Source organism: Serinus canaria, chromosome 4 (genome assembly GCF_022539315.1).
Source record: "Serinus canaria isolate serCan28SL12 chromosome 4, serCan2020, whole genome shotgun sequence".
In the NCBI taxonomy this organism is placed as follows: domain Eukaryota; kingdom Metazoa; phylum Chordata; class Aves; order Passeriformes; family Fringillidae; genus Serinus; species Serinus canaria.
Genome location: NC_066317.1, coordinates 31,826,479 through 32,923,168, shown reverse-complemented (window position 1 = coordinate 32,923,168; position 1,096,690 = coordinate 31,826,479). Strand labels below are relative to the sequence as shown.

Below are 1,096,690 nucleotides of genomic sequence, written 5' to 3'. Positions count from 1 at the left end.
ATAAAATTACCCCATCAATTTAAATGAGAGAACAGTTGATCTCAGTGTTGACAAACCAGGCAAGGAGATAGAGATAACTGTAAGTGTTAGAAGATTTTACAAAACTTACCAGAGTGCTGATTATATTCCCATATACTACACCTGACAGCTGTGGTCACTTGAAGCTGTGTCTTCAAGACAGAAGCATCTATTTCCAGCCTTTAATATGTCTTGCATAACTCAGTGGCTCTATTTCTTGGATAAACTTGCAAAACAGGGTTGAGATATAGGAAGCTGAGGCTCTTCCAGTACCTTGAAAAGGTGATTAATGTAAGGCAGGGCAAAAGAAACACCATTACCAACAAAAAATTTAGTAATAAAAATACAGACAAGTCACTTATGCAGGAGGTCACAGAAAAGGAGAGGGAAAAAAAACCCACCCACCTTCCAAATTTTTTACTGCAAGACCAAATCTTTTATTGCCTCCAGCTGTTAGATTACTCACACATGTTACTGAAACCCAACCCTATCAGGTATTTAGAGCTGTTCTCTTGCTGAGTGGTGACCATCCTATACATGTAACAATTCTGCATTGATACTCTATAGACTGCAACTTCAATTTCATTAGGAATGTATTTGATATTTACACCTACACAAATAGTAGTGTCTTATTGCTGCCTCTTGTTCAAGTTTGCAGGAGTAAGAACTGTTCCTGGGATGATGCTAGGTCCTGGATATTGGACTGGAATGCTGTTTCTGAGAGATGTTACAGCCTGGCTATGGTGCCAAGTACTCACACAGAGAAACTGCCATGCAGGATCAGGGTGAGGGCTTGAACTGGCTGATAGGACTTTTTAAAAGTGGTGAATCATGATCTTAGAGGAACATTCTTCTGGTCTTCCCCAGGGACTGGTATTTCTAGTCCAAGGGTTAATTTATTCAGTGATTACATAAATGTGAATCATAACTGATTAAAATGTGTGGATGACAAAGTATGGTGAATAATAAAAATATAGCAGCTCTGGAATGTGATTTACTTGGTAAGTCAGGCACATTTAAATATTTCAGAGCAGCAAATTGTGAATTACACTTAGGAGCTAGAAATGTAAAACACAGATGACAGTCTGGCAAGCAGCATTGCCAGAAGCATCAAGAGATCACTAAAGCTGGGTAATGACTGTATTTTCCAGTGCAAATCTTAGACAGAAAGATAATGATTAAGTGGGAGTATGTGATTGTATCACAAGGTGGTCTTAAAGAGAGAACAATGTGGACCCACAGCTCTGATATCTACAGCTGAAACAAGGCTGAAAATTCAGAGACAAGCCAAAGAAGTGATTTGAGAAACAGAGGGAATGCCTTACCCTGGAGGATGATACCATCTGGTGAGCTGGTGAAAAATAAATTGAAAAGTGATTTGCCTACTGTGTTTACTACCTTCACAGACAGAAAATTATAGCAAGAACTAATGACACAAAGTTGCCTTGTCCCTGGACCTGCTAGTTAGGGGTTTCAATGAACAAGATGTGCTAGAGGGGTGCAGCTGCCAGAGCAAGAGAGGCAGCCATAATAGGGGCAGAAATTTGGAGGCAATTAACCAGACACTGTGGATAACAATAACTATCAGTAGCCAAAATGAAAGTTTCAATAAGGTAATTTTTCAACAAAAATGAATATTAAAAATCTAGAAACATATCAGTTTAAAAATTATCACAAAACATGCAACATAACTCTGAGGAAAATAAATGAAGTAATATAATCTTATAATCACAATATCAGTATTAATATTTTCTAGCACACTGTGCTGTAGTGTAAAATAAACCACCTTATTTTGTGTTTCACATCAGCTGCCAAAAGCAGTTGATTATTTTGCAATCCTAATTGTTATAATAAAGTTATAATACTTTTCCAGTTTCCATGGGGTTTTTTGACATTAACTCCAAGAAATTAATTCATGGTTTACATAGGACTTAATTATTGTCATATCCTAAAGGCACAGCACTCATCTGTTATTTCCCACAGATGAGCTTTAATTAAACTAAACCAGACTTTCAGGGAAAGATAATGTAGTGGAAAGTGTTTCTCCCCCACTGATTCCCCTGTCCTACCATATTTAGGAGTCAAATCTGTCTCCTTGTTAAAGAAGATAAAGGACAACTGATTGTGTAAGGTTTTGTTATTCATTATGAAGACCCAAAACTGTTAACTCATATGTGTATCTTTTTCTACTATTGCACAAAAACCTCTTTATTTTCAGATCTGCACATACTCTATAGACTCACAAAATATGGAGGGGGGGGGGCGGGAGTCAGTAAAGTCTCATTTAATAAGGGCCTAAAATCTAAAAACTGTAATTTCCTCACACAATTCTTCATTTGCATAAAAGACACAAAGTAATGGGGTAGGTCAATTATGCGCCAGCATCACATTCAGCAATAAATACAGGGTCCTACATTTGAAAAAGCAGTGGAGTGGTGGTAAAATGCAGGTCCATCTGAGTCCTGAAGAAAACAAGCCTGTGGTTTTCAAATGCAAGCTTCTGTGTTGAGAGGTCCAGCAGGCACATTGTTGTTCCACAAAAAATAAATTTATAAAGCACAGCTTGCATAATTCTCTAGGGTTTTGTTAAAGAAAGATCAAAAGCAATGATGTGATCACACCGTACACTAAGGATGCACATAAAATAACCGAAAAAACTAAAATAGCAATGGGTGTCAGAAAAACATCGATTCAACTAATTTTAAAAGGTCCAAAAAAACCCCATGCATGCTTCCCTAGATGCATGTTTAAACTGCATTCTTTATTTTTAAACCTCTTGAAGAATGGAATATACATTATAACTTTGTAAGTCAATCTCATCATGTTTTTAGCACTTTGCTTCAGCTTTCCATCAGCTGAGGAGACACCAAGCTTTTACAAATACCTTTACTGGAATATTTAAGCAAGTGGCTCCCAGTTGTGCATAATTTGGGGCAGTGTGAGCAGAGGCATAAGCCAGCAGGCTGAGAACAAATGAGTAGATTGATGTTCACAGGGAAAAGCTGAAGCCCTGAAAGCTCCTTCTGTTTTTAGGCTAATGCTTCAGTCAAATAAAGCAAAGTATAGCTGCAGCTGCAGGATGGGAGTGGAAGTTGACAAAGCAGAGGATAATGGCCATCTTTGAAATCTGATTAAAGAGGCTGCTTCCACCACAGAGAATGCAGGCAGGCAGTGCAGATGGATTCAGCAAGGGTTAAGTACCAGTCCCTGCTAAAAACTGAACAAGACAGGGATTTCAGTTCTGTTCACCTGCCATAGTCAAATATATTTTTTTTACTTCTTTTTAGAGGGAAGAGGAAGAATACCGAATTTCAACAGAGATACAGATAAAGAAGTAAAAGCTCCTAACAAAACACATATAGAAGAGGAATCTGAACTACTTTCACATCTCAAGTAATATCTGAGTCATTCTGCATGTCATTAACACCCTGCTTTATGTTAGAAGCCTGATCTCTCTGCACTTTTACTGGATTGTCTGTTTTGACAGTTATACCAGATTGCATGTGAAGCAGCACTAAAATTCAGGTGTGTTCTTGAGTAAGCAAAACACCGAAAAGTTGTGTAAGGGACTTGTCAAGTAGATGAAGTGGTATATGAAGTCTGAAGAGCAGCTGACATGACAGTATGAAGTGGAAGATCTTTTAGGGGTTTAAGCCCTTCTGAAATGCTTCACTGTTATTTCTTGTGCAACAGATAAACACTTATAGTAGATTCCAACATATTAGACTACAGCTTCTGTGACTAGTGCAACTCAAGCAGCAGATTTTGAGTCTAGCTTGTGATCAAGCTGCAGCCTGAAAACGCACTCATCCCAAAAGACACTGCTACATTGAGCAGATATGTATCCAAGTCCTTCAAAACAAAAACCAGCAGCATTTATGTGTTCTCTGTTTCCATTTCTCACTGTTGCCTCTGTAAGTAGTTTAACAGATGGCACTGCTGCAAACCATCCTAACAAATAATGCTTCTTCATTAATGAGATGGAGAGTAAGACCCTGTATCCTTCATGGTTTTGTCTCAGCTTTGTGTTTAAAAGCATATGAAAAGTATAATACACACATCAAACCAAACCACGTTTATTTCATCAGTCACAAGTGCAAATATAGCAACAAGTCAGATCAGCAAATTACAACACAGAGAAGAATGTAATGTAAATGCTAAGTACACCGACAGACCATCTTCAAGAGAGCAGCAAAAAACAGTGTCTTCAAATAAAAATTTCTATTCATTTTACCTGTAATCTAAATAACATAATAAATCTAGATCAGGAATGTCTCTGATAACTCATGTTTAGCCAGATATTCTGTTATTAGCAGTTCACATTATCCAGTGTGCAAAAGACCTGTCCAAGCTTCCTAGTAACAGACGTTTTGGTTTTAAGCAAATTTTACCCAAAATTTAAATATACAGTGCTGATGCTAGTTAATAACTTCTGCTATTTGATATTATAAATTCAAGAATATATCTTTAAAAAAACTAAGACCAACTTCAGTGTACATACATAATTCTACCCAGATCCAAAAATGGGCAACATTATAGATAAAACTGATTTTTTTCTCGTCAAAAAAAAAAAAAGATAAGACACAAATCGTCTCTAGTTTTTTTCCATCATCTTTAAATCTGTAGTTAAAATATATGCAGTACTTATGTATAAAATAGAAAACATTCCCATTAGAAAGATACTGCAGTTCAGTTAGCTGTTTTTCCCTACCTCTTAGTAGCCAGGGAACAAGATTTATGCTAAACACCCAATCGCTATTTTGCTTTACAGAAAAGCAAAAGTTGACTTTTACACTGGAAATTTAGTTAGCCTTCTTCTTCGTTACGCATTGCTTCTTCTTCTCTTTTTCTTGGTAGGCAATGAATTGAGAGTCTGTACCAAAGAGTCTGTCCCACCACGTGAAGGTCGAGGCGTAGTTGCCAATGAAGTTCATGTGGTGGAAATCATGGAAACGGGCCCCAGCGTAGAAAGGCACCAAATGGAGAGGGTTCAGCGGGACATCGTAGCCACTACAGGGCAGCAAAAAATAGAAAAGCAACTAGGGTAAGGATTTTTCCGAGACATAAACTACAAAATATAGACATTAACTTCTCGTTTTTATGAAAGAAATATATTTTACAGTATTCTTAGGTCCTAAGGTAATCACTATGATACTGGCTTAACATGAAAACAAGTTCCCTCCACTCCCAGCCAAATGTCTCTGTAAATTATCCCACAATGGCTACAAAACTTGCTTTTCAGCTCAGTTTACTAGGCAGTAAAAAAAAAAAATTAAGCAGGTAACTTAAAAAAAATCACAGTGGCTGCCCTCCTGCTGGCTTAGCAGTTTTAACTTAGAGTGAGGAAGGAGGAACAAGATGTAACATTAAGTGCAAGCTACGGCCATCAGCACAGCAGCTCATCAGAGAGCATCTCAAATCAACAATCATTGTATGCCTACTCTTATTTTCAGCTTACTGCAAGTTCTTAAAATGTTAAAATCCAAATATATGATTAAAGTAAGATTAAAAGCAGAACAGTGTGCTCTAGAGGGATTCCAACTGCTTTGCTTGGTAGTACTGGAAAGCCTCTTACCACCACCTAGTGGGGAGAGTGCAAGGCAATTCATTACAAACCCCTCATGTGGAGAACAGGCTAAAATGATAATTATAATAGAAAATTTGTATTTTTTCTCAGTGAGTTTATGGTTTATCACCACATATACTTTGGGAACTCTACAAGCAAAACATGACTAAACCTGGAATGTTTTATACCATGAATTTACTGGTAGCTTATGCTCCATTGAAATACCCGATACTCAGCTTGCAATACGACACTATGTGCTTCATAATATATTTACAAATACAAGGTCATGTGTTAATACTATCATTTCAAAAATAAACTATTAGTGTCCCCTGCCTCTTGAACACAGGAAATAAAATCTCATTCATGTGTAGATGAACTAAACTGAGCCTACTGGGATTTGCCCTAAGATTTTGGAGTCAAATTTGTCAGTTCTACTACAGCAACAAGAAGTCTTGTCCTTCTTATTCACAATAAATAAACAAACAAATAAACAAAAGAAATGCAGGGACGTAGGGACAAGAGAAAAAACAATTACTAAGAAGCAAAGAACACCTTACCTGTGTACATCAATGGTTTCCATCAAGCGACAGATCACCCATGCCCACAGAAGAACCACATGGTTACAGAAAACAACAATTCCAATAAAAAAGCCAGCTCCAAGGATCAGTGTTTCCAGAGGATGAGCATATTCTGCTTGCATTCCAAATGGAGACTAGAAAGAGATAACAGACAGGGAACAGTCACCATTTTCAGTTTCATGTACTCCCAAATCAGAAGCACCATTTTGCAATGCTCTCCCTTTTCCAGTACCCCAAGAGAAAACAGCAGGACAAATGGAAAAATCCTGTGGGCCAAGGGAATGGTATGACTGAGCAAGGGCCATAACACACATATTTAGCTACTCTTTGGAAAAACAGTATTCCAAGGTCATAAGGATTATCACTCTATTAGTGATTCCTAACACTTCACTACTAGTTGAAAAACTGAAAACTTTTGTTTAGGCTTACCATCACCCCAGGACAAAGCGTTATTTCAGGAATATTAAAAGTGTTTGGCAAACTCCTATCAGCTTTCCTATACATCCAGTCTTGGAAGCAGAAGAAAGAAGGAAGCCAAAATATTCTTAGAAGCAGGACTCACTTAGAAATTTATTATCAAAATAAAAATGAAATATCCCTCATCTTTGACCACTTTTTAAAATAAATTTGTACCCCTCAAATGTGATTTTGAGATTGATATAAAACATATACATAGACACACACCAGTCATTCTTACATTTGGTTTAGCAAAAAAAGACATTCTCAAGAGTTTTCAATCACAGAACACCATACACAAAGAACAGTTTAAAAATTTTTAACCTAAGGCAGAAGGTTATAAATAAGATCATCAGAAAAAAAAAAAAGTCCACTCTATTCTAAGGGATACTTTAAAAACTCTTTAAAATCTCTTTTTACTGTCAGGGAAAGTTTTTAGTGAAGCAGCCATTAGGCTACAGATCACTTCTGTGAGAACTGCTAACCATTCTCAAGAACAATGGCCAAAAGCTGCTCCAGCTAGAGACCTGAGCGGCTGCCAAGTGCAAGAGGAAGAGAGCAGCTGCTGCTGCAGATGTCTATACATATGCATGCATCAATCCATACCAAGCTCCTCTATTGCCGGCAGCATGCATAAAGCATCCGTGACCCAGCAGCTTGCAGTTTCCTTTTGGCACAGCCTAGGTTATACACAGCAGCACAGAAACACACAGCACTGACTCCTGGGCTCCCCATGACATCACTATCATCTACAAAGTGCAAGCACTGCTGGATCCGACCAGGCTCCAGCCAAGTGCGGTTCATTGCCGGGCACTCAGTGCCAGCTCCAACACCACTAAATACAGAACCACTCAAAATGCATGCTCCTGATATATTTGTGTACTTGAATTGCACAATGGGCTATACTAGTTCCAGAGGCCCTCATCCAGAGCTGTAATCCCTTCCTTGAACCTAGTACATGATGCACACACTGAGGTTGTGCAAGAGCTGCCCGTCTGATCACGTTCTGGGGATTCATATGCTCTGGGTAACAGCCCATGTGGTGTAGAACTGATGAACAACCAAATCCAAGCATCTACTGTTTCCCTTCCCCTAGCAATGAGACCTGTATGTGCATTTTTAAAAGTCCACTTCAACTTCAAACTTCAGCAAGAGTGTGATCTTTCATTTCACTGAAATGAAATCAAATTACAGGAGGTTTTTTCAGAAACAAAATGGATGACTGCTGTTGACAAAGTGCCCAAGAAAAGGCATCTAACCACTCTGTTAAAGGAATGCCAAATTCTTAGGTCTTTCAAATAAGATGCTTAAGTAAGTTCTATGAGACATACACTAAAAGCTATTATTAAAGAAAAAAAATCAAGTAATACATACAACAAACTCATGGTGAACCTTATGGATATACTTGTATATTCTCTTGTGATGCAGTAATCTATGCAGAAAATAGTGCCAGGCATCCTCAATCACTGCACATCCAAAACACTGGCCAACCAGAACATACCTTTAAAAAGCAGAAGATCTATTAGTTATAGAAAATACTAGCAAACATCTGTTCCTGAAAGAGAATATAGTTGATATGCTAATAATGGTCAGGAATGTTTATACCTATTACTGACTGAAGAGCAGTGCACCACTACTTTTTTAACATAAAAAAATACTAATTACTGGGTAAAAAGGCTGTGGTGCTTATCAGCTCATCAGTCGATATGTTATGATATAAAACAAGGTGGATGGTAGAGATACTTCAGAGGAATAAAAAAATTTAGATAAATAAAACCCCCAGTCTAACATTTAACCCACCCTGCCAGGAATCTTGCTTTGCTTCCATAAATTTACTCCTAATCCTCCTTTTCTCCCAAAGATTAAAACAGCTTGGGGCCATTTAAAAAAACTTAGAAAATTCTAATTAGCTCTTACAGCAGCTAAGCAGCAAATGAAGGATGATGAACAAACACAGTTTACACTGCCAAAAAATTATTTCCTATTAGAGTTGACAACACTAATTGTTAAATATTCTGCCTCCAGCTGTATGTAACTCAGCATCATCATATCAGAAAAATCTACATACCATCTTGGCATATCTTCCCACCCATATGGGATGTTAAAATACTCTGTGAAGTAATAGGTACCACAAATCAGGGGGAGCTGAATGAAGAAGTGATTGAAGAGGAGGGTTTTGAAACACTTCCACTGTTTTTCCCATGTTTCTGGTTTATCCTAAAATGAAGCAAAAAGAATTGATTGTGTTACATGTTCCTGTTGTACACAAGTGAAGGGCTCCAAAAATTCATTTGGAGTCAGTATAATTTCACCTTGGAAGACAGATGCCTTCCAGTAACACAGATTAACTCAGGCAACACAAATAACAGGGGACTGGATTCAGTTTTATCAAAACCTCATTTTTCTAGGCTAGTGTTTTAAGATAAGCTGTCTTGTCAGACACCTCCAAACTATTTTTGTTTTTTCAGTGTTTATAGTTAGCAGGAACATTTCATACTCAACAGTTTGACACAATCCAAGTTTTCTTTCCTTCCTCACCACAGAATGCATTTCCATTGCTAAAATTATACAAAAAGAGGCTGAAGAGACAAGCTTTTGAAGAAATAATTGTCTTGAAAACATTCAGTTTTTGTAGGGAGACATTCTATCAATTACTGCAATAACTTCAGAAGCTGGTGTTATTAATTTCTAATTCAAATTATAATGAACATGGGGAAACCAATTATCTTTAGATACTGGATATGCTTTTGCCTCCAATTAGGAATGTGTAATTCATCCCAGACTTTCTTCATTTTAAAAATATTTCAAAATCCTTTCAAGAGCATGTGCATAGAGGTACTTCAAAGAAGAGCACTGCTATTAAAAAAAGCACACCATGTAATTATTTCATACTTTAAGACACACCTCTAACACCAGATGCCAGAATTCTATTCACCTTCCCTTTCTGATATAAGAACTATGTATATAAACTTCACTAACAGTAAGACTGTCATACCCTTTCCTCTCTATAACACCATGGGGGGAAAACACAACCCTTCCTCAGGAGAAAAAAACAAACTCCTTTTCTTCCCTAAAATCCACTCCTCTTTCTCTCCTCACACACAGAGTAAATTTATTGTTCCCAGGATGTCCAAGTGACAGATGAAATGGAACCATATACATTGAGGATACTGTGATGATACACAGGATACTGTGACTGCATGCTCTGCCTGATAGGCTCAAAGACAAGTCAGTGTACACTTTATAACTTTCTCTTACCTGTTGAATTTTATACTTTTGCATGTATGGTATAAACTGAAAGATAAATCCTGGTACACACAGCAAAAAGTAAGAAACTTCATGAACTATAAGTGATCCCCAAGTTGCAATCTGGAACTTTGTGTAGTTATCCAGCATGTAATTCCAGGCATTTTTAAATGGTTGCTGCAGGGGATTGTCAGGTAAGAAGGAGTCTATATATTCCACTGCCAGATAAGCAGAGTTCAAGATATTAACGCTGTCATTCATGGCCATGGTTCAATCTTAAAACATCACAATTACAGTTCCTCTGTAGTTGTCTGTAAGTAACCTGCAAATTTTGAGAAAAATTCAATAAACAGAAGTTAATCTTCAGAGAAAAAAAAAATTACATGATAGAGTAGTTACCTAGTCCAGAAGTAAAAGCTGAGAAAGGACAGGAAAGACAGATTCTCTTCATACAGAACAGCCTAAAAGAACAAAGCTTTAGATTGGTTTGAGAGGCAAAGCAATTTGTAAGGCAATCAGCTCTTGGGTTTTGAGATTATGTCAAGGGAGCAAAAGGATAAAGAAATATTAATTACTAGCCAAATTTTTATTTCAAGGCTTTTGCAGGATAATTATATTCTGTACTAAAAGAGCAACGGGAAGGTTCAAAAAATATTTAGTTTTAATTTTTAATTAAGTGTGAGCTCTTGATTATCTAGTCCCATATTTCTCATGGCTGTGAACCAAAATCCTTGCAAATTACATCAACACCCCAGTTAGCTTGAGACAATCCACCTTTCCCTCAGTAATGGCCTTTTCCTCACAGCTCCAAAACCACAGAGGCTGCATTTCTGCAGGTGCCCTGAACTCATGCCATTGCCACAGACTAGGCTCCTTGCTGGTTAGGCTTGGAAGGGACCTTTAAACATCATTTACAATACAACCCTCTTGGGATGGGCAGGGACATTTTTCATGACATCAAGTGACTCAAAGCACCATCCCAGCTGGCCTTCAACCACTTCCAGGGATAGGGCATACAGGACTTTTCCATTCAACCTGTTCCAGTGTCTCAGCATTCTCATTGTAAAAAGTATCATTCTTATGCCAAATCCAAACCTATCCATTTTTAGTTTAACAACACTGCCCTGTGCTTTGTCACTACAAGCCCTAGCAAAAAGCTCCCTTTATGTACCACAGTATGGTGTCCCTTGAACCTTCTCTTCTCCAGGCTGCACAACCCCTCCAACTCTTCCAGCCTCTCCCCACTGATGATGTGTCCTCTGACCACTTCCAGTGCCCTCCTCTGGACCCCTTTAACAGGTCCATCTTCCACTCTCACACAGGTTTGGAACTCACAGGCCAGAGGACACTGATCTGTCCCCAGCTGGTACACTTAGGCTAAATCCACAGAATCACAAGGTTGGAAGAGACCTTCGATATCAAGTCCAACCTGTTCCCTAACACCTCAACTAAACCACGGCACCAAGTGCCACATCCAGTCTTTTTTTAAACACATCCAGGGATGGTGACTCCACTACCCCCCCAGGCAGACCATTCCAGTACTTTATCACCCTTTCCGTGAAAAACTTTTTCCTAATATCCAACCTATATTCCAACCTATGACGCAGCTTGAGACTGTGACCTCTCGTTCTGTCAGTTGCTGCCTGGAGAAAGAGACCGATCCCCACCAGGAAGTTGTAGAGAGTGATAAGGTCGCCTCTGAGTCTCCTTTTCTCCAGGCTAAACACCCCCAGCTCCCTCAGCCGTTCCTCAACACATTCCTCAACCCGACACAAATCAGGTAACTGCAGGCTGGACAAGAGCTCTGGGATCCCATGACCATGACCCACCTGTAACCCCTGACCCACCACCACCCTACCAACCAGACCACGGCACCAAGTGCCACATCCAGTCATTCCTTTAGCACCTCCGGGGAGGGTGACTCCATCACCTCCCTGGGCAGCCCATTCCACTGTGTCATTAACTGGCACATATTAAGCAGCACACCAAGCCACTACCCAACAACATTAGTTATCGTTTTCCTTCCTCAGCAACAGCATCGCGACGCTGCCACTTCTTGACAGCAAAAGCATCGAAGCAGATGCCGAGGCAGCGCACAGCCCGAGCTCCCGGGCGGACGGACGCGCAGGGCAATTTAATCACGGCCGCCACCCCCGAACACGCCGCCGGAAAGCCGAGGAGCCAGCAGCCGGGCTGCCCCGGGGCTCCTCCGTCCCGCCCGGCTCCGCCAAGCGGCGGACACGTACCGGCACACTCCACCCACGCGCGGAGAATGCCGAGAAGAGATGGGGACCCTCGGGGAGCCCGCAGCCCCGCATCGGCACCCTCAGCCCCTCAGCCCGGGCCGCGCCCTCGCCCCTCGCCCCTCACCTGGCGGTGGCGGCGGCTCCGTGTGCGCAACAACAACCGCCGGGCCGCCCGCGTCACCGCGCGCCGCTTATTGGCCGCCGCCGCGGCCCCGCCCCCCACTACCCCATTGGCCGGCGGGGGGCAGAGGCGCAGGGTCAGGCGGGCGGGGGGCGGGGCCGCAGCGGCAGCTCCCGAGCGGCCATTGGCTGGAGGGGTGGAGTGAGGATAGTGAGACCCCGGCGCCTGGCCAATGGGGAGGGCGGGCAGCAGGTGACGCGCACGACGCCATGGGGCGGGGCCCGCCCGGGCGCGGCAGCGGCTCCGGCAGCGGCGCCGGGAGCGGATCCGTGCAGCGGCCGTGGCCGAACCGGGATCGGAGCCCGCCGCTCGCCGCCTCCCGCCGCGCTCGCCTGCAGGAGCACCGCGGCTACGGACGGACGCGGTGTCACCCCTGCGGGTGCCTGCGCCCGCTCCCTGCTCCCGCGTTAATGAAAAGATGGAAGTGCATAGGCGTCGTCATGGCAGCAGCGGCCCCCGCCGCATTCGCGGGATGGTGTCAGGCGGGTGAAAGTGTGCAATTCCGATACAAGGTTCCCGTTCGCAGCCGCCGCCTCGCCCCACCGTGCGTCACACCGCACATGGAATTCGGGCACCTACGTGACTCCCAGCCCTGTCACAGCTGCAGTGTCACAGATCGGACGCTTTCGCGGGAAGCCAATGGTGGCCATTCGTGCACTCGTGGACAGCCACAGCTTTCAGAAACATAACTGCGGCAAACAGTGATGTTCACATGACTGGCTCCTGAACCTTAATAATTCTCAATTCCTTGGCATTCCGACCTTTAGAGCTCCAGCTTCTCCCCCCTCCTTCCCCCCCGCCGCCCCGTTTATTTCACTGATTATTTGGATTGAGACTTGTATTGAGAAACACAAGTTTTAAGCGACTTGTTGGCATTAGGAAACAATGTACAAACTTTTATTTGAAGAAAATGTCTCAAATATGACAGTAGCTTTGGTCATGTTAAAAGGAGGCCATCCAAGAACAAATAAAAATGTGCTGCTGTATAAGCATGGCCATATACAGTGTATTCAGATATTGGCTAATATAAGCTGAGATTACAGGCATAAATAGGCCTTTGTACCATGCAAGTTCAATGCAATTGCATACATTCACTATAAATTTTCAGTTATTTTCATGCCAAATCACCTTTTGGATACAAAGGTAAAAAAGAAGTAACATCTAAACGTGACCAAAATTGAACAGGAAAAAAAAAAAACCCTGTAAGTACAGACAACATTTTTATTAAAAAGATACTGAAATTACACCTGCTCAAGAAGTGTCAAACCATCTCTGATCTCCTTCAGCGGGAATTAGTGTTAAGCATTGTTACATATCAAAAAATACATCTCTGTTTTACAACGTAGTACTGACATATTCAAAGTACTGTGCCAAATTATAAATAGTAAAATCAGGTTTTGAAGAGTTTCAGTAGAGAGCAACTTATGCTCACACAAACATATGCACATAGTAGTATAGTTACGTAACAAAAGTTTTATAAAAGGAAACAAATGTACCCCATGCCAGTTTGAATTGCTGAGGTGGGATTCAGTACCTACAATGAAGACTGACAGTTCATTTCCTTAAATATATTTATTAGTCTCTGGAAAAAATAAGACAAAAATTTACTTTCACCAGAATACACACCATTCTTCACTCACAATCCATTTCTCAGTCATGACTGACAGAAGCTGGTCCTTATGAAAGCGTTGGGTTTTTTCTGAAGACCTTGCAATAAAAAAAATGGTCCACCAGACTTCAAAAGTTCAATCAGCTTCTGCTCAACTGCAGAATAATCCTACAAATTGCTTCTACCTAGAGTAATCTTCATCATCTGCCATCTGTAATTGTAGACAGTCACATCTTCCACTGTGACTCAAGGTGCAGCTACAAGTAGAGAAGTGCTTAGATACTCAGTCACTTCAAATACACTTGTTGAAGACTGCTTCTAGTGCATAATCAAGTTGAAAATCCTTTTACTGATCATAATGGTTTGTCAATAACTGTAACACCTAGAGAGAGGGGGAGAAAAAGGGATAAATTTTTAGGCACTATTGTTTTTAAAATCAAGAAAAAGATTAATATGATACATTGCAAATAGCATTTAACTGTGCAGCAGCAACAATGTACATATTTTTCCCTACTTTCTCTTTGACACAAAGCTGTCAGAATCAGTGTCAAGTTACAAAAGTTTCTGTGACTAATCAAATTTAAGTTTGCTATCAGTGAAATACATCCTTAACATTCACTTAAATAACTCATTTGAAAAACTGCAGCTATTGAAATTAAAGATTCCTGAAACAGCTCATTTTCTAAATATCAAATCCCAAAGAACTTTGGAATAGGAGCCCTTAGATTGAGACACATATTTCTTGTTAAAAAAACTGGTCATACCAGAATCATCTTTCTGACTCACCATTTATGTGCTTCTTGATTACACTTTAATCCCTTTTTTTTTCCTTGTAGTGAGTAATTATTTGAAGTCATCATTCAAAATGTACCATCAGATTCTTCCTACCCATTTTATTATCTTAGATTTTACCTTAGACAAGGACTCTGTTTGGATGCTTTGTCAAATGTTATACTTTAAAAAGTGCATTAACAATATCTATATGCCTTACCTGCATAGCTCCTTCCTGTACTCATACAAGATGACACAACTGTCCATTTATCAGTTGTTGGATTATAATACTCCACTGTTGATAAATTACAGGAACCGTCATCTCCTCCAACTACATACAAGAGACCATTTACAGCACAAACACCTGAAAAAGGGCAGGAAACCAAAATGAAAAGTAGTAATTGACTCCCACACCCCCCCTAAAAGCATGTTTTCTTTATGAAAGCAGCAGAAATCCAGATACACGCCATTCACAATCGACACTGGCACAATTTTAGTCATCGTTGCACATACCTGCATTCCTTCTGCACATGTTCATGTCTGCAACCTGCTTCCAGGTACTGGCAATGGGGTCAAACACTTCCACACTTTTTCTTACCAAAGGACCATCATGACCACCTACTGCATACAATAAATTGTTTAACACACCAACACCTGCAAACATATGAAAATACGCAGAATTAAACAGAGAATTATTTGAACGATACAAAGGAGAAACAACAAATATGTCAGCTAACATAAATCCTTCGTTAAGTCAATGTTGGAAACTATTTCAGAAAACATTTGGGTCAGGATGCATTAAAGCAGAGAGACAATAACTACAGCAAGACACTGATAAAATGCCTTGCGTGCCCATCTACCATATTGCAGCATACAAAGACCAGAGCTGTTCTGCAACAGAAGATTTAGAAAATTTTGGACGAAAAATGACGTGCAGGAAAATGAGGCTTGTTGAAATTTAGGACTAATTAGAAGTGACAGTAAATGAGACAATGTGCTCAGCCAGCAAAACAGAAATCTGACAGGATGATAAAGTGTAAGTGAACTTTTAGAAAGTAAAAGCTGCGCAGTACAGAGGGTAAAAGCTGAATGGATAGACATTATACAATAGGGATGTTTCCACTGAAGTGTTGGAATACCTTGTAAACAGATGGAACAGAATTAAACAGTTAGCAGTGAGTACCTTCTCTGGGATTTGAAGAACACCAAGCGTCTTTGAACCAAGCTTCAGTTATCAAAATATCCAAAAGGATATTAAAGGGTGTCCTTTAATCCTAAGGTCTCCTTTACTTTACAACAAAAGTTTATCAATCTGTGAGCTTGGAATGAAGGCGTGAGTAAAGCTAGATCTATCTACTTGCTATTTGGCTGCACATATTGAAAAGATGGAAATGGGGGAAGCAGAAAGAAAGACCTGTTTATTTATTACTCCCTTTATAATGCATTATTAGAACCAAAACATAATAAATTTCAGAAATGTGGGGTTTTTTTTGCATTAAAACTTCTGAGTGATGGACTATAAAGACAACTAAAAAAGCACTTCTATGAAAGTATACTGGGAAATCTAATAAATGCCACATTTAAGACTATGAAACTCAAAGCAGAGATACAGATTTGCAAAGATAGCTCATAAAGTATTCCATGGAACCACTTAAAATCTTTTTAAAGGGAAACAACAAATATGAATGCAAAAAATCAGGAAAGTCCCTCAAAGAAAAAAAAATATTAGAAGTAGGAAAAAAAAGGAGAAAAAAAAGGAAAAAAAGAAGAGAACCCCAAGACCTTAATAACAAGCTGAAATATCTTTAAAAACATATCACTAATTTTGTATTTAAGAGCCGTTTCTATATGAAGAGAAATGACTCCTGCTGAAATGACTAAATTTTCTTATTAAAGAGACTGATTTTAATAATTAAAAGAAGAGAGGAAGGAAACATGGAAGCTAATTGGTACTATAAATCTGAAAAATAGCTTCTTGATAGGACACTTATAAATCATGCTATTTAGGGCTTTACCAATGATATTCACTGCTAGCATTTCCCCATATCCTTCCCAGTTAATTTAATTCCTATTTTATTGCTATTATTTCTAGCTATCATGCCACAGTATAGTATGACAACTTTTCTTTTCCCCACTCTGATCACAATTTATTAGAAAGGAAAGTACAACATTCATCCTTTGTAGAATTAAACATTACAGAAGGAGGGCTAATATTTTCAGTTTAAATATGGGATGTGACAGAAATCCCCCCACCCATGCCTTCAGTAGAGTCACTGGCCTTCCTATTCAGTGTGTAGAGCTTACCCTCTGCCACATTGCCACTTTTTTCTTTCATAGCTCCTTATTTTTAATAATGTCCTCCCTTCCTCCATGGTGCTTCATTTTCCCTTAATCCCACACCCAGTTTCCAGGTCCTACCTTATTTCTTGCTCCTTCCGTCTGTATCCTCTTGTTGCCGTCTTCTGAGTTCTCCTTTCTTTGTTATTTTTCTTTCCTGCCCATTTTTCAGGACCCTGTCTTATATCTCTCAGCCCTCCCAAATGGCCTATATCTGGATCTGACGTTCCTCCTCCCAATATGTTGCTGGAAACAGATCTGTCCCCGTATTGATCAACTGAGAAGCAGTGGGTACTAAAGAAGAGTAACTGAGGGTTAACCTCTGAAAAGTTGCTTTTGAGTGAAGCTGAAGCAGTAGGAACAGAAGAGATGAGCTTAAGTTCTTTGAGATGACCAGACATCCAAAAGTTGAATACAGAAACAAAATTTTCTTTAGTTAGCCCCCATAACACCACCAGGACTGATTGCCAGTTGAAACAGTTCTGGTGGGTTTGGCTATTTGGCCTCTACAGCCCAGCTCAACCAACAGTCACGATTTTCACATGACTACCCACTCCTCTGCCATACAAAAAATATAATTTTTCATGTATTTAACAGAGTGGCGCAGAAGAATGTTGATTTTTTTACTCAGTTATATGAATCTGGAATAACTGTCTACATTTAGTTTTCCTCTCCATTTTTTTTTTTTATCACTGGACCAGGTAAAAGGCAGAAGAGAGTTGAATAAGCAAACGCAGGGACAAGGGAAGAGAGGAGAGGGGCAGGAAGATCCCAGTAATTAGTTAGTATATTTAAGGAGTGGTAGAAGAAATTCAACATCAAAAAAAAATCTGAAAACATCTACTATATAAATAGGCTACATGCACAACAACAGTTTGCAAAAACAGAGTATCAAAAAATAAACACCAAATGCTGAAACAAAATGTGTGTGCAGGCAGACTGCAAAATGAAACTTTGTCACAAGCCACCAACACTATTTGTCTTTAAAATTATTCTTGTACCTTGCCCATTTTATATAAATATATTCCTCAAAACTTGCCAATATTAAACAGGAATATTTTCCAGTACCCTTACTGCAACTCTGTCCAGTTTTTAATCCAGAATTTACTTCCAAGAAGCACAGACTGAGTTACTAGAAGTTTCACAAGGCAACTATGTTTTCTTGAGGTATAGTGTATCATGTTTCCTTCATTATCATCAAAGTTTTAGTTTATAAATACAATTGAAATATGACTTCTAGTAATAGGAGTTATCAGCTTGCTGATCTTGTACGGATATGGTGGAAGTATCACAGACTACCTTAATTTTAGTAACAAATTTAGTACTTTGATAGATTTCTTTTGAAATAATTTGAACATAATTTAAACATTATCACATAGGTAAAAACTGTTCAGAGTTAACAAAGAATAATGGAAGGTAAGATGAGAAGTTGGGGTAATTATTAATCATATACTGAGCATTCTAGAAGTCCATTCAGATTTATTTGTAGCAATATCTCTTCCCGTTATGAAGCACATTATTGCAATCACCAGTAGATACTTGAAGGGTGTTGCTAAAAACCACCACACTAAGTACTTGGCAAAAAAGTGACTTAATTACTAAAAAATAAAAGTAGAAAATAATATCATGGAATTTGACTTGAAAAAGTCCATGGGAACGCATCTAGAGAAATAAAACAACTTCTGCGAGTTGAAAAAACCTGAAATACCAAAAGACAAATAGAGGACAGTGAACAGTAAATGAGATTCAAGTCCATAATATTAATAGATAATGAAAATGCTAAAGTCAGTTTGGAGCTGTGGAAGCACCATTTCATTAAACAAAAGTGGAATACCATAGGCACTTTTAAAGATGTCTTTAAAGAGAAATATACACACTCAGAATTGCAAGAAGGAAAAAAGAAATCCACCCAAAAAAAAAAAGAGAGAGAAGGGATTTTTAAGATTATAGAGAAATAAATGGATATACCTTGGCTAAATGATAAGGAAGGATAACATGCAGTAGGCTGTACATGTACAGAGGATGCAAACACCAGGTAATGAGAAGAATTACTGAAGGTGAAATAAAGGGTACATAAGTGGAAGTAATAGGATGAAACCAGTAATACAAACTTAGGAATGAACAAGGACAAAATTTCCTGCAGTGAATCAGAATGCAGAACAAGTCTTCCAAAGAGGTGGAAACCTAGTCACAGTTCACACGTAAAGTCAACCTGTTATAATAATCAGCGCTAACTGGCAAAGAGATCCTGGTCGAAAAGACATTTTTTCATCCTTGCTGTATAGATTTTGATACTTAAGAATCGAGGTGACAGTGATTAATACAATCCATGAATATTAGTCTGTATGTTAAAAACCACCAGAAGTTGTGGGAAGAGGAGGAATATGAAAGTATGAAAAAACAAAGAGGGATATTTACTCATAACAGACTGAATCTTACTCAGTGGAACAGTTGTGCTGTGTATCAGCCATCTAGGACTAGCACATTCCATTAGATTCAGACTTTAGCTTACCTTTCATGTTTTTAGATACATTTTAAACCCATGAATTTTCATCTTTGCAAGGACAGCTGATCCTTGTCCACTTACCTGCTCCGCTCCGCCTCGTGCTCATCTCTGCGACATAGCTCCACTCGTTGGAATTGGCATCGTAGCATTCCACTGAACTAAGGCACTGCCGTGACGCTCCATCATAGCCACCAACAGCATACAGCTTCCCTGGGGGAACCAAAGGAGCCTGCCAGCTGCTAATGTACATGCAGAGACTGCCACACTGACAAAGAGGAAGGCATTGCTCTCCAATTAGCTACTAATTAGCACCTGTCAATCATTTACTGAGAGTCTATACTGTAAACACCTTACGTTAGCATGCCACAGATCTTGTCATTTTTAGGATGTAAAAGGCACCCAGTATCTAACAAGAACAATGCAAGTCAAAAGATTTTAAATTGCCTAGCTGAAATACAAAGGGAAGGTTTTTAATTAGACATTGCTCAAAGGCAATCTAGTTCAAGTATGTTTGATACTGGAAGCTCACAAATAGGCTTCCTAGGAATATTAGAAATGTAGCTGAAAATCACTCGCACAGTCTGCATTTTCAGATTAGAAACAGCAGTTGTTCCTATGCAGTTAAAGCACACACTCACCCCTAAAACTGTTTTAAGATCCAAGAGCCAAGCCAGGCCTCCATTGTGCAAGAGACATCCAGGCTATTCACCACCAAGCTGACTGAAAAGTCAGCAGTTTTCCTGGCGCTGCCCTTGGGATTGTCCCCAGCATGCAGCCAGCAAGGTCAGCCACAGATAACACAGCTGACAATACAGCAGTGCTGCATCACTAAAGACCAACTGATAAGGTCACCATGTCAGCTCTCTGACTTTGCTGACATACATAACCTAGAGCTTAGCAAGGTTTTCCTCAGTTTGTCTCAGGCACAGCTGAAGCTCTGAAAAAATATTTAAAACTACTGTGCTAAAAACTAGTCAAACCCAAGAAGAATGATTACATATTGTTCACACCATTTCAATTACAAGGTTGAGTAAAAACATAATCTGAAGTATGTTTTCAGAATTAAGAAAAACTAGCAGGGGAAATGATTGCATTCTCCTCTGTTCTTTTTTATATCATTTGTCAACTTACCTCCAACAACACCAACACCAACACTACTTCTTCTTGTGTTCATTGGAGCTACATGAAACCACTCGTTAGTCTTTAAGTTGTAAACTTCAACTGATGACAAACCTATGAAGACAATGTAACATTTATTCGATAAATCTAGGTGCAACATAGTGTCTAGATTTCAGAAAACTCTTCCTATCTGAAAATTCAAATTATCTCATTTTAAGTATTGCTAAATACTGAACATAAATAAAACTTTTTAGACAGGCAATTACAGTCAACCCAACTTTATGTCTGAAAATAGGCAAATTACTGAAGACTTCTGTGGAGCTGTGAAAACTTCTTCCCTGGATTATTTCCTTTCTTTTTACTTAAGACACATGCTTTCTCCTACATATGCTTCTATAATAGCTATTAAGCAAAAAGATCACTTCTGCACTAATTGTTTAATTCATCTAAGTAGAGAATGAACAGTGAATGTCTAAAGCCTTCTCACAGGTCAGAAAAAGCTGTTTATAATCTTATTTACACTACATGAAAATGCAGAGATCAATTTCCTATGCAAACAGGACTAAACAGACCAGATAATTTTTCTCTCATATCTTCCACAAGTTAAGGATTCTGACCATAGAAGGAATACTGGAAGCAAACTTGCCAAAATTTCACTAGTCTTTAAACCTGAACTCTTAGGAGCAAATAGTCCTCTGTTCAGGTAGGGGGATGTGACCACTTAAGGGCATTCCACACCACAAGATGCTACGCTACCCTCATGCTTGGTTTCATCACAAGTACCAGCAAAAAGAGGCATTAAAATTTGAAACAATTATGTTAAGAGTAGTCAAAGCTGTTCAGAAGTGTCTCAGGCAAACATACCTGTACTGCCATCAAATCCTCCCACAGCATAAAGAAGGCCATTTAACACAGCTGCTCCCAGTGTGCTTCTCCTGTCTTGCATGTTAGCAACACTTGTCCACTGGTCCTTCACTGGATCATAGGAATCTACCGTACGAACTCTCAAAGAGCCATTGAAACCACCAACAGCATAAACCATGCCTCCCATGTACACCATTCCTAGAGCAGGGACATGGGAGGAAAGATGATTGTTTCAGTCTCTCTGCCAATTAACTATATTCTGTAACTCTGTTCTGTACTGTCCTAAGTATGCAGATACTTGACACAAGTGTTGTGCTTTTGACAGTCCCCTAGAACCACACTTCATTCAGATTAAGCCCTAGAATTTCTAACATTTTTTGCTAACAATGCATGTTCCCGAATACCATCTTGCTGAATTTCTTCTTGCTTAAATTGCTCAGCTGCTTTAAGATCAGATGTTCATGTTTTCAATCATGGATTATCATTGCTTCACATTCTTTATGTAATTTAATAAGATTAGGGTATTTTAATAGCAAAATTAGTCATTATTACAATGCATTAATATTTTAATTTATTTATCCCTTGTTTCTGTGGGAGGTAATAAAGCAGTTTATCCTACAGATTGCAAACTGAACCTCAAATTAAACACAATTGATCAAAGTTGTATCATTCCAGATTAGCAAGTAATTCAAATGATCAGCGAAGTCAAGGTTTAGCCCTTCTTGGATAAATATCTCAAGTACTGTTCCAGAGAACATACAATGCCTCAATTCTGAAGCATTACCAACCACAACAAAAAATTAGGCTTCCTTACCTGCTCTACATCTTCTGGAAGGCAATTCAGCTACCTGATGCCAGCGTTCTTCTTTAAAATCATAGCATTCAACACTGCGAATTGCCTTTGGAGCCTGTCCCCCAACTACCATCATCAACTAACAGGGAGATAATAATAATAATAATAATAATACCTGTTAGTTATCTGCATATATGAGAGCACCTGAAAGATCAAAAGAATGTTTAAAAATAAAGCAAGCTTCTGTACGAGAAATAATTAAAGGATGGCTTTCCTATAGAAATTTGAGTCTTGTGAACCAGGTCAAATTAATTGCTAGGTGTTTTTTTTAAACAAATGTAATTTGTAGCTATTTTGTCCAGAGGAAATACCAAGGGTAGAACAGAAGCAAGCAATCAGAATCTTGGTAAAGCTCCGACAAAAGAGGGAGAGACCCTGCTGTATCTTCACATCCTACTCTGATCTCAGGTATGAGAATTCACAATCTATGATGTGTATTGAAGCTGTGACCATCCATCACATAACAGCCTGACCTCATTCTTCTAAGAAAAATGTGCTAAATCTGCTGAATTGAATCTCCTATTCCATTATCACCATTTTCACAACAGTACTACGAGAAAACTTTACTTCATTGTAAAGAAGAAAGTATCTAATGCTTGTTTTTTTGCTAAAATAAACTAAAGATAAAATAAAAAAATCTCAACACAGAAACTTCAGTCATTCTTTGGTTTTGTTTGGTGTTTTTTGATTTTTTTTGTTTGTTTTGTTTATTTTTTTTTAACAGGCTTACCTCTCCATAATTGTATATTTCTCAAAATAGCTGAAGCACTTACTAAAAAAATGTTTTCTGGGAGGGCAGGTAGTGGTGATTCTCTGTGTAGGTGGGAGGCTAAAACATCTATATCATAAGTAGCATGGAGGGTAAAGGTAATCACTTGTTACATTTTTATGATAAATAATTCTGGTACGATTTTTTTACAGGAATACCCCAAGACACAGTCCTGCTCTCATGAAAGTTTTTAAAATGCAGTTTGAAATAGTATATACATTGGAAAAACACAGGCCTTACTTTTGGAAGGCTGGCGGGTGTTCTCAGTTTTGTCCGTGTGCTTTTCATCAATGCCCGTTGCTCAGTTGGTAGCAAGTGATACTTCATAGCTTCAATGAGGTAATCTTTACAAGCACTGCTGTTCTTAACCAGTATTTCCTCTTCAACCCTCTGTTTATTAATAGAAGTTTAACAAGGTCTGAGCATGTTAAGGAAGTAAAGCAGAAATCACAGTTCAAAGTGTATTAAAGCCTATGGTCTACCACACACTTAATCTACTTGTTAAGATTGGAATTTAACCAGTAGTACACAAATTTGTGGTGGAAATGTGCAGCCACTAAAAAAAAAAATCAAAATATGCTGATTGTTAATTAGCAAGTGGGAGAATCAGTCATAGGCAAGGTAAATCACTTTTCTTAAAATTGGGCCCATTTCTTGATTTTTTAAATACAGACATTACAGAATATTTTAAGGCAGGAGTAGCAGAGAATAATTTAACAAACTAGTAAGCCAGCCCACAACAATAAAACCACAACAGAACACAACAACAAAAAAACCCCAAATCCCACCCAAAACAGCCCACACAAATTGGAGATTTGTATCACAAAACCAGAACTTTTAAAATAAACACCTACCAACCCACTTATACCTACTAACCAATGTTAATACTGAACTCATATTGTCAATCTTGAATATTTGACCTGACACCAAAATATCCAAATGAGCTTATAAAATTTGAAAAAATTTATTTATTCTGAACCAGGAAAAAAGAATGCTTCCTTTGTCATTAATTCTTAATCAGCTTAAACAACAGATATAATTCTGAAGTGGAAAATTCACTTATGAGAACAAATCCTTTATCAAAAGATGGCATTACAAATGAAACCTAACCTGATCTCAGCAAATTACATTGTTCACATTCCTGATGTGGTATGACATGCAGTCAACCAAACAGATCCTTACATAAGTCATCCTCTATCTCTCACCTGGCTGTGTGGATGTGCACATCAGTATTTGGTAGTGACTGTTTGTTTACTTTTTCTATCACTAACATACTAATGGCACTGTTGTTGAAATTTAAAGTTTTCTACCTGGCATTAAAACAATGAACAGAAATATTCACAGGCAGAATAATTAGTATTCCTTTGTGCTTACCTGAACTAAATACTCCCGGGAAAGCAAAGGCAGCCGAACATGCTCCATCAGACGTGCCATTAACTCCTGCCTTACATCTTTGTCATGGTTTACCCAGGCTATCACTGCTTCAAATACCTTCCAGAAAACAAACAAATCTAGTTCTTTAACTTACAGGTTCATAAGCATGAAAACATTGGTGTGCCTCCAAAAATAGTTTTGCTTATACTAAAACTCCTAGCATAACAACAGATGACAGTGGTTACAGCTCCCATTATTTCCATATTTATCAACTATAAAATTCTGAAGGTGCATTATCTGGTCTCTTTTTATATCTACTCCTCTACTGGTGTTTCAAGGATAGCTGTGCTACATTGACAAAATGCACACGATGACTTCACTGAAACTGAAAACTAGGCAAACAAACAACACAGCAGCAGGAATATTACAGTCCTCACACTTTTCTTCCTTTCTTGGAGAACTGACTTGCCACATCACAGTCCAAATGACTTATCATTACTGAGTCTTAGCAGGACAAGTGATCCCAAGCCTGGTTTTGCCAGCATTGCACAGTAGCTCATCATTCACCAGATGATGAGCTACTGTAATTATACTCCACAAAAGCAGCATCACATGTATTTAAGTGATAGATCCAGACCTTCAGGGTATTACAGGAACAACAACATAGCTTTGCTAGTAGCTGTTTAATCAGCTAGTTCTTAGATTCAAAGTTTCAAACGTGAAACACTCCTAACTGTACAAATGAGTATTCAAACATGCTTTTGAACACAATTTAGCCTCATTTGAGTACAACTATAAATTTCTCAGAAAAAAGAAAACCAACATATTTCAAATAGATCATAACTGAATTTAAAAGTCTCAAAATTAATACATCCACTACCTGAAAATCATTAGAGGTTTACAGGGACACCCTGGGCTCATTGAAGAGCACAGTGTTTCAAAAATGACTTTAAAAGATTGAGATCTAGGCTAAAAGTGAGCCAACACACATTAAACTCTGGTTTGGTAATACCAAGCTGCCATGTCATCTCCTGTGCAGCCCACATGTGTTCAATTAGGTTAAACAGCTCACCTATACCCACAGAGCTTTAATACCTTTGTGGGACTGCTGATGTTAAAGTTACTAAATGGCATAAAAAGAGCTCTCCAAACTTGGAATTTATTAATCCCTTAGTAAACCAAACTCCTGTGGATGTGACTCAGCATGTGTTCTGGTTGCTCTGCTTGAGGATGAGAAGGAATTTCCATTTAATGTAGTTTTGGTTTTGGGTTTTTTTTCCCAAAGAAGGTAATGTGATTTAATATAGTTGTAGGATTTTTAAGAGTTGAGACTAGTTGTCAACATCAGACTGACAACACTTTTGGGAAACATCCTTTAACCTTGAGCACATTACCTGCCTAATTTGCTAAGGAAACACAGAACACATCTGAAAAAGGGCACAAGATCAGTAGGAGCAAGCTCACTCTTACACATGAAAGGATAAAAAGAATACTGGGATACAGATTGTCTTACCTTCTCCTCTGAGGCAATTGTGAGTTTGTCACTGGATATCAGACTGCACACCTGCTCTACACCAAGGTTGAGGTATTCTTCACTAAGTACAACATCGGAAAAATGCTGTTCTGTTTGGAGGAACAGAAATATGCTAACATAGAACAACAGGTCTCCACATATACAACAAGCATAAACACAGCAGGTGAAAACAGAGGAAAATTATTCAATTTGCAAGCTATTTTACTATATCTAGAAGCAATATATGACTTAAAACCTCTTCTATAAATTAAAGCTTGGTCAGACAAATAGCTTTTACATTTAAACATTCTTTAACTGAAATATTAAAGCACATTATACTAAAAGTATTGTACCAATTTTCAGATGCTTGCTTCATCTCAGTACTTGTCCTTGAGCATTAACTAAGTCTCATTTTACTAAATTTGTACACAAAAATACAGAAAAAAGACTCCAGAGTCTTTATACTCTGTATGTTGTTGACAAACATGTTTTAAATTTGAAATTTGACATAAACAATGGTTGATCTTTTAGAACCAACCAGCAATGTCATGCAACAAGTCCTGTTGCATCTCTCAAAGCTTCTCCAAGGTCATAAAATACTGCACACTGCAATCTCTACAATGTGCAGAAGGTATGTAGATTTTCCTAATTTTTTTAAACCTCACCTTGAATAAAACTGAAAAAATTTAAAGTTTCCAAGTTGTCATTCAGCTGTCCCCTCCCTTCCTTAAAATTGCTTTTTATGGTATTCTTTTGTTTAAAAAGTAGTTCCATTCAGTAAAACTATTTCTCCCCTTTTATAGCCTTTTCAATTCCTGTATTAGTACTACTGTAACTAAGACTCCATACTTGAGAAAGTTGCCTAAGATGTTAAAGAAAAAGGAAAGAATGCTGAATGCTTAAGCTCCAGAAGTCTAATTTTTCAGTTCAACTTTGCAGGGTACAAGAAAACAGCTGTTTTAAATGCAATGATCATCAGTACAAGACCCTCTAATTCTGCAGCATTCTCTCATGATGGACAGGTAGTATTTTCTGCAGTACTTCAGGCAATGGGAAAGAAAGGATGAAAAGAAATACTATTGATTTTTATAACATCCCTATTACTTTTCCACTCTACAAATCTTCTTGTATCTGTTTGCTTTTCAGAAAAGTATGCAGCTTCTCAAGCTAAGTATCTGATGAGTTTTATTGTTTGCAAAAAGAAATTGAGAAAGATAATTTGTATAGATTATTTTTACAATAAACTCCAAATTTTAGGTGACAATGTCACAAACCAGTATGCCTGACAGTACTGAAAAGCTGAGTTTGGAAGCAAGCAGAAAGGGGAAGCAACATGCATCCAAATCTCAAACAAATCTGAGGTTCTGAAGCACTGTTCATCTTTTCTTGCGAAATACAATGCAAGAGTGGAACACATCCAACAGGATATATTTCATAAATCAGAAATACCTGCTTGATTTTATAGGCTCACATACAAAAGCCTTGCTTTTTAAAAGTTTATTTAGATTTATGTCATGCATTAAGTAGGAAGAGATCCACCCTCTAAACCAGGAGAGGTGAAAGTTGAGATTTTTCAAAGTATTACAACGAATGTGAGGCTGTCTCCAGTTTTCATGCTAGACATAAGAACTACAGAAGAGAATAAAAAAAAAAACCCAGTGCTTGAACAAAAACTGTTTTACTGGATGTCAGCCTCCTAAGGCATAAAACATGGCACATGGTCAAGGGAAGGAGTGAGAAAAGGAGAAACACTAAACCAAACTACTCAATCAACAGCTAAAGATCCTCAGGTAAATGAATTACGGACAAAAGAGAAATAGAGGGGATTTCTACATTCATTTTAGTCAACAAAAAAAGAGGTAAGGTGAAATAACTTGTCTTGTAAGAATCAGATCCCTTATTGTCCAGCAGACCATCGTAACTGATTGAGAGATAACATTTGGCAGAAGCCAGTTGCAAGTACAGCCACATGGATTATTTAATATAATTAAAAGCTGAAAAATAATAAGGAAATGTAAAAATCAATTAAATCCACCAATGACAATGTATGTAATGCTGGTTCAAGTGTTGAAGACAGAAGGCTTCATTATATATAAAAATCACGCTTATGAAATTCAAACTTTTTGCATCCTTTTAGCAAGAAGGATATCAGCATCTTTGAAGTAACATGACTCAGTACTAAAATTTCAAGAAATCACACTTGGATCTTCTTTTCCCAATAGTGATGAAAAATAGTACTGGAGGTGTGTGGATTTTTTTGCCTTCTGGGTTAAAATTTTTATTATCTCATATTGCTGCTCCCATCCTGAAATCTTTGATAATCTGAAGACATTAACATCAAACATGATGAAAGTTATGCTTAAATGATTAAACATTTAATGTAACTGTTGCCTGTAAAATCTCAAATATTTTGGTTTTTATTTATTGCATTACAGAACATACTTCTTTCTTTATGAACATCTCTTAGAGAAGCAAAGAGAGAACTATCCAGATGGGCATTTCCATGAGAGAACAAAATAATTTTTTTTCCCCAAATCAGAATTTTCCACACAGTATGCAACTTTGACATATTTGTACTGGAATCCTGCCCCATTTCTTGCCTCTTTACCCAGAAATTGAAGCCAGCTGGCTCTAGAGTCTGGCAGCCTGAAAACAAGCTGGCTTAGGACCTGCAGAGGCTTGGCTTCCGAATTCCCACTTCCTAAGCAAGTAGAATCCTACTTCTTTATTATCAAGACTAAACTCTGGCTTAAAAAAAAAAACATCAATTTTAGGATGTTTCTAAAATATCTCTTCCAATTGCATATGAAAAACAGATTTTCACATTTTTGCAACTGAGTCAGTTTCTATCTGAATAGCTAAAGATCTGTCCTTGTCTACCCTGTGCCAGTAGGGTGGGACAAATGAAAAGAAGTCTTTAACAACAGGAAAAGGGCTAGTAACAAAAATGTCTGGAAGTACAATAAACAATGCCAGCGTGGTTAGTACAGAAATAAAATAGGAGCTGTAAATTTCCCACTTTTTGGTATTTGTTGTTCTGAGTCTGGAGCTATACATGCACATTCAGCAAAAAGCACTTGACACCTCTTCTATCCAAAAGGCACACAAATCTGGCTATACAGATTGAGACATTAACTTTGTATTTTTCAATTACATAGGAAGGAAAGCTACATCTGAAACCTGCACAGGACATTTTATGCTTTAAACATTTATGGATTAATTCACAATGTCACATTGAGATTTTTTGGCTTGGGACAAAAGGCCTTTGCTATTGGTCTATTTTAAGGCACTGGTCAAACAGAAACCCCAGCTTTGCTGCAGAAGGATAGACACAAGCTCTGCCAATTGGAGAACCAGCAGAAGCTAAAACTGCAGAATCACATTTTTTCCAAAAAAACTGATTTATCTGCGAATTTTATACTTAAATAACTGTTTTTTAGAACACCATGAAATTAACAACAGCCAAGGCAACAGCAGCATAGCAACAGACATTGCTACTCAGAATAGAATCATAGGAATGATTCTGACAACTCCATCCTTTCCATGCCAGGCATAAGGATGTACACAAGAACAGTCTACAGAAGACATGCACGCTTCCAAGTCTTGCCAGGGCTCAAGTTTTAGCACCAGAATCAAGAATTCTGTTATCCCAAATACAATGCAGCAATCCCTGCATCACAAAACACGCTAGGATTCCCTAACAAAAGAATCTTCAACATCTCAGCACAGGGCTAAAAGCCAAAAAGGTTCACTGTGCCACACCTCAAAGGACACCACTGCCACAGTGGTCTCCTAATGCCTGCAGTGCCCTATGCAGTGGGTGAAATACATTACTATTCTTTGGTTAAAACTAAGAAATGTGTCAGGACATAAGCACTGAGCTAGGGTCTCTCTAGTCCAAGATGGCACACCCCTTCTCATTAAAAGGTTTTACCAATTTACCTTCAGGTTGTACATAACATTACAACATCTATATAATGCACCTCCTTCTCAGGAAAAATTGTTATTTTGTGAAGATCCTTTATCACAACATAATACATATTCCAGACCAAAACTGAGAACAGACTAGCAGTGCTGATGCCACATACTCTTCCTAGGAATCCTCACAAAAGAAGGAGAGGCCTCAGCTGTACACAGTCTCTGACTGTGCAAGTGTAACAAGACCCAGAGCAGGACTGCTTCCTGCAACATCATGAGGACATGTGGCGTCTCCAAGTAAAATTGCAACAGAAGCTCATTCCAAGTCACCTGTATCAATTGTCCACTATTTTCAGATCACAGGTGCACATAAATGACTCTCCTAGAAATCTTGCTCTCTGCTGCAAAGGACCAACCCACCACAGGAATATGAAGCTCCAAATTTAATGGAAGTTGTATTTTCATTCCTACTGGAAGGAAGTTCTAGAATTTCACTTTTCTAATAATTTCTGATCCACTGGCATCCATGTTTGTATATTATCATTGTCTATTAGCAGAACTATCTCACCGCCTCTTTTTTCTAAATCTAAAATGGGAAGTGTAACAAAATAAAGACTGGGAGAAGTTACAAAACAAAATACTTTTCATTTTCACAAGCAGGGAAATATTTTCATTACTTTTTTCAATCTAATAATCCTTTTCTGCACTCATTCTAATTTCTGGAGCCTTAATCCCAAAATGTGTGCTCTGGGAGTTAAGCTGCCTGTGATACAAAGCTTAACTCTGAAATGGCACAGCCATTCATTTTTAGCTCAGACTTTTGAGAATTTTTTTTTCAGATGTAAGAAAGCTGTGACAAAGTACAAAGAGCCATTTGAGATAAGAACGGGGGGAAAAAAGAAGCTATGATGGCTGAGATAAAGGCAGTAAGTAGCCTGAAAATTCAAGAGCAAAAACATTGACCTGAAAAGGTCTAGAACTGTATGAAATGAAATCAGGGAGTCAGCAGACAGAAATTCAGCAAGACTGATGAGGAGGCAATTTCAAGGAGAAATGAAGGCCAATGCTCCCTCCTTGGATCCTTTTATCAGGAGTACTGAGCATTCTGGTGCTCGGCTTAGTATCTTGTATGTCCCAACTAGGACCAACAAATAGCTTCCCTCCTCTTTTCACTTGTCTGTGTTCTGCTTGCAGACACTCAGTGCACAGCGAAGGATGCCCGAACAAAGTGACCCAGGGAAGGAGAGTTAACAGGCGGACACAATTCCTGTGCTCTCAAAACACATTTAACCAATACTGCACTCAAGGTCTTGCCAGGGTCTTAGAATCTTTATTTCTAGAAAGTAATCTATACAAATATTAACTTCAACTACTAAACAGAACAAAGATTGTTTAGAAGTAACTGAAGTAGTTTAGAGGTTTAGTTTAGAAGTAACTAAGGCCCAGTCAGAACAGAAACTGGAAAAAATAATTTAAAACTCAAACTTAAGCAACAGCTGTATCAAAATGTGTTCCCTAAAACAATAAATATCTGAACAATAACTCTATTTAATAAATGTATGTCTTGCTTCCTATTTAAAAAAATGTAATACCTTTTTGGATTTAATAGTGTATTACTCAAATACAAAAGGATTTAATTAAAACCTTTTGCATAGATGTCTAAATAGAAATATCACAAAGTCATTCAGTCATGTGCACATCACAACTTTGTGAGTAAGGTAGGCATTACAAATGCTAGTACTTTCAAAAACAATCTGAAAAGCTTTTGAACTTTTTTAATTGATATATCAATCATTCTTGATAGAAATACTATAATCTCCTGTGAGTTAAAAAAAAAATCTATACCACAAATCAGCATTTCTAGGAATGAAGACAACTGAAAGCATCCAACAAAGTCCTTGCCTTTCTGAAATCTAAATTTATTCAAAACAATAAAAAACCTATTATTTGGACCTGATTTGAAGGACTTGGTGCTCTATTTCAGGAAAATAATCAATTTTAACTGTGTACTAATTATTAATTATGCTAATTGGTAACTGTACATTTAAAGAAAGTTATGAAAAGCAATGCAGTCATATGTATTTTTTTCTACAGCCTTACCAGGACATCTAATTTTTAATTCTGTTTTTATTGCTCTTGATCTAAGCCTGACTAAGTGCCTGATCTAAGTGCTAGGAGGAGGAAGGCAGAGCAAAGAGTGGACCTGACTATGCATTCTGACCATACACAGCATATTTTTCTCAAGAGCAAGAACAGACTGTGCATTGCTTTAAAATCCACCCCACAGACACAGCAAATACACAGCAGGAGTTGAGCTGGCAGCCTGTCATACAGGCCAGCGGTAGTCCAAGAATATGATGACAATAAGGGAAGCTTTTGGGGGGAATTTGACAGAAATGGAAGGTGGTTTGGTTACAGAGGAAAGATAAGGTTAGTACCAAGCATAAAAATAGGAGAGCTGGAGAGACAGATGAAATACAAGATTCAAGTGGATGAGATTATAGGTACCATTTATAGTAAGAAATTTCAGGGTTTTGGCTAGATGAGCAGGATTTTCAGAAGATAAGTTGATTACATAATACCCAACATTACATTTCTTGCTTCTTCACTAGTGCAGTGCAGAGGTTACCGCTCTTCCCAATGCCTTTTTCTAATTCTTCCCCCATGTAATTCCTACATACTTGGACTTATGGTAGTGGTCAGAATTTTAATTCTTCTTTCCCAATTTCCTCTTCTAAGTGATGGTGCAACATTTTAAACAGGCAGCTAGCTTCTTCCTGGATTAGAAATGGCATGGACTCTGCAGGGTCAGAAGAGTCTGTGAAGATGCTGCCCCATTCAGCTTAAATATACTGTGGGCCAGCCAGCACATTTTATTTCTCTCGAAGGCATTCAGATCAAATGCTGTTTTCATCAGGAGATACATGTCTGCAATAGCCTGGATAAAACTCAGGTTCCTCTGGAACCCACCCACACTGACACATATCAATGTGTGCTCCACTAATGATAACTTGCCTGCATATGTGTTGGCCTTGCTCAGGAGATCTGTGCATGCATGCATGTCAGCAAAAGCACGAATCCCCAGGCAGTTGATAGGATGAAGCTGAGATTCCAAAAATTCACAGCAAGTCCTCTTCACATCCTGCAGTTGCAAGAGACCAGCTGCTGGGAGCAGTACCTGAAAAAAGAAGCAAGAGCTGGGTAATGTCCCCATTCAATTCTGATGCTATACAAGAGTATTGTCAATATTAAGAAAACAAAATAAACCATTAAAAAACCAAGACCAAAACAAAGAGGAAGATTTCAGCATTCTGCAACTGAAGAAGTGAAAACCCAGCACGAGCATGATTTTACCTCCCTAGAGATACCATTTAGAATAACAAGCAACATCTCTACCATTGTATTCACTGGGGAACTTATTCCACAAGCTGTAACTCACACTTTATTTAAACTCTTCCCAATATTCATTCACAAGTTCCCTTCTTGCATTTCCCAGCATTTTATAATTCCATCTCATTTTCACGCCTTTTTTTGTTGGATATTTTTAAAAGAAAGTTTTCTAGACCTTGATAGAATACGTAAATCTTATTTGCATGCAAGCAGTGGACACTGTACAATTTTTTTGTTACCATCAAATATAAGCATCTTTATGCAAGAGATTCCAGTAAGGACAGAATTCAGCTTCCCTAGAATCTGTGACCATCTTGGAACAATAATAATTCAAGATTGTCTGGCAATCAATACAGACAGGAAAAATGAAGGATCATACATTTAACAAGAGTTTGGTTTGAATATCAACTGTTAATGAAAGAGAAATGAAGAAAAGACACAAATATGATGGCACTCAGATACACAGACTATTGCTAAGAAAAATACTCTAAAATTAGTTTAAATTTTGGATAATTCTTGAAAATATTTAGTAAGTCTAACAAAGTAAGTGGAAAATATGTAATAAGCATAAAAGTCAGTGACACACAATTCCAAATAACTTTAGTAAGATTAAAGGTTATTAATTACAACATTGAAAGAGTACAGTGAAATAGTTTTATTTTAGCATATGTTTATGTAAATGTTAAGATAATATCACTGATACAATTTATATTTCAAGAACACAGAATAATTAGTTATAACAGTAAGTAGATAAATTCATGTGATGGTTAGTTCTGTGATAAGATAAAATCATTTACTTACATAGCAAAAATCAATGCCAGAAATCTACTACAAGTATTTATTTACACAGCTTGCCCCAATAAAGCAAACATTTCATACCTGATCACAAATTCGCTAACTAATTCAAGGACGGTCTTAGATAACTTTAGGCACATTATCAGTATAGTTGAGCAAATAATTCTGAGAACATTCCTTGACTGCATAAATGGATCCAGTAGAAAAATTTGTAAAATCATCATCAAATCAGAATACAAAATGGAAAGGTGAAATTTGAGAATGGCGTGGAGGAAATAATTTAGCATTTGTATTCACAGTTACCCTGGCATACCTATCTGAACAGTAAAGGAATGTTACAAGAACCAGATTACTCTTCATTATGGGAAATTTACATCAGTTCTGAGATCACTGTAACAGAGCTTATAAAGTTAGAGATTTCAATACATTTTAGTTATCAGTAAACAAAACATTCAAGTCTATTTATTTTACATTCTACTGCTAAAAAGGAAAAGAGAACCAAAGTGCATCAAATTTATCTCGTTGAATTACACATTGGGCTTTGGTTACTAGGCAACAAGAGCTGTGATAACATCTAGCTATTTTCATTTGTACCTATAGAAGTGTTGGTCTGAAAGCCATAAGAACCTGCATTCAAAAATACAGTTCCATCACAGTCAGATTTACTCTGCTGAAGCCAGGGACAGAACTAAAGAGAGAAAAATACCAAAGCAATCCAAACTCCTCACAAATCCATCAGAAAAAAAGAAAAGAGAAAAAAATACTACATTAAAACTGCGGCACAGATTAAGTTTAATTGCTGCTGACTCTAAACTGGTCAGTTACAGCTCAGATCTGTTCCAAAAATAGCCAGCAGAGGGTATCATAACTTTCCTTTAAAGATCAAAAATACTGTAATGCGCATACTGCTTTGTACTGCAAGAATGCAGAGGGGAAAAAAACCTCTGATTTCTTGAAAATGTGTTCTATGAAAATATATTCTCAATGTGGCTATTTTTTTTTTTATAATCAAAGAAAACTGAACAGATTATTACTATTAATGGCAAATAAGAAATTAGGCATTCTCTTTCTTTGTGTCAAAATTGTGGTGATGAATCTCAGAATGACTGCTATATTTCCTAGAGCAAAATGATTTAACCCTTACGAGCCTATGAAGACTCCTCCCTGGGTATTTTCTTTTGGTTCTCCTTCCTGCAGTGACATGACTATTCCCAAAGCTCTGTGCACCCATCATGCCAAATACATATTTACAATCCCACTGAGAAAAAAAGGACTGTGACCAGGTGCAAGTATTTGTTTTACAATCCACCTGCAATGTCACCTGCATAGTCAGGAGGGATCTACTTAAGGCCTGGAACTCGGGTCCATGCTTTCACTGGAGTAAATTCAAGCCCTTCACAACAACTCAACTAAACCATCAACCTGTAACTGAGGGTGCTGCCCTCTCTTGTGGCCCTTCAGGTACCTGCTAGGAGTATGTCAGGGGCTGAGGGTACTAATGATGCCTGCAGCTTTTCTCCCTCCGGTTTTTTCCTGACAGCATTACGACTCTGTTCATCTTTGTGCAGCTGGACACATTCAGCCCACGTTACTGAAAAACCTGTGTTGAGCTTGGAGGTAAGGAGCAAATGGAACATGCAGGCACCTCTCCAGGTGCTCACAGGCCCACCAGCTTACCAGGAACACATTTACAACAGTCCCAAAGAAATACAGCTTGCCTGAGTGATGAACAAACCTCAACAAGGAAAGAAGGCTCAGAGGAGATGGGCTCAGGTGATGAACTCGAGGAAGAAATACAAGAATGAGCATCTAGTGGCATAAAATCAAATTTATCTGCATATAAAAGGAACTGGAGGGTGACTTTTCCTTTAAGTATATGGCTGTACCAGGAAGTCATCAGGTTATGCAAACAGCCTTTTCTAAAATAATTACTAGCATGTAAGGTGTCCCCCAGCAAAGCCAGGCCAGCAGAGGGAGAAGTAGGTATGTGACACGGCTCAGTCCCACAAAAAGTGTAAAACTGAAACAGCAGCACAAGGAGCTCTCAAGAGAGCCATAGGCTTGAGAGGGCTTTAGCCCACATATTCCTTCCTGGTGAACTGGAGATGCCCTCCATCCTCACAGTGCGCATATGTAGATCAGTAATGGGAATCACTTTGGCATAGTGATCCAAATGTTTATTTCAAGTGCTGTGTCACTCTTGTGTTGTGATTTCAGCATATTGCAGTGTGTCTCTACTAAATCAAAACATAACACTATGTAGTACCAAGTATCTTCAAAACAGCAAATTTCATGGCAACCGTTAAAGGCCCCTCAAGGACTATCCAGAAGAAGCTGGTCAGAGCAGCTGCCCTGGAGTGCCTCCATACCAGACAAGGGTGTTCATCCCACCTGAGGGCTGCTAGATGACCTGACAGGCACAGCCCTTGACTGGTACCACTTCTTGAACACACAAGGATTCAGTGGCTGCCCTGCTAGTTGAGAATGGGAGAACAAGTCCAGTGGAAGGAGTCACCAGGATGATCAGAGGGCTGGAGCATGAGATATTACAAGGAAAAGCTAAGAAAACTGAGTTTGTGCAGCCATAAAAGAAAAAAAGGGAGACCTTATTACAGTCCACAGCTACTGTGAGGGTAGAGAAGAGTGAGCTAAACTGTTCTTGAAGATGCATAGCCATAGGGCAAGGAAAAGTATGAACATAGGAAAATCTGACTGGAAAAAAAATAAGTTAGGTTGCTTTTTCTGCTTTGTGTTGTGTTTTGTTGGGTATTTTTTAAGTGAGGCTGATTAAGCAACAGAACAGGTTGTCCCAACCAGCTGCAGAATCTCCATTCCTGGGAGATACTAAAAATTCAGGGAACAGGCCTCTCAAAAGGCTTTCAAAAAGCTCAATTAAAAGTAAAATTTAAATTGATTAAAGCTTTCTGCCTGCTAATTTACATCAATTTGATCCAGTAATTTTATATCCATCCAAGCTGTCCTCTTTGCATTCCTTTTGCACCATGGGGTTCCCCTAGACAGACCATATTGTGATACCTGACATATGAAGATGCTTAAGACAATATTTTCTTCTCTACTGCTTTCAAATTTCTTGTGATCATCTTCAAATTTCTGCCAGGAATATTTGCTCAAATTCAAAACCAGATTAAGATCAGTATAATGTCAATAGGAAAATAGTGACAGATCACATTGCAGGTTTTGAAAACAAGATCCCACAACATAAACCCAAAATTTCTCAGAACACTGAAGCATATTTCAAGCAAATAAGCCAATAAAAATCAGAGCAGTGTATGCCAAGAGAATTGAATAATGTGCTGTCTAAAATAGAAAAATTCCATACTTTATTCCATGGAGAGGAAAGAAAAGAGATCTGAGACATTAGGAAAGATACTAACAGAGGAAATCAGATACATAAGAATCCAAACATACTACAATACAACATAGAAGCTCACAGAAGAGCAAGTTACCTCCTCACTAATCACAGATATTGCCTATTTTCAGTTACAATATTAAAATGAAATAAATTTGAGACAACAGCAGTTATGTTAATGCCTGTAATAAAGAAAATCTTGAGGAAATAGATTAAGGTTTAACATTTAAGTTTTAAATAACCATTTCAGCAAACTAAGCTCCTTCATTTGCTGTTTACATTATCATAGCATATGGGAAGAAGGAAATTAACATAGTGGTTAAATATAACCCAAATGATCTTATTTTTTTATTCTCATCTACATGCATCTGTGCTGTAATTAAAACTGTGGTTTGTAACCGAAGTGTAATCTAAATTCTAGTGAAATCATTCAGCACAGCATTGAAATTATGCTATTTGGGAGTATGCATACAAAACCACTAAAATAGACGCAAATATTTTAAGGCATCTGTGGGATAAAATGTGGAAGTTTCAATTTTGGAAAATTCAGCCCTGCTTGAATTTCTGTATGAACAACATGTGCATGTTAAGCACGGTGTTCCAGTGTTAAAATACAAAAATAAGAGGCTGCACTGGAATTAAAGACGTGCATGAGCTGCAAGTTTAGAACATGATGTCATGAAGCCTATGAAGAATACCTCCTGGATATCCTAACATCCTCAAGGCTATTGCACAATGAAGACATGGATGTATTAATTTTTCCTTGAGCTTAATGAGCCCTATGCAAATAAAAATCAGGTGCAGGTGGCAGTTTCATAGCATCACAGGAGGGAATCAGATCACGAAACAGTCCCATTCCCTCACATTCCCCTTGTACTAGATACAAATCGGTAGAGCATCACTTCAGTAGAAAATGACTGAATAATCATAAAAATGTAGTATTTTAAATTATTGACACGATCTAAAAATTACTGAGCAGCTCCCAGCTTGGAAATCAGTGTGACAGATTAAAATGAAGGATAAGGAAGAAGTAAGTGTTTTACATATCTGCTTTTTAACTTGCATCCTAATCTGTACTTAAGAGTCCACTTCAGTTAATGACATGCAATTGATAGGAAGTCATTTGCACAAAAAGCAGCTTTTGAAGAGACAGCACCTTAAAAGATTAGTCTGAATGAACTACTAATTATTAATAAAAATATTAGGTACAGAGGTGGGTTTTCTGTTGTTTCCTTGGGGTTTTTTGAAAGGGGTAGTTGTGGAAGTTTTGGGAGGGATTTGGGATCCAGTTGGTGGTTGCTGAAGTGCAGAAACAAGATTCATGAAGCAAAAGAAATTACAGAAGAGTCACATATTTAAGTAATACACTATAATGAATGATATCCATCTAGGCTACAAGGGAGAACCATGCAGTCTTGCTTGGCTTCAGGGTTCTCCTACATCTTCTCCTATAGAACAGTGCCTTAACCACCACATGAAAGTACATTTTGGCTTTCACACAAGAGAGACAGATTGATTTCCTGGTCTGATGGTTATTTTTGTTAATAGGCAGAAGCTTCACCTTTCATATCCTTTTCTTCTCTTAACACATACTGGCAACAGAAACGAAAATTTCTCTCACTTGGAGTAAAACATAATGAACCTAAAAAAATTTTAGGTAAAGTTTCAGATTTTTCTTTCAGTGAAAAAAATTGCAGATATTTTTATTTTTTAGGAACAAAGTTCTTGATTTGAAGTTTGGCCACTGAATTTAAGTGTATAGTGTATAGTAAGTAATCTAAAATGAAAGCTCAGAATCCTTCATCATACTTTAATTAATTCAGTGTTTAGAAGATTACACAGCTGCATAAAAACACCATCATATTTTCTTAGGGACAGCATAATTTAAACAAGACTAACTCGAGTCTGAACAAAGCTACTTCTGATATTGTGTCATTCAGGAACTGGACAATTTGTTCTTTAATTACAGCACCAGAAGTGCTATGCAGTCAGATCATATACACAGCTACCCTGCAGAAGGATTAGAAGAAGCTGAAAAGATTAAGTAGGCAGGATAACATAACTCGCACTGCATGGTTTGCTTTCTTCCTGTAAAGGCTGACCCACATAAAGAATCGCTGCATCAGCTGGTGCTCTGAGCTTTCAGAGAGCCTCTGCCATGGCACTGAACTGCAGCAACTCAGCCTCCAGCACCAGAGCAGCCTCAGCCCACACCCCACGGACACAAACAATCACTTCGGCTACACCAAAGATTGCTACGATAGAATCGTTTTCAAAGGATTGCCTAAAACTGAAGATGCAAAGGGTTGACAAAAAACTAAAAATGTTCATTTGCTGTTTCCTGAAGTGTATGAAAAACCTCTGATGAGGTGGGGAGAGGGGAAGGAATTGTTGGTTTGCTGGCATTTTTTGTATGTTACAGACTGACTTGTGACAAACAAGGTTTGTTCTCCTAGTATAACTGAGCATTTTCTGGCAATTTAAAAGAGAGGGCTTGAAAGGCCATTTGCAAAATCCTACACCTGGGCAGGAAAAGAAACAGCAGCATAACTGGGATAGTAGACCGTGAACATTTGCTTGCTCTGTTATTTCATTCTCTGGTACAGAAGACATATACTACCAAGTCTTAAAGAAATACAAAGCCAAGAACTAAGGATAACAAAAATAGCATGAAGTAGAAATTATTTCTGTGCATGGTGCTTATCTTCAATGCAAAAATTATGTCAAGATTAACATCTAATATGCAGTAAATGGTCCTTCAGTGGACTCAAAACACATTTGATTACTTCAAGCTTTTACCATAATTATGTTTTTGTAGTTTATTAAGATAATCTTTTACTTATCATTCAGTTTCCTACAACAGACCATAATTATATTCTAGAAATGTCACAGAGGATTTCCTCGGAAAAAAAAGCATTAGGCTTAGGGACAAATTTCATAAATGCTTTAATCTAGATGTTGTGCTTTAAAAATTCAGGTATGTAGAGCCAAAATTCCCAAAGTAAATAGCATCGACAGTATCCCATTTGATTTTTCTTTGCAGATGCATGTTTAGTACATACATTTCACAATTTAAAGCACAATCAATATCAAGAAAACAGAAACATTTTCAAGAAAGCCTTTATGCAGCTTTCATCTTGCATGTCCTGAACCTACCTGCAGGTAATAGAGGTCAACGTGGAGTCTCTTTAAGTGACTTTAATTTACTCATAATAAGCACCTTGAATTTTACAGGGAGGTGGACAGGCACACATGCATTCATTTGAGCAAATGACCTCTGCCTTTAAGTTGTTAAGGGCTACTTTTCAGGTTTTGCCACAGGTAGCTTTATGGTCATACAAAGAAATAGAGACATGGATGCCTACAGTAAAAGCTGTACCTGAGACTAAAGTAGCTCCTTTCATCCAACTTGACTAGAAGCATCTCGAGCTCTCCCTAGCAGTAGGATGATTTTAAAGACTCAGAGGAGTAGTACAAACTGTTGGTCTGAGAAGGCAGTTTACACACCTCCATTATTAATGTTTAGCTAAAGGGCAACCACATCCTAGCAAGGCAAGATAAAGGCATCAGGTTTTGGGATCACACAACTTGTGATGTCAGTACTAATTACTTCTGATCTACCCAATGGTCATCATATCTGATACTCTTTCTTTTTTCCTTTTTTTTCTTTTTTAAAAAATTATATAATGGTCTGGGTTGAAAGGGTTTAAGATCACCTAGTTCCAAACTCCCTGCTAATGGCAGGGACACCTTCTATTAGACCCAATTGCACAGAGCCCCATCCAACCCAGCCTTAAACACTTTCAGGGATGAGGCAGCCACAAATTCTCCTGACAAATAGTCTACTCAAGTCTGTAAACTCTTTTAGGTCACACCATACTTAGGGTTTGTTGCTGTAATTCTGCTCAATGGAATCCCAATCCCAGGTGGACCATAAAACAAAATGTTAAAAATATCTTCCAGTCTAGTCTAGAATTTCACAGTTTTCCAGAAGAATGTTTATATAATAGGTAAAATCCAGGCCTTCTAAAAAGAAAAACCAACACTTCTCCCTAGTCAACTGCACGAGAAAAAAAGAGAAATCTCAGTTTCCTTCTACAGAAGGAAATGGCAACATTTTTGCCTTTGTTAGAACAGTTTTGTCTAGCTCTGTTACAACCAGCTAAGGATCTCCTCCACTCTGGGTCACACTGGAAGCAATTTTGGCATCTGGTTTGAGACAGAATCTGTTATGTTCTCCATCTTTCCCCAGTATGTGGTTAAACCCTGAAATGAAGCTTCACAGCACTGCTCTGCTTCCACCAGCACTATCTCTTCCCCTGTCTTCCCCTCTTCTGAGGAAAAGGGGAAAAGGAAACCTAGGATAGAGAACATTAGAACAGGTCAACTCATCCCAGATCTGGACCTCATAACTAGAGAGGTAAGCCTTAAGAGGTAAAAATACCAGCTATCTAATCTTTGCTTATGCTTTGAAACACTGCCTATCTAATGGTAACACAGGTATCATTTCCAGGGTTCACAGGAAATTATTTTCAAACCAACCAGCATAGCTAGAAAGCAGCACTGCTCACCTTGGGTACCCTAGGCAGCTGCACTCATGCATTTTGCAGCAATGTTCTATTAATTTAGGCACTCACCTTAAGCATACTACGGATGTACATCCATGTTTTGTGCACTTCTCTTTAGGTATTCTAAAGAAAAGCTTGTCATCTTTCAGCATACATTAGTAACTCACGCTTTTACCCTTTACAAGTGTATGTAGAGTCTTTGAAACAAATAGACACCGGAAGAAAAATAAGAGTCCTATTTTAGTCAACTCACAGTCAACCTAGAAAAGGCCTGAGTTCCCTTCCTCTCTCAAATGATAGCTTTTCCATGCCTTTAATGGCTTTAAGGCTTTCCCCAAAGCATGCTATTCCTGTCATATTTTAGACTATCCAGCAGTGTTCCAGGTGATAATGCAGATTTCTACAGTGGCATACAGATACTGCTGTGCCATTTTTTATGCTTCGTTTTAAAGACACTACTTTACAATAGCAGAAGTTTTTCTAAGGTGACTTCAGTATGTTATTCTATACTAGGAAAAGCTGTTAATGTAAAACATAGCAATATGTAGGAGTAATTCCATTTTTTTTCTCTCCGTGCATTACTTTACACTTTCCAACATTAATTTTGGTCTGTGATCATGATAGCCTGACATCTAGCTTAGCTAGAAAGCAGTGAGATTTTCTATTTTTGTCTGATCTTGGAAAAAATACTTAAACCAGTTCATCACCTACATATTTTGCTACCTGCTTTCCAAAACAAAAGGAAATAGGTCCTTTGGAAGCCTGTGACACATTACAATCACCTTGATACAGCAAAACCCAACTATTTATTCCTATTTGTTCCTTTCCTCCCTAGGGATTTTTGATCTATTTATTGCTCATCATGTGACAATTTAGGAGGGACTATAACTAACTTGACTTTCAAAAGCCTTTGATATGGTTATTTCTGGACCACTCTAAGAATTACAGGAGGTTTTTAGTAGCTATGCACAGGAATAAATTCTGAAACATATCAGAAGTTAGAACTTTCCTTATCTCACCTGCCACTAACAAAAACCAAATCCTTGATAATCTCTATAATGCTCAGGATCACTAATGACATTGTGATTTACTAAAACATGAGCTGAAATTCCAAGGAATGGCCAGCATCAGAACATAACATTTTCATACAGTCTCAGCCACCTCACTTCAAAAGTTTCTTTTCTGTGGGTATGCAAGGACTATTTTTACAAATATGTCTATAAAATCCTATTTGCTCTAGTGATTGGATGTTTTTATTCATTTGCTTTTGCACTTCATCTTTTGACCCTCTCTCTAAGCCTATCCTTGATATGTAAGAGGATGCACCTTGTACAGTCTGTTGGCGTAACTGGGACTTTCTACCTCAATTGGTTTTTGGCACCTTTCTCGTGCATGGCTCTGACAGCCCACACGCTCTCCTAAATCACTCATTTAAGAAACAATATGCAGGAAATGAATAGATGTTATATTTAGAGCTGAAGTGCTGAGTAAAAGTGTTTTATTCTTTTTATCATTTAAATTAAACATGCCTGTTTAAATCCCTTGGTGACTTCCCATTCACCTCCCACAGTAATCAGAATCACATGCTTCTGAAGTGCAGGATTACAGATCAGGATCTCTTCTGTAACACACTCCTGCCTCAACCCCACTTCTCTCTCACCCCATCACCTCCTCCAAGAGTTTCTGATTCATTCCTTGGCTCTTGCTTAGACCATGCTGACATAGCCAAGCTACAAGCCTCTTCACCGCCTTTGCCCACAAGTCTCTTCCAAATAAGCAGAAACAAATGGTTTCATAAACCTCAACCCACATTCTCCCTCCCACCAGGGAAAAAAAAAAACAACAAAAAAAAACCAAATCAAAACCAAAACACAAAAAACCAGAACACCCAAACATCTTCTGAAGGTACAGAGATTTTAAGACAGAGGAAATCTGTGATTCAGTCCACAAGACAACAGTCTCTCTCTGGAAAAAGTATGACTCTCTGCCTCCTACACACACTGGCACTTGATAGTCCAAGAGAGTCTTTTACAGTCTTGGGACCATCTTAATTCACTCCTCATACCTTTTGATCCACATTTTAGATTAATTTTCTCTCTGGTGCTCATTCTCAGTTCTGTTTCTCCCTTACGTATTTCTCTTTGGCACATACAAGCCAGTGTATAACAGCTCAAATGTCCATTCAGGTTCATCTTTTCATACTTACAAGGCTCATACCTTTCTGCCTACTCAATTTTCTTTTTGAAAAAAGTTCATTCAGATGGCCAAAAAAATTAAAAAACATCATTTGGAGGACAGAGAGAAATAGCAGTAAGATATCTGCAGAAGGGAAAGAAAAAAAAAAAAAAAGCAGGAACATAAAAATGTGAATACCTCAGGAGAGAGTATTTGCCATATCTGTGCCACATCTGCTTCTCCTGGTTCTAGTGGTCCTGCCACCATTTTTCCCTCTGCCTTAACCACAGCTACAGCTGTACAGACACAGCAATTGCTTTCTCTGAAGACTCCTTTTGCTACTTACCTTATGGACTTCACTATCCTCTATAATCCAGGGGAGGACACGGGAAAGAATTTATCCCTAAATGAAGTAGTATGGATTGTATTTATTCAATAAGTTTGTCTTAACAATACAAAAGATATTGAATAGACATGTCCAAGAGACTCTTTAGGAAGACAGCCCAGCTCAAGAGAGGATGGAGACACCAGGTGAGTGTTTCTGCCTGCACTGATCAGTGGGGCTGGCAGTGTGCACTGTACACATGTGATTGTGCATGCCCCTACTGCAAAGGCATGCTCAGCCTCACTGCCAGGCTGGAGCTTGGAGATGCAGAGCTGCAGCCACCTAGTTGTTATCAGGCTACCAGTTTCAGCAACCTTAATGCTTTCCTCACACTGAGCACACAGTGTGATTTCCTCCTGTCACATAGCACCAAGCAAGCCAGATCAGAAACGGAAATCCTTTAAGAGAGCATCAAACATCTATCAAAAAAAGCGTGAGGTTTTGGAACACATCTTCAGCCACATCAAAAACCCAGATCCTCAGATAAAAACAAACACAGGGGAGTGACAATACAGCAACTGTAGCGATTCTGCAGTGCGCTGAATAATAATGTGCCCCCAAAAACCAGGCAGTTCTACTTTGCACTAATATTTAAGAACTAAAATCACAAAAGGTATGTTATGAAAAAAAAAATAGAGAAAAATACAGTTTAAATGCATTTAAAAATTGCCAGAGAAGAAAATATTAAATTTTCCAGCAAAGCTGTTTGCTTAGTATTTTGGTCAGCAGCTCTTAGGTGAAGCTTATTCATTTCAAGTGCAAATTAACGAAGCTTATATTTGTAATAAAATACGCCTGTAAAGAGATCACGCTCCTCTTTTGCCTTCCCTCCTACACTCATTCTCCTGACAAGCAGGCACATATAAGCAAATAAAGAATGCCTACTAGGATTATTTCAGTGGAAAAAATGAGATCATTTACTGTTGCCTGACATGTCTTACAATGCATATAAATTCAAGGAGTGTGCCACTGTCTCTCCTCCAGCTCCTTATATTATTAAAATCCTCAAAGCTGTTGTCATAAATATAAAAATAGGTCAAAAGGAGGTAACCAGATGGTTGCTTGAAGCCTTAAGTATAAAATACACACAATAGCAAAACACAGTGGTTGTCTTTCAGCACACAACCAAAGAGCACATTATAAGGCTGTTTAGTCCAGCATCAAGTTCTTGCCCAGTAAGACCTAAACATGTTTCTATGAATAGGGTTTGCAATGAAACTCATGTCAGCTTGGATTTAAGTATCTCTCTGCAGTGTCAGCAAGCCCCTAATATTATTAGAACTGTACTGTCATAAAAGAATAAAAGTGAAAGTTTGGATTACCATGTAGTTTCAACACACATCAGAATTTAAAAACATCAGTTAATCCTATTTCAATCATAAACTCATTAGGATGAGCCAGTTTCATAAAGCATTTTAACCTGAATGACTCTGAATACAACTCCAAACTTTGCCAAAGCTTTCATAATTTAGTATCTATGCCACAGCAGCCAAAATGGAGATGAGCAGAAAGGCCAAAGGCTTGTTTATTTTTAAGGCTCTATAAGATGATCCAATAAAGAACTCCATCTCCTCCTAAAGCTTTAATAATATCTGTGTCAGGAAAATAAGACCACCAACCATCAAATAGTTTTTGACACTCTAATAGGTTGATTACATAAAACATTTTTTGAAAAAGAAAATATTTTCAAGAACTTGTGCAGTTGCCTGAAACATATTAAGAAAGAAAGAAGTGACTTTATGGACAGAACATTTTAGGTTTTCATGAAGGCAATGCAAAAAGTGATGGAAATGAAATATGATGGTGGAAATATGGTGGTTTAAAGATTGATCTGAGTCTGGAAAAAGCCAGGATATGGAAGATAAGGGAACCAAAGCCCATGACAAATACTTTAATTATCTCAGAAACAAGCAGGATTGTAACCTGTCACCTCAGGGCTCAATAGTTAGCACCTTACTCATGATATATTGAAGGCAGGAAGCCAAATCTGTCCAAAATTTTATAAGAGATTATTTGGGAATCAGAATTCAGTATCAGCTCAGAAAAATAAAACTATATGAACAGCTTAAAAGACAGCTGTACAGTTTTAATGAAGATTTGGCCTACCAGTCTGTCTAAAAGAACATGTGCTGTACTGGGATATTTTGCTGAGGATTGCTGGAAAATTAAATTTAAGTCACAGGAAACAAATTCACAGATTTCACCTCAAAAGATGCTATCAACAAACTTTAATGTAAAGTCAAAGCTATTTTCATTTTTTGAAAGAATCTACCGTGGCTATTGACAGGGAAATCAGTGCAATATTGTTTCACTTTTTTAGGAACAGTAAAAGAAACAACTTACACTCATTTACTTCAAAAAAATTATCTCTAGAAAGGGAAAAAAAAAAACCCACAACAAAATAAGTATTGCTGCTATCTTCAATTGGATTGGTATTATCTGACCTGACTGCATTCTTCTTTAGAAGCATGCAGACTTTAGCAATAAATCAGCTCAGAGGAATCCTCACATGGTCCAAAACCCTGTCTCCAGCCCCTAACATGTAACAGCCAGGTACTGCAGGAAAGACTTTGGAAGCTAAGCCAAGATGGAGTGACTGTCTAGGCACTGTGGAGATGCAAGAGGAACTCTGCACAAAGAATCAGTAGGGACAGGACAGGGACAGCCACAATGACAGCCTTCTACTCAATTAATTCTACTCAATTAATAAATACTATAGGGATGATTTTTAAATGCTTTATCAGGAAACTCTGGTTAGTAAATAGAGGCAAATGCAAGCAACTAAAAGGCCTTTATGAAACCAGTCAGCAAACTTCAGGGATGCTAACCTGATTAGCCTGTGGTACAGCAGCAACAGTTTTATTAAGTTACTTTTATCTGCTAGAATGCTGTGACTGCTTCTAGCTACAAAAACTGCTATCATGACCCCTGCTGTCATCACCAAACTGCACTGTCTAGAACATCATCATCTGTTTGAAACTGCTGCTAATTTAGAATAAACTCTTCTTTAGGAGCCCTGCATTTCAGTAGAGTGCACAACTGGGGACATACTGGACCTGTATTAAGTGGTCTCTTGGTGGCATGCAAGGCATTAATCATGACCAGTAGGGATGTAATTGCCTAGACCCAGCCTGCCAGCACCCACTCTTCTCAAGATATACTTCTATTTAAGCTTTCCCTGATTACCAAAAGCTTTTTAAGGAAGAGATGGCTAGAGGCACATCTGTCAATGCATCAAGATCAGACATTCCCTTCCTGCCCCTTTTAGGTTTCTAAGTGTGGCATTTTTTTCCACACATCTCTTAGGTTCTCTGAAGGAAAACAGCCAATTCCTATAGAAGCAATTTCAGCATTACCTTCTCTCAAACCAGTTTCTTATATAAAATATGTATTTTATATTTGAAACAGAACCTACTGCATTATAAGATTCAGTAAAAGCTTCACAGGATTCAGTTCAGTTGAATAAATATTTCTTTTATCTCTTCCACCCACTTACACAGCAGCAGGCACACTTCCAGGCCACAGAATGCATGTCTCTGTTCAAGCACTGAATTCAACTCCCTCCTCTTACAATGCCTAATCACACATTTGTAAAGAACCTTTGCAAAGTTAGCCTTGGATTCTAAAAAGGAAAAAATCTACCCCAATTAACAAAGAAAATGTACCCCTTTGAAAGGGGGGGACATCTTTGTGATCCAATAAGGGAAAAGAGAAGTTCTGTGGTGTTTGAAGGTATACTTTATTGGCAGGCTCACAGACTCCTGAAAAACATTCCAAGTTAGATATCTAAAGCAAAACTAGTTCCAAAACACATGCTTTATGCTCTTCACACATCATAGTATATGAGTTAACTCATGTAAAGACACTTTAGTCACATGCTCATAGACACAAAACACTTGTTTTCAAGGATAAAGCTTAAAAAGTACCACAATATTACTAGGAGTATTTTGACTCTCAGCTGAGACACAAAGTTGGTATGGCTCTGAAGATTACCAGAATATAAACTCTATCAATTTGATCATGTATATACTCAAAGACTGTGGCAAATATTAAGTAAAGAGATCAGTCTTACAAACTGGTTTATTTTAAGTCATTCTGTATTTTCTTCAAGCTAAAAGCACACACAACTAGCTACTACTGTTCAGTTGATGTGCAACAGTAAGGTGTTAAAATGAATCATGATCCTGAACTCTCTTTTAAATTAAAACTCCTATGAACTGGTGTACCTGACCCTTAGTAGAAAGAGCACTGTAGGAAAGAATCTGAGACTATCATGAGACACACATGTGGGGAAAAAAACAACTCCATTACTAAATCTGACATTCTGGTAATACAAGTTTCAGAACAAACTTGTAGCCCCTAAACAAATTATTTCACATCCTACCCACATAAAACTGCATGGGTTTCATCATAAGCACACCAATTCTAAGTACAATACAACAGTTTATTCTGAATACTTTTTTCTGATTTTATTCTAGTGCTTAGCAGAAGAGCAAATAAGGAATGTTTCATGCTGCACAAAATTTCATTTTTACCTTTAAATTAGTATCCAGTGAAGATCAGGCACAGTAAATGCAAGTAAATGCAGACCTTATTGGACTTCATCTTATTGATCATATATAGTTCTACTACATTTTATTGAAATTAATATCTACTCCTTGCTGATTTGTTAGGGGTTTTTGTCCTCCTCAACAAACACAAGTCTATACTGTTCATTATTTTGCATTCTATTTTGTGCAATGCTCTCTTCTACATTTTTCTTTGAGTTTTAAAATTACTTGTACATATCTTGCTTCTCTCCTACCCTTCTACCTCTAAACCAGATATAATTTTACAAGATTTTCAGTGTTATTTTTTTCTGTTATTGGTCAATTTTAAAATATAATTAAACATTTATCAAAATGAAAATACTTAATTTCTTTTAACATTTTTTTATTAAAAGCAACATTAACATGTGGTTGTATTCTGGAAACAGCATCTCTTCGTAACAGACAATTCCTGGTGTGAACCTGAAGTCTTGCCCACTAAACTTACTGAAAAACTTGCTACTGCTCTTAAATCAGATAATGACTTCCACTGGTTGTAGTTTTGGTTCATTAGAAGTATTATGCTAATAAACACGAATTCTTAAAACAACAAATTCCTCAAAATGGCTTTTACCCAAATGAAAAGGTGCTACAATTTCTTTCTCCCACTGTACGACTACTTTCATGTTCTCATTCTTACTCTCTCTACCAGCACAAACATATACTGACTATTAGAAAATCAATGACATAAAGAATCAAACATTGTATTTTTTATTCACAAGATAATAGCTTCACTCTTGTCTGTAGTAACAAGGCCTTAATGGATGAGTTTGGCCAATGCATGTTAAATATGTAGATATAGGTAAAATGCAAAGAGTCTAGAAGAGCAGAACAGAAGAATGGTAAAAGATTTAGAAACTACTGTCTCCAAATAACAGTCTAATTTTTTTTTTTTAGGTTAAAAATCATAAAGTATATGAATAGGAACAGTCATTCAGTACATGAGATTATTGCAGCAAAACAGCAACAAGTTGCTTTACAAGACGGCAGAAGGAAGTACTATTAATTAGCCTAATATAGACCAGAAACATTTAAGTCAGGTACTACCTACCTTTTGAACTAGAAAAACTATTAAAGCAACTGGAATAAACCACCTAAGGATGACTATCCAGTTTACATTGTTAGATTAAATATGTTCTGCCAAGACTAGATACATTCAGTCACTGTTTCACTTCACTGAGCTCAGCAGCAATTACCTTTTATGCTATTCCCTGTAACATCACATTCCCTCTTCTTCGTGCTCCTTTAACATACCCTCAGTCCAATTTATGGCACGACCCAATCCTTGTGGGTCACACCACAAATATAACTCAGAAGCTGACCATCTTAAAAAGAATACATCTGTTTTCCTAAACTGTGGGACTTCTCTGGGTTTTGGTGTGAGGCACAGGCTCATTTTCAAGCTTGAGGTTTTTCAGGATTTCAACAATCCTGCAACACTGATCAGCTAGAGGTGATGATGTGCAGCAGGAATAGTCAAAGCCCATACTACCAAACATGGTACTGTAGAATATCTACCTTAGTAAATAGCTGGGACAACATTAGGATCTTCTTTTTTGAGGATTTCTTGGGGAAATCAGCTGCTTTTTTGGACCTTGTTTTGACAGCACCTTAAATCAAATGTGCTGTCAGCTCTTATGCCCACACCCAATGACACCATACAAATAGAAGCATCTCCGTTGTACTTTTTATGGCAATCTGCATGAACAGTAAGAGTTACAAAAAAAAAAACCATACATATTACTGTTCATAATATGCTTATTACTATGCAAACATTGTTCCTGAATAATTTCAGAAAATCAGCAGAAAAAATGATACTTCTTGTATGATCCTATTAAAGATTCTGGACTTCATGTTTGTTGTACCTAACAAAATTCTTAAAAGGAAAAAATATGCTAGGACTGAGTTATACAATTGTAAAAATACAATTTTTTTGTGATTTTCTCTACTACTATCTCTCATGCACTCACCTTGTCCAAAAGCAAGAAAGCAGTAGCAGCAAAGTGAAGCTACCTGTAATGCTCGCCCCAAGCTGCAGAGAAACATTTACTCCCAACACTGGTGTATGTTCCTACACTTCAATACACTAAGCCCAAGTTTTGGGTGAAAACAACTGACAGGGCTGTGATCCAAGTTAAGAACAACTCAAAAGTCCCCCAAAGACCCATGTAGGGAGGAAGTGGAGATACAGAGTGTTATGCTGTCAGATGTTTTTTTGAGTTCAGTGATCTGCTTTATAAAACAGTCCAGCAAATAGTTCTATAAACACAATTAAAGGAACAGACACCTGTGGCAAGCAATCAGAAAGGAACCCAGTCATGTACTTGTGTTTATACAAATCACATTCTACTCAGCCTGTATCAAGCTGGTCTCTAAAGTCCATGACAAATCCACAGCCCACCAACAACTGCAGGAATTTCTCCTCCAATGTATTAGTGCTCAGGAGAGGCCCAAGGTGTACAGCTGACTAAAAAGGGGCTGCAGTGCATTCACATAGCGTGGGAGAGTTACTCACGCATGAGCTTCTTATAGTAACCAACTCTCCCACATTGTGCACTGCATGTAGTTAATACCTATATGGATATCAAAAAAATTTGATAAGGAAAAAGTTGATTTGCCTTCTGAAAACATTAACTCGGATATTCCCTTCTTAAAATATGAAGAATGAGATATTGCACCAAGTCTGACATTAAATTTCATTCCTTTAAAAAGAAAAAGGGAAAAGCAAAGAGTTAAGAATGCAGAAAAATATGACTTAATATGTAAATACAGCAGAAACACTGGTATGGCGTTATGCAAAGTTAGTGCCACTAGGGATGAATTATAAAATCACTTGTTCTAAATGAAGGACAAACACTAAAAGAACGTACACATTCACATACCAGCTGTCTTATTGTTGCAGGCTGGGGGGAACCTACTGAACCAAGAACTGAAGAAAAGAACAAATGTTCTTTTGTATTTAACTAATGTAGCAATAACATCCAGTGATGAGGGCCTCCCGTGTTGATAGTTTATGGGCTAAATGAATGTGGTTTTCTCCTCAATCACAGACTTACACCTAATTTTTCTACTTCCACACCTGCTCAAAAATATACATAAGTTAGAACAGGAGAGCGGCGAGAAAAAAATGGACAGCTCTCACTGACAAGCTGCAAAGGCACAGTCAGGAAGCACTCTTCTGTCCACATCTAGATCAAGTAAGATTCTAAGAAAAGAAGAAGCTCAGAGTTAACCTGCCCCTTGAGAAAGACCAATGAGCTGGGCTATGATTATGTATTCTTTTATAATTAGTTTTCATAGATATACAATGCAGCTATTTTAATACCAAGAACTACTTAGCAATTCTACATTACTTAAACATGAAGCTTGCACACCCTCTTCAAACATTGTATCACATATTAGAAATTAATTCAATACCCATTCTTACTATGTATAACCTGAAGAGATTGAATGATACACTTGAAATACCACCAAGCATTTCATTAAGAATCCCAAGCAGCTAACTAGAAGCTGACTCTCCAGTTCAACACATTAATCCAGACATAAAATGGCATCTTAGGTTTTCACACTTCTGTATTCCTACAAGATAAATTTCTAACAACTACCAAAATTTCACAATATCTTCTAGGTCATATAGACAAGAAATTGAGAGCTAGAATTAATCTCAATTGCATGCAACACGCTAATGGAGAGAACACATTTTTAACTAAGGCCTGACAATCTGCACTAGGTTTCTAGTTTCCAGAAAGTCACAGTAACAATTTTCCCATCTTGGTTTTCAAGCATAAGGAAAAGAATTTGCATCAGCATATTTATTTTTATCTGCAGTGTTTATTTCTGCTGTAATGCAAATAAACTCTACTTATCTCGTAATAACAACGTAAAAAGGATGAAAGTGACAAAGTAAATTTACATACAATACAGTCATATCACAAGTATATTCACCATCAACATTAAAGTGCAATTATATTGGAAAAAAACCAAAACCCAACTTAGAAGCCTGACTTTCTTCTCAATACTCAAGTAACAACGAACTTGTAATATCACTCACCAAGCCATATTATTTATACTAAAGTATAAATCCCCAGCATCATCAGATATCTATCTTTAGACAGATAACCTGAAGCCATGAAAATTAAAGTCCTATCAGACTCATGAGCATTTAAACCCGTGGTTTTCTGGCCTTCAAAGACTCCTGTATGAGGAAGAAATGTAATGCTTTTCCTCTCTATTAACATGGAAGAGTCAGCATTGCCAAGGACAGGTGATAATGCCTCCTCCTAGGCAGGACCCACAGCCAAAATACAGTAGGACTGCCTGTTAAGTCCCCTCCAATACTACAGATTGAATGTACAAGATTAGGGCCATCAAGTTCTGTCAGCAAGACAGAACCCTCTACTTTAAGGATGAAAAGCCAGAATTATCAAGCAGCAAGAGGTTTGTTAGGGAATCTCTGACAGCTCTGGATTTGCTGAAGATCTTCCACAGCAATACAGAGATTTGGGCAACCACCAGATTGGTAAAATACAACAGAATTTCAGTCTTTTTTTTTCACTATGCACATTCGTCATTAGACCAGAACAATTCCTTAAAAAGGAAGATTCTTAAGAAATAAGTCATTAATAAAGACAAGAAATTAGTCTTGCAGAATTAAATGACTTATGACCTAAGATATGGAAGTCTTAGTAGCAGGATATTTTGCTGGTAGCATTTCTCATTTAAGGAAGTATTCAGTCAAGCATGGCTAAAATAAGCAGTGTCCCCATTGGATTCAGCAGCCAATAAAATGCTATTAATTTCAGCCTGATGACCAGTAAAAGCAATTAATTTCAGAATACATAATTGCAACAGAAGTTTTCAATGACAAATACAGCAACATGGTTTTGCACCCTGCTAAAGCAGCAAAATAACTGCTAATAACCAGTTATTTGTCATTGGCCAAGAATAGAAAGAAGAGCACAGCAGTACAAAGAAAACATAAGATTCAAATGTATCACCCCTTATGCAACTAGTTTGAAACTTATCAAACCTCTAGAACAAATCTCAAAAGATACTGGAAAGAATATCTACTTTGTCCATCTTAAGTCCACCTCCATTTAGAAAATATTAAATGCAGGAAGCTATGTTTTCTAAGCTAGTATTTGTTTTATTCTAATTGAAGCTTCATCTTAAGGTACAGCCAATGGGAAAAACTTATTAACTCTGTGTGGGATGGACAAAACCTTCATGATAGATATTAGTTGATTTAATAATAAAAAAAAAAAGTGGTAGCTAAACATTTCTGCACAGCTGATCACTGGCAAGTTAGAGAGATTGAGCAGGAAAAAGTACTTTATCGTGCAGGCTAACAGGGAAAAAGATAAATAGGACAGCTTAATGGGACAACATTGCTTCACATTAAGGAATAAATCTACTTTATTTATGTAAATTTCACTTAAATATTAGAGGTGGTACTGAGGTGGCTGACAGCATTAACTTTAGGCAAAGTAGACCATCTATTTTATTGCATTACATAAGATTTGGTTGCAAAGACCACTAAAGTCAACTAACTCTTCATTTATTTGAATTGTCTTTGAATTCAACCCAGAATTTAAGCAGCATGACAACTTGCTATGCAAGCACAAGGTCTGAAAGCATTCCAGTTTACAGATGAGATTTCCCATGTTGGAGTTGAACCACAATGACAAAATAAATGACTCTGCACATTGCATCTCATTTATTGCAGAAAATATTCTTAGCCTTACCTGCACATTTTCTTCTGTAACTTGAATTTCAGCAGTGTAAATATAATCAATAAGCATCCTTAGAGTCCAGCCATCAACTTCCTTTATTCGAACTTTTTTTGCTCTGCTTTCACTCATCTCACCTAGAAACACAGTTTATTAGCCAAGTAAATAAGACAGAAATACAGCATGAATGTAGAAGTTTAACAGCAGCAGAAATTTTGTGTAAGAACAGTTGTGATAGTAGAAAAACTTCAACACTAATAATTTAATTTCTTCCTTTCCTTCCTTCCTCCAGGGTGGAAGGAAGATTTTGTTATCATGCAAATGCTACCTGGGTTAATACTTTTAGTGCAGTGACCTATTTTTTCCAGTGTACAGTATCTGGAAAATATTGGTTTCAGACCTAAATATGACACTTCAAATGCATACAAAAACACTTTGCTGGGAAAGTTAGATATTAAAATACTCTAGCTTTATTAACTTCTTAATTGAAGGAGCATATCAAGCACAGTCTGGAGTAAATTTATTTAAATAAGAAAAGTTATATCCCCACAGAAGAATTAACATATATATTTCTTTGTTTGCCTACTTATTATTCCCTAAGCAATTTCACCTTTTTTTTCAGCTCCAGTTTAACAGCTCAAGCTAAGATAAAACGGTAAGCAAGGGAAAACTTGTTGGATCTCATTTTGTGGAGGCTGACATGTTGGCCATATGCCACAACCCATCTTCATAGAAAGGTCTGCAAAATATCTTCCACCTTCCAAAATATGCTGTTTCTCAAAGTGCAATATTTTCTCTATGGCTGAAATAATTATCCAACTATATTTTGAAGTAATGACTATAACCTTCCTCATGACTTCCAGATAGGGTCATCTCAGACCTTTAAACCCTCTTGCACTGACTTTTACTGAGAAACAAAACATGAACTACAAAAGTGATGCTGGAAGAGATATAAAATTTCACTTTGGAAGAGTATATCAGAATCTCAGAATACATGAGTTTCTTCTTCTATGTCAGATATAATTTCATTCTCTTAGGCATAGACATCTAGAGATAAGGGTATTGGTGATATAATAAATTTAATGTATACAACAAGAAAAGCAGACAAGATGGAGAAGTGAACAAGAGCATGCTAACCATTGCTGATATTTTCTTATGAAGTCATACACATTTTCCTTGCTTGTACCTTCTGGTCTCTAGGGTTAGTGTCAAACAATGCATTTTACCCAGTGCTTTCAGTAAAGAGACCATCACTGACAAATCTGTCACCACTATTCATGGTACCATACCATTTTTTGAGCTGAAGGGTAGAGAATGGCATTGCAAATCAACCCTTTAAGTGGCAGGAAGTTCAAAAGACATAAAAACCAGCAAAATCCAGCTCCCACAGAACTTTTTCCTTTCACCTGCACTTCTGAAACATTCCCCTACACCTTTGAAGGATGACTGCAGCACGTTCCCTGCAGGGCCCTGTATTCCAAGTTCCTACTTCTAGTTTGACACAGATTAAACCTATTGATCTTCAGAGCATGTAAGCTGCAACTTATTTATTATGCAAGCTGCTGTGGAGGTGGTCCTCTGGGAAAATTGTGTGTGTGGGAGAGCAGATTTTGATATTCTGCAAGCACATTAGATTTGTTTTCAGATTTTTGTGTCAAGGCTTTTAGAGTCATGGATAGGCACCTTCTCTGTTTAAAAACCAAGCCCAGAATATAAAAATAATAAACTCTGAACAAGAAAAAAAACCAAACAAAAAACCACAAAACACCCCACACCCAAACAGCAACAAAACACCCAACCAAAATAACCCCAAAAATACTTGCTTCCAACTTTCACGTGAACCAGACATGCAATCTTACTACCATTCTAGATCAACCCATACCTGTTTGATAGATCATAGAGAGGAAACCATAGAGAGATGCACACAGCAGGCAGTCTCAGTCTAGAACTCAACCTGAGGAAGAACTCAGTTTCTTTACTGGTGGGAAGCAGCACCACCATGACTCCACAGAGTTCTTAGTGACAGGAAAGCATGTCATGAACAGAAAGAAAGCACTGAGCTGATCCAGTCTCCCAAGTAGCAGTAACAAAGCACCAGCAGAGTTGAAGATACTAAGGGGCTACAAAGACACAAAGGGGCTCTATAAAAAGTTTACATGTCTCCTCATAAAGTAATGCAAAGAAGGCCTTTTTCTTCTTTTTACCCAAGAATTTTAGAAATGAAGAATGGAAGTGAAGAGAGCAGGTAAATTCCTAAGGATAACTGCCATTGTAGAAAAGAAAATTAAACCCAGGTCACCCTTGTCTGAAGTCAGGCCTTACAGTCACTGAAGAGTCCCTTCTCTCATGTTTTATAATCAATTTCTCTAAACATTTAAGTAGATTAAAATTATATTTCTAAATAATTCCACTGTATAAGACAAAATAACTATTCCTATTAATATAGATTAAATAGCAGGGACTCTCTTCCCCCATCTCCTCATTAGATAATTGTTACTAACTTACTATATTTTGTAACTTGAAAAGACAGTAAAGTTTTCTTTCCTGATAATTATTAAGGCTATCATTACATGTACAAATGAGGAAAAAGAAAAAAAAAAACCCAAAAATCAAAAACCAGGCAGAGAGTTTGAACCCAGTTAATGACACATCCCAGCCTGCACTGCAGTAATATTTAATGACTCAGAGAATGATGGAATCAACCTGCAAACTCATGTTTAAATATAAGCTTCTAATTTCTAATCAAGAAGTAACCCTAAAGCATAAGAGTGCAATTAATTTTTTTCCACTGTCTTTTCAGTCTGTGTTTTATTCTGGATAGAAGATACTTCTCCCTTTGCTTGTGGCTGGTTAAGGGATCAAATTTGCTTATTTGAACTTGCAGATTACTGGATGAGAATAAAAATCCACCTAAGAAGTGTGGATTCCAGCTTCATGGAGAGAACCATCACAATGAAATTCAGGAATTTTTGTGTGGGGAATGGCTGAAATGCACCAATACCACAGCTGGGCCGTGCTGTAAGCAACCTATAAGCCTAGTAAAAAATCTGCTGAGAACTCTTAAAGCCACAGCTGAATTCTATTTAAGCTCCCACCTATTTGGCTCACCAACTACACAAACCTTACCACAGATATATTAGTTAAACACTTCACACCCATTACTCAAGTGTGTGTTCCCACCTCCTGCACCACTGGGGGTAAAGAACGCCTACATTTAAAAACATAAAACAAGCAAAAAAAGTTTAAAGGGAAGAGAAGCTTTCAGTAATTCCATCTGGAGAGCAGCTACAGACACTGCTGCACTGGCACTCTGAATGGGTAATAAACTTCTTCACAGAAAGGGCAGTCAGGGCAAGCAGAAATATCTTAATCGCAGAAGACATAATAAAAAACTATATGCTGAGCAAAGAGTATTTGCAATGTGACAGTCAACAACAGTTAGTCTTTAATACAGAACTAACATAAGAAGCTTGCATTTCTCTGCTACTAAGGTGATAAAAATGAAGTGTAGAAGCAGCTTTTTTAATTCTAATTTTATAGACAGCAGTAAAAATGAAGAAAGAATTTATCAGTCACCCACAATGTTTGCCTCAACCACAAATGCAAGCTTAAAGAACTGCTTGAGGAAGAGATATTTAATTTTACAAGCAACTTTAAAGCATACTTGTAGAAGTTACTTCACTTCTGGCCTTGAATACAGCAAAATATTTCCCTATAAAATCAAGAATGATCAGCTGCTCCCCCAGAACACAACAGTATTTCAAATTTCATCCATTTTGTTGCATACAATTAAAATTATTAAAACACCAATCTGTTTGCATATGGGCAGGCCAAGAGTATATTTCTACCTCCATCTGAGCTGGTGGTCAGAAGCAATGCATTACAGAGAAGTCTTTTAATTTCAGACAGTTGACATTAACTACAAAGCTGGCACAAGATTTGAGGAGGAACAGACAAAACCTCAGAAGCTAATTTTAACATGCATTTAGTAGCATTCTTACTCTGGCACTGAATTTCACATTATTTCAAATTGATTTATAACCAGGATGGAATTAAACCCACAGCACAGGAATTTCAGCTGGAGGCTCCTATGAACCTGAACCTTTCTTAGCCTTACAAGCTAAGCCCTCAGCATTCCTGCTCTAGCAGTAAAGCAGAGCACTCACTTGGCCAGCATGGAGTGAGCAGAAGTAGAATTAAGCCTGTACAGAAAAGTAGTGGCAATGATGCAGAGTACATATGTCATGGAGAATTACCCTAAAAATACTGAAACATGCACTCCAGCTATAGGCTGCCAAAGCCACAGAAAGCTTTCATATCTACTAACAGCCTAGAGCATTCATGGGCTGAAGAAGCACAAGTTGTTAGAGGACATAATTTACTCCAAAATTCACGTGAAAGTTATTTTAACCTTCTTTTGGACAAGTGAGATTACTAGAGACTTAAAGGTTATAATAACTTGACTATCACTGGCTTACTTAACATCTAATTTGTTTTTTAATTAAGGAGACTTTTTTTCATCATGCTAACAAAGGCTACGGTATGTCCTTAGTCTGCAAAAAAAAAAAAAAATCATTAAGAATCCCAAATGTTCTTATTGGCTTATCTAAAAATCAAATTAGATCCTAAAAAGCAAAAGTCATAAAATTTTATTCTTTATACAGTTAGACTGGATTACAACATAGTAAGTATTGAAACATTTGGTACCTGTAAACATGGCATGGAAGTAGGGGCTGCAGGCGGCTAACACAACTCTATGCGCTGCAATTTCCATGTCTTCAGCTACTATCGTCACATCACACAGCAAGTTTTGACTATTTAGAAATATCAGAGAAGGCAATTTCACATAAGTGAACTACAACAGAAAAGTATATATGATATCACACACAATTTCTTTTCCCATGCCATCAAAGGAGGCAGACAATGTTGATGAAGCATTGTTTTTAAATGTGTTACACAACCACATGGCTGTTACTCAATCAGATTACGGATGGGGCTTGGGTACACAAAACTGTTTAAAAATCAAACAACTGAATTGTTATTCATTGCACTGAAGTTTTCTGCATTGAATAACCATACTTTGTATCAGCCGAATTTATAAACATTCTCTCTGGAAGTCTGGACCCCTTTGAACAACTATGACAGAAAAACCAGAATTTAATATATACAAGCACTAAAAAAAAAATTACATAAGAAACAAGGCTTTACAGACAACAAAGAATCCAAATTTCAGCTGAGGTGCCTGTATCACATTAAACTGGAAACTTATGCCTACTTAATTGTACAAACCCCCCACTCAATCTTCTCTATATTCACTTTTTTCCAAGCATTTTTCATATTCAGCCCATGCACACAATAGCGATTATTTTTTCCAGTCCGAGCAGTTTAGAATTTATTATGGTTAACTTTGTATCTTGACTGACTTTGTATCTTCATTACATGCAATTGCATTCTTGTCCTTTGTGACTGGAACATATTTCCTCCCTGTCCAGTTACAATACAGTAACATCTCATTTACTATTCCTAACACAGGTGTTTCTAACACAGCTATTGGCTGCACCTCCTCCACTTAAATCCATAACACGTGTACTCCTTATAATCCAATTTTCTAGACTGAAAAAGGAGAGGGAAAAAAAAAAGAAAGAAAGAAAACACACCACAACATGAAAAGGCTGCAACTTCACAGCATCTAACTAAGGGTTACAGTCACCTCTTCTTTCCTGTTCATGCTAGCACTGTCCCTGTGGAGGTAGTAGGGAATCCACAAAACTCAGACCCAGAGTAACAGAGGGAAAAGGGAAAAGTATGACTTAACAGAACATATTCCTTAGGGATGGAGCTAGAGCTGTACACCAATCTAGTGATTTCTAGTCTCAGTACCTTCAAAAAGATAATTTTTTTACCATTCCTGAATACATAATAAAGATTTCTAGATAGTTTGCAACTACCACGCTGAGTTGTAGAAAAGACAGGTGAGCAGAGGCATTTTGCTTGGACAGAACTAGAGCTCTCAGCCAAACTGCTCAGATACTCACCTCAGTCCAAAAGAAAACTCTGTGATCTCTCAGTTCTGCAATTATCCAAATTTATGAACCCAGACTCAAGTAAGGTGGTTTGCAGAGGTCACACACCAAAAATTTTGGTGTCCACAACTAACCTTTGGGGCCATATTGCAATCCTGACAATTATCTTTCTGCTTTCAATGCTTAACAGCTGCAGCAACTATGTAAATCTCATTAATTTAGCTGGCAATATCATTATTATCAAATAATATGTACAACATAATGACTGTACCAGACTAAACACACAATTCAGAGGATCTTGAAACAACCTTTACGTTTATTATAAAAAATGGAAACAGAAAGTTACACATAAAAGGGCACCAGATACCCAGCTTTATCAGACACCTGCACTTATCCTGACAAGAGAAACAAAAAGTTTTATATTTAGTTGCACAGAAATACTAAAGATAACAACGAAGCCAGAAGCAACAGATTACATCAATGCACAACTAGGGTTACTAATTACATTGCACGTGCATAGACATAGTAACACCTCTAGTCTGGAACTGCAACAGGTGAATGAATATGCTCTGAGTTACTACAGAGCTGACAAGCTAGAGAAACTACTGAAGAAATGAGCTTAGAAACTTCATCATGTACTCTGCTGCAAGCATCTTGTGGCTTCCACAGCAATTCAGCACCTTCATTTCATGAGGGCACATCAATTTATTCTAGAAAAGGTTATGTTCTCAAGTGGTATTGTACCAATTTGCTTATATAGAGTGACTGAATGAACAGAATTGTGGGGGATATACCATCATGGTATGGAAAATGATAACAAGGGGGTTAAGCAAGTATGTATTTAATAACTGAGCAACTGTTTACCAGCTTGCAGGCTATTCTTCATTGGTTCATACAAAGAAAGTTTTCATTACCCCCTTCTTCAAAAGGTTATGGTAAAGTCTTGTTTGTAAGAACGAGTATTTTGATAAATATAGGTGACATCAAATTCCTTTGTGATAAAAGCAAATTATAATAAAGTGAAAAGATAGGCATCAGAGTGTAATTTTGTCACATGTCAAGAACTAATTAGTTTTCCTAATGAGCTTTCTACTCAGTGTTGAGGTGATGCTGAGCAATGAAATGACAAAAAATACAAAGGACAAAATTGCCAAAATTTGTCAAAATTTGAAGGCACATAAAAACTCATTAACAAGCTACTAGAGCCAGACAACCTGACAGCAGCCAGAAGTTTACATAAACACAGAGACTTAAGCATTCAAAACCAAATATATTTAGATGCTTAAATAAATTACTTTTTCACTAGCTATTCACTTCCTGGCAAATACCTGTTTGTGCTACATTAATGAAAAGCACTGAGATTCACTACATTTTTAAAGTTGTTTCTAAATAAAAAAAATAAACTACTGGATTAATATTACATTTTCTTTAGAGCAATGAAGTCTGAAACATTTTTAAGATTTTCTGTTTACTATTTCAAACAAATGAATGCAACTAGAAACGTTTATAATTTTATTTAATTACCACTTACCACCTTAAAAGCTGTACTCAGCTTAAATTGTAAATATTGTTGCTTTACCTTATTAAATGGCAAATAGTTAAGGTTATATGGCACAGCTCCTGTTCAAACTTTAAGTATTTATACATGCAAGGCAAAATTGCTCAAATTGCTTCTACAGCAATTTGAATTTAGGTAACCATGGAAACTAAAGTATATTCTGAAAATAATCCATGGGCTTTAAAAATGCACTCTGCTGGAAGACTGTGAATCTTTTACTTGAAACCCAGCAAAATGCAGGTAAGATTTCTAGATTCCAAAACTATTGTTAAGATTAACTCTGGGAAACTTCCTCCATGCAAACTCTTGCTCATCCTTAGGAAGTCATTGCTACTGGCTCTAGCCAAGCTCTGTTACACTCCTTGAGACACTGCATCTGGTTACTGGGACACTTGAAAAAGCCAAGGACATAAATTAGGTGAAGCAGCAAGTGTCAGTCTATCCAGCACTCAGTTTTAAAGATTTACCTATATGGAATAGCAAAGGCCAAAGGCAGAGGCATACTTAAAATGGGTATCAGTGGTTGTGTTTCTTTCCAGTGAAGCCTCTCCAATTTTTTATTTTATATGGGAAATAACAAAGAACTACAGGATTTTCACAGCCTCCAGAAGTGTCTCTTCTAGAGAAGTACTTTTATTTATTTAATTTCTCCATTGTTGCTGTACGTTATAGCACTAAAATACTATCAGTGATAGCTGTGAGTCCTGATTTCCAGAGCTCAGTTGTGAGCTCTAATTACCAGCTGTCACAGTTTTCAACATCACTTCACCTACTCACATGTAAAACATAAATCAATATGGATGCTAAGAACACCATCAGCACCAGCCTCCCAGTTTCACTGAAACTGATGGTATTACCCTCAAAGTCTTACAAAACTTTATTGAGGAAAGTTACTTTCAACATTCAATTTGGGAGTTCATCAATTTCTCCCAGGGCACAAGCAAATGATAACTAAGAAAATGTGCAATCAGTTGGTTTATACTGTGACCTATGTCTCCAGTCTAGAAAATTTTAACATTTTTCTGGTTCACAGCCTACCACAAAAATCAACAACAGGCACATAAAGAGCCTAAGGCTCAACCAGAGTCACTTTTCGTCACAGATCAAATTCATCCAAGAGAGGATCAGTAGCTGTAACTCCTTAAGTACAACCTGTAAGTATTTTTCAAGTCTCACAAAACTAGTTTTGACTAACTTATGAGGTGCAAAAACATACTGCATACATTAGTTATCATCACATGGCTATCATTCAGTTATCACTTCATTGTATATTTAATCCTTCTCCTCAGCTGTACTTCTGAAATAGCATGTTCTTAACAAACAAACTATTAATATTAACTTACAAATGCAAATGAAAGTAAAAATGAACTTTGGACTCCATGTCATACCTTCTTAATTCATTCATAACTTTAAAAGCTTTCTTCATGTGCCATGGATTTACTGTAATAGGACAGTGAATTTCGGTGTTATCATCTTTCAGATCCAAGGGCTTCTGATGGCAAAGTTTGGTACATCTGGAAAGAAAGAGGAAAAAAATAAAGTTAATACTTCTGTCTAATCTCCAGTGCTGTCACTTCTTACTTTGTTCACCTTTGTCTTGGGGAGAAGAAGATGATTTGTACTTGAAACTTCTTCTTTACTCCAAGCAATTTTAGTTTCCCTATTACCAAAGGTGGAATAGGTAGAATTCCCATGGAAGCAGTAAGTTGGTGACTAAGTAGTGACATTGTCAGAGCCTAACAATAATCTATACTAAAGAAAACCTGAAAGTGTTTTCTGTTTTTGTGAATATTATTTTATTTAGTGGAGAAATAGTCTAGAAAATATCCAATAAGCTCTGAAGTGAGGGCAGAATTAGAATTTTGGGAATTTTTCACCTAGGGCCCATACAGATCAATGGCAGAATGCAACAACCATCACCCCAGTCTCTTAATGCCTTCACTCCCTGTCAGGTAAGAGCTCCTCTCTGCCCTTCTGCCAGGACCTCAGTTACTGTTTCACACAGCTCCTAGTTCTCCTCTGTCAGGAAGACCACACAATGACTACTGCAATTATCCAGGCTTTCCCTAGCCACAGCATAAGTGAGTGACAGAAAACTTGTGTACCTCTGTAGGTTCACTCAATGTTTTGAGAACCATAATGTACGTAAGTGACCAGCCTTTTAATTTTTGTTACTCTCAAAACCCCACTCCAAATAGCCAGAGAAGAACTGGGCAGTGTGAAAAATCATTACCTCTAGCTACAATCAATTCTTTCTGTAAGACATACCCAAGTTCTACAGACACTAACTTCTGTAGAAAAACCATTATATACACTCCTCAGTCACTTGGACTGTCCAAACAGCAAGTGGACTTTTCATGCCAAACCAAATCAATGAGTTTCCTGTTTACAGTCACAACGTTGGTCTTACAAAGCAAACTGTGTTTCTGTAGCACTTAGGAAATGCTCAGCATCAGTGATGCTTTATTCTACAGTATTGTAACTGTATTCCTGAACCTCTAAGCTGGAAATAAGCAAAGGCACTGAGAAGTCATTTGGTGAGGCCACAAACCCTGGTACATCAACGATCTGACTGCAAATGAAAATTCAACCTTACTAGCATTAGGTAAGCACAGTCAAATGGAACATATTCAGTGACTCACATAATTGCAACCTCTCTTCTACTATACCTGAAACTTTTTAATTGGGCATATCTAATGAACTTAAAAAAAAAATCCAACAATTTAAGATTTTAACCTAGAACTCTTAAGTTCTGTGCACTACAATAGTGCAAAGGCAAGTAACTGGCTCTATTTTTCATCATCCCAACACTAGCTACAAAATTGCATCAAGCAACAAAGAAATGTAAAACGTTTCCATAAAACTAACCAAGTAACATCCAACCACAGAACTCCAACTACAACCAACTTACTACAGTGTACCACGAAACTGATATGAATTAAATTTCATGTTAAATTTTGAAAATTATACAATTCATTACTGAAAAAGGACAAATAACAGACAGAAATTCTGCATCAATCAAAAAAAGCCCCAAACAAGTTACATGCTATTCAGTACATAAATATGGTACCTCATAGAGGTAAAAAAAAAAAAAAAGACATTCTATCCATTCTATCTAGCAAACTCCTTTAGACTGAAGATTACTTTTCTACATTATGTGACATACGTTGTGATCAGAATTCCAAAAAATTATACACAGAAATCAATGACTGCAGAAAACATTCAAAACACCAAAGACCTATAACCAAGAGACCCAGCTTTTAATTAAACCACTGACCTATCAAGTCCAAGATAGAACACCACTTTCATTGCAATTTTTTACATCCCAAGGCAATGCACCACATACTGATGTCTATTTATCTGCATACATATACAGGCCGTGTACACATCAAATACAGCTATGCAAGGAAAACAAAAGTGATCAAGTTGTCTGTAAAGAGCTGCCAAGCAACCTGTATTAGATGGAGGAGTTCACATGAAGCGTAAATTAATTTGCTGAAGTTTCATTTGTTTGTCACAAAGGGTGACTTTGTTTTAAGGTAATGAACCTTACAAAACCATCAGTCATATGCCTTCTGTTTTGGGAAGTGCCCGTCTGCCTGAAGTACTGGGGTCTCTCTTACCATTTCACCAGCTGGGTCAGAGTTGTCTGCAACTGGTTTCTTTCAGTTTGTTCTCAAGAACCTCACGCACAGCACGCCTGAAATCTACCTACCGAAGGCACAGGATGAAGTAGCACTGAATCGGAGCCTGTGAAAGGACTGAGGAAGCCAGCTGAGGTGCAGCTGGAGATGGTTGCCTGGAGTGCATCGCCTGGGCACTGCCACTAAAAAAGATGCTTAACTAAATAACCAGAAAACCGGGAGTGAGATAAGCACGACTGCTGAGTCAAACAAGGAGTAATTTGGGACCACATATGGACGAAGCAGAAGGAGTGAGGGGGAGGAGGGAGAAAAAGCCCGCCTGTCCCCACAAGCTGGAAGGCACACGGGAAGGCGGCGGGGCGGGGGTGCCGGCAGCGCTGCCCGCCCTCGGGAGCCCCGCGCCCGCTCCCCCCGCCCCGCGGTGCCCGCGGCCGGCGCCCGCAGCAGCACAACCGGGCATCTCGAAGCGCCGGGCGGCCGCGCTGGCCGGGGAAGAACCGGCAGCCGGGCACCCGTTCCGCCACCAGGTCGCCGACACGACCCTCCCGCCGGCGCTGCCCCGCGGCCGGTTCCGAGCGTGCCCCGTCCGCAGGCACCGCTCCCCCGGTGCCGAGGGGCCCGGCGGGACCGGCCGGGCTGCGGAGCGCCGCGGCACCTCCGCTCGCTGCAGCGCGGCCGGGCCCGCCCCGCCGCCCCAGCCCACGGACCGCTCAGCGCTCCCCTCCGCACCGCGTCCCGGCGGGCTCCTGAAGCCCGGCTGCCTCCCCGCCCGCCCCGCCGCCGCCGCCGCACTCACACGGGCGGCAGCAGCATCTCCATCGCGGCTCCGCTCAGGCTTCCTCCGTGCAACGCGGGCGCGGCGAGCAGCCGCCAGCACCATGCCAGCTGCGCTGCCCCGCCGCTGGTGCGGGGTGCGGGGAGCGGCTGTGCCCGCCCGGCCGAGCCCCGCCGCCGCCGGGAGCCGCCGGCGCTGCGGCTTCCGGGTGCCCGCCCGCGGGAGGGCGCGGCGGGGACGGGCCGCTCTGCGCAGGCGCGGCGGCGGCGGGACCCGGCCCGGCCCGGCCTGTGTGGTCTCTTCTGCGGTGGTGGCCGGAGCTCCCCTACCCGCGATGGGCAAGGGGCGCCTCGCCGGAGTCTTCAGCCTTGGAGGTGGCACAGTGTCGGCCCAGGGGCTCTAGGAAGAGGAGGCTGAGGCGCCTCTGTCCTTGCTGAAAGAAGCGTGGCCTCCGAGTGGATTGAGCCAGGGTCTAGCGCCCAAGTGCTCGTCTCCCGCTTCCCTGGAAAGCGGTGGCTCAGGGGAGGCCGGAGAGCGACACCTGGAGCTGCCCTGCGCGGCGACACGTCCCGCGGAGCGCCCGTGTCAGCGTGTCCTCAGCGCCAGCGAGGATGGCTTGGGGCGCTCGCGTGGGGACACACAGGTGCTCTGTCCCACGGGGGAAAAAAAAATTAAAAAATGAAAGCGGTCCCAGGTCTCCTCAGTGAGAAAATCCACCAGCAGGTGCACACCATGAGGGACATGGGCAACTTCTTGGCAGGCCAGCCAAGGAGCTGGGCCGACACCAGCTCATGCAGGTGGTTTCTGTGCTCGAGCAGAGGCCGAAGGGAAGAGCCGAAGTGCGTCGAGACGGAGGAGTCGAACAGAGTCTAGTTCTCTGTGACCTGCTGGATGTCGTCGTCTTTTATTTGATAAGTCCAGCAGGAGCGCAGGAACACTGCCGCTCAAAACAGCTGGCCTCCTGTGTTTTGCAAACATTGCTGACGTTGATCATTAAGTATTTCAGTTGTGTTTCAGTGGTTGCTGAAGTAGCCTCTGTGATGCAAAACGGCAAAAAGAAAAATGAACAGGCATCTATTTTAAATGTGTCTTTGTAAACAACACTAATTCAAGCAATGATCAAGAATACTACATTTAGCAACTTCGGACTTGGGGCACTAGAGAATAATTTACTGGATTTAAACCTCTGTAAATTATTTCCAAATCTTTGAAGATTGTGTAGTGGAAAATGGATTTAGCAGGCTGAACACAATTCAGATATTTAAATCTGATTGTTTCTGTAAAATTAAAATGCTTTTTCACTGGAGTAAAGATTTTAAATTGGAATAGTATCTCTAAACTAATAAATCTACTAATAACTGACCAACACTATTTTTCTAAGAGTGAGAAGAGTTTCAGGGCAGCATATTTCAAATAAGACACAAAACAAAATGGCAGGAGTGTTTTGGGTGAAGACTTGTTATAGACGGATACTGAAAGCCTTCACCAGTGTTTCTAATAAAATCACTGGCTATTAAAACTAAATGTATTTTAATCTGTTATTTTAATTTTTGCTAATCTCCAATAATACTCCTCACTAGGAAAATGCTATTTTAGTTTTCTCAGTTTACCAATCTTCTTTCACTACAGTGATGTTTGATTTGGGAACACTTCAAAATTTTTTCAATGGGTTACCACTGGAGGTTTTTCTAAATTAAATAATCACAATCGGCAGTGCCTGTTTTTATGAAGTCTGTGCTTTGTAACTACTGAATTTGTCTCTTCTCAAGAGACAACTAGATTTGCCACTGGGTTGTATTGAAGAAGACAAGGTATTTGCTAAAGATTTAAATACACACCAAAACCTGCTTGCAGGGAAGTCTGCTCCAAAGGAGCCAGCCAGAAATAATGCTCTCTGAAATGGAGGTTTAAAATTCAGCTGGCTCCACACAGCATAGCATGTCTGAGGTCTGAGTTCATAAGCAGCTGTGGCCTGGGTAGATCTGAGAGTGGATGCTGTCTGTCACATCACACTTCCAAGATTCTATAATTTAGAGTAAACTCCTGGACACATCACTTAGTAAGATGAGGTTCCCAACTTCTACTGACCCATAAAGCCTAAGTGAATTCTACTGTGTTGTGTTTAAGGGTCCACACGAGACCGCTGTGAATTTGTGAGCTGGTCTGGAAGCTGAGGGGCTTTGTTTGCCTATAGATCCTGCCAGTTGGTAAGCAGCTGCAGATTCTGCAGATTCTGCTCCATGCTAACACAGCAGAACTGTTTAGTGACATTGTTGCTGTGGTTTAGCCCTAGCCAGCAGCCACGCCACAGGCAGCTACTCACTCACTCCTCCAGCAGTAGGACTGGGGACAAAATCAGAAGGCTAAAAGGTAGAGAATTTGTGGATTGAGATTAAGACAGTTTAACAAGGAAAGCAGAAGCTGCACACTCAAGCAAAGCAAATAAAGGAATTAATTTACTGCTTCCCAGGGCAGGCAGGTGTTTGGCCATCCAGGAGAGCAGGGCCCCATCACATATAAGGGTTATTTGGGCAGACAAACACCATCACACCAAATATCCTCCTCCTTCTTCTCCCCACTTTAATAAGCTGAGCATGATGTCACAGGGTGTGGGAATGTCCCTTTGGTCAGTTGGGGTCACCTGGCTCTGTCTCCCCCCAGCCTCCCATGCACCCTCAAATTCCCCACCAGCCTGGCCATAGAAAGCAGGAATGGCCTTGGTTCTGTGTAAGCCCTACTCAGCAATAACAAGAACATCCCTCCGTTATCAACTCTGTTCAGCACAAATCCAAAACACAGCCCCACGCCAGTCACTGTGAAGAAAATAAACTCTACCCCAGCCAAAACTAGTACAAACATTTATTCTTAACTTCAAACATTTCCAACCTGTGATTTCTCTCATTTTCTTGCAGTGTTGTTTTGGCTTCAGAGCCAAATGTTCAACATTAGTTCAGTTAATTTCTGTGATGCAGAGCATTAGAAAGAAACAAATAGGGAAGGTACAATTTTTTTCCCTGAAAATTATGTCTTTGTAGTTCAATAATTTCAAGACTAATAGAAGCAAAAACTACTTCATCCAAAATACATTATGTGGTTATGGCAAAACAACTTGTATCTCTAGCCATGAGAAAACACATCCTTTAAATACAATGCCTAGATTTTTATAGGATTCTGCTTGATCCAATACCTCTTCTTAGAAAAGAACTTTCAGAGAAAAAACTTATTTATACATGTCTGTGGGTGTATGTATATAGTTTTGAAAGGAAATGGGCTATGTATCTTATCTATGATGAAACAGCTGTCATTTTTGTTTATGCTGCAGCAATTCAAATTACTGCATTTACTGAGAAAATTTCCTGTCATGTTTCAGGATGTCCCTGTAATAATTCTTAGCACTTTCCCACTTGTTTTAGTGAGTAACAGAGGAATGTGGCCAATGCTTACTGAGGATCACACGGTTCTTCAGATCTATTGACACTAGAAATACTTTACTCATACAGAAACCCCAGTACTATCCATCAATGAATTGCATCCAGTGAAAGTGAAGTTATGCTAGCAGAGCTCTGCTTGGTAACAAGACAGTCCCACAAGTTACAAGGCCCTACAAATAGAATAACTAATCCTGGTAAAAGTCAATGTGACTGCATACATACATGGTGGTTTATTAGCATGTTTAAGGGATCATGCTCTATGCTGACGTGGTCACCTTAGAAGAAATCTGGTTTAGGTTTAGTCACAGAGGACACTGATTTAAGTTTTTACTTATTTTAATTGACAAATATAGGTTAGGAAGACATCTCCAAAAAAGGACAAAATATAAGGTGGTAAGAGCATTTGCTCTTGTTTAAGATGTTAGAAGTCATAACTTCTGAAGGATTTGTGTAGAATGCTTATGAGGACATGCTGCTGAGGCTGGGATTCTTTTCATGAACAGGGGAGAGGAAAGGAAGGGCTCTGGAATTGAATATTTAAGTACCTCTCAGTACTCCTATTGCTTCAAACAGAAAAACAATGTGCTTCTTCACTTTGTTAGCTTTTAGATTATCCATTATATTTGTATCCTACTGAATGGAGAGTAAATTATATACAAAAAATCTATGTAAAGATAAGTATGCATTTATCTAAAATACCTGAGGGCACACATGCATTTTTTTTTCCCATGCATTTCACCCTCAATAACATAACCATCCAGAAGCAGACCTTTATGCAACCCCGGCCCCTGTATCTAAACAAATCCACAAGGACCTTTGTGGAATTCATGGCAGGACTTGTGTTCAACACAGACACTAGCTACTACTACATTCTTTTGTCTAAGACAACAGCGCTAATATCAGTATTAATCCAGTATTGCCTAATCTTAAAAGGCCTCTCTCTAGTGGAAGAGACTCCTTTTTCTTGCTTCAGAAGCATGGAATATTTTCAGTTTCAGAAAACCATTGAGCTAAGGACATCAATGCAGTTGAGAAGAATTACACTGAAAAGTAATGTGAAAAGGAAATGCAAGAAAGTGCATGCAGCAGACTGAAAAAGGGACCAGATTGCAGAGGAATATGTACTGGAGAGTAGGCAGAGAGAGAAAAAATAAAACATGTAAATTGGGATTGTGAAATAAGGAATAGCAAAGCAGCTGCTATCAAAGAGAAATTGTACTGTGACCAAAATCAGTGAAATACAATTAAGCATGGATTAAAATATTTAGTCTTTTCTAGCATTTATTTTCCTGTGAGAACAATTGCTGAAGCACTAAGAATGACACATACTTAATGAAAATAGGAGAAGGGATAAGATTTATTCTGAAAAATTCATGGTTCTTATAATGATGATGATGAAAATTAGTAACTATGAACTGTTTTTAGAGTGTTCAAAACCAGATATAGTGTAATTTCTAAAAGGACTTGATATGACACACAGTCTAGTAAAGAGACTTTAAGTATTCTAATCCTATTTCTGGAAAATAAGGCCACATAAAAAGCAAATGGTATGACACTTTTGAATTCTACTTGATGGAGAAGGCAGGTCCCTGTAGTCAGTGCTGTGTTCCTTCTAGATTACAGCTTCCAAAAGGAAGTCCTAGCTGAAATAAGAGTTACGAATGGAAGCAAATGTAGGTCATAGCCATGATTCATATTTGTACTGCAAACTACAAAGATGCCAAGATATCTCGTTGAGTAGATCTAAAGCCCAATGCTGCAAAGGTTTGCATTTCACATATAGTCTATTCCTGATATGACTGTGAAAGAGATAGAATGACTCCTGCTTTTGTACCTGCAGACTTGTGTTGCTTCCTGTACACTGGATAAGGCAGTGAGGTCTCTATACTGAGTGGGTTCCATTCACCAAACCAGAAGAAAGCCCATCAAAAATTACCAGATTTTACCTTGTAGCCATGTTACCATTTAAACATCATGCAAAGGTAGCAGCAGAAACCTGCAGCAAGGATGTTTTGGGAAAACTCGGACCATCCCAATCAGCAATGTGCAAAGCTGATGAGGAGTTTCACCCTTAACCAGAATTATATGTTACTGAAATAAGTTATGCACCATTTTTGTGTACAGCCTACTCCAGAAAAAAAAAATTATTTGCAACACTTAGTTTCTAGCAAACGATGCATCATAAGCAGTCACTGGAGTTTTATCCTGATTATTTTACTTTATAAGAGTGCAGAAAAGACTTTTGTTTATTGTTGTGTTCTGTCATACTTGTTTAACTCGTCGAAACATTGTTTACTTGAAAATGAAGCAAAAGTCATTTTCTTCATAGATAATAACTGTAAGGTACCTATTACATCCGAGCCCATCAAAGTCTGTGTACTTCTCCTCCATCATATTCCCACTCTAAGAGCAATGTTGAGAGATAGTGCTAACCAGGTCAATCAACCAACATACCCCTTTCTCAGAAGAAAACTGCTTCAGCTCATTAATTAAAATCGCACTTTAACAACTGATGTACTGCCATCTAGTGCTTCCTGAATGCACGACGAGACAGAGAGATGGACTCGTTTATGTAGTCCTGGGTATCCAGGATTGGCCTACTGCAAACCAATAGTTAAAATCATCAATTTCCTCTAATCGTGCTCATTGTGAGCTTACCTAAGAACAGTAATTGGGAGCAATTTCCACTGTGAAAAGCAGCATAATATGCTAAAGTAATCAGTCTGAATATTTACTGTTTCATATGCATATAAACAAGACAGGAGGAGCAGTATTTGCAGAGTCTGCATCACTTTTCATTCAGTGAAAATGAAAAATCCTGTAGACTGGGAAAAAGCAAGTGGAATATACCTCACACATTGTACAGATTCTTTTGTTGTACAAAGAGGCAACGAAAACAAAGGCATTTAAATGTTACATTCAGGGAGGTATAGCAATTACAATCACATAGGTCTAGTTACATTATATATATATATATAAAATAGCACATAATTTTGCAGAGAGGTTTTTCATTGAAAGTGAAAAGCATATAATGCTGATGTTCCAGAAATTGAGTTTATCTTCATTTGGAATAACCTTTTCTGTGTAAGAAAGACTAGAAGTATTTATACTTCTAGTATTTATAAGCATATATTCATTGTTTAATAAAATTACTCAGGATCAGTACTGGTAGCTATACAGAATGTCTATTAAAATTGGACTCCTAGTAAACTGAAAAAAAAATGAAGGGGAAATTTAAGTCAAAGATAAAGATATGAAAATTTTAGTCCAATAATTCTGGTATAAGCAGGTACTCGCGGAATAAGTAGTTTATTATGGTGTTTCTGGAGTGGAATTTTCACTGGTATGAAGGACAGTCTCTTGCCAGTATTTCTATGCAAAAGAACATTGGGATCTGGATTAATATACTGAGGTAAAAAAATAGGTAACTTCAAAACTTAAAATATTCAAAAGAATATTTGTTAGAATGTTAATATTTAACCATGCAGCCTAAAAAGTTAGTTTACACAAACTAGTTCTTGACAAGTTAATTTTAAGATTTTTCAGACAAACTCTACAGAAAACTGAGAAAAAAAACACTGGGGGGGAAAAAAAAAATCAACTAATTTTTCCTTGAAATTTCATCTTCTGTCTTTATTTCAATTTTATCAGTGGTTTTCCCAAGGTAATTATGTCAAATGTACCTCTTTGTTCAGAAAATCACCCTAGGAAGTATATAATCTAAACTGAAATATTTTTAGAAAAAGCTCTCTTTCCCTTTATATAGTTCAAATAAATGCTTGTCATATTTTGATAGCTTTATAACAGAATGTAAACAGAAATGTGATTTTGAAAAATCAGAAGAAAGTGAAAAAATTACTCTGCAGAGGGAGTATTTTTCACCCTGCAAATTAGGCATTTGCTTAAGTGCTAAACCATTTAAAACTCAAACTCATCTTTAGCACAAAGTAAGATACATTGTGATAGTTAATTCTGAACTTTTATACTTCTAGTGTGTATTTCTATAAGTAGATATGAAATTGAAAAGTTGTATCCTTTCTTTAACCCAAATTTATTTGCTTTTTAATATATCTAGGAAATCAGTAAATTTTTTTAAAGTAATCAAGAGCGCCCTTTCTGTTTTTCACACTTTTTCTCTTTGCTATTATTTCATTCTTTGTCTCATCGGCATAAAGCAGTCCAAATTCTCTCTCTACAGCCATATTATCTACCCTTTTTCATCAGTCCTAACTCTGGACTTCATTATGGACATGTAAGACATTTTGCAAAATCATTTGTACTAATAGATTACCTGAAGTTATCTAAGCCACACTAAGCCTCCAGCATTCAAATTTGGATATTAATCGGTGAAAGACTGAAGGAGTTTTTATCAGTACCAGTGTAATGCTCTTCTCTTTTCAATAGCTTGCATTTAAAGGCCACAGAACTTTTAATGGGCAATACTTAGGAAACAAAGTCTGCATAGCAAGTGGCAGTTTTTGATTACATGATTACCATGCATAAATAGCCCTGTGCTGCTCAACACAAAAAGTTGACACTTACATGATGTGAAAATCTGAAACTATACACGGAGTGAAAGGTTCCTTTGTACTAAACATATTCAGCAGTGAACTGTTTTTTTAAGCTCCACAGGATTCAAAAAATTTATAGGAGCTTGAAATAAAATGAATACTTCTGAAGTGTCTGTAATGTGAGGCTAGAACATAGACTGCACTTACTACAGTATGGCTTTCAGGATTATTACAGCCAATTCATGCATAAAATTTTCTACTATTATTTTTACTTTTTCACCTCCCATTTGTATTTTAAGTAATGTTGGGATCTGTCACAACCCTGTATTCTTAGAGCAGAGACTGTATTCTTTACATAGAACTTAATACAGTTTAAGTACTAATTGTGCTTGTAGTATGAAAAAAGAAACAGTAATGATAATTATATCTTATAGCTGAATGTGAAAAAGTTGGTGAGCTCAATCCTGTTTCCATTCATGCCAGATTGTACATGAAACTGAGAGGAAGAAAAGTAGATATTATGTCTCTTTGTGAGGATACAACTGTGACAGCTAGTCCCCAAATATAGTAATTATTACTGATATGGCAAAGGCAATGCCTAAGTAGAGCGTTTACTCCTGTGCATCTAATGCCTAAGTAGAGCTTTCCCTATGGGCCGCATAGCATTGTTGGGCCATACCACATCTTTTTATCTTCCTCTTAGCAGATACTTTCATCATTACTGATGGAGTTGCAGTGGAAATAATTTAGGACCAGGCCATATCTTTCTCTGTTTTCGACTGCCCAGCATTAGATCATGCTTCAGGAGCCAGACTTGCAAGTTTGTGTACACTAAAATTACAATGTCTGCAAAATTTGATGGAAGATGGAACAGGAATGGAGCAGAAGAGAATGTTACTTTATTAGAAACTATCTACATCACTAAAACCTCTCACTATTAAAAATTCTGTGAATCTAGTAATTAAAATTATATATCAAAACCAAAACAAAGACTGAGTGATCTAGTAAGAACAAGAGCGGACTACTACTATAGAGATTACATACATGTTTTATGTAAACCAGTTGAAACTGACAATCACATACTTCTGAATATGTTAACTGGTGTGAAGTAAGTATTTATGCACTTCAAATATTTAAACTTGTAATTTTTTCCCTAACTGCGCTCTTCAATAGTCCATTGAGAACTCTTCATTTTCCATTCAGTAAAAACAAGGTTTAAAATTATATATATACAGTTATAGCTATTTAAATGAGTGCTAATACTGGGACTTGAGGATTTTAAAATTACAGCTAGAAGAATAGTTAGAAGAATTAGTTCTTTTGATTTTATCTTAAACACTTGTCTAATGGCATGTCTTACACACACGACATATATGTATGCAAATTGTGGCCTTCCTTCAATGTCACTGAAAACTGTTGACATCTGCTTGCTGATTAGTAGCATCATGTTCTTGTCAGGAATGAAAAAAAAAAGAGGAAGCACAATAACGAGGAGGAAAAAGGAACATTTAGGCTGAGAAACTGGAACAGAGCATGCTCTTATCACAGGAGCTGGACTTTATCTAAGTCAAACCAGCAAGTTTAAAGCTTCTTTTTAATTTAAGATAGCTGTTCAGTTCACTAAATATGCTTATCTGTATTAAACAAGAACAAATGAATGCAAGTGATGAATGTAAATGACCTGCATGGGTTGTTTCAGTTGAGAGTTTTTTTCTAGTAAAAGATAGTCAGGAAAAGTCACAGAAACTGAGATAAAAACTTGGAACTTCTCTGAAGAAGCTCATACTTCAAGAGCAGTTTTCACCCCTTGGCACTTCAACATGCTTTCAAGAGAGATAGAGCCACTGCAGCTGTTCAGGGTGGCAGTCCTGGCTTCTCTTGAATAGTACACATAGAACAATTATAACCTGGAGAGGATACAATCTTACTTGTCTTTCAGACCCCTGTTACAGCTTTGATCCTGTTCAGAGTCCTCACTAGCATTAGCGGAAGGTTAAGGGATGTTCATAAAGAACAAACAGAAGTTAAGAAATATTAGCAGAGGAACAGAGCACATAACAGATAATAAATATAATGTTTTGGGAATTCATACTTTGAACATGCTTGAACAGTGTGTCATTCTGATCCTTCTCATTTCAGAGAGGTTAGAGCTGAAAAATGTCAGAGAGGCTAACAAAAATTACCAAATAATAACTAGGCACAACTAAGTGGTTGAGGAGTATGCAGAATACACAAGGCTGTCAACGTCAGTAAGACAGAGATCCATAAGGGAGTAAGTCTCTTCACTGTCAGTGGCCAGTCTGTTTCAGTGTGATCACAAAGGGTTAGAAAATGAAATTGCCAAGCACACGTTTTAAAGAAAACATGTTACTTCCTAAAATATACAGCAGGGCCAGAAATATCTTAGAAAATGGATAAAGTGCCTCATGAATAAAACTTTTCGTGATCTGAAGGGGAGACCAGATCCACTGGAAACAGTAACTAGCTGCAAAAGCTCCATGCTTTCAGCAAGACCAATCGAAGGTGAGAGAACGCTCTGCACTGCAAGCTGGCACCAACACTACGCTGCCTTTACCCCACACTTTGGCCAAACATCTGCTCCTGGGGCACTTTCCCCTCCCAGCGCTGCCTTCCGAGCCACGGCCCCGCAAGGACACCAGCCCGGAGCCTGCTGTAAACGGTCTCCGTTTGGAATTCAGGCGCGGGCTGCCGAGAGAACTGCAATGGGCACGGGGCAGCGCGGCACTACAGAGCGGGCTGGGGGCACGGACCTGTGCCGGGGCGGCGGGACGGGAGTTCAGCCTGAGACCCGGCCCCGGCCCCGGCACCGGTCCCCCCGCCGGCAGGGCCGCGCCCCGGGGCGGTGCTGGCGCCGCGCGGACCCAATGGCGACCGGGGACGCTACTGGCGGGGCGGGGCGGGACGGCGGCGCTGCCCGTGGCCAGCCCGTGGCGGCAGGGCCGCACCGGGGGCGCCCATTAAACGCCGCCGGGGCGGCTGTGGTGGGAGGCGGCGATGGCGCTGACGGCGGGGAGGAGGCGGCAGGACCTGGACAACGTGAGCGCGGCGGGCGGGAGCGGGGCCGCGGCCACGGGGACCCCGCCCGGGTGAGCGGCCGAGCTGCCGCTGAGGGTGGGCGCCGCCGGGCCAGCGCCTCGTGTTCCGTGCCGTCTCTTTCTTCCGCCTCTTCCTGGCTGTTTTCCGTCCGGGTGCCCGAGGCTTTATCTGTTTCTTGCGGGGACGCCCGCCGGCCCAGGCGCGTCCCCAGTGGCCCTCTCCGAAGGGAGGAGGCCGCCGCGGCCCCTCGCTCCCCGCGCTGCCCCTCCCCAGCCGGGCTTGAAATACCCCGAGGCATTTGGGCCTGGACTTGTTTTTAATCGAGGTTACTCGGGGCCTCTTATGACTCCTTCAGGTTTTCTGGGTTATTTTTCCACAGGCGGATCCTGTCTATGCCATCTCTGGATTATGCGCTGTTGGCTGGCATGACCACGGCGTTTCTGTGTTTGTTTGAATGTTTCTGCCCGCCCCAGCTGGAAGCCTGCGTGGGCAAGGCTTGCCGGCTGTGGCTTGTTCCTGCCTGCCCTCCTCCTGCTGGCGCTGGGCTGCTGTGGAAGGGGTCACATGCTGGAAGTGGATCAGGGAGCCAAGGAGGCTAAAGCTTTAACCTGTGCTCAGCAGCAGTGCCAGACAAGTCTGGTTTTAAGGCATTTTGGCTTTTGACAGCTGTGGCTTTGGCTCATCTTAATGAAATGAAACCAGTGTTTGCTCCAGTTAGGAAGGACACTTACTGGGTTTTCTTTATGTCAGATTGACTGCATGGGATCATCCTGTCCCATGCTTTAATTCTCCTCCTCTCCGTGTTGTCTGTAATAAAATCTCTGAAGAGATTACATAATCTAGTGCTTCCTAATACTAGCTGTATTTTAGGATACAAAGATGGACTGCAGCCAGTCTTGTAAGAAAGTAGCATGGTCAAAGCTCTGATAAAGCTTTGTCTGTGATGGAGTGCACTGATCCCTCATGGAAATGAGGGAATGGTGAAATGCAGAAATGGTGAATCATTTGTTCCCATGAGACAAAGGATATTGTCCTAAGAATTTCTGGGTTTGTGGGAGATGTGAGCTGTTAACCCCACTATTGATTCTGTGATCATAGAATGGTTTGGGTTGAAGGTTCTTTAAAAATCTATTTCTAACCCCCCCTTTGCCATGGCCAGGAACACTTTCTACTAGACCAGCTTGCCCAAAACCTCAGCCAGCCTGGCCTTGAACACTTCAAGGAATGGAGCATCTGTAGCTTCACCAGGCAGCTGTTCCAGTGTCTCTCCACCCTCATAGCAATGAATTTTTTACTCATGTGAAATCTAAAGAATTAGTTGAGATGCCTTGGCTGCTGGAGTGTTGGTCCTTGCTCTCAGAGCTTAAAATTACACCTGGCCTGTGAAAATGGGCGAAGGAGGGTTAGAAGGCATCTTTGCTCTTATGCTTCTAGATTTTATATCAGTGCCATAAGAGGAGTGCCATTTGCAAAAATTTAGGTGTGCAGTAAAAGGTCATTTTACCAGGCAGGTGTTTCGGTAAGGTCATTTTCAGTCAAAGACTAGGCTAGTTAAAAGGTGTCAAATAGTTCACACTCCTCTGTGGCAGGGCAAGTGGAGTGTTCGCAGTTCTAAAATAAAATTGGTTGTTGACTGAAATAACTTTTGATGACTCTTTCTTTCGCTGTAGGCAGTTGTGTGCAGGTGAAATAACTCTGGGGAGACAATCACATTGTCCTCATTGACATGAAGTATAAACCTAGGTGAAATCCCTCTCTTCCCGTGCTAGTGTCTAGAAGGATGGCATGTTTCATTTGTCTTGAGGTTTATGCTGCTTTTTCTTATGGCAAAGGGTCCTCAGTTTATAAAAAAAGTCCTGAGTTTATAAATCAGTAAATAGTCTGGTGAAACCTGGCACATCAGAAGTCTGGAGTGGGATAGGGTCTGCCCTTGTCGTCTTGTTCTGGGCTGTGGTTGGTATCATGAAGAACAGCAGTGAAATCTTGAGCTGTTTTATCTTCTGAGGCAAGGGATGTAACAGGATGCTAAGGGAGAAACTCAAGCACTTTTGGCCATTGTAGTGCCTTGTGTATGTTCCACTTAATGTGTATTGAATGACCTTGTCCTGGCCTGAAAGGAGCAGGGATGCATAGCTGTGGGGCAAGTTCCTTTTCCAAAGTTTTCCCCTCCACCCATACTTAATTTTATCTTCTACTTAGTAAAAGACACTACATTTGAGCTGAATGTGAAGTCAAAGAACTAATGCTTGGCTCCAACATGGCACAGGCAGGCTGCATTCTCTCTGGTGCAGGCAGAGAATGTCTTGCTCAGCACTTGGTAGCACCTTCTTCCCTCTGTGAGCTGCTGCTTCTTTCCTGCCTGACTTCAGCTCTAGTTACTGCTGCAGGTGTTTTGACACGTCAGTAGTATCAGAGGCTGAATACTCAAAACTGTTGCTGTTACACTGCAACTTGTTGTTGTCTCCAACTGTAGTCAAACAAAAGTAAGAACAACAAAGAGTTTTGCAGTGCGTGTATAAAGCATGTGAGAGGGACACTTTGTCACTTTTCCCCATAAATATACTGCTGCTTCTGATATCTTAGGGTTGAAGTTCTGATACTTGTAATACATTTTACAAGTACACTGAATTTTACATTTTACACTGAAGGCTCAGTGTGATACTAGGAAGTAGATTAGTGTTGGATTCCTCAGGGACTGAGTTCTCACATAAAGATATGTTGAGCGTTTACCTGGAGTTTAAGAGCTTTTTCAAGATATTAACCTAGTGGGGTTTTCCCCTCAAGGCTTGATTTGCTAAGAGGAGATTCCAAACCCTTTGTACTTTACTTTTAGAGCTTACCTGTTGCTATTGTTTGCCTTTCCCTTCTGTTCCAGGGTTCTTTGGAAATAACACAGAGTTTGGAAGATGATCCTCTACTGGATGCACCACTCATTTCGTCTCATGCATTGCATTCCCAGCTGAGGCCAAGATTTCATGCTATCCCAGCAGTTCTCCTTGCCAATTTCCTGTTGCTAATACATGTAAGTTTAAGAAGCATGATTTCCCTAAGAAATTTGCTATCTCTCTTCTGAATCCTTCAGAATCCACTGTTCATGTGACAGAATTCTGATTATATGACAGTGAATTGCATATACTGGCAGTTCTTCCAAACCAGTGAGGTCCACTTTGCCAATAGTTTTTGATAATGTATATGCTATCAAATACTTTCTGCCTTCTTGTTCTGGTTGTTGGTGCTGTGATACATCTTGTTAGGAGGAAGAGCATTTTAAATAGTAGTTCTTCTATGCTGTTGGAAATGTAGTTTAAAAATAATATTATTGCCATAGATGTGATATGCTAGTTATAGAGGGCTGAGATAATTTTCATGCTGTGCCTTCTGAGAGCAAACCTAATTTCGAAGAGAAGATAACTCAACAATTAAAGCTGGACTTGCTTGGGGAGTGTTGCATGGTAGTGGATGGAGAGAGAAAATAATCCAAGTGCTACTTTCTGCTCTCACTTCTGGAGGTTAAGAGCAAAAAGCGCAAACACTGAACAGTATCTAGGCATTTATGGAGGCTGGTAGACAGAAGCAGAGTGAGTCCTGCCTAGTAATGGGTTTTTCTTTGGTAAGCTGAAGAGGCTTGTTGTTTCTTGTGTGTGTGTGTGGCAACCAGATATGAAGAAAGAAAGCTGAAGAGCTCAGAGCCTAAGATCTGGCTGAAATGTCACTTTCATGTCTTTTAGGGACATGGGTTAGTGATGGATGTGGTAGTTTTAAGTAAAGGGTGGACTTAAGGGTCTTTTCTACCCTAGTAATGATGATAGTACCAGTGACACGTGCTGTTTTAGAGCTTCCTTAATCTCAAACACAAAATGCAGTGCCCAGTGCTCTTGAGAACAAGTTCTCTGCCAGGACTTTAAAAGCACATACCAACCTCTAAGGTCTCTCTTTGGGCAGTTGTTCAATGTGCTTTAGCCTTCTAATTTTAGGAGTAGCTGTTTTGTGGGCCTTGTAGTAGTATCAAGAAATGCTCCTCTGGCTGTCAAGTAGATTTAAAGACCTCTGCTGTTCTGCTGACTACCAAAATTCCCAATGGAAGCCATGTATCCAGCCTTACTCCCTTCCCCTACCAGAAGAACTCTGTGCCATTCCCTTATAGAAGGCACTCAAATGTGCTATTGGTAATAGAGCAGTGACTATTTTCTGCCAAGCCTTGGGGCTTTGCTATCTGCTACCATAATTAATGCAGCCAAAAGTCAGTCACCCAGATCCTAGGAAACTGCTGCCTATTTTCCTCCCACTTTTTCCTCTTTCCTGCATATTGCGAGAAGTATGGTTAGGTGAAATGGGAAAACTGTGGCATATGTCAACACATATTTTCACAGGTTAAGTCTCGTTGCTGTTGCTGAACCTGCTTCAGTGACCAGTTGGTCCTTGGAGCAAAATGGAGAAGTATCCTTTTCTGTTGGCAAAACAGCATTATAATTGCTACCTTGAGTGGCACTGTGTCTCTCACCGAAAGGATGGGTGGGCAAAACAAGCTTATTGGATATCCTTCCCCTGTGCTTCTGCAAATGTGCATGAACCTTGTGGAGTGTGGAGAGAGGCCAGGGTAGCTTCTGATGCACAGCCTGCCACAGGGGTAAATGTCCTGGAGCAGCTAAGCAGTCATAGTATTATGTGGGAGAACTGTAATGCATCTCTAAAGCAATTTGTATGTAACTTGGAGTATTTCTTCTCCGCTTTCCTGTGCCAGGAAATGGAGTTAGGTAGCAAAATAGCTGTTGTGATTCAGCTGCCTAGTTACATACAATTCTGGGAGGTGGATAGGATGTGCTGGACTGTGGTAGGACTGTGTTTTTGAGGGCCTTTAATTTGCCAAGCCTTGCTTTTCTGAAGGCTTCCCATCAGGAGGCTGGAGAGCAATGTGAAGTGTACAGGCTAGAAATAATTTCATTATGTTAATCCTTTCTTTCCTTTATCCTCTCTGTGAGAACATGCACAAAATTGAACTTAAATGCTACTCTTTATAAGAATAACTTTTTGTATGTGAAAATATGTGGGGTGAAACCCCTGTTATTAAACGGCCCAACAATGCAAGCAAAACATATTTATAAATACCACTATAAATGCCAGCTTCCTGTTTTCTCTTGTATACACTGCTGTAGTAGTTTAGTAGAGATGTAATGCTAGGTCATTTCTGCTTGCATCAGTTAAATACAGCCATTTTCTCTACTGAAATGTATTCCTAACACCTGGAAGGAGTAGAACTCATTGTATCACTTGTAAAATGGCAAGCCAAACAATAAACAGATGAAGTAAAATGGCTGAATTATTCTTAGCTTTGTGAGAAAAGAAGGTGGTAAAAGAATAGATTAAACAAATTATAAAGCTCCCTTTTATTTAACTTCTTAATCTAGCAACTTAACCTATCTCAAGATAATATGGTATTTAATTTATATTTGAAGTAATGGTTTTATGGATAATGTGGGGTACACTCCTATTTTGGTTTGGGTTTCTTTCCTTCTACCTTCTATCTGTCCTCTCTAAAGTCTTTTATAGGTATTGGCAATTGTGTGACAATTATTCCCCTTTCTTGCTCCTTTCCCAGTTATCTAACTCTGGTCACAACCTGAGCAAGCTAAGGGTTTGTCTCAAGAGTAATTTAGTGGTTCTGAAAAGCTAATTTCTGTGAAGAGTGTTGCTTGAAGAAAGTACAAAAATAGGAAATAAAGTGCAAGAGGGTGGAAAGGGGGCAGTGGGATCTTAAATACTCATAGAACAAAGTATGGAGACAAAGGCAGCAAATGAAAGTTGGGTGCTTTCCCTGTCTTCAATTCTGATGTGCTGCTTCTGTCAGTTATGACATGCAGAACACCTGACACCTGACCTGTTTTAAGCTAAGTGTATTAGAAATCATCTGTAGACTTGAGGCACATCCATTTTTTTTTTGTGTTTTGTATATTAGTAGCTCCCCATTTATTTGTGTATTGGTGGGAGTTTTTTGTTTTAAAAATAGTCCTGTTCTGTAGAATGAGAAAATATAGTGTTGTTCTTGTTCACTGAATGAACACAGTAGAGAAAATATTTTCTGTGATAAAACTCTATAAATATTAAGAAAGCCCTGTGCGTGTTCATATACTAGAGGTAATATGCATCCACAGCTTTGCTTTCTAATAAAAATATTAGAAATGCCAAAATATTGCTAATGTTCACTGCTGATGCTGAAAATTTGGAGAGGAGCCTAGAAGACAGGAAAAGTTAAGCATAATGACAGTAGTCTGAAAGGATAAGTATATATACAGTCTGGCTATATATGTACTCTGACTGACAATCTGTCTGGTTTTCCTGACATAAGTGAAAAGATGAAATGGAAAAATATGATGGTAAATATACTAAGGAATGATTACCAAGTGGCAAAGATGCCTACCCAGTGCTAATAACTGACTTTCAGTTACTCTGATGATTCACTTTCCTAAAGTCAATGTGGAGATGATCTTCAGTGGCTGTAGGAAAGTGTTGATTTTCACTTAGGAAATGTCAATTTTGGGAAATGTCAGTTTCAGGAAATATAGAGTGTACCAATAAGATAAAAGCCTGTCCCACAGAGCAGTATTAAGTGTAATTGAATGAATCTAAAAAGATGTGATTTCTCTTTTCTAGGAGCATAAATCAAGTTTTCTTTCAAGTAAAAAGGCATAGTAAGGAGGGTCCAGAAATGAAATAAATTCACTATGAGGACTCAAGGAACAGTGACATTGATTTAGTAGAAATTCTTGGAAGGGTGACAACTACCAGCTCTGTTCTGCTGGAGATTGTTTGCCTTCCTGAAAGTCAGTCTTACTACTTAGCAATTTCAGTCATTTGTGTACTCCCAGGGTGACATGTAGTGGCTGTAACAAGTGTCTAATGTTTCATATGTTACCTCAACTCTAATAAAATCAATTCAGAAAGTAATGCATAATGAATTAACTGCATAATCCTGGTTTTGTGTTTCAGGTTTTTTTTATATATATAGCTAAATAGTGACTTTAAAGATTTTTCTCTCTTCCTTTCTCTTCCAGGTTGCTTTTGTTGTTCTAGCATTTTTAGCAGCTATGTTTTGTTCTTACCCCAATCCAAACCAAGATAAGTGCCCTGGAAACTACACTCACCCACTTAAAGTGCAGACTGTTATAATAATTGCAAAAGTAGTTCTGTGGGTTCTCCATGCCTGTTTTGAACGATACGTGCAGCACCACCACAGCAGAGTCAGAAGAAGAGGTTACTTCTCCATATATCGATCAACAAGGCATCTAAAAAGGCTTCCACTGCTGATACATGCCACAGGTGAAGTGAACTTGAGTTTTTTTCCATCTAAAGCTTTAAACTGTTGGCACAATAAAAGTCTGAGCAGGTTATATTATATAATTGTGTATTCTATATTATGAACTTTTACAAACGTGCCTATGAGCACTTACAAATTATCCTTTAGTCAGATGAACCTCTGTACTGATCTTTCTGGTCTGCCAGATGCATATTGTAAGGAACTGTTTGTAGTGCAAAAATGCTAGCACTGTGAGGTTGAGTAAAACATTTAGTCATTAGCATGTAGTCTTCAGCCATGGAGTATTCAGTCAGCAAAGTATGTGTTTGACTGCTAGTGATCTTGATTTGCATATTCATTTGTCTGGTTGGATATGTGGTAAGCCTGCTAGTCCTTTCAGGAAGTGTGCTGCTCTTCTCTTTTCAAGCTCAGCAATCCACCTAGATTAATTGCTTGTTGCCCAAGAGCTCTCTGAAGTCAGTGAAATCACCAATTTTCTGACCTTCACTGAGGATGTGTAACATTCAGCTCTGTATCTGACTGCCTTTCTCTACTTTCTATTGACAAAAGGTGGTATATAGAAGTGATTTAACAATATTTTTAAGTTACATCTCTGGAAAATTCAGCTTTAAAGTGTTGGTGCACTTAACTGATGAAGCTTTTCTACAAATCACTTTCAAATCTGAAATCCATCTAACTTAAGGGGATTTTTTCCCACAAATAGCAGTGGAAAAGAGCAGAGTAATGGCTTCTACAGTATTTTTGGCTCTAATGATCCCACCTCCCTCCTGAAGTAGATCTTTTTTTCACCAGAAATAATAAGTGAAATGGTCTATATAGGAAGCTAGCTTTCTTTCCTCAGTCTCTTTTTAAAAGAGCTAGTCAGCTTGATAAATGTGCAACACTTCGGGCTCTGGCCACTAGATAGAGCTCTGAAGATGTAGAAGTGTTTGGAGTGCAGTGAGAAAAGCAGACTACAGGAGGATTAATGATGTAAAAGGATTATTTCTGCCTGTTGCAGTGTAATTGGCAATGCTTTGCCCTGCTTTCAGTCTTAGATGGAGCCCACTTCTCCCTACTAGACAAACTGGGCATTTGTGAATGTTCGGATGCAATCAGGTGTGTGCTGTAGAATTTTGATCATCTGTTGTTCAGAAGGTAGTTCTTCCATTACTGCAAGCATCCTGCCATGGTAATGACTGCTGATACCACTTCCTTCACTTGACTGACACAGCAGGAAAGAGAACTGCCCAGTTCCCCAGCTACATTAATGGTCTTTATAAATTTAGCTCTTTATCCAGACACTGGTCTTACACATTTTTACAGGAAGGAAAAAAACGCTTCACACTCTGTATCAGAAAAGATTTTTAGATTTGTAACTTAGTATTTTTTCTCCTTGACTAATTGTACTAATTTCAATTAAACTTTCAGTTATGTTCAGATATTAAGATAAGAGGAAGTGGAAGTCTGTGTGAGTAGGCTTTGAAAGGAAGGTGTTAAGGGTTTTTTTTTTTTTTTTTTTGCTCTGTTAGCCTAATTTAAATATATTTTAAGTCCACTACTTGATGGAAAATACTCCCTCATTTTCATGACTTACATGATCTCTTAGGATCATGTAAGTCATGAAAATGAGGGAGGAACTGAAAGAATGAGTAAGATGAATAGCATCAACAAAGCCAGAAACAGTTTTTAACCCATGTACCTATTTAGGTGTTTCTAGTGTGCTTCTTCCACCCTTGTTTTTTAAGTCAGAAGAATCTATAAGAAAACTCCTAGCTGTCTACCATTACATGTGCTGAAATGAAACCTCATTTTGCTACCAGCAGGTATAAGCTTGCATGTTAAGGAAATCAGTTGAAGGGGCAAGCATGGTATGAAATGGAAAAGCATTACTGAAGTGTTGTGGCTTTTTGCAGATACTGGGCATGAGAAAGCATTAATTAATTTTAAATAGCTAATAAAATTAGTGTATATTTAAAATATAACATTTGTTTTCTAGGTAATACAGCCCTACTCTTGATTCTGTCGGTGCAGCATTCCTTTCCTGATCACAGCAAAGTGTACCTGTATCTTATCCTGGGAGTCCTGAGCCTGGAGATGATTAGTTCCCTGACATGCTTAGTGATTTACACAGGTGAGAGAGGCAAGCTTAGCCTTTTTGTGTGACATTCATTATAGCTGGTACTCAACTGTTTGTTTGCCCTCACAGTAGTTCACTTGTGGTACCCCAAGGCGTTTAACTACCATTATAAATACAAAACGATTCTGTGCTTGTAGAAGGAGAACTAAGGCAAATCCAAAACAAATTGAGAAAGGTTGTCAGGCTTGATTTGGTTCCAAGGGCTGCTAAATGAAAGCTCCATGTTATCTCAAAGCTGTTAATCCAGTGAAGTGGCAATAAATGCCTAATTAATTCAAAAAGTGTCCTGTGAACAGGTTTCTCTGTTTATCAGTGTTTCTCAAATGCATGCACCACAAGCTGTGAAGCAGTAAGAGCTAGCTGGCTTAGTCAGACCTGTGTCTGAGGGGTTTGCGTACCTGATTGTGTGATTGTGCCTTTTCCAGCCTCTTCCTCTTTCCCTGGTCCCACCCCAAAGGCTTCAGTTTCTCTTTGACATTAAAATGGAAGGTTCCTTCTAGTGAATATTTAAAAGATGCTTGGGTTTTGGAAGCTGTGATCATATCAAAACACTGTAGTGCTTTATAAATCTGTGAGGCTTTGCTTTGTGCTGTCACTGTTGGTTTGTAAGATTCTCTGCTTTAGATTTGGTATAACTTATGAAGACTTGATAAAACACTTGCCTTTAAACTTTGCAAAACTATCTAAAATGCTGATAAATAAATGATTAAAAGAAAACTTTGGTGTGCTCATAGTAGTGCAATGGCACACAGAGAAATACTGCCAAGTAGCTTGTTCGTCTAGGAAATAAAACCTCTTCTGTCTCTCCTGCAACAGCATCAAAAATGCACCAAAAAATCAGGTCCCAGCCCTAAACTATGTCTTTGTCTTACAAGTGTGCCAGGAGCCTGAATGCTGCAGGCTTGCCAGGCTTTCCCCTCAATGGCCCAGCTTGGCTCAAGTAGACTGTCCTCTGGAAGAATAAAGGCCAGTGATGAGGGAATTCTATCATGGCAGTGCTAGAAAACTATTCCAGGAATGCTACAGATCATCCCTTCTTTGCATATGCATACTTACTTTCCTGGGAAACTCGGGAAATAAGAGATAAATTGTAAAACTTTAATAGAATGTCAGGAATTCCAGAGAAGTGCTATTTCTAGCCCTGAGGCCTCCTGGAGCTCCAAGAACTGTATTGTGTGACTCTTACCTTGACCAAAAAGGTTAAGTGCAAGAAAGATGACCTGCATAGTAGTAAGGTCTGAGCTTGTACTTCTGTAAGAACTCTCAAACTATTTTTCTGCTTATTTGTCACCAAAAGGGTATTGTTTCCTGACTTGTACTTATGCCAGTTCCTGTGACTTCAAATTCATTAACCATGTTTGTGCTCTCACTGTAAGGTTGTCTGCTTTAGGTTTGGTGTAACTTACAAAGATTTGATAAAACACTTGCCTTTAAACTTTGCAAAAGTATCTAACATGTTGATAAATAAATGCATATACACAGAAGTTGTGGGGTGCACTGTTGTGCTTTGCAGCTCAAAGAGGCTTGAAGAGGGGTTCAGTGAATCCTGTAATGAAGGGGAAGAGTTGCATTGCTAGGAAGGAATAAGGCAGTGTGTTCTACCAACAGCTACCTTATCTCTTGAGCAGCTCCAAATCTACGTAAAATTTCATTCTCTAAAACTTGGTGTACAAAGCTAGGGCTAATTTTTATGTGATGTTACACCTGCTGCAAGGTGGAGAAGACTTCCAGTCACCCTCAGTTGCTTTTTCCAGTGTGTAGTGTAATTTGTTTTCTTGTTCTCCATCCCAATGCTTGTTGAGGTAAGTTGAGAGACTGCTTGCATGTCTGTCTTATCTGTAGTGGTGGATTTTAAGGTTTTTCAACATTCTAATATCAAATTAAGGCTGTACTGAGGCAAAACAAATGTGTTTGGGCAATTTTGAAAATACCCTGAGAATCTGTAGCAATAATGACATTCGGACGTCTTAGAGCAGAGTATGTGACTGGGTGGAAGCATGAAGCTTCTTTAATGGGATAGTTTTAAGGGCAGCCTTCAGCTGAGGTTTAGAATTCCCTTCTTCAAGGCAAGCACTTAGCAGATACAGCTAAGATAGTATCAGCTGAGCAACAATGGGGACACTAAGGTAAATTTACACAAAAAACTACTGGCCCACCCTTTTTTGTATTAGTTTTGTATCATTTTGGAGAGAAGGCAGCACGAGTTCACATATTGTTTCTTCACAGTGAGGTAATTATTTAACTATGAGAATGAGACATAAAATGCTTATCTGTAGAAGGTTCATGTACCTGACTTATTTCTTAGTTCAGTAATTCTGTCTCACAAATCAGGGGTATCTGACTGTAATTCTAGGTACTTCTTTTGCTTGTTGGACCTGTTTATGAATTGTATGATAGACAATGTCCTGTGAAGGACTACTGCCTTCCCTAAAATTATCTCCATGCAGCAGTGTGTATATATAGCTGTAGGATGCAGAGGGAGAGATTCAGAAATCTACAAGGAATTGCTGTGATTGACCTATAATAGATTTGACATATATAAATCGTTCAAGTGAGGTAAAAGTGCATGGAATGAAGTACGATACAGACAGCTCTAAATGTCAGCTTACTATTCTAAGTTTTTTACTGCTAGGATAGGGAGTAAAGCTTTAAAAGACTTACTAAATATACGTATTTAATTACTTTCTCACATACTTCTAATATCACTTGAATAAAAGACCAACATTCCCACAAACAACACATGTTGAGAATTCCACATCCATTCCTTTGTGGTTTTATTTGTAGAGAAATACCGTCATAGAAATAACTAACCTTTGAGCCTAACTTGTAGTTAACCTCTGGAGGGCCTTAGCATTGTTTTAGCAGGGTGGCCTGTAATAAACCCCATCATAGTACTGACTTGTAAGGACACTCCTCTGTTACAGTAGTGTGGATTTCTCACAGAGCTGCACTGTAATGTTTTTTGTGGCATTAGATGCATTGTTTCACAAGCAGCCCTAACTGCAGAGTCCCAAATGCATACTCTGGATATTTTGATATTTTCTCTGAATCAGGATCTGACATTGAATGGCTTTAAATATTTTCAGCTTCCTTTTCGAAATAATGCAGAGGGTGCCTACAACTTTTCCCACCCGTCCCACCCATACATCTGTTAAATTTAGCCTTAAACTTTATTCACAGGTGCCCAGAATGACTTCTGGGTTTGATAGCCAAGGCTGCTTGGTTCGCAATGGCTTTCTGTAGCAAGCCTGCCCTTGTCTGAGCTGGCAAACAAGCTGCTGCTTCACTGCAGCTACTCTAGTTTAAGTAGTATTTATTGAAGAGTTTAAGCTAGAAGTTCTGAACCAGCTACCAGTACAAAACTTCTTAAAACTGTTTTATGCCATTTTACTTAGTTTTGCCTGAACTTGGAGACTGAATCATGGTACCCTGTAAAAGGCAACTAAGATTTTACCCTCTCTTAGGTTGCAGAATAAACTTTGCATATGTTCAAGCTTCCTCAGTCAGGTGTGCTTTCCTTTTCCATTTCTCAGATTATTCCTTTATTGTCTTTCCATCTCCTATCCTAACGTAATCTTAGGATCATCTGTTACAGATTTTTACAACTTGGGCTCTGGTATTAAAGCTGCCTCCCCCTCCCCACTTTCCAACTAATTTATAAAGCTTTCTTGCAGTGAAAATAAGCAACTTCAATCGTGCCAAGCCAAGACCTGACATAATTGAAGAAGAAAAGATGTATGCCTACCCTAGTCACATTACCTCAGAAGTTGGATTCAGGTAAGAATTCTGTATTCATTTTGTGCCATTTTCAGCCATGGCATATCGGCAACATGAATGGAATTGCATGATTTCCTGTAGACTTCCATGCAATCTTAGACCTGTCAGCTAAACCAGAGGTGGGGATAATAGTTCTGAAGGAACTATGTATAAGCCTGCTGTTTTAGATGCACAGATGAGATGCAGCAGTCTTGTACTTTCTCCATAGTAAATGACAGTTTACTATGGTACAGAAATCCTCAAACATAAGAATGGAGGTGATTTGACAATTTAGGGCTGGTTACATGAATCTTTAGTATAAATAGCTGTGTTAATTCAGGTTTAGTTAATTTTATATAGGATTTAAGGAAAGATAGACACTGTTACTTAAAGCAGGCCTACAGAAGCCTAGCTGCTTCAGCTAGTTTTTTTCAGGGAAGGAGATGTATTGTGGGCAGTTAACAGACAAAGAAGAAAACTGAGCAGCTCTGTTCTGTGCCAGCAGTTGGACATGAGATTTTAGCAGTGGATTTGGAATGCATTTTAAGTTTGGGAAGGAACTTTTAAGGTGTGGAGGGCATTTAAGAAGTAAGGAGGGTCTCAGTGGGAGTAGAAGCTGTCCAACAGTAACTGAGACTGTCCCAGGCACTGAGACTTATTTTTCATTTGTTCTTTGTGTACCTGTCAACTGCTCATTCATTTTCCAGTTGCTGAAATCAGTCTTGTATGACTTAATAAAAACTAGTAATTGAAAATATAATGTATTTCTTACAAGAATTGGAGATTTTCTAATATACTATGACTTGCTTCTATATGTGCTGTCTTTATGAAAGGTTGACTAATGAGAAATGACTAATACTTTGGGACTTTCCCTGGTATCACAAATGCAGCATGCACATGCTTTTATGGAAGTTGGAAGTAGGTGTCCAGGATACAGGAAGGATTTAGAATTGTCTTGAATTTTGATACCATGTCTGACTTCCATTTTGATATAAAAACCATGGTGATTGCATGGTGGACCTCATTTCTTTCTCATTCATCTTCTCCCCTGAGAAATTCTCAAGTGCCCAGGGAATGTGTCTGCAACAATGACCAGCTGAGGAAAAGATTGTGCTCCTTTTTGATTAAAGAGTGCAAACTTCCTGTGAGAACTGATTGCAAAACCGTTATTTTAATTTAGCTCTATACAACTCTGACTCTCTTTCCCTTGGGAGTTAACATCTATTGAAAAGTGAATCCTGTCAGCCCTTCAGTTGACCTTGTTATAAGAATGTTTTTTGAATATCATGACCTCTGCAACCTAAGCTACTGATCAGAAGCCTTAAGTTGGCAGTGCATGTTACTGGTTAAGGTTGCAAGTTTTCTGTTTAGAAAACTTGTGTTCTTTACTTTTCCCAGTTTATCTACAGTAGGTTTTTAATTGGACCTAAGCTTTGTTTTTCCACTCAATATCCTTCTCAACACTTTCTAAGAATTATGAAATGGGCAGTGTTCCTCTACAAAATGCTGTAAGGCTGAGGAACAACTTTCTCAGCACTAAGATGCTCACAAGTGTGCTAGGAGGGCAGATTCCAAAGTCAGAAGGTCAGCTGAGAAGAAATAATATGTAAGGAAAGAACAGACTATACTCAGGCATTGGTACTTCATCTTGTTGTATCTTAAAAGTTCCTAATTAGATTTGACAAAATTCTCTACTTTTCCCCCCCTCAATTAAGTGAGATTTAATAAATGTTTCAGTGTTTCTATTGGAGTTAAATGGAGAGATATCTGAAAACTGGATATATTTTTAAGGGGGGAGGATAGTTGTACATGAGGTTGTAGATTTGAAGTAGCACAATTTTTTGGTACTGTTGCTGTCACGGTATGTGACAGATATTGCTGTATATAGTAGCATAAAATGTATGCTACTCCAGGTTAATCAATTTCTATCTTAAACAGCTTATGATCTCCCACAACTGAACAACAATATTATGCCTGCTCAAAACAAGCTTCCTAATATGTGTGGGAAAGGTTCCATGCTTTTACTACAATTCTAGCGTATTGTCTATATTGGTTTCTTAAACAGTAAGATCCTCACTCTGTAACTGTCTAGCAGGAACTGTGTTCCTCAGTTGTATGTACATGGCATGAAGTTCAGCCAGACTTTCTCTTCCTGCCTTCTCATGCAAAACAGAGTTGGACATATAGCTGTCGTAGATTGCCTCTTCCCTCAAAAATTAGTTGATTCCAGCAAAAGTGAAACTAAAGAAACAACTGTTTAAGTATGTGTTAATTAACTCTGATATTTCACATATTAGAAGGCTGCTGTCATTTACTGAAACCCATATTTACTTTTGTTTCTTCAAGGGAAAATTCCAGTTTAGAAGAGTTAGTTGAGAAGCAAGGAGATATTATAGAGTATCTTCAGCGACACAATGCACTGCTCAGCAAGAGACTGTTGGCGTTAACATCTCAGCAAATCAAAACTTAACAGCATTTGGGAAACTCCTGCTGGAGCTCTGGGGAGGAATGTGAAGTAATGTAATATCCAGACTGGTTTGTACAGATGTGACTCTTCAATCATCCTTCACTTTTTGAAGTACAAGTTAAGCTGGAGGGATAAGCTCTGCATACATTATAAACCTATTACAACTGGACACTCCGGCTCTCTTCAAATCATCAGTTCTGGAAAAAAGTTCTGCAGCTTCAAGGATTTTTAATTCATCATAAGTTAAAGTTGGACCTGAGTTAATGGTTTCACTTTGCCCAGTTGTTGCTGTTATTTTGTACTGCTATGTAACCATTAAGCTTCAGGCTACCAAAGTCTTTTATATTTCTGGAATTCAAATTTGTTCTCTAGAAAAATCTGACTTTCCAAGGGATGTATGTGCAGTTTCTATTGCTGAAGCTGAGACTACATGTGTTCTGTCACTGATTCTCTATTTCCAGGGATGGAGGTTGATTACTTCAGTAATCCAATACAGGTACTTGTTTTCTAGATGTCTCATTTTCTCCGTTGTCGGGTAAGTGAAAAAATTTGGCATCTAACTTGGGATTATAAAAAAGTGGTGGGTGCCCTAAAACTGTAACTCTCACAAGGTTATGGTACAAAAACCATGCCGTGATAAGCAATTGTTCAGAATTCTGGCTTTAAAGCTCTTAAGAGGGATCCTCAGGGCTGATGACTATCCCATTACTAGAAGTTTGTGTTAGTAACAAGACTCCTACTCTGCCAACTGAACTAACAAAGCAAAAATACTTGAGCATGAGCTTTTCTGTTGATATGGTAACTAACTTGTGTTGAATGCTTTTAAAGATGCTGTCAAAAGTGCTTGTTATATACTTGCTCTTCACTTTGGCCCTTCAAGAAGGTCAGCATCTTGATTCAAAAGTTGAAGTGGTGTATGTGGGGAAGTGGAAAGCAGCAGAAGACAGAAAGGTCTTTTAGAAGTTGATGAAACAAGAATTCTTGGTTTTAATTTATGGTGAAGTAAGGCTGGTGAAAGAAACATTTTTTTCTGGGTACTATTTTGTCTACTAATGTAGACAAAGAATTATTTTAGAAGCCAATACCTCTCTGGGGATAGGATAATCACAAATCAAAACTGGGAAGAAGACTCTTAAGAGGAGTGGTCTTGTAGTTGAATATAAGAAAGGAAAATTAATTCATCCTACTTTGGTGTTAGGGCACAACTGTAGAAGTACCTAGATAGTTTAGTGTGCAACAAATATGGGGGTTGTCTCATTCAAAGGAAAACAAATATTGGAGGCTTTCCTGCTATCCAACACTAGACTGTTTCCTTAGCTGTTGTTTCTTGAAAATGCAGCCAGAATTTTATAGTATACATGTATGGAATAAAGTTATTTGTTTTTAGGACTCAGGTTTTGATGTGACTCTGTATGTCAATTTATATCATTTCTATGAAAAGCAGTAAAATGTGACTGTGAAATTCATGCACAATAAATGCAACCAAGGAAGAGTGTGAATTCTGTTATTTCCAAGCTCTTGTACATCTGGTTCCAACAGGCAATCTGTGCACATTTTTCTGTTATGCTGAAGTTCTCATAGCAGTGTTGGAACTTAAAACTAGCCATACAAGGATAGCTGTACACTTGTTTTGAAGCTTTAAGTTTAGTTTTATTCCCCTTTCTGAGTCATGTTTCTTTCCATCATGCTTCAGCCTTCCTCTGCCACTTGTGTTTCTTTCCAACATTGAGAAGGATGCTGCATAGTGAGGTAGAAGAGTTTTCCTTTGTTTTGAGGTCATCACTCAAACCTTCCTCTTCTCTCTGACTGCTCAAGGTAAACCTTGGATTAACCAGTAGTGTTGCTTTCTGTGGAACATGGTAGCTGGAAAAAAAAGCAGGTGTGCCTTGCTGTGCACACACACGTACATCTGCCCTTTCAATGTTACCTTTCCTAAGTACACAAGTGATAACAAACGATAACAACCACCCACCCCTTGCCCCAGTTTTATATCTTTATCATACTCTCAATTCTATCTTGTTTTCTTAGTATCTTTAAACTTTTTCTTTGGGCAGGGTGGAGGCTTTACCCATTTGTATGGGCTCCAACCAGAAGCTGGTAAGCTTTACTACTCGCCCTGAACACTTCAACTTATGGTCATGGTAGAGCTGCAGTGAATTGTCAAGTAGGAGCTGCTGCTGTGTGTGACAGCCCCAATCCCCTTGTCTGCAGCAGATGGGCCAAGGCCAGGCTGGTTTGGAGGCAGAAGTACTCCCCAGCCCCCAGGTTCCCCTGTGCCAGCTGTCCCAGTGTATGGCATGGTGTTGCTGGGTTCTGTGGGCCTGAGCACCAGAACCTGTGTTCTGGTTCTGTGGGCACCTGCCTCCTCCTGACCACCACCCTGCCTGTGGCCAAGCTCACTGGTCTGCAGAAGGTGCTCAGGGGGCCTGTGTGCCATCAGCTGCTTGAAAGGCCACGTGGAAGGGGTGAATGGCTGCTGCTGTGCCAGGGAGATGAAGCTCAGCTGCGACCTTGCTGTGTCTGACACGCCACAGTGCTAAACTGGACAATGACTCCTATTTGTTTTGTTCCTGCTGTATCCTGTTTAGCAGACGCCTCTCTGCTGCTGCAAGGCTGTGTACTGGGGTGGCCAGTGCTGTCCATGCCCAGTGTGGCAGCCTGGGTGCCTGTCCCTGCAGTGCCAGCACCTGCTCCTGGCATGGATTGTACTGCCTGAAGTGAAATCTAAGGTATGCTGTGCATGCAGTGAGCACTGGAGCATTGGGTCCAAGCTTCAGGGGGGCAAAAAAGTGAGCAGAGGGGTTTGCACGTGCTCTGCTGCAAAGTAGTGCTTTCCTAACCACCAACACAGCCCTGCTCTGGTGAGGTGTGGCAAAGCCACAAAGCTGCTCCTCTGAACAGCTGAAGTGATACTCTTCATGTAACTACAGCTGCTGAAATCAATCAGTATTTGCAGATGTTGGTAAGAGCCACCTGATTGCAACTGGGGCAGTAGGAAGATAACAAAAGTAAAGGAATGTTTCCTAATATATGCTAAAACTATACTTTTAAATAAAAGTTAAAATAATGTATAATTATTTTATCCTCTTTTGTATTATTCAGTGCTACCCCCGTAGCTTTTTATTTCTAGAAAACCAATATATATGCTTTTTAGGTCTGAGAAAAGAAGTATTTTGTGCTACCTAAGGAATATATTGGGTTGCCTGAAAAATGTTCACATTGTGGGGTTTTAATAATTTTTAGATGAAATGCTGAACTGTGCTAAATATTCTGTTCACAGGAAAGAAAAGATGTGATGATCTCTTGTGAATGCAGGTCTTGCATGAGGGAAAACTCTCAGCTGGTATTTCTGCTTTGTCTTTCTGAATTACTCCTAGTGGATATTCTATACAAACACTTCAGTATTTCACTCCTTGAGGGAAATCACTGATTGTAAAAGATTTTAACAGGGTTTTCCTGCTATAAGATTCTACACTAACATGTAAGTAACTAACATGGAGTTAAGCAGGATTGTTCTACAGGAAGTCCTTCTCAATCTAAAAAACAAGGTTGCAGCAAGGACCGGAGACTTGGGCAGACAACAGTCAGGACAGGTAACTCAAGACATGGAAAAGCAGTTCCAGCCTTGGAATGAGTTAAGCTTTCTTTCTAACGGCCATGTTACCCTGTTTGTGCTCTTGGAGTGTTTCCTGCTTTGCACAAATATTTTGCAGCTGATCACTAGCAGGAAAGAGAAAGACCAGTAGAGGAGCAAGTAATGAGAGATCGGTGGGCTAATTGTACTCTGATAGTCAACATTTGAAACTTGTTTGCCATACTGTTTCTCCTGATAGATGTCAATTTAAATATTTTGTGACCCTTAGCAAAATTTGGCTTTGTGTAGACACTGAGATATTTATAGCATGTGTATGTGGCGTAAGGGAAATATTTCCAGTCTTTATTCTCCTATAATTTCCTTTTTTCCATACTGGAAAGGGAAGAGGTGAATTGTTTATTATCCTTTGGGAACATGCTAAACTGTTGTTTCTCACCAAAGCCTTGCATTTACCTCCGTTTCCTGCTGACCTGTTGTTACAGGACTTAATGAAATGTACTTTCAAATTAAGTTTTCATTTTTCCCATATTACAGCTAACTACAAGACAAGGAGTTAGTTCAATGTTTTAGAAACTCACATTTGCCTTCCAGAATTTGAGGTCCTGATCTATCTTGGGATCAAGTATTGCTAGATTACATCCATGCAAACATCAATTCTGACTTTGAGTAGAGAGCAATTTGTACTTGTGCAAGCTGCCTTCAAACATACACTGGTACATGCACAGGGAGAGCTCAGTCAGTTTGGCTGTTGCAGCACTGTGTCCAAATTATTCAAATTCATAGATATGATCACACTGTTATCATGCAAAGCTGTTCTTACCACAAGCCTTATGTTTTGCACATCAAATGGAAACAGATAGTCTCAACAAAGTCAAATGCAAATCTGACTTGAATCAGAATTTTGAATTTTTAGAAAGACAGAAGATGTCAGGAAATTTTTTTCCATTATTAGCTCTCATTTATTTGTGTCAGAAATTGAGTAAAGATTTTTCAAACATTGATTCCTATACGAATCCACAGGGAAAATAGGCAAGTTCTCAATTTTCTTTAGATGCACTGCCTTTGACAGCTGAAGAATGCAGACTTTGAGGAGTGTAAAAAATTTATTTGAAATAAGATATTTGAAATGCATACTATCTTTTTACAAAATATACAATCAACCAGCTAGTTGATTAAACATATCTATTGAAGCTCACAATTAATGCCTTTTTCAAAGCAGATTTGATGGTATCAGAATGCCTTTAAAGAACAGATACTTAGAATAATTTTATTGACTGACAGCAGGCTTCCTAGGGTGCTTTTTTATTTTTACTTCTGTGAAGGACCATGCATTTATAGCTTTTTTATAAGATACATTATGTATTTTTTACCATTTTATCAAAGTTAATTGAATAATTGTGGTTATATAAAAGATCCAGTGCCACAATAGACCCATATACTCATTCATAAGACATAACTGTAAAATAGCTACTCTTCACCTTTCTTGCTTTCCCACACTCCTTACCTGTAGTTCTAAACAGAGTTAGCCAAGGATACATATCAAAGGCAAGTTAAATAAATAATTTTAAAAAAATATAGAAGTGGTGGAATGCCTTTTTGGGATACTGCTTTTTTTTTTTTTTCAGGACTCCAAAGGTTTACCTGCAGGACTGATGGTTGTTTTAGATAAGTTTGACCACCTTTTTATGACGATTTTACACAACTCCATAACTGGGTCTGAAGTTACATTTTAATTTTTTTTCATGGAGAGAAATTTGAAACTCCTATTAAACTGCCAGTATTAATTCAAGTAAAGTTTCAGGTTCATAGAGATAAGGGGTTACATATGCACACTGAAAGTTTCAGCTATCAGCTTTTTTGACTGCTGTTCTTTCAATTATTAGAAACTATGTGTTGTAAGAAAAAAATTAGTAATACGAGATTTAAGTCATGACACTTCTGATCTTTGATCGTCTTTATATATTTTGTAAAAAATGTTGGCATTTCAAGTCTAGTGCAAGGACTTAAAAAGCTGAGTATGTTTTATTTTCAGGTTGTTTTAGTTATGCTAATGAAAGGGCTACCACATTTTCATTTATATGTAGGTAAATAGGTAGGTAGTAGGTAGGTAATTTCTGCTGATATAGAAGGCAGATGTGAAGCATGTATTTTTAAGACCAAAACTCAGACGAAAAGCTCAGTGTGTTCTTGACCTCCAGTGCTGAAAAGAACAGCCTGTCTTCTGTTTGAAGTCTTCATTCATTGTAGTGCTGTGTTCAAATATCCCATTCATTTAAATTACAGGAATAGAGTGCTACGCAACACTAGGGCTGACCAAACAAAGGATTCTTTTCAATGGTCTATTTTTATGCTCTATTTATAATACTGTAGCTGGTATTTTAGGAAAACTACTATTAAGCAAATAGCTCTGGAGTACTGAATTTTCAAGCATGTTTTAACTGTCTGGTTTGGCAGCCCACTTTAAGAAAACAAATGATAGGCTTTGCAGTAACAGCTCATTAGACAGGAGGATGGGCTTGACCTTAAGGCCTGGCTTAAGAGATCTGAGTTATCAGTTCTGCATGACCCTTGGCTAATCTGTGTGCTTCAATTCTCTATCTATAGAATGAGGGATAACACTCTCTTTGCTTTCTTATATTGTAAACTCTTACTATGCTTTCTATACATGAAGCCAGTGGGACCACTAGTGTGGTGCTGGCTTTGGTGCTTTTACAGTAATGCATTCTATGTTTCTATAAAGGTAATTCCATAAAAATGTAATGTTAGATGTTAAAACATATATGTATATATTATTAATATATAAAAGTATAAACAAAAAATGGACTTTCAGAATTCCATACTGGAGTCTGATATTATTTCATCCCAAACACAGCCTGAACTGAGTAGTCAACAGCACTTTCAATTTCAGTCTGAATATTATGTATCATCAAGAGTGCCTTTGGACTGATCCTTCCTTCTTACTGCCACTGGAAATCTAGCTTAGATCAAAATCAACCTGATGTTTGATTTGATCTTTAACTTTCACTAGTCATTGTGAGAGCCAAATAATTTTCAGGGAATGATTCCACCAGGTGAGTTCATGTACATCCCCCACCACCACACTTCCCTCCCCCACCACTTCTTGGGGTGTGAGACAGGGGCCTTTAGTCCAGGTCCAGCAGAATGTGACAGACAGGACTGCTGAAGATGGCACTGTGGTGGCTGTCAGGTCAGCTGTTGTTGATCTGCACCTTTGACAAACTTCTCTTATCAGTTTAAGTGTTGCTCCTTTAAAACACTGAAAAGTCCAGTATGAAGTTGCTGGGGGAAAAAAGAAGAAAAGGAGATAAATATTTATGAGAGATTTAGTAGTCTAAGTAAGACTCCTACAAAACAGAATACATTATTTATGAAACACATGGATGAAATTTGGAATTATATTTCTTAATTTGGAAATTTCAGCCACAAAGTTGAAGAAAAAAAAAGACAAAAGCAAGAAGGCTGCCAATATAAAATTTTCTTTCCTTTTTTTGTCCCATGTTTTGTGTATGGAACTGATGAAAAATCAAATTCAATCTTCTCATTTCAAATGCTGCAAGAGGCTGCTATGCTCATTTTAGTTTCCAACCACCAGCTGAAATTCAGGCTTAAGGGTGCATCCTGTTTGCATCTGCAAATGGCTCTATCCATATGTACAACTCCACTGAGATCAATAAGATTACTCATGTGAGCCAAGCAACCCAGGCATGTAAATATTTGCTGAATTTGGACTAAAACTGGAAGGGAATGTAAACGTAGGTGGTAAATTCTACTTAAGATAAAGGATAGCACCCACAATGACTGAAGTTAGAGTTAGTTCAGGTGCCTGTCTCCCCTCATGCCCTGGTAGAGGTTTACTGTGTTCTAAACAGCTTTATAAAGCAGAAGGATCTTCAGCTACATGCCAACAAAATTTATTGAGAATTGGTAAGTACACGGTTTTGTTTGGTCATTGACTTTTGTTACAAAAAATCAGCTCCCCAAAGAAAAGGAGATAACATTGAAAATACCTTTTATCTTCATATTCTGTGAGAAAAGGAATTCCCCGCAGAATATGGGGGGTATATGCAGCTACTGCAGTCTCAAGCAAAATGCATTCATTATGTGAAGCTTCAGAGCACATTACAGAAAGTGTAGGTTCTTCCTACACAATTTCCAGACATGGATGCTCAATGGAGGAAAGAGGATTAAATGTACTCTTAGGAACTGAAGCAAATCATTCCGAATTGATTCACGGAGCCACTGGGCCTAAATTCCTCTGTCCCTCTGTCCATTCAGTCTCTGCCTGCTGAGTGAATCGATCCAATTGCTTATCTTTTTAGGTTTAAGCTTAAACTGATGATGGAGTATCATTTAATCTGTCTCTTATTTAAATGCAGCAGTGAGGAGACATGGCATTCTGGTAGTAAAGCATCCTTCTGGCATGCCCTTTCTACTTGCATCTCAATTCTGCCACTCAGTATGCAGCCCATCTGAGATTCACTTTAAGATATGGCAATCTCTTTTTTCAACCTCACAAACTTGCAAGTTTGCTATCCCATATGCACATTCCCCGTGTTTATAGGCCAGCACTACAGAGTGGAATGGTACCATTTTGCATGGCTGTTTTGGGAGTGGTGTAGGTTCTTTTCACCAAGGCAGTTTATGCATTGACAAGATGCTTTGTATAGGGTTGTTAAAAGTTTTACTTTAGTCTCCTTTTCACTATTAACCACTTAGTAAATCGAAATGTCTTGGCTCCAGAGTGCAGATTCTGCCACCATTTATTTAGGGTGCTGACATGCCTGGGGCTACAACATTATTTTAATATATAATGAGTTTCAAAGATGCAAAACTACTGACTGCATGTTTTATTCATTCTTAAATTGCAAAGAGAGCCTGGTTTCCTTTTGATGCCTACCCTATTAGCATATGCTACCTGTGTGCTTCTGCAGTCACTTAGTATTTGAATGTATGTGCCCTCATCAGCTATAAAGCATTAATGTTTTGCACTTGTATAGCCTTTCATCCAAGGAGCTGAAAGTCTTTTGCTGACAATGATTAAGAATTACAGTCCCCTTTGAAGTGGGTTGAGCGCTGCTACCTTCATGTTACTGACGGGCAGAGTGAGTGGCTTCGCCCTGCATCCAACACGGGGGAAGTGTCAGCGCTTGCAGCCCCGAGCATCCTCCGCTAGTGCCGCTTTACCCAGCCTTTGCACTAGTGAAACTCTTTGCCCCACAGCTTTGCCAACAGCCTCGGAGGGCAGCGTTCGGCCCATCAGCGGGATCAGTTGTTTTTCACTGCCTCCAGAAGGCATTTGGCAGGGGGGGTGGCCTGGAAGGGGGACAAGGCAGCAGCGGCCGGTGGGACAGCGACCAGCCCCGGGACAGCGACTGCAACTTTGGCAACTCCAAAGCCCCATTTCCAAACCAAACGAGGGGAGCCCGGGTGCAGCCATGCCTCGCGCACGGCTCCAAAGGCAGGAGTGAATTCCCAGAGGGGCTCCCTGCGGCCCCACACGCGCGGATTTACCTGGCTGCGCTCCGCCGGGGCTCAGGGGAAGGGCACCCTGGAGTGGAGCGGAATGCAGCGCCGGTGGGAGCAGCCGTGCCGGTGGAGCTTCCTGCGCAGCGCCAGGTTGGCTGCGGACAGAGAGAGGGAGGGAGGGAAGCGAGGCGTGAGAAGGGCCGGCGGTAGTGCTCTCCCCGGGACGGGCCGGCCCAGGCGCTCCCCGGTGCCCCTGGCCGTGCCCTCCCGTGCCGCCGGTGTTTCCCGGTAGCAAGTCTGCAACAGTTGTCACCTTGGGTCCCTATTTATCCCTGTTCCTTTCCCCCACCTCCCCGCCTCTCCTAATGTTGCCAGAATCCTGGGATAGGCGAAGCATCCTCTCTCGCTGCCGTTAGATGAAGCGCACAGATGGATGCGCCAGTTCCAAACTCGTCCCGGAGTTCACAAACCGCGTGTGGGACGCGGTCAGACGAACACGCCGGAGGCGCCCATGGCAGGCACGAATCCCCGGCTCCCGCCCCGGCACAAACATCACGCCGAGGCATCGCCTACCTGGCCGCTGTCCGTGGGCTAGGAGGAGGCTCGCCAGGAGCACCGCCACGATCCAAAGCAGCAGCCGGAGCCTCATGTCTGCAGTCAAGGCGGAGGCGCGCTTTGTGTGTGTGTGTGTGCGTGTGTGTGTGTGTGTGAGTGTGTGTATACGAGTGCTGGCGAGGAAATGCCCGCAGAGCCGCCCGCGGGGCCGTGAGGGGCCGGCAGCGCCCGCAGCCGCAGCGCTCACATGCCCGTGGCAAGGCGGGGAGCCGGGGCCAGCCGCCTCGGCCGGCGGGGTTCGTGATCCGGCAGCGCCCAGGCTCCTGGGCTGCGCTGCGCTCCGGGCCTCCCGCTCTTCCCTTCTCCCTTTCTCTCTTTTTCTGTCACTCCCCCTTATTTTCCATAAGCAAACAGCGCAGGAATGAAAAGCCCGTGTAAACAGCAGCTCCTGTCAATGCGTAGGGGCCGGGAGCCTCTCGAACAATGCGGCCACTCCACTCTAAATTCAGCCCGGCCAGGAAAAAAACATATGTAAAACAAGCCCCGATGTTCCCTCCCCCATTTGCAACTGTTTAAACTTTGCATTGCCCATATTGGTCCCACATGCAGACACCAATGGCAGGGGCAGGAAGTGCCCCCCCGACCTTTGTTCCCCCTCCCCGAAAGCGGGGGCAGGGAAGCCCCCCAAGCACGGTCCTTGTCCCGGCTCAAATGCTTTCTCTCTTCTCCAAACTACCTGCGAAGCTGTGGCCATTCAAAGTGAAACTGGCAGTACTTAAGGCTAATGGGTGTCTTTTGTACCGTCAACTATTTTTAAAGGATCAGAATATTCAGGAATTAATTTGTGATGGTTTTGGTTTTCTTTTTTTACCGTGTAGGGTAAAATAGATATATCTGTTCCAGCGCTGGCAGTTTGGGGCCAGCGGTTTTGGATGGGACATCCACTTTCATAGCCCACCTGTACATTGCATTATATTTACACTTAATTATGATGAGAGCTCACTTTAACAAACCAATGAAACCAACTGGTGCAGATACCCAAGCCTGAAGAGAAAAGAGTCAAAACCTGTGGAATTTGGGAGCAGCACTGATGGCTTTGAAATCCAGTGAATTACTGGCATAAGTGGAAATTCTACCGGTCCTTTTCTTTTTTTCCAACCTGCTGATTTCTTGTGATGAAATAACACCTAGTTATTTAAAAAAAAAAAAAAATTTTCCTTTTTGGGGAAAATTTCTGTTCTAAAACATGCAGGAAAGAGTATATTTCTATATAAGTGAAGCACTACTATTATTACTAGGTAACTGTTATTGAAAGCTGGATAAAGTTGTTATTTGTCTATTTCCTAAAAGAGTGGAATATATTGGTTTGTTGGGGAGGGGTTTTTTTTGAAGGTTTGTTGTTGTTGTTGTTGTTGTTGCTGTTGTTTTGGTTTGGTTTTTTGATTTGTTTTGTTTTAATTCAGTCGCCCCTGTATTGCTTTCCCTTATCAAGGGCTTTCCCATTTTGTTCAAAAACCTATTTGACTCAATAGTGCACTCTACTCCCTCCTGGTAGAGTTATACATCATTACTTGGTTACTTAATTTGTCTAGGTAAAGTATGCCCATATCAATTAAAAGACAAATTGCAGCTTGAATACATGGAGGGAATAGTTACTAAATATTGTTTTTAAATTATATCAAGACTGCTGAGAAAGGTGTCTCAGAGAAAACAGGAAAACAAAAGGAAAATCCTCTGCTGGTTGATCAGATTTGTCTGTTATAATCAGGAGACACATTCCAGTGTTCTTCTTTACAGCTTGGTGGTAACTAAGTTTTCTCTTTGTGATTTCTGGCCTTTAAAGTGAACTTTTTTTTTAATATTATTGCTACTAGCTCAGCTGAAATCAGGGTCCTGTGGTGGCAGTGACAGAAGTTATAAATTAACTTAAAGGAGTTATAAATTCAAGTACAAATGTGGTGGAGTAAGAGAGGAGTGCTGTGCCCAGATCACTCAACGAGTTTGTAACAGAGACAAAGTTACATCCTCAACATCCTCAGTGTCATTCTGTCTCCATTAGGACAGGTTTAGGGGTGTGTTCTCTTGCTCACCATGAATGAGAGCACACTGGCCACCTCATTCATACAGCCCTGCAAATGTCCATCACTTTCATTCAGCAGGTGAGGTTCAGGCTCATAACCTGAGGATTATGGAAAGTAGTATAGACTTCAAAGTGATAGGGACTCTGTAGAAAGCTAAAAGGCAGAAAGAATGCATAGACTATTGCCAGTCCCTCCGGCTATCCAGGCCTCTTCTGCACCTGAATGTAGTGAAGTTTACAGAAATTCTGAGGTGACATTAAATTTAGGAGACTTGAGGAAGATGCAATCATTAAGTACAATATTTATTGGTTTTTTTTCCCAGCTTTGTATACTATAATCTGTTAATTCCACTGGTAACTCTGTCACAGTTTACAAATGTTTATTTGACTAATAAAATCCAAGTCACTACAACATGAGCATGACAGAGTTATTTTAATTTTCATGTAAGATACAGAAATAATTCTATGCTTCCCCACTGAAAAAATTTCTCAAAAGTAATACAGCCCCACTCTAGAGTTTGTAGTTCTTTTGCAAGCAGCTTTCCTTCAGGTTCTTACTTTCATGTGGCATGGTGCTACTTGAAATTGGGCAGATAACAACTCGGTAGAATGTAGTGATGTAATAGTTCTGCCTTTTTCACAGTGTTTGCTGGTGGGGTTTGTGCTGGCTTAAGAGGAGAGGGAATGTAAAGTGTGTAGGAAAGCTGCAAGTCTGTAGATAACACATTATGAGCTAGAAGAATTGTTATTTGAATCAAAAGCTTTCCTTCTCTTATAATCTGGAAGGGACATAATAAAGGAATGATGGTTTCAACATTTATTACCTATATCAGTGCTACTTTTCCAACAGACATTTTCTTCCCTATTTCCTCCTTGATAGGATCAAATAGTCGGATTATCTGTTTGCATCCAGAAAGTGAAAAAAATAGTTAGCATATTACAGAAACAGTTTTGAAAGTGTTGAATAGGAACTGCCTTTCCTGAATATCAAACATTAGCTATAAGAAAAACACAACATTATCCTTTGCTTAACACATTTCAGTAAGTACTGTATCACTTCACTGGTTTTTAATTGTTCTGGGTGGCACTTTCAGTAGAGTCGCTGTTACAGTCTTATTTGGGGGAAAAAATTTGAAAACATGGTGCCATTTCTAATAATAATATTGGAAGAAATAAAGGAAAAGTGTCTGAGGGAATATCAAATCATTTTGTCACATATAGAAGAATAAAAATTATCTTGATAAATGAAAGAGCAAGCCACTGGATGAACAAAAGATGAAATAATGTAAGGAAGCAGTAAAATGCACAATATTAAGAAATAGAATAAGCCTGGATGATTACAACGGGAGAGAAAGATAATTGGGCACCTCCTAGTATGGAGTAAGAGATTAATTAAGATAGGGAATTAAGCATTCCCTATTGCTATGCTGGTCAGAAATTGGATACTACTTTTGGTTTGAAAGCCAGCACACAATTATAAACTCTAGCATTAATCGTTAATATTTAAAAACACCTTTCAAATGCTATCTGTATAAAATGTTAAGTGATGCTTCTAAAGTACAGGAATTAATTGTTATATATGTCAATACTGGTTTCAATCCTGGTATCTCAGATATCCCTTGAATAATAACTCTTCCCCTCTCAGAAGCCTGTAAAAATACATAGATTGTTATGGGTCTCCACTGTTTCATAAGAAACCATGCTGAATGCTCAGCAGTGATAGTAACTGACAATAAGTGAAAATTCTTGTTTATTTTGACTTGAAGCTGTCAGATAAGATATAATACCAGAGTTTCTAGTCAGATTTTCTAACTTGGTTTTCCCCAAATTAATCCATCCTGCTGATCCAGAGGAATTATTTCACTAACCAGACGAGATCTGGGATAAACGTGTTTATGGGTCAAAAGAATTTTGTGAAGCATATCTTCGAGTCAAACTGCAAGTGTCATGAGGGAAAGTTCTCAGCTTTTCCTTGCTCCTTTCTATTACATTGCAAGATGGTAAGTGGGCTGTGCAACAAACAAAATTTTAAAAATGCAAAAATATCATGTGAGTAACCACTTGAAAAGAAGAAGTTGGCCCAGAAATGCTCACAGGGATAAATTTTGAAATGTCGTTTAGGTGTCTGTGAGTTTTTTTTTAACCACAAATTTCACTGGGATTATTATCTCATGGTTTTATAGGGTCTATGTGCCTACCATGAATATAAAGGATGTTTTTTCTTTAGCCTAGGGTACAGCATCAGATGCCAAATACAATGTTTGCCTTCTTTGTTGACTGTAATCATGAAGACTGCTTTTTCTAGGCAAAACTCATTAGCTCAAAAATTATGATTTCAGGAGAACATAATGCACTCTGTCCTGAATTTTATCTGTTCTTGGAAATGAAAACCAACCCAGAAACAAAACTCCATTCCTCCTGTTTGCCATTTTATGTTTTTTTCTGGAGAAAAAAAAAAAAATCCACTTCCTTGCCTGTTAGTGCTCACTGCCTTTCCTGCCTGGGGGGAGACAGTGCTCCGGAAGAAAATGGTAGTCAGCAAGCAGAAGGAATGTGTTCTAGTAACCTGACACTGGAGACAGATGTGCTCAAGGAAAGGAAATGGGGATGGCTCAGACTAGGCTGAATCTTGTATAACTTTTTTTTAGTGTTGTCTATGTGTGTTGCAGAGATGCACTGCCTAGAAAGTACATTTTCTTAATTTTAATCTGGGAAGAAAGTATTCTGTGTTCCTGCCATCATTTCCAGGTTCTTACTGCAATACAGGTCATAATTACTATTATTGGAATAATGATAGAGGTAAAACATACTCTGGTAGCCTTAGTCTGTCTTACTTCTGTGACCCTACAATCTGTATGGTTGATTTTTTTTTAAATGCAATGAAATACTAGCCCTGCTCCTGAATAATCATAAATTATGAAGTCCCTCCTAGACAAAAGACAATTTCATCAGTTACCCACTGAACTGTATTGATGAATTTTCTTTTTCACTTAAGGAAAATACATTTACATGGGCTACAAGGCGCACTTATTTTTCTGTTTCCTTCCATCCCCTAGAAGTAAATTTGATTCTAGGATTCATTTAGGAAATACATACGCATATTTCTTCCTAATAGGAAAACAAAGAGGTCAGCTCTGGAGCAGCAGTGATCCCCACCAGTGCAACCGCATGTTCCATTTCAGGCAACCCATTTGGGGTCAGATTCTTCTCTGGCACTGGTCATAATTTCAGAGCTTTTTAATTTAAAGAGTCATTTATATTGTCTAGAATAAATGATGTTCAAGAAAAAAACCCACAATTCTTGCAAAGCACAAGGTTCTATAAAAATTTTTTATTTGCTGGTTGACTTTCAAATATGTAACCCCCTTGCATATCCAGACCCTTCATGCCCTAGGTTTCAGCAGAGAAAGTATTTTTAAAAGTATGTTTTTCATGTTATTAAGAAAAGTCAGAGAAGTTATCACGTAAATAAGGCAAACATATTTGTACCTTTCTGCTGCAGCTAGAACACACACATGTAGGAAAGAGAGGTGCTTACTGTAGTAGTTAACATTGAAGTTACTGTTTATATTTACTAGGGAAATTACAGAAAAGAAACACAGGCATATTTTTGTCCTAAACTCCAGGTTTTAGAGCTTCACATGCAGTTAGGAAATTATTAGTCTTACCTAAAGCTATCCATTTAGTTGTACAAATTTCTGTAAGCTTTTCAGACAGAAAGAGTTAACTTCCTGGAGATAATTTGCTACATAACTGATCTTCTGTTTTGGATTTGGGCAGCCACTAGCCACAGTAAAATTTTAATGCAGGAGGTGTTAGGACAGGCTTGGCAAATTTCTGTAAAGATTGGTTGAATGATTACTTGGAAGGGAATTTCAAATTAACCTCCAGCTTTTTGCATATTTATACTTTTGACTTCAGGTAGTAATTTTGGGTTGCAGCTTTGGCAGGTCCTTTTTCTATGCTGCTTGCATGTTAGCTTTAGGGATATGGTGTCTCATGAAGCAGCTCTGTAGCAAGAGTGAGCACAAGTTCCCATCAGGGAGTCTAGTGTGATGTAATGTTTTAATATTCCAAATAGTTGTCACCATCAATGTTAACCCCCTGCAAGCCTGGTCTCCACCTTGAAACCAGGTGAAATGTGTGCTTTATGTAAGGGTTTTCTGTCTGACAAGGGTTTGGACCTGTTTAGTACAGTCCTCTGAACTTTGCCTCCTAACAAAGAGTGCAGAGCTGCCTTGCTCTTTATCAACGTCTGGGCTGTGACACTGCCTTTTCAATGTTTCCTATCTGAATTATTTCTTTATCTGCTGTGATCAGGAAGGTCAGCTTTGCTGTGGCAACACAGCTGGTGAGAGGTGCAAAAGAAGAGAAGGTATCTATGATTTCTCTGCTTTTCTGACCATCAATCTGAAAAGAAGGAATTGCAAGCTTATGTTCAAATAAAGTATATGAACACAAGAAAAATAATGGAGGCAAGAAAGTTAAGCTTATATTTAGGGAAATGGTGGACTTCTCATTGAAATCCTATGTTGTTTGTGTGGGAAAGGCTAATGTTTTCTGGTTGCATTATATGTAGTTTTGCTTATTTGAAAAGTTTTGTTGTGTTTACTCTTAGTTAGGATAATAGCACCTACATAACAACTAGGTTTTTGTTTGCTAACTGTTCTAGATGTTGCATGCTTCTAACTAATAACAGATTTTTCAAAGTATAAGCTTTACAATGTAGACTTGTGAGATCTTTCTATGCCAGCACCTTTTTTTTTTGGATTACATAGGCTGGATGACTGTGTAATGTGCTGTGGTAACCAGTCTGCCAAACTGAAGAGATTGCCTTGGAGAAGATCTCAGTGCTTTAACTGCTGCACTTGCTGGGTGTCTGCTATGATCAATGCTCATGGATCTCACACACAAATGATCTTACCATTTCTCCCCCTGTTGAAGCTGCACTGATGGGAAAGGTGGGAAATTTTGAGGAAAAAAGTTTACCACAAGACAGAGGGCTGTAATGTGTCACCCCCTGTACTAATCCAGTAATGTGATTACTGGCTCTACAGCACTTACAGCTATACCTAAAAAGGTCCTGGCTGTTTTGGTTTGTTTGTGGTTTTTTTTTGGTTTTTTTTTTTTTTTTTTTTTTTTTTGGTAGAATAGTTCTTTATCAATGGAAAGACCAAAGACTAAATTAGCAGGGATGAGTGATGTAATGGAAATACGTGCAAAGCAGCAAAGCACTGGTCTTGCTTCTGCAATATATATATTAAATAATAATAATGTCTAAGATGAATAAAAGGCACAAAGCTCAAAAGTTAATTTTGTTGATGTCAATGTTTACCACAAGAATTATTGTGTTAAACCCTCAAAGAAGATCTTGAGACTCCAGACTCATCAAAGTTTTGTAATAGATACTGTGCTTCTTCAAAAATAGCTGGATACAGGATACAAAACAGCAGCCCAAACCATCAACCCTCAGACAAAATAGATGCTTCATGGAAGAGAGGTTATGTTAGGTTATGTGCATAACTTAGCTGTTGTCAGGAAGTGCAGTTCATGAGATGTGTTGCATCATTGAGTTAGAAACCTTCAGCTAAAATTGGCAATGTTTTTATTTGCTTTCAAGGCTAGTAAATATTTTCAGCTTGCAAACTTCTACAAAATAGTAAAAAATGTCTGTTACCAGAGACCCTGATGAACATTTCTTTTGAAATGTGCTATTTAACAAAATATGTTATTCTGTCTCTACTCAACTTTTTTCTAATTGCAGCATTTGAATCTGTTAAAAGCACAAAGATAATGTTATTCTAGATGCAGAGGTGAATCTGCTATGTATCAGATCTGCAAAATTTTGTTCATTTTGAACAGTCCTTCCATTATGTAATAATTGCTAATGCCCCCCGCCTTTTTTTTTTTAGTATGGTTTGATGGAGGTTTTGTTTGTTTGTTTGGGGGGTTTTGTTGTTGGTTTATGTCATTGTTGTTTTGTTTGTTTGATTGTCTTTGTGGTGAAATTTTTTTGGGGTCTTTTTTTTTGGTTGGTTGCGTTTTTTTTCTTTTTACTTTTTGTTTTTAATGAACTCCCAAGATGAGTAGTAGATTACTAGCACTGGATATACTTGGAGCCAAAGTGTTTTGTGCATTTGTAGTTGAATAAGTTGTCTTAATGATTTCTCTGGCATGATACATGCAGGATGGAAAAATCACAGCGTGATTGTCATGGTTCAAGCATATATTTTGATGCTGATAGGTAGTAAATGACAGTTTTTAATTTTCACAAAATATAATAGAAATCTTCCTTTGGCCAGTCCATAGTCCCTCCCAGCACAGCAGCATGTAGTAGCTGTGCAGTGTAGGTGTGCCACCGCTGTCCAGGCATCTCATGCAGCCTTTTCCTAATTGTCTTCACTCTTGGGAAGGATCAGGAAGGAGAAAACCAGCTGAATGGATCGGGTTTGTGTCAGCAATGTCATGCTTCTGCTGTCTTTCTTGAGAGGCCCTTTGGTTTTCCATCTGTTGTGTGGTGGTTGTACAGCTTTCTCAGGGTGTGGAAAGGGTATTGTGGCCTGAAGACTGGGAGAAGCTGAGAACAGGCTGCAAACTCCACAGCTTGTTCTGGCAGACAGAAAATGGCATGTGGGCTGTTGGATAACTTGCAGATGGCATTTCAACTGGAAATCCCAGTGAAGAATGGTTTTATAGAAGGAGCTTCTTCACAAGGCTCTTAGCACTGCAGGGGTGTACCCACAGCAGGTCTCAATGTGCTAGTCCAGGTAACCATAGCAGTGGAACAGTGAAATAACCATGCTCATGAGTGTTTGCTCACGTCCTCTGATGAGTTTACAACTGTTCCTGTGGCCATGCTGCCATGGTGACAGGGGTAGCCTTCCTGAGCTAACTGATTTAAAGCCATCATTCAACTGCTACTGATTTCAGCCTGAAACCCCAAAATTAAATGCTATGTACTTAGAGAAATATAAAATAAATAGTGTGAGGAGTATCTCTATTAAGGTATAAGTGCATTCACTTGAAGGTCAGCAGCTTACATCTGCTGTCCATCACTGGCATGTAGCAAAATAAATAGACCATGATCTACCCTTGATACTTCACATTTCTCTATAGCAACAGCAGGGTTTTGTGGTTCTAAATACTTACAGTGCAGTGCTAGGCATATGAAAACTGTTTCAGAATTCAAACAGAAATTGACTGCAGTCACCTTTGTAAGGCACCAACAAATTTGTTGTCCTGTTTTTCAAAGGATTAATATGTATTTACTTGGACCTTTATCATGGTATAATCCCATTTGGCCACTAAGCCCCACAGCACAGCTCCCTCACACTCCCACAGTTGGATGGGGGAGAGGATCTAAAGAGTAAAAGTGAGAGAATTCATAGGTTGAGATAAAGGCAGTTTAACAGGTAAAGCAAAAGCTGGGCATGCCAGCAAAGCAAAGCAAGGAATGAATTCACCGCTTCCCATGGACAGGCAGGTATTTAGTCATTCCCAGGAAAGCTGAGCTCCATCACATACAGTGGTTTCTTGGGAATACAAATACCATCACTCCAAGCGTCCCCTATGTCCTTCTTCTTCCCTGAGCTCTATAAGCTGAGCATGATGCCAGATGATCTGGAATATCCCTTTGGTCACTGGGGGTCAGCTGTCCCAGCTGTGTCCCCTCCCAGCTCCTTGAGCACCCTCAGCCTCCTTGCTGGAGGGGTGGGATGGGGGCAGAAATGGCCTTGGATCTGTGCAAGCCCTGCTCAGAAGTAACAAAAACATCCCTGAATTATTAACACTCTGTTCGGCACAAATCCAAAACACAGCCCCATACCAGCAAGTCTGAAGAAAATTAACTCTACCCCAGCCTAAACCAATCTTTTATTTGACTCTCAACAGCAACAAATTTGGTTCACAGTTTTGTAGATAAAGAAAATACTGTATCATTTTCTCAGTGTGTGGTACTAATCTCAGGTAATGGTAAGGTAAGGTAACCTCTATACTGCATATATATTTTTTCCTGTTTGGTTTGTATAAGATGACTGAGAAATAAAAATTGAAGGTTTTGAAATTGAAATAAACATTCAAGGTTTATTAAACTCTAAATTACATTTAAATGAGTTATAGTGTCATATTTATAGAACTGTGACCACACTTTTTATATAGAATTTTTGTAGAGATTTTAAATAGATCTCAGAAATTTACAGCTGTCTTCTTGAAATACCTTATTTTCAAGGTTTGTTGCAGTTGTTACACATTAACTTACAGTGTGCTAACAGCTAAGTAAATGTTTGGCAACTGATCAGAAGCCCTAAATGAGGTCATAACATATGGAGAGGTGCTGAGAGGTTACAATTCCTGTGTGTCTCAATTAATACTGTAGCTAGCAAGCATTCTTTGCAGCTCATAGGCTCTGATCCAGCAGTGTGCTGGTGTGGAAGTGCATATTTAAGCCAACAACCCAATAAGTAGATCTGTCAGCTTCACTGAGGGTGCTCATATGCTTGGAAATATGCTCAGGAATGAATTCTTTGCAGGGTCAAGGCATCTTGGAATAAATATTTGTTGGGAAAGTTTCAGTACAACAAGGTGGAAAACTTAAAAACCATCCTTTTCCTGAATGCTATGTTGAATCCCATCGGTGCATGTGAGCAGCAATAGATTTCCTTTATGAAAAGTGTTATTTTCTATCTGATTTCAGCTCATTTAAGCATAAACACATTAAATGTACTCTTGCTTTATCCTTACCTAGGAGCTATCATTGTAGCTGACATGATGAAAGCAGAACTGTAGAAGTTTAGGCTAATAGGCATATTATGATGTCAGGCTTTATTGAAAGGCAGCTATTCAGCCCAGTATTTCAGAGGGATTAGTTTATGCTCCTTTCACATCATCTCTCATTGTTTTGGTATTGTTTGGGTTGATGGATTGACTGTATTGCAGTTTCCACTAACTGACCTAAGTACAAATGCATAAAAAAGGAAGCCTCTTCATTTATTTTCCCTTTAAAATAGGAATACTATTTTACAGTATAGAATAGGAATACTATATTATAATATAGAATATATCTACTCTAGAATACTTAGGTATTCTGTAGGAAAATACTGTCTGAAGTATCCATTGTAAGCAGAGAATATCTCAGTCTTCACACTTTGCAGTGGAAAGCTGGTGACTAATTCTTAAGATTGAGCAAACCTAAGAGAAATAAAAATAAGAGTTATTTGGACATTTGTATGAGATGCCTCTCTGACTCTGTTGTAGAGGGAACAAAAACTACTGCTCAAAAACACAGAAAAGGAGAAGTATTTTCTTGAATTTTTGCTGTCATGCTATCAGTTAATTCAGAGTTTCATTATCTCTTCTGTTATCAAACAGGAAATCCTTTCTTTGCTTTTACTGCCCCTGAAAGGTAGCCTTATCAACCAACCATTCTTCACATGTGGCTCCCCAAACTTTTTTCCACTTCTAGTATCTCACAGAGCGATTAGCTCTGACAGAAGCATGCAGAGCCAGCCTGTGTTTAGCACTTGTACACACCACTGGGTATTTTATTTGTGTGAAGATAGAAAAGATTAGTCTTGACTCACTGAGGCTGGTTAAAGTAGTGGCCTGATTTTCAGTTTTTTCAGGATTCCACTTACTGAAAATATAATCATTACTCAGAAGGGACTTTGTCTTCAGAGAGGTCAGAGCCATGTTTAATACTATCATATTTTTGTAGTGATCTACCTATGGTATTATTAGTTATACAAAACCTACTTACCTGAAGATACACATCTTGAACAGTAATGATTTTGAGAATGTGGTTCAGTTTTTGTTGGGTTTTGCTTGGTTTGGGTTTTTTCCCAGTGGTGGTGGTGGTTTTCCTGAGGTTGCGTCTTTTTGGTGACAGGAAAAAAAATTGTCTTAAATGTAGGGTACTCTTTGGGTCCCTTTTTTCATAGATCTTATTCCAACTGAGATTTTGTCTTGCCATGAAGATCCAGAATATGTTTTGAGGGTTTTTTTAAAATATTGTTGTTTTTTTAAAACAAACTTAAGAAATTTTCCATTGACTTAAAAGTGATGTTTTTCCCAACAACATAATTTCAATGAAAATCCCAGCAACTTTTATTAATAACTAATTTCTCCCTGAATCAATACATAGATATAATCCTATACTAAACAGCAACTATGAGCAGTGGAGACTTGAAGGATGAAGACGAAGCTAAACCCTCATAATAATTCCTCAGGGGTTTTAATAGGTAATGCTCATATTTTTTACTTGGTTTTAGCTCCCTCCTTCACATAGAAAGGGCAGCAGAAATAGAAAATCAATCAAATGTGAGATAGACCTTATACTCATTGACTGCATTAAGACCATCCCTTTACCTGAAGGAATATGTGGTATTGTGGTTTTACCAATAAATACATATTCTACTTTACACTTGAAAATTGCAAAGTATCTAATTTCTGTAAGATGCCATAGCTGTGCACCCATTCTCTTGGCATTTAGGAACCAGCTTGTTACAGATTTCAAACAAGCAGCAAAGCTCCAATTCTTTTCTTGATTTCCCCCCACTCTCCTTGGTGTTCTCCTTGTCCATCCATAAGCCCAGTGGGTATATCCAGATAGCATAACAAGTTTGCTTCTGTTTTCAGTTTATCCTGTAGATGTTTCCAGGTGATGAAAGGAGACCTTTTGAAAATTGCATGTTCCTTTCTTTTTTCTGTAGTGATGAAAAGCACACCACGATGCTGACAGAGACTGCTTTTGTCTCCTTGACATGTAGGCATAATTTATACAGCCTTATAAATCTTGGCTTTAGGGGACCATGTGTCTTATAAATGAGATGCAGGGTGTCCCTTTCACAATGGGTTTGTCAAAGCTGAGGGAGAGCTGAGGTGTGCTCTCCCTCTAACCTCTTGGCCACCCCCTGGTAAAATAGCATAGCTTTAGACTTAGTGGACTAATTGCATGTATAGCAAACATCTTCATTTTCAAAGTCAGTGCAAGCTGACAGCTGCATTGTCCTGTATTTAAAAAAAAATAACCAAAAAGGTGGAATTTCAGAGAAAAGAAATGGAGAGGAAAAGGTGGGTAGGGTAACTTATACAGGAAATCATAATATGTTCACCAGAGCAAACTTTGAAAAGCCTTGTCTGTGTTCATATCTGCTATCATAGTTATAGAAGATTGTGGGCATAGTAGATATGAAACAATTATATCCCTTCTAAAATATTTAAGAACTTTTTAGAAATGTTTCCATTTCTTGATAATTTTTTTTTAGGTTTTTTTAATGGGTAGCTTTGATCTCTACTATTTTGGAATTATTCTTCCCAAAACTAGCTATAATATTTTAATTTTGATTTTATTCAGATAAATTTAGATCAGTTTAACATCTGTGGAAACAAAATCTGTTCAAGTGACAATGTATTTTTTCCCCTCTATTTTTCTGGAAAACTGAAAGAACTGGGGTATCCATTTGTTTTAGTATTTCACAGTCTTTTTAACTTTTGTCCAGAATTATCTTTGACAAAAGTTGGAGATTCCAGCATGGCATATTGAGGAGAGTGCTCCAGTTAATCAAAGACAACTGTTTTCAACTCAAAATGTATGCATTTATTTTTTGTTAAAAGAGATTTAACATTAATATGTTCAATTTCCCTCTGAACACCTACACACTGAAAAACATAGTAAAAGACCTTTCAACACTCTTTACTAATTCATAAAAAAACTGCTAGAGGTGAGCTACCTACAAAAAAAGTAAACATAAGTGAATATTTGATGTCTTGTGTAAATAGAAAGTTATAAAGAAACAAAACCATTAAGTACAGGTCTTCTATTGAGAAAAAAATGCTTCAAACCTTAAAATTAACTAGTCAAATTCTAATTATGTCTTAAAGGTGAAGATTCATTGGAAAAAAAGACACCTTTGATTCCTTTTTCTCTATCAGTTTTCAAAAATCAGTTTGCTACAGTGCTGCTTCAATTGGTTTGAATTGCTCACACACAGCTAGAGAATATGTTCATCCGTGATCCTTGTTTATATGCAGGAATTGTGCCAATTTAATTCATTTGGATTCTGCTGTCAATTGTCACTGCTTCTTTTTATAACAATAACAGATGATTTAATGTTTTCTCATAACATCTTTATGCCAATTAGCTACTAATTTTTTTAATGCAATTCCACGTGTTTTGCATTAGATTAGGCTTTGATTATTTTCTGTCGTAGTTGCTGGTCCTTGGCTACACAAACTCAAAAGCTCTCATTTTTAGAAGGTGTTAAAAATTCTTTAAGAACTCTATCTCTTGACAGCATTGGTCCATCTTGTCCAATGTTCATCAGAAGTTTATCCTGAATCTGGAAGACAAATAAGTATGAAATAATAAGTGATAGATTAAAAAGTTTTGCATGTATAAAAGGTAGAGAGCCTGAAAATATTCAGTGAGCATCATACTTGCTCTGGTGTAGCAGTTATGCAAGCTGGAGCAAAGTCAGCTGAGGAGGTTTTTATACTGTGATAAAACCTCACTCAGAAGAAGAGCTCCCATCAAGGTCAAAATTTCTGATATTTGCAGCCTAATACCTCTTCAGCTGAATATTTTACTATTGGGTATTGAAACGTGGCTCCTAACCCCTGTAATCAGATGCAGTGCTGATGTATAAGTAAATGAGATTGCAGTGAGGCAGCTGTAGGGACTGGTGCAGCTGCCTGGGTCAGTTCTTCATGCAGCTCATCTGGGGCTGCTTACACCTCCAGCCACGGGGCTGGGAGCGCCCTCAGGGAGAGAGGGAAGGGAGTTCAAACTTCCCTGGCTTCCAGAGGAGTGCATTCTCTCTTGAATAGATAAGGCCTCCGCCTAATCTGTCCTCACTATCTCTAATCCAAGCCTCTCCTGTTACAGATTTTTCACAAAGTACTCTTTGCTGCCTCCTCCCTTGTCCTTTTTTGCTTGCTCTTTCTGAACTGCTCCAGATAGCAGTAAGATACCAGTGAAATGTAGGCATTGGTAAATTTTAGCAGTATCTGCTCAGCAGCCCTCTAAACAGCTCCTGCAAAGTGGTTTCTAAGTACTTGAGATATTAAAAGTTAGAGGGGAAACTACTGTATAAAGCAGCCCTGCCAATATTGCCATCAGCCATGCCAATATGTGAAATGCATTCTCTGAAAATTTTTTTTCAAGTATGGTGGGAATTTGTGGCTGTGTCTTGAACTTTTCTATATGTGTCTGATTGGATGTTTTAAACTTTGGATTTTCAGTCTAAGCATTTTTTTTATGGTGGCTGGCAGATAAAAAGAATTGTGAGAACGAATTGTACTTACAATTTTCTAGACTTTTACTTACCCAGACTAGAATACAATAGTTCTGTATTCTGTCTTTTCTGTATTTTATCTGACTGAAGACAGGCCTGAAATGTTCTGGATGCTTTTATTCCTACTCCACAGCTGGTATGTATTTGAGAACAGAGATTAATATAGAGATACATGAGTCTGTTGGTAAACACAAAATTGGGATGGGAGCTTGTTGTCATGCAAATGGATATAAAAACTAAATTTCAACCACTACGTGGTTTCAAATATATTTAACATATGCTTGAGAAGTCAAAGAAAAAAAAACATTTGTAATGTTATTCTGAAAAACATTATATATGCATATAATGACTGGGTATTTTATAGAGATGAAAAATGTTAAAATGCCCAGCCAGAAGGGCAGAGCAGAAGTAAAACTTATAATAATCTGTGATCATTTGTTCAGGAATAACTGGACATAGCTGGCGTTACAGTCCAGTAACAGTTGTGGTCTTTAACACAGAAAACAGGTCAGCTTGTGGTATGCAAACAAATGAAAAGATGTTGGAAATACTGTTTTGTTGAAAAACAAAGGACAAAACCAGTCGATAAACTGTATTAGGATCCTTTGAGGACTTGCCCCAGATAGTCACTTAGAGATGTCCAGCCATGTAAAAAACCCCAAACAAAAAACTGAGCTAGTGAGAAAATAAAGTCACCCTAAGGTGTGGAAGTCTACAATTCCAAGTCTATGTACACCAGCACACCAGAATAAACTAGAGATTCAAGGGCAGAATTCTACTTTGTTCCATTTTTTGGTTACTGCTTCATCACGAGTTGTTAAATTCTCATCACTGAGGTGACAGAAGGTATTGAAGGAAAACACTACGACCTAATTTTTCTTTTTCCTGTTTCTGGAGCACTGTGATTGTCTTAGATTCCTCTTTAAAATATTGTTAATAATTGCCATAAGCAATGCATATGAATGCTTTGTGAATATGCATGGAGACAATGTCTTTATCCTGAAATTCTTGGTCTGTTACAACTAGAAGTTGCAGTTCAACATGTTTAAAAATTCGATGTCTTTAAGGCAACCCTTAAAAACTCATTAGGTTCATAAATCAATGACTCTTTTAACTGAATGTTTGCAAATAGAAGAGGTTTAAAATAACCTGTTTGTAGCAAAGAGAAGTAGAACTTGGCTAAAAGTAAAATGCATATACTTTCAGAAGTACCTCAGTAAGTGTTTAATCACTCAGACACTGAACTATATTTTGTCCCTGCAGGCAGTCCATTTAACATCACTTTTTGGTAACAGTCACTGCTTTAAATTTTTTAAAATGTAATTGCATATTCTCTATTTCACAACCTACCAAAGTTTTTGTCATTGATTGTGTTTGTTGTTAGTTTTTAGTTTTTTTCTTTATGTTCAGCATAGACAACCTGTTCAGAAAAAAGAACAATAGTAGATGAAAGTCAATGACACTTCAAAAAGAGTCTAAAGGTAGGAAAACAATTTCAACAAGAAAGTTAACCACTGAAAATCTAAGACTTCTGGAAATCACCACAATTTCCATTATGGAGGTGTGATATTGTCATTGTCTTAAGAAATGTCCAGCTATGGTTGCTATCAGCTTCCTTTCAGAGAGCTGTCCTTGATCAGTCAGGCATCTATGCCATATATTCAAGGGCTGGTTGCTGAAGAGAGATCAGCTTAAGCACTTTTTTAACACCTGTTTTGTATGAGGGCTTTCAGCCTGGCTCTGCAGTTATTGACCTGGCTTCTTTTGCAGGGTTTTGGCCAGTCCTAATTCCCTCAAAGTTAAGGAGGCATTGTATGAACTTGTCCAAATCCAATGGGTGATGCAGGTTCTTGTGGAAGACCTCTTAAGGTCTGTGCCCCTTTCAGGTGGTCACTCTCCTGGCTAGTAATGCTTTCAGGTAAGGGAATAGGGTTCTGTGAAAATAAATTGTGACAGAGGAGCTTAAATTGGGAAGGTTGTATCACAGACTGCATGAGCCTTAGCTCCTTTCTGAGCAAAGAGGGCACTGTTCAGTGTATTTGTTATCTACAGACAGTGAAGCTAAGCAAATAAATAATAATAATGCTTTAGTGGGACCACCTGCCACCAAAACACCAAAAGCTACCTCCCTGAAATAGTACTGCTTTTTAGATAGCCACCTGAACAAAACCTGTACTTTAAAGGCAAACCACACACCAATATGAATTGCCCACAGCAGGAGGCATGGACAGCTACTTTCCATACAATGGGGTCATTGATGAAGGCACATAGTGTAAGAAAACTGGTTGAGAATTGCCATTCATATTCCCCCTGCACTTTTTATGTCTTTTTCTACTTACAAAATCAGTAAAAGATACCTGGGAAGAGGAAGAGAGTGTAAGAAGAGATGTTTTGAATGCAAAAAATTGATGAAATGAGGTAACTAAACCACTCATAGGCTTTTTTTTTTTTTTGCCAAAATAAGGGGGAAATAAGTAAATAATTTAAAAAAATTTAGAGAATTTGGTGACTGCTAAAGAATGAAGGAATGTTTTACTTTCTTCAAGCACTGAACTTCCTGTGCTATGAATGAGCAGCAGTGGATGCTGATGTCTACAACAGGTTCTCCTTAGCATGCAGAATGTGTCCATAAATTGCTTTTTGGGAGGGGGGAGGGATATCATATCTTTTTCTGCTTCAATTTATCTTTCTTTTTATAGTGATTTTTTTCCTCTGCTAGAATTTCTTCCTCCATGTTTTCTAATATTGCTGAGTGTGTATTCTTGGACTTGTTAGGTTTTGTTCATGTGACAAAAAAAGAAGCTATTGTACTTGCTAGTTGTGCCTTCTGGCAGTGTTGGCCAGGAAATGTTATGCCTGACTGCAATTCACTTGTGAAAAGCACACCAAAGTGGCACGAAATTTTTCCTCTATATGTATTTAAGGGCAACTGTTTAGCCAAGGACGGTAGTACAAAATATTTCACTTAGGCCTTTAAGTAAAAAGGAATCCTAAGAACTTAGTGATACAGACTATGAGCTAAGTTGGAAAGAAAAAGTCTTAATCATCCAAGAGTCATTTAAGTGATGCAATTTGAAAGAAAGGTAGTTCTTTTACTAAACAATTAAAAGAGCTTTAATATAATGGCTCCTTTATTAGTACAAGATCAGGAGTAACTGATTAAAGGGGTACAATTGAGTAAAACCTGCTCAAAATCTATTTCTTTCTTGTTTTTCTGCTTTTTTCTTCATTGGGTATTTTTCTTCCTTTCTTAATCTCTCTATCCATAATTCTTCCTATATTTTTCTTTTACCCTTCCTCTGTTTTCCTTGTTTTGTGTCCCTAACTCTCACCCTCCTTCCAGACCCATTCCTGTAGTCAGGCCCTTGTTTTCTTACCATTTTCTGTACCTGGTTCCAGTGTACCAAGGCCACAGAGACCACAGTGATAGCAGTTTATCTCATCTCCAGTAATTCAGCTTCAGGTCTTAACAGGAGAAGTAAACCCAAAGCTGTAACTTTTGGGCATGTGGCTGGACAGAGGTTGGTTCTTCATTTGGTGTTCATTTTTTAAGTTCAAGTGTTATCATTCAAAGATAAGCAGTGTTGGATCTATCAAGGAGGAGGGGAACATAAAGAATGTTCAGGAGAGCCAGCTTTGGAGTTTTTGTTTTGAACTCAAGTAATGTTTGACATTTTGCTTTCAAATTTACAACCAAAAAGTGCTCAAACACAAAAATTAGTTTAAATCAAATAAATGCTGACTGAAAGCTAGATACTTAAATTTCTACTAATTTTCTTCTAAACCATAAATTAATCAGATGTAATTTATTACAATTTGAAACACCTTAATAAATACAGTAGTTGTAACAACTCTTAAACTTATGATTTTTTTTCTTATACAAAAAATACATGAATTAATTTGCTTTCACTACCATTTTGGCTCTTAAAAGGATAAGGCTGTGTTACCCTTCACTATCATTTAAGCTATTCAACTAGTGTTCACTCAGGGATCTGAATGCTTGTCTGAGGCAGGGGTAGAAAAAAAAGATGTTGTTAAATGAGGGAAGTATTTTCCTGCAGAAAGTTAGAGATTCATAGGTGTTCACAGAGCCTGTGAGTGGGATTGAGATGGGTAGCTTTGACATCTACAGCTACAAATGCATCTGACTGAAGACTTCAGGTCTGAAAAGGAATTTCTGCATGTGCATGCATAAGTGGTTCAGCACATTACAATGTCAATAGAGGTGCTCTTAAACAGGTGGTAATGGGCAATTTTAAAAGGAGCTGGATGTTCTGGGATGCTAAATGTGTAGTGCAGAAAAAACATGAGTATTTGCTGTAAAGAAAGCTTTCTTTCAAATACCGTGTTTAGGCAGAAAATCTAGTACTCAAAATTACAAATCTTGCGTACAATAAATCTGTGAATAGTGGATAGTGAAAATTTTAGTAAATGATAAATAAGATATATCCTTGCTGATTGGAAGAGGAGGAGGAACAAAGAGTAGAAAGGAAGAGGAGACGAATTACGGGGTGCCCAAAAGCACCGACCCATGTCAGGACCCTTAATTAGTACCTTTGTAAATATGTTTTGGTTACCTTCGTGTTCCTTGCAAGCAGCCCCCAGCACGCTGTGCTGTGCCATTAGCGCTGCACTTTCATCTCTGTGGGCCAGGAGCGACAGCATCACAGAATTTACACCTGCATCCTTGTCCCTCAGGTCTGCTAGCCTTCCTCGGCAGGGCTGTAAATAGCACCGCTCAGATTCCCTTTCAAATAAAAAACTCAGTGAAAAAGAGAGAGGGGAGATGTGCAAATAACTCCTCCCAAGGCCATGACCTCCTCCATCTGTCACAAGCAGAGCAGGTAGATAAGGGCTTTGCTAGGAAAGCATCGGTGCTGATATGAAGGGCTGGCAGAGGCCACGCCAGAACTCTGTGCTACTTATCCATTATTTTCCTGCTTCCCGAGGGTATTTGGAGAAAGCAGAAAAGATTAAAATCTTCCATCTCTGTAAGGAGTTATTCATTCCTCTCTCACTAAAGTCTGTGCATCTCTTCTGAAGCATCATGTTGTTCTGAAGCAATATTTCACTCCAAATCTTTTGCTTGAGAAAAGAAAGAGCCAGGAACATGCAGCTAACATTTGAAGAGCTATGTTTTTATCAATTATAATTCCAGTTATTACTTTGGGCTTGCATCCAGGTGTAAATTGCTAACATTTTATGCAGTTTCCACAGAACAGATAGTTAAATGTTACATCTAATATATCAAAGATAAAATTATTAAATTCATAAGAGTGTTTCTTTGATGTACAGTACAAAATTTTCTACACTTTTTTTATGCTATATTGAACCAATATGACCTTTACTACAGTCATCATCCCATTACTGATATGAGCAAACATGGGTAGTAATAAAGGAAATTTCTTATCAACAAATCCTGCCACCCAGAAAAAATGTCACATTTTACATCTCTTTCACTCAGTTGAAGAGATCATACCTTGGAATCTGATATATTACGTCTTTGTAGAAAACTTTTATGGAGAAGGTTATGGGTAGATTAAAAAAAATAGAAAATATACATCAAAGAGTAATCTTAAAGTCTAAACCCACAGTAGTAGCCCAAATGGAATATGCAAATAAGGTTTTAAGCTTCCAGCATGACTGCTTCCAGGACTAATTTGAATTTAACCCTTTTGAGTCAGACCATGTGAAGCAGAGTAAAATGTCAAATTTTAGGGCTGAGTACTTTGCCTGAATTCTAACAAAGCAAGTAAGAATATTAAACTTCAAGTTTTTGTGCCACAACACTAGTATGTGCATTCATAAAATCATACCCTGTCCAGGCACTTGCTCAATTTGGGATTTATATCAGGAGTGCACTTTTAAAGTGGATATCCCAGTTATTCTGAATTAATGTACTTAGTGTCATGGAGAGGTATCAGAAATTGCTAACTGGATTCTTTTTGACCTAATTGTGAATTGAAGATGAGTACAATAGATGCAGTCCAACTATTAAGGGGTGTTCAATCCACAGAAGCTGGTTATCAACTAGTCTGAGTAAACACACCTAAAATACATGGATTTGGGTGCTGCATTCTTGGTACCAACAGGCTTGCCCTACAAGCCTTCTCCTGTGGGGCTGCACTACTTGCTTCTGTAGAAATCACTTCAACCTTCTGAGTGAGAACTTAGCCTTTTTGCAGTCAGCCTGGCTGTTGGGATTTAAAGATAAGGTGGACATAGTCCCTTACAGTTCATGACAGCTCATGAGTGAGCCTCAAAGAAAATTAGAGAATAAGAAGGAGCCCAAATACATTATAGAATGAGATAAGAAAATCCGAGACAGGCTATATATATATTTATTTCTTTTTTAAAATACAATACTCATTTTGTGATTGGTCTGTCTTGAACAACCTCAAAAAATTGTACAGGTTGTAAAGTCTGAGTTAAAGTTTAAGTTTAGCCCATATGTGCACACGTGCATGTGTGCAGATATATTTGCATGGCTTCAATGTCACTGTACTTTGAGTGTTACTAGGAAAGCAATGAGAATACATCTTGAATTCCTTAATTTAAAAAAAATAAGTGAATGCTATTTTTAGCACTTTTATATGACCTTTTTTTAGAATATATAACCATATAGTCCCATGAATTTACATTTGTCAATTATCTTTTAATAAATACAAGATTTACATCTAACATATAAAAGGGAGAAAAAGACTACAGTGTGTAGCTAAATCTTCCAAATCTTCTCACTCAGACCAACATACAAAGTTTGGTTCTTAGCTGAATTAGATATAATATTTATGTGTATCTGCTTTCTTCTTTTGTGGCTTTTCCTTCTGTGTTCAATTACAACGTCATCTTTGAAGACATTATTGCTGGAATTAATTACTTTGCCATATACCAGAGCAGTGGCATCCTGAATTTGTTACATCAAAGGATATTGGCTGAGAAAACAAATAATTAAATGACCCGTAACACAGGTAAATGATACTCCTGGGATCAAAGGGATCCCCTAGGAATACTCTGTGCTGCTTGGCTCAGCCAGTCATGGAAAATGTCCTTGCAAGGGCTGTAGAGAGGTAGCTTTTGTTCAAAGTAAGGGGTTTCCAAACAGGATCTTCCTGTTTGTTTTCCTTGTTTGCCAGTGGTTCAGAAAATAGGAAGATGAATGTAAGACTTGGTCAAATAGCAATTCATATGACACAGGTACTTTAGTACTTGGAGGCCTGGCTTCCGAGCCACTTCCAGTGAAATGGAAGACACTCATCAGGAGTCTGTCATGGAAATGAGTGGAGATGGCTGACTAAGAATTTTCTGGTGCAAAAGGTATTACCTTTAGATCTTAAATTAAACCAAGACCGTTGGTTTTAGTCCTATAAGTTCTATACTGCTGCAGTGATAATCTGGTATGATCAATTCTTTACTCAATTTCATGTAAAATAATTGTTCACACAACTTTTTTCTTGTTCTTAGTGGTTTTTATTACCCCATTACCTTGTTTTTATTACTTTTAAGCTTATGGCCTAGATCTGCACTTTTGTTGAGGTACTTTCCATTGCTTTCTAAAATTAACTTTCTAAACTAATGGTACTCTTTCTTTTCTGCTTCTTACTGTTAAAAGCCTGCTAAAACTCAATAAGGAGGACAGCAGTCAGAAGGAACTGGACTTCTTTGTCAGTGCAGAAATAGTACACTAAGGAGCAGTGACCACTAAATTTCAGAACAAGAAAATAATTACTTCACCTCTATGGTGTCTCTTGGAAAGGATTGCCTGCCCGATGGGGAAGTCACTCTTATGGGAATTTTTGATTAAATAATAATTTACTTCAGCCCTGAGATGTAGCCATTAAGCTGAACAAGTCACTTCCAAAATTACAGGTCCTCTTCTCTTAAGTAGTGCCATGAGCAGGAATGGGCTAGGAAGTCCAAATTGTTCCCTAACTGGATTTGGCTGTAAAAATTTTCTGACTTCAACAAAATTAGATTCACATTATATGAAAGATTTACCTTAAGCCAGAATCTTTACTTGGGTCCACCACAGCTGGAAAACTTTGCCATGTGTCACAGAAAAATGGTTTTAACATGGCAGGAGAAGGAGGATGCTTGGGAAGAGCAGAAATTGCCTGCAGGGAAGTTTACAGCTTCAGTGTGGTGGATGACATATTTTGTCCTCTTACAGAACAAAATGCCTCTTACAGAACAAAATGCATGTTTAGAAGAGTATCTTCAAACTGTGCACAGTAACAGAAGAGAGCAGAGAATTTTTATCTGGCAAAGTGCAACTGCATGTTCCTAGTAAAACATCTGCCTCTTTAATGTGCGTGCATAACTGCTTCCTGTTTTTAATGTTAGACAAGTAATTAGGTGAAGCTTCTATGGTACATTCAATGTTCCAATGTTTATACCTACAAATCATTAAAATTAGGTTTGTTGTGACTGGACAATAATGTAAGAAGTGATTTTATCTCCATATTTGGGATTTGCCAATGCGTCTGTGAAAGACTCATCTTTGCCTGCATAAGAAGGCTGACTTGGTTTACTATGAAAAGTTTTTAAAGTGATACAATTCCTGTGTGGATGTTCTTATTTCAAAGTACTTCCTGTACAGTTCATCTTGAATGGGCTTGCAATCAGACTCTTAACTAAGTGTATGATGATCTGTTCAGAGGATCTCCTCATGTGGAGAGAAGCTTCTTTGCAGTATTCAATCCCAATTTTTGTCCTAAGAGAGTCTCCAAGATGAAGCTGAAAATCATCTCCACCTAATGTCAGCTTCTGTTTGCAATAGCAGTTTAGTAATAAGAAGGGCACAGTATACTGTCCCCTTTCAAAGTGGAATTTTACATGTTCTTAAAGCCATAACTCTTTACTTAGCATGTAAAATAGGAACATAGGCCACTGAAAACATGGATTGAGATTTAAAAAAAATAATTTAATACTATAATTTAATTAGTACACATAACATTTTCTAATACATTTACTGTCCTGTGTGGTTGGTCTTGTACAGCTTTTATTAGTAAAAAGAAAGTTCTCTTCAGTTTTTCCCAGAATGTATGCAAAAGCTTGGACTGTAATTCCCAAGGACTGGACATTCATGCTTCCAAGCCAGGATTCTGAGTAAAGTGCCCTCTTATCTTTGTGTCAACAGTGAAGTTTTCTTTCCTGATGTATCTCCCTAAAAACATGAGTTGTTTTGAATGAGGACATTGGATGAGAAACAGTGTTTTCTTTTTAATCAAAATAACTAATTTGTAGATTAAGTGTCATCCAAACAATAATTAAAAAAAATAATTAAACCCCAAGTAAACTAGGTTTAAATACACTTTACTGTAGTTCTTAAATAAAAAGAATTAGAATATGTATGTGTTAGGTTGATTTGTCCTAGAATGACTTGAAATCAAATCATGACAAATGCCTATTAGAGCACTTTCTCTTAGAAAGTTTTGTTTACATAGAGATCTCCCATTAAGTATGTTTATATGACATCTTAATGAAGAGAAAAACAATTATTTCTTTTGTTATGTTTTATGTCCAGACTTACTGAAGTAGTTTTGGGTTGGAGGAAAATATTACAAGAGTGGGCCTTTAAGACATAGTTTGCCTGGTCTGTGGGTGGTTTATTCACTATGTTGTTTATGTTCTCTGGTTACATATTTGCAAAAATAATTTGTTGTTTACACAAGGCAGATGGTATTTGCAGCAAACACTATTTCAATAATTTAAAAATGTTGCTACTTGTTAAACTTCATATTTTATTTTTTCACTACTTCAACCATGTTTTCAATACCAGTAACATTTAATGAGCTCTAGGAAAGTTAAATCAAAAACCAAGCAGATGAAATAAGGAAGACAAACCTGATCTTGTTGTAACAATATTGTGCATGCTAGTAGAGACAGTTTCAGGGATTTTTGTTACCAAGACGTTATTTAACACAGTGTGAAGCACTTTTTTTTTTTTTTAATTGAGAAAACTTGGTTATAATAAAGCAGTTTATTATTTCAACTGCTATTTAGGCTATGGAAAAAGTATTATAATACAATAATTCTATGAGCTACTTCCCTGGAAAGGCAATGACTCCCAGTGAGGTTCTGCAAATACGACAGACATATCCATGTGCAAGTGCAAAGTGCAGCTTTACTTCTCAATGGTGGTTTTCTTCAAGATCAGATTTAAAGAGGCATCAGCTACTGAGATGTCTTTCCTTGATATAAAAACAGGGGAATAATATATTTTACCTGGGAGCCTTTGACAAAGGCTGTGCTGGACAAGGATTACTGGGATTGTCTGCTATTACCAAAAAGCAATTGTAACATAGATATCAATTTTGATAGCAAATTGATTTATTTTGGGAAAACAATTTTTGTGCTAGCACTGTATACACATTATACCTTGTCTAACCAAAAATATATGTATTCTTCCAGCAAGTGGCTCTAGCATTTACTTGGTCATGGATTATTGTGCAGATTGATTATTTTTTGAGTTAGTGGTTAATATCAGAAGAAGGTATTCTCTTTACTTTCCTGAAGAACATGGCAATGTGAAAGGAGTGCATCATAATTAGGCTGCTCAGCTATTGCCATCTGAAGCTTTGTGATACAACAGGGTCAATTTTGTGATATTTTTATTCATGTCACTCTGGTGAGGAAAATAATTACTTCTTTCCTCTGCATATTACACCTGTAGCCCGTCTCAGAGCTCTTCCAGTCATCTCTCAGTATGCAAAAGGGAGTTTTATAACAATTAGCTCACGAGCTACTTTGTCCTTCCCTTTGCTTCTTTTTGCGTGTGGATAGAAGAAAGTGTGAGTGTAGCTCTGGTTGAGACCTAAGGGAATGAACAGGATCCAGAACCTGCAGAAGTGCTTTGTCCATAAGACAAGAAGGATCAGTTCCAACCTCAGCCTTAGAAGTTCAGCAGATCTTCTGGGCTTCAGGCAGGAAGAGGTATTGCTTCATTAGTTATATCTGCTCTGTAAAGAAACTGAAGACGGCAGTGCCAAGGCTGACTGAGGCACTTTGCAAAAACAGCAAATCAACCTGATTTTTGTAAAGCACAGAAATGAAAAACCCAACATTTGCCTGGTACAGTCAGCCTCAGAAGCTTATTAATGCTAAGGCAAACTAAATAACAGCTGTAATAATTTTTTTTTATTGTCAAAAAATTATCTTCCAATTCCGATATTCTGTTGACTGAACAGGTAGAAAAGAAAATACACTGCTGTTAAATATTCTTTATAAATGACTGAAAAGTGGTGAAGAAACAAAAAATAACTTCCGAATGCAAGTTTCTCCTTTGGGAATTTAGAGCAGATGTGCTCTGTGAAATAAGCCCTGGTACTTTTATGAAGGCCATGAAGTGGGGCTGTAAAAAGGTGCTGAAGCAGCTTCATGGGTCGTGGTTCATTAACTCTAATTGTCACGTCTGGATTCCATCTGATGGATGACCAGGTCCTTCCTTTCTCACATCCGTTTTCTCACTGTCTTCAGGTGACCAGCATCCACATACACCTCTTTCAGAAGTGTTTCCACAGTGGACTTGGGTAGTATTCTAAACCACTTCAGTCATATTTGAATGCTTCTTTTTCTTGTTGAATTTTCTCCTTTTCTTGTATTCTTCCTGTGTGAGGCTTTCCTCTGGAGAGAATAAAGCCATCATTAAGGAAAAGCATTTTAGATGTTGAGGGATTATGTTACAGAAAGGTTTTCCTAATGGACAAGACTTATTTTTGAAGGTCACAAGTTTTTACACACATTGAAAATGGAAAATGTAAAAAGTTTTATCAAGGCACCATGTGCCTTCTGATTTCAGGCTTGCTATAAGGGAGTGAAGGAGCAATGTTTTACATACCGCCCACGTAAGACAACCACATAATTTATAGTGTGGGGCCATCTGTGTGTTTCCCAAGTTCTTGGGTTTTTTATTAGAATTAGCTCTGAGCCAAAAGCAGAACATTAACTCTAAGGGAGAGGAAAAGATGTGGAATAAGTAAAGAATGTTCCTCCCTTTATTTCAGGCTATTTGCGACTGAAAGTTGTGTCATGATTTGTTTGCAAGAGGAAGGAAAATCAGTTAACTGAGTTAGTGAAATTACCTAAAGTAATTAATGCTTTCAGACCAATGTCAAATAGCACTTCTTTAGCAGTGAATATATTTCATTTGTACATAGAACTGTCTGTTTTCCCCACTAAATATAGCCAAAAAATTTCAGAACTTGGAAATTTTCTGGCAAGTCTAATTCCAAAGCATAACTGAAACCTCATGTCATGGTAACAGAAGGAATAATTTTTCTTCATTATGGGAGATTACAATTTGGTTTTCAGTGTGGTTTAAGAATTTTTCTTTAAAATAAGTAAATAAATAATTGTGTGGTTTTAAGGAATAATTTTATTAGCATGATTGGTAGAAGGAAATTTTCTGGAACCACGAAAAAAGATCTGTAACTTTGAACGCATTTTCTTACAAAATCAAAGTCTAACATTTCATAAGGTTGTACTTGGCTGTTAATATTGTTATAGGTATTCAAACTGTCTTTAATTTTATATCCCTGATAAACTGTGCCAAAAAAAAATTCAGTAAACTTTAAGCATGTGAAACAGTTGAAACACTTCATATATAACTCTTAAATGCATCAATATTGTTTATAAATGTAGCTAAAGTTTTGAAAAGAATTTTTACAAATCCACAATTAATAGCACACCAATAACTTTCTAGAACTCCCCAATATTAAATATCTGCAAGTGTATGTATTTTTTCAATTTTTTTTTTAGTATATTCAATTTTTGTTAATGATATTTTTCCCTCAGAATCCCACCATATCCAAATTGTCTGATACTGATTTTTCAAAATCCCTTTAGCATTTAAATGTCTTTTAAAGTTTTTTCTACATTTTAAAATAGGAAGAAATATCACAGATAAATTGAGTATCCAACTTCCCACTTCTGTTAATTTGTTAAAAGTTTGCTTTAGTTATTGATAAATGCACTTGCTGTCTATGTAATTTATCAGTGTTACCACAGTATTATTCACTTGTTTGGGGTGTATTACCTGAGCAGATTTGTAATGCTTTTAGTTACAATCCTAAAATAATATAATATGCCTAACAAAATAAAACCAGCCTCTCTTACCTCTGTTTCAGTGTGTATTGTGACTTTTATTAAAAGAACCTTCCTATTTGCTAAAACAGTCTGGTTCCATTCTATAGTATGAGTCACTACTTCGTTCTGAGCGTTGTATACTTATTTAATTATCTTACAGCCTCCACTTTTTCATTATTTATTACAAGTTGGGATCAGACTAATCCTGGTTCAGCCATGGCATGCTAAGCTCATTAATTTTTAAATCTGCAGTTTTCTCCATAGTGTCCATGTGTCAGAGGGCATCAAACAGAGATGAAAGCTGGTGGCTTATTCAACAGCATCTCTGGTCTTCAGTCTCACCATACTTTTGTATTTTTACTGCCTGAAACTTGACTTTTTTTCTCCTGGATTTTATCTATAGGTAAGGAGCTTGCTGACTGTTTTCACACTGCAACATTTAAACTTCAGCCTGTTGTGGGCTTTTTGAATTTTCTTTAATAACAGAAGGAAATGAGAAGTGCTTAAATGTACACATAAACCATTTTTATGCAGAGCTCTCACTTCTTCAATCTCCAGTGTTAACTTATTTCTTTGATTTCCACTTTTCCTATGGGAAGCTCTACTATGCTTCACTTTACTGTTTCATGTACATCTCAGTCATGTTTTCAGATGTTTGACCTTTACTAGCTGAATAAAAAAGAATACAGTTTCTGCTTTGATAGCATTCAAATCCTGAAATTTTTCATTAGGGAGTTACTCCATTTCCAGCTCTTTTCTTTTGGACCACCACTAGTGGTTTTAAAATTGCAGTCATTGCATAGGCTTAACCTATTTTGATATCTGATCTATACAATCTGCCATCAAAGAAAACAAGACAAACATATATATTTGACCCATTGCATAAATTTGCAGCAAGGAAAAATATTATATTTCCTGAGAAGACTGCTGGTGCCTTTAGATACTGTGATGTCTAGTTTTAATTTCTTTCCTTTCTTTTTTTTTTTTTGCTATTCTCTCCTCTCTATCTACTCCTCCGTACTTTGTCCATGACTGATTGGTCCTGCAGTCCTTAGGCATCTGTGTTCTCACCTTTAAAATACTCACTTTTGTTTTTGCAGCCTTCCAAAGAACAGTGATTCAATACTCCAAGTATTTGTCTAACCTGCTCTTTAATTATGTCCTCCTATATTTGGACTGTTACTAGATGAAGGCCTTTGCTCTGGCCTTGGAAGCACACCTTTTTAGAATTGTTCCCTCTGGATGGGCTCGCGAGCCTCATTTGTCTGGTTTAGGCTGTGTCCTGAATCAAACACGGCCGATTTAGGTGAGCAAAACCAGCTCCAGATGAGCCGTGCTACCTGCTCGTGCAGAAAGGGAGTGCTTGGGGCTACCTAACCACTGCTCATTTCCAATGCCTTGGCTGTTAATTGTCTCACAATGTTTCCATTTTTTATAAACGTTTTTGACATGAAGAGGTCACTGAAAACCCGCTATGCTTTTACCTTCCATTTGCCTGGTAAAAAGGCACACCTTTTTACTTTTCCTTCTGCCTCACTGAGGGCTAGTATTTTCTCTTTTTTCTTCACCTCCTGATCCTTAGGTTATCTTCCATTAAAACCACAATAACAATCTCTCAGTGTTGTCGTTGGTTTGGGTTGTTTAAGAACTCTGTCAGCTTCCCTCAGGTTGAAAAGTTTTCTTGAGGTTCTGTAAGTCAGGAGTATCCTTTTACATGGAGCAGAGAGTACAGAAATCTTTAACTTAGAGGTTAGTAGATTCCTCCCTGTATTTCAGTGAAAGTTGCATGAAATTCAACTATAATGAGGAAATATATTGCTTTTTATTTTAAAATATTTTTGTATTTTAAAAACATGTTTTATAAGTAATTTTTTCTACTTAACCTTAGGTATCAGTCTTCATAGCAAAATTATCTAGAAGGAGGGAGGTTTTATTTTTAAGCAATGCAATAGAGCTTATCTTTGTTATAAACCAGTTTGAGGACAGATCCATCACTTTTTTGTAAAAATCTGCCCCCACCTTTTCTTCACACTCCATCACCCACAAACAAAATGTCTCTCAAATTGAAGGCTGTAGAGTGAAGAATACAGGAGAGTAAAGAAAACAAATTTTATTTTGAGATGTGTTAGCAAGATTCCAGCTGGGTCTGGCAAAAGCCTGCCTAAGGTCACTTATCTGTGTTTCTACAGTTGCCTCTCCTTCACAGGTGCAGTTGAGCACTGGCCTGAGAGAGCTGTGTGGGGTCAGTGGAGACAGGGGCAGAGCTCAGAAAAATAGAGAATGGAACATGAGAGCCAAGAAGAAGCATCAACTAATTCCAAATTTCACTCACATTTCAAACATTTCTGGCTCCAAGATGAGTCTGAGTGCATGCTCACACGTGTGGCTTTGCCATGTTTGAAGAACATTCTAGGACACAAAGCCAGTAGAGCTCCCTGAGATTGGTGAGCCCATCCTTTCTGTATTCTTTTGGATATGAATTCTCCCACAGGCAGAGAACTACTTGTAAAACATAGTCCTCAAAAAGTCTTTTCTAGACACCACTCACATAGATAGGGTGCAAGAGTATAATATTTTTAAGGGGAAAATAGAATTAGTAGACAGAGAACAGGAGCTGGTGGAGTAATCTTATTTATTGCTTTCTTTGAACCCAAGCTGTTATTTTTTTAATCTGGGAATGACTACTTAACCTCTCTGGCACTTACTTTTTTATGTATATAAAATATGTATATCAGCAACGTTTACCTCCCAGGGAAAGAAAAACTGTTGTATACTTCTGAGTTTAGTAAGAATGTCATCCAGTCCATGAGTGTTACCCAACATTTCAAAAGCAGCCCTATGACAGCAATATGGACTGAATTTAGTCCTAAAATAATATATGCCAGTTCCTTAGGGATTCCTGGGAAAGTCTTAGTGTTCACTCTAACTCCCACATTATTAGTTTGAAAACACAGAGCTGTTTTTTTCTTTCTTTTTTATCCTCCCCTGCAGGGCTTTTCAAAGGTGACTTATTTTCCCTGAGTTTTGCCACTGAAGGGAGTTATTGAACTTTAAACTTTATATGCTGGGAGGCAAAGGGGTGACAGGAAAGCACCGTGGTAATATTTTTGTATGTGGGAAGACTTGCTATAGACCTATTAGGTTTCTCAAAAAGTTTTCTCAAAGAAAAAAAAAACAACAAAAAACCCAAACTAACAAAAACCAAGACAATAAAACTACCTTGCTCATAAAGACCTAGACCCTTTGGATTTGGTGCTTGATGTTGATACTACTGTCTTTAAATACCTCAGTTTTGTTCTGATCAGCACATGGCATCTCATGGTCCACTCATCATGGCTTTTCTGAGTTGAAGTCATGAATTCAATCTGCACTTGGTGGAGCAGTGGCAGATGATGTTTAGGAATGAAAGCATCTCCCTGGTCCTCACACTGAGTGAATGGGAGGCAGGGAGGAAAAATATTTGCTGCTGCAAATTATAGAATTTTCACTTTCATCCACCTCTTCCTCTTCTGGCCTGTAGACCATTAAGTACTTTCCTAGCAACTAAAACTGTTTATAAAATACCCTCAGACAAAGGAGTCGCTATAAATATTTCAGTTTAAATATATTTTTTATTTAATTATTCAGCAATTACCTGCAAGTTTTCACCCTTTGGACCATGCTTGTGTTGCCATACAGATGGCTGTGCTTCAGCATTTCCTGCAGTTCCATCCAGCCAAGGTGCTACTGCCATTAAATCTGTACACCATGGGTGGCCCTATGCAGATTTTTTCATCAGAGTAAAAGACCCTACATTTTAATTACATGGTGATAGTCTGGTTTTAGTAGTACATCTGATAATTCTGTTGTAAGCTATATTCTTTTCCACAAACCTCCAAGATTCATAAGAGAAATTTATATATGATACAGAGAAGAATGAAATATAAAAATCTTCCTACAGGATTTAATTCTCAACAGTTTCAAAATACTTCACTTGAAATAATCAAATTTGGAACAGAATTATATCATCTCCCACTTTCAGTGTCTTCAAAGAGCTGAATATTTGGGTCACTTATATTTTTAGAATGTCCTCCTCTTGCATTGATCTTCTATTAGGTGTAACACTGGTCTTAAGTACATGTTTGCTATTTTGGCTTTAGGGCTAAAAGTTGGTTTTCTGAGCATAAATCGCATATAGGTTTATTACTGATTTGTGAAAGGGATATTCAGACCAACGGAAGCTGTCTCTCAACTTAAGGAATTGTAAAATGCATCCCTGGCTTTTTAAAAACTACTTCAAATGGAAATTCATAAGGAGTCTTCAAATTATAAAGACAGCTGGAATGTACCTCCATCCTCTCATATGTCCAAGGATGTCATTGCCACTTCCTTGGTGCTCTGATAATATTTTTAGGTGACACATGTTGTGATTTTAGTCAGACATAAACATGGTTCTGAAGGGATTCTGATTCTGAAGCCCAAGTGAGTCTTTCCCACTGGAAACCTCATTTCTAAGTACTGCAAGCAGTAAAAGGAACATATGGCACATACTGAGGGGTCTTAAGTGTTGTGGTGATTTAATTCAATTTAAAAACCTTGATTAAAAGATCTGCTGTGACACCCAAGTAGTACTTCTATAATGCAGTGTAAAAAGCAACAGAGTTTAAAGCAGTTACTGAAAAATACCTTTCTTTTTTTGCTACAGTATCAAACACAATGGTAAGGAGCTCAAATTTATAGTTGATTTTAAATTTGGAATATAAACTCCAAATTCTCTTTCATCAAAAGAACTGAAATTTTACTGTGATCTCACTTAAGTAGGTAGAATACTTCTGAAAAATTTATAATACAAGTAAAATTTTGACCTCTTATTAGAGCAATACTCAAAATATTTTGAAGAGTTTTCACACAGGGCAAGATGGAACACTAATGACAGAAGGAACATAGGTGTTAAAGGAAAGTCCTGATTGTAGCAAAGCCTGAAAAATACTAATTACATTATTCTAAGCAGTGACACAATCTTTAACAAGATGTGAAAGTAACCTGACTACAGTTAGGCAGCAGAGAAAAAAAAATCATTATGTGACTGTGTAATCTCACAGTCTTTATTGTAATTAATTATGCCAATGGGGTGAACAAAAAGCCTCAAGCTAAAGAGCCTAAACCTGACTATTTTGCTGGTTTAGAATTTGAAAATACTGACCTCTAGAGCAGAATGCATCAAGCACGTGAATTGTGCTATCTCCCCTTTTCGTGGAACGAAACTGGTGCTAAATTATCAAATCAATGCAGGCCACTAAGGACTGTCCCAAAGATGGTGAAAAGTGCCCCTTTGTGACTAAGGGGAAGTAAAACATTACTTCTCCAGGTTTCCTCCTTCAGATCTAACACTGTTGTTATGTGCTTTAATTTTCCCTAATAAGAACAGGTGCATGGCCAAGGCTCTTTATTCCTGAAATTGTGTTTTGTAGGTAACGTACAGGTGAAGATTGATCCAGCTGGGATGAAAATGTGTAAAAAACTTTTTCATGTCATGCAAAGTTATTTATTCAAAATTATTCAGGAATTCTTAGTAATCAGTTACCAGAAAATGTGTTACATGATTCGATATTTCCTTTTGTATGGTGTTTCCTTTTGTGTGATATTTTGATCTCCAGTGTAATCAGATTTATTGACTAGTAGGAAACAATGTAACTCTCTTTCTTTCTTTCTTGCAGTTCTCAGAACTTGGCCCATACCCATTTCATCCTGTGAAATAGTGGTTGATGTACAACATTTATTGTTCCCTTTGGCGTGATTTTGAAGGTTTTAGCTGATGTCATTTTCCTAGACATAACCTGTTCTTTGTAAATGTGTGATCACTAAGTTTGCTTAGTGAGCCTTTATTTTTATATGAAATATAGAGCCTTTTTTTAATAAGAAAAAAATATTAGAAAGGGCTTTGTCTGCAAATTTGTGTTCTTGCAGCATTCTGTATGAATCCATGACCTCACAAGGCTCACCAGCAATAGAAACAATAGAAATTATCTATAGAGAAATCTTGGAAATATTAAACTTTCCTAATATACAACACACCAAAAATATTAGAAGTATCTTAAACATCGGAGGATGCATTTCTTGAGTGCATTTACTGTTTGTAAAACTTACCACTGCTTAATATGTCAGTACTCAAATCACTACAAGTAAAGTCTTCAAAGTCAGCTCAGACCCCTCAGTTTTTAGGGTCATTATTCTTAAACATGGAAAAATTTAAGTAATTTAAATGTAAGTAAATTTTCAAAGTACTGGTTTAGTGTAGGCAATCTTTCCTTTATTTCCACTATACGTATCGTAGGTTTTGTGTTGTTTTTTTTTTTTCCCTGTAAAAAAGAATATAGATAAGAAGAAATAAATTTTCTAGGTATCTTCCTTGCTTGTCTTACCATTTGGATTATGCTGTGTAAGTGGAGCAAAACAGTAAAATTCTTCCACTGAAATTCAATTAGTGCATATGAAATCAAATTTCCCTGAGGCAAAAATCTGCTAAGTAAATAGGAGAACTCCCTTGCTGCACCTGTGTTTGGAATAGCTTGTCATGCAATGGAGATATGAATGGCAAGAGAGGCATTTTAATCTTCAGACTTGAGATTTCAATTCTAGCAGACACTGCTGAAAGCAAAGCTTCCAGGGATTCATGTGCTGTTTCTGGTCTTTGCAAGATAATTCTCCTCCAAGTAGCAGAGCTAGTGGCTCACAGTGACTAGACATCTCCCTCCAGTGGGAGATTTATTGCATAGGCTCTGCTTGGAGCTCTTCTTCTCATGGCTGTCTGTTCTTGGCAGCAAATGCATCACAAGTTCTTAAAATCTCCCTCTCTTTTACCTTTTTACAATAAATCTGTCATCTTTTATATTCCTTAGAACAAAACTCTGTGAAGCACATTGCACTTTGCCTCAAGGAGCTGTTGTTTGGTTCCTGACCGGAATACTGGTCAAATAGGAAAAAGAATTAAAGTCAAGGCTTACCTCCTACACAGAAGAAAGGATCCTAGAAAATCAGAGGACTGCTTTCTCACAGTTATTCCTTATATAAAAGAGCTACAGTGGCACTGGGCCATGAAAATTATGTTCCATGGAAGTTGGGACAATGGGTTTAGCCTCTTCTAAAAGGGCAGGAGGAAACACGTGCTGCAGCCTCCATCAGAACATCACACCACTACAGATTTCCAAATTTTGCTCTAATCCATGTCCTGCAGATTGTGCCAGATGCCAGCCTGTTGGCATCCAACTTCAAAGAACAACGTGTAATGCCAGCCAAAAAGGCTTTAGAACACAGGCAATGAGTATATTCTTGATTTTACATTTAGGCTTTCTGCAAGCTTCTGTACTACTTCCAGTAGCTACTATTATGCATAATGATGCATGCCTTATTTTAAATTTAGTTTTCTGAGTTAAGTTTCCTTATGGCAAATCTAGTGAAATATTCCTGCATTTTTCAGCAGTGTTCTTCTACTTGTTTGATGCACCAAGCTTCTTGGTTGTTGTGTTATCAGGAGTTTCTCTTACTTCCACCTCAGTTATTGAATAAACGCTCTCAGATTTCTTATTTTTCTTCCCTGAACAAAGAACAGCATTCCAAATATTCTGCTTCTCTTCTTCAGGTAGATACAGACCTTTGAAGGATGGCATTCTTTACATTTGCATGAATTGCTGCATTTGCTCAAAGGTAGAATAATCTTACAGAAAATACTCTCGTTTTTCAGAGGGAGGAAAATACTTACCTTTTAATAGAAGGTAAGCATACTTCTCACTTCCTAATTGCTCTATTTGATATGTCTAGTTTGCCACACTTAGCCATGCACACTCCACTCTCCCAGCCCCTTTTCTCCATAGAACTGACAAATCTGGGCACAGGTTTTCGAGCTAGAATGGGAACAGCTGATTTGCACTGTATCCTCTGCTATAGAGTACCATGATAAAATACTGTAATATGTGGTGAGATTGGTTTTTTAGAACAATTTCCCTCAAAGCTTGTCTTAGAAGATTGAGAAATACAGGATAATATTTCAATTTCTCATTTCCTTCACCTAAATAAATATCTGAAAAATACACACTGTGTTCTGTGTTGTGGGAAAAGCAAACTATGTGCAAACTTCCTGGCCACAGGAGAAAATAAAACAAGCACAGTCATATTCCCACAAAAAAAGTACGTCTCCTCTTAAATAACTGAACTGAAATAGCTGGAATATAAATTAGAATCCTCCTGTAGCCCTCCTTTTCTGTTCAGATAACATGCAAGAGGGAAATGAAAGGATACTTCTTCCAGCTGTGAGTAGAATGCCCTGGCCCAGTGCTGTATGAGTGTGCTAAAAGGCTGATGAAGGACAGCACCTCCTTGAAACACATTTCACTTAGCTCTTCTAACCAGAGCTCTGCCAACATTAGTGCAAAGAGGGTGTAGGGTCTTCATTCTCCTGTTGCCACTGTAACTTAGGCAGAAGGCTTTTTAGAGATTCCCTGCTTGCTGGTCTTTCCTCTAAATGCAGATTTTAAAGAAATTGTAGGAGAAAGGCATAAACATGGTTACCAAGCTCTGCTATTGCAGAAGGACCTTGCCTGAATTTGGGGGTTATTTAACTAGACTAGTAAGCATGATTTGTTCTCACAACAGTTCTGTCCAAAATCATTGTGTAAAAAGTTCTTTGAATATAGTTCCATTTAGGAAAGTGAGAACTAGGCCTGCTGAGGGCACACCAAGGTTTTTGAGATATTTGGCATCTAGGAGCTCTTAAATCAAGAGTCTGCTCCCATACAGTGCTCAGCAGAAGGTTCAGTTTTCTCTTTGAAAGTGTGGCTGTGGTGATACAAACAGGTCAAGTGAGATGTTTGCATGCAGCTTTGACACTAAGGAGATGCTGTCAGAAGCAGTCACTCTACAGCTCTGTTGTGAGTTATCGTGGAAGCTGAGGGCAAGGAAGGGGACCTGACCTTGTCTTTGCACAATGGCAGGCATAAGCTTAAAATCAATATGCTTCTGTTAACTTTCTTTTTTGATCTCAGTTATAGACTGGTGACACGGGGTCTCATTTCCAAGCTCCTGCCTATGCAGAATTGGTTGGTTGCCAGGAGGACTGCATGCCTTGCAGCACTGCTGCCCCCATCCTCCTCAGAGCGAGAGCAGTGGCTGCTCTGGCCATGGCAGTGCAACAGACTTCTGCCAGGAAAAGCCGCCTGTGCCCACGCTGTCTGAGTGAGGTCAGTTCTCGTGGCAACCACACTTTAGCCACAGAAATGTGCATTGTTTCCAGGCACTTTCCCCTTCTGTGCAGAAATGATGTAAGATCTGAGGGAGCAGAAGAGCAAGAAAGAAACCTAATTGACATGCAAGCGGCAAGCGCCGTGACACATCCTTACCTTTCATGCTGTCAGATATTGTTTCACAGACTACTAGGCAGGCCAGAGTTTTACCACATGAGACATACATTAAGAGCACTCCACTAGGATTGCTCAAAAAATGTCCATAAAATAAAGATCTTATTTTCAACAGAAATCAAGGTAACACAGGATTAGCTTCTGTCAGATATTGCAGAAACAACAGCTGTATTGCTGTGTGCCTCAGGAGTTTATTGGAGTCTCTTTCTCCCTACCTCCTTTCCCTCCCCCTCTTCCAGCCTGGGAAGCCTAGCAGGGGTAGGGTGATCCAATGGGAGGCTGGGAAGAAGAGAGGAACTCCTTTACCAGTAGGGATGGCCAGAGCTCCCTGCTCCTGCTCCACTCCAGCAGCCCCGATGATACTCCTGCCAGCAAGAGATTAGATGGCACGAAGGTGGCAGTGACAGCACTCCTGTGGCACGGGAATTCTCTGCCGATGGTGTAAGGTTATGTTTAATCTCCTTTGTAGAACTAGCAGGGGATGTGGTTGGGGTTTTATTCAGATTTCAAAAATCTTTTGAATGGGAGAGAGACCCCCCCACCCGTGCTTTTAATGGCATTTTCACTCTCTTAAAAGGCAGCAAATTCTTGGCTTCAGCCGCATGAAAACAAAAATCTACCTTGATTACAGGAACATCCTTAGTTTTGCCAGCCTCAGCACTTTATAACTCCTCAGACCATGACGCAGAACTGCTGCCAGGAGAAAATCCTGCCCTGCTGAGAGCAGAGGTTGCTCACAGCGCCGATCTCGGCTGCGTGGCACAGCTCCGGCCAAGTGGGCAGAGCCGGCTCTGAAGGGTCTCCTTCTCAGACCTTACGCTATTTCTGTGCTAGTGACTTTTACTGAGGCCTTAAACAATTACTCTGTGCCCCTTCGAATGGTATTCCTAAAGCTGGTGTCAGGTACCCTAAGTCCATCGGCAAGATAAACCACAAAACACATTGTTAGAGTATTAGTTAGTAAAACCTGCAAAGTACTACATTTATTTTAGATCATTACCTTCTTTGTTGTCATGGGAGTCACTGTAGATAGAAGCCAGGGTAAACAAGGTGAAAATGACAAAAGCCAGCAAGATGAAAGCTACTTCAAGGTTTGTGAAGGGCAGCTCCATGAACTGCTACTGCTTCGCCTGGGAAAAAAGTGTAAGCGTTTACTGGTGTGACAGGCTGTGGAAAGGGACTGCTCTCAAAGGAGCAGCTCAGTCTTTACTCGGGAGGATACTACATCCTGGTCAAACTGGTTCAGTCACTTCGGTGGCTAAGAGGGAAACAATGCTGCTGGCTCATACAAGAATGTAAGCTCAAACCCTTTTTTGCCGAGGATTCAGAATGTGCTGTTGCTCTAGGGGAACAGCTGCACTTAACTGTATGTGCAAATACATCTATATGCTATATTTATTTTTTATATGTTTTTGTGTGCAAGGCATTTAATAACAGAAACATTCCTGGACTCTGAAAGGGTAATAAAGCCCAATTTATAAAAAAAAATAAATCTAGAATGATTTGTAGGAAAGCATGATTTTTCCTTAATAGAAAAACTGCTAGAATATAACCACCCCTGCCTTCTGTGTCGTGAAAAGTTTGACATGTATGAGAGAAAGCCCGAACATTACCACCAAATTGCTAATCAAACTCCAGTCAATAGGCCAGGAATTCTGAAGTCAGTGGAAGTTTGAAGAGTTCAGTTGCCCATATGATTTAGCTCTAAAAAACACTCTCTCAGAAATCTTAAAACCAAGGAGTCTGATACAGTCTATGGAGTTGGGGTGGGGGTGGGGGGGGGAAATTAAAAGGAAAAAAAAAAGAAAAGGAAAAGATAATGACTTTAGTAAAGAGAAGCTGGCACTTACTGATTGCCAGCGATTTGTGTACATATTCCATTGGGTTTTCTTCAAAAGCATGCCAGTTCTATGAAACGGACCGAGTTAATCCCCCGAAGCTGCGAGGACCTGGTGTACGAGATTCCCTGATGCTTTCCAGCCGCTGCCTTGCTCTCCGCAGGTACAGCCCACATCGGACCAGAGGGCGGTGGGACGGCAGGAGAGGCACAGCTCGGCATCACACGTGTTTCACCTCTACCTACCTCCAGGATGCTGGCATGTGGAAGCAAACAGAAGGCACAGAAATTGTAGCAATGCCTTTGGGGCAGTCAAGACTGAAGTTTGCACCTTGTAAATCGTGTTGGATTTTAAGCCCTAGTGAAATATTAACATGACTGTAAGCAAGGCTAACAAGTATAAGAAAGAAACCCAGCTCAGAAAATGTATCAGCAAGAACTTTGAAATTCGGGTCTATGTTGATTATAGGTCTAATTATTAGAATGGTATCACTGTGTCAGCAAAAAACAAACCTGCATAAGTTCAACTTACATGAAACAGCTCCCTTTGAAGGACCTTTCTGATAAATTTGTGAGGTTTTTTTGTGTTGAGCCTTGGTTTGAAAAACACAAACACCATTTATACAAACTGAAGCATCAGCCACCTTGGATTGCATTAGCTACGTGTTAATTAAAAGGGATCTCTAAACTATGTTTTTAAATATTTTGATTATTCTATTACTTAAAAATAAAAATAGCCTGACATTGCTATTTCTGACCTTTTGTAAAGTGATCTAAGCAGGAATATTTCCACAGCAGGCAAAGGAATGAAGCTCATGAAACCCATGTCAATACATAAGAATAGAACACATGAAATAGAACTACTCTTACATTAGGAGAATGTGGACATGATTCGAACATTGTCACATCCAATGTATCTTTTGTTGGATCACTTTTGCAACAAATATTTCATTAGCAACTATTATAAATCTCCCTTTATTATTTTTAGTAGTGAAGTAGCAGTTACACATACTCAGCTTCATTGTCTACATGATGGATTGGTTGTCCCATTTTATTAAATAAACTAAGGATTAGCTATTTCAGCCAGAGGAAAATTTACACCTGTGTATACATTGAAAAATCTTTGATTAGCTGTATTTATGCTTTCTCGCTCTTTGCAACAGATATATCAATATCTGCCTGAAGTTAGATGTGAATTCAAAACTTACAGCTTTTCCTGGAAAGAGAGTTAAATTCTTCCACTTCCCTTATCTCAATAAAGCTGCTGAATCTTTCCCGCTCTGCTTAACTGATAGAAATAAATTTATGTGCAGTTAAAGACGGGGCCTGTTTCATGAAATCATGCTACAGTTGATGAGTCTTTTTTATATAATAGCCTGCGATTTCTTTAAGCAAAACTGATGTATTTTGTATTGCTGGGGGATGTGTAATACATTCACTTGGATAAATGAATATTTTGTACATCATTAAATAGTTAAATATTTGTCTGTTGTGGGTTAACCCCAGCCAGCAGCCAAGCCCCAAGCAGTTGATTCCTCACTTTACTACCAGTGGGATTGGGAAAACAGACAGAAGGGTAAAAGGTAGAAAACTCACTGAGATTAAGACAGTTTAAGAGGAAAAGCAAAAGTTGCACACAAGCAAAGAAAACAAGGAATGAATTCACTGCTTCCCATGGCAGGCAGGTGTTCAGCCATCTCCAGGAGAGCAGGGCCCCACCACAGGTAACAGTGACTTGGGGAGACAGGCGCCACCACTCCAAATACCCTTTCCTTCCCCCTTCTTCCCCCCATTTTATATACTGAGCATGATGCCACATGGTGTGGGAATGTGCCTTTGGTCAGCTGGGGTCATCCATCCTGGCAGTTGCAAATTAGCATCCTTTGCTAACCTAAAGCTGCTAGAGGACCTGAGGAGCCACTTCCTCAGGGAATTATAAACTGATCAGTCATGTGCTGTGGAAATAAAGGAGATATTTTATTTAAAACTTCTTAGCTATTTGTGCAGCATAGGTATGTGCCTGCTCATTACCTCCAAGTGAACTGAAACAGAAAAGAAATAAATTAGATAGATAGTGTGAGAAAGGTAAGAAAAGGGCTGTGGAAGAAACAGCCAGAGAAGCACCAGCAAATAAAGGTTGCCAAATGAACAAATGACAACATGCATGGGGTGTACATATCAAAGAGAACACAGCCTTTGGACTTATGTATCTGTAGCTTCCTAGTTATCTAAGTATAGCCTAAGTTCATAATGGGTATGTTCTAGATTCTCATTTGTTGACTCTGCTCATTTTGCTTCCTTGTGTTTTAATCTTATCAAGGCACAACATAAGTCAGTTATGTTAGCTGTGAGGAATGCAATGAAATATAACTTTAATGTGGTATACTGAAACATAACCAGTCCCATGCAAAGTAAGACATTTATTCACTTCATGGGATCTATCTTTATTAACAATTATGTATAAATGGTATTATAGAGATAAATTTGGCTTTCTCCCTAGGCCTTGCTGCTCCTATGGTTAATGACTGGGGAAAGCTCCACTGAGAACATACATCCTTCTTTGTTATCTCAGTAAAGAAGTGAGCTAACAATCTGAGTGAGTCAGCAAGGAACATAAAAAAGCTCTTGGCAAATATTAATAATAAAAAAGGCAGTTGTATAGTCATAATGCTATTACAAAAATAATGTTGATGTTTCTCTAAGTCTGCCTTTTTCTTACCTATGTTTGCAGCTAGACTGTGTTCAGTTCAGGGGCATTTTCTATTTGCAGAAATTGCCAGTGAAAGGTAGTTTTTCTAGCTACCCTTTTGTGGTTTTTTGTTGGGTTGGTTTGTTGGTTTTCTTTTGGTTTGGTGTTTTGTTGTTGTTGTTGTTTAGGTTGTTTGGTTGGTTTGGGTTTTTGTTCTCTGGATGTTGAGGCCAATGTCTTTAATATTAAATGAACCTGTGTGACTTTAACTTTGCTGTCCACATGTTCCATGTTTTCTCCTGCCTAAGGAACTAGCACAGTTTAAAAGGTGAAAGATCCTGCTGTATTTTCTATTTATTTCTGTGATATTGATGACTTCATAACAGCAGTGGAATGAAATTTTGCTTGTAAAACTGAACTGATTAACAGGAACAATTCTAAAGATGAGTGATTATTTTTATTATTTTTTGTTAATACCAGCTTGAAACCCTCAAAGGTCAGAATGCAGATGAGTTCAATGTGAAATTTGATTACTTTTGTTCTGTCTCATATGACAGCTGTACATGTAGTGCTAAGCACATCTTTATAATTTCTTTCATAATGCTCGAAGACATTTTCTGTGCAAGAATATAACAATGAATAATTGATACTTATTCTATTACAAAGGAAAGACACATTCAGTGTGAAATGTGAACATGTGGCAAAACTTCTGGAGCAGGAGCAGGGCTTTCCTTTAACAAACATAGGCTTGAAATTGTTGGGGTTTAAGCCATTTGAAAGAAAAGATTTGTCAAAATGGAATTTTCTATATCCCAGTTGTCACTGGGATATAGAAAATTATCCCATAAAGATTTGGGAGGGGCTTGTACACACAGAGGATGGATCAGCTCAGGGCACCTCAGCTCCAGAGGCCAGGAGGGTGCAGCCCATCCCTGTGCATTTCTTTCCAGAGCACCTTGTGCTAAACCAGTGCCAAGTTGAGACTGCCATCACAGCCTGGGATGTTCAGCTGGTTTTACTCCAGGAAGAGTCGGCCTGCCAAGCTCTGCAACAAATATGTGTGCAGGGGGAAGAGAAGGGTTTCTTTGTCCTCTGTAACAAATAAAATTGTAATATTGTAATAGTATATGTTTTAAGCAAAATGAACAGTGGGACTGTTACTTTGTGTGCTGTTATATTGAATTTGTAGGGAGTGGTGTTCCCAAAAGTATGTGTACCAAATATTCTTTCCTTTAAAATACTATGAGCAAAAGCAGACAGAAGACATCTCTTTCAGGGAAATGTTTTCTTTCAAACTAGGATTAATTGGTCAGAGTTTTCCCTTTTTTTTTTTTTTTAATTGGCACTAGCAATAAGGACATATAAATATGTTATTATTTGGCAAAATAATAACTTTAGATTAAGTGAACTATTAGGAAAGAAAGGATTCAAAATGTTAACCAAAAAGCTAATTAAAATACAATATTTTGCCTTCACTCAGAATCTCAACTTAAAAAGAAAAAAGTGGCTAAAAATGTTTTTAAAATCTCTTGGTTTTATGTTGTTTCTTTTTCCCATTTAGCAATGATTAGAATAACTCTCTGCCTGTGTATCCAAGCATCTGGATGGCTCTACTTCAGTGGAGGTTCTTAGTGACTCAGAAAGACTTTCTAAGAGAAGATTGAAGATTTTTAATAAGCTAAATTGTGGGATGCAGGATATACCAACAACTGAAACCCAGCAATTTGCCAATGGTGATATTTACAATGGTGTTTTGGCTGAAGATCCTTTCTCCAGTGTCCATTTCCTTGGTCCAGCTTTTTTTAGGGTGTATGTATCATCCTTATCCCACTACATTAGTCATGTGCTTTCCACTGAACATCAGGACTGCAGCTCACCCTCTGCCCCTCCCTTGATTAGAGGTGAATTGCATGTGCAGCAGAGCCTGGGTAGGGCTTGGGTTTGTTCCTTTTCTCCGTAGACACATTGTTGCACATTTCTCTTTAGAAAATTTGTATTAAACAGGTAATTCTAGGTTGTTCCTTGGGCAAAAATTAATATGCATTGGTGTAGTACACACCATCTCTTGGACTTCAGTAGAGAGACTGAACTGAAAATTTTGCAACTGCATAAGGACAGCTTTCTGAATTCCCTTCAAGATCCTTTTTGTTGGGTTTTTAGGTTTTTATTTTATTTTTAATAGAGAGAGAAAACTGAGACTATATCAGAAAGTATGCACATCCTATCTTGTGAGATATTAGAAGCCAAAAAGGGGAACTACAAAATTTTCCATTCCAAGTCACCGCTAATTACTCAATCCTTTCAATACAAAAGTTAAAGAAGATAGAATTATTACCTCATTTCTCAGTATAGGATGCTTCCAGCTTAAGTTGTATGAAACGAGGTTGTGGTGAGGTGGGCAATTGGCTTTGTCTCCTGGGCAGCTAGCAATAGCCTCAAGTTGCATCAGGGGAAGTTCAAGTTAGTTATTAGGAAGAATGTTTTCACTAGAAGAGTGATTAAACATTGAAAAAAGCTCTCCAGGGAAGTGGTGGAGTGACCATCTCTGGAAGTGCCCAAAACTGTGAGTAGATGTAGCACTCGATTACACGGTTTAGTGGCCATGGTGCTGTTTGGTAAAGGGTAGACCCAATGACCTTGGAGGTCTTTTTCAACCACAGTGGTTCTGTGAGTCTATAATAAGAGCTGGTGTTCATCATTTTATGGGAAGCATGACTCACTTTCCAGTAAACATTTTTTTCAACACAGCTCATCTGGATATGAAGTTTTATGGCCTGTACTATCAAGAGATAATCTTTACTTTGCCAAACCAGGTCATTGCCTCTCTACTGACATGACTAGAAAGATTATGTTTAATTTTCCATGGCCAGATTATTTATTTGTGCAGCACATCTTGTCTGTTCAGTCGTTTCCTGTTAAAAGCCACAGCTAAAATGAAGTTAGGACTTGGTAACAGCAGGTTGCACTTGGGTTCCTTTTTTCCCTTCTCTGTTTTCTCACAGTTGTCTAAAATTTGATTTTGTCTCACTAAGATTTGGAACTGAGAACACTTCACAGCAAGGAGAGCTCTGCAAGTATTTAACCACTTGGAATACACATTTACAGATCCATTTTCATATTCACAAGCATATCCATATGCAAAGCAAGTGATGGGTGTGTAGTACATAAAAACAATAAATGAGTTCTTAAGAAGATGTGTGTCAGCTTTCAAGCTCATTGTATCACTAAAATGATGATGTAGAAAAAAAAAAAAGCCTTAAAGGTGAATTTTCTTTAGAATTAGAGGCAAATAGCTGAGGTTCAGTTTGACTCATCTGCTTATCTCAAGGGTGTGGAGAAGATGTGAAGTAGCTGGATATGGCCAGTAGTGAACCCTTCTATGCTGTCAAAAGGCAGTGGAAATAACATATATGCTTCCATTATTTGAATAACCAATAATGGGATATTCATGCTGATTTGATCTTACAGTCCCAATGTATTTATTCAGTTTGAATCCCTCCTTTTATAAAACATTGTTATACCTGTCAACACTTTGATATCTTTTAACTAGCTCCAGTTCTGTTAAAGTTAAAAGGAGAAATTTTGGAAACTTGTTTCATGTCTTGTACCATTTGGATTCTGTAGATTTCACCTTTCTGACTATTTTAATGGTGGTGTTGTGCTGGTAAATGAATATGAAAGGGACATTGCAATTAATCTGCTTCTCTGGGTCCTTAAAATATACAAGGATGTGAATTAACATGCCAGATTATCTACTCTCCTTCATTTATTGTCATTATCCTAGGAACAATAGGTAAAGTAATAGCTGACATAAACATGTACCTTATAGTTTTCTCAGAATGTTAAAGAAGTCTGTAACTCCTGGTATAACTCAGTCTTGTGTTTTTGTATATATTTTGGTATCTCAGAAGGAAGTCAGTCTGCCATTTCCCCCAGCTGAGTGTTCTAAAAGTTCCCTCCTATATCAGTCTATGGCACTTTAATACAAATACATGGTATTTATTTTAAGGAGTTTGGGACAGCCTATCACTTTGGGCTCCTTGCTAAGCTAGGCATCCTAAGGTTAAAATGCACCTTGAAATCAGTGAAGTAAAAAGAGAAGCAGCACTAATTATTTTCATATTCCAGTTTCCCTTTTGTATCTCTTTATATGTTGCATATAGCCTGTTGTGACCAAAATGCTTGTCCAAGGTCTTTCTGGACTGAAACTTTGCAGCCATAAGAAACTTGATTGAGCTTCACTTTGGCTCCTGTTTTAGCTCTGCTGCTGAATCTCAGATGGCAAATTTGTTTGGAGGTGGTTGTCCTCTTTTGCATCTGACTGAGCAGATCCTACATATCTTGGACAAAAATACATAGTTGATGATGTTTTATGGAAAAATTACTACAGCCAAGTAGTACACTTCCAAGGGATTTTTTTAGAAAAATCTGTTTCCATTTGACCCAGTTTATGGATAATTCTGTGTGCAGTCCTAATTTTTCAGCTTTTACTATAGAAAGTGATACCAAATAAGCTACAAGAAGGAGTGGTAGTAGGATATATATGTTGGGGGAATAAACAACTTCATATTTCTGTTGTGAGAAACAACTATCTGGGTCTGATGAAAGCTGCTCTTTTCCTTGAAGACAGCATAGTCCCAGTGTTAGCTCATTTGAGGGAGGCAAATCAGTAATGACACAATGTAAGCACACCTACATTTCATGCAGCCAGCTATTAGATTTAGATATAATTTTAAAAACGCACAATGGTATGCAAAGCTTTTTGACACTGACTAATTCATCCAAGTTACTCTGAGCTGCCTGAATGCAGCTTTTCAGTTTGGCTTTTATGCTAATACCTTCGAGTTTATTTCGTATGCAGTACCTATAATTGCAAACGACCAAACCAAAATGGAAAGGGATAATAAACTTTGTATTGCTACAGTACTGACAGGCCCTAATCAGCTGAAAGGGCAGCGTGTATTCGAGTAACCTTCTGCCTGCAGTATGTCATTTCCATTTTCAATCAGTTTACATTTCAGCCACTGGGTGAAATTTGGTTTTGCAGATGTCTACTAGAGATCTAGTTTTGTTCCTTGGTTTTGACCTCCGAGGGGAGAAAGTATGTAATACTAGAAGAAATGTTAATTTAGGAGTCTCAAGTTTCCTAATGCCCACAGACATTGCTGACTTTGTTTTCCATGATATTTACTTAGGGAATTAAATTAACTTAAACCAATATAGCAATATTTTTCTATTTACTGAAATCAGAAAATGGTATTTTAATTATTTTTAAAGAGGAAAGAGACAATTTGGTATTAATTAAAGGATGCATTTATTGAAAACTTCATAGAAATAATTTTGGTAAGTGCACAAAAAGATAATTGAATTTAAATAGAAGCAGTTGTTTAAGACCTCTGTCCACACATAGGCACTTTGGAAAAGTTCCAAACAAAGATATTGTCATTAATAAGCCTTCATAACTACAATTTTACATATTTATTAAAACATTCATGGTATTGATGGCAGGCTGTTTTACTTTACAACCTTCTGACTTTAATGATGGGATTTTTATTTATATTGAATAATTATTTAATAAAGGTAGAGAAGTTGCATAAATTCTTGCAAAAATCCATATTTATGTGAACAGTCATGTCACTGCACGTGTTTTTCCTCCTAGCTTCCAGGTTCTCTGCATCTTTTGAATAGTTAGGACGATTGTACACATCTCCAACTTCCAGGACACAATCCACCTGACATTCCCTAACTGCTTAGTGAAACATTTGCAGTAATAAAGTAATGGTCCAGTCTAATGCCTCAGAATGAATCCAAATTCAGTACAATATCACAAGAGGGAGCCCTTGTTAGCTCCAAAAATTCTCTACCTGATTTTGCAGAGCTTTCCAAGAGAAATGTGGGTTCTGTGCACTTGTAATGAAACTCTCACTAGAAGAACCTTCTAAGACAGGTTATATACAAACTGATTTTTTACATAGGGAAAAAAGCCAGGAAATGATGGTTGAGCATATGAGTAGTTTGAATTGTGATTTTTAAATTGCATTTAAATTTTTAAACTGCATTTTCTAGTTTTGGATAGCAAGGGATATGAAGCTAGAGCATTATCGCAGATTTAAAGACTGTTACTTTTATTCTTGTGAAAATTCAATATTCTTCTCTTGTCAGTTGCAAACTATCAATGGAAATCTAATCTGTCAGTTTAAGGGATTAATACATTCTGAATTATGTTTCTTAAAAAAAAACTTTAATTTTTTTTCCTATTTCAGGCACTGTTTTGCAGGGGAAAGTATTCAGTCTGCTTTAGGTTTAATTGTTTTGCTTTGATTGAAAAAATTATAGGTTTTACAGTGCTATCATGGTGAAATTCTATATGATGTTGACTGGAGAATAACCTGAAAATAGAAAAAGATAGTTTTAATATTCAGGTTTCTTAAACATGTGTATATAACCACTTTAATAAAAGAGGTCTTATATTAAAGACTTCAGGTAGAACCCAAGTATTTTACTGAAAGTCAGAGCATTTCCAGGCTAAATTAGTAAAAATTCTGTGTATCCTCTCTGTCTATCAGTAATGTTTCTTCACCACTGAGGGCTATTTTTCCATAGGAAGTTAAGGTGAGATTTCTAAAGGAAACAGTGCTTTATCTTTTTGAATATTTTAATGCACTGTCTGTGTAAAAATGAACAGAATGAAAGGAAAAAAAAAAAGGAAATATTCTCCATAAGTCCAGAGTTTTTGTTGTTGTTGTTGTTTGTCTGTTTGTTTTTAATAATGTTTCATTTAAAGTATCTGATGGAATGATTTTCTCACCTAGACATGCTTCAAAATCACTGTAATGGTGAATGGGCCAAAATGTTGGGGCAAAAGTCATTGGTAATGGATCATAGTGGCACAGTCTGAAACTGATGCATTGCAGCAGCTCCTGGGAAGACATTATGCTGCTTTTTCCTCTGTTTGAGGAAATGACGATGTTAATATGGTTACAACCTACAATATAAATTTAAATAAATTGAAGTGTTACTCTATATATACAGTAGAAAATTTAGTTTTAAAACACTGATGACATAGCAACTTCATTTTTCTTTTCACAGTTTCACACAATACAAGCAAGTTTAGAGTGTTGACTTTAGTATTAAATATTCATTCTGAGGCAATGAGATTTAGTGATAGAATTTCTTTTGCTATTTATGGGAGATTATGTGGTTAACCCCTGTCCAGGTGCCATGATTCATTCACTTTTGTCTTTCTGAAAGGATAATTTTTATTCTAGGCGAGTTAAAGATTACAATTCATTGAATTGAAAAGAAAAGGAATTACAGGTGACTTCACTTAGGGATAAAAAAAACACTTTGAGAAAAAAATTGTTTTGACATTCTCAAAGAAATGCTGAAGCCAAGTAAATATGAAACAATAGACCATTTTAGCTAAGCTTCTTGTGTGCAATTTTCTCCTTCTTTTCCAGAAAATATGTGCATTTCCCCACCAGTTTTTTAAGGTAGGACTATTTGGATGTAGAATCTGATTCTTTTAGGTGATCTTTTGAGGTTGAATAGCAACAAATTTCTTTCACCTAATTTTTTAAATTCTCCTCAATGGCAAATTTATTACAAAGATATTGTCCTGGTTTAGGGCAAAATTGGGAGAGAATCCCCAAAGCACAGAAATATGCAGATTACAGAGATATAAAGCACAGATATGGAATAGGAATATGCTACTGATAAATTTTTGCTTCCTCCCCCCCTTTCCCAGGCATGGGTTTTATAATGTGCATGGCTTTTACACTGAAGATTTGCATGCTTGGAACCCAAACATTACCTAAGTGTCTACTGCCCTGGTTTCAGATAGGATCAAGCTGATTTTCTTTCTAGTAGCTGGCACAGTTCTGTGTTTTGGATATAGGATGAGAATAATGTTGATAACACACTGCTGTTCTAGTTGGCACTGAGCAGTGCTTACTCTAAGTCCAGGATTTTTGAGCTTTTCACAGTGCCCTGCCAGCAGAGAGGGTGGGGGACACAAGAAGCCAGGAGGGGGCACAGCCAAGACCCCCACTGACCAAAGGGATATTCTACATCATATGTCATTGTTCTGAAGGATAAAACTGGGGGGAATTGGCCAGGGGTTGGGGGCTGCCTGCACAGGCCACACTGGTCAGCAGGTGGTGAGGAATTGTGTTGTGCATCACTAATTTTGTATATTCTTTCAACACTTGTATTATTTTCATATCCTTTTCTGTCCCGCTATGTTGCCTTTCTCTCAATGCACAAGTTTTACCTTTTTTTCCCCCAATTCTTTCCTGCCTTGCACTGTGGGGAGTGAGTGAGCAGCTGTGTGGTGATTGACTCCCTGCTGGATTAAACTGCACCAGCAGATTCATTAGAGAACAGGAGTGGTGGTGTTCACAGGGGTCCCAGGATGAGGGAAGAGATGATGATCTGACCCCATGTTTCAGAAGGCTTGATTTATTATTTTATGAGATATATATTATATTAGAACTGTACTAAAAGAATAGAAGAAAGGATTTCATCAGAAGGCTTGCAAAGAACGAAGAGATTGGAATGATAACAAAAGCTTGTGACTCTCAGACAGTCCGAGCCAGCTGACTGTGATTGGCCATTAATTAGAAACAACCAGATGAGACCAATCACAGATCCACATGGTGCATTCCGCAGCAGCAGATAATTATTGTTTATATTTTGTTCCTGAGGCCTCTCAGCTTCTCAGGAGAAAAAATTCCTAAGGAAAGGATTTTTCATAAAACATGTCTGTGACACACAGGCTGGCTTTTAGCTGTATTTCATGTCTTCTTACCCAGAAGGACAGAGACTGCCCTAACTCCATTGGAGGGCCATGTCCATCAGACATGGTTGGTTCATAGCAAAGGCTGCATGGAACAGGGACAAGTCCTTTCCACAGCACCAGGCCACTGGGAGCAGCTCTGTCACCAAGCAAAGTAGGGACTGGGGGGGCTCCCTGAGGAAGCGGGTCTCAGCCATCCTCAGTTTGGCTCCCTGTCCTGCTTAGAAACAAGACTGGCCCGCTGGCCTTCTTGTCTGGAGGCTTATGACTGAAGAATATATGAGGGAACCTGGCTGTGTGTGCTCAAATCGAGCTCATGGTTGGTGTCAGAAGCTGGGCTAGGCACTGTGGCAGAGGAGAGCTGTTTGCCTTGGCTCCCAGGACTTGGTGGGAACCATGCAGAAGGGCAGGAGCACTCACACAGTCTGTGCCACTGACTCAGCTCCACTTGAGCAGTGGGAATCACGGGCTTGGGTTGATAAGCTGCCTAAGCTCTCTGCTTATCTCTTTACTCCCACATGACATGATAGTATTTAAAGGAACAGAGGTCTACACTGTGCTATTAAAAGTTACCAATATTTTTCATGAAGGGTACACATTTTTCATTTGCTGCAATTGCTGGAGTAATGAAACCATACTACGCTATCTTATGTGCAAAAGAAAAAAGAGAAGGAAAAGTGGTGAGGTTCCTAACAGACATATTTTATATTTCTTCTTTATATCTGTGCCTCTGTGAAGGAATTTTGCATGTGTGGGAGATGACAGAAGTATAATATAGATGTTCAGCTGAAGGGCCATGACCAAACAAAAGGAACATCGCAGAAATAAAATACAAAGATTAATAGTAGCAGAAGGATGGAAAGGTCTAACTATTGTTATTATAGTTAAACATGAAACATTTTTCTCTCAGGTTTCTCTTTTCTGAAGACAGGGATGGTAACTCATTCCCTAGCCACTATCACACTGGATAAAATGTTCTTTTTATCAACTTCGGATCCAGCCAGTATATCTCTTGTAAACTTGCTTCTTGTTTGTGCTCTGCACAAAATTATTTTCCAAAAGAATGACTTCTGGGAAGATCAAGTGAGAGTTGCTTTTTTGCAAGCCAGGATCAATTCAGCTATCTTTTTGTATGCTAGTTCAAAGTAATACTGTGAAAAACATCCCTTTAGAAAACTTCATTTTTATTTGGATAAAGACTTAGTTAAAATTTTAAATGAGATGGCTTGATCAGGCTTACAAAGTACTTGTCAGAAAAAGGCAGAATTAGCAACATTGTGAGCCATCTCTTCCATTTGATTTTGTTGGTGAATTCCATGCTGTGTGTTTACCTAAAATGGAGTAAATTGGATTTGTCCCAAAAGCTGTTGATTAAAACTCTTCCAAAATACATATAAGCCACAGGTTTCAGTTTAGTTTTGGAAAATTGTTTCCAGTTTTATAAGCACATCAACTCCAACAGAAGAGCCTGAATTAGTGTCTCAGTATTCCTATGTAAATCAGAAGGCCATGCCACTAAATTCTATCATTTGGTTGCCTATGGTAGCCTGTAAAACCGCTCAGACTGAATTAAGTTTTTACTTTTCTTAAAATTGTTCTTGGTTTTACTAATACAGATTTTTCAACCTACCTAATTTTTACTATTACACCAAGACATGAAACTTCTCTAACACTGATGAATTTAATTGAAGGATTACAAGAACCTTAGGCATCAGAGAGAGATTTCAATCTCTCAAACTCTTTGGATGCTTAGTTCTATTTGGTTCTATGGCCTCTACCACTGCAATACTATTCACATCCCATATTACTGTAGCTCTGATTATCTAATTAATTACAAGAGGGGGATTCTAGTAGTTGAAGATGCATCTCTGAACTTTGGAAATAGAAAAGTAAATTTAAAATTTTTCATGCCACCACGTTCAGCTGTATTTTCACTGTAGATCCCAACTATAGCAAAGCAGACAATTTTCACCACAATGAAGATAATGGCTGCCATTTCAGGTCAACGTGAGGCAAGCCTATGGAAAAGTCCTTTTGTTTCTTGAAAAATGGGAAGTCAAAATGGTGCTTACTGTATAATTTTAAACCTTTAAAAAATTATATTTGGAGAATATTACAAAAATGAATCTTAAGAAGTGGTACCTAAGCTTTTACACTAATCTCCAATGATAAATGTATGCTACCATGTTGGGTCTAAATGGCAGGGTGCACATTGCCAGGTGATTCTTATACCCCAGGGTAAATAGAACTTTAAGAGATGATCTCAAAACTCTCCTCAGGCACTAAAATATGAGTTTCTAAATTATATTTGAGTCTCTAAATCTTCCTCAAAACTGCATGAACATCTGACTGTACCCACCATGTACTAGTGGAACAGAAATACATTGTATAGCTAGGCTTAGTTCTCAAAAGGAATGCACACAATAGAACAGAATACAATTTCTTTCATTTGATTCTCACCAAATCGTGACTGGGAGCAGTTCAGAGCTTTTCATTCCAGTGAGCATGCTCAAATGTTTCCAGTTTCCAAAGCATTGCTTTAAAAATAAATAGTAAGGGGGAAAAAAGGAATAAAGATCTGTTGATCTTTAATCAAAAAATGATTGAGGACAAATTTCCCTGCCTACTGAGTCCTTGCAAGTTGTTACTTGTCCTCACTCCAGCAGCTTTTCAGTGGCTTCATGAGCTGCACAACCCTCACACAATGATCTATAGGTGTTACAAAGAGCTTCTTTACACTTATTCTGGTTTGTGAGTCTTTCCCATGTCAGAATTTAACCTATTTCCTGTCAGGAGGATCCCAGGCCCAAATCTTGTTGCAGGTACCCATTCTTCTCTGCTCCACATGCCAGAAGTGTTTCCAAGCTGTGTGTACTTTTTGTTTGGTTGTCTTGTTGAGTATAATACATTAATACATTGGGTACTTGTCATGGTTTAAGCCTGGCACAATACCAGTGCCCCCACGAGAACACCTACTTCCCTGGCACCTACTGTGAGATATGATCAGAGACAGAGCAAAGCAGGCTCCAACTTAAGGTTAAAAAGAAAAAAAAGCATTTATTAACCTACAACTACAAAGGAAGACACACAAAACACAATAGAACATAAGATGAAAACCTTCCAAAATTCTTCCTCCTCCCCCCACCAAATTTCCAATTTCATTACCACCCTTCAGACAGTCGATTCTCAGTCTCTTGAGGAGAGAGAAGTCCCTCTTGCGCCACACGCCTTCCATGTCCAGTGCTCTCACCACTGCACATGGATCAGAGCTGCTTCTAGGGTTTTTCATTTTAAGGATACTTTGACCAGTTCCAAAGGGAGCACAGTCCTTCTCCTTTTGGGACACCTGTCCCCCCCAAATTTCACCCCCTGGGGCCGAGGGGTCTCTTGAACAGAGATCGTCTTCTTCTCTTCTTCGAGACGGAGGGCACCACCACCACCCTCCTCACCCGTCGTCTCTGTTCACTCCTCCACATCACTGCACTCTCTTGGCTTTGAGCCATCGCCTCCCCCTAGAATGCAGTCTCTGTGGCACAGAAACACCCGTGGTTCTGCTGTGGCTACACAAGAAAAGTCCAGCCCAAAGCCACTCCATCATCTCCTCCCACCTAGAATTTTCTTAACATCTTCTCAATTTCAACAGCTTCTCAATCTCATCAACTTCAGGAGGACTCAGCTTTTGCAAGGTTCTCATCTTCCTCAGAGGGGTTAAAAGTCCCGAGCTCTCTGCCGGTTTACTTCGTCAACTCCCACGCCTGGCTGCCCTGCTGGGCACCCCCCCCTCTCCTTCACGCCGGGCCACTATCACCGGCACCGGCTCTGTCTCTCTCTCTCCCTCTCCGGGGGGGGGGGGAATGGAGGATGGCTGCCCGAAGCCCTTGCAATGTTCTCCTCCACCCTTGGGCCCAGGCCTGTCCTACCTCTCTCTCTGCCCACATGGCTCCCCTCCCCCCCTGCCCAGCCAGATCTGGGCAGGGGGGGGTCTGCTCACTCTCCAGCGGGACTCCAAGAGGAAGTTCCCCTGGGAGATCACAGCTTTTAACCCCTGTGTTCTCAGAGGCGTATCCTGCCCTCAGTGGACAAACCAGGTGCCAATATTAAATCTGAACACTGATTGGATTGCCCACACCATCACAAAAAACTTCATTTCCTTTCAAACCACGACAGTACTACACAGGAGTCAACTGAATTATTGCACAACAAGAGGGATTCTGTAGATACTGATGTGAGATTTGAAAAAGACATTTAGAAAACTGTAAATTCAATTATTCCATACGCTGTGCTTACCTAGAAAGGAAGGTACAGATTAGGTAGGTTATGGCCAAATGAATGGTGAAAGTATTTAATCCCTTAACTGAGATAGTATCTTAGCCACTGTTTTAAATGTACATGGAAGGACAAATGTAGCACTTTTGGGAATTGAAGAGTTATCTCTTCCTTAACAGCCAAATCATAGCAGAAAATAATGCTTTTCAATAGATGACAAAGGGCTTCTGAGAGACAAATACAGAACATAGTCCAGATTCCTTCCAACCATTTAAAAAAGGAAAAAAAAGAATATCTCTGTAAGAGAGAAACTTTCAGCATTATATTCTCTTTCTACCTATCACAAAGGGTAGGGGGTATGCATGACTTTCCCCTTTCAGCATTTTCTTTGCTGTTTGTGTCAAATCATTCAAAGAAACAGAAAAAATCCCATGAAACATCTTTCAGAAGAAAAGTTACTTTAAATCTTGTATTATGCTGATTGTTTTCCTCGATTTACTTTTCCCATCTGCCTCTAAAGGTTTGAGACAATCCTAGTAATCCATGTAAGATGTCAACTTTGGAAAGGTTTCTAACTCTAATGCACATGGATGCTCGTTGTTACCATGGGAGCACAAAAACCATTGACTGAGAATATCAGCAGTTACCAGTGCAACTACCAGCCCAACAAGATAGATAAAGCAGCCAGTAAAAGAAACAGCAATGCTGCTGCAATAACTGGTATCTGATTTTCCCCCTTTGTCTCTGCTGCTGTAACAGGTCTCAGGGAGTTTTCTCAAACTGAAAAATTATCTCTTGCAAAGTCAGTTGTTGTAAGCAGTGGCCCTTTGCTCCTGAGGACAAATGCTTCTGTCTTCCATAAAAACTCCTAATTCCTGATGGTGGCCTGGATTATGTAATCTGAGGGCAGATTAAAGGAGCAGTGAAGATATTGCTACTGTACCAGATAGGCACCACCAGAATCCTTCTTGGGTTCTTGTCAATATTGAAGTGCTAAACAAAACAGATGTGTGGGGTGTTGGGGCTGAGACATCTGAGGATAGGTAAATACATATAGTGTAACAAAATAGCTTTAGATACTATTGTGCACATGTACAGGCAAACATGACCCAAGCCACATGGACAATATGATTAATATAAGCACCTGGTCTTGAGAGGTGAAAATATTTTATTAAGATTAGTGATGGTTTTCAGGGTTTTTCAGGGCAGGAATCCAAGGTAGGCACAGCTGGATTTCTTCATTAAACCCTGAGTGAGGTTAGTGATGGGAGGTCATTATGGTGTGCCATAAATTATGTTTTAGTATGACTTTGCTGTCTTGAATGGTTAATTCAAAATTTATCAGTAAAAAATCTCTGAGGAAAGTAATAATGGAAAGAGGAAATTGAACTAAGTAGAAGAAAAGAAGTTTGAATTTTAAATAAAGACAGACTCTCATACTGCTGTCTTAGCTTCTCATTTCTTGTTTGTAAGATAATGAAGATGTCAAAACTTTCCCTTAAAGACAAAATGTTTTTTCTTTCCCATAGAAGATATAAAAATGTCAAGAAAAATCAGAAACTGCTTAGAGCCCATAAAATAGGACTGTTATAAACTCCTTGACACATTTATGAAGAGAATTATTTATTTAAAATATTTATTTTGGCTCTAACAGCCCAGGTTTTTTTTATGTGATCTTTTAGCTATTTTTTGACAATTTCTCCCCTAGCCTCAAGAAGTAAGGTTCAGAAAAGCTGCTACCTTTTACCAATGGGCAGCTTTTGGAAATGGGAATTCGGTGACCTGGGCAGGTCAGGATTTCATATCACAACATGCCGCTAACATGGTGATGGTACAGTGTAAAATGAGATTTTCCCCAGCTGCAGATTCAAGTTCTAAATTATTCTCCAGCTGAGTTGACTCTTGTGCTGGGCTGGAACACAGCTGGATGCCAGGATGCCCACCAAGTCTGTTCTGTTGCTCCCCTTCCTGGCTGGAAAAGGGAATAAAAATACAAAGAAAGGCTCATGAGTTGAGATATAAGGGCACTCACCAGTGATTGGGATGAGCAAAGCAGACTTGACTTGAGGAAATAAGTTTAATTAATTACCAACCAAATCAGAGTAGGGTAATGAGAAACAAAACCAAATCTGGCAAACGCCTTCCCCCAGCCTTGTCTTCTTCCAAGACCTGACTTCACTCACAATTTCTCCAACTCCTCCTCATCAGTGGTGCAGGGGGAAAGGGAATGGGGGCTGCAGCCAGCTCATCACACATTGTCTCCCCTGCTCCTTCCTCCTCAAGGAAAGGACTCCTCACACTCCTCCCCTGCTCCAGTATGGGTCCCTCCCACAGGAGATAGTCCCTTCCAAACCCCTCAAACACAAGTCCTTCCCAGAGGATTCTCTACAGATTGCTCCAGCACTGGTCTCTTCCACAAGGTCTCTTCCACAGGAGCAGGCTGCTCCAGCATGTAACCCCCACCAGCTGCAAGGGCACAGCTGCCTCACCAGGGGCTGCAGAGGAACCTCTGCTCTGGCACCTGGAACTCCTCCTGCCTCTCCTTATTGCTGACCTCAGTGTCTGCAGGGCCGTTTCTCTCACACATTCTCTCTCGCTCCTCTCTTCAGTGGCTCAAAGTGCCATTTGTGCAGCTTGCCTCCCCCTCCTTAGATCTGTTATCCCATTGCGGATGGGCTCAGCCTTGGCCAGCAGTGGGTCCATCTTAGCTGCCATTCCAAGGGGAAGCTTTCAGCAGCTTCTCACCCTTGTAGCCCCCCTGCTACCAAACTCCTGCCACATGAACCCCATACAACTCTTTGGGTTTTAAACTAGCCAGTGATACCTCTTCAGCTGTTAGGTTTCTCATTAAGCTGGATTTTATTAAAGGATTTTATTGATGGTGTCTCAACACCTGTGGGAGATTCTGTTCCCAGATCACTTTTAATTGTTTGTGACGTGCAAGTGGAACATCAGTGACATCCTGTGGCAGCACACAGACAGGCTGTGTTCTGGACACCTTGAGGGATGAGTTTCATGAATTTGTCTCTGGTTTCTTATGATTTGGCTCAAGGTCTGCTTCTGGCACATTTTGGCAGAACCATGTTTTCTGGCTTAAATTGTAGGCGAGCAAGCTGTTACTGCACCATCCTTTAACAAACAGTAAAGGATGAACAAGATCAATCTCAATTATCAGATGCCAACTCAAAGAATAAGTCATCTCATATACAGTGCTGTGTTATCCTGGGGGATTTTTTAAAAATACTTTAGCAGAATGTACCAGAATTGTCAAACAATAAAGAAATGAGTTTCACAGGAGTGTGTAGAAGAAATGATGAGCTAAGTTATGATGAGCTAAGTGATGAGCTAAAACATTATTTAGCAATACCATTTTCTCAATATTTTTTGTTTATTTTTTTAAGGTGACAGAATTAAGAGACTTGAATGCAGAGTATAGTAGTGTGCTGTTTGAAAAAGTGGTATTATTTTAATAAATAAATTTGTATGTCCTTCACCAGACCGTGGAGGCCATGGTTAGCATTGCAAATCAGTCATTTAAATTCTCTTCTAAAATAACAAAGGCACAAAAAATGTGACACTAAGCATTCAGGTGTGTACCCTGTTGTGTCTGCTTTTGGAGAAGAACTGATTATCTATCATGTAACTAAAATGCAGTTACAAATTCTGCCCTGTTTTCATAAGGAGATGTATTACCATGGACAGTAATGTCCATAGTGCAGGTAGCAAGTCAGGACTACCAAATTTTCTTTCTCAATAATTTAATCTGAATATTGGGATCTGAATATAGGACTTGACTTCTCTACTTTCATTATGAATTATTTTAAAACATTTTTAATTCCGTAAGAGTAAGTGAAAACAAAGTGGAATATGCCTGGTAATCCGTGGTTATTTTGCTCCTAAATTTTTCTATATTTTCTGCAAATAGGGAAATATAACACATTTGTTCTACTATGCCCAAATACTTTATTTTCTGTTTTTATAACTACATATTTGTCACAGCAAATTCAGACATATTAAGATTAATAAATATTTTTTAGTTTATTTCAGGAAATAACACCTACTAGTCTCTGGAGTCAATGAAAGGTTTTTGATAGGAATGTTAAACAGGGAGAAATCCTCTGACATCAGCACTAGCTTAATGAAAATGAGACTGTTAGAAGAAAACAGAGAACACTATTTAACTAGCATAACTTTTTCTTCAGGAACAGTGTTCCAGCTCAGCAACAGTTTGTCCAACAGAAAAGATCAGGAGATACTCCTGGTACCTAGAGGCTGTTTCTCCTCTCAGTGATGGAAAATGGCCTCCCCCATCATGCACTGAATATTCTCTTTCCAAGGGTATCTCAATAATTCGAAGTTTTTGCTGTTCCAGTTGGGAGGAAAAAATAAAAAATATAGTTTTACAATGATCAAAAAATGGGTAAACTAGATTATTTTTATGTTGCCAGAACCTCTCACAGATTCTAAAATAATGTGTAAGATACTTCATAAGTTAATAAAATGTTTAGAATAAATTGTGCTGTGTTGGCCAAAAAACCTGTTTGGCTCACAGTTTTCTTACTGTGCTTGCACATGGCAATGATGCAAGCAGTGATGTATGAGTGGGAAAAAAATCAAATTGGTGAATTGAATATGAATTAGTATCTTTTTAGATATCAGAGTATCAGAACAGAGATAAAGAAGAAACGTGCCTAGAAAGGAAAGTCAGAGCGAGAATGAAACAGCACATGTTTTGTCTTATATTGCAAAAATAAATAAAAGGCAGATCTAAGGAACCAGCTCCATTTTGCTAGAGAGGTTCAAGCTGATACAAAAGATGGCTGCAGTGTGGAAGATAAAGTAACAGAATGTGACCACAAAAATGGACAGAATAATTCTACAATATTTTAATTTTTTTTTTATCTGAGTGACACCATGAAGGAAATAAGCCCAAGGAAGTTACTTTCTGATTTCTCAAGAGAATTCATGGTCAGATTTGTTCCATGTGCAAGGAAGATAAACTCTTTTTCTGTGACAAATTACTGTTTCTGTTTATAAGAAAGGAAGATGCAGTCAGAAGAAAAATTCTGTGTTACAGCTGCATTTGACAGGCTCCTTGTTTTACTCAGATTTATTTGGAAGAGTGAGGAAATAATGCCTGATAAATCCATACAAACATGATATTATGATATTAGGATCCAGAAGGGAAAAATAGAAACAAAATCCAAACAAAGCCTCCAAGAAACAACCAAGTATGTTGCAGAGAGTGGTAGAAGTTTTTTTTCAGGGAGTGGGAAGTTCGTAAAAATAGTTACTAAAATCATTATGCATCTGTATCTATTTCACTAAACCAAGGAAATACCTTTTTATTTTCTTGCATGTAAGGGGAAAATCTTTGAAACACACCTGTCACATCTGCTTTCCCAACTGATTTATAGCTTTTACTACAAATGGTTAGCATCTGATATTGTAAGTTTTAGACTGTCACTGTAATTTCCCTGCTTTTTTCCCGTTCCCTCTGCTGAATCAACATATATATACATATATACATAAGTTAATTTTGAAGGGTTCATTATCAGTACAACTTTGTTGTTCATTATAGAAGAATTCAATTTCTACAATTTGTATCTCCTATTTTGCCAGAGAGGTTGCCTAGAGACGTTGTGGGCTCCCCATCCCAGGAGATGTTCAAGGCCAAGCTGGATGAGTCTCTGAGCAACTCAGTCTAGTAAAGGGTGTCCCTGCCCATGGCAGGGTTGGAACTAGAGGATCTTTAAGTCACCTTAAAACCAAACCATTATGTGATGCTATAACTTTTTTTTCAGATTCCCACACTCTTTCAGGTTCAGAGCATGACTTGCAAAATCCATTTCTGAGCATTTTGAAATTCTTTGTTTCTGCAGCCATGAGCTCCTTTGGACCTTGTGACAAAAGGCTGATATTGGTCATTTCTTCATAGAAAGCATTCAACTTCCTTACTGACACAGCAGAACTGAATTCCCCACATTTTCCTAGGTGAATTCCAAGGTATATCTTTACAGCTCTTACCCATGAGGGCACCTGACTACATAGGTACAAGTGAAAACCACATTCTGACTCCTTTACCTTCTTTTAGGTATATTTATATTTTTCTGATGAGCGCTGTCAATCAATTTCTGATATGTAGATTGTCACAGCCAGAGGTGGTCCTGCCCTCTGTTTCAGCAATATGAAAGCTGTGATATCAGAGCCATTTTTATTCAAAGTTTGATACAATGAGGCTTAATCTAGGTGAATTATTGGTGTTACCACAGAGTTCTGGAAAACCTGACAGCGGGAGATGTTTTCAGCCTGAAACTCTTTCTGTTAATTGTGGTGGTTCTGCAATCATGCTCATCTCTCTAGAGGTGCAATTTCTTGGAGACTATGAAATTTGGCCTTATTAAATACACCTGCCTTGAAATTAGCTCGAGGTGTGAAAAATCCAGCAAAATCCCATTTGAATCTTCCTATGCCATGTCTTAAGTGATCAGAGACAAATCATCACACCTGGGATGTAAGAAGAACATTTTGCTTTCTGTAGGTGCTCTTCAGGTAGGGAAAAAACCTTCTCTGGATGCTTAATAGCACAGTGTCGTGTGTTTTTTGCATTATCCAGGTTTTATCCTCATGTTTAGACATGGGCTGTCAAAGTTATTTTATAAGCCTGAAGTATAGTACAGGCAAATATGTGCACTTTGTTAAAATAACTACAGGCTCTCTTTGTCCTGAAAATTGGCAAATATTCCTTAAATATATAAATTCCAGTTTCTGAGATGTTGTGAGCTATTTCTGCTAATCTTGAGTGATAGTGTCCCTACAGGGATAGTCCCCCTGTAGGCAAAAGAAAAGACTTCTGCTAGTAAATAGTCAACTGGATAGCTGAAAAATACTGGTCAGAGTGAACTGGAAATCAATTATAAACCCTTTGGGAAGTCTCTTAATTTATACTTGATTATGACTCTTTTCTTTCAAAGATTTAAGTAGAGAATGGATTGGAGAACTTGTATTCATTTTAATCCACCTAGCTTCCATCTGTCTGTGTATATTTTTGGTGAAAGATCATTTCTTTGCACGAATCTGAAAAACTACTGCTCTGCTGTATTTCACAAGCCTGGCATGTAAAAGATTATTCTGCAACTTACTTTCTTCCTTGTAATGTTAAGTCTTTCAAAAATAACCTTTCAGTCTAAAAATAACCTTTTTGAAACATATTCATTAAAGATGTGTTGAATGTTAGATGAATGATTGCCAGTAGTGAACAAGCTCTTGTAGGTGCTGAGCAAGATTTCTATCAAAGTTGTTTCTTCTGAGAGCTTTAGCAAATTGTGTTATTGAAAACAGGGAGGTGTGTTCCCTGCTTTTACTCATCTCCTTAAGTTTCACTAGAGAAAAGGCCCTCTTATCATGCTGCCAAAAGGAAGAAAGAGAGGTTTATATTGACAAAAACACCCACGGTATGTTAATGGTTTAGTGCAAAACAGGCAGGAGGAGAAGAGCATGAGACGCTTAGGTTTAGAAGCAGGAATAGGAAAGGCTATTTGTCCAGATTCAGAGATGGAAAGGAGAAGTGCTGAGACTGGAGTAAGGAATCAGCAGAGGAAAAAATGTTCAGAAAGGCCAGAGTCTGGGCTAAAACCAGCAGAAAGGCTCATTACTGCATTCAGCATTCACACCCAAAACCTGTATATACCCTGAATTTTCACTTGTCATTTATTTGCTCCAGGAGAGTATTTTATTATATAGAGTAGTAGTTCCCCATCTCCTTTTTATGACTGGTTTATAGTAAATAGTCTACTACTGTAAAACCAATAAAATTTACTACTGTTATGAGTTGTTTTGTCTGACCAAGGAGGAAAGATCTGTGCAGTGTTTTAAAAGTTACAAAATAATAGTAATGAAACAAATAGGTGTCAATATGGTACATGAAAGAATCTGAACTTTCAGTATAGTGCTTTGTAACATACATGACTGAAGACAAACTGCATTTAAAGAACACATCAAGAATGCAAAGTCAAACATTGGAAAGCTATGAAATGCTGAACCCAGCATGAATCTTTATTTTCCTCTCCCACTTCAATTATAATTACATAGTTCCTCTTCAGGCCTCCTTCCCTCCTTTACTGGTAGGAAGATTGGGTCTGATTATAATTCATAACTGCCTTTGTGAAAAGAAAATGTGCCCTGAATCACACATTTATTGCAGAAAAGGTAGGCAAGAGCTCCCTCCCTTAATACTTACCAACTTTACTAATAATGAGGAGACAGAAAATATGTGTGGGGGGAAAAAACAGTTCTTCTGATTTAGCAAACTGTGTTCCTCCTCATTCAGGACAGCCAGTGCCACGTTTAAGTGACTAATATATTCCAGCAGTGTCTTAAGTAGTTCATCCTTTGGCACTTGGATTGGATGGAAGGCACAGACTGCAATGTTTTGAGAAGGCCATGTCAATGAGCACAAGTTACATGTCTAAAGAGATGTCTCTGGATAGTTTTCCTGATTTCAACCAATATGATTATTCAGAGACCTAGCCTACATTCAAAGCCTTCATGTTCTGAGGCTGACACAGAAACTTCACCTTCCTGACCCACTGTTATCCAGATGAATGAGTTCCTTATTTACCTCACCCTCTGCAAGAAAGGATTCCTACAGGCACTCCTGTCTGACTCCACTGTTTCAGAATGTGACATACACAGGCTGTCTTGTAGTTAAAATTTGCCATGAAATATCACAGTGTAAATCTGAAATAACCTTAAAACATTTAAAATAACTTTCCTCTGTTTGGCATGAGCCCCATTCTATCCCATCAAAGCATGGCAAAATCTCAATGACCTCAGCAGCCTCAAGAATAAGATCTGCATGTGGCTTTTAAAACCATATTAGTACTATCTTGAACTTACATGGCATAAAGAGTCCCCAGATCCCACAGAGCTTTTCTGAAAAAAAACTGTTTTTAAATACAAGTGTGAACAGGACCATGCGATACATAACCTGCAGAGCTGAACAGAGCAGAACTTTATGTGGTCACACCAGTATAATGGTGCTCACAGCTTGCAGTTTGTGCCAGATACTGCTGCTCCAATAAAGGAACAGTGCTCTTCTCTTCAGAGAGCACAGCACCAGCACAGAACAGGAGGCTGCCACACAGCCCTCCTGCAAGATGCAGGGATGCTGCCATGAACAAAGCCAGGAGCCCCAGGTACCTTGGTGATCATGCTGTGAGCAGGGGCATTGCCTCTCAGCCAGGATCATCCATCTCCACCTGCCACCATCTCCTCAGGAGCCACAGCACATTGGAGGGAGCATGGGTTTGTGGCACAATATATTTGGAGGAGATGAAAATTCCTTATGCTCTGCATAACTTTGAGGAATATGGATGTGATGACTTTCACTGGGAGAGGTTTAGTATCTCAGCTAAAATAAAATGGTGAAAAGTAATGGAAAAATCTCATAGAAGGAGTCTCTGAAGTTTAATAGTTTTTCACCATAAATAGAATTTGGGGGGTATTGCAGAAGGGAAGTGTGAATTTCTTAAACTTTCTAGTATATTAACACTCAAACTGTTTTCTATATATCTTTTTTCTCCACCACATGAAGAGGTGAAATACAGTTATGCTAACCCAGCCACTTCATAAGTGTGTGTATACATATAAAAATAATAATTAAAAAAATATCTATTTCAGTCAGTTTTATAATTTGCTTACACAAGGTGAATTAATGATTACGTGATGACTAATAATGAAGCCAGTCCCATCAATATCTCATCAGAATATTTCACAGGCCAAGTATTAAGTTAAAGTTTGATATAGTGTGAAATCATAAATAAGAGACAAAATGGAGGGTAACTGGTCAAAATGTTCTTTTATTGACTTTGGTTGTTTACATTATCCATGAAAACACATTCAGGGCTGAGATTTCTGTAGTCAGATTAGAGCTCCTCTGTCCTCATTTTGTTTTGTTCTATAGCAGATTTTCCAAATCCAGAGCATGTACACAGAAATTGATGATTGTCTATACTGATGACTTGGACCTATCAAGGCACAGACAGAGGGATTTTCCATGGGATGAACCTGACAGATAAAACCTGTTTCAGTTTCCACTGCAGGCTCTCTTTCAGGGAGTTGTAATGACTTTGAAGTAGCAGGGACTTTGGATAGAGTTTTCAAAACCAAGGATTATTTATTGATCTTTAGGAACATAATAAGCCTGGAAGATGGTTAAGTAACAAAAGCTGATGCATGAGTTGTCTGAATTAAATCACAGCAGAATGGCTGATATTAAATATATTTGAGCAACCAGCAGTGGGACTTGGAGACATATTTTTCTCTGCTGCACATTCTTTTCAAGACTGATTTCCTGTTTGGAACTTTGCATAAATCCATATATTTTGAACATGTTTTATCTATCTCAAAGTCTTTTCCAGAAGGTTTTTTAAGATCCTGATGAGGAACTTTAAAGCTGATCAGACTGTTTTACACAATTGATCCAGACAGGGTATAAAAATCTCATGGTAAGTCTTCTTTTTGACAATTTGGATAGCACACACTTTAAGTAGTCACTGCTAGTTTTCTGCATAATATAATCTTCAGATAAATTCTGGAATTCAACATTTGGATTCACAGAGCTAGCTGAACAGAGACATTCATCACACCAGTTTGAATTCAAACCATCTTATAGAAAAAATAATAACAATCATTCCCTCAGAGTCCTAATCCTGTTCCTCACTGGTCTGAGACATAGCCCTGAGAAAAAGTCTTCATAGAAGGCATGTGGAGAAGACATGTTTGTGTTACTGCTTTGGTGGATCCCTCTGAATCATTTGTCTCCATAGGACCAGACTGTCTAACTAATGGCATTGCAGCCTGGCTTTGCATCCTGCCTCCTTTCCTTAGGAAGCTGGGAACAACATTTCACTGTAGCAGCACATTTCTGAGCCTGAGGAGGAGGCAGACACATCAGCTTTAAAGGAAGAAATTACTTTGGACAAAATAAGTCTCATATCTTAATGGGTTTTACTATCAAAGTCTTATTAATGACTGAATAGGAAGACATTTAGTTCACAGGTTGACTTGAAATCACCTAGGCAAGGCAAACAATTTTTACATGCTTTTTTTTTGGAGAGAGAATCCCTATCATGCAAAAGCCACAACTAACAACAGAGCAGTAAAGCATCAGTTAAAATTTTCCTTAGAAAAAGCCTGAGAGAAACTTACTGAAAAAGCAAATATTGCTGTTGGCTCAAACCTGTCCCAAAGGGCTCTGGCTAAAATAACAGAGCTGTTTAATTATTCTGAAATTGATTTATACACAGATTTATGCAGCTGGGAATTTTGCAGGGCTCTGCACCATGACAAGCAGTTGAATTCTGAGTAATTATTTCTCTATAACTAGCTTTCTGAAAGAATTGGGTTAATTTCTCCTCAGTCTTAAATGAATGCTTATACAAGTATATCTAATATTTGAGATGAAATTCCCATATTTAAAATGGAATACCAGAAATATTTGGAAAATGCTTTCAGTCACATGATGTGACTCTTGGAGTGTCCTATGTAGGGCCAAGAGTTGGACTGGATGTGGGTCCCTTCCAACTCAGCATATTCTGACCAAAACCAAAGCAAATTTGAAGAGTGGATGTCCTTTACTTTTTACTGTATTACTGTAATGAGCTATATTTTCATCCCTAAAGTTCAAACAGAAATATGTTTTTACCATATTAAGTATAAACTAGGATAGAATAATCTTGTTACGTGTGATATGAGCCTCCTTTTATATTCACCATATCCAGTAATAAATTGCCATCAAAAGCCATAAAAATTAGTTTGTAATGAAGAGCAGCCTTGATGAGTAGGTTAATTCTAAGTGTAGACATACACTGATCAATAGTCAGCAGAGCTCTTTCTCTGCAAGCCCATCACTTAAGTGTGCTGAGTTCAACACTCACTTCAGCAGCATTTGGCTTAAAAATACACAGGTGGAAGACAGACCAACAAAGGTCAAACAAACTGAAGTACTTTAACTGAGGAGTTAAGGACAAGAAAATAAATGTTGCTCTTCCATATGGCTGCAAAGCAAAGCAATGTAGGGAAGCCAATATTTTCCAAAAGGCCACCTGCAGTGGATTGCTCTTATGTCAGTGTGTAGCTCATTTTCACATTATACTTAGTTGACAAATAACAAAAGACCCACAAACCATTACAGTGTATTTAATGGATTATATAATGCTGAAAACACCACAGTCTTGCATACAAAAATGTTAGCTATAATGCCAGAGCAATGAAGAATTACATAACTTGACCAGGCATGTCTTAGAATACAAATGAAAAGAGATGACTTATTACAAATCCTATCAATAATACAACACTATTTAAGTCAATTTCAGGGACAACACTTTAATTATTTTAATTAAAATAAAAAGAACACTTGGCTGTCTTGAGAAATGAATAAACTTATGGTTGGACCTGTATAATCATAACTAATTGTTTTGACAACCCATAATGTCACCATAAGAACACAGTATGTTTATGCTCAAGACATTTAATTGATGAAGGTGTATGTGGTCATTCCTTTGGAGTTGTATTATGCCTTCATTTTGATTATAATTTTCCCAAGTAGCATTCAAATTTCACACACACAGACTTTGAATGTGCAGATCTGTGGTAGTGAATTTAATTTATGTAAAAAAAGTCACAGAAGGTGAGTTTGGTTTAAATACTGAACACATTACCTGAACAACCCCAGGAGATATTAACAGAGTATTTAACAGAAGCATGGTTTGGTAAGCAGAGGAGAATCTGCCTTGTCTATTTCCTCTTCTTTTGAATGTAGAGAACAGTCTGTTCTTACAAAACTTGAAACATCTAAATCTTGGCACACTGATAGAGAAAAAGGAATCATTCACTGTGCATTTGATAGAAGTAGCCCTCCTGTTATCTCTTGTGTGAAATCCCTTATATCCACTCAGATATAAACACATTGGTTTAGTCTGCATCTATTCCACTAGACAGGAAAAAGGTGACAACAAAAAGAAAAAAAAAGAAGGCAACAGAGAAGGTACAGAAGTCTACAGCAAGACCTGAAATTGAGCTGAGGACCCTCCTGCTCTATCTGTTACCACTAGCAGTTTTAGTAGTCCCCAACACACTCTTCCTCTCTCTCTTTTTTTCCTTGTCTGCTCCTTTAGGTATCTATTACCCTTCCATAGTCTCTGCATCTCTATCCTGTGTCCTGTACCCACCTTGGTTCTTGCTCTTCTCTCATTCATACTTATAGCCCATTGCCCTGTCCACTCCCTTCATTCCTTCCCGTTTCTTTTTCACACCAATCTTTCCCTGCCTTCCTGGTATCACCAACCCATGCTGCCCATTCTATTTCCAACTGCTCTTCTCTGTTGCCTCTCAAGTTTTCTCATTTCCTTTTCTTCCCGGACTTTTGGCTTTCTTCCTCACTCTGATTTTTCTTTCTCTTTTTTTTTTTTTATTGTGTCTTTAGTGCTTGTCTAACTTCTTCATCAAGTTTCTGCCTGCTTTCTTCCTTTTACCTCCTCTATCAACCCTTTTTTATTCCCTATTGCCCTACTATTCCCTACCAATAACCATGCTGCTTGTTTTCCTCTTTTCCATTATCTTCATTCTTGAGTAGAAAGCACCATTGAAATATAGGGCAGATTTTATCAGCACAGTTATGTTGCAGACCTGGTCCCCTCTGTTATATAGTAATTTCCATTTCAGTGTATGTAGCCTTTTACTACTAATTCCTTTGAAGTGTGAAATCTATTGTTCTGCTAAAATATTGGAGTAGTGCATTGTGGGGGAAAAAACCTATCTGTAATGAAATTTTAACTCTCTAAATCAACATCACAATGTCAGACAGGTACATAAATAATGAATTATTTGTACTACCTGTCACTCTACCTTATCTAGAAAATAATTCAGTAGTTCTTATACACAATTGTGCCTGGTATGTGTTTTGATGTGTGATAACTGTAAAACATTATCAGTGTCAGGAACTGTGCATACTCACATCGTTTTTCACTTTAATGGAGCTGAAAGTGCTGAGAACAAAGCCTCACAACTGATGCAGATCTTGTGATTAACACAAAATTTGAAGGATGCTGTGCATGGGAGAGTCTGCCCAGCCTTGTTTCAGAGCCTTGTTTCTGTAAGCATCTGAAAATGAGAAGGAAAAATGTCTTCAGTGTTTTGGAATTGATTAGGCCTGTATCCAGCTGGTTGCAGGTGTTCTTTGTGGGCATTAAAACTGAGCATTCGGAGAATGATAAGTATGTTGCAGCAGTTTGCTAAATATTTGTTGTAACTACATTTTCTTTCCTTCTATTTAAAAAACCCACCCTAACCTAGACATTCTGACTCATTTTATATGTTTGCAGAGACTAGGAGGTTCCTGCATTCTGGGAACATATGCTCAAACTGTTTTATCATCTACTCCTGGTTTTCTTCTTTCCCATGTCCGTTTCGTTACAAAAGTTGTCTACACTAGGAAGCACTGGGAAACCTCTGTTAAACAGGCCATGGAAAATGACAATATCAACCTTCAAACTGTGACTACATATGCAGGAGGAGATCTTTATGTCAGCCTGTGCAAAGACTACAGGCTATCTTGGCTCATTTTGCCTTTCCACATGAGATGAGGTAATCAGGAGAGCGGCTTGTGCTGTGGAGGGATGGGCCTGGATGGATTCCACATCCACTTGCTGGCACGAGCTGCAAAGCCCGCTCCACATTTCCTCTGCTCCACACTTGCTGGATGCAGTTACTTTTCTCCAGCATGCACCCATAAGTACAAGACTGATCAGGATGTGAAGAGGTAATGCAACATCAGGGCTGCAGATTTCTGCTAAAATTTAACAGAAGGCTAAAAATGATGAGTGTAACAGCAGGCAGGAATTCCAAAAGTTGTCATCTGGTGCTGGTCATCTCTTCTTGCACTGCCCATTTTAGCTGTCCATTTAGAAATGTCCAAATGCCATACAGCTGACACAGAATGTTAGGAATGTTGTATATCTCAGGGAATATATGGCATAAATGCAGAATCTTGGAAATGCCATGTATCCCAGGGAACCAGGATGGAGCTAGTCCAAAATGCTCTAAATCCTGTGAGGTGTTTTAGGTACATTCTAACACTGATTAATAGAGGTAAGAACTTTACACAAAGTACTTATACAGTATTTTAAGCATCCTGATTGGATTTCTTCCCTCCCTCCAACTACAGTGCTATAAGTATAATCAAGCCAAAGAATTTAACCTGGAAAAAGATAATAGATAGACAAGATATTGAAATGATAATTCTCCTGAGCAGCAACAGAAATTGTTGGCTTCAGTAAGACAATTTAATCCACACTCCTTATTTTGAAATACACTTCTAAGCTTGTTTGTAGCTTTCACTTAGAAAATTTGAAATATTTACTATGCAAAAATTATTCAACAAAAAATTTTCTCTTACACTTCTACTTTCTATTATAATGGGAATGGAACTTGTGCCAGCCCTCTACAGAGGTGTATTAAAATGAAGTTTTCTGATATGTGAAGCATTTTTGAGATTTTGAAAACTCGTTGATTTGCCTTCATGCTCTTTCTCAAGAGAGATAAGAATGTCATTTTAGATGAAAGAAATTAGTGGTATGGCAAGTTCCCACTATCTCAGCTACCTATGGAAGAATCAGTTAGAGCAGAGAAAAGATTTACGGAATGTACTAAAACACATTTGGTTCTTTAGTGTGAGGGTAGCTTGTGAACAAACAAGAGAAGTACAACTGCAGTACTACTACAGTTCCATTTTGATGGAACTGTACCAAAAAAATTATTTTTTGTAATTAGTATTTTGTTTCCCAAGGTCTAGTCTTGATTCTAGCCTGCCTTCTCTTGAGTAGATGTGTAATCCTTTTCCTGTAGGTATGCAGTCCTGCATGGCCCAAGACAGTGAGGAACTTGCAGAGTGCACAGGGTCATTCTTCTTTCCCTTTAAGTATCTTCTGTCTTTTTTTGCCTCCAGTCCAACAAAACTCCACGAGAATACTTCTGTAGATAACTACTGTAAGTTTGTGTGTCATTGTTTTAATTTTTACAAGATGGGCTTCTTCAAAAAAATATGTGAGTCAGTTCTTTCTCACACCATTTTCACACTCATGCAGCAAAATTAAACTGTCACAAAATGTTTCTCTGCTTTCCCTGCTCTGAAATGGAGAACTACATCTATTTCTCCTTTCATCTGTTGTAAAGATGCAAAACGCCCTGAGGTTCAATACAGAGATTTAAAACCATAAGGAGTTTCCTGTGAGCTCAGGAATGGTTCTTATGTGTGTGAATAAATGCATGCATGTGTGTAGGTGCCTCCTGTGAGAAATGAACCTGGAGGAAAAAACCTAGCATGGGATTTTCTGGGTTAGCATCTGTTTTGCACAAAGTGGCTGCTTAGGCACCATATTTCTTGCTTTACCCAGATGCCTGTAAGAGTTCCCATGCTCCCTGTGGAACAAGGTTGTGATGTCAGTCAGTAAAAACTCATCACCTCACATTTTCACCTTCTTTTGCAATGCTGCCCTGGTGTTTTTCAAGTGCCTTCTGCTATGCACTAGATAACACACAGCATTAAAGGCAATCATCTTGAACTCAATGGCTTCTTCCTACCATTCTGTTCTGCTTGAGATACGAGACAGAACTGTTTTCATATTTTCCTGACTTATTGTCAGCTGAAGTTGAAGTTATTATTGGCACCTCAGTGAACGTACAAATGTCACTGCTGCATTCTCTTTGAACACACAAAGAACCAAAACCTAGATCTCCTCGGAGCACTACTTTTGTTTGTCCATATTTAGAGTGATTAAGAATTAGGATGGTTGGCTTAAGTAACACTAATTAGGAAATATGTGGGTAAAAAGTCACCTACAGTTTTTTTCATATATGCAGGATGAACTCTGCTTTCCATGATGAATCATTATGTTGCTTTGCCATTTTTTTCCCCATATCTCACAAGATCCCACGCATGCTTTAAAAAACTCACCAAGAAGAAGAAAAAGGCCAATTTAAATAACATACCCAAGGCTTACTTTCCTCTTCCATTTGCTATGAAATCCCAGCAAAAACATTATGTATGAGCAGTTTTCTATAGATCTTCTGCTAACTAGCTGTTAAACAAGAGGACGAAATTCCCAAGGATGAGAACATGCAAATACCCTAAAGAAACTACTTTTTTCTGAGGGATCTTATGAAGTTCAAGGAAACTTTCTGAAGTTCCAAAGTACTTTGAGACAGAATATCTTCTTGAAGTATCCATGCTGCTGCTAGGCAGCAATCATAAATTGCAGAAGGCATAGATTTTCAGTTCTCACACCATTTTTATGTCTGACAGAATAACTTTATCTGTTTTATCTTGTTGCTACCCAAGAAGATTTACTGAGGTGAAAAGCATTGTATCCTTACTGAAAGAATACAGAATACACTTACTATATATATGTCCTATCTAAAGCAGTTTATATTTTTGCAGGAGGCTTATATAGTGTATTTTGTCCTGACTGGGGTGATAAATTTTTGAAAGTTCTCAGGAATAATGACCTGGGAAATGTATTTTCCCCGCAAGGCTCTAATATTTTTTTAGCAGGTGGTTTCAGGATTCTATAAATAATACACATTTTTAGCAGGTATAAAGCAGTTTTGGAGACTGACTGCTAATGGCAAGCTAATCCATGCACCAAAAGAAGAGGTAAAAAAATCCTACATATTTTTTCCTAAACTTACAGTGTTGTGATATTTTGCCAGAGGGTCTGGAAACATTCAGGAGCACAATGCCTTGGAATATTACCAGGGAGATGTGCCTTGGATAATCATAATTTTGATGACAATAATCTGCACCAAGATAAGTTTCTAGGAAAGAACTGGTTAATCCCCTTGTGCATTACAATATGCTGTGAATAAAATTATTGTTCACAGCTGTACCTCCCCCTGCCCTTTTCCTGTCCCAATAAAGGTGACTAGAACAATACATTTTGTGAGGTAAAAAAATAACTAGGACTAACTTATGATTAAAATGTACTGTTTATAGCTTGTGTTGACATTGAGGTGGTTAACACAGTTAAATGAGAAATAAGAACTGTGACTTTTTTGATTAAACTGTTTTATTTGAAAAAGTGAGGAAATATTTCCCCACATTTTGCAAGTTTTCCTACTGTCTTTTCCAAGCAAATATACATGTCTTGTCTAGGAACAAATCCTCTTGTGTTGCAGCTATTTATCATAAACTAAAAAAAAAGTTAGACAGAAGTAATTGACCAAGAAAATAACGATTTCTTTAGCTTTACTATAGTTGTCTTAACTACTAATGTAGATCTGTCAGCATCTCTGGAAGTATTTAAAAGTTGTGGAGAGCTGGTGCTTAGGGACAATATAGAGGTGGTGTTGGCAGTGTTGGTTATGGTTGTACTTGATTTCCAAGGTCTTTTCAAAAATAATGATCCTACGGTTGTATAGAACTTCTTTCAAAAATTATTTTGGTTGTTTTTCCTCTGCACACACCCCAAAAAATCACTCAGTTGTTGGGCAGCATTTTAATTTTTATGCCTTCTTCAACACCTGCTTGCTCTCATTGCTAAAATACACATTTTGTTATATGAAGCACAATTTCATAGGAAATACTTAAAAAAGCTAAATGCCAAAATGATCTTGAAGGGATGACAGTTTTTCATCTAGACAAATGTGCTTTCTGTATTTTTCCATCTACCTCTCTTCTAGCAAATGACAATGTTAAACAGCAGTAAGAAAAAGTCCATATGGAATAGCTGCCTGGAGAATTATTCTTGAATAGTTTTGCCCCGATGAGGTCCTTCTTCAATACATCAACAAAATGCCTTTTCCCTGAGGCAGCTGCCTTTTACCAAATGCTGCATTTCAGGAAGTAATCTCTGCTTGGTTGCAGCTTTATGATTTGGGGAGTAGGGTGCTAGTAGGCAGGCTACAGAATTCTCCAGAATTCATTTTTATAAATATGGTTGATAAGAGTGTAGCTTTTTAAATTTCAGACACAGTTCAAGAAAAAGCAAATAAAAAATTAGATGATTAAATAATTTCTTCATATTTACTAAACTGCACTCTACATACATTACTCCAGCATAACTTATAGTGAGATGAAGTCAAAGACAGATTTTACAAGCAAGTTATTGCTTGAAGAATCATGTGAAATAGCCCCTGAAAAAAATTCCTACCTGGCCTTTTAAAGATCTTATAATCAAAACATAAATAGATTTTAGTACTTCTAGTAAAACTGAGGCTGGATTATTTTTTTTTACTGTGTCCCAAAAGAGGCTCTGGCTGACAGAGGTAATTAATAGAGGTTTGCTCAAAGCAGCCTGAGGTACTACTGTTGTTTTAATTTATTAACGTCTTAATTTTATAGTACAAACCAAGTGCAATGGTGGCTTTACTTACAACCAATTACTTGCAAGTAATCTCTTTTTGATCTCTCGTGCTTTCCCTCTTCCAAATGCACTTTTTTCCCCTTACTTGCCTTTTCCACCAAATTAATGCCAATTCTATCCCAGGCATGACCTCTGTTTCTATTTTTCTAGCAATTGCACCCTCCTGTATGCAGCTAGAAATTCCCACTCCATATCACAACAAATACCTAAGAACAGTCAGGATGGTTATGAACTTTCTTGCTTTAGAGGATTGATTTATCAAACAAAGATGCTTGGTTAGTCTGTCATCATATAGTAATGAAAAAGTGCTATAAAATTTAAAACTTTTTTCCTATATACTTTTATATCTAAAATTAATGTTACTGCACACAATATATCTTATCTGAGAGTTGCCTATGACCAAGGTCACATTACAAGACATGCAGCTGTCTGGATCACATTTCCTTTTTCCAGCTGTAATTTCTATATTTGTTCATTGGTTCTATACCTAGTTCCTAATTTGGTAGATTTATTATTAGCCTTAATAGGGGATTTAAAATTATATTGGATTCATTTGTTGTCTTGAGATGGGGAGTCTATGGTATAGCCGGGAGACATAAAATCCTCCTCAGTTTGATTTTCCTGTATGATAATTTTGTTTTCAGTGTTATTAAACTATTTACACTTACACCTTTGACACCTCATTGGACACTAAAATCCTTATGAAAAACTGATGCAAAGTTTTCATTTCAATCCAAATTATAAACCCTCAATTAACTTCAGGTTCTAGGCTGTCCTTACTGAAAAAATGCCCCAGTTCTTTTTTTCTTATTATTTTCTTTAGTAAATTGACCACCACTTTCTTTTAGTTTCTCTCACAGAGTCCAACTGAGCTTTTTCTATAGTTACTTTCACTTTTTATGTTCAGCCTTCATGGCACACCCCTTTTTATTTTATTTAGTATTCTTTTTTCCTTTACAATATATTTCACTGTCTGTTTGTCGAGATTTTCAGTCTTCATTTAAACAATTTTTGGTTTTTAAAATTTCTACTTTACAAATGTAAAAGTTTAATTGGTAAAATTTTTTCCCTCTTTATTGGTGTGGATGACCACATACATCTTTTCAATATATTGCAAAGTTCTCTTTGACTACCTACTTTCTTGAAATAATGTGTTTGCTCTCTCTTCCTCCATGGCTTAATGGCAAAACAGGATGTCAATACAAGAGTCAAGGAGCAATATATGTGTTTGTGTATTTGCAGGTGTGGTAGGAATAGAAAAAAAATAACTGAAGAATATGTATTTTCCAGATGCATAGTAGATGGTAAAAAAAGATTGAAATGATCAAAAAAATCACTTTTTCTTCATTACTTCAGTAACTGTTTGGTTTTTTTCCCCCATGAATAATATATTGATGATACTTGACACCAACATGGGAGAGAAAATTCAAATGCTTTAGATCTATAAAATTCGTTCTGTTCTACAAGTATCCTGAAAATATTGACTCTGTGTACTATTATTACTCTGAATGTTGACAGTGGGAATCTTTTACCTCCCCTAGGTCCAAATAACTCACAAATAATGTAATGAAATTACTAAATCACTTGCCACTGAAATAAAGATAATGGAGGCACCCGGGGAATTTTTAGTATTAATGTCTGGGCTTGGATCAGAAGTGTGCTTTTGAAACACATCCCTTGCTCATTCTCCCCTGTTAAGCCTTGGCTCACATCTCACAGCAATCTTGGACCACATGCAGTGAACCTCTTTGGGACAAAATTAGACCGGGAGTTGTGATCTGTGAGCCCATACAGTGCACTCCAGCTACAACTGGGCATGCAGCTCATTGCATGATGTCCAAGACAAAGCAGCTCTGGCGTGCAGAGCACAGACCTCAGCTCTCCAGCTCCATTGCTCTCTTCCTACTGGTCTGTATTACCAACTAAGGCAGGCAGAGCTGCTGATCCTTTGGAAATCAGAAGTACAAGGCTTATTTCAAAAAAATCATGAAGATGTTTCACAGGAGACTAAAATACTCAGTGTTAACCTCATGACCATATTTCTGTTCTTCCAGAACACTAAGGTGTTTTCTAAGGAGTGCTATAGGGCTTTCAGAATCATTACTTTAATTCTGGTCTTGTTTGAAGAAAATAGAACTTTCTCTATTCAGTCGAATAAAAACAATGCCAAATGAAATACTTAGCTGATATCTGTAGTATTTTCAATGTTAGATTTAATGGACACCAGTATTTAATTTTATGTTCTTAAAGTAAAAATGCTCTTTCAAACTCTTCAGGTCAGAGAAAGTGTAGGAGTGAGTAGAAGAAGGTAAGAGCAGGAAGGGAAACAAAATCTGTAAGTGATATGTTATGTTTAAAACAATCCCTGCATTCAAAAATCTCTGTAGCAACGTATTACTTTGAAAATGGAATCCAGGAAACTTTTTAATAACCAAATTAAGTTATTTAATTAAATTAAATTGCTGTCTAGACCAGCTATAAATGGATGCAGACCAACACCATCCCCTCTGAAAGACATTTGAAGCCTGAATACAAATGTTTGCAGTTCTGTATTAACTGAAGTGTGAGATAAGTACAAAAAACCAGTAAAAGCACGGTCAGGAACAGAAAGATTTATTTTTTTATAGAAGATCTTTTCTAGATTACCAGATCTAGATTTATTCTTTTCTGAATGAAGGACTGGCAGCTGGAGAATATTGCCTGAACTTGAAAGAGTACACAGATTCTTTCATAACCTAGGTAGTATCTTGATTATATTGTTATCTTGTCCACATTATTCACCTATGTCTGTATCAGTGGCATGCATGCTGTGAGAAAAAAAAAAATCTCCACAGACTAGAGCTGTGACCTGTTGCAGGGAATAGATTGCTTTCTGAATTTTTGAGATGTAGTATTTTGGGGAAATTCTCTGACCTTATTGACTGGCCTTCTGTAGGACTACTGAGAAATATACTGCAAGATCAAAGTAACTTAACTGTTATATTCTGATTGAGCCTTTTAATTCTTCAGAATAATTTGCCCTTTGATTGAGAGTTGTGCTTTTCTTTCTGTCAGAGATTTCTTCGGTTTACCAGTAGTAGTTGAAAAAAGTGTACACGGAAACCTTGTGAAGTTGCAGCAATGATTTACAATGTAAAATCTTCTGTGGTTATTTACAAAGTGTTCAATTGTGCAAATGTTCACATAGTGTATTAATTATTATACAGACCTGGGGCTGCAGGGTGGGCTCGGGGACAGCCAAGGGCCAGGGTGCAGGAAAGGCAGGTCCAGATGGGAGCCCTGCACCAACACAAGGAGCCCTCGCTCCTGGTTGTGGGGCTGGGACTTGGACCTGCATGGTCCTCTGCAGCCCTGACCATGCCATCCTCATCCACATCCCTTTTCTGGCCAGGGGCTCAGACCCAGGACTGTGAACAGAGCTGCAAAGGTTTGCAGGGCCCTCAGACTGGTTATTCTCCTCTGTGTCCATGTGGGCACCAGGGATAGTGCCTGGGGAGAGCTCAGGCTTACCACGAGTGACTGTACGGGTCTGGGGAGTGCAGAGAGGTTGGGTGGAATCTGTTTTGTCCAGCCTGGAGAAGAGGAGGCTTTGGGGAGAGGATAACAGCTAATAACAATTGCCTGGTACCCACAAGGAGGCCATCAAGGTGGAGCCAGGTCTCTCACAGATGGGCAAGGTGGGAGGATGTGAGATAGGACTGTAAGTTGAACTTGGGTGGAATAGATAGAAAACCTATCCCCTCATGGTGAAAAGTCAAGGACTGGAATCAGCTGCCCACAGAGGCTGTGCAGTCTCTGCTCTGAGAAGTTTTCAAGACCTGAATGCGTAAAGAAAGCCCTGAGCAAAATTGTCTGACCATGTAGTTCACCCTTTCTGAGCAGAAGGTTGGACTAGAGAGGTCCTGAGGTTCCTTCCAACCTTTCAAGCTTAGGATTGAATCATGGTCCTGTGCACTGTGTAGGAGTAAAAGCTAAAATAAAATCTCTGAAATGCAACAGGAGAGAGATGATCTGGCATGCCAAGTGCTGTTAGCTTAATCTGTCGTGTGTTGTCATATCACAATGAGCCATAACATAAAATGACTAAAGCAATCCAAAGGTACCCACAATTCACCCCCCAAGGTGACAGATTTGAAGAGAAAGTTTGAAACCTGACTGGTTTTCTGCAAATTGAAAAGCATCTTTAAAAAGCATCATCTATTCTAAACACTTTAGAAATAGATTTACTGTAATAAAGAGTTAAGGCTGTAAGCCTTTGTATTTTCTGCAGGATTTAAGTTGCAGCCCTCTCCAATGTAACAGGGCTGGTTTAGCTACTATGGACCTTCTGTCACCAAAATTTCTGCTCAGCTATTAAGGATATTTTCAGCTGAATGTTTTGTTCTGACAGGAAAAAAGAGACACTTCTCACAAAGTAAAAGGTTTCTCCCAACTCTGTGAACAAAGCATTTCATAGATTAATATTTGGGCTCCTGCTGGGAAAAAAGCCCCACCCAATTTCACTGGTTTCACACAAATAATTTGCTTTTAGTGTTCTTGTTGAATCATCATTGCTCTGTCACCAGAGTTGCAAAGAGCAGACACAGTACACAACCTGAAATTTATTATAAATATGAAGTATTGAAAAATTATGTTTTTCTTGCACTAAGTAAAAAACAAGAAGATTAATTCAGGTTCCACATTAATGTTTAGTTTTGCTTTGTTTGGGGAACTGAAATCCTGAGCAACCTCGTAGAGTCTGTGTGTCACTGTTTGGATGTGTGAGGACCAGTTTAGGACCAAGGCATGGAATTTTGACATATGGATGATTTAGCTCTAGATAGACCAGAGTGCACATATCTGCCTAAATGATGAATTCAACAGCTACACACCAACTGGCCATTACACTGTATGCTCACAGCATGCCCACCCTCTCCTTTTCATTAAATGAATGGGAGAGACTTTGTCATTTAAAAGATGCAAAGATCTTCTGTGCCTGTCCCTTACAGGCAATGGAAATTGAATTTTTGTGCATTCTTGAATGAGTAAAGGGCTAATCAAAATATTCCATGGTCTTGCATATTTCTAGATGGTAAAACAAGCTAACTGAAGCTGCCATGAGTTATGATAACAGGGAACTCATCCCAGTCAGTTTCACTTTTTGTGATGGTAGATGGATGTCTGCATCACCTGCATATAATAACTCAGATATAATAGAGAAATTACCCACACAGGATTATGCATATGGTAGTCAGATTTATCTGTTTCTTCAGGAAATAGTTTTGATGATTCAGAGGATCCAAGGGCCCCATCCAGGCATGCTGTAACCCATGCACTCAGAGGATTAGTCCACAGTGTTTGCTAAAACAATTAGTGTATTGTCACCGACATGTTCTATGAAAAATCCTTTCTTTAGGATTTTTCCCCTCCTGAGAAGCTGAGAGGCCTCAGGAACAAACTGTACACAATTCTTATCTGCTGCTGTGGAATGCAACAGGGGGAATCTGTGATTGGTCTCATCTGGCTGTTTCCAATTAATGGCCAATCACAGATCACCTGTCCAGACTGTCTCGGTCAGAGACAAGACTTTGTTATTCATTCCTTTTCTATTCTTAGCTAGCCTTCTGATGAAATCCTTTCCTCTATTCTTTTAGTATAGATTTAATATATTATCTATCATTAAAATAATAAATCAAGCCTTCTGATACATGGAGTCAACTTTCTCGTCTCTTCCCTCATCCTGGGACCCTTGTGGACAATACCACAGTGTATACATTCATTTTCTTGTACACATGGGCAGAAGACAGTATGAGTCCTGGGAGTTTTCAAAGCTACTTGTGCTCAGAATTTTATTCATTCTTTACTGATTCCACTATACATATTTTAAACACCCAAAACAGGAACTTGTAGTAATTTAACCTCCTTTGATTTCTGAGTTTCCTGGGAGCGCCTTACTCAGAAATTCAGACTGGATTTAGCAAGAACACGCCATGCATTATGTAGGCATGATGGGTGTGTGGGATATGTATGTTTTTCTTATTTATTAGAATTCCAGCAGTATCACATAATTCTTTGACAATCTCAGACCACCCACTCCCCTTTCACAAAACCACATAAATAAAAAATATTATTAGTCAGTAGTTGTTTAGTGTAATCACCAGAAATGCCAATGCTTTCCTCTTTCCTAGATACCTGTAACATGCCAGGAAGACCAGCTATTTTTGTGACTTGAATGACTAAGCTGGCTGGATCATTATCAAAATGTAAGGTGACCATAGACTTCACTTTTATGTTTCTCCTTCAGTTAAACGTGCATTCATTTTTCAAAGAGTGGTTAAGAAACCATAAGTGCTTATTGATTTACAAGACTTTATTTAACATTTATACACATATGCAGAGAAGCTCACATAATATTATTAATAGAAACAGATGACTTGGCATTTGTTTTGCATTTTACTCAATCAAAAAAGTTACTTATGGAATTGCTTAAATTTTTTTTTGGTAGCCTCCACAGGACTTGAAGTGCTGGGTTAAAAATATTTTCCTAATGCTGGGCATGTGACAGACAATTTTAGAGAGAGCAAGGCTGGTGACATATGCATACACACATTACTATGGCAGATACAGTTACTAAGGCATAGGTGTGATTGCTTTTGCCAGTACTTCACACAGCAGTCAGAAGATGTACTGCCAAAGGATTTGGTATCCAGCACGTAAATGCCAGTGCTCCATGGATTACTGTCTAGCACTTGGGGTTTATGGCATTTTTACTGTGTGTTATGGGATGGCAACAGAGTAGTCAAGGAAATAGGATGACCCAGGAATTAGTCACCCACCACAATATTTTTTTAACTCCATCTCATTTATTTATTTGTTTATTGTTAAATTCTCTCAAAAAGTAATCCCAAGAAAACACTTAATACCTTGCCAGCAACTGGTTATATTTTGGTTAAATTGAAACAAAAATGCAGGACGCTGTTTAGCCATCCAAGTGTTTTATTTAGTGAGTGGCTCTACCTGTGGTAAAATGGTGTTTCCAATGGACAGTCCTATGCTCCTGAACATTTGGAAAATCAGAATGTGATGCAGCTTGTGGCTAAAAGAGTATGCCACATTATGGGAATTTCTACTGGAGTCCCTTGTTCATTTAGAGCAACAGCTCTGTCCCGTGACAGCTGGTGAGAGGGTCATGGCTGTGCTCTGAATCCTCAAAAGCACATTGGGCCTTTGTCAGTGCCCAGCCTGTCGGGGCAGTACAAGGCAAAAATGGTTGTCCTGCAGTTGTGCCCTCCACTGGGATGCTCAGCAATGGGAATCTGAAAAATGTGCAAGGCTTCAGGGATATAAAGCAGCAAATCTCCCCTAGGGTGCATAATCAATTTTCCCTCTCATCCCTGTTCTCTCTTTTAGTACTGACAAGAACAGAATGCTTTTAAATCACTCTGTCAATCCTGGCAAATACTGGAGTTGGTCTGTCGATGCTAACATTGACTGGGAAAGGGTTTGATGCTTGCAGTGTCATGAACACTAGATTTTTTGAGAATATATAATCAGGAAAGATTTTTCAAAGCAATGTATTCACATATAAGTGTTCTTATTAAAGCCAGTTTAGAACAACACTGAAGACATACTTTCAAAGAACCCTGAAAACTTTGGACATGCTGTTGTTATGACACTGGAAGGGGAAATTTAGGTCTCTCGAATCCCTACGTTTTTGCTCCTAAAACTTCCTGAATACTTGCAAATTTTGATACAGAGCTATGTGATTATTAACAACTTGAAGAAAACTGAAGGCTATTGTTAAAGTTTGTATTTGGAAAGCATTAGGGGAGGAGAATTTTGCATATTCTTGAGGCAGTATATGAGGTTTGCTCAGTAAATGTTGTAATTATTATGAAAGAGAGTGTGAGATTTTAATCACTAAAAATCCTGAACAATATAGCTGAAAACTGTGAAGAGGAGGGTCATTCAGGAGGACAAGAATACTGTGGGACATTTGTAGAAGGTCATTGTTTGAAATATTTTCTACAACACTAAACATATGGTATTTCTCAACTCTTCCACCTCCTAATGCCTTTAGTCCATGAAAGCACTATATTAACTTTGAATTAATTAAATATTTTAATTTCTTGTTTATTTGTGATCCCTTTTAAGTCCTCATAAGTTGTAACTAGAAAGTTACATTGCTTCTTGATGACTCTGTGTGATAGAAAGAAACAAGGCTGAAGTCTCAATTTAACTGCAAAAATCCAGAAGTCTTTGCAAAAGAACCTGTCAAAAAGACATCTTCGCTTTTTTTTTTCCCTGTTATGAAATACAAACATCTGAAAATATCTGTGGGTGTTTAAATGGAGGATTTCTCAAGATTTACTTTTTAGTTAAAAGCAGAACAAGGACCTCAAAGGGAAAAAATAACTGCTAGGATGCCTACACAGGGATTACCAGAGTTTAGGTACTCTGAATAAACATTTTAAGAATAATTTTCCCATTTTTCAGGTAAGTGTGGTCATCGTATTGTCCACTTGGCTTTTTTCCTAATGAAGGAGTTTTGGAAGCGGTATTATTTCTTATTTTGGTGTGGAACAAACTGTAAATCAACTCAGCTGAACTTAAGAAACAGCTCTGTACTTTGCCTGTAGCTCCTCACTGAAAAATCCCCAGTGCCTGAGCTGCCCCAGAGCATCCTGGCTGCCTTTCAGTGCACCTTGACTCAGATGTTTTCAGCACCCTTCAGCCCACACCTGAGATGCTGGGAGACCCCTGCCTCCATGTTCCCTGTGTTGTCACTGGGGAGAATTGGGCTGATGAAAGCTCTTCCCTGGCTAGTGGCAATCAGGCCAGCCAGTGGCTGCAATCTCAAGGCTCAGGCAGTGCCTCCCCAGAAGGCTGTGCCATGCCCTGGTGGAAAGTCCCCAAATTTCGATCTTTTGTAGTTGAAGCACTGACAGTACTCAATTCAGCAAATGAACTTTATGAAATTTGTGGAAACCAGACTTGGTGGGACCTCTGGACCTGATGAAATTTGAATGTGACTGGTCAGTGGATTTAACAGCTTTGTGGATTTTTAATAAAAACATTTCTGAGATGTTTCTAAGCAAAATGTTTGGGATCAAGTAAGATATCTTTGCCAATGAAGATGATTAGGGGATTGGAGCATCTCTCTCACAAGGACAGGCTGAGAAAGCTGGGCCTGTTCAGCCTCAAAAAGAGATAGCTGAGAGGGGACCTCATCAATGTCTGTCAGGGTCTGAAGGGAGGTGCCAAGAGGATGTTTCCAGGCTCTGCTTGGTGGGGCCAAGCAACAAGACAAGAAGCAATTGGTAGAAACTGATGCATAGAAAGCTCCACCTGAACACAAGAACTTCATTATGTGGGTGACTGAGCACTGGAGCAGATTGCCCAGAGAGGGTGTGGAGCCTCCCTCACTGGAGATACTCAAGAACTGTCTGGATGCAATCCTGTGCCTTGTGCTCTGGGATAACCCAGCCTGAGCAGGAAGGTTGGACCAGACTGTGGTCCACTGCCAACCTGAGCCATTCTGTGATTCCATGATCCTGCCTCCTGTTTATGCTAACAATAAATGTGAAATGGTCCCAGCTGAAGAACTGATGAAAGAGCAGGCACGGCTCTTCACACACGTGTGCACTAACATTCAGCTTATGGGGGAAGATTGCTGTATTGGCAGGAGGAAAGAGGAAATAGTGTTTTCCAATGTGTGGGCTTGTGGCATCTGAAAAGCAACAGTTTATTGCAAAGGGCGATTCAATGGACCTTCTCTGGAGCAGTAGCCATGGCAACCCCTCTGCACTGGACCAGTAGCTCTAAAAATGTGAGAGCTGAATGAATTTATACAGGACATTTGTATGCATTTGCTAAATACATGAAGATTTCATTTCATGTTTCAAAATTAAGTTTTTAGTATTAGTATTTAAACACAGTCAATCATATAAATACAGGGACATTATGTATTTTTAATCTTATAAATCTAGCTCTAACACTCTTTTCCCATCAATGTATATTCTGGTATTTGTTAAGTCAGACTCTGTTATTAACTGAATCTGCATTCAATCTATCGAGCAATTGAAAAAGGAATCTGACTCGTAATTTTCTCAACCCACTTCTCTGTGTATGACTCCTTGTGAAGCTGTCTCAGAGTGTCACTTAGTAGCAGTCACCATTCACTATTGTCCACGATTTTGGTAATCTGAAACCCTCACATTATGATCCTCTGCCATATGAAAAAAAAATTACATTACTTTTGTTGCATGCAACTAACCTGCATAAAATCTGCCTTATTCCTGATTACTAAAGCTGTCATTAAAAAAGGAGCCCTGAAGTGAATGAACAGAAAGTAGTTTTATTTTTCCTGCTGTTGTAAATGTAGTGTGAACAAGGGACCAGAAATTTTCTGGATGTATTTGTTCTGATAATCCATTTATTTTACATTCTATTTCTAGGGTTTTCTGCTTTGTGCAGGAGGTAATCAGCAAAAACACTTCTGTATTTTATTTAATACTGACAATTACCATGGAAGAAAAAAAAACTGGACTCTATAGAAACATCCCCATTTCACTCCAAAGACAATCCTTGAGATAGGATTATTATTTTTATGAGACTTTTTTTAATCTTTTGTTCTCGTAGGGTTAAAGAATCTTTTACACATAGCAATCTTTATTATCCAAAAGTAATTTATATTTAGCAGGAATATTTAATTACTTTATTGCTTAAAAAAATAAAACCCCAAATCAGATACAGTGATTTATGCCTAATCTACCTGAAAATTTTGCTTGTTCCCTGTGATGAACAAGCTAGATAACAACCACTGTTTGAAATTCTTAGTTTCTGTTTCATTTTGTATTTTCCTAATACTCTTCAATGGTTTCTACTGTAATCAAGAATTGGAAAACAATTGAAAATATTTAGTGGTGGAAACCTATTGTATTTGCAGGGCACCCCTGAGGAAGGCAGGAATGATGCATCTGACACCATGTTCTCAGAGGGCTAATTTACTACTTTATGATACCATATTGTATTAAAGAATACTATATTATACTAACTAAAGAATACTGAGAAGATACTTACAGAATGCTAAAAAGATAATAATGAAAACTTGTGACTCTTTCCAGGGTCTCGACCCAGCTTGGCACTGATTGGCCAATGAGTCAAAACAACTTACACCAGAATCCAATGAAAAAATCACCTGTGGGTAAGCAATCTCCCAACCCATTCCAGACCAGCCCAACACAGAAGAAGCAAATGAGATAAGAACTGTTTTCCTTTTCTCTGAGGCCTCTCAGCTTCCCAGGAGAAATTCCTGGGAATTTCTGGGTGAAGGAATTTCTTCAGAGAATGTGAATGCCACATCAGCCCCTGTAGTTACAGGTAAAAATAGCTGAACTTTCAGAATTTTCCATCTAGCATCTGAAGTAAATATACAGCAAAGTTTTAGCTTCAGATAATTTTTCTATACTTATGCAATATCTCATTTATGTTTTTATTTTACTTCCATGGAAATGTAGATGTTTTGCCTTCAGAAAGGTGCATTCCCTACTCATGCATTCAAGTGATAGTTGCATGGAGTGCTGATTTGGAAATGTAAGATCTCAGTGGTTAGCAGAAATAAAAGGTCACCTTTTGTTTTGTGAAGCAGGATTTTGATGGCTAAAGATGTCTGGGGTGGATATCAGGCTGTGTTTCCTTGTTTTTTAGAGCTTATGTAATGTGAATTCACTTGCTTTGGCTGCTCCTTACATGCTCTGTGTGACAGTGATGTTGATTGTAAAACCTTCCAGGATATATAGGAGAGGAAAATGGGCTGGGAGGCATGCAGAAACTTCTGCTGATTGTGCTCCTTCACCAGCCAGCATCTGTGAAAAATAAATCAGCCCCCCCAAAAAAGCAAACTTGAAATGGGATTCTAAGCCATAAACAAACTAATCTGTTTGTGTGTACTCATGTGCATACCAAGCAGGGATTCCAAGTTCTCCCTGAATCTGAAAAACACCATGAATTGGCACGCACAGCAAGTTGACAACTAATTATTGTAGCTGATATTTGTCTTACAGTAGCATAGAAGACTCCCCCATGGGAGTTACTGACAGATAATACAATGGAATTCCTATACAAGTATTTTATGGACTTAGTGCCAGCTTGTGGGATAGCTCCATACCTCCTGAATTAGAAATTCTGCATAGAAAGCTTTGTGCTATTAAAAAAGCACATGCATGCAGGGTCTGTGGCCTTGCATGTGATAGAAGTCAAATCCACCCTCCACATGTCCCACCTGGATATCAGGGCCTGATTGTCCTACAGGACTGCCAACATGGCACGTTTTGAAAATTTGCTTCAAATTTGGGACTGTAACAGCTCCTGTGACCACAGTAGCTATAATTATACTGCTTTTATTTTTGAGTTTTTGTTGCAGGAAGCTGCAATACACTTGAGTGTGTATTGTGGTAATGCAAGTCACATTTTCTTAGCATCAAAATTATTTACGGATTCCTTTTTGACCTAACCTGGCTTTGGTTTTTATTGCATGAGAATGAGACATTTTGATTTGAGAGAAAGCATGGTAATACATTGGAGAGGCTATGCTGAATAAACTATTTCACACAGAGTTAAACCCCAGCAGGTTTAAGGCTTTTGTCACTTTGGTTTTGATAAAAAAAAAATTATGTATGTCTTCCTTGATTTTTCTGCCACAATGAAGAACTTGGATCTTGAATTTGCTAGCTGGACCCTTTAGTCAGACTGTGTCAAGGATTTTATTTACCACTGTGATTGAAAACTCTCTTTCTTTTCTCCTTAGGGCTTCCATGCATAATTTTGACAACTTGCTCTTTATCAGACAAATTGTGTCAATCTTTAAAACTGCTGTTTTCCTTATTTACTTGCAAGGTTTGAATATCCAGCTCCAAGAGGAAAGGAAAAACCACATGAAAGGAAAATGTCAAGGTAATTTAAAACCAAAGAAGGAGGTTTATCTTTTCCAGGTCTTTACAAGCTTTGCTCTGCACTCCTGTTTTGCTTTTCAGTTTCAGCCCCTTGTGTTTCCTTTGGGCTGTGCTGGTGCAATGTTCTCAGAGCTCTACCTCGTGTTCCACTTGTTTCCACCAAAGCAAGAGGAAATCATTGTTGTGTTTCATATGCATATAATTTCAAATCCATCAGATAAGCTCCTAATTTAGTGGGCTTTCTCACTGGTCTCCTTGCTCAGGACTCCTTGTCTGCCTCCTTACAAAGTTTCCAGCGAAGCTAAGAGTAATATTTTTGATCCTAAAAAATCTTGGTCTGGAACCCCATGCACAGTGGTACTGCCAGTTGTATAATTAATTAATAACTGGTTGGATATTCTGTGGTGATAACTGAGGAAAAAAGTGTATAATGGTCCTTAAATTGAGATCTTTGAGAAATCATTGATTTATGCACTGACCTTCTGTGGATTTTATTGGAGAATTTCCTTTTGAAGAAAGGATATGTTCCTGAATCAGGGACACAATTTCCTGTTCTGAAATTGTTCATGATCTGGCAACCTGCAGCATTGATGTTATGTTGAGTTGTCTGTAAAAAGAAGATAGCTTGGCTACCATAAGTATACTCAGTCACAAATTAGCCATGGCTTGTGTGAGACAGTTCACTGAATATTTGGGATCACAAGCATTGCTTAGTAAATTAGCTTGTATGGAGCCCTAATCTGCCACAGACTAATGCCCAAACTTGTGGTTTAGGTATGCTCCTTTTAAGTCCTTGACCTTTGAGCTTTACTTCAAAAGCAGCTTAATGGGGAGGCATCTGTGGGAGGCCAAAATGTTCTTTGAGGAAGCAGTTGGGTGTTTTTATTATTGCATCTTTTTGGTAGTGCTCCTGTCTTATGAAAGATGTGAAACAACATTGCATGGTGATTGGATTTGGTTTTGTACCTAAGAATTGATTTTAACAGATCACTCTTGGAATTTTAAACATGAATTTTAAAACATAAATAAAATTGAAATCACTATAAGGGAGAACTGACAGTTAAATGGTAATAACAACTTTTCTTTGTTTATTGGAATAACCCTAGAAGTATATAATGAATTTTATATACATCCAGAACTAGTAACATCAAAGATCATTCCGTATAGGAATGGTGATACAGAATGTATCACCTTGTCTTAAAAATGCACTAACAAAAGGAAGTAAGTGCAGAAGGCAGCTGTATAAGCAGTGCAACTCTTTTTCCTTTTGCCAGATAACAATGCATGGAAACTTGAGAGACTGACTCAAAGGCAAATAGTTGAAGACAGTGCTACTGATAATGAAAGGTTTTGAAGCCTATGTTTAAAATTGCCACTTTGCCTTAGGCATGTACTCGTCAAATTCTAAACCTATTGAGGAGTATATTATAAACCAATAAAAACCTGTAATTCTCTTTCATTTTGCAGTTTCCCTCTAAAACTAGTTTTTTATAACAACTACATATATAATATATATAATTCATAAAGATTAAAACTATTATTAAGCTATATATATTATAACTAATAAAACCCAAATATTTTTCTATTGAAGGAGAAGGGATAGGAAAGAAAAAGAAGGCATCAGACTAGATACAGTCTTAGAAAAGCTTGTTTTAAGCTTTACTGCCTTTAAAGTACTATCAAATTAGAACCCATACCTTGATGCTGACACCATGAACCAAAATATCCTATCCTTGCATCATCAGAGTGATATCAAAAAGCTCCAGAATTATGTGTAACCTGAGTCTGCTCATGCAGTTCTATTCAGATGTTTCCTTATTTCTCTGCATGTCTGAGTGTGTGTGTGTGAATGCTCAGGAATGTTTCTCAGTTTTTCATACTGGTGTCAGCTCTAAGAAAATTTTAAGAGCTAATACCTGCTCTTCTGGAAAAGAAAGCTTTTCTTTTTTTTTTCCCCTTAGTTCAACTGAAAATTTCACATTAATATTGGATGAAATTCTGAATATGTTGTTTTATTTTAATTTGCTCTTTTCATAGTCACTATTTGGTACCCCTCTGCATTACCTAACTGCATGCACTGAATCTTGTTCTCATTGTTATTTATCACTGTTGATTTATTAGAAGGAAGTCAAGGTTAGTCATTAGCAAACACCAGCCATACTTTCTTGCTGATACAGAATGTAGTTTTCAGCAGTGGGAGGAAAATTCCCTGACAGAATAGTCTGCTCTTTGAATGCTGCCCATAGAGAGGCAAGAGGGAGAGAGAGATTCTCTGAACAAAAGAAGCAAATCTGCTTTGACAGCTGCCAGTGCAGCAGTGTAGACCACACCACTTCAAAGCCGGGATGCTCTCTCCCATCAGCGTCACTATCAGCGCTGCTGGGCTTTCTCTGGTCACTCTGCAGGGACAGGATAAGTACCTGAATTCTCAAGTATTTTCTATTATTCTCATTCCTCCTGGCTCAGGTGAGGATGTGGTGCAGAACTGTTATCTGCAGTTCTCCCTCACTGACAGAGGCAGGTAAATTTGTAAGCCTGGTCTGTCATCAAGTGATAAAGACTGTCTCTGGGCAGACAAATAAATGACAGGTCCGGGACACGAACAATAATAATGAAACATTTTTAACCAATATAGCTGATGTCAATAATAACCTATATTCAGCTATCTAATATAAACCATTATTTTTACTGTGAAATAGTTGTAATTTCTATTCTTCCCTTTTCCATCTTGTGTGAGGAGAAGAAATGTTTACTGGCAATTAATTCTTTGAGTGACTCTCCCGGTCTTCATAGCTGTGTAAGGTAAGAAACTACAACACAAGCTGCCAAAATTGTGCAGTGAGCCATGTCTGCTGGCTCTTTAAGTCCTTGAAGTGAAGTTATCAAGGCAGAAATGAAAAACAACCTCATGTCTTCTGAGGTGCAAACACTGCAATGGGTTCACACTACGTCACTGTCATGCTTATGAAATATAAGAGAGACACAGAGCGTTTGTCTCTTTCATCAACTAACTCAGCTCTCTCATTGCTGGTGGCATGAAAGCAGGTTGGAAAAGAAAAAAAAAAAGAGCTGTGATTGAATTTTAACTATCTGTGTGGCTGAGCCTGTTCCTGATCTTTGCCAGGCCTGGGTATTTTCCAGTATGCTTTTTCAGTATTTCAAACACTGTTGTGAATGGGCTGGCTATCCCAGAAAACAGAGAGCAATACAGAGGGGCAAAAATAAGGGAGGGCAAGGCTCTGATTCAGAGTTTGTCATTACTAAGTATACATATGTGAAAGTGGGTAAGTTTAACTGGCATATTACTCAGACTGCAGAGGGCAAAAATGACACTCATTCTTCTAGTGGCAATAGCTAGGGAAATCCAAGGTGATCTGAATTACCTTCTGTGAGATATGCTAGTAAGAAGAATAAATATTCAAAAATCCACACATCATTGCATGCAGTATAAACAGAATCTTAGAACATTTTGGGTTGGAAGGGACCTTTAAAGGCCATCTCTGGTCCAATGATCCTACAATGAGCAGGAACATCTTCAACTGGAACAGGTTGCTCAGATCTCCATCCAGCCTGACCTTGAAGTAAACATGAATAATGTGAACAGCTTGAAATTGTCAGTACCTAGTGTCTTTCACTGTAGTGAAAGGCAGCATAGCATGTCTCTTCTGCTTGGTACTTGAGACTCTCAGTTTGTAAATCTCAGTTTGTAAATCTCAGTTTGTAAATCTCCATGTATCAGCTTGCACTGGATCCACCCCTGGGTGGAGCAGTATATCCTTGTTTTGCATGTGGGCTTTGGTATTCCTGCACCATGTTCCTCCCACCCTTTCAGTTCTAGTGTTAGTGGCAACACCTTCTGTCTGTGTACACACTAAATCAATATATGTCTCTACAACCAAGAGGCTGACAGGAAAATGTAACTACACTTGACAGAGCCTTCCTGTGTTCCACTGCTCAGAGGTGTTACTTGGAATATGGATCATAGTTCCTTTTCTGCTTGATGTTAATAATGACTTGGAAATAGATTGTCACATGCAATTTATTATAAATAAAAATGTAGTTTTCAGTGTCAGGTGTTATCCATGTTTTCTAGATCATGGATATAGGAAAAAATATTTGATAAGGAAAAAGAGAGTGGTTTCCTGTAGAAAAAAGGAATATCTAAGGCAAAGCTTTTTCTTAGCTTGATCTCAGGGGTACAGTGTTTCTGTATAAAATGGTTATGTTTGTGCTGTGGTTTAAATGTGTTTTGAATTGGGTTTAATAAATCTCACTCAGTTCAGAGTTGTGCTGTGTGTCATAGCAAAGTGACCTGCCTGTGCAGGAATACTGCCTGCTTATTGTAACACACCTGGGACTCTCTTGGGGCTTACAAAATATTTTGTGTTTCTGGATTTGTTCTTTCAAGAAAGCTAGCATTTTTCTGCACTTTGCATGCTTAGAATGTGTAGAAAGTATATTTAACATTTGATGTGTAACATAAATAACATGCATTGTTAGTAGATGTAAGGCTAGTGTGTTACAGATTCCAATGGAAACTGAAAAGCTATAGCTTGGTGCTCCTTTTTTTGCCTTGGGATTCAGGAGATGTAGGTAAGCTTGGGGGGTTTTTTGTCTGGGTTTTTGTTTCTCTGTTTGTTTTCTATTTCCTATATTATCTGTGTGCCTGAGTGCTGCTTTTGAATCCAGGACTTGTTTTAATACCACCAAGATAAATGCAAGTGTTCGTGTTACCCTGGCAGGGCTTTGTGCTTAAGCTTTTTATCTGTGAAACAAAGATGTTGAATAATGGCTCACCTTGTAGGCTTTATAAGGACAAACTGTCCAGACTTTGTGAGGTAGAGGTACAGGGATAACTTCAGGTTTTGGCTTGTAAGCATTTTTTAATATTACATATGATGAAAAGTTGTTTGTCTTAAACTGTGTTCTTTGGGGAAAAAAATTAGTGGTTAAGAGCACAGAGAACACCTTCATTTACATCACCCTGGTATTCAAATCCAAAGGAATCTGCAGCTACAAAGTGTACCATGGTTATTCACCATGCTGTGATCAAAGCACAGACTTGGGACAAGGCACACAAGGTGTGCTGGCAAGGTGTGTGATTAAACACAGGAACAGAGATGGGGGAGGTCTGAATTGCCTCTGGTCAGCTGTAATCAGGAGCAACCCACAGTCCTTCCCCAAACATAGTTATCTGTGCTACCTCTTTCTTGGGACCAAAGGGGTACAGTGGATTGTTTTAGCTTCAGCAAATATGCCGTGCAAAGCTCCCCACTGAGACTGCTCTAAGTGTATTTAGAGTCCATTTCCAGCTGTGTGTTTTGATTACTATTGACTGAATCACAAACCTCACGTGGTTAGTGGCTGAGGCAGGTTTATCATGGAAAGTTATCAACTCTGGATTGTGCCCCAGAGTACAGACACAAGTAAATCCTCCCTTCACCCCATCACATGTGCAATTTCCATGAATATATATTTTTATCTTTCTAGACTTTTTACATCTTGACATATGAAGAGAGAACACCAATCTCATCTCTGAAAATTGAATGCCAAGAGAAACAGCAATACACTCTACCTCCTGCTCCTAGCCCTAGTTTGCCATGATTATTTCAAAAGATTAAATTCATCCAGAAACCAAAATAGAGATCTATCTTGTGAGAAAAAGAAAACATCATCTAGTTTTCTTTCAAAGCAAAGGGCAGTATGAGACTCAAGTCACGACTGCATTTTCTTACTTGTTTAGAGCTTTCATTTTCACTATTCAGGTTCCTTTCTGTGGTAGCAGAATGTTACTGTTCATTAATCCAAATTCTAGTTGTGGCTGTGGTACAATTAATCAGTAGCTGGAGATAAAAGTAATTGCATATTTCTGATTTTCCTAATTTGTTAGAGCACTTTTGGCAGTTACTGTTAGCTGAGCAAGAGCTGTGTTCTCAGAAATTATTCACTGGGGTATATTCCAGTCACAAAGATGCAGTTCTGGGTCATCTAAAGGGTGTGCAGAAATGAAGTGAGGGAACCAGTTAAAAGTCGCTGCTGAAAAATCAACTTACTGAACCAAAATTAATGTGGTGTTCAGAAGGAGGATGTTTTTTTTTTAATATCTAACTTCAAACATTATTTCCCATGGGTCAATGAATGTTTTCATGATATCTCATGAAATAACATCAGGTATTTTTTGTTTATTATTTCATAAAAATAATTGTTTCATAGAAATACTGAAATTAATTTTATGAGCCACCCTAGTTTTTGAATTTGTAAATTTACTGAACAATATTGATATTAAAATTATATAAACCAAATTTTCTTAATCTACTGAACTGTGGAGATCAGCTCTCTTATTTGTGTAAAAAATTCTGTTAATCACTAGTAGAATTTTGCTGTGAATTTGATGACATATATTAGGTGTATGTATCAAATATGGAAAGGACCCTCCAGAGAAAGTATCTATGAATTTTCCTCTCCACAGATTTCATAATTCTGACAAAAGAGGTTTTTGGTTCTTTGGGTTTTTTTTGTTTTTTTTTTTTTTAATTTTCTCCCTGGATCCTCATTTGAAATAGATGATATCAGAGTTAGGATTAATTGATAACTTTTAGAGCCAGATTTTAAGGAGTAAAAGATTCTAGAAATCTTTCCTTTTAAGAATGTGATGGCAGAAGGACTTAAAAATTCCTGCAAAAGAAATTCTATACTTGTGTAAATAATTCTGATTGCTTGTTTACTAAAGGAGAACCACTATAAACTTGCATTTCTTTCACTTTGCTGTCTATTTTTATAGCTTTAACTTGTTGCTGTAACTCCTTTTGTGAGGCAACATCTTCCTTTTGTGGTGCAGGAAGAAAATAATTTTTCTACTATTGAAAAGCACCTTAAAACACTGTACAAACTTGCAGCTTCAGATGGAACTCTGTGCATTAAACAGTTACCTAGATTTTAATCTTTGTCCCTTGCCCATGAATTCTGAGAAAATGGTAATAATTCATGCCCTGTGTGCCATGCCATTCAGTGGAGTGCAGAACATCTGATAATTCTTTTTCTGTGTCCTGCATGGATATATTCTGAACAGATTTTGCAGTAAGATTAGTGGCCTCATTATTGCAATCCACACATGGTGATTGCTGTGCTTCCATCTTCCATAGAGCTGTCCGCAATTTTCACAAGTTCTTTGGAAGTGCCTGAGTACAGTGTAATATTCATGAGGTAAGGCAATTTTAGTTACTACATCTGTAGTATGAAAGGAAGTTCTTTATTTGGAGAGCTGAAAAACTGCTGTTTGTGTTGGGCAAGAAGATGTTTTCTCCAAAGAAGTTTGGTTCCAATCTCGATATCCTGAAACAACTCTCCGGGATTTTGAGGTGATTCACAAAGTCTCACTCAACCTCTTGTTGAGGAAATAAATATCAATTCCAAAACAGTGCATAAAAACTTGTAAGGAAAATGTGAGTGGGGTATGGCACAGATTGGAAAGCACTGAATGCAAGCACAGAATCTGGAGGACTCTAAATTTGGGTGATCATGTGAATCCTTTTATTCAAAAATGTGCAGCTCCTGCTGCACTTTGTGGATCAGCCTAGCTTGCTGATCTGTATTATTTTGCCCTAAACCACACCAAAAGAAACAGATTCTAAAACTAGAATGTTTTGAAGTAATGCTCTAATGTGTAGACAAATATCAGTTTTGCAGGCTGAAGCTCCTAGGTCTTACTTGTGATATGAATACTTGAAAAAAGTAAGATCCTCATTATAGTATCCTCTCTTGTTTCAGATCCTAATGATTTCTAGACAAATGATATTGCACATGTGAAAGCATAAAATTTTGATAGATGTAAGTCCTTTATGCATTTGTTGCATTAAAAAAGGCATGGACAATACAAAGATATTTGAAGATACTTTATGTTAGGTAGATTTCACAGGTTCTACTGCAATTGCTGAAGGTTTGTCTTTGACAGAACTTTTGCTAATTCTTTGTTCTGTTTCTTTTTTGCCCCATGTGCCTATCACACTCAGATTTATTCAAAGCAGTTTTTTCTCCCCTTTATTTACACTGAGTGAGTTCACAGGTTTTGTAACTTGACTTTTATTAAGACATTAACAACTGGACCTATTTATTACCACTGTTGGCACAGTGTAGGAATTTTGGAAGCAAAACTTCATGTATGCATTTCTGTCTAACTTATATTTTTACATAGATTCCCTCTTCAGTTTGGAGGGAAGAATATTCTTGTAAAGTCTTAGGCTCTGCTATAATCTTTGCCTTTAAAGTCTTTAAAGAAGTATTGCTGAACAAACTTCAATTAGTCTATATGGATGAAAGACAAGTGACAGCTTCCAACAAAGATCTAGGATATATGATAATGCAGTATATTTTATTTTTATATTTTATGTATTAAATTATACAAATTAAATGTACAAATAATTATTTGTACAGGTTATACAGCCTCATTATCAGTACAATTAATAAATTAATTGTGCAAATAATAAGGCTGTATATCTCAGTAAGTATAGTAACAGGAATAATAAGATCAAGCCATTTCTTTATGGCCCAAAGCAGGGCAAAAATCAAACAAATATTTACATTCTCATGTTCTTCTTTTTCTACAAGAAAAATATTATTATTTTTCATAAATAAGAACAAAAATTTCTTTTTTGGCGACTATCTGGTGTCCTATATGTACTTTTGGAAACAGCTGCCAGATTACCATATAACATAAAAAGTCAAGTTTATTTAAACTAGCAAAGCAAGTCATCACAGTAAGAAAGAATGCTTGTAGGGAATATTAAAAACAAGACAATTTTCAAAACAACCTTTATGAAAAGTTCATACTAAAAGCATACTAAACCACACTTGGATTCCCTGGATCCTGTAGGACTGATTGAGACAGCTCAGAGGGACCCTAAAAAGGAATGAGATTTGTTTTTTCTCTCTCTGATGTAATGGATGAGATAGAAACAAAGGAGGGAGAAGAAGCTTACAAGCCAGGAAGCATTCCATCTTGACAGGAGTCAGGCTGTCTGGGGGCCAGCATTCAGGCTTCTATCTTCAATGCCCTGGTGTCTTGGGAATGCAAGAGGTGGCAAAACCTGGCATTTCCTGTGTTTTTCTGTTCTCACAGATAAGACACTGTTCTGTGAGGAATTCCATCTCCTGTATGTTTCCTGCTTGGGAGATGTGATCTGATGTCTGTACAAAAAATAAGTACTGTAGATATCCACATGCACTGAATGCACAAGATGAACTGGAATAATTTTTTAAACTAATCTAAGATAATGTCATGACACTTTTTTGTATCTGGTCTGCTAACAAGGGCTTTAGAGTCTAATGCCATGGGTTTGATTCTGTGCACATTTGCTGTTTGTCACACTGGGTTTATGACCCCCCTGGCATACACATGGCAATCAGTTAACTAAATTTTTTTCTTGTACAGATGTAACATAGTTCAATCTTCATTTTCATGGTCTCATTTTTAAGGGATTATCTATCCCTGTACTGATTCAGTTATCTGAAGACACCTGTGTGACCTCCTGAGGGATAACAAGTTTGCTTTCATTCATTGAATCAAGTCCTTCTCAACCCATATTTAGTAGGAAAATCAAAGGCAGAGATCAGAGCAACAAACTATAGCAAGTGTCATTTAGTAACAAAGCCCAAAAGATATTTCAGCAATTAAAGCTAGAGGCATACAACACTAAAACCCTCTAGAAATTCACAGTGAAACCTCACTTGTTTCTTCAGCCTGCTGAAAAGCAGGGTTGTATTTCACCTGTCTTTGAGAAGAAATTAAAATATTTATCTATATTTACTTGGATATTAATGGACATGGGGCACTGACAAGAAAAAAAATCTTTCTCTTAGAATTTTAAAATTCATACAGATTACAGATCACAAAGTGCATTCCCTTGGTGTGTAGATTTATGGCAAGAAAAACAGAAATATTACATTACATGGCTAGTGGGTTTTTTCTTTTCTTTCTTTATTTTTTTTTTTCTGAAAGCACCTACTATGTTTAATGTCTTCTATTTTTCATGGCTCTTTTAGGTTAATGTGTTTTAGAACAACCACAGTTGGACTGTTGGCATCTACACTCCAAGTTCCATGTAGCATGGGTGAACAATTTTCAGCTTGTGCTTAGGTAATTTTTTTTTTAACTTGCCAAATGATCCTACTTTCATTTTAGTTAGCTATTTGGCAGACAGACTTGATCAGCTATGAACCTGCCATCATTACTTGTGTCAGTAATGAAAGGTTTGCCAGGGCTTTAATACCACTGATTCCTGTATTTTAGAATTTACTGGATGGCAGCTGTCCTAAAGGATGTTCCAGAATCTTGCAAGGGAATTATTTTGATTTACCATCTTGGCTTAGTGCAGATGATGCTTACTATGTGGGAACTGGCAGATGTATGTGAGAAGGCATAACTGGGCTTGCCAAACAGTTTAGAGCTCTTTACTGGGTAGAGATACTGAATGTCTGTGTGTGCCACCCAGCCTAGAAACCAGATAGTGCCCTTAGGAACAGTCTATGTATGATACAATTGGGTTTCATCCAGATAAACCTGTTGTTCACTTCAAAAACCATTGATCAGTTTTCATTCCTGGCTTAAAATGGTATTACCAGAGACTTTGGAGTAGGATGGATTTATTAGAAATGCTTTTGTTGTTAATTTTGTTGTTAATGGGGAGATAAACATCTCTCAGATATTGATCTGGAGATGGACAAGATTTCCAGAATCTGAATCAAGCTAATTTCCAGATCCTTGGGTAGTCTTGGTCTATGAGTTTTCTCATATTATGAGCAATTTAACCTAGAAGTCCCTTCTGGCAAAGTACTTACAAGTAGTTAATATTTAAATACACATCTTCCAGCATATATAAATACCAACTTTGGAAGCTAACAGGCCAGAGAGTTCCATCCAGGGGTCCCTTCTTTGTGTGCAAATGGCTGGTAGGATCTGCATCACTATGAAACAATTTTGGCTGTAATGAGCCAATTTGTAACCACCTCATTACACAGCATTTTTGTCTCAACTTCCATGAAGTTATTCCTACATATTGGATTGGGGGGGCTAAGATATTAGTCTACATGGCTTGGGCAGAAGTGAGGGAAGGGTGTTCTTAGCAGTGCTTGCTATCAACTACCACATCCTAGGGCTTAGATCTGCACTGCTGTTTTGGCCACATCTGTCTGGAAGCATGTTAAACTTTGGCAGATGGAAGCTGATATATTCTCAACTCTGCTGCACATACTCATTGTAGGAATTTCATCCTTGACCAAATATTTGTCAAAAACAGTCTGGCAAAAAATGAGAAATTCTAAGCAAAAAACAGGTCAAAAAGTTCCTACCATTTTGGGAATGGGGAAGCTGTTTTTTGCTTTTTACTAGAAGATGTAAAATTTATAACCAAATGCACATTTGGTTTTGCATTGTAGCAGCCATGCATGGTAGCACTCCAATTTAATATTGCAGACACCGAAGATTAAGTTTGAAGTTGATAACCAGAAATAAACACTCTTGTGTTAGATGCAGACTCCTATAAAACAAACCATTCAAATATACATTTGAAACTATGCAAATATACATTTTATTAGTTCTTTAGGAGTGACCATAGGAAACAAGGAGTACCTTCCAACATTCCCTATTTCTTGAATTTTTCATACAGCTCTTCCCTACTTATCAAAAGAATACAGAATTCAAATTTCTGAAATGTTTCAAGAGAAGTGAACTACAGAAAAAATAGTTATTTTGTATAAATTTATGTTATTGCATTAAAATTATGTGATATTCATGCTAGAGTGACTTTTATTTTGAGGTCGGGCAGAACATCTGCTGCAAGAAAGTTTCATTTGGTTTCACATTAGCATTTGGTTTTACATGTAGCATTTTTAAAACCTTCTGCACTAATAGTATGGAGTTATAAAAGTGCTTGAAAACCAAAGTTATCACTCAGCTTATAAAGCTCTACTGTCAAAGTGTTTTGAAGATATCTTACTTGATTTAACAATCAAGCTCAAGATTGAACTTAGGTTCCAGCCCATCATGGGTTCATGAGACATAAAATAAAGTACAAGGTACAAAAGTTTGCTTTTAGAGGATTTACATATAGGTCAAGAGCTGAAGGTCTGAAGTTGTTTGAGGACAGAAATAATCTGTGTCTGGGGTTTGAAAGTCATAATAGTACTCTTCTTTGCTTGGGTGTATATTAATAATTTGGCACTCAGTACCACTACCGTCAGTGTTCTGGCCTGCAAATTTTCTGTCAATTTTCATGAAGAGAACCCATGGAAAAGTTCCTAAACAGCTTCTCTTGCACCAGCTGCAATGTGCATCGGGTTAAAGAATTTTTCTTCTCATAAAGATTCATGGGGGTGGCTATAAAATCCTGGCAACTTTATGCCAGTTTGACGATTGCATTTAACAGATGCTGCCTTCCCTTGCCTTGGAGAAAAGCTTTCAACCACTGAGTTTTCTAGTTATGTATGCCATGTATTGTTTTTGTAGGAGGGGTACTTAAAGATAGTTTGTATTTCCCAAGATGGTCTGTACCATCAGAAAAGCAACTGTCAGCATTGATCATAATTCTGGTGGGGTTTGTTATGTTGGTGGCCCTTTTAAACTCTGTTTTAAACTCTGATAAAATGTTAATAGTGATGCATATCCTGAGTAAGCTGGCTATATGAATATATGCACCTATGCATCTATTTCTCCCAAAAATATCTTGCAAGAAAAAGATTTTATGTCATCTGTGGTTGCTCAGCAAAATTGTCAGCGGGTTGTACGATGTTGGTTACAAATTGCTCAAAAGTAAATGATATAAAGGTTGAAGAATCCAATCAGTAAATGTCAAAACCTAAGGACCAGTTTGAAATGAGATAAATAAAGTTAATTATCAACCTCATTAATTCAGGTGATTTTAGGAGGATTGTCTCCATGGCAATGCAGTTTGTGAATAATTATTATGATTAATAGATTTGATGAAAACATAAATAATTTTATTGGCTACTGCAGTAGTGGTTGGTGTCACTCTGTGGTTTTAAATTGATGTGTGGATTAACCATCAAGCAATTAATAATTCTCTAAGGTATCTATCACTTTTATTAGATCCAAGACTATTAAATGAAAACAAAAGATCATCAGTTTCAAGGGAAAAGAAGGTAGTACAAAACTTTTGCCATGGTGTCCACTGAGTTTTCAAAGCTCGGGTAACATTACGACAGGGAGAACAGAGAAGCACATTGAGGAGTGGTGGGGTTGTGGTCAACGTGAAATAGAGCCAAATGACTGTCCCATGGCTGACAATCTGATGGGCTGGTTTAGGATTTTTCTAGTTACCTTGATATCATCTTTATTCCTTTCATTACTGCTTGAAATCCCAATTCTGGCTGTATCAAAAGCACTGGATGCTAACCTTGTATGCCTGTGCTTTGGGGATAAAGCTGGCTGTACTTCAGCAACAAATCCAGTGTTTCCATTTCCCTGTGGAGGCTGGAGGAGTGTCCGTCTGTCATTCTGTGACCTTCTGCCTTCTCTCTGAATGACAGCCCTGTGTTCATCCTCTCTGCTAGAGTCATTCCCAAGGGAAAACCCTTGCACACTCACACCCACGCTATAGTGAGCATAAAAAGGGAAGAACAGGGACAGAGCAGTAGCCTCAAGAGTCTTGTGCCATCACTTGATTATGTGATTATGCTAGGGGGGAAAAAAAAGGATTAAATGTGATTCTGTAGCCAAAACGATCCTTCTCCTCCTCCATACCATCTGCATCATCTGAGAGCCAGGCTGTTTTGAGTTACAGAAATTTGAATTATCTATCTCAGATAGTACTTGTTTTGAGCCTTCTAAATTGTGACAAAATTTCTCACTTTAGCAGGCAAAAATGATAAAAAGAAGCACAAATATCTGGCTTCCAAAATGTCAAAGAGAGGGAGCAAATACCCTGCTAAGATTTCAGTTGGTTGAAATGGAAATAGTAAATTCATTGGAGTAGTCAATATTTTTGGTAGGAATTTTTTTCTCACAGCCCATGTATTTGTCTCCCTCAGCTCTTTCTAGTAAAAGTAAACAAGATGACATGAAGTCATTTGCCCAGATGGGGATAATATTTACTTAATGTAGAGTAATCTTTTGGGTGAACTACCAGCAGTAGGTACCTGTATGCATGTGTGTTCATCCTTTAAAATAAGAAAAGATGGCTACACATTTTAACACATTTATTGTGGGTTTGGGGTTTTGGTGGTTTTTTTTTTGGTTTGTTTGTTTTTGTATCGCTGGATGTTTATAGTGGCTGGCTTGACTGGGGCTTCTTTTTGGGCATTGGGGCTGTTGTGGTTATTTACAGCCTTGGGGAATGCTCTCCCTCCTTCCCTCCACACAGCATTGCCCATCCCCCTCCCCCCCACAGGCTCAATGCCATTCATTGCATTTTTATGTATGTTTTACACATATATATAATATATATATATATACACACACATACAAAAAAAATGAAGCCATGGGTCTGTGAAATGGTACTGTGAAATTTCTTCCTGCTTTTTTTTTCCCCTGAAAAATGCCATTAAAATAAGTACTTTTAAGAGGTTTTATCTTGTCCAGTTCCAATCTCAGCAATTATCTTGTGGTGGAAAATATTTGGGGGTATTATCACAGGATGAGCTTTCAGACAAGAACTTTTTGCAGGTGTCCTCCCATACTTGTGAAATTTCATAAAGTCATGATTAGTCCAATAAGAGAACACACATTTAGTTTGGTGTCATATGTTGCAGAGATTTGAATATAACAAGGAGTTGTGTTTTAAACAAAAAATGAGTGCCCCTGACAGTGGCCAGCAGAATCCAAGTAGAGCATTAATGAATAGAAGTGATGTTTATAATGGCAGTGGTACTGATCACTGAAAAGAACTTGAAAGTAATGGCTGCTTTTCACATTACTGAATGCAAAAGGTGCTCTTAAAGCTCTGCATATGCAATGGCAGTCCTTAAAATATCTCTGTTTCAGATGTATCTGGAAGCAGAGATATTTCTGTCCATGTGGCAGTAACTATCAGTCCTAGACTGTATAGTCCAAGAAGGAAAAAAAAGCCTATCAAATGTTCCCTAAGAAACTCTGAGTTAGATAATCTGTTATCTAAAGAGAATGACTAAAGAAAAGAGACTAGTTTGACATAGGGCCCTCTATATTCCTCTATACAGTGATCTCCTACATATCATGGTCTGTAGTAAGTAAGGGAAATGGAGTATATAGAATATTTTTCCTAAAGTAACACCTTGAAACGTTCCCTCTGCAATACATGGTGTACTTTTATGAAAAGGTATCTAGCAGATAGGTAGGTAGATGCAAACTCTGGATGTCATAGGCTGTAATATACACCAGAAGGGTGCTAAGGACTAATCAGAAGTCTGATGTATTCTAAATTTTTTTATAATGTGATAAATCATCCCCAGTTTCCCTGCAAGATGCTACTATCCTAATTAGGCTATTTAATACAGGAGACTAAATTTATTCACATCTGGTTCAGCTGCTAAAAATGTAACTGGTAAATGCTGCAGATTCTTTTGATGACTGGGAGAATGTTCTGGCTGTTTGCAGGAGGGTCTGATTCACTTCAGTCTCTCCAAAACATAAATACTTTTTGAATATGGGAAACATCGCAACCTCATTCTGTGTCTAGAAAACTTCATGAAATGTCTAAAAATTAGGTCAAGAAGTATAACTAAAAATGTACTAATTACCAAATGGATGCCATGTAAGAATATGAAGTGACTTTTTCTGAGGGAGAAGGTGAACTCTAGCTTTGGTTGAACACCTACAGGGTACTCAATGAAGGATACAGCTGGAGAGCATGATAACATTTCTGCTGGTCTTTAATCCTTTTCTCTTGCCACTGCCTGTGTTATGTGTGATACAGATTAGCTACAAATCAGTGTTGAGCCTGAAAATTCATGTTAGTGTGTGCACACATGGTTTAGTTACCAAGGGGACTGTGCTGTTTTATGATGGCAGTCATCGCACCCTGGAACTGAAGCACAGTGTGGAAGACAGAGGCAAAAATGCTCTAACTCTTGACATATTTTCATCTGGGTAGAAGCAGCCAAGGGAAAAAAACTCAAAAGACTATTTTAACATTCATATCTCCCATCCCACACTCCTTCAAAATGTTGGGTAGAGAGCCACAGTGTTGGAAGAGTAATCTCTGCAATAGCTGAGGTATAAAGTTTTGCATATAGCAAAACCTTGCAGTCCAACTTTCTGATCTGTAGTGAAATAAAATATTATTTTCATTGGTACAAATATTTGTCAGTGTTAAAGATGTCTGTAACACTAAAAGAAAGATAAAAATCCAGCAAATTGAGTTCAAGATGGTATGATATCAGCATTTGATGTAGTGAGCAAAAATAAAGTGCCTGTAGCATTAGCAATCCAGATACTGTGTAATAGAAATCCCAGAAATATAACAGTGTTTGTAATTTATTTTATTATATTAATTAGACAAAATCTATTAATATATCTATATGCTGATATTTATACATATTTAACAATAATGTATTTATATTCATAATTAGTTTTTATATTGAGATGAGAATAATTAAAATCTGTAATAAAGGAAACATCTGAAAATGAAACATGAAAAAAAAAGCTTTTGTTGAATCTAGAAACAGTAAAGAAAAGTGGAATTTAATAATCTGATAATCATGCTATTTTCCACCTATTATGCTCTCCATAATGACTGTGATGAGCACTTATAATATTCCAGGGTCCAGAAGCCAGTCTGAGCAGACTGGATTTATCCATCATCATTTTGTGGTTCGTTAGAGTTTTATATACTGTAGTAGCCAATAAGGAAGCATTGGGAACTCTTCCAGGATGTATATCAGTACTTTGTTAGACTAAAGGCCACCTTTCAGCCTCCTGCTTACTTGTTAAAAAAAACCAAAAAAAAAACCACCCTTATTCTCTGTTGAGTAGTGAAAGAAAAATCCTCGTATCTTTACTAGGTTGTAATTTTTTTTTTTCCAATAGTATATTATCTTCTGACTGAAATGTACAGAAAATTGTGGCTGGCTGGAATTCTACATGTCCACATTATGGCCTTAAATCTAATGGGCATTCACATAACTGAGGCATTGATTTGAAAGTATTAAAGACAAACTCACATCCAGAAGTGTGAGTGGCATTATAAAAGTCACTATTGTTGATGCAATGGTAGTTAATTGTTGATGCAATAGTTAATGGTATTACAGCTTCCTGAGAAAACATTCACAAGTGAGATGCTCACTGTCTGTGAGCACTGCACACAGCTTCAGTGGAAAGGAAATGGATGCCTCCCCTTCAGCACACTACCACGGGGTGCATGGTCCTCCCTGCTTCCCTTTTCTCTGCCTCTGGCCTGCTCTGCACTTCCTCTCCAGTCTCAGTAACCTGTTATCAGGCCTTGGGCAAGAGCTTGGTGGTGTTGATCATACTGGGAGCTCCTGCAAGGCTGAGGTGCCAGCAGCACTGGCAGTACCAGGACAGCAGTACGTGCTGCTTGGACAAGATGGGACAGGAGAGCATGAATGGCAAGAGAGGAATTCCTTTTCTGAATGGGAAGGGACCACAGTGGGTCATCTAGTCCAGCAGGGTCATCCCAGAGCACAAGGCACAGCACTACATCCAGACACTTCTTGAGTATCTCCAGTGAGGGAGATAACCCTCCACAACCTTTCTGGGCAACCTGCTCCAGTGCTCACTCACCCCCATAGTAAAAAAGCTCTTCCTTGTGTTCAGGTGGAACTTCCTGTGCATCAGTTCCTGCCCATTGCCTCCTGTCCTATTGCTCAGCACCACTGAGCAGAGCCTGGCTCCAATGTCTTGCCAGCCTCTCTCCAGACCCTGATAGGCATCAGTGAGGTCTCCCCTCAGCTGTCTCTTCTTGAGGCTGAATGGGCCCAGTTCTCTCAGGCTTACCTCAGAAGAGAGATGCTCCAGTTCTGTAATCACCTCTGTTGCCCTCCCTGGACCTGCTCCAGAAGCTCCATGCCTGTCTGTTTCTGAGGAGCCCAGAAGTGCACACAGCACTCCAGATGTGGTGTCGTTAGGGCTGAGTAGAGTGGGATCCCCCTTGACAGCTCAGTCACCTGAGAGGAGCTGTACAGGTCTTAGGAAGAACTAGCGAGAGTCTTTCGGACTCTGAATAGGCACTGTCTCCCCCCAACTCCTAAGTATGTGACAAAGTCCACTACCATTTGTTAAAAGTAATTTTGAACAGGAACATTCTGAGGTCCCCTTTCCCTAATTTTTTTTCCAATGCTTTGGAACAAGAAAACCTGGACTAACAATTCCCTTCATTCTACGGAAAATTGTGAAAGAAAACCAGGCAAAAATTTTAAAGGCTTTAAATATTGAGTTCTGCTCTGAAATCCAAATATCAGAGTAAAAACACTGAAGAACAGCAGTTTTCACCCAGTACATCCCCAGCATTTTTTTGCCCTTAAAATTCACCTTAATTTTGCAAGCATAATTAAATGGTATTGTCTCTCTGAAAAAAAAATCTTTAAATTTTTGCTTAGGTTTACTTAAATTGTCAGTGGCATAGTGCTGAAATATTTAAATAAGGGAGTAAGGGTTTTGCACACATGCCTCATGGTATATTCTATCGAATAGGAGAAAAATAATCATGATGATTAGTCATGTCTGGGTACAGCATTTTTTTGACAGCTAATCATGTCAGAAATATTTCACCATGACTTGAGTATAACTGTCAACTATAATTTCCATTTTGTTTGATGTACTTTGCTCTGAAACAGTGATGTGACCATTTCAGAAAGATGCTCTCTTTATTTGGCCAACTATGAAGAACCCCTCACGGATACCAAGAGGTATCACAAAGTGCTGTAAATTCATCTTTGCACCCACAGAGTGAAGATCATTATGGTGCCAGATCAAAATAACACTGCTCTGATATTTTCTCACAATGGATGAAAAGTTGCTCTCTTTACTTTGCTGCAGTTCACCTCTTTGAGTTTCACTGGAAAAATTATGAACAACACAGAAACCCCCAAGTTTTCATAGAACTAGTTAGCATACAGTGTAACAGCCTTCTGCTTCTTTTGATATGGGTTTTTTCTCTCACTGCTAACATACAGGCTTCTAAACCTTATTCATTCATATGTGTTTTGCCTATTCTGTCAGGGAAATTTTTTATGATGATGCTCATTTTAACCTCCTGAGCTTACCTTTCTAGCCAGTAAAGGCATAACATTTTGTTCCAGATGAGTTTTCACCACATCTTTTGATTTTGCTGAAAGCACCTGTAAGATTACAGCCAAAGGTAAACAAACACACATGCACACCCCAGGTTTTTGTTTTATGGGTGAAGATTTCACTTCCCATTGGCAGGAGGTTTTCTTACTTATTTTGCTTTGTTTTCTATTCAGAAGCTAACAATACTGATAGTTTAGATCTGTAATTCTGGATAATATCTGTTTTCTTCATGAGATGGGTCACATTTGGCAGGCCTGTGCTTGGGTTGCTGTTGACTGTAGAATACAGTTGCTTGCTTACCTACCTATGCCTGTCGAACAATTAATGAACATGTAATAGTGTTTTAACAGACTACTGCAGGTGTGAAATGTTCTGTGAAACAATGCATTTTCCATTCTATATTATGGGAGTAATTCCAGCTGCATGCTGTTTAAGTATCCCCATCTGCATCATGCAAAGTAAATATATACCACACTGGAAACTGGGGTCAGAATTAGTTGTGCTATACTGCTTAACTTCCCAAACCTCAAGATGCTGCCCTTATTCCTAAGCTTCCTACAGTGAGATTGATGCTCTGGAGCCTTTTAACAGCCAGGCACCTGCACTTGTGTTCCTGATGCCAGGCCAACTCAGAGCACAGGCAGAATTCATGACTAAGTATCAACCTCTTCAATTTTCTGTGTGCAATGGCTTCAGACCACGCTGAAGATTTTCTTTGCCTTCTCCCAGCCCCCTTTTTACCACAGATTTTAGCTGTCTTTTTGGCCTCAGCTCCTGCTTCTCCTGTGTTTATTATTAGTAGTGTTACCTACAAAAAGGTAGTAGTATCTTACAAAAAAATTGAAACATAATCAAAATATTATATATATGTAAGGTATGTGGGGTAAATGGCACTTCAGACTATTTCCTGTGCCAAGAAAATGCTACTTTTCAGGAATTCACCCTACTTTTTGAGGCTATGCTGCAATACTCCTGATTGTCTTCTCATTCTCTGAGATGTGTGTTGCCAATTTTCCTAGATACCTTATTTTCTTCCTGTAAGTATAAAATCCTCTTTGGCAAATGACATTTATAGTATTATATGCCTACCATTATACAGCCTTATAAACAAAAATTGGCAAATTTGTAACAATTAAAGGCATTTACATTTAACACCATTGAAAACTGGGTTCCTACGAAGCTCACATACCAGCTCACTTATAGACACAGCATCTAAATAGAGTAAATCATAAAAATTGTCCCACTTCTAATCTTCAGGAAACAATTTAATGTAAAATGTAGCTCAAAAAGAATGTGAGGTGCCTCTGGTTTTCTCTCTAAATGTTTAACTGTCTTATTTGCAAAGATCATGAGTATGCTTTTTATTTCAAAGTAAAACTTAGGAATGTAAATTTGACTATGTGCTGCATATCAAACAGCAATGTAACACTTGCTAATTTCTCACATGTTGGGAGATACAGTTTTCCACTGCTATTAAGTTGCATGTATTTGCATTACAAATAATGCACTGAAAGCACCCTAAGCAAGAGTCTCTCAAAACAGAGGCCCTGCAAAATGCAGTTGCACAAAGGGAATTATTTGACTTTTGTCACTACAATATGTGTTCTACAATGAGAAGACAGTGGATTGTAAGGGGCAAGGAAGTTTTTCTTCACAGGCAAAGCATTATGCTCCTCTGACCATAGATGATGCTTTCCTTATTGATAAGATTTAATTCAGATCTTCAGGAGGAGGCAGTTTTGCTTTAATTTAACATGAGGCATTTGAAATCACTTCCTAGAAAACAACCATGGTATGGCAATTACATAGATGAGTGAAAAGACAGTTGCTGCCTCTGTAATTGAACCAATATAGTAGTTACCAGTTTTCATGCTTTTAACTGTTGTCTTTTTAGATCTGCAAAAAGGAAGCTCATGTTTTTTAAAATGTGGCCTTGAGTTATGCACATTTTGATTCAGAAATATACTAACTTGGATTGTTCCCTGTGGTGTAATCTCTTTGTGCAATACACTGAAAGCAACAAATAGTTGTTTTCTATAGATTTTATTGTTTGTATTTACAAGAAATAATGCTACAAAAAAGTTTCAAACAAACAAAAGTGCAAATATTTTTAACAAAGAATGTTATTCACATACAATTACATGCCAGTTCCTTTTGAAAAGATGTATTTTATGAGGCAGTGTTACTTTTCAGCATCAATAATTTCTTAGCTCATTTAATAGATTATATGTTCCACTCAAAAAATAGAGAAAAGTGTCCTGTTAGAGTAGCATATGATCAGATTTGTTTCCGTAGGCTTCTTCACTAGAAGAGAAGTAGCATAATATCCATATTTAATAAATGATTGACCTAAATGTTTACAAGATAGAAATTTCATGCTGAGCATTCTCTTATTTGTATAACCCCCTGGCTTTTTTAATCAATACGTGCCATGGCCATTTGGAATCCAAGGAGATTTCTTGATTTAGATTTGCAGTCCAGCTTTTTGTATCTACCACTTGTGATAATTCTGGTTTAGTCAGGCACATTTATTTAGCATTTGGCAAAGTGAGAAACGTGTGGAGCACATCAGGTGTCTCTCAGGCAGAGTAAGTACAGCTTTTTTCTGGACCTCCTGTGGTAAATTTTCAGACTTGCTGCAGAGTGCCTTGAGCTGGTGGTGAATTGATCAGGCTGGTTCAGAAAACCATGAGCTGGACCCCTCAGTTATCTTGCACCTGGCTCAAGAAAGGCTGGACAGTGGAATGATGTCTAGAGGGAAGTGGAGGTCTCACAGCCCAGTGCTGGTTCAGAGGAGCATCCATGGCTCTGTACCAGCCACTGGCCTTGCCCTTCCTTCAGCCTGAAAAGCAAGACTCGTTCCAAATCTGGTCCTTTAAGAAGACAGGGATGTGCACAAAGAATCTGGTGAGGCAGTCTTTACTGCTGTCTCAGTGGGTGGAGGAGGACCAAAGTGTTTATTTTTACCTCTTATATCAGCTATAAATTCAGACTGAAAATAACCAAGACCATCATTAAGACCTATTTGCATATTGAATTTCACACCCTCCCCAATGCAAACAAGGAATAAAATGAGACATGTAAAACATGTTTGGCCAAAGTCACCAAACCCTACCTATAATATATTGTTGTTCCATCCAGTTGGGAAGGGCCAAAAAAATCTGTAGTAGAAAAAGAAGGGAAGTTGCAGGGCAGAAAGCGAGATGAGGAAACATGTCTGTTTTCTCAGGATCAGCAGGTGGATTGTGTCTGTCCTTCTCCACTGTGGGAACACCTTCAGCTGAGCTTTGCATATCCAATGGCATTGGAGTAGGCCTGGGAATATTAATTTATACATATATAGCACAATAGATGTCTGTTACTATACCTCCCACTGCAGTAGGTATTAACACTCTCTAATTAGCACATTTATCACTAGCAATCCTGAATCTGCTTTCCTGTTTCCTCAATAAACCATCCTTTTTATGAATCTAGAGGGTGTAAGTTCTTACTGAACCTAGCCAGACCAGTGCCAGATTGCTAAGATGCAAGTGCAGGTTTTGGCTGGGGTAGGGTTAATTTTCTTCCCAGTAGGTGCTTAGGGGCTTTGTTTTGGGATTGTGCTAGAAACTCTGTTGATAGTATACAGACATTTTTGGTTTTGCTGAGCAGGGCTAGCACAGATCCAAGGCCCTTTCTGCTTCTTGTACTGTCCCCCAGCAGGGACTTGGTGTGCACAAGTTGATGGGAGAGGACACATTTGGAACAGCTGACCCCATCTGACCAAAGGGACACTCCATGCCATTTGGCATCATGCTCAGGATATAAACACAGGAAAAGAAAGAAGAAGATGGAGATGTTCAAAATGATGGTGTTTGTCCTCTCCAGTAATCATTACACAATGGGAAAATGAATTGCTTGTTTTGCTTACATGCCCAGCTTTTGCTTTGCTTCTTAAATTGCCTTTACCTCAACCCACAGGTTTTCCTACTTTCCAGGTCTCTCTCCCATCCCACTGGTGAAGGAGCAAGGGGCTTGTTTGCCCGCTGGGGTTGAGCCACAACACCACACTGTTTGTCAATCAGCACTTGTGCAACTTCTTACTGAACTCCACCAGGCTGATAAAGTAGAATTGACCGTAAATAGAAATGAAGCCAAGCCACAGGCAGCCCTTCTCATGTCTGAGTACAGCTGCAATGCTCAGGGGTTTATTTTCTGGCAGAATTCAGTAGCCTGAATGCAACAGCTCCCCTGGGTGCACTACAGAGGGTCTGTTGTAACAGAGGGACTACTGAGCTACATTAACTGCTGTGGCCCACCCTGCACAGTGGGAATGCTGATGTTTTCCATCAGCTAAATGTCTTTTCCCCAGGGCTTATGGCTTCAGTTATTCAGAAAATTTGATATGAAATGTGAAATGCAAAGCATTAGGAAAAATTATGCCTAATCTAAGGACTATTTCATCAGTCAAATTAGTCAAAAAACCAGTCTTTGTTTAAAAAAAACGGAAAAAAGAGAAAAAAAAATAACAATCCAGTATGTGGAGAGGACAGGATCCAAAAGGATCCTTTCTTGTAAATTAAGGAATCTGATTGACAAATGTGGGTAGTGTAACCAGAAATTAAATTTGTTTAAGATTCAGAAAACACATTCAATCATCTCAGACAGTCCACTGCCTGAAAATACCCTTGATATTTTGCAATGAAGGGTTTGTTAAACATCTGGTGTTTCTTTTTAATATTAGTGCTCATGTTGTTATATTATGGTATCTTAGTGCTGTTCTTGACAAAACGTAGCTGGTGCAAATGGATAATAACATTGCAGTTTAATAACAATTTAGTTGGAAGGTAAAGAAATAAATTGGCTAAGAAAAGAAGACAGCTAACATTAACTTTTCAAAATAAAAAACCATTCAGCTTGGGTTTGAGTCAGGTTTGAACCTGTTCTTATGTTTTTTGAAAAAACACAACTGTTTTCTATTAATCAGTTTTACACAAAAGAGAAAAAGATTTTCTGTGATGAAATATAGAAAATCTTCCATATTATTAATTGAATTTATAGTACATTAAAAGGAAGATGTTCTAATGAAAATCATTTATTTGCTTTGAAGCTAGTGTTCAAGCTGATACTGGAAATAGATGGCAATAAACAGGGAAAACTTATCACTTTATCACTTTATTCATGAAAGAACTAATTTATCTTAGCAATTAGTAATTTCAGGGGGTGGCTGTAAGTCATATATCTTAAAATAGTTTTATTTAAATATTAATTGGTTGGAGGGAGATAAGAGTATTTTTCTCCACACTATTATATCCCTTATTCATAGTCAATATACAAAGCAAACATAGGAATTTGTTTTTTACTTACTTTCTTTTTGAGCAGACTTTGGAATTGACCCAGGGTTTTGACATAAAAATGGCCAATTTCAGCTGCAGAGAACTGTTGTGAGTTGATCCCAGCCAGCAGCTGGGCACCCACACAGCTGTTCACTCCTCCAGCCCCAGCAGTGGGTGGGGAGGAAGAAGGAAGAGGAAACTCAATAAAACTCCTGGGTTAAAATACAATCAGTTTAATAAGAGCTTTACCAAGAGTTTTAAGTTATTCCTAACAAGAATGTGGTGCTGGTCCTTAGTTGAGTATTAAAGGACTGTGCTTTCAAGTCTTGTGGTAGCAGTACTACCATTCCTGAATTTTTAAAACTTAAAAAGTATTTTAAGTAAAAAAAACAGCTCTTGATTTTAGATGCAGATTAAATGACAAGCCATTTATTCTAATATTGTTTTCCATAAGGGGGCAAGAGAGAGTTTCTGTTAGGCTTGTAAGACAGCATATCAAGTGGGGGCTGGAAATGAAAGGCTGTATAGTGCTGGCATGCCAAGAGGTCAGCAATACATTTTCCAAATGTGAAGTTAACTGGCACTTCTGACATTAATTTTTTCCTTATCATGTACCTCATAGAATAGAGGAGCATGAACATGCTTGAAGCAAAGTTCAGCATAAAGAACAAAGACAAACATACAGAATAAAGTCTAGAACTGTAAATCAAAACTCTTCTCTCCTTCTCATGCCCCTTAACTTCTGATTCTTTGAATGCTTGCCTTTTTTCCCTACTTTTAAGATCACAGGCTAAAAGGAATACCACCCCACTGAAAACAGTTTGCCTTACCTCCAGCAAAGATCACGACAGTAAGGGACCCTCTTACTTGAGTGTTGATACAGGTCACCTTTCCAACACAAATGCTATGAGTGGGGAATTATTTTAAGTGGAAAGGAGGGCCTGGGGTTCAAGGCTTTCCCCCAGATACAGCAACTCAAACTTGCTTTTCAATGCAGTCAGAGGCAACTTTGGGCTGAGACACTTCTTAGCACTGGATTTGAAGTACAGCAATTCTCTAGTCTCTTGTTGGGGGACAATGAAATCCCAGACTGTGACTTCTGCCTCTAGAGCTGTTCTGTGTATCAGACACATGAATAAAATGTGTGCTTGAGCCTGGTACAGGATTGTGTGGTTTATAGCAGTTTGGTGATCAGGTGACTCATGTCAGCATTTGTTTAATTTCTAAATCTCTGTTGTTTCAATTTAATTGTAGATCTGTTGAGTTTCGGTTTTAAGTTTTTCATCCAAGTCTCAGTTTTGTAACAGGCCAGTTTAACATCAACAATAAAACTCCCTCTGCTGACAGGAGATGCAGGAATTTTGTTTGAAGAAGCCATGTACTGGCCAGGCTGCACAACAACCATCCTACTCCTGTTTGGATTTAAACCGTAGCTCTCATGCTGGAGTTCCTCATCAAGTGGTTTCGAAAGACAGAATGAACTCTGTCCTCAGGAACTTATTTGGAGCATGCAAAAAAGGCATGTGTTTCATCTTTGCCTGTGAAAATGAAGTTCTCCCTCTGCTCATTATCTGAACAAGAAGCTCTCATCTTCTTGGGCTATTACATACTACATGGGTTAAGCATGGAAATGCATTCCTACCAGCCTTTACTGGACACAGGGAGAGCAGTTTTACTTTTGCATCTTACAGAAAGCAAATGAATTGACTAAAAGTACAGTACTGCATGCATAATTCTTACTTTCTTTTTTATCTGTGTGCATTGTTTTGATTTTGTAGAGTGTTTTCTGCAAAAGGACTGTGGTATTAAATGTTACCCAAGGTAAATACAGATTTGAGAAAATGCTTTAACATTGGAATATAGTTTATCTGAAAAGTTCCAACATAGTTTAACACTGTTTGGTTTTTTTCAATGACTGTAGAAGCTTCCCACTCCCTATAAAATGCTTGTTACATTAATTATGGGGTCTGTTAGACAACTGATTTCCCCAAATCGAAACAAAAGAAATACTCCTGGGAACATGAGACAGTTTCTGAAAATCAGTATCTGTGCATATCAGTTGCCATGCAAACTAGTACTATTGTACTCTGACAAAATCAACAAACAATTAACTAATTAGTGTTTGTTTCTCAGTATCTATGAAGCACAAGGATAGGAAGAAAATTGGCTACAAAACATTCAAAACAGCATGTGCTATGTAATAGAAAACAAGCTTTGAAAGGTCTACTAGTCCAGAGAAAGAAAAATGCTTTAATTCACACCATGACTAACTCTTTCAGGGTTGTTTCTACACAGCCCTTTTCAGAGAAAAACTGACTTTATAAATCCTCCTGTCATTTGCTCTTTATACCTTTTGTCATAATGTTATTGGCATATCAGTTGTTTCCTCCAAATATTTTTAGTAATTCTCCAAGATGGAGCTTCACTTTGTTGTATATGCCTCAGGCAATAATAAAATTAAATATACTGGAGTTAGATTAAATATATTAATTAAACATCATATTAAATATTATTAAATTGGATTTCTCAACTTAGATCTTTTTAGTGAGTATGGTATTCATTAGCTACATGGAGGTCACTTACTGTCAGAGTGCAGCTATATTTCTATTCATCAGTAATATATTTGCAGGGAAGAAGATGCAAAATTTCCCCTACACAGATAGGTGATGTCTTGGCATGTCTTCTAAATTAGAGTTCTGTTGGGTATGGGCATAGTTTTGCATGCCAAAGAGTAATTATATGTAAGCATGCCACCACAGTGAGATTGTGAACAGAAATGCAAAGAGCATTTCTGTTCACAAGTAAACACTCTATGCAGTTTTTAAAAGTTTTAAATTTGTAGTGAGGAACGCAGAACCATGATGGATGAACTGGATCCAATTGGCTGTCATATTAAGCCAAAAAAAAAATCCAACCAAACCAACCCCAAAAAAACAAAAGAAAAAATACTTATGGAAAAGTTTGTATGCAGCAATACAGATTTTATTTTATACACATGAATAACAGTTCCCTTTGAATCAACTGAAGAAAAAGAAAAGTTCTGGTTCCAAGAAGCATAAATTATGTATCTGCATCTTTTGAGTTGACTTTGCTGTTTCTTTATGCAATGTATCTTCTGATGACTTTTTGCATTATAATTAGTGCATTAAGAAAACCTGTAAAACTTTAAACTGAGTCTAACTTTGGATCCCATTAAAAACCACATCTTTCTGCCTGAGCCCTATTTCCTAGAAAATGTAAGAGTTACTGCTCTTTCCCACAATTCTGCAGGATGGGTAACAGCTCTGCTCTTACATCACCTTTTTTGTAACCTGCTGTGCACAATGCCTGTTGCATCATTAATCTCAACAACTTTTTGGGACCTGGATTCTGGAGCAGGTTCCCTTCTAAGGAGCCTTCCTGTGGTGAGTAAGTAAGTTAAAAGATCTCAGTGTACTCCAACAGGTTTTTGACTTGGGGAGGAAAGGAAAGGTTGAAGAAAATGTTTCCTCAAAAGCAGTAACTCACATGCTTTAGTAACTTCCAATGATTGGAATGAAGAGGAAAATGGACTTGTATATAGTGAGGATATTTTTTGTGTTCTCTGCATGAATTATTTTGTGTTCTCTGCATGAATTATTAACTATAATGATATTTCTAAGAATACCTACAACGTTGCCACAATAACAATAAAAATGCTTTATCAAAGAAGCTAAAAAATTGGACAGTGAAATATTTATCTGAGGATTGTTGCTGTAGCTTTCAAAGGCTTGAATGTAAACCAATTCAAGTATGTGAAAAATTCAACATCCTCCCGGTGGTCTTCAATAAAATTCAGGTGTGGTAGACCAACAAATTGAAGCATGAGGATGCTGCTCACATAATCTTTATTCCATTCTGTTTGAGTGTTCTATGCCCAGAACTATTGCATTCTCCCAGTCTTTGATCTACAGGGTCAAAGAACACCTTTGAAAGAGTAAAATACAATAGCCATTCCCCAAATGGCTCTGTTCACCTTTTTCTACCAAAAACTTTTGCTTGCCCCTGAAACCCTAAGGACTTTCACCAGTGCTGGAGCACCATGTGGCACTGAATAACCTTTCTCTCAGCTACTGGAGTTATCTGTTTCCATGTGGGCATGGAAATGGAGTGAGGATTGGTGTGTTCTACTTGAGAAGATGGTTTTGGTTGGTTTGTTTATTTTTAATGACTTGTTAAGTCAGCAAAGCTGGACACAAAGCTGGCAGTAATTTTCCTCTTTAACTGTCAGTGTGTATTGAAATAATATGTATTTGAAGTGGCTAACAGTGGGACTGTGAGAAAGAACACTCACACGGCTTCTTTTCTAAAACCTGCATGTGATATTTGTATTACCCAAAAGATGCTGGGTGTCTGCACAAAATTAGACCTAAAACCAGGAGGAGATTTTTTTTTTTTTGTCAGCCATGTACCTAAATCTTAATAAGGCACTAAATCTCTTGGGGACTTAGTGAACAAAGGTTTCTCCTGGGTACAAACACCCTCCAAGCTTTAGCTTTGTTTTCAGAACTTTGGAGAGAAGGAAGAATGCAAAAGATTGGGGATCTATGTTATCTATTTTACATGAAAAAAAACTAATTATTAACTTATTCCTGAAAACTCTAAGGTAATGATAATAGCAATTATGGAGTCATTAAGAGCATCGGAAGTGATAGCTACAGCAAAATTGTTTAGAGAGCTAACCTGTTTTGAACTAGGTAATGTAGGCTACTATATGCTCATCCCTATAAGCAAAGCCTGATGTATGAATGTTGGTTTGTGGGTATCCAAAGCCACAGATGCTGTATTTAGAACTTTGTGAAATACCTCCTCTGTCAGTGCATTCTGTGTAAAATAAAGCTGCATTTCATCAGTCTTAATAACCAACACAACTCACTTATGGCTTTTGTTTTGATTTATAGGGTGATCCTACAGCATTTGTTCTTTAGCATGAGCATATGTAGTTTCATAGAGTTACTTGTGTGAGTGATATTGCAGCAATCAAAGCAATGAATGTGTGGCAGGTTCACTCTTCAGATAAATTGTTATTATAGATTTTTTTATAGGTTTCATTGTGGTTTGAAAATTATTGTCTTCCACTGCCTAAACAGTGGATGAGTCTTGTCAAGTGTGGGAAGAAAACTGATCTTTACACATTAATGCTCACTACAGGCAGACCTCAATGAAGATACACATCTGAGCATATTTAAATGAGTTATTGACTGACCTCTCCTTTTCTGTATCAAAACAGCTAACTTTGGCAGGGAGTTCTTCTTCATGTAGTATTGTGTTATCAGGCTCAGTTACATTTTCACCAGCATGTAAAGATGGATGCCATGCTTTTAAAATTAAGACTTGAACATCAATTATATTTAAACAATTCGGAGTAAATTGATGAATTGATTTTCCAAGACCCCCATCCATAGAATATGCTGAATTGGAAGAGATCCCAAAGATCATCGAGTCCAGCTCCTGGCCCAGGGCATACAATATCGTAATAATTATATCTAAAATAGTCATAGTAACATGAAACAAAAAGTGATTCCTGCTATATCTTTCAATTCTGGAGTTGTGAGCAAGTCAGACCTATGAATTCTGGGTGATTAGGGTACTAGGCTTCAATAAGTTATATAAGTTATTAGGTTTCAATTATTACCTTTCTTAAAATGAAACAAAAACAAGGCATAAAGGAAAATATTATTTACATTATCTCATATACAAGAAAGACTGAAGGGGTTTCTGTTGCTAAAAAGATCCTTTTAATTAAGGAAATCAAATCTAATAAGAATACAGCAATTTCAAGTATTGAATCATAATGAAATGCAGTAAAAGAGACAATTTGGCTCCTGTAGATTTAATAGTATTCAAGTTAAGAGAAAGGAAAACATCACAATCTGTGAATGCAGAGCAGCATTCAGCAGTTTAAATAAGAATGGCCCACTGCCAGGGTAGTTAAACTATCTACTTTGTGGGATATTTATGCATCTTCAGCTCAAGTAAAAATGTGGAAACTAGAAACCAACCAAGTGAGCACCAACATCCAGAGGTGTGTAGCCCATCTGTTCACAGGACAGTGATTCCAAATTAAATAAAGTTCAGTGGCCAGAGTTATACCGTAGAATTGGTCTTCCACATCTGAATGAATGGGAAACTGGAGTAGCCAAATAGAGACTTAATCCTGATAATGAACGTGCCTGAGAGAACAAGGTAGATGTGACATATGCAGATGAAATTCGGGCATGCAAGCATTTAGCAGCTCCAGCATAATGACAGCCTATAATGAGTTATGAAGGTCCTGTAGAGCATTAATTTATTGCTTCAACAAAAGAACTGCTGTTGATGTGTTGCAGTGTGTTTTTATTTTGAAGGTTATTGTTTGATTTATACTTTGGCAGTTCTTGGGGCTTTTTTTCTCCGTGGTTTTACAGACCTGCCTTTGTTATTCAATTGAGCCAGGTATCTTATCTTTTTGCTACTTAGCTACTTTTCTGCCAAGTTTCAAACCCCTTCCTCCCACATCCACTTGTTAACCCCTCCTGTCCCAAGCAGTTTTCCTCCCTTGTATTCCCTGCCTTGTGTTCCACCCACAGTTCTTACGTTGTATCCTCCCTTGAGACCTGCCCCCCTTTATAAGCTGCTATTTGCCCCCAGCTCCTGGCCTGGGACCCCGAGACTTGGGGAGTAAATAAAGTAACCCAGTGCCACCCCAGGCCCATGCTGCTGCTGTCCTTTTGTTCCACGCTGTGCCTCCACTGGAAGCTGGGACTCTGCGGAGCCCCGGAAAAGGGGGATGTTGCCCCCCACTGTCACCATCTAGCCGGGGACTGCTGAATTCTTGAATAAGATGTGGTTGTAAAATGCACTTTTTACAGGGACTGGGAATGCTTGCTCTGATTTAATTTGAAGAACGAAACCAATAGAGCTGCTGTGGTAGCAGCAGTTAAGCATTAGAGAATACACAAGCTGCCACATCCTTGATAGTTCAGGTGTGGGGCAGTGCCTCCTTGGAGGATACAAACTCCTTCCCCAGGCATGGATGGCAACATGGTGGCTAAGGGCTGTCTGGAATGAGGACCTGGATGTCTTGTTGGTATGCATATATGATTGTAAATCATTCTCTTTTACTCCATGAATAGTGGAGCCCAGGGCCTTCTGAGCTGTTCTATTGCAGAAAAGGAACTTCCCTAGAGCACGAATGACTCCCAAGGTGCTCCTTGTGGCTGAGGGATTCCTTGTTGCAACAGTCTTGGTAAGTGATTAATAACATGCTAAACTTAGAAATCGTAGCTAAGTGATAAAGGGATCAATTGTGCATATGTAATCCTTTAGTCATAAACCACTGACCAAGGCTGGGATTAGCAGTGGATCCATCTGCGCCTAGACTCCTCCCTAAGAAGGAGTTTGGAACTCAAGGGGGTCCTTTCTGAACCTCATGACCCAATGGGAGGGTCTCAGTTTTGTCCAACCCTGTCCTCTATGCAGTAAATAATCCAATTTACTGTTTAATCTTGTTAAACCACTGACACATTTACTACTGAACTTCGTTAACCCTTTGTTTTACATCACTGCATTCAGAAATCTTGATAATTCAAACTCTCTACTTCTACAAAAAATAAAATGACTGACTAGACAATACCCTTCAATCTGTTGCATTAATTGAGGCCACTCTTCTGAATCATAGTTCAATTCTTCCCCTTAAGCTGCTAAATACGATATAGAGGAAAAACAACCCCATGGGCAAAAATCAGTACAGCATATTTGATATCTACCTTACCAAGAAACCAAGGCATGAAAACACTTACTAGTAGCTTTGGTAATACCTAACTTACCCTTTCTATTAGATCATAAGTGTTGCTCAGGAGCAGAACATTCATCCTGGATTGTCTTGATAACTATTTTTTTTTCAGGTTTTCTAAAATTTGTTCTTTTATTTGCTGTTTGTTACCTTTGTGACAAAAAGACACATTAGGAAGTGTATCATGGAGTGAAAGTTCACAAGATGGAAAACAGCACACCAAAGTGTGCTTACCTCATAGCATTGTTTTGTTCAGTCTCTTTTTTAAAAATAAATTTTATTGCTTGTTTTTGGTGGTAGGCAACTTTTTTATACCTTTTTGCTGAAATGTCCAGTGTTTTCATAGAATTGGTCATCTTGAGCGAGCTGCCAAAACGCCATTATATTTGCAATCTGGGAGTAAAAGCTCAGAGAAGAAAACACTTGGTGTAATATTTGTAATGAGAATTCTGGTAGGAGAGCAGAGAACAAACTGGCAGCAGGAACAGCCCAAGGGGTAAGAAGTCTCATGCCTTCTTAAATGTGAGCAACAGATATTCCACATGCTGGTTAGTGGGGAGCCAGTGCAAATCTTCACATCACGTGTAGAACATGAAGATATGTAGGTCTGAGTTAAAATTGTATGAGAGGCAATTTGAAGTGCAGTGCTTGTAGGCACGGTATTTCAAGGATAAAAGAGGAGGGCAGCTAGCAGGAGACGTGATATTTCACACTCATGATTCTACATTACCAAGACAGTTTTCCTGTTACAAAATCCTTACACATGTGGATTTATGTGTGCTGTGTTCCAGTAGTAAGTTAATATTCATACTGTATCTTCTTACTGAAATGCTTTTCAAATTGCTAATAAAGACACTTCAGCAGGTAACACCTTCACCTATAGAACTACATAAGGTACAGGTTTTATATTAGCACAACAAAGATGACTCAGTCCTCTTCAAAGCAGACCTTGAATTACTACACGTCAAGTATTTCCTTACAGCCACATATCCTCTAGTCCTCAGTTTGAAGTGATTTATTTCACAACAAAGCAATGTTTTTTGCATTTTGGCCCTTAGGCTCTCAGCAGACATTTGTAGAATGAGGGAAAACAAATGTCTGGGTTATACAAAGTTAATAAAACCAGATGCTATTAAGAGCTCACTGTATCACTATTCCGTGTACCAACATGAGCACTGGTTTATATTGTTTCAAGAAGAAGGAGAAGAAAGGAGCTAGTGTTAGGATGAAATAGAAAAAAATGCAAACCTGGGGATAACATTTAAAAAGTTTATTTATGAAAAAGATGATTAATTAATTCTTTGTATTAAAAATATGTTGTGTAGATATGTCTTTATCCCAAGAAGTATTGTGCAGAAACCCATCAATCCCTCACAGGCATAGGGCTGTGATGGTGATCACACACATGAGGACAGCACTTGCATAATCTGTCAAGGTAAAACTGGCTCATTAATGATCAGTAATCAGGGTCAGAGTGAGAAGCAAGAGTTATGCCTTAATATTATCATCCAGGTAATTGGACATTCCCTGTTAACATGGTGAGCTCAGGCAATGGGCAATATGCTTATCTGTTGGTGGATGTGTAGCAGGAAACATGACATGTTGACTGGATGTGCAATAGCTCTTCCTTTCTGCCCTCTCTCTTACCTCCTTCTTCTGAATACATGAATACTCATGCTTTAAAGACCTCACAGCACTGCAAACAGCAGGCTCTGGGAGCAATCCAGTAAAGCTGGAATAAGTGGGTGGCTTCTAGGTTGAGGGGTTTTGGTTTAACAAACACCTTTTTCCTGGTCTTAGAGATATGTATTTCTAGCACTGTTTCACTGTGCTCAGCTTTTATCCAAAGTCCAGTAAGACCTTCAACAAATGACAAATTTTTTATTTAATCTTGAAGAAAATCTTCAATGCCAAAGTAATGTCAATGGAAACGAGACTTTATTTTTTTTAAAAGCAAATTTCTAAATTTTTCTAAAAATTAAAAGGTAATGAAAACAATGATGTTGCCAAGTTGTTGTATATTCACTAAACATCAGGATGACTTTTTCTCTCTTTTTATGTGTTATCTCTGTGACCAACATGCTTGTCCAATCTAAACGTTAAACTTCAATTCCTTTTTCTGCCTGAAGGGATTAAAAGCTGTGTTTCTCATTTTAGCCTAACTATACCAGGGTGTGGTCAGCTCTCAGAAACTATTAGTTTACTCCTTCCAGTTTTGAGACATTCTCCTGCAAAGTAGACCTGGTTACCAAGACAGCTCTTTTCAACTTAGTGAAACAAGAATAAATGGAAATCAAGAGGACTCTAAATCTTTGCCTGTGGGGTAACTGCTTCACGACCTGTGTTTTGCAGCTGGCTTGAGTTAGTGTTGCCATATCTCTGCTGGAGGGTATCCCCTTCATTTTCTCTCCTCCAGACTGAGCTGAGCCCCTGCTACTCTTGTGAGGACACCCGTGATTGGTGACAGCTGGAGAAGGGGATATACATATAAATTTATAGAACATCCAGATTTGTTGGCACTCAGATAAGTAAGCTGATCCTGCTCACCACGTCAGTCGTACATTTATTAATGCTGGGAGACTTGGGAATACCTGAAAGAAGAGTCCCTTTTGGTGAGCACATCTTACTGAGCTGTGACCTGGCAGGAACCACATTCTGTGAGTACGGCAACAGCTCTCACCGTGATGTTTGTTATTTTCACACCATGGAGTTTGTTATTTTTTAATCGAAGAATGGTTTTGTTGCTGTCTTTCATTTCATGAATCAAGCCTGCAAGATCTGACTCAAATTTATTACTATCTTTGGGAAAGCTGATGTTACATTGTTATGTAAATTTGAATTTTATTGCAAAAAATGTAATTAACTGCTGATTGTAACTTTTCCTACTTCAATTCCATAACTGCATATTTTGCCTTAAATAATGTGCACATCATGATTTATTCTTCCTTCTCTTTTTCTTACCATGTCCTCATAGAAACATAGAAAATGTTTGTAAATAGAATATTAATTTTTTACATTTGAAAGGGTTAAATCAGAAGAGTTTACTCTTGTAATTAAACTCTATGGTTCTGAACTCATAGAACTGCTTTCAGGACCTTCTTCAACACAAACTCTTCCTCAACTTTAATATATCTTTAAAACTTTTAAAATATACTGGCTTGAACTAGACAGCATATTGATGTCTGAGGAAAAAACTCCAGGTATTGCAGGCAAAGAACTCAGACATGTTTGGTCATAATAAATCACTCTGGTGTGTGGTTCTTGGTTGTTTTAGCTATATGGAATCACAGCAGCTGTAGTTACGGAGTTGCTAATGTGCTTAAGATGTGAAGGAAGCTCAAAATTTTGCTAGAGAAAGCTGCTTGCCCTGTAAACAAGTATTTCCAAACAAGTGATAAAGGAGCAGCAATTGCAACTCGCCTTTCCAACTGACAGACTGATGCTCTGCTCTCCTGAGGCATTCACTGTGAAGAAATTGCTCTGCAATGGCAAACTGAGCTCATCTTTTTATATTAACTTCTCTGAATTAATTGCCTACTATGCATCTTCTCTTTGGTGCACATCTTCTTTCCAGTTAAAGAGTACTGCTCAAATGTCAGCCTGCCCCTTGGTTTTTGTTGGTAGCAGCCTCATTATTCATTCAGTATCAATTATCTATGTAAGTTTGAGGTGTATTTTGTCTTTTGAATTTTGTGTTCCACTGGACTCATGAGATCAGTAGCCTTTACTAGACCCTGGTGACAAATCTACTTAGGCAGAGCAATAAGCAAAGGTTTCAAACTACTGCCCCTGCCTGGGACTTCAGGGTCCTAGGTGGGTGGAAGCCTTTTGTGGAAGGAGAGTCTTCATTCCTGTATGTGTGTTCTTACTGATACAGTTTTATGAAAAATCATTCTGCAGATGACAAGAAACAACACCCAAATACTTTCTTTGGAAGGGAGGAAGGGATGTAATTTTGATGCAGTGAGCAGTCATGAAAGTGTGTTAAGATGGTGAGGCAAAACAGCAGTAATTGAGGCTGCTGTACCTCCATTTTCAATTTTATTTTCAGGATAAAGAAATTGCTGTTAGAAGCCTGAATAGGTGAAATCTCAATAAGAAAAAAAAAAAAAAGATGAATAAGACAAGATAAAAATTGCAACGAGCGAATGTACCTGTGTGTAGCTGAGAATTAAGAGAATTTTTAAACTAGTGCCAGAAGGTGAGAGAATTTTGAAAAGCTTTTTTTCCTTTTAATTATTTATCAGGAAAGAAGAAATACATAACAAGCAGATATAACTTTAGAAAACCTCTCACGTTTTGATCTGCAGGTCATACATCATGACCTAGAAAAAAAGTAGTTTAATCTTCTTGAGTGAGCTCCATGACACAGAGGTATCTGCTTAATGTTTTGATCATGATGAAGGTGATGCTTGTTTAGACACTTTGTAGAGTGCGATCTTGCAAGCCCAATGAGTTGCAGCCGGGTCAGTTGCTGAAGATTGGAGGTGGGCCTGATCTTAACAGGCCACACCTGCAATCAATAAGCACTAGTGCTATATAAGAGTAAGGAAAGAGAAGCGTGGAGAGTCAGATTACTGAGAGGACCTGGAGAAGGCAGTGTGTAGAGGAGCTGCCTGTATCAAGAAGGTATGAAGTTCAGATAATATGAAATCCTAGTACCATGATGATGACAGAACTCCAGCTATCTAAGACAACACTTGCCCTTACGGAAAGACTTGATGGTTTTCAATCTTCACAGTGGACCTGTCTGGAGAAGCCTGAGGCTTGTACTACCACTCCCTCCACACTGCAACTCAGGATGAGGTTTTCTTTCATTTCAAGATGTGTCAATTGAGCACAACTAGTAAAAAAAAAAATAATCCCAAGTCTTTGTGTCCTCTTTCTGCTCTTTCTGTCTCCTAAGACAATGAGGTGATGAAGCCTGCATCAAGATAGGTAAATAGCCAGAGGTATTGCAGAAATCTATGCCGATTGTTCAATTTTTTTCTATTTTGACAACCACATTCTGGACCGCTGTCTCAGCACCTTAGTCTGTTAAGCTAAGACTTTCAAACTCGGACTTATTTTCAAACGTGAAATGACAATCAGGGCACAATGAAGACTCTAAGCAATAGAAATGCATGTTGTCCTGCGTCCCCTCCCGTCCCCCGCCCCATTCTCCGCGCTGAACTCAAGGCTGAGGGATGCCATTTCTGCACAGCTTTTCGAAGGGAAGGGGAGAATCCGAAGACCGCTCCGCTTTTTAATGCGGAGAGAAATAAACACGCAAATAAGTCCCTTGCCTCCCCTCGCCCGGGGATTCCACGCACCGTTTCTCTACCCGCAACAAACTGATTTTTAAGGAAAAGCAGAAAGCGGGGGAGGGGGCGGATGCCCCGGCATGGCACGCTCTGACGCCGCGGTTCCGCCGCGGTTCCGCCGCGGTTCCGCCGCGGTTCCGCCGCGGTTCCGCCGCGGTTCCGCCGCGGTTCCGCCGCGGTTCCGCCGCGGTTCCGCCGCGGTTCCGCCGCGGTTCCGCCGCGGTTCCGCCGCGGTTCCGCCGCGGTTCCGCCGCGGTTCCGCCGCGGTTCCGCCGCCTGCGCGCCCCACGCTGCCCGCGCGCGGGGGGTGTGGCCGCTGGGTGACGTCATGGGGCGTGTCGGAGGCGTGGCGCGGCGGCGGTGCCGCGCCGGGCGGGCGCGGGATGGGGCGGGGGGCGCGGCCGGACCCGCCGGCCCGGCAGCCGGCTCCCTGTGGCACCCGGGCTCACCTGGACACCGGTGAGAGCGCGGGGGCGGCTGCTCTCGGCGCGGGGCGGCTCGGCACCTGCAGGGTCCCGGCGGGGACGGGTGCTGCCCCCCCTTTTTTTTTTTAAATTTTATTTTATTGATAATTTCTTTTTTTTTTTTTTCGGTGGGGAGGTGTGCGGATTTGGTTTGGTTGTTCGCTTGGTCGGTTTGTTGATATTTTTTTTGGTGTTCCCGTTGTTTTGGGGTTTTTCGCGGGAGAAGCGCATCGGGGCAGCCGCGCGGGCTGGCGCTGCTGCCGCCGTCCCCTCGGCCGGTGCCGGCTGCGGGCTCCGGGTGAAGGCTCCCGGCAGCTCCGTGGGGCTGGCGCTTGGGCAGCAGCGGCCGCGGCTACCACGGTCTCTCAGGGGCGATTTCACACCCTCCTTCGCTTGGCACCACCCTAAATGCCGCTTTAACCATCAGGGGTTTCCGAGTAAGTGTGGCATGTCGCGACAAGAGGGAACCCAGGTTAGAAAACCCTGGCGTGGGAGCGCAGGCGAACTTGGTCTTTGTTTGTAATCGTGTTTTAAGTAATTTCTTGTTTAGTTGATGCTCTGTGTGTGGGAAGGTGGATAGAAGTACCGGTCCTTGCAAAACGAGACAGTAAAAGCTATGGCAATGTGTCCGAAGTCCTTCAGGTTCCCACCGCTGCCGGCATATCTTGCTGAGACTGTCTGGACAAGGTTCCTCCTAATCTGCCAGTTCACACTTTTCCTCTTCCCCCATGCATTTTGTCCGGACTTCTTGAGAGCACAAGCGTCAAATGCCTTCTCTCACTTCTTCCCTGTCTTATTCTTTCTTGTATTTGCAAGCTGTGGCCAGGAACGAATTGAGAAGGACACACAATCTTGTGCTTTAATGCAATTTAAATTGTCTTCATTGCCTGGCAGAAAGGTAATGAACTGCCTCGTGTTTTTCCTTCTCAGTTCTAAAACCTGCAAAGTTTATTTATCCTAGTGTGTATAGAGATGTGTAAATCTGATAGTTATTGTTGTGTTTTCCTTAATCCCTCTGACAGTGCATGGACTGAAGTAAGTAGACAAACTGGTGTACTACTAGAGAGAATGAGCTTATCTTGCAAAGCATTTCCTTTTTAATACTGATCAGCTAATATATACTCTGCCACAGCACTTCATTAAAAAGTTGGGAGCTAATTAGCTGTTTCTTACAGCTAGAGTTCCCGATTTTAATTAGAGTTCCTGTGTTTAAGTTTAAACTGATTAAAGCAAAGCCAAAGCCATTCTGGTTATTTTCAATGTTTGTTTAACAAAAAGGGTAAAATGAGTAATTTTAAGCTCTTTGTACTTCATGCTGAAAAACAAACACTTCTGTTTGGGGTTCTGTTCCTGATTCTGTAAGGGTGTGTGGGATGTTTTATCTTGTATTAGAGTGAAGAAATAAACTAATGGCAATGAAACTCCCATGTTTGTTGTTCAAGGTTCATTGGTTTCAATGCGAAAATCACAATTTGAGAAGGAAAACACGATTGTGTTAACTAACAAAGATGTGGATAGCCTGTGAGCACTCAGGTGGATTTCTCAGTGCTCCAGCCATGTACAGGGCTCTGTTTGGTGATTCCTATAATGGTGTCAGCTCTGCTGCTGTTGAATATTATTGACCAAAAGTCTCATTCAAACTTACATAAAGCTGTCATGGTGGTTAAATATCATCCTCCATTATGTCCTCTATTAATCTCATGTGTATACTTCAGACTTCATTCTGCTGAAGAACAGTTACTAGCCTTCAACTTAAAAAAAAAGAAAAGGGTCAATCTATGGCTCATACATGGGTACCCTGCTATATTTTAGATAACAATTTAAAACCTTGTTAGGGGTGTGAGAGATTTGCAAATTAGTAATTCCTGAGGGAGTTGTTATGCTGATAAGACTTCCAGTGTCTTTATTCTGAATATTTCACAGCACTCTTGACACTCTTTAGGGGAAGAGTTTAATGTTTGTTGTACACTGCTAAGCACTTGTGACAAGATTTAGTAATGGGTACTTTCGAAGTACAAAAAATGAAGTTCTGGAGAATGCAAAGCTAAATGAATGACACCCTTTTAAGGTGCCCGGATGGGGCAAATTGGCAGTGCTTGAAACTCTCCTGTAGACTGACAGCTGACCTGGCTTTAACCCTATGAACTTGTTTGCTTTCAGTATTTGGCCGAGTCAGCACTGTGATAATATTCATGTCATGGCAGAAAGTTCTCTTGTGTTTTCTGACATTTAAAGGATATTGATATTATTATTGTTATTATTTCATAGGGACCGAATTCTGTGAAAAAAAAACTTCTTTGCAAAACCTTTGGTGTTAATTGACCATCACTAGATCTTTGCATTCAAGGTGCTTGACTGCCCTGGTGTCAGGTATGCTGCCATATAGTCAAATCTCTAAGTAATTGTGACCAAATTTTCCATATTGGGATTTTCTATATATTTGTTAATGACAGAGCACATGGATATGATACCAACATGAATAATGAGGTGAACCATCATCTGTGGTTTTATATTTGATGTGGGATGTTGATATGTGGCTGCAGTGATTTTTAATATTCTCAGAATAACTGTCTGACTTGGACAGTTGGTTTTTCTCTTGTTGGTGAAGCAAGTTTCCATACTAGGAATACCTATGTGCAAAAATTAAAGCATTTAATAGGTATTTAGAAGACTTTACTGGCTAGACAGTTGTCCATACAACCTCAGAGCAAAATGCCCCAAATGTGTTGTTACATGGAAATATAGAATCATGGAGTGATTTGGGTTGGAAGGGATCTTATGGATCAGCTAGGTTAAAACCCTCTGCCATGGTGAGGGACATCATGGGAATTGGACATGTCTCTTTAGTCTGTGGAGTCTTACAGCTAGGAGTAGCTTCATCTGCTGGTAGTCTTTTCCGAAGCCATATGCATCTCCTTGTAATTTTGGTCCTCTTCTCCCTTTTCAGTTCTCTCTGGTTTCTGCTGCCACAGCCGTGCTGCTGCCAGATGCCTGTTGGCTGTTTTTGCTGCCTGTTTGCATTGCTGCCTTACCCTTTCTAGTTCTTCAGTTTTGATTCTGTTTGGAGTTTTTTTGTATGTATGTAATACATTTTGTACTCCAGTAGATGTGCTAGTTGTGTCCCTGCCCATGGCATGGGGTTGGAACTAGAGGATCCATGTCCCTTCCAACCTAACTCATTCTGTGATTCTTGTACCATGCAAGACAATGAAATGATATGCTTTGACTTGAAAAAAGGTTTGGCTCTTTAAAGAGAAACATCTTGTTACATGAAATTAAATGCAGAATAGTCTCATCATCTTAATGGCAGTGCAAATTCAAATAATGACTTAATAGAGGAACTTAAACCTTTAATGTGATGAGAATAACCTTGTTAATTATCAGGGTTAATGAGGTGCATTTCTTTGAAGTGAATGGAGTGATCACAGGCCAGAAAAAAGATCTCTCTTCTGCTGGGTAGTATTTTTCCAATTCATTGGTAATTGAAAAGGGGATTTTGTTCCAGGCAAGTGTGTGATATTACAGCACTTTATATCAGATTCTTCAGGAAAGAGGGGTAAGCACCTATTTAAAAAGTAGACTTAATGATACAGTTAAAGCAATAATGAGTAGTAAGCTAACTTTAAGTTGTTTTCTGTGCCATTTTGATGGTTCAATGCCTTTTTTTTCTCCCCCAGAGTCATTGGCGACCAGGCATACACTGAAACTTAAATCTCGCAGATTAGAGTTTCATAATTTAGAAATAGTGGGGAGTTTGATAATATTGCAATATTCAGTGTAATTTCACTGCTCCTTTGCTTATTTCCATACAGCTCATAACTTTTCTTCTATGGAATGATTTTTGGGATGCAGAGGCACTGAAGGTGCTTTGGGTGATTGTACTGCCACAGTGCTGTCCTCTTGGTTTTGGGACAGGTGTACAAGATAGGTCTTGTACTGTATTGGGAGAGGCTTTCACAGTGCTGAGCTGTGGATGGCTGTAAAGTTAATTTCAGACTACGTGACTGTTAGAAAACAAAGTTTCTAATTTTGCAGTGAAGATGATAATACATTTATGGCTCTTTTATAATCTTATAAAATAAATGTTTTTCCATGAGGAGTGTGGCTTTCAAGGCGTTGAAAGCTTTTCTAGTACCTTGTTTAGGAAGAGTTGTAATGTTCCTGCCTGGATTTTGTCCCATTGAGTTTGCTTGTCCATTACCAAATTTCTTCACAAGAATGACTTCCAGAACTGACCCATCTATACCTGTCCCTCTGGCATGTGAGCATGCCTGCTCTGGGGCAGTGGTGGGAGGTAGAGCACAGTGGGAATCCCCACTGTGTTAGCTGCTACCCTCTACTGGCTTGGCTGAACCCTTCATGCTTTGGGCTGAGGCAGAACTTCATCTTAGTTGCAACTGAGTGCATTTTTGCAAAGGCAAACTGCATGAAATCAAGCTGACTTTGTTTCATTGGTAGCAGCATGGTTGTGCTTTGTTGACAAAGAATGGTAGTCCAAACCCTCAGATTTCAGTAGAATAAAATACATAACTTAAGTCTGGAAGGTCAAGAAGAGGCTTGTTTCATTTACATTTTGGAACAACATTTGTCCTTGCCTGTTCATCTTCATTGCTAAATGAAGTTCTTTAAACAAAGTAGTGGTCACTGACTGATTTCCTGTAAGGCTTTCAGGTTTTCTTATAGGAACAGTTTCTCTATTTTTTCCCCATCTTTAGAACTATTACAATTAACTGCTCCCTTGTATTACATTATTTTGTTTTACTTCACGCTGTGTTACACAGCTCTAGGGGGGACTCATTGCAGAAGGGAAATGACACCAAGTTCTGCAGGAACTTGTAAAATGTAATCCTTGTGGCATTCCATGGTTAGGTCTGCCCATGAGGAAATGCAGGGGGCAGCTTCTGTGCCCGTCAGAGTTCTTTTGGTTATGCTGGGTCATTGAGTGAAAATGTTTTTGACATCAGTACTTTACTAATCCCAGTTTTCCAGTTCCTGCCTGTTGGTTCTCTAAAGCAGAGAAGACATTCCAAACAAAAGCACCATGAGGGAAGGCCAGGCCATCTTTGCTGTCATGGGAGCAGCTTCCTTGGCCTCTATGGAGTAGTTTATGCCGTGATGGCTTGATGACTTCTCATAGAAGATAGGTTTCTCTCTCCCTTCCCCAGGGTTGTCATCTCTGAAGTCTTTTCCAGGTGGGAAAAAAAAAGTACTAATGATGTTAAGGAACCAAGGGACTTGTTTAGCATGGAGGAAAAATTTGAAGCAGAAGCCAATTATTAATAAATTGATTCAGAAGTTAAACTGATCTAACATGAACCAAGTTAAATACATACCTAACCTAAGGGACAAAATTTTGGCATGAGATAAGGTAGTAAAATAGGGACTATCATAAGACTTCTAGCCAGTGGGGAAGTGAACTTTTGGAGCTTTCTTCTGCCAGGACAGGGCTGTGCATGTGTTACATGCTTTCCAAAACTTCCTCATTATAGGTAGTTGGCAGTTGGTAGTTGGAGTGGTGTCAGGCATTGATCTCTTCTCTTTGGTGACCAGTGTGGTTGGAGGAATGGCTTACAGCTGCATCAGAGGAGGTTTAGGTTGGATATTAGGGGAAGATGTTTTCACCCAGGTGGTGGTTGGACCCTGGAATAGGCTTCCTAGGGAAGCAGTCACAGCACCAAGCCTGCCAGGGCTCTTAGGCATATGGTGTGACTCTTGGGGTGTCCTATGCAGAGACAGAAGTTGGGCTTGATCCTCCTGATGGGCTCCTTCTAACTCAGGATACTCTATGATTCTGTGTGGTCAGAGTTTTGTTCGATGTAAGACATTGTAGGACTTAATAAGTGTGGTGACAGGAGGCTGGGAGAATAACATGGAATGCAGCTTCAATCCTGGTGTATTGCTGGAAACTGTGAGTTTTGGTACCTTTTTCTGTAGCAAAAGGACATGGGCTGAGCTCCAGATCTCTGATTTTTGGGGTTGGCTGAGTACAGAGGCAGCCATTGACTGGGGTAAGGAGGAAAACCCTTGCTCAGAGGCAGGCTGAAGAGTGGAAGTTTTGCATGCTAGCCCAGAGCAGTGTGTAACAGGATGAAATCTAATCATGCTTCCCTGGTCTTGGGTCACCATCAGGAAGGGATGATGATGCTTCCCAAGGGAAGACTTTGTACTTGAACATTTCTAGTACGTGAAACTGGCATCAGTCCTTGCCATGTAAGCTATGAATGCAGGCACATTGCTCTCCTGGCCTCTGATGAAAAATGTGCTGCTTTACCTCATGGCAGCTTTAGGCTCAGAGGGTCTGTGCTGCTTCTTTGGAGAGAAACCTAAAGCACAGCTTCTGAGTGCTGACTTCAAAAGATGTCCACTATCTCCTCACAGTGGTGGGATCTATTTAAGGTCTCTCTGCCAAGTGCAGCCAAGCACAGGTCAGCTGATGCTGCTGAGTAGTTTCTCTGGTGAGTACCAATAATTTCAGTGTCTTGTAGGAAATTTATTTATGTAATGACAGTATCAATTTGTCCTGTCTGTGCTGGCTCTCTGTGTGGGTAAATGGCCATTAAAGAGCCAGCTGATGGGTCTGGGTTTTTGTGGAGACAGATGCTTTTCAATAACATTGATAAACATAACTCTAGAGGATTGAAAATATTTACTTTGAAATTTCCTTGTTTGTGTAGTACCTCCTTAAAAATAAAACAGTAAATCAGTACCTTAGGTTAGTGGAAGTCCTAAAAGATGATATGAGGTGTTGGCTGGAAGATGACATACCTGCAAAAAGGCCAGATTAGTTCCACCTCCACATGCTTCTCAAATGCTGGTCTCTACAGCCGGTGGGATGCAGTATTCTGTGGCTGGACTGTCCACTGGAGGCAAAACACATCAAAAAGATAATAGCTCTTTGATAAAGTCTTGCTAGAGTGAAGAACTCTGATAATTCAACTCTGCAATTTTATAAGGATATGCTGAAGTTGGTAAGGTGGGCAACTTAAGGGAGAGCAAAGCCTGAGAAATTAAATTCTATAATTTTCTGTTCTTCTGGAATCTCACAGAGGGGAGGAGGAAACAGGATCTAGATAAACTGAAAGTTTTCTTGGTAAGTTTCTTATATGAACAGTCCTTTGCACTTTGTGAGTAACTTTTTTTCCTTTTTTTTTGGTGCCTTTTGAGCAGCATTCATAGTAATACTCTGCTTATTCTATTCTGTTCTTCTGTGAAAAAATCCTATTGCAAAACCTGTTCAGTCTGTAAGTGTTTGAAAATAGCTGTGTTTTATTTAACTATGAACAAGAGGACTTCAAATGCATGTGTTCTGCTTTGACAGAGAGTGGAAGGCAATGTTACAAAGGAGAAGTTTTGGCAAGCAGGAGGAATGCTGAAGAGAAGTGACAGAATGTGAAAGGGGCAGGTTTTATCCCTGCTGAAAGGGTGGTTGAGGAATTTAAAGAGGAAGAGTAAAAAAAAATTATGGAGGTAAGGATTTTGGAAATGGAGAAAGATCTAAGCAAGCTAAAGGAAAACCAGCTGCTAAAATCTGTGATGGTATGGGGTAGAAGTGAAAAGGAGGAGAGAAAATATTTATGATAAGAGAAGATGGATATAAGTGGGTGAAATGACCAGAGTGGGAAAATGAGTAGAATCAAGATATGGAATGAAGGATGATGATCACTGTCTGTAGAACAGGAAGAGAAAATTTTGTTTTAAAGATGTGGCATGGAAATTTTCAAAACTCTTGTCTTCCCTTGTGCGAAGGGGAAATGTCAGGCTGGTTCTGCAGGCTGAGAGAGGTGAGACTGCCACAGGCCCATGGCCCAGTTCCAACCAGCAGCCAGGCAGAGCACATCCTCCCAGCACATGGACACAGGGGATGTGCTCTGCAGACAGCTGTTCCCATGGCCCAGCTCAGGCTGGCACTTCCAGTCACTCACCCCGCTCTCTCTGCTGCTTGGCAGGCAGAAGTTGCTGCACTCACAGCCCTGTGCCCATATGCAGAATGAGCAGAGCCACTCGCCCAGAAAAGAGCTGGAAAGGGTTTAATGAGCACATAGGACAGACTAAGCTGATCAGGGCAGCACACAACCAGGCAGTTCAACCAACCACCACCAAAAATATTTGTGTGCAACTGGCCCTTTTTATCCACTTACTCCTCTGTTACTTCATGCTGCTCTTTCCCAAATCCTTTAAATCCATTCCTGGCTTTAGTTTTCCCTGTAAACATCTCATAGCAAGTCCCATGCAATCCCCAAATGCCCCTTTCTTACATCCCATAGTATGTCCCACATCTGTGACCACTTGTGATGGGTTTCAAAGCTGAACAGTGTGACTGAGGTCCTCCTTGGGACTGCCCCAAGAAGAGCCTTGACGGGGCCTCCCATGCTTCCTTCAAGTCCCTTAATTTGTGTCCCTGCCTTTTTCCATACTTTTCTGTCCCCTAGTTTGTGTTGCTCTGCAGCCCTGAAGTCTTCTGGCCTCATTGAGAGAGCCCCTAATGGGCTGATTGCTCGTGGGGGGACTGGAAGAAGATGGGCCAAGTATAATTTGTGCTCCCCCACTTGCCACTGTCTCTCTGTGCTCCGTTGCTGGGGTGCAAATGAACTTTCATCATGTAGTCTTAACTATATGAAACCATCTTCATTTGCTATGGATATTTTAAAGAGTAAAATTGTGATGAAGATTCTTTGTTAAATAATATATAGGAATGAAAAATATGTAATTGTTATAAAGCACATGCTTTCCTCCTTGTTGGCTTTATGCTGTGGAATGCTAAATATAATGTATGACCTGTGAAATCTAGTGAAGTTAAGGTTTTAAAACAAAAGTTTAAAGGGTATATTGTTCAGCTAAAGGACTGCTCAGTAGCGATAAGCTAAAGCACAGGTTACAGCACTACTTAAACATCTGTGAGGAATCCAGGTAATGGTAATTGTTACAAAACAGATCTGAGGGAGTGCTTTTGATTGCCTGTGGTGATGTTGTACCTAATGGAATAGAACTAATTTTTTTCCCCAGAATTGCCACCAGCATTCCTGTGTACGCCTTTCAGAGCTTAGATGACTTCTAAAGTCATACTATAATTACTTATTTTTAAACCATGATTAAACATATGTGTGTTCTGAAGAGCTGCCATTAAGATACACTTGAATTCATGAAAGAATGATTGTGTTCCTCATTGCAACTGGATTTTTTGGTGCCTTAGGACGGAAGGCAGGACCCTGCACAGAGGAACTGTCAAGCTGAGCAAAACTCTGCAAAGAATATTGGGAACGGGGGCACAGAGTTCATCAGAGATGTTTCCAAGAGTGGGAATAGGAAACACCAGAAGTCTAGGTTTGTCTAAAAACTTAATTGAGCGCCATGTTTTACACCAAGTGATTCCTGTTGCCTACAGGAAAAGAAATTGAAGTATGGAAATGGAGATTACCATGGAGCTTGAACATAGATTGGCTGTGAAGTGAGGTGTCTGGCTAATTAGGCATTAACAGGGAAGTGTGCTTTTTTTCTTTAAAGGGGCAAAAACTAATCCAAGGAGCTGCAGGATTATGGTTTTGACGTCAGTGTTAATCAAGTTCTTAAACTGCTTTTGTAGGAAGGGATATTTCTGTGCATAATGGCAAAAGAATTAGAGAGAGGTATTAGGAGTTTACCAAGGAGAGTGGTACTATAAGGAAATGTGACAGATCAAAGGCCCATTTGCCTCAGCTGTGCTTATGTAGCTGTTTTCATCACTAAACTCTAAATAAGATAAATTTTGTTTTTAAGCAACAAAATACTCTGTCAACCTTTTTGACTTGTGTCATGTCATTATTTCGAAGCTTGACTTCTTTGGCAAGATGAATTTTATAGGGTAAGTACTCTGTAAATGTGTGGGGGTAATCACAAGGGAATTATTACCTGGAATAAGACAAAGCAATTATTACCTGGAATAAGACAGAGCAAATAACTATGTGTATAAATTCCAGAAATTGGAATGGGGTTTTTAATCAATAGAATAACCTCCCAATTGAAGGAATTTTGTATCAAGCCATATCTTACTGCATTAAAATAATGTCTAGGAGATTTCTGAAGAAGGTTCCATAAAGATAGTAAGATGCCTGTCAGAGCAAGAAACTAAATTCATGGAGTGTGAGCACTATTTTCTGTCCTATTTTCTTGTAACAATGTTCAAAAAAAGTGAGTGCACCAATATCATAAAAGTATATTTGACAGCAGGTGTGTGTCTCTCTCCGTGGTGGTATGGAGAAAGGTTTTTCAAACAGAAGCAACCAGTTTCAACAACTACAACAAAGTGAAAACAATTTGGACATAGCAGCATTTTCCCTATTCAGGTGATTTCAACATGTGGAAATTTTAAATTGCTGAAAAAGCTAGAGTTTTCTTGGGTAAAAGTTCTGAAATAGATAGTTGAAATGATAGTTGAAGAGTGTGATGTGATGAATTATGAATACCCTTATTTTACTCTAATCATCTATTTGAAGTAAGCTCTTCTTGATATATGACATTGGTCATTGTTACTTGCACCTTTTGCTGGGCTTTAAACTCCCTCTGTGATGTCTGCCAGCCTTTTGAGTAGAAATTTTTGAAGGTTTCAGCGAGGTTAGAGAGCTGAGCTGGCAGGCAGAAGATAACTGTCAAATGTTTTTGCAAACTCACAGACTCTGATGCTTCAGTATAGGGGCCTTGAAATAAAATAGATTGATTCTTGTCCAAGGAATGATTTTCTCCCCTTCCTCAGAAGATTTATTTGCTTGTGGAAAATAGCAGACTTCAAAACCACCTGTTTTTGTGCTAGGAAGACTTAGGCTTTATTGGCTGAAGCTTCTGTAACATTTAATGGCTGGGCCAAAAGAGGGTTACTCTGAAATCACAAGTGTGAGTCATTCAGGCTGGGGGGAGATGAGGCTGTGAGCAGCCAAACTGACACTGCCTGCTGCCCAGGAGCTCTGGGAGAGAAAGCTGCTTGGAAGTATAAGTCCTGAGGAAGCAAAACAAGGAGAAGAAAGTTATATGGAAGGGAACAAACCTGAAGAGATGAATGCTTGAAACCTGAGAAGTCAGATTGTACAATGGGGAGGTGATATTCAGAGTCTAGGCTAGAAAAGTGATGTGCTAAGAAATAAAATAAGAATTAATCTGGTAGGATGTGAGTCAGATGAGGACACTAATGAGGGAGGATGACAAGGAGCTAGTTAAGAAGAACAACACTGCCTCTGTGATTTGAGATGTGAAGGCAGACAGGCAGGTGTGCCCAGCTGAAGCCAGGCTGAGGTGCTAGTGTGACAGCAGGGTAAACCAAATGTCCATTTGATTTGAGTTCTTGATCACAGGGGTAGTAACACCTTGGCCCTGTTCCCTGCTTTGGCTATTACAGCAGACCCCAGTTACCCTGCAGTTTCTTTGTTGTATGCATGTATTACAGCTGCATATAGTACCTTTTCCCATACTTTTCTGGCCTCTTTCCATAGAACCATTGCTCAGAATTCTGATGTGCTGGGGATAAATCAGAGATGTATGACATTTTTATCTGTAGAGCTCCAACCTGCGTGCTGAATGCACAATGGGGGAAAGTGTTTTTTGTAGCTAGGCCAGCTTAATGTTACCCTGGGGATATGGCTTACATGGCTTATGGCTTCTGTACCCACATAGGTCCTCTTTGACGCTGGAGCTCCTTTTTTTTTTAGCTTTATTTATTTTTATTAATACTTCTTATTTTTTAGCATTTATTTATTTATTTATTTGAAGATGTATATTTTTGTTGTGTCATTCTCTCCTTTTCTGCCCAATCTGGAAATCAGGATCCGATCTGCAGAAGAATTGGATGATTGCTTCTGAAGCCAAAGGCCTTTTAGTGCTTGTTTGCTGTGGAGACTGTACCAGCTCTGCCTGCTAGTGTCTGGAGCTATTTCTGAGCCAGGTATCCTCTCTATATTTAGTAAAGTTCAGTATCATTCAGGAAATGATGCCATATTATAATAAGGACCTTTTGGTTTAGCAGGTGCATAAAAGAGAATTCTGCTCTCACCTGTAATAATTTAGCCTCAGACCTATCTTACTACTTAAATATTGCTGGGGAGTAGTGCAAAGCTGACTCCAGTTCCCTTTCTGCTTTACTCTGTGCTGTTGTGGTCTGTGCAGGAGTTCTGCTGTTATTCCCTTGGGACAGTCATTCCAGAGCTGGAGGTTGGTCCATGCTTTACTGCTGTGTTGGCTGTGCAGTTCCATCGTGGTGCTTCATGCTTTAGAGTGGCTGCAGTTCCTTGTGCAAGTGTCACAGCTCTTGCTGCATCACTTCCAACAGAGAGAACGCGGACGCTTTACTGGAAACGGAAAAACAAAAAACAGATTTTTTTTGTTTTCCCTCCCTCCAGATATTACTTTTCCATTTCACTTTTAGTTACATAAGAATTGAAGCCTGTTTTGTATGTCTAAATTATAGCTTTTTGCCTCACCATCTCTACAATAATACTGTTGAAGTGTAGAAAACTTTGTTATTGCAAGGCCAGTGAATTACACTCTTCTGTGCTGACAAACTAGTAAGAATTGTGACAGGCCATGTTGCTTTTTCTGCTAATAATAGGATAGTTTCTCTATTTCATGAAGGAACAAATAAAATAAGAGACATCTGAGAACATGATCATTAAAGTTCTGAGGGAAAGGTTTCCTTTCTCAATGCTAAAAAAAATTAAAATGGGAATAAAAATGCTGTTCAAAGTGTAATTAATATCCTGTGTGTTATTTGCATCTTGGGATGATTTAAATCACTTGCCAAGTGGGTAATGCCAGGAAATTAAACAGATGATGGCTTGCAAAATTGACTGAGAAAGTAGGCAACTTCTGGTAGTGTTTATGTGGCAGTATTCTGGGAGAGCACCAGTGAACCTGATGGGATCCCTCAGCTTCACAGAAATTCAAATGGAGTGACTGTTAACATCTCAACAGCTAAAAGTTGCTCATGGTTAAAACCTTTTTATTGCTTTGAAATGCAAAGATTAATAATTTTTTGTGATAACAAAGTATGTTATAGAAATAAATTAATTTATGGTAAGGTGTTGTGGAAAAGCATATCCTGGACTTTAAGCTACTTATAAAGTAATTTAAGGGAAATTTTTGAAAATAATTGAATAAGATTATAAGAAAGAGAATATAGGGATAATGTGAGCTGCTTTGCCTAGGCTATAAGATGAAACAAGATGTATCTTCCCTAATCAGGCACATTTAATTTAGAATTCATGTTCTTTTTTCCCTTTGATATTGCCAACCCCCCTCCCCAACTGCAATTATTCACATCTCATGCATCTTTTTTCTCCCCTTGGTAGGATGATTTCTGCAGTGTGTGTTGCATAAAATAGTGTTAAGCGATGCTTATTATAAGCCAGGAAGCTTAATGAAATATTTACATGAACACTTAACTAACAGACATAACTTTTAAGATTTAAGGGACCACCTGCTCAGCAACTGAAATAGAGCAATGCTGTTTTCAAAACCAGTTAGTTATTCATGGCCAAGGAAACATCCTGGGTAGAGCTCCTAGAAAGCTGTTTTCTCATCCCATTAATTCTTTTAAGACTTAAAAACCCCTCAACCAAACAACAAACAATCCCCAGAAAAACTTGATGAATCATAAGGCTTGCAGAGAAAAAAAGAATGAAGGTAGGGAGGAGAAGAAAGAGGAAGATAAACTGGTGAAGAAATGCAGTTTAGAGTTTTAACATCCAAGAGTTCATTCTTTTAACAAGGTCAGATGTTTCAGATCTCTGCCTTATTTTAATACCTGGCTAGTTTAACACATTGTCCTCCTTCCCATGTTCAGAGCACATGTCTGTGCTCTGACTTAAGTCCAGAAGCTATATAATGCTCTGTTACTGTAGGCATGACTGAATTGTTGGTTCTTTTTCACAAGCCTGATTAGATGAAGCACAGCTAGTGCTGGTTCTGGAGCAGTTTGTGTGTACTTGTGTATGCAGATGTCTTTTGTGTAATGTGCTAAACTGAAGTAAACCTCAGCCATTGCTGTGATCAGAAATATCACTGGTTCACCTGCTGGAATTTATCTCCCAGCTGTAGAAATCTTGGAGTAGACAGGCATATCAAAATATTTGTGACTATATCTGTTCCAGCAAGGACTTTATCTGAGTGAAAAAGATGCATCTTTCAAGTATAAAATCAGATAGCAATTAAATGCAACATTTTGCCTTGCAGGGGTGAGGGTTCCTTGTCAAACAGTTGCTACACTTCCATTTTTGCATTTTAAATGCTTATCAAGTTTGTTCAGTCTGTGACAGTGGCATAGCCTATCCTCTGTGCTTGTGTCTAGAATGAGATGAGATGAGATACATGGAGTTAGAAGTCAGTGCTGTCTCCACAGCTTTCCCACAACACAAACCTATTTCTTTGTAAGTTCACCTGCTCAGAAAGCCAGTGAGGAGGAGACTGCAGAGGAGCCTCAAAATCTGAATAGTGAAATGAGTTGAATAAATCCAAAGAGTTAAATATCCAGATATACACCCTTCACAAATCTACTCTTAAGTAGTAGGTGTGGCATTACAAACAAACCTACAAATTATCTTTACTTGTACTAGCCATTTTGGTTGTGAACATGAACATTCCCCCCCGCCCCCCACCCCCGTCAAAATGATAGTAGTTGTTCTCAACTAGACCTAGGAGGGTTGGTCTTTCTCATAGGCAAGAAATGTAAAATAATTTCATGGTGGACTCATTTTTTGTTAATGCTGAAGCAAAGAAGAACATGTTTTCCATTTTTTCAGCTAGGTGAAGTTTTCCCTTCTGTCATGCAGCTACTGTGTCAGTATCACATCTAACAGAAATTACAGGATGGTAGGTAACAACTGGCTCCATAGGAGAGTACAAGTTCCAGTCAGTGCTACGAGTGCTTTCTCTTTGTGAACAAATGGAGCATCCTCACCAGACAAACACCTGCCTCAGCTTTGAGTCTGGAATAAACAGGCACAAGCACCTCGCTTCTTACAGGACACAGTTTGAATGTTTCCTGTCTTGAACTTTGCGATGCTAGAAAGGGAATATTCTGCCGCAGCTCTCATTATTACAACATTAAGCAGGATTTGGTTTGGACACTGTTAAAGTTGAACTAGGTGACTGCTTATTTTTGGCATAATATTCAGACTGTTAGAAATCAAGCCATTTTCTCTGGCTTTCAGTCCACATTTTAAGCTTAAGCTTTGTGTTTTGTCCTGTGACAGATGTTATAAGGATTGCAGAACTGCCAGGTACTGCAAATACTTGGGAATGACAGAGGCCATTTCAGATCGCAAAACATCTGACAATTGTGAGCATTTCTGCCTGGAAATGTTGCTCGATTCCCATTAGGGAATGTTCTTTAACAAAAAGAATACCTTGAATAGTTTTATGTTTAGGTTGGAAATTGTTTGATTGACACCATACCTTGTAAAGGAAGTAGATAGAAATGGTTAACTTAAAACTTTTTTGAAAGGCCTAACTAGAAGTCTAATCCACTTTCTGCACATCAGCATTTATTTACTTATGAGTGGATTTTTGAATCAATTTGATGTTCATTGAGACTTACCTACTTGTGCCTTCATTTTCTGTTTCATCTTTCTCCCCTTACTTTGGCTTGGAAAACATCTTTCTTTATAGTAAGCCCTCTTTCCTAATTTTGTTAGTTATGTACTGTATAGCAGAGAATTGTATTTGTTGAGAACTTGAGTTCTCAGTGGAAAGCATTAAGTGTGAAGCCTCTTACCTGTTGGAAGGATGTGCAGTTGATAAACAGTTGTTGCACAGATGCCAAAACCATTTTCTTTACTGAAGAGGATTCTGTACCTGCATATCTATTGTGGAAAGTTCTGAGCACATGGTCTGCTCTCTGGTCCATGGCCAAAATGAAGACAGAGGAGACAAATGCTGTAAAGGCAGGAAGTAAAAGTATTATGAGGAAAAGTTTTCCTTTATGAAGAAAAATGTAAGCTGTTATCCATATACTGTGTGTTGGTATTCTTGGAAACCTTTCCGTATGGTACCTTGTCATTTTGAAAGACTAAAACCTATGATTTACTGGATAACGGGGAATGGTCTTTGCAGATGGACATTTAGAAAACAGAATTTAAACAAAACTGCACAGGACACCCCCAAGAATCACACCGTGTACCTGAGAGTGTTGTCCACATACTTTTGATACTCATCAGCTTTTGGCTTCTTTGCTGTGATTTCCAGGAATGACACTTGCTGCTGTTTGTGGTGACTTGGCTTAACTTTGTTTTCTGGAAAGCTGAAACAGAAATGTTAGGGTTGGTATGAATGAAGTAGAAATGGTGTCTTTAACTGTCAGAAACAGCAGAAGGGTTAAAAGAAAGGCCTGTCATTATGAAGATCAGCTCTTCAAGAATGCAGTTCAGGGGACACCGTTGTCAGGGGTAGGACTGAGGAGTGCTTACATCAAGACCAGGGTGCTGCTTACATCGTGACCTGGATGCCTGCTGTCTGAAAGAGCTGATAATTTGTCAGTGAAAGCTTCCTATGTGTGCTAATACTTCTCCTACCTGCCCAACAAATTAAGGAAAGCAGCTTGGCTTAAGGTGTATGGAGACTGAGATAAGTAAGGTTCTGTTGTGGAGACACCCCGCAATGGCTCCTAAAAGCTGTGTAGGTCTGTAGTTTATTGTTGCCATTTGAGAAGAAACCTAGAAACTCCAACAGGAGAAAGGCAGTCCTCCAATAGTGAGGACTTGGTAGCTGGTGCCTCTTGTCCTTCTTGTCACGTACAGGTGATCCTGGCAAGATCATTGGACAGATGTGTCACTTGTGTGTAGGTGAGTTTGGGATTGGGAGTGAATGAAATCTCTGGAAGGATGAGCATGAGTGGGATATTTTCAAGATCTGATGTAGATTTTTATAAAATCTGATGCATATTTTTGCTGCAGTAACTTCTGCTATTACCAGTTTCATGCTGAGATGAAACCACTGTCCAGTTATAGACTGGAGCAGCCTTCAATTTCATTGTCAACGTGAGAACTCTTGGTAACCTTAGAAGGTGTCAAAGGAAGAAACATCTTGAACTAATTTGCAGTTTAGAAAAATCTTCCGTATCACCAGAGTGCTAAAATGTAAACCATAAATGAAGAGTGGGTCAGAGGGGAAGGAAAAAGAATGGAGAGTGTTTATTACTAAACTTCATATATTACTTAGACAATTTCTTTTTAATACAAATATTTTTATTTTTTCACATACTTATATCTCAACATTATCAATAATAGTAAATTAATAAAAATAATTTTAATACAAGCATTTTTGAATGGGTATACAGGATCTCTAAAAGTACCAGCGTCTTTTGATGTCATTAAGAAATCTTGGAAGTGCAGGAGGCAGTTTGACCTTTTTTATCCTTGGCTATTTCAGCACTGATGTGTGGCATTATCACTGTCGGGTTCCCTTTTTTCTGAAAAGGTGTGTTATCACTGCTGTTACCTTCAGGGGAGATAATAAGTAGAAAATGCAGGGAACAAATGGGAGGCAGCAAGAGGAAACTATTTTTATAGAGTTCAGGCAGTTGCGTCAGGTACAAGCTTGGTAAGCAAGAGGTATTTTGCAAGAGCCAGAAGAATATCTGTGTGCTGTAATTTTGAGAAGTGCCTTTTCAGGCTGGGAGATGTAGGCATCAAGGCAAGCATGTGTAGTTCTGTGCTTGAGCATGTGTTACATTCCGTGTATGTTGGAGTGTACGCAGCACACCAGTGGGAAGCACTCCATAGGGAACAGACAGGCTGAACTGCCTAGCAGGGCTGCTTGGGTTGTTTGTAGGGTGTAGTGCAGTTTGCATGTTCAGTTTGGATCTTCTTTTGGTGTTCAGTGGGCTGTAACATAGTACTTTTTGTGACTGGAACCATATTGTTTCCCAGGGCCTTGTATGTAGTGTAACTTCCTAGAGTGAAGGTGGGGGGAGAAATTCTTGGATGTGTTACTTGATGAGAGATATGCACACCTGTAGGGAGAGTAGAAGGAGAAACAGCAAAGTACCTGATTGCTTCCATCTGTCCCTACTGCTCTGCTAGGAAAGAACAATACTTTTAAAACAAATCTCCAGACTTCCCTTCTCTTGTTCTCTTGGAAGCCTTTGAGGTAATGATGGCATTTTGTTTTGGCTTTTTGGAAAAAAACCATAATTCATTAAACTTCATGGATAATGATACTGGATTTCTCAGTGATTTTTAAGATGTCTTTTCCTACATGTTTATGTAGCAAACCTGTGGCTTGCTTTGTGTGCTCTTTTTGAAGTTGCACAACTGGAGGCCATGCAGTAATTCACTGTAATAATATATTTTTGGATTTAATTGGGTAGAGATGGTTTGGATTTCTTAATTTCTAAGGGTGAGTGCAGCTGAATCAATGAGCTGGGAGTAGCAAGAGAATAATGCCTTATTTCATGCTGGTAGAAGTGTAACTCTTGTCTTTATTTTGCCTATTGAAAGAAGTGATGTGTTAGATGCCTTAACCTTTGACTTGAACCTAGAACTAAAGTCTGTGTAATGACAAAGCTGTCAGAAATGAAGGGTTATACAAAATGTGATGAATTTTTGAACTCCTCAAGAACGTGTACCATAATTCCCTGCTGATCTGCCTAGCCAAAGCAGCATTGCTGTCACTGTTCACTGAACACCATTATACTTTTACTCATCATCTCCATGCAAATATAAAAAAATCTAAGCAGGATATGGAAACAGTCCAGCCTAAACAAACAGTATATTTAATTCCTTAGGAAACATGTCAATTTGGGTCAAAAACGTTATCAGCCTGAATCAATTCAGTAATAGCTGACCTTGGCTGTATGATTTTACTTCCTGTTTCTTAGCAACAGGAAACTTTTCTGCAGGATGGTTGTTTAATATCCTAATCTGTTTTAGAAGCTTTTATACCTAAAGAGGAACAGATGGTCTAAGGAAATGTTATTTGTTGCACTCGAGATAGGGAATATCTATGGATTCTTTTTTTCCCCCCTCATTTTATTGTCCTGCACTTATAATTATATAGTATTTTTTTGATGGTTGCAAAAAAGCTTCTTTTAGGATCAAAGAATAAAGGAGTCTTCAGATCCTACAGGTTTCTCTTTTTTTTTGGGTGCATGATGCAGGAAAGCATCGTGCATAAAAATGTTTGCTCTTACATCTGTGCATTTCTAATACAAAGTGAGAGAATTCCTGTAATTGTGTTCTGTAAGTGTTGAATTGTACTTGAATGAATGAAGAAAGCTCTATCTACAATGAGATTTTGCTCACTGCCACTTGCTTACTCTCCCACTCTTAAAATCTATCATGTGAATTGGCTTCCTTTCTCCCCCTTGATAGATTCCAAAGGTTCTTTATACTTCAGTGTAAAGAGTCTTTTTTGAAAGGTTACTTCTATATGACTTAGTGTTCACATAAATATAATGAATCTGTATCTTTCAGGGACTGTGTTGGGGCTATTAAGGGCCCAATGAAGAAATAATCCGGTTGGTTTTTCTGTGGTGTCAAATTCCTTACTTCCAAAGAAGCAGGTTGAATGCTAGTTGGAGATTGGACAATCTAGATATTTTCTACATTAATTTAAAATTATTATAGAAGCCTTGATTATGAAGCCTTTATTACAGCCACCTGTAAAGGATAGGATAACAAGACCTGTCCTCTTCTAATTCTTTCCCAAAGTGCTGTGTAGTTCCTTTTCTTCCTTGTTCCTGAAGGATCTTATGCAAATAAAAGTACCTTCCCTACATCACTTAGTTGCTGTCTTAAGAATCATCCTGTAATGATGCTCATAAATGCCTTACAATGAAGATGTCTGATTTTCTGTGAGTTTGGTTTCTCATTGAGACATTTTTGACATGCAAATTCCAGTTAGAAGAGAGAGAGTTTTAGCTGCAAAGCGGGATATGAGGTTCTCCCATCATGGAAACTCTTGTCATCTTCTGCCCCTGTTGTGATATTTGTATTTGTTTTTGGCCTAGTTGTCATCCAGATCACTGGGAGGGGACATGGCCAAGACATTGTGTTACTTGATACCATCCTCCGTTGTGGTGAGGGGTGGGAAAAGGGAAGGAAAGGTGCAGTTTCTGGTTGGGAGCAAGTGTGGTGGGAGGAGTGCTGCCATGTCATGTCAGGTCAGGTTTTGGTGAAATGTTTGCATGTGACCAGAGGCTCACCTGACTGGCAGCTGAAACCTTTTTGGCCATCTTGCACCTCGAGTTGGAGTTGAGAATTGAAGACACAAAAAGGTAAAGATTATGGGTTGAAATAAGAAACAATTTACTGAAAACAACGAGATAGGAAAATAAACAGCAGCAGCAACAATTCAATTAGCAAAAGTGTACAGAGAGAGGGAGATATATATGCAAAAATGCTCACCAAAGCCTGACATGATGTGATGTGACCACAGCCAGTGGCACCACACCCCGTGCTTGCTCCCAGCTGGAAACCTTTCTTCCCTTTCCCTTGCCCTGGCCATAACATAAGATGGTATTGAATAGCACAGTGTCTTGGCCATGCCCCCTCCCACTGATTTGGGCTGCCACTAGGACCCTGGTGTACTTTCTTTTATTTTAAGAGTTAGTCCAGAAATACTTCTGCTTGCACCTTTTCCTTGTTGCAAGAGAAGACAACTTCTTTGTTTTCTTAGTTATCTTTGTTTAGTTCCACTTGAGTAAAGTTTTCCTGATGCTCACATTTTCACATGAAGTATTTAGAAATGAAAGTGAAGTGTAGAACTTAACTGCCTCTTTTTCACCTTCAGGGAGTAGCTCTTCCATTTTGTTGTGCCTCTGTTACTGGTGTTTTAATTAATTGGTTGGGCTGAATGAAATCTGGAGGTTTATGTTTTGACACATTCACCCCCATCCACTCCCTTACTCCCAAATTTGACATAAAATCTAATCTGAAGGCTAAAAGAGGCTTGCTCTCTAAAAACATCAAAACTCTGCTTAGGAATGTTTTGTGCATCCCAGTGAATCCTTCCAAGTAGTGAGTCTGTTCTAAGTCATACATCTGGATGGCATGCTCAGTCCAGAGAAGAAAGAGGTATGTTTTCAAAAATCTTTGATGGCTGCCTGGAGTTTCCTAAGAGAAGCACGAAAGAAGCCAAGACAAGGTGAAAGTTGGAAATATTTTGTTTTCATTTTTTCCTTCTTTCTGTCATGTTTCCCATTATCTTTTAAAAGGAATGATAGAAAAAGAGAGGAGAGCATGACTTTTAATATGTACCTAATCTAATGGTAAAAATAAGTTATGGTTCCTAAAATCCTTCATGGAAAATGACCCTGTGTCCTGCCTGAATAAGTGAAATACCTGTTACATTGTCTTGCTTTTCTGTGGTTTTGGCTTTCTGAGAGTTTGCACATTAATGAGAGAAAAGGTAGTGAATCTCTAGACTCTGTTATTATATCTGACTTATGCAGAAATTGCAGCCCTTCATCAACAAATGCTATATTCTGGTCTTTGTACAACTAGGAAGATCAGTCTAGGAAGGAAGAACTCTTCAGTCTTAACGGAGTATTGTAACAAAGCACACATGTGAAATTGAAAGGGCTGAAAAAGTAAAAATTAAATGGTTTTTGTTGGAAAAGAGTGTCCCCTATTTTTTCTTTTTTTTCAGGAAAAAAGCACCCCCTGTGTGTTTTTTTTTTTTTCCTTAGCTAAAGCTGTTTATGAATGTTTTATTGTGTAGTATTTAAGCACATCTGGATAGTGGAAATGGTAGAGAATACCTCATCTACCTGCTCATCTGTGATGTTAATTAATTGACCTCCATATTGTTTAACCAAATCTTAATAGTTGCTGAAGGAGTTAAGGATTTTGAGTGGCTCAAGTCACTCAAATTAATTGTGAATTTAATTTGATCTCTGTGAGCATTGCTAGAACCACCTACTAATGAGATAAAGTCTATAATTGTCTTTTTCAAAAACAATTATTGCTAGGACAGGTGTGGTAGGGCTTGGGTTTGTTTTTTTCTAATTTTTAAGTAAGGCAGCAAATTTGAGCCCTTTTGAAAGACTTGACAAGTACTGAGCTATGAAGGAGAACAAAGTCACATCACTAAAAGTGTCCAGCACAGATTACTACTTACTCTTGCATCCATCTCTGCTTGTGTGTCCTTTGCTGAGGCACAAGTCTTTTATTGGCAGGGGGTTGGCATTTCACTGTGATGAGTGATGTACAGGCTCTCACCTGTTGGGTCACTGAATTTTAGTTCCCCTTTTTCCTTTCCTGTTCCACCTTTTCCTGGTCTTGCTGAGTCAATAAAAAGAACAGCCAAAAAAGCCCAGACAACAAGCAAACAAAAAAACCCTAAAAACCCCACAACCCCCATGCCTCAAACAGAACACAACCAACCAAGTACAACTCCCTCTAGCAAAAGTAATAAAACCTTAATAGCTTATTAGAAGTTTTGCCCTTTGGTATAATGACAAATTCAAAATTAAGAGAGAGCTATTGCATTACATTTATATCAATGCACAAACTCAAAAAAAACCAGATCAAAATGCTAAAGTAAGGGAGAACATGGATTGATACCACAGTCTAGAGCACCCTAGTATCTAGAGCACAGTATTTTTCTTTTCATGCATTATATTTCTCATTAAACATGTTAATTCCTAAGGTGACCCATTCTTACTTAGCTTATTTTAGATTTCATACTCAGGAATGTAACCTACTCCCACTGCCCTCTATAAAAATAGCCTGATGGTGTCACAGTTGACTTCTTAATTTGAAAAGCTGAATACCATATGTAATCCATTGTAATGTAGCTCATTTGTCACATTCACTCTGACTAACATACCTTGGCATCCGCTAACGGGGTCCTGGTAGATATCATCATTAATGGAATTTAGGATTCTTAGTTCATGTTTCATTTTTCTGTATCAAGCAGACAAAGCTTAGGTTGGTTTTGTCCAGAAGAGGAAATCTAATAATAGTAATATCAACAATAATGAAAAAAGGACACACTTTATTGATGCAGGTAAATGTCTTTTTCTGAAGTTTTATTTCTGATTTGTCTTAAAAGCCACATGTGGCTATGTAAGTCTGCAAGCATTTGATTTTCTGCAGATGTCTGTGAGCAAAGCTGTCAGGTATTGATAAGCAGCATTTTCCTGCTATAAAATCAGATCATAATGTTGGTAGCATATGGTGGTCTGTTGGAAAGAAGTTTTATAATCCAAGAGCCCCCAAAAGCCTGTCTGGAGAATGTTTTAAATTTAGTAAATGTACCTGTGTTGTCCATTGCTGCCTATACTTTCAAACCTTCTGCAGCTCACAAATGTGAACGCAGCATGTCTGTCAAACTCTGTAAAATAAACATGCTTGTTAAAGTTTTTTTTAGTTTTCACACATCCTATTCTAGGTCTGAGAAAACAGTCTGAGGCATTTGTAGCAGCTCATTAGGCTTTTCAGAACCAATGAGACACTGTACATCCTTGTTTTCACCCCTGCATGAGATAAAATAGGTTGTTGGCTATGAATAAATTATAGGGGAAGAGAGTCACCACAATTCTCCCAATCTAAAAAAAATAAAAATAAAAATCCCTTAATCTTAGCCATCAAACCTTGTGATTTATCTTAATGGCTTATTCTTCAATTACTTGCCTTGAGGTTTTTTTTCTTCCTTGGGAGCATAGCAAATCTAGTGCATCTGACAACTTTTTTTTATTTCAGTTTTTATTTTACAACAGTTGCTCAGCTATCTTCTATGAACTTCCACAGCAGTAAAAACGCTTTAAATTTTTAAAATATGTCAGAATTCACACATACCCACGTAAAAACTTGGAGTATGGTGTGTCATATAATCATTCTTCCCAGTTATGCTCCATCTTCCTAAAGACTTTTTCTCTCTCTTTTCACTTTTGAGTGAATATTGATGGGAGAGAGAGGAAGATAAATGTATAGATTCTTGACTTGTAGCAGTTGATCAGTGGCTCTCCTAGGATATTGGCCAATACTGAATTTGTCATAGTTTTCACATAAAAAACACAAACCCAAATAAATCTTGAGAAAATTTGGGACAGTCCAAAATTTTAACAACTTCTTTCTCAGAGCATTATGAAGTGCTTTTTCACACCTATAGTATATATGAGAAACATATATGAAGAAATATCACAGAATTATTCAAGCTGAGGGGCATCCAACAGCCAAACTCCACCCCAGCATCTGGCTCACTCCCATCTTCTGTGGGAGGAAATAGAAAGATGGGTTGAGATAACGACAGTTCAACAGGAAAAGCAAAAGCCCGATGCTTAAGCAAAGCAAAATAAAAAATTAAAAAAAATATTTGACTAATTTGTGTAATCAGGCAGGTGTCCAACTGCTTCCTGGGAAGCAGGGTTTCTGCATGCTTTGTGAGTGATCATTCCTCCTCTTTCCTGCCTCCCCTGAGCTTTTATATCTGAGCATGACTTCACAGGGTATGGTCTGCGTGTGGCAGCTGTCCTGCTCGTGTCCTCTCTCAGCCTCTAGCTTACCCCTGGCTGGCTGGCTGACTGTGCTGGCACAGTTCAGCAGTAGGGAGAACACTGCTCTGTTACCAACACCATTTCAGACACAAATAAAAACCACAACACCCTTAAAGCTAATTCCATCTCAGCCAGACCCAATGCCATGCCTTATTCCATAAGGAATTGATCTGTCTTACTGCCTGCTTGGAATACGGTTGGCTTTGAAGGTATATGGGCTACTCTGGGCCTTGTCTGCTTATTCTGGATTTTTTCAGGAGTGAACATTCCTCAGTCTTTCTGGGCAACCTGTTTCAGGTTTTGATCATCTTTACAATGAATGCTTTTTTTTTTTCATTTTATCTAATCTGAATTTCCCTTGTTTTAGTTTACATCCATTGCCTCTTATCTTTTTGCTGTGCATTTTCCAGCAAGTCTGGCTCTGTTTTTAAATAGTTGAGTATAGTGCTATGATCTCCCCTTAGATTTTGCTGTAGAGGTTGTACAGACTCACTTGTCTCAGCTGCTCCTTGTACAGCTCATACTCCAGCCCCAAACCATCTTGTTGGCTTTCCATAAAAGATATGAACCAGTGTGTCATATACCAGGGAGCCTAAAGTGAAATATAGTACTCAAGATGTAGGCTGGCAGGTGTGGATTAGAATAATAATAATTTCCCTTTACTTGCTGGTTCTGCTGTGGTGAGTGCAGCCCAGTGTGCCCTTAGCATTCAGCTTCTGCAAGGGTGCATTTTTGACTTATATTCAAGTTGTCCATCAGAACCCACATGTCCTCTTGTGCAGAGCTGATTTCTGCTGTTAGCTCCCATGCTGGACTGTTGTGTGGGGCTTTTCTATCACAGTTACAGCCTTGTGCATTGTTTTTTTGCTGTTTTTTCTCTAGGTGTGGCAGCCCATTTCTCAGGTGAGTTGTGATCTCCTTGAAGCACATCCTTTTACCCTGGTGTGCAAACTCCTCCCCTCAATCAGCAGTGAACTTGATGAGATCCATCCATCCATCCCATCATCACCCATTATGAAGGTGTTAAATACAGAGTTATGTAATTATGGAATATTTGGAATTGGAAGAGACTCATAAGGACCATCATGTTCAACTCCCAGCTCCTCACAGGACTGTCTGAAACGAAACCATGGGACTATGACATCTTTATCTGCTTCTTGAGCTCTGCCAGGCTTGGTTTCCTGGAGAGCCTGTTTCAATGACTGATCACCCTCTCAGTGAAGAACCTTTTCCTAATGTCCAGTCTGATGTTACCCTGATGCTGCTTCATTCCATTTCTTTGTGTCCTGTCACTGCTCACCCGAGAGGAGATGGTTTAAGGATGGTTTTCATCTTGTGCTCATAGGGTCAGCAAATTGAAGAGACTGTGGGGAAGTTGATGGTTGAGGGCTGCAGGCTGTAGTTGTGCTGCTGCTAAAATGCAGTCTGTTACAAAGCAAATGGTGACTTAAAGTTTCAAATGTCACTTTGGGTTTCATTTGTAATCCTGTGGTTAGAATTTCTGAGTTGTCAGTACTTACTCTTTTGGTCGATACTAAATGATGGGGAAAGGGCTGAATGATGGTAATGAGGAGGAAATATAATAATACTAGTAGGAGGAAAAAGGGGACTGAAAACCTGACAGCAGTGTATCATTTCCCTGGGTCAAGGAAATATTTTAGGTTTTTGGATGTATTTCTCATTTGTTACCCAAGCATTGGCAAATCTCTGTAGCTTTTCTTTTATTCATTTTGTCCAGCTTCCGCAGAGGTAAAAGCATTTCTACAAAATACCTAGGCTTTACCTGAATAGATTCAATGTATACCTGGATAAGATAACAGAGATAGCACTTGTTTTGCTGATTCCAAATAGGATAAAACAGTAGATAAGATGGTTACAGTAAAATACTTGTAAGATTTCATTTCCTACATGTTACCTTAATTTTGAGCAAAATCAACTAAGCTTTGGGTATGCTCTTTTAAGTGCTACTTTTTCTTTTCATGCTGTTTTTTTTTCTTTTTACTTACCTTTATATACCACTACACAGAAAATATTGTTTGAAATTTCTTCAATGATTTTATTAAGCTGTATATAAGTATTTTTCCTTCTGTAAGTTTTGTGTCACTTAAGCAGTAATATTGGATGTATTTAATGACTTAATTGGTCTTTGGAATAACAAGTATAATAAAAAAAATCAATCAGTAGATATGTAGTATTTCTTTTTTCAGAGAATTGGTTATTGTATATTTGAACACTTTGTCATTTATAGTTTGTGTTTATTCACCTCATTCCCTTTTTGTAATTGTGGTTCCTAAAGCAGAGACTGGTTCTTTCTCTTATTAGTTCAAACAGTTTTTCAGTGGATTTTTGCTTCTCTCAGACTCTTGCAGATCGTTACTAAAGCCACCAAGACAGAGATTTTTTCAGACGTATCAAAGCTGAATAAAAGCACAGAGATGTAGGCACAGAGTTTGTAGTAATTGGGAGTGGGGCTGTGTCTGAGCCTCATCCCCAATGAGCTACAGCTGTGAGCAGCAGGTGAGCAGCATTGACAGTAATGAGCCATGGAGTGCCCAGGTGCACTGACCAATCACCACAGGGACACACAGGTGCAGTGCATTAACATGAGGAGTATAAAAGGTTGGGCTGAAGGACAAGAGGGGCAGATGCAGCTTTCTCAAGTGGAATGTTGGTACTCTGTATGGGCAGATTCCTGAAGCCTTCGGATGAGGTATGTTGTTGGTCTGTTTGGGCAAATGTTGAAAGCCTTCTGAAATTGTAAGGTGATAATCTGTGTGTTGCAGCTCTCTCAGCAGTGACACAGAGGCAGTTTACAAGTGATGGGCATTTTCCTAAATCAAGATAATTTTGATGCTCTCTTGACTTCTGTTGCTAATGTGTGGCTGAACATTCTGCAAAGACTTGGTTAGCCTAAGTGCTAATGAGTGGAATTCATGAGCAGAATTAATACTGGCAGATATTTAATAGAGTCTACAAGATTTCTGTAGGAGAAGCTTAACTAAGTGGGAAGTGGTGGAAAGATTTTCAGCCAAAATGTTATCTCTAAATGTCTCAATATTTCATTGCTTGCTGGTATATACCTTCATGGGAATCTGTGGAATACAGTGTTGCTATTTTTAGTTAACTTGAGGATATTTTGCACTCTGAGATAAAATGCTCATTTTAATTTCGTGTCACGTAGCTGTGATATGTAAGGTTTACTGTTCCTGGGGATATTTTGCTTTCTTTAAAAATGGTTTAGAATCTCAGCACTAAGTCATGGTTGGCCTGATGTGTTCTTTCATTGCTTTCATGGAACAAATGGGTGGGAAGAGCACGTGTCAGCTTTTGACGTCACCCCACTTGAGCACAAGCTTGAGGAACATCTGTGGTTGAAGCTATTGATTGCTGTGACACTTCATTGAAAGACTGAGAACTTTTTTTCTCCCCACCTTATTTTTAAACTAGAAGTGTCCTAAAGCTACAAATTATTATGTTGTAGCAATAGCATTAAGTTGCTGTATATGTATGCAATTCATTTTAGATATAACTTGGTTTTTGAATGGTTGGTCAGTGAATACTGTAATCATGCTTCAGATGCTTGGTAAGTGATCAGGAACTTTCATGCCTCCCTTGCATATGCTTCCTAAATTATTGAGTAAATATCTTTCTGGTCCATCTGTTTGCTAAATGACTGCCGAATCTGAGAATTCAGACTTTAGCAGAAATGCGCGTAACAAATAATGATACTGTGTATTTTTGTTTATGTATGTACAAAATTATTGACTCAAACTTCCAACTACCATTTTTTACTCAAAAAACTACCAGCTTTTCCAAAATCTTGTAAATCAGATATAAACTTTGCTTTCTGGAAGCTTGTCACAATCTTTAGGTGTTTCCCTGTATTGCCACTGTTTTTTCTTTAAACAGCTAAACTGGGAGGAGTAGGGAAAAAACCCCACAACTTCATGACAAAGAAAACTTGCAAAGAAGCTTGCCAGGTCTAGTTTGGTTTTTTCTTTGTCTTTGTTCTCTACTTACTTCTTTTCTTCCATGCTCTCAGATGTAAAAGCTATTGCACTTTTTATTTTTCTTTTCCTTCTGTCTTGAGTCTCTACCTTGCAGTCTGTAAAGTGATAAAATCCAAGCTTATTGCCTCACTATGTGATTTCCTTTCCCTAACATTTTATTGGCTTTTCACTGATAGTATTAGGCTTTATTCCATGTCCTTCTGTGTGTGTTCCTCAGAATTGAGTTATTTGCTTTTTTTTGTTATAACTTATTTGGTACCTTTAGTTCTGAAACCATACATCTTCTGTTCAGTAAATGTACCAAATGTTTTTCCTGTGTGGAAATTAATTTTTTTTTTCTTTATGCTTAATGTATTGTAGGATTATCTGCAAAGAAAAATCTTTCTTGTTTGTTCTTTGTCTGTTGGGAAACATTTCAATGACTCCCTTCACACTTCCTAGCTTTCTGAGCACTTGTGCCAAGGCCTGCTGTAATTTTCTGTGAAGAGCACCATTTGAACATAGAGTTGTCAAACATATGACTAATCTTTGGTTGCAACATTTCTGTTGTGTCTTGGCATTCAGACAGACTTCATTTTCGTATGCATCTAACGCTGTATATCCAGCTTTGCAGTATTGTTAATTTGCAGCAACCTTGGTTTTGGAATAGTTTGCATTTCTTGTTTGTAATACTCATAACACAGTTGTCTGACTTGTATTGTTTTGGGTTTTTTTGCCTCTGCCTCCCAGGTAACTTTATCAAGTTTCCCAAAATCTCGATGTTGCACTTTGAATATCTGGACATGTTTTGCTTGTGTTTTTCACAACATTAGGCAATGTGAAGCATAAACTCATGCAAAGCGAGATTAAGTAAGTATACTCCGGTATTTACCAGAATGATTCCACCAGATGTGGGAAAAGGGTAGGGCTTTGAAGTTACCTGTCTTTGGGATTGCAGAAGAAGTTGAAGGCTGATGTTCATGTCAATGGAAGATGCCCATTTGCTTTCCCAACTGCAAGCTCCTGAACTTATTCATATATACTGCTAGAAAATACTGATGCAATAGTGGAGTTTCACATTATTCTGTAAGCTGTTTGCTTTAATAGAAAACTGAAATGTGTTTTTACCACTTAGGAAATCGTAGTCCTTTCCCTCAAAAACATCTCATTAGTTTCTGCAGATATGTAACAGCTCTCCTGCCCCTCTGAAGATCAAGATTCACTGCTGCTTTAGGGGTGACAAGGTATATTTTGGGTGGACTATCTAGAGCCAGGGAACTCTACCAGGAGGGGATGGGATTTCTGTCTCCAAGATATATCTAGGGGAAAGTTACTGTTACTTGAGCAAAATGAAGTATGGATACTTTTCTCTCAAATAAAAATACACTTTGGGGTAATTTGGAATTTGTTTTTAATCACAGATTACCTGTAGAGTCTAGGCTGAAGTAGAAAACTGTAGAGGGATAGAATGTAAGAAAATAAAGATAGTGCTGAAGGTAGTCTCACACCTGAAGAGTTGCAGCTGTACTAATTACCCAAGATTAGGAACAGCCGTGCCCTTAATAGGACACAGCTGTGTCCAATAAGAGTGCTACAAAAGACTGGGTTAGCTGGTTGAGGAGGGAGTTGGGGTTTATTTGTTGTGCTGTGAGGAGAGCTGCAGTCTGTTGGCTGTGCTGTAAACAAGGAGTCAGTGCTGTGAGGAGCTGCCCATGAGAAATCGCTGAGAAGGTATGAGAGCTTTGCAGTAAGATGACAACAGAAAACTTTTGTGAGCCATGTGTCCCTTTATGTTTTGAGCATCCCCAAGAATGGAGACTCCACAACCAGCCTGGATTTTGCTGTATTTCGGTTTCTATCTGCTGAACTTGTGACTGGGCACCACTGATGAGAGCCTGCCTCTGTCTTCTTTGGTTCCCAGCATCATGTTGGTAGATGGATTGAATCCCCTGAGCCTTCTTTTCACCAGGCTGAAAAATAACAGCTCTTTCAGCCTCTCCCAAAATGAGTAGGCTTTAAATCAGTCCTGTCGGGTCTTAAGATAATTTTGAACAAACTCTGCAGTAATTGACTCAGAGAATTACAGAGGAAAGGGGATATGACCCTTAATTTGGGTGATGGGAGGATATGAAGGTGTAATGTGTAAACATAGGTAGGACTTTTTGGAAGATGCTCTGCTGCTGCATGCCCTGACTTTTCTACAGTTCAGCCTGGAGTGTGCTTGAGATCTCTGGTATGTAAATAAATTCAAGTAAGAATTTGAGCAAAAGGATTGTCCTTTTTGATAAGTTACAGTTGAAGCTGTGTGAAATGGAAAAAAGTGTAATCTGGTATTTATGGAACTAGTTTATTTACTTCAGAGGAGGAAAAAGGAAGAATAAAAATCGGTCTATCCAGCTCATTTTTTTTTTTTTTAATTGCCTGCGTTATTATTTAAATTTTTTTTTCTATTGTGTATTTGTTTTTCCTTTGTTTGATGAGTGACTTGTATTTTTAATGTTGTAATGTAGTTTCTGGTTAGATAACAGTCTGCTTTTTGGCTTTGGTTAAAAGTTGCTTAAAATTCTAGTCTGGAATGACCACTTGTTAAGTATGAAACAGGCAAGCTGGGCTGTATCCAATTCCCATCCTTATTCAATGACTTCTTTAGGGTTTCTTTTTGGTCACAGTATTCATGAGGTTTGACTTCTTCATTCAATTCCAAAATACCTTTGGAAAACTGATCTTTTTTTATACTCTAAGGCATTCAAACTTCTTGGCAATGCTAATGCAGTGAGAATCAAATGGAAGTCCTCTGCCTTCCTGCACTTAATGGTGTGTTCTAAGCAGACAAAAAAAACCACCAAGAGCTTCATTCTGGAGAAGAGAAAGTTTATATTTGACACTTTACCATGCTGCATGAAAGTCCCTCTTTTACCCCTATTTCTGTAAAGCTTTCTGGTAAATAGTACATTGATTTTACCTTTTGGGAACAAAGTGCTTCTGCATGAATGGCTGTGGAGTGCTTCAGCCCTGTCCCACATGAACATCTCTTCTGAAACACAATCTGTTGTAAAATAATGCATTTATAATTGATCCTCTATATACTGTCCAAGGAAAAGGTCAAAACCTCTTTAATATTCTTTCTTTTTATGCTGCAGTAAATCAATTTCTTAATTTTGTGAACATTTCAAATTTTTTTTATTTGCCTTTTTCTTTTCTTTTTCCTTCCCTCACATCTTCCCTGTCAATGTTGAAAGGAAGAATATAAAGATGGTAAAATTTGGGTGGGTGGAGTGGAGAGTAAGATCCTGCACGAGGGTGCATCAATGGTAGCAAGCTGTCTGTCCTTGCCCAAAGTTAGCTGGTAACTTGACCTGAGGTGTGTTTATCTATTTCAACTGTCTTGAAAAACACACTTTCACATTCTCAAGACTCCAATAATATCTAGGAATAGTTCTGTGCATTATGTGCATGTGGGTACCTTGCCTGATTCTTGGTTGTGTTTAACCAAAAAACCCCACTAATCTCTTTGACTGCTTTGCTACTGCAAGGAGGCTTAGAGTTGAGGAAGACGGCAGTGCTTTCTGCCAAAGAGTAATTTTTTATATTTTCTGTTACTGACAGTGATTGCCTTACAGTTTAGAGAGACTCTTTAAAACTCTTCTGTGGATAGAGCAAACCAAGGAGATGCAATAATGCACTCTTGCCCTTTAATAGAATCTAACAAGAAGCTCTCTGCAGGCAATATATTTCCTTCATATAATCAGTGCATGGAGCTGTGGGAGAATAAATTGATGTCTGATTACCTAATGCTACAGAAGGAGAACAGAGAGACATGAAGAGCTTATTCTTCTAATTTACCTTGTGTTTTTGGATGGGAAACCTGCTGTACATGTTACCAGTACGTGATAGTTCAGAACAGAGGAAAATTCTCTTGGTATCATGACTTATTGTTATCCACTAGTTAATTCAAAATAGGACATTTTTAGAGGTCAGGGAAATTATGCTTTTTAAGGGTATAATTGTGTTGACTAGTTGTTGTTTGCCACCAAATCTATGTTCAGCATTTTTTTAAATTTTATTCAGTCTTGTTCCAATTTCTTTTGTTTGGCCTCACTGCTTTCCACAAAGAAGTTGTTTCCTTGTTGAAGGAAGAAATAATTTATAGAGAACATCTGAAGCTCCAGAAGCTGCTGAAAAGACTCGCTGTGTGAGTAAAAAAAATTCCCACACCCTATGTAGCCAAGCAGCTTTTTCAGTATCCAATGTTTGATACATCTCAAAGTTTGATAAGCTTTTTTCTTGTAATTGCTGTGGCTTTGTATTTTTGAAGTGCTGTTGTAGGTGAAAGAAATTCTTAGCAATTGATTTCTATAAAATATAAACATCTTATAAACACTAAAATTAGAGGCCTTCTGGTGTATTTATAAATTAGATTTCAAGTTGGTTTCAAGCTGGTGTATAGTTTTCATGAGATAAAGCAGAAATATTTTTCAGAACTTCTAAGTATTAGTGGGTCAGGAGAAATCATATATTTAGCTTTGGTATTTAATTTAGAATTTGTCTTTCTGCAGGCTTTTTATGTTGATGGGCAGCCTCCTTCAAAAATTAGTTAGGCACTTAGGTTTAAACCGAAGCTTTGGGAAGAGCTTGTCTTTCAACTCTTGATAAGTAGACGAGTTATTTCTGACTTTTTACTTCATCACAGGGAGGAAAATCTAGTGTCTGATTCCCACAAGTGGAGCGAGGTGGGGGGAAGAGGCAAAAGCACTACAGAGACTGGAATCAGTGGATTCAGTGGATATTGGTAATTAGGGGGGTGGCAGAAAACACTGTGGATATTGGTAATTAGGGGGGTGGCAGAAACTGCCTGGGGCAGCGCTTGCAGCCGAGAGTGGCAGGTACTTCTGGAGAGCCCAAAGTGCAGCCTCATGTTCAACATGAGAGGGCAGAGAAGGTGCTCTTCCAGGCAAGTTTTGAGCGTCCTTTTTGGATAGAGTTGTGAGGCCTCCCTGAGAAAGTTCTGTGAACTCTCAGCTCTTGGCAAGGAGGAGGTTAACTGCTACTACTCATCAGATTTGCAACAAAAAGAGCAGTGTGGTTTGCTCCCCTGTGTTTAGCCTTGAAGGGCTGCTTAGAAGGAGAAGTTGTGTTTTCATTCTGTTAACTGTTGCATTTCCTAGAACAAGACCAAGTAATTACATGGAAGAGTAACTTTATCATAGAGGTTCCCCTGGACACAATACAGTAGCTGTTCTGCTGCTTTGCTTTTGTTATGTTTGTCTGTGCTTTTTAGTCAGCATTCCTAGCCTAGACTGGTGGTGCTTGTCCTGTTCCAAGTTATTTCCAGTAGTTGGGGGTGACTGGTAAGATTCCAGTCTCTGTACAGTTGCCTTATTCTGCTTTACACAATTCATGTACACTCAGGTATTAAATTCAGTCACAACTAGGTGTGGACTACTCCTGACTTCTTGGCGTGATGAATAACATAAGTTAGAACTTGCTGTCAGGAACCTCTGTTACGTGACCAGTGTGAACTGTTTGTGTAAATAAAGTTATAGAGCACTTCACAGCTGTTGTGTGTACTGGTAGAAGAGTGTTCTTGCTGTATTCTGTAATAAAGCAGCAAAAGTCAGGCACATGTGACTGCACAAATCAACTACAGCACAGTTGTGCACGTAGATAAAACTTAGTGCAACGACGTGTCTGCCCATAATGGAGCACTTCAAGGGCTCAATAAATCTACATGGGTTAGTGACTTTGATAAACCAGCATGATGCTTGTTTCAGTTCAGGTCTTTTAGGCTGAGTTGCCCAGTTTTTATGCCTATTTGAGAGACATTACTGTCTGTCTCCTGTTGAAGAAGCTCTACTGGAAAGGTAGTAAATTCTCTGGAACACAAAATGCTGAGTGTTTCAGGTTGCTGCTTAATGGTAACAGCAGCAAAAATTGTTAGACTTGTTGATCTATATATATCTACACATCTATATATAGATCAGGAATTCTATATATATCTACATATATAGATATCTATATTATCTACATATCAATATCTGTCTACATACTACAGGGTTTTTTGATTTGGGTTTTTTTTCTGGTTTCTTGGAATTTGTTGTTTGTGAGAGTCAGCTCTCAATGGAGCTCTCAATGGAATTCTTGCAGCCTGTTTGTGGAGTGGTTTGTATTAATAAAGTGGTTTATTAGAGCACTGTAATCAGCTGCTCTGCGATCAGCTGGCTGAAGTGTTCACAAGAATTGGCTGGCCTGTTTTACTTACTGGTAGGAACTGTCTGGTTTGACTATTAAACAAATATATGCAGACTTAGAAGTTGCAGCTCTTTAGGTCTCCCTTTATAGGTGAGCACATATTCTCTTAAGAATAAAAGTATTGTGGGGAAGGATTGAGGAGACACTTTCCAATTTTACTTTCTGGATGTCTATGTGTAAGATGTTGGTAAAAAACAAAAAAGCTTTGATCCATTTAAAAATCCATCTTCCTATCTGGGCAGCCATTAACAATGGAAAGGTTTGGCTTTTTTTAATAGAAAAAACAAATGCTAGAGGTCTGTATTTCTTTTCAGTAGTATCAAACATGTCTTAGGTTTCAGTTTCCTTTCTTCTCCACTGATAGAACCAATTCTTTGAATAAAGTTTTTCTGAGCCAACAAAGGTCCTGTGACATAGATGCTTGTAGCCTTGATTACTCCATCAGCCCTGTTATTCATCTCTGAACATGTTGAGATGGATTCTGTAGCTAGCTCCATATTCAGCTGCTGAAACTCTTTCCTGTCCTGTCACCTGCTGTTCTTCATGGGCATTGTTGTTGACTCAAAATGTCACAAATACCCTACTGCAGTCACTAAGGAAAAAAAGAGTATTTATGGAAAATTCCAGTGACTTTTCAGAGGCTTCAGATTTATAGTCAGTTTTAGACAATATTCCTACGGACTTTAAATGGCATCCTCTCTGATTGTTCTTGGCAGGCAGGAGCAGGTAGCACCAGTATTAATCTAGCAGCATTTCAGCTGTATGTACTGCAATTTGTGAGTGCCACAGAGCAGTGTTAGGACATGCATAGACTCATTGAGAAGACTTACAGCTGTAAGCCACAAATTCTTCAGCATAATGACATTTTGTTTAGAATTATTTTGTTACTTGGAAACAGCCCAAAGTAACCATCATGCATTGTTTGTTGTAATAATCCTGTTTGCCATTAAAATTGGAGTGTTCAAAAGGTGCTAAAAGAAAAAAAAAAAATCCAGTATCTAAAAAGAATGAAAACTGGAGGGGCTATTTTTGGACTGAAAATGTTCCAGTAATTTAGTGGTGTTTTATTCCAAATTTATGTGATTTTATTTTTTAATCACATGAGAAGAGCATTCTGAGGAAAATGCCTTTAGAGACCTTGATTTTGACACATCCAAATGAAATCAGTAAGCTGGCTGACACCCTAGTCTTCCCCATGGAGGTAGGAGCATCTAGAAGCCTTTGATGGCTCATTTTAAAGTATACTTTATGGATGTTGTGCAGAGAGAGAAATGTAACAGGATTATGCCACAGAAATGTGTTTGTCATCTCCTTGGACTGAGTGTGGAAAGTGGATGGCAGGCAAGGCAAGCAAATGAAAAACTTGTAGAAAATATAGCTGGGGAAGCAGCTGAAGGGAGGAGTTTTGGATGAAACACAGAAAGTAAACCAGGTGGAAAATGTCTTTTTCAGGATGGGCTGACAGAGGGATGAGTGTTTTAGAAGAAAGAATGACAAAGGAGGATAGACTTAAAAGACAGAGCAGTAGAGTTTAGTGAGAGTGTTTGCAGAGGAAGAAAGAAAGGTGATGAAAGATGAGACAGCCTGAGGAATTGGGTAGTGCTGTCATGGAAATGGTGGAGTTGCCTCCAGAGAATGTGGAGATGGAAATATTTAAGATCTCAAATAAATATTACATGCTTAGGCAGCTGAGAGAAATCCCTGATTTTTATTTTTGGCACTACTGCCTCTGGGGAAAACAGCTAAAAAGTTCATGCTGAGCATTCTCTAGATGAACTGTGGTGCAGAAAGATGCTGGTAAACTTTCAAGCTTCTGACCTATAACTGAGCACGGGTACTCTTCTGAACCTATTTTTCAGAGCATTCAGTCAGTGGAGGAACTGATTCTTCTGCCATTTTAACTGCATGTGCTAAAAATATTAACTCCATAGTTACACGGTTCAGTAGCTGGAATCAAAACAGTAATGACATCAGATCCAATATAAATTTGTTTTTTTTTTATACTACTGGAAGCAGTAGAGTGACTTGAAGTTGCCAGGCTGTCAGGTCATGTTTTGCTTGTCAGTTCCTTACATCCACAGGTATTCCCCCTCCTTGTGTCTGGTTTCACTTGACCATCGTGCCTGACTCTTATAGCTCTAAATTGTTCTGTATAGAATTCACTGGAAGTGTGCAGTAAGAAACCAATATGTGTTTATCACCTGGCACAAAGTCAGTTTTGTTCTCTCTGTTATTGAAACTATACATGAAACCCAGTTAGCACTTGTAAGTTTTATTAGTATATATAACCTAGATACTTTCTCACCGCAAGCTTTAAAATTCCAAGACTAGATTTGGTCATCTCTTTAAAAACAGCTATGGACAACTGAGCAATTTGCGTTCCTGTCTGGATGTTCTTTGGAAGAAAAATGAGAAGCAAATGAAACTACAAAAAAATAAATCAGGAAAATGTTTTGGTTTTTTTTTTGTTATGAAATGAAAAATGATAGTTGTCAGAAAAAAATTATAGCCTTCTAAATTTAAGTATGATAGTTTTTAATCAGAGAGATCAGTTGGATGTGGTGAACTGATGTGTAAAATTTATAATGCACACAATATTTTTTTAGGGCAGTGGCTTGCAATTTGTTTCAGATATTTTGATTTTTGAAAATCTCTACACTCTTATGCAAAAGTTTTTGATAGAAGTCCTTGTGAAAATATGCTTAGTTAATAGCAGCTGAATCTGAGCGTACATACTGCAAGTTAATCAGTTATTTTCATAAATAAAAATAGGGGGAAGAAGTGAGCCTGCATCCCAGTCATGAATTTTGTTATCTTTTGGAGGTCCTACAACTGGCAGCGTCTGCCATTTTCAAATTCTGTAAAGTGTGCTGTTTGAGTTTTTGGTACCTGATAAATTCTGTTTTTATATTTTCTGTATATCCTCATATAATGATGATTGTATTTAAAACATTGCAAAGTTGGAAGCTCTAATAAAGATCAAGGAAGTAGGAATGTGCATAATATTGATTTTTCATTTCCATAACATATGTCATTCAAACTGATGTAAGTTCAGTTGTAATATCAGTCTAATTCAAATAGAGTAGATGAATATTAGTAAATGTTGCATCAAGTAATAATGCCAAGGGAATGACTGAAGTTGGCTGTTAATTACTGATTGTCTAGTTTCTAAGGTGAACATTAAGTATGTATTGAAAAAATGTATTTATAAGTCTATCCCAAGAACAGAAGTCACTTGTAATTGAGGCTGTTTCTTGACAAATTAGGCAACTTACATTCTTAAATTTTCTGATTTGTGAAATATTTATGAATGCCTCTTAAAGACAGGAATCAAAATCTTGCTTTTCTTCTAGCTAGTTAATCTTGATAATGCTGTCAGGCTCATGGTGTGATCCTTGGGGTGCCCTGTGTAGCGCCAGGAGCTGGCCTCGATCATCCTGATAGGTCCCTTCCAACCCAGCATATTCTGTGATTCTAATCTGTAAGGAAAAAACCTGGATATTTACATGCCATTTTAATCTAAAGGATTCAAGGGATAGAGACTTTTTGATTAGAGGAGTGATGGTAAAAGATACTGATGTGAACAGAAGTCTGTAGTTGTTTCAGGAAGCCTGTCTAAAGATCTGTTGTAAGGGCAAAACAAAGCAAAATAAACTGAAAGAATGTTACATCATGTAATTTTGTAATAGTAAAAGTGATGAATTTATGCACTGTAGGAAGTAGTGTATTTGAGGAATGTTTGTTTTTTGTAAATTGCATCCAGAGGGCCATTATACATAAAAAAGAAATTAATTTTTCCTGTGAGAATATGAAATACCTATGAATTCTGCCTAAACTATGTTTACCAAGACTGTCATTCTAAAATAATGGTAATTGCATATGCAAATCCAGATGGCCTTTGGGATAAGGTACAAACAGATGACTTTTTCAAGATGGTTACAATTTGGATTTTGTTTTCATTTACATATCAAGCCCTCACTTTAATGACAAGTGTCATTTGGCAGAGATGCTTCATCAGATCTAGTAGTGAGATGCTTGTTTCAGAAAACAAAGTGGTTTGTCTTTTAAAGACATTCCCCTGTGAGTTGAATGTTGGTTACTATGAGGCACGTTCTGTATGTGTCTATAAATGAGTTTGGAGAAGTATATTCAAAACTCTTCAATTTTCAGGTAGTTGAACTGAGGTGGGAAATTTTTCCAAGCATGCTCTACTAATCACTTGGCTTCCTAGGAAAACCTGGCATTTAATGTAGTTAGTACTGTATGGAAGTAAATTCCTGTTCCATCTTCCTTGTGTGTGTCTGTGTCCATAAAACATAAAGGCTTCTGAATGCTATAAATGGCCATTCTGATAAGGATACTATTTATGCCTTCTTTGAGCATAAATTAGTGTTTCTAAAGTTGATGGGAGAGTGCATACTGGTGTACTTGTAGATTAACTGAAATATTGGCTGGTTTTTCATTATTGAGCTTTGTTGTGTTTCATTTGGAGGGCCAGTCAACTCATTTCAAGATTACAATAATGAAAAAAAATCACAGTAAACCTTGATATATGCAATCTCTTAAATTTGCCCTGAAAACTAGAGCTGAATTATCCAGGTGTTTTGAAGGTAATGAAGTTAGTGTGTGGTCTCATTCATATTAGTATTATAATGAGACACTATATGCACTCACTGAAGGCAAATGGCAGCAGTATAAATGTTTACAGCAATGCTATCACTTTCAATTTTGATTCTCTAGCTCACATGGTTTGGTTTTTTCACTGAAGGAAATGAATGCAGTTACTGGTTCATAATGGTTCTATTTAATTTGTAGGGAAGGTATTGAGAAGACACAAGAAATTGTCTTGGCATATAGGATGGTATTTTAATTTCACTGACTAACAAAACTGATATTTTTTAGCCTCTGGAGGGAAAAACACTATATGAAAGAAAATACTTTAGTCATTGAACAACGTTGCTGTGATTAGTTTTTACTTTTTACAGTCAGAGTAATGTAAAACCTGCTTGTGTGTGTATTGCCATGATAAACATCTTCAAGATAACCTATGTTTTTAAAAGGTGTTTGCTATTCTTTTTCTAAGGGACAATGCTAACCAGTGAAAATAATGGGTTGTTTAAGAGCTTATAAAAAAATGTCTGAAAAATTTTCCTGTTTTTCTAGTATTAAGAGACATCTTGGTCAGTAATGAAAATTTACAAGATAAAATTGTGAGTTGACTGTTGCTGCCATGCCTCTAAACCCAGGAACTTTTATCTATACTGTGTGTTACACACATCCACAGCCCCTCCTCCCCCAGTACAGAAATAGAGTATGTGTTCACTTTTTTATTTTTAAACTCAAAGGACACAGTACAAATCTTTGCTAGTAAGAAACGAGGGCATAGCAGGGTGGAACTTACCTTGGTAGGGCTGGGTTTGGTGGCAGTGTTGCTGGCACAATTCAAACCTCAGTGAATTGTGCCCAATGTTTGTTGGTTGAGTGAACCTCTGATCTGGGCTTAAGGTGGGAATTATTTCTGCCTTATGATCTGTGTTCCTGTAACACAAAAGCTTTGAACAAAAATGATTTTGAAAATTCAGGACACAGAACATCTGTAGTGTGGTTTCAGGATGCTTAGGGTGCTGTGAATGGTTTTGTGAATGAATGGTCAAAATATTTGAGCAATTATTCCTCATGATAATTTCTTCTGGGGAATTGATGATGTACCTTCAAAGTAGGATGGCTACACTGCAGAGTATTGTAGGTATGGCTGAGAGGTGTGCAGGAATACTGCAAGGAAAAGTGTTTCTGCTTCTGGCATATGATGAAAAAGTCATGGCAAACTGGGCTATAGTGGCTCTTTCAAACGTGGGCAAGTATGTATATTTTAAATGGAATACATGTAATGCTGTGACAAGTTCTGTTTTAATATTCATAGTATCACGTAACTAATTGTTTAAATTGCAATTAAGATATGTAAAAATCTGTGACCTGCTATTTGAAGAAAAGGACTTGGAGGAAGAAAATGGGATAAAGTAGGTAGCAAAGGCTAGTTTTTGCATGGTAATATTAAATGTGAGTATTTTATCTAACTGTCAAAACCTTTCATCAGTCTATAATCAATATTAAGTTTTTTCAAGTTGGAAATTGAGAAGGAAACAAAAAGGATTAATCAAAAACTTACTCTGCCCAAGAAATCATCTATTTTATCATCAACAATAATCTACTTAAGATATTGCTTGGCTTCATTCCCCTGAATCACAATGTGCTTCTGAAGTGAGTCTCCATTAATGGTTCATTTGGGTACTTTGTGAAAGCAGATGATTTTCATGGTGGCATTGTAGGTATATTCTCCACATGTGCATAGCTTGCATTGCTCAACCAGCAAGAGTAGACAGATTTTAAGTTCTTAGCAAGGAGATGAAAGTATGAGATATTATGATTACTGGTGTGTGTTACTGATTTAGGTCCTCTGGTTTTGTTATTTTGTTACAAAATCATGTTTTCTTCATCCTTTATTGCAGTTCTGGATTTTGAATTGAAGTTCACTGTATATGAAGCCTGTTTGCTGGCTTCATTTGTATAATAATATAAAAAATCTCGATTATGGAGGCATCATTCAGCTTGTAAAATATGTCTTCCCAAAGGATTAGATGTTAGGTGAGTTAACACATCTGGAATTGCACTTGCCAATCCACCTTTTTTCAGTTCATTTGACATCACAGAGATGTGTAGTAGAGGTTTAGCTTCTTGCAGTAACAGTAGATGTTTCATAGAGTTTCTGTAAGGATTAGTGAGGTACTTTTATTTAAGATGGCTGAAGGCAAAAGTGTTGAGTATAATCACATGAAGGGAATTAAACTTTTCTGCTGTAATTATTATCCCAACCCGTGAAACAGGAATTTCTGCTCTTCCAATGCATAGGTTTAGAGCAGCTGTCTCCAAAGAGTATAAAAGCAGAGCAAACATCCATGCTATCCTCTTGCTGGAGCATGTGCCTTAATGACAGTGCCTCCATTTGTCATTTGGTCCCAGGAGAACTGACATCCATAGCATTCCCAGCAGGGCTGTGAATTAAAGCCTCTGACCACCTGCTCTCTGTAATTTTTATCTCTGTGTGGTTCCCAGGCTGTGTGCAGGATGAAACAGGACCTGAACAAAGAACAAAAGCAGATTTTTGGGCCAGGCAGTCTTAATGTGAGAGGGGACTTTCCTAAAGACCCTCATAGCTGTACCAGTTTATGGAATGCTGTAAAAGCTAGAAAGCTGGATAAAAAATTTAAATATTGACCATTACTCAGGCATTCCAATTTGATTTATGTGTAGATGTGACATTTGGTATCCAACAAGAAATGTATTTAAATACAATGGAGATGAAAACTCCTATTCTGCAATGAATAGCCTACATATAAAACCTTGTTAAAATGGTACATTTTCTTTCCATGTGAAACTGATATTAAAAAATAACTTGAGGTTATTTAAGCTAATTTTTTAGCAAATCTGACTCAGAACGTTTTTCTAATGTTTTGTGTTTTTAAGTGTGTGTGGTGTTAGTTTCTTTGATGTTCCTACTTAGAGTATGTGCAACAATAGGAATCTCCTTAAAAGGTTTTTCAATATTTTATAAACATATGTCTGTCAGTGTCTGAAGGGAGGCTGACAAGAGGATGTTTCCAGGTTCTGTTCAGTGGAGCTGAGCAGTGGGAAAAGAGGCAGTGGGCAGAAACTGATGCTCAGGAAATTCCTCCTGAACATGAGGAAGAGCTTCTGTATGGGTGAGTGAGCACTGGAACAGGGTTTCCAGAGAGGCTGTGGAGTCTCCCTCACTGGAGATATTCAAGATCTCTCTGGATGCAATCCTGTGCTTTGTGCTGTGGGATGACCCAGCCTGAGCAGGGAGGTTGGACCAAGTGATTCCCTGTGCTTGCTTCCAGCATTGCCCATTCTGTGGTCCTGTGACTTGCACAATTTTCTGACGGAATGATGTATTTTGGAAAGAGGAGGAAAGCATCAGGTTTCATCTTCCTCCATAAAAATGTATGCTGGAAAATCAGTAGATTGTACATATTCCACTTCATTTTCTAAAATGTTGAGAAGTCTTGGTGCTTCTAATGTTTCTGATAAGTTCTGTGTAATATAATTATATCAGCCCTCAGTTCTGAGGTGACAATCCATGGCTGGCAGGAATAGGACATTATCATCTCTCTAATAACATTTTCTATTTTTTTTTTTTTGGTGAAGAATGTTTCTTGATTCATATTCACCAAGCTGTTTATTATGTTTCAAACATGAAAATTGCTAGTGGGTGGCATACACTCTCTTATTGTGCATGTGTATCAGAAATCATCTGTCATCTGATTTAAACTTCAATTTAGTCAGCAGAGCATCTCAATTTGGAGAAAATTGGACTCCATTATAAAACACAATTGTGATAGGATTATGTTTTTATGGTAATGCATGTAATTTATTGCTCTTATTATCATGCAACAGATTGTAGAGTAATGTTTTGACTTACTCCTTTAAAAATGCTTCAGAGTATGAACATTATAACATTACTCTTATCTAGTTTATTTTCTTTTTTTTTTTTTTTACTTAAGGGAGGCATACATCAGCCTGACTTTCATGGATAACATTATAAGGAATTTTCAAAAGGTATTTGGTACTATGAGACAAGTAAATAAGGGATACAGCATTTATAGAAAGATGGCAAAGGTGCTTATTCAAGAGTGAAATGAAGATCTTTTAATTAAGTTACGGAGTTCCAGCTGGTTTTATTTACCATAATCTTGTATTTTGCCTCATGCACTTGGGTGATAGCTTGTCTCTGAGCAGATTAAGTGCTAAAGTTGTGAATACACAGTAGTTAAATCAAACAACCTTCCTTTCCTGGGAGGAACTTCGTAACACTTTTGCAAATATTGAGCTATAGCAGCAATTCCAATTTCATAAAAACTTCTAATTGAGCCTACTGGCCAAGTTCATGTAATCCCTGGGAGGCTGCATTCTGTCGTTTTGCATTTTCTCTTCCCTTTTGAAACAAAAGGACTTGTGCTGGTCAGCAAATTCTGCTGTTCCGAAAGTGTAAGGTCTGAATTTCTTGTGGCTCTTGGTCAACTGACATTTCCCCTGCCAAATGGACAGCTTCTTTCCATCCAGAAATGTGCTTGATAAGGGATGGCAGTCCTATGAGACCTCTCTACTATTTGTAAATTATCAATTTTAATTTATATGCCCAATCTATTCTATGATTAGAACACAAGAGATATTGACATACCCAAAATTGTATGTATGTTAGGTTTGTTTTTTTTTATTTTTAAAGAGGATAGGAACAGTATGCATTACTTTCCTGATAGAAGAAAAATATTATTGTGTTTTTGCAAATGCAAAAATGTCCTGAGTGCCATTTTTCAGTAGACAGCTGTGAAGAATTGTGTATGTGTAGGTCAAGCACATACATTCAGAGTCATCCCGTGTTTTTGTTTTATTACAATGGGATACAGCTCAGGCTAGGTATCTTTCAAATCTCAAAACTGAATTTTTAGTGTGATTTGCAAGTGCTTTGTTCTCAATACTGTTACTTGAAGATAATCATGGAATTTCAAGTCATTAGAAAGAAATAAAAATAACTGAGGTTGAAACAGTGATTATTTGAGCCACTGACAAATTTACTTTTTCCTCTATATATGAGGAGCAGGGGGAACTTGACGAGTTCTGTATGGACAAAACTTAAATCTGATTTATGCAAATTCATTCTTAAAATTATATGTTAATTATTTTCCATAGTTGTTGGTCCTCTGGCACCCTCAGAGTTGTTGCTGATATTCATGCAGTTCTGTGCATTGTCCTAAAGTTGATGGGTGAATGACTAAATTATATGAAATGTTGTGTTCTTTAATCTTCATAGAGCAAAATCTGTGATGTTGTTGATGAAGCTATTCATTCATTTGGAGTTGTTTTCATTGTGTGGAGTAGTTCCAGCAGATTTGCATGTGAGCTCTGCTCATCCTGGAGGGCGGTGCTGCTTTGTCACCCTGCTTTGTCATTACCTTGTGAAGGTGGGAGATCAGATAGGACTTAAGAAATGTATATTTTGATGGTAGCGTTGTAGATGGGGGCCTCATCAGTAGGGGAAAACAGTTGTCAAGTTTGGGGGTTTTTCATGTTAGCATTTTATGAATTATTTGACAGAAAAAAAGGGAAGCTACTGCTAAACTGTTCTGCAGAAAACTTTTTGTTTTCTTCTTTCTAAAGACTAAACTTTAAATTCAGGTTTAATCGCTTTCCTGATTGTTTTTAAGTCTTTCTTCTTAATACATGCTTTTCAGAATACAGTCCCAGAGAATACTTTTGGTAGGGATTCATTATTGTTGTTGTCCTTCCCTTTACAGTCCACAAGTATGTTTGCAATTTTCAGCTTACCTCACAATTAACATTTACTGGTCTTTTTCTGCCTATAGAAGGTTTATTCTCTCAAAAATGCTTCATTCTGTTCTTTGCTATAATAAATGTTGCTTCTACCAGATAGCAAAGTAAATGGACACAAGGAGTGAGATTTTTACTGAGATAGCTAAAATTAATTTTAGAGTAGCAGAGGTGAGCCATATAAAGGGGTGCAATGCATGCCCTTTGTACTGCAGTGAAGCATTTGGGCAGTATGGTGTTGGAACCATTTTCTTGTTCAGTAATTTACTTAATTATCAAGTCTCTCCTTTTTTAAAAAAACAAAACTCCGATTTTCTTTGCCAAAAGGAAACTCAGAATTTTTTTTTGCCAATCTTTTTTTATTAGCCTGCAATAATTAAATTTATACAGGTTGTTCTGTTCAGATGCTCTGCCTTTTTTGTAAGTCCAATTATTTATCACTTCATTGCTTTGCAAGTTTTTCCTGCTGTAAGCATTTTTCCCAAACGAGGAGATGTAACTACAGCCTTAATAATGTCTTTCAGTGTAAGGGATTATAAAAGATTCTGAAGAAATTGGTACAAGCAGAGTTATAATTCTTTGTGCTATTTTTCTTTGCTTATCTAATGACAGCTCTTCCTGCAGAATAGACAAGCTTTTATGTCTCTCTACAGCTTTATCATGTGACTGCCTTACTATGAGCATATTTCTTGATAAATTCTCAATATTAGGGAATAGCCTTTGGTCTAGAATAAAGGGCTAAAGACTGAATAAATGGCAAGCCAATTTACTGAGGATTTTTCTTTGTCTACATCCTGCCCTTTTAACCCAAATATAGGGGTTTTTTTGGTCACAGGCATTTCATTTTGGGGTTTTGAATTGAATTTCTTCGGAGGCTTATCTGCCTTTGTGATGCCAAGACCTTAAAAAAAGAAAGTTATAGGAAGCCAACCCAAAGCAGCAGCAGCAACAACAAAAAATAAAGCAGGAACAGAGAAGGTTTTCAGCCTGGAAACTTTGCAAACTAAATGAAAGACAAATTGATAATTACAGACAGGTAAGAATGAGCAAGGACAGGATGAAAATATTGACATAAAATTGAAGAAGGGGTCAAAAAATTAGTTCAGGTATTTGTTGTAACCTTTTACATTCTCATATTCTTAGTGTGGTTTTATTTACTCAGTTAAGCATGTGGTGTTAAATGAAATCTGTTTTGCATTTACAGCAGAGAGATCTGGTGCTTACAGGATAAAATATCTTCCAGGGGAAGGACTGTGTCTTCAGACCTTTTGGTTTTCCTCCTAAGGTCATATCATTCATGGTTAGCTTGTACTCAAATCATTCTAATGCCACCTTCTTCTTAATTTCACTTGTTCTTTGGAGAATATGGGTCGAGGTAAAAGGACATCAGTGTGATCATACAGACTGTGATAAGGAGGAGGAAGAAACCTGAACTGAGTGTGAGGCATCTGTGAAAGTGATTTTCAGCTGAGCATTTACTGAATCATAGGACATCAAAGTCTGCTGGAAAGGATTTCAGGGGTTATCCAGCCTAAACTTTGGGCAGAGCGGGGCTGTCCAGTCCCTGGGTCAGAGCTCTCAGGACTCTGGTCTTGGATGCTTTCAAGGATGTGGAGATTCCATAGCCTCCATGGAGATCAAGAGCCATTACTTTTCTAGGAAATGTTGTCTCCGTAATGTGCAGTCTGAAGCTCTCAAATGTCATTTTGTGGCTGTTTCCCCTTGCTTTAGCTGTCTGTCACTACTGAGAATTTGGCGTCCTTGTCTCTGATTCCCCTTCCCATCAGCTTGCCCCTCTAGCCTGCCCATCACCACACTGAAAAGGCCAGCATCCCCAACCTCTCCTTCTGGGTCGTGGTCCCCTGACTCTTGTGACAGCCTCTGCTGGCCCTCTCCACACTGCTCTTGTGAGGCTGCAAAAGCAGCTCTGGAGGATGCCAGTCTCATCACTGCAGAGTGTAAGATGGCAATAAATTGTTCCTAGGCCCTGTTTAATGATGCTCAGAGTGCAGTTGGCCTCTTTGATGATGGGAGGGTATGGCTGGCTGTCCTTCATCTCAGTGTCCCCTGTAAGAGCTGAGACCTTGACTGCTGGTCCTTGCTGCAGTTACAGTGCTGAGGGTGTAAAACTTGGTACTTGTCTGTGTTAGACTTCATGAGGTGCATGATGCCCAGTCCTCAAGTTTGCTGAGCTTTCTCTCAGCTGGGGTTCTGCTGCTTTTGTCAGCCAGTTCTTCTGCTTCAGTGTCATCTGCAGGTTTGCTAAGGATACAGTCTTACAGATCCCTTACAGATCTGTAGTGTTACACAATGATTGTAAGGGATGTAAGAACCAGCAAGAGCAAAAGGATGGTCATTTCACTGTTAATATCATCAGTGTGACTTTGATGGGACCTACTGAGATCACCTGCTGAGTGTACAGGAGAATAGTTGCTGCAACTTTTTTCCAGACACTGAACTTTTCAAAAATTAGCCTGGGTTTGCTTAAGACAATGTTTATTGTAGGGAAGAGGCTAAAGATCCTGATTGCTGTCCATAGGTTCTGATATGGTTTATCGTGTTTCAGAGAAACACAGACTCAGTTTTGGGAAAGTATTTCTTGGTGAGGTCTGTCCCAAAGAGCTCACTAATCTTCAGAGCCGCCCCTAAGTAGTCCTGTTTTCTGTGATTTATGCTCTGTGCAGTCTCGATAGCCACATCCTTGCTATTCTGCCTCTTTCCCCCTCTTTTTGTTTTTTTTTTCCCTCCTTCTAAACTCTTCCCATTTCCAGAAGCTTGATGAGTAACACATTCTGCTAGGACATGAAGGATGTGATTAACATGGACTTAGCTTTCTCAAGTTCAGGAGGCAGTTTCAGTTAGATGTTCTCTTGCAAGCCAGACAAATTGTGCTGCCAAGCTGTTGTATGAAGTGAGTGTCTTGGGTCTTGTAGTAGTTTTAAAAATGGAAGTGGTTGCCTCTATTCAACAGCATGGATTCATGGGTGCACAAAGACACTCTTGAGGAACATGCTTAAATTTGTTGAAGTTAAGATTTAAAACTGCACATCTGCCCCTCTTTACTTTGTAAATACAGTGAGGTAAGTGAATTAAGAATTGTGTTGAAGTTATTTATAACTTCAGAAGTAGGGAGTCTGTTAAATCATTCCAGACTTGGTCAGCCGCCCTTGAGTTAGCATGATGTTCTCCTGTTCTCTTCCATTAAAATGTGTTAAAACTCACAGCTGACAATGTAATGGTAATTTAGCAGTTACTGTGCAGGTAAGAATCTTTTTTTTCAAGCTTAAATTTTAAACCTGTGATAACTCAAGGAAAGAAGTAGTCATCTATACAACTCTTCAACATTTCAGCCCTCTTTCTGAGTGGAGGCTATTCTGTGATGGTCAGAGTAGGATAACTAAGTAATCACTATTTCCACTGTAATTGTTGAAATGGAAGAACTTTTTCTGTCGGGTTTCACTGAAGCATTTAGCTCTCAGTGGAGGGGAATTAGTAGCTGGTTTTCTAACAGAAGTACAACTTTTGATTGCCAGAGTACTTGCGGAACAAACCTGTGTTTGGCATCTTTTCTGGACAAGGATGATGCTTTGGAGTAGATGCTGATGGGAGTTTTTGTTATCAGAGACTGAAATTCTGGTGTAAGCTACCTAGATGATTACCTTCCTTAGAAACTTTAATTGTTATTTTCTGTTCCTGTGTAGCCTTGAATGTTTGCAAATTAGCCATTTACGCTTTTCTCCTGTCATTTTTTCTCTTTTTCTAATGCAGGGCCAGAAGTTTCTCTGCAGGCTCACTTGCTGTCAGCTGGTTTAACAACAATGGTCTCTTCCAACTTTTTCTCTTTATAAAACATATTACTTGTTTTTCTATGGTAGTGATTCAGTGGCATTATAGTATAAATTGTTGTAGTGCCACAGCAGACAGTGAGCAGATGAAAGTTTTGAGTGTGTGCAGTTAATTAGGTGAAATGTATTTTGACAGACACCTGGTAATTAGACTTTAAAATTGTTTTTCTTTTTTGCATTTAATTATGTTTTATTTCAGCTCTTTGCTGAGAAGCTTTTCATTAGCTGTTAGGAGTTTGTGTTCTGAATTGAACTGACTTTCATGAAGTGATGTAAGTCAAGTCATTATGAGCTTATATGTGCAAAGCTGTCAGTGTGTTTTTCTGAAATTTCTTCCAAGCTTAGGATGCTACATGTCTATGGAGTGACTGGTTTTAAGAGCCGTTTTAAGCACAGGGAATAAATTTGGATTACATGTGTAGCTAACCATGCTGCTCTACTGTGATTTATGCTGCCAGTGCTATTTGGCACATGACTTGGGTTGAAACAAACAAAGAAATATAGTAAGTGTTCTACTACACCCACCTTAAGTTAGAGTAAACTCTTCCACCAAAGTAAAATACTTAAATGTATTTCCCAAGTCTGACAAAGCTGTTTCTTAAAGGAGATCAATAAACTTCTGTTGTTGCTCTTTCTTTTCCTTCCCAAACTCTTCTTTTGTGAATTTGGTACTGAAGGTGTTCAGTTACAGTAATGGCATAATTTTTCCTACTTAATGCACTTTATTTCAAACCAAGAAACCCTACTGTGTGTAGCACTTGTTCTTCTTACCTGCTTTCCCTGAAGTCCTGACCTGAAAATTACCTGTGTGAAGACTATTTTTACTCTATTTTTCCCATTTTCTTCCCTGGAGAGTGTTGTGAGGTCTTTATCTTCATGTCCTCTCTCAAGCTTTAGAATAGCTTTTGGGAATGTGGGTTTTCTTCTGTGAGTACACACTGTGTAATATTTTACTATATTGATGGATAAATGACAGAGACAAAATAAGGGGTATGTAGCAAAGCTTTTAACCTTGAACTCGTTCCTTGAAATTCCAACTTTTCTTGCACGCTTACTCTGTCAGCCTCATTAAGCTCACCTGTATGGTTGTGCCTGGCTTTATGCTTTTGTGAACACTAAACACGAATGGGAATTTGATGACTAATGGATTAAAAGATAGTTAAGGAGTTACATGCTCAACTGCCTCTTCACTGTAACCAGCTCCCTGCCCATCTTCTCTCTGCCCTTCTCTTTGGAGCACTGAAGGACCAGTGCTCATGAGACCCATCTCTCATGCCTCAGGCTCTTGTGTTGGATCAGCTGTTTTTTTGCTGTGATCCAAATCTTTTTGTCATCTCTTTCATGTGTACTGATTTTTTTTTTTAATTTTTTGATCAGAAATTGTAGTAGTTCAAGTAAATAGTGAATTTAAGGTTTGAGATATTGGAAAAACTCTTTTAGTAGTTCTTAGAGCAAAACAAAACAAATTGCCTGTATATGCACAGTATTTCTTTTGAGTGGGAGCTGAGCACAAGGACTGGTAAAGAGCAGTGCTGGCAGAGAAACAGCTCTTCTGGGGAGTGAAAGTAATGCTAGGCTTTACTTAAAAAACTGTCTGAAAAATCTTTCCTGAGATTTTTGTGGTAAGCTCATCCTGAACAAACTGAATCAGTGCAGCTGGAAGCATCCTCACCATGTTTCTGTTTCTTGGGAAGAATGAGCACAGAATATTGTCTGGGCCCTAATGCCTGCATGGAGGTAAAAACCTGTGACATTTTTTTAACTATCCCAATACACAGATTTGAGCAGTTAGTACTGCTCTTTATGTTGGGGAGGTGTTTCTTTGTTTGAGGGTTTTTTTTGTTTAGGTTTTTTGTGTGTTGGTTGATGGGCTTTATTTTTTGTTTTCTTCTGGGATCCCAAGTAATTAATTTGTTTATATGAGTGCTCATTTTCCAAGTTTTGGTTGGTCATTTTTGTTTCTTTCTTCTTGCTGGGTTTTTTTTTTCCCCCCTCTGATAGTTATTTCTTTTTGTTACTCATATCCAGACACAAAACCAGTATAGCAATGAGAGATACTTCTGTGTGTATGTGTGGTAATAGCCTTAAATTTGTTTCTTCATTACTTTGTCACCGTTTTTGGCTCTGTCACTGGGGGAAACCTGAGCCAAATAAAGGAAGTACACTGGCATATCTCAGTTCTGATAGGAGAGAGGTAATTCAGATGTAGCCATTGAAAAATAGAACACAGTTGATGACACCATAGTGTTGTTGTCATAACCAATGCATTTACAGCATTTATTCAGTAAACCCTCAGTTTTGTGTTGGTCAACACCGTTATTTTCATATAAAAACACAAATTAGAAAAATGTAACTATGAAAATAATAAAACTATAGCCAACTACAGGAGACATTGTTATCTGACAGTGTATATCCATGTGACTGTAAGGGTGTGTGTGATTGCTCTTAGATGTCAAATTTTGCCAGTTTTTGCTGCAACAGGAGTAGAAGGCCATGACAAAATTACTAAAAGCTGGCAACCCTGAGGCTGACATAAATGTTCATTTGTCAAGCAGAATAGTCTTTGAAAGAACACACCAATGCAAGCAATTTTGCATTTGTTTTTCCTTGAAACAAACAGAAATTTCATTGAGACAGTTTGTCACTGTTTCTACCTTCTACATAAATGCAGTTTTACAGCTAGCCATATTTCTTAATTAGATTTTAGAACTAAGCTCTTTGCCAGCCATTCTTTTGTTCCCCACATTCTGTGTTTCAGCAAAACAAGGTACTGTCTGAATTTTAGCTGACAAATGTTTTCAAGAGTAAAACCACCAGAAGGTACTGTATGTCTTGATAGGTAACATTTAGGAATGTGATAAAGTAGCAAGCAATATGTTTCTAACAGAAAAAGCTCTGCCTAGCTCTGGATGGGGTTGTGTTTAGTGTGCACCTTTTGATTTCTGAGTTACTACTCAGACTTTTTCTTCACCTGTTTTTATTTTTGTTAATCCACCAAGGTGTATGATTCTTTTTAACTTAATCTGGTATTAACTTTAGCTTTTGAATGAATGAAGTTTTTGTTGTTTTGTTGTTTCTGAAAGCTGCTCTTAGTCTGTTTCTCTATGTCAGTTTTCTTTTTACCTTTTAATAAATTCTTTTTTAAGAAGTGATGTCTGCTGGCACTGTTTTCAGTGTGGTCTCTTTCAGTGAGGGACATAATTGTCTCTGGGATTTAATTTTTTTAGCAGTTCTGTCTTCTTTTTAATAGGCTACCTCATTTCTGTGCCCTTTTCCTTTTGAAAGTCATGTACAGCTGTGGATTTTTTGGCTTTTGTAACTCCTGTAGGGGTATTGAGTCTGAATGCATTATTAGTGTGCCTTTCAATAGAGAAAAAAATTGAACAAGATCCTGCACACACTCTGGGACTGTGTCTCTAATGGTTTTCCCTAACCAGCTCTCCATGAGATGATTATTGTAGTGCTGAAAGTTTCATATCTGCTTTGTGTCCCAGTGTGATTCTTGCCTGATACTCATGGGTATCTGCCATTACAATTGTGTTTCCTTCCCTCATTGCCTCTCTGATTTCTCTTAGTGCATCACTGGTGGCCAGTGCTGTCAGTCCACGAAGGCAGTTGCTAACACAAAGCTGCCTTGAGCTCTTACATTTGGATCCAGGAACACTGAAATGCTCCTTCTTACAAAAATTTGGTCAAAGGCAGACTCCTCCCCTGGACTCTCACTGAGGACAGCTGAGAGCTGAGACTTTCTACTTAGAACCCTTCATTCTACCTAATATCCTTCTGTCCTTCCATTGAGAGAGAAATGTATCAAGCTCCAAGCCTTTTATAACTGGTCCACAAGATGTGGCATTTCACAGGAACAGGACATAATTGCAGAATACTTCAAGTTGTGTCCTTATTCCATCGTTTTCCCTTTTTCTGAATATGAACTCGTGCTTTGGTGGGGAAAAAATGTACACGCTGTGGCCATCTCCAGAGCTCTTCTCCGCTGTAATCATGGGTCTGTTGGTTTTTATCATTATGTTGGAATAGTACAGATAGCCAAAGGGTGTACAAGGTAAGAGTGAATTGCATCACTAATTGAAATTAACAGGAATCCCTGACTCTTTTTATTCAGCCATCTGTTGGCCTCCATGCTCTGGTTAACTCTGCATGTGTTTGTTCAGAGTATTGTCCATTCAGATTGCTGTAGTACAGCGAGTCATAATTGACTGGTATTTTAATGCTAATCTGCACTATTCAGCTCCTGGGTCCAATTGCTTGTTGTTGAGCAGATAGAGACTCAATGGTGATTTTTCTCCACCTCTCCCCTGGATTATATGTACTACATTGTAGCTATTTAAATTAAAAATAAATTGTACAGTTCTATGAATGTGATGCTATTATTGTGCTGTTGGCTACTGACTCTCAATATAGGGGTTTTGTGATGGAATAGAACACTTTTTTTAGAAGCCTGGTACTTTTCATAGCTTTTGTTGTTTAGCCTCAGTTTAAAGTGGTAGTATTTATAGTAACAGCAAAAAAATTCAAATAATATATTTTGCTAAGAAACTTCCATCTTTCATATGTAGGTGGAATTTTCCCTCTAATCAAAATCAGATCTTTGGCATATTTTTTTTCCCTTGGTGGAATTCACAAAGTTTAATCATAAAAATGTTTTTCTCATCTAGATTTGTGGAAGAGTTTTATGAAGTGCTGGTTAGTAAATAAATAATTCAGGAAGAAGTCTGTTGAATTAATTTTACTCAGAATTAGACAGCTAATTCTGCTTATTGCGCTGATAAGTTGTTGCATTGAATGGTAGAATTTTTTTGCTGTCTTCCATGGGGGAAAAGTAACCCTAAAATAAGACAGGGAAACACTGATTTTATGTAGAAGATCTTTGAGTCTTTGTTATAGGATAAAAGAAAACAGTAATACTTGGCTTTTATGTGGTCCTGAACTTTATCAGTGGTTTTGATAACAAGGAGATTTAGCTATTAAGTGATTATAATAACATAATCCAAGTGTAGCCATAATCACAGATGGAAATACCCTTGTTAGCATGAGAAGAACTGGGTGGGACAGAGGGAAGAAGGGTAATTTCAGAATTTTGTCAGCAGCCTACATAATATTAAATACATTTCTGCATTTACATTTTTATTGCATGTACTTGCATGGCTGAATTTTGACTTCATAGCTGTGAAGTATATTATTCCCAGCAGATTAAGAGAATTCTAGGAATAAGGAATGCAGAAAAGCAGCAGTAAGTTCTGTGTGGAACAGTGACATTGCTTGCAAGTCTTGTTTTTACAAAAGCGTTATAAAACACTGAAGTCCTGGCTTTACAAATATTATGGAGTGGGAATTTGTTAAATTTGTTAAATTTTTTAAAGATATAAGGATATATGCTGAAGCTTGTACAGGTTAAACTTGTCATAGAATGATGAACAACTAATTCTTCCTATTACAGTTATGTTTTGCTACTGGTATGGTTATGTACTGCTGCTGTTATGGAATATCTGTTTGATGCACCTGAGACTTGTACATTCAGAAGAAAAATTTCTAGAGCTAAATCTAAAGCTGGAACTTCTTTTTTTTGTATTTAAAATCTTTATAGTTACTTTTATAATAATTGCATAGTTTTATTTTCAAAAGGATATCACATTGTTATTGGACTGTTTCAAATGCTAAAATTCTACCTGAGTAGTATGCATTTGAGTATGATAAGTGTTCCTGCATTTTCCCAGGACATGGGTGTTATTCATGACTTTTTGAATACTGAGGAGTAAAATACAGATTTATTGTTTAATGGAATAAGGAATTATTTTGGTTATTTTCTTTTCAAATATTTCCTTCAGCAAAAAATGATGGAATGAATAATAGATATGAAAGGTGTAAAATAAAATTATTAAGCTGTAATTTGCACTTTCATGAGTATGGCATAAAAAAACCTTGTGTATTTATCTGCTTTGTTAGACTGTAAATTCCTAGCTGTTTCAGCTACATACTTTTTAGCAGGTTTTTTTATAGCCTAATAAATATCAACATACGAAAGCTTTCCTTGGCATCCCATTAATTCTTTGTTCTAACCTCAGACTATTATTTCTAATAATTGCTATGTCCTGAATAACACACCCTGTTTCTTTGTATCTATCATACAGGAATAATAACTTTCTTCTGTAGTCATCTTATTTCTCTTCCTTCTTTAAGGTAGGGTTGTTTCTTTGGGCTACTTCCTGAAATTTTTCAGGTTTTCTGATGACTAAAGAACTAAGTTTTATTGATTAGTGAAACTCTGAGAAGCAAACGATACATACTGTATGGGTCCAGTAGTGAAATACCATTGTTACTGATGGAGACTTTGGGGGCTCATGTTGGACCTCTTGGTTATTTGGTGCTGCATTCACCCTGCTTGCATTTCAAGTTGTGGTTGTGAAATAGAAAACTTTTGGAAGGTATATCCTATTTAAGGAGGATTTTCTCTTTGGGAATATACTACAGTTTAAAAAAAAAAAATTGGAAATTGAGGACTGACAATAGTAATAGTCTGTCCCTGCATCATTGGGCTAATTCCATACTTGCAGTGGTTTTGGATGCTGGTACAATAGCATTTGTGGAAGAGCAGAATTTTTCATTGGCAAAACTTGAAATTTTTCATAATTGTATATCTCTTTTGGGAAATTTTTTCATGACTTAAAAAACAGCTGAGGTCTCCTCTAGCCTGGGTGCTTTGTAGAAGTCTTAATGGTAGGGCTAAAGGAACTCCGGATTGTGAACTATCTATTTATTGCAAGAAAGCAGATTTTTTTGTTCTGAATTAGCCCTTTACCATAAACCTTCAAACTACCCTCAGCACTTTAATAACCTAAGCAACAAGCTCCCTCAGCAGGTTCCTGTCCAACCAATTTGTCATGGTTGTTACAAAATCATAGAATCACATAACTGTATAGCTCTGCTTTCTTTTATTCTGAAATGTGAAGTCAAAAGCTACATCCCCAAACTGAGAATATTTCATAGCATAATTTTTTTCTTTAGTTGATAATTGCAATGGTAAATATGTGAATAAAGTAATAGGCCACCATGCTTTTAGAAAGCAAAGAAAAAAATCTCTGTGTAAGTACAATGTTCACTCTTCTGTTAACATTGTAATACTCTACTAAAACCAAAAAGCATAACTGTTCCCTGAAACAGCACACAAGATTTGCAGTTACTTTGAGAACTACTGATTTCAAAGTTCTCCAAGAGTGCCTGTAATCAGCATGGCTGATGGCTTGTTAATTAGACTAGTCCTGGGAGAATTTGGCTCCCCATACAGTATGTTTATGAATCCAATCAACCAGGCAGTGAAAAAAACAATTATAGATACTATCCTTATTTTTTTTACTCACAAAGGAGCATGAATTGGAATACTGGAGCTCTTGCTTCTGTGATAATTAAAACATGGATCTTAATGAATAGAAATAGAAAAGTGAATAAAATAAAATTCTGCTGTGAAGAAGTCTGTTCATCACAAAGGGAGGTCCTTGGCCACAAATAGAAGCAGTACAAGGACATAAACTCTTGGACTGTGCCATAAAATCCAAGCTACCTGCTGGACTAGTGTGCATCAAATTTAATTTTTTGTTGGAGGGATTTCTCAAGGTACAATAGGTCAAATATCAGAGGTTTTGGTTTTGTCATGGCACGTCAGTTAGTCTGTCTAGATAAAAAGAGGAAAATAAGTATTGTCTATATCAATTCATGTCCTTGGATTTGTCTTGTTTCTTATTGACAGATGTGTTATGGATTTGTCCTTAGTGTTCCTTTGTGCATTAAGTGATTTGTAGTGAAAATACCTAGAAACAGTAGTTAGATTCAACATTACACAGACCTGTTATTTCTTCCATTTGGTTTTTCAATAGGTTAATTGTTCATTCACCATCCATTTGTGACTCCCAAGATTTTGAGCACTGTGCTTGCTATTCCAGCTGTGTTGGCAATTGGATGGCGAGTTGCATTCTGTGAACACCTCACTATAGTAGTTGGGGGTGTTAGTCTGCCTGGTGGCTAGCATCTCTCTGGGGTTCAATTACTGCCTTTTCGTTGCTTAGGGAAGAGTTTGTGCATGGATTTTTTCTTGTCCTTGATAGAAAAGACTTGGATTTTGGTTTTGCACTACAGTTATGTGGAAAGGTTTAAGTTCATTAAATGCTTGTGAGAGAGGCATTCTGATGAGCCTAGGTAGGTCAGGAGCTAAAGGCTTTTGCAGGTAGAAGACTTTGGTTATGCCCAAGTAAATATATCCCATGGGGCAGGCAGTTCACTTATGGAGTGGAATAGTTCTGTTCTTTTATTCCAGCCTCTTTTACAGCCTTGTAGCTCTCTTTAAGCTTGACCAGTCGCTGGTTGCCTAAAGCTGTTGACTGAAACCTGGCACTCAGTAGTATTCTGGCAGGTACAGAGCAGAAGAGAAAAAATGTACATCCTTATGGACATCATTTACCTTAGTGTAAATAGCCCTAATCCACCTATGAATCTTGCCTATGAGTGGTTATAAATATATATATATATATATTATATATATATGTATATATGTATGTATATGTATATTAGACATAAATCAATAGAAAGTAGAGCAGTAGGAATTCATGTCAGAAGGCCTCCTGGGGCTTTCGAATATGAAGGAATTTATTACTTTTTTCCCTGGTTTCCCTTTCCCGATTTAGCAGTGGTTTTGGCAGTAATGGGGCAGGTGCCCACCAGACTTACTGGGTCTTTTGGGATGGGCCCACTAGAACATCAGTTGTGGTTATATTAAACTCTTTGCCAAATTCATAGCAGTCTAATAGTTACATGCTGTCATTCTCTTTCTGGATTGCATGAAAAGAATTTGGGTAAAAAGGATTTTTGTCTGACAGTTGGAGAGAGACTTCAGAGTTTAAAACAGGAAGCTGGTTACTGTGAGCAAAAGTGGTTAGTGTTCACTAAAAGGCACCTGATGGCAGCTCTGAGAATTAGAGATGTTGTAATTTGATTAGATCTACCAGTATGTGATGTTAGGCAAGATGCAGCCACAGGATCATGAAAACTACGTCCATAAGGACATGACTCCTTGCCATGCTTGCTCATGCTTGCTCTTGTTGATTGGACTCTGTCTTGGAGGACTGAAGCACATTTTTGTACACAGACTGCAGAGGCCTTTCTGATTGGCCTTCTGGGTAGCTTTGCATTAGTTCTAGCTGTGTTGGTAGGTTTTATTTTTTTTTTTTTTTGTCTACTGGGTTTGGTTGTTGGTTTTGTTTTCCTTTTCTGAAGGATCCAAGTTGTTTTTTCTCTGAGGTTTTACATCTCAGCAGGGACCTGGAAGATGATGATAGTTTTCTTCTTCAATTTGGTTCCATTTCAAGTGTACTGTAATAGAAGGATGATTTTCAGCCTCTACAGATGACGTGGAAAATGTGCTTGATGATGTATCTTGGGGATATTTACTTATGTGCAGTACAGTGATTGAGTTTTGAGATGATGAGCTTGGAGTTGCAGAACTTGATGTCTGAAGTAATTAATGACAAAAAAATGGGATCCTTAAGTGTATTTTAGCCAGCATGCAGTGCTTCAATGAGGCAGAGTGTATTGGAAAAACAGGCGTAAGCAGCAGAGAACAAATGCTGTTTTGATAGCAAAAAGGAATCTACATAAATACGTTTCTCATATGAACATCACATCATTCCAAATCTGCACATCTGTAGAGATGTTATCTACCTGATCACTTAAGAATCTGCTTAGATGTGTGATGGTTGCGCTGTGCAGTTTGCTTGCAGTTTTTTATCTGCTTCTACTGAAAAGGACATAGCTAGAGCATGGTAGAAGAGGGCTGCCATCCTTCAGATGCTAAGAAATGTTTTATTGGAAGAAATCGTGGCAATGAAGGGGTGACTGCTCCTTGCCAGCAAGCTGCTCCCCATTTTTGCCTGGAGATTGGCTTTGTTAGGCTGGGTGGAGCAGTTAATCAGAGACTCACTCAGCTGCTAGAAAGGCTAAAAAACAGCACTAAGATGGGCTTTGGAGAAGCAGTCTGGCTTCTGTCAGTTCAGTTTTTAAAGATGGTTAGAAAGATTCTGGAAGATGGAAAAAGAGCTGCAAAAAGAGTTTGTTACAAACCAGGCTCTTTCTGGAATTTCAGGCTTGATCTGAGACCAGTACACAGAAACTTGCAGTGCAGGGATAGGGAAGATGACTATGTGCAAAACTTCATTCTGGTTACCCTTTGGAACCAAATTCCTTACTCCAGGATTTCATTTTTCATTCAAACTTATGTGCAAGAAAAAGGTGCTGCATCAATTTATCAGAATTTACTGTAATTGATGACTTCAATTGATGGCTAAAGTAGTTGTGCAGATAAATCCACTGAATGGATTTTGGATTCTGGTTAATTTGAGTGACCATTGCAGTGTGCCACAGCTCACAGTAGAAGCAGAAGCAACTGCCAGCCATTGTTTAAATTACAGAGCTCTACCTTTCTTTTTTTCTTTTTCTTTTTCCTCCCTCTTAAGATCTTAACACCCTTTTTCAATTCTGGTGAAGCTCGCTTGGTCTTCCAAAGTCAGCTACTGGAAAAAATTTAGGAACAAACTGATGATGGCATTTTCATGTTCTCAGTAGCTAAACAGTATCTTGTGTTTATGAAGTGTAGAATACCTCAATGTAGCAGTGGTTGAAATGCTGGTATTCCTTGAATATTTGCTAGGAAAAAAGTCTGAGCTGAGGTACTTTGCTTGTGCATATATAAAATAGGTTTGGTTTTTTTGTTTGTTTAGTTCATTTTTGGTTTGTTTTTTTTTTTTTTTCCCTGAAATAAAAGGTTCAGCTAAAAATGCTTTTGACCCTGTGGCAGTTGTTTTCTTAAGGTTTTTCTTAACACTAGCGATCCACTTTAGGAACTTGGGGTACACATGTTGTCTGGAAAAGTATGTTGAACAATTTTCTAGACCAATTATAGTATCGTGGTTTGGTTTAATTAATGTCAAGGCATAATACTGCACCCTCCCTAGCAGAGAAAAGAAGTTTTGCAATGGAGATTTTGTGGATATAGTATCCAGAATTGTGGACAGAAAATGTTAAGAGAGTGAGGCTGGTACTGGCCAGATAGTGCCCTGAATTTTTCTCCTGTTCCAGAAATTGGATTGCCTGAGGCATGAACTTAAATGTTTTGCTCCAAGTTCAGGACAGCATTTTCATTATATTTCATCTTAGATGTGCAGGAGCTGTGGTTGTACTTGCTTTAGCTTGTTTAGTAAGACTTTGTTAATTTAGCAAAGAGGCACACTAGGAGAGGCAGTCACCTAAATGCTGCTTCAGGGTGGCACCATCAGGGACAGCAAATCTTATTTCCTCTTAGCAGAAATCATAGTAATGAAGCAAAGGGCTGTGGTATGTCACCTCTCATAAGTCATTCCCAATATATTTTATTGTCATGAGGAAGCAAGTACCAGATTCTCTGTGACCTAGTGAAGTTTATGCATCCTGGCACTGTTACGTATCCTTCACCCTGTGTTATACTTGCTTTTGGTTTCTGCAGATCTAGATTCATAAACAGTTGCAACTCTGAATTACCTCAAAAATCCTTCTCTTTTTTTCCTTCTGCTTTTACTTCCTTCCTTGATTTTAGGAAAAGGGTCATCTTAGCAGCCCCCTGTTAACTAAGCTTGTAAGAAGTTTAGGTTTAAATGAACTCAGCATAAAAAAAATAAGCTAGTGTTGATTTTAATTGAGGAAAAAATTCTAGCTGGATGTGTAGGTGGGAAAAATTGTTTCAGGGAAAAGCAGAATGACTCCCTGTTGCTGTGTTGGGAATGAAGGTCTGTAATAGGAGCCAGCATTTGGGGACAGGAATGTATGCGTAGTACTTGTTCCTCATGACAGCTTGCTGGATGTCACTTGACACCTAGGTACTATAAATTCTCAAATTCATGAACTGAGAGAAATGAGTTTTCTTCAATTAAATATTAATTTCAATGATAGATTAATATTCTATTCACAAAGTGTTGAAATAGGACATAAAAGAAGGTTATGGATGAGTTGACATAACATTTAAATTGTAAAACAGTTGTCTGATAAGTAGGAAATGCAAAATGAGAGATACAGCTCGCTTCATAGAGAATTTCAAACTTTGAGAATTTTTTCATATTTTGAGTGATATGAAATGCCTGTTTTGTGTAGTGAATAAGGATGGCAGGGATTTAGATTTATTAATGGCAAAATCTATGAAGGCTTGAAAAACTTTGAAAAATCTGCTCAATCAAATCCAAGTGTTCACATTATGAAAAAATTATAGTGTAAGGCCATTGGAAAAAAATCACTGAACACTCATTCCTGTAAATACTTTTTCCTAGTTTTTTTCACAAATAATTGAGCACTAATGTTGCTGATCATTATGAGAACAATTGCTTTCAAAGCAACAGAAAGACATAATGGGAATGTAGTGGTTCAGTTCATCATGAAGTTGACTCTATGCAAGAACACAGTGTGGATCGTAACAAAACACTGTGTAGACACTCAAATTCTCAGTGTGGGTGAGAAGCCTCACCTGGGTTCTCTATTTTAAAACCAGACATGTTCATTCTTAAGAGAATCACAGAATAGTTGAGGTTGGAAGGGACTGCAGGGCTGAATCAAATCGTATTTTGAGCTTATAGAAGAATGAAGACTCCACAATCCACCTCGAAGACCTTTTCCAGGGTTTGCCCAATCTGACAATAAGAAAGGCTTTCCTGATGTTTAACTGCAATTTCCTGTGTTTCAGTTTGTTTCCTGTTCCCTCTGTCCTGTGACTGGTCACCACTGGCAAATGCCAGAGTCTCTCTCTTTGTTTTATGTGTCCCATCCCTGAGACTTCTCTTCACCATGCTGAGTGCCTTTATCTCTCTCAGCTTCTCATAAAAAACCATGATTTTGTCCCTTAATCATCTTCGTTGCCCTTCACTGAACTTCCTTTGCTGTGCTCTCCTGTATTGGGGAGCTCGAGGCTGGAGTGAGCCCTCCAGATGTTTCTCACTAGTACTGAACAGAGGGAAAGAAGCACCAGTTTTGACCTCCTGAAGAGGCCAAGTTGCTCTGAGCCGTCTTTGTGAGGGCACCCTGCTGGCTCACGGTCAGCTTGCCTACCAGGACTGCCAGGTCCCACTTGGCAAAGGTGCCTCCCTGTGATTTGGCCCCCAGCCAATACTGGTGCCTGGTGTTCTCCAGAGGAACAGAGCTTTGCATTTCCTCTTGGTTGTGTTTCATGTCTTTTGCTCTTTCCTCAGCCTGTCAAGTTTCCTCTTCATAGCAGCACAACCCTCTGATGTATCCCTCTATGTCTGGATTGGCACTGTCTGTGACCTTGCTGAAAGGGAGCTCTGTCTCACCTTGCAAGTTACTGATGGAGATATTGAAGGGTATTGGCTCTCCTATTGACTCCATGGGCATGTCTTGACTGGTCTACAGCTGGACTTGGTGCTTCTGATCCACAGTGCTCTGAGCTCTCTGCTGTGGACAGTTTTCATTCTTGATCACTCTTGATGTCAGATGGAAAATTTGATTAATAGTAGCTGTTGGTGTCAGCAAGGATTTTTAAATACACATAGAAATGCAGTAGTCTGTGCATAGACAGCAAAATATTTTGGAGAAGGTAATAATGTGTTAACATAATTCATCTGAAAAGCCAATCAACAAATACAGAAATCTATTTTCCTTATTTCTGAGGCTGCTTCATCTGACTCTAGATAATCCACTGATCTTCCAGCATCCTCTTGTTTTCATGTCAGGACAGGGTGGAAAGACAACCCTTCTAGTTGCTCTGTCTGCATGGGGAAACTGAGATCATCAGGGTTAGTGTCAGCAGAAGAGGAACTTAAAAAAAGCTGGTGACATTATAAGTGAGAAAGATGCCAAACGTACCAAGTGGGGAAATAAATGCATCTATGGCAAGGTGCTGGGCTGTCACAGATGGCTTTTAGTCATTGTTATTCTAAGGTTAAAACCAATGCAGAATCTTGAAGTATGTTCATAGAAGAGTGGAGTTTTGAGAGATGAGGAGCAGGGTGATGCTGCTTTGCATATGAAAGATTGCAGGATGAATATGAAAATAACCTTCTGTCACATTTGATCCTTAGTGTTAACTGTTGAGCTAGAGATGCTCTGTCACAGAAAATTCTGATTTACAAGTTTTATGTATGCTAATAATTGGATGGGTATGATGTTTTCATAATTCCATTAGGTCCCTTTCCCTGTTAGCATCATATGCACGTAATCCAGATGGGTTCCTTTCATCTCATCATGTTGTCTTTTGATTTGGGATGATGGAAACACACAAGTTGCGTGGCATGTAAGGCATCTGATCTAACAGAATAGAACAAACTGAATTAGATGTAGTTTATTATAATTTATTAAAAGAAAGTATTGGAAGTTATTCAATCTTTACCTTATGTTCATTGTGACAGTCACGTATTTGGAAGGTAGGACGGTTTCCATAATCCTGTGTGTGCTTTTCATCTGCAGGAAAAGGAGGGAGAAGAGTTTTTCTTTGGAAGCTTCTAGCAGGGTTCAAGGTCCAGCACTGCATTTAAATAAATCTAGAATCATTTCTAGAAATTCTGCTTTTTGGAGAGATGTAAAATGTACCTGAATTTTATATATTAGTCAGTAGTAATCTCTATCACATGAAAGATTTCAAACACAGCACAGAATTCCTCTAAGCAGAGATCTTTATAGTCCCTATTCCTTAAGGGCTACGCTGTGGAATCTCATGTAGAAATCCAATCTCTCTGCTTTAGTTGAAAGAGAGACTGTAGGTAAGTGACTTATCTGTTATGGTCATGACAGGGTTTGTTTTTGCCATCTGTTGAGCTCAGGAGAAAGGTTTCTGATTGTGTCTTTTGTGTTCATGGTAGCTGTGATGAAAGCTTCTATGGAAGGTGAATCCATAAAGGGTGTAACTCGGGTCCTGTTTAACTAACCTGTGGTTTGGGAATTTTTAAGGATTTTTCTTTGTCATTTTTGGAATTTGGAAAGAGGGAAGCTGATTCCACTTGGGTCACCTTCCTTATTTAAAACTGTTTGAACCGTAATGAAAATTGCATGTTGAAATTCTTAGAATATATTTAATGACTTTTGCTGTGATTCTGGTTCCTATACCTTCATTCACTTCCTATATTCTCCTTGTGGCTGAAAGTTTGCAAATAAAATATGCAGTCTTCAAAAAGAGACTTCTTTTTGTATGTGCCTTGGCACCTGCCAGTGTTTTAGTGAAAATTGATGGCAAAATTTCTGCAAAAACCTTGAAATATTTTGCGAACTTTGAGTCTTTGGGGATTTATTGAATGTGAGGTGGCCATTCACAGTGTGGTCTTGCAAAATGGTAACTATGGCAACTGCAGAATCTGGAATGGAGAGTAAGCAGGGAGGTTTATGTGAAAGAAATGATATCCTTGGACATAGGAAACATCCTTAGAGCCTCCTCAGATGAAAATGAAGTATGGGCATTTTTATGGTGTGAAGTTCCTTTGTGTTCTAATGCCTAACAAAATAAAACTTCCAATGACAAGTTCTCTTTCAAGTTTATTTTAATTGGTACTTGAGGTTTTAAAGATAGGTTTGGCTTGTATTTCCTCATAACTTAAAAATTTTGGATTATTCTTAGGTCTTGAAAGGCATTAACATCTTAATTAAATCCAGGAAAAAACAAAGCTATGAAAATATGAGCCCTAAAATTTTGGTGTCTTTCTTAGTTCAATGAGAAAAAGAAGGAAAAATGGCTTTTGAATTTTGACAAAAAATTTTATGTAGTAATTGTAGGTGAATGTTAAAGTTACCTAAACAGGCATGTGCAGAGACAAGGCTGTGCAGTATTTCAATTTAAAGCTTGTGGGATCAGAAAATTATTGGTGTTTTTCAAGGCATTCTGAGCTGTGTTAATTGAAAAAGCTCTCATTGGATTCTGCAACACTTGCAAGTGTGCTGGGAGCACCTACACCTCTTTATGGAATCTCCAGTTTGTCTGATTTGTTGTGATTGCAGTTTTGGTTTGGTTGGTTTTTGTTTTGTTTTGGTGGAGTTTTTTTTTTTTTTTTTGGTAGTTCTATTTTTCTGAATACCATTCAGGGCTAGATTTCATTTCCTGTGATTTTTACCATTGGTGCTGCTTCCTGTTACCAGTTCTTGCATCAGGAAGCCTGGGTGGAAAAAGCAAAGAAGCTACATATTTTCTCCAAAGGTTTTAGTTCCTAGAGTGTTCTACCAGTATGTACAGAAGTACTTTGTACTGTAGCTGATTGGATGAAATTGTGCAGGCACTGCTAAGGACAAAGGGTCTCTTGTCCAAATGTTCTGTTAAGGACACCCGGCCTTCCTCAGTATGCTCATAGTGTTTTAAGTAAAGGTGAGCCTCTGTCAGTTCTTCTTTGAAAGCAGAACCAAGAGTGCTTGGAAAGAAGCATTTTATGCATCTTTCTTTGAGAGTTGAACTCCTGGAAACTGTTAGTGTTGCTTTACCCTGTGACTTGTAGAAAGTGCTGTCATTCAGGTGTGGACCAGGGCCAAGCCGATGATCACAGAGTTGTTGGACAAGCTAGGTGTAGGAGCCATGAGGATGTGACTTTGTCCTCTGCTGTAGTGACAGGGAAAGCATGACCTTTAATCCTCTCTTGTGTCACCCTTGTCATTAAATATACATGGGTGAAGTCTTTGTTCCAGAGAAATGGCAGTTGTGCTGTTGACTTCAGTGAAGTCAGGGCTTTACAAGTTGTGTATTATAGGGAAAAAGGAGAAGGTTTTGATTCAGGTAACTCATGAAGTTTATTTTTTTAAAATTCTATTGAATGCAAGGAGTTCATTTTGCAATTTCTGTGGTTTCTTAAAAGTAATCCTGCAGTCTTTCTTTACCCTATACAACCACAGCATTGCCATTCTTTCTTGTTGCTTGTTACAAGAAGGGCTATGGCAGGATATGGAGCTGGAATGCAGAAATAAAATGCCAGTATGGCTAATTTTCTCTTATTAGGGCATATCCTCCCCTTCTCCAGCCCAAATGTGCACACTCTTGCCATGGCAGACAGTTTATGTTTGAATCATGTTTGATTCTAATATAATGCAGAAGCAAATGGAATCTGAACAATCAGCAGACAACAACAACAGTCCACAATCAGAGGATGAACTAACAGTAAAATAGCTGAGGAGGCAATGAAAATTTTCAGGTGAGGAATACAGTATTCAGTACAAGGACTCAAGGAATTTATTTTTAAATTAATGGATAGTGGAATGTGTTCCTACACTTTCAAAATCCAGCTGTGGAGTATATACCAATTGCTTGCAAAGAACGTGCCTCCTCCTGGTTACCAAGAGTACCTTCTTGAAATTAGGATTCAAGCAAACAGTGACAGTGTCATTAGTTCAGTTTATCTGTAACCAGTGTCAGCACTGAGCTGGCATTTGAAGTTGTTTAGTGCTGTTGTGACTAAAAACAACATGCTAGTAGGATGCAGGGTAGAGCTTATCCTAGTCTTCTGAACTGTCTAGTTTCAGGTAGTAGTTTGTAATTCCTGATGGTAACCTAGTTTTAAAATTAATTTTGAATTTATCTTTTGATGTCCTTTTAATATCTTGGTTTCTTTTGCTGTTATGTATAAAACATAGATATGCAGAAATTGCTTTTAAAAGAAATGCTTGTCACCAGCAATCTTTTTCTTAATCACAATTTTTTTTTTTTTTAATCTTTGGCTTTGATTATGGTAGTATTGAATCCCAGATTGAAACCAGCTAATGGATTTTGCAGAGAAAAAGCATAGTTACTATGGCTACACAGCACCCTGAAAGCTTAAAAGGACAAAGCATAAATGAACACAGTCCTGGCTGCTTAGCCATTTGCAGAATAGATTGTAATAACTTAAAGTCTTTATTATAGCCTTTCAGATTTTCAGAAAAAGCAGGATGTTAGTCCTCTAAGAATTTAATTTTATTTTTAGATTAAATAATAACTTTTAAAGTAGCATATTTGAAAAATATTTTTCAAAACATGCTCTGTTGTAGCCAGTTCATCTCACATGAATCAAAAGCTGTAGCCTGTGATGAAATTTACTGTTACAGGTCATTTCATCACTGAAGTTTTTACTATGGTGTTTTAAAATGAATCAAAATCGAATCCTCCTATGGACAGGTAAACACAAAGTATGTGTGGTTTGATGAAAATTTTAAGTACTGTTCTTTTTATACCTTTTATACCTGTAATTTTGGCTGAAATATTTTTACCTTGGATTTTCTTGCAAACCAAGAAACCAACCTACACATTTAAGAAGAAACACTTTGTATACAGTAAAGAGTAATAAAACACATTCATGTTGAGACTTATACAATTAAGGATTGAATTAGCAGTTTTTAGGATGACCCTAGTGACTGATGGAATCAGTGCTACTGATTCCTGCCTTTGCTTGGAAAATAAAATGCATTAGAATCATAAACATGTCACTCAGAAATCCAAAGGCTTATTTCAGTGGCCTATTAAAAATGCAGAATAGAAGTTTTTAGAGTGGAATGATAAAATGCATCTGTTGCTCATGTCTGTACACAGATAATTGTAGGCAATGTACTGGCTGATGGGTAGTAAACCACAGGAAAGCTAGCAGCTGAGCATACAGGTGGTTTTGTGAAGGCACATTTCTCTGCTCTTATTTGCAGGCAGAGGGCTCTTGTATTTGTATTTTGGTTTATCCCTCCAGCAATATTTGCATATATTCATGAAGTGGACTGACTTGCTGCATACACAACAGACCAGCTGAGTTCTGCTCCTCTTGTAGGTCTGCCCTGTGCTCTGTAGAAATGCCACATTTTGCTTCCTTAGTCCATGGTGTCATTTATGTCATGTAAAGAAGCCTTTCTAACTAAAAATAGCAGAATCATTGTACAGAATTTCACCATAGAGACCAGAAAACTAGACTAATCTGCAAAACACGTCTGGGCCAAATTCCAAGGTGGGCAGATGAGTGTGCCTGGGAAAACCCAAGAATAACCCAAGGAAATTATAGGGAAACATAGGGTCATTTCATCCCAGCTGGCAGCTGAGTGTCAGGCAGCAACTCACCCACTCCCTACATCTACCCTCCAGTGGACAGGAGAATCAGAAAAAAAGTAGGATTTATGGATTAAAGGTTTCTGGGTTCAATAATTGAAACAAAATAAAAATTAAATATTTCTAATTTTACTTTTAGTAATGAAAAGGAGTGAGAGGACTGATTCTATGATTAAAGCCCAAGAGAAAGAAGTAATGCACAATACAACTTCTCACCCCCTGCTCGTGGATGCCCAGCCCTTCTGAGAGTAGTGATCAGCCCCTTCCAGCCAGCTTCCCCCAGTTTCTATACTGGGTGTGACATTCTGGGGTATGGAATTTCCCCTTGGCCATTTGGGGTCAGCTGTCCCAGCTGTGCTCCCTCCCAGCTTCATGTGCACCTCCTCACAGGCAGAGCCCGAGGCAGTGAGAAGTCCTTGATGTGGGGTAAGCACTGCTGGGCAGCAGCCAAAAGCAGGAGCGTGCCAGAAACATTGTCTGTATTGAATCCAAAACAGAACTGTGCCAGCTACTAAGGACACTATTAACTTTATCCCAGCCATAACCAGGACAGGAGGGGATGCTGATGGACAATTATTGTGGGAATTCAATCCTGCTCTTTACTGTGGATCTGAGATTGCTCAGTTGTAGTAGGTTTTGAAGTGGCTCTAGGCTACTACAAACTGAAGTGTTGTGGTGTAGGAATGGCCCATAAGGTCTGATTATTTTTCAGATCTCCGCAGGGTTTGCTCCTAGCTGATCTTGGTTTTGGCCAGACAAATCTAAAGTAAAAGATACCAGATTTAGAAATTCAGTAGGCTAGTTTTCCTAAGTCTGAACATTTCTTCTTTAATGTACAGCTTGAACAATGCTTCTGTCGCAGTTTCACACAGAATCAGTGTGCTCAGGACTAGGGTGATATTTACTGAAGAGTTGGGGATTTTTTGATGGTTACTTTAAGAGATTTTTTCAGAAGAACTTCACTTGAAATGTATGTTTCTTCCATGTCTTAATTCAGGGAGAGCAAGCTCTCAAGATAGGATCTCAGGTAAAATAGGAGTTACTTTCATGAAATCTGTGTTATTGGTTTATCTTGAATGAAAATGTGTTGAGATATTTTCCTCTAATTTACTTTCTTTGGTCATTATAAATAGGAGAAGGTAAAAATTAGAGGGGCTGGTTAGTAATAATTTGCAGGTGATGATGTCTATCAGAAGCTGTCCCACAGTAAGCAGCCGTTGTGGTCTTTTAGTTCCAAAAATTACATTTCAACATATTATTTCCTTATTCTTTAACAACTTTGCACAATTTGGTTTGCTACATGCAACATAATGATTTTGAAATTTTAATCAAGTAAAGACTGCCATCATATTGACAGGGTTTTTAAATAAACTCTATCTCCCACCTTTCTTTAGATGATTTAAATGTAATGCTCTTGAAAAATGAAGTTATTGAAACAATAAAATAAAAAATAAATGCCTGAAGAGAGGAGCGTATTCATGGGTATTTATTTCATTCATGTGAGGTTTTTTTTCTTGAAGAAATACTCCATTTATTGTTTTCTTAAATACTGCAGAAAAAGATGCTGTTTGAAAATCAGGAGTGGATCAGTTAGAGGGTCTTTGACAGAAGACTGAGACTATGTGATATTTGGTGTTGCCATGGGAAACTGCTTTGCAAGAGCATTTGCAGAGCAGATGGACCAAGATAAATAAAACAGATACAGGTATTGAATAGAGATTGTTTAATGCTCTGTGAAAAAAATAGGGAAACAGGAACTTAAATCTATGTAACATAGTTCTTTCATTTGCCCTTTTTTTAATGGGTATGCTGTTTGATATGAGTAGTTCCACAGTGAAATTTGCCTATAAATTTTCTTTCCTAGAAATCAAAGAAAATGCCAGCTTTATCTGCCTCATCTGTATAATGCAAAATCTGTAGTGTCCTTACTTTATGCCATAATCTACTGCTGCTTTGGGCTAGTCTCTGAAGTTACATTTAAGTACACAAACACCATGAAATGAAAAATCTTTGTATTTAAGATGCTATAATTTTGTTAGCTTCACATGCTCTTGGCTATTGGCAGCTCTTCTATAACCTTATAAACCAGCTTTTATCCTTGATTTAAGAAATTAAAAGAAGGTAAGACTCATAGTCTGTTTAAGAGCTAGAATGTCTTTGTAATCATGTTTGATTACACACAGGTTTGTTTCCATAGCAACATGAACACAAAAGATGCCTATGTGACTGTCTACATATAGCCTGCCTTTGTATGAGTACCTGTCTGCAGAAATGCACTGTGTTTCTGTTTAACTTGTATTCTTTGTTTTGCCTGGCAACAAATAAAGTAGGCATGTGCTGTTTACTTTCTCTCTAAGGAAATAGGTCGTTAGAAAATTTAAAATATAATTTGTAGTCATATCTTTTCAACAACTCAAATTCAAACTTGCAGAAAGAAAAAGCTTATGGAAAAATCAAAGCTTTATCTGATCCCTTGAAGACATATGATTTCAACTGCTAAAGGGTCTTTTTTTCTCTAAGTAATATGTTGATTAAAAAATATTTCTTCTGCTTTTCTGCAGTCTAATTGTGCTTCTGTTCTTCATGACTTATCAACCTGTGGAATAATTTTTATGTGGAAAAAACATAAAATGAGTGGAACAATTCTTTGGGAGATGCTGTCGTAAACTTGTTAATGCTTACATAAGTGTTGGTGTTTGCATTTAGTATAAAATGCCATGAAATTCTATTCCACTGAACACCATGCAGGTCATTCACATTTTTAGAGTGCATGTTAGCCAACTATTTTGAGTGTTCAGAGCAAAGTTTGTTTGCTTTTCAGTTTATCTTTCCATTAGGAAAGGAAATACATTTGATGCATTTGTTGTTAATCAATTGTAAATATCAGGTGTGAATACCTACCTGAAGTTCTGTGTTTATTATGTTCTGCTTTTCTCATGGGAAACTAGGAGCGTTAGCAGCAGGAATTACTGGGGAAAATGTTTCTCTTTCACAGTGACAGAATCACAGAATTGTTACGGTTGAAAGCAACCTCTGGAGATCATCTGGTCCAGCCCCTGTGCCAAGGCAGAGTCAGCTAGAGCAGCTTACACAGGAACACTTTCAGATGGGCTTTGAATATCTGCAGAGAGAGAGACAATTAATTGGATCAGAGTATCTGAATTTATCCTGTTTTTAATCAATGGTTTTAAAATCCTGCCATCAATATCCAGGAGTCCAAAAGACATGTTGACATTCATTAGCATCAGGGTTCCTGTGCTTTTCTAGCTTTCAGCTATAACCTTTTTAAGCCTTTTACACTAGCTGTATTGTACTAGTATTGTAATACAGCTAGTGTATTTACACTAGCTGATTGTCCAGTTTTTTCCCTCCATGCATTGTGGAGAAGAGATTTCATGGGTGATTAATTTAACCTCGTTTCAATTTATTTTAAGCAGAGACCAGTTAAATAAATCGCTTTCCAGACTCATAGAATTGTTGTGGTTGGAAGAGACCTCTGGAGACTGGCTAGCCCTTGGGTCAGAGCAGGGTCATGGGGTCACCTAGCACACATTGCCCAGGTCTGTGCCCAGTGGGGTTTTGAATATCTGCCAGGATGGAGATGCATCTTGGGCAACCTGTGCCATTGGTTGACCACCCCCATAGAAAAAAAATCATTATATTTGAATGGGATATCCTGTACTTGATTTGTGCCTGTTGCCTCTTGTCCTTTCACTTGGTACCACTGAGGAAAGTTGTGCCTTCCTTATTCTGCCCCGATAGGTGTCTATAAGCATAGGACAGATCCCATTGAGCCTTCTCTTCTGAAGGCCCCCACCTCTCACAGCCTCTCCTCCTACAAATAGTGCTCCAATCCTTTACTTACCTCCCTAAACTTGAGCTGTCCTTGCTGCAGTTACTCTTGTCTTTCCTGGGCCCAGTTCTGGGCCACCCACTGCAGCATTCAGGATGGCTCACAGTGCTGTGCAGAGGGGAGGGATGACCTCCTCAGTGTGCTGCTGATGCTCTTCCTCGCGCAGCGAGGTTGCTGTGGAGTTTCTTTGCTGCAAGGGCACGCTGCTGGCTCATGGCCAGCTTGCTGTCCCTCGGGTCCTTTTCTGCCAACATGCATGGGATTATTCCTGCCAAGTGCAGCACTTCACCTTTCCCCTGTATTGAACTTCATGAGGTTACTGTTGGCCTGTTTCTCAGCCTGTCAAGGTTTTTCTGAATGCCAGGACAACCCTCTGATGTATCAACTACTCTTAGTTTTGTAGGATCCATGCATTCTCTGTCAACTTGTGAGTTATTGATGAGTTGCTGAGTATTGGCTTTTGTATTGACACTTGGTGTGTGCCTTTGATGACTAGCCTCTAGTGAACTTGGTGCTGCTGATCCACAACCTTTTTTTGGCCAGCAGTTTAGTCACTTTTCTGTTTGCCTTAGTCTCCATGCATTTGTTTTGTGTTTCATCAGGTTTTCAGGGGGAAGACAATGCAAGGCTGTGGCAGAAACATTATTAAAGCCAATGTTCAGTGTTCTGTTCTTGTCCACCAGTTCAGCCTGCTCATTGTGAAAGGCTATCAGGTTGGTCAGGCACAATTTCCTCTCCATGTTATTCATGCTTACTATGTCCAAATTCTTTCTTATCCCTCCTGTTTGGCAATGGCTTTCAGGTTTATTTTCCGCATTCCTTTTCTACGAGTTCACGTGAGGCTGGGACTGAATGTCTTGGAAGTGGAGGTGATATTTATTCTCTTTCAGTCCTCAGAGTTTCCTCTCCTCACCTTGATCTCCTTTTTGATCTTTTAATGATTGAGTGCTCTCACAATGCCATCAGCCAACCCTCAATATGTGTGGTGCTTCTCATTATGGCCCATGGATCTGTGTGTGTCCACTTTGTTTAAATGCTTCCTAACCTGTCTCTCCTCCACTGAGAGGAAATCCGCCTTGCTCCTATGGTTTTCAGGGACCAGGGATAGCTGAGGGATGGTTTTATCAGTGAAGAGTGAGTTGAAGAGGGCATTCAGTGTATTGGTGTTCTTCATCTCTTTTGTGACAGGTCTCCATCAGAGATATCTTTTCATTCATATCTTGTGTCAGGGAGAGCATTTTCCATAGCCTTCCTTATGCTGCACAGCACCAGCAGAAACTTTTCATGTTTATATGAGCTATCTGCCCTTGTCTGTGATCCCAGTAAAGTTGAAATTCTCCCAACTGCATGCAGACCTCTTAATTTGTCCTGCTTCCTCTGCTGTGTGCATTAGCAACCAGGCTGTTTGAGGAGGCACAGAAGCATGCTTTTCTCCCAGAAAAGATAGAATAGCTTTACCATAATTCTGTCTGGAAAGTGTTTCCCTATCTACATGTCCATAGTTGGGGTGGGACCCCTACAGCCCTGGTTTTTAACTTAAAAATTTCTTCGTGTTGACATTACCCCATACTCTTTGCTTGCCAGCCTGGTCCTTGACTTCCTCTCTTGATTGCTGGTCATGCTCTCCTACTCATGTTATTTCTAGTTTGAATTCTCATTACTGGATTGGCCAGCCTGTTGGCAAAATGTTTTTCTCCACTTATGTGGACAGGATCTCTGCTAAACTGTTCTCTGTCCTCGTAGAATATCCCGTGATCATTTAAAATCTAAAACCCTGTAGCCCATGCCAACTGCGCAACAAATTCCTATGGTATCTCTTACTTCCTTTTTCACCCTTCCGCCTTTCTGGAAGGATTGAGGTGTTGGGAGAGTTTGAAAAGAAAGTCTCACAGATATGTATGCTTAGCAGAAAGATTTTTGAATGTAGAGTCTGAAGTAATAGAGATGGAAACAAGTTTTGATCTAGAAGAAAAGAATTGCTGAGCCAGTCTTACTGGATAACCAAGGAGGCAAAGGGTGTGTTAGTTAGAAGGGATTTTTATGACTTAGAGCAAAGGTTAAACCCACCTCAAACAAGAAAATGTTTTTACAAAGCCGAAGAATAGCCCAGGGAAACAAGTCAGCAGATGTTGAAAGTACAAAAAAGGTCTCAGAACTTTCCACTGCAAGAAAACTGAAAAACAACTTCTAGCTTAAACTGTAATGTGTTTTAGTGATGGGAGAATAGTAACACGGATATGGTAATTAGAGTAGTTATGATAGGCTATAGATAATAGTTAAAGTATAGTTAGGTTCTACTGTATTAAGATGCTCAGCAAAGTATATAATGGAATGTAACCAAAACCAGAGGGTCTCTAGGCCTGCCTGCAGCTGGAGCTGACAGCTGTAGGCACAGCTCTGTTGCCCACGACCATGGACTGCTGCAGTGTTAGAATACAATGAACTGCATTTTGGAGAGCTGCCTGGAGTCCTGCATCCCTCGTTTTGGCTCTTACATTGAGGAGAAAACTGCCTAGGGTCTCCATGGGCTTGACCCCTGCCCCCACATAATCAGCAGCATAATCAATGCTCTGTGCTTTCTTCATTGCCTCTGGTGACATCTTTGGTGCTCAGCAGAGGGTCATAGTCTGCAGCAGTGCTTTGCAATGTCCTGACCTGAGTCTCCAGCAGGCTGCAAACCTCCCCAAGCAGCAGCTGTGGGATTCACAGCTGCCAGTGCCCACCACAGGTGCCTGTGCACCTTGTTCTTTTGCTGGCTCGAGTCCCTTGCAGAGCTTGTATTTGCTATTCTCGTGACATACCTATTTCAGTGAAGTGTTTTATGTATTTTACTCTTTGTTTTGTGAACTAATATGTATAAAAACATTGCTGGAGAACTAATTACGTATTTTGGTGGGTTTTCTGTGGTTTTGTTTTTTTGGGGTTTTTTTTTTGTTTGTTTGTTTTGTTTTATTAAGCTTTGTTTATTTTTGAATGTTATCCTGCCAGCGCCGTATGGGTTAGCTGGCTATGCAGAGGCTTTTTGTATCAGTGTGATTAATAGAGGGAAGATCATGTATGGTTTCCTTGTGCTCAGGGAGGTCAAGGAGTAATCTCAAATCAGTCTGAAAGTCTACAGAAAGACAATGGATATCAGTATCTGGTACAGGATTTGATGAAAATTATATAAGATTACCTTTCATGTCCAGAATTTTTGCTGTAGGTTATGCCTTTTGGAAGACACCAGCCTAAAAAGTTTTCCCAAGCCTTGCTTCACAACCTGCTTTAAGGCAATGAAAGAGATGCTATTTTAGCATTGCAACTGGTTTCACATGTGTCTTGTTTCTGTTTCTTCTAGGAAATGAACCCAGGAAATAATGTGAGAGGCCATGTGAAGCTCTGTCATAGCAGAAATTTTCTAAAAGATTGCTTTACCTGTAAGTTCTTCTTTTCTGTTGCTAAATGTGATAACATACTGTGGTGGGGAAAAGACTTCATTTTGGCATTTTGACTTGCAGCTTAATGGTGAAGAAAACCTTTCCAAGTGTATCATGTGGTAACATGTGTTATTATTCACTTTCTGTATTTTAGTAAAGCCCAAACAAACATTTTTTCCTGTAAGTAAATAACTAAATCTCACATTTTCCATAAAACCTGTTGAGGTTTAGAATCCAATGAGCAAGATTTTCATGCTGTTTCATTACAGATTATACATCCACTGTGATGCATTCTCAACTGCAACTACTTGTTTTTCAGAAATTATTTTAAAAGCAAAGGATAAAAATTATTCCAACCTGTATGAGAGTGTGAAGCTACCACTAAAAGCTCTTTGCAAAGATTTCATGTAAGGGTGCCTGCTGTGACTGAGGCATCTTTGGGATTCAGAGTTATTAAATTATATGATAGTGCCCTTTACAATTGTGTCACTTGTGGCAAAGAATTTTCTTCAAGCTAGAATGAACTCATTTAATTTTGTATATATCTCACAATAAATTCCACCTAAGAATTTAAACTGTGGCTTTCATCTTGAGTGTAATTGTCTACATCAAAATACTTAAATTGGGAGATACGAACTTGCTCTCTTAGCAAAATGGCAAGAAAAATATTAAAAGATCCATTTTACACAACGAACCAAAACCATTAGGCTTGATTTTGGCAGGTTCACGTGGGTGGTGGCAGAGTATAGAGCAGAATACTCAAGTTCTTAGTCCCTGTCAAAAGATTTAATTTGAAAATATGTAAATATGCCAAAAAAGTATACCCTGAAGGAGATAGGGAGTTTGCAAGCTACAATTTCAGCAATATGTTAATTTTTTCCCTTTTGTATGTAATTATCGTAGTTGAACCATGCATCACCTAGATAGCAAGTTCTTGAAAATTATAAGGGAGAAAGCACTACTGAAAAATGTTTCAAAACTGATAGTAGGTGTTTAATCCTTTAAAAGTAATAATTTCAGAATTTTTTGTTATTTAGCACTCTATTTTAAAGTAGCAGCCACGCCTGTGCATGGGCAGCATATGTAATTTAGTTTCATGTGAAATCTTCAACCAAATAAAAATTTGCAAACAATAGCCCTCCATGTTTCAAGCTCCTCATGAAGTCTCAGAAAACCTGCTGATATTTGTTGTTCTTCAAAATGTGCTTCTTTGTCTCAGTATTTCTTTACTACTCTGTTGTAACTTGAGACAACCATAAAGTAAATACCAATACCAGCAAAACTGTTAGAAATTAAAAACTTAATTCTGCACTTTGAGTTGTGAAGTAAAAATGGAATGTTATTGTCTTTATTATATAAATATTCACAAAGTACTGGTGCAACTTCAGCAATTGTTCTGTGTTATCCTGAGTGCATTAGAATTCCTCCAACACTGGAGCACTTCTTTAGGTTTTGTCCAAGAATCCAGATGGGCTATTTCAGGATAGTTGAAGAAGACTTTTACAATTAGTCAAGGAAGAGAGAAGAAAAAGTGCTCCTCTGATAATGCTGTCTTAATAGCTGAATTAGTCAGATTTTCACTATTATTTGAGAGGTTTAATTACTTTTCAGTAGTTAGGTGGATTTCCAGTATCATAACAGTAGCCTTAAAAGAACACAAATTACAAGAAATAAGATTGAGGAAGAATAGGATAATTTATTTCAATTTTGTCTTCTCTTTCAATTAATTGCCCTTGTGATTTTCTTCGTAGCTCCCTGAGAACTCCTGGTATTTTAGTTGTATGCACATGTATATGTATGCATGTGGGTGGGTGTGTGCCATTAGAGATGTTTATATTCAGTGAAGATAAGACAACAGTTGGGACAAAAGTACTTGGAAGTGACTTGGAAAAGTCATAGGTGAGAACATGGAGAGAAGTCCCTGACAGGATGCGAATGCTGAGTGTTGTGTTGCACACTGAGCAGCAAAGTACATTTACAGCCTCCCAGACAACAAATGCATTGTTTGGAATCTTGCAAACATGCTGATTTTAGTAGTGCAACTGCATTTGAGGACAGAATAGCGTAAAAATATTGGTTTTCCTGACCTAAAATTGTCTACTACTATATATAGACGATTCTGAAGTCTGGTTCAAGAGCTGGCAATGTCCAATAATATTCCTTACTGTAGACTGAAATTGATTTTTGTAGTTCTCATACTCAACCATTGTATTGGTGTAAACAGAAAAAAACAGCATAGGGAGGAAAAGGATGTTGTTGTTGTTATTATAGTTATTTTATGAGTACAGGTCGCTACAAGACTGAGAAATCTAGCATTTTTAGCTATTACATAGTTCTAACTTATTTGTCTTTTTGCTAGAAAGAATTCCATACTACTAATTTTTATATTGATTAGAAGCATTTCTATTATGCATTTAATGAACCTGCCACTCTTCTGAATTAATTAATTAGTATTGTAAGACTGGCTGTCATGATACACAGACAAGCAACAACATAACTCATTGAGATTTGTAGATTGTGACAGCAATTAATTATGAGTTTTGTAGTTGTTATATTTTTCTTCCCACAGGAGTTTCCATGTATTATTTCTTTTAATATTAGCTGGCTGATGAATCACAGCATCATAAAATAGTTTGGGTTGGAAGAGACCATAAAGATTCTCATTCCAGCTTCCCTGCCAGGGACAGCTTCCGCTGGACCAGGTTTCTCAGAGCCCCATCCAACCTGGGCTTGAACACCTCCAGGGATGGGGCATCCCCAGGTTCTCTGTGCAACCTGTTCCAGTGCCTTGTTAGCTCTGAATCAAGAATTTCTTCGCAACATCCAATCTAAATCTCCCCTCTTTTAGTTTAAAACTCTTCCCACTTGTCCTGTAATTGCCCACTTGTGTAATAAGTTACTCTCCCTCCCTTTTATAAGTTCCCCTTAAGTACAGGAAAGCCACAAGTAAGAAAATAAGACTCTTTTTCTACCTTCCCCCCAAGCTGGATTCTTCTATTTTCAGCTAGTCACTGTCAAAATTTCAGTCCTGTGCTTATAAAAATTATACCCATCATGATAGGTTCTATGTAAAATAAGGAGTAGCACAAAGTCTACTGGTATATGTTTATGGAAGAACCAGAAGTTCTAAATATGAACCAGAAGTTCTTAATACGATAGCCATTCACCTTGACAGAATTTTAAGAGCAGAAATGTTCTGTTTGCACAATGAATTATTCCCATTAAGGAAAGGCATGTTTGTTGATGCACAGCAATGAGTATTCCTCATTTTCTTTGAGTAATTCCCTTTCTGGATCTCCAAGAACTTAGCTTTTTCTCCTATTCTTCTCATGACCTCTGGGGAAAAAAAAGATATTTGAAATGCCTTCTCTTGATTCACAGCTACAGGGTTGGGTCAGTTGTGAGAGTCCAGTGGAAGTGCAGCAAAAGGAAAGACTGAAAAAAAACCCCCAAAACACACTACCAAAATCAGTAGTAAGAATTGACAACTTCTATGGAAGCTGGTGAACACTAACACAGATTTCTTTTGCTGTAGAAAGTTCCAATACCGTAAGAGCACATTAATTTTCAAGGAGTGTCATGCACAGCTCTAATTAAAGTTTCACTGATCACCAGGGAGTGAATCTTCCACTGCTCTCCCCATGCCTGCTTCTTGTCTTTCTGAACTGAACTTATTTAATATCAGGTGTTACCTGGCAAATGTTTTCATGTCAGCTTCTGTCACTATATTCAGGGAAATACAAGTTCTAATTGTAGCATTTCTGCATTTTGTAAGCATCTTCCTGATCATAAGTTTGTACAAACCTAAAGTGCAGAGTAAGGAAAATAGAATTATATTGCAAAGGTCTTTCATGTTTTGCTTCATTACTTATTATGTAGATTTTTTTTTTAATAAGGGGTATACTGAGGAATATAAATAGATATATCTGAAATGATGACAAGAAGAAATACAACAGCTGTCCCTGTTGTTGCTTGTTAATTTGCTGTGCTGAGATGTAATTTCATGCTTTGTTAAAATCAGACCCATTAACTATGATTTGCTGAAGGTGAAATAAGAGGACAGGCTCCATGAAATTTCTTTATTTTAAAAAGTGTGTGGTACCGAATATTCACTGAAAGTAGTGGTCATGGAAAAGTGTCCTGGAAGTTAAATATATTGATACAGTAAAGAGCACCAATTAAACTAAACCAAATTTTATTCTTTACAGTCAGTATGCAGTTAATATTTTCTCTAGGCATAAGCTTCCTAAATCTCAGGTCACAATGCATAGATATCAAGATGGTGCTGTAGATATCAACAGGTGCACAGACAGCTTTCATAGTCCACCAGGCATGGCTTCAGTAGCTGCTGAACCTAAGGAAAGCTGGAGAATTCTGTAAGATATCCTAAAAATTATGAGTTTAATGACTCCTCATGACTTAAGTAGTGCTAAAGTTGAAAAAGAGCTGATGGGGAAAAAAAAGACACAAACAAAAGATAAATATTTGAAAAAATTCTCAGGAACAGAAGGTAAGATGCTCTGTTTCAATGAATAAAAAAAAAATTGAGGTCCAGTGCATGAGAAGAAAGAGAATGATACAAGATGTGAGTACCTCTGAGCAATAGTTGCTATTTTTGATTGGTCTAAAGTTTTTCAAATTCACTAGGAGAAACTTCTTAGTTTATTTGCAGTCTTGTGAAAATATTGATTAATTCTGTATATTTTATCATTAATAAGTCTCTGGTTAATTATGTGTAGATTTAGAGAACGTATGGGTAAAGTTATAGATGTTTTGATTCCCTCATTTGGCAGTGTGTGTACAGTGTGGGTAGAGTATATATTTCCAAATAGTGCAACAAGATTTGGCTTCACAGCCTCTCTCAAGACTGAATTTGCATCTGTTCCTCTGGACTGACTTGACCATGCTACAGAAGTAGCTTGGGAGGGAAGGAATGAGCTTTGGTGTGTAGTCTGTCATTTGTACTTCACCTGCTTGTTACACTCATTAGATATTACTCCACAGTTAGTCTAGGAAAGGTTACCTGGGATTAAGAGCCTTAAGAGCAGTGAATTTTTTTTTTTGAGTCTGTTGGCATGTAATTGTTTGTCCTGCAAATAATGATTTACAGCAAGACTCATAATGATACTAGAAAAAGAGCAATGAAAATTCTTTATGGCCTAATTCAAACCATTTAACAAATACACCAATTTCATGTGAGGTGTGATATTGTGTTGTATGTCTGCATCTCATGTTATTTGCCTTGAAGCAGAAACTGTTTTGGCTTCCCAGCAGACAAAAGGTTCAGCTCCAATACAGATAATTTACAGTGTGGAAGGATTGTGTTGTCACAGAGGTGCAAGGGGGGGCATCAGGACCTCCAGAGTGCCCACACAAGCACACTTCTCTGGGGAGCTCTTTGGACCCACTGAAAGCACGGCACCTCTGAGAAACCTCAGACTGGTAGAGAAGCAGCTTCCATTTTTTCCTTCATGTTGCCTGGAAGTTGATGGCAACAACACTGAGTGTTGTGTCTCCCTCCTCTGAAGGCAGGTTTTAGGTGACTGTCTCAGGAAATGTCATCCTGCAGGACTACTCTTGTTGTAGACTACTGATAGAGTTGGAAGGGCTGTCATGATTGTGGCCTTCTTGTGTCTTCCTAAAGCTAAAGAGGATAATTATTGATTAATGTGTTAAACCAAAGACAGCACCATGTTTATGGGCTGATTCATGTGAGAATGGTTTAAGGATTCACCTTTTCCTGGGAAAAAATGTGTAAGCTCTTGCCTCTAAACTTGAATGGGAGAGGCAAATTCATACTTCTGTGATTACTTTGATTGCAGTTTCTTGTAGTCTATTTCAGGTAAACCTACGCTGCATGAATCATAAGAAATTGCTAGCTAGAAAACAGTTAGAATGTCAAGAGGTGCTTTGGCTCTTCAATTAACTAGTTTAGCATTAATGTCAGGTCTGTGTAGCTGCAAGATTGAGGTTGTTTTTATTTCCTTTTTAAAATCATGTGTGCATTGTGAGAGCATTGACTTTCAGCTGTGCAGTAATCTCTGATAGCTTGTTTGTATTTTTTAGATTTTATATGAATTTTATACTCCTCACTCTTCAGGATACCCTCTTTGTACAGCTCTTGGTTTGTGGCTGTGACTATTAGCAGAAGGTTTATTTAACAGAGGACAACCTTAAGAGTGACATTAGAAATTACTGTCAAACAGACAGGAAGGCAGTAGGAATACTGATGTGTTTCTCCTTTTGTGATCAGTCAGTGAAAGAAGTCTATATTCTAAAAGTAAATAAGCAAAACTTGTTTGCTTGTGCTGCTGTCTGCAGCTTTCTGTAGGCTAGGAGCTGGGAGGTGTCAGCAGCTTGTGGGTTTTTTGGGTTGGGTAGCCCAGCAGTGTACATAGCTTGCATCATACAGAGCTGGCTAGAAGATCATGAAAAAACAAAGTTTTGTGCACTGTTGCCACCTCTCATTACTGGCATTGCATAGGTGCTGCTGCAATCCTTGGCCTTTCCATGTTCAATTGTCTTGTTATCAGTGGTAAAATTGGAAGAATAGTCCTGATAGGTGGTGGTTTTTGTGTTTTACAAACACATAGTTGTAACTGTAGTTACAGCTAGAATTTCTTAGCAGGTACACTCTGCAACGTGTCTGGGTCATTTTGTTAGAGGCTGGAGATGTGGCTGTGCTAGAGGTGAGTGTGATTCCTCGTGTGTGTGGGTTTCCTGCTGAGCCATCTGGCACTGCACAGGGCAGGGAGGAATGATGAGGATTAATGTTGTGTTCATTTGGAAGATATCGTTCCTGGAATGTTTTGCAGAAATCATTTAAGAATTCCTGCTAGAGTGAAAACTTCCTTTGATAAACTCGTTTGTGTAAAGTGTCCAGAAAGGTAATTCCTGAGGCTGTTAGCACTGCCAGCACTAATTCTCTTTTGATTTCAGAGCATGAAATTTGTCCAGACATTGGGCTTTGCAGAGGAGAGTTGCTTTGGAAGGTGGACTGTACACACATTTATATAGCTAAGGGTTAGATTGTGCATATACGCTATTTCCCCAGTGCATATCCATCAAAGAAGCAGGATAGCAATAACTCCCAGTTTGAAATAAACTTGGCTTTCACATTGAAATGATCTCTTGAAGAGGTGGGAGCAGTGTGCATGTTAAAGAAGTAGATTAATTATCTATAATGACTCACTTTGGCTCAGTTGACAGCAGGCAGGAAGATCCTGGAGTGACCCTTACAGCCTGGGTTTCCTAGGTGCTCCCATCCAGAGTGTCTCCTGGCTCCACCAGCTCAGTAGCAGGCTGGCTTCCATCTACTCACACATGAGCAGCTGAGCCTTCCCCTGTGGTGGAGAAGGAGCCAGGCTGTGGCACTGGAGGCTGGGGCTGAGGAGGGCTCTGCCTGACAGTGGCAGCACTCATGTGTCAGGCTGGAGCTGTCTTTGAGTGAGGTGATATAATGAAGACATTTCCTGAGAGCTGACAAAATGTAACTGCGTTGCTCACAAAGGGAGATTGAAAGCTGATGCTCAGTTCTTGGGAAAGCAAAATTACACCAATTCTTTTCTGACCATAGACTGAGATTTTTTGTTTTGGAAGAGATTGAGTGTCTTTTAAATTGCATTGACACTTTTTTTTCCCCCTAAGCAAATCACGCTGTATTTTAATGGAGCTGAATATACAAAATAGAGAAGACCTGTGCATAAGCAGCATTAAGAGACAAAAAAATAAAAAAGGAAACTATTATTATTTTTTTCCTGGAAGATTTCTCTAAATTGCAGTGTTTTTAATAGTGCTCATAAATTTTCAAAGGTGTCACCATGAATAACAATTTTGATATATTTGATAAAAGCATTTAATTACATCTATGCTACTACTACTGCTAGTATTGTTTATTAAGTGAACGATGGTCTGTTGAACACTTGAAGCAGACTGTGAACTCATCTGGAGAGATGTATTCTTAACCAGTAACAACTAAAAATTATCTTATTAGCTCTTATAAATCTCATCTGAGACCTAAATTTGGATTTTGCTAATATATACTATAAACAATTCCATCAACTAAGTGTCTAAGCATCTTTTGATTCTTAATGTAATTATGACTTTAACTAAAGCTTGTAAATGAATTATTTAGGTTGATTTTAAGCTATGAGAATGCCACCCTTTTACATTTTATGAAATTTCCCCTTACAATTTCATTTAAAAGGCTCTTGCTTCCTGTTTCTGACCTACTTCTTCTGTGCATCTTCCATTACTTTATTCACTTTTGTTCTTCATCATTCATTTCCTCCAGCTGGATGATCTGTCCTTTTCATCAATATTTCTGCAGGTGAAGTTTTGTAGATTCCATACTGTTGAAGTGAACCTGATGGGGTGGGAGTGTCACAGTCAATGTTCATGACCTTGCAGCAATGTTAGGCTGCACCTATATAAGCATATATATTTCTTCTTACTTGATTTTAGAATAATTCTTAGCAATAGTCTCCTTTGTTTGTTGCAAGAAAAGTACCCCAATACCCATGCTTAGGTGTTTTCAGAATTGTGATTCCTGAATTGAAGAAAAGATAAGAAATTGAAGAATAGGTTGAACACTGTTAGTATTGCAAGGAGTGTGAGGTGGGAAGCCTTGCAATCATTCTTTGAAATGAGAGAGATTTTCTCCTTTCTGTTGTTTTTAACAAACGTAATTTTATGTTAATATAGCCTGAAAATTCTAATTTTATTTATGCTGGGTTTCTAATTTTCTAGACATGGCCTACATATAAAGAATTTTTGTTCCTGTAGGAGTGCCTAACTTCTAAATGTACAAAGAACACGTGGGTTGAAAACAGAGTTTTACAGTAGTAGCTTTTTTCTTTAAACATAGCTGAGTTGTTCTGTCCTTTATCCCCTATTTTCTGGTTGAGAGCAAGTTGCTTGTCAAGAAGCTTACAAGGCAAGTCACTTAAACCAGCCAAACAAAAACAAACAAAAGAGGAATGTTGGTGAAATGGAGAAATTGCACCCATAGCTGAGCAGACAGCACAGAAGGCAGATGATCCTGCCTGCGTCATGCTCATAGTCATCCTCTCTGCCTTGAGTAAACTGGGCTCTGCAATTCAGAGAAGGGCAGCTCTCAGCTTTCTGTTACTCATGTGCTACCAGGGGCTCGTGCTCAGGCAACAGTGGGAAATTTCAACGCTTTTCTAAAGCACACAGTTCCAAAAATTGCAACTGTAGGGCTCTTGATGTAAAAACGGATTTGTACCTGCTATTAATTGGATCCAGGGTGGGCTGCACAGTGTGCAGCAGTAAGGGAAAATTTTTCCTTTGCGTCACAAATGCAGAGAAACTCTTGACCCAGTGCCACTAATAGCTGTGGCTTAGTTGACACAATCTTGTAGCTTTTTTAAGCTAGTGGGACTGCAGCAGCTCAGGGCTGTGGGAAGTATTTCATTCTTAGCTGAGTAATAGGAGAGAACAAAACTGCTTCATTCATTGCTTTGTGTCTTACAGACACCAGCTTTTTAGTCTGTCTGGTAAATGCATGTTACAGTATTGTAATTATAGTTCTTATTCTGTTTTGTGTCACTTCAGTTTTCCTTACTGCCAGCGAGGGAAAATCATCTAGCAAGGGGTCATTTTTAACTGTGTTTTCTATCTGAAATGGGAATTTCACTGAGATAAGAAAGCTCTGGGTTTTCGATTAAGTTGGTTTAAGTTTGCTGCTTAAGCTGGAAAAGTCCAGTGGGATGAGATTTAGGTGATAAAATACCTTGTCAGACAGCTGAAGAATATTAGAGGGAGGGAGCAAGAGCCAAGTAGGAGGAAATTCTACAATCTATTTATGAGAGAGAATATTATTATAAGGTAAATTACTCTTAAAATACTAGTATCTACAAAGTATTTATCAATGATTGATGTTAGAATAAAGTGCCTCAATAGTTTGTGTGAATATTTTAATGTGCAGACTTTGTTCAAGGTGCTTTGAGACTCATCCTTCTGGGAAACATGGAAATGTTATCTTTGCAAGCTTTCCTAAAAGAATTTTAAAAATCTTCCCCCAAAAATGTTGGGTTGATATGAAGATTTTGCTAACTTCAGAAAATACTCAGTTTTTGCTTCAAAAATATTTTCTGTTTCTAGATTTCTCTTGTTTTAATCTGAACCAGTTCATTAATGTCAGGAAGCATGTTTGATATCCAGTGTGTCTTTTTGCTGGTAAGACTCACATTTCACTAAATTCTCTCTGAAGAAAACAAAGAACAAATCAAGAGGACTTTTCAGAGGTATTCAGTGTAGATTAAATTCATCACTAGGGTGAAAAGGATAGTTTTTTAATATGATCATAGTAGATTTTCTGGCTGTGATTTTGCTCCTGTTTTTAATGGTTGCTTTTAAATCCCAGAAGCAGATGGGGGAGTGGTTTCACATCTTGGAGGTGTTACAGTGTAATCCTGACTTGCAGATCTGGGATAGTTTTGCTGCTTAGAGAATAGGAGATGAAGATTTACTTTCATAAAGCTTAGCTTTATGAAGTTGGGGTTTCCTTTGCAGACTATAAATGGGATGGGAACTGTCATTCCTGGAGCGTCTTAAACTCTTGTGCTATAAAAACATAGGTGACAATTGATAATGTGGTGGTAATCAGTAAGGTGCTCAACAATACAGAGTAAACTTCTAATCAGTATGTGATGTGAAGAAACTGCATATGGGGGATGGGTAGTGAATCCTATTCCAGTCCTGAAATTGAATTTGTTAGCTGTTTTTAGTCAGGAGATTGACAAATCTAACCCTTTAATTTAGGCTCTTAATAGCTACTTCTGTCTCTTTTAAAAAATGCAGTTTTTCAGTAAGAAAAACAAGAAAAAACTTACTTGTATCTGAAAATATTCCTGGAAAAGGTGACTTCAGAAAGTGTACTAGAGAGAAATTGTGATTTTTTTTCCCTGATTGTTTTTGATTGCTATGGGCAAATGATGAAAAATCACGCTCACCAAAGGTGGAATAGCAGTGTGGAGGAGGTGGGCACTCTGAAGTGCTTAGTGGAACTTAAAAGAACTGTAACTGGCATCAGATCTTCTTAGGCTGGATTTTCTTCCAGTGGTTAAGTAGGAATGTGATTACAGAACAAGTGCTTTTTATGGTATCCTCACACTGCTTGGGAGTTGACTCCAAAAAGTACTACTTTTATGTGGTATTGGTAAAAATTCAGGTTTTTCTTGAAGCCTGAAAGAAGAAATAAGATTAAATGTAATGTGCTATTTCATTTATCTTCCAAAGCAAAGCATGCAGGCAGAGGTCAGATAAAAGTATGATCAAATTAATTTTGTAGTGTTTAGAAAGCTGGTAATGGGGGTAACACAAAAATGTAATAAAATCTGTGGAAGAGGTGTGTTAATTTGGAAGGAATATTTGAGACCCATAATCTTCAGAAATGCATAGGGAGAGTTTGAGTGATAAGCTTGGGATTTTGAGTTGGAAATAATTTTATTGTCTTTTTTCTCCTGCATGTGCCCTGCTGAATTACCATTTAGGTGCTAAGCTCCATGGAAAAGTAACAGAGAAAATAACCTTCTGCCAGACTCTTGATTGCTTGATCAATAAGCAACATGCAGAAATCTGAATAAGTTTTATTTCAGTATTGCTTTTCAAAAAATGATCACAAGCTTGAAAGTAACCATTGGATCCTTCAGAACAGGAACTCGAGGGATTTGTTTTCTGAACTGCTACAATTTAAAATGGGAAAGCTGTTTTGTGATAATAAACTGTAAGATAGTGTATGGCAGTGTCCATCTAAGTGTAATAACTGATTACAGAAGTAGGCAAGCATCATAATGCCAAACTGTATTTGATCAGAAATGAATATCTTTGAACTAGTTATGGGACTCTGCTTTTGGTATACTTTCACAATTTCAAGATTCAATTACCAAGTTAATCCCCTTTTTTTTTTTTTTTTGTCCTTAATTTAATAAGACTGTGAAGTTCTTATCTGGATAAAACAAAGATGGATGAATGAAAGTCCTGTGCTTGTTTAGAAGAATGCTGTATCACAGATTTCTAAACTTAATTATCTTTATTTAATCTGAAATGCATCCCGTGTTTGTTAAAGAAATCACTTTTTCTGATTTCATTAGCTTCTCAGGCATGCAGAGTTTCAGCCAGGGAATGTGCTTTGTTTTGAACTCAGTCAGTGACCCCTGTAAAAATGTTTAATTAACTTTTGCCAATGTCAATATAGTTCTATTATACTCAGCAGGCTGGATGAGCTCCCTCTGGTGGCTCATTTACATTGAGGCTCTGTTCTTCCTATCTGTTTACTCAGGAAAACAAGGCTGCTGACCCCAGGTATCAGTCAGGCATCAGTTCCTTCTGGGCTTACACTTTAATTGAAAAACATCAATAATTTCCTTACAGAATGAAAAAAAAGCATTTAAATGCACAGGAGGTTCAATTAGTTAGCAAAATAAATAAAGAGCTACTGGGTAACAAAGTAAGCAAATACAACCAAATTGCTTCCTTCCTAAGTCCACACAATAGGTGGATGGCAGTAATTTAGCAGTGTCACCCACTTAAAATAGTGCTTATTCTTAAACTTAGGAAATATTTGCATATTAAAGCCAAATATTTGGACTTTGGCCATGAAATTGTGGAGTTTAATATGAGCAAGGAGGAGCTAGGGTAGAAAGTAAGATCACAAATATGGGCTTCAGGAGAGCACATTTTGGCTTCTTAAAGGATATTCTTGGAAGGACCCCATGGGAACAGGCTCTGCAGGGAAGAGTCCAACAGAGTTGGCTGAATTCAAGGATCACTTCTTCTAGGCTCAAGAATGATGCATCCCAATGAGCAAAATTGGGCATAGGCATCAAGAGATCTGTATGGATGTGTAAGTCCTGTTATTCAACTCCTTGAGCATAGGCTTGAACCTAAGCAGGGAACACACAAGCTGTGGAAGCAGGGTCAGGCTGCTTGAATGAATATAGAGAGGTTGTCAAAGTAGAAATGAGGCGAGGAAGGTCAAGACCCATCTGAAATTAAATCTGGCCAAGAATGTCAGGGAAAGCAAAGAGGGCTTCTTCCACTGCATCAGTAATAAAAGGAAAAATAAGGGTAATGTGGGCCTGTTACTAAATGGATGGGGGGCCCTGGTAACAGAGGACACAGAGAAGACTGAGTTACAGAATGCCACCTTTCCGTGGGCCTTCACTGGCGAGACCAGCCCTCCGGAGCGTCTGACTCAGGAGACCAGGATAAAGGTGTGTCGTAAGAAGGATTTTTCCTTAGTCAAGGAGAATTGGATTAGAGAACACCTAGTGGTAAAGACTTGACATCCACAAGTCCATGGACTCTGATGATACACATCTGTGAATGCTGAGAGAGCTGGACAGTGTAGCTAGACTGCTCTGGATCGTCTTTGAAAGGTCTTGGTGATGAGAAGAGGTGCCTGAGGACCAGAAGAAAACAAATGTCACCCCAGTCTTCCAAGAGAGCAAGAAGGAGGATCCAGGGAACTGCTGGCCAGTCAACCCCACCTCAGACCCTGATAAGGTGATGGAACAACTCGTCCTGGGGGTGGTCTGCACCCCCATGGAGGACAAGGAGGTGGTCAGGAGGAGTCAGCATGGATTCACTAGAGGCAAGTCAACCAAGATGGTGAAGGGACTGAAGCATCTCTCTTATGAGGAAAAGCTGAGGCAGCTGGGCCTGTAAAGCCTCAAAAAGAGACAGCTGAGAGGGGATCTCATCAATGCCTGTCAGTATCTGAAGGGAGGAGGAGAGATTGGAGCCAGGCTCTGCTCAGTGGTGCTGAACCACAGGTCAAGAGGCAATGGGCAGAAACTGAGGCACAGAAAGTTCCATCTGAACATGGGAAAGAACTTCTTTACTTGTGTGAGTGACCAGAAGAGGTTGCCCAGAGAAGGTGTTGAGTCTCCCTCACTGAAGATAGTCCAGAACTGTCTGGACTCGTGTTGATGAGCCTGCTTGAGCAGAGAGGTTGGACCAGATGACCCACTGTGGTCCCTTCCAACCTTCCCGTTCTGTGATACTGTAAAGAAAATGATCCAAGAATGTGAAATCTGTGGTTTTAAAGTGAGTCAATCCTGTAGATAAACTATGAGTTAAAAGGAATCTGGGTTATAAGAATTCATTTAAGCTATTTCATAGCATTAAAGAGAAGCATAATCTCACTTTTTATAGTCTTCTTAAAATTAAGAAGCCAGAGGAATTTCTGGGTCAAAACCACCAGTGAATTTAAAATGAATTTTCCACCTCTGTAATGTTAGTTTCTACAGATACTTTCTAATTTCATGCTGTTGTAATTTAATGGCATCCTTATACTGGCATTGAGACCTCCTCTCTCTGAAGCAGTGAGAGAAGTTTTGAAGCCAGACAAGGTGCAAATTGGACATAAGGTTAAATATTTGTTAATATAAAAATTCTTAAAAATTAAGTTATTATCAATAAGGCAGGTTGCAGAATAAAATACTCAAAAATCAAGAGAAATTGTAGTTTTTGAAATATGAGTATTTAGACAAAGATAAATTTTGTTTGGAGAAAGAGAAAGGGGTCACAGCAGATGAGATTAGGAGAGAAATAGGAGTGTTTGTAAGGAGATCAGGTACTCATGTGAAATAAAGGGAAAAATAGAGTATAATCAACAATAGACACCTGTAGGAAATTGAGAAGATATATCTTTTAAAAAGTGGTTTGAACTAATATTCATTTGCGTGTTTATATTATGTCTTACTTTTTTTTATATTCCTTAAACATTCTAGCAGCTGAGGTTCACAAAACAGATAATCAAGCACAGCTTGTCAAGCATGGCAAATCTCTCAGTTGAAAGTCTGTACACTTCCAATGTTCGCACAAACAGACTTCTTATTTTTTGGTTTCAAATTGTTCATCTGTCTTTTCTTCTTCATCAAATAACAATTGAGAACGTAGTTCATAGCTTAATACTGTGTACCTGAATATCTGCATTAAAAACAAACAGTCCTGATTTTCCAGTATAATTATATGTGACTAGTAACAGAAGCAGCTGGGTTAGCAAATAGTTTTCTTTTATGCAGGTTTTTTAGAACAGTTTTAGAACTGTGTTCAAGTTCAGGATCTCTTTGATGTTGGTAATCAGACTATGAGAAAAAAGAAGTCATCTAGTATTTGAGTTCTGTACTTTGTTCAGGACTAAGAAGAATTGGAAATAATTTAGTTGGTGCACCCTGGGACAATGTTTATGTTTTTGCTGATGATAACTAGCATCTTCCAGTCATCCTTTCATAAAGGAATACTCTGATCCAAACCGATCCTTAAATCAGTCTGTGCTCCTGGCTGCTGCCCAATTTCTTTTTCCTCTTCTACCAGTGCTATAACTGGGTTGCTTGTCCTACTGAACTTCATCCTGTTTCTCATGCTCTCATCTAGAAGGTTGTCCAAGTCTTCCAGGATTGTGCCCCCATCCCCTTGTGCTGACTGACAGCTTTGAAAGCTGGCCAAGACCTTGAGTCTGTTCTTACTAAGCAGTGCTGGAACTCTTTAGGATTAATGGATTCAAGTTTGCAGCATTTAACCCAAAACTGAGCTGGTGGATTCCACTGCTTGCTAAATTTTGATGCTTGTATCATAAAGCTGTTTAAACACCTTTTTTGTGCATGCCCTTTAGAAGTGGGAAATAATACTTTGTGTGGTAGTATTTTTATTTACCTTTTACTCTGAAGAGGCACGTGGACAACACCATTTCAATATTGTGTGCTGGTGGAAATGAGCAGCTAGGCAGCATGGCCTGAAGATTACTTCCACTACTACAAGTGCTGGAACATAATTTTATATATTATAAATACATATATCAATATATTTTGGTATGAAATAATACCTTTACATTGATAAATAATGCCTTTACCTTGCTAAAGGTCAGCAGCATTTTTGAGCAGAGGGGTGCCTCACACCTGTACTGCAGAGGTAATAGGACCTCCTAGTTCATGTGGGCATTTACACAATTTTGGTATTGCAAATTAGAATAAACATAATAGAAGTCCTGTCTGTGTAGCGAGTGTCACTCTAGTATAAATAATTTCTTCAGTGGAAATTTTGACAACATAATTTCTGTTCTTTTTTGTGTAAATTGGTTAAATACATAGTCTGCCCATTCTGCCTAAAAGTTGGTAATTTACTTTTTCTGATTGTTTTTATAAGTTTTAGTTACACTTAAACAAAAATTCTAAATGAGCTCTTCAAGCTACTGGCAGTTTTTAGAACTTTACAAGTCTTCCCTTGTTCCCTGTTTCATGGGGACACTCTAGTGTGATGAGGGAATAGTATGCTTGCTTTAATTTAAATAAAGTAAGCTTAATGCAAACACTACTCTGAAGATATCCGTGAAGGTCTTTGTGTTTGGCAGTGAAAATCAGTTGGCTTTAATTCTCTTTGCTTGGAGATAACAAAGATAATTGGTTTTAATGGCTGGGGCCAGCGTTTTATCTGATTTATCACCATTCTGTCATTTCGTATCTCACTTTCATCAATCTAAGTTTTGTCTGGGTAAACTTTTATTTGAGGCTCCAGTCATATTTTAATTCAGCCTCAGCTATTATTTTTGGATTTTTAACTTGCTTTTTGACTTGTATCATTCCATGACCTTGGATTTTCAGATGTTCTAGAAACGTTCTAAGATGTTCTACGTAGGTAATATATCTGCGCTTAGTGACTACCTGTGCTTAGTGATGCTGTTGATGAAATGATGTGTAATAACGTACAATATCCTGTGAATGACAACGTAGGAAAAATATCCAAAGGCATTAGTTTGAAATTTTCAGCTGATTGCCTCCTTAATACCTTAAATACACCTCTATTGCTCTAATGCACCATATGACATTATGTGGTACTTCTCAGCAGTTCAGTCAATTGCAAAGCTGAAGGAGGCAAGGAAAAAAGCTGCCAAAACCTCCCTAAGGATCTAGTAACATGAAGGCTGCATTCCAGTCTGTACCAACTTTATGGGGCATTTAAAAGGCAACTTCCAATATGGTTCCTCACAGCCATTCATTCTTACTTGTAGAATTAGCATTCTTCACAAGTTCTTAACTTTTAAATTTTGATTCTGCTAAGGACTTACTTGAACATGAATTCTGCTGAAAACTTCATTCCTGATGCTCCTCCATTTGAAGCCAGCCCACAGTGCAGCACAGTATTTAGGATATACTCATTCAGATAGCAGAGGTTTTCCCAGTCCCATCTGCAGTCTGCTGCTTTGGAATATTTGTGTTTTGCTGAAGATGTCTTTCATATTTGCCCTAATTCCGTGGCTAACTTTGTGCTCCTGTAGGCTTAAGGCTTGGGAGAAAACCTTAAGGAATTTTTTATTTTTATCTTTATTTGGTTCTAGTGTCAGCTTCAGGATGCTGTGGGAGCCCAAGGGATTGGTTTACAGCAGTCCTGTTTGGTCTGCATTAGTCTACTGCTCGTTGCACTTTTAATTTAGGTGTTAGAAGCTTCTGCTAGATAAAGTGACTGTACTCATTCCAGTCGATTACCTACTAGTATCCATCTGCTTCCACAGCTGCTGTAGAGTTCAGACTTTTGTCTCTGTACCTAAGTTGTGATTACAAGAGAAGAAATCCCTGTTGGTAAAGGGAGCGTACCATGCACTGTGTTGGTAACTCTTCTGTTTGATTTTTGGGGAAGGTGAAAGTAATTTTTAAATCTCAGGACTATAACTTTTTGTATATTGTGTCTTCTTAGTCAGTGTCTTTTTGACAAATAATGTGGAGTCCAAACAACCAACTTGTAAGTGTTTTATGTCCATGTTGATTATTTTTAAACTTCATATAGCTTTTTGCTGAAAGATCATATAAAAGCTGCAGTACATCTTATCTAAAGATGAATTTGTGTGAGTAAAAAAGAGCTAGAATTACCTGTTTCTGATAGTGTTATTTATGCAGGTAAACTTATGGTTTTTTTTTTCAATTCAAGAGTCTTGTACAAATTTTTCTGGAAGTGATGGCAGGGCTATTATATACAAGCAGAGCTATTATATATAAGCAGCAGTGAACTGCCAGGACACTAGGACATTGTTTCCTTGCAATTGTGTTACAAAAGAATCCTACTGCTGTCTTTCATTCTCTCATTGGCCCTTGCCATCACCATGGCTGAACCATTAACCACAGCTGATCAGATTGTCTTCATAGTTCAAAGCAGTGGTCTTGTGTAAATGGGTATGTTGAGAAGGTGATGTGCTCCTTATTAAATTGAACTAAAAACATATTGTGTGTGTATGTAGGGTTATAATTCTGATCCCTTTTTGCTGTTAGATTCTTATGGAAGTGGCTCGAGGGATGTTTTGTGCAGGGAATGTATGGGGGCTGAGTACTAAGGGGAATGATTTGGGCAACTGAAAATAAAGATTTGGATTCCTTGGCTTATCTGAGTTGGGATTAGTAGGGTTTTGAGCAATAAGCAAGAGCAGGGAGGGGTGGTACTTCTCTTTTCTGTAGTTACTGGCTTCAAGACCTGTGAATTATATTAATGAAAAACAATGACCAATGCACACCCAACACGTACTCCTTTTCTCTGCCAATGTCATTTTCACCTGCTCCAGGTGAGCAGTTCTCTTTTTTATTGTTGCCCTCCTGAGATTGAAACCCTCTCATGCTGCTTTGCACGGCAGCTTCATACTTCACTGAGCAGCTGTCACACTGTCCTTCAGGTGAGACATGGCTCTAAAATTACAACTCTTTGGGTGGTACATTTGCCAAAATCAGCATTCTTTAAATAGGACACCACAGCCTGTTCACTGTGGAGGATGAGTGGGAGTAAATACATTTTCTAAGAAGAAGGGTTATGTGTGTATATTTAAAATTACTTTGCTTATAACTTAGGGGCTCTGGGAGCTAAAAACACATTGTAAATTGAAATCAATAGTTTTGTTTAAGATGTGCTCTGGTGTTCTGATATCATAGGTGTACTAACACCTGTGCAAAAGTTTTGGTTTATAATTCTGTCATAGTAAACTTGAAAAAGCAAAGACGGAAAACTGAACTTAATTCTAATGAAAAATGATCCCAGCCACACCTCTGCCACTGACTTTTACAATATGCATCTGGATATGTCCTGTGTTTTCTAACAGCTTCCTTACCATGGAGCAGTGGTGATCCTGTATTTCTAGGTAGAGCATCATGAGCCTTGGTTGTTTTGCCACTTGTTTTAGGACTCAGGCTGAGAAGAGCCATGTTCAGCATACGTACAGGGAAGGCAGTTGCACATCAAGTCTCCACATGACGAAGAAATGTAATTAGTGAAACAGTTAAGCAGAATGCAAGCATGGGCCTACCTAATGTTAAAATACAGCCCTTGTTTGGAATGAGGAGGTTTTGTTATGTACATCTTGGTGTCATAGGTTGACTGTGGGGGGGAAGAGGGGCCATGCATCATTTTAGAAAGAACTAAGTACATCACGCCCTGTAAGGTCTTTATTCTGGCTAAAACAGACATAGATGGGATTAAAGAGATTACTGGTTAACCCAGAAATATCGGATTTAAATCTCAAGTTGATATGATTTCAAATGCAGAATTATTGGCACAGTATCAAAAGGCAGGTTGACTTTTTTAAGCTTTACTATACATGTAAGCACATTTACTGGAAGGTTCCATTTTAATACCACAAACCCTCTACTTTTCTATCAATATTTTTATCAAAGAGGTGGGTGATTATCTTGACAAAGCTGAGTCAGGTTTAGGAATTCTTAATCTGGTTGTGCCTCAGAGGAAGGAAAAGAGTTTTTCTATAGCTTTTAAACATTCATTGCACTAAAAAGGAATTACCTTTACATTATAATCAAGTTTAAGATTAAAGTTAAACTTTACTAGCCTGGTATATAACATTTCTGTCTTTGAATGTTTCTGGAAAAAATTTTTTTTTACCACTGTCTTGGTGGAGCTGGAACTTGTCTTTTTTTCCTTTATTTATATTCAAAATCTCCCAGTGTACCTTAAAAGTTATTTAAACTTACATTCAAACTGATTTTGGGACATTGGAAATGAAAAATGGAATTAGCATGTAAAACATAACTAAAAATGTGTGAAAGGAACCATGTAAATGACATTAGACTTAATTTTATTCTTTGTAAATCTGTTCCTTGACTATAGATATATAGAATACAAATGTTATAAAGCTGTGCACATCTACTCAAGTCTTGCAGCATCTCTAAACTACTAGCACAGATGTTTATTTCTTAATGCATTGATAAACTCTTCTATTACAGCCAGTCAATATACCTTAGTTTAAATCAGTGATGTAAAACCAGGATGGCAACCTGAACCAGATCTCAATTTATCTCAGGCTAGTCCCTTGTAAGCTCTATTAACTCAGACTGAGAAATAGTAACTAAAGTAGTGGAGTAGTGAATCAACAGTATTTTAAATCCTCCCCACTGGCTTTGTAAGAGAATCCAGGCTGTTTATAATGCTATTATTTCTTGTCAGAATTCTAAGTGCTGTTCTGTACAGCTGGAAATAAAGATGATGTATTTCAGGGCTTGGGTAATATTTTTTTTCTTTAATTGACAGCATATTAAAACATTGTTGGTGCCTGGTGGGGGATTTTTCTTTTTCTTTTTTTCCTGAATTATTTATACAGAATAATTTATACAGCTAAGAACCTGGCTTCTGATCTAATGATTTCTTTACTATTTCTAATCAAAGCCGGTTTTGCTGGCATTCCAAATACTCATGAAGAATAATAATTTTTTTAGAGAAGTAGAAATGATATGAGTTTCCTTTTTTCATATCCATTGTTGTAATGCAACACCTGTGACTTTCTTCTGTTGTTTTGCATTTTAAGGGGAGGGGAAATGCTGAGACATTTTTCCTGAGTGTTTTGCTCCGCGGTGACTGAGAGCACTGAAGCTGCTGGGAGGGAGAAGCTGACATGAGTGACATTCTCGGGGTGTGTGTGACTGCTGTAAAGGCACATGTGTGACTGCCTCTGGCTCATCCTGCTGAGCTGGCTTCTGGGCAAGTCTCTGGAAAAGAGGAAAGGGTTAACTTTTTACTATCAACCTCAGAAAGGCACATTTGCAATCCCTCCCAGTCTTGTCTTCCTTTTTACACCTCGCTTGCTCACCGCTACTCCTCACTTCAAGGCAGATCCTTTGACCTAAGCAGATTATTGTAGACGCATGAAGGACACAGCAAGCTCTCCTGTGCTTTTAAAGGAGGAGATTGTGCCTCCAAAATAGGACACTAAGCTTTTCAGCCTTCTGCTGCTGCACCTAGCGGGCACTGGGCAGTGTCTGGGGATGCTCCCTAGGTTCCTGTGGAATCGGATGGGCGACAAGAGCAGAAGGGGCAGCTGCTGCAAATGTGGGAGCCGGTGCCGTTAGCGGGAAGCGATTGCTAATCAGGGCCCATGAGACCTGGCTTTCCTTGGTTTCCATGACAGTTATTAGGTAACTCAGAAATTGAATTGTCTCCCACAGTGCTCTTGGGGGTTAGCGGTGTGGCAGGGTGCTCCAGGGACGCAGACTTGCAGCAACTCATCACTCCAAGCATGTGAAACTCCCTGGATTGTTGTGCCTTACTTCTTTGTTTGCTGTGTCTCGCCTGTGTTTGCAATTTGCTCTGCTTTGTTGATTTTTTTTTTTTTCTTCTTTTGGTGGAAGACCCTGGCTACACCGTTTCTCAAATAATATTTTCCCCTTTTTATTTAGAGCTGAGCTTGGCAAAGAGAGGATATGAACAATTATACAGGTGGGCTACTCGGGGGGAGTGAAGATATAAGGCATCCAAACAGGTACTGGCAACCTGCAGCTCTGTAAGAATGCCACTCCAGCAGATTTCTGTAGTGCCAGCGCGGGAGACTGCCAGCAATGGGAGAAGTTCAATGGGCACACACAAAGAGAAGAGCAAGGAGGTGGAGGTAAGAGGAAGGTTTGAGTTTGCTGGGACAGGGTGATGTGCCTGGGTTTGGCAGCGGGATGCGGCGTGGCTGGGGCGCTGCAGAGCGCTCAGGGGTGCAGTTGTAGCACACTGCAGGGGATGGATGCTGTGAGAGCAGCACCTCAGCCTCGCAGGGACAGGGAGCCTGCTTCAAAAGTCGATAAATAACTGAAGGAAGTTACAAACTGCGTCAGGGGGTTTTAAGGTGTGCATTTAAATGAGTGCAGCCTGCTCGTACAGGCAGTCATTGTTCCCTGTGAGCTGTCAAGTAGCAGTTCTGTACAATAGGTTGGATGGAAAAGTAGTTTCAGTAAAATTCCTCTCTTTTTTTAAAACCAACAAACATACCATACTAAAACCTGTCTTTCTAATGTGAGTGTCCTGTCCTATAGGCATAAGCTTAGTCTTTTTACCATTTAAAAGGCATCAGTGTTTTTTTGTTTTTTATCTCTTGACTTTCTTTGATTCATAAACATACAAAAATGTTGTTTCATCAGTAAAAACTGTATCCTGCTGTCTCCCAGTTAAGAAGAAATTGTAGGTTCATATTACATTAATGGTTAGTACAAAAAGAAATACAGAAAATCTGTGTGATTTTAATGGTATTTTTACCTGTAGGAATCTCTTTTGCAATGCATAGATTAAATACGTATTGTGCAAGACCAAAAAAAAATACAAATTCCTTACAAACCCAAAACATAAGTAGTCTGTTGATAGATACACCAGTAAATGTATGTAAAATAGACATCTGCTTTTTACAGACATGTTTCTTGTCTCTGTGCTTTTTTTTTTCCTCTTGCTGTATGGAAACCAAGGAATGATTAGGAAAAACAAACATGATGTCTTTTAAGTGTTGTCTGAGAGACTGTGACAAACTGTATCCCTGAAAGAAGTCTTTCTTCTGGTGGGTTGTGTCATAGTTTTCCAGAAATTGTTAAGTTCAACAGATGGCTGATATTCATAAGAGGTCTGTGTGACTATGGAAAAGTATTGTTTGGAGTTTTTTTTAATTTTTAAATTTAAGGTAATGTTTTTGCTTAATATTTGGCTAGGACAAGTTCACTGAAAATTATTATTCTGGTTTTTATTTGAACACCTTGGTATAAATAGCATCCTTCCCTGGAAGTAGTCTCCAGTTGTTAACTGGTAGCACAGTCATAATATTTTGGGATTTCTCTCCTGAAATGGACAAGTTTGGTTTGGTTTTATTCTTCCATTAATTGGTTAAAGGAGAAGCTTCAGGTGAAAACCATTCTTTGTATTAAGGCTCGAGGTGTGAAAAGCAAAAAGATATTGTGTTATTTGGCTTAAATTGTCCTCTGACATTCTTGTTTTAATTTGATCATTAGAGTTAACTGAAGAGTACATGCAGTATTCACACAAGAGTCAGATAAATATGAGGCTTAACTTAGAGGGGAGGGGGAATTGTGAAGTTTCTGAGTTGTGAGAATCATCTCGTGCACTTCTCTGTTTTGGTTTTTTTCTCCCTTTGAGGGCTGGGTTGTGTCATTTCAGTGAGACTCCAGTGTCTCAGAAAACAGTTTCTTCTTGAATGTTGTGGAAGTTATGTATCAGAAAAGAGCCAAATGACACATATAACTCAGTTCATTAAAGTTCTCTTCAAAACTTAATATAAAAAGTATCAAACACCAACCCTACAAAACTCCAAACTTAAAGTACTTGGTGTACTCACTGAAATGTATTTGCCAAACTGCTCTCTGCTGGTCAGAGCCTAATCATTCTGCTCAAACTTCTGCTTATCCTATAAGGCTTAGGGCTGGAATTCATATAGTGTAACAACTCCCTAGTGCTATTAATGGAGATAGTAGCATAAGCCCTGAAGACTTATTTCCCCATAATATCTACTTATGTAAATCATGATGATGTTCAGGTTTGCTTTGTGGATGTAATTTGGGAGTGGTGAACCAGCTTTTTTATTGCCTACACAGAGATTGCTCAGGCTTATGTAGACGGTGGTCTACCCCTGCATGGTATGGTTCTCACAAAGGGAAACTCACCTAGCTGGTCCTCAGTGTTTGTCTTGAAGGTCTTCTGGGTTTGTGGTATTCTGATATTGTTTCTGCAAGTACCTGCTTCCTCTGTATTTCCATTAGTAGGCTTTTTGAGATGGAAGCTAAGTAAAGTAGTTAAATGGGCTTCTAGCTGAGAGCATCAAGCTGGTTCAGGTTCAGAGAGACATGGAAAAAAGAAATGTCCAAAAGGTCTTCCAGTTGTTAGGGTTAACTGCTGTTAGGATTGTATGCCAGATCCTGTTATTGCTGAAGAATTTTATGTTATGTTCATACAACAGCATTAAAATTTATTAAGAAGAATTTATCTTCTGTCTAATTGCAGAGCTGGATACAGTGGCCTGTTTCCAAGTTCACGGTGAATTCATAAATCTGCCTCAGTCATGCACAACTGAGGTTCTTAATGATGTGACTCATTCTGTAATGCTTTTCTGTGATTTTTAGATGCTCATACACATGCTTTATTTGCAGGTTTTAATATGTGTCTGCACACTTAGAAATGATTGCCTAACACTGGTCTATCATTAAGGATGTTGAGTGCAGTATCACTTCAGAGCCCCAAGTGCCCACAGTGGACCTCTGGCCAATACTGGGGGTAGGGGTGTGATAGCAATGGCTACAGGGAGTGTTTATAGGCAGTTCTTCTGTGTAGTGTCCTTTGTGGCAGTAAAAGCTTAGTGCAGGCCATTGCTGCCATCCTTCAGTGGTGCCTCAACAGTTAGCAGAAGTTGTTACTAACAATGGAATTCACATCAAAGTTAGCTGTAGAGCCTCTTTGAATGTAGCCTAAAGATGAAGCAGGTTTTTTTCCACAATGAAGTAGTGAGGATGCTCAGGTGTTGGAAAACCTGTTGCAGCAGCTGTGCACTACACTTGCATACACAGGTATAATCTTGTGCTAGTTTGTTTCTCTGATTTTAGGAAAGCTCACCAGTCATTAATGCCATTAATGGCTTTGCCCTAAACATTTAAGTGTACATGCTGTCTTTCTTATTGCTCTTTTAGTAATGCAGTTGGAAAAGTTTGTTGCAGAAATGAAGACTAAAGTGCATTCACAACATGTTGTGGGATTTTTTTTTTGTTTTTTACGAAATAGTTAATTCAGCTTTCTTTGATATTTGAGAAATATCTTGAGTTTATAGTGAAGTGTGGAACTGAGTTTCTGTGACAGAGAAAAACGCTTGGGTGTCTGTTTTCAGAAGAGTTTACTAATAGAACTGTTGTTCAAAGTGAATTAAATCAGTAACCTAAAGATCAAATTATGCCATCAGGACTACAAACTTAGTTTTTTTAAATACATAGGCTTCAGTGCCTTGGGACTAATGTCATGGTAACATATGACCCCCATTTTATGTGTATATAATATTTCAACAGTTACTTTGAGTTTCTGGTTGATTTTCTCTGCTGTAATAAAAACGGCAAAAGAAATGCATATGATTCCTGAAGAACATGGATGATGAAATGCCTACTCTGGCTCATAATTTTATTATTTAGTCGTGAACATACACTGTGAAGTTCCTAAAGTAGCCTCAGTTTACATTGGCTTTTCTAGAGGCATGAATTATTCTAAAGTAAGTACAGAAACAAAATTTCATCCAGTGAGAAAATTGCAAAGGCCAAGTGAGTGAAATCACTCATACTAACAAAGAGTTTGCAAGGGCCATTGGATAAGCTGCCATGACTATTGTGTAAAGCCAGACTTGAATGCTGTACACTTAGAGTGGTAGAAGCAGGTTTGTAAAAGTAAAAAATTATCATGATATGGTAGAGAAGACACTCCTGGATGCCAAACTAAATGTGTAGATACTGCACCTCTTGAGCCTAAGCAGTTTTCAATACATGGTACTGGAAAATTTAGGTGTTACCTGAAGGTAAAAATTTCAGCGTAGAAAATAACCTTAATGAAGAAAGCAGTGGCAGATATCAGTCAGTCTTGGTTTGTTTACTTTGCAAGACTTTGATTTAAAGAAAAGAACCCCAGCCAAATAGCCTTTGTAATATGGTTTTTGAACACATTCATATGCTAGGATAACTTGCTTGATCGAGCAAGATAGATATAGAGATAAGTTTTACTCTGTTGCCCCAAAACATAGCTCAATATCCTAAAGATGTTACAAAATCTGATATCCTGTAGTTAACAAGTAACAAATTAGCCATGTTGTTGTTGCTTTATTTTTAGTTTTGATTCTTTGCTCATAACTGGTAAATAGTTTTCTTCTTATGCCTACTGTGTTGCTGTGATTGTAATATTCTGGCAGAGGTGATGATGACTATTAGTTTCCTTCACAGAAGTTCACAGAATGCAATAAATTTCAAGGAAGGAGTCCTCACTCCACTGTGTATTGTACTTTGGCATGAAATTTAGCTCTGCACCCTGCACTGCTGTGTGCTGTGAAGGAAGCTTGGATGTCTCTGTTCTTCAGCAGAGTTTTCATGTTCTGCCTTCTCAGAAGCAATAAGACAGAAAGAGACATGTTACTTTGGAGGCTTTAAATGCTGCCTGGGAAATACTTGGCATTTATGAAGGAGTGTAGTAATTGAATTTGAACTTGGTTTTTCTGTACAGTTTATACCTTAAAAGGAAAAAAAAAAAAGGATGTTGCTTGAAATTATGTACTCTCATTCATGGTGTAGAGCGCACATTTTTTGGTAAGGAGATCTTCGAGTCAGAATTGAGACTGAAAATTAAGGGGTCTTGTGAATGGCACTTCTGAGTAACTGCTGATGTTTATTTTAAGCACTAGACTGGAGTAACTGCTAATGTTTGCTTTGAAGCTTGTAAGTAGTTTAGGAGAAATTGACATGTTTTTTAAAGGAGGAAGCAGTAGCTAAATGTTATTGATGGGATTTAATTGTTTTACATTTATCTGTATTATCTCACTTATTACCTACTTAATTTTAAATAGATGTAATGATAGATGAAATATTCTTAAAGTTTAGACTTCCTACATGCTACATAGAAAATGCTTTTACATTTCTGTTAAATGATTTTCATGGCAGCTGTGAAGTACATAGAGAGTTTTGATACTTGAGACATGTCTGTAATTAAGGAGAAAGGGTAAAGGCTTTACACTTTGATGTTGTTTTATTGCCTTACAACCTTAAATCAAACGATGTATTGGATTTTGTTGTGTTTTTTTTTTTTTTTTTGTCTGGTTGTTTTGTTTTTGGGATTGTGCGTGTGTTTTGTATGGGTTTGGTTTTTGCTTTTACATAGGGAGGCATAGTGTTTAGTGTAGCTAAATTTGTTGGTGGCTTTGGTCACTTTATCAGGGTCACTTTATCACTTTAAAGTCTGAGAATAGTGCAACTCCTAATATGTGACAATTTCACTTATACCAGTGCAAATAAAATAGCTTAAGGCATGTAATGCAAGGAATACAAGTCTTAGAATGGGAGGACATTGGTGAATAATTCATAAGCCAGATAGATGGTTTTGGTTTTGTGGCTGATTATCTTACATTATAAAAATTTCTTAGGTATAACTTAACAGATAAATAGAGATGGTCATTCATTACCTAAAATACACCAGGATTTTTTTTTTTCTACAGGAAGGGTAGGGATGTTTTTTTTCAATGACAGCTGCCTGGGAAAAGTCATGTAATTACAGTCTGTTTAGGAGATATGATTTTTTATTCAGGAGGAGATGTGGGGGTGGGAGAATGGGGAGGGGAAGCTCTAGCATATGAATCAGATTACTGATGTGTTCTGACATGTATTGCTTTCCTTTCCTAGTTCTTCTTAATGTAAAGCTCATGTTGAACATGATGTCATACAAAATTTATGACAGAATCTCCAATCCTTTTTATCATCAATATTATATGGTATTTTTTCTTTTCTTGACATGACCATGGTTTGGACTTCAATGCTATGTTTGCATGGAAATCCAGCTGCATCTGCAGTTGAAGATATGTCCTAGTGAAATTTTTCTGTGTTTTTGCAGTGATAGATTGCTCCTGTGATCAATGGTTGAAGTCTCCCAAAGTACACCCATAAATCAGCCTGTGGCATGCTTAGTTATCTTTAGGATGCTTTAGAAAATTAAGTTCTTTATCAGTAAGTCTTCTGGTCCCTGTTTGGGAACTGCTATTTTTTTGGTCTGCCATGTGATGCTTATGACAAGCAGTTTCATGACAGTGAGAGAAATGGGAAATGTTAACATGCTGGGTTTGCTATAATAATTTTGAGACATGGTTTCTTTTTTTATATTTTTGTGGATAAAAACATATCTGTGCTACCAGTAAGAAAATAAGAGATTCCTTGCTGTGCTTTTATTAGCATGCTTTGGGATAATGCAATTCTTTATAGGCTGCTTTTCCTGATAAGATTATGCAAAGGCTACTGGCTACATGGTAATTTTTTTTTTTGATCAGGCTTGTTATGAAAAGTCCATAAAAGCATATTTCTCCAAGTTGCTGTGTATTGACTAAGCATCCAATACTTGTATTGATTTTAAAATTGATCTTTTCACTGATAAAGGATTTGAAGCTCAAGATGCCATATCGGAGTAGCCTTCTGCCTTTTTATGTTTGTAGCCAGTGCCTATAATCTGCTGGCACACGTCTTTTGTTGCTGCTGAAGTCTGACTACAAGTCTTATGAAGAAAGCTTATATAATTCCTTTTACCTCTGGAATTGCCAGTTCAAATGAATTTGGCTTGTGTGTGTAGTTTCCCCACCCTAGTCTAAAATGCCTCTGAGTATAAAATATTAGGCTTCAGATTTCATTTATTTGGATTTCTCTCAAAAGTTACTCTGATGTTTTACAGAGGAAGAGTTTCCATATTAAAATTAATTGTAGAATTTTCCTACTAAATGGTGTTTTTTAAAAATTAATGCAAAACCCCAACAATCCAAAACCATGAACACAAGAGTTTTCCGTCTTTAATTGATGGTTGTTTTGCCTTCAGCTGTAAGCTTCTATACTTTATTTTAATGACTCTATTGGGTCCTGATTTATATTGAAGCAATGTCTGTAATTGAGACAGTTTGCAGAATGTGTTGTAGTATCTAAACCTGGTTGCTGAATAGGGTGCCAGGAACTGGATATAGTTCAGGAAGCTGGAAAACAGATTATTTTCTCTAGATGCCTTTCACACTATGAACAGTGAGCTGTGAGCTGTTTGCCCTGGTGGAGGTGCTTTCCTTCTGGGGGGTTGGCATGTTACAGATGAAGTTCAAGTACAAGTTAGCGAAGGCAGAACTTTGTCATCAGCAGAGTCGGTGTCCCAAGACTCATTTTAGAGAAGTATTTTTGAATCTAGTCAGCATTTTTAAAAATAGCTTCCATGGTCACATATAACCCAGCTTATTTTGTTCTGTTTAAAGATGACTCTCAGGCATTGAAATCTGGTGGTTCGATTAGTTAAGAAACAATATAATAGAGGCTCAAATTGCTTGAATATACTGCAGCATTGCAAAACTGATGCTAGCCTGATAGGTTTCTCCAGTTTAATCTGAACCTAGGTATCTGAACAAGAAATTTTAAAATCCTGTGTATTCAGGCATATAGAATTCTATAGAATTGTTAATATGAATAGTAAAATCGTTATTATTGACAGTAATATTTAGTTCTACTTCATAACCATGAACAAAATAATGCTGAGTTTGGTATGACATTTTATTTCTAAGGCAGAGAACACTTGCCCAACTTGAGGGTCTTTCTCAAAGACACTGAGAATGTTCCTCAGTCTTGCCATCAAAGGGAAAGAATATTTTCTGTCTAGTGGAGATGACACTTTCAGCTCATATCATCAGCTCTGGAAGCTTCCTGGCTTCAGGGAAATGTCATAAGCATATTAGAAATACTGTTCTAGTTTCTGCAGTGTGCACATGTGTAAGCCACTCAAATTGCATGAGGCTTGTTGATTCTTGTCCTTTAAAATGAGGTGGTTATTGCAGATCTGCTGAATTCTCTGTTTAGAGATGAAGGCATTGTTCCACCACAGCAGAGATCACCCAGGGTCTGTCACAGCCCCTGGCCTTCCCTCTGCTGCAAAGGCTTTTCTTGTGTCTAGAAACAATTTTCATAAAATACACACATCTCTTAGCTCCTATTTATATGTAAATTTCTAACTTTATGATTTTGAGGTTTTATTCTTTGTCTTTTTTCTCTGTTTTGGTTTTGTTTTCAATAAAAAGGCAAGATTTTGTATTGGAGAGTGTAATTTGACATCATAACCTTGCTTTTAATGGGAATACAAACATCAGCTGTTTTACATTTCAGGGTGGAAGAATTTGACTTTACTAAGAAGGTGGAGGATGGCTCTCAGCCTACTTTGAAGTATCAGTAGATCTTTCAGCTCTTGTCCTGGGCTTTGAATATGTGAGATTCAGGACTTCATTTCTGTATCAGTGCTGCCTTTTAAAATTGTGGCAGCAGGAACAGTATGTGTAGACAGTGGAAGCATTTCCTTCTTCATAATATTTCTTAGGATTACCTGTGTTGTGGAATGAAATTTTTCAGTAGTTAGCATGCCTATACCTTCATTAATCTCAGTTATTGGCCAGGTGTGTCCAGCTATGCAGTCATAGGAATATGTGAATATAAAATGTTGAATTATTTAAGTGTCAATAATAAGAAAACTGTCAATAATGATAAAATCCTGGAGTGATTAGGTGTATGTCTTAACCTCCTTACATGTGATCCTAAGGAAACCCTTTTAGTTTACTCACTAGATATATTTGACATTACAGCTATATTTTACAGTACCATCGTGCTGACAAAGTTCAAAATAGTTATAGAGATCTTTCTGATTTGAAGGAAATACTTGACTTATTAGAGAGATTTGTTGTCTTGTGGCAGCCCAAACAGAAAACCCCCCACGCTGTAATTTCTCTTAAAATAATCATGCTTGCAGATGCTTAAAGGTAGGCTTTTCCATCCTGTACTCTACCATTACTGCAGTAGCCTGTTGCAATGGCTTTGTTGTTTTGAGAGGGATATAGATGCAGCAAACACTTCACCCTCGTAGTACTCCCTGTGCTTCTGGGCAAGAAATCAGGAACCTTAATTTCAGTATAGGATACAAATGTCAAGTATTCAGTGCAAGAGCAAAATGAAGGGGAGGGTAAGAGTCAGACAGCAATGCCATGTTAGTATTTCTGAGTTTTAGCCATTGCTTCCCTTTACTTCAGACACTCTGAGAGAGGAACAAAATCCTTCTGATCACTAGGCTTTGCCAGGGCTAGGCAAGACATTGCCACAGGGCAAATGGTTAATTGGTCAAGCCTTGTGAAAGCAGTGCACTGTGTTGGGGAAGTCATGTTTGCCCTTTTGGCAGTGAGCCCTGCAGTGCTGGTGAGTAGGCACCAGGATGTCTCAGTATGCTGTATCACATGCTGGTGCAGCCAGAGAGTGCTGTGGTTTGGCAGTGTGCACAGCCCAGAGAGGAGTCACTTTGGTGACTGTGAACTCTGTGTGCAAGGAATGACACTGAATCTGCAATTTTCTAACCACTCCCAGACTTCTGCTCTGAATACAAGAGCTCAGACACAGGTGGGAATGGGAATTGGTTTTCCTGAGCTGTCTGACAGTGCTGCCTCACTGTTACAGATGGGCAGTGACAGGAATGCCTGTTAAGACCCTCTAATGCTGCTGCAGTCTCCTCCAGTGAGGAAAGGAGGTCACAGCATGCACAGGGCAGTGTGCTGTGAGCTCAGCCTATCCACATGCTGTGCCTGAAATCTGTTTCGAGTCTCATTAGTGAGGAATGGCTGCTGTAGCCCCTGTCTGCAGGGAGTGTGCAGGTTTGCCCCTCCTGAGCTGCTGAATGCTGGTTTGCTGATGGTCCTCTTCTCAGGATCCATGGGCAGCCATTTAATGCATGAAAATAGTGTTATTTTTGATGCAAGTTTTTCTGCTGTATTTCTTCCTGCTCCCTTTATCATCTGTGAATGCTGTTCTTTGACAATTTGATGGACTACATTTGATGGACACCTTGCAGTGACTTCGGTTCTAATTCCAGATGTAATTTTCTGTTCTTTCATTTTTCTCTTCTGAAGTAACTATGGCACTGCTCCTTCTGCTTTCACAGAACATTATGAAATCCCCCAGTGAAGTCCATTTTCTCAGGGATGTGGATGTGTTGTGTTGTTTCCTGTGGGTGGATCCTGTAGGTAAAAAGTTTCCATGGAAACAATAAGCCCTTACACTTTTGCTGTTCCCACATAATCATGGAAGTCCTGTGCATACAGTACAGTTTGGATCAACCTATTTCTTATGTGGAGGCTCTGTGTTTTTTGCCGTTTTAAGCTTTGTTTTAAAACACAGATGTTAGTCACTTATCTCTTGTGCATGTGTTGAGTATGGTTGAGAATTTGGACTACTTGTTTCACTGTCCATTTAAAGTTTCTGAATATTAACACCTAAGGAAAAAATAATAAATTATAAAAAAATTGAAGACTAATAGTAGATAAAGATAAGGTTAAAAGGTAATACCAAATGTGCAAGGAGTTAAAAAGAATCACCTTTTAAAAAGGTGGTGGGCTGAAATAAAATGCCAAACCATTCAGAATACATTTTGCATATTTTCACAGATCGTGTTATCAGACTTTTTCTCTGCAATCTTAAATGCAAGGCAGTGGCTTGTAAGAGAGATTTGGCATTCTTGCTTAATAATGCAACCCTAAGAATGTGCATTGCTTTTTTTTCTTCCAAAGGTTTCATGGTTTCAGCATCTACAACCAGCTAACCTGGACAGAAGAATTTGAGTTCAATTACGAACTCAATATAGAACTCTCTACTTTTGAATTGCTACTGTCCAGATGTTTTAGGAGAAATATGACAGAATCAGTTTTCTCTCTGAAGCTAATGTAACTTTTATTGTCAAACAGCTAAGCTTAAACAGATTATGGCATGACTGGGAATAGCTGCTCTGCTGCCACACTGCGCAATGCTGCTGTAGCACAAGTGACCAACCTGCTCTTTAAAACTTTGAGGTGTCACTTCTGTGTCTGGTCTGAAAAAATGGTTAACCTCCAGCATCCTGCTAAACTCAATTTATCCCGAATTAGGGAAAAATTTAAACATCTGATGATTGGGTTGTTGATTCATATAATGTTTTTTTGCTGAAATGATTACTCCAATTAATGCAGATGTCTCTGTGTGGTAACTTAATGAACAGATAGGTTGAGTGGAGGTGAAGTGTGTCTGACTGATGTTAAACTAAGCTCCTCAATGTGACATCTGCTTTGTTGTTTGTTTTTTTTCCTTTGGAAACTCTACATTAAGACTTGATAGTTTCTGGTGTGCAGAAGCATATTCTGTTTGCCATTCACTTTCTGACACAATAGTGTTTGGCAGTGAGTAGAATCAGAAGGGTGGAAGGTTTAAGATACAAATGCTGTACCTCTACTACTAGTGGACTATTACTCTGCTTAGAATAAAAACAACCAAACCCCACTGATGTTCTGGCTCTTCCATCAAGTAATTCATCAAAGTAGACCTAACCTTAAAATCAAATATTTTGACTGCAAAATGGGTTTTATGTCTCCTTACATTACTGATAATGAAAGTTTTACTGAAAATATTAATGTAATATTATGTGTCACATAAGTTTAAGTGGCATTCTAAGACATAATAGCATGTCTGAGTTCTCACATCTGCAGTGCAAATAACTGTTCCTAATTTTATGCTGCTTCAGTTTAATGAGAGAAAAACTAAAAGGTATTTCTTTGGTCTTTACTCTGCCTGAATTGCTGCTGAAATATTTAATGGTGAAGTACCATTCAGATGTAATTTGTAGAAGCAGATTCACTTACTGTCCTTCCCATGATGAAGAAAAAAACAACTTTTATCACTATTCATCTGTATGTTTTCTTTCATTGTTTGCTTTGCATGTTGGTCTATGTGCTGGGGGCTTCTCAGTTGTTAATTGTGCTGTCTGTTATGGTCTAGGTTGGCTGCTGAAGCTATGTTCAGTATATTATCTCAATAATTAGCCATTTTTAAACAAAGATTTTTTGGAGGTCATGTGGTGTTTGGGGGTTTTTATTTGTTGGTTTTGCTTGGCTTGGTTTTAGTTTTTTTTCTTGTTCACATGATGGGCTTTGGCTGTTTTACAGCATTGGTAGCTTTGCTTTATCTAATGGGCTTGTTTATTTCTGCTTATTGAGTGCTGTTGTAGGAGTCATTTTGGTTAAAAAATTGGTTCTATAAGGAATGTTAAATCTGTTCCATGCCAGGGGCTCTACACCAGTGTATGGATTGTTTTTCTGTCTCTTCCAGCAATTTGTAGGGTGTTGTTTTTCATGGCAGTTCCAAAGGGGGTTTTTTATGCCTCATGCAGCCACCTGTGATATAATTTCTCTAAAATTGTAACAAATTGAGGCCATCAGATATGGGCTAAAAGCACTGTTAAGATAATCATGAAAAGTATTTACTTGTGATTGATGGAGAATCAAGTTTTGAAAGACTTGAACCTTGGGCAAAGATTTGCCCAAATTTACTCCTTTTTTGATGAAAAAGGCTGGTTTTGGAAAACGTGGAGGAAGGGTGCAGTTTCAGGGTAAAGAACACATCTGTTTTATACACAAAGCAACAGGGAACCTTTAGCAGGTGTTCTCATAAGGTCAGTTACGTTTGGTATGATGTTAGGGCCACCAAAAACCAAGTTATACAACATTGGCCTTCACTTCTGCACCTGAAAATACAGGTCTGAATAGCAAATATTTGTCATGCATGTAAAATTGTGGCTGTAAAAACAGCAGAGCATGTCACTAGGAAAATCAATTCTAAACACTTTGCACACTGAGTAGATGCTCCATAAAATTTATCTTACACAAAAAGAAATAATTGCATGGGCTGTAAAGAACTGTGCAGCACAAATACCAACTGTAATTTTGTGGATTTTTTTTTCTGTCTAAGAACGAAAGGTTTAAAGGAAAAAAAGCAATCAAAAATTCCCCACTTCACAGAGCTGAGCAGCTGGTAGAAGATGCCTCTTGACAAAGCTAGCCACACTGATCCTGTTATTACTATGAATTTGTACAATTTTCATGACTGCTGGAGAGCAGCAGTCTGCAGCTGGAAGATGCCAGGTGTATGTGCCTGCAAGTCTGTAGTCTGACTTCTGTGTGCAGGAGTCTGGCATGCTGCAGAGGATATAGCAGTTCTCTGACATAATTACTTTTCACCAGTGTAAAGAGCATCTGAAGCTATTTATGTAATTGCATTTGAACTTTTTTGTTTGTTTTAATAGGAAAAATTTATTGAAGAAAGTCTGAAATTATGCATAAAAAAAGAAGCAATAACTCATTAAATAATTCAAGATAGATTGAAAACTCCATTTCAAACAGAAAAAAATATTGAAGCTCGTGATCAAGCATTTATAATATCTGTATTATTTTTACCTAGTGTTTGTAGAATTGATGAGTGGGAAATTGTTTTCAAATATTTCTGTAAATCAATAATTAATCTTTGTGCATTCTCCTTAAGTATTGTTCATGACTGCCTAAAGTCAATTCCTCTTTTCCTATATGACATTTAGAAATGAAGCCTAATGATAAATATTGTTTTCTTAGCTTTCCAATTTTGGAGTAGTTGTTAAATAGAGTTTTCCAGAAATTTTCAGAATTTTCAGTTAATACTAAATACCACCTAATCAGTGTCAGATATGTTTTAATTTGCACAACCTTAAATATAAAACATATTGTTTTAATTTAATAAACTAAAACATTTTATAATATTTGATCATCCAGTAGTTCCCACCTCTCAGTAATATTTTTAAAATGTGGTGATGGCAAAATGTATTTAACCGGAGTGATTTTGGAAGTATGCGTTATTGCGTTTTGAGGTCGCCCAGAGTGCAAACTCAATTGTTATTTCTTAGTGGTATTATTGTGGATTTAATGTGAGAAAGTTCTTCACATAAAATAGAAGCTTTTAGAGGGAAAAAAAGAGTGTTTTCTCAGAGGAATATAGGTTGATACCTGCAAGAACAGGAGTGTAGCATGGCATAGAAGTATTTGATAAAAAATATAGACTAAATTGCAAGCCGGAATGGTAAAGTGGGTTGACAGCAGTTTCTGTTGTAAGATTTGTTTTCTGTTCAATTGGCAGGTGCTGTAAGGACACACACCCTGACCAAGTCTCCTGCCCCTCTGGCCCAGCTGAGTGGCACCAGAGGTTGGGGGCAGAGGGCAGCTGCTCCAAAGGGCCCCTGTGCTCAGTGCTAGCTTGCAGCTGGCTTTTTTGAGTAGCCAGATGTTCCACATCAGACTCAGCCTTCTGCATGGTTTGTGGCACCATTACAGGGCTTCTCATTGTCAGGCACCTTTCTACAAGTTTTTATTAGTTCCTGATGTAGGTGCTCACATTAAGATGCCAATTGCTTCATCGTTGTATGGCCCCAGCTAATCTCTTTGATTTTTTTCCCATGCCTCTGAGGGCAATTCGTGGTTGTTTCCTGGGTTTCTGTGATTCTCTGCCCTCTCACCATGAAGAAATTTAAACAACATCAAGTTGTATGTCTGCCTTATTTTCTTTCTTTGCATAGCTGGGAAACAAGATAGAACCTCTCATTTGGAAGAGATTTGGGTCAGCCTTCCCCATGACATTTACATGTGTTTTCAGGGACAACGGTAATTATTTTTCAAATTGTCATCTAGTTAGTGGGCACAACCTATAGTTCAGACCCTTTTTTATCTGAGTGATGCCTACAAGTAAGCTTTGCCTCATGGCACACTCATCTATGTGTGTATGTACAAGTGTTTTTCCAGGAGGCTTGATAAGATAACAAATTGGCAGTATTGAGTTCATGTTGTTCAACACTTCTCATTGTGAAAGTGGTTTTTTTGTGCCAAAAGTCTTGCTGAACTTTAACTCTTTGGCCCAAATGCTTTGTGCTGTCTCTCAGCTGAAAAGGTTCAGAGAGATGGAGCAGGTATGTCCGTGAATAAAACCTGCAAAATTACTTGCTTTGATCCTGTTAAAGATTTAAAATGAAAGCATAATTCAAGTTCCTAGTCTTTCCTTACCTTTTGTTGATAGTATTTGCTAAGTAAACCTGCTAAAACAACAGGTTTACTTACAAAGAATTTACTTACAAAGAATTGCTGCAATGAGAAAAAAAGTTGCTGGCTTCCCCTCTGAAAGTGTTAATTTAAAAAACCCTACCTTTCAGAATACCTTAAGAATACATTCTAATTATGGCTTAATTCTTAGTTTTTTTTTTGTTTCATCATACAGTGGCAAAAAAATTAATTTTGAAATTAATTATAATGTGATTTTTCTTGTGGTTTGAAGTTTCCTAAATAGGAAATAGGCAAGATGAATTTACAAAATGAGCAGCTCAAGGTGTATTTTCTTAACTTTTTTTTTTCATTATGATTCCTGCAACTTTTGATGTTGTTCATCTCTTTGATTCTTTTGTCAAACATTCAAATTTGATAGTTGTATTTTTGCCATAATTTAACACTGAACTAAGTTGGGTTTGACATGTAGTGACTGACAGCTGTTAGGATAATACTGTTGTTTAAATTGTTGCATGAGCTACAAAGTGTTGAGTAATTTATGTGCTATCCCTTTACTTCCCTTCCATTTACTTGTAGTGAGTCATGTGCCAAAATTTGATCTCTAAAAGTTTGTCTCTCTTCAGTTCCTGGTTTAATTTCAGTGCATTGGCTGTTCTGATAGTGCAGGTAGTGCTGTGAAGTCACAATGGTGATATTTGCTGTGTGAAGTATATATTACTGGTTAATAGAGCAACACCCATCTACCTGTAATTGGTTTATGGAGAGATGTTATTTGTGTAAGTTTCCGGGCATAGGTCTCTCATCTGAAGTGCTCTTATACCCAACTGTAGTTTCACTGCTTTTGTTTCCTCAGTGAGTCCCTTCATTCTCTGTGACACAGTTAAATGCTGATTGCTAACACAGAGTAGTTTTAGAATTTGTCTGACCAAAGAACACAAGAGCATTAGTTTAATTGAATTTTGAGGGTTGGTACTTCAAACTTCCATCATCTGGGAGATGTAAAAGATATTGAGCTAGCATAAATTGTATCTAATTCCCCTATCCTTTCTCTTCTTTCTCCTTTTAGAAGAGGCTGTAACAGAAGGCTAAAAGCCAGCTAACATTTGGTGTTATGCACATTTTATTTCTTTTTTTTTCCTTAGGAAAAGCAGATGAAGATGTAGTAAATCCAGCCCATTAAAATTCCAAGTGTGCAGATCATTGCACAGGTTTTGTTTTTGCTTCAGCAGACACCCTGTTGTTTTACACAAAAGTTTACAGTATTTTGTATTCTTGGATAGTCATTTGGAAATACTATATGAGTTGAAATTTGAGCAGGACTCCTGTCTTGCTCTCTGCAGTTTGTTATTTGAAGACTTTCAACATCATCTGCTTCCAAAATGCAAAATACCATGATGCCATTTAAGAGTGAACAATAAAAGTGTAGTTGGACAGGTGAACCAGCAAAATTTACAGCCCTAATAAACCACGACACATTTGAGAAGCTGATACAGATTTTTATTGTTGTGCACTAGGAATGTAATACTGTAAGGATTACAGCAGTTCCTTACCACGAATCAGAATTGCAATAAATGAAGACAGAATACAGTTTGGGTAGTTTTGAGTGCCTTTGAATATTATTTGAAAAAATACAAAACTGACAGTTCTCTAGAAAGCTTTGTCTTTAAACTAGACAGTAATAAATGTTCTGCTCATCTGCACCAAGACGATAATTTCTGAGATCCCTTGAGTCTTTTTTCCATATATCCAGTAACAAATCTGATGATGTTGATCCTACGAACATTTTCACTGTATTCCTTTTTACATAATCACTTTTCATAACTACAGTGACACAAAAAAATATAAACAGGTCTTGCTCAGAAATGTAGAGAAAATTAATGAAGAACTAGGGAAAAAGAAGTGCAGCAACAATAAAAAAATAATTTAGAGAAAGTAGATCCATTACTGAAGGCCAATTTTATTTATCTTCATTTTAGAAAGATCTGTTATTTCTTCTTACATGTGAATGTGCATTTATATGGAGACAAACCAAAGTCTTTATGCTAAGCAGAGGCTTAGTGAGTTTGTTTCTTGTACCTGTTCTTTATAAGGAGTTTTATTTTCTATTAAAAATTCAAAAGCTCTTATGCATCAAGGTGTAAGTCAAGCCATGTTGCTACTAAAACATTCAGTTACATACTTACTTACTGTATTAATTAAAGGATTAAAACCATACAAGTTCACTCTTTGTTAAAATAATGTTTCAGCTGAGAGAAGCAATGGTTTCAAGTTCAGGAATATTATGTTTCTTCACAAAAGGTTGAAGTCCTGTTACAAAATAATTGTTTAAAAAGGAATATCGTAATCAGCTCTTTAAAAAGTGGCAAATCCTAAAACAATTTGCAAGATTCCTTTCTTTTGCAAGATTGTTTTCTTTCCCCCTACACATAAAGGAGTAAGTTTATTGATCAATGTCCTTGGGAATCGATGGCCGCAAGAATGCTTTCATTCCCCTGTTGATCAGCAGAGGAATTTAGCTGATCTTAGTGAAGCAGATGAATGGAACATTCACTAATTCCTGAAGTATCAGTGTAAGCAATCAGCAGAAATCAGGAAAAAAACATTTCTTAATTTTTGTTGTTGCTGCTGTTTGGGTTTAATTAGTTTTCATTTTGAGTTGGTAGTTTTTATACACGGTAATTTCTTTTCTCGTTAATATCTCATCTTCAGCAAATACTGATTAAAACATAGCAATTGCTATGTTACTGTTACATTTAGTATAGCAAGTATGACAGATTTTTAACAGCTTTGTTATTGTGCCTTGAGCAATCCTGCTTATAAAGTACACTTTTACCCATGTTTCATCCTTCATGGGACCATACTCATTATTCATTGTTGCTTCTAATGTACCCGGGAAAGCAGCCCATTTTTTCTGCTCAAAATGAAGTGTATAGCTGGTTTATGATGGTGTGAACATGGAGTCCACATGGAATGAATTAACAGAGAGGAAAAATTCTTGCCCAACCAGTTCAGAATGAGAATGCAACTTCTGTGGTCTCACCAGGATCACCAAAGTCCAGAGCTGAAAAATCAGAAGTTTGGGCCAGAGTTGTGACAGTTATTTTGCCACTTTATATCCAGGTTGTGATGTGATCCCAAAATCTAGAACCAGGTTAAGGTGATATAATAACACAAAAATAGAAGGAGTAAACAGGGACCTGCAGTTGTGAAGATGAAAGGGTGCAATGTGAATGTGCACTGCTAAGTTAAGTCACTGCACCTAATTTTCAAGAACTGATGAATGTTAAGCTCAAATGAGTCAAATATTTTGGTGCCAAAATTATTTAGGTAGTAAATTATTTAGGTATAAATTATTTAGGTACTAAATCCCTACCAAAATCTGAGATTTTAGCATAGTGATAATTATTTGGAGATTTTTTTATTATTTAATTATTTTAAAATTTTTGAATTATTTTATATTATTATTTTAATAATTATTACGTGAAGACATGAATTGTAGTTTTGTTTTCTTTCCCTTTTTAGATTTCACATACATTCTCCAAGCCTAACAGTGCTCAAGATATACTTCTCTTCATGTTTGCTAGAATTTAACAACCAGAAAGTGTTAACAGAGTGAATAATTAAGGAAAGAGTAATACTTAAAAGGATATTAAGTTCTCCATTTCTACATTACTCTGAAATACATTTGCCTTTTTGTTGAAGAAGTAGTTAAGAATGTTGATTGTATATTGAAGGGATTTTTTTATGAGCAGGAAAACCAGCAAAAATCTACTCTAATTGGTCTGTGGTAGTATATCTCCAAGAAACTAGATTAGATATAATTATCTGGGGAGGTTAGGCAACCCTCTTATCCCCATTAGTGTACTTACATAATATATGTTTTAATACCATCTCACAGTAAGGCTACTGGTAAACCATAGGAGATATGCAGATTTGCTTTTCTTTCTCAAAGGTGCAGAAGAGATTCCTGGAGATATGGGTTTTCTTTCTTGTCCTCTTTTGGATATAGCTCATTTATGGGCATTTTTCATTTTCCAGCAAGCTTGGCCATGAGTGTGTGTTTGTTCTAAAGGAAAGAAAAAGGTGATTGTGAACAGCTGAGTGTTTCTCTCTTCCTTGGAAAGGGGTTGTGCTGCTGATGATACCTGGTGGATTTGATGGTAGAAATCAGCAGTAGGAGAAGAATGCTGATTTTCTATGCTTTTTTCTGCTTGTGAAGGAAGGGGAACTGCTGTGCAAAACCTGATATACTTGGGAGTGGTATTGAATGTGTAAAGTTCCATGCTAATTGCAAAATTTCTGTATGATGTTACCATTGTAGCGGCATAAATGTTATTATTGATGTAAACATATTAGTAAGAGAGCCCTATTAAGTTTTGGGATTCAAGAAACCCCTCCCTAAATCCTGTAAGTGCAGCTCTTAATAGTGATTTTAAAAAGGAAAACATTTTCTCCATGCCCCTGTGCATGGAGAAACCCTGTCAGAAATGTGTGAACTTCTTGAAATATCTTTCAGTGTCTCAGTGGAAGATTTTTCTTCTATTTTTATTTCTCTGTGGTTGAACACTGTCAGTTTTAGTGATCTGACAAACATGAGGGCTTTGCAAGTGCTGTCTCCCTTTGTTTCAACTTTCTTGCTAGGATATAACCTATATAGAAGCTTCTGTTTCAGTTTTTGTTTGCCTTTTTTGTCTTGGGTTTTGGTTTATTTTCACGTTTGAATAATAAATTAAATTTCTTGTATAAAATAAAAGTATAAAAACCAATACCCAACATGGGCATTCAGGTTTAGAATTTCTTTGTTTCTTATATGCACTTGTGATTGAATATTTTCCTGTAAGCTGTACACTTACTGACATGGCCAATGGCCAGAATAGTGGTAAAGAGGCTATTAGGATGAATCATGTTGATCTGATGAGGGCTGGCTAATAAAATCAGTTCTGATTTAAAAAGCAACAACAAGAACAACAAAAATAAACAAGCATTAACAAAAAAAAGCTACATTTTCTGTTGACGAATTTTGCACTGAATTTGCACTACATTTCTGTTGACACATTTTGTACTAATTCCACTCCACCTTTGGGCATCTATTTGAAAAGCAATTATTGGACATGCAGCCTTCTGTGATGGGTACTTCCAGTAGATACTTACTCATCTTAGAGAAGGTTTTCTCCCCTACTGAGCTCTGTGTGAGCTGAAGTTATTTTGAGCAGTCTGGATTGGCACAAGGTAAATCATTAATATTAATGCCTTTACAACTTCATGGATCCTTCTGGGGAGAAGTGCTGAAATCCAAGATCTTGATTTTACCGTGATAATCTTGAGCTTTGCATTCGTTACAGATTGTGTGTGCTTATTTAGGAAGTAGGCAAATTCTTGCAGAGTTGGACTGAACTTTTAAAACCATCTTGCTTTCTGAACTGCTCTGAGAGGTCATAGTATAGACATATCCTAGTGATAGCAACAGCTGTTGGTGGTGCTAGAAATTACAGGAGGATTGTTTCACATCACTAACTTTGCCAAAAAGAGCTGCCCTCTTCAGATGCGCAGAACTGTGCCAGAGTCAACCAAAGATGATGTGAGTCAACAAAAATTATCCTCAAAGGGGATTGCATATTTTCTCAGTTTGTCTAATTTCAGTCTAAGGTCTGTGGGAACTTTTGTTTGACAAACCCCCCTGGATTTTGCATTGAATTCCAAGTTGTGGCTTTATAAAATAACACTTTATTTTTTTTCAATCCAGCTATCCAGGTATTAGTGGATCAAATTTTCTGTGTTTGGAGCTATTGCATTCAATGCTTCAGAATACAATTGTGTTTCTGTGTGTGTAGTTGCAGCTCTCAGAGGACTTTCCAGATAAAACATTTGGTGCTCTGCTGCCAAGATCTTACGTGAACATTGCTTCCTTTGGTTTCAGTATTTGCTTTGTTTTTAAAACATATTTTAAAAAAATCATAAACTGTGTAGGATGTGATCTTAAGGAAATAAATCATTCACCAATGCATCTGTTTTTTGAAGGTTTGGAGTTTTATAAAGGGCAGGATGGAGTTAAAAAATATGTCGGGTGATTTTAGTGCTTTTGGTATTTTTCAATAATGGTAAGATAATAAGAATAAGCATAGAATCACAGAATGGCCTGGGTTGGAAGGGATCATAGAGATCATCTTGTTCCAATCCCCCTGCCATGGGCAGGGAGACCTTCCACTAGACCAGGTTGTTAAGAGCCCCATCCAACCTGGGCTTGAACACCTCCAGGGATGAGGAGTCCACAACTTCCTTGGGTTACCTGTGCCAGTGCTTCACCCTCCTCACAGGAAAGAATTTCTTCCTAATACCAAATCTAAACTTACTCTTTTTCACTGCCCCTTGTCCTGTCACAGTAAATAATCTCTCTCCATCTCTTCTGTAGACCCCCTTCAGGTACTGGAAGGCTGCAGTTAGGTCACCCTGAAACCTTCTTTTTGCCAAGCTGAACAATCCCAGTTGTCTTAGACTTTCACCATACAATTTCTGGTGGATTAGATTTTGAGAAGAGGGGGAAGATATTATGTGAAAGGCCAGTATGATCCGAAGAATTTTTTAATAACTTTATGAAGAATTTATTTGCACCTATAGGTTTTGCTTTTTTTTTGGATGAATAAGCTGTATAGGAGCTGTGATGGTGATAATTTTATCTCTGTTTTTTCGTCATCTTTAATTCCCTTCATTGGTATTCATGGCTGTGTGGAAGCAATGTAGAATTATCCTGTAGTAAACAGAGAGCACACAAAACAACCTACACAAATATATGAACATTTTACTCTAAATAGTTAAAGTACTCTAGTACTTTTACTAAAGTAAAACAGTTTACGGTACTTGCTGTGCCTCTCAGCCAGTTGCTTAGCTTTCCCTATGAGGCCAGCATGGATAGGAGCAGCTTTGCAGGTGCACAAGTCAGCTGCACAGCCTACCTAAGTTGTTCCTACATCTATAGGGATGACTGCACTGGTAGGTTTTCCAGTCTGTACTTGACTTCACCCTTACCTATTACCCCTGTTGCAATCATCTGTCACACAATCATTTATTGTTATTTCACAGATCTCTCATTTCAGCCCCAAGTGTTGTTTAACTGGACTGAGTTTTGCACTTAGACCCACATTACTTAATTTTTATTCATGTCTAATTACTTTGAGTTGCACAGTAAAAAGGAGATGGTGCAAACGAGTAGGCTGGATTCTGGTTTTAGTGTGCAATTAATATTTCTTTATTAAATTCCAGACACTTTTGTCTGTGGGGAAAAGAGTGGAATTGCAAAGATACGAAGAGAGAGCATTCTGTAATGTGCTGTGTATTTTTGGATAAGACATGAAATGACAGGAGTTCCTCTTCAAAGCCTAGGCTGATTTGTCAACATCTGCATTTGGAAAATTTATGTAGTATTCAACACTTCATAGCAAGCACTGCAAAAGAAGTGCTGAACCTGCAGCACCATTTCTATTGCTCTAATCAGAAACAAATTGCAGTATAACTGAACTTTGTGCTGTGTTTATTTAGTGATACATTACTAGCAATTTGCCATCTGAATGCTTTCAGTAGTGAACTATATCAAGGGGAGGATTCAGTAGTGAGTTATTTCAAGTATGAGATTTTTAAAAAGTCAGTTTTGCTATGGGATCGGCTTGCTGCTGTCAGCATGCCAAATTTGAAACCAGATTGAAAGTTACAGGTCCTATTTTCAGCAATCTTCATCTGCTGCTGAGAAAATATGAAATAAATCCTGTATAGAGAGTGATAGAGGAACACCATGGAGGGCATCCACTAAATTGAACACTTAGTGGAAAAGCACACACCTCTACATTTCTGGATGAGTTTTGTTGCTTCCCTCCTCAGTTTAGTATTACTCCATTCCTTACAAAATGTTTGGTAACATTTTATCCATCTGTAAATCCTCAAAGTACTAAAGTGCATTTATAATTCTAGTATTTATAAAAATTTGCCTCACAGAAGGGAGTATCCTGTTGCTAAATGTGCCTGGGAAACAGGGTTCTCTTTAGCCCCAGTTATTTTTTTCTTCAAACTCTTCCCTGTCACTGTGCACCCAGAGAAGTGTCACATTTTTTTCCCTTTGTCATTGTGCTGTGCCCACCCAGAAAACTTGGTTTCTGCCTTCCTAACATATATGTGGACATAGTCATGACTGTAAGGAAGGACATAGCTTATGCAAAAGGGAGAAATGGGTCTGATCATAGATACTGTTCCTGACTGTTCTTCCTTCTTTTACAGCTAGGCCTGTTGGCAAAGTATTTATTTTCCAGGCCAGATTTCAACTTGTTCTTCATTTCTAATCTAAGTTTGTCCTCACCAAAGATGTGCTTTCCTGCAGAATTGTGCCCTCCCTCCACTGGTTTTGAATTTATTTAAAAAATAAACCTTAAGGAGCTGTATTTCATTACTTTAGGGGTTTAAAACAGGAAAGGCTTTCAAGAGAATGATGGGTAGGTATTGAGTATCAGCTCAAAAGCTTCATGTTTCAAAAAAAACCAACACTGCCTTAAAATAGAGAGGCATTTACAATTAAATGCTTTCTGAATGAATCACAGTTTTAGCTAATAATTTTGTTATGATACTGTCTGAATTACTCAACCAGAAGTGTTATATTTTGTGTTTTGTTGGTTTCTGCTCTTTCATGTTTCAGAGGCTTTGTGTCTGCAGTAGTGTGGCCAGCAGGAGCAGGGCAGTGACTGTCCCCCTGCACTCGGCACTGGTGAGGGCACAGCTCAAATCCTGTGACAGTTCTGGGCCCCTCACTGCAGGAAGGACCTGGAGGGGCTGGAGCATGTCCAGAGAAGGACAGTGGAGCTGGTGGAGGTCTGGAGCACAAACCTTGGCAGGAGCACCTCCCTTGAGGGAGCTGGGGGTGTGTAGTCTGGAGAAAAGGAGGCTGGGGGGGAGCCTGGGAAGGAGAATGTGACAGAACCAGTGGAAATTGCCTCAAGCTGCTCCAGGGGAGGTTCACATTGGATTAGGAAAAAACTCCTTTACTAAAAGGGTGTTCAAACACTGGAACAGGCTGCCCAAGATGGGGCTGAGTCACCCTCCCTGGAGGTATTTAAAGGAGGGACATGCAGATGTGGTGCTTGGGGATGTGACTGAGTGGTGGACTTGACAGTGCTGGGTTAGTGGTTGGACTTTATCATCTCAGAGGGTTTTCCAACCTAAACAATTCTGCTTTTCTGTGGCTGTCAAGCAACATGACAACTCATAAGACTGATGATTCTTCAGATATTTAGAATGTTATGCCTTCTGCTGCATGTTTGCTTCCAGTCCTTTTATAAAGAGAGGTTTACCGTGCATCAGGCAAACTGGGCTTGCTGAGTCCTGTGGTTATAGCAGATAGAATAAAAATCAAATTGCTTGCTCAAAAGTGTGATCAGGCAAGAAGTTTAGTGACCCCTTGGGATACAAGTTCCTTCAAATTCTTTAACATACATTATATAAATGCAATTATTCATTTTGTTAAAAATTGTGATTCTTCAAATGTAATGAGATGAGGCAGGGAGCTCTCAGTTGCCATCATGGTATAGAGGCCAAGTGACTTTTAAAAATCAGCATTATCAATTTTTGATGTTTGAAATAAGAAGGTGTGTCAAATGAGAGTCTATCAAGCTGACCCATTCATGGCTAAAACACTAGTAGAAATACCAATTCACACAAAATTATGAATGCAATCATTTCCCCATAAAAACATTTAGTTATTGAAAATAGTTTTTTTAAATGAGCTGAAATTGTGTGTAATGACAGGAGAAGGTGCATTTATATGGGTGTATTAGTCTGCTTATGACAAAGTGATGCTCTCAGAAGATTATAATATATGATGTTATTTGATCACTACAAAAAAATTAAACCATGGATATATTGTCTTGGAAACTGGTGTTTCTTCGAGTCTTCTGTGGGATTTTTTTTTTTAATTTCAGTACAGAACAGTAAACTTTCTTAAAAATTATTGGATATTGCTTGTCTTTAAAATTATTGATGCTAAAGATTATTCAGATTTGTTATTGTCTTCATCTCTCTTGCTGAACTGGGAAAAATCTTGATAAACTTTACTGTGGGGCTTTTTTTCCTTTCTTTCTTTTTTAATTTCTGGAGCAGATGTTTGTCTTCTATGTGAGACATAAATTGTAGGATGTGGTAAAGGTGATGAAGTTTACACTTTTCATTGCCTTCAAAAGTTGCTGTAAAATCACCAGCTGTGTTCCCATGGGTTTATCAGTCAATTGCCCTACTCATGCAATCCTTGAAATTTAGGGAATGACAGATTTCACTGAGTCAGTTCTTGAAACAAATAATTTATTTTTGCTTAATTAGGTGAAATATCATTGTGGAATGTGACATGTCTATTTTTTCCAAACTCTTAGAAATCCTTAAATAATTAAGCCCATATGTTCCTTACTCTGTGCAAAACTGTTAGGATAGAACAAAGCCAGTTAAAAATTCAGGGATCTCGTGCAACTAGATAGCTGAGGAAGATACACAATGTTAAGGGCTGTCACCAAGTTTTCCACCTAGAATTAGGGGTTAACAGGATGTGAAAGCCACAGACCCTTAGATTTTCACTGGTGAATGAAGGATTCCTGACAGCTTGGGTCAGATCTTCTAATGGCACATTGTACATTGGCAAGGGCAAACTCCAGGTCTGTCAGCCCTCTTGAGATCTGTAAATTATGTACAGCACTGCCTTAGCCTCTGGTTTTGGTAGGATTGGAAAGATATGAATGCTATTGTGAGGCAGGTTTTATTCTCCTTCCTTGTAATATAAAAATACCATGTGTTGCAGAGGTGAAAAACAAAGCCACATATCTATGAAAGACCTCACAAATTAAGTTTATGGATGTCACAAGTTTAAAATGAGTGCTTAACATTAATGAAAAAGTCATAAAAGAATAAATGTCAGTATATTTTTTTTCACTCAAAGAGCCAAAGAGAGAGAATACTTCAGGGAGGAAATCTTCCTTCTTAATTCTCATTCCATCCAGTCCCAGTAAAGGTTGCTCATAGCATAAATCCTGAAGAAGTAATTATTAGAAGCATTTTCACTTAAAAGGTGTACAGGTAGGCACCTGTATTTCATAAGACTCAGAACAATAAGAGAAGCTTAATTCTGAGCTGTCACCTGAATGATTTCTGTGAAGTTTTAAAACTAATGTATGCTAACTTGGACAGGAAGCAATCAGTTTTTCATTGGAATAAAAACACAGATACAGGACTGCTTGGGCATCCTTTCACAAAATCTCCTGGTGCCTCAAGTTTCAGATATGTTTTGCTCAGGTGCAGTGTGTCCCCAGCTGTCTTCACATGTTCTTGCTGTGGCTTTGCTAACAACCCTTCCCCGGCTGTGGCTGCTGAGAAGGGCAGTGCTCCTGTGGCTTTTCAGAAACCAGCTCGTGTGTGGTGTTAGTTAATAACCACTTCACACCCAAACTGCTTCCAGGCCTTGAAACTATGTCTGCAGTCCTATCATATGTTTGCAAAGTAGGTGTTTGGAGCCAGGCTGTCTCTGTCTGTGACTGTGTCAGAGGCACAAGTGATTTGTAACATGTATGGCGAGGGACATGTAGGTAAAGGAGATTTTTGAGTGTTTATTAATACTAAAACATGTGAGGAAATCAACATTCATCTTTTGAAGAAGGATCTGGACACACTTTAGTAAACATGGTTTGATGTAATGGAGTTTTCTTCTGCTCCCTGTGATTATTTTCCACCAGGAGTGTGAAGTAATGCAAGGAAAAGCTGCATGTGATCCTATCAAGGAAGATATGGTGCGTGTATAACGACCTGTTTCAATTTTGTTCTTTTTCTCCACTTACTATTTGCTTTGTCAGCTTCAGCAACTTTCCTCAAGCAAGAATTCCAATGCTTAAAACAGCAAAACCCTAATGTAAAACCTTGAACACCTCTTCTCTTCACAAGAGAAATAGCTCATATATTCCTGTTTCAGCCTATTGTGGCTCTACAGACACACGTTTTTGTCTGACACAGAACTTTGTGTAATGCCTGTGATTACTTATTTAAATATCTTTTTCAGGAAGGTATGACCTAAAGTTCTTTGAGAGTCCAGGTAAATAGTAATTTCTATTCCTGGTTCATTATACTGTTGACTTTCCACCAAGAACTGGAAGGGATCAAAGAAAGCAGGATTTACCTCATTAGTATTCTGCCCATACTTTCCTATTACCTTATGGTTATCTGTTTCATTTCAGATTTAGCTCATTCAGAAGGTGCCTGGCTTAATTATTCTGAAGACCATTAATGCTGTTTTTTCTAGGTAGTGACAGCACAAATTGCTTAGGCAACCTTCACTTCTTGTGTGAAGCCAAAGAGTCAAGGCCAGGTTTCGTCTCTGTGTGAGTTCTAAGTGATCAAACCCCTATGATGCAATAGGCTGGAATAAATTAAAATTTTCTTTCAGCTTTTGTTCATGGTGAATATAGTTATGCCTCACTACTAGCAAGCAGTACTGTCAAGCAAAAATATATCAGATGTTCAAAGTGAAGCCAATCTTCAGTTAATCTGAGATTTCCCATTATAAAACAGAGTCAGCAGAGTTTATTGATACCTTAATATCAATAAACCAGTGAAAAACTAGATTTTGCAATATAAATATTTAGATATACTGTATCTTCAGATAGGTCTGAAATACAGCTCTGTGACAGCAATAGGTCAGTGATGTCTCATTATGCAATATTTTTATCATAATTATTTTGTTAGAATTATGTAGTTGAGCAATTCTTGATATGAAGTTCAAGAAGTATTTGGACAATACTTTCAGGCACATGGTGAGAGTTGGGGATGTTCCTGTGCAGGGCTGGAGTTGAACTCCATGATCCTTATGGGTCTCTTCCAACTCAGCAGATTCTGTGACATGATCAGTGCAAAATCTACTGGCTTTTAGTCATAACAAGGTATTGCTGCTGTAAGTTGCTCAGAAATGTCTAAAAGATCCTAATGGATTTCTCTCCAATAACTGTTGTTTTTAGCTAAACAGTCACAAAATAGAAGAACAGAGAAATGGCAAAAAAAGTCAGTGGGGCTGAGAATAAGGGTCTAGTATCTTGCTTGTCACCTAGCAGGCAGTCTTGGTTTGGTTTTACCAATCCCTAAATTTGAAAAGTGTACATTCTGGTAGTCCAGCATGGGAGCACTTGAGTGGCAAATGAAAAGAGAGTGAGTGTATTTTTCACGCTTTTGATACCATGCCTCTTCAGAGCTGTACTGAGCTTACGTGAAGCAAAATGTGTTTTAATTCCCAGTATTGTTTCTGTTCCAGGGCTTCTTTGATACTCTTGTCAATTTAAGGACTGTAGGGTTCTTTCTGTAAAACTGTATGGAAATCCTTCTGTAGTAAAACTTCTGCTCTGCTGCAAAGCAATATTGATCTGGCACCTTTGTTCTATACTGCAGTCATGGGCTTTTACTGGCTGGGAAAAAACTTTTCTGGATGAAATTTTACGTAGATGATAACAGAAAGATGTATTTCTTTCTGTCTAATGATAGAACTTATATTTAAATGTCATTTTTAAAGAGAAGCAAAAAATTGAAACTGTATGTTTTACTCGATATTATGATCTCAGACATCAGCTAGAGGTATATTTTTTGTGAAAATAGATTTTTTGTTATAGTGCAGGAAACATAAGGCATTAAAAATGCATAATGTTTGTACTAACAACAGCTGATAATTCTCTATGCAAGCTGCAGTCCCATGGGTTGCCAGTAAAGACTTAAGTAAATACTTGTGCAGGGAATTAATATATTTTGTGTCTGAGAATAGCCTGCCCCACCCTGACCACACCATATCGTAGTGCTTTGTGCTGGCACAGAGAAAGGGATTGTCATTGAAACATGCCACTGCCTCTCCTCTGATGGTCTGGGGACATCCTGATGCTTCAAAATGTGACAGCTTCAGCATGGACATGAGATGAGCAAGGCTGTCCTTCACCAGTTGCATGTTGGGCTGTAAGATTCCTGAGGTGCTTTACTTTATTGCATACTTGGTGCATGTTTCATTTTTCCAGTTTTCACATCACAGATGTGTCTGACCCCACTGTTTGAGTCTCTTGTTTGCACTTTTCTATTTATCTCTTGCTTCTTCCCACCAACTTCTACCCAATTACCAGGGGCCTGACCTGGATTTGTTATATCCCAGATATTGCCTAAGCTGAGAGGGAGGTTGGGCTCTTGCTTTTGTGCTTGGAGACTCTTAAAGTGAGTGCTTCAGTAGCAACAACAGTAGTCTGTATGTAATAATTTTCACCAGTACATTTCTTTTCCCTGTAAGAACTTCTTGAAATGCTCCCTGGTTTGTGGGTGGCTGGCCTGCAGTAAATACAGTTTTTACTTTAAAAGTTCGTTTTTCTCTGCTTAGCTTTCTAATTAAAGTTGAATGTAGGCCACCTACCTGCATGTGCTTTTGCATTCATCTCTGTTTGCCATTATTTTGTGTTTCTGAAGCATGCTTATTTTCTGTGGAGTTATATGTAGAGAAAGGGTCCTTAATAAAATCTTATCCATTGAGTTATTGCTTGCTAAGTATGTGTTCTCAATCTCAAGAGAATGGAATGGCTTTGGGAACTCCAGCTAGCTTGTTGAGCTTTTTAGCATGGCATCTATTTCAAAATTGTAAACAAGTTCTGTGATAATGTAGGGAAAATTATTTGTTCAAGATGTATGATTTTGTACATGTGCTTTTCTAAATGCTTAAATATTTGTATAAGTGTGTTGGTTCTACTACCTTGCCAGAAATTTATTGGTGAAATTTTTATTTATTAAGTCTTTCAAAAAAATATTTCTAGTTCATTTATTTTTCTGAAGATAGTAAAAAGCCAAGCACTAGAGTGGAAGGGTACTCGCTTGTTTACTTCAAATGAGAAAGATTCATGTAAAAACACTGTTATTAGAGACAGATATGAAAATGAATGGTATAACAGTGAGCTAAGGGTCAAAATAATACAAACCCCAGTAGAACCTTAAAGAAATAAAAATATCTGAATTCAGTGTAAAACATCTACATTTTTAAATGAATAAAATTTGAAATTCAAAGAACTGAGAAGCCAAAGAAAGAAGGTATAGCCTGTGCACCAGCTCAATAAGCTATTTTATATTGGAGAAGTGCTATATATTCAAGTGATTTAAACAAAAAAGTACACTTTGATTAGTGCCAAAGGCAGAAGAAGCCAGAGTTGGTAAATGACAAGAGAGAAATTTTCAGAAAATGGAGAATAATTGTGCACTGGGAGGGGGGAGAAACCTGAAAAAACAGCCAGCCAGGGCAAATAATTATGCACGAGGTAGAGACTGTGTCAGTGAATTACATCCAGGCCATGGAAGGCTTTGGTTCCAGATCTTGTTGATTCAAAAACATGGTTACCCTTGGGGAGGCATTTGGTACAAGTCACAGAATCCCAGAATACTTTGGGTTGGAAGGGACCTTAAAGATCGCCTACTTCCAGTCTCCCTGCCACAGGAAGGAAATGTTCCTCTGGACCAGGTTACTCAGAGCCTCATCCAAGCTGGTCTTCAACACTTAACCTCTCTGGACATCTGGTTCCAGTGCCTCACCATCAATTCACCACAGCAGTGAATTTTTTTCCAATATCTAATCTAAACCTGCCCTCCTTCAGCTTAAGGCCGTTACTGTTTGTTGTATCAGTACACACTCCTTAAAAAAGTTCCTTTCCAGCTCTCTTGTAGGCTCCCATTAGGTTCTGGAAAGTTGCTCCAAGATCTCCTTTGAGGCTTCTCCAGGCTGACCTGCCCCAACTCTGTGAGCCTGTCTTTATGGGAGAGGTGCTCCAGCCCTATGATTACCTGAGCTTGTTCTAGCAGGTGCACATCTTTCCTGCCTTGGAGGCCCCCGAGCTGGATGCAGCCATCCAGCTGGGTCTCACAAGGGCAGAGCAGAGGGGCAGAATCCCCTCCCTTGGCCTGCTGGCCATGCTGATCCACATACAGCCCAGGATGTGGTTGCTTTCTGGGCTACCAGTGCATTTTACCAGGTCGTGTTAAGCTTTTTGTCCACCAGCATCCCCAAGTCCTTTTCTCTGGGGCTTCTCTCAATCCATTTTCTGCTCAGACTGTGGTTTATCCTGGGATTGTCCCAGCACAGGTGGAGGACCTTGCACTTGGCCTTGTTGAACATGAGGTTTACAAGCCTGACAAGGTCCCTCTGGATGGCATCCCTTCTCTGCAATGTGTGGCCAGAACTACACTCCTTGGTGGGGTTGGCAAACATGCTGAGATTGCCTTCAATCCCAGTGTCCATGTCTGGGCTGTGTTGCAATTGCAGGGTCATCAGTGGTGTAGGGTATCTTAGGAAAGCTAAGGCTTGTCTCTGTTCTACCCCAGCTGTAGAAGGGACAAATAGTGGGAAGCTGTCATGAGGGCAAGGTTTGTGTCTTAGCCATGGAGCTGCTCTTTAGTGCAGCAGCTGAACAGGTTTTGGAACGGGGCCTTTGCGTGGGACTGCATGAACAGCTGCTGCACAGCTGTGCCAGGCCACACTGCACATCTGCATGGGCATCTCTGTGCTGTGCTGCATGCTCTTGTCTCAGTGTCAGCACCAGGGTTCAGTGTAGCCTAGCAGAGAGCAGTATGAGTGGTAGCAAAGTCAGGGGTAGAGATCAAACCTTCGGGATGAGACTCGGCTGCCTGAGCCACCCCAGAGTCAGAAATCTTTGTGTTCACCCAGTCCCTAAAGGGAGCCAGGGAGCAATGCTCTGCCATCAAGCCTTGTGTTTGTTTTCTGCTGTACACTCAAGACTTCAGTTTTATAACTTTTCATTTTGTCAGTAATCTTGCCAATGTCGTCTTCCTTCGAGGTTCTTTGGAAAGACTTGGGAGAAGGTGGATATTTACAGCATGCTTAGAGAAGCTGATGCTGTGTCTAGTTTTACACTTTAATTAGCAAGCACAACAAATATCACATGTTGAATATTTTAAAAATTGTTTGTGAGGAATGGCATATTATAACTGTGACCTGCATATGGGCTGTGTGAATTTAGCTCGCTGACAGCTGTGTGAGTTGTGGTTTTAACTGCCTGTACTGCATTGCTTTCATCTCACAAAGAAGCACACCCCAATTTTCTCTATGGAAAATAATTAGTAAACCATTATGGTCTGGCATTGTAATAAATTAGGTTCAGGCTTAATTTGAAAGACACTTTTGAGAATCCCACTAATTCAAGTTTAGAGGGCCGTACTGGTATTCATCCAATCTTCTTGCACCTCTCCAGATTTATTACCGATTCAGCAAAACTTTTCTGTGTATTTCCCAACTACAAACATAAAAACTAGAAGGACTACATAATCCTTTACCTTTTTTTTTTCCTTACCAGGTGATTTTTTGACAGCAACCAGAGCAACGAGAATAATTGCTTACAATAATTATGCCACCATTATTAATAGTCTAATGAGAAACCCATGTTAAAAAAACATTTCATCTGAGTCCTACTTTTGTTCCCATGCATTCACTTCTAAGTCCTGCTTTTGTATTTGTTTTCTGGAAATTTGGGTCAAAAATTATCCAAGTACTATATTATTCAAATGCTTATTCACATAATTGTTAGCTTTTAGGTTAATGTAATCTTTTCTTATGTAAGGGACTAGTTATTTAAGATGTTATCAGTAACTGCAGTATTAGGCCAGTAGGCCAGTAATTATTTATAACTTAAATCCTTTTATCCTGAAGAAACCCTGAATAGGCCATCTGTCATGTCTTTCTACTAGCAGGGGTCAGATCATAAGTCATGATCACAGTATTCACTAGAAGGGAGGAGTATATTTCAGTATGTTTCAGTTATTTTAGGGATGAACATTAAATAATGGGCTTATTTAATCTTTATTAAAAAGGATTCCAAATCTCCTTTAGTAAATCTGTCACAAATTTTCCTAACACATTTGGCTCTTCTGTCAACTCATTAGGTGGTATACCCTTGATGGCAACAAAAGACTTCTTCAAGATATTTAGCAGAATGTTCTTAATTATATAATGCATACAACTTAACTTCAGTAAGTGTTCTAAGTACCTTCCAACAGAATATCAGTTTTTACCTTCTTACTAATTACAATTCAGGTCTTTATTTTTTAGGAGAAAATAGCAGCACTTCAGTTTACAGAGGTGACCCTGAATTTTCTACCAACTAGCTTTCAGATTAGCTATTTCATGGCGCTGATCAGTCTGAGAACACCTTGTATTGGTGGATATGACTGCAATGCTCACTTGTCACAAAATGCTTTGTGTTGGAAGGGCCCTTAAAGATCATGTAGATCCACCTCAACTCCCATGGGCAGAATAGTTAGTTCAGAGCCCAATCCAACCTGGCCTTCAGCACTTCCAGGGATGGGATATCTGCAGCTTATCTGGGAAACTTGTTCCAGTGCCCCACCACCCTCACAAGGAAGAGTTCCTCTTATTATCTTATTTAAACCTACTCTCCTTCAGTTTGAAGCTATTCCCCCTTGTCCTGTAACTACATGTACTTGTAAAAAAGCCCTCTCCATTTTTGTAGTCTCCCTTCAGGTACTGGAAGGCTGTCACCCTTACCAGCAGTAAATTTCTTGCAAACACTGATAATTAACAATGACAACCAGAAACCAATTCAACAGTTAGGTTTTATAAAATTATATAGTAGAATATGAGAGCAAATGACTAATGCTAATGGTGGCTGAAGTTACCCTTAAAGAGATTCTGAAAGCAATCTGAGGTGAGGTAAGAAAAATTGAGGAGACCAGCAAAGATAAAGTATCACTGGCCTGTCCTGCCCTGGAGTTGTTGTTATAGATTGTGTTACAAAGAGCAATGATACCTAAGCAAGAGGATAAGCCCTTCTTTCCAGCAGTGATTACCACTGTCTAGTGTGGGTTCTGTATGACTGACCTCTCAGCAGGAGCAGTATCTGGACTGCTCACAAGCAAGAGCTTTCTGTGTTTAGGGTTGTCACAGAAGATTGTTATAGTTGCCGCGAACTTTGACAGAAAAAAACTCATGTTAAAAATGCTTCTCTGACAAATGGGAGATACTTCTGTTGGACCAAGCATGGTCCAAGCACATTTTGGTGTGTATACTTCTGGTATTGCAATGAAATCTGATTTTTCTCTTTGTTCTTAAAAGCTAACTTAAATTCAGTATTAATGATCTGTCCTTTGATAGAGTGGTGTTTAATGGTTAAGTGATGTCTTTCAGGTATTTACCCTTTGTTGGACTTTAAAAAAAAGTTATTTCTGTCTTCTTATTGTGCTTCATTAGTGAGCTCTGCGTGATGCAAAGTGGATTTGATTTTACAGCATAAATATACCCTTCTTCTTCTGTAAATAAATCATATAAGAATGGGAAGAAACCTTGAGAAAAAAACTTTTAATTTTTCATAAGCAGAACAAAATCTGTTAAAGACTTGCTGTAACTTCTTATGCCCTGTCCATTTGGATAATTGCCTGCATAACTTCATGAGATAGTTAATGCTTTACCTTTATGTGGATTTTTGCATTTTAACATTTTCTGCTATTTCTGTACCTTCCCTAAAGAGTTTTCATCTGCCAAGTGCTGGGTATGGTTTATCAGGTGTATTTACCAGTCATGTCTTTATTGTTGATTGACGCTTTGATTTAAGCTGCTTGGCAGTCATGTATGGCTAAATATATGCAAACTCACAAAGCAAAAACGTGTACTTTGTTCTTGTTCTCAACTCCATGTTCGTATCAAGGCTGTTGTCCTTCCTACTTGGGAGTCTGATGCATCTGAAATTTTCATGGAGAGGTCCTGAGGGAGGGTTAGGCACCCTTTCACTGCTCACCTGTAGCAGTAGCACATGCAGTTGCATTGCTTTTTGAAGGTCTGAGGAAAATTCAGCAGAGATGTTTAACCTTCGATGAGCAAAGCATTCCCTTGAAGAGTAGCTGTGATATTGAAAGCAAGAACCTTTTAGACAGCAAAGTCATACTTGAGGATGGAATAGAGGTTGCTTATGAAAGTAGTTCAAAAACTGCATCAGCAAATACAGATGTTTATGCGGAATCTAAATGTATGAAAGGTGGGGGTTTCTTAAACGTTAAATCAGTTGCCATAGATATACATTTCTCAACATTTTCTTGATGTCTTCACAAATGCAAAATGGCATAATTACAATGCAAAAAAATTTACCATGGGGAAAAAACCCTATTGGTGTTTTTCTAAAGAACCTTGAGTGATTTAAAATTGCTTTCTGCTTTACAAAAGAGAAACTCTTCCTTGTGGGGGAGAAAAACGAGTATGACTATGAAGGCAAACATACCTACAAATTTCAAATTTTTAGTAGCCCAAAAGACTATTTTCTTTGAAAATGTTTAGAGCTTTCTTGTCATGCTTTGGCCATAGTAGTTAGGGAGTGGTTAAACAAAGCAATATTAGGTGCAGTAATTTTTGTACCAGTCATCCTAAATTTATTTATTTTTGGTGATGGAATTGTTTGAATTAATGAGTGAAATTTGCGTCCTTAGTTGTTGCAAAAAAGAATCAAAGTCTTAAAGGGCTAAGGACAACTTACAAAACATATTAGCAGTATAAGAGAAAAGAAGAAATCAACAAAGGTTGGATTTATTTAGAAATAATTATATTGTTAATTATGGTACAGGACCATCAAAGTAATTTCTGAAAATTTATTAGATAATATAAGTATTAATTTAAGAATATGCTGTAGTTGGCAGTTTGCAAACTTAAACTGTAAGTTCTAGAAAACTTGGTTATAATATAATGTCTAATACTCTAGAGAGGGATGCTGATTCTGCAGCGATGTTTTGAAAGAGCTGCATGGCTAGGTTAAATGACAGGTCTGTTTTGTCTTTACAGTTGGGGAAAGGCATTTAGATGTGCATAATTGGGTTTCCTCTTCCAGTAGTGCCCTAGAAGCACTTCTGAAAACAGTCTTAATAAACATGACATGTTTGAATTCAGAATCTTGCACACACTTACTGCAGAGGTGTCTGATTGTATACATCCAATAGCTTTACAAAAAAGCTGGTACCATTATAGTCTTGATTGGTGCCATCATTCTAGGTGTCAGCTTAATGATTTTTGTGCATGTGTGCTTGTTTTCTGTTGGACTCTGCGTTGTTTTTAATGAGGCTAGAACATTAGGTATTTTATTGAGTATTATACAGGCATTTTAGGGTTGCTGCAGATATCAGTCAGGAAGATAAGGCTTCTCTAGCCTGATGGCCTTTCATGCTATTTTAATTCAATGCTGGACTCAAAAAATTAGTCCTCTTTTTGGAGGGGCAGAAGGTCCTCAGCACTTCTGATTATATAAATTTTTTACAGGTAATTATTACATTTGTATGTGGAAAGTTATTTCCCCCCCGAATTAAAAGAGCCCTGGTTGAATCACCACAGCACTGAGATATTACACCAAAGCACTGAAAAAAAATCTATAGTTTTACAGCTGTTGACTTATATTCTAATATGAATTTATTTATTTTTTTAATATAGAAGTAATTTTAAAACCTGAGGTTGAGCTTCTTGTTAGTAGAAAGTTTTAGTGTCATTATGTTGTTATGCTACAGCTACACTGAATTGTTCCTGTGAAACTCAGCAGTCATAGGATAATAACTGTCTGGTTAAGAAAAGCCAGTGGCTTACTTGTGACATAGAAATAGCAGAAGCTGTCAGAGATTTCTATTGCATCCAGCCCTTCAATTAATGGTTTTATTCAAATTAGAATAATTGATGAGAAGTCACAGCTTGGTAAGACTCAGACAAGCGATACATAATGAATAACAGTGACTGTATTTATCTTAGCAGAGCTCAGCAGTGAAAGCTGCTTGTATTTCAGTATTCCTGTAGCTCTGCTCCTGGAATATTTTGATGGTCTGCCAAGTCATGCAGCTGGACAAATACCATCACTTTGATTACTGTTGGGAATCTTTGAACACAGAGAACAAAACTTAGCTTAGATAAAGAACAGTGTGTTTTGTATTCAATTTCCTGCTGTTCTGTGGTAGCGGTTAGATTCTGGTAAGGACTGAAAATCATAACTTTTGTTACCTGAATCTGACTATGCTCCTGAATTAAGCATGTAATTTCTTTTCTCTTAATAGAATTGTGACCTTTTTTAGCAATATTATGCTTTTATTTCAAACAAGTAGCTAATTTTTAAGACATCATCCTTAACCCCCTTTTTTTTAGCACTGATATTGTACAAGATGAACAATAATTCTGTGTGTCTTTGCTTGGCTAACTTAAAAGTAAGAATTCTTTCACCTTAAAAATCTGAATAAAGTAATTCTATAGTTTTCACAAATCTAGAGATGAAGAATTAAGATTGTTTTCAGGAAATTTATTTGTGGTGGTTCTTCAGGTGTTTGAGAGAGCAAAATCCTTCTTTCAGTTATGATCTGGACAGTGGCAGTCATTTTGATTGCTCAGGGCAAAAAAGAAGAATTGCAAATCTTCCAAAGGGTTCTGCATACCAAGGAGACCAGAATAGGAGTATTCCTCTATTCAAATGATTTCTTGTCTTCATGGGTACAGGCAGTATAGAAAGGATTGATTGATCTCTTACTGAACATGATTTTGTATCTCACATTTAGATTCCAAGGGACCAAAAAACTGAAAAAAAATCCTTTAATCTGTTGTCTCACTCACGTAATCATCTCCAGTGCAATAAAGCTAAGGCTAATTTCCACTTACTTCCTTCAGTTCCATGAGGTGGTGTTGGGAATACAGCTTTGTACATTTCATACTTTGAAAACTGTATTAATGGTTAAGTGTGGAAATGGTGGAGCTGTCATTATTCAGGAAGGGGTTGCAGTTTGTCAGACTCAGAATGTGGAAAGATAGAAATCTGCTGTAAATATATGTTATAATTTGTGTCCAATTTTATTCAGTCTAGTGGTACCCTTATTTGAAGTACTAGGCATTCATTCTGGTAGGTTAATCTTCCTGTTTATTATGTTTCATGATTCAGAAATAACAGAATAACACATTTTAAATTATAATATTTTATAAACAACCAGATTAGAAATTGCTTCAGATGTTGAGAATAAAATTGTTCTAAGTTGTTTTTTGTAATTAATTAGCAAAGTTTTGCACTGAATACCTCCATTGCCAACTTCAGTTGGGAAGAAACAGATTGTGAGGTTTTAAACATACTTAGGAAGGTTTCTTACACTTAATAGCATGCTGTACTAGTGCTGCATTTCCAGAACGTGCTAGTATTACTTACAAAGTATTTTGTTGTTGTTTCAAACTAGAAGTAAATTCAGAGGCAGTTTGTAGTTGGCACAGAGCATTTATTTCTGGTGTGTGCCTGCATTAGTTTTTGCGCTTTAAAACACATCCATGCATATCACTTCAGGATGAGCCAGGTATTCTGGAGTGTCTGGGCATGGGTACATAGAGGTTTGTGTGATTTTACACTGTTTGTGTGTATTTAGTATCTGCTACTGCTTTAGGGCTATTTCTCCTTGTTTCAGTGAATGTGGGGGTTTGTATCCAAAAGCTATCTACTTTTTGGGATGGTGCTAGTCTCAGAGGTATTCTGTAATAAAATGTCTTTATAATAACACTTTTTCATTAAAGTTACAACTTGAGGAAGATTTAACATGGAGAGAAGGCACTGTATTTGCTGACACTATAATAGTATTAATGCATGTAAGATGCTCTGAAAATGAATGACTGTTTTCTAACCTTTATGGTTTAGCACTTTGGAATAATTTAGAAAAACGTGTTCTTTTAAAAATATGTTTATTAGCTTGTTCAGATATAACTTAAAAAGCTGTTTTTAAAGGCATGCATCCAGAGACATGCACACAATGAATTCCAAGTGTCAATGTTTCAGGGAATCTAAATTATTTTCAGAATTTCAGAAATTGAGAAGGGATAAGTGGAAGGAGAAAATGTTGGGCTGGTGCCAAGCGATAGCTCGTAACCCTCACAGACTTCCAAACAGCACAAGAACACCCGAGGTCTCAGGTGATGCTTCACATAACTCTGCTTTGGTGAGTGAAAAGTTGCATTTCACAATGGTGGCATGCTCAGAACTTGAGAGTTGTTAAGTTTATTTTTAAATTGTACTGTTTGCCATTGCTTGCATTTCCTCCATGTGTGAAACCCTTTGATATAACATCTGTTTGCTCTTTGAGTTTGCTTTTTTTTTTGTCTCTTATGTTATGCATGGTTTGTTCTGACTTGCATGCTGTGTCTATAAATCGGTATTGATGTTTTGTGAATGGTGAAGTCTTTAAGCAGGAGATGACCGAGTATGGATCACTTCCATTCTTGTGATCCTAATCACTGCAATGGCATTTGGCCTCTGATGAATACAGCTGGACATTATCTAAAGGCACCTCATTTACTCTTTGTGCCTGCCTGTAACAGGAACAAAGTATCATGTGTCTAAATTTGTGTCAGACAGCTGGATTTTAAAATTATCTTGATATATCAAACATGCTGTTGCAAGAGATGGTTGAGTTTCTGCATGCAAAGCTATTGATAGTAGATGTTCAGGCAATGTGAGGTTGACAGTTTACATGGTGGAGTTAAAATGTATCATGTGAAGCTGAATAAAGTTACTCATTAATAAGAATTTTAATCCTGCAGTTTTTGTTCATTGAAATAAAGCCACTTACTTACATCAGTAGACCTGGCCAGGTGAGTAAGAACTGGTACTGGTATGCAGAGGCTTCCAACTGCCCCGTCTGTAAGAGCAAAAATTGTCTACCTGTCTGCTTGTTTTAATTGGACTTTCAGGCTACAGCAAGGCTGAATATTTGAGATACATCCAGTTCAATATGCCTGCTCCAATTTCATTAATGAGTGTTAAATAGGCACTGTATTTCCCTATCCTAAGAAACAGGAGTGATCAGGAAATACTGTCCTGCAGTTCTTGAAACATGGACAGGGTGACATCTAAGCTAAAAGGTGAATAATTGTTCCTAACCACTGAAGAAATGTGGTAGTCCAGGTGAAGAGACAGTGGTCTGCTTGAAAGCTGTTGAAGTTTTGGTGAAATAAAGCCCCTAATTAATGTGGCAAAAATGTCGTGTTCAATTGTAAATTATATGGAATCTAAGCTTCCCTATAGAACACAAAAAGACAGCATAAAAAGCTGAAAATTTTATAGTTTATTATATATATTGTAGAATATTGTAATAGCTCACTCTCCTCTAGATACTTACTTTCAGAGAAATAAAAGGAAATGAAAAATCAATGATTCTGTGAAAAGAGATGCCAAGTATATTATCCCCCATTTAATTACTATTGCTATTTTATTTTTAAATTTTATTTAACTGCTTTTACTATTTAGGTATTAATAGTAATAGGAGGTAGCTATTAAGGAATTGGGATATGTGGAAATTTGCATATTTTGATTTCTGCTTGACTGCTATTCAACATTTAATTTGGTTTGATATTCATGAGGTAAGCATTCCAATCTACCAGATGGGATTTAGAAATTATGAACTGGAAATACAGTTCAGAACTGGTGAGTCCATAGACTTAGCATCTTTTAGCCCTATTGATATTAAAACTTGTTCAAAACTAAGTTTGCATGGAGACTGCTGCTTAGTTGGTGAAATGCGTAAGAAAGCCAGAAAAATAAGCTACTGGGGATGATACTGTGTGTCACTTAATATCGTGATTGGCTGTAGAACAATAATCTTCACAACAGGAAATAAAACAGTAATGTCTCTTGTGGTCTGCCAAGCTTTCCTTTTCATTTTATTTGCTTCCCACTCTCTTAACTGTGACTTTTTCTATCCCTCACATCTGAAGAAAATTGTATTCAGTATAAGTTTTTGCTGGCAATGTCTTTCCAACTTGCAGGATTTTGACTGAAAATAGTTATTTCACTTGTGAGCATTTTTAGTCTGAAATTTTGTTTGAAATTAATTTTGATTTTGTTTAGTAGTCGTTGCCTTTTCAATATTGAAAAATTTTCTGGCTGTTCTTGAGTGAAGATACAGAGTTTAGCACTGGAAACTGAAACAGAAGAAAATAAAGAATATAGCAAACTGTTCTAAGTTTTTAAAGCCATTTCCAATGAGCTATTCAAGCCCCTTCTTTCTAAATCAAACTTCATTTTTCAGTGCACTGCAACTCCTCTGTGGACCTGATTCCCTCAGTATGGGTTTACTTGGTGAGTCTTGTGCCCATGTGAGTCTGTGTCATGAAGACCAAGCTCTTTGCTTCCTTATTCTGTAAGGTGCCACGTCTGGGTTTGGAAGGAAGCCAAGTGGAATGCAGACTGGATCTTTTTTTGACCTCTGCCATATGCTTTTTGTACACTTCTGATTCAGCAGAATGTCATCTTTATTTCAGAGCTTCAGCTAAGGCATTGAAAAATATTTTCCCTTTAAAACTAAACCCCAAAGTGGCCATTCCACAATGCCGCTTTTCCAAAGGAAAATGGTCTGAAAATGGCAAGCAACTCTCATTAATTTTTTCACAGAATCGTAGAATACCAGGATGGAAGGAATCTCAAGGATCATCTGGTTCAACCTTTCTTGTCCTAAGTACCATATAGACAAGATGGCACAGCGCCATGTCCTGCTCATTCCTAAAAATATCCAGTGTTGGGGAATCCAGCACCTTTCCTTTGGGGATTATTATTTTCCTCTTGTGTCTAATCAGAGTGTGCCCAACTTGTACCCATTAGTTGTGTTTTGCTTCTAACTCCTTGTAAAAGGGGGAGTCTTCATCATCTTTGTAGCCACCCTTGAAATCCTGGAATGTGATGATAATGTACATCTCCCCTACGCTTTCCTTTCTCAAGGATGAGCAAACCCAGTTCTCTCAGCCTTTCCTCATGTGGCAGGCTTCCCAGTCCATTTTTATGGAAAGAATTACTTTTCTCTCTGTGAAAAACAGAAGGGAGCTTGCAGAGCAGGAGGCAGGTTATGATCATTAAGAAATTGCTTTTTTCATTAGGCAAGTAAATGGAACACTGAACAGCAGTGGAGAAAAAATGCAGAAGAATTAAGCTCATGAAAACACTGGAATGTATTTAAAGAGTTTAATAAAAGCAGTTGCACCATTTCATTTTATTTGATGTTAAGATGTTCTAGCTTCATCCCAATCAAATAAATTCTGAAATATTTTATCAGAATTCAACTAAGGAGTCTTGAAAACATTTTTCTGTTATTGTTGTCAACTGAATTATAATAATATCCCTAAGCTTTATCACCTTAGTGTACTTCATTTGAAGATTAAAACCTTGTGTTCAGTTTTAGATGGCACTCTAGCTTCTTGGTTCTGAGCACACCTTGAAGATTTTGAGTCATTCTGTCATCAAAGGAGGCATAAGTTCTCGAAAAATACTGTTTAATACTGTAGTTTATTGGATTTGGGGGTTTGTATTGATAGTTTTAGATCCATAGTGAGTAAATATTTTTTTTAAATACTTAAAACAATTTCATATAGTCAGTTAACTTGGTGTAGTAGAACAGAAACCTGGAATTGTCTTTGCTTCTCTGATAGCTGGAGATCATCTCTTTATCAAGCTGAATTTATTATCAGTTTGTTTCTGTAGGCATTGTTTCTAAACTTAGAAGATCCATCCTTTGCAGCGTTCATCATATTTTGAGAGACCTGTAATACAACTTTCCCTTCTGGTCATAGTTTCCATATTCCCATGAGTATCTTAAAAGGTCTTGTCTATTCCTGCTCCAGTTTGAACAGGAATGACCAGTTTTGCACTGTATTCCAGATCAAGCTTTCTGTTCCTAATAATTGAAACATTATTGCCTGTCCAGTAGCACATTTATCATACTTCATAGATTTACCAGTCACTTTATTGAAACTTTTTGTAGCTGCTATTTTATTTTTGAGATCAAACCTCTACACTACGTTGGCTTTTAATACACAAAGACTATATCAGTTCAAATTATTAATGCTCTTCTATCCTTTTCCTATTCACCAGGCAATATGCAAATTCATCTCTTTTTCATTTTTCCCTCTCTCTGATGTGTTCCAGAATTGGGGAAAGAATAGTAATGTTTTTTTCCTTTACTTCTTAAGAATCTAGATCTTGAAAGCTCATAATTTTATGCAAGAGTATTTGCAGGGTTTTTGTATTCTGAAAAGATAATGGATATAATTGAAAATAAGAAATTTAAATTATTTCATCAGTCTGTGCTGACAGAATCTATTTATACTGTGATTCTGTAAGCATATGTATATGTGCTGGGTTCAAATGATTTTGATGGGAATATGTAAATATGTATTAACATTGATTAAGCAATTTGTCTAGAAGCAGTTCTGTGTACCACTGTTTTTGCAGAGTGTCTAGTGTTTCTCTGGGTCCTAGTTCAAAACCTGAGCATTATTATAATCTATGTTCCCAAATTTTATTTGCAGCCTCTTCTGCATATAGCATGGGCTGGTCCTTAATTCAGTCCATCATGTGAAACATATGGAGCTAATGGCACAAGAGCATGTGTTTAGTGCTGAATTGTAGCCATTAGTATGAACCACTTTTCCTTGTTGTATTCCCAACCAGAATTATAGGTGAATATATGTGGAACTTTAGTCAGGTGAGTAACTAGGTAATTTGTGTTTCTATATGCAAATGAAATTTAGAAGTCCTGACAAATGATCAAGCATCTGATTTAACTGTAAGGAAGGATTTCTTTTTATTCAAGCAAATGATGCCATCTGCTTCTCCAAGAGAAAGTAAAATGTGATTATAAATGATCTGTTTGACATAGGTAGATCCCATGTTGCCACATCTGATATTGACTAAGCAAGCTAATAGTAGTCAATAGTCATTCTGAAATCTAATTAAACAAACAAGGAAAAGTGGGGGGTTTTTGGTTTTTTTTTTTTTTTTTTTTTTTTTTTTTGCTGTTCACCCTGACAGACAGCTCAGCCCTCCACAGCAGCTTTCCCACTTGATCAGTGGGATGGAGAAGAGAAGCAGTGGGGAAAGGTGAGAAAGATAAGAGGGCTGAGATAAAGACAGTTCAATAGGCAAGGCAAAAGCCACACATGAAAGCAAGTAAGGAATTTATCTATCCCCTGCTTCCCGTGGGCAGTCAGGTGTTCAGCCATCTCCAGGAAAGCTGGGCTCCATCAGGTGTAACAGTTACTTGGGAAGAAAAGTGCCACTCTGAATGTTTCTGCTTCCTCCTCCTCCTCCTCCTTTCAGATTTTTCAGAACATGATTTATCCCTTTGGTCACTTGGGATCAGCCCACCTGGTGATGTCCCCTCCCAGCTCCTTGTGCAACCCCAGTTTCCTCACTGGTGGGGTGAGTGAGGAGCAGAAATGTTCTCGGATGTAAGCCTTGCTTAACAAAAACTGGAACAACCTGAAACTGAGTTACTAACACTGTTTCCTGCAAAAATTGAAAACATAGCCCCATGCAAGCTATAATGATGAAATTTAACTCTATTCCAGCCAAAACCAGTACAGGTTTTCTCCAGTGATGATAAAGTGAGTATCTAGGATTTAACTGTAAGATTTGCTAATTATGTGAGATTCTAATAGTGTAAGAACGATTTATCACTAGATGATCCTTAAAGGTCCCATCTAACCCTAACCATTCTTTAAATCTGGGATCTTTATCTAAACACCCAAACTTAATTTGAGAATAAGAAAGAGTTCTTCATCTGAGTTTGAAGTGTTTAGCTGCCTGATTTTCATGAAGATAATGTAATTCCTCCGAAATCTTGTGAAATAGGGTACCTCCAAGTTTCCGTTTATACTGCAAGCCTTGAACTGTTAATCTGACAGGGAGTGATGGGATGTTTAAGATCTGTATTTTAATTTTTTATAGGAAAACCACATAATTTAAAACTCAAAAACTAGATGTGATTAAAGAGTAATTATCTAAGAATATGGAGTTGTTTTCTTCTGAATTATCATCTTATTTCTATAACTATTAAGTAGATTTTATGAATAAGGCTTCAAAACCAGCTAGGAAATCCAAAATACCATACCTACAATGATCTCTATAAACTGATTTTTAAAAATAAAGTAGTAACATTAATATAATAGCCAAACAATGTGTACATGTGAGTAAAACTATGGAAGAGAGATTATGCAGAGAAATGTAATTTTAAAAGGTGTAGAATATCACCAGGATAATAAATTATATGATTTCCCAAAGTATCTGTTCATGGTAAAGTTTTGAGAACTACTCCTTGTACTGTAGGTGTTCCACATCCTTCTGCACAGTGCAGCCTGCTGCCCAACAGGGCAATTGTTTTAACAATGTATTGCTTTGCAACTTGCAGGATCAGCCTAAGCTGGCAGTGGCCTCAGGAGCCATGCCACGCCAGGCCAATCTTGTTGATTTTCCTTATATTTAAAGCCAATTAGCAGTTGTAACCTTGGTTACCATCACCTTCTACGTTCTCACCACCAATGTGATACTGAGGATGTAAAGTTGTTAAGAGCTCGTTTGTGCTCCTTTTCTATGCATGCATAAACAATTAGAGCAGGGTAGATGTAGGCAAAAGCTTTTGGGTAAGCCTCCACCAGTGTCACCTAGTTATTTATGAGTGACAAAGATATGGTCAAGTTTTTACATATTTGACCAGTGATTTCAGTTGGACTTCCCCTATGACAGGCTTAAAATGACAATCCTCATTTAAAAAATTTTAATTTTGCTTTTTCTAACAAAAAAAATGGGGGCTACGTAGAAAATTAATAGTATTATGAATTTGTGTGCACAAAAATAACTTTAATATGGGAGGGAAAAAGGAAAGTTTATCGGAATGCTGGATTCAGTAGCACATTAAGATTGTAATATTGTCATTATCATTATTAATATTATTGTTATTATACCGCTATGTTTTATTTAGCTTTATAACTCAAATTATAGTTCAGGATTTTTAGCTGTTAGGTTTCTGCATTTATTATCAGAGAAATTTGCAATAGAATATTTTTATCTAGATAAAATTACTATAAAAATACATTGACATAAAATGTGTTAAATGTCTGTGTAATTGTTTGAATAGGTTGTATTAAACTCTTTATTTTCCCCAGAATATTTAATGCATCTAGTGTCTCACAGCAACATGTGCTCACAAAATTGCTTCAAATCTATTTCATATAAATTATTCATAATTTGTTTCCTTTTTGTATAATTAAAGCTGTCATTAATCTTTCACTTAGGGAAAAGGAGCATCATTTCAACGTAGAGTTTAACACCTTTTAATTTTTAAGCTTTGAGGATGAGGACTGTTGGACTGCATTAGACTGTTTCACATAACTTTTGACTGAAAGTTCAATAAAATATTTTTCTGGAAATTTTTCATATGTTCGTAAAAATCTTATATTTAAAGCACGTAAAACTCCAGGTTTTGTGATGTAGCATTACAGATACTGAAACAAGAGGGAATTGCCACATCACCATTTAGTTTGTATCTGGCAAATGACTTCCTGAAAATGAGAAAATCAGACAGGGCCAAGTAATTAACCTAAGTTTTTTATGAGATGAAATTGAGTTATTCTCTTTCTAGCTCAGTGAAGCCTTCAGTCCCATCATTGAGTGAACATATACACCGTAGTGGGGAAGTCAGGATGATAGGAAGCGTCAGAGTTATTGCCATTATTGCCACAGTAATACTAGCAAGGAAAGCTATGAAAGCATATCATGTTAGGAAAATAAAAAAGAAAAAAGGTGGTGGTGGAAGATGATAATGCACTTTATCTTGTTAAAAATTTCAAGGTAGTACTAAATGTTCAAGTTAAATTGCAAGTTTACTTATATTCCCATCCTCAGGTTCCCTAGTATTTGTATGATATTTTGCTGTCCCATACTACTTGAATTACAAGATTCAGCAACAGCTTAAGGATAAGCTCTCTACTGTGCTGACTACTGCAGTTTGTGTAACTCAGTGCTGTAAACAGAAATATGTCTGCATAATTTGTTTAAATAGTCTGTACTGATACCATTGGCATGCTTGCAAATATGTGAATATGTGCATGTAAGTTTGTGTAGTGTGTGTATATATATTTTTATTTTTTCAACCCTGCTAGTTTAAATTTTACCTAATCATCTAAGTTTCTGCCACAGTAATCATTCTCACTCTGAAGTGGTTTGCAAAGTAATGATTGCTGCAAAATATATTCCCAAATATATTCTTAAGAGGAAAATAGGGTTGTATGTGCACACCTAAGACCCATTTCATGCATTCATCTTAGTACATAAGTTTTGTTACAGACAGGGGTGGAAGAAGAAGAACGTTGCACAGCTACAGGGAGCTATCTCCCTGGATGCATCCCTGATGTATTCTGCTTTGCTCTCCTCAGTAGAAGTGTTCCCAACCTTGGTTTGGTGTTGGTTTTGTGTCCTAGAGGCTGCGCAGTGCAGCGCGTCTTTGCAGCTGCGCTTCCGCTGCATTGCTGTGCCAGAGCATTCTGGATCCATTTCAGCACACATCCAGCTCTGTGTTCCAGCCAGGCTGGGGGCTGGCTTTCCTGCAGGTAATGAGCCTGCACGTAGCAGGGCTGTCCTGTGAGCACCTGGCCTGGGTAGGGACAGCCTGAGTCCTCATGGCAGCTCTCCATCGTTCTTCCATCGCATAGAGGCGTCTGGAGCATAGAGGATTAAGTAGGGCCTCTTGAAATCTGCAACACGTGGGATTTCCCTTTCTTTGTGATTTTAAAGGAGAACTGAGGTGTGGAATAGGGTCTGGAGAGATATACCTTCAAATGAAATATAACCTTTATATGCAGATTCTTCTGAAAATATGGTCTGAGAAGTCTCTGAAATTGAATGTCCCTGTTTTGTATTGTCAGTGTCACGAAAACTTGCTGTTGCAGTTGGAATTGTGGTGTTCCCTTTAAACAAAAAACAGCAACAGAAAGCGCAGGAGAGGAAAGGAATCATAATTATTGTGTAGGTTAAAGCACTGATTTCTGTTGTATGTACCTTCCATTAAAGTTTAGTTTAGTTGTAGTAGGAATTACTTTGTGAAAGTAATTTCTATTATATTATTTCAGCCTCATTAATATGAACTAATGAACACTTGAGATGAAATTTCACTTAAAATAGTAAGGTGCTTCAATCCTCTAGAGACCAAGGTGTGTTAGACTTATCCTGGTTGATAGTGGAAGGATTTAATAACTTTGGATAATTAATACAAGGAAGGAAGAGAAAATATAGCCAAGACCTAGTTTTTTTCTCAAGATGAATCAACAAGCTGCAGTTTAGTGTTTGATCCACAGGAGATGGAGATAACTGGATGAACCAAGCACCCTGCTGCAATTTCAGAGGTGTTCAAATATTTGTCTTAGCAATGCCAGTCCTGTGAATTTCATTAACATGGGTATGTGGTCAGAGATGCCCGTATGTGGATGCTGACCATAATCACTTGTGTTGGCTCTGCTGACTGAGAAAGAAAACTGCTTGTGACCTTGTTAGGCTAATTACCTCTGGGGTTAATCTGTTATTCCCTCCCCCTGGCCCTTGCATAAAGTATGAGATGGGAGTAATAGGATAAGGTTAAGAAGGGGAAATGTAAACTGAAGGGTGAAGAGCGTAATCTTGCCAATAACATGACTTAGGCTGCTGTGTGATTTTATGTTGGGGGTTACATAAATCCCATGTCTGTGATACCTGAAATTTGGAATGGAAATGGAAATATTTGCTATGATATTTTTGTTAGCTTTTTTTCTGTCTCCGATTTTCGCCCATTAAGGGTTTTTTCTCTTTCTAAAGGAAATATTTATTAGGATACTAAACAATAGTCCTGGAAAGACTTGGTTTTGTTTGTTTTAAGATTAGGATTCTAAACTGTGTATGAAGAAAACTACATTAAAATGTCATTTTTGAAAAGGTAATTGGCTATAAAATATCTGAATTGAAAATGAAAGAATATGTTTCTTTTATATGAACTTGTATTTCTTTCACAGAAATTAATTTGGTAGCTTGTAGAAATTTTGCCTCCCTATCTTTCCTGTGTTAAAGAAAGGAAAAAAAAAAAAGTGAAGGAACAAATACTGAGAGAAAAAAATAAAATGAAGGACACAGAAGATTGTATTAATTCCATGCAATCCCATTTTACTCTTCCTGGATATTATTTGGTTCCTCACATTGTCTTCAGTCCCAGAGAAGAATCTGTTGTAGGGCTGCCTCTACTGTCAGTCAGTCCATAATTGGCATTTTCAGTATAGCTATTGCAATAAATATGTAACAGAAATATGTAAATAAGGGGGAAGGGTTTGAGATTGGATGAAAGTGGGATAAAAAGTGGTTGTAGATAAAGCTCATTTGCTGTACAAGCCATTAATTTGAACTTTTGTTCTCCTTAGACAAAGAACCTCCCAAACAAGCAAACAAAAGGAAAACCCTCAAAACTGAGCTATCTGCAGGCTTGTTACCTTTTCCAGTTCATAGAAAAGCTCTTGAGTACAGGCTCTGGCTTGAGTAAATTTGAAGGCAGGCAGAATAAACTGACGTGTAGTGAAATTTATGGTAATGAGGTCATTGAGCAGAGGTGCATTGATGCTGCTCCATCTAATTACAAACTCATAGAAGAAGACAACAGCAGCAATGCAGGTGCTTCTGAGAGCTCCCAGGGTGCTCTGTTAGTAGTGGGGTGCATCAAAACTGTATCTATATTATATCTATAAAATATTTTACCTATTTGATGCTGAAATAATTGAATTAATTTTTTGCATTATGGAAACTTGTGTTTATTGAATTGTGTTTGATGTTCGTTTTCTCTGGGTAATATTATTCCGGAATATGTTAATTGCTTCATGTAATCTTTGTAATCTATAAATATTAATGCTTATGAAATGTTAATAACAGCTGATAAAAACAAAATGTAGAAAAATGAGCTATTCAATTAATCAATTTAAATTATAATTGCATGAATAATTACTAAATTGTCAAAACATCAATAATTATGTGTGTTGAACTACAGGAGTATGGGATAGGTTGAGTATTTTATGTAGACTAAGTATGGTTTCCCTTCAGTTCTGTTGCTGTTGTGGGTTAAGGCCATTTTGTTTAGAACTGAGCTTATAAAATGCTGAAGGTCTCATCTTGTGAATAGCCAACTCAAGATACTCATGTGATTTTTAAAGAAATGCTTATGTCCCAGTACCATAAGTGCCTAATGGTGCTCCCTATCTGAAAATCCTGGTCTGTTACCAAAAGGGGTGCTTTCAAATGGGTGAAGACAAATTTTGGGTTGAAGTCATTGTTTTGGGATTTCAATAAAAATGGTTGTCCTTTCAGGAAACCAACAGAAGTTATATGTTTAGAATATGTGAAGTGATGCATCTCAGAGTTGATGTTACTGACATCAAGGTCTTACAGTGGAATTTTTTTAAATAATGAGAGGGTGATTCAGACAGGATTTTTAAAAAATTATTTTTATTTAATGAGAGAGAAAATGGAATGGGGAAGATAATGAAGGGAAAAAAGGGGAAAAAGTGAATAGTGTATTGTGAATACTGATAGATGTCAACTCCACTTTGATAAGTATCTTGTACAACTCTGACTTCATTTGTTCTCTAAAGAAAGTTTGCTTTCTTCCAAATGCTTTATCTCACCATATTCACAGTTCACCTTGGCTTCTGTAGTAAGCAATATCAATTAGCTGAATATTCACTGTGTTGACACTTCCAGCTAAGTGCACTTTTAATATTCTCTGGGTGCCTACACTTTTGGCATGCAAATATATTTAAAATACAGTGTAAATTTTTTTTTGAGATATTTATCACTAATCTGTTGTTTTTGAAAGTCTGTTCTAAGGAAACAGAATTTTTTATGTGCACCATCATTGACAGGAATCACAAACAGTCATCATGCTGTACTTTAGTCATCAGAACATTAATTTTTCGTGCTTGATCTTATATGTTGATCATGTTTCTTTCTCAAAATAGACTTATAGAACATACAGGATGACATAATTAATGTAAATGTGCTTTTTGGAAACTTTTTTCCCATGGATGCAAAAAGTGATTAAAATACAAAGAATTCTGTCAAGTGGAACATTAAAACTTTCTTTTAATGTTGTAAGTAACCTAAAAGTTTTTTTTTAACATAGACAAAAAGTTGTCAAGTAAGACATCTTCATTTATAGGGTTGAATCAAGAAATTTTACCTACACTATCATTGTGAAAGTATGGTCTCTTTTTCTTAAAAGAAAAAAAAATCATATTTTTATATGAGTTTTCTTAGTGAGGTCAGATATGGAAGATTTTTCAACTCAGTGTTCAGAGTTGGAAGAACCATTTGCAAAGAGATAGGTTTTAACAATCTGTGTTACAGCAACACAAGTTAATGCTTTGGTCAGTCAGTGTCTGACATGGAAGATGCACTGCTCATCAGCTCATCAGATGCATGAGGTAGTCAATTTCTGTAGCAATTTTGCATATTTATTCTCAATTCAATGTGGTTGGTAAAGCAATTGGTTTCTTGCAGGTAAAAATAAATAACTGAAAGCCACTTAGTTTTGTTAAATGAGAAAATTCTCCATGGTTTGGCTATGTGTTTATTTTTGGGAGGCAGTTAACCACATGAAGGTCAGTCAGAATGGGGTCAGTGCATATCTGTGCATTCATGCATTCCAGAGTGACTGGCAAATTGTCTGCATCAAAAGGTGGTTTGGAGTCCAGCATGTGCTTTAATTAAACAACAATCAGAAAAAAATTCACTACAAGGAAAGAGCCTCTTTCATTTTTCTAATATTTTGGTTTTTGTCATCCAGAGATCATATCATTAAGAATTTTGTTTCTAGGGGTCATTGTCTGGAGGTTTTGTGTTCCATTTTTAATTTTTTTGATCACATGGCACAGGTAAACTCTTCCTTTATCAAAATACATAAGGTAGATGAATATCTGAGAATTTTGTTTTCTCTTAGCTCATGGGGAATCAGACCAAGTCCACTAGTGACTTTTTCACATTTGAAACAATGTAGTGGTTGTAGTGAGACCTGTATGCTCTTTGTTCTAAATTGAGAGGTTGAATTTTCCTGATTACAAGTTTTTATTTTGCTTTAATACAGATTGCCTCCTGCAGAGAGTTAAGCTAAAAAGCATTCTGACATGCTTGCAGACTTGCAGCAATAACTCTCTGGTAAATATGATTTTTAACTTAAACTGTTAGAACTTCTCTTAACAACCTAATGTATTTACTTGAATTAAATGAGGTAATGCACCTTTGAATATTTTTATGCATTATTTTATTAGATTCAGTTTAAAGGCAAAGATAAACAGAGTAGACTCCATCGGATAAACTCTATTGTGGCTCTGTGTAAAATAATAAGCAAAATTTATTTATTTTAATTCATTATTGCTAAAAACAAAGCAAGACAGCTCTCCAATGCAGCTTAGTAACTTCTGGTTTTCACTGCAGGTAGTAGAGTGTCTACTTTGATTCACAGTGTTTTATTATTTTTTCCAAATAAACACCTTACCTACAAAATAACATCTGTGTTACCACAGAATTGTCAGTGGTGGTGTAGACATCTCTGTTCAAACAAGCTGAGCACTTCTTTAGGGCTCTCTGCACACTACCACAGTCTCAGGTTTAGTGCTTAGACCCCTTGAAATCTAAAAAATGATAAAAACGAAAACATGACATAGGAAAATCGAGAATCAGTAACTTGTGGCACACGTGAATGAGGTAAAGTTTTGCAGTTTCTGGTTTAGTTATTTCCTAAACCTTCCATTTGCCTTAGACTGATTGCAGACACCAAGAAATGTAACTGCTTCCAAGATTTATTGTCTAAATCTTTACACTGTTCCATTGGCCACCTCAGGCTGCTTCAAGGACCTTACTACTGCTAGTGTTACTGTTGTTATTGCTGTTGTAATCATTTACATGAAACAAGAAATGAGAGCATTTGCATTATTTTTTCAATAATACAAAATTTTTAAATACTTTGGGAAAGGATGAATATTTCCACATCAGACATGAGAATTAAATTCCTGCTAAGTTTTCTCTGCCATGAGAAACAATGAGGAGAGAAAACACATTTTACTGGGTTTTTTTCTAAATGGGGTGTGTGAGGAGAATTACATATGTGATAGTGAGAACCAGGGGGTTTACATGTTCATTCCTTTCCCCTTCAGACCCAATATTAAATGAAGCCCAAGACTCAAGACTAAGAAATGACAGCTTTTTAAATACATTATTTAGAAAGCTGAGAGTGAAAATTTAATCTATTCCCATGCATTTGACCTGTAGGTTATCTTTAAAACAATATTAAAAAATTAGATTCAGCAGGATGTCTGTGAATAACATGTCTGCTCAAGAAAGCTTATTAGTTTTCTCTAATAGCCTTCCTCTAATAGTCTCTGCCTCTGGATTTGGATGTCCTGAGATTGTTATATTAATGGAAACAGAGTAGTTGAAACTGCTTTATAATCCTCACTAAAACCTATGCTATCAAGAGAGACCTGTGATGAAACTTTCCACAGTCATGAAGCTGTTTTTGACATTCATGCAAATGCTTTTTTCTTGAAACATATATTTTTGTATTGTGTTCTGTAAAGCTCACCTTTTGAACAAAATCCTGACTTTTGCTTTGTGTTGAAAGAAGTGAATTTATTTTTAATAGAAATTGATTCATTGTTGAGTTCCTTTGCTTAGATAGGTTTTTTAAAAAAAATAGTTGAACTCCAGGTTTATTTTGAGTTTTCAGAATTGTTCTAAGTTCTTCTTTGAAATAGTAAAAAATAAAGCCTTTCAAACACTTTGAACTTGAAAATCACATTGAGAATATTCTGCATTGCCCTTCCTGATTTCCCATTGTTCCCCATCCCATCATTTCCCACCCAGTCTCAGCTGTGCACATCTGTCTTCCCCAGATCTAAAGATCTTTTCAGTTAGGAGGGAATTATTGAAGGATTTAGTTTTCAAATTTCAAAGCCTCAGTAATGGACAGCACAGGTATCTTTGTGGGGAGAGGGGAAGATTTTGAACACAATTTTTTCACTCTTTCATTTTATCACTGTGTATAATTTTTCAATACATTTAAAGTCAAAGCTTAAACACTAATCAGAATAAATACTTTTGTTCTGATTTGAAAAATCCTGTCTAATTTTCAGATTAGAATACATTTGGGCAAAACCAGTTTCATGCCAGAAAATCCACTGTAGAAGGTTCAGTAATTAAAGATACATGACTGATTTTGATAGAGCACCCAACTCTTTCTACCTGAGTAGTCTTCTTGGTTGCAAGATGGGTATCATATTAATACTTGGTGAGCTGAGATGAGAAATGTAACCAAATGTTTGTTTTATTGCTGTAGAAGGGCACCTTTATCAATGGATAACATATATACATGTTCATAACAATACTCCTTAGCCATGCTTTGTTTAAAGTGTGTCTCTAAAATATCTATGTGCATGTGAACTGAGGGATTAGAAAAGCTAAATATACTTGGACTTGATGGAAGTCCTTTAATCCTATTTTTTTTTAATTCCTATTCCATTTGTCTCACTCCATGCAGTAGCAATGAGCACATTAACAAAGGAAATTAGCCTTTCATGCTGCCATGAGCTGTGATCTTGTCAGATCTTGTGGAATAAGCCAACCAGTATATTAGAAATCTGCAAGGAGCAAAAATGTACGTTTGCAACACAGATTGCTCCTCTGTTGGTAAGATTTCTTTTTTTCCTAGAATTTTTTTTTCTTGTGTAGTTTTTAATTTATCTTTTTCAGGTGCCTTGCTTTGAAAATGCAAATCCTGAGACTTCACCATTCATCACTTGATTCCTGGACAGCAGTGACATTGCTTTACCTCTTGTTATACTGAGTAGTTAATAGAGCTTTCAAATGAACATATCAGAGTGTAAAATATGAAGTAGCATACAAATATGTTTGCAATTCATATTAAGTTTAATTCTTGCTATAGCTACAATTGTAATAATTTCATAGGGGGCTGAGCACAATACAAAATAAGGCATACATTGTATTTTGATTTTAAAAGATGCTTCAGTATTGCAGAGGTTGATATTAATCACTGTGCTCCTAAAAGTGAAATATTGTGCTGCTGTTGGAATTGTTGTGTATTGTTCTCTTTTGTCCAGGTGTTGAACAATGAGGAAACAATAATGAAATTCAAATGTGAGTGCTGTACATCTTGCTCCATCTAAAAAAGATGGACATAAAAATAGTCATGTCTCCCTCAAAAGCAACTGATGTCTTTAGAGGAATACAAATCTCAGCATTTCTGTGACATGCTTCCCAAAACTGAAGAGGGGATAACACAGAGCATTTAACAGCCCATAATAAAAGTATTTATTTTCATTAATTTCATTAGTTACATTCCTTTTAATATCTATAGAACATTAAATTTTAAAATTTACCAATTTCTCTGGCAGAATTCCAGATTTAATTACTGGATGGTGTGAAGAACTACTGCTTGTTATTGTTAATTAAATCCCTGAGCTCCTACTGAGATGCATATTGAAATAAATTGTCAAGTCTTGCATGGATTTAGAAAGGGTGCCCTTTATGCCTCTTTCATAGGCCATATTAAAAAACTGCAAGAGTCCCTGATGCCTAGCATGTCTTTGCTGTTTCTGTTCAATTTTGAGACTGCTGTGTAATTTTTTCAAAGGAAAAACTCATTGTCATTTACTGATACTATCTCCAAAATTAAGCATTCTACCCCTTTGACAGTCAAAATTAAAGAAATTAAACTCAGAATCTTTGATACACCTGTTTTTTTTTGGAAAGAATGTGAAATACCTTCAAAAGAATTTCAAGCAAAGTGCTGCTCTTAATTTTTTAATTTTAGGTTACCCTGCAGTGGCTTCCCAGATAATCAGAGCGAGATGAAATCTGTCAGCAAATTCATGGGTGCTGAAAATGCAGTTGAATGGAAGGGTAGAAGGTGACATTAACTGCTCCATTTCAGCAGATCCCACTGTTCACTGCAGCCTTGGTGCCATGCCTGGACACTTCAGGAATGAGAGGCCAGGACATGATGAATAGTCAGATTGCCCATCTGGGATTCCCACCCAGATGTGTGTGTTTGACCTTCCTAGAGGTTGTGCTTGTGTCTCTTCCACCATTCTTTGGAAGGGGGAAGAGAACAGCAGCTTTTCCTGGGCTGCTGACTTGATGGTTGTGGGATTTGAGGAAGGAGGGGGAAGTTCAGTGTAAATAAAAACTGTTGACTTTTTTTTTTTCCCCTCTTCATTTTTTTTTTTAGTATCAAAATACTGAATGAGTTTTTTGGGGATGATTTTGGATTAAAATTAACCAAGAATTTTGGGTTTTTGAAAATGCATAGGCAGAAAGGTTCTTGGAATTAGAATCTCTGGAGTGGAGCCTTTGTCCTTGATTATCACTTCTTGTAAACCTTTCTCTGAACATGTACAGGAAGAGGTTAAATTAATAATTTTGTTCCCAGGCCAGTTCTTGGTTCTTAGGCAGTAGAGTCTCTCACATCAGGCATAATCAAAGGTGAAACTAAAAAGTTCATGATGCTATTTGAAGGTGCATCTTGTATGATATGTGTATACAAAAAGCATCAATGAAAGACTCATCCTGTTGTCTTGTAGCTGTAAGTTCAGCAGGGCAGAATAGTCATATGTGTTTCAAAAGTAAATTATGTGCCTCACCTAACCTGATTTTGAGATGCCTCAGCATTGTTTATTGCTTACAGAGTAGTAGATTCTTTGGCATTGCCTGGAGCACTTAGCTAGAAGTCAAATTTTTATTTTGGTGTGGGACAGAATACTTTATTCAGACTCTCTGCAATACTTGTGCGCTGTAAGTTGCTGGGAATTTAACTTCCCAAAGTCTGATCTAAATCTTAGGTTGATTTCAAAGTAGGTATTTTTCCACCTTACATATTTATATGGGAAATAGTCTTTCAATTTTCTTCATGATTTAGGCAGACAGGTGATTTACCATGCAGACATGGAAAAGGCTTTATGTACAACTGCTTTTCTGGAGTCACGTGTTGCCATTGAAAGCTCTCTCACTGGAAAACAATAATTAACATTTTTGATGGGATTTTAATGTGATGAAAAGCTGAAAGGGTGTGGATCATGATGTGCAGCTGTGCAGCGAGGAAGGACTGAATGCAGGCTCTATGTGAAAGCAGCAGAGTATTGTCAGACTACTTCTGAATCCAGGGCAGCAGGTGACCTCTTTAATCTATATACTTTTTAACTAAATTATTCCCTACTTAGAGGCACGATTTATTTTTTTCTTGTTTGCTAAACTTGCATAGGCAATTAATATAATATCACAGGGAAGAGTTTTTCCATGATTCCATGTTTTATGTTGGTTTTTTTTCCTGCCTCTCTTACTTGTGGAGTCCATTAATTAGTACTTGCACTTAAAAGCTTATTTTTATTTATGCCTTCCATAAGTTATATTCATATAATTTTGGTGTCTTTTAACAGCAGCCTCAGAGTATTTTAAAGCTAAGGGTTTTAAGTGGGATAATAGCAATGAGATGTTCAGGTTTTGTGTTCAAGCACTTTTGAAACATTCAGCCTGGTTTTGGAATAGCTTGGGACTTGATAGATTAGGAGGAACATGAAATGTGCTTTCTGCTGTTCTCTGTCACACAGCCACTAGGATGTGTAAATGCAAGTACTTAATTTAAAATAGTTGGTTTTCAATAATTTTATACTTCTGTGATAAATTCTTGTTTTGTTGTGTGTTTACTATGCCAAAGTATGCTAGGTTTCATAACTTCCAAGTTAAGATGTCAAGGTTCTTGTTAACCATAATTAACTTCTTTCAGGTATGCACTAAGATATTATATTATAAAAAAACCTATTAATTCCAGTAATTTAGTGAGCTAAAAAAAAAAGACATTAAGATCCTGATAGATTGCTAAATATGAACATATGCTGTGTTGTTTGTGTATGTTAAAATGTCAGCACTGAATTACAAGTACTGCTACATCCAGTCATATGATCAAATACTTGAAGTTAATGTAACGCTTTAATGGTTTAAAAATAACACCCTAAATGAACTGCTTAGGTGTACATTGCTTCTCTTTTCCACTACTCAAGTAGTTGAAAACAAGCTAAGATGCAAATTTTGCATTGCTTGCATGTAGTGGGAAAATTGCAGTTCTCCTATGGCACTAACAAGATTATTTATCCCATATTTATCCATGAACATAAGAAATAATTTTGCCATATTATATCCTGCTTTTTACAGTTCAGTCAGCGCAGGCATTCAAGTACAGAGTGATTTAAGTACATTTTTGAAAAAAGGAAGTTTTGAAAAAGAAAAATTATGGTTTTGCATGAAGGTAAACAAAACCTTATACCAAAAAATAGGTAGAAAAGATAAAGATTCAGTTTACTTGGGAAATAAAAATTAACTTTTAATTGCTTAGAGCTATTAAACTAAAGATTTCTTAGACTGTTAAGGTATGAGTTAGGGTATTTTCAGGGTCACTTTTTTTTTTTTTTCTTAAACAGAAATTGACTTAAAAATATATCTGAAGTTGTGTTCCAGCCTTCTGACAGTGGGCTGGTCCAGGACTGACTATGAGCACTGGTAGCAGCATTCACCAGAACCATGAGTGTATCATCAGGCACACTCTGTTATTTTGTGTCTTTCCAGTATTCCAATGGCTTCATAACCATTTTGTGGCTGTCTAGCCCTGCCCACCTCCCGGGGTTCAGTTTACTAGTGAAATAAAAGAAAAGATAAGCAATTCACATCATTCAAGCTGAAGCTTTACACTCCATGTGTAGATTTGCATGAAAGCCTTTGATGTTGTTACCCAATTGAATGGAAATTTTAGATGTTATTTTCTGTATTGTAAATCAAGCCTGAATGAGTCACCGGTGGCACCATTGCATTTGGTTGATAAGATAAGCAGAATGCTGAGCATAGAGAGGAGATAATGCACTAATGGACCAGTCTTCAACGTGTCCTGCATTGCAATCTGCACCATGGCAAGGCAGTGTGTATCAGCAGTCAGTTCCAGAGCTGCAGATGTGTAACCAAGATTCTCTTAAAAAAGACAAAAATTATCAGCCTTTCTGGATCCCCTTCATTTAGGGAAGAATAAAATAGTTTTTTGTTTGTTTTTTTTTTTTTCCCTTCAATTTCTTACCTCATCACATATTGCAGAGTCATTGCAATCTCACACATCAGCTGCAGGTATTGAAACACATGTCATTAGCTGAACTTGTTTATTTGTCAAAGACTGTGATTTTGGAATTCTGCTGGGTTAAAGGAGTGCTGTGACGCATTGGCCACTGGACGTGGTTTGATTTGGAAAGTGAAATTAAGTTTGATGCCTATAACATTGCACCAGTGTCACAAGTGAGTTTCTCATTTCATTTCTGTTTATGGTTGGGGGCAATCAGAGTTCTAACAGCATGGCAGATTTCAATTTTTTTAATTTAGTGCTCCACATTGAACTCAAATCAAATGAGTTATATCCTCTTATCAGAGCTGAATAGAATAAGCAGAGGGTGAGAGTTTAGATGTTCAACAGTATCCTAAGGTAGAGGGTTTATGGTATAGCTTGCAAGTTAGTATGTTTTATATCAATATACCAGTGAAATACATGATTTTACAAAATCAAAGCCCATGTATTTTGGTGTTTGTATTGTTTATAAAATTTGAATATGAAGTGGTACAGACTTTGGAACAGTTTGTGTTTATAATTTCATGTCAACTGAGCTGACAGTTGAGGAATCATCTGTGAACTACTGAAATGCTGCAGGGGAAGAAGAAACTTTTCCCCTATAAATAAAATACATCTTTTTTTTATTAATGAATGAATGTGCTCTAGTGAAGGCTCCTTTACAGAGTTTTTCTGCCTATTTTCTCCTATAGGTTGAATTGAAAATTGTGCTCCTTCAAAGTATTAAAGTAATAGCAAGATGCCAAATTCACTACAAAAAATTGGGAGCAGTCAGCTCGGCTATATTTAATCAAATGGTGGTATTTTAAAAAGAGCAGGCCAGAATGTAGTTTATTTTTATACCTTTTAATAATAGATTCAGAGAGTAAGATTTAAATAATGGGATTAACTGTCACTTTGAAAAGAAGAGGGAATCAAGGATTCATAGAGGTATAAAATTTTAATGGGAGCGTCTTGCGTGATTGTATCATTGCTGGGGATAATGGTTGGTTGGCATAGAGAATATTTTGAATAAAAGTGTTTATCTGTATAAGAATAGTTTTGGTGGCAATTATTCTAAAGAAAAATTGACAAAGTGTATATTTATTACAAATACTAGTAATTTATTTTAAAATTTAACAGGAAATTGCTGTACAAGGCAATAAATATTTAGCTAGCTAAAGTAGCTAAACTCTCGATGTTCATCTGAGTGGATATTCACAAATACAGTTTTGTTGGAGTGCCTAGTGTGTGAAAGGCAGAATGACAAGTCAGAAATGTGTTTGAGAAAGAAAAGGTAACGATGAATGGAAATAACCTTTGGATGAACAAAGGGAAATGCCAGATTAGAGAAACACAAATCCTTTCTGTGGCTAATAAGGTTCTTGAAAACACTGAGGAGATACAGAGTGAAGGATTATGTGTTTGTTAATTATTTTGAAACTGGCTAACTAAAAAAAGGGGTAAGTTCTTTTGCTCCTAAAGGATTATTCAGCAGACAGGAAATCATAAATTATGAAAGAATTAACTATTAATTTTAGGTTGGATTTAGTACTAGATTTCCATCTTGAATACAGGATGCAATTTTGCATCATGTTCCTGAAGAATGCTCTTAGCAAAATACCTAGGGTTAAAAAATGTGCGTTTCTTGCTGAAAATTGAACTCTTCTGCCCAGTTAAACAAAAAACCAGGTATCTAAGCTTTCAGTTGAAAATTGAGCGTCTGTGTTTGAAACAGGGGAATGTAGAGCCAGGTTTTTGATACTCATGTTAGCTACCACAACTGCCTTACTTGTCCTGTATTTTGCATGTTGCAGCCACAAAATCTTTAATAAGCTGTCCTTTTAAAAGCTGTAGTTGGAGCTCTGAGAGGTCATACTTGGCCAGTTGCTTGAGAGCAGAAGGCAGTAAAGTGTTTGTGCCACTTTGCGCTTCATACAACTTTCAAACCCAAAACCTGGGTGATTTTTGCATTGGAAGCATTGCTCAGGCCATTCATACATATTGGCCAAGTTTGAAAGAAAAATTTCTGTTTTGTTGATGTTAATAACTTGAAGTTTTAAAAAATTGTATTTCTAGTGGAAAGCAGATTGTTAGGAAGAATAATTTCCTACTAAGCAGCAGTTTTGGTGAAAATGAATCACTCTTTCTAATGAAAGCTACAAAAAATTCTTTCCAAAATAAAATGTATGTTTAGAGGTGACTTACTCCATCATGGATTCCAGTCATGTGCTGTTATAATTTTCATGTTACTCTTTGATTTATTGTTAACAGTTATATTTTTGCATCCTTTTACTGGAAAATTGTGCTTCTAGCAATTAAGAATATTCTGTGTCCTACCTAAATTTACTCTGTGGATATTTTAAAACCATTTATTTTGCGCAAACTGTGGCTTATCCTAAATTGTCCTACCCTTAGTTACCTGCTGCACCTGTACCTTTATTCATACCAACTGTCTCATTTTGGACATAATTTTGGTAATCTAAACCAGTCAAATTCTTTAAGCCTTTCTAGGAGTGTTGGCTTTCTCTGGTGATGATACTGCCTTTCTACCCTCAGTCCAGTTTCAATTATTCTTTCTTATGTTTATGTCCTTGCACGTGCTGTTATAGATGTGATCTCATCAATGCCTGGCACAGTGATAACATTTCCCTGATAGTGCTCAGAAAGGATGCTCATTTCTTATAGTGTCAGTTAATAAAAGGCTTATGAAGAAACCTGTTATTGAAGAATTTGGATTAAAAATTGTTATATGTGAAATATTGTTCTAAACCAAATGTGTCATGCAATAAGAATAGCAATTAGCATTTTAATCTTGAAAAGGAATTGTGTTCAGGCAAGTAAAGAACTTAAGTTTTCAGCTAGAAATTAGTTGCTTTTGAAGGTACTGAAGCTGAAATTCAGGAAGGACCTTCCATGAGCTTTATATTATATAAAAGAATTTACATGATACAAAAAATAAATTAAAAAACTGGTACAGAGCTAGTTAGGTTTTTGATTGTTTCTTTATTTTGTTTTACCACTGCAAATATTGAAAGTTAGATTTGGTAATTTAAAATAGGTTTTATAGCATCCAAAATAAACATTTTGAGAAATATGGTTGGTCTGCTGTTATGCATTCCTCAGGAGAATCTTCTGCAGGATTAAACTCCACATTCTTTGAAACTGTAAGTGTGAGAACTGATAAATATGAGAGTAAATCACAGGAATGAGGCCATTTAAGTAAGTATTAAGGCCTGGACAAAAATTCTGGAACATATACATTTGTATATGTTCCAGAATTTTTGTAGACATATGTATACATCAGTATACATTTGTCTAGATTTCAGAAATATCAACTCAAAAATATTTAGATTTTATCTTGAGGCCTGAGCCTAATTGTCAAGGCCTGGGGGGAAAAAAGAAAGAAAAAGAAAAAGTAGCAAAATGGGAAATAGCATTCAGCTGAAGGAAAGGTAAGTTTGGATTGCTGAGCAGCAAGGCAAGACCATGCACATACTGGATGTCATAGCAAACTGGTTTAGGAATATTATAACTTTCTCATAATGAAGATATTTTCTGTTATGATCTGATTACCAATGTCAAGATACTACTCAGCTGGGGTAAGGATGGAAAAACTTAGGAGTTCCAGAAAGGCAAAGTTGATTAATGGGCTATAATTCAGTTCCCAGAAGAACAAGTTGTGAGGTACTGTATAAGAGTGCATGATTTAATTTTATGGTTGGGCTGAATTATCATTTATCAGTACCAAAATGAGAAGGTCTTTCCTTGCTTTATGTGGAGTTAATCTTCTCTTTCTTTCCCACAAACAAAGTTAAACTTGGGGGCAAGAGGCTGAGAAGACAATTAATACTTGTCCACATTGTTGATAGTTCCCTTTCTTTTCCCAAAGCCCCTGAGACTGTATATCCTTCCTTAAATGTTTCCTCTGAAAGCTCTTTTCATCTTAAGGGCTCGTGGGGCTATGAATTAAGTTTCTAGTACCCACAGAGGTCTTTAGGACTAATAAAGATCCGATTTTTCTTTTATTTGTATTTTATCTTGTTCTTACTTCTTGCTTGTTCATTCCAGTTTTCTGTACAATACTGAGTGTAGTGTCTAATGAAATGTTATAGCACTAATCTACTCATCAGGGTTTTCAGTATAATTATTCTCTGGAGTCACAATATGATGCATGCATAGCATAACTCTTCTCCCTTTCCCCTCCCTCCCTCTTTGCTGGTGTATACTGTAAAATTATATTCCCACATTGCTATTTAGCATCTGGCTTCATTTATCAAAGTGTATCTGGAAATCTTTACTAAGCTTACCAAAGTTGTTTTTTTTTTTGGTTTTTTTTAAAGAAGCTGAAGTATTTAAATAAACTTCTCTGAAACTTTTGTTAGGTGAGTTAAGAACATTAAGAAAGGAAGGAGTTAGTAGTATGCTACACAATAGTTTTCTCTATGGCCTATTAAATTAGAATGAGGAGGAGAATGACTATTCTTGATTATCCTGCCCATTAGCAAGGTACTCAATAAGTGGATATAGTTTCTGATGATGATTCTGCTTAATCTCATGCAGAAGTGATATCCAAATTCAGGTTAGTTCAGAACTATAATGGAGTGTTCAGCAAAGTTTTTCAAAGCATACTATGATGAAAAAAACTTGCTCACCTCCAACAAAACAGAAATAAATCTGTTCAGAATGGGATGAAACTAAAATTTTTTAAATTAGCTCAATTGATAAACTATTTCACAGGAAGCTTAGAGCATAATAGAGAAAAAGGCAATGGATGGTTAATGGTAAGCAAAGAAATAGTTTTTCATGGTGGCCAAGGTGAATTTGTCAAGGTAAGACTAAGGGAAAAGCAAAGAAGGTGCTTTTCCTTTGAGAGGAAAGCACCTTTTTTGGTTTTTTTATTTTTGTCCAAGTAAAAAATATGTTATATTGTGGAATTTCTGTACAGCAGATGTTACAGCAGAGCTGACAGATTACAGTACATTTTTAGTGTATATTTAATAAATATACACTAAAATTATAATTTTTATAATTAATTCATTGAATTAACTGAAAAACATTTTAATGGCAGTTCTGTTTTGTGTTATTTTCCTCGCTAAAAACATAATGAGCCATTTCTTGTTATTTGTCATTATTTACTCTTTATGCTTTTTAAAGTACCTGGGAGTGAGAGAGGAGGGTGAATTGACCTTAATTCACCTGAGTTTTTTTAGTTGCCAAATATACAAGCTTGTTGTCATGGAGATCAGTGCCCAGCTCAGATGCCTGACTCAGGGCCAGTAAAGGGAGCACCTAGGTGGATTTATCAGGTAGGTGTTTGACTCCATTAAATAGGAAAATCAGTTGCAGGTATTGGAACACATTCATTTTAGGATGCAGGGGAAGTTATTAATATCCCAGAATCTATTCTCAAATTCCAGTGAGTATTTGTAAAAACACAGCTTAGCATTCACTGCTCCAATTCCATGTCACAGATTCTTAGCACCACAAAAGAACTTGTGCCAACTGTAGCCCTTGGAGAAGTGCACAGTGAAAACTGAGCTGAGAGGCTGATGTAAATATGAGCTCAAAGCTGCATCCAGGAGGGCACTCAAAGAGCAGGAGGGCATTGCAGAAGTGATCTGGAGTGGTATAGAATTATCTGTTCTTTATATGTTTAAAGTGGAACAGTAGATTCTTGGTGCTGGCTGAGCGTCTCAGACGCAGGATGGGGATTTCTTCCTTGGATCTTTCACATCCTGTAGCTGATTCAGGCTCCTGGTGCTAATTTTGGCCATGACACAACTGAGGGACTGACAGCAAGGCCATGTTAAGTGTATTTTTTACTGGAAGTATTCCCTAACATTTCTGCACTTAGGAACCAAACTCACTTGCTCTCTCCTTACACTGTGGAGTTTCTTACTGAGCAGCTCAAACACAGACTTGAGAAGGGAAGAAGATCCAGCTGCGCTATTTCTTCTTTCCAGTTACTTGCAGAGGCAGTTGAACCATGTGAACAAATCATAGTCAGAGAGTGACCCCAGGAGATGGTGTTATCTTGTGTGAGGAGAGCTGGGACATTTACACAACTTCTCTCCCACATGGATCTCCTTACACAAAGAGCTGTTATTCTTTCCCGTTTAGATCCTTTACATCACAGAGGCTTAACATATTTTACCTGTGTAGCACTTAATCTTCTGCTTTTATCTGAGCCTTCTGAGCACATTTTAATCCAATTTCCCTGAAGCATAATGCAGGGAAGGAAGTGATCTCACTTGATGCTTGCTGTGAGTAGTGCAGGCTGAGAGAATTTAATGGCTGAGAGGTTCATGTTCACAGGGACTGTCCTTGTGACTGTCTTCTTGCAAATAAGGGGAAGGGGCTTCCACTGGCCTGGCCAACTAAGTCATGTGTGCATTACTTTTAAAAGAGGAATTATATCAGAGCTGTTATTGAGGGTTATATTTTAATATTTTATCACTAGTGAAGTTTCTCCATGTAATCACAGCATGAGGTTATATTCATCATCCTGCTAATTGGCACCGTTTTCACAAGTTCTGTCAGTTTGTCCTTATCTTTCCTCCTTAGTTTGTCACTAATATGGATGAGTAAGCTGAGTTATGTGCTGTAGTGCTTGCATGTATCACAGTTCAGTGGTTTGAGCACATCTATTTTCTTTGAATGTAAAAGGTTAATTTCATTTCAGTGTAGGTTCAATCTGGATACTGACCTTTACAACTGGAAAAACAGATAGAATCATAGTTTAATTAACCTTCCAACTAGGACACATATTTGAAGCATACTCAAGAAGCTGTATGTTTTAAATACTACTGGGAGTCACATTGGAGTAGTGGATCATTGGTATCCAGAAACATTATCACTGCCCTGAGTTAGACAAAAGGAGGAGTTTATTACTGAAGTGGTGGAGCACACAGCTGAGCTTGGAAAGAACTGAGGTAAACTGAAAACAGAATATTGAAAGTATGTCTTCATACTTTGTCTTTATTGTGAAATAGGAACACCAAAGATGATACTGAAACTGTCTGATTGTCTATTCATATTTTCTGTAACCTGTCCTCTTTTCCAGCTCATTATTGTAGTTTTCCATGGCCCTTCTAAGTTAAAAGACAAGCATGTTTTTTGGAATTAGGTTTTGTTGCTATTTTTAAAGAAACTGAACTCTGGAAGCAAGTAAAGAAAAAAAATATATAGATGTAATCTCTTTACTTTGTTTTCTGGTTGATCATTTCTAATCAGTTAAGTGCTTAATTAAAATATCAGGACCTAAAACTGAATCCTTAATCCTTCCTCTGAGGTTCTTCTCTATAATACTTTCTTCTCTAGAATCTCACATTGTGAAAGCCTTGTTTTGCTTGTTTGTAGTAATAATTGGAAAGATTACTATTTCTGTACTAGGAAGAAAGTTCATTTGGAGCTAAATATGGTTTTTTAGACCTAAAAGAGAATCACCTGAATACCATCTACGTTTTTATTTTTCTATAAGCCGGTGTTTGCCAGTGTTGGGAGGCGAGGTTTCCAAAAACCTGAAAGGTTACATGTTGCTGAGGTTGTTTGAGCATCAGATTGCAAATTGTGGCCCACTACCTGAGATGAATGAGCCAAATCTTCAGTGGAGAAGTCTCCACTTGACCCTGAGTAAGTCAGCAGTTAAATATCTGCTTCAGACACAGGTGGCAGAATGTTGTATCTTTTCTTAAAATGATATAACTGTGCTTGAACACAGACTGCTGGAAATCTGGAAATGTACTGAAGACTGAAAAGTTATTACAGTGAGATGTATTGAAATGTGAGAAAGTATGGTATTTATTATTATTATTAATATTAATATTTAGAAAATGACACCAGAGCTTTGGCTGTAATGGTATTTCATTTAGTAGTGACTAAGCAAGGCAGGATTCTTTGGTGAGAAAGCACAGAAAAGAATAGAATGAAATCACACATGCTTCATTATTGCTTGCAGTAATGGAAAAAATGAAGATCATAAGGTAGCAATTAAAATGTTTCATGAATAAGAAACTGGATAATTATAATTTCAGTGGCGTTTTTAGCAGCTACAGCCCCGAAGACAAACACACGTAAATGCACAGAATACTGTGGGCAAATACTCAAGTCAATTACAGTGTCAGGATGTTACTCCCAACACATTAGTCTAAATTCTGTGTGGTAATTAACAGATATTAATAAAATAAACGTAGTCTATTCCATATTCGGGTAAGTAGTTATTTATAGCCACCCTGGGAAAGTTTGAATTATTCTCTGTCCTAATTGTGCCAGGGACTTTTTTATTAGGCATGAAGGTCTGACTGGGAGGAATTAATAACTGCCTGCAAAGTCTCTGTATTGCAGTTTATCAGATATCTTAGAAGCAGAGCTGCTTCTTAGATTTTGGTCTTATTTTTCTGTTTGTTCATTTGTCGCATCTGGAATCAGAAATTGTGCTCTCAACAGTAAAATCTTTTGCTAATGTAACATTTTGTCTACACCAGGACAGTGTCATTGTTACCTGTTTGCCCCAGCCTTTCTCCTCCTTATCCCCTTGGTGCTCCTCTTTACATCTAAGAGGTTTCTGTTTCTAACCCAAAATGTGCTAAGAAGGAGCAATCAGTAAATGCTGTGCTGTGTGTGCCCATCTCTCAACACATCTTTGGGTGTAAATGTAGGTCATGGCTGTCTGTAGAAACCTTTTCTCATGAATATGTATAACTTGCTTGGCAAGTTTGCTAACAACAGGTGTGTTCTGTGTTTCTCACTTTTTTTTACTTGCATTATTTTCTGTGGAAAATAGAACCAACTTTCAGCCTTTTAATTAAACATTAAGGTAGCTATAAAGGAAAAGAACCAAAAAAAAATCTTTTGTGTAATAGTTTCCTTCCATCCCCTGACTGAATAAATGAATATATAGTATTAGTTAGGGCTTGTGAGTTCTAAGAATAAACACAACTTAATTTTAATTTCCACAGCATCCTTTCATTGATGAATATAATAAATATTTTGGAAAGCAGAGGGGGGAAAAGTGCTGTCCAAAAATATTCTAGAGGTGACTGAAACAAGGATCAAGCATTGGGACAGGCTGTCCAGGGAAGTGTTTGAGTCACCATTCCTGAAGTTATTTAAAAGGCCTGTGGGTGTGGTGCTTGTGGATGTGGTTTAGTGGTAGATTTGGCAGGGCTGGGTTAACTTGGTGAATTTAGAGGTCTTTTTAAACAATTCTATGATTCTGGGTTTTATGAAGGATGGACTGAAGTAAATAGAAGATTTGTGTTAGCTTCAGTGTTCTAAAGCAGAGAAGTAGCTGTAGAGACACATTTTAACTTGAAGCTTTCTTCCAGTTTTCTTCACCTTTTACTGTGAATATATATATATATATATATATATATTACTCCAGGAGCTGTCATGTAGAGCTTTGTTGAAAATAATTGAATAGAAATTTTGTCATTCAGGCCCTACAGTTGATATTTTGCTTTGATGGTTAAAGAAACATGAATTACAATGTTCACATTTGTGTAGAAAATTACAAACTACATAATAACTAATTTGATTATATTAGATGATAAGCCAAAATCTGCTTATTATTTATTAACCTGATCTCACATTAAGATGAATTTAGGGATTTCCAGAAGAAATAGGAAAGTTGCTAATGATTATATCTATGGAATCTATGTGCATCTTGGATTTAACTGGCATAAAATTTCCTCATGTCCTTACATTTTTATTTTCAGCTTATGATTGTAAAGTTTCAGACATGCTAAGCCCATAGCACCAAGATTTACAGGGCCTGCTGGTACAAAATAAATCACTCAGCTGGTGACATTTATGATTTTTTGTCCACATTCAGAAGTGGGAGTCCTGGCCACCAATGTGCAACATAAAGACATAAAACTTTAATTAGATAGCAGATATGAAAGGGGTGATACTGAACATACAGAACATCACCAAGTAATGCTTTATAGCTCTATTGTAATTGAGGCACTTTGTGTATTTAATTAAACTTTTATCCTTTGATAAACACTTGGCTGTTAGAAAACTACTTGACCACCCAGAGGCTTTCATCTCTGCTTCTAATTGATTGGAATCCAGGAGGTCACTGCAAGGTGATCCCTGAATTCCAGCTTATGAAATGTGTTAGTTGGTCTTTTCAGTTTAAAAATCAGCTTATTTTCATGCTTAACAAAGATAAATTGGAATGCATACCATCCTATGAAATAAAATCAAATTACATGGTCTGTGCACCACATCTACTTGATTGTAAAGAACTTAAAAAACTCTCGGCTGAAACTTATACTGACCACCAGGAGTGTTCTTACAGTAGAGAACTGCAGAGACCAGATGTTTGGGAGCATTCAGACTGATAATGGAACAAACATTATCAGTTCAGCATGGCAGTGAAAAGCCTTCTCTTCTTATTCACTAAACTTATGAAGAAGCAAAGTTGCATCTTGTACTGGGAGGTTAGGAAAATAAATTCAGTGCCTAGCGTGTTGAAGGAAACCAGAGGAACAGTTGATTGGCTCAAAAAAAACCAGAGGGAAGTGCCTTATTCCATAAGAATGGTCTAAAGTTTGCAAGAAAAAGTTGTTTTGAACCTTCTGAGAATGCTGCTGTTTCCCCTGCACAATTCACACAGCAAATCCAGCCACTTCCCACTAAATCCGCTGAGCAGATTGGGGATTACAGTGTACTGAAATACTGTCATGTTGTATGAGGCAGAATGAAAAGACAGATCTTTATTGATTAAGGATGGAAGTGCCTAAATGCATCATCTGTAAATGATAGTATTGTGTAAATAATAACCCATTTGATTTAAGAGTGCTACAGCGAAATTTATTGTGTTGCATTTCTGTTCATCCCTGAGAGAGACAGAATGATAGCTTCATGTCAAAGTGAGGAGGATTCTATTTCACTTTCTTGTTCTATATGTCAAACCCATTTAAAAAGGGTAATATGGTGTGAGAATAAGTGATAATTAAGGAAATTAAGGGATAATTAAGGAAATTAGAGTTGCTTTATTTTATGTCTGAAACCAAGATATGTACAGTGGCATATCTTGGTTGACATACAGTAACCCTTCACACCTGTCCAGAAGTGATAAAACTTAAGCTGGACTGCTGGTCTTAAATTAGAAAAACAGATTGAGAAATTAAAGCCTGTAGGCTGTTAATTGCATTGTATTTTTGGGGGGGGGGGAGAGGGCATGGTGTTTTTCTTCATTTTCTGTAGCTGAGAAATGTCAAGAAACAGAAGTATAAAACATTTTCAGTTTTTCAGGGTAAGGTATTTTTATCAACCCCACCCAACCACGAAACCCCCATAGCCTGTTTCTGGTATGAAATAAATGTAAATCAAGTGTTTGTGCAATCATGCAGGTTGTTCCCAGGTAATTTAAAAATGAGCAAACAAATAGCAGAAAAGATGGGGAAATCTATCTCAAATTATGTGGTTTACCTGTTCTAGCAAAAGTGCTCTGATTAACATAGTGAGATGGTGGAAATTAAACAGGGTATAGTTAGACATTGACAAAATAGTAATTAAAAGCTCTGTGTTTTTGCTGAAGAGAAGTAACTTGGCAAACAGCAGGGGAAAAGAAAAACATTAATAAGATGTTTGGAGGCCAAGCTGTGTTTCTAAATGTGACAAGTAAATCTGCAGACACTGTGTGTCAGAGAAGTTGGGGCTTTGTGTTGAGTGTCAGTAAGTGCACAGTTCTCTGGTGAAAAACTTCAGAGTGATGAATTCATGTAATTGCTCACCCTCCCTGTACATCTCTCTTTTGTGTGTAAGAGCAAGCTTTTTAAAATGCCTATGTGCATAGATAAAACATTTATAAGAGAAGTAGAGAAAACTCTTTGTAGGGCTTCATATTTTGACAAAACGGGAAACATTTTTCCATTATTATTTTACATTCCATCTCTTTTCCCTTATATTTGCTTTTCCCTTTTTTATGAATTTATTTATTTTCATATTTTCTTCATTTGTAATTAATATTATCCCTCTGAATTTTTTATTTAGTACCCTTTGTGAATAGCATTCTTTCCATCTTGGTTAATGCCAGGGTGTATCATTAGAGTGCTGACCTGCAGTTTATTGATTAAGTTATAGTCTTCCTTGCTTTTTCTCTGTGATGTTTTAATAAAAAAATAATGGCAAGCTTCACTTTTTAAGTATCTGTCTTTGCAGATTTTAATTTTTAGCTATGTGGTCAGCTTTGGATAAAACAGGCAACAGGCAGCCAAGGTATAATCTAAAGAGCATGAGCAGCTAATTTTACTAGATTTTTTCATGTAGTGCTATGCTTAATGCATGGTGTTCACCACACAGTTCCTGAGTCAACAAGGGCAGGTACTATTTTAGATGTGTCTTTTTGCATTCTAAGTATTTTAGAATGCCTTGTCATAGAGAACAACCTTGGGTTAGATACTTGTGATTTTTCTTAAGGTTAAAGTATTGTCAGTCAGTGATGGATTCAGTGAGAGAAGCTAGCGGTGTATGAAAATTTGACATCTATTTAAGGAATGAAAACAATCATGTGAAACTAGGGGGAATTTAGAGTATGTTAACCTGAAAGTGGTTAGGATATTGTTGACCATAGTCTCTGATAGATGGTGTCATTTGGAAGTGAGCTTGGTGGTATGAGATGGGGTTTTTTTTGAAATGAGGAGTGCCACAAACGTCTCTGTCAGTTGGTTCAGTCTGATGAATTGCCCTGGGCCAAGGAAGCAGAAAGATCCACTGTGCCCAGCTGTTGCCACTCAGCAGTGTACTGCTTATTGTCCAAGTCTGTCCTTAGCAACACAGAGTTCCACCTCCTGGTAGAGCTAAGTGGATTCTAACATTTGTCAGACTGGGCTGCACTGTATTGAGTAATGCAAATACTGGTACTTCTTGTTGGCACTTGTTTCCATGAACAACCAAAATGTACCTGAATTACCAACACTGTTTCCAGCACAGTCCAAAACACAGTCCCGTACCAGCTATTGTGAAGAAAATTATCCCAGCCAAAATGAGCACTAACCTCATTCTCATTTGCAGTAGGAACTGCCAAAAATGATTTTCCAATAAAAGCCTCTGACTAGATTCTTACCTCTTGATCAGTCAAGGGCAGCTACGTGACACACATTGTCTGTTAACTGATTTGTGTTGAACAAATTCCCTGCTTCATGGTTGTTTAATTTCTAATTTTGGCAAGGATTTCTAGGAACTTTTCATTTTTGCTAGATGTGGCAGAACAAATTAAAATCTGGCCCTTTTTGTGATCTGAGAAAGGGATTTCACTTACTTCAGGTGAGTGTTTAGCATAGTGTTTTCTGATGCATTCTGTGCATGCCTGTGCTTTGTTTCAAGGCTGATTCAATGCTGCATTTTTCCTTTTTTATTTGTAATGGTGCATTTGTTCCCATTTGAAAGCAGCTTTGACCTTGGATATCTGTGCAGCATAGAGGAAGTAACTGAATGCTGAAACATGGAAGATATGCATGTAATTGCAGGTAAAAGCATCACTGTGAAAGCCTTAACAGCAAGCATACTACTGACTCATCTTGGCCTGTGATGGAAAGTGCCCTGAGCCTCATTAAAGTGTGATTAGCATTTTCAACTCAAAAGGATGGTGGATCAGATTCTGATGTATTTATCATGCTTATTAGCAGCTTACCCTGAAAAAAACCTGACACATGAGACTGATATGGAGATAGGAATGTAGCACACTAGAGACACCAGGGCAAGAAACAGCTACAAGTAACACAGCAATATGTCTGTGCCATGCAGTTGGTGGCATTGTAAATTTTTGTTTAGAGGATAAAATGCTGAAAAATAGGATAACTTCCTATTTTAATAAGGTTTAACTCCAAATCTTATTATAGTGGAAGTACCAATGTAAAATTTTTATGGTCTTACGTGCAAATCCGGCACCAGGGATTTCTTAGCTGCACAGGGCCTAAGCCAAGTAGAGCACCTGTACATTATTCTTAGGTCAAGTTACCCAATAGGCCATGAAGAGATAGGTTCCTTGATCATTGCTATCTACTCTCCTGCCCATATATAAATGTGGCAAGTATGCAACTTCTAAGGTAACTAAACTAATTTTTTTTATGTCACACTGGAATATGTAGTCTGTTTCCACAGAGGACAGTCAGAATGACATTTTGAAATGCTTCAGCATCCTCAGAACCCTTTTTGTGATAATTAGCTGGTTTTGCACAGTTGTGCTTTACAACAGAGACCTTCAGTCTGTTTAGATTCATCTCCTTCTGCCTTTCCCCTAGTGACTTTGTAGGTGATTTGGCATTAATGTTGAACTTCCTAGTGAAGTTAAAATGTCTTAGAATAAGCTAGTAATTTGTTTACAAAGAAGGGAGATAGATTTTCTTACCTTTTCAAATATAGATTTGACTACCAATAATTTTATACTTGGTGATTTAGTGGTGTTATTCATTTATAAGAGGAATTATATGTCTGGCTGGTGAACATTTGAAAATATGAAAAAATAGATAAAATATGTAGCAGCACAGAGAATAATTGCATGAAAAATTCAAGGTAACTGTCAGCTGATTATAGGCTTTTTTCTCAGTATTATTTTAGAGCTAAAATCTGTTTTGACTTCCTTTCAGAAGATAAATTCTCCACATCAAACCTGTTTAGGAATTGTCAGTTACTCTGAAATTGTTAGGATGTTATCACCAGCAGCTGATTTCCCCTCTCTTCTTTCCCATGGAGAAAGGCTGTCCAAGTCCATGCTGATCAAGAGGCAGGGTATATGTTCTGTCAGTAGTAATATTGCCATTACCTTCTTGGCATAAATAATTTTAAAGGAACAGTAATGTGCTTGTATTTGTTTTAAAAACATAGACCCCAACACGAGAAACTGAAGTAGTTTTTTAGTAATGTAGCAAGAGCCACACCATGGGAGACAGTGTTATCCTGGCTCTGGCTGTTTGCAGTAGCAGAGAACTAGTAGACAGTAAATACATTTACACATCAATTCATACAAATAGACCAAGAGATAGTTATTTTTAGATGTTTTATTTACATATATGTGATACAGTATATATGAGTAATACAAATGGTAATATACTGTGTATTTTTTTGATATTTAATTTTATTATTAGTTGCTGTTGTCTGTACTTTGTTCTTTTAATTAAAGGTTGCATCTGTAGCACAGTCTTTAATATTCACAGTGAGCTTTTTTCCTGTCACTTGGCACTTTGAATCTAGCAGTTGTGTCATTTGAAAAAATTCCAGGGTCCAGTAAAATTATGCATGATGCCCAGTAATTACAGTGTGTTTATGTCTTGGATAATTATGGCCATTGGCATTTTTAACAGTTAAAGCAAACGTTGCCTGGTTTGTGATATTTTTCTTTTCATTTTCATGTTGAGATACTGGAATAAGTGTATCCAGTCCACACACCAATTTTAATAATGTCAGCTCCTGCTTTTTCAGCAACTGATGTTCCTACTTAAGATTATCTACATATGTGATAGCTCAGGCCATAAAGGGAAAGCAATTTCTATTCAGAATTCTAGAAGTGAAAAGGTGCTGAGAGGAGGCTCCTGTGCCGATCCAGCGAGGGGCTACCACGTAGAAAGGCACTTCAGGCAGGCAAAACTGTGTTTGTTTGGCCTGTGTTGTGCTTACCTTAGGAGGCATTTATGTTTGTGACATGTTGTGACGTGACTTGCAGATGGATCTCTGTCATTACAGTCATGTGTGGAACCCCAAGGCTGAGGGCTGCGCGCAGATGTAAAGATTAGAGTCCACAAAAAAGAAAACTAAGAGAAAATATTTTCTAAAAGGGGTTTTTCAGGAGGTGGGCTGGTTGTATGTGTGTGAGAAAAGCTGTTGCTTAAGATCCTCCTGTGAACTGAGCTCTTCTGATTAATTCTTGATGCTTTGGTGCTCACTTCAGGGAGATGAAGTGCAATTCATTAGCAAGGTGCTTGGGTCAGCCCCAGTGGTCCTGTAGCCAGAGCAAAACAAGGGGCAGCTAAGGAAAGAAACCAGACAAATGGATTCGTTTAAAATGTGCTGTGCTGCCCAGCAGGACTTAAAATCGTTAACTGTGCATATGAATATTTATATATGGGCCAGAAAGCAACTAGCTAATTTCCTACTTTCCTCTCTATAATGAGAGCCTGGGCTGTTCACAGCAGTGTTTTAGACATTTGTTATTGCTAGTCTCTTCCTCTGCCCAGCCAGGGTTTTATTCTCTTGCATTGCTTACAAACACGTTTTTGTTTTTAAAGTAAGTCACATTTGCAAATAAAAAAAATTTAAAAAAAAAGGAAGCAGCTGTATCTAAGTATTAGAAAGTTTGATGGGTTTAGGTTTAAGATGGTTCCTGAAAATAATGTCCCTTCAAAAAGCCGGTTTTGGGCTGAAATGAAGTTTTGGGAGGCAGTTTACTACTGTAAAAAATCAGATTTTGCGCTTCTAAAAAATTATTTTAATTACTGTTTACATACAGTTTTTTTTTTGCTTTATATGGTGGGACAGGTACATGGAAAATTCCTCCCAAAGCACTTTCATGAACATGTCATAATCTGAAATTTTGTGATGTTATTTCTTGTTTGTCTTCCTGCCATAATTTATATTGAAGGCTGAATTGCATTTTCAATTATTTCCTTAGATGTGATCTTGGTAAAACCCAATTCTTAGGAAATTTACAAACACAAACTGATTTTTCTTGATATCCAAGTAGAATAGTTCGAGGAACTTATTTTTTAGCCAAAACATTTTAGAAAAGATACCTGCTAAGTGTTTGCAGGCTGTAGCCTAGGATAGAAGAGATGAGATGTTGGTGGTACTGGACATCTGATAATAAGGAGAGGCATTTCAGTGTGGTCTTCTTGTATAAGACAACCCAAAAAGCTCGTGCCTGTCCAGGAGGACTCTTGGCAGGAGCTGTTTTGCTATTTTGTTGACTGAATGAAAACACAGTTTAAGAATTTTATTGAGAGATAGCTCTGAATATCTTGTTTTCACTTTGCTCAAGGGCCAGGGCTGTGTCTGTGTGTGTGTGAATTTAGAAAACTCAGTCACGGAAGTCAAAAATGCTCGTTACAGAAATCACATAATTCCTGCTGAGAAGTGTAATTCTGAAAGGTGAATGCTTTTTTCTTTGAAATAATCTGTTTGACAGATTAAGGAAATTGAATCTGATTTCCTTGATGCACAAAAATGTGTATAAATACTTAATATATATGTCTTTGGTTAAATCCTTTGGTAATGTCTTTCCTCTACTGTGCAGTGCTGTGGCCTCACCTTGAGTCCTGTGTGCTGTTTTGGGGACTACAATATAAAAACTCAGCATATTCTGTGTTTCATTGTTAACTTTTAAAATGTAAATTAGTATTGAATAGGTGCAAAAAAAAAAAAGTCTTACTGTTTAACAAGCTTGTAGGGAAAGCATTCTGCACTTCTTCACTTAGTTATAACAAAAATCAATTATTCTTAACAATGTGAGTTCTTTGTAAACATAAATCATTAAAACAGAAGCACACAGACACTCTTTAATGACACATTTCAAAAGTGATTTTGCCATAACTTTCCTATTCTGTTCTTTTGTTGTATGAATAGTTGCACAAGTTGAATAGGAACTTCAGTGAGGAATTCTGTATTTGATTTATGTTCTGTAATTTAGTGCAACACTTTTTGTTCTATTTATACTGGTTTTCATGATAAATCACCTGAAATGCCTGATGATTAAATTTATTTCTTTGTTTATTCCTAAAAACTGGTAAGACAGCGCTCTTTGTCTCAGTTTAGACGATTCAGTCTATGAGCAGTGCTTTGCAGACTGTGGATGCTGTGAATTTTCAGGTGGAGAGTCAGAATCTTGTTGCAACCCAAGTGAAGGAGATAATGTGCCAGAGAGAAGAATGAATCATGTAAACAGCCTGGAGAGCTGCAGTCAAGAAACAGATTTTGAAAATGAATCCTGAAGGATGGATTGTCAAAAGAAAAGTTAAGAGTTCCAGAGTTCACTACGCTGTCAGAAAATACAATGTGTTTTTTAATCCAAGGGATGGACAATAAAGGCTGCATGCTTTTAGTAGGGAGTTTCTCAGCTGTGATCCCTGTTCATCATTTCTAAGCACAAAATGGGAACTAATTTCATGGCTCCATAATTTCTATTATTTTGAGGTCAAAGCAGATCTACTCTAAATGATGTACCCAGAATATCCAAAGTGTATTTTCTGTTCATATAAATGCAGACATTCAAAACTGTATATATTTAATGTCATTGAGAAAGGATAAGCAATTGTGAATTTATTACCAAAACTACAGTGGATAATGTACCACAGAAGTAATATTTGAATCACAGGATACTTCAGGTCAGAAAGGATCATCTGCTCCACATTCCTGTTCAAAGTGGGCCCAGCCTCAAGGACAAAATGTAAAAAACTAATGCATAACTTGAAGAATTTATTTTTTATAAATTTTTCTTAAAAAAAAAAAGTGACAAATAAACCTGAAGGTTCTTAAGTCCTGAGATTTAGTTTCTATGATAGAATTAAATGTAGAGTGCTTTGTGGTCAGGGAACTCAGTGCTGCTTGGTTTTGATGAGAAGTGTCCATTGTGCTACTTAGTGCTAGTGAAGATAAAGCAGAAAGAGAGATAATTCAGAATATTTATGTTTGCAGTACAAAAAAAAATGATGGCACTGAGGGATGGAATCAAAACATAAGCCATCTACAGTCTGGAGGAAGAAAGATACATAAGTGTATGAAACAAGTAGTTTTAAAACTTCTTTTTCATATGGATGTGCTTACTGGGGTTGAGAGCAAAGTGGCTTTTTTAGTACCAAAGTGACAAGTAAAAGTGGGGGTTTTTGTTCTAAATGCTTGCTGACAAGTTGCCTGATGTTTCTGTTTGGTCATTTTTGCCAATACAAAACTGTTCTGTGCCACAAAGTATTTGGGAAATAATAATTTCTAGACTAGACATGCATTAGTGGAGGAGGAAATTTAGTCTTTGGTAGCTGGCACCTTCTGTATTTTTCTGCAGTTTAATTGAATACAGGTTGAGGAGAGATGGGTCACAGTCAAGGTGAAAGCCTCTAGTGGACATGGGTGCATGTATGTGTTTGCATGATGCATGAATTGCAAATAAAGCTGCAGAAGTGAAAGCTCTGCTTTGGGTTTTGACACCCTCTTCCTCCAAGCAGGTTATCTAATGGGCTTACACACATGATATCTAGTTCAACTCCTTCTAGGTAAAACTCAGGCTTGATGATGTGAATGTTTCACTTGAGTGTTTGAACCTACATCCTCAAGTGCTGAGAAAAATATTTTCATGATTCTCTTAAGATACATGGATTTACTAAGGGGATGAGCCCTGTTTCTGAAATACCTTACCTTTTCAGTGTCAATGAAGCTGAATCAGTTGCCAGAAAAGTGTAAATACTGAAGAAATTTTTGAGCCCCATCTCCTTTCCCTCCTTTGGATTGCTAGAAAAACTAATGCCCTTCAGCCTGCGGCGGTGGTTTGTGTATGTGTGTTGTTTGCAAGAGTGAGAGGGGATGGAGGAGCAGATTTAAACTGAACTGCATCTTTGCATGGTCACAATTTGTTTTCCTCAGAACATATCTGTCCAAGAAATCATCTAATTTACCTACAGGATGAATTCTCCTTTTTTTTTTTCAAGCAGGAGTATTTTCAGTGTAACTGGGAAATTTTTGTCATTGAGCATTTGTTTTCATACATAAGTACCAGTTTTCATGAGAAGCTCTGATGATTCCTTGAGCTTTGACTTGAAATGTTTTTTCTGAAAAACTGCAAAATAAACTAATAGTAATTAAATGCAAGCAATAATTTCTTACAGAACTTTTAAAATACTTTTATTCATGTTATTTGCAAGACTACTGTGATGGTTTATTTCTTGAACTGTCTTCCATTGTACAGTCAGTAGCCAAAGTGACAAAAAATAGAGGAAAAGAACCTCTGTGCAGTCACAATCAGAAAAGATTAGGTAAAATCCAAATTATGGGACTTTTTTTTCATCTTTTGTTTTCCAGAATGACAAATCCCCAGGGCGTTCCACAAGTCGATCAAGTAATATTTCAAAGGTATGTGAAACATATTGCTTTTTCTGGAATTTAAAGAAAACTAGGTAATTAAATATAAAACAGCACTTTAATCCATTATATTCTTTATGTAGTAGTTTACGTATAAGAATCAGATTTTAAAGTTTTGCTGCTGAACATTATGGTTACCCTGTAAACTCCATCATACAATTAGTCATTACTGTAAAATATGTAATAAAAATACTAAGGAAATAACACATGCACTTTTTCCATCTCTTTTCCTCAAGTGTGTAATGCTACTTGAGCACTTCAGCTTGAGATAGAATTACTATTTGATTTTTCTCCTCCAAATAGTAAGTGTAATGTGCAAAGCTTTAAATCTGTGTTCATTTCAGGCTGAATTCTAAATCCCTTTTGCAGGGATATATGGTGTACTGAAGCCAGGACTTCACATTTAGATGCTTTTAAAATTTTTAGGAAAGAGAAGGAAAACTTTAGGAAAGGCAAAATGTGATTTTTTTACTGAAGAACTTTGGTTTTAAGCCCCTTTTTTCTGTATTTTTGGTTGCCATGTGGCTGAAATTGATGCCAAAAAGCCAGGATGTACAGAAGACAAAAGATAAAACTCTTTTTTTTTTTTTTTTTTTTTTTAATCAAGGCCTCAACATCTGCCATGTATTATGTTTGGTTTTAAATATTTTGAATTTAGGGCAAGCACTGAATCCTTAAAGCTCTTCACAAAGTTTTTTTTGTCTTTGGGGCACCCACTGTAAAACTTTTTCTTCTCAGAGCATAGAACAAAAGAATGACAGCAAGCCCCAACTGTGATTTTAACTTAAAATACTCGTTCCATGTTAGATTCTGCTCTCTTATGTTTAGAAAGGTAAAAGAAAGGCAGGGAAAAAGATTAGAATGTATCCAGCCTGCTGTAGGATATGGCTGAAGCTCTTCTAGGCTAACAGCCTGTCCTTAGAAATCATATGTACAAACTTGATCACCAGGAATTGTATTAAGTATTTTAATTAAATATAAATAATTAAATTAACAATTACTAATTAATACTTAATAATAAACAATAATTATTAATATTTTAAATGCAGTTGTCTAGCAATAGTTACTGTAGATCTATTATGAATTGATATTACTTTCTCTGCTTTTTTTAAGGTGCATGGGTTGTACTGTGACAAAGCATAAATATTTTCACTGACTTGAAAAACATGCCAGTGACTAACATTTATTTTGAAGTGATTTCTGCAGAAATCAGTGTAGTTGCTTCTTAGAAAGGGATATTTGCACTGGTTGTAGTTGCAAACTAAACTCTCAATTTTTCAGTCACGCACTTCATCTTTCTCTGATGTATAGCATCATGCATTGTTTTAGATCAGTTTTTTTTTCTGAAGCTACCTGCCAGTGAAGTTTTTCAAATGCTGAAAGACATTGGATTGGAATTCCAGCTTTGTTTGTTGTCTGACTTAAAATGCTTTTTTTCTAAAACAGGTTTTTATATGTCTGTGTATACATAGAAAACAAACACCTGACTTTGCAGGTTAATATTGCATGGCAGAAAGTGATAGTAAAAAATACTCCACCTCAAAATAATATTGAAACTTCTAGGCCAGATAAACTGCCTGCCAAAGGCAAGATCTGTGTTCTGTGCCATGCCAGATCTTGAACACAACAAAAATTTCAATGGACAGAGAAATTAGATAGTCTTTATGTAAAGCTATAAGTTAGTGTCATCAAAACATTGTCTTTCACTGTTTTCATTTGCCTGCATGTGTAATTAAAAAGGGTCAGATGGAATTATATTTTAATAGGTTCCATGTTTTGTATATTCCACCCTTGGCTGGATGTGGAGCTCCTGCTCCAGAGCAGATACCACTGTATTTTGTACCAACCTATTTGTGAAATGAAATACAGCATAGATTCTGTAAATGCAGATTCTTATTTCATAATGCTCTTAAACTGTTTATTTGGAAAGGACACCTGAGGTTTGTAATGTATGCTTGGCTAATTTTGCATGCTAGGTACATGAATTCTAAGTCTGAATTTTCTGGTGTTACAGATTAAAATGAATTGTTGAACGCTGAAGATGTCTTAGCTAGTTATAATGAGAAGGAATGGTTTTGATTTGGTATTTTACAGATGCTGGTTAGTATATATCTATTCAGTCTAGAGATTTTACAGTCAAACATTCCCAAGACAGGTGGATGTGTGTGTGTGTGTGGAAAACAACTCCTCATTTTTACCATTCATTTTGCAGTCTGTTGAGAGTGTAGAAGTTGAGCATGTCGCAAGGACTTTTCTCATTGCATGTAATTTTCTGGCAAGAATTTCAGTGACAGACTATTTAAGGCAAATGAAAGAACAAAACTTATAATATTTGACTGACAGCTGTGGCTTTCTTCAGTGAACAGCAACCTGGGAATTCATTCATTCACCCCAGCCTTTTATTTATTTATATCAAGAAAGCTGCCTTGGACCTCCAAAAGCAACTGCTTCAGTTTGTTCCCCAATCAGAGACAATTAGGAAAATGTAACAGTGCCTGATTTTTGCTGCACTTCTGGTAATAACCTAGATTTTTCCTGTGCAATCAATAAATAAATAATCTTTTTGTGTGTTCTGCCCTGCTAGCACTTAATTAGATATGATTAATAATTTAATAACTAGATTATTAAGGTGTATTTTGGACTGATCAACATATCACATTATCTTGTATTGACAAAGTGTAGCCCTAGTTAGTAGTTACGGCTTTCAAAACCTATCTACATAAAGAAACTTATACACATAATGAAAAATATGAAACACTTGGAAATGTGAGTTATGAAGCAGCCTTGATGATTTAAAATTATTACTATATTTTTAAGCGTTAGAATTTTTTTCCCACCTATTTCCAATGTTGCTGGCTGCAGAAGGAACTTAATTATTCTTTGTAAGAGATAGTATTGTGCAGTGTTCTGGTTTCAGAGTTGATATTATCCTATCTGCATGTGTTAAAAATCTCAGTAAATTAAAAACTTGACCTTGATCATTACCTATTTGCCATTGCTTAGTTTTCTGTGCACTGTAACTTCTTTCATTAAAATTCTCATGTCTTCCTAAATAGATGTTCATTTAAGAGGAAGGGTAGTCAGGGAGGGATCTGGTGGATTCATTGTTTTCTGTTGTGGTTAACCAGTGGAACAAATTTTGTGTCTGAATTACAGTCTGTAGACTTTATGCTCTCTATGTATTTCTGAGGCTGCCTGGTTATGTTCAAATGCTTTCTGGAAGAAATGTTTCTAAAACACTGTAATTATCTTTCTGTATGTTAATTATGATTCAAGAGCTCATTAGGGAAGGATGCTATCTCAGCAGCAAGATCTAAAATTCTCTGATGGGAACCTTGGGCTTATTTTTCAGTGCAGAGAAAATCAGGCTTGGAGTAAATTGCCTGAATTTTGATTTGCCTCAATTACTTTTCAAAAGCCTGGAGCAGGTGTTAGAACACTTTTTATTTACAAGTCTCTGAAGCTTCCATCTAATGAAACTCTGTCGAGTTATATCAGGAAGTAAGGTGCTTGTTTGGAATATTCTGTGTGATAATATTCACATGTCTAATTTGGAATATGAATAGCAATAGGGGAAAGAAAGAAGGAAATAATTGTTTTTACTCTATGTTAGCAATTTCTGGTTTCTTGTGTCAGGTGGGGCTCCTCTCAATAACATACAAATGAAAACCAAAAGCCACCAGAATGTTGATCTAGATTAAAAATTTATTGTTTCCAATATGTTTATTGTTGATTTGAATCACTCAGTTTGTGACTCTGAAATAAATTTCACAAACTGGTCATCACATTCTGTATTAAGTAATACAATATTTATCATAATAATAGTAATAAGTAATACAATATTTATAGTAGTTATGAATTACCATTTAATCTCTTCCATTAAAATTGAACAATCTCTTACATGGGTTTTGTTGTTCTCAAGTATTTCATCCTCTCTGTGTGTGAGGTGATTGTATGAAGAGTCCTGTATTGCAGTTTGGATGGTTTTCCCAGCTTGAAGCAGAGCTCTCTATTACACACTCTGAGTGTTTGTAATGGCCAAGCACCACCATGTCTTAGGCAGGACACCAACAGGGAGCACATAATATCTCCTGGTAGGTTTCATGGTGAAGAAATGTAAAGGAACTGAAGAGTTCTTTCAGAAGAAGTTCTTACCATGGACTTTGTTTGCCAGAACCAGGATTGCAGCATTTCCAAGGTAACCTGTTGCAGGACTGAGTCCTAAAGACCAGTTGTGTGACCCCTTGTGTTTTGCTACAGGCAGCTACAATACTCCAAGTTGTTCCATAGTTCTTACTGATCTTTGCCAGTTTCATGCTAACCACAAGTGGAAATTCTCTTCCAGGCTGGTGGTTGCTTTTTTTCAAGGAACCACGAAGCTCCATCCCTAGCAAGTGTAGGTTCTAGATTACTGTAACTGAGGGAAAACTTAGGACTTTCAAAAAAGAAAACAAATCAAGGAAAAAAAAAGTCCTCACTCTTGCAAAGCATAAAATGTCAGCCTTCATAAGTGCTTTTACAGTAGATAATATGATGTATACAAAACTGGCATTAAAATATGAGTATAAATGTTACATTAGTCATCAAATCATTCTTCTTGCTCATAAACAGAATCATTATTATGAAAGCTGAAGACTAACCTAGCACTTAGCTCTCATTTACTGAAAACAACAGTGAAAAGTAAACAAGTTAGTGAAAAGATTTTTTTCATCAGAACAGAATTCATTTTGAACACACAAAAAAGGACAGAAAACCAGAAACTAGAAGTAGATCCATTGTATAGTAACTATTTCTGCACTTTTTAAAACTCCAAGATATGAATATTTGATTTCTGTGTATAGAGGATGCTTTGTGGTTCATCTATACAATTTATGCTTTGTTTACAATAAGCTTAAAATAAGTCATGGCAGCAGAATTTACCTAAGTCTTCCTGAAAATTGAACTGAATAAAATTGCATGAATATATTATGATATTAAATACATGAGGACAACCATCAGAAAATAATTGAATTTCAGTTTACTCTTGAATACACCTTTTTATTTTGGACTTTTCATAAACTGTTGTTCTAATGAGAGGGAGTACATAAAAATGTGATTGCATGCCTACAAGAATACAGTACAATTTTACTGATTCTGATTTATTCAGTCACAGTTCTTACCAATTATTCTGAGTGTACCTAAATGTCTCACATTGACACATCCAGATAAAAACTGCATCTATGTGTGGAATGTGTTGTGCCACAATATTTATATTTTTATACAAGCTCACTCAGTGTGTAGTGCCCATATATAATTTTAATTTCTGTTATCACAGAATTCAGTCCTATCCTGTGATAGCCAATATCATACAGAAGCAGCTTTGATTTGTTCTCGGGAAGTAAAGCATGCAAGTTACTAGATATGCTTATTATATATAATTATTTAAATGATTTCCATAATTAGAAATAGTAATTAGGCTCTGTAACATACCTGTTACATACATACTCTGGAAACCTTTGCACAGCATTTGGTTTTTCACCATGGCACTCAGCAGCACATTTTGTGTATTTGTCCTAAAAACAAATTCCATTAGGCACACTGTTTCTACAGTGGGAAAAAAATAAGAGGGTCGTGCAGTTTTATGTTTATTGCACTTCATAAAATACAGTATCTCCTGTTTTTCTCAATGATGCATTCTCAGAGTTTCACTTTTTTTGGTTTAGTCATTTCAATATTCTTACTACAACTCTTTTACTTGGGCACATTTAGGCTTCTCTCTTCATTTAGGGCTGGAGTAAATAGACATCAAATACACACCAGAATGGAGGTGTTCAAACACAGGAATGGTATCCTCACAGATGGGATTTTATCCAGGCTGTCTCCTGCACAGTCCCCCAGCCCCAAGGAGGATCATGGTGGGTGTGTGCACTCACCTGCACTTGTGAGAGCATGGCAGGAGTGTCATCTGAGAGACAGCTCTTCAGGATATAGGAATGGTCTGGGGGTTTCAGTCTTGCAGATAGAGGGACGTGTGAAAACACATGCCCTCTTTGGAACAGAAATTCTAAATGGCTCTCTGAGTACTGCCTACCTTTAGAAATAAAGTGCTGCAAAATCCAGTAACAAAGAAAATGCAGGTTTTGTGCTTCACCTTTTCTATAGGCTAAATTTCCATTTGGCTCCCTCCAGACAGTCAAAAGCTGCTATTCTCATGGCTCTGCACCTTTTGTATAAAACCTGGCACATCCTTTCTTCCAATTGCCCATATTTTTTAAAGAAATATGAAACATTTTTATTAAGAAAGTGATAGTGACTAGAAAGATGCATCCTTGGAGAGAATCATGAATGAAAAATACTGTGCTGCCACCATACAAAGACTTTTGCACACTATAGTCCATCTGATAATTCAAAGCTTAGCTAGCAGTGCTTCTATGCCTATAGAAAAAGTGGTTTTTTTAGTCAAACCCGTACCTTGAAAATAAAGATTAACATAGATTAGTAAGGCAGGAGAAAACAACTTAAACAAACTGATTGAATTTACAAGTTAAAACTGTAATTACTCATTTCTTCATTTTGTAATGATAGTATGGATTTGCCATTTGCAATTTTGATTTTAGATTTCTAATCACTTTATAACATGATCATACTGACTTTTAAAGATGCTGAATGGTGTTTTTTGGCAGAATCCTAAGGATTTTTCTGCTCCTTCCTTGTGCCTTTCTTTTCCTTTAATTCCTTCTCTTCAGAGGCCTGTGAAAGGAGGGGAAGGAGGAAAGGAGAGAAAGAAAATGTTTGGAGAAGAATTGTGCAAGGAATAAGTTACAGAAAAAGAAAATCTGTGAAAGATAATTTAACAGAAATTCAGTTACCAATTAATGTAACAGTTGCTGTAAAGACATCAATCAGATTAAAACAGCTTTGAAATCTGAGCACAAAGCAAGAACTCTTATCATAAAGAAAATAATAATGAAAAGAAAAACATAACAGCCAAACAAATCAAAACAAGAAACCCCCACTTCCAATCTCATGCACACAAATTTCAGCTGCCATCAAGACCGAGCTTGTAAAATAACACCCACCTTGGGTCACCTTCACCATGTTTTGAAAGTTTTTAGACCTGAGGAGATGTCCACATAAAGGTTCATGAAGGTGGATGTTTCCTGCAGAATGTTGCATTGTTTACAAAGCAGAAATTTTCAGATTGAAATAGACAGGCTGGGTCTCCTGCTGAGCTTATAGCCAGACAAATGCTCTCATCTTCTAAGGGATCCATTCCTTTGTGTGTTGTTTTTCAAATAGGATAGAGTTTCAACTTTTTAACTCTAATGGCTGGTGGGATCTGGAGTATTCTGTGATGCATCACTGCTACTAGAGCAAACTCAGCAGGGGAATAACAGCATTAGACATGTTCCCTGTCTGCCCTATCACCCATCAATTTTCTGCAGCTTTCTTCTTCAGCAGGGTTCTAAGTTGACCAGCTTTTGGAAATGCCTCTGTTCAGAACAGAGACAGGAGAGGATTCATTAGCCTTTCTGGTGATAGCTGTGAGGCAATTTTATCTAAGCTATCCATTTCATCATCTGGTTTGTCAATTTAAAGCTTCACTCCCCTACTATGTGATTCTTTGCACTTCTGGAATCTGCTTTTACTCAGCTTTTCTGTTAAGCTGAAGCAGATCCCTTCTTTGTACTTAGGAAGAGCACAGCTTGACTCATGATCTTGCACTAGTTTCAACATGCAGGTTAAGCAATAGATGGCCTCTGAGGACTTCTTTTCTCTTTTTTTTTTTTTTTTTTTTTTTTTTTAATTTTAATCTGGAAATTTCTCTCAGATCCTGAACACTTCAGTAAAGGCAGTCTTGATTTGAAATTCTTGCTGTTTTCACCAGTTGTATTTCTGTATCCCATTTCTGTCTTTGCTGGTTCTCTAACACAGAGACATGTGTGTGACACTGAAGTCCCCTTGTGTTGGGTGGTTATCATCTCACTTATCCTGAAAGCTCTGTATTTACCAGTATTCTTCTTGAAAAGCACACTGCCAGACATACCAAAAATAACTATGGATGAGTGCCCTGTCATGTCTGTTAATTGAATTGCATATCCTTGACAAGAGAGTTCATCTAAACTGGCCAAGACAGCAGAAGGTGGTGACTGGGGAATCTCTCTCTCCTAACAATCTTTTTGAAATGCCAGACCTGATCAGCTGGAGTTGGCATTATCCCTTAGACCTCTTCCTTGTGCTGATGGCAGAGAGAAATGAGCTGCCTTGCTTATAAATTATTTGTGAGACAGCTTTATTTTGAATTACCACATTTAATTCTGCTACTGATGTAATTTATTAGGATAAAATTAGTACAGTGCTTGTTTAGTTTTCGCATTCCAGTGAGCTGTACAATAAACCTGTCTGAAGAAGACATTCATTCAAGGAGTACTATTTTTAAAAAATTTTGTTACTCAGCCTCCCAGGTGCAATTGGAGTCCTCAGCATCAGTCTGATCCCTCTATTCACTAAATACAGTATCACAAAATATGCAGTGTGATGTATAGCAAAATAGCAATGGGATGGTGATTACAGCAATAAGATCTGTCTGCTTGAGACTGTTTCCAACATCTGCTGCATATACATTCCCAAAAGAGCTGGACTGATAGGACCTGAGCAGAATAGACTCAAATTATCATGTTCTAGTTTGTCAGATATGCCTTGAAAATACACAATTCTCTCTGTAAACACACCACCCAAGTAAAGGCTCCTTTAGATATCTTTGCTCACAGACTGGATTTAAGAGATATTATTATTTAAACTTTTAAAATTAGTTTGGGATGTATGGCTTGTAAAAGAGATGGCAAAGAGGGAATATTGCCAAAAGAATTGAGGTAAGCCTGGAGGAAGTGCTGGTAGCAGAAAGCAGATACAATTACTGCTGTCACAACAGGGTAGGATGAGAAAGTAAAGGGGTTTGGGGATAGAGGTCTGGGGTAGGCATCCAGCTGAGTTGGAATTTGCAGGTTCTTAAAAACAGCTCATCTAGCTGTGAATTTTTATATTCATATGACATGTGGTAGCAAGGACAGACCTGACATTAGCAGGTCCTTCCACTCCTATTTAATTTACAAAGACTGGACCTATTTACAAAATAAAGGCGCACATTTCCTGTGAGGGACACAAATCAGCATCAGAAAATTAATATCAGGCACATAACCTTTTTGGTTTTAGAAATCACTCCATCAGTTCATTTTTTTTTTTTCCCATGACTACACTTTTAAGATTCAGCTGGATGGGGTGATGGGACATGTCCACACTGTGCTTTTGCCAAGAAAGGTTGGAATAGGTGATTTTTGAGTCCAACCTGGAATTCTGTGAATCTATGATTTTACCATGAAAAGCCAATTTAATGTAGATAAATGCATATAAATTTAGATAATGTGGATTAAAAATTGTGTTACAAAGTTGTAGAAATCAAATTAATTCTGTTTGCTCACAGGTAAGAATCTGAATTGGCTTCTATATAACTTGTGATGCTTTGTTTTTGAAGACTTAAATGGTGCATTGGCTTTTTGCCTGGCAGTTGTCATGTTGGCTCTAATAGGGCTTAGACAAATAAGCAAAAAGCATTCATTTTGTAAAAGATATTGATGTCAGTTGGTTTTGAAGGAAATAAACTTTCCTATGAGTTGTGTACAACTAAACATAGCATCATGCCTGCAGAGGGGAACTAGAAAGTAAATTTGACTGAGCAGGGCTGAAACAGTCCAGACCTCTTGACAGTGGAAAGTGAAATGTAAGATTTAAGTAGTCAAACTGATAATGTAATTTTTATCTTAAAATAATTCAATTTCTGCTGGTCTGCAGTTCCAAATTGTAAGTGTAAAAGCTTTTCAAGGAGCTTGTTTGGTATTGGCTTTATATCAGCTCTCTTAAGAACTGTCTAGCTGGCTTCCTGCTTTAATAGCTGCTGAAAGTTTCCTGAACTTGTGCAGACCAAGTGTATGGTTGCTGGGCCAGCTTAGCCAGTCTCCTCATCCCTCCAAAGGCTACTTCTTGTGGCAAGCTGATGTAAAAATTCCCTTTACTGCATGGAGCTGACCTGACCACCATTGAAGACCAGGCCAAACCCCTGTAGTACAGAGATCCCAAAAGAAGCAATGGTAACAGTCCTGGAGCTGTGAGGGGAAAAAAGAAAGGAGCTCATCATGAGGCAGGAATTCAGGATTCCCCACTCGACTCTGGGGCTGGGTTTCTTCAGCAGTCTTTCCACTGGGGCTTAGTGTGGAGGGATGTTTCTTCATCATGTGCTGCAGCAGCACATAACCCAATAACATTAGTTATTGGTGCTGATGTCTGCATCTTTCCTCATTAAGTAGCTTAAGACATGCCTAATTACTTAATGCTAATCTCAGAGGCTGAGATGGAAGGAGATTATGTACCCAACCATGCATCTAACATATGTTTCCAATATGTATGTAAGAAACACTCATACTCTGTCACGATGCATACCATTGAAATACTGCATTTGTAGAAGAGGAAATATGGAATACAGTTTCTCTCACAGATACTTGTCCTTTTCTTCCAGCATTACACTGCACCTACACACACTAATGTTCCTCCTTGATGGTGAATCCAGACATGGCAAAAATGTACAACACAAGGATTGTGTCAATTTATCAATTTAATTGCTCATTTTGGCTTAGTTGTTGTATCTCTGATTTTCATTCATGGAACTAGAACTAAAGATTAGTAATATTTTTAGTGAGTTTGGTGTACTTTTGCGGTGTTAATCAGCAGGTAAAAATGGTTTCTTGAATTCTAGGAGCTAGAAGAATGTTTTCATGAAGCAAAAGCACTATTCTTAAGTCTCAGGTGGTGCCCATATAAAAGCAAATATCCACATAGTGGTGACTGATGTTTCCAGAAGATGTATGCATTAAATAGGATGGATATTGAGAAGCTTGGCTAAAAGTGAAGTGTTGGCAGGTACTTGCTGTTTATAATTATTTTGCTTGTACTACTAATTTTCCAACACCTTTTTAACACCACAAAAATGTCTGTAAAAGTTGAGCTAGAAATTTCGATTATTCGATTATCTTTGGTTTGCTAGTACAAAAGATTTGGATAACAGGCATTCCATCTTTGTATGATTTGTGCTTTGTACTCTTGCTTAATAGTCATCCTTCCCTTGCATCTGGTGCTCGATCTTGTGGAATTCTGAGGCTTGTAGAATTTTGTCTGCATTTGGAAGTGGTGATCACAATGGGGTGGATGAGATGGCATATCAAAAGTTAACACCCCTGATCAGCTACAGGAAAGTCATTAAGAGTGATTTTATTGAACCCACTTCCCACAATACCGTGTCTTGTGAGGTGTTGTATTGCACTGAGGGATCCTGAAGAATCACCATGCCTTGGATTTACATTTGGATTCCATACAGTTCTGCTGCCAGTAGATAGCAAGGCAGATTGAAATGGTTTACTGTTAACACCATCAAAATATGTTTTCAGTGAAAGTATTGGGTAACTGAATCTGCAATTTGTAGCAACAACCTTGTGAGCAAAATGTCAGATACTAAACATGTTTTATATCTCTTCTGCTGTTTGAGAATGTGATCAGCTCTGTAGAGATGCAGCCTGCACTTTGAATTTTTCTGGCTCATCTCAGTTTAACATTTTCAGCTGTTCTAGAAGATCTGATTGCCTTGAAAACCTTTTAAAACACAGTCTAATCTTCCTGCTGTTTAATCAGTCCACTCAACCTAAGTAAGCTTTGTGTTCTTCATCACTCAATGTATCACAGATGCACTTCACATGATTTGGAAAGGCATCATCACGGTTGGTTGACTGCACAAAAGAAAACCAGACCTTTTCCCTTCAGACATTTACAGTAGAGCCAGATGAAAATTCAAATGCTGAAAGCTGCTTCCTCAAACAGTGACAAAAAGTAGTCATGAGCGAATGAGAGCTCAAACACTTCAGTCGTACTTAGTTCCACAAATTGGTTTCACTTTTGTTCGAGCTTCCTGTATTTTGCCAGCTTCTATGTGTTCAACAGCGCGCTATGAACAGCAGAAACAGTTGTTTTAATTTTGTGATCATGTGGCAAAGCAGTAAAATATCTGCAATGTATTTCATGGACAAAGATTCCAAACTGTCTAACTTATTTCAACAGGCAAGCAGTCCTACAACAGGAACAGCTCCCAGGAGTCAATCTCGGTTGTCTGTCTGCCCCTCCACTCAGGACATTTGTAGGTATGTGCTGAGAAAAATATGCTCTTATCTGGCTGATACTTGTTAGTTGCTTTCATTAAATATTATGTGGCTCTTGCTTCTGCTTAACTTTATTCATAATTGAAATAGGCTTTAGTTTTCTTATGATCTCTGTTTTGATTTTGTTTTTGTGTTTTAGTCTTATGTTTTTCTATTAAAATTCATGTTCTCATTCTCATCCTTTTCTTTTGTTTGTTTTTTTTGTGTGTGTGATTTCTCTTTCCACCCACCCTTACCATTTCCATCCCTTTCCTTTGCTTACTGCTTTGTCTAGATCTACTACCTTGCATGATTTGTCAGAAGATGAGCTTGAACATGCAACCTCTGTCATGGTGCTGGCCCCTGCTAATAGGGAGCCTGGTGGTAAGAAACTCATAAAACGAAGGTTTAGGCGGAAAAGAGAGACTGGAGACAATGGTGAGCACACAGAAAAGCAAGGAAAGGGGAGAAACTGTAAATTGCATCCTGAGCCTCCGAGATCCAGCTGGAACGCATCCGATTCATCATCATCTTCGGATGAGAGTCAGTGGGCTCAGGCTAGGAGGAGAGCAAGAGAAAAGGCCAGAATGGCCAGGAGAGGGAGAAGAAACAATAGATCATGCAGCAACCAGGATGGGTCCTCAAACAATAATGCTGTTGAACTTGTCACCTTGGGGACAATGGGAAAACAGAAACAAGAGGTGTCTGACCCTGAGAATCCTACTTTAAATCACCGCCGAAGGATTCTGAGGCTTAAGGAATCTCAGTCTTCAGCATCATCTCAGGAAGCGAGGATTTCCTCAAGAAAATGTGGGAGAAGCAAAGAGAAAAGCTACCAGCGAGACCGGCAGCCTGCACCTTTCCTTAGACACACGAAGGAGTCCTTTGCAGAGGCAGGCTCTGGCAGCGATGCTCTGGCAGCCCCAGACCATGGAGCACCTGCTGGGGCAGGGCCCACTGTGCCTCATGCTGCTCAGAAGCCTCCAGTGCTCTATGATGACTGGTCTGATGATTTAGAAGTATGCAGGTTAGTCCCTAATAAGAAGGATTTAGCATTCTTAAGAGGAGTTTCTCCCTACCACAGTTTAAGTGCCTTTCCCTTGACTGCTTTCTGTCACTATTTCTCAGTAATAAACTAGGCTAGGCAGGCCACAGGAAATAACAAAGAACCTTTGCTACAGAGAAGTTAGCATATCTCAATGTGAAGAGATACTTCCCTTATTTAAAAAGAGTAGTCTTACAAAGGAATCAAATGTTTGTCTTTGCTCCATGAAGATGGACCCACTCTGTCCTCTGGCAGAGTATTGTTTGTTTTTTTTTAAATCTCCAGCCAGAGGCAGGAGAACAGAGCAGGATGCCAGATAGCTCAAAACAATGGGATATGGAGCTTTTCCTCCTTATGTGATCAGTTCTAATCCAGCTTTGGTCCCCCAATGTAATCTTTCAATGACTTATATGAAATAAATTTATGGTCTTAGAGTTGCCATTATCTCAGGAAGCCAGTGGATGGTGCCTGGAGATCATTGTCTCCAGTGGGGCATAACTTGTCTGTGATTTTGCACTGGCAAACACCTCCACACTGTGAATGTGTGTGGGCTGTTAGTTCAGTCACCCCTCTCCAGGATTGGAATGGTACAAAAGGATAGAAATGGTACATTGGGCAGAATAAGCCATAAAATAAGTTTTGGGAAAGGAAAAGCAGCACCAAGAGTTCTCTTTAGTTCAGAAGTTCAGGCCTCTGACAATCTGATGCCCTGGTGTGAAGCATGCAACCAAGAAGGTGAGCATTTTACCCTGGAAATGAGATGAAGCTAGCCACTTCTGGGCTGACATCCAAATTTGAAGTACACAGCTGGGAACACTTGAGTTACTTAGTTCAGTGGTAAATGAAAATGCACCATCCCGTAAGTCTGACAGAACTGAAACAAGTATTTCCTTTTTTTCTCCCTCCCCAAACCTGTGAGCCAGCATTGGCTCTCATCTACAAAGTGACAGTCAGGCTTAGTTTCTTCATATGGTAACCCAAAACTTCTCACTTTTCTTTGCTGGGAAGAATTTGCGTGAAAATGTAAACAGAGGATGAGGAAGTTCATGATGCCACATCATGCAGCCTCACAGCATGCTCTAACTTAGTGAAACACTGCAAGGATCTTATTGCTAAAAAGAAAAAAGGTAATATGCAGGTATTTTGTGGTTTTTTTGCAGCAGAAGATATAAGCCATTACTAACACAGCTAGGGCTATGCACTTCTTTTTATACTTACCAAGCAAAGCCACACATTTCCACTGTCTGTCCATTGTCTGTCTTAATAATTTAAAGTTCTTCAAAGTCCAGCTGTGTTTGTCCATGAGTTTATGTATTAGTACCAGGCTTGGGTTCTCTCTGTCTTGTGGAAATGCCAAGAAACAGCAACATTGGTAATCCATGTTATTGTTATTGAAATTTATCTACAGGGCATGATGCAGAGGTGCACACAGGTAACTACCACAGCTTCAGTGTTGTCTTCTATTTCTGAACTACTCAGATTGAAGAGCCAGTGTAGTACAGGCAGTGCATACATAATATTTGATCATTTGATAATTGTTGAGAGGATGAGCTACCCAAAACCTGAAAAAAACCGCTTCAGCATGGGTCTTCATATGGGCTTCATTGTACTGTAGTAAAAATCACACAAATAAATAAGTAAATAAAGGTTTTGTGGGGGTGCGCAGATATACACACACATATTACATATATATGTGTGTGTATATATATATATATATATATATATATATAAGTACAGTTCTGTAAATACATTACATAGATTAGTCCTAGTTGTTGCCCAAGTCACCAAACTTAGAAATTTCCTTTCAGATGAAAAGTGAATCGCAATCTTTTATTTTTCTTCTCAGCCCACTGAATTTTATTATAAATTTTCAGGTACTTTTTGCAAGACCTGGAGCTCAGTTCAAGGATGGACCTTTTGGATGTGCATGTAGACTTTTCAGCCAGGCTCGTATTTAGCAGAGGAAAGTTGAAAATTTGTGATAGGTTGTGCCCTTAGGCACATATCAGCATATCAGTGGAGATGTTCTTTGAACAACCAGCATTAAACTTTATATGGTTGATGATGAGACCTGTTCTGCAAAATTTCTCAAGGCAGTCAGAAATGCATTTTTCTATGTCAGAGATAATACTATTTTTTGTTGTTGTTGTCATCATCAGATGTATCATAACGACTGTAAGACATCTAGGAAAAACAAGGCCTGTTAATTTTTTATAGCTGATAATTTGTCTTACTTAATCAGTTTGTAGACAGCTGAAGAAAAAGGAAGATATGCTTTTACTACCAATTCAGAACAGACTGCAGTTTCTATTTCTCAGGACATGTCCATGCACTTCATTGATTCGTGATCAGTGGTATGTTTTCTTTTTAAAATTCACAACCTCCAATCTGAAACCCAGATAAATAATTGGATGTCAGTGTGGATGTGCACATATATTCCCGTTTTTCTGCGTGAGAAATGGAAAAAAGAGGGCGGTTTTGTCAGGTTTATGCTAAGACTGGGTTAGCATAGCTGGCTGTGATGTGGAAAATTTCTTTTCCTGGGGGGTTCCTTCAAGCTTTTCATCCTAGCTATTCATGTCTTTTTGTTGATATGACAGCACTGGCTGAGAGGAATGGCCCTCACCTAAATGGTATTGTGTGGAAACAGCAGAGGAACAGGGATGATAAACATCTCGTGGCAACAGATATTTTGTCTTTAGTTTCTGGGTAGGCAGCTTTTTTCCTTCATGCCCTCATGGGTTGCTGACAATTTCTTCACTCTGCATTTGTCAGCATGAGCTGGAATGTGACAGTGCACACTCAATTCCAGTATAAGCACGTTAGTCAGATAAAGTATAGTACCGTTGTGCAATATGTGCTTCAGCTAGTCTAAGGGGAACCTCTTGGTCACTTCAGCAAGTTATTTGCCCTTCTAGTGTCACTGATTCTTTCCAAACTGCTGAAAAAATGTCATGGCGTCAATCCTGACCTTTACAATCTCTTCCCTGGACATCTACTTTCTCCTGAAGTTCATTAGGAAGCAAGGTTTCTTCTTCTGAGGTATAACATAAGTTCTGGCTGTGCTGAGTTGTTTTGGCACCTAAATTGATTTATTTTTATTTTTTAAAGAGTCACAGGATAGACTTTCTAAATCATACAGTTAGAGACCCCTTTTCCTAAGTTGCCCGGTGCCTGAGATTTTCTTCCTATATATTTTATCCAGGAATTTGCCATGGCTTGAGGCACAGCCTCAGAAATAGCTGTCTTTGGTCTGCATGTGGAAAATCTCCCCAGAGGGAACAGCTGTGTATTGGATATGCCAAAGTGAATGGATTGTGAGCAGTTAGTCCCATGGATTTGCACATGGAAATCACTAAGAAAAGAAAATTGAGTAGTTGATATCACCACTAGTTGATCATAAGTTCTTTGTGTATTGATTATGAGTATATCTTGTGGTATTTTATTATTGATGATATAGCTGAAAGTTATTTTCTGTTTAACTAGTCAGGGTTTTTGGTGTACATTCTTTTTGGACTGCTGATTCAGTCATTTCAGCAAAAACATAAGCACTTAAGCAAAGTGGAGTGTCTCACTTTGAAAAAAAGAGGCTTACTGGAAGTCAAATTTTTTACTGGAAGTCAAATTTTGATTTTGTTGAATGAACTGTGAATGACTTTCTGCAGTCAGGTATAATGGCAGGCCCTCATTTGAGGAGTAGGGCACAACAGTAGGCAAGGGGAGAAGTAAAGGAGATGATGAGGTTGAACTCATGAGATCTGCAGAGTATATTTCAAGCATAATTTTTAAAAATCAGTTTTCAAAATCTAGCGTGTTAATTAAAAGGCCATTAAAAACTTAGGAAAAGACTATTATGGGCATTTTTCTGTGTTAGCACAATTATGGATGGGAAGAAATAGTATATACTGCACCTGACAAGAGGCAATATGATTATGTAGTTTTCTCTTGTCAAATCAAGTGTTTTAGCAGGGTTGTCTTTTCGTAATATTGTTTAGTAGGAGATGCAAAAAATTTATTTTTCATGAAATTTCTTACATTCTGAAATATTCAGGTAGAAGAGTGCTCATCAGATCAGAAGACAGAAAGGTGGTTGGTAGGAAATAAGTCCTTGAGCAAGAAAAACCAGAAAGTTCAACAGTAGATAGATATATAGGTTCAAATTCTACCACTGATTTTTAACACTCATTTTCAATACTTACACTGAAACTTTGATGTTGGACCCAGGGAGGAAACTGTAATGCAGAACATGTAGGCTTGAAATACCATCCAGAGCCTTCTAAAATCACCATAAAATGGGAGATGCTCTACTTGCAGACTGTGATGTTTCTCTGGAGGGTTTTTAACCTGTTTCTCCCTGGGATGTCAGTGTGTACCTTGTGATCTCAGGATGTTAGGAGCTAAGTCTTTGAATCTTGTCCTGCATGTTGATTCCTCACCCCTTTCTCAAAAAGAACTGTGACTGCTGCTTGCTTTCCTGCTCAGAGCTTCATTTTTTGCAAAGTGACTTTTTGATAGGGATCTCCTGCTTTTTGAGGAATCTCCTCCTCTTCTTGATGGTCTGGTGGTTCATCAGTCTTGGAAGCAGTGTGAAATTCTGGTTAATTCTATTATCTGCCTGATGGTTCAAATCCCCATCTGTCACCTGTTCAGCCATCTGGTTATGCAGTCTCTTTTGGAAGCTCTCCATGATTCACAAGGATGCAAGGAGAGCCAAAGTAAGGCAAGTATGTCTTTGTTGTGATTAGGCTCACTTGTCTGGGGGAGAACCGAGTCCTTCTTTCTCTTTGTTCTTTCAGAACTTATTATTATTTTTAATGGAAATAAGTGAAATGGCACAGCCTCCTGTTAGAAAGTTACCCTTAGTTTTAAGGGTCCCATTGTTGAATACTTAAAGCTGGCATATTTTGTGTGTGGAGTTCAGTTCCTTAAAGCTTTGACTTTCACTAGGTGGGTGGGAGGAAATCTATATCCTGTTTTGAGATGCAGTCCCTAGTTCTTTTGGTGCAGTAAATCTTGTCAGACATGTATCTTGCACTAACCATGCATCTGAGGCAGCAATTACTTGTAACTCTTTAGCTATCCTATTTATCACCTATAAAGAAAGATTAATAGAAATACAAGGAATGTCTACAAAATAAAATATTTATGTGCTTTCGCTAATGTTGTTTGCTCTTGGGGCTCTTACAAATTCTCATCACTTTTGCAGAAAGGAAGACAAATCTTTATGAGCTAGGCCCTTATGAAATTCCACTAGTGTGTTGCAACACTTTAAAAATGGTTTTTCCTCTAGTCAGGTAAAGACAGCTGACTGTATGGCATAATGGAAGGGCAGGAGTGACAGGGAAGAGATAAACAAATGGATTACATTTGGTGTGGAGAATTAATGTGCCTCATTCACACCACGTTTAAATGGAGAGGAAGACCAATTTGTCATTTAGATTGCTTTGTGATTTAGAAGTAGAAAGAATGGAAATGAGATTTAAAAAAAGAAAAACCTGTTAAATGAAAGCAAGAGAAACATGGCACTCTGTAGCCTATTGCAAGGTGAACATATTCAGTGAATTTAATCTTTTTTTTTCCAAGTGATGAACCATGCATAAGCAGAGTTCCAGATTTTTGTGGATTCTTTTTATTAATGACAGTTACTTGCTGTGAGTTGTTCATAAAGCTGTTTAATTTTAGATTCTAACTATCTAGAAGTACCGTAAGGAATTTATAAATTGGCAAAAGAGAAAATGACCTTTTTTGGACAGAATAGTTTTCCTAAGAAAAAATCAAACAGTAGTGACAGCAATTTTGTGCATCCCTTTGCAATTCTGGGAAATTGGATCCTTTTAGTCCAATTAAGATAACCTAGGAGCTCATGGCATTTCATGCTGGCAGCTAATAATCCCCACAGCCGAAAATCAAATCCAGGGATTCACTTGCTCCAACATTTTTCAGCTCTGCTGTTTCTTCCTGACTAAGCTCCCTTTAGCAACAGTGATATACAGTGATGAGATGTACCCATCACACAGAGTAAAAAGTTTTCTTTGCATAACCATTATGAGCTCATATGTGCTTTCCAGTGAAGGGCAAGATTTTCAATAATTTCTCACAAAAAATATTTCTGGAATAGTTATTATCTTTCTTGAGCATATTTATATGGAGAAAATATTTATCTCTTTTAGTAAGGAAATCTCTTAAAAGTTCCAAAGTATTTCTCTTGTACCGGTGTTCTTCCATCTTCAGGAAAATGACAGTGTGGTTATTAGGCATCTATGTTAATTTAGTTCTTTTTTGCCTATAAATTGCATCTCAGTTGGTGTAGACGTGCCACAGTCACAAAGCTGTAGCTCCTCCTAATTTGGTGAGTGATGGGCCTCCATTAGTTCAGATAAGGAGCCTGATTTTGAGGCACATCTGATCAACCTTACTTTTGCCATGGTTTAGACCACACTGAGAATTAGTCTCAGAGTGTATTCCTGGTCCAGTCTAAAATCAGTTTCAAATCAAAGAAACACCCACCAGGATGGGTCTGGCATAGACACCCCAGGTTTTAGCACTAGCTGCTAGTTTTTCAAGAGATCTGTTACAATTTCACTGTAATGCTTGTTAGCATGGACATAGCTGTACAGCTCCCAGAAAATTAAGGAACAATACAGGTTTTATGTAATTACATCATCTATAGCCCTTAAGCTTTATTTTACACCATTATAAATGATGTAAAATAATGGCATCAGTATGCCCATGTACATTATCAGTATGCCTCCATGTACATTTCCATTTTTTAAAGCCTCAGAGGACTTCCCCTACATTTTAAATTTGTTAATGAGGGTAAAATTTGACCTGGTGTATTTTCAAGGAAGTCTATAAAATCTTCTGTAGCTAAACCCTTGGTCTGCATGTAATGGCCAAAAAAACTTAACAGTTTTCCCAGGTACTGAGACAGGGAGAGCATTTGCAAATATGGGATCCACAGAGAGTTCTGGTGATGCAGAATTACTGCAAACACTATCCCTCCAGCACTGCTCCTGGTGACAAGGTTCTCAGTGTGGCTTACAGCTGAAGCAGGGACATGCTGAATGATTCTTCTTCTTCATCACTTCCTTTTGGCCATAGTCATCCATGGAATCAGCTGGGTGGATGCTGTCCCAGAGGAGCACTTGCTGGCAAAGTAGGAGTGGAGCACTAAATCCCACAGGACTCCTGCAGAATAAGTGTGATTTCCACTTCACTACAGAGAGACAGGGATCAGCCTATTTTTTTTAATTTCCAAGGAGTCAGGTGGATTAGTGGATGACAGGTTAGGGAAACTGCTGGGTTTCCAGTGAGGATGGAGACTGGCAGCTAATCTCTTTAATAAGAGTAAAACTGTTAACTGCATGTGAAGAAAAAGCTACAAATCTGCTGGAATCTGCCTGTATCTCCTCCAATAAGCAGCTTAGATGTTAACCATCTAGATTGCAGTTTCAATTGCCATGATTTTGCCAGAATAAATAACTGTTGGGAAAACCTGAAAGCTTTCCAAGGGATTTCCTTGCTCCATACTGATTTTAGACCCTTTAAACTGAGATTATGCTTCTCTGTAGGGAAAAATGGAAATATTTGTCTGTATGGATATCAAAAAGTCTTAATTTGATGACAAATGAAGGTCAGGCATCCAAGATAACTCTTGCTGATTTTCTGAAAATCAGCTAAAATCCAATGATCTTAGGAATGCCTGCAAGTTGTAGACTGGTTTTATACTTCCCTTTCTGCATTTTATCTTTTGCAATGAACAGGACCATGGAAAACATGGGAAAGCAATTAATAGTCATGGAATTTAAGACAGTATGACAACACTTAATTCTGAAGATGCCTCACTTCTGAGTGCTTACTTTAGCTATATCTCATCATTTTGATCTGATAAGAAATTCCTTTTGTTTATTTATTTGTGGTGGCAATATGTTTTGTAAGGAACATACAAAAGCTCTGCAACAGTTTTTATATGAATTATGAAAAATCTTTCACAAGTACTGATATTTTCAATTTTAAAATTATGGGGTTTTTTTTCTGAAATATATTTTTCTTCATTTGTTGCATTATATATGTGAACCTGATGTTTAAGAACATCTTCAAAGAATGTTTATGCTTTTTGGTTTTCATCTCATGTATGTGCAGTGTTGGCATTACTTTCTGTGTTTGGTGCATCTGTTTGCTGAAGGTTATAGAAAAAGTTTGTGCTAGAAAAATATGTGCTGGGTAATTAAAATAATGATATATAAACCAAAAACTTGTGCATAAGGATGGCAGCACTGTCAGAGTATTGTTTCATAAGGATTCACAGTGAGTTTTATTGCAAGAATTATAGATAGTCTGTGATCTCAGTGTGTAGGGATATGTTTGTAGGTGTATACAAATACGCACACAAAATTTTGTATGTCTGGATCAGAAGATCATCGAATGGCTTACATATCTCTGGTGTAGACATGATTCATAGAGCAAAAGCTCCTTTGGACACTTGTGCTCATCTTTTCCCTGGAAAAGAAAGGTCCTGTTCCATGGACAGGAATCCTTAAAGCACTAAGCTGTCAAAAAAAAAAAAAAAAAGTCAAAGATATTTCTCTATAATAAAGGCTATTTATCTACTGAAGTACTAAAAAGTTGAAAGAAGTTGAGTATGTAAATTCTGTTGGTGTGTCTGAGCAGCTAAAACTGCAGCTATTAACAATGATCAGTGCTGTACTACAACTTGTGAATAAATCAGTAGATTTAGCAAACTGTATATATTTTTCTTCATCATAGAGAGTGATTTTGGGTTTTTTTTTCCATTCAGTTAATTTCTAAAGTATGCAAACAAATTTTGCTCTGAGGCCAAGTTCAGCCAGCTAAATAATCAATCTGAAAAGTTCAAACAGTTGTGATCATTGACAACAGGAAACTAGAATGAAAGTTCTCCACCTCCAGGTTGGTTCAGACATGGTTCAGGTATGTCTGTGCTTTGTATCCCTGCCTCCATTCTTCTACAGCAAACTTTTCAAAACCATCATTAACAACTAACTTTCTCTGATTTGTGATAATTATGATGTACATTATAGATGAACACATCAAAGAGCAAAGACACACAAAATTGAGGTTTAATTCTAATGGCTGAGGAAGACAGAGCAAGTTATCTGCTCCAAGTCTTTAAAAGGTGCTTGAGCATTTAGCCAACAGTCTGTCACCACAGCTGCTGGGCACTGAAATTCTTTATACTGTCACTGTGAGTTTAAGTACAAATCATCTTTTAAGCTAATTTCTTCTGGTTAAACATAACAAAGAGTTAAATTGAACCAAAGAGACCAAAGAGCCTTGAAGCTAATGAAAGCCATGTCTTTGGTCATTTTCTCTGGACTTGAATTCCTATGGTTATAAAGCTAGAAGAGGCTGTTAGATTATTTAGTTTATTTACTGTAAAGTCTTAGTGTCACCCTGTTGTTTATACAATTGGCTTATGATTTATGTACAAGGGAAGCCCAAATAGAATGTATAATGCATATAGTTTTTCTGTAGAAGCATTTCTACCAAGGATTATTTCTATTCATTTCAAATTTGCAGTGTCACTTTATTTGAAGATCCCAGTGAAAATTTAGGCTTGTATTTTTAGCTCTGAAAATAATTTTAGACAATCTTGGCAGTAGTAGAAAAAAGGCTATTGTGTCCATAGCTTAGTTGTCTAATTTCTAAATAGTTTAAATGCTAAGGCTGTAAAATAAATTATGTGTGGCTTGAATTTAAATGAACAAAGAATGCTGGTCTTCCTTTGGGGAATAGCTTTAATTTAAAAAGAGAATTATGTTTTTTATGTAACTCTCAGTTGGGAATGCATTTGTTAGAAAAATAACTATTCAGTGTTTTGAAAATATAGTTCTGTTTGAGCTAGAGGCTCAGTAAGAAATCACCATATAGGCAATTCCTGTCTAAGAACTAAGATACTAAGATGCACCTAACTCAGCTGGATTAGTAAGGACAAGGCTGTAAATTGAGTTCCTGTAAAATGTGTCTCAGAAAAGGAACATGTGCAAGAAGGAAGTTGTGGGTAATTTGTTCTCCTCTTCACTGGTGTGGGGCATGAAATCCTGTACTGGCACCACTGCAGAAATTGAAACCTGGCGTTTATGGACCAGGCATTCAGAGCTTCATTTATCTGTTGGAATTTTTTGGTCTCTTTATTTCTGTATGTCCAGCAAAGCAGCTTTGTTCTCATTTCCCATTATCATAGATAGATTTTCTCATGGCTCTGGGCTACACTGTGGAAGAATAGTGGAGCTGCCAGTTCTGATCTGTAGCTCTTTCATGTAGAGACATTGGAATTTCCTGCTCCCCTGATTATAGGCTTGGCAGCCTCAGAGCTGTGCAGTAGCCAATCTTTCCTGGGATGTCTTTGTCAGGTTGCCTCCTAACATACATCAGGAGCTCCTGCTCTGGAAAGGTCACCCATCTTCCCAGTAGGAAGACAACCTTATCCTGAAGCTTTCCTACCCCAGAGGTGGTGCAGTCACAGTTTTCTCTGTAAAAACATGAGTTATTCTTCAGATGTGTTCAGACACTTCTGCATCTGGGCCATACTAAGTTTCTAAGGCCCAAATTTTATTTGTGTGACAGCAGGATCTGTGTTGCTATTGCTACTTCTTAATTTTGAAATAGCATTTCTCAGGCTTCAGATTTTTTTTTCTTTCTGTTTTTTTTTTTTTTTTTTTCTGCTTGCATGCCAGCTTGACACTTAAGACACTCATTAGACCTTGGGTACTTTGTTGTGTTTTTCTAGGCTGGGGATTGGAGGGAATTACTCTTCATTGAGCTGAATCTCCTGGTCTTCAGGTGTTTGGTTAAGCCTTCTGCTCTCTGTGAAGCTTTCTCTGCCTTCAAAGAGATGCTTGCCAATAAATCTGACATTGTTTTTGATGGGTGAATATTTTCCTGATATGATCATGAGATTGTTTGGAAGAGGGGAAAATCAAGAGGACATCTGGATGTGTATCACAGAAGAGGCTGTTTAGATGATGGTGTTAGAACACTGATCACTTTATGCAAAACCACAAAATGAAAAGCTCTGTATCCCATCATAAGGTAAAACAGTTCTGGGACCAATCTCTGTCTTAGGGTCTGCTTACAGAGAAGTTTTTGTTTTCCCAGATAACGTAGCTGTCTGCCTAAAAGAGACAGTGAGGAATAAAAAAAATGACTATAGCTTTTCAATACCTGCCTCCTGAAAACTGTGCGTGTATGTACTGTGCCATATGCATGACTCCAGAGTACTCAAAACTGTTTTCTGATTTTTTAACTGTGTAACTCCAAAGAAATATCCTAGGAACTTTTTGTGCTTCACACACTGGATATTTTCAGCTTGGGTTAGATTTCTCTACCTTTGAGGGTTTTATTGGCATTGCTTACAGACCAAGGACTATTCTGCTCTGGTATTTGTCTTAAAGGTTTTGCCATGCATAAAAGGGAAAAACTGTTATTTCTATTGATTCACCTTCAGACCACGTAGCAAGTTCAAAGAGAAATAACTAAGTGAAGGAGCTGCTAAATGGCAGAAAGGAGCAAGGAATATGTTCCTGGGCCTCCATCTGAAAGGTCATACACCTGGCATCCTTTGAATGTCATGCCTGAAGATGAGATAGCAGCGTAAATAACCTGGTGCCTTTGCCCTGCTGGTTGGCAGGTTGGCTCACTCGCTCTTGCTGTCCTTCCTGCCAGGATCTGTCACTGTGAGGGAGATGAGGAGAGCCCCCTGATCACGCCGTGTCGCTGCACGGGCACGCTGCGCTTCGTTCACCAGGCCTGCCTGCACCAGTGGATCAAGAGCTCGGACACGCGCTGCTGCGAGCTCTGCAAGTACGACTTCATCATGGAGACCAAGCTCAAGCCGCTCCGCAAGGTAGGCTGCTCCGGAGTTCAGCTAGCCCCAGGGCTCCAGCAGGGCTGTGCAAATTGCCAGCTCAGCTAAAGAAACACCTGTCCAGAATGGCTTTGTGTTTGCTGCTGGTAATCAGTCACGGTGATTTTATTCTTATATATAACCCGGTTAATTTTCAGCAGCGGAGGATTTGACTAAAGACACGCTTTCTTCACACATGCAAGATAAATGCACAATTAATAGTCTTCTGGTTTAGATTTTCTATCTTCAGCATGTTGTTACGAGTTCATCTATGTATTTTTAAGCCAGAAAGAAATCTTTTCATGTTTTGCTCCTGAGTAACACAGTCCAGCTCACCCAGCAATTTTTACATGAAGCCCATAACTTCTTGTCTCCACTTGTGCCCATGTGGAGACAGCAGTTATGAAGTAACACAGTCAATTTAGCTGCATCTGTTGTAGCTGTGACACTCATGGGCAAATTAATCACTTCTGCTTTAAAATTAGTTAATGGAATTTAAAAGGCAGGGTGACTTTGCATCCTGAATGTCAAATGTGTGTTATCTGCACTCATCTGTTTTCTAAGATAAATCAATAAAATGCTACACAGATTGTCAGTGTAGGGAAGGTGAAGAGTTTATTAAACATATGTGGGTTCTGTTTTCTTTGGAGTGGGTAATTTCTCTTCAAATTTTTATTTTAAAATGCTCTTATCCTTCTGGAGTCTTGTTGAATCTTTGAAGTTCGAGTCTATCTAGAGCTGGGCAAATTTTGATTTAAAACGAATTTCTACATGAAAGACATGTAGCAGCTATTGCTTTGGACTAACGTATGCCTATATAGTAGTGTTCTAAAGGCAAAAGTCATTTTGTTTTTGTTGGCCTTACACAAGTAGCAGTAGTTCAGAGAAAGGAGCATCAATGGAATTTCGTAGCAGTAGTTCAGAGAAAGGAGCATCAATGGAATTTCTTCACACTTCCCGTTCAGAAGAATTTTCTATTAAGTCCATGGTGATAAACCACCTCTGAAGAGAGAATTTGGGCTAATTTGGAAAGCAAACTTGTGGTAGGCAAAGACAAAGTTCTCAAATGCCTGGTAGATCTGACCCTGTACACTAGAAATTGAAACAGAAGAAAAAATGGCTAAAAACTTAAATATATTGACTTCAGTTTTGGTAATTGCAGATAAATTTTAACTTATGTGACAGGATGAGATAATTGTATAAAAAACCCTACCTATTGCATATCTTTGGGGTTTTTTTCAGTTGATATGTTTCTATTTTCAAACCAAATTGCTTTAGCATGTAACATCTAACAAGTACTCTCACAACAGTCACTTTTCTCAAGAGAATATGGAGATATTGGTATTTTTAACAAAAGCCTTTTCCTGGTTTTTTTAAATAATATAGCATCTTTTGTAAAAGGGAAACAAAATTTATAGCAACCAAGGAGAAAAGGAATGAAAGATGTGCATAACTTGATATCAGAAGTAGGCACTTTGTGTGTGGTCAGTGCCACATCCCCTCCCCCTTTTAGAGTGATAATGTAATTCCTACAAGTCTGCAATTTCTTAATTGAATGATTGCCACCTTATTCAGCATATCATTGGTTCTCAGGTATGGTTTAGTTTTCTGACACAGAAAAGATTCACCTCTTCCTTCAGGCAGGACATTTTTGTTTCTGCTCCAAGCACTACTCAGAAGTAGCTTTATCTGCCTGGCAGTCTGTGCTGGCAACATTCCTCCCTTCAAATGCAATGCTAACAAATATTTGTTTGTGTAGAATGGACCCAGCACCTAACTATAAATCCTTTCTTGTAAGTCACACCCATTTCAGAAACCAAAGCTCCCAAAGATTTCAAAGTTGAAATTAGTTGTCCTTTGGCATTTACAGCATTCCAATGTGACACCCTTCACGTGTTACATTTAATTAAATATGTGATCCTTACTAAGTGTGAGCGCTATCATCACCATCATTCATAAATTTGTGAAGCACTAAACAGTTTATGAGAAGCTGTTTTGCAAACCAAGTATTTTGACAGCTGTGGCAAAGCCAAGGTAAGGGAGGAAAAAGTGATCATGAGACCTGCCATATGGGTAGAGCTGACTGGTAAATTTCCACCCAAACATGCTTTATAAAAATCACTGAAACTGTTTTGTTTAGGATTTTTTTTTTTTTTTTTTTTTTGTCAGAACTTAGATATTTTGCAGAAGTGGAAAGTCCCAATGAAACACTGTCAAATTTCTTGGCAGCTTTAATGAAGCCCAAAATCTCAGTTTTGGGGCATTCCTTGGAGTCCATGTTTTCAAAAGACTGGCACAAAGGGTGCTGACCAATGTACTGTGGGACAGGCAGCTCCCAACAGCAAAGCTCTCCACAATCCTGTCTCCTTGATGCAGGATCTGAAAAAACACCACTGGCTCTGGGATTTCCAGACTTTGAAAGTTTGGGGTTTTGCTAAAGCTTTGTTCTGCACTAGACCTCAAGAGCCTTCAGTCCCCTAAGTCTGGGCTGCAGTGAATCAAAATTTTCAAACTTCTGAAATCCTCTTGGCGTGATGGCAGGGACGTTATGTATCTGAAAACAATACAATTCTTGTCAACTTTGTTGGATGCCAACCGGAACAGCAAAATTTACTCGAAAAAAGTTATTAATTTTGCTAACAAGCCTTGAGAAATTCTGAAAACAGATTTCTTTTCCATGCTTCCTAAACAGAAGACCATATATTTTGTTTCAAGAAAGGAGTGCCTATTCAATTCCATAAGAAACTAATTTATTAAAAAAACAAAGGAAATTATTTCCTCTTAGGTGAGTTTCTGTCAAGCTCCAGATGATGCAATTTCTGTGGCCATTAGACCTGGATTTGAAGTGACATTCTACAAGTGAAAGGGTGACATCTCTTTACCAGTTCTGATTTTTTGGTTTTTAATCTCTCTCATCACTTATTATACAACATTCTAAAATTTGTTTCCTGACTGTTCATTGTTTCATTATGATGAATTTTGTCATAATGTCTTTGTAAAATTCCTGCTGCTGGTCTCCTGAAGGGTAAAAAATTACAGACTACCAAACTTAATTACAGCAATCTATAGTTTTGCATTTTGCAGAATAACAAAAGCATGATTTAAATATAAAACAAACTATTTAATTCAAAAATGAATTAACATCTTTATTTATGCCTCAGCCCTTCATGCACCTTCAATGTTTCATAACAGATTTTCTATCGAAGTCTAAGGTTTTATAACACAATCATTTTGGAATATCATGCCATATCTGTTAGCACCCATAAGTGACAATGTAGAACATGCAAAGTTAACATAAATTAAGACAATCACTATTAAATCAGTAGGTTTGTGCCAATGTGTGACAGTTACTTAATTAGAGAATCCCTGAAAGCACCAGACATCAAATAAAACTCAGTTTAATCATTTTAGTGAGTCTTTGCATTGAGGTAATCCTTTTAAGCATTGATCAACAGACCTTGCAAGTGTTTCATATATTTGGACAGGTCTAATTACTTCAGATGAAGATAAACATAGAGATTAAATATTAAGCATTGCTTAGTGTTTCTGGTTTATTTCTCATGGTCTCTGTTACATCTGTCTGTCATTATAAATAATGCAGTTACATTTGCAGCTTTGCCTCTCAGCATCTGCAATCCACGATGCAGAATTCAAAAGGTGACTTTATCACAGAAGGAATTAGAAAGTGGTAAGAAGCTTGTATGAGTTCCTTGTTGAGCTCTATCAGGGAATTGCTTAAACCTGAGAAAAACACTTCTTTAAAAAAGATGCAATCGTGGATATTAACACCTGCATTTCATATCTCTTGAATTTGGTGTTTGAAGACTGGTAGAAATGGGAATTGAATGAAAATACAGTGAAAATGAAATGGATTAAAGGGTCAAATTAAAAGGAGCTTTAAACACAAAAATCTCTTTAAATGGAGATTCTCAACAATGTCTTGCTATACTTCAAAATACTTTTCATATTTAAATTTTGCTATCTATTTAAGACATCCAGTATCTGATGAGGTGTCTTACTTTGCTGCATCATCCCAACAGGTTATTGTGTGATGTCACAGATGTCTATTGTCTCTCCCAATTCTATTTTTGAAATGATTTACAAATAAATCATTATTTATGTGAGGCATGAGCAATATTGCTCATTGTTACCATGTGGTTGCTCTTGGTCATTAAGGAAGCTCAAGTCAATTTTTTTGTTTACAGAAGCATTGTATAGCAGTTGAGGTTAATTTTCTTTCTCATAGAAAGAGTATCTGAATTTATGCTTTTTTAAAAATAGAGGACTGGGAAGGCTCTTTTAGTACAGAATGATATGTTTCTATTAAATTAAACAGAAGCAGAGAAAATGCTGATCATGAAATAAACTTGGTCTTATTTATTTTGAATGTGTATATCTTCTAAGTGTTTATCCCTCTTGTATTCTGTATTTGCTTATATGCTGATATAAAAAAATATAGCGCACCTGAAACATTCACTGATGGCAAAATATGTTAAGGGTGTTTTTTAATTTTGATTCAATGGTAGCTTGGTAATTTATATTTACATTTCTTTTGAAAGAGTATGGTGATCGCTGCCAAACGTCACAGAACCTGCAGTGAAATATCTGTGATATTCTGCTCTGAAATCAAAAGTGCTGGCCATTAGAAACTACTTCTTCCAAAGTAAACTCTCAGATCCAGACGTGACTAGAAGAGTCTCACAAGAAAAAGCCCCAAACTTTTGGGCAGCCATTGCCAAACTGCTTGCTGTTCAATTCTTACAGCCCTGTGCTGAACCCCCCCTGCCTTTGTCTGTGGTTTTCTAATAATGCTTGTGATAAGAAGTGGTATCAAATATTGCACAGGACTTGCTGTGGGACTAGTTCCCTTTTCACCCAATTTGATGAATATTTTGCAGTCCTCAACACAGAAGGAGCTCCTGCATTTTTCCTTTGATTTCTGGTGCAGCTACATAGTGTCGTCAAGGCAACCTGCTCCAGTGTTATCTTTCTTCCAGTGAACTGTCTCAAAACATCAGTAGCCTCAAATAATTGCCTGCAATATGTGGGGTCAGACACTTCACCAGTATGCACAAAGGCACAAAGCTATTACTTTCTTGTTGGCTATCATGTCATTATAGCAAATAACTTTGGGCTCAAGGGACAATGTGTATATTAAAGCTTGTAAAGTAAAAATGATTCTATAGCATTTATATCCCATTGTGATGCCTTGGGGATGCAAGGGACTACTTTGTTCAGACAGTTGTATTCCTAATTTTTGAGGATAATAGAGCATTGCTGCTAATTTATCTGTATATAGACAGCATGCTGCAGTTCACAGAATAATGCTGGCTTGCATTTTCTGCCGCAAGAACAAACTGGAGCTTAGCTTTCTTATGGCGGTAGAATTTGTGCTAGCCTGCCATTTCCATATGTCTTTCTCTTCCATTCAGCTTTATTCACACAGCTGTCCCAGTTCCCTCAGACTTCTGACAAAAGATTCTTGTGCCTCTTACCTTGAGGCCATCATAACATACCCCTAGACTTGCTAAAAGCCAACTTACTGTGCTACTTTGCTGGGACACCCCATGTGCAGCATCCTTCCTGCAGGCAGAGCAAAATGTTTGTACAGTTATTGCTTTGAACTTGCATTCTTTTAAGAAGCAAATGAAAAATATTGTAGTAGAAAATTAAATGAAAACGGTGTCCTCTGCTAAATAAATGGCAGTAACCAAATTAGCTGCTTTGCTGCTCAGCAGCATTTGCAAAAGCAAAGGGAATTTGGGAGATTGTTCAGCTCTGGGTATTAGTAGTGTTATCCACTATTGCACAGACCCATGAACATGAGCTCTGGGAGGTACAAATCTTCTGTGCTTTCTGAGGCTGTAATAAACAGTTTGATCTGAGTTGTTTTACAGGTGCTACTTGCATCAAAAGATTCCATTCCCATTTTAGTTAGAGACCCCTACTCAATCCTGCAGTTCATCAGCCTCTCTCTCTCTTATTTTTTAAGAACTTGGCGCCTCCTTTTCATTTTTGTTAATTTCAGGCCTTTCAGTGTTTTGTTTTACAGCTTGACCTCATCAATAGTTATAACCAAGGAAGGACTGGGAGGCTGAAGCATTGAAAATAATTAAGAGAATCTCTGGCTTTACAAATAAAGAAAGTGGAAATGGAATGCTGACACAAAACGTATAGCAACTAATGTGAAATTAAAAGAGCATAATCAACCCAAGCATTGACCTAAACCAGTCATTGTGATTCATGGAGTTTTTTTAAAAATGCCATTTTTGCTGTTTAATTTTGAAGTTAGGAACTTTACCATCTCCCATGGGACAGGGCTGCTATTCATGATCTGATTAACGCAGGTAATTATCTGTCACATAATTAACACGTACAATTCTATGGTTTTTACCTGCCTCAAATTTATTTTGCCTGGGATCTATTGATGTGAGAATGATCTGTTCACAGGCTGATGCTTGCTTGTTGGTGGAATGCATGCTAAAATGGGTTTTCTTTTGAACAATGATGATGTGATGTTCTTTTGAACACAGAAATTCCAGTAGTGGATCTAAATTATGACCAAATGGGATAATTTCTGCTTTACTCAGGCTTGGTGGGTTTTGTTAACTAAATTTTATTCCTGTTGTATTTTATTAAATTTATTGGGAAAAAAATTAGTTCCCTCTTTTTTTTCCAGAATGGATAGCTCCCCTCAGCTCTTTACTAGAGCACTAGGCAGTAGTTTTATTTTAATTACTATAGCTTTCCTCAGCACAACTTTCCTCTATTTTATTTTTATTTAATTGGATTAAAAGAATCTCTCTTGTGGGAAAATTAAAAGACAGAGAAGGCAGGTGTAGCTATTCATTGGAAAGTCAGTATCCTTCCTAAAGCCATATTTATAATTAAATAATTAAAAGCATCAACTCCTTTTTTAAATCTTTGTTATGTGGAAATTCAGACAGATTTGTAGATAATGTGTAGATAGCTGCTAAAAAAGGATATGTCCAGGTATGTTTAAACAACAATGTATTTAAAAATACCAGGGTTTTGGCCAACACATTTAAACCAAACCAGATCTTTATAACAACTTCAACTGATTCTCAGCAGGCTGGACAATTTGAAGTAGAGGAAATTAAGCACTGTGATGAATACTGGAGAGAAAGTGATTGAAGTAAAGACTAGCAAAACTGTGATCATATTCCACAACTTGTTTTAGGTCCCTAAAGCAGCAGATCTTCTGGGAAATTTCCTGCAACTGGACATTACTGAAGGGGAAGTGGAGAGGGTTACAAAACCATGTAATAGGATGGTGGTCTCCAGCATGTTGCTATCTTAGTTTTTCTAATTTCTCTCTTTTTCTGATTTCTGTCATGCTATGGGAGTCTTCTGTCCACGTCCATCCCACAATAAGCACTCAGATGTGCAAAGGGAAATCCTACTTGATATTCAAAGACAGAGACTCAGGCACAGACCATTGGGAGATGGTTTGTTGTGGCTCCTATAGTGGAGAAAGGACTTGTGGCTGCTTTGACCACAGCAGAATCCATCTCAAATCCACCACTGAGCCTATGCCATGGCTGCTGTTATATTGCCTCTAGAATATACCACAGAATGCAGCAGCCCTACCTGCTTTGGTCAGAGAGGGAAATCTCAGCATAATTATGGTTTGTGCTCTTGTGGTGTGGCCATTCAACTGATTGGGGTTTTTTTTTATGGTTTTCTTTGTGTGTATGTGTCTAAGTTGTTTGAGCACTGGACTGTGATTTAAAGGTATTTGCTGTTTAGTGACTGGAGCAAATGTCAGGCCTTCAATTAGATATGCTGCTCTTTTGGAAATATGGAGTAGACAGAGGCAGGAGACAACAACTGCAAAGAGAACAAAACTGACCAACTAGATCCTTTGATAGAATGATCGTGGAAATACTGTAGGGAGAACAGCCAACAGTAGCATCTGTTTCTCTTCTTGTCTAACTGTGATAAAAGTTAATGGAGACATAGACTCTACCCCTTTTATCCCTGTTTCTATATGGGTTACCAACTGTAGCTTCTTTTTTGTTTTTTGAGTAGTAAAGTCATGTTAAAGCCCAGAGAGCTGAAGTAAATATTTTCTAGAGTTCTAGATGTGTCTCTCTTGTTTGTAGTAGCAGACACTCCCCATAGTTTTACACTAGGGTGGTCGTTCACTCCTGATCAGTGGTTAAATGTTTTACCTGCAGTTTTTCTGCCAGGATTATTTTTTAGATAAGGTAGCTGAAGTGTACTGTGCTTGGAGATAGTGATCTTTTTCTTAAAGGTCTTAAAGCAAGAAAAGAAAAATTGTGAATGAGGAGTTCGTGATTGAACAGAAGATTGGTTAATGTCTTTTCAGCGTTCAAAGAATAAGCTTGGAAAGTAAACACTTGGTCAGGTACTTTTGCATTCTGGATATTGATGTAAAGCAAATTCCAGCAGGTGGGAGCTGGAAAGAGGCTCCCAATATGGAGGGATTATGCAGTAATTACTTCCCACGGGGTTTCTTGCACATCTCTCCAAAGTGTCTGGTGTTGGCCTCTATCCAGAACAGAGCACTGGATGAGAGGGACATGAGGTCCTGTATTTCCAAAGCACAGGTGTTGTGTTTTGTTTTGTAGGTTTTTTTTGGTTTTTTAAGTTTAGGTTTGGTTTGGTTTGGGGTTTTTATTGAGTTTTTTTTTCTTAGTCTGTGATGATTAGGATGCAGGTACTCAAGTTCTTTTAGCTGGTAAGTGACAAGTATTCTCAATACCACTTTCATATTACAAAAAACAGCTACTTCATCTTAGAAATTATGTTCTTGAATTACTTAATTTCTTTACTTCTCTTTAACATTTTTAAGGGTTTGCTAATTGATGTCGTACACAGCAGAACATTGCATAATCTTGTGAAGAGTGCATACTGATGATATCACTAAAGTGTTCTAATTGTCACAAAAAAGAAACAAGGTGCCATCTTGGTTATGATCAAACTGAATTATTAGTTCTTTGCAGATGATAATCTTAAGGTGATAGTGATAGTTTTCATTATGCATTTGTTTTATTATTCTAGGTATGCATATCATAGAAAAGTGAATTAAGTGTGTTTGTCTTTAGAAATGCACCCATTTCTGGTTAAGTTTAAAATTTTAATAGGTGTTTTAAATACACCACAGAAATTCTTTTGAATTCCAGACAGGTTTGTTTAGTGTCTCCTAAGGGACAGAAATCAATTTTGAACAAAATTCAGACCGATTTGCCAGACAGTGATCTGTACTAGAACATCTAATGAGATAACTAGATGGAGATAAGGTTGTGCATAGATAGAGCCATATGATCCACCAGATGACATGGGATTTTAAAAATTCATTTCATTTCCCTGTTCAGCAATTGACATGCCAGGGGTCTAATTATGGTCATCTATTCTTTATCCTTACAAGGGTTTCTTCTCTGGGATACATCTTTTGAAAAAAGGTGATGACAAATATGTTTTCTGTATTTTCCTGCTCAGATCTTCCTACTCTCTGGATGTGTTTGGGGAAAAGAGCACAGTGTAGGTGTTTTCATGGTCCAAACCCTTCTCTTGTCAGCTGTCAGACCTGGCTCATTCTCTTGGACTGTCTGAGGGGCACTTCTCACGTAGGAGCAGGATGTGGGGACACATGCCTTGTCCTTTAAGACATTGTCTCTGTGGTACAGGCTGTATCCACATGTTGTCTAGGTGGCACAGAGAGGCCCAGAAAGCTTTCATTCAAATAACAAGGTTTGAAGTCTCATCTCTTATGAACACTTCCAATTTCTGCGAGGCTATTTTGTACTCCCAACACAAGTGGAGCCCTGTTGTCCTTTATTACTATTATTTCTTCCTCTTCCACCCACTGCACAAATTCCATTCCCAAAACTACCATGGCAGCTGCTTTCCTCCAGCTGGTAGGTTGATAGCAGTGAACAGCTCACTGTGGAGCCTGAGCCAATTAATACTGCAACAAGTGAATGGAAAACCCTCCCTAATATAAATAACTCTGAGCTACATGTTCACACTGTTGACATATCTTCACTGCTCAGCTCACTTCAGCATACACCACACCAGTTGTTTTTCAAAAGTGCTGGCTAAATCCTTTGGGTTGAGTTTCAGATAAGAAAGACCTTTTTCTGTGTGTTTTTTAGTCTGTGTGCAGAGTGCAGTTTCTACTCCAGCCTCTATGAAGTAATTTTAGCCTTTATTTTGCAGGCATAATTACTTTAAGATAAAGGTTGGCTGAAATATTTCTTCAGACTGTAGAAAGAATTCAGAAAATATTGCATCATGACTTTAGCTCTAGGTGAGAGCAGAAATCCTTCTAGCTCTGGTTGTTGTTTACATAATACATAGGCATTTTTTTCTGCTAAATGATGGATAGGGAGAAAAATGTCACAAAAAATATTTAATATTAGCACTATTTCCCCCATGCCAGCTTCCCCTGTCAGACCTCCTTACATGCAATTTTTAAAACAGGGTTTCTGAAAATACCCAGGGGTTAAAAAGTCCTGGCATTCATCATATGTTGCAAAGCAGCCCATTAACTTCACCTTCAATATTTGGCATCCTCAGTGCTGAGCCCCTGCAGCAGAGAGACCTTCAGCTGTAGAGGTGTGAATCTGCAAACCTGCAGTAGCACTGCAGTTGCCTCAGGACATTGGTGTAGACAAAAATCTGTAGCCAGTGTGACAGAATATTACCATGGACAGGGGGCACAGAGTAGTGGATGGGAGCAGGCAGGCAGCAAATCTACAATGCAAAGGTGGGGAAAGGAAACACAGGCAGCAGAGTTTGCTGAGTGCCATTGTGAGGTGTGGAGACAGCTTTTGTGTGAGCAGTGTGGGGCTTTGGGTTCTGCATTGGCCAAAATGAAACCACTTTGCAGAAAGCATAATGTATGGGAGGGAATTAAAATTGCAGATTTGCTTCTGTTAAGCAGAGAGGCTGTGTTGATATGTAGGACATGAAGCAGCATCCCCTCACTCACAGGGAGTGTTTTCAGAAGATACTAAAGAATATATCTGTAATCACTTTTTGCATATTGATTAATCAAGCTTTTCTTAGAAGTGGCATGCAGGGAGGCAGATTTTTGTCCTTTAAAATAAATATGAAAGATTTTCTCAAACTACTTTACAGGAAAGGGAAGTGGTTGGCTACACATTATTTAAAGTTCCCTGTGTGTTTTCGTGTTTGGTAGGGTTTTTAAATTTTTTTTTTAAATTTCCCCAGAAGACTCATGACTACGTTTCGTAATTACAAGAGTGGGATTTGAAATCAGTAACCATTCTCCTGAAGTTTCTGAGTGAAATTTTCTTCAGGAAACAAAAGCAAAACACAAGGTAGAAACCTAGATCAAGGTACTGTTTTACAGCTGCCAGTTTAAAGATATTCCAAACTCCTCTGGCAGTAAAGCATAGGAATTCCAACTGAGATGCACGTTGTGTCCTAGAAGCAGCTGTAAGCAGTAGCTGGGGTGGGACGAGTGTTTCTGATCACATTCACAATCCAGCTGCTTTCCATTCTTGGTGGGAACCTGCGAGTCAGGCAGTCTCCTACCACCCTCCAGTGGTTTTTAGAGCACAGTGCAAGCGACATGTTTGGAAAGCTTATTCGGAAAATAAAAAGGGAGCTGGGGATATCCCAAGCTTTCTGCTGGAAATGCATTTGGGTTTTTTTTTTTACACTTTGGATTTATTTGGTGACTCGTTTAAAAGATCTTTTGACTCCAGTTAGATGTTACAAAGTGTTCTAGCACACCTGTTCTATGAAGCATTATGATATTTGTGTGGTTGCTTTCAGTTGCAGGACATTAAACCATCTGCCTTTATGATTTCCAGTCTGTGTTTGTATTGCTGCCGGGACTACAGAATCTCTGGGTGTAACAATTGGATGTACAACAGTGAAGGGATGTTTTTTAGGGGGCTGGGCAAAAGCTACAGGTTTTTCTATTAATTCAGTGACTCAATAATTTGCAAGTCATTATAAATGTCTCCTCTGGCTGTTACCATTTATTTCAGTCATTACAGTATCTAAAGCACCTTAGGAGCATTAATATCTAAATTTCCAAAGAAAATTGCATCCAGGTACTTAATTTTGCACTGGTTTTCTGTTCTTGGTAGCATCTGGTATTCTATCAATGGCATGTCACAGTGTCATCAACCTTGATGGCTGTATTTTCTTGGAGATCACTGATGAAGATAATAAAACATGACACAATTTATTTTTATCTTTCTCTTATGAATGTGGAAAGCCATGAAAACTGCAGGAGCTTCAAAACACAGCAGGGATGAATTTATCAGAGGTTAAGGAGGCATTAATGCGCTGTGTGACATGGAAGGTAGTGCCTGCCAAAATTCCCCACACGACTTTAGGCTGTATCAGGTCCTGGACTATCAAGCACAAGTAAAAGGGGCAGATGCTTTCATTGTTCATTACATTGTTGTCTCACCCTTTGTTACAGATTTTCAAGAAGTTTTGATTTCACATAACTGTGCTTTTGTCCAAGCAAGTCTGTGCTAAAACTGACAGTTAATTTTTTGATACAAGCCTATTGCAAAAATCCTAAAATAGGGAATTGCCCTTTTCTGCTCCAGGACGACATAAATTGCTGGCTCATCTACTAACATCACTCATCCAGTAGAGCATGACTCATCTAGTCACAAAGTACTCTCTGCTCACCCAACCTAAAATATGTGAGTAGGTTGGGGAAGTTACATCAGCTACCACTGGGATCACCAGAAGTACAGCACAAAATTTAATTGCTTCTTTTCTTCTGAGTTCAGCTCATCATCACCATAGTTGAGAGAATTATGACTGCAGCAAGGGCAGGGCAAAACAAAAGAGCAGCTTTGGAGCGCACTAAGAGCTGTAAATTGCTCCCAGGTATGTGCCCCTGACAGATGGAGTCTCTCCTTGTACCTTATTCCTTTCCTGTATCCCAAACTGGGAGCACGAGATATTCTGCAGTCTCCCAGTCCCATAATCCCCTATGTCCCTGCTCATTGCAGGGGAGTTGGATAGGACAGGATGAGCCTTAAGTTCCCTTCCAACCAAAAATATTCTGTGATTCATAGAATTTTGTCAAGGGCTAGAAAATGTTCTAGAGATTGTGTTTTGAGACAACAGCTCTGAAACATGCAAGATTTAACTGCCAATAAAGACTGAAGTTTGTTTGGCCTGGTATGTCCTGCTCTACAAGCAGGAAGAAGCATTTCTGAGAGTTATTCCCCTTGGTGACACAGCACTGACCCTCCTCAGATTTTACTGCAGTTGTGCTCCTTCAAACCATAACATGACTGTAGAGTAGAATGGCTGTGTTGGTTTCAGGTTAAAGGCTAAACATCTAGCTTGGATGGCATCTCCAGCCCTAGCCTTAAGGAATTTAGAAAACTTTGTTATTGCCGGGAAGAAAAATTTTAACAAATCCCAAACAGTGAAAAGAGCTAATAAAAAAAAAACGATCAAAAAACCTAAACAAGGAAAACCAAGACAAACTCACAGCTTGACAGTAAATGTGCAGCATGGCAGTGCTCTGCAGAGGCTGTGGTTGCTGTCCTAGCCGTAGCAGGTGGCAGCAGTGCTGTGGCACTGAGCTGAGTGCAGCTCAGTCCAGTGTTAACAGAGCCACAGGGAGGTGGCACTCGTGTCTCATGCTTTGTAACGCTTTCCTTCCTGAGCTGCCAGTGCTGGCTCCAAGATTATCCATCAAAATTGAGGTGTTTTGCTTTTAGGTGCTCTATTCTTTCATCTGTTTTTAAAGGCAAATGTTTTAGGAGAGAAGGGTTTTGTTTTGAAGAAGTGCTGCAAAAAAAACTCATGTCACAAGTGAGATTTAAAAAAATTGCCTCAAGAGCTGCATTGATCATTTGGAGAGAATAGCCTATTTCATCTTAAAATAGCTTTAACTTAAGCCAGGATTTAGCACCAAAATTCACAGACACGTGCCTGGAAGATCCTCCTTGCATTACTGAAGTTATTTGGTTGCTATCATATATGACCATTTCCATGTAATCATCTTTTTGAGTTTATTGAATTTAATCCTCAATGCAGTTGCATTTCCTGTGCTTTTATTTTATGGGAAGACTGCATAGCAGTTACATAGCTGCATTCCTATAATTTTAATACATATTACAAACAAATGTTTGGGCTTTTTCTTCTCTCACCACCAGAAATGCAAATTTAAATTAAAATTAATCTTTATCTGTCTATTAACATGTTATGGCTGTACTGTAATGAAATGACTTAAGATATCATTCCCAAGCAGACAGAAACAGAACAGTATTCTTCATTCCCCTGAATCTGTGAAAATGAGATCATTGTGAATTTAACGGGGACAATGCACACACTCCTGTAATGCACATTACCAAAACTAAAGGAATTGTTCATTTTATTACTGCTTGTGTTTTTGGTAGAAAGAGCCACAATGGCCTAATCAGTTTAATGTCAAATTTTACAACCCAGATTTTTTAAATTACTTTTTTTTTATTTTTATTTCAGTGGGAGAAATTACAGATGACAACAAGTGAGAGGAGAAAAATTGTGTGTTCAGTCACATTCCATATAATTGCAATTACCTGTGTTGTTTGGTCATTGTATGTTTTAATTGACAGAACCGCTGAAGAAATTAAACAAGGCAATGATAATGGTAAGTATCTTTTATCTTCTTCAGTGCTGCTGATAATGCAGTACCTGCCTTTGAAAGGCAGCTCTGTAACCAGTCACATTCTGTTCTTAAATAACAGCTCACATGCCTACACCAGAGACTTTAATGCAGAAGTTCTGAATGCATCAGCATAAAAATCTTACCTTATGCCCCAGCAGAGAGAAGTCTACTTTGTGTAATCATTGCAACAGCTTAACTGGCCTGCCAGTTCTTCCTGGGTTAATCTCCCATTATCTAGGTAATTCTAAAGCTCAGGCAAAAAGATGAGTCAAGTTCAAACAGCTCAGTGCAAGTTCAGGTCCTTAAATAGCAATTTATTTATATTAATCCCTTGAACCATGATAGGAAGTAAAGTCTGATAGAGCCTCTTCATTAACAACCTTCCTAATGTGAACTTGCAAGAGACTGTTTTCCAGTTGTGTTAGTCCTTCATGTGGGATTTGAGTAGCATGGAAAGCCATTCCTGTGTCCTTTCAAAGAGAATTTCACTGTCAATGTCCATGTTCCAGCTGTATTATTGGTTATGCACTGGAACAGAGGAATCTCCATCTGCAGAGATACTGAAAATCCAACTGGACATGTGTAACAAAATGCATGCCTAATGTCAGTAGGAGCCATACTTAGCATATGTGGAAAATATATCATAAACTTAACTACTGTTTTCCATTTCAAATCTTAGTTTGCTCTTAAATTCAGTCTTAAAGGTGATCATGATGATAAAAAGCTTTTGAGTTTTGTTCTGAATTGAATTTAAGCACCCTAGAGGAACAAAGGTCTCTAGCTTTGTGTTATATTCCAAAGTTAATATGGAAAACAAAACAGGTGGAGCTTTGTGCCTTGCTAGTTAGATAAATATTTGATGATACTCCTGATGCTTGGCTTTCTTGCCTTAGAGAGGAAAATAAGCAACAAGCCTTAGTAATACACACTACAAAGTCTTGTTTTGCATTCTTTTGAAATAGGTAACCTTGTTTTTTATCTCAAAAAACCTGGCCCAGAGGACAGGACTAGGGATGGCTTTGAATTTCTGAGTACAACTACATCACCCTACTCATTACAAGGGGGAAGCTATTTCTGTAGATTAGCTGAATTTACATAACAAAACAGCTAACAGGGATTTTTGTTGTTACACACAATGCATAAGAATCATGTTGATTATTCCTGGTAGGCTCAAAAAGTATTTATTATTTGTATAGCATTCAGTATTTGCCAAATGTAATGGTTGATTCTTTACACTAAAAAATGGACAAAGAGATGCCCTGGAGCTACTTACAACACACAGAAGTGTGAAGAAGACACTTTTGCTCCAAAATTTGCTTGTTGCAGGGGAGAGTACTTTTACAAAAGCGAACACATATTTGTGGGGAACAAGAAGGACATACATGTAGTAGTTTGCTTTCTTCCCCATTTTCTCTCTTTAAATGGGAATTGCCAAGACAAAGACAAGTAAGCACTGGAGAAAAAACTGGTAATAAACATATTTTGAGAAGGAGAAAAATTGAAACCCTGAATAAAACTAGTATTGTTTGTTAATGTTCTAGCTAAAAAATCCCATTTTAAATGGATATCTCAAATTATTTAAGGGGTTGGGGTTTTTTTCTCTTTAGGGAAGTGTATGATGCAAACCCTTTAATTACTAAACCTGACGCTGGTTTATAAAAAAGCAGATTTAAAATATATTTTAAATATTCTAGAATTTTTATGGCACCAGTGGTAAGGAATCAAGTTTCACATAAATTTATTCTGCTTGAAGAAACAGGTCTAGGTTCAGCTGACCTTTCTCCTAAGAAAGCTCAAGTCTGAAAACATGGCAGTCCTGGAAAAAATGAAAGCTACAAAACTCTCTGTCCCATACAAGTTAATTAAAAAAATGCTTCCTGTATTACCGCAGCAGCAGCAGCCTATCTTTAATGTTAAAAGGTGGAAGAAATCCTGAAAGAAAGATTTTGAGAGTGGCATTGGGTTTTTGATTGGTGGTCAAATCAGTTAAAAGTAGGAAGCAGTTTTCCTATTCCATGGGCAGTTTCTTGGCTGGCCTATGGAATAGGAAACCCCATCTATTTTCTAGATCTACAAGTGCCCCAATAGCATGCACATACCTGGGCATTCTTAGCCAGTGGCTTCTTTTCTTTACTGAAACAGTGCTTGATATTCAATGTATAACATAAGCTTTCTATTTCCAAGGTGTCCTCGAATGGCCGTTTTGGACAAAACTCGTTGTGGTGGCCATTGGATTCACAGGAGGCCTGGTCTTCATGTATGTGCAGTGTAAGGTCTATGTCCAGCTGTGGCGGAGGTTGAAAGCCTACAACAGAGTGATCTTTGTTCAGAACTGCCCAGACACCATCAAAAAACTGGAGGAGAAAAGCTCTCCGTGCACTCAGCCCTCGGAGGTGAAGGACGCAGTGGTGGTGCCAGTAGCACAGACAGGTACAAACTCTCAGCCGGCGGCGGAGGAGGCGATGTCGGAGGTGATGCCAGTTTGACATGGACAGCATTGCTTCTTCTTTGCAGAGTAAAGCCGTAGTGTCTGCTACACTACAAATGCTACAAGAAAGTAGAAATGACTGTGCATATTTTCACTTAAAGAAGACCCCCAACCAAACGACAAAAAAAATACCCCATACAAACACCAAAACCGTACAAGGAAAATGGATCCAGCAAAGCAACTTGTTACTGTATGGAGTGTGACCGTTCGTGATGTAGTTTCGCAACTAGTCAGCAAAGTGTAGTGAAAGTGGAAGTGTAGAAAGTGCAATAGAGAACAGGTTTAACAGACAATGCCAAACCTATGTAACAATGTACTTTTGTTGGTTTTTTTTTTTTTTTTTCCTAACTGGGCTGGCTGGGAAAGTAGAAAACAGAAGTGATACAATGATTTTGTTTACAGAAGACACAAAACCTTTCATCTGTTTACTACTAGAAGTTGTATTTGCTATTTACCTTTTCAAAGATCCACTTCAAAGGGTACCAATCCAAGTAATATGCATTAACAGCATCCAAGTACAGAGGGCTGTATTCCAGCACTCCCTCTCTAAGCCTCGTACGGTAACACCTTCATGTGACTGTAGTGGAGCCTGAATGTTTGGGCAGCTGTGTCAACTATGGATATTTGAACCAGTTGTTTTTAACTATAGCTGGATTTTTTAAAAGTAAGCAGTTCCAACCAGTATAAACTCACGTCTCCATAAGCTGCAGATAGTTTTTTTTTAAATGTCAGGGAAGTAAGGAAGGAGACATTATGTAGATATGCATTTAGAAGAGTAGCTCTGCTGTTTATTTTACTTTATAGGAGTGAATTAGGCATAAATTGGATAACCAAAGTATTGAGGCAGAATTGTAAATGAAAAAAAAAAGCAGTTTACTGCAGAATTACACAGAAGTAAATTGTTATCAAAGGTCTGAAAAAGGATGACATACTGAAGATGGAAGCTACTTTTGTTTTTATTTTTTAAGATTCATGACACAGAAAGGTAGATGTAATAGAACATACCTACCTACATATCTTAAGAAAACAATAGTTTTTATCTCCTTGTTCTAAAAAGCTAGTTTTTATCTTCCTGACTGAAAAAAACAGATCAATGGTTTCCTTCTGTACAGGTAAACTTAAGGTGTTAGAGATTCAACAGTTCAGTTGTTAATTTCATGTTTTGAGCACTGGCATATGAAAATGAAGTGTGAATAGCATTAAAAGGTGCAATAGATAAATGAATGTAGATATAATCCTGTGTCCAACAGGATGAATTATGTATAAGGAACCAATTTTGTGATTCACTTTGCAAAACTGTGGTGTTTACTATAAGGACACAAGAGCAAGTATTGACTCGGAATAGTTATGTACTGGTGTGCACAAGTCTGGGGCCTGAACAAAATGTGTGTTTTAAAAAGAAGTTGAAATTTCTTTTTTTAATCTTGTATTTACTAAAGGAGGAAAAGCAAAAAAGGAAGTAAAGAACCAGAGAAATGAGGACAGGAGAGTAGAGATTCACTTAAAGGAATGGTATCTGCCACAATTATAAATAAACAAGAGTTCTACAGAAGCCTTGAAGTTTCTACTGGTAAATTTTCTCTTTGTACACTGAAATATTTACAGTGAAATAACAGACTCATCCCATTCTTGCAAATACCCAGGCTTTAGGGCCTAAGATGTATTGGAATTTATATACTAGGTATTCCTTTGTCAATGTTTACTGGCTTAAGGCTCAGGGAATACTAGAAGTAGCAGTGTTAGCAAGAAATGTGTCTTTAATCAGATCATTATATTCTTTTGTATTGGAATTGCTCTTGTAAGTTGGCTGTGACTAAGTGATGGTTATCTGGCTAGACAGGACACAAAATCTTGGTGCTTTAATGGGTCCTTAATATATGTCAATATTTGCTGTCAGGTACTCCAGGTGAGCTGGATTAATGTTGACGTTTTTTCATGTAATGGCACACACTTTTTATATAAAATAATTTCCCAGCTATACAACTGCAACTTCCAATTGTAGCAGCTTCTTATTTGAAACAACATACAAGAGAAGCCAAATCACTTTTCCATTTAAAATTGTGGAGGAGATTTCAGAAGGTCTTCAGAGCATGACAACATGACTAAGGAATGTCTAGTAACTGCACATGCTTAAGATAGTCTGCAATGGCATGGTTTTCAAAAAGCTACTTGGTAAAAGGTAATTCTCATGATATCTGACATCAGACACATAAAATTACTAACTGCATATGAATGTTTGGAAGGATGTTTACAATAAACCTCAGCAAAATTTACTGACAAGAACATTATTGTGGAACATAATGAAGAGCTTTCTGTAATAATAGTTTCTTACTAAGTGAAAGTAACCCTGCTTCTTTAGCCAGCTTGTTCTTTGACTGCAGTAGCATCATGACCCATTGAAAGTACTTTATCCCTTATTTTGTCAGCTTACTGGAGAGTAATTCTTATTGGGGTTTTTTATTGAACAAGCCTAAAATTCACCTAGAAGAAGAAAATACCTGAAGATTCTGAAAGCAGAACTGTAGCATCCAACAAGATTTTACATTTTTAAAAAACACACTGAAGAGTCAGCAACAGAAAAGACAATGTGAAAACTTTTATACCAATGCCTTCAACTTCAAACACTGTTCTGGCACTCAACCATATATGCAACTGAGTTTACAGTTAATTAAATAAAAGAAAGCAGAAAGACTTCTGTTGAAATTCCTCCTCTTTCTTGGAAATACTGAATGGACAGCAGGAAAAGGAGTAAATGGGACATTGTCTGCTGAGATGGACAATGAGACAAGTCACCAGCAAGAGAGATTTCAGCTGGCTTAAAGCAGCCTTTAACTTTCAATGCATTACAGTGTTAGCCTGTGCATCCCTTTCTCTTCTTAGATGCACTGGATTTTCTAGAGCTTTCAGGAATTTCATGCAGGATGGGAATTAGTTTCTGAAGCAGGCTGCAACCTCTTCAAGTGGGCAAGGAGCTATTCACACCACCATGCCTTGGATTCTGGTCTTCAGTAATAAGGAAGGTACATGGATAGAGAAACTAGACAGATCCTTATCAACCAAGACTTTTTCGTTCCCAAACAAAGTACAATTTTCTGTATTAATTTATTAACCACAGTATTCTATCCTGGGAAAAAAAACCCACTAAAACCACACAACTAAACAGAACAGTATACTGAATGTTTTAAGATGAAGTCTAAAGACGTTTTAATGAAGATACCATCTCAAATAAAGAACCATGTAAAACTCCTGTGTAGCCACAGTGCAGCTCTGGCAAATATGCTGACAGTGGAATTTGGCCTGGCTAAATCCACAAGGGCAGAACCTGGCTCTGAGCTGCCATTAGGAAGAACAGCTTGTTCAACCTAAGTTTTAATAAAGGTAGGTAGAACTAATTTGGTGTCAGGTCAGATCTGGAAGTTTAATCAAGATATTCCTGTATTCACTCCTGTGAACATGCACGTTTCTTTTCCTGTGTTTAAGTTACAAACATTATAATGGTTTGTTTCAAACTGGCATAAACATACACCACTTTTGACTATCAGTAGCATTACTAAGATTCTTTACTAGTCCAAATGTGCCATTCACACACTGCTCTATCTGAAGGTAGTGTTTATTTTTATTGTGTAGAAAAAATAATTCCCCATCTCCCGAACAAACAGTTTATAATTTCCAAGAATGCAGTGAAACTTACTCTGATGAAAGTATTTTACTGTGTATAATATTCGGAACTACAAGTTTGTGTTATTTGTTTAACTCCCTCTCTTTTGCAAAAGAAAAAGTGTATGTTTTTGTGGGTGAATGTGTACTGGAAGACAGAAGGTAAGGGAAACAAAAGTAATGTATCTGCTTAATGTTGTGAAAAAATGTATTTGTATTAAACAAATTACTCAAAGTACTGCAGTATTCTACATTTGTCACCTTGTTACCTAGAGCATCACATGCTGAACGCGGATTGGCAAGACCACGCTCTTGCAAGAAAGGTGAACAATATAACTTAGTTGCTTACTTAATACTGATAAACCTGCTAAGGTGCAAGAGGCTACTACTGGGTACCCTGCCTTGGCAGAATGCTCAGGAAAATACCTCATTATACCTCTTTCAAAACACTTGAAAGACTTATAGTTGCTTAACTTGCAGGCTTCAACCCTATAAAGAAGCCTAGAAAGCATCTGGTTTTGCATCCATCCACAGAATAATGGACAACTAGTAGTGGGTTTCAGCTCCAGGGAGGTAAGAGGATGAAAGCTGCCCAAGGAAAGCAGTGCCTTGGTACAAACTTACCATGATTTTGGAATGTCCAACACATGAAAGCTTTAAATATGGACTGGAGAGTTAAATACTTTAAAGCTAATCCCAGATTGTCAGCATGGATCCTGTTCCTTTTTGTATTATTTTATAATTTGATTTGGTGAGGTTTTCTCCTTTTTGAAAACCCTAAAGGCATTTTTTTAATGAAAAGGAATATTGCATGCTTGCATTATAAAAAAAAGCCTGTGCATTTTGTGAAGTGTAAAACCAAAGAAAATATCTTACCTTGATTAAAACAGAATGTTCCAGCCAAGGTCCAAATTTAGTTTTCTGCAGATCCACCTACTCTATCATCTCTTTCTCATAGATGGTCAGCTGGGGAGAGTGAGCTAAGTTTCAAAATACCACAATAGCTGGAATCATATGGCTGATGATTGGTAAGCATATATATTCAAAACACAGAAGTAATGTTCTAACACATTTCATTCTGTACATCCAAGGCTAGCCACTTGTTCATTTTCTTAAAGCTGCTCTAACTACCTCACTATGTAAATGCAAATGGATTCACAAATCTCTGTAAGATTCAGAAGAAACAGGAGAAACAAGAAGTTACAGTAATAAAGATATATTAATTTCCATTTATTAGCATATGGAAAAGTAGAGCCAATTTTGGTTTCATAATTAAGAAAGTAGAGCTATGGGTCCCTAACCCTTTTTGCTTTGCACACAAGAGTTCGAATCTCTTGATGAAGAGCACAGTTAGAACACAAAGCATGTTTCTGTTTAGTTTGATGTCTGTACACACACAACCCAGCCAGTAAAATATTAAGGCTGTTCTGCAGGAGCTTTCCTAAAAATGAAAGAAATTGTCAAAGAACTTGCCAAAAACACTGGTGTACCACATTTCCACTACCAATGACACAGAGCTCATAAATAACCTTGACTGATAACAGAATGATTCCAGTCTGCTGGAGAATGTGGACCCTGGGACAAACTTCCACTTTTGCTACTTACAAATACCTTAAATGATATTAACTGGATTACAGGACTATTTTTTTAAACCAAAGAAGATAATATATATGAAAATAATCAGCACTATTTCAAATAAAGAAGGTAGGTCACAGTAATTTTTAAGTGTGTTAAGTAAATCACTAATAATTTGAGGAGATACTTCTATAATGAAACATGGACCATTACATCTGTGTATGCACATGCCTGGGAAAATGATGAACAACATGATCATCAAATTTTAAAAACGGCTCACAAACAGCACAGAAGTGAAAAGCAAAGTAGCAGGATTAAGATGGGGTCATAACTCAGATGAGGACAAACCCAAGTGTTAATGGCTCGCAGAAGAAAGACTGCTACTTACAGGAGCTCAGAAGATACAGTCAAAAAACAAATCAGTCTAGAAGTTCAGGCAAAGGCTTTAATGAATCTTCAAGTGCCACTTACCTCTAGGTTTGCTACCAAATTTTGAGAGCTGGGGAAAAAGAATATTTCATTAAAAAGCGTGGATGAGATTTTTTGAGCACTTTGTATCTTAGCAATGGGCATCATCCCTTTATCAGTTTTCAAATCAGCACAGTACTGTCTTGGTTAATTGTGTTAACTTGAATAAGAGCTGACATAGTAGGATGCTTCAATTTTTATTTAGCAATATTGTTATGGCTAAATTTATTATTTAGCAATTCTGTTTTTAAAGTAATGCTGTCTTTTTAGTCTAATAACTTGATTAGTTTTATTTTTCCTTTTTAACAGGTAACTAGTTACATATTAAACTCTCCATTTTAATAAAAGTGGACAGTCAAAGCTTAGGGAACTTGATTACAGCACCATTATGGTAAGTGTCTCACCATCAGCTTATTTTCAGTTTCATTAGAGAAACTCTGCACAGGACCTTGGCAGGTGATTTTAAGACAGCAGCTTGAACTGCAGAGCATAAATCACAACACCTCATTAGCAAAGTCTCTGACCTTCATGAAACTTACTTCTGTTGGGGAAGTCTGGAAATCAATTATAATAAATTTTTGCTCTTGAAAGAGCTAGAAGATAGATAATTTATGCATTGTATCATGCTGAGACTGACCAAACAAGCCAATTTGATATAAATCTGCACTGCAAGCATTTTATTGCCCTTTATTAGAAAAAGTAACCTGGAAGGTTCCTTAAGAAGAGAACTTTTTCTGCTGAGAAAAAGAAAGGGTTTAATGTACTAACCTTTCATCTCTGCTGGTTATAAAAAAAGTTAAACTCCAATATACACAGTTTTGGTCCCAGACTTTGTCCTTACATGTAGCAGTGCCATCACAAAGATGAGTAAATATGTTATTGCATTGAAATACAAACTAACAAACAAAAAATTGTTATACTCTATAAGTGTATCCCCTTACAAATGCCTTAATTTGTTTCCACTACTAAAGAACTGTAACTTAATTTACATTTACTGTATACAAGCAGCTTTGAGAACATCATTATCTTCTGTTTGGTTTTGTCTTTTCTTATTTTAAAATCACATTTGCTTTGTTTACATGAAAGAAAAAAAATCATTATTTCTACTGGACTTAAAGTCAGCTGGTTCTTTCCAGCTGAGACCATCAGTAGGGTATGTTTCACAACTAAAAAGTCAGCTGCTACTGAAAGTCTGAATGTAATTCAGCCACTTCCTCAGAGAAGCCTTAGCTTTCCAATGGTGGATGAAGTAAAAGCATAAAGTAGTAAGAACATTGCAACAAACTGGAAAGTACAATGAAAAACCCCAAAGTTCTTAAAAGAAAGTGACTTTATGTGTAAAAGTACTACTTTTTTTTTTTAATGTTTTATTTTGAGCCATGATAATTAATGAAATATTAATCTTAACTATTACAGCTCTTAGTTGAAAACTAAAAAACACAGGAACATTGCAAAACAGTACTTGACAAATTAGAATGAAAGAAATCTTCCCTAAAATTAATCCTTTATCAGAAAAGTGCCCTGTAAATTACAGAGAATATGAACAGAGGATTTAGCATTAAAATCTGAAATCCTTGGCTACAGAAGAACAAATTCAAGGTATTCTCCACAGCAAGTTTGTAAGAACAGAGAACATCACTGTTACCAGCATCTACTTTCTATATTTTAAAGAAACAGAATAACAGTTCAGAACTCCTGAGAGCATTAGTCTTTTTTTCACTTGTAGGAAAGAAACTCATTAACATACAACACTCTAATAGCTGGCTTATAAAGCATGACTGGATTATGAAATTAACCATGAATATGAAGAGATGCCAGCAGCTTGTCTCAGTAACACATGTGAGGCAAAAAACTCTCTCTACATCCCCCCCACCCAATCCAGGCCTGTCAGGACAAAAATCTCTCAGCACAGAAATTATAAATAAATAAATTAATACATGGCTTTGGGGTTTTTTGTTGTTTTTCCCACTGCCACATGAATTATTTATCTGATAAATTCATCTGATAAACTGGTCTTGCACATCATCAGTTTAAGCCTAGATTATTTTAAATTCAATTATAAATACCTGACAGCTACATATGATTTTTTTCTGATAATTCAATGTAAAAAGTTCACATGCACACACTGTTCTTTTTTCATTACTTGTGCAGTAGTTTAACAAGACAGTTTTTAAAAGCCAGCTTAACAAGCAATGACTATTTGGACTTCAAGGAAGAAAATTCAAAAAATCAGTAAGATACTAAGATCTGATCTATAATCATGTTGTAGTCTGAATAAAAAACAAGTTTAAAAAATACCTAATTTCACACATAACCAGATTTTTATAATCTTATTACTGAATTGTTTCAAGGAATATAGAACATCTCATTCTTCATAACTGCATGACAATCTTTTTGAAGCACTCAACAGGATGTCAGCCTAATATACTGTAATTGCTATGACACCTTCTAGTTATCAAGTTATCTGCTCATTTTCCTTCCATATTTTACACAGTGTCATGGGAAAGTGACTCAATGTTTCTACTTGCAATTTCAAACCTCAGACCTTGTATACAAGCAGAAATTCAAAATGAATTTCTGAAAGGCAAAATCTGTCCAAGTACTGAAACAACCACATAGACAAGTTTAATTCAATCAATTTACTCTGGCTCAGCTTCTACCACAGTTTACCACCTCAAGTTTTATAAATCAAAATAACATGAATTCCACCACACAGCTCAATTTAACAAAGATTTAAAAATACCAAAAGCCTGCCATGAACTTCAGCAGACTGATCTCTCAAACACAAAGCAGTGATGTGATGGCCTGGAGATGAGGCTGGTGTCAGAGGCCAAGACCTCTAGCCAGGTTTAAGACTTGCAGTCCACGTGAAGATGAATTACATTACCCACCCATGTTCCAAGTCTGTTAAAAGTTATTCAGGTTTCTTTAGAATCATTTAAGGAGGACAGCTGTTAGTTCTATATAACCTAAACAGATTGGTTTCCTATGACATGAAAAGATAGCACAAGCCTATTTGTAAAGAGGGAAGAATTTAATATACACATTAACAGATTTAACACTCATCAGTAACTCTTGCTGCACAGCTATAAAAATACACACCTGGATGTCTGTAAAAGAATTCTAGGAAACACATATAACTATTTACTATGACAAAAACTTGATTATTTAGCACACAGAAGTGTACTAGAGATCACATACTAGAAAGATCATCCTCCAGGAATATTTCCACATAATTAACAAACATTTCAGCTGTGCCTACTACCGTGTGTACAAACAGTTCAGCTGAACTGTGACTTCTGTGCCCAGACAACCTAACATGCACTGAGATGTCCTAACTTAATGCCTGCTGTGAAATTATCCCTAGTTCTGCCCTTGCCCTTTTTTCTTCTTTTATTCATTTTACAGCTTTTGAAGTGATAATCTGCTAAGAACTTTCCTGAAAGACACATTTAAAAGCATTTAAAGAGTTGCTTCATAAAGCAAGCCTACTATTGAAAAGTCCTGAGTAGCTTCAATTCAATTCTCAACAAAAGGGTTAGAGAAAAAATATGGACTAAGATATATTTAAAAACAGGCTGCAGGGACTTGGGCCTTTTATCTGAATTCTGCAATACAGATTGCTGAGGACAGTTAACTCTTTAAAATTCTCTTGACAAAACATAAAATACTCAGTATCTTATTGAAGTATTTCCAGAACTCCATGATCCTGACAGAGATTTTCAAAGAAAACGTACAAAGAGAAGAGTTCCTCATGTTTAACAGATTATTGCAATTACTACAAAAAGGTAAGGGTTTCTGACCACAGAGTATTCCAGTCTGAATCTAGACAGAAAAGGTACTTACCTAGTAGGGGGATTTCAAGACATAAACTTACATGATTAAGGTTTAAAGTATTTATTTATGGTAAAACAACTTTATCCAATAATATACAGCATTACCCAGAAACATTGTTTACTCTTCACTGTAGGTAAACAGATAATAAAAAAGTAACTAACAAAGCCTTTAGAAATATAGTTAAATTTTATTTTTGTTTCCAGTGAAAATTAAAATAAATTTCTTACAATTCCCTTCACTATTTCTGCTCTTGAATCATCTGGTGCTCATCAGGGCCCACCTCTTCTTCTTCTTCATTCAAGTCTTCTTTTGCTTCTGCATCTGTCACCTCAGGGTGACTGCAGACAGCATCCCTAGCAGAGAGCTTTTTCATTTTGATGTTTGGCAGTTTCCTCAGATCACCATCCCATTCTCTTAAAGAGAAAAAATAGGTAATGAAAACCAGTTACCAACAGAAATGAAGCAATGACAGAGTTAATTCATATTTCCTCAGAAGATGCTAACTCAAGTGAGGCTGCTTTTCTAAGTTATCCTCTGTCCCACTGTGAAATGAATAAGCAACAAAGATTTCACCTGATTTTGTACACTATGTAATTTCTCTGTGAAGAAATAAGTACTTCCAGATGTGATGTTCTGAAACAAAAATATGTTATTCACTTTATTCCCACAGACTTATTCTACCCTCAGTTACTTTTGGCCACCTGCTTTAAGGTTTGTCTCATTCAACTTGCAGTCTGGTAAGCAACAGAAAAACAGGTGAGAAGAGTTTCTTCATCACAGGTATATAAGTCCCTAGTGATTTATGATAAATGTTACCTTGTATGACTGCCTTGAAGAGAACACAAAGGGTTAGTAAACATTAATTCACATGGTGAGTGTATTATTTTAAAAGGCTGCATGAAGGAGAACGGGTTGTTTGAAATAGAAGTCAAAACCAGCACTCACTTAATAGAATGCTTTCTTGATTATAGTAAGTGCACTTCATGGATAATTATTCTCAAGGACAAAGACAGTATTTGCCAATTATAAGATATGTTTTTCCTTTACCAAGGCAATACAACAACAGTTCTATATGATGTCCCTGTTTAAGAAGTCAATTGCATATTTATAAATAGAGCAGTCTCTCTTTTGAATTTCTGGCTTTATTCCAACAACCTGTAAGTATGACTTTTGGCTAAATACCATCCCTGCAAGTCAGTGATATAGCATTCCTTGCAACATAAGCATTCCTAAGTTGTTGGGGTTTTTTCTTCCTTTAATGTATTTCACTTGATAGAGTTGTCAGCAAAAATGCTCACTCAATCTACTACCAGGACATACCAACATGCTGGCCCAGATGAGCCAGCAGCAAGTTTCACAGCTCCCAGATCTTTTAACTGGATTCAGGTTGTAAATTCATTTAAGATTTTCAACTAGTATATACACACATACCAACACTACTGAGAACAGCTGAAGTCAGCATTTTAGGTAAAATATTATCAAACAATATTGAGAAAAAAAAACTACTTAAGTTTCAGAAATGGCATTCTAACTGTCAAATCTGAATCTTCCAATGTTCTAATTAATAACTGGCACAGGTGGTCAGCTTGTAACAACTAAGAAATGCCAAAATAGCAGTGCCACACCTACTCTGCTCTTTCAAATGACAAATTCCTTGGCAGTTTTGCGTAAGTTCCTTTTTTTATGAAAAAGACATACAACAGGTGAACTTCAGAAACACTATTTTGCATAAACAGATTATTAGTGATAATAAAAAACCTACCTGAAAAATTTAAGATGCTTTCTGTTCATAATGTCTGGGATTTCTAATAGGAAAGAAATTTAATTCTGTTAGATGTGTTACATTATTCAAGTGAGTCTCATTTCAAAGGAAGAAATGTGAGCTAAATGGCCTCAACCAAAATGGCTACATACCTCCTTTCCATTGCAACCAAACTGTTCTAAAAGAACATATATACATAGATACAAATAATAAAATAAAAATAATAAAAAATAAATAAAAGAATAATACAAATCTGTATTACCTTTTCTAGTAAAAAGGAAGGCAGATGTGTTGTATTGAGACCTGTGGAACAGACCCTTTTGTTTTTTTCCTTCTGGAGTAGTCAAAATCTTCCTACTTGAGTGTAATTTATAAATTTAGGCAGATTTTTACATAGGATGCCAAAGCTGCTTTGCCTCCCTTCTGTGCCATTCTTTTCCTGGTCAGTCCAGTGCAATGTTACAAGCAGCCTGTGTTTAACATCATCACTAATTTATGGAGATTTATACCTTAGGAGCCTTGACATCTTCCGACAGTATAAAACACCTGATTGCTGTCTATGAATTGTACAGATTCCACAGCCAGCAGGCTTCTTAACAAGACAGATGATTTCTACCTTTCTAACATTAAATCCACTTTATTTTAGCTCTTAAAATTGTGACATTTCAGCAACTTTTATATTGTCCTTGAACAAACCATTCTACTTTTGTTCATCTATCAATTTCCTCAAGTTTTACAGTAATAAATAACATCATGCTATCAATGCAGGACTATGGATGATTTTGCTACTACAAAACATAGGATGATGATACCTGTGCCGTTTATCTTTGTGGCCAGTCCTTACTGAACAGTCCTTACTATTCAGAAAACTATTCCTTCCTTTCAAACTTGGTTATGAAGTTACCAACAGAAGATCAATAATATATGTGAAATGTTTTGGTAACAATTACAGTTGATTTCTGCAGACTGCTCCTCAGTAAACAGATGAGGTGATACTGCTCACAGCTGAGCAAGGCAAGGCAAAGAAATATTTACCTAATGCTTTTTTGGTCTGCTGATTAACCTTGGTTCCATGCCACAATCCATGCCAAATATCCATGCCACGTTAAGTCCATCCTTCCCAACAGAGCTTTGAAACAAAGCCACGGTTGCTCTTGCTTTCTTTGGAGTCCCCTGAACTGCACTCATGGCAGCACAGTGCCAAACGCTGGAACATCCCAGCTCCCACAAGGGAAAGAAGTTCTTCCCTTCTCCTAGGGATCTTACAAGGAGCAATCAGTGCTACTCACCCCCAGCAGTGCATGTAGTGATGTAAACAGTGAGTTTGGCAGAAGTGGCACATTGCTGAGATTTGTATTTTTTCCTTTGATAAAAGCACTGATTCAACATACAGTTCAGTGTTCTTGTCAGACAAACCAGGACTTTCATTTGTTTTCCTTTTTTGGAAAATATAAAATGGGTTCAAGTTATGCAGACCTTTTCTAAAGAGAATATTCTAACAGTTTTATCTAGCCTATCATTCAGGGCTCACCAACATCATGAGAAAGCAGGCATTCTGGGAGAAGATTCAGTGTCAAATCAAGATTTGGCACTGAATTCATCTTTACTGTTTTGTTAGTGGCAAAATTTTTAAGCTACGGTTACATGTGTGTTTACAATAAGTTGCACAATAAAAACTACTGAGTTGCAAGATTAAGAATAGAGATGTGTGTAGAAATTAATTAATTATATACTGCACAGTAACTGATTTTCTAAATTATGCTGGATTAGTAACACTTGTCTAACTCAGCTGCATCTCCTTAGCATGCACCTGTGTCATGGTTTTTGGTGCTGCTTGTGAACTCCTTCATTTGCTTTAAAATGAAAAGTCACAGGAGCATGTTTTTCTGAACTAAAGACAGAAAAAATGTAAGCGAGAAATACAGAACAAGAGTTAGTGGGAAAGAAATGAAGACAGTATTTTAGGGAGTAGTTTATTGTCTGGCATTTCTAAGACAAAGTATTCAACAATTGATGCATTTAGCAAAACAGCAGTGAAAGATGTTAAGCAAACATTTTTTTAATGTTTCTGACCCTTTCAGATAGTGTTACTTTTCTTTTGAGGATGAACAAACAGCCTGTTAAAAAGAAGGAAACTGTATATGCTCTTTAGGCAAAAAATTATTCACTTATACAATAATGATCACTACAGCAAACAGCAGCTAACGAATAGTACAGAAGTTACATTAGCAAATAAATGGAAATGATACAGCCTTCATCTGAATTAAATTGATTTCCCTGTAATGTGAAGCCTGCAGAACTAATTAATAAAACTAGTGTATTTAATTTTAAAAGCCACTTTCCCCCAAGATTAGTATTACACATCTGAGAGAACATGCAAGGTAATTAGAAGCAAATTAACAAAAATGGATGGTGTTCGAATGAAATAATTATGATGCTTTTCCACTGAAAGCATACTAACTCTGGGTTACAAATAAATAAATATCTAGCATTGCCTTTCATTAGCTTTGCTATATACATGTAAAACCAGATTAAACAGAAAACCCAAATACACAAAAATGAGAACAAGAGGAAGAAAACTGCAGTAAAACTACTGTAGATATATTTGAGGAATAAGTGACAAGGAGCTGCCAAACCTCAACAACATCACTGATAATGTTCCCTGTATAGCTACTGTTTGTTTAAAAAAAGACTACAATTTACTATATTTTGGGATATCTACCACTTTTGTAAACAAATTCTTACATTTTGTAAAGGGTTAGTTTTTGATTTACATATATCCTTGAGAGGACAAGAGGAAATGCCCTCAAGCTACACCCAGGGAAGGTTCATGTTGGATGCCAGGACAGATGTTTTTTCACTTAAAGGGTGCATAAATATTGGAATGAGCTGCACAAGGAAGTGATGGAAGAATCAGCAGCCCGGGAAATGTTCAAGAAATGACTGAATGTGGCACTTAGTGCTATGGTCTAGTTGACATGGTGGTGTTTGGTCAAAGGTTGGATTTCATGATCTTGGAAGTCTCTTCCAGCTTAATTGATTCTATGATATAAATAGACTGCATCAAAGTTTAGCAGACTTGCCTAAATGAAAAGAATACATACTGTGAAGTCTCTCCATAGCAAACGCACATGCATACAAGAAATAACTGAGTTCAAGAACAGGGGGGGAAAAAACCCAACAAATCTAAGTCAGTAATAAAAGCTCCACTCACTAAAGCTTCTAGGATTAATAATGAGCTAGAGGCATAAAAGCACTGTTTCCAGCTGATTTCCATTTATGCCCAATCTCTAATTACAGTATTTAGTTGCTATAGTACTTAGCAGCAACTATTTTCTCTGAATGAACACTGTCCTAGACAGAGAGCAAAACCTGCAGCAGCTGTGATAACAAATAATGAATGATTTGAAAGTGTATTTAATATGTGAAGTTGCACTGTGCTCTCTGAATGCTTTACTTACTAATTCCATAATAACCTCAAATTTTGCCTGCAATATTTCTAGCTTCTTCATGATTTTTATGTTGTGCTTGTTGTGCTTGTGTATTCGACATCTTTTTCTCTAGCCTAACTGCCTTCTTCTGTCAGCTTTCCACAAAGCAGTAAGGACAAAAAGAACTAAAATTTAAAAGACAAAAACAAAAAGAATACACTCTACAGTTAAGCTGTTTGATGACAATCACAGAATCTAGTTTCCTATGACTTTTTCCCCCTCCTTCTAAGACATCAAAGATGATGCATGAAGTCATACAGATATTCTTAAATTCCTCTGCCGGCTGCACTGGCAAAATTTTAAAGTCATTAATTTTCTTGGTTTGTACAATACATATCAGGGTGTGCTGATTTTGGCCAGGGTAGAGTTAATTTTCTTCACAGTAGTTAGTACAGGGCCGCAATTTGGATTAGCTGGAAATGGTGTTGATGAAAACAGGATGTTTTCATTTTTCCTGAGCTAGGCTTGCACAGATAAGACCTTTTCTGCTCCTCACCCCAGCCCACCAGTGAGGAGGCTGAGGGTGCAGAAGGAGCTGGGAGGGAACACAGCTGGGACAGCTGACCAGGGAATATGATACACAACCCAAACCTTGCTGTGCTTTGAATCTTAACTACAGAATAATGTAGATTTTTCATGTTTTCCACAACATATTTTAATATAAGAAGGATCAATTATATCTGCATAATACTTTAGCATTAAAGCCAAGTTCACCACTCAGTTTCAACCTGTACATTATTGGTTGAAGCAAAATACAAATACTTCACCGCTTATCTTGACTATCTCCAAACAACTCTTTGCTTGAAGAACTTTCATTATCTCTTTGTCTTTCTTATTTCACCAAACTATTGCTGCTTCCCTTCAGCCTAGTTCCAGCCATCAAATGAAGGTCCAACCAGCAGCTGTACAGAATTCAAGGCAGGTGCATTAAAAGCTCACTTTAGTTTGAAAAAAAGGTTATATATGCCTGCACTGAAAAGACAGTACTAGCAAAGATGCAGAAAGAAAGGCAAAAGTATGAGTCAGATCTCCACCATCTTTTTTTTTCTCCTTTTCTTCACCGTGGCCCTCCTCCCAAGTAACTCTGCAAGGCACAAGCACCTAGCACTTAGGTAATTTCCTTAAAGAGAAAAATAAGGACAATGCCTGGAAAGTTTGCTTAGATTCTGGCCTTGTGAGCAGGTGTGAGGACTGAATTCTTTATAATACTTTTACATACCTATTCCATAGCCCTCATAGAGTTGTCTTTCACGTTCTATTGTCTGCTTGATGACAGTTTCCCGTGAACCATGCTGTCTTCCTTGTCTGCCTTTAATACTGTTTTGTAATTCAATCTGCTCCAATTCAGCATCAAATCGACACATATAACTGAAAGAAATAAAATGCATAAAAGCTAGGTGCAGTCATGCAAAAAAACTGCAAAACAGAATTAGTCTGATAAATTATTTTACTAATTATATTTATTTTCTAATTTATTTTACTTATTGGAGACTCAAGGAGTAAGTAGTATGAAATCTGCATATTCAGGTGTCACAGAATAGCCCAACAAGCAAATGCACATGATTACTACTGTCCAAATCATTTAAAGTCCTCCACACACTACAAAACGAGGGATATACTTCAATAATTCAAAGAAAAAAGAAACTACAAAAAGACTTGAATAATTCTAGTTATTCAAGACTTACTTGAATAATTCTATGCCTACAGATATCTCACAATATTTGTCACTGGCAATAAAATCAACTACTTGATATTATAATTAGCAATGTATAAAAATTCTCCTCTGAGTCATCATCACATTATTTTTAAAGACAAGTCAAGCTTTTAAATCTTGTTTTTAACACCAGTCTTACTTTTCAATTAGTTCACCAGCTTCCTTCTTTGTGTACTCGATTTTACTGGGATCAAGGTGACTTTGAAACCATTGCAGTTTTTCTCCTACAAGAATAAACTCAATATTAATGGTTACACCACCACTGTAGCATCAATAAATATTAAAGTTTCTTAAAGTTTTTAAATCTCCCCCGCCACCATTTTTCAAGATTTTGAATGGTATCACAGACTCTCATACTGTGGGTACCAGGTACAAAGGCAGCTGTAATAGAAACATTTCCACATAATTTCAGATTTATTTTATACGTCCCTTACATGAAACAAAACATAAAAGTTAGGCTTTGTTTTACTGGAAAATAACTAAAATATCACTATATCAATTACTTAGGAAGGAAATTTAGGGGCAAAAAACCAACACAGTGGCTGAGTAAGAGTTCTGATCGTCACATCTGTTTTTAAACAGATTAAATTGACAAGTTGCAGGACCAATCACATGGAAGAGAAAAATATTCCAGGTAGTGTCACAAAGTTTTGAATTTACTTGCTAACACAATGTGTCTTTTAAGCTACATATATCATCTTCTTTTACAAGCAGTTATAAAAAGCTTGAAAAGCTTGGAGAGCAAATACAATAAATATGTGTACAGATACAAAACACTCATTTGGTCTATAATGGTCTGCTGTTGTGTACACTGCCTAAAGATTAGCTATGCTCAGCCCCAAATTCAATCCTGTATATATTAAGTGGACATGTCAGGTATTTCAGTATTTCAACCAAGTCTATTTGAAGATTGCAGAATCAGATTATAGAAACAGAAGTTCTAACTGTATGTCTAAAAAGCTGATAAAACTTCGAATCCGTACTAAGAAACTGAATACTGTACTCAGTAATAGAAGTTTCTGCTTACCAATAATACTTAAACGCAAAGCTTTGTCAGTCTTCAACCTAGCAGAGAAAAACCAGATGTGTTAGCCAGGAATGAGTACCATATAAACAATGACCTTAATTTTATTCTCAAAAAGTTGGGGTTATTTTCAGTCACAATGAAAGTCAAGGTATAATTTCAAAAAGAAATATGTGACAAATTCAATATAGAAGTTATTATAAATTCAAATAGAAATATATGACAAATTCCAAATAATGTAAAACATTTTCTGTTTCATCCAAAAGATCTACTTTCTGGTAAAATTACTAGCTGAAATTTGTCCAGTTTACCTATCAAGCTAAAAAGTTTCTTGGAAGAAAAAAAGACACAACATTTTTCTCAGAGTGCAACAAAAGGAATTACACCAAAGAGCTGCATTGTCACAATTTTCTTAAGTATTTCTGATATTCTTCTGGTATGTTTAATGAGTTGGGAGATTTCACTGCACTGCATTCTTGCAAATCAAGCATGCCATGTGAAAAATACCATTCTGATACCTTAAAGCTTGTAATAATAAAAGTTTGTGCTTAGTGAATAGTAAGTTAGTATAAGAAACCAAAATTAACAACTTCATTAAAGAACTCCCCAACTCTTTCTCACAGTACTTTTAAGTCCACTTGAATCTCTGGCAGGATATTCAAAAGCCTTCTGTACTCTACGAGATGTGGGTATACAGTTCTATTTGGGATTAATTTTCATCATAATTAGGAGTTCTCAAAAAAGAGAAGTTCTCTAGCAGGAAATCCCGAGCCTCATACTCTTTTGTCCTGAAGGTGTCAGATTCAGCCTGCATCAAAGGATGTTGCAAAGTTCTGTTGTATCCAGAAAGGAAAACAAGAAATTATTGGGGTAAGTATGAAATTTGTCACTGGAAAAAACATCCTAACCATAAATATTCAGTGTATATATTCAAGGACCTCTGACAAAATTGCCTTTTGATTATTATTATTAAATAGGAAAATTGGTAATGGATTAAGTAAATCATAGAGGTCATAACTGACAAATAATAATTCTAAAATTCATCACAGTTCAAAGCTATTGTGCTCCTTTATTAAATTCCTTTTACTCTGTAAAACTTAATGAGCATTTTAGAGCTAACTGAAATAAGAGCACAGAAGTCTATCACCTACCACAAAAACTGGGATCAAAAGATAAACCCTTACTTTCTAGAGAAAAACACACTTGTGTCACTTGTCCACAAACCTACATTATTAAATAACGATTAGATTTTTCAAGAATACTCTGAAGACTTTCTAAAAGCCATGTAAAAGCAAATGCTCAGCATGTGTGAACTGCTAAGAATTCCACTAATGCACTAAAGAAATTTTTACTTCTATGGATACCCCAGCATGTGTAGAAGAAGCCTTCAAAAAAGCTGGGCAGGCTTTTATCCTCAGAGGGCTTACAGCAAGGAGCTCTAAGCATGGTAACAACATCCAAGAAAAGGACACATACTTCCCTCAGTGGAACTCCACACCAGCAATCCCTGCTGGGAACCCTGCAAGGCAACACTGCCAGATGAGCCTGCCTGCAGAGCTTTGCCGTGGAGAAAATGGCAATGGCATCTAGGAAAGCTGCCTAAACAGGATCATTTCACACATCTGCATTCTAAAACACTACAAACTGCCATTTGCTAAGGGACAATAAATCATTTATTTATCAAAGCAGCAAAGTACAGAACCACCATTTTCTTCTGGACAAAAAACCTTCAGTCTCCTGGTGCACACAACTAATTTCAGTATGAGAAATAATGAATGATAGGCTCAGATTGTACTTTTTATAAAAACCTCACCTCAGTGACTGCTAGAAGACAATAGCATTAGCAGGGAGGCTAATCAAATCAGGTGAGTCAAAGAAACTTCCTCTCCTTCCACACAGTGAGTAATAGCTTTTGCTCAGGGAAGGGGAGGTAAGGCCAGGGACACACTCTTGTGGCAGGCTGCTGTTTCTTGATGATTTTCTTCTTCACCCACCTTCCAGAAATCCTCTGCTTAGGCAATGATTATTGATAAGAATGGTAAGTTGTTTTCTTGATGTTTACTAGGTACTTTAAAAGTAAATTTTACATGTTCCTTTAGCAGCTGTTTATCTCAGATATTGAATTCAACTGTTCTACTCTAAATACTAACAATGAATAAGTATTTTCCAAATCAGATTATGAACTCAGTATTTTTCTCTGGTAATATCCACAAATACAAATGCCTTCTATGGCTCTGAAAATGAAGATAAGCTTTTCAAAAGAAATAATTTTAAAAGCTAACAGTTTTTCAGTTCCTCATGAAGAATCTGCAAGAGTATGTCGCAAAGCATCACTGCCACAAGCAATGCAAGCAGAAGCACAGTGGGTCAAGAGAGATTAGGAGGTTAGACAGGGGAAAACCTCAGAAAAAGCACACACAGAGTTCTACCAGCAAACATTTTAAGATTGCTTACTCTCAAAGGGTCACTACACGCCCATCACTGTAAAAACTCCTTAGATGTCTTATTTCAGAGCATGTCAGTATTAGACTGGCTTATCTCAAAATGCACTGACTACTAAGAAATTTATAGTGCATGCACAATAAAAAGGGTCTATTTTGACTCAGGAGGGAAAACAACAGAAAAAAAATGCTCAGCTAGATTAGCTTTAGCTACCAAAACCAATTTCTATTTCTGCAGCTGCTGGAAAACATGACTGGTGTTAGTATATCACTACTACAGAAGTTTCATTAATTTCCCACTACAGTCAGGTTTCCTAAAGCGTAGAAAAGTCAGTGTCCTACTACTGCCAGTGAAGCAGCTATTGCTGTCTCATAAAAACATCCATGTAATTATTTAACAGAGCAAACAAGCTGCCTAAAGGAATAAGAATTCACATGTAGATTAAGAGAGAATAAACTGATAGTAATACACTGGAAGTTGTTGCTGCTCATTAGACCTTGAAGAGAATTGAGAGGAGATGGATGCAGGCAAGAAAAAGGTGTAATTGAAGTGAACAAGATTATTTGAGATTGTAGCCAATTTTCTAAAAGCAATTGGTCTGTCTCCTCTTATTATGGTTAAGATTGGTCTTCTGTAGTGCAGTCACAGTTTCTGGACAGTAAACTTATAACTGCTGACATATTTCATTACAAATGCTTGCAGTGAAAAGTGGACAATGGAGCTCACAAAAGACTTTTGCAACTTAATGCAGAATTTCTCCTTCCTTTTTCCCAATGCTGCATTTTAAATACTCACATTCCTTGTGGATACTGTCTACACTTTTTATTATCTAGTTTGGGAAAAGATACTGCAATATGCATCTCATAACTTAATGCAATTTTCCTTTCTGTATAACATAAACAGGAACATTCACACTAGTTTTTTCCTTTCCTCCATCCTATAGGAAAGTTAATAAGCAAATAGAAGCCTAAACTGTCTCCAGTCCTGAATTCTGTCACCTGACAAGTACCAAAGGAAAAAAAAAACAACAAAACCAAACCAAAACAAAATAAACAGACCACACAAACCCAAAAGCATTGACTAATACTTCTATAAAAGATATTCTCACCCTCCAGTAGCATACCATTCAAGGGTTTCCTCCACCCTACACCTTGTGCTAAATAGTAATCAACACATAAAATGCACGTATGTTGAAAAAGTATTACTGCACAAATTTAGCCAGCCACAATTAAAGCATCCTCTGGGAAGGAAATCTGCAGCTTAATATAAATAGTACAGATGACCTCTATGGACTTCCTACATTCACTGAATACTGTAATCCAGTTTTTCCATTCTGCAGAAGTGCACTAGCCTGTACAGAAAAATTATCCCCTTTACTCAGACCTAGTGAGATCACATTGAGAATTCCATTTCTAGTTTTGTGTCCTATTCATACATCAGACAACTTCTACACAATAATAGGCATGGTCAAAAAATGCCAGATTTGTAGACGGGACTAAGGAAGAAAATTCTGTAGAGATTACAAGGCAGCTTCTATTTACCACCAAATGATGTACTAACCTTCCACCAGAGAACAGGGCTGTCATTCAATAGAAGCAATTTGGAAAATTGTTTAAAGACATTTAATAGACCTGCAGAAGTAATGCAGAAGAATAAAACTGGTGTGAGCTATTTCTTTTTCCCAAGAGTGTAGGAGTGGAAGCTTTCCTCCATTCACAGCATCAGAAATTTGCCTTGTCTTTTTCAGAGCTATGCAAAATGAATCCAAACCCCACCATTATATAACAGAAACTGAAAGGTAAGCAATTACAATAAAAAGTTCAACATGTATTTAATTCACAATATTAAAAAAACCTGATAATTTACCAAGTGGATAGTTTAGATAAGAGATTCAAAAGAAATTGGAATCCTTAACAAGTCTTTTAAAAACACTAAGGGGAAAAAAATTAACATTATACATGTCTTTCAAATTAAACTGCTCTTCAAGCCAAGACAATACAGAAAATAGAACATAGAGAATTGGAGGATGTTTTTAGTGCAACTTATTTGTAGAACACCACAACAAAAGTGATCTATCTACAAAGTACAGAATGTTAACTGTTCAGGCCCCAGAAGTGTAAAATGTAGAAATCTTATTTATAACATATAAAGATACAAAATATAATACCATTTTGCTATCACAATATGCTGTGGATGGTCAAAACTGACACACTATTCTTAGTGGAATGGTTTCCCTGTGCAAAATAGGGGTTACGTCTTTTACAATCAGCCTAGATTGAAATAGCAAGGATAGGACTTCTTCAAACACATCAGTGACCAAAGGAAAACTAAGGCTAATGTAGGCCTCTTACTGAATTGAGGAGGACTCTGGCAACAAAGGAGAGATGAGGCAGGAATACCAAATGCCTTCTTTGCACGGGCCTTCACTGCCAAGAGCAGCCCTCAGGAATCTCTTACCAGGGTTAAGGAATGGCAGAAGGGAAGACTTTCCCTTGGCCAAGGAGGATTGAGCTAGAAAACACCCAGGCAATCTTGTCACCCACAAAGCCGTGGGCCCTGAGGGACACATCCATGAGTGCCAAGGAAGGTGGGAGACACCATGGCTAAACTGCTCACGATTATCTTTGAAAGGTTGTGGAGATGAGGAGAGGAGCCTGAGGACTGGAAGAAAACAAATGTCACCCTGGTCTTCCAAAATGGCAAGAAGGAGAACCCAGGGAACTACCGGCCAGTCAGCCCCACCTAAATCACTGCAAAGGCAATGGAGCACCTCATTCTGGAGGCCATCTCCATCCACCTGCATAGAGGAATATGTGGAGTAGTCAGCATGGATTTACTAAAGGTAAGTCATGTTTGACCTACCTGATAGCCTTCTATGATGAAACAACTGCCTGGATGGATAAGGGGAAAGCAGTGGATATTGTCTATCTCAATTTCAGCAGGGCCTTTGAACTTTTTGCTGTTGCAAGAGGAAGAAAAAGCAGCACTCCAAGAAGAAACATGAGCACTGTTGTCCATATCAGCGTGACTAACCACACCAGACTGTCACTAAAGCTCTGTGTGCCATGTCATGATGAGTAACCAGTAAGTATTGTTCCCTCACTAAGTTTTCTTGTGCATGTTTTTCTGTATGGTGAAGTCACGAATGCAAGCATTCAGAATGAAGTAAGATGAAGTCATCTTTTGTGATTAAGAGCTGTGAGTGGTTTTTATGACACAAGGTGAGAGAGCTAAGGGACAAAGTGGTCAATTTAGCAGTAGGAAAATACTCTGCAATAAAAATTCACTACCAATAGTCAGAGAGCACAGAAAAAATACGAAACAGCAGGGAAAACTGCTGTTGCCCAACCAACACACGCTGCTTGTGCATTCTTGCAGCAGCCCTTCTGGAGGCTACGTGACCCCACTGTGGCAGCAAAGGCCGCCCCTTCTAGGAAAAGCAACAGTGCAACTGCTGTGCATAAGGTTGTGCATCAATCCCAACAATAAAACTGCACAGTCTGTGGTCCAGGAGTTTCCAATTTAACAGCTTCAGACAAATGAGTATTTGGGCTCAGCTCATATGGTCCATTCAGACACTACAATTTATACAGCATTATATAGTTTAGGTAGTGCTATACTAAGACTGAAATGCTTTAAGTAACTTCCTAAATAAACATATTTATGCATAACAACGAGCAAGCTGAGACAATATAATTTAAAGGCCAGTCTTCACCAGCTGTCTTTTCCCTCTGTAGGAGGGGAAGGTAAAACTTAAAAGCAGAAAAACAAACTTGCCATGGAACAGCACAAAACCCCCAAAGAGGAGTTAACTATACAGTTTTATTCACAAGTCTTCTGCAGGAAGGTTTCTGGGTTTTCTTTTCTATTAACTCAGCATTTTAGCAGAAGCAACTAGACCCTAAGCAGGATTCTTACTGAACTTGAAGTAAAGCCAAACTAGGTGACTCACCTACATGTGAAATCACCAGCATCGTGCTATTCAGATTATCAAAGGCAAGAAATCTAACTTGTAAGGACAACACCCAAAGTAAAGCAGCAGAACTACACACTTTGTATAACCTCATTTAATGCATGTAAACCTGCCACTTCACATGGCCCAGCAGCAGTGTTAAGTTATACAGGCCTTTCTGTTTCCTTGTGGTTATATCAGCATAACAGTCCATGTCCACTACCACAAAAAAATGTATCATTTGTGATGTTATTCTTTGATCTGTACAGAGGTTTGCTGTCAACTTACTTTTCTTTCTTTTCCTGTTTGTGTACTTCCCTTGCAAGCTGTGCAGCTTTTCTGCTGTAGGGATGGATAATTTTTTTCTCTTGCTTCCCTCCTTGAGGTTTCCGTATCTTTGGCTGAAAAGATATGGACTAACAAGGCTGAGTAAAACATCAAAGGGAAGACAGAAGCACACACCAGGGTAAAGACTGAAAAGGTCATGCACTGGTATCTAAGAAAGCCCTTAACTTTCAGTAACATGTTATCAATTTCACCCACTTCAATAACAAAATTACTTGAGGCCAGTACATGCTGTAACAAAACCGCTAGAGCACGGGAAATGCTGTAAGAAATCTTACATAGTGACTAGTCAGAGTACCTACTTTAGAACTGTGCAGCTAGGAAACTAATACTAGCTCTCTGTACCTCTGCAGAAAAATGTGCCCATTCAAGCTCCTATCTGGGTTTCTGACAAGAGCCTCATGTAATTTGTACAATGTAATAAAGCAAATTTCTCGTTCCTTCCAACAGATCATTGGAATGCTTCACTCCTGGGAGCAGCCAGAGGCTTTCCTTCGCTACCCCTTCATACTGCACAGAGAGGGAACACAGCTCACAAATTTCCAGAGTATGATTATACTACTCTAAGTTATGCTACTCTCTGGTAAGAAAACGTTTGAACAGAACTGAATGGCTTTATGAAATAATATGCTATTTAACTGCACCCAAAGAAACACCTTAAAGCAAGGGGGCTTTCTAGCATCACAATAAATGGCCATCAGTAAACGGAGACTATAGTACATCCAATTCTCTAGGATAACATCAGTGCTTAGGGCTGCGAAAAAAAAAAAAAAGATGGTGTCAAAGACACAACTACTCTGAACGCGTCGGGAAATCTCAGGGAGCGGCACCTCCCACCTGGCTCCACAGGCGGACCGAGCCTCCCCCCGCCCCGCCTGGGGCCGCCCTGCCGGGAAGGCCCAGAAGAACGCGAACCCCCCGGGAGGAAATACAGCAGTTTTTATGTGCTAGGTCGGCTCACGGCCGGTATCAGCCCAGAAGGAGCGAACCCCCCCGGGAGGAAATGCAGCAGTTTCTATGTGCAAAGTCAGCTCACGGCCGGTATCGGCCCACAGGGCCAGCCCGCCAGCGGGCTTGCCTCTCCAGGGACGCGGTGGGGCCGCTCTCGGAGGCGATGAAGGGTCCGGGAGCATCGCGTCCCCAGAAGCGCAGGCTGCGGGAGCCGCACCCCTACTGCTATTCCTATTCCCGTCCCCGTCCCTGTTCCAGACCCCATGCCCTGCCCGGCACACGCACCATGGCGAGCGAGTCTTTTTCCGGCGCCGCGGTGCAGCATCCTCAGCGCTCCGGGCGGGCGCACGGCGGGCGTTCCGGGGCCGCTCCGTTCCGCGGCACCCCCAGCGCCGCTGGCCCCGAGCGGGCCGGGCCGGGCCCGGGGCTCCGAGCTCCCGGTGTGACCGTAAAGGGGCGGCCACACAGCACGGCGGAGGCCACGCCGGAATGAGACCTGATCGAGTGCTGGGTAATATCTTGGCAGCAGCTAGAGGTGGTTGTTTGGTAGCTGAAATTAATGGGGCTGCTGCTGCTACCCGTGAGGTTGAGATAAAAGAAAAAGTAGAAGTAGTCCAAGAACCTAGTGATCATTATGATGGAGAAATTCCAGAACTGGAATTCCACAGCTTTGCCTATACAAAGAAGGAGCCTTGCTGAGTTGAAGAAAATAGAACAAAGTCAATAAAAAGCTGACATCCTGTGTGAGGAAACCAGCCTTTCCCTTGGTAAGAGAAAGAAACAGCCTCTGGAATGTCCAAAATCAAAACTTAAAATTACCGGAGAGTCTAACTCTCAGACATCACCAAAAGAGAAAAAAACCCCATCTCTGGCAGCAATGCTCCTGTGACACCTCCAAGCAGATCAGCACCTACGCCACGGGCCTGTGGAAAAGCACTTGTGACTGTTCAGCTCCAGGCATCGCAGGCTCAAAGGAGAAACCATCTTTAGGTCTCAGTACTACTTGCTCTTCAGACACTGATAAATCTTATAATATATAAAGATACATATTAATTTTAAAGATCGTCCCTAAACAGCAAGCCCACAAATATTTTAAATATTTTAGTTATATATATGTATAAGGAAAGTATAGGATTATCTAAAGTAAAGTCTTAATTCAGCTTGTATTGCAGCATTATCTCTTTGTGCACTTGCAGTGAAACTGTTTCATAGATTTACAGAACAGCTACAGATGGCAGTGACAGTAGCAATTTTGGATTTTAATCTAATAATTTAGGATGTAGCAGTCACAGACAGGAAACTGGCCACGGAATTTTAAATAGTCCATTCAGGTAAATAGGTTTAGAGTTATGCTGTCAAACAGCACAGAAATCATAGTAGCAAACTGGGGAGTGGCTCTGTTTTAATACTGTTCAAATCTGCTTGGGACAGCAGCTCACATTTAACCGAGGGATGCTGAAGGAAATCAGGCAATAAGATAAAATGGCAGTGAAAACCATTTGACTGTGGGGCCCACTCATGAATACAAATGAAAGATGAAAAAAGTAATTTGTAGATTCTTTCTTTCGATGAACAGCTTGGAGGCTTTAGAGCATGCATGCCTGGGAATGTCAATAGGTAGATTTTGATGGCCCTCCCATCCAAATCCCACAGAGAAACTGCTGTGGTCTCCGTCTAGCTTTCATTTCACAGAGGAATGCTAGGTGGGAAGCAGATGTACAACTGGCTTCACTTCTGAGCTGCGGGACATGGCTGGGGCAGAAGTTGGAGCTGAAAGGCACCCACCGTAAGTTTTTAATGGGAACTGTAAGAAAGAAACACAGACTCTGTAGACACTTAAATTTAATGGGCAGCTCTGAGGTGCCTTTCAGCTGGTCTTCTGCCACTGACTGTAATGAGACCTCTGGGTGATGATGCATTTAATCTGATCACCTAGTTACAAAACAAAAAGTGTTCCATTAAATGTGCACGTTTTCTAGTCTGGTCTTGTTCTTTAAATAGTTTGTAATCTGGAAAATCTTTTCCTTCCTTTTTAGTGCTTCACTGAATCCATCTACAAAGGATCTTTTGCAAAATGTCTTGACAGCTGTGTGGAGTAATTGCTGTGTAAGTTCTCCTAAGTTATGTATTTATCCTGTGGGGGAGGCAGTAGATACAGATACAAGAATCAAAGTTTGGCATGTTAATAACTGGATCTTAATTTGCATTTTTTGCTTTAATTTTACTGATGTTATTACAAATGCATTAATTAAAATAAAGGGATAGCTGCCTGTGACTCTTTCTTGCAGTGTTCAGTAATAAACAATAAAGTAGCAAAATAAAGTAGGTTTATCAAATACAGTTTAATTCTTTCAACCTTGAACTGATTTGCTATTAAATTCTAGTTACTACTAAATGGTATTATGTTAAATATTATAAAGCAGTGACTACAGTATGGTACTTAGGATACAGTAGACATGCAGTTCTAAGAAGGAGGCTCCATTACAATGACAATAGCATGTATCAGCTTTTCAGAAATTCTGACATTTACATGTCGTGAATTGGACCAATTGGCATAAGACACTGATTTCTGAATATTCTTAAAAATATCATTTACAGTGTTATAACTGCATTAATAAGAATGGAATTTAAAATTGTGTTCAGCTTAGTTGTAATAAAATACAAATTTCCTGAGTTCAAGGGAATCGGGTAAAGATTAAAGCAATTAACAGCTGCATTTAGAAACAAGAAAAAACAAGTAATGAGCAAAGAAGACTGTATCAGTGAGGGGACAGTGGGCAGTCAGTCTCAGGATCTGCCAAAGTCTGAATGTGTTTGTAGTAATGCATTTAGTGGGGAGACACATGTAGAGTTTCTGAGTATATTACATGTTATCAATAAGACCTAGCAGTACAGTAGAAATAGAAAATTGCAGTTATGCTTGTAGCTGTTTAGTGTATTTTTTAAGCTAATATCTCTTAAATAGGTGATTTTTGCGTGTGCTATTATCTTAATGAATAAAGGATATAGCTCCCTGGTTCACTTAATGTATATTTATTGCAAACTTCCTCATTAATTAAATGTTCCTAGGAATTCCAGTCTCTTTCTGCATGTGCAGAGGTCAGATCTTCTCAAGTAGTGGTGGTATGAAAGAAACTGTTGTTTAAATATAAATAAATTGGGTAAGATTTATAAGGTACTGAAAATTATACATGATGTGTGTTATTTTTAAGTCAACCTTTAGGAAAATAATTGAGCTCATTGTTGTCACAGTTAGGTGACTGCCTGAGCTTCAGCAAATCTGAGGATGCATTCATTGGTTTAAAGACAGACCTTAATATTTGCTGTATCCTGAGTTCATAAATGGAATGCCATTTGCTTTTAATTTAGTCAGGCTTATGCTTTGACATTAAATTCCCATCAATTCAGTGCCATTGTTTATGTCCACAGTTTACAGACTGTGAACATGGGTGGCTAAGGTAATATTTCTACAAATTCAACTTAAATTACTCAAGAAAGCTTTAAATAAAACCAAGTTTTAAAACCTGTGTTCCAGACTTTCTAGCATTTGTCTGAAATTTTTTTTACATTTCTTATAGTCAGTAAATTTTACTTATGCCATTGATACTGATGCTTTTTGCACTGATATCTTAATTTTTGTGCTGACAAACTAGGAAAAGGTGTGATAGAAGAACCTATTTACATAACTCACTCTTTCCTACATGGTTTACAATCATTTCTAATCTATATTGCACAAGAAACTACTAAAAACACCTGCTATATGCTCCTCTGAAAATGTTGCAGCTTGCCTATTTCTGCACTTCCTATTTTTTCTAAATGCTTCTACTGTTGTATTCTTTTAATCTCTCAATTCTAATTACACTCAAGCACTTCCTAATGGATTCCTGCTGCTAATCAGAACATCAGAAGACCACTTAGTCCTTTTGACAGAGCCTCCTTTTATCTGTCTCTTTAACCTTTTAAAATGAGAGCTCTGGCTGCTTCATTTGTATAGATTTTGCAGAGACTCTCTTACAATGCTTCACCTCTTGCAAGTCCGTGGTAACACGGGAGCTATGTAGCATACTCTGCAAGTTTTCAGCTTCAAGACATCAACTGAAGAAGTATCTACCTTTAAAAATTTCTGGAGAAAAGAACCAGAAATGGGCCTACAGAGTAACAGTATAACATACTGTCACTGTATAGCATGGCAGCTTCAGCAAAGAAAAGAAAATATTTTGTACTAGATCATTTAGATGCTCTATTTTGCAGACACCTTTCTGGACCAAATTATTCCAGTCAGGGTGCATGCAAGTGTGTCAATATACAAAGATTTTCAACAGATTCTCTGGAACCCACAGTTTCTTGGAGCCCATGATGTGCCCAGTGGCTAAATCTCAGATAAAGTGATCCAAAGTTTAGTGTAGGGGCAGATATATCTGGGCAATATGTCTGAAATGTAGAGAAGAAACTCTTCTGTCTCTGCTTAGACTTCTGTTTAGCCTGTCTGGTCATCCATTTGAAGAATTTCTCTTTATAACCATTCAAATATACCCATTTGTGAAGTTGCAGACAAAATTTTATTCTTGTGAGACTTTGACTTTTTTCTTCGATAGCGAATTTAATCTAATCTCTGGTAAATTCATCAGACCCTTGATATATCAGGATATTTTCACTATACAAATGCTAAAAACGGAGAAATAAGGATGAAATTCTCTGACAATACAAAGATGGTTACTGAGTTAGCCTAAAAAAAAAAAAAATCTTAATACTGTGTGAAACAGAAAAATGTGAAAAGATTGCAATCTCAATGCTTTCATTAAAATTTGAGTGACAGCATGTAATTTTTTAATCTATCTGTCTCATTTGAGTGGTCTCTTTCCTTCTTGTCCTTTTCAATCTTCAGGCTCTGTAGCTGCAGCAGTTGAGGCTATTACATGAACATATTGTATATTATTTTAGATGAGCTGACTCCAGAAATTCAATCTTTTCTGGGATTTCATCAGGTCTCAGGAGGTTTTCCTCAGCTCCTCCAGCAGGCATATTGTGTTGTCAGGTGCCTACAAATAATCAGGCGAGTCTACAAATAATTTCTGATTTTGTTGTTCATACTAATTTTTAATTCCTTTTTTATTTCAAACTCAGAGTAGTCTCTCTCATTACTGCTGGCAAAACATGTCACAGTGTTATGCAAAGTTTAAATGTGCACGTATTCAACTCCCTGATATTTTCAGTTTAAAAACATGCAATCCCCATAAATTCTGTAGCAGCATAGCATGTTTTGCCTCTCCTACAATGTTTTTGGGCTTTTTTCAGTAGATATTCTGCATACTTCTGAGTTTCAAACTGAGTCTGCAAGAGTGATCTGGGCATAGTCTAGATAAACATATTCAGGCTTATTGCTTTATACCTATTCCAAAACTATATTATTTAAAATTTGGTTTGACTTATTTGGCTGATTGTCTAGCTTTCCTCATTAAATAAATATAAATTCTCCTTGTAAACATTCTACAATCCTAGTAATTCCATTTATCTCCTTAGTCCCTTTAATGTTTTCTGTTTTAATTCCTATGATTTCATTAGTGCCTATTTGAAGGAATTAACCTTTAAGAAAAAGAGGAAAATAAGGATGAGCTTGGATTGTTTTCAGGTTTTGGTGTGTGTAATTGGTAGAGTTTGGATCATTTCATCCTCTGCAAACTGTAAAAAATCTCTAAAATCACTTAGACTGAGAAGTATCTCAACCCATATTCAATAGTGTGTTTATTCCTTAAAAAAAATCATACCCTAATAAATAGTAATATTTCTTTTGGCAGAGGAGCCTCAATCATGAAAATGGGGGACTAGTAGGTCCTTATGAATAATATTCAGAAAATTAAAAATTATCATATTATTATTGATTGTATTCTAAGAAACATTGGGAGCACAGACTTAACAATTAGTGTGATCTAAATCATTACTGAATGCTATCAGTATAAAAGCCATCACTGTGTGCCACAGTGACTGCTGTGTAATGAAATTCTGTTGTGTGAAACTGAAACTGTCTCTAGGCAAAGACCTTCCATGACCTCTGTGTAATTTAATGGCATAGAATCATGGTGATGAAGTCCTGTAAAACTCTGCTTCCATGTTCAGAGCTGTTCCTGAGTAGCTCTGAAGTGGTATAACCGTACCATCCACCAAAGGCAATTTTCCCACTGGCTGTGACCTGACACAGCAAATGCGATGACATCTTTTGCAATATCTTTGGATGTTAAGAATTACTTTGGGGAAAAAAAGCCCTCAGTGGACTTAAAATTGTTGTTTAGCTTCTGGTATTTAAAACAGGATAAAAAGAAATTATGTTTGAGTATAAAAACTTTGACAGTATTACAAGGCTAGTGTACTGAATGAAATGCTTAATAGGCTGTGGCTCTCATCTTTGGTGTTGTTATTAATCATTAGTTCCCTTCCCTGTGAAATTATGAATCTCAAACCAAAACAAAAAGTTTCTGGAATAAAAAGTAGGAAAAGAAACTTCTTTAAAAAATAAAGGAACTTATTTATAAAAACAATTTTGAAATTATTTTAACTCATTTTAACTCACAGAAGGTCTTTATATTAAATAACATTGCATTCTAGAAAATCAGACTGTGATGCACAAATCAGACCTCGGAATCGTTTTGCTCACTGCTGCAGAGACTTGGAAGCTATTTTGGAGGGATTCTGGAAAAAACATGTTCCCTGCCCCAGTGTCCCTGTTGTAGTGCTTATGAGCAATTGTGTCTCCAGCATGTATGTCCTGCCATGGTAAGTAAAAGTTTACTTATTTGGAGGTTTGTTGTTTATTTTTTCTGGCTAAATGGCCTTCCAGGCTGCAAGCTCAGATGCATTCACATCAGTATTGAATTCCACGGTATACCAGTGGTAATCTGCATGGCCAGGCCAGGAACCGAGAAGTTCTTGGTTTGTCACTGGTGGGAGAAAGGCAAAACACGGCAACAGAAAGTCTGTTCCAAAAAGCTCTCCAGCCAGACTTTCAGCTTTTATAAGCTGGAGCTTCCATGTGTGGAATAAGATTTAACATTACATTTCCTTAGGTACAGCATTCATTCAAGCCAGTATTTCAAGTTACAGCTCTTGAGGTTTCAGATCTTTATTATTTGTCATGTAATATAGCAGGCATGGGAAATATAATTCTGCTGCTTGGGCTAAAGCGAAATGAAAACCCCCATTATTTTTAAAATTAAGTACCACTGCATAAAACTGTACAGAAATAATTAAATAATTTCTGCATTTGCTAGTAATTCAAAATGTCTTGATTTTTGAACAAACTAAAGGCACCTACTGTTGACAGTATTTCCTGAGGGAATATAATTATGGTTTCAAGATGCTAGTTTCTCTACCTTGCCTTTTGCTTTTGAATGAGGGGAGAGGGAAAAATCATTAAAACTGGGGTTAAGAAGCAGCTAAAACAACATTAACTGAAGTGACCATAACTGAAATAGTATGATAGGCACTTATATGTGTAGAGTACAGAACCATTTTTGCATGTCGTAGTCACTGGCAGAGCACAGGAAACTGAAAAGTCCTTGACTTAAAGTAAGCACTACTTAGCAACAACTAAACACCAGTGTGTCCTCAATATTCTTCTCATATGAAACATAAAACACAGACTGTACCAGCTATTAGGATGCAAACGAACTCTATCCTTGACAAATCCAGGACAGTATCTACTCCTTATTCCAAACCATTTGCATCCTGCCCATATCCCATACTTCCCAATACATCCCAGTTAACCACCATCATCTTTCTGGTCATTTGAGATTATCTATCTATCTATCTATCTATCTATCTATCTATCTATCTATCTATCTATCTATCTATCTATCTATCTATCTATCTATCTATCTGTCTGTCTGTCTGTCTGTCTGTCTGTCTGTCTATCTCTCTATCTCTCTATCTCTCTATCTCTCTATCTCTATCTCTACATATATATAAGTATATACAGATATCATGTCCTTAGTCTATGCACCATCCCTGTAAATGTCCATTGACTTTGTTCAGTCCATGACTTTGAGTTCCATCTTCCATTGCAGTATTTCAGGGCAGAAAAGCTGGTGTGTGGTGTTGGATTGTTGCACGCTGAGGCCAGTTCTGGTTCCAACCCTGCTGTGCTTGTGCAGTTGCACCAAAATTCATTCTTCTTCTGGGCCATTGTGATGTAAATTTGTGAAATTGAATTATGTCTTTTGGAGCTGTGCAAAAATGTTACTGACAATTGCTGCATTGTATCATGGTGTGATACAAGTGGGAGTTACAAGCGATTATGAAGTGCTGATTCTGGAGCCACCTTTAGCAAAACTTTTATTCCTTCCCATACAAAAATCCTGACCCCAACAATATTTAAAATCCATTCATGCATAGGTGTTTCCCAGTGCTTGAACCACAGAGAGTTGGTTTGTATGACTGACGGAGTGCTGTCCAGTAACAACATATATGGAAATAGAGGATTATGGGGAACTGAAAAGGTCAAGTTCATCCCATTCTGAAATCTTAATGCCCCCCATAGCAATCTAATCTAACCTCTAATCTCTTTTAAATATGACCATGTGTCTTCATGAGGTTGAAATATAACTCATAGGAAAGGGTCCATAGGCACCATCCTTTATAAGTCTCCTTACATCAGGCAACTATGGGAGACTTTACTGTATCTGGAGGTGCTGGCAGTTTACCTGAGGTTTTGAGGGTCTGCTGTTGTCAGGTACAAACAATCCACAGAAAGGCCCTACAGTATATTTGCCAGGAGATACACAAATAATCTAGTAACTCCCTGCAAATGATGTTTGAGTCTTGCAATTAAATTCATGCCTAGAAACTTGTAGCTGAAATTTGTTATTTTTTTACAAAAATCACTTATTTGAAACCACATTGTCTATATGATTCCTGGTGTGTCAAGAAAACAGAAGACCACATATCTTCAAACTATATTTGCTTTCTATTTTTCACATATAGGGAAGAAATATAACCTTGACTCCCATAAATCTAGCTGGACTGTTATGCATAACAATTATGTAAGTTAAAGCTGTAGCAAAAGTCTGGCTTGAAACTTTGTCAGCTTTGAAATTCATCCCAAGGTTGTGAACAATATACCCATCTTGGAGTGTCCATCATTCAATGATTGAGGTGTGTAGTCACTTAGCTGTACTCTTGTCCCCAAGAAATCCTGAAATACTTCATCATGCTGGGCATCATCATTTTATTTGCTTTACTGACAAATGGACAGAGGCAGTAGTCTTCAATTAATTATTCACAGCATCAGCTTACACCATTTTCAGAATAAAATTCAGAGCTCCTGAGAAAGAGAAGCATTTTTTGTGAAATCTGCCTTGTGTGTCTGAATGTCTCCCAAACACAAGTCTGTTGTGAAATATATTAATTGTATAATTCTTGGTGATTTTTCATGAAAACAACCAGATCTGGTAGATTGATTCAGTGTTCTGTGTCTGCTTAAGTATATGAAGAGCACAATCTACTCAAGTCACACTAATTATTAAATATTGTTGTTAAATAGTGAATTGTGTGGGCAAGTATAGACATACATAGATGAATTTGAATTTCTTTTTTTTTTTTCATGATTAGTAAGGCCAGTTACCTTGGCTGACCATTCCCTCCTTTTACTATTACTGTTACTATTACATTAGGAGCTATTACTCCTAATGAGCTTCTGGAAATAATTTCATTTGTATAGGCAGAAAAGTAAACCAGATAAATTAGTCAGACTGTACATTTGGTATCACAAAAAATGAGAAGAAAAAGCAGTAAATCTGATTTTTTTTCTTTTTTTTTTTTAAGAGATAATTGGAAGAGTTTCAAAATGACATGTGCCATTCTGTAGTCTCATTTAGTTTATAGTGAAACAATGCCAGGGCAGGAAGATACAGTTTTATTGCATGACATCATGTGGAATCTAGGAGCTAAATTAACTCACTATTCTTGTTTCCAATGATTTATTTAAAAAAAAAAGTGACTTCAAAAGGAGTGTTTCTTTGCTTTCTGATGCTTCAGTGTTAAATCCTATTGCATGCATTTCTCTTCTCTGTGCCTGAGACGGTCATTGAACAGATCCTTCTAGAAGCTCTGTTTATGCCCATGGAAGACAGGGAGGTGATTTGAGGCATCCAGCATGGCTTCACCAAGGGACTAGTTCTCTGTGTCAGGCTTTCAACTTGATTCTGCTTTCACCCTCAGCTGCTCCTAACTTAGCACCTGCCAAAAAGGAATAATCAATACAGAGGACTCATGTTAAAGTGCGTGGACATTACTGTTTGTTGTACACATGTCAGCAGAATGTTATGTAGGCTTTGTGACTTTGTGTGGCTCCTGGCTTTTGGAGAGTCACAGCAGCCAATAGCAAGTGTTCAGAGAGGCTTTTCTCTGCATTTAGCTCCCATGGTCATAGTGATTTTGCATTTATATTACTGAAAAAAGTATTTATGCATACATTTCTCAAGCAGATGGTCAGGAGAAGCATTTTCTTACATCATGAGAACCATTTTTCTTAGAAAACAGGGAGGTCACAGCTCTGCAGGCAGAGCTGTTAGAAGGACATAGACAAAAGCTTTTTTTTATATCAAAGGGATACCTGTAGGGGGATACAATATAAGAAATTAAAGGCAGTATAGAAAGTAATCTTACCCCTAAGGAGTTGCAGCTGAGCCAATTATTAGAGATTAGGAAGAGGCCTGACTTTTAGCCTGTAAGAAAAAAAGTGTTATAGAAGAGTGGATTGGTTGGTTGAGGGCCACTGGAGTCAGTTGGCTCCTAGGAGAAGAAGGAAGAGTCAGTGCCTAGAGGAGCTGCCTATGAGAAACATCAAGGAGGTACAAAACTCTAGCAATAGAGAACCTTTGCAATATAATAACGACAAATACCCTCTAAAAACCAAGGCTGACTAACTCAAAAGAGAAGTTTTGCCCTATCTGGAAGGGGAAGTTGGTCATATTTTGTTGCATCTGTTGAAACAAGTTATCAGCATAATTTCAGGAGTTTCTGCTGATAATAATGAGCATAAAAGTATTGAAGGTGTTTTATTCTAAATAGAGAAAAACAGAACTTTATCATCTTAAAAATGAATTTCCCTAATGTTTCATACAGTGTTATGTAAGTTTAATAATTGCCTAATAGTTTTTTGATTTGTCATATTTTGTCTTCTTTCAAAGATCTATATTGCAAAAATAAGGATATTTGGGAAGGTGTTGGTTTTATCATCTCTCACAGATCACAATGTTTTCATTTTCAGACTTCACAAAGAAAGTCTGTTCCTAAATGTGACAATTTCTATCAAGAAGAACTGGTTTGGTTTGGAAAAGTCTGACATATTGAAAAGCAGTTTTCTACTTTGTGGGCATTTTCTGCTTTCACTATGAAATTTTTCTTTCTGTTCATCTGACACTTCAAATAATAACCCATTTATCCACAGCTATTACCATCAACTATTGCAAAAGAAAAATTTAAGAAGGGTTATGAAAGGATGGAGCAAAAGTAGACACTTTAAAAGAAAAGCTTTAATGCATGCTATGAGCATTATTTTACAGTTGCAATTTTTATGAACTAATAGCAACCAGATTTTGAACAATTAGAATATGGCCAAAATCAGAGGTGGTAAAGGGGAAGTCTGCATGTCCATAATAAAGTGGATTTTTAAAATGAGTACTAGCCTAACTGGGAACATGAGGGCGGTAGCATTGCCATATGTAACCTGAAAGGTCCCAGAGGTGTGAGAAGGAGAGAGTAAGCTGGGCGTTTGCTGCAACACCAGCCTTGCTCATAGTGGTGAGTGCAGGGAGGCAGGAGAGCTTTATGGCTTCCTTGAATCACCAAGGAATACCTGTCACAATAAATTTTTAATGAAAAGTCATTTCCATGCCCACTATGGCATGCCTCAGCTTGTTTCTTGATGCTCTGTTGAGCAATTCAGTTAGACAGATGCATTGTTAACCAGGTAGATGCATTTCACTGAGGGAATGGGAAGACAAGCTGAAGCTCTCTCTGATGTTACTTGATGCTTTTCACTGGGGTACTGTAATTGGAAGAATCAGTTTGAAATGCCTGTCCACTGAAAAGTGAAGGTCTAGGTATAAAGAAAAACATTTCCTGCAAGAGGCTCACTCTTTGAAAAACTGTTTGTGCTATTTTTCTTCTGTAATGAAGCAATTTTGTAGAAACATTGAGCTGTCTTGTCTCATACACACTTGATTGCTTTTGTGTGAACTTTCAACACTATATTTTAGCTGAATCTTTGATAAGGATTTTTTTTTTCCTCACCACTTCCATGTAGCTTTAAGTTCTATAAGATTTTTAATGGTTAGTGACAGATCTGAAACTTCTTCAAAAATACCCAAGGGATCTATTCATGTTATCCCTATTTGAAAGTCTGGGTTACAGTGCTTAATGCTTCCTAAAACAGAAGTACTGGACATCAGGCTTCAAATGTTTTATATTAGAAGGGCAATACCTCAATTTAATCCAGAAATAGATTGATGATAGAAATGAGAATATTTATAAATTCCTTTAGCCAGTTCTTGCATTGGCATCTAGTTATACTGGTTTCTACAAGAAAAAGATGCTCTTAATGATACACTTTTGTGCCCTATTTTTACTCTAGAACAAGAATTATTTTAGTGAGTTAAATTTCAAATCCCTGTGGAGACCTTGTTAGGCAGGTACCATGAGCATCACAGCTGTTTGTTTATGACAGTATCTGCCTAACTGTTATCTTCAGTTAATTGGTTCAGAGGAACTGAACTGGTAAATGCACACAGAAAAAATTCGTTATCACCACTACAGTTTTTGTTTTGATCAGTTGTCCTTAGATTTCTGTAAACATTGTATCAGAAAGTATTAGACATGGTGGGGGATTTTTGTAACATGTGTTGTCTTAAAACTTCAGCTGTTTCAGGTGGAATTTTGTAGCCATTTGTAAATGGATCAGACCAGGGACGGGTGTGGCTTAGAACCTCCAAGTGGCAGTCAGAGAATATTTTATTCATGCGCTGTTTTTTTTTCAACTAATTTACAACTGAGCCTGTGATCTCATGATTAAATACTTTTATCACTTAGCAGGTATAAAAAGGGCTTTGTGTAAAAGTGCTTTTGTTTTGTCATTAAGTGATGCAGTTCAAAGATTTTGACCTTTGCAGTACTTTTGACAATAAATTTACAGATTAATTATGCATTGTATTAATAGTGTCCCTTTACAGTCTGCAGTTTGTTTATGTAAGAGCCCTTTTTTTCTGTAGGTGTCATTCAAAGGCATTACTAGGGGTTTCTACTAACTTTTCATTAATACTGTCTTTTTATGCAGTTCACCAACTTACCTTTTTTTTGCTAGAAATGTATTTATTAATTAGAAATCATCTTCTCTTCTGCTATGTATAAATACAGATGATCAGCATGATCCATGTGACTGTAGATGAAAGCATACCATTAATTTAAAGGACTATATGACACAATATTTGCCACACTTTAATTGATTAAAATAATCATCTCATATAATCCCTTCTAAAATAGCACACCTCATTAGTTTACTGAATGAGACAATTATGAGTTTACTGAATTAGAGAAGGAACTAAGTCATTCCTTTTTCCTTTTTTTTATTTTTTACTTGTTGCCTAGGTGAGCTGGTTCTTCCACTGGCTTACCCAAAATAATTTTACTAGATTAAATAAGCTGGAATGGAAGTAGGCTTCTTGGCTGTACTCAAATGGGACATTAGGTATCTGAGGAATCATATCTTGTGTCTAGTTCTCCTGTTATCCTGTATCACCTTCCATGCCTTGCTCTCACAGACTGGTATGGGGACAGGACAAGAAGGTGAGCTCAGACCTGGGAAGTGCTCCCAGGTATTTCTGCTTGGATTTAGTACAGCAACAGAGAGAAAGAGGGACAAGACTTCTCCAGGGCCTCAAAAACGTGGAAAATTTGAAGTTAACATGTGCTCTCTGCTTTACCTGCTTGTGAAGCATGTGAGTCAAGAGCGTAAGAGCAGCTCCAGAAAAGCAAGTGGCAGCCAGCAGAGCCCTCCTCTTTCTTCTCATCTCCTGAATGGAGGTCAGCAAGAAACATGTTCACTCTTTGAGGTTTTTCTATGGTTTCTTTTGCCCCGATTACAGGGATGTCTGCAGAGCATTTAGCACTTCTGAAAACTTGCCCCTACTTAGGTGTATTTATTTAGGGTCCTCATGGCTCCCATGCTAATTTGGGAATTATTCAGTATTATCAGTGATCTCTCTGTTCCTTTTTTGATACAACAAACCTGGTCAATGGCTTAGAGCAAGTTCTTGAGTTGTCTCACTTAGAGATGTAAGTCCTCGGACTGATCTTTTTAGCTTTGCACAACACATGTCCCAGTTTCCATTTTAGACTACAAATGCTCTGAGGTGGTTTGCTTTGTACAGCATTTCACTGCAATTATTCAGTTCCAGACAAGCAATGAGACCTCTACCTACTGGTGTCATTTGAGCTTACCCTTAATAACACAGAATTTCAGAGACCAAAATATATTTGTTTATTTAAGGAAAAGACTAGGAAAAAAAGAAAAAAATGGCAGTGAAAAATGAAATCAAAAAAGTAATCTTGAAGTTGTTTCATACTAAAGTGTTTTCCTAGCTGTCAGTTTGACTCTTTACAGCACATTTCAGCCATAGTAGCCTAGGAATCAGTTTGGCCAACACTACTCCGCCTCCAAACATTACTTCTCCCAGTTGAGACTTATGTCTTGTTGCTACAGTGGACTCTAGCTTCTAGCTGAAGCTAGAAATAGCAGGGTTAATGTGCTTTGTTGCGCTAAATGAAACAGAGGAGATCTTGTATGAGATCATATGAAATGGGAACCCAAGCTAATATTTATATAAAAGTATGTCCTTTTAATAAGGAGGCTTTACTGTATTTCAGCTCTTTGACATCTACAAGAGATAACAGTGCTAGTGCAAGCTGAACTGGGAGTGTTGGTCTCTGAAATCATGGAAGGCTCTTCCATATAATAACTCACTGCTCATGTTTTCCTTCTTGCTGAGGAAAAAAAACTGTGTGCTAAGAGAATTAGAATTAGAACTTCCCTTTTCGAGCAGAAAAATTTACATTGTGAAACACTTGTTTTTATAACTGATTGAAAATTGCCTATCATTAAAGTTATCCAGTGTGTAACAGTTTCAGTGTATACAGCTTTTCTAACTCGATACACTGACTACACACCACACCTTAACCAGCCATGTGTCAACATTAAGAGCAAAGTACATATATTAAACTCCTTGTTTTCTGAACATTTCTTCCACTAGCAGTTGCTACACAGCCAACCTCTGCCATCTCCATGCAAAATCTTCAGATAAGGCAACACAATTTATGCTAGTGCACAGAAAAACAGGCCCATAAACCTCTCTGGGTTGCTTTCAATCTGGATAAGGCTTGGCTTTCAGCTGAGATGACTTTGATGCAAATGATCAGTGAGTTCTTTTTAGGCTGCCTGGACCATCATTGCTCCCCAGAAGAACACTTGTGAAACTGCTGTATGGAGTCCTCTGCTCCCCAAGACATGGGGGTGTGATCACAGCTCTAATGCTTCACTCCCACAGCAATGGAAAGGTGTTTGTTGCCTCTGTATTCTGAAGCTTGAAGATCTCAAAGCTCCTAAGCTTTGCTTTAAGCATGTATGCATTCTTACTTTGTCAACATTACTTAAACTGCCTTTTCAGCCTACTGAGATGCTATCTAGACAGTAAGCTGGACCCAAGCATGTCTGGTAGTTCCTTGACTTAGTCTGATTAAAACTTAAAATATTTTTAACTTAAAATTCTTCTCAGGCCTTAAAAGTCATGGAATAGAGAGACACAGCATCCTTAAAATTAATACAGTAAATCAGACTAAGAAGATAAGCAGAAGTGCAAGTGAAAGAGAGACAGTGTTTCAACCTAAATTGAGTGCTTGCTACGGGGAAAGGGGAGAGCACAGCAGGAGAATAAGCCAAATTCATGTTAGGAGTATAGGTATTAAGGAAAGTGCAAAATTTAATAACAGCAACTATAGACCTATAGGGAATGGATATTGTGTTTAATATATGCTCCTCCCTTTTCTGAATAATGTGGGCAGGCTACCCCATTCATGTGCTAGGAGTGAAGGGGAAATCCTAGAAAAAGCTTCAGTTTTGGCAGCATGAAAGAAGAACTTATGCACCCAGCATGGGCTGTCTCTGGTTGATTACACAGGAGAAAGGCTCTAGGCAGGAGCGCATTTCTTTCTCCCCACTCCCATCTCAGAGGATCCCAGAGCTCCCTTTAGGTGCCTCAGGGTCTTCAGACTGTGCTGGCTCATTCATTCCCTGTCTGAGAATTGACTCTGTGCACACAACTTTCTCAATACCTATCACTAACAAACAAATCTTTCAAGTTTTATTTAAAACATTCCAGATGGGTGTCAGCCTTAGCCATACAAAATTTCTACTGGTGTGAAAGTATATTGAAGGTAGTATTTCTTTGCAGAAAGAAGGTTTTTGAGAAAAAACCTTGACTTTCTGCTTCACTTTATAAGGTGGTATTTGGAAAATAAAATCTTTGTTTTGTGACTTTTTTAGCCTAAGAAAAGTATTAATAAATAAAAAACCTTGAGAGTACATTATAAGTGTTATCTTCTTTTACAGCTGGAATATCTGTCTCAGAATCTTTGGTCGGCAAGCAGCAGCTGGAGGGAGATAAATTTTGTTCACCAGGAGAGGGCTCTCACTGTCTTCTGTTATTACTGAACCTGGGAGCAGAAAGACCAGAAGGTGAAGCTACAGAAAAAGTCATGCAAGACCGGCTTAAATCAGGTTATATCCACCTGTGTGCTTTAGATACTATTAATGTTAATTTTAAATGAACAAAGCAAATTTTACTTGTGCTTAAAAAAAAAAAAAAAGAAAAAAAAGTATGCTGTTGCAGCTTAGCTCTATTTTTTCCTTAGTATGGCTGTTGTTAAACAACACTAAAATATTATGGAAGTCACCTCTCTGTACAGCACCACCAAAATGCAGATTAACACTGCTTTTGGCTTTGCCAAGGAAATCCCACAGATGTGTGAAGACCATTCCTGTTGGGGTGCTTAGTGTGGTTCAAACACTGTTATGAAAATAGAAGTTAATGTTTCAGAGAGGAAAAAGGATTTTTTTTCATATTTTTTATTTCTTTTTTGCCATCCTTCAAATAACACTATGTATCATGAAGAGTAAATATATAAAGTGATACAAACATAGAATCAGCCTGGCTGTGTCTTCTCTTATTATACCTCTTATTTGTTAAAAATGAATGTGTAAAATCTTTATTTGGATGCTATTGCCTAAACAGGGTAACACAGATGCTGTCTTTATTTCTGCTGTAAACAATCAACAGCAAGGTCATTTGCATTTCTAACAATAGTTAGAATGAGCTCTGCTTTTTAGTTCTTGTTTAACATCATAAATTACGGGTTTACTGTAAGCATTATCTCATGAAATCCATGCATGTAAAGGAGAAGTCAGTTTTCTATAGTGCTTGAAGTAAGTACTATAACCAAAGAAAATAAACCACTATCAATTTATTTTGTGTTCTTTACATGAAAACCTTTTCTGAGTTTGGGGTTTTTCTGGGGGTTTTTTTTGTTTTTTTTTCTTAGTTTTGGGTGGGTTTTTTTGTTTTTTGGTTTTTTTTTTTTTTTTTGGTTGTTGTTGTTTGTTTGTGTGTTTGGGGTTTTTTTCTGAGTTTTTGGGGATTTTTTGTCTTGTTTTTGTTGGTCATTAAATTATTAGTATAGCCTTGTCTTTTGTCAATATTCCTACTTAAGGACACAGGCTGGAAGTTGTATTTCAGCAAAAGCAATCACCAAAGTATGGAAAACAAACCTTTACCTTTCAGATATTTGAACAAGTACCAATAAGTTGCAGTATTCCCATAGCTTTTAGGAATATCTTGATCTAATCAAACTCTCATTTTGAGAGATGTAAATAATTTTTTCTATTTCTGTTCTCTTGAAACATTTTTATGGTAGTAATACAACAGAATCTTTAATCAGGTTTAGACCTGTTGTGCTATGTAATGGGATGTACTGGTTTTTGCTGGGGTAGAGTTAATTTTCTTCCCAGTGGCTGATATGGGGCTGTGTTCTGGATTTCTGCTGGACAGAGTTGATAACATAGAGATGTTCTTGTTATTGCTGAGCAGGGATCGCACAGAGCCAAAGCCTTTTCTGCTTTTCATACTGCCACACTGAGGAGGAGACTGAGTGTGCATGGGAGGCTGAGAGGAGACACAGCCAGGACAGGTGACCCCAGCTGACCAAAGGGGTATTCCAGACCAAATGACATCATGCTCAGTGTATAAAGTGGGGGGAAAGAGGAAGGGGGGAATATTTGGAGTGATGGTGCTTGTCCTTCCAAATCATCAGTACATGTGATGATTGGAGATGGCTGAACACCTGCCTGGCATGGGAAGCAGAGAATTAATTCCTTTATTTGCTTTGCTTGTGTGTGTGGCTTTTGTTTTCCCTGCTAAAAGGTCTTCATCTCTGCCTGTGAGTTTTCTACCTTTTGCCCTTCTGATTTTCTCCCCAGTTCCACTGGTGTGGCAGTAAGCAGCAGCTGTGTGGTACTTGGCTGCTGGCTGGGGTTAAACCTCTGCATGGAACAATAAAAATGGAGTGAATAGCTTAAAAGCAAAGGGTAGTTTGGTGCTGGAGCTGTGTTACAAGGTGAAGTTGTTTCAGTCAGAGCACATATCAGGTATGTATGTATGATGTATAAGACTCCAAGGACTTACAATAAATTGATCTTAAAATAATCAAAACTGCATATCCAAATATCTACTTTTTATTATTATTCTTTTCCCATACAGTTACTAAGACTGTAGGATCCTGGATGTGTTGAAGTAATTATGTAGTCCTGCATACAGATTTCTTCATTGCACTCCATCTCTGAGAAGTGATTCCTTCTTCCCTCTCTAGCAGTCTCACACAGGTGTCTTCCACAACTTTCTGGAAGGTCTCCAATTTTAGACTATTTCAGATCAAGAGGAAAAACAAGTACCACAGAGTTTTCAGTCTCATTCACTGCTTTTTTCATCCATCTCTTCTGTGAAAGGAACAACATTTGAGGGCCCCTGCTGACTGCAGGTGTGATGATGTGTGAGGGGGAGATTGGTGTTACATGCTCCTGGGAAATAACTAATTTTTCTGACATAAAGGGCCTTGCAGCAGCTTTTCTGAGGAACAGAATCCCACAAAACCAGTAAGATACAAGCTGTGCCCTGAATAAGCTTCAGTCCCTGAACGGTCTTAAGGAACAATCTCAAGTAGAGCATATTGCAATTTAGTTCTGCAGAAGGAATGAGGTTCTGAATTTCACCCGTTGTGATGTGCAGTGTGGATCAGATGAGGCAATGTTATCTGAAATGTCTTCTCATACTCCAGGATATTAATTGAGAGAATGTATCATCGAGGCTTCAGACAATTACCTTTATGAGATGTGCTTTGGAACTGATGGAGTCTTAAAAAATACATAATTGTTTTGCCTGGTTTTGGTCCCAGTAGTTACATAAAAATAAGTTTCATTTTCCTGCAGTAAACAACTTGAACTTTTCCCAGTTGTGCTAACATCACAAAAAAGAAAAGGAAAAAAAACCAACAAACAAAGCAACACAAAACCAGCAGAAAGTAAAAGTTTAGCTTATATTCTGACCTCTTCTGAAGCTTCTTAATCCTTTGGCCAAGAAGTCAAAATCCTTATGAATACTAAGTGAACCCAAATTTGGTAGAAAGCCTCATTAGTCCAAGGAAATCAATAGGAGTTAAAACAGAGTATGATTACCACCTTCTTCAACATAAGAAAATCTGTTTGAAAATGAGATGAAAATCTGATAGAAAGAGGCACTAAAATTACTTGTAGTAGGGTTGGTTTTATTTATGTCCTAGTTTATCTATTTTTCTCTCAAAAAAAAAAAAGATTTATAGTTAAATTTATAATTAACAGTCTTGTGGTCTGTCATAAATGCGTTTTGCATCTTTGTGGTTCCAGCTGAGTCTGAAGAGATGAACAACTGCTTGAGTATCACAAAGTTACTTCTCTGGAGAAATTTTACACCAGAAGTGTCTTTAAAATTAATTTTGTTCACAGGGACAGTAATAAATGTTTCCTGCTCAAAAAAAGTCCAATTAATCTCCAAGTGATACAGATATGATCCTTTTCCTGCTAAGACAAAGGAAGTATTTGATGAACTGGATGTAAGAGCAGGGCCAACGTACTTTAGTCTCAAATGTCAAATCACTATTCTAATAACTTCCCAGAGGATTACTTTTAAGCCTTATTGTTAAAAGGATCACCTTAATGTGACAACAAGGGCAAAATGAATCATTCATACTTGTTCAAATGAGCCAAATTTGGATTATAGCAATATTTTGTTTTACAGTATTTCCTAAGATTAGCTTGTAATAAAGTAATTTAATACCTTTAAAAATGTTTACAAAAGTTTCTCTTCAAAAGGAAACATGATTATTAAAAGTCTGACTTGTATAATTCTATTAGTTTCATAACAATGGTGCCAGTTGTGATCTTAATTCGTTGCTCAGCTCTTAAAAACACAATGTGACTACATCTTCATGCCTGCAATAATGGTCTTTCTGAGGAAATCAGGAATCAGGATTTAAGACATTTTACTAAGGACAAGCTGTATCAGGCTTTTTCTTTTCTTTTGACTAAGATGAAGTTTAATAAGAGGGCCAGGAAATCATGGTAACCTGGTAGAGCACATATTTCTAGTATCCCTTGGCTTGAGAGATTTAAAAATAGATGCTGTGGTAAGATTCACTGGCCCAAGTGTATGCTCTAGTATGATGACACAGATTGTCTTAATGGCACAGCATGATGCACTCTGAGTGATCTCAGCAAGGCTATCTTTATCAAATGGTTGAGAAGAGTGCTTTTGTGTTAAAAGAAAATTTTGAGAGGGGTAATTTTGAAGGTAACCCATACTCACTTATTAGCTGTTACTTCCTGAGACTCAAAAATTTACAATGGGCTTCTGGGTCACCTGTGGGATTAGTAATGTTCAGTGGTACTGTCACACACTCACTGTTCATGTCAGGTGCTTGAGAAGGGTCTGGCTTTGATGCATTCCTTTGTCACTGGCAGAATGTGAGTAAGTAGTGTTAGTGTGGATCTGCTTTTAGTTCTCTTTCTCTCTTTTGTTTTTCTTCCTGGAAAAGTTTTTTCAACTGAATATGATTAACAACAGCTCTACCTGCTCTCAGTGTAAGGGCAACTCCCAAGCAATATAACTTTGAGAAAGGTGTATATATTTTTGGATCAAAACAAACCAACTGCAGGAGTCTTCATTACATATTGAATGTAAAAGGCTCTAGGAAAAAAAATAATACAAGAGGTATTTAACTGTATATAAAAAAAACCCCCATGAAATAAAAGAACAAGAAACCTGACCTCAGAGACCACATATGGGCAAAAACAGTTCAAAAATTTACTTAATCATCTTTAAAATCACGAGGCTCATGATTTTATACCATTATTCCAGTCATGTGGGGAAAAAAGGAAGCGGCATGTCTTGGACAAGAGTCCTGCCACTGCCCTAAGACAGTTCCAGACTGCACTAATGTATTTTCTGGCAAGGACTTAAAAATGAAAATAGTGTAGGCATAATTTAGCTTTCAGCAGAATAAAAGTTTAAATTCCTGAACCCAACAGTATTTATGAAAGACATCTTTCTGGAGACGGTGATGTTTAATACTGTTTTTCTTGTATGCTGCAGGGAGATATTGGGACTACTGTGAAAATCTATTGATATATAATTTTTTTTCCAAAAGTGCAATAATAGCTGACAGACCCCTATGGATAACAGAAGGTTTTTTAATTTGTTATTATTTTTGCACAGCAGAACTGGATCCTATCTCAGCATGACTGGAAGTGAGCACTTTTCTTCCTGACTATGCTCCTCTTCTTGGTTCTTACACAGCTGCAGGTCAATGGATTGTTTTTTTCCCCTTTTCTCAGGTGTTCATATTTCAGAGAAGGAAACATTTGGTCATGAGAGCTTCCAGGCTCCAGGAGCAGGCCAACCAGCTGCTGTGGTTTTCCTGTCCCACTGACCTGCTTGGGACAGAGTTCCCCCTAAAAGGATTCTGTGCTGCCTGCTGGGGCTGCAGCTGCTCTGGGCCCATGGCAGCCATGCCCAGCTCTCCCAGACTCTGCTGCCATGGCACTGTGGGGAACCACAGGGGCTCCAACCCCTTTACCACAACCTCACTAACTACACTCCAGTGTCAGCCCATGCAGACCTCCTCTCAGCCATGGTCACTGCCCTGGCTGGCTCAGGAGTGACCTGGACATCTGTTTCTTCTCCACTGAAAGAGAAGGGGCAAAGATGAATTTTAATCTTTGACATTTGCAAAAAGTCAACTTTGCAAATGATATTTTGTAGAACTAGAAAAACCAATTTATGTTATGTGAGTCTTCCTAAGAATTTTAACATTCATCATACACAAAGGCCATCTGTCTGAAAGCCTTTTTTTTTTTAAATTAATAGAGAGGAATTACTCTACCATTGCAATCCATTCTTCCATTCTTCTAACTCCAATAGATACATGGCTGTGCAGCTGCTGTTTCCTGATTGCATTTAGTGGATGCTATCAAAACAAAACTCCTATCTTCCCATTTATTTAGATTTTTAGTTACAGAAGGGGTAGACTTTAGCTAACAAAAGGACTTGGTTATATGTGCTACTCGAAAATCCATTTTAATGTGCTTTGTCTTCTAGGAAGTGTGCATTATCTATATCTGTACCTGTACATATTCCTGTCTACATATAAGAATGATAAAATGCCATTGGATATTGTGGTGGGATAACATTTTCCTAACACATGTTGGAAACAACACTACGCTGCCAGTCACCGCTGGGTATGAAGCTACAGGAGCATTTACTGCAGCTCAGACCAGATGAGGCCTAGTAAAGAAGCAGGGGGGAAATATCCTTGTGTTTAGAATTTTTTTTTAATGGTTAAGACTGGGAAAATATTAAATGGATGGTTCAGTTGTTTCTTATCCCTTTCACAGAAGTCACTCCTGTGGGAATTGCCTAATGCCTGGTTTCACTTGCTACTGCTTCTGTCTGCTTCATAGATATTCCTTGCTGCTACTGGGATCAAGCTGCACTGGCTGTTGAAGTAAAGTGGAAGGTAGAAAAGTTGTTTTATTTTTATTTAACATTTTAGAGGAAAGAAAAGGATATTTTAGAAATTTCCAAATAGAATGCTAATGATTGCTTTATAAATAAAAAGAAAATGCACATTCTCCCACTCTTGCTTTAAAAAACGATGACAGATTTATATGGCACAGGACTAAAGAAGTTCAATAGCTGTCTTGATTTAATTCTCTATTGCCAAATTACAATTTGTTGTGCTTTGATCAATGTAAAGGGTAGGGAGCACAGTTATTGACTTTATCTAGGCAGATAGATATAAATCTAAAATCTCCAGTGTACAGACTAATCTTTGTGCAACTCAGAAACTAGGCCTTGTTACTGTCCTAGCATGATTCTGTTTGCCATACAGAGTGAGTAGAATTTGCTCTGGAAAGAGTAATTCCTAAATAAACATTTAATTTACATATAAATAACAATTGGCAATGTAGGAGTTAAATATAGTTAAAATTCTGAAAGAATGGAAGGAATAGAAAATAAACAGCCAGTAGGAAGGAAGATAACAGTAAATTGAAAAAAATTAAGTTAGAAGGAATATTTCAAGCTGAAACAACGTGACTGCTTTCTTTTCCTTTTATACTATTTAGCTATATCACATGGTATAAATAAGATTACATATTACAATGATGCAAACATTTGTGGACAGAAAGAGGGCAAAAGCTACAGTAACTTCTTTAGGACTACGTAATTGTGTTTTGACTGTAGATTTTGTTAACTTTTTCCTAAGTTTATATACTAAGATTAGTCATAAATAGTTTTAAAGTTATTAAAACATTTAAAAAGATATTTTAATATCTATTGTTCCAGCAGTATCTATTCTGTACCATTTGTACTCTATTAAGTGACATATTATAGGGTTTTAGAAGATAATAGTCTGCAAAATGCAATAGTCAATGCCCAGGAAAAAAACTATTATAGTATATCACTACTGAAAACAAAGAACAGGTTACTGGGAACTAGAGGTTAGAAAAATTCTTTAAGGAGAGAAGCTATTACCCACTGGCATGTAATAAACTCCTTAGCAGATAATGGCTTGGGGAGGAAAAATCTCAGAATTATAACACTGTGATAAAAAATAATTCTTCAAAACAAAAGAACTGCTTTCACTTTAAAGACTGTCTGGAAAGGACATATCTTGAGGGGAAAAAATAATGCACAATGACTGTTTCCAACCACCCATTTATAAAAATAATGACTTTGTTCCTCAGTCTGTAGAAGCTATATACAAATGCCTATTGGATAAAAATTTTAGTGGAGAAAAGGAAATAATCACTAGCTATAATTGGGGAGAGGTGTTACAGCTTAAAACTCAAAGCAAAGGCTTTGTATATTTACTGAATCCTGAGAGCAGAGATGGATTAATAAATTAATCTGGGGCAGGTAAGTATAGATACATATATTTATACAAAAAATATAGTATGACTTAGGGAAGATACCTGTGATTTAAATTTGGAAGAAAAAGTACTGGTCTGGTTAAAAAGGAGAAAAGGAGAGAGGGGAGATGCAGAAAACGTGTGTGTGTGTGTGTGTGTGTGTGTGTGTGTGTGTGTGTGTGTGTATTTGTGTGTTTGCACACGTTTACGCACATAGAATGACAGAATGGGTATGGGTCAGGTTGGAAGGGACCACAGTGTGTCACATCTGATCCAACCTCCCTGCTCAAGCAGGGTCGTCCCAGAGCACAAGGCACAGGATTGAATCCAGACAGTTCTTGAGTATCTCCAGTGAGGGAGGCTCCACACCCTCTCTGGGCAACCTGCTCCAGTAGTGGTCACCCACGCAGCAAAGAAGTTCTTCCTCATGTTCAGGTGGATCTTTCTGTGCGTCAGTTTCTGCCCACTGCCTCTTGTGCTATTGTTCTGCACCACCAATCAGAGCCTGTGGCACCCTCCTTTTAGACATTGACAGACATTGATGAGTTCCTATCTCAGTTGTCTCTTTTTGAGTCGGAACAGGCCCAGCTTTCTCAGCCTGTCCTTGTGAGAGAGATGCTCCAGTCTGGTCATCAATTTTGTTGTGCTCCACTGGATCCATTCCACAAGCTCCATCTCTCTTTTGTTCTGAGGAGCCTAGAATTGGACACAGCACTTCACCAGAGCTGAGCAGAGGGGCAGGATCACCTTCCTAGACCAGCTGGAATGTTCTTCCCCATGCACCCCAGGACACTGTTGGCCTCTTGGCCACAAGGACACTGCTGGCTCATGGACAGCTCCGTGTCCACCAGGATTCCCAGGTACTTCTCTGCTGAGCTGCTTTTCAGCAGGTCACCCCCAGCCTGTCTTGGTGCAGGGACAGATTATTCCTCCCCAGGGGCAGGACCCTGCACTTGCCTTTGTTGAATTTAAAAGTAATCCACTCTGTCCCTCCCCTCCATCTGTCAAGGTACACATGCACATGTTTATTTGAAAGCTGTTATACCTTTCCAAAGCAAGTGGGTCAGTTATAATGAAGTGCAGTAACCTCTTGAGTTTTGGTAAAGGAAGAGAAAAAATCCTGATGTCTTTCCATTTTCTTTTTCTTTTCACTATCATTTGCTTAGATAATGAAGGCTTACTCTGATCAGAAATGTGTTTGTTGTATGTTCAGGGGTGTCATCACTGTGAGAATAAAGACGTAACTATAGATAAATTCAGGCTGGATGAAAATGACGTAAAATGACGAGCCAGACTGAAAACTGTCTGAGGAAATCAGAATAGGTTGTATTGGATAAATACAGTTAGATGGAAACAAACAAGGCAAGAACAATGACCCTCAAACCCGTTCCAGGGAATAAGGCAACCTAGGAATAAGCAGCAAAGCGTCTTGCAAAGATATTGCAAACTATGAGTCAAAGAGCTAAGGAAAAATATTTTCCTAATAACATCCAGAGAGATTTAATTATGTTAGAAAACAGTTGAAGTTGGCACTGAAATAGTCTCAACATAATTATTTAGTAAATGATATGTATTTTATTATAGTTGTATGACAGTTAATACTGATATGTCTAAGTAGTCTGTCTCACGTTTATTACTCATTATATATTCTGTATAATTCCAAATACAGGCTGCCAACAATTTGGGTAATGAAAATGGTATTCTGGTTTTGTACACTGGGCATGATTTCCTACATGTAACTGATAAAAGAATATTATAACATATGCATATATTTCTGTCCAATGCAAGAAATACATGCGGCCATAGAACTATCCATCCACAAAAAAATGCTACTAATCACAACCAACTCACACTAACTAAACTAAACTAATTTAGCTTTTACAGCTACACACACCACTAGGCTTAAAAGCCATACTTGTTTGTTTTACTTTATCTTGGGGCACATAAAATCATGGTATTTGGCAGCACGAAATAAGGGACATTAAATCAGCTTTTATGCTGTTGTTAAGAAACCCATAGAGAATGGGATTCAAGCAGCAGGACATCATACCCAACAAATGGCATATGCAATATACTAATTTGAAGTGTCTGTTGGAAATAAGAGTGGCATTAAAATCTGTGACAATGTGGAAAAGGTGAAGAGGCATCCAGCTGAAGCCAAAAACTAGTATTAGCACTGTCAGTCTGCAAAAAACCCTCCTTGATCTTGTCTTAATTCTGATGATGGACTGGGATACTGTAATCATGTTCTGGATCTCTGTATTTTCTTCTGGTTTCATTTCAAAACAGATAGGAATCCCAGGGATGAATTTATTGGAGGAAAAGAGCTGGCTTTTTTCTGTGTCAGAGGTTTCTGGGAGATCTCTGGAATGAGTATCCTGATGATGCCTTGAAATAGCTGGCATCACACTTGAAGTCTTTCTACTGTATCTTCTGTGGTGCCTTCTGCCAAAGGCACAGCTCCACCTGGAATATCTGGAGGGTTGAACCTGCGTGCCAGCGCTCTTAGAGGGATGAAGAGTTAGGTTTATCATCTCCTTTTCTTCAAACTTGTTTTCCTTGTTTGACAGCCTAGCACCTATGCTCCTGCAGACACTGGTGTGGCTGGCGGTCAGGCACGCCAGTGGCAGGATGTACTGCATGAACAGCAAGGCTATTGTGAAGGCAATCCTGTAGGAATCAGAAGGCCATGACTCGATGCACAGCAGCCTGTTCTCCAGTCCCTCTAAATTCAGAGTTTTGCTGAGGTCCACGGTTTTATGGAAAACTGGCAGAGGGGAGCAAATTGTGAAGCCAAAGGCCCAAATGATCACTATTAAGAAATAGCCTTGTTTTGCTGTGAGATTGCTGGAGAGGGGATACTTTATCATACGGTACCTGACTGCAGCAATAGATATTAACATCAAAGTTGAAACAAGGACTGAGGCACACTGGAGGAAGGGCATTACGTGGCACATGACAGTGCCAAACATCCATTGGTCAAGCAGGACGGATGTCAGCGTGAAAGGTGAACAAAACAGCACAACCAAGATGTCAGAAAAGGCCAAGTTTCCAATGAGAATGTTTATTACTGTCTTCTGCTTGCACTTTAGTAGGGCCATTAGTATAAGCAGATTTCCCACAAAGCCAGCCAGACTTATAAGTGTGTACAGCCCAATAAGAAAGTACTGCATGTCATCAACACTACTCTTATAGTCTTCCCAGGCAGAAAAATTCTTTGTTGCAGCAGAGCTGTTCTTGGTATGTGTGCTGTTGTTACGGTCTTTGAATTCTAAATCCATTTTACAGTCCTGCTTAGAACGAGAAAGGCATTAATTAGCATCTGAAGAAATTATGATATTGCTGCTAATCAGAATGTAAAAATACATTAATTTACCTTTTACCTCAATGCAAATAAATTACTATTGATGTTAGTCTACTGTGAGGCAGATAACTTTAGGTCAATATGAATTAGCTAAGTAGGTTTTATCATTTGGTGTTCAGCACTCTTAGGCCTCCTACCTAGAAGCTCACGTGGGAGAATGGCAATTTACAGGTCTGCATTATGATGCTGCCTTTTAACTGTGTTTTGCTGCAGAACATATTGTCAGGCTTTCCATGAGGGAACAGTTAGCCACAAAAGCAATACACCTCTAGTCGGTGAGATTACTCATGTGAATAACAGCCCATTGATATGAGTAAGGAAATTACAGTCACCATCTGGGCTGATGGCTAATCATTATATCATTGCAAATTATAAAGAAGGCACCTGAAAATGCATATGCTAACAACTGCAGTAGTATTTCTTACCTTGCTAGTAGACAACTAACACAAAATAGGTGAGAGCTTTCAAAAAGGATCAGGAAATCCACTGTCAGTAATCCAAGATGGAACTCTGATGTGGTGTGTGTAGAAAACATCTTCTACTAAGTGCTGCATATAGTTTAACTGTGCTCAAGCAGAAAGGAAAACTAAAAAACACCTAAAGTAATTGCATGTAATATAGAGAGGACAGTGTTATCTGGAAGCAAACTCCACACAGCCATTTGAAAATTCAGTGAACTGCCACATATTCAGCACAGAATCATCTAGTGTTAATAAATAATAAATTTCAATACAGCATAAGGGTATATCTGTAACCTAAAAAAGGCAGGGTTTTTTGACACTGTAGCAATCCTCAGTGAGCTGTACCATGCTGACATTTTCAAAGTGCAATAATATTATTTGGTTCTCACCACACATGCAGATGTGCTCCTTCCTTCACATCATGTGTGTTCCTATTGTTATGGTTTGAGCCAAAGGGAAGCTCAAACAATAAAACAGCCTGAGAATCTTCACTAACTGTATTGTGATGTGAAGGTACTCCAAGTATATATATGCATATATATATATATATATATGTGAAAAGATCTTGCAGGCAATATGTTGGAAAGAGGTGAAAAGAAGTCAGCCTTCCTAATTTGTCTCAATATTAAAGTGCTTTTTAACAGCTAAAAGAGAATTAAGCACTGAATACATGAAATTAGATAACCCAAATATTATAATTGCATGTATATGAGCAGAGAGGCATTAATTAATGCATATTATTTCTGTTCAGTTTCTTCTAGTCTTTAATGGAATGGTAGAAAACCATATGATAGACATGAAGTGCTAACTGAGACTACATTTGCCTCTAGACCGACTTTAAAGGAGCAGACTAGAGATTCTGTAGGTAATCTAATCTCTATTTCTACATTGATACAATCAGAAGTTTTCATTTTGGTGGATTTCTCTTTATACAACTCTAAGCTCATGAAGTAAATTGTTTTTTACCTAATTTTTGTGAGCTAATTTCTGAGTTGCTAGTAACCAACTGAAAATGGTATGTGCACCACAGTGACTTTCCAAATCTGCTGAAATTTCTTTCTGTTTCCTAAATGTAACACTACATGACTTTTTCTGCATAACTTTTGCCCTGGATAAGGTAATATAATGCTAAGAATAAGACCAAGGAACAAAATTTTATGTAGTGTTATGTTGTAATATGGTTAATAAATTAATGTTTACTAAATTCTTCTTGAAGGTTTAAGTGAAAGGTTGTTGCCAGGTTCTGTGGATTTCTACACCTCCACATAAAGCTCTTGCAGTATGGATTTAGCAGAAAGGTTCATTGTGTTTTTAGTACAAATTGTGTCCTTAAAAACAAAAAGTTTTTCAAGTTTTTCTGGTTTTCTGAAGCAGACATATTTTGTTGAGAAGCATCATTACTGAAGTTTTGCAGGAGTGCCTCTGAAGTCCAGCAGGGGCTTACCAGCTCTGTTCCTTCTGTGCTATGGCTGCCTTCTGACTCAGGTGAGAGACAAACTCTTCCCTATCATCTGTGCTCATTTCCATGAGGAAGGAGCACTGGAAGAAGTCATACCGTGATCTCTTCAGACCCTGGCTGGACACCCAGAGCACCAAAAAAGTCTGTGAACCATAGAAACCCTTTCTTCACCATCTTCCTATAGTCCCAGTTTCAGAGTGACAGCAAGACAGAGAGGGAAGGAATAACAGTATAATCTACTGATTTCAACAGACAACTGCTGTGCTGACACAAGTTCCCTTTCAAAATGCCCAAAGAGAATTTTATTTTAATTTTGGACATGTAAAAAGAAAGCAGACTTTCCCCCCTAATTTCAAAACATGCCAAGTAAATCTCTTGCTCTCTGAGCTTTTTCTCCTGCTCAAAAAGAAACCAGTTGCTGTCAGTCTGAGTGCCAGCAGCAGTAAAGATGCAAACAGAGGTTTTCCTCCCATATCATTGATCTCTAGTCCCCAAACGCATCTTGGCATGCCACTGATTTCACTGTGTGCACTTATTGGCATTTTATCTTCCTGCTTTGTTTTAACAGCTGCCTCTGTCCTCAGAGATTTGCTCCCTGTCCCTCATGTTGGTTGGTCAATCCCAGTGCAGCACGTGGCTGTAACTTTCAGGGAAATGGAAATTCCTGGAAATCCCATTGTGGAAAACAAAATAAAGTAATACAGCCCCTTTTCAAAACCTTCACCTCATATTTGAAGTGTTTCTAAACTAAATGCACAATAGTGCCAGGGTGGCTTGCACCTGTTTTCAAAGGTCAGATTTAGTTAATCTGAAGGTACCTGCTGGAGGTTTTTTAGCTGAAAGTGATCCAAATATTGGATCACTTTCACCTCCTGCATCGATCAGTCAAGCAAACGAGGTCCCTGTTCTGTAATGCTGGTCTGCACACTGCACACTCCTGACTGTGCCTAGCTACACCTGTGGGAGCTCATACCCACGAGCTCTGTGAGGGCTTGCCTAGGTCTGCTGTAGTTTCAGTGGAATGCTTGAGGCAGGAGGCTAGACTGCTCAAGGCAGAAGAGATTGCATTTTTTGTGGCAGGATCTGAGGTGGATTTGAATATTTACTGTAAGAGTCAAATGACTGCAGTTAGCCTTTAGCTGAGTTAGAGGCACCAGATAACCTGTGCTAATTTAACATGTTTAGCAGCTTATACTTAACATCATTTTTTCACTTTAAATTGTCACTTATATTGCAAAAGCCCTAAATCATAATTTAGGACAGTTAATAAGTTGGATATTTCTATTTCTCTATATATTTAAAGGGAAATTTTCAAGAACACAGAAGTTAGGCAGGCAACCATCATTCTCTAAAGGTAATTGTTTTTTCTGGAAATGTTTTTCAATTAGATGAGATACTTATATTAAGGTTTATTCATGGATAAGAGCTTATATCCCACAATAATAATACCTATTAAATTATCTCTGACTGGCTGGTCCCTGTACAGTCTAGTCAGTTTAATCCTTGCAACAGGGCAATTAACCTTTATAGCTGTGGACAATTTACAGTCTTGGATGACATTTCTCTATGTTAAAAGAAGAAAAAAAACAGCCAAAATAACCCTGCAAAAATCCCAAAAAACAAAACTCCCCAAAACCCCATGGTGAAAACATACAGGGAGGAAGCACATTGTGGAAATCTGTAAGAAGTACAACCTTTCTGCCCTCATAATACTGGAGAAACATCAAGACTGCACAGAAAAAGAGAAGATTTTTAAGCATCTACACAAATGTAAATAGAGTGGCCAATACTGCATGACCACCAAAGCTTTAGGAAAGCGCTGAGCTGTGATGTTACAACCTAAGAAATAAAACCCTCACATCAATACAGACTGAGATAACATCTGAGACAAAATCTGGAACCACCGAAGTGTTTCATTCACTACTCAAGCTAAGGACAAAAAGCTGCTGATTCTCATGTTCTAGTTCATAATGTGCAACAGCAAAAACTAGCCTGAGAACCTGGAAGAATTCAACAGGTTGAAATTACTTCAGAAGTCCAAAAAACCCCCGATTTTTGTACACATTAATGGTACGCCTATTTCTCTGAATCACTAAAAGAACTGCAACATTATCCCGGAAAACAAGAAGACAACTTCCTAAATTATGTCAAAGCCAAGATTGTATGTCCAGCTCAAAGGAAATGCTATGGAACATAATGGGCTGTTCGCTGGCCAGAACAGAAAACTTGAAACGCCTGGCTACATTTTTTTCAAGGGAGCACAGCAACTCCTGGCTCGCAAAAGCACCAAACCACCCCAAAACTGGAACGACTGATATTTTTGCCCTTCCACGCCTCCCTTAGGACCCACTCTGCACAGCCCCGCGTCCGAAACAGCGCGCCCGTTCTCAGCCCGAGCCCCGGGCGCCCCGCATCCGCCGCGACACCGCCATCCCCGGCAGGGCTGGTGCGCTCCCTGATCCCCGTGACACCGCCACTCCCGGCAGGGCTGGTGCGCTCCCTGATCCCTGCACACTTGGTGGCAGGGCGGGGCCCCGCGCAAACTTGCGCGGCCGCCCCGCGAGGGGAGGGGAGCTGAGCAGAACAGACCTGAGCCGATCCGAGCCGAGCCCGCCGTGGCGCTCCTCGCCCGCCCCGCGTTACCTGCGCGCGTGTTCCGCTGCGGGCGCCCCGCGGCGAGGAGGGGCCGCGGGGGCGGCGCGGCGGCGGCTCCGGTCCGCGCTCACGGCTCCGGCACGGGCGGGCGGAGCGCGGCTCCGAGGAAGCGGAGGGAGGCGCGCAGCCCCCAGGGCTGGCGGCGCATCTTACAGGGGTGCTGCGGTGGCGCCGGGGCTCGCCCGCGGCCGAGGGCCGGGCCCCGGGGCTGGGGGTGCCGCCGCCGGTGCCGCACCCGCCGCCCGCTCGGCTGAACTGGGGCTGGGGCTTGGGCTGCAGCGGGGGTGCATTTCAGGAGGCCCCTCCAGGCAGCCCTGGAGCCCGGTATTTCAGCGCGGCACGGTGTGACAATCAGAGTTTCCATGGAAATACAGCGAGACGGTAAATACACCTTGCGCTCGCCGGTGCTTAGGGGATGCTCTCAGTGCCTCACCCGACGCTCAGGGCACGGCGTTTTGCGAAGGTGAAACGCGCTGCGAGTCTCGGGACACAGCGAGCTGCGAGCACAGACAGGCAATCACAGAACCCTGATCAGACCTCCCCTTGCTTCGGCTGGAGCAGAGCTCCGGAGGTTTTTATTCCTGCTGCTCAAATACCCTTTAATTTTTATTTTATAACAGGTGGAAGGCAATGGTTTTCCCCAAACAGTTTTCCTCTCTGAGCTGAGTTTGGTTCTTACATAGCAAAATATCTGAAGGGTGATTTTAATTTTATCTGAACTATCAGTAAGAAAGCAGGGCATTTTCTTATGTGAGCAATATTTTAAAGCCTAAAAAACTGTTGGGTATGTCATAGTACAAAGCATGAAAAGACAAACTCTGCTACTCTCACCAGCTGTTATCTTCTAGCACAAGAAGAGCCATTGATCATAGTCCTATTACAGAGCTACAGCAGAACTCAGTGACACACGGGTCCCTGGGAGCACAAGTGGCAGAATCTGACACAGAAATGTAATGACTTTCCCATTTGCCAAGGTGCTACTTTGACAGTTGATATTAACACAGCACTGCAGAAAAGCTGTCCCTATAATTAGCCTGTGAAAGACTGTACCACACAAAGACAAAGCAACTGGATCAATCATATTGCAAAATAACCTTTGAAAAGTCCAGGTATGTTCCTTATTTAACTTGGGTATTGTGAAAATACTCATTGAGCCATCCAGGAACAAATAATCTTCATCTTCAGCAGATGAGCTCAGGATGGTAAAGAAGATTTCATCCTATCTTCTTTTGAAGATTTCATCCCATCTTCTTTTGCCTGCTTCTGCATAATTCACCACCCACTGCTGGTGAATCACTGCATGTGCGAGTGGAGCACAGGGAGCTGCCAGGTGGAAGTGACGCGCCAATCCATCTCATCGTATTAACACAACTCTCCTGTTAGTCACAATGGAGAACAGAATTAATCCTTTTTAGCCCTGAGTAGCTGTTCTTAGCATTTTTGACCATCTTCCCACCTAACACTGATGGTTTTGAAGCCTTTCACGCAAAGTTCTGACCTATAGATAGAAACCCACTATGGCTCTAACATGGGATGGGTGGATTAACACTTTCCCTGCTTCCAGGAGAGTTCCAGGAGAGCTTCTCACACTGCTGGCCCCACTGCTTGAAGTGGAAGGTCTCTCCTGGAAAAAGTGAAGTTTTAAAGACATTACATCTTTCTATGGAAACTGCTGGCTACAGCAGACTGATAGTGTGTCTTACAAGTAGTCTAAATTTGCTGGCAGAGCCCAGTGGGAAATTAAAGTTTCTTATATTGCAGAAGAGTGATTTATGTGGGATGCCATTGTACCTTCATAAAGGCACAAACAGCCATGTTAAGCCATTTCTAAGGTCAGCTAGTACAGTTTCCCAAGGAGCCTCCAGAAAATATGTGCTTCTTAGCAGGAGTAGTCAGTAAGACAAGTATTTCTTCCTCAAAGCAATTCTCCCTAAGAAGAAAATATTCTACTTTTTTTTTTATTGTTCTATTTTAAAAGGGTTCATCAGCCAGTAATATATTGGCAGGTGTGAGATTATTTGTTCTATTCCCCACAGACCTGTAAATAACACCACATACTGATACTTGCACACATCAGAGACAATTACTATTCAGATCATTATAATTTTTTCCTTTCCTCTGTTTGTGTACCTCTGTCTTGCCAGTAGTACTACTGAATAATGAAATCAATAATCTAGAGATAGAAAGGGTATGGCCATTAGAGATATTAAATGTCAGGAGTGAGAGCAGATCATAGTACAGGTTCCCTAGAAACCAGCTACCATATGATTGTTGAAACCACAATGGAGTCCTTCAGGAAGTAAGAGATGGTGATGATAAAAGGTACCTCCTCTGGAGGAGCTGGGGAAAAAAATGGTGCATCAGAGAGAGAAAACTGGAATTCCTAAGTCAGAAGAATTCAACAGAAAATACAGGAGAAAACTCTGTGTCTATATGAATTCAAATTAGTTTTGCCCTGTTTCTTACTACAGTCCCAAATGTATCTGTCTTTTGGGAGAATCATTCCAATATCTTAGAAAATTTTGCCTCTAAAGGCAAACTGTGGAAGATATGAAGACTCAAAGCTCTAATGGAAATCCATGAGAACTGAAAAATGCCGCAAAACCAGAGGTCTAAAGCACCTAATATCCAATTCCTCAGCATGCAGTCAATCATCAAAGTTTGCCATGAGACAAAGTCTATTATTATAGTTATTGTAAAATCTGCTATCAATGGAGCACGTATCCATGGGCAGAACAGTGTAAGTGGTAGGACATAGCTGCTACAGAATTTGATAGATACATATAAAGCATTTGTGTTGGTTAAAATTCTTCATCCAAACACTTTATGCCCAGAAAAATTCTAATAAAACACTATTAAAAATACCGTTAATGTCTGGCTTCTGTATGGTCCATCACTTTCACAGATTCTTAGCTTGCATAAAGCAGCAAGCCTTGGACTTCTGAGGAGGTGGCAACGGTTGAGATGTCTGTGCAATGAAAGGCAGGACACCTGAGGGCTAGCTAATAAAATACTTCCAGGAGTGAGCCTGTAATTAGTAGATTTTGTTTCTGAACGTGTCATCACATTTTTTAGCTGGTGTTAAACACATTGACCTATCTGGATGTTCATGTGTAGGACCTATTTCTGCTTCATCTGAAGCCAGATGAGAGCTTTTGTATGAGTGTATTGAAGTTTGAATCCCGAATGGACAGAGTGGGGTGCCCATATAAAAAACATGACTTAGTATTTTAGCCAGGTGGACATAATTTAGGTTATAGCTCAAGCTGCCTTTTAGCAATATTTCATGTGATCAGGATAGATTTTCATTTGTCAGCTTGGCTGTATCGTTGAAAATGGAACTGTAGCAGCAAGACTGTCAGCAGACATGGACCACATAATCACTCATGCAGCTTTTTTGAGTTTGTGACATTGGCATTCAAATGAAGTATTGTTATGTTTGGTGACAGATGCAGTTATGTCAGAATAAACTTGTTCTTAGCCAAAGAGAGAATTTGCTGCAATTGAAATGACACTCAAATGCAAAAGGCCTATTTAGTCTACTGATGACAGACTTTTGCCCCAAGGACCATGAGTTCCCTTATCTCTGAACCGAGTAGTGTGAAATGCAAGTATTTCAATGGCACTGATGTTCATTATTAGACTATAAACCCAATAAAAATAAAGTTAAATAACCCCTTCAGAGAGTGTTTCCATTTATTTCCATAGTTGTGACTTCAGTTTGTTTTATACAGAACAGAAGATACAAATGACCCTCCTGGTGTTCTTTCACTTACTGGGTTTTACATTTTAGGGAGGGATTGCATTGCCTAAGCACAAAAAGATACATTGCAATAAAAGTGACAGCCTCATTTTATGAAATCTTTTCTATTTTTGAGTTTTGCAGTGAAAAAGAATTTTAATGGATTTACATCATCTATTTTTTCTATATGTTTTTTAAAAAACATCTTGTTCCCCTCTCAATGGTTTTGCTTCAAAGCATTTCTGTATTCTTTTACTCAAGCTGTTCTATTTCCTTAATTGAAACACTTGTGCTCTCTTTATTGTACTTACTCTCTTTTTGCAATGTCATGCCTTCACAGAAACCAACACACACACACAAAGTCATCCAATCCAGGGTGCCTTTGATGTACTGAAAAATTTATTCCCTGGAAGAGGATAATCTTTAACACAATGGTTATCTTACTACTCCAGTGTTCTCACGTCCTGACCGTCATCATCCATAAAATAAGAGTTATGAGGAATTATTTGACATCTTTGTGAGCTTGGAGCTCCAGATGGAGACTATCAGCTTGGTGTTGAGACTGGAGATGCACAAAATAGCCAGGACCTGCTAATGTCAGATTTTCCTACAGAGCATATCCAATACACAAAATGTATTTTATACAGCTATAATGGAAAGTTTGAAAAGCATCAGCATCTGTTTATTAATTTAGGGGGATTATTTTTCAGTGTTCACATGTATTAGTGCTCACATGTATGTGAAATGCTTCAGAGAAGACTGATATATCTCCAACTGATCTAGTCTGAGGTGAACACACAAGAGTATGGTGAAGCAGAGAGCTTGTAGCAAGGCTGGGGTTATAGCATGTGTGCACATATATATATATATATATATATATATATATATATATATATATATGTATGTGTGTTTGTATATGTGTGTGTGTGTGTGTGTGTGTATTTATGTACATACATTTAAATGTAGCACATGTTTGAGAGACTCAGGGACCGAGACAGTGCTTTCCACTGCTCTACACACACTGTTCAAAGCCTGGCATCGCTCTGCAGTGTGAATAATCTCATGGATATTTGTTATCACTGTGAGTTCAGATCACTGAGTAACATGTAGGCTCTATTTTTGATCTTTTATAGGTAATTATTATATTTGCATGGTATAACAGAGGCATTGTGAGGTTTGCTTTGCCCATGTTTATGAAATGTTTGAAATTCAAATGTGTATCAACCATTAAAAAGTGAAGTATTATGAATCACTTCATTTGCTGCTGAAATGCAGAACCTCATGATTAATGACAAAATGGAGGAGAAAGAAGATCATATGTATCTGAAAATTCAGACATTTCTGAAAAATTTGTCTTTAGTAAATGAATGGCTCTGTGGTACATTATTTAAATCTAAATCTAGACTAGGATGGTGAGAAACAAAGGCAATATTCACAACTCCCTACATCCCTGTCTTCCCAGGCTCAACATCACTCTTGTCTCCCAACTGCTCTATAATCCCACCCCTCTGAGTGGTGCAGGGGGAGAGGGAATGGGAGTTCTGGTTCACCACCCTTTTCCTCTGCCACTCCTCCCTCCTCATGATGCTCTCCTGCTCCAGCATGGGTCCTTCCCATGGGTTTCAGTCCTTCAGGAAGAGACTGTTCCTGTGTGGACTCCTCTCCGTGGACCACAGCATGAATATCTGCTCCTACCATGGTCTTGCATGAGCTGCCAGGGAGCAACTTTTGTCACCATGGTTCTCACCACAGACAGTGGGGGGGAGGAATCTCTGCTCTGGCCAGCTGTGGGTGCATTTTGGAGTCAGATGAAAATGGTTCTGGTCAACGTGGGTGTACTCATCTCACAAAAGCCATCCCTGCAGCTCCCCAGCTTGCCATGTAAACTCTGGTCTCTTATTCTGAAGCGGTCTTAAAAATGTATCTCTGCCTTGGATACTTGTTGGCAGAGTACAACAATTTTGTATCACAGAATGCTTATTTTAATTTTTCAATAGCCATCTTGACCATATGGGTAAGAACATTACAGGGAAGTAGTGGGAACATTCTGGCATTAAAAAAAAAAACCAACAAAGCTTTTACTCTTCCTAGCAATACATCTATTGCCCTTAAAAATATCTTTATTGGACAGTGTGGATATATCATTCCACATCCAGAGCAATGAGAGGTTCAGTTGTACATGTCCAAGAATGTCACTGCTTCAGGCAGAAATATGCTCTTTATGACACCTTCAGCTTGGAACCTACTTTTGCTCTGCTCAAAGGCACGCATGCTAATGACATACACAGGACTGGAGTTCTTGAGAAGCATTATATACAGCCTGCACCTTCCTTCTGGCTGCTCCTAAAATGTCAGCAGCACCATGGCTACTGGCTTATAGCAGCCTTGCAGTGTGCCTGCAGTTGCCTTTCTTACGTTGGGGACTGCAATTGCAATGCAGTTGAGCCGAGCTCTTGTAAATACAATGCAAACATCAGCCTTATTCTGGGTTCTGAAATCTTCCTGTGTGGCTTCTTCTACAAAAAAAAATGTAAATGAAAAAAGTAGAAATGAAAAAAAATGAAACAATCATTGTTTCTGTGCAGCTAATTTTTTTAGCTATAATTAGCCTGGTTTCTCAATTGAGAGTTATTCATGACACAAGTGTTTCCATATAATTGATGCATGCCTGTGGGTAAGAATGTGAGAGCATGCAACTCCTTACACAGGAAAATTCAATCTGGGGCCTGGGACAAATTAGGGAACTTCTGTTTTCCAATAAATACAAACTCCTATTACAGTCTGCAGGTTTTTTCAAGGCGTTTTCAAAGTGTTTCTTACGTTTATCTGGGTAACTTCTCACAGACTTCCCAATTTACTGTGTCTTTTATGTCCATTGATCAGGGCAGTGTTTTTTGTGAGTGAGACAGCAAGGTGTTTCAGGAACTTGACATTTGTTATTGGTCCATTTATTGCTATTCAGGATAAATGCAGAGCAGAAGCTAGCTGTACTGGTTTAAAAAGCCAACCCCAAACTTTGTAACTTGCTCCTAATGCTGAAAATCGCTTCCTCGTCCCTTTTCTAACAGTTTCTATTTCCATCTTTAGTTTGGCCACAAGATGGCAATAACTTGCAGACAAAATGAAACAGGCAGACCGATTTGAAACTGTCTCCCTTCCCAAGCTTTTCCCAGCTCTCTGCCCCCAGCCCCCCTCTTTTGTTTAAATATTTAATTGCATTTCTTTCGGAATTACTAGGCAACCCACCCCCAGATGTGCAGTTTAAAGGTGATGTGCTTGCAATGTGGTTTTCAGGATCTACTCCGTAGAGCACCATCATGTGATACTGGGGTAAGGTGGAGTTCAGCTTTAAGGGGGAGTCTCCAGCCTTCCTCACCAATCTTTAGGATCTGACTGGAGAAATACCAAAGGATCCTTCTCCTTTGCCTGCTCCTTCTCCCTCCAGCTTCCCCGGCCAGCTCCTGAGCAGACCAAAGACGGGCAGAGCAGTTGCAAGGTAAGTTTCCCCCGTGGTTGCTTTTCCATGACTCTGGGTGGTTGTGTGCCACTTAGGCTGGTGTTTGCTTGCTGTGTTAGGTGCAAGTGACAAAATCCAAGGGGGGATTAGGTTCCGGGTAGGACTTCTGAGCAGCTGGGTGAACCTTCAGCTTGGGCTGACAATATTTTGCTCTCTCTTTTGAACAGCTCTGATAGTTTTACTGTACATTTCCATTCACCTCACAGCACATTATTTCACCCTTTTTGTCTGCTGGTTCTAAACTTTTGACCAAAATCTCTCACGGAGAGTCAGGAGTGTGCTTGTGTGTGACTGTGCAATCACCCAGAGGGGTCTGTGGGGCTATGGGTTTTCCCCACACCAAGCCATCACTCAGAATAGGGAGGGACCTCCTTCCTGACTTAGGAGACAAGAAAGAGTGCAGCTGTGTGGGAGATTGAACTTCATGTCCCTCTGTTGTCTGGTTCATTTTGCAACAGGACAGGAAAGAAGGACTCCTCGTCACTTGGCATCAGTGGGCTGGTTCCTAGATACACTCTTGCCCACATCAGAGAGGTTGCATCTCTGCTAAGGGAAAGATGAGGGGAGAAGGAGCAGTAGCATGTTCTGGTTTTGAGTTTGATATTTCATATATAAGCAAGAGCAGAGCCTGGCTAAGGGAGTAGAAAAACCAAGAGCATTAAACCCTGGACACCTTGCTGCTGGGGGCAGTTTGGTCCTGGCTGGTGAAAGAACCTGCCCAGTTCCCTCCTTGCAGGACATGGCTCCTGCCTGCTCTTGCCATCATTCTATCAAGTCACAGGGCTGAAGTGCCCACCTCATGTCATACAAGTGATGATGGGGCTCATGATTAAATGCAGGTGTTGATTTTCAGACTCTGATAAAGTTACATTGGGAATTGAGGAGCCCTGGCTCTCCACATCAGCCACACAGTTTCCATTTGGGTAAAGCACTTCTGGCTGTGACAGAAGTGATGCTTCAAGGGATCTTGGGGTGGAAATTTTTTTATTAGACCTAAACCAGATTTGGTGGACTAGGAAATCTGATCAATTTAGTTAGCAGAAGGTCTGAGAGGTAATGCTCAAATGCATACCTAGATAGCTTGAAAATCAGAGTAGACAAACAGACAGAGAAGCCTTTCCTCTGAAATCACTGCTGTTAACTCTCACAGTAAAATGTCATTCAGAGGCAAGCTACATTGCCTGTCACAGTTTCATGTAGCCTTGTGCTGACTGAAAGAGCCAGAAGAGCCAGCAGGAGTTAGCTCCTGACAGCTGTGACAGGGCATGGCATTGGCTTGGTCATCCTTTGGCTGACCCTCAGGAGGAGCTGCAGCTGCAAGCCCAGCCCTCACACACTGCCCTAGGGAGGAGGCAGCCCCAGCTCTGGTGCCCAGAGTGTGGCTGGTTAAAAGGGTGTCTGCCACCAGGAAGAGACAAAGACAATTCTTCTCCAGAGACTTACATAGTACAGAGATTTGTATTGAGTTTCATTTAAGAACAAAAGCTCACCTATTCAGGGTAACTTCTATTGAAGTACGTTTTAGTGGGCAATGTTTTTACAGCTTTTCTGATAAATGCCATATGAAGACGCATTTGAAACCCACTTGTGTGAATTTTAAGTGGCATTACTTCCATTACCATAACCTAAGGTTTAGTGAGCAATAAATTTAGCTCACAGGAGTGGGCAGAGAGAAAGTTCCAGACTCAGTGTGGAATGCAGAGCCACTAATGATACCCAGATTCAGTGGCACTAATGATTTATCAATTAATTTGGACCGGCCCCGCTGTGACCGGCCCCGCTGTGACCGGCCCCGCTGTGACCGGCCCCGCTGCTTCCCTTCTCCCCAGGTACTGCGAGGGCGATGCGGCACTGACTGAGGAGCGGGCTCGGCCCGGGCTCCGCTGCGGGGCCGGCGGGCGCGTTCTGAGCTCGGAACGGTCTGGATGAACGCGGCGGCGGCGAAGGTCGTCGGCGAGTTGGGAACAACATGAATACCTCGGTTCACGCCCCACTGGGAAATATTTCCGGTCACCTGAATTTTTCGGAGATGAACTCGCAGATCTTGCAGTTTGAGGACGAAGATTGCCATGTGCCCTTGGCCATGGTCTTCACTTTGGCCTTGGCTTACGGGACTGTGATAATTCTGGGAGTCTCTGGGAATCTGGCCTTGATTGTCATCATTTTAAAACAAAAGGAGATGCGCAATGTTACCAACATCCTCATTGTCAACCTGTCCTTTTCTGATCTCCTAGTGACCATCATGTGTCTTCCCTTTACCTTCGTGTACACTTTAATGGACCACTGGATCTTTGGGGAGGCCATGTGCAAGTTGAACCCTTTTGTGCAATGTGCCTCCATCACCGTCTCGGTCTTTTCTTTAGTCCTCATTGCTGTTGAGCGCCACCAGCTGATCATCAATCCCCGCGGCTGGAGGCCGAACAACAGGCATGCCTACATAGGGATTGCTGCCATATGGATTTTAGCCACAGCTTCCTCCTTGCCTTTCCTGATCTACCACGTATTGACAGATGAGCCCTTCAGAAATGTTACATTTGATGAATATAAGGACAAATATGTGTGCTTGGACCTGTTCCCCTGGGACACTGCCAGGCTTTCTTATACCACAACGCTTTTGGTGATTCAGTACTTTGGACCACTTTGTTTTATATTTATTTGCTACCTGAAGGTAAGATAGAATCCTCTTGCAATATGTACTTTGTTCTACCTGATGTTTATTTTTGCAGAGGTGACAGTGGTAGGTTAATTTATTCCATGTGTTTCTCTTTGTTGCATTTCCTGCAGATATACATACGGTTAAAAAAAAGGAACAACATGATGGACAAGATGAGAGACAGTAAGTGCAGATCCTCTGAAACCAAAAGGATCAACATCATGCTGATATCAATAGTGGTCGCATTTGCAGTTTGCTGGCTGCCTCTCACCATCTTCAACATCGTGTTTGATTGGAATCATGAAATTCTGCCTGTTGCTACCTGCAGCCACAACCTCTTGTTCCTGATTTGCCACCTCACTGCCATGATCTCCACCTGTGTGAATCCTATCTTCTACGGCTTTCTCAATAAGAACTTCCAAAGGGACCTGCAGTTTTTTTTTCATTTTTGTCACTTCCACTCCCGTGAGGAGGATTATGAGACTATAGCCATGTCCACCATGCACACAGATGTTTCAAAAACCTCTTTAAGGCAGGCAAGCCCCATCACATTTAAAAAAATAAATAGCGATGACGATGAAAAAATATAAAAAAGTAATTGAAATTCTACACCAAACTGCAAGAAGTGTGATTGTAGGTGAAGTGTGTCCAAGGACAAGCACAATTGCATAACAAGTACAAAAAGAGTAATGTTTTTCTTCCTTTTCCAAGGAACTTTGATTGTTGTCACTTTGAAATTATGCACTGCACATTTTTGCCCCTTTTACTGCTTTAATGTTCACAGAAGCTATATCTGAATTTTATTTTAAGACAGTCAGACCTGCTACTACCTATGGTTTTCATCAGCTGTTTTTGTTCTGTTTTCTTTGTACAGTTCTGTGCTTCAGCACAAAGGTTTACTTATTGATTTTTTTTTCAAAGAAAGAAGTAGTTTTGAGGAGTGTCCATTTAAGACCATTAGAAACAATATGAACCACAGGGTCACTGTCATTACAAGAAGATATCCACCAAAGAATAAAATTAGGAAATTCTGATTTGAAGGGGACCTTTTTTTTTAATTCATCTTTTGATCAACATTAAAATCCTGTAAAATCAGTGTAGGTTTGCAAAAAAAGACTTATATGAAACCTATAGGATATGTTTAAATGGGGACATACAGTTGTCTCATTTAAAGAGGCAATTTGGGCTGTAATCACTTAGTTTCAAAGACAGGATTAAGAAAGAAATTCTGTTCTCATTCACAAGAATAAAACCCTTCAGTAATTCTACAGAGCACAATGGGATAACTGATGCTTCAGCACAGCAAATGAAAACATAAATGGGGCTTCAGTCCCAAATGATTACAGCTGGTTTTAATAACACAGGCTTTTTAATTTAAAAAATCCAAACCCCATTTTTATCTGGCATCAGCGACAGGAATTACTGTTGCTGGGATGAAATGCACCATCTGTTCCAAGCCTGTGAACCATGTAAATTCTCCTTGAGACCTGTGTCTTGAGGGAGATGGGACTGTTTGCTGTCTGGACAAGGGGCAATTCCATCCTCACAGGTGACAGAGAAATTCAGGTCTGGTATTAAAAAAGTAAGATTGAGCTACCTGAGTCTTTTCATAGTAATTAGTGTTGATCTATATAAATTATGTATAGCCTCATAATGCTTTGTGTTCAGGTGCAATGGCATAAACCTGGACAATCTCCAAGGCAAAGGATGGTTTAATCAAGACCTGCCAAATTTAAAAGAAGGGTATGAATATAGGTTGGGTATAATTGGTATGTTTAGCTTCCAAACTCACGTTTCCCACAGTTGGTTGAGGTGTGAAAACATTTGCCAAATATACACAATAGACCTCTGTTACTGCTTAAAATAGATTTCCTCTAATTAAACAAAATATTTGTAGCTAGATCCCCGTTGAGGGAAACCATAACTTGACCACTATAAATGAAATTACAATAAAACCAGCCAGCTGAGGTTCTGTGTCATACAGTGTACTTTGCCATATCATCAATGTCTTTTTGAATAATCAGCTTTTAAAAATACAATATAGATCCCACTTTCCTTCAGCAAGGTCAATTTTAAATCATTCTGGCCGACAAGAGGGTCTTTAAAATGGATATAAATGTAAATGTAATATAAATGGAAATCTGATGTGATATATTTCTAAGCAAAAGTATCTCAGGATGTTAAGGTAAATTTCATTTGTTCTAAATTTGACATAGATAAATGCCTAAGAAATTAAAATTATTTGGGTTGCCAGTATTTAAAAGTGAAACACCATGCCTTGTGCTGTCTTATAAATAGTGTAGAATATTAAAGAAGCAATGTGTTCTTGTGCATTATAATTCCATGTATTTCTCTACTGGAAGATAATTTAATTTAGAAGGAGTTTTCTGTGCTTGAGAACAGAGGCAGAATGTAGAAAATTAATTATAAGACAGAAGGTTCTTTCAGAGCTTTGGCCTCTTGAATTTTATGAGATTTCCTCTTTCTTTGTGCTTCCCCATCGAATGTGTTGTTAATAACTTGACAGGGGCTCCCCAAAATTATCTCTCTCTCACTTTGCAACAATTTTCACATTTCAAAGGATGTGTATTTTCACAGTGAGGTACAATGTACAAAAACAGCCATGGAGGTTTTTTTTTTTTTAATTAAGATTGTCAGAGTGGGTTTTTCCCATTACAAAAAGTCACTCTGAATTTTATGGCTTTTTTCCTCTTTTTTTTTTTTTTTTAAATGCCCTTTCTTTCAATGTAGTGCAAAAAGAAAATTCACTCAGTTGAGAAACTTCCCAGTTATTTTGCTGGAAATTTTTGACTAAGCTGAATTAGGTGCTTATACAGAGTAGGTGTAGAGGAACTTTAGAGGAGCCTGCTGGTGCTCAGGAACCAGGTGTATCCTAAGATTTGGAGGTCTCCAGTGGGATAGCAACATAATTCTTCCTATGTCAACATTTCTCCTGCTTGAGATGCAGCCTTAAATCACAGAGCCCATCTGACAGTGTCTCATACTCTCCCCTGAGAATGCATGTCAGGTGTTTTTTGCCCCCAGCACCTGATCAACAAGGTGAACTGTAAATGGGTGCTGTAAATTATTCCTGCTCATCCTTGTTAAGCTCAGGAGCTGTTTTCCCTCTGCACTGCTGTCCTGGGATCAGGCTTCTCATGTTTCCTCACTTCCCTGCAAGAAGCCTTTCTGAGCCTCTGCTGAACATGCAGGTTAGTGCTATGTCACACAAATAGCACAGGGCACACTGCCTGTAATGACAGTGGAAATGGACACAGGGTAAGGACTGTTCTGCAGGAAAATGCATTTGGAGAATTTCAGAGGCAAAATCATGGCTCTTGTGAAGAATTTGTTGTGAGGACAGAGATAAAAGTCGTCTCTCTGAGGTGCTGACCTGACATCTGCAGGGTGTAGCTCAGATCTACTGAGAGCAGTATATTTGTCTTTGGTTTCAAGATTTGATGCTGGAGCTCTCCAAATCTTTCCCCTCCCAACAGCCAGCTACAGTACTCTTTTTCATTTTCAGAGCTCCAGCATGGCTTCTCCTCTATATGCTAAATTTCTTTACAGGATAAGCTGACAGGTTTTGTGTTTCACTATAATTTTTCAATCATTCTGGGTTGATATTTATTTCTTCTACGTGCTGTTTTGTCAAACGTCCCACACTTCAGCACACGTTGATTCCTGTCTCAAAAGCCTGAAGATCCCTTTTATTCTTTCAGACTTGTAGAAAAGTTTTACTGACAGAAAAACAGAACAGTGAGTGATCTATAATGTATCTTATTATTTATGTGTCATACATTTCATGTCAAATCTCCAGCCTTAAATGACAAATTTAACTATTTAATAAGCATCAGTATTTGCTTCACTTGTCAGTTATTTTAGCATCTTAAACGTCATTTTGATCAATCACAAACATTTCTGCATAATCTAAATAAACCAGCATATTTGTATACCATGTTAATAAATACGTCTGTGTTCCCATTTTGCTTTTTTTTTCTAAAAATGGTTGTGTCATTGTTAGTATGTACAGTAATTCATGACTTTCATATCAACAGTAAAAAAGGATAATAAGAAAGGAAGTGACTAATTGACAATAAAACCTGCCTTTGGTAGGCTAAGAGAGGACTGGAAATTTAAAAATCTATATCTGTAATGTATATAATCTACCCTGTCATTATGACCACATAAAGAGAAAAGATTTAAAGCAGGAAAAGAAATCAACACGACAGAACCCCCAAGGGACTTTAGCTGATGCTGACTGCATCTCATCACTGATGAAAGTGTGAATGGCTGAGGGCTCATACATTCTGACTCTGTGGTCTTGCACTACAATACCAGCTATTATTAATGGATCCTAAAGGGAAATTTTTATGCTGATTCATATTCAGAGTGTAAATCAGTATATGTTTCAATTCAGGCCTGCATATCAAATTCTCATTTTGACCTCAGAGTAATGGTCTCAGATCAATGAAACTAAGAACTGAAGGTTAACCATCTGCCTGAATGGTTACTACTAAATAATACTGCATGGCTGGCTGGAAGCTCAGACCCTTTCCTAAAAATAAAATTTTGGATATTAGCTTTTTACAGAAATAAGTTAATGACATAAAGTTGTTTGTTTGTTTCTTGTTTGTTTGTTTGTTCTGGATTCTTCTCTGGATTTTTTTTCTGGGCCTAATAATGAGTAGGTTTAAAGCTTTCCTTCCTACTTCTTTGTATCAAAGAATTTACCAATGCAGTGCAGAGAATGAAGACAATAAGGAGATTTTCTATCTTCTCTTCTTATTTTTAAAACATACAAAACAGTAGGAAACATGGGCTTAAATAACATCTCTGTCTGCAACAGATTAAATTAATTCAGTTGAGTGGAAAGGAGAGTGGAATAATAATTATAACCAAATGACAAATTTTGTTGACAGTCATTTCTCAGTTGAAGGATATATACAGCTCCAAGATCTACCATGCCCTCTTCATTCTTGTGTTCTTTAATACGTGGTATCTGCTTCCCTGAGTTATTACTAAATAGCCAAGTCATTACTAAAGTTGATATGAAAGAAAATTCTTCTATAGAGGTTTTGCAGAATTTCAAATGCTTGAGTATAACATACAAGATTAAAACGTGATCAGCTTTGGCTGTTACACTTTAATTAACCTGTGGTCAGAAATCTCTTCTATTCAGTATTTCTGCCCATGCAGAGCAGTGTAATGGTCTGATTGAAGTCAGTATTTCAAATATTCGGGAGTGCATTCACAAGGACTAACTTCAGCTTTCTTTCCTAGTCTCCAAGGCACTCACACCTACACTACTCTGGCATTATGCATTACCAAAATGTCTTTCCCTCAGTTTTCCATACAGCTGCCAAGTGGCAGGACTTCCATCTTCCAGGGCAGCACTGGGCCTGCTGGCTACTGCCTCCCTTCCTCCATCTTCCATGGAGCTTCTGCTCTCACTTGGTATTTCATCCCCTTGTTAGCTGCTTTCTGAGGAAGCTGTAGAAATTTGTACTCTGATTTTGTGAAGTGCCTGAGTATCTGATAAAATTCAGTTCTATTCAGGACAGTGCTTTAAATAGTTTCTTTCATTAAAATTATCTTCCGGCAAGTGTTTCATAGGCAAGTTTCTCAAAATTTGGAAGTATATAATTTACAAAGACTGTGTAGGAAGTATGTCCATGCAGAACATCCAGCTCATTGCAGCAAAACTGCCAGCACACACTGCCTTGTGTTTTCCAAATAGCTGAATTGATGATCTGGTTCTTTATCACAGGTCAGGCTTTGTTGCAAGAATTTGCCCCAGGTGAAAACATGTTTGAAAGTGCTGCACAGGAGATGCTGGGCATGGTTAACAAGCTTGCTAAAAATTATGCAACATTTCAGATATACAGGGAAATAGAGTTTAGAAGAGAGACAAAAAGCAGAACATCTAGATGCAGTTTTGATGCCTTCTGTCAGACACAAAAAGATTCAAAGGGAGAATCAGATGTTTGTTTATTTTGGGGGGCCAACAGACTGACAGGTTAATGGTTTTTTTGAGCAAAGTTGTGGTCAAAGAAGTATAAATGATAAACAGGTTCTCTGCTCCCATTTCCAGAAAAAGAATATGGACCTTTATTTATGACTCTGAATATATAGTTTTTAATACCCTTTACCATGGATTACTCTAAATTGCTTTTTGAAACAAAGGAAATGAAATGTTTTTGGCACAATCAAAAAAAACCACCAGCTTTTCATTGCACCCACCTACTTCAGATGAGTCCATTTGCTTCTTCTTCTGCACAGCATGGAGAAGGTTTGTTTATGACAGGAGGAGTAACCTGATCAACAAAGCCCTCCTTGTCTCTCTTGGCTCATATCCACACTGATGGTGTGCTGCTGTTTTCCCCTTTGCAATCGTCCCCCCCTGCTCCAGCCTCTCCCAAGCTATGAAACTCTCCCAAGTTTTTATTATGCTGTTTATGTTGTTTCTTAATAAAAGCTGTCTGTGTAAACATGTCCTTGAAAGATCCTATTCAATGTGTGCTTGAACTTATGGGTGAGAGGTCATATAGGGCTTGTAGAAATGTGGCTGGCAAAGTGAAGATGTTTCAGGCAATAGAAAAGTTGAAAATGTAGCTATTGCATGCTGCTATTCAGCCCTTTTCATTTAAAGCTGTTTTTATAGTTTTAGTTCATGCAATTTAAATGTCAGCTTAGCTTACACATCTAGAGTAAACTTTCTCTTGGTGATCAGCCACCACAGACATTCAGCAAGAGGAGACACTGGGTAACACACTTTGTATCCTTACTGAGCCTTGCAGCCTCTCACTTGCCTCATTATTTGCTTCTCATTATTTGTACTACACTTGAAGATATGTATGGAAAAGTCTTCACGTCTTTCTCGAAGACCAGTAAAAATTGTATAATGAAGAGATTTAAGAGACAGGACTGGATTACCTTCTCTGATTTTTATTTCCATTATTATTGTGACTGAAAAGTTTGAGGCTCTTCAATTAAGCTTTGACTTATTATCAGTTTGGGCACAGTGGTTGTCACCTGGATGTCAGTCACTGTGCTGATATGCCTGTAGTTAGACAGGTGCTGAAGTAAAAGCCTGAAAGCCTCACCTAAAACACTGGAGGGTTAATGAAAAGCCTCCCATTGACTTAAATCAGCTTTGGGTGAAGTACTTTCAAGTGATACTAAGGTGCAATGCATGTCTGAACATCTGCATTTGTCCAAGGGACAAATTAAAAAGTCATCTTCAGCTGCTTCTTACAGTATGGTTATCCTCTTAAGTTCCTCTGTGAGTTTTACTCTGATGTATTTTCTTGACACAATTACAAGTTAAATGTGTCCACTGGGCTGCCTGGCTTACTGATTTAAACCAATTTGCTTCACAGAAGATTGAAGAGGGTACTAGCAATTTATCACTAGCTAAAGTATGGGCTTTTTTTTGGATGATGATGATGATGATGATGACGGTGATGATGATGATGATGATTACTACTGCTGCTTTTTTTACTTTATAAAAAAAAAATCCAACCCAAAAAAGATCACTAACAGCCTGACAGCATAGGTTAGTTTACATCTGAAATTCACTTCAAACATGAAGGAATCTCAGCCTGCAGCACAGGCTGTGCATTTACCTGATAGAGGTGCACCTTAAGCAGGAATATAAGCAGTCATGAATAAAGCCACTGCAAGACACTGCTTAAAACCAAGTGTCTTCAGAATTAGATAAGGGCACATTTAATTCAACATATGGAAGCTTGAATTCAAATATAAATGATTTTTGTAGTGGAATTTATACATTCAGATAACCAAGGGACTTAATGAAACCATTTCCAGGTTCATGAAGGACAGGAAAGTGATCAGGAGTAGTCAGCATGGGTTCTTCAATGGGAAGTCATACTTAACCAACCTGACACCCTTCTATGAAGATGATTATCTTACCAAGCAAACTACTAGCATGGTAGATGAGGGGGGAGCAGGGGATATTTTCTATCTTGACTTCAGTAAGGGCACATTTAAGTTTGAACAGCAGCCCCATTCTCTGAAAAAGCATTTTTACTTTGCAAATCTTTCAATGCTGACACATTGTCATGTGTTGCTTTCATTAACCCATTAAGAAAGATCCAAGTAACCTTTCATATAGAAGTATTGCCATTTACTTCACTCTGTTGACCAAATTTGGTGTAATAAGCTTTTAGAGAGACCTTTTAAACTATATTTGGGTTATACTAGCACTGTTAGAAAAGCACTGAATATAGTAGTAGCTTGGTGCAGTTGTACTCTTCCAAGTTTGGGGGAAATAGATTGGGAGCTATGCAGGTAAAAGCATTTTTTATCAATACTCAAGGAGGGAAAATAATGGAAGAGTCAAACTTGCCTGCTACATGTGGCATCCAGCCACATTATCAATAGATTGGGCAACAAGTATGTCTGAGCTAGGCAGTGCCACATGGCCCAACATTTATGGAGCACAACCAAGAGTTGTGGCAATGCAGTTTTAGTCTCTGTGGAAATATGAGGGGAGAGTTGAGGCAAATTTGCAGGCCAAGAACAGGCCTTGGAGACATGGAATCTGAATGTTAACAATTTTGGTATTCAGAATAACCTGTAGTAGGAAATGTAGGGCAATTATCAGTTCCTAGGCTAAGCTGTACATATGTTTGTCAAAGTACATGTGTTTGTCAAAGTTTGTGTTTGGGGCATTTTTAATTTTTAAAATAAAACAGAATTATTTGAATAGTAAAATCCAGTTTAGCATGGTTCCTGTGTTAGACAAACAACTTGTTATTGAAAAGTGCTGATAGTACAAATTATTCTTTTGCCACTCTAGAGTTGGATGAATCTGAGAGAGTTTTGATTCCTCTAAAATACTTTGCTTAGTAGGTACGATACATTTTTTTTTTTAAAAGCTACAGATGAAGCAATGATTCTGATGATGATTTATGCCATGTTACTAGTTTTGGTGCTAGCCCTGTCACATGGGGTATTACCACTTGATTTCTTGAATGGTTTTCTTAGAAATGTGGTGCTGTTGGTACAATGACTATGATTACAGTTAGGCAAAAAGAAAAAAGACCCAGACAAAACCTCTCTGCTCAGAACATATATTTTTATATGATTTCTTAAACCATACCCTCTCTTCTTCAAACACCACTCCAACCTGTGTTTTTAGTTTAGGGTAGCACAGAGACAGTTTTGATGCCTTAAAAATCTCACTGAAGGCTTCTGCCATTACTGACCCATGAAAGCTATGCTGATTTTTCAGTGCTCTCTGGAAGCAGATCCCTGCTAAGAGGAGTATTTAATTATACTTCAGAGTATTCTGCTGCTGTACCCTATAGTCAGCCAGAATTCAAGATCATATGAACCTGCTTTGATTAGACAGAAGCTGAGATAAACACGTTCTTTATGCAATGTACCTAAAAACACCTTTTATACAGTGCTGTTTCCAGAACAACAGGAAGACAAGTTCCAAGCGAGCCTGGGTTTAAGAAGCTCAATCTCTGCTTCCTTCAAGTGTTCTGTTTGCAGCTCTTTACACTGACCCTCTGCATTCTCATTGCAAGCAGCCACTGCTGGGATCTCTGGAGTGACAATCACACAGTGCTCCTGTAGGGATGGTACAGCATTAGGCAATCCCTCTCCCCACCTTTCTCTCTTCCCACACCTACGCATCACCAGCACTTGTCAGACTTAAAGGTGAACTAAGCTGTGGCATAGATCCAGCTTAAGAACAATAAACCTAACAATAAAGAAGGGATTTGAATGGGGGAATTGGTCCAATTTGTCAGCTGGTTACACAAACACTTGTTCTGGTGTGAAGGCAGAGGTTGGTGGGAGGAATGAGTGAGTGTCTAGAGATGGGAATGCACAGTGCTTGGGCTGGCATGGCCACGTAAACATATTAGTCAAACTGCATCCTAACTTTTTAATAAGGAAAATACTTCTTAATCCTTCAGTGTTAGCTCTGACCTGCTACGAGGTCAACTGTTTGGGGTGGCCCTCATTGTGTGAGCTGCTGGTTCTGCCAAACAAAAAGGCTTGGTTGGACTTTGTCTAGATCCTGAGTACTTGCTGTTTAAAGGAGCCTTCTCTTGTCTTAGGATTTAAGCTTTGCATTCTGACAACCATTTTTGCTTTTCCATATAGAAACACCTCTCATGCACCCTGTGCTGTGGAAGCTGTTAGCTCTTTTCCAAGAAACATAACAATCATGGAAGTATGCATTTTCTAGTAAACTCTACAACCATGTGCAGTGATCTGTGGCGTGAGTCTCTGGATTTCAAAACCTGGTATTTATGTGGGTTTTTTTTTTCTTTCTTTTCTTCACCTGGAAACTGTGTGGAAGAAACAGATTGTTGCAGGGCTACATCCAATGGGAAAAGAAATGTTTGTGCAATTGAGAGAAAACTGAATTCAAGAAACTGCTGTGGTCAAGATTCCGTTGATTCTATGTTCTATGACTAGGTTAAGCAATGTCACTAGCCCGGATATTTGAGCTTTCTCCAAGCGTATTCTGGCATGCCAGTAGGTTCAAACTGTCTTGCTTAAATCAATCACTTTTACCAGCAATTACTGTGTTGAATCACTGTGAACTTTAATTTTCACCTCACTTTCAAAGTTTAAACTTGGAATTGCCTTGATTCAGCTAAGCTTGACTTAAAAAATCATATATGACTCAGCCTGTATGCTCCCATATAAAGTGCTCAGAGACTGATATGTGATACTCATAAAATCAGAGAGCTTATTTACTGTGTTCACTGAAGCTCATTTGCATCAAATATTTAAAAGTTTGAACAGCAGCACTTTTTGAAAGAAAGAAATAATAACTAAGATCTGAAATGTGAAATTGTTTTAACTAAGGTTTTAACTGAGATATAGATGTGCACTTTATATTAATATCCAGTCTGGAGATCTTTTAACTGAATGTATTAGCAAACATATATCTGGTTTCCACAGTAAAAAATTTGCATATAAATGTATATTAAATGCATATAAACCCATTGTTAGACATACTGGAAAGATTACTTTGAATAAAGTGACTGAATTAAAAATCTAGAGGTTTTTAGAATACAGTAACTTCTTGACTTTTCCAGACTTTCACAGTAAAATATAATTTGACTTTGATATAGTGTATTCTGTCACATTTCTAAAAAGAAATGGCTGTAGCCTAGTATTTTGACTAACTGCTGCAGTGATTGACAAGGGCATTGGCCAACCAAACATCTCCCAAAGCTGCAGCCACCTCACTGGCCAGGACCTGAAGGGCTGTGGGGTTCAAACCAATGAAAGCATCCAGACCAGGTCTTTCAAATGCCCAATATAAGGGAGGGCTTGGAAAGTAAAAGCTCTCCTAGCCACACAAACAGTAGGGTGAGTGTCTCTGTCTCCTGTGCCTCTGCTGACAACCAACAGCCTTTTCCTCAGTAAGTTTGCTTTCATAAGATGGATATAAAATCTAGGAGATCAAAATGGAGTTCTTCTCTGGGTTCACTCTGAAGGTTGCCAGAGGAAAGGGTAGTAGGAGGTGCTGATTTTCCTTTGTGCTCCTGACCTATTGGTATTTTGCTAACACTGGTGTACTCCTGGGTCTTGTCATTTTATTCTGTGGAGTTTTGTTTCATGATTTTCCTTCTGCTCTGTTCCTTTTTAAAAAATATGTTACTCTTTCTGGCCAGCCTTTGAGATGATCTTACCAGCTCTCTCACTTAAATCTCGCAGAGAATTTGATAGCCAGTTTTCTAAAATCTAAGATTTTTGTTACAGTTGTGGAAGGTAACTGTGTCTGACTCACATAGTATATGAAATGAACCCAACACACTTTAACATGACTTTTTAATAGTAGAAGTTGATTGTCATCACCAGCCATTCATATCACAGTCTTAGGTTTTTCCCTGCTGATCACCCTTGGCAGCTTCTTAGAATTGCTTTGTATTTATAATTTGTGATGCTGAAAGTTTTAAATGTAATTCAAGGTTACATTTGATAGAGTCAGTATTAAATATCAGGGCCCTGCTGTGAAGCCTACAGAAATCCATAGGAAAAAACTTGCATTGCAATGTAATCTGTGCATTCTTTACTGCATTGAACATTCATGGAGTTTCTGCATATGAACTATGCATTTTCTTGTGTCCTGATTATTTCAGAAAGCCTGCTCAGAATTTTGCTACCCCTTTTCAATGACAATTAGTGCACAGCCCTGTAGATTCCTGGATTTGGGGTTTTGGAAAAAAATCTTCAGTTGCCTTCCCCTAGACAAAACTGGGAAGCTGGGACAGATGAATCTGCTGAGAAATAGAAGAGATAATTCCAGCTGATTAAAAAAAAGCTGCTTAAGAGACTTTTAGGTCTTTCTAACTTGCAGAATTATTTATATATATATATATATATAAAAATTTATATAAATTATATATATATATATAATAAATATATATACTATATATATGAAATATATATTTATATTTATATAAAATATAAATATATATATAAATATATATATTTATATTTTTATATATTTATATATATATAAATATAAATATGATGTAATGGACAGAATGTATAGATGTAGTGGACTGTTCTCCAAGGGACAGGGTATCTACACAGACAGCCTACCTTTGAAGTAATGGCTTTTTTTGCAAAATCTTTCTTCATGAACCTGAAAGAAATACTTCTATATCCAAGTAAGGTAAGGTCAATCTGCTAGGGCAAGTGCTTGTAATGAAGTCCCATTACAACAATTATGTCCAAAAGAAGGCAAGAGAAAATCAAAAGTCAGTGAAGGTGAAAAACAGTAAGAAGCTGGTAGAGAACTGAGGATAAAAAAAGTAGCTTTGGCAAGCAAGTTACTGATTTAGTGCCAATGTTCTTTTTGACTATGGGTTAGAGAGAGAAACAACATTTGCAGCTATCTCCCTTCCAGGCACCAGATTGCAAAGAGAGGCAACAAAGCTTGCAAATGCTTTGGTAAAGTTCCAGTGTGGTGAATGGATCGGGAAAATGTGTAATAGCTTCACTGAACACTGAAATTGGAGTTGAAATAATAGCTTTTTTTTCTTTTTTTTTTCCCAAGATCAAAAAGAAAAGTTAATTCAAGGAAATACATGGTTTGGGTTGTATGTGAACACCAGTTTTGAACTTTGCAAAAAAAAAAAAGTACACTGTTCAGGTTTATAAAAAGTTTTAATTTTTTTTTTTTCAAAATCTTGATAAAATTGCTATTGTGAGATAAGAAAATTGCATACTGCCATGAAATGTTCAAAATTATTTGATTCAGCTTTTTCTAATGAAACGTAGCATTTTGATAAGCCTATGAAATTAAGCCCTAAGAGGCATCTAAAATCCTCTCCTCCCCTCTGGAAAAAACCCCAATGTTGGCTGAAAAAAGCCAAATTTTATGAATTCCATGGTTCCAAATAAATGACATTTTTGGGGATTCTGGTACTTTATAAAATACCACTGAACTTCTCCAGTTCTTACACCCTCTCATAACATCCTAGATGTTCCATGTGACTTCACAATAAATTACAACCTTTTTGATGTAAATGAATGCCATTTGTCTTCTTCCATAATTTTGTAAGGTCCCTTTACAATAATTCCACAGAGAATGGGACTGCAGAATTAGAAAAGGGTATGGAGTGTCTATAACAACCTTCTACGTTCTCTTCCTAAAGAGGTAGTAACTCAAGTGAAAAACTGCATAACTGGAGGCACTGAGAAGGAAAAATAGTAGGGAAGCTTGGGAACTTTTAATAATTTTTAGACCAGATTCATTTTAGAAACTGTAATAATGTTTGTTGCTTTAAAAAGTAAGTTTGCAAATTCCCTAAGATCATTATGAATTCAGAAAAAAACAGAAAAGAAGTCATATATCTTCACTTTTTAAAAACTAAGGTGAATATTAGAGAAATGCATTAATCCCTTGCAACTGATATTTTTCTTTTCAGTAAGTTAACTCCTGTCTTTGTGCATTTTTCCACATTAGTTCTCACCACACACAGAGGTCACATTCTTTTCTGTGATTTTTCACAAAAATACTGAGGTACAGTATCTACTGTACTTATTCTCTGGTACTATGTGTATTAGAATGTTTATTTGAGGAAGAATAAGCAGAGAGATGTGTGGGTGACAGCTTTGTTATTGTAGAAAGACTAAGCTTGAGAAATAAGCAGTAGTCACCATGGCAATGAACTTAAATCACCATGTACCAATGTAAGGTTTTTAAAATTCAATTTTTCTTTTTTTTCCTTTTGTTATTAGTTGTAACATACAAACAATGAAGGAACAAGTGAGTGTTGAATTACAGTCCAATTGTTCTAACTACATCAAGCTCCATGCACAGATCCTGGGGTGCTGGAAAATAAAGAAAAGGAAAAACTGAAACAGAAGGGGCAAGAGAAAAAAAAAAAAGAGAGTAAAGAATGAGAGAGAATAAATTCATAATACTTTATTTTTTCAGCAGATACTTAACAACTGACTTCACTTTGCAGAAATTAAATGCACTTTTCTACTCATGGCTTAGTTTCAGGCATATGACTGAATGTCATAATTCATCCACTGAAAGCTGGGACAGTCTGTTTGGGCTCTTCATAGGTCTAGTGGTAAGCCTTCAGCTATTTCATAAAGTATTCAGTTGGATGAGAGCAGCTGACAGGATGTATACAGAACATGCAAGTTGTTCTGTCTTTAAAGCTGAGCTATAGTATTAATGAATTTTTAGTGGGACAGCAGTATCAATCAGTAGTCAGTAAAGTAAAGGTGATGATATGATTTTATGTATCTTCATATATGCACATGTACAAGTGTGTGGATTTAGAGAGAGATTAGATAGAGATATAGACAGATATGTGCACAGACACAATGTTATAGGAGAGTTTTTCTTGTTTTCTTTGATGTTAATGACCAGGGGTGCATAACCCTGTAATGCAATGCTCTACACAGATGCTCTCTGATTGATTACCCCACCCCTGTACAAATTTCCCAAGATCGATTTTTGAACCATAACAATTCTTATCACTTACTCTTTTAGGAAACTGAATGCACTTCAGATCCAAGGCTAGCTTACTGCATCTCATTTAAATTTGACCATACCTATTGCTAGCATTTAGATTTGTTAAAAAAATTGTGAAAAAAAAAGAGAAAGTGAAAAAATTGCAGTATAAGATTCCTAAAAATGCAGCTTCCCAAGCTGGTGTGCTTTCCTCTTGGCTCTTTTGGGGACATACAATACTAGAAGAGACCACCTGGGATATCCATTCTAGCCCTCTGCCATAGCAGAGTGTTTCTTTGTTGTACATGTGAGCCTTCCTGTTGATTTTGTAGGAACAAATTTCTGTGTCTGCCACAAATTGAACAGTTTAGTCAAAAGCACTAGAGGTAATCAAAAGTAGCTACGAGATAACAAATTCCTTTTGTATTACTAACAATTTAATTTCTGTGTGTCAGCTGAAAAGAAAAAAAACCCATAGATTAAGCATTATGAACATTGTGGCTCATTCCAACAGGTGACATAAATCCTGTTTTACGATACTAGAAGCTCTTCCTTAATTTTTTTAATGGAGAGAGAACCAGACTATGCTGAATATGTATACGTGTGTGGAATGAAATGTAACAGACTGGAGAAAATATGAACTTTTCAGTCCATTCCTGAAATTTTGATGCTGACAAATGGTGATTTGTCTTTGTTCGAAATGCAACTCTTACAACATTTTGCAAGATCAAGCTCTAATAAAATATAACACAGCAATTAGTAACCACATTGACAGGGAGCTGCTGGAAGGCATTTAGATGCCACTGTAATGCTATAATCAGCACTCAAAAAGAACAGCTATAAAGAATGTATAATTTAGTTAAATTGAGGAAAGTGCATATTTTTATAGTATTACTTTCTGCTTGGACTTAAATGATTATTTATAGAATCAGGACTGTCAGTTACTAAAATAAATAAATGTAACCTGTCCTTCATCTCCTTTGTTTCCCTGGCTACTGTGTGTGCAGTGCGTCAGTGAGGACAGTAATATCTGTATGTCCAGCCTACTGCCTTCTTCCCTCTTATCTCCTTTATTTGTGGACCCACAGGTGATATTTTCCTTTTTTTCCACTGAACCACTGTTTTCATTATACTGACAAGATGCCATTGGGTAACAGGGAAGGTGGTTGCTGAGCTTGGTGAAAACGATTTGTCACAAGTCCATTGGCCCCATTGAGGGAAAATTGATTTCTCTGCTTATCAGTGCAGAATCCAAGTGGACAATATCTAAATTTTTACAATTGAAAATAAATCATTGATCTGATGATGACCACCAGGAACTTTTCTGGATTAAAACCCACCAAATCAGTATTTTGTATCAGTTATGAGAGGATGACACAGTTCTAAAAAATCTAAGCAAAATAGCCATTGCTTTTCTTTTAAGGTTACAATTAGTTTCTTGTTATGTACCATAATGACTTAGATGGTTTCCTCACAAATCTTTTATTACTTAAAGGTACCCACACCCACAAAGCCCTTTGAACTGAAAACAACAAGAGGTTCATTGCAGGCTGAGTAACATGAATCCTTTACTGATGACGGTTTTGGGGCAAATAGTTCATAGACTGATATGGGAAGTCGCAAACTGATGGGTAAAAAAGAGGCTTTAAAGAGAAGTTAAGATTTTGATCTAAAAATTCATACTTTTTCTGTTTTCAGAAAAAATTAACATTTAAATTTAATGTAAATTCCAAATGGTTAGAGTACTCAAATGGTAAATCCAAAATCTTAAGTTTTTAGATTCATAAATGTATTAACTAACATTCAGATAGTAAAGGTTAGGAAATCATGCTCTCAGTAATATAATGTGAAAAAAACCCAAACCATCCCCTACCGCTTCCACAGGGATTTATTTCCTGCTTTATGACTTTTCTGAAAGCTTGGATAACTCATAGGAAAGAGCAAAGCAGAATTTATGGAGATAATGTAACTGTCTTACCTGTCTCTTCATAAATAGATTGCATTCATCTTAGCTTCCCTCTCCTTGATTACATTTCATATTTTAAATTATTATTATTATCCTAAATTATGTCCTGTTTGAAATACAGATTTTTCAATGCAGTCTGGCTTGCATCTCACTGAGGTGCCTAATTGCCTTTATACTGGAAGAAATTACTTGAAAATCTTGTGTTGTCTAAACCCAGACTGATTCATACTTAAGGAAACATCTAGACAAGATTATTTTTCAACATGTAACACAAGGTAGGAAAGTGGTACAAGGTCTGAAGACTATGGAAATTAAATCCCTCAGCACCTAAAAACCTCCTGTTAATCCTGCAGGAAAAGGCCTTCAGCATATCAGGATCTATATCTAAATACTCAATATTTCAGAAGGAAAAGTAAGGATTTTAGGTGCTCAGACTGCATTTTTCCTGATCACCCCAGGTGGGACTGTAACTGATGCAGCTGAAGAGCCCACTGGACAACAATCCAAGGAAGGGGCTTCCCTTCCAATGGAAACAAGACTTTTGGTTCAGGGCTAAAGTATTTTTCAAACATTTAGTTCATTTACCTACTTCTACTCTTCATTCTGTTGCTGAAAACCAATCACTTTCTACTCCAACCAAATGTTACAGTAAATCTCAGTACTACTCACTGTCTTTGCTGTTCAGAGTAATTGGTTATAACAGCATAGCAACATTAAAATATGCAGCACATGCAGCCTTGTCTGTCACACCCCTAGGCTAACATCAGAGTGGGTTAAGGTGCAACATAAATCAGCCCAGAAGTGGAGTTTATGAAATTTATGCCTCCAAGGCAACTTTTTTCTTTTTTCCATGTGTGGAGGGATAAAAAGAGCCGAAGGAGAACGAGTCTGGAACAAGACATGTTTGCCTGGCTAAGTCAGTGTGTCTCAGAAAAGGAGCAGGCAGCCTTGACACAGAGCCATAAGATTCTTGTGTTCACTTGCAAAGTGTCAGTAGCTCCAAACTCAGTCTTGTGTAAGACCAAGAAAAGTTCTCAGTAGTAACTGCCAGGAAAACTCCAGGTTATCTTTAATTCCTAATGGGAGGGGGACCTAAATATTCTATTAAACAGGATGTGTTTGTTAAGTCATATGAAACTCCTGATACCTTGCTTTAAAAAAAAAGAGGCTTTGTTCTCCAAGCATGTTTGACTTCCCATCACTAAACATTTTTGCTCGCTTGGTTTCTTATTGGTGTTTCTACCATCCTAGTGGAAAAAAAGGTCATAAGATTGTTTTCTTATGCTAAGCTAATATACTGGGGGATGTAGACTGGGGGATGTTTTCTCAGCAGGGAAATGATTATTCTGAAAACAATGGATTTTTCTTAATGACATCTAAATCCTCATAAGATACCCAGAGCTTCAAGCCAAACCATCCACAGCATGAGTTCGACTCTCTTCCATCAGTGACTGTGTTGATAACCATGCTAAAATTATCCTTATTCTACTAATAGGTTTATAAAGAATAATTAGACATACCCAAAAGCTAGCATAATTAGTGTGCTGAAATAAGCCCTTCGTGCACAATGCCCGTCTATGTGCTGGTGAACACTGCATTTCTCAGGGAGAAAGGCTGTGTGGTGCTCTGTTACCTGTTCCAGCAGTTGTGAAGCGTGGCGTGGATTAGGGCTGTGCCATCACTTGCACCTTTTTGACTCCATGAGCTGTACACCAGCTGATAAAACAAGTCAGAAATTATTATTTTAGGCAACATGCAACATGTAGCAAAGAGGGACTTTCAATTATTTCGCCTCAGTTTTTGTAAGTGCAAATAAATGATGGAAGTCTGTAACATAGCACTTAGCATTTTCCTGTCTAAGAGCTACTTTTGATTTCAGTCCTGCCTCAGTCATTTAGCTTTAGGATGCTTCAATGCCATTAACTGAAATGAGATAGGTTACATTAGGCAAAAAGATTGCAGCAGTTTTCAGGGAAAAGCATGCTAAAATTCCATTAACTTGCTAGAATTGAACTTCTCTGTTGAACTCTAACTCTTCAAAGCTTCCTCTTGATATGCTTTTATAAATGCAAGACTCTGGCTATGGTGTTTTAAATAATACTCATTTAGAACTTTAGATGTGGTTTATAAGTATTTTATTGGGAATATTTCCATTTATCAGTCATATATGTTATTGCTTAATATGATTATTTAATGGGACATTTAAGAGATGCTACTGACTATAAATTCCATAAATTCCCCAAATCCAGCTGTTTTCATCACTGCAAAACTTCTGTTATTTTTTTACCTCTGAGTTTGACTGCTGTAGCTGCTGGAATTAATGAACAGAAGCAGGAATATTTTAAATCCTAAATTATGACAATCCATTATTTTAAAAGCATTTTTCTGTGTGAGATAAGTATTGCAGCAATATTTGTTTACTCAGATTGTGAAAGGTCAGGGACCAACTTTGGAGACTGTACTTTGCCAGAAGAAATGACTTATTCATAAAAATAATTTTAAGAACAATTCTTCTTTTGTTTCTACTTTCACCTTCTTAAATAATTCTAAGAGATTAGAATAATGTATTTTTTTCTTTGGAAAAAAACCTCCTAAAATAATCTTTAATTATTCTAAAATTTTACTTCAATTTCCTTATTCTACAAACTTCTGCCTTCTTCACTCAACTCCTTTTTCAAAGAAAGCTCAGGGGACTGTAACTCTACTAAAAATATAGCATATGCAAATCTCCTCTTATTTTAGACTGTATTTTGTGCAAGACTTTTCTACAAGTAGGTAATTCTTTCCTTAAAAGGGTCTAAAACCAATATTTTGATATTGATATGTCTTAATTGTACTGATTATTTTATTAAGAAAAAAAAAAAAGAGAGGGAAATAAATTGATTTTCAGGGCCCTAAGTTGCACAAAGAAATCTTATTTCATGTAAAAAATATGTCCCTGAGTACTTCGATTAACAATGCCTAGATAGGAATTGAAGCAGACCATTGATTAAGTTTAGTTTTATATTATTTTAATCATGTCAAAACCATAAAAAATACAAATAAATTCCAGATTATTTCTCATTCTTCTATGGTTGTTAAAGTCCACACTTCTCTGATGCAACCAGCACTCAGACCGAAGAATATAAAAGCATCCAAGGTTTTTTAATCTCTGAGAGCAAGCTGTTGCTTTAAAAAAAGTTTAGCCTCATAGTTTGTGGAAGTCTGGAGTTCATGATTAACATAACTGTGTACCTAGTTAGTTTTGCAAAATTATTTTAACACAGGATGGTGTACACTTCTAAGCAGTAGAAAGCAGAAAAGCTTTTAACATTATGTGTAATATATATCTGTACAAAACTGTTAACTGGACTGTACTGATTGCTGATTTTGTTTCTATGAGGGTATTTAAGTATCTGTCATCCCTAAAAGTTGTTGGTGTTCTGATGTGTGGCTACAGCAAATGAGAATTTTTCAAGACAATGGAATCCTATGCCTTATTCTACAGTAATTTAATCAAAGGGAATTCACCTTTTAGACCTGGTCTGAGAAAAATTTGTCTGAAGTCATCTGGAATAGTCTAGCAAGTATATATGGCCAAAGTACCATAGAAATAGTAATCTCCACACAGAGAACTTTCTGAGCTGCAGTTGTCTCATTTTTTTCTGTTCTTTATTCCTACAACAGAGATTAAGATATCTCCACCTGTATTTCTGCCAAAGTCTAAGTTCCAGATCTGGAACTGATTGTTGCCTGCTGAAACTGATATCTGTCATCACCTGCCCCTAGAAAGTCCCCTCTGTGGTTCTTAGCATTATGATATAAAGTGCAGCAGAAAAACAATGCAAATACAATAGAATAAGAAATCATAGTGCTGTCAATAGAAACTGTGCAATAAGAACTTTCTGAGGGTTGCAAAACACCCTACAGACACAGCTTGTAGCAATCAACATAATTTATCACCCAGAAAAGTTCCTCTTTACCCTTCCTGCCTGTTTTCATGTTGTAGGTTTTTTCCAAGTTTGGGGTCAATGTAACATTTGGAGGCATTATTCATTTTGTATTACTTTAAATGACTGACAGGTATTGATAGATCCTGGCTGGGGAGGGTTTATTTAGGTTGGGAGGAGGTTTGCTTGTTTGTTTGCTTCGCTTGGTTTGGGTTTTTTTAATATTGTTTGTAATTTTACACAAGGATGCCTCTAGAAGAGCTGATCAGGTAACCATGGGATTGTGGCCATATAAATCACAAGTGTCAATCAATGCAAAGCTTTTTCTCTAAACAAAGCAGAAATGTTGCTTGTAGAGTATTTTCTCCAAACACATCTCTGGGGAGACTCTCCCAGGCTTTGAGATCTTACATCTCAGCAATACAGAATCCTGTCAAGGAGATCCACTGTGAATGCTAATGTTCCAAGTCTTGCTTGTCCTTACAATATGCCGTGCTAGTTCTTACAGCATCTGCAGTGCAGCAGTCATCTTCAGCAATTAAAAAATACTTTTGTGTCTGTCTTGTGAGTTCCTCAAGCCTAGAAATTAAGAAGCCTTACTCCTTCCTATTCGAAGATAGTCAACAGGCTTCAAATCCTGCTTAAAGAATAGATATCACTTTTAATGAGGTATATCATCTGAATAAGAAAAAATATTCTGAGAAGTTATGCGGCTTATGTCTGTTTGAGAAGGGAAATGTTTCTCTCCACTAGTCCTTCAAAATGTTTTTCAAGTTTGATGACTGCCGTGCCAAAGGTGCACAAAGATCTCTGCGGGGCGCCGCTGATCACCCGGGACGATGAGACACACAGCTCGCTGCTGTTTGGAAAGCACTGCTGGCTGGTCTGTGCACAGCCTCCCGATAGCCTTATGTGGACACTGCAGGGAAAACTGGAGAGCTGAGATCCAGTCAAGAATCTAAAGACCTAACTTTTGAGGAAAAACAGCTTCTGGCAACCTTTACTTTCAGAAAGGAATGGTGCTGGCCAAACAACATACTGGTATTTCAGCATGCACCTATTGGAAATATATAACGAGTTTCCTTGTTTTGTACTTATTTGCAGGAACAAATGCCATGGTTTGAACTTAGAAACAGAATGACAGGCGTTTAATGATTGCAGTAATATGAACATACCTCACTCTGAAGTCTTATAATGATAAAGGCAGTTTGTGTTAAATGTTATGACACATTGCAACCTTTCCATTGTTGATTATGAAAAATAGCAATTAAATAATGTGTAGAAAAATTTTATTTGTGTAAAAAATTGTCATTTTGTCATTTTAGCATAGCTTTATAGAGATGATAATTTGTATTCAAAGACTAATTGGATCACATTTAGGTGTGGGTTTTTTTTTTTGTCCAAGCACTGTGTAAATAATTTTTTGTCATAAAGACTCTTGCAGCACTGATAGGAAAGTTCACTGATACTGTGAGAAATGGGATAAGACAAAACACTTGTTTTTTTTCATGCAGAAACCTCACAACAAGGAACATATATTTTAAGGTTTGGCTTCTGTCATTATTGAATAACGGGAAACAATGGTTTCTGTCTACATTTTTTAAAAACTCAGTTTAACTCAGTATTTTATTATCTGGAAAAAAGATAGTTCACACAGCTCTGGTATTAATTTTATAACCCTTATGAAGAAATAAAATTTTGGATGAGTATTCTCTCAATGTAGGCCATAATGAAACTCAGCTTTCTGTGGCAGTTCATGTTATTACCATTGGACACAACCTCACGTAGCTTCAAAATCTTTTACCCAACTACATTTATTGCAAGCAATTAAAACTGATTATTTATAAAATATATTTAAAGGACAAAACATATGCTGCCTTCAAGTATTTCCAAGGCTACAGAAACAAAAAAGGACAATGGATGACTGCATATACCAAATAGTTGCTAAAATACAATAAAACATTTCTCTAAAAAGGGTTTTCCTTAGCTGAAGTGTATGCAGTGTTTCTTACATAAAAAAGAGCCCCATCATGCTAAATCCTGACATCCATGGCACTCCACAGTCACTTATCTTTTCCCAGTATCTCTGGGAGCATCCTACTAGCTAACCTGAATTTTGTATTTTAACCAGAAATAGGACCAGCTGAATAATATGAACCCTGCCACTCTAGTGGAGACAATAGCCTCTCTCAAGGAGCATGCAGATGAGGAGGACCAGTCTTCATCTTTTTGCAGGTATTTTCACTTAACTACCATGTTTCTCTTCTTGATGATAGAAAAAGGTAAAGGGAGGTAGTAAGTATGCCATGATTTTGAGGGGAACGCTGGGTGAAGAAACTTCAAGCCTGTCCTTACTCCTTCCTGACTGTTTGAGCTCCACAATGGAGACAAGGCAGACAGAATATCAGAAAAGACAAAAGTCCTCTGTGCTTCTCTCTGACACACTGCTGGAGCAGCCAGCAGAATTTCCCATATGGGTAACCCAGCACATTTTCTTGTCATGAAAGGAGAAGGCAAGTCCACTGCAGTGGCTACCTAGGTATCACCAGCTCAACCCCATTTTGAAAGAAACCTGAAAATCTGAAAAGTTAACCTAATTAAAGCATTATGGGAGTGGCTGACAAGTCAGCATTTCCTGTTATGTTATCATTAGGATCCAATTTAGTTTATAGGTTATGATATGATACTGTATGCTGCATCACAAACTGATACTACAATCAGTCTATATAATATCATATTATTGGATATAATAATTCCCATAAATTTTAGGCTTCACCTAAGTGTTTGAAGAATGACTCCACTTCTATGTGTAATTTAGCAATTTGTAATGCCCAGTGTCTTCTGCTGACATGAAATATCAGTGTCATCAGTTCTTAGAAAAACACATATATTTATGTTTTCAAGGTTTTATTTACTCATTTGTTTCATTAGAAAACCAATATTCTCTTTCATAAGGCCAAAGATCAGTTCTTTTCTGAAGGGCTATCCACAAGTTATTCTACTCAGGAATAATTTCTCCGCTATCTAAAATGTCATTCATTTCTTCTTATCTCTGAACTGACCATGAGTAAATGACTACAGACTGTCTGTGCACTGTGCAGTGTTAAATATGTTATCAAAACATTTTTCACCTTGAACAACGTGATTCTCTCAGGACACAGCTCCATCAGCAAGGTCTGTTTATAACCTTGAGTGCTCGAAATTTCACAATGAGAGGCAAAGGGCAAGGCTCAGGCATATGTTGTGGCAACTGCACGGAAACCATCAGGTTATGCTGTTTCCAGGAGTGAGAGGAAGAACAGGGGATATGTCAAAACTCTACCAGCAGCAATGGATGATTATCTCAGAATTAGCTCAGAATTCACGGGACTCCACTTTCTCTTGCACTAATGGAAAACTGGGATGTGAAAACACAACTGGTGAGGCTTAACTCCTTGAATGCAAGCTGACATACAAGACTGAATTCTAAGTTTCAGTTAATGAGTATTATAGGAACCAAGATATTACTCCCTTTTCATAGTCAAAAGTCTATAGTTCGCTATGAACTATAGACTTTCTTAAATATCTCTAACCTTCCACTTTCCATATTGCTTTAGGCCATTGTATACATCTCTCAGCAAAAGCACAGCTAAACCAGTGAAGAATGGAAACCTTAGGGGGCAAGCATCATCCAGTTTCAGATTAGACTTTACAGGCAAGCTCACTGTACCTGTTTCAAACACCCTTGTGCACCTCCTCTCTTCCTATTAAATAAATTTTAATATCAAAATAAAGAAAAACACACACATTTTTTAAGGACTTGTCCAAAGTCACAAAAGAAACTTTATGAATTCAAAGCCTCTGTTACATAAAGTAAGTTAGGATTTAAGGGATTACAATAACCTTTTCTCAGGTAATGAAAATGAGATGTTTATCCCATTTTCACTGTAGTTATGTAAGAAAAAATGCTACCCACCTGTAAAACTCGAAAAAATAATCTCTCTGAATTTGGTTTAGTTTCAAATAACATAGCAAATAAAATTATTTCAGTTTTGTTATTTCACAGTATCTTCTAGTGAAATTAAACCTTTTGACAGTTTGAGAAATAAACAAGTAGCATGTTTATTCCAGTGAGCTCTAGTCAAGGGAGAATTTGCATTTTTTAAACAGAAGTTACAGCTCACAGCTGGATTTTTCTACAATTGTTGCACATTTATGAATTCATGTAAATTGAAGCTTGCTTAGGTCTACTGCAGTACCTTCAGTTACATGTGGCCCTTCTCAGCCCCCCCCACCTAGGCAGAGGAAAAAGGGCTGAAATTGCCAGTAAGATGTTAACTGTCTCAGCAACTTTCAAAATTCACCCCTATTAACTTTCCATATTGGTCAGGTTGCACCATACACCTCAGCTTTGCCCCTGTGCTGCTTTTAAGTGTCCTCAACAAAAATGTATGATTTTTACCTATTCACACTATGGACTTTCTATACTGCAACTGAAAGATGAGCTATTGAAAAGCTGATAAAAACCACCACCTCTTACAGAAAAAAACTCCCCTGACAGAAAATTCCTGAACAACAACAACAACAACAAAAAAAAAAAAAAAAAAAAAAAAAAAAAAAAAAAAAAAAAAAAAAAAAAATTCAAAGATGTGCTCGAAACAAACTACTAACTGGTGACTTTCAAAAGAATCCCGAGAAGACAAAGAAACCTCAAACCTAGAGCAATCAAAAAAAGATAATAGTGGGGACAAATTAAGTGCAAATGTGAAGTGCAGTTTTGATGGCATGAGTTAAAGGAGAGTTGAAAATTGCTTTGCCCTTTGCTGAGGAATGAATATTGTTCTTGGAAAAGGTAGGCACATAGGCCATTTTCCTGTATTTAACATTAATGGCAATCTCTGGTACATGTACTGAATGGGAACTATCTGTTGGATCTTTTCACTTCCAATACTGAAAGAATGAGACAATATCAACAAGGAATTTCAGTTTCAATTTCCGTCATGCTGAGTGGACTCTGACAAGGACAGACAGCCAGGCTGGCACTACCAGCCTTCCTAACAAGTGAGCAGGAACAAGTTTGAATGCTTCTTGATGCTGGACAGAAGGCAAGGTTGACCTGCAGGCATGTATAAGCTTTGTATTCCAGGCCTGGGAAGCCAAATAAATCTATGCTGCAGTGATTTTATTTAAAAAAGAGTCAAGCAAAAGAAACCACAGGCAGACTATACTCACAAGAACAAACAAGAAAGGAAATTCCAGAAGAGAGAGACCGACCTGGGCAGCAAAGACATTGGTCCGTTGGTCCATTGGTCCTCCCAGATAGGCTGATGGAGGCCAGAGTTCTCAATATACTGTCTCAAAAAGCCACTGCTGGGGTAAGTCCTGAGTATGGGTCTGTAATACTGGGATGGGACCAGCTGGCAGAAAGCTGACAGGTGAACAGTGCCCTCCTCTACAGGAACAAGGGCTTGGGGTGAGCTCAGATTCCCCCTCAAGTGACACGGAGGGACTCTCGCCCTCCTTACAGAGCCATCACTCTCCCCACATTGCTCCCAAAGGAGCAATGGGCAAATGGCCCCCAAACCTCCAACCTCACCTTGTTTACAGCGAGATCCCCCAGGTCTGAGCAAGGAAGAGGACCAACAGGCCCCTTCATGGGGATGCTCATATGGGATTGAAGCCCTGTGCCCAGAGCACCTCTCCTGCCCTTCCCCACTCTTTCTTATCCACCCTTCTTCCCTCACTCTCTTCCCACAGTCTTCCCAGTCATTCTTCCTTCTTTTTGCTTCTCCATAGCCTGTGTTTTTCCTCCCTTGCTTCCTGCACTTCCTTCCTTGGCAGTGGCTCTTGCAGCTGGGGCAAGAGATAGAGCACAGGTTAGCAGTCTTGTAACTTGGCTGAGACTCTAGACATAGGTTTTAGGGCGTGAAAGGGGAAGCCCTGTACACAGGGAGAGGCAGAAGAAGCACCTCTGTGCAGAACTTTGCTCTCCGTAGAAAGAAAAGTGTTTTACTATGTAATTGTTTCCCTCACTCAAGGATTGTATACTGGGGGGTTTTTTTTCATAGTTCCATTAAGATATAGATAATTTATTTATCATATACATTATATCTTTTATTCCAACAACTTTTTAAATGTTTAAAAAATTGTTTAAAATGTAAAAATCCATGTCCCAAGGACTGTGTGACTGTCATTGAATTTTCTTTCTATAACCTGCTCCAAACCTGCATTCATGACTTTCCATTGACTTGTATGGCAGCTTTTCATGTAGAGCAAAAATAATTCCTAAAGTAAAAAGGGTTTTCAAGTATTTCCTGCTAAAACAGTAATTTTTTGCTTCTACTTCGGGATATTGTTGCACAAGATTGTTTCCTCACTTGCTATTGTATGGAAAGACTCACTCCACTCTCTAGATCATTCTTATCTCTGCTTTTCCCACCTAATCTCTAACTCATTCTCAGTTGTACCTTTCTCTGGTCCTCTTGTAGTGAGTCAGTCTGCTTTCTCTATGGAACCCCTGAGGATGAAATGAGTCTTTTTGAAGGCCCTTTCAGGTGTTTTTTTCAGAACACTTAAAATTTCCCAGTAAATTCTCACTCTACTTGCCTCAGTAGCCATTTTGGGAACTCAACTACATTTCAGGTGTTAGTCTACTTTATTTCTTTTTTTTTTTTTAATCAGATTTCTTTCTTGCTGGGTGCTACTGTATGTGTAATCTCAGATAGTTCAATGCTTTTCCACAAAGTCAAAGTTAGCTTCCCCTACTCTTCCCCTCCTCAAGTCTCCTGCTGTTCCTCCTCCCTGTCCTTTCCCACCTAAACCCCACTGTTACTACTTCTAAAGTACTTGTACCCATCTAACTAAAATGGCCATATGAGGGTAAACCTCTTTTTCTTCTGAAATCTTCAAAAGTTCATATCTGGGATACCTTGGCATTTCCAAACAGAACATTCTGCTGTCCCTCAAGTGAACTTTGATCCATCCAATCTGAGACTTCATAACCTCTCCCATGAATTAGCTCATGTTTTTCTAGCCACAACCATTCTTCTTTCTGAGTCATAGTATCACTTCTAACCAAATCCTACACTGTTTCTTCAGGTATTTGTGGATGCTTAGCAGACTCCTGAATTTCACTGTCTTCTTGAGGTATCTCAGCATTTCCTACCCGTGTCCCCTTAAAATATCTGAGTGTCCTCTACCCTCAAGAACCTCCAGTGTTCCCTCTGAAATACCTGTTTTTCTCCTATAAAATGGTCTGTTACCCTGATGTTACCCTGCAGTGTTTCCTGCCAAAAATATCCACCACCCAGCTCATTTTGTGTTGTGTTGGGTTGTGCCGGGTCCCCTCCAAGCACCACTCCTTCTGCAGGAAACTTGCCACAAACCTCACTCAAAGCCTCCATCACCACTGCTTGCCTTTCCCACCTAAATTATTCCCTGGAGTCTCACACCTGTCTCCCATTAAGGGCCTGAGTCTTTCCCACAGAACAGCTCCCACTCTCCCCAGAGACAGTGCAGCCCATCCCACCCACCTGAAGAATCTCAGTGCTCCCAGGGTATCTGAGCGCTCTCCGCCTCTGAGGTGACTCAGCATTTTGTCCTACTATCCAAACACCTTCTTTGTCCCCCTTGGAAAACTCACACAAAAGGGTCTTGTGGACTTACTGAATTTTGAATACTAGAATATTAAGCAATTCTGCCTGTGGCACTGCAAAATAAATTCTTGTTGAGGTACCTCCACACACCCTGCCCTGTTGTACCTCAGAGGCATGTTGGAACATCTGTATAAAATACAGCCAAGAGTCTACAGTGGCCACAAGGATTAACTCTAAAACTTGTCTGCATCCTCTGTAATAAAGCCTCAGGATGGTTGTTCCAAATTGCCAGCTCACCCACTGACTGGTCATGGCTGACCTGAAGTCAATTATGTGTGGAGAACTGTTACAAATTCTGAGAAGTGTTGGAGGAAAATGTTCCACTGAAGAAACTTTATCCAGAAATTACTCTACAGGAAAATAGGCCTGCAGATTTGCAAAAACCCAGAACAAAACCCCCCCCATCTTCTATTATGAAATAGCAAACTGCTTGTTATGATCTGATTATTATGATTGTTAGAGAAATGGTTCCACCAGAATTAAGGTGCAAATTACTCTGTATGCCAAAGTCAACAGTAAACGTGAGGTAGAGAGAGACATAGAAAGAAAAGAGAGAGGGCTAGAGGTAAAGAGAGTGAGAGAGTCATCATCCCTGTGGATCCAGTGGTTGGCCCTCTTTTTCTGGTATTTTTGGTGGGGTGGGGGGTGCCTCAAACCACAGCGTTCAATGGATTAATATAGGCTCAGGTATATGTGGGAACCCTGTGGAGGGAATTTTACACTGTCATTTGTAACAGACTCTGGGTCTGTTGCAACACTTGGGGATCACAGGCAGTCCTCTTCTGGAAGGTCTCAGAAATGAGTCTGAGGGGAACTTAGGGGATATTTGATAGTTTATGACCCTTTGTAAGACATCAAGTCATGCCTCTTATGTGACTGTCCTCTGTAGATGCCACCCTCCAGAGGCAGGGGAGTTTACAACTGAGCCAACTGAGTTTGTTGTGTAAGGGAGGATTCTCCTCAGGGTCTGCTCCTTATCTGGCCTGTGATGGGTGTTCACCCACTCTGTGCTATGCAGACCTGAGGTTTCACTACCACACACCCCAAAACTCTCCTTCTCCTCTTTTGGGGAGAGAGCGTGCACACCTAGCCTCAGCAAATGAGTCTCTGGGCGATGGCCAGCCCCAGCTGGACTCAGCCAGAGATGATTTCCAGCACAGCTGCAAGGTTTAGCTTTCCTTGTGGTGACACCCTTCTCCCCCAGCTTTATTTACTCCTCCTTAGACCTGAGATAATTGGACAATATCTTTATCTTATCTCAAGTTCCCGTATCAGGAAGCATATTCAGGGGGAGGGAGGTGGATTTGCTGGTCACAGAGAGCAGTTCTTTCTTTGCACAGTTTCTTGCAGTGGACAAAGCCCTTTGGTGATTTTATCAATGTTTGAGCCATTAACCATTTCAGTCTCTCCCACGCCTGAAAGATAAAAAGAGAGATACGGGGTTAAGCAAGTGCTTCTGATGCGTATTAACACTTCTGATGGCAAATAGATCAAAAATCTTATTTATGGAAGTCAAGAAGCTGATTGCATTCTTTGAGGGCTCAGAACAAAATATTAGAAGTAGATATTAATGTTCTTGGTCTAACCCTGTAGGGGGATACAATATAAGAAAATAAAGGTAGTATAGAAAGTAATCTTACCCCTAAGGAGTTGCAGCTGAGCCAATTATTATAGATTAGGAAGAGGCCTGACTTTTAGCCTGTAAGAAAAAAAGTGTTATAGAAGAGTGGATTGGTTGGTTGAGGGCCACTGGAGTCAGTTGGCTCCTACAAGAAGAAGGAAGAGCAGTGCCTAGAGGAGCTGCCTGTGAGAAACATCAAGGAGGTACAAAACTCTAGCAATAGAGAACCTTTGCAATATAATAACGACATAACCCATTTTCTGTGACATGGCATTGAGGAATATTGAACTTAGAAATAAAAAAGGTGAGTTTTCTTACTGTGGCACATAGAAAAAACTGGTACAGATGTCAGTGAATATAACATTTTACTAATCTGTTTCTGTGGAAATTCCTAGTATTTATTTCTAGCCTAAATATGAGTTTTCTGTTGAAAACCAGATCAACCATTAGGATCAATGAATCCTCCCATTCCAGTGTAGAATGTTTAGAAGGATTTGGATCTCCTGTTCATATAAGTGGTCAGGAGACAACTGGATCTCTACTCCACAACTGATTGAAAATTCCACGCTGGGCTGCGAGCAGACTAAAGTTGCTTGCGAACTTCCTTATACTTGGCCTTTTATTTTCAGCTGAATGCCAGTGGATATGTGACTGAGGTATGTATTTTGATTTGAAGGACAATGAGAAAATTTCTCAGCAAGGTTTTGTATCTCTCAAACAAGAAACAAAGTATTAGAAAAATCTGAAAAGTGTATTAATATATAAATAAATCTTCAAAAGGTGAATAGCTGGTAAAAATCTATCTAGGATATATATAAACTAAATGGAGATCACAAAATTAAACACCTTATCTGTGAAAATATTTTAATGTGAACAAATAACTGTAATTGGTGGACTTGTCTTCTGAACATGTTCTAGATAGGACTGTACCATCTGGAGTTACCAGCAATTTGATGAAATGCCAAATTTCTAGTTTTGAATTCGCTGATACTACTGTAATCTCTTTGATATATTCTTTATTTTGGATTCATGACTAACATCACAATGTGCTTTTTGCAGAACAAAAACTGCCTAACAAAGCCACCTAGCTATTTCTATTTTTGGTATTCCTGTCTTATAATTATGAAGCATCTAGGAATATCAAGCAGAGAAATCACTGCATTATCTAAACAAACTCATTTGAAACATGGTATTTTATTAATTGTTAATGATCACCATCACAAAGGGTACCAGCTCTGAGAAATATGGTTTACTAAATACATAATTCAAATATACGAAGACAAATCACAGAGTAATTTTACTATGCTATGTAACAACAGATGACAAAAAGAAAGGGAGTGAAGATTACATGAATGTAAAGCAAAGAGAAGGCATGCTTTTGGGTTTAGAAATTGTCCTTCCAAGCACCTTTGTGTTTGATTTTCCTGTTTATGTATAAGCTGCTAAGAGCAAAATAAAAACATATACTATATATGAAATATAGAAATAGATTTTATTTAGATAAAAAAAGAGATAAGCACTCAAATAGTCTACTTGTAGAATTTCTGCTTTTCCTTCTCAGTTCAAATTTACTCAGTCTTGTGAGTAGCTTTGATTTTTAAAAATTGTAACTACTATGCTATGTGGACCATTAACAAATATTCTACTTATTTTCAAATATTCTACTATTCATCATTGCCTCCCTAAATACTCTAATATTTCTCCATTCCACTGTTGTGTTTTTACCCAAATAATTTTTTAGGTATCTTAGTTTGTCCACAAACTGGGGTTTCATGTGTCATTGTGACATACATCATAATGTCATGGTCTAAATTCCTTTCTCTTTCGCAATTACTGCTTCTCTTTCTTCCTTTACCAGTAGCAAGGTTTTCCCCTTGTTACCATGGGCACTGTCTTATTCTGCTGTTTGATGTTCTAGCATCCCAAGTCCAATGGTTTTCTCGATGGAAGCCATTGCCCTTCCACACTTTCCTTTATCACAGTCATTTTAGGTAGAAGATACAAGGAAGCAAGTGAGGAAATGGCTTCATTTATAAACTTCACATTCAGAAGTTTCTCTTCCTTTACAAATGAAATAAATTTGCTTCATCTATTCTGACATGGAGCAAAGAGGATGGTTATCTATGAAGGCTAAAGACACACAGCTGCCTTTCCTTTGTGGATGTCCCTATATTTGGTGTATTCAGCTTTGAGGGAATAAGGAGCTAAATCATTTGCAATAAAGAGACAGACCCAGATGATTGGAAAACAACTGAGCACCTGCAGACTGTATTTCCTTCATTGATATTATATTTATGGCTATATATCATGTGTATAACATGGTATATTTTTAATCTATACATAGGATATATAGGTGATATTAATATCAATGAGCTATCCAGTAGGCAAATTTAGTCTTCTCTTCTACCAGAAACAGCCATGGTTGTTGAAAGTTCTAGAACATCACTTTCTGGCCATAAGCTGAAGAAAACCTTTTTTTCCTGATGCAATTCAACTCTCATTATTTACCAAGGAGTTAATCACAGGGTTTGAAAGCATATGTCCTGTCTCTCTAATGTTTTGCTAATATTTTCTTCCTCTACTCCAACTTATTTTTTTCTTATAACAGTCTGGTTTTGGATCACCTTTTTCCTCACTTCTTTTTCTTCTTGCCCCCAAAGAAAACAAGGCAAAGTGGTCTAGTTTCTAACATCTGTCAAAGGATGATCTTGGATAGGAGCAGTACATGTTCATTTGCAGAGAACACTTTGCTTTTGAGTGGGAGGGACTGAATGTCTAGTGAAGTTTTGCTTCCTTTTCCACACTCTCCCAGAATTATATTTCTAATAGAAGTATGCCAGCTCATGCAGAAAGTTTTATCCACAAAATAAGGTAATGATAGTACTGACATCCATATGGAAGACAAAGTAAAAACCTCTACATTCTCAACAGCGGCTTGATAGAAAACAGAATCTGAAATAAAAATTGATGGCCTAACCTTCTAGCAGTAGACTCATTGCATAGTGAATGAGGATAAATCTTTTCACTTGCAACTTTTGCAGCACATGACCTTTTTTCTTAGCTTAATCAATAAAGCAACCAATACTCCAGTTTTCTCTGAATTTGATTTTTAAAAGGAAAATCAATTTTTCTATGGCATATCTCCAAAATTCAGAAAGCTTACCTCAGATACCGACTGACAAGTGGAATTTTGAGATAATTTTATCTAAGTAATAATAATAATAAACTATTATTAAAGGACACACAATAATTCCTGAAGTAAACTGAAAGTCACTCTTAATGTACAGGATGATCTTATAGCACACTTTTTTTTTTTTTTTGTTGACAATCATCCACTAATTATCATCATAAAAAATGCAACAGGGAACACATTTTTTATGATGATAAAAAGGTTTAAAATGCTAAACCTTTTTTTCAATAAAAAGGTTTAGCATTTTAAGTGCCATACTGTCATTGAAATTAGCCTTTTGACTAGAGAAAGTAAACCATTTCTTGAAAGGATTAATTAATTTTTATTATTGTATAAGATTCCTGTAGGTCTCTCAGGAAAATTCTGCACATAAAAAAGAGTAAATATAGCATGCAGCCACATGAATTACAGCTGTCTCTTGGGCAATGTCAAGAAAATTGTGCACATAGTAATAAGCTGACTGAGAAGTCTCTAAGTGTTCAACACCTCAGAGCAGCCCTTCTGTATGTCACTTAGTGAACCCAGGCAATTCACTAAGAGAGTACCTGGGCACTAGCCATTGCTTCATGAGGCCTGTATGTTAGGGTGTCTCAGGAGAATCAGGAACTACTGTTCTGAGACACCACAAAACCATCTCTGTTTAGACAAAAGATGCATTTAGGTGAATATCCTGTCTGCAGCGAAATATGACCGCGCTCATCTGAAAGAAAAGTGTAATTAACAAAGCTAGCATAGGAGCTCCTAGTCTGCAGCAGTCTGAGGGCCAGGAATTTTCTGCAGGCAGCAGTGTTATTTTTATGATTATTAAAAACCTTGGGTATCCAAAACATTCTGTGGGGAGAAGTTCCATAGCTCACTCTTCTATGTTGTGACCTTCTTTTTTTTTTTTTTTTTTTTTTTTTTTTTTTTATCTGCCACATGAAGGTTTTAATGTTTTATTCCTCTTGTCATTGCCAAGTGTTGTTCTTATTCATATTTCTCCTAAATCTCTGTGACAGTACATTTGGATTGTCTTTTTGCAGACTGAAGAAGGCTCTCTGTTTAGTACAGAATCTTCCCTACATTTCTTCCAGTTCTGCTGTATCCGTTCTGACATAAGGAATTTCATACAGTATTCAAGATACAGAAGCATTGTCAATTTATTCTGCAACACAATATTTTTTATGTTATGTTTTCTGGGATTTTTTTTTTGTCTTTTTATTCTTTCTCTTTTTCCTTTTTTTTTTCTTTTGTTTTTTTTTTGGTTCTTACAGAGCACTCAGCTACTGGTTTCATAAGCCTATTATAATTGAAAGGTGTTTTTCAAGATTTGTAGTAAACACCTAAGGATCTGTTTTAGTATCTGTAAGGCTAGAACTGTTTTGTCTCATGTTTGATTTTATAAATTTTGTTTCTGAAATTTTCCTGCCTTCTGTCAGCCAAGCACTCAGTCTTTCAGTGTTCATCTACAATTATTGAGTCACTCATATGTTTAGTTCTGTTATTTGTGTAAAGGTTAGTACATTTTGCCACCTTATTGCTTTCCAGATCTCTTGTGACAATAGATAAAACAAAGTTTTCATATAGAGTTTGTCCATGTCCATATATGTCCATCCTCATTTGAGCCAAGAAGTATTACAGGCAGATTGAGCATGTCAGCTCTTCTACATATTCAAAATTAATTTAAAAAAATTAATCTGCAAATAGACCAGAGATCTGAATTCAGAAGCTCCCACAGAGTTTCTGGACTCATGGTTCAGGATGAAAATAATAACAATATGGATTACTTTTCACCAGCTAAATAAGTGGGGACTGAATACTGGCATTGCTGATCTCATTTGCACAGTACCTCTCCTGTTGCCTGGTCAAAACAGAAGTAATTTCTGTAACAAATGGCCACTCAGTGGACAGGGAGAAAGGTTTTGATCATTTCATGAGGTCTGTTTTACTTTCTTTCTGAGGCACGGTAGTAGCATTGCTTTTCATCTTATTGTACAGTTCATTAAAAAAAAAGAAATATTTTTCCATTTTGCGATGTGGAGAGTGGACTTTTTTCTAGTCCTTCTGGACCAACCATGATTCACATGATTGTCTGAGACTGCAGGAGCCTGAACATAATAAGCCACATCTCTTCCACAGTTGTGCTCCTTGGCTCTCATAGAGTCTATCAACAACAACAATTTGCTACAAAAAGGAAGGATTAAGTCAAAGAAAGGAAAGGGAAAGGAAACATGGCATGATAAGAGAAGCCCTGGGACAGATTGAGGGGCAGCACGAAACACTACTTCCCTGAATGGGAAACTGGAATGTAGGAGGAAAATCAGAGGCAAAGAATTTAGGAAAGCCCTGTGAAATATATATTCATTTTAGTTTATCTGTCCACTTTAGATTATTTCAGCACTTTGGGTACAACTTATGTAAGAGATGTGAAATGTTCTTGCTTTTTCTGATGACTACTTTCAGAATAATCACTGAGTAAGTGATCTCAACTGTGTTTGTGCCTTATTGGTGATGTTATGAGAAGATTCCATGTACAAGATTTTCTGGCTCCTAGGCACTGTAATATCTCCCAAGAATTAGATGATATTTCATCAGACACGTTTTCAGAATTACTGTTTTCTACCGACACAATTTTTCTTTTTCGGTTTGGAACTGACTTGCAGATCTCAAGAGGGACAGTATGATGCACATATTACCTATCAGTGAGGAATCAATAATGAGAGTGGAGCACCAAGGCAATGTGCTTTCAATAGCCATTTTTCCTAGGCAGGCATGCTTGCATTTCCTGAAATATTTTTATTTTTTGTAAGTTTTAGGAGTTGGAAACTTTTTTGTTAATTTGATTTTTTTAAGAGTACAGAGAATTATACTTAAGCCAAAAGCTTAATTGATTCTCTGTAGTTCAATTTGAAGGCAATGGAAAGATTAAACCAGTGTATTTTGTGGAAGGAACTCCCTGAGTACTAAATGAAATATGAAGGCCAAATGAGTGTGTATAAAATTCTTGAGGACATAATGATTTCCCAAAAGCCATTCAATGAGTCTAGATATGCAACTTTCTCACCTGCTGATCTCCTATATCTTCTTCTTACCCTATGCTAGTGCTTTCTTCAAACTCCAAAGAAGTGCCTGCTTATGGTTCTCCATGCAAACCAGTTTTTGTTTCAAAGGGACTTTTTAGAATTTTTTGTATTTCTTCTGATATCCTGTTTCTTAACATTGATCTTTTGGAAAAAAGAAATCCAACACAAACCAACTAATTCTTCCTCAGGAGTACAAGGAGGTAAAACTTGCAGTTTTATTCATGGGTGCAAGGGCAGAAAGGCTGCACAATAAAACACTCAGAAGATGAGAACTGGAGAAAAGGTAAAACCACCTGTTTTACTGGCAGTGCCAGTTTATGCTGGATTGAAGTTATCCAAATACAATATAAGAAATACAGTCTGAGATGTGAAGTGTGCAGAATCTACAGCAAAACATCCGAATAAAGTAACAATTATGACATAAGTGGATTAAAAATTACAATCTTTAATTTGTTCACTGATTTTGAACTTAATGCCTGTCATGTATTGACACTTTAATGAGTGCCTGTCTACCCAAAACATTATTGCAAGCATGGAAAGAATATTAGGCTGTGCAGACAAGATGAGGTGGATTGGTTGAGAGCATATATCGGGGACAGAAAGAGAGGCCTTCCTGGCTCTAGGCAGTTGGTAAAGTCATCTGAGAGCTACAAAAACTTAACCCAGGGTTGTGCAAACATGCCTGAACCATGATAATCAGATAGCAACTTAGTTCACTTAAACTTCTTTTATTTCTTATATAGAGGTCATTACAGGGAATTTACACTCAAATTTTGACTTATTCTATCCAAATGTGAGTCCCTACAAACTCCAATACACTGACTATGCAGACAGTTGAAATTTCTGAGCTGTTTATACATACCAAAATAAATTACATTTATAGGTGCAGCTTGGATCCAGTTGATTTTGTAACTAGTCAAATTATGGTTCTATTGGTATAATTCAAAATATTGAGGTAAATAAACTAGAAAAAGAATGCAGTAGACTCCAATGATAAATAGATGTCATTGATAAATGAACTGTACAAACTCTTAGACTAACTGGAGGTGAACTTGTCCAATGTTCTGTGAAGGGATTTGGAATGCTACTGTTGAAATTGGTTGTGGGCAGCTCAGTCATGGAAAGATTACTGGCCATATTTGGAAAAATAAACTCTAAGATTATGGTAAACAAAATTGTACATTTTTTCCACATTTAAAAATGTATTTTTGGGAAAAAAATCCTTAGAAAAAGGAAATTGATTTTTTTTCTTTTCATCTAGTTATGAACTGCCCAACTCTTTATATGAAGAAAGAACTAAGAAATTTGTGTCATTTAACGCTGTACAATAATTTTAAGCCTTGAAATGAGTAAAACATTCTGTACTGGAGCTATTTTAATCTCATTTCTGTACTAGATATCTCAGCTGTGCAAGCTACAATATTGATTCATCTGGGTGGAATGAAATATGACTAGCAAGAGGGATACAGAAAATTCTGTTGATCTGATTTCTTTTCCCTGCCACTGTTCCTGACCGTAAATACCTCAGCTGCTAATAGTTCAGCTGAAGAATGAAAAAAAAAAAAAAAAAAGGCTCTGGGATTGGAGCAGTAGTTTCAACACTGTTGCAGATTTAAGCCCATGGTTTCCCTGTTGTTGGGGTACAACTCCCTTTGCTCCTCTATGCCACTCTAGGATCTCGCAGAATCACAAAACAACCTGAGTTGGAAGGAACCCCCAAAGATCATTGATCAGGGCTGACTTCTGGCCCTGCACAGGACACTCCAAGAGTCACATATATGCTGGAGATCATCATCTAAATGCTTCTTAAGCTCTGCCAGGCTGGTGCTGTGGCCACTTCCCTGGGGAGCCTGCTCCAGTGCCCAACTACCCTCAGGGAGAGGAACCTCTTCCTAATATCCAGCCTAAACTTCTCCTGCCACAGCTTCAGGCCATTCCCTTGGCTCCTGTCACTGGTCACCACAGAGAAGAGATCTGTGCCTGCCCCTCTGCCTTCTGCTTATGAAGAAGCTATAGACTATGATGAGGTCTCCCCACAGTCTCCTCCAGGCTGAACAGACCAAGTGGCATCAGCTGCTCCTCTTACAGCTTCACCTCCAGGCTCTCCACCACCTTCACTGCCCTCCTTTATTACTCTCCAGTTGCTTTATAGCCTTCTTATATTGTGGTGCCCAAAACTGCACACAGGATTTGAGGTGAGGCCACCCCAGCTCAGAGCAGAGGGAAATCCCCTCCCCTGCCTGGCTGGTGATGCTGTCACTAATGCCCCCTATGACACAGGTGGTCCTCCTGGCTACCAGGGAACTGCTGACTCATGTTCAAATTGCCACTGATCCAGAGACCACCAGATCCCTTTCCATGGTGCTGCTCTCCAGCCTTTGTGTTGTTTCCCAGTTTCTACATACACACAGGGTTTTTCTATCCCAGAATCCAGAACTTGTGTTTATTAAACTTCATACAGTTGGTGATTGCCCAGTCCTCTAATTTGTCTGTATCTCTGCAGCACCTCTCTGACTTTGAGGGAGTCAATGGTTTCTTCCATGTTAGTATCATGGGCAAACTTAAGAGACCTTAGGGTCCTGTGCCCAAATTGTCTCTGCAGACACTGAAGACCACTGACCCTACAATGGAAGAACCCCTTCAGTGACAGGTCACCAGCCTGATGTCACCCCATTCACTATGAACCTTTGCACCCAACTTGCGAGCCAGTTGCTCACCCTTTGTATGACATGTTTATCCAGGTATGTGCTGGACATTTTGTCCAGAGAGATCCTATGAGAGACAACACTGAAAGCTTTATTGATATTGAAAAATATTGTATCAATTAGCTTACCAGTTGCTTATACTGCCTACAGTACAGTGATATCATGATATCACTGTGTATAGTCATTAGCATATGGAAGCATAAAATATATAAATTTTAAAGATCACAGTGAGTGGTGTTTGCTTTCATATTTTAAATATATAAAGAAACATTGCTTCCTTTCTTATTTGTACCTTTTCCTCCCAAGACTTAATAGGCAGCACACTGAAATCTCCAATCTATTTTCTACATTCAAGTGCAGGAGAGATATAATACTGTTTTCTTTAACAGACTCCTTTATTGCATCCAAAGAAATGCAATAAAACATTGTAATAATAGTTTGAGTGCCATCACTTTAACTTTAAAAGTGCAATGGGAACAATTATGTACACCTGTCTTAGCAGAAAGGATGAAGAAATAAGTGTAGGAAACAGCACATCCAGAGAGCTTCATCAAAGACTGGAGGCGGAAAACAGGGCTTGCAGTACCTTTTATCCCAGCCTTGACAGATGACGTCAGATTCCAGTCCCAGCAGTGACATTTCCTAACTGCTCAGACCTTGAAAACATGCGTTGGAACTGCTGTGATTCAAGTGCTCATCTCTGCAATGTTTCTTTTCCTAGAACATCTTTTTGCTCATGCTGTTACGCTGCAAATTATTTACTGCATGCCTTTGCTGAGTGGATGACGATGTTTACTCTGCATCAAGCCTTTCAATATCCTCATTCGAAGCACAATGCTGCTTTATATGTTAAGGGCTAAGCAGCAGCATTCAGATGAAATAAAGTGTCTTCCTTGTTTGAAAGATGCTGCCAGTTCTGCACAAACACAGAGGAAACTGTCATAACACAATCTATGTGCCAGAGTAAAGCTATAAAACACTTACTAAAATACCTTAAAAAGCAGGAAAGACATAGTTCATAAGACAGTTGAAGAATTTTACTTGCATAAATGCAACATAGAGACCTGAATATCTTTTTACACTTATAAGCGATGTGTGTTTAGCAAATAAAATTAATTTTCATTCAACTAATAACATCCTACATTGTGGCATTAATTATTTTACCTTTTATTAGGAGAGGTTTTGGCTGATGCAAGAACTTTGTCTGCTTTAGGGAAATGATTCCCTTCCCAGTCCCACTGATCAACTTTTTCACATGAACTCACAGATCTTGTATTATAGTCCACTTCAGATACATCTGACAAAACAAATGAATAAATTAAAAAAATCCCAGACTAATAATAAACTGTCCTTGCTTAGTTTTAAAATAAAACCTGGTTTTGCAGAATTAGATTTTAGCAGCATTCTGCATCTATTCATTGTTTAATTGGATACATATTTCATTTCTGTTACTTAGGAATTAAAATATATTTGCCAGTGAGATTCAATAGAAAACAATTTTATAATGGTTCAGTATTTAATCTCCAAGCAATTGACAACTAATTATTGTTGACATTTAATTGCATGATTTTCCAAAGATCTCTTTTGTTAAAGAGCTCACAGTACAGGTCAGTAATATGCCGAACATGCTTCCCACGCACACTCTTCTCAGGATCCCAATGCTGTCCCTGAAGGTGGAAATGATTCCTACCCTAGGTGTTCTGAGTAACTCTGCAGTGAGGGTTTACTGCTTCTCTTTACACATACAGCCCATACAGACTCCTTGTTTATGACAGTGCAAAACTGTCAAATGCCCATAACATACCTGTTCTGCTTGACCTATACATAATTGTAGACAACTGAAAAAAAGTACTGATGAATTAAATTTGTATTATATACGAATTTGGATGACTTTCCTACTAAATGAAATTCTGCTGGTTGCAACTGCTGTGTCATAATGGAGAGTGGAACAACCAGAGAATGAATCTTCTGCCATCAGATGCTCCCTTCAGCCTGCGTGGAGTACTAGTGAAGCACTCTTGTGTCAGTGGATTTAACGTAGCCTTGCCAAGCTGGATGAGAATAAAATGTTTTGGGTGCCATTTGAGCTGTGGGGGACACAGTTTTCTCAGAGCTGGAGGGAAAGCTGGAAAACATATTATTCTCTGCTCTCATCAGATATTCAAGTCCCAGTCCTCTCTGGCACTTCCGGCATTATCACATGCAACTTTTTCAAGTATTTATCTATTTGTATCTCCTTATCCTCCTCAGGCCTATGCTGTACACTGCTGCCAGGTAATGAAGACCATTCGGAATGCTGTCCAAGGGACAGTGTGATGTGGCCAGGGACACACAGTGTTGGCCCAGGAGCACAGTTGTCAAACCACACTTTGGAGGCTGGGTTAAAGGGACTTATCATCCTAACGGGGACCTCCTGATGCTATGTGTCTTTAGAACATCTGGCATTTCCCATGGATAAATCGTGCTAAAGAGAAAACGTGGTGCTTTGTCTGCTGCGTTATCCTCGTGAGGAAAAGCTTTATCTGGGTGACACTAAGGACACAGAGAGTGGTCAGGAGTCTGTCCTCTCCTATGGTCAGGGACACCATGTGTGCCACATACTGAGATGCAAAGAGTCCTTCCCCATCCCCACAGAGTTGTGTGACACAGACACCACAAAAAACCTCAGGATCCAAAACCGTATTTATGGTGAACACAGACATTTACATTTTGAAGAACTTAGCATTATTATACAATCAGTATAATTATGCCGTCACTACGTCAGAATACACAAATTACTATTGTTACAGTAATTTGATGCTATACAGCTCCTATTTTTTTCAATTTATTTTTAGTTTTAATTACATGATTCTGTGTGTTGTCAGCACATTTATAAAATGGAAAAACTGATCCCTCCCAGCAGGTCCTCAGCAACAGCAGCCATAAGCTTTAGCTTTGTGTTTCAAGCAGGCCCCACAGACACCAAACCCGGGTGCGGAATTTACCCCACCCCAAGCTGGGCCGGACACCCGAACCCTGACGCTCCACGGCCGAGCCCCGACGCTCCAGGCCCGGACCCGCCACGCCCGCTCCCGCCCCTCTCCCGGGCCCGCCTCGCTTCGGCGCACGCGCCCGGCGGCGGCTCGCGGCTGCCGGAAGTGGCGCGCGCCGGGGGCGGTGCTGCGGGCCGCGTGGCGCGGGAATGGAGGGACAGCTGGAGAGCCCGGCCGTGGAGCCGGGCAGGCGGCGGGAGGTGGTGGAGCAGTTGGAGAATCTGGGTTTGGGGCCGGGCGGGCAGCGGGAGGTGGTGGAGCAGCTGGAGAACCCGGCTTTGGAGCCGGGCGGGCAGCGGGAAGTGTTGGAGCAGCTGGAGAACCCGGCTTTGGAGCCGGGCGGGCAGCGGGAAGTGGTAGAGGAGTTGGAGAACGCGGCTTTGGGGCCGGGCGGGCAGCGGGAAGTGTTGGAGCAGCTGGAGAACCCGGCTTTGGAGCCGGGCGGGCAGCTGGAAGTGGTAGAGGAGTTGCAGAACCCGGCTTTGGGGCCGGGCGGGCAGCGGGAAGTGGTGGAGCAGCTGGAAGACCCGGCCGTGGGTCGGGGCAGGCAGCGAGAGGTGGTGGAACAGCTGGACAGCCTGACCGTAGAGCCGGGCGGGCAGCGAGAACTAGTGGAGGAGCTGGAGAGTCTGGCTGTGGAGCCTGGCGGGAAGCGGGAGGTGGTGGAGCAGCTGGAGGACCTGGCCGTGGAGCCGGGAGGGCAGCGAGAGGTGATGGGGCAGCTGGAGGACCAGGCCGTGGAGCTGAACGGGCAGCTGGAGAACCTGGCAGTGGAGCCGGGCGGGCAGCGGGAGGTGGTGGAACAGTTGGAGAACCTGGCCGTGGAGCCGGACGGGCAGCGAGAGGTGGAGCAGCTGGAGAGCCTGGCCGTGGAGCCGGGCGGGCAGCTGGAGAACCTGGCTGAGGAGCCGGGCAGGCAGCGGGAAATGGTGGAGGAGATGGAGAACCTGGCTGAGGAGCCGGGCGGGCAGTGGGAACTGGTGGAGGAGGTGGAGTGCCTGGCTTTGGGGCCGGGCGGGCAGCGGGAAGTGGTGGAGCAGCTGGAGAGCCTGGCCGTGGAGCCGGGCGGGCAGCTGGAGAACCTGGCCGAGGAGCCGGGCGGGCAGCGGGAAGTGGTGGAGGAGATGGAGTGCCTGGCTGAGGAGCCGGGCGGCCAGAGGGAAGTGGTGGAACAGCTGGAGAGCCTGTCCGTGGAGCCGGGCGGCCAGCGGGCGGCTGCCCAGGAGATGGTGCAGAGCCCTGCGGAGGGCGGCGGGGAAGCCCAGGCCCCTCTGCCCCCAGCCGCGGCACCGCGCCGCTCGCCGCCGCCCGCCTGGCCCCGCTCTCCCGCTGCCGCCGTGACCTCGTCAGACTCGGACAGGTGGGTTTAGCCCGGCGCTCCCCACCCCCCCTCGCCCCTTGCTTCCCGAGGCCTCGGGCGGCGGCGCGGGCCGCTGGCGCTGTGGCTGAGAGCCCTGCCTGACGCTGCCAACCCCCGGCCCGGTGTTTCACCCTCGGGAGGTTGCTCCTTCCCACCAAAGGTGTAATTTTCAGTTACATTTTGCCAGGAGTCTGTTAAAAGAGGTCTCCAGACCAGTGCTGTAAAGGTGTAGGATTTAACGAAAGCATGAGTGTTGTGGTTGTGGCTTGAAGAGCGTGGGCCACCCCACCGGCTTGAGGTGGTCCTCGCAAAATGCGCCTGCGGCTCTTGGGGCAGGACACCCGCGGTGTTATTGCGGAAAAACCTCAATGTAGGACTCCAGTGGGGAGTCTGCACACCATACCACGTCCTGTGATGTTGGCATCTCAGTGGAGCAGCTCATTCTCTATTTTATTTTCTTTTTTAACGGTTCTGTCTTCTACTTGCTGCATCTGCGCTTGATGTTCACTGTAGTTGGTGAAAGGTAACTGGTTAAATGTGGGCTCTGTTGCAGTGTTAGAAGTCTGCACACTTTCTTTGTTGAAGTAAGTCTTGTGTTTTCTTATTTGGCTGGTGCAGCAGGATGGCCATGTGCTGCTTTTGACTAGAGGAAGCTAAAATGAGATCTGAGAATCTCCTCTTAAAGATACAAAGCTTCATTAACAGTTAATAGATTCAAGTTTGACTTAAGAAGTACTTTTGTTGGTTTAAAGTTTTTCTCGAATATCATGAAGTGATATCATGAAGTGACGGAGAGTGAAATTCCTGACTTCCAGGGGCTTCACCTGTGTCTAGTGTGTTTTACTTCCAAAACCTGTTTTGCTGATGAGACCTAAACATGAAATTTTCATAACTTATTTGGCTTGCATGTATCTCAGTCTTTGTTTTGTTTTTTTCTTTAACTCCCTCCACTGATCAGTCTTCTACTCTTTTTTTTTTTTCTTTTTTTTTTTTCTTGTCTTTCTGCTTATATTGATGTTGTTCCAATAAGTCTATACTGGACTTTTTCAAAAAGGTTTATTTGGAGAGGTGCTCTTATTTCTTGTCATTACTATTAGCATTTGTTGGAATAAAGAAAGGAGCAATAGAAAGCCATCCATTTAGTTGGGAATGAGACTGGTATTATAGGAATCTAGAATGGAGTGAATGGAGTGGGTTTTTTTTTTTCTTCAGGTAAGAAAGGGTTTTTTGCAAAAGTTTGCTCATCTCAAGTGTATTTTTTGTGTAAGGTTTGTATTGTGTTTCTGCTGTTACTAGGATCAATTGCTCCACATTTTTTTCTTCCACCAGCCCTTGAAGAACTTGGACTTTTGCTAAAATGAACATGTTGGCATGAATAAGGATTGTTTTCTTATTCCACTCTTTACTTGAAATATTAAGAGTCTTGGACAATAAGCATCTCTTACCCATGTGACAGTGAGAAATACTGAATTACTCTGTTAATATTTATCAGGGGAATTGGACAGGACACAAATTACAAAACTAATCAGTTTTTTTTTTACAAAAATACGATTTCTTTCCCCCCTTCATTGTGCAAGATGCATTGCTTGGAATAAGTATTGTCTTAACTTAGCGTTATGTTAAGACAATACTTATTATAACTCCCATGTTATTGTAACTCCCATGTTTGTTTTTTTATTCAGTGATTCAGATTCAGATAGTTCATCAACTACACTCTTCTCTTCATCTTCATCTTCAGCAGTATCTGATGAAGATGATCATCCAAATGAGAAGGATAACAGATCTTACTGTCCTAGGACAAAGGATGAGTTGCCTATTGAGGTAAGTACAATGCGTTATTTTTTAAATCCTTTCCTACTAACCCAACTCACAATTTATATTTTAAGTCAGTTCTCCTGTGTCAAGGTGGAGATAAAATCAGAATAGTAAAAGAGAAACTCCAAGGCTGAGCTAGACACAGTTTAGTAGGTAAAGCAAAAGCCACCCACACAAGCAAAGCAAACCCAGAAATTAATTTACCACTTTCCATGGGCAGGCAGGTGTTCTGCCATCCCCAGCAAAGCTGGCCTCCATGTGTGATTGTTGCTTGGACATATAAACAACATCACTGGAAATGTCCCTTGTTCTCCTTTTTCACCCAGCTTTGTAGGCTGGGCATGATGTTATGTGGTATGGAATGTTCCTTTGGTCTGTGCAAGTCACCTGTGCTGGCTGTGCCCCTCCCAACTCTTTTTGCACCTCCTCACTGATGGGGTGGCATGAGAGGCAGAAAAGGCCTTGACTCTGTGTAAGTCCTGCTCAGCAATAATAGAAATATCTGTATATTGTTAGCAAAGTTTGTAACACAGATCCAAAACACAACCCCATTACAGCCACTGTGAAGAAAATTGACTTTTGTGCAGTGAAACCCCCCACAGTTAATAACATAGAAAGTCATGTTTTTTGGGTGTATGTATTAAGGAGTGTTAGTGAAACTGTTTCAGAAATCTCTTGCTTTGAAACAAGGATTGGCAGATACTGTATATAGTGTGGTGGAAGGTACTATTTTGAGATACAGGATCAGAATTTTACCCTCCTGCTTGTCTTTGGCCTTTCAATTCTCTTACAAAAGTGACTCAGTTAAATCTTAGCAGTGAACTTGATTTAATGCTGGAAAAATCACTGGCTGGTAGAAGGGTGTGGTGTTTTTATCTGAATTCATGTTTGCATTTAATGGTCCAGCATTTGGAAAAGTCCTGGCCTATTTGATCTTTGCATTGCTCTCCAAGTCTTTGCTAAACACTTTAGAGTGAAGATTATCAGGTGAGGTCTTGATAAACCAAGATAAGATTCTTCTGTTTGTGTGCGATTTTATTTCTAGTTGTGGTCTTTAAAAGTGCAGTTCAATGCTATGATTTGAACTCATACCATTCACAGGGTGTTGAATTCGAAGATAGGCTTACTCTCATTGCCTTGTATTTCATAAAGTCTTTGCTGAATTCATAGCGTAGTATATACATAGAAATCTTAGTTGATGGGTAAATTGGAGGTAGATGATGAACTTGGTGTTAATCAGTCTTTGATAGTAGATTTTCCTCCTTATATGGGCAAAAGCCTAATTTGAATATTGTGTAGTACTCATTTTTGTATTTGAAGTTTGGCTTTTTGTGTTCTCTCTGATGTCTAGTACCAAAAGCAACTTTCAGCTAAAAGTAATTCTCTTTGTATAGGTTATTGTGATGTTTACATCTTCAATAATGATCCAAGTCATGATGTAAATGGACAGACTCTATTTTGTTAAATCAGATGATACACATTTGGTGTATTTTATGCTATGTTGCCTCTTGCTGTGTACGTTTTCCTTCTAGCATGCATTGAATGTTGTTGCAAGTGGCCTTATTTTTTGATTTCTGATTGTTTAATTATTGTGTTGTACATCGAGCTTGGATGAAATGACTGTCAGTTGTTGGCTTTCTCCATTTAAATAAAACTGGCTTCTGCTGTAGTTGTGGTGGAAATATGTAGAGTAGTGTCTCTGCAGGAGAGATTGCCTCAAAAGTGGGGGTCCCCCAAGATAAGTTTATTTCGGATGATTCTGAAAGAGGCAAATCAAACAAGATTTTTAAAAAATAAATCTTAAAAATGCCAGGGAATTTTTCCAAACTGTCAAATTTCTGCAGTGACAAAGTGGTAAGTGCCTTTGTGTGATATTATATTCTAAACATTGACTTGATGTTTGCAGAAATTGCCTCCTGTTGAAGACTTATCAATAATTCTTCCAGATAATGTTGAACTGAAGCTTTTTGGGACAGTTTCCAGTGTCATTGAGCAGCTAGGTAGGCATGATATGTTTGCTTTATTTTTAATTATTATAATTTCTGTATAACTCTGCATGAATTGGGTTCTTAGCTGTTCCTTCAAAGTGTCAGTCCTGCAGTGTCCTATTTCTGGGGGTAGCAGGTTGCTGAATTAGAATTCTAAGTAACAGATGACGTTTGTGTTGAATTACCTTTTATTTGGCTTATATGCATGTGTTTCTGTGTGACTTCCCTGTTTAATTTTTTTAATTCAAACCCCTTTTTTTCTACTGTGTATTATGGTTTTTATATTGATACTGCCCACAGTTAGTGTATTTAAGGGTTTTAAGAAAATCTTCCTGTTGTAGGTGCTATTTTGAATTAATCCTGAATATATAGGAGCTGTATAACTGAAAGCACAGGTGCAGTACAATGCAGTCTCACGTGCTTGCTTGTTAACAGATGAGGACAGGAAAAAGACTTGTTTCTTCAACAGTGCAATTTGATTTATTTATATCTTTATTCATTCCACTTCTGGTACCTTGAGCAAATTAAAGCTACGCATTTGTCAGCAGTCAGAGGATGGTGTGACTAACATGATTTATGGGTGGTGGGTAAGCTTAGTGGGATTGAGATACAGAATGGATGTAAGCTTAACTGCAGGTGTAGAGATTTAGGGATCTTTTCGGATCTGTGTGGGACCTCAGTGTTTGATAAATTAAATCAAAGTTTTGCTGAAGCTCATATTACTAAAATGTCCACAGTATGTTTGTATGTAAGATATTTCAAGTGTTCGTTCTGCTTGAACTGCATTTCAAGCAGTTTGCTTATGAAAATTAGAAATTAAGTTCAATTTTGAAGTTAAAATATTTAGGCTGAATATAACACAAAAGAAAGTATTTAACTTTTGCTGTTAATTTTTCTTTTAAAAGACTTCAGGTAATAGAGGCAGTTCCTCTACATTATTTTATTGTGAGATTTAATTTCATTCATTTGCAGGAAGCTGGGAGGAGAGTGTTGAAAGTAGTAATCTGGTTCTTTTCCACTTTGCCCTTTCTTGCTTATTGATAATGATGGGGACTTCAAGAAGGCTGCCTTGTAGTTTGAAAACAACTTTTAAAGACGAGTTGAATCATACTTGCTATTATTCTTACTTTTGGTTTAAAATGTGAAGCTATAAACAAAACTGTTTTAAAGACTGCAGTTTTGAAAGCCATCCTTAATTCTAATCCTTACTGGTGAGTATAATGTTTTCAAACACCAGTTTACTGGTAGGTGAATTCTTCAGATTGCATCCTACTTTATGTAATGTACATGTATAAAGTGTTGAATTAGATTTGTTGGTGGAAGTTAGAGAACAAGCTAATAATCATACTGAAATAAACCCATATGAATACATGGTATAAGCCTCCAGGACATCTGTGATTATTTTCGTGGTTTAACTACCTTGCTTTATTAATTTCCTTTCTCCACATTTTAGGTTCTTTTCTGTTCTTCTGAAAACAGGCATCAGTTTCAGTTGATTTGTGGCTATATTAGGGGATGTCAGCTAATTGGGGATTTTTTTTTTCTTTTTTGAACGAAATTGATACCTCTCTATACCAGGTTTGTGCCTAGTCTGAGGGGAGTTGATTTCTCATTTGGAAGCCACCAATATTATTCTGACAGAACAGTCAGTATTCTTTTTCTGTCCCTTTGATGTCCCTCAGAATCTCTGCTGTTCTCTGTAGCAAGCTTCCAAGTTCATCAGTGTGCAGTGAGTGAGTGATACTTCTAAGTGGATGTTTCATCCTGTGAGGTAAATTTGAGGCTAGAACAGTGTAGGTTCATGCTTGCTGTGCAGTAGCTAAAAGCAAAATGACAGTACTTTCTGTGAACTTCTGCTCAGCGTATCAGAATTGAACAAAACTTGTGCTGTGTTTTGCTTCAAGGTACTTAAAGAGAAGAGAAAAAATCACTGTGTGGGTTGGGACCTGGAAAGTAAACAGCTTTGGTGTACTTGAGAAACTTTCCCTGGGGCTGTAGTTTGGGCCCTGCAAGAGCAGAAGCTGATAATTTAGGATGGGTTGGGGTAGGGAAAGCCGTAAGTCAAATAGGCTGGAGGTGGTAATGTTTCTCCTAAATTTCATGGGACTGGTGCATTGTACATTTTCAGAGTATATTTTCCTCAGCCTACTGCAGGCTATGTGTGGTGAATCAAGTTGAGAACATTATCTGAGAGGTTTTGGTGTGTTGTGTTTGTGTAGGGTTTTTTTTTTTTTTTTTTTTTTTTGTGTGGGTGTTTGGGAGGTTTTGTCTGTTTTTTTTTTAATTTTTTTTTTTGCTAAGGTATATTTCTCGTGAGGTTTAAACAACACATTGGGTACTTTCACTGTATATTCTGTCTTAAAGGTAGGCACAAAAGAAATTGATTTCACAAATTCTCTTGAAATTCAGAGAACAATTAAGCCTGTGGAATTGTCATTTCCTTGTTTGGCATGTTAAGTTTTTTGCAGATTGCAGTAGTTGCAGTAACCTTTAGTTTAGTGACATGATCATTGCTGAAAGTCCTTTTACGTTAAGTTTAGGAGTGATGATCTTGAGCTTTTTTTGGAGTCTGAGTGACACTGTCTACTTGAGTGACTTTATTTGCTGATGGACAGGCATTGAGAATGCTTAGTTGTAGCATTCTGTTGTTTTACAGGTAGAGAAGTTCAATCATCACTAGGCACAAATGTTGTATGAGACTCCTATGGCATTAAATTGCAGAATGTCTTAACAGTTGGGAATATGCATTTATAAACACTATCAGTTGCTACTGTGACTGAACTGCCAGAAAACTTTTGTGTTCTGGTGTGATTCTTTGGACTCTCTCTCTTTACCCCAGAGAACAATAATTCTGTAAGCAGTATAAACATTGGAGAAGGGGTGTGTGATTCTAAGTACTTTTGCTCATGTGCAAGAATATTTGGTTGCAGCTCTACAAATTGAAGTAGACAAGTAGTGGTGTGGTTTGTTAAGTTTTACTGCAGATAACTACATGCTGTTGAAACATGAAGTTCTAATTTATTTTTTATTTCTGTTTTAGTAATAATTGAATCATTGAAAGGCCTACCTCCAGTAAATGAGGAAAGCATAATTTTTAAAGAAGATCGGCAAGCAGTAGGAAAGGTGGGTGTAAAATAAAAACTTGTTATTCTAATATAAAATTGGGAGTATTCTTTAGTGCTCCAGAAAGAAGAGTTGAAGTCTACTAAATGAAAGATAATGTTTCCTTGATATGTAGTTTTTCTCTGTGCCTGTGACTCTTGGTATATTCATCTTTTTTTTAATCTCAAGAATTCTTAACCTGGAATTAATTGCATCCTTGCAGAATTACAGTATCTGGTGAGTTTCCAGTGTGTGAGAGGGCTTGTGGAGAGGAAGAGATAGTTTTCAGATGTATGATGTCTTGGAATAACAGGCTGTGTGTTTTTTTACTGCCAGATAGGGGCAGGGGTTAGAGTGAAGTTTTATGAAAAATGGGGAATGTTTTCTTCTATGCTTTGCTGTTCTTATTTAAGGCCAGTGAAGAATGAATGTTTGCTGAGGGGGTTGTTGCACTGAATCTTCCATTTTCTATAGAAGGAAAGCCATCATCCACCGTGGTTACTACTGAAATATCTCTAAATGCTGATGTGAGTTGAACAAACTTAGCCTGAGTTTCAGATGTTCTGTAAAACATGGCAGAATTCTCTGCTCTCCATGGAATTGGGGAGCTAGCAGTAACTGTTGTAAAGGCATTGTGTTAAGATGAACTTGGAGGATAAAATGATCAGGAGATTGTTTCAAGCATTATGAGACTTGAGAGCATAACAGATACAGAAAAGCAGAGATTTGACAAAAGGAAGGATTACTAAGGATGTGAGAACTTACTGTTCCACATCATAAAAACAGAAGTTGGGGAAATTCACTGTCAAACAAAATTCGGTAATAATAAAAGTGTGAAAGGAACTTCTATTTGATGCTGCATTTTGAAAATATATTGGACTTCTTAAATATCAGCCTATAATGAAATTAGCTACTACTAACCTACTTGTAGTTTACTAAAACATTTTAATTTTATTTCTTTCAGATATTTGAGATATTTGGTCCTGTTTCACATCCTTTTTATGTGATAAGATTTAACAGCTCTGAGCATATCAAAGAGAAAGGTATTAATGTGCAAGATAGCATGTATTTTGCTCCATCGGTAGAGGACTTCACCCAGTATATATTTGCAGAAAAACTAAAACAGTGAGTGTGATTTATCTTCTGATTGGGTTATAATGTTTTTATATAGCTAAAAATGTTGGATTAAAGTTGAGTCTTCAGTGAGAAACTCCAGTATTAAGCTTAACACTTTATATTTCCTTGAGATATTCTCAACTATGTTGTAATAACAAGACTGTCCTATTTTGCCTTTGAGAACAATGAAGAGTAGCTGTAAACTGCAAGCCTTTAAAGTGCAGTAATTACTAAAGTTCAGCTTTTTCTACTTAATATACTAAGCTTATTTTTTTTAAGCTGCTGTTAACTAAAATACCACAACCAGAAAAGTTCATTGATACTTCCTTCATACCCTCTGACACACATATTCATGAGTATAAAAAAGAGTTTTTAAAGATGAACTCTCCAGATTTTGTTGTTTTTTTAGATTCCTGTATAGTTTCAGAACTGATAATAAACTTGTTTGCATTCTGAACAAGTTTGAATTAATTTGCTATTTTTATTTTATATTATAAGGCTGGAATTGAAATGTAATTATCAATAAATCTATTTCACAATTGGAGGATAACAATTCTAGATAAAAATTACCCTCTAAATTTGCAAGAGAGGGGGGATTTGAGTGACATTGTAGTATGGTGTTCAGAAACTTCTCAGCAGTGTTTGTGTATCGTAGTCTGACTGAGGAAAGTAGCATGCATAAATAGGACTTGATGCCATTTAGAGGAAACTGTACTCAAAGATACAGACTAAGAAATAAAACATAATAAATGACAGCTAGATATTATTCTAATTATTGATGAGCAATCATCTGAAATAACTATAGGATATGTATCTTTTGTCATACAAGTGACTTAGTTGCTGTTTATTAGGATTAGTTCTCAGGGATTGGTTAATTGTCTGCATTCATTACAGCTGTGCCAGTATTCATACTGAATAGTTCTTTTCTTTAGTCAGACCTGCAGGAGTCTTTAAGCATATTTTCTTCCCTTCAGTGAGGACCGAAATAGATTGCTTTCTTGCTCTGATGCTTGTTTGTTTTTCTGCAGCATTTTGATGCCAGCTGCTCTTTGATTTGTGCTATTAAACTTTGTTGCTTAGCACAGTAAAGTGCACAGACTCTAATCATCTGCTTGCTGCATCAATAACTGTGTGCTGTACTCAGCATCTGAGATGGGAGAGTTGTGTTTTTCTTTGTTTCATGCTTTGGAAATAGTTTGGGAAACCATTTTTCTTTTGGTAGTTCTTCATTGTCATAGGCGGTAAAAACCTGAAACCTGGGTAAGATACTTGAGACTTCCATGGCTTACCAGCACAGCTGAACAGTGCTTCAGACATTGTTTCTTGTCTTGATTAGGATGAGTAGTGTGACTTAAATTACAGTACACTAAAACAGTAATTTATTTCTGGGTTTTGTCAGTCCATTACTTAAGCTTGTGTGAAGCACTTGGTGCTATTGATTGAAGTTGCCTTTTCACTAAATAGTTTTCATTGAAAACGGATGTAGAATTTCTGATTCCTGAATTGTGCTGTAATGCTGTATGATGACATTTCAATGCTGAAAGAATGTGACATGAATAGGAGAAAAGTCAAGCTTTGGTCAGTGATCCACCTTAGTAGATGGCAAATTTGATAATCAATAATTTTTATTTTCTGCTTTTTCTTAGTTTGACTGTGTGCAAAACAGATTGTGGAGGCTTAAAGTTTCAAAACTCTGGTTCCTTGAAAAGGAAAGGAATCAAGATTAAAATCTGAAAGAAACACTGAGTTTGAAGCTTTTTCTGAAATCTGAAATGCAATCTGCTTGCATTGTACAAAGTTGCAGTGCTATGAATAAGCCTTACAGTTTATACAAAAATAAATGAAAGTGTAGTGTAAAACTTTCTGAATGCAAAATAATTTGTTGCTAAAGATAGGCTTGTGTTGTATTGCCTGAAACCCACTTCTAAAAAAGCTCATGTATTTTCATGATTCCTCTGAATTACCTTTTGTTAAACTTCAAGGTCTTACAGTATGTAGCTTCACAAGTCAAAAGAATTACTATATTGTTCTCTGCAGAAGATATTTAATACCTCAGAGCATGTAAAGCAGTTTTTGTTTGCTGTAATGAGGAAGGCTGCTTTGGGACAGTGAGATAAGCTGCCTGACCTTGAATGGTTTAAAGTCTACAGTTAGTGATGTTATATATTGCTGAATGACCGTAGGTCTTGGTAATTCTTGTGAGCTCTGGTATTTCTGGCAGGCATGTGTTGCTCAAAAATAACAAGATGAAAGGAAGAAACAGTTCAGTTTGTGATAATAAAATAAGTTTTCTGCAGCTGAGAAATAACTTGTATAGAGTCCTTATGTTCCCCCTGTAATGTTTTCTTCTCACTGAACTTTAAAATGTCTCCCTTGCCTTCGTTTTTACTCATGAGCTCAAAAGGACATGTAGAGGCTGAGCTTCAGTTTTATACTTAGGGATTGAGGCACAAGGTACCTCCAGATGACTTGCCAGTGCTCTCATGGGTGAATAAGCACCTCTGAAGTACAGTCTGCTGATGGTTATGTAGTTTTTTGTAGTTACTGCTACTTGGTTGTTGCTGACTTGATGAATACATAAAGAACTCTTGGTTATTAGAGCAATGACTGAAGGCATTTTACACTGAACACATAGATGTTTTTAGCTGTGTGGTTCCATTTTGCAAGTGAAAATTTTCAGTCTTGCACTGCTTATACATTTTTTCTACATAGATAAGGATTGTACCTTGGCATTTCAGACCAAAATACAAAAAATGTGAGAGCAGCATGGAAAAAACCTTCAGCAGACTACTGACAATGTAATTTAAATATGTTTCACAAATTCTTTGCTAATCAAAGAAGTCACTTGATCTTTAGTGAAGGACTTCACAGTGGGTTAAATAAATTAGACTAATCCAAATTTATTTTGGTGCTTGTCAGGCAAGACAATTTAATTTTTGTGTTTTTAAATGTCTTGTGGCTTGCAATTTAATGTTATGTTTACAAAACTAGGTTTCACCTTTTATTTTTATCTAACTAACACTGTCTTAAGATTGTAAGCCAAGCACTGGGTCTTTTGGTTCTGAATTTACTTTGCTGTAGGTATACTGAAAGCCTGTGTCCCACTGAGTGAGTTCAAGTGTCCTACTGAGTGAATAGGTTCTTTTTAACTGAAGATACATGTTCTGAAACCAGAAGAATAAGAATGCTTGTGATTGTAGTCGACAGTTAGCATTAGAAAGTTGCAGTGAACTACCTCAGTTCAGGTTAAAAGCAATTAAGGTTCAAAAGGGTTTGTTTAGAGAGTATTGGCTAAAACGTAGTGTTAGGATGTTTGACTGAAATGTTCAGTCGTCACTTGAAGTAGGAAGATTTTTCAAGAGTAGTGCAGTCCCGAGTTGACCTATGTGTTACTGTTTTCTTGCAAACAATATTAAAAACCAAGTAACTCTTTGAAAACAGGAAGCTCCTGTTCTGGGAGACCTGATACCTTATAGAAGGTGCTAGCCTTCCTTTATCTGGATTTTCTAATTTGTGTTTTGTCTTCTTTGATTTTTTTCTTTCAGGGAAAAAGGTTCAGATGCATCTTGGAAGAATGACCAAGAACCACCACCTGAAGTAACTATAGAGGGTTTTGGTTTTTTTTTTTTTTTTTTTTTTTTTTTTGGTTTATTGTTTTTGCAGAAGTCACATGGGGAAAATACTCTGTGCAGAGCAAGTAATTAGCAAGGTTATGTTTTTATGAGGCAAGACTTGAATGTACCTCTTCATTGAAAGAAAGGGTCATAGACATTGGAGAGGTCTCATAGTGAGTGCAGAAAGTACTACTTGTCTCTGCTTGCTTCTTGCAGTTGGCAAAAATGTGTATATTCAGTTCCTCTAGTCCTTCAAGAACATATCTGACAGTCTGAATGTTTAACTTCGGGTAGCATTGCTTTTACCTTCCCTAATAATTTTGCTTCTGCTAGGGAATTTTTGTCCTGGTCATTCTTTCACTGCAGCTTTGTCTTCAGTTGGCCACAAGCTTAGTATTCTGCAAACTATTTGGACTTTTAAGCTGTCTGCTCTTCAAAATTAACTTGACATCTCTGATGCATTCTTTAAATGGCTTCATAGTAAGCTTACTGTACAGTTTGCTGTTATAAAACAAGAGCTCCATGAGTGGACAGGGGTTTCTTCCATAAAAATGGCCATCATACAGGGTCATGTAGAATTAGGAGCTCCTTGTGACCATTGACATTGTTTGCTGTAGGATCTCTAAATAGTTCTTCAATGACTTTCTGTCAGTGGTCCTTAACTCCACTCTAGCTACACATTTTGTGAGTATTCAATAAGAATCACAAGGCTGGTAGTTTTATTGGGTTCTTTTACTTCACAACAGTTGAGTCGCTTTTCCTTTCTTTCTACTTTAAACATATACAAAGTAGCTGAAATTCCTTGAAGCCTTGTGTCTACCATAGTATTATAAAGAGATCTGTCTGCTTGTTTTGAATCTTCCAAATGCTTGCCTTTTTAACATAATTCTATGCTATGTAATATATGCTTCTCACTCTATAATTTGGTAGGAAAGGTGTGTTTTGTGGGATTTGGGATTTTTTTGGTAGAGGGTAGTGGTATTTGTTTGGTTTTGTTTCTCCAGTGTTCTAACTGATTTTTAGGATGGAACAAAATATACTATTTCAGTTAGAAGGAACCTACACCAGTCAAGGCTGACAAGTTCTTTGGACCTTTCTACTCATCTTATTACTGCATACCATGTAGAAGAGATCAGTACCTCTCTCTTCCCTTCCTCAGGAAGCTGTAGAGAGCAATGAGGTTGCCTCTCAGCCTCCTTTCCACCAAATGAGGCAAGTCCAGGGTCCTTAGCTGCTCTTCACAGGACATGCTTTCCAGTGCTGTCCTGTGCTGTCACCAGCTTTGTTTCCTTCCTCTGGATGCAGCCAAGGACTTAGACATTCTTGATGTGTGGGGCCCAGAACTGCAGACACTACTCAGGGTGAGGCCCCCCAAGGCTGAATGCAGTGGGACCTGCAGTCACTGCTGTTGGTTGTCTGCTCATGCTGTGCTTGATGCACCCCAGGATGGGGTTTTGCCCTCTGGGTTCCAGGGCACACCCTGCTTACCCACACTGAGCTTTGGCTGACCAGCACCCCCAGATCCCTCTTGGCAGGGTGGCTCTTCAGCCATTCCTCTCCCAGTTTAGACTTAGCCTCATGTTACTTCATCCTACATGTGCAGTATTTGGACTCATTAGATTTCATCCCATTAATCATTGCCCAGGGCCTCAATCCTTCCTAGATCCTTCTGCAAGGCCTCCTGTCCCTCAAGAGAGTCAATGGCAATTTGGTATCAGCAGACTTACTCATGCAGCTTCTAAGTTCTGCATCCAGATCATAGATAAATACATTAAACAGAACTGGCCCTGGAGCTGAGCCATGAGGAACTCTGGCTCAGCTCTGCCCTTCAGGCAGTTTGTCACCCACTGCACCATGAACCTGCTCATCCACTCCTGGATAATTTGTCCAGAAGGATGCTGTTAGGTACAGTATTACATTTTTCATTCACAGTCCTTATCCCAGGATGGTTGTTCTGGCTTGAAGGAGAGATGTTGTGACATGATCTTTCCTGAGCTCAAAGATAGGTCCTGTAAGGATGTATCAGTCTGTCAACTTGGAATGTTGCTTTTTCTGCAGTAGTGAGTGAGGATGATGCATTTTGAAATACAGTTTTTGTTTCCTGTAAGTGAAGCAGAGCTGTGCGGTGTTAACTTCTCTCAGAGAATGCTTGTCTGTCAGTTCTGACTGTAAATTGCCTTCCTTTCTTGTAGAGACATAATCTCACAGAGAATCATAATCTGAGAATTACAAGTGTTGTATAAGAATTGGACTGTAGGTATGTTATCCATAGAGCTTTGAAAGACTCTACTTCAGAGACTTCTGGTTAGTCTTAACTTGCTTTCATTTAGCAGTTTTCTCATGGTGATTATACCAAATAGGTTTATTGGCTAATTTTGAGCTCTTCTGTTCTTCAGTCATGCTTTAAAAGCTGTTCAGGAGATCAGCTTGTTGATACGTAGTTTGAGTTTGTAGGAACCCATGAAATTTTATTGGCCAAGTACAGTCAGTCAAATCTGCAGATAAAGATTCATTGCCTTTTCCAAAGTTTGGTTTTTTTTCCTTCAAGATTTTCCTTAATTTAAATTTGCTGTACTTTACTATAGGAAGGAACAAAGGAAGCTTGAAAAAAGTCAGTGATAACAAGGGTGGGCACTCTTCTGACTGTATGCTCTGTTTGGGAAAAAACCCATATCTAACATCTTGTAATCCTCAATTAGAATAATCTTCGGTTAATTTTAGCAGTTAGAGTTTATACCATGCTATCCCAAGCTGTGACAGTTGATGAACTGATAGAAAGTAGCTTTTGTTGTGAAGGTAATAGCTGCTGATAGGGGTGCAGATCAAATTTTATGCTACTGATGCTTGAAATTGTCTCTTAGCGGCAGACCCTTTTAGAGACCTCAGATTGCAGCTGATTTCTTGCCAGACCTTGTAGTAAGCTGTGTGCAGTTGTTGGAGTCACTTCTTTTTGTGATAGTGTGAAGCTTCATTTTTGTATGATTGTTAAATTAATCCATGGTAGGCTTTTCTTGGTTGCTACTTTCAGTTATATCCTTTTTGGCAGGCTCTTAACTGGCCCAGCTTATTTGTGGAGTCACTAATACAATCTCTCCTAGCTTTGTCTTCAGGGTCAGAGGATGATAAAATGTGATTTGTATTCTGCAAGGCAAGCAGTAGCAGATAAGCAGTTTTTCTGTGGGGTGACTTCTGTGGAATGTTACATGGAAATTAGGTAGCAGTAAAAGGTGTTCATTATTTGCTCAAATAAATTGAGCATAATTTGTTCAAATTGCTGTTCGTATTTCTGCACTACTGGAGTATGGTGTACTGGAGTTCTTAGAAAAAACAGGAGTTAGTGAAAGATTTTAATTCATGATATACATCATCTTGCTGTAGTTCTTACAGCTTTTTTGAATATGTCGTCTAAGTTATCTAGTAGAAGAAATAGTTGTATTCAGAATTAGCTTTTACAAGGCTTTTAAAGCACTGTTTTGGTGCAGGGTTTTTGAGATCCGTGCTCCATGTTTTATGTGATAGAAGTAAGCGGCATAGCCCCTACTTTCAGAACTGGGAATGGGGATAGGAACAAATCTTACCCCTTTTAAGTTGCAAGAGCTCTTTTTCAAGGAACTAATTAATGCTTATAGATTTCTTTTCAGTCCCTGATAAGTTATCCTCAGTCATGTAAGTTAGGATTCAAAAGGTAGCAAAACCTTCTGTAACAAGAAGAAAATGTTGCAGGGACATTGAATCTGTTGTAAATGACAACATTCCTCAAAGCTGAAAATTTCTTTGGAGTAACATTGCTACTTTAAATTCAAGAGGAAGTGTTATTAAATATCCTGCAGAAAATTCCAGTGTAGTGACAGTTTTAGAGTAGAGATTTTTTAATTTAGTTGTAATGCTGAATTATGTATTAGTTGCCAAGTTAATTTTTATTTATTTTAAACATTAATTTCTTAATTCATTTTATCTGCACTTAATCTTTGAAAGCATTTTCCTGGCAGGTCCTTTTCAGCTAGCTCCTTTTCTTTTCTTACTAACATGTAGGCAATCAAGCATTTGTGTTCAGCACTGGAGTGTTGCTCTTTTCAGGAAAATTAGAAATGATAACTGAGTCATGCATCAATTGTGTTATGATAAATTTTTGGAGTGTTAACTTTTTTCTTGTGCTAAGAAGCTAGCTGTTGGTTTTTTGTTTTTGGTTTTTTTTTTTTTTTTAACCCAGGTTTTGGATTTCAGTGATGATGAAGAAGAAAGAGAGGCAAAACAGAAGAAAAAGAAACCTCAAAGTCAGGGAAGGAAGAAAGTCCGATCAGAAACACTTCCACCAAGTGAGTGAATGCTTTTGTCTGTTAATCTAACTTTGGGATGCCCATTTATAACTTATCTTAGTGATTGAGTTTTTCTACAGTTAACAGTTTCTGCACTTTTTTAACTTACATTTGAGTTTGTGGCTGCAGTCCATGTTTATTTTAGAACTAAAATTAAATTTTTTTCTGTTGAAATGGAAGCCCGGTGGAAGGGAAGTGGTATAGCAGCAGAGCAATTGTCAGGGGAAAGTCGAAGGCTCTTAGAACAGTGTTGGTTGACACACAGTGAGGATTCTGAACAGATGCCACCATTTGGATGGGGTTCAGCTAAAGCCTTTGAGTGCTGGGAGAAGACAGAGGAAGGCTGTGTGCAGTTTTTGGAAATCCAGTTCTTTGCAATCAGAGGAGGAGATACAGGTCTCCTCCTATCTCCTGGAGAATTTACTCCTGTGTCTAAAAGGAAGCTCTTCCTCACCTATGACATACAGATACTCTTCTAAATAACTCTTACTTTTGTAGCCTGCTGAGAACCTTTCTGTTTACCTAATGCAGTCATTAGATGAACAAAGCTGTGTATAGATTTTTATAATATGAATAGCCTTCTTTACTCTCCTTTCTCCTGCTGTTGTATCTGTTCCAGGTGCTTGCTTGCAGCTGTGCTCTGTTTACCATAATCAAATTTTCTCGTCCCTCATGCCTCTCTACTGACAAAACTTTGATTTTTGATTGCCATTTTGGTTGAATAATGCATATTGCGTTCCTCTTTTTCTGTTCTCACTGGTCTGCTTTGGGTGCGTGCTTTTTATACCTCTCCCTTTACATATGAGTCTCATTCCTTACCCTCTTCTGCTGCTTACTTACCAGATTGCTTCAGCTATCCTGCTGCATGGTGCTTCCCCCACTGAATTTCTCAGACAGACTCCTGTGACTTTGCTGCTCTTCCTTTCTAAAGCTAATATGCATTATGCCCTGCTGGAACCCTTTTCTCTTGATCTGGGAGATCAGTAGCTGTCCTTTAATACTTTTTGTGCAGTACAATCCTCCCTTGTATCAATCAAATAAAGCCACAATCTTTCTTGGACTGGCTTTTGCCCTATGGTTTTGACAGGGTTTTTTTTGCTTAAGAGCTGTATCTGAATTGTGCTGCGCTTTTTCTTCATTACTGATGGGGTTTTTTTCTGTTGGGATTTTTTTCTGTTAATCCAGCACATACGTGTTTTCCACCACATCCTGGTCTGCCAGTTTATTGCAGACCTGCCTTTGCCTTGGGTTTGCTGAGGTTGTTATTGAATGTTGCTGTTACTGTGGCCGTTCCATAACTGAGAACACTGCAGGAGAAACTGCTGCACTCTGTCAAGGAAGACAGGTTTTGACTTGCTGTGGGTTTTTTGTAAATAATATGGCACAGATTGAAGTTGTGTGCAATTTGTTTTGGCTCTAGAATTCAACAGCAACGGTATGTCACAAATGGAGGCTACAAAGCTGGTCTCAGATGAAGATTTACATGAGTGTATTAAAATTGTGTCTTGTTACAGTGTTTGATTAAAGAACAAAAATACTTATTCAAGTACTTTACTTCAGTGCTTCCAAGAGGCCTGCTTTTACAAAAGCAATCTTAACTCCTAGTCCCTTGTGAAAATGAGTAGAAGTTCTGGTATCCAATTGCCTTTCCAGAGTTAAAAACATTTTCACCTTTCAAAAGCTGTGTAGTCTAGTGCCAAGGATGAGGTTCACCCAGGTTTTTAAACTTCAGTGATTTTATGCAGTGTTATATCCCTGAATACCTTGTTGCTCCCAGCCTTAAAATCCTTCTGAGGGCTTAGGTTCTGCAGCTTTTTGAGTATCTTAACCGCCCTTTGGAGCATTTTTAGTATTTCAGTGCTTTTCATTTTATAGTCCTAATCCCATTAAAATTTCTATGATATTTATATAAAGGGGCAGTATATTTGTTATGAACATTAAATGTATGCTTAGAGTGAGTTGCATAAGGAAGAATTTGTCTTAGAAAGATGAATGCTGAAAGATAATTGGCTAGAGGTAGAGGCTGTTCTTTTTCTGATAGAGTAAGTTAATTTTATTATTGTGAGCTTGCATAATTTCTTGTGTCTTGTGTCTATGCTGTAATACCAAATTGGGACTGAAAGCTGGATACCCCTTCAGTGTAATGCAGTGTTGATTTATCTTTATTTTTAAAATGTGTTGTTCTAAAATATTGTTTTAAAAGCTTCCAAAATACTCAAAATCTGCATGTTCCTGAGATCCATTTATACAGATGGTAAGTCTGGAGAGAAAGAAGATGAAATTTCTTTTTCAAAGACTGAGTTTGCAACTCTCAGGATCATTCTTTTTATATTACTTCTATCAATCAAGATTAGTTACTAAACAGTAGATTTGCTGCTGTTATTTTATTCTTTATGTATTAGTTGCCAGTATTATTTGTTGATAAGATTGCTTTACAAATTTCATTGACTTCAGCTTGAAAGATTTGTGAAGACTAAACCTGATCTTTGCAAAATAATATTACAGCTGTGTGTGTGGGGGGGTTCTTTTATTTGTTTATTCATTAGGTGGGAATAAAGAACTTCATCACTCAGTGCAACACCCTGCTTCAAGTTACTCAAGGGGATACCGTGGCAGAGGGTTCTCCAGGGATCTCTTTCCTCCTCCATCAGGCCCTCGAGGGTTTTTCAGACCACAAGTAAGACCACCACCACTATACTTCTCAGACTGGAGGATGCACCAGGAACCACCAGTGTTCCCACCACCTCACAGAAGAGAAAATCCAATGATGCAACAGTATGGCTTTCCTCCTCCAGACTTTGGTTATGTCAGTGATTGGCACCAATTCCACCCTCCACCTTCAAATATGAATATGATGTGGCCAGGCCCAAACATGTACAGTTCATCCTACTCATTTCTGCCACCACCACCGCCGCCACCACCGCCACCACCTCCCCCTACAGACAGCCATCCTCCTCAGTATAGGCCTTACTGAGATTCCATACAGGTCCATGTAGAGCACTGCAGTTTACAGGGAATGCAGCCTGCCAGGACTGCATTCCCTTATTCTGGAGATGCTTTCTTTTCCTGCAGTGGTAGAACAAATGCGGAGCTTTGTGCTTTGTGGGACATCTGTAGGAAATTATTTTTTTCTGTGTATGTTTTCTGTTTTCAAAAAGAAATTTATATTATAAAAGTAACTGAATATTAAGTAATAGTTTATTTTTATATCTGCTATTTTAAGATGATAAATAAAAGCCTTTTGGAGATTGGTATGTAGTGGTGGAAATCTCTTTTGTAATAAATGTAAGAGTTTATATAACTACTGTTAAGTACCAATGAGGGTATTTCACATAGGCAGTATTATTATATTTTTAGAATGATGGTGTATTGCTGTGCTAAAACATTTTTCTCAATTTCTGCAAATTTTGAAACCTACATGGGAACTGAAAATCTGACATCTAAATTTTGAGGTAGGTTTTTCACTATATATAAGGCATAAACCACTACCCAGGTTTCAATACTTTACTAATTTCATATTAACTAAAATACTACATCTGGATGGTTCTTTTTTACAAATATCTGGAGTACCTAGATCTGAGTTTGGATCAGTGGCTGACTTGCTGTGTCACATTGTGTTCTGCAGTGAGTAGAAGATCAACTTGTTCATGGGATGTTTTGCATTTAATTTAGAATCTAAAACCAGCATCATTTCTCTAGCTTGGCTCTAGCTTCTCTAGCTCCTAATGCAGAGATGCTCATAAATACCTACTAGAGTGTGCACTCAGCCTATCTAGGAAGAAGTCATCAGGTCTGTTGGAGAGAAAACTATTTCAGAACTTCCTTGTTTAAATTTGTAAGTGCAGATGGCGCTAGATTGCTGTGTGATTATCGTCTCTTCTGAAATTATGAGGTTCATCAATTCTCCCACCTTGTTTCTGGGAGGGAGGTGAAGTTATCAACCAAGGATCACTTGGAAGAACCTCCACCTGTCCAAAGAGCTGGTCCTGCAATTGCACTTCCCTAGTTTCTATGGAAGTGACTCTTACCTGATTAGGAAGGAAGACCTTACAATGCATCAATATTTTTTAAACAAAAGGAAAAAGTACTTGTGGGACAGTCATCTTAAGGATTATTTTTCAACTGAAGTCATTACTAGTTATGATTTTTGAGTGTTTACCAGTACAGTCACCTTGAACTGATAAGTGTGCAGTATGTATTTCTATTCTCAAACTCATTTTGACCTTATTACTTTAAATATGTAAAGTCCAAGTAAGCTGTGCAGGTGTTGTTTAGACTTTAGTTCCCAATAGCTTTAAGAATGAAGCAAAATTTTAATGCAGAGAGGAAGGGACCACCTTGTCCGAGATGGTGCAACTCAGAACTAGAATTTCATTTCAGACTTGAAAGTTTGCTATATTTAAGTAACAATATTCTTTGGTATATCTAGAAATACTGTTTCATGGGTGTGCAGCTGAAAAGGTTATATAGATGTTTCTTTATGGCAAGCTAAGGTTAAGGTACTCTACAGTGGCAGCACATAGTTCAGAAGAGCAGCATTCCAGACATTCATGTTTAACTTGGTTCCTGCAGATTATTTTTTTGTAGTAAAAGAAATGCCCAGTTCTGATTCATTGTAAATGTCTGTTTCAGGGCAAAGGAGAAAGGGCTGCATTTCTGGCTGTTTCAGCAGTTACTCTGATATGACCATTCCCAGTGATAAAGGATGGTACAATGATAGAGATGTTACAAGGGAAGTATCAAACATAAAATTATTTTCAAGTCAATTATGTAGTAAAGAGAAACAAACTGTCAACATCACACTTGGACTTGGGATGCCAATGGCTTGCTGTATGTCCCTGGCACAGACATCATCAGCCTTAAGATCCAAAGGGGCAGTTGAAGAGTTAACACCAAGAACAGGAGTGAGGTACTAGAAAGTGCAGGTACAACAGTCTTAATTATTTCTACAATTGCAGCTGGTGGTTTTTTATGTATAGTGATGTTCACCTTTATCTACAATAATTAGATCTGTACTAATAATTCTTTGATTAGGCTGTTAAGATTTCTCTTGAATGAAGAGGTGTTCTCCTTCCCCATAACAATATTTTTGCATGTAGCAGAGCCTGGTATAAAGCTGGGTTACGGAATGTAGTTTGACAAATATGCTGCAATCTAAGGCGTTTTCCTAATTCTTGGTTGTTAACTGCAATGCTGTTTTTGTGTGCACTTGCCTGATTGCTGGGCTTTGGGCTCTGATTGGTCAAATGTAAGTATTTTCTATTAGAGAAAGTAGAGGAAATTATATTTTCTAGTAGTTGTAAATCTCTCTATTTCTGACTCCTGTTGTCCTCACATTGGGCCTGGAAAGCTACAGTAGAGCTCTGCCACTTTTGTAATATTTTTAGATATTCCCCTTTCTTGGGGCATTTCTTCGTGCACTGCTTTCCAGAGAAAGCTTAAGGCATGGGATGGAGGGGAGAGACTTGAAGAAAAGAGAGGCTTAGGGGGAAGATTTGCCATGATTTTTCAAAGGGTTGAGGTTTACAAATAGAAGTATGGATGCAGTAAGCTATTGGACTGTATAAATTACTGTGCCTGATAACATGGGAAATGGAAAATGTAATCACACATTAGAAAGCATTCCACTTAAGTTTATAAACAAAAGTTGTACTTTGGTTGGTCTTTATTTTAGACAGGAGTCAGCCGCAGGAAGGGGATGGGCTCATCTTGGAGCTGAACAGCAAAAGGACAAACACGTTTCTTAAAGAAAAGCTGACAAGTTTTCTGACAAGAAAAATGTTGTGGGAAGCAGTGAAGCCCATGCTGCCATGGATTGCTTGGAGAGATGGTGGACTCTCCAGTCTTTGAGGGATTCAGAATTTGAATTTGGACAATGGCCTGTGGGGTGTAATGTCCAAATTAATGTTTCTTTGAGTGGAGAGGTGGACCAGGTGGTCTGTGAAATCCATCCAAGCCTAAACTATTAATTACTGTCATTGTTCTGGAGTTCTGTTTCCTCACAGAGATTTTTTGGTTTTTTTTTTCTCTAGATGCTAAGAGACATGAATAACCTAGCCTGAATTACTGGTTTTTGGAAGCCTAGCTTGTCATTTATGCTATTGTATTCTTTCATTGTACCTCAGATTTTTATAAACAAAATAATCATGCTGTTCTAAAAGTTGGACTTGCTGCAGAAAATAATGAGTGCTTCCATTTCACTGGATGTAAGATGAATTGAAGAATTGTTCCTTTATTAGTTGTTTGCAAACTAATGCTAATGAGAGTCTCAGTCGCTGTCATTTTCCCTTAGGGGGGTAAAGTAAAGCGTTTTGTATTGTACAATTTATTTTGAGAATGTTATCAAGGAATACGTACCCTTTTTTTTTTTTTTTTTTTAATGCAACAACAAAAAAACCCTGAGAATTATTTTAAACAAATGTTCTCCAAAGTCAGAATTTTTGTCTTAGATAAGACCTTTTCAGTAATGCAAGGCAGTCATGCCAAGATGCATATTAATGATATGCAGATGAAAATAAGAAATAAGCAGGGTTTTTTGTAGGTTATATTTAGATATTTCAAGGTTCCATTTTCTCTTTCTTTGCAACTCAAAGGTATAGTCAGTTATTCTTGCCTAGTTAATTTAGTGATGAAAATAATCTAATTTAGAGGATTGATGAATCTGCACAAAACAGTTGGCAATAAATTTGTTATGGTGACAGGTGAAAAATGGAAAACACTGACAATGATGACAAGACTTTTACAGAACAGTTTTCCTGTCAAGGCAAATACATAATCTGGAAAGCATGAATAATGATCTTTCTTTATCTCAATCAGTGAATGGCTTATTCAGAGTTATTGAATGTGGGGTAGCCTTCACTTGCCATAAATGAAATCTGTTGGAACTATGGAGGAATAATATTGTTGATTTTCCTGTGAATCAGATGCTCTGCATTTTTTTAGGCAGTGTTTTGTGAAAATGCATTATTGGGATTTGCTGTTTGGCTGCTGAGGTTTGAGATGGATGGAAATGATGAATCACAGAATGGTTTGGATTGGAAGGGGTTACTAAAGACCATCTGGGTCCAACCCTTCTGCAGTGGGCAGGGACACCTTCCTATAGATGAGAGCCCCGTCTAGTCTGGCCTCGCTTGGTGCACAGTGCTTGCTATTTATTAGGAGAAAGCCAGCCAGTTACACAGAGGGGAGGGAGTGAGCAACTGTCCCACACTCCAGCTTTGAACTGGGACACAGAATCTTCTCTCTGACTCTTTTGTGCCCACCTGAGTAGTTGCGAGTACATGGGCAGAAAATAACTTGCCCTGCAAAAGGCTGAAACTACTATGGGATCAATTATAGTTATGAAGTGTTTTAAGTTTGCTTATATTAAGTCTCAAAGACTACTCTTTGCATTCTAAGCAGGGAGATTTCACTCTGAGTTTCCTGCTTTGGGAAGTAGGAATCAAAAATCTAGAAACTTCTTAATCATCAGAATGAAACTGCTGCTTGATACCAGAATTAGTTGTTATAAAAGACAGAAGGTCTGTCTTTTGGAAGAGTATAGCTAATATTTTCTTTAAAGAGAAGAAGAATGCTACCTATATCTGTTTAATACTATCTAGTCAATTTTTAGTATGTACATTAGGTGGTCTCAAATCTGTTTTGTGAGAATTGCATGCATGTGAAACCTGCAATAAACCAAAGCATTTTCTTCAATAGACCCAGGAAAAAAGTATGTTTTGTGACATTCCAGGTGACTCCTTTATGTGAATGTTTAACCTCAGGGAGGCTTTCAATTTGCAATTAAAAATTATACCTAGACTATAAAGAGTTATTAAACCTGTCTACTGAATCTTCACACTCTCAATTGCACCTTTCCTGGGCTGTCCTGTGTAACAGTATGCCCCTTTAAATAGAAGCAAATCTTTATTAAATGATATTTTTGTGAACGCTTTTTGCAGAAATAATGGTCTGTATTTATTTTCTTGATTATACTCTTCACTGTGATGTGTTTGAAGTTTTACATTTATTTATGATACCCTGCAGTCTCCACAGCTTGGCTTTGCCACACAGTGATGCACTTGATCTTTTGTCCTGGTTAATGCTTTCTGTAGTGATGAGAACAGAGGGGTATATTTTTTCCTACTTTTTGACACTCTGCAGCACTCATCTCTGCCACTGTTATATCCAAAAGAGATACAGTACCATGTGCATTGATAACTGTTTTTGGTTACTGCATGTTTGGTGTTCTCCTTGCAACGTATCCCATATATACACATTATACTCTCTTTATGGTGTACCTCATTTTTGCTCTCAGTACCATTCTGACCCTGAAATTACTTGGACATTAACAATTTCCATCCCTCCAGCATAAGATGATGAAGTGATGATATCAGGGTTGGAGATGGAAACAGTAACTGTTCCCTAGAGAAAGATACAGCCTTGGGTAAGTTATGTAGGTCATGATGCTCCTCTGTCTGGGAGCAGAGAACCCTGTTTGCTGTTTCATTTTGCAATTTCAATGTAGTGGAAGAAGAAAGACTTACTGACCTTAGCAGGAAGAGGATTATCATACTCTCCAAAACTGAGGCGTGTATGGATGTGACGGTGTAGAAGATTTAGATTATCTAGTTGCCACCATGAATCTCAAGAAAATCAGTCACTTCTTGGACTGGAGAAGCAGTGGTAAAAAATGTATAGCATTTATAGGTATAGTAAAAAAGGTATAGCATTTATAAAGATAGTATTTTCTCAGCAAATTATTTTTTATTTTGTTTGAAGTAGTTTTGGTCGATAAACCATAGAGGGTTTGTTGTTTTAGCGAAGAGGTGATTCTAGTTAGGTACAAGTTAGGTCAGTGTCTCCTCTGCTCTGTGATTGGGTTGGCATTTTCATTTAAAAAGGGAATTTCAGGCCAAATCAATTTGTCTAGTATGAATGTCTGGAAAACACTGAAATTCGGATCCTGAGAGGAGTTTGGTTTTACATTTCAGAGAGAACTTGGGGTCAGACAGCAGGATTCTCCTACCCCAGGCTCATGAGTGTAAACCAGTTAAGAAACTTTTAAAGTCCCATCTTTACGCTTCTGTGCAATGCAAGGATATCATAGAAATGAGCATAAAATGCTTTTACTTATTTATTTTTTTTCTTGTGGTTTTATTTTTTAATATTTTTTTTCTTTTGAGCCAAAACCCTGCACAAGTGGCTGCCTTCTTACAGGTGGTCAATAGCTAATCCAGTTAGGTTGTGATATTCTTCAGTCTCAGAATGGAGGACAAAAGTAAACAGTAATCATGACTGACTCTGAGCTAGCTTGTATTGTAATATAAAAGGAGACATAGAAAAACTTTGAAATTATATGTCTTCTTTGCATTTTAATTTTAAGAAGTCATCTTTGGAGGCAAATCTTTTAATCAAGGAAAAATTTTTTATAATGTCCTAACTCTCATCTAATGTTTTATTTCCAGGCAACAGTTGTGTCAATATAAAGGGTGCGTGTATATGTAATACAATAATGTATAGTACATGCACTTGATAAATATTAAATCATCATTTATAATTAGATATGTGAGTATATACATATTTGTTATTTACATACTTAAATATATAAAGATTTATTAGTTGTTCAGAACTACTATAGTTTTACCTACTTCATGCTAGCTTGGCAGCAGACAGAAAATTGTTGAGTTAGTGCTGCCTAAGCAGTTACATGAAGGCTGCTGAATCAAAGCAATTGAGCATGTTAATGCTCTTATTCCACTGCTTTGTGTTAAGTAAAATGTTAATTAAAATTATCTCTTGAGACAGAGAAAACACTTATTTTTTTGAGAGGATTTGTTATTTTCCTTGCTCTACCTGTGATGCTAGGATGGCTGTGCCCTGTGTCTTCCATGTGCAAATGACAGATGGAGGGATCCACAGTCCTGTCAAGTCACTTTGAGGTAATTCATTGTCTGCTCCATGTGATATGTTGTCACATAAGGGATTTGCTGTCATACAGGAGCTCTGCCTGACAGCATTTTAATTTTCTTTTTTTTAGTTTTCAGGCTGTGTTTAATGAATGGTTAAGTGGATGTAAAAATGCACTGAAAAGGTGGTTGTCACTTTTCCACTATGCTACTGTATTTCTTCTAAAAAAAAGTGGTCATGTTTCAATGGGATCAGTTTTCTAAGACAGCAGAAAAGCAAACCTGTTTGTAAGACAAAAGGTCTTGAGGGGATCTGGATGATAATGCAGCTTCTATACAATGTTGAAAGGCAAGGACCTGTTGGGAGGGGTCCAGAGGAGAGACATCGAGATGTTTAGAGGGCTGGAGCACCTCTCCTATGAAGACAGGGTGAGACACTTTGAGTAGTTCATCCTGGAGAAAACAAGGTTCCAGGGTGACCTTATTGCAGCCTTTCAGCCCCTAAAGGGGTCTTAAAAGAAAGATGATCAGAGGTTATTTAGTAGGGCCTGTAGCAATAGGACAAGGGCTAAGGGTTTCAAACTAAAAGAATGTAGATTCAGACTAAATATAAAGATGGAATGTTTTATGATGGGGGTGCTGAAACACTGAAATGTGTTGTCCAGAAAAGCTGGGAAGCCCAAAGCTTGGAGACATTCAAGGACAGTTTGGATAGGGCTCTGAGAATCCTGTAGATGTCCTTATCTCAGTCAAGATGTCCCTGCCCATGGCAGGGGAGTTGGACTCAGTGACCTTTAAAGGTCCCTTCCAATCCAAACCATTTTATGACTCTGTGAAAGAGGATGATGTTATTGTTTTGGAAATTTTCAAAAGTTCACACATCTTTATAATGAAACTACAATTTCATTGTACTAGAATATTTTTTTCCCAGATTATTACCACTGTCAAATGTCAGTGATTAGAAAATAATCTGTAGCTTTAACTTTGCTTCTGCACCTTAAAAGTGATTTCTTTAATTTCTCTATCATAGCTTGTTTCCTATATTCAATTCTTTTGGCATGTATTAGTGCATTTAAAATTCCATTAAAATTGTGATTAAAAAGAGTTGTTTTTTTAAAACTCAAGAAGTAATTTAATAACTTCCAGGTATAACTACAGTATCTTTTGATGATCAAGTAATCTTAATTTTTAAAAACACCAGTTGTCAAGTATTTTCTTATCTTCACTTAGAATATCATGCAGAAGCCAAAGATAATAAGTTAAACACATACTTTGACGTGTAAGTAAAACACTTCAAAATTTCAGCAAGGAAAGAGCTACAAAAACCCATTCCTGGTGTTGCTCATTACTTAGCATGAAATTTTGCATCCCTAATGATTATTAGAATTTTCTTTGTACGCAACAGAATCAGAATCAAACTTCTGTGTTTTTATTCTTTCAAGAAGTCTTTCCTTCCTCCTCTGGTATGGAAATAATTTTCTGAAACAATAGTATACGACATAAAAACAAAAGAAAGGGATCTCTATTTAAATCCAGTCCAAAAGAATGAACAGATTTTCTATATGGGTTATCTGAACAAGGCCTAAGGAAGTTGAATATGACTGAGAGATCAGATACTTCTACTATTTTGAATAAAATTAAAAGCAACTGACACGTACCTGTGAGTAACCTTTATTTGCTACTACCTCTTGAATTCTTATTTGTGTAGGCTAATAAATACAAATTACAGAACACACTACAAATGTTCTGTAGGCAAATGTCTTACCTCTTGTACAGAAGACAAAAAAGGGAAAATGGACTTTGAATGGAGTGCATTAAAGAGGCTGTAAGCACAATAACCATCAACCAACACTGAGGTTTTAAATTTCTGTTTGCACTCACAAATTGTCCAAGTACTAACAGCATCTAGCACTTAAGGCCTAATGCTGAGTAGTTTTGATGTGGCTAAAACAGAAAGCAATGAGATTTGTTAGAGCATAATGACAGACTACTATCTTTGATAGCCTTTAAAAACAATGGCTACAGATCACCTTCACCTCTCAAAGGTGAAAATTGGAAGCATCATCATTATATGAGCATTATGAATAAAGGCTTCAGAATACACTTGGGCTGAAAAATGATGCATAGAAAATTGGTCACATGGTTTACAATTCTAAAAAAAAATACTCGTCCATTTTTCATTTATTACTGGGTTTGTATTGCTAGTAAACCCTCTCATGTATGTTTGCCCATCTCTGCTATTTGCCTTTTTGTGGGCTGAATAATTATCTTTGAGGTGCCTTTTGTTTCAGAATCAGAAGAAGTAACCCTTTCAAAAGGGAAAAGCCTGCATAGTCTCACCAGAGTTATGCAATGTGTTGAAAAAATACAGCAATCCATTTTAAATATTGTAGTACTTCAGTGTGAGCCACTGTTTTCCTGTAATAACAAAATTGGGAACTAGAAATAATATCTAAGGTGTGTTTTCAGTGAGCAGACAGATGTTTGTACTAGGGAGGTATTTGGTTTTAGATTGATAAGCTCAGTAGTCCCGTTTGTGATTTAGTACTTCTGTGGACTTGAGAAATCAAGAGAAATCAGGCCATAACCAGAGGGGATGAGCAAGATCACCTGAAGAATGTTTAAGGGCCTGACTTGTGACTAGATTTATGTTGGATAGCACTTACTCATATCCACATACATATGTGTGTATGCACACAAAGAGTTTTGATTTGCAAGGATGGCAAAATTTGGTTTTAGATAAAGGAAAAATTTGTTTTCACAATACCAAAAATACATGTATGTATGTCTTAGATATATTTTTTGAGATATATGTAATAAATATCTACGTACAATAATATATCTCTATGTAGTATAGTTCTAACAAAATGTATAAAGCCTTATATTAAAAATATATATTAAAAAATATATATTTAAAAGTGGAGATTGCTGTTGTGTATCTGAAGATACCAATCTGTCAAAATGAATGCATCTATTGAAAAAGTATCATTTGGAAAAATTCCTGGGACAATATTCTGAAGCTTGGAAGCTCTGAATACCACGTGTACTGCTCAGAATTTGTTTTGAGGCCAAGGATGGGGCAGAGGAGGGGGCAGGCCCTGAGGCAGCTATGTGGCCAAGTTATCTGGCTCCATCAGAGGCCTCCTGGAACTTAATTCAAAGATTTTCAGTGTTGACAGTTGGAAAATGCTGGCTGAGAAAATTTTTAAAAATCTTCTTCAGTGTTCTGCCCATTAGTTTGACAGGCTTTGTGTGACGGTGATCGCAGGGGTCCCAGGATGAGGGAAGAAATGAGAAAGTTGACTCCATGTTCAGAAGGCTTGATTTATTTTATGATATATATTATATTAAAAACTATACTAAAATAATAGAAGAAAGCATTTCATCAGAAGGCTAGCTAAGAATAGAAAAGGAATGAATAACAAAGGTTTGTCTCTGACCGAGACAGTCTGGACAGCTGGACTGGGATTGGCCATTCATTAGAAACAACCACATGAGACCAATCACAGATCCACATGTTGCATTCCACAGCAGCAGATAATCATTGTTTACATTTTGTTCTTGAGGCCTCTCCCCTTCTCAGAAGGAAAAATCCGAAGGAAAGGATTTTTCAGAAAATATCATGGCTACAGCTTTTTGTGTGCTGGATTTGTGTGAGGTTCCCTCTGTGACTGCTCTCCTCTTTCTTGCCTGCACTGGCACTCAGTTGTGTGGAAGGAAGAGCTCTTCCACACTGCAAAAGGCAGCACCAGCACTGAGGCCAGACTAGTTTGGAAGTGTTCTGCACTGTCTGTTTATGCTGTGATTAAGTTCAGCTGGATGTTCATGAGCTTTTCAGTTTTTTGTATAAACCTTATTAAAAAATCCCATTTCATCCTAGGGAGAAGAAGCACTTTTACAAGGGCTTGAGACACCTGAACAACAGATACCCCCAATTCCCTGATTGTTTTGGTTGAAGTTTTTTGGTGCTGCAGAGCAATGTGATGTTGTCTTAGCTCTGTTCTGAAAAGTATTAAAATGTGAATTATTTTAAGACTGAAAGAATGAAAGAGGAAGAACGCTGATAAGAAAAGTTATTAAATACTAAGAGGAAAAGCAGGGAATTAGAACTTGATGACTCAGTATGATTGAGGATTATCCCATTCTGAGGAGATCAGTTGTTTTCCACTGAGTGACGACTGCCATGAGAATGGAGAGCAAATTAACTTCTGGATACTGCTTGTTACACCTTGACATCTCTTGTGTATATTGGTAAGTAAATAATTGCTATGTTCTTTGGGGCTTTGTATATCCTGGTTTGTGGAGTCTCTTGGCATTTGGTAGAAGTTGCTGAGCAAAGTGACCTAGAGAAGGGGGATTAAAGTGTTAACAACTTGAAAAAGAAGATGGTGTAAATATAGGTAAGCTTAAAAATGCCATAGGCAAGACTTTGGTCTAAACAGAAGCAGGACTTAGTTAAAGAAACAAATTATAAAAAAACCCTCAAAGCAGCAGACAGAACCATAAAAACAAAATAAATAAAACAACCTACCAAAAAACTGAACCGACCAACCAGAAACTACCAAAGAAACCTCAAAAAGAAACCCTTCATTCTTCTATGATGAAATCTGGCCTATGGCTTTTCAGGGGCAATTCCAATCCAGTATTTCATGCCATTTTGTGCTGTTAGATATCTTTTTTGGCTTCTTTAGTGCCCCAGTCTAACTCATGCATAAGTGTAATCAATGCTTATGCTGGCCTAGTGTAGAGCAAGGAGGAAAGCAGGAAAGCATTAATGCATGTTGGGTTAGAGCTAGAGAAACCACAGAGAACCAGGAGAGGTGGTAACAAGTAATGAAAACAGACCAGGTTTTTTGTTTTGACATATGGCTCTCTGGAGTGGCAGCTTCAGGGATTTCTATACACAGAACTGCATCTTTGATTGTAGGTATAGGCTTCTGGGAAATAAGATTGAATGCATTGTTATTATTGTTATTATTCCTCATGGAAGAAGAAGTATTATGATCTTATTTTTGTTATTATTTTATTTAGAAATAAAATTATACTGGGCAATACGCCTGACTCAACATGTAATTTTGCTTTCTTCTGAAAAGGAGCTGGGCTTGCATATCAGCTCTGTGTTTGAACTACAGGGAGTAATATAGATGAAAATCTACTAGGTGTAGTAGAAAAAGTATTAACTCTACTGCTTCATACAGAGAAGACTGGGAGCAACATAGCTTCAAGTTCAAGTGTTAGTAAGAGAAGAAATATGATTGATTGAAGAAAAATTTTCCAAAATATATATTGAAATTTATTGTGCCTATTCTATTCAGTAATTATATCCAAAAGAAAATATCTATGAGGCAGAACTAAATCACCATACTGGGAGATAGATACTGGTATCACGTGGAAAACAAAGAAAATAAGCTACTATTTTCAGCTTGCTTAAATACCATTTGAGTTTTCATGCAATATTCAAGACTTGTTACCTTATTATCTTATCATAATCATCTAAGTAGTTGCAATATGTGTTCCAAGCCAGAACCATTTATTCAAAATATGCATTTTTATTTTCTCTGCTATTACTACTCTTTGGTAAAGTCACATGGTCATTAGCTCTGAGTGCAGTCAAAACTCTGCATGATGCAAGAGAGAATAGTTTGGGTTTTGTTGAGAATGGTCAGTGCTCTGATGGTTTTGAAAAGTGTGTTAAGTCAGTTTCTTTAGAGTAAAATCTCCTTGAAAAATGAGCATATTTTATGTTAACTCACCTTTGTAAACAAAGTGAAAGTAAAGGAAGAATATTTTTGCTTAGTCAGTTTGGAAATGATGTCATTTACTGCAGTGAGATGCATGGATTGGTAATCTCAGATAAGATCTTTGTCAGGTCAGTCAGAGTCGAGGAAAAATCCTCCACACACACACACACAAAAATCCTCTTACCCTTGAAAGACACCTGCAGATATAAAACAAACAAAAGATTAAAGGGATGAAGCAGAGCAGAAGGCTGAAGAAAGCTCTTAAAGGGGAAAAAAATAGAATCCTTACCTGAGAAAACAGAGATTTGAAATGCAGGGAGTCATTGTAATATGCTTTAGTTAAATAGACAAAAAGGAAAAGGTAAGAAAAAATAATTTTGTACCTCGGACAGGTGCACAGAGATGTTAGCATAATTTTAAAAAGATAAAGAGAAGCTCTCTGACACTAAGATGCTCCTGGGCATTTGCAGAAGAGGAGCTGTGGACCATTTACGTATCTGATGAAGCTGTACATATAACAGCTGAATATAATCCTGTGCATAATAAACTCAGCTACCTTTCAGAAGACAGTGATACCTTAAAAAGTAATTAAAGAAATAATTTTAAGGACTAGCAATAAATATTGTACCTGTAAAATGGCTTTCATTACAGTGATCCAGTTTTAGGACTTTGCCAGAACGAAGTGGCTTTCTGATGAGATGCTTTAAAAAATAAATTTATGTTAATTTGAAATTTGAGCCATAAAGGACTTGAAAAAAGCTAATAATATGGATATATTGTTCCGAGAGAGATTTTTAATCCTACCAACGTAGCTCCTGCCCCACCCTTTCCAAAGTGTTATGATTTTTTCTTCTCTGAACTTTGTGATTTGTGTCTTCTTTGTTTTGATCATGTTTGCCATGCAAATAACGCCCTGCTATGCAAGTTTATCTATAAGTTTATGAACAGAAACTTTGTGTGTGTAGGTGTTTTACTGTGCTACCTCTAAGGGCCTCAGTAGATGGTCATTGTGTTTGTGTGGACTCCTGTAAACAAATCAGCAGTTATTAGACTGATGCCCTGTTGAAAATAATCTTCCTCTCTATAGTTCATGCCAAGAAAATCACTATTCACCTAGTCTGGGCCAAATTTACTTCTGCTTTTCTGCTTCTTTGGACCATAACTACCATTTAATATGTTGGGCTTGTTTTCCAAAATATGTACTCCAGTTTTCCTTTCTGAGTGAGTTTACGATATAGAAGACATCAGATTTAGGCATGAGAAACTTTCCACAGTGTCTGCTGTGTAGATCATGGGAGAAGGTTGGTCAAAAGTAGGATCCTCTACAAGATCAGTTTCTCACAGATATCTGTGAAAAAAATGTGTGAAGTTCCAGTGTGTCATTTCTGTTCAGGAGCTCACTGTGGCTTCATGAGTATGATAAATGCAGCAGTATCACTCTCCTGTAGGTGTTTGAGCTGAATTCTTCCACAGCCTTGCATGACCTCAAGATGTAGGGTTAGAGGGTTGGTTTGCTTTTAAAATATGTTTTTGCTGTGATTGTGTTTTTTAGGGATTCCTGAAATTGTCTTCTGTTACCTCGTTCACAGGGGTCCCAGGATGAGAGAAGAGACGACAAAGTTGACTCCATGTATCAGAAGGCTTGCTTTATTATTATATGATATATAAGATATAAAAACTATGCTAAAAGAATAGAGAGAAGGATTTCACTACTAAGCTATGCTAAGAATAGAAAAGGAATGTGTAAACTGAGGTCTTCTCAGACTGAGACCAGCCGAACAGGTGTCCTGTGATAGGCTCTTAATTGCAAACAGTCTGACGGGGCCAATCACAGATTTCTTCTCGTCGCATTCCACAGCAGCAGATAAGAATTGTTTACAGTTTGTTCCCGAGGCCTCTCAGCTCTCAGGAGAGGAAAAATCCTAAGTAAAGGATTTTTCATAAAACATGTCGGTGACAGTCTTCACTGAATGGATAAGGTTGGAATGGACTACAGTGCTCAAGCAAGGTCATCTCAGAGCCCATGCCACAGGCTTGCATCCTGACAGCCCAGGAATATCTCCAGTGAGGGGGAGTCCACAGCCTCTCTAGACAATCTGTTCCAGTGTGTGGTCACTTGCATAGCAATGAAGTTCCTCCTCGTGTTCAGCTGGAACTTCCTGTGCATCAGTTCCCGTCTGCTTTTCTAGTCCTCTAGCTCGTTAGCTCTGAGAAGAGCCTGGCTCCATCCTCCCTTCTGAGTCTACTGTTCTTGGTCAGCCTGTGTATTTAGAAAGATTCTATTGCTTGCCTGCTTATATGAATTTGGCTTTGTTCTAAGAGCACCCCGACTGTGTGTTCAGCGCTGGAAGGTAAAAGTGTGAATTTTTTATTACCTTTGCCTGGTTTTTATAGCAAATAACATCACTTGTTTGGAAACTGGGATGATTCCAGTTAGCTTTTGTTTGCAAACCTTAGTGAATTTTTTCTTTAAGTTCCTGCCTTTCTTCTATAATTCAGAATGCTTTGCATCATTTTGCAACGTGCTGCCATCCAGGTGGTTAGATTTATTAGCCCTTTCATGGTTTCTACTTTTTTTAGGCAATTTCTTGTTTATAGCACTTGGAATCCTAAATGGAATGAAGGTGGTGTTTAAAGGACTACAACAGCAATGGAAGTCTCATCTCTCTTAAGACAGAATACAGTACACTTGCTATTGCAGTCAGATGTAATATAGCAGCAGCGTTCGGGTCTGTAGCTGCTGCTGACTTTCATTACGTTACAAGAAGCAACCTATTCTCCTGTTAGAGCACAGCTTCGGTCTGAGAGAGGGTTCATAGCAGGGGGCTGAGAGGTGACTGAATTATTCAGGCTTGCTCAGCAGGTCAGAAGGTATGAGAAGAATCCTGACACTGCTGGGAAGATGAGCCTTTGAAAAATTTACTTCCCTTAGAAGTTACCCTACTCTGTTCTTTGATTTCTGGTGAGCGTTCATTTCAATAGGGCTCAAATATCACCCATCATATTTACAAAAGAGGCATTCTGATGTAGTTCTGAAGTGCCTGTCACTGTGATATTTTGGTTCCCACGTAGTCGATTCAGTGGGATTTGCTCTCTGTTCCGAGTGGCAATGACATTATTCATACTCTGCTTGTTCGTAAGCGCTCAATTCCCAAAGGATGCTTTCTTTAAGTGATAGCAGCAAGCTGCAGTTACGGCTTTCAAAGTATTTGTGAGCTGAATTCTTTCAGCTTGAGCTGGCAGCTTTCTCACGACACCAGAATCTCTAGCTCTGTCAGCCACAGCAGCCCCTTTTCAAGAAAGAGGTCTTCATTTCATCCCTTTTCCTTGAGGGGGCAATCATGGAGAAAAACTAGAAGTTTCTGCTCACAAACTGGAGGAGGTTTTAAGCAATTTGGGGAAGAGTGCAGAGAAATAAGCCATTCTGACCTTTTTCTCCACTACCCCTCAGGGTTCAGCTTTTCTCTCTTCCCATTCTTTCTCATGGATACCAGGTCTGAAAAGGGCTGTCTTTTAAGCAAATGGACAGAAAAAAGTTCCTTCAGACAACTTTTACTCATAGCTCAGCAAAAATGTGCAAGTTTGTATTGTTAGGAATCTGTAGACTCAAAAAGTATTGTTGTTAAAATGAAATGCTATTAGAAGATGTCACGAAAGCAAGTGCAAATGGTAGTCATAAGGTTAAAGTTCAATTTATGGACATTTGAATTTACCACCTCTACATATATAAGTGTAATTGCAATTTGCAATGCTGCAGTAAAATTCATTGCACGGTGTTATTTTTAACATTTTTCTAATACATATGGTCTCTAGAATATTTGCACTTTATTAACCTCTTCCTAGAATACATAAATCATAGAATTCCTGAGTTGGAAGGGACCTTAAGGATTAAGAATCCTTAAGGATTTCAATCCCCTATCATGGGCAGGGACATTCCATTAGTCCAGGTTGGAGCTCAGAGCTCCAACCAACCTGGCCTTGAACACCTCCAGGGATTAGGGCGTCCATAACTTCTCTTGGGCCACCTGTTCCAGTGCCTGACCACCTAAAGAACTTCTTCCCAATATCTAATCTAAACCTGCTCTCTTTCAGTTTGAAGCCATTCCCTTTTATCCTGTCACTACAGGCCCTTGTAAATAGTGTCTCTCCATCTTTCTTGCAGGCACCCTTCATGTTCTGGAAGGCTGTAATTAGGTCACTTTTAAGCCTTTTCTTCCAAGCTGAACAAAACAAATTCTCTCAGCCTTTCCTCAGAGGAGAAAAGCTCCATCCTTCTAGTCAGCTTGGGGCCTTCCTCTGGACTTGCTCCAGCAGGTCAGTGTCCTTCCTGGACTGGGGATCTCAGGACTGGATCCAGCACTCCAGATGTGGGCTCATCAGAGTGGGGCAGAGGGGAGAATCCCCTTCCTTGCCTGGCTGGCCACCCTGCTTTGGATGCAGCCCAGGACCTGATTGGCCTTCTGAGCTGCAAGTGCACATGGCTGGCTCATGCCTTTCAGGAAGTGGAAACAAAGACAGGTGTCCCAGGAGGAATACAGTGAAGTGATATGGGAAGCTAGGGACAAGGTTAGGAAAGCCAAGGCTCAGTTAAAATTGAGTCTGGCTAGAGATTTAATGGTAACTGGAAGGGCTTTTAAAGATATGTTGCAAGCAAAAGAAAGTCTAGGGATAATGTGCTAAGGATAATTTCCTTCCTCTCCAGAAGGAAATAGGAGACCTGGACAAAGAGAAGGCTGAGGTCCTTAATGCCTCTGTGCCTCAGTCTTCAATGGCAAGTGTTCCAGCCACACCAGCCAAGCTCTTCTCAGCAGGGCTGCTCTCAATCTGTTCACCCCAAAGCCTGTGTTGGTATCAGGGGCTGCCCTGACCCTGGTGCAGCACCTTGCATTTGGTCTTGCTAAACCTCATGAGATTGCCATGGGCCCAATTCTCGAGCTTGTCCAGGTCCTCGTGGGTGGTGCCCCATCCTTCAGGAGTGTCATCTGTGCCCCTCAGAACTCAGTGTCATCTGCAGGTTTCCTGACAGTGCTTTTGATCCCTTAATCTGTGTCAGTAAAGAAGATGTTAAATGCCAGTGGTCCCAGTTTGGAGCCCTGAGGAACATCACTTGTCACTGGTGTCCAATGAGACCTGGCAAGAAAGGTTGACACAGTTGACTGTATTTATAAATATTGATGCACTGTATCTAGTAGGTTATAAGCCATCCTATTCATAGATTTTTAAGTGTATAAATTATTTGACTTGGAAATTAACTTTATAAATCAAAACAAAGCTGTTTTCACAAATTCTGATTTTTTTTTTCTTTGGGTTTTTATTAGTGATTTTTTTTTTTTTTTTTGGTTTGGGTTTTCATTTATATAATTCTACTGAAATGGCAATGTTTCAAGGAAATTAAATAAGAATTGAAACCTATCCTGAATTAAGGGTAGAATTCAGCAGTACAGTACTGTAAGAATAATACCTTCCAGGGTCTGCCAAGTAACAAGTACTCAGTGCTAACCTTCAAATCTCATTGATCATCAACAACAACTGAAAAGTAATCTTTTTTCAGCAGTTCTCTATAGTTTTTAATAATTCTGATTTTTTTATTGCATTTTTATATTGAACAGGGACTGTAGGTGCTGTGCTATTATTTTTATCAGCAACCTTAGCTCACTAAGAGTTCTCTCCCTGAGGAATTAAATGGATGAAATTTTAAAGATTACTTTCACCACTGTTACCAAGGTACCTGACTCCTTTACCCTTGCTGACTGGAACTGTAAGTGCCAGTATTTCCTCTCTTGCTTTTGCTGTGCAGGTGTTGATTCAGCCTAGCTAGACATTATTGTTTGAAAGATATAGCCCACTATGTTCAAGGTATGATTGGGATTATTTTTTGAACTTCACTTATGGTTTTACAGGCCCTTTTGCAGGGGCAGAAAATGGAATTTTCCAGCTTTGTGGCTAGATCATTCATTACCCCTTGTTAGCACTGGAAAATAAGGCAGTGTTTAGTTTGAAATGTATATTATTTAACCTTGTCCTTTTTTCACAAAGGCATGTGTGTGATTTCTTAACTAGACATTAGTACTGATCAAAGTGTCTGAGAACAGTTTAACCATTGTGCCCCCACTCTAATCAATCCTGTGACAACTTTTACTACTTGTCTGGTAAATTTTATCATCTTTTTCACAGAAACTGGCATTTATTTGGTATTTATTCAGAATATAGAATAGTGAATCACAATTTACATACTATTGTGAATGGCATTAAATCCAAGTGAGTAGGTACAATTATTCTAATGTAGTATCCATGCTGAGCCAGAAGAAAAAGCAACTGCTTCAGTTAGAGACACTTGGTCTTTTATCTATAGCAAAAGTCAAACCCCAATAGGTTTAGTCACTCAGTTCTTGGAAAAGAATTTACTTCAGGAAGGTGCCAGCTTGACTGTTCTTATTTTTGCAGGTGAACATGTTTGTATAGGTTGTTCTGAATGTTTTCTTAACCCTGTAATCTCACCGGATCAAAAAGTAGGGACCAAACCTTTTTTAGTCTCCTAACAAAAAGTTTCCTTTTTATTCCTGAAAAGAAGAAGACAAGTACTCACAATTTTTTCAAAAACTTCAGTCTTTCAATAAGCATCACCTCAGTATTCTAAACCTTTTGCTCATAAAGCTCCCATCAGCTTATTTCAGGCACTTTGAGATGCCTGAATATCATGAACGTAGATCACGATACAAAATTTTTTGTACACGTTTTACCTCTGATTCAGCTGCAGGGGGCAGTTCAACACTTTTAAAAATAGTCAGCAGTTAAACCATTTATAATTAAGGAGCAAAGAGAAATAATATAGAAAATAAAATGCTTTTCATTAGGAAAAGATGTGAGAAGCTTTGTTTTTGTAGGTGATTCCATAATGTTTCCTAAGGATCCATTTTGTGTTCTGAGGTGGCTACAAACAAGCAGGAAGATTGAAGAAGATCACTGTGAGATTTAAATGCCTCCAAAACTAATTTTGCTTTTTTTTTTTTTTTTTTTTTTTTTTTTAAGGACCAGACCTGAATGCCTTGAAATGGTTCAGGAGCACATCTGAAATGCTGATACCCCAAACCATGCCGCATGAGGTAGAGGATGAACTGGAAGGTTTGGTCAGTTCCCAGAACTGCAGCATCATCAGCACTGATGAGACTTGGTGGAATGCATCCCAGGATGGAGTGCTGGGATGGAGGGCTGCAGGCTGGGCAGGTGAGGTGTGGGAGTAGCACTGTGTGCTGGGGAGAAGTTTGCCTGTACAACCTTTGCAGTTAGTGATGGTGTGGGTTGATGTCCTGCTAACATGCATGCTAAAGGTGTTATGGAACACAGCCCAAGCAAAGTATTTCCTTTTTAGTTCAGAGCCTTGAAACAGGCTCAAGAAGTGACAGGATTGCAGACACACTGGGTGCTTTCCATAGGAGGACAGTATCTTCTGTCATGATCCATGTTTTCAAGCTCCACTGCAGTGTATATCAGCCCCTACACTGGCAGTGTAACCAGGAACAGTGCTGAATTATCATGTGTTTCTGTGCTTGAAAAATGTTTTAGTAGTAAAATAAAGGGTTGCTGAGAGTGAGTCCATCCCAAGCTGTCTTTCCTGTTGTTCCTTTTAAGACTCTGCATGGTGCTCAGCTGACACCACCTTTTTCTTTACAAGCCTTTTTGGAACCAGAGTCTGAACAGAAATCTGTCTTTTGCAAATATAGGGTGCTTTCAGGAAGAAGCATAACTCCACATTAAAAAAATTAAATTATTTGCTAAAGTTAAAAACATAGTGAAATAAATTCAGCAGCTGAGGATTCTATTGTAACACTTGTTTGCTACTTGCAGTTGGCATCAGTAGACATGACCATATCTTTAAACTGTATCTGCATGAGAGCAAAAACATAGTCCTATAAAAAGATTACCTGAAGCTGAATTAGTTCAAAATGTTGCATATGTTATACCCCTGTGGTTCTCATGGAACTAAAATGAGAAGCTTCTTAAAAATGTCACACTCTTTAGAGCTATAGCACATACCTAAATTATGAGTCTGATCTAAAGCTATTTACGATGAATGTAAGTAGCTTTTCTGTCTTTGGAGCCTAAGAATTGCCTTCTTAATCTCCTTAGTGTAATTTGAAATAACTCTTTCTATTGGAAATATCAAAACTGAGTCTGAAGCTTTCAGGCATTGACCATCCCATAGCTGGGGTCATACAAAAATCCATAAAGTGAAGAAACACTGATTCAAATACCAATTTTTCGTGTTATGTGTAGAAGAGCATTAGTATGTCTTCAACATGACATCTGAGATCCGAAGCTAGCTGGTGTAAATGAACTGAAAACATAACAGACACCCTTAGTATTTCTAGTAATCAAAGAGTTTGTTATAGCAAGCTAAGTATGTTGTTGATAAACTTGAATTTAGTATTTGTTTTCATCCTAAGAAGAATGAGTTCATTATTGGTTGAATTGTACCAATGGAAAAAAATCACAGTACTTTTATGAAATGAGAGAGAGTTATGGAAATAATTTATCTATTTATCTATTTAACAAAACAATTACTTGGACTACAGGTCACTTAGTTTGGAATTTTGTCACTTAAAACAAAAAAAAAATATATTTAGAATGATGAAGTCATACTATTTGTGTGAGAAATATAAATCATAGAGTACCTTTCCTAAAAAAGAGCCAGTTAAGAATTTATGTTGCACAATTAAATCAAGGTGCTCTGAAATATGAAATGCCTGTTCTTAGATCCTGCTGTGATTTATAGCATCATACAGAGTAGAACAATTTTTCAAAGAATTTCTATAGCACTTACAGTGCCTATAAGATTTGACACATCTAGTTTTGATGCGAAAATCTCAAGTAATGAAGAATTAGCTACTCCAACACTTGTTTCTGTGTAAAATTACCTTAATTTTAACATATGCTTTGTCCTTGCAGTCAAAGTAATTTTTGGTGGGATATTTTTGTTAGAACATTTTGTCAAAAGTAGGTTTGTGTAAAAAAATCTGATGTAAAAATAATAGTATAGGTTTTTGTGAGACACAAATCCAAGCTTTCATTCCAAAGTATGGTGAGGAAAATGTGAAATGCTCTGATGCACAAAGATTAGCTCTGTGGCAGACGTTCCCCTTGGCTGAAACCTCCACTTTCTCCATCCTCTTTGGATTTCCCTGCCCTGGGGACCTGCTGAAGTATCCCATGACTTCTGATTCAGGATTTCCACATGAGAAATCTATTATGAATGGGAAAATTTGTTATTCCATATGTTGTCCTCCTACACTGTTCAGGCATGGCAACAATGACAAGCAAACCTGAGAACTGAGAAATGTCATCAGGTGCCCTCCTCAGCTGTGGTTGCTATAGAACAGTGTTATGGTCTCATGCTTTTCCTGAATGGAACAGTACTCTTTCCTCGCTCAGTAAAACCTGTCAAGGAAGTTTCATATTCTATATTTGATCTAGCTGCTTAACAGAGCTTGCTCACCACAAAAAATTCATTAAAAAGTTTACATCTTTCATGCTTGCAGAAAATGGTCACTTCAGGCAGGGCTCAGGTGAAGGGATGTGGTCTGAAACAAAGAACAAAAGGAAAGGTGCCTTTTCCTATTAGATGTTTCATCACTAGGAGTAGTATTTAACAGTTCTAGCACTATGAGTTACTGTCAGAAAAGAGACTAAAGCTGGAATCAGGTAAGAAATACAGAGTTCATCCATACTAAATCTTTCCCCTTTTTCTGCCCTTACTGCATCCATGAACAGTTGCTAAGGCTTGGGAAGAACAAAGGTGCTGCTCAAGAACAAAGGCTTCTTTTTATTGACTGTTTCTTGGCATCAAGGAAAGCCATATGTTAAGATCACAAAGAAAAACCTCAGTGATAAAAAGAGATTTGATGTCTTTATATAATATGACTTAGTTTTGCTTCACAATTGATCTGTCATCTTAGAGATCTTTTTTTCCTTTCAAGCTACTGTTAAAATGTCAGTATGGGAACTTTGTAATACTGTAGAATGGCAACATCTGATAGCTCTGGTAGTTAGAGTCTGTTTAAGCCTCTATACTTCTACTTTTAAACTTCTCTACGACCTATTTTATTAGAATTGTCCTCATAGAAAGTCTTGAGAGACTCTGTGGACTGTACATTTCTGGTACCATAAATGTCTGTTTGTTTAAGTCTTGGATGAAGACTGAAATGAGTGTTTAACGTTTCAGTCAACTGTGGATATGCATTTCCATTTTGGAGGATGGATTTAACAGGGGAGGCAAGTATGGATGGATTTAACAGGGGAGGCAAGTATTCAGGTCCAGTGCTCTGTCACAAGGGTGTGGCATGTACTGCATTTTAGTCCTTGAAGTAGTTTTGTTATTGTGCAGATATCTGTGTTTCAAGAACCTTCAGAATAAATCAGGTACTTCAGAGAGTTCAGTAGCTCTAAGAATCTGAAGTACGTCATGCATGCTAAATATTTCTCCTACTGTATTTCTTGGAGTAGTAAATTAGCCAAAACTTTTATAGGCATGCAGATTTTCTGCTCTGCAACACAGATTAAGCAACATAGCAAAGTTTTATGATCATAGTAAAATCAATCCATTGGTCAGCCCATTTAAACCTAAAGGGTTTAAATGGAAGGGATGGATTGTTATTTTGTTCACTTTTTAAAAAAACAATTGGGTTATAGAGAAGAATTTTTAAAAATCCAACATAAAAAAATCCAACAAACCCAAAAAAACACCCCATCCCCCCAAATAATAAAATTGCATTACAACTGAAATAGTCTAACAAATTCAACCATCTTTTAGGAAACTTGCAAGGCTTTCACTTTTTCTTAATAATAAGTCTCTGTTCTGTTTGTCTGAACACTGGTAAATCATAGAATCTAGAATGGCCTGGATTGGAAGGTACCTTAAACATTGTCTTGTTCCAAGCCCCCTGCCATGGGCAAGGACACCTTCCACTAGACCAGGTTGCTCAGAGCCTTATCCAACCTGGCTTTGGACACTTCTGGGGCTTGGGGCATCCATAACTTCTCTGGACCAGCTGTTCCAGTGCCTCACCACCCTCACAGTGTATGTGCAGAGTATTTTTTTCTTGTCTTCTTATGGTAAGTTTTCCCATTGGAGAGTTGATACAGGCTAGGTTTATCAGCATTAATATTCAAGGAGTTTCCTATTTTAGTGATGGTGACTGCAGGTATAATTGAGGTCCAAAGTGACAAATATCACAGTCAAATTACTGCATGGATTATACTTTTTCAGAGATAATGTGATTTTTATTTCCTTGCAGAGTTTTTCTTACTGTCTCTTTTTGAATTCCATAGCTATAGAATAATCTTATCAATAAGTTTGACAATAAGGATAAATAATACATTAACATTTTAATAATATCTATTAAAAAAAACCCCAAACCTCCAAACTGATAGTAAATGCAGTGCTGTCTGGATATTATTTTAGATACTTTTAGAAAAAAAAAAATCTTCCCGTTTTTAGGGATGTAATGACATTAGGCAAAACTTGAGGAGACCAGGCCAAGTAATGTTTATTGTTTTTACACCAGTCATCTCCACAGGTGAGATTGCTAGTTCTGAGGAGTAGCAATATTGAGGACAGCATGTTTGTAGCCTGAGTTTCTCTCTCCATAAGGCAGTGTGGGTAAAGCCTTTGAGCTACCTGTAGCAAGTGGTAAGAAAATCCAGGAGGTGAAAATGAGCTGCTGAATTTCATTAAGTGAATGATATCGATGAGAATTTGTCACATCAGAAAGTGCTGGGAAAAAGAAGGATTTAAAGCTGAATAAATGACTGCTGGTGAGCCACTTCAGTATCCTGGGGGTTGTCTTGGCCTAGGCTCACTTATCAGAGTCAATATGAAAAAATTGTTATTGTTGGATATACTATAAAATAAAACCTGGACCCAAATAATTTGAAGCTGGAGAAACAGTTCTGCTTCCCAGTGATGATATAGAGTTTAAGAAAAGATCTGCCATGCCAGGTTTAGGTAAGGACAGAATTGTTATCAGTACATCCCTAAAATGTCACGTTTTCACAAACAGTATTCATATGATCACTGAGTAATTTTGTTCTAATATCTACCATATTTCAATTTATATAGAAAAATATTGTGTGCCAGGATGGCAAGAGCACAAGAAAGATTTGGGCAAATGGACCAAATGTAAATTGTCAATTTCCATCCATAAATTCTTGTGTAGCATAGATGATTAAACATAGAAAACACATTATCAGAGGAAGAACAGCTCTATGTAAAACCCATGTTCTTTCAGAAGTAGTAAAGTTGAGCCAGGATTCAAATCCTGATTATAAAAGAAGAAAACCTTAAAAAACCTAGACTGAAAACAGAGAATGCAGTATTAAAATTACCCTTAACAAGAATCTGTTATCCAAACAATTTGATTTAGCTAAAAGTCGATAATCTGTTTTTCTGTGGATCACCAGGGATCCTTCCACTAACTCATGTGGCCTGTTGAAGCCTGACCAGGATGTAGCACTGAAGAAACACCATCCCTCTTCCTGTGATTTCTGAGGGATCCTTTAATAAGTGTTGGTAATTTTTACTTGCCCTATTTCTCAACTGATTTTTGTATCTTCTATTTAAGGTACTAATTTTGTCTTGTGAGAGTGCAGAGATGCAGGGTAGAATCATGCTCCATATGAGTGCAATTCTTTTGAGTGGGATATTGATGTTGACTGTTGCAGAAAAATGTATTCTGCCTCATGATGCATAAAATGTACTTGGACTCTTCATTCTTGGACCAGGTACTGTCAGTGCCACCTGCAGGAGGAAAGAAACAACTAAATAATATTAGTAATAATTTTATTATTATTAATTATATATGTATTATATATAAGAAATTATATAAAATAATCTAAAATTTCATTATAATATAGTAATTATATAATTTAGTTGTATTAACAAACAGTGATGCATCTGAACAGTTATCCATTAAGTCCCAATTCATCTGCAGCATTCAAACAAAAAATTCATGTCAGCAGGTAAAAACTTAGGCATGTTGTGTTATATTTCTATATATAATATAAAATTACCATGGCAGAGATGGCATGGAAATGCTGCAGTAAAAAAAAAAAAAAGTATGCAGTGATAGAGGTGCAAACAGTCCAAGTTGATAAATGGTTAGTTTAAGACAAAAAAAAGATCTTAAAATTGCAGAACTGGTACTAACACAGCAAATGGGAGTCCTGTGTGGTTAGGAGGAAAGAGAGATAGGAAATACACAATATAAATTAAAATAATTTAAATTTAAACTTTAGGTACTAAGAGGAAACTGTTTGGGGACTGGAGCGTATGCTTTTTCATGATAATCAGAAAATGTAGTCAGCTAATTAATTTTTGTCCTCATGATATGTTGAAAAATGTAGAAAACTAAATTTTATAAGCTCTAGAGTCTTAAGTAATTAAAAACCATGTTAGACCTCTTCAGTACCCTGTAAAAGTTAAGGCATAATATTGAATTCAAGAACCTCAGTTAAGGCATAATATTGAATTCAGAACTGAATCTATTAGAGAGCAGCAGCAATGTATTTTAGAGGCATTCCTGTCAATAATTCAAGAGAATTACTAGGGGTTTTTGTAATGGCCTCTTTCCTAGTAAACTTACTCTAGATGCTGCTGGGTATCTGCTTAGCTTGTTTCCTATATTTCTAATCAGAAAAATGCATGCTATACCATGCTTTTCCTAATGTTTGATGTATACAACATTGACACATCATCATCCATAGCAATGAACTTTCTAATTTCAGCTCCTGTGCACAGGCCTGTTCTGATGGCAGTCTGTAACCAAATTTTCTCTTTTTATTGTCTCTTTAGATTAATTTTAAAGTTATAAATATTGCTCTGTTAGATGTTTACTAGAGACTGATTTAAATTTTTTACAAATTCAAAAGTCTTTGCTTTGGTGGACTTTTTGTGGTTGCATAAAAGATTTTCAATTTGTTTTGCAAGTTTGTCAGATTACTGCTATGGGGTCTTTTTTTTTTTTTTTTTCAGTTTAGTGCTAAATTACTTCTCCTGCTACTGGTTGATTTTTTGGGTTTTATCCTTGTTAATCAGCTATTTGAACTCAGTTACCAAGGTGTTTTTGAAGAAGGCTTAACGATTATGTCAAGGTTCTACTCACTAGATTCAGGCCCTTCATGTTTATGGATCAGTGAGAAATCTCCTGGTACCTTTGAATAACAGCCTGTAAACCCACACCAGTTTTTGATGGCCACCCTGTGAACTGAAAGCTGTGAGGAAATGCATTTGGGGTCAGGTTGGAGCTCATTTCTACTTGTTATGAGATGCTGAGAAACAAACTTCTCCAAAGACTTGAGAGAATAATGTTACAGCTTTGCTTTCTTTCAGGCTCTTACAAAACAATGCTCATTTCTAAGCTTCCAGAAATTAAAACTAAAGTTCTGGATAACAGTACTCCATGGATTCATTCCAAAATTAAGAAATCTGTAGTGGCATACTCAAATGTATCTTTCTCAGTGGGCAAGAAATGGTGATTTTATTTTTTTTTGTCTATTGTAGTGCTGATACATTGAAAAAGTAACAAACCCATTTAGTTTCACTGAATTTTATGTATGCAAGTCTTCCAGCATAATCTATTCCTGTCAGACTTTTGCTCTGCAGCTTTGATCACAACTTGAGATTAGGGCTGTACTTTCTTTTTGGGAAAAAAAAATCCTTAAAATTGATTATGTTTTGGTTTAAGTCTAGCAAAGTCAGTTTCACATATGCTCTTCAAGTAATTGTTTTTGTTATGTTTTTCTGTGTAGTAGATTCCTGTATCTTTAAAAATCTTTAAGCCACCTTATTGGCATAGTTTTTGTCACAAAGTAGAAGTCAAGACTTTTGTATATTCTCACTTTTCAATATTTCTTTGCAAATAGCATTTTCTTCTGGAACAGGCTCCCCAGGGAAGTGGTCCCAGCACCAAGACTGCCTGAGTTCAAGAAGTATTTGAACAATGGTCTCAGGCATATGGTGTGACTTTTTGGAGTATCCTTTGTAGGATCAGGAGTTGGACTTGATGATCCCTGTGGATTCCCTCCATCTCTGGATACTTTATGATTCTCTGAAATCTTTATTGTCCTTTTCCTCATCTGCAGAATACAATTCATTGCATCTGTGTAGGAGATCCATTACACATCTGTAGATTACTTATTGATACATCCTAGGATATTTTTAGCTTTATACTTCATTTAATTACCCTTTTTTCAATCCTGCTGTCAGCAAAGTGTTAAAATTTTGATGCTAAGTATCTGCGGCACTAGGGGGCCAATCTAACACCACCATCAGTATCCTTTTCCACTTCAAGAAATTGAGAAAATAAGTATGCTTGCAGAGCTGTAAAATACTCAGATCTGCTCAATTTCACTTTGCTTTGACCCTAGAAGGCAGATTTTCTGTCAGAGCTCCCAGACTGCAAAGTTAAGCTCCAATTAGAAGATATGCTTATATAGTAATGCAATTATCTTGAATATTTCCAACAGTAAGTTCTAATTTCTGGTGCACTGGAGGATATTTCTTGCTGTAGGTGTATTGATTTTTCTAAATTTTCAGCTCTATTAATGTTTAACAGGTAATGCTCCTTTGATGCTTCAAAAGGAAGTCTGAACTCTCAGAAATGTCTGCATAGTATGGCTATCACATATAGCTCAGTTCTTTTCTGAAAGACACCAACTCATAAATAAGTTCTGGTTTAGACACACCAAGTCTTTGGTGGTGTGCTGTGGACATCACAGAACAAACCTGATCACAGAAACTGTCACATGCTCTAACAAGGCTGTCTTAGTTGACTCCTAGTAGTGTTGGTGATTTTTTTTCCAGTTGCCACCTCTTTTTAGAGACTCACTTTTAAGAATGTATTCCGTAAGTTGTTTATTGATGCTGTAGTGCAAAACTGGAATGTGGTGCAGCACTATATGTTTACTTGACTGCCATGTAAAAGGATAATTTAAATTATGATCAGTGTAACCAAGGTCACACATTTTATGGCAAGAATGATATCCCAAATAACTGCCCACGTTTTACAACATGGTGAAGAAAGGTATTTATGTGTTATTAAGAAAACTTTAAGATGTTTATGAAGCTGTACTCTGTGTGTCTCATGGATATGAAAGATAATCCTGTTTAATTAAGGTTTTACCTTAATTCCAGTTGTGTTGGACTTTGAAAGTGTAACAAACTTCAAAAATTATCAGACTCTGTGGACACAGTCTTTATGTTCAACTTCAGTGAAGATCTTTGTTTTACCTTAAGGCAGGTGCCAACATGCTGCTTTAGAATAAGACAGGTCAGACAGAATAGTTTTCCTGTCATTCTCCAATACTACCTCTCTATTCTCAACATCCTGAATCCTCTAAGTTCTGCCAACTTGCTTCCAGTCTTGTGCAAGTTAAACAAACAGGAATGTGGTGGCTTACTCAAAGTCCTGGAGGTGGCTGGGAGACTTCCTGGCTGGTGGGAAGGCACAAACAGCCAGGCTGTCCTGGGAGAAGGAGGATTAGTTGCCTAAAAGTAGACCAAAAAGTGTTCTCAGGGGGTCCCATGTTGTTTCAAGAGCTGGAGTTATTAATGAGTTGTGGCACTCAATGCCAAGCAATGTGCAAGGTCTAAGATGTAGATCCTGAGGTCAGGAAGCAGCTAGATCACCTCTTCAGAGATGTGCCCCAAGAAGTTAACAGTGGGAGGAATCTTTTCACCCACCATTCAGGCTTCATTAATAGTATGTATGGAAATGGAACTTGCTGCTTTACATAGTGCAGAACTAAAAATTGTTGGAAATCCTGCTCTAAAAAAAAGGCTAGAATAAGGAGGTCAGGTCTCTACTGATCTGAACAAAACATCATTGAAATTAGATCTTAAATCACTAAAAGGAGGAGGTCAGGTCTCTACTGCTTTTATTTTAAGAACAGTAGGAGAATATTGCTGGCTAAAAAAAAGTTACTAATAGGAGTAGGAAGGGAAGAAGGCACTTAAGTCCATTTCTCATAGGTATTTAAATATCTAGTTCTCACTAGTATTCTGTGAGCATTATACACCAATATAAAATACCAAAGAGGTATTTTTCAAATTAGATATTTTATGTTCCTTCTTCCTGAGACTTTCTGTAGAATGTAATTTCTTTTTAAACTTTAATCCTCCATCTATAGCACTGAGAAGACTAATATTTTCTCATGCTTTTATATCCTTCTGGACAAGCAAGAAAACATCTCAAAATTATGCCCAAACTTATTTTTTCAGCTAGAAAACTGTAACATGTTGCAGATTATTTTTCAACTACAGAACAATATCCACACAAATTCAATCCTTTTATAGGAAGATTATAGCAACTAGTACGGTGAATACCTCTAAATGATTTCATTTTATCTGTTTTTTTACTCCCTTTATAATGTGACTTATTTTAAAAAAATATTTGGTTTTTTGAGAGAGGCAGAAAAAGAATTGTGCTAATGCATTTTCTCAAAGTGCAATGAAAATACATTCACATTTGTCTTCTGGAAATAAGTGATGCTGAAACCCTTTCACAGCAGATTTAAGGTTCGATTTTGTCTTGAACCTCCATTCTTTGTGGAGTATTCTGGAATCAGAAAAATAATAATGTGACAGATTGTGAGAGCCTGTAATCAACAGGTCAGAAAGCCAGCTGTAATAACAAGGTTTAGAGTTGACATAAACATTATTTTGTCAGATAAAGAGAACTCTGAGAGAAGAATCCAGCTTGAGATTTTTTATTATTACTGATCTTTCATTAACCCATAGGAAGAGTTCTTGCAATTTTAAAAGCTGAAAGAAGCAGCAAATAATTCTTTTTGTACTTGAATGGACTGCCTATAATAACCAAATTACCCTTAGCAAATTTCACTAATTTCACCTTACAATTCATTTTAATTGCAAAAGATAGCATGTAGTACAGACTTGGCTAATTGTTGACAGTGCGTTTCTTGATTTTTTCACTGTGTTCTTCAGTTCCTATCTATTTCACACTTGATTGGAGCAAAGGCTCAGATTATGAATCATTAAAAATTGCTGTAGATTATCAACTTCCAGTAGCAACTTGCTGGAGTTGAGCAGGGGAAATTAAAGGATCTATCAGATGGCTTTTATTTATTTGCTTCATAAAACATAATCTGTATTTGGATGAACCAGATAGTTTATAGCGGAATGGACAATGAATGTAAGAGTTCCCAGTACAAATGAAGCAGAAATTATGGGGCCAATGGAGTTTCCATCCATGCAAATAAATGACATTGATACATGTAATATTTAATCACACATAAAGTTAAATTGACAAGATACAGATTTGAAGATATCAAAAAGTCTCTCCTATATTCAGTACTGCTCCCACAAATGAATAATTTGTCTGCACACACAAAATTTTCCATTGCTTTTTCTGGCCAGTAGAAGAGTAGGAAATGGAATGTTAGTGAAACAAACTTCAAGCTGATTACAGCGGATTATAGGGAATTGAGAAGGGCACTGAGGAAGTTCTTTTGCATTCTCAGCAATGTCCTGAATCTGTTAATTCCTCTCTCTCCCCCTCTCACATACATACGTATTCACTATTCACACTCAGAATTCGCTGTCTGATATATGACTAAATTTTTAATTAACCTTTTGCCCTTTTCCCATTGCTGTCTGTCTTCAGGGAAGACTTCTTGAAGTGTCTTCTGGTCAAGATAGAAGACCAGGCATGCACATGTCCAAGTAATAGAGACAAAGCAAAAGCATTTACCAAATATATTGGTTAATTTAGCTTGATTCTGGTTATGCAGGAGAAATGAATGTCTGGCCCTAAATTCTATGAATACATTTCTATGTAAAGTTGAGTTATGGTATATATTTAATGACAAAATAAATGTTGGGTCCGTTTTGTTCTCCACAACAAAACAGTTATGGTAGTTATAATTCTTAAAGTTTGTTGTTCTATGTTTATTTTCTAGCAGAAATTAATGACAATGAAGTCATCAAGCCCACATAAAATCCCTCAGGCACAGTCTTTGTCATTTGTTATTATTTTGCCTAATGCATTGCAATGAGTGATGAAATGGTTTGAAATAACACAAAAGAGGGCTCTGAATTATCTAAAATGGTCTAATATAGTCGTGGCTTGGTATTTAAATTTGCCTCTTGAATCACTGGAGGCATTAAATGAGGTGTAAATGCATTTAATGTGCCTATAATTCTCATCAAGAAAATGTTAGAAGTGAAGCAGAGATGGTTTGGTAACTGCTTGGGATTAAGAAAAAGGTATTTTCTTGCATTATTTATGAAGTGTGAAACTGGGGAGAAATTTTTAGTCTGCAAGAAGGAATTTCATAGAGTATTTTAAAATTGCAGTAAGAAAGTGGTTTTGGAATGAAATGCTGATCTTCCTCAGGAGATTCTCTTTTAATGAAAAAAGTATGTTTTTACAGATCCGTTTTGTTTTTGTTCTTAATTGATTTAATTACATCCAGATTTTATGTTCTGTTCCACAGAGTAAATTTCTCAAGGCCTCTAATCGCTGAGTATGTGGCATGAAGAAATGGGCACGTTAAATTTTCAGACTGTTGATTTGCAAGTAAGATCATGAAAGAAATGCATGTTTTTAGCACCATGCTTCTTAAAATCTGTGTCCCCTCACTGTACTTTTCACATCCATGTTATCAATTCCTTTTTCAGCTGAATATACCCTGCCCTCAAGCCAAAGCAAGTGAACCAGCAAAACTCTCAATTACTCTGCCAGTTGCATCCCAGTTTCTTCTGCAGATTTGCCAAAGTGTCTGCAGCATGGGTCACAGTTGATATAAGACTGTTGTGTCATGCTGATTCTCAGCAGGGAGTCATAATTTGGTTTAAAGCTGCAGAAACCACTCAGGCTGCCACTCTGCTCAATCCTGAAATCAAAGAGGAATGCGGGTGGTGTGTGTGCAGGTGGGATGAGGAAAATAGTGAATAACAGTGAAAAACAAGGCTAAACTTCTCAGGGTGCTTTCTTGTGCACAGCTCTCATTAACTGCTGGTGTTTCTTCAAATATGGTATTCAATTTTAGATAATTAAAATGAAGGTGAATTGATTTGATCTATTTATTTTGTTAACGCTTTCTGAATATTATCACGAATATATAATTCAGACATCAGAGCAAAATGGGCTGCAACAAAAAAAGAGAAATCAAGAATATGCCTGCATTATCTTGTCAAATCTCTCCTTCATCCTCAAGATTAGAAAAAAAAAGGTAAAGGCTTATGATTTTGAAATGGGCTTTCTGTTTCCTGTACCTTCTCACATTTTGTTGTTTCTGGAAGGTAGTATATTATATATGCATGAAGAAATATTTCAGGGTGACTCATATTTTCATGTGTTATTGAATTATTTTTTTGTCCAGTGGTGTCTAGTATTTTTGCTGGGAAATACAAAGTTTTAGTTGGCTTGGTACTACTTTATTACTTTTAATCAGAATTTTTTGACAATTAATGTTGGTCTCCTCGGATTCCCAAGCAGTAATTTCTCTTGATTTGAGAATCTGTTGAAGCCTAGGTTCTAATTTCAGCAACAGTTGTAAAAATGGTGCCATAACATAGAGCTAAAGCAAGGAAGCTGAAGGATGGAATTTTAAGGTTTGATATGATATTATAAAAATTGCCATAGCATCTTTCATACGTGTCACAGCATAGTGTTTCTTTCCCTTTTTCTGTGCTGTCACCTCTAAAGAAGTGACATTTAGTACTGAGCACCACAGCTTAGGAAATAGCATAGGTCACTGGGGGGGGGTTGTATTTTTTTCTTTTCTTTTCTTCTCTTAATTTTTATTGAAGTAATTTACTTTTGCTGGCCTATAACACTTGCACAAATCCAAGTAACAGAGGCAAAAAAAAAGTACTTATTTGTGTTGTGACAAACTTAGAGACCTCCCTCACTCAAAGAAGTGATAAGAGATTGGATCTTTTTGGATGGCAAAGCAATTTGTTGGGAAAATTGTGTGATAATATTTACACTGACAGATTGCTTCCTGAAGAGCCAAGGGACTGCAAAATCCCTCATGTACTCAGGTGTCATGTATTTCCCAGCTTAAAAACATGTTTTCCTGGATTTAAAAATGACTGCTGACAGAGATGTGGAGGAATTTGTTTTGGCAAGGCACAGCAGTTGCCACTTCATTTACTACTGGAGCTAATAAATGTAAATTTATTTTGTGACAAGAAGAGGAACCCTCTAGCTAAAAAAGTATGTGACACTGCTTGTTTTGTAACTGAGTCAAGAAATAGGTTTGCAATGTATATACCACAAATATTTTGAATTCTTCTGAATTATTTTCAAACATTTCAGAAAATATGACCTATTACAGAAGGCTGGGATGTTTCTAAAATGAGATGTTATCTTCCAGGTGGCATGACACAATGGAATTCTGTACAGAGAAGGGAATTTTAAGGAATTGATAAGAAAGTTTATATATATATTTTTTTTTAATTTTATTTTTCTTCCTGCTGCTTCAATTTTTTTTACCATTGCAGTCTGTATCCAAAAGGAGTTTGTATTAAATATGATGTTTAAAAAAATTACTTTGAAGTTGCAGTTTTTATAAGCTATTAATGGACCTGTAAACACAGATGTGTGGATCCATGGAAGTATGGACAAGTACCTGAATACTCACTCGGATGAAATAGCAAAGTCTGATCATATGGATATTGTTTTTGTATTTTTGTCAGATAATATTTCCAGGTCACCATCTATATGAAGTCTGTACAATACTGTCAGCTATGCCTTATTTTCTTAGTGTAAAATAATCTTAATTTTTCATCTAGTAGGGCTGTTCAGGAAAACTTTCCAAGTGACAAATATTTAAATGACTTTATAACTTACTTGTTTTAAATACTGGTGTTATTTACCCCACTTCTCAAGCTATTGGATTCAATATTTGTAAGGTTTAGACAACCCTTGAAGAATTCTAAGGCTGCAAATTCTTCATGAAAATGTATGCTGTTATCTTTATTAGTGCTTAATTAAATGATGATTTGTTAATAGAAGAAAATTATTAATGCTTTCTCAGAGGACAGAAAATATGCTCTCTCCACTTATTCTGCATTTAGTCACTATAGGTGATGTCAGTATGAAAATCAGCACTTCTAAATGGATTTCTATTACTTGGGCAAAATTGAAAAACTGTAATTATACTTTTTTATTAGTAATGAAATATACATATGTTAATTTTATGTTGATAAAAACCTTTGTAAATCTTGGATGTTGTATCTTGCAGTCTTACCAGAACCATTAAAAAAAAAAAAAAAAAAAGGGAAAGGTGTTTTGTTTAATAACATAAAATTGGAAGACCTTTCCCTTTACTCCTACTTACCTTTAAGATCAGGGTGGTGACACCTCAGATCCATCCAGTCCAAATGACATCCTAAGACTGAAATGTTGTGTTTGTTGGTGAAAGGTTGCCTTCCGTCTGGAGGAGAGCTTACCTTGGAACAAAGCACCTTCAGTGGCATTTTGGTTTTGAAAGTTTCCACTGTGGAAAACCTTTTGAGTTTGGGAGCTGGCCACCACGGAATGATCATGTAGGGTTTCATGGTGCCCTCCCCTGTGGTGCTGCCCACTGCCCTAGACACATTTGCTGTCTGTGTGTCCATCCTGCACAGGCTTTGTCTAAGAACAGGCACAAACATTCACCAAGCCTGCTGAGGTCTAGGATGCTGTGGTGGAAGGTCTGGAAGGCAGGCCAGAAGACCCACCAGTCTGTTATTTTAGTATTGCTTATGGGAGGTATTTGAGACAGCATTTCTTAAATTCAGCTTTGCAGGGCCCCTGAGGAGCCTTCCCACTCAGATTCAACCTGACCTATACAACCTGACCTATACAGTACATTAAATATGATCATATGGCAATGTACTGTGATACTGGCTTGCCTTCCATGACTTAAATACTTAGCCTCGTGTTTTAGTATGAGCACAACTTAATTCAGGGTATACCCCAAAAGCCCTTAGCATTGCCAAGGTCTGTTTACCTGACCATGAAGACATCTGAGAGTCAAATGTTATACCTGTCATACTTTTTTCAGTTTCAGATGAAAAAAAGAAAATTCTTGACATTAGCAAGAAGATAATACCTTTCGTTGAGCTTGCTAAAGAATCTCTGTAAAATTCATTAATTGGAAGAAACCTTTGGAGAGGTCTAAGAATTTTTTTTAATCAACTGTGGTCTTATTTTTAGTATGTGAAAATTAACTAGTCAGCCTTTAGATACCAATGATCATTTTGTACCTTGATTTCTCTCTTTTATCTGCTCATATGCAAAACATAGTTTTTCTAATTTTCTTTAGGCTGTAGCTTTGTCTTTCCCAGATACTTTTTGGTGAACCATTTTGTGAGATATGCTGTGTTTTTGAGGTGAAAATAATAGAAGTGTTTTTTTTTTTTTTTTTCATTTTGGTTAAGGGCATGACAGATTTTTACCATAAGATTCATATTTTCCAGTTCAGAACAGAAGGATTATCAAAGTATCCGAGAAAAGGTTCTGCTCAGTTTACCTCAGCTAGAGATGCTGCTAGATACTATCATTACTATGATTTGAAAAGTATTTGACATTTCTTTTACAGCTGTGTCATTGCTTTAGCTGTTACAGATCCAACAGAAAAAGTGTGCAAATTTACACTGAGGCTTAGTTCTGACTATCTCAAAGTCTTAATTTTGAGAGTGATTATGCCATGTTTTTTTAATGTGGGTTAAAACATAAAACTGCACAGAAAATAAATTTCAATATATGTGCAAAAGACCTGATTTAGTAATGTTTATGGTAGTATAAAGGCTATTTTAAAATTAAATTCAATGTCATAAGCAGAGGGAGAAGGGAAAAAAATGTTAATATGAACACCTCATGGCTAAAAGGATAATATTATGAATAAATCTTGTGAAATATTTATGATTCAAAAATCATGGGAACTTCTCATTTGAAAAGAAATCTAATAAAGCTCCCAGCTCTCAATTTATGAAAACTCTGTGGGATTGGAATTTAAAGGTAGTGAAAACATAATAAGGATCAGTATTCCCTTCCTGCAACTTTAAATTATACCCATTTAGGGACTGCCTCCCTCCGTCAGTTTATGTGTGCAACACAATGTTTATTTTTTCCCCTCAGGTCATCACTGAAAGGGGGAAAATCTAATTTCACTGGAAGATGTTCTGAGGCTTCCATGCAATACTATGAAGGGGAGATTTTGTTATCATGGGGCTTCTACCATGTCCCCAGGGTGGATGTCTGACAGGTTTCTATTGCATATTCTACTCTTGCTTCAGGTTTGGAATTCCTAGGAATCTGCACACTTGATCACAGAAGACCCTTTGCCCTAAATGTTGCGTTTCTTAATTTAAGAAGAACTAAAGGTAAAGGAGACTAAAACTGAAAGTTAATTTTATTCAACAGCAGACTCTACAGGTTGTCATATTTCTCTGTCACTGCTGCAATATTTTACTGAAGCTGAACCACGTGCATTTGCAACACATATTTATGTCAATTGAAATGTATTGTAAAACAGGTGTGAGAAACACCAAGGGAAGATTAAATAAATGTGCAAGTAAGTTTCTAGGTGTTTGTGTTGGCTCTCTTTCCGTCTCTCTCTCTCTTTCTCTCTCTCTCTTTCTCTCTCTCTTTCACCCTTTCTCTCTCCCTTTCTTCCTTTCTTTTTTTCTTTCTCTCTTTTTCTTTCTTTTTCTTTCTCACTCTCGCTCTCTTCTCTAGAGGTGTGCTGATTGCTTAATTTCAATATCAAGTGGAAACTCAAGGAACTGGAAATTGGTGGGAAATAATGAATACAATCTTAAATATTTCTATACTTTTATTCTTAGGAAATCAAGTTAGCAATCAAAACTAGCTAAAAGATTTTCAACACAGTGAAAATCTGCAGACCCTCTAAAATGAGTCTGCAGATGTAGAGGGTATTGCAGTGACCAGCCAATTACTTTTGAAACACTATTTCTTTGGGTGAATTGCCCTGAGACTTTTGTTTTCATTGTGATAAAGTCTTTACCTTGAAATTTTTCAGTTGAAATATTAGTGATATGGCAGCATTAATATATAATACAACAATAACTAGGTTCAACTGTATTGGTGGGACAGATATTGAGTGAGTTCAGGAGTAATAGGTGCTGTTGTGTCTTGACAAGCAGTACTTGAATGATTTTTTTATCAAAGATATTTTAAAATTTGCTTTCTGGCTTGTTGTCTTCTATCCTTGTTTAAAGCTTTCATGTTTTGTGTGTTTAACTAAATGTATCTGACTGAAAACAGAAGCCTTGATGTTCCCTTAACAATCACTTATGGCCTTTTATTAGGTTGAACTGCAAGCAGCAAAGTGTAATAAGATCAATAAAAGTGCAAGGTGAATTTATTTCTTAACAACCATGCACCTTTCTGAAAGGAAGAGTTGTGCCAACAGCCATGCTGTTAGTCATGTGCTCAGCTCAACTATGTTCTCTGTTGTGCCTTGAACAGTGCGTGGTGTCTAGCAGCAAATGGGGCAGTTCTTCAGCAAGAGAATGTCTCTAAATCATTCAAAAGACCTATTATTTCTATAACACCATGTGATAAGACCTGCTAAAAATTGTGTTTACCCTGTTGTGTGTGTTTCCCCAATTTTCACAATGTTAGAGAGGAAGGAAACAAAGCCGTGGTTTTCACTTGAAGCTGAAATGTTGAAGGATGCTTGAATTAGAATGCTCTGTTAATTAGGTTTTCTTCCTCAATATGTGATTGAATGAGCAGATACAAATGCAGCGTAGGTAAAACAAAACCACTCTGGTTTAAAAGAGGATCAACTTTAAAATTATATCAACATTTAAATCATATTGTAATTTCAGCAATGGTCTAGGTGATGAGGACTTGAGCTGAGTGTGTTTGTGGCAGTCACTTTGAAGGCTCTGGTACCTCACTCCTTTTAGTATCCAAGCTAGGATGGCTAAAATTAGCTTGGAATTGCATGTAATAAAATTTACAACTTTAGAACATACCCCAGATATTAACTTTGACTTTTGGTATTCATCATCGGAGAAACAGACAGACTAAAGAGAAGTTCTGTTTTTTTCTAAGAGATTGTCAAGAATTCAAAATATTCAAACCAGATGCCTTTTTAAATCTCTGTAAAAGTGTCCTGTTAGGTGATGATCTTTTAAATTTTTTTTTTTTTTTTTCTTAAGGCACTAATATTTTTCAGTGGTGAAACTTATGCTGCTGGATATATATATATATATATATATTTACAGGGCTACAAGTAATGAGAAGATACAGAGATTAAAAAAAAATATTTCTGCATGTCACAGCTAGGAAGCATCTTTGAAAACTTAGCAATAAGTGTGCATTTTTCATACTATGGAGCCTTTTATAGATTCCAGCACAATAAATGAGCAAGGTCATGCAATCACAAACAGAAGTCAAAATAAAATTTTAGATAACAAGCATGAGAGTTTGGATGCAACATTTTGAATACATTTTGAGAGATAAAATTTTGACATATAGCAACAATATTTGATAGTTTCTTGAGTATTATAAAAATTGTTAAGTACAAGGCTAAGTCATTAGTGATAACTTAAAATATCAAAATGTTTATGGCCAGTAAAGAATGTTGCAACTAATACAGCTCTTTCACAACTGACCACTTTAGAAACTTGTCTTTGATTCTGCATAGTAATACAACCTGTATTAGTCTTCTTCCCCATATTTGTCATGCAGGTTCTTAACCAAAACTGCAGTAAATTTCATAGGTTCAGGTTCCTCCCAGTGGTGAAACTTTTGCAGTGCCTGTTCAAACTGAGGCACTTATCTCTGCTTGTAATGTATTGTCAGACTGTAGTTCAGCATCTACCTAAATATCAATACCATTACGTGATTGAAAAGTCAATAATGCAAAGATCCTTTTAAAATTCTTTTGATTAGCTCTAAATTATGCAGATGTAATAAAAGACTTAAGGCAGATTATATCTTTATTTGTTTTGCTAGAACTCACGAATGATAATTGCAGGACTCTGTTGCTATAGTTACAATTAAATGAGGCTGAGAGCAACCTGTCAAATGCCAATTTACTGCAATCCTGGCTGTAGTAATTCTGCACTTAAAAACCAACACTGAATTTTGAAGTTATGGCATCCTAGATAAATACACTGAGTCTTTAGTCCTCTAAGTGTTTAAGAAATTGAACAATTCTAGAGGGACTGGGTGTAAAAATATTCTCATGGTCCAAACAAAAGGAAAAGTAATATTTTGTCCTCTGCCTTCTCAACTGGAGCAAGTGGTTACTGAGGTTCAGACTTCTAATTATGCTTCAAAATTGGAGGTAAATTCAGGATCACTTTGATCCCATTTAAGTCATGTCACTAAGCCTTGGTTTCAGAAGTACTACAGACTGTCTGGGCAGGACTTCCAACTGTGTTTAAAAATGGCATTTTGTATTGCTGGCCAAAAATCTCAGTTTCTGTCTCCTTAAAACTTGATAGTCTTGTGTTTTGATGTGACAAATGTTGTGCTTTTGTCCCTCAGTGATCTGAAGAGCATCTAGATGTGCTATCAGTGGAGTACAATTCAGTTGAGTGCAAAGCTCACAATTATTTGGTTCTGTGCCACATCACAGCCTTCCAGTGTATTTTGTGACCAGGAGATAGTGTTGACAGGGTGAGTAAAATTCTGAAAATTAATAAGCTCCAACTCACAAGCCTCATTATGAGTTTTTGGGTTTGTTATTTATTTTAGGTATGATTGGCAAGAATAAACAGTTTTATTGGGTACCACTTGGTTGTATGTCATCACAAACAGTCACACATCTTTCTTTTCTTTCTTTTTATGTAGCACAATTTAAAGTTTTCTTTCCTCCTTTCAGAGGAGAACATCAGCCTGCTGCTTTCATCCTCCTCACTTTTCAGCCCCCTGACCTACAGCCTTGTGTGATAGTCCCACTTTATTTTCTCCTTCTTTTCCCCCTTTACCCAGTGCCCTCCTGCATTCACCTTGCCAAGAGTGACATTGCCTGTCTTGCTTTGCTTCTCTTTCTTCAGCAGTTGTTACCTGTGGCATTTTTAGAGCAGGCACTCTGGAAGGAGCAGCCTGGGGAAGGATTAAAAGAGTTATCTGGCTCTCAGAAGTGGCCAGATTCTTTCTGTTGAAAGAATCATCAGGAGTTGTTTACACTCAGAATACTGAGAAAAAAATACAGCTTTCATTAAGTTTGACTATGTTCCAGAAAAGTTCAAAACTGGGGTAAAACAGCTGTATCTACAAAATACCAGCAGCCTCTATTAATGACTTAGGATGATTGTTCCAACATTTTGTCTCTGAAGCACAAAAAGAAGCCAGGAACTTTTGATTGCAAAGCTCTGGAATGTTTCAAGTAATGTCTTTTTCAAGCACTAACTTCTTGTTCATATATTTAAATGGAAAAAAGATTTATGCTAAAGTGATGATACTCTTTCAGGAGAAAGAAATCTGACTATAAACCCTGCTGTCAGGCTGCTTGAATACTTACAAAACCTTCTGAAGTAGGGCAATAATAATGAAAAGTAAGCAAGTACAGCTTGTGCAGATCAAGATTATAGAAATTCTTAATTTGTTTAGTTAACTTTTGCACAGAATTGTAGATTCTAGAAAAAGATAGCTACATAAGTAAGAAGAAGAAAACTCAGAACAACATACAAGGGATTTTGAATATTTGCATTTATTCTGAGAACCTTTAATTTGTACTAAACAAAAGAAGGGAAAGAAGTCAGGTAAATGCTAACCTGACTTCTTATTCTGACTTCTAAAAGCTTATTTTTATAGGCTTTTTTATGACCCAGAAGTGCTGAGGAATATTAAATTGGTTGAGACTGATGATTGCTTTTTAAATGACATTTCACAAAATACAAAAAGGATAATCATGTTGGTTTTCACACCTAAAGGAGCTAAGAACAAAATATTAAAAAAAAAAAAACTAAAGTGTGATGGCTGGGTTTAAAAATCAAACTATGTACTAAAAATGTGAAAAAACGGAAAGGAAAGAAAGTTAAATTATTTGCTCTATTAAAAGTTAAAAATGAAGGGAAGAGAATTAAAAAAGTGGAATGATAAAAAATAATAGAAAAAACAAAGCAACTTAAATGCTAGCTTGTTCCTTGATCTGGAAACCTCTCCAGCTTTACAGATTAAATTTGATTTGTGATACTGCAGCAGTGGAGTCTTGTATCACTGTTTCTTCTTCTCCACTGTTATCTGATGATGTCTATTTGTCAGATTGCTGTTGTACATGATTTTTTTTCTTTCGTAATTTTTTTCTGATTTCTGCTTATGGTTTCTTTGTATACAGAAACATGATTATATATATCTATTTCTGTTATATATGTTATATGTATTTCTGTTATATATGTTATATGTATTTCTGTTATATGTGTAATATATATGTATTCTGTTATATGTATATTATGTTATATAAATTTATTTTTTGAATGCACAATATTTCTATACAAACTCCAGAAACAGATCTCATATATTTTTCCATAGACAATTTCTCTGTATTTGTAGATGTAAATGTAATATTATATATGGAAATCAAATGTAATTGTTTATATAGATATGATTCTTCTATGTATGTTACATACACAGATATTTTGGCTGTAATTTGCAGTTGTTTAATAATTTATATTTTATCTTAACCTGGTGCTCTTGTCCTTGACCTGGGACCTTTCTTGGGCCACCATTCCCAATGAGTTACAATAAAACTTGGCTAGATTGTTGTAGAGTTTCCTTAGTCAAATAGACATTGTGATGTTCCTAGATATCAAGTATGTAATGGTTGTTGTTATAGGCAAATTAAAATTCATCATGTGCATTTGCACAACTGTGATTTGCTTCTCTATTATTTGTAACTCCTTGGTCAAGAGATGGAAAATGTGGTTCATACAAAAACTGCAAAATAATTTATTGGTTTAAATCTGGACAGGAGAGTGCCAAATTGACACAGGTATTTTAAAATGTCTGGATTTATATGCATTAATATTTTTTTTGTTACTCTGCAAACCTAGTGATTCCTAGATATCTGAGAACAATGAGGTTTCAAGGCTAGAAGGCAGTGTGAGCTTAGAAGTGACAGATGAATAATTTATTTGTGGACTAATTGGAGGCAGAAGCCAGGGGCCCTGCTGTTGAAGGGCAGTGTGAAGGAAAGCAGGCACTAATGGCCTTTGCCACCTGCCCTGCAGAGCTGTACTGTGCCTGTCAATCAGCTCTCCACGTGGAACTGCCCTAATAAAGTCACCCTACTAAATTTCTTCTGGGGGTTTTAGAAAGCCTGCCGTGAGCTTCTGTTCTTGAATGACAGAAATAAAAACAGGACTCAGGGCAGAAGCAGAAAGCAAACTGTATCTCTTGGCTTTTCTAGCTGCTTCTTCCATTGTCCTTTTGGGGAAACCTTCAGCAAAGTAATGTTTTTAGAAGTCTTAACTCCTATGAAAGGAGAAGACGATAGCAATTGTTTTTGAAATAGAAACAATTAAAGTTATGCACAAAACTTGCTTATGGTTTAGCCAGGTGATTGATTAATAACAAAATCCCCACCTAGAGAAACAAACCCAAATTGTTAATAGAAGTGGTATATTACACCTTTTAAAAAGCTTTCACACATCACACTTTAAAAGGTGATTAGCATTTAAAAATAATAAAAGACTAATCCTTGCTATTGTTCAATTATTATATTTACTTTAAATAAACATGTTAGAAATATAATTTTCACTTACAGGCCTGAACTGAAATTGAGGAGGTTTATTTAAAGGGTTGCCCATTCTGTGAAGTAATTTTGTCCTAGAATGTGACCTGGTTTAATGCCAGTCTTGCCCCAGTGGGTCTCTTTGATCTTTATTCTATTCATGGGAAAACTGTGAACTCAATATATTGATTTTTTTATTTGAAAAATCAAAGCCATTGCTCACATTGGATTTTGAGCTGGCTCTTTTAACCTGTGCTTTAATTACCAACAAAGGGACCTTGACAAAATTTTTGTAATACATATGTACCACAGTGCACACTCTTTATATGAGTGTATTTTGGAGTACAGTCTTACATGTCCCAGTTAGAAGCACTAGGCAGTCTATTTGTTGTAGGGAATGTGATTCCCTTGATTTTGAGAGAAGCTCACTGGAAAAGAAAACATAACAGCTATTTATGGAATGTTCATTACCATACAAACCTTATCTGTGCTGACTCTATTTTTATTACTCCTGAAAGGCTGAACCACACAAATAAACAATGATTTTTAATAATTTCTCTAACATCTAGAAACCAGGTTGGACCCACAGGGAGAGTGTCCATCCATCTTCTATTTCTTATTATCTTATTCTGTTTTACTCATTATCATATTCCATTAAAAATATGGTATATTTTAATTCTCATTTAGTAACGTGCCAGCATCTGGCATGAGGCCTTTATTTTTATTATTATTTTTTCTTTGTCACCAAGGAAAAGTAAAATGAAAAGTTTTGATAGAGCTGTTTTATTTACTGTTTTCCTTTGGCAGATGTGATTTGTGTATCTACAGTCTGCATGGCATGTGAGGTGGCAATTCAAGGGAGCAAGCCTTGCACATGGAATGAGGTCTGTACTGTCTCAGCTGCAATAGGGGAATTCATTCTGTTGTCTTGGCCCTATCCTTTGAGTAGATAAATTGAGAAATTCTATCTTTTCTGCTTGAAAGTACTGTTATGTATGAAGAGTGCAGTTATTAGTCATACACTCATAACATTTTTAGTATATTTGTTTTCCTCTTTCTGCTCAAGATTATGAAAAGTAAGCTTTTGCTGATATTTTCTGGTATATACATAATCCGTATTCTGAAATAATAAACAAAACATGTCAACTGAATTTTTTTGTTTTTTACAGTGAAAATAACTTTTTTACCATAACTTGGAATCCCACTCTGGGTAACAAACACATGTGAAATACTTGTGAGCAAATTCAGCCATATAGATGTTTACATTGTAAATTTACTTTGAGTAAGGCATATATTCACCTTCCAAAGGTCAAAGGGGAGTGTATTTCTTGCTGCTTGAGAAGTCCTTAGGTATTCCACACCACACCTAACAAAAGTTAGGTTTCTGCAGTTGCCTAGGTGCAGTATTTTGTGTATTGCCTCTTGCTCCTTTGGATTTTCCTGGTTTAGGCTTCTCTTTGGGTTGTACAGCCCACATGACCAGGGTGATATAGGCAAGCTGAAATGTCATCTGGTGCTCCAGGTTTCACCTCTAAGATGTTCTGATTTTCTAATGTGGCACAGTATTTCAGGGAAGGTGCTTCCAGAGAGAGGTTATGAACTTTGCATGAAAAGTGCCCACACGATTTGGAACTATAAAAAAACCCAAAAGTAATTTCCAAAATATAGATGGTTTTGAACAATTATTAACTTTAATAGTGTCCTGATAGTTGTTAACTGATTTGTAAATCTGTATTTGTGACTGTACAAGACAACTGAAATAATTATAAAATCACATTTGTTTTGCAGCATGGTCTGGTAGGTCTTTTCAGCTCTTTAAAAATTTGTCATATCATAGATAACTTGCATTTCAAATAGTTCCATTTCAAATAGTAGAAGTTTTATTTGGGGTTATAGTTACTTCCTTTTATTGGAATTTGGAGGTTTTATAATAAAGAGAAAAAGGCGAAACTTAATTTTCACAGCAAATGTATAAATTAATATACTTTAGATAAGCCTGAAAATTCTTCCTACCCCAAAATTTTCCATTTTTCTTTTTCTATATAACTTTATTTTTGGGAGGATTTTTTCCTTCCATTAGCTATATCAATGAAAGTAAAGGTTTAAAGAAGATAAAAAGTACTATTTACCAAACTATGCTATGCATTTAAGCAGCTTTAGGTACCCAGATTGCTTCTACCAGTTTCAGATATTTCAAACTGTGCTTCAAGGTATATTTTCTGCAGTTTTGACCTTAAGCAATAGTAAAAATAAATTCAGTGTAAACAGAAATCTTCCCCAGATGGATTATGCAGAATTGCCAAAGGGATGTGGCTGCAAAACCCAACATTCCTGCAGGTAATTTTTGAGAGATATATAAACCATAAAACATTTGCTACATCCTTTACTTTTAACAACAGAATCTCAAAGAGTGTAGGACTGGATAGGCCTTGTAACTCACAGAACCCTGCCCCTTTTCCTGCTGCAAATCTATTAGAAATGTATTATAAATTCATTGACTGCATTTTTGAGACCAGAGATTTTGAGTCATAGCACCATTTTCCTTTGATGACAGGTAAGCAGCTTGGTGGCATTTCAAAGACAAAATTCTCTAATGAAACACCCTGGAAACTGATGAGGAGACTTATAGAACAACCCCTCCTTCCTCCAAGCACATCAGAAATTGCACCCTACTTTGGAGAGTTAAGTGGGCTTTGATGCATGGGAAACTGCATGAAGTGGACTGAACCCCACCACATTATATATGCAACGTTTCTGTTTGGAAGATAAGATATATGAAAATACTGTGGAAAACCTTTATTTTCTCTGATAACTGAAAAGGAAGTTCTTGAACTTGAAGCTGAACTTTTCTAACCTATGTTGGTGACAGAATGCTGGTGTCTGTGTAGTGAATTAAAATGGATTTTGTTATCCCCAAAACACCCTGCTAGCAGAGGTTAAAGCAGGCAGTAAGTTCAGCAGTTTATGGAACAAAGTTTCTTGGCAGGGCTTTAGAGGCCTGTGCCTGAATAGTGTGAGGAAATAGAACACAAATTTAAGGGACATATCACTGTTTTATTATGTTTATGTTAATGTTTACTTTCACCAAACAATTCTCCAGAACCTGATGTTCACCCCACATTTCCATTACCATTATTAGCTAGCCTGTATCTGGAATAGCTGGGGGTCTTGTTTGGAGCTGCTTTTTAGCCTACTTTATGGAGAAAAGTGTACCTGACATCAAAGCCTTCTGTGGAATGAAGTTTCCTGTCAAGTCCTGCTTTGTAATCAATGATTCACACGTTAATAATTGGTATCAATAACTACTATAATAACCAAAGACAGCCTGCTAATGCTGCTACAGGGATACAGAGCAGAGCCATTTCTTGTGACAAAGAAGAGAACACTATAGGAGTTGAGGAGTGGAAATCTTTTATATATTTTTAAAATTGAAGAATGGAAAGAACTATACCTGTTTAAATGCAAGTTGTTGTACTTTTGGAAAACTTTTGTCATGGATTAAAATTTCCAGAGAAAACTGAATCTTCAAAGCTTGCTGTCCTGCAGATTTATTATGCTTCTCAAGGGGAAGATAAATAATAATTTGTAGAGCAGAAAAAGTTAAGACTGCTTACACATGCACATAGTGGTATTAAGGCTCAAATTGCATTCTGTGCTTTCAAGGTTATTTGGACTGCAGGTTATTATGTTCAGTTTAGCTGTTACTGGTAGAACAATCATATTTTAGGTTTGATGTTTATACTTGCTTTTAAAGGATTAAATTAAAGCTGCAATTGAAGGGATGAAAGTCACCTGGCTTCCCCCGTCATTTAATTAATTAAAATTGAACTTTGAGGTTAAAACTTGTATTAATAAAATGTAAAATTTAAAATTATGCCACCCTGGAAAAAACAAATGTGCTGTGCCAAGAAGTCCATTAGTTGAATTTCTTATTTTCTCCTGAAATCCTTGGTGTTCAAAGGACATTCAGTGAGAAGCAAATCTGGACAGAGGACTTTGACTTACGATACAGTAAGAGCTGTAGTTTCCAGCTGTGATCCTGTAGCCTCCTCCTGTTTTCATATAATTTGATTACACTTCCTTCAGTGTTTTTATGGGATATTAAAGATGAGAGGAAGAAATAAAAAAAGACACAAACCCGAGTCTTTAGAAAACAATAGAGTATGCCAGTTTTCATTTTGATCTATGCCATTCTTCTTTCAAGACAGTCACACATCAAGTGCTCCATGATTCAGTACATCAGAACACACAGCAGCACTCATGTACAATGAATCTAAGTACACAGCACTTAGAGAAAGAGACACAGTTTCCCCAGGCTAAGAATTTAAAATTTGAACTGCACGTTTTCTCAGAGTCATGGATTTTCAAATTGTTTTTCCTTCCTCTACAGCTTCTGAACAATTTTTCCACACAAAAGATATAGGGTGATACTTCCAGTATCCAGGATACTGGAGCAGCCTTGATAACCTTGTTTAAAATATTGCTCTACATCCATATAGCTTTTAATTTTCTCCTTCACAATGTGTGACACTTCATCTACAATCATTGCAAAACCATTTTTGTTTTATATATTATAGGTTTTTCTTTTACAAGTTAAATTAAATTGAATTTATTGTACTTTCAACCATGTTGTTGAATTAAATCTTTCTTGGAATGGTTAAAAATACCAGGTGCTGTTTTTCTACCTAATTGTCTAATAATGTCCATCTTTAAATTTAGTCTCTTGTTTGTTCATATTGTAAAAACTTGAACCAAACTAGCTCAGTCTTTGTCTCTGGTACAAAATGCTGGTTTTTATTTTTACAATGCCATTTATCATTCTTTTTGCCTGGGTGGCGTGTGAGCCATCTGAAATCATACTTCTTATTATATGGCTATTAATACTTCTTAAAACCTTTTTTCCAAGGATCCTCTCAGAAGGAATTTCAAGGTCCCAAGGGATTGTATCTGCTTGTTTCCTTTTGTGCATCTTGTCTTAGGGTTCTGCAAAAAGCATGACTGTGTTTATAGAATGCCTGCTCAATGGAACTGCTTTATGTCTACTGCCTGATATTTTCACATTTTGCTGTGTGACTCTTGTTCACTTTCTTAGTATGAAGCAAGTAACTTTTTCTAAATTTGAAACTCTTTAAATTCCTGTTATGCCATTTTGAAAACACCTAGAGAAAATGCACTGCATGTTTGTCTGGAATTAGGGATGTGACGTCACACTCATTCTGCTTGACTGATTCACTACTGTTATATTTTAACTTTGGAACCGTACTTTTCTACCACAAAATTTTTAAAATTTATTAGAGATTTTTTAAACATTTATTTCTTTGTCTAACAAGCTTTGATCTGTTCTATTTCAATCTTCTATGTGTATTACTTCAAAAGATAATTTCATATCGAATCTACTTATGGACACAACTGTGTGATGCTTAGCTGCCTGGCAAGGTTAAGCCACAATATATGGAAATTTGATTTATTGGTGCTGTAAGGCTTGTTTTACTCTGATGAGCAAAACACTTTCTACATCTGCAGAGTTAGTAGGGCAGGCTTCCTTTATCATCCCAGCAGCAGTCTTAGTCCTGGGGAGGAGGTGTTGGCTTTTCTTGCAGATTAGCAGCTGTGTTTTGACCCAGGTTATTTTTGTTCTATGTTCTCTAGTCAGAAAAAAATGTGTTTGTGTAAAAGATTTAAGCAGTGGACAGTATATATTTAGGGATTGTTTGACACTTGTTGACATTGAATGATTTTCTTTAAAGCTGTTAACCAAGAGCTTTTCGTATTTTGAGTCTGGTTTGACGTTGGTAATAGTCACCGCAGAATCCACTGACCTAACTCAGTGATTTTATGTCCCCTATTAACTCCAAAAAAACTTTGAAAAACTTCTGTGGGTTTTTTTTTGTTGTTGTTGTTGTTGGTTTTTTGTTTTTTCAAGGGTTGCAATCTGTGCTCTCAAAGCTAATAAAAATAACTGAAATAGCTGGTACAGGGATTTTTTCCAGGTCATGGCATCTGAAAACTGCTGAGGGCCTTCTGATTACATGTTTACCAAACCATGCCATTTAAATGCAGAAGGATCCTGAGTGTACTGGGGCTTTTACACAGCTGAAAGCCTAATTCAGAGCTCATTAAGCCAAGAGAATTATATACTGATTTTGGTTACCTTTAGTAAACTTCATTAGCAAGAAACCTGCTCTGCAGCACTTCTGGGAATTAAAGTTTAAACTGTGTATAACACAATTGGAAGAGAGTGCAAGACAATTGAAAAAGTGTTCAAAAGAAAGCAGAAAAGAGAGGATGAAGTTTCAAAATGATGTGTAAATGCACGGCTTGGATGAGAGACAGAAGTACAGCTTCGTGTGCCAGGAGCTGCGGGGGAAGAGCTGTTTGCACCAACAGGGACCAGACTGTGGGCACATACTGCTTCAGGAAAACAGAAACCCAGGAGTCCCTCAGAGACCATTCTTTACAGGAACCAGCCTTCCTGGGCAGCCCAACAGCTCTTGAGCTATCAGACTTTTAATTTAAGACTCATTTATTAGGAACAGTGTTAGTTTCATGTAATCTTGTCAGGCGTTAAGCTGTATCATTATTTCAGAAGCTGTATCATTATTTCAGCGCCTGAAGGGCACATTATTTCTTAAAAACAAAACAACTTCTCATCTGCTCACCTAGCTAAGACCAATCAACTCTTAGTGTGTTTTTGTTTGCTGAGATAATTTGTGAATATTTATTTCTGCTGAGGTTTCAAAGTGAATTTTATTCCAATGTGTTTATAGCTGACACATTTTCTAAGTCACAGGATTGTGTTTTCTCCTTTTTGCAGTTTAATTTTGTTGTTGTTGTTGTTCACAGTTCTTCCACCAGCTCCTTTTATGTACTGCTGAGTAAACTGCAAGCATTTTGGGGGAACTGACTTGCACCAAGATTATGGGCTGTGAGCAAGGGGTGTAAAACTTGAAGCTTAAAACTGGAATAATTCAGGCAATTGCAGCTGCATGCAGATGAGCAGGCGCAGCCTTTGAAAACATAAGAAAAAAAAAGGTTGTGTGGAGACAAGTAAGTAATCAAAAGCCTGCTGGTTCCATTCTGATATGACAAGTACTAAAAGTTCATCACTGGTGCAGAGCTGAGTTTTGTGTGTTGCTTCGGGGCATCACAAAGTTACACAGTTGGGACAACTCGACTTGTGCCTTGCTAATTTAGATGCCAGCAGTTTTAGTTGTTTTGTTTGATTATGGCAGTGTAGAGAGAAAAGTTCATACCATTCTCTAGTCATACTTCAAGTGATAGTTTCTACTGACAGCAGAAGTTTGCTCTTTTGTCAGCTGTTTTAAGATCTGGCAAAGTCTGCACTTTTGCACTGAAACATTCTGTTTTATTCTTTAAAAGAGAAGGTATTAAACAGGGTCATAGGCAGGTTGGTTTTTTCTTTTAGTTTTGCCTTTACATAGTAAAAATGTGCAAAGAATAGATCAATTGAGCATCTTTCAAAGTACAATGGCTCAGTAAATGAAATGCAATGCTGGGTTGTAAAGCATATTTTGATTACCATTGTCTAAACTAGATTGGTGGCAAAGTCAGCTTTTTTCCCTTGTTTCCCAATTCTTCATTTACATGCAAGAACTCCCAAGATAACCTCATTGCTTGTAAACAGTGTGAGGTGCTCTGATGTTATACAACCAAGGATACAATACTGTATATGTCAGCTGCATCTATATATCTCAATTCCTTAGAAATTCTAAGAGACATCCAGGCATGTTTGTTATGCATGTGTAGACAGCAATATAGGCTTTTTTAATAGTAAAAAATACTTGTTCTTCATAGAGTGATTGCTAAGAGTGAGAAATGCTTCAAAGTGATGTTTTATTGTTGGCATCTGCAGTATAAAAGGAGTCTGGAAAGATGATAAAGTATATTGGTTCTGAAAAAACACTCCTATGATGGGGTACAGAAGGGAAATCCAGCTAATTTTGAGTAAAAAGTTGAATGGAAAACATGCTTTAGGACAACTTACAGATCATTAACAATAATAATTGTTAGGAACAGAAATGAACAGAACAACTGGATTGGGTGTGTTTAAGAGTTTTAAATGCCTCTTTGTTCATTATCAGATTCTGCTAAACTGCATCCCATTGAAGCAGCACTTACCAAAAAAGGCAGACCTCTGTCTCTAAATGCTGCAATTAGACATCTGTCTCATGGTTTACCACCAAAGCCTGAGAATGTGCAAAAGCATTTCTTGGAGCTGTTCTAGAGCTGACCAAATCACTTTTTGTTGTCCTGTTTCAAAACTTTGTGCTACATTGCACTGTATGCAAACAGCATCTTCTCTGTGGACACACTGGATGAGATCTAGTTAGCAGTAGATTAAAAACTGATAACCAAAATAATTAAAAATACTGGGTGCATGTTAAATACCAATTTGAATTAAATTTAGGTGAAAAAAATATGCATGCCAGTAATTGAAAATGGTCAGAATTCTTTAAAAATAAAGAACCTAGAAACTAATGATAGAGGAGTAAAAAAAAGTATTAGAAATTATGTTCTCTAATTATTTTTCAGCATATTCTAACCTAAACTATTAGACTGATACAGAAGAACCTGAAATGTATGCTCAACAGAAAAAACAGGACAGATTTATTAAGATTTCTTTCAAAGTACTGATTCCTGGGGAAATATATTTACAGATTTTGACGAAGTCTGGTTATATTTTCCAGATGTTTTATTGAAATACATTTAGATGTAAAATAAATCAGTAGGCTGTGGAATGAAATCAAGGTCTATAAAGCAAAAAAAGAGAAAATCAACCTCTCCAATGGCATAGTTTCTAATGGTCTTTTCTTTTTAAATTATAAATCCAAAAAATTCAAATATTTATGACTTTCAGATCTAAAAATAATTCCCTAGCCTTGCCTGTCATCTTGCTGAACTCTGTGATAAAAGCAGATACTCTTTGGCTTTATGACCCTTTTGATTATTTGTCCTGGTAGATGATAAAATAGCAAGGTCCAGCATGGATGAAAGCCAGCTATATGTTCCATAACATTTATTATATGTTACAGTAGGAAAATGGGGATCCAAAGCCTTATGGCTGCAGTTTGCAATGGTTTAAAAAAGAACAGTTAGACTTTAGAAGACTCCTTTTAGGTAAGAAAAAAATCTAACCACCCCTCTCTGAGGTTTTCTTAGCTACAGTTATCACAATTTATTAGTGTTACAAAAACTAGGTCAAATTATGCTTACCAATTATTGCTGTCTTTGAGGCCATCTAGAAAGTTGGTCGAGAGACCTGAATTTTGCAATTTCCTTATGTTTATTTTAGAACTAAGGTTTCTACTCTATTCTGGTATTTGACTTCTACTTTGCTGCTCTTTTCTCTTTATTTTCCAGGCATTTAGTCCTTTTCCTTGTTGGAAAGGGCCAAACATTTAATGGGTGTGGTCATTCCCAGTACATCCAGCTTGAAAAACAGATTGAGCGTACAGTGAGGTTCTGGGGTAGGACTCAAGATTTGTTCTCTTTCCAGCTCAAGGTTGCAAAGCTTTTACAGAGTTATTTAAAAGTGTGCTGTAATGTGTGGTCCACTCCCTTCTTGATGGAAAATGTCAGATTCAACCTAGGTATTGTTCTTTCTACTCTTTGAGCCTTCCAAAGAGGAAAATGTTAGAAACAGTGGGATCCAGCTGGGTCCCTTCTCTCATTCATGCCAGCAGTGCTGCTGCAGGTCAAGCAATAAGCTGAATAGGTTGTATTCTTTCTGTCTTATTTCAACATCTTCAGAAATTTAATGACTGCAGTGGTAGATTAAGAAGAAAACAATGATGGGACAACTGTCTCAGTGGTTCATGGGGAGATTTTAAGGCATGCTGTTGGTGAATATATGAATAACAGTATATAATATAATAATAATAACAACATATAATAATATATGAATATATTAATATATGCTCAGATATATATGAATATATATGAATAACAGCTCATTTTGGCAGTAAAGAAGCAGAATGCACTAAATACGGCAAGTCAGACTCAAGGCTGTGGAGCTGTGCAATATTAGCAGTCTGGCATTTCTTTCAACCTTAGTTCTTAGTACCACTGCATTGGTTACTTTTGCCTTTGTTTAATCCTATATTTACAGCAGATCCTGTTGGTAAGCCTGAAGCTTTTGTGTTTGCTTTTGCATTTTTACTTAATCGGCGTCTGTCGTCAACATATGTTAGCACGTTTAAAATGCATATCTTTGATTTCAAAAAGTCAAATGAAAGAAAATTCCAATGACTTACCCACTGTAGAGACAATTCTATATATTCCAACTGTTATACCATAGACAATTCCTGTCATATTTGACTTTTTCATATTATTTGAATTCAGAAATCATGTACCAAAAAAGCTGTTTACCTTTCTTATTGGAAAAGCTTTTTAACCTTTTACAAGAAGTACAGCTTTATTGCCAAGCTTAATTTGGGTTTAAATAAGAATATGTCTCTGTAGTTTTGTTTTTTGTCCTGCTGTCAAGTAATTTTCTAAAGGACCCAATAGGTACATGCTGAACATTCAGATCTGAAAATTTGTACAGCTATTTTTAAGAGAACCTTATCTTTATTTTCTTTAGGTTTTATTGGTAAAAGCTTGGATTTTGGCTTATGAAACCTCGGAGATTTGTGTAACAGCATTAAAAAGGCATCCAGCATGACAATACAAGTGCTTAGTCCCTTGAAACATAAAGCAATTTCTTTTTAATTTTCTTTTAAAAACTTTCCTTCTAGACATAAAATAATAAATGGAAAACTATTTCCCTCCTTTACCTATGAAGTTACGTTCATCACAGTAACAGAATTTTTTTTTATTGTAGCATTGAAAATCAGAAGGGACAAACATTTGACAGTAATCAATTATGTCTTCATCTTGGTATTAGTTTATTTTGTTGGTCTCAAATTTTCTCATGCATGGAAAAATAAATATGAACACACTGAGATCAAACAAACATCATGATTTTAATCAATTTCATGAGAACTGTGGAAAGACAATAATCCTAGAGAAAGATATTTTGACCACACTACTGAAAAGTACACTTAATCTGAAATGGATTTAAGTGTCTTGAGGTTCTAATCAGTTACTTTTCCTGTATAGTTGTTTTTAGAAGAGTATGGGTGTGTCCAATACATTGATTTTCTAGTCTTTCCAGGGTTTATAGAACAGATAAATATTCTCCTAGCATGTTATACTCAGTTATTTCATCTGACATCCACAGTGTGGTTAGAAAAGGCTCATTTGCTTTAGAAGGTTCATGGTATTTTGCAATGATTAGTTCTTTTCCAGGTGAATGTGCTGAATGCAAAAACAAGCATTCACATCTGTGATTGTTTATCGGTGTTAAACAGGAGATTTTTATTGTTTAGGGAGTCATAACTTTCTCTTTAATTGACAGGAAGGACAAATTTGATTAAAGTGGCCATCTGTGATTTCCTGTACTTCTATCAGCCCAGAAGGTCTCCTGAGAGGCAGGTATGGCTCCTGCCTGTTTTGTGTTTTCTTGAACCATAATTTATCGCCCAGATGAGAGTACGGTGTAAAAACCAGAAATGTGCAGAAAGCAGCAACACCATGGCAGCCCTGCACACTCACTTCTTACTCATATTCACTGAATAAGAGCAAGATGTGAGGCTGAACCATGTGCAATATGTACATAGAGTCTTCTACAGCCAAAGCCATGTCTGCTCTGCATTTGTGCATGCGCTAAATGAAGGAAAAGCAGTTGCAGCTTTTCTCTTCAAGCTGTGCCGTGACCAAAGTTTATCTCTTGCACTGACAGAAAAAGGTTTTATTTGGTGGAAACACTGGATTCAGACCTAAAGTATATGTGTCTGATTGCAAAGTAGCTTTATTTTTAAGCTGAGCTCTAAGGAATATTTTCCTCATTGAGTTATGCCACAACTGCAATAGTTGAGACTTGACTCAGACTTCTAAAAGAGAAAATGTTAGAATAATAGTGTGCAACTATTCTTAGTTAAAATAGCCAGCACTTACAAATTAATTTTAAACTTCTTGATGTAAAAACCCTTCATCTATTTCTAATACCAAATATACTGAAATTTAATAACCCAACAACACATTCATTGAATCAAAGATTCATAATATTTTAACATGAAAGACTTTGGACTGGAATCAAAGAACATTAGTCACTTGGAAAACTTCATGTCAGCTTATGAACAGGTAATTTAAATTTACATAAATATAAATGATGTATGTGCTTATAGATAGATATATTTATATTAAGCATCATTTATGTTCTGTCACTGATAAGAAACAGATTCTCTAAGAGCTTACTTGCCAGTAGTTCTTTGAGTAAATACATCAACATTTCAAATTACTTATTGAACAAGAAATTGCAGTCTCAGATGCATTCTAGTGCACTTTTTCTCATATACATCTCCAGAACAGATTAAAATTTTCTGAGTCAATTAGTAACACAACATCGTGACAAGAAAGCATTTTTGAGCTGATGTGTGTGGGAAAGCTGGTTTCACCTTCTGATGCTAAAACTTGCCCACCCTGGAATGAGTTAGCAGTGACCTTGGTGTCTGGGGCTGGGAAGTGCCTCTGCCTTCCCTCAGCACTCAGCATTCCCTCTGAGCTCCGAGACACTGCAGCAGTTTTGGCCAGTATTCAGGATGCTGACACAGTGCCAGGGGAAGCTTTAGTACAAGAGTAAGAAAAGATGTGCTGGAGCTGTACAAGGGAAGGTGGTAGCTATTGGTGGATTTCCATGAGAGTTAAGGTTGTCAGGTTAAGCATGTGGTTATGCAGACTTTTCTTCCTCACCGGAGTTTTCTTGGCATGGTCATTTGGATCACAAACTGGAACCCTGGAACTAGCTAAGGAGTGCAGACAGTGATTTAAGGAGCTACCTGGGGCACCCCTGAGAGCCTTGGGAACTGCATTGGGAGGGCTGGTGGCACTGCTGCCCTCAGGGAGGACTTGGCCTCACGTTCTGGGCAGCACAGACAATGTGCTGTCATCACACAAATTGCCTGTGTTAAAAGTCTGCCTAATTGAAAATCTTTCCCACTGACATTTCTTCCTTATGTTTGCTAGTATAAACTGGCCAGAGAGAACCCTCTGCAGGCTCATAATTCTGCACCTATCAGCTTGACATGGGGCTGATGCTGCAGGCACTCTTCCTACAGAGGAAGTCAGCTGCAAAATGCACCATTTATTGCAAAGCAACAATTTTATTGAGAGTCATTCTTCTAAATAGAAAGAAAAGTTTATATTTTTCAGCCAGCCAGGTAAACAACTGACTATAGAAATGAAACATCATAATTCAAAGGTTGCTAATGCTTTCCAAACTGTTATGACATTGCTTGTCAAATTTAAAAGCAAAAAGAACTTTGCAAGAGAAATACCTGCTAATGGATATGGAGTGTAGAAGGATCTTCTATTTCTATATTTAACAATGTTTTAAGTCATTTTAGAGACCATTTGTACAGTTATGAACTTATGGGTAAATCATTTAGAAATCCAGTTAATGGTGCCCGAACCAGAGCAGTTTTTTAGAATCCAACTCATAAGGGTCAGGAGATGATGTGAGATAATAAAGCAGGTCATACAGTGCATGAATGGCAGGAAAAACTCCATGGATTCTTGCCTTATATGTCAAACATTACTGGTGTTTTCTTTATAATTTTAGTTTTCCCATCCTTTCTTCTGATCTTCTACTTAATTTGTTCCTTCATTTTTTAAAGTCCTATGGTGTCTGTTGCTTGAAAGCTTTAGGTGTAAAATTATTAAAATAATAAGTGACTATCACAGAAAATTCACACTAATTTTCTCAGGGAAATTGAAATTGCCTTTGAAATTGAAGTGGCCCTTTTTGTAGGCAAGTTTTTTTCATCTGATACACATTCACACATATGCATATTTGTGTATATGTAAACTAGTCACATTTTTTAGTCTGCATAATCCCACCCCGTACAATCAACTTTATTTTCAGAATATTAATACAAATTGCATAGCAACTTCATTCTCATTACAAAATGCTATTCTGCAGCGTGAGCAGTATACAAATGGTGGTTTGATTCATATTCCCATTTCTTAACCTCTTGGAGAGAAAAACATAAAACTCCCAAATGCTAAAAGGATTTTGTAACTTGCAGCTAAATGGCCACTGGAATTGCTTCTTTTTTTTTTTTTTCCTATTAAATATGTAAGAAGCTCATAGGTCATTGTGTAACTGAAGGTCAGTGGGACTGAATGGTGGCTACAAGCTATTCTGCTATACACTGCCACCATAAAAAGACAAGTACCAATCTGTGTTTGGACTTTTCAAGGTCCATTTGTATTAATAGGTACTTCATACTCAAGCTGGAACTAGAGCAAAGAACAAAGAATAGAGAGATAAGCATGTGTTGAAGAGGATGGTATCCTGCTTTTTAATAAGCAGTTTCTAAAATAATTGCTGAGCTGTTTATGAAATTGAATGTGTTTGGGAGCAGCAGGCATAGGCTGCTTTGCAAGGGGGGAAAAGTTGGGAGTCGAAGGTGACAGTAAAGCAGATTGTCTTTCTTGAAATCTATCTATTTTTAATAGTTCTTCATAACAGCAATGAATAAGACCTAACTGCAGGGGAGTGTGAAGATTGTATGAGACAGATGCACATAAAACATTTGCTTGTGCAGTATTGTTTTCAGTTTTAGCTTTTTGCTTTTGGCGGTGGCAATTCATGCTACTAACACAAACAAGTTCCAGCAAGGCTTGTCACTGCAGAAATCACACACACCTGAAGTTAGATGGCATTTCTGTTTGGGCATGTCATTTTTTACCTAGAGGGACACCCCATCAACCATAAATCATAGATTGGTTTGGGTTGGAAGGGACCTTAAAGATCATCCAGCTCTGTTATCCCTGCCATATGATCCCTTCTGCTAGACCAGATTGCACAGGAGTTAGACATGTTGCTTATTTGTTTGTGGGTTTTGTGTGTGTGGTTTTTTTTTCCTTTGTATTTTTCACATAACTTTTACTGGTATTTGGGAGAACTAGAGAACTTAATTTTAATCGTAAAGATCCTGCTTATTATCTGTTATTGTATTAGTGCAACTTGAATCTTATTTGCTTGAAGGAATAAGGCTATTCTAATACTATCCTTTATTCCAATGGGCTAAAATGTGCTTAATGGACAAAGTCTGGTGGTTGAAAACATTCTTGAAGTACCTATATATGCAAATGAAGTAATTAATATGCAATTTAATAAACATATATCTTTTTGGTCTAGCTCTAGTGGACTAAACAAAGATGAATGACTAAATATCTCATTGGTAAAATGAAACTGCTCCCTTTCAAAGCTTATTTATTTTTACCAATCCCATTTTTTTCCAAAGGTTTCATTGTGTGATTTGTTTGGGGTTTTTTTGGTTGGTATTTTCCCCTCCTGTCTCCATTCTTTCACCCCTTTCCTTGCCCTTCCCAGCCCTCACCTCGGGGGAGTGAGAGAATTGATATGCAACCAGTTTTGTTTACCAAACCAGGTGATTTTTAAGCTAACTTTTTTGAAATATTTAATAAGATAATGTGGACATTTTTCCCTGTGATATTTCTGATACAGATGCTGATTTATTTTAGCTTGCATCTCCTTAAAATATTTTACTAATTTTGAATGAGAACTAGTTTATAGATAACCAAGGGGCAGCTTCCTCAAGGTGGACATATGTCAAATATGAATTGGAGTAGAGTGCAGATTTAGGACAAGTACTGAAAAATCTTGGCTTTGCTACCTGGGATATTCCTGGAGACTGTTAGAAACTGCCTTCTGTCTATCAGTCTGCTCTGTATACATCATATATTGGTATGTCTGCTTCTTTTTAAAAAGTGACCTCTAGTAGTTATAGATGCTTGTTACAGTGTTGTTTGTCAGCAATCTTAAGGCCCTCCAGGGATGGTGATGAAGTGTTTGCTCTGATAAAGCTATTCTTTCAAATTACATAAAACCAAAATAATAACAAAACCACCAAAACCCCAATACAAAAAAGCCCCCAAAACCAAAAAACCAAACAAAAAAAATCCCAAACAAAAAACCCCCAAATCAAAACAGCAGCCCCATGCCCAAGCAGTAAAAATATTGCTCCTTTTAAAACTCTTCAGAGTAACAGATCATACACATAACACTTATCTTTGAAAAGGAACAGCAGAGGAATGATTCCTAAGAGAAATGCCTGAAGGAAAAAAAGCTTTTTTGTTTCAAACTAAAAAATAGTACTTACAAAATTCAGTGTATCTGTCTATTCTCTAGGCAATAGTTGCCAACAGAACCACATACCCTGTAAGTAAATCAGGTCCAAGAATTCTCTCCAGCTAAGCACCGCAAATTCCCCTGTAAATATGGAATTCCTAGCAAATATTTTCTGTTAGTGGTAATATTGTTCTCATATGGGATCTCAGCTTTAGTATTCTCTAGGGTGCAACATTTTCACCAGTATACTGGTGTAGTATAACAATAAGTAATAGTGCTGCACATTAAATTCATAACTTTTCTACACCAGAAATTTTTAGGTTTCTAAAAATACTGTTAAAATAACCATCCTATCTATACCACTAGGGAGATTTCCCATAATAACAATATTTTGCTTTCTGGTAAGATTCCTATGCTGTGTAAACTTGGACGTTTCTCTAAGTGGTTTCTTATTTTTCCCTTCCATTAATTTTTTTTTAAAATTTCTTTTTTCCCCAGTCTCTCGACAGAGTTATAGAATGTCATAGAATCATAGAATGGTTTGAAGGGACCTTTAAAGGAAGGAACCTTTAAAGGTTACCAAGTCCAACCCCCCTGCCACAAGCAGGGATATCATTGTCTATATCCAATTCCTCAGAACCCCATTCAGCCTTGAACATTCCCAGGGATGTAGCATTCACCACCTCACTGTGCAGTTATTGTTAAAATACTTCTTCCTTAGAGCTGATCAAATCTATCTCCTTTATTTTAAACCATTACTCCTCACTCTGCTGCAACAGGCTCTGCCAAATGTTGTCTCCATGTTTCTTTATGCTACCTTTAGGCTGCCATGAACCTTCTTTTCACCAGGCTGCTGAACTGAAGTTCTCTCAGCCCAGGTTCACAGGAGAGGTGTTCCAGCCTTCTGAGCACCTTCCTCTGGACATCCCCCAACAGATCTGAGTCTTTTCTCTACATTCCTACCTATTGGTCGACTGCTATATGGGAAACCATTGTTTGTGGAACAACATTAACTCTATTGACTATCCTAAGACTAACCTTTCTGAGCAGTCAAAGGATCATTTATTGCCATCTTTTGTTAACAAACAGTAGCAAGAAGTTTATTTTTAAATAACCTTTCTTTTTTTTTTTTTTTTTTTTGGAAAGCCTAGGCAGAGAAGCAGAATGAACAATGACTTGCCAAATTTTTCTTCAGTTATTACCAAGTGTGAGCACCTTGAATTCACATCAGAATGTATCGGTACTTCTGCTATAAATATAGTATATATCTACTGCAACATTTATATCGCCCTATTAAACTCCTAGGATAAGCCTTTGTGGTGCTGTGGTGCTGGTATTAATTGAAAAGATAGGGACTAAACTCAGGCTCTGAATCTTGCTTGCATTGCAAATAGATAGCTTTTGCCCTCTTTAGTTTCAGGGTATTTCTGCTAGCTTTCACCAGAGTGGACTCCTGGTAAGACTCTACCACTTTTTTTTTCTGCCTCCTACAGTCCCTCCCTACCCCCCTATATTCATAGTTTATTATATGAAACCTTCTTTACACTTCTTTCAAATCCCTGAGCATGAAGATCATAAATACTGACATCTTCTTGCCGTTGAAAGACCACTCAGAGTTGCAACATGGCGAACTTTTAGAGGTTTGAAAGTGAAACTCTCTTCTTTTTACAAACATGCCTACAGGTGTCTCTCAGATATTCTTTCATGTATTTCTTATTCATTAAAAAAATTTAAAGGGCAGTAAGCATTTTAGCATCAGTGGCTAATGCTTAGTTTTCTCTATTCAAAATATAGTGGAAGAGTGTGACATTCATATAAACCATTTCAAGGCATGGAACTCTCAAAGAACCTTAGTCTGCAACCAGAAGTACATTGAAAGAGATTTACTTTTGGGCTGTAGTGCCCTTTGCCAGAAGAAACTGCAGCAGAGGAGCTGAACACATTTATAACCTACCAGGTAATGAAGACTATTCATCCAGCTAGAGCTTCCAAGCAAAGCAGGTACACAAATAGATTTTGATTGAGGCCACTGGGCACAGTAACTCTACAGTTTTGAAAGAGTAATGACCAGTGATAAAGCAAATTACATTTTGTGGCCCAAATAATTACCCTCAAATATAATTTTAATTGAAGTTTAGATTTCAACTTCATGTTTCCTTGGAGATGTGAATAGGTTTCCTATCTAAGGTCAAAAGACTTGAGTATTAGAAAATAATTTGTCTCATTGCTTCAATAGGATGTAGACATTTTGCTAATTTTGTGTTCCTGGAAAGGATGAAAAGAGAGTAATTAAAGGGAAAAAGAAGCTCTTGATTGCCTCTCAAAGAGGACAAAATGCCTCTCGTAGGCATTTAAAGGCTAACTGTTAGTGTATAAAAGGACCATTCCTTTTTAATTGTTTTTTTTTGGGATTGAATATTTTTTCTTTAATATTAGAAATTGTGTTAGGGTAATGTTTAATTGCAAGCCAGCTCTAGATGGGTGCTTCTGGAGAGGTTCCCTGAAAAGAGAAAACCTTGGGTTTTTATACCCTCTTGGTATGCGCACCCAGTCATCATCTGCTCTGCATGTGCCTCTTGGTGTAATGATCATTTGTGCTCCGGGGTTGTCTAATGCCTCTTTGGATTCTTCCTCCATGTCCACGTGGACAAGTCATTAATTGTTCTTGCTGCCTCATCCTCTGAGATGTGGCTGGAGTACTGAGAGGATGCAGGCAACAAAAATTAAACAAATATTTGCAATATGACCATATAGTCCCGTGTCATTGACCCAGCAACTCCTGACAACAGTGCAACTTAAGTTAAACTTCACTAGAGGCAATGGAATTTGAAGCTGTATTGCTATATGTACATAGCTGAGCTAGACCATTGCTGCATTGGGGTGCTGGGGGAGAGCAGAGGTACCATAAGTGAAGAAGTGTTTCCATTAATACCTTTGTGAAGAATTTAAAGGTGAACTGCCATTTAATCCCTTTAGATGCTTCCAATGAGACACTTCGCTGGTTTTTTTTAAAACTGCAAAAATACCTTTCAACAACCTTTTGTTTTTTACCAGGTAAGGTTAAGCATATTAGCTTGAGATATTTTGGCTAGAAAAAAACAGTGAAAACTTCACTAGAAGAAAAGTGAAAACCTGTAAGTGCTGGTTCACCGAGGCTGAAATAGTTTACAGCAAAATCTTCAATTTGACAAAGGATTTTTGAAATACAATCAGTTCTGAGCACAGCCTTTCTTTCTTTCTTTTGAAGTCTTTTGTTTAGTGGCCCTTCCTTTCTTCTCTCTGCTTTGAGGAGTGCACAAGAACCTCAGAGTGGATAGGTTTACCAGATGGGTTGAGGATCTCCCTTGAAATGCCAGGATGGCTGCTGTAAGTGCCTATTTTTGTTCTGGGAACATGATGTCCCAGGTCTCTCTCTCTTTAATCTCTTGCTGTTTAGACAGATCTGTAAAGTATCTGCCTTAAAACTATCCTGCTTTTAAAAGTGCCAGTTCCTTCTGCCCCTAGGCACCTTTGTCTGAGGGGTTGAGACTGCAATCCCAGGGTAACATAACAACTCTTTTCAGCTTATATGTGAAATATTCACTGCCAGGATGAATGAGGTGATGGCAGGGCCAAGGGGCTGGTTTGTGGGATCTTTTCTGCTCAGTTTTCTCTGTCTCCTTACATTTCTCAAAATCTGTTTACCTTTAGCATCAGAAATTCTCTGCTAAGGGTGTGGTGAGCCACTGGAACAGGTTGCCCAAAGAGGTGGTAGATGCATCATCACTGAAGCTCAGGTTGGATGGGGCACTGAGCGACCTGGTCTAGTGAAAGGTGTCCCTGATAGGGTGGGATTAGAGGAACTTGAAAGGCTCCTGTCAAACCAAAACATTCTGGGATTCTATATTTCTTTTAGAGAGTTTTTTTACATTTCTTTATAGATAGACCATCAATAAATACATATTTTACTTCATGGTAAACTGCTTTGAGGAACATTTTGTGACCTTTCCCAGTCTCTGGAGGTAATCATGCTTATAATGACTTCTGTTAACTTTCCTTCTAGCTCTGATATTTTGATCAAAAAGAACTTACTCTTTTTCTCTATAATATATTTAGTTTACAAAGTTTTTCAGATTTGTCTGGAGTCTCTGGCCATGGTCATCTTCCACAGTCATTACTTTTTAATAACTTAGTATTGTTTGATTAGAGAGGAAAAAAATAAAAGTAACAAAACTGTATTTTTATGTGAAATATTTGAGAGCAAAACAAAAAATATATTTTTGAGAGCAAAACAAAAAATATATTTTTACTTGTATTTGACTACATTTGTGTAGTCAAATACAGGTAAAAATATATTTTTCCTAGAATTGTTGGGCATACATTGACATCTTGTTTGTTTTCCTTTTGCCCTTACCCTCACCTCTGCCCCATGAATGTTCAATGTTCCTTCTATGTTGGAGTAGAAGACTATCAGCATATAAGTTTTCCTTTTATAATTATGGGAAATCACTTTATTTTAGAGATAAATTATTTCCACAAGTCATATAGTTTCCTAGAGTATCCAAGGTGTTTACTTGTTTTGTGACTCTGCCTCCTTTGTCATTCCCAGAAGAAGGTGTATATGCAGATCTCTGTTTAGGTTTTCTTCTTACATTGAAGGAAATACTTAACAAGCCACTTTGGGAATGAGTCTGAGAAAGTTCCAAAAAAGTGTGAGGACGTGCCTACTCATGCATTCAAGCTAGAACAGAAGGCAGAAAGGGGAAAAGAAGTGTCTGCTAAGCAGTAAAAAAATGATGTATCTCTGTGGGGCTGCAATTTTCATAGGCAGCTCTGCAGGTCCCATTGGACCTACCAGTGGCATGTTTCCCATGTTTGTCTCTTGCTGAGATAGAAGATGAGAAATTTTGGAATATTACCTTGGACAAATGCTTTTGTCTTAGAGTGGAGCAATGTTGAGGACGCTGGGAGCTGCAGGACCTCTACTACTGAACAGTCCTGGCAGTTGTGGCTGGTTCACCTCCTTCAGGTTCTCTTAAAAAGTAGTGTGTGGCAAACAACCTGGCCTTTTCCAGCTGTTGGAAATCTCCTGGGATTGTCAGAGGCATGAAGTAGATCTCCAGGATAGGATAAAGAAAAGTCCAAGAAAACTAATCTAAACAAATTTACTTACCCTGAATTTTCAGGTTCTATTCCCTTTTCTGTACAAATTTTAGATCCTTGACCCAAACAAAAAAGGAGAGTTTTTAATATTATGCAATTCAGTATAAATTCACATTCTTCTGCAGCTCTCTCTCTTGGCTGCCAAAAGCTAGTAGCTGAATAAAAAGGCCCAGAAGCATTTTCAGAAACAAATTAACCTCCTCAGCCAAATAGATATCTCACTCACAGATGTGGTTAAATAACAGGAGGAATAAGTCTATCTATATTTTCTCTTGCTCATGGCATATTATCAAAGCAATGATATTCTTGGCTTTTAGGATAAAGTAAAAAAGAATTAGAGAGTAAGATGTCTTAAAGCAGGAAGGGCCTTTCCTTGAATTTTGTTGAGCTCACAGTTTAATCTTCCCCAGCAAGCCTAGGTAACTTTCATTCAAGCTGGGCACTTCTATCTCCTCTCAGGAAACTGAAACAGTTATGAGATGTCTGTCTGCCTCTGGTACATCTTACAAGCAGCTCCTTATACTGCTGCTGAATGCAATTTGACCAGGTTTTGGTTATTCTTTACACTTTCTGGATATTCTGCTTTTATTGCCGACACTTTTATTTTAAAACAGTTTTTGCACTCATTACAGGTAGTTCTGAGCCCTTGAATTCACTTTTTTTTTTCTTCTTTTGTTTTCTTCTACTTGTTCTATTGTTTTAAAGCAGATGTATTCCCCAGGTTTATCATAGCTTCCTTACAAAAAAAACTTTTTTTTTTTTATTACCAGTTTCACTTATGAGCTCTTGGAACTTGTACAGACTGCCAAGGTTTCCCTGGGGTTATGACCCCTCAACGTTTAAATTAAACATTGATTGCTGCCTTGACTTCTTAGACTGTCAAAGGAGCTGTGTTCAAAAGCTACAGAAATCAGGAGCCAGTAATTTAAAAAAATTATTTGCTGAGTGCAATTTGTCATTGCTTTTACATTTGAGTTTATTGAAAGACAACATGCAGTGTAAGTACAGAGTTGTAGCAATGAATTACCTTAATAATGTTGTTGTGGGCTGAGTAACAGTGCAGGGACTTAGGAAGAGAAAGAAAAGCATAGCATGGGTAATGTTACTTGTATCTCTGTGATGATCTCAGCCTTGCTTTTCATTCTTCCACAGAATGCCGGAGAATATCTCAAAGTATAGATGGTAGGAGCTGGTGTCTTTTATTTGTGAGTAACCTCTACTTTCCTATGTCCTGGTGTATCTAAGAGAATAATCTACAGTTATAATCTATGGAACTCTAAAGGCAGGAAGAATTCCAGAGAATGGAAACCAGAATGGTTTCCATCTAATCATCTTAAAAATAAGATGATTAGATGGAAACCATTTACTTCTACATGTTGCAGGAGAATTAGGTTAATTTCTCTGAATACTTCTTTGCTTTTATGCTTGCAGAAAAAGCCTAAAAGGATTAAAACTAAATATTTGTCCCTGTGTGGCTTTATGTACAGCAGATGCACGTGCACAGTGTGCTTGTAGAGATGTTCTGTACTGGGATGGATATCACTGAATGTTTAAGGATTGGTCAAGCACAGGGATCTCAAAGAGAATTGCTGCATAGAAGGAGACACAACAAAGTTGTTGAGTGCAGGCAGGCAAGATGTCCTTAAGTTTGCACGAACTTTTTTTCAGCAAGTTTTTAGAATATATTTCTTAGCAGATGAATTTTAAGGTGAACTGGGAAAACCTGTGAAATAGAACATAAAAATTGTCATTGCCTTTTTATCCCTCAAGTGCTTTGCCACTGATGCATTTTTAATACTACTTTCAGAGTGGGAATGCACATTATATCAATGTGTTGTTAGCCTCAAGAAACTGTAAAATAATGAAACAAACTGTTTATTAATGACAGTCTAATGGCATGACTTATGACATTTTCCATCATTGCATCAGATATAAATTGAGTTGTCAATGACAACAACTAACCTAGAAGAGTTATTATTTTTTTCTTTCTCCTCTGCTGAAAGGTGTTAGCTCATAAATTATGTGGATGTTTTGTGTAAAAGGCTTAAAATTGAAAAATGGAGGCAGAAGTTCTATTTTGCTGTGTCTCTGCTCCTTTATATTTGTCTTTTTTTTTTTCCAAAGGAAGAAACCACATATCTGCCAGGGCTTGCTGAATGAAAAATCAATTAATTGTTGCCACTCTATGAATATGCAAAGTCTGGATGTTTTCATTATTTTCTCCCCATTGCTGGCGTGGTTGCTTGGTGTTTTTTGGTTTTCTTTTTTTGTGGAATCTTTTAAATGGTTTTCAGGGGTTTTTCTTATTTTTGTTTCCCCTTTTATGAGATATACTTCCTTATAAGAGGTTTAACAGGAGTTCAAGTTCATATTTCCTATTTCAATAAATCTATCACTAATAGAAAAAAAACTGCTGAGGCAGAAGTGGCAAAAGTTACTTCATGTGCATTTTAACATCTATGTCTTGTAATTTGTGCAGGAATAGTTAGAAAAGCTTTCAACTATTGATCATAAAGAGGAGCTGCTGGCATAATCACTCCTTAAGGAAAATAAACCTTACGGTAAATCTAATTAGAGGTGAGAGGTTGCATGTAAATAATTGTCCAGATCATCACTGTCCAGGTGTGGTCTGTAGAAGCAGTTGCCTTCAGCACACCTGCTTCACTGAACAGCAAGGTTTGTTTCTTACTGCTGAATTGCCCTTCCAGTCGTTGAGGTCTGGTTTTACAGCAGTTAATTGATGGGAGGGATGGAAATGTTTGAAGGTGGTCACTCTCATGGTTGAGAGTGACCACCTGAATGATGCCTGGTCTTCCCCAGGTATCATTCCAGAGGCAGGGCTACAGCACAAGCACTTTTTGTTGAACTGAGATAATCTTTGCACTAAAAGAATTTATTCTGTCTGAAGAATAGGGGGGCAGTCAAGCCTGAATATTTTTCCAAGAAACATCACTTAGGCCTGGACTTTTCTGGAAGCATTGTTTAACTTCCAAGTGACGTGTGCATGCACCACATCTGGGCACAACACACTATTATTTTCATGATAATGTGCAAATGGCATGATGGATCTAAGCGCACAGATTCATATTGATACGATGTGCAGAATTGCACATAAAAATTGGGAATTACGTGAGGTTTTTCTAAATATATAATATCCTTAGTTTCTCCTCTAGTATGTTTGGGTTTTTTAGCTCTTTTTGGACAAGTAACTATTGCAAAGTGACAGTTGATAGCTAATTTGTAAGGAAGTGTAAGTGCAGCTGTAGGAGTGTATTTCTTTGTGATGATGTGCATACCATTTTTGACAGCCTTTTCAAAAGTGTATTTGCAGGAAGTCCTTGAAAGAGCTGCTTCCCTTCAAGCATCCTTGTCTGAGGCACTTCCAAGCATCTTCAGACTCATTCAAAACACTGTTAACTTTTCTTCAGTCTGGGTTAAAACTTTAAAGGGAAATGTGAGTCAAAAGGCACCCCCACCAGAATCTGTGCTTTGTATTCTGTACTGAATGAAAGGATTTAAAATGATTTTGTTTACTAAATATAGGCTGCAGACTATTTTTCTGACCTAGTTATCTACCAGTCACAATGGAAATATAATTAACACAGGCACAAATTATGATTGCTGATTCTTTTGGCAGTAAAATATTACTCATAATGCACATCCATAGTGATTGCTATTGGTAACCATATTGATTCCCAGCGTGCCTAAGGAGCACAACAACAGGCAATATGGTGTGAGATGCCAGGCAAAAAGTCATTGCAGAGACTCCAAACAGTGCTACAAATATGTTGCCATTAAACAAGCCTGTGGTTATTTATGACAAAAATGACACCGTGGCTCATCTTTCTTGGTGGCAGGACTAGCAATAGTGTTTGTGCAATTTTTCTGGAGAAGCTGTTGTTTTTTGTCATTAATAATTCTCCTGCACCTTTGCTTACGGTGTGGCAACAATGTTGGCAATTTTGGTAATTTTCCCTGATTGGCAGTGTGGGTTACACAAGGTTTACCAGTTTTTTCTTCACCTTTTTTCTTCACCTTTTCCTTCACTTTCATGCGAGAGCTTAAAAGTTGAAAGAATATTTTAAAAACACATATGGAAACATATTTATGGACTGGTTTTAATCAGACTGGCTTGTGAAGATGTAGTTAGGTTAAGCAAATGATTAACCAGATGAAAACATTGCAGAATGTTAGCAGAGGTTACCTGTCTATAGATTTAATTATTTAGGTCATTTAGGTATTTAATTATTTAGGTCATTCTACACTTTGCTCCTCTTCATATCCCATGTACTAAAATATAAACAGTGTAACGATCTCTATTGTCCCTTAACTTGCAAAAGAAATGGCCAAAGTTGCTTATGCAATGTGATTCTCTTTGATTTGTTTTTCAATTTACATTTGTTCCAGAAAGGGGATGATTGTCTGTAACAATGGCTACTGCACTAAGTTTATTCTTAAAGTTCTTTCCCAGATTTTTTTTCTAATTGTACACCACATCTACTAGAGTAAAATTTTTAGTTTAATTTTGCAGTGTTATTTTAAAAGGTCACAAATGCAGACTTAGAAACTCAATGCAGACACTATAGAACAATTTCTGAACTGAGCCAAGTCCTTGTTCAGAGGAGAGCTGGAGAACAGCCCATGCCTGGTGAGCTCTGAGGGCACGCGTGCACTGAATTTTCTGTTCCTTCAGATTTTTTGAAAGGTGTGTTTCCCACATAAAAGGAATTGCTATAGAGCTGCCAGCTCTCCTTTCAGCAGTGGAGAGCAGACCCTCATTGCTGATGTGAAGGACAATGAAGGGCATAAAGATCTTTTGAATATTCCCTTAGTAACTCTTATTAGAGGATCAGGCTCTTCTCAAAGAGGGAACCTCCTCTTTAGCCTGTTTAAATTACTCTGAATGGATTTGCATACATTTACTCCAGTTCAGTTACTGGAGTGTGCATGTACTAACTAATAAGAAATAATTTATTTTATTTTTAATTGATAAATATTACTGAAAATTATTTAATACATTTTACTGAGCATTCGCTTTCACTCGTTGATCTATAGGTATGATGTTAGGCTATGACAACCTGTATTCAAAAGTGATAATGAATGTTTTCATCATCTGTATCTCTAAATCTGACTTATAAATTGTACTAAGCTGAGGGTAAGAATTGATCCTGCTCATGTAAAAATTTGTTGTTAAAATTATGCCTTATATGAGTACTTGCAAGCAGATCAACAATAGAAGTCAGGCTGTTATTAGAAAACAAGCTATAGCTTATTCCTTTTTAAACTTTATTTTTCCTCTGGAAGCTACCTAATCATATATATATGTATACAGTTACAGAGGTGTAACTGAGAAAGAATTAGGGACATGTGTTTCATGATCAAGTTACTTTATTTCCAATCTATTGATTTTCTTTAAATGATAGATTAAAAAAATTAATTGCAGCAATGACTCTCGAACAGCTTCAAATCCATCTGCCCTGTGTTCTTTCTGGAAATTTGCTTTCAATTCCCACTCTGAAAGAAACCCTGGAGTCAGATGCAATGCTTCCAGGACTTGAAATTATGTTAATAGGAAAGAGTTGCTGACATGCCTGAAGTATATTCTGACTTAATAATATGCATTTCTTAGGAAGATAATGATGTTCCAATTTGTCTAGGACATAAAATATCATAGCAGCAGTTGAGATATATGCATCTATAAAGTTCCTCTGAGCCTTTCGTTCATCATTATATGTTGTACTGAGCTATAGTTGAAAATTTGTAATAATAATGTTGTCTAGTACAAATGGAGATTATGTATTAGTATTATAGACCCTTACTGTGAAAAGGCAGCAGAGTCTCACAAATTTATTGTCTAGCCATGCAGTAATGGCAGCAAAATATTCAGAGGCATCTGTTATAAAGACTTAAAGAATTATTCAGAGACATCTGTTATAAATAATTGTTAAAGAAATCTCTAACCCTTGAGATAAAGGTAATTTTTTAGAGTCATTACTGAATCAAAGCAGTAATTGTCATCTGAGACTAGCATATTCAGAGCTTTCCATCTTCTGAGTTATTTTCTTTTCCCTGTCACCTACCCTTTCTTCTACTGAGGATAAGTTGTTATGAAAAAAACTTAATAAATTTTGCAATTCATTTGTCTGTATTTTATACTTGCATGGTCGTTTTGCTGATCATTTTGTATATGAATTATAGCTAGCTTTTCATAGAAAACTTTGAAAGCATTCTTGAGTATCTAGAGACATTTTAGATATTCTTGGATGTTAAGCCAAATCCAAACTCACTGACGGAAGCTCCACTTTTATTTTTAGCGTTGTGTCTTATAAGAATTTGTGATTCTGTTTGATTAAAAATATTGAAGCTCATTTTTATTGCTGGATTATGGAAGAGGCTTGATTGCCAACCATGAAGCACTTTCTAGGATGTGTTCTAGGTCTGAATGCACATTGTTAGCAATTCCAAGTGAGATTGCTGTATTGAGGTCAATATGTCTCTTATGTCTGAGATGTGCAGTTTCTAAGAATTAGATGAGAATGACATCTTAGCAGAAAACTGGATAGTGTCATGGTTTTGTTTTCAACAAGTTACAGATCATCTCATGGAGGTCAAGCCTTTTTCCTTGGTCAAAATGATCTTCTCTTGATAGAAAAGTACAGCTTATGTTGATGGAAGAATTGGTGTCAATCAAAATATTTTGTGAATTCATGTCAACATTGCAATATTGTTTTGGCTGAAGAGAGTTAAAAGCCTCCACACATGCCCAATTTTTATTTTAGAAATCTTTAAGTGAAAATGAAATAGCACTTCAATTTAACTCTTTGCTCTGAAATACAACTTTCAATACAGATTTTCTCCAAATTGAAAACGAACAGATTTTTTTTCTAGGTTCCATCAGTAATTTTATGATGACCTAGGAAGTTTACCAAAATGTAACCTCAATGAATTTCATTTGTTAAAATTATACTTATAAAGGACCCAAACAATAATTTTAGGTGTATTTGTCAATATTTTGACTCTTGTTTCCCACAGGAAACTGTTGAACTTCAGAAACTTGTTATTTCTCTGATTTTGTTTTTTTATTGCTCAGTTTCTTTCCACTAAGTCTGATTTTCTTCAAGTTTATATTTGGTCTCTTTTTTGTCCATTTTATATAATTTTTTTTTTCATCTGGAAATCTACATAGTAGCTCTGAACTAAGCTGTTACTTCTTTCTTTCTTTCTTTTCAATATTTACTTCCAATTATTGTTCCAGACATGCATGAAGATTGCAATATTTTTTTATCTGTTCTATTTTTCACAGAACATCTCTTAAATAAGTATAGGCTCTGGAATATTTTCTGGATGCTGGAAGGAAAACTGCAGCCATTTGGCTGAGATTTCCTGAGGTGTAAAACAACACTTTGGACATCCTGGGCTATATAGCCACACGATATGCACAGATCAGTTTTATACACAAGAAAACAGATTGATGTAGCTATGATTGACTCTGTACATGTTAGCTGGTGTGTGCATGTGTGCTAAGACAGAGACATAAAAAATGTAGATTTTACTGTGTGGGAGCAGTGAGTCATTGAACTAGCTCTTCACAGCCATAAATCAAAAATCAAATAAGCATGCATGTTTTCATCCATGCAGTAAAAAAAACAGAAGAGATAAAAATGTATGAATGTTCAAATTTACTATCTTTTAAATTTCCTTTATAGCATCACTTTATTTTATTTATACATAAAGTACAGAAGTGTGCAAGATGTTACACAGGTTTGTTGAGTTGTGGGCTTTTGTCCCCTCATTAAGAGCAGATAACAGTTCAATTTGAATCGATGCAGAAGCACTGTTAGCAAACCCTGGGCACAAAAGTCACAGGATCAAAATCACCCTGTGATTGTTAAGCAGCTAATGCCATTGGTTATCAACTTGAGATGATATGAAGTGACTTGTTCTTTCTTTGAAAATATCATAAAATTGCTAATTTCTTGTGTTTATTATTGCACATCTCATGTGACTGCACTAGTGCTCCCTTCACAATGTATCAGTATTACCCAAAAAATTGCTTGGACTAAGGAGTCTGATGTAAGTCTGGATTTTCCAATGCCCACTTTCTGACCAATAATAATGGGAACCATTGCAATGACATCTTAAGCTTCCAGCTCTGAGACATCACATACAATGTTTTAGTGAAAACAGGAATAGAGAGAAATGCTAAGGAATAGAAGGACTTGGATCCACATGTACAATGCTCTGCACAGTGGAACTACATTGTCAAAGGGAAAATGGTTTGCCCTGGGGGGAAGAGTATTACCCTAGAAACAAGAGACGTGTGTGGAAGAAGAGCAGAAGAAGAGAGTCAGAAACATTTCTTTATGGGTACAGGCATAGTAACTAGTCTCATGTAAAGTTCAAAGCACAGGCTTAGTCTGGTTTATGAAATAATTGTAGGTCAGGTTTATTTGCTTGAGAATATTCCTTTAGAATATTCAAAAGTCAAGTCTATTAGTGCATATAATGGCTGGGTTTTCATTGTGTGCATGTGGGTGCAATGTTTTGAACTGTGTTTCCACAATGAAAGCTTTGAAACAACTGTGACTGCAGATAGCCAGCTATATTTGTTTAAATGAACTTCTGCTGTTACTACAGTATTTATAGAAACCTGAAGGGCTGTGGATGCAGTTTAGCAGATATTTGTTTACATTTCAAGGAGATAATTATGTGATGTCCACCAAGCTTGTGTGCAATCTATAATGGTAATTATCATGCTTGTACAAAAATACAAATTACATTCCAAAATATGTATCCAGTGGGAAATTATTCCCTTCTACATTTTTAAAATACGTAGAAGAATAACGCTCTCATGCACTGCTTGCTTGCACTGTTTTCAGTCTAGTTTCTCTTACTTTTGCAGGTTTGCTGTTGATGTACTCTCACATGGCCCAGCAGATTAACTTTTTTCATCCAGCTTATGTAAGCAGCCATCTCAAGTAGAACCACTGATGCAAGAGGCAGCCAAGTCACCTTAATCAATGTACCCATTCTCTACTACTAGAAGCCCATGAGACCTATTGATAGAAATGATGTGTAGCTGCAATACAGCTTCTCCAGTTCTATCATTTGCAGCTGTAAGGTGACACTCTATTGAATTTTTGAGCTCTAAGTGCTTTCATCCTGCTTCTTCACACAGGCAAGCTACAAAATGTTCATTGCTTTTCAACTCTTCAGCCTCTGTAAGTGAAAACTCAGATATATAGCAATTATTGAAGACTAGAACCTTTGCTGTGTCAGAATTCAGCTTGACTCACTGAAAGAGAAGTTTCTGGCACCTTTCTATCATTCTGAGCTTGACTGGTAGTGCAGCTAGTTGGGATTAATCTGCTCTACCCTGAGCTACAATAGGGCTGGGACAGCTCCCCCAGAGCTAACCTAGCTGTACTAAATGGCATTAAGTGGATGACAATATTGGTTTGGTTGGTGGCAGAATTCTGACCAGCCAAGAGTCTTTGCTAAGAGAGTAATCTAAGTGCAGATAAACCATATCCTTGTTTCCCTGTGGTTGTGCTAGTCAGGACTGTGTGTCACTCTGGAATATTTAAGAAAAAAAATGTGTTTATACCTTAAGTTTTGTAACTTAAAGCATTTACAGAATCATCTTATCTGATTCTTGCTCACTTTAAAGAAGCCCGGAATGCTGAGCAGTGAACTATGCAAGGAGTTTCCAGAGGTATCTGATTGATCTGAGCAGAATTCACATGAGAAGTGGGCACTGAAAGCTTGGAGCATGCAAATCTTTCACATGGCACAGAATATACACTTCTTTTCAGTGAATCTAACAGCCCACGTTGGGAAAAAGTTTCACTAGGCATTAGAAATTGTTCTTTTGCCATGTGGCATCTCTATGCTTAAGAAATGCTATAACACGTAATAATAGATTGTGTTTATCCATGGGTTTCCTTAGCTATCTTTGGGAAAAAGGTGATTTTTCCTCTTTCTTTTACATTAAAATCATTCCTGGTTCTGGATGGCCTGAATAATGTTGATCCTTGTTCTCAAGTCTGGATTAGATTGGCTTTGCAAGGAAAAAAGTGAGTTGGGGCACAACTGGCTGTGTGCACTAAGTGTATTAATTGGACCTTGGCATTCCTAAATTTTGGGATGTAAATCAGAATTGCAACTGGCTGCCAGGTTCCTAAGGTTCAGTGCAGCAAATAAATGCAGTCTTGAGTCTTTCTCTGCTTCATTGATACAAGGTCAGAACTGGAGGTATTTTTGCCCTTGGCTGCAGGGCTTCTCTTAAGTATATTCTCAGTTATACAAGTTCCCTATAACTCAGGAGCTAATTTTACCTTTCCCAGACTAATAATTTTCTGAGGACAGGAATATACTAAGACAGTAGATGATGATCTTAAGGGGAGGATGATTTGCCTGATGAAATGTAGATGTCTGCTCTTGAGCCAGATGTCTATGCTTCTGTTACGATCAGTGGAGAGAAACAGGGAAGAGTAGGCTGCAACTCCACTTCTCTGACAGGGATAAAACCGTGCAGATAAATTGTTTTCTACAAATGCAGATTTCTCTACCAACCATAAGAGGAGGCTTGTATGAGTAATTCAGAAGCAGGCAAGCAAATCCTCTCCTCGGTGCTTAAAGTAGAATGAACCTTTCAAGTGGGACACAGATGAAGAAACGCAGACAATCAGATTAATAATCTGGAACTCAATTATCTACCACTCCTGATGCACTTTGTTTCACAGGAAAATTTCTGTCTGGCTCTGAACAAAACTGCTAACGTTTCACTATAGGAGGGACCATTCCAAAGGTGAGCTCTCCTGGCAGTCCCATTCAAATTGGAAGATGTTTTCTATTTTCCCAGTAAGGGATTTTGCCTTCTCAAAGCTGAGCTATTTGCCTTTTTAAATAGTGTCAGCTGTGTATAAAGATGCAAGACACAATTAGTGTCTCAGCCTTCAGTGTGCAATGTGATTATTTCTGGTACATTAATATCTCAGCTAATTCATCAAAACATATTATTCACCTGCAATAACCCCAGAGGCTCTATTCCTCCCCAGGATTCTAATTAGTTCTGCATTTGTGAAAGCAGTAAGAGAGGGAGAGGTTTTATATTTGTGATGTTGCAATGGATAAGAGATCAGTGCAAAACTTCTTTCTGAATATTGCTGAAAGACATAGAATTGGTTTCGTGTTCTGCAAATCTTCTGATTCTATCTGGTACCCTCTCAAGCCTTTCAAAAACCTTGTATTTAACTTCTGAATAAATTTAGTATAAGAAAAATGGCAACATATTTAGATAAAAAGTCCCTGTCATGCTTTTCTGAGAAAAATTGAGCATGAGGAAAGGGGTGGGGCTTTTCTCCCCACCCCCAAGTTCAAAATCATCCAGACCTGGGATTTGGGAAAGGGCTCTTAAGTCATACAGTATGGAATAGCCTGACAATCACAGAGCAGTCCAAGCTGGCATCACCCAGCGAACATGTGAGGAACTCTGTATATGAACATAAATCTGTGTCATTGCTTCAGAATTCCATAGCAGGTACTTTGAGGAAGCAACTTCTATATCTACTGCACACTTGGAAATCATCATAACTTGTCCCAAATACTTCCTATTTATCTTGTGTCCTATGAAACCTCTACTTCCTGATTCCCCAAACATAAAAGAATTTTCAAAAAGAAAAAATAAAAATAGGGCATGTGTTTTCCCCTCCTCCAAAGTTCTTTGATATATATTTCTTGCATGTAAATGTGTAGCTTTTGATATACATAATTTTGTAGGGTTTTTCTGGCAGGAGAATATTTTTATGTGGATAAGCACAGCTTCTGCCTGCTTCACACACTGGTTGCCTTAGTAACTGTGGCATAGTGCAGCTGAAGTGTGCTGATACCCTTGAAAGGGAGTTTGAAGGAAGCAGATGGGCTGTGATTATCACTGGTTGGATCAATTAGATGAGTAGATTGTGAGATACTAAAAATAATACCTTCAACTGCTTAAAAAATTAATTTTGCAAGAGGAACAGCATTTTCAATATGACTATTTAAGATACACGTCATTGTGTTTGCAATATTTTTGTTCCGTTTATATGATGAGGAGAAATTAAAGTTTCCTGTCTTTTACCGGAAGATGAACTTGATAGCTTTACTTTATTTTTAGTTATTTCTTCATTTCCAGACAGGGTCTGCTGGTATGAACAAAGTGTGTTAATATGCTAAAAAATTAAAAAATTCATAATAAACAAAAGAATTAGTTTATAAACTGGTTGCCTTTGTTAGGTTGTAAAACAGAGACAAGAAAGGCAATACTAAAATATTTTTACGAAAAAAAAAGAGGAGGAAAGGAAAAATCTGATACTTTGCAACTTTGATACTTTTGCAGAATAGGAGATCTTTCCTAGATGAAAGCTGGGGTACATTGTATCAGGGAAAAAATGCTTGGAAATAATTTTATAAATTATCAGCTTAATGGATTTACAGAGTACAATTTTATAATCCTATCTTGATTTACCATAAATTTATTCCAAAGGAAAGAGAACTGAGCGACAATATTTCTACATTTTCAAATTTTTAGAGAAAAGTTCTCTTTATTTTTAATAGGAAAATTTGCAGGCTTGGTGTTTAATATTCTATGGCATTTGCAGAAAATTGGCCACTAAATTCAATATCACTAACAAGGAAACAAAAGCGGTCTAGGACAAGCGTTCTTCTGATATCCATGAGATAACTTGAGGTAACTCTCCCCAAATGTAAAAATACACATCTAGCTTAACATGAGAGGTGTGAGATATGTGATCCTTTTATTGGATGTGAATCCTTTGTATGAAGAATCTCCATTCTTTGTGTCTTAACAGTATCAGGTATCACAGACGTCTTGCAGTCACACTTGAACTAGTGGGGTACCTGGCTTAGTAGCAGTGATGGGTGACCTCCACACTCTTGGTCTTCAAAGCTACATTTCTCTAAGGAAGTTTGATATCCCAGGTGTTTCTGACATGATCACCACACTGAAAGGGGCACAGGATCACTTTTAGTTTTTCCTCAGATACAATTCTTGCGGAGTTTTGGGTGAGTGTATGCTAGCTCCACTCCTCTGTCATATTCCTGCTGTCAGAAATGCTCTGATCACAGCTTATTTTCACTGCTGGGATGCCTGCCTATTTGTAATACTGCTTTTTATGGTCTCTAAGAAACTCAGAGTGTTGAGGGACTGGAGGAAAAGGATAGGCACGGAGTTAGAAAAAGACAAGATGAGAACAGGCACAGCTCCTGAGGGGCTACTTTTTTTTCCTGGAAGAAATCGCTGTTGGAGGAGAAGAAAACAAAATGCAATTACCAGGAAGAGCATGCTGGTAAATTAAAAGGCATTTAGCTTCATTTAGTCAAACTAAACAGATATTTAAAACTTCTGTTCTCTCTTTCATATATACAGCTCTTGGTGCCTGAAGCTTAAGGGCTTTCTGGTAATTCTCCCACACACTTCAAGGAATGTAACTTTTTGAGAAAAGTTGTGCTTTGCTTTGGTCTAGGCCCACATGGGAGTGGGGACTGGGGAATTTACTGAACTCCAGATACTCTTTGAGATCAGACAAGATTTTTATTAACATTTCAAAACCTTTCCAGCAGTGAATACCAGTACAGACCACTCATGAAGCCCGGAGGCTGAGCTAAGTGCTCACAGAAACATGGAATCCTCAGCAACACACTCCAAGTATGATCTACTGTCAAGACAGACAAATAGAAAGTGACAGAAATTGTGTCAAGTTGTTTCTCTTGTCTGTGGGCTGGGGAAGCTGGAACTGGGTAAGAAATTTTTATGTTTTCCTTTTTTTTCCATTTATGCAATGCAGTCCAGCTGAATATGTTGACGTGACTGACACTAGTGCCAACCTGTCATGCACTGCTTTGCTAAAGCTGAGTCCCAGAGAAATGTTCAAAGATTCCTGGCTGTTACAGGGGTCAGCAGGTCTCATTGCCTCTTTAATGGTGTTGGTTTTGACATGCCTTTGCCGATTAGCTGATTGATCAGCTGATGAAACAGAGTGAAACAGGGCATTGTAGTGTGTGCAGAATTTACATGAGCAAGTTATGAGAGTAAACCATCATAGGAATTTTAATTTTAGACATCTTAGTTTGCTAGATTTCAGTCCTGGATGTGTTCAGGATAGCTAACACCACCACAGCACACATGATGGGTGACATAAGTGAGATGAATCACTTCTTTAGGGTTCACTGCCTCACTGGGTTAGAGAAGTATCCATCACTGTAATACAACAGTGATGAATGCTGTAACAAATCCTAAAAGAGAAAATCAGAAAAATATTGTTAATATATATAGAATAATGGTTTCAAATTATCTATATTCCCATACGTGTAACAGAGCACACAGGGAAAGGTACACAGTACTTAAAGCACACAGCAAATAAATTGGGGAACCCTGGAAATCAACCATATTGTGGCAATTTTAATTGCATGCCTTTTAAGGATTAGATTTTTATTCTGTTCCCTTTGTTGCCCTGGTGTTTAAGAGAAAATTTAATAAAAATGGTCTGGTTGGGCACTGTCAAGTAACTTCTTGCTATTCACAGCAAACATGACGAGCTGCCAGAGAGTTTTTTGATTAAATACTTCAAATATGTATCAAAACAAGAAGAAAATTCTTCAAAGAACTTGTTTGAATTGAAGTGTCACTAAATCAAACTTAACTGAACATTGGCTGTTTTTTTAAAATGCAGAAAGTTGAAAGACTTTGTAAAGCTGCTTGGAGGTTGACTTGCTGTAATTTATTTTCTTAATTATAGAAAAGTTCTCACAGAGATCTTGGTGAAAGTGAACTCCCCTGAAGTGTGCAACCTCATTTTGTATGTGTGCTGAAAGATATAGTTACTCTGAATGTCACCATAATTTTAGAGATGTCTCTGTTTATCTTGCTCTTGTGCACCAGCCATAGATTTTGTTTTCTCAGACCTTTCTTTCTGTTGCTACTGACTCTTAATTTCATTAGTGGCTTACAGTATTACCTTAATTTCAGGAGCACCTGGAAATTCAATCACAAGTGCTTGAGAGGCTGATTGTCATTCACCCACGTCATGTGTTCAAATCACCCCCTGATCCTCTCCGCACTTGGGAGCACTTTGGATCATTGGTCCTGACTCAGCACCCAGTGCCCAGTGGGTGATGATGCAAACCCAGGTGAGATTAAGGGTTAAGATAGTCTCATCTTCCATGCAAAGAAAAATTCCATTTCTTGGCAATTTATTCATGTTTATGTGTTGCTCTTAAGAAGACTCTATTAACAATAGTTAGTTAAGTCAATAGCTTTCAAACCAAAAGCAGAAATGTACATTTATTGGGACTTGCAAAATGAACCAGTTATTCTGGGTTAAAAAGGCTAAAAGGAAAAAAATATCATGGAGAAAATTAATATATTCCACTATTCTACAATAATATCATATATATTTTCATGCAAAGAAAAAAGTTGTCAGTTAAACCAGTACTCACCAAAAACCAGGAAATGAGTATTATAAAGAATGAGTTAGAAGAAAATTACACCCACTGTCAAAATGAAATATCTTCACAAGATACTCTGAATTTTGGTATTTGTTCTGGCCTCTGAGGCATTCTGTAAAACTCCCAAAGGAATATCAGTGTACCTTTAAGGTGAAAAAGATCAAACACAAACAATCATTTTCCCTTCTAGTTCATAGAATTTAGAATAATCTTCAATATTTTCTGTAGGCTCCCTCTCGATGTCCTTCCTTTACAACATTTTCTGAGTTTACTTTTTTCTCTCTTTTGCAGTAAAAGTAATTGAGGATGAAAGCACATCCAGAGATTTTCTGCTACATGTCCTTTGGTGTGTGGATATGCATAAATTCTAAGCTGTGTTACTCAGGTTTTCCTAGCAGAAAATCCAGACATGTCACTGTGCAGAAATTAACACTCTGATGTGATCAATAGCAACCAAGCTCGCTGCTGAGTAGTGGTAACTGATCCCTTCCACATTTGCATGCATCTAAACCACAGAAAAGGCCTTTGAAGAGTCTTTGGAGGGTAAATCTGTTATTTATTTTGTGTTATTGCTGTTAATATTGCAAACAAGATGTACACAGATTAATACATTGATATTGGTTTTGTGCTACACTCTCATGTACAGAGACTCCTAAGCCTGTGCATTCAGTTTTATACAGAACTGGAACTCATTTACAAAGTACTTCTATGCTCTGACCATATAAACCATATGAATATGTATGTCTTCAAATTTCAAAAACAGAGAACCTAATAAGATCCGATTTTCCAGTTAAAATCCAAGGGTCAGGTTTCATTCATCCCCCACAGAGACTGGCAAAACAAGGTCAGAAGAAAACATCTACCTTGAAAAAGGAACAAAACTTTAGAACTGATATTGATGATATCAGCAGTCTGTCTTTGGGAGGGACAAGTGATGAGTTAAAACTGATCTCATATCCCAAATGACTTCTGAACCAACTTTCAAGCTTGAGTTGACAATGGAAATGTGAAACAAACAAATTCAGAAAGAAAACCAAACCCCATGAAATTATCTCACTTTTTATGTCTTCAAGAAGCATGTGCCATTTTCCTTTTTGAAATCTTTTGCTTGATCAGGATATTTTTTCTTATATGTTTCATTTGGAAGCTTTAAGTCATAATCTGATTTTATGAGGCACATGTAAATTATATAATATATCTTTTCAGGAAAAAAAATCATTTTTGGCAGCTTACTTCAGGGAAAAGTCAGTGAAAGGTTGATGCAGATGAAAATCTCATGGACAGCTACATTAAGGCTGCTAAATGCTCTGTAACTCTCAGCAGGGCTGAGTTCACAAGGATGCTGAAGTGCCTTTAGCCAGCTCTAACTGTTTAGTTGTAACAGCTCAGTTCTAGACATTTTTATTTTGGGTATAGGCAGATCTGCATTAGCAGAGCATAATTCTTACAAGCTTCTGAAATAGTAGGATGTCATAAAAACAGGGGAAATGAATGTGTAAAAAAAGAAATCTACAGAGAAGAGAAAATTAAGAAATACTTCTCTCAGTGCTTTGTGTATGGCTAAAGGAGCCAAGACATTGTCAAAATTAATATGATGGAAAGTAAGACTTTTCTGAAAATCTGCTCAATCCTTCTTATAGTCCATAAAGTATCTTAAATAAATATTTTGTCTAGGATTTTGAAGGATTGTTTTCAATAGATCCTGCCTTTGGAAGGGCTAATTGACTTGTTTATCTCTTGTGTTCTTTTCCAGACACTGGACTTTGTGATTCATAAAATACACTAGCAAGCATACTGACATTTGAAACTTCACAGTAATTAGTAAAGAAAAAAGTTAAAGTAGATAAAAAATATCAAGTTGATGCTACAAAAATATTTTATTTAAAATATCAGAAATACTTCAGAAACAGTCTAAGCACTTAAAATGGTTCCTGAGGAGGGGGAGTGGAGGGTGATGCACTGATCTCTTCTCTGTGATGGCCAGTGACAGGACCCAAGGGAGTGGCCTGAAGTTGTGTCAGGGGATGTTTAGGTTGGGTATCAGAAAAAGGTTCTTTGAGAGTGTTGTGCACTGCAGCAGCTCCCCAGGGAAGTGGTCACCAAGGCTGACAGAGCTCAAAAAGCATTTGGACAAGGCTCTCAGGCACATGGTGTGACTCTTAGGGCAGTCCTGTGCAGGGCTAAGAGCTGGACTTGATATTTCCTCTGGTTTCCTTCCAAATCAGGATATTCTGTGATTCCATAAGGTACACTGTGTGCTATCATTGGAAATTACTTGCAGTATTCCTTCTGGACCACCTTTTTTTTTTTTTTTTTTAAATATACTTTGGGAAGATATGGTTTTCAATCAAGAAGTGATGTTGAATGATGTTTGATGATGGTTCATTGGCTCATCCTGCAGATTGCCTGACTCTTGAGTTGTCTAATTAGTTATTACCTTCCTGAATCTGCAGAATGTTTTTTTCGCTTATCCCCACACTGAATATTCTTTTTTTTGGGAACAGAGCAGAACTCTTTCCAACTTCTTTCCCACAGTTCAGTCTGGTAGAAAAAAGGGACTAATGAAATCTTTGAATCTGTAAAAAAATTAAGAAGTCTTAGATGTTCACATATAGCACCGAGATACTGCTCATGAAATCCATAATTTTTATAGAATGCTGAAAAATTGGGGCAGATGAAGAAAAAAAAGCTATTGACACATTCCTAAGATTAGAAAGTACCTTGCTGTGAGGAACTGAGCTCAATCTCTTCACTTTATCTTAGTAAAATTGGGATGTCACTTGATTGCAACATATGAGTATATAGTGGCTAACAAAAAGCGCCTAAATTCAGCAGGGAAAGACATAATTAGAGCCTGCTAGCTGAGCCACAGATACTTGCATCAGAAATTTGGGGCCACTTTTAAACAATGGTGATAATTAAATGATGGAAAAAATTACTATAGGATTGCTTAATTAACCTTCCTTAAAGTCCTCAGCATAGCTGGAAGGAGTAATAATGTAGGATATTCTGCGTGTCTTCCAGCTGAAATCCTGCTGGTTTGGGGAGGGGAAGATGCTGCTGTCTCCCTCATACTTCTTGTAGTAAATGTGCCAAAGCCGAATTGGATTGTTTTCTCAAAATTTCCTCCTAATTAAACACCAATTACTGCAGTTGAACAGAGGGATACATGATTGAGATCTAATGACCTGTGATATGGAGCACGACAAACTAAATCAATGAGCTTTTGTATTTTGATATGCAAATCTGCAGACTTCCTGCAGAGTTTTGCAATCTGGGACAACGTAACTCTCCTGACTGGGGGCTTGTTTTTCCTCTTCATTTTGTGAGAACTGCCTGCCTTAAACAATATGGGAGTTGATGTTCTTCATAACCTGCCTGTTTCCGGGTAATGGTTGAATTTTCCCCCCACACCTTGCATTTGTGAGTGGGAAGGTTGTCATAATTTTTGGTGCATAATAAGATCTTAAGGTTGTTTTCTGTAGTTATAGAATAGTGAAATAGTTTGTGTTGGAAGAGACCTTTTACATGTCATCAAGTTGAACTCCTCTTCAATGAGCAGGGACATCACTAACTAGATTCTTATAGACCCTAACCCTGAATGTTTCCAGGGATGGAGTATCTACCACCTCCTGGGACAACTTGTTCTAGTGTGATTTCAACCTCATTTAAAAAAAATCCAATCAAACTTCTTTCTTATACATAAATTTACCCTCCTTCAGTTTGATACCATTACCCCTTGTCCTATTGCAACTGGCTGTGTAAAATGTTTGTGACCATCTTCCTTGGAGGGCCCCTGTAGGTACTGAAAGGCTGTTTGAAGGTCTCCCAGGAGCCTTTTGTTCACCAGGCTGAACAAGCCTGATTCTCTCTGTCTGTGTTCATTGGAATGGGGTTCATCCTCATGCCCTCTGGACTCACACCAGCTCTTCCTGTGCTGGGCATCCCAGAGCTGGGTGCAGCCCTGCAGGTGGGGCCAGAGCAGAGCAGAGGGGCAGAGTCCCCTCCCTCCCTGCTGCCCACACTGCTTTGGATGCAGCCCAGGACATGTTTGGCTTTCTGGGCTGTGAGTTCACATGGCTGGGTCATGTCCAGCCTCTCAGCCACCAGCACCCCCAAGTCCTCTCCACAGGGATGCTCTCAATCCATTCATCCCCCAGCCTGGGTTGATATTGGGAGTTACCTGGTTGCAGTTCTCTACCATTCCTAGTCATGTTTATATAACTTTTAGAAAATAAATGTTCCTAATATTACAGTACAGGTTTTCATCTGTTTAAAGTGCAAAATTTCCGTGGCAGCCCAAGTACCAGGATTTCAGAAGGCATGAAATCTGCACTTGTTTTGTGTGCTGGCCTTAATGAAATGAGATGGGATAGATAAAGATGGGTAAACATCACACAAAAGCAGTTTTATGTACCTAAGATCTCCCATATCCAAGTGTTCCATGCTGTTGAGTAGCTATGTGATATACCAATCAGTGTGCTCTTCCAAAACAAAATTGATAAAACATGATAATTCCTAGCTTGTAAAGATCAAATTAGTGTGGTATTCCAAACAGAAATGAGTGCTTTTTTTTGATCATAAACACAGAAATTTGAATTATCATAGTTTTGCATTGTAATATCTTGCCACCTGATTTCTTGCTACCTATAGAAAATAAATGCACATTCCCTCGTGTCCAGTAGCATGAATAAAAATATAATTTATGTTAAAAATCAGGATAAATTAAAAAATATATATTTCATAATGACAGAAAAAGGCTCACTTTAGAAATCCTGAATATCATATTTTGAAATTAAGCTTTCAAAATATTTTGTTTCACTGAGGAGCAAATGATTTATGTCAGGTCATGAGACATATTTTTTTTTTAATATAACACATTATATAAGTGTGCTTGAAGTAGGAAGGCAAAATAAACAAAGCCAAATCAATTAAATTAATCTTCTTGACCTCTTAATATAAAATGCTTTGATCTATTGAAATGAAATGGAAGTTTATGTTTATCTATTAGTTTATATGTTTTTCTATTAGTTTACCTTAAATACAAAGAGATAGTAGTAATATAAACTTTTATGAAATCTAGGTGTTATCACATATTTTGCACTAAAATAAAAAGAGAGATCATTAAAATGGAAAAACAGCGTGATAATTTGGTTCTGTCAAGTAAAAGACACCTTGCATAGTTTTGGGGAGCAGATTCTCATTTGTTTCTCACAAACCTTTGGGGCAAAAAATATGAAAATGGTCCATTTTCATGTGTGCTTAATTGCTTTTGCATGTATTTCTCCTGTATGAATTCATGGTGGTTTCTATTAAAGCTTCTATGTCAATAAATCATGCCAAATGAGTCTCTGTTCAGGATAGCAGTTATGCAAATGCTAAATCCTTAGTGAGGTTCTATAGCACACCAAAACTTTAAAAAAAGGAATGCCCAGTGAATGAGAATAAAAATATGGACAGGAACACTTATTCAAGGAGATGTACTTTTGGCATGATTAATCACAAGAAGCTTTTTAAACTTCAGTCAGTGGATTGACAAATAAACAGCAACTGTAATTTATTAAAAGTATCTTTGTAAAAAAAAAAATCTTCTTCAGTTCTCCAAATAATAATCTCATGTTTCATAGTTGATTTGTTTCTCATATCATTCATTGAATTGTATATTTGGGAAACTGTCCCTGGAGCACTTAGTGATACAAATCAGCATAATTGTATAGATCTGGCAAAGAGCAATTTACAGTCTCTCTCCATGATGACGCCCTGGGGTACTGTGCTTTTCTGTTTTGTTTGAGATATAAAACATACCCACTATCAAGAACTTTCTTGTTCAAGATCTGTCATGTAAAATACACTCTATTAGTTGTAAAGCACAGATGCACTAAACAGGTGGGTTTTTTTTTTCTAGATGCTTACTGGACTTGGTATATGTTTTTAACTGAGCGAATTGAAAATAATCATATTCTTTATTACTATGTAATATTTAATGTAATTTAGGTGTCAATCATGAGTAAGAGATAGTTCTGTATCAATTTCCAAATACTCTGGTCCCATTTTTGGAAAGAAATATTAGCAATTGTCTTTTTTTTTTTCCCTGAATTTTCAGTGGTTATTAATGTAGATCTACTTTTTTTCTTTTTTTTCCTTTGCTTCTGCCCAAGGATGAGCCATTAACTGGATCAGAATTGGAAGATATATAGTTCTTTTCCTATAGACACTGAATGTAACCTATCATCAGATATAACTTTTTTACAGTCATCAGGTAAGTTTTCCAGTATCTGTGAAGCATGGTGACATAATCAATAACCTGTTCTGCTTTTAAGGATAATTCCTGAAATGACTTAGTGTTAGATTTTATTGCAAGCCCCATCACAGAAAAAATGATGTGAAGAAAAAAACCAAGAAATGAAGAATGCAGGTTATAGCAACCTGCTGGGAGCATTTTATGAAACAGTGCTTTAGGACATTCGTCAGCATTAAAATGTTATCATCACACATATCTGATTTCTACAGAATCTGGATCCATTATGTAAAATCCTAATTCCTTTGAAGTCAGTTGCAAAATTCTCATGAACCATCATTAAAGTTTTCCCATTAGTAAGGTCAGGAAGTAGGAGCCAAAACTGAAATGAGTTACTGCTGAGCATTGAGATTATTAACAAGTGCAACATTTGAAATTATCCTTCTCTTCTGTGTGAGGATACTTTTCCATTTATATGAGTTTGTTATTTTGCTCTGTGTGTTTAGAATCCAAACTCTTGAGGACGGAAATTAGTTTAGGAATATTTTGTACAGTCTCTTAACAAAAGGGCTTGTGATTTCAATTTGAGCATCTGGGTGCTATCAGAATGCAATGGATTCATAATAACTGCATGCAAAACAGCTAGGAGGAAAATTGCATACAGAAAGGCAATTATCTGGAATATGATAATACAGGCTGCCACCCACGCTGGCTTTTCTTCCTAATGGCTGTTGAAAAAGACTGAGCACCTTTGTTAAGCATTTCAAAGACGGAACAGTGACAGGTGCTATACAGAATTCAAGAGCTATTGTTTAAACTTAAGCAATATTGACTAAAACTCTGATTTCACCCTAGGAAGCGGGTTAATTATAGCTGAGGCTTTATTCAAACGCTGACATGACATAGCTGAGAGAATTACAGAGGAGACTGAGTTAGTCATTGACATCAATGATATAAAGTACCCTCGTGCTTCTTACCTCATATGAGGGAATAGTTACAAATTGCTGGTATGGTTGATGATGCACAGTGGTTAATGTCATATTCAGGGCATTTACTGTTGAAAAAAAAAGGAGATTCAGATCTAATTTATATCTGTTTGACAGTCTCACGGCTTTCACAGATGATGGTGATGTCCTGAATGCAAATAAGAAATTAAATGAAAATTGAATGCTTACACCCATTTCTGTAAGGTGGACCTGAAGTAATAAAGGCAGGGGTGTTTGTTTTTTGCATTTTGATAAATTTTAAAGCTGGTTTTCCTTTTTTTTAATGTGTTAGAAATTAATACTATTTCTACTTTATAAAGAGGTAAAAACTAAAAGCAAAGGGGTTGCTTGAATTTGGAGGAAAAAGAATTCTGGTACACATAGAGTCCCTGTCCCTTCTTAAAGGGACCTCCTGTCCCTTTAAGGCAAGAATTTTTTGATGCTATTGTTTCAGAAAATACAAAATAAGTCTGAAGTCTCATAGCAGGAATTCTTATATGTAAAGGTCTTATAACAGGGAAGCAGGACAGGAAAAGGATAAAGAATGGATAGACGAAGAAACAGGTATTACAAGTGAAAAAAATACTTGGCTACACTCAAAAATGGTAAACTAGCTAAACCTCACAAAATAATTAAGAACAAAAAGTTCCTAATTCTGAATAGAGAATGGATTGCCAAATTCCAAGTAGTCCTGTGACCTGTATTCCCAGAACAGGATTACCAGTTCAGCATCAAAACAACTGGTTGGTTAGAAAAGCAAACCCCCTAAAACTCCCTGTAGTGTTGCCTTATTATTTAACCACTTTTGAGACACACAGGCTTACTTTTCTGGCCTTTGAACCCACTTCTCCTATTTATAGGAATGAACACTATGAGTCAAATGACATTCTGGGGCAAGGCTGGGTATTCCTCTGTTCTTCAGGAGGAAACTGCTTCTTTCTGCACAGATCAAGTAAATTCAAGAATTAGCAAGAAACCCACACCTAGTAATTGGGATATTCACCTGGAGAAGCAGACTAGGATTTTCCTGTTCCTATTCTGGTGAACTTTAAATATGAAATATATTAATTTAGTACTTGATCTACTGGATAATTGGAAGACCGATGTGTTTATATGAGAGTCTCCATAGGGGTGTGTGTCTTCATAGAGAAAGGACTGTTTGTTAATCTCACATATGGGAGGCAGGACCTCCTATTGGACTTTTTAGTGTTTATTTTAGCAAGATATCATCATCTGGATGTGGTATTGGTCAGCTTTTGGAGCTAGAGCTGTAAAGCAGATATTGGCTCAGATAGTTCCATTGTACTGAGCAGTTCTATCCCCTGTCAGTTCCCAGACTTATTATCCCATGGGAGTCAAGCAAGTCCAAGTTGAACCTTTGGTCCTTGGGTTAGAAGAATTGTTGGCAGACCCCCATAACATATGGCCCTGCTCAGAAACTCCTGCTGACAAAAAAGTGGGGAAACAAGCCTGTCAACAATTCTGTTGACAGGCTCCTTTCCTTGGCTTGCCCCAGCACTCTGCAGACTCCCTGTGCTGTTTGCATAACTACAGGTCTGAACAGGTGCCAAAGCTTCTGGTGCATTTTACAAATTGGCAACAGGATGAGCTCTGCTGCCATCCAGACAAATTATGCCCTGGTCCAACATGTACTTCATCAAAGGGCTTGGTACTCACTGCTGGGGCTGTTTTTCATTATCTCATCCTCAGTGGGAGATCAATAGAAACAACAATGTTAGCAAACACTAGAGCCTAAAATATGTCAAAAATCTTAATCATTTTTATTTTTTAATTTTATAGACCCTTAAGTACAGCATAAAATCTTGGCTACAAGATAGGTCTTATGATTCACCGATTAATTTTATTTGGATTATATCCCTGTAGAGAGGTTAGTGTGTGGCCAGACTGTGCTACTAATTACTTACTTTGAACATTACCTCACATTCAACAGGCACATAAAACAGTATTTATGAATGTGGGCAGGAAATGGCTAGTGGAACAGAATCCAAAACTGTCTCAGAGTGTTTTGGAGGCTTTAGATTCTGTTACATTTATTAATATTAAGGAAAATGCTACTATATGGACCAGTGCATCAGAGCTGAGATAATAAAATATATCTGACGTGTCAGAAATATTCAATCTAGTTGATATCAAGGAGGTGTCCAACCAAACTTTAATAAAGTGGGAGAAAGCAACCCGAACTTAAGTAAAATAATATAAATTGAAGGCAAATGTAATAAAAGCCAGATAGTATTTACTTCTGGTCAGATGTAACATCTTATTGCAAATATTCCTGAAATTATAAAATTTAAGAGATGCATTAGAATCAGAAGAAATGTGCTTTTGAAAGCAAAACTGCAGGTAGTAAATTTATTAGTGATATGAAAGTATAACTACCCTGGAAAAGCAGCTGTCATACCCTCCTTCCATAGTCCTTGCATTGTTTGCATGTATATTTTAAATGTAGAATTTGTAAAATGTTACATTTGCTTAATACCATTTATGGTTTTAAGACAACTTTTACTACAGGTACTGTTTGTAGTTTTGTCTCATTTTACTGTTACTTTAGTGTTTCACTATTTGTTTTTGCAGTTTTCAGTCTTTGGTCTCTTACACTTATTTTGTTGTTGGGTCAGGAAAGAATGCTGGGAATCGATGTACAGCAGATGTTTTTAGGAAATAATGAAATTGTTCAGCTATTTCAGCAATACTTTTATTTTTCCCACCAGTATACAGTGGTCTTTCTAGCTGGTGTCATAGCATGAGTACATTAGGCTTAGGTTGGGTGTTTACCATACACCTTTCTGGGTATGTGATGTCTCTGGGCTGGTGTGCAGATTATTCACACAATAAACAGAATTCACTTTGCTAAACTCCAAAAATTGTTATGACAAATACCCTTGATATGATCCCATTTATTTCCTTTTTTAATGGAAAAAAAATCCAACTAGAATTTCCTGAGGTATCAGTCTTCAGAGAAGGAGGCAAATGGCTTTTCCCTAAACTAATCCATTACTTTAAAAGAAAAAGAGATGTCTGTAGTATTGATTGAAATATATTCCTGCTCTATAAATCTGGAAGATACGCTGCAGGATTTTTTTTTTCTATACTTAAAAAAAAACTTTAATAAAGAGAAATGTTTTCATGAATTAATACCCATTAGATGTATTGGCTCTTTCCATGTTTAAGACAGTAATTTCCTTAATGGAAACAGTTACTTGACAGAAAATGGACTAATTTTTGGGGAGTTTAGGTTATAAATTCACATATGCAGGCTTTTTAGGAATTATAACTAGGTTAACCACCCACATAATATCTAGAAGAACAGTTCTTTGTTTAGTTTAATAGCATGAAGATCCTTTTCTTTTTTTTTTTTAAGGATAATCCTTATTTCCTTTCTTTGTTCTGAAATGCAAGAGAAATTGGTTGAGTAAGGTCACTGTGAAGGAACACAGAGTATTTATGTTATCATTTAACTCAAGTTGCTTTCCAGAGGCAGGACAGCCACAAGTCCACTTATTTTGGCTGCACCTGGAGAAGGCACTTTCCCAAACTCTGTGGAAGTGTTGAGGAACTCCTGTAGGGCAGGTGGCTCAGTGTGTAGCTGCAGTACAGCTGCAGCTTGAGCCCTGCCTGTCAGGAGCTCTGTCCCTTGGCACAACAAAGGGCGTGGGGACCTGTGGCCAGTGACCCAGAGACAGCAGGAGCCAGGGACCCCCAGACCCTCCTGTGCTTACACTGAGAGGGTGAAAATCCCTTCGAAGGGGCTCCTTGTTTGGGGGTCTTGAAGGCACCCAGGTTAAGCTGTTACTTTGGTCCTGCACCAAGGTTAAATTGTTTTAGGGGCAGAGACGTTTGAGAGCCTGCTAGGGGAAACCTGGTGTGACTGCATGAGTGTGGGAGTGTAGCTGGGAAGGTGCTCCCATCCCAGCTCAGGTCATGCCAGAGTGGATCCTGGATGGTTGGACAGGGAGTTTTCCTTTCTTAGCAGTGTCTGTGCAGGCTCAGCATGCTGTAAAGACAGGAGTCTCTGGTGGTTTTGGGACAGTGTGCTGCTGATGTGCTCAGTGCTGCTCACAGCTGTGCAGAATGAAGGCTTCAGGCAGCCCTGGTAGAACACACTCAAGGAGTGGATTCTCTGCTTGCCGAGGGTAAGGACTGCACACACAGGTACTAAATCAGGAGCACTCCTTGAAAATGGAACATCTTGTCTGGACCAAAGCAAGAACCACAAAATAAAGAGCTTAAGCTCTTTATTTTATTACCAGCACCATAAAAGATTGATGGAGAGCGGTTGAGCTGAATTTTTTAAAAAATGTTTGGTTTTTTAGTCATTTGTCTTACATGCTCTGTATAGATCAGAAGTGTGAAAGTAAGACCCTATAATTCCATTAAGAAAACTATTTCCAAGATCCTATAATTCCATTAAGAAAACTATTTCCTAGGATGGGCTTAACTTTCTTTATAGATACTTGTAAGGTGCTGTGCTTTACATTAGTGGCAAAAATAGTGTTGACTCAGGAAAAGAATCTAAGAAAATCTTCTAAGGAAATAACACTTAAAACATCCTCCCTTTGATTATGACTGGCAGTCTTGTTCTGTATTAATAAATAGATATATGTTGGTCTATTTTTGGCAAAAGCCTTGTCTTATCACTGAGAATATAATAGATTCTTTTTCAGAAACAAAAGAAAATTGAAAATCTGGTCTCATAAACAGTATGCTTTTCTATATGGCTACTCTCTTCACATCAGGGACCTATCCAGGTGCAAAAAAAGCCACTTTTGGATTTATTGTCAAGAAATGCAAATACATTGCATTAAGACAAATAATTCTCCAGTCACATGGTTTGATCTTTGATGTATCCTTTGTGAGTAGTGAAAAAAGCTTGATATTTTGGGATTCAACAAATAAATATAAGAAAAAAAAAAAGGAAAATTCTTGTATGCAGCACATTCAGTAATTAATAAGTCAATTTGTGCGTCAAAGAAGCAATAATTGGTTCCAAAATTTTCAAGCATCTTATCCATCTGCCAAAGCATTCTAAAAGTATTTTAACAGTTTCTGGAACCTGTCCTTACCAAACATTTGTCTTTCCATCTGCAATTAGATTTTTTAAGAAGTTCTTTTCTTAATTAAGAAAATACTCAGTATATATTTTCACAGATGATAAAATGGAGAAGATAAAAGCTGTTTTAATTGTTTTCTAAAAGTTGAAAGTAATTCACTTGATAGTTTAGAAAGATAAATACAAACTAAAGTGTAAAGACTTTGATCAAAGCTGAAAACATGTAAATTTTCTGAACACAACAGAATGAAATTAACTCTAATAATCTTTTAGCTAATGATAGAAATTGACCAAATATAAGAATAAATGTTATGGAGTAAAACTAGATTACCATTGTAAAGAATGAGTTTTAATCTACTAGTAAAGAATTTTAATTAATATTAATGTGTTTCTCATCTAAAATTTAAATAGAAATATATCACAAACCACACTTGTGCAAAGAATTTTTTACTCTGAAGAACATATATTCTAGGCAAATGCACAATTTAAAGTTCTTCAAACATTTAAGATACTTTGTTCTGCATACATATTGAAGTTTGTTACCTTTTATTTATTGTTCAGACTGATTGGAAAAGTAAGTAAGTAAATTTGCTGGGTTAAATGGAGAAACAGCAATTTATGCATATTCTAGATACACATTTTAACCTGATTTGCTTTACAAATTTGTGTTATTCTTAGTCTTCTGTATCTTGGAAAATGTACACAGGTCAAACTCTTTTTTGTTCTCTATATTTTTAAAATGTATTTTTAAAAGTTGTAAGTTATATATATATATATATATATATATATATATAGCTAATGTAAGGAAAATAGTTCTAAAATAATGCTATACATTTTGCAGGCAAAAAAATCAGTATAACTGAATATAATATACCAGTTACCATACAAAGACAATGGATTTTTGGTGTATGAAAAATAATTACTTTTTGAAAAGTTCATGATATTTAAAAGTGTGGTGGAAGAATATGCTGGCACATTTAAGTTTATTTAGGAGTGATCATCCTGTGGAAAATACTAAATTTTACTGTATTCTCCTTTTCCTGTTTTAAGAGCTTAATGAATAACAACAGATTTGACAATTATTTTTCTTCCTTTTTTTTTCATTTTTTTAGGGAAAGAAAGAACCTGAAATTCAGCTTGAGTACTTAAGAAATTAAATAGCAGTCTGTACAAGTAGTGCAAAGAGGTTCTTTAAAATAATATGTTTCCAGATTATAGCTATTGGGGGTATATCAAAGTGATGCTGCATTTCTCATATCAATTTACAGGATACATTTTACAGGGTTATCCTTTCCCACTGCTAATTCCTCATCTTAATGCTGAGTAGTTCTTCTGTTTGGAGTGCTGTGTAAGTGCACATTTTCCAGACTCACTTCTAATCCCATAAATTCAGTATTACTCATCATTCTGATGCTCATGTGACCAGGATCAGAATCTCACGTGTGTTCTGCACATTTAAAGTATCCATGAGCTGACTTTAAGTGACAGAAATGTATATTAAAAATTTGTGAAACTGAACTACAAATCCAGGAATTACATTTTTCAGTACACTTGTATTCAGTATTTATGGCTGTTCCTGTAACACAATGCCAAACAACTCTGTTTTCCCTGGAATCAGAATGGAACCACTAATTTTGGAGGTGTATGTTTCTTTTCTGTTCAAACAATGAAACAAAAAAGTTGAATAAAAATTCATATTTTTAATAATACAAATATTTTGAATCTCATTATTTGTGTTCTTTACTAAGCACGAATCTGTATTTTTGTTGTCAATTATTAAAAATATGCATTCATGGATGATAAAATGGGACATTATTTTCACTTGACTGTATAATGCAGGTTATGGGACAATGCTGGTTTATAAAGATGGTGGTCAAGGAGAAATACGTGCTAGGAAGAATTCCAGTTCCTGATTTTACAGTTTTGGTATTTTTAAAATCCTTAGCATGAGGTTTATTCCTGTAATCTGTGCCAGGAAACCATAAAGAGTTTTTTCCCAAAATATCTGGAGGGAAATAGCGAGTGGGTTTTGATTGGAATTCCAAGGTCAAGATAAGCATTTCTCTTTATTGCCCTTTTCCCCCTAAGAACAGCTTAGCAGGAGCTGCAAGCCTCTCATTAAAGAGTTTTCATGCAGCTATTTGTTTCAGGTAGTGGATTTGTAATGAATGGTATGCTTTCTGTAAATTAGTCTTTGTAGCAAGTGTTTGGAAAATGTGTCAATAGAAGTCCTGGAATTGGTAATGACAATTATTCATAAATTTACACTTAGAGTTACCTTGTTCTTGTTTAGGACCCTGATGATTGAACTTAAGCATTTTTAAATACTAAGCAAATTTTTTTTCATAGATAGGTTGTCTGAGGTCTTGTCTGAGGTCTTTAAAGGATCTCCTTACAATGAACACAATTTTTAGGAAGGTGATTGATTCCCTCTGTCTGAATCAAAGCTGCAGAAGTAACTTGCCTGGCATTTCATTGTTTTAGGGGGAACCTCTAACATGAGATCAAGGTATGAAGGAATCCACAGAGGGCCTCACTATACTTTAGCAAAGTCTACTTTTGAATTACATGTTGCATTAATAAACATCTCTGTTGAACAGTAAAAACCTTTCTCACTTAAAGAGCAGCCAGGAATTCATTGTAGTGGAGATAACTCCATCTTCAAGTCAAGACAGGCATGGAAATTAATTTTACAGTGAAAATCAGTGATGTTCTCTCCTCTGGTAGAAATTATAGGTCTGGAAGGTGTTGATAAAATTAATTATAGATTTGACTAGAAAATTGGTTGAACACCAGAAATGTGGATGCATGTGTTTCATTGTTTGTTATTCTCACTGTTTTTCTGAGGTGATTGTTAGCTTAAAGCATAGGTATGTTGTCTGAAATATTTTGTAATCCATACAAAAAGGATGGCTTGGTGACTCACATTTGAACTCTAACACTAGACAGAATGAGTTGAGTATGGGCTTTTATTGAGTGAGTTCTCTCCACCAGTCCTTCTGCTCTGAGCTCTTTTTGAAAGTCTTCTGGTCTCCACATTCTGAAACCTTCATAAAAGGGTAACTGGATAAAGTATATTTTTCAACTGTGCTTGTCTCAAAGAAAATAGTTTCCATCAGCTGTTCCAAACAGCATTCTTTAGGCTTTTAATGATGCCAGTCACATATGTATTTTCTGCCAAAGATAAAAAAAGAGGGAAAAGAGACTTGATAATCTGGGCACTGATGTTTTAGTGAGACAATTCTCTGTAATCATGCAAATAACTATTTGGCTGACTGTTTTGGATGAAGTAGCTTATTCTCCACCTGCTAAGAGTTCAGTGAAATGCTGTATCACTGGGGCTGGCATTTTGCTTTACTGATACTCAGTGGTCCTTTTTTCAACTAAGCTTTCGTATCCAACAAAAGTGCCCACCAGAACATTCCCTTTTTTTCAAAGATAAGCTAACACTAACATAACAGTATAAAATTACTGACTCTCTTTGATGTGTCTCATAGTAGCAATAATAAATGTTCTAGTTTAATAATTGAATTATAGAAGAGACTGAATCCCTTAGGACTCCACAATGTTTTCACTCATGAGGAATATCTTAAACCATGTTGTACATTGAATTTGTAGTATAATCTATATCATAAGGCTGGTGAAATTTTCTGGGCTCTATACATGAGCTTTCAAGAAATACCTGCAGGATTTTATTTTAGACTTCCACAACAGGACATACATGGAAAGTCATTCTGCTAGTATGTTTAACTTTTCCTATTTTGGAATGTTTTTGCTAATATAGAAAATAAATATGTGAAACTATATTTGAATAAATATGAAAACATAGAAATTAAATAGATGTTAGTTGTAGAGGTCTTTTGCTAACACTGCTTAGCTGTGATTTATGGCTTGACATCAGCTGTGCTACATTCAGTTTTGTGTTGTTTTCTTAATCAAGACTTGTTTATTAGAAATTACTAAGAACTTTGGAGAGCAATTCTTATCTAATCTAAAACATTTACTTAAATTATTTTACTTCATTAGCACTCCCCTTACTCTCCCAGTTAGAGTACTTTTGAAAGCTATAGGCATATAGCAAATACATATTCACAATGACAGCCCCAAGACACAGTAAGATATCTTTCCTTTTGCACTCTACCATCCAGCTGTCCTTACCTTCAGACTACAAGACCCTGATTAAAAACCTGAAGCTTATTTATATTTCAAGCAGTTTACTCCAAGTTTATCCTAGTGCTTCCACTGCAGTTACAAAGGTGGGAGTGTGTTCCTGGCATGGGGTGCCACCTCCCCCTGGGGGTAGGGGTGCCTGCTGGAGTGCTGCTCTGCTGCCTTCTGTCTGTCCCTGTCCCCTCTCTGGCTTGCTGTGCAGAGCAGCAGTCTGGAGAGCAGGCAACAAGCTGCAGCTGCCATTGGCTCTCCTGGTGCTGCTTCTGCTCTGCCTTATTTTTTTGAGATAATGGAACTGCTGTCCAAGAAAATAGAGGTTTTTAGCCTATTCTCACTTCAGAAAGGTCAGGGCTATTTTGGTAAGGCAGCTAGGAAGCCTCTCAAGCAGCCTAAGTATGCCCTGCAGCTGAAAGAAGTACTTAGTTTAGCCCCACTTCTGTGCCACCACTTTTCTTTTGTTGGCACAAGCTTTTGTGCAGCTGTGTGTGGAAATGAGTTAGAATCCTGATTAAAGTTAACACAATCAAGAAAACAAAATGAAATAGTTACTTTAAAATCCAGCTGATAGGTCAGGCCTGATAATACTTGGAAATGCTGTGATCAGAGCCTTTCCAGAGGAGAATTATTCAGTACCATTCATCACAAGTATTTTCAAGATGAGACCTTGTTAGAATGCCAGGTCTCATATGACCTGCTTAGATCCTAAGTAGTGTTCATGAAATGAATGATAAGCCTGCAGTGGATGTCAAATCTTTTAAATATTAAAGGGTATATTACATTAAAGGGTATATTCAGCACCAGATGTAAAGAGTGGAGTTTAGGAGAACCGTGAACACTGAACAACCTGTTTTTATGTTAATTAATGTACAGTGTTCCTCTCTGAAATCACATTCACAAAAGAAAAACAACCTTTTAGTACTTCAGGGGAAAAAGCATTAAAAGCCTTGGAGCACTTCACAGGCTAATTGTTTGGAGCATTTCACACTGTAGTTCTACCTTTTATTCCTTGTGAATCAAAAAATATGATTTAACAGATGTGTTTCTTTCTTTGCAATATTTTGTAACACTGAAACACAAGCCAGATATTTGGTCATATACAAATATATCTATATTTATTTTAAAAAGTTTTTGTATTAATTTTGGATCTAATTTTACAAGAGAGTACTCCTTGTACTGTCAAGACCTCAGTCCAAAGTCAGTTAATAGTCAACTCTCTAAAAAAGCAGATATCCTATATTTAACTTACATGGAGTGTACCTAGACCAAGGAATAGTTTATACCTCATTCACCAAATAAAAAATTCAGCAGATTTCTTAGAGTATCACCTTTCACTGTGCTGTTTGTGTTGTACATATCACAGTGGGGTGGGTTCTCCATGCTTTGTATAGTAATGAGAAAGATGGAATGAGAAAAAGGCATCCTCTGGTATTTTCCAGACAGAGTTTGGAGTTACCTGGAAAGATTTTAATGCCCCATTTAGATTGGCTGCTCCACACCATCACACAGAAGAGGTAAGATGGCCACTGTGTAAGTGTTTTCATTTACAAAGTCCTATGATAAGATTATAATTATTTACACCTCAGCTCTTATATCCAGCCAGGTGTAAGCTGTAAGGGCCTGTTTCAAAGCAGCAGATTTATGTTTCTTGAATGCAAATATGACAGAAGCCAACTCTGAGCATGTATTTGGTTAAATTATTCCCTTTGTCATCTGCAGGGTTTTTCATTAGTAGTGGTCTTCAAGACAGGACTTACTGTTATTTTCTTCTGACTCACAGAATCACAGAATATTCTGAGCAGGAAGGGACACACAAGGAATATTGAGTCCAACTCTTAAGCTAACAGCCCATACAGGGATCAAAACCACAACCTTGGCATCACTAACACTCTGCTCTTGCCAACTGAGCTCATCTCAGGGTTGAGCAACTCATGAGTGATGAAAGGAATAGGGGCCAAAAAAGTCTTGATTACCAATGTTTTCTGAAGTGAGGAAAATATTCAGACATGAGTTGTGCTATTATGATCTCCTTGCCCATGTTTTTTTAAAAAAATGCTGCTGAATTATTTTAGTTATTTATATATATCCCAAATAAACAAGCATCATATTTTGTTTTTTAAATAGCTGCAAGTTCCTCTGTAAAAAAATAGTATTCCCTAATCAAGAGACTTTTTTCATTCAAAATTCTCCAGCCTGAAATGTCTCTTTGTTTTTCCAAAAAGCTCCAGTTTTTAATAGAACCTATTGGCGTGGTTTTGTGATTTGCTGGACCAACATTACCGAAATTTGCTTTCAGTAAAGATTTTATTTTTGGGGATGGTAATTAATTGACTTGCTGTAATGTCTGTATTTCAGTGAAACAGGATTTCAAATGGCTTTCATTACTTTATTGATCATCTGAGAATGAAGATAGCAGAAAGAGTCACTATTTTTCAAGACAGAAGAAAAGCTACTGATGTTGTTTGGCTGGGGATGTTGAGAAGGATTACATATCATTAAATCGTATTTTTGAAATGAAAGATACTAATGCTATTTTAGATACTGTCCTGGATTTCTGCCTCATTTGAGTTTTCAACATTAATTAGAGCCATCAAAGCACACACTGACAGGTAGTGCTAGGAGTAAGAAGAGTTGTAAATATTTCCCAGGTACTGATCTGATTTGACTAACAGTTTTGTTATCTTTCTTTCAAGTTTATAACTGGTAACAAAGCTCAGAGTGCCAAAATTACAGGGAGTTCTTTGACATTATAATTGCTGATTCCATAGGATTGTGCACTTGTGTGATTTTGAAGAGTTTCACCTTCAATTTAGTGTCACAAAAATATGGTGGCTAATTTAAATAAGTTTACCAAGCTGCACCACGAACAGCTGTTGTTTCCCAGCACCATTCCAAGAGCTGCTGTGAAGAGCTTCTGGGCAGTCATCTGATGCTAAGAGCCATTCCTAGGTGAGTTATTTCAGTGTGATCAGGCATCTCAGATAAAATAGGAAGGTCTCAAGTGGCCTTTCAAGGGCAGCACATCTGCAGAAAAGCCCTATGACTACCTCATTGTTTTTTCAGACCATGTAATTCCTAGAAGAAAGAAGAAAAAGTTCACCATAGAACTTGGGAAGAGCCATAACATGGGAGACAGTAAAAATGTAATTCACTACTGGTTCTCTATATCTTTCCTTTCCAGAAAAAAGTTGTGAAGTGGCTCAGTTAGTCCTGCCTCTCCAGAGTGCTGGTGCTTGATATTTGCAGTTCACTTTTTTCTTTTTCATTAGACCTTGTACATAATACAGAAACATAATACAGGAAAACACCTCTGATGACCAGTCACACATCTGACTTGTTACTGGGCTCAGATTTTCTGATAGAAAATGTTTTGATTCTTCTTATTTTTTTTGTTTTATTGTGGTGTTCTGTCTTAAACAGCAATTGAAATACATCATTTGGATGCAGACTGTGGTAAAGTCCAGACTAACTTTATAAACCTGGGTCTGGATTCAGCAAAACTCCTCTGGGAAGCTGTGAAGTGGGATGCAAAAGGGAGAGAGCTGCAGCTGCCTGGTGTTGTGATCTGCTCCTCTCTGTAAGGTCAGTAAGCTCTACCTTGCTCTGTTACATCCTGCTACTACTTGTTTCCTCCTGAGCTAGAACAAGGCAGAGGGAGAAAGCTGCACACATTGGAGGCAAAGGTGAGCTGAAAACAGCAGAACACCCTCCTGATGCAACCAGCAGCTCCCTCCTGTTTTTTCTGTTTCAGCGTGGCCTAGGAATACATGAGGTGAATTTCTCACTATAACTCCTAAAATGTTGCTGACTTCAAGGTTGGCAGATTAGTGGTCACTATACCATTCCAAGGAAGTACTATATGCACTTTTTTCCCTTCTTGCGTCCCTTAGTTGACTATGCAAACATAGAAATTAAATAAATCTGCTTCTGAGTGCATGCAGAGTCACCTATACCATGTTCTTGCAGAATTTGAGCATTATGGATTGAATTCCATATCACTACTCAGTTGTTTTTTTTAAATACAGAAAATCAGCCAGGATAAAATTGTAAACCTTGATTTAATAATCTTGGTTTTTTTCCTGGGACAGTTTTTTTAGTGCCTGAAGAGCTACTCAGGGAGCAATTTATGTAAAAATTTTTAGCTTTGACATGACATAACTAAGGAATGGACACTGATTTATATATAAATTCCATTTGAAATTCTCAGAAAAACACAATCTAATAGGAAATATATTGCTAGGAGTCTTGTCAAAGAACTTTAGAGCAGCCTGAGTTTGAAGGGACTTTAAAGACCATCTAGTTCCAAGGTACAACTTTTACTAGATCAGGTTGCTCAGAGCTCCATCCAACCAGGTCTTAAATGGTTGCAGGGATGGGGCATCCAGAACTTCTCTGGGCAACCTTTGCCAACCTTACAATAAAAAGTTTCTTCCTCAAATCTTAAACCTACTCTTTTTCTTTGAGTTTGAAGTCATTCCTCCTCTCCTGTCACTACATGCTCTTGTGAAAAGTCCTTCTCCATCTTTCTTTTGGTATGCATCATCATGTAGCATTTAAAATTCACAGCACTGACTACAACTCTCATTATAAGATGTGACATTTCATGTTTGTACACATAATTAATTACTGGTGTATGTTTTAATTGTAAATATGTCTATGATTTTTCATGACTCTCTGGCTGCTCTCTTTCCTGCTGCTTAAGTGTGCACCAGTGTGGGAGAAGTGTAATTAGGAAATTACGAAGTCTTAGTTAGCAAGCTATATTTCCTAATAATCAACACTTTATAGAGCTGAGTAATTTAATATAGAAACACAAAACTCATTGTGAGACCTGTCAGTAGTGGTTTTGTCTCAAACTTCTGACTCTTACTGTGGGCAATGAAATCTAGAGATTAGATACCTGGGTTATCTTTGCTGGTTTTCTTTATAGCTTAAAAATATTCTTGTTTTTGTCTTGCTCTTCTGAATAAATGTAGATGTACATCAACTTTTCTTTCCCACAGTTTAGTGCTACAGACTTTAATTTTAATAGCAGATTCAGTGTGGGCCATTTCTAATGCCGAGTTATCAGCGACATTTTTGCTGGTTTCTGAATCCCTGAGACAGCTGCTTGCACTGCCAGCCTGAGAGCTGTCTTTAAAATCCTGCATCCTTGACATGTATAATTAACTAGCTTGGAGGAGGGTGGTTGATTGAAAGCTGCACTGGCTCAGGGAGAAAGCCCATTACCTGGAACATACTCACATAATCTAATTGACCTAACGAAGCAGGAGAAATGAGCCATGCTTCCGGCTGCTTCTGCTGCCATCTGTGTCTCTCCTTTTATGGGGTTTAATGTTTTCAGTTTTCCCACACAAGTGTCAAATACCTTTCTGCTGAAGGCTTTACTGCCTTTTTTTCTTTTTTCTTTTTTTTTTTTGACAGTATGTAATTGTCCACCGGGAATGAAGGATAAGAGGACCAGCTTTCAGAAGGTGCAAAATAGATTGAGGAGTTTGAGCAGCGGTGTTGGGAACAGATCTGCAGAACAGCATGGAGTGGATGACGTGCTTAGAAGTGGAAAAGGAAGCCCTAAAATATTTAGCAGGACAAATATCACTTCTCACTCTATTAACCATCTGAATTGGGGCTTTAATGACTGAAAAATCACTAATAATATGAAATTTTTAAATAAAAATATTAATAAGCGATTTGAAAACCACAGATATTTTAAAACATTAAATCCAATCCTTGAATTAGTTTTTTTTTTTTTTTTTTAAGTAGGTCATGTAACTCATGATACATCATAAGCTGGAAACATTTACATCCTGGTAGACAGCTTGGAAAATGCTTCAGAGGAACTTCTTGCAACTTGGTATATAACTTGAACACATAAAATATTTCTACCCTAAATTTGTGTTTAGAAATGGCATTCCCCAAATTAGTGCTACCACTAAAAAACCCCCAAAACCCAGGAGTCCCTGCCCTCCCCCAACAGAAAGCACAAAAGGCAGAGGTCATGGGTTCAGGTAAGAACAATTTACTGGAAACAGAAATGAAATAAAACAGTAACAGCAACATTATTAATAGCAGAAGTATATTGACAGAGAGGGTGATTCACATGCAAAAATGCTCATTGCAGACCTCAGGTGACAATGAGCAATGGCAAACAGCCTCCCCCTCCCACCATGGCCTTCTCAGAAGTAAGTGTCCCTTACCCCCAGCCCTGGAATGACCTGAGGTGGTAAAAAAACCAACCTGTCCATGCCCACATGGCTCCAGCTCTACCCTCTCATGGCTCACTCTGTCTTGGCTGGAACCAAGACAACCAAGCAGATTTTTTCTGGTTGAAAACTGGATATATTGTAGTGCAAAAAAGAACTTTACTCTTCATGGAGGCATACATGTAAGATACTTTTCTGAAGTATCTCCACAGATTCACAGAATATTCTGAGTTGCAAGGGACCCCCAAGGGCCATTGAGTCTAACTCTTGAGTAAATGAGAAAACACTGGCATTGCACACATATGTTAGAAAGAATTATTGTACCAAAACATTATGCTCACAAATATATTGTACAAAGAAAACAAAGGTCTAAACTTTGTTTAGCATGATGTTCTCTGCAGAGCAGAAGGTTTAGAGTGGATTTATTCAAAGGAGTAAAATGCACTCTGTTAAACTCCAAGATTAAGGGCACTATAGGCAGGTGATACTGTTCCTACAGATATAAAATTGCTGCTGGTCCTGGCTGGGATATGGTAACATAATTTTCACAGTAGGTTCTACAGTAGACCACTTGACTGGCACTATCTGTGCTAGACAAGGTCTAGAACAGTAGATATCTTACCTGGAACGTTTTTGCAGATTGTGCACATGCTACAGATCTAGAGGGGCACTATATTCTCGTGTGTTCTAATACCACACAAACAGCACTGGCTGTTCCTAATTTCATAACCCTCCTTCATGTGGGAAAAGGAAGTGTGATGGATCTGTTCTACATCTTCACAACTAGCAACACACAGGGAGACTGGAAAAGTGGCTAGAGAAATAAACCTGAATTGATAAAGGCATTTGGTGCACATCTCTGTTGAAGATGTTCTCCTTTGAATCCCAACCTATCAGGGTAGAAATGAGAAAAAAAATGTAACAGGATTCATTAATTTAGTCTTCCAATGCAATTAGGTGAAATAAATGTTCATTGTTGAAAGAAGTTTCTTCTAATTTGTTCTTTGCTTTTTACCTCAGGCCATGTACAAAAACAGTGACTCAGTCTTGCAAAATCTGTTACTATACTTTGAATCTACAAAGAAATATGTGCAATAATTTAATGGGGAAGAAAATGAAGAAAAATTCTAATTCCTTTATTTTTTCTGGAGCACAACATCTCAGCTTCAGACAAAAGTACAGTTGCTTTAAGACTGCTTTCTAGCAGTACCTGCTGTATTAAAATATTTTAAAAATTTGTTTTTTATATTTACTTGTAAATATGAATTGTTGTCTACAAAGCATTTCAGGAAAATGTAAAATATTTTCTTTAGTTGTTTTCCTTAAAATTTATGTTCTCCTTTATAAGGAGTCAGTCTGATGTCTAGCATAGCAAAGAGGGTGTACTGTAATACAAGAGTGTCATCTAGTGAATGGTTTGGGTGAAGGACAAATGCCTCAGCAGTAGTCAGACTGGGAGTCATGCCACAGGTACAGCTGATTAGACTGTAGGAATACTCAGGGCATTTTAAAACTTTCCTTCAGATCAACACTGAACACTGAAAAAGAATTGTTTGAAAACAGTACTGTGAAAAGGAAAAGGATAATTTGTCATTTACTGCTTCAACACAATACATGTCCTTCCTTAAGACCTTCTTATCTCGTGTTCTAAAACAATTCAAACTTCCAGTACTCATGGAATAAATGTGAAGTAAATTACATTAGAAAATCAATCAGGACCTTTCTTTTTCTAAAGCAAGCTTAACCCTTATCTGAGTTGTTGAAAACCTTAGACATTAATTTGCTTTACTTAGGAAAAAATAAACAACTGTTTTCTGCAGAAGGGTGTGGAAAAAAACACAAAACCAGGGAGAGTATTTTTGTTGAGGGACTTTTTTATGCCTTTAAAAAAGTTAGTTAAATTCTGTAGTAGTCTAATGACTATGCCACTATGTTACACCTGCAGTGGAATAAAAGATATAATGGGATTGTGAGTTATGTATCTTCTCACTGGTTGGTGTTCAATATGTCACTGTTTTATCAGGAAATACTTAGGAAATTCTAGCTGTAAATTACTATTCCTGCTAAACAGACAATTTTGTTGATAAAATAAGGTATTCAGCTGCATGTGAAGAATAAAAATCTATACTATGCAGTGATTGTTGATAATTTTTATCCTACATGTAGCTACATATTAGAGATGGGGGGAGGTAGAGGAGTGGGAAAAAAGGATATTTTGAGTATCATGCCTTAATTTTTGATCACACCAAAAGTTTTAATCTTAGGTTCTGATTATACATGTGCATATAAAAAGTACTGATAAAAAGAGCTCTAAAAAAAGGCACTAATTGACATTTATTAGACTTCCAATCTGAAAAACTTAAAAAAAATTAATTGTAATGAAATTAAATTCTCAGCTGAGACACCTAAACTGATAGCAAATCCTATTATTATCCTGACCATGAGAACAGTTTATCTGATTAATTTCAGCAGTTCCCTTATGTTCTTATTTGTAATCATTCCCTGTCCCTGTCTCTAGATTCCTTTCAGTTATAGATTCCTCTTTCAAACTCAGTCATATTTTTTTCCCAATGGTGCTTGCCGTGTCTATTTTTATAGGCTACCCTTTCATTTTCAAAGCCATTGCTTTTCTTATCTTTCTGCCCCTAGGTACCACTTTTTAAAATTAGTGTTGTAGGGGAAAATAGCAGCAAAATACAGCAGCAGTTGTGGAAATAAAAGCTATTAAATAAGAGAAATGGGTCTCAGTAAAGGATTCAGTCCTGGCTGACTTTTTCATGTGGGTTTATTGGTACCGGTTACAGGTTCAACATTGCTCTGATCATCTGAAGTATGGGAATGCTATGCTTTGAAAGTCTGTGGGCTTGAGAATATGCAGAAAACAGAAAACTAACCTTTTCTGATAATTGTAATGATCCTGGTTTTTTAAATCTTTCAGCTTTTCTTTAGGTAATGTGTGCTGATTCTGAATCTTTCAAAGTACTGTGAAATTGTTTCACTAATTATTCAAACTATGGGCAGTATTTTGTTATCATAATAAAAAGTCAGATTCTATTCTCTGTGTAACATATGACTCTTAAAACTTGAGCCCTAACGTGGTGAAGCTGAAAATCCCCTTTCATAATTCAAGATATTGAAATTCTTTAATTCTTTCTTACTTTATTAATGAAGGAACATTTTTTCTAATTGTGATCATTAAGGATCATCCCTCCAGAGGGAGGGTCACTCTTGGGCAATGCTGGCAACAGCTTGTCCTCTGCTATTTTTCAGATCATTTTCACCCCATGTTTCTTATTGTAAGGCCTTATATGTGTAGTCATAATTCCTCCTTTAGGGAATGTAGCTCTCTTCCAGTGTAGCAGACAAACACTGTGCATTCATACAATCAGGTCTGTCTAGAAGTGAAAAGCAAGATTTTAAATTGTACTATTAAACTTGTACAAAAACAGAAATCTAGCTCTAAACCAAGCTACAAGTCAGAGCCACTGTAGCAAGACCTATCATGCTACACTGCCAGCATGGCAGACTTCATTCCTCTTCCTAAACAAAACCCATGTAGCTTCTCTAGTTTGAATGTGCATTCTTTTCCCTTAGTGCATTGTAAGTAAACTTGGAATATTTTAGGTGTATCACCCTAAAAATTGCATCTGCTTCCACCCATTTTTCTTGCCATCTGCCATATATGTTGCCATCTCTTTTAGAACAATAGCAATCTATTTGCTAGTTTCTTTCTTCTGGTGGTAAGTTCCCTACTATATTTTCTTTTATATGCTGGTAGCATGCTCAGAGCTGCATTTCCTGCCTGTTAGTAATCTTTAGAAGGCAAAGATTTCTCTGGCACTACACAGAGACACCCCTAGTTCAGACATGCATGGGAAAAATTCAGGAATTCACAGCTCCAGGTGTGATGTCTTCCTGGAAGTCCTGCAGCATTTGGGACCACAAAGCCACCATGCAGTAGGTAGCCAGAAGAGGTAGACGGTGGGGAGAGAGTGTGACATGAAGGCTTTGCCAAAACAATGAGATTAAAACAAATTAAAGACCCCATTCTGTGTTCTAGTATTAAATCATAATCTGCCTATGTCAGTCTGCTAGATTGTCTCCTAACTTTTTCCATCTGGCCATCGACTGGCCTGTTAGCCCTCCTCTGGGATAAATAACTGCCAGGTTTTCAGAATTAGGAGCCAGATTCTCTTTCAACAGCCATACTGAGCCCTCGACTTACACAGCTGTCTGTACTTATGGCAGCCTCTTCCCAGGTGCTTGTGATGGTAGCTACATATAAATGAGATTTCTTCAGTGCTTCTGGGTTGGTGTTCTGCTCTGGAGGCTGTGGCTTGTTTAATCCTCGTGAAGGGATAGGCAGCCAGGGCTCTTCTGGAAGTGTGTGAAGAGGAGGTTAAAAGCCTCCTAAACCAACTTGAAGCTGCTTGGAGACTGAGGAGAGACCAGCCTGTCCTTTAAGAGGCCAGCTGTACCCAAAGGTTCTGCCTGTAGGATCAAGTCAACATTAACAACAACTTTCCTCTAGGTAAGTGCCACCTCTCCCAGTGAGAGGGGACATGCTTGCTTACAGAGTTTGTTTTTCCCAGAGAAGGAACTTCTGCTCTGTTCTTGAGATTTGCATTGCTTCTAAGTGTGTGTGAATAATCTTGGCTGGTTCATGAAAATAAGAAAAATGTTGTGTTAAATTTCACTTCTTTTCAATTCTTTATAGTCAATTGCTTTTAAGCACTACCCCAGGTGTGGTAGTTCCTCATCTTGAGCTTGCCTTCACATTTATATCTGTTTCCAGGAAACTGAGATGATAGAAATGTTAAAACAGATTGGATTCAGAATAAAATTAAAATATCATCATAAAAACCTACTTTCAGTGTAGATCATATTTCAATTACAGTGTCATTCTACTGCCATTTTGTTTTTTCTCTACTTAAGCAGGCTGAAAATGCCCCCTCTGGTATGTTGATGATGCGAAACACAACACAAGAAAATATGAAGCAATAATAAAAATTTTAATTTAGTTTTTTTTTGAGAAAATATAATTAAAGGCAGATCTATTTATAGTACTTAAATTCTATGATGATATCCGCATCTGAAATGCTACAGATTTGAGAACATTATTAATTTCCTTTAAAGAAATTAATTTGGATTCTTTGACCTGCACTTCTCTTTGAAGGATACTTTGCTCTGTCGCTTTTTACCATAGATGAAGAGAACTGTAAATAATTTTTGCATATTTTGGACTAAGTGTAATGATGAGGGCATCATTGTGCCACTTTTCTCTTTCCTCTGGTGACCATTTTGTTTAAAAAACCTGGGCTCAGATAATTAGTCTCCTTAAGAGAACTCTGCAATATACGCACAGTGGGAAATCCTGTAAAAAGGGGAGCTGCTGACTTGAACAAACACATTATTTAAAATATCTAATTTACTCCTCTGATATGAACTCATCTTTTCAAAATGAAAAATGATCTATTCTATATTTCTATATGGAATTATAGAGATTATTTTTATGCAGTAGAAAATAATGTTGTTAAACTAAATAATACCTTGGAATTGCATTTTAGGAATTGGACTGAAGTACAGTTCACTTGCAGCAATACTGTCAGAATTAAGCTTGATATGGGGGATGGTATAAAATACTTTGAAGTCTGAGGTCCTTTAAGACTCATGCTTTTTCCTTACAGTTGCCTGAGTCATGTATAAATATGTACTGTTCTCACTTTTAGCTGGAATAATTCCCTTTCCTTTGAAGCTTTAGTGAAAAGCACACAGAATTATGTTGTGCCCTGGGTTCCTATTTCTTTTTCTCCCCTGCTCCTTTTTCCTGTGGAGTAGTTTTCCCCATTAAGCCTTGTGAGTGTTGTTGGTACAAGTATTCCTGTCCTTGGTGTCAAGCTGCAGAACAAGCTTTGAGCTGAACACCTGCTCCTCTTAGGATATATTTCTGCAGCTGGGTTTTGAGTAGTGCCAATATCTTTACAGTGAAGGTATGATGTCATGTGCTCTGCTTTCAGTATTTTTTTAAGCATGTGTTGAGCATAAGTTTGGAGTAGATGTCTCCTGAGGTCTTTCCAACCTCCATAATCCTGTGATCTGAGGAGTGTTGCTTCTGCTGAAAAAATTTTCATGCTGCGTGAAATATTTCTATTTTTTTTATAAGGACTTGGAAATCAGTGGAGTGTTTCAAGTTTTTTCTTTATTTCTAACAAACAAAACATCATTTAGTAAAATGTTCCATACATTTCAGTTGATCTAGTCAGAGAAACCATTTTTCAAACTTTATCATTGCTTTTTATTTAACGAATCACGTATAACTAAGTACATTTTGGCTGCGTTTTTTTAACCATAAGGGAAGTTAGATGTGATTGAATAATTGAATACTCACTTTGGTTGGGCTTTTTTGTTTGTTTGGATTTTTTGGCTACATGAATTAGCTTTATCTTGGAGGTTTTGAACTTTGTATTTAGACATTTTACTTGTCTAATATGGGAGGCTTTGCACTCAAAGGGTTCATGTCCATCAAAATGCTTCATGTAGATGTCAGCAGGAAAGCATGTTTTTCTCCAAGAATCTAGAAGTCTGTGAGGAATTTATGTAATTCAGATTGTATTGAAATATGCATTAGTGCATCTGAAATGGGGTCTCAGTATGTATTTCTCACATGAACTTTTTTCTTTCTCTATATTGTGTTATCTCTTTTAGTGCTACAGTGAAATATTACATATTTCATAATGTCTGTTTAAAATCTTTGAGTTATCATTTACTAATGGCCTGAATATTTAACATCCATTGCAAAACTAAATGGCCTCTTGTTTTTCAGCATGAAACATTTCAAATAGATAGCCTTATTGAATCAAAATTGATCTTGTGAGGAATACTTCAATCAATAATCTTCTAAGTGACTGATGCAAGAAATACAAAGAACGTAATTTAAATCATAGAGCAATTTCAGCTCAATGAAATCTCCAGAGGTCTTTTGGTCCAGATCCAAATTTAAATTCAACTTTTTGCTAAAGGAATTTGAGCCTGACATTTATTATTGAATCTAACCAGCAGGTTATTCTGTCAGTTCAAAATAATGACCAAGATGTAGCATAAATGGCTGCTTATCCAGTATGTATTGATTTACACAAGTTAGGAATGATGACGTGTGCACTTGATTTTTTTTTTTTAATCTGTAGAGAGAGTTTGACTTCCAAGGTATTTGTGCAAGAAAACTACTTTTTACAGCTTGTGATAAAGACACACTGACATCTAACTTACAAAGATCATGCCTAAATGTTGGAAATTTACAGAAAGTGCTGAATTTTCGAAGACATAAATGCAGCAAGTCATTGAAAATTGTAGGTCATTGAAAATGACTGTGACGTGCAGGAAAAGGTAGAGGTAGTAAATAACTATTTCTCAGTGTGAAGAGGAAGGAAATGAGAAAAACATGATTTGAATGAGAAAGACATATATGAACCAAGCATAGCCAGAAATTTAAAATTTTATTTGATGAGGCTATATTTGTAGACTAAAAAACAGAAGCCGGCTTTTAAATGCAGCAGCAGTCTTAATTTTGGTGGTTTTGACATGTTGTTTGCAACATTATTGCACTTCATGAAGTTACTTTGTGTTCTCTTTTAATTTAGGTTTATAAAAATGTCATGTCAGAGAGTAATTTTAAATAAAAGATGAGTATTGCCCCTGAAAATCAAAGGAATGCTCATGTTACGTTTGTAAGTCAAAATGATAGCATAACATACCTTTAAAATGGGTTTCTGTAGCTTTGGAGAAATGAATAGATTTAAGGGAAGAAACCTGTTTAAAAGGACAGACTTTCATATAATTTTTTTTCCAGAGTTAATACTTATCACCTCTTCTCCAAAGAAACAAAGAAAGCAACAAACCCAGAAAGTTTTAATAATGAAGAAAAATGATGTTTCAAACTGCTTGCTGCAAATTGAGTGTTCTCATCTCACAGTGAGAGTCTGCTCACCTCTGGGTTCTCACTCAAAGCTTTCAGTAGTTAGCCCAAGCCTCTGTGTTTTGTTGAACTGAGATGTGAGGTTATACAAGGAGTATTATTTGCACAAGAGCTCTCATAGATGGTTTAGGAAACAGTAATTAAATATAGAAGTATTCTATGGATTTTACATTGAGCCGTGGTGCTTTCCATAGCACACATGTAAATGGGTTATACTAAATAAATGGGAAACAGCTATTTAGTGGTTCACAATGGGTTTAAAGTCTGAGAATACAGCTATAGACTCTGAAGATAACAGTCTATGGTATCTGCAAGTACTTGGATGTGATCTGATAAATGCTAGTTTTCTAGTGAGTAAGATCCACAGCAGCCTCAGAAGTGACAGAAAACACCTTGACTTGGAGGCTTAAAGAGTATGGCCCTGAGTTTGTCTTTTGGATTCAGAAATACAATGAAAGTGGCTGCACGGGGGGCCAGCAGAGGGAAAGGACCATATCCTGGAAGAAAATGGCTATTAACGGGGATTTCTGTACAAAGGGCCTTACGTTATACTTGTTCTGAGTTGACTGTCAAGTTGTTTGCAGAGCTGTGTGTGCTGTTGAACACCACTTTAGCTGTACTTTTTGGTGGTAATGATGTGCTGTCCTTAACAAAAAAGTGTTACTCTGGGCTGCTGAACTTGCTGCTTGTTAGTTGCTCCTTTTGTGCTTCTTTTTGCTGACTTAAAACCCATTCCCACCACTGAGGAAGTGCCCAGTCTTGTCAGCTCTTTCCTTAGAATCTGCCTTCCATGAGTACAAACATAGCTCCTGCAATGTAATCTAATTCCTGGCTTCTCAATTTTTTTGAGTGACTGGCTTTGCTCCTCTGGTGGTACATTTTCACCTACCCCCAGCTGCACTACAATTGAGAAATGCTCTTTAGATCTTGGCCACGATGAATTGCACCTGGGCTAAGCTCCTCTGGAGCTTATCAGAACCACTCTCTGTTCCAAGGAACTATTGAGAACCTGGATTTTCACAGACAGCCTTGGAAACTTTTTCTGCTGGCCTGAGAGACACCCCAAGAGGGATAATGTTTTCATTATCAAATTTTCAAAGGAAGTTTCTGACCTGAATTGTGGCCAAGATGGAAGATTACCATGACTAAAGCCACCTCTCTTGTGGTTCTAAAAACAGCAGCCCAAAGTGAGACCCTCTGAGCTCTCCCAGACCACAGCAACAGTGACCAGCAACCTCCCTCTGCCTGGCACATCTCTCAGAGCCAGTGACTCTTGAGTTTGCTCTGCTCAGAGGATCACTCACGGTAATGATGGATCCAGTGCTGACACCACAACTACTTGAGGCTCAGACCTGTGCAAAAGGCCCATCTGAATGTGATATTAGAGTGTGCAGACAGCCCTTCTTAGGTTAGACATAAATCTATCAGACCTGCTTGGTATGGGAAACAAAACTGAAGAAGTGTTTCTAGGGTGACCCCTAGTTCCTTGCTTGCCTTGTATTGAAGTGTCATAGCTTCTAACTCATGTGTCCATATCCTGATTGCAAAAGGAAAAAAATATTAAGAACAGATGAAAATAAAAATGGAATTTAACGTTCACTGAGGTTTTACAGTTCTTCAGATGAAGATGATTATGATGGAGCTTTTCTTAATGTGATGCAGTGGTTCTCAGGGGCCTTATTTATTGAGAAGCAGGAATGATCATCATTAACAATTTGTACAGGGTCTCAATATCTGTATAAGGCAACGAGAAGAGAGATTATTCTTTGGTTGTTTGCTGCTATTCTTTTTCTTGTGTTGAGAATTTTATTTTCTCTTTTAAAATTGGACTAATATTTATATGCAGTAACAAGTGTTACTGAAGCTGGCAGTGTTCTACATAAGTCATGAAAGTGCCACCATTTTCTTATGCAATAAAATAACAAACTTGTATAATACATTTTAGTATTATAATGCTGTAGTTAAGTTAAACTGCTAAATAGGTCTTTTGTTTAAAAAGAATGCTGTTGTGATGAACATTCATGTTATTGCCCTGCAATAGCTTTACTAGTGTTTTTTTAGACTCAGAAGCTTATGAAGCTTTGCTTTTCTTAGGGTGAGTGTTTATATGTTGGTGTATCTGTTGGTAAAACTAAAAGGTTTTTGACCTTTCCAGTTCTTGCTGCTTTAACAGGGACTTCTTAAACTCACAGTATGTTATACTGAGAATTTTTCTAACAGTTTAGGTGAATCTAGAGATGTGTTTCATCACACAGGAATGGCAAAGCTGTCATCTTGAGCTTGGAAGAGTTCTCACTGAGCATTTCTCAGGGAGACTTGCAGAAACTGGGACATATTTAAATTAGACCTCTGTGAGTTTGAATTTATTCAATCTTTTAAAGCTCTAGTTTAAATTATTTTTGAGTTTGTCAAATCCTGGTGTATTACAGCAGTTAAGAAATTATTTTGCTAGCAACTTCTCATTGCTCTAGATTTAAAAAAGTGTTAAAATTTTCTACAAACATTCACCTATACATGCTTATTATTGTGATGTGTATGCTATGCATACCTCATGTGGGCAAAAGTCAAGGCTGTGTTGATATTTTTGAATTTCAGAGTAACACTGGGTTTTTTTTTTTTTCCTGTTTTCTGTAAAGTTCTCAGATAGTTTGCAGGAAAAAAAAAAAAAAGAAATGGATCCCACAGGTGCTCCTGAAAATAGGAAGTGCTGTAGTTAAACACCTGTCAGCAGGACAGTGTTTGGCTCTTGGTGTCTGGGGAGAATGGGGCATGAACGAGACCCCTGGGGAAATGGACAAGAAGTTGTGTTTGGTGCTCAATCTGCCAGTTTTGCAAGGCACCGTCTTTACACCAATCTAACAGAACACAAAGGAATTAATTGTGGTTAATTTTAGTCCTTGACACTACTGTCCACAAAACCTTTTGTATTTTACTCTTTTTATAATTTACTGGTACAAAATGCAGCTTTGTCGAGCAGAGCAAGAGTGGATTTTATAGTGTGAGTGCTGAATAAAGAGCTAAAGATGGTATTTTCACAGAGCAGAAAGACTTTGGAAATGCTTTGCAAATACTGCCACCAAATGACTAAAAAGAACATGTAAGGACTGTTCTATTTCACATTTAAGGCATTAAAAATATTCCAAAATATGAGTTTTTCTTCTAAGTATTCTTGATACAATGATTTATCCAATGTCCCAAAATTTCTATTGATGTGATAAGCAGAGATGGCTACATGGTGAATTTTTGTAAATAAACATCTGGTTGGACAGAATACTCAGAATATTTTGAAATATGGAGAGAAAGTTATAGAAGCATGCTGTTTAGGGAAGCTAAACAGTGTTGTTGAGAGCTATGCGTTTTTCAACAATTTAATTGTGCCTTACTTGGGAAAAGACTGTATGGAAAAGGAATACCTAAAAAATATGGAAAATACTAATTCATAGATTTGCCTGCTTTTGGCAGATAGAGAAGCATAAAAACCCCTGTCTGCATCCTGCTCGAGAATGAGAAATATCATGTAAACACATCCTTTTATTTATCTTTTCCTTGTTGTGGGAATTGAGCTACAGTAAGAGGGATTGCAATAGCTGGTGTGGAAACACTTGTCAGGCTTGAACTTTATAAAATGTGAATAATATATAATAGTTATGTAAGGATCTTTATTTATTAACTACTTTAATATTATGAATATAGTTATCAACTTCAGTCAAGCAGTATGTAATTATTCATTCAGGAAATGCAGTCATTCACCAGTTGTATCCAAGCCCAAGCAAAACAGGAGGCCAAAGAATGGCTTCTTGTTTTTTTTTGAATAAGCAGCTCTGTTTTGATTGCAAAACTGCTTGTCATAGCAAAAGGCATAAGAATAGCTCATCTTAACAGACAATTTAGGCAGTTGTAAGTGCTTTAGGAGTACTGGGCCATATCTGTGAGATGGTGGGAAAGGAAGATCAGTGAAAAGCAGTGGTTTTTTTTTTTGTTTGTTTGTTTTATTTTTATTTTAGAATAATATTTTATTACTATACTTATGATTATAACAATACTAATCAAATATTATTTGTATTTACTTTTATTATAAGGTCCTGAACTTGGAAATTTAGGAGATTCAATTGGGATGTGCTTGCTTTTAATTTCTCCTCCTGCTTCCACATCCCCTGTGTACTTCCCCTCCCCTCTATTGCTCTCCTTTTATGCTTTGATATTCATCAGGCTTTGATCAGTTCACTCCTCTTTTCAAACCCTGTTCAGAGATAAACCTCTTGTGGGAACTTCCATGGAGAATACTGCTATCCATAAGCCTCCCTGTCCCTGACAAAGCCCATGTTCTTTGGTAGGAACAAGTCCAGTGTTTGAGCCCCAGAGATAAAATAATCTGATTGTGGGTTTTTCATGAATTAGTCTTTCAATTTCTATTACTTTTGGGGATGCTGATACAGGTGAGCAATTAGCAAACTGTAGGTGATAAAGGAGTGAAGGATTGGCCTAAACATCCTGGGCAAAAGATGGAAACAAACCACAGTTTCTAGAAGTCTTTTACCTCTGTGATACCTGCAATAAATATTTTAGTTTCCTATATGCAGAAAATAGCATTGGCTATTGTTTCAGAACTAAAGCAACATCTTGAGTGTGTTCAGAAAATTATTATTGCCTTTGAACAAACATTGGTGTCAGGCTGTGATATCCAGCTGTCAATATACATAAGCTTTTAAGGCTCTTTTTCCTCTTAGTTTAGGTGGAAACAATTAGAGAAGATTATCTGCAGAACATATTTTTGAAAATTCCAGTATTTTTAAATTCCTCAGAGAGTGGTATGGAAGTACTTTACATTCAATTAAGTCATGTATATGTTCTCTCACAGTTCAACTCAGCTTGAAGGTATAGCAGTTACTAATGGGTTAATTCTTTTGGAAAACCTCAGGCTGAAATAATAACAGTTGGGAAGAAATTTCACTTTGTCAAGTAAAAAATGTCATCCAATATTGTTTGTTATTAAAATCAGTGCATAATTCAGTCTTTTAGTTCTTTTTATGAAAAGAAGAAGAAAAAAATCTTTTAGGCCTAATTTGTTTCCAGGGTCTGCATCTGTGCACTTGGAGTACATTCTTTGTCATAATAGCAGCTGATGAGACAACTGATGTTTACTCTAAACAGAGCTGGAAATTTAAAAAAATAGAGATGATTTTTCCCCTTACCCTAAATTTCACACACTCAAGAATGCTGCTAAGTACTACTTTGCCTAAAGCAATAGCTACTCGACATTAGGAAAATGTGCAAGTTGTATTTATAATCAAAGGCTAAGAGTGTGGAACATGTGGTTTGGAGATGTGTGAAGAACGGCTCAAGCACTTGAAATTTAATGAAGGGCTTGCTGCAGATTGAAAAGCATATCTTTGCTCACATCTTCAGTCTTTCTGCTACACCTTTGTTTTCCACCCTCTCTTTTGCTTCCATGCTGGTGCAAATATTCATTAATATCTACTTTCAAATATACTTTGCTGACTCATAAGAAAAGCAAGGTCTTTTTGGGTAAGCACCCAGCAGCCAACTCATCCCAAATTTCCACTCTGTGGATTTCCCCCTCTTCTGCCTTTAGTGGAACATAGCTGGGGACAAAATTCTGGAAAAGATATTTTTTTGTAATGATGCCCTGCCCTTCCACATAATAGGTAGCTGGCAGTGATGAACAGTGATGTTTGAAAGCACAGCATCAATTCTGCCTAAGTTTTTGAGTGGTTTGGGGGGAACTGTTCTCCAATATTGACTTACTAACAAGAGCTCTTCACCTATCCATTCTATTTTGTTAATCCTCTCTAAGCATTTGTACCCATTTTGGCTGTACCATAAACAGAGAGGACTGAGGATTGTGGTTTCTTTCCCTTGAATTGTTCTAGTCATGGAAGCAGATCCTTTTTGCTTCCTGATAAATCAGAAAATCAGCAATGTAGTAACTTGCTGTTCTTCCCAGTGAGAAATGAATCTACTGTCTCTTTGATTTTATCCATATCTTAAACAATTTACTCTATACTAAATGAAAGAAAGTTGCTGCAGGGGGAAGAAGGAGCACCTGCACTTCTCCCACCCCAGCTGATTCCAGTGTAAGGCTGGGTAGCTGATACAGCTTTGCCACATCACCCTGCCATACTCGTTGTCAGTAATGAACACAGGGACAGCTAGGGTGGCCTGGAGATGGGCCAAAGAGCCAGGGAATCTCAAGGAAAGAGTGCTGAGAATAGCAGACACACCAGGAGGAAAAACAGGCATTGAAAATCAGCTCAGCAGTTGTGGAAGGGGCTCTGCCAGGTGAGCATCTCCTAACCTGCAGGAACTGAGTGTGGGAAGGGCTCCTTGAGCTTGTGACACAAAAATAACGTGGTGTTCACTGACTATAGGGTGAGGATTGTCAAATGTTTAAGGGGTTTGGAGCTCTGAAACACTGAGTTTTGTGAGAAAAGTCAAAAAAATTCCAGCTAAGCAGGTACATTTTCCAGCACTGATTGCTGAACATCTTGAGAACTATTCATGTTGGTCTGTGTTACGCTGAATATCAGTTTCTTGGAAGACTGAACTTAATCTTCTGTGGTTTGCTTTGGTGCTTTTTATTGTGTGGGCACTTTTTTACACGTAAGCCTTTTTTTGGCTGCCTTCTGATGTAGTCCTGTGTGAATCTTGCCAGTTATAATGACTTAAGCACAGAGGTAAATGCTGCTCCTGTACATGCTCATTGTATTGAGGACCATATCCTCTTCAGATTAAAACCATTTTCCCCCCCGCTTTATCCCTTGTAACTGCAATTCTCAATTTATAAATTAGAAAGGCAAGACAAGCTGGTGATTATTGCTGTTATCATTTGAACTTTTTCTTTTATATATAGATCTAAAACCATCTTTCAATGAGTTATGAAAATAGAGCTTGAACTGATTCGTGGAATATGTAACATATATTATGTAATTTCTAAAATAAAAGTACCCTGGAAAAAATGCATGGCTACATATTGAAATGAAATGTAGCAGCTGTTACAAAGATTTTCACCTTCATTTCCATCCCCATAACTGAGGTTAGAATTTGACTATTCAGTCACTGGGAGAGAAACTGAACAGAAATATAGTGACAGCTTAATTTTAAAAGCTGCCATATTTTTCCAGGTAGCACAATTCAATAATATTTTAGCTAGGGAATTTTAGCAAGCTTAAACCTGACAGATATGCAAATGCAGTAAATCAACAAAAAGCTCTCTCCTCTTGCATCTTACATCTAAGTCTTTGGTTTTAGTTGGAAAATATTGATTTTTTCTTTTTTTTTAATTGCTTTCCTTTGCTATATTATTTAATTGTGCATTGTAGCCTCTATAGCATATCAGCTTCAGTAAAATGAGAGTAAGACAGATTCTGTTTTCAGTAACTTCAGTTGCCATGTTGGTTTTTTGTAACTCACCAGGAGGTTCACGTTTCTTTCACAAAATTATGTGAAAAGGTTAGACAACTCAGCATTGAAATAGTGAATCTTATTCAAAACATCTCAAATTCTTTTCTGAAAAAAAGTACAAAAAGTAGACTGAAAAATCCCAGTTACTTATCAATAGCATAGAACAATTTTCAAAAGTCAATATTGTAAAGAAATTCAACATTGAAATATTTCTTTTTTTTTTTTTTTAGCACTTGCAGTCACCTTTGTAAAACACACCTAATTTTGCTTTAAGAAGAGAGAAAAATTCTGGTGAATGCTCTGGAAGGACAAGTAAAATATTAGTCATTTAAGTCTTATGTAATTAGAAATAATTGACATTTCCTCAGCATCCATGTTGAAGAACAGCTGTCAATTTTTTTTTTTTTTTGTGAAGGAGGTGGCTAAGTAAACACACATTATGTTCACAGAATGTTCATCATTCTTTCAAACAAGGATTAACTGATCTAATTGAAAAAAACTATTAACAACACAGAATATTGTTAATAGTTTACAAATCTGAAAAAGTACATTTCTGACCTCTCTGTTCTTGTATTTCTCATGTTTTCTGTTTGTTTGGTTATGTCAGTTGAAGTGAATCCCATCTTTCCTGTTCTTTATATCCCCAAAGGGAAAGGAGATTCAGGTGTGTTTGGTGTTATGCCTTCATTTAATAAAGATACACTTAATGGAGACTTGAATGCCATGAAAATTTCTTGGCTTATCTTGCTTCCTAACTTGTCCCTTTTTCTGCTTTCCACTATTTTTTGTGACCAAATAAGTTTCAGCTATAGCAGAGAGAGACCCACAGTGGTAACACAGATTATGCTCCTCTCTTGTCATTTCACATTTAATTTTGCCATGATTCTTGCTTTGCTGATGTGGTTATGCTAATCCCTGTGGTTTCTAAAAGGAGTGGGGAAAATGCCATTCCTTTTGCTTGCCCAGGGACATCTGTGTGATAATTTGATTAAAAAATTATATTCTTTGCATCCTAGAAGAAAGAAGTATGGCAAAGCTGTTTGTGCAGACTCAATTGTGATTCCTTGATTAGAAGTACTTATTGAATATCAGACTGACAAAGTCTCCCAAGATATAGCATTTTGGGAAAAAGAAATGTGCTAAGAAACAGGACACAATTATTCTGCATGCCAGATTGCTGGGGGCTATCAATGCCTCATTCTCTGAAGATTTTCTACTTTGAGTGACAGCACAAAATCAATATTTGTTCTAGCAGAAACTTTCTGGCTGTGTATATGTACATACATACATACATATACACACATATTGAGCTGGAACCTCTGAAGGGAGAGATCAGCTTTATTTAGTTACCCCATAACAATATAGTGGAAGTTTTCTGAATGAAGGCTCCCTATTTCTACAGACTAATTAAAACATTCCGTGCTTTATGGACTTTGCCTCCAAACAATGAAGATATTAATCATTATCTTTCATGCTTTCTCTTCCACTGCTGCCTCATCTTGCTACACATTCTGTAAGATATGGTGTTGAGCAGTTACTGGTTTACAGCCTAATGTGCACCCTGAAGGTAAGAACTCTAAAGGCTTTGGAAGTACAAGAAAAAATTCTTTGTTTTTGTCTACCATCAGCTGTGTGTAAAGCATCAATGAAAGTGGTTTGCTGTATTCTTCCCAGTGGGGACAATATAAATGCAGGGTGTTTGCCTTCTAGGGCTCAGAGAGAGGTGCCAAGGCTACTGGCTTTGCCCTGGCACACAAACCGTGTCCTGTGTGGAAGGCATTGGCATGGCACTGTGCTGCTGTTCTGGCAGTCCAGTGTAAAGCCAGCCTCTGTCACTGTGAGTGCTGCTGATGAGGCTAAATGGTTTCTTGGCTCATAGCCCTTCAAGGGCACATCAGCAATAAGCATAAAGGAATGCTCACCAACAGTCCCACTTCTGTAACAAATGCACTAGAGCAAGGGATAGCACTGATGTATTTTCTTATTTACAATTGGTTTTCATTTCTTTATCTGAGAGGGGGATTTTGTGTGTCTGTGTGTGATTTCAAGATATTTCTTAATGAATAAATGATAAATCTGGAACTTGAAATTGTTGAACCTAATTAGTTGTTTACCTGGGTGGAGCAGTATAACTCTTCTTTTAAACTTGACAGTCTTTGAAGTGTGCATAGATAAAGCTTCCCTGATACAACTCTTCTTATTGATCAGCTGTGTATATAAGGAACAAAGACCAATATGCTTAAATTAAAATGAAAGTGACATGGAGAACTTCCAGCAATTCTTCCATTGCTACCTCTTTTCAAATGCTGTATTACTTCTTTTTTTTTTTCTCCCCTCCTTGTCATGATATGCCTTATCATGTTTAGCATTTACATCTTATCCAGAATTTATTGGTCAAGATTTCCAAGAATTGCTTTTATTATCTAGATGTAAAAGGGGAGTTTCATCCAAAAGACCAGCACATGATCAGGCCATGATCTATTTTTCAAATGGAGCACAAGGTTATTTTTTTCCTCGGGTACTGGGGGTGATAATCAGGACCTGTGTAAGGCTATTGTTTGAATGACAGAGCTGAAAACCCTTCCTGGGCTGGTGCACAGCTTTACTAACAGCAGGACTGCTGGGCTAACAGCAGGCTAATTCAGAAATGAAAATTCTATATTTTTAGGGTGTAATTTTATTATTCTCTTTGTAGCATGCTGTTATCCACCAGGTCATTCCATGTATCTCAGTTATATGGGAAGCATAATAATAGTTTTCTATAACATGAAAATCTTTGAAGCAAATGGTCAGCCATGTTGATTGACTGGCAGAAGTTATTTGATCCACACAACTTTTGTTCCTGTTAAAGAATATTAAGTGGCTTAGATTTGTATCTAATGTTGATCAACCTGTTAGCAGACCAGGTGGTTGGCAACATCATCTAATTGCTTTCAACCTGATTCTGTTAGTTGGGAATGGGATGCATGGAAGAGCAGAAAGTAAACTTTTAAAATATATGAACATACAATGAGAATAACAATTTATCTGTTGCAAAATTCTGTAAAATATGCCTACATTGTAGTGCTGGCAAGAAGCTGCAATCAAAATAATCAAAAGTCATATTGTCAAGTAATTTCATGCTAATATAGTGCCCTGTTAACCTTTCTAGGCACAGAGTGGGAAATGGCACATTAAAGCATCCTTATGCAATATATGCCCCTTCAGGATACTTTTCTAAATTGTGTTGAATAATTCATGATTAGTTAATTAGCGTTCCATTCCAGTGGAACTTGTGCTGTCTGAATCTGAGTTTCTATATTTGTGCTCCCACAGTACATCCTGAAAAAAATGGCAATAAAAGTCTTATCTCTTGCACCTAAATTATTTCCCTACTGCATTTTTCCCCATTTCCAAGAAACTTTTCAGTTATCTCCCTATTTTTCTGCTTTGTTTTGTATCTCCTACTGCACCTGTAACAAAAATTCTGCAGGTGAAATGCAGTGTCATGCATCCTAGCACAGCAGGATTCAGAGTGGGGAGAGCAATAAGTACTGCAGGAATAGAGGGATGTAAGCACCATGGATTGAGGCTGTCACTCTGGACTATGGTACTATACAGGCACCTAAATGGGACACTCAGCTAAAGCAGTTTGCAATATCTGCAGTTGTACTCTCTTAAAGTTCCCTAATATTAAGCAGATTTTAGCATTTACAGGTTTTTTTTCAGCACTCTGGCATGCTGTTAAAAGTATTGCCATGTAAGCAGAGCTCAGCTGGACTCCCTGTTTCAAAGGCCAGAGATGAAGCTTAGCAGATACGTGAGGTTTTGAAGGTTCCAAAAAAATCATCATATTTGTGGCTATGCACAAGATGAAAAGGGCACATGCCTTGGTTTTTCCTTCCTGTTTTTCACGCACGTACCAAGCAATTTTGTTCTTGTAGGGGTTTTATTGTTGGCTTCTTCCCTTCCCCAACCCTGGATTTCTCCATTCCTCCTTATGTCTAGAAACTGAAATTTCCCTCCTTCAAAATTTCAAAGTAAAGCAATGTTTTTTTTTTTTTTTTTTGGTAACTTCTACTCCCTTGCTATGATTTTTTTTTCTTTGGGAAATACATTTTTCAAAATTAAAAGCAGAAATGTGAGAACTAAAAATACTGGTTTAGTCCACAAAACAGCCAAGTCTTTGTGCAGGCATCCACTAGATTACATGATTACCCAAGTTTATCAGTCCTTTAGGATAATCTTGAATCTTACCATCACTTAGGTCTTCTCACTGAAGGGAAAGAATCAATAGCAAAAAGCAAAGAAAATAAGCAGATTTGAATTATTTTAAATTAGTACTTAAAGGTATTTTATTTCCACAGATTCAAAACCTTAAAAAGTAACTAACAATTTGAAAATCAGCTATCACTGATTTGGATGTGCACCTAGTAGGATCTATACATGCCCACCATATTGCATTAGTATATAAAGAAGTGGAAGATCATTGCATAATGAGGACAGGGTCATTTTGCATGCTCAGGTTTGAGGTCCATGAAATAAAATTACCTCTTGGAATCCCATCCTTGTCAGGCCCAGTTTTGTGTGGGCAAACATGTTCCAGCTGGAGGTTGGCAAATCTTGGCTGACACAATTCTTTTGGTGGCCTCTGGCTGATTTGTTCCATTACAAAAATGAAGAAGCTGCTAGTTCTTACAGGAAGGCAACCCATAATTTATCACCACCACTTTAGGTCAATAACTAAAGTCAAGGTCCTGCATCCCAAGCCTGGGAAGTGATCATGTAGTCATACACAGGTGGTTTACAAAATCGCTGAGCTGTGGTGCCTGTGAGTGCTTCTCTACCTAGGTAAAGTCAAGTGGTCTGTCTTAAAATAGTGAAGGGTGAAGGTCACCCAAGGTCTGAATGGAATAGATCCTGCTTGCTCATCTGGCCACTCCATTGGGAATACAGTTGAAGCTGAAGTCAGTGACTGACAGTAAGATGAACTGCTTCTGTATTCTCTGTCAGTGATGACTTGCTTTGCTGCTGACTTTAAACACAATTTTCTATGATAAATGATAAAACTCTGTGAGGAAAAAAAAATAAAGTGTTCAGAAAATTGTCTTTTTGCACTTCTGGGTTACTACTCATATTCCCAGCTAGGAGGCAGTGTGTTATAGAGAGTGCTGATCAGTCATGGCCTGCAGGCAACGATAGAAAAAAGGTCCCTCTTTAGAGGGGTAGCAGAGCAAGGGGTCAGACTCTCATTAGTTCAGCAAACCATGCTTAGTCCCAAACAAAGAATGTCTCTAGAAAAGAGCAGAAATGAGAAACGTCACCTGGATTATATGTGAAAGATGTGCAGGGCCTGCATGCTTCTCACCTTATCTTGCCACAACATGGGAAGAAGACAGGGCATGTGGAGAGGAACTTGCTTGCAACAGGTTGTTATTTTGGAAGTTCTTGTAAAGAACTTTTTTTTTTGTTTAGTGGTACTGTCTTTAGCAGGTGTGCATATTAGGAGAATGTGCTGGAGAAGAGCAGCTTTTGTTGATAGTCCTTATGTCTTTTCATGGGGTTGCACCATTGGTCAAAAGATAAGGTCACTATGGGAACATCTGTTTTCTTCACCATGTCTATTTTTAACACTGACTCTTATGAATGGTTCTTCACATGTTGAGAAAGAGATCTTTCTGAATGTCCTTCTTATTGCAAAAAGATATACATAGGATTTGACATAAACCTTCAGTGATTTAGAATAATTTTAGTTAAGGGTACTAATAAACACAAGATATTTATAATGCATGAAATTTTCCCCAACCTTGGTGAAAATTCAATCTTTCTTGAATTTTGCAGAATGAACCAGTGACAGCTAAACTCCTGAAATGATGAAAAGATGGTTGTGGTTTTCAGTGCAAGAAACACTCAGATTTTAGGGGATTTTTGTCCCTGAACACAGGTTATTTCACTCTTATATAGACAATCATAATGTTTACGGGTGTTGGCAACTGAAGTCTGTAAGAACTGCTTGATTTCCATACCTTGGGAATTATAATTGCATACTTAGATTCCTCAATGGTGTTTCAGAAGGTGGATATTGTAAATCAATCTTTAATGCCTTTGCCAACTGCTTTATCTAAAATCTAAACACATCCTATGAGAAAAATTGTCCATCTTTTTATTGGGTTGTATAAATTAATGCTGTTGGTCAAAAGCAAATAAAGAATGAAAATGCCATAGTTGTGAGATTGATTTTAGTGGGAGCACATAAATAGGGATTGATGCCATCAGTAAAAGCAAAGACCAAGTCTTTAAAAAGGCAAACATTTTCTATCTCTGTCACTTAATGAAATGAAGTTTTGCTCCCTCACTTTGCCTCTCCTCCTTGCCTTTCTTCCCTAACCTTTCCAAATTTTCACAACAGTGAACTTCATTTCACTGGTAACCTAATGTGTAATTTTAATCCAGTGGAATTTTGCAAGCTAAACTTGACAGAATGGGGACACATATTCAAAAGGAAATATAAGAAGATGTACACCATTCTTTATTTTTCCCCCTCTAAAAACATTGCTATTTTAAATCAAAGTAGATGATTCTTTGCATATTCATATGCCCCAAATATGAGTTCTTGTCAAGATCATCTTTCTCTAAAGAACATTCATTGCAGATCTCAGACCCTTGTGTCAGTTGCGTACAAAGCAAGAGCTAGTGCAATCTCTGAAACTCTCCTGATTTCTGCTGCATGGTTATTATTTTTTAGAAAAAAACAAGTCTTTTTCTTCTGCAGACTTGCTACTAGTTTACCATGCTCCTCTGTTTTGCAGCTGAAATTACTCCTGTAACTTTTGCAGATTGGGCCTTTCAGGTTCCACAGAAGACTATATCCAATATCCTAACTCAAACACCTTTGGGTGTTACCAAGTTAATATGCCTCATGCATAACACAATATTAATAAATTCTTATCAAATGACAAAACAGTAGACAAGTAAAGAATTGTATTCAAATAATTTCCTTGAAAAAACTCTGGAAATAGAGCTAGGAACACTGTTTGCATATAAGTAAGTGTCTTATCCTTCAGTCAGAGCTCTCAAACCATGGTGAACAATTAGCTCAGTGCCACCCAGCAGCATTCCTGCACAACAGGAACCTTAAGGCCTTGTCATAGTTGCCATCATTTCTCAGTCCACGTTTTCCTCTGCCAGTCAACCCTTTCTCATCACTACAAAAGTTGTGAAGAGTAAATGTCAGACTTCTTTAAGACAAGCTTTTTTTGGAGAAGACAAAATAATCAGTAATATGTTAAAATAATGTGATTTACCAGATTAGGAAAACAACTCTATTTATTGGTTTTGCCTTAATGATGTTCTGAACAGGACATAAATAACAAATCCTTTAATCTCTCTGTAGGGAGAAATATATTATTCAAGTTATCAAAAAAACCTGTGAACAATAGTTTACAAGTGTCCTTGTTTTGGCTGGGATAGAATTGATTTTCTTCACTGTAGCTGGTATGAGCTCTGTCTTGGATTCATGATGAATAGAGGGCTGATAAGAGGTGTCTCAGTTACTGCCTCTTATGCTCCTCATCCCCACCCCAGCAAGCAGGAGGCAGGTGCATAAGGTGTTGGGAGGTGATGGGAGTGATGACCTCAGCTGACCAAAGGGATGTTCCATACCTTAAGGAGTAATTTCTCAGCATTTATCAAGACAGGGAAAAGAGCTAGCTGGGCAACATTTAAATGGTGGTGAACAATTGCTACTTGTTTTTCTTCTTTTTTTTTTTTTTTTTTCTGTAATTATTGAACTACTCAACCATGAGGTTTCTGAGTCTTGTCCTTATTTTTCTCTTTCCCCTTTCCTTGGGTGGGAGCAAGAGGCTGTGTGCCGTGCATAAGTTGCCAGCCAAGGTTAAATCGGACAGCTGAAAAAAATTACCTTTTCTTTTAAAAAAGGGTTATTTAGTGATTACATTTGAATTACAGAGCCTTTATTGGCTTAAGCAATCAATGTTTTACTCACAATAGCAAGTGTTTTTTTCTCAGATTGGAGTTCTAAATATTTTTCCATTTTATTCACTGTCATTTTTATATTTACTAGAGCCCTTCAAATACAAAATATTGAACACAATGCTACCAATGAATAGAAGCATTTTTGCTTTTACAGTGGGTATAAACATATACAAAGAGATCCACAGCTTATCTTAACTACATAAAATGAAGCCTAACTTGCTAATTTATTTGCCTTTTTCCACTACAGTAGTAGGAAATGACATTATTTCAATTAAAGTAGCAGTGCAAAACATGTTAAAAGCTAAATATTCTCTGCCAAAACAGTTGAACTTTTTTGAAATTCACTTTTCTTTGGCTTTCATACTGTCTTAGGGAAACTGATTATATTTAAACTCTTTGAAGAGCACCTTTTGGGGAGATGGAAACTAGTCACTGTGGTAACTCTTTGAGATGGCAGAAATGAAAATATCACCTGGCACTGTCAAGACAAAGGCTCTACAGAGCTGTTCATATCTCTGACAAGGGGCTTCAATACCAAATTATTGGAATTCTTTGAAGGTTTTGTCTCAGTGTTTCCATCTGAAGCTGCTCAATTTGTGTGAACCCACAACGTGATTGTGTCTTCCACACCCGTGTGATCCTGCTGACTATTACTAAAACTGATTTGGGGGGATAATCTATGGCTTAGCCCATTGCTTACTTAACAAATAGCAGTTCTAGTCTCCTGATAATGTTTTAAGAAATACCTTTGAAAGGTTACTACTGGTTATGTGATTATAAGCTTCACCTGTGATGTGATAAAACTCACATTCCTGTGTGGAACCCTAAGACTTGCCTTCCCTCATCTTGATGAGAATGTTTTCTCTGAAGACAAAAACCCCTTTTTCTAAAGGGGAATTAAATGGAATCAATTACATTTTGGGTAATATTTTTGCTAGTCAGTCTGGAAATATTATCAAAAAATATCTGTCAGACCCTGGTCTACACATAGATAAAATTTAGTTTATTTTCCTGTATTGATATTAATATGTATTTTTCTTTTGAATGTAATTGATTTATTTATTTGTAACTTTTCAATATCTTCTCTCTTAACACTGATTTGAAATGAGGAAAAATATGAAATCCTTTATATACTGAGAATGATAAGCAGTTTTACATGGGAATGCCTGAAATTAGTTTTCTTGATGAGTTTATGTATCTAACTACAGCTTTGTGGGTAGGAAAAAAATCTGTATCTAATTATATAGTATGTGTATGTTCCATTTAATTACTAGTGAGAGTAACTTAATTTATAAGCAAATGAGGAACATGGTTTTTTTGTAGGGTGATACCAGTACATCATATTGATATGTTAATGTGGCATATTGTGGGGAATTTTACTGAAGCATTATCATTTTCTCTGTGTAACTATCAGTGCAGAGAAGTGGAAGAGAAATAGTAATTAATGTTCTGTCTTCTAGCAAATTTTTTGCTTTCTCTTTTGTGAAGAGCATAAACAGGGTTATAGCAACTTGACAAGTAGAAGAAACAACAGCATGAAGTCAATGTATATTATTTTGCTGGCTCATTTCTTTTGTTCAAACAGACCATTGCAGACCAGGCTTGCTCCAGAGCTCACTTTCCCTGTGTAGGTTTCCATTAAATTCTCTAGCTGCCAACATTATTTTCTATTAACACACAGTATCTGCTTTGTACTTTCTTGAGAAATGTGGAGTGGTCTTTAAGGAAGACAGAAAGCTATAAAAAAGAGGTAATTCAAGGGATTGGGTCTCTATTTTCCTGCAGGATCTGAGGAAGAGCAAGGAGCACAACATATTGCCAAATTATCCCCTGCTAATTAAGAGAAGGTTAAGAGATCTTGCAGGGAAGGTGACCAGTGATCCCAGCTTTGAAGGAAGCTCAGAAGTCTTGCAGGTATATCAGATGCAAACATCAAAACTCTTAATAACTAACTCCTGTTTCCAGAGGGAGAGCTGGCCCTTAAATGGGGATAAAAGCAAAGTTTTTACCCAAGGAAGTTCAGGGTTCTTCTCAAAGGCTTTTTAGTGGATGGGACAAAGGACGAATTTGTTTTGTTTTCAGTTTTACCTACCAACACATTACTTCAATGTGATGTGTTGGTAGATAATACTGAAACATTTGATTAAGTGTTGATTTATTTTGTTAAAAATGGAAAAAATAATAACTACTAGAATAGGCTGGAATCTAAGACTAAAAAAAGGTTTTAAATGTGTGCCAGAACAAAACATCTGAAGGAAAGTGTCACTCCTGAGCTTGTATTAGGCCTTGATTAATTTTAGAATATATACTTTTTAGAAAATTTAGAAAATAATTGCATGATTTCAAGGGGAAATGTGAGTGCTTAAGAAAATTATGGTGGCATTAAAACATGAGGACCAAGCTGGAATTGTCATCATTCATGTGTGTTTTGCTTTTGAACACAAGTCTTAGAGGGCAGAACATTTTCTGTCTTTAGTAATTGTTCTGACTGGTCAGCAGCAGTAACTGGAGACCAGCACAGTGAGCATGTAGGAACTGCTTCAAAAATATCTGGGTGTTTCCGAGTACTTTGAGAGGATTTCATGGAAAGTGCATGAGAACAAGTGAAAAATGGTGACCTTACTGAAACTGTTTGTTGTAGGTGTTTGGTGCTAATTGGCAGTGTTTTGGAGATGCTCCTAAAATATTTTTTCTGGGGTATTTTGATGAGAACTACCAAGGATTTGTGTTACACAATCTGAAATTTTTTATTGTAATTCTGAGTACCTTGCTAAGATAATGCAATCTTAATGATGTGTAATTATTTTCTCATTTTTAATTTCTCTCAAGCAATTCACCTTATTTCTACCAAAACTTTAGCAAGAGGAAATAGCTGAAAGCTGTGTAATTTATTTTTTGTTTCTGATACCCAACTGCTTACCTTGTTCAGCTTTATCAAGCACATTTTAAATCAACATGCTTACCTATACAAGTGATCATTAACAATCAATCTAAATAGTCTTAATTTCCCAGTTTCTTGAAGGATTTTAATCTCAGCCTTCCATGGAAACAGTTTGCATTAAATTTTTGGTGGGTGGCCTTTTCCCTCATGTGATGATCTAAAGTAGACTGACTGTCTAATTCCCAAGGACATTCAAGCACTTGGCTCCTACATTACTGGGTGCCTGTTTTTTTGCTTTTTTTTCTTGTTCTTCTTTTTCTTCTGTTTCTTTCTTTTTCTTTCTTTTCTTTCTTGTTCTTCTTTTTCTTTCGTTTTTCTTTCTTTCTTTCGTTTTTCTTCTTTTTCTTTCTTTTCTTTCTGGGTCTTTGTTTGGTGCTTTCTTTCTTTCTTTTTCTTTTTTTTCTTTTGTTTCTTTTTTTTCTTTTTTTCTTTTTTTCTTTTTTCTTTGTTTTTTTTTTTTTCTTTTTTTTCTTTTTTTTTCTTTTTTTTCTTTTTTTTTCTTTTTTTTCTTTTTTTTTCTTTTTTTTCTTTTTTTTTTCTTTTTTTTTTTTCTTTTTTTTTTCTTTTTTTTTTTTTTTTTTCTTTTTTTTCTTTTTTTTGGGGGGGATAGGGCATCCCTCTCCAGCCAGCATTGTCTCATTCCAGACAGATATTTGGTGGAGCAGATTCCTGCAGAAATGAGCTACTGTGGATAGTGCTAAGGGCTGTGAAGATCTTTCCTCTGGCTTTGTATTTTCCCCATGTAACATAATGAATCTTAAGGAAGTTTTAAGAAAATAATAAATTTCTGTTCTGGTTGATAAAAATCCTTCTATCAATGCTGCTTTCTGTTTCTTTTCTCATGTTCTTAATGTTTCTGGGAAGATATTTTACTGCATATATGTGAAGGTGGGTGGAAGTATGCCTTCCCCACATAATGACTGGCATGTCTAAATATACACTTTTTGAGCAGTATCTCTAAACTTGGGCCCATCTGTTTTTCTAATCAGTTATGCAACGAGATCAGGAAATACTGAGTAGGCTGAGGTGACAACGACAGAAGAAAATCATTGTAACTTTGCTTTCCCAGACACAAGATTAAGGTATTCTCCAGCTTGAAACAGACAGTGGGAAAACCTTAAACAGAAATATAACCACAACAGTTTGATCACACGGCTTGTGCAGTAAATCAAGTGCATCTACTCTTGCAATAAGCATCTCATTAGTGTTCTTAGATACAATGGTATTTGAAGTCCCAGCTGCAAGTGAGGCTTTAGACCAATTAATGTTATGGTCAGGGGAAGGAAAAAGGTGTGTGGAGAGTGTTTTACATCCAAACTGAGGGAATTTGTGGGCTATATAAAGGAAACAGTTATTTCACTTGTCTGGAGAGTGTATGTCTAGAGTGACTGCATGGCACATTAAAGGCCATTCACTGCTCACTGCATATATTTTCTTCTTAGCTAAATAGCAGTAATAAAGAAGGAAACTATCATGGAAAGATAAGACTTTTCATGATACAAATAACCATATCTGATATACAGAAGGATGTTGAAAAATAATAAAAAGGACAAATATCTTGGTCATGTGATTTGTGCCAGCTCAGATTGCTTAGAGATTTCAGTAGCAATCCAGGCTTTAAAATGCTTTTAGTTTGTCATAGCTGGAAAATCGACATGCTTTTCTTGGTTTGAGGAAACCTGTATAAAAATCAAGTATTCATTTTCAAGTCTAAAATAGAATTGAAGAACATCTTTCAATTTTAAGAATATTATTTCAACTTGTAGGGTAGTTTTGAATTATTTAAAAGGCAGTGACATTTTAATGCATTAAAAATATATATATGCGTATTATGGGTATGTTTTCCCCTATGGCATGTGCTAGGGTGAAAATATATATCAAAATGTGTTGTGGTAATTGCAGCTTGACTTCATCTTCTAATTTTGTTCCTTCTCAAGTGTCTCTTTAGCCTTTTTTTTTGATGGTGTTTTGCAGTGTTGTGTGGTATAATTGAAGCTAGAGCATTTTTTTTTTTTGTCTGAGTGCCAGGTATTTTTGAAGCAAATTATCTTGTCAGTTATTACTAAAATATGCAATGTTGAGATGACTGACAGTGTGTTCTAGTTCAGACTGAATTTCAGAAATATGTGGACCAAGTTGTTAAGTTAAAAGCAAAATAAATACTTGAAACTCTTCATTTTGCAGGTCCACCTCAGGAAGCATTGTCCAGATCTGCCAGTGTCAGATGTCCTCTCTGATGTGTTGCAATAATGCCACACTAGGTCAGTGCTCCCACAGCTCAGTGCTTGGGTACCTGTGTCTGAAAGGTGGGCACAAATCCTCTTTCTGATCCATTTGGAGCAGCAGGATTTCCTTAGTTTTGACTGAGTCAAGACAGGTCTTTATAAACCCTTTGTGGCAATTTTTGTTTCTGCTTTGTTAAATGGAGAACAAACACTACAGGGCTTTGTATGAGATTTGGAAAAGGACAATTTCACTCAATGTTCCTGCATACAGAGGACGGATTTGATTTCCTTTTACAATGTAAACCCTCTTTCTGCTCTGATGGAGTGGAATTATTATGGACTTTTTCCCACTATCTTCTCCATGAAGAATTCAAAGCAGTTTTTCAAGGATTAATTTGCATCTATGACAACTGTACAACTTGTGCTTTTGATTTGGAGGTTTCCTGCTTTTGTAGGGAGGTGTGGTATCAGCAATGTTTTGTATTGACAGTGGGAGAATAGCCAATGTCAGAATTGTCTGTAAAAACAGCAAAAAATAAAACCTCCCCTCCTAATTCTGTTCCTGTGTGACAGAAAAGTCTGTGAAATGTGAGGATTCAGTGTTCTGTACTGTTGAGATGGGCAGTATAATGGAGTTGGGTGTGCAGTACTCTGACATTTATTACATAAGTATCAGGATAGAATTCTCTGCTTGCTGCACTGTATACAGGTTTATTTGTTTGTTTTGCTGAATTTAAAGCTGAGAGGAGGAGACTGTTTGTTTATCCTGTTCTTTTTCCCTTCTATTTTCTAGTATGTCTGTGCAGCATTTACAAATTATAGTACTTATTTGGCAAATGGTTTAAAAACCATTGTATGTTCTATTTCTCCCTTCCAACTCATGTGCCTGCACAAGAGGGTGTATCTTTTGGTAGGGCAGGTGCTCCAGTAATTTCTGCTTGTTGTGATTAAACCTGGGGGGGCAGCTAAACCCCACAGTCACTTGCTGCCTCAGCCTGGTCTGCTCCATATCCCAAGTCCTGCAGTGGGACAGGAGAGAGAATCATGGTGGGGGAAAAAAATAGAAAGGAAAATTCATGGGTTGAGAGCAACTTAGTAAGTCAGAAATGGAAGGGGAAATGATGATGATGAGGAAGATAAAAAAAAGAAAGTGAGTGAAATTGTTTGCCAGAGAGCTCCTGAGCAGCATCTTTTCCCTTACTGTATCTGCTGAGCATGATGCCACATTGTATTAAATATTGCTTTGGTCAGGGAGGGTCAGCTGTCCCAGCTGTTCCCCTCCCAGCTTTTTTTACACCCCCAGCCTCCTCACTGGTATGGTGAGGGGCAGAAAGGCTTTGACTGTGTAAACACTGCTTAGCAACAATTAAAAACTATTGTTAAAATAAAATAATTAGCAAAAATTAAAACTACAACATTATTCTCATCATAAATCAAAAGTATAGTACTGTGCCAACAATGAGGAAGAAAATAGACTCCATCCCAGCTGAAACTAGGTCACTGATTATGGCCCTCTAGGATTTTGCCAGCATTCCTTCTAAGAGAAGCAAAAAGTACATGCAGCCTTTTAAAATGTTTTGAAGGATCACTTTAAAGCATGTGCAAGTTTGGTAATCCTTGCTTTAATCTTTACATTTTGATTGACATGTGTCACCTCCCAAAGGCATTGTTCTCCCCTGTTTTGTGAGCCTCACCATACACTTCTGGAGCAGGATTTATTGGAAGTTCTGGCAGTTTCTCAATCCTGTTCAGATGAGCAGACCTATGCTCCATTCTCATACTGGTTTTTCTGATGTGTGCTCAGGAGAAGAGTTAGCTGGGCAGACCTTGTTGCATATCAGGCCCCTACTGCTTCAGCAAAAAGCCTTCCTCCTGAATCTCACCCTTTATTACTAACACTGGTAGCTAGTTGAGTTTCTGAAGACTTATTCTCTGTGTTCAACCAGGAAAGGAAAAGGCAGCTGATAATACTTTTTACAGCTTGTTCTCTTGGGAATTTCCAAGGGTTCCAGTTTTCCCTGACACCTTAATAATTAAACCAACAAATCACAAAATTGTATTAAACCTAATAGGCTTAAAAGCTTTAGAACTTCAGAGTGTTTTGTCTCTGGATAGCCATGTTTTATTTTAATGTATACCTAGTTTTGTCACAGTTTAGTTAGGGTGCTGTCTTGGGGTGAGACCAGACTATGCATTACCTTCCCACTCCAAAATCTCCATCCTCCTGAGGGCTGGAAGGAAACCTAGATGTAATGGGAGCCAGGGGGATCAGGGGTTACCTTCTTCTGTGTCAATGGAGCCAAAGACTACCCTGGCTGCTTTCTCAGGAATCTTTTTTTTTTTCCCTTCCATTCTTAGCAAACACAACAATACCAAAAAAAACCCCTTTCTCTGACAAAAGTGGAATTTTGTTGATTTGGTTTAGGGGGCTGTTTAAATCATCAGGACAGGCTAACAGAGTTGCATGTCTGTAAAGAGCATTTTTCCACAGAATTACATGTGAAATCGTGTTGCTCTGAGCACGGTATGAGTTGATAAAGATAGAAACTTCAAGCTGTTAGGAGAAAATTTCAGCCAGTGCTCAATGTAAAACAAATTTCTGGGTTTATCTCTGTCAAATTAATAAGGAAGCAGATAGGTTTGAGCCCCTGACTCGTTATGTTGTGTCTGTTTCCATGGTGTTCTTTGCTGCTTTCTATCCTCTTTTGTCTTCAGACACACATACACCTCCTCAAGGTGTGAGAGGGAGGGAAAGAAAAAGAGACAGCATTGGCAGCCCCTCCTTGACCTCTGCAGGTCTTGCACATCCTTTCATTTGGTCTGCTAAGGAGTGCCTGCATTTGCTTGAACCTGGGGAGTCAGGAAGGTAGAAAGAGACCTGATGCTTTGCTGTATCCACTCTGACAGGCTGTGATGGCTGCGTGCTAACTATGAACCATACTGCATGTGGCAAATAGAAAGAAAGACATGTAAAGAACAGACAATTCAGTGTTAGGGTGTAGGGAACGAGAATTTAAATCACCAAGTTGTTTGCACCTCTCTGCACTGATGCTTCACACACATCTCTGGAATATATTTATTCTCATCATCCTGATGAGTCAGGGATATAAAGAGTTAATTAGCCTTCAAAATTCTGGACAGCATTCCTGTAATGGAGCTAGTTTTGAGCAGAAATCTGATATCCTAATGTGAGGCTTTTCAATTTAATATCTGCAAATCCTATCTCAAATTTACAAGGCTCTTTTGAATATTGGAGCGCACATCAGCAGTTAAGGGCACTCCCTGCTCCTACTTGATTCTCATGAATCTACAGATAAAACTTTGTTGCTTCCTTCTGCTAACTGTTTCAAGAGCCTTGAGAAGGATGGTGTATTACCTAATTCTATCCATACATACAACAGAAAAAAATAATTAAACAAAGCAAATGTTGCATTGTGAATTACAGAGAAAATTTGAATTCAACATCTCTTTCAAAATGTTTAGAAAAGAGGGAAATATTCTTATTCATATGAGTGAAGGTAGGCAAAGTTTGGGTTTTTTCTCTGTATTGTGTTTGGGGTTTTTGGGGTTTGTGATTTTTTTGTTGTTGTTTACTGACAAAATGTGACAATATTTTCCTAGAAACTGAGTTACTAGCAGAGGGGAAAAAAGGTTCAAGAAACACCATCTGTATCCCCTTCAGTGATCTTGATGCACAAAATCATCTTTCCTTGGAAAACTGCATTTTCACAGATAGAAGTGCTTCATGGGTTTTGACTGAATTGCTGTCTGGAAGGTTTGTTGGGTTTCAGGTGGTTTTGTTTGAGTTTTTATGATTCAAGGTGAAGTGTGAAGGGAAGCAGTGTGTATTAACCCATGTTACTTGCCAGTGAACGTGCAAGAATTAGGCTGTGTTCCAGCATGGGATAGCAATTTTTTTAATTTATTTTTTTAAATTTCAGTACTATATGAGGACAGAGGCTTGAATAGGGGAATTGTTCTGATGCTTGTGAGCTGTTTTTCTACCTTATTGAGTGTAATACCTGTCAATACTCACACACTGTGTGGCACAATAGGCTGGCATGATATTGAGAAACTTTACAGCAATTTCTTGTCCTTGTTTTTTTTCCTCTGGGAATTAGAGTAAGAGAGACACATTTTTGACAATCTTCTTTTGTTTGATTCAAAGTGGCCTATTGTCGCCCTGATTTTGTAAAACTTTGTAAAGCCTTCTGATGCTTATATTCTTTCAAAAAACTTTCTCACACACAATTCTGTAAATAACCTATGTTTTGCATTCTTTCATGGAGGTGGAGAGAATTGATGGACCCTTGGTCTGTCCAGTGGCATTGGAGAGGTGGCACTGTCACCCTCCAATCCACTGTCACCTTTGGAAAACTATAAATGTTGGAGTCAGAAAATAAAGGTCCCCTTTTTTTGTTCCCCTCGAGAGCAGCAGTGTCTGTGTCATCATTTCGTGCCTTATCTCAACAGCCTATCAATGAGGCAATTTTGTCTTCCTTTCCAGAAGGGCAGAAGATGTTCCTTAAATTTAAAATTGGAGCAAATATTTAAAATTAAAATCTGTTAATCTGACATGTTCTAGCTCCTAAAACCCTAATATACTTGCAGGAGTACAGAGTGCATAGGAATGTGTATTATAGGAATATCTTTCCTCAGTTACATAAAGGATGTAGGCTGCTCAAAGATTGGGAAATGGATTGCCATAACAATTACACATGTGGTTGAAATTTGATCAGTAGCAAGTTCTGAAGTGGCCTGTTATGTAAGTTACACAGAAATTCTGGGCTTCTCTTGGGATGAAATGCTGTGTAGTTTTTTGCAGCTATGGTGATTTAAATGTCACTTTTTAACACTGCGTACTCAGAAAACTTTCTCAGAATGATAATTCATTGATTCATGAGGACTTAGAACACCACAAAAAAAATTAAGAGGTTTTCAGATTTAAAAAAAATTCCTTATTTAAACAAGGTTTCAAACTGCCAGTTTCAGAATATTTTTTTTCTTCCTGGAAGCAGATTGTTTGGGTGTTCAATAGCATTGAAGGCAAAATTTGTATAGAAAAAGTGCAAAAAATTTATATGCAAATCTTTTTTTTTAAGGGAGTAGAATTTAATGCATAAGATTAAATTATGTCTGTAGGAAATGATGATAGCAGCACTAGAATGATCATGACCTAGTAGCAAAAACACCTACCACCCTGCTGCCATGCAAAGACTGTGACATTTTGTTGTTATTGGTTTTTATATTTTGGAGGTGTTTTGTTTTTGTTTTTGTTTTTTTTTTTCTGTTTTTTTTTTTGTGTTTGTTATTGGTTTTTTCCTTTCCTGGAAAACTCTTGATATGAAGGGGAAATGCCTGATGGCAGTGCAGTCCTATTTATTGTTAGGCATAGTTCACAGAAGGGAGTAGAAATTCATGCATTGGTCTCTTCTTTCTTCAAGTTATACAAAGTTTTATTATTAAGTCTTTGAACTGCTTTAATTCCTGCCAGCACAGAGTGTATGAATTTCTTTATTAAAATCATCCATTTTTTCTTTCCCAGCAGGTACACATGCACTCTTAATAGTTGTAGAATAACTTAATTTCACCACCATTGGCAGGGTTTGTAGTGTTTTATCATTATTAGCACCTTTTAACACAGCCTACTGTTAAAAAGGAGAAAAAAAAAAAAAACGTAAAACCCAACCAAACCAAAAACATACCCAGAACCCTGGGAAAAAAAAAAAAGTAATAAACCAATATATGGAGGAAATAGTTAGCTTCTTATTGCTTGAAAAGCATATTGAAAGACTAATACCTTTGGTAGTTGGCTACTTCTGGACTTTTCCCAGGAGAATTTCAGGTTGATGTTGTTGCTCTCCTGAATTCTCAGTTACAGCCAAATTTTACTTCCACAAAATTCAGTGATTTGAACTTCAGAAGAAACAGCTCTTTGTAGTTAACTAGATAAAATTATTCATCCTATTACCTATGTTGCTGAAACAAAAAAGGAATATAAACTGTTTTACTTTCCCAAGAATTAATAAACACTGCATTAGCATATTTTTGAATGGATATTTAGTATGTTATAATGAACTGAAATTATTACTGCAGAAATGAGACTATTATTTTATTATTGTATAATCAGATATAATCAAATCTATTTAAGAGTCTCAGACTCCAAAAACTAAACACAGTTTGCTATGTGTAATTAAGTAAAACATGTTGACCATGTACAATGTAGTCTAAATCTATATTGGCTTTATTTTGTGTGCTTGGATCTTGATGTGCACAAGGGTACTAGCTAATGCTGGAGGGGACTTTGTGCATTCCTGTCTCACACAGATTTCTCAGGTCTGAGCATTCAGTGGGGTTGTGAACTGAGCCACTGCCATCCCCTTTTCTAGTAGGAACTATTGAAGAAATATCTTAGGTTTTCTAGAATTTTGAAGACAAATGGCCAATGTTTTTATTCCTGCAAACCATTGAATATTAAACTCTGAAACAAACCAGCAAAATTGCAGTGTGTTATTAAAAGCTAGCTGGGTTGGTTGAACACACGAAACAAATTTTAATGTTTGCTGGACTTGAGTAGACCATTACACAGGTATTCAAAATTTGTAAACAGCCACTAGAGAGACAAAGTACTCAAACCAACTGCTCCTGGGGTGATACAGGGCTACATTAAATGATTTGCAATCTGATAATTAAAACTAATGGGTTGCAGAATTGCCACCAAACAAAGTCAAGTCCAGTTGCTTGACATTAAAATGACAAAGCAGTGCAGCAATAGGCAGTCATTCTCTGATGTAACAAGCAAACATGAAGGGCTAAGTCCATAAAGTTGCTTAGTTGGGGTGGGTGTTGCTCCTATCAGCAGCTTCTCTAAAAATTGCTTGGCCTCCGGAGATTCTTTAAATCCCACAGGTTTGACTGAAGATGCAGATAACTCTCCAGGCTGTGCTGTGGCAGAGGCTGACTCTGAAATGCTCCCAGCATGAGTAATGCTTCATATTCTACATGTGAAAGCTGCAGATCCTCATAGCCTTCAGGGAAAAGCAATTTCCGTAGGCAGATTTTTAGACACAAACACAAGCTGTGTCTTGCAAGTGTATCAGCACTTACTTCCTGGAAGCTTCCTTTAAACAAATGTTCTTGGCTCGACTAAATCCAGGTTTAGATTCCTCCTTCTGCTCAAATGAGTCTGATATGAGAGTTATTGTGATATGGGTCTGTAGCAGCCTACTGAAAATATTTTTCTTGATGTTTTCTTTACAAGTTGCAAAGATTTAGATTTCTTCATATTAGGAAAATGTGAAGGACTTTCCCTGTATTTGTGATGAATATCCAAAATACTGTAAAGCTTTCTTCTAGTGAAGAAAACTTTTTTTGGTGTTGGTTTTTTTAATGTTTAATTTCATCAAGCTTTTAAAAATTTATCATCCAAAATCTAAAACACAAGCTAGAGCTCTTTCTCTCCTCTTTTATCAGTTAGATCATGATTTGGAAAATAACTCTTTTGCACTGAAACAGAAATATTAATGTGAGGCTGTGATTTTTAGTCCAGGGCCCATAGAGATGTTACATTTGTTTAAATTTTGCATAGCTTGATCGTTCTCCACTGAGAATAAAGTATTATCTGTACTGGAAGATTTGCTTTCTCTTTCTGTGACAGAATTTGTATTTCAGCTTTGACTTGCTGTGTAAATAGTGCAGATTAATTTTATACAGCAATATAAAATTCCACGTCATCTCAGGACTTCTGCTGTGAATAAAGGGCTTGTGGTGAGTGATGGTCAAGTTTGAGGAGACAGAAGTTTGAATGCTGTAATAATCATGTCACAGCACATGAACAGCAGCTGCTGGGAGAAGAAACAGTTGTAATGCTATATAGAAACATGTCACAGGGCCTATACTAATCTTGCTCCAAAAAGACACTTTTTTGACCTGCTTTTCTGAACTCCTCATGTGTGTTTTTATGTGTAGCTGTTGGTCTTTTTCAGTGAGGGGATGCTGTATATATTTGATTGTCACAAATATACCTACCTGCTTCCTCCAGGCTCCCAGATGGGCAGTCTATAGTAACTATTGGTCATTGCTCCAAAACTGAATCACTGCTGCTTAGTAGCTGTTAGTGTCATGGATAATCAGTGCAGCAATAGTTCTGAGAGATTCTGGTCTTGGTCATGGCCCTGTTGTTTAAATGTCTTCTCTCCCCTGAGTAAGTTTGTATTCAGAGAGGGAAGTGAGCCCAAAATGGCTCACAAGAAATGTGAAGATATCTGTTTTTAAGGAAAATTTAAACATCTTGAGAAACACTGTTGATTAGAGATCTATGTTGCTAACAGATCAGTTGCATAAAAACAAGGTTATATTTTAAGATGCTTAGAACTGACATGTTTTGCTGGAAATTGCTGGGTGTCAGCTTCAATTACTGAAAGCATTTGGTTTCCATAATAAACACAGAAACACTGTTTTTAGTAGAGGGTGACACTGCAGAAACTGAAGCATGTCACTGATACTGATTGAAATGCTTATTGGGATGAGGTGAATTTAAATATTTTCATTGCTCAGTCTAGTGCCTGAGGTTTTTTAATAAAATCTTGTATTTATTAAAACATGCTGTCTCTACTGGGTATGCTTTGGCCTAGGACTTGATTGCTGCTGCACTGAGTTGCTCTGGCATCTCAGGGCAAACCAATCCATGGGGACACAGGCAGGCTTTTGGGGGAGGGGGGTTCCAGTCAGCACAAAGAAGGCAAGAGTGAGAATGACAGGGAGGAGAGATGAAGATAAATTAAAACTCTGAGAAATCAGAGGAACTTGGTCATTGAGATGATCCTCCTCTAATCTCACTTCTCATCTTGCTTCAGGGAAGAGCTTTATTTGGGAAGCATGTCACATCTGCCTCTGAGTGGGGCAAGGCTCCTGGCAGCTCACTGGCTGCAGTCTGCCTAGCAGTGCTTCTGAGCCCACAAATGCAGTGACAGTCTTCAGTACCTGGAAAACTTCCTTGCTTGTGGAAAACTGCAGCACTAATATTTGTTCTTTTTTCTGACTCTCTAAAAGGGGTTTGAATTAATTTTACCCAAGATAAACACTGTTGCTGATCTTTTTAAGTTTTGGTGGTAAAAAATGGGTTTTTGGAAGCTTAGATTTAGCAAGAAATTAGGAAAGGAATTTTGTATGAGACCACAAAGAAGGGAAATCTTTTGAAAGTTTGGCAGAAGTACTTAACTCTCTTCCTGATGTCACCCACTTTTACTTTATCTGGATTTTGAAATTTCAGAATAATAGATGTGTGATAGAGACCACTTTACATTCAGTCTTCTACTCTCACTTAAACTGTGTATTTGCAACTCAGTATGCATTTATTTATTCTCCATGTAATTAGTATGGTGTGGCTAAGGCCAGGTAACAGTTTTTTCCTAAATTGGTTCCAGAAAGTATGTAGAATGTTTGATTGATAGATTTTAGTTTAAATAAATTTCATCAAGACAATATATTCTACTATCTTGCTCCACCTAGGTATAAACTGGGCTGAGGATTCTCTACTAAATTTAAAAGAATGTTTTGACAAAACCAAGTAAAGTTCAACCTGCACGACTTATTTGTGTTAGTCTAGATAACAAATAAAAAAAGGAAACAAAAATAGACTTATGGAAGTTGTCAAAAAAATTGTATCTTGTAGCAACACAGACCAGTAGAATACTTCTCTTTGTTCATGTCCAGAACCTAATCAAATAGCATGAAAAAATGAGAAAAAATTTTGCAATAAAACCAGGCGAAGTTCTTATTAATATAAATTCCTGAATTATCTATTGAATATTCTAGAGGAAAAAAAGCTTTTCATTTCTTTATTTAAGCAAAGTGATCATGTTTTGGTAACTTAAAAAATGGAAATGTAAATAGCTACTCAGGAATTTGTTTAGTAAAGGGGGAAATTTGACAATAACCTCACAAAGAAATAGCAAATTCAATATTCTATCTGGTCTGTGATTCTCTTTCTTGAGGTTCAGAAAGCACAATGTCAAATCCATTATTCACAGATCTCAGCCCTGCTGTAGGCTCTAATACAAAAATACACCACATCAGAAATGTGACAAATTGAGACAGAAACATTCAACTGATAAAGCAGATCCACACCACAGGACTGGACCTTGAAAGTTATATCAAATAGTACCAGAATTTATTTGGAGTTCCTTTGTTTATTAACCTTGCTCTAAATCATACACGTACACTCAAAATTGTGTGCCTGCTTTTTAAATTCCAGCTGTGTGTATTAAAGCACCACTCATTATCTGTTTGCTTTTATTTTTTTTCATTGTCTTTATATGCAGAACTTAGAAAATATGTAATTTTCCAGCATGGGTGCACAGCACTATTCTAAGGAAGGGCTGTGAAAAGCTGTGGTGGGAGCCCAGCAGTATTTCTAGAACTGCAGCTCAAATAGAAGGCTGCAAACACTTTTTGAGATATTTTGACAGGCTTTTATTTTTCATTCAACATAAACAGAAATCAAATCCTTTGTGTTATTGTGCAGTTTAAAGGGGAAAATATAAGCATGAAAGCCATCCTGAAAGTGTTTAAAATCTGAATAATGCCATATTGAGAAAACATACGTTTGTTCCTTTCTTTTTCTACAAAAGAAGAATGTCTTTTTGCTGAGGTATAATGTCAGTGTATCTCTTTCCTTGTAAAATATTGGGGTGGGGTTTTTTGTGTGTTTTTCTTTTTTTCTCTCTAGAATTAATTTTTCTGACAAAATTTTAAGTAATCCACTTTTCTAACTAAAAATAACTCTAACAAATCCTCCAACCAGCCACTGCTAAAGAACAGCATTCCACCTGGTTTCAAAAGTCAGTTTGATATTCAGTGCATGGTTTGGCTAGTTTGGTGCACTTTGCTGCAGAGCAATAAATATCAAAGAACCATAAATTAACACTTTTTATAGGTGGTATACTGACACTTTTCTTACCAGTGTGAGGAATATTAAAATTGCTGTAAGCTTGAAAATTATTAGGTTGTGGCATTTGTGCTAATGATGTAAATGGAGCAGAACATGTGGGAGTGTCAGTAATTTTTATCTGAAACAAGAGAGTATGATAGAAATGTCTTAAGGCTATATTGCTGACTTGCAGTGAAGGACTGAACATACAAATTGTTTGATGAAAGACCAGGATGTATCTGTTTGTGTAGGTGCTCTAGATGACTTAGCCCAAGAATCCTGAGTGGATCTGACTTGCAGCTCTAAGGTTTGAGTTAATTTAGTATTCAGAAGCTGTTTATGAAGGAATGAATAAATAGATTTTTGCAGTTTTCCTGGTAAATTTGAAAGTGTTGGTCTTATAATAAAGGTCAGAGTCACAGGAAGCTAAAATTGTTACAGTGAAATCATGGGACTCTATACTGAGAATGGGGAGAAGGAGGACAAAGAAAAACCATGCAAATCCCACTCAATACACAAGTATTTCTATTTCTTCTTGGTTTTTTTTTAATCAATGTGAATGATGTGTGCCTAAGACCTGTGAGGAAACACTGAGACTCCAAATATGGAGTATTATGGTAACATCTGTTACCACTGATCCCTAATCAAATAGTAATTTGTTCATTCTATTACTACAACCAGCTTTTGCATCATTACATTAATGATATAATGAAAGAACAGAGGGAAGGCTTAAAAGTGGCTTTGGCATTCTCTGGCATCCAGCAGTGTCCTGGGAAACAGGTTCTTTCCAGTTGGGCAGATCTGCAATAGGAGGAATATATGTGTCTTTTATAAATGTAAGCCTGGTGGCTCTCCAGGATGTGAAAGGTGGCCTGGTATTTTGAAGAAGTGACAGTAGGTTTTGGATGCATTACTTAAGACAAGCTAAGGGAATAGAAAGTGCAGGGAAAATAGTTCTAAAGGAAAAAAAAAAAATAGAAAAATCTTGCACTCTTTCTAGATTCTACACTTAGTGTGAACTGTATTAGGAGAAGGTTGTAGGGTCCTGGTTGGTGTGGAGTTGATGAGTTGTTTAGGATGCCACTAACTGCAAAAGCCAAAAGAGCTCACACAGTGTATTTTATTACCATTTTGTTTTCACTTCCAGTTTTCTGTAGCATTTACTGGGAAAAAAATCCCCAAAACTACCAAACAAAAAACATAACCAAACAAACCAAAAGTCAGTTTGTTTTAACTAAGAATTTCTTCCATGTTCATATTACATTTAAACTTAAAACATTTTGACTAGTATTTTATTTTTTGACCTGGAAAGAGAAGAAAACAGCAAGTTCCTTGCTGGATTTTTTGAGACTATTTCCACGTTCAAATGGAATGTGGATGCCACTATTTCTTTTACAAGTTCTTGGGAGGTATATTTCTTGGAATATCTTTTAATAGGTCACTGGAAGAAATTAATACATAGAATTTTATTAGAGAGAACTGTGGCAATTTGTTCTCCAGGATAAAATTTCAACAGTAGCTGATAGCACGAAATACAAACAGAACAAACCATCCTGTATAAAAATATACAAATTACATACACTGTGACTTTGTTATTTTTAAAGTGAGACCAAAAGTACAGGAATTTTTGTCTGAAATTGTGTTAACTTGTGTGTGTAGTTTGTGTCCCAAAAGACATTAAATGTCAGTGCTAGGCTGATAAATTTTTTATGTACTGAAGTAGAATGCATGAAGCTCCTATGAGGGAAACAAGAAGTATTTTTATTTGTGAGAATGAGAATATCACACTGTGGGGAAAAAAACCATGAAGCCTGGTATGACAGATGGTGAGGACTACAAAACAGCCATTGGTAGTATTTAAGTTGAATTTAAAATGTCCTAGTGGTTACAGGTTTATCTCTAAATGAATGGATGGCATATATAAATTAAGTTCAGTAGCATTTACCTGATGCAGATGCTCTCATTTGCTTGGAGAGAGCCATTGGAAATGGTCAGATTCTGGTTCTGGGAGGAATGCAGGTACACATTTAAAAGCCTGCCTTCTGTCTCAGAATGGATTTGCTTTTTCAATGCATTTCAGAAATGTTGCTGTTTTATGCTTGTGTTCATAAAACAATGGGTTTGTTAGGCTATGTAAACAATGCTGCATTGGGGCACTTTCTAACATCCATTTTAATTGTGGTGGAGGGATGTATCTGGGAGTAAAAAGGATTTTTATTCTTTAGGTGAAAGGACAAAATAAACACTTGAACCATGTATTTCAAGAAGGTTAACCAGAAATTTAAATGTTGGATATCCGTACTTAAGCTTCTAAAGCAAAGCTTAGATATATGTAGTTGGGTTTTTCTTTCTAAAATATTCAGCAATTATAATTTCTAAAGGGTGCACTAGGTGCTGAGTGCCCTTTAAAATTTTCTTAAATTTAAAAGCGACTAGTGAGATTAAAAGGTTGACTTCTAGCTCTAAAAATTGTACTCTGATTTAATTTTCTAATCCTTGCTGGCTTTAATATAAAAATATCAGATATGCTTTTGCAACTTTGAGTGAGTTTGTGGTGTGTTCTCATTATGGGCTTTACCCATAACAGAATGGCAGTAAGAGAAAGATAAAGCTTCAGCTCTGTTAAAGCAGATCCTTCTCGAAGTGCTTATACACAGCAATCATCTCAGCATCATTTATCTAGGTGTGGCTCACATCAACCCTGAGACGGGTTGATGTGAGCCACACCTAGATAAATGGCAAAAACTAGACATGGCAGGATCCTTCAGAAGATTGGTATAAATTTCATTTAAGCAAGGCTAGGCTGGCTCAAGCTGTAATGACTGAAAATTGTGACCATTTGCTAGCTGCTCAGGAAAAGATGTCAGTGGTGCTACAATTACATTGAACATTTTAGAGTTTTCGCTAAAAGAATTGTTATAAACCTAACCAATTATACTCTTTTAAAAGCTGGTCATATAGTGACTAAGGCAATAGGAATATTTTGCAGAATTTGCATGGTTAAATTTGCATAGTTGTCTTCATCTCTCACATTTTTCAGGCATACGCAAGCAAACATCTGTGTGTCAATTTTTAATTTGTGCTGTCAAACCAGCACTTTCAGTTTTTGTTTTCAATATGTACTTTTGCAAATAATAAGTTGAACATACTGGGAAGATTGTTTTAATTTTAGAGACGTGTTTATTCATGCATTATCATTTTAGTATGTTCCAATCATGAAAAAAAAAAAAAGAAAAATGTAGAAAGCTGTTGATGTGGGACTTCAGGGGAGAATTACAAGAATAACATATATAGATGAGGCCATATGTTCCTAAGATATCACAACACCTTCACATTTGCTGACTTTCTGGAATGTCTTCATCTATTTTTGTAGGAGCCCAAATTGTGGTGATGTTAGAGAGTTTGAGATCTAATACCTCATCTGGACTAAAGTATTTCATGAAAGGGAGCTGAACAGGATGAATGAGACGAAAAACCAGCTTCTCATTTTCAAGAGCTTTCTGAAAGGAATACAGTGTTAAAATATGGCAACTGTGTGTTTGGAGTGAGAGAGAATGGATTATACTTACTTAGGTTTTCTTACCCAGTTTATGCAACCTGCCCAGCATGATTTCCTTAAGGATACATACTTCTGTTTTTAAAAATATACTGGGAAGTTAGACACTTGCTAAGAAATCAGTTTTCTATTCCAGTCAGTGTTTTAGTTGCTGAATTCCACAAAGGAAATGAGATGTATTACCCATTTACCTTCAAAACAAGTCTTTAGTTGTGCCAGATTAAGTTTAAATGAATAATTTGAATGTAACATTCAAATTGACCCCACGCTTATATTTCTTTATAAAAAGCATCAGTGAAGAATAGCAGGATTTTGGCTCGATTTTAATTGGCATGGATAATGGACTTATTTGGAGATTCTGTCCTACAGTGTATCTTATCTCAGACTGTGCCCTGAGGGAGAACAATTTCTGATCCTGGTTTATGCATGCTAGAATTTATAGCAAAAGCTTCCTTGGAAGCCTTAAAAGTCCAAGAAGATACACTTCTTTCTGATATATATCTACAGCTAAATACTTCAGAAAATAATTCAGCATCCTTTAAATAAGCTTAGGAATGTGTCAGTCACCTGGAACTATAGAAAAGACTTGAAAGAATTTGAGATATCTCCAGGTAATGATTTCTTGGTTTGACAACAAGTAAAACTGTTTCCTAACACTCAGCAGAATTGTTCATGGTAACATGTCTGATGTGAACTTTCAGTTGTATGTGAAGTGGTACACAACCCAACATGCTAAATCCAAGGAGGTAGCTCATGATTGATTCTTGCTTTAGGCTAACTGTGAAGTCGAGTTACTGCTCTCTGATCCGAATAAGTTTCAGAGGATAAGAATCGAGCTCTTTCAGAATTGCAGAATTGAGCTCTTGAGAGACAGAGTAGTGCAATATCCATTATTCCTTTAATGAGAGAAGAGTTTGCAGTCCCTTATGGACACCAAGAGAATATTATTTGATTACTTAAATGACAGCAAACTTGCTGAGTTTTTGACCCTCACTGTTTATTTCAACCAATTCCTTCCATTTATATGTTGAAATTTAGAGCAAGAAAAATATTAGGAGAAAACAGCTCTAAATAATTTAGCTAATAGCAGTGAAAACTTCTTCAATAATGTATTAATCAAAAACCTTTCAGCTACCCCTACCATGAATAATAAATATTGAGTAGTCATGAAAAGGTTCCTGACACTCTGCAGACAAAACCTGGTCAAGTTGCTGTAGGAAGACCCAAAGTAAAAGTCTTTATTCTCTTATGGTTTAAGTTCAAAGTTGGCACAAAATTTCAGCAAGACATAACCGAATGGTAAATAAGTTTATGCTGAATCTATGTTCATTTTGTACCCATATTATGTGAATAGAGAAATTTCCATGCTTTCTTCCATAGTTTTTCATGCTTTTGTAAGCACGGAAAAATATGAACTTACGTGGTTATCTTAAACATAATTGGATAAAGCTCGTAACATTTTCTAAATTTCCAAGAAAAATTAAAAACATACAGAAGAATTATATTTTGTCAGTTATTAAAAGTTCTTATAAGACAGTTCAAATACTTGTTATCCTGATAATTTTATTGTGCAGCTTATCAGTGAAGCATTTCAATTGGCATACTGTAGAAACAGGAATGAAAAAGAATAGTGAGAACCTTGCCCCAGTCTGTCTCCAACAGGTCGTGGATGCTTTTTTTTTTTCCCTCACACTGATATTATTGCAGCACTCTTTATCTGGGACCAAGTAGAGATTAAATATTGGACAAAAGTTAGCATAAATACACGTGGTTCAGCATATGCAACTGCAGGAATAGAAGCAGAATGCCATTTTGTGCCTTGGTCTCTGGTCTGATGTGTTTGGCAGACCTGTTTTTATTTGGAAGCTGAGATTTGTTTGCCTGCTTGATCAGGTGCTTCTCTTTCCCACCTGTGCTGTCATCATAATATCTTTGATAGTGATGTTCTGTGCAATCACTTGGAAACCTGAGATGGTGAAGAAGTAACAGCCTACCATCAAAAACTCAGTGCTGGAAGTTTATGAATATCTACTTTTGGTATATCTGCAGCAGTTTGAGAAAAGCTTTATGTATTAATGTGATTTAGGTCCTACCTGTGTAAGAGAGGTTTTTTAAATTAGGTATATGTTCAGTTTCTCAACATCACACTGTATGGCCATACCCATCTATATTAGTAATAAAAAATCGATGCCATATTACATATCTTTGCATCTCAAAGTCTTCATAATTGCCAGCAAATTTGTATTCTCATCTTTAATAAAATACTCCTGAGTGGATAATCACCTCAGAAAAGGATTCACGTTTGTGATGCATGCAGTATTAGAAGCTAGAAATTGATTTACACATCAGTCATAGACCATAAAATAAATAAATCAGTGATCTTAGGCTTCCCAAGTAATTAGCAGATTTTGAGCACTATTAGTATCAAAACCATATAAGGAAGTTTTTCTCTCCCTTACTTAATTTTTTTTTTAATGCAGATGCTGGCACTTTGTCTTGTTTTAGTAAAGGAATTCCTGTTGTTTACTGCTGCTGTCTACCTTCATGAAAATGAGTCAATGTTATGGCAAACACTTATGAGGAAAAATTGTTTTGACTGAAGTCACTGAGAGCAACAGCAAAAGTCCTATGATATTTCATTTGAAAAGAATTAGAAAGTATTCTGCCCTCTCCTGTCAGAGAAATTGTTTAATGTAGACAGAAGACTATGCTTAAAAAGAGTTACCTATGATAACAGACTTGGTAAGAAACTCATTTAATACTGTAGATATTTCTGAAACTTAACACTAGATGTGAGTCTGATGAGGAGTATCTGCCACCTCGTGTCAAAATGTGCAGGGCAATTGACAGGTGAAGAATTGGATTTTTTGTGGAGAGTTGCCCTCATTGTCTGCAAGCAAGTGTTGTTAAGTGTAGAGAAAAAATATCCCAGTTTCTGTCAGGTCTGCAAGGCTCATCTAATGCACCAAAAGGCAGCAATAAAGATGCTCAGTTTGGTCAGCCCTGACCACTAAAAAAGAGTGGTCTTGGCCTACTGAACTGTGATGATGGTATCTTAGCTAGGCTGCCAAACACAGAGAATGGCTAAAACTGAATGTTTGCCAAGAAAAGGAGGAGTGCAGCTGAATGTCTGGTTGAAATCACTCCCAGATTTGACATAGCTTGCTTTCATGCCTGATTAATAAGTAATTTACATCACATTAGACATCCTTGCATTTGCACATGTGTGTAGTTAGGCTGCGAGGGATTCATCAAATTGTCAAGCTTCTGTGTTTATTTCTTCCCTCTGTCCCTCTGCTCTGTGGCCTTTAGTGGTTACTTTTTAAATCTTTCTTTTTATCCTTTACTGCTACCTGGTGGTGTGTGTTGGAAAACACTGGTCCGTGCTTTCTTTTTCTTCTCTTTACTTATAATGAAAAAGTTTAAAGAACACTTTAAAGCAAAGAACAGCAATTTATTTTGTTTTATATAGTCCTCCACTAAGGCTTACTTTATATTTAGACATTTCTTTGCTTTTAAGGTACAAGCAACCTTTGAACTAAGATATATTTAAATTAAAAAACTGCTGACTTTCTTGACATGGGAAATACAGTTCTTCAAACTTCCTACCTGTAGCACAACACATAAAGGAACAAGACCCTTCAGGTGCACTAGTATGGGAGATTATTAATTTTATATCCTGCACAGCACTGCTTATTTATATATTTCATATCATACCAGTCACCTTTAGCAAATCAGGGCCTTCCCATCTGCTATGGGAGACCATGGTGGGGTTGGACTGGTGAGGAAACCTGGTCTGGCTGGGTGTGAGGGGAGTGAAACGTGGCCCTGTGGGCTCTCCTGAGCCACCAGCTTGAAGGGCCTTTGGTGACAATCTCTTGAGTTGAGAGTGTGACTGTCAGAGAGTCTTGTGAAGATTCCTTAACACACCGACGTGTTTAAGATTCCTTTCTTAAATTCTGAGGTGTGCTGTGACATGTCTTCCTAAATGTTAAACATCTATAGGTGAGCTGAAGTCAAGGGGTCTGGAAGAGTAAACTGGAAGGAGGACTAGAACTCCAAACCTAACCCAAGTTCAGGATGGATACAAGAAATGAAATTGCTGGAAGCAGTGGTTTATCAATGGCTTTTAGTTGTATTTAAGATGGTTACAAGACCTGACAGAAAACTTTATCGTTGAAAAGTGACTTCTCTAGAATCCACTTTTTCACACTCTATATGTATTTTCTTTGAAGAAAAACATTTGCAGAGTATAATTCAGCAAGAGACAAAAAATGCAGAGTTCTTTTGTTGTTGCCATTTTTAATGATAAATGCCAAAATGTCCATATTTCTACAATTTCTTCCAATTCAGATGGTTCTGCTATTGGGTTTCCATTCTTTTCTCTTTGGTATTATAGCATGTATTTTGCTCTTCAGCTTTAGTAACCAGCAAAACATTGTAAAGCTTGCCATTGTGCTCTTTAGTTCCCATATTTTTCATATGCAATCCAAGTTTCTCGTTCCTGTTTTCTGAATTTCCTCCTTCTGCTTAGTTTCTGAAACAATGTTTATAGGAGACTGTGAAATGAATTTACCACATCAAAGATGATTGCTTCTATTTATACAAATCTGTACAACATTTATTACATTTTGTTGGTTTCTCTGTAACTACTTTATTCTGGTTTGTAGTAGAGACTTTCCTGTAAATATTAGGAAACCAAATCCAATTGCTTAAACATGTCCCCATGAGCATTTTCTGTCCTGTCCTCCCCTTGTCCTGTCCAGGTAAGATTTATTGACTCTAAAAAAATCCTGAGATGAATAGCAGCTTTCATGGGAAGCCTTGTGTTTTTGGTAGATACTGCAGAAATTAAAATACTGATTATTTCCTTTTAAACACTAGTTGGACTTGTCCACAAAATCACATATTTCCATTATCTCCAGTGATGTTACTGGTTCTGCATTAATTTTGCTTCACATGAGCACTTTCTAGAATCTGTTATTTTAATCAAGGTCACCATGAACTGAGAGCTCACATGGCCTTAGAAATGCAGAATAGAGTGGTGAGCTTTTATTTGAAAAAACATATTAAAATCACTGGCCAAAAATATCTGTTGAGAATAGAGATTTAAAATCCTCAATCACATACAGAGGTGAGCCAAGTGTAAATTTAGTCGAACAATTGTAATAACAAGATTGTTCTTGTGTAAAACTAAGTCATTTAGCAGAAAGGTGAATGTACTCAATATGTGAAAAACCCATGCAGTTCTAATAAGGTACTGAATAAATTATGTGCTGTTTTGTTCAGCAATAACTAATAGTTAAATTTGCAATTTTTTTAAAACCAGTGCATGATTACAATATTCACTGCTATCAGTGTTAGGTCACAAACCTTTAACTCTGTTCTCCTTTCTGTGTGTAAGCTTGGCCTATTAAAATTATTAATTTGCCTCTTAATGTGTGTAGTTCAGATCAAAATATTCAAATACTAGTGATGCTCTTTACTTCTTTCAGTAAATCTGCTGTGTTACACATCAATTCTACTGTCTTTTTCCTAAAAAGCATCTTGGGCTGCCTAAAGTGGTGGAAACATCTATTCACAGCTGTCTGTAGGATGCTTCTGCTAAAGTTTGCTGCCCTTGGCTTGCCAGTTCTAGCAATTTATGCCATAGATATTGCTTTTGCTCAGATTATACTGACTTTGGTCATTTCTTGGCCTGCTTAATGAAGGAAACAAGGTGTCCATGCATTGCCCCCAGCCTAGTGCTGTCAGTGCAATGAGTTAGGTGACCCAGACTGTGGATGACACACTCTGCCTTCCCCTTTTGGCCCCAGGAATTGCCCCACATGCCTCAAGCCTTCCGTGTGAACCCAAGGAAGAATATTAGCACTCTCTCAGTACAATTCTCTCCTGGCTTGATCAAAGCACAGAGAAATTATTGGGAACCCTGCCATGAACCCTCAAGGAATCCTAACAGGTCACTACAGCTTTTGGTCTCACCTCCTCTCATTGCAGTCTGGAGCAAGTTGATCTATATGGGCACCCACTCCTGTCTAAATGGGAATGAAAATACAATTGAAATGTGCAAATGTCCTATAAAAAGTAAATGTCAACAAAAGGAATGATGAGTTATGGAGGCGGGGTGGTAGAGTAGTGGAAGAGCACACTTTAAATCAGTCTTGGGAATGGCTTAGAAAGTAAAAGTCAATGTACACAGAGGAAGGAAGTCATGCAAACAGTAAAACCAAACTGCTGGAAATCAAACGAAAGAATTATGACACCCAATGTGTATATAGCAGTGGTTAAAGAAATGGTACATCTGATGGTTTTTCTTGTGTCCACAGACATTTGTCAAATTTATAGAAGAAGCTGTCCAATGACTGAAAAAATACTGGGAAAGCTATAAAAAAAGGTATAAAACAGCGAGAAGGCAGATGTATATAAATGAAAAGAAGATGCATAAGAGGGTGTACGTAAACCTCTCATATTTCCCAAAATGCCTCACCTTCCCTGATATCAAGACACTCTGTTTCTCTTTTGACTTGAAAAGTGATATTGTATGGAATAGAGAGTGAGAATAAGCAGAGGAAAAAACAAGTTTAATTGCTTCCAAACTAAAAATTGCTTCTGAGAAAAGAATATCAGCATGAAACCTTCTGTATTGCCTCTTTCTGGCAGTGTGTAGAAACTCATTTAAAAAAATGATGTGCCTCATAATTATCCCTGCATGTCCTATTGCTGCTATAACTGAAGTGTTGACAAAATATACTATTTTTTGCAATGATACACGGTGGTGTTGGCCAAATGGCATCAACTATTGGTTCATAACAGCCAATTCCACTGTCTAGTTATAGTCACTGTTTTCTGAATCACAGGTTGCTAGTAATTTGCATTCTATCAGTATTTAAGGCAATCCACAAAGACCTGAATTTGGCAATATATAATTTTCTTATTGGTTTTGAGTTCCTTACATACTTCATTATGTTTTTTGAACAGTATATGATAGTCTTCAGCAGACAGAAACATGAACAAAAACAACAAAACAAACAAAAAACCCCTTCAAAGCCACATAAGGGGTTTTTGCTATTTTTTTGTTTGCCTTTTTATTTTTTGATCTGATTACAAGTAAGCACTCTTACAAGATTACAAGTATGTACTCTTTGTCCTTTTATATATTTTCTGGCTTTTCAAAAACAAAATATGAAAACCTCCTTCAGTGGCAGCTGACATTTTCTGTGGATTATATATTGTAATTTAGAGTCTCCTTTGTGTTTGTGGTGAATTGAGTGATATATCAAAGCTTTGGCACTTGTTGCCTGTAACAGAGTGGAGCCTTCACCTGTCTCTTCCCCCTAACATCACACCTTTCCAAGTAAATGTAGACATAATACTGCTTCTTTCAGCTACTTGCTATGTTCTTTTTCTGTCCAAAAGCTTGATGCATTCTTTGCAATTAACTTTTTGCTGTTCTGATAATGCACTCAGGAGATTTTCTTTGTTCAGAGGCTTTTCTGGTTGGGATATTGCCCATATAAATAGTATGGGCTGCCTGTGTTCCTGGCTTTTAAAACACAGACTGGCCCTATGGCTGTAAACTGCAAACACCTCTGGGCTGGGAAGGGGAAGCTCTGTAATAAAACCTGCAGTCCTACTGGGATAGCTTTTCATTTATAGTAGTTCTATGCATTCCAAGTTAGTAATGATAGAATGTCATGGTTGGTAAAGTAGACAAAATGTTGTGTGCTGAGGTGAGGAGTGGTTTGATCTTTTGGTGAGGGCAGTAGTAACCTCTGTTGCATAGTACTCGTGGGAGACATCAAGTTCACACAGAACCTTTTGTGCACAAAAAACTCCCCCCTCAACCAACCAAACAAATAAAAGGAAACCCATAGGAAAAGGAGAAGGCAGTTTGGGGGGGAAAAAATGGCAATGAGGCAAAGGAAATAATTATTTTATGGAAAAGGGTGTAAAAATTCCTCCAAAGTATTGAGGTAGAGGCTTTTAGTCAAGCGTGAAAACTGAAGCAAGTTTTTAATACACAGGATTCTCCTCTTGGCATCAGTAAAACACAAAATTATTAGGAAGTCTTATGAATTAAATAAAGAAAAGACAATATATTGGACTAAATGGAAAGTACAAGTTTTAGATAACTGTAGCAGATGTTATGGATTTGGGATTTTAAGTTACTTATTCTGAAGGTTTTATGGGTATGATTGGCACAACAGTTTGTTGTCTTACATAGTTATAACTGATTTTCTTGAATTGTCAAAGCAAATGAGTAGTTAATAAGTCCATCTTGTTTATTATAATTGAAAAGGAGTAGTATATCAGAACAGCAAATGCTGATCTCTCCATTTTGTGATCAATAAGTGTTTAGTTACGTCAGTGATTTTACTACTACACAATAACTTTGAGAAATGGCATTAAGTACAGGCACATACTTATTTTCTAGAACATGTTATGACTGCAGACTACTGTATAATAAAAGCCTTTATTCTTTCTACACCAAGAGATTGTAAATAGGGAAACTGAGGAGAAAAAGGTGGATGGGTTGGAAAGGTGTTATACACAACATTGGAACAATTCTGTTGAAATGATTTTGTTTTTTTACCACAGTTGCAAGGATATTTCCCCTTAAAAGTACTCTACACTTGGAACAGTGTTATAGAATACCCTCTCTGAGACTGTAAGTCTCACAGAAGTTGGAAAAAATGACAGTACAGTAATAAGTGTGAGCAGTTATTTCATTGATGTTGAAAAATAGAGGAATTAAAAATATAAGATTATTTTTTATTAATCTACAATAAACATATTAGGTAGCCCTGTGTTCAGCTCCCAAAATTATATGAAAAGGTCTATGAGAAACGGACAGCAAATTCCCAGGAAATGAAAATTATAGTTTTTAATAAAAAATTATAAATGGCAATTAGATTATATGTTAAAATTCTAGCCAATTATTAAACTGAAGGGCTTAAATGAATGAAATACAAGTAGAAAATATCCAAAAGTACTGCTCTTTCATAATAAATGCTTATTTGAAGTGCTGTCTAAACTCTTTCTGCCTGCCACTAGATGGTGACCTTGATCTTTTAACAGTATGGGCTTGGTCAGCTGTGCTGAAAGTGGCTCAGCAGACTGATATTTATAGTCTGGAAGCAATAATATTCACCAGCTCGGTAAAGCTGGGGTGACATGGAACCATTTTCTGTTTCAAAATAATTTTTAGAGCCATTACTTATTAAAGACCTAAAATCTTGTTCTACCTCACCCTCTTTCTGGAGTTTAAGGCTAACTGAAGGCTTTGATCTGCCCATAGATTTAACAGAAAACTTAATAGGCTATCCAATTCCCTCTCTTAGGGACATCTGATTGAATGCATGCCCCCCCCCTTAAGTCCCCTCAGCTCCAAAGGCTCCTTTCTACATTAAGGTTGACTCTATTCCTGTTTGGTCCTATTTGACTATCCAGAAGGATTAATCTGTAGCTCTTTCTTATCAGATGTCTTTGAGTCTTGCAGCACTTGTTTTGCTTAGCCAAAGAAAAAGTTATCAATATTCTCCAATGCAGTAGGCCCTTAAACTTCAAATTTAAGACATAATGAATTCAAATTGAAAGTCTTGTCTAAATAACTGACAGCAAGACATGTCTCAGGTTTGTTCAATTTGCGGATTGGTACGTGTGGAAATTTAAAACTGAGAGTCAGCCAAAAAATAACTATCTCACAAAGATGACTTGATGATAATAGCTTTCAGAATTAGCTATCTACTATCAATGATAACATTTTGTTTGTTTTTGATTACATGTTGAAAGTTTAGTTTCCCTAGGATAATGTTCCCCATTCCTTTATGTCTCTTAAAATCACTAGCATGACTGTTATCCCTTAACAAATCTGCTTGAATTTCAACTCATGAGAAAACTACTATGTCTGGCAGCATTTCAGTATGATGAACACCAGTAGTTTAGGCTGGAAGAGAAGTCCCATGAATAGCCCAATTGTCCTGCTTTCTGTGCTTTGGTTGATGTTGTGGAGAAGTGCCTTAGTACTTGAACTTCATTCCTCTCTCACAAAATTAGATTTTAGATGCTTTCCAGGAGTGTGCCTTCAGTGGGCATTTGGTCCCCTGAGCCAGAGTGGAGCTAGCTGAAACAACTTATAAAATATGTAAATTATGGGAGTAAATTCTCAACCCATTTATTCAGAGTTGCTGGTCTCTTATTTGTCTGTTTGCTTCTGGCTAAAACACACGATCTTATAGTATCAATATTGGAAAATTTTTGCCTGTTCATCAGTTTTTAGGTTTGGTGGGCTTTTGGGATTTTATTTGGGTAGTAGCAGTAACACTGAGTCCCTTAAATTTGCTAGGCAATGAAAGAGGAGCTGTGGGGCACAGTTATAATCTCAAAGGCTAAATAAAAACGGTCCCAATATTTGGGATTGGGTTTATTGCCCAGTAAACCATATATTCAAAGTATAGTTAGGAACTGGAGAGAGTGGGGTGCTATAGTCATAAAGTCACTTCTTTAAATTATGAATGCTATTAAAAGAAGACCAGATGTCCCACTGAGCCAATTTTGCTCCCAGTATTTTTCCTGTAGGTACTATAAGAATTAATTATTCTGGTTTCAAAATAATGAAGTCAGCTTGGAAGGGGCAAGTTTTCAATAAACATGCCAAAAATGACCTCTTTTGTAAGTGCTGTTTCTTGGAGTTTGCTGTGGAAGTATTATACATTGTTTATTTCTTTGTAAGAAAGTCATTTCAGCTAACTAACTAGTTTGTCAAGATTATTGACCCATGAGAAAACAGCACTCATTATAGAAATGGAACTACAGTATGAGCTTTAGATAATTTTATGCGAACACTCTTCATAATTCATGATACTGAAAATTATTTATGCCAATAAATATGTTGATATGTCCCTACTTTATTTATCAAGTCTGGTTCTGCAGTGCTGGTGGAAATTCTCAAGTAAATATTTCACAGTGTGAAACAAGAAATGGGCCAAACTAACAAACACCTTCCCATTTTCAACAAAATATATGCAGTCTTTCAGTTCATTTTACAAAACATCATGAAATTTAATAACTTATTGCTTTTTTAAAAGGCATCTGAATTGAAAAATCTGAATTGCCATGTATAAAGACTTGGTTGGCACCATCTACATGTTTTTTGTATTTCTGCACTGTTCCATTTTGGTCACACTGCATGTGGTTTCATAAATTCTAGTGGTTTTCCAATACAAGATTTTATTTCTGCCCTTCACATTCAGTCAACTGTTGCATTTACTCAGAACTAAGTTTTCTCTGAGTAAGTTAGCATAAGGCTCTGCAAGTTAGCACTCCTTTATTTATTTAACATCTATATCTGCTAAGCAGATTGTTTCCAACAGGGAAACCTTCAGGAATTCCTAGAAACACCAGTAATTTGAATCATCAGATAAAGAAACAAAATATATAATAGATACTTTTTTGCTCTAAAATGTGTATCAGTTTGATCCCAGTGATGCAGAAAGACAATTGTCATTTCTTTTATACAGTGCTGGAAAAGCTGATTATGTGGCCACGGATGGTGCTGTTGATGGATGTTTTGCACTGTATGCACTTCCCTTGCTGTTAGAAAAATGTTTTACTGGAACCATAAAGTCTGAGAACTGAAGTTATTTGTTTTAATAAGAGAAGAATGTATGAAGTTTGTGATCATAGAAACCATTAACAATAAAAGACAGGCCCATTTTACTTAAAAATAACAACAAAACACCCAGCAACCACCCTGAAACTTTTCCTGTTAACTTTATTTATCATACCTTATGGAGTTTATTTCTCCCTAGGCATCCACTATTTATTATTTAAGAGATGTTTTCAAAAGACATTAAAGGAAGAGAGAAATTTAATGCTGGAAAAAGGAATTGACATCCTATTACTCTATGGTAGGAATTACAGAGAGTAATTATTCAGAATGGTGCTGAACAAGTGAGAAATAATGCTATCCATATATATTCCATTTAAAGTATTGCCTGCTCCAGCTGCATAGGAAAAATAAGTAAATCAACATCCTCTAGTTAGCAATTACAATTTTTTAGCCAATGAGACTTATATACTTAAGTTCTCCTCTAACATAATACTTAATTTCTTGAAAATAGAAGATTATAACTTAAATATAACAAAAACGTTTGTACATGACTCAAATGAATTTCAACACAGGGACAAAAAACTGTGAGGAAAGATTGATAAATGTTAACAAGTCCTTTCAGAAATATATTAAATCTCAAAGGTATGGTTGCAGACAACAATTTTGAAGTTCAGTAGGGTGACAGGGAAGAAAAGTAACCTCATGAATACTGGCAGGTTATGTTGACATGTAAGATAGAGCAGTAGTCCAGCCTTGCAACTCACATGTGACAATTCAATTAATGTTGGTCAATTGTCTTGGAATGATTATTCATGGCTTATATTGCCAGTAAGTTGAGTTGTACAGCACTTCATTTCATGTTCTACACTAGGTTGCATAATATATGGTCCATTTATAAAATTACTTTCACCCACATGAAAGTTTTGCAAGCTGATATATAAAACATTTTTAGGGCGTTCTGCCTAGGACATCACATGCATATGTGATAAATGAAGAAATTTCTAATGTGTAAGGAGATATAAAAGAAAGAGGAAACAAAAGTAACATAATGGATTATTGCACAGACTCAGAAAAATAGAGAGAATGATTTCTAGTGAATGCTGCAAATTATGCTGGCATCTTTTGAAAACTGAGCTGTATTTGTAGAATGCATTCAAAGAAGGGAACAATTATCCTGTTGCCTGATGAGTCTTCACCAGACAAGGGGTGACATTTAGAGCAATAAAGCTTATTTTATGTTTTTTTGATCCGGACATACCCAAATTACAGATTGAACAATAACTCTACAAAAAGCCTAGTAGAAAAGAGATATGCTAACTTTGCATCCAGAAGTGTTGCCTTTGACATGCAAGAAAATAAAAGATCTCCCCTTAAATCTTTGTGGAAAACCACAAAAATTGCAGTAGCCAGCAGCAAGTGAATGTGGTTTCTCTACTGTTGGCATCAGAAATAGATGTATGCCTGATCTAGATGTTTTTACCTTCCTGGTGGCTGAACAACTAAAGGACAAGATTAATAAGGGGTGTGCTATTTTAAACAAGTGAGACAAGAATACCTGTGTACAAAGTACTGCCTTTCTCATTGTCAATACCACACATTCAGAAATTTATCTAAGTTTAAGATTTATCAGTTCCCTCATCTAATTCTCTTTGCAATAGCCCAGAAGAGTGAATACCACTGCAAAATGAGTCCATTTTAGTTAAGGCAGTACAGCTGTCCTCCACATTTGCTGATCTTGCTAAGTAGAAGGTAGTGAGGTCACATTTGGTTTTGGGGATGGAATATCCATACTAATGTGTAATGCAGTTGCATTAGGGGTATACTGCAAAGCAATGCTAAGTGGAGACATATCATCTCCTAAATATGATGCTGCCAGACAGGAAGTAGATCTAAGTATGGGTCAGGTTCAAGTCTGTGCAAGTATCACAGGTGACAGTTTCACCTCCAAAAGATACTCAGCATTCCTAAATCTGCATCTCAGTCTACCTATATTCCTATATACTTGTTCCAATTTCTACCTCCTGTACTCTTATTTTTTGTATCAAATTTTTTATCAAGAGGTACTTGTTCATCCATTCAGGTCTTCTGTCACCTTTCCTTGCTTTCCTGCTCATTGGGATGGACTATTCTTGAGCTTGGAGAAGGTGATCCTTGAAAATCAACTAAGTCTCCTGATCCCCTACCTTTAAGACAGTCTCCCATGGGATTCTTTCCAGCAGGTTCATGAATAGGTCAAAATTTGCTTTTCTGAAGTCTGGAGTTATGATCCTGCTGTTTGACTTTTTCCTCCTCTCATAACTCCGGTCTTCATTATCTCGTTATTTCCATGGGCAGGACTACTCCCAAACCTTATATTCCTAACCAGTCCTTTCTTGTTTACCAGCATGCAGTCTAGCAGAACACCTCCCCATATTGACTTCTGTCTTACTGGTGGCAGGAACCTTGTGCCCTTGCTCTGTGTCTGTTGTGCTGTCTCTCTAGACAATAGTGGCGGCTCAAGTCTCACAGGAAGGGAAGCACCTTTGAACATTGGACTTCCAATTGTTCAAGAAGGCCCTATTTAATTTTTTGTCCTGATCAGAGAGGCTGTAGCAGACACCCACCATGACATTGTCCATGTGTTCCTACCAATCCTGAACCATTAGCTCTTAGCCAGCTCGTGGTTTCAGCTTGTTGTCCTTTATGATTGTTTCCTTCATCATTTAAAAATCATATTCTTACTTGCTTGGTCAGATTTTCCTGGGCTGCTTTATGGTAACTGTGATTCCTGAGGAACTAAGAGCAGGTTAAGGGAGAAAGTCATTCAAAGCCATCTCCTAATTGCTATAAGAATGTAACTGCTACAATTAACTTATTTCCACTTCTTCAAGGCAAAAAAAAAAAAAAAAAGCAGCATTCAATTTTCTTTTACTCTTTTGATGTGATACCACCAAGAGTTAAGTAATGTGACACAAAATCTTGTACTTCTCAAACTCCCTTCATTTTGTTTTTTGCGGGAAATAGGTTTCATATCTCTTAAATTTTTGTTATGAGGAGCTTGTTGGAATTTGCAATATATATTAGACAAATCGTGTTTGGGCAGTTGCCATTTACATATTCTATACAAGGAAGCAATCAACATGTCGTGCTAGACACTCTCTTCCTTCTCTGTCTGCAGAACACACTTGAAAAATGTTCTAACATAAAAGTAGCTACTGTGCCTAAAAGCTTTTTAAAAGCCATATAAAACTACTTGAGGCAGAAGTAATGGTCCTTCCTTCATGAAAAGTGAGAACAGAATGTGCAGTCAACAGCAATACAGTAAAAACAGGGTAAAAAAACCCAAGAACTTTACTAGATTAATTTCTCATACTGTCAATCACATTGTATTACCTGAATTTTCAGGAAATGAGTGTCCCTAAAGGATTTTAATTCTTAATCATTAAATTGCTAAGTTTTCCAATATTCTGATTAATAAACAAGTAAGAAAAGTCAGCTATCTTGTGATGTGTAATTTAACTGTAAACATAACTCTAATAAGGAAATGTAGGGATTCTAAATAGGAGCCAGCTGTACAGAATCATTCTGCTTCTATAAGTCTCCTTTTTCAACTGGTAGCTGAGAGAAAGTAAAATGTCAACGTCTTAGGTATTAAGAAAAGGAATCTGCTATTATTTTTCAGTAAAAGAATGAACCTTTCTTTGCTTTTTGTAGCAAGGTCAGGTATTGTTGCTATAATGGGGCGTAGCCTGCTTTTATTTTTCTTCTTTTGTTACAAAAAACCATTTTGCAAAGGTGCTGAGAGATCAGGTGAGGGAAGTGTTTGTGTATAAACAACAGAACTGAGACAGTGCAGCAATACTATATTCTGAGAACATCTGGGTTTTGGATTATTAGACAGCCACTTGGAATCTGTACCTTTGCATCTTTTCTTTTCCAGAGTATGTACAGAGGAATGAACTTTCAGTGACATTCCTGACTCTAATGAGAGTTATTAATATGGCCACACTCCTCAAGTCTGTTACTTGAGCATGAAAGCAGAAGTAACTGGCTTAGCTATGCATCTAAAAACTGTAATGAGCTGTGTTATAGCTCAGGTTAATGTTTGACTTACATAAGCAAGAAGAGAAATTTGCATTGAGGGGAAAAAACTTGGCTTGTGTGTGTTCTTCTCTGAGACAATTTTTAAATGTCTCTTAAAACAGACTGTAACATTGGGCTAATCTGTAAGTCTGTAATTACAGATGGCCAACAAATGCTGAGCTGTTCTAGTGTCATAAATGAATATTTCTGTATATGCTAATATGATAGGACAAATTTATTCATTTGGTCTGTTTAAATTAGAGCATTTATTATGGCAGAAATGATTAAAAATGTTATTTATGACATTGAATATTTAAACAAAGTTTATTCTTATTCTGCTGGGACTTCCACAATTCCGTAGTCTAAGTCAAAAATGAGAATCTGAAGGAACAAAAGGAAGCAAAAAAGTTCTTCTGACAGATGGGGTAGGAAAGGAGCGCAAAACTGTTGGAGAGTGATTAGAATATGACAATGTTTTCTTGTATTTCCTTTTTAATTTTTTTGGGGTGCTTTGAGGGCATAACAATGCCAGCTTCAATAGGCATCCTATCAAATAAGCACCTACATGAATTACACATGTGGTTCTTGCTGGGGCTTGTTTTTATCTCTGTGCCACACACATCTTTAGTTTAAGACACTTGTCATTCCACTGTGCAGCCTTGAGCATTTGTTTTGCCTTTTCTCTCCTGTTGTGCCAAGGAAACAACTTCTTAGCTCCCCTGTCTGCATTCCTGCATCTGCTATGTCTTTGTGTGTGGCACATGCCTGGCTGCCTCACTGGAGTGAAAATGATTCTGGTTAAGCTGAAGAAACATCTTATAATAGGCCTCCCTCCATAGGTTCCAATCCAAGGGTTTCTAACCAGTTTTCTGGAATTTACTTTCATTCCTAGTTCCAGGATAACTCTTCTTCTCCCCATTGTCCCCCACTTTGCATTCCCCCACCTTTTAAATCCCCTTTTTTTTTAACAGTGTTATGGCTAAAATGTTTGTGTAGGATGAGCCACTCTTATTTTATTTCATTATTTCAGTAACTACTTTGAGTCATGCATCTTCCAGAACAAAGTGGATTTAAATGATTTAGGAATGTTTACTTGGTTTACCCCAACTACAGATCTTTCTGAATAACCAGGAAACAGGAGAGATATCCAAATTGACTTGCCATGTTGGTTTTTTTTGTAAAATCAAAAATCATGTACTTTGTATAGCTGTGTAGAAGTACTGACTGTCCTTGTTTTGGGTTTTGGTTTGTTTCCTTGTTTTTAATTCTCATTTCATTAGTATATCTCAAAAAGAGAAAAAACAAAGTGATTCTACTAGTGCCTTACAAACATGTGCAAATACTATTTTCCACTTTTCCGGATGAGAAAAATGAATTAGGGATAAAAGGAAAAGAGTTGCTTTGCCTGTTACTGTAGGCCACTTTGAATTTCATTTTCCTCTGGAAAGATCTATTTTTCCTAGAGGGACTGGGCTCTTTGTCATAACAATAAACACGTGGAAAAAAACCCCAAGAAATCCAATTTCAACTTTGTAGGAAATTATTACTTCATCTGGGTAACTCTTCTTTCTGAAGAGGTCCTGAAAAGTTTTGAGTCTCCTCTTGTGCAAATGTTTTTGTCCACTTGTATTGCTAATGGACACATTCTGCTGATACTTTCCCAAACCATCAGAATGCAGATGTTTGGCTTTGTTTGGGCTCATGGATGATCCAACAACAACATCTTACAGACAGAGTGACAAGTTTTTATTTCTGTACGTTATGAAGCCTCAGCTGAAGTTATATTTTCACAGTTCAGGACATTTTGTGTCTTTAGGACACTGACCTCATCTAGGCTGTGAAAGGGTGCTTCTAAGTACATGCAAATGCTTTTGCCCTGAAACTTGATTAAGCAAGTGTAACCTCTTTTGTGGTTCAATTTACTACTGCTTCTTAGTATCTTGATAAACTTCAATCAAATATTATAGAGGCAAAGATATCTCTAGGTATTTTGGGGGTTTTGTGGATTATTTTTGTGGGGTTTTTATGAGTTTGGGTTTTTTTTTTCCTTTGCTTGTTTTTGAAGGGGGTTAAATTGGTTTGCTTGGGGCTTTTTTCTGCTGCTTGACTGTAAGAAATAGTAATAGGGGCAAAATTGCTCCCTGTTGAATAAATTTTCCTGTTCTGATAGAATGTGAGGTATGCAGTTTCTTTTTTTTATTAAAAAGAAAATAAGGGATGCTGCTACCATACCTGATCAGGGCAAACCAGACACTGAGGTAATGCAGGACAGCAAGGAAGCAATCTTTGAGCTGAGCTGCTCAAAATTAGGTCTGCTAAACCAAGAAGTGTAGCTTCTATTGGGTTTTGAGGGAATCACTGATACTTATTAAAGGAGTTAATTAGTAAGTTGAGTACAGAGAAGACTGATTGTCTTATAGCAGCAATTATTTTCAACAATCTGTTTAAAGAGAAATAGTTTTTCTGGTTGGAAAGATCTGTGCTTATAAATAAGGTAATTAAATGGCAGTATGCAATATACTGTAATTATAGTTTTATATTCCTAAATATACAGAGAATGTTGGGTTAAATCAGTCATAATAATACATCTATTTTTAACCACATACTGCCTTGGAAGATATGTAATAAGAAACTTTCTGTAGTAGAAATTCTTTCCAAGAATGTGATGATAAAGTTAAGTAAGCATATTTAAATGTAAATTACTTCTAAATTAATTCTTATATCAAATTTCCTGTGGCTTTTCCCAAGATGCTATTGTTTAAGGTAGGTGCTAATTTTGGAGTCACCTCTGATGGTGACCATATTTAGTCTGTGGGGTTATTTTCCAAAAAGTAATAGAAAGCCATGTTACCAGTCCCTTAATTTAAATGCTTATTCTATTCCAGGAACAATTAAATATTAATTTTTGTCAGCCACAGACGAGGATTAGAAATATTTATACATAGGGAATTCAGACATGGTGCTTGAAATTATTCCCTGGCTTGCACAGATAGCAGTGTTTAATAATGCTTTTGATAATTGTATCCAGCTGCATGCATGTTGTGACACTAAGCAATTTCTTATAGGTGTCTATTGTCAAATTCTACAGTCTAGTTCTCAGTATGGAAAAATGTAGGATGTGGAATTTTAGTTTTCAGTAAAGCTATTGTCTATGATGTTGGATGTAAATGGACATGAGAGGAATGATATTTTTATTCCAACTTTAGCATTATATATATATAAAATAGAGATTAACCATTTGTGATTTGTTCAGTTGATGTGTTTGTATACCTCAATTTACCATGACAAGGCAGCCAAGAAAAAGGGTCTTTTAAAGAGTAGCATGGGCTGCTTATTTAGACATGATAAAACACTGTGTGGCAAAAGAGTAGTGCTTTACTTTTACCAGCTGACTAGTTTATTTCTTGTATCAGGTGCTCCCACATGAAATACATGGAAGGTCAGTCAAAAAATTGACGATTTTCCTCTGGCTCTGCATATATAGTTAAGCAATGAACAATCTTAAATTTGCTCTGTCTGCTTTTTTTTCTGCTTGGAGCATTTGGTGGCTGATGATGGAAAAATGTATTTGTTTGTGGTTATGAGTACCGGTGGGTGAAAACCAGGCAGTCCTGTTAAGAAATATTAGGACAAGAAATTTGGGTTTTGGGAAAAATATTAGGGCAAGAAATTTGGGTTTTTTTGCTCGTGTCAAGCAATCCTTCTCATCAGAGATCACGGTATCTCAGAATTTATGCTAAATAGCACTTGCAGGGAGAGGCTAAGATCAAGAGAAACCTATGAGCAAATCAATACAAACGCTAGGAAGCAGATGATTTGAGATTAGCAATAAAAGGCCATGATCATCTGAATGTTTCTACAAGTCTAAAAATCAAGTTATGCATAAACACTTTGTTTCTGTTTCATGGAGAAGAAGATATCTCTAGCTGTTGTGTTGGTAAAAGCCAACTCAGATTTTCTTCTGGAGTGAAAAGGTGTACATGACCAATGAAAGGAAAACTTAACTGTGTAAGTAATAAAAATTATTAGGAGGACACTTGCTACTTCTGTATTGTCAGATTTACCACAGGGCTACTTTCATCATCCCAGAGGGAATTATGTGATTAATGATCTGAGTCTTGCCTCATGGCTGGAAACAAATAAATATTAAACATCTTCCTAAAGGCTTGTGACCTCAGTTTTGTGTTTCTAAATATTTGCTTTTATTCCATATCTTGAGTTCCTCTGGAAGGAAATAGTATTTCACTTTTTTCTATCATGTGGGGAAGAAAAAAAAAACCTGAACAAGAACAAAAAAACGTTGTATTAAATCCATCCAGCAGAAGTCATATTTTTTCTATGTGCTGAAATGAACTGCATCATTCCAAATTCTACTATATTTATTATTATATCACCTAAGCAGAAATTAAAATTGCTGATTTAAAGATTAAAATAATTAAACTGATGTCTTTTTATCTTACTCCATACTACATACTCAAATGGATTTACTAGATGATTTTATTTAGTTTCCCAGATTATGATGCAAGTTATATAGATGTTGCCTTGAATTTTAGTCTTTTTTAAATGCAAAGTTGCTCCACACAAAAAGGGATAATGGATTATTCTTGTACAGTAATTTTAATACATGCAGCTTTGTGTATTTTTTTCCTAATACTTTAAAATTGAAAAAAAGAATGGAATTCTGTCATTTGTATGTTGTGCATTGAAGTCAGGGGCATTGCATTTGGGAAAAAAAAAAATGAGGCTCAGTGGTCCTTATGGGTCCTTTCCAGCTCAGACTATTTTATGATTCTATGGCTGTGTTGAGACCCTGAGACACTCTGAGAAAAGCATGAAAAACTTAGTTTTAAAAATTTTAGATTAAGTAGATTCCCTCTCAGTGAGTCATTATGTGAAGGAATAAAAAAAGATGGAGAAAGAATCTACTTATTTTTTGAATAGGATTGCTTCATGTTTTGCAAATTAGCTTTTATTGCTACTGTCACAATATTCTCTACAGAGAAGGCAGGTTGACAGAATGAGTTTAAATCTTTTGCTGACTGAAAATTAAACCCCAAATCACTGAGATACTGACATGGTTGATCAGCAGCTTCTTGGGTGCATACCTTCAGACTCCTAGTGAATACAGTGCCTTTTGCAGAGTGCTGCACCAGCTGAAGAGCATTACAGCTTTAATCTCCAACCTAACTGCTCTGAGTTATTCAAAAGGAGGATGAATACAGCTGAGATTAATATTGTTCTCTTATTTGTGGGTCAAAGTACAAACCTCCTTAATTCTGCAGGAACAGCTCTAGAACAAATGACCTCTAAACTGCAGAAATTAAAGAAGCTCCTTTAACCCTGAGGTCTTTTTTCTTAGCCAGATGGGCTAGTCAGGGTCAGATGCACTGGAACAGCACTGTCTGCTTGGATTTGCTTAGAGAAGGAGAGGTGCAATGCTGACTGCACAGCTGCAGTCAGGGTCTGTAAAGCAGCAGCAATGCAGTAACATCCCAGTGATCTGGCATGGAAAACAGGCAAATCAACAGAAGTAACTTCACTCCTGGTAAAGTGCCAAAAACTTACAAATGGCAAGAAAGATGGTCTATCCCAAGCTCTTCTATGTACTGTGGCTGTGAATGAGGAGAGTCAGCTCCATGGCTTGGCCACATGTCCCAAATTGAATAACTCCTGCTAGTAAAGAACTTCAGGAACAGCAGTAAAAATTAGAAACTGTGAAGTGCTCCAGCTGTAAAAAATTTTGGGTGCCCTTCTGCCCACTGCTGTGAATGGCCCATGATTGACATTTTTTTATGTTGTTATTTGAAATTTTCCTTTATTAATGGTTTAATTCTTTGTGTTTGTTGAAGAAAAAGAAGGGTAAAATGTAATGAAACAAAGGTGAAATGATTTTTTTTATTCTTCAAGAAACTTTCTTAATACTTCAGGTTCTTTAGAGTCTTTTAGTCACAGACTATATATGTATACTATATGTTAAATTTGACTGCAATTTACTTCAAATCCATACTAAAATGGATTTTATAAACTGCATCTTGGAAATTTTTTTATACCCTGGTTTAGAGCAAATTAACACACCAGTCTTGATTTTCAAATGGAAGAAATGACTGGTCAAAATATAAAAATGGCTTAGGAAGCAATCTATGCCTTGAAAAGATGCCTACTAGAGGCTATTGTGTTTCCCAGGAATTGTGTGATGAAGAGATCCTAAAGTTAGTCTTCTGGGGTAGCCAAATCTCTGTCTTACACCTGAGAGCTGAAGCATTTCTTTCCTCTCTATTTCAATCCAATGATCAGCAGGTTAGTTTAAACCATTGTGAGAGCAGAGCAGGAGCTCTCAGATAATTGTCTTGTTTGCTTCTGGATGTTGCTTGCTAATGAGTTCTGTGGCTCCTTACTGCAGTCCAAGATCCTTCCCTATCTGTGGACAAATAACACCGATGTCCTGAGAAGTTCTGATGTGTTATCTGGAAGAAGGTAAAATGATTCATCCATTACAGTTTACCTCAAATTAAACACCAGCAGCAGGTTGGAATAATGAGAAGAAGCAGGTCCCTTTCTCTCAAGCAAACCTAGCTGCATTCCTGTCTCTGCAGTGGGGGTTTCCACTGATGACCTGGTTGTAAGTAGGAGGGATTTTGTTGAGGTCAAATTACCATTGTTGTCTTTCCTTTTTTGTTAGCTCAGATCCCTTTGCTGCATACCTCATTCATCTATTTTCCCCACTAACTATCACCTCACTTTTATTATCTCCTGCCTTTCTCTTCTTGCCAATCCCCAGGGCTGGCACCAATCTTTATTTTATGGCTCTCTCAGCTACAACCTCTTGCCTTCCTGTTGCTGCTTCAAGGCTTTGAAGCTCTAAAAGGAAGGTTGCCATTAGGTGGGGAAAGAGTAGCAAAACAGTAAGGGAAATAATGTCTTACAGAAAGGTCACTTCAAGCTCAGACACTTCTTCCTTACCTCAATCACAGCTTTGTGCAGCCTAATTGATACATCTTCTTTTCTGAAAGTGCTTTGACATCGTGACATCCAACATTTCAGAGCTGCTGTCACATCAAGTTGTCAATATCCAGTATGGGATCTCTTTTCTAAGATTTGGTTGTACTTCAAGTGTTTACCTGCCTCAGTGAAGAGTGGGAAAGACAGACGTTATCAGCATCAAAGAAAGCAGTCCCATTTCTATTGCTGCAGGAAATGAAAACTTGCTTTTCCAGGCCTACCTAAACTTTCACTGGAATATCAAAATTTAAGTTTATTTTTAATCACCAAAAAACTACAGAATAAAACCTGAGCTATCCACAGAAACAAAATTATTGATACAAGAACTGGTAAAGGAGTATTTTAACAAATGATAGGCTGACATTTTTTCTGTAGTATATTTTCTCTCAGATTTTTTTAAGGAAATGGATCTCATTACTTTGTCAAGTGATATGACAGTTAGTCTGTTTTACATAGTATCTGGAGTGATGTATCCAATCCAAGGACCATTGCATGAGATCCCATTTTTCAGATCCCCAGAATTAATTTCAGCCCAGAGACTGAGCAGTCATTAAGACAGGAAATATATTTCTAGGTAAGCACTGGTATGCTTCTTCAGAATAATTCAAAGAACTTCACTTTCATGCATTATCCTGTATTTGCTCTTTTGGAATCTGAGAACTTATCTTCTGTCACCAGTAACATGCAAGCACTCAAGCAACTTCTTGAAACTGGAGTACATAGAAAAGGGAGGAGGATTACTTCCTTTAAATTTCAGCTACATCTGAATAATACAATCTGGAAATAAATTGAGTGTGTTATTCAGTTAACAGTTATCAGCCTGAAACTTTTCTGTAGCAATAAACACATTTTAAGGATGTAAGAGAAAAGCAGTTCCCATTTGGAGGAACAATTTATTGATGAACGATTTCTTGGTTTTATGTGAAAAACATATTTCAAGTGGTTAAATTACATATGTCACACTTTGCCTTTATTGAGATAAAATTATTGCTTTAATTATTTGTTAGGGACAGGAGCTTATCTGCAGTCTTGAAACCACAAATGTAAAAATTTGGACTGAATTACAATTAAAAGTACTTGCTTTTTGTCAGATATTGAAGCTACTCTTTCTTGCTTGAAGCTAGACTATAAGGGGAAGAATATTTCCAGAATAAGCATGTCAGAACAAGGAACAGATGAAATGCTCAGTGACAAAAACATTCAATAGAAAAATATATTTACCCAAATTAAAGATGAGGAACAATGTCTTGCACAGTGACCAGGATGGCAGAATTTTTTCTTAGTGGATGGCACTGAGCAAGAGATAGAAACATTCTAGTCTGTTTTAGAGATAATTTTATTACACTGCTTTAGGTATCTTACATACAGAAAAATTTCCACAAACACAAATTACATAGGATTTAACACTTTGGAGAAAATTTGCAAAATTTTGCTGTAAAATTTTTGTAACGTTTCTTTTTTGTTTTTAACTTCATGAAACCTGAAAGTAAAGAGGTGTTGATCTGCTTTGCTTCTTTGAGGAAATCTTCAGTCATAAAAAAACATGCCAGGAGTTGGGAATGTGGCTTTCCAGGGATAATAACCTATCTACCAACTTTGAAAGAAAAATGCAGATTTATGGACTTCATTGCTCTAAAATGATTGTACACTCAACTTGGCAAAATAACATACAAATGAACTTAAGTCTCATCTGTAAATAAATGGAAACATATTTCACCCAATCTAAGCTGCAATTTTGAATGAAAATCAGTTTATTATTAGAAGTTTTGTGGAATAGAATTATTAACTGCTTAGTTCATTCAACTGAGCGCCAACAATATTTGAAAGTGAACCTGATCAAAAACTGCAAGACTTTATAAAACAGTAACTGCAAAAGAAAAGCTGCTTTACCAGCTCTTCTTTATCACAATGACATGGCTCTTCAAGGTTGCTTGTATTAATAAAGCATATATTTGATAGTCATTTCACAATTATAAAAATCTGATTTTTTCAATATTGAAATGCAGTGTCACAATCAAATAATTAAAATGGGAAGGGACATTTATTTTGGTTACATATGTGTTCCCTCTTGGGAAGTTTCTCTTCTTAGACAATTTCAGCAAAATGCTAAAAGTTGAAAATCAGATACTTGAATTTTCATACACATTTGATTCCATTTGATTAAATCTATGTCTCCACAGCATTTTTGTTTTAATAATGCAAACAGAACAGTCAACACATACATCGTTTCTTGTTGAAATTAATAGAGAGTGACAAAACTGGAAAGAAGATTTGAACCAATTGATCTTAAATTGAGGAACTTATGTTGATAGGAATTTTCATAGGTAGATCAAAAAAAACCTAAACCAACACTCTGTGCATGTTAAAATATGTGCTGATGTTATTCTACAGCTAAGTAATTTGTCGTGGCAATTATGCATAGTAGAAAAAAGATAAGTCATTTAATAACTGTCTTACTTTTTACTATGGTATACAAACCTCATTATTGTAATTTATTAGTTTTTCTGTTTGAAGAAATTACTTAATATATTTTTTTTGCTTACTTGAAGGACAGAAATAAATGGTTCCACAGGAGACAGATGGCAAAATAATTACATGCTGAATGTATTAATATTGAATAGAAAGAGCTACAACATCAACTGTTGTGAGAGATGTTGTCATGGCCAGCCTTACCTTTGTTGTAACTCATGCATGCAGCTTTGAAAATGTATCTCTCAACAGCTATGGTATTTGAAGAGTGAATTCCAACTTCTTTGACTTTCTAAAACAACAACTCAGTCACTGTGTGACATATTAACATAATTAGTTTTCATAAAGATGCAAGCTTAAAGATGTACTTGCTAATGAGCCATCTGAAATCTGATGTGTCTTCCCCTTGCCTTCCTTCCCCAGTTAATGACTTTATTTCTTTTTTTTTTTTGACAAGTGGGGATTACATCATTACTTCACAAAATTATTGACTCTGATCTTTCATCCTAAAGCATCTGACCTGGGTGATCCAGATAAAGTGGAAAATTTCCCAGTACAAGAATGTTGTTCTTCGTGTGTTCTGTGGAAAGTGGAATTTTTGAAGTTTTTAAATTAGCCTTTTCACACTGTTGGAAAGACATGTTAAATCTCAATAATAGGTTAGAAGCTATCCTCTTGCTTTCCCCTTATACATTACAGAAGGCTTTCTCATGATCAGATGAGTATTATATAATTTCTGTCATCTTGTGCTAAAGCCTTTAAAAGAATTCATTTATCCTGTTACCAGTTTTGGATTGTACAAAGGAAACATATACTCAGTTAAGTGCAGAACTCCCAGTGAAATTAATGGGAATCTCATGTTTGAGGTGCCTATGAAAATTCCCTGGTACCTAAGTGAATCTCAATGACATAACCACCTTTAAATCTCTGGCTTTTAAGGATTGCTGTTGTATTTCTGCACAGAGATTGGGAAAGCAGTCAAGTTTTCAGGGATAACTGACTTTAACAAGGATGTTCCTTCAAAGCCAAGTGCTTTGGTTGCTGTTTTTTCTCTTTCAGTCTTTCCTGCTATCACTTCTAAAACTCATTTACATACTGACATATTTTTTAGTATAAACTACCAAACATTGGTACGAAAATTTACATACATGGTGTAACACTTCTTGTGATAGGAATGGCACTGTGGAATTTGAAACAAAGATCTTGATTGCTAGAGCAATCTGGAGTTCCAGATGTTTGTTTTACCTAGCTCTAAATATTGGGGAAGAAACAAACTGTGATCCAGTCATGCATATTTATAATTATCTGTTCCTGATTAGATGAAATAGAGCCAGAAATTATAAAACAGGCTTGTGCTTGAGCAAGGTGTCTCATGAGGGCAATCCCAAACTTTTCCTTATTAACTGCATATTGTTATAGTGCATATGTCTAGAATTTTTGTTCAAGCTATATCCATTGTATTATATTAAATCTATACATTTATTATAAATGTTGAAGTCACCACATTTAACATCACAACTTCATGCAGAACTTGTGTGCTAAATAGTAAATTTGGGATTACCCATTTCTTGCTGGAAGGTTTAAAGGCATGTCTCCCAGGAAAGTATTCTAATAGCCTAATTAAAAGCCTGAGTACACTCTATTGGCCTATGCAGCTGTGTAATTTTCATCAAACAGGAGCAAACAGAAAGGAAAGGAGTTCTAGGATGGTTTTCCTCCTTCTTCTTGGTTCCAGAATTCTGTTTAGGTTTTACAGTTTAGAATCAAAGAGATGAAAATTTTAGAGGTAGAAATTAGAGTTACAAATCCTCACTTGGAAGTGCATAGGCTTTAGGTCTCTTTGCTTTCTGTTATTTTGGTTCCATTAATATCTCTCTCCAAGAGGAAGCTGGGGGCTAGAACTGTGTGATTTGCATGTACCTTGCTGATTAGGGCTCTTCTGCCCTGTTAAGAAATGGGGCTTCTTGAAGGATTCTGTATGCTGAGGAGTTTGATAAATTTTCCTGACCAGAGTACAGATGTTCTAAGGCAGAAAACTTATACAGCCACAACATTTTTGAGTCGAATCAAGAACTGTCCTGCAAGTTAAAACACTCCACAGATTGGGACACAAACGCTGAACAGCAGTTTGTGGATTTGATCTGGGATTTATACAAGAAAATATTGAGGAGCGTAAATTTTAACTTGGATTTAAGTGTTGATGTACACCAACACTGTGGCAATGTAGCTTGCACCAGCATTTTTCACTTGCTTAGAGGAGAAATGGTTGACAGAATGTGCAATTTGTATCTGAGAAATACATTCACTTGAAAAAGGAAAAAAAAACCCAAAACAAAAAACCAAAAAGAATCAACCAAAAAACCCCATAAAAACTCATGAAGCTCCTCAAATCTAAAGAAAGCATCTCCAAACAGTAGAATCCATACAGTAGAACCTAAACAATGTCCTTGATTATTGTTAGTAAGAAATGTCCTTTGTCCTTGACTATTCTTAATAAGAAATGTGGAATGAAGATTTAACACTGAAAAAAAGGTGAAGTTTGATTCATCTTGAATCAAACTTCAGGAGTGGCATACTGACCTAGCAAATGTGAAAATAAGATTTGGATGGTATGTATCATAGGAAATCAAGAAAGCTCTACAAGAAGATTAATAATTACCTGTTTACATCTTTCTGGATTTAATCAAAAAAGCTGAAGTGTGTATGAAACTCTATCACTTAGAACAGCTATGTGTTTCTGCTAAAAGGAGAGAAAATCTAACAAACTAGTTTCTGAGAATCCAAAAAGCTGGCAAAACATCCCCAACCAGCAGCACTCACCAAAAAAATATTGAAATGGGTTTTTTGTTGTCATTAGAAGATTCAGTAGTGATAGAACATGGAATACAGATATGACAGAAAGTTTCAATTACCATATAAAGAGATGTACATGTACCTAGATGTAGAGTACATGTTCCATTTATGATTTCTCAGACACTGAATTAATATTTTTTTTAATTAATTCAGTATTGTAGTGTGTATTGGTGAATCAAATGAATACCCCCTCATGCCCCTAAAATATTACAATACCAGCAGAAAACTGGATGTTTCAAGTTACTGACAAACCTGATCCATCAGCATAGGAGCTATGCTTGAAAGAGAACCCTCTGTCCTATATCATGGCTTGATTCTTTGTGCACTCACTACAGGTTGGTTTTCAGTGTGCTGTCTGCTTTGTTTTGCTATTTCAAAGTAGATTTTGCTTTTCTATCCATTAAGACAACAGCTGGCTCGTAGCTAACTATTTAATTGAAACAGTTATTAGCAATTAATGTGTTCATTTGAATTTTAATATCATCTCATCTCAAATTTATCTGCAAAGTTTTAACTGAATTTGAAATGACAGAACACTGAGTTTGGTAATTTCAAGATGATAATTCATTCCAGCCATTTTTAACACAGTTGTAATATTAGAAATTCTGATCATAAGTCTATTATGATAAGAAAGCAAAGAGATTTCCTTAAAAAACCTAGAGTATTTTTGAAGATAAAAAAAAAATGTGTAATTTTTTTTTCTGGTTTTGGATTTTTTTTTTTTGTTCTTGCATTAATATGCTCAGACACAATTCCATGGTTTATTCTATAATCAGATAAGAGTTTACACTAAAATTAATTTTAGAAAGGAAATTTGTAAAGTTGTTAAGAAAAATAAAGAGGGGATGCCAAAAAAAAACCACACAGAAGGGATGCAGGATTTCTGCTTCCCTGTTTGTTTAATTTTATCCACATAAATAGCTCTGCTTGAGTTAATTTCCCCGAAGTCAAGAATAATCTTTGAATTGCAGTTTTTCAATAGAAATTTTGCTGTGTTTTGGTTTAGGCTCTGAGGCCCCTCATTCACAGAATGAGGTTAAAAGGGGCCCTTCAAGGCCATCTAGTCCAAACCCTCCTGCCATGGGTACAGACACCTCCAACTGGACCAGGGTGCTCAGAGCCCCACCCAGCCTGGCCCTGAACACCACAAGGCATCCACAACTTATCTGGGCACACTCTTCCAGATTTATGAAGGTTTTATTACCTAAAGATGTAGATGAGTCACTAATACAGATGTTTTTGAAAAACCTAATGCACTGATCAGCTTCAAAAATGCGTCTGTATTTACTACGTGAAAAATTAATGCCACCGAAGGTGTTTTGCATGAGTTGCCATGATTGTCGCTGGTGGAAACTAGCAGGCAGAAACTCATCTTAACTATGTAGCCCTCCCAAAGAGGCATAATTAAAAATGCAATTTGTCCCTTTGCATGAAATGAGTTTTACCATGAATGCTTCAGTAAACAAATCTACCTATATAATTAAAGTAACATAGAAAATCTATTTTAAGCTCAGAGAAGGAGAAATATAAGGTCAGCTCAGTGTTTCATCCTACCATCATTTTCACTGCCAATTAGACACAGGTGTGTGCTACATAAGTAAGGAAAACTATGAGTGTGATGGATGTGATTATTATTCATCTCAAACAGCCTTTTTCTTTTTTCCTCCCTGTTCTAATTAGATAGTTTCCAACTGTTCAACATGTGCTGCTGAGATATGCCGTTGGAAAATCACATCAAAACCACAATCATTGGTTGTGCGTTTTAAGAGAATGCATCATTCTCTTAAAATAGTGTTAGAGATGTTATGGTAAACATTTAAACAGACTTAGACAAAAAAAATCAATACTGCAATAAAAGCACTGAAGGGAAAAATGCACTTCAACTTAATAATGAAAAAACAGAATAAAAGTCAGGTGTACAGTGAGGGGAGAATGCAAGGTCTCTTGGAAAAAGTAGGCTTTATGAGAATGAAAATTACTCATGTATAATTCTATGATGGTAAAAGTTGTTAATGGTCATCAGCATGGAAGATCTTTGCTGCATCTTTCCATTCATTAGCTAGATGAACCTAACAATGCCAAAAATGGGCTACACCCTTAAAGAAGTCAAACTGGAAAAATGGTAGTGAAGTGCAGCTTTGCAAATTTAGGCTTGTCTGGTTCACAGTCTGATGCAATTCTGAGTGGTGTGATGCACAAACATTGCTACCAACTCTCTAGGGCAGTCCATGCAACCAGAAACCACAGGCAATCAAAGTGGGCTACAGAAATGCACCTTCCCACAGAGCCATAAATGGACTGTTAGTGTACTTAATTAAGAACAGGGAATTGTTGAACAAGGAGTGTATGATTTGGAGGGTTTCTTCCTCCTCATTCTTGGGTGCAGCTGTGTTTTTATGTTTATGCATCTACTAACACAGTTCATTTACCTGCTTTTTTATTAGTCAGCAAATGTGCCTGAGTCTGATAATCTGTGGGATGTTTCATTTTTGGTGTATAAATACCCTTTTTACCTGTTACCCTGAAAGTGGTTTTTTCTCTGCAACAAAGGTTGAGGGAATAGAAGAGGAGGAGACCCTTAAAGTTTTGTGTTCACAGGACATCTGTGATTATCCCGTGCCTGTACTGCTGGGGTTTCCTGTTAAGATCCCATTTTATTTTCTTCACTGGTCAAGCTGTAATGTCCTGATAATGTAAAAAAATCATTTTATTAGCCCAGCCTGTTTGCAAATATTTCAAATGCATTTCTGTCCTAGAGTCATTGATTGAGTAATTGACTCTAGAAAGAGAGCCTAGATGCCATTAGGAGATATAGATAAATCTTTACATATATATACATATATATATATATATATATATATATATATATACATCTATATATATATACATATATATATATATATATATATATATACACACATGTATATATATATATATATAAAATACTTTCAGGGCTACTTGTTAAAAAAGTTGTTTTGCAATGTGAATAATAAATTGCTTTCACTGTTTCATTTGCCTTAAAAATCTGGGAAAGGGATCCTACATGGTATGCCAATGTGTGGCAATTTTATTCAGCTCTCCTTTAATTTCTGGTTTCATTTCTGCATTTAAACACATGAGGCAGTTTGAAGAATTATTTTTGGAGGCCCATAGGGAGAAAAACGAGTAGGTAACATGATGAGCTTCGTTGTCAGTCTCAGCCTATGTGTCCTGTCAGCTCCCTGTGTGCTGGCACCTGAGGTGTGTGCATGTGGGGCTTTCAGGTAGGACAGCAGGAAAGCCCGCAGCAGCAGCCAAGGGGCTGTGAAAACTCTCAAACTCTCTTCTGGAGGGCATGGATGTGGCTGCAGAGGCTGCCTGGAGCCAGAGAGTTAACACAGAGTAGTTAACTGGTGGAGCAGTCCCTGGTGAACTCAGAACTCCTAATTAGTGTTAGAGGCACCTGCTGCTGCCCCTCCCCATTGCCTTCACCCAATCAAGAAAGCAAGTTTCTTCTCCCAGGGCTCAAAGTGCCCCCCTTTTTATAAATCCCTCATGTTTTTCCAAATCATCAACAGGATTTAAACACCGTGCTCCTTGAGCTTCTTAGAGCTGTACAGCTTGTGAGTACCAAGGCAAATACTGCTGTTTTATTGAGCACCAGTAAATACCTATAGACTTGCAGCTTGGAAAGTCCTCTGTAAGTGCTGAGGTTTCATTTATTAGGGAATAAAATCCTCAGAATTTCAGCTGCACAGTTTGAGAAACTGATATAAGCTTTGCAGTACTTTTTGCTTTCTGTAGTGAGACAAAGACAGTTTAAAGGCTTAAAAATATGTTGCTAAGGAAGATGTGCAGGAAAATGTAAAGTATACAGTTTGAGAATTCAAAGAAAGGTAAAGAAAAACTTCAAAGGTATTGCTGCTGTTGGAAGAAGTTTTCACAATTGTGGAGTAATTTGTGATTAAATATTTTTGGCTTTTTAATACTGTTTTCTTTTTTAATTACTAAAGCTATTTTTGTGACTTGCTAACAAAGTTCTGTTTTCTTTTCCTGCTAACTGTAGATGAGTGTGAAAACTTTTAAGTTCTAGGTTTTAGAATTTTGCTTGCTTTTTATATTGTTTGGGGGGTTTTTTCTGATAATAAGCTGCCTCTTGCTTTAAAGACTTGATTTGTTATAAACTATAACTGTTAATTTTGTATTTTATGTTCTTAAGAGATTATTCACTAGGAGTATAACGTGCCAATTAAAATGCTATTACATTTGAAAAAATTAATTACAGTCCAAACTCAAGGCAGAGAAAAAATGCAAGGGAAGGCTTCATATGACAAACAAAAAAATGCCTTTTATGATTTCCAAGGTTTCTCAGGTTTCTGCTGAGGTCAGGGGGTGGGCCATAACTAAAGTTCTTGGGAGGAATTCTTACTCTTTCTACTATGTATCTGAATTTCCAAATGTTTATCAGATGACAGCAAGAAATGGAGATCATTTAGGGTGAGGTTTTCAGCTATTTCTATGACCCAGCCTAATGCATATATGTTCAAATTGGACAAAAGTGAGTTTGGTATCCTTTCCTATCCTTATGGCTATAGGTTCATGTGTCTTTCAACTTAAGCTTTTCTCAAGGCCTGATCATAATATTTTTTTTAATGTTTTTCATTGTCTATAAGCACATGCTCAACTATCCTCTCAGTTTTTCCTATTTCATATTGTCTTAAGAACTATATTAGATCCTAGAAAAGTTTGAAAATGAAAAAAAAATTCAAATGAATGTTAGCTTAAAAAATATTTATGTCAGACTCAGTGATTGCAGATATGAAGCTGCTCTAACATTTTAGGGAATCTCATACCATAGCCACACATTTGGTGAGTTTTTTCAGAAGCCCACATTCTTGGTGACAGTATTTTAGTTGTGCACAGCTCATTCCCTCTAATCACAGTTTTGGCTTTGAAGCAAAGCAGATTGTGCACAAGCAGTGGCAAAAACTGGGAAGTGTGAGCATTTAGGCAAAATCATGACTGTTGTCTTGGATTTTAATTAATTTTTCATCTAAAGATGGTCTGTGCATCCATACACTGCAATTTTTAAAATTGCTTTCTATATCTTCAGGGATAACAAGAATGAACAGTCAGAAACCAAAAAACCATGGTGATGGGAGGGGCAAACATGATCAGTTGTGGTGTTTCAAAATAGAAAATAAAGGATTTAGTTCTACTGACATCATTAATATGGGATAGGCTTAAGACTTTCATGCCATGCTACCACTCCCTCCAAAACAAGGAATATCAAATGAGATTTTGTAGCAGCTCAGATTTGGGTTAATATCTTGTATAAAAACTGTTGCTTTTGTTTATTTGTATGTACAGAGCCATAAAGAAGTTTGCTAAGAATTTCAGAAATTGTGCAAGCAGAGATGCTCAACTCTGACTTGAATGCAAGAAATAGGCATTTGTAACTGAGGTGATAAAATGCAGCATACTCTGGTATATTTTATGAATATTTTAGGATTAAATTGTTCAGTTCAGAACTTATGGTTCTACTGGTATGTTGGAAGAGAACATTCAGGGCTGGAGGGTATGTTAAATAGGATTCTGATCTGCCCCATGAAAAAGTTGTGGAGGGGAACCCCCTTAATTTTATCGATTCTCACAAATAAAATTTATATTGGTTAAACATAATGCATGCAGATGCTGGAAAAAAAGCATGAAGGTTTCTTGATCCTGCTTCAGTGGACAAAAAAGATTAGCTTGGGTGTGTCAATCTAAAGCAATCTGTAAGATGTGCTAAGGTGCAGCTTCCCACATGCAAAGGTGGGTTAGTGTTCGATGTTGCAGACTGTGTAAACATGTGCCCTCTGTGTGTGTGCCCACTGGCAGCAGGTGCTTGGTCTTGCTGCAGTTTAGAACAGGGACATGGACCTTTGCTGCACCAACAGATGTGGCCATATTCCTCTGAGAAAGAGGTCATTTCTGGGTAGAGATGATAAACTGGATTTTCTTAGACTAATACGTTATTTGGTTAGTCCTTGTCCTGGAAATGAAACACTTCTGCCATGACCACCAGGTTTTGTGTTTAAGGAGGAATCACAGACTATTTTCAAATAACTACATGGGCCTGACCAAAATTTTTACTTGTCTTAGATAGTGGGGCCAGCTTGTGTCTAGGAAACAGCACCGATTCTGAATGTGATGTAGTGCTTCAATAAAATGCTCCCCACACTACTGCATTTAAGGTTAATGGAAAGCCTAGGGAAAGAGAAAGTCTTTGTAAAATTTCACATCAAGACAAAGTAGGCCTCTTGAAAGAATGTAAGTTGGAGAGTAGTTGTTTATTAACATAGGTGGTTTTGGTTTAACCATGGCTCAGCACAAGATGTGTGTCTTGCTAAAAAGTGGATTGTAAAGTACCAGCTCTCTTCTACAGAAGTTAAACTTGTCTCTGTTACGTCTCAGTGATGGTGAGAATCTTGAGGTTTTTTTGGTTTAAGCATCTCTAGGCTTCACATTTAGAGAGAAAGAAAGAATAGTATGGTTATTCGCTATCTCAGCAGGTTGCAATCATTCCACACAACATGTTGGGAAAATATGAGTAAGGTCACCTTTTTGTTCATTGGTTTTCCTTGTGATTTTGTCCATTCCTTATTTTGCCTTGAATTGTACAACTGGGAGACTGGGAGTATGTGGTTTTCAGTTAGTTTTCTTTCAAATGCAATTCTGGCCATATAGGAGAGCTTGTTGAGAGGAAGAACTTGTGCAGGAGTACATTATTCCCACAGGGCTTACTGAGGGGATCAAAAGTGCTATCATTCTGTTCCAAAACTGTTTCTTATCTTCTCAGAGTTTATATTTATTGAGGGCCAAGAAGGAATAAATCCTGCTAATGCTTTAATAGGCCTGTCATGGTTTAAGCCCAGCTGGAGATGAAACACCACACAGCCACTCACTCAGCCTCCATTTCCCCATGCTCCAGCCCAGCAGAATGGGGAGGAGAATCGGAGTAAAACTTGTAGGTTGAGATAAGAACAATTTAATAAGTAGAAATTAAAGTAGAAATACAGTAATAATGGTAAATTATAATAAGAATTACAATAATAAGAGAAAAAACCCAACGAGTGCTGCACAATGCAATCGCTCACCACAGAACCTAAGTCAGCCCCTCCTTCTGGGTAACTCCCTGGGTCTATGTACCAGGCATGATGTGCTGTGGTGTGGACTATCCCTCTGGTCACTTTGGGTTACCTGTCCCAGCTATTCTCCCTCCCAGCTTTTTTTTTTTTTACCTACCCCCTTCAATGACAGAGCATGAGACAAGGAAAAATGAAGTATTTGACTTGAATGGACTTCACAAACCCCCAAAACATCAGTCTATTATCAACATCATTCTCATTCTGAATCCAAAGCACAGCACTGTAACAGCTACTGAGAAAAAAATTAACTCTATCCTGGCTGAAATCAGGGCAAGGCCTATCACACAACCAAACTCTAATCCTATTTGAACTACTACTATGTTTTTCTGACTACTTCCATCACCTTTAGGATGCTAGTCATTGTATGCAATTCAAGTTGTTAGAAAGATAAAAATATATTCACTTTTTTTCACTCTGCTTAGGTAATTTGCAAAGGTGAAGGCCAGAGGTTGTACTGTTGTCTCTTCCCAGTACGTGTTTGGTTTTTTGTTTTTTTTTTCTATCAGTCATGGGATAATTTACTTTTCAATTATTAATATCCATAATTCTAAATGGCTCTCTAGTTCATCTGTACCACCTGCTGTTAGTATCTTTTTACATACTTGCTTTTTCCTGTGTACTCTTCTAAAAGTACTCTTCATTACTTTTCCACATCTGACCCATTTCCCATTGAAAAGTACAAATCTTGTTCATTGCATTGCTTCCATGCATATGTTTTTAAAGTTCATTTTTTTTAAGATCTGGGAACATATTTAGGTGTGTTTTCCTTATGCATCTGAGAATAGTTCAACCTTTAAGGAGTTTCTATGAATTCTTACAAGCTTTTATTCATTATCTAGAAAGAGGCTCATTAGAGTAATGATATGATAAACGTTGTTGAACTTCTCTGCAAAATTCCTGGCAGTTTCATTAAAAATGAATAATTTAGTGGTCTTTTAATTAAACTTTCATGCACTGTTCATGAGCATGATAATCCTAATATGTAACTCTAATTAACACAAAATAGAGTAATATTTGTTGCAATGAAGAAGCTAATTTTTTTAATACAGACTCTCTTCAGTTTAAATGTCAAAATACTGTAGTGTTGAGACTAGCAAGAAGCAAGCTTGTCATCTGTTAAACTACCTTATTCCTTATTATGAATATCTTTCACAAATATCTTACAATTACTTTTTTTCCTCATTATTTTGCTGAACAACCTCTTCTTCACTGTCTTGCAAACAGTTGAATCTAACAAATAATTCCTATCACATTATTATTTTTATGGCATTCTTATAAGGGCTTAGAAAAATGGTGTATGCAGGGTTTTTTTTTTTCTGCTTATGTATAACACAGTATTTGTCATTGCTAACACCTAACTCAAGCTAGCAGTTATGTGTATCTTGAAGACTAAAATTGGCTGATTTCTCTATGGTCTAATTACATGAACATTTTAAGAGGTTATTATTTTTGTGCACCCAATATAACTAAAGGAAGAAGGAGCTGTCATATGTCTAGCTGTGTATTAAATTTTCCAAATGAGTGTTTGAACTTGAAGTTGCTTCCACAAGATTTCTCATTAGCCAAGCTGTCTTATTTATTTAGAATTTTTACAAGGGCATATATGTCACAGGAGTTTGAACTGTATGCTTCTACATGTTTTCCTTCTATCAGCATAGTTGAGGTGAAGGGCTGTGAACAATCTCCATGCCAGAACTTTAAAACAGATTCATAAGGAGATTAAATTGCAGAATTGTGTAAAAAATTTTGCACCCTTTATGCACTCATATTTTATGGAGTCTTGGCTACTGGGTAATGGCACATATTTGTTTTGGTTTTGTGTCCTAGCTAGGAAATGTGATGCTAGATGAGAATGCTTGTTCCAAATGCAAAGCAACAAAATAACATTTTTAAATGCTTCCATGTTTTTAATAATTCACTTTTATTATTTTCCTTTTATTTCCTGTCTTTCAAAGAAAGTTCGTTCATATCAAACACTGAGACCAGCAACCTGTACCTTGCTAAGGCTGCCAATGCAGTTTGACTGGGGAAAAACGAAGTGAAAAGGATCTGCATTTTAATTTTTTTTTTTTTTTCCTCCTGAGCACATTGCATTATTTCAAGTGTCTGAGTCACAGACTGATTTGCTGAGTAGGCTATTGAATCACTCTTCAGTCATAGCCTCATTTGGCCCATAATGTGTTGTAGCCAGAATTGTGGAGGTCTGCTTGGACTCTGTCAGCCTTGCAGTCTATGAAACAAGTCATTGGTCTGAGCACAGTGGATATACTGGCATACAGCATTCAGAGCACTAGCTGCATATGTATTCTTTTTAGAACCTCAGTCAGTGATTTTCATCTTATTTTTAACGTGTCTCTTTAGCTATATTTTCTCCTGATTAATACAGAAATTGCAGAGAGGGTGTAATTGGGTGCTGTCTGAATAAATCATAGAAATGTTTGGTGAAATAAAATAATAAAATCTAAAGATCTGGTGAATAGTTGCATTGTTTTATGCACTTGCTATACAAAACAATATTCGCACACTCATAATAAAGATGAAAAAGAAAATGGTATTTAAATTTCAAATTTTCCTTGGTCTAAGGATTGCCATTGTTGCCTTAGCAATAAAACCTTCATGCCATCACCACAGTATCTGGATGAAGTAAGAACAGAACTTTGTGATTTTGCCTAGAAGGGCATGAAAATTCTGTCCTGTGCTGTTTGCTCATGGACTGTAGTCTACCCTGCAACACTGCTATGGTGCTGTGTGACATTTCAGTGTCCTAAGTATGCATCTGCTGGTATGCTGCTACTGTGGGTTTTACACCTCTTTCCCAACCCCAAGAACAGGACTTATTTAATGTTCACTTGAGCTGGGGAGAGGGGATGTGTAGTAGTCCAAAGCATTAGGTTAATAACTGCTGTGACAATGTAGAGAAAAAAAATGAGTTTCACTTTTATGAAACCTCAGATCATAGAATCACAGAGCAGGTAAGTTTGGAAGAGACCAGTGGGTCATCTGGGCAACCTTGCTCCTTGAGCAGGGCTGTCCTAGAACACATTGAACAAGATTCTGGGTAACATTTTTGGAGACAGGAATGTCACTGCAATGTGAGATTGCAGAGATGAACCCATACTTAATCAGATATTGTTACTAGCTTAGAAAAATAATTTCCTAGTATTTTGACAAGTCATTTTATTTGCAGTACTACAACCTGCAAAATGTATTGATAAATGTAAAGGACTATAGGGTTATAGAGGACAATAGTTTTAAGACATCCTGATGTGTGCTTATGAACTTGTAGTGACCGTATTTAATTTTTCCTCTTTGCTTGGTTTGAATCTCTGCTGAAACTGTTAAAGCAGCATAAAAATAATTTTGACCATGGTTAAGTCACCAACCCTTCTGATTCTACCAAAACTAATATTTGAATAATGCAAGTGATCAATATTAATGATATGTAGTCAGAATGGACTGCAATGTTGGATTTATTAAATATCATATTTGTTTACTGTGATCTTTTTGCTATCTGAAGTGCAGAGGACTGGTCAGATTTCTGCATTCCTTTCAGTGTGTATACCCTCTTGGTGTACCCCTTCCACTCCTCCTCTTTTGAACAAATTCACATAATTGAGAAAAGGATATCAATGGAGATACTCTGCTTCAGCAACAGTATTTTAACCAGAGGCTGGCATAACAGCAATTTAAAAAGGTAATCACCTTACCTGGAGCAAATGTTTTGTTAAAAAAGAAAAAAAAAACAGACAAAAACCCAAACCACCTCTGGCTTGAAACCTTTTTTTTTTTTTAATCTACTTGATAACATTTGTACCATTAGGATATTGTCAGCATATTGTTAATCCTAGATTGCAAAGGAACTGTTGTTTGAAGGTGTGAGTGCATGATGTAAATATTGCTGGGATAAGAAGCTGTGAAGCTGTAATTGCAAAATTGCTGTGCAGCAGCTCTGTTTTCTCTGTTCTGTGTTCATCTCTGAGTTGTTAGGAAGCCATGCAAGCCAGTGCACAGACATCATTTCAGGCTAAAGAATGGGCAAGTCTGGGTGCCTCATTCAGTGTATTCCCAAGCAGGCAGGGGGAGTCTGAGGGAGGGTGGATGGAAGCACAGAAACAGTGGTCCAGGAAACTCTGTCAGAGCAGAGCACTGAGCTCCTTTGGATGTCCATTCCACTGCTCTGAGGGAAGTTTAGCCTTTCAAGGCAATACTGGATGAGCCTCATTCCCAGGAGAAGGGCAGCCCCACGAACACAGCAGTGAATGCAAAGTTTGGATGCAGTCACCAGCTATAATCACATGTATTTGCTTCCCAAGTACTATGAGCTAGAAGTCTGGTCGTAGTTAGTAATTTCTAGTAAAGCTATAAAGTACATAGTGTTCCTATTTTTGAGGGAAACTCTTTATTTCAAAATTCCTATGCTGAAATGTCCTATTTTCTTGTTATCTTTGGAATTATGACTTGCAGCATAATAAGTAGATAAGAGGCTTTTTTTTTCCCTCTCATAGTCTATAGCAGAAATTGAATCAGTCCTTTAGTTTTCATATTTGGTGGAGGGTTTTCAAATCTGTATATATGTGGAACCCATACACATAACTTGATTTTGCAGATAATGGGAATAATCATTGATTTCTGCTGCTTGGCAAGTTTGAAAAGATTGAGATGTATGTTTTAGTATGATTACAAAATTTTTGGGGGTTTGTTTGTCTTGGAAAGTCTAAGATTTTTTTTTTTTTTCCCCCCACAAGGATCATTGGGTGCAAATCTTAAGTGATATGGGAATGGAACCCACAACCATGTTGTTACTAGTGTCATGATCTAACCAACAGAGTTTATCTCAGGGGAAAGTGAAATTTCAACAGCAATTTAAAGGTAAAACTTTTTTTTTTTCACAAGAAAAAAAGTAGGTGTGGTATTGCTAAATAAGTTCAATTTTATTTACTGAAAGATTACAGAATTGTTCTTAGTTTAAAGGATCATGGTAAAACTGAAATGTAAATTGTTCTCAAGGGTAATTCAAAAGGTTCTTGAGCATTTTGAATAGCATTCCTTTTTATTTTCTGCATATTATATTTTAGCGACTGAGTCTCACTTCCTGCAGAAAAATATTTCTTCCTATAGAAGAAAATACGATGAAGACTGATAGCTTTGATACCTTTAAAAGGTAGTAAGGCAATGACAAAATTACATATATAGTAGAGAAATAATAGTGAATTATCCTCCTCCTTCTGACACAATTTTTTTCCCCATGCCTTCTGAGAGTGGTGGTGCTGATGTTCTGCAAAGATCTCGTCTTGTGGTGACAGGGCGATGGCTAAGCAATTTTAATTACTGAACCTCAAAAGGAAGTATTGAGCAAGTATCACCAGAAGAAAAGCAATAGGAGTATGGAAGAAAGGGAGGGAATGCTGTCACTGTTGAACTTTTCCATGAACCCAAAATAACAATCTCAGCAGCAGAGAAAAGAGATATCCAAGATGAAAGTAATGCTCATTTAAAATATTCAAGTACTGCTGACTTCAAGAAGTATTTAATGAGCTTGATACTTGACATAAAAGTTATAGTCTCAGCAAAACAACAAAATAGCCTTTTCCACTTTCTCAAATGTAGTTTTAGGTTTCATTACAGAAAACAGTCTTTGGGAAAGATTTCCTTGAACAACCATTTCATGGAACTTGCATAAAAAATCTGCCTAGATAATATATAACTAGTATACAGACTGATTGGAAAGCAATTTCCTAATGAGGTGTAATGTAAACAGCCTGTAAATTATAGGCTAATATAGATATCATTTACATGCTTGGATTGATGCTTAACTTTTAGTTACTCTGGTCTAAAGCAAGTTTTACATCATCAAGCAAGAGACGCTGCGGAATCTCAATCCCAGGAGACATATTACCAAAAAAAAAAAAAAAAAAAAAAAAAAAAAAGGCAGATTAGTGCATAAGATAGAATCTACCTGACAGAGGTTGGGGTGGGAAACAAAGGTCCCTAACAAGCACTAGCTCCACATCTAAGGATACTGCTTACCTGGTTTATGAAAGTGATTTATAAAACATGCTATAGCACAGTCGATTGCAAATTCTGACTTGCCTCTTTGTCATGTTGTTTTGCATCTAACCTCTTTTTCTCATGGATGCTGTTTAGCTGGCTGCTGGGTCCTTGAGCTCTTTCCAGGCTGTCCCAGTGCCAGGGTGTGTGTTGTCTTTGAGGAGTAGGGATCTTGACAGCAGCAGGGCAAAAGAGAGGGGAGTGTTTCAGACCTATAGCCTTCTATTCAAAAAGACCCCTTCATTTTTTAGCTATTAATACTAGAGTAATCCATCCATTCATGGGAAATATATGAGGTTTTTTCCCCAGTAAGCCTCAGTTGAGTAAACCTGATTTTTCTGAGTTCCTTCATTTCTATTAACTACAATCTAAATTTCTCTGTGTTATACAACTTGGATTTCATTATTTTTTCTAATTCATTTCTATTCCTCATTTTGAAGAATAGAATCACTTAGCCCTTAGCTGAGACAATTTTCACTAGACAGAGAGAAAACAAGTCAAAAATGTATGCATTTATGCAAGAATACGTTTATTCTGTATTTATTCTTATTTATTGCAGTATTTCAGCTAATTCCTGTTGTTACCTTACACCAAGCATTTTAATGGTGCTTGTGCCTTGCTTGGTGGGCCATACATGTCACATTTAATAAGAGGCAATAAATGAAGCCAACAGTTTTAGATATGCAGTTTACAAGGGTTTGGGTGTTACTGATAGAGAAGGCTTCATAAAGCCTTTTACCTATTGGTAACATTTGGGAGTTTGCAGTGGTCACTGATCTTTCAGTGATATGTAAAGCTATCTATTAGTATTTTAAATATTATTTTTATGGTGTGGTTTCAGATAAACAATATCTATTTCAGCTTAATATTATTTTCAATCAATACAGCAGAAGTAATCTGATTAAATTGTGTAGAAAAATAATTCATAAGCAATTAATGAAGCCTTATTTAAAGCCCATATTTTTGCATAGTGTAATTCCAAATACAAATATAGCATTTTGGTGGAGGATGGTTGTTTTCTTTGGGGATTTTGGTGTGTGTATGTGTTTGTATTTTTTTTTCCCCCCGGAGAAAATGTCAACAGTGATATTTGACAGTGCCAGGCCAAATTATTATTATTTACATTACAGTAGACAAGTGGTATCAAGTGTTCAGATGTAAGGTAAACCACAATAAAAACAGTGCTTTCTGTATCTTACTAGTGGATACCTTGCTTTTAAAACTAAAGATTTCTTGCCCTCTTCTAGTTGCTGTTATATCTAATGTGATCTTACTCAAAGTGTATTAAGGCTAAGAAAAATAATTATTTTTATAATTTTTGTACATGGGGCAATATTTTGCTTGCAGCTGTTTGATTTGACTCTATGCAGTTTTGTGTAGTGAAACCTCTTGGGTCTCTCTGTATACCGGCTTCATTAAGAATTACTCTGTACAGAGCAATTTATCATCTTGGAAATGATCAGCACAGAGCTGCAGCTGGATTATTCCTGCTCCCTGGTTTGTCTGTTTGTCTCAGATTGGATCCTAGTGTAGACTCAGCCCAGGTATTAGCAGCTTTCAGTGTACCTGTAAAATCAAACTCACTAACTAGGCCTGTGGAACATACCTGGCTTATTTGTCTGAAACCATCCCTGCCCTGTCTGAGCTTATGCTGAGGTCTTCATTAAATGCTTCTAGCTTGGAGCTTTGCACCTGTCAGAATAGATCCATAAAATTGCATTTGAGTCTTTTTGAACTCTCTGGGATTGAAGTCTTGTTTTAAGCCAAAGAGTGCAAAAAATGCTTTGCTGTATTTGAACTCCTCCCACATTTTACAGGAATAGACTGATATTTCTGTATATGAGAGTAACTGTGCGTAGTCCAAAGTTCAGCAAATGCTGTTCATGCAGTCACCGAATGTCATAAATTTGTAACTAGGATCATGAAAGTTGCTTTTAAGCTTGATCTGACACTATGAGAAAGACACTATCCATTATGTATACTGATTTCTTAGGCTCTTCATACATTTCATACAGAAACAGTAGTGACATAAGCAGGGTACTTTTAGAGCAAGGATTTCCAAGATGTCAAGTAACACCTTAACAAAAAAGTCTAATCAAAATAACACAAGATTTTTATCTCAGAGGTTCTGAGTAGCTGCTGTGACCACAATATCTCCAAATCTCTCCAACTCCCTCCCAGTCACACAGTCAGCATTCAAGAATAAATCAGTAGTCATGGGACATTTCTAAAAGTTCTGCATAGAGGCAAAATTCTTCCCTCAATTTTAACTCATCTATCCTGAAAACTGGGTTGAAACAGGACTTTAGGGAAGAAACAGATTAATGAGCTCAATGTACATTAAAATACTCTATATTCAATCCCCTCTGGAGATGCTGCTAAAGAGCCTTCCAGAAATGTGTAGCATGGTAGCACTTTGCAATTTTCTGATAGAAACCATAAGTTTCTGCATATTGAAGACAAAATGAAATCTTCCAAAATTCTGAGTATGCTCACATTGGGCTGTTAAATTTTACAGGCAAAATCTGTAGCACTGCCTGTTGAGAGTGCTACACATATTTAATTCTGTGCTAATTAGTGCATAGCCAAATTCAGATAAGAAGGAAATCACTAGTGAGAAGAATCAAGCTGAGGTATTTGAGACAGGCATCTGACTTATTTTGTGTAATGTAGATTATGTTAAAAAATATGCCATGTGCAAGATCATAAAAATATGTAGTTATTGAAAGCCATAATCAAAAGCAATAAGAATTTTTCTTAGTGCATATAATACAAAGAGAACATATTTCTAAGAGTTTTGTTTGTTTATACTTAGCTAACAATCCTTAGAGGTACTCATGAATTATTCTCAAGAGATGGGAGTGGGGATGATGTGGGGTGTGGAGGGAAAGTATCTGATATTTTTACTTTTAAGATAAATTCAGCCATAAAGTATATTTCTGATTTTGGATAATTTTATGGATATAGATGGCTGCAAATATGAATCTGCTTTCCAGAAAAAGTAATAATTTGGGGATTTTTATGGGTTTGCACAAAAGGAGAAAATATGGGTTATTTTCTTATCAAATTGTGCTCTAGAGTACTGTGAAACAATAGAAAACCAATGAAAACTGGGTAGGGGCTGTCAAGATTCATCTAGAAGTGAAGTGCTAAAATATGGATATTGAAATATGCAGGGTCCTTTTTGCTTAAATACAATGTAATGACTGCTTCCTAACTCCCATCATTTGGATTACTATCTAAATTAATATTTAAACAGTACTTAAATTTTGTTCTTGGCATCATTTAACTGTTGGCCATGATATTAATATTGTCATGAGTCTTAACAAAGACAAAACAAACGTTATCCTTAGTATCTTGTAACAGACAAAACAGGCAAAGACCTTTTAAGGAAAGTCAGAATTTTTTTTTTTCTGAATTGACATCTTAGCAGATTAATCTAAGAATCGTCTTTAGCAGTTAATATTCAATTGTTACAGGTAGAAAAATAATAAAAATGCAAATACTAATCATACAGTTAAACACTCCTCATACAAGGTAGAAAAATACAGCAAGTTGCCAGCATCCTTTTTCTTCAAGAAGTTTGTTCATGATGTTTTCTTTTTCCTTGGGCTAGAAGATATAAAGATTCAGCTATTCTTATATGTTGCTAGGATATCTTCCACCTAGTTTCTTCACTGTTCTGCAAGTGTGCTCTGTGGTGCAATTTACATGTTAGATGCAAACCCCACGGTTTTGTCTGAAATTGGATTTTTGTTTCTTCACATGACCATTAGTGAGTGGCATGTAAATCCAGGAGTTCCCATTGCCAGCCCAGGCCCCTACTCAACAAGCACACTTCTATCCTGCATCTGGCACTGCCCCTTCTGGATGCCTCTGCTGTCATTCCAGACCTCTATTTCTCTATTTTTATTTTTATTCTACTAAAGCCATAAATCCCCCTCTCTACACAGAATAACTACTTGCTGCTACTACACATATTAAAACTATGTGTGTACCACACCAAGAAAAGGACATGTAAACCAAACATGCCCATCTGGTTGTTAGCAAATCCCTGTTAGAGCTAAACAAAGCCAAAGGAAGGCTGGAGGCAGGTGAAGGCAAGTTCAAAGCAAAGAAAGGAAACTGATGAGCTTTAGTCCTGAGGCCCTGCAAACCCAATAGGAAGTCTGTATTCATAGGACCACACATATATTATGTTCATTTGATTCTGAAGGGGCCAATGAACAATGCTGCCATTGGGCAAGTGTATCTTTTAATAAAGTATTTACTACTTATTTTAATGGCACAAAGAAAGAGGACATTACTTTTAGTCAGTGCAAATATTGACACCATCTGAACTATGCACACTTCTAGTAAGAACAAATTGTTAGACTTTCAGACAGCTATGTCAAGAAGGTCCTGTTTATTGCAAAAATATCCATTCACATCATTTTTCCATTGGCATGCCTAATAGCAATAGCTAAGGGAAAAAAAAATAACGTTTCAGTATTTACAAAACACTTTACGTAAATTAAAATAATTATTTTCTTGGGTTTTTTTTAATGAAGATAAAAAAACCCCATTTGATTGGCAGATTGTCAATTAACTGTTACTTCTCCTAGTATGAAGACATAACACTCTCCTGAGGATCCAGCATGTTGATTCTTATACCTGCCACACATTAGGATTTCTAAGTCTCTGTAAAATTAGCCCACAGACCTATTTTGGTTTATCTGCTTGTTTGGAGTTTAGGGATAAGATTGTCTTACTCATTTTTAATAGTACTTTTCACTTAATTAGTCAACTTTAAATTGTTAATACATTTAAAATGTGATCTTCAAATGTAATCAGAAAGTCATAAGCTCAAAGTATACATATTTTATGCATTTTGTTATTTTTCATGTTTTGATAATTCCGAAGATGAGTGTCCAAAACCTCTGGACAATCTATTCCAATGTTTGTCAGCTCTTACTCTGAGGATAGTTTTCTTTCAAGTAGCTTGGAGTTTCTCCTGCAAATTCTATTTGTTGCCTCTCATTCCACTGAGCACTCCCAGAAGAAGCAAAGTCAATATTTTCTCTAGATCCTTATTAGGCAGTCAGAGGCAGCAATTAAATATTCCCTGAACTTCTGACTTCAGACCCAGCTCTCTCATCTCCGCTTTAAGAGGTCTGACAAGGTACAGCAGTGGTGGCAGTCCCCACCTGTTCCTTTGAGAGACCTGCTTGAATGCAGTCTCTCTAGTTCCTATTCTAATGCTACTTTTCAATGGCAGAAATAGATAAAGACAAAGGAAAATGAAAAAAATATGTGGCTTTAAGTTGGTTATAGAATAGATCATTGCAGAATTTCACTTTCCCATATGTCTAAAATAAGGGAATTTCTCCTTTCTAAACCAGTGTTTTTCTGCACACATTTTTAAGGCTGAAATGCTTGCAAATTTAAGGGTTACATCCCATGAAGCAAAAGTAGCATTAACCCTTCTATTTCATTGTTTTCAAAGGAATGTTACAAGGTTCTTAAAAGATACATTTCTATGTTCTTTATTGAAATTTCCTAAACACTGACAAAGAACATCAGAAAATAGGAGCACAGGAGAAAAATTAGCTAGTTCCTTCACAGACTTACTGAAATACATTGTAATACATGCCTTTCATAGGGCAGCTGAATAACTTCAAAGTAGGGGTCAGGAGGCCTTTGCCTAAATATCCATTCAGTGTTACTCTTGGGATTGTTTCTTTGACCTGAACCTATAGATAAGTATATACTATTTATTGTTTATGGCAGCATTATCTCTGCTTTGACACAGAAATAAAATTTAGTTAGCCTTGTTTATCACATAAGGCTTTTTTATAAACTTGTGTTATTACATTCCCAGTTATCCTGTCTCTTGGCAATGGTAAATAAACCAAGATCCTCTCCTTTAACCACTGAGCCTCACTACTCCAGCCCAGGGTTCATTTATTTGTTTCAGTTGTGCTCTTCAGATGTAGAATTAATCTTCCTTGAAAACAAGTGATTATGCAGCCTTCAGGTGAGCCTGTGTGAGCCTGGGGTTTAGGGTATAGAATGAAACTCATTTTCACACAGGAGCTACAGTTTCTTGCCTTGTTCCAGAAACTTCTGGTACAAGAAAAAGATTCGCTGGTATTTTTTTCAGGCTTCTCTTGTATTTATATTTATGTTCCATATATATAACTCCCCAAGTTCTTCTCACTTGTTCCTTTGCAGTATCCCACAAAATATTCTGCCTGCAGCTTTGTATTTAACACAAAAGCATTTGTTTTTCTACTTGCTCTTAATCTTCTACTGGCATTGGTCTTGAGGTTAGTGCAGAGACAACCTGAGCATTCAAACAAAGCCTTGCAGCTCTTCTTCCTAATTCTGGAAGAATCTGGAAAAGTTGAGGTTAAATGATTCATTTTATTTACAGAAAAGAAAATTTCAATTTTTTTAACATTAAAAATGATGTGATTTGGTAAGAGCAGTACAGGACTAAGTTCTTATTGACCCTTTCCTAATGAGTAACAGCTCAGTTCCAGGCTTGGTTTCAGCAGCTCTACACACCTTTTTGACTGTCAGTCTTTCCTGAATAGTTTGGTCTATAGGACTGTGCCCTTTCTGTCCTAGAAGAAGGGTTCTCTATCACCCCCATTCTTTTAGCTATTTCTTGAACTGTGCAGCAGCTATGTATTCCCAATTCTTTGCTCCTGTTGAGCCCACTTATTCCTCATGGGAGATGCAGCCCTCCCTAGAGTTATTCACTGTCTAAACAAAGTCCTTGAAACTCCCACAATGAGAATAGGAGGAGAAACATACAAAAGAGACACTAAAGCTGTGCTTTAACCCACTCTTTAAACAAAAGTGAACCGAAATGAAGTTGGAAAGTCATGGCGCAGTGAATGCCTAGGCACAACACCAAATGAATGTGGTAGGTGTAGGGCTGGTTTTAATCAGAGTGCCTAATTTTTTGCTAAAATAGATAATCACACAGGTCAAAAAAAGTTTGGACTGCCAAGAAAAAGAAAGGGGCAAGTTGTAACAATTATTTGCAGCGTGTATATTCTAGTTAGTTCTAAGCAATGAATATCTGTGATTAGGGAGAGTCATAAATTATAGGGAAACATTTTTATAAGAGTTGGATTTGATGATATTCGTGTATCTCTTCTGACTCCAATATTCTGTGGATCCTTGTGAGTCCCTTGCAACTCAGAATATTCTCTGATTTTGTGATTTATCTAGTCTTGGAATTGTTTGGATATGAGTTTTTTTGGTTACAAGCCTACAAAGTGGTGAGGATGAACAATGTGTGACAATAAGATTTATTGTTCTTTAAGGCATCTAATACGTTACCTCATGAAACTTTGCAATATCAGTTTCAATTGGCTCAAATATTAATATTGTCATGCTTTTTGCACACATTTTGAAGAAACATTAATTTATAAATTTATTAGACAAATATGAATCTTGGATATATTTTATAAGTATTTGATCACTTGAAGGGAACAAGAAGTCATTAATGGTTTTGTTTTACTTAAAAACCATAAACACTTTGTTTATGATGACCTTTTTATTTGTATTTTACTTCCAGTAATGTAGTTCACAGTCTGTCTTTACTAAACTGTTCCTTTTCTCATATTAAGTATGATTTTAAGTAAAATCTGAACCTTTCCAATGTATTAAAAAAATAAATCATAGGGTAGCTGTTGAATTTTTCAAGTGATGATAAAGGAAATTTAAGAGATCTAAAGTTGGAAACAGCACTTAAGAAATTATGTAGGCACTTGCTGGGCAATCATGTCTGTGTGAGAATGAAAAGATGGGAAATTTATCACTGACTAGGGGTTATGTACTACATGAAAAATAAAAACAATTTGGTCTTGCATCTAAGTTTCTTTCAAGGAAAACTTGTAGATTTTCACATTCTTGAACAGAGGTAAGTCATCCATCACTTTTGAAAACAAAGCAAAATTGATGTGGTTTGCTGTATTTGATTAGAAATCAATGGGCATGTGCACAAATGAGTAGTGATCTGAGGAATATTAGATTCACCAAGTGAAAATCAGTAACTTAAAAAAACAATTACCCTGCAACATAAATCCCTCTGAAGTGCTATTTTAAGCCCCCCAAACATGTTTCAAATGATTTTTTTTTAAACACTAATCTTGCTTTTTAAAAAATTATTTTTATTATGAATAACTATCACTGATTATTTTTCTGATGTAATTTGCTGCCTTTTGAGTATTTTTTTTACTGTAAAATACATTTTTTTATTTTTAATGAAAGAAATAACATGAAATATTTTGAATAAAATGTAATGTCCCATGTCTTTGCAACAGTGAGCCTCCATACTTAGGCAGGAGAATAAACACACATTTATCACTCTGAGGAGTAAGATACATTTGTATGTACATATATACAAATGTACCTATAGACATGTACACATAAAAATCTGGGCACCTGTACACAGAACTAGATAGTGGAAGTATTAATAGCAAACTACACACTTTTCATTATCACTTTTCTATATTTAAATCTATGAACAAATCACTTCCATTTTTCATTGTGAGGTAGAATCATACTTTGAGTTGATAAAGATCAGTTTCTCCTTGCTGAACTGACTCAGGTAGAAGTGGAAATATTTCAGGCAAAGTTAACTGAGAGGACAGTATTTGAATTGATCAGTATAGTATTGACTCATGACACTGTATTTTGTGGCCTTTTATTTAATCATTTTAAAATGGTAAATACTTAAATGATAATTTTAGAACATCTTCTCTCACTGAGTGAGGCATTATTTTTGGTTGTTTGACTTTTTGATTATATATTCTTAGGGTATAGCATGACATGAACACATGTAGGTGTCAGAAGAAGAAGAAAGGCTAGAGACATGAAACTGGAGTGTTATTCTGGATTATAGGAAACTAGGCATTTCTCTAATAAAACTGCCTTATCAATTGTGTTGAAATTCTTGGAAGAAAATTGAGAAATACATTTTGAAAGCAATTATAAAAACATCATGTCACTAAAGCAGGTATTGGTTGGACAATCAGGGGATAAGTCTGCTGTTCTGAAACGGGACACACTTGCACCTCTTTTAGTTTTCATTTTCTTCATCTCTTTTCTCTTCTAGAGCTTCCTTTTCATGGCCCAGTGCTCTGACACTCTCACCCATATGCAAAAAGTGTAGTAGTAAGCAAATGAGGATCAGTGTTGAGCAAAAACCTTCACTTTTTCTTACAAATAAAAGCATGGTTAACCTTTTGGTTTCTTTAGAGGTACCAGTAGAATAAATTAGCAAAGTTTTCCCTTGACTGGCTTTATATATCCTTATTTACACATTGCTTAGCTAAATGTTGTTGTTCAACCTAAAGGAAAACCTCTGGGAAATTTTAATAGGACCAAGAGTAATGTAGTAGGCATTGGTTCAAATTATCTTTAGTCTCTTGATAAAAACTGATGAGCTTGGAAAAATATAATATATTGTCTTGTTAAAAAAAAATCACAAGCCAAGATGTACTAGTAACCAAGAAATTTAGTTTAAGTGCTCTGAGACACTTGAGTTTTGTATTTTGTTAAGGCAGTGCCTATTTACTGTGACAGGTAGCTCTCCTATCAAGTCCATGCTAGTGTCATTTATTATTATTATGTATGGAGTTATGGAGAAAAATACAATGACAAGGAGTTAGATGAACATAAGGCAAAGCAGAGTGCTCAGAAATTTGTTATAAATGGTTGTGGGGTAATGGAATGGCAGCCTGAGCTATGGATCTTGATGAGCACATGAGAAAATCCTAATCAAAGCTGGTCTGAACCATGGAAACTTGTGTTTTTTATTTGTGTTTGTCTGTCTAAAAGACCAAAATTCTTGCAGAACTCCAAAGGTCAAATAGTGATAAAAAAAAATTTAAGTTTTGTAAAATCCATTATAAAACCAATAGATGTGGCAGGGTGGGCTACCCAGGTGGCTTTTGCTCCGTCTGTGTTATTTTGTGGTAGTCCACATTCATTGGAATGTGGTACTCTCTAGCTGTTGTGTTAGAGTAAAACAATACTAAAGGTATTAGTATTAGAATTAGTATGAACAGGAAGGTAGTAGCTGTATGACCACGTGGCTGCTGTCACTATGTGCTCATGTGTGTGCAGGATGGCAAGCTGAGGGCTGTGGATGTTTCCCTGTCACAGAGAAGACTTTCAGCTGTGATGCCAGGGGTGCCTTTAAAGCTGAGATGCACTCATCACATTTACACTGCAGCTTTGGATGTGAAAGCAGCATTGGTATAGACATTGATGGTCTAGATATGTGTGTAAAATTAGCTAACTAATTTCACTAGATTTGACTTAATTTAATCAGTGACTTGGTATTAAAAACAGCTTAAGTAGTCACTATCAATCAAGAAGAGATAAGAACTGGTAATGGCACTAAGTAAGCCTTATTTTAACAGTCTGATATTGTCAGAGTAAGTGCAGTATCTCTGTATTTGTGGAAAAAAAAACCCAAGCAAAGTGGTTATACCTCACTTCCACCCAGTTTAAAATCTTGCATTTTAATCCTCCATCAATTTTATTGTGTCACTTAAGTAAGTAGCTACCAGCTATAACTAGCTGTGCCTCTTTCCCTGTTTTCTTTGTTGAACGAACTCAGTTTATTCTTATATTTAATAAACATTTACAAGTATTTGCCACTGAAGCTGTGCCCTTCTGGCAAATTTAGTGTTTTATCCTTCTACCCTTTCTAATTTTCTCCCAAAGAGAAATTTTAATTTTTTTTTTCTGTCATAACGTTACTTTAAGAGTGTCTGCTTCAACAACAATCCACAGCTCAGGAAAAACCCCAAAGACAAACATTAGGAGAGAAATAAAATCTGAAATAGTGAAAAATTGAAACCAGTTTATCTCTACTGACTTATCTTTGAGTACTGTTATTTTGAGAGGAGGAGACTGCAGGAGAAGGCTACAGATTGGAGTGTTTGGTGGTGAGCAGAGAGAAGCACAGCTGGGTAAAGGGGTGTTTTCTGTTGGGCCTCATGTCCTAAAGCTGCATCTGCCAATCCCATAGAGAATGTCACAGATCATATGGGTGCCCTCAAGTTAAAACCTTGGATAAAATGTGCTGTAATTTGAGTTTATAGCATCTAGGTTTACCATGTTGCAGGGGCAGGGGACTTGGAGCAGTAAATCTCTGGCTTTTTTTCCAGTTTCTAGACCGCAGGTAATGTATAAGACCAAATGAAAGAAGCAGTACTCATTTTCAGGGATCCAAATATCCTGGTTCTCATATTTGCTCAAAGCTGCCTGGAGGCTGAAGCACACTAGCCTAATTACAGTTCTCATAGCAGATCATTTGTGAGCACAAATAATACCACAGGAAGCAAATATAAGAAAAAAAACCATAGGTCCTTGGAGATCTAGAAGTTGTGATGGAAAGAGAAAACATGATGCTCTGAACTGTAAGTTGTGATCTGATGAACAGGAAAGTGTTGAAAAGTATGAGCATTCTGCAGCAGCCCTATTCTTTTCTTGTCAACAGTCTTAAAATAAAGCCAACAAAGTAAAGGGAAATGGAGGAGCAATCTCACTCAGCATATCAAGGCATTTCAAGTGCATGCTTCAGAAGAATAACAGAAGTAAGAGACAGAAAACTGGCTGAACAAGTCCTTTTGGTACAAACACATAGAATCCAAATTTAATGTACTTCTCTAGAGGTGCAATTCTAGAAAATGTGGGGGGAAAACCCCTCGTTTTCCATTTGAATTAGAAGGTCCTTATTTCACAAGAAAGGCAGGGCAAGCCTTGGAATGGGTAAAATCCTACCCTCTTGAATGCATGGTGGTTTATTTTTCCTCTGAATTTGAAAAAATTATGATTTCAAAAAATCTCCCAGATAGGCTGCACAATAATGTTGCCCAGATGAGAGGATTTAATATAAAAATCCTCACTGATGCTACCAGAGCTTTTCCTGTACAGATGGGATCCACTGAATCATCTGGCCATTATATTCTCTTGCAGAGGATTTAATAAGATTGAAGAGAGTTAAAAATATGAGATGAAAATAAGAGACACATAACTATTTTTGCTGAAAAGAGCTTACAGAGAGGGGGAGGCTGACAGAGGCACTCAAAGCAGCTACTGGTAAGCATTCATGTACAGCCAGTGTCAAAGTGCAATTCCAGATTCTCCCAAGCTGAGATATGGAAAAAGTAGTTTAGAACATTGTTGTTGATTTAATGACTTCACTTAGTATGAGGCATCAAATAATCTGAAAAGAATCAGGAAAATGAATGGCATTAGTGAAGCTGGGAGACTGCAAACTTGCTCTTGTATAACACTCTCATCTGATGAAATTTTCCACGTATTAACTCTCAAATTAATTTGCTCTAAAATCTTTTAAACGGTAACAAATTCAGTGCAAATTATGTAATCTTCAGATTGAAAGAGTTCTCATATAAAATTAAAGTGTTCTGTTTCTTTCTCAAATTAGTTCCCCAGGTAGTTGCACAAAAACCCAGAATGATACAAAAAGCATTACTCTTAAATCAATTTGACACCAGAGAAAGTTCATATTTCATAAGGGAGAATTGATAATCAAAGACAGGCTACCTGCTCCTGGAAGCTGGGATTTAGGATATCACAGGCAAGTTGGAGGTTGCAAGGGACTGTGATCTCACCAGAGCAAGGTGGACAAGTTCAACAGATTACATGTTTGGAAGTATTATTACTTATTCTACTTATTGAACTAGTTGCAGTGACCTCCTCAATGCTCTGATTCTTCTGCTCCCTTTCTCAGGCCTTTGTTTTTCTCAGTGTTGCTACAACAGGGACTAATGTAAGAAAGGAAGGAGAACTTTACTTTTAATATGGTCTCCAGGTAATACACTAACACAATAACAAACAGAACTTAGATCATCATAACAATACCTCAGCTGGCTTAACTAGAAAGAAGAAGACTAGAAAATAAAAACAAAAGTGCACAACTCTTAATAGTTAAAACTAGCATTAGTGAAAACACATAATTCTTAGTGTTTTTGTAGCAGTATGCAGTAGCTAATGACACCACAGAATGTATTTTTTTTCTTCTAAAGTATGTTTCAAACAGTAACATTCATATTTATATCTTTTGATAACTGCTAGATGTGCTCCACAGTCTTTGTGTTAAGCCAATGACAGTTCATAAACATCAGCTATTGTTGGAGAATATGAGGGGAGTAGGGTACAGAACCGTTATTACACACATTTCTGTAAAACTCTGTTCAAGACTTTCTCAATTCAGATTTGAACCTCCATACAATTTTCTGTATACCTCTGCATAAGCAATAGAACAACACTCTAAACCAACACTACCAAATTCAGTGATTGTCATCATGGGCATTTTAACCAAAATCAGTGACTGTAGGTTAGTTTGAATGCTGCCTTGCATCTCTCTCCTACAATTTTTGACACTGGCTGTGAAGCAAATCTTTATTCTTGCAATTTTTATAGGTGGGTATACTTTGACTAAATCTCCACACAAAATCAATGAACCAAAACATTATAAAGTATGTAGCACAAACTTTATTTATGGATAATCAGGTTATTTGGGTTTAGTAGTCTGGTAACATCTGAGTTGAATTCTTGCAGGAAAAATAAATACCTATTTGGACATGGTATTTCCATGGTATTCTCTTGAACATAAGAGAAATCCTCTGATTGTTTTCAAGACATCAGGCAGTCTACCCAAAATACTGAACGTTCTGAAGTTCCACCAAAAAATATCCAACATCGTTTGGATTAGGTGCTACAGGAAAGTGAATGTAAATTTATTTCCTAGAAGAAAATGTGGGCAAAACCTCAGTGATATTGATGAAACCTAAAGGAGTAACACCTGGTGTATTTGTATATTAAAAGGGTCAAGAACTTTGAAATTAAGAAGGCAAGAGCCTTCTACATTATACTGTAAGTATAATATTGAGGTGTATATTGGATTTAGAAAAAAAGATTACATGGCTCAAATGAAGCAAAAATGTAAATAAAGTAAGAGACTATGCAATTAAAGATAATAATTATATCAGTGATTTTTCAGTGTTAGGAAAATGTGATGCTTTCCTTTTTTGTGAGTTTATTAAAGCTTTAATAATTTAATTATTATTATCAAAAGTCCATTAAAGTCAATAGTGGATTTTATAGCACATAACAGCTGCAGTCCACAAAATCAGAAGAATTAATAATCCTCTGTAAGGAAAGAATACATGGTCAAATTTACATTTTAGGTTTCTATAAAATTATTAAAAGCAAACAACTTCCTTTTTCATCTTAGTTGGGATAAGTATGACATTTGAAATGCTCATGTCTCAGGAGAGCACTTTTCTAAAAATTCTGATCTGCACTGTGCAGTGTAGTCCACAGAGCTCCATAGGATGCTTTTCTGTATGCTGTTCACTTCTGAGTCATATAAACTTGCGAGGGAAGGAGGAAAGCAATGTAGAGTGAATGTTTGATGTTCTACAGATTGTTCCACTTGTTAATTTTCTCAATAACACAGATTACACTTCTACACTTCTACATTTCCTCTTCAGAACACTGCGTGTGACAGATACGATGCAGCACACCAAGGAGTTTCTCCTGTTTCATGTTTGATGAAAAAGGCACAAAAGATAACGGAAACAAAAAGCACAGCTGTTAATGCCAGCATGAAATTTGGAGCTGTATGCGGGATGACAAAACAGACCATGGGAAGGTGTGCCAAAATCAACCAAACATTCACATTGAGAGTTTCCTAATTATTTTATGTTTATCTAATCAAAACAAACACTGCTGGAAGAGCTCAAGTAGAACAAGGATGATTATTCTTCAAGTCTTGTTGCTCAAAATTCGGTATCTAAATCTTCAGTTAGACTCTAAAGGAATGTATCAAAATAATTATCTCATTGCTTTAGAGTTCGTTGAAGGAAACAACATAAGAATAGTCTTGATCATATATTAAATTTAAAAAAAAAGCCCTATATTTAAAATCGCAAGAGTTGTTCTTTTTAGGAGATTTTGAAAGCCGGATTATTAAAAAAAAAAAAAAAGACTACTCATAGAAAGAGAAATGTTTGCTTGATGGTGTATCTGTAGACTGTACAAAGTTGAGTTATAAAACAGACAATAGTTCTAAAAGCTACAATATGCAATCAGATGGAAAAGTTGACTACAGCTTGGATAAGTCCAAATTTTACTTGATTCCTTCAAAGACAACACATGGAAGGAATCAATATAAACTGAAGCACAACTTTTGATAGTTTTTCTAATACCACACAAAAATTTGTCTTTCTAAAACAGGCTTTATGAACTGACCTGTGTACAGTACATTGCAGACTGGTCATTAGTATGTTAAGACCTGTTGAATTTGTGTACTTACATAGACTAAGGGCCAGTTGCACAGTGACCTTATTTTGGGTTTAATTGCAATCAGTTAGATGTCTCAGATGGGTATGAATGAGTGATTTGAAGAAAGATCTGAAAGCTAGGATAGAATTTAAAGTAGGTTGGCCATACATTGAGGTAAGGTTTACTAAGCAGTCATTGCTTATAGATTTGAAATGACACTTCTGTTTCCTAACATGCAGGATTGGTCTGATTAAACTGTACTTGGTAAATATTCCACAGAATTGGATAGAAATAAAATCCATGCACCAAAATATGTCTAAGTAATCCGTATTATTTTCGTATTTTGTTTACATCCCGGCTATGATTTAATTTTGCAGTCCTCACTCTGTTTCATATGTAGTCACACACTGTCATACACAGTCAAATAGAACTACTGGACCAGCTGCAGTCTTAGTTGAATAGATCCAAAGGCAGAAAATCAAAGCACTTCCTGTAATGGTGCTCTTAATGTTTGAAATTAGATGTGTTGTACCAGTTTCGTTTTTCAGAACTGTTTTTTTTAAGTCCCTTCTTACAGGGTTGCTGGAATGCATTAGCATATTCACAGCATGATGAACTTGGCTTTGTTTCTGCATATTTAGTTTTAGAGTGAGGCTACTCCACCAAATATACATGTACCACCAAATTAGGAAAGAGTGAGAGCATAATCTCCACAATTATTAAACTGTGTTTTGTTTTAAAACTGTATTTCAAAGGATATTTGCACTAAAGCTGCTCTACCAGTAGGTTGTGTAATATCTTAGTCTGCTTTGCTACTGCAGCCCTGTCTTGGCAGGGGGTTGGACTAGATGATCTCCAGAGGTGTCCCTTCCAACCCTAAAAATTTTGTGATTCTGCAACACTTGTACCTGACTTTGTGTTAAACTGCCTACTGAGTTATTTCTGTGTTGCAGGATGGGGTTAGCAGCCACAGCTGAGATAGTTAAAACCTCACTCTTACTACTTCTGTTTTGTATCCACAGACACTTAGACTAAAATATGGTCCTCTGTGAATGGCAGTTTTTAATAAGATAATGTAGTTTTGCTATGCTTTTATGGCTGGTCTAAGCAAATCTCTTAACAGGTCTTTGTACTGCTTAGCACCTTTAGAAGGTTTGAGTGCAACAGGATTTTAGTTTGAAGAGCTCCGGGTAATTGCTATCCAGTCATATTGTTGCTAATTCTACCATAAACTGCATTACTAAAGCTTATACATAGTGCACATGCCTTGTCCTTTTGATTTCTTTTTATCACCTGCATTTTGGGAGTACTATAAAAAAAATAGCAAATATATTCCATGGACATCTCATTAATTTTGCCATTTCTGTATTTGCCAAGTCACTGGCTCTAAAACACATTCATTATTCAAATTTATCTGGGAGTTTATTAGGTGAATCTATTTTCATCTGTAGACAAATTTAAATAGATGATTATCAAGATTACCAATTTATATTTGGTTTATAATTTTCTGTAATAGATATAGACATTTTAACATGACATGCAAATTTTTATTTTCAAGCAGATACTGAACTGAGGTTTCTTAGTTCTGCAATTCAGAGTGAGTTTTTGTTTATAGTTTGCTATTTTTTGGGTGAAACAAGTAATGAGTCATCCCTCTGACTTTCCTTTTTGCTTCTTTCATTTTGAAAAAAATCTTGCTTAGTGTTCTCAATTAAAAAAAAAAAGCAGGTGAGACATGAGGTGATCTAATTATATTTATTTTCCCCTTCTTCAGTATTGTATGTATTTTCTTATCCATTCACTGTCTCTAGCTATTTCAGTTATTCCAGGTATTTAATTCTGTTCACTTTCTCCATCTCACTTGCTTTTTCTTCTATTCTTCAACTCTTTCTTTGGTCTTTCAGTAATTTCTCGTTTTCTCTACTTGTATTCAGCTGTGCAGAGAATCTTTTTGTCTGTGATCTTGTATTGCCAGTCAATCTCTTCAGCTGTTTCAGTGATGTTTCTCTCAGGAAATACCTTTTCCTGAAAATATATCTGTTTGTCCTTCAAATCCTTCTGTCCCTGTTTTAATGTTGCCAATTCCATACTGGTTTTAAGTCACTTTACCTAATCCACACCTCTCTGTCTAGACCTCAGTTCTCTGTCACCCCTCAAAACTGTGAAAGACACCAATAGATGGTAAAACACCTCCCATATGAAACATTACTAGTTGCAGAACACTAAGTCTATGTTGTGCATGATTGCAGGTGGAGTAAGGAGAGGCTTTCTGGGTTTATTCACCTGGTTGCTGCATCCAAACTTGACTTCTGCCTCTTTGGTGCTCAGTAAGCCACTAAGAACAAACACCTCATAGGTGATTAGCAATTATGTGCCTGAAGAAAGTAACTTTTCCAAGTAAACATTGTCTCACTCATATCTATTCACTGAATGAAGAGCTGCTGGAGAAAACCACTGGTGGTGTGTGTGGACAGAAACTGTGCTAGAATAGATGTGCTTCCAGATAAGTACAAAATTTCAAACCTGATGATTTAGTTAGCAACTTTGTACCCTTTTATCAAAGTTTCCTAATGTAAATTTTACATGAATGTCACTTGATGCCTTAAATATCTATACTTGTGAGCAGCCCCTAATATATTTTTATAATGTGTGCTATGAACTGTGTAAATCTCTGAATTCTAAAACTTCAGAAGGATGTTGGCTTCCTGACTGAAAACAAGTGACTAATTTAGCAGAGGAGCAAATGCAGAACTGTGGTATGTATTCTGATCCTGCCTTAGGATGGTGACAGTGTAACTGTACTGTCTGCATCTCTGGAGGTTTTTAGTGAAATAAAAAGGTGTGTGTATATTCTGTAGCACAGGCTAAGCAAAGTGAGCACATTAGGTGTTTTTACAGTGATTATAAGTAGTTTTCCTGAATCAACAGTATTGGATTATGTCAGGCAAGCAGTGCCATTTATGTAAAAGGCAGGCTACTGTGGTTTTTCTGAACTCTCCTTGAAGTTCAGTTGTGTGTCTTTTTTCATTGTACTGAAATATTGGATCACCACTATTGATGACTTGTAATCACTGCTTTTAAATTGACATGGGGATTGATAAGGCAGGATCATCATGTGATTAAGAAAGAATAAGAAATAGGAAACTTCTGTTCCCAGCATTGCCCCAGATTTCTTTTGTAACTGCTTAAACAGCTTAGCCTCTCAGTACTTTTCCCATTTAAGCAAAAAGAGGGCATCTGTGTTTTCTTTTCTTGTGGAAGTGTATGGAAGTAATGTGATCTGTATTTCTGAGCATTAGTAAAGTGATCAGATGTGTTAAGGATAAACACAAAAATTTCTTTTATAATGGATTTCATCAACTTCTTTGCAATTGCTTTTAAAACCAAAATAATATCTTTTTTTCCCTAGCTTTTTCTTCCAAATTTTATTATATTCATGTGTGACTGGGTAATCCTTCTCAAATTTCTATAAATTCACCAAAATGATGAACAAGAACCTATTTGGCCTATTTCTGACTTCAACAGAAATTACATAAAGGGTAGAATAAACTACAAAGAAAGAGGTCTTTTAACTGATTATATAACAAGCTGTAATGCACTCTTTTTTTTTTTTCTTCTTCTTTTTTTAGTAAAGCACTTGGAGAAAATTTGGTATTTTTGGCAAATCAAATCTCAGCTTTTCAAATAATTCTGTACTGGTAAAAATAGATTTTTCTACATATAATTAGATAGTATGTCATATGTAATTAAAGGCCTGTCACTGTAAATTAGGTAAGTTTTGGAGTAGAGATGGCTGATTCCTTAATTGGATTCATCGAGAGGTATAAAAACTGAGAGTCTCAAGTAACCATTTCACATCCCTCATACTATTTTAAAAATATGTGCTTATTAATATTTAACAGTATATCAGTGGCAGAAGTAAGATGGTTTCTTGTGAATGTCAGAGTTTATAGAGTGACCTGTGAAAAAGAAAGGAAAATGAAATCAAAAGAATAAAATGTGTGCAGAATATAAGACTACAGCTTTAATTTCATCCCAGGAAGTACTTTATAAATAGGAAGTATGAAGATATCCTTTTTGTTTTAGGATGTGCCAACATGAAGCTGTCATACTACCTATTTTACATCACATTGTTCCTCTGTGCAGAAGCAGTGGCAAAATGGTTAGAAATTAGTAGCCAGGCCATGAAATTTCCATTTTTCTTGAACTGCTTAGCTGTATTTTTTTGAAATTCTTATTCAGACTGTTAGAATGTTGTCTGGAATGACAAAGAAAGGATTCTGGCTGAAGAGTGCTCTGAACTAGCTAATATGTAGAATAATGGCATTGTCTCCCAGCTGAAAAGTTCACAGCATTCTCTACCATAGGTAGTTGTTGTAATACAGGTATGAACTTTTGATGAGATTTCTCTCTTAAAGAAGTGAGAAATTCTGCTTCATGAAAGTTACATAAGCCAGAATACTCGTTCCATTTAATATTCCTTGTGCTCTTCTGGGGCGAGCTGATTGGTCTCAAGGAGAGACAGGGTAAGATGTGTCTACATATCTTATTATATTCTCCTCTTGTTCTCCAGAACTGTAGGAAAAGTCTCTTACCCTGTACAGATATCAGAGTTCACAGACTTACTTGCTTCAAAGCCAGTAAGTGCATTCTTTGAAGAACTGGTTCCTTTGTATTCTTAGTACCACTGGGGATGGGATCAGAAGCATGATGAGATACATGACTAGGAGGGCATTAGGCTACACAACAGTGTATATTAATTTAGACTTTTGTTCCAGACACACAATCATTATTTTATTGGCCTATTCCCTGGGAAAACCTACTTGAAAACAAGTGATTGTGCTTCATCTCCATCACTGAGATTTAGGACAAATGAAGGAAGAAGTCTGAATGTCTTTTCAAAATTTTTTGTGATGTGTAATTCCTGTAGTAATGCATAAAATGAACATAAGGATGGTACTTATCCCCTGCTCAAGGGGATTTTTATTGGTTTGGAATAGGTTACCTAAACTGCAGTGATAGTGAGTATTAACAACTTGCCAGTGTGCCTCAGCAGCAGGTTAGGTGTGTTATTGTTCTGGGTTTGGTGCTGGTGTTTTTTAACAAGGTTCTCCATAGAGTTTTTAAGTGACTATTGTAAGTCACAGACTACTGGGAAACACAAAAAAAAATGTTTAAGGAGCGGAGAGAGGCCCTTAAAGAAATTTTGCTTAAAAATAAATCCAGCTTTTTGAGGCTGATATGAGGTGCTTGCTACTTCACTGATAAAATTTCAAAAGCTATCTTTTCTGTAAAATAAGTTAAAGAATCTTTTTCTGGCCCAGGCTAGCTAAAGTCCTTGGTACATACCATGTCTCCAGAAATCACCTGTGAGGAACTTTGAGGAAATGAGCTATAAAATAGAGGATATTCTCTATTAGTGGACAGAAATAAATCGAATAGCAAGAGAAAATGATATGGCAAATTTTTACAGAGGTCAGGATTACTACCACAGAACTTCATAGGTGAAAAATCAAAAATCAAAATATCTAAATACTTTGAATAACTGTCTTAAAGAATAAACAAGCTTGATCCGAAGACTTTGAGATTCTTGTCAATACATAATTCCTATGAATTAAAATTCTCATCATGGTTTTAGTAATATTTTTAATGTAAAATATTTTTTATATAAACACGGCATGGTATATTTAACTTAATAAACGTTTAAATGGTCAAAAGCTGCCAGATTCTGAAATGTAGAATATTAGCTCTTTCCCTTCCCTCAGTGAATTCCTTCAGCTATGAAGTTTTCTCATTTGGTTATTTGCTTTAAGTACTACTGTCAATAGAAGGAAGACTGCCCAGAGGAGGAAAAAAAGGCTGAATTAATGTTCTGGTTTGGATCTGTTAGAAAGATTTTTATCCTTTTTACAGGCTTTCTTTGGCATGCAATGCGAAGGTTCCCCAGTAGGTGCCCTAAGAGATCTCTTATAAATGTTATCACTAGGCACTGAAATTGACTATCTGCAGCTTTCTCTTTGTGTGGAGTTTTGGTTTTTTTTTTAAATAGATTCTGTATTATCTGCTATCGAGTGGTAGTATGCTTTCAGATTTCAACGATAATGAATAATGAAATTATTTGATCCCAAATGAAGTTGAAAAAAGCTAGATGATATGAAATTAAATATTTATCCTCATTGCCTAATTCTTTTCCAATAGTAATTTTTAATGTGGATATTAGTTCTGTAGTATATTATCTCCTTCCTATTTAATCAGTTGTTACTTTATTTTCACAAGATGAGAATGGAGACGGTGTCATCTTGTCAGAATCACTATCATTTCAAATCTGCTACACACTGAAATGAATATTAATAGCATTTATTTTATTAAACATAATTAAAAAATCTACAGATCTGACCTCAGAGCCTACACTTCCCCCCACCCGCTCCGAGTCTGTATCTGTTATTTGTGGCATGCATTTGAATTATTCTGATGAATTTCAAAGGTTTCTTGTGTGTGAACAAAATGCATATTTCCTTTATTTGGGTCCCTTTGGGAGAACTGGCTTTGAGGAGATATGGGGAAAACCTTAACGTGCCTTTATGATTCCTGCTGTCATTTGGGAGATCTCCTGTGACAGATGGTTGGCACAACCTTTCTCCAAGCCACGAGTAAGCTAATTTTCCTCTCTGCCACTTGCCAGTGTCTGTCATTCTGGTGCTCACGATGCCCTGCTGTTATCAAAGCGCCGGTCCAGGTCTCAGCGCATTTCTTGTGCTTTTTGTGCAGGACTGAGTTTATAGTGGATGCACTATCACCTTTCATTAAAACATTGAACAGACATTGAGTGAATTAGACCAGTGGAAAATGAGGGAAAGATGCATGTGTCCAAACTTCACGCTGTGTGTGTGCAAGAGAGAGAGAGATTTGGAGGATTATTAATGCTATCTCATATCAGAGCATCCTGAGAGTTCCTTTGCTGTCATTGACTTCAGGCTAATCAATGATCTGTACTAGTAACAGCTGCACTGAAGGGGCAGCTGTTGTCTTCAAAAAAAGGGAGGAATAATTTGTTAAGAGGAAATGGAAATTGAATCCCACAAAGGGCTGTACTTTGGACTGTATATTTTGAAATAAGATTTCATTATTGTTAGAATTTATCATGCCTAAAACTATTTTTCACCTTATGCTACAAATATAATTGTGTTTAAAGTGTTGCGTATTCTTCATTCAAAGACAAAAGCAATTAATTTTTTGGTTTTTAGTCTTATTTACCACATTGTAACTGTTGCACAGTTTGGGACAAAATATTAATCAACATTTAGTAGTATCAGATATTAATATCCTAAATTTTGGTAACTATTAATGGAAATGCTTTTCAATTCATGTGTTTAAAAATAGATCACTGAAAAATAAAATTTTGTTTTTGAACTTGCAGGTGGTGAGGGGTACTGAGCCACAAAGGAGTCACTGGAATAATCTAAAGAGTAAGCAACAAGGCAAGTTTTTGAAATATCCTAATTTTGTCCCTTACTGATAATTAACACAAAATCCCAAGCAGAAATTAAAAAAAAAAAAAAAGAATTAATTGTGTTAGAAGTGCTAAAGGTAGAAAAGCCAAGAGAATAAAAACTAGCCACTTTTGAAATATTATGCTAACTCTCTAATTCTGCATTCATTTTGGGTGCAATGCTGTTTACAATGAATATAACCCCTTTTCCAGAATTTTTTGCAGTAGAAAAGGAGAGACAAATTAGTCAAAGAAAGTGACTATTGTTCTGACTTCAGTGAGTTTTGGAGAGGCTGTGAAGTGTAAGAGCAAATGTTATGGACTGTCCTGGTTTTTGACTGTGAACTGGAGTTAAACCACAGCATGGACAATACTGAATAGCTTGTTAAAACTTTTATCATCTATTATTTGCATTAACTTCCCTTTAATATATTGAGACTTTGATCTTCTCTTTGTCTTGAATAAAACTTCCTGCTGTATCAGATATCACATTAAGCAGCATCTCATAAATACAAAATAGAGAATCTTTATTAGTAATATCTATAGTATAAACAAACATAAACCAGCTTTGAAGTTCTTCTGTGTTCCTTATCTTTAGAGGAAAACGCCAGAACTTACTGCATGTGCTCTCCTCTGCTCAATGGCAAATGCTTCAAATAGAGTAATTGGGGTAGAATATATAAAAACCAGGCATAGCATAACTGATTGTCAAGCCCACGAGGCTCAGGAGGATACCAAACAGAAAACTTTCTGGCATATTATGTGGGATGTGCCAGATATGATCATAAAGTATCCAAATCAAGGTTATGGAAATCAGAACTATACTACTAAGCAGCAACAGTCTCTCTGGACTAGCAATTAATTGTTAGGCACAGAATAAGTTCTTTGTTGCAATAATATATATTGGTCTGCATTACATCCAATAAAGTAATATCCCAGTCACTCTGTCAATGGAAATGTCTGAACTGCAAAGTGATGATGTAATGTATGGGACACAAAACAATAACAATAAAAAGAAAACATTCACATATTTTGGGTGTGAGTGTAAAAACAGATCCAACAATGTATAAAATGGAGCTCACAAATAATATCCATTAAGCAGAAGACAGAAAGATGTCAGGATGTGAATGAACAAATTTATTTTCTAACTATGGTCTATAGCTGATACAGATCTAAATAGGAGGAAAAATTAGAAAATATTTATGTGCTAAAAATACATTAAATAATTTTAATTAAATGTGAGTTTTAAATTGAATACCTCAGTGAGTTTGCAAAGAATAAAGATATGTATGATCAGATAAAGACACTCAGAAATGCAAGAATGCCAAAATACCTTAATGTATGACATGGTTGTATCATTATTTACACTGAAATTGAGGAGTCCTCACACGAGAGAGATTTTCAGAAGTTCTGAGGGTCTTCCATATGCTAGTTTGGGGATTCATTGTCTATTAATTTGCAAAGCTAACCAGTAAGTTATGATACGTCAGACCTTGCATAATTTGACTAGCTTCCCAACTACTTCAATAATTGGGTTATATAAAACATCTACGCAATTGTTGTTGTTTGTTTCATGTACTTTCATAATGGCAAAGGATGAACAAGGTCCCTATTCATCCTCACAATATTTCAATTTCCCTTCAGTTTTGAACAAGCCAGTTTGGGCTTTAACTCTGTCCCACGAGAGCTTCTGGTGCAGCTGTGCTAGTAGACTCAGTGTCAATTTTGTACTGCAGAAATTGTCCTTAAGTAGCGCAATTATATTGTCTGTACTTTGCAAAAAACCTGAGAAGGCTTAAGAGAAAAATGAGAAGTAAAATAATAGGGTTTCATAAATTAAACCCAGATGCCAGACAAGCTGCCTTCATGATAACTGGCAATTAGAAAGGGTTGGGTCAATGAAAGTCTGCTTTATTTGGCTTTATACTCCACACTTTGTGTGTCGAAGTTAATCATGTTCTTTCTTGCAGGGCCGTGACCTAATTATCAGTCCAGTAAGAACTCCCTCAAAAAATAGTAATAAGCCGATGCAATCCAACCTGTCCTGTATTATTACTTCCTATGTTAACTAGTTCTGGTTTTAGATATGGTATTTACCATACTTAAAACCGTTTATTTTTTTTCTTACTGCATGTTCATTCCACATGTAGACACAAGTGTAATTAACCCAGAAAGCTGATGTACGTCAGAGCAGCTGACCTCTGTCTGGCTTTACTCTAGCCACGGGTGATTTAAAAGACAGTTTAATACTTTAATCTGTAACGTATTTTCCCAAAAGGCACAAAACAGGTAACCTATAATGGCATGAGGAGTAGATACTTAATTTTTATAATGATTTCACTTTGAAGATGAAAGAGCTACTCCTTAAAAGTGGTGGAATGGATAGTAAATTAATTTAAAAGTAATAAATCAGATAACTGAAACTGTTATCTCACAATAAAGCAGATTCAAGTGAGGCTTCAAAATACTGTTTTCTGCTTAATTTCACATAAATATATATCTAAGTTTTCAGGTGATTAGTTTCCAGTTGGACTTTTTATTTTTGTTTTGATTGTTCCTGTTCATCCAAAGGTACCTCTTCTCGTGCTTATAAATGGAGCATGTCATTAATGGTCTTATCTCAAGGTGATTTTTTCTTTACCCTTATGTATTGCACAACTAAGATTCCCAATCACATGTCCATGTTTCTGGCAAGGGTTACCACACACCTCTACCTTAGTACTCAAGCACCTCAAACTCGTGTAGACGCCAGGCTTACCGATACAGGTGTGCAAAGCCCCCAGCGTACTTGAGATTTGATGTATTGATATATTAAAGCTTATGAATATTGCATTAGAACCCCCAGCTTGGAAGTCGCCGGCACAAGACCCCTCTGTGCTCCAGGGGGGAGTTCCTCGCTGTTCCACAGCAGTTGCTCTCCCGGCTGCCGGCGCCAGCGCTGCCATCTGCTCGGGAGCTGGGTGCCGCGGGGCGTGCGGGCCAAGGCAGCGGGGCCATGGCCCTGCGGAGGGGAAGCCGAAGGAGGGATTCCGTGACCTCAGCCGGGTAACAGCCCCCTGCGCGGACAGGGCACCCCCTGGGCGAGAACTGCAGGGGCAACACCAGGCACCCCAGCCGGCCGGCCCGTAGAAAGACGGACGCACCCCACCATTCGAGGGGGGCGGTCGGTGGCGGAGCGCAAGTTTGGGAGGGAGGCCGGCGCAAGGGGCGGTGCGGAGGCGGTGCGAGCGGCGCGGCGGGGCGGGCGGCAGCGGGGCCGGGCGGGAGCGCTGCTGTCCGCGCCGCGCCGGGTGCTGAAGGGCGCCCGCCCGCCCGCCCGCCGCCTCCCCGCGGCGCCTCGGCCGCGGAGCCTCCCGCGCCTGCTCCCGCCGGGAAGCGCCCTGCCGGGAGCTGCGCCCTCTTTGCCCCGGAGTAGTCCCTCGCTCACTCACCGGATCGCGGCGGAGCCGCTTGGGGCTTTGTTAAAGGGAGGAGAAGTGCTGCTCTCTTTGCGATTTGCACGAGGACCCGCGGAGCTGAGGGTTTTTGTTTGTTTTTTATTTTTTTTTTTTATTCCCCTTGTGGATTTTAGTGACTCTTGGACAAGGTAAGCAGCAATACCGATATATACATACACACACACGTACGGATTTTTCGCGTACATGGTAGCGGGGTGCTGGGTGGGATGGAGGAGCCGGCAATTAAAGGCAGAGCAAAGTTGGGAGCTTGGCAGCCCTTAGGTCAGTGTAGGGGCAAAGCTTGGAAAAAGGGTGCAGCTTTCAGTGAAAAGGGCTCCATAAACAAAAGATGAATCTGAGTGAAAAGTTCAAGGCTTATTTTTAGTGAAAACTGGCTCTCAGAGTAATTTTTAAATGGTTGAAAATGTTTTATATAAGAAATCTTGAATATTATCGAAAGATCTCAAAAGACATTACAGAGCCTACTTTGTATAAAAACCGATTTGGGAGGGACTAGAGAAGCTCTGGTTGATTCTGTCTGGGGGAGGACAGGATATGCGAGGTCATTCTGGGAAGTAGAGAGTAAAGACGGAATTAAAGAGGATTTGAAAGCAGCCGCATGTTGCTCTGTGTTCTTGTGCGTGCCTGAGTACGTGTGTCACAGAAGGACGGTGATACCCTGTTACTTGACAAATAATTCAGCACTGTAACGCTGTCAACTTGGGAAGCAGCACCTTTGTCAAAGGGATCATCACCACCTCTGCCTCCAAGGTCAATGTGGGATGTGTGTTTGTGAAAGTCTTGAATTTTTGTCCTTTGATGTTGGCTGAACATCAGGCCTGCTCCCAGGCTGCAGCTAGGCATAAATGAGAATCTTGGATTTAATAATACCGTATTATGTTGCACTTGTAGGACTGCTGTTGTCAGTAATTGAATAGAGCTGAGAAGTGTGGGCAGATGTAATGTCTTTTTATTCTCAGCAGTGTTTAACATTTCGTGAGCTTGGTACGGAGCTCTGCTTCACAGAGGAGTTTGCTGCTGCCTCAGTGAGTTGTCAGAGTTGTGCACACCAGAGCTCGGCGCTGCACAGGGATTGCTGCGCACACGGGGCTGGGCGCCGTGCAGAGCCTTCTGCACACACAGAGCTGAGCACCACGCAGGGGTGTCTGTCTGAGATTAAGGCAGATTCCTGAGGGAATAAGCTGCTGCTGCTGCTAGCCAGTGCTACTGAGATAACTGAAGGGAATAAGCAGGCAAATGAAGTACCCACATTGTGTTTTTAGGATTAGGTAGCACTTCATACTCTTTTGGTTGTGATGATTTTCTTAGGAACTGGGACCTAAACCACAAGCGTTTTCTACACAGATGCCCTGCACAGGTGCTAGCAGTTGTAGTAGCCGTACATAAAGTAACTTTTGTTGTTGGGATGAAGCTGATGAAAGGCAACTGTTTCTTAGTGTTGTAGCATTTTTTTACTCCTGCATAATTTCCTTTATGTGAAGGTGGGTCCTGTTTTGCTGAGTGTTTGCATCAGCTGGAGTATAAAGATAACCATCAGGCAGCAGCACAGAGCTACTGATGGGTAAAGTTGAAAGCTAGAAAAATGAGAAAGTAGCTCAGACAGCCAAGACTTTCATTGCATTTGGGTAGAATTAGGAAATATGTTTTTATTGTTCTCTCCCCTGTCATAAAGCAGCTCTTCTCTTCCTCTCCCCAGTAGGGAATGAAAGTTTATTACATAGCACTTGCACTAGTTGCAAGCCTTCATTAGCAGTCTATCCATCAGCTAAGCTTTTATCATCTGTCGTTGATGTGAATATTGATTTGCTTTGAAATATTCTGATATAATTTTAAATGATGTCTTTTAAGGTATGGAGATTCAGGATGCTAACATTTTGAAGTAAGACACTGCAAAATTATTTTGAAAAAGTTATTGTGAACCATGTGGTGCAGATGTTACAATAGTACTGAGGGGGAGAATGACCCACAACATTGCAACCCAAACCCACCAATTCTATATCTAAAATTTTGATGTTTTTACAGGGCCTGAATCTGAAAATCATTGTTCACTTGAGTGGTCTCTGTTCATACACATAGTCTTTTTCCAGTTAACAGGACTATCTCCATCATTACATGATTAAAAGTCATTGACCTTTCTGAGATCAGTCATTTTACCAGCATAAATTAGATGATAAACTTTGATAATAAGACATTAATTCTGTGCTTTTACATTTATATCTGGTTGTTTTTTTCTGTGTAATATTTTGCCTTCATTTGTATTAGGCTGATTTATTTGAAAAATCATGTTTGAAAAATGGATATTTGAAATTATACTCTAAAGGAGATGAAATGGCACTGCGATTTTTCAGCAAAATGGTGTTCTAAATAGATGTAGCATTAAGTGTGGTCCATAGCCATTTTAGTCATTGGTTCTAACTAGAAGAAGTCTGTCTGCAGTGTCTGCAGCATGCTTGTTCGAGCATATTTGTAAACTTGTAAGAATATGATTTTGTATTACAGGTAGTTCCAAGTCTTTTATAAACATCACACAAAAGTTGTCATGACTTGACCAACCACCTTACTGTAGAGCCAATGTGAAATCAGGAAGGAGTTTTGTTACAAAAACAGGATCTAGAGAAAATTCAAGTTTAAAGAGCTACTTCATGGACCCTTCTTAAGCTGACCAACTCACAAAGGTGCGCATATGAGGGCACAAAACTATTGAAAATATCAGCATGTGCACAACCCTGGCAGGGGTCCAAAGCTTACTTTTTCCAGTGGATTGGTTATTTCCTGGTTTAAGGCCTTTGACAGCAAATGGTGATCAGTAAATGTCCAAATATTCTGGTTGTTCCATTCTAGGTATGTTCTAGATCTGCCATGTCTAATCATGTCAGTTTTTCATCCTGTTTTTATTTGTCTGTGAGTTTATCCAATAATTCTCTGTATTTGTTTAAAAGCAATATTCAATCTTAGAATAATAAAAAAGAAGTTACTTAATTACATCTTTAAAAAATACCAAACTTTTCTTTTTCTTAGAAAAATGCATGCTGTCCCAAACTGTGACTTCATGTAATTTTTCGGAAAATATGAATTTTGTGTCACTCTTCTCTTTTAGTAACTATAAAATAATATTAAAAACAAAGCTCTGCTCAGTTTTGTTAGTTTGAAATCTAAAGATGGAGCCCCAATATAAATAGTTCTGCCATTTAACAGATCTGAACTTGGCTTTGATATCTCAAAGGAAAGAGGTCAAATTAAGTTTAGGAAGTAATTTCTGATTATTTTTCTCCAGACTGGCAAATATTATGGGCTAACTGTGGACATTAAATATTGCAGGAGTGAATCACTGGCTCAAGGGGAAGCAGTGACTCAAATGCCACTCTTGACTTTGTTCTACAATTTTTCCAAGCAAAAGCAGGACTGTATTTGTTAACCATTCAGTGTAGCTAGGTCTGTTATGCTATATAACTTTAAAGTAAATAGATTAGCAAGTTTGTTAATCTGTTTAATCCTGTTTTTTATTTCAAGCTTTTTTGTTTGTTTGGGTTTTTTTACCTTCTGAAGCACAGGGAATAGCTATCAACAAATGAAAATACTGGAAACCTGTTTGCATATGATATTATACATATTTAATACAGCATGCTTTTCCCTGACTCTTGATAGACAGAAAAGACAACAATTTTATATTATCAGAAGAGCAGCAAATCAAATATTTTCTCTGTAGCAAAGAGACATGGAGAAAGCTGTGGGCTGACCAAGAGCAGTGGTAGTCTAGCCCCTTTGAAAATAGTGCTGTGTGAAATTCCCTCCAACACCTCCAATATCAAGGGTTTCTACTGCCCAGGGAAAAGATTCAGGAGAAATCAAACACACAGGTTTATTCTCTTCTGTAGTATTTTACAAATTCTTTCTTTAGGTTTTGGGTTGAGTAACCTCTGGTTACAAAGTTCAGGTAGGTTGTGTTCCTTTGTAGAAGTTGCATTTGTTAACAGATGTGTTTTCATTGGGAGGGGCCAGTACAGATCAAGGAAATACTGCACAAGTGTTGTTGCAGAAGAACGTCAAAAAGGCTCCCTAATTGCTGGTATCTTTCTTTTCCTCTATGCCATTGTTAGTTCTGTTTGTATTGGCCAACTATACTGGCCAAGAGAGGTTGCTGTGATTTAGCCAGGCATGATTCCTTACCAAGAGGGAATGAGATTTACTGGAAACCTGTTGCTTGTTATCCATTTTTAGCTGTTTTTGATAGCAACGTTTATGCAGGTATTTACACTTTCTATCCTAGAAATGATCATGGAAAGTCTAGTCAATTAATCACTCTTTATACCATGCATTATGTAAAATTAGTGGTGAATTATTTGGCTGCGTTGCTGAGTCCTGCAAATCTTAGTAAGTTCTAAAGAGTTAAATGAGGGGAGAGTTGGCAATGCTTGCACTGATTGCTTGAAGTAGGTTGAAGTTCACAGTTTATTTGCATTTGAATTAACTGAAGTTGGTGTCCAGCCGTGCTTTTCAGAGCAGACTTCAGAAAGAGTTTTTTTTGTGCAATAAAGTACTTGAAAATGTTAGATGGAAGATGAAGGATATTTAAAATACTTCTTTCTTTTCCTGACAGAGAGAGCTTTCTTCTCATTTTATTCCAAGTGAGGCTTATTGTAATCTGAAATATTTTTACCACTGAATAGGCGGTCTTGTGGTAAAAGCCACTATCATTTTCACATCAGCATATTAAAAACTTTCTGAAAGTATTTTTAGTTCCTTCATAAGGAATTTCCCAATATCTGCAAAAAGAAACAAAGTAATTTGAAAGCAGCTCATAACTTTAATCAGATAAAAACTTATTCATTACTAAAAATACTATTTTATTAAATGATAGGAACTTCTAGATTATTACTGTACATACTTCTGCTTCCATTAAGAAATAAAATATTTTAGAGGCTTTCTGCACTGTAACTCTGAACTGTACATGTTTTTGTTATTGTAATAGGCCTTTGTTTTCCTAAATAATCATTATACACATTTAGACAAATCAACAAGTAACAAAACAAAAACAGGTAGAAAATTGTTACATCATGAGCAGTAGAAATAAACTTTGTTTTCAAAGAGCTTGCAGATTATGGTTTGTTTCAAAGTTCAACATTTCAAGTTCTATTTCCTTTATGTCTTTTCATTTGTAAGCTTTATTTAAAACACTACTATAACTGATAATACATGTTGTTGATGGGTTTTACCAAATTTTGCTTTAAATGATTGCCGGGAAAGGAAAACCAAAGCAATTTCACATCATTTTGGTAGATGAATGGAAATCTTGATTCATATGCAAAAGCAGTCAAAAGAATAAATGCTACCTTTGATTCTGTTACAGCACGAATGTAGTGCACTAATGTTACAATTACTCATGTAGTTGAGGATTGTATTTGGTGGCAATCATGGCCTCCCAGTGATAAAGAGAAACATGCAAGGTTCAAACACATTTAGTGTACACACAGGAAAGACTGTATCTGCTTTCTGAGGACAAACTGTAGTGCAATGGAAAGCTAAATGCAGATGAATGAATTACTAATTCACAAATATCTGTGGTTTAGAGTTTCAGTGGTGCAAATTTTAATTCATAGAGCAGAAAATTACCTATTGTACCTAAGTAAAAGAAGAGATGCGCTTATTGTACCTAAGTAAAAGATGAGAATTTTGAAAATGCTTTTGCATTTATATTTTAAGAGAAAGAGAATTATTTTTTCACATTTTGGAGAGGTTTTTGTTCCTTTTGCATCATCATTTGTAGCAGTGTCTTGTCATCATTTTTAGCACCTCCTAAGGGTGTTTTTTGAGTCTTAAATCAACAAAAAGCAGAAGTTTTTTTGAGGCGTGATGTTTGTACAACATCTTTGTTGACTATTCACCTTTTATGAAAGATTTGAGACCTAAAAGAAATCTGAGATCAGGTACCTTTGTTAAAGGCAGATTTTCTCAGTGTTTTACAGATATTCCTCAAGTCTGAGAGGTGAATGCTCAGAGAATTCTCTGAAAGGCAGTATCATTTCCAAACATTTGCTCAGTTATCTCTGCAGTATTCATAACAGTGAGAAATCTATTATCAAGGAAAGAATGTTTTGGATTGGAAGGACCTTAAAGATCATCTCTTTCCACCCCCTGCCATGGAAAAGGACACTTTCCACTAGGCCAGAGTGCTCAGAGTCCATCTAGTCTGGCCTTGAGCACTTCCAGGGCTTGGAACATCCACAGCTTCTCTGGGCAAGCTGCATGTCAACACCCTCATAGTGAAGAATTTCCTCCTAATGTATGATCTAAAACTGCTCTCAGTTTAAAGTATTCTCCCTTGTCCTATCACTCCATGCCCTTGTAAAACATACCTCTTCATGTCAACCAACACCCCCAAGTCCCTCCCACCAGAGATGCTCTCAATCTATTCTCCACCCAACCTTTATTTGTACTTGGGATTGCCACAACCCAGGTGCAGGACCTTGTGCTTGGCCTTGTTGAACTTGGAAGAGTTTTGCACAGTCCCACCTTGTAAGCCTGTCCAGGTCCCTCCGGATGGCATCCTTTCCTTCTAGTGTGTTGGCTAGACAGTGCAGCTTGGAGTCATTGGCAAACTTGCTGATGATGCATTCAGTCACCCTGTGCATGTCACTGACAGAGATGTTAAGTAGTGCCAGTCCCAATACCAACCCCTGAGGAATGTCACTTGTCACAGGTCTCCACTTGGATATTGAGCCATTGACCACAGGACTGAGGGTCTGACCATCCAGCCAATTCCTCATCCACTGAGTGGTCAGTGCATCAACTCCATGCCTCTATAGTATAGATAAAAGAATTAAAATAGCTATAGTATAGATAAAAGAATTAAATTAAATTTAAATTCAATTTAGTGGTTTTTTTTTTTTTTTTAATGTAGCATCTTATGACAGTGAGCCCTTCTTTTCTCTCTGCTCTGCTTCAAGATGGAAACATAAGTTCATCTCATAATCAGTTTTTGCAGTGGAAAGGCCACGGAGAAAGAAGAGAAGCCCATTATGACAGTACTTTGGGTTTGTCCTTGTCAAGTGGAATTAAGTTGCACAGATCCTCCCTCTCCTTGCAACAGCCAAGGTGAGCCATAACCTCAGCTTCAGTGAGGAATTGATGTTTTTAATCTTGAGGGCTGATTTTTGAGTTGAAATACAGTTCATCACAGAGCTGCTCTTCCATATTATCAAGTACTTTGATAGAGAGAAAAATTTTATTTAAAATAAATTACAAGACACAGCACCAGGTTATGATAATTTGAAGAGTATTATATTTTTCATTTATTTCCTATGCTTTTTAAGGTGAATGAATCTTAGCTAGTATATTGGAGAGTTAAAATACCATTTTTAAAATTGTTGGTCCTCTAATCTATATGTTATGTTTTTATCTTTCATTTAAACTATATTTTTATTCTCATGTAATTCAGAATCCCAGTGATAATTAGTGCTATTTCAACACAAAAAATATATTTCTCTTTTAGATTTTTTGGTATTTGCTCAAGGCTGATTTTGCTGAACAGAAATATTCTCTAAAATTTTTTCTAGACCTAGATGCATGGGCTGATTTAGTTGTTTCCTTGGGACACTGAAAGAGAAAACCATAATTAACATCTCTCCTGAGGTTTAACTTTTGTATAATGGTAATTATTTTTTGAACTGAAGATAGTTTTCTAGTGGATTTAAACTGTGCTGCTTAGCTGTAGTTGCATTTTAGTCTACTGTCTAATAATAGACTGATTCTCTTATTTTATGCTTGGAGAATTTTTCTCACAGAAATATTTGAACAGTCTACATTTTTATATTCTTGGTGCAGTCAGCAGGGTGGGGGGAAGTTTTTTGCACCTTGGAGGTTGCATTTGAAACATTAGTAGATTGCTTCAAGCATCAGAAGCAAAATTGGTGTCCCCAAAAGACTAAAAATCTAATATTTTAATATATTTATGTCTTTTATATATTTTCTGTGTGATAGTCACATTCATCTACTGCTTTAGGCTCTCAGTAATCTCTTCCATGTGTAAGTAAATTCTGAAGGGGCTGCTGTGCTTTTCTTTGTAAAAATATACATGATATACACATAAATCATTAATAAATCTATACTGAAAATTTGATTTATACTTCCAAAGTCTCAGAAACCCATATAAAAAATAGCACCTCCCTGTTCTCATGGTTTCTCACCTAGAACAGCTCTCACATTAATAAAGAGATTTAAATGAAAGTTTGTGATATAATTTGCTGACTCTAATGATTTAGAGTGCTTTTATTAATTTATGTGCTGCATCTGACTCTTCAATGTACAATGTGAAGTATTATGGCTAATAATTTCAGTTTTATCATTCTCTGCTTGCCTTTGGAAAGACAAAGATCCAATCTGAGTGAGTTAGACTTGTATTTTTTATAAGCTGGGCATGTTTCTAGAGTTGTTAGTAAATGGTGGAAGAAAGCCTAAAGAGCTGATCATGAAGCTCTCAATGGTTAAAAAAAATAAGCAAAGAGATTTGTGCCTTTGTTATTTTGTCTAGTGAAGAAAGTGAACAGGTGATTGCATGAATGGATGGAAATTCTGAATTTTGAAATTTTTCTTGTTTAAGTGTTGAGTGCTAAATATTTCCCATTAAGAAAAATGTCTTCACTAGAAGAGTTGTCGGGCATTGGAAGATAATTCATTGATTCTGTTCTGTTGGGGCTCAGAGCAATGAAAAGAGCTTTGATGTTATATATAAGCCTTACAAAAGTCATTAATGATTATTGGGGTTTTTTCAATATTCAAAGTAAAGACTTATTTTAGACTTCCCATCCATCTGAGATCCTTAACATCTCAGATTATAATTTTGATTTTCATCATCAGCTTTCTTATCCCAGCATACAGCAGAAGGTTTCTGTGCCATATTGATTTGCATCCATCAACCATGAGACCCACTTAGTTCTTTTAAAGGAAGGAAAATATTTTGAAATTTGAGGGATTTTAAAGCGTCTGTTTACCATTTCTCTCTAAAACTGGATTTCTGAGGTTACCTTTGGTAAAGTCAACCAATTTACAAGCCACAGCAAATTTGGGGAGGGAGAGGGGTCAAGGAGGAATAATTTTTTGTTTCAAAGAGTTTACTGCTATCACTCTAATCAGTGAATATTTAAAGAAAAGTGTCTGCTCAGCACTCTTTTTATCTGTATTTCGACTAGGTTTGAACAGAAATAATCATTATGAATTTTTGATTGCTTTTGACCACTGTCTGAGAGATCAGTTCTTTTACAATCCTGTAATAACTGCATTGGAATTATTTGTGAGTGGGACAGAAATGATAAGTAATTTTCTTCTATTTCTGGTATTTAGGTCCATCAGTAATTATGCACCTTTTTTTTCCTATGATATCTTTTACTTTGGGTTTACTTGATCTATTTTTGATAGTAATTTATCTCACAAAAGGCCTCTTTGGCTTCAAAAAACCAGGGCTTTTTTGTGTTAAAGATTGTGTATTTAATTATCTATTACAGTTGTAACTGTTCATCATGTAGCCTTTGCATGGAATACAAAATGTCAACTGTAAGAATTTACAAATTAACACACCTCCATAAGTAACTTAAATTGATGCACAGTGAAAGAGAGAAGTGCTCCTGAAAAGAGTCAAACTGCTTTAAAATGAGTATGCAGTGTGAGTGGAGGTTCAACTAATTTGCAAAGATATGAGGCCTAAAAGTGAAACTTCAGAGTTGAAATTTCCTGATTAAAAAGGAATTTTCTGGGCAAAAATATTATTCTGAAGTTTGTTAATAAGTGCAAACGGAGGAATAACAATCCAGAGAAAGACTTTTCCATAGGAAATATTTTTGCAATTTAGTTATAGTTCATAGAAAGCTGTGGGGGGTTGGGAGCAGGGGGGAAAGCTGCTATTATCACAATGTGGAAATTTAATCTTTGTAAAAAATGAATGAAAAATTACTTTTTAAGAAGTGTTGCTCATGAATTTCTAATGTAGGGCATTTCTGAGTTTACCTAGACTCTCAAGAATTGGAGTACAAAATTATGGAGGTTATGCTTTCTAGGAACTGAAAAGTATAAACAGGAGTTGAATCCTGCTGGGCTAATGCACATCTATACCCAGAAAAAGGAACATAACTGCTCACAAGTGAAAGGTCAGAATTTGGCAAATCTGGGCTTAAAAAAACAGAGTGGAAAGGGAGTGATAAGTGAAATAAAACCCCTAGTAATTTTACATACAAATTACCAAAAACTTTAGCATGTGCTGTTAAGTATCCTTACAGGAAAGGACTTTAGGGACTGAGAATTTTTTTTTTTCTATTGTTCCATTGTAAGGGACAGTGTAATTTTTCACTTCAGCAGGAATTAAGTTTTAGTGTAAGATATTTAGGCAGAGGGCAGAATCCTTGGACATATTTCACTAAAGAAACTCTTCCTGTTTGGTGGGAATCATGGCATCTGTTGAGAGTGAAAGCACTGATGAATAATCCCAAACCAGAAGAATGTAATTAATTTCTTTGTGTATTTAAGGATAGTAGCTACTTTTCTTAAGTACACAAAGGATGAGAAGAAGAGTTTGCAATAGCTAAACCTGTAAGTTTGTAGCTATTTTTCTTTCTTTCAGATTCTAGTGGGGGAAAAAAAAAAAGTGCAATTACAAGTGGAAAAAGAGAAGAAAAAAAATAGCTTTTCTGTGCTCCCAGACTGAAAAGTGGTATGGTTACATTTACATTAATATTATCATAGCAAGTTTGCATCAGTGAAAATATGAGGATAAATCAGACACCATATGTCCAGCTCCACACTTAATTACTAGACGAACACTTCTGCAATGAAGATTATGTCATTGTTTTAAAATTTGCATCCTCCTTTTTATCATTGCATGCATGTTATTTCTGGCCATCTGCAGGAAATACTATAAAATTAGAGCCAGTGAGCAAATCTAACAACAGAAAACTATTAATGGCAAAAGTCAGTATTACTAAAGAGAAGTCCTAAGTTTCTGGATGTTCATGAAGGGCTGTTATGACCAGAAAAACACCCTAAAAACTAGAATGCTGTTCTAGGATGGTGTTTACAATAGATAAAATAGTAGATAATTGGGAGTCACAGTAGCACAAAAGTCTTCCATTTTGCTGTGGGATTCTTGGTCACATTTATTGTCACAACCAAGTAAGGGAGATACTGATGGAATATCATGGCCAAAGATCAGTTTAAGCTCTCATGGAGCAAGACAGCTTCCTTCAAAAGTATGTAAAACTGATTTGATTTGAACCAGTATGTTACTGTAAACATAGACTGTAAAAGTATGGGATAAAACTTCCACAAAGCAGAACAGTTTTGTGACTTTAGACACTGAAATGCAAGTAGCTCTCTTCCCCCTGCATCCCAAGACATAGCTTTAAGTTTTTCTCTCAGAGCTTCTAGTGGGATACTTTATCCCTATTGTGTTATCTCACAATGAGTGAGGACAGCCTTATGGGAATGCTGATCTAGAAAGAGATTGATGTAAAGCAAACAGCATTTGTCCTGCCAAGCATGTTTCTGATATGCCATTATGGTAGAAAAATCCCCAACAAAACCAACCAAATAAACAAACCCAAAAAGCTGGAAAGGGCTGCCTTTCCCAGTGTTGTAAGTGGTTCTTCAGGAGTCGTTTTTTAATATTTGCTTTCCAGATTTATATCTCCCTTGGGCTTTAAGAGTAGCCAAAACATTGAGCTGAATCTAGGCAATATTTCATGGGTGATGTTAAAAAATTCTAGTGACTTTGGAAATAAGTTTGGATACTTTTAATGACACCTACTCTCTTTTTTTTCTTCAGCATGTATTGTGTATTATATGGTTCACTCAGAGCTGTAGGAGACTATGATATTATTTAGGAACATTAATAGGGAATACATATCAGGACCTTACAAACTGGATCTTGGGTTGAGCTGGGGGTGGGGCTGGCTTTAAGCATGGGAGGCTGCCCAAAGCAGTCAACTTAGAGAGAGCAGCAATGGCTCTGCTCTGGTTTTATTTCCAAGTGTTCAACTGGGTGCAGTGTCAGCAAATGAGTGTTGACACTTTTATTAAGTGAGGAATTAGGGAATATGAGCAGTATGCATTGCTACATGGAATATCCCCTCTCCCACCTTAACAGCATCTGCTTTCTCCTCATCTGCACCATGCCAAGAAGATGAACAGTGACCCTGATGTATCAGTTTGGTCTTCTGCATTTATTGCCTTTATCCTTTTTTGGCATTCTCTTTTTCTTCCTGCTGGAACTTTCTATTGTTACAGATCATACTCAGTATTTTTGGAGGAGGCAAAGAGAAAAGGTTGGACCTGGGTTTGCTATCAGCTGTGGTATGAGATGATTCGTGTCTTACTCTGGAAGATGGAAGTTATCATCACCTGTCTTTGCTGAATTGCCTCATTTGTGCAACTTTAAGACATTGAAGTTGACAAAGAAAAGTGGATTCTTCCCTCTGTCTGTAGGCAGGGTATTCCTGATTTTTCAAAATTAGAGATTTTCGGAATGCAAGAATGATTCCATAAAAGTGATTAGTATTAAGTTGATTAAAGTCACTTGGCTGTCCTCCACTGGGGCTCTTTCCACTGCTTAATAGTCACATAAGCACTGCAAGAGACTAAACAGTCTTCAGACTCTGATGCATGTTGTTGAATCACATAAAAACCTTCAAAATAAGCTTTCAAAACCCTCTTTCTCTGCTTTGATTAATTTCTGTATTTTGTGGCTTCCAGAAAATCTCATCTGGATAACAAGAAATATTTGAAACTGCTGAGAGGTAGGCATTCCCAGACCTTCAAAATATGGACAGAGGCAAGAGAAGCTTTCAGTTCTAATCACACAGGGATGCTTACCTTAGTCAGCACTGAGGATAATTCATGTGACAGTAACTGATTCATCAATAAAGAGCCACTTGGACATTTGCCACGTGATTGGCATTTGTGACAGAGCAGTTGGAATGTGATGTTCAGCAATATCTCCTGGCTCCTCTTCGTGAGCGTTGCACTTCACAGAGCTGTCCTAGACAGTCCCAGAGTCAAGGTGGTTGAATCAAAAAATGAGAATAATGCCAAGGTGGGATGAAAGAAGGGGCACAGACTTATATTTCAGGGAGGTGGGGTGGTCACTCTTCAGGCTGTAGCTTCAGAGTGACACTTTCACATGAGAACAGATGGGATGCTCTTGCCTATGCACGGAGTTCATACCAGATGTGATATGGAGTGTCTGGTGATGGCATCTGAGCATTAATTTATTGTTTAAATACAGGTTTGTTTTTTTTTGGTTCAGAGGCTGTTTCTAGTGTTTCCTGGCACATTGATTGTCAAAACTTAATTCCAGTCAATTCTACATTAACATTTTCTTGTATTTCTATTGTTTAAATAAAACTGAAGATATTTACCTTTTAGCCTTTCCAAAAATAACAAAACTGTGCAAAAAATTCCCCTCAAAACCGAAAAAAACCAAACCAAGTAAAATATATAAAAAAATTTTGGTTTTTTTTAAGTCAATGAACACCAAAACCAAAAGTTTTCAATCTATTATGCAATGGTGGTCCAGGAGACACAAAATACATTCCTTTCACATACTACCATTTCATCACCACATACTTGCTGCTCCTTGCTTTGTATTCTCTGCATTCCGTTCTTCTTAGGAATGACAATTTTTTAAGCTAAAGAATTTTTGAAAAAAAATCCCTGTTTTTAAAATCCTATTTAGCTACAACCTAATTAGGAATTCGTAGGTTTTTCTGGTTTACTGTCAGCTTTCCAGCATGCATTTGGAAGGCTTCTTCCTTGCAGTTATATTAGAGTGGTATAAAACCATAAGCAATGAAACCCAGTAAAATAGTATAAGACAGTTAAATCATAGCAGGAAATGAAGGTTTAGATCCTATTGGGTGGGGTTATAGGCATACAATATGAGAAATGCAATGTTTGATTGGAAATATCTTTACAAAATTTAAAGAAGAGTGCATGTTTTTTAGGAAAATTACTATGTACTAAAATGATGAACTGCATTTAACATAGATAGTAGAATGCAAATGACCAAGTCAGCCGTCATAGCCAATTTATTTTTTTTAATCAAGTATGATAGGATAAGGTTTTTTTGTTCTATCAGATCTCAGAAAGGGTGTCTGTTTACTTCCTATTTTTTCAGTCTGTTAATTTCTTTTTATATAAGGTTAGAAAATCCTTCTTTTATAGACTTGGACTTAAACATCCAAGCACACGGCGCTAGGAACCTATGCCAGCTTTATGACTGACAAAACAAGTGCTATTTTCTGTATTTCCTTCTGATTGTTCTGAATTGAGGCTCATGAAGAAAGTTGACCTTTGTGACAATAAAGAAGAAAGAGAGTTGAGTCACCACAAAGCAGGAAAGGAGAGAGGCAAAAAACTCCACAGCAGTTAAGTTGAAAAAGAGAAAATAACTAAATAGTTTGGTTATTCAAGTACAGAACACTTGACTCTATTTGTATAGTTCTGTGAACCTGTATGAATACACATATATTTTTTTCTAAAAACAATAACAAGAAACTTTGAATTTTTTTCATTTTAGTTAACAGAGTTATTTTAAAGTTTCATTTCCATTCTTGTGAATGTTCATTGCAATTAAATCCTATAAATAGGGTGAATTCTGTACCAAACATATTAAATGTAGATTTTAGAGTTGTTTTCATGTTGTCAATTGGGTCAGGATTTCATCTATAGTTAAGTTAATTATATTAATGTGGGCACTAGGGGAGAGTACTGGAGGGCAAATGTATTTTTGGTTCAATCCTGATAAGGACAAACTGCCCTCAGCTACAGATAGTCCTCATTTATTTAAATAGCTGCAGCATTCAACGGTCTGTTTGGTTACTGATTGAGCTGTGCTTCAATCCAATTACACCACAATCCACATGCATCTTTATTCTCTGCAGTTTGATAATTTCATGTCTCCTGTCAGTGTTTGCACTGCTGTGTATACTCCTCTCCATCACACCAGAGTTCATCCATGTCTTCTGTCTTTCAGGAGCTCATGATTTCTTGCATGTCGTAGACTTTCCAAAGTCACATCTCTTGGTGATATGCACTCTAGTAATCTTCCCATCCTATGAAGACTGCTGAAATGCTGCTTCCCCTGTCCCTAACTAGCTTCTCTCTTTACATTTTTGGGGTTTAGGACCTGGTTTCCTTCTACAGTCCTTTATTATTCTTTTATTACTTCAAATCTGATTAGAGGCAGAAAACCTCAAACCCGTCTGTTTCGGTCTTGCCGTTTTCATGGTGGTCTTTAGGAACAACCTCCAGGGGGTTGGGTTTAAAGCAGCTGAGATATTGAAGAATCTCCTTCTCTGGGTAAAAAAGATGGGATCCATCTCTGTTGGCTACAGCACTTCAATGCAAAGAGTTTCATAGGTGTAAAGGGATAAAATCAAAAGATTAACCAGAATACTTAATGGAAAGTGATTATCTAAATTATCATGGCTGTTGGAACTAATGATAGACGTATCATGGTTTAGCATTCATCCAAGGAGTTCAATAACACAAAGGTTTCAATGGTTTTGTTGGTAACTATAGTTTTACCAAACTTCAATATTTTCTTAAATATCAAAAGAGAGAAGTGAGGGTGGTAGATGAATATATCACAGCAAATATGGAGAACTTAAATTTTTAATTTAGCAGCTCACCTTTTTAAAACAAAGTTGTATCTTAAGTGGCCATTTTGCTTTTTCTAGGGTAATGTCTTTTCCCAAACGTACTCTCAACAATTTTCTATGGAAGTGCCAAGAGCTGTTGTTTCTTCTTACATTTAGTTAATGTTAGTAGTGTTTGATTTTAGAAGAAAAACATTAAAAATTTGAAAACCAAAAATATTTATCTTTTCTAGCATGTGTGAAGGACACAGCTACACAATGGCATGCTTTGCATCAATTTACAAATTTTGTAAAATATTAACAGATTTTGTATATTTTGTAAAATATTACCAAGATAATCAGCTGAGTTCTAAGCTGGCAGGTTTTCTGTTTCTGGTTTCATAACATAAAGTGGTTGAATTCCCATCAGTTCAGATACTGCCATGATGGTAAACATTAATCCTCTGGGATATTGAGGAGCCAGCTGTGACAAGTTTGCTTAATGAGGGAAGGAAGAGACCACCTTGCTAATGATATAACCTCCACAAACCAGCACTTGCGTATATCAATGATGCTAAAATCACCCTGAGGTTGATACTGAAGTCTTGGGAGAAAAATAGATCAATACACACAACTTGAATCCTTTAAACAAAGCTCCTCTAAGATATGTGAACTATAGTACTCTCATTTTGTTCTTCTTTCTGAAATATTAAAGACATTATGAGATCATGTGAAGAATTTATAAGAAGGTTTTAAAATTGCCACTTCTCCTTTTATTATAGTTCATTGAAACTGGGGTTGCTAACACTAAGACATCTGGGTGTCATCCTATATAAATAAATAAATATACTGAAAGTGGTAAGATAAAATTAGAACATGAATACAGCAGCAAAGTGTCCTTGCTGCATCTGCATTTCAGGAACTTTTCAGAAATGGCCCTGGCACGATCAGGCCACTTGTGTACAAGTTCACATGAGCCACTGTAAATCTTTAGGGCCAATTCCAAAGAAGCCCTTCTAGAAAAGCCCTGGGCAAATGGATCTTACATCCCTCCACAGAGAGGGGGGATGCTGCTCTTACCCACCAGCACCTGGCAGTGCAAATGGTGGAGGGCAGAAAGAGTAACAGTGAAAGGCAGGGAATTCTGGCGCTTGTGCTGGCTGTTCACCGTTGTGGTGCCTGGGCATATCTGCCTTGGAGCAACCTGACATATTTGTGAGGTCTGCACAAAGACCAAGTGCACTAGTACAGGAGTTCAAGGGCCTGCACTCCACCTTCTGCATATGCAGCGTGATGGTTTTGCAGTTTAAATCAGGAAAGGAGCAAGGGAGAGATGGACAGGAGTCAGCAGAAGGCAGGCTACACCTGGCATGACGAGGGCTTTTTGTGAGATTTAAAAACAAAAAATTTCTCATCCTGTGTGTTCCAGCCCATGAGCTGTCAGCAGCATTGCTGGCTGTTCTGAAATGACTTGCCAGCCTGTTTTGGGGGTGAAGGATGAGAAGCATGTGCCTGCACAGTGAGTGGCTGCAGCCACATAAAGCCGCAGCTGAGAGGCAGAACAGATTGGTACGCAGATGTACGAGCTGCTGGCTGCCGTGGCAGCGCTGCACTTCACAGTTGCAAGCCCCACGCCTGCTGTACATAGTTAAGGTCACCTAACCACTCTGGTTCAGAGTGTAGCTGCCACTTCTGGAGGAGAACTGGAAGGTGGCAGCATGAAGTGTGGAGTGCTCAGAAGCTGTCAGGGAGTCGTGGGGTTGAGAGCTGCCCCTATGACTGTGATCTGCTTTCCACGGCGCATTTTGACAGGCAGAAACATTGCTGGATATGTATTTCAGCTGTATTCATAAGAGAATATGATACTGTGACTACTTTGTAAGAGCCCCATTTTTGGTGTAAAGATAACTATTGAAAGGTTTTTGAAGGCAGGCTGTGTGTGAAGATGTGGGCACTAGGGTAGAGTAGAGGCAGGCTAATGGGAAAAGACATGCTTTTAGCTAAAACTTCTGCTATTCATTCAAAGCTAATGCAGTATAATTTTCTCTACGAAAGAAAATACTTTCTTTGCTGCTACCTTTCTGCCATGAAACCATAAGGGTAGATAAAAGCATCTTAAAAATGGTAACAGCTTCTTCTTTCATGCCTGGTTATTTGTGGTCCATCATGATATGCAATGAAATCCTCAAAGTCACAGGCAATGAAGCATGGTTTATATTTATTACTGTGGCTCTATTATAAACTTATTAATAACACTGAATATGGTGACATAACTTATGGTCTTTTTTCTGATCCCCACAAAACAGACAATTAATTTTATTCTTATTTATTTTCAGATTAATAATATCTAAAAGACAGAGACTGACATTTCCTGAGAGCATACTGTGCTACTCCTTGATATGTTGAAATTGACCTTTTAAATAATTCCAGGTTAATATCTGATATATCTTTTCTTTTAAAGGAAGGAGGAATGTAGTGATTGGGCCATTATTTAAGATTTCATTTATTATACTTTGAAGGGATGTTAAGTTGATCATAACAGTTTATTGAGGTGGAATATTTAGATTTTCAAATTAATTATATCTCTTAAAGCCAAATATCTTGGCTAGTCACCATTTATCAACACAGAACAGAGCATAACAGTTGAGAAATTCTGGAAGAAAAAACTTTATAAATGGCAAAGTTCTTAATGTTGAGTATGTATGCATTTTAAAATAGGGCATTCCTGTAACTGGGTGTATGTTTTAACTCTTTATATAAAGTCTGGCTAAGCCAGGTTACATGAATTATATTTTTTTTTAGTACACTGTAAATACACATGGTCACATTTGGAACTGGTTTTGTAAAATATGATATCCTTTCAGTCTTCTCTGTGAAGATTACAGCATGGGGACAGGTAAAGTAGTGCTTATTATGCATTTGCTAAACTTTCATAGCAACAACCTCTTTCCTCGTCCAGCAAGAAAAAAATTAGGTAAAGAACAAAATTTATATTACCAATGAACTGCTGAGAAGATTTAGAAATCATAATAACTTTGAGAGTCACTATGGTATTGTAGAATAGATTAATAATTATTAGATATTCATAATCAAGGTGTCAGAACTGGGATTTAGTTTGTTTTCCACAAAGTATTGGAAAAGTATTGGAAAAGCACTAGCAGGAGAGAAAAGGGAGATACAGGTTTGTAGTACATTTCCTCAAGAATTATAAGAAATTGTCTCTAACTCAGCAGTGACTATCTGATCATCAGGGTGATGATGGAAACTCTGTGAACTTTTCATGTAGTTTTCTTTGAAAAAAAATTCTCTCTGAAAATTATTTAAGGATCCCATTTCCCTTACCTAAAAAAGACAAGTGAGATATCCTGAGGTATTCCTTTGGTCAGTTCAGAAGCTATAGGTCTCCCAGCAGTGCTTCTCATCCAAGAGTTTTAAGGTATAAATTTGACACAGAATAGAAGAATCCCCTTATAGATTATAATTTACAAAAAAAATTTCAGAATTGACTGAAATGGAAAGAAATCAATAGTGGGAAAACTGCAGAGTACATCAGATTCATGAATGCTCTGGGAATGGGCTAAAAAGTGAAATGACAGAGCCTTCTGAAAATCAGAAAGGAAAATCTAAATTTGATACTGATGAAATTACTGTACAGTGAGAAATAAGGAACAACCATTATCTGTTCCACATCCTTTGTTCTATTCCTCCTCAGCTCATGAGGAAAATCTAAGGATGATAAACAACACATAAGACTTCTACAGCACCAATCACTTTGATGCTAAAATAGTGCATTAAGCTCATTGTTAATAAGAAAATTAATGCACATTGAGGAAATAAACTCAGCATCCTACTTCCTTGTGTGCAGTGGGGGGAAAGCCCATACCCTAATTATTTACAGGCAATGAGTAGCTGTAAATTAACTGTTTGCATTAATAAGATGGATGATATGGAGTTACTGCTAGTAGTTGCTTAAGAATTTCAGTTCAGTGTTTTCTGGAAGAAAAAAATCATATATACATATGTTAAAATATGTACTGTTAAAATATGTACTGGAATATTTTATAGTTTTTAAATTTTTCTTTGCATTTTAACCTATAATCTATGTTATAAGTGAGAAATGTGCAGAGAAAGAAACAGGAAAATGCAGAGTATCTGCTTAAAGAGAGAATAAGCCAAGTAAACTCATCAGATTTCCAAACATGCTTATATGAGTATAAAGAAGCAACAGTCTTCAGTGAAAATAAAAGTAGACATATAATAATAAAAGCCTAGAAGCAGTTCTTTCACAAAAATGTAATAATGAAGTTAAAGTACAGAAGAATGTTATGTAAACATTGGAACATCAAGTTCTGCTAGATTATAATAAGGAGTAGAGGGTCTAGATCATTAATGCAAAATTGAGTTCAAAAATATATAATTTTGCTCCAGAATGCATGATATAAGAATTTTTCAAAAAAATTTTCTGAATTCTTTATAATGCAGTATTAAATTAAAATTTAAAACTCTCTTTGCTTATAACTTGGGCTGTACCTTCAAGTAGAAATAAGAAAGAGGCAATTTCAGGTAACATGAATATATAGTCTTGATACCTTATTTCTTTCTCTCCGGCTATATGCAGCAGTTGTAATGAAGCTTTGAAAAGTCATTTTTATTCCTGCTCTTAGTTCAACTCTTTAACAATATAATTCATTAGGACAGATAATATTTTTTCTTAAAATAAAGGCTTCATAATAGTACTGTAATTAGGAGGACTGTAGTTTTGGTAATAATTTTAAAATAAATAATCATTTAAGACATGCAATAAGTTCAATAGAAAATGTATACTACTTAAAAAGGCAGATATTTTAAATTCTAAAAAGGCAAAAAATAACTGCATAGACTCTGCATACTTTTGGGATTTTAGGTGGCATGGGTCCAAAAAGCTTACTTTTTAAATTTGTGTTGTAAGTTGTTCGTTCATCCAAGTATCAGGCAATGAAGTCAGAAACTGAGCATGTAATAATTTTCTCTTCTGTACAAGTACAAAGCATGAGCCTTTCAAGGTCAAACAATTTTCAAAACTATAAGGACTCTATTCTTCTATACCACATGAGACTAAAATCTATTCAGTTGTGGGAGGGTGGTGGAATGTGGCTGCTCTTACAACCTTCTGTGAAATGACTGTTTTCCAACCAAATTTTCATTGTACAGAGAGGCATTGCAGAAGTGCACAAAGGGGACAAAAGTTCAACCATGCTAGTCTTAGCATTCGCAAGTGCTAAACAAATCTGATTCTGACGGTGAAAGTCAACAATTAGGTATTAAAAAAAAATAAATCCAAAAAGCGCAAATAGATGTTTTCTTTGAGATTAAAAATCAAGATTCTGATTTTTCATATTTCTTTTGTTCTGGATTTTTTTTTAAATGGACTTATTTTTGCAGTAATAGTGATACTGAGAACTAACACGTATTCAGTGAAGGAAAATGCCATAGCATAATGTACTTGAATCCTCAGGGTTCTGAAGCAGTCTTATTTTGGTGTTTCTTGTCAGTAAGCTAGATTAGTACTAATAATCCTGTAGCAAAGATCCACCAGAACACCTGATCAGCCCTTCTGTTTTGGTAGAAGATTGAGGGGAACTCAAGAAGAAAATTTCACTGTCATTTCCTATCTCACTATAATATCCCGTCACTGAGCTGGTGTAGAAGAACAAGCCTCAACTTATTTATGTAAAATATCCCTCTGTAATAGAGCTTGTTTTCTGTGTTTCAAATAGTGCTCTGCTTAATGTATTCTGTGCAAGCTCTCCTAAGAGAGATACTTCTGCTATGTATATTAGAAAAGCTGAAGTGACAATGAAAGGTAATTGAAGTGGAAGCTGTTGGAAAAAGTAATGATAAATGAGATGAAACGTTAATTTTGATTAATAAGGGGAGCCAGAATGAGATTGGGTTTGGTGGAACAAAAGGTAAGTGATGAAGAAGTAATATGGTGTATTAATGTTGAGCTTTTGTTTGAATTACAAGTGTGAAGGCAAGGCAGGCTGGTAAAAATCAGCTGGAGTGAGGATGAAACAGACCTGTCAGTGGTTTTACCAAGTTTGGTAGAGTAGTCCCCAGGGAAGGGTAGCAGACTTAAGTAGGATCTTTTACTGAGACTGTGAATAGAGGTAAGAGTAGAGTCCATTTACTACATGTAATATCTCCACAGGAATTAATTCCATTCAGTCTCTCTGCCTTCAGGTGACTGTGAAGACTACTGCTATGTGAGGAATGATAGGAATCAAAACCACAGTTTGTGTAACAGTATTGCCAGGAGCATGACTGTAAATGATACAGGATAATAAGTGATCCCCAATTTGTTCACATTTTATGCTCAGATGATTTTCCATAGAAAAGAAAATGTCAGGCAAGACTTCAAAATTTGCTGCACAGTCTGGGCTGCTAGGGCACTCTTATGATGTTTTGTACTTAGTCCTGTATATCTTGATTCTTATCAGAGGTTTCTACATTGGCAGGCTAAGTGAACTAAAAGCAAAGCAGAAATGGGAAAAAAATCTCCACTCATGCATGAAAGTGGCTCATCTCTGCCCCATAATGCAGGACTAAATAACACAGACTAGCAGACTGACTTGGGAGTATCTTGAAGTAATGAAGATCAGTTTGCTGTGTTGTCTGTTTAACATGATGGTTTCAACATGAATGCTGAATACCGATAATAAATATTGCATATCTCTAAAAGGTTCTGAAACCACTTATGTAATGTATTTATGTACGTCCATTAGGAAGCATACAAGGTAACTCTCATGCCACATGTATCTATAAATCTGTGAGTATGATTATTATAAACTTTTCGGTTGTGACTAGTGCATCACAAGAGACCATGTTTAAAATAAAATGTTGATGAACATGTGATTGTTGATAATTTTTTTTCTTTCATCTGAGGAAACTTATTGCATTTTTCACCACTGCTTTTCTTTTATGTTCTGTCTTTTCTTTGACTTTTCCTGGTTGTTTCCTCATTGATTCCCTCATATGAGAATTAAATAATGTTGAGAAAATTTGTGGTTCAGCACAATGGAATTGATACGGCTGTCCCAAATAGTACCACCATTTTTTCTCTCTGCTGTTGTGCCAGAAGGATTGTCCTACATCTACTACATTTATTCAAGTCCACAATTGTATTTTCAGTATTGTAAACGTTTATTATACAGCTTGTGCTAAAGTAATATTGCATCTCTGAACTTGTACATTTTATTTTCACAGAAACAGACCTGTAAAGATGTTTATGTGGTGGTCCACTGTTTTACTTCTTGGATGCATTTTTCTGGGAGCAGAGGGGTGGCCAGTCAAGGAAGGATACAGCTTTAGGCCCTATCAGCCCCTAGTAAGATTGCGACACAAGGTATGGATTATTCTCTAATAGTTCTTCCTTTTCTTCCATGGTCAAGGGGTAAATTACACTCTAGCCTTGTCTTTTTTGTGTTTATTGGAATAATGTTCAGAAATTAACTTTTTCAAAGGGAATGTGGTAAGATCTGTTTTAGCTTCAAAAACTAGAAATTAGTTATATTTACAGAAACTCAGAGGGGGAGCCAGGAGAGGCTCTCTCTTAAAGCAACTCTCAGCATCTGCTTAAGGCAATGACTTGTCCCAGTCCTCAGTGAATTTCAGTCCAAGCAGCATACAGGGAAACTGCCCATCAGAGAAGGATGGTGTTGAAGTTAACTGATGAATGGAAGTTTGTTTGCAAGAGGTAGATGTTCCCAGGGCTTGCTGAGTTTAGCAGTTTTGGACCACGGCACAGTGCAGATGTTTTTTGAGTTAAATGGTTCCCATATTCAACTACTACATGCCATTCAAATTTTGCCCACCTAATGCTCCTTTGTCATGAGTCCAGGACTCCCAAAACAGTTCTCAGCTGCCCTTCTTCTGGTAGCTAAAAGGGAAACTTCTGTGGTGGTTCTGTAAAACAAGGAAAAGGGCTGTAGTATTTCCATGGGCTGTCTAAAGTTAGCATAGTTCTGATCAGCTTAATTCTTTCTTGGCATGGTAGTCATGGGAGCAACATCTGAGGTGCTTTAAGACCTACAGTCAGGCCAACAGAGATGATAAAAAAATTTCACCTCTCTGAATTTTTGTTCTACAAGTAAGAGGCCTGAATTATAGCCAGAAATTCTAAATGTTAGTTTCTATTAATGTTTCAATAAACTGCTAGTTTTATTTCTCAGTACTATTTTGTAAAGTATGAAAAATATTTCTTTTTGGTCCTCAGTTTAATAAAAAGACCCAATATTGTGTGGTTCTATCTCAGCGTACAAGGAGGAACTGACAACATGGATTCTTAAACAAGTAGAATACTTACCTGTGAGCTAATTAATGTATGCTATGTAGATTAGATACAAAAAGTTTCTTAACAGATAGAAAGTAAAATCTTAAAATCATACAATTATGCACGCTCCAGGGAATGTTCTCTATCACAATAAGACTGAATCAGGCCACAGTCAAGGAAATAAATAACTTTGTCAGCCCACAGGTTTTTATGCTGAGTATTATTCACAACTTTGTCTCGTCACTTTATTTCCATTTGACAGCTGTAAGCAAACAAAATAAAATAGCACAAAAATGTACTTTGAAATCTAGAAGGAAGAGAGAGCCTAGTAATGAAACCACAGAATAAATCATGAGAGAGAGAACTCACATGTGCAAAAAACCCCAATACAAAACCATGAAGACTGAGAGCAATGAAGGATAAAATATGGGGTATGATTAGCATTATATGTGAGGTTAGATGGTCTCTGGTCTTAAAGAACGTATGTGAAGCTATTCATGTGTTGCTATTACTTAATTATACTTTTAATATGCTGATAACTCTCATATAATTCTTGGAATATGCTGTCATAAACTTTTAAAGTTTAATATTGGGGGAATCACACTTAGACATATGCAAATAATTAAAACTTGATATAAAACTTTGTATTGAAAAATATGGTGGGTTTTTCCTTAGGCAATATGTCTAGATAAAAATTGGTTTAGTATAGTTCAGCTTTTGGTATTAGGGCCATATGTTTCTATTAAAAAATCCTAGGAATATTAAACTTTTCGAAAGTCAATTTTTAAAACCAGCTTTGGCACAGATAGGCATACTCAAAATGTAAATAATATGGGAAAAAACTTTCTGCTTCAATCAAACACATAATAAATCAAGTGCTTAGATTAAGTTATGCCGATAGAATTCTTACTGCAAACAGATGATAATGAATATATGCAGTTATATTTGCTTTGATCAGGCAATATGTATGCAAGTTTATGTGTTCAAAGATTAAAAAAAGAAAAAAGAAGATTAATCTCTCTTGCTCTAATAAAGGGGGAATTTATCTGACTTGAACAATAGTCCAACCAGAGCAACTTTAAATGTCAACCTGCAGGGAAAAGCAATCCTGTTGGTACTTAGGTATTATCTTGAAATAATGATTGTGTTTGTGGTGGAAACAGGCATTCATATCATAAAGGTTGTATTGTTTTAAAAGGGATTATGAACAATTTCAGCTTCTCATACTTAGAAATTACAAGTAGGAATTTAGTCTGTTTATATGCTAATCTGAAAGCATAAGAACAGCATTTCTATGGAAAAAAACTTTATAAATAGAAAAAAAAAAGCATGAAAAACATTATTTTACTTTGAGCACTGGAACAGATTGCCTAGAGAGCTTGTTGAGTCTTTGTCTTTGCAGATGCTTAAAAACTATCCAGACATGGTCTGGTACAGCCTGTTGTGGGTGACCATGCTTGAGCAGGGAAATATGACAAGGTGACCTCCAAAGGTCCTAATGTTCTTTGATCATGTGCTTCATTCACCATTAATTTTAGTAATGTTCATTATCGTGGCTGTTATAATGGTAATGAAGATCAAATGTTTGACTGCATTGTTTGTATATGAAATATTCAAACCCAGGAAGAGATGAGTTCTCTTGAACCAGAACTGAGAAGGATTCTTACAAAGCACTCCTCAAAGTTGTTTTCAGTCCCCTTCCCTTGTTTATCTGCCACAACTTACATTTATGTGGTTATGCTAAAAAGTACTAGGCTGTGTCTGAACAGCATGTGAATTTCTTGTTGAGCCAGGTAATCCTTGGTTCTTCATTTGTCAAAACACTGGAAAAGTTTGTAAGGTACTTTCCATTTGGGAGTCTTCTTGCATTGCAGCTGAAGTAATGTGAGCAATTTGTTAATAGCTAGGTTCCCACCTGATATTGTTAGGAAGTATTTTTAGCATCCTAATGAATTTTCTTCTTGTAATTTGCATGCCTCTGACAGAGACCAATGTTTATGCAATGTCTTCAGTGAAAAAGTGTACGCTCTGAGATTTCCAGGTATAAACAGGCAGGTGGCAGCCAACAGAATGGCAACAGTTGGCTGCATATTCTCTGTCAGACGTTGAGAAATATGGAATATAGCCTGTACATCCATATGTATACTCCAGAGCATGCCAGCTCTGCATGTCTAACTAACACGTGCCTGCACAGCCCTCCTTGGCAAGCCAGGTGGTTCACATGGCTTAGGAGGGAATAATGCAGTGACAGTGCCTCCTGTTAATGATCTCCTCAGGGGTGGGGAGCAGTTCAGCTTTGGTCTCAAGGGACAGTTGGTGAAGATGTAACTTAGTCCTTGTCCCCTGGGCTCCTTTTACTTAGTGCTGAACTTTTGAGGTTAGGACAGTCATGTTCCCAGTAGTCAGAGCTAACCCCTCACTGAGAGCAAGCACTGCCCTGACAGCATGGCTGGGAGCAGGGAGAGGGGAGAATCCAGGGAAGTCAGAGTCCAGCCTAAGCCTCAGCCTTAGCCTTGGCCTGTGCAGGATGCTCCATCCAAAAAGAGCTTCTGTTTTCCACCTGAGCAGGAGTGTCTGGAAGATACAGCAAAGGGGGTGTGCCAGCTTTCACTGGTTTCTCCTGACCTGTTGATTCAAACTTCTTTCCAGCCTTGTTTGTTTTCATCTTGTTTTTACCAAAGGGCTAGGGGGAGGTGACTCAGCTGTGCAATCCTCACTCTTGTCTGTGATATTTCTCCAGCCTAAAATACTTCTTTTAACCTCCTATAAATAGCCTGCCTCTCTTCCTTTTCCCTCTCTCCTTCCCTACTTACTGGTATTTGCTGCTAAATTCCTCAGTTTGACCCTGACTCATGTTAAATTAGGGCTCAGGGCTAGGTCGGGTTAAAAGGGTTTAGGTTACATTAGAATTAGATCCAGTTTAGAAGTGTTTAAGCAATAAGGACTTTGAATTAAAAAAAGCAAGAGAAGAACATAAGCTTCTGTCCCATGTTATTAAAAGCAAATTTGAATGCATAAGCACAGAAAAAACCCATGTATGACTTTTAGGTTTTTGCCCAAAGCCTATAAAATGTTCGTCCTCTACTATGAGCACTGAAATGCCTGTGAAATATAGACAGCCTGAGTGTTCAATGATTTTATTGTCATTTAGGGTGTCATGGCCAAGAAAGAAATGTGCAGAAAGTAGTATTCCAGGGTTCAAAAATAGCCTGTGCTTTCCCTGTGTTGTCTGGTCTCCAAACAACCTGAGATTTATAGCTCACAGTGTCTATCTGGAAAATCTGTTTGCTTGCAGGTTCTGAGAAGTCATAAAATTTGATCCTGTAAAATCCTCTGTCCTAGAGAGAGAAGGGAAAAAAAAACTAGTGAAGATGAGCAGTGAATCCTGAGGACTAAGAACAGAGCTTTTCCTGTCATGTCAGTGCTGTTCTCAGCTCTAAAGTAACATGAGAATTTTCTTCCTTCTGAGATTCCATGAGCCCAGTATCTGTCCTATGTCCTGTGCAAATTCCAGGATTAGAATAAGCAAGACACAGTTTTACTTTTTTTCCCCTCTTAATCATTTGTAAGTGTAGTCCAGAAGTCTTTTTTTGTTGTCATTGTTTTGTTTGGGTTTAATTTTTATTTTCTTTTTCTTTTATTAGGGAAGGAATGCTGCAATCTAATCTGATTTTTCCTTGGGCAATAGCATTAAAAAGGCCTGTGTAATTTTTTTTTAACCCCATTACAATCACTGTTCCTTAATAAGCTAATATCAATTAAACATTTTATTTCTGCTGTCTCTCACATGCTCAAAGCTTTTTTTAAGTCTTAGGAAAGTTGCTTCTATAATCCTTTTTCTGACTAGTTAGTCACTGGGGGTGTGGAGTGTCAAACTCTGGAATTAAGGAGAGGCTGATTCCTCCTTTCAAGATGCCTGCTGATACTTATTAGCAATGACTATCTATAAACTGTAGTCGAATCAAGAGGCCCAGTCAGTGAGCAAAGGTGCATCTTAACTACTGGGCTGAAACTTTTGCTGTACCTATCTTTTTTGTTCTTGTTACTGAACATCATCACTGTGGAAAAAATTAATCCCAACCAAATATTTTGAGGGGTGATGATATTGACATATGTTGTCTACCTTTTGATTGACAAAGTTTTTTTTTTTTAATTTCACATGCCAGGTTGGCAACAAAGAATGAAATATAACATGGTGGTATATGGAGGCAGTGTAATTATCTTCTCCAGTAGTCAGCTTGGCCTTTTCACATTGAATCCCAGGAGGAGGATCTCCAGTATAAATAAGAAATGTTTTTTTTTCTTTCTGATATTTGGGATTCAATGCAAACACAATCTGTATCAGCTATCATTTCAGATTCTTGATTAGCATGTTTTTTCATATTCTATTATGATGGCAAATGGTAATCACGAACTGCAATTGCAGTAATAGCAAAACAAAGTAAGGAGATATTTTTTTTAATATATATTACTTGAGCTGATTTGTTCCTTTTTAAATTTGTGCAGTTTGGATTTCTGAGATCATGAAAGATGCCAAATACTTGAAGTGTGTGTATATGAAATCTGGCTCTTTTCCATTGCTTCCTTGTTGCCTCTTTTTCTTCAGGTCCTCAACACTAATCTATAGTTTATTCCATCTCTTTATTTTTTTTAATATTGGACAAATGCTTTATTCTATTAATTTCCATTCCTTCTTTTTGTCAATCATTTTCCCTATGGATTTAATACTTCTATTTATTGCCTAGAAGATGTAGACTTTTATTGTTTATATTAATCTTTATTATCTTGGTTTGTTAAAATGAAAGTGATATCCTGTAGCATAAACAGTGCTTATAATATGAGAAATAATATTCAAAAATCAATGTAAAATTATATTAGGTAATAAATATGGTGTGTAACAGTTTCATGATCAACTTAGTTTGTGGTTTATTTTTCACTTCTTATTGTTATCTATTTAAAATAAAATAATTTTGTAGTTTAAGCATTGACTTTTTTGTTGGGCTAGCATGACCTTCTTTTGTAGCAGGGAGGCTGCAGGAGTGGCTTCTGTGAGAAGCTGCCAAAGGTTTCCTTCATGTCTGACACAGCCAGGGTCAGCTGGTTCCAGGATGGACTCACTGCTGACCAAGGCTGAGACAATCAGAAACGGTGCTAACTAACCCCTTTGATAAGGTATTTAAGAAGGAAGAAAAGTTATTGTGCAGATATAACTGCACTAAGCCAAGAGTGGAATGAAAATAAGTGAGAGGAGCAGCTCCGCAGCCCCCGATGTCTGTGCAGAAGGAGAGGGAGGAGGTGTTCCAAGTGGCCCAGCAGAGATTTTCCTGCAGCCAGTGGTGAAAACCATGGTGGAGCGGCTGTGTCCCCCATGGAGGAGCACAGGGATGCAGAGATGCACCTGCAGCCCATGAAGGAGACCCAGACCAAAGCTGGTGGGTGCCTGAAAGGAGGCTGGCAGGGACCTGCAGACCCATGGAGACAGGAGAGCCCATGCTGGAGCAGGTTGCCTGGTGGGACTTGTGACCCTATGGGAAACCCATGTTGGAGCAGACTATGCCCGAAGGACTGCACCCTGTGGAAGAGTGAGCTGTGTTAAAGCAGCAGCATTATGTGGAGAACTGTTGCAGAAGGGATGGATTCAGGTTGGAGAACTTCTTGGAGGACTGTCTCCCAGGGGAGAGACCCCATGCTGGAGCAGGAAAAGGGCTTCTCTCCCTGAGCAATGGCAGGAACAATGTGTGATGGACTGACCAAATCCCTCACTCCCCATCTCCCTGTGCTGCTGGGGTAGAACAGGTAGAACTCAGGAAGGAGGGAGGAGTGGAGTGAAGGTGTTTTTAAGGTCTTATTTTGCTTCTCATTATCCTGCTCCAATTTTGTTAGCAATAAATTCAGTTAATACCTCTAATTCCAATGTCTAAAACATTTCTCTAATGTTTTGCCTGTGTCAGTATTTGGTGAGTGATCTCTCCCAGTCCTTAACTCCTGAACCTTTCATTTTATTTTCTCCCTGCTGTTCACTTGTGGAGGGGAGTGATGGAGCAGCTTTGGGGGGTGCTGCCATCCAGCCAGGGTCAACCCACTCCCGTTTTAAACATTAGTAAACAGTGATGTATTCCCAGCTGAGGAAGTGTAACACTGGAATACAGCAATAAAAGAAAGAAGGAAACATCTTTCTTACATTGAGCTTTACTATAAAACCTAATCACAATATTTGTGCACTATTAGACTCTTCTTATGTTGGCTAAGTATTAAGTTTTGCATCCATATTTTTTTCAATATCCATATTTTAAAACATCCTTAATACTTTTATTCCTATACATATGGTAGAAAAACAAGTTCAGAATAAATTACCTCCTTTTAGGACTGGGAAAACACATCACTATTTTTAATTATTTCTTCTTCATTGCTTACTTCTTTCTAAGTAGGTTTTCAGTTGTCATTTTGAACGGTGATAATTTTACTAAGTGTGGGATATGCAGGGGAGGCAAAAATTGATATCTTTTAGATAAAACTATATTTTATTAATTAGTACTATATCTTCTTTTTTTTCTTTTACAGTAGCCACTGTTCTGATTTTATGCTACCAAGATGTCAGGTTAAACAACCCATCTGTACTTCCTGTGAACCATGGCTTTTGTAATCTTGCAGTACAAATATTTGCCATCACAATAGCTAAGCAATTTCATAGCATTTATTATCCTGATTGGTTTAAATTTTTTAATTTGAAATCTTTTCAAGGAGGCATAGTAAGAAGCACTGATCTGTGTTTATGTGTATTGGGTTTAGGTATATTTGATTTGGCTCTCTTCAACAGCCTTTCCTTTTGAGAATTTTGTAACTGGAAAAGTCAGTGGCTTAATCTCCATTGTTTATAAAGCAAAATAGGAGTAAGAATCTCTTAGCTTGTGAATTTACTGAAATTGGCTATTTACCTTAAAATGCCTTCAGTTCTGGGTAAGGTGACTGCTAGATCACAGTGGTTGTATGACATGTTATTTTTTCTCTTCTATAATTGCTGGATCATATAAGTAGTCCAGCTCAGGGCATTGTATTTATTCTTGATAACTGATTCCATGGTAAATCATACCAGACAAGAACACTCCATCCATCAGAATATTCAAATCCCTTCAACCATGAGCTAAGGGAATGTGATGTCTTTCAGTTTCAGATTTTTTTTCCCTTATGAAGAGAACCCTAATAGCAGAATTAGTAACAACAACAACAAGCCCCAGTCTCCTTTCAAAAAAATGAGGCTAAAGGATAGGATACCCATTAAAAACAACAAAGATTTTGGTATCTGTGTTTAGGCCTGACACAAAGAAAATGGAGAGCTTGATGACAGCCTAATGAAAAGATGTCTAATTACATTTTTTTTTCTTATTGTTATGCATTGATACAACTACAGTTAAAGAACTATTCTGTTAAGAACATGGAAGCTTAATGCCTAAAATATAACATTCAAAACAAAGCTCTCCCAATATTAATACAAAACTGTTGCTGTTTGACTTCATTAAAACTGCTCACAGAATTGTAGAATGGTTTGGCCTTGAATGTAGCTTAAAGATCAGCTAGTTGCAACCCCCCTGCCTTCTCTTCCGTGGGCTGAAGAACCCCAAGTCTCTCAGCCTGTTTTTGTAGGGGAGGTGCTTCAGTCCCCTGAGCATCCTGCTTAATGTTCATTGTCAGTTCTATCAAATAACTTTATGGAATTGAATTCCCCTGCCCAATGCATTCTAACAAAACAGTATTTGAAGCAAGAAAACTCTAACAAGATTATTCTGGGCCACTTCTTCCAATGAAAACAAACCAAACAAAAATTATTAGTAATTTGTTTCATGTATTGATTATAACTCTGGTTATGTAACCTGGAATAAGCAGCCCATAATTTATGTCTATTTTCTAGGGATAAGTAGGGCCTATCACTCTCATGAGGCATCAGTGAAATTTTGATTTCACTAATGTTTCATGAAAATGCCATTACTATTGCTTTCCACTACTATTACCTGAGGATTATTGTCATACATCAATACAAGTAATAAAGCACAAATATTTCATATTCCTGATAGAGTGTATTCAACTTGTTGGTATGTGTGTCATTATTTGGTGTTACATAATTTGATGCTTCAATTCTGAAATTAATAGTAACTACTGTATTGCTGATAATAAGCTAATAAGCTGATCCCCAAAACAGTAAAAGACTAGTCCCACTGTAACAGATAGTTAGTGGAATTTTTATAAAGGTCTGAGAAACCATTGCATTGAACAGTCTTACTTTCCATATAAAGTTCACCTATTTATTTCATTGTTCCTTCATTTCTACTCTGAGGCACAAGTAAAGCATGCCTTTCAAAGAAATCACTGAATCTTCAAATATTTTCTATACCTTCATATTCTCAAAAGTTTCTTTTGGTGGTTTATAATTAGCAATTAGTAAAGAACAGAGATTGCCATTTGGAGATATCTGTCTTGTTTTGCCCGTGGCTGCTTCCTGGGACCTACTCCATCATTGGGTGGAATAAATTCAGAACATTGGTTTGGTATGAGTAAATGTTTTTTAGGACAATATTTGAAGTTTATTATTCAGAACTAAGTCTATTTTATTTTTGTTTACTTCTATCAGTCTAAGACAGGGAAGAAAAGTAGATGTCCTTTATATCTTATATATGTATATATATATATATATATAATATATAATATATGTATATAAACTGTAATTAAAGATAAAATATTATCAATTAGAACTTTAGCTACTTACTAGATTGTTATTCCAGCTCTCTGCAACCTTTTTTTAAAAGCTAATTGTTTCCAGCATGAATGCCAAGAGAAAATAACTAAAGGCTTTACATTGCTTACTGCACAGTAGAAAAGCTGTAACCAATTGTTAGTATATCTGCAGACTATATAGCTGCACTTCATAATTCATTTTGAAAAATATATTGAAAATCACTAATCAAATACTGAGTTAATCCTGAATTTTCTAAGATTCAGTAGAAAAAATTACGATCCTAATTTTACTTGCTAGTGTCCTAAATGTCACACGGTGGGTAATATGGTATAACCTTTCATCAAAACTCTGGTTTAAATGAATGTATTCCTCAAACATAGAGTTGAACACTTTACAAAAGGGCAGTTGCAATTGATTAATATTCATATCATGAAGTTCTCTTTTTCTTTGCTACACTACCTTATTTTCCCTTATAAGATAAATGGTGGAAACAACCTGTTTGTAACCTAGCAATGTCTCAGCACACTGGTTTTAATCAATACTGGTAGATAGACTACAATTTTACCCATAATTATGTCTTAATGCAGACTAAATATTACTTGAATTCCTGTTTTGTAAGAAGGTAATTGGTGTTTATGCTCTCATGTCTATAATCCCTAGTTGTCATTCTTGCTCTAGATTTTCTTCTATCTGTACAAATTTTGTCAAGAGGAAAAATGAGATCTGAATGAGCCTCAGACAGACTGAATATTAAAAAGCAAAATACATTATGTGGTTTTAGAAAATTACACTTAAAACCACCTCTGAAATTTAGAAAGAAAAAAGAATGGAGATTTTAGGCAAATTGCTTCCATTAATGTCATTGGGAATTCTGTGGCTGGGATCTATCTGAAGTAGCTTGCTTTTTTTTTTCCCTTTAAGTAGCACTATATTGTCAGGAAATATATTACTTTTCAGAAATTCTGAGGGTACCTGGAGCTTTAGGAACTCATGTAAAGGGGAAAGTAAAAGAATACCCATAAAGTACTGTATCCTAGAATTTCCAGGGATAATTCACTATGCTAAAGTGTTGTTTCTTGGAGATCTCTCTCTCCCAATGCCTATTCAAGTCTAGTGTTCTCAGATAATTGCAAAATAAATATATATATACTGAATATGATTCTGAGCTGTATAAGTTATCTATCTGCAGCACTTCACGGACTGTCCTGTGTTATTGCATTTCTTTCTTGGTAGGCTTGAAGGAGTTACATCTTATGCTGTCTGTGGATGGGGAAGTAATACTACACTGAGTGTCTGAGCATATAAAGTTTAATGCAAAATATGCACAAATAGCAGTAATTACTTCTGTAAAATCTTTATTTACTTAGCTCCTCCAACTTAGCTAAGGAGAGCTGTAGCCTGGATTTAGCTACATAAATTGGCTTGAAAAATCTTCAGTGTATAAGTGGTTTTGTTCATAGTAGTACGTTTTAATGCAAAAGTATGCACTTCTTCTGCTGCTTAAACCATGCATTAAGCATCCAAATGCTTAAAGCCTTATAAAAACAGCACTGCTGCACAGCAATGTAAAATTGGTAGAACGTTTTTCTATCATGTGCTGTGAAACTGCTTATCAATTTTGAATGTATTTGGTCTGTCATCAAAGAACAAAGTATGAAGACATCATATTAAAGAAGCTGCAGTTACACTGTATTTCTGTAAGAGTGAGCTGCCGAAGAAATCTATGCAGAGTAACCTTCTGTGCATGTTCTATTGGGATTTTGTTCCTGAGTTCAGCTCAGAACTGTGACCATTTCTAGGACAATTGATGATAATGAGGTGTATGGATAGAAGGGTAACAGCAAATGGAAGAATTAATCCTTAAAATCAGCATGTAGGTTTTATAAGATTTTTTTTTTCATTCTGGAAAAATGACAAAATTTGGAAAACAGGTCTTTCTCTGCTTCAGTAAAATGAAGGAATGTATATTTGGCATTTTACTACAGTTTCATTGGGCCTGTAGGATCATTAGGATTCCTCATGGACAAGGTATTACATTGGAAACAAAAAAGAAAACCAAAAAACCCAAAGATAATTTTATAGTGCTACTAAACCCCAACGATTTAGTGAAATAAGAGTGCTTGAAATTAAAACCCTAAACTACTACTCAGCTGCCTTTCAAGGCAAGAGTAATCAGGGCTTATAGGTCCTATAGGTGCTGATTTGTCATGGGAGCTACCTGCAGCCTGCTATAGGCTGGTCTTTTTACACTATCATTGTTTTGGAAATGTGTCTGTATGGATCATGAATGATCCTATCAGAAGGAATTGTTTCTTTGAAAATGTCCCAATCTGACTGGCTCTGCCTATTTTAAAAAAGAAATGTTATTTCATAGAACACAAAACACGGTGTATACATTTGGTATAAACAGCGTTACTGTGTCATTAGCAGGAAGCTGCTTCAATCCAGTTGGTACTGAGGAAACATTGGGATTTAGACAGTAACTTTAGCCCAGAACTGCTTCACCTTAAGGGCCAAGGCTTTGTCTGCTCTGCTTTACGTGATCCAAAGCTGCTTTTGAGAATAATACGTGCCCTTGCAACCATCTAGGTTATTTGCTTTTATGTCAGACAGTCCTGAATAGAAAAACCTGTGGGTCTTTGTGTAGAACTTCTTCTGTCCACTTTTCGTCCATAGAAATCACACACTTTGTTGAAGCCTGGTCTGAAGGTAATTTTCCTTCAGAGTATGTAATGATGATGATGAACTTTTTCATACCTTTCTTTCTCCTCTGCTTCCTCTTTGCTTTTAAGTGATTCTAATCTGCATGCAGAAAGGAGCAACTACTTCAAACTCACCTTCCTGGGTTTGCCATGATTGTTCTTCATGTTCCTCAGGGACCTAAATCAGCAAACCAAGAACCAAATCAGTGTATTTCACAGTTTACCCTTCCTATCTCTGTGGATGGGCTTTTCTTGGTTTGGTTTTGGTTTTAATGACAATCATTTCACTCTTGTATCGAAGCTCCCCAGGCACTGTTGAGTTGCTTTCATATAGGTTCATGAATTCAAGACTTCATCATGGTTTCTCCACAGGCCTGTAAGTCTTATTCTTTATACTTTAATACTTAGTAATATTTCTGGGAACACCATTAATTCTGAGCACTTCAACAGCTTTATATATTACCTTATTTTTGCCTAGCAACCTTGCTTCACTTCTTGTTTCCTTCACACAATCTTATATTCATGTGATGCCTTAATCAATACAAGAACAACCTGTGGCATATTATTATCTCAGAATTTGCTGCTATATATGGTGGCAATCTCTAAGAAGACTGGGCTGTGTATGCAGAATACCAGTTCAAGAATTCTGCTGCAAACATTAAACTAAAAAGCTTTCTGCAGTAAATAGCATTCTGACAAGAGCAAGAGGAAAATGGTTCACTTTTTGCACATTCTTTCTTGCTTACCATAGTAAGCAAGGCCTTGCTCACTGCTGCTTAACAGAACAGCCTTACAAATGTAAATGTCATTGCTTCTGCTTTGCATGCATTTCTAGTTTAAATTGCAATTGTACTGCTGTTGCTAAGAGTCTGCTGAAGTCTGATTCTATAAAACTTCTTTGAAACACAAATGTTCAGCCTAATGTCATTGATCAAATTGAGTCTGAGAATAGTTTACCAGATTGCTTTGTGCAGTGTGTGTGCTTGTACTTCCTTGCTGTGACCATGCTGCTATTTCACCCATGAATAAAAGGTTTCTGTACATTTGTAATTCAGAATTCTTGTAATTAAAGTTGTTGTATTAATTTAAGTGAATATATTGTTAATTCAGCTACTACAGCTTGTACATGTTTTAACAATAATAGCTATTCTGGTACCTCTCAGTGAAATATTTTTTTTAATAACGATTTTTCCATTATTATTATTACTGTTATAATTATCTATATAGTACCCCTACTGCAGAATTAGTTTCATCAAGCTAATGATGAACACAAAACAGATTTTCTGCATTTTAACTATATTTTATTGTATGTCGAATGTTGACTTTTTTTTATAAAATGTTAGAAAAGCAAGTAACTTTACACTCTTTTTCATCAGCTTCTGTAATTAATGGTGTATGCTTATTAAATTTTTTAAATGTTAGTCACATGTCAAGGACAATCTACCATATGCTTTATACTAATTAGTACTTTGTTTATTTTGGGAATTTGATTAATTCAGCAGCCACTTTTTAAATAGAGCTGGCATAGCAAAGGAGGCCTTGTCTGAGTTTTCCAAAGACAAAATAAGGCTCCTCTTCTTTATCAGTAGCCCACTCTGGCAGACACATGCCCAGATCCTCAGCAGGTGATTCAGGCAGAGCCATAAGTGGGGTTCTGTATGAAATACAGTTATTTAGTTTGCCTTATAAAAAACATAGAATTAAGTGGCAGTCAGAATGCTTCTATGTGCAACATCCAAGGTTTATAAACAGTAATTTTCTTTCAAAAATGGAAAAAAAACTAAACAAAATTCTCATGATATATATTTATATGAGGCTGAGAAATGAGCTTTACTTTTTCTTCAGTGGTTGGTGTATTTTCTTAGTTCCAGAATGTCATCTACCTTTACAGATCAGCTCTGGTCTTTCTTAAAAATAGCTTTGTACCTTGGTATATTTAGAGTCCCTTTTATCATCCTTCTTTACACCCCTTATTGCCAATATGAAGCCCTTCTAAATAGGACTTGGTACTTTGCCAATCTTATTTAACAAACATGATATTTCTGAATAAGGATATCAAAATGTTTTAAGAGGTGTTGATGGTGTTTGTGTCTTAAGATAAAAAGAAAAATAGCATTAGAAAAGGAGCTCTTTTAGAAAAACATTTGTGTATATTTAAATAAGTTTCTTTGCAGAGCCTCATTTGGTTTATATTGGAAATAGTTTATGAGTTACGATTTGTAGCAATAGTAATTTTTATGGTCAACCATCTGTGATAGTTTTCAGTTCACAAACATAACAGAAAATCTGAGGTTGTCTCCATGAAAAGTTTACTTTAAATTCAGACTTTTGGGCACGCAGGAAAGGTTTCTTTACAGTTCTAATTGTTCTGCTTTAAACCATTTCATCAGGCTGATACACTGTAATGCAACACAAAGCCATAAAATGCCATTCAACCTGTCTGAATAATTAGTTTGGAGAGTGTTAGGCTCAAAAGTATTTTGCTATATTGAAGCTGATAAGAATACTCTAGGATGCAAAATGCTTGGTTCTGTTTACAGATGGCTCATATCAATAGGTACCAATATGGTATTGTAGTTCATGTAATCATTCTAGACATATAGATCCAGAATGATTACATGAATGAAGGTCTATAGATATATATATATATATATGTATGTATATGTGTGTGTGTGTATATATATATATATATATAATTTATTTTAAAATTTATTTATATATAGCTTTTGATTGTTAACACATTGGGTAGAAATATTTTGTTTATATATTATAATGCATTACAGGAGAAAAATAACAGAAATATGTGTAATAATAGTTTTATAAAGTCCTCAACACATGTGTTTATACAGAAATATGTTTTACTTAATTCTATGATGCTTGCACATTTACCTATTTTCTAATACATGTGGGTAGAATTTTGTTGTTTTCAGGCCAACAAGCATTAAAATCCTAGCCCACTGCACAAATGCAGGTGGAAATGAATGTCATTATGAACAATTTATTCATTATGAACCATACTGCAAGTTTCAATAGTTCTTTCACCTATCTCACATTCCAGGAACCTGAAAATTTTTTTTATTTGCTTGTTTGTTTACCATGAGGACGAGCAGTTCCTACTTACCTGAGCATCTGAAATTAATTTTTCTAAGTTAAAGGTGCTTTTAACGTCGGGTCACTAGCATAATTCTATGGAGAATATTTCACATCATTTATCTTTCAGTATTGAGGAGGAATCTGTATTTTATTCACCCTCAGTATAAACTTGTCTATGTTTTTTAACTCTGAGTTTTCTGTTGAAAAGTCTTATCTAGCAAGGTTTCTCTAGGCAGAAAACTGTTTTCTGAGTTCAGAGATGTTACACCTAATTTAATCACTGGTTAATTTTGAGATAACTTGTGGCATAGTGACTTTTCTTTCCATGTGGGTGCTCTTTGCTGCTACCAAGCATCTTGGTTGATAAATATCACACTGAGGTTGGTCTGTGATCTGCTATGAAAGTCTTTTCTTTCTAGTTTGAATGGCAGCTTAAAAAAAAATTTGAGTGTTTTGATAAAGCTAAGCCATGAAAAAATGCTCCAAAATCTTCAGCCAAAATTAAAGAAAACAAAGATATAAAAAAAAAAAGGTCTGAAGATATATTTTCGATTAATGCTTCCTTTCCTTGAAATCTTGACACAGTTTATTAAAAAAATCCCGCCATCTGTTTTATTAAATATTAAAATTTCATCTAAATCCTTTTGTTTCTACTCTAAACTTTGCCAAGTTTGTTGCATTCTCTTCTTCCTAAAAGTAATTCTCATCCTAATTAGTGTTTCTCTTCTCCTTTGATACAAATATTTAACTTTGAATGTTGCTTTTCAGCAAGGCTACTCTGATCTAGTAATCAGTGATTGGATTAAGTCTTTAGAATCTGTTGCAGCTTTGTTGGCAAAAAATTCCATTCTTCTGATTTCAAACTAAAAAGAGGAGAAAAGACTAGTGAGTTTTGTAGAACTGAACAGTACCTGTGAAGTCCATAAAATTCCACCATCTAAAATGCTAACACAACTTGGCTACGTCTTGGCTCTGAATCTTGATGGTTGGTTGATATTTTAGTAAGCATGGACTTCTTATCATGAACTTCTTATCATGATTCTCTGAGTTTACACTGGCCTATTAAAGGCTACGTTTCACTGCATGACTTCTAAGGATATATAAAATAAAAATTACAAGCAAGTTTTCTTTTAGAAGACTTGAAGAAAGTACTAGACAGATCCTCTAAACCAAATGCTGACTGTAGTGTAAAATAAAACACGTAAGAACTTCAGTAATTCTAAAAGTATTGCTTTAAAGCTGGTATAGCATGGAAATCAGAATGGCATGAAAATTGATTCTGGTAAATCACATCATATCCAGTATTTCAGGAAATACCATTAATTTGGTTTAGGAAATACTAAAAATGTATCTAGTACATCACATTTTACTGACAATGAATTTTTTCCTTTTTTTTTTTTTTAATATCTTACTAGTGTTTCTAATGTCATGGAGAAATTTGAAAGCATATTTTCCAAATACATACAATTTTTGACAGACTTATGTATTTGAAAAGAAACAAAAAGAATCATTGACTTAAATTTGTAAAATTGGGTTGCAGGGAACAACAAAAATACTGCATCACTAGCCATATTATTTATTATTTCAAAAATTAAAAATGTTGGAACAATATGTATTACTTGAGGATAAGATGGCCTTATGCTTAAGTTAATGTTAACTAAACATTTCCATGTCCCTATGAATTGGAAAATATTAACAAATATGCTTTTAAAGGACCTGTGTATTGGTGTAGAAGTATTAACTTCTTTCTATAAATGTCTATGTACAGTCTGAATGCTTTTAAGGCTAAATGAACCTGTTATGGGAACAGTAATAACAAATCCTTGGCCTTTATAGATGAAATAAAACAGTACAATTAGTACTGAAGGGTAATCAGTACACTCTTTTTGTTATCAAAAGCTAAAATGTTTAAAAATGCCCAATAAAAGAAAAAAGCTATGTAACTTCTTGTTAAAATTGTAAAAGAAAAGCCATCTTTTAATGAAACAAAGTTTAAAAGTTTATTGCATTTGGCCTAGTCCTAATGCTATTTGTGCTGGCATAAATTTATATAGCAGCAAATATTGGAAGAATTGCAATATTCAAAATAAAGAGCATCTTTTTGAGCAAATATTGTGTAAAATCAAAGTTTGAAACTTTGGGGGCAGATTAGTACCTTGTGTAGTTTGTATGCTTCACAATTTCATCATGGGACAAATCCCAGTTTTACAGGGACTTGTGCAGTTGAATTATGAGCATCTCCCAAGACAGAGGTCAAGTGACAGAGACTGCATGGCCCCACTGGGTAATGTGTTCCAGTGCTTAATCCCAGTCATTGTGGAGGGAAAAAAAAAGTGAAAAACATTAGTTTAAAACTGTGTTATACAGGACTCTTTAGGCATCAGGCAAAGTGTAGTTAATTTTACTTTGGAGCAGGATGGAGGAGGAACTACACTGTCTCACTTGGGTCATGTATGTCTATGATTTTATGATTTTTGCCATAACTAATTCTGCAATTAATACATTTTTCTGCTCTTAATTGCAGCAGGAAAAGCATCATGAAAGCTCAAGAATTAAAGGTAAGTGCCAATTGTTTTCAAAATGTGGACATTCTTATAATTATCACAAATATAGCATTCATTTTTGACAAAAAACATCCTGCTGGATTGTTTGCTAAGTATTTTAATATTTGAAATGACAAATATATTTTTAGGAAAGGGATTGAAATTTAGAAAGTAAATATATTAGCTATTATGTTTGGAACCCTGAGATGAACAACCCTGATTGCTGCACTCTGGATGGGATGGGCTGCACAGTTTCTCACCAAGTTCGTGTCCTTGACTATGGCTGGTTATTATCCTTCCATAAAACATCTGTGCCATCAATTTAACTTCTCCCTTTCCATTCAGTAAATCTGAAACTGGTTGTGATTCCAATTTGTGCACAAATTAGTCATGTCCTTAATAGGTTGCCTTGCAAAACAACTGTTGTGGGTGGTTTTTGCATACAATTTGTATTTTCATTGCACCTTTCTCTGTGCCAGTGTCTAAGCACTATCTGAAATAGAATATCCAGGTTAAAGAAACAACCTTTTATCAAGAATATTGAGACTTCCAAAACTTAAATGTATAGATTTCACACCTTTTTTTTTCTAAAAGGAAGTATGTTGAGAGAGAGAACATCCAAACCTCTTCATTAAAAATTGCTAAGCAAACAATGAAAAGCAAAATTGCCAGTGGTGGCAAAGCTTGTTTGCTTGATATTTTAGCTTTATATAGAGATAGGATATGAGATACTTTAAAAGGGAAACAAAGGGAGGATAGGAGAAAGAGCACCAGATAAATGTTGCAAAGAGAGGATGGAATTAAGTGACAAACCAACCTATATCTTTTTTATTACCTTAGGAAGCAATGTGTGATCATATCACCTGAGTTAGCTGTTCTTAATTCAGTTATTTATGTATCACAGTAATCATTCATCTCAATTTTCATCCTTTCTCTCACATGGAGGATAAACACAAGCAAATAAATGCAAGCTAAAGCTGATGGTTGATGGGAGTTGAGTCAGAACAATTACATTGTTTATGATGATATGATAATTTACATCATCTGAATGACCTATGGTTCTTCATTTGAAGAATGTGAATGGGAAAATAATTGAACCAAAAAATTCCCTCTGTTTTCAACCCATTTGTGATTTATAATTTTCTTTTCAGAGGTGATACAATATAAAGGTGAAACTTCTCTAGAGGTAGTGAGCATATCCATGATGTATTGTTCAAAACACTTTCCTGTCTGATGACTTAATAACAATTATAAAAAAGACTGTGACAACTCAAATCAGGTTACAGGAATAAATTATTTGTGAATACTGAAGGATTCTGAAATGGGCTTTGTGGATTTTTATGATTTATGTCAGTTATATATGATGTTTGACAGTCTTTCTCACACACCATGCTGTTGCCAGGAGGTCATCTTGGTATGTATGTGAACAGCAAGTAAAACTAAGAACACAGTAATAAGCTGGATGGGAGTGCCCATCTTATTCTTTAGCTGGTAATTTAGTGAACTAACCAGGGAAACAATTTTCAAAGGATTGCCAAGTGTTATCCACACCTTCAAATGAAGGAACCCATTAAACTCTACTTGAAGGGAGAGATCCAGCTAGGCAAGGATATTGGTGCTGAGCTGCACAAAATTTGTTGTGATTGTATCTGTAACATCACTTGAGGAAATATCTAACCTACTAAACTTCTTGCAAGATATGTTTGTCTCTGCCCAAACTGACAATTCAACTTGGAAGATTTCAGTGGTCTGGAAGACTAATTCTGCACATAGTCTTTGAAATATATATATATATCTACAGATATACTTTATTGCATAATGCTATTTTGAGGTGAGTTTGTTATTGGGTTTTTTTGTGATCTCTTTTCATATTCTTTGAGTTTATTTGTTGTCATGTGTTCTTTATCCATGTAATTGCAAAGTTTTAGAAAGATATTTTTATTTCACCTACAGTATATAAAATCTTAAAATTCTTTCTACTTAAAATACTGGTTAGTTCAGATGAAACAAGACTAAATGAATGTTTCAGCATAAGCATTTTTGTCTTGTCAATGAGTAACTGCAGTTCACATGCAATATCTAAATGTTTTGTGCTCTGTGTATGTTCTTCTGAGATAGGTAAATTTTCCTCAACTTCTTGGGATGGGTTTCTAACAATATTCCTTACACTCTACATATTTCAGCCACTACATATGGTAAAAGGACAAAAAGTTTTCTGTGGTTTCTTAACAGTTCTGATGCTTTCAGAGGCAATATTGTCCTCTTTCAGAGGGCAAGTTCATTGTTACCTAGTGAAATGCTGATGTCTCTGTTCTGCCTTATAAATTCTGTCGAAGTCATTAGTTCAGTACCTAATTTTTATTAATAATTTCATTGGATTGTATTTTTAAGATTGCAGCAGAATTCAAGTCAAATGCTTTTTGACTTCAGCAGGATCAATATATTAGTGTAAAGGAGCATTCTGTATCTTTTATTACATTATAAACACCTATGCATTTTTCATTTAAACTAATTTATAAACAATTGCTGTAAAATACACCTGATTCCTATTTTTATTTTAGTAAGGATGTTTTTATTGTTCTGTAGTGATTTTTTTTCCTGATACCTTTCTGATCTGTTTGTTTTTCCCATCTGTTGCTTCTGTTTTCAGCCTCTAAGCCAATGACACCAGAATAGAGGCCAATACTCAAACACCCCCTTTTTTGACACTAGTCTCATCCCTTTCTGATCTGTGATATTCTTTTTCTTGTTTTACTTAACAGGTAACAGATCTTCCTCTACACTGCTTGAGAAAAGCAACACTGCTTTTATGTAAAACACTATGTTAACATTTTACAGTTTTGATGTATGTTGGCAAACTTCCTTATGCTTCTGAGAATTTTTTGTATGTGAAAATGATTATCACCAGGGCAAAATACAAACGAAATTAGTTTTATAACACTTCTATAATATGAAAGAAATAACAAGGCAATTACCAACCAAACCTTGCTAACTTTTAATTGCTAGCTTCAAGTCCCATTTGACCTTCCTTACCTTTTTTTCCCAGTGTTAACTCCTTCAGACAAAAGAATGTTATGTTTCCAAACCTATTGTGGAAGATAAAATAGATGTTTTTTTGTGATGATTTGGAAACATCAGAAATTTTGTTACATTTAAGAAATGTGAAGAATATTCTTCCCAGCCCATGTTTGACTTTGGAGACGCTAATGTGCTTTTAATAAATACAATTATAAACTTTAAATAGAAATAGTTTCTGAAAATATTATTCTGAAAAAATTTAACTTCTGAAGTACCAGAAGGTTGACCCATTTTAACTATTTGCCAAACCTTAAAGGCATCTCAATTCCTTTCACAGAAAAAACACTGGAACACAGGAAATCATGAGCCACAAAAATATTTCAGCTAACTGGTAGCTCTTCAGATCAATCCCTAAGCTTAGTAATAGTTTGAATTACAGAAAAATAATGTGGGTTTTTTTTGAGAATTAAAAAATTGATTTCAGTATAGAGAAAGTGTAATATCTTTCTAAAAAACCACCAGCAAAATCAGAAAAATGTCTGATTTTAGGCCAAGAATAAGGTGGTGGTTGTGTTGATATTGAGCAATGATACAACAGTGTAACTTTGCCTAATAGTTCTAGCAACTTAGAAAAAGTGTTCCACCTAAGATTTGGAAAAAATCCACTTTTCATAACATTTTCAAAGTGTGCATGCAAGTAATTTTAATGATATTAATTTGCAGAATTTTTGACTTTGTTAAGAGCACCTGTAGAGGTGTAGTATACCAGCTGTATGGGATGTTTTAAAATGTTTGCTAGCTACTATTAATATGAGCTTTGAATATCACTAATGCTCAAGATTCAACCATTTAGAGAATTTTGCCAGACATAATTTTAATTACAACTTGAGTTTCTAATTGTACTCAATACTTCTCACTTTATGCTTACCTTAATAATCTGAATGCAAAACCATTATTGACTCACAGATTAGTTTCAAAACCATAATTATCTATGATTATGAACATATTGCCAGTCTCCTCTGATATCATTAGCAAACATCTGTTCCTTTTTTAATCTTTAGCTACCAAAATTAGAGAGGAAATCATATAGGCATCACCTGCATATCTTACTTGCTTTTTCCTCTTTAAATACTTAGCACACCTTCACAACATTCCTGGTCTTTTCTGAAATCCCAGATTGGTGTAATCTTTTTCTATGCACTCATGAATGTATGACAAGAAGAAATGCTTAAGAAATTTTAAAATTTGGGGTATTTAAGGGACAAAATCAGTAAGGCCTTATTTGAATAATAACTTGTAAAGGTGAAATTGTGTCTGGAGACACTCTCAAATGCCAGTGGGTGAACAAACTGTTAGATCTATTCTGCAATATGTCTGGCTGTTATTACTTTTTGTAATGGACAAAGCTATACATGTTCTGATGAAGAATACATGATACCAGCATCCTTTGCCAAGTTAAAGCCATTAACTGTGGCAAAAAATACAGTTCATTACCTACTGTAATGTATCCAGTGATTCAGTTTGTCTACTCAAGAATTATTTAAATATATTATAATAATTAGAATAATATTATATAAATATTATAAGTAAATTATACTATAATATTGTATGTAATATTTATGAAATAATAATAAGAATATTATAATTATTCTATTAAAATAATTAAAATTATTCTTAATTTGTTTTTCAACGGACCTTTATTAAGTCTGTGTGGTTAGAATCTGAACTGCAATCCTTCTGGACTGAACTGACTAATGTTTTAATTTGTTATGGTCTGGTAGCTTCTATACTAGATCAGTACATTTCAACAAAAAATGTAGTATTTTCGAGAATATGTGTAGCAGAGAAAGGTTGGTAAATGTTTGTCCAATCTGACCTACCTTCAATTTTTGTTCTGTAGTTCTTTTCTTTGTCATTATGTTCCAATTTACCTGAGTGAATAAACTCTGAAGAGTTGGTATGAGGATTTTTAAATGAAGTGTGCCAAATCCTATCCCCTTTATCCTGTTCTGTTCTCCTCTAAGGCCTGGTCAACTGAAACTCAAATCTCTTTGTTACTTAAGAACTGTCATAAGAAATGGAGTTCTGTTTTACACCTGAATAAGTCTCTTTTCCCTTTCTTACAAAAGACCTGCAGACATAGTGTTATTAACTGAATGTTTTGGAGTGTTCTTTCTTTATGATTATATTGGAATGGCTTTACCATGATGAACATTTATAGAAATTACAGTGGTAAGGTCTGAATCAATTCAGAGTCAGATTATGAAATGCATTTAAAAGAAACAAATTTCTGCATGTGTGAAAATAATTTTAGTATAACAGTAAATCTTAGAATTTATTTTTCAGCAGACTTGAAGCTCATTTTGAGAAAGTAAAGTGTGTGAATCAGTGTCAGAAATCAGTTCTAGGTGGTGTGTTTGATAACAGTGTTATTACCTGACACAGAAAGTATACACTAAGAGCCAGGTCTCTACTGTATATACAGATTTATGAATTTTTTTCTTATTTCTTTTAAGCAAAGTATTATTTGACAATGCTGAAATCCAATGTTGCTATCTGTCAATACAGCAGAGTATTTGTTTACTAACCTAGTCAGACCTGCTACAAGTGTAATGCCATGGACATCAACAGTGTAAACTGCACAAATATGGCCTCACCAGTTGTTATCTTGAGGTAAACACACTTTATCTTAGTCAAGAAATAATTTAAAAGGCTAAAGTAATAACAACTGAATACAGCATGGTGGATATATTTTACAGAATTGCAGTATTTACCTTAAGATAAATTCCAGGCCTACATTCCGTACTAGTGAAAGATTGCCTGCAGTTTTATTGTGTTAGTGTCAGGGTAGGAACAGTATCATATGGAATTTCTTGAGTGTTTTGTTACAAATTATGTCTCACTGAGGAGTTATTTGCAACTTTATACTGCTTGGCTGCAAAGTTTCCAAGTCCATTTCTGCTATGAGACTAAAAATTTTTTTTAATTATGAAAAAGATCACAGCTGTCAGTGTATATTTAAAAAGTCAATTGGAATAATCAGATGTATCTTTAATTTTTCTTAAATGCATATCCATTATTTCCACTTTTATCCATTATTTCCACTTTCCATTGCTACTTTTTTAGAACTATGTGGGGGGATGCACATAAATTCTGATAATGATTACAGAGATAACTACTGATACTTATTATGTATCATTTATATATAAATGATCCTCTATATGTTATGTAATAATGTATATATAATGATAGTGAGGAAAATATGAAAGCAAAAATATTTTACACTTGTGTCTATTGCATTCATAAAAGGATGAAATTCTTCGTGCCTGACTTGTTAGCAGCTTTAAGAATTATACATACAAAGAATTTCTTTCTTCTCTGGAATTCCTTTACAGCAGGAAAATGTACATCTGAGTTTGGTTTTCTTCTCATATGTAATATTCATGACATTCAGAAATTTGGAAGGGAAAAATATGGTCTGTGTCAAAATTCCAGGCAAGAACTCTTCTCCAATATGATCTCTCTGTTCAACAAGAGATCCAATGGTTATTTCTGACTGTAGTAGCATAGGAGAGCTAACATAAGAGATTGGTATCCCTGTTTTGTTTTTTTAAAAACATTCATCTGTGTCCTCCTAAAATTTAAGTTGCATTCTGTTAAATTATTAAATCTACTTCAAAGAAGACATTGTGAACTTGACAAAGAGAGAATAAGTTCAGTGGTATTCATGAGGTTTCTCTCTGTAGTGCACAAACACTTAATTGAGCAGATACAGTGGAGAAGAGATTCAGCCCTGGCAGGGGAGGGGAGTGCTGAGTACTGAGTACATATTCATTCCTATTAAGACTTTACTATCTTTAAAGAGGTCACTCAGAGGATGAATGAAGCAATTTTGGTTATTTAAATTTAAATGTATTGGTAGTCTGAATTCTAATGTTGTGTTACCCACAAAAGACTTTGAATAGCAAAACAGTTTAATTTTTTTTTTTTTTAAGCTTGAATGTTATAGTGAAAATGTTTTGGGTAATTTCTTGTGTTGTTTCAGGGGTAGGCTGAGAAGAGCTAATTAATGTGACTTGACTTTAACTTAGACTGTTCTTTTATTATTAATAATTTTAAGGTTTTAACGTTAAAAATTAATGCCAAAAGATTTGTAGTTTTATATATTTGGATTCTTTTTCTTGCTTAAGACAATGTGTATTTTCAATAATGGCTTTCATTTACCTCTTTCATCTTAAAAGAGATACACGAACTACAGATGTCTGTATGAGGTAATTTGAATTACCTCTTGAGCACTGAAGGGTTGCACTAAATTCACAGGAAGAGTATTCTTGGATGCTTTAATACAGATATTTATACATTAGTGCAGTGTCTGTAGGCCATGCATGCAATGTTCCTCACATGTAGTGAATATTCCTTTGATTATGCTAACAGTGGAAATCAAAATGTAAAATGGGTCATTTCCTGTGAAGCTTAGCTGGTTTTAAGTATTATCTATCTTTTCTGTGTACCCTATGCCTTTGCAGAGCCTTCATTCTCAGAATAAAGAGCAAAATATGATTTGTATCAGCACCACAGATAGCTTAGTTAAGTTTGGCATAGAGTAGCCAGGGAGAGCAGGCTATTTCACACTACTTGTGATGTAGCAGGCAATTATTAGGACCAAAAATAAACAAAAGAGAATGAAAGAAAGTGCAGCTCACATTTTGTGTAACAGACTGTTGAAGCAAAACAATCTTCCTATCTGAGCGACTTGAAGTTTTCCTTTCAGAATAGATTTTCAAAAAGCAAAGTGCGTGTCAGAAAATATACTAATGCTATTAAAGGAAAAACTTGTGGTTTATTTGTAAACAGAAAGTATACAATGTAATGGCTAAAAATGTATATTAGAATTTATACTAGAAGAAAGCAAGTTCTGTTACTGCGTTTTATTTGCCTGTAGCATAACATTTGCTTTATCACTAGATCTCAGTATTATCTCTATGTTTATATAAAATAGTCTGCTGTGATACTTTGTTACTTCACAGAAAGGAGGCTATGATATTTAAATCACTGAAAAGATATACATAGAGATAATTTTCAAAATCCGCAAAGATCTTTGCATGCTCTGTAATAATTTTTTGGATATGAACTTAAAATCCAACGTAGGCAGCAGTTGAATTAGGCTATTCATACAGAAGTATTTAAAGTTGAGAAAGGGTTGTCATGAAAGAAAAAAGTGAAGTTGAGGAGAAAGACATAGTAATCAGAAGCAAAAGATCTGAATAAATACTAGTATTTCAGAAATAAATTCTATTTAATTTATATATTTTTTTATAAATACCTGTAAATAGGAATCTTTTTCATTCAGGTATGAGGCCACTGGTTTTTATTGCACAGTTATAACACTGACAGCTATCAACATAACTTAAATATAGGTTTTCTCTGCTGTTTATAGGCCATAAACTTTTAAGAACACTTATATAGAGAAAACCTGACACATTTTTGTTACATAGAAGAAATTTCCATACACACGCCATCTTGAACAGAATTCATTTTGCATTCATAGTGTTCTTCAGAATGCTATTGATTATACATTAAAAACAAATTTTGTCCTCTCAAATTAGTCTTGCAAGCAACTTAACAGACAATCAGAACTTATATAAACTTGAAAAATGAGTCTGTTGAGCACAATTTCCACCTCAAATCTCACTCCCAATTATTGCAGCACTGTGCATCATTCAGATGCTGGTTGAGACAATCACAGTATTCAGTTTTTGCCTTTGTCTTTGAATAGCAAGAGTTGATGTGTTTCATTATCATTAAGGCCGTGTTCTGGTTTACTCCAAGCACGCTCTTTTGTCACTTGCCTTAGACACCAGAGGATGATTGATGGTGTCAGATCCTGTTAAGGTTTACATCATAACTGAGAGTAGGTGTTACAGTGGAGTGCAAATTACAGGCTGCTAAAATGCCTGTCACTACCAATTATGGTGGGGCAGTATAAAATTTCTCGTTTGTTTCCAAAGGTCAGATTAATAAAGCTGTGTGGCACATTATCATAAAGGGTGGACCCAGCTGTCTGTTTAGATTATGCTTAAGAGTCCAGTGTTTCTAAGGAAACTTTACAAGGCATGAATGCATCCATTTTAACTAGCAGTTTAAATGTGGGTAATTATTAGATCTTCTTCTCTTCTCTTAAGAGATCCAAACCAGAGGTTGCAGTCTGTCCTGGGTTGGCTATATGATGTTTGTATGTCCTGTTGTCCTGCCAGCCCAGGACACAGTCACTCAAATGTCTTTCTGCTTCTTAATTCATATATATATATATATATATATATTATCATATATATATAGATATAGATATAAATGTACAAATATATATGTATTTGTGAGACTTTTTTATAAATTTCTCTTTTAATCCTCACATTTAAAGTATCTCCCCAAGACCTGAAAAGCTGTTTCCTCAGATGAATGAGCTGTAAACTCAAATGCATCAAATAATAAATATAGGCCTACTCATGTATATTCCTACATGACACAAATTAGAACAAGGAACTTAGCTATTTAAATAAAATATTTTAATTCTATTAAAACAACTAATAGATATTTTATAGCTTAAAATAAATTAAAGAGAGTAAAATTAAAAATTATGTTTCTATTGTAACTGTTCACATGATTAGTGCAAAAAACATGCAAAATTTTTTGATTATGCAATTGTGTATGTCTTTAGCAAATAAATACAGCTTTCTACCCTTTCTTCCTAATAATAAAATTTGTGGTCATTTTTCTAATCAGCTTTTAAAATATTTGCTGAAATGTAAAAAAATTAATTTCTATTATTAAAAAAAGGTGGTGGTTTGGTGTTGTTTTCTTTTTTTTAAATATGCATAACAGCCTCCTGGGAAGAAAATAGGGAGACTTCTAAGTTGGCAAGAAGTTGGCAGCAGAGTTACTGAGATGTAGATCTGAATATACTACTGAAGGAATTAATGTTTTAGGTTGAATTTAATTTACTGTAAGCAAGTATAGAGAAGAGATGCTCCAATGATCAGGCAGTATTTTTAAGTAAAACTCAAGACCACAGTTTGTTTTTCCTAGCAGAATGGGATACTTTGAAAGAAAGTTGATACAAATGCTTGAAAAAAAGCATGGAACTCCTGAAATGAAAAGTTAGGTAGATGAAAATAAGAGGCAGTACTGCTTGCATGCAGCAAGATATTTCTTCATGTGCCGTTTTCTCTTCTTTGCATGAATTAATATGATGTTAAAAATGGTATGCGTGATCATGTGCAAATAATAAAGTAAAAGTTGAATTAAAGGTCTTTCCCTGGTTCTGTGAAACTAAACAGTAATTTTGGTGCTTTACCTGTACAAAAATTTATTGGAGTTTATGCAAAGTAATGCATAATGAAAGAAAAACCTCAGGATATTGCCTGAAAGAGATGATACAAGGAGTCACTCAGCTTCTCCTTTTAATTGAAGCAGGACTTCTCTTATCTAGAAGACTAATTTAAGGTGTTCTGTTTACAGGGCAAGGTAAAATATTTCATTTTATGGGTTATGATAAAGCTCTCTGTTTCTTTGCCTTTACACACCTGTGTAAATATAACTTTATTTGTGCAGCCATGGCCTGGATCATTTTCTCTAAAGCCTTATTTTTCCATGTTCTTTCCCACCTGTGCTCCTTTTTGCATAAGCTCTGTCTCCCCTTTTCATACCAGCAATTCATATCTTTCAAGATTTGGCATGGCAGAAAGTAATCTGTGTTCTCTGGGGAGAATATGTGTAAGGCTTAAAATGCAACCTCCCTTGAGTATTGAAGGGTAGGATATGCCTTTGAACCTTCAAAGGTTTTTAGAGATTAAGTGTTTGAAGTAACTTCTGACTTTCTTCATAGTCATAGGGCACATAGTTTTCAGTTTCAGATTCTGAAAGGGAGGGAACTTTTTGGATCTGAGTGCAAACGGGTAAGGTGAACATTCAGTTTGGATCATGTCTTTATAAGCTTTTTTTTTGTAAACTGACCTATACTTCCATCACCTTGGAGGGCCTGGTGGATCTTCAAGAAATAATTATATTTTAATAATTAATAGGGATTCAAATATTTTCTGATTTTGAAGATATTATCTGAAATCATAATAGAGTAAATTTTGACTGATTCTTAAAGACTTTTTAAATTTTATATGATGTATAGATAACTGTCAGAAAAAGTTTGTCTTTCAAAATTGGAGTAGTTGACAATAAGGTTTGCCAGATTTTGTTTTGCTCAGCTGTGGAAAGGATATCCATATGCTATCACTGCAGGGACAGCAACAAACTGTAATCCTGTGTGGCCCTGCATAACTACATAAAGCAAAGCCTTTGGCTGTTTAGACAACAATTATTGATCAGAAAGCTGTTTATCTGAGTTTCCAGCCTGGGAAAGAAATACAGTGGGATAGATTTTTCTTCATACACTTACCAGAATTTTCTTGCACGGGGTTTGGTTAAACAGTAAATCCACAGCTGATAAAGTAATGGCTGATAAAGTAATTTTCTTCTCTTTGCGCTCTCACTGGACTTCGTTGCACATCGAATTTATTTGCACATATGATACCCAGGCTATACATTTTTGTTTCTCTAGCATTTGGTGTCCTGTCTAGACCCAAGCATAGGCTTAGACTGCTATGCTGGCAGGATATCAAAACAAAAATTCTCAGTAATAAGATTCAAATTATTCTTCATTTGAATTATGCACAAAACCCACATATACATTTGGGAATGCTGGCCCACTAGCAATAATCAGTCAAATCTTGATGTTTTCATTCTTTTAAAAGACTATAAAAATCTATGGCAGCATTACTTTAATGGAAATTTAAGAAAGCATTTCATTATCTCAGAAATAAATAAATCCAAGAATATTAGAGCAAGCATTTTTCTTAGCCTTTTAAAGTCCTGCATGGAGCTGATTAAATAAAGGCTCTCAGAAGGAAGGAAAGATTAGAGAATTTTAGCAAATAGAAAGGCATAGAAAATTCCCATTTGTATTATAAGTGCCACCAACTTTGTAATAAGCACACATTGATTCTTCCTCATAAAATGTAAAAGCTGTGATTTGTAGCCTTAAGGATAATTGCCCACTAAAATGCATTACAAATGGAGAAAAAAAAAACAATAAAAACATTCTGGTATCAGAATCATAATTTCTGTGCTCAAAGGATCATGTATGTAGGTTGCACTCTGGTTTAATTAGCAGTAATCTGACCTTCTTTCCCCAGAAACATTGAAAAATCTTATTACTCTTTTATAATTGTAACTGACATCTCAAAATAAAAGCAGTACAGAGAGTTAAGAGTATCACAAATGAAATACATTGGCAGAAGTAATACAGAATTATAAAAGCTAAGGATACAAATATAAAGCTATTTATATTCCTTAAACATAGTCTTTCTAAGGTCGTTCAGCATACTCCTGTGTAAATATATATTAATAAACTTTTATAAGTATATCTGTGTGTTCACAGATGTACAGATAAAATGTCAGGACAGACATACAATTAAAAATGTGTAGAAAGAGGATCTCAGAACAAAAATCAGAATCTAGGAAAAAAGGATTTCCTGTGAGTCTTTAATAGACTTTAAATACATAGTTTAAAAAAACATTTTGAGTTATCATGTAATCTATATCAAGTGTAATAAAAGCAGCAGGAAATGCTGGACTTTTTCCCATTCATTTCTTTATTTCCATTTCATACTGAAGTGTTGGATTAGGCAAAACTTGGAAGTGTAATGTAGTTCAAGATTAAAACATACAAATTCAAATGTACAGTATTATAGATATTTCTTCCTTTACAACTGGAATTTTATAGTGTGTTTGGGGAGGTTTTTGGTGAAGTATGTCACGTGACCCTGTGTGACTGTATGCACTCATTCTGAATGAATGCTCTTTAAAGCATTGGCATTTTTCATAGGTCTGTGTTCTAACACACTTGCTGGACATACTGATTGCTGAATTTGCAAGGTTTGACCTGCTGTTTCCTCTCCTTGCTTATTAAGAAGTCTTTTTATTTGCCCACTGATCTTCAAAAGCAGTCAGTTGCAAATGGCATTTCTTCCTTTCCTTGTCTCTCTGGAGAGGTAACATGAGACATGAAACCTGTTTACTTTCTTTCAGGCTCCTCTGTACTGACTGAGATTGCCCTTTTCCACATGTCTACTTTATTCTTGCAGTTGTGGCAAACTCTCAGAGTTTAGGGGAATCATAAATGCAAGCAAGCTAGAGGCTTGGCATGCAGAGCATGAAGGTCACTGCTGTTTCCCACACTGGGATTGCAGTGTCTCAGCAGGCACCTTAGCAATCTGATCTAGTTGCTATCAGAAAAGTCAATATTTGCATTTTGTTGAATATGCATGCCCACCAGTGTTTGGAGAAAGGGTTATTTGGTATCTGTGCTTGTGTGATTATCTTGTTTGCATTCACAAGATACTATCTGCAAATCCTCTAATGATTCAAAGACAACGTTGTATTGAAGTTATTTCATTATTAGGATTAATTCATTGCTATTCTAAATTAAACAGGTTTAGCATTTTTGTTCTTTAATTTCAGATAGGGCACTGGAAGGACAGCTTGAAGAAAAATTTCAAAAAGTGCTTTAAGTCATGGAATGTTAAGTCTACACAGAGAAGCTGTTGTAGTTCATGTTATGTTTGCATACCACTTTTTCAAGAACTTTTGAATCATGCTGGTTGCTGAAAAACATTGGTTTTCCTGCAAACAGTAGTGCAAAATCGATTAATGAATTTTAAATGGCCTAAAAATTAATAGATGGAATTTAAAAAATCCCCCTAATTTGAAGAATTGAATATCCCCTAATGAGGATTTTCTTGTGTGCAATCACCTTTTGCAGGCCATAGAGTCTAAAACATTCTCTACCAGTAGGTTTTTATATACATATATTGAATTTGATTGACTTCAGTGGGATTCTGCAGGTGTGCTTGATTTTGATGGCAGACAGACATGTAAATCAGAGCACGAATTTCTGAAAGAATTAAAATGCAGGAAAAAATTCCTTTTTTAGAGTACCATCAAAGCATCTTTACAATACATTTACAAAATTTCTCCCTTATGGTTTGGGAAATATTGGGCAGAGATCAGTCATTTAGAAATTTGTATCTCTTTTCAGAGTGATTCAGTTCATGAAAATGCTCTTACTTTCTTCACACAGAAAAATTCTAAATTCACTAAGTTGAGGTAGAAGTGGTGGGTTGTGCTTGAGGTAGAAGAGGTGGGTTGTGCTTAGCAAAAACAGAGACTAAAAAGATCCTGCAATCTTCCAACAGCAGATGAAAACAATTTATTGCTTAATATTAAACATTTTAAGGTTTTCTTTTGAAGGGAATACTCCTCTGTTAGACATTAACCAGCCAATTTAATTGTGCCTCTGCTCATCAAAGACAGTAGTTATAGAGAAGATGGAGCTGGACCTCAGAGCAACTATGAAAGTGTTTTAAGGGAGTCAGACCTGGCCACTTCTTCTGGCACCATTCTCAAAATAAGAGAGAAAAGCTGGATAGCAGTGGACAAATTTAGTTAATTGTGTCTTAATTTTTCCTTGGTTTTTGACTCAGGACTCACGAGCTTTAGTGAGCTTTTCATCAAGTGGGTGAATCACATCATTCATACAAGGAAAGCTTGCAGGCACCTAATTATTTATTCTGTCCTGAATGTTTTCTAACTTGAGATGGTGTGGAAGCCCTGAGGAGCTGACTTAAGTTGCAGAGTGGACTGTGGTAATGCTACTTTGTGAAATATAAGATTTTCCACTTAAAAAAATAGAGAAAAAAGCTCTTCTATAACTCAGTAAGCAGGAGAACCTAGGGGCTAAATATGTTGTAATTTTATAAATAAAAATAAACCATAGCAGTTTATCAGCCACAACATCAAACAACTCAAGCTGCAAGAATAGTGTTGAATTTGGACCAGTCTATAGGATGTACATCCTCTAATTTGAAGGAGTACTCATGCCATATGAATATTTGGTTCTATCAGAGGTATGGAGAATATTGAAATACAGCCAGCTACTGAAAATGACCTTTATTTGCAGCATCTGTATGTCATCAGTTATTAGTGTTTCTTTTATTCCTGAGAATTCTCTGGTATAAGCTAGGCCTTTCAGAAGAAGCAGCTGAAGTTCATATTGCATGAAGTGAATTTGTTAGAGGCTGTAGTCTGTTAGTCTTTCCATAAAGTTTCATGACCAAGAGATTGAAATAAACATTGTATTCATTTCAATGCCAGTGCTTATGTATTGATTTTGGAAACTTTTTCATGTCATGTGTAAAACAAAAACTGAAAGCCAATTTCACAATGGAAAATCAGAAATATTTTAAATAAGGAGAAGTTTTTCACTCAGCTTTACAAAGCACACAGAAATTCCTTAATTTTCGTGCATTCCTCTCATAACTATTTTCTCATTAGTAATTATTCCATAGATTCATAATATTTGTTTTCATGTGGGTACTGCTTGATTGATTCTATTTTATTGTCCCAAGTACAGGAGAACAGGATTTGTCTTACTCTTTTTTTGTTCACCTTTTATGCTTTGACATGTTTTCCTGCAGTTAGAAAGAATGTCATCTGAGCAATATCAAACTGATTATTTTGGCTGTTGGGTCGAAAATGTTTGGCTATCCCTATACTAAATAAATAAGCAGCAAATGATAAATAATGGAGCAGTCATTTTCTTCTACTAAATAATGAAATTCATGTAATGAAAAAATAAACCATTCTATTTTATGTTATCTGAAAAATTGATAACTAGTTTGTAGGCTTTACATTATTCAGGTAGCAGAAAATATGGAATACATTTGGATTTGATCAGCTTCTCCCCTTTAGCTATAGAACTACAAGGTTTAGCAGAATATGTTTTATCTGTTCACTTTGAAACCCATAAACATGACCGTTAAAAATTAGAAAAATCAAAGTATATTTTTTGGCTTTCAATGGAGTAATAGTTTTTGACTGACTTTTTGCTTAAAAGGTAGTCTGAATAGTAACTGGTATTTCTTCAAAGATAAAAATGTATTAGCTAAATCCTTGGTACTAAAAATATATTTTCTGCTTGTATTTTAATAAGAGATCTGTAATGAATATGTGGAATGACACTACCTATCATTTTTAGTAATAATTGTTTACAAAATTCGTGTTACCTCGATTCCAGTTTGCACATGCCACCATGTGCTGGTTTTGAAAGAGGGCCATATGTCTGACATGCAGATTGACATACAAATGTCTTAAAGGGATATCTAAATGCTTGATGTTCTCTTTTATAGTAGTTGTCTTTAAAAAAATGTGTTGGGTGTGTTTTAGTTGTGAATTTCAGGATGGAATTTTGACTGAGCTTTTCCAGTGTGGCATTACCACACTGAAGAGATTTGGCATAAATTATGAAGCGCATCAAAAATGCGTTTTGTACTTCTGTTGGTCACATCTCATGTGTTTTTAGAACCTCAGAAATCACTTTATTGCTGAAATGGTTGTAGCCTAATCAAAATGACATAAATTTTTGTATGAACCTATGAGCTAAAATTGGTAGAAATTCTACCTTTTTGGTAGGTTTATATTTTTTTCCTCTATAAGTAATAATTTTATTAATCTAAAATACAAGCAAAAAATGAGTACAAATGAAAATTTGTCCATTGCAGCAAAGACCTTGTAGTATAAGAAATGGAGAACCTCACAATTACATGCCAGGCAAGCAAACCTTGTTTTCCATTCCTTTCTTTATTTCTTTTCTTTAATAATTTATAAAGTTTAGAACAGTACTATGAAAATCCTGTTTAAAATAATTGAATAAAAGTCCTTAAATCCAAAAACCTTTGTGTTTGAAAGTTATAAAGAGAAGCTAGAAAACTTTTGCCTTTTTAAACAACGTTTTTAACAGTTGTGAAAAGTTAAAGTGCTTTAACAACTGACTAACAGACTAACAAAATAAATGCTTGAAAAGATATTCAAGTGAGGGAAATAATGCATTTGAATTTAATTATCATGACTTGGTTTTCTGAGCTTCTTGTTTGGAGATGTAAATTTTATATTGAATAAAATCATTTCAGCATTAAGGGAGTGGGAAATGCTTAAAGAGAAATCGTAACGTGTAGAAGCCACTTTTTGGATGCTGAATGACTGGTGAACTTACACCCCTATTGACACTGCTGAAAAAACAGTTTTGTGCTGTCTAATGCTTTTGACACGGTGTTGCGGTGTTAGACATCAAAAAGATACCAAATGACAAGGAAATACAATGTTTAATAGATGATACCAAGGTTACAGGATTGCATTCCTTAGGAGAGTTAAGGAAAAGTCATCTTCCTGTAAATGTGAAAGATGCTTACAGGGTAATATAATTTATGTTCCTCTGGAAGCTTTCTGAGGAAAACTTGTTTGCATATAGATTTTCAAGCATCTATACCAGGGTTAACCTGATGGTTTTATTTTTTGTATGTAAAGCTATACAGAAAGTATCTTCCTTTGCTTCAGCATTTCAAAAGCAAAAGCTAAGATCTAAATTGCTTCTTGGGGGAAGTTTTCAATGGGGCCCAATGGAATTTTTATCTGTACCACTCAGCTTTTAAAATCTCCATAACAGCACTGAGCAAATAGTGTGGTTTAGATCTGTTTTGTGTAACATAACTTTTCAAAGACTTCCAGAAAGGACCTAATAACAAAAGCTGTATTTTCCATGAGCTGTAATTGTGTCTGTGTGCAAATTACAGTACGTACTAGTAGCAGAGTATAATGAGCATCACAGATTAACGTGTATATCTTAAAAATAGAACTAGACTTATGAAAAGAAATCACTAAAAATTACAGTAGGACATCAAGTAGTCATTAAAATTATTTTTGTGTATGTGGAAAAATACTAGTGTCTTTTTCACTACAAGACTTGCTTGAGTGAAAAATCTTTCCAGTTTGGCTGGGCTTGAAATATTTTCATGTCTTTGATTTATGATGTCAAAATGTAGCAGCCAGTTTAGGAGCAGCAGTGAGAGACCAAAAATATTTGATAGAATAAAACATCAGTGAGATAGATAAGTGTCTGTAAAATTGTAAACCAGCCAAAGATAAGTAAAAATCTGATTAATATTATTGGAAAAGGTTAATTTTATGATTTTAATTAATTTTTTTTTAAATTTGGTTATATAGTCTAGCAATAAAATCATAAACTTGTGCCTATCAAAGGCTACAGCTCGAGGTTTTGAGTAGATTACTCAGCAAGACTTGGCCACCCCTACCCTGACCAACACAGGGCAGGAGTCACTTTCTGAAATTAAGATTATACTCTGATGTTTGTCATGTAAAGGTTAAAATGTCCTTCTAGGATGTGAGAGATCTAAGTTTGAGTCAGGTCCTACTGATTTCACTACTGAAGTTAGATCAGAACACAGCTAAACAAGGTGGGCAAGACTGTGAGACACAATTTGACCCTGTAGTTTAGCAGATACTTTTTTGTTTTAACTCAACCTTACATGTCTTATTTGCCAACAGGGTCTGATCAGAATTTTCTGTAAAGTCTGTGGAGTTGAGTTCGTGTAGCAGCTGCAAATATTTTGTGTTTTAGAAGCTGCCAGCCTGTACCTTTTAAAAAATACCTTGAAAGAGGTAAAACTACCTGCAAAAAACCCAAAAAAATCTTTCAGTCAGCAGAACAACTGAGCTTCCTTCATACATGTGAGCTGCCACAATTGATTTAAGTCCTCTAGTTTAATACACTCTTGGATGCTAACTCGTTTGGCCGATGTGGGAGATAGCAAATTGGAGTGTTCCACATAAATCTGTGTACTGAAGATTCCCTCATGTATGGATGATCTAGACATCTGTATTAGAATCTAGTCAAAGATGCAGAAATTAATATTAGCCCATGCAGTACTCTTCTGCTACTTCATGCTTCAAGGGTTCTACTAAACTTACAGACTTTCTGTGTCTTTATTTTTGGCACTAAATGACCAGACTTTACATTTTACATGAAGCATATCAAATCAGATTTTCATAGGGAACTCTCATATCTCTGAAAAAATGATATTTTGCTGCACAGACCTTGGCAGTACATCTTTAATGTCCTCCAGAGTTTTAATCAGAGTACTTCTGTACTTTTTTCTGTCATCTTTTCTTATTGAAATATATATATTTCTTTATGTATGGAATATAGGAAAGCACCCTGCTGACTTATGCACACAAGGTAGGTCACAAGTCATATTCTTCTGTACCTAACAAATATTTTAGTGTTTTGGTAGCAGAATTTTTGAACTAGAGAGCTAGCCCCACTATGAGATTACATTTGTAATCCTTGTTTGCATTAAAGGAGTCCAGAATTTTGTCTCAGAGGAAACCATTAAAGCATTTGTAAAGCACTAATCCGTTCAGGGATTTTCTATTGTTTATCTAGGGCAAGCCTACTGGGTGGCAATTCTATTTAATATTTCCTTATTTGGAGGAGACAATGTTAAGATACACAGAAAAAAAATGTATACATGATAGAAATTAATCATTAAATAATCAAACTAGCATGTATGAGCCCACATAGGGTCTAAAGCTGGTGTGGTCTCATGTTTATTATTCAGAAAATTTTACAAAATGCCAAAAAAAGCAATTTAGAAAATCTAGGTTTGAGGTTTGATCTTGAGGAAGACATCTCTAGTTACTTAAAATTGTCTTACTTGACTCAGCTGAACGTGGCTGAAATGTCTAATTACAATAGAAAATGCCTGTGCTATTGTTAAATATTTCTATTACAGCTTTAGATGCCTGTGAATGGTGCAAGTTATATTATTTGGCCACATTATTTACAATTTTGCCTGGGGGATCACTAGTTTCTGCTTGAGAGGAAAAAAAAAAGAATATTGGAAATTTAGGAACATGAACAGATATTCAAAAACTTAGGTAATCAAGGCTACATGCTTAAGGTATTAAATTTTCACTGAATCTAGTGCTCAATCTACAGGTGAATGTGCAAAGGAAGGTCTAGATTTATGCCAATAGGCAGGAAGATGATTGCATTCATATTGAGGTTGCCTAACATGACAAACAGCCTTCAACTTGAGGAAATGAATCTCATATTTGTTTATTTTTCATTTCTGTAGCAGGAATCTATTTCAATATTTCTGTTGTTCTTAATGTGGCACTCTCTGATAGAGAAGAGAGGCAATTTTTATGTGTCCCCAAATTATCTAAGCTTAAAATTGGAACTCTAGTGGAAGACAATATAACTCAGACTGATCAAAGTTCAAATTCTGATGTGAATTTCTCTGTTAACAATCAGACAACAAGCCTGTATCAGTCTCTCTCTTTCACAGTTTAGTTTTGTGTAGGAAGTGCATTTATATACACCAAAAAAAACCCCCAAAAACAATACAACTGTCAATTTCCTTAGGGGACACAGGCAAAGGAGGAAAGATTCAGAAAATTAAAGTTATTCTTGTAGATACAGTAATGATATTGACACAAAGCAGTGCCAAGAGTCTAACAACAAGGAACTTGTATTCTGAATATTTGCATTCTGTCTCAGGTGTTGTAAATATGGTTACATTTTAGCAATTTATCATTATATTCTTGACTTTAGGGAGACAGCTGTAAGAAATGAAAAACAATTATTTTCAGAATGTGTAACATATTTTGGTTTAGTGAATGCAGAGCATATGGGCACAATGAGGTGCATGCTCCTGTTGGCTTAACTCTGGCCTCATACCTTAGACAACCAAGTTTCTGAAGCATATCTGTAACATATATATATATAAAATACCTATTGGTATTCAAAGTTTTAGCAGTATGAAAAAAAGCAGGAAAAATTGAAGATATGAGAGCAGTGATTTTCTTTCCAAATCATGTTTTATATAATTTCCTATAGCTAAAATTGGACTGGATATTGTGCAAATAATAACAGTAACTTTCATTTAAATAGTTAATGTGTGTTTATATGGTACTAATCCCCTTTTTTTTTTTCTGGGAGCTGGTCACATTATCCACCAAAATAGGAAATGAGCTTTCTATGCCACATTTTCTAGTAAATAGGAATTTTAAGCTTTATCTGCTATGCTAGAAGTAATTTTCCTTTAATTCTCCATCTCTCTACACTGTCCATAGAAGAAAAAAATTTTTGAGAGGCATATGCCTTGAGTGTTGGTGCTGGGGTTTTTTAAAAAAGTGTTGCCCTTCTGCTTTTTTATTCTTCAGTTAAACATAGTGAAAATGTGAGTAAACTGATCCATGAAAAATGCGTATGCTTAAAACTATTTGAGGTAAAACCAAAAAAGAAGAAAAAAAAAAAACCCCATTTTCAATTATCTCCTTACTACAGAATAATATTGTAGGGTTTTTTTACAGTCCCTGAAACTTGAGAACTGGAGCGTCCTTAATTCATACTGGGATTTCTTTAGGTGAGTTTTCAACACAAGCATGCTCTTAGTATTTGTAGTTGGAGCATTTTAAATAAGAAATTGAAACCTAAGAAGGAAAACATTTTCATTTCCAAAATCCACTGAGCCTTTGTGTAGCAGAGGTCATTCCAAGGTGCCCTGCAGCAAAACTTTATGCTCATAATTAGGAGCAAAGGAGCTTCTACTCCTCAGTAACATGGCTACTGGGATGTTGATGGTGATTTACTTGGAGTGTTCAGTGCACTCATGCATCCCACAACTATGGGCAGCATTCTGAAAAGTCTGTCTGCTGCCAGATTTTCTAGCCTCTGAAAAAACCCAACAAAATTAAGAATGAAAGGAGAGAAAACAGAGCAACTGGCTTTTTTTTTCACATCACTGGAACAATATTTTAGCTGTGGTGTCTCTGTGTTCTGTGATTTACCCTGATAACTCTGGATTTGCTTCTGTGTCTGTACGTAAGTAGGGTGTTAATTCCCCTGGGATTATAGAGCAGAGATCCTCCCCTAAGCCTGGTTATGACAGCACCACAGAGAAAAAGGAACACTTTTAGCCCTGAGGAGAAATTGCAAAGATTGGAAGTGTTTTTTGTTGGTGTGCTGAAGAATCTGAAGATGGGATGAAGGAGATTTCAGGATAGCACATGACTTTTAGTGCAGCTTTCAGCAAATCTAAGCTATCTGCAATTTCAGGCTTCAAAATTTTGATGTCAGTGTTTAGAACATGAACTCTTCATTTTCTTCCACTGTCATATTAATGTATATAAAATGAACATTGACATAGAAGTCATCTGTGATTCAAGCACAATTTACAGACAAAAATCTATTTTAAGAGGATTGCATATTTAAGAGGATTGGATTTTTGTAGCTCTGACCTTCCTCATACTTGCAGTGTGCAAGTGTATAAATGTCTGTAAAATTAAAGAATTTATTTTTAATACGGAATTTTGGACTATTTAAAAGATGTTGCAGGTGATTAACATTGAGAAAAATGACAAGAAAATTTATGCACTACTGAATGCAGCTAACAATCAAATTGGCAAACAAATCCAGTGACAACGCTAGCTTGAACTCATCTTGCATTTTTAAGATGCTGACTGCCTTTGATGACTGCAGTGAAGCTGTTTAATAGCATCAGGAATGTGTTTACTTACAAGATGTTTTATAGACCTAGCACAAGGAGTTTAACTGCTGGATGAATTTTAGGTAGCATTAAAATTATTTTGAGTCGCTCTCACTCTAATAAATCTCTTGATGGTCATTTTACTTTGCTGTTGTTGTTGCAGGTTAAGTTGTTTTCTTATCCTTACTACCAGCTCTGTCCAAGGTAAATTAAATACTTCCTAGTCAATTCATCATTAACTATTTATTAGCTGCCATATTATTCCTTATATTTTTTTTTCTTCTTTGTAGTCTGGGTTATTTAGAAAAGTAAGCTTATAGAGTCTGAGTCATCTTTTCCTTTTTTTCTCCTGTCAGTCGCCTCATAATAATTTTTTAAGCATATTGATCAGGTTGAGTCAACTTGGAAACAGAAACTGTAGTTTTAGAAATATATTCTGCCATGTTTATCCTAGTTAACAACTTTGCAAAATTAACTACTTAATTAGAATCTCAAAGAGAGAAATGATGTTTTCAAGATGTGCTGCAAATAAGTTTTGTCAGGCTAATCTCTGTATAGATGCTGGCATGTCAGTTGGTTTCTCTGTTTGGTCTATTCACCATATACTGGGACTATTAGCTAGTAGCCTTTTATAGGAGACATGGATTTACTGTAAAATATGAGAAAATTTTGGGGCAAGAAACAGAAAAATGCAAAGGCAGTGCTGAGAGACAGAAGACAATGAGAATACAAGTTTCATTAGGCTGATGGCTCAAAGAGCAATCTACTCTTTTAATTCTTACTAGATATAGCTAATGATTGTAATTTCCTCAATAAGAAAGGTATATAAGTTCAAAAAAGACATGGAAGAAAGCAAGGTGGATCATAAAAAATTTCTGCAGAGAGAAGACCGAGTGTCTTCCACAGAGAACACCTCAGATGTGGTGTAGGGTACTCAGGATTTAAACAGAAAAGTGTCTGAGACATTGAATCTTAACCCTTATGCAAGAAGATATGTGGACCTTAACACTCATTTTGTTCATATATCTCAGGACTGAATCTTGTGGCCTTTGAACACCTGATTCAAATTAGTCCTTAACCAAAAGGGGGCAATATGTCTGTCTTTCCCCTTTGGCATGCACCTCTTCCTTGGAGCATGGGTGACCTGCATGGACAGTTTCCTGTTGATGCACAAAGTGGTGGGAATTGCTTTGTTTCCTTGTAGTGACCAGGAGAGTGCTTACTGTTTAGAGAAATAAGTTTGCATTAACGTGGCTTAATTCAGCATTCTAACTGCTTTATATTAAATGGAGCTTGGCTATATTAAATAAACTTTTTAGGAAGTCATGCCATGTAAGTTTGCATACAGTGCTTTTGTAATAGCACTATATTGTTTATGAAGCATCACTGTTATTCTGTGGCATTAATGTTGTTTATAGGAGTACTGCTATGTAGAAACAGCTCCAGTCCCATGGTATTTTGTGGGGAACAAAACTATTACAATTCCTTCTTAGTTTTACTAGAATTATCCTTGGGTGGGTGAGGATCTTTTGCACTTTTTAATAACTTTACCTCAGAAGAAATAGCAGGAGGCATTCAGAAGGTATAATTATATAAAGCTCTATATAAAGTAGAAATGGAAAAAAAAATGAAAGAAGTTCTAGGTTCTGTCTTTCAGGAGTAACAAGACAAAGTTCTGTTCTAAAGTGTTGCAAATGATGGTAGAAAAGAGAGATGTGCATGAGTATTAGTGCAGAATGAGTATCATTCATCATTTGCCTTTTCTGAAATTACACCAGGAAGAATTCTCATTTCACTGCATGAGGATGGAAGAGATGAGGTCTCTGAACAGATTAGAAGACTTCTGTACTCTGTTAGGTGCTGTCAGATTTTTATATAGTTAAATCTTAACTCTAGGTGGGTTAAGAAGCTTTATACTACTGAGTACCATCACTGTGAATAGTATTGATGAAAAGCAAGCTGTGAAGGGACTTTTTTACTTTACATTATGGCATTGCACTATATCAGAGACATATGGTGAAGACTTTCCCAAAATGGGGAAAATCGAAAGTATACTCAAGCTTGGACAAATTTTTGACTTAAGTTGATGGTCCTCTTCTGTTTCAGAAGTTAATCAAAATTTTATAGTGACAGTGAATTGAGACTACTCTGAATTGCAACTTGTTCAGAGCCAAGGGGCTTTTTACCCTCAGTAAATTTTATTGCCTTCAAGTATTTTAAATGTGAGCTGTTTTAGTAACCTGTGTCCTCAGCAAAAATTAGGCTACTGTCTATTACAGTCTCAACCACTTTACCTGGTCAATTTTTTCAGGTGAATATCTTCCCATGGAGAATTTTTTCCAAAAAATTTATATTTTCTAATAAAAATCTATGTTACATTACCTGATTCTTGCTAGAACAGTGATTCCAGTCAGCTTCATTCCATACGATCGTTATTCTCTCAAGAACCTTAGCATCAAAATGCTTACGACTGCATTTTAAACTCATCTGTGACCCTGAAGTGTACTGAATAGTAAAGAAAGCTACTGAGATGACTTTTGCTGTATTTTGTGATTTTATCACATGCAGGAAAACTTGCAGTGTGACTTTAAAATCTGAAGGTAAAGTTCTCTCTAGGAGAAGACTGTATTTTCCTTAACTGACCACCAGAATTGTTTATTCCTTAATAATTTAGTTAATTTCCTTTGATTTTTATAAAATACTTAACAAAAGCATAAAACAGCATAATGATTTTTTAAATGTTCTTTATCAGAATGCCTATGAAAACGAAGAGTTGATTTTTGGACAGAATTTGCTTATTCCTTCATGTTGCTGAGTGCAATATATATATTCATTACAGGTTCAATTTTAATTTTGTGGAATAACTTGTCATATGTTATGTAGACCTAATGCATAAGATTCCTGGCAGACAAAGCATGAGGACAACTGTAGTGCAGCAAAACATTTTTTTTGTGACAGGGTGACTTTCCCGAATGAAATATTTAGCTTTACTATTAAAGATGTGCTTGAGCCCTTTTAAGTAGCACATTTTATTCTTCCCCTCCTTTCTAGTTCCTTCTCTTTTTACATTAGTTACTTATGCTCTTTTTCCATATTGAGATATTGCTGATTTTATTAACAGTTACTCTAAAGTTGACCTCTTATTCATAGAATTGTTCATGGGATTACCATACCATGTATGGGGAACATAAAAGAAAAAAAAAGATTAACAATACCTTGTAGACAACTTACAACTCTTTTACTTTGTTTTTAACCTTTAGTTATTATTTATATTTAATCTTCAGGCATCTTGCTCACAAGGCAGCATAAAAAAAATGTTATGCAGAGTTGGGATTTACCTGATGAATATACCAACTAGTAAAATATGGTGAAATATGATATTTCCTCCCTTCTGATTTAAAGAAGAATCTATGAGTATTTGTCAAGTACTGTCAAAAAGAGGTTGACTTAATAATGAGAAGCAGACCCTAATGGGCACAAGAGTAATTTAGATATTACTGGAGGATTGGGTTTTTTTAAATGCTAAAATATCACTAATTTTTTTTTTTACTTTTGTTGCATTGCAAAGATACAGCAGCATTTGGTATCCAAACAAAAATGCTGGAATTCTGGGCTCAGTAATTGAACATGTGAAAAGATTTTAGATCTTCTCTGTAGCGACAGAAGCACTTTTTTCCGCTATAAGAATGGCTGACAGTCACAGCAATAAGGCAGATTTTTTTGAAGAATGAGAGGGAAATAAAATTTCCATTTTATTTTTTAGAAAGTATAGCAGTATTAGGAATAGTAATCAGAGAGTTCCAGAATAACATCTTACTTTTTCCATTACAGAGAAGAATGCAGATGTCCTTTGCTCTTCATGCTTCCCTGTTTAAGGACAAGCTATGTGTATTATATTAAAACATTCTTGAAAAATATCTGTCAATAACAGCTCTTTTCACCTCATATGCTTTCCTTTGTTTTCTCTTCTTCAGAATTACATGCATTGCTATGGATTTTGTACTCAGAACACAGTTCATGTCAGTATTTCATAAATTTAGTTGTGTAATAGCTTGGAATTAACAGTTAATTAAACAGATATGTATACTAACATAGTGGTATAGAGTTATATTCCTGATGATAGATGTTATCAAACCTATTCATAAAAAGCATTTTTTCAGTTTAGCCTCAGATTTTATTGATGTTTATCCTTAAAAGACTGTGTCAGCACCAGCATTAAAGTAGATCTAGTTTTTAATGCTATTTGAGTTCATTTTATGAGACATTATATAAGATGAATTATGCATTATTTTATGCATACTTGCAATGGTGTATTTTAGAGTTTAGATTTCTTTTTATTTTATTTTATTTCATAGTTTTATTTAACACTTGAATTGTCATGGCCTTGGGATGTTCTACTGTTTTTGACTTCAGCTTAGGGTCTATAGACCTTCTATTTTCTTCCTATTTCTTCACAGGCCTGTAACAGCTTCTCTGCTTTGTTTTTACATCTGTTCTTCAGGGAAGCTACTTTTTCAACAAGATTGTTTCAGAATAGTTCAACAATAGTATCATAAAAATAAACAGTGAGTTGGTTAGATGACTATTGTCTAATATTGCTCTTATGCTAGGGGGAATTATAGTCTTTTTGCATATTCCAGTCCCAATCACTAGTGTTTCTTTTAAGAACTACCATGCTTGAGGGAATTCATCTTGCTTACAAAATTTCATGATCTCAAGAAACAATTGCCAAATCCCTTAAGATTACCTTTTTTTTTTTTTTTTTTTCCCTTAGTGTAGGAATTCAGGCTATTCAAGGCCCAGAATTTACACCTGACTGAATGAGTGCCAAATTGGATTTTCATGGAATATGTTAGGAAAACTATGTAAAATAAGGCTCTAGTGGAGAAGCAGTAATGAAAACACACATCCTTGCTTTACTTTACATTGGTAAATTTATTTATTTATTTTTTTAGGCACTGAAGAGGAAAACCCTGTTGCTCAATACAAGGCCTCTGGGTTTTATTTTGTTTTGAAAACTGCTTACCTTATTTAGCTTTCTCATTTTCTTAGAGAAATCAGAAGTTGAACTATTTTCTGCATGATCGCTGAATGCTTAAATCAAGTCCACACAGAACCCTTGAGTAACACAAACCAAAGTGGGGAGTTCAGTTGAAGTCTAGAACAGATAAATGTTTGAAATAAAAGCAGGTTAAAATATGAATGGTTGATGTTTTGGTCTTCAATTATTTCCCCTTTCTTATGTTTAAGTTATTGGCAAAGAAATCTGTATCTTATGCATAGAGGGATATTCTTACCATTGGAAAACATTTCTAATATCTTGGTATTGAAAACAAGTCATGGAGGACATTCAGATTATTACCACATTTGAAATCATAGCACAGACACATCCTTTTTCCAAATGCTTTGAGTGAGTCAACTAAACAAATGAAACGTGAGGATTTCGGGTTTTTATTTTTCTAGCTATGTTCTGTGTATTTCCTTAGATGCAAAGTTAGGAACCAAAATCACAAGCTTAAGATTTTTTATTAATTTTTTTCCTGTCACTGTGTCGTTCATCAAATGTAAGTTCATGACTGGAGAACTGGCTTCCCATGGCTTGGACAGGTATATTCTTCACTGGGTAATAAACTGTCTGGATGGCCAGGCCTGGAGAGTGATGGTGAATGGAGTTGCATCCAGTTGGTGGGTTGGTCACTGGTGGGATTCCCCAGAGCTCAGTATTTGGCCCAGACCTGTTTAGTATCTTTATTGATGATCTGGATGAGAGCACTGAGTGCACCCTCAGCCAGTTTGTAGGTGACACCAGGGTGGGTGGGAGTGTTGATCTGCTGGAGGTCAAGAAGGCTCTACAGAGGCCAAGACTTAAAAAGGCACAAGGTCCTGTGCTTGTGTCGCAACAGCCCCGTGTAGTGCTACAGCCTTGTGGCAGAATGGCTGTAAAAATGCCCAGCAGAAAAGGACCTGGAGGTGCTGGTTGACCAGCTAAACCTGAGCCAGTGTCTGCCCAGGTGGCCAGAGAAGGCCAGTGGCATCTTGGCTCGTATCAAGAATAGAGTGGCCAGCAGGACCAGAGCAGTGATCATCCCCCCAGACTCAGAACTGGTGAGGGCAAACCTCAAATCTTGTGTTTAGTTTTGAGCCCTTTGCTACAAGAAACACTTTGAGGTTCTGCAGTGTGTCCAGAAAAGGGCAATGAAGCACAAGTCTGATGAGAATTGGCTGAGAGAGATGGGGTTGTTTAGCCTGGAGAAAAGGAAGTTCAGAGGGGACCTTATCGCTCTCTACAACTGCCTGAAAGAATGTTGCAAGTGGGGATTGGTTTCTTCCAAGTAAAAAGCAATAGGAAAAGAGGAAAAGGCTTCAAGTTGCATTGATGTATGTGCATGTTAGTTTGGATATTAGGAAAAATTACTTCACTGAAAGAGCAGTCATTAGAACAAGCTGTCCAGCAAAGTGGTAAGAGTCCCCATACCTGACAGTGCTCAACAAACATAGATGTGGCACTGGAGGATGTGGTTTATTGTTGAAGATGGCACTGCGGGGTTAACAGTTGGCCTCAATGATCCTAAAAGCCTTTTCTAACCTTAATGATTCAATGGTTCTATGGAAAATTGATTTTTAAAAGAATTACACTGCCTGCTTTTTCTAAGCTGGTGATTATCCCTCTAGAAGTCTAAACTGGACTGAAGATTCTTCCTCCTTCTCACATATTGGAATAAAGAAAATAAACTGAAGTTAGCCAGAGTTTTCTTAAATATGAATTCAGATGTGAGAATAGGAGTATGGCTGTTGCTGTTGCTTCTAGTAGATTCTAAAACTGAAAATTGGGAAAAGAAGTAATACTTTATTCATCCGCTGTTTCTTATGGTGTGTATTGTCTTTGGAGATGTCTGTTGGATATTGCTTTGAGATTGCACATTATTTTAAAATAAAAGGCACTAAATAATCCCTGAGAAATTTTCAAGAAAGAGGTATCGTTTTTATTAATGCACAATATTAATAGATAATAATCTTAGAAAAATTATTTAGTAAACACTTTTTGTCTGTAGTTTTGTTGTACATTTATTCAGTATGATGGCATGACTTTTCAGTTTTACAGTACTCAAGCAAATGCCAAAATAAAATGGCAAATAGTCCACTTAGAGGGGGATAAAAAGGAACTGAAACAAACCAAGTAAAACCCAGGCCTTGAAAGTCTAAAGAATTTAGTCATTAGCACTTGGAATGCTTTCTGTGTTAGCTGCAGGAATTTCACGGTACTGGTACTGACACAACTTCAGATGGTGCATTTAACACTTTGCTAAATCATTTGCACATTTTTATCTGTTTCAGCTGGCATCACTGCCTTGGAAATCTTCAGTTTCTCTTTTATCATAGCACACAGGTATCAAGTTAGAGGAAAATGTGCCTGGTTCTGAAAAAACAGTTTGACTTGACTGTAATGCAGAATCCTCGGAACTTTTTTTCTTGCTGAGTTAATTTGTTGTGCTCTTGTGAGCAGAATATTACTGTCGAGACTTCTGCCTATTCAAAAAAGTTCTTCAAGAAGGGAAATGTGGGAAGGAAGGTAATATAATTCTTGTGGGGATGAGAAGAGGAAGATAGAAATTCAGTACCTGCACATTGTCAAGCGTACATGCCCAGACAAAATCACTCCAATAAAGTTGTGTTTGAAAAATAATAGGGCATATATACTGATAAATATTGTTTAAACTGCCTATTAAATTCAGGAGGAAAATTAAAAATAGCCATAAAGGAAATACATAGTATTTTTTCAAGGTACTGGGCTTTCCACCTCCTTTTCAAAAAAGATGCAAGAGCTCCAGAAAGCTCTACAAAAACATTATTAATAATTTTTCTGTTTTCTTGTAATTGTATTGCAAACAGAATTCAGTGAAATTCGTTTAGAAATACATGTGTAGCAATGCTGTTAAAATGTCTTTTAGCTTTAGTTGAACATTAAAAAAGTGGTCCAGGTTAAATTCTGTATGTACTAAAGAATAGGTTTAAAGACTCAACAAGAAGTTTATCTTAGGCAGTATGACTGGAAGTACACTAATGCTTAAATTCTTCAGAAATAGCTGTTAATAGATTAAACTGCTTTAAAAGTCATTCTTATTCCTACTTGTACCTTTTTTCCCCTAGACTGTAATACTGTGCTTGTTCATGTGCATACAAAATGAAATTAAGACAGTAAAATATGTTCTGCCATGATTTAAAATGGATTATATGAATGTTACCTTAGTGTTGAAAAGAAAATCATACAGTTATAATTCAGTCATGCTTGTGCATAAGGATAAATTTATAGTGTCAAGAGGTGAGTGTTTTATGGCAAACAAAGCCAGTTATGCAGGTCATTCCAGCAACTTGCACCTAATGAGTCAATTCACACAGATCTCATATAGGTTTGTTTGACAGTTTCCAAAATACTGTGAAGGCAGCATTTAAGAATAGAGGAAAATCTATTGTGGATTATAATTTCAGTCATTCAACTAAACTGTTTATGAGTAAAACAATTGTAAAAATTTAGTTACAAAGGCATTGCTACTTTCAAAAAATTTGTGATTAAATATTTATTTCTGCTTCAATTAATAATTTAGGGTTGCCAAGCATAAGCAGGCTTTGGTGAACTGAAATGACTTTCAATCCAGTTAAATAAATAAAAAAATATAGTCACTAAAAATAGTTATTCCCATGGCAAAGTTTATTTCTCTAGTTATAAAGAGTAAATTTACATCTGCGTATCTAATGTTGTGAATTTCTTGAAATTACCTGAGAAAGTATGATGTGCAGCAAACTCTTTAGCTTTATTAATGGGTGTGAAAGTTAGTCTTACTTTTAGAAACTCCATATACAACAAGTATTACAACAGGATTTTCTTTTTCATTCATTTGAAATATTTCTGCACTTCAGTAGCCAAACCACTGAAACAACAGACAGGGCTTGGTAGCTTTGGTGGCCAGAGGTTTCAGTTTAACACTGGCATTTTCTGGTAGGAAGAAATGTGACGGGTGAACCAGGTGTGTGGAAGTTATGCATCACTAAAAATATTCTTGTAGACAGCACTCCATTGAAAAGAAGTTTAAAATTATCTTTTATTTTTTTGTACAATTAGTTCTGTAGCTTGTATTTCTTAAATGCTTAATAAGGATTATCTATTACTATAGCCCTAGATTGATTCTTATGTAGAATGCTGGTGGTTTTCATCAAATTCTAATATTATCTTTGAAAAAAGTTGTATTTTTTTCAATATTTAGAAGGACAATTTGTCACTAGACAGAAGTTATATCCACTAATACAAAAAACATGACTGTTGAAATATCTGACTAGAATTTTTCTTTCTGTTGAAAGCTAAATGCTTTCTCATTCGTAAATATATATATATATGGTTTTCTCAAAAGATTGATTTTCCATGAAGTAGGAGATAGGACTGATTTTATTTTGACTTCAGTTTGCTTTTACATATTTATTAGAAGAGAGTAATCGATTTGATAACAAACTATTTCCATAAAGACCACTGGATATAAAATTGAAACTGTGTTACTCAGGTTTAGCAGGAAAACTATACTTTATTCTCTTTTTTTCCCTAGGAATTATATATCACAGAAAATATCTTTAGTCTAAGCACAGAAAAATTTTTCAGTAGTCACATTGCTTGACTGAATGACCTCACTTGGGCATTATTTTCTGTGAAAGTAGTCACTTATATATTTATTTGAGTGGACATTTCTGGTTTTTCAGGTATTTTTAGAAAGACTTACATGGGTGTAGAAATAATTTTAAATGGATTGTTCGGGTAGACTATTCCTGTATGTCAAGATATAGATTTTCGATACTTTACTTTTTTTTTTTTTTTATATTTTTCATAGTGCAATATTCTCTTCTTAAAGAGGTCTGGAAAAGCATTTTGCATTTTTGTGTTAATACCACCTAGATTTCAATGTGACTTTTCATATTTTTAGATATTTTGGGTTAATTCTCTAACATCTTCAGGAAAAAACCCACAACTTTGCTGGATATATGGAGCAGATAGGATCAGTCCTGCTTTAAAAAAAAAAAAAAAACCAAAAAAACCCCTCATGTCTACACAGTGCATCGGACTCTGCATCACATTTAGCTTACTTAAAATGGCAAAATTAAGTCAGGAAAGTTCAAGCATAATTAAGATTATTTTCTTTTAGCAAAGTCAAGAGGGAAATATTATTTATAGAAACATTTTTAAAACTCCCTATTATCTCTAAAATATTTACCTTTTGTAGGTTGGGTATTTTTGGGACTTATAGTTTTTTTTTGGTCTGTTGGTGTTTTGTTTTGTTTTCCTTTTGGAATTCCACTCATGGGTCATGGGTGTCCAAGTTTGTTAGCTAAGTGTCTCTGAGAGCTATACTCATAGATACAATAGTGTAGTGTTTTGCTGTTCTTTCTGAAGGGCTTGTAAAGATTGTATCTCACCTTAATAATCTTTAACTTTCCTGTGTTCATGTTTCATGCATGTAAAGAAGATGGAAGTTATTAGTATCTTACTGCTTTTGTAGAATAAATTGAATGAGAAATTCCATATAACAAAAATATCGTGATATTCTTCTAAATATATTTTTTTCTAAGACGTGCCACTGATTAACAGCTTGGATTACAGTGCACGCACCCACATGCCCTTTGCTGGATTACTAATGCCTGGAAAATCTTTCAAAGCTCCAACAGTGTTCCTGTACTGGGTCTTTCTGTCATGGAAGCAGCCCACATAATACTCTCATTGGTGACCACAACAGTGCTGAGTTTGACACTGGGCATTCTTGAATTAACATAAAGGCCTTTTCTATTCCCACTCTGCCCCTCTGGAAGCAGGAAGCTGGGAGAAGACATGGCTGGTGGAGCTGGCCCAGACTGCCAAAGGGGCATTTCACTCCATAAAACATCTTGCTCGGTGATAACAGCTGGGCAAATGGAGGAGGATGGGCTGGGGGGGAGAAATACTGGTGGTTAAGACATGGCCCTGTCACTTCATCTTTTCCTAAAGATGGCTGGGCATCTGCCTGCCAGTGGAAATTAATGAATTAATTCCTTATTGAATTCCTTCTGTATTCCTGTGAGAGTGAGCAAGCCATCGGGTGGGCAGTACATGCTATACAACAGGGCCAACCCACCACAATTCCTTATTAACAACTGGGAAAAAATGGACCGTGTAAAATTTATTAGGAGCAAATGTTTCATATCAGTAAAACTGAAAATACTTGACATTTCTTTTTTAGCTTTCCTTGAACAGCAATGATGCTGCACTCTAACCATATGGTTTAAATGCTGCTCAACGTGTGTGCTACTTTTTCAAGTACAGGTCCCTGGGGAAAGCAGTAGAAAGACATCACAGATTTATCTGTAAGAAGGGCTTTGAAGTTAAAAACTCCAACAAAACAGTGTTGTTTCAATGTCTAACACAGGAATAGAATAATATCTGGATTATGGTATGCTAGTTTTTAACATGGATAATTGAATTACCTATTTCATGACAACTACTTGATCAGGGATGAGTTAAATTTTCTCTTTGTAATGTTGTTTCATACAGAAACATATTTTATCCCAGGGAAAGCCATATATAGCTATCAAGAAAACAACAGTTTTTTATTATACTATTAGCTCAAAATGGACAAATGTGTTCTTCATGTGAAAAGTTTGCCAAAGAGAAGCAGTTAATATTATTGTGTGATAGGGGAGTTAAACCTTGCTTCTTGAAACCAAATCCTAACAGCCTTCTGAATTTTAACTAAGTAAAAGGAGAATTCTAGTCAATAATTTACTCAAACTTTTGATTGTTTTGATCATTGTTGATAAAACTAATAACTTTGGCCTTAGAATAACAACAACAACAACAAAAAAAGGGTTGTTTTGTCTGACTGAGAACTAAGCTAGCCCTTTGTGATATTCATAAAGCCTTATTTCAAATAAGCATTAAAATGTGTGAAAGGTTGTTCAGACTATGACCTTTTCAAAACTGCTGTGGCTATGATGCACATTTCCTGCTCTTCCTGACACTGGGTGATGTGTTTGGCAGAACAGGGGATTGCCTGCTGTGCTGCAATTGAAAAGCAATCAACCATTTGAATAAGGGTCCATGTATCTGTGATGAGGCAAACGTGTAATTTGTTTCCTGCTTTGTGTTAAAGAAACTCTTTTTGCCACTGGTTTGATGTTAAATGAATTATAAACATTTTTCAAAATAAAGATAATATGTGAGAAAGACCAACACAGCTAATGCTAATCAGAGCTAAGGATTTAATTGAAAGTAATGAATTGCTGGCTGGAAACTGCTCAAAGACATCAGTCTATATTTACACTTGGAGCCAGCAGTGCTCTTAATCCAAATCTATTCAGCTGTCTGTGTCAGACCTGAGTGCATTTTCCATTCCCCTCGTGTAAGGCAAGTAGCATGTCTGGAGCCCACAGACCATTTTATATATTTGATGGTCACTGGTCAAAGGTAAGGAGGGTGATTAATGAAGGAGATTTTTACAAGGTTCAACATTGTGCCCAAGAATCACCTCCTAGCAGTGAGAGAGAATTGGGCAGCTCCTTCTTGGTTCCCCTGAGCATGAGGGCTGTGCTTGCCAGGAGAGTAATGTCACCTGAGGGAGCTGGCAGGTGAGGTGGCACACAGGACCTTGCTGGGTGGGCACAGGGCCAGAGCACTGCTCAGCTCCACTGGGATGGTGAAATTGAATTAGGTACAGGCAGAAATCTGAGCAGGCACCTCACTGGAGGAAAGGCTTTGTGGTGGAGTTGTCACAGGCATTTGCTCTGATATCAAACTGGTGTTTCACAGCCCTGTTAATGAGCAAGAGAGTTTAGAGAGGCAGGAACACATGGAAAGCCTTTGTAATTGCAGAAGGCAAGGGTCAGGCAGCTGCTGAGCCCCCTGATGGGGGCACCTGGAGTGGAGCAAGCCCGTAAAGGGGTTGCTATAAAGATGAGAGAGGAGCAGGTGAAGGCTCTGGAAGGGGGAAAAAGTTTCTGCCTAATAAGCAAAAGAGGTTTTTGTGTAGTTCTGGTTGTACTGTGACTTCTCCTCATTTTCTTATGTGGCATTTTTGTTCTTGGTCTTCAATTTCATTCAAGTAAAGGAGGTAAGATTTGATTTTTCTCTTTTCTGAGGAAACTAAATTCTGCGAATTTTGCTGAAGATGGTGTCTCAGTGCTGGCAAGAAAAACAAATTCATATGATCAAAGATGCTAACCTGACTGTTTCTGGCTGACAGATGCACTTTTATGGGAGGTTTCAATATTTCAGGTTAATAGCTAGGCAATTCAGCATTTACAGATCTCCCTGGTATTACTTGGTATTATTTTGTTCTCCTTTTTCTTACTGTAGTTTTGCAAATTATTTCCTTTAAAAGTGTGGCTCTTTCTCCTAATTTGCTCCAACTTACCTTTTAAGGGCAATAAGAAAGTCACTTTATTTGAATATAGACCTCTTATTCTCCCAGGTGTATTTAGGCTTGATTTTTAAGGTTGAAAAAATCCTGTACAGTCATAATGCCTGTGTCAATTTCTGTTAGTTGGTCCTCAGTGATAAATACTGAGTCCACCAGAAGAACTCAATCATCTTCTATGGCAGTGTAAATCCTCACAATACTTCCAGTGCCCCTACTGGGAAGGAAAGAGGAAAGGCAGATATATGTCTGAGGGCAGAAGGGGAAGGCAGCAAAGAAGGAAGGAAAGGACAGTACAAGACCCAGCCAAAAACTTATTTTCCACACAGGCAGAATAGACTTTTGTATAAAGCACAGGACCTTACTTGCCTGGTGCTGAAAGAAAACCATGCCAGAGCAAGAGGATGGTGAGCCATGGGTATGATTTTCTTTCACTCCTGCAGGTAGGAGCAGGGCTGAGGGCTGTGGGCTGCAGCTCCTCATCCTGCCCCTGCATGGCTATGGGGCTTTTTTTTGTCCTCCCACCTTTGAGCCATTAGTTCTCTTCAGTTTGCTAAGATATGCACCATTATGTGGTGGAAATTCATTACTGTAATGAATAAGAACTCTTGCTAAAATGCTACAGTTCAAAACTAGGAAAAAGTCTCGAGCTTTAATATTTATGAGCAGATCCTGACAGGTCATACTGGGGTCTTGCTCAATGTTAATGCCCTACGGGTCTTAATGGTAGGTGGTGATAAATCTTATTTGCTACCAAAACCTGAGACTACACTGAGCACTTACTAAAATAGGGATTACAGTCTTGGTTGGGCCTTTCATAGGTAGTGTATTAAGCAAAGATACAGCTGTAGAGGTGGAATTGTAATTTACAGAATGGTTTTAAGTGGAAGAGGGGAGAATGGGACTGCAGGTCTTTTGACCCCAGAAATTACCATTAGTTATTTGCACACAAATCACTGCATTGTCTTGAAAAGTAGCTACCTCTTTGTTTTTCATGACACGTGGGTGATGCAGCAAGTTAGGATAGAAGCCATGAATGTAAATTGTGTTGTTAGGGAAGTAAGAAAACAGTCTGAGTTTGTGAGAGAATGCTCAGCACACAGAAAGCCTGTGTGTGTGTGTGTGTTCCAGCCCCAGGCCAGCTGTAGAACATGGTGATTCACACTCCCATGAATTTCCAGTTTCACTGTGCAATGTTGCTCTAAACTGATTAGATTAAAGGATAAAGTATCTGTAGAATTTCTGTAAGTCTTCAGCATGCTAAAACATCAGCTTAATTCCCAGATGTAAATGAATCAAACTGTGACCTACAACTTGCTCAGCTTTGGATGCTGTTGAAGTATCCTTTAAATAGGCAACCTGTATGAGGAATCCCAACTGAAAACTTGAAACTGTATTTATTAATTTTATTTTGTTTTAAGTTAAAACTATTTTACTTTCTCTAGTGTCTAAAAATAAAAGCTTCTGCCCTTCCACTTGGTATCTGTTTAGAGTTTTAAATTTCAAGAGGATCTGAAAAATCTATGTGACTACTTTGACTGTTTTGGGTGTAATACACTTTTAATGATAGTTCTTAAAGTGAGTTTTTTTGTTTTGTTTTGTTTTGTTTTTTAACTTAAGCCTGTGATAATTTGAATGTTTCTTGACTTATTTTCAGATGGAAAAAAGTACATTTTGTTTCCTGTAGTACTTTAGATCCTCTCAAAATGTGTAAATATAATACTTTTTTTAGCTGAAAAGTCTGAGTTCATAACTCCTATGGGTATGTGCCTGTTTTTGTGTTGTGGCATTTGACTAATGTAGACTTGCTTATTATCACATAAGCAATAGCAATTGCTGTAAAAATATTTGCATTCATGGCTAGATTATTTGTCATCCCAAATTAATGGCTTTCAGTCTCTCAATATTGAATATGCTGCTTACCTTCTCAGCTGAATTACTGAATTATATCTAAATATGGCATCCTAAGTTCTTCTCAGATTGATTTGCTTTCTAAAACGTGTGCTTAGACAGAACAACAGCCTTCTGAAACACTGTTTGTGATGATGATGGTTTTCTGAATGGGTGCTGCATCCTAAGCAATTCATGCCAGGAGACTTAGCTACACTAACATTCAAGAAACCCAACCAAACAACCAAAAAAATCCCCTAAGAAACCCCAACAAACTGAAAAAACCTCATCCGTTATCAAGGTATCAAAAATATATCTCCAATAATAAAAATATATCCAGGAATCAATAGTAATAGTGTCAATTTCCTGATGGTGACTGAAAAAGCCAGCCATTCATGAATGGGCTGCATGTCACAGTCCACATTGGTTTAAAATGTGGTTTCTTTTTTGTTAATGGCAAGATTCCTGTAGCTTAGTAGCAGTTCCTATTCCAAGAATAAAATTATGGAAGTACCTTTTTTGGAAACAAAAAATAAAATGAAGGATTTGCCAGATATAGTGATTTTTGCAATTTGGCCTTGATCAGTGAAAAGCAGCAGAAACTGGTTTTACTCAAGCTGGGGTTTGGTTCTTCATTTGTTTTTTTAACTTATATCTAAACTAATTTCATGAGTTTAACTCATATCTAAACTCAGTACCTCTTTAGGTTGTTTGATTTGTTTACATTTTCATAATCGGGTGCATGTTTAGTTCAAATTTATGATTCTGAGCACTTTGTCACCTGTTTTGGAATTGCATGGGTTTAATTTATTTTTTTGCTGTGGGTGATCTGGTAATCTGGTAACCACAGTTTGGTGGAGTGCTTCAGAGTATACTTCTAACTGTTTTTTCTTAAATATGTGCTGTAAACACCACATAGCTGGTCCTTCTCAGTGCAGAACAGTGCCTGTTAAACATGCTAAAACTTATGGCTATAACATAATGCTGACTGAAGGCTTTAGATTGTATCTGGAGAAAGAATCCTGCTTCTCTTGAGGTCAGTGGGAATTTTACCACAGACTTCAGTGGAAGGAGTTGCATATGCAGTGATGTATGCAAATTTATGTATTGTTTTGGAGCAGTTAATGGTGTAAAATGAAGACATATATGAAACATTTCATAATAAATACAGTTTTTCATTAAGGCAGAAAGGTTGCTTGTTTATTGCAGTACGTAATTGGTATATGTTGACAAATACCCATATTATAAATATCAGGATGTGTAATGTAAATTATTCTCCCTTATCTGAAAGAAGGTTTTGCATTCAGGCATCAGATTCAATTATAGTGCTAAGATGAAGTCCCAAGGGAAGTATTAAATGAGTTCTATTTTCATAACATACAGCGCAGTACATTTTTGAGTCACCACACACCTCTCAATAATTCAGAGCAGTTGTCAGATGGAGTTCTAAGATCTTTATCTTCAGTTCAGAAAGCATAAATAATAATGGTTTGTGTACTTTGTCCTCAAACTGTGACAATTCCATCACTTCAAAGAAGTTCTTACATTTTGTAATGTGGATACATGACCTGTGCTGTAAAGCACTCTTGGGTATTCTGAAGTTTTACTTGAGCTTAGCTTTTGTATAAGAAAACAGGGAAATTTGGTTTACATTAATTTCTGTCAGTTGATGTCTGTGGCTCACATATAGTGGTGAATACATTGGCACGAGGAGGAATACTTTCCAAAACTTATGGGAAAAATTTAATGTTGAATTGGATTTTCCTGTTTCAAGTCATTTTGGTGCATGAGCAGGTAAACCCACCATCAGTTGGGTCTTTACATGTGTATAAAAATCACTGTGGCTTAGTTATATAAGCCATACAACACCTGAGGTGAATATGTGGCCCTCTCAACTTTGTGCTGGAATTGTTATCAAGTAATATAGTGAAAGCATGTCATTAGAGCCAAATTTCATGGTTGTGTGCTTTCTGTAGTACATTTGTCTAGAAAATTTGTGCTGTGTGAAAAAGCAAGAAATCAAAGCATGGTTGTCTAATAGACTCAAAGGCTTCAGAAGAAAAAGTGGTGAGATTTTTATATCTGCCACTGAAGTGAAGAACGTAAATTCTCAGTGGCTTGAAGAAATGTGCTTCAAGCTATTGTATTGGCATGTAAGCATTTCGCTATGGAAAATGAATCTAGAACGATCAAATTACTACCAAATTATGCATTGTGATTTGCTTCTTCATGCTGTTTTTATATGGGTTAGCCAAGGATGGATTCAGCTAGGATGTGAGGAAAGTGTTGCAAGGAATTAGAATAACAGGTGTTTGTTTGGGACATTAGGTGTACAAAGTGAGAGAATAAAATTAAGTAGCTGTGCAGGGCAGTGTCTATTCTGGCATTTGGATGCATTTTAGTATTTTTATACATATTTTATGACACAATTGCAATTATCAGAATATATTTATTTATTTATAATTGCAATTACAATTCTGCTTGCATATTCACATCATTTTCACATCATACACTTTCTCTTGCCAAGAAGCCTTAGTTAGTTCTATGGCAGTCAAAATAGAAGCTGGGCATATAATTAGGAAATATTATTGTGCACTGAACTTCCCCTTTCACCAAGAGGTTTGCCACTGACAACAGTGCTTATCTTACATGGTGGCAGCACATTTAGGATAGAAAGCAGACAGATGGCTTTGCTAGCCTAATGTAGACAATCCATTTCTTTATTTTAGGAGCAGAAGGAACTGAAAGTTGTGGCCAGCAGAAACTCCCCTGTTTCTACTGCAGGAGTCTTAAAGCTCTGTTTGCCATCCAAACCACATTTGTCATCATTGAAATACCACTTAGAGGTTCATGTGACTCCTTCTAGCCACCATTCACTTGATATATCAGTCCTGCTCTTCCATGCTCTGTTTCTTGAAATGTCATTGTAATGTCACCACTGAGGTCTTGTCATTTTTTGTTTTTAAATTCTCCATATTGATTCAGAGCCCTGATTCTGCTTTAGTTATTCTCATGGATCAGACTCAGTGTGTAAGTTTCTATTTTATCTGCCTGTCGGAGTTTGTGGAAGATGTTATTAATCACATGGTTTAGATTCAGGTAGTCCTGCAAGGAACACAGAGTTAGATTCAATCCTTGTGGGTCTCTTTTGGTTTGAGACATCCTATGGTCTAAATTCTAGAGAATACGTTATTCTATTGCATGCAACAATATAGCAATCTTAGGGTGACAAACTTCAGTATACATTAAAAAAGTAATGATTTACTGTGATTTTTTTAAATGAAGAATAACTCTTGTTGCTAGATCTTGCTCTAAATTACAGTTAGCCTATGACAATGATTAAAAGTATAAATGTCATGATAAGGAGACTAAATTTTTTAACATCAGGCTAATCTATATTTAATATTAGTCAAGGATGTAACAAAAGGCAAAGTCTCACTTCATTTGCTCAAGTCAGTCCTTTTTGTATCTTGAATGAAATTAAGCAAAATGTAGTTATTAAATAAAAACCTTCTTTTTTTCCTTTTTTAAAGGGTATTTTGGTCAGGATGGCCATTTTGGATCATGTGAGAACAAGTACTGTGGTCTGGGCAGGCACTGCGTTGTGAATGGGAAGACTGGCCAAGCCGAGTGCCTGTGCATGGAGCACTGCAAACCACATTACAAACCTGTGTGTGGGTCTGATGGAGAATTCTATGAAAACCACTGTGAAGTGCACAGAGCTGCCTGTCTGAAAAAGCAAAAGATCACCATTGTACACAATGAAGATTGTTTCTTTAAAGGTAAGCATGGCTGAACAATATCTGGAATATTGCTATCGGGTATGTGTTTTCAAGCTGTTCAATTAAATCTCTATAGCATCTGCACTGAGTGTACAGTGAATAAATGACTTGAAATATTAATACAGTAAGTATTGCACTCCAGAGATACCTTATGGATTTTTTTTTCCTTTTGTTTATACTCAGTGCTCTAGGCATTTAACCTGAATAAACCAGTTGTCTCTTAGAAACTAATCTGTGTCAGCTTGCCTTACAAATGTGGTTGCTGAACTCATTCATGTAAATGTACTTATATCCCAAAGCCTGAAGGATGTTAACCTTTGTTGCAGGAAAAACAGAATTTAGGATTTCAGAGGAGTTTTGGAAGGGTTCAGGAGCTGTGCTCATATTTGGTGTTGAATCTGATAGATCAGCAGCTTGTTCATGCCTAAATGGGTCTTTCTTGCTTTGAATTTGGATGATGAAAAGTTTATTTTTGTACTCATCAAAGCATGTAAGATTAGTTACTTTTAATCTTTTGAATGCTGAGATGCCAGCCTGAATTCTGAGAGCTACACCTTATGCTAAGCATTTTATGCTGACAATGTCAACAATTGCAACAGGTCTTTTTTTGTGTAATTTGAGCACACCTTGCAGGTTTCTGGAACTCTGCCCGTGCAGACTTTCAATATTTGTGACTACTTTGACAGATTTTGAGTTTGTTTTCACTGGTTAAAAAAACGTGGATGGCTTTGGTGGGAGAGGAATTTTTTTTAATAAGACCTTTTTTTATTAGTCTTTTTAGTGTTTCCTGAAAACATGATAAGCTCAGCAAGTTCATCAAAAGATGCTGAGGTGCAGGTATCCATAGGTTAAACTGGGGGTGTGGAAATCTTCTAACAGGAATCCATATATAAGTAATAGCAAAAGTTTAACTTTATTCAAAACTAACTGTGGATACTGTATAAAATTGATATAGCATCACAATATATAAGCCTTAAGTATGTAGCATGTGTTTTGAAGTAGTGGAAAATAAAAGTGGGATTATAGTAGTATCACATATAGTGCTTGTAGGTAATGGTTTGTGCATTAACAACAAAACATGAATGCTTCCATCTTAACAATCACAATCTCTTTAAAAAAAAAACAAAACAGCTTTGATGATGTGGCACTCTGGTAGAAGAAATGACAGTAGAAAACCTCAGAATGTTCAGATTTAGAGGGCTAATTTCAGTTCTTTATATGTCGTGTACAACAGAAATAATTTCAGAGCGTGTGTGGGAAAAAATTATAGCATTGCTACATTTTTTCATCTTAGAAAAAGAGATTTATTTATGGAAATGAGACAGTACTTCAGGTAGAAATATAATCCAAAGTTTGCCTTTAGTTTTGTTAGCTCATCTTTCTGTTTTAAATTCACCATGCTTCTTTCAACACTTGTTGTTGTGGGCAGTGAAGTTTCTGAATGATGTTCAACTTCAGACACCTAATTTAGATGGTGGATTTAAAAAGTTTAAAAGTAGGTTTTTCCTTTAGTCAATTACAGTCTTTAGCAAAGAACTGTGGTATCTGACTGACTTTGTCTGAGATGCCTTCTGAAAACTTATCAAGATACTCAAGTTCTCTGGTTTGGGCTATAACTAGATGCCTAAAAATAATGTAAATTCATTTCATTTTCCTTCTTCTTTCTCATCTTATGTTGACTTCAGTAGTGTTAAACGTATGAGATGGGAAAAGTTATTTTTCTTTAACTTATTTCCTATATTTGGGCCTTATCAATCTCAGTTTCTTTTATGTTAACTTCACCTGCTTCATTGCTGTAGTAGAGCACTGTGCTGTTAAAGCATTGTTGCCTGTTGTGACTACCTTCCAACATCTCCTATCTTTTGTAAATTTCTTCCAACATCCACAATAGCTAGATGGTAATGGAGGCAGAAGATGTCAAGCTATTTTGATATGATTTCTGTCTTTTACAAAACATTTCTAAGCTAACCACGAATAGATTGCCTTCAATAAACCTGAAGGTCCTGCCATTACAGGTCAAGAATATTAAAAAGCTAATAAGAAAAAAACCCCTTAAGAGTGCTCCTCCTGGATAGAGAAGGTGAACCCCATCACTACTGATGGTGTCAGAAGGGCACTGCCACATGTCCTCCTTATTAGTTTAGCTGCTATCCTCCAGCAGAAGTGTTCTCATTTCAAGGAGCTGCTTCTGAGACCATAAAAATTCAAAGAAGATCAGAAAACAAATATTCTGAGTGCTTTGTTTAGGCTTTCACCAAATCCTTTTGAAGAGGCTGGTCTGGACTGGGGCAGGGTTGTGAGGGGAAGGAGTGCCTGTAAGATGCTGTTGGATGATAGGACAGTCACTGTCAACAATGACTAGGTAAAGACAGCAGTTAAGTATTTTTAATTTCTGGTTCATTGCTAATCATTGATTTTCACATCAGACTACTGTGTACTTAGCTGCTGCTTCTTTTCTTTTTTCCTTTTCTTTTTTTTTTTGTATTCTATCTCTAACAAGGCCATGATTTGAGGTATTTGTGCTTCAAATCCTCATACTGGGTTCTCTGTTCTCCCCTCTCCAGGGGGAAATATTTCTTGATGCAGAAGTTTTAAGTTTTAGATTGGGTATGGAGCACAAGATGAGAGGAGCTGAGAAAGACACCTTATTTAAATGAGCAAGCCTACCAGCAAACACTAGTACTCTGTGTCTGGAGAACAAAATTTTAGAAGCTAATGTTCTATATCCCCAATTAACATTATAATAGTAGCTAGGTAGCTATAGTTATTTGAATAATACATCTTGTAACCAAATGATTTATAGTTGGTCTCAAACATCATGAGTTCTACTTAATGGTTTGAAAATTGCCCTTTTAAACACTTACGTGCTAAGTGGAATTTAAAGATTGCCTTGCTAAATGAAAGAGATCTTTGGCTTCTATGTTGAAACTCCATTAAAATCACTGAGAAATGTGTGCCTTAGCTAAGCTGTGCATAGAACACAGACTAAAAGCATGAAGGCCTTCAGAGAGAGCAATTTCTGAAACATTTGATAAATACATTTTGAGGTAGTGAAAGCTGTGTCAAAGCTGTACTCTGCTGACATGCTATTTTTTTAAACTAAAACTTCAAATTCTGGTGCATTACGTGCTTTATATTGTAGCTTATTTATTTCCAGATGCATTGGACTACTTCCTTTTCCCCTTTTTTTTCCTTTTCACTTGCTATCTTTATTTCTTCACATCAAATCAAATCACACCTTTTTCTGAAATATGGGTGGAACACATGCAAAACAGTAATTGGAGTTGAAAGTATTTCCTTGATGATTGAGACTGTTATGCAAATGTTACATTTTTCACACGGATCAAGATAATGGCCATACTAAATTAGAAATTACTTTTCCTCCACTCCTGTAATTATTCCCTCAGTTACTTATTGGCATGTCATGATGCATCAGACACTGAATGATTTTTCCTACTGGCTTGGTTAGATATTTAGATGCCAACTGTGACCCTGAAAGTTAGTCAATAAACTGTCTCAATTTCTTCTCATATAGATGCAAAATGAATTCTAAAGAGAAGCTAATTACCTATAATCCCATTTTCTATGAATTTAAATCAGAAATATTTTGTATACCTGTGGAGTCTCTATTTCCCTCATATAAAGTCCAGTGTCCTGTAACTGGATGTTAGAGAATGAAAATTCTGCAATCACTTTCAGAGGAGCTCTCAAGCCTGAATGATCTAAAAAATGTAAAATATTTAGGATTATTCTAATAGGAGATTTAAAACTTTCAATGACAAATTCATCTTGTATTTCCTATGCACCCTGAGTTTCTTGTATATTTTACATTATATTTATTTCCATACAGTGATACACTTGGTCATTATGGCAAATGGCAGTTTGCTTTGACTCTTCAGGAATGTAGCAAATGCATTGAATTTTGTAGAATATTTGTAGAATAAAGGTTACTTCATATGTAAGCTTTTTACTTATATGTAGCTTCTGTGATATCCTTATGATATTAACATTATTTTAAACTCTTTTTTTTTTTTCTTTTGGTCTCATTTTCACTTAGTGAAAATTTTAATCTAAGTTAAAAAGTTTGGGAGCTTCAGATTTCTTGCTACTATTACTAAAATATCTAGATATCTAAAGATTGCTATGACATTTCCTTTTCCCCTGAGTGTTCCTGAAAGACAAAGTAGAAACATAGATTGGAAAGCTTGCTCTCAGTACTAAGCTGTTCAGGGAAGAGGATAAGAGCTGGCTGTGAAACTGACTTTCAAATTCAAAGTAAGTATGAGGAAACTGGAAAAAGTTCAGAAAACATTAGCAGCAATGACCAAAAGTAGTAAATAGCTTAAAAAAGATGTGAAGGCATCTTACAAAATCATCAGGGCAGCCTAAAAGTGGATGTGAATACACTGCCTTTCATTCCAAGAAAAGAAATAAAACTTATAAAATAAGAAAGCAGGAACAAATTCAGAGCAAGCATTTTTGTGTTTGACACACAGCAGATCCTGTCAGTAAATGCTACATAGGATTTCAGCTGCCAACTGTAAATACTAGGGAAAAGCCTGTAGGCTTTCTTTCTTTTTAAAGAGGGCTGGGGAATTAGTTAAAGTGAGCTAAATACTAACTATTCCACAGAAAAGTTCTAGGATGTCTATCTAGCCTCTACAGTGACTTCCACAAGATTAGTTCAGAGACTGTACTTTTAAATTTTTTGTTTGTGCTTGATTTGTGCCCTAGGTGAACTTAAATTTGTTCTTAAAATATTGGCATATTAATTTAGAAGCACTGACATTTATTTAATCTTACCTGATGTTCATGTGCTTCAAAAGCAAGCATGTAAGTCTGTCATTTTACAATTTTCACTTCCAGGAATATCTCATCTTGTCTTTTATATAAATCTTAAACACATTATTTATGTTTGATCATTAGCCACCTTTCAAAAGAAATTAGGGTATGTTAATCTGAATATCAATCCAGTGTTCTCATTGCAAAAGAACTTTTTTCAAGATGCATTTGCTTTTTTACTTTGGCTATCAGTTGGCTTCTCTGTGGAAGTTCTCAAAAACATCATTATTACACTCTTGCTAAAAGCCTGGATTTCTGCATGTAACATCACCCTTAAGGTTGCTGCCAATAAAGTGTCAAGCTTCAGTTATCACTCCAGAAGTATGTTCAACACAAGCTGTATTGTGAAAAGAAATCTGAAAAAATCTTTCAGAACTTGAAGTTTCTGCTTGATCTCAAAACATTTGATAGTGCATAGGAATTATTATGATCTACATATTTTCCCTTTAGTGCAACATTTAAGAAATGAATATTTAATCCTGAGTTCATGCAGAGACAACATTAGTAATTGCACATTGACAGAGTGGTAAAAATCCCTGTTAATGGCCAGTGTGCTACTTCTTTCAGCACTTTGTTGGAAAGTGATGCTCTAACCAATAGAAAGCTGGATCTTTTTAATACCCTTTGAAACTGTACTAAATTTTAGCACTGTTCCTCTACTCTGCTTTTCCCACACAGTTCATTTTCCTGAGTTGCATTGCTCATGAGATTTGGAAAACTGCTGGTTTTTCCTCCAATATCTATGCAAGAGTTGTCTCAAATATATCTCTTCAATTCCCCAGTGTTACCTTAAATTGCTTAAACTAACTGGCAGGCAAATCCAACATATGTAATATCTTATACTAGATCTGCAGAGTGAAGCTAAATTCAAGGTATTTATGAGAACATGCATATAAGAAGCTTCATTTAAAAACTGAACATTCACCATTCCCTGCTTCAGTGCTGTTGGTGATATCGTATATCTTTGCAGCTAAAGTCTTGAACTCTACTCTCTTTCCTTCTTTGCCTTGAATTCAAACCTCTCAAACCTCTGAAATGTTGCACAGGGCAATGACAATGGGTCAACTCCTGAAACAAGTTATGAATACAGACTTGGCTTTTATTGCCTGGCTAAAGATATACTGTGAAGGCATCCTTTCCTTTCAGTGTCTGGAACACTTTCAGTCCCAATCTTTGTATATCAATGCCTGCAATTCTGGGATAAATCTCTTAATCAGCTCTAACCTATTATGTATTCTACATTCACATAGAGATGAAGAATTAGTGTTCTCTAGCTAATCTCTGTACAAACTTAATGAGGTTTAAAATTTCTTGTGAGGTCATCATTGCCATTTGATACCACGCAAAGAAACGGGTCCATGGACATCACAGATTTTCACTGGTAGAAAATTTAAAAACTTCCAGTTTTTCCAGTAATGATGTTGAATCTGTTCAAAGAAGCTGTATTAACCTGAAAGATGCATTCTCAAGTCTCTGCAAAGTCACTGAATCAGACAACCAAAATTGTAAAGCCTTCTTCCTTGGAGATACTAAAAATCTGACTGGATACGGTTCTGGGCAAACAGCTCTAGGCAGCCCTTCTTGAGCAGGGGAGCAGCACCAGATAATTTCTTATGGTTTCCTTCAACCTCAACCTTTCTGTGGATAAGTGTCTCTGAAATAAACATCCTTACTTATCCACCTTCAGCCTGATTTTGAAGAAACAGAATGTAGCTCATGATGCTAAAATTCAGCCAGCAGTTTCTGGTTTTGAGGAGGAGCTGGAGAGATCAGAGGAGGAGAAACAGAAACAGAGTTCTGGCCAAGTGTAATCAGTGGCCCTCCTTTCAAACCTGGTGACTTGGGCCTGTGGACAGGGCAGTGCCACTCACAGAGAATATTCTCTGCTCTCCTGCTTTTTCGGTACTGTCAGAAAATTGCTGATGTGTTGCTAGCAGTACAAGGATTGTACAGGTATGGTTCAAATCATGTCTCAGTTTCTGTGCTCAAATAGCCTTTATAAAAATTTTGGGAAAAGGCAAAAAAAAAAAAAAAAAAAAAAAAAAAAAAAAAAAAAAAAAAGCCACCACACACCTTTTTTTGGTGACATTCTAAAATCAATACTGGTAGTGCCGAGTATTGGGGATAGCAAATGTTTTTAAAACTGGAAGAAAACAGGTAACAGTAGTGCATAGTGTAGTGACAGAATGGCTGCTTGTACTTCAAAATAATTAATGAATTATTTTTTTCTATCAAATTGGTGGTATGGGATATTGAAACTTATTATACGATAAATCAAACTAAATTTTTTGTCATAAATTTATAGTAAATAAAGAAAGTCTTGTATTCAGGAAGACATTTAAGTGAGAAACATAATTTTTTAAGTTTAGAGTAAGTACAAAGTCTTAAACTACTGAACATTGGTTGGTCTCATGGAAACTTTAGAAAGTTTAAATTAAATAACGTCAGAATTGCCATTAGGACTTGTGGGAAATTTTTCTGATGGAACATATTGTTGGCCTTTAAAAATCATTAGCAATTGGATACATATACAAGGCATTGGCATGATATTCAAGTAATTCAAGTTGGCTAGTATATGGTATACCAGCTTAAAAAAAGCCATAGCTTCTTTTACAAAATTTGAATATTTTGAAGAAAAGTAAGCATGTAAAAAGAATATTTAATTTCAATTTCAGGTTCTAGTTCCTAATAAAGGATGGAGTAAGTAAATTAACAGTGGATAAAACCTGTAAGTTAAAAGCTTTGTCTTGTAGTTTGCCATATAGTCTCTTTTAATATAGAATGGTTGGTGTGGTTTACAGGAAACTAAACTAGAAATGTAGCATTGCCTATTCAGGCTTATTTACTTGTTTGTAGTCTGTAGCACCCTAGCGAAACCTGAGAAATGAAATTGGTTTAAAGAAACTTAATCTGCTCATTTGACAGTAGCTAGTTTAGGCAAATTGTCAATATCTCTAAATATTTTTCAACTGTATATTTTTTTTCAACCTTCTTAGAATCTAATTGTGCAGAATATAAGCAATGAAATGCAGCAGTCAGATGTTTCCAAATTACATTTCTTAGTAGCTTGCTACCTAGGTGACTTTGTTTTTCCCTTTGATTTGTCTCATCTTGTGACAAGAAAAGAAAGAAAGTTTCATGCCACCATGCTTGTGATGACACCTACCATGTTATTATTATGCTTTTAATTTTTAAAGTTATAGTATGAAAATATAGTAGAAGCAACCAGACAATAAGTAGCCATAAGCACTTTCTAAAAAAGAAGACTTGGGCAGTATATTCTTTCAGTTGTGTCACAGACAGGAAAATCAAATGAATAAAGTAGCATGATTTTGGTGAAGACTATATATATTGTATTTACTGCCAGGAATTAGTGGCTTTGATATACCTTAGTTTAAAAAAAAAAAAAAAATTATACCACTGTAACCAGAGTTTATACTGTTACTTCTGTAACAGAGAACATTGCAAGCAAAAGATAATAATTTAAAGTTTGACAGAGACCTATAATTAGTGATTCACTTACAGCACTTTTTGTCATGGAATTGTTGATTATACACTGCTCCTTTTGACATAAACTGCAATTAAATTAGATAATATTATCAGACTTTATCCTGAGATTAAAAAAAGTGTGGCTTATATTTAAATTTATATAGAATGGCCCAAAGAATCCTCCATCTGAAACTGATTTTAAAAGATCAAATTTCAGAAAATCAAAATAGTTAATTTTTGCCTCATTCTAATTTATTTTTCTTCTTTTTTGGCTCTGAACTTTTCCCTTTTGCTGTCATTGAAACCAGATCTTTGTTACTGATAATTTATAATAATTTATATGAAACTTATAAAATTTGTATTATTTGAAGTTTTTACTTTTCATGCAGAACCTAGTCTTTCTCACTGGCCTTAGCAAATGTATTTCTCCTGACATTCATGCAGAGAGTAAATAAAATTTGATGAACTAGGTTGTGAAATCTGATTAGATCCTTTAGCTATCTCTTTATCTAGAATCATAATGTGGATTTAATTTAAAATTGTTGAAAGCAAACAGCAGAAATAAAGGAAAACAGATTATAGCAAAAATAAGGTAAACTATAGCCCTAAGAAATAAGCTAAAATAAAATTATACAAAACTTCCACTCACTAAGAGCGATGTTTTATATTTTTGCATGTATTTGTATTGGCTTTGGGTGCAATTAAATCCTGAACTATATAGTGCCAGGAAAGTTTGTTTCCCTCAGGGCTGGAGCAGATGGTGGGGGTTCTTTTTTTTCCCCGCTTTCTCACCATTTAGAGACCAAGTCTGCTGAATCTCTACAAGAAAAAGTATTTATGCCAAAGAAAACTGCTGATGTTGGCCTTAAAGCAGTAGAATTCTTAGCTGTATTCCCTAGAGGGTTATTGCTAAGAATCCTGGTAAACAGGCAGTGCATTCAAGTTTTGCTATTAGCAGTGTTTTAATACAGATTTGATATCTGTCTAATAATGTTTGTTTTACAGAATACAAAAAGTGCTATTGACTAATAAAACTGCAAGTTTTCACTTAGTATTCAGCCTGTTTGTCAGGGTATTTCACTGTGCTAGAAGGAAGCTATGAATTAGCATTTCCCAGTCATGACTTCGATAATTAGAAGAATAAAAATCTAAATGCATGGAGAATAGCAGAAGTGTTGTTAATCATGAGCACTCCATACTCTTAATCCCACCTGGAAAATGAGAAAAAAGCACTCCTGGGATCTAGTAAAATGGCAAGCCTTGTATATCACTAAAAACAAAATCTGAAAGAGGGAAAAATATCCTTGCAGTGTCAAATACTAATTATGGTCAAGAAGTTTCATTAGTACTTCTAAATTTAAGACAATTGCTGAATGCATCAGTTCTTTGTTATTTTCCCATTTCTTCTCTTTTAAACAAGTCCTTGCCATTCAAACAGTACATAAAGATCTTTATTGGTCCCTTATGATCCAAACTATAGTTGTACAATCATAATTTTAGAATATGAGCTCTGTGTGCTCTTAGATTTGCTGTCACTTTATCACAATTGTAGAAGCATCTTGAAGTGTATTTGCTTAAGCAGGTGGTGAATGGCCACGCTGGGAATATATCTATCTTCTTTACTGTATGATGAAGTTTTAAAGCAGACATTTTTGCTATGGTAGTTGGAAAAACACACTTTTGTGATAAATCTTGCAGGGGAAAAAAACCCAAAACTGTTGAAAGATTAAAAAGCCCCGAATAATACTGAGTACATGAAATTGGTATAAATTAGATAGTTGAGTGAGCACAAATGACACATACAATATATGAGGGTTAATGCTTTCTTTCATTTTTACAGTATTTTATAATTCTTTTTTAAAGGAAATTAAAAATTATGTGCTTCAGATTTTCATTTACCAAAAATCCCCAAGTACAAAGGATTACTGTGGGAAAGGGAAAATCTTCTAGTTTATGTGGGAGTTTCTCTAACACTATCATTTCAGTAATCTCAGGATTTAATTCAATCCTCCCTACTGAGTTTAATGAAGATTAGGTTCATTGAAATCAGTCAATTGGTGAATATTTATTATATTGCAAGCATGAAAGATGTAAAAGGGAGCCCAAGGAAGAGAATACTGGGTTAGAAGTTGGAAATAAATAAAACAAAAAAAAAATCAACAAAAACCAAACAAAGACCACACATACACCCCTCCCCCCACTAAAATGTGAAAAAAACCTATTGAAAACACACTGTTAATACAAATAGTGTGATGTACACTTGAATGTTGTTTTGTTGTTCAGGATTTGCCTGAAACATAAATCCAGTTGATTTGGCAAGCGTCACAACTGGTGGCAGTTCCTCACTTATATTTGATGGGGTTTACCTACTCTGTATGTTATGGAAATTTACCTCACAGTTTATTTTTTTAAGATTTTTCTTTTATGACTCCTTTAAAATATTAAAAATTTTAGAGGTATTCTGAAATTCTTTTAAAAAGAATTTTATATATATTTTTAAAAGTAGAGCTACACATGCTTTGCTCATGTCCAGTACTTGTAGAGAATAAGTAGTTGAAAAAATGAGAGATCAGAAGAGACTCCTATGACATTTCATGTGCTTGTGATGGTTTGGGGTTTTCGTTTGTTTTGTTGCATTTTTGGGGTTTTTCTTGGTGTTAATACTTCTTATTTATTCATGAAGTTTTTTCATGTTTGTAGTTCACAGACAAATGAATGTAAGTCTAGGTGCAAATGTATAGCCTATTAGAGTAGTCTTGATTTTCTCTTTGCATAACCAACCTAAACAATCATATTTTACTTTGACTTCAATTAAAAAAATCTCTCACTTCACTCCAAAAAAGTGTTGAGAAAAAAAATAAATCATTGCTTCCTTTCTTTAGTTGCTTTACTGTAAACAACTACTAGTGGTGTTTTACATAGTTTTACTCTAAACAGCCATACAAACAAGTATTAGAGGTGATGGTGGCAATGAAGGCATTTTCAGCCTCATGGCATGTGGGCATGCATTGTAGTATTTCTTTTTCATATCATGAATGATGTGTGGATGGGGCCAGTCTATAGTGCCTGTTTTGCATGTTTGCTTCTTCTGGAAGATGGAAATCTGGGTATGTTAAAATCTGTTTTCTTATGTAGGCTAAAAAGGGTTCTTTTCCTGAGCAATGCTATTGTTTAGATGATCAAAGGGCTGCAGCACTAGGATGCATTGTAGATCCATTTTCAGTCTGCATGTGCTAAGTATATTTTCCTGAGTTGCATACAAATTTTTACAAAACTTTCTGGACCTTGCTTGAAGTTAAAGAAATTTTTGAAATATGAATGGTGGCGCATGATAATCTGACAACACAAAACGTTCATGCAGAGTTCACCTGATGAAGCTTTGGTAGTTGCTGTATTTAAGTACTCTTTTATAATACATAATTTAAGGACTTGAGTTTTCACTGCAGAATATTGTATAAAGTATTATTTTTTCTAAAAGCCACAGGATAAACCAAACAAGAAAGAATCTTAATTCTCTATCTCTTATAACAGTGAGTGATTGTACATAAGATTACAAGAGAAGGTGAGAGATAACTTCATTTTAGAATGGTAACCCTTTTTATTTGCTTAGACTGGTGAAAAAGAGGAGGTTCAGTTTGCAAGAAATTGAATGCAAATGTAACCGAAATTACTTGTGGAAGTAAAAACTAAAAGGAATATTCTTGGAAAATTCTTCCGTTTTTACTTAAAAAAAATATGGTAAATGCCAATTCTTCTTTTCTAAATGTAAAAGTGGTAGAAGATGGATGGACAAAGCTTTTCTTTGTGTAGATCTGAGTAAATGAAAGAGTACATAGCCAGGATGACTAATCCCCCCAAAATGTAGAATAAGGCCTAGTGGCTTCTCCGAAATGGCATCAGTTTAAACTCATTTACAGTCTTTATTTATGAGGAGGTTAAAAAAGAAAAAAAGAGAAAAGCTTGTTCACAAAAAAAGAAGGGTCTCTATAAAAGCTAAGTATGTAGAGTTGAGAGATCTATCTCTTTCATTAAACCAAAAGAGTTATTATGCAGGCGATATAGTACAGTCACAATTTGACCAATCAAGATGGAGATAAACTTTTTGATAAACTTAATGGAGATAAACTTTTTGATAAACTTATGAAAAACAATCTGTGGTGAAAAGAAAATAGGGTGAATCACTTGGATTTTCTCTTCTAAGTTTCTCTTCTTTGCTTCTTGCTTTGCTGTACACTGCTAGGTTGTTTGGTCACCTGCACTGTTGTAGTGTGTGTGATTTTTAAAAAAAGTATTATAATTTTTTATATTCCAAGTTATTTGCAACAATTTTTACTTCTTTTTAATTACTTGAAATTTCTGAAAGACTGAGAAACTGAGATACTAAAATGGAAATATGAGTAGAGTGAGTTCTTGAAAAAGAATCAAAACTGATCAACAAAACAAAACCACCAACACAAGAACACTCAACAAAGAAAAGAAGCTGTCAGGCTGGAATTCCTGTCAAAATAAATTGTAAAAAACTGATTCTACAGGCATTTCACCATTTTCCTTGGCATACAAATGTTGGCCACTCCAGTCTGTGAATTGGCTGACCATGTCTCCAGTCTCTCTTTGGACATCAGTGGTACTCAGACATGTTATAAAGATCTCTTCTGATCTGAGGTGTCAAAAAAATAGGAAGTTATCAGTGTGCAAGTAAAAGCCTGTACAATTACCTCATTATTTTGATTGCATTTCTCACTTATTGTATTCCAAACTTCAGCAAAGTAGGAAGATTCTCTTAACTTGATGCAATGTACCTCAGCCACTTGGCTTTCATCTATTATTGAAAGCACAACTCATTCTGAATACTCTAAAAATATTTCTCAATGCTGAGATGAAGCTATACACACACAATTTGGTGTGATTATTTCAACAAATCACTATGTTTTGAAGTTCAAATTAGCACATTCCTAACATTAAATTTTTACTGTGTGCACTCTTTAGATACTCCTAAAATGTGGCTCTGAGAATAATGGCTTGGGCCACTGAAATATAGACTCTATTACAATTGCCAGAGAAGTGAATTGTGTTCTTCCCTTTAAATTCTTGTGCTTATTGGTAATGGAGGATTAGTGGTGTTCAGCAGAGTGTGTAGGCTCTGGTAGAGCTAACACTAGTTTGTTGTAGAACACAGGGATAGAGATTTCCTGAGGAATTCCATTTCCTTTTGACTTTATATGTCTCAGTCTACTGGTGTTTTTTGGGTAGGTATATTTTGTGGGTTTTGCTTCCTGTAAGACTGTCCTAACTTGGAGAATTTTTCTGCATGAATGACTCAGAGGGATTTATTTTTTCTCTGAAGAGGATGCACATCTATTAGGTGAGACCTCCATCTTCCTTTGCATTTTCGATAATATAATACAGAAGAGATACTCACTGAGTCTGGCAATTTTGTTGTTCTGCTTTGTTTTGCATTTTGAAAACTGCATCACTGAGTTTTTTTCCTCTTTTACGTGACAGGCGTGACAGTTGAGACAAATTGCAGTCACACCTTTCAGTGTTCTGTTATTAAGTATTCCAAATCTGCTTGGTCTTTCTTCAAGTGTCCTTGGCCAATGGTTTTTTAAGGCTGAACTTTTATTTCTTGTCTCCATTATATCTCAGTGTCTGTAGAAGGAATTGTAAATATCTGTTTGTTAAAAAAGTAACTTTCCAAACGAAGGATTTATTTAAAGAAACCTTGATGGGTTTTCATTGTGCTGCTGAGATTGAGTTATCATCTGTTTTGAATCTCTGCAGGGAGTATTTTCATCAGTATGAACACTAAAAGACCAGTTCAGACTTGCCTATGGGAAAAAGTTCCCTGATTACTTGATAATCCTCTCTGCTGATAATAAAAATTGTTCTGCTCTGGGCAGCATTTTTAAATGTTCTGGTGATCTGAATTTTTTTGACTGCTAATAAGATGCAGGAAGAGACACCAAGTAGCCTTGGGATACATTTCAAAATACAGACATTTAATCGTGTTTTAACTGCATTTGCAGGCAATGGTACCATTTTCTTAATAGCACCATTTTCTTAAAGGTAGAATCTTACCAACTGAACTATTTTCAATTTCCTCCACTGACATCCAGTATCAAATCTCAAATACATCTCATACCATTATGACAGTCATAGCAATTGGGACAGTCTAATAAATATACAATTCTTTTCTTAATTCATAATTTAAAAACAATGCCTTTACACAGTCTTCCACAAAGTTTTTATGGGCTAATTCATAAATTTGTATACATATCTGTAGGCCTTTTGCTGTCCTACTATACTTTGAGAGTGCACAATAATTTGCTTTTGATTGCAAATCCAAAAATGTTTTAATTTTAATTCAGTTGATATTAAAAAAAAGGAAAAATGTTATGTTTCTGGTCAATTATCTGGTACATAAAAATAGTAAGATATCTGTGGCTAAGGAAGAACAAAGTTTCTCTACAGATGCACATACAGTGCTACTTCTGACAGGGACAGGACAGTGTGGAATTTCTGATATAAGGCCTCATATGAGAGCCATGTCAGTCTTTCAGCTGACTTCAGTAGGTACTTGAGCAACTCAACATCGTGTTAACCAAGTAAGAACATGGTGTTAACCAACTAAGAACACTGGCCAGTTTAAATGGCTGAGTTAACTTTACCTCCTATCATCAGTTCCTGAACCTGTCAGATTGAGCTGGACATTGTGTACCAAGGGTCAGGCAAGAGATAAGCTCGGTAGAAAACGGCTGCTGTGTCATGAAAACAAATTCCTTTGCATTTGCCAGTGCAGAATAACTCATGCAATTTTTATGAAGGCACAATATTTCTTTCAACTCGATTTCTTCCGCTGGGAATGGGAACTGCATTCAGTGGTCTGCCTGAAGTAACTTTCTGCCTGAAGTAACATCACTATTATGTTTCTGTTCTACTTTCCTTGCTAATACAGAGAAGAATGGAAATTGTACCTATCTGGTGGAGTTCTTAATAGTCAGTAGAAGAGGCATGTAGCATGGCCAGCAAAAGACAAAGTTGCTGGGGGAGTGTGTGTGTGTGAACTCACTCTCCCTCTTTCTTCCTCTCCCTTTCTCCCCCTTTCATAGAATCACAGAATGGTTTGGGTTGGAAGGGACCTTAAAGCTTGTCTAGTTCCAACCCTCCTGCCCAGGGCAGGGGTGCCACCCACTAGACTGGGTTACTCAGGGCTCCATCCAGCATGACCTTGGGTACTTCTGATGACAGATGGGTGTCGTGTCCTTGCATCTCTGAGCAGGTCTGCTTTTGTTCTTTCCCTCTGTGGAGCACACTTTATATACTACACTCTCCACTGCTAAGGGTATTCTTCCTGTAGTTGCTTAATCAGACAGCAGCCATCTCTACAAAATGAGCATGAGGCCATCAAGTGCCTTTTTTTACCAATGTATACTTTACCAGAGCGGGCTTACAAATGCCATTTAAATACATAAGCCAAATTAAATATCTGAAATTGTCTGAAGAAGTGTGCAGGAAAGGTCAGTTTTGCTGTGCACTATATGGAATTCTAATGGTGAACTAATAAATGATTTCTGGTTTAGAAGTAGTAAGTTTGTACTCATTAAAAAAAAAAGCCTGAATTGTGAGCATTTTTTAATGAGACAGGTAGTCAGCACAGTAGAGTACTCACATGTTCTAATAAGAAAGGATTAATACCTCTCTAGCCACACTGAGAACAATATCCTGCAGGGGGAAAAGAGACTGAAAATGAAGTCTGAGAATGAGTGTCAGTGATGGATGAGAGGCAAAATCCCGTAAGAAATATAATCAGAGTTCTATCAGGAGGAATGGATGAACCTGTGACTTGGGCAATTCTAATGCAAGTAGTTGTAAAATAATATATCTCTGTAAATCAATATGAAGGAAGAAAAAAGCATAATGTTTAAACTCAGAAAAATAGGGAAGTAAGATATTATAAAGCAAATAATTTCAGATATGCTGATTGCAACCTGCAGTACAGTTTGTTCTCTGAACACAGCATCCACACCTTGAGCAGGGAAAGGGATTTTGGAATCGCAGGAAAAACGTTGTCTTACACTATAGCTTGTGATTGGTATAGAGAGTTGCTCTATATTTAAAGCAGATCTTTGAAAGATCTGTTTCTGAACTCCGAATCGTTCACGTGATCTTTCAAAAAGAAGGAACAATGCTATTTCGACTAAATAGCTGAGAGCAGAAAGGATGGAGGTATCCAAGATGTCCCTTGGCAGACCAATGAATATAAGATCCAAGAGGAAAAGCAATTGCAGGAAAATTACATGAGATCTTTAATTGCATAGCCAGTTAGTCTCTGTACACTACCATAATCCTTAAACTGGGATTTGTAATTTATGTGCTAGTGATTCTTTCAAAAAATTAATTAGATTAAACTTCCTTCTGTTGCTACCACATTTAACATAAAGAATTTCTGAAAGTATAGTCTGCTTTTGTGCAGCACTGGTTTGATGCTGGATGGCAAAACAGACTATGAAAGTGAAATGCAATTTTTTAAATGCTTTTCACTGTAGTTTTGACAAGGGCGAAGTAGATGTGGTCGCAACTGCTGAATAATTTTTATATGGAAGCTACTATTGTTCAAGCATAACAAATACTAGGCTGACCTTTTTTGTAAGAATTTTAATTTTATGCATGGAAAAATATTGTTAGACTTGTTTTCAGGAAATAGACAAATTTATGACAAATATTTGACTCATAAGTGCAAGATATGCAAAGAATATTTTGCCAACATCCATTTCATATTTTGTGGTACATTATGCAAGGTGAAACTGTTAACTTTTGTAGTTCAAGTTAATGATTCTCATAATTTCTAAATCATTTATGAGCTGCAAATATCCATGATGAATTGGCTGAAGTTTCATTTTATAAATTTGAAGGTACTATTTGACTTGAACTGGTGATCAGATGCTTGGATTTTGCTTGCTTAGAGGTTTATGACCTGAAGAATATTACTTAGCTGATGTTTCCTTATGGAATATATTTTTTTTCATCACAGCAGACTTACTGATTCTAAAGAAGGTTGAAAAATGAATGTACATGGCTGATGTGATTATGTCACAAAAAAATGATTATAAAATGTGTTTGCAGATAGTCATAGGAATAGCATTGCATAGGAAGTTTAATTCTGTGTTTTCTGCTTAACAATACAGTTTACCTTACTATTTCAGACACATTGATATACCTGTTATCTGTCATTTTTATGCTTTAGGAAGAAAGCTTTGAATTTTGTATACAGTGTCCATTTTTTTTGTCCTTTTCAAAAATTTGCTCAGTTTTGTCTGAACCTATTGGTTAACTTGTGCTGTTGCTTTCTTAGTGGAAATTAAATTTGGCACAAGATAAGCTCCAAAGATTTAATCTGAACAGAATGTGCTGAAAACCAGAGATGAAAAGTTTGCACAGATATCTATTTTTTTACTAAGTTCCTGCTGGAATTTAATTAGAGTAGAGAACAAAGGAGTAGGTACCCGTGCTGCTACTCACAGCAATATAGAATTATGGAAGGTTTTGGGTGGGAAGGGATTTTAAGATTGACTGGTTCCAAGTGCCCTGCCATGGGAAGGATGCCATTCATGAGACCAGGTTGCTCAGGACCCCATCCAACTTGGCCCTAAACACAGGATCGCAGAATGTGCTGAGTTGGAAGGGACTCACAATGTTCATCAAAGTCCAACTCCTGGCCATGCATGGGACAGCTCTAGGAATCACACCATGTGCCTGAGAATGTTGTCCAGACATTTTTTGAATGACATCAATCTTGTCTCTGTGACCAGGCCCTGGGGAGCTTGTTCCAGCGCCTAAGAACCCTTTGGGTGAAAAACTTTTTTGTAATATTGAACCTAAACCTCCTCTGGCAGAACTTCAGGCCGTTCCTTCATGTCCCTGTCACTGGTCACCACAGAGAAGAGATCAGTGCCTGCCTTTCCCCCTCCCTTCACGAGGGAGTTGTAGACTGGGATGAGGTCCCACCTCAGTCTCCTCCCGGCTGAACAGACTGAGTGACCTCAGACACTCCTCACTGGGCTTACCTTCAAGGCCCTGCCCCATTATTGTTGCCCTTCTTTGCACATTCTTTAACAGTCTAATGACCTTTTTATATTGTGGTGCCTAAAACTGCACACGGGATTCAGGATGAGTGCAGAGCAGAGTGGGACAATCCCTCCCCTTGTCTGGCTGGCCATGCTGTGCCTGATGTGTCCCAGGACAGGGCTGGCCCTCCTGGCTGCCAGGGTACAATGACTCAGGTTCAACTTGCTTTTGACCCAGACCACTGGGAGCCTTCCTGGAGTGCTGCCCTTCAGCCTCCCAGACCCCAGCCTGTCTGTGCATCCAGGGATGGGCCCTTCACAACCTTTCGGCACAACCTGTTCAGTGCTTCACCATAGTGGAGAATTCACTGTGGATAATTTCTTCCTAGCATCCAATCTAAACCTGTCATCACAGTTTGAAACCATTCTCCTTTTTCTTGTCACTATCTGGCTGTATACAAAGTCCTTCTCTATCATTTCTATAAATACCATATAATTTGCAAGTATTCCTTTCAATATGATGTGTAAAATAGATACAACATTAATAATTCTGATAAATCCCCATCCTCAGTGACAAATTTCTCATGTCTAGGTTTCTTGGTTTTTTATTTTTCCTTGTATGGGTGGAATCCCATTAAAATATCTAAAATATATATAGGAAATATGTATACATTGGGAAAGTCATCCAGTTGATGTTCCTTTAACAATGACTGTTTAAAATATTGTGGTGTTGGTTTTTTGGTGGGTTGTTTTTTGGCTTGGGTTTTTTTTTTTTGGTTGGTTGGTTGGTTGGTTGATTTTGTTTGTTTTTCCTCCTGTTTTTCTACTAATGTGCTTGGGAAAACTAGCTTGCAATGACAGCTGCTCTGTACACTGTCCTATGAGAGTGTCAAATGTATCTGTCCTTTGAGAGTAGCCATTCAATTTCTCGTAGTATCACCTAGATAAAATGTTAGTCTGCTCCATATTGCGGGTTTAAAGATTGTAATTATTTAATACATTTTTCTAATTATATTTCAAATATTCTATACTTTAAAATTTGCAACTTACAAATATAATCTATGGAAGTTAGGCGTGAGGGAATTAGTTTTTGGATTTTTTTTTAAATTATTTTGTGTTAAGAAGGAAAAACTGGCTGTAAGATAACTTCATGTTCTTTTTTTTAGTCAAAACACACATAATAATTTCAGTAGAATAGAAATAGTTCAGCGTGTAAGTTCCTCATTTAAAGTGTCCTAAATATGATTTTTGGTGTTTTAGACAGTAGGTCTATAGGTTTGCTGTAGTCAGACATGACTACATGCAAACCTATAGACATGACACTGATAAATTTTTTGGGCTACCCAAAATGTATCTGAGTCTCTCCCCTAATGGACCCATCACTGCAGTGGGATTTACCAGGCTGTTGGCTCTGTCTCCTGGCTTGCCGTAGGACTCACAGAAAGCTGACTCAGCTGAAGTCACTGGGTGTTTCCTCATTGGCTTTGTTATGGCCGGTAAATTTCATCACAGAGAGAAGGAAAGAAGTTGTAAGGAGGCCAAAGTAATACCAGGTATCACATCACTTGTTTCAATGTCAATTGGCATCACTTCATAAGGACTTAATGCCTTTTATGGCCTTATCTTACATCATCAGTTTGCAGGAGTTGAAATTACATCTTTATGACTTGAATCTAATCTCCAGTGTTGGAGGAAACTATTTTTGAAATTATTGTGTGGTTTCTGGGCAGAGACTATGGCTTTGGTGGCAAGGGTTTGTGTGAGGGGGTAGAAAAATAATATTTATTAACTTTTTAATTGATATTGGCTCAGAAAACTCTTGCAAGTAAGCAGTATTTTGGTATAATAGCCTTGTAATATTTACAATGATGTTTCCCTCCCATCAATTTTTTTATGGTTTGGATTTTTTTCAGTTCATTTTGAGCAGAGTTTTCGTCAAAAAACATTGACTAGCAGGAACTCTGACAGTGTGTAAACTGCACTACAAGTTATTTATTTCTAGCCACGTGCAGCTATATGTTGCATGTCAAAAATTAGTAAATTCTTAGAAACAAAGAAGTTCTTTAGAATTGGCATGATGGAATGTTGTTTCACTTCTGACTTTAATAAAATGCTTATCGACACTGAAATTAATGGTTGATTTTATTTTAAATGTTGAAACAACTGAAAAACTTCTTGGGAATGATCAAGAATATAATTTGCAACAAACTGATCTATTGTGTCTTATTTAGAGTTATTTTGTGCATACCTGTCATCACATGAAAAGATAAAAAAATCGTGGAATGTTGTTTTGCTTCAACAGTTTCAAGTTCCTAAACTTGCATAGGTAGTAGCTAGCAAATATAGAAACAATCAACACTTACTTTGGCTGAGATGTTTAATATTTTGTCTTGCTTTAATACAGCCACTCTCTCTCAAAGCTACCACATAACCTATGCTTTTGATACTTTCTCAGTATATACCTGTGTAGCTATCCAGCCATAAGGTGTATTAATTTACTTATTGTAATTTTACACAGAAATTTAAGCTTCAGCATATCAAACTCTATGGGAATTGAGTAAGATATGTACATTATTTTCAAAGTAAATATCCTGGTTCTCTTTCCTAATAGAGAAATGTTGTCAAATAGGATTTTGATTCTGGTGTTTATTTTGGTGTTTAGATAGATTTCCATGAATAATTGTGGAAAATTACATTTAAACACCAACAAGAAGTAGTATAAGGTTAAAATCTATGGTGATAGCAGAAGAAGTGTGTTAGAAAGATTTATTCAAACAAATAATGGTAGAAGAAAAGGTATTGATTAGGCATGAAAATCAAAAATTACTCAAGGTATGAGGTGTAGGTAGACCAACAAGAAACTGACAATTGCATAGTAACCCTCACAGTAACCACACATTTCCTCCAATCCCTGCCAATTCCACCCCAATCCCTTAGAGAGTAAGGACTGAGTTCTTTGTTTGTTTTATTTCTCTGACCCTCTAGAATTGTAGCTTAACATTTCAGTGCAAAAAATAAGTATGTGCATTTCCTTAGAGAGGATCTGAGAGCTTTTTGCTGCCAAAGTATGTGACTGTCACAAATATCCTGAGCTAAATTGCTTGGAATCTGTCTGGCACGGAGTCAGAATTTTGATTTTCTGTGTGTTTCACCTGTAGGGATGGTTTCTGCTATATGTATTCAGAGCTCTGTAGAAGCAGCTCTAAGTTTTATTGAAATGGAGATGTTGGTGTCCCCCTTGGATTCATCACGTGGTGGGGAGCAAGAATCAGGTGCCCCTTCTGCTTCATTTGGGGTTTAGACTACCCCAAGAATTATAGCTCACAACATTTTTTAAGTTTGAGGGTTGACCTATTCTGTCACAAAGCCATTGTGACAGTCACTGGGTCAGAAATAGTCTCCAGCTTGCTAGCTGGAGCACTAATGTGGGAAGATCACTTCCTAATCCTTATTCCAGGTACTGTTTTAAGCTACAGAAGTTCAACTGAGGAGAAAGATAGATTTTTCATAATACTCTTAATTCTCATAGCTGAGGAATCTTCCTGGAGATGTGGCATCATAGAGAGAATAGTTTGTCTAAAGAAAGTTTCAAGTTTTCTATTTTTTTCCCTACATCTGTGAATGTCTCAGTTGTAAGAACTATTCCCCACTGTTTTATTTCTGAAAGCTGCACTCCATTTCTGGACGCTTTGTGACTCTAAGGGCTTTTGTAAACAGAATCTACATTAATTTGAAGAATTCAATACTGATTTGAAATGGTGTAAGTAAGGGCAAAATATGGTCCCAAATGTGCTTTGATATGAATGTGTTGGTTATGATAGAGTCTCTCAAAATTCCTTAACTATGGCTATTAAAGTTAAAAACTTTAGGGATACAGTTAGCTGGCTTGCCATAATTAAAGCAATTTCTTACCGTAATCTGCCTTTAGTCAGGCATACCTGAGAGCTGAAATTAACCTTTTAAAAATTCTCATCTTTCATGCCTGAGAGGCCCTTGAAGTGTGAGTGTATCAGAATAACTTTTTTGCTTATTTTATTCTGCAGTAGAGACTTTTTTATTCTTTTCATGGTGAGTTTTTGTTTAAGTCAGTTCTCTCTGAAGTATGTCTCTTGTATTTGTACATTTTGAGTCCAGATAAGCTAATTAGTTACAGAATAAAGTGGACTTAGTTTGTAAGGAAGCTAGATTTTGATTATTTTTTCTAGTTCTGTTCTCATTTACAGTTTAATATAAATATTTCCTATTACTGATTGTAGAATTTCTAGTCAGAATACCCTCAAACATATACCTGCTGTTGAAAAACATAGTTTGTAGAAATAGGTGCTACAGACACAAAACACTAAACAGCAGAAGTCCTGAGATACCATTTCTCAGCACTTCAATTGATGAATTTGTTCAGGAATTTCTAGTGTTCAAGCTCTCAGCTTGTTGCAGTGGTTTCCTTTTCTCAGGCATTAATGTATCACTATTTCCTGCTATTTCCTAATTTTGTCCCTGTCCTGTGTGCCTCTTGGCTTCTTTAAGTGTTTCTAGTCCTGGACTATCCTAGCTTTAAATTTTCCAGAGAAGCTTTTTTCAGTGTCACAGAAAGATAATTGCATCAAGTACTTTTACTCTAGTCAGAATATTTTCCCATTCAATTAAATGTTTCATTTTTGAAAATCTTAATGTTGGGATTTTTTTGGTTTTTTTTTTGTTTCATATGGCGATTAAATCTTCTTTAACAATATAATTTAACCTTACTCTTGTATTTGTATTCTTTGAGTCTTTTTGGTCCTTGCTGAGGACAGTAGTTCATATTTAGTTTGTCTAAATCTTGTAACATAAAGTTCCCTCAGGCATGAAAGTTCTTTACTGTTCTTCAGATCTTTTTTTAATTTCCTGGTGATGTGCCCAGAACTGAATATGCTGTTCCAGAAGCAGCTGTGGAAGTGCAGGATACCAAGTGCTGAAACACTGTTGTATGTATCTTTTGATATGCACCGCCTAGTGCAGCAAAGGCATTTTACAACCAGTTCACATCAGTAAAATGTATTGTTTTTCTTAACTCTCATGATTTTGTGTTTCTCTAAATTTTTTTCCTTTTCTTAAAAAACTTTTCCAAATTATTTTTCCCAGTATAATGCAATTTCATTACCTTCAGGTTGTGTTGTGAAAATCTTTGTCTCATTGATATTGTTTTATCTCTGGTGTGATTTATGTATTCTTCAGCTGATTACTTATTGAATCTTTTAGGTTATTACTGAGGATGATGAGTACTAGGCCTGGTAAAGTTCTGTATATCATCCTAGAAGGGTCCTTTCACTGTTCAATGCACACCATGTCTTAAAACTCTTTTGAGTGCAGACTATTGAGATTTTCTTCTCTTATGAATTCTAATAAGTATGAATTAACGTTGTAATTGTGCTAAATCACTCACTGAAATAGGAAAGGTCTTCATTCATTAGATGGCTTTGTTTACCTTTTCTCTGTGCTCCTCTGAATAACAAGGAAATTCATTCCAAAATCATATATCAAAATTGAATGACTGTTTTCTTCCCTGTGAATTGACACAGAGTGTTTTACCTCTACTTTTTAAAATTAACATTTGTTATTGATTTCTAATACTACTTTCTCATATTATTAATTGCAGTGTACCAAACTAGGCTGGGTTTGATATTGATGACAGAACACATTATTTAGATCTTATTCTGTAAAGCATATGCTTGAACCAGTTCTAGGAAAATAGACCATGAAGACTTCCTCTCTAACCAGTGTTGTATGACCCCTCTCATAATAAGCAGAATATAGTTTCCAAGGTTCTAGTCATTAATTCAGAATATAACTTCATTTTTCATGCATGAATTAACTTCATTTTCACTGAAGATACACACATAAGACTTTCCAAGGTATAAGATGTTTAGTTACAAGTAAGTGGGTAGTCTAGTCTAGAAATCTCTACTTGGACACTTTCCTGTGAGGACAATGAACTCTCTTCTTCCACTCACCACTAATTCTTTGACCTTTAGTGGGGATAGGTGGAGAGAAGGCAATACTGAAAAGCCAGCTCAGGAAAGGAAAGTACCCTATAAAATGCCTTCCTAATACAGTGTTCTGATTTTTATCTGAATGTGTAAAACTCTTTAATGTATTATGCTGAGTCAGAGGTGCTAACATTTGTTTGAGCCTGAGCATTTTTTTCCCTGAGCACTGTCTGTGTAGCAGACTTAATGGCATGGATTAGCACTTGTTCCTTCAATACTGTATTTGGTAATGTCCACTGGAGTCAAATTAAGTTCAAACCAAGTAACATTAGCTTACACTTGAACTTTATGACATCTTTAATAGTTTATCTATGTTTTTAATATTTTAAACATTTTATTTCTTTTGTAAGAAATAAACTAGGACCAGTTAATGTGTGTTACCATGTTGCTTCTCTGCAGCTAGGCTGGATTTCTCAGGTGAATGAAGGACATTTCTCCTGCATGCTCAGAGTTGAAGAAACAGTGCAATATAATCTATCACTTAGGAAGAATAAAGAACATAAGTAAAAGTAAAAATGGCAGCTCAGTATATGATTATTGGGTCTTCAGATTTTATGTCTTTCTGGCCCATCCTCTGTCATAAAACCAGTCCCTTCTCATGCAGTAGTACCTCACCTGGGTGCAACAATTTCAGTCTATTCCTCATATAATTCTTGGCTGATCAAAGCTGCCAGTGTTCTATTATTTCCTTTATGGCTCCTAACCACTTTGTCTCACCAGTAGGAGACTTCCTCCTTTATTATGTCTGGACAAGAAAAATCCTGGAATAACAATGCTGCAATGCAAAGGTCAATTCTTGCTCTCTTCCCATAATGTCCTTCAGGAAAAGCAATTGGGCAAGGGGAGGAATTAATCCCTTTGTGGTCTATAGTCTTCCTGGTTGTGAGGCATGCTTATGGAAATGGCAACATTTAGCTACCAGAGTCAATAAAATCTATACTGAATATGTATTTTTTAATTATTATTTTTACACTGAGTAGTGCTGGAGAAATTATTGCCAGGAAAAGTTATCTATGTAGTTGCAAAAGGAATCCTTCACCCAGTCAAGTTTCAAGCAAGTGTGCTGGAGACATTCTTTGTGTTTATGGTAACAAGAATGCTCCAGAAATAATAGGAAAGATGTAAAAAAAACTTTAAAACCAGTGGATTTTGTATATGTTATTGTACAAAGAATAACATGATCATTGTTAAATTTTTTAAAGGGCAAAATGACAAACAATATTGCAGTCCAAATGCTTAAATTTTGGCATGATTAGAATAATGTAAAGCAGGATGCATCATGGAAAATGCTAAATTAATAATTCTACAGAGAATGACCTTAATAGCAGCTGTCCCTTAGCAATGCATTAATGGCAATAGTATTTATCTCTTGTATAGCAATTTCCATTTTCAAAGTACTGCACTTATTTAATAGATTTGATAGAGAGCAAAACAGCTCTTGTCTAAAGCTCTTGAATTACTTTACATTTTCTTTTAAGACTGAGTAAGGAACTCTTTATAAGGGAGAAGAGCTTAGTACTAGAAAGAGTTTCTTCAGTCCTGTAGAAAGACCTGACTACCTCTTTTAATGTATTCTGAATATAAATAATGTCACTAGAAGTAAAAACCTTTTTAGAAGGGTGGAAACTGGAGAATACCAAATATTCTACCATGGAATCCTTCTAACCAGCAGAACTGATAAGTCATAAAACAGTTTTCATAGAATAAAGCTAAAACCCGGGGTTCTGGAAACTAAAGGCAATTTTCTTTTGTATCTCTTCTCTCAGTGCAATTTGTTTGACAAAATTCTCAGGTTTTTTGACCACTCAAAGTCATGCAACTCTAAAAGATCTTTAAAAAATAAACCAATTTATATAACTGAGGGAAAAAAAAGGGATAGATACCCTCATGAGATCAGCGTTGACCTTTATAGAGTTAGTCCCTACAGAAGAGCAAGAACTAGGCTTTTTGCCATTTTTTTGGTAATTTTGCAGTTCAATAGGAAGTGATTTTTTCAGAAGATTTCTTTATTACTTCTGAAGATTATCTGTAATTAAGTAAAAATGAGATGGATTGAACATACAGCAAAAGATTGTAAACATGTTTACTCATTTTGATAAACATTCCTGCATTTTTTCCTCTTGTAGCATTGATTCATCTGCATCATACTAAATGGAAATGAGCAAGATGTAAAATTAATCCACCCTTGTAACTATCTGAAGAGAGTAATTATCTGATGCTTACAAGCTGTTTCTAGAATAGATCCTTTCCAAGCTACATTAAATTTTATTGTGTCTGTGTTTGCCTTTCAAATTACAGTGGATCATGTTCTTTAACAATGGAAATGCTCTGGGTCCCCTAAAGTCAGTGGAGCTGTACAGATTTTTCTTTTACAGGAACAGTGCCCCAAAGGATCTAGATCTCCATGGCAATTTTGAAATGGCAATAGATTATAGCAATTTAAATGTGCTTATTTTGAGAAATCAGTGTGTATGGACAACTTGCAGTGCCTGGTCAATTGTGTTTGGTTGCCATATCACAAGTGCTCAAACTGTGGAGCCATGGAACCAAGCCCTTGACAAGCATCACACTGTGTGCATAGCAGAAACTCAAGAACAAGAACATTCAGATTTGACTGCTAACTATGCTAAGTGTGCATTAAAAAAAATATCCTCTCTTGGAAAATCAGTTTACGACTTTTGGGGAGTGGAGAATGGAAAATTGCCAGATTAAAGGATAAAAACTGATAAAGAACTTATTAGATTTTTTTTTTGCTGTGTAAGTTTTGGTTTGGTTTTTGTTTGATTTTTTTTTGTTGTTGTTGGTTTGTTTTGGTTTTGGTTTTGGGTTTTATGTTTCAGAGGAAGTGAAATGGATAAGTCCTCAATTGAGGCAGACCAGACCAAGAAAAGCTAAAGATATGTTGATCTAGTCCAAAAAAGCTGTTACCTGATACTAGTACCCTGTTCTAATAGCCTGCAGACTGGGGTCATAAACTTAGAAAGCTCTCTTATGCTAATTACTGAGATAGGTAAGAGATTGTTTTTATGGTAAGAGTTCACATATTCATCAATAATAATCAAGTATAGTTGCAGGAACATGTAGGAAGTTCTTGCCAAGTTAGGTTAACACTGATAGAAATTTTAGATATTAAAATAAAATTTAATTTGAGAGTTAAAAATTCAAACATTTAAAATCTGGTTCTTTTTCATTTGTATCTAAAGTATTAGAAATCTAATGATGACACATTGGAAAGAAACACATTGACTGGGTACAAGAGACAGAGTAATATCACTTTTTGCAGCAGTTTGGACTTGGGTTGACATAAGCAGCTCATTGCACCTTTACCCTTTCTTGTACATCTGTGACATAGTTATTTTAAAAAACTTTAAAAAAACCTTAACAAACTCACCATTTTAAGGAAAATATGCAAAGAGCTTCTGTACAAGATGCTGAGGAAATGATAGAGGACAAACAAGAGCCTAGCTACATAAAGCTGTGTATGAGAAATACTATTCAATTTCTCAACAGTAGAGGAACTGGAGAGTATGTAAGGATCTAATGTGACCAGAAATGTCTTCCTGAAAATTCATAAAGTTTCCTCCAAGGTTTTTTTCTAAAACCTGGTAGAGAGAACTGTCAGATTAAGCCGATAGTAAGCCAGGACTGAAAACTTTCTGAAGGATCTGGACCTTCTGTGAGTGACTTCCTCTTTGTTAAACTTATAGCACATTCCAAACTTGTTTTTCAATAGTGCAGCAATGATTTCCAGACCTTGTGAAAGCGTGAGTGATGTGAGTACATTATCTCTCTCTGAACATAATTACGAATCAGATTGTGTTTCAGAAATGAAGTGCAGCTATTAATACTCTGTAAATCAAAGGGATTATTTGAGTGGAAATGGAGTCCATTTGTGTTAGAGAAATGAGGCATAAAAGAAAGGTTTATGGAAACCTAACCTCTTTTCTTTCATTTTTCTCCCCCTAATGCTGCGTTTATTTTTTTAGTATTCAGCTCCATTAAAAGATGAATATGTTAGCAACACAAAACCTCTACTTTCAGTAAATACTGATGATAAGATTTAAGTTCAATTGAAGTATCAAATAGAAATATAAGTTCTCAGTCAAGGCTTTTCTGGACTTTACCTTGATGGTTTGCCCTGCCTGTGGTCTGATTTTGATCTCAATGATCTGCTCTTCAAGCTTTTTTCCAGCACTTTTTCTCTTAAAAAATCCTGTCCACTCAGGTTTGAGATTATAAAATGGAGCCTGTCAAAATTCTCATTTGTTCTGTCATAGATGATGGTGGCCAAATCAGTGTCTGGACATGAATTAGCCTATCTTTTCAGGCTCCCTAGTGCATAGATCACCATTCTCCCTCTCCTGAAACCTGGTCTTTGTTTCTTGCTTTCGCTTGTGCTTGTGAATAGAGCTGGCAGAAAAGTGGAAATTAATAGATTATGGGAAACCCTAGTCTCAGGAGCTACTGAGAAATATAGGGGCTCTCTCACTGGTCTCCATGGATACTGAGAAAAAGCAAGTTGAGTTCTTGCAAGCCTTTGGGGTTGTGGGAGTTAGTCATCAGCTCCAGAACATTGTTTGAAAATTCTTCGGTGATTCCAGCCTTGACAACCTGGGATTTTCATTTGGTTTTGCTTACTGCAAATTGAAGGAAAATTATATCTTGTTTCCTCTGTAAAGTGTTTTAGAAACCACTGATGAAGAGTGCTATATAAAGGTTTCTCCAAGAGGAAGAAACTTTAAAAGAATGTATCCCAGTGAGGAAGATAATTAAACTCAGTAGTACTCATTTACCTTGTCTAACTGGGTTTTCTGAAAAAAAAAAAATCTGAAGAGACTTGCATTGAATTTGCTAGCTTTTCTTAACCAGTGAAACACTCAAGGGGAAAAAAAAAATCTGTTCTTTCATCTCTAGGACTGTAACACTGTAGGCAGAGGCTTAGTACACTGCTTTCTCTAATTCTTTTATTATTGTGAATTATCTTCTGCTGACAGCCTATAACCTTTTTTTACAATAAGAATAATTCTTGATACTTGATCTATCTGCTGCTGCATCAAACTGAAGATCAAAGTGTTCTTCCCTGATTTTTTTCTTCTAAGAGTGTAGGGTTGCTTTTAAAAAAAAGTCCAGTTATTGCTTTATTATTTGATATTACAATAACTCTTGTCATGTGACGTTCATTTTTGCCATTTTAAAAGCTGCTTTGGAGAAATACTGGCTGCTTTAGAGAAAATGTAAGTCTAAGATTGTGCAAAAAAAAAAAATCTTAAGTTGTTTATAACCATAAGCACAAACACAAGTTGGAAACTGGGCAGATTTCCCTTGGTTGTTTCAAAGCTGATCTTTTTCTTATGAGTGGGGTTATACAGGTCATCATCATCTTCATCTCATTATGTGTATGCTTTATGCAGGCTATTACCCACTCTTACGGCCTTTGCTTTTATATTGAGGCCAGTTCCTCAATTTTTTTAATAAAGAACATTGTCTTTTTGAATTGCTAGTAAAAAAACAAAAAAGCCAAACCCAAACCAACCACACTAAACTCTATATCTTATGATAATTGTCTGGTTCTTGCTGCCTTTAATAAAAGATGTTAGGACTATCCTTTTCAGTGGAAAATTATACATTCCCTAGAAATGTATAAAATACTGCCTTAATGCCACTAATTGTCATTGCTCACAAAGTCCCATAATTTATTTTTCTGGCTTTAATACATGGCTTTTGTAAACTTGGGAGGAAAGCTTGTTTAAAGAGGCACTGTGAGCCATAAGAAATGCTGTTAAATTAGATTTATGTGGTTTACTTCGCTAGGAAATGCTGTGCAAAATAAACCCTGAACATGTGATTTTAATACTGCATGAAGGCTTTTGTCCGTGAAGTAAAACAGTGACAAAAGTTTATAAAACAGTACCAAAAGCTTTTCTTTCCTTGCAAGCTGAATCAAGCTGGCTTTTAGACTCGAGGTGTACATGGTCTCCCATTGTTAGATGCTGTGCCTGACATTATGGGAGTAGGAAGGAGCTGTGGCATTGTTGGGATTGAGCCTATTATCAAGGCAGCTTTGAACACTGGGCACAGTTAAGCAGTAAATGGACAGCTGCTGCACACAGTGGCAGCCTTTTTGCTGCTTCATGGCACTGTGCACTGAAGCTTTTGAGCAGGTTGTGTGTGAGGGTGGTCACTGGTGGTGTCAAACATGAGGTGATGAGGGTAAGAACGATGACACTGCAGCACAGCACTGCAGCATCTCCAGCCCTGCTTGGCCCAGCAACTTTAACTTTTACATATCAGCACTGCAAATGGGTGAGATTACAAGGTTAGCAAAATGTGTGTGTGTTTGTGAGGTGCATAACCAGAAGCCACAAGAGTAGCCATTCATTGTAATTCACAGTCCAGTACTTGTAAGATCTGATAATTTGTTGAGTAGCTGAAAACATCTCTGTCCAGGTTCTGTAATGAGTCAGAGAACTTTCTCTCTTTGTCTCCACTGAAGCTAAACCAGCAGTAGAACTCATTCTCTATTCAAGATGAATTGCTTAATCTGTTTTAAAACATCTATAAATCATGTCAGCATTTATTAGTAACAGTTGTTAGTATTATTCTAATCCATAACAACTGCATCTTTTTCCATCTGAATCCATAAAAGCTGTCCGGTTTAAATCCCTCCCACAACCTCCTGGTCATACCAATGTTTACAATTCATTGGTCAATAGAAACAGTATTATATATTCAGTTTAAGATTTGTAATTGTTTTACATTAAAAACTTCCATTGTATACAATATGTGTATGCAATCAGGAACTGGAATGGCAGAGGTTACTTGTTGAAATATGCAGGTAACATACATTATTCTGTGCCTTTGTTCAAACTGGCTCAGAGTAAAACTGAAAGATATTAAATTAAAGATCAAAGGGATTTTTAATTTTTTTTCATTGAGAAGCTACTTTGGTGGATGGGACTATACAATTATAAAGACATGAATAGAGTGATTCAAGCTTCTTCAGGGGTATTCTTATTCAAGGACTTGGAGTCAAAGAATATTCTTTTATCTAGACAGGAAGGATTGCTTCCTCTTTCCCAAATAATTAACTTTTGGCATGGCTTGCTTTAAGGTTTAAATGTCACATTCAGGAATATCATAATGGATGGAAAACTTGAGTTTTGCTTTACTATATGTGATATAATGGACTTAATCTATAATGGGCTACCTGATAATCTAAGATGAAAAGCAGGACTAGTAGGTCTCCCTCATGCAAAAAAAGTAATTTAAAAAGAATGATGTGGAAGTCTTAGCTATGAAGGAAGCAGTTCTATTTGGAGGCCTGTTCAAGACTATAAATTGAACTCTGTCCAGACCTAAGGAAACATGACTGTGTTCTGCTCCAGTACTTGGCACTTCTCTTGAACACTTGCTTTTATATCTTGCTTTCTCTAGCAAGATATAAATATGTACAGGAGCAGTAATACTTGCTATAAAAGAGAAATGCTAATGAAGTGTGTCATTCCAGTTCATGGCTCTTTTGATGAGGATATGGGCACAAAAAGGTGCATGTCATGTAATTTCCTTTGTTTAGTGCACATCCTGAAATCCAACCCGACAATTTTGGGGTGGCTTAGTATAAATTCTATAAAGAAAAAATTCAGTTAAAAAAGATAAATACAGAAGCAATGTTGTCTTAGAAAATTATCGCTCATCTCCTAGTCAATGGCCAACTCTGTGCTTTGATAGCATAAATAGAACCTGCAAAAGAAACTCTATTAACTGTGTCCAAGTTTTCAAGGTGTGCTTTTTTCCTTCATGTGCTATATGATTATAGTTGAATGGCTAAATTTAGGTCTAGTGTTCTGCCATCTGTCTTTTAAAATTCTGTAGTGTGTTAATGATTTTTCCTCAGTCCCTCCTTGTAAACAAAATCTGTTGTTGGTTCTTGCTTGAGTAATTTTTCCTAAGCTCTTCATACTATGTGTTGGCACTACAGTCAGTTTGAAATATCCTTCCACTGCATGATAAGTTAATGATCACAGCTGATGAAATTCAAAATAATGTTCTTACAGCACACCTGCTCATGCACAGGGATATTGACTGCAGAAAGGCTTTTATAATCCAACTATGTTTAGTGAACTGCTATGCTAGATTAAAGAGAAGGAATTTAAAGTTTAGTTGCAAGTTCTGAGGCCACATTTGTTTCTAAAATGTTCGGAGATTCCATTTATGTTATGCTTTTTATCAATGCTAATCCTATTGGTACTTCTGAAAAAATTGATTAGAAAGCACTCTAAAACCTATATGTGCATGAAATAAAATTTAGCATCTATAATTTTATATCAGCAGCTGTTGTGTATTCCTTCAAAGGCTGACAGGAAATGTTACGTGCCTGTACATGCTGTCTTAAAAAGAGAAAGAATATCAAGATCATAAATAAAGTGATTGTTTGTCTTGGAGACACTTGCATTTTCCCATTACATTTGATAATAAAAAATTGTTTCAAATATTATGGGAATACCTTTTAGAAGTTTAAGCTTCAATTCTTTGTAAATACAGAAAATAATACATTGAATATGTAGCTGCTGTCTGTAAGCCCATCCCATTTTTACTTCAAATCCATCTTCAGACTTGAATGTTTCCCCAATATTACTCTGAGCACTAAAGCCAGATCCTAATCAGTAGTATTTCCATGTGAAAATGCAACAAAACTGCTTAGTAATTTTGATTTCAAATGTCTTATGCCTTTGTATACAGTTATAGATCATTAATATAAATCATAGGATTTTCAGTGATTTTTTTAAATATAAAAAACCACCAACCTATATACACAGACACACATATATATAAATAAATGTAGATAGATGTTTAATAAAAACTTGATAATTAAATGCACACAAAAAGCTATAGGCTTAAACTTCCACATATGAATAATGTTATCTTATATAACCTCTTATAATATGCGTGTTATACAGGCTGTCGTTTTGCTAACAGGTTCAGTGAAATATTTTAAAGGCTTAGATTTTAGCTACTTTTTGGAAATGTTGAGGGGAAAAAGGAAAATTGAAAAGGAAGACCTGCCACTTATTCAAAATGGCTCAGGGCTATTATAAAAGACAGAATCTTAAGTAATTAAGAGCATGCACCTTGTGCCTAAACCATTTAAGGCCAAGAATGGTACCTGTTAAATTTAAATGAAAAAAGGTTTGTTTGCAGTTTTTTTGAACAGTCACATACTTTGCTTTACAGAAGAGTTTTGCCAGTAAATTGTACGCTAGAGTTATATAACACATTAATGTGGACTGAAAACAAAGACCTCTTCCCACCTTCATCCATTTTCTGCAAAATTCAAAGCAAAGGAATTCTTCATTTTCTCAGTTAAAGGCACACCTTCATCATAAATTCAGTCAGAACATGGGTAAAAAATGGTTCTGAAATTTCCCTATACATTTACCTTCATTCTAATTTAAAAGGAAGTTATTCTGAGCAGATAAATTTAAAATTAATTTATAAAATAACATATTTTTATTAACATGGAACAACATTCGTGTGTAACTAGGTGGACAGAAATAAACACTAATGCTATATGCACAATATACATGCAATGTTTGAACTCAGTTATGAAAAATTGGCCAATTATTTCTGATGTTTTCTTGTTTGCACTGTACTCTGGAAGAAAATATTCACCTTGCATGTCACTTTACATCAAAGGCTTCTCACTATGCAGTTCCAGCTGGGCTAATTACCTCTAGCTTTACCATTTCCACTGTTTTGCCAATCTCAATTTTATTGAAAGCTAATCTACTGAAGGCAATGAGAAGAGAGTAATGCATGTATGTCTACGGAATTATTACATGGCCAGCAAGTCCTGCCCACAGTTAGGACTGGAATGCCTCTTAAGTGTTTTTAAATGTGCAAAAAATGAGTCTTTTCTCACTGCTGCAAATATTTGGCTTTGCAAAATGTGGGGGACCCTAAAATTTATATGGTGCATAGCTACTGTGTTTTTGATAGTAATCTTGTTCCAGCAAAACTTAACTCAAAATAGATTGTAGAGGGAAACAGACAATTGATGTATAGCCATTTCACTTCCTTGAGCATGGTGTCAGCATTTATGGAACTAATACAGAACATGTACTTAATCTCCTTTGCATCCTGGTTGTTTTAGACTTTTGGAACTCCTGACACCAGTTAAAAGGAGCAACCACATTTGAATCTCTCTGGAAAGAACACTCTGGGATCCTTCTGCCTGACATAATAAAGTGTTTTGGTATCATATTTCTTAAGATCTGGAAGGTAGAATGGCTGCTCCATCTGTATGACTGCTGTAATTTTCTGATTTAGAGATTATCCGTAATACTTGGAAAGTTTTAAAATTGGATAAAGACTAAAACTAATTTTAAAAACCCCCAAACCAACCTAATTAATTCATGAGTTTAAAAAAAGACATAATTACATTCTAAATATTTTTTAAAGGTTAAATTTTACTAATTAGAGATTAAGCACTAGGAAATGTTCATATATTTGTACACACAACAGTACTTTTCTGTTGCACTTTAACAGCTTCAAGTAATAATAATAGGCTTGTTTGTCCCATTAAGAAGTAGTGTGGGTCCATGGTTTGCTCTAGGAATTCAGCAGTAACACTGGGTCATTACAACCCCACCACTTCCTAGGAACACTGATGCAACATGGATTTGAATCATACTGGTTCACATAAAATGCAGACAACTGCTTACAAAGTGCTAAAATGTCATGGAAGTAAATGAAAACATTCTTTTAAGAAGAAGATTTATGCAACCTCAATGCCCACAGAGTTCTGTCTTAGAAAGAAGCAGATCTCCTGCACAATCAGATATTATTGTGCATTGGCTTGATTTGTCCTTAACTGAAACCTTAGTCCTAAATCTTATAGACTGCTATTCCCCTAGGAGGACATTTCTCTGCCCTCAGCAACAAGGGTATCAAGTCCTTCATATAGAAGCCTTAGCAATTCATGATAACTAGAAATACTTTTTAATCCTCTCGTTTATATTTTTTTAAATAATATTAGCAGGCTTTAAAGTACTGGTAGGTATAGAAGTCAACAGGTGTGACTAGAGGGTTTTGATGCTTACATGATAATAATTAAAGGATTTTTCACTACCTCTACTCTTTAAAAGTTCCAGATGTGTATGCTTTTATTAATTGCTTAACTGAGATTTCCAGCATTATGACATAAATGCCTTTATAAAATTACTGGATATAGAAAAGCAAGTAGGACCTATTCCCATATTTTTATTTCATCTTATGAGGTCAAGTTGCAGATCATGTCCTGGTCTTTTTATAGGTAATAGTGTTGATTGTTTGGATCATCTGTACACCTTTGATATATTGTTTTGCTGCATATAAACACATTTCATATGGATGTTCAAGAGAAGTGGAGAGACAGATCAGGGATTATGGTGTTTTGTTTTTTTTGGTGCTGTCTGATTTGATTACTCATTATATTGCCGTGCATCTGCAGGTGGCAAAATGTGAATACAGGGCACTAACCATTGTGTTCATTTACTTTGCCATTCAGGAAGCACAGATGTTGACTATATCATAACAAGGTGTGTGTTGTTGAAACAGTCCTGCTGTTAGGTCTCCCTGCTCCTACAGTAGTTTGTTGCTTCAATGTGCTGGAGACGTCTTTTGCTGGGAGCTTGTAACTATATTGTCTATTTTTATAATCTGCTTTTAAATTTTTAACTTCTTAAACCAGGAAAAAAAAAAAGGAATTTAAGTTTGCATTGAGTTCTGCATAAGATATTTCTTATTTGAATTTCTAATATTTTACTCTTTGGGATTGTGTTGCCTTGCTGTATGAACAGATGAACCTAATGTACATTTGGAATAACAGGCAAAAAGTACTGTTCTTTCTAGCCCTTGTTTCTTCTTTTATTTGTAGTTTTGTTAATTGCTGCTTGCAACATCCTAGCAAATACTCATGCTAAGTTGCCTAATAAATATTCAACTTGAATGTTCAAATCCTTGATAATGCCAGTTTTTTTACTCATGTGAAGTTATCTACTGAATATAGTTGAATCTCTAAGTCCTTTACAATTTCAGACTCAGCGGTTTAAAGGACTTGGCTTTTGGAGGACAAGCAGAGAATTAAAGCTGAACAATGAAACAAAGGTCAAAGCACTGGCAGAGATTTAAAAAAAAACCCTAAAAAGCATTTAGTAGAACTACCTGTATCTCTAAGGTTTCTATTCATTGAACATTTCCCATCCTTGAGTTTCTAAGAGTTCAGGGCACTTCTGGAGTCCTCAGTGACACTGTTAAACCATGTAGTCATGTTTTCTTAAAGTTAAAAAGGAAAGAAAGAAAAAAACACCTGAAAGATGAGATACTTTGTAACATAAGGCTGAAAAGTAGATTATCAATAGCTCAAGCTCAATTATGGATAATTGTACATGAAATTAAAAGTCTCAACTCTAAGAAATGTTTCAGCCTGTTTAGAACTGAGTAGCCTGGTAAATGGCAATAGTCAGCACTCTTGCTCCTCCTCTATTGGACTGTGCTTGCAATATGAGCTCACAGCTTGAATACAAAGTGGAATTCAAGGTCTACATTTTACCCATCAAAGCCATTCATGGGATTAGTCCAAACTGAGAGAGACTCTCTCTTTTATTCCATGGCTATGCCCTCCCATAAGAACTGCACTTCTTGGGAGCAATGAAACTACCAGGCACTTTAGCACCCCTGAGCACAGCCTGTCAGCCCGAAGCTATACAGTTCACTGCTGTTGTAAGACAAAATGCAAAAGAGAACAAGAATACTGTCAGCACTGTTGGACAGAGAGGCCTCATAATATAATTAACAAGCCATGCAGATACCTGAATAATTTGCATGTGTTAAGCATGCACATGGTTTCTTTCTTCCTAAGACATATTTTTCCTACTTTTACTTAATTTTAAAAGCTGTAAATTTTCCATATGATAAGTAGAAGAAAGTTAAGAACTTTGTGTCCTTTTTCCCATTGCTGATCCTGCAGAGAATTTCAGTTGTTCTGTTTTATGCTAAAGCCTTTAAAGACACTAATCATAGGCATTTTAAGTAGCACAATACAGAATATGAAGTAATTCATAAAAATTGAATTGAATATTGAGAATATTGGACAAATTGAGTTGGTCTTTTCATATGCCAAAGTGATATGCAAAGATCTTGCTGAGTTACCAGTACTGCTATTGGCAGGGTACAATTCATTCCTAAATTTTGCTGAGCATTTACAATGGCACAGTGCATCTGGACCTAATGAAATAAAACAAATCAAAAAATATTTTCTTTGGTTTCAGAGAAAAAAAGTTTTAATCTCTCTGGAAAGCTGCTTCCTATTTGTTTGAAACATGCATCTCTCTCAAACAATTGATAGAATTTTCAGAAAGAAATAGTAGTCCCTAAACACAAAATCACACCTAGGGGTTTTTTTTCCTGTTTCCATATCTGTTGCTTTTAATTTCTCTACAGGTCCATAGTGACATGAATATTAGTCTCTAGCAGTGCAAACATACCTATTGGGGGTTGTTTTGCTTGTTTGTTTGTGGTTTTGTTGGTTTTTTGTTTGTTTTTTATTTCTAATACAATGTCAAGAGGTGACAATCTGTGTTACACCAGATTGTCTATTTTGTAGTTTTACAGTCTTAAGTAATTATGAGATTGATTTCTTGACCATTTCAGCAGGTTACAAAGTATTAAACTGGTATACTTATGGCTGGAAAGAGTCTCTGGGAGCCAGGATTGTCCTGACATTTTGTTGGTAATGGGCGATCAGTCATAATATGTGATCAGACATAAAATCAGTAATATGTGATCAGTCATAAAATCAGTAATATGTGTTCAGTAATATGTGATCAGTCATAAAATCAGTAATATGTAATCAGTAATATGTGATCAGTAATATGTGATCAGTCATAAAATCAAGTTAGCAAAAGTCCGCGAGTTAAGAATTTCTTCCTTCTATGCCACAAAGACGCTCATATTCACCTTTTATTTTTCTTCCCTAGCAATCATCTTGTCCTTGTATTGGTTGAGGAGCTTGCTCAACTACTCCTATGCAGTGCACTTCCCAGTAATGCTGGTGCTTTCAGGAATATACTGATTTTCCCTCTTAAATTTAGTTTACAGGCTGTGGAGTAGCAACTTAATGAGTGGTTGGTGGCTTGTTTGTGTTCTACTTGAGTCTTATCCTTTCCTCTTAGTCAATAAAAGTTTTTTTTCCTTTTTTTCTGTCATCCTGGATTGTGACATTTCCCTGAGTAGCTCACTGTTTGTGTTTTCTGACACTGAAATCTGCTCTGTTGCATTACAACATTCTTCTGGCAGCCTTTTGAATGCTCCATTATGACTTAGCAGTCTCTGAAGATACCTTGTTGGGCAAATTCTAAATGCTTGGTGAATTATTAAACCATGTTCTTCCAAAAATGATGTAATAGTCTTCCAAAATCTATTTTTAGATTTTGGAAGATTATTATAAAATAAAAATCTTCCAAAAATCTTTTTCTATCCAAACAGTCCGTCTTTCTTCCCATAATCCCAAGAGTAGCATAATATTATGAATTGTCCATTACAGTAGGTTTTTGTATTATTAAAAGGATTTTTTTGGGAGAAAGGGGTGGAAATTGTGTTTATTGGGTCATGATTTTGTTGTCAAATCAAAGTCTCTATACTTTTTTGTAATGATTTGGTTTAGCTTTATAAAATCAATAGAAAATTATTAAAGCATTAACTTCTTTAGAGCATGTGATGGTCAAAAGTCAAGCTACAGTTTGATGTCTCTGTCTGACATATATCCCTCCACACATAGAGTTCCAGTAACTGTCTTCTCCACTTCTGCCCAGTTCCAGCGTTGTAACTCTGGAATTATACTTGAGAAATTATTCTGTGAAGCTGGTGTGAAACTGCTTCCATGTAGCCTCTGAAGGACTCATTGCAGAGTAGATTGGACAAGAGGAAAAATGAGCCAGCAGGGATTGACAGAGAGACAGTTTGTCTCAAGACATAATTGTAGACTGGGCACATTGAACTGAACAAATTAACAGAGATTTTTTGCAGTTCTTGTTTTTGTGTAGCTAGTAATCTAGATAGATTAGGCACATAAAGTTTTTTTAGTCATGAGAATTTTATATGAATCGACGTTGGTAACTCCAGTCTTTTGAACTGCAAAATTAAATCCAAAAAAATTTTAAATGGTAAATTATTCAGAGCCTATTTTCCTGAGCTTCAAAGATTGCTGTGATACTCGAAATAAAATAATACCAGTGCTGGGAAAAGCTTAAAAAGGAAAGAGCTCATGTCCTTTAGAAATTAGACTGGGAAGGAAGAGTTTTAGGGATTTTGATTCTGTGTTAACTTTTTGGGTGTGATCTTCGATACAGTTCAGAAGTTAATAGGTATCCAGTAACAAATAGAGGGAAAATTCATTAGAGCACTTAACTTTATTATTTTCTGAGATACCAGGAGAATAGCTGCAACTGTCATTTTAACAATTATATAATCTAGTCAAGGAATTTGATGATAATATTCAGATAATTGGTGTACTGAATATTCCTAATCTTCATGAGGATGAAAACTTTCCTTGAGTATACTTTTCTTAATTAGCATGGGTGAAAACTTTAAGCACTCTATGTATATAGAATGTGCAGCACTTCTGGAGTACAAAACCACTTACCTACTTCATGTGGAGCACCCCTGAAGACTCAGCTTCCAAACACCCACCTAGACCTACAGTTTGCTATTTGAAAGAGAAGTGGCAGTTGTAAAAAACCATGGCAAGCAGTCAGAGTGAGGAATCTTTTTAGCAAAGCTGGTGTCGGTACAAAGACTAAAGACCTGAATTACCAATGTGAGAGAGGCAGACAAAACAGACCAAGGCAGGGTTGTCCCTTCTTCATAACAGCATGTGCATGTAGCTCCTTCAAGCAGCTGAAGTAGAAGAATCTACAGTTTCTTTTCCATCCATGTGAGTTTTTGAACTAATCCACCTACTCTCATCCTGAATTTCAAGTCAAAGAATTGATTTATGATGAGATTGCATATACAAAGTGGTTTTTTAAGACATACTGTGGAAATCATTGTTTTTCTAATGTAAAGATTGAGGTGAGGAGGAATATGTTACTTAGAATTAGAGGAAGAATACAAAATAGAAGAGAGAAGCAAAGAAAATGGGAAAAAAATGAAAATATATTATCAGGAGGTTTGGAAGTCCTAAAGATAGTTCAAAGGACATTGCTGTGCATGTAGAAATATTTCTTGAGTACTTTTAATGAGGACTCAGTGCAAGATAAATTACTTTTTCCTATAAATACTGTCTTTTTTTTCTTGAAAAAGCTACACCCTGTAGTTGTTACTATCAGAGATTCAATGAAAACTGTTCTTTGTATTGATTTTTTTTCAATTTATTAATTCAATTAACTTTAATTGGGAGTTATAAGGAACTTCAGCTGATTGATACCTTTTTTTGCTAGCATGAAATAGTTAGAAAGCATGGTTTCAAAAAACTCATATCACTGGTTTATATTAAAAATGGAAGTGTTTTAATACTTATATATTTGTTGCATGGTACTTATGTCTTTTGGTCTACCTTGAAAAAAGACAAAATAAAGGGGTAATTCATCTTGCATTTGGTACTTTCAGAGCTCTATCTTATGGATGGAAGCTACATTTTACGTTTCATCTTGTTTGGACTAATCACAATACAAATAATTGTCATATTTTATAATAGTGTATCATAGGAGGACTTCTTAAAATGCAAATATTCAAATGAGAAAAGTGATCTATTTTGATTATTACCATGAAAAGTCATTAGAATGCCAACACTCCTTTCAAAGGATGAGTTAGTTGCAGTCAGTATGAATGTTCCCTGAAAATATATTTTTTGTATGGAGCAAAATTCAGGCTGCCATCCCCCACACACTTCTTTAAAAACTCAATTAAAGTTCATTAAGTCCAATTAAGCATTAAATATTTCAGCTGCCTCACTTCCCACTTTCTTAATTTTTAAATCTTTCAAGCCCATAGTAAATACAAAATAAAAGGTATAGACTTGTTTTTAGCTGTACTTGAAAGTCAGCAGAAAAGTCAAAATTTTTGAGTTAAATTATTTAGACTTCAAATATGTGGAAATTCAATTAGACTTGAGATAAGGAATATGTATCTTTGTATCATGTTAGTGAGATTTCGTTTTTGGTGTACTAGCTGCATTTTTCACAAACCAGTTCTACATACATTTTCTAAGAATATAGCTCTCACTGTGGGCTAAGAAAAAGACGTGAAGACAGCTTTGTAATCTACCAGCAGTAAGCATATGTGACAACTTATTGACTTCACTAATTGTGTTTTACCCATGGAACCATTAAGGATTGAAAGTAGTTCCATAAACTGGTTCTTTGTTTGGTTGGCTAAGTCTGTAGGAGTTTGTCTTCTGCCAAAGCAATAATTTCTGTGTGTGTGTGTATGTATGTGTGTTTGTATTATAATATTTTAGTGTAATAAATCAAAAGTAGAGTTATATTTTTTTCTCAATTAATTGCCTTTTCATGAAATTATTGCACTCCTCTTGGATTTGTAGACTCAATATGTAAAGCAAAATTACTACTGTTTTCAACAGAGCAGCAATAACAGTGACTGGACTGGAAGAAACTTGTTTTTGATAAATGTGTGGTGGCTTATTTCCCTCAATTTACCAGGGTGTGTAGCCATTCAAGCTCTTCAAGTACCTTTGTTGCATTACTAAAGACGACTGTTTCTGAGCACACCTTGTGCCTGTAGTCAGGGTTGACTACTTTCTAAATTGCATGCTAATCTTCAGAATGTGCTCATCTACCAGCAAATCATGCAATGCCTTAACTGTCTTTTAAATTTCTGAGTAGGCTTGGGTAGGTTTGATAATATATAATAATATCTGCATAAGTACTTTAAGGAACAAGTAAAATTTGGGAACAGTATTGCAAGTTTTGGAAATTTACCAGAAATTATATTGCGTGATGAGGTAACAATACTTAGAGGTCGCTTAAGGTTGGTTTTGCAATTTCTCTCAAGGCTGATAAAGACTAGCTTCACCTAAAGCCTATAACATGAAAATCCATTAACATTTCAGAATTGCAACTAATATTACTATCTAGATGGAGCTGAAATACCCCAGTAATTACAATTTTAACTGTTTGCATAGAGGGTTTTTCAGTAAGACAGCAGATTTCAAATAGATTACACAAATATCTAGGTTACTGTTCTGGAGGAAAGGAAAAACAAGCACTAAACCAGTGGCCCAAACCATCATCTTAACCTGTTTCCAGTGTGCTTTTAAAAATTAAATGGGTCATAAGAAACATATTAAAATACAAATTACATTAAAATATGCCTGTAGGTTAGACAGTATTCTGTCTTGATAGAAGATATTTTTATTTGTTTTATTTTTTCACCAGAAATATAGATTAACCATCTGATTAGTTTCTGTAATTACAAAATAAAATAGAAGAGTTCCTTTTTTTAACTCAAGAAACATAAACATTTAATGGGGAATTATAAATAAATGATTGTCTTTTTTATGTATAATTTCTGAGGCTTCCAAGCTTGTATCTTAATATTATATTAGGTTATCAAGACCTTTGTGAATGAGTAAAAAAATGTAGTTATTATTAAAATATTTTATAGAATCTACTTAAATTTATTTTGAGTTTATAAATATTCTTTATTTTTGCAGAGATATTATTTTCTTTCCAGATATAATTTTTATCCAAGAAGAAACCAATTTTCTGCATAATAATAAATTATTATGAATACAAAAAAACCAAACTGTGTTCTAAAATTTCAGTCCTAGTGTTTTTAGACCCAGAGCTGTGAGATTTTACATGGGCATGGAAAAGATGCTCTTCAGAGGAGGACCTGGGAATCCTGGTGGACACTGAGCTGTCCATGAGCCAGCAGTGTCCTTGTGGCCAAGAGGCCAACGGTGTCCTGGGGTGCATTAGGAAGAACATTCCAGCTGATCCAGAGAGGTGATCCTGCCCCTCTGCTCAGCCCTGGTGAGGCCACATCTGGAGTGCTGTGTCAAATTCTGGGCTCCTCAGGACAATAGAGACATGGAGCTCCAGGAGCACGTTTGGTGGAGGGCAGCCAGGATGATTGAGAGGTTGGAGCATCTCTTATGAGGACAGGGTGAGGGAGCTGGGCCTGTTCGGTCTCAAGGTGAGACAACAGAGAGGGGACCTCATCAATGTCTGTCAGTATCTGAAGGGAGGGTCTTAGAGGATGTTTCCAGGCTCTGCTCAGTGGTGCAGAGCAATGGAACAAAAGGCAATGGGCAGGAACTGATGCACAGGAAGAACTTTACTGTGCAGTGATTGAGCACTCAAGCAGGTTGCCCAGAGAGGGTGTTGAGTCTCCCTCACTGGAGATATTCAAGAACTGTCTGTGCCTTGTGCTCTGGGATGACTCTGCTTGATCAGGGAGGTTGGCCCAGATGTGACCCCCTGTGGTCCCTTCCAACCTTTCCCATTCTGTGACCCTGTGAAGCAAATGTCTTATTCCTTGACCTAGTGTTCCCAAGCACATGACTTTTGGAATAAGCAATGTTCAGCTGTAAAAAGGAAAGTGTTTATTTTAACAGTGAACAGAATGCTCCTAATTTAATGCAGGAGTAACCTCTTGTCCACAGCAAGAGGCTGAATTTGCTTTTTTTGTAATTTACATGAGTTTTACCTAAGCAAAATCCTTCAGCCATCTGTCACTAGTCAATAAATCCTTTTTTAATTTCCATTAATTCTTGTTAGAAAGATTGAAGAAATCCACCCATCTGTTTGATAGAAACATTATATCCACAGGGAAAGCACATTGAGAATTTTATCACTCTTTGCTTTGGGGTGGGGGAAGATTATCTAGAGCAACTGCAGTAATGTGCAGGAATGTAATATGCAGTTCTTAGATAAACCTTGCATATTAATTCATTGAGTAAATGAGGAATGAAATATTCTGATAGTCAGGAATTCAGTGCCAATACAAGAGTGCAAGGACTCATTTGCTTTTAATGTAGTTAATCCTACTGTAGTGAGTAAACCAACTCATTTAACAAGTCAGAAACAATCAAGGAAAATTGAGTGGTAGAGAAATAGAAATGGGTAATGGAAAGAGGTAAGTGATCATAGTCTGTGAATTTGCCTTTGGAATATAAGTTCTTCTGAACAGATAGCATTTATATTTGCTGAGCATGACATTTTTAGCATTGAACGAATCCCAATCTAAATAAATTGGACCTGATTTTCATGTCAGATGGCAAAAGGACAATAACAGAAACCACATCTGTTTAGAGAGCTGCTCTCTGAACAGCCCATTTTTGTTGCTGACCAAATACTTCCGTTCTGACAAAATATTTTTCTTCGTATCTGACAATGTCTAATGCACACCAATAAATGGTTATATGACCTATGTCTGGTGAAATTCTACTTAGAGGACTACCTTTGACAAAAAAAAGTCCCCATCAGTATTGCATGATGAGAAATAGCTTTGAAGGAAAATATTTACTATAGATTGTGCTCCAGAAGGTCATACCATGGCAGCATGCCTTGATGATGAGATAGAAGAACACTCAAATAACTGGCTAAATATATATCCACTTGTGAATACTAAACTGGGAAAATTTTCTGCTGAGCAGAGTTTCTGTACGTTCTTCAACTCTTTTGCTGAGATATGCAACATAAAATTACTTTATGCTCAGATTTGAGTTCAGATTCCTATATCTGACCCTTTGCAAGGAGATTGGTTGGCAAAGTGACAATGGGAAGTGATAGTGATTTGTGCAGCATGAATTGCAGTGTATACTTATTTTTAATGTATATGTTGAAATGGTGTATTTCAGAAATGTTTGTTACAGGTATGTGCTTTAGCTTCAGCAGTATCTATTTAGGGTGTTCTTTTCTCATGCATGGATAAAGAAGTTGGTGTGTCCACTCCCATCCTTAATTTTGTCTTTCTGTCCTGATTTAAAATATTAATTTACTAAAAAGTTTAGTGGTTGTTGGTGTTTTTTTTTTTTTAATCAGACCTACTTAGTTTTGAAATTATTTGTCCTTATCATGGTGATTTATTTTTTTTTTTTACATGTCTGGTCTCTTTTTCCCCTTGGGGAAAAATGGAATGGTAAATTTGGTAACCTGCTTGTGACCTTCACAGGTCAGGAATTGCTTGGTCTGCTGTTCATAATAAACCTGGCACGTGTGGACTTTCAAATTTATTCTGCTAAGGCTTTTTTTATCCACCTTTTTCTTAGTGCCTTAGAACTGTCTGATGGTAACCTAGAAGATTATACCCAATTAAGGTATAGACTGGTTTCTCAGTTTATAGCCAAAAAGTCTGCTCTCAGCCCCTGAAATGCACCTGAGCTCATGCCTTGTAATTAAGAAGTTTCCTCTGTGAAAGCCAAGGGTGTTGATGTGAGCCAACAAATGGGTAAGCCTGTAGGAGCAGAGGTGTCAGTGTCATGCCAGGACTGTGCCCCACTGCCTGGTAAGGAACCTGACTTGGTGAGGCTGTCTCACTTTTTTGCAGCATGTTTTTAGTCTCAGGCCTTTCACACTGAAATATTTTCCAGTTCCTCTGCTTCAAATTCTTGTTGCCCTCTGGCACCTGTTCAGGATCTGAGACTGAGCCTGTGAAGATGCCTCAGGGATGCCTCTGAAGCCTGGGCACTCATTCAGGCCTAGGAAGGCTGTCCCCACCTTCTTTAAGGTCAGATCAGCTTTGTTTTTAGCAGTGCAGCTGAGAATAGAGTGTAATTCACTTCACTGACACACACTAACTTACTGAATTAGGGTAAAATGCTCTCTTCTTGATGAGATAATTTCTGTTACTTAGGATACTTTGGATTTTGGGTACACACCTCTTGTCTCTCTTAATCCATAGTATATTCAAATAGAAAGCATTCTTCAAGGGGGTTGAAAAAAGTTATCTAGATTATTCTTAGACTTGAAAGGCCCTTCCAGAAGAAGCCTCTGCACATTTACATAGAAAATTAAGCAGTGAATTTGGTGTAGGTGATAGGTTCATATTAAATAATAAATTCCTCCTTCATGTGTGTGTCTTCTCAAATTACTCTTACTTTTTTCAGAAGGACTTGTGATGCTGTGAAGCTGGCCATGTATTGGGTATTTCATCTCAAATGCAGTCCCCAAATTCTTGACCATTTGTCTTGGTGGATTTTTGAAGAACAACAGATGTTTTTAAACCTCTTACAAGTCAGAAAGGATGAAACTGCTTTGAAGTTTTACAACATACTTCAGCTGACCTACAAATATAACTAGATAATCCCTTTCTGGGAGATAGTTATTGTGATTTCTTGCAGTTTCTGTTTACTCTCACACAGTGGTGTATCCCTGCTGAATTAGCTATCATTAACAGCTTTTAATGAAGGTTGTTATTCCCAGGTGGGACTCAAAGTGAGTCAGGGCATTTCTTAAAGTCACTAAAGTTTTGAATTGACAAACAGTTTCAGTTCCTTAGAGTTTGAAAGAATCAGTATTTTAACAAAAAGGAAGCTCTTAAAGAGCTGCATGTCATGTGCCCTTGCTTTCTAGCCTTTTCCTACTTATTCCAGTGTTATGTGTGGTATATGCACAAGTGGCCATGCTGCAATTTACATGCTGATATATTGTCCAATTCCTTACAAGGCTGAAAATATTTCTTAACCCTTAGCCTTTGCAAAGGATAAATGCACATGTTCACATTGCATTTCAGAGAATTTTGGTTACTGGTAATTAAATTTGGTTCATATTTACTGTCTGTTTGGTACTTCAAAAATATATTTTCAGTATCTGTGAGACGATCTTGACTACCTTTCCTTACAACAGAATGGGTGATGTTGGAAGGCAAAATAAGGTTATTCATTTATAAAGATGATAATCTGTATCTAAATGCTGTTCATTTTATTTCCTGCCTATACATAGAGTGTATTAATTATTTCTGAGAAGTATAGAGGTGAGTATGTTTGGATTCATGTTTTCCCTTAAAGCAAAACAGAATCCAGAAACAGCCCCTTGTTAACCCAGATCCAAAGATATCTGTATTTACAATTCTAAAAAAAGGAGGACAGCACTAGTGCCAATTACTTTTAACATCTCAGTATTTATCCAGTTTAAGAGTTATTTTTTAATTTGTAAATGTTTATTCTCACCACTTCCCCTTTATTATATAGGGAATGTAGAAAAAGAAGACAAATAAAGATTGAGTTTCATTCTCACGTTATTTGCAGAGTAAGTCTTTCTGGGAAAGCCTACTTTTTGAGCTACTGGAATGTCTTGTAAACATAATTACTCTTACTATTTAATCCCACTCTTTTCTCAGAACAGGAATAATAATAATAATAGTAGTATTAGCCCTAGTAGTGATAATAATAACAGCAGCAATAACATTCCTTGCCTCTATTACATGAATGTTGTGCTACCCCTTGGTTGTAAAAGATAGAATTCAGACTCCAAGTCAGATGACAGACTAAATTCGGGTTACTTGTTACTGGTAGGAAAATCTAAAAACTACCTAGCTTGAAAATAATCTTAGAATTAGGATAATATGAAGCCCCTTTTAATCTTTTTCTCCCTCTTCTTCCCTTTTCAATTGAGGTCTAGAGGTAAATTTAGGTTAAACCCGCATAAATTTACAAATCCGTAAAATAAGATTTTCATCCATTAACACAGTGTGGTATTATCACAGTACAATCTTCTTTTCAGTGTACTGCTTTTTCTAAAGACTTCAGTCTACAAATCAGTTTTGTATTCCTATGGATACAAGAACTAAAAGACTTCGAGACTAATAGTAATTAATACATGCTTTTTATTTCTAGACAGGGATTTTTGAATGTTTGTGTTGTGTCTTATTAGTTACAATGAGAAAAGTCTGGTACTAGTATGTGGAATTCAGTCAGGCTGAATCACTAGAGATGTTGTCACCACTTTTCTGTGCATATAAATATGTTTTTACACAGTATGCATTCTCCATGAATTTTTTGTACGTTACTTTTCTACTAGAACGAGTCTACAAAACTAGAATATAGTTTGAAAAAATCCATTGAGTAATCTGATAGTAGCAGTATAATTGTATTTGTGCATTTTGTGTCATGTATGGAAAGGGAATGTCTTTTTTCAAAATAATAATTTCTTTACCATGGTGTTGTTCAATATAAGAAAATAAAATTGAGCGAATTTTATCTAAATCAAATCTGTTCCTGCTATTTCAAGCAACCAGCTAAGATGAAATTTATAGATCAAGTTTGTTTCTAGAGTTTCTTAAATGAGTTTGTGGATTTAATATCTATTTAGTACAAAAATAAGAACTGAGGATACTTGTTTATAGCTCCAATTATTTCTATAAAACAGCTAGTACTTTATTACACTGTTCCCACTGTGTTCCTGTTTTTCTGAAACAACAAAAATATAACAGCAGCTAAACTTGTTCTGCAATGGTATCTTAAGCAGTACTATGCAGATATGATTTTCCCATGCTTAACAGGGTAATTTACACCTTTAAAACATTAAATGGTTTAAACAGCTTATCTTTTATCTTATTTGCATTTGTACCTGGATGTTGCTTTGTTATCATTAGTACACATAAGTATACATATTTATGTACACACTCTTTCCCAACGTATTTTCTCTGAAACTGTAATAACAATATCACATCTCAGGTGGTTACTTTTCATTTGCATTTAATATTTAATGTATCTACTCTTATTTGTTAACCTTTTTGACATTGGCACCTGTTGTTTGGCTATCTGAACATTGAAACAAATGTGTTTTCACAGTAGATTTGTGCATGAAGTTTTTGTGTTGTCCACACCTCGTCTTGCATTACTTTCCTCCTGTTGTAGTTCTGTTAACCAGCTCTGCTGCTACCCCCTTGTAACAGGTGTAACTCAAATATCGCATTTGAAACTGGAACTGATTTTATTCTAGAATAATGTAATCATACGTTCAGGTAAGGTATTTTGAAAATTAGTTTTTCCATTCTATTTAGGAAGAATCTGAATGCAATGATTTCTTTAATAGTTTTGAGGAAAACGTGGCCCTTTTCAGTATTTTTTTTTCACAGTTAGGGGTCTTTTCAGCATGCAGGTGTTAGTTTAATTCAGTCACTGAAAGATTCTCTGCTCTTGGCATTTGCTCTCATGGCTCCTTCCCCATAAACCAGCTGAACCTGTATGGCTTCAAGACTGTGCAGAAACTTTATAAAATTTGTGATGGTGAACAGCATTTTAGTATGGTGTGAGGTGAGAATCCCCCTAAAGAGAAATACCCCAAAAACACAGCCTATAATGTTCTTTCTCATTCAGAATTTGTTTTTACAGACTGGAAGCCTATTTACTTCGAAGTCAAAGTTTAAAAAGAGGAAAATACAAACAGCAGATGTGGGTGTAACACTTGGACAAACAGACAAGAATTGCATCCCTTTTGCAGGTCACAAATTTTGAAACCTTACACGACCTCCTTTCATTTATCTGTGAAGAGGAGACATATAGAATGAAAACTGTCAGTTTACATCATCTCTTGTGAGGGGATAGAGGTCCCCAAAATTGCTCTGTGGCACATACTAGTTGACAGGTTGAAAGTCCATATTTTAAAGTGTTTGATGGTATCTTATGATCACTGTCATGTTTCCATACGTAAACCAGACCACCTATTTCAGAGATTTTATATCAAATTTATATAAAAATTATAGCTCTATTAAAACATATATTTACAGGAATTCAGGAGTATTCAATACAAATATTGATCTATTTTCTCTAGGTAACCTTTTCTGTGACTGGGAAAGAAAACTGATCAAAACACTGTTTAAGGATGACTGGTCAAACTTTGTGCATAATCTGACAACTTTGCAGGGTTCACACTGAATCTCTAAATAGAAGTCAGGTTGTGTGGGCCTGGCTTTTCTCTTGCATTTATTTACACCACTCTAACTTCAAGTACAAGTCTGAGTAGAAACTCAGACACAAGTGTGTGTGATGCCAAGTTATTGTTAATTTTTGGTTCCATATATATACACACACACACATAAACTAAGTCTCCTTTTCTTATATCAAAAGACTGAATGTAACAACTTCTGCAATTAGCAGCAACACCCTACTGTGCTAAAGATGAAATAAAGGAAGAAGTGGGCATAGGTGATGGTGAAGAAGAAATAGAAATGGAGCAACAGAACTGTCTTCTTTTTCTTTCACCCCCCAAAATTTTAGTAGTGTTTTAGTAAGGCTTAGCCCACTCTTCATAACTTACCTTCATAAACATATTAATACTCCACATTTCTGGGAAGCTTTTGTGAAAAGAAAGATTATGACTTTATATTTCATTTGTTTCAGTAGCTTTCTGTTTCTTTGTTTGTTTTTAATAAGAGAGAGCCCTCTGATACCTGCTTCTCAAGAAGAAGTAGAATTCTGCATAGATTTTTCTGGTGAGGCTTACATTCCATAAGTGTTTTCTTCCTGGATGTGAAATGCTGCTGCTATTTTTTTTTTTTTTTTTTTTTTTTTATTTTTTAAAGTAAGCCCATAGTGTTTTACAGCTTTCATAGATACTTCAAGTCAAAAATTGTTTAAGCCCTGTGGGAGGAAGACTAACAGCAGCAATGGTTACATTAACTCCACTTGAGGGGAAAATAAAATGCTGCATTAAACTTCTGTCTCAACCTTCATTTTTAATAATGCCTTCCTTTGGGACATACTGATTTTATCTTTTTGTCTCTAAAATTTGTTTTGAAGAGGACAAGGAAGCCCAGATTATCTTGTTAATGTTATACATTAATGTTTACTGATGAAACAGAAGGTTAATTCTTTTAAGAAGCATGAAACAAATAGAAAAACTGATCTAAAAGCTTGAGCTGGATACAAGAAAAAAAAAAAAACAACCTTCATTTGTAAAATGCACTCATTTTCATTTCTTCTTCACCATGGCATGATACCTCAAAACAAGCATGAAAGACATGAGAAGTTCTGAGAAGTGATATCACTGTATGAAATCAGTATGGATTTGAGTTGTTTTACCAAGGGTCAATCCTTTTGAAGAAGAGTCCTGCACTTTCCAGTTTTAGACTAGCACTGCTTACAGTGTTTGTGATGCTAACATGCAGTCCACACAACCCCAGCATTCACTGTTTTCTCAGCTGTGGAAAATGATGTTTTGCTCATTACTGCCAACCTGCTAGAGCTTTCAAATGCCAGCTTGAAGGTGAAAGTTGATATGACCTATTTTCTTCCATCCAGAGATCTGTGATATAACAACTACTCTGCATTAACAGCCAGAAGAACGACACAGATCACTACCCCAAAAGCTGATTTCAGTACTTTTTGTAACTGATTTTCAGTTACTTTCTTGGTTAATCTTAATGCAAATTCATTACAGCTTCTGCTGTCTCTTAGCCTAAATGGCATTTCTCTAAGGAAGATCTGAATAGTATATCTGAACTATTGATTGTTTAGGCACAAAGCTGTTTAGACATGTCCCCTGATATGGGTGGGCACCAGACTTGTGCCAATATGTGGAATTAGGTGAAATTATTACTTTTGTCTTTTAGTTTTGAAATATTGCAGTGGTTCAGAACATTTTAACTGGTGGTATCTGAGGAATGGACATCATTATTCCTTATTTACAAAGTATGACTAAGGCTTTGAAAATCTTGATTAATTTCTGTTTTGTATACCAGCTATGGTAATTAATTAGAAGTTTTTTTCAAGGACAATAGCAGATATAACTTTAAACTTTTGTATTTGTGTGCCTGTCTCTGGATAATTGCAGGGTTTATGTGGGAGCTATTTTTATATGTTTATCCTGTAATAATAGAGAACACTGCTGAACATTCTTAAAAAATATTGTAGCTATTTAAACCTATTTGCCCAACAGAATTGAGTAATTGAAGTCCTTAACACCTAAGTATCTTGACTTTGGCAGTGATGCTGAATTTAGATTTAGATAATTGTATTTGTCATTAGAAAGTTTGGATGGATGCTACACAATAAGACATAAAGCAGCACATCTGTTGTGTGTAAACTACCCAGCTCCCCTGCCCCCAAATATAGCCCCAAAACCCAGAAGCCAAACACAGATGCAAAATGTCTTTTCTTTTTTTTTGTTTGTTTCTTTCTTTTTTTTTCCTATGTCTGAACATGTAAAGCTCAGCAGCTGTTGGTCCAAAATTTTCAGGCCTGAAATTTCATGGTTTTTTTTTTAAATGGTAGAAAATTCTTAAATTCTCACTTTTTTTTTTTTTTTTTTTAATAGCTTCTAGAGGGAAAAGCTTTGATGTTAATCCCTGTTTATTTGCTTTGAGTGTAAAGCTTTCCTCTCCACCTGCCTCAAACTCTGGGCCATATGTCAAAATTTAGTTCTATTGTACAGGTCAGATTGTTTCTTTTCTAGGTCCAGAGCTTCAGTGAGGAGACCAAAGAAGGGTCAAAATTTTTCATCTCCAAATTTGGAAGATATGAGTTTTATATTGAAAAATAATGATATCTGACTTGAAGTTTCTTTCAGATAAACCTAAGCAATTTTGGTTGTCTAAAGTGTCCCTTTATTTGTTAGGGCTCCAAGTCAGATTACAACTTTCATGCTTTAACTATAGACAGATGTTGAGAACTTGCTGAATGGATGAAGACCTTCAAGTTTCCCCTTATGTTGTATTTGAAATTGAATTGATATCAGATATCTGCATGTGTATGTGCACAGGAATGTGTGTGTGTGCATAGTTTCTATACGTGTCTATGTATAGATATATATATAGATATATATTATCTTGGATTAATTTCTCATGTTTGCTCCATGCAATATAATTAGTGATTTTAATTTTGCAGTGAATTATTTTGGTTAATTAGATTATTCTGAATATGTTCAGAATGTAGAAGGTTAGAAGTTGCTGCTTATCAGGTCTATTCTGTTTCCTACAATCTGATTTATGTATATATCTGTTTTGGATTACTTAAAACTGCTCATATGAGATATGCTTCACTGAAAAATAGTTGCCATGTCTGAGAGATCTAAAAATATTTTAATTTTAAAAGAATAATGTGGAAACCATTTGTGCTATATAGGTATAGATAAAAATCCATCAGTAGATAGAGATTAAATAGTGCAAAATCACATATAGCTCAGAATCAAATTGCATCTCAGCAGCTGTCTTTTGTAGGGATAAGCATGCTGTGAATATTAGCTTTCTGACACAGGGGTTGTTCCTGCTAAATGGAGTGGCTCAGGCAAAAAAAGGCTAAAGTATTAACCGTGAATGTGGTGAAAGAACTGAGAAATCAAATGGTTTGCTTTGTTGTGTTTTTTCTAAATATGTGCATTCTTTTCTTCTTTGTGTATATTGGTGTTTTTCTAAAAACTACAGAATACAAGAATCTGATTTCTGACTTTGGATATAAGGAGTGTTCCCTAAATTATTATCTTAGTTGATTCTTTAATATTTTTCTGCAGGTATTAAGAATGTGTATATTCCTTTCCCACATTTGCATAAATAATTAGTTAATTTTGTGATACTTTTTTCTCTCACAAATTAAGCATGACAAATTGTCAAACAGAACTTCTTTTTCTGTTATAGGCAGATACCACTATTCAGTGCTGTTCTAGAAGGACAATAGCACTCAAAATCCAACTTTGAGCTGTTTCCTAGGTAACAGAAATACAGCTACAAAACTGTTGCACTGAATAGGAGGAAACAGCAAATATTTCCATTTTTCTACTATTTTTGAGTTTGAATGAATTATAAGTAGTGATATAAGAATATCACCACTTCAGAAAGTGCAAGATATGGAACTCGAGACCCGCACTTAGATTCCATTGTGTTTGTTCTGTCACTTCTAGGTTTCTGCACATCTTCTGTGATTGTTCTGCACAGACAATGTCAGAAAACTTGTGAAATAAATCATAGTAGGGAGGTTTTTTTTACTTAGGGTTTTTGGTTTTTTGTTTTTTGTTTTTTGGGTTTTTTTTTTTTGGTTTGGTTGGTTGGTTTTTTGGACAAAAACTCTTGTGTAGTAGAACTGGCCCTTTCCCTGAATGAAACCAACAGAAAAGGAATTTTTTTTCTTTTTCTGTTATTTCTTTTTCTATTATTAATTTCTAGGATATTTTTCAGAAAATAGCTATTTATTCTTGTAGGAATTTTAGTTCAAAAATGAAATAAAAAATTACTAGAAAACGGAATAAGGTTGGTAAATTATGTACATATTGGTTACCCTTTCATGTATGTAGCTAATTATATAGAATGCAGTAGGCCTTTTTGGAAGCAATATAATTGTAGTGTATTCCCAGTAGATTGTCTTTCTCAATTTTGTTAAGCATAAATTACTTTTCCTCACTATGAAGGTTGACATACTAATCCCCATTTACCATTCGTGTGTCATTGAGACAACTATTTCACAACTAATGCTTACTAAATTAGAACATAAATAAAGCAGCTGAGTTTTTCTCTGTGCTGCTACTCCAGCCTGGGGGAGGCCTCTTGTAAATAGAGCCTCATTTCTCCAATTTAAACATCAGCTTCACACTTCCTCAAATATTGCAGTAAAAGGCAATCATGACAATGAGATAAGAAGCAATTTGTTAATGAAATTGTGCCCTGTGTTCTTTGGAGTCTCTCATTGTTTCCTTGTGATTCTTTTATCTGTCAGTAACATCCATCTGTCATGTTTGTCCTTAAATTGCAGATGTTGGTGTAAAGACTGCTTTCAATTATGTATAAAATGGAAAGGTTTTAATGTAGAAAACTTTGGAGGCCTGGTTTGCCACAGCTTCAGTTAGCTAAGATCATAAACTGACAGTTCATCTCTCACTGCCTTAAAGTGCATTGCTAAAATTCGTAGTAATATTTAGAAGGTTTGTGTTAGATCAAAATATATATTATATTATATAGGACTTCTAACAGATTACTTTGCTTAATTTGTGATTGAAGTTTTTCTACAGGAAGCACCCAAACTTGTGACACTGGCAGTCTCTCAGATTATTTTGTATTAGACAGCATTTATGTCTTATATTAAAAAATGATAGAAAAACTTTTCTCCTCTGGTAAAATGAATAAATAGTTTATAAAAATGCAATATTTAAGTGCTCTTATATGACTATTATAGTACCTACAGAAGTTTGTGCTGTGCAAGGAGAAGTAGAAATGTCATGGAGAAGATGTTTTCTGAATCCTTCTCTCTGAACAGGTGTTGTGACAGAATACATCAGTTCATTTTTCCTTAAGTTTTAGATGTAGAGTTAATGTCTAAAGTACATTAAAATGTCTTTCCTGGACTATGATCAAACTTCCTTTAGAACTTTTCTCCATAAACTCTATTTGGAGTTAAAAGTAGGAAACACAACTAATTATTACAATGTTTTTCATCATGTGATACATAAATTTATTTGTTTTCGCTCTAAATTTGCATGGCTTTAAAATCACGAATGGAAATATTTGTGCAATTTGCACATAAATTGTCCAGAATTTATAATTAAATAATCTTCAATATTCAAATTAATGTTAGCATCATTATTGCCTTTGTTGAGACGAAAACCTCTTTTCAATTCTTGGTCAATCATTAAAGGGAGAGACATGGTTCTGTGCTTGAAGGAAAAACAAAAATCATCAGTGTGAGTTTCTCTTTTAAACTCAGACCTGGAGAAACTTGTCAAAATTGTGACAAATCCATAATTTAACAGATAATATTAAGAAAACTGACTATTTTTCGATGTTCTGTATCTGTAAAAAATAGCTCTTCACAGTTTTAAACTTGCAGAATGAGACTGATCATTTTAGGGGCTAAAGTCTGAATGTGGTGGCTCTGATAGCCATACACTAACAAATAGGATTTGTCTTGTTTTCCCTGCCATCCCTGCATCCCTGCCATGAAGGCAAAATGGTGTTAGCCATCACCTGCAGCCAGACTGTCTTTTCAAAGGCACCACAGCCAGAAAAGTTTTCTAGGGGAGACAAAGATGATGGTACTTGTTTTCTGGCCCAGTCTCTTGGAGTCCACCCAAATGAATTAGAGTATGTTCAAGTTAAGTGCTCTTTTCCCTCCCCACCACCTGGAGCCTGCATCCCTTCAGATGGCGAGGTTTGCTCACTGCAGCTTCAGAATGCCTGAGGAATAAACATGCTTCCCTGCTGAGTATTTCTGCATTAGACCCCTGAAAAGCAGTCACGCAGAACTCAACTCTTACAAATTGTATGGCCTCAATCTTCATGCCCCTGGCAGATGAGGACAAATATGCAAATACTATGCATAGCTTAGGCTGTCAGTTAAATACAGCTTGGGTCTGTCTATTTCTGTTACTTAAATAGCTGTATAACAGTTGCTGGCATTTAGTAAAACCAAAACAAAAGAGGCTAGAGTGGTTTTGATTCCAAAAAACATTTTTTCTTCCATGATTTAACAGATAAATCCTTATCTTCTAGATCTGAGTCTTTCTAGGATAGTGAGAAGCATTTAGGAACTTTTTCCCTCTCTGCCTTTTGTCATGTCTGTGAACATGTTCACAGTATCACCATAACAATGCACATGCCATTAAATATACCAACATAATTAATCCAGTCCCATACATGTAAATTATATGATTCTTAAAAGATCCACTTACAAACAAAACTGCCTACACAGTTTCCATGAGGTAAATAGTTGTTTCTCATAAATCCTTGGAACTTCAGAATAGTGACTAAAAAGAAGATTGCAAATTACCTTTCTTTGCTAATTAGTATATTGCTCTAGCATTGAAGTCACTGCTTGAAGTTAAGTAGTGGCTAACTGCAAATATATGTCTGCAACAAATACATGGTGTTAGGCTGGTACAAATTTGCATGTCTCATCTTATAAAAAGGCCTTTCAAAATCCCAAAATTATCTTATAAAAAACACCAATCAAACTCTTTGAAACTGTTTCTCTATCCAGTTTAAAATATGCAGCAACTGACATAAGAGAACACCAGGCATAGATTATTTGTGGTTTGGTTTAAAAGAAGTACTGGCTGTAATCATTGTATGCAGGACATTTCTGTAACATTTCCCATTTTAGAGAAGACTTGATAATGAAAGGAATAAATCAGATCTTGTCAGAGATATCATTTCTCTTCTTTTGGCAATCCCACCTTTTCTTGTTCAAATAAGCTTGCTATGTCCAATAAATGAAAAGGTGGAGATAGCTTATGAGCACTCAGGGGTAATTTCTGCTTTCTGAAGTCAAATATTATTATGAAATATATAGCATATATTTTCTATCATATTTGCAGGGGTTTTTTGCATACATTGCATTTCTACATTTATATGAAAAGCTTTTCTAAAGGTAAAGCTTTAATAAATCTTCAGATGCACATTTAACAAAAAATAAATTTTAAAAGTACAGGCTTGGAAACTGATAGATGTTTCCAACAGTTTCTATAAAAAGAAAACCTTGTCTAAGAAAATATCTAAAACTGCAATACTTTGCTTTTGTTTTAATTTGAAGTCCAGACAAAGAGAAGTTATGGTTCAAACTATTACAGAATTCATTTCTCATCTCTTAAAAGGACCCTGTTTGTAGCGCTATGTTCTTTTTCATGGTTTGGTTTTGTTTTGTTTACCTTTACACTTAAAGTTCCAAATAGTCTTCTTTTGTGTATTTTCTTTTCAGGGGATAAATGCAAGCCTACTGAATACAGTGAAGTGAAAAATATGTTACTGGATCTACAAAACCGGAGATACATTGCTCAATCAAAAGATAAGTCTGTTGGTGAGAAAATGGCATTAAAGAAACTTCTTACGGATCAAATGTTCAATTATTTTGATTCGGACAACAATGGACTTGTGGATACTAATGAGTTATCTCAGGTAAGGTTTAATTTTTGTTTCTATTAGCACAGTGACCATTCAGATGTCTTTTTCAGGATACGTACAAAGGGAATATAATGTAGAAAATGTGAGTCTCTGAGATGGAAAACTTCCTTTGAGAATTTTTGCATGGCTAAATTATTCAGAATTTTTGTAGTGATTATTTAGAAATTTGACTATAATGCTTTGAAATATACTGCAGTGTGTTAGTGCACTCCAGGCTGCTGTGACCATGAGTTGTTTTATTATCCATGACACAACTATCATCAAGTCCAAGTGTATAGATGTATTGTAGAAGTTGAAAACAATTAAAATAAAGAGGTAAATCACTTCTGTAATACTAAAAAAGTGTTCCTGCTTTATCTTAGTTAGGGCTAGAGAAGTACAGAAGAAATCTTGCCAAGAGAGTTCATGGTGGTCTCTAAATAGCAAATTTTAACTAATAACAGATCTAAACCAGTAATTGCTACTCTGGTAGGCATAGCAGCACTAGCTTTAATCTCCCTAAAAGGATTGATTCTATTAGAAGAGAGGGCAAATGTACCTTGATTTACTAGAGGTCTGTGTTTGAGAAACCTAATCATGGCTAAACTGTATTAATGAGTCTAATACTAGGCAGCTGATTAAAATTTAAAAAAAAAATAGGATTTTTTTAGATGTGAGTGTTGAACATTATTATCCTGTTCATGAATATGGCAGTGTTGCATGGCAGTGTTATGAAATATGCTGGAGTTATCATTTCCATACTGCTAACTTTGAAAATTTTAGTTGCAGTTCCAAGGACCAGACGGTGATTGCAAATATAGGTATCATGTCAGCTACTAATGCACTCTTGCAAAAGATTGATTTAAAAATATTTTTCTGTACTTTTCCACTATTTATTTTTCCTGCAGCTCTTAGAGTCTTTCAGAATTTCAGCTTTTAAGGGACGTTGATGCCTGTATATATCTTACAAATTATAATTTATCTATGAATATACTGTATGAATAGATAATATAGATAGGAATCACATATATAGATTTGCAAACTATATGTAATTCTTCTCTATTAAGTTGCTACATGTACACTTTTCCTTTTTATGTGCGTCTTAAACATAGTTTTAAAATATTTAAAAAATCTTCCATTATTGTGTTTTCAAAATTTTTATGCATACTTTTCTCAACATGCTTTTTTTCCTATAAAAAGGAATTATAATGGCAAATGTAAAGTAGTTCTTTTTCACAAGTATGGAAACAAGTCATCCTTAAACCCCAAATACGTGGGTTTTGCTTTTGCTAAATTCATTGCAGAAACATCAAATTATTCAACCTACAGATGGATATAAAGTAAATTCATTGTTATTGTTGTTTGTGTTGTTATTGTATGGTTTGACAAGAGACTCAATTCCCCTCCCATGAGGGACCTATGCTGGAGCAGTCAGTTCCTGAAGGACTTTTCTCTTTGGAAGGGACCAGTGCTGGAGCAGCTCATGAGGAACTGCATCCCATGGGAAGGACTCATATTGGAGCTGTTCATGGAGGACTGTCTCCTGTAGGAGGGGAAGACTGAGAGGAGTTCTCCCTCTAAGGAGGAAGGAGTAGAAAAGAGAACATGTGGTGAAGTGGCTGCAGCCCCCATTCCCTGTCCCCCTGCTCTGCTGGGGAGGGAGAATATAGATAATATTTTCAGTGAAGTTAAGCCCCTTGGAGGAAAGGAGTTTTTAATATTTAGTTTTGCTTCTCATTTATCTTACTCTTGTCTGATTAGTATTGAATTCAGTTAATTTGTCCCCAGGCTGAGTCTGTTTTGCCCATGACAGAAACTGGTGAGTGATTGCTCCCTCATTTTATCTTGGCCCATGAAACTTTCATTATCCAGTCAGGGTCAACCGTCCACAGGGAGACATTACTGTACTCCTGAAAATGTTCTCAGGATTAGGAGAATTTTTCTCAGTTGTGGTCACAGTCAAAATTTTGAAATCTGCAGAGTTGTCATAAATAATAGCTCCTGTCTGCATTTTAAATGTAATCATATTAAGGGGATATGAAAGGCAACATACTTGTTGTGGAAAACAAGGACTCCTGGAGTTAATATATGTTCACGTGAATATTGAATTTCAGTTTATAGTGCATCTTAAATTTTACATCTCGTCAATCTTGCAGTGAAATCAAGCCCTTAGATTGCATTTATTATCTCATAGGTGTCCATATAGACATCCTGCCTAATGTAAAATTGAAATGAATCAGTTGGAGATTGGAAATGGTGACAGCAGCATTCCAATTTTATTGATGTGTTTTGGAACAAAAGTCATAAGGTTATTGAATTTGCATCATGATGCAAGAGAAACAAGTATTTTTCTCCCCAAAAAAGCAAAAGTAGTGTTCTTCTGTAAAAAAACCTATTTCAAATAGTGAGAAATGTTTGGGGGTTTTGGAGTTGTTTTTTGTTTGTTCTGTATGGTTTTTGTTAGGGGTTTTTTCTGGTTTTTGTTTTGTTTTCTTTTTAATACTTCAAGAATGATAGCAATGCATTGAAAATTGACAGACTATTTTTTTTCTACTGTTTGAACAATTCTAGCATCTGGGTATAATATTTTTCATGGCTTTGTAGTCCAATACAGAATTGCAGCTAAAAAAGAATTTTAACTCCAATACACTGTGTAAATATAATAGGAAAACAGTGGGGTTACATAGCTCCTTGCAGGCTCAATGGGCTTTTTTTTTTTCCAGTATAAATTCTTCTCTACCTTGACTGCTTTAATCATTGCATCTGACTCATTTAATGTCTTAGTTTGCAAGTTCTGTATTGGCAGGTGAGATGTGGCTTGGTTTTAAAAGGACTTATGAATTCAGCCTTTTAGACCACTCTGTTTTGAGAAGTAGGTACTAACCAGAGAGAGTATCTATCTTTCCAAACTGAGAGCTGTGAAACAGGCAGGATTATCATCATCTTCATCATCTCTGAGCAACATATCTCCAAGGTTTCCAGTAAGGTGAGGTTGTTCCTTGAAAGGTTTGGTTTGTTTTTAAAGCCCTTTGGCACATTTTAAATGAATCCAGAATAATGGAAGATAACTGAATTTTCTGGTTAGCTGTGATTGTTCAGTTGTTAACAGACTCATTTGTTTATCTGTTTTATCTTATGCAAAACTAAACTGAAATTTAATAAAAATTTGTAAATTAAATACCAGTGTTTCTATCATTGGAGACTGCTTGATTACTGTATATTGTTTTTGCTATATAGAAGAGGAAAAAGAGCAGAAGTGCTGGGGGTAGGCATGGGAATAAAATGTGTTTTTCCAGTTATGAATGCAGTTATTCTACTATGGTGGAACTGCCATTTTATAAGCAGTAAGCCTTTTCTAGTTGCCATCAGTGAAAGATGCATAGGCTCTAAAAATGTTTCATTGCTTAACAATGAAATTCAAGGTTCTTTTTGAAGGTAGAAGTATGTGAACTGAAATAATCTATACTTGATTTGACTTAGAGGTTTTTTTTTTTAATTTATTTTCTACACTTGTGACCTAAGAATGCAAAATTTTACAGAAAAGATAAGTGACATAGCCTGAAAGCAAGTTGAATATGTATTACTACTACTACTACTACTACTACTACTAATTATTATTATAATATTATAATAATAATTTCCCCTTCCTTTATCAGGTTTTAGATTCAAAAAATAAATTAGCATCCTTATTTAAGAACTGGTATCTGTAACTTGAAATACCTGAATATATTTATTTTACTTACCAGCTTAAAGTAGGACAAATGAAAATACATTACATTTCTATAAAAACTCATCCTTACTTCTGCAAAAACAAGTTTTTTTGGTTTTCTTTCTGTATTAATGATAATACTTTTGTACTTTAAGCTAGGCGATACTTCATGGGACTTGTTTGCAGAGGTACTTATGTAAATTGCATCTCTCTGTCAGAATTTGTTTCTTAATCTGATCAAAATACTTGGTTGGACCTTGGCTTTTAAATTTTTACCTTCATGACTTCTGATTTTGATCTAATCAGTGCTGTTATTAAGAGTTATTTGGAGAGCTTGGAACTCAGAGAAGGGATAATGAGTCTATCTCCTCTTTGTGTTTTTAATCAATTTTGGTTTTCACTACATAGGCAGAAGAAAACTTTGTATGTTGAGTTATAGTTCTATTTATTTCCTTCAATTAATTAGGGACGTATTTTCTAGCTTGCATTATCTATTTTTGCTATCACTAATCTAGCAAAAAAACTAAACATGTGCTATATTCAATTCTAGGTTCAAAATAAATCTTAGAACCCTACGTGAAACTTTCAAACTGGGGGAATGTAAGACTCTGTTAGGGAGTAGTATTGAGATAAAGCTTACAAACACTGTGAACATCATACAAACTCCAGCATCTTGATCTTACTTAGGTGGCCTTGGTTTTATCAAGTAGCAGCATTTCCCATTATATTCTTGCAGGCTGTGAAGGAAGCAGGAGCAAGCTTCATTTCTTGAAAAGATTCAAGGACTGGTGCTAACTGGAAGTGGGCACAGTGGTGTAGGATTTTGTTTGTACTCATTGTTTTATCTTGGTTAAGTCCAGAGCCACAGTCTCAGAGTGATGGGGGTTCCAGGTTTAGTTCTGAGATGTAAAATTTTATCCAGCCTGTCTGTGTGGCCCTAATACCTATTCTGGTCTTATACTGTGAGCTAGGCATCTGTAGCATTATATTTGCAGACACCTAAGGACACATTTACATCTTCTGAGTCAGATTAGGTCTTTCCTCTGCTAAATGCAGAATGGGAAGGGAGGGAAATGTGCCTCTCATTGGAGTAGTTTGCAGAAAGGCGTCTCATATCTGAGCTATGTAACTTGATCAGTTTGGGATAGACTTTGGGATAGACTTTGGGATAGTCTTTGGGATAGTCTTTGGGATAGTCTTTGGGATAGTCTTTGGGATAGTCTTTGGGATAGTCTTTGGGATAATCTTTGGGATAGTCTTGACCTTTAAATGAAATTGAGCACTTGCCTTTGAAGGGCACTAGCTGTGGGTTTTGCAGTTCTGGTATCTGTTTGCTTGGGGATCTCTGCATCATTCTGTGATTCTTGATGCACAAGTCCTATATCTTTACATATATCAAAGGTATCACACTACTATAAATAGAGGATTGTGTTGCTGCCCTACAGGACTTGGTGGTAAATTAAAGGAAAATTGATTTAACTAGATTAACAAAAGCTAAAGCAAGGAACAATTTACCAACTTTTATTATCAATTTGGTTTCATTACTAATCAATTATTTTAATTTGTAAAAAGTTATACTGCTGTGGAAGATGGTGAAACAAGTAACTGAACCCCCCCTTATGCAGTCAGAATTAATCTGGAGCACAGTTCTCACCATGCCTGGTGTTTGATGTACTAGGTGTTTTATCGAGCACTGAGTGGCACTGTTGTGATGAGGTACTTGTTTTAAGGGAAGATGAATGCATGTTAACTGAGTGACCACATTGATTTAAAGGGAGGTTTTGTTTGTAGTTGTATTTATGTAGCATTTTCCTTGGGGAGGGAGGTACACAAAGACCATTAATCACAGGAAAGCAAAAAACCATCGACCAGTAGCACTTCAGGTAAGGTGGGCTAATGAAGGATGTGTTATGTTATTCATGGTCTAGTTTCAGAAGATCCACATATTTTTCATTTTGACAGTCAGAAATCAGATTAAAAGGAATGAAACAATCTATTCTGATGTGCAGTTTGTAATTTTTAACCAGATTAACTTTCCCAGTTTTCTAAAATTTGGAGTTGTATTGACTAAATTTCTGAGAGGCTCTGAACTGAGGTGACAGTATGGTGTTTCATAGGAAATAGATAATTGTGTGCTATATCTTTTAGACATTTAATCTTTTCCAGAAAATGCAAATCCTTCCTCCATGTTTCAAAGAGTATTAAACTCCAATTGATAAATTTCATTTTTTGGAAAAGACCTATTTAGTTTGAAAATGTAGGTAAGTTTCTAAGTTTTCAGTATTTGTAGGGTTTTACCATGAACAGTTTTGCTTTATGTTCTGCCTTTTACTAGTTTACAATATTAAAAGTAAATTCATTGTCTTTATGCAAATTCAAACTAAAAATTGTGGGCATAAGTATTTGTGAACCTTCTCTGGTATGAATTTTCAACTTAAATGCTGGAAATAAAATAATCCATGTTTGACCTGTATGTCACAATCATAAATTGTGCAGACAATCCTAATCAGGCTTTAGATTTTATACTTTATTTCTCGGTTGTGACTTGCTAAAAATTTTGGTATTTTTTCTTCTGCCTCACTAAGAATTCATCATTTAGTTTAACCAAGGAGTAGACAGCCTGGGTTTAAAGAATTGGCTTATGAAACAGTTTCCTTGTATTTTACTCTTCTCCATGAACAGAAATTAATAGATTAATAGAATTGAAAATTTAAGGCATGATCTGTGAAACACAAGCGTGATTACATGGTGGTGTATCACATACACAAAATTTTATTCTATTTATCCTACACTTTCAAGGAATGTCTTGCAAAAAACTTCTATAAGGAATTATGCAACCTTAATTTGTCAGACAGTCATATTGGGAGTGTCATATGGCTTGTAACTTCATATCTCAGTTGATCTGCACTTCAAGGTACTACAGAAACAGAAAATTTGGTAACTACAGAAAACAAAAATTTGGTAATTTTTCCAAATCCAAACCCCCACACCCTGAGTTGTACCTGGTTCTGAGCCATATCTCATGACAGAATATTCATCTCCTTCCCCTTCAAAAGGAAAAGCCAACCAACAACCCAAAAGTTCTGTGGAGGTTAATTTTTCTTCTGATCACAGAGTTGATCTGATTTACAGATCCCAATGAAAAATTGGGAGATGGCTAGATCCTGCACAAGAGAATTCAGGTTGGAACAGCTCTCATAGAAGGAAATCACAGACACAGATAATTAGGATTAATTATCATATGAAATCCCTTCTGCATCTTCTAAAATCTATCCTCACAGACTCACAGGTTGGATGGTTAATCAACAGTGAGCATATTTTCCAAAGAATTCTAAAGTATATCACCAGGATAAAAATGTCTGTACAAAAACAAGCATTTACTATTATATCTGTAATCAAAATGATAGATTTGCTGTAGACAAAAATTAAGTTATTGCCAAGATAATAACATGTACCTGTCTGTACTATCAGTATTTGAAATAGTAGAATCATTCTATCCAATATTTTTTTTAATTTTTTTTTTTAAATATGTAGCTTTTCATTTATTCATGGTCAATTTGAACAGATAACAGATTTTAGTTTGAAGAATGGAAGCTGAGAACATTAATTTTAAAAATAAAATATGGTACTATAAAGCCAGGTGCTTAGGGGATTTAAAAAAGGTTTTCCTCAACCTTAGGTGTAGTTTCATTTTTATTTGTACCACTGATGATAGTGAAAGCATTTAAAATGATGAAACAATGAGAGTATTCATACTGAATATTTATGGCCTTGAAATTTCAGTGATTGCTAAAGTTTCCAGTATACACCCTTACATACTTAGTTCTTCCTGTATAACTGTAATGGGTTTAGAGTTACTAATTTTCCCAGAATACACTTTTGTCCTTTATGTACCAGCTGCAAGATCTATACAATTTTGTATTTTCTTAATTCACTTTAATGTGAGCTCAATAAAAAGGCTTTTAAAGGATGGGAAGTAGTTAGCACTAATATTCAGGTAGCATAGTATGTATTTTTAATTGATAATAGCAAAAGCTGGTTTTGTAGTGATTTTTCTTGTCTTTGTAAATGGTTTTCATACTCTCTAATGTACTAAAAAGGTGATTATCCTTTATAATGCTTTTATATTATTATGTAGCAGATGACTTCGGGTAGCATAAAATGTTTGCGTCTTTTCCTCTAATGCTCTTGTTATTCCCTATTATTCTTTTAGGTATTTTGTGTTTACATGAATAGTAACTGGACAAATTCCTTTGCAGAACAACTGAAACACAAAATCCCCTGTATTCCTTTTTTTTCAGAAGATATTCTCTGTTGATACAAATAAAAGAGTTGTTTTGTAATTATCATAGAAGACTGAAAAAGGGTTGGAAGAGTGACTATTTTACCTAGAAAGTAACTGCAGTTAAATTTTTTTCAGTGCTTAATATAAAACTGTAAATTGTGGATTATTGCAACGAAAAGTTGCATTAGTTTTGGCTCTTTCAGTTATGAGGTAGCACTTCTAAGACATGCCCCATATAATATGACAATTCTAAGTTCCTCTCAGCATCCTAGAAATTCCTCAGCTGGAATCTAAGTAGATGTCTGTGACATACACAGACCTAAAACAAAATGGTGCATGTATTGAAGAATGTTTCTCTGGGATAAGTTCATCAGAGTTAAAAATCTAACAGCTATTAATTTTGATCTATTTACAAATTGAATGTGTCCCCACTGAGAAACAGGAGCCTTTTCAGGTCAGCTACTTATATAACAGGTTTTGGTAAGGTAATAGGCTTGCCAAAAGCCTGTAAAAACTTGATGCAATTAGTAAGGTAGTAAGAGTTTATGTTAGCTATTTTTGGAAGTGTCTGCATTTGGTTTCTGTAGGTTAGAAATTAGAGGAAAAAGACATTATGTCATTTATACTTGGGAAATTAATATTTTAGGTATATTTGAATGTTTACTAGTCCCCATTCCTGTACATATAAAGTAAAATCAACTTTAAAATTCCCAGTGTCTTTATAGTGCTTCAGTCTGTCTCCATTATATGCTGTGTATATTCTAAAAAACTTTTCTGTAATTTCAGAGAGTCTTTCCTAAAGGTATTAACTTTAAAAAGTGTAATAAATAATTACAAAGTAGCTGAAAAATCCCTGACTTTACACAGCTGCAGTTCATTGCCCCACAGCAACCTTAAAATGATCTATTAAATGATTATTAGAAACAATTAATTATAGCAGAGGACTCAAAGAGCTCAAATGTAATTTCATGGTTATAATTTTCTTGTCAGGTAATAAAACGGGATGAGCTTGGCAAGGAACCGTCTGACTGCTCCGTGTTCGATTTGCTGAAATACGATGATTATAACAGTGACAAGCGCCTGGATCTAGAAGAGTTCTACAGAGCTTTTCGTAAGTGCCAAGACTAGCCTCTTCCTTGAGTCCTGCTTTCTCTTTCTTTCTCTGTTTTTCTGAATGGTGGCTTTTGGTTTTTGAAGCATGAAGTGTTTGGATGCTGTAGTTAAATTAGTGCAATTTAATAGTCATGAAACAGCAGAAAAATTTTTAGCAGAAATCAATGATAGCCAGTAGCTTCCTGATTTATGAAGGAGTTTGGTAATGGAGAATTCATGGATAATCTCTCTTGATGCCAACATGCTTGGATAAGTCTGTGTTGTGTGAAAGTGGCAAGTAGTGTGGTCAAGGCATAATCCATAGAACCAAAATACCTCCCTGCTCTTTTGTTTAAGAGTGCTGATAAGAGCATTTTTGACAAACCCAGCAAAAAATTGTAACACTTCTCTTTGGTGCCTTATGGCTTAACAGGACTCAAAAGGAGATAAAGATTTTTGGTGTAGTTTTGCAAGGTATTTGTTCTCTGGGTGCCAAAGGGGTCTCAGGACTCCAAATAGAAATAAACCTTTTTTTCCCCTCACGATTTCCTTTAAGTACTTAATACTTTCGAGTTTACATTCTACTTTATTATACAGTAATGATTTTTTCTTTTTCTTATTATGTTGCATTGTAATTGTATGCTGTAACTTTAAAATTATCCCATTTTACAATATAGAAAAGATAATTTTTCACCAGCTCGGAGACTTTCAAACATCTTGAGCAAATGTGTGTAGTACAAACAAACAATTTGACTAAATCACTGGGTTAGCAGACAAAAGATGTTAAGAGCTTTTATACAGTATGTTAAAGGTAACATAGATATATTTTGTTATATCCAGATAAGAACTGATGATTTTTTACTCTTGTCTACCTCAAATTCAAGATTCAATCCTGAAATCTCGGTTTAAAAGCTCTTGCTCCAAACTCACTAGCATGGCAGCACAGAACATCAAGTTTGTCCTAAATTTGTTTTATAATTACTTATTATACATTGACTAGTCCATTAATGTATCTTTATTTTGAGTAATTACAGACTGTTGCTTTAGTCTTCTTGTAGTTTATCTTTGGGCAGAGAAGCACTCATCCACTTCAGTTGATGTCAAATGAAAAAGGGATAAAAAACTGCTTAGTTTTAAACTATAAAGTAGTGAGTTGATGTTATTAAAAAAAAAAAAAAATGGAAAGCAAAAAGAATAAACATGAAATGAATAATCAAGACAGACTGCCTGAAAGTATCTTAGTTTTTTACCACTGAATTAGATTTTTATTTCTCTGAAAGTCTTTCAGAAAGTGTGATTTTGTGATGCAGCTTAGCCGAACAAATTACTTACTGCTCCTAAAAATAACTTGATCCTGCTTCCTGAGGTTATCTTACTGGCTTCCTTGCAGTGTCCTAACAGTCACAGTCTCTCCTCTGAGTCACTTACTAAGTCAGCAGAAAAATATTCACCGTCCACATCCTGCCCCAATCCTGTCGTGTGACCTGAATTGATTAAGTGAAGGGTCAGACCATAACTCATGCAAAAGTGTGAGCAGAGCCAAGAAATAAGGTGGAGGAAGAAAATGAGAGCTATTAAGACATTGTGCTGGTGAGGTAAATTAATTCATCTGCAGCAGCAAAACACTAGGAAATACCTTAATTTCATTTTTAAAGGTTGTGATACAAGTTTGGCTCACAAAAATGCACAGAATTATACAGCATCTCTAGAAAAACACACATTAGCTGTGATTATATGGCTAGATGTTGTACTTCTAGATTGTGATTAAGTGCATAGATGTAGAAATTTATATAGAAGCCTTTATCAGCCTATATACAGCAATCCAAGAAGGTTAAAGACATGTTTATAGCATTAGCATGATTTTTGTAAACACTGTATTAATGGAAGCATAACATTGTTCTTTGAAATAAGACTTTGATGTGTCTCTGAGGGACTGTTTTGTACAGTTGTGAAACTCCAGACATAAGAATAGCTTTTTGTTATGTATTTTTAATGGATTTTTGAATAATGAAAATAATTTCCATATGGTATGTTAAGCATTGCCTTAATATGAATGTTAATGAAAACATTAGATTATATAAGATTAGGAACCATTTAGGTTTCTTTATTGCGGTAGAGTAGTGGAGAAGACCCTATTTAAAACTAAAAGACTATCTTGGAAGAGTATTTCTAGAGTAAGAGTCATTCTTTTATGTCATTAACAAAACTTAGATGTATTCATTGCATATTGAAAAATAAAACCAAAACCCAGCTGCTACTTCATTGTATGGTGTGTGCCCAGAAAGCCAAAGAAACGTGACAAAGTATTAGGCTCTGTAATGAAGATAAAATAAATACTCTTGAAATAAATTTGAGGATTCACTGTAGTTCAGTTTCATTTTATCTTAAGAGAGTTTGAATTCATTTAGTTTGACCTACCTTACCAGCATTAACAAAAATTATCTAATGCTATAAAAGGATACTAAGCTAAGCAAAACCAAAACCAATTGAGTGTGGCGCCTGGTCACTCGACTGGAGCTCTTATGGCTAAGCAAAATGACACAAAGCTGGAACCAAGCTCTCCACACAAGCCATGCCAACCCAAGGTAAAGCAAATGTGACAGCCCCTCTTGTGTTCTTTGCATATGGCCAAGCTGGTGAGATTTTACTAGCAATGTCAAGCCTGGATTTACCAGGATAAAGAGAATTAATATAGGCATGGAACCAGGTCCATGTATGAAAATGTGCACAAGAAGCAGCACAACACATCTTCCACACACTATTCCACAAAAAATATTTCTTTGGTTAAGCATCCATCTACAAAATAACTATACATTTTTAAAATGTATAGTTAAATATAGTTAAATATAGTTATTTTGTTTTATTTGTATTAAACAAAATAACTATACATTTTCTTCAATAAAGTGACATAGAAAGGTTGCAAATATTTATTCCAAATAGAAATAAACCTTTTTTTCCCCTCAGGATTTCCTTTAAGTATTTAATACTTTCGAGTTTTCATTCTATTTTATTATACAGTAATGATTTATTCTTTTTCTTATTATATTGCATTGTAGTTATATGTTGTAACTTTAAAATTATCCCATTTTACAATATAGAAAAGATAATTGTTCACCAGCTTGGAGACTTTCAAACATCTTGAGCAAATAAAAAGCAAAACAGGAAATTTTTTTCCCAAATTATTTTCATAACTATCTCATGAATGAAAGATTATAACTGAGTAATGGTATTTCCAGGGGATTGTCTTCTAAAACATGATAGTGTTATTTGGAGACATTTAAAAGACTTAGCCATTAATTAAAATAAAAAAGTTCTAGAATTTTTTGACCTCTTGCACGATCCCATCAATTGAACTTGACTGTGTGTTTTTCATGGTTTTTTTCCGTTCCTTTATATCTACTGTTATAATGTAAGTATGGAACCTAATCTCAGTTAATACTTGCTATTCCCAGTGGAATTGCCTTTATCCCTAATTTTAATGAAGGGGTAGATTTGAGAAATGTCAAGTTCTCATTGAAGTTTGTGGAACTGCTAGAATATGTGTTACTGCCTTTTAGTCACTCAAAATGGCAGTGAAGAAAATTTGGCTTTGCAATGACAGAGAAATTGATCCTATTCAAAGCTTCCACAAAGAATTCAAAGGAGTTGATTGTTTGATTCTTTGTTTGTTTTATTTGTGTACAAGAAATTGGTGTAATGTGAACACAGAAATGCTAAGGCAAGGTGGTAGAGGTTGGGCAGGGCATTTGGGGTCACAGTACCACAGTTTTATGCATGGCAATACCACAAGGGTTCTTTTAAAGCCAGTTTGTACCTAGCACTTGTAAAATATAAAATGTACAATAGTTAATAAATATCCTTTAAGTCTTATTTGAATTTGATCAACATTAAAGAGGTCTCATTTTCTAAAGGTAATTGTCCATCAGCATTTTCTATCGAGCATAGAACTTTTGAGAAAGTTGGAGAAGCTGTGAGAAAAGGCATAAGGGAAATTTGTGTCCTCAGCCTTAGCCTTAAAAGGGGATAGTGACAATCAAGCAAACTACTAGTGTGCACTTTTCCAGCTGTGATTTCAAATAGTATTTAAAAACTTAGGTAAGATTTTGAACACAGATAGGATTAAAAATCATATTCATTGTGGTGTTGAACAAACTGCTCTGTTAAAGTAGTTTCTTTTTAAAGAATTAGGCAATTGCATTTTATTTTAATAGGAATGTCTATCTTTGGAATTAATTATCAGTCTTCTTTCATTAGCATTTGCAGGTAGGACTTTTTTCATTGGCATACTTAATTAGAAATTTTCCTCACAAATACCAGCAATTCTATTTTTAACTCCAACAGTAGAAAAAGAACAACCTTAAGGGCAAAGATGAAGCATAGGCTGTTTTAAAGGTATTAATATGCACATAATTCTATATCTATACATACATATATAGACATGCTTGCTTGTATTCTGTCATTTCCTTTCGACAGTCTCATTTTATCTGACACAATGGATACACATTAGACTGGACAGCCAAATGTAAATAGCTATGTGCAGTGGAATAAAAAAAATCCCTTTCCCCTTTCACAAGGTGAGATGCTGAGGCAGTAACAAGCAGGGAATATATCTCAGCCTTGAACATTTCTGCCAAGCTTCACAGAATGTTGCAGACAGATGAAGATGCTTACTGGCTTCTGTAAAGTTTTTTCTGGCTATAGTCTTTTTATATTGGTGGGGGGGAAGTAAATTGTAGTGCTGTAGCATCTATCTCATAATTATTTGTCTGCTATATTCCATAACAGTTTAATTAAATCAATAGTGTGTGCAGAGAGGAACCTGAAAAATTACTTCCTCTAGCATAGGTAGATAAAGCAGAAAGTTTAGTTCTAGTTGGATTTTTGGAGCTTGGGACTGAAGGAATCAGCTGATTCAGCCCTCCACTGCTTTGGCCACACCATGTAAAATTGTATCCTAAAAGTGATCCAATTCCATCTTAGTGTTTTGTTTTGCTTTTCTGCATTCCTTCCTCATGCAGTCTCAAGCTAAAGGATGTTTTATCAGCAGACATTTTTTAGACCGGGAAGGATATATTTAACTTTTTCTGAAAGGGCAGGCAAAATCCTAAAATGAAGGAGCTGAACAAAAGCTAAAAGGATTGTGGAATACAATTTATGTTTTCAGTAATGTAAATCTCAACCAGTGTGCTCCCTTTATTTTTCAAAGATTTTCTTTCTTTGCTTAATGTCTCCTGTGGTATCATGATAACTTTGTGTTCACTGTAAATGTTGTCTCCTTTTGTTTTTCTTCTAGTGTTCTTTTCTAAAATAAATAATCTTACTTGTTTTCCTCCCATATAAATAAAATTTCAAAGCAGATACTTCAAGTGGCCTTTCATGGTGGGCTGTAAAATCTCAAGGCATAGCACAAGGAAATAAATAGTAATAAATTATTCTGTTTGATCACTAAGCAGATGTAAATGTAGGCATTTGTCTTTGTAATTCCAGTAGAAAGAATTACACTAACTTAGACATTTATAAATAAAACTGATTGAATACAATTAATATAAACCCCAAATTTATTTTACATAATTGAACTAAGAGCTCTATGTATCAATTGACATTCTGCATAAAATGAAGGGGAAAAAAGCAATGTCTCTCAGAATTGATTCCTATTGTAACTATTCCTATTGTTAATGCTCTTGATGTTGTGTAATGCTCAAGAAAAGGGGCCACAGAAGGGATTTGGGCACTGAGGACTGTAAAAAATACCCCATGGCATATGAGAAATTGTGAGAATTATCTAAGCAGAACAAAATATGACTAATGGTCATTCTTCTATGAACCATGCTTTTTAGTTTTGCTGGAATTTGTGCCTTCAGGCATCACACAACACTGGTAACAATATCTAATCTGTTGTGCAGCAGTTACTGGGGATCTTGTATTGCTGCTGTACATACCAATGCTGTATATATTTAAAAGTACTTGCAGTTTTGAAATGACTTTCAGGTCACACATACCAAATTTGGGGTTCAGGCACTCCTTGTGGCTGAAATATTGGTATGAAGTGATTTATATACCTCCATTAAAAACAGATATTATGGAAATTTTTAATCTGGTCCAAAATTACAAGAACTTGCTTTGGGCTCACCTTTTACAAGAAACTTTGAGGTCAGTGACTTTTATGACTGTGCAAATCAGTGCTTTGTTTTGTCTTGAATCATGTGGAAAGGAAGCAGCCAGAAGTTCCTATAAATACAGTGGTCATTATGAACACATATGCTTAATTATTGTATTCTCTCAGTTCTGGAAAAATATTCTAAAACATCACTGCTTTCATTATAATATCTCTACTTCTACTTTAAGTTGTCAGATGCAATAATTACAGTTGCATGTTCAGAAATTGTTTTTTTGAAATGTGAATCATCGTTTCTGGGGCAAAACAAACAAGAATTAAAGAACCAACAATCCTATGACAAAATCTAAATTTTAAAAAGGCCTAGACTGAATTACTCAATGAAGTTAATGAGACTTCCCACTGGATTCCTTAATTTATCTTGAAGTCCACAAAGGCTAATTACAAAAAAACCTTATGTAATTTCTATTTCAAGTTAATTCAATATGAGGTCTCAAATATTGTATTTACTGTGTAATCTGAGTCAGAACTTTATGGCTGTGATGAGTCTTCAGTAGTAAAACATGTTAACAAATAGTAGAGGAAACATTTTCTGAGGGTGGAAGAGGTATTATTCTGTCTCCTGCTACCATTAATTCCTTTTCAGTAACAACTTGAGTGTATTAGATTGTTCCAGGGGGTGCTGTATTTCACCACCAGCCTCTGAAAACACCAGTAAACATCATACTGAGCAGGAGCTGTTGGACTTCATGGTAATTTGTTTTGCTCAATCTGATCTATCTCTCAAATTCTTACCTGTGCTCTAAGTATTTTCAGTCTAGAGAATCTCAGCTGGAAGAAAATACACCCTCTTTTATTAGTGGGCTGAACTTTAAACTGATCATTAGAAACAAGAAAACCTCTAAGGTTTTAAATGTTCTTTCATGGATTGAAGTAGTGTGCCTGAAATTTCTCACATGCCACTAAGTCAACTCATTTTGATGCCAACTGATTTTTCTTGATGTTTTGGGGGAATCAGGTAACATATTTATGGCCACCATAGGTTTGCATGAGTAAATAAACCAAATATTTCACAGGCTCTTTGGGCATCACACTCAAGAAACGAGGAGATGTTGTTTATGAACCTTGAGCTCTGCTGATCTCTAATCCTATCAGTGCATTTACCTGGAAGCTTTTACCTGCTTTGGTGATGTATGTTACTAGAGATAGCAGTATGAAGTACAGGATTGCAGAGGATGAGGACTGGAACAACACACCTTAGTTATAGTAGCTTTGTTTCAGGCAAGGGGATTGGTGGAGACTGACTTGCATGGCATTTGTCACTGGCTCAACATGCCAAGACTGAAGTCTTACAGGAAGTCTTTCAATGAGCTTATTCTGGAGAATAACACAAAATGGTGGGAGAAAAGTAAACATCAAAAAATTACTCATACTTGGCTATGGTTAGCAAAGTACCTCAGTAATTCATCTGTTGCTTATTGCTCAGGAATCAGTTATCTGTGGTGAGGTGTAATATTGTTGCTAATATTTTTGCTAGGTTGTGAATTATGGGAATATTTCCATATCTGCAGAGCAGTGTACCTGTGGGTTTAGGCTATGACTGATGTTCCAACACCCACAAAAGCCTTTATGTGGATGTTCTAAGGAAATTTCAAGGAAAATTTAAAATAATAATTTATAATTAGTTTCCTTTATTGACTATTTTAAAGGAAGCTCTCTTTCTTCTTAACGGGGGTGAGGTGGAGAGAAGAAAGATGCTATCAGAACATAAGAAGAAATGACTGGGCATTAAAGGAGGCAATCACCAGCTAATCCACAAGCAAGAACATTAAGTATCTCTACTTCAAGGCAGAATTACTCATCTGGAACTATCATGAATATTAATAGCTCATAAAGTATTGTTTAGTAAGAAAGCCATTTGATTAATCTATTCATTGTTTTGCTATTTTTGCCTACTGGTGCTTTTTAAATATCAAGCACTTCATTTTAGAACAGTGTGGCCTAGTGGTTTTAATCAGAACTTTTTTGGGTTTGGTTTTTCTTTTCTTTTGGTTTGTTGATTTATTGTTTGGGGTGGTTTTCTTTTAGGTTTTTGTTTGGTTCTGTTGGTGGTGATTTGGGGTTTTTTTAGGGAAGCCTGGCTTGGGTATTTTAGTAACTCTTCTATTCTGCTTGCTTTGCTTGTTCTCACATTTGGGTAAATAAAAATTTCAAAAATCATTAGAAGAATGTAGAAGGTTTTTAGTAATTCTTTAGACATCTGGATTTCTGAAGAATATCTGACATTTCCACTGTAAAAGAAAATCTGCAGGTATAGTTTTGTACCAGATTTTATGAAAGTTCTTTGAAAATTCTGTAAATAGAGTTAATAGAAAAATAATAATTCAAATTTTGCAAAACTTGTGAGCCTTCCTCACTAGACCTTAGAGAAAAGTGCATTACATTGCTCTGTGAAGTTCTTTGTTAAATACCCTCAAATATCCATTGCATATGGTAAGGAGTAACTACCTTCAAAATATTTGCATTGCAAAGAAATATTTTGGAGAAGAAGCCCTTCTAGTTCCCTTCATTTTTCATGGTGGATTAGGTTCCAGTAAAGTTTTCTTATTTCAGGAAATTTCATTCTTAACTTAATTTTTCAAAATAATAGGACGCTTAAAAGCATTATTGCAGAATTTCTCCATAGCTTTTGAGTTTGGTATATTTTTTTTTCTTTGATATAGTGATTCCATAGTGTGAGGGTTTTATTATGTTGTATGCTTTTGCAGTTTATAACTATCCTAGTACATGTCTATTTTTGGCTAACTGGAGTATACAGTGAAGGAAATATTTTATTAAATACGTCAAAGAAAATTTGGATAAAATAATTTTTGATATTGAAATTATAGATATATTACATTTTAAATTTAAAAAAAATTGATCTTGGCATCCCAAAAGCATTTGAAAATACATTAACTTCAAAAAATATATTAAGTTTTGTGGTTTTTTAAGGCAGAGAATTCTTCTTTAACACATGTTTTAATCTTATTGGTCTACTTTGCAAGAGTTGCTAGTACATTTATTAGAAAATGGTAATTGCTTAAGTACGTTTACAAAGAACGTGGATAAAAGGATTCCATCATGAAAAATTGTTATTTTTGATTAGTACTTACCTTCATTTTCTGAAGTTAAATATTGAATGAAAGGAAATATAATATAATTTATATGTTGGTATTTTAACTCAAGAAATTAGGATTAATTCAATCCAATAGTTATAGAACTTCTTGGTATGTTTGGAGATATACATTAAAAGCTCTTTATTTTATTCTGTTGGGTTTTTAAAATTTTATTTCAATAAGTCTTAATTTCTTGTCATCAAGCATTTGCCTGGTTAGTACAGCACAGATCTCCAAGTGTTTGTAAGTAGCTTCCAGTATACTGCCACTCCTAAGAATATTTGTATGTGTCTAGAGTAAAGGAGTGTGATTTTAAGCTGCTAAAACTCAGTATAAATATTGACAACTGTTTGGGTAGGGCTGAAAGAATATCAACTACTCCACTTAAAGCTATTTTAGTGGTCTGTGATATGTGATATTGTAAACTGTGAGACTAATTGCTTCTCATCACTCCTGGCTTTCCAAATCTTCAGAAATAAACATCTCATAATTGCATATAGTATTGTTTATGTCTTCATTAAAGAATTGCATGTGAGCTGAATTCAGTAGGAATATTTATGCATGTATGGGTTGCATATATTTGATAAAATTGTCTATCATGAAATAGATGAAATTATCTGATTCCACTCCCTGTGGTGACTGCAGCCCTTATTTAGCTGGATGAATATTATCTGAGATGTAGAGATGTGACACTTAGTGAAATGGTTTAGTCTGGACTCCTCAGTGCTGGATTAAAATTGGAAATTATGATTTTATATGTCTTTTCTAATCTAAATTATTCTCTCATACCATCTACAGCTTAAAAACATCTTTGCAATTTTCCAAATGTATTATGGATGCTGTTGGATATTAAAAAGGCCCAGTCTTCTCCCCAACCCCCAACAAGAAAACCTGAACATTTTCTACCAAAGGAAATGGGTTAACAAAATATCCCTGTGCCTCTATTATATACAGAATTAAATTGTCAGTAGACTCTCAAGCTGGTTTTCTAAACACATCATGCTCACAGAGTGTCAAATCTTATCTTAAGTAGGTTAGCAAGTGATTTGTATGGAAATGCAATTTTGACTGTAGTAAAAAAGAAGGTGTCCTACAAAGGCTATGAAGCAGAGGTTTACATAGTGCAATGTTGTGTCAAAAGAGATCTTAAAAAAATAGTGAAAACCTAGAGGAGAGTACAACCACATGAGCCTTCTTTATGTAGTTATTTAGTGTAAGAATTAGGAACCTGGTTGTGTAAGATTGGTAGGGATCCAACAAGTAGAGTTTGCCACTGTCACATATAAATATTTCAAGAAAGGGTAATTTTTAAAAAATTTGTTTTGCATTATGCTTATAATTCTTTCCAACTAAGACATGTGGTAGAGATATATTTCTCAGAGGGAATTTTATTAGTGTTTTAAAACTTCCTTAGTAGTCTATTTAAGAAATATTTGATGCTAAACAAAGATTAATGTTGTGTTCCTGCTCATGAATTGTTGAGTTAATGTCTACTTTAAGTAACAACATATACATGTTAACTTTTCTGGTTTAGAACAAATGTGTATCTACTGCAGTATCTTCATTGTAAGAGTGCTTATGGAAGATTGCTAAAGAAGCAAAAGCATTTAAGTTTCTTCTAAAATATTTTTTCTTTTTAGATATTTTTTTTCCTCACAGGTGCCTCTCTTTAATATCTCTTGATAGATGCCTCACTCATAGATTTGTTTGCTTTTTTGGACCCATGTGGAATTAACATCTACAATATTCTGTTTCAGAGATACAATGAAATGTGTCCTAGATACAAGTGTTATCTTTTTTTTCTTCATTCTACACACCTCCTGTTTAGTTTATTAAGTTGTGTATGATAAGAAACCATGAAGAATTGTTCCATATTTTTCTCTGAAGCAGTTTTGTTGTGTTTGTCTGTCTTTATATTTTAAGTTCCTTAAGACATATTTTTGTAGCCATCTCTTTTCCATTCTGAAATTCCCTAGTCATTTAATAGTTGTGTGTATGGAAGACCTCCCACATCTTCAGTCATTCTTGTTGTGTTTCTCTGTTCTTTTCCAAGTTTTTCTGGAATTTTTTTTTTTTTCCAGAGGCAGGGACATAAAGCAAACAGTCAAGTTGCTCAGGCAACAGTGCCATAGGATTTCTTTTCCTGAGTACTTGTCTTTACCTCATAATTCCTTTTATTGTCATATTGCCAGGAATGAGTAGATGTTTTCCTAAAACTGCAAAGTGTGCTCTAAAGCCTGTGTGCTCAATACCTGAGAAATGCTAACTAGTGGAGAGCCTATCATTCTGTAAGCAAGGTTTGACACCTTTTAAATTTCCTTCATGCCATACTTTCCATAATGAATTAGGTATATTGAATTTGGCATGCCAGTATCATAGGTAAGGTCTTAAAGCAAATCAGCTCTTATGTTTGCTACCTAAACTACCCAGTAAGTTTTTGTCAAGACATTCTGTCCCAGAAAAACTTATCACTTTATTTTCTTTCCACTTCTCCTGGATGATGTTGAGCAATGTGAGTTTCAGTGGAGGTCCAGGTGCAACTCCACTGGTGACTTTGCTTCCTAAGCCACCTGCCAACAGATTTCCAAAGCTGGTGTCTGAGAAAGGGTAGAAAATACTGTGAGTAGGACTGTATATAGAACTGAAGAGCTAAGAGTCACAGCTCAGTCCCATCTGTTTTAGGTGGTGCTTTAACCTTTGTGCTGATCTCCTTAGATGCATGGCCCATTGACTGCTTTGGTCTTGGGGCAACATAACAGATATGCAAAGCTGAGAGCAGAATACCCACAGTCCTTGTTCTCAGAATTTGTCACTGAGCTCAACAAGAAGTCTTGGTCCTTTGCACAAACATTTGGTCTTAAGAGGAGTAGAATTCTACTCAGTGAATAACAAAAATTAGAAGGCTCTGTGCAGTCAGGTAACAGAGCCTACCTTGAGTTCTGCTTGCTTTCGTTTTCCCCTCTAAATGGAAATAGGCACTTCAGCCAGCTGATGGAGTTTTCAGAATCTCTTTCATACTAAAACAGCTTTCATTTATTCTTGTTTCTGTCTTAAAGATTTCTGTGAAGAGCTGCTTCATAACTCTAGTCTGATGATTGCAGGGAAGCATTGAATAACAGCTGCATGGACCCCTTCTTTTTATGTGGAAATATAGTAGTTCTGCTATGCTTTAGGCTTTCTAACCACATTCACAGTTCAGCTAATTTAATCCTGAATTACTATTTTAGAATACTGGCTTCTCTTTCTCCTGACAGAACTGGATGAGGAGATGGTTTTTACAAAATTTGGTTATTATAAAACTCAGGAATAGTTCAGAGATCTAAAATGTTTAGAAATTCTATCACTATTCTGGGAAAAAGCCTTGAAATTTGAAAGTGAAATGAAGGTACACAATAAATAAAATTGGCAAATTATTACATTTATAAACTGAGAGCTTCATGCATAAAACTGTGAATTACCAGGGCTGTCAACTCTCCTCTTAAAATTCCCATTTCATTATTGATTAGTTCCAGAAATACTTCATAGATTGAAGCATTTTAAGTGTTTCATTTTAGGCAACAGCAAATGTGCAGTATTGGTGTTCATCATCTGTATTTGCAATAAACAGGAGCATTAAATTTGGATCTATACTAGTAAAATTACTTGAAAATATTTATGCTGACTCCTAGCATTTAGATAAAGTGGTTTTACTTGAACTAGTCATGTGCAAATACAATAAGCATACAGAAATTGATTTTTGCATAAACTCCTGTTTTTGTTTAGACAAATTTAGCAACATATTGTACAATAAATAAGGTCAAAACCAATTATCACCCTTACTTCAATGAATTAACACTTCCGTGTTCTCTGGATAAGAAAGCTGTGTTTAACACTCATCTTTCTTTTCTGTGAAATTTCATTTCAAGAGAAAACCAGAAAACATTTTAAGGAGTAATGGACTTGATGTCTTTTTAATTATGTGTTATTCCTAATGCACATTACTGGCTCTTCTTACCCAAATACCATTTTTCTTAAGTTATTGCCATATATACTTTTGCAATATAAAGTAAAAGTATAGCTTATAACAAAATTTGTTCTCTGCCTAAATATTTGGATATTTTAACTTGTTCTTCATTATGACTTCATTGCAAAAGGATGGTTTAGATTTGCAGATGTTTTGAGATTCATTGCAACTATTCAATTGTTAATCTGAAAAACAAAATAAGGAAGCATTCTCTGATCACATTTACCTTAAGGTACTTTCAAACTTCTACAATGATGGAATTTTTGTATATGAAGTAATTTTTTTTTTGGCTTGCAAAGAGAGGGCATTTGATAATATTTGAGAAATTATATCTTTTGCTTCCCTATGCTTTAATAGATCCCTCAGAACCAAGGAATGGCAAAAACTCATTGCTTTTTGGATAATGTATAGGACAAGCACTGAATATTTATGCTGCAAGTTAATGAAAATAGTTGAGTTATCTTTGAACCAACTACTTTAGATAAAAAAGTTGAGTGCAAAACATAGTATGCATGATCTAATCCACAGAAATTTCCCGAGGAAATGTGACTTATTCTAACTAAACAAGACATTTTAGATATCTTTATACTCCACAGTGGACCCACTTTGAGCATTTGACTTGTAAGTTTTTCTGAGGTCATGTGTTATTCACTGAGACACCATAAATTTCAAATTATTTCTTTGACAGCAGCTAGAAAGTAGGTAAATTGTGATAGCACTGATGGCAAAAGTTGCTGAAGAGACAAATTACACGAGGAGGCAGTTTGAGACAGTGATGGATAGAGTGAAAGAAATTTGCTAAACAGAAAGATGTAGAAAGAGGCTGTAGATGACAGCCACTCCCTCAGAATCTGAGTCTGAAAGGCATGATCCTTGGTCATTTCTCTTGGCCAACACCAAATAACTGGGGAGTCCCTGGCAGAATTAGTTAACAATGCTTGTAAAAGAAAGGCAAGAGGCTGTGGCAGCTCTTAGGCCTCCAGTTACTTAGATCAATCTGGAGATTCATATACTCTGGAGATTTAAATCCATGCAAGCTGGGCTTTCACTAGTGCTAGATGCTGAGATTTTTACTGATATCCTCCTTTTATTATAATTTATTATTCAAGTCTTTAAATTAAGGTATTAAAAGAAGTTTGTCTCTACTTGACTTTTTGTTACTACATTATGAAATTTTAATTATCTTTGCTTGTATGCCTTGGTGTTCTGTCTCATTTGATGAAGAGAACAGAGAATGAATCATAAGTAAAGTGCAAAAATAGCTTTTGTCTGTTAAAACTTCTGTGTCGTTTATTATTAGTGCCGAACAGTGTTTAATGAACAAGACAGATAATTAAAATAAGAAAAAAGAGAAAACTAATGGTAAACAGATGTGTGTTTTTAAGTGGAAAAATTGCCTTTACTTTTGAGTCAAAGCTCCTAACTAGTGCAATGCATCAGACTAATAGTTTATTCAATTTAGATTAATTTTTTAGCTGGACATGATTGCATATTCCTCATGTTCAGGATAAAGGATGCATTTTTAGAGGTTCTGGGTAGTCTTAGATGAAACTGGAGTAAACTGAAGCTGTACTTTGAGCAAATGAAATGGTATCCAGATAGAGAACAGTATCATGCTGGGAAGCTAGACCTGTTGAACACTTGGACAGTTTGACCTCCATTTGGCTCACTTCCCGTGCCTCTACTGTGTGTTGTCACTATTACTGCTCCCTGAACTCACACTGGGATGTGGAGTCATGCTGGCAGAGTTTGTAAAACATGTAGCTGTCCCTTCAAAGCTCTTGATGAAGGCTTGAGGGATGATGTTAAGAGCTTTTCAGAAATCCATCTGGGCTTCACGGACTGGATCACCTTTGCCTTTTGCAACCCCAACCACTAGCATTAATAATTCAGATTTTTCACAGACTACATCAGAATGGGATTATTGAAGTGCAGAACATGTCAGAGGGGAATTTCAGGCATTTGTCCAAACTACTTTATTCACGTTCCATTTGTGGTCTACCTGAATCCTTGTCTGCAAAGCTGATTTCTAGCCAGCTGAATCCCTGTATTTTTCCATGGACTTACTCTGTCCCGAGTGTAAGACTTTTCATTTGTCTTGGTAGAATGTCACAGTTTTTCAGCCCGTTCCTTCTGTTTATAAAGTTCCCTCTGAGGGACAATCTTGTAGAAGTCTGCTTCCTGATCCTCTGAATTTGGTGACAGATGCAAGATTTCTGAGTGTCCATTTTGTCCTGTCAGCCAAATCACTAATGCAAACATTAAACAATATTGAAACCACTTGTAGTAAACTGACCTTTAGTCTGTGAAATGCTGACCTTTCAAGCCTGAAGGCAGCTAAGGTACTTGCAGTTCACTCATGCTATCCACACCTCCCTCAGTGGGGTTCAGCTGTGCTCTGAGTGAGTGAGTGAAAGTCTGGCTAGAGTAAATGATTTTCACTACTCTTTTATTAACCGTATTGCTCATCATTTCATAGTAGAAACCAGTTCAGGCCTAAATTCATGTGTGCAGTCTGCCAAGTGTTCCCCACACAAAGCTGTATAGGTACAGCTTTTTCACATCTCCAGGAAGTCCTCTGGTGTTAGTCCTCTTCCAGTCTGTCTTTACAGGCTGCTAATTCATTAACATTGTGTTTTTAAAAATTTTATAAAATTATAGTTCATTCTTTAGCAGTCTCTGTATCTGAATTTGCCATCACCACAGGGTGCATAATTTAAATGGATTTATTCAGAGTTTAAAAATTACCATGTAGTTTTGTCATATAACACCATTCATGAATACTTATGTGTGCAACTGTTTTAATGAAAAATATTATTTTCAACTCTAGGGCATTCTTTTTTTTTGTCATTGCTAATTTCCAGGACTGGGTGAACCTCGTGCTAGTGATGTGTTAAACATTTGCAATTCATCTTACAATGAATCATAATTGGCTTTATTCCTCATTAGAATTTCTCTGAGAATTTAGAAATTGTAGTGTATAATCCTCCCTTATGTTTATTGGTATTATAAACCTCTGAGCATGCTCCAAACTGCAATGCCTTTGTTTGGAAGTGGTCAGTCATCATGGTTTATTATTTTTATCTTAATGTTTTAAAGACATTTTAAAGAAAAGTACTATCAGTGGTTGTCGATGAATACAGCTGGTCATAAAACGTCAGTGTGAGGTGTCTTTTAGAGCTGAATTTGTCCTGAAGGTGGGAGTGTTTGTTTCATTCTTGGCTTTTTTCAACATCACCTTTTAACACTATTATTGCTTACCTAAAACTATATTTACTACATGAAATTCAATTATATCTCATTCATGTAGAACGTAAGGGCAAAGTTATGAGAGAGATATTTGTGAAGGTTAAGAAAAGACAGTCTTTAGTCAGTGGTTTAGGCTTGCTAATCAGCAGCTTTCACAACAGCTGGAGCTTTCTATGCTCCTGGAAATTAAAAGCTGTTGAAAGTATCCAAAGTAGAAACTGAATATAGTCTACTATTAAAAATTGTCTTCAATATCAGGTCTTTTGTTCATAAATTGTTTTGCTCATCCATCCCAGGTTCAGACCAAAGTGAGATTAAGGATAGATAAGCTGATTTGTAGTGACTGACTTTTTTGGCAGAATTTTAGTTTATATTTCACTGCTGATCCAGCTTGTGGAGAATATCTGGTCTTTTGTCTGCCAGATGAGTAGCAGGGGACCTAGGGAAAATCTCTCTCCCAGAAAGATGGGGGCTGAGAAAACAAATACAAATGGTGATGTCCAGTGAAGTTGGGAAAAAGTGAACGGAGTGCACAAGCTGAGGTGAACTTCTTAGTAGACAACAAACAGTTAGGTGGAAGTTGTGTAATTGAAACAAACTACATATTTTGATGTAAGCAGCCCAAGAAAGTGAGCAGAATCAGCTTGAGAAAACCAAAGAAACTGACACTTGGACTGAGTGTAGAACTTGAAATCCATGTTAAAAAATATGTTACAGTTTGCAGGGATGGGAGTGTCTGTGGAAATCAAGATGACTGAAATGTAGTTTTTATTATAAAGAAGCTTTCCGTTTTTTTGATTTAATACACATTCTGATTCAATTTTCTAAATTTTGTATAGAACTTCCAAGGGGTTTTTAATTTTCCTGGTCCTATTTCACCTTAGAAAATCCTGCCTTTATTTCATATATTTCATATATATTTCGTTTTGTTACGAAGTTGTTCATAAGTAAACTTGCTATATGTATGAGAAGATAGACATATACCAGAACTTCATCCTTTACATTTGTGCTTATATGTTTGGATTAAATGTGTAGCTATCATAATTACTACACATTTAATCCAATAATTGTTTTCCTCTGACAGCAGTGGTTTAATCTCTATCCATAAAAAAGGTGTACATTTTTCAGATTTAAAACATAGTAATCAGTATTATTTTCATATATTTGAACCACTCAAGAGTTTTTAGTTTAGTAGTCATAATGAATTAATATCTGAGATCTACATTTTTTTTAGGTTTTTTTTTTTCCTTTCAAGAAAAAAAGGTAGTCATTTTGGTAATTTGATTTGGGATATATTTTCTTTGGGTTGGTTTGGTTTTCTTCTTTTATATCACCTTAGTATAAAAACATGATGACAGGATTTTATTTTCCTTCTTCTTTATTGGAAAATACTCCATTCCAAATTAAGGTATTTTTTAGCTTAAAGCAGTGGAATTGCTGAGTTCTTCAGCTCACAGCCCAGCTAATGATTGAATATATTACTTTTCTTCCAGGGTAGTTTACTCTCCTGACTCATGATGTTAGTGTTGCCACCATAAACTACCTCTGGCCAGGCAATTTTGTATTGATGAGTGCTAAAACAATATTATCACTCTATGCTTGTCTGGTGTTTTCTTCCTTGGGCTATTGGCCACTATCAGTTACAGGATACTTTTGTTCTGACCACATGGATTTATTTATCTGATTACGGTGGCTTTATTATAAAGCTGTGTTACTGCAATAGATTGTGGACTGTGCTTCAAGAGCTGTGGATTCTTCTTGATGTTCCAAATTCAGACTACATTTGGAACTTATACTGCAAACTTTATGTGTTATGTGTCCCATTGTGCTTGTGTCCCAGCTTTGTGTGTATATCCCATTCCACCACATCCTCTTTCCTTTTGTCATTAGTCTGCAATCATTCTTTGTGAAAAGTGTTATCAAGAAGAAGCATTTTTCCATATCAGGAATTTATAACAGATGTTGAATAGGAATTACTATATTTCAGAAGATGTATCTTCTCATATCTGAAGCCTGATGTGATGGCTCAGCACCATAAGTCCAGATTTTGAGGGATTGTCAAGAAAAGAGTGATCTGGAGTAGGGGGAAGTGAGACTAAGTTTGATTTTCTAAAACTTTGTGAAAACTTTATTTTAAAGTTTAAATCTACATCTGCAATATGCATTGGCATGCTCTGTGAATGACTGAAAAGATAAACTGTGAAACTGTGCATTCTTGGATGGGATGGTGGGAAAGCTCATATTTCAGCTAAGGAAGTGTTCTAGAGATGACAGGACTTGACACTGTAGACAGCTGAATGCTGTTCCAGGTCCTGTCAAAAAGCTGTGCAGGAAAATCTAAAAAGAGTGATCTAATAGGTGGTTTCTAGAATCTTTGTTTTATAAAGGTTTTAAAGTCATGGTGACACATGGTGACCAGGTCCATAGAAGAAGACTTCTACAGGATATAGGTGGAGAGACATAATTGCAAATATTGTCATGTATTTTATACACCCATTGAAAAGTTTGAATAGTTTCTAGTATCAATTTATATTGGCTAACATTTATATTTGTGATTGGTGTTTTGAAAACAAATTTTTTCTTAGCTTGGAACAAACTGAAAATTCAGTAGCAATAGAAGAAAATCTGGCTAATATACTTGTATTTATTTGTATGTGCTCCTCCTATTCTGACAGCAAGTTATACTCTGGTAGTATCTTCTAAAGGGTGTATTACTGCCTAGATTAAGATTTAAATCTGAACAAAATATCTGAGATAAATTGTTGGGTGAAAAATAAAGTGCTCACTGTCCTGTTCTCCCTGTTGTCCAGACTAGCGTGCTTACCAGAACACTGGAGCTCCCACCTTGCCATGCAGGAGGAGATGTGCATTTGGGAACAGGCACATCTTGCCCAGAATTCAGACAGGAAGGGTGCATACCTGCAAACTCTAATGGGTTAGCACACCAAGTGGTGCTGCCAAGCTCTAGGTAGGCAGAGCTGTGAAGCCTCCTCCCCTCCCTTGTCCAGTGATGAAGCCAAGTCAGTTCCAGATGTGACAAAAGCCAGCTGATGCTCGCTGCAGTATCTGGAGCTACTGCATAAATAGTACATCTCAATGTATTTAGGAAGGGACTAGAAGAACTAACAAGATCAGTGGATGTAAATAGTAAGGTAGAAAAACAAAAGGGGAAGTAGGACAGGGGAGAAATAAAAGATGAGAATAAGAAGAGATGAAATGAAGGGGTGGGGGGCGGGAAAGAAAAAAGCACAGACTAATCTAAACACACCTGACATTCTGTATAGCTGGAAAAGCAGCTAGAAGAAAAAGCAAAGATTTATTAACAGTTTTTAAATTAAAGTAAATGAGAGAAGTTGTCAAAATACTGATTTTACATATAGCAATCTTGTGTGGTTGTTTTCATGTACAAATATGTGTGATTATTGATTTGCAGATAAATCCTGAGGTCACTGCCTGTCAACCTCCTGGTTTTCTTTCTATCAAGTATAATTTTCATATGTTCTTTCTTTTTTTACCTGAAGAGAGACCTTTTTTGAAGCTATTAGTGAAAAACAATCTTTTTGTCTTTTGAATGGAACAGATGACATGAAATTATAAGCAGTTTTTAAATATTTCTATGGGGAGAAGTATTCTGGTTTTAAGAGTTTTATGCACCGTGATGAATTCCACTTTAGCTGGACTATTTAGAAGCCTTGCTTAGGCTGCTCACAGCTGCAAGTACATCCCAATTTTGGAAATCTGTATCTTGATCTGGCCTCATTGCATTTCTTTCTCGCTATTCTGTCAAGATTTTGTTACCAGTCATTACATATTCTGGTACACCAGAGTAACATTCAGTGTTCTTTTCAGCAGAATGATCTCTTTGTAGTACTTGTTTCTGTCTACATCATTCCAAAACTGAAACATAAGATACTAAATTTATAAATTATCCAAAACTCAAATTAATAAATGCAAGGGCATGAATAATTTTTTTGAAACAAACCAGACCACACTGGTATTTAACTGAAGGAACATAAAAAAATAAGGAAAATGAAGACCTTTTCCTGAACAATTTCTCCCTTACTAACTAAATATAATCATAATTTCAAGACAGTGATATCTGTGCAATCAGATATATGCCTATGATGCAAGATCAATGGCACACCCAGCTTAGGGTTTAAAGTTAATGAATGTATTTACAGTGACTGTAGAGAGTTGTCATATATTTTTTTCCTTTTTTTCATCTGATTGGTCACTACAGTAGTCAGCAAATCCAGAAGAAAAATTGTTAAAATATGTTTTAAAATATGCATTTTTGGTGAAGATATTTTCTAGTGCACAGAAATATGTCCCAGAGGAGTTGGTGAAATGCACAGAAACTGACAGCATGCACAGAAGTATCAAATTGAAGCTTTTCAGAAACTTGGTCATGTGCATAAGTTGGTGTTGATGTGATGTTATCAGCAAAACTAGAGAGGTGTTTTGGAAATGGTGCATTACATTTGGCAAAAATGAGCAATGCTTCTCCTCAAAAAGAAAAAGGATATGTCATGTTAGTAACGAAATGGAAAAATTTATTCAACCTAATTAACTTTCAAAATTTTTTCAATTAGTATCATTTTATATGCCTTTCTCACTCTCTTCTGCATTTTTTTTCCTCTTTTGAACATCTTAAATACCTTTCTCATCACTGTTGCAAAGACTCAGCACAGTAATTTTGGAAGATTTAAAGTTCAGCTATGTGCACCTAAAAATACTAACTTCAGAAAATTAAGCACTGAGATGCCCCAAAAAGTGCTGAGACTAAATTTAACTTCCCATCCATGTTGCATCAATACCTGATATGCTTTCTGCTGTTATTTTTTTTTAAATGACACAGTCCAATTCTGAAATGGTTGTTATTAAAAATGCACTAGCATAGCAAGAATTATTTTTCAATTTTAAAAAAAATATCTGAAGCTCAAACACAGGCAGTATTTTTTAGTGACAATGCCAGTGTTGTTGTGGAGAGTCATTCTCCATACTCTGAACAAAGACATGAATTCTGTGTTGAATTTACAAGGGATATAAGTGTAAAGTGTTGAACCCTAAATGAGAAAATTTATTGCAAGTCCGTGAGGTTTTTTAAGTTCTAATATATCTTATTTGAAATATACATGCTAATACTGCTCTATGATCCGCTAGATTTTTGTTTTTGCTTTACTTGTGCACAGGGCATTTTTAACATATATTCTCCCCTTATATTAAAATTAAAAAAAAAATGCACTTTTTTAGTGCATTTTAAAAAAGTAGCTATTGCTGCAAGAACAGCTGTGTTTAAGAAAATGTGTTAGAAAATGTTGAAATGCTGTGGATGCACAGTCATTATTCATGTGTGTCTACAGATGTGATCATCACTGTCGATGTGATATCACATATCAGGACAGGTATGATTGGAATTTGTTGTTTGGCATATTTTCTTAAACAGTAATGTATCATTTTACTTGAGAGAATTTATCATATTTTCTGGACTGTTTTGGTTTCTGTTATTTTGTAAATATTTTTATGTACAAGTGTTTTAACTATATCTTACTAATCTTAAGTGTAGACTTTAAAATGGGATCTAAGACTGAAAATGGGAATAGGTTAACCGAAAATTATTACTTCATTTACTCAGAGAATCTTTTTTAAACATAATTTATAATTAACTTTTGCAGCAACTTTATAGACTAGAAATATATTGTTGTCTAAGTTGGAATATTAAATCTATAAAAGTTGCAAGTTTATATACACATAAACCTAGGATGCCACATCTGACTACTTTCAGATCAGCAATTCCAGTAACACACATCAAATCGAATTTTAACCCGTCACAATAGCTTTGAAATTTCCCTTAGGATTCACTGAATGGTGCATGAAATCAGTTACAGAGCATACTGAGAGGATATGTTAAGGTTGGGCAGGCAGTTTCAGTCCACTGAGATGATAGCAGAGACAGGAGGGAGAGAGACTTAATATTTGCCACTTCGATTACTGTCTCTTCAAGAGACTTAAATGCATAAAAGCTGGAATTCCATTCTTCTTCATGGAGAGAAAGAACTAGTCTGTCAGTCAGGGTATGCAAAGTTTGGATTGTTTTGCTTATGCCTAATAAATGGCCTGTGAGAAACAGGCTCTCAGCATTACGGGAGTACATTGCTGATTTCCCTTGCCATGGAAGGCATTGAAGCTGTACAGATCAGGAGTTGACTTTCTTGGCCTGGTTTTTCCCTTAGGCTTCCAAAGTTCTCATAACAATTGAATCCAACTTCACAGGGCTCTCAAAACAACATAGTCTGTAGGGTAGACTCTTTATCCACACTGTTGTAAATATCCTTAACAAATGCAGTGGTGATACTTTTCAAAACATGCTCAGGATTCCTGTAATAAAGATACAAGAATATAGGGCAAGAACTGATACATATGGATTTTGTGCACTTTTGTGCAAAACACAGGGTCCTGAGGAGGAGTTTGAGTCAGTGGGCATAAATTAAATTCCTTAAAGTAAAAATTAAATTTAAAACACATGTCTAATGAGCTCAGAAATTTTGTTTTAGCTTAATCAGTTTATGAATTTGAAATTCACAAAAGGTGATACTTGCTGATTTTAATAATGATTGCCATTAATAATATTTTTTTAAAGTTAAAATGCATAATGTGTGACCAAAGATATTCAGAGGAAATACTATTAAAATCAATTAAAAATATCAGGGGGATAAAATTATTTTCAAGAGAAAATACACACTAATTATTAATTCAACTGCATTGCAGTTGATTTACTTGTTTCATTAAAAATGTTAAATTACCTCAAATTACGTTCACTTAATTTACTAAATGAACTAACAGTTATAGCTTTCTTTCTGCAAAGGAAAGTTTGAAATCCAATTTCCTGGGTGATTTCCATGTAGAATTAAGAAATATGCCTTAACACTATAAAACCAACTGTACAAGTCCCAGGTCCAGCCATTCCAATGCTTTGTTTCAACCATGAACTTGAGTTTATGTTTAGAGAAGTGTAATAATAATATCATTATAATTTCTCCCAAGTGTTTGTGTGATCAGCCGATGTAATCTTCTGGAGTCAAGAGTAACCTCTGGAAAAGATTTTTTTTTCAGATATATCACTTCCAACTACTGTCCTTCATTTTGAACCTGGCCTCTCAGTTATTTAGATGACTTTCCCGTGTTAAAAGAAACAATGAGCCATTGTGCTGTCATGGAAATGCTTTTCCAGCATTTCCATGACATTTATGATTTTGCTGAATTCTATCAAAGCTCTCTTCACCATTAGTATTTTTAAAATAAAAATTCAGGCCTTTCTGATTTTTTAAAATATTTATTTAAACTGCTCCATGCCTTGATCACTCTTATCTTTTCTCTGAGCTTTTACCTACTATGCAGAGTACACAGAGCTGCATATGGTATTCATGCCTACAAATGATGGAGAAAGATTATTTTGGGTTTTGTTTGCTTTTAGTTACTTTACAAAGAATTCCTAATCATTGATTTGAATTTTTCTCTGCTGGAGGGGACAGAGTTGATGAAACTGCTTGTCATCACTTCACTGTTTCTCTCTTGACAAATGAACTTGCAGCCCATTAATCCAAAAGTCTTTCAGCTACTTCTTAGACTCACAGTCTACAGTCATTCCTCTTCTTCAAAGAACCATTAAATAACAGACTTTGCTTCAATGGTAAGCACTAAGTGCACGCATCAATAAACTTCTCATAAATATAATGATCTATAATTTATTTAGCAATTTTATATATTTCAATCTTTTTAAAAGAATTTTATTTCAAGATATTTGCTTCTCTAGTCATTTTTGGTCCTAAAAATTGAAGATGGAAGCTGTTTCAGTAATAAGAGTTTGATGCTAAATTCACTGAAACAAGAGGTCAGCTGATATATTCTGCATTATCCTTTATGCTTTTAAAGCAGGAAGCACTCAATGTTTCTAGATATTTGAATAAAAAATACTGTCTTATTGTGAGAGGAAACAGAAACCTTGTGCTTCACATTTGTCTTTCAGAGAAGCTTTAAATTCTCCCATAAAGTAAATGTTTCCTAGGATGCCATACCAATCCCTGTCTATTAATTTCTTTGGCTAGTACTATAAATAAATGCGGAAATTATTGTGTTTCCTTTCCTGTTTCCTGATATTTTTTTTCATGGAATTGGTTTCTACAGGACTTCCTAAAAGCAGGAGCTATTACAATATTATATTTTCAACAAAAAAATGTTTTTCAAGTCTCTTGTTAGTGACGACAAAAGACAAATAAGTGATAATTATAACATTAAGAGCTTTCAACTTTTTGTAACAACACTACCCTGAATTTCAATCCAAGCTCTGCAGCTAAAACACTGAGTCATGAAAACGTTATTTATGCTTTTCTGTTTGTTTGTTTGTTTTTAGGGGTTTTTGTTGTTGTTGTTTTGTTTTTAGGAGTTTTTTTTGGCATGTTTGTGTGTGTGCTTTTAAATGGATTTTGGGAACAGAAAGACTTACTAGCTGGCATAAGATCTTACGGAACAGGCACTCATGAACCATGTTCTGTTGCTTTTCATACTGAAACATTCTACTAAATATGTGAATAATATGTTTACAACAAGTTCAAAGCAGAATATACAGCAGATAATGACAAAATTAGTCATGCTAATGGTGATGTGTGCTGATTTTAAAATTGCTGTAAAAGAACAGCAAAATGACACTGATGAAAAAGCTTTTGTTACATCATTTTAAGGAAAGTGGGATCAATGCCAGAAGAGTAAAAGGCACATTAACTAGTTGCATTTCACCTAATTCAAGCTACTAAGTAATGTTATACATCAAGTACAGAGCTTACTGTAGTTCATAGACAAAAGGCTTTTTGCTTGCTTTTAAAAGTTGGGGTTTTTTTAAATTAGTTTTGAAATAGGCAAACAAAATAAATACAAGCTTGATGTGGTCTTAATTTTAAATAGTGGGTACCACTTGGTATAATGTTCATTAGTTTAGACTTGGAAGAGTTTTTTTGGCTGCCTTGAATAAATACACAGAACTTATGGAAACAAATGAGAAGGTTCAAATTGCACATTTGTTAATAGTATTAAATTAACCAAGGCAGTCTACAATTGAGTAAGAACTTCCTCCCTTTAACAACATGATAAATTATAAAGTGATTCAGAGACTAGAAATGTACCATCTTCTCATACTTTTTAGCTTTTAAAACCCTTTTTTTTCAGAGTGATATTGTGGTTTTTCTTTACTAATCCTGAGACAATAAGGAGCTATTTAGCCTCAATAAATTTCATATACTTCATTGTTTCTCTTCCTAGTAGCCTGACTTGGTCTTCTAAGACCACAAATGCCTTTTATGATTGCGTACAATCCCCTACAGGCCATTTGGGCCATCAAAGGAGTTGGAGATTGGATTTTTTCATGTATAGTGAAAGAAGTGAAATAGCCCTGCTTTTGCTATTTATTCTTTAACTTCTTCAGAAAACTTAAATCCAAGTATAACAACTCTTTCCCTAAAAGTACTAAATTTAGACCATCAAAATTTCCAATTAAAATAACATGTTCCATGTTATGCACATCTACCCAATGTACTTAGGATTAAAAAAAGAGAATTGTTGGTCAAAGCACTGTACAGCTGTCACTATCTTTTTTTTTTTTCTAACAGAGCCCTACTGCCCCACTCTGTTTAAAAAGTGCAATGATATGATTTTATCTGTTAACTTACAAGAATATTGGTAAAACTTAACTCATACTTAGAATGACAACCCAAGATGTATGACTCTTGAAAACAACAATGCTTAAAATAAGGTTCCATTATTTGTTTATCTGTATTGGTGTTGGAATATTTTTGCAACATGTCAGCTTTGAAAACTGCTTTTTCCCACCTTTCTCAGTTTAATGACTACATTCTGGTCGAACTGAGAAAATTCAAGCCCTGACATTCTAATCCAATTGATCAGCATTTGCAGTATTTCTTGATTGAGTTGAAGTGATGTCATTTTGCATGTGATTTTGAAGATATTTTTGAAAGATATCAGAAATATATTTATAATTAGAAAACACTTAGAAAATTATAATAGACAAACTATTTACAATTTTATCTAATTTTAACCGAAGGACAGACAAGAGTAGGTTTATAGCATAGATTGTAGATAAATAGAAGCAATGGAAAAAAAAAGTGCTTTCATAATTTTCAGTAAAGCACTTGGGACGTTTGCATGTTAGATTCTGTTTAATCAGATAAAATTGTGGGAGTTAGTAGTGGTAAAATGAATGAGTTGGATGAAGGGGGGATGATATGGGTTCAATGAAACAGGAAAATACCAGTTTGAGGAGTTATTATTGAAGCTCTCTAAAGACCATCTAGGAAGCAAACTTTTTTAAAGATTGGCATTGGATAACCTTAAAGCCTGGCACAGTAAAAGTGATATGAAAATTAATGTTACAACGTACAAGCTCTTATACTTGGTTAAGAGTAAGAAATTATACTTGAAGATAATATAGTCTGTACTTTCCAGTAGACTCTGAGGAACCAGATGGGATCTGTGTGAAAATGGCAATTGCATTGTACAGAAGTATTGACTGAAGTCTTTCAGGAAAAGACATGGATTTGTTGATAAATTCCACTTCATTAATCCTAAATATTGTGTAAAGTTTTTTTTCATGTGTTTTAAAGGATAAATTCAAACTGGATCAAATACTGTGATAACTTGAGTAATAAAAACAAGGTGGAGAGAGCCAGAAGAACTTGGCTTAGGGTCATAAAGCAGGATGGAGGGTAGGGGAGTTGGCAGAATGACTTCAGCAGCCAGGGAACTTACCAAACCCTTTCAACTGTCTCTCAACCAGTGCAGGAATGTCTCATATTTAAATTACTAGTTTTGATTTGGTTTACTTGTGTGGGTTGGTTGGTTAGTTGGTTGGTTTTGTATTTCCTTTCTTGTTTCATATCTTTTATATTTTTGAGCCTTTTCAGTAAGTTTTCCTTTTCCCTGGTCAAAGTTCTAAAATGTCTTCCCAATAGTTAATATTTATTCTGCTTTCACTTCTTTTGTCCTATTTTATAATAGCTTTTTTAATTTCCAACCAGATATTTTTAGACAGTTGTCTGTTGTTTTTGTCTCCTAACTATACTTCTAGCTTTTATTTAAATATTTGGGTTGCTTTGGTTTAGGTTTTTTGTTTGCATTTCTCCCCTTTATCTGAAAGAGTGTTTCCAGTAACTTTTATAATTAAGAACCAGGGATGCGTGTCAGATTGATATTGCATCTGGAGGAGTTACAAACAAACTCATTAATATGGTACACCATAGCACAGGATCCATGTTTCTAAAAATAGCAAGCTATAAAACATAGTCTCTGCTGGCTACTTATAATATTACTGCTCTGTAACCAACAATGCCCATATTTACTTTTTTGTGTGCTGATGGTGTCAGTAAACAGAATTAATTTCACTTCCAGTTTTTCTAAAGCTTTACTCTGCTTTTCATTGAATGTTAAATAAGCAAAACGTGTGTGACTAAACTTCAAACAGTTATTGCTGATCTACAAAGGCAACATGGAGGGAAAGCTAGAAGTCATCCTAGTCAGGAATTTCTCTTAATGACACAACTTCAGTACCTGTGCAAAAAATATTTGCTCTCAGAACCACATATATTTCTTTCAAGGGGAAAAGAAGAGATGGTAAATGCATCATTTAATTCCTGGGCCAATGTTTTATATTTCCAAAGGAATGTCACAGTGCCTGAACTGTGAGACAAGTGCTGTCCTGTGCACCTGGCAGGTTTTTGCACACACCACACCCCTTCCACCCCCAGCAGTATTTGCCTCTTTCACTGTGGTTGCAGGAAGTTAATGGGCAGCAATTTTCAGGGACTTACCTGCCAAAGATTTTGCAGCAGGTGCTGCCCCCTAACCTTGGGGCTTTTTGGGTTGGGCAGTAACTTCCCCCCCCCCCCCCAATAAGGAGAAAATATGTGTAATAGTTTTGTCTCAAGAAAATAAGAAAAGCTATAATGTAACTTATATGTGTTTTTCCTATTAAATAATAATATAAATATACATAATTGTATAGTTTTTTGAAGGCTTTTACATAAATGTTCACTATTTTACAGGAAAGAAGTGATTCTCAGGCATTTATTAAAATAGGGTTTTTTCATAACTTTTAAAAAATAGATAACATCAGTGCATTGAATAGTTCAAGGTAGTACAACTGTTTCTTCATTTATTTAAATTCTGCATTTGGCCCTTTTGTTACCATAGTCATGAGATAAAAAATTGCAAATAATAAGACAATATATTATATTGAAGACTGAGAATTTTTGTAGAAATTCTTTGGGAGTTTTCTTTGGCAAAATTAGTGTTGTGGTCCTATATTATAGTTGCTGTTTTTGTTGCTATTATCATATTATCTTAATTATTGTTTATAATAAGGCTATCATTAATGTTAAAACCAAGACAGTTTAAAAAAAAACATTTGAAGTCTTGGTGTCAGTAAAATAATAGCCTCTCAATTTTGATTTCAGAAAATCATCTTTGCCTATGTAGGAAATGTTAAACTTTATATTTGACAGACACTGTCTTTTCAAGTGTCATGCCCTAATTAAAATTATAGACATCTGTAACAATGACTGGCCTCATTTATGTAGGAATCCATGGTAATACTGAAGTTGATTGAAAAAAAAGACTTTAAAATCTTATAGAATGTAAATTGCCTGTGTCAGTTCATCGTGTGAAGGTTAGCAGTTTTCATAGATGGCCCTTTAAAACCAGCTGATTTCATGATTCCTCCTTCATGCCTTTCCTAAATTGAATAGTGAATTTGAAATATAGAGATAATATAAATTTGTAAATGAAATATCAGATTACTTACTTCACTTTTGAGATCTTTGCATAATGAGCTGAGTCAAGAAGCAAAATATGTGTACTATTAGTTGGCTACCAGAAGTTCTGAATCATTCAGTAGCCATGCAGCTATGTCTCACTATCTGATAGTGTCAGTGAAGAGCCATCTCTTGTAACATCAAACATGAAGTATTTCTGAGGATGCAGTGTATTTTAAAAAGTACAGTAAACAGCAGAAGAATCAATTTAATTTAATTGGTATGTTTCATTTTCCTTAGTGTAAGGCATTGTGTCAGGTAATGCATCTAGTTAAAAAAGGTCAGCCTCATTTGGGCATGTCTGGTGGGCACTATCACTCACATTTGAGTCATAGAGCACATTCCTTCTGAAAGAGGAAAGAACCAGGGGGCCTCTCTTTAGAACTATGTATAAAATTATTATAAATGTGATTATTTGATCACATTTATAAAGAATTTAATTTTAAAGAATTTAATATTGAACAGCTATCCTTACTTTCATGTGTTCTAATGCTTGCGCTTGTAGAGGGGGTTTGGAAGGAGGGCAGGGACAAGTGTTAATTACAAAGTATTGGTTGTATGAGGCTGAAATGAACCCATAGAAGATCTTAGCTTCCTTACAAGTTCCTTCTTTCCTATAATGAAGGAGTTAATGTCTCTTGTATGAAAGTATTTTCATCATTAAAAAAAAAAAATAGACCTATGATGCCTTTTGTAGTTTACTTGAAGAATGAAAGATAAAAAACAGATTTTTCATGCTTTAGCAGCTGAGTGGAAAAAAATTTATTTGAATGATCTTCAGTTCCTATGTATTTCTTTTTTCTAATATGACAAAATCCTTATAAATATAGAATTTGAGTAAGTTATGTTTAGTCAAGTTCACCACAGGTGAAAAGCTAACTCTCAGCTGATCCGCCTGTAACTTAAAGCAATTACACAAGAGGGAAGTGTATGCAGTGTTTAATCAGTTTGATGTGTATCACTCCTCTTTTTGCAAGTGTCCAAATGAGTTCTGGAACACAGAAGTGAAATGGCCTTCTGTTAAAATTGGATCTACTTAGTAAATAGATGAACAGGGAAAGTTTCAACGTCTGGACTCCTATCGCTTACGTCTGAATTTTTTAAAGATTTTTTAAAATATTGACTAATGAGGAATAGCTAGTTAGCCTGAAAATACAGAATAAATGTTCTGACTAGTCCACCGTGCCTGCCTTAACTGTCAGATAACTTCCAGTGTCTGACTTGGATATGCAGTCATGTGTAATCCAGTCCTACCTCTGGAATTCACTTTCATGTTCAATGCTGCTTCTTACAGGCTGATACTTGTCAGTCAATTTAATTGAAATGTCACGCTGACCTTTATATGAAATACGCTGAACTTATTGGGGTTTTTGGAAGCTCTTTTTACTTTTGTTCCAGTTAAAGTTCTTAAATTGCCAGTATACAAAAAGTTCATGTTAATTAGGCCCGTGAAACTGCCTGCTCATTGATCTTACAAACAATGCTTTTTTTTTTTGCAGATGTAGTTCAGCTGAATCTGCCTGAAGATCAAAAAATAAGCACCACTGCAGCAACAGTGGGACAGAGTGCTGTCCTAAGTTGTGCCATCCAGGGAACCCTGAGACCTCCCATCATCTGGAAGAGGAACAATGTCATTCTGAACAGCTTAGATTTGGAAGATATCAGTGTAAGTAACAGAAAGTTCTATTTAACAGCTTTTTATCAAAACCTCTCATAAATAATAGAAAAGTGATGCATAACTAGCTACATACTCCTGATGTTACAAAGGAAAGAAATGGAAATGATACGTGACAAACTCTGCCTGTTTTTGTTTGCTGTGTATTTGAAGCCCTGTTAAATATAGAGAAAATATGTTTCACAGAGCAATCATTTAAAAAATAAATATAACAATAAAAGAACATGAGGGCTAAATTGCAGCCCAAAATACAGTCAGCATTATACATTCAGGATTGTACAGTCTTCACATTTTTAGAAGAAAGGAGAAATCTGTGACACAAACATTTCCCTGTACAAACAGATCATAATAATAGTTTTCTTTTATAATAGTTCAATAGAAATCTATTTTTTCCCCAATAAGTATTTCATAATAAAATTAGTTGTTTTGCCCATTCCTCCAAATATTCAGCAGTGTATATGGCACCTCTCAAAGAATGAAAAACAGAATATTTGTATAATTTGTAAAGCTTTTTGTTTCTGGAAAGCAAGTGTTTGCTACCTAACATGGCCATGACCTAAAAATACAGAGGAAAATAGAAAGCTAGTATTAGAATTCTATCCTCATGCATGACTAAAAATGGGCTTTCATCTGTATTTTGTAGGCTTCAGGGTATGCTTTCTTTGTTTTGGCCATTTTGTATTAGCAAAGTTCAAAATGTGGACAAATTGTTACTTTGGGAGTTGTGCTGTCTGTCTAGCCCAAGTGAGTCTGAAATCACCTGAACTGTTATATGTGTGGAATATTGCTACAATGAAATATCTAGTTTGTCTATTTTTATTTCTTTTTTTTTATGAATGTTTTATTTTTAAGGTGAAAATTGTTCCCACACATCATCTCTCTTTTATGTCTGGTTTTGTTAGTTCTGATAGTAAACTGAGCTTCCTCAGTGTGGTGGTTTGTAAAATAATGGACAATTTCAAAGCTCAAAAGCTCATCTTGCTTGAGTGATGGTTTTAAGTCCCTTGAGAGGCTTAGGATAATCCCAACATAATCTGAAAAGTTCTCTGTTAAATAATAATTGCTTTTGTTAGTTTGATAATAATCACATGGCTTACATTGAAATGTGTCTTGCCCACGTCCACAAGATCCCGTCTACAATATTTGTTATGTTCAAAACCATTATTTGGAGTTCTTACTAATCAATTCTAAGTGTAATAGCTGGCATGAGCTGTTGATAGAAAAAGAAAGATGCATCTGTACACACAGAAATAAAAGGGAAATGATGAATGGAAATGATGAAGCTAACAGCTCAGCTGAAGACTGAAAGGTCCTGCTGGCTTTTTTGCAGACATGAAAAGAGTAAGTGATTTCTAAGCTGGATGCATACATTTTTGAGTATGAAAAAAGCCAAACAAAAACCAAAACAAACAAAAAAATAAGCAGAGAAAGTTCTTGTGCTGGGTGCAGGTGCCTAGGAATTGGCAGCAGGGCCCACAAGTGTGGCCTCTCAGGGAAAAGGATGGGATGTCACATGCTGTATGCAGCCATTCCCAAGGGACCATCAGCAGGGCACACCCATGGCACCTCCGAAAGAACATTCAGAAAAGGGCGTAAAAAAAGAGGGAGAGAGATAAGAGAACAAAAAAGAGCAAGAAACAGCAGAGGTAAGTTTAAAGCTGGAGGAGCAGAAGGTACTCCTTGGTGAAGCAGATTTCCAAAACATCTGCATTGGAGCAGGTTTATCTTGAAGGGCTTGACCAATTGCTTGACCAGTCTGGTGACTTTTTATGATCCACTGGTGGCAATGGTTGACAATGCAGGGCCAACAGATGGCACCTATCTAGACTTCTGCAAGGCCTTCAATACAATTCCATGTAACATCCAGCTGGATGGATAGATGGATGGAGCCAGAGGTTGTGGTCAAAAACTCAGTGTTGTCATGTCTAAATGGAGGCCAGTGACAAGAGGTGTCCCTCGGGGATCTGTCTGTGGCCTAGTGCTCTTCAACATCTCTATCAATCTCTGTCAATCTCTATAGAATACCCTGATATCACAGGGCATTTTGATCCCACAGACAGTGGGATTGAGGGCACCCTCAACAAGTTTGCAGATGTCATGAAACTGAGTGGTGCGTTTGACACATCCGAAAGACGGGATGACACCCAGGGGGACCCGGACAAATCTGAGAAGTGGATCCACAGGAACCTCATTGTTCCTAAGCAAAAATTATGTTATAGTTTAGTGTCATAATATTACCAGTTGAGTTACAATTCAAATACAGAAAGAGAAGGTCAGATTCAATATCCATGGAGTAAGGCACTAAAATTAATAGAGCTCAGATATATGTGTATGTGGGATATTAATCCCTCTTTCCAGATAAAGTAAAATAGGGAGGAAGAAAGAATTAATGGTATCTGGATTAAAAGAAGAAACAACAAAAGAAAGACATTGAGTTAGATTCATCCCCAGACCTTCTTTTCTTCAAAATTTATTTTACTTTTCACTGTTTTCACAGTTTTGATCTCTCTATCTCTCTTTATTTCTAGATTCTCTACTCCTTGTGTAATATGTCCCCAGAAGCAGCGTACTCTAAGTTTTACTATAGATATATTATAATCTATAATGATGTTTGCCTAACTCTAGGAATTGTTAATTTACTCAGTATACAGGAACCACATCTGAGCATCTCAAGACTAATAATGTTGTGTAAAGAGCAGTACATTTTCTGAAAATGACAAGGCAAACACTGACCTGGGAAGATAGATAGTTAGTGTTTTGGGTTTTCTTCAGTAAAATGGATCAAAGATCAAAATAACTGGAATTCAACACATATATATGAAACCAGATTAAGCAGTAGTGACAATGTGATTTTGTAAATGATAGAAAGTGCTCATACTTAGAAATTAAGTTTTTGCACTATCCAATTCTCAATATGATTTAGCTATTTGCTTTGAGGAGGGACAAACTCAGAACAATTTAATGTCCTAGTATTTTTTCAAATGGAAAAATGCAACAAGGAGGAAAGGAATCCAGGTCTAAACTGAAGTTGATAGTTCAATTTTTTTTTTAATATTCCACTCCTATACTGAAAGTCTGCAAAATATATCTCTAAAGCTGTCAACTCTGGAGTGGCTAAAAATGAGTCTTGATAATGTCTAATGTCTTGTATATTCTAAGACATTTTAAAGAAATACTTAGAAATACTGATTGACTTTCAAAGGAAGACAATAGAAACTTGTATTTAAATAGTATATTTAAAAATGTTCTATGAAGTGCATGTTAATAACATTACTGATAATATCCAATTGATAATTTTAAAAGTCCTTAGTTCTCCTCAGCTCTTCTTATGACACTTGTAACTACTTTCTGTAGAAGTACTGCATCTTACTACTAATCCTTCTCTTACTGAAACTGATGGGAGGCAGGGATAATTAGCACCCATCTGAGAGAAATTATGAAAAATTATATGCCTCTGCAAATTTTGCTGAAATTGTAATATAATTGTGCTGTGACTCACTACATAACTGATATCACAGGGCATTTTGATGACATTTCAGTACACATATAGAAAGGATTTCTTTTCCCTTGCTATTATCTTGCATCTTAAATTTAATACTCGCCTTTCTACTTTCCTCTTGTTTTTATCTAACCTACTATTCATTAGAGATAATAATGCCCATGTATGAAAAATAGCAGATGTATTCACCAAATACAATACATATTACTTTTTTAGTATTAATTCATTCACTGTTTTAAGATTTTGTAACTTAATTTACTTTATTGTTTTTCTGATACTTTATTTCAGCTTTGCCTTCAGGTTCTTTCCTATACATGTGAGCAATCTTACTTTTCTTATAAGATCTTGGCCCTTTTTGTTACATTTATTGAAGATCTACTGGGCTGGTTTGTCCGCATGCAAAGTTTAACAGTGACCTTTCAAAATAGTGTAGTTCAACTTTTTCCTTTTGGTAAAAGCTCATAATATCTCTCTTTAGGCTGCCTTAATGGAAAGCATCTAATATTTCAATTTTGAGGTTTTTGAAGTTATGTATAGGTTACCTTTTCCTCAAAACTTCTGATTTGTTTATCTTGTTAAAATTAATTTGCACATCAAAGTTGACCCTTTTTTGGTGGCAGTTGGAATCTTTTTCTTGACATCTTTGCCCTTCACCCACCAAGAAAACCCAAAAGACTGTTAAGGAGAATACCAACAAAAACTAAAATTCTCTAAAGAACACAGTAGCTTCCATTCTGTAGAGTTCAAATCAGAAACTGATGACAGAAAGGTTTCCAGATTCTCCAAAACATTAAGCACCTTTCCCAGAGAGGACTTCAAATCTCTGACCTCTTCTTTTTCTTCCAGCTTCTCATTCTGTGTTTCCCCCTTTTATTATTCTTAAGAAAAATCTCACGAGAGCTTCATGAATTATTCCTTTCCACATTGTTTTCTCCCATGGGATAGTATGAACCTACATACAAGCTTCTCTTTATGCTTTGTTGAATTGCTCTTAATACAGCACAGTTATGACTCTAATACAGTGTTAGAAATATGAATGTCTGAGAAAAATATGTGTGTGTGTGCATTTGTACTTCTTACAGAATCCCAGGTGACCCATAAATGTCAGGAAAATATTCTTCAATCTTTTCCTCAAATCACATAAAACAATGCTTAATAGTAATTTTTTTTTTTTTAAGCTAGGATATTAACAAGAGGACTTTAAAGAGAGTGAAAATTAATAGTCTCAACTGAATGGTGTCCTGGTTCTGGCTAGACAGGTTAAATTTTTGCAGTAGCTAGGGGGAAGCATGTCTAGAACCCAGGCTGTAGTCTACCACTCACATCATTTTTTGGGAATGGGGGAAGGGCTCCCTTCCATGTGGAGTAGCATGGCAGAGGGAGCAGTCAGGTGTTCTGGGGGTTCTGTGTAGGCAGGTGAACAATCACTTATGAATTGTTCACTTCTTTTCTCTTGTAGAATCTGTCATTAGTATTGTTGCTGTTACTGATTGTTTTCTTATTTCATTGCTTATTTCCAGTAGATTGTTCTCACCTCAGCCCATGATCTTTCCCTCTTGTTCCTTCAATTGTCCTCTCCAGCCTACCACATGGGAATGGGGTGTTATTGAACTCCACATGGTTTGGCAAGTTTCAGTAGGAACATTACATTAGGGAATACCATTCCTAAACCTTGACAAAAAGGTGTTCAAAGTTCATGTACATTTCTTTACTCTCAAATATCCTAAAAGGGGGAATGCCTGCTTGCAGTCAATGCACTGACTTTCTGATTTGCTGCAGCAAGCTCTGCATGCTCTTGTTTTATTTCTGAGGAGGTTTTCCTCCTCCCTGCAGTGTTGCCACAGGCCATCTTATTGCTTGTGTGAGGGAAAGTGCAGTGGTCCTATGATATGAAGGGAGCCCCAGAACCTACTTCCCTTTAGAGGTGATGCTCCTAACCTCATCCTTTTTGGAAGACAGTAACTCATATTCCAACAATGAACAAATACAGTGCCATAGGCAAAAAGCTTGTTCGGTACAAAATCTGGATCCTGACCAGTTTATTTTGAGCTTTAATTACTAAATGGCAATGCAGCAATTTCACTGTGTGATCTTCTATGTGGTATTGTGTGTGTTACAACTACAAAATATATATAAGGTATATATATATATATAACTTCATTGTATTTGAGGTTCATTTTAAAAGCCTAGTTGCAGGGGTTTTCCTTGTACATTATATTTATGACACATCTTAAACACACTACGTCTCTCAGATATTTTCTACTGATTTTTCTGATGAGGTGGTTGGATTTGATTAACAGTGACTCATCAAAGTCAGCATGTTTCTAATTTTATCTATATTGAATTGTCCTTTATCTGTTACACAGTTTTTCTTTTAAGTAGGATGTATTATTACATTTTCTTTTGTATTTCATGAGTTGAATACCAGTTTTGTTTTGTTCTTTTCTACTCCACTTGTTATGATCTGATTGTTGAGAGATGCCTCTGCCTGAATTAAGGTACAAATGAGACCACATGCCAAAACCAGTAGTATGGACTTTATTTAACAGTAAATGTGAGGTACAGAGATAGAAAGAAATAGGAAAGAGTAAAGGGAGAGAGTGAAGGAGAAAGAGATCAAGAAGATAATAATCACCACACTGTGGATCTAGGGGCATCCCATTGGTCCTTCTTCACCCTGGTCTTCTTGGTAGCAGGGGTCACAGAGTCTTCTGGAGGTGCCACCCTACTTTTATTCAGGCCAGTTTGTGGGTATCCATGGGCGTTCACAGATGTTCCCATAACTGAGGATGGCATGTGTATAAGCAGCTGTTTTGTCTCCCACAGTTTGCCATAGTGGGAATTTTTGCACAGATGCACTAACCAGGGTGTGTTAACCAAAGCTGAGCTCCTCTAGGCCTGGAATAAGCACCTTCCTATTGTAAATTCCTGTCTTCTGTGCTTATCTCAAGTTCATGCTGCTGTGGCCTTGACAATGTTTGAGGCAGTTGGTGTTTAAGTCTCTTTTTAAGTCTCTTACATCTCCCTGTGGCTCAGTGTCTTCCTGGGACCTTTTTTTCATCTCACAGTTTGCCCATGGGGTTGATGTGTTTGTATAAAAGTCAGAGAAAATGTAGAAACAGCAGGAGAATGACACAAGCAATTCTACAGTGTACAATAGCTATTCCAACAATTACAAATGTTACTCCAGTTGAAATCATCAACCCAATTTTCATTACAGCCATTGCCCCCTCCCCATGAGTAACAAGGATTAGAATATGGACATCAGCCAGTAAGCTAGCTTTGGGTTTGGAGTGATTGGGAAAGCTCTGATATTTGACCAGTGATTTCTTTAATTTTGGCTTGGGCTTCTTCAGTTGATGGTGTTGCATTGAGAATGGTAATGCAACAGTCAGTTTCAGTAGGATTTGACATTCCACATATTCCTTGTTCCTTTAATAATAACAGATCTAAAGCCAAGTAATTTTGTAAAGCCATTTTTGACCCTAGTTGGTCTTGTAAGTTCAGCTCTAGGAGTGGATACTTGGCTCAATTACTTGAGGGCATGTACCTGCCATGTAATATTTCCCAATGCCCATTGGTGTTGTGTGATAACTATGGAAGGTGTAAAAAAAATTACAAGTCCCACAGCTATATTTTTTCCCCACTCTATAATAATGGCATCTATTACTGATCAATGCCCATCTTTTCTCAGGAGCACTTGTTTTCTGCTGTGTCTTTCCCTAAAATGAATAATGAAAGATGGAATTTGGGTAAATGGATGGGAGTTCTCTCCTGCACCTTAGACAGCATGCTCAGTTAGGAACATCCCAAAGCTAATCCAGGTGGTGCAGGATAGCTGCACATCCAGGTGTCTTAAAAGTACATTTGGGGCTTGAATTTAGAGGTAACTCCTACTCCTTTTTTTTCAGGCACCAGAACTTTTATCATTCTTTTTTTTTTCTTTTACTTTTGCCCATTTTCCCTGTATTTTAAAATTAGTGGAAAGCTGTTTTATATTTTGTGCTACAAGTTGACTTCTAAAACTTCTTAAGCATCTTTTCTTCACTCCCATAATATCTTTATTCCTTAAGCTTTTCTTTCAATTCAAATTCATTGTTTTCTCTGTTCTCTTCTGTATATCTCTATAAAGATGCGGGTTATGTCTGCATTCAATATTGGTGTTACTAGCAAATTCATTTTGTGCTATTAATTTCTGATTAGTTCATCAAAAAATTGCAGTTCAATTTTTTTGTATGGTTATAGACATACTCTTCTCCCTTCTTCTGCTGTATACATCTATCAACTGGATGAAATACAGCATAATTTCTGAATAATTTTATTACTAGTTACATATTTGTTTCTGCAGCTTTACCAGGTCATTTTGCAGTAGTTTTGCTTTCCTGGTAGACTTAATGCTTTTCACAGCTTTCAGAAGAATTATGTAAAAGGGTTTTATAGTACACAGAAAGAATACTGAGCTTTTCAGGTTATTATTTTTGAAGTCTTGAAAGAGCAACCTGACTACACTACAGCTAGCAATAAAGGTCACTCCTTCTTAAGAGCATGAGGAAGATGCTTTGTTAATAAAGGCCTCACTGTCCTGACTTTCCAATCATTGCTGTAGTACATTAAATAGGAGGGCCATATCACCAGCACTAAAAAATGCTTTGATCCAGGAGTCTGTTTCATTGAACACAGAGACACAATTGCTTAAATACAAAAAAAAAAAAAAAGAAGAAAAAAAAAAAGAAACCCTGTCTGGCCCACCATTGCAAGCAGCCCAGGAGGAAAAATTCAGATAGGTAGGACATAATTATTACCTATTGGGAACTTGGCTCAACTGTCACGTATATATTTTCAAATACAATATTTTTTTTTTAATACTGCAGAAGTGTACAAGGGCATTTACTTAGTACTTACTCAGGAAGAAAATTTCTACCCACCTGAAATATAATTGGTACTGCTACTTGCAAAAGTGAACATGAAGCAAATTGTTTATCTAGACCAAGTCTGATCAGTTTGTGAGCTCTGACTGGGTAACAACAGAAGAGGCTATATCTGCCATGATTTTCAAATGATGTTATTTAGGATTTCTCTGAATCAAACTGGTCAGGGATTTATCTACTCACATACCTGACACCATGTATCCATTCATATCTAAACTTAAGTAGATCTACTTTAGCTCAGACTGATTTCTCTTTCACCTGTTAATTTTATCACTTTCATGTGTATTCTTCCTTCCTTTCTTTTTTATTTTTGTACTGTTCTCACATTACTATCTTTATAATCTAAAGCTTCCTTTTCAAAAGGATTCATTCAGAACATCTTCTGTTTGGGCATATACAAGAGCCTTTTTATCCATGGCAGAGTGTTTTTATTAATCTCTTCAAAAGGAGAGATAAATTAAACTAAAGGTTTTCCTAATTTAATATGATTTAGGAAACAGATCTAGTAATGATGTCCATCTATCTCTCCTTTCACATACACCTGGCTTAAAACTACAACCAGAAGTAAGGATCTTGAAACAGTGCTTCTAAATAATATCTAATTTAGTTTGGTATAAAAAATTGTCCTTGAGTAAGGAGAATTCAGATGAGTTGGCAGAGGATCATTGAATCTGAATGCTTTATTATACTTTTATGGGTAAAGAGAGATAGAAGTGACTGGATTTTTGACAGTTACTCAAAGCACCTGCTAAGTATGTTTTGGTTTTGGCTGATGAACATTTTGCATCTAGAACTTTCTTAGAGAAATATAGTAATGTTTTCAAATGATAAGCATGTGCATATAGATACTTAATTGAAGTCTTGAAGAGAAAAAATAATTATTTGACATAGAAAATAAATTTCAGAGTACCTTAATAAAATCACACAGTGTAATCATTCTCACCTGAAGTATGTTATCTTGTCTGGTTTAAAAGCAGATTTGTGTGTCCATTTTTAAAGCATTTTATTTCAAATAGTTCTGTTACTTAAGTGGGAAGAGGCTATGTCTTCCTTTCTAGAATATGTGCTTCTTCTAGGCAAAGATCTGTCTTTACAGACCTGTTTGTATTAATGAGAAATAAAATGGAATTGCCATACTCTGGCACAGTAAAGATACTTAAAACTTTGTGTAGCAATTTGGCAAATTCCATGAATTCCGTGAAGTTCCTGCTATTGTAACCTGTAGTTAATGAAAGATGACTGAAATCCTGTTTTGCCTTCACATTTTTAACATGATATACACAGTTATAACATCAGACAAGAAATTCATTCATGAAGAAGAGTTTGAAGTTTAACCTGTGATTATTGAACAATTAACATGTCAAAAGGAAGGCAGGGAAGAAAAAGCTGCCTTTTCTCCCACCCCTCTGTATTAGTAGAGACTTTATTTCTGACATGATTCTATGATTAGTTGGCAATAGCTAATGATAGAGTTATAATTGCAGTAAGATATAATTGAAACCAAGGGTTAGCTGGAGAAAAAGAGCTTTTGTACACTTTAGTCTTCCAAAGTAAGACTACTGTATATAAGGAAAATATATTACAGTATTTCAGTGATACAGTTTTATGTGGTGACAGTAGCATAGAATCTTTCTAATGAGTAGTGCTCATTTCTTAAAATAAAAGCAAAGTACGAGGGTGAAAAACGAAAATATAGTGTATATAGCTTCATGTTTTGTAAAGGAGTTGCACTTCTAAAAAAATGTTGGGCTCATTATAGAAAACAGTATTAGAAAAGCAAAAATTAGTTACAGGAGACAAATAATGATCCACTAAGAAATAAAATTATTTTGGTACATCTTGTAGAAACTTGAAGTGTGTTAACAAAGAGTTAGCTATTGTTGCAGCAGAAGAAAAGTGCTTATTGTGATTGGCAGAGCAGTGGTAAAATTGAAGTAATGGATGTCTCACAGAAGAGGGAACCTGTTAATTTAAAGACAGCACAGGAATCTCGTCAGGATTCAGAGTGATACTGTCATTTGCATATAAATTTTTGTATAAGCATTTCATTTAACTGGAGTTTGTGGTTCTTATTTTTAAACTGTGCAATTAAAAGTACTTGTGTTCAATTTTTTTTTAGAAATATTTTAATGCATGGGAAACACATGTACCTCTGTTTGGTACTTTGCTTTTAAATAACATACAGTTTACCTGTGTCAGGATATAGTAAATGTTTTATGTATAGCAAACATAAGCATTTAATAATAGCAAAGTGTCTAAATATCAGCAATATTTATTTGTTAATAGCATCCAGAAAATATTTATTATGACTATTCCCCTTTTGAAATGGGGAATTTCCAACCTCATTTTATGACTTGAACACAGACTCGATGTAACAGAAAGAAGAAACAGAAATATCTTATTGATAGAGATGTATAGAAAGTAATGAGATTTTGCTAGTTCAACCATTGTGATACCTGTAGGCTTTATCATACATCTTGGCTTCATATCATTAGAAGAATTGAAGTCCTACTTGGTACAGCTCTAGAAAATGTTTTTCAGTGCCACTCTATGCTGAAAAATCTTAGGTTTTTTACTGAAATCTTTTGCAACACTAATTTTTCTTGTTTTATACCAGGATATTCTTCCAATATCTTACAGTTAACCTGACCAGAAACCAGAACCAGAGGATACAATGATGCTAAAAGTATCTCAATTAATTTCTTTATAGATGGAAAACAAATAAAACCTTACTCCAAAGCAAAACCCAGAGAATTTTTTCTGCATAAATAGTTTCTGTGCTTACAGTAAAAGGTTGCTGCTAATGACCTTGAAGTGACTTTTCTTTCATTGATATCAAGGAATCAATCTTGCCAGTTAAGATTTCTTGTGATAAAGAATGAGACTGATGGACATGGATTGTTGTATTAGTGGTTTGAGCACAGGCAGCGTGTGTGATGCTTAGATAACCAAGATTGGTATTAAATGTAAATTGTCTCAGCTTTCAGAATATTATTAGTGCAAATTCATCATCTGTTTGTAGTACTCCAGTTTCATGCTGAGTGCTTAGTTCAAGTGACTGGAATTTTCTGTTTATTTAAAAGGCTCTAAGAAGAATATTTCAGAATAATTGTGTGTGTCGATTTTGGTTAAACCCTTAAGTGAAACTGCTGTGCTGGCATTCAAACTGCCAATAGTTTGATTTTTTAAGATAAGAGAAAAAGATGGCAAGGAGTGGATGTCATTCACTTTGTTGTATGTAATAGGGTGTACAGCTGAAAAAACCCAAAAAGTTTAGTGTAGAAATTACATCCAGAATCTTTCTAAGCATCCTTGTGCCTATTTCTTGTATGATGTACTGGATAACAAACTGAGGCAAGTGGGATTGTATTAATAATCCAAGTAATGTGTGACTGGCCCTGTTTTCTTTCTACTGTTGTCTTTAGATCATACATTAATGCTGCATTTAAAATTAGATATCAACTTTAGAATAACTCTGTGAATTATAATGTATTTTTTCCCCCTAGTATGCTAAGAATGGGCCAAAGTGAATCGTTCTGATTTTTAAATCATTTTAAGGTACTAGGTTTTCTTTTTTTTCCCTGCCACTTACCCCAATATATCCTCTTCAGCTGCCACATAGTAGGGGATTCTCAAAAAATCTCTGTCTTTTTTGGTTTAGGTTGTTTTGTCTGCAAGATATTTGAAAGTTGTTTGAAAAGATATTTTTGTTGTCTATTTATTGGTTTCTCACATGTACATAAAGGAGTTTGTGACAACCCAAAATTTATCCCACTGGTCTCTTGTGGATTGCATAAACCTTGAAGACACTCTGCCTCCTTGTCTGTCTCACTCCTGGATAATTCATAAATACATGGGATGGACTAGATAATAATTGAAAATTTGAGTAATACAAAAAATTAAGGATTTTTTTTTCTTTTTTTTTTGTAGATTCTCTTGAGTTTGTAAAGAAACATCTGGATAAATTTGTTCCTTTGAAATAAAATGAGTTTTTGTTTTGAGATGAGTGCAGTTCAGGAACCAAAGATATGATTTTTTTTCAATGTAAGAAAAGGGGTTAGGACTGATGCAACTAAAACTGAAATACAGTGGTTTTTTGCAATAGGAAGATCAAAAACTCCAACACTCCAATAAACTATACATTTAAAACTAAATCCTTTGTAGTATAAGTATTTGAAAACAGATTAAATCTCAGCACAGTGTAATTATATAGTGTGATATTTTTAGAATCAGAGAAATTTAGGGAATATTCAGTGATTTCTTTGCGCTCTTTCTACAAATAAAACGTCTTTAAAAAAAGAAAATAGAAATGGGGATGCGCTTGCTAAAATCTCATTCCACAAACCTAACTCTAAACTGAATCACCTTACAGAGTAAATTACATCAGTTCTTCTGCTTCTCTGGGCCTTCCTAACACTTAGATACACTTTGGAATATGATCTAAGTAAAACACTTAGATACACTTTGGAATATGATCCATAGTGCAAAGCTAGTTTCTCTTTACAGAACTGGCTTGGAGTGTAATAATAAATGCATCTACAATCAAAGCTGATTTAAAAAATAGAAGGAACAGTTTGGGGGAATGATAATAAACTGTGGTAATTAGGTAATCATTATAAATTCATTTCATTGGTTATGAGTTCAACTTGAAAAATATGTGAGGAATTAATGTCAAATAGATTTATCTGATTAAATCTGATTATATAACAATTTGGTTTGTTAAAAAGGAGTAAAAGTCAAATGATATATGAGTCATTCTGAAGATCTCCATGTAACATGAAGCAATAAAAAAGACAGCTGTATCAGAGCATGCTGAATTTTCCATTTAAAATATACTGCATCACTCAGTTGGAGATTTTGAATGTCTAAATAAATTAGCAGTCCTTATTGCCGATTCATCAAAAGATAACGTAAAATTACGGAGGTTTTGGGGAAGTAAAAGGTTAGAGATGTTTTATGGCTAGCCTCAAGAGTACTTTGGCAAAGCTCTCACTTATGTCTAGTGTCTGCCATAAACAAGGAAAAAATTCCAGATTCTCTTTACACATCTACATATCAAATGAAGTCATTATTCTACTGCTAGTCTAGCACTGAAGCATTTTATGTCACTTTCCTGTGTCATCCTTCTTCAGGTTCTTAAGAGGTTGGAACATTGTCTGATTTCAAAATAGCAAAGCCAATTTTTAATCAACTGACACTTTTTGAAAAGCACAAAGCAGTTGCATGTTTTATGTAGAATAATGGATATTACCATTTATTAGCTGTTACTATTTCCTCACAAAGTGGAATTGCAGTCCTTACTGTATCTCAGAGAATTAAGGGAAAATCATCCATATTTAATTAATTAATTAAACAGGTACAGTGCTATTGTCCTAATTTATAGTCAGAGAAATAATCTTTTCTCAGATTTACTGAATACAGCCAAATCCTTCTCAATTCAACTACCAGCCTGGGTTTATGCATTACAAAGTCTTATTTTAAGAAGCAAGAATAGGGGGTGACCTCTGCATTGAGCACTTGTAATATAATACAAGCTGAGGAAAGTATGCATGAAGACTTTCTCAGCATGGGAGATTTAGTTAAGATGCTCTGAATTACTCACCGAATGTTCACCACTTTACTCAGTCATCAGTAATGTAAGGCTAGTAAAGCCATTTTGCAGTAATGAGATACAGCCTTTGTAAAATTCAGTCATTATTTGCTTTTTTCTTTCTGTTCTCCCCAGTCCCAAGAAAAGAGGAACCAGTGAAATGCTTGGAATATCTAATTGTAGCTAGGAAGTTTGTTTTCATGGTCAGCAGAGAGAGGTGGGTGGCAGCTAAAACAGTGAGCACTGACAGATCCACTGAATGATCCCATAAAAGGATTTTGCTACCCTGAGCTTTCTCAACTGACTGTAAAAGAAGCTTAGGAAGATTAATTTCCTTTGACCAAAACTAGTCTGCATTCATAGTCACCAACTGGTGTCTGGTGTTGTATTCTTGAGAACAGTTTCTTTTAAGGTTTTGTCACTTTCTACTGCATGTACTGTATGAGTGCCTGTGTTAGACTGTGCACTTCCCTTCTTCAAGCTCTTGCATGATTTGCAACTTTCTGTTGGGCTGATTCTTCAACCAGTGGACTTACACTAGATTAATGATTTGTTCTTATTGCAGCTGTAAAATTTGAGACTGAGAGAAGGTACGCAAAATTTGGGCTTATGAAATGTAGTGTTTATTTTCCCTCCAAATCTAGAAGGAAAACTTTAAAAAAATCTTGGATTTCTGCCAAATGCAGGTTTTTTTCAGTGTTCTTTGTGGAATATAATTTCTTTGTGACAGTCAGTAGTAAATGCCAATGTGAACAGAGAAACTGATTACTTGGAAAACAGGAGTTGTAACATTGACATTAGCACAAAAAGCCTGAGCTGAATTTGTCTGGCAAATGAACTGTACATTAATAATTATTTTTAAAAATGTTTTCAGTCAACCTTCAAAAGGATATCTACTCTCTGTGTCCTTGTAATAAAGGAAGTTAGAGTTAGACTGAAAAATAAGTAAAATATGAGCAAGAACATAACATTAGTATTACTGGTACTTCCATGAGCTGACTGAAATAAAATGCAGAAAGCTTGGGAGGATGTACAGGAAATAAATATATTGGTATAAAACACAACCAGTATACTGGTTGTGTTTTACAAGCAAACAGCTGTTGTTCTGAAACTATCTGGTTTCAGTTATTGATACAGCCTTCCCCTAGCAAACCAACACAAAATTTTAATTTTTAGCTTCCGATTTCCTTCCTGATCAGCTCAGAGATAGATGATGTGGGGTTTTTTTGCCTTCCTCCATTAAAAAAACAAGATTTTCCTTTTAAAATAAAGGAAATGCCCCCACCCAGAGTGTGGGGCATTTAACTGCTGTTAATAACCACCAATAATAAAGGGCCCAAACAATATATTTTTTCCTTTGTTGTGGATTTGTTAAAGACTGCAAATAGAAAGAAAGGTAATATGAAAAATTATGAATTCATAATATTTGGTGTTCACTAATTCCATTATTAAGAACACAATAAATTTTTTTTTTTTCCTGTTTGAGGATAATGTAAGTAAGAATTCACATCTTCAGTTCACATAGCCTATGTACTTTTCTTTATGTTTAAAAAAATTATTTATACAAAGCCAAAACCACCAAAAAGCTATTTAGGAAAGCAATGTATGGGCAAAAAAAATGCTGGAAAAAAAAAAAACCCCAAAATAGAACAAACCAAAGCAAAAATACTCCTAGCTTCTATGATGATGAACAAATTCAGGCAGTCTGTTTCATTATATGTTCTCCTGTGGGGACAAAGCTAGGAACATTCTTCCTAGAGCTGTTAATGAAGAAATGCTGGAAAATGGTCATAAATTCTCTCATGTGCAAAGTGATAGCATATGAAAGTGGGTTATAAACTCTAAGGATATAATTGCTGACTCAAAATAAAAAATCACCTTTAGTTTCTGTTTTATAAGCAGTAAGAGAGCAAAGCAAAGATTCACTATCAGATTGAAGTCTTTCTTTATTATTTTGCTCATTATTTGTAAGATATATCATGATTTGTAAAATGTCAAGTTCTTCAGAACAGAATTGCAGTGGAATCATTGTTAAGGTAATTGTTCTATTCTATCTTTTCATGTATGACAAAAATAATTAGAGTTTCTCAATGTAATTTTAGAAGTACCTTGCCATTTCTATGTGAACAGCAGGAGAACAAAAATTGAGCGTGTAGCAATTTTTTTTTTTTACTGTCATCAAATATATTTTCCAAAATATAAAACCCACCACTTTTCTGTATTTGTTGTTGTTGATTTTTGAAGGCTCTGTTTCAAAGATCTTTGTGTGTCAGTATAGATACAGGGTTATTTTAAATTACTCAGCTTGTGAGTTAGTCAATAAAACACTAAACATTTGTCAACATGCAGTGTCAAGTAGCTCGGTTTGTACTTCACCATCCCTTTTCAAATGCTGCTTACAACATTAAGTTCACTTTGTATTGAGTGCTTTGCTTTAATTAACAAAACAAACATTGAACTCAGTAGAACAATAAGCTTGGGATATTTATTTTGTAGTTGTAAAAAAACCCAAACCAAACAACCAGACAAAACTCACCACTACCAACAAAACATACTGTCCTTAAAATTCTAACTCTCTGAGAGTCATCATGTGTGAATTCTATTGAAATACTAATATAAAATAACTGCAGGAGTGTTTCATCCATGGTTTCTATGAAAAGAAGGGAGAAACCATGCACAGGCGCATGTTTACTTAGAAAAGAGTGATGGTACCTAAAGATATCATATGCCACATGATGGTACCAAAAGATATCATATGCCACAACGAATCAGTCAAAGAGCTTAAACAGGTAGGTATGTTCAAAGCAATATCTAAAATTTAGCATAAGGAATATTAAATTAAGCTAGTTTCCAGACTGCATTGTAGCAGCTGAATTTTTCTACACTCCATCCTATGCCCTGCTTTGTTCACAAATAACATTGGCAGAGATTAGGCAAAAAATTCCAGATGGTAATAACAAAACCCATTTTCCAGAGAAAATGTAAGTACATGTAGTGTGGCTGTTTTTGATAGCTGTCCTTTCATCTTCCACTAATAATGCTGTTGAAGAAGAACGCTTTGAAAACGTGTGTTCAGCTGGTAAGGGGGAAAAAGTAAATTGATCTTCTGCTTCATATATTTTAGAAAGAGATAAAGATCAAAATATCGAATAAGGAAGTTTTTTGAAGTTTGTTGGGTGGGTTATTCTGAAGGGGAATTGTGTTGGTTCGCATCATCAGTTAAAAATGAAGTCTTAAAGAGGGTGCCTTTTTGATCTGTGCAGTGGTAACATGTAATGGTATATTGAAGATTTGGTAGAAATATTTTTGTATAACCAAAGTGCTAATATAGAAACCTATATTTATCTTGAGGAAGTCAAGTTATTGATAGTATTGCCATGTAGGCTTAATTTTTAGGCGTGTTGTTTTGTTCTCCCAAGGAACAGCTAGCAGAACCATTGGAAGCACAGAGATGTGAAATGTGAAATTCAACTGCCCACATATCTTTGGATGAAGAAATACAGAGAGACATATGGTTTTTTTACAATATTTTTAAAGAAAGAATGATATTTAAAGTATTTAGAGAAAGAAAACTGAGAAATTAAAAGGAATTTCATAGTGATTTCAGTTCTGTTGTGTTCTCTGAGTAAGAATAAAAATTGGAAAGTGAGAACTGAAAAAAATTAATCTCAATCAATGGGAAAATTTGTAGGTGAGACCATGGAAGAATGTAAGAATAAGGCAGCACACAGTAATATTTTCTAATATTATCATAGTTATATTTTCCAAGTTTTTTTACTGTGTAATTTATAGTGACTGAGGTATTGAAGCTGAAGTTTTTAGGTTTTGCAAGCTTTTGATAAAGTCTTCATGGATTTGAGGACTTTATAGAGAAGGTCACAAGGTTTGTGAAGAAAAAAATAAGGAAGAACTGTCTGGGGATATGGAGGTGAGGACAACCTTGGCTACAGTGACCATGAGATGGCCAAGTCAAGGAGCCAAGAGGAGACAGCAGGGCAAAAAGCAATACAGCAAAAGACTTCAGGAAAGGAGACTTCAGCCTGTTCAAGGATGTGCTTGGAAGAATTCCACAGGAGAGCATGCTGAAAATAAAAGGGGTCTAAGAGAGATGGTTGATTTTCAAGGATGACCACCTCCACAAGAATAGGCTTCACAATGAACAGTAAATCAAAAGCAACAAGAGGTCTGTATTAATGAACAAGGAGCTCTTGACATAACTCAAATGAAAAGAAAAAGGTGTAAGGAATGACGGGTGACCCAGGAAGAGCCTGGAGACTCTATTTGAATGTGCAGATAAGAAAAGATGAAGCCATCCCAGAACTGGATCTGGTCCAGAGATTTGAAGGTCCACAGAGTTTCAGGACTATATCAGCAGCAAAAGGAAGGGGAAAATATGGACCTTTGCTGAGCTGGCATGGGACCCAGTGCCAAAAGAAGTAGAAGACGATGATGTACTAAAAACCTTTTTTGCCTCGGGCTTGATCACAAACATTTGCTTTCAGGAATCCCAGATCCCTGAAATCAGTTTACAGCAGTAGTTCTTCTTTAATGTATCAGTGAATCTACTGAGAAGAACTGAAGAAAAATGAGGATTTTTTTTTTGTCATGTCTGCTCATTACAAAGGAGGCAACACCTCTCCAGGATGTCATTTAACTTGTTAATTTTTGCATAGATTTCATTTTTCTCTCTGGTTGGATGCAATTCTCAAAATCTTTTCTTCTACAAATAACTGTCATAGCTAAGTAAATGTATTGCTTCTGCTGAGTTTATCTAGGATTTGAAATAACAGTTGTATTTTCTTTTACAGTCACAATATATGTAGCAAGATTGAACAACTCCACCATTCACAAGTGTAATATTTGAATTTCAGATTACTGTCAGATATGCTGGTTTAATATTTGTGGTGTGTGATGTCTGATATTTGCATCACAGCGTTGTTGCTGAGATGATGAGCATAATTACTGTAGAGATGGGGGTTTAATTATGATAACCTTGTTTTTAATCTTTCCTGGTAGGATTTTGGAGATGATGGGTCCTTGTACATCACTAAGGTTACCACAACTCATATGGGAAATTACACCTGCTATGCTGATGGGTATGATAAGCTCTATCAAACTCATATTCTCCAAGTGACTGGTAAGAAAAAATGTTCTAATTATCAAGTCATAAGAAACCTGAATTTTGTTAAGCAGATCAGTTGTTTCTTTCCTATATTTTTTGTATTGTGTTTCATTTTAATAGAAAAAAGTATATATTTTTTTCTTCATTTATCTGCTTCAAATAACTTTAAAAATGATGAAGCACAATAATTTTACTTTATTGCTTCCATAGAATAATAAATATTAAAAGGTGTAAAGATAGTCCATAGGACTTGCTTTGCACCTGTGACATTGTGCAGAACAGTAAGTGGCTTATATATACATATACACACAGCTAAAGTAGGTTTTAGTATTAATTTAGTAATCTGGGGAACACGCTGAGAAAAGTAAATGTGTAAGTTTCTTGTGTTAAGAATGTTTTGTTGAATATAAGATTAATAGAATGCACTTCCCTGAAGATTTTGTAATTGATGTAGGCTTCTAAATTCACATTTGTGTTATTGAAATCTAAGCATGATTTTAGCAGATTAGCTTGAGGCACCTGGATTTCAAAACTTGATCTTTACATTTTCCTACATCTGTTCAAGTTCCAGGTAACACCTCATTGAATTCTGTACTTGGACAAAACTTCACTGCTTTGTTAGTGGTGCCCTGAAGACAGGTCTTTACTTTCCCTCAAGCTGATGTACCCTCTCCTTTTTCTTATATGCAATTTATTTCCTAAAGTATTTTAAGGAATTCTTTTCCACTGATGAAGGGTCTGCTTTATCATCATTGAGGTTTCGTTTTTTTTTTTTCTTCGAGTGCTTTCATGTTAATTCAATTCATATTTATCTTTGACTCTTAAGACTCCCTTTCTGCTGTAAACTACCAGTGTTTGTCATTCCATGTTCTTGTTTAATCCTATCCAGAATCATGTTTGACCTCAATCTTCCCCAAATTTACTTTGCATTAAGAGGCTCTATTTCTCTCCTGAGGCATACTCTAGCCCTGGTTTCCTGGCCCCTGCTGTTACCATCATTCTTTGTTTTGTTAGCTATTAATCAGTTGCATAAGCCCTTATTTGGCTGACTTTTTTTAACATCCAAGAATGCTGAAATATTTTCTTTTATTCTTACTTTTCATGTATACACGTATGAAATACAGCTTCCAAGATTATTTTGGCTTATATTATGATTTTTCTTCTTTTAATAGCCTTTCCCCTCCTTTTCTGTTCTTAATGTCTTTACATTTTAAATTCATTTGACACTTAGTGCTTGTTTGCAGTTTTATAAACATTTTGTCTCTGCTGTTATGTTTCTCCAGGAAGCTGGCTTGTAGTATTTCTCTATCCATATGTTTCAACTTTTTTCCACAGTTTTATTCCCCTCCTGAACCACAACATATTGCACATGGAATGCTGTCCCTGAGCTAATGGGAACATGACATCAACATATTTTCTTCCAAATTTTTCTTCTAGGATTATTTTCTGTCATTTAAAAAACCAGGTAGCAACTACTGGCTAAACTAGTGAGAAGACTGTTGTGCAGTTTATTAATATTTTAATTCCTGAAGATGTAGAAGAGTTCTTAGCAAGCTGAACATTCTCCTCTGTTTTATGGGGTTTGGTTTACCCTAAATTACTAAAAAAATTATATTCTTATCAACACATTCCTGACCAATCTCAATGTGTAAATAATCCCCCAGGGGTGCATAGCAAGAGTTAAAATACCACAATTTATGTTTGTCTCAGTTCAGTGCATAATGAGGCAAAACTCCGCTCAAGTTGAAGAAGGATTTCTGCAAGACTATAAAAACAAGAAACATAATTTGAGAGAGGTGAAGGAGGACAAATGTATTTTTTTCTGGTGATAATGTGTCTGTCAGGAAATTGGTTTTTCATCTGGAAACCACTGTAAACCTCAGATAAATGCTATTCCAAAAGCTGGCACTGGAGTGGTACCTTCCTAAATGATTTTGGATGTTGATATTTTGGGGAGCAAGAAGCAGGAAAAGGAGACTTTTTGAGCAATAGGATTATTTGCTGTGCCTGTTGTGGATAAATTGAGTTAAATCCACTGAGATGAAAGGTCAAATGAACAGCTCTTCCACAGTTTAGATCTGTACTTCTAAGGAATAAGCTTCTTAAGCACAGGCATGATGGTCAGTACTTGTAGCTGTGATAATGACTAATTAATATAATGATACTTGTATTAACTGGAGAGTCAGTCAAAAGGTTAATGGGATAATGAGACTACGCTGATCACAAAGATTTAATGTGAAGGTTCAATGAAAACAATGTAATTAGATTTTAAGTTCTTTCTTGGTTTCCATTTATCTTTAGCTATATATTTTTAGGAAAAAAAAATCTTATATTTTAGGCTAATATGCAATTATTATAGATATAAATCTGATTTACTTTTAAGATTAAAATCGAAGATATTTTTAGTTTTGAATTATCTGGCACAGTAGTAAAGAATAATGAGCTTCCTTTGGAGTCTTAAAAATACATTAATGAGCACTGTAAAAGACGTGTTTTATGGTGAAATAATCAGTCTACTCTTATACAAATATTATGGTAAAGTAAATATTGTGAGCAACCCTATAAGTTGATATTTTAAGCCTTTTCATATAAACTAAGAAAACAAAACCAAAATAAAAAGTCATAATCAGGAAGTAACTCTTTCATGGCACAGTCCTAATTATTTGCATTTACATAATGCTTAAAACTTTCCATGTATACAATTTTGAGATTGAGTCTATCAGTTTGATCTTTATTTTTCTTCTAATGTATCAGTGATACTTAAATAAGATCAGCAGTTCTGATACCTTAAGGTAAAGAAAGGAGAGCCCAGTCCCTCAGCTGGAGGGAAGCAGGGAATGTGCAGTGTCTGAAGAATTGTTTGCCAGCTTTTTTTTTGCAAAGTATCTAGGTTGAAGCAAGAGTTATTATATATACATACATACATTTATACATACATATATGTATATATATATATGTATATATATATGTGTGTGTGTATATATATATCTCAATAGAAGAACCTAGTACACTGTAGCTATCCACTGGGGTTTTTTAAACACATGCCTTCTCCTGGATTCAAGACAGCTGGCCTAGACTATTTTGTCACTTCCCTCCCCCATGAGACCCAACAAAAATAATGCTCAAGAGATTCTATAGCAAGTGCTAGAGCTACTGAATAGTTTCATATCCACCATATTTGAAACCAAAAGTCTCACGTTGCTTTTTGAATTGAAAGGTAAGGGATATAGAATTCACTCAATTATGTGTTATACTTTACTCTGCTAAGTAGAAATGTGTGGTGTCTCCCCTTCCTTTCTTACATATGTCATGATCTTTCCCTTGTAAAGTGAGGTTTCTTTTGCTTAAGATGCTAAAATATATATCTTCGAAAGTCAGTATGAACACTCACATTAATTATGTACTTAAAATTTTATTTCTGGTGATATTTATTTATTTATTTATTTATTTATTTATTTATTTATTTCCTTTTTTTTTCATTACGCAAAAAAACCTGAACAAAAACCAACAAAACAAACCCGACAAAAATCTTATTTCAACGAACCCGAAAGACTTTACACTAAACTTGTCACATCAAATTAACTTTTTAGACTGAGCCCACATCTGCCCTTATATTTCAGTTGTCTGCAGCATGCCTCATGGCACAGTTCTTTCTTAGCAGAATATTACAAACAGTCTTCAGGGTAATGTGAAATAAATATTATAATGCAAAACAAGGGTTGAAAAACATTTCTAGTTGCACAAACCTGTCAGACACAGAGTTGGTGAGGAAAGAGGAAAATGGCAGCAAATAGAGGAAAGACCTGGCAAAAAATAAACCCTATTGTCTTGCAAGAACCTCAGTTCCTGGAAAAACAGTGCTAAAGGGAACAGGATCTACGATAGAAATAAGGGATGGTAAAAGAAAACTTGGACATATTTTCACCTGAGCAGGTCCTCTCCTCCCTTTCACAACTCTTAACAGCCCTTAAGTAGTTAATTTAGCAACAATAGCATTTCATCATGCAGGGTGAGATTTTATTTGTTGGTTTAGGAATAATTGGATTTCAGTTATATTTTCTAAAACTTTTTAGCAATAATATTGCATCAGAAATATTGCATGCCCTTTGCCCAAATAAAACTAATACATTCCTCTTTCCTGTCAATGAAAATTCTTTGAAATTGAACTGTTAAAAAAAATTCTTTTCACATGTGCTCAGTAGAAGTCTGTCAAGGTGAGGTAGTTAAATACGCATTAGGTTTTATATGCAATTGGAATATTTCACTGGCACAAAAAGAGACTAGAAGTATCCCGGCATATGTAGTCAGAACACAACTAATTGCAGTGCCTTGCAAGTGGTCCTAAAAGTTGTTTCTGTTGCTGAGATGCTTGAGAGTGTTCAGTGATGGCAGTCCAGTCTCTAAGGAAGTGGAGGTCCTTGCTTTTCCAGAGACAAGGTGGAAGAAAAAGCCATTTGGCTTAGCTGCAGTGGGAAATCTACAACATGAGGTGGGCTGCCTCAAGGACCTTGTGTCAAGAAATGCTGAACAGGCAGACATGAAAATTGGACTTTAGGAAGTGTGGCAGAGGAAGACTGGGAGCTGAGCTGACAAAAAATATTCAAACCACTGCCTGTGCAGTCAAGCAGGGCCCATTCTGAAAAACACAGTGGGGAAGGCAAGGTCTCAGCATGGAGCACACAGTGCTATGCAAGAGGAGACCAAGAAGGAAGAAATGGAGGGGAAATAGGAGTGCGAATGTCAGGCTTGAGATGAAAAATTAAGATCCACTTCCATGAAAGAAAAGTCCTTTTCAGAAAATCAATAGAAACCTTAAATCTCTGATATTTATGTGTTCTTCCGCTCAGCTGGTAGTCTGAGAAACTAAAAGCCATATTATCTAATTTTTAACCTTCACTCATGTTATTTTATTACATTTTTGCAATTTGCATTTTGGGGTTATATAGAAAAGACTGTCCACTCTAACTGGGTTTAAAATATCCCTGAAACCTACTGATTTTTGCATCCTATCTGAGATAAGGTGGGTTTGTGCATTTCTTGAAATGTAGAAGTGTAAGGTATTTCTATGATCTAATGGGACAGCATGCTGAGACATCTCTTGTAAATAGTTGAATAGGATTTGAAAATATTTAATCTCATGCCAAAATAGACACAGTTAATTTTTGATCTTGTTATCTTCTTTCATTATCAACTGATACTTCACCCTCTATCAAGCTGTGTTTTGTGACAGCCTAAATATTCCACACTTTTAGGAGCTGCATTAAACAAAACTTTGGCGAATAGGAAATACACTTCCTTAATCTTATTACAGTTAATATTTTTTTATTGTTAGAAACAACATCAAGCAAGTTGTCTCTATAAAAAGTTATAGATAAGATAAATAATTATTCATCTAAAAGATCTACATAGCAGGATTTTTAAATCTTGCTTTACCATTGATTACAAATAGGAATATGTCCACTGTGATGTCATACGTCTTCTCTCTGACACTACTGGTGTATGTAGAAGATTTTTAATTGGTAACCATTTACTGCAGCAAGTTTTCAAACCTTGGAAAAGTGATGTTAACAATTCTTATATTTTGTTAATAAAGAAACTCATAAGACTGGTCTTATACATAGGATCACAGAATATGCTGAGTTGGAAGGGACCCATCAGAATCATTTGAGTCCAACTCCTGACCCTACACAGGACAGCCCAAGAGTCACACCATGAGCCTGAGAGCATGGTCCAAACACTTAATGAACTCTGTCAGGCTGGTGCTGGGGCCGCTTCCCTGGGAGCCTTTTCCAATGCCCAGCCACCCTCTGGGTGAAGAACTTTTTCCTGAAATCCAGCTGAAAGCTTCCCTGACACAGTTTCATGCCACTCGCTCAGGTTCTGTCGCTGGTTCCCACAAAGAGATCGGTGTCTCCTCCTCTTCCCTTCATGAGGACGCTGTTACTGCAGTGAGGGGTCCCCTCAGTCTCCTCCAGGCTGAACAGACCAAGTGTCCTCAGCCACTCCTCATATGGCTTCACCTCAAAACCTTGCACCATCCTTGTGGCCCTGCTTTGGGCATTCTCTAACAGCTCAATGTCATTTGTATGTTATGATGCCCAAAATTGCCCCCAGCACTTGAGGTGAGGCTGCCCCAGTGCAGAGTGGAGCAGGACAATCCTATCCCTTGCCCAGCTGGCCATGCTTTACCTGATGCCCCCCAGGACACCCCAGGTTTGCCCTCCAGGGCACTGCTGACTCATGCTCAACTTGCCATCAACCAGGACCCCCAGGTCCCTTTCTGCAGCACTTCTCTCCAGCCTCTCATCCCCCAGTTTGTGCAACCAACCAGGGTTGTCCCGTCCCAGGTGCAGAGTCTGGCGTTTTCCTTTGTGAAACTTCATACAGTTGGTGATTTACCATCTCTCTAATTAGTTGAGGTCTCTCTGCAGGACCTCTTTGTCCTTGAGGGACCAAACAGCTTCTCCCAATTTGGTGTTGTCAGCAAAGTTACTTAGTATTCCTTCAAGTCCTGTGCTGCGTCCAAGTCTTTAATGAAGGTGTTGAAGAGAATTGGACTGAGGATTGAACCCTGTGGAGCCCCGTTAATGACTGGATCCCAGCCAGATGTTACCCCATTCACTGTAACTCTGTCCCTGACCCGTAACACAGTTATCCAGCTGTGTGGACATTTTGTCCAGGAGGATGCATGTCTTGTTTAGCATCTTAATTAATGAGCTGAATAATGGGGCAGAGTTCTACTTTCAACAGTTCTGTAGATGGCACCAAACTTGGAGGAGTGGCTGATAGACTACAGGGTCTTGCTGCTATTTGTTTGACAGGATGGAGAAATGAACCAGCAGGAATTTAGGAAGTTCAACAAGAAGTGCTAGAGTCCTGCACCCGGGGAGGAACAACCCTGGTGCACCAGTATATCCTGAAGGCCACTTAGTGGAAAGCATCCTGGCAGGAAAGGACTTCAGAGGGAAATCAGGTTGAGCATAAGCTAGAGATGTGTCCACATGGTAAAGAAGGAAAGTGGTATCATGGGTACAGAAGGTCCTGTCTGAAAAGGTATAAAGAATTATAAACCTGAACAGGTTTTATATATGTAGGAGTGATTGTTACTAGGTGTTTTGGAAAGAGGGGAAAGGTGGAGATGAAATGTTAAGATTTGTGAAACAGGTCAATTAAAATCTCTTTACAACATATCATGACTCGCTAATTGTACGTTAGTCATATTTTAAAAAGAAATCTAAGGAAAAAAAATCCTATTACTCAACCACAAACTATTGAAGAAGTGAGGCTTTTTTCTTTGATACCACAGTGAAAAGAGTTTTTTCTCACAGAATATTTTTTCTGCTTCATAAATTTTCTGAGACAGAATTCCGCATTGAAAATCACTGAATGTCTGATGAATACCGCGTCTGTATGTAGTTATATGTAGCTGCAGGGGTCTTCTGAATTGCTTATAGTTATTTTTCTTAAAATGAAAATAATGTTCTCCACTAAATTATAATTGTTTTCTGTATTCAGTTCCACCAGTTATCCGAGTGTATCCAGAGAGCCAGGCAAGGGAGCCAGGTGTGACAGCTAGCCTTCGGTGCCACGCTGAAGGTATTCCCGACCCACAACTTGGTTGGCTGAAAAATGGAATTGATATCACTCCAAAGTTGTCCAAACAGCTCACTCTTCAAGGTAAAGAGGTGTATTTATTGTTTTCTACATCTTGCTAATGTTTTATCCATGCATCATTTCCATACTAACTGTCCTTCTTCCATAGTTTTAACAAAGGCTTGAAGTCTAAGCTAAAACATTTCAAAAGATGTGATTTCTTCCAGTTACTCCCCAAGACACGTCTTTCTGCTTTCTCTTTGTTAGAATAATGACTTTACTTACTGGCAGGATTACCAGTAAATTCCAATATGCTCTTCTCTGTTTGAAAATGTGCAGTTTCTCAGTGAAGCAGGCAGTGCAAGACCCACTCAGAACTGATAAGAATCTTGTGAGATTTAGGGACCTGATAGTAGAAAAGGCTGGAGGAGAAATACCTGAAACGGATGTGCTGTTTTCTCAAGAGTATCAGCAGACCTCTGTGGGAGTGCAAAGACATTGCATACACACACACAAGGCCTACCTCTCCTCTCAAAATACCTAAACCTTTCAAACCCCAAAAACCTGCAAAAAAAAAAACCAAACCCAAACCAAAAAACCCCCAGTGGGAACTAAAGAAAAGTCTTACCTTTAGCACCAGTTCATTTCTATTCATCTTCAGGGCTCAGCAAAATCAGTGGACATGTTCAGCATAAAATCTCGGTGCTTCAATCTTTCTGGTAATTTTTGATAGCTGTGGGAGAAAAAAACCTCCTGCTGCTTTTGTTCCCTTCAAAACTTTCTCTCACTCATCAACAAAAACAGAATGTGTAGTTAAGAAAGGACAGCACAGAGCCTGCACTCTAAGAAGCAGTGGGACAGATATGGCAATGCTTCTCTGAAGTGTTACTTCCCCTGCAGGTGTCATAGTCCCCTGTTCTTTCAGGTACAACTCTCCTGGATATTTGTTAACAATTGCCTTGCAGAAACACTTTCCACTATGAGTAGAAAGTGATGAACTTCTCTTACATTGCAACATTGTCTTAATTTCTCCTGTAGGGATTTGAGAAATTTTTTTTCAGCTTTCTGTCTGTTCCATACATTTATGATAAATAAATTAAAGGTATCCTTCTGAAAGAAAAATACATTTAATTCAATTTTCTAGCAAGGAATTATTTGAAATAAAATTTTGAAAATCTCATTACATTTTCCCTGTCTGTGCACTTGCTTCAAGCTAGAAGGATGCTACACCATGCTCCTTTTAGTCCATACTTTAGAATACCTACATAGCTTGGTTTTTGTATAGTTCCTACAGCTGAACAAGTATACTATACTTAAAATTCAATGAGTCATTGTTCACACAATTATTCACATCACATTATTTTAAAGACCTTTGCCTGTGAAACCTGGATCATTTATTGACATTCCTACGCAATCTTGACATAAAATTCCTGAGGTTTCCATAAGCTTCTACATTGATGCAGGTGAAAAATTTCGATGCACCTGTTTTTCTGTTGTTACACTGCAGTCACACAAAACCAAAACTAAGTAAGTGCCTCTGGTTAGGAACAACAAATTCGAATTTTTATTTATACATTGGATCTTTGGCCTGTTATATTGCTTGGGTTATTTTGTGTAAAGGAAATGATGGTGTCTAGTAACCAAATGCAACATAATAAAAACCTAATATTTACCTGACTTTAAAAAAAAACATAGTAATTTAAATATATATAAAACCTCAGATTGATATTTGTCTCTGAAGTACAAAATCAACTGAGGCACTGTGAATAACTGTGAGATGAAACAGTGCATGTAATTCACTAGCCAGTTGAATACCTCCGGACTAATTTGGCATGCCTCCAAGTTATGAACTCAGGAATGAAAATGGTTTAATTAGTGTAAGCAGAGAAACCCTTCTGAATTTATAATCTGAAAGCACTAGCATGTCTGCATGTTGATTTTTTTCCTCCCCTTTCAGCAAATGGCAGCGAGGTTCACATCAGCAATGTGCGCTATGAAGATACTGGGGCATACACTTGCATTGCAAAGAATGAAGCAGGGGTGGATGAGGATATTTCTTCTCTCTTTGTGGAAGATTCTGCTCGAAAGACTCGTAAGTATTGTGAGAAGTATGAAAATACATTAAAACTATGAAATGTTAAATAAATTGAGTTTGTGCAGATAGCTGATTTAAAAAAATAAAGTTCAATTAACGGTATCCAGGAGTCACTGAAGGCAGAGTGCACAATCTGCAGTACATTTAGAAGTAAAAGGAAATCTCTGATTCATTGTGTGAACCAACATATTTTTTACATCGCTGGTAAGTTTTTGATAGTTTCCTCGTGAGAGATGTGGTGCATACAAAGGGAATGTGAAGGGAAAAAAGGAAAGGATGTCTGGATATGGCAACTATTAGAGTGTTTTTCAGTGGTTGATGAGGTGTGGGAGGAAGACCTTTCCTTCCTGTCTGTTCTTGACATATAACAAGAGTCAAAACCAGCCTCATGGAGTGACAGTAATCATATGGCTTGATTTCACCTGCTGAAGTGCCTGGTAGGTCCAGAGCAGTTCCAGCCTGCCCGTGCTGCCTTGTGCCTGGAGTGAGGAGGAACAATGAACACATTAGCTTCTATTTTGGGAGGTGAATGTGCCAAAGGAATCAATATCACTACTAACAAGCTGTATTCTTCATCCTCTGTTAACTGGTAGTGGGATTTATAAACTCTGTTTTCCTATTATTTGTCTAACAATATTTTTTTCCTCTTACCTCACTTTGCTTCGAAAAATCCATTGCTGAGTTTATATTTTACCCATTTTTTGTTTGGTTTGATTGGTTAGTTTTGTCTGTTTGTTATTTTTCTTTCGAATCTCTTATTTTAATGAGATTAAAATTATTAGAATGCATTAGATGGATGTATTAGAAATACATTTAGTAAAATGATAGTTATCTTACTAGTGAGTGTGATGGCATTAATTTTACATTCCTGTTTATTTAAAAGCATATTCAACAGTGTCAAGTACTCAGCAGGATACCAGTGGCAGAATTAGTAGTACTGCAAGTCTGCCTGACACTTACAAACCACAGGACATTGAGTTCAGCTACATATAGGTTTACTATGCTTTAAATATTTCAGAGGAAGTCTTCCATGCAGAAAAATTTTATAATCTAAGTGTTGATATCTTTACTTAGCTGCTTTAAGTAAGACTAATTATTACTGTAGTTTTTCAAAAGCCTTAGCACAGATTTTTTTTTAAGTGTCATGAAAATTACTGCTCAGACATTTTTGGGAAGACACCCGAGTGTAAATAGGTTGTTTGATCATGCAGAGATTTTGGTAATCTGGTAATGTGAAGTAGCTTGGCCACTTCCATTTGCCTCTTGCATTGTGTGAAAAATATTGTGATGTTGCCAAATTTCAAGACCCTGACAAACTCTAGTTGGTATTTGTTTGGTTAAAACTTGTTTGGCCTTAACAACAAATTATTTGTAGCCAACTAGACAGTTTGCAAGTGTTTTAGTTAAGTTAGTCAGTTTAAGTTTAGTTAACTCAGTTCAGTTCTGAACACCTGATCTGCTGTGAATATGTATGGATATCCACAACAATGCAGAACACTTTTTTCAGGACTTGTAATATGATCTAATCATTTTAGATCTGCTACCTTAGCAGGATTTGTAAAATCACATGCCATACAGCGAGCACAGCTTGTAACAAATGCTTTAATATCTACTGGCAGTGAGTTAGAATGACCATTGGTGCCATGAAAGATGTAAATGAAGGAAGACAGAATATAAAGCAAGTCATTTCTAAGACAATTCATCCAAAAGATATAGTCCTTTTCCTTCCTATAAAAATAATTTACTCTGCAAGTTCTATATTGTATGTTGGAGGGAAGACTTTTACCATTATGTTCCTTGGCATTTGAAAATGGTTTCCCAATAATTGATCCATGTGTAAATACTCATAAACCCCAAAGATGTAAAATTATACAACATTCAAATTTAGGTGGAGAAGATATTTACATGTCAAACTCCAATTTGTTTAGAATCCCATTTTGGTACATGCAAGAAGAATAAGGTATGTACTAGTAAAATAAACACTCACTCTCAAAATCATTGTCACAACTGCATGAACAAATTACAGTAGGTACATATTTTTATAGATATAGGAGTTTAAAAAGCTGCTGCTCCTAATTTTAAAAAATTTCTTTTCAGGGAGGAGTTGCTAGCATTGGAGAGCTGCTATTAGAAGTGGAAGGGCCTCCTTATTAACTCTTTTCTGCTTGTTTTTATATTTCCTCCAAAACTCTTCTTCATACATTAAATTATTAAGGAATAAAATCACACACTAAAACCACTTGGATAGGATTGTGGGCTTTTTTTACCCCACCCACACATATTAGGCACAATGATACAACTACTTCTATTTCAAGCCTATTGATTAGGTCACAAGTTACATTCTAAAGACAGTGTCTGGTGAATGTAAATGTGATTCTGTATGATCTGATATAAACTATTTCTATCATTTATGACATTTTTATAAATTATTTTGCTTTTATCCTCCTTTAAGAGAATAAAGCCGACACACTTTTTAATGTATTTTTTTGGGTTCCTTATTAGAGGGCTCCCTTTTGGAAATCTTAGGATGCTGTTTTGAATAAAATAAGATCAGATTCTCACTAGCTTGTCAGTTAGTCTGGGATTTTCTCCTTTGTAATGTCATATAAGATAAAAATCAAAGCAAAATAAAAGCATTTCTGAACATTGAATTGATTTTCTATTGAGAGTTTAGTGAAAACTTTGCAGTTGAGTTCTAAAATATAAAGTACAATTGCACTGCCTTGAGCATGACAGTAATTTCAGAAGCCTCATAAGAAATGCAGAACATTATTCCATTACCAGTGCATATATTTTATTTTCTAGAAAGTGTAATAGTCAAAGTAAATGTTCACTTGTGAACTTATCTGACCCATTGTTTGTGTGCATTAGAAAGCTTTGGGGTTTAATGTAAATTCACACAAAAAACCATGAATTTTTATTATTTTTGTGTGGAATCTTGCTTTCAATGCTTCCCAAATTTATTAAAAACTCTGTTCAGTTCTTTGAGAAAAAAATTGTATCTGTGACAGAAAGGACATGGCTAATTGATTTCTCTGTAAATTGGTAATTTATTCAGCTCCTAAGAGGTAATACTATATTTTCTGCAACCTTGGACTAAATAAAAATCTGTGTCATCATGGAAAAGTAGATTGCTAAATAATACTCACTTGCCTGTCTAAAAGTGCTATCAGATTGCTAGGTTTTCATCATTCATAGGATTATTAGAGATGCATGTAATGCATATGTCTGTATTATAAAGAGAAAAGAAATGAAGGCAAAGCTATACTGAACTGTGGAAAATGTGATTCTAGTAGAAAAAATAAATTTACACAATGTGAAGTATGAATTAAGGGTTCTAGGAACTTGTTTATTTTGAAGTTTCCACTTTCAGAAATTTGAAGTCCACTTACCAAGAAAAGTCAATATACTTTGATGATAATGGTTCATCATCAGGATGGTAATCTAGATGGAGGTTAATGGAAAATAATCTGAAAATGCTTTGTCTTCCAGATCTGTTCAGTAAATGCCAGCACTGTACAGGGAAGCATTGCTCTGTCTCACCTAGATAAAATTTTGAATAGTGGATGATAGTCTCCAGGATAGTTTGACCTCCTCTTAGCACATCAGCCTTTTTCAATGTGCACTAAAAATAAGACTTCTGAAAACATGCTTGCATTTTAACATTGTCTTAGGTGAGAGATGTGAAATTATTTTTAAATACTTTAACCATGCCTTTTACCAATTAACTCATTCTGTAGCTGAAATTGTATTTATTTATTTATTTATTTATTTATTTAACTATGTCCCAGTACAGGGATCCTTTTTTTCTAGATTTGTGAAGCCATAATGGAAAGTTTTAGTTTATATTACCTATATAAATGTCTCTCACAAGTACTGGTGATAGATTTCTACTGCTCTCTATTATCAGATCCTGTTTAATTCCTCTGATGTTGATAACAGCAGTAGCATCTGAAATACTTCTGAATGTGAGAACTGTGCTGTTTCGATTCTCTAGAGACTGCAAATTCTCTCTTTGCTGTGAATTCCATTTTCCCTCAAGCCTGCAGTTACAGCCATTGAGAATGAGATAGCTGGTCTGGTTGATAGCTGAATAACCCCTGTGGTGACTGGTAAAAACATTCTGGGGATTAATGACCTGGTCTAAATCTCATTGAAGACACAAGAGTCTCCCCTACTGTCATGATCCTCTAATAATACCTGAGACAGCTCAGCTGTGTTGGAAGGACTCTTTGGTGTAATCACATTTGTAAATACAAATAGCAGTTCAAAATCTGGTTTTATTTTCATTCCAGCGTATTTTTATTTTTCAGAACTGGTATTGCATGGATTCATAGATTTAAGCATGATGGAACCATTTTATCTAACTCTATTCTTCTACATTGCACAAGACATTAAATTGCATTCTGTTCTGCCTGAATACAGAGCTAATGCTTTGTTTGCCTGAAGTGTGTCCTTACAGAAATGCATATACCTGAGTCAGACATGCAGAGAGTCAAAAAACCCCTCATTTCTCTTGGTATTTTGCTTTATTTAATAACCAATTTCACTAATATAGACTAATGCTTAGTTTCCATTTTGAAGTCAGTTTTTCCTTTAGATGCCTCCTTTGAGTCTCTGTCTTTTTTTTTCCCCTCTAATAAATTGACCTCTTAAGAATTCTTGTCCTATGAATATATGAATATTTATTGCAAATTCTCACACACAAAATATATGTTTCTCATAATAAGACAGTTACCATAGTACTCAGTCTTTTTGTCTTGAGAATTCTAATTGTTTTAGTACAGTTTGTTTTTTTTTTTAAATGAGTACTGCTCTTTGCACAAGAAAATGTATTTTTTTTTTTTTTTATGTTCTGGAAAGATATAAATATATATATTTAGTATTTTTTTCTTCCACACCCATCAATCATTTGTCACTATTTTCCACTAATACCAGCAGTGGAAATTTGTTTATATGTTTATCTCTTATATGGTATCCGACCTCACTTTCCAAATCCTATTCCTTCTCACCTGTCTCAGTTAGGCGTAGTCTGTTCTTTATTTTCCAAGACATCTACATTTCAATTTGGATAAAACAAAATTTAATTTATTTTACAGATGAACTAGGCACAGTCATTCAAACAGTTTGTTAAAGCTGTTGTTTATCCTTTCAGGTAATTCACAGACTTGTTAGGAAATGATTTTGTATTTGTTTACAGATCACTGATGAAAGTGGATAAGACACGATTCACTACCTGATGCTCTGGTCATGCTCCAGAACTTTCTCCTTCACCTTTTACTAAGGATTTAACTACATTTTCAGATTAAATATTTTGGCAGTTTTTAATTCTATTAACATATATTTTACCATTATTAAATAACTCATTTAATCAGAGTATTCTGTCTTGACAAATCAGTTGTTTAGCAAAATTATGGGTTACAACTATATGAATTTTTACATTAACAAACTCCCATTTCCATTTAAAAAATTATCAGGTATGTCTGTGAAGACCTGGTCTCTGTTAGAACATATTAGCTGACTTCTAATTTTATTGTTTTTTGACTTCTTACTGAATTTAATTATATGCAAGTGTTGTCTGTTCTTTTGTCTGGGTCATATAACCCAGTCTAACTAGCCTACAGCTACTTGAGTTATTAAGTTTCAGGAAAAGGGGCAACTACTAGGAGCAGATATAGTTCTACTTTATGGCACTCTTAAAATTTATGATGTATTCTGAAATGTATTCAAAACTAATAGCACCAGACCAGCTGAAACTTTTAGCAAGTATTCTATGCACTGCATTTGGACCTGTTTTTTTTTAAATATTTGTCTTGACTACACATCATTTACCCTCCTTTTTAGTCCTTTGTACAGTAGAAGGTATTCAATCAGGCTCTGGTTTCAGTTATTATCCTGCTCCTGTACAAATGCAGGACAAAAATATTTACAGAAGAATATTGTCAACAGAACATTAAAAAACCCAAACTAGTTCATTTCTGCTGCTGTTTTTTAAAAAAAAGCAGCAGCAGTACAATTTAAACCCTGAATAGCTCTGATGTGACAATGCTTTTCTTCCGCCTTTAGCAGCAATCTGTGATGTTTTCCAGGGTTTTTGCTGCTGCAAAGGTATAAAGGAATGTCAGGCAGCTGGAACCTCTTCTGCTAGCAGAAAAATAGGATTTCATCATAACTAAGACTCCTTATTTTCTTTAGGACTCCAATTTCTCTCTTTTTATAAACAGGGTCTATATTCTAGTGCCCAGCATCTGTGCAGCAACTGATAAAAGATGGCTTTTCATTTTCCAGCTTGCAGTATGTGCAGGTGCATTTTAAGAGACTCACAAATCTTTTATTAATAGATAATTTTCTTCTCCATACTGCTGGATTTAGCATCATTTAAAGCATGAGCACACAAATGGACTGTAGATCTCTGTTGATGACAACATATGATATCCAGAAACACAGATTGGATCAGTCCAACTCCTAGAAGGCATCAAACCAAAGTCATCACCTCACTGTTGTTGAAAAACTGTTTGGAAGCTGAAAAATTTAAGTATAGGACAAAGATATTTTGGCAGTGTGTCTTGACAATATATTTATGAGAAAGGTGGAGTGGGAAACATGTTACTACATTTTTTTGTTGATACATGGTAGACTAATGATTTTAAAGAGAGGATGAAGAAATTACAACTTCCATTTGAGGAGTTTATTTATTTTGTGAGATTCCATTGAAACAGTAGTAGGACCAATGAAATTGGTCCAAATTTTAATTTTTAATGAAAGTAACATTACTAGACCATGGAATATAATACGTAGCTAAATATACCAAAAAAACTATTTTATTGACTTAGGAAAAAAATAGCTAGGAAGACCTAAGATAATAATGGAATATTTAATATAAATAGGAGAGTAGAATATATCACTGTAATTTGATACACGCATGGAATATCAGATTTCACTGAATATAGGTTGTTTTTCACTAAAGAAGAAAATCTGGTAGTGTAGAAAACAGGAAAATAAAAAATAGTCATCACCAAAGACAAGTGAATATTTTCAAGGGTAATTTTCAAGTACTTTTGTTTTTTGTCTTAGCTACTAGTAAAATATTTTGAAGTAAAGTAACTTTAAAAATCCAGGGTTTTTTGGTTGTTTCTGGATAACTTTGACAGGTACTTTGTATGTGCTTTAGTTTCTTTTCTGTTCCAATTTCGATTAAATCTACTATACTAGAGCCATACATTATAGAAACTTGTGCTGTTCCCTTTGAAGTGAAATAGTTCTGTGGATTTGTGGTTTTGGTTTTTTTTTAGTATTTTAACTTTTCCTAAGTATGTCTAAAAAATTGTGTTACAAAATGCAGTTCAGTTTGTGATTGATTAATATGACTTCTTAGGTTTTTCTCTAAATTTCTTTTGTGACATGTGTACGTACCTTGGGGAGACAGCTGTCATGATAAAGAGTTATCAAGTAAAACTATTAGGACATTTCCAAGACCAATTTGGAAGTTCTTGATGAAGTTTTAATATTTGGTAGCTTTTATTTTTTTATTTTAGTTGTCAACCACTGGCCCTTGTGTTACTGAATTCACCCACTATGACATATCATATATGTCAAAGTAATTTATCCTATTGTTTCTTTTACTTAGTCACAAAAAGCAGAACAAAAGATCTCTTTTTGTATCTCTTGTGCACTGTATCTTAGGACTAAATTAAAAAGAAAATATAACTGTTCCATGCTATTGAGTAGCTCTATTTCTAACTGTGCCTTTTTTAGGTAATGCCACAGTCTTATCACTTGAAAAGATTATGTGATCTGAATGGTACTGACTTGACAGGTTTATGGCCATCATAAGCAACAAGACATCTCCACTGCCTAGAACTGGGAGTAAGACTAAAAGCCTTTTGACTGTGATTTATGGCCTAAATTCTCTCTGAAAGGCTTTATGCAATTTTAATAGAATCTTTCTGTCATATCTGATACTGAATGGTACCTATTTACCTAATTTTCTCAGAGATAATTTATGCTGGCATTTTATTTTATGGCAGAGCTAAGCAAGTTTATACTTGTTGACAGCATTGTGGGCAAAGACTTTATTTCAAACTTCCAAGTAATTCAGCTCATGAAGCATTTTTTCTTCCTGCTAGTGTACACTGGATTGAGTTAATGTGCTATGGGAAAGGAGTTATGCATGATTCATTATAAGGAGTTATACAAAACGTAGAAAAATAAGGTAACATGTTCATATTTGAACAAAATTAAAGTGTCAACTGTTGACTTTTAACTGATAAATAATAGTCTAATATATATAAACCAGATCTTTGTTATTGTATTAATCTAAAATGAAATTGAAGTGCATATTACATAAGAACAGACTGGAATTCAGATAGAATTTCTAATGACAATTCTTTTTAAGATACTTGAAGCAAGCAATAAATAACTTTAAAAAAGTGTTGGCTTCACAAATAAATTAGGTTTTATATATTTGCGTTTGTATATAAACAAAACCAATCTGAATTTCTTATAGAAAAATAATGAAATTAAAAGTAGATATGTGATTGTGGAATCGCAGCAAAAATGTAATTCATGTCAACCTCATCTTCATTTTTAATGTGATTATTTCTAATATAAAATAATAAATAAAAAATTTATGTCATTCAGTAAAAATGTAGTAATTATGCTATAGATTTACCCTGTAACATAAGGGCAAGTTTTTTTTACATTACAGATGTGAGAAAAAAAGAGTAAGTAACAGATACACTGTCTTTATACTGTGTTTAGGATTAATCAAAACAGTTGACAATGGTGGTGGCTATGAGTGAAGTAAGGAGACAACATCCCTTTAAACATTTTGAAATTACTCTTTTACTGAAATTGAAAGTACAGCAGATTATGATAGCACAATTCTGAAAAATTATGTTGAACTACCCATTTTTTTCATATGACTTTATTGCATTTTCCTCATTGTCCTATTTTCTATTACATCTATTTGTGAGCTCTTGCCATCATGGAATTGAAGGCATTGAAAAGGGCCAGTGGCTTTTTTTTTTTGATATCCATTTTTTTTATGACTAGATATATAGTATTGCATGCTGATTACTGAAAATTTGAGCATCTAATAATGCCAAAAGGAAGTAGAATAGTTACATTTAGTGTTCAAACTCACTCAATGTAAGTTTTGTCTACACACGCACGCTTTATTTCCAAAATGCATTGAATGTTTCAAGAAAAGAAAAGGGAGGAATAACACTAGTTGACAGTTGAAATCTTTGAAATTGTCTATTGAGACAGAAAAGTAAATGCAATGAAATTTATTAACAATGCAATAGGAAAGAGAAGGACACAGAATTTATTTGCAAAGTGATATTGCAGTACCCTCATTCATTTGGTACTAGAAATACCATGGATTTTTGCAGTTGTTATTTCATCCAAAGTGGATAAGAATTTACACTGCTATTAGTCTGCTGCAGAATTTCATGAATTACTGAGGAAAGTTTAGTGAAATATGTGCAACCTATTACCATTCAACCAGCACAATGTATAACAAAGATGAAGAACAGGCATTCAGATGTTATATTAGCTGCTCCTAATCAAAGGCTGGGGCTGTACAGAAAACCATAGAATAGCTGTGGAAGGACAATGAAGAGTCATTTTTATGGAGCTGTAAATGTGCTTAAAAGGGAAAAGAAAGAAAACCTCTTTCAGGAAAACTTGGATTCTCCTGTGTCTTGCATTGCTGGGGGACAAGGGAGAAGGAGGAATAATGCAGACTTCTTTTTGATGACAATATAAAAGGCCCAACCACAAATGATGTAATAAAATAGCTGCTTTAATAAGATATAATAAAAAGAGGAATATAGGTAGTGACTAAAACTTGCAACCCTTTACATGCTGGGCATCATGGATTTATTTGTGCAGCATGGGATTAATTTTGGGTGGATTTTCCCACAGCAAGCTGCACAGATTCTGTCCTTGGAGAGGTTCCTGCTCCCTCCCATGCTGTGGTGTTTTTATCTGGTGTAAAAAAAAGAAAGCCATATATCTTCTGTCAGGTTGCAATTTGTCATAAGGCCCATGAGTGTGCAGCCCAGGGTTTTATGGGCATTCCAGCACCTACCCTTGCAGCAGGTACCCATGTGACATGCAGGCTTCCCTGTCACAAGGTAGGGAAGACATAGCCTGCTCAAGTCACAAAATTTTGGAATACAATGTCTTCTGCAAGGCTCCCAGTACATCTCCTAATACTATTTAATAACTCTGTTGAATCATGGCAAGAGAAGATGGTACTCTGTCTTGAAACCAGAACATGTTGCTGAGATCTATCAATAATTCTGTATGCTTTCATAGTCAAGTTTACAAATGTTTGAGAATTTAGTATAAAGTGTGGCTGAAAAATGTTAATTTTTGCTTAACCAAAAAGGGGGGCAAACAATATGTTCCTTAGCATACTTTATATCTATACATGCTGTACTTGTTCCAGCATTGACCTCATTATCTTGACACTTGACATCTTTCCTGAAAAGAAGTTATAGGTCTGATTAAAAAAATAAGGTGAGGTTTCTTGATCTGTTAGGTGAGATTGTGGCTGTTTTTTATAACATTATATTACATTCTTAAATTAAATCTCAATTTTCTTCTAGCTGATTTGCTAATTTTAAAATTAATATGTGAGGCTTTTAAAGAACTTTTATTATCCTGCCCTTTTTCTTGAGCAAAGCCCAGAATCATACATATCATTTTGCATTAACACAAATTAGTGTGCTCTGTACTTAGCATCTTAAATCATTTTGTTTGATCCTGTACAGTTCCCCACATTTGTGTAATTGTAATTACTTTTTTATTTTCTCTCCTATGTCACCCCTAGAAAAATACTGATAAACTGTAGAAAATTATGGTTGAATTTATGGGACCTTAGTGTCATGTATTACATGGTTATTTCCTCACAATGTGAGGAGAAAAGTAATTTTAAAGGAAATCCTCCAGATTGCCCTGGGGAAATGAATTTGCTCTATTTCATAAGAAAGACTGTGTAAGATAACATAGGCAAACACAGAATTGTAATCTGCATCTGGAGACACTGTGTAGGCATGTAGGGATAAATTTTAAAGTTCAGAACCCATTAGCAGCTGAGTCTGGTGAATGACAAAAGATGAGTTTCTACTGAGACATCAGCATGAAAAAGAAGGTTAAGCATGAATGTGGACCTGCTGAGAGGGATGGGGACCTGGTGGCAAAGGATCTGGAAGGGGACAAGTTGTACTGAAGGTTTCTTCACATCCATCTTTCCTGGCAAAACTGTTCCTAGGAACGTGACACCAGCCGGAAGGTTTGGGAAGGAGTCATCCTCTGGCAAGGAAGCTTTCTTTTTCTGTGGTGTAGAGGGTCTGATTGAGAGCATTTAAATGAAGTGAACTTTCACAGGTGAAAGGGCCTGGATAGGATGAATCCAACTGGAAAAACTGGCCCATGGCATTGTGAAGTGACTCTTGACAATCTGTGAAAGATGATGGTGATCCAAGGAGGTTCCTGCAGACTGTAAAAAAGCCAGCGCTGCTTTTCAAGGGCAAGAGGGAGAATCCAAGACATGATAGGTGCATCTGCCTCATGTTGATTTCTGGAATAGGGATGGAGCATTTCACCCTGGGAACCATTCCCAGAACTGAAAGGTGTTTAGCAGCAATCATCATGGATTTACAGAGGAAAAAGAACTGACAGCCTTCTGTCGGGTGGTGACTGGCAGGTTGGATGCAGGAGATGTTGTTTAGCAAGTCCTTAGAAATCTTTCAGGTACTCTCAAAGACAAAACCATGAAGTTCAGGCTAGATGCACAGACAAGAGGGTGAATCTAAAACTGGCTGCACTACCAGACCCAAAGGTCTGCATCATATCCCAGGGCTGTTTTTTCGCTTTCCTGTCTGTTGAAGTACAAATTATGTAGGAAATCTTAGTGTCCAGGCCTTTTCTAGAGTGACAGTTCCTGTTTTCATTCTCAACCTTCAGCTGCCAGCAGATGAGGAACTTCTGTGTGCCAACATAATTTTTAATAATATGTCTTTCATTGCTTTTTCCAATCTTTTTTTTTAAAGCGTGCTAATGTATTTAGCTTTTGTAGCACCGGGTTTCAATGAACCTTCCAATTTCATTATGTGCATATGTGACATATGTGTTTCATATGTGTTGTATTCCTTTCCTTTGTTCAAGATTTTTAAAATTTCTTGAGTTCATTACTTTGCATTATGTGCTCTTTTTCAGTGATGGTGTTTTCAAAATTTGACTCTGTTGCATGCTGAGTTCTAAATACTAAAAATTTGCAAGACTATATTTGTTTTTTATTTTTTTTCCTTCCCAGACAGAAAGAGCAATATTAGGATAATATAATTTCATTGGTCTCAAAGGTCTAAAATCCAATTGTAAACAAGATGTCCAAATAAAATTTATGTTTTCAGAGGAAAAATCAATATAAAAATTTAGGTGCTTAACATGCCATCTTATAACTCCATTCTTGGTCTTCCAAAGAGAATGGTGAACATTATACAGTATGATAATTTTGGTAGCATGGTCGAGCTACAGCCATACAGAAAAATATCTTGTGTATATTTTAATTTTGTATATCTCTCTCATAATTTTCTTCTGAAATCAATCTCTTCGAAGTCCAGGGTTTAAAGGAAATCATGAAAATTGCATCACCTGTTATTAATATGTATCATTTATGTGCATGAAAGTGCACATGCTTTTTGTAATGGATGATAAACCACGCTGTTGATGATGGCTAATGGAGTTACCTTGGAGGGGTGTAGGGGGAGTGATGGGGTTTACCTGTCCCCAGGGACTACTGTGGCTAACCAAAGTTTGGTCACATGACATGGAGAACTGCTGTTAATTTACTGATTCCAGTGGTTTACCTGTAGGAGTGTTTTAGCGAATCAGAGACTAAAGCATTATAATTATTTCAGAATTGATGTATCATTTCTTCTTTTCCCTTGTTCATTTGCATTTTCTGTTCTTTCTTTCTCTTACATGCTGCAGTTGCAAACATATTATGGAGAGAGCAAGGTAGTAATGGAGATTACTTTTGTTCATATTTTCTGTAGTGTGATGAAATTCTCATCTCTTGTTTCTTGTGTGTGTGTGTGCCTATGCTTGTTTGTGCTCTACAATTACAATAATTACCTACCCTCTTGCAACACTGAGGAATTTGACTTAAAAAAATTAAAGTGGAAATGAATCCTATAAATGCTCATGCTTTTGTTAACTGCTTTTCCTTTTTGGGAGAGAGAAGGAAATAAGCTGTTCACATTTTTCAGACAATTGTTTAGAGATACTCAACAAGAAGTTCAGATTTAAAATGAAGACCTTTAACTTTTGATTGGTGTCATGGTAAAACTTCTGTCCAGTCAGCCTATATGCTGTTGAGATTGATTTTCTTGTGAATCTCTCTTATTTGACAAAATTGTAATCTTAAACTGTTTACAATTGATGCACCTCTTGTTGCTTAATTAAACTAAGCATTTTATTCTTTTACTCAGGAAAGGTTTGAAAATAAATGTTGGGGCAGGGAATGGATGTTTGTGATGAACTGAAGGACAAACATAAATAAAGACACAATCGGGTGTTATTAACATAAAAATCAAAAATATTTTTTTAAAAGCAAAAGATAGGTATTTATTTCCATATACATAACATGATTCAAAAATTTTCCTCATATTCCAGAAAAATACCATAATCTAAGAGTTGTCATTCTGTTCCCATTCTGTTGCTCTAAGTAGCCTGTTCTTCATCTAATGTTGCAATTTAGGAATTAAAATATTTCAGTAGTAAGAAATTCTTTCAATTATTTCCATTGGAAGATTGATAATATAAGATAACAAGTGAATCAGGTTTTGCTATGAATTCATGCTACAAATGGTATTTCTGTATACTTTTTAAAAATTTGGTTTAATTAACTTAATATTTAAAAATCTGACATTTTATTTGCCTGAATGTAGTAGCCTTTGGCATTCCCAGTGTATTTATAAATATGAACTAGTTTTATTTTTTATTCCTGTTTTACCGGTTGCTCAGCTGGTACAAGCAGTAATTTCTGTGATTGCAGTGGACCTCAGCTGTGATCCTCCTGCTCTATTGGCCTTGCAGAGTACAAATGATGTGTTTAGTTTCATACAATTACACTGTTAATGATTAAACTGATATGCAACAAGTTCGTACCAAATTCTCAAAAGTATGTTGTTCTCATCTCTTATTGGGAAATTATTAAGTATAGTTTATCTCAAAACTGAAAACATTATTAGTATCCCCTTGATTTTTTAATTTATTGTCTTTTCAAATAAATTTGTTTCTTTCAGTCATTAGAATAAACCTAGGAAAATTTAACTTCTGTGACAAAAAATACCAGTTAAAAATAATAGCTTACCAGAGTTCTTGTAAAGACATTCATATTTCTCTGCTACTAATTTGAAACTAATCAGAAAGAAATTTATAGTACCAGATCTTGTGTTTCCTAGAGCAGATATTCTCAATCTTTCTGCAGAGAAATGCAGGCCAATCGTTGTATTTCCAATAGATACTGTTACTAACTACAACATTGGAAATATTTTATGAAATACCCTGAAGATGCCAATAAACATCACCACCAACTTCTCTGGGACATCCATACTCTGCCATTTCCTGTTATGAACGTATTGACCCATTGGAAGGGAGGGATGGGTGATTAGTAGGACAATCAAGATCATGAAACCGTGCACAGGCCTTAGTGCCTAGAGATATTTCTGTATCAAGTTCCCAAAATCTTTATCACAACCACTTGCATCAGAAAATCTGAAAGGATTTTGAAGGTACATGTGTATTACAGTAATAATGTAACATGTAAATAAATTTAAATCTATAATAATCTATTATAATCTTCACATATATGCAAAGGAATTGCAACCACCACCAATTTAAAAAAAATGATGTTAGCCAGTTTTAACTATCAGTTTAGTCTAAATAAAGCAAATCTATTTATCTGTTGCTTCTGGCACTGCACTAAAAATGTACAGGATTGTATTTAGTGGTAGGACAGTTGCAAAATTAAGTCATCAAAGGAATAGCTCCTGTAGTTCTGAAAAAGTATCTCGCTGAGGGGATTAGATATTTATGCAGACTAGATATTTGTACAGGAATCTGTAGCCACTCACTCAAATGAAGAGCTTTGGGCCATAATAAGTTGGAGAGGGGAATTAACTAATTGGATCCAGAGGTAAAGGTTTATTATATGAACTGACTTTCTTAACTTGGTATTGAAATGGAAGGAAGGATATTTCAAACTGTATATCCTTCACTGTTTTTGTAGAACAGTTTGGTGCACTGTTATTATCCAGACTTTGAGAATAAAGCCTTAAAACTTTGGGCTGTTTATTAGTCATAAATAATATCTGTACATTGGGAATATTACTTTTGAGTACTGGCACCTGAGGTGGAGGTTTTAGGAGCCTGATTACCAAATGTCTGGGTCACCTGGGGCTGTCATCTGAGCTACTTTCTCACATTCTGGTATTGCTTATCCTGCTAATAACTATAATATACTTCACCCAATGAGAGGATGGAGAAGGGAAAACCCTGTTTTGTGCCCAGCCATGCTCACATATTCATCCCCAAGGCACAATATGCCAGTTGCTCAGCTATAGATCTCCACACTGTGTTCACTGGAACAAGCAGCCTAACATCAGTCAGGCTTATCAGCAAATTTCAGCTGTTCTTGCATGATACAATGTCAGGCATTCTCTAAAGAGAGACTTGAACATGCAATCTCATAGAGGCAGTGTGGTTTATCTGCATACAAGGCACAAAAGTGCCCGCTGGCCAGAGTGGGAATATTGCCCTGAGTACACCCTGTGCTCTGGATAGACATGACTGGGGAGTTTTCCATAAACCTAAGCCTGCTTCCATGTTACACCTAATGCAGCATAGACAAATTTCTCTCCCAATTTTTGCTAGCCTATTAATAGATAGATTCAATATAAAGTGAGGAAAACCCTGCTTGGAGACTGCCTCTCTTTCTGGGAAAATTTGGCCCAAAATGGGAAATGGTTCCACAAGATTTCTCAAAGATAATGGACTGTGTTTGTTCTGGGCATAGCCTGACAACCTGCTACATACCACAGCTGTGTTAGCTATGTGGTTCCTAACGGGCATTGGAAACGTGTACATAAATGCATATGTACATACATACACAAACATTCATTCCCTCTATCCCCTCTTGATTTTTGCATTATTTTATTTTGTATTAAGACCTTTTCTCTCTCCATTAACATTAGTTTTTCCCTCAGAATTTAGAATAAGCAGAATTTCAGATTAAAATTTCTTTTTCATGGGTTTGACTCCCCTGTGTTCCTATACCAAATATTGTTATGTGAAGTAAAAGCTTAGGTGCTGTGCCCAGGATGGATGCACATGTTCACCATTGTAGCCAACAGTTTAGTTGTCAGAATGGTTATAGTTATGATTTTATGAGTACTGTGATTTTCTTCAAAGAATTGTGTGAATATGAACTGATCATCCATTGCAGCATCCACACAGCAAATCAACAACTGTTGTCTTAGTTGGCACACAGAAAACTAGTGAGACTGTCCTTTTCTGTGGTCATGACCATAATCACAGATATTGTGAGATCTTCATGCTACAGATCTGGTTCCCACCTTCTGCTCAAAACTCAGCATCATGTCTTTCAGCAACATTGTGGAAGTAGGATTGAATGGTTCTGGAAACACCTATGGCCCTTCAACATTGGAATCAATATCTGCCCAACTCTATCTTTCTAATAAAATAAAATAGAGAATATTTCCTTTTCTGATGGAAATATCAAGTAAAAAAGACTCAGGTCTTCTCTTTCAGTGTTATACAGAAGTTAAGTCCTCCATCCTTAAGAAAAAATAATTTTAAAAAGTATACATAGAAAATAAATATTAATTTTATTTCAGTGTAGATGATTTCACAAGATCACTTATTGCTGCACCTGTTAAACTGTGTATTTCTGGATCTGTATCACACTGTCTTGCCAATGTAAAGAAACTATGTAAAATTCTAAATACTGTAACAGTTTTGTTTCAGTTTTCAACAAAAGATCTCATAGGTTTAGCTGTAGTACCATTATACACATTACCAAACTGATCTCATACCATACTGTGATTAGGTTTTTAGTTCAAGACAAGAATTTTCTTTTTTGTCCTTATTTAATTTCATATATTTCGATGTGTTTTTGTCCCTAAGGTCTGGGAATTGGGAACATGTTTTATGTTTTTTATGAAGATGGCATCAAAGTAATACAACCAGTGGAATGTGAATTTCAGAGGCATATTAAGCCTAGTGAAAAACTCCTCGGTTTTCAGGCAAGTTGTCTTTAAAAATCTATTTGTAGTGTTTTCTCAATTATAATTTTCTTTACATAAGAATTTATGATTACTAGTTCAGTGTTTCTGCTTGAAAAATTCTGTCTTCTGAATGAATAAATAGCTTATAATTGTGATATCATATCTTCTTGTATTGTCCTCTATTAAATTCAAGCTTTCAGCCCTTCCTTTCTGATGAATATTCCCTGAATACTTTTGCCAACCTTTTCTTTCTTGGGCTATTTTTCTCCTTTACCCAGTTCTTTAACAGCTCTCTATTTCTGGATTTGTTGTTGGTTTTTTTAGTCCCCACCATTTTCCCACCTCCAACCCACCAGTTTAAGTTCATCTTAATGAATCAGGGATTGGTTCTCTCTGTATTAAATATAGGACCTTTGGAGGAGCAGAGAAGTGTTAATGGTTTCTTTGTTTCCACTGGATGTTTGTCTGTATTAAACTTGTGAGGCAAATCCCTGTCCTGGTAAATGCTCTCACAGCTTCCACTGAAGTTAGTAGAGATGATTGATGCTTTGGTTCCAACTTAAAATTCATATAAGTAGTTTCAATAACTTTACTGTTAACATATTTATAGCTGATTTTTCCAAATTCTTAGAATTTATGATATAGTTTCCCTGAGTAGGATGAATAAAAACACTAGTGTATTCTCCACTTCCATTTATTCTTGTGGTGTTTTTCCTTTCCTGCTAATCAAATTGCTAGCTGACATGATGCATGCTCCCACTGGAACACTTGGTACTAGTCACTACATTAAGACTTACTCTATATGATATATCAGCTTTCAAAAATAGTAACTTTTTCTCATTTGGATTTGAATGAGTGACCTTGAAATATATACTAAGCATTGAGCTGTACACTTTGGGTTGTTTATTTTCTCTAATACCACAATGACAGCAGAGCTAGAGCTGTCTCAATGGAATTTGCCTCTTCTGTTATCATTATTGATGTCAAAGGCTGCTCTACTAAGCAACAAGATTTATTTTAGTGTGAATAATTATGCTTTGAACAGCTAATCATACCTTGATTTGAGCTGCTTAAGTGAAATCAGGTTGACACAATCAAAAATAAGCCAAAAAAGCTTTTTTTTTAATGTCTGTTTAATTTAAAAGCTGATTATTTAAGAAGTCTGTTAAAGTTTTTTTTGACCTAAAGTGCAACCTAGATTGTAAGAGTATTTTTATTGAAATGTGTCAATAATCAGGATGAATAGGTAAAATTTGTTTCCTTTTGGAACCTTTCCATCCTGGAGTAGCATAATAAGTATATCCTCTTGGGGGAGGAAAAAAAAGGAAAAATAAAGAAAAGACCAGGAAAGTAGGCTACTTGATAACTTTAATTCTAAAGGTTTTTTTAGGATTTTTTTTTAAATTATTCTTCTCCTTTGAAGAATATCATATGTTCCTCAAACCTCTTTGGAAAGTCAGTTTTCTGTGAATAATAATAATATTAAAGCAACCCAGTTCTTTCCCAGAATCAGATTTTTATCAAGTTCAGGATGTGATTGCTTAGTGGTAAGAGCTCATGTCATAAATTGCTGGTTAGTAACTATGTGTGGTTCTGTCATATACTTTTACTAATCAGAGATGTTGGGAAGTGTACCAAGAATATGTTGATGTAAAAGGCTTTACACAGCCTTTCTTATGAGGGCATCTCCATGACTTAACTATTAACATATTAATAATAAAGGAAACACGTGCTTGCTTAAACCTCTGCCATTTCTCATTTCTTTACACTTCTCTGAATTAGCTGTTCAAGTGATGAGTAAAACCACAGGAGAGTTATTTATTGCCAAGCAGTTGCTGAAGCATAGGAACATTTCTAAATTCAGCAGTGCAGTTTAGATAGCAGAAAATGTCTGGATATTACACATGACACACCAGTGTTCCTCCACAGGTTTCCTATTTGTCTGTCAACAAACCTGAACTGAGCCTCTGTAAAAGAATGAGCTCAGGTGTTTGTACACAATATTGCACTGTATTGTGAACAGCACTGCAGTACTTATATGTGTACATATTTAGGTATGCTAAATATCTACTTTTGCTAAAGGTAAATATATTTCCTCACTTGCTATATACTTGAGAACCCTTATCTAAATATTTAATCACCTCTTATGGAACTGAGTGTCAATACAGCAAAACACTTTGGTGTATATCTAGCATGGGAATCAATTAGACTCACTGTGTTTAAAGTGAAGCAAAAGATTTAGTGCTTTACTGGATTGTCATGGGTCAGAGAAATAGTAAAGACCTCCTCCCTCTTCTTCCCAGAATCTCCTAAATTACTTGAATCTCCTTAATGTCAAGTGCAAGTAGAAATTTATTAGTCTGATAGTGAAAATTCTAGATGCATAGGGACAGAAATAAACTGATTTCTGTTTTCTGATATAGGTTGTTGCTTAGTTAGACCAGCTTTGACAGCTGTTTAACCTGCTGTCAAATAGATTCTTAACCATGGTTCAAGTAGAGTCTTTCACCTCAGCATTGTGAAGTGCTTGGGACATTTTCCTCACTAACATTCAACCTCTGTTTATCCTCTGCAAATTAATATTATCCAAAGACTTAAATTCTAATTCTTATGCAAAAGTGTTTTTATTTTCCTTTCACAATGAATCCCAATTAGAATAATTATTTCCAGAGACTGGGAAAAAAGCAATTGAAACAGATGCCTTCTGGAGACTAATGAAAAAATCCTTTTGGCTTCAACGTAAAGCTGATTTTCTGTTTATTACAAGAAGTAGCACATAATGGCCAAATTTCAGTAAAATATGCCATCTCACATTTGAATATATGCTGGAGGTCAGAGCAAAATACTTCATTTCATTATAATTAATGTGACTGCATGGCATAGCAAAATTTCCACAAGAAATTAGATTGAAGCATGCTTTGTAGTCCACAGAAACTGCCTTGGTTTACACTCTTACAGCACAGAAGAAAGTGTATTAAATTCTAGACTTTGTTTGTAAAAAAAAAAAAAAAAAAAAAAAGTTTAAAAAAATCCAGTCTGATTTATAGTAAAAAATGTCAAGAAAACAATGATTTAATGTAGAAGAGGTGATACATAAATTAATGAATTCAAACATGTGCTGTTGCAACCTGTTGGTATCATCTTACTCTCAGGCAGCCATAACATACCTGGACATTTCATTGCACTGCCTAAAGGTTTGACTCTCATCCTGTCAAAGCACTGAGGACCCTTGCAGTGAGTGTAAGTTAATAAACACAGAATTTGCACGTATAAATCTGCAAGTACATGTTTCCTCTTGAGATTTCCTTGCCCCAGACTATCTTGAAAAAAATTTCTCTAAGGATTTATTTTCCTCCATCTGCTGACTTGTTACAGAGCAAGTCACTTTTTGATTAAAAAGTCTGGGAGGAATACAACAATGAGGTAAATTAATGTTTTATCAGATGTTAACTTTTTTTTTTTCCAGAGAGAATAAATTAGGAAAAAGTAAATTGCTCACATTTTAATTAGAAGAAGAAAATGGTGGGTTTATGCTTACATTTTAAGGAGAAATAATTTTAACCAATTACCCAATCACTGGGGAAATTAATATGGAGCTTCAGAATAACTGCCTATAGTGTAAAAGAAGTCCAAACTGTCTAATGAGATAAATTTTATATTTTCAAAAGCAAGATTTCAGTTATGTTGAAATAGCTTCAAGTAAGTGTAGATTTGAATAACTAGAAGAAGAAGAGAGAAGCAACCACATAAACCAGTTTACTGTGGAAAAAACACTGTTTTGGATATCTGAATTCTGGTGCATAATTTTCACCATTACATTGAAAAAAGGATTTTTGCTTTTATGTTATGTTTTCAGTCTTTTCGGGCAAAGTGAGAATTGGCACTGGATTAAAGAAATTTATGACAACTTGAAAAATATTTTAGAACCTCTCTTGTATATGTAGATATGTATATGTGTGGTTGTGTGTGTATATATATATATATATATATATAAAAGACTATATTTGTACAGCATCTTACAGCGAAAAAAAATACACTTCTGAGTATTTTAGACTCAAATTCAGGAAAATGTATAAGGCAGTAGCTCATCTCTGGAATTAGCTCTTAGTGATTAAGTTAGAGTATTTTGCTATTCTGCTATACATCCCACAATGGGAAGTGGAATCAGAGAAATCATTTACACTAATCTGTATGTTGCCATGTGAGAGAAACACAGATTCCTTCAGCAGAAGTCAGCGTTATTTTTGAATAAGATATTGAATATGTCCTTGTAGAATTCAGCCCTAGCAACTCATGTAAATTAATTTGAGTCCCTGAGAGACAAATGAAAATAATGTCTCTGTGTGGATTTGTTACAAACATTTGTGGATTCATTGTTTGAAGGTACTCACTCTGAGGAATAAGAGGATGGTATAGAACAATCTAGCTGTAGTTATCTGTTTAGATAAAACATGAAAATAAGACAGGGTATATTTAGAATAAATATAAAAAATAATAAGATCAGTGAAACAGCCTTCTACTTGAAGTGACAATTACCCAGAGGGCAAATGACAATAGATCACTGATATGATGATTGCACATCATATTAGAGACATACTTGCATATGTTGACTTTATGCAACAATGAAAATCATTTAGCTACTTTTAAGAATGAAAATCCCATTTGTCCCACGCTTGTCATTCCTTAAAAAATCAGATTTTTCACTTCTCCCTTTGATCTTCATGGCTTTTTATCAGCATGAACTAAATCTTACTTGTTACTTATTTCTAAGTTCTCCCGAAGTTCCTGATGATGTGCTATTGTACAGTACCTGAGTTTAGTAACCTTTCCTTATCATGTGATTCCTGAAAGACCTTCCCTTTGATGAGGTTTTAGAGCCATGTAAAAGCAAGCAGTGGCTTTCAATCTTCTGCAAAGAAACTCTCTTTTTTAAAGCTGGAAATTGATTTATTTTTTCTTTTGACATATAAAGATTGAGTGTATTTTCGAAAATGTAGAGGCACAGCAGGCAAAGAATGTTGATGATACAGAAAAGGAAGTGTTGAAATGCATCATCCTCTTGAAGAGCATTGCTTGGTGCCAGAGATGGTGTTCTGCCACATGATGTTTCCTGTGCCTTTTAAAAGGCGTTTGATGCTCAGAAACAAAATTCTTGTTTAAGAGCTCATCATATCTTGCTGCTCATTCTACATTGAGTCATTATCTGCTGACATATCATAATTACTTTCACAGCGGCCAGTTATGATGTATCAGGCAGAGCATTCTAAATTAGGAATAAGCAGCAGATAAGTGGCAAAAAGAAATAATACTTATGATTTGGTAAAATTGTCCCTTGTGATGCAAAGAATTTAAAATAAGAGGCAAAAGAAGAAAAGGTCAGGAAAACGAAGACCTTGATACTTGATACATCCTGTGCTTTTCCAACTAGAGTGTTTTTCAGGTCCATATTTTTAAATAATTAGATGTTCAATATAGGAAAGAAATCATGCTATTTCATAAATGGATTTTTTACATATAGTAATATATTTGACCAAGTAACCTTTAATTTTGATAAAGCCAAGCTATTTCTGGGAGAAAATAATCACAAATAGGTATTTAAATGCATTATGATTGGCCATATGTTTCTAGAAATCAGTAATAGTGAGCATGTAAACTCCAGTTAGCTGTTTTGACTGAGGATATAGTTATATGTATTATGAAATATCAGTTCACTGCAGTGAACAGATTTTTATTTTTTTCAAATTCATCCTTTTGCCGGAATAGAAGGGCAGAGAGGGAAGGAATGGTAGTAACATGACATTTGGTATTTATTGGGTTTAACACTAGTAAGATAGGCCACAAGAATGTCTTATGGCAGAGGTTGCCAAACTTCTTGATCTTTAAAGCAACCTATCAGTACTCCAAGTGACCAAAACAGCTGATCTCTCTGACTGCTGCTTTGCCCCTATGCCATGTGACAATTTGCACCACACCACCTCCCCTCTCTCTTGATGTGTACATTATCACCTGGCAGTAAGCCAGGTGTCTGCCTGGCTTACTGCTGTGCTCTCAGCCATGCCTGCACTGCCTCCCTCTGCAGGGCACTGTGGTGCTGCTCAGGTGGGACCTGCCAGCTCCTGCACTAACCAGGCACCGTGTGTCTGGCTTGGTTTTCTGGTTTTAAGGTGTCCTGCCCCTTGCTGGCTTTATATCTCCGTGAATGGTTTGGTTTTTGTTTTTTTTTTCAGATTGGTTTCTTTCTCGAATCAACAGTACTTAATTCTTGAATTTCTAGAAAACATCCCAAAATTTAGTGTATGAATTATTTTATTGTGAGTGAGTTGTGGTGCTTACAGATACAGTTTGGCTAATGTGAGTTTATGTCCTAGTGTCAACTCTCATTTTTCCTTCCCTGCATTTTCTGAGGTTTTATTTTACAGTTAAAAAAGAAGAAAATGGGTATCATTTGTCTTTCTATTACATTGTTGACTGTTTTGATTCTTATATTTTCCTGTTTCTATTGAATTATAGGATGAAGTTTGTCCCAAAGCAGACGGTGATCCTGTTCAGCGGTGTGTTTGGGCAACTGCTGTTAATGTGAAAGACAAATTCATATACGTCACTCAGCCCACACTTGACAGAATTCTCATTGTTGATGTACAGTCTCAGAAAGTTGTACAGGTATTTATTTCTATTTTTTAAGTTACTATTTAATTTAGGCAAAAGAATTCAAGACTTTCCTTTGTATTTAAAAAACAGAAATGCAGTTATCTTGAGAGTAAACACATTATTTACTCTTGAGAGTAAACACATTATTTGGAAAAAAGTTCGCCTACTTTCAACATTTAGCAGCAGTTTCTGTTAAGCAACTGTTTCTCTCAATAGACAGTTGCAAGGAAGATAGCACAAAAATAGCTCTTATTATTATTATTCGAGTAGTTGAGCAAATGAGTTCTTTAGGAAGTTTCTGACTGGAGGTTCCTTTCACTCTAAAACAGTGATTGGCTAAAAGAGAGTCTTATCACAAGATAAGGATGTGTCTGTCAGTTTTGACAGAAAGATCAGGTTTGGCTACAGAAGGTGGAGGACTGTTACTCTGTCACTTTGTCACTCTGTCACTCTTACTCTGCTTTTAGACAGAGAAATTAATGGAAACAGTAAAAATAAGCAGCACCCTTAGCTAAGACCAGAGACTTTGAATTTAAACTTCTCTACTCCTCTTTCTTCATCTCTGGGATTCTGGAGTATCTACTTAGTGAAAATAATTCATTGAGTAAAATAGAGAAATCAGTGCTGTGCTACAGTGATTAATACAGTCACAGAGTTTGAGCAAAACCAGATACCACCAAAGCCACTCTACCCCTCCTCTCCCCAACTGGACACACCAAAAAAGGCTTTTGGGTTGAGATAAGGGAAGGGAAAGATCACTCACCAGTTACCGTCATAGGCAAAACAGACTTGAGTTGATGATAAATTCAGCTCTATTCCTAGCCAAAATCTAAGTAGGATGATCTTAAACACCTGTCCCCCAGTGCTCCCTCCTTCCCTTAGTTTTATTTCTGGCTCTCTGTCTCCTCCCCCTCCCAGCAGTGAAGAAGATGAGGAATGGAGGGTCAGTTTGTCACATGTAATTTCTGCTGCTGCTTCCTCCTCAGAGAGAGTAGTCTCTTCCCTGCTCCATCCTGGGGCCACTCCCATGGGAGACAGTCTTCCATGAACTTCTCCAGTGTGAGTTATCCCCATGGGCTTCAGTTCTTCACAAGCTGCTCCAGTGTGGGTCTCTCTCCATGGGATACAGTCCTTCAGGAGCAGATTGCTCCAGGATGGGTCCCCTATGAGGTCATGAGTCCTGCCAATAAACCTGTTTCAGTGTGGGTGCCTCTTCACAATTTCACAGGTCCTGCCAGGAGCCTGCTCCAGTGTAGGCTTCCCATGGATTCAAAGCCTCCTTCAGACATTCACCTGGAGCCAGTTTAGGGTCCTGCAGGGGCTTCAGGTGGATCTCTGCTCCACCTCAGACCTCCATGGGCTGCAGGGGCACAGTTGCTTCCCTGTGGTCTTCACCACAGGCTGCAAGGGAATCTCTGCTGGCTCCCTCAAGCATCTCCTGCCCCTCCTTCTCCACTGACCTGGGCATCTGCAGCACTGTTCCTCTGACATATTCCTACTCCTCTCTCATGTGATTGCAAGAACCACAGCACTTCTGTGCATCTCAGTCTATGTTATCCCAGTGGCTCTACCCCATCACTGACTGACTGGATAGTGGCCAGCAGCGGGTCTGTGCTGGCACCAGCTGGCATAGGCTCTGTCAGGCATGGGGGAAGTGTCTGGCATCATCTTACAGAAGCCACCCCTATAGCTCTCCCCTGCCACCAAAAGCTTGTCACACAAACCCAATGCAGCAAGGTACAAGGCAGTTCTTATAGTATCATCATATTTATAGGAAACAGATGTCCTTTAGCTAAACAAAACACTGACTTTTCTTTTTTTATTAGAAACCTAACTGAATTGTTAATAAAAAACAACACTTGAATAGAGCTTTTCTTCATGCCTTTTGCTTTTCTCACTGATAAGTGAATGAAAAATCTTTAAAGTATAGATTATATGTTAGGCTCCAGGGAGACATTATTGTGTCTTTAAAGGGGACTTACAGGAAAGTTGGAGACGAATTTATTAATAGGGACAGTAGCAATAGGCAAGGGGTAATGGTTTCAAGCTAAAAAAATGGTGGATGCAGACTAGATATAATGAAGACATTTTTTACAATGAGATTTGCAAAACACTGTCGGAGGTTGCCCAGAAAGGTGGTGCAAGCCCCATCTCTGGAAACCTTTGAAGTCAGTTTAGATGGGGCTCTGAGCAAACTGCTCAGGTTGAAGATGTCTCTGCTCACTAGAGAGGTTTTGGACTAGATGGCTTTTAAAGGTCCCTTCCAGCTCTAACTATTCCATCATGTAAGTGTATGCATTTATCCTGTACAGGCATATAACATTTAAAAATAAATAACAAAATTGCATTTATAAAGTTGCATGACTTGCAAAAATGATTTCAATATTTTGCGTACTTGAAACACTTGCCTTTTAAATTCTGTGTCAGCTGACTCAGATATGGCTTCCTCAAAACTTGAACTATCCAAATGGTTGTAAGGACTTATAAAATATTTTATTCAAGAAGTTTATAATAAAAAGATGGGGCTTTTTTACTTATATTTACTTTTGAATATTAAAATAGAGATAAAATGAGTGAGTAATGATCTTTTTTCCTGAAAACTATACTTTTTACAACCAGTTTGATATATTACTTCATGAAGGCAGAGTAAAAACCCTCTCAACACAGTCCATAAATTTGAGGGACTGGAATATCTGGCAGTGTTTTCCATGGTCTCTGACTGACATTCAGGTGTCAGCTTCCTTTTCTCCAAAGGAGGGATGAAATATCAATATAATTGCATTTATTAGCATTTAGACTTCAGTGTCAAAAGAACATGATTCCTCTTGGGCTCACTGAAAATAGGTTTTAATTTAGGCTATATGAAATATGTTTATTGCTAGGCTCTTCTAATTTGTGTTTAGATACTGTTTTAAATATGTAAAAATATATATCACTTTATCATTAAAAAAATTGCAGAGATGCTTACTGCAAAGATGTATGTTAATTAAAAAGTAAGATTTGGTAAATTACCACTAAGTAAGAGTTCAGCCCTTCCCCAGAAATATGTAGAGCAATTGTGCAGGTTTTGAATGGCATTAGATTGTTCTATGAAAAATATCCTAGTTTCTGTAATGAGCTGGAAAGCAGACATACAGAATGCTAGGTGTAGCAAAGAGCTCTGTGCATTAAGTCTGTGCTACTTAGTAAGTACATTGAGCTAAAATCAAGATACTCCAGAAGCTTTCATGTTATTCCGAGGAAAACACCTAAGTAGAATTTCTACTACTTGTTACTCATCTGAATGTATTTCCTAGGATATGCTTAGCCAAATCCATGGGAAAAGTACAGGGGGCTTGCTCTGTGCCCAGCTTACCCATGCCATTATTCAAAACAGACTTAAAAACCAAGCAAAACAAACAAAAAAAGAAATAAAAATAACAGTAATTGCAGACAAAAAAAATAAATAATGAAAGCATAAAACCTATACAATCTTTTTACATATAATATAAAACTGTAAAAAGTTAAACCACTGTTGATTCACAGATGGGTTTTAGAATTGAAGTTAGGCTAATTTGGAATTTAGCATCAAGTCAAGAGATATTTTGTTTAGCATTTCTTAAAACATGCATGGTTCTGTCTTCTTGTCTTTTAAAAATAAGCATTTACTAGCTTTCTGCAAACAGGAAGAATGTTCTAACCATTAAATGTTGGTCTATTCATATGATATGCAGTTACTAAAACACTTTTACAAACAGGAGGCACAGAAGGGAATTTAGTTTTCCAGATCAGTCAATTTTCATTACTTAGAGTACTGCCTAGCACAGAGTAAAATAAAGATTTAATTCTTTTTTTGAAAAGAGAAACTCAGCTCAGAAATGTTCAGGAATGAGAGTATTTTTCTTGTTAGACTGCCTTTTTCCTGAAGATCATATTAATACAGAGGATATAATTTTCATACATGTACATGTGCATGTAACTATTTCTAGTCCACATCTTAAGAAAGATGTCTAATAAGAAAGTCTGCATTCTTAATAAGAAACCACGTTGCAAAGAAAGCACATAGGCTAATGGGAATAAATGTGGAGATAATTTCATATTTTAAAAGCAAGACCACTCTACTGAAACTTCCATCACTGTGCAAAAACCCTAAAGAAAATTAAAAATTTATTTGATAGGTCTTTAAGTCATGTAGCTATGCTGTTTTCTGTGTAAAAATATGTTTATTTAGTTTTGCTCATTACAATGTTTTCTCTGAAGTACTACTATGAATAACTACATGTTATTCCTTTCTACTGTGAAAGTTAATGTAAAAGGTGTGCACTTATGTGACAGCTAGATTTGAGGATGATTTATTTTTATGACAGGTATATTTATCAAAGTAAGTACTTTAGAGGATTCTATAGCACTAAATTGAAGTGTATTGGAAACATGGATGTTCTATCTTTAGAGATAGATATAGAAGGAGACTTTTTGACTTATCCAGGTAATTCTCATTCTAAAGTCAAGGGAAGCATTTGCTTACATTTTTAAATTCTTGAAAGCAGGAATTGTGCAGCACTGCAGCACACCACTAAGTGGGATGACTTAGAGGCTGAAGTAGACAAAATCATCATCCTTCAGTCCTCAGTGTGCTGCTGGAAGATCAGCCTGGTCAGCTAGAAACAGCTGTGAAAGTCTGATTCTGAGATGCTCAACTCCTTTTTGCTGCTGGCTTCCCTCTGGGGAGCTGTAGTGCCTGTGCCTGACCCTGCAGCCAACTCCTTCTGCTCCGCCTGGCTGTGCCATGACCCCAGCTCTGAACGCAGCTGGCACTCCTCTGGCAGAGCATCTATGGGTCAGACCTTTGTCTGGGGAAGCCAAAAGGAAATTTGACATGCTTTGACAAATTAGCTATACAACAGTTAAAGTATTATTTTAGGCAACTTGTTTTCTAGCACGTAGCAGAAAGAAGTTATCAAACACAAATGACCTTTTCTAAGGGGTAACTTGTGATTTTAAATGAGCCAGTGAGCAACCTGGCTTCATTTTCCATTTTCAAAAGGAAAAACAAATTCTGCTTAGATGAAGTGGTCGCTTGCAACACCTCAGGAGTACAGTTAAGTATCATCAGCAGTCTCAGCCAGCCATTAGTGCATTATCTTGAGGATCTACATCATTAGTTTAAATTAGGTTCACTTAATTAGCCAGCTGGTACTCTCCTTGACACGCTGATAAACAAGCTGTGCTTTACAGTTCCATAATGGTAAGATTAAAAAACAATTTCCACCTATTTTTTTCTTCTTTAATGATGAAAATAAAAAAGTAATCCCCTCCTCATTTAGCCTGTGCATAACATCTCTTAATCGAATATATTGTTCTCCATTTAATACCTCTGAACCCCTCAGTTTTTGTAACAAAGGAAGTTTAGAACTCAGCTGTTTAAAAGGTTCATGGTTTCAAGTGACAGTGCTTAAAGTTGTAGGAAAAACACTTCAGTTCTGATCACAGGTCTATGAAAAGTAGCAACTGTATTTGGAAAACACATGAAAACCGTCTACTTTGAGAAAATATACACATTTTAAAAGACAGGAGGTTTTGGGTGCAGCCACATCATGACGATTTTTTGCAGTAACACCTTCATTAATTCCAGTATGTGGCTTGAGAATTCTCTTCCCTTTTTAACCATTTTTCAGTAAATGATGTAGTTTTTCAATCAATACATGTAAAGTGAGAGTGATGGCAGGGAAGGAAGACAAATAGTTTTGTACTTGATTAAAAGCCTTTTTTTTCCTCTTCTTAAAGGCTTCAGTATAATGTAGTTTTGATACCAAGTGTTAGAGTAACTCTGAATTAATCAGAGGGCTGTTTCAAGAATTGACAGCATAATTCCTAAATCCAGTCTGGAAGTATCTGAAAATGCATATGTACTCATCATTTTCATTCAAGCATATATATTATGTTTCCTTTGAAAATGTGACAAACAAAGGATTTCTTTTTTTTTCTTTTTTTTTTTTTTTTTTTTTTTTTTTTTTTTTTTTTTTTTCTTTTTTTTTTTTTTTTTTGTTCTATTTCAGGCAGTGAGTACAGATCCTGTTCCAGTGAAACTACACTATGATAAATCACATGATCAAGTCTGGGTGCTGAGCTGGGGAAACATGGAAAAGAATTCACCAACTTTGCAGGTGAGCTATCACAATGATTATGTGTAAGGAAATACAGACCAGTTGAACCTTTGTGTAATTGCAGTGGCTGTATATTTTCTTTTAGGCGTTATTACCATGTCCCCAGCAAGAGCAGAGAGATTATTTTAGGTAACCAGAAAACAAGCCAAACAACTGACCTCCTCAAAAAGTTAATGATTATCTTCAAGACCCTTAGTCTGAACTGACAATGGCAAATTGATAGAAGGATAAGGATTGCAGCTGAAAAAAGCAGCATTTTCTGTACTGCCCGTCTTTTGAGAACAAACTGTTGCTGTTCATGATATTTTTAACCCTAATTAGAGGATAAACAGGACTTCAGACATACTTCCATTTCATTAAAATCATATTGACGTTCTAGAGGTGTCAAGCTCTGTCTTTATTGGGTTTTTTTCACATGAAAGATATTAAAAATCTTGATTTTTCCCATACCTTGGAGCAGTGACAAACCTAGGGGCAGTCACTAAAGAAACATCTCAAGAAGCTGTTTCTACCTTTCTACTTTTTTATTGATTTCTGTTCCTTATTTATAGTAATCCCCTGAGGCTATGATGATTAGCCTCATATCATAATTTAAAAATTAATTTTTCTTCTAATTTGTTTTCCTTTTCTTCAGAAGTTAATTAAATCCTTATGCATTTAATATATGCTTATATATATGAAAAAGAATAAGAGAAAATTTAAAGCAAAATTAGTAACATTTATAATCACCTTTTCAGCACCTGCAGACCCTTAATAACTTTAAGCGTGCAAGGTAATCTGTGGAAGTTTAGGTACTACTCCTCCCCAGGACTGATAATTGAGTCAGTCTTATTATATTTTAAAGTGGCTGATCATCCTCACTCTCACTTTTATTTAGAGTATAGACAGCATATTGTCTTCTTTTCCAAAAAAAAAAAAAATTCCACTCTTAAATGCATATATGTGAAAAACATAGTGACTATTATATTGAATTGTCTTTTATTCACCCATGAACATTTGCTTCAGAGAAGGTCTAAGATTTGGGGATTTGAATAAAATTGGTTCATAAAACTTTAAGGAATATTTAAGCTCAGTTCAGCTTGCTCTTCTGAAATATGTCTGTGCTGTGTTGGATTATCTCATGATTGATGAGAATTGGGAGTATGCATAGCCATATGTTCCAGTGGTTTTGTTGATAGCAGCTTTTCACTCTGGCTGAAGTGCTTCAAAATCTAATCTCACTCTAAGATCTAGTGTAAGAAAAAAGATAAACAAAAAACTTAGTTTAAACTAGGAACTGTTTGTCATGGTTTAAGCCTGGCACAATACCAGTGCCCCCACGAGAACACCTACTTCCCTGGCACCTACTGTGAGATATGATCAGAGACAGAGCAAAGCAGGCTCCAACTTAAGGTTAAAAGGAAAAAAAAAAAAAAAGCATTTATTAACCTACAACTACAAAGGAAGACACACAAAACACAATAGAACATAAGATGAAAACCTTCCAAAATTCTTCCTCCTCCCCCCACCAAATTTCCAATTTCATTGCCACCCTTCAGACAATCGATTCTCAGTCTCTCGAGGAGAGAGAAGTCCCTCTTGCGCCACACGCCTTCCATGTCCAGTGCTCTCACCACTGCACATGGATCAGAGCTGCTTCTGGGGTTTTTCATTTTAAGGATACTTTGACCAGTTCCAAAGGGAGCACAGTCCTTCTCCTTCTGGGACACTTGTCCCCCCAAATTTCACCCCCTGGGGCCGAGGGGTCTCTTGAACAGAGATCGTCTTCTTCTTCTTCTCTTCTTCGAAGTGGAGGGCACCACCACACCCTCCTCACCCGTCGTCTCTGTTCACTCCTCCACATCACTGCACTCTCTTGGCTCTGAGCCATCGCCTCCCCCTAGAACGCAGTCTCTGTGGCACAGAAACACCCGTGGTTCTGCTGTGGCTACACAAGAAAAGTCCAGCCCAAAGCCACTCCATCATCTCCTCCCACCTAGAATTTTCTCAACATCTTCTCAATCTCAACAGCTTCTCAATCTCATCAACTTCAGGAGGACTCAGCTTTTGCAAGGTTCTCATCTTCCTCAGAGGGGTTAAAAGTCCCGAGCTCTCTCTCTCTGCCGGTTTACTTCGTCAACTCCCACACTTGGCTGCCCTGCTGGGCACCCCCCCCTTCTCCTTCACGCCGGGCCACTATCACAGCCGCCACAGGCACCGGCTCTGTCTCTCTCTCCCTCGCAGGGGGGGTGGGGGAATGGAGGATGGCTGCCCGAAGCCCTTGCAATGTTCTCCTCCACCCTTGGGCCCAGGCCTGTCCTACCTCTCTCTGGCCACATGGCTCCCCTCCCCCCCTGCCCAGCCAAAGGAGCTGGGCAGGGGGGTCTACTCACTCTCAAGCGGGACTCCAAGAGGAAGTTCCCCTGGGAGATCACAGCTTTTAACCCCTGTGTTCTCAGAGGCGTATCCTGCCCTCAGTGGACAAACCAGGTGCCAATATTAAATCTGAACACTGATTGGATTGCCCACACCATCACAAAAAACTTCATTTCCTTTCAAACCACGACACTGTTAAGGGCTTTAGTGATGTAAATGAATAAATATGGATTCAGGATTGATTAAAAAAAAGATGAAGGGGAAAAATAAGTATGAAGACTAAGTGTTCCAGTATGTAATAGTTCTCTGAGATCTGTCTGCACTCCTTTTCTTGGTAACATGGAAAAGACAACACAAGAGAATACAGAGTCAATATTGTTCATTCATTCGACTTGAAATATGATTTTTAAAGAATACTTGTGTAGTTTATGCTGTTACTTTGTGCAGGTGATAACACAGGCCAGTGGGAGTGTTTCTCATCACACAATCCATACTCAGCCCGTGGGGAGGCAGTTTGACAGAGTGGATGACTTTTTCATTCCAGCCACGACCCTCATCATTACCCATGTGAGGTGAGTTTGTCTGAATGTAGGGAATGTGGGGCTGTCTTTGTGCTCATCCTGAGAACAGGTTATGGATGGGACAGAACTGAACAATTTGATCAGCTGGATTTTGAAAGACATATGGAAAAAAGAGAGGCTGAGGAAAACAGGATGACACTTAACACAGGCATAAAGCAGAGCTCTCCTCAAGACCTCTTGGAGGAAAATCTATTTTTCTTCCTCAATAGGAAGAAAAATCACACTCTTACTATCACACTAGTAAGAGTGTGATATATAATTTTCTTTCCATGTTTTTTTTCCTGTAACATTTCTACCTCTAGGCATTGAATAATTCTGCAGTCTAGGATTTTTTCATTAATGTGTGTTAGTAGTTTGTATGTTTAGAACTTCTAAGTTTTTTTGCAAGCTGACACAGATCCACTTCGCCTCAAAACAGCTCTGCCAACAATTATCCATTATTTATTCTGATATTCCAAGCTCAAGTTTCTACAGGAATATCTTCATTAAATAATCTTAACTGTCATCATTCTGTTCTAGCAAAATTCTCAAATTACAAGTGTAAATAGGCAGCTCCATTAAAAAAAGATATAATTTCTGATGGTAGTGAGTGGTAGTCTTTTAAATGGGAAAACATGCAATGTAGGATGATTTTACAATTGAATTTAGAATTTGCTCTGTATGTGCCTGGGAAGAATCTAGTCTTCTCTATCAAAGAACATTTGGCTTCTTCTAAAAACATTGTTGATCAGATATATTTTTTTTATTTCCTACAAAACTCTAAACTAATAAGTAAGTTAGCAACCAGCCATATGCAGTTTAAAAAGAAATTTATAGATTAATATACCTGAATAATAAATTTACTCTAAGTACCATAATTAGTATATTTCTTTAACTGAGTAGGCAAATTCCTATTGTGTCACTCAAGTAATCTGTTGTCCTCACATTCAGACTTAGAAAAACATCAAATATTTCTGCTGTATTTGGAACAGATATGTGTTGTGAGAACAAAAGTTACTGTTTCATGAACTACCAGGTACTAGAGGTACTGCCCAAACAGAACTGAAATTAGGATAATCTTCAAGTAAATAGAAAAATAAAACCATAGACAGGGATAAACATCATACTAGGAGGGGAATCAGGACTGGGAAAAGAAAAATAGGGCCAGCTTAAATCTAGTGCTGGATTTGATTTGTCTAACTCAAACTATTTTAGGTTTACATTTTGCCCAAATAGGTCAAGTAGGCTTTCTGCTTTGTATGTTACCTTCAGCTGCTGAGTCATTTCACATGTCCTGTATGCAACTCAACAGAAAATAGAATGAAAGAATAAAACAAAACACACAGTAATAAAAAAGGGGTATGAAATCAATTGAACACTGAAAGAATAAAATCTGATAAGTGCCTGCAGATATATAATAAACATGCACATCTATTCAACCCTAGTAAGGTTTTGTTTTGTTTTGTTTGTTGTTTGTTTTTTGGTTTTTGGGGTTTTTTTAATATTCACATGCCAGATAGAATTGCCAAGATTGCCAAAATGCCAAAAGAAAATTCCTGGTCTTGCAAAAAAGCCTGCAGTAGTTTGTCCACTGCTAAACCCATTGATTTTGGGGGTTTAATGAACAAAATCAATCTGGTTTTATCAAATAATGAGCTTAAGGGAAATGCTATTAATTCTGAGTGCCTTTTCTAAAAAGAAAATTTAAAAAACACTATGTAGACAAATACAGCACTTTTCTTTCAATGTATTTTTCAAGAGCTGTTTATGTTAATCAGTTGTTGAAGAATTTGTCTTCCATAACATCTGGCCTGCAAGTACCTTGCATTTTTTGTTTAAATTAGAATGCAATGTGTGAACAATGTTGTGGAGAAGATTTAAAATTAACTGTATACATCAAATTAGTAGTGATGTAGAAAATCCCAGACTATTAAAGTAGATATGAACAGTCAACAAAAAAAAAAACAAAAAAAAACACTCAGTCACAGCATGTGTTTCTTAAGGCTGTTAGGCAACAAACATAAAGCTTGAGTTTATTATTCTTGTGAGTGTTTAACAACCAGGGGAGCAATTTATGAGTATGAATTGCAAAAAAAAGCTGAGAGGGAAATAACCCCACTGGCTAAGGTGGCTGGTGTAGTTAATTGCCCGAGGCCTCTATTTGCTCTTTGTCAGAAATCAGCTCCCTTTGACCATGCAACACCAGCCCCTTTCAGAAAAATGAAAATATCTCTTTGTTTTATTAAAAATTTACGAATTATCAACCTAATAATGTCTGGAGCAGCCCCACTGATGTTTCCAGATAGCAAGTTCATGAATCTACAGAGAGTCTCAGTTGCAGATAGACCTGTTTGGCATCCCATTATAGAGCTGACTTAATTCTAGATTTTTCTGTCTGGTTTTTTTTTTTACTTTCACCTGCTGACTCTAAGAGAGGAATTACATCATGCCTTTGAGTATTCCTTCATGATAGAAAATAAATTTCCTTTTTTTTCTCACTAAGCAAGCTCAGAGTTTAGAGAAAGTCAGTTTCCCATGAGTTTTCATGAGTTTCTTGTGCCAGCTGGTTGTAGAGCAATTCTCAACAGATCTTAATCTTAGAAAAAGAGGCTATGACACGAAACAGTAAAACTTATTGTTAGAAAGAACAGTGAAAGAAGTTTGTTCAGTCTTGCAGTTGGAAATCTAAACATTTCAAAGGGAAAAAATGATATAGTTCTCTTGCCTGTCTTGAAAAACAGCCCATCCTGCTGTTATCATTGGCTGTGCACTCACTGTCAATACACTTTGAATTATACCAAGAGAATGAATGAATGAATGAATGAATGAATGAATGAATGAATGAATGAATGAATGAATGAATGAATGTAAAGCACTGATTTTCATGCACACTTTCATGCCCATATTTTCAGTACACACAGCTTGTAAAAGTTTCCCCTTTCCCCCTGTTCTGTTGAAAACTTACCAAACACCAGGGCCACAAAAGTAGGTAGGATGAGACCTATTAAGCTCTAGTACACATGCCAAGGTGTTTTTTTTCAGCTCTTTCTGAAGATTTTTCCTTCTGTGGATGCACCTTATAATTGGATATATGTTTTCAATATTTGTCTTAATACATTTAGTAAGAAGAAAATTTTATTCAGTGAGCTATTTCTGTTCCAAAGCAATTCAGGACAACCAATGACCCTGTCCTTAATTGTCTGCTAATACCACTCCTTATCATAAAAATAGACTTTTGCAATTAGTATGTGGGATGCTTGCAGAAAGATGACTTGTGCAGTACTTATGAAAGTATATTCTTGGAAGCCTAAGGAGCAAAAGTGCTGATTATTTGAGCTCCAGTGTTCATAAATTGAAGTGAACAAAAGATAATTGGAATAAATTAAGGTCTTTCACTACACTGCAAAATGTTTCTAAAGCAGTATTAAATGAACTCACTGTAATGGAGTAACTCCAAGTTTTTAGATGTTTTAATCTTTGAGCAGTGTTTTAAATGTCATACTGTTACCTGACCTAACAAATGGAAGAATGAGCAATCAGCTCACTGGTGAGATGGCTCAGGCTCTGAATAGAGTTAACATATTCTGTTTGAGATTTTTCTCTCTTTTATGCCTCTGTTGTGTATGGTAATAGGGGAAGCAGTCTTTCTAAAATAACACTTATTCATTTGCACAAAACAATCCAAAAACTAAGCTTTTCTTTAAGAGGTAATTGGAATGTGCTGCCAATGCATTCCTGTAAACCTTCTTAAATGAAACCCATGTGGAGAAGTGAGTCAGTACATTCACATTTCATTCCAGAGTTTAAGCCCCTACAGAGGTGTGAAGTAGCTGACAGGGTGTGAGAGCATTTTCTGTGTTTCTGTGCAAATAATAAAACAGAGGATATTATTTCTGTTGCAAAAATCCTGCATAATCAGAAAAAGATTTTTATTCAGTAGTTTCTGAATGAAACAATGGAACCAGTACACGCTAAGTCAGCTGTAGATGAAACATTAACAAAAGAAATAAAATTAATTTAGGGGTTGAGTTTTTCACATAGGATGATATAGTGTGAAGATAAGGGACAATTTAATATTTTACAAATTCAGTTAACAATGCACATTAGGGGAGCAGAAATTTTGAGCCAGTTCTTAGTCATCAAGCTATTAGCCCATAATAATACAGAGAAAGTAGGGAAAGAGCTTTAAAGCTTGAGGAAACTGAGACAGCTCAGTAGTGCCAGGACAAAAAAAGAAGTTCTAGAAAATATTCTGCAATTTCTGATAAGGATTGTGGAATCTGGCAGTGAATCCTCCATGGTGGCACAGCACACAGAGGGATAGGGGTTCACTCTGCAGCCTCCCACTCTGTGTCTGAGTGAGAGACTCATGCTAAATGGAAACCTTGTGGTAATTTTTTCCTCTCTCCTCATATTTGCCTCCCAAGAGAAGGACCCTTCCTCTCCACAAATATGTTGCTTTTGAAAAATTGGGGTTTTTGGGAAAGGCAGAGCGGAGACAGCAAAAAGTCTTTTTCTCTATCTGTTTCTGGCTTTAAATGGTGGATTTTAGAGCATCTTTGTTCCAGAGGGAATCTAAAGAAAGAAAGATTGAGAGATTCAGCTCAGACAGTTTTATAGTGTTGAAACTTCCTTTGTCCAACTACCACCAGTGGCAACAACTATTAAAATAAGCAACATTTTAGAAATGTGAAGTCCTCCTAAGTACATCAAACTTGTATTCTCTACTTCAGTCCTTCTCTGTTCACATGTTCCCACCCAAAAAATTTCATAAATTTAGTCACTACATATCTCTAAACTAAGAAACTCTCAGTCCTTTAGGTAACTGCAAGATATACCAAGTGCCCAAATTTACATCTGCATCCTCTTTTAGCTCCACTCTTATACTCTACCTGAAAAGGACCAGTGTTTGCAGGCTTTGAAATGTTCTAGGCAGTACAGATTCCCAACTGTGTCTGTGGGAAAACACCTATGGAAATCATGAAGATGAAGATAATTGCCATCATTCCAAAGTCCAGTTAAGATTTGCTGTCTCTGAAATGATGTACAGAGGTGTACATAATGTTTTTGAGGCCAGGGCATTTTGGAATTCAGGAAAAAAATATTTTGAATATATTTTTAAAGTTCATTTTCATCTCAGTGTTATGAATTTAAATAAATAATTAATTGCACATTGAAATTTAGGCAATATAAAACTGTTTTAATATTTCATTCTGTGTGACTGCTTCCAACATTGCAAAGTAAAGGTATGCACACATAGACACACACAGCCTTTTTCCACATCAGCTGACAATTCAATACTGCTTGACCAATTTATTTAACTTATGGTCCAAATCTTTTCCTCTTAGGTATCTTGAGTAAAACTTCACCAAGTTCTTGAACAACAAATTCCAGCTGTCAGCAGACAAAAAGATTATATAGAAAAGCATTTCCACTTCAGTGTGACTGTTTAGAATTGAGAATTCCCTTCAAACGTTACCTGGAACATGAGATTGCAGCCAGCCTTTGTAGCCCTATAAAACAACATCAGTCAAAAACAAACAAACAAAAAAATAATCTTTTTTATACTACTTGACCTTCCCCATTAGCTCAGAAAGTGCCTGGAACCCGACTTAAGTAACTCTAGTCAGCTGTAATACAGCTAAAGGTAGTTTTGCTAAATTGTAAAGTCATTACAGGAGTATTTACCTTTGGAAAAAATACCATCTTCCATCCGATATAAAGGAATATATTTTTTATATATATATATATATATATATATATATATTAATATATATAAAGTGGACAAACCATTGCTAAAAATAAATATTGAACCTGTCTCCTAGAACCTACCTGCTTTTAAAAATCCAGCATCTACCAGTACCAGCATGCAGATATACATGAAACAATGTAATGTTTAAAAATATAATCAACTATAAGAAGAAACTAATCCCTGCAATTATGGCACATAATTTATTGTACCCAGTAGATAGAAGTTATGTTAGTGCTCTGCCCTAATTACTCACTGGTGTACAAAAAAATGCCCCAAATTATACTCATTTATTAGCATGGAGGAGATGCAATCAACATTTTTTTTTTGGTATGTTTGTTAAAGAACAAGCAGAACAAAATTATTTTTAAAAATTTTGCTGGGTGTGGCTTGGATGGAGCCAGTTTCCTTGACAGCAGGAAGAATTGTGCTGTAGTCTAGATCTGTGACAATCTGTGACAAGGACCTAGTAAAAATGTGATGGGAAATTCTCATTTGTTCAGTTCTATTTTTTAACATTTAGAATAGATTTTTTCTAGTTGTTTTTAAGCTGTTCAATTTTTTATGTTACAAACCCATTTTAAATGGGTTTGAATTATTTGAATCAGACTTTAAGGAAACTTCCAAATAGAAACTACACAAATAGACTATTTTTGTGTTCCCTCCATGGGTCCTCAGCTGACAGTGTATAACACCTTATGGTGAATAAAACATCCAACTTCTCTCTTAAGAGAGCTACTTGAACCAACTCCCACCTGCTGTACAATCTACAAATTAGAACACAGAAATTTGCCCCGATAGGCCTGATCATTTTTGCCATGATAAGCTTATATTTTAAATCAAATTTAATCTCTGTTGCTTCTATGTGCAAAAAAATAATATTTTATCATGTTTTTTTAAAAACAAAAATTATGGTCTTTTTTTGTTGTTGGTTTTTCTTTTGTTTGTTTTGTTTCTGTTTGGTGCTCTTTTGGGGTTTTTTTGTTGTTGTAATATTATAATATTATAATATATGTTGCAATAGATGTAATATTTTCTTAATTTGGATCCCTAATAGGAACTAAAAGGAGAGAAAGGAATTGTGGTACAGTTCAGTATTTGTTCTTGAGAATATTCACATATCCCCAGCTATAACAATATGTGAACTTCATGTTTAAAATGAAGAAAAAATCTGTTGAGACTGTTTTTCTGTATGTTATTTACCACCTTTGTAATCCTTATTCCTACCTCATTATTCATTCTGTGCTGGTGCTGACTATTTCTTTTGACATATATAAATTTGACTTTTCAGTCCATACCTTGATGTTACCACATTTTCTGAAGTGCCAGATTGTCTTAATCCTATCCTGCCTTGTACTGATATTTAGGAGCATCTTTGGAATGTCTTGTGTTTGCTGTGTCTGTATAGCTAGCCATTTCTTTGACTTTTATTGCTTTAAAAATGATTGGGGTTTTTTTATTAAATTTCTAGCTCTCCTTCTCTAGAAAGTATGAGACAGAAAAAGGCATTTGCTGCCAACACTAAAAATAGATTTTTGCTGTGTGGGTTCCTTTATGGTATAACATGAACAGTTTCATATATTCCTGGATACTGAAAATGTAGAAAAGAAGTTACTTCCCTTTGTCCTAAAATTTTTTGGACTATTTCTTGTCAGCATTGGACAAGAATTTGCAATAAATTAAAAACTTACTGTAATACACATCTTTCAAGTGCTCCCCCAGGGAGACCTCAAACAATTCATAGACACCTGCATCACCAGTACCCTGAAAATTCAGCATTTATCCCTGAGCTGTGCAAATGTGCACCAAAAGTCAGAAGTCCTGGGCTTTGTGCAGTGTGTTAAAAGAAGTCATCTCTTCCCACAAGAAGTGCTTGCAAGCACTTACTTGATTTCTCCAGTGGACTTACAGAGGGCAACTTGCATAGACTTTCCCCAAATGAATGCTGAAAAGATTGTATCACTTTTGGGTTTTACATCCTAGTGAAAAGTATTCCAATAAGAGGGAGGATGTTGTTGATGACACTTACAGTGTCATTTACTTCAGCTCAACAGCATTACATTTGTGGTGTTCATTTTTTAATCCAGAGCCCATTGTATTAAATATGATGTAGGATAAACTGAAAGCTTACTAATGCATAAAATTCTCTATTTTATAGTATTATCTTCTATCACTGTTACATATTGTCTAGAAAAGGATTTTTTTCCTATTCAATCTCAGAGCACAAAGCTTAATTTGAGATTTCTTTATTCTAAGAACATAACACTTGTCAGGATTCCTTCAAGCCCTTATGAAATATTTCTTCCCATCTGTCTTGCATGGCTGTCTTGAAGCCCTTGATATACTTATTTTTCAAAATAATGGTCAGTATGGGCTGAGAGAGTAAAAGCAAGAGAGTAAAAAATAATCATTTTAGTATGTTTGACCATCATTGACTGTGGAGTCTTTGACATCTAAATTAATCCTCTCTACACTGAGCTTCCTCACTAAGAATGGAAATAGAGACACCATATTCACTTCTATGAAGTATATAAAAAGCAATATAAAAAAAAAATAAAATCCTCAGAACAGATCTATGAATATCAATCTCTGCAGTCTTGGAATACTTACTCTAAAAATTACTTTCAGATCTCTCAGGTGATATTCAGCACTTGTTATCCCTTTTGTGTGGGACAGCAGGTCATTTTTGTTTTCTTTTTCCTTTTGCCCCTAGCCCTAGCAATGTCCTTTTCTATTATATTTCAGTACACTTGAGGATCTAATCAGGAATTTTTTCATTACTAAGACTGTCTGCACCCATAGATCTAAAAGTTTTCATTTCATGCTACTTACAATTGAATATTAAGTTCCTTTGTGAAATAATCTATGAAAACCTATATTATTTTTACCATTATTAAGCAAATTTAAAATTTCTGATTGATTAGATCTCTGCTGCAATCTATTTTTATCATAAAAAGATATTTCTTAATCCACATAATAATAATAATAATGATTTTATTGAAAGCAAGTTATATCTGGCTATATATTAGTTTTCCTCTTTCATCCCATATACACTTTAAATTTCAAAGGTTAACTGTTATTACATAGATATTTTTTTCTTCTAGATGGAGAAGCACAGATGAGATTTTTAATGTGCAAATCTATAAGATCACAAACATTTATTTTTGTGTTTTGAAACCTGAAATTTTCAAAACCCAGAACTTCTTCCCAAGCAAAAGTACAATAAAAGAGTCAATATTTTAGAAAACTAGACCTGCAATCAAATTCTGTTCTTATATAACAGAAATTATAGTGATGATCTTGTTTTACTCTAAAATTGCTCATTTCCATAAGAGTGGCCCCACAGCCTTATGTTCTGTGTTTTTTGTTTTTGTTTTTTTCTTATTTCTAAGCATAGACTATTGGGAGGCTTTAAACAAAATTTTTATTCATTCAGGATAAAATAGATAATATTTTGGGGGTTTTTTTCTTGAACAAAATTATTTGGGTTAGAAAATTTCTCTTTTGTACAAAAATACTGCTCTCTGCATCTTGTACAGACAATTTTGATTGTAACTTATTTAATTATTTTCTGTTATATTTGCTTTCTATTTTGAGAACATAATTTTCCTGAAGTTGTTGATTTCAGATTTAAAAAAGTCTATAGCCTTCATTAGGGTAATCTCTTGGGGTAAGCCAAAATCAGAAAGGATAGAGGGCATCAGTTTTTATATTATCCTTCTCCTCCTTCTCATCTTCTAGTCACTTAATCTTCCTGAAGATTAAAATGCATACATTTCTTAAAATTTTATGTTGATATAATCTTTAAAAGAAATTAAAAATTAAATTTATCCTCATTTTTAAGAAAAAAAAATACTAAAGGTTTTTTCTATTTCATCTTCTTAAAAAATGGATAGATTTTTCCTCCTTTATACTGACTGCAGTTGGAGAGGTAAGCAATATACATGGCTTGTCTAAAGGAAGAAAATAGCATAGGGGAACTCGGGTTGTTAATTTGCCACCTGATGGCAGCTCCACACTTGCATCTTGCTTGGCTATGTGTGCATGGAAGAGGCAAAGAGAGTTGTTCTACCTGAAGGAAGAGGGAAAGAGTGAAAAAAAAATGGCACCTTGCAAATTGAAAGAAGCAGTGTCAGCATTCACATGACTTTGTCACTTTTCTAGTACAGAACTTCTTTAAGTCCTGCACTGAGTTTCTTTGTTTATCTCTTGTGACCTTTGCTTTAGGGTGTTTTGCAAAATAACCCAGTATACATTTCACACTATGAGAAAGACAATAAATATTGGTATGACAGTTTGGACCTAACTCTGCTATAGTTAATGCAAGTAATTGTGCCTCAGTGGGCTTTAATTTCTCCCTGTGTTACCCATGCTTTGGAATGGGAAAAGTTGTGTAGCATAGTCTGTGTACTTTTCCCTTGCACAGCTTTTACAGTTCCTGTCCACAGAAACCCTTTAAAAATCATTGTTTATACACCAGGAAATTTCCTGAACTTTTAAAATCAGAACTTATAGCATGGTTACTAGCCACATTCTATTATATTTAGTTTTCTTGAAAAATATTAGTTATCTTTTGTAAATTCACTGTCTGAAGTGGATTCCATCCTGATATTTTGCAGTGGTGTTAGCTCTGTAAGAGTACACCAAGTAGTGCAGTAGTGTCATGAAAACATAGTTCACTAAGATATTGTGATAAATAAAGTTCCTCTTGGAAAATTCCCACATAGAATTTGCACACAGTTCTTAGATCTCCACAAAAGCCTTAGACAAAAATGAAAGGCAGGCTGAAGAGTTTCTCTTTGTATGTTTGATGACTCTCTAGCCTTGAAAAAATACTGAAGTTGATTGTTATGGCTGGCAAATTATACTTTTTGTGGAAAGAAAAGGGATGGTTTTCTGTTAAAGCTATGCTTCGAGAGCAGTGAAAATCATCTTCTGAGATTCCTGAAGATTCTGAGAAAGACATCTCTGTTTCTAGGGCTGTTTTGCGTGGAGACTTATGTACATTCTTCAGTCTGTGCAGTGCTAGCTATTCCTCGAATCAGTAGTTTGAATTTCTGACTGTAAAGGCAAGCTTTAATAGCCCCTACTGCTGTATGATACCTGAACTTATATTGGCTTGGAAAAACAGACAATCTCATTTCAAATTTAATTCTAGCTCTTAGTCACATTGTGATGTAATATGAGTCATTTAAGCTTCAATTGCCCAAATATGTGCAAAGTTTTATGAAGCTATATTTGGATATTATGTTTTCATGCTGAGAGGATGCTTATGGTGAGTGTGAGGTTCAGATTGTAGGCACCTTGATTTAGATGTGAAAATGCAGTATATCTGTGGGTGTAAGCTGTCTGTCTCCTGCAATGGTTACTGGAGATTTAGTCTAAACACACAGTGTATAAACAGTATTTCTCACCCCCCTACATGTCTCTGGTACTGGTTATTTAAAAAAATTCTTTGGACTTTGTTGATTGTCTGGTTTAGATTTCCGCTGGCAAAAAATAGCAGCTTAGATCTTCAGCTCATATTTAGACATACATAGTTGTGCATAAAAATGTAGGTGTCCTCAGAAGAAGAATGCTACCTGTGGATAATTATTTTTGCACCAAGGAGTTGTGGTGATGCTGTACATTTGTAATGGCAATTCTTGATCCTCCTTATTGATGATTGATACGACTGAAGAGAAGGGAAGCAGCTGTACTTGATTAGAACTGCAGAAATTGGTTTTTTCTTGTTTATTTCAAAGCAATAAGGGTATAAATATAAACAAATTGATATGTTTATGTACTCTGGAAGAGATACAGTTAAGACATATAATTTTTGGTTTGTTTTTTTTTTTATTTTCTGATTCATCGATCAATTTTTAATAAGCTGATGAAAAAAACAGATTATAAAAAATCCAGTACTTAAAATTAAACTGGTCGTTGTGGCAGAGCACTCATTTTGCACATGTGCTTAATCTAAAGAGCACTTTCTTTTTAAATTTCAAAGTGTATTACTTGAAATCCTTATCAGAACTACCCAGAACTCAACTCTGTGTGGCTTGAGATCTAGCACTGCTGTCCTAAATGATGTATGATACTGATATGTGCACATTCAACTCTCCAGTTCATCAGCTGAAAATGAAAGCATTTGTGTTTAATCCTAAGAAGAGAGGGTGCTTATGCCTTGAGAGGAAAAGTCATCGCTTTCAAGGATACTACCACTTGATGCCAAACAGCATCAATGAGGTCTTTTTGAGAAAATTTGGAAAATACAGGATTGTGTACACAGTAGCAGTGAAAGTATTTGCAATCTTAGGAGAGAGGCCCAGAATATGTGAGGCAAAAATTATTTTTACTTTTCCACTTCTTATCTTAGAAGAAAAAACAGTGAAAGGAGGGATGCCCTAGTATGTGATTTTCTTCATATACTTCAACTGCAAGCTGATATTATACCTGAATATATATATACTCATATATATACACACATATACTCATATATATACACACATATACATGTACTCACATGCATGTATGCCTGTTTATGTTTTGTGACATGCTCTTTTTATATCAAATAATACATACCCCCAATAAAACTCTGCAGACTGGCAGTAAGTAAACTGCAGGTATGTGAGAGTGATATTTCATGCAATTTCAGCACTGGTGTGGGGTTTTTCCCTGTTATCCCTGCCTCTGTCCCATAGGTTTTGGGTGACAAAAGAAGGGTCCAAAGGGGAATCCATGGATGCTTAAGGATGCTTTGATACTTACCTATTGACAGTCATAACAAAATGGTAGCAGAATCCTTGCCAGTGTGAAATACACCAACTCACAGGATAAGTGTTTGCCCTGTGACTGTATCAAATGAATTCAGAAAAGGCTTGACATTAAACAACCTCCTTGTGCAATGGCTATGTATTTTGGTTTGTAAACAAAGTCAACTCTTCTCAGATATGCGACAGATATTAAAATGTGGCGGTGCTGAAGTTCAGGCAAAAAGTACTGATCTTGTGGAACAAGTTCCTTATTAAGCTGTTTCTCATTAATCAAAAATAGGAAAAAGAATTACTTAGGTACTACAGTGAGGAAGATAGAGAGTTATGCACATAAATGTGACATCCTGTAACCAGGAAACCTCCCACAGAACTGGGTGAGTCACTAAAGATTTCAGCCAGATTTCTGTTTTGCAGGTTTGTTTATCACTACCAGTTCATAGCACATTCTACCAATGATACTTCTACAATACATTTTCAAATTCATTTAATGAAATCTGCTTTCTTGTTATGGAAAAAACCCACAAAATCCAGAGCAGGAAGCTGCACACATTTTAAATTGTTTATTGACATTCAAAGCATTTTTGTTATAGCTATAAGGAGCATTGACATAAAAGATATATAAGAACACTGAGATATTTTAGAGGAAAAAGATGTTTTGTTCATTCCTGAAAAGCAAAATACTCTTCCTGAGCTTTGCCAGAGTCAATGCTACTTAGTCTGAACAGACTTGATGAAGAAGTTGAGAGAAATTTTATGTAAAACCATCATTGCTTCTCCTAAAGCATAATAAACCATTTTTCTACATTAACAAAGGTTTGTTTTTCTGGTTTGAATGCCCCACACCTTAAAGGATAGTGATTGAATAATTTATTTTGAGCAGTGAAAGGGAGCCAGCTATATAAATCCTGTGATATGATAATGTGCACATTCACATTTTCTAATAAGTAAAAGCTGTATAGCATGTAAGGAAAATTTGGGTTTTACCTTTTATACCTCTTACAAACAATGCAACTTAAGGGGATGGGAATTTTGCAGGTAAAAACCTGAAAAATAGGTATGAAAAGAGAAAAGATAAGAAAATACTTGTAAAAACTGGCAATATATTGTAAAAACTGGTAATAATAATACCTAGTAAGGTTTCTAAAATTGATACCTTCTAATATATGAATTTAGTGTTGGTGCCTCATGTCATAAGTTACTTCTCAGTGATGGGCAAGTTCCTGTGAGCACTTTATTCCAAATAAAGATTTGATAAAAGATTTCCCTCACTCTGAGACATTTGATAATCTGATGAGAGCAAGAGAGAGGACTAATTTGGGTAGAGCAATAATCTGATTTGCTAAAGGGATTACTTTGGCAGCTTGGCAATGAGAGTCTTCAGGTTGTTTTTCAGGAAATTAGATAGTGGTAATTATGATAATTACTTTGGGAAAAGAATGATGGTGTTCCTGGGTTTACTGTTCTTTTTTTTCTGTGTGTGTTACAAACAGGCTTATAGGTTCATAAAACATGGAACAAAATCCCATATTTTAAATACCTTTAAAATGCATTAAAAATATGGTCTTGAATTTATTTTGTGAGATGAAAGCAGAACTGATAACCTATAGTGGTATTAACTTTGTCACTGTAATTATGTAACTTTAAATATGTGGGTGTGGGTTTTAATTTTTAAAAAATAAGGCGATCATCCATATGATCTGCTTTTTTTTTTATAATTGCATTTTGCAGTTACCACATTTTGGGATACTCTTCCCATCTCTTTGAAGTTGGTTTGGACAAGTAAATTTGAGTTACCTCAGTTTCCCTTTGTCTGGGTTCTGTAAAACTCATTATGGAAAACTAATGATTCCCTGTGGAGAGCTGTCCCCAGCCAGCAGCTGAGCTCCCCCTTAGCAGGAGCAGCAGCTACTTTGGAAGCAGTTTAATTGTTGGACATAATGTTACATGTTATGGAATATCCCTGGGGTAGCCCACTGTATCACCTCCCAACCTTATCCAAACCTGCAGATTACTCATGGGAAAGGCAGAGTAAGAAACAGAGAAGGGTTTGGTGCTGTGCCAGCAGTGCTGAACAATAACTAAAACATTGGTGAGTTGTCAACACTTTTGTTCATAAATTTAAAGCACAGTACCATGCAGGTTGGTATAATGAAAATTAACTCCATCTCAGCCAAATCCAGTATACTACTCTTACAAGAAACTGCTATAGAGTTGCTAAGTACAATGAGCCCTAATTCATTTAAACTATTGTCACAATTTTCAAAAATCTTGAAAATCTGGGATTAAAATCATTATTGTTTATTCACATGGAGTAAGGGAAGAAAGAAACAGTCCCAGATTTCACAGTTCTAGCATTTACTCCAATTGGAGTGATATGCCCATGGGCATATCCCACTTGTATTAACTGTACAATAAATTAAAATTCTAAAGATTTGCTCTCATACCTGGCAGGTTTAAGTTACACAATTCCAGTATGCATGGTGAGAAACACCTTTATGTGCTGATATTGTGCATTGTTTCACTGGGTAGAAGAGACATAAGGGTTGAAATTGTCATAAATTTTAATCAGAGGTTAATGAGCAGTGGGAGGCTTCTACATACTGAGCAATATGAGAGGAAATTTTGAATTGAATATGCCATATAAAACATTCCAGAAAAGTGAAGGTATTCTCAACTATCATTTGCTGGTTTCCAGCAGCCTAATCGTAAAACCAGGCTAAATGAGCAGAGGTGGCAGACACAATTTAATGACATAATTATGAATAACTGTATTTTTTTAATCCTTTTAGGTAGCCAGGTGCTTTGGATAGTTACAATGTTATGGCTACTTTGGGGATGGGTTCCATCTCTATAGAACATGGAGCTACTGCTCCATGCAGACTTCTTCACTCAGATTTAATAGCTTTCCTTTACTCAGAATGGAAAGACAAATCTTGGAATAGCCAAAGCTCAGCAGATGCACTTACAGACTTGGTTTGCAGAGACCTCATACAAAAGCCTCACTAACAAATTTTGTGAAATGTCCGTATTTTTCTGGTGCTCTAGACACCACTGGAGGATGACATTTTCTTACCCTGTTTTATTGCATACAGCTTTTTTGCATCTCCCAATCTATTTACCTGTGCAATCCAAAACTATCATCTTATTGACTTGCAATACTTTTTTCTTACAAATTTGGTAAGTATTTTTTTTTAATAGTTCTTCTTATCTCCTTCATCAGAAAAATGAGATCCAATCTAGCAATGGAAGCAGAGTTAATAATCTGATATTGATATGCTGAGATGGTTCATAATGCTGTAGAGAAGGGAAGAGAGGTTCATCTGCGACTTAGAAGGCAACAATTGGGTTATGGAGAGTTGACTGAAATTTCTTTGCAACCGATCATTGCTGTGTGTGAACAGGTAACTGCTCTGAAGCAGGTCTCCATGGTCTGACACCCTTCCCCCAGCCTAACCACCATGATCTTGTACAGTTAGATCAATAAACCTCAAAAGAGTGACCATTCAGCCTTAGAACATCTTCCACCCCATTATAGAGCTTTTATAGTTAATATAGTAACACTTCAAGCAATTAATAAACCTTCCGAATTTGGAGATCAATGTGTTGTCAAGGACAACACATGCTAATTTTGAAAATATATGTGTGTATGAAAGATTGGTAATTGTAATATTATTAGTAACTCGTGTGAAATTCACAATTACTAAAGGTCAGAAACAGTGTAAGACAAGTTTTAAAAAACAGCTGTTTTCTATACAGTGGATGGAGAAGTGGCATCACAATCTTAGGTCTGCAGAAGGGCAGATTCCTCTGCATTCTACCTGTGTGTGTGTCTGTGAGCTAAAGGATTGTGTCCAATCATAGTCATTTCATGAGATTTTAAGCACTTGGTTGCTTCTTTTCAGGCATTAGAATAGGCTGCCCTGGGAGGTGGTGGAGTCACCACCCCTGGAGGCATTTAAGTTGTGTATGGATGATATGGTGATGTGGTTTAGTGGTTTAGGGGTTACAGTGGTAGTGCTAGGGGAGTGGTTGGACTGTGTGATCTTAAAGGTCTTTTCCAACCTTGGTCATTCTATGATTTTATAATGGTTAATATCTCACCATCAAATGCATAAGAATAAAATCTACTGTACCTATGCAATTTTGATTATATGAACAAAGCCAAGAAAATGGTGTTTCTTATATCCATCAGCTAGAAGAAGCAATGAGAACATTTTCTCTGACTTCTGCATGTACTTTAGGTTTAAACATTTCAAATAGTCATTCAGTGATTCAGATAATGAATCTGATATTTTTGAAGCTACATCTACTTATCCAAGCAGATAGTAGTATAATCTTTACCTAGAGAGTGCTACCACAGAAAATTCATCATTTCTCTTGTAGTTGGTTACAATGGTATTTTGTCCCCATTGTTAGGAAAAATTACCTATTCCTAATTTTTAAGTTTTCTGTTTTCAGTATGCAACTATTTTTATATTGGAATCAGCCTCTTGCATAAAACCATTGTTTCCATTCCTCAAAATAATTTCAGATTTTTCCTTGCCCTAATTTTTTTTTAATTCCTTTTAAGAAGGGCAGAAATTAGAAAAACAACATGAAGCATTCTTTAAAACATTCATAAAGTTTAGTCTCCCCAGTGTAGAATACAGGTATGAGTGTGTTGTATTATTTTTATTCCCTTCTCTTTACGCTTAAGAACTTTACAGAAGTCTTTGGGTCTTGGTTTTATTTTTGACTTATTAGACTCAGATTTCATATTGATTTGCATGTGATCAATATGAAGATTTAATGATCTGCTGTGATCATTAAATCTTTTTATGGCTGCTGCTTTTTACTGTTCTATGTTTATGTCAGACATTCCTCATTCACACGTGAAGTTGCTCAACTTTACCCTTGGCCACCTTTGAGCACATTTTGCTTGAATGAGCAACTGACTATAATGATTTTGCTGTCATTATGTACAACCTTAGTGTCATGGACATTCATTGATATTTACATCCAAATCATCTGTGAAAATTTTGTGATGTATCAGCTTTTGTACCAAGAAGTTTCCTGCAAAGTGATGATTCTGCATTGACAACTACGTCGTATTACAGATAAATTATTTTTCTTAAATTATTTTTCTTTTGGGTATGAGCTTTTATTCCAAGAAAGCTGTGCCCTCCTGATATTCAGTTACCTTCAGAAAGTTTTTTAGTAAAAAAATTAATTAAGTTTGTCTGACAAAGTTAATTTCTTCATAAACCCATGTTGACTGTGTTATATTCACGATTTTCTGTAATTCATTCTCATATCATCTATTTAGTATTTCTCTTGGATATGCATCAAGCTGTTCAGCTTAGCTGGGATACCTGACTTCATCTTATGAATATTTCAACAATCTTTTTTTTTCAGACTTTCCAAATTTTCCTGTTATTCTGAGATTTATTAAAATGCTAAGAGCTAGTCAACTCTTTCAAAATTATTAGGAACAAATTATCTAACCTGACACATATATGTCCCTATAAAAAACCTCTTTATCACCATCCTCAGTCGCCAGTGGGTTGTAAAGTACTTTGTCGTCTTAGGTAACAAAAGTATATTTTTTCTCATCCTTTGTTTTATTCTTTTTTTAAACTACAGACATGAAATTCTTAGCTTTTCTTATCAGTTTTCTTCACATCTCCTTTTCCCTTCTGTACCCTCCCTCCAGAACTTCATTACTTTTTCCATCCTTATGCCTTTGCCTAGCAATTCTCAGAGACTAAGAATCAGCCTCACAAACCTCACAGGCACAGAAACAGACCTCTCTCGATTTGTTCAGCTTCTCAAAACTCCAGCCACACAGTTCTCACTGAGACAGGCAGACAAATATATGAAACACACAGCTTGCAAAATCCTTTTACACCCAAGAAGACTGGCAGCTTTGAATTATTCCCCCCCACCGCCTTCTTTTTATCTGTATTGTTGGTCTGTTAGGGTATTTGCATCCCTGTCCAGCTTTACTGAATTTTAATTGGAGCACTGAAATGTTGCAAGCAGCATGACAGCCAAGAAAGAATTGTTTAAACAGTAGTATTGATAAAATCCTGTTCGTTCTAATAAATTGCTTTTGGCAGCTATACTCCCGTTTTTGGGAAGGGAAGATCCTTCATGAAGTTTTACCAACTTCTCTCCTAGCCAGGTCCAAATTTCTGTCTATTTTTATTAATCAAAAACTTTATTTTGATGGAGTGATTTTGTATACTCTTATTCAAAATTATATATATTGTATGTGTTTTCTTCTCACATCTGTATCTCTAGTACCTCAGTTGCAATAGTAACCCATACATAACATGATAGGTGAGAAACCATGCTGGGCCCAGATAACCTGTATTTCACCTGGACTATGCCAATGGATTATTATACAGCCTTAGGCCAGTCATTCAGCTTTCTTTACCCTCTGTATTATCTCTACAGTGCTTTGAAATCAGTAACTCTAAACTCCTACGTATGTTCTATACATTATTCTGCTCACATAACTGATCTCAGTGTATGCAGCCCCAGAAACATTACACTGTGGGCCAATTTTACATCTGTGTCCAAAGCAGTGACTTTTTAAAGTTTGAACTAGAAAAGATTATAAAGCAAAAAGTCTTTTGCATGTTAATGTTACAAGAAAATGGAGTTGTATTTTATCAGGGCTAGGGAAGACAGTTTTCTAAGGAAAGAAAGAGAGCCTATCTCCCAAACCTTTGTTTCCAATTCAGAAGTAAATAGAATGCAATGAATTGCACGGATAGCTGTAAATAATTGTGAGTTGAAAATAAATAATCACTGAAAAAATGCATTAAACTGCTCTTTGCACACTTTATAAGTAAGATACATTGTAAACAGGCATTCAGGTATACCTGATTATCAGAATACATGTGGTTAGCTGCTGTATAAAATCAAGTTCCTTAATAGCTCCAAAGCAAGGGACAATAAATATCTCAAGTGCAATAAAAATACAACATCAGATAAAGTGGGTAAAATGTTGAAGCCAGTTTCTACAGGTTTCAGTTAAACTCAATTACTAAAGCTGAAGCCACTGTTTACATCCCAGGAACAGTCTGTCCACAATGCTGTAAACTTTGCACTTGTGGCTTTTTGAACTGTGAACCAAATATTACAAAGAGATAGATAAAGCTATAAAAGAAACTAGTACCATTATGTTATCAGCTGGTTTGTTTTAAAATGTGTTTGCTGGCTAAGTCTGGAGATCTGGAGACCCTTACTGTGGACAAGCATACTTTTTATCTTTTTATTAAATCTGTCTGTTCTGGTGGGAAGGTTTACATCAACATTCTTCCATGGCTCCTAAGATATTTCATTCACACTCACCAGGTTAGTCAACAAAAAACATTTGGCAGTAATTATTCCACAGCAGCTGAATTTATCTTGATGACATGCATTGGGGAATGCTTCTGCAAACCTTTTGAGTTTAGGGGATTTGTGTGAGAGAAGGGAGCAGCAGGTAATGAGAAGCTGGAGCCCAGCCCTATGGCAGTGTCCCCTGTGGGCAAAGCTAGATGCCAAACGTGAGTCTTTCCACATGTGCAGCTGATGGTGCCCCTAGGGAAGGTAGAAAAGACCTTTTTCTTTTAACCTTAGAAAGCACATTCACATTTGGTAATCAAAGAGTTGATGTCACCAAAGTAAACATGAGTTAGGTGTTCCTGTGATTCAAAAACATACATTCTGGAAATAACATTTGAGAAGCAAGATTAGTAACTTATGTATTCCTCTTGAAATCAATAACATTTGGATGCAAAAAAATCACATAAATTGATCATTAACGCTGCTTAATCAAATAATCATAAGCAAGACAGATCTCTTTGAATCAAATTGATTTAAATACTTCATTTTAATCACAATTTAAATCAGCAAGTAAAATTTGCTGATTTAAATAATTGATGATAATCTTGTTTTGCATTTTTATTTTACATTATAAAAAGGTCATTATTATGACCTGGAATCATCTTTAGAAAAAAATGAATTGTCAAGCAGCACAAAAATTTCTTCTTCTTGCTTGATATATGATAAATGAAAAAAAAAAAGGTTTAGTTTTTGACCAGTTTAAACTATATCTATTTAGATTTTTAATTTTTTTTTGTGGTGGAAAATGGTTAAGAATTCATATGGGATTTTAAAAAAGGATTACCTTTTTTTTTAAAAGGTTATTTGTGTTTTCTCTCATGCAGGATAGAAACTAAAGTGCAACTTAAAACATGCATTCAAATTTTAAGTCTTTTTCCTGAATTAAATACAGATACCATGAAATATGATGGATACATATATATAATAAAATGTATCAAATATATTAAAATGTTAAATGACTGCTTTTTTTTTTTTTTTACAGAGGAAAGTTTGTTACTATTTTTAATACAGTTTCTGAAAACAACAAGCCAAATATTAAAAAACATTTCTAGATTTAATCATGCAGATGTTGACTGCTGTATTTTAAAAATCACAGTAAGGATTTGGTGTATGTTTATGGAAAATTTCATTCTGATATGTCTGTGGTTTAGTACCTATGTAAGCTAAAAACAACTCAGTGAGAGCCTTTTCTTTCACTTTTAAAAAAGATTTCCTGATTTTTTCCATGACTATATATTGGTATGCTGAAAGAGAAAAATCATACTTTCAAACCCAAGGTCAGCTTACCAGTCTCAAACAAAAAATGTACTGTGTGTTTGCAACTGAAATTGAGATCAAAAGTAGTTAAAGCAAAAACTCTCTGCACTGTGTTCTCTTATTAAAATAGATTAAATAATATTATAGTAGCCTAAAATTAAATTATTCACTACCTGTCATCACATTGACCTTTAAATTAGGTATTTTCCCTTTGTCTTCTTGTGAATACTCCTGTTCCTGGATAGTTCACTGATTTTTGCTTTACATTGTTATGTAAAAACACAATCAATAAGCCAATTCTATTGTCCTTTTCTAAGCACTGCTCATGTATCTAAAACTGGTTATTAAACATGGAGATGTGAAATGTCAGTGTTGTTACCGATTTAACATTTTCTATTACAGGACAATTTTGTGCATAGTATAGTATAGCATCACATAGGTCTCTTTCTTACAGCTGAAAAATACTTACTAATTAATAATGAAACCAGGAATCAATGAGTTAATGGCTGCCCAAATGTTATGTGGCCAAAAAATCTAAAAATCAAATTCTGCCTAATGATCCTAATATTTTTCTATGACAGAACAGCAGACATCATGAATAGAAAAGTAACATTATCTTAAGTAAATTATCCAGACATAATTTCCAAAAAAGCTCACTCACACTTTCCTAACCCAGATGATTGAATTAATGTATTTTTAAGTAGCTGAATAATTAAAGACAAAATTGATCTTATTATCAGATCAAATTGTAATTGTGGACAGTGGGATTCACACTGAGCCTTCTTTGGGCAGGATTTGGACCAAATGAAATGCTAAGGTCCCTAAGAATTGAAATAGATCTTTAGTTCTGTGGTTTTACGATACTGAAGCAGTATGCAGGGATTTTGGAAGGTGGAGCTAAAATTAAAAGTGTTCTTACATGAGTTCAGTAGAAAGTGCAAATGTAACTCACCCAACCTTATGCTGAGGAACTGCCTGAACAATGTCCTGAAATGTTTTTTTGCCTGTTACTTTGGCAGTTCACTGATTAGTAAGTGCACTGGGGTTACAAGTACAATGTGAAAATTTTGTGATATTGTCAACTCAATTGTTGGAACATTCTGGCTGTCATATGGCTTTCTATCAAAAGGATGCAAAAGGTATTTTTAGATTATCATCACGCAGCCTCATTTTTAGGATCAAAGATTCAGAAGAAAGTGCCAAGAAATGTGCCAAAAGAAAACAGCTGTTTGGGGAAAGCGCTGTGTAAGCTACTTAGATAAGTAAAGCTAATACACTTTCACATGGCTCCATAACATGTAGAAGTATCTTTTTTGCATATATATATGTATATATATATATATATATATATATAGTCAATTGATTGTGCAGTCAGAACACATACATTACCATTAAAGAATAGTGATGGAGTTTGTATTAAAAGGTTACAATCAATCAGCTCTAGGATTTTAAAATGTAGTCATATTATTCATGTTCACTGAAAGTTTCTTGATGTATGGAAGAGCATAAAGGATCTTTGAAAATGTAAGAAATATGGTGTTTGGGTAATTGGAGGCATAAACCAAAATCCTTTTATGATATTCATTTCTATTGAATTAAAATAAGGAAGATTCAGATAATGATCTGAATAACAATGAGCGCTGGGTTAAGCTGATGTTCCCAAGTAAGTTGAAGAGCTCTATGAACAGAATTCAAATATATGGGATGTGGTATCTATTAGTATTTAATCTTTTTCTCCTTCCTGGCTTTTGTAAAAGTTAGAAGTGACTAGATATAGAAAGTAATGGTTTACTTCTTCCCTTGTGTCAGTAGGAAAAAAGAACTTTCCCATTAATCAAATAAATGGGTTTTAGGCATTTTTTTAATGCATTCTAAATTACACCACTAAAAATAAAATATTATAAACTGCCTAATATCTGAAACATCTGAAGCCAAGATGTATAGCAATACACTGCTGCACATATTCTCTCCTTTGCTCATGGTGTTTTCCCCATTCATATATTATGCACACAGTAGCTCTGACTTTGGTTTTGTGCTTTTCCTTCCAGGTTTGGATATATTCTCCATAAGGACGATCCCATGCTCCAGAAAATTGATCTAGAAACGATGTCGTATATCAAGACAGTTAGTTTAAAGGATTATAATTGTGTTCCTGAGTCACTGGCTTACACACATCTTGGAGGGTACCTTTTTATCTGCTGCAAGCCTGACACCACTGGGGCCGTCCTGCCGCAGCTCATAGTGGACAGCGTTACTGATTCCGTGATCGGATACAACGGCGACGTGACGGGCACGCCGCACGTCTCGCCAGATGGACGCTACCTTCTCAGCATTGATGATGCTAAAGGCCTCCTGAGGATCCAGTCCATAACAGTGAGAGGAGAAATACAGGATGCGTTTGACATTCACACTAATTTGCACATATCTGATGTAGCTTTTCAGCCGTCCTTCACTGAAGCTCATCAATACAATGTCTACTGCAGCTCCAGCACACAGACTGATGTTCTCTTCATGGAGCTCTCTTCTGGCAAGGTGAAGATGGTGAAGAGTCTGAAGGAACCCATGAAGGCAGGCGAATGGCCTTGGAACAGTAAGAACCGTCTCATAAAAGACAGTGGCCTTTTTGGTCAGTATCTCATGACCCCTTCCAAGGATTCTCTGTTTATCCTGGATGGACGGCTCAATAAGTTAAATTGTGAAATCACCGAAGTTGAGAGAGGCAACACAGTAGTTTGGGTTGGAGAAGCATAAGAATCTGTGTTAGATATTTACTGAGTTAATAGTTTTTCAGTACATTGCACTTAAATTACACCATCCTTCAAATTTACACAATTCTTATTTTAAATTGTTAGGCCCTTCTATACCTGTTATTTCTTTGACATGTATACAATTTGAATCAGCTTCCACATAAAGTGACTAAAATGATGGCTATTTGGTAATGGTACTCCTTAATAATTATCAGCTGAGATTGTGTTTTTTGAAATAACTAAATATTGAAATTGATGATAAGTATAATAAATAAGTGTAAAAAAAGAAGAAAAAAAAACAACTAAAAAAGCTTCAGGAAATTTAAGATGATACTTTGCATTTGTAAATGGAAGACCTAAATATTATTCAAATTTTGGGGTTTTTTTGCTTCAGACACAGAACAAGAGCTGTTGTACAGCAACCTTTGACTCCTTAAGCTGAAATGTTATGTCCTGTCCAGTCCACTCTTAAATCTTTTTGTGCCTTGAAGCGAAAGTCTCACAAGAAAGACAAACATAGAAATTATAAAATTTATTCCCACTGTGGCTACAGGATTGCTTGTCATTGGAAAGAAAGTTCTGCTGTCAAATTCAAGGTGACAAGTTGTGCAGCATACATGGACAGGAAAAAAACAAAAAATTGTATTTGCAGTGTTTTCTGATCACTGCATTTTGGAGTTTATTTTTATGGTGTCTTAGTTGAGAAAGCTGCTTGCAGAAGCTTTACCTTTTTTTAGAAAAAAATAGATGCTAGGTTTTTCAGCTATCACAGGGTGTTGTCAGCAAGTAGTTTCAAGCCTCCTGAAGTGAAATATTGCACATCCTTTCAGAATATACCACATTCTTAAAACCTGGCATCACAAAGCTTCACTTATATCATTGAGGAAACTGTTAATTAAACATAAAGAAAATGCATTTTAAGAAAATGAGAATTCAAAGAACTGAAGTCTACGACCAGTAGATAACATTTTTGTTTCTTCATTGTACCATTGATTCCCATTTGTTAAACCATTTGTTTAGCTCAACAGATTTTCTAGTTCTTGCATCCAACTGGATTAGTGCAAAAAAAAACCAAGACAAAAACAAAAAACAAACAACAAAAACTTTGTATTTTTTATAGTTTGTTTACGTAGTATTCTAATATAACACTGGTTAAACATGTAAATGGGAAAAATAAGATTCCCAGAAGCAGAATAACAAATCAATAGAAAGCCAGCAGTGAACATCTATCCAGACTCAGAGCAATGACTTAGAAGTTTGAGAGTATTTTTATTTTTTTTATGTTTTTGCTAAAGAATGCTTATAAGCTCTTAAAATGACCTCCATTTACTGAAGGCAATCAGAAAAAAATATCTTTTTTTAAACAAAGTTTTACTGCAATTTAGATTGTGTAAAATTGCTTTGAAATCTGGAATTTTCTAGCATTGTAATCTTGTGTGCATTGAGCATTCTGCCCTGTGTGGTACAGTAGATCTCTCTTTAGCTTGAGCTAACCTCCTGGTAAGTAGCTTTAACTGAGATAAAAATTTGCTTACATTTCTAGCTCCTGAATCTATTTTCCTTTTTAAGAAATCCTTTCATTTGTGAGCAAACAATAATCATGTAAACTGTCTGTTACTCAATTGCAGTAGTCTGTCTCATGCAGTTTTTGTTCTGTAATTTATACCACGTGAATGTTCTGTATGTAGAAAATGCTTGACAAAAGGAGAATAAACCCCATAAATTTTAAACAGTCCTGACTTTGGTGAATCATCCAATCATCCACTGAGCTGGCAAGTAAACTGACTATTCTAAAGCACCTATTATTTTAAATAGATGTATGAAAATAGATGGATTTTTATATATGCAAAATCATATGTAGTGTGGAAAGAAATTTTTTTAGAAAAGCTTAACTGGAGAAGTTTCTTTGGCTGCTACAAAGGAAATCTCATCTTATACCACAAGCTCATTATTAGCACATCTAAAGCACAAGTACAGGCTGAGTGGGTAATGGGTTGAGACAAGCCCTCGGGAGAAAGACTTGGGAGAGTTTTTGGATGAAAAGCCCAATATGAGTCAGCAGTGTGCATTTGCAACCCAAAAATCCAACTGCATCCTGATCTGCATCAAGTGAGACATGACCAGCAGGTTGAATGATGTGATTATTATTATTATTTGCCTTCAATAATTCTACTTTTTTGACAATATTGTCCAGACTGTGTGTGTAAACAATGGCCACAACTTCTCACCGTTGTTTTTTCAGTGAGGTTAAACAAATATTGGATCACCATGGTTGCTTTCATAGGTCTTAGAGTTGAAGTTCAGCTTTCTCAAATACAGGTGGCCTGACTGAAGCTTTAATCCGAATGAAGGGAAGAGCTGGAAACTGTTTCAATTTTTTGCTAGCATCTCTATGAGAAAAACTGACATAAAGGGGCTTTTTCAACCCAGAGAGGCAAAATCTCCAGGGCAGCCTGCCAGTACTCATGAGAGGTTATAAAAGAGACAGGTTAGATTCATCACAGCTGTGCATAGCAGGAGGACAAGATACCAGCATAAATTAAATCAAGAGTTTCAGGCTGGATATAAGGAAAAGCTGTGATGACAGTCAAGCATGGGAGCAGGTTGCTTAGAGAGACTATGCAGTCTCCATCCTAGGAGTTTATTAACACCTGTCTGGATTATGGCCATCTGAACTGGCTGTGACTAGCAGTGTTGGACTAGAGACCTGCCAAGCGCCCTTCAAACCTCAGTTGTCTTGTGATTCTGTCATTGCAATTTGGGGATGGAGACTTAATTTGTTTTAGTTGTGTAAGTTTCTGATTGACTTTAATGTAAATCCTGCAAGTGTTATGGTTGGGCTAAAGCATGGCCTAAGCAAAACTCAAAAAACCAGTATATTTTGTCACTTGAAATCCTTAGCTCGGAACATCTCATTTTAAATCAAGAACATCTCATTTACAGTCTGGAACATGTTTCTTGGATTCCAGGAAATCCTATGCTGATTGTAGAACTTGCAGAGGATTAAATATGCAGAGGTAAGTGCATCTTTTGATGTATCTGAAAACTAGCTATGGCAGAGGGAAGGAGGACTTCAGAAAACCATTGTAGATAAGATCTGAGTATGTGTCCAAATGTAAACAAAACCACTTGAGTGAATCCTTAGTCACAGATTTTCTAGTAAATCTTTTCTAGGTTTTTATAGTATAGTTCAGAAGTGGAATAGAATTATCTGTTAAATTGCTAATCAATCTGAGGTAGGAGAGCTCATGTCATAACTGTGGTCATGTCTTCAAGAGAATCACTGTAACACAGGCAAAGTCCTGTTCACCTTTCATCAGTTTGTCTTTTGCATTTTGGTCTTCACCTTAAGCAGTTCCTAAAGAAACCTACTGAAAACTTTGTTTTGAGGCTAGCAACTAAAATGTAGAACACATAAGGATTTTTAAAAAGACATATTAGCATTATTTAGCTGTAATGATCCATATATATGACTAATTTTTTTGTGAATACTGTTGTTAAATGAGAAAAAGCTTAGTAACAACTTAGTATCTAAAAATCCTAATTTCAGCCAAGTTCAGAAAGTGACAAGATAGAGCATATGAGGTGAGAGGAAGAAGTCATTCAGTACATACATACACTGATTAGAGGGATGTGAGATGGAGCCCAGCAGTTGAGAACCTTTGCACTTGCACCACACTGACATCACTTCACTGTGTCCAATCTCCCCTCAGTGGAGGAAGACTTGGAGGAGAAGGGCAAAAATAATGAGCCCAGGGAAGAATGTCAAGAATGACCAATTATTGTAAAGAAAGCTGCATTTTTTAGGGGGACTGAAAAGTAAACTTTGGCTTAGATACACAACTGTACCATGAGTCATCAGGTTGTATAAACAGCTTTTGCCGAGATAATTAGTGGAGACTTCTGTTCTGAGCTAGCCAGAGCAGCATGGGGGCAGAAAATGTGTGTGTGGATCAACATAAGGTTGAGTTTGAAAACTGGCCAGCTACTAAAATGAACTTTGAAGAGAGTAATGGGCTTGGCCTGGTTCATGCCTTGTGCTCCTTTCTGGTGGCTTGACAGACCCAGCACCATGGTGGTGAGAATACAGGGACTGGTAATGGGAACCATGTTTGCATGGTGATTCTATTGCATGTTGCAATAGCTACATTGGCCTTCTGGTATGATCTCAGTGTGCTGCTGTAATACTCCAGGAAATCAAAATGCCATGAAACAACAATTATATAAAGTAAATTTGATATTAAACTTTAAATTCTCCTAATATAGAACCTCTTAAAGAACCTAAAGAACAGAGGGTGTCCAACTCCTACCTCCACACACTATCAGTCCATTTATGTAATACTGGAATTAAAAAAAAAATTAAAAACATCACTTACAGTGCTTCATGGTATCACAACAATTAAATTTGGAAGAAATGGGTGAAATCCTACTTATGCTGATGTTAGGAGCATTTTGTTTTATAGTCAGTGAGTATGGCATTATGCAGAACACAATAATGGCAGCAAAAGCAGTGTGGTGAACTATTTCCTTGTTATATTAAGGAAAGAAGAGATTCTGACAAGTTTGTAACCTGAGAGTTAGGAGATCATCTTCTAAGATTTGTTTACATTCCTTAGCACAGGTAATTCAACTTCCAGGTTGTTCAAGGAGTTTTATGTTGGGGTGTTTTCGTTTGGATTTGAAGGGTGTTGATGGGGGCTTTTTGGGGGGAGGGTGACAGAGGTGGTTTTTTTTTTTGTTTAAATAATAAGAAATTTTCAGAGAAAGTGCTAATAACACTATGTGTCAAAAAACTATTGATGCTACTAATAAAAAATCATAAACAGGAGTTAAAAATACTATTTCACTTGAATCTCTCCTGCCTGTCACCTCCTAATAGGTTAAATGCCCTGTTGGTGTGCCACTACTTTAAAAATGATTTAAAACTGTCTTCAGTGAGCTATCTTTCACAAAGTATGACAAATTCAGTTACTGATAAAAGACTGAAAGATACTGAAATTGCTTTTTTCTATTTAGAACTAATGCATGAAAGATTGCTTCTTCTAGCTTATGAATATTAAACTTGTTCTTATTTTAATCTAATAGATGAAAAAATAGTTTCCTGTCATTAGTCATGATGGTAATGTTCTTATTTTTAATCTTCTCAAGGTATGTGTCCTTTACACACGGATGGATAATACTTCTCTCATTTTACAATGCTTCTTTTTATATTTTTCTCTAGTAATGAAAACTTAGATATATGCTTTCGCTTTAATTGTCATTAAACCTATGACAAAAAAAAAAAAAATTATTTGCCTGGTAATATTTTTCAGTACTGTCCTTGTATAAGACTCAAGAAAAAAAGCAAACCACAATTCACCATACCCCAGTAACTTCCTGGAATCTTCCACAAGAAGATTCCCTTCCCCCCTCTGACCCTCATCTTAGGAGACCTGTGTTAAATAATTGCTAATGCTGCAGCCAATACGGCAAAGTAGAAGGAACAGCATAAGGAAAAATTATTGCATAAACGAGAAGGGAAAAGGAGCTAAGTCTCCAAGTTATGGAACATTAGTTTTTAAGTGTTCTAATTAAAATTGTAAATAAATATCCATTTTCTCTATGTTGACTGTAAAGATTAAGTAAGGAGATACACTTGTAAAGTGTACTTGGATGCTGTTTCCAAATAAACTTTCTCACTATACTTTGAGAGCAGAATGACATAATTTAATGCTGTTCAGTCTGGACCTCCATGTCGTCTCCTCCTTCATTCGTTGGCTCCTGGGTCCTTTGAATTTCCAGTTAGATGGACATCTGGGGTGGCATTGGTGCTATCTTAGAACCACAGAATCAGTAAGGTTGGAAAAGACCTTCAAGATAGAGTCCAAATTTTGACTGAACACCACCACGTCAACAAGACCATAGCATTGAGTGCCATGTTCAGTTGTTCCTTGAACACTGCTCTTCCATGAGCAGCCCATTCCAATGTTTACCTACTTTCAGTGAAGAAATCCTTCCCAATGTCCAACCTGACCCCCCTGGTGCAGTTTGAGGCAGTTTCCTCCTGTCTGTCACTGGTTGTCTGGGAAAAGAGGCTGACCCCCACCTGACTACATCCTCCTTTCAGGCAGGTGTAGAGTGTAGTAAGGTTACCCCCGAGCCTCCTTTTTTCCAGATTTAACAACCCTAGCTCCCTCAAGTTCTCCTTGTAGGACTTAATCTCTAGACCCTCCATTAACTCCAGTTGACCTGTACCAGCACCTCAAAGTCTTCCTTGAAGTGATGGCCAAGGACTGGAAAGAGTATTCAAGGTGAGGCCTCGCCAGTGCCAAGTAGAGAGACAATAATTTTCCTGGTCCTGCTGACGTTGATATGTTGTCCTTTTTTACCTTGTAAGCTTAAATGCAAGATTTAGCTATGGGAGTGAGCCTCTTTCCCGCAAGATCAGCATGACCTTTGGAGTTCTATTTGATGCTCAGATGAGTCATTTTCATCTTAAATCGTATTACATTTCCCAAAATATTGCTTTTACTTTACCTGTTTTGCTAAACACTATTTACCTTAGATGATCCCAGTCTTGCGACAGAGATTTTCCTCCTTCTGACTGTTTTTAAAACCCAAATAGAACACCTTTCATTTATTTCACTGAAGAGAGGTGTTTGCCTAATTTTTTGAGGCAAGTAGAACATTATCTTCAGTTTAGTACAGGAATCTTCAGTGATTTTTGGCTCAGAAGCCTTAGTTCTAGATTTCAAACCAAACTTTACACACAACTCTCTAGAACACAGGGTCTAGGAGAATTCCAGTCAATGCCATTACACTGGTGAGAGAAGGTAAAATATTTTATTTTTCATCATCATTTTTAATACTAGTTTTGGGGTCCATAACCTGTTGTTCTGCAACAGAAATCTTGCTACCTGTGCCATCTTCCCTTGTGCTGACAGCAGAAATGATTGTGTGCTCCCATTTTTCATGCTTGCCCTCATTTTCTTTCCTTATGTACATAAGTGTGTAGAGGCCTCCTAGGAAAGGATGAACTGCTAGTTAACTACTTGCCATAATGGAGAAAAAAACAGAACTATTTCTACATAAATAAAGCCTTCTTCAAGAAAACCTAAATATCTGATGAGCTTTATCTTAAAAAATGAAGGGCTCACTTGAGCATCACACGTACATGAGAATGTCAAATACATTAACTGGTGTTACAAAGAGTATTTTTCTGGTTTACTAAACATTTTAAATGTGCCAAGGACGAAATATTCTGAGTTCAACAAATGTGATTTTTCTTTAAGGCTTTCGTTAATACTATTATGATTTACACACCTTACAGACAGATGATAATTTAGTAATATAAAAATAAGATAATTAAATTTCTCCATTGCTTCTCCAAATATACTTCCATTTGAATAACAAACTTTTGGGGAATTGAAGGCATTTTATTTCCACTCTAATTTTTTCATATCAATATAATTCCAAATCATTCTTCTAATCCTCAAAAACCTCTTTCTCCCTAATAGGTAGGAATATAATAGAAAGCAGGTAAATAGAAAACCCTTCTGTTTTTATTCTAAGCTTCAGTAATTCTTAAGTATTTTTCTAAGTATTACTTTATACAAGTGAACTACATGGTTGAAATTCAGCAACTCTTCAGATAGTGTTGTATTGCCAGTCACATCTTCTCTTGTTGTTCAAGGCAATCCTTGTTTTAAATTGTGACCCTCACACTTGTATAAGTGTTTGAACCATTATATGTGCCTAAAAACCACTTAGCTTGTAGAACAAGCATAATTTTTTAATATTCCGTTTCACACTGACCAGAACAAGTATGAAGTGTTTCCTTTAAATTAAAAAAATGTATTTTCTCATCAGAGATTTTTTAGTATCTAAAGTCAGGATTTCACAGAGTCCAATTACACTTTACCTGTAACATGGCTTTCCCTTTCACTATCCATTGAGTAACAAAATACTTTACAGTACTTACATAAAAATATTGTAATGCCAGATAGTGAATAGGGAGAATGATATTAATGTTGTGATTAGTGATCACAAAAAATTCTTAAGAATCTAAACTCAGAAAATAGTGAAGTATTTTAAAATTTCAGCTACACTCAAGCCATTAAATAAAAGTACCTATAGTATAGGAGGAAGTCAAGAGAAGAAAATATGCTTTGCTATGGACACTTTGCCTTCTAATTCAAAATGGTATCAGGTATTATTGATTTTAAATACTATAATTCTTCTGGCTTTTTCAAATACACACACCATTAAGGATATCATAGATGACTAGAAAATTTCTATATAGCGCTGTTAAGTAAGTGCATTTAATTTTTCTTTATAAATTTTATTCTTTATAATTTTAAATATGTTAAACTGCTTCTTAAAGTTTTCCCTTTTTAGAGTTACTTATCCCAACATTTTACTTTGTGCATATAACTTATCCTCTGTCTTCTCTTAAACAGTGATTCCATCCAGAATATTTGTTTTAATCAGTTTTAAATATCAAGTAATACTTTTTGTCTGGGCAGGAATAATGTACTCTGCCTTGTTCCTGAAAGTTTAAAGTCATTTAGTTCAAAGTTCTATGAACTCCCCTTTCACTTTCTCATCTGAGATAGTTGTTGATATCTGTTGATAGTTTTCAGTTCAAGAAAGGTCATCCCTCTGTCAGGAAATTTTTGTCAGAAATTCTCAGAGGAATTGCTTTGGCATTGTATATCAAATCCTTAAAGCAAAGTATTTGATACACAAAATAGGATTTGTTTTCCTTCTGGCTGCTTGAAAGATATCGTTGTATAAGTAGATGCACAGAATCAGAATTTGGAAAGAGCAAAAACCTTAAAACGCCTTTCTTTCCTTAGTGGTGTTCATAAGGCCACGTTAACAGGAGAGTGGGGACATAGAGTTTAAATCTGTAAAGAAGTCAGAGCATTTTGGATCACAGAAAAGACTTGGAGAACAATTTACCTTTATTAAACCTGGTTTTCAAGTGTATTTAAACCAAGATAGACTTTTCATGCCCTCCAGGTGTTTGGTAACCAGGACAGGAAAATGCCCTTGGCACACTCCACTGCCAAATTCAGATCCTGAACAGACCTGAGAAGAAAACATAAAACTACAGAAAAATACAAGAAAATAAAATGTATTTTGTTATTACAGTACTTAGTCTGCTTTATTAATCACAAATAAGGTGCAGTCTTTAGCAAAAATTTTGCAATTTATTACCAAATATTATGCAGTAATCTGCTTGGATTTCATCTCCTACTTATTGTGATTTAATTGATTTTAGTGAAGTTGTTCTTGTCTTCCAGTAGGATACCTTAGACTCAGTTTCAACTTACTGTTTCTGAAAGTGCTGAATATCCCAGATTTGTGGAGAATGAAGCAAGTCTGTTGTAATTTGAGAGGAGTGCCACTGAGCCACACACCACAGAGTCATCACAGAGCAGAAACACAAAGGTTTTACCCAAAGTACCTATGATGTGAGGATGTCTGGGTTTTCTCTAAATGAATTGAAACATGTAATTGTATGTCCTAGACTGCTGAAGGGTAAAATTTATCATTAGACTTGTCATCTTGGTGCTTATATGTGCTTAATATTGTTCAAGCATCTCTGCAAAGAAACAAAATGATGGAGGACTGGACTGAAACCGAATTTGGCCTGAACTTGGGAGCTGGGAGTGGCATTCACACACACAGATGAAAGCCCACGATCTTCCAATGCAGCATGGAGACAGCTGGTCTTTCAGGAGAAAACTTGACAGAACTCATTGAGCTGATTGGGCTTTCTTGTTTTACTCATCCCATTGTAAATAAATCAGGTGGCAATATCCAGGCTTTAAGATTTATATTGAATGTTGCAGATGGATTTTTATTATTTTGATCAGATTAAGTATTAATTATTAATTAATAATTATTTTGATCAGAATGATATCAAGGACAGGTAAGAGCACCCTAAAGGATTAGACCCTATTATTTGTCTGAAAAGCCTACTCTCTGCTACATGGGTCTGAAATAAATCCTCAAATTTCTCAGCATTGTGGGAATATAGTCAGATCTTGATATGCCCCAGAAACAAACCCTTTGTCTTCTGGAAATAATGTCAAGGAAGCTGACATGCACAGGAGAATTTAGGGGCCCAAGTGAAGGAGGCAGGTAAGCACAGCTTCTATGGATCTAAATTTTGCATTCAGGAATTTTATATGTTTCATAGGTCTAAAACCTAGTCAGGAACCCAATGGAATTCACAGCATGTGAATGGAAGTTTTATGGGGAATACATAAGTGTATCAAGCATCATAATACCTTGTGCCTCAGCAACCCTATTACAAATTACTTTTTCAAATAAAATGTGGACAAATTCTAACCAACACAGTCCACATGTTACTATTACAATAAGGATAAAATAAGCAAATATTTTCTGTTTATAAGACAGAAAACAGGCTCATTGGTTCTGAGCCCGATGTCAAGGCATGTCAAGCAAGCCCTGACCAATTCTGATCCATGAGGTTTAAAACACTGAATGAAAAAGTTCTGGGACAAACAATGACATACCAGGAAAGTGGTTCAATTTGTTTTTCCTTTTTAAGCAGTACAAGTGACAATATGAAAAAAAACTGAGCAAGCTTTGTGCTATTGCACTGCAATAGCTGCCATTTGGTTTCTACACTTCTGCAGATTATAAGCAAATGCCACAATTTCTAAGAATTGCTCCTCTGCTGAACAAAGTAACTATTGTGGCTTTTCTCTTAACTCTGGAAAAGCAAACAAGGCTCTGCAAGCAGGAAATCATGGGACTTCTTCAGTTTGTCACATTAATACTGTCAGACTCCGGGTAAAAATTCAGCATAACTGGGACAAACAAACTTTAATCAGCTTACTGGAAGCCTCAATCACAATAGTTCCACTGTTCTCATTGTTAGCATTCCTTTGTTTTAAAAAGTCTGAAAGGTTTTCTTTGTCTCCACAACATTCTCTCTCGCTAATACCTGAATGGGAGCAGTATGTGGCTGTGTGCCACATCTCGTTTTTCTGCTGAGCATGGTGCGACATTCTGAGGCAAACACCTTTATCCTGAACCCCACAAGTGCTCAGTGGGATCTGCTGGCTTACTCAGCACACAATGCCAAACTGTGCTTGAATTTGGCAGCAATTTTTGTCACAGTCTCAGGCAAGATATTACCAGCGGGATCTTTCCGGTTTCTCCTCTTTAGTGTTCCTTCTTAACATACCCTGAAAAAACCACAAGAACAATTTTTTCTGGGAAGGAAAGATCTAGTAAACATTTAGACTTTCATTATCCTGTTTACCGTTGGACTCGATTTTAAAAGTCTTTTCCAACCTTAATGATTATTCCATCAGTTTTGCACTTTTCCATATTGAAAATAGAGATTAGAAATAAATTGAGATTTTGACATGGCATTTCATTAATACCTTATCCAATGGCATTAGCATTTTCATATGTTGCTTGGAAATACCAAAAAATACTATATTCTAAGATGCCTTTCTATAGCTCTCTCCTCATCAATGAATTGGACTAGCCTATATTCAACTAATATTCCTCTGCCTTTCTAGTTTCATGCAAAGCCCTAAATCCCTGCTATTGGGTTTCTAAGCACCACACAGAAACTGTACACTGTCAAAATTCCACTGTTTTTGTTATTCCAGTCATTCCACTGTCCGTGGCTTTTCGTACAAGCCTTCAATCAAGAGTTCTGCTGGATTCAGCTTTTCAGGGAAGCTCTGTGAGGGATTACTGCTTTCTTGACCAGATCACGTTGTCATGAGTGAGATGTTAAAATCTCTTAATTCCTATCAAAGCTGAGTACCCTTGCAAAGAGCCAGAACTTGAATTTCTCAGGATGGAGAAAGTCAAACTCAAAAGGAGGTTACCTGTTTCCACAGCTACTCTGTATTTTAACTGGTCTTTCCAGATTATGGTTTTAGACTTTACTAATAAGCACTTTGTTAAAATGTTTGGGAGTTTCTAGGTCTTAAAGAATGAAATCCCATTTTTCTTCTGTGAGGTTTTGTGGGGTTTTGAGAGGTAATTGGCATCCAGGTCAGCAACAATGCAGCCAGTCTAAGCCTGGTTAGACTCTGTCTTAGTGTCGTCTCTGCTCTCTGGGGGGTTTTACTGAAGGAACTGAATGCTGGATTGGCTTCTTTCCATCTTTACATTCTTGTGGCACTCTTTTGTGCTTTCAGATTTGTTAAACTTTAGTAACTGTCATTGCTGAAAGGAATTTCAATGAAATATATGCAAAAGGGACTTTCCTGCAACTGACATTTTACTTTTTACATTACTCTACAAACTTCAGAAGAGAGTTTGCTTGAATGACTGATGCAGGTACAATTGAAATTGTTTAAGAGCAGCAAGTTGTGTTTCTTGAAATAATGTTTTTCACCCATTCATTTTGCCTGGAATGCGTTAGAAATGCATGTTGATCATAGAAAAGCATGTTCTAAAAATGAGAATTCACAACAACATATCAAGGACAAGTTGAATGGAGCTCTGAGAGACCTGATCAAGTATAAATTGTCACTGGCCAAGTCAGGGGGGTTAGAAATAGATGATCTTTAAGGTCCCTTTCAAGCTAAAAAGCATTCTATGGTAAGAAATGTGTTGTTCTACATACTAAATGTTAGAATAATTCCTCTAGGTCTGTATGTAGAATTAAGCCACTTTCTGCTTTCACTGTGAACTCACAGGCAATTCTGCCTGTGATCAGTGTCTGATTTCCAAATACAACTTGCTTTTTCATTGGACATCTCAAATGAAATGCATTCAACAATATCTGAGCTTCCAAATTCCCATGCAGTCTACATAGAAATTCCTGACTTACCCGAAAGTCCAGTCTTTTGGGTTTTTTTTAGTGTTTTGGGGTTTGTTTTGGTTTTTTTTTGTTTTGGGTTTTTGTTTATTTGTTTTCCCCTAGACGTGTATTACCTCATTTTAGCCGTCAACACTGTGGTGAGTTGTCACATTTCAGGGATCCGAAGTATCCCTGGAGCAGCGGTTCCCACGGTGAGGCTTGGAGGCGGCGGGCTCGGTGAGCAACACCGCCATCTAGTGCGGCATCGGACCCGTCCTTCCCTTTCCTTCCATTCCCTTCCCTCCTGCGCTCGCGACCCCGCAGGATGTGTCCCTTGGGGCAGCAGCTTGGATGCGACAATTTCCACAACGAGCCCCACACCTAAGTTTCTTGTACAGAGATCCATATGTTCTGAGAAAGTTCTTCTCAGTGCTTTTAAAGCACAGAAATCTGACATTCAGCTCATGGTAATTTTTAAATGTGTGAGCTTGTGTAGGCTTTTGTTTGGGTTTCTGGGGTTTTTTGCCAGTATTACATTTTTTCCCCATCTACAGAGTGCATTAACTGCCATAATACATTTTTTACCTAACTTTCTGACCTAACAATTGTAATCTCTTGTTCATGTTCCTCCATTTTTTTCCTGAATCCTTGGCCTTGTTCAACGATTTTCCTCTTTTCAATCTATAATGACTGAACAGTCAAATTCTGTCATTACATAATCTATTAAAGCAATTTGCACTTTCAGTGACTTTTATCTGACCATTATTGCCATATTTTTCCTGCCAGAAAGATGGTAAATATGACCTTTTCCATGACTGGTAAAAGGATACAGATTTTGTGTTGACTTGATTGTGCAGTTCTCAGGACTTTTCTGGACTTGCCTTGGTCTGAGCTACTTTTATCACCTTTTTATACTTCTCTGTTGGTCTAATTCCTAGCTTTAGTTACCCCTGTGAATAGATTTGCTTTAAAGGTCTGACAGACCAGGTTATTCACTCTTTGCCTAAAGACCAGTAACCCCTTATGGCAAATAAAGTTGAGGGATGCCATGGTGCTGTCTTCAAACTTGATTTGGGAATCAGTGAAAGCAGACCTTGGTAAGAAAACAGGTAAAGATAGTCCCAGCCAAATGCCAACAATGAGACAGAAAGGATCCTGTACACACACCTAAATGGAAACCTATCTGGAAACAGCTCAGGATGCTGATGGTCTGCCACCCCTTCCATGCTTGATGCAGATAACTAAAATCGACCCTGTGATGCAACAGGTTCAAATGTGAACAGATTCAAACAGATGCGAACACTGAACACAACACCAGATAAAAAATGTAGTTGTTAGTTGAGTGTGGAATAGCAATCTTAGTGACATCAATAGTAAGGCTTTTCAGTATCAGTTTGGACCAGAACTTAATATTACTGTGGCAAGACCAATCAGTTGGTTCTATTATATTTAGATTATTATTAGGTTAAATATAATTCTAGGCTCTCTGTGTACCTTTTTGGGGTTTTTTTTTTTTGGCCATAAAAGTTCTTTGAGTATAACATATCCATAACAGGATATGTTCTTTGAGTATAACATATTCATTATCAACTCTCCTTGGAACTGAAAAGATCGATTTCATCTTTCATCTAATTTATTTACATTTCATCCTTTCCCTATTCCTGAAAACACAATTAGTCTGCAAGACCTGTCTATAGCAACTTCCTCCTATTGAATAGCTAAAATTGATTATATAACACATCAATACTAAAGGAGAAAACACTGGAAGAACATTTTGGACTGTAAAGTGCTTATTAGTTTTGGTTTACAAAAGACCTGGACTAAAATCTGGGTTTTCTATGAGATCTCTAGTGCCAATTCTATCTCATTTGATCTAATTTCTCATAATAGCATAATTTGCATCTTCTATTAGTTAGAGACATAAGTGGCAGCACTAAGAATCAAGTGCTGAGCTACCTGAATTATATTTTCCCCAACTATACCATTTAGGGTTTTAAAGGACAGTGATGTTAAGCAATCTTTTTAAAAAAAAACCTCATCCAAATTCAATATTTGTTATAAGTTCTACAGATGTATATAAATGGCTTATTTTATTATGACTCCACTTCTTTAGATATCCCAGAATGTGAAATTAAATATACTAATTAAAATACTATTTTTAAAATGAAAGTCTATGCAGTCTTCAGAAAGGCAAAACTTTAGAGGATAATTATTTTCAAGAACAAACAAAAGTAAGAAACATAGTTCAATCCCTTTGTCAAACACAAGTAAAAAAGCCAGTAAGTACAGTTCTTGAGAATACTAAGACATTTTCTCAAAACATTCTTAGAGTCTTAACATCTTCTAGATGCTTATTCTAGAATATATAGCATTATCTAGAAGACAATGGTATGTATTCTAGAAAATATCTGCTGTTGGGTTCCTGAGGCTCCTGAGTAGCATCAATTCAATCACATATTTCCAGATGGAGCCATTAACAAGGGGTTTGTCATACACTGTAAACTCTTTCTTCTGGAAGAACTTTACGAGAACTTTGCTTGGCATTTGCTGTTACTGTCATGATGAATGAGGTATCATTCTCTTCCTTCTCCCCACTTTGCTGAAGAACTGTCCTAAAATTCTCAGTACTGTACCACAACTAAAACCAGTGTAGTAGTTCTCAAGAATTTTCAGTGCAATAATTATTTACCTATATACCTACCTACCTTTTGGCCCTGCCTCTGAAATAAAAGATGGGCACAGGGTAGAGATGTGATGCAAAGAGGAGCAGATTGTTCAGGATCTTTTTATGCTGTTGAAGATGAAATTGAGATTCTGGATTTTCAATTCTTTGTAATTTACTACCATATGCAAAAAAAAAAAAAAAAAAAAAAATAGCAACTACAAATTTGCATGAGAAAGACAACCATTTTCTGGGGAAAAAAAAAGGTATTGCTGCTACAACAAAATACTTTTGTCCTCTAAATTTTCCTCACTCTTGCATCGAGGTAAAAATTTCTGCAAACCCTGACACTAATCCATGGCTAAAAAGTATTTAGCCAGTGCCCCAGAATTCAATCCAGCTGAAGTCATCTACCTCACAAATTTTTGGTTCCAGGTAGCATAAGCAAAATCACTTTTATTCACTTTTTTGGAGTGAATAAAAACAACCAGACACAAATAAAACCCAATGAAACCAGACAGGATCTTTCGCAGAAATGCAGTTACACAGCAGAAAAGTTGCCTGATAGATGAACTTTCAAGTCTCCTTTACCACTAGGAAATTAGGAACCAGGATAGTTCTCTTAATCTATTGCTGGGGAATTGAATTTTAGGTGGTTTTTCTTCTTACTAATACAGTAGAATTCAAACTTTATTTGGACAAGTGACAGGTGGGAAATCTGTTTAACAGAAGGCGCCTGAGTTCTCAAACCCTTTAGAATTTGTGGAATATCAAAGAGAAGGGTTAAGTCAGGACATTCAGATGCTAAACCTGCTGCAGGTGCTAGCTGTAATGGCACCCTGCAAACCTATCACTCAGATTATTCCTTTAAATAAAAGTAAATGTGTATATATATATATTTTAGAGTGACATTTGTAATAACCTCCCTCTTGTTCACAGTCATGTATTTTATTCTGTATGATCCTAACTTCCTTCTCCAGCAGTCTCAGAGACTTCTGTTTCACCAGCAATTTTCCAGAGTACTGTCTTTAAAGAAAAATCCAAAAATGTCACAAATGGTGACTTGCCTAACACATTCTTGATATTTTGAAGATATCTTTAATCCTAATTTTATGAAACTGATTCCAGACAATTTCAGAATCAGAAGACCTTTTGTGATAAATTCAGAATTTTCCTTTCTGGTCTGATTCATCTGTTTATATCCTTCTTCTTGATCAAAACTTCAGACCTGTTTTTTCAATAAGTATTAAAAATAATAGTATAGATCAGGTCTCTAATTCAGAAACCCCCTACATTCTAATCAGAAGATGGAAAATATTTCTCTACTTTCCCATTTCTTAACAATACCTACACTCTGCTATCAAAGCAGTACATGATATTAATCTTTGCTATGAATCAGTAAGAGTTCTTACAATAACTAGAGCACAAGATAAACTGACTTCAGCCTTCTCCCATTAGTGTGGGGAGCCTAAATATGATACCACATATGAACTTTGTGGCATCAAAAAAAAGACTATCATATCTTTATGCTACTAAAGTCATACTGTATTACAGCATTCTCAAATTTAAGTTTGCACTAAGGAATTGGGCTTTTTTAGCAAAGTATTTGCTAATCTTTGCTTACTGTCTTTCAACAGTGCAGTAGGGAGGGGAAGTATCAGACCTACTTTCTCACAAAATCTTTCTGCTGCTCAGAAATTATTTCAAACATGTTGCAGCCTTATTAAGTATGACCAAAATACCAAAAGAACCTTTGTCATTGACAACAAAAAAAGCCCAAAGAAAATTTTTACTTTGCCGTAGTGGCTCCTTTTATTTATAAAATGCTTTATTGTCCTGTTGGGATGCCAGTGAGATGCTTCATAAATGATCATTTACATAATGATTCCCCTACCCATCATTATGATTAGCAGCACCAGTTGGTTAAGGTATTTTCTTTTATGGCTAATGCAAATGCTTTGCTCCTTAGTAGAAATTTGTTGCTAACATTCCTACAGCAGGGCACAGCTAAAAAATATTTTTCCCCTCAGACTGTTTTCAAGATTTGGGGTTCTTTTTAGAAGACATGCAAAGAAATGTTTTATCAAAGCACTTTAGAATTCTCTCTGGTCCAGCCTCATATTTGCTCTTGCAGTTTGAGAGCAGGCGCTGTTATCCTTCACTCAGGTGTGCAAGCTGCCCACCAAGGGAGGGAGTCCTTTCCTTTTGGCAGCTGAACATGGAATGGAGCAGCTGCAAGGCAGTAAATGAGCAATTGCAACAGGGACTGCTTGAGACAACAGCTCCTAGCTTTACTCAGAACTAAGAAAAGGCAAATATTTGGACTAAGATCTTCTGCAGCTACGTGGAAATCCTTACCTATTTCTTTTATCTTTGTTGAATTTTCAACTACTATCTGGAACCAAGAAACATTTGTTCACCTAAAACCAATGAATTTCCATTGAGTGTTTGAGTGAAAAGATAGGGGTTTATTTTATACATTCACATTTTTCCTAATTAAAGACATTTTCTCACAGATGTGGTACCTTTATATGTCTAATAAGTTCACTTCTTACTGACAATCAAAAATTAAATTTGTGTCCATTTTTCCTATTACACAAAGAATGAGGATTTGAAAATTATTCTGTTTAGTTTTTTTCTCTCTGTAAATCAATAACTATTGAAAAAGTAAAGATTTAATATGCTGGGACTGCAAACTAGATGGAATTTTGAGACTGATCTGCCTGAAGCTTAAAGTTTATTAAAGCTAAACAAGCATTCATTTACACTTTGGTGGCAATGATTTTTTTTCAACAAAATCATGAATTAGCATACAGAGTAAAACAACAAAAAAAGTATTTTCCTCTCAAAGCTCCACTTTGCTCCTCCTTTTCCCACTGTTTACTAGTTCTGGTTCCTATTGCCAGCTCTTTTCCCATCTCCTTATCCACGTCTGTGATGAGTTTGTTTCCTCGGGGTGTGCCTGCCCAGCTGAAGTTGTTCAGGTACATTGAAGAAGAATGAGGACTCCTCTCTCTGGGAGAAGGGCTTGTTACAGAGTTTTGGTTTAATCTCCAAGAACAGGCTGTACCACAAGTCTTGAAAGATTTCCTGCCTCCAGACTCAGTCTGACTGCTCCTTTTTCTGATCAGCTGTCATTCAAGAAACAAAGTGCACGGCCACAGATGAGTTACAAAGACCCTTTCTGTCGCAGCAGGATGTTAAGGTAATTGCATGATGAATTCCATGTCTTTTCTTCAGAGAGAAAAACTAATCATTTAGCTAGATCTAGAAACTTCAAGTGTGTTTAAAATGTGCAAAGAGGTCTGCAGTGATGGATGGACATCTATATGGGCTGCTGACTTTAATGACATGCGGTGCTCCTATTAGTTCTGAAAAGATGTTTAAGATGAGATATTGTGAAATAGGTTTTGGCAGTTTTTGAATTAACCTTATACCTTAAACTTTGTGCACTTCCTGGATGATTGCAGATTGTTTATTTTGCTTTACATAATTTAAACCGGAAAGTGGCAGTGATGATATATGAACAGGTAGTTCTTAGAAGTCTTTCTGTTTCCAAATGCTTTCAAAGGGTGTGGAAAACTCTTTAAAAGTATAGCAGTCACATTATTGATAGCTTGGTGATTTAGAACAGAGTCTGTGAGTGTAGTTGGCAATCTATCTTCAAACAATGGGAGATTGAAAAAAAAAGGAGAGAAATATCAGTAATGAAATACTTTGGTGTGTTGCTAATTGGGAAAAAATGGATACTTTCAAAAAATGCATACTTTGGTGGTACTAGAAGTTACTTTTGTGTTGGAGTAAAATCAGATAAATGCTTCATTGTGGAGGAGAGAACGTAATTATCTGGCTTGTAATAGCCAAAGAGGTATCTGAGAAACCAAAACACTGAAAAAGTTTTTCTCTCTTGTTCTACAAATGTTTGGTGATGAGTTGTTTGTCCTGGTTGAATTCAGCTGTGATGAGGTTCTTTCTATTAAAAAACTAATTCTGTTTGTTTGTTTTGATATGCAATGTTATATCAGACTGTTTGGTATAGCAGTAGTCCACTCAAAAGCACCATATAGGTGTGGACTGATGTCATGCAAAATGTTATTTTTCAAGTAACAGTGATTAATCATGCACCTGAACATAATGTCCTATCTATTGTTCTCCAGAAAGATTTTTTTTTTTTTGTGGTCGAGGGATACTTTGCCTTGAGTGAGCATATCCCATCTGGGAGCCTGCTGGAGATCCAGCCAGAGCTGTGGGCAAATTAAAGGCAAAATAAGATGCAAAAGAGTGAAATTTGCAAAGGTGATGATAGGCCTGTTCACCTCTGAAGTGGCACATGGAATCACAGAGGGGGTCTTTGTAGGAAACTCTGGAACTCTGCAGTGTTCTGACCATATCTGCCATGAAATAAAAATATTAAAAATTTATAGTGGAAAGAATAGGCATGATGGCTGTGAATATATTCTTTGGAAAATGGAGGGGGGTAATGGGTTTTGTTAGTTTGTGTGTTTTAAAAGGATATAAATAAGGAAATGAAAAAAAACTGGACAGAACTGCATTAGAGAAGTTGTGAAATTCAAAATAAAGTTCATAAACCTTGCCAAATGTAATGAAAATGAGGAAAAGCATGAAGCTGTTATATAGTGTGGTCAAGAGCATAAGTAATCTGGATCAAATCCAAACAATTGTTACTTTTGCATTAACACGCTGATGTGAAGTAAAGGGTCTTACTGGGAAAAAATTAGAAATTTTGCTGTATGACTAGTTAGAAAAGACATTTCCATTAGCAAAAAATGCAGTCATAAGAATGTTTTGTAAAAGCTGATGAGATCTCTTTTGTGTACAACTTGAGTGTTGAACTCCAAGTTGAACCCTGAAGGAAGACAGTAAGAATAATAATAAAATTGAATGCTTATATTTTGATTTGAGAGAAAAATAACTGTTTGATTTTCTTAGTTTGGTATAAAAACAGTTGAAAAGGGATGTGTATTCTCCTGAGTTTCAAATGTAGAAAGTTAATGGTGGTTAGGGTAAAGAACAACTGAGATGGAAAAGTTAGCAGTTGTATAGTTTGCACAAGCACATTTAGGCTGAACACTGGAAGTCTGTGGAGAAGGGGGAGAAATGGCTTAGTGGCTGGAGTTGTGAGGGAGCACAGGCTAAACATTTTAAGTTGGGTGGGAACACTTTTTAATTAATTATGGAATATGTTTGCCACATCTTAAGGACTGGGTTGAAGGATTAGAAATATAACACTGGACAAATGTAAGTGTTCTCTGTAGTGCTTTGGAGGCTAATCAGACTCTTTAACATCTAAAGATAAACCAATTTCCTGACAATTGTGCCAATATTATACATTTTGCACCAGTTTCCACAGGTTTTGACTTTGTTTGTGGAATTCTTATCATCATATTTGTGAATTTGGTCCATCCTTAAAGTAAGATAGTGTCCATTTTCTCCTTTATCTTTTTTCCGTTTTCCACACTTTTCCATCTGGAATCATCTCAGTATAGCCATGTTCAAGGAATAGATGAGCTGAATTCCTTTCATTGTGCTTCTTCCTTTGAAATTATCTAGATAGGACAGATATTTAAATATATCCTACTGAAAACACTTAGGCTTTTGTTCTAAGAGCGGTCTGTCCTTGCAGAATATTTCTTTCCTTCCATGAGCAGAGGTTGCAGCATTTCTTGTTTCTAAAGAAAGGGTTTCAATTTCAAAGACGAAATGCATAAATCCAAGAGAACATATTCTGAGAATTCTTTAAAATTCCACTTAAAGATATGCCCCTTAACCACAGCAGGCCAAAAAACAGTCACAAAGTTGCCTTTCAAATTATTTTCTCCTTGCCTTACAAGGAGAAGAAAAAAATCAAATTGAAAACAAGTTCCAAGACCATTATTTATAGAGTATATTCTTTGCAGAAAAGGTCTCTAGCTCCTATGGAAGGAAAAAAGGGAGCCTTGGATGACAATATCACTTATGTAGAGCATGCAGCTTAATCTTTCTTCAAGCATCTTGAGGCAATGTCATGATGATGTTTCCAAGCATCCCATATTGCATTCAAGTCTTTGAAATATTTTTCAAGCATATATAACTGGTAGTCAAGACTTGAATAAGATTGTGTTTGTTTACAATTGCATAACACAACATACATTTAAAATATTTTCATAATGAAAGAAAGGAAGACCTTGAATTTTTTGTGGTTTTTCTTTTTTTTAATAAATCCTCTCATGGATAAGGATGTAGATTACAGTAGCAGGGCAAAGAAAAATTATAAAAGCATTCACTGGCAAAAAGTGAAATGAATGATGGGTCAAATAATCATGTTCTTTGACAGAGATTCCGGCCTATAAGTTTGTATGGGGTGGTTGATTTGTTTTTTGGGGTTTTTTAACCTTTTCAACATCAAATAAGCAGTTAAGATCTACCTAATAGGACCTAGAATGAGTTGTTTTCCATTGTGGTGACTAGTCAGCCTCATAGCTCTGCCCATTTAAATTCTATGATGGAAGCTGAGAAACCTGGCTCCAATGAAAATACCTGACTTTGACCATCTCTTTTTCCAGAATGCATTGGGTTGTGCAAAAAATCTTTTTATTTAGGGAGAATAAATGTGCAAAGAGAGGAACATGATGCAGTCAGACTGTTAAAGCATTTATTTGGAAACAAGACTATGGTTCTTATTTTTTTTTCTTTTTGACCAGCATTTGGTTTTGGACTTTCAGGACATCAAATGGGTGCTCAAATTGCGCTGTAACTTTTTAAATGTATTTTCCTCAGAAGTTCAAAGTTATCATATTTGTTCTAATGTGAGATGAACAATTTGCTATTTCCCCATAAAACTATACTCCTGTCCTCCAGGCAGCTCTGGAGAACAGCGAAAAATTGGTATCTGAAAACTTTCAAAATAATCCACATTGTTGCTGGCAGCTCTGACAAAAAAAATGCTATTAGTTGAGTCCCACAGGACATGTTAGTAGACCAACCAGTCCCATAGTGTAAGTGTATTTATTATCCTCACTGGTTTTGAGATTATGAAGTGGACAATTCCAGAGGGCATTGCCTCTGTTTCTGAAAATAGAAGCTCCAACACTAAGGCCTTGCCCAGTGCACAAAGGTAAACATCCATGTAATTTCTGAACAGTTAAGAAATATAAAATATGTTAAGGAAGTGTGTTAAACTGTTAAAGAAACTTGGTTTACCATAAATTAAAATACTTCTTTCAAACACTCAGCTCTTTGGATCCAGATTTATGTTTTGATAACTTTTCAAAAAATAACAAAGTTAGTTTTTTAGGTCACATTTAAAAAAATAACAGTTAATTAAAGAACCTTTGTATTACAATAATTTATTACTTTTAAATTCTTTTAGCTATTAATAATTATTTCTTTGCTTGCTTTGATTAGAAGTTCAAATTCTGCTTAGCTAGGTTTTGCTTGATCAGAACAAAGAATTTACTAGTGAAATAAGGAAATAACACCCTTTAATTCTGATTATAACATACAGGGAAAAAATCTGAGTAGCCAAAATCTTCATTCCATAATGCTAACCGGAAATGGCACAAGAGCTCATTAGATCAATGGATTAGACCAGACTAAAATGTTCATTTGCAGAATCTTATCACTTTTAATCTATTATTGAAACAAGGAATGGAAGTTCAAGGCTTTGAGGAAAGGAAAATTCAAGGCTGTGGAGGGAAAAAAACCCAAACCAAACACAAACACTCGGAACATACCCCTGCTACAAGAAAACTTACAGTACAACAAAAAACCACCCTGAGTTATTCAAATCTGTTATATTTCAGCAAGACATCACATACACAGAGAAATTTACTGAGGATTTATGAAATCATTTGGCTTTTCAGTCTTGCCTAGTTCTTTAAACTCTAAAATATTGACAGATATTTTGCTTTCAGAACTGTACCTGAAGTTCTATCACAGTACTAAAGTGTGACGTAGTTTGTAAAGAGGGCCTTGTACTGACATTGCAGAAGTTATTACAAATGCCATTCTTGAGCTATTCATAAACATTTTTCTCTTGGAACTGTAGGTTTTTCCCTTTGACTTGCCTCTTTTTTATATGTCTACTTGATGCCTCAGAGATGTTAGTGAATATTTAACTCTTCTTAGCCACTGGGGAGTTAGGCAATCTTTTCTTATGCACAGAAACACTTCTATAATACTGAAGATTTTTTAAATATGTGGTTTGTACAAATGCCATTGAGGAAAGGAGAGTGTATGGAATTTCCTAAGAGCCTTTTCAGGTTTTTCAAATATATTTGTGAAGTAATTATAGCCTGATTGCAGTTACTGAGCATATATCATAGTAAAATGTCATTGTATAATGGTACTGAATCACTTTAATGAACAAAACTCATAACATTGTAGACAGGAATCAAATCTGAAGTTTAGCAAAGGAGACATCCACTAGGGGATCATAAGTATGATTCAGTGTAAAAATGCTCCTCCACTCTGCTGTATTTTCATTATTCTTCCTATGAATCCTGTCATCAGAGCCACCTTCCTTTCAGCTGAGTAAGAACTGATGTCTCTCCCATTGGAGTCTGTCTCTTATCCAGCCAGAGGATCACTTTTAAGTTCCATGAGGTAAGAGGTAGTCTCTCCCCCTGTGAAGTTAAGTGAGCTGTCAGTTTTAGCCCCTGCTGACTGAGGAGCAGGGAACTCAGATCACAATAGTACTTCTGACACGCTTGGATGTCAGGAAGAGATTCATTAGAACTAGAATGCCATCCTTAAAAGCACAGCCTTCTGTGCAGCAGTAGCTCTTGTTCTCAGCTAGCCCTGTGCTTCCACTCCTTGGGATAGCTAGACCACATTTCCAACAGAAAAAGGGTTTAGCTTTCTATTGTAGACCAGGCAGACATAATGAGGATAAGTCATGAAAAGTGATGGAACAATAAATCTGTAGAGTTTGCTGTATCTAAGTGAGGTTAGAATTAATGCACTGGTGCTCCTTGGTACTCTTGTCTTAGTGGCTTTTAATAGCTTTGATTGAGCAGAAATGTTTCTTGCAGCTTTCAGAGTTTGCTAATAAAATTAGAGGCACAATAAAATTTTTCCTTCATTAGATTTCCTTTAAACTGTTCTAGTATCTCACTAAAACCATAATCTTTTAATTAAAAGAACCTTACAGATCAGAGTATATCTGATGTATCTTAGGAGAATTTATAGATGTTACATAAACTTTATTTTTACTATATTTTAATTTCTAGAGGATTTATAGAAGCATAGATTTTTATTCTGAGGCTTAATAAGACTGTCTCCTCTTACTAAGTGCCAAAATAATGGAGCAACAGCACAGGAAAAAGCATATCTTAGTTTTGTACCCATATGTTAATATGAAGTATTTTAAGCTGTTCTGGTTTTATCAATGGATTTTTGAGGTGCATACTAATCCTCTAAAAAATTAATAATTCTTCCTGGTTTTAAGGAATAGCCATTTAAGTCAGTTATGTAGTTTCAGGACTCCACTGTTCCATGTGTTACCTCGTAAAATCAGGCAAGTAGTCTCACAGATATGGCATAAAGAGAAATCCATTGTTGATCCTGAAGCTGTGCCAGCTTTGGAATGGGAGATTATTAACATCTAAAATGGACTTATAAGTTTTGTGACAAACACAAAACTTTTCACTGGAGTTTTGCATGGCTTTTAAATGAGGAAAGTTTGAAGACTGCAGACAGTCACCTTGCTCCTGTACACTTGGGAATTGCTGATTATGCTCTACAGGTAGCTGCAAAACAGCAATACATCAAAGAACCTCATGAGTCTGCCTAAGCACAAAATCTTTCATTTCTGTGTAGTGAAGGAGTGAAACAAGTTTGCAGCAGTTTTGGGCACACAGCATCTTGGGAAAAGCAGGAGTATGAGAAACTATCGGCAGGCTGAAATTGTTCAAACACAGCTGTCTTTGCTGGAGTTCTGAAAGGGATGTTACGCCTGTGAATTGTAAAATTCACTGCTGATGTTGCTATCAAGACACCTGCTCAGGCATACAAATAATTGTGAATAAATAAACCTTGGGAATTTAGTATTCTCTGCTGTAATCCAGTTATTTCCTTCACAATGAATTAATTACAGCACCTGGAATCAGTTCTTTTCCAGTCACTAGGAAGTTACAGCAATATTTTCCTCCCCAGAGGTTTTGTACTATTATATTGTATCTTGTTCAACATCCTTTTTATTTTTGTGCTTTTTAAATTTTTATGGCTGTAGTTTCACTATTTGTTGTATGGAAATTCTCCCCCCCCCCAAAAAAAATAGGAGAGCCTGCCATGTTCTCCTTGTTACAAAAAGACTATTCAGCTTCTTGCAGCCAGAAGGAATGTGGTAAGAACCCTAGGAAGGAGAATCACCAGTTTAACTAGCAAAAAGCTCTGAAACTGTTAATGTCAAACACTATCAGATTCTCTTCCTGTACTTATGTCTCACTCTCAGCTTTTCTATTGCAGACAATCTAAAATGCTCTACAGAGGGAACTGCTTGACTTTATCACAGTAATCCTTTACTTAGAGCTTACAACCAGGATAGACTTTTTTATTGCTTTTTTATCTGGAAGACACTGGATGTCATAGTACTATGAGAACAAATAGTTGTAAAAATCAGAGTTCTTCCCTTAGGCTGATAGAACTTGGGATATTTGTGAATATTGGCAGGTTTTATTTACATTCTGATTTCATTTCATAGGTATGGTTAGAAAACTTCTAGAATTTTCTGTAGTCGTGATAAAACTTAACTTCATATGATTTCTTTTAATTTGCACTTACTCTTACTCCAGTGCTCATTTGAAACACAGACCATATTCAAGTGACTTTTTAAAGACTGATAAGTTTTTGTGTTGTCAATTCAGACCTATAACAGTGTAAGCAAGCAAAGTGAAATTACAGCTCAGCATGGCAGGGCCTTTTGTGCTCTTGAACAAAAAGCTGTTAAATTCAGGAATTAGTAATCTCAGAGCCTTTTTTCTAACCTGTTGACTCCTGCTTGTTTAAACTAAAGTAACTACATCTTTGTGCTGAGAATTGCCTTTAAGTAAGAAGTGGAGTGAGAATTCTGAAAGTGATTTTTTATCAAATATGTTGTAAGGTGAAAGGTACTTTCAGACATTGCTGAGTACCTGTCTTCCAGAAATTATGCTCAGATTGGAAATCCAAAATCACTGGTAGTGAAATTGTAGGCAGGTTAAAAGGATGTTTACTTTCATTCAGGTCTGAGTGCTATCAGGAGCTAGTCACTGGTGTTCACTTGCTGCTGTTTTCCACAATGCTGATAACAGCTGTCATTGAATAAATTTCTGAAGGTATTTATCTAAAGAGGTGCAACTGGCCTGATTTAAAGGTCTTATGCATAGCACAGAACCTTGTTGATGTCCTGTGTCATTGCTGCAGGAAATGATATTGTATTAGCCTTCTAATCAAACAATTAACTTCTATTTTTAGATGACTGTGGAAGGCTCTCCAGAGTTCTTTGTGGCTAAATAATTCTTATCCTAGATCTACAAAACCTTGGCTGACTGTCAGACCCCCAACCAGAGTGCTCTCTTGCTCCCTCTCCTTAGCAAGACAAGATAAGAAAATAGGGTCAAAATGCTCAGGGGTCAGGATACAGACAAGGAAATCACCTGCTAATTACCATTATGGGAAATAAAAACTTGACTAAGAAAGATTAATGGCCAATTAAAAATAGGAGAGTGAGAAAGACAAAAGTAAACCCACTTTGCCTTCATCCCTCCCTTCTTCTCAGGTTCAAATTCACTCGTAGTGCTTTTGCATCCTCTCCCACCAAGCATCAATGTGGATATCTGCTCTGTGTTCCTGTCCATGGGCTGCAGCTGGATAAGCACCTCCATGCTGTCTACATGGGCTGCAGGCTGATCTCTGCTTTGATACCTGGAGCATCTCCTCCCACTCTTACGCTGACATTGCTGCCTGCAGGGCTTTTTTGCTCACATTTTTTTCACTCTCTGTCTCATAACTGGCATTCAGCACTTTTTGCCCTTTCTTAAATACCTTATCACAAGGGATAATGTATTTAAGAAATACATTATCACAAGGGCTAATGTATTGTTGATGGGCTCAGCTCTGAACAGCAGTGAAGCTGGCTCAGACTAGTTCTGTCTGTGGGGGTGGCTCCTGCTCTCTTGTCACACAAGGCACCCTGGCAGGTCCTCACAATCACAAACTTGTCACCTAATCCATTAATAACTTCTACTGAGTAGCACAAGGCTTTTCTTTATCTGCTGTCTGCTGTGACACTTTCCCTGTGGAGCAGTAAAAGTGAACTGGCAAATACCCGTGTGACCTGATGTTTGATATCAACACTTAAAGCAGAAAACTTTTCAAAGGATATTTTTCTTGCATTTTCCCAGTTCATGAAGGAGCTGTTTAGTACTTTCTGTAAATGAGATTTAAGCAGCCTCACTGAAGAATATGTGAAGAAAGACTACTGCAGGAATTAAGGACAATATCTCTGGTAACCTTGCTAAGATATTCCTAGGTAAACTAAAGTTAGAGGCTTTCCTTTGGTTATTATAAGGCGCTTTTAAAAAATGTCACTATGCTCAACTTAAGTTTGACTGAAGAACTTATAACAATTAAATTTCCTGACACATAACAGCTTCTTGCAGCATGAGTTTTTATCCAATTTACAGATTTCATTGGATAAATTATTTTACAGCTAAGACACTGAAAATGGTTAAAATTCTATTGCATTTATTAAAAATATTCTATAGCAGTAGAAGAAACTACTTGTAGTTTATAAATGCTATTAAAGTAAACCAACTCTGAAATTTTGAAATTTACTATACCACTTCCTGTTAAAAACAAAGTAATTTAAATCAAAGAGTGTGTTCTTAATATTGCAATCACTCATAAACACCCATTAGACCAACCACACATTATTACTGATTCTCATAAATAATGGAACTTTTACAAAGCTTTTAGATATGGTAGTAGAAAGTTTCATCAACTATGACAGTTAAGGATTGCTAAAAATACTTGCACGTTGAAAACTGAAGGTCATACCAGCTATTCCAGTGGTAGTTCCAAAGCATTAAATAGACCTGCTTCTATAAAATAATGTTTTTATAGGATATGCCTCACTTCTTTCTCAATTTAGGAGTGCTAACCTTTATTTGATTAGTTGAGTCTGCCAGAGTAGATATCCTATTTCACTGAATGTTGGCATGGAATGCCCATGCAGCTGCACTGCTGCATGGAGCAGTCCTTAGCAGAGCTGCAGAAAACTCACACCATGACACTCTGCATGTGCTCCCTTTGGCTGATTAGTCCTAGTTCATGGTATATATTTCAGCACTCCAATGAGTTTGCTGAACAGTTATTTATAAATCTCTCAAGCAGATCCTGACAGTAGGGAATTGAAGAAAGAAGTGAACTGAAGACAATATCATAGACTGTCCTGAGCTGGAAGGGTATAACTAGGATCATAGATTCCAGTTCCTGGCTCTGCACAGAACACCCCAAGTGTCACACAATGTGCCTGCCATGTGTCCAAATGGTTTTTAAACTCTCTCAGGCTTGGCACTCTGACCACTTCCCTGGGGAGGTTGTTCCAGTGCCCAACCCTCCTCTGTGTAAAGGCTTTCCTTATATCCAGCCTAAACCTCCCCTGACACAGCTTTGTGCTTTTTCCTAGTATGTGGCGTCATATCTTGTACTTACTAGAGATTTTCAGTATCTGTTATGGGAGACATGGTAACATCTTATTCCTTCATGAAACCATTTATTATTTTCACTTGAAGAATGCAAAAACTTGAAGTCTCCTTTGTATACATCACCACAGGATCTCTATGATACAAAGCTTTATGTTTTTCTATGTCTCTCTGAAACCCTGATGTGAGGAACTGCTTTGAGCTGCGGAGTAAAATAAATGCTTCCTATTTTTCTTTCATCCCTTTTTTGTATAAATATTTCCATGAATGTTTTTGCACTTTATGCACTGATTTATGCATTGTGCAACTTCTGTTTGACCAAGGGATGAACAATGGGAACAGCTTTTACACTGGGGTCTCCTCTTTATCACCAAGTGAGGGTTACAAGTAACAGCACATAAGTGCTTACAAAGCAAGCCAGTCATCCTTTTATGATTTGGACTAAGAATGAGTTAATTGAGTGTTTCACTTGGCTTTACAGACGAAACAAGCATTTAAACCAAAGCTCTTTATTGGACAAGAACTCTGATTTTCTTGAAGTGTGTAGAGGACTCTAAAAGAGACTCTTGTTGGTTTGTGTTTTAGATGTGACTGACAAACAAAACATTTTCAGGCCCCTGAATAGTTCCACTCTGCAGGCTGTATGCTCTTCTGGTGACAGCATTGAGTAAACAACTACATTTAATTGCTGTTATGGGAGCTCCATAAATCTCAGTGATGAATGACAGTAAACATATTCTCCACAGAATTTCTAAGCATACCATAACTTACCATCAATGATGACAGCAACAACAAAAGATTCAAGACTAATTGAAAATAAGATTTCCCAGAACTCACTAGCACTTACTTTAGACCAGCTTTCCATGAGAAGGAAAACATAATACTTATTTTATCTTTTTAATTATTCTCCCCTTATTTTAAGTGAAAACTCCACTTCTTTTAGTGTTCAGATGGGCTAAAGAGACAACATTCTTGGGAGTTTTATCCTGTCCTGGAGATGAGCATGGAGAACAGACTTTATATTTAAAAATGAAGCTGGGAGCTTGAGAAATAAATACAGACTAGCTAAGCCAGATATACTAATTAGTCATCTTATGTCACTGGTGTCAGGTACCACACCTCACTGATTCCTTATTTATTGCTGGTGCTGGGCTGGACAGCATCAGGAATGGGCACATAGCTCTGCCTTAGGTGGCTTTAGTAACCCATCCATATAATTTGCCAATTACTGAGATAAGAAGTTCATGAAAGACATATATCTACATGAATATGTTTTTTAACTGTACAAAGGCAACGCCTTCAGATATTTTTCACACCTCCACAAAGCCAGTATACTTGAAATGAAAATGTATTCTTCCTCAATATAAAGAGAACTCAACTTGAGAAAAGTGCCAGTCTTTGAAGCTCTGGGATTCTTTATGAAACACTGTCTTTAATGACTAACACATACCAAAACATAGTTTTCAACAAGCAGCTATATAAAAAAAATTCTCCCCATCAGATGTTACAATGTAACATAAGCTTTGGAAAACTGCTTTTACGAGTTGTAAAGTGTGACTGATCAAATAAATTTTCAGGCTTGCACATTTTGTAGGTTTGATTGTAGTTGCTGTGGTGTAATCCAAATTCTTCCAGAGTGGTTGCAGAGGTTACTGTACCTAGAATGGCAGAAGAAACTCTTATAGTTAATACACTGCATAATACTCCATTCTACTAAGCTTTTCCTTTTCTGCATACTTCCTTTCATGTCCAACAAAACATCTTACAGATTTTTTTCTGTTTGAAAAGTCTTTATAGCTCTCAATACTTTGTAAATACTGAGATGCACGTGTGACTCGTGCTCTAACTGCAGGTCATATTCTAGGATGGTTTGTTTGGGCTTTTATTCAGCAAATGGATACCAGAACTTGTTACTTAACCAGAATAGAGAATTAAACTGTAGTATATACCTGGTGAAAAGCTGAAGAGTTTCTAGTTTTGCTCCAAGCTACACTCCAAACTGCTCATTACACTTCTCAGGGTAAGATGGTGGACACCATGTGCCTGAGACTCCTTATTAGTGTTCATTCCTTTAGCCCACAACACTCTAGCTCTACATTTTAAAAGATCTGCCTCAAGTTAAGTGTTTCACTTCAAATATTCAAGGGGTTCTAGTACTTTTGAATGCAGAGAGGAATTCTGGGGATCAAGAAACATTCTGTTCCTTTTAACTATTTCTGCAACATCAAAGTAAGATGCACAATTGGGCAACAAGAGAGATCTGCTGGGTAAATGACTTTGACTAGTAAAATAACAAAATTTATTAAAATATAAATAATTCTATCCTACTTTGAAATAAATTTAAAAGGACAGATCTGTGTGATTTTTTTTTTTAATTCAACTGAAAGTATTTTTGAGAATATTTAGGAATGTGACAAATTTAATGCCAGAAATAAAGCTTTTTCTGTGCATTACTTCAGAAGAAAAGCCCTGTCACACTCTTTCTATTCCTTAAGGGCAAATCCTCCTGTCAACACAAGGCACTAAGGTAATCAGTACAGGTACAATACAGAAAATGCATCTTTTAAATTCTTGTGAAGGAATAAAATGTAACTCTTATGAGTTTTTCTGCTGACCTCTGTGTAAGCAGAGCTCAGGGGTGTGTGTAAACTTCAGTGCTCATAGAATGTGCTATAAAAAATTATGTTTGTTGAAAGAGACATTCTTCTTTACCAACCTATTTCTTTTGGTGCTGATGTTAATACTGTGGGTACTGAGAAATCATTCCAGACAACTGGCTTCTATTATGCTCTGAAAACAACTGATATTTGGCCATGGATTTTTCTGAGCACCTAATTTACACTTCTTTAGCTTCTAAGTTTTTAAGAGTGGCATTTGGATCCAAATAGTTTCACTATGTGCTTTGTTAAGCACAACAGCTTTCCTAACAATTACAGAGTTTATTTTGACTGCTATTACAATTAAAACTCTCATTTTTAGCTGTTTTTTCTTTTCTTTGTTTGGTTTTTTCCCTTAGAATTATCTATTGCAGCCCCAGATTTTTCCTTCTTTTAATACAGGTAGTCTCCTTAACTATCTGTAGGTGCTGGAATCAGGTTTCATAAAATTTGTTTTAAACAAATTAGTTTCATAAACAACCTTTTCCACTTCATTCTTTTTTTTCTCTTTAATGAGTAGTTCATATGTTTGTAGTGTTGGCTAACATGTAACCCAGTACCTGTGACACCCTCAACACATTATGTCTCCACTATGAAAATTCTCCTTATCCTTCCTTCCTGAAGGTAAATGTAGCCTTCCAACAAATTATTCAGGACCATCCTATTATGCCATGGCTACTTAGCTTCTTTAAGATGCTTTGGCATTTAATCTTCTTGAAAGCCTTGTAGTACTGGCCAGATATTCCTTATCCATAACTTATTTATTTTAAAAGCCGGTTCCCAAGTCTAATAGTGTTCCTTTATTTTTGAGGAGCCATTCTGACTTTATCCAGTATCATACTAAGCAATATTTCTTTTTAGATGTGTTTTGTGATGGGTGTTGCCTTACTTTTCCCTCTCTTCTGTTAGTTTCTGCTGCTTTTCCCATTGCAGATGGCAAGCTTACAGGAGTTTCTTTTATAAATTCATGCCATTTTTTTCCTGTGACACTTTTTGTTGTGTCTATCTGGTTACCTGGGTGCTATCAAACAGTGCTGTTTTGGTAGCACGTAGGTCAGCAGATGAGCAGTGGTGATACTGGGACAGGTACTGGTACAGTTTCTGTGAAACAGGAATCACCTTTGGGCTTTTGAAATTGAGTGAGCTCAGGTTGCAACTTCACCTCGTAGAGAAAAAATACCTGAGAGCTTCCCTGAAGAGATTTGAACCTCACTTTTAACTCTGTAGAGAACTATTTTAGCTTCTGAGGGACCTTAGTAGGAGCCAGAGCAACAAAGGAGTTCTTTCAGAAGTAGGCAGCAGTTCAAAATGTTTTGTTATTTGTTTGTTTACATGATACACTTTGTGGACTAAGATTTCTTTACAAGTGAGGATATGCTTTTAATCTTTGAAAAGTATTATGAAAATCTACTTAAAATCTCCACTTCCTGTATAAAAGGATGATACATAGATGCCAAATAAGAATTATTCAGGTATTTGTTAGGTTGGTATTTCATCAAACAAAATTAAGAACATGCTCACGAAGTACACTAGATTTTTTCCCTCCTGTTTGGTGGCCATAGCTAGTTTCTCAGTAGCCTCACTGGCAATTATTGATGCTGTGAGTCTTCATTTGGATGGCAAAGTAGAGATCTGGGGAAGCTGAGAAGAAAGGCTCAAAATACATATCCAAAGAAGGGAATTGAGCTGATGAAAGATCTGGAGAACAAGTCTGATGAGGAGCAGATGAGGGAGCTGGGGTAATTTAGCCTGGAGAAAAGGAGGCTCGGGGGGGAAACTTATTCCTCTCTACAACCACCTGAAAGGAGAGTGTAGCCAGGTGAGGCTCAGTCTCTTCTCCCAGGCAACAAGTGACAGGACAAGAGGACACAGCCTCAAGTTGCACCAGGGAAGTTTGGATTGAATATTAGGAAAAAATTCTTCACTCTAAGAGTGAACAGGCCTTGGAACTGGCTATCCAGAGAAGTGGTGGAATCACCATCCTTGGAGGTTGTCAAACAACATGTGTGTGGCACCAGAAGACATGGCATAGTGGTAAATGGAGCAGTGCTCAGTTAATAATTGGACTCAACAATCTTTTAGGACTTTTCCAACCTTAACAATCCCATGGGTTGTCAGTGAACAAAATATAGTTATGTGAAGTACCACATACTGTTTTGAATGTCAGTGTGGAAGAAATTGACCTTTATAGTTCATTCATGAGACAGAATGCCCTTAGCAAATACAGGGACACAATTGGATTTTCTTCCAAATAAATGGAAAAACTTGGTGAGGATGCTAAACAGTCACAATTTTGTATAAGCTGACCCTCAGTAAAGTTCTTCTCTTCACTTCTTTTCACACTGAGAGACAATGCAATACTTTGCTTTATCATGATATCTTGGGCCACTGAAAATACAAATTTTGTTGACTGGGACTTTTTACCATCTAAAGGCTTGAAAAGAGCTATCCAAAAATGTATAACCACCACCATGGTCACCATGAAAAGTTTTATCTTGTGAAATAAGTTAACAAAAAATTGGCCTTGTGCCTATTGCACAGATCAAAGATCTTTTCTAAGGTGGGATGTGTGGGACTTGATCCATCAAGTCTTTTGGGACTGGAAATTCAAACATGGTTTGACCTTAGGACTAAGTTCAATGCTTTGGCTAAAATTGTAGAATCAAATTTTGGCTGCTAATTTTAAATAGAGATAGTGAAGTTCAAGTGTCATTAGCAAACCTCCTGCTGTTTAATGCACCTTGTGAGCATCTGTGCTAGTAGGTTATAGTGTCACCATCTCCCTTGCTCTTCACTTATGACCTGAAATGAAAGTATTACAATATGAGGAGTTATCTGCACAGTTTGAATGTTTTCAAGTAGAGAAGAAAAATGAAACAGCATCTTGGCTTTAATTATCTTTCTGTTAATTATCTGAAAGACCTGTCTAATTTTATTTCCTGGAAGCTTTTTTGAAAACTTTTTGAAAGAAGGAATTTAGACACTGAAGTCCAGAAAAGGATCCAGGGCTGTAATCCCCAACTAAATAACCTACATTAAGAAGCCTAGGCACTAGAGCAAAATGAAATTTAAGACTCATCTTTCCTGAAGAGCTGTTTCAGCCTTTTCAATAATGTCAGCCATATCTGAAACTCACTGGCCTAAGGATAAAGAGAAAATAACTTATTTATTTCAGGGACATTGAGGGAGAACAATTTCTGCAGCAGAAGTGGTTTTGGGGTTGCAAATACATATGGTTCTGAGATGAGTCAGAGGAAGTTGGAAAGGAGCTTCAAAATTATTTTAAGGTGTTTGAGGAGACTGAAAATCTTTAATGCTCTGTTGAGAGTATTAGATCCCTCTGTATTCCACCACCTCCCCAGCTCTGCCAAATCCATCACTCACCACTCTACAGTTCCTCTGCCACAAACCTACCAAGTTCATGCTACTGTAAGAAGCTCTGCTGCCACAGGAAAGGGAAAAGTGTTTTGGGAGGAGACAGAATTTTTTTGTACAGCCAGCAAGGCTAAATCACTAATGTCACTTGCAGAGCCACAAAAGAAATATAAGCTTGAGCCACAAACTGATTTTAAACATAATACTGCACCTGCATTTCCTGAAGAAACAGGTAAATAAATTAAAAAATTAAACTAAATAGGGGGTTTTTGATACAACATCAGGGAAGTGAGGTATCTACATTTGTCAATACTCTGTTTTCTGTAATTGAGCTGTTGGTTTGGGGTTTTGTTTTATAGTGGTTTTTCCCTAAGCAAAAGAAGATCTATATTTCCCTTTATGCTTGGAGCCAATATAAAAGGTATTCAGCTGGTAAGCAGGCTGACTTGTTGAAAATCTCTTTCTAAGTGCCAAGTACTTGGTGGGGTGACAATTTCATTGGTGACACATCACAAACACCATAAAGCACAGGCAGACTTTGACAGCAGAATCCTGAGTACAGGGGCTTAACTGGAGCATTAGACAACTGCTGAATGATGCACTTGTACCTCTGTGCTGGAATTTTTGATATCCAATCTTATGCCATGGTTCACTGCACTGATTTTTTTACTTTTTTTTTTTTTTTTTATATTACCATGAGAAATAAAGATGTAGGGATTGAAAGAGAAGAACTTGTAAAACAGCAGGAGTCCATCAGAGAATCACTATCTAGAACTGATTATAGGACTACCTTCCTGAAGACCACATCCCTGGCTGGCTGGAGTTGCACATATGGGGTGTGTCAGCCCTTCAGAACTGTTGAGGAGAATCCAAAACAAGTGTCTGTTTTGAACAAGTCTGTGCTGCCTTTGATTTATCAGCTCCATGCAGTAGAACTCCTCTGCTCTGAGTACATCACCCAAGGTGGTCTCTGAGTAGACTAATTATGAGGTTAAGGCAGGCAGTGACAAAAACTGTAAAGAGGAGGAAACAAAGAAAACAATGCAGGTAAAATCTTTTGAGCAGTATATAACTCAATTTAGGTCCTTGGTTAAAATATTTATGTGGCTGAATAGTCACTTGAGCTAAGAAACTTATAAACTTTTTGTGAGTCATCTCTGATCTTGCATCCAAGGAGATAAAAAGTACACTATGAATAATCTCTGAAGTTTCTGCATTGGTTAAAACTAAGAGATGAATTAAAGACACAGCAAACTTGATTTCAGTTAACTGGCTTAAAAATCTATAAATATGTATTAGCTGTTGTGTTACAGAAATAGTAGAGAAGTAAAGAATTTTTTATGCTGAGAGCTTATTCACTTAGAATAAAGATATGAAAGTGCATCAAGGTGGAAGAAAGGTCTAAAAATCGAAGCTCATAGAAAAACAAGTCTTACCTAACCAACTTTCTTTCTTTTTGATTTAAATGAGAGTATTGAGAAAGAGGTGCTATAAGGAAGAGGTATAATCACAATGCTATGGAGCCAGCATAGTTCTGTACTTAGAACTAGAGCAGGTCAGTATCTCCTCTGGGGAGAAAGTGCAGTTTTTACATTGCAAAGTGAAAATCTTAGACTGAATATTTTAATATTAGCAATATGGCTAGGAGTTTTTTCTTAACATCAAGTTAGTAATATTGTACTTTCTTTTACTGCTTTCTGCAGCTCTGCTCTTGTACCTTTCTTTGTCAATGATTTTCAGTGATTTTCAACTGTAATATGCTCTCTTTATATCATATTGCTCACTCTACTACTCACTGATGTCAGGCTGCAGTTCTAGTCCAGCCGAAATACCAAAACTCAGGAAATTTGGGATTCAGATTTGATTTAAGCAATAATTCAATTTAGTGAAGTGCAGTTATTTATTCTATTTTTATATATACTTTGCACGAGGTAAAAATAGATTCATGCTCACACTTCTTGTGGATATACTGCTACAATTCAGTAGAGAATCCTCTTTTACAATATACTTTTTCTTGAGAGAAGTGCCATTAATGAGTTATATAGCCCTTTCTGCCTCCATCCAAAAATAATGTACATCAGTGGCTGGAGGGGAGTGTTTTGGGGGAAAACACTCAAGGATTTTGTTCTTCATGTCTGCATTAGTTACCAAGCAAAAAAATGTATTTTAAGTTAAGATTCAATAACTTTTAGCAGAATATAAACTTGATGATGTCTGAAGTGCAAACAAATTTTTCAAGTTCAATAATTTCATATGAATTTTAAGATTTTTTTTAACATTAACTCAACAATTATACTAGAAGTTGTCTGTAAGATATAGAAATATTTGACCCCTTGATGATCTTGTACACAGACCTCATTCAAACTATTTGAAGGTATACACATCCAGAATTTTGGTCACACATATTCTAACTTCTCTGGCAGCAGACTTTATTTTATTGTATTTTTATATGCATTTGCAACTCCAGTTGCTCAAACTATTGTGGTTTTGACTATTTGTTTGTTTCTTTTAAACTATGATCATAGACAGTGATGTTAACATGCTGAAAAATCTGGGGTCAAGGTTTTTGTCTCTCTGCATCAAATAGGACCTGAAATACCTTCTTAGATCATTAAATGTAATTCCATACTGACATCAAGCATGTTCTCTTTTTTTTATCTCTAAATTATCATTTTGTCTTCTGTGAGGTGAGATTTCTCTTTTATGTAGTGATAAAAACCACTCAGGACCTCTACCATCTTGCAGTGTTTGACAGATTTCTGTTCTCTGAAGAGATTTTGAAAACTTTTATAGGTGATCATATGGAGATATTCAGAATAAAAACAGGGATTCAGCCATGCTGCATGTTCAGCCTGTGATGCAAACACCAAGCTATTAAGGATATCTCCAAAGAATTTTATCACTAAAACGTTGAAGAATGCCTGGCAGATCAAAACACATTATACATTTTCCAATTAAACAGTCCTGCTTAAGTTATGTGATAAATAGTGTGTGCACTCTTGAGTATTTCTGCTCAATGATGCTTTGAGAATCCTGTGTTTTTCTCCTTTTGAGACACTTTATCATATCACATTAACCACCTGGGGAAATTCAAGACCAAAACTAGAATTTTAATAGAACTTTGATTTTGGCATTGCACTTAATTAAAATACTCAGATGAAGCCCAAGAGTTGTTCTATATAAAGGCATTTCCATGCTTCAGTGGAACAAGTCTTCCTTAGAAATGTGTTCTGTGGTGTAGTAGCTGCTTATGTGCTCTGGGGGTTGTAATGCTGCTCTACAACTCTGCAAAATGCTTGGAGGTCAAAGAAAATACCTACATCACAATAGCCTCAGGCAACACTAACAATATCTCACTTGAAAATACACCCTGCATCCAAAGGACTTCAGCTACAAAGATTATAGGAATAATTATATGCAGGCTGTATGGAGGAAAGTCAGGAGGAAGAAACCTTTACATTTTTTCTGTAATTTGAAAAGTGCTTTGTTAGCAGAGAGCAAAGGCTGAAGAAGTTTGAGGGAGGTAATGGAACTGATTAAAACACTGTTTTGTATTTTGATTTATAAAAAGCTGCTGAAGTATCGATTTTAAGTATGACAACTTGAGTAA

General features: G+C 36.9%; 10 protein-coding genes and 2 long non-coding RNA genes across 16 annotated transcripts; 6 read left to right on the top strand and 6 right to left on the bottom strand.

Annotated features, from left to right (window-relative positions):
* Positions 1–4,078: 4,078 nt before the first annotated feature.
* MSMO1 (methylsterol monooxygenase 1) lies at positions 4,079–12,351 on the bottom strand. 2 transcript variants are annotated; one of them, XM_009101171.4, is made up of 6 exons: positions 12,235–12,351; positions 9,877–10,186; positions 8,687–8,835; positions 7,993–8,119; positions 6,142–6,296; positions 4,079–5,028 (listed from the first exon to the last, which is right to left on the bottom strand). In XM_009101171.4, the coding sequence occupies exons 2-6, from the start codon at positions 10,129–10,131 to the stop codon at positions 4,821–4,823; spliced, it is 894 nt and encodes a 297-aa protein (XP_009099419.1). In that variant the 5' UTR covers positions 10,132–10,186; positions 12,235–12,351; the 3' UTR covers positions 4,079–4,820. The 2 variants fall into 2 exon arrangements, with proteins under 2 accessions (XP_009099419.1, XP_018782204.1); XM_018926659.3 differs by having other exon boundaries at positions 12,111–12,266.
* Positions 12,352–13,844: 1,493 nt separating this feature from the next.
* Positions 13,845–67,124, bottom strand: KLHL2 (kelch like family member 2). Of its 2 annotated transcripts, XM_030239022.2 has the most exons (15): positions 66,944–67,124; positions 63,892–64,017; positions 59,630–59,736; positions 54,938–55,059; positions 32,940–33,102; positions 26,007–26,116; positions 24,494–24,610; positions 23,360–23,509; positions 22,312–22,429; positions 21,498–21,695; positions 20,646–20,747; positions 19,596–19,724; positions 15,185–15,325; positions 14,892–15,035; positions 13,845–14,282 (listed from the first exon to the last, which is right to left on the bottom strand). In XM_030239022.2, the coding sequence occupies exons 1-15, from the start codon at positions 66,964–66,966 to the stop codon at positions 14,254–14,256; spliced, it is 1,779 nt and encodes a 592-aa protein (XP_030094882.1). In that variant the 5' UTR covers positions 66,967–67,124; the 3' UTR covers positions 13,845–14,253. The 2 variants fall into 2 exon arrangements, with proteins under 2 accessions (XP_030094882.1, XP_018782203.1); XM_018926658.3 differs by lacking the exons at positions 59,630–59,736; positions 66,944–67,124.
* A 10,659-nt stretch (positions 67,125–77,783) lies between these two features.
* TMEM192 (transmembrane protein 192) lies at positions 77,784–95,074 on the top strand. The gene is made up of 6 exons (XM_009101175.4): positions 77,784–77,921; positions 80,797–80,943; positions 84,971–85,235; positions 87,212–87,346; positions 91,027–91,129; positions 93,455–95,074. Exons 1-6 carry the CDS (start codon positions 77,880–77,882, stop codon positions 93,576–93,578), a joined length of 816 nt encoding a protein of 271 aa, XP_009099423.1. The 5' UTR covers positions 77,784–77,879; the 3' UTR covers positions 93,579–95,074.
* A 3,093-nt stretch (positions 95,075–98,167) lies between these two features.
* On the bottom strand, positions 98,168–103,459 carry APELA (apelin receptor early endogenous ligand). The gene is made up of 3 exons (XM_018926664.3): positions 103,231–103,459; positions 102,703–102,812; positions 98,168–100,470 (listed from the first exon to the last, which is right to left on the bottom strand). Exons 1-2 carry the CDS (start codon positions 103,304–103,306, stop codon positions 102,724–102,726), a joined length of 165 nt encoding a protein of 54 aa, XP_018782209.2. The 5' UTR covers positions 103,307–103,459; the 3' UTR covers positions 98,168–100,470; positions 102,703–102,723.
* Positions 103,460–157,407: 53,948 nt separating this feature from the next.
* Positions 157,408–1,033,655, bottom strand: LOC127059594 (uncharacterized). The gene is made up of 2 exons (XR_007777542.1): positions 1,032,592–1,033,655; positions 157,408–157,493 (listed from the first exon to the last, which is right to left on the bottom strand). It is a non-coding gene; the product is annotated as an uncharacterized LOC127059594 (long non-coding RNA).
* Positions 365,194–447,994, top strand: MARCHF1 (membrane associated ring-CH-type finger 1). 2 transcript variants are annotated; one of them, XM_050974225.1, is made up of 7 exons: positions 365,194–365,295; positions 405,343–405,393; positions 417,541–417,620; positions 417,913–418,644; positions 430,366–430,546; positions 445,037–445,184; positions 447,387–447,994. In XM_050974225.1, exons 1-7 carry the CDS (start codon positions 365,194–365,196, stop codon positions 447,686–447,688), a joined length of 1,596 nt encoding a protein of 531 aa, XP_050830182.1. In that variant the 3' UTR covers positions 447,689–447,994. The 2 variants fall into 2 exon arrangements, with proteins under 2 accessions (XP_050830182.1, XP_050830183.1); XM_050974226.1 differs by lacking the exons at positions 365,194–365,295; positions 405,343–405,393; positions 417,913–418,644 and having other exon boundaries at positions 417,387–417,620.
* On the bottom strand, positions 457,272–473,284 carry TMA16 (translation machinery associated 16 homolog). 2 transcript variants are annotated; one of them, XM_018926667.3, is made up of 8 exons: positions 473,194–473,209; positions 472,614–472,711; positions 471,901–472,013; positions 465,222–465,259; positions 464,334–464,418; positions 463,700–463,848; positions 458,990–459,032; positions 457,272–457,640 (listed from the first exon to the last, which is right to left on the bottom strand). In XM_018926667.3, the coding sequence occupies exons 2-8, from the start codon at positions 472,677–472,679 to the stop codon at positions 457,466–457,468; spliced, it is 669 nt and encodes a 222-aa protein (XP_018782212.1). In that variant the 5' UTR covers positions 472,680–472,711; positions 473,194–473,209; the 3' UTR covers positions 457,272–457,465. The 2 variants fall into 2 exon arrangements, with proteins under 2 accessions (XP_018782212.1, XP_009099425.1); XM_009101177.4 differs by lacking the exon at positions 472,614–472,711 and having other exon boundaries at positions 473,194–473,284.
* On the top strand, positions 473,286–490,445 carry LOC115485334 (uncharacterized). Its single transcript, XR_003946098.2, has 4 exons — positions 473,286–473,675; positions 474,945–475,014; positions 479,509–479,676; positions 489,560–490,445. It is a non-coding gene; the product is annotated as an uncharacterized LOC115485334 (long non-coding RNA).
* Positions 499,453–500,784, bottom strand: NPY5R (neuropeptide Y receptor Y5). The gene has a single exon (XM_009101178.4). It carries the CDS (start codon positions 500,782–500,784, stop codon positions 499,453–499,455), a length of 1,332 nt encoding a protein of 443 aa, XP_009099426.1.
* On the top strand, positions 512,569–520,024 carry NPY1R (neuropeptide Y receptor Y1). Its single transcript, XM_009101179.4, has 3 exons — positions 512,569–512,680; positions 514,531–515,369; positions 515,486–520,024. Exons 2-3 carry the CDS (start codon positions 514,671–514,673, stop codon positions 515,942–515,944), a joined length of 1,158 nt encoding a protein of 385 aa, XP_009099427.2. The 5' UTR covers positions 512,569–512,680; positions 514,531–514,670; the 3' UTR covers positions 515,945–520,024.
* On the top strand, positions 557,579–578,344 carry NAF1 (nuclear assembly factor 1 ribonucleoprotein). Its single transcript, XM_050974224.1, has 8 exons — positions 557,579–558,833; positions 560,516–560,654; positions 562,555–562,648; positions 565,677–565,759; positions 566,703–566,863; positions 570,400–570,451; positions 574,679–574,784; positions 577,331–578,344. Exons 1-8 carry the CDS (start codon positions 557,623–557,625, stop codon positions 577,756–577,758), a joined length of 2,274 nt encoding a protein of 757 aa, XP_050830181.1. The 5' UTR covers positions 557,579–557,622; the 3' UTR covers positions 577,759–578,344.
* On the top strand, positions 814,040–1,058,004 carry FSTL5 (follistatin like 5). Its single transcript, XM_050974227.1, has 14 exons — positions 814,040–814,174; positions 832,149–832,182; positions 873,544–873,792; positions 931,830–932,026; positions 940,996–941,116; positions 971,994–972,160; positions 991,203–991,323; positions 998,824–998,985; positions 1,000,859–1,000,993; positions 1,018,220–1,018,338; positions 1,024,831–1,024,980; positions 1,031,004–1,031,111; positions 1,033,914–1,034,038; positions 1,057,213–1,058,004. Exons 1-14 carry the CDS (start codon positions 814,052–814,054, stop codon positions 1,057,913–1,057,915), a joined length of 2,514 nt encoding a protein of 837 aa, XP_050830184.1. The 5' UTR covers positions 814,040–814,051; the 3' UTR covers positions 1,057,916–1,058,004.
* Positions 1,058,005–1,096,690: the final 38,686 nt, after the last annotated feature.

Bases quoted from the DNA above. Each gene is read 5' to 3' on its own strand.
- NPY1R (XM_009101179.4), top strand. From the start codon at position 514,671: ATGAATACCTCGGTTCACGCCCCACTGGGAAATATTTCCGGTCACCTG. The intron at 515,370-515,485 runs GTAAGATAGAAT...CATTTCCTGCAG, and splicing joins TATTTATTTGCTACCTGAAG to ATATACATACGGTTAAAAAA.
- APELA (XM_018926664.3), bottom strand. From the start codon at position 103,306: ATGAGGCTCCGGCTGCTGCTTTGGATCGTGGCGGTGCTCCTGGCGAGC. The intron at 102,813-103,230 runs GTAGGCGATGCC...CTCTGTCCGCAG, and splicing joins AGCCCACGGACAGCGGCCAG to CCAACCTGGCGCTGCGCAGG.
- TMEM192 (XM_009101175.4), top strand. From the start codon at position 77,880: ATGGCGCTGACGGCGGGGAGGAGGCGGCAGGACCTGGACAAC. The intron at 77,922-80,796 runs GTGAGCGCGGCG...CTTCTGTTCCAG, and splicing joins GGCGGCAGGACCTGGACAAC to GGTTCTTTGGAAATAACACA. The intron at 85,236-87,211 runs GTGAAGTGAACT...TTTGTTTTCTAG, and splicing joins ACTGCTGATACATGCCACAG to GTAATACAGCCCTACTCTTG.
- TMA16 (XM_018926667.3), bottom strand. From the start codon at position 472,679: ATGTACTATAGTCTCCGTTTACTGATGGCCATTTATTGTGATGCTAGA. The intron at 465,260-471,900 runs GTAAGTTGACAG...TTTCTCTGCTAG, and splicing joins AAACAGGAAAAGAAAGAAAA to GTTGAAGACTGACAAAGCTT. The intron at 464,419-465,221 runs GTAAGCAGAAAC...TTATTCTTGTAG, and splicing joins TTTGCGTTTAAGTATTATTG to GAGAAAAACTGCAATGGTTT.
- MARCHF1 (XM_050974225.1), top strand. From the start codon at position 365,194: ATGTTGGGCTGGTGCCAAGCGATAGCTCGTAACCCTCACAGACTTCCA. The intron at 365,296-405,342 runs GTGAGTGAAAAG...TTTGTTTTCCAG, and splicing joins CTTCACATAACTCTGCTTTG to AATGACAAATCCCCAGGGCG. The intron at 417,621-417,912 runs GTATGTGCTGAG...TGCTTTGTCTAG, and splicing joins TCCACTCAGGACATTTGTAG to ATCTACTACCTTGCATGATT.
- NPY5R (XM_009101178.4), bottom strand. From the start codon at position 500,784: ATGGATTTAGAATTCAAAGACCGTAACAACAGCACACATACCAAGAAC.
- KLHL2 (XM_030239022.2), bottom strand. From the start codon at position 66,966: ATGGAGATGCTGCTGCCGCCCGT. The intron at 19,725-20,645 runs GTAAGTTGACAA...TGGTTCCCCCAG, and splicing joins TGGTGTTGGTGTTGTTGGAG to GGAAGCTGTATGCTGTTGGT. The intron at 15,036-15,184 runs GTATGTGCAACG...GCCCTTTTTCAG, and splicing joins CATGTGCAGAAGGAATGCAG to GTGTTTGTGCTGTAAATGGT.
- NAF1 (XM_050974224.1), top strand. From the start codon at position 557,623: ATGGAGGGACAGCTGGAGAGCCCGGCCGTGGAGCCGGGCAGGCGGCGG. The intron at 560,655-562,554 runs GTAAGTACAATG...TGATGTTTGCAG, and splicing joins AGGATGAGTTGCCTATTGAG to AAATTGCCTCCTGTTGAAGA. The intron at 570,452-574,678 runs GTAACTATAGAG...TTTTTAACCCAG, and splicing joins ACCAAGAACCACCACCTGAA to GTTTTGGATTTCAGTGATGA.
- FSTL5 (XM_050974227.1), top strand. From the start codon at position 814,052: ATGTTTATGTGGTGGTCCACTGTTTTACTTCTTGGATGCATTTTTCTG. The intron at 873,793-931,829 runs GTAAGCATGGCT...TTTTCTTTTCAG, and splicing joins TGAAGATTGTTTCTTTAAAG to GGGATAAATGCAAGCCTACT. The intron at 1,031,112-1,033,913 runs GTGAGCTATCAC...TACTTTGTGCAG, and splicing joins AGAATTCACCAACTTTGCAG to GTGATAACACAGGCCAGTGG.
- MSMO1 (XM_009101171.4), bottom strand. From the start codon at position 10,131: ATGGCCATGAATGACAGCGTTAATATCTTGAACTCTGCTTATCTGGCA. The intron at 8,836-9,876 runs GTAAGAGAAAGT...GCTTCATTTTAG, and splicing joins AAAAGTATAAAATTCAACAG to GATAAACCAGAAACATGGGA. The intron at 5,029-6,141 runs GTAAGGTGTTCT...GCTGCCCTGTAG, and splicing joins GAAACCATTGATGTACACAG to TGGCTACGATGTCCCGCTGA.